Below are 1,153,433 nucleotides of genomic sequence, written 5' to 3' on the forward strand. Positions count from 1 at the left end.
TGGGGGCGCCTGTCTGGAGGTGGGGAAGCCCATTCACCAGGACTGGCTCCGGGGAGTCGACAAGGACAGCAGGCGTCCCTGGCTAGTCAGCTCACATCATACAGCGAAGTTCAGGCTGTGAAACTGCCGCCATGGACACGGGCAGGGTGTGTGCCCTCTGAATCTTGTCTCTGCTGCGACTTCAAAGGTGTGAGACCCAAACCGTTTTCATCTGTCTCCTGTGAGCTTCCCGCGGCTGGGGAAGCAGGACTGGCGTTCCGTCCCCTCTGTGGGTGGGCACGTGGCTGGGAGCAGGGTGCAGACTGCTGAGGGCTGGGTGGGTAGACAAGAGGACCCAGTGATGAGAGGCTGGACGGGCTTCGTGAAGTTAACCAGCGCCTTCTACTCTGATCACGCAAATAACATTGCTTGTGAGAGACCCAAGCTGCAGGGGCGCAGAGTACAAGCTGCTACCGGCTGAAACCTCCCTGGCCTTTGCTCTCGTGCCCTCTCCCACACCAGCAGTGCAGGTTTTGTGGTTTGGGATCTTCCTTTTGTGTCACCTGGCCTGTCTGTGTGCTGGTGAGGAGCCAGGGCCTTTCGCCACCTCTCAGAAGCCCCCAGAGTCCCAGGAACCCTGATTCAGGTGCTGCTGACCTTAGAGCAGGAGAGGCCCCGCTGACATCGGGGCTGCAGGCTGCCTCAGTGGGCCTTGTCCCTATACCTCACCAGATAATATGGAGAGGCCAGCAAGGTCACTTATCCAGTGGGTGCTTCAGACGGGAGCAAGAAACCTGCAGGGGGACCCAGACAAGCGCTTGCGAGGAAGGTGCATGCAGAGGAAGGCACGCCAAGTGCCCCGTGGAAGCCGGGAGGTCACACCCTGTGGAAAGGAGGGGGCGCCCAGACAGGACTCTGATCTTGTCCCTGGATCCCTCCGAGGGCCCAGGGTTCCCAACAGGCCACCTTCTCTGCACAGAGCCAAGAGCTTGCAGGGGTGCAGGCCAGGATCCGGGTGACCTGAGAAGCAGCAAGGAAAGGTGGGAAGGGTTTGCAAAGGAAGACAAGCCCCCAGAAGGTGTGAAGCCTTCTGCTGCTGGCATTGGGTTTCCCATCTCCCCCGGCATCAACACCACCATGGGACAGTCCCTCCAAGGCGGGATTCCTTTGTGGGTTTCATTTTAAAGGTTCTCAGTTGCTTTAAAATGGCCCTTCAGCTGATCTTCCTGAGGACAGAGCCTTGGGCCAGTTTTCTCAGTGCAGTTTTCTCATTAGCAAAAAGGGCACTTCTGACAGCAGGGTGTTCGGCTCAGAAGTGACAACCCTGTCTAGAGAAGCCGGGGTCAGCCGCATTCCCCTCACCGCATCGGGAGCCTGGTGGGTCCCCGGACTCCGGGGCCTGGGCCGCCTGCTCTTACTGCTGCCGTCCTGGGAGCTGGCACGCTTGGTCCCCTGGGGACACTGGCGGTGTGTGGCCACCCGAGCTGGCGTTTGTTCGGTGCCGTTCATCAGCACTCAGCAGGTGCGTCCCTGGCACCGCGGCGTGCAGTTCACAACCTGCTGGTGACACGAACGCAGGAACTGTGACGAGGTCGGCCCTCGGAGTCCTCACGCCGCAGCTCAGCTGCAGACACAGGATGGGGTCGAGGCAAAACCGGGTGACCCCAAGAAGCCAGGAAGACCTCTTCCAAGTGTTTCATTCCCACCTGTCACGTCCTCCCTGAAGATAGCACTCAGGGTTCAAAGTAGCGCTTGTTTCCGATACCGAGATGCAGAGAGATGGTGAGGACGCCAGCTTCCACGGTGGGGACGCCGCCGTGCGGTTGCAGCCACACAGGGCCCCGCTGCTGCTGCCAGCTCCGTGGGGCGGAGGGGACCATTGGCAAGTGTTTCCTGCTCAGCGGGGACTGTCGGCCGTGGACAGCGGGAGCCTTGGCACAAGGGCCAGAGTGGGGAAGCCAGAGAGTCAACGGCCTGTTGTTTCCTAATCCTCCCCTCGGGCCTGCTCCCAGCTCCGGCTGCATAGGCCCCGAGTCCACGCGCCTGCCAGGGGGACATGCTGCCTGCACGCCGTCACCACCTGTCCTCTCATGTGTCCTCACACTGCTTAGAAGTCACCTGAGGGCCTCAGAGGACCTCCCTCCGCAGGTCTGAGGGTCCCCCCCCATCTCCACGTGACCTCACTGCTTTGAAGTCACCTGAGGGCCTCAAGAGGACCTCCCTCCACAGGTTTAAGGGTCCCCCCATCTCCACGTGACATCACACTGCTTAGAAGTCACCTCAGGGCCTCACAGAGGACCTCCCTCCACAGGTCTGAGGATCCCCCCCACACACACACACACATGACATCACACTGCTTAGAAGTCACCTCCAGGCCTCACAGAGGACCTCTGTCGGTCTAGAGGAGAAGCAAGCATCGAGAGCACAGCCTGGGTCCCATTCGTTAGGCAGCAGGCCCAGAATACTCACCATATTCCTACTAACCGGCCCTAATTGCTTCCCTAACCCTGAAGGTCCTCTGTCTGCAGCAGACATGACCCCACTGCGGCCCCAATCGGCCCCTCCAGCTGGAACCAGCAGTGGTGGGGACGGTGGCATCTCTGTCCCCAGTGACCAGCCAACCCCCTGGGAGGAGGAAGATGCCCCCACTCACCAGGGCTGCTCACTTAGTGCACAGACGCGGCCCCATGAGGAAGGCAGGATACCTACCCAGTTCTTTCCTCTTCCACCCGGTTGTACAAGGAAGGGATGGCTTCAGGGTTTTTTTTTTTTTTAAGATTTTATTTATTTATGAGAGACACACACAGAGAAAGGCGCAGAGACACAGGCAGAGGGAGAAGCAGGCTCCATGCAGGGAGCCCGATGCGGGACTAGATCCCAGGACCCCGGGATCACACCCTGGGCCTGAGGCAGACACTCAACCACTGAGTCACCCAGGCTTCCCAACTTGGACTATTTCTAACAACTCGGACACGTCATTACCCAACTAGATAAAAATGGTCTCACAGTCACAGCATTATTACCGTAAACAATGAAACTACTATATAGGAGCTCAAAATTTTCCTTAGAGTTTGTCCTTAGAGCGCACATCCTCAGTCTGTAAGTGCCAGGTAATGGTTGTAAATCTACTTAGAACAATCTCTCACTGTGTGTTACGTAGGCGCATATTTGGTGCAGAGTTCACTACAATCGTTTCTGTTTGTTTTGGAGCTGAAGACGTTTGGAGCTGAAGACGTTTGCATTCCAGCAGCTGATCTTCCTGAGGACCCAGCCTTGGGCCAGTTTTCTCAGTGCAGGAATTTGGGGGTCGGTGAGCCCGTGTGCCTCCAGGGGACAGGCTCATCTGAGCAATCCATCTCTGCCAGTGCGTCAGCTCAGAACTGAGGAGTTCCTTAGCCAATTCTACCTTTTTCTATTTCATTTCTAAGTAGTGTCATGTACCCACATAGTTTGACCTTTTTTTTTTTTAGATTTTATTTATTGATTAGAGAGAGAGAGAGAGAGAGCACTGAGCAGGGGAAACTGGAGAGGGAGAGGGAGAAGTAGACTCCCCGCTAAGCAGGGAGCCCCACGCAGGACTCGATCCCAGGACTCTGCAATCATGACCTGAGCTGAATGAAGCAGACACCAACTGAGCCACCCAGGCGCCCCTTTATTGACTTTTTAATCTTGTCCTGATGTGGAAGTTTTGTCCTGTGCCCTTTCCGACTGTAAAAACAGTCACAGGGACACCACTCATGGCCAGACTTTGCTGTGAGTCTGGACAAGGGTCAGTGCAGGGCAGCTGGAAGTCTCGTGTGCAGCAACGAGCTTCACTGCAATATCTGCAATATCGGCCCAGAGAGAGAAATGAGAGCACAGGGACTTAGGGAGCACGCCCAGGGCATGCCCAGGCCCCTTCCTCGCCACGTGGCTAGTGCGCTTTGCATGTAACAGAGAAGAGGGAGCACTTCACACGCAGAGAGAGCTCAGCAGATCCAGTCCTTCAAGTTTTACTGCATTTAAATCCAACCCCACTCCGCTTCCTTCCAAAAGCCTTTTTTTTTTAAGATCTTACTTTTTTTTAAGTAATGTCTACACCCGACATGGAACTCGAACTCACAACACCGAGATCAAAAGTCACATGTTCCCCGATTAAGCCAGCCTGGCACCCCTAAAAGCCTTTCTCATTAAGAATGGCATCTTCATGATTTCTCTGTTATAGTGTTCAGAAGTTGCTACACAGAGCACAGAGCAAAGTCTTTAAAAGCACTTGGGAGAGGTCAGCCAGCTGAGGGGTCTGGGAGGCATCTTAGCCGCCGCTTCTAGACAGATGCTTCTAGAGCCCTCTGGATCAATGAGGCAACGTCTCAGTCGAATCGACGAGCTTACGGTGTTTGTAAAAATGGCCTGAAAAATTCTGGATACATGAGGGAGGACTCTGAACATTTTATTTAAAACTTAAAAGTCGGGCACCTGGATGGCTCAGTGGTTGAGTGTCTGCCTTTGGCTTAGGTCAGGATCCTGGTGTCCTGCGACCGAGTCCCACATCCCCTAGGGGAGCCTGCTTCTCCCTCTGCCTGTATGTCTCTGCCTCTCTCATGAATAAATAAAATCTTTTAAAAATTAATAATAAAAATAAAGGGGTAGTACAGCCCCATGTTTTAAAAAAAAATCAAAAAATAAAAATAAAACTTAAAAAGCTTCCTTTTCCTCTAGAAAGGACACCTAGACAAGCCCTCAAAGGAATTGTCCGGTTTTCTGTGTTGGTATCAGCTGTGTCAGGGTAGACGTGGCACCGTGGGTAGATCTGGGTCACTTGGCCAGCAGGCAGTTCTGGAAACTGCGGTAGACTGCAAGCTCCCTAGGGCATCCGTGGTGAATGAACACGTGTCGTAAGCCCAGCCCATAATGATTTAAACAGCCTTTATGGATTTTAGAAAGTCCCCAAACTCTGTGGGTTTTTTTTTTTTCATTTTTCTTTTTTAATTTAAATTCAAGTTAACAGGGCAGCCCAGGTGGCTCAGCGGTTTAGTGTCGCCTTTGGCCTGGGGTGTGATCCTGGAGACCCGGGATCAAGTCCCACGTTGGGCTCCCTGCATGGAGCCTGTTTCTCCCTCTGCCTGTGTCTCTGCCTCTCTCTCTCTCTCTCTCTCTCTCTCTCTCTCTCTCTCTGCGTGTGTGTGTGTCTCTCATGAATAAATAAATAAATAAATAAATAAATAAATAAATAAATAAACAAATATAAATTCAAGTTAACATATAGTGTCATCTTGGTTTGAAGAGGATCAAACTCCCTGTTTATCAGCTCTGACTCCCAAAGCACCTGCCCTGGTGCCAGCGAGGCGCCCCCACGCCACGGTTCCCTGTGGAGGCCGGCGTCCCAGGAGGCAGGCCCTGTGCAGAACAGATGTCCTGCTGGCGTGCACCACAGCTCCCAAGGGGCTCTGTTGGTGGAGGCCGGGAGTGAGCCGGTGGCGTGGCACAGTGGTGGCAGCTTGCTCATCTTCCCTGGCCCACGGCGTGGGTAGGGTGCTGGTCCTGGAAGCACAGGCTCAGAGCTCTTCCCGCCCTGCAGGATCCTGGGAGTGACCTCACAGCCTGTAGTAAATGCCTCTTCTGCTTACACGGGTCAGAGTACATTCTGTTGGCAATTAAGGATTCTAACTGACCTCACACAGGAACACGACTTCTAAGTTCTCATGCCCACAGCTCCTGATGAGAAATCGGGAGAGGCCATGTGCATCTGGAAATATCTTATACAATTTTTAGAATGCAGCGATTTCCTAGGGAAGACCAGAGGATCAGGCAGGACACTGTCACCAGGCCCTGCAGGCACTTGAAAATTAAAATGCCCTGGAGACAGAAGTATAAGGCACAATGGAGAATGACTTCTCACAATTTGCAGCAATAAATCTAAATCTCAAATGGATTGAACAGCTGCTATTGGCAGGGTGAGTACATCTCTACATTTGACGACAATAAGTCTGAGGGAGATTCAAGCGGAAGTCGCAGAAACATAGATGAGGAGAGGAAAGAGAGAAGAGGGACAGAGAGAAGTTCAAACATAAAGAATTCAGAGAAGGTCAAGCAGGACCAACAGAAAACCACATGCAGGAGTGTTCTAGCAAAACCCAAGAATGTCAAATGCAGAAAGAACATTCTAAAAGATTCCAGAGAAAAAGAATAAATCACCTATAAATAGGATGACCACACAACCTATAAATAAATAAACCATGTGTCTTTGTTTTTTTTTTTTTTTTTTTTTTTTTTTAATTTTTATTTATTTATGATAGTCACAGAGATAGAGAGAGAGGCAGAGACACAGGCAGAGGGAGAAGCAGGCTCCATGCACCGGGAGCCCGATGTGGGATTCGATCCAGGATCTCCAGGATCGCGCCCTGGGCCAAAGGCAGGCGCCAAACCGCTGCGCCACCCAGGGATCCCAACCATGTGTCTTTGTTTAGCTATCACCTTCCTGGTTTACAGCTACTGTCCCAGCTTAATTATTAGTAGCGTCCCTTTCACTCTCAAAACTGTCCTGGTTGAAGGACAAATTATTTCTTCATCTACCTACCAAGGAATAAAAGACAGATTGATAAAAGACTTCTCAAAAGCAAAATGGTATGGGAGGATAATGGTAGAATGTTTATATATATATATATATATATATATATATATATATATATATGTATATTTTTTTTAATAGAGGGAGCTGCGCCCGGGTCCCGCCCGCGGCCACGCACACCTCCCCCTGTTTTTAATATATTAAAAGAGAAGAACTCTGAATGTTAAAAAAAAATTTTTTAAAGATTTTATTTATTTATTTATTTATTTATTCATGAGAGATACAGAGAGAGAGGCAGAGACATAGAGGGAGAAACAGGCTCCTTGTGGGGAGCCTGATGCAGGACTTGATCCCAGGACCCAGGATCACAACCTGAGCCAAAGGTAGATGTTCCATTGCTGAGCCACCCTGGTGCCCCTGAATGTTAAAATTTTATTCAAATTGCCATTTGGATGTGAGAATGTAATATAAATATTCGTTCTCATATAAAGCCTCAAAAATTTGCCGCACAGTAGAAATGCTCTTGAAGGAAGAATTCAGATAAGGAGAGAAACAAATCTTGGGGATTGTTACAAGAGACACGGAATTCAGGGAGATCAAATACCCATGGGGAGTCCATCGTAGAAAAGACTGTACACACAGCAGCAGCTCTGTGGACAGACAACCTAGGAGCGGAAGGAGAGAACCTTGGCCTCCAGCCGGCAAGGGCCTGCGGCTTGTAGCCCAACCACCTGGAGGGATCACCTCCTGCCAGCAGTACCACATATGAGCCTGCAAGTGGTCCTCCATCATTAGAGCCATCGGGTGAGACCGCAGCCCTACCCTCTGGCCTGACTGCAGCCTGATCACATCCTTGCAGGGGAGCCCCTGAGCCCAAGACCCAGCCAAGCCACTCACAGACTCCCATCCCACAGATGCTGTGGGGGGATAAATGTTTGCTGTTTGAAGCTATTACACTCAGAAGCAGTTTGTTATACAGCAGTACACAACTTATAATTCAACAATTAAAAAAAATATGTTTGTATATGCATTAGGTTACTTTTTTTTTTTTAAGATTTATTTATTTGAGAGAGAGAGAAAGAGAGCATGAGCTAGGGGTGTAGAGGGGGCAGCGGGAGAGGGAGAAGCAGACTCACTGCTGAGCAGGGAGCCCGACGTGGGGCTCAATCCCAGGACCTTGGGATCATGACCTGAGCTGAAGGCAGACACTTCACCCACTGAGCCACCCAGGCACCCTGCCTTAGGTTACTTATTGCAACATTGTGTTCTACTGGAAAATTATAGAAAGAACCTAAGTAGTCCTTGAGAAAACTATGGAACACAATGTAGTAGTATGCTGTTGGAACAGAGAGAGCGTGAGTGCGCTAAGAACTGATACGAACTGATTTCAGAATAAAGTGAAAAAAGCATACGTACCATTTCTTTTTTTTTTCCATGCGTACCATTTCATGTAAGAAAGAAAGGGTGGAGGCAAGTACACACGTATCTGATCTTTTGTGCAAAAGAAGCATAGGGGTGCACCTGGGGGGCTCAATTGGTGAAGCATTTGCCTTCAGCTCAGGTCATGATCCCGAGGTCCTGGGATCGTAGTCCTGTGTTGGATTCCCTGCTTAGGGGGGGAGCCTATTTCTCCTTCTTCCTCTGTCCCTCCACCCCTGCTCGTGCTCTCTCTCTTAAATAAATAAATAAAATTAAAAACAAAATAAAGGATACCTGGGTGGCTCAGTGGCTGAGAGTCTGCCTTTGATCCCGGGGTCAGGATTGAGTCTCACATCAGGCTCCCTGCTTGGAAACTGCTTCTTCCTCTGCCTGTGTCTCTTCCTCTCTCTGTGTCTCTCATGAATAAATAAATGAAAATCTTTAAAAAAAAAAAAAAAAACATTGGAAGCATAAACCAGGAATTAATGAGTTACCTGCCAACACAGGGTGGGTGGGGATGGGGGATGGACAGGAGGACGAGAAGGGAAGGAGGAAAAGAGGCTGAGTGTGTTTGGGCATAGTTCTCTTAGGACAATTCTGCCAAAAATAAGTTCTTAAGACCAGCCGGACTGTGGGGGAGCCCAAATGGAATGCAGTAGCAGGCAATGGCCCTACAGGTATTCTGAATGAGCACATAACCACATGAAGGGTGGAGAAGAAAATAATCTGTATGGGTTTGGAAAACAGTGTATCGACTGCTCATTGTGAAGCTGGAGACACACAAAGGTTATACTCTCATTAGGAAATGTGTTTTCCACAACAGTGTGGGCAAGAAGCTCTGAAATGTTAGTTCTGTCTAGGACAGAGCGCATACAGAAATATACTGTGGGTGACCACAGCCTGACTGCTCACTGTCAGAAACAGGTGATACAAGTAAGGCAAAGCAGGCAGTATGAGAGTGAACTCATTTTTTTTTAAGATTTTATTTATTGGGATCCCTGGGTGGCGCAGCGGTTTGGCGCCTGCCTTTGGCCCAGGGCGCGATCCTGGAGACCCGGGATCGAAGCCCACATCGGGCTCCCAGCGCATGGAGCCTGCTTCTCCCTCTGCCTGTGTCTCTGCCTCTCTCTCTGTGTCTCTCATGAATAAATAAATAAAATCTTGAAAAGAAAAAAAAAAGAAAACAAACAATGATAGCAAGGGTAAAATAAATACCTGGAAGTCTACAGTCATACAATTGGATAATTAAATGAATGAAGGAATAAATGAATACACACACGCACACGTGCATACATGCATGCAGACATACATGCGTTCACGGGGAAGGAGGGGCAGCTCTGCCTTATGATAGAATTCGCTAAATATCGAATGGGTGATGAACGTTCCACTTGGGCCAACACCACGGGAATAGTGGGTGCGGGCCAGAATGTCACTGATGCTAAACTCAGTGGGTGGAAGTATAGGGAGAAATGATAGTTGCACGGTCAACATATCTCCTCCCAGGTACACACTGATCACACAGGGGAAAACAGCAATTCGACAGTGAAGGCATCTGGTGGGTGGCATCCTGCCCAAGGCCTCGACGTTAGCAGTGTTTGTAAGAAGATACGCACACACCGGGCCCTTCCTGTGAGGAAGCAGTAAGGATTCTCATAACCTTGGGGCACCTGGGCGGTTCAGTCAGTGAAGCATCTGCCTTCGGCCCAGGTCATGATCCCAGAATCCTGGGATCAAGTCCTGCGTGGAGCTCCTGCTTAGTGGGGAGTCTGCTTCTCCCTCCCCCTCTGCCCCTCCCCCCAGCTTGTGCTCTCTCTCTTTCTCTCTCTGATAAAAAAATACAAATCTTTTTTTAAGATTTTATTTATTCATGAGGGACACACAGAGAGAGGCAGACATACAGGCAGAGGGAGAAGCAGGCTCCCTGTGGAGAGCTGGATGTGGGACTGGATCCCAGGACCCCGGGACCACACCCTGAGCCAAAGGCAGACACTCAAACCACTGAGCCATGCAGGCGGCCCCAAGAAATAAAAACCTTAAAAAAGAAATTCTCCCAACCTGCATCTAGTCATGAGGAAATACCAGATTAGCACCAAAGCAAGGGACATTTATGAAATAACTGGCTACTAATCTTCAAAAACGTTAAGGTCATGAAAAACAAAAAGTGTAGAGCTGCCGCAGGCTGGAGACGCAGCAGCCAAACCCAAGGTGGAATCGGATCCTGCGCCTGGAGCAGCGCGTTGGCGGGCGGCTGGAGAGACAGAATGAGGTCTGCAGGTTAGAGAACAGTATTGCACCAGGGCTGACTTCCGGGTTTCCGCCCCTGTGGTCTGGTTATGCAAGACGCTAATGTTGGGAAATTAGGGGAAGGGTAGAAGCAAACTCTACTTATGTTTGCAACATTTTTGGGAGTCTAAAATTATTTTGAAAGGAGACATCTTGCAGGACAAAGATGGGCTACGGCAAACATTATGACACTATCCTAACTAGTGTGTGTGAAGCGCTTTCAGATGCTCCAAGCACTTCCCATGCCCTGTATCTCCCTTCCACATCAACAGCCTGGATGCACAGAGGTGAACTAGCCGGTCAGATCAATCACACAGCAGGGGTCAGAGTCTGGATCGGCTCTTTAGGACCAGAACCCACCACTGACCTCTAAGCAGTGCCCGTTCATGGTGGACCATTCACCTAAAAGGACGATCTGGGATGTGGTCATGGCCACAGCCATGCTTGCTGCGATGCTTGTCTCATTCACCTGCTCTCAGCTCAAGTTTCGTGAGAATAGTGTGAACTCGGCCGTCCAGCTGGTGTCCCCAACCAGAACTCAGAGGACACATGACCAGTCAGGGCACACAGTTGTCATCCTGTGGAAGCAGCACAGCCAGGACTGAGGAGTCCTTCCAGGAAGTCCTAGACCCAGAACTTGTTTCCCAGGGGTGGCTCTGGACCCTCTCTGCTCTTTCTCCTGCTTCACAGGCAGAGCTGCAAGGTCAAGGCCAGGAGTGAGGAGGGAGATGGGAGGCTCCTGAATGTGAGGGGGGCGTGGAGAAGGAGAGAGGGGGAGTGGAGAGGGAGGAGGAGAAGAGCGGGAGGGAGAGGTTGCTACATCCTTATTGGGTCCCTCCCGTGACTGCCTGTAAATATCACCAACAGCTGATACTGAAATGAATGAGAAGCGCCAGAAAAATCTCCTGAAAGGAGTCCTACGAGTAGAAACTGGAAGACACCCGTGATCTAATGCTCCCTGTACATGCCCTCCTGCTGGAGCACGACACCGAGAACCACGAGCTCCATACAGCGCAAGTGCAGCTCCATCTGCCCCCGGGGCCTGTCCTCGTGCTACTTAAATAAATTTACTCAGTTGCACCATAAAACATCTCAGGAATTCTTTCCTGCCCTTCATGCTGCACGACCTTGCAGCAGAAGAAGGAAGGGAAGGAGGGAGGGAGGGAGGGAGAAATAAAATCTATGCCTTCCACCTCCACCTGTGTGCAAGGGTGACTACTCCCCCCTCTGTCAGCTGAGGTCTCTTAGGGATACGGTCGCTGGGCCAAACGGAAGGGGACTTCCGTGGCCTTCGGAGCAGTAGGCAGCACTTGGACGGGAACCCAGAATCAGGCAAACACTTGCCTCCAGAATGCCACAGCGCCCCAGAGGGTAGATTTACCCTTTCTCCAAGGTCTGAGACTATTTTGTGGCAAAATTCCGCCACCTTGTGGCCTCACAAGATTCAAAAGCTGAGGTCATGGGTGATACACTAGGATTATTCTGTTCAGCTCATATTTGTTGTAAGAAATATAAAAACACCTCTCCAAATGCAAACATCCATCTTATTGGAATATGCCCTCTACCTGCTAACACGTACGTGTAAACCTAGGACAAAGTGCTTGCAGACGCATCAGGTGTGGCATCTGGGCCAAGGGGGGCAGGGGTGAAGATTGACACAAGTGCTTGGATTGTACAACCTGCACATTTTGTTTGTAGCCAGCCCTTCTGCAAGACTGGTTAGCAAGTGACCCTGATGCAAAAACAAAAGTCTACCCCTTAACTGACTTTTCCTCCATAAACATGTCTGAATGGGAAAGACGGCTGGTGAGCATAGGAGGCTTTCCCCATCGGGGAGGATGCCTGAGAGCTCATCTTCACCATCTCCCACCCTGCCCACAAGATGAGCTCTGGACCCCAAGAGTTTGTGAATTTGGGTGCCATTTGCTGCCCTCCTAACCAGTTAAAAGACAAAAAAAAACACACAAAAAGAAGAAAACAAAACAGCATAAATTCTAAGTGAACTTTTAAATATGTGGGGGATTTGTTTTGTGTTAGAGAGAGAGAGAGAGAGAGAGAGAGAGAGAGAAGGGGCAGAGATAGAATCTTAAGCGGGCTCCAAGCCAAATGCAGAGCCTGATGTGGGGCTCAATCTGCGACCCTGGGATCATGCATGACCTGAAATCAAGAGTCAGATGCTTAACAGACTAAGTGAACTTTTAGAGTTATAACTTTTGCTCATTCGTTCCTGTAAAAAAAAAACATTAGCAGAGAATCTACTTTGTTACATGACTCTGTTGCACTCTGAGAATACATGAAGAGAGAGAGAAAAAAAACCCGGAGTAACAAAGATCTGTTACCTGAATTTGAGAAGCTTATACTGCAGGGAGATACTCATCCTTCTCACCCAGAAAATGGACTGTGACAAGGGCAGGGATAACACAACATTACTTATTACCAAGGGAAAAGTCCAGACTCCGATCCTAGGAAAACCCTGTAAAGGGCTGAAAGACCTTGAACCCAGTCAAACTAGCATATGGCATTTGGAAAAGCGAGCCCTATGCACTGCTATGTGCACCAGCCTCAGGTGAAGCTGGAGAGCTTACTGAATCAGGTAAACTCATCACCTGTGCTCCAATTACAAAGCTTCAAGATGGATCATGGCTGAGCTGGTTGGAAAACTGGTGTGCACAATTCTCAGATTACTCTGGCTTTTGCAATAATTGTCACAAATCATGTCATCAATATTAGCAGAAATATGAAACTCACATCAGCATCCAGGACAAACAGTTTTCCACTAAGCTTTTCAGGAAATTTTTTCAGCATCAATTATATTGATTGCACTTGACCAGGATTTGTATCCAGCAAATGGAAAGTTCCTGTCAGAAATTGTGTAAAATACACTTACAAAACAAAGCAGACTTGAGAACTGTGATAGATTTCAATATATCTTCTGACATTCAAATATGAATTGTTCTGGAGTGAAAACAGCATTGCAACATGGCAGCAAATGTAACAGAGCACTGCATGCAAAGTAAGACCCCAGTCCATGCATCCTTTTTTTTTTTTTTTAAAGATTTTATTCATTTATTTGACAGAGAGCACGAGTAGGCAGAGCGGCAGGCAGAGGGAGAGGGAGAAGCAGACTCCCCGCTAAGCAGGGAGCCCCACTTGGGGCTCGATCCTAGGACCCTGAGATCATAACCTGAGCCCAAGGCAGATCCTTAACCGACTGAGCCACCCAGTCCGTGCATGTCCATGCATGTTGCATGCGAATATTCCTTGCAGGAGCACAAAACTGTTCTTTCCTTTTTTTTTTTTTTTCTGTGATGATCCCAACAGATCATTTTGTTTAACACAAAATTGCAGTTCAAAATCATAAACCACAATGAGATACCACCTCACACCTGTGAGAATGGGGAAAATTAACGAGGCAGGAAACAACAAATGTTGGAGAGCATGTGGAGAAAGGGGAACCCTCTTGCACTGTTGGTGGGAATGTGACCTGGTGCAGCCACTCTGGAAAACTGTGTGGAGGTTCCTCAAAGAGTTAAAAATAGATCTGCCCTACGACCCAGCAATTGCACTGCTGGGGATTTGCCCCAAAGATACAGATGCAGTGAAACGCTGGGACACCTGCACCCTGATGTTTATAGCAGCAATGTCCACAATAGCCAAACTGTGGAAGGAGCCTCGGTTTCCATCGAAAGATGAATGGATAAAGAAGATGTGGTCTATGTATACAATGGAATATTCCTCAGCCATTAGAAACGACAAATACCCACCATTTGCTTCAACGTGGATGGAACTGGAGGGTATTATGCTGAGTGAAGTAAGTCAATCGGAGAAGGACAAACATTATATGGTCTCATTCATTTGGGGAATATAAAAAATAGTGAAAGGGAATAAAGGGGAAAGGAGAGAAAATGAGTGGGAAATATCAGAAAGGGAGACAGAACATGAGAGACTCCTAGCTCTGGGAAACGAACTAGGGGTGGTGGAAGGGGAGGTGGGCAGGGGGTGGGGGTGACTGGGTGATGGGCACTGAGGTGGGCACTTGGTGGGATGAGCACTGGGTGTTATTCTATATGTTGGCAAATTGAACACCAATAAAAAATAAATTTATAAAAAAAATTGCACTTCATTTTCTTCTCCAGAGAATAGCATTTCCAGAAGATGCAATCAACAAAAAAAAAGGTGCATGTAATAATGTTTTTTTTTCCTAAACCTAACAATCTGTACAAGATTATGGCAAATAAGTGACCAAGCTGGAACACAAGTAATGGTTTACCCAAACAAATGATGCTACAATCCCTCATTCACTGATGAAGCACGTAACATGTAGCAGGTGCCATTCTAAGTTCCCCACCTGTATAATCTCATTTAATCCTTACGGCATCCCTTTGACATCTGTTCTAGTATGATTCTCAACTTATGGAGAAGAAAACAGGAAAACATGAAGTGAATTGGTCACGCTAAATGAGAGTCGGGATTCAAACACAGTTGCCAATGTTGCGATAAGCTGTTGCCAAGCTGTCCCTAAAGTAGCTTCCTGCTCATCAGCCAAATCAGCGTCAGGAAAGTGCGGGTTGCTGGTATAACTCAGAGCTTCTTGTCCTCAGCACCTGCCGCAGAACCTCCAGGTCCCCTCGCAAGTCCCCCAGGCGGTGGCTACGTCTTTCTGGCTCTACCTCCGCACTGGCCTCTCTCCCCTCCGCCCCCCTCAGTCACAAGGCTGACTCCTTTCACCTGTAATCTCAGATGAGCCACCTGCGTGCGGGTTGAGTCCCTCCTTGGGGCCTGCCAGAGGCAGCTCCTGGCCCATGATGGGGGTGGGGGAGGGCTACAAAGAGGAGGGCTGGGACCCTCCCCTCCATGTAGGTTGCCTCTGTAGGCTTGAACACTCTGATGTGACCATCTGTATGCCTGCGTCCATCTGCCCATCCTGCCCTGTCATGTCCCCCATGTGTTCGTCCTGTGTCCTACACGCAGATATCTGCTTTTTCTGTTTCCTGTGGAGCCCAGCTGGGCCAGGCAGGAAAGGCCTGACCTGTTTTTAAGGGAGATCCACGCAGGTGTGAAGGCCAGGGAGGGGCATCACCTGCCTCCCACAGATCACCTGGGCACCATCATAGGACATGGGTTAGAGCAGAAGAGCCAGGCCACCGAGAGGCAAGGACGCTCTGGCTGCTAAGAGGGATGCGGCCTGGGCTCTGCAGAGAGGGAACTCAACAGATTTTGAAAGTAAAGTCTCTGAAATTTGGCAGCAAATTCTTGTTTTTGTACAAGAATCCACTTCCTGAATAAGACGGCCTTGCCTCTCCCTCTCTGTGAGCCTCCATGGAGACGCCTGGGTGTATCTCCCACCTGGGGGTCCTGTGAGCAGGAGGCTCTCCCGCATAAGGCCACCCAGGGGCCCGAGACTCTGCATTCCCACAAGCGTCCAGGTGCGGCTGGTGCTGCCGTCGGGGACCACGACTTGAGTAGTAAGGGTCTGATGTGGGAGTTCGAGTCCACTGTATGCCATCATGTTTTTATTCATCTCTATTAAATCTTCCTACAAAAGATAATTTGCAAATTTCTCTGAGGATGAGGTGGTATCTTTTTCTTTTCTGAATAAAGTATCAAGTTTACCCAGTAAACCACAGGTTAATCCATAAATCCCCTAAAGGCAAGATGAAGTTATTTTCAACTAGGCCATAACTTACTTGTGCTGATACACACTTTTCTTCTATAAATTGCATCCTGGCCATTAGCACGGTCATCAGGGAAACATGTTTTATCCCCCATTGTGTCATATTAAAGTCACATTACCATCATCTAATCAGGATATTAGCAAATGGATCAGGAGAAGTAAACGATCAAAATGCAAAGTTTACTTTTGCTTTTAAGCAATCCATATCCAAAACCTGTTGATTTCTGGCTCACTAATTCCAAGCCTTGGTCATGGAAGGCTGACTTGTTTCCATCGGCTACCAAAGGAGTTTCACAAAGGCTTCACAGGACATTAGCACAGTGACTTGCAGCTCCACTTACAGCAGAGTTGTGACCACAGCACGGTTCCGTGGCTAACACCACTGGCTGTTGTCAGAAAGATAAAGCAAAGAGCAGTGTCCTGTTCTGAGGCTACTGGTTCCCTCTGCTGCCTTGTAGGAGACAGGATCTGAGGAAGGCAGTTACTCTCATGAGAGGTCAAGGTATAAAAACTTCCCTCTTGGAAAGACAGAATGCCGGAAAGCCATTAAAAAGTCACCTTTGGGGACGCCTGGGTGGCTCAGCGGTTGAGTGTCTGCCTTCAGCTCAGGGTGTGATCCTGCGTCTGGGAATCGAGTCCCACATCAGGCTCCCTGCATGGAGCCTGCTTCTCCCTCTGCCCGTGTCTCTGCCGCTTCTGTGTCTCTCATGAATAAATGAGTAAAATCTTAAAACGTCACCTTTGTGGGTGTTTTTTAAAAAATAATAACACATATGGGCAAAATGTAGGAGCAGGATATTTTCTACAAAGAGCAGATCCTTGGGGAAATGTTCCACTCGCTCACCATTTGGTGATTTACATGGCTTAGGAAATGAGAACCTGAGTGTCAAGGTGAGTCGGGCATCTCTGGACATTCTTGATGTGCAGTCAGCAACGACCCTGGATCTTTTTTCTCCATAATGGGGCGATGTTCTAGGAACACCCACTGTAGAGGAGATGCCTGGTTTAGTTGGGCCATTGGAATACTCACTGACGTCCTGAAGGGAGAGCTACAGAACCAGGCGGTGACCCACATGAATCCAACCACCTTGCTTATCTGAGACAGAGGGCAGCACTGGACCTCATCAGGCTGCTTCCTCGCCCTCTGCTCACAGCCTCTCCTTTGTGCAGACGTCTCTTCTGCCCCCACTCTTCCTGGGGGGTTTCCTGGGCTCCACCCAGATGCCCTCTGAATTTCTATCTCCTGTCCATCCCTGCCCCACGCTCTGTGGCCTCCCCGGCAGCCCCTTCCTTTGCCCACCCCCCTGCACTCAATCAAGGCCCGTGGATCCCACTTCTGGTCAGCGGGCTGTTCCCCACCCATGTGCACACCATACAGGTCTAAGGCCCTGCGCCCCTCCTCTGGCGAAGCACATAGACCCTAAGAGACCATGTGCACCCACGCCTGCCCCCTGAGACCCACTTGTCTGGCAGGAGTGAAAACTTTCCAACACGCAAATCTGCTCTGTCACATTCACATTCACATTCAATGTGACAGATTCAGTGGTTTCCCATCTTTCAGAGGCGACAACCCCAGATCTTTAACATGCATGCTATGCGCTGGATGTTCCTGTCCCTCCAAATCCGCCTGTCATGTTGAAGCCCTAGTTTTCAGCACCGGTAATATTTGAAGTGGGCCTGGTGGGGGGAGATCAGGTTAGCTTAGGCCGCGGGAGTGGTTCCCTTATGATGGAATCCATGCTTTCCAGAGAGGGAGGCCTCTGAGCTTCCCTCCTCTGCAGCGCGAGGACCCGGGGCGGTGGCCGCCTGCAGGCCAGGGCGTGGGCCTCGCCAAAGGGCGGATCGGCGGGAGGATCCCGGCCTGCATCCTGGACTAAGGCCCGCAGACTGTGGGAGAGGAATTGCGCTAAGCTGCACGGTCCGTGGTATTTGTGGCCGTAGCCCCGACCCACCAGGTAACGGTCTGCGAGGCTTCCCGGGCCCCCCCCCGTCCCCGCTCCTCTCTCTTCTGGTGCACGTCCAGCCTAACAACTGGCACTCACTGACACTGGCCTCCTGTTTCAGATACGCGGAGTTCCTTCCCCTCCTCCCGGAGGCCCCCACCACCCCGCCACCCCTCCGCCGCCGTCCCTCTGAGCGGTCCCGCCTCCCGGGGTCCCTCCCCCCCTAAGCGGGTCCCGCCTCCCGGGGTCCCTCCCCTCTGGGTGGGTCCCTCCTCCCGGGGTCCCTCCCCCCTGAGCGGGTCCCTCCTCCCGGGGTCCCTCCCCTCTGAGCGGGTCCCTCCTCCCGGGGTCCCTCCCCCCTGACCGGGTCCCTCCCCTCGGGGTCCCTCCCCCCCTGAGCGGGTCCCTCCTCCCGGAGCCCCTCCCCTCTGGGTGGGTCCCGCCTCCCGGGGTCCCTTCCCCTCTGGGTGGGTCCCTCCTCCCGGGGTCCCTCCCCCCTGAGCGGGTCCCTCCTCCCGGGGTCCCTCTCCTCCTCCCGGGCCCCTCCTCCCGGGTCCCTCCCCTCCGAGCGGGTCCCTCCTCCCGGAGCCCCTCCCCCCTGAGCGGGTCCCTCCTCCCGGGGTCCCTCCCCTCCTCCCGGGCCCCTCCTCCCGGGTCCCTCCCCTCCTCCCGGGTGCCTCCTCCCGGGGTCCCTCCGCTCCTCCCGGGCCCCTCCTCTCGGGGTCCCTCCCCCCTGAGCGGGTCCCTCCTCCCGGGGTCCCTCTCCTCCTCCCGGGCCCCTCCTCCCGGGTCCCTCCCCTCCGAGCGGGTCCCTCCTCCCGGAGCCCCTCCCCCCTGAGCGGGTCCCTCCTCCCGGGGTCCCTCCCCTCCTCCCGGGCCCCTCCTCCCGGGTCCCTCCCCTCCTCCCGGGTGCCTCCTCCCGGGGTCCCTCCGCTCCTCCCGGGCCCCTCCTCTCGGGGTCCCTCCCCCCTGAGCGGGTCCCTCCTCCCGGGGTCCCTCTCCTCCTCCCGGGCCCCTCCTCCCGGGGTCCCTCCCCTCCTCCCGGGTGCCTCCTCCCGGGGTCCCTCTCCTCCTCCCGGGCCCCTCCTCCCGGGTCCCTCCCCTCCTCCCGGGCCCCTCCTCCCGGGTCCCTCCCCTCCTCCCGGGTCCCTCCTCCCGGGGTCCCTCCCCTCCGAGCGGGTCCCTCCTCCCGGAGGAGCCAGTCCCACCGTCCGTGCCCCTCCTGCGCGCTGTGAGCCGCAGAGCTCCGGCACCGCTCTGGGAGGAAACCTGCAGGTCTTACAGAACCATGCTCACAAATACAGCACACTCAGGGTTAATCCACACTTTCTGGAGCAGTTTTAGATTTCCTGGAAAATGGGCAGAAAGCACAGTGTTCCCGTGTGTTCTTGCCTCTCCCCGTCCTGTTTCCATACTGTTAACATCTTCTTTGTACTTGGTTTGTGGCAATTGATGAGCCAACCCATACATGGTTACTAACCGAAGTTCACCTTCTTTACCAGGGTTCCTTCCTCGTGTTGTACATTCTATGGGTCTTGACAAAAGTACGACGACATGTCCCCCACGACAGTCACAGAACAGTTTCACTGCCCTGAAGGCCGCTAGGGCGCCACCTGCTCATCCCTCTCCCCAGCCCCTGGCAGCCACCGGTCTTTTCACTGTTTCTGTACTTCTGCCTTTTCCAGAACGTCATAGATTTGGAATCACACAGCATGTAGCCTTTTTAGGCTGGCTGCTTTCACTTAGGAATGTGCATTTAAGGTTCGTCCATGTCTTTTCATGGCTTGATAGTTTATCTCTTTCTAGGGCTGAGGAACATTCTGATGCCTGGTGTACCACAGCCTGTTTACCCATTATAGTGGCTTCTAAAGACTCTCCTCGTCTAGTCGGTTTCGTCACTGGGCAGGGACACTCATCCACGTACCCATGCTGCCCTCCCCTCCAGGCAGCACAGCCACAGAGGACACACCCAAGGAATGACTGTTCATTAATTAACATCTAGATTTATTTTCTCCCCTATAGTCAACCCTAGATGTCATATGGGAGGAATTTACACCTCAGATTCTTTAATATGCTCCAGTTACTGTTACTCATTGATTCATTGGAGGAACATATGCTGAGTTTCCATCAAGTGCCGGGCTCTTTGCTGCGGGGTGGCACCTGGACATGACCAGGCAGTCCAACAGGGCAGCTGACCTGGGGCAGGCAGGCAGCAGAGTAGCTGCTGACTCTGCTCGGATGGAGAGAGCAGCTGTGAGGGCACAGGGAGGGGCACCTGGCCATGTCTTTGGAAGTCCAGGAAGGCTCTCCAAGAAGGAGACCCAGGTAGGTCAAGGTAGAACTGGACAAGAAAAGAAGCTTGGAGGAGTTGGGGAAGGGGGCAAGGCATTTGGGGGGAGCAAGATTTCTGCAAGGAGAATAGAGAAAGGCTTATAGGTGGGGCATGGATCTCACAGACTCAGAGTGGATGGTCTGGCTAAAACATATGAGCTTCTGAGTGTGTATACAGTGTATGTGTGTGTGTGTGCATGGACACACGTGTGCACACCCATTGTGGAAAGGATGCGGTAATGCACGAGGCTGGAAAGACTGACCGGCTCTGTATATAATGAAAACTTCCTCTGTTATGGTTATCACCATGGCCTTTATTCTAAAAACATGGGAGTGGGGGAGTGGAAGGCTTTTAAGCAGAGGAATGAGATGAACAGATTTAAAAGGACCTCCACACCAAATGCATTTAAAAATAAGTGAAAAAATAAAAGGGCCTCCCAGGCCAGTGCATGGAGGGTGACGGCAGGTGGGGCCAGACTGGAAGTAGCTGAGGTGACAGTGGCCTGAGCGCCTTGTATCTACTGGGATCACTAGCCTTCTCAAACCCTGGAACTTCTCGCCTCGGTGTCTGCCTTCCTTTGGGGTGGGCGTGTCTCTGGATCAGCTCATTACTGCTGCTGACTCAGTGGAAGCATGTAGAAGCGTGGGGATGGGGCTAATACTCTGCTGTCAAGGGCCACCTTCCTCTGATTGCCTTCCTGGCAGCGGTGGTCAGAGCAGCTCGCTCTGTATCTGGGGGGATGTCAAGAACAGAATCAGGAAATGCGACAGCGAGAATTAAGTTCTCTTTGGCAAAACAGGAAGCATGATCGGAACTTGGGCTGTTTTCCCTGAGGCCTGTTTTGTCCTTTCTCAGCTCAGTCTGATAACTTCTGAGCAACTACAGGAATATCTGCTTTCCTACCCACACCTTGAGAGGCCCCCCTTGGCTCCCCCTGACCCAGACCCCTTCGCAGTGATGCACTCCAGTAACTGTGGCCACAGACGGATGACTGGTAATGGACTCTCTTCCTTCACAAAGCTTTCTGGGGCCTCAGTCCTTAAGGCAGATGCCATGTTATTACTTGTATCAAGACTTGCTACCATGTCCAGAGAAGTGGTTGAGACAAGCCATGAGAGAGAGTAAAAGACCAATAATTAAACATGACACCATCTGTCCCAAACATATGGGTTCTGCACTCTCTCCAAGGTACTTCTAACTGCTCAGGGCTTAGAATTTCAATTTCAAGTGTCATTTCCTACCTGAACACTTAAGAGTGTTAGACACTCAATACTTCCTACCAAGTGTTATATGAAATCTCAGAGATCAGAGTAGGACATTTTATAAGTTCTAAAGTATCTTCTTTTAAAATGCTGGAAGGGCCCCCACACCCCTGTATGATGTGCTTCTCCTAAGAAGCTCTCTGGCAAGCAAGCTGCGTTCTCCAAAGTCAGCGGGGAAAAGGGGTGGTGGTTTGTGCATGGGCTCCCTTGGGGGCAGAGTTCCTGGCATGGGACGGAGGGTCCCATCTGGAGGGTGGGCTGGGCCTGCAGAAAGGACCAGTCTCCAGCTCCCGTGGCCCACTCCTCCGACAGCGAGACCTCTGTCTCTCTGACCCAGGCAGGCTCTTCTCTCTGGCCTGTCTTTGCTTCGTTTACTTTCAATTTCCTGTGGTTGGGTGAAGAGAAGGTGGGGGAGGAGGCAGGGGCTGACTTCAGGTGTGGAGACCACCATTCCTGGGGAAGCAGCCTGGGAGCCATGGCCTCCTTGTGCACAAGAACACCAGACAGCACTTAGCACTAGGCTTGGGGGTCACCTAATACAGTGAAATCATCAACAAAAGGGATGCCTGGGTGGCTCTGTTGGTGAGCATCCGGCTCTTGATTACAGCTCAGGTCATGATCTCAGGGTCGAGGGATGGAGCCCTACATGGGGCTCCCAGCTGGGTGTGGAGCCTGCTGAGATGTCTCTCCCTCTGCTACTCCCCCCGCTAGTGCTTGTGCGCGTGCCCTCTCTCACATAAATAAATAAATAAATAAATAAATAAATAAATAAATAAATAAATATCTTTATAAAAAAGTATAAAAAAAGAAATCAACAAAACACAAAAACATGAGAAACACAGCACTAAATAGACCACAAAAATGGTACTCATTCATGGTATAAGCTGAAACAGGGAGGCAGAGCGTCCCCTTGCTCCCTATTATCTGGGACCATGACCCCAAATAAGTCAAAATTTTACACTGTTCTGTACCTGCCATTCAGTGACCATGAAAACACTTGAAAGTATTAATTTTGGGGTTACAAATGAACTTTGGCAAGTAGATGAATTTGCAAATATAGAACCCGTGAAGAATGAGGATTCACCGTAGCATTAATTTACTAGATTCCATTTACTCTTTGCATTGGAGGGGGGGGGTTCACACCTTCTATACACTTTGTGCAGTATTTTTCAAGAACCTAAGCTTGGCTCAGAAGGTACAAGAAGTGAAAAAGCCCAAACCACATTCTTGAACGTTCGGTATACATTTCCAAGTAAAATTTCTATTTTTACAAAGATTTTATTTATTCATTCATGAGAGGCAGAGAGAGAGGCAGAGACACAGGCAGAGGGAAAAGCAAGCTCCCCGCAGGGAGCTGATTGCGGACTTGATCCTGGGAACCCGGATCACGCCCTGAGCCAAAGGCAGATGCTCAACCACTGAACTACCCAGGCATCCCTCCAAGTAAATTTCTTACACCTAAGTAAAGGCTGAAATATAGGAAATTGTCCTTTTTAGGTTAAAAGTAGTTAGACATTGTCAGATTTATATGGTTCAGCTTCATATATTCTTGGGAAGCTTTCTGTCTATTATCAGAGAGATCAATTTGTTACCTCTTTTTGCATTTGGAAAGCTAAAATTACTATATACTTCAAAAGAAAGTCTTTACAGAATGTATAGATGTACTTACTCTGTTATTAAATAGAAGCATAGAGATTTATCTTATAGGAGATGTTGATCATCTATTTTCTGATCTTTTAAAATTAAGGACACAAAGATCTCACACCTTAGTATAAATAGGCCAAATGTAAGTATTTTCTGCCCAAAACATGCTGAGCATTGGACTGTTTTATCTGAGCAAGTATATGATTTGCTTTTTAAGGGTTCTTATAATATCTGTATTTATCTAATTGAGATTAGATAAAATCTCTACTAAAGGCAGTACGATGGATAATAAAAGTCCTTGGGATTCACCTTTTAATTGTAAGATTTTAGTAATCCAGGTGATGTAACAAAACAAAATAATAGACATTTTCATTATGATCTTGCCAAACTCAAAAGCAAAACCTATCACTTGACCTTAGTGTAGTATAATTTTTTAAATAATTTTTAAAATATTTTATTTATTTATTCATGAGAGACAGAGAGAGAGAGAGAGAGAGAGAGAGAGAGAGAGAGAGGCAGAGACATAGGCAGAGGGAGAAGCAGGCTCCATACAGGGAGCCTGATGCGGCACTTGACCCCGGAACTCCAGGATCATGCCCTGAGCCAAAGGCAGATGCTCAACCGCTGAGCCACCCAGGTGTCTCCTTAGTGTAGTATAATTATGAAAAGCTCCAAGATACTCTGAGATTCGTATTGTATAGGTAGCACTAATTTTTAATCTCTCTTTAAAAGATCCATGGTGGATAACAACAACAACAACAACAAAACCCCACACTGCTTCCCCATGTTCTAGCGTTCATTCACTAAGAACCAACCAGAGAATAGTAAACAGTTGTTCAAAGGTTTGCAGTGTTTATGCAAAACTGGAAAGATGGGTTGGATTAGCTATTCCTCCTGTAAGTAGGGTTTCACTCTTTCAGATTCTTAGTTGGAAGATAAACTGAGTAAATAAGTATGCTCACAAGTAAATAGCCTCTGCTATCCCACTTGAGATCATTTGAGGTATATCTAGTCTCATTTAACCATTTAAGTAGGTGTTATGCCTTAATGCTATCAGACTGGGAGAGAGCTGTTTCCTAGAGCCACATGGTGAGTGGCAAGCCTAAAATCAGAGCACAGAACTGTCTGTCCCAAAGCCTGTCCTTCTCTTTCCTGACTCCTTGCAGGTGAAGGTGTTTTGAGAACTTCACTCTTAGGAAGGAGATGTGCAGTTTAGAACTGAAACCTTCACTACCTGTCAAGATTCCTAAATCAGCCCCCAGTATTCTACTCCTGGCATCAGGCCTGATGCATTTGTTGCCCTGGACGTCGGGGCTGTAGCACTGGTTTTTGGTCTGAAGTAGTGGACCCTGGGTCTGCAGTACTGGATGTCCGGGAGGCAGTGTGGGGCTCAGGTCTGCAGTACTAGGTGCCGGGTCTGCAGTACTAGATGCCAGGGCTGCAGTCTGGGTGCTGGGGTTGCAGGGAGAGGCTCAGGTCTGCAGTACTGGGTGTCGGGGCTGCAGGGAGGGGCTCAGGTCTGCAGTGTGGGGCTCAGATCTGCAGTACTAGGTGCTGGATCTGCAGTACCAGATGCCAGGGTTGCAGTCTGGGTGCTGGGGCTGCAGTGTGGGGCTCTGGTCTGCAGTGCTGGGTGCGGGATCTGTAGTACTAGATGCCAGGGCTGCAGTCTGGGTGCTGGGGCTGCAGGGAGGGGCTCAGGTCTGCAGTACTAGGTGCTGGATCTGCAGTACTAGGTGCCAGGGCTGTAGTCTGGGTGCTGGGGCTGCAGTGTGGGGCTCAGTTCAGCAGTGCTGGGTGCAGGATCTGCAGTACTAGATGCCAGGGCTGCATGTGGGTGCTGGGACTGCAGTGTGGGTGCTGGGGCTGCAGGGAGGGGCTCAGGTCTGCAGTACTAGGTGCTGGATCTGCAGTACTAGGTGCCAGGGCTGTAGTCTGGGTGCTGGGGCTGCAGTGTGGGGCTCAGTTCAGCAGTGCTGGGTGCAGGATCTGCAGTACTAGATGCCAGGGCTGCAGTGTGGGTGCTGGGGCTGCAGTGTGGGGCTCAGGTCTGCAGTGCTGGGTGCCGGACCTGCAATCCTGGGTGCTGGGTGCGGCAGTCCTGGAGGCCCCGGGCTGCGGTGTGGGGTCGGGTCTGGAGCACCGGCCGTGGGTCTGCGGCACAGAGCGTGGCGTACACGCGGGAGGACCTGGGTCGGTGGGTGTATTCATCCGACGTCCCTGGCCGTGCCACCGCCGAGCTCCGACTCCACGAGACAGGAGGCAGCGCCCGCCGCAGCCGGAGCACCGGGACCGGAAGCACAGCCCCCGCCGGCGCAGACCCGGGCTCGAGGTGCCCAGCGCGCAGGCGCGGGCTGCGGGGACGCGCCGGAAGCGGCGGGCCGGATGTCCGGTCGCGTGGGGTTCCGGGTTCCGGGTTCCGGGAGCCGCGGGGGTCCGGCGAGCGGGGCCGCCAGTGCGGCGGGAAGCGGGGCCATGGAGAAGCTGCGGCGGGTCCTGAGCGGCCAGGACGACGAGGAGCAGGGCCTGACCGCGCAGGTAGCGGGCCGCGGCGGGGCCGGGGGGGCCGGGCGGGCGCCCACCTGCCACCTCGGGGGCGGAGGGAGGGCTCCCCGCCTCCCGGGGAGAATCTGGGGGAGCTTCCCGGGTGTTCGTGGGGTCTGCGAAGCCTTGAGTCCGCCTCACGGCTCGCTTGGGCCTGCCGACCCTTGGGGACCGCCGAGCTCTCCCGGGTGTTCTGCGCGGGGCTCTGCACCCGGGGTGGGGGCAACACAGGCGGGTGGCGGCGGCGGGGAGGCGGGCGGGGGGCAGGGCCTGCAGGGGGCAGCGGGGGCTGAGGGGGGTGGGGCAGGGGCAGGGCCTGCAGGGGGCAGCGGGGGCTGAGGGGGGTGGGGCGGGGGCAGGCCTGCAGGGGGCAGCGCCCGGGGGAGGGGGACGGGGGGGCAGGGCCTGCAGGGGGCAGCGCCCGGTGGGGGGGACGGGGGCAGGCCTGCAGGGGGCAGCGCCCAGGGTGCTGGGGCGGGGGGCAGGCCTGCAGGGGGCAGCGCCGGGGGAGGGGGACGGGGGGGGCAGGGCCTGCAGGGGGCAGCGCCCAGGGGGCTGGGGCGGGGGGCAGGCCTGCAGGGGGCAGCGCCGGGGGAGGGGGACGGGGGGGCAGGGCCTGCAGGGGGCAGCGCCCGGGGGGGGGGACGGGGGCAGGCCTGCAGGGGGCAGCGCCCAGGGTGCTGGGGCGGGGGGCAGGCCTGCAGGGGGCAGCGCCCAGGGTGCTGGGGCGGGGGGCAGGCCTGCAGGGGGCAGCGCCGGGGGAGGGGGACGGGGGGGCAGGGCCTGCAGGGGGCAGCGCCCGGGGGGGGGGGGGGACGGGGGGCAGGCCTGCAGGGGGCAGCGCCCAGGGTGCTGGGGCGGGGGGCAGGCCTGCAGGGGGCAGCGCCGGGGGAGGGGGACGGGGGGGGGCAGGGCCTGCAGGGGGCAGCGCCCAGGGGGCTGGGGCGGGGGGCAGGCCTGCAGGGGGCAGCGCCGGGGGAGGGGGACGGGGGGGGCAGGGCCTGCAGGGGGCAGCGCCCGGGGGGGGGGGGACGGGGGCAGGCCTGCAGGGGGCAGCGCCCAGGGTGCTGGGGCGGGGGGCAGGCCTGCAGGGGGCAGCGCCCAGGGTGCTGGGGCGGGGGGCAGGCCTGCAGGGGGCAGCGCCGGGGGAGGGGGACGGGGGGGGCAGGGCCTGCAGGGGGCAGCGCCCGGGGGGGGGGGGACGGGGGCAGGCCTGCAGGGGGCAGCGCCCAGGGTGCTGGGGCGGGGGGTAGGCCTGCAGGGGGCAGCGCCCAGGGTGCTGGGGCGGGGGGCAGGCCTGCAGGGGGCAGCGCCGGGGGAGGGGGACGGGGGGGGGCAGGGCCTGCAGGGGGCGTCGCCCAGGGGGCTGGGGCGGGGGGCAGGCCTGCGGAGGCAGCGCCCAGGGGGTGGGCGGCGGCTCTGTCCTGCGAGCTGCGGGGAGAGCCGAGGTCTAGCTTGGTTGCAGGGGCTTGCCCCGGGAGGCGGACGAGGTGCGTTCAGGGGTTTGTCCCCCGAGGTGGACGAGGTGCGGTGAGTGCGCCTTGGTCCTTTGGAAGTAGGGAGACCGGAGCGGGGGCGGGGAAGGTCACTGGGAAGTGAAAGAAACGGAGTTAAAAGTTGCTTATTAAGGCATTGAGTCCCTGGTAAAAGATTCACAGCCAAACAAAAGCATCTTTTTGCCTCTGTGCTTTACCCGGAGGCCTGGTGAACGTTACTCTCTCTAGTGGAAGAATTAAAAATATCCCCCGCGCAGTAACTGCAGTGTTTCTGGTGTGTGCCTGCTGATTAGTTCTTTTCTGCGGGCCCAGGAGTGCAGCGCCTAGCGCCCAGTGTGCCGCAGAAGGGCCTTTTGTTTGACCCTTTTCTACCTGACTCCCTCCCTTGTTCTCTTTGTTCGGCCCTTTTTGGGGGCAAGATTCTAGTCTAGTGTGTGAGGATCCAGAGTCTACAAGACAAGCATCTGCTTTCAGGGGACGCCATAAGCAGTTTGGCAGATCGTAATATAGAAATCCACAAATAGGGGATCCCTGGGTGGCTGAGGGGTTTAGCACCTGCCTTTGGTCCAGGGTGTGATCCTGGGGTCCCAGGATTGGGTTCCGCATGGAGCCTGCTTCTCCCTCTGCCTGTGTCTCTGCCTTTCTCTCTCTGTGCCTCTCATGAATAAATAAATAAAATCTTTAAAAAAAAATCCACAAATAGGACTGCGAGAGATGTCAGGAGGGCAGTACGGGCTCCCCCCACCCAGAGTCATTCTGCTGTGCTCCACTCCATGCTCCAGCGCTGTGCTGTACCCTGCAGGATTCATAGCCACATGTGGCTCCTTACATTTAAAGTAATAAAAATTAAATAAGATTTGGGCACCTGGGTGGCTGTCGGTTAAGTGGCTGACTTCAGTGCAGATCATGGTCTCAGGGTCCTGGGATCAAGCCCCCCCATCAGGCTCTACACTTAGCAGGGAGTATGCTTCTCCCCCCCCCCCCCCCCCCCCCCCGGCTGGTGCATGCTCTCTCCCTCCTTCCCTCAAATAGTAAATAAAATCTTTTCAAATAAACAAAATCTTTTAAGAAATTAAATACTATTTAAAAATCGTTTCTCAGTCACACCAGCCACATTTCAGGTGCTCAGTAGGCACGCGTGTTGTGTTTTTAAGGATTTTGTTTACTTGAGAGAGAGAACCAGCAGTGGGAAGGGGCAGAGGGAGAGAGAGAGGGAGTAGCAGACTCCCTGCTGAGCTGGAAGCCCGATGTGGGGCTTGATCCCAGGATCTGGACAGCATGACATGAACCAGAGGTAGACACTTGACCGGATTGAGCCACCTAGGCACCCCAGGTGGGCGCAGGTGTTAGTGGTTGCTGCATAGGACAGTATATGAATGGCACATTTCATGGCAGGAAGTTCAGTGGTGCTGAGCTGCTCTGAACCTTGGGTACATGAAGGTGATAGTGTCACTTTTCTTGAGCCCACAGACTACAGGGGGGAAAGATGTTGAGAATAGTCCAGAAAAGGGCGAAGCTGATGATACAGGCAAGAGACAGGATCATTGCTGGGGTGCCATCCAGGCGTGGTTGGGAAGATCCCAGGAGGTGGGATATGGTGCACAAGAGAAGGGACCAGCCTGGCTTGGGCACGTGGATGGCCAGCTCATGTGGGCTCCAGGTGCTGCCATTGGAGCACAGGAGGATTCTCCCATGACTCCTTAGCCGTCCTCACAGAAATGGGAAATAGGGTTGCCAGTTGGAAGTTGGAGGGGGAGTGAGTGTTGACGTTCCGGAAGAAGATGTGGAGGTTGTTTAAGAGAACAGGCGAGTGAATGGATGGGGGGCAACAGTGGGATTGTTGGCAGCACCAAGGCCCCTCTTGTGGGTGGTGGTCCTGGATTTGGGGACCATTTGAGGTGGGAGTCCTCAGCAGCAGCAGCAGGAGGGCAGGGCAGGGCGGGGAGCTGGATTTAAGCGGGGTTTGGATGTTGCCCAGTGAATGCATCAGAGGGACACAGTGCAGAGAAGTGGGGGATGTACGCAGGAGTGCTTGTAGGAGGGCAGCAGGAGTAGGGGGTGTGGAGGGATGGGTAACTAGGGATGCTGGAGAGTAGGAAGGGGTGGTCGAAAAGGGGGATACTTAAAATTGAGACCATGGAGAGTGTTGAGATTATGATGCCCTTATTACCGCAGATAAGGGACTTGGTGGTTGATGTAGGGTGCAGAGACCATTGGAGGAGAGAGGATGAAGAAGCAGGAATCATAGAGCTCTGGAAGGCTTGCTTACTCCAGTGATGAAATCCCCAACAGTTAAGAGGGGAGTGGAGGCATGATAGTGAGCCCCTTGCACAATCCTTAGAAGAGCAAGAGTTGTGATATGGGGGCAGGGGGCAGTGATGGGGTGACCCAGGAGATGGTAGTGACAGCAGTGAGGAGGAGCAGCAGGTGGCCTAGTGTGAGGGCAGGATCTTGCAGGCAGGTGTTTCTGGGCCTGAGAAGATGGGGAACAGCAGTGAGGAGCAGCCTTCACCTGGCCCACTTCCTGTCCCCCCTAGTCAGGGGGGTGACGAGCAGCATCGTGGTGTTGGGGGTGCATCTGAGATCCGGGACTGCTCCGTCATCCTGCTGAGGGGGTTTGGAGGCCAGGGAAGAGGCAGAGTAGCCAGAGTTGTAGGGTCCCTCCTTGCAAGGTGTCTGGGATAATGGAAGGAGGGCGAGATGGAGCCAGGTGTGAGAGGGTCCAGATTAATCACACGACTTCCTGTAGTGCTGGTGTAAGATCCAGACTCTGCCCCAGGCGCCTCAGCCCTCTGCACACCTCCCCACCTCACCTGTCCCCCAGGACTACTGTGCTCTGCTCAGCTTCCTCTGCCTCTGCCATTTCTTTTTTTCTGGGATGCTCTAACCTGGCTCCCAGGGTTTGCCCACATAGCCTTAACCTGCGTGGGCCCTTTCTCTCCGGGACCCGCAAGGGTGACAAGACCGTTTGTGGTACGTGAGATGAGGACGTGGATCCGGAGGGAGGTTGGTGTAATGGGGAGGAGAGGGGCTTTCTTCCTCTGATGTTCCTCCTCATTTTCTCCTGGTCTCTGAGGTACCTCCTCACAGGCGTTTAGCAAGACTCCCAACCCAGCTGAAGTAGCACTGCCCTTCTCGCCCTCCATCCTTGGATCTCCTTGATTCCTCCCTATAGCACACACTACACCTGATGTTCTAGCATGTGGGCATTTACTGATTTGCGGGCAGCCACCTTATTGCTTTGACAGCTGTGTCACCAGTATCGAGCTCAGGTGCTGAGCAGTCAGGGTCAGAGTGGCCCATTGAAGCAATAGGCCAGGGTGCCTAGGTGGCTTAGTCCACTAAGCGTCTGACTTTGGCTTAAGTTGGGATCGAGCCCTGTGTAAGGCTCCCTGCCCTTCCCCCGATTTGTGTGCTCACTCTCTTTCTCTCAAGTAAATAAGTAAGTAAAATCTTAAAAAAAAAAAAAAAAAAAAAAAAAGGAAGGGGCAGTAGGCCAAACTGGCAGGGCAAATTGTGCCTCAGATCACTTTCTGTGGCAGTAGCAGCAAGAGGCTGGAAGCCAGGAAGGGCCGGCTTCCCTCTGTGCTGTTTTCACCCCATGGATTGGGCACTGGTTGGTGGTCTGCTCCCTGTCCAGGGAGCCCCAAACCAAAGACTTGGGCAGTTTTACAGAGCCTGATGTCAGGGAGGAGGATGTGTGGAGGGCCAGACTCCTCAGCCAGCACATTGAACAGGCATCAAAGATCGCTCAGCAGTATTTGCTGAATGAATGAATGAGCAGAGGCTGGAGAGTGAACTCAAGTGAGCTGCTGCTTCAAGCTGAAAGAGGCATACTCATGTGTTCAGGTTGATGGGAGTGGTCTCAGGGACAGAACATGGGTCACTTTCGAGAAGGGTGAGAAGCTGATACTGCAAGTTTCCTGAGAAGGCCGAGGGGTGGGGCTCTGAAGCACAGTGGGTTGACCTCAGCCCCTCTGTGGTCTTCCGAGAAGGAAGAGAAGGTATTCTTGAGGGAGCCTTGGGGGCTTGGTAGCAGCAAGCAGGAGAGGGAGGGCACGTTGATGGTTTCTGTTTTCTCTGTGAAAGGGGAAGTTATCTGTACAGTAGAAGTGTCACAGCAACACTTGCAGGGTTGAAATCATCTGTGGTCAGTAGAGTGCGAAGGCACATTGACTTCACAGTGCCTGTCAGTCCGCCATGTCAGGTGGCCAGGCGGGCGGCATCAGGGCCCACTGGGAGGTGCTGATGGCCTGGGTGTGATCCCCCCGCCTTGCCACATGACTGCTCAGAGGAAGAGGAAGCAGGCTTGATGGTGGCATTTTGCCAGATGGAAGCAGCAGAAAGGGAATTTTAACTGTCTTACTGAGCTGGTGGGCTGGACGAGCGTGCCACCTGGAGGACTTTGGGGTCCAAGAGCAGCGGCTTGAAGTTTGGATATGGAGAGATTTTGGGCCACGAGAGCGTCCTGGGTCACTTGGTGGAGTGGAGGGCATGGGCCACTGAGATTAGGGGTTGAGGAACAGAAATTCCGGGCAATCCCTGTGGATGTACGATTATCCAAGGCTCCCCTGGGATCCAGTGTAGGACCTGTGGTCAGGGGCCCCGAGTGAGAGAGAAGGACAGGGGGAGCTGTTGGTGCCAGGAGTGAGGTGGGCCTGCTAGTCACGGAGGAGACTGAGTCAGGAGCCGGGACCCGAGAAGGCAATGCTGACCTCCCTCGAGAGCGTCTGTGGACACCTGTTCCCCGTGCTCGCTGTCGCTCTGGTGGCCCTCCTCCTGCCCACCGTCGTTTTGAAGGAGGACTGGTGGGAGTCCTGCACTCAGGGTGCTCGTTAAGGTGGTAGTCACCCTGGAGCAGGGCTCAGGCCAAGACAGCCGGCCCCTTCGTGATCGTGTGGCTCTGCTCCTGGCTTCTCCATCACTGGGAGAGAGGCGAGTGTCCCCAGGGCCTCGGCTTCATTCTTTCACCTGTAATGCTGCTGCTGCTGGGAGATTTTTCCAACTACTTTCTCTAAATCAGCAAAATTCTGGTTCCGGGTAGTGGTTTGCTGTCGCGGAAGAGTCTCTCCTGCACACGAGATGCTTTCTCTTTGCTTCCTCTTCCTTTGTTTGGTGTCTCTAATTATTTTTACAGATTTTTATTTATTTATTTGGAGAGAGAGAGTGCTCTGGGGGAGGGATGGAAGCAGAGGCAGAGAGAGAATCACAAGCAGGCCCCCTGCTGAATGGGGCTGGATGTCATGACCCCGAGATCATGACCGGAGCCAAAATCAAGAGTCCGATGCTTAATCCACTGAGCCAGCCAAGTGCTCGGGTTCCTCTTCCTTTGATAATATGTCAAGTAATTGGTACCCATGTCCCTGTGTATTTCTTTTCAGAGACTATCTTTAAGAAATCAGTATGGTTGCTGGTTCTGCTGGGCTTGTTCCTGATTGCGCTTGGACCAGAAAGTAGCACCTGAGTGCTTCTGAAGCGAGTCTGGAGGATCAGGGCCCCTTCTGGCTCCTTTGTGGGGAATGCAGCACCAAGTTTTCTTGAATGTTTTCCAAATAAGGCACCAGGGAATCCGTAATTTGTTTCTGTAGTCTGGACAGTTGGCAAAGCTGAAGACAAATCATTTGCTTGTGGGTTGAATATTCTATATTTTCAAATGCAAATAACTTGTTTCATTTTAAAGATCGTCACTTGGAAGATGGTAATAAGGGGAAAATACCTAATATGTAAATAATCGTGCTAAGAGTGAACTGGCTGTTGAAAACCAGCATCTGAACTTAGGAATGGTGGGGTGGTTTAAACTTGTGAATGGAAAGCAGAAGTGACTTGTCCCCACATCGCCGTGTCCTCTGGCTGCAGGTTAGAAGGCAGGCTTCCGTGGATGCTGCTCTGTAGCCCATCTCCCATGCAGTGAGTGGTCTTTGGGGTTCATGCTGCTCTGTGTAGTTGAAACACACTTCCTGGCCACACTTCCTACTCAGAAAGGATGGTACTTGGGTGTTTTCAAAGACGAGTCCATTGGTTTAAATGGAGCTGTGGTTTTGCTATAAACAGGTGACATTGCTGGAAATCAGAATGTGAGTTAAAGCAAATTTAAACATTTAAAATGTGTTAAGTGATATATGTTGCATTTACAACCTTATCTTGTTTTTATCTACTTTTCATGCCGCATAAGGATTCCCAGGTTAATCAGTTGAGGTAAGGAATGTAGCAAGAGGTATTTTTGAGCTTTTGCATAGGAATTTTCTGCTTTTGCTTTATTATTCTTGAAAATACATTATAAGCATGTGAACTTATTTTTAAATATCTATGGTAATATAAGTTAGAAATTAAATTGTGATACATAAATTCCTAATATATATTTCTAGTTTCCCAAAATAGCGTTGTTGATACTTTTTCAGCTTTGTTGGGAAATGAGTATCCTTAGGAATCTGCATGTGTCCATTGCTCAGTCTGGGTTACTGTGTAAGGCATGCCTGGTGATTTCCACTCTTCGCCCACCTAAGTTGGTTACAGTTTGCATATAGGAGTGCCGTTGGTCTAGCATAAATGATCATTTAAAAAAATGTGTTTTTAATAATGGTGGAGGAGGTACCTAGGGCTCTCCTGAATTGGTTTTAAATGAACCTTTTATAATGAATGGAAGTTAGGTATCCAGTAGTGGACACTACTGGTGGCTGCTCAGGTCCCCATTGTGAAGCGGGTGTATGCGTCCCCCAGCGACTCACAGCTGTGTCCTCCAGCACATCTCGGAGGTCCTGCGGTCATCCCCACTGTGCCTATAGCCTGTGGCCAGCCGATGGGAGGTGGGTTCCAGACAGTGGCCTTCCCAGGCCCAAGCTGAATGCCGGCTGAAACCACATCATCCTCTCCCTACCCTGGCAGCTCCCCTCACTTCCCTCAGGGTTTCTGCTGAGAGCAGCAAGTGCATCAGACCCCTATTTCGGGCTCTACACTTGGAGGCCTCTCCTGTGCCCAGAACCCAGCTTCAGCGTTGTTCCACATCTTGCTTGTCTTGTTTCATCTCCCCCCCCCCTTTTTTTTTTTTTTAGTTATTGAGTGTTTTATAATGTGTAACATATTTTCTGTCATTTCATGGGTGTCGGGATATGTCTGCTATCCTGCTAAGGGCTGTAAAAACCAGGCGCACAGTGCCATGGGTGCACCCATCCGACCCCCGCCTTAAGTTTCCCTTCATGGTCCCTGGGGTCTTGCCCTTCTCACTGAGCTGCAGCAGGCACAAGCCAATGGGCCCCGCATCCAGGGTCTGGGGAGGCTTTGCCCCCTTCACTGTGAAGAGTCAGGCTGCACTAAGCAGCCGAAGGACATGTTCTGCTTCCCCTTCCTTCCTAAGGTCCTGGACGCCTCGTCCCTCAGCTTCAACACCAGGCTGAAGTGGTTCGTCATCTGCTTCGTCTGCGGCATTTTCTTCTCCATCCTTGTGAGTTAACGGCTTTCTGCTGCCTAATGATTTTTATTTTAGGCCAGGCTAACGTCATTTAGTTTTAACAAGCAGCCTGCAGTCTAGACCACCCGCAAGACTGTTTCCATGGAACACAGAGATCAATACAGAGATTCAGAAATTAGTATTTGGGGGGAGTTTATGGATTGTGAATATATATATATATATTTAAGAAAAATCAGTGTGTATAGAAAGCTTCAGAGTCAGGAACTGAGATACGTTAACTACCTTATGTAACTTGTCATTGGTAAAGAGCATTGATTTAAGGAGAGTGAGATGATTTACATATGTGTTATGGCTAAGTTAGATATACACAGAATAGGCAGAAGAGTTCAATTAGCAAATAACAATGAAAACTGTTTTTACAAAACAATATAATTAAAGACTATGTACTAGCATATCGATACTTAAACTGTACATTGTTATATAATCATATTCCCTTTGTAGCATGTTTCTATTTTAAGCTATCACAATGGTAAAATTATTTCAAAATATATCTTCACTCAGGGGACTGGATTACTGTGGCTTCCTGGTGGCATAAAGCTTTTTGCAGTGTTTTATACTCTTGGAAATCTCTCTGCATTAGCCAGGTGTGTATACCAGTCTGGCTCCTCGGGGTGTTTGGTTTGCTGGCACGGTCAGCAGCCGTCCTTGCCGTAAGCACTTCCCCAATAGCAAGGCTGCTAGAGCCATATTTCTGTTCATTCAGTAAGTGTGCATCGACTTACGCTGAGTGCTGGGGCGCACTGTCGTGGGGAGGGTAGGGGTTGCTAAGTGCTCCTGTCTGTTACTCCAGTGTAAGAGGTGGGTACTGTGATCACCCCCACCCTGTGGCCAAGCGGAGTAGCACAGAGAGGGTGAGTCACTACCCTGGGATGAGCCCCATTAGGTGACCGGCAGGCTTTCCACCAGATAGTCCTCCGGAGCCATGGCTCATGGCTGCTGTGCTCTGCTCCCTGCTTGGGAAGCCCGTCTCAGGGAGAGGAGCTGACTGCTGCCCACCAGCTAGGAGCCACCACGGTAGTGGTGCTGAGCAGAGAAGTCGGGGGTGAGGAGCGCTAGTGAGCCCAGTAGCATTTTGGGTTGGTGCCCCGGAATTCCTCTGAGGATCTTGGTGCACATTTGAGCGTGTTGGTGTCTGTTAAGTAGTTGTCAGATGTATGAGTTTTGCATTTGTATACATTGAGCTTTCAGAGGTGACCTGGAATTTTCTGGATCAAGGTAGTCAAGTGAACCTGCGTGAGCCAAGGCCAAGCTCAGTGGGCTTTTCTGGGCTGGTCCCTATAGTGCTGCTCCTTGGGGCTACAGTCCGAACAAAGCCCAACCCGGCAGTTTTATGTTGTGTCACTGTTGGGGGCTTCACACTGTTGTTAGATGGGAGTCGTTTATCATTGCTCTGGTCTGTAGCGTGCAGAGGTGAGGAGTGGTAGTGATTGGACTGGCACAGTTGGGGAGCGAGTCACCTGTGAGTTCAGGACGGCTTCAACCATCTTGATCACCTGTAGCTTTGTATGAATAATTTGTGAAAAGGCATTTGTGTGTCCTAGAACACTAAGGGCTCCTGGCTCTCTCAGTCAGTAAAACATGTGACTCTTGATTTCAGGGTCATGAGTTCAAGCCCTATGTTGGGCCTAGAGCTTAGTTAAAAAAAAAATAAATAAAATAACAAGGTCTTTAAAAAAAGTTTGCTTTTAATATTAAGGAAAAATAGAACTGACTTAGTGAGAGATTTTTATTCGTAAATCAGCAGATTTTTTTTTGTAAAAGCATTTATGTTTAGATAGCCAATTAGTAGATTCATCTCTTCCTTCTGTTTGTTTCAAATAGTACTTGCTTTTTTTTTTTAAGTACGTGCTTCTTAATGGGACCTATGAAGCAACTGAAGAAAATGTTTGAAACAACAAGATTGCTTGCAACAGTTATTATGCTTGTAAGTAAATAATGAAAATTAAAACTTAGAGCAGTGTTTTTGCATTATTATCTTACAGATAATTGCCCGCTCTTATGTACGTGCTATTATATCTTGTGCTGCATGTAATCATATCCTTAAGGCTGTGTGTTTAGAGAATTTAGATGATACAGCATTATTTCAACTGACTGACTTGCTAAATTCTGCCTTTTGTTGTCTAGACCTACCGTTGGCGCTGTGTATTTAAAGTGGACATATGTCATTTCCCAGCCTTGTAGAGCGCCTTGTAACAGATGGCTATGTGCTTTTTGTGGGGGGGGGGGGGGGGCAGTGGGGTGGTGGCTGGAATACAGGTCTCTTCTCTGAGGCTTTTCGCATCTTAGGAACGCTTGGCTTCATTTAAGTAGCCTGTCACCTGGCTTTTGTCCCTTCCCTGTGTGACTATTTGTACTCCCAGCAGCACGGCTTCTATAGCCATGTCTTTCAGGTGCCATCTATTATCACTTTATGGATTTTGTGCATGGCTGTCAGGTCATCACTCTTAAATTTCCTGTCTCTTTATCTTTGAACCGGGCAGGGTTGGGCTTGTGGTTAGAAAGTTTGTACTTTGTGTGTTTTGGGTTCTTGGCTGCTGTTTTGAGTGTTGTGGGCCAAGGAACTCAAGTGTCCCTCTCTCCATGGAGTCTCTGGTTCCTTGTGGGCTTGTCTGTGTCTCTTGCAGAGTTCTCTTGCCTTCAAGCATGTTGTCGAATCTAAGGACCAGCATCAGCTAGTGTATCCTTGTAATGCTAGGAAGCTTTTTAACACAGTTGAGCTTGGTGGATTTGTAGGAAGGAAATGTTCCCACATAATCTGTGTGAGTCTTATCAGAGAAGAAAACCCTTTTTAGCCTAACTTTTTATTTATGTCCTTATTTAGCTTCATCATAATTTATTGCCATTTTTCTAATTTTTCCAGTTATTTTGTATTTCCTATATTAGCATGTACGGCAGTGTATTAATATTCAACTTTGTGTGGGTTACCTAAAAGTTAGCTTATGCTTAGACTGTGAGAAGTTTTATACTTTTCTAAGATTTTATGTAGATTGGCTTTACTTTGGATATCCTGGACCCCATCTTAGTAATGCACTCTATGCAGTAAATGTAAAGTCGAGAAGGCTGTTCCTCAAACATTAAGAACATTCAGAAATGTGTTTCCCAGGAGAGACCATGAAGTATTTATATCATGTAACTCTGGTGATGACTTGAGTCATGACGTTTCCATTTGAGTGAGCGTGGTCAGATTTGCTAACATAATTGATGCCTAATAATGACAGGGAAGCAGTACTGCCACTTACGTAGTCTTCTGAGTGCCAGCCCCTACCCTAGGCCCATTACAGACAAGTTCCAATTCATTTGCCACCATTGCCCTTTAGAGCAGGTCAGTAGGTACCATCCTCATTTCAAAGAGAAGAGAACTTAAGGCGAGAGCAGACAACTGACTTACCACTCAGGGCGTCAGAGCTTGGGTCTCATGCAGGGCTCTGCCTGCCAGCCTCCTGCTTGTCACTATTGCTGTCGCCTGCCCCTCATGATCACTCCCCTGCCTCCTCCCGGGACACCGGGACATGGAGTGATGATGTCCTCTTTGGTGTGAAAATCATGATAGTAGATTCCTTGTGTCAAGTAAGGGTGTTCCCTGTCTTTCTAATAATATCTGTTGCAGTATTCTGTTATGAAACATTAGCAGGAGCCCTCATAACAGCTGTGGTCAGGGGGTTAAGCGTCCAGGTGCCATGATGAGCAGTGAGCGGTGTGTGGAGGTGTTCAATCCCTGTACTGTACACCTGAGGGTGATAGGATACTGAGCATTACTTATATAAGAATTTTTTTAAAAGCAGCTGATACGGTCCTTTCTCAAACATCTTTCCTGTTGATGTAATCAGAGGATTGTTTACTAGGTGCCTGCAGTTCGCCAAGGAACACTGCAGTCCTAGATGTGAAGGTAGGGTAAGCTTAGGGTAAGCTTGGCCTGGAGTACCTAAGTATATCAAGAGTCGGCCGCATCATTGATTTTATGAAATGTTTTAAGCTTTTGGAAGGACTCACATTTGCAATTTTTTCTTTCCTTTTCTATAGTTGTGTTTGATATTTACCTTGTGTGCTGCTCTTTGGGTAAGTGACGTCAGCGGTGCCTGCTTTCTACTAACGGTGGCCCCTCCCCGGTGTCATATCGCCATCCCAAAGGAGCTCAAAGTCTGGCTTCTTAAAACCCCCAAAGGTCAGGTGTTCCTAAGATTGTGTGTGTGAACATCAAGTTAGTGGCTAGGCTTGTGATAGATTCTGCCATTCGGAACGGAGAGGTGAGTTCTTACTCACTCTCAGGGTGGACTGAGCTGCCCCTCTCAACGGCCCCCTCCTACTTCCCAGGCTCCAAGAGGCTCCTGCAGCGGCTCTGCTTCCTCTGTCTGCTTTGCTGTCCCCTCAGGCAATGGGAGAATCACAGGATGTTGAAACTAATAAGGAGAAAGGGCAAGAAAACAAAGCAAAACAAATTAACCAAAAGAGGCGAATGGGGCTGCTTGGCTTGCTCAGTTGGAAGACCGGGCATTTGGATCTCGAAGTCCGAGTTGGAGCTCCATGCTGGGTGTAGAGCTTACTTGCTTTAATTGTAAAAAAGATGTAAAATCACTAAAAAAAAGGGGAAGAGAAATTAATTTTGTACGTCTTCTGTGACGGTGAACGGCTCATTCGCCTACCGGAAACTATAATATTGCAGTTCAGCTCACTTTTCGGGACTCCTGAGTCTTCAGTATATGTGTTTGTTGCACCATCTGCTTCCAAAGGGATGTGAGGTAGTTCCTGAGCTATCAAGAAAACTGCACTCTTAGAAAAAGGAAGAGTAGTACATAATATGTTTTAGCAATACTCTATCAAAAATGTTCCAGTCTTTTTAATTTTGATCATGTAAGGATTGAGCTTTAATTATGTGACCAGTCTTAAACCTAATTTCCCACTGATAACTTAAAAAGAATATTCTTAAACAGTACCTGTATGTCTGTGTGGAATATTGATTTCTGGTGCTGGGATGGTCTAACCACGTATTTATTTGTAGGTAGTAGACTAAAAATAAGGAAGTGAACAAATATAAATAAAAATGGACAAGGAATCCTAAAAATAGCCCATTTTAACAGGAACTGTTCATTTTACATTATCCTAGAAGATCACAATAGAATGCAGTTTTCCTTCAAAACCTAACTCAAGGAGCAAGAGAGAAGGAGTGAGTGGAGTCCCACAGAGGACAGACAGGGACAGCTGAGTCGTTTGAGTGTTGAGTGCAGCAGAGAGGACGTGGACTTGGACATGAGACTGTAGGAGCATGGCTCTATCTTGGGACCACCAAGCCAGTGCCGTACATGGAGCAGTGTTTCAGTTAAACTTCAGATCTACTGAATCTTGAATCTGTCATACTTAAAGTAAATGAAACCATTGGCCATGTTTGGAAGGGAAAAAAATGGAACTTGTGAAAAATATTTTTAAAAATTCTTAACTTGTTATTTCTGTTTTTGCTGTTGTCAGTGGCACAAGAAGGGACTGGCCTTATTATTCTGCATATTGCAGTTCTTGTCCATGACCTGGTAAGTCTCACATTGATGAGAAGGTTAAAATTCCCTCAGCAGTGATAAGTGTGTTGTTTGGAGCCTGGGAACAACGTTAGGCTTCCGCGTGATGAAGACTGTGCCCTGGAGGGACCAGGCCTCCTGGGAGGTCAGAGGAGTGAGATCTGCGGTGTGTCCCGTGAGACTGGCGCATAGCTCCGTGGTGACCAGAGGGAGGGCTCGGAGAGGTAGGGGTTATGGCAGTGGGAGGTGCTGTGCCAGCTCAGTGACACACTTCCTGCTTTCCTGGTACGTGAAAGAGAAATGACGAGAAATATAGGTGATACTATGCGAAGCCATAAAAGTGAGGCCATATCACAGGAGAAGCCCCAGAGAATGTTGGTTTGCTATTCCCTTTGCACTGTATTGCTGGATAATTACAGAGTAGAATTCTTTCTGCTGCGTGTGGCCCTGTGATAACTGACGCTGCCCCATCTGAATCATCAGTGAATGTGGTTGACCGTTCAACACCTCGGGGATTAGGGGCACTAGCCCCCACCTAGTCGAACACCTGTGTATATCCTTGGACTGCCCCAAAACTCACCTCCTAAAGGCCTGCTGTTGACCAGAAGCCTGACCACTTACATAAACAGCTGAACAATACGTCGTATATACTGTATTCTTACAATAATACCTGTTTCTTAATTCTTTTTGGTATTCCTAGGCCAAGGCATTCATTTGTGAATTTTTTCAAATTGTCACAGATCTCCAGCAAAAAATCTCCCAAAGTATTTATTAAAAAAAAATCCACGTTTAAGTGGACCAGAGAAGGTCAAAGTCCTGTTGTGCCAGAGTCAGCTGCCTGTGGATGTAAATAGCTCCCCTGCCCCTCCCTCTGCCTCACTTCCCCGTCCCTCCTTCCCAATATTCCCTGACCACGCGCTCCCCTCCAGGAAGCCCTTTCCTGCTGTGGACTGCATCTAGTTCAGCTGCGAGAAAGGCCCAGTGGGCATGGGATTGGATTAGATGAGCTCCGCTTCCCACGCTTCCTTGTTTTTGCACATGCGACATTTTCAGGGGTGTTTCCTTTTCTCTTCAGAGCTACAGTTGCTTTGCTCCCTCTAAGACCCAGTCCCCACCCCCCTACCCCCCAATCCATCGTCTCTGGCGTGGCCCGTCCAGAGATCAGCCTTTGCCTTGGCCCTGGCTCTCTCTCCACTGATGGCTGGAACACTGCTGGGTGCTGTGTGCGCTCCTCTGCGTGTTGTTTGGCTCTGTGTCAGTGACCTGTGGGGAGATTAGAATCAAATTCCTTGGCCTTTTTCTATAATATGTTGCTTTTTCTATTGCATCATCTGTACTTAATGGTTGGCTTTCCTGCTAAAGGAGAATGCAGTTTATTCTCACTTTACAATTTATTTATTTTTTTTTACTTTACAATTTTTATTTAAAAAACCCAAAGGGTCATTTCTAGTATCCCCAGCCTAGACTTCATCAGATGCAGTCTGATGCAGGGGCACATAAAGAGTTTGTAAAACACAGAGTTTCTTGGTCAGGAAATAGGGGGTGGGGCACAGTCATTTGCATTTTTAACCAATTCCTGGCTGATACTGTTATTACTGGTCTGGGGCCTTGTTTTGAGGATTACTGTACAATATCGTGCAGCTATATTTTCTGTGGTGTTCATGTAAGGCGACTTGGCATGCGGAAAAACTATTTAGATGGTCTCAATATCTTTGAACTTTTCTTGCAGGTACAGCCTGTCATACATCCCATATGCAAGGTGAGACTCTTGTTTCCAGTCCTCTAATCATCTTTACACAACTACATGAATTTTAGCATATGCAAATTAAAATGTGATATAAAAGGCTGTTCTTTGAGGACTTTAACTTTCTTCCCCCAAAGAAATTATTTTTTACATAAGATGAGTAGGAGTCTGCCAATATAAAGTAAAGCCGTTTTGAACATATGTAAGCAGTTAGTTTGGGAGCATACTTCTGCTTTTACCCCCTGGATATTTGCAGTTAGGAAATTTTGACAGGAGATTCCTGATCCTTCCATGACTGCAAATACTTAGGAAATGGGATGTAGAGACGCCAGCAAAACAAGTTCTACATTAAAGAAAAAACAAGTTAGTGAAAATATGGCATGTAATACATATGTGTTAACTTTGAAGCCAGTAGAAACATGTTTATTTTCTATGTCAAGAGTAAATGCCATTTTTATTTTATTTTTTTCGAGAAATGTACTGGTTTAGCTGTGGAGGGAAAACCAAAACTAGTTGTAATCTTAAACCAGTTCAGACGAGTACTCTGTTAGGCACAGCTTTGCTTCTTTGTGAAGTCTGGAAACATAGCTTACGTATAAAACACAGCAAATTTGTATGCCTAATGTGAACAGTGAAGGAAATTGTAGAAATCCTATTTTTATTCCACTTCAAATGAATGGTTCTTTTTTGACAAGTGCTAATGAGCATGAAAGCAGACCAGGGACACCTGCAGGTGGGCAGACCGTAGAATAAGAGAGCTACAGGTAATCGGCCAGTCCTCAGGACCTTAGTAGGGAGGTCTCGTGCCGTTTCTCAGCACCTTGAAATGATGTCCAGCCCCATAAGCCTGAGCTCGAAGCCATGCCCATCCCCTGCCTTTGAGGGTGATGCCAGGAATTTGCTCAGATGCTCCAGTTCATTGGTGCATGCTTCTGACAATCCACATACAACCAGTAACTTTAAATACACAACAATGTTATATAATAGTTTAAACTGTCTTGTGGAGAAAATGTGAAGGGCGAAGGAAGTCACGTGAATATTTCTTTGGAATTCTGTGAATGTTATAAACATTTAGTTTTTTGTTTTTTATTTTTTTAAAGATTTTATTTATTTATGCATGAGATACAGAGACTGGCAGAGACATAGGCAGCAGGAGAAGCAGGATCCTTGCGGGTAGCCCAATGTGAGACTCAATCCCAGACTCCGGGATCATGCCCTGAGCCAAAGGTAGACGCTCAACCACTGAGCCACCCAGGCATCCCAACATTTCGTGTGTTTTTAACTATTTTTTTTAAAAGATTTTATTTCCAGAACAATTTCTCTTTATTCATGAGAGACACAGAGAGAGGGAGAGAGGCAGAGACACAGGCAGAGGGAGAAGCAGGCTCCATGCAGAGAGCCCGTTGGTAGGACTCCATCCTGGGTCTCCAGGATCAGGGCCTGGGCTGAAGGCGGCGCTAAACCACTGAGCCACCGGGCTGCCCCATTTTGTTTTTAAGAATCCAATTATTTCTTTTTTTTTTTTTTTTTTACAATTCTTTCGTTAGGTTATTTTTGGTATTTACATTTCTTTCTCAAGATTAGCATATGTACTAGAAAAGATTTCTTAAATGCCATTTCAGGCATTAAAACATGATTTCCAAATCTCAGTTCTTGATTTCAGGTGATAGCAGAGTTTCCTTAGGGAGTGTTTTGGTGATTGCATCTGAGTTCTGACATAAACAGGTGATCATGCATTTGTCTCTTGGCAGGCAGCAGTGTTTCCTCCGGCATTACTGTATATGAGGCAGATTATTACATTGTTTTTTCTCCTTTTTTTCCCCCCAACAGGGATGCAGTAATTAAATGCTGTTCTTCTCTCTTAAATTGAAAATCAGAAACTTTGAAAAGAGCATTGGAACTTCAGTGTTCTGTTTTTTTGTGAAATACGGTTTTCCTGATGTAATAATCACTCCCCAAACAACTGCTGTGACAAGTTAAGACCATTTTGTGTACTGGTGGAAACTACATGTTTGATTAAACTGTTAAATACTTGTAACATGAAATTCATTATGTGTCATTAACGTGTTCTTTCCCAAAATAAGGAGTTTTTAATCATTGCCAACTGTAAATGATTTTTAGTTTTTAACCTTTTCTAAACAGCATTTAAGATGTGAATATTTAAGGATAAATCTATGCTGCAGGCTTTTTTGGCTCTTTAAAAATGTCAAGTTTTACTTTTTTTTTTAAAAAAAACTTTAAATGTGAAAGTTTTTACTTTAAGCTAAAAAATTGTTTATTATATGTAATAAATAATATATAAATCTTTACAATTTTGAAATAAACCCACACTTGGAAAAATAATATTTTCTGGGTCAAATTTATAATGTGTTTGGTGAGTGGCACATTTAGTTCTGGCAGTATGCAGTTTTTCTGTAGAAAAATGGGTAAGATACAGTCTTTGTCCTAAAGCTCACATGTGTCCTAAAGGACACATTTGCAAAAGATCATAGGAGTATCACGGCGAAAGCACTTAGAAGGGTGTCATTCAGGGTGTAGACCCGCAAAAATAGCAGGAACGGGGTGGGACGCGGGGAACTGGCTCTAGTGGTAGGCCCCGATGGGCCAAGTCAGGTAGGTGAGGGTAGGTGAGTGTCACCCCTGCGCTGGAGGAGTGGTGGGGAGGAGGTGCCTGGCAGGGTAGCCCAGCCCCCCTCCTGCTCTCAGGTCCCCCAACACCGTGGGCTGGCCCTGGTCAGATCTGCAGCGAACAGCACTGTGCTCTGCTGGGACAGGACCACCACAGCCCCGTGGTGCAGGGAAGGTGCCCCTGCTTGGCCATGCTGTCGTAGCATTGATAAAGAAGTGGGCTCAGGGCAGGTAATGGAGAATTCGTTCGGTGGCTGTGCAGAGCGGCCGGCCTGGAGACGAGGTTGCTCGAACAGGGTGCATCAGAATCTCAGCATCCTGAGGAGCTGGGGAAAGGTGGGGGTTGGGTGCTGCAGAGCCAGGCCAGGCCAGGCCCAGGCCCTAACCCCTGTAGGGCGGTGGGAGTGAGGATGGGCACACCACACCTGGCGGGTTGGGGGGGGTGAGAGGTCCCAGCGCCATACCTGCCCCCGCCCCTGCCCTGGAGGGGTCACGACCTGACCCACTTGACGTGGCTGCAGAGCCCTGGGGTGTCCTGGGGGAGTGGAGAGGGCAGCTCCCTGCACTGCAGGCAGAGGCGGTGTGCACGGCAGCTGGCAAGAGGGGGAGGCCAAGCAGGCCGTGAGGACATGGGGCGAACCACGAGGGAAACCATGTGCAGGGGATGCGCCGAAGGGCTGCAGCGTGACCTTCGTGACCACACGAGAAGTCGTGTGGAGCTTGACAAAGGTTATCTTAGATGTGCGTACATGAGCATAGCCGGGGATGGCGTCCTCCAGGCGGGCCGAACGCCTGTCCCAAGTAGCAGGCGGTAGGGCCGAGGCCTGTGTGAGGGGCTTGTCTTCACCTGGAGGCCAGGCCCCTACTGGCTGCCTCCTCAGCCTTCATTTTGTTCCATGTTTGTCATCATGCCTCAGGCCTGGCCCTGAGGTCAAGGAGCATGGGGTCTTCCTGAGTGAGGTCCCTTCGCTTTCTCTGCTCCCCATAGACTTTGTTTTCTGAAGCGGACTGGTGTTACTTGCCTACCCCCATCCTACTGTCGGCACAGGGGTCAGTGGGACTACAGTGAGGTCCTCTCAGGGTCGGAGGGCGGGGTCCATCCAGTGGCCTGCTGGGCCAGCGCCACCATGCGAGCCCTGAGCAGGAGCCGGCCGGGGACCCGGCCTGACAGCTTAGCAGGGACAGACGGACGCAGTAGAGCTGTGCATGCCCAGAGCTCACTGGGAGCACGCTGCCTCTCCAGCAGTGCTGGGCATCCCGGGGCCGAGAGCAGAGCCTCGGTCAAGGTGTTTGCCTGCTGTGGGGGTGGAGGTGCAGCCCTGGGACAGAGGAGAAAGCCGTCACATCCGCGAAGAGCGCGCATGGGAGCCACAGGCCAGGCCTTGCCTGCCGCTCTCTGCTTCCCAGGTGGTCCTCTATCCCAGCCCAGGTGTCAGCAGTGGCAAGTGTTCTCGGGCCGGGGCCTTGGGTTGGAGGGGGGCGGGTGCGGTTTGGAGAGATCTAAGGACTGGTGAGCTTGTGTTCTGTGCCTGGCGTGGTGTGTGTGCACCTGGTTAGGTTTCCTACTCACCCAACCCGTTATGCCCACAGATGACGAGCAGGGAGCTTGTCTCTTGAGGGGAGCAGCCTGGCCCTAACCATCCCCCTCAGCAGGGGCAGGAGGGACACCATGGTGGGCTTCAGAGCCTGTGGAGGTGAGTGGGAATGGGTTAGCCAGGGGCACGTGCCAGGCCCTGGCTGGGGTGTGGAAGTTCTGGGGGAGTCTCACCAATCACATGAGAGAGTTCAGGTCACACTGGTTCCTGCCCACTTATGTCCTCAGGAGGGGGTCTGTGGGAGAGGCCCTGCCCATCGGGGGTCCTTCCTTAGCAGGACCATCCTGGTCTGCCCCTACCCGACCCCCTGTCTTGTTACCGTGCACATCACCGCCTGTCTCCTGGTCACGCCGGCCAGGACTGTCGGCAGCGTGGTCACCAGATAGAGCTTGGGGGGGCTCCGCGTCGGTCTCACCATCACGCTCAGGCGAGGTCCTTCCCTCTGTAAGCTCCCACTTTCTCTCTGAAGAAAAAGCGTAAAAAATGAGGTTCTCCTCTGCTCTGGGAAGTGGGGGAGGGGGAGGAGTGAAGGGAGGTGTGCCTGGTGCCAGCCACTGTACCTGGACCAAGCAGAGGCCCCGGGCATCTGTTTGGACGGCTGCTGCTTCACACGGCTCTGCGAGACCTTGGGCACGCTGATGCCCCGCCGTAGTGCTCCCAGAGTCGGGGTGCGAGCCAGGGTAGTGCCCCGAGAGTCGGGGTGCGAGCCAGGGTTCGTCTGTGAGCCGCCCCCGGAGGCCAGTGGGAGGCTGGTGGGAGGGACAGGGCCTCGGGATCGCCTCCTGGGTCTGGCAGTGGTAGGTGTATCCAGAACTGCGCATCTGGAGGCAAAGACAGTGACCAGGGGGATCTTTGGGGATCTTGGGAAAGGGCTGTCCCCAGAGGTTGTGGCAAAGGCACACAGTTCATTCTATTTGTGCCTTTAAACGCTAAGTCGCCTCTTGACATATCAGCCCACCGTGAGACGTCGGGGGGTCATTTCCCATGACGCTGCTTTTACAGAGCTGCTGTGAAGTGGGGGCTGCATTTGCAGGGCTCCACTGAATACGGGCTCCCCGCCCGAGTACCTGTGGGGTGTCTGTGTCACCTATGCCGTCCACACGGGCCACCTCACTCTTAGGGGCCCCAGGCCAGGGCAGCTAGCCTCACTGGAGGGCAAGATGCTTCTGCAAGGTGAGGGAGCCACGCTGCGGCCACTCACCGGACAGGGGCTCAGCATCTGTGTGTCGTGTATCATGGGGTCAGGTACCCCCATTGCAGGGAACGGGGTGGCACGGGGGTTCACCAGCTGAACTCACTGTGGCTGTCACAGGCCGCCTCGGGCCCACGTGAGGTGGCTGGGTGCGCCGCTGGCATCTGGGCGGTGGGGGTCAGGGCCGGGAGACAGCTTGGGTGCCTGACACCCTGCCCTGGGCCTCACTTCCACAAGTGTCCCCTAGCACGTGGGCTCCCTGCTGCGTGGGAGATGCTGAGTCCACCTCACATACCGAAGTCTGAGCTTTGGGAGGAAAAGGTATACTATAAACTTGAGGCATAGCATTTTAAAAAAATTTATTTATTTATTCATGAGAGACACAGAGAGAAAGAGAGAGGCAGAGACAGGCAGAGGGAGAAGCAGGCCGACGCGGGACTTGGTCCCGGGTCTCTATGCTCTGGGCGGAAGGCGGCACTAAACCGCTGAGCCACCCAGGCTGCCCCGGGGCATAGCATTTTTAATAGAAGAGTTTGTGTCTCATCTTCCCACATGATCTCATGTTCTAAACTTTTTTCCAGGCTGTCGACACAAGAGAGAGCCAAGTATTAAATTTTGGTTTGAAAGGAGAACACCCCTCCCAGCCACCTTCGTGGTGAGGCCTCTGCAGTATAGGGTCCCTCCTGCAACACGGCAGGCATTGCAGCAGTTCTCACCGTGCCCCGGGGGTCCGGGAGACCCTCTCAGCGTCTACGTTAGTAATAATCCCAAGACACTGCACTTTTCACTCCTGCCACCATGAACACTCAGTGGGGTTACGAGGCTGCGGACGTGTGGTCGCTCAAGAACCTACCACAGAGACTGCCCCTCTTCTCTGATTTGTTTTAGCAGATACTGTTATTTTTCATTAAAATTATGTTAAGGGGGATCCCTGGGTGGCGCAGCGGTTTGGCGCCTGCCTTTGGCCCAGGGCGCGATCCTGGAGACCCGGGATCGAATCCCACGTCGGGCTCCCGGTGCATGGAGCCTGCTTCTCCCTCTGCCTGTGTCTCTGCCTCTCTCTCTATCTCTCTGTGACTATCATAAATAAATAAAAATTAAAAAAAAATTAAAAAAAAAAAAAGTATGTTAAGGTAATGGGTGTGTTTTTTAAGTTTATTTATTTATTTTTGTTAGTCATCTCTACACCCAGCATGGGGCTCACACTCATGGTCCGAGATCAAGAGCTGCATGTTCTCCCAACTGAGCCATCCAGGTACCCCAACCATGATTTTTTCTTAAAAAGGAAAATCAGCTAAGTGTCATTGGGAAATTAAATGCCATAGGTAAAAAAAAAAAAAAAAAAACAACACCTGGAGAGTGCTGAATACATATATTTGATTTTGCATGATTGACCTTTCAAATCAGTCAGCTAATTTGAAATAGTAACTTTTGTAGCGTCTAGATGAAGGCACTCCTGTGCTTTAGCCACAGACTCTTGCAGTCTGCGGATCCCAGAAATACGGTTGTGAAACTGGTAAGCTGACACGAGGATTCTGGTACTCAAGTTTTGCTATTTAATGCCTATTTTGCTATTTACACCCCCACGTGTTCTGTGCACATTACGCAAAATCCTATGCAAATCACAAGTTAGATTTGACTGTATGTCTTGACTGTGGTTGCTTTACTGTCGCATCCGCTATTCCAGACCTACATTTGCTGCCTGTCCCAGTGTGGTTTCCTTACTGGTAACTGTCGCCAGCTTTCGAGTCAAGCAGATAGAATGTGTGGCAGCGAGGGCGACACTCACGTGCCCAGCCAGGCGCTGCCACTCTGTGTAGTCTCCACTTCCCAAGGCTGAACGGTTCAAGTAGAGGAGGCAGCTGGTGGGGAGCAGCGATGCTGTCCTGTGGATGCTCGTGAAGAGCCCTGTGGCCTCAGGAGTGTCATCTCCTCCACTGCTTCTGGGGGTGCAGCCCACCGGGAGGTATGCGAAGTCCTCACCCCCAGCAGGGGTGCTTACTGGGCCTCTGGGAAAGACAGCAGAGGAGGGCCCTTCCCACCTGGGCAGGTGAGGAGACGGCAGGTGCTTAGCATTCACTTTTCTCGTGGAAGGTCAGGCACACTTACAGCTTCCCCAGCTTCCAAGCTTCTGGGCTGGGGCAGAATGTGCAGGGGACCCGGAGAAATCACCGTGACCATCTGGTCAGGTGTGTGCATCTCTTGGATGACTCTCACTTTGTCCATGAGTGTGGTGGTGGGCGTGGCCAAACACCCCCCTACCCAGGACTTTCTTTCTCTCCTTCTATGGGGTGCTCAGGGATGGGCTGGAATTCTGTTCCTGGGAATGAGTGTCCCCTCCATCCCACTGGAGCTGTGTGACGCTGGGGCTGCTTTCCTGCTCAGCCCCCATTTCCTTGCAGAGCAGACACAGTGGTAGGAGCCAGGAGAGTGCCTGGCGCCCTGCACCCAGTGTGTGCTAGCCAGCCCATCCCCGCCTCCCACTGACCTTATGCAGCACCCTAGGAGCTCAGGGGGAGGGAACCCCATCGCTGACACTACTGAATGGCTGGGGTCTGTACATACTCAAGTCTCAAGGCATCCCCCTGGGGTCAGTTTCCTGCAGTAGTTTACCTCTAGGGCTGGGTGACAGGTGTAGTGTGTGCTGGCTTCCCCTCCTGGCCCTCCTCAGCAGGAAACTGCCCACCTGCTGCCACCGCTGCCACACCCACCTGAAGGTCAGTAACTTAAAAATGCACATGTGCTTTCAGTACCCACGGCAGAGATTCTATGAGCTGAGCTGTCTCAGACATCTTTGCACCTGAGCTGTGGGCAGTGACAGGCCACTTTGCGGCCCTCAAGGGAAGGGAAGAGTGAGAGAGTGACCGCTGGGACACTTGAAGTGTTTTTGCACATTTTATGGAGAATGTGTATGTAGATGTGGGGTGGGTTTGGGTGCTGGTGGAGATTATGGGACCTAATCCTGCCTCTGCCCCCAGCTGTGGTGAGACATGCTTCTGGCCACCTATCAAGTTCTGATCTCCCCTGGTACCCTGAGCCAGCAACCACCTCCACTGGAATATGTGGGAGCAGGAGGGGAGCGTGGCCTGTGCCCTCCTCACACTGGGAGGTGCCGCAGCTGGTGTGGGGGGGGGGGTGCTGTTGGCACAGGGTGCATTGGAGTTCACCCACCTGTGGATGGATGCTTTAGCTAACTGGGGACCATAACCAGTACAACCTGGTCATGTTTGGGTTAGGCCTGAAAAGCATGTTATGTATGGAAAACTATTTCTTGGGGATCTAAACAATTTGATAATTCTCAAGTAATGCAGGAGCTTCCTTTATGAAACTTAAACAAACAAACAAAAAAAGATTTTATTTATTCATTCATGAGACATAGAGGCAGAAACACTGGCAGAGGGAGAAGCAGGTTCCCTGCTGGGAGCCTGATGCCCAACTTGGTCCCAGGACCCCGGGATCACTACCTGAGCCAAAGGCTGAGCCACCAGGCACCAGAAACTGGCTTGATGCACTGCTGTGTAACCCTTCAGTCACTCACCTGCATAGCACAGGAATGTTTCTGCGTCTCAGAAGTTGACAGTGAAGATGCCTCATTCTTTCTGAACCCCTCGTTAGAGCAGTAAATGCACTGCTTTGCTCTCAGTGATCACCCATGAAAAGAACTCAATGTGTCCTATTTCCTGTCCTTATCATGATATAATTGAAACTGGACAATTTTTTTTATTTTTTTTATTTATTTATGATAGTCACACAGAGAGAGAGAGAGAGAGGGGGGCAGAGACACAGGCAGAGGGAGAAGCAGGCTCCATGCACCTGGAGCCCGACGTGGGACTCGATCCCAGGTCTCCAGGATCGCGCCCTGGGCCAAAGGCAGGCGCCAAACCGCTGCGCCACCCAGGGATCCCCGACAATTTTTTTTTTTTAACCTATTCATAAAACTAGGTCTTTGATTTCAGATGACTGCCTCTCCGCGGTGGCGTTAGCACGACAAACAGCGGATTTCCAGGGGCCCCTGAAATGCCCCAGCGCTGTCCCCTGACACCGGGCGGGTCCGCGGCCCCGGCTTCCCGCCGTCCTGAGGGCACCGGGCGGGTGTCAAGGACTTTCCCTCCCACGGGCGAGGACCCGCCTCGGGCTCAGGACACCCCCGGGCCTCTCCCCGCCCCCCTGGATGAAAACGGCCCAGAGGCGGGAGGCGGGAGGCGGGAGGCGGGCAGAGTCCGCGGCCGCCCCGCCCCGCGCGGTCGGGCCCCGGGTGTGGTCGCAGCAACAGCCGCCGGACACCCGCTGGGACACCCGCCGGGACGCCGGCGGCCGCGCGCTCCTCCTCCCGCGGGCGCGTCCCGCTCCGCCGGGGCGGGCTGCTGGCTGGGGCGGGGCGGGGCGGGGCGGGGCGGGGGCGCGGATCCGGGCCCGGGGCGGGGCGGGGGGCGCCCACTGACCGCCGCGCGAGTCCCTCCGGCGCGCCCTGAGCCTCCGGGCGGCCCCATGCCTCCCCCGCCCGCGCCCCCGCCCGCGCCCGCCGCCCGGAGGAGGCCCCCCGAGCGGCCCGAGGCGCCGCGGTCCTGCTCCTGGCCCTCCAGCAGCCTGGGGCGGCCGCCCGCCCGCCGCGCGCCCCCCGGCCCCGCGGGAGCCCCCGCGCCCGCCGCCCCGCGCGGCCCGCTGAGCGCGACCCCCGAGGCCGTCCTGCTGCTCCAGAGGCGCCACCTGCAGAAGCCGCTGCTGGCGCCGCCCGCCCGCCCGCGGCCCCCGCCCTCGCCCTCGCCCTCGGCCGCGGCCCCCGCCCCCGCCCCCGCCAGGCGCCAGCCCGGGCCCCGGCCCCGCGCGCCCCCCGGCCCCCACCCCGGCCCCGGCCCCGGCCCCCGCCCCCGCCGCCCGCAGGCCCCGCCGCCGCGCGCCGCGCTGCCCGTGTCCCTGCTCAACGAGCGGCACAGGTACGACGACGTGGAGTACGAGGACGCCGAGGCGCCGCCGCGGGACGACGGCCTGGTGCGCAGGTGCACCGAGTGGCTGCGCGGCGTGGAGGCGGCTGCCCGGGCGCGCGACCGCGCGGGGCCCCTGGACGCGCTGCCGCACCTGAGCACGCTGTGAGCCCGCAGGGGGCCCGCAGGCCGCTGTGCCCCCGGGGCGGGGGGGTGCGGGTCAGGACCAGCGCCCCTGCTGCCGCCGCCCCCGGGGGCACCGCGCACCCCGCCTCCCGCCCCACCTCCCGCGCTCCGGGAGCCTGCAGGGCCCGCGTGCGACCCAGGCTGCTGGGACCCCTGCGCCCGCCCGCGGACAGCACCCCCTCTCCCTCCACCCCGCCCCCCCCGGAGGTTCTGGGAGCTCCCAGGCACCCTCTGGCTCGGCCGTGGTCCGTGTCACGGTGGGAGGGCGCTGGGCACCGGGTGCCCTGCTCTGAGCAGCAGGTGGCCGCCGCCAGGAGGGCCGCCCCCGGGGTGGCTTGTCTGCTGCAGAACCGGACCCGGCGCTGCATTTATGAGTTTGTTTCTCCGAAATGGAACACCCGTCGGGAGACTGGAAAGCTTGGAGATTCCAGTGAACCTGACTCCCCAACTCCAAATGGGAAGCGTAGGACCTCCAGCTGTTGTCACTCCGTCCACCTGGTGAGCGAGACTGCAATGGCAGGGGGCTCTGTCCCCACGGAGGACTGGTCCGGGCCTCTGCCCCGTGCAAGCCTGCGCACACCTGCCCACGCAGCCACAGGCAGGCTCACTCGGGGACACTTCCACTCTGGCGCACACTCCACTGATCGCGCGCACTCACACACTGGCACACTCCCGCAGCCTCACACTCGGTGCTGTCACACACGCGCACACACACATGGACACACGTGTGTCTCCGTGGAGCACGGCTGCAGGAATCGCTTTTAGAGGCTGGGCCAAGAGGGGAGCAGGAGCAAGGGGTCAGCTTCTGCTAAAATTCATTGTTTTTATTTGAAGCGCTGCTCACAGAGTAACTTCTGTGCTCCAGAAAGAATGGCTAACCACAGGGACTTGGGGAAAATGCAAAAAGCTGTCTGCAGATGTAGAACAAAATGTTCCCGGCCAGAGGAGCAAGGGAGGAGGTGGGAATTGCTGGGCGGGTGTGGGGTAGCTGTGTATGTTTTCAGCATTTTTAATCACTGTGTAAAAATCAGCAACATGGTGGCTTCTCTCAGTTGTGTATAGTGATTTTAAAAAGCAAAATTTCTACTCATTATTTGAATAGAGGGTAAAAACTCCTCGGCCTTCTAGGAGCCAGCCATACCTTTCCTGCTAAACTCCAGGCTGATCTCTTGATATTTCCTGCATGCATCTGATTATATTTAACTCTAGGGTTGAGAAGGAAAAAACAAAAAGTCATCATCAGATAAGGAGGTCATAGAAGAGTAATGTATTCCCTCAACTTTGACTTACTTTGTAAAAGTAAGTAGCTGAATGTTCATCTTTTTGGACTTTCCTGTGGTAGGTCTTAATTACATTTTACTTTGAAGCCTTACATTTTTAAAAAACCGATTTTATATTTTCCTTGTGCTCTTTGCTCTAGTTCCTCTCACTCTGTCTGTCTGTCTGTCTCTCTCTCTGTCTCAGCACAAATCTAGACAAACGTGGAGCATTTAATTCAGCAGGAGCTAGGTCAGCCACCAGATGAGTTGCCAAAACAAAACCCCTGCCCACTGAATAGCTTGTGTTTTCTTGACTCCTGTTGGAATGCAAAGAAGAGCTCAGGTGTCCTTTATGTTAGAGGGATGTATTGATAGCAGGCGGCCCAGCCGCAGGTGCAATCTTGCGAGGTGACAGAGGTGACAGGTGACGTGGAGGCAAGTCTGCGTGGATGCTCGGCGGGAGGCAGAGCAGAGCGCTGGTTCTGGACGGGCCTGGCTCCGAGCGGACCGTGAGCTCAGCGGGGCAGGGCGGTATCGCGCTCCATGCGCTCAGAGCAGCCACCAGCGGCCACCGAGAGGCACCGAGCCTCTGCTCCTTCCAGTAACATTGTAAAGACCGTCCTAAAGTAATCGACTTTTCCAGACCTCTTTCCATGCCTGCCCGTGTGTGTGTGTGTGTGTGTGTGTGTGTGTGTGTGTCCCTGGTCCCGTTGCTGTCACAGTGCGTGGGTCTGTGTGTCCTTGTCACTTCTTGGTCTCCTTCTCACCGTCCCCATCTGTCTTAACTGGGTTCCCTGGGACACTGAGCTCTTTTTTCTCCGATGGCATTTGTTGAACGGAGTTTTTGGTGCCTTGTTCCTCACTGTCAAAGCAGATGAGTGGACTGTTCATGTTGCTCGGGTGGATGACCCTCAATAAAAACAAAAAGGTTCTACACACGACACACGAGGTCTCTTCGTGTTGTTGCTGACATTTTGAGAGTTTTCTCTGAGTCACTGCGCTGCAGTTTCTTCAAGTTGAAATAAAAGAGAAAAATTCAGTGCCTCTTGTTTTCTTTTGGAGGGAGATTTTTAAAACTGCTCAGGAAAGATTCCTGAGGTTTTTGGAGTTGGAGTGAGGTGGTCCCCTGTGTGGCTGCCCCACGCAAGGGCCTGGATCCAGGGCTTGGCGGAGGTTCATTGGCTATAGTTCCTACCAGCAATGACCGGGATTTTAAGAATTCTAATGATGGTCAAATATTACTGTAATAAAGCTGCTTGGCAGTGATTCCTAACCTTGCTTTGGGTCACAAGCCCCGTGCAAGCTCTATTCCAAATAGGTTCCCAAGACATACCACATGACAACAAAAATCTGCGTGTACATAAGGAGGCCCACGGGCCCCAGACTGAGAACCCCTATGCACGCCTGCTGGGCCACTTCTTATTTGCTGGAAGTAATTTCAGACTGGTAGGTCACACGAACCAGAAGTTGAAGTGTCAGTTTGAATAACAGCGAGGACAATTTGATTTCTAAAAAGGGTGATATCACCTAATAAATGTGGTTTGTCTTTAGAATATTTGGGGACACAGAGAAAAAAGTACTAAAAGTTATCTATCCATGGAAGTAAGACAGTTGGGAACGTGTTCTCTGTAGAAGTTGTAGTATTATTAGCAAATTCCCCATCACCACTCTGCCCGGAGGCTAAGCCTTCTGTGTTGTGGGGGAGACCGAGCATATATGACCTAAGTCCATATACGTAGGGAATACCCTAGCTCTTAAGATAGATTTTTACATTGATCTTTATTTCTGGAAAAAGGAGATGGCAAAAATCAAAACCTTTAGTTTTGTGGTTCCCCTAGAAAGGGGTTGGATAATCTGTGGGATCTGCTTATATTTAACTTACTCTGAAACTATATGTTCGTACCTGTATTTTTTAGCTTGGAAATTTCAGCCAAGGTTAGTCCTGAATGATGTCTCTGCAGAATAAGCAAGAAGAGCAATTGCCAGTAATGCAATCACATGCCTTTGTAACCTATGGGGAGATTGGGTTGCCCCAGTTCAGATCATTGTCGCCTTGTCTGGTTAAGACCGCTGCTCCCAGATGAATGGATAAAGAAGATGTGGCCTATGTATACAATGGAATATTACTCAGCCATTAGAAACGACAAATACCCACCATTTGCTTCAACGTGGATGGAACTGGAGGGTATTATGCTGAGTGAAGTAAGTCAATCGGAGAAGGACAAACATTATATGGTCTCATTCATTTGGGGAATATAAAAAATAGTGAAAGGGAATAAAGGGGAAAGGAGAGAAAATGAGTGGGAAATATCAGAAAGGGAGACAGAACATGAGAGACTCCTAGCTCTGGGAAACGAACTAGGAGTGGTGGAAGGGGAGGTGGACAGGGGGTGGGGGTGACTGGGTGACAGGCACTGAGGGGGGCACTTGATGGGATGAGCACTGGGTGTTATTCTATATGTTGGCAAATTGAACACCAATAAAAAATAAATTTATATTAAAAAAAAGACTGCTGCTCCCATGGCCCGGGATGTAGCCTCATTCCCAAATTAGACTGAGTACCTGTCCAGTATGGTCCAGGAGAGGGTTCCTCACCGTGGCTACAGGTCGAAGACAGAATTTTCATACTGACGCTGTCCCGTGTCAGCCGTGTCTCATTAAACTGCTTCATGTCCTCTTCCATATAATGAGGATAAGATGATATAGCAGATCCTGGGAAGGATTATGATGAGGTGCGTGTCAAGCATTTGGGACAGCACCTGCATGTCGCCCGCTCAAAGTCAGCTGTAATTATTGCTACCTCAAAACAAAAACAAAAACAAAAACAAAAACAAAACAAAAAAAAACCCAAAAAACAACCCTCCCTACTCATTATAAAACATTATTCTCTGGCACCTATCTGTGCAAAATCAAGACCCACCTTGCTGCAAAATTCTGAGTTTTTTGTCCCCCCTCACAGTTTCATGCATACCTGTGGTGAGGTCTACAATTTTATTTCCCCGAGGAGTTTAAACATAAAAGTGTCTATTGTGCTTTCCCTTCTTATTTCAAAATTATTATTTATGCCCTGAATGTAAAATGTCCCTCTGAGCTGACAGCAAAGACAAAATTAAAAATAAGTTCAACATCCTATAACGAGAACACTAACCCATTATAAGAGACAAATTTCTTCTTGGAGAAAATTATTTTTGTGTTATGTATAGATTTGTATACAATACAATGGACAGTATCCTTGAGTGCAGTTTTTGGATGATGCACAGATGTCCCTCGTATCAATATTTGTTCTTGATAAACGCCAGTGGGAAAATATCCAGTTGCATCCTCTCCCTCATTGGATCCTCCAGTCTTGTGGATGTGGGTTATATACGAACCTGCAAAAAACGGTAGAGAATTTTTAGAAAGTAGTTTTAGATCACAGGCTGAAAACTCTAGAAAATCATATATGAATTCCTGGACTTTTTGGTCTCAAAGCCTCCTTTATACTCTTACAAGTTACTGAGAGAGGCCAAGATAACTTTTATGTGGATTATGTATTCCAACAGTTCCTGCATTAGAAATAAAAACCAAGATCCTAAAAGGGCCTGGGGACGCTAAAAATTTTAGGGCCGCACTGTGAGAACCACTGATTTTTACTATTTGTGTCAGTTGCTAGTGCCTGTTGTCTTTGTCATGGGGGCTACGTCTGACATAGTGGGGGAACATTTCAAGATACAGATGATCCAGCCCCCAAACCTAGAGTCCCTAATTCAGGGGATCTGAGAAAGGCCGGCAGGAGCTGCTGCGCACCTGGGTTTGGAAACCAGTGTTCTAAAGCCAGAAATACAGGGAAGTCCTCGTGGGTCTTACAATTGGGTTTTGTCATAGAAGACCCCGAATGTCGATAGCAGATTCTCCTTTTCTAGGGGCCAAACCGCTTCCCCGGCTGCATGGTAGTCATGGCATGGAGAGTGTAACATGGTCACCAAAATAATGAAAGTTCTCACAGGTCAGGTGGCCACTGGGCTCAGGGTGTTCATGGGGGCCATGGTGCTGGACGTCCCACTTGCTCCCACCTCCTATCCCAGAGTCCCTGCCGTCCCCCGATGACTGATGCTCCAGACCTTCCCTGATCCCACCTCTGTCATCATAATCACAAATGCTTCCCAGAGACATGCTTACAAAACGTATCGCATTCCACAGCTGTACCCCGTGATGTTACCAGAGGCGTAGGGGTGTCCTGCGAGGACTGCAGACCTCTCGACTTAGGTATGAAAACCATCTCCAGGTGGTGTACGTTGCTCACTATTTCCTGATTTTACGTACCGACTCCAATAAATATTTATAGGATATTTTACGCTGAGCGGGATAGTATTACAGTAGGTCCAGAGTAATTCATTCATCCATTCAGCGCATCTCTACCCTGTTTCTACCCGACAAGGGGTACCTGGGATGCAAAACTAGGTAGGTGCCGTTCCCTGTAGAACTGAATGAATGAATGAATCCACCTGTTGAAAGGTGTCATTTAGGAGACTGCCTGCCAGGAGCAATCACTGGTCGGACCACACTTACCACTGAGCTGCTTTTCAGGACCGCAGTGGGTCTGTGTCAGCCAGCTCAGGTTGCCATAGACAGACAAGGGGCTCAGACAACAGATATTTGTGTTCTCACAGATCCGGAGGCTCTAAGTCCAAAATCAATGTACTAGCAAATTCGGCATCTGGTGACAGCTCCCTTCAGAGCTGGTGCTCAGCCGCGTCCTCAGTGTGTGCCCACATGGCCTGTCCTCTGTGCACAGGCAGGGAGGGCTCTGGGGTCCCTTCCTTTCTTACAAGGACACCAGTCCTACTGCATCAGGACCCACCCTGATCACTTCTCTACAGGCTTCAGCTCCAAATACAGTCATGCTGGGGGTTAGGGCTTCAACATGTGAATATTGGGGTGACATCATTCAGTCCATAACATGGTCTATGATTTCCGGTGCTTTTGAAGATCCATTTATATGTGACAGCAGGATAGGATTATCAGCTCCCTCCTACCAAGGTGCGTACACACGCACACACACACACAGCTTTGGGAAGCATGAAGATGTGAGAAAAGAAATTTTTACTGAAATCTGAAAAAAAATAACTCATTCCACTTTTGTATTTCTATATGCAAGGACGTGGAAGTGGAGAGATTTGCCCAGCTGGGCTATAACCTAACATTTTAAAGATTTTCTTTGCCCTCCACCCCTCTTTTTTTCCTTGTTTGTGTTTGTTTCAGGGTTAACTCTTGCCCCAAAGTCCCTGGTGAGGTCTTCAGCCATGGGAGCCTGCTGGTGGGAGGGGTGCGCAGGGAGAGGCTTGGGTTGCACATGGACATGCGCCCAGACACGTGCGCGCACACACGCCGCTACAGAAGCAATTATGTGAAGCAGTTGCACTTGCAATGATGGGACTCAATTCTAAGACACATTTCAGATCACATCCAACAGTGTGTCTAGGAGTGCTGAGCACCTACGAGTGGTCACCTTGAGAAATCCTGCATGGTTTCCCTTGGATGGTGCCGGATGTTTAACAGGAAACCTTGTCCGTTCCCCACATGCTCCCCCCGTGCTATTGGTGAAGCACCTAGGTTTCATTTCTTTGTGTTTACGTCATAGATGACAAGTGTCAAAATTCAAAACTCTGGAGCCATGAAAGAATTAAAATTCCCATGTGTTGAAGGATGAAAGGGTAAGAGTTTGTAGAAGAAATGAGTGAAGACTGATACTCATATTATGAATTGATTTGTCTGTGACATATTAGGAAATCCGAGAAGCCTGTCATTACACCTACAAGCAACAGTGAGTAGAACAGGAACGAGGACACACGGACAGCTCAGCTCTGTGGGTAGGTGATAGGTAGACGCACGGATGATAGATAAATGGTGGAGAGAGTGCTGAATGTCTGTCTCCCCAGAATTCCCGTGTGGAAACTTAAACCCCAATGCAATGGTATTAGGACCTGTAGGGAATTGATTAGGTCATGGGATGGGGTCTTTCTAGAAGAGGTTTGTGCCCCTTTAGAGACCCCAGAGAGCCCCCATACCTCTTCCCCTATGCGGGGACACAAGGGAAGACTGTGTCTACAAGTCAGGAAGCGAGTTCTCATCAGACACCAACTCTGCCAGCATCTGGATTGGGGACTTCCAGCCTCCAGAACTGTGAGGAATAGGTGTCTGCCTCATAAGCCCCACTGCTGGTGCCCTTAATGTCCCACAGTGTCCCCTAATGTCCCATGGTGTCCCCCATGTCCCATGGTGTCCCCCATGTCCTATGGTGTCCCCCAATGTCTCACAGTGCTCCCAATGTCCCATGGTGTCTGGGACATCCCATGGTGTTCCCTCAATGTCCCACAGTGTCCCCTAATGTCCCATGGTGTCCCCAATATCCCATGGTGTCCCCCAATGTCCCACAGCATCTGAGGTGTTCCATAGTGTCCCCCAATGTCTCATGGCATCCCCAATGTCCCACAGTGCCCCCAATTCCCCACAGTATCCAGTGCCATCCACAATAGCCCATCATGTCCCGCCGTAGCCCATCATGTCCCCCATGGCCCACAGGTTTGCCCCTTTCCCCTGCCCGGCTGTGGCCTGGGTCTGAGTGGCCCGGGGATCTATGCTATGGATCAGCCCTGTTTTGCCTTTTCAGCGCATCAGTGAGGGGACTCATCTTCATTTCTGAGGCCTTACATTCACCCCCGGTTTGAATGACACTCCTTGGTCAATTTTGTAAATAAAGGGGGAGACTCTGTGTGATGTGTCCCCAACCACTCAGGTACAAGTGACGCCAGCACTCACAGGCAACTCCTGGTGGTTAGTGCCCGCGGTCCTGGGTTTGCAGGGGACATGCGGCCTCCCCACTCTCCTGTCCTATGTGCCATTCATGTGCAGGGGCAACAGGTCTGTAGACTTAGGCGGGGCAGCGTCTGGTCTTGCACTGGTAGCTTTGCAGCGCTGGGAGCAGAGGGCCAGCACCCTTCAGGCTGAGATGATCATGTGGGAAGTTCAGAAGCCACGTGTGTTTTATTAGTTTGTCACACGCGGAGGGGTGTGAACGGGCTCATGTGGTCCCTGTGACAAAAGTGTGAAAAACTCATCCCAGGCCGTCGCCGAGAAGACACAGAGATGAAACCGAGCACCTGGCAGATCCGAACGGAGAGACAGACGTGGGGCCCAGGCGTCCACTCCCGGTGGTGCCCCCCTCTGCCTGGGCCCAGGGCCCAGAAGGTTTTGGGAGGGCCTCTCTGGTCGGAGGCAGGGGGCGCTGCCCAAGGTCGGTTGAGGCGGCCCAAGCGGAGGCCAGCCTGGCCCACGGTGGCCGGCCACGGCGCTGGCCTGACCTCACCTGCGGGCTCTGCTTTCCATCCCCACCCGAGTGTGTCCAAGCCCGCGCAGGGACACCTGCCTGTGCGAAGGGCCTAATGACTCCTAGAAGAAATTACACCCACTCTCCCATAAACAGTGGAACATTTGCCGGAATTTTAGAAAAATGTGGTTAAGGGCACCTGGCTGGCTCAGTCGGTGAAGCATCTGCCTTCAGCTCAGGTCCTAGTCCCAGGGAGCCGGGATCGAGTCCCGCATCGGGCTCCCTGCTCAGGGGGCAGCAGGGGCAGGGGTCCTGCTTCTCCCCCTGACCCTCCCTCTTCTCGTGCTTGCTCTCTCTCAAATAAATAAAATCTTTAAAAAAAGAAAAATGTGGTCAAGATATTATAAACATGGCACAGAATGAAGGGACCCCACCCCTGAAGAATGGGAAAAGGTGATGACGTCCAGGCGAGGCTGAGCTGAGCACATCGGTGATGTTTCCCCCTGAGCAGCATTTTAGTCACACTTGCCTCCGTGTTCTAGAATTGCCAAGACACCTCGTTAGGGAGATTGGTGAGGAGCAGGGCACAGGGTCGGGGTGGGGGAGGGGGGAGGTATGGAGAGCTTTGAATTCTGTGAAGACCTTCTGACTAAGAAAGAGCCCTGGGCTTTCGGAACAGGAATAGGGCTGTTTTCGGGGAGGGGACTAGATGTGGCCTGACTCCCTGATCCCTGTACCTCCTCCCACCCCCCATCATCATCATCAGATCAGCAGGCACCTACTAGTCAGTGGCCTGGAGACTCTAACTTTGCCCTAAAGCGTAGATGTTTCTAAGCTTAGGCCTGCAAGGCAGCTGGAGAGGCCCATTTGCTCCAGAGTAAGTTGTTGGGATTATTTTTTTTTCGGGGAGAGGGGAAGGCATGGGGCGTTTGGAGGGGTGGAGGGTGGGGGGTGGTAGCAGATGGGGGAGATATGAATGGAAGGGACAGCGTTGGCTGGGGCGCGGCTGTCACACCGACACTGTTCTGTCTGTCACCCTAGGGAAGGAGAGGGCAGGGAGGGAAGCGGAGGGCCCATCCAGGTGGGTTGCCCGAGGCTCACCCTCCCAGGCCCCACTCTCCCAGGTGGCAGGACACAGCCCAGCCCCGCCTCTAACCCCCACCCTGTCCTGACAGTCTGAACAAGCTCCAGAGCTTAAAGTGGGAAACACTTTTAGAGCCTGTTTTTAGGGAAATCAAACCCAAATCAATATCATCACATCATTATTCAAATATACGCTTGATGGATTTTGGCCCCTGTTCCCGGGATGTGGAGCAGAGGCATCCCTGGCAGTGTGCTGGCGCCCACTGGGTTTCTCGAAACTTCCAGAGTCACTCTGTGCGGCCTGTCTCGGAGCCCCCACCGTGTGTGATACGCCGATGTCTTTAGCTCGGATAGAACCACTCACATCTATCTCCACGAGCACCTGCAGAGAGTGAGACTTGTTGCTTCAGCCCCTCTAGCTTCCACGACGTGACTAACCGACTCTGGTCTGACGTGTTGGTGGTGTTGGCTTGTTCAGCAAATCAAAGCCCTAGACTTCCCGGTGCTGGGTCTGGAGAACACCCTCCCAGGCACGTCCCAGGACCGGGATGCTGGTGCCTGCCGCCAGGAGGACACTTCCAGATGTCCTTCAGGAACCTCACATGGGCTGCATTCCCAAGATCCGCTCTTTGATATCACTGAACAATGAGCGAGGTGTTTTTAAGTGCTGGTGTTGACATGGCCCACGTTTGTTTACCAGTTGTGCTGGAAGCACCCGTAATTTCTGCAATCCCAGATACTCAACAGACCGAAACAGAAAATTGTGCCATGTGGAGCTGAGGCATCACATAGCAAAGTTAAAGTTTTCTTTATCAGAGTTTTTTTCATTATAAAATTCCACATGCTCAGCGTGACCCAAGATACCAGATACACAGAGAAAAAGGAGTCGCGGGCAGCCTGGGTGGCTCAGTGGGTTGGGGCTGTCTTCGGCCCAGGGCCTGATCCTGGAGACCCAGGATGGAGTCCCACATCGGGCTTCCTGCATGGAGCCTGCTTCTCCCTCTGCTTGTATCTCTGCCTCTCTCTCACTGTGTGTGTCTCTCATGAATAAATAAATAAAATATTAAAAAAAAAAAGGAGTTGCTGTCCCCAGTGCCCAAGGTGGCCCGCCTCACTACATAGCCAAGGTAGAACTGGAGTGGGTTCCTCCAACCGTTTCCCGTCAGCATTAGGTTTGCTATTATCCTTGCTGGTTGCGATGCTATGCTATGCATCTTGCAATTAAAAAAAAAAAAAAAAAAAGACAGGGCAGCCCGGGTGGCTCAGTGGTTTAGTGCCACCTTCAATCCAGGGCATGATCCTGGGGACCTGGGATCGAGTCCCACGTCGGGCTTCCTGCACGGAGCCTGCTTCTCTCTCTGCCTCTCTTTCTGTGTGTCTCTCATGAATAAATAAATAAAATCTTAAAAAAGAAAAAAAGAAAAATGAAATTATTTTTTAAAGTTTATTTAAGAAAATATTCATCTGATGTTAGACAAAAGCCTTGTGCACCTGTCCAACAAAAGAGGTTGACTTTATCAGTGTGAATAAAGGGGCCCCAGGCCTCACCCCCAGCGGTCACCAAGGAGGAGGCAAACAAGCTGGTGGTTGTCAAGCCCGAGCCCTGAAGGTGGACCCGCCCATTGTTTCCTTGAGGAGACACCTTGACAACAGGCTGTTTGAGCACCCTGCCTCGGGGTTGTGTTTCCAGCCTCTGGGGTCAAAGTATTAGGATGGGCATGCCCGCCTACCCCCCTCTGCACCCAGCGGTAGGTGGAGCATCACCCAGGCTGGAGGCACCTTCCCATCATCCCTTGACAATCTCTCTCATTCCTGGACAGAGGGAAATGCAAAGTTACGCCTTCATCATTAACCACGGGTTCTGGATTTTCCAGGGACATTCTGGTTCACTAAGACTCTTTCCCCATGTCGACTGTATTGTCCTGCTGGGGGAAACAGATCGTCATCACACACACACGTGGCAGTGTGTGGCCGGGGTGGGCAGCTCTCCTCGGCCGGCTGTAAGTATTTAAAGCCCCTTTCTGGGGTCTTCCATAGTATCCTCTTCTGGCTCCTTTAGAATTAATAAGGGGCGCTTCCGTGCTCCCTGAACCCAAAGTGAAAAAATGATCCCCTTTATTCAGAATTCTCTGTTTCCTGGCCAAATAATAATTGCTTAAAATAACAAAACACCACACACAAAAATAAGCCCAGGGCAAGGTATCCACCTCTGCTCTCCAGCTTAAGGCCACTGTCAAAACCAACACATGAGAGACTGTTAACTAAATAAGAAAACCGGGCACCTGGGTGGCTCAGTGGTTGAGCATCTGCCTTTGGCTCAGGGCATGATCCCGGGGTCCTGGGATTGAGTCTTGCATCGTGCTCCCCGCAGGGAGCCTGCTTCTCCCTCTGCTTTTGTCTCTACCTCTCTCTCTATGTCTCTCATGAATAAATAAATAAAATCTTACGAATGAATGAATGAATAAGAAAACTCTCACATGGCTTCCACAGCATCTTTTGAATTCCTAAGAAGTCTGTTCTAGGGGCAGCCCTGATCTGTTCTAGGCTCAGCGGTTTAGCTCCACCTTCGGCCTAAGGCCCGGGATCGAGTCCCGTGTCGGGCTCCCTGCATGGAGCCTGCTTCTGTCTCTGCCTTGTCTCTGCCTCTCTCTCAATCTCTGTCTCTCATGAATAAATAAATAAAAACTTTTTAAAAAAGTCTTCTATTTTTTATATCTACTAATTAGGCTGCAAGTCATTACTCATTTATTTTTCCATTCTCAGAAAACTTAGTATCTTATAGAAGCTTACAATCAAGTACAAATTTCATAAATCATAATAGTTAGAAGCACTACATCCCTAGTGACATTTTAACGACCTCATGGCTGTATAACAGTAAAATTTAAATTACTATTTAGAATTATTTAACATTTAAACAGAAATTTAAAAAGTAAAAGGTCACCTAAGGGCAAATGAAAAGGGTAGGCTCCCTGTGATCACCATAATCATGGTCAAAAAAGATCGATTTTCAAAAAAAAAAAAAAAGATTGATTTTCTCTTGTCTGCCATTCGCTGGGTTTCTTTAAGCAGGCAAAGAAATAAGATTTACCCCAAAGTACTTTTCATATCTTATGCACCTGGAATTAAATATAGGCTAGGACTTGAACATGGATGTGATACTTAATTCTAAGGATGAAACAGTTTGGTTTGGCTCCTCCTGGCCTTCGAGTCATGGAAGGACTCAGTGAACTGTTACTGATGTCCCCCAGTGAAGATCTCAAGCCCCTGTTCGGCCTTTATCACTCTTGCAAAATCATTTATTCACACTGTTACTCATAATTAACTCATACTTTGGAGTGTTGGTGTTGTCTGCTGACTTTAAAGGAAACGTGATGATCCAGGCACTCATGCTGAGAGTCTGCTCGCAACAGGTGTCTGGCTCCGCACCTGAGGGTCCTCACCCCTCCCTCCAGGTCATTGTCATCTCCAGCTACCGGATCCTGCACAAATTCCAGACTTGCAGCCACTAACGGCCCTCCCTGCTGGTGTTTGTACACAGGCTTGATAGAAGCAGATGTCACTGTCACACCTGAAAGCTCAGGTGTCATCACCTCCTTCCCAGAACCAACCCTCCACCCCCAGCTCCCTTTCCCACTCTGCCCGACTTGGGCAATATTCCACCTGAGTGGGAGCTATTCTTGCCCATAAAAGGGGACTTGGGTTCCGTTTTCTCAGCACGTGGAGAGATCTACAGGCAGGTGGGATGAGCAAGCAAAGATTTCAGGTGAATTGGGTGAAACCGTGCTCCGGTGGCCACCCAGTTTTCTACCCACTTGTTCTGACCATCCCTCTTGTCTGGTGGAGTTCGAAGTGGGGTGGGATCATCCATCACCTAGAGACATTAACCATCCAGTTCATAATGGAAACTTTGCCCTGTTTATTCTTCAGTTACCTTTTATATTCATCTTTACCTAAAGTATTAGGTAGCCAACTAAGAGTGGTGCCAAGGAACTAGGACATCTTGCACAACCTGGGAGCCCTGAGAGAACTCTGCAGCTGGAAGGGTTAGTCTGCACGTTGTCAAGAGATGTCACCAATCACCGCACCCCCTTAGCGGATTAAACCCCTGACACATCTTGGGGCCGGGCAGAAAACTGGAAGGTGGCCTTTGGACAAGAGTCCGCCTTCTCCCCAGTGGCAGCCTCCTGAGTGAAGCTCTCATCCCCTTCCAATCAGGACTCTCTCCTGAGCAGCGACCTGTCCAGAGGCTTGGGCAACAGAACATGGGTTTCTATAACAGACTTGGGGAGCGGCGGGGAGAGTGGCAGCCTCAAACCTGGGCAGGGGAGCCAGGGGGCCCCACGGCATGCTTCTAGGATGGTCACTGGGACTGCAATGGTGGACAAGCCGCTTCAGGGAGCTGGCCTTGGAGGAGAGCCTGGGGGGCCCAACCCTGCAGCCCCAAGACTGTTTTCATTTCAGTGGAAACTCCCTGCTGATTCCCAACCAACACCAACCACCAGTTTCACTTTTTGGGCTGAGTTGAAATGAAAGGCACCTTTGGGGAAGCTGATGAGCTTCTGGACCTGCTAAGTCCGACGGGGTGGGAAGGCACACCGACCCAAGTGTCTCGTTTGGGAGGCTCTTGGGGGCATAGGGATGGCTTTGCAGAGAAACGAAGGCCTTAAGTAATGATTTCTGTACTTAGAATTGGAGTAGATGTGTCTTGGGGTGTGTGTGGGGTGTGTTAAATTTGTGGGGGGAGGGCAGAGGGAGAAGGAGTCCTGAGATGGCTCCATGCCCAGGGCAGAGCCCGACAAGTGGCTGGATCTCACCACCCTGAGATGACGACCCTGAGATCAGGACCTGAGCTGAAACCAAGAGTTGGAAGCTTAACCAACGAGCCACCTAGGTGCCCCTGAAATGAATGGATTTTAAAAGCACACTAGTATAATACTGAAATTCTGCTTTTCTCTCTGTTAAAAAGACAAAATTTTCTTGGATTGTTGGTTCACACTTGATAAGAAATTGTAAACAAAGTTTTTTCTTTTCTTTGCCTGGGAAACCAAAGTTTCTATATTTTGTTTTAATTGGGTTTTTGTTACTAAAGAGAGCTAAACAGCTCAGTATTACATGGCTAAGTTTTGCTAACAATGACATAACCCTACTTTTTGCCGTTGGAATCTCTTATTGCCACCATTAAATAAATCATTAAGTTTTAAGTTTTGTGATGATCTGTAATCCTACTTATGCTTGTGTTTTATAACTGAGTTTTGTTTTAATTAATTATTTGTTTGTTTGTTTAAAGAAAGGCAGCCACATCACCCCCACTTCCTTTCTGAGGCCTTTTTAAATAAAATCCCAAGATTCAAACTGTAAATGACATATTTTTGACTAATTAAACTTGTTTATTTGGGTTGTTAAATTCCACGAGAAGCTTTGTCAAACCAGTGATGATAAACCTTGGGTTATATTGTATGGATAAATATTATAACTGTTTCAGAAATTACATGAAATTCTGAAAGTGTATGTCCTGGTATAAGGTCATCACTTGAATTGTTGAAATATTGTGTTTCACAGAACCAATCAGATTTCCTTGTCACTGCATTAGAATGAGCTCTCAGATCTTTAACCATGGCTATTTCTGAGTCTTTGGTTTTTTATAGTAAGTGGTCTGATGCTCTTGTAAAATGCGTTTTGTCTTAAAGGAGATTCATGAAAAGAGCTTTTGACAAATGTAATTCGTCAAAATTGACAAAATTGACAAATATAATTCTGATATCTTTAAGATTATAAAATAAGCTGAGTAAAAATGTCCAGAATTAATGAACAACTGCATTCAAACAGAGCAAGAATTCGTAACATGGGACCAAATGAATTGAGGAAGATGATAGATTTTTATGACTCTTGTTTGAAGAGTTACTGGTTCTCTAATGTTTGCTTTTCCAGATTTAAGAGAACTTTCTCTTACGATACCTATGACTTTATAGAAATACAGATGTTCTTTTGTGAAAAAATGTCAACATTCAACTTTTATCCCTACCAGAACCCTTCAAAGTTCAGAAGCTCTCAATGAGTATTCTTTCTTTCACAGCAGTCATGATTGTCTCCTAGCTTCTCTAAGAATCTCATCTGGCGACAGATCACCACTGGATGTGACCAGACAGCTTTAAGGAACTAAGGTTGATTTTATGAAGCATGAAGCCAATGGAGCTCCTTAGAAGTGTTGGCTGGGTACCTTCCTTACAGACTTCCCAGCAGCCTTATCTGGTTAGTAAAGAATGTCACTTTCTGGCAGGTACAGGAAACGTCAGGGTACTTTCGGGACTTCAAGAACAGGAATTTGGAGTTGCCCTCACGGTTGCCCATGGTGCAAATGCTGGAAACAAGATTCTCTCACTCTGCAAAACTCTTCCACTCCAAAATCCCCACATCTTCCCTGATCAACAGGAAGTGGCTACAGAAGACAGATCTTTGCCCCTGATTCTATGGTTATGGAATGATGAAACCAACAGCGGGGATTTGTTGCAGCCCAGTTGGTCTGAAGCATTACCATGCTACAAGGTAACAGGCTCCTTGCTTGCTGACTTAAGGCCTTTGATCTCTCACAGAACTAATTTGTAGACCACTGACCTTGAAGAATGAAGGACCAGACCATCCCCAGGCCACAGAGGCCAGAAGCCTGTTTGAAGCTGCCTGGGCTTTCTGATCAGCCCAGCAATCTGTTAGCAAAATGTTTTCCTTTTGTAAGGTCACACACATGAGGTTACTGACCTCCCAGGTCAGACACATGACATTACTGACATCCCCTTGGGCATCTTGTAACCCTTGCCCTCCTTTGCAGAAAGAAGAGAAGAGTTCTGATTGGAAAGGGATTCAAGCTTGACTCAGGAGGCCACCACCTGGGGAGAAGGCAGACTCTCATAAAGGCCACCTCTCGATTTTCTGCCTGGCCCAGAGATGTGTCAAGGGGTTTAATCCGCTAAGGGAGTAAGGTGATCGGTGATATCTCTTGAGGTCACCCAGGCCACGCTTCCCACTCTCCTGGGTGCCAGGAAAAAGCATGGAAAGTTGGAAATGCTGTAACTGGATCGAATAATAAACATAGAAGATGACTCCTATTTCCATAGTTATTTAGCCTAATTAGGTATTTTCAGCCTATGTATTTAGTACAATTCCAAGTATCCCATTGTGTGCAGCACCCACATAAGGTGCTCCTGAGTGCCTACTAATATCCAAGAGTGAGGATCCGAAAACTCAGAGCTTTCTGGGAGGAAAGAATCCAACCTAAAACAGAGCAAGAAAAAATTAGGCAGCAAGGACCAGCAGCGATCAGCTGCGACCTGCGCCTGGTGGCTGTGGAGTAGGATTGTGAAGGAGAATGACGAGGGCACTGGGCATGGGGCACTGAGTGTGTGTCAGTCACCAGGGGAAGTTGCTTCTGTTGTGACAACCGGCTGGAGATGCAGGGCAGTGGTGAGTCCTGGGCCTGACGTGCCAGCACCCAGGCCCCCACCAGCTGGAGCTGCACCAGAGCCAGGGCTCGAGGAGGGTGGTGGTGGGGGGCAAGGTTGGCGGGGTGAGTAGAGACAGTGACCACTGGGGCAGTGGAGGCTGCAGAGGGGCCAGAGGAGGGGAGGACCAGCCTCACGGTGAGGCCACCTGGGCTCTGCCTTGGCCCAGGCAGGACGCAGGCCTGATTGTTTCTCTATGGAATTAACAGAGATTAAAGTCACCTAAAAAGGCCTGGCAGGCCCATAAGCCACTGTATTTTAAAAACCACTGGGGATAAAAACAAACATTACAGTGTTTGGTGGCTTTTGGATTTTTTTTTTTTTTTATCTTTTTGTAAGAACAAAGCTAGCAACAAGAGTGGATTGTTGGACCCCTCCAGTTTTCATGAAAATGAAACTTTCTTCTTTCAAGAAGAAAGGAAATTTATTAAATTTTTAAAAAAGATTTTATTCATTTATTCACGAGAGACACAGAGAGAGAGGCAGAGACACAGGCAGAGGGAGAAGCAGGCAGGGAGCCCGATGTGGGACTCGATCCTGGAACCCCAAGATCATGCCCTGGGCCGAGCGGGCGCCAAACCGCTGAGCCACCCAGGGATCTCAAATTTATTACATTATTAAATACTCTTGCTGGTTACAGTAGAGTTTTTTGGTCATGAAATTGGCTTTCAAATAGCAGTACCATTGAATGATGCTTTTTCCCTCTCAGCTGAATTAGGAGCCCTCCTGTGTCCGTCCCTGGCTGCCCCTGAATAGTTAAAAACAAAACAAAGCCAACACACAGCTCTGCGGTTAGAGCCAGGACCATCTGACTGAAACTTTACTTCCTGTACCCCTGCCCCCCCCCCCATGGACCAGTTGTTTAAATATATCACAAGTGCAGTAACTTAAAATCCGTGAGTTTTGTTTCTTTCCTCTTTGTCGTTTATAGGGAAGAAGCCTTGCAAGGACAGGTCCCAAGAGAGCAGCACATCTTCCCCAGGATGGAGGGATGGCAGGAGCTCCAGGGACAGGTTCAGTCCCGACATGGATATCCGAGCAGACTGCCTCCTAACAGACTTCTCAGACGCTGGGGTTCAGCACCCCACGCTTTACTGAACCAGACAGAGCCAAGGTGCCCCTGGCTGGTTCCAGGTGTGAAAGGAGGAGCCCCTAAGAGTTTGTAGCCAGGGGTCCCAGCTGCTAACTGGAGCTCCTGCCTCAGGCAGGCGACATCTTCCTGGTTCCATTTACAAATGAGGTCCCTGGTGTCCAGGGCCAGGCCGAGAGCGGCCCCCCCAAGAGCGCCAGCGTGTTGACCAAGGTCGGAGTGGACGCACGGTGGGCAGATCTTGCCCCTCCACTTCTCAGCCACCAGCCTGGAGTCACAGGCCCAGAGTGACACAGTTGTGGGGACCGTGGTAGACACGGCCAGGGGCCCTCCTACCACCCCACACTCGGCTCATGTCCCATTGGGCTCCAAGGCTGCAGGCCCAGCAGGCCAGGCTGTGTGAACAGGAGGGGACCCCCCCACTGGAGGAGCACCTGCGTAGGCTCCCCACTCTCCAGGTCCCTCCAGGACCACGCTGTCTCCTGCAGCATCAACGGCAGGTGCACTCTGTGGATGTTTCCCCAGCACGCGGGAGAAGAGTCAGCACTCAAACACGATGTCACATCAGACCTTCTGACAAACACGATGTCACATCAGATTTTCTGACGTCCTCTCTCCAGGAGACTGCCTACGGACGAACCAGGTCTGCAGCGTTAAAGGCGTGGGTTCTGACCGCCCTCCCCACCCCCCCGAGGTGGTCCCAGCTTGGACGGCAGCAAGGAAGATAGGACAGGGCGGCTTCCGATGGGTGCTGGGGTGGCCGCCCACACTCAGCGTTGTCACTCTCGGGAGTCATCCCCGGCAGACACCCGTCCTGGTTTTGCCCTCTGTCTCCACAACAGGTGACGAGCCTCTTCTGGATCCTGGCCGCTGGCTTCCCCTGCACGGAAAGAGCACGGGGCCTTCTGTCCCGAGTAGCTCTGCACCAGCAGGTCTGACCGGGGCTACCCAGCAACAGAGGAAATGACTTCACACCTTTCTTTCCCTCTTTGTTTGTTGGGGACTGTCTTCATGACAGGTCTCTAATCGGGTCAGATGTGGGCTGGGAAGCAGGTGCACGGGAGTCCAGGGCACATTAGGAGTTGTTGATGAGAACTCAGAGACCTAAGGCCCGATGGTGTATCCGAGGGTTTCCTCTTCCCAAGCTGCTGGGCTTAGAGAGATAAAATGTTAATGTTTATTTTAATACAATTACGTCTGCCACACTTGTTACAAATATGATTTGTGTGTTTGTGAAATACCGAATGTAACCATGCAGCGCCTGTGAATCTGTGAATATCCTGCCCAAAGTGAGCAACCCAGAGCTCCCGTGACACTTTGGTGACAACCCTCCCAAGCTGGTGATAAGTGGGGGAGTTAGTAGGCATTAGGTGAGAATGAAGGGTTGGGGCGTGGGAGTGTAAAAGTCAGGGGCGTGGGGAGAAGATAGAAGAGTGCCCTTGAGCAGTGACTGCTGTCTTTGGGGTCCTGGAATTGGCCCTTGTCAGAAGATGTGGCCTCAGTGACCTAAGTGTCCCTAACTGTGAACTCGGGTAGGTCAGGTTCGTAATCCGTAGGAAGACTGGTTGACCTCAAGCCCTTTCAGTGCTAACCCTCTCAGTGCCTTCCCGCTGTGACCCTGGGCCCCAGCCCTCTGGGAGATTGTAGGTGCTCCTGAGGATGGGGGCCAGGAACCACCTGCCCCCAAGCCAGATGACCTGAAATGTTTGTGTGTAAGTGTGTGTAGACACTTGGGATCTGTGGAGCCGCTGGTCACATAGCACGGGGTTCCCCTTAGAGCCTGCCCTTGGCCTGTGAGCTGGCAGTTATAAAGTTCCACCAAGGCCCCCCAGGGATGCTAGCTATCCTATTCTGGAAGACAGAACTTTCCAGGAGGATGGCTGAACACCATCGAGTGGTTCTTGATCTACCAGCCAAGACGAAGGTCTAAGGCTGAGTCGGGTGGTGACTGGGAGGGTCATTGGGGGTGCCTGTTGGTGTCCCGTTGTTGGAGCTCCAGGATGGAGCTGAGCCTGATTATAAGTTTGGGGAGGGGGCTTCCCAAGCCCCTCTGGGTAGATGCCCTGCCAGCCCAGCTCCTGCCTGAAAACCCTAGGGGCGAGGCTCAGCGGCTACAGGGCCCCGGGTGGACTGAAGACCCTGTGCTGCAGAGCTGCTGGGTGACGGCTCCCGTGGCCTGTGTGCAAGGTGGGCGGCCAGAGGCAGGGCTGGGCAGGGATGCAGTTGTCAGGAGGGAATTGGCTCCCATGGCCTGGAAGGTGCCACAAGACCAGGGCAGGGAGGTCACTGGAGGTCCCTCAGAGGCCCCAAGTGAGGGTCAGCCCTGTGGGTGGGCAGGAGCTCTCAGCCTGCACCTGGGGCCAAGAAAGAGAGCAGTTTCTCTGGGGAGGGGAGGATGGCAGTGAAGGGGTCGGCTGGCCCCCCAGCCTGCGTTCCTGCCACCTCTAGAGCCAGTCGGGGAGGCTGTGGGAAGAAGGCCTATCTCTGGATAGGGACAGAGGCAAGACGGAGCCATGCTTACAGTCCCAGGGAGCAGAGGGGCCCAGTCCCAAGTATCCGGGCCACAGCTGGCCCCACTGGGCTTCCCCTCCTGCCCAGCACTTGGCACTTGGCTGTTGGTGATCACACCAGGGTGAGCTGGAGGCTGCCGTGCGTGCAAGGGGAAGGAAGTGCCTGGTGCCTCGCTCGACAAGCTCCGATGGTGCGGAGGCCCTTTCACTACCCCAGGTCATGCCCAGGTGCCCCTGGCCGGGCCAGCCTGCCAGCGCCCCTCAGCACTCCTCGTCCCAGCGAGCACTCGGCCTCCTGTCCTTCCAATATTCCAGGCCGGAGCAGCTCTTCCTCTTGTCCTCCACCAGCCAGGTCGTCCAGGGCCAGCTCAGCCTCCTTTCCTTCGCCCGCCCGCTCCCTCTGAGCAGCTGCTCCACATCTATCACTTCCTCGTCTGGTTTAAACTTCTAACCATCCTTGGTGCTTCAGTGACTCTTACATTCTAAGACCCTTGAAACAGGAATCAGTGCCTTCACCATGTGACAGACGCAGAGGCCCTCGTGCACCTGATGCTGAGTTGAGACCCGGTGACCAAAGATGAGCAAGACTCGTCCTGGTCCTATTGGAATTCACCCTTGAACAGGGGATAGAGGCCAGCCTTGAACCCTGGAAGGTGGAGTTCAGGGGGTAACCAGGTCCCGTGTGCCATGTGAGCCCAGACCTGGTTCCATACTGGGAGAAGGGATGTGTTCCGAGGCTCTGGGCGAGGATGGGGGCTCCTCGGCCAGGCCGTGAAGTCGTGCGACAGGCACCCCGGGACCCAGGCCAGCAGGGGCAGCGACTCCAAAGGCATACACACGACTCCTCGCTTTCAGCCACAAACCCACCCCACCTGTGTCATAAGTGACTTTGTGTGGCCAGTCCCTCCGTGTCTACACCTGGAACCCAGTGGTGGTCCTGGACCACCTGGTGCTGATTCCTGTGGGTGAGAGAGTCACGTTGATGCTCTTGTCAGTTTGCTACCAAATTTGTCCCTCCTCCCAGGGTCTCACCCTCAGTGCTTCGGTCGGCTCCCACACCTGCTCTTGCCTCGTCCGTCCTGCTCAGGTGGCTCAGCCTTGGGTGTTAGCTTTGAAAATCATTAGGGTGGGATGGGTCCCACTTTGACCAAGTAACTCAGAGTGTGGGAGCAGGGGAAAGCAGGGGAAGCAGGGCCTCTGACTTGCGTGTTTTTGTTTTTGTTTTTGACTTGGGTGTTTTTAATAACACTCCTGGGTGCTCCTCATCTGCAGCCAGAGCTGATGGCAAGTGCTCCATCCTGTTCAAAGTCTGCTCCATGTCAGCAGCACTGACGCCACCCCAAACCTGCTCAAGCAGAGTTGCTGGTGTGGGGTCGGGAATGTGTCCCACAAACTCCCTGCGAGGCCCAGGCACAGCCTTGGACCGTGCACCAACGCACGGGCACCTCTGGTGCATGGGATAGGATTGCCCCACCTTCGTTACACAGCTCCTCACACCTGCAGAGGAAATTGTGCTTCACGAAGACGGTTTTGGGAGCCTTCTGGTCTCCCTCATTCCCATTAAACCCCAGCTGTGTGGAGCCTCACACAGTAAAACGCATACCCATCCGTCAGGGATGCCCCATTGGGGATGCTCCATTTGGGATGCCCTCCAGCGTCCTGTCTGCCTTCTTGCTCACAGGGAGACCCACAGGACCGCGCAGGGAGGCTGGTGCCAGGCAGTCAGCCAGATTCCCTGGCCAGCTGGGAGGCTCAGTCTTCCTCTCCAGACCCAGAGCCCAGTCCCCCATGGCACATCCCAACATTGAAAGTGACACGTGTCGTGGGCCTCTGGGATTCCTCTCAATGAAGCAAAGCTTTTTTTTTTTTTTTTTTAAAGATTTATTTATTTATTCATGGAAGACACAGAGAGAGGCAGAGACATAGGCAGAGGGGGAAGCAGGTTCCCTACGGGGAGCCCGATGCAGGACTCGATCTCAGGACCCTGGGATCATGACCTGAGCCAAAGGCAGATGCTCACCCACTGAGCCACCCCAGTGCCCCTGAAGCAGAGCTCTGAACAAGCAGTCCAGAATCTTTTGGTTTGTCCTTCCCACTCTCTCCCTCCTTCCCCTAGTCGTCACCGGCAAGAGGGACATCTGGCCTGTGAGCGTGCTGCAGCTGGGGACCTGGTACCTCCAGGCTTCCAGGGCTCTTCCAGCGGTATCCATGACAGCACTTGCTAGGTTATATTGTGTGTGTGTGTGTGTGTGTGTGTGTGTGTGTGTATGAATTCCTGGAAAGTGGGACAACCTGAGTCTGCAGCTCTGACAATGAGCGGGGACCCTGTGCGAGTGGCGACCGTCCAGCCACCTGGCCCCTGCCCTCCACTCACACGAGTGTGCCCACACCTGCGGCCTCACCCCGGAGGCTGCCTGTGTCTGCCGCTGTCCTTTCTCGCTGCAGGGGTGGAGGCAGCAGCAGCCAGGCCGCTCTGTTCCAGGAGACCCGGTCCCTCCGGCTGGGGCTCAGAACCCACCCAGGCAATAACCTGGATCCACTGCAAACTCATTTCTGCTCAAGAGTGAAAAGCCACGTTGGAGCTGGCAACCTAGTGTGTGCATTGCTGACCTGGCAGGTAGGAGCGGGTGCACTTGCACACCTCCCTCGCCTCCTGCGGCTGCCTGCCACCTCCTCCCCTCTCCTCTGCACACCTTGGCCTACCTGGCGGACTGAAGCTGGAGACTCTCGTCTGGCTCAGCCTCTAGTTCCTGCCGTCTGGTTCTACCTTGGTTCCTGTCAGTCCAGGCAGCTTGGGTGTCTTCCTGTGTGGGGTCCTGACATGGTGTTGTCAGTCCCCTGCAGGAGATCCTGGGCCTGGGCAGTCTGGTTGGAACAATGAACCCCAACTCTACTGCCAGGCTGTCTCTTGGACGTACCAGACACAAGGCTTTCGTGTTATTCCTGTTTCTACATCATAATAGTAGCCAAAACGTAGCACAATGTTTGCCTTCTTGTTTTTGATGGGCTCAGTGTGCATAGATCTGCAAACAGCAACAGCAAAGAGAATTAGACCTTTCTTCCCATGGTGCAGAGTGTCCGCGGGGTGCGCTTGTGCTGCGGGGACTCCCCCCTCCCCCATCCCGTGGCTTGCATGCCTTGTCGGCTCCAGGCCAGGCTTCCTGTCTGGGTCCCTCCATACGGGGCCTCAGGCCGGCAGAGCAGCCCTCGCCCTGTGTCTTAGGGCAGAGGGAAAGTCTCTATGGAGAAACCAGGCGGAGGCTCCTAACGGTTCTGTGGGGCACCTGCTGGCCCAGCCCGGGCCTGACGCCAGAGGGTGGGGGCAGGTCTCCCGAGGGCCAGTCTGGGAAGTGAACACTTGGAATAAATACAACAGTCTCACAGTTTTTCCCTTCTGATCACAGGGTCTCCTCTCCTCCTTCCACATGCAAAATCTACTCCTCCCTCCCCGAGGGAGACCCTCCAAAGTCCCACCAGGCTCTAAGCCTTGGATCTGGGGTAGAAGTCCCAGGGGGCTTTTTATCGCTTCCATAGACCAGCCCGTTATTTTATGTATTTTATGTATTTTCTTTGCTTCTCAAATGATCTGCAGTTAAGGATCATGTTTATTTGTTTTTTCTGTTTGCAATCACATTTTCAATGAAATAAAATAGACATTCAAAATCCAAGCCAACTTTTTCACTTAATAGGTCCAACAGGTCTTAAGTCACTCTGTTCGCTTTGCTATGAACGTTCTAGATCCGATGAGGATCTAGTTCTGCCCTGGTCTTGTGCTCACACTGAGTGTCATGGTTCTACACAGAGGTTTGCCTTTCAGGGGGTGTCTCTGTGTTTTTGCACACGCGTGTGATGCTTACAATCTTCCACATTCACCTTTTAATGATTAGGAGATTGGCTTACATCCTGACTGGTTGGGAGAGAGAACCGGTCCAAGGATGCTGCTTGCACAGCACATATCTCACCGAACCTTCTGTCCAGGCTTCGCTTGATTTCTTTCATTAAACCTAACTCATCACATTGAACACCAATAAAAAATAAATTTATGTAAAAAAATAATAAACCTAACTCATCTTTCTTCTTTGCTGTTTTAGATTAACATGATTAGCTTTCCATAGCACTGGCTCGTGCTCTCTGGCTCGGTAGATGAGGTGTTCACGTGTGTAACAAGTGTGGGCTTGAGGGCTTTGGCCCAGAGCTGGGTGGGAAGTGCCACACCATCTACCACTCATGACATCACGTCCCTGTTTTCTGACTGCTTTGGAAGATATCCGGGCCTTCGTGGATAAGGCCCTGTGGTAGCACAGAGGCAGATATTGTGTATTATCTGCTTACACACGTCCTGCCCATGCAGGACACTGTGGTGTCCTCTGGAAAGGTGAATGCCGTCTTGGCTATTTGACTGAAGCATTCAGGTTTCCCTGTTTTTTTTGTTTTTGATTTTTATTTATTTATTCCATGGAAGACACACAGAGAGAGAAGCAGAGACACAGGCAGAGGGAGAAGCAGGCTCCCTGTAAGGAGCCTGACGTGGGACTCGATCCTGGGTCTCCAGGATCATACCCTGGGCTGAAGGTGGTGCCAAACCACTGAGCCACTGAGCTACCCGGGCTGTCCCCTGGTTTCCCTGGTTTTATGTTATCATATGTCCTCTTTACTCTCCCTCTGACTCACTATATTTGTTCCAACAAATATTTTTTGAGTTCTTTCTTGCTAGCCACATAGTAGAGATGGAGCCAGTTAGACTCATGAATAACTTAAGCAAAACAAAACAAAACAAAACAAAACCCAAATCCAAAAAACTGCTAGGAAGAATATTAAGTAGCACACAGCCCCATGAAGAGTCTAGAGAGCGGGGTGTGGAGAGGTGAGCAGGATTGAGGGACCAGGTGTGGCCAAAGTCAGGATGGGGAGCTGCCGCCTAACGCCACTACTGCGGCCCCCGGGGCGGCTCGCTGCCCGGCCCAGTCGAGGCCACCGCGTGATCTCAGTCGCCCACGCAGAAATCGTGTCTGAGCAGAAGTAAGCGTGGGTCCTGCACCAGGTGAAAGCTGCTGGGGACCCAGCGTTTGGGAGGCAGCAGGGCGGTACCAGAACAGGTGAGTGCGCAGAGCCACATGCTCTTGGGACCCACTGGGTGTCTTCTCTTTGGGGACATCACACTGGGAGGCAGGGAGGGCCAGTCCTACATGGCTCTGTGCGTCCTGGAGGGAGACGGAGCCTCCTCCTCCACCAGCAGGGCCCCTCATCCCCCAGGATACAGACACTGCTGGCTGGAGAGGCTCTGTGGGGGGCTGTCCTGGGCGTGGCAGGGGGTTGAGCAGCACCCCCTCCACCTGCAAGCTGTGGGTAGCATGCCCTAAGGGATGGCATCCCCAAGTCAAAACTATCTGCACCCAGGCTTTGGTTAAATTATCCTTTCCTGAGCGCATGTCCAAGCAGCTGCAGCCGGCACTCTGGCATGTGAGGTTTGGCGGCTGATGCTTCCCATACCCGGTAAGGCCTGGCTCCTTAGGGAGGATCCATGAGCGGTGGAGAGTGACGAGATCTCAGATCTTTCAGAGCCAGAGCCCACCTGGTGGAGGTGCGGGAGCAGGAGCTGGGGGAGGCCGGATGGACGGGCCAAGGGCGGTGGGGTGCAGGCAGCCGCGCAGGTGGGGCAGGGCCGGGCTGTGGGCCGGCCTTACAGGCCTGGTGACTGGTTGTTGATGCAGGGGAGACGTGTCAGAGGCCCCCTGACTCTGGGGTTAGCAGGATGGTGTGACACTGCCCAAGATACGGCAAGTAGGGAGGTGACTCTCAGGAGAAGAGATTGACCAGATTTTTGGCCCTGGGATTTTGGGGGCTGTGGGGGCCTCTTGGTGCATAGGATGCAGAGTTGAGACAGAGCTCATGGCACAGGGACACGGAGCCATCGCCATCCCAGGGCAGCTTCGGATGGAGTTGCTGCGACCCCCGAGGAAGGCATGGAAGGGGAACAAAAGGGCACCAGCGAGCCCTGACAGGCCAGCTCATAAGTAGACAGGGAAAAAGGGAGAGGAGTGGCCATGGGTGGGTGTTGAGGGGCACGGGGGGGGGTGATGAGGCTCGTGAGGGGCCAATGGGCTGATGCTCTGCAGGTCATCAGGGGCCCTCACAGGAGCGGCTTCGGTGCAATTGGGATGGTGGAAGTCGGGTCACAGCGGCACCAAGGCAGAGGGGACAAATGAAATCTTTAGAGAGAATAAGTTGGTTGACAGTGGCCAAGGGCCTGTGGATGCCAAGGAGGATTCTGTTGGCTTTAGAGCTTTCTGAGGCGCCCTTGACCCACAACGAACTGCACATCTGTAAACCCATAGACGTTGGTAAGTTTGGCCTGTGCATACACCTGTGAAGTGTGTTACACCAAGTTCAAAATAGTGGACGTGCCATCTGCCCTCAATGTCCTTGTGTCCCTTAGAAATGTGTCCCCCCAACTCCTGCTCTTTCCTGCCTCCCTCCGCTCATCATCTGAAAGTAACCACTGATGGTTAGGTTGTGTATCCTAGAATTCTTTGCAGGCGAGTCTTCCACGACGCACGCCCATGTCTGCTTTCTCTTCCTCTGAGACAATCAGCCTCGTGGCAGGTGCAGCGTGTATCCAGCGTTTACTCCTTTCTGCTGCTGGGCTGTGTGGCGTCGATGCCTCCACCACACTTCACTGCCCGTTCCCCACTCTGTGGACCCAGCTTTGGGCTACTACGAATGAAATTGCTGTACACACATCTGTGTAAGTCTGTGTGCGCACATATAATTGCTCTGGTGTAAAGCCCTAGGAATGGAAATGGGGATCTTTGGTAAGTGCATGTTTAATGGTTTAAGGAACTGTGAAAGTGGCTTCCAACGTGGGCACGCTGTTTCCTAGCCTCACCACCAGGAGAAGACGAGCACTCTAGTTGCCCCCCACCCTGACTCACACTCAATGTGGTCATGCGTTGAATTTGAGCGATTTCTGCAGGTCCATGGGAGCATCTCACCGGGGTTTTGACTTTTTTCCCTCCAGTGACGGGCACTGTCAAGCACCATCTTTGTCCCTGTACTGCCTCTGGTGGAATGTCTTTACCCATTTTTTATAAAGATTTTATTTGTTTATTCATGAGAGACACAGAAAGAGAGGCAGAGACATAGGCAGAAGGAGAAGCAGGCTCCCTGTGGGGAGCCCAATGTGGGACTCGATCCCAGGTCCCTGGATCACGCCCTGAGCCAAAGACAGACACTCAACCACTGAATCACCCAGGTGTCCCCCATCTTTCCCCATTTTTAAGATTGGTTGTTTCCTAATTATTATCCTCATCCTAGTCTAAAAGGGTCCCCCGAACTCACTGAAAAAGGGTTAAATATTTGATGAAAAAAACCAGAATGGATTTAAAGAAGGTTAGGTTTCGCTGTAGGATGTGGTTTTCTTTAAAGACTTCGCACTACCTTTGCCATCTCTGTCCCTATGGATTTCTTCCTTCAGTGTTTACTTCCTTCAGTGACCAGAGATCACACATGGACACACAGTGGAGATAAAGCAGGTTCTGAATGGAAACCCCATCTTTTTTGTGAGCGTGCTGCCCCGTGGGTCTTGCCACTCCCAAGTCTGCTGCCCACTCCTGAAGCGGAGGTGCTGGCTGTCACGGAGGGAACAGGAACAGCTGTCTGTCCGGCCCATCCTGCTCCCTCCAGACAGCAGCGTCACATACCAGCAAACAAGACGGGTGCTGAGGTCTGCCTGCTGGAGACCGAAGCGCCCACCCCGGGATGGGGAGTCGGTGCTGCGAGCGCGGTGGCAGGCCTGGGGGGCTCCCCAGTGCACTTCTGTTTCCCCAGTCTCGGTGGCATCAGGGACGAGGCACACACAGCGCCCTGAGTGGCAGGTTCTTGCAGGCAGGGCCACAAATGTGCGCAGGTGGAAGCGCTAGCAGGTTACCATAGCGACTCAGCGTGGGGCGGGCTCTGCACACACCCTGGTTTCAGCCACAAAAGTGACATCTGCATTTGGCCTGCACTGTGTTGGTAGAGCACGTCTTCTTCTGGCCAGGTGATTGCTAGAGCCCTTTGGTCACCCTGGGGAACCGGCTCGGGGCCCTGGGCTGACCAGCAGGGAGGGAAGGCTTCCTGCAGTGACATGGGGCGGGGCGGGGGGGTCCGCAGGGCCCAGGCAGCCAGCCTGGAGACGGGGCTCAGACTGCACTGAGGCAGGGGAGGGCCCAGCCTTCTCTGGACCTCTTGGGGCTGGTGGCCTGCTTCCTCCTCCCTCACCCTCATCCCTGGACCCTGGACCTAGTGCCTTTCCTTTTCCTTTTCCTTTTCCTTCCTCTACGACTGTGGCTTTCAGACCCCACCGTGACCAAGGTGAGAAACACGCATACTTCAATTTGTGTGTGTATTTGAAACAAAACATTTAACGAAAACTTCCTTCTTCCCCTCGCTGTGTGAAATGTCATCTCTTCTACTCTATTTCCCTGATGCTACACAGGCTATGTCCCCATTAAAAAATGCTGGCCGTGCCCACCAGATTGAATATGCGAACCACTAATGGTTGCAGTCTCAAAGTTTGGAAGACGCGGCCAAATCACCACGCGCCTGTCGGGAAGGGGTGGTTTCAGCCTCTCTGCTTCCTCTGTGTGGTCTGCCGTCACCCCAGCCAGCTTCCTGACTGAGGCAGAGGAAGGGTTGGCTAGGTGATGGAGCCTGAGAATCCCAAGTGCAGGTCTGCAGGGTCTATCTGGTTTTGGGGAGTAAGTCTAGATATGGTCAGAGGCATGGTCTGTAAGGACACAGAGGGCCAACTCGTGAAGGTCCCTGTAGTGACACAGAGGGGGTCTGCAGGGCCCAGGCAGCCAGCTCGGGTCGGTCCTGACATCCACAGCTTCTGGTCTCACGGAGGGACAGAGGCAACTCTGACTGCCGGCAAGCACTTTGCTTTCCAAACCATGTTGGTAATGTTAACCCGGAAGGGCCATGGTCACTCCTCAAAGGATCTGATAGGGGATGGCCCTAGAATACCCTTTCTTCCTTTCCTTCTATGTTTAAAATACATTTCAGTTGGGGCAACCAGGTTGGCTCAGTGGTTGAGCCTTTGGCTCAGGTTGTGATCCCGGGGTCCTGGGATCAAGTCCCACGTTGGGCTTCCTGTGTGGAGCCTGCTTCTCCCTCTGCCTGTGTCTCTGCCTCTCTCTGTATGTCTCTCATGAATAAATAAATAAATAAATAAATAAATAAATAAATAAAATCTTTTAAAAAAAATCAAACATTTCAGGGATAAGAGTTAATAATCCTAAGAGTTAATAGGATTTCAGAATAACCCAAAGCAATTGACCTCAAAATTTGGAAAAATTTCTAGGATTATTTCTTTCCATTTGGAAAGTTTATGTACATCGTTGAAACATTTGTCTCTAGGGGCACCCCGGCGGGGGGGGGGGGGGGTGTCAATCCTGGTTTCAGCTCAGGTCCTGATTTCTGGGTCCTGGGATCGAGTCCCACGTCAGGCTCCTTGCTCCCGTGGGGAGTCTGCTTCTCTCCACCCCTCCCCCACTCACACTCTGTCTCTAAAATAAATAAATCAATCTTCTTAAAAAAGCATTTCAATTTCTCGAAATGCCTTTCAATTTCTCTTTATTTTTGTTTTCAAAACTGAGTTTATACAATTTAAATATTTTCTTTCCATGTTTATACTTTGGTGCCACAGACTTTTGAGCTGTCAGTAATAGGTAATACCCAGCATGGTGAATTAGGATGGGCCCACGGCCACTGTATAATTACTTACTGGGGAAAAAAACCTCTGCAAAGAAACATAACTGTTGTAAAAGGCATAAGATTTATTCCAAATTTCAAAAGCCTCTCTCTTCAGTCCCTTATAGGACACATGATTAAATGCCGGGCGTCCACGTGTCTGTCCTCCTTTCTGCGCTCATGCCCTGCCGGGGGTAGGGGACCGTCTGTCTGGGCAGGTCTGGCATCCCCCTGCCTAGACTAAGAAATCCTCCGAGATGGGCGGCATCATTACGAAGATTCCCTCTAAAATAAAAACACAGAAGGTTGGGCCGCTTCGCAAGAGCGCGAAGATGAGTGTAGCACACACCATCCCTAACAATGCCTGCTTTCTTCGGGAGAACAAGGCTGTTCAATGAGGTCGAGCAGCAGCTGCATGGCACTGACCTCACTTTTCAGTGAGGGGGGTAGGAGGGAGAGGTGACCCTCCCAGGTCACCCGCCAGCCACACCCCCTGCCAACTGGCCGTGCCCGCCACTGGTGGGAAGTGAACGTGGCCTAAAACCGAGCCACAGAGCCCTGGAACCCCAGAACCATGGGGCTGCCCCAGAACGTGTCATGTCATCAGCTGCTACGGGAGAACCTAGAATGTCATGAAAAGTCAGCGCCTAAGGATCCCCCAGGGCAAGAGGGTACAAGTGTCTGCTGTTCCTGCACCATGATGTGCCCCACACGGCACTTGCAGTCCCCCGTCCTAGTCCCTTCGCCCTCCACTCTCCCTCTTCTCTCTGCCACACACACACACAACACGCTTGCACACTCTCATTCACATACTATCATGCACTCTCACACTCTCATACACACTCGCTGTCACACACACTTTCCCACACGCTCTTGCACATTCTCACCCCCCCCCCCACACACACCCACGCACACAGAAGGCACCACGCCTCTCCCTGAGTTTTGAGAATAGTCTGATGCAGGCAGGAACCGGGTCTGCAATTTGTGATGTCCTTTGATGCAAAGTGGCCTAGGTGGTGCAGTCTCCTCCTGCTGGAGGCTTGTGTCCCGTGGGGCAGTGCCGTGTGCAGGAGACGAGCCTTGCAGAGCGTTTTGGAAAGTGGGGTATTGGCACACAGAGTTGCATGCGCGCTCCTTCGAAGCCCCAGCTCAGTTTCTGAAACCCTGGACTCGGAGCTCTGGACTCGCTGCCACGGAAACCCCTAGGGAGTTTGCAAGTGCGTGGCATTCCCCCAACTCAGAGTCACAGCCAGATGCCTGAGAAGAGAAAGTAGTGAAGTGAGAACTGAAACTCTCTTAGATTGCAGCTTTTAAGGGTCACACACACACACACACACACACACACACACACTTCCAAGCACAACAACCACTCTTGTAAAACGATGGCTCTACTATCACAAACTTAGCTCCTACAGCTTAAAATTTATAAACTACATACTCAAAATTTTTTCCCAGGGAAGTTAATGATTAGAGGAAAAAAGAGAGTATTCGGTATCCAGTTACATGGAAACATAGCATAATACTTAGAATGTTTCTGGGCAAGTCACGGGAATGAGAGACTATGGAATATAGTGAATGCCATTTTAACAGGGCTGTGTGGTGACAGGGTGGCTGCGCTTGTGTCGAGCACCACAGAACGTGGGGACTTGTCAAGTCACTGTCTGTGCACCCAAAACTTATGTGACATTGTGTGTCAACTACACTCAAATAAAATAGATTTTTTAAACTAAAAAAAAAGTAAAAAGTGAGGATTTAAAAAACCCACTAGGGGTGCCTGGCAGGCTCAGTCAGTAGCATATGTGACTCTTGATCTTGGGGTCAGGGATTGAGGCCTGTGGTGGGCATAGAGGTTCTTAAAGAAATAAAAAGAAATAAAATTCTTTAAAAAAAGAATAGAAAACACTAATAAAAAGTTTGTCCTACAATATAGCAAAGAAGACAAAGAAAATTTAACATGATTCTAATTTTTTTTTTTTTTTTACATAAAAGACTTGAAGCACCACAAGGGATGGTGACCTGTATAATAGCCTCACGGAAATGAGCAAAAAACAAATGAGGCAGATCTTTAATCAGGCTACAAAAAATACTCAGAATACTTTTATTTATTTTTTTTAAAAGATTTTATTTATTTATTCATGAGAAACACAGAGAGAGAGGCAGAGACATAGGCAGAGGGAGAAGCAGGCTCCATGCTGGGAGCCTGATGTGGGATTTGATCCCAGGACTCTGGGATCCACCCTGAGCCAAAGGCAGACACTCAACCGCTGAGCCACCCAGGTATCCCTATTCTTTGATTTTAAATTATTTTCCCCAGTGACATTGGTAAAAATGCCTGTATTTCCAAGCTGGGAATTATACTAGTTTCCCGGGGCTGCCATAACCACATCCCCTAGACTGTGAGGCATAAACGACAGAAACACACCGTCTCACTGTTCTGGAGGCCACACATTGGAGGTCCAGGTATGGACAGGTTGGTTCCTTCAGAGACTGAATCGTTTCCAGGCCTCCAGCCAGTGTCTCCCACTCTGCTGGCACCTCTGACGCTCCTGGGCTTGTAGCACCATCATCCCCATCTCTGTGTCCACTTCACACAGCGTCCCCCCACCCTGTGTATGTCTGTGTCCAAATCTCCCCATTCCTAGGGACACTAGTGACATCGAGGCAGAGGCCCACCCTGCTCCAGCATGGCTTCATCCTAATTAAGCCGATCTCAGCGATCCTATCTCCCAGTGAGGTCACATTCTAGGTGCTGGGGACTAAGACAAATTTTCAGCGGGCACAATTCAATCCATACACAGCACGGTCACATTATAGTTGTCACATCTTTCCTTTTTAAGCTGCAACTTGTGTTTAAGCATATGGGACATCAAGACCTCGGAGTTTCAAGGTGAGTTGTGTTTTCAGCGGTTGGCTTTGTGAAGCAGAGGAGGTAAAAACAGAGTCTGCTGTACCCATTAGGACGAGAGCACCGTGAGCTGACGCAGAGCCCGGAAGGATGTCTGAGTCCAACTTGACAATGGTGGTTCCTTTTTTGTAAAACTTCATGACCTTGCTCGAGACATCACTGCTCCTCAAATAGAGGGATCAAGTGCATGTTTTAATCCCGCGTGACATTTCCCGTTGCTCCATGCTGAGACCTTCTGAAGCTCTTTTCTGTCACCCTGAATCAGCTCAAGACTCATCAGGAAGACATTTACTAAGATCCCAAGCACTCTGCGTAATTGCTTTAAAAGCATAGAGTCAAGTTGACATGAAAAGGTTTCAACTATATTATTTCATTATCAAATTTAGAACAATTTCACTTAAGATGTTCAAAGTTGCTGGGTTGCTTGGACTTGGGTACAAGTACTGCCTCTCATTCTCTCCTCTGTTGGGACTAAAATGACCGTCGGGAGGGCCACCAGCTTATCGGTCCTTCTCTCCTCTCCGACCATCACGATATGCATTTGGTTCAATAAGCACTGGTTGAGCACCTCCCGTGTGCCAGGCATTCTGGTGGTGGGGGCACAAGCAGGGGACAGAACACACGAGTCCCTGGCCTGTGGATCTCAATGCTTGGTGGATTGAAATGATCCAGGAGCCAGATATGTAAATCAACTGATTTACAAAACCACCTGCACCTCGGTGGCGTAGTTGATTAAAGTGTCCAACTCTTGGTTTCGACTCAGGTTGTGATCTGAGGTCATGAGATTGCCCCCCAAGTGGGGCTCTGAGCACAGCAGAGTCTGCTTGAGATTCTCCCTCTCTTTCTCCCTCTCCTCCCACTCATGCTCTCTCTCTAAAATAAATATATCTTAAAAAAAACCTACCTGAAATTACACACGAGTATATTATATCTATGTATATGGTTTGTTAGAACGGCAACATCACTCATGACCAGGAGATGATCTGCTTACATGGGAGAAGCCGCATGCACACGCACATGCACATGCACACACATATGCGTGCCTAGACTGTTCAACGATGCCAACATGCATGGTACGAACCAATCCTAGGATTTGGTAGTGGGCTGCACAACCAGTGCGTATGTTTCTGCTGTTTGTGAAAGGACAGGTTTTGGAAGGTGAGGCATGGAAAGAATCTATGCTACGTTAACCATTCTTTTTTTTTTTTTTTTTTTAAGATTTATTTATTTATTCATGAGACACACACAGAGAGAGAGAGAGAGGCAGAGACACAGGCAGAGGGAGAAGCAGGCTCCATGCAGGGAGCCCGACGTGGGACTCGATCCCGGGCCTCTGGGATCATGCCCCGGACTGAAGGCAGGCGCTAAACCACTGAGCCAGCCGGGCTGCCCTACATTAACCATTCTTGACCTAAAAGAATATCGTCACCACAGCAAGGCATCACTTTGCCGTCGCCAGAATGGCTATAATTAAAAAGACAGTGAAGAGCGCTGACAAGGATATGTAGGATGGAACCCCCATACGTTGTGGGGCAGGGGCATGTAAATCAATACTCTGCTGGGACCCCAGGGAGAGATGAAAGCAGGCATCTGTGGGGGAAAGATGGGAGAAACAGGGACAAAATCCAGGAGCAAGTGTCTTCCTTAGCTCTCTGGACCCCTTTGGCTCTTGGCTGCCTGGGACAGCCACCTGCTCAGGACTCCCTCCTGCTCCCTCGGCGCCGCTGCGCCCCCCTCTGCCCCCGCCTCCTGTTGCCAGGCTCCCAAATCCAGGAAGGAGGGAAAGCCAGGAGAGGAACCAGGGCCTTGTGGTGGCTGAGGACTGGCCCTGTGCGGCTTGTGGCTTCTGTGGGAGGCACAGAGCAGCCTGGGTGCTGCGTGCTCGGAGACCAGTGATTCCCTTGCCTGGTTCTCCGTCACTCCCTGTCTCAACACAACCTTCCTCTCTCGTACAAGTCCTGTTCCTGTTCTGAGCCGGAGCCCATGGAGCCCGGGAAAGGGGGGCCTGTGTGCAGAGCCGCTCCCTGCTTGCAGGACCCCCACGGGGCAGGCGCGCACCTGCTGGGCCTTCTCTCTGCCTGTTCGTGCCCCAGGCCTGAGCGAGTGCACAGACACACTCCGCACCCCGGCCTCTCTCCAGCCAGTGGTGGGGAAAACACAAGGCAAAGCGTGTCTCGGAGTAAGAGCCGGATCCAGATGATGCACATCTTAAGAAGATGTGTGACTTGGGATGTCACAAATCTTAAAGGCTTTTACTATTTATTTTTATTCAGGTGTAACTGACAACACACACACAATGTCATATTAGTTTCAGGTGTACAATGTAGTGATTCAACAGTTCTACACATGACGCAGCGTCATCCTAAGGGCAGGCTTCATCCCCGTCCCCCCAGCTCCCCTCTGGTCTCCATGTTTGGTCTCTATTGTTAAGTCTGTTCCAGGGGAAGCCTGGATGGTTCAGTCGGTTGAGCGTCCAGCTCTGGATTTTGGCTCAGGTCGTGATATCGGGGTGGTGAGATGGAGCCCCATGTCTGGCTCTGTGCTCAGCGGGGAGTCTGCTTGGGATTCTCTCCCTCTGCTCTTCCCACCTACTTACACTCTCCCTCTCTCTAAAAAAAAAAAAAAGTCTGCCTTTGTCTCTTTTTTTTCTTTCTTTTCTTTCTTAAATTGCACATATGAGTGAAACCATATGGTATTTGTCTTTCTCTGACTTAATTCACTTAGCATTCGCTCTGGTTCTACCCATGCTGTTGCAAATGGCAATGTCTCATTTTTTATGGCTGAGAAATATATATATACACACACATAGGTAGGTAGGTAGGTAGATGATGTCACAAATCTTCAAAGATCATCTGCAAAAGCTACTGGAGAGAAGCCCCGTGATAAACGTTGTCATCTTGCTGACAAGGCCATGTAACAGCTTGGTGGAACTCTTTGCAAGTATTTGCACGTGTGTTAAATTGAATTTGTGGTCTTTGCTATTTCTCTATCCGGTGCCCTCTGTTCGTACTCCGACGACGGGGCCGCTGTCAGTGGCGGGACGCATCACAGTGCAGCTCTCCTAAAAGTCTGTAGTCTGGCAAGATCAAAGCTTTTCTTTGAGGGCATCACATGGCCATTGCTAACGAAGCTTTTAGAAAAAGGTCACTTTCTTTTACATAATGCATATGACAAATTCGCACAGCTTTTGGTCCATCACGAAAGAGAACACGACAAATCGAAATCAACCAATAACACGGAACCCCGAGGACAGGGTGGGCCTGTGGGAGATGCTCCCCCGCTCCCCGAGTTGGGCACCGGCAGGTGGGTGCCCGCGGCTCCCTGTCCTGCGGCGCCCTCTAGGGGCCGACAGGGGCAGCGGCGCGGGCCGAGAGTCTCCAGGTGCCAACAGCCGCCAGCAGGTGCGCCCCCCTGAAAACCAGGCGGGCCCCACAGGTGCCCCAGATTCATTTCAGCCTGTTCCAACGCTCCGGGGGCCTCTACGTCCACTCTTCGAATTTAAAGCGGGGAAGCTCGAATGCAGAGAAAAGAAGCTGTGTCCAACCCTGGTCCTCTGACGCCAGGACCCCGGAGGAGGGAGACCCTAGTGACCCTCCCCTCGCCACCACCTGAGCTGGAAGGACATCAGGGTGCAGCAGGTGAGCCCCCAGGATTTGGTGGAGTGGGTTTGAGGACATCCCAAAGCTTCCTGCATTGTTTACGGAGGAAGGGTGGGATCTGCAGCGGAGGAGTGGGGGTAGTTTGAGAACATTCACAACATCTGTGGCAGAGGAACACCTGGATGACTCAGTGGCTCTGTGGCTGCCTTCGGCTCAGGTGGTCCCAGAGGTCCCGAGATCAAGTCCCACATCGGGCTCCTGCGAGGAGCCTGCCTCTCCCTCTGCATGTGTCTCTGCCTCTCTCTCTATGTCTCTCATGAATAAATAAAGAAAATCTTAAAAAGAAAAAAACCTGCTGCAGAGAGTAAGCAAGTGAACCATCCGAACCAGCAGCAGCCAGGCGCAGGTGAGGCTGCGGGTCAACTAGAACGCGAAGGTTTGGCCCCAGCAGCATCACTTAACTCCTTCTGTCTAAGGTTTAGACATCTCTAAGTTAGGCTAATACTCATACCCACATCCCAGGCCGTATAAAACAGAGCTGTGGCTGCACTCAGCATGCTGACTCCCACCAGGATGGAAGGTCGAGGAAGAAGGTGATGATGATGATGTCGGAGCCAGTGCAGCCAGGGCTTGGGGTGGGGTGGGGTGCTGGTGGACCCATCAGAGTGAATCACACCTAGGAATCTAGGCCCATCCGCCTCTGTCCTCACCTGGAGCAGCTGGAAAGAAGCCTGGGCAAAGCTGCTAATTCATGGATTCTTTCCAAATCTCCAGTCAGCTGGCTCCCCAGTTAAGCAAAATAAATAACATTTCCCCTTTTTTGTTCATAAATCGAGAGATACTCATGGGAGAGGCACTCATTTCTTAAAAAGATAAAAACCCAAAGTATCAATACTGGAAAAAGTATAGGCCCTGCTACCCTTCAGCACAATGCGCTCCTCACCCGCATGAGGGTGAAATCATGAAACTTCCTTTCACAGATGCACATGCACGAGCATGTACACAGACACATGGACACACACACAGATGCACATGCACGAGAATGCACATGGACACACATGGGCACACACAGACATGCACACACACAGGAGCATACACACACACACACACAGGCACATATACAGAATACACATGGGAGCATGCACATCCACATTTGAAGAATAAGAAGATAGTGAAAACCAGTGAGCAGACACAACAAAGACTCAGTGGTAGAGAACAGGGGAGTCATTCTGAGGCTTCAGAATGAATAGTATCATAAAAACCAAATTTACTTTTTCACATAGGAGGAAAAACTAAAGGCCTAATCCATAGACTCAAACAGGTTTGAGAGATTACCTCATTGAATACAAGTGAGATCAGCAAAGATTGCTTTCAGATTAAAACTAACTTTCTTTCTTTCTTTCTTTCTTTCTTTCTTTCATTCTTTCTCTTCCTTCCTTCCTTCCTTCCTTCCTTCCTTCCTTCCTTCCTTCCTCCCTCCCTCCCTCCCTCCCTTCCTTCCTTCCTTCCTTCCTTCCTTCCTTCCTTCCTTCCTTCCTTCCATTCTTTTTTCCTGTCTTCATGAGAAACAGAGAGAGAGGCAGAGACACAGGCAGAGGAAGAAGCAAGCTCCCTGTGGGGAGCCTGATGTGGGACTCAGTCCCAGGACCCCGAGATCACAACCTGAGCCAAGGGCAGATGCTCAATCACTGAACCACGCAGGTGCCCCAACACTATTTTTTTTCCTAAAGAGCAATAGGAACAAAATAGCTGCATTTATCAGCCCAGCAACCCCACTTCTGACTGTCTATCACAAAGGCAAAAACTGCAGGAGCACAAAATCATTGTGCACAACATTACTCATTGCAGCCTTGTCTGGCATAGCACAAGGCTGGGAGCAAGTCTCCCTGAGTGGAGGGCTTGAGGTGAGCCTACAGAAAGAAGGAGGATCTCTGTGCATGACCCATAAGAGTTCTGAAACATCACATTGGGTCAAAAAAAGCAAGAATCAGAATAGAATAAAGGAAATGCTGCATTTCATGTACTACAAGTGAGAAGTAAGAATACAGGCATGTATATATATATGCACCAAAAGAAACAGAAAAGTTGTGTTTAGATGGTCACCTATTTGGGCCATGTGGGGAAGAGCAGGCCTCATGCAAAAGGGAGATTTCAGTCCTTCAGCCTCTAATCCTCCTTGAGCTTCACCAAGTAATTCTATCATTAACAGGAAAAAATTCCTAAAATTGAAAACTCTAATGAGTGAAGCTATCCATTTTTTTTTGAAATTAGAAAAGTGTTGATTTTGGAAGACATAGTTTACCTAAAAATAAAGAACTGATCTTACTTATGAATATAGATTTAAAAATCCTTTAAAAATTCTATTAAAATCCCTTAAAATATAGAAAGAGCATAAAAGCAATATGTGACCAAACTGGATTTTTACTTAGGAAAAAAGTAGCTCAATATAATTAAATATAGTTATAATTTATTATATTATTAGTTGAATTGAGAACACATATATGATTTCAATAGATATTGGAAAGGAAATTGCCAAGATTCAATTTTTTCCTTGATTAAAAGAAATTCTACATAAAATAGGAATAAAAGAATATTAACTTGATTACTATGTCATGCTTAATGGTGAAAAATGACAAGGGCTCCTCAATGAGATTAGTAGATGACTTCTCATCAGAAACCATAAAAGTGAGAAGACACACTGTGGTTCAATGTTTTCAGATGTTGAAAGAGAAGAACTGTCAATCCAGCATCTTACACCCAGTGAAGCTATCTTTCAGGAATGAATGGGAAATTAAGACTTTGTCAGATGAAGAAAAATAAGGAGACTTTATCACCATAAGGCATACTCTAAAATAATCACTAAAGGTATTTCTCTGAAAAGAAAAAAAATAATAATAAAAGAAGGACATCAAGAAAGGAAGGACACAGAAATCTGGATGAATACAGTAGGCTTTTCTTATCTTCTTGAGTTTTCTAGATTATGTTTGATGGTTGAAGTAAAAAGTATAACATTGTCTAATATGGTACTAAATGTATGTAAAGGAAATATTTAAGATGATTATGTTATAAGCAGTGGAGTAGGAAGAACTTTGAGGGAGGTAAGCTCTCTACACTTCACTCGGAACTAAAATAGAGACCAGTTGTGTATATGTAACATAAGACCTAGAACAACCACTAAAAAAGCTGTGTAAATTAATTCACTCAACAACACTAGAGTTAAAATGGAAATCTAAAAAGGTTCAAATAACCCACAGGAAGGCAGGGAAAAGGAACCAGAGAAACAGAAAACAGGGAAACCATAGATAAAACAAAAGTAAAATTGTAGACCTCAGCTCTGATATAGCAATTATTTCCATTAAGCATAAATAGCCTAAATATGTCACTTAAGAAAGGTAGAATGAATTTAAAATATGACCAACTTTATGCATTCTATCAGCAATTCATTTTATTTTATTATTTTTAAAGATTTTATTTATTCATGAAAGATACACAGAGAGAAGCAGAGACAGACAGAGGGAGAAGCGGGCTCCTTGCAGGGACCCCGATGTGAGACTTGATCCGCAGACCCAGGATCATGCCCTGAGAATACTGGCAGCTTGAAAGTAAAAGGATGGAAAAAAAAAAGGTATGTTGTGCACATATTAATCAAAGGAAAGTAGGAGTAGCTACATTAATATCAGGTAAAGTAGACTTCATCACAAAGAAAATTACCAGAGAAAGATGTTAGGATAAAGGAGTCTGTCCATCCAGATGGCACAGCAGTTCTAACTGCAGGAAAACGTACAGGCCCACATGGGCCTGGAGATTTTATTGTCATTGTATTGATCTCCCGAACAAAGGATTCTTTGTTTTGTCAATTTTCTTGATTATTTGTCTGTTGTTAATTTCACTGATGTTTTTCCTTTTCTTTATTTTTTTTATTTTTTATTTTTTGGATTTTGGTTTCCTTTTCTTTATAATTTCCTTTGTTCTGTTGCAAAATATGTGAAAAATATGAATAGATGTGAAAGGAGAAATAGATAGATCCACAATTATAGTTGAAGACCTCAGCACAACTCTGTGAACACAAACAACACAGCAGACAGAAAAGCCCTGAGGATAGACAAGAACCCAACAGTGTCCTCAACCAGCAGGACCTGACGGACATTTGTGGAACACTCCCCGCAACAGCAGAGAATACACATTCTTCCAAGTGCCCATGGAACATGTATCAAGATACATCCTGGGACATGAAGCAAACCTAAATTCAGAACAGTTGAAATCACACAGAATCTGTTTCTGACCACAGTGGAATCAAACTCCAAATCAATAGCAAGAAGACAGTAAAACCTCCAAACACTTGGAGGCTAAACAACATTTCTGAACAATCCATGGGACAAAAGGAAAAAAAAATACAGCAAGCCAGATGAAAATGAAAATATAGCACATCAGAACTTGTAGGACACAAGATTTCTCAGTTAAAGCAATCTGGAGAAGCAAATGTACAGCCAACAGATCATATCTTAGGAAAGAAGGAAGTCCCAAATTGGTAATCTAAGCTCCCACCTCAAGAACCTAAAAAATGAAGAGAAAAATAAACCCAAAGCAAGCACAACAAAAGAAAGAATAAAGCTAAGAGGAAATTAAATGAACTTGAATACAGTAATTAATAGAGAAAATCTCAGAAACAGAGTTATTTGACACAATTAATAACATTGATGAACCCCAGTCAGACTAACAAAAAAATCATTATCAGAAATGAAACAGGATATCACCATCAAAAGGATATAACTATGAACAACTCTATACACATAAATTTGACACCTTAGATGAAATCAACCAAATCCTCCAGAAACTCAAACTACCACACTCAAGATAAAATAGGTAATTGAATAACCTCACGACTATCAAAGAAATGGAGTATGTCATTTTAGAACTCCTCAAAAAAGAACTCTCCAGACCCATGTGACTTCTCTGGAGAATTTTATCAATCATTTGAAGAATAATTAACATAAAATCTATACATTTTTTTCCAGAAAATAGAACTCTTCCCAGCTCATTTTAAGAAGCTAGTTTTAGCCTGATACCAAAAACAAATGTACAAAAGAAAACATCTCCTAACAATATCCCTTATGAATATAGGCACAAAAATCCTTAGAAAATATTAGCAAAACATAAAAAAAAAACCACACCACAACCACATAGCACTTATTCCAGGTATTCAAGACTAGTTTGGTGAAAAATCAATCCATTTAATCCTCTACGTTGGCCAGCTAAAGCTCAAATGATCATATCAATCAATGCAGATAAACACCATTCATTCAACACCCATTCATGATAAAAGGTGTCTGAGAAGGGGTGCCAGGGTGGCTCAGTTGGTTGAAGATCTGACTCTTGATTTCAGTTCAGGTCATGGTCTCAGAGTCATGAGATCGAGCCCCACATCAGGTTCCATGCTCAGCTTGGAGCCTGCTTGTCCCTTTCCCTCCCTCTCTGCCCCTTCCCCCTTCCTCTCAAAATGAATAGAAAAAAAAAAGGTGTTGGGCAGCCCAGATGGCAGATGGCTCAGCGGTTTAGTGCCACCTTTGACCCGGAGCGTGATCCTGGAGACCTGGGATCGAGTCTCATGTCGGGCTCCCTGCATGGAGCCTGCTTCTCCCTCTGCCTATGTCTCTGCCTCTCTCTCTCTCTCTGTGTGTCTCTCATGAATAAATAAATAAAAATCTAAATAAATAAATAAAATCTAAAAAAAAAGGTGTCAAATAAATAGGAATAGAGGGAACTTCTAAGAATCTCTATAAGGACCACATCATTAGCATTATACTTTATGGTGAAAAACTGAATGCTTTCTCCTGAAGCCTGGAAACAAGGGAAGAACACCCATCCTCACCACTCTTAATTCAGCATATAGCCAGTTCAATAAAACAAGAAGAGGAAATAAAAGGTATACAGATTGGGGTGGAAGGAACAAAAATGTCTCTATTTGCCATTTACAAACACGCCAAAAAAAAGTACTTTTAACGAAAGACTTACAGGATCCATGTGCTGAAAACTACATGATGCCAATACATGAAATCGAAGAAGATGTAAACAAATGGGGAGACATGCCATGTTTAAGGACTTGAAGACTTAGCTTATTTTAGGTGTTAGTTCTCCCCAGATTGATAGACAGGTGTAGTGCAATTCCTATCAAAGTGCTAGCAAAATTTTTTTGTGGATAGAAAACAATCATTCTAAAATTTATATGGAAAAGCAAAGAGACTAGTATAGCTAAAAGAAGTTTTTAAAAAAAGAATGAGCGAGGACAAATCATTCTACCCGATTTCAAAATTTACTATAAAGCTACAGTAATCCAGACTCTGCGGTCTCTACAGAGGGTTGGACCCTAGAATGGTACACACTAAAGAACTCAGAGATAGACCCACACAAATTTTCCCAGCTGATTTTAACAAAAGTGCAAAAGCAACTCCATGGAGGAAGATGGCAATGGCGCTGGAGAAATACAACACTCACAGGCAAAATCAGTGGAACTCAACCTCAGCCTCAATCCCTTATACAAAAATTAACTCAAATAGACACAGACTTAAGAATAAACTATAAAACCGTAGACTTTTAGCAGAAAACGTAGGGAGAAAAATTTCAAAATATAGAGATTTCTTAGGCTTGATACCAAGACACAATCCGTGAAGAGAAAAATTAGCAAATTGAACTTAATCAAAATTAAAACCCTTTAATCTGTAAAAGGCCCACTAAAAGGATAAAAAGACAAGCTACAGAGTGAAAGTATCTGCAGATCGCCTACCGACAAAGGACTAATTTCCAGAATGTCTAAAAATGTCTCAAAACTCAGCAGTAAAAAGCATAGAATCCAATTAGAACATGAGCAGAAGACATGAAGAGACATTTCCCCAAAGAAGATATGCAGATGCCAAGTAAGTACATGAGAAGATGTTCAATGCTACTAGCCATTAAGTTAACGCAAGCTAAAACCACGTCATACCACGCACCAATCAGAATGGCTAAAATAAAAAAACAGTGGCAACAGCAAATGCTGATGAGGATGTGAAGAAACCGGATTACACATATCTTGCTGCTTGGTGTCTAAACTGGTGCATTACCCTGAAAACAGTTTGGTGGTTTCCTAACAGCTGTGCAGGCAACTACCACAGGACCCTGCCCCTGCACTCCAGGCATTTATCCCAGAGAAAGGAAGACTTATCCACACAAAAATTTGTACAGGAATGTTCATCACGGCTTTCTTTATAATCACTGACAACTGGAAACGAGCAGGATTGTCCTTTATTGGTAAGTGGTTAAACAACGCTATCAGGGAACACCTCTCAGCAATGGAAAGCCGTGAACTACGGCACAATAATCTGCATGAATCTCCAGAGAATTACACTAAGTGTGAAAAATCAAGCCCACAAATGTTACATACTGTGTGATTCCACTTCAACTTTCTTGAAATGACAAAATGATAGAAATGGAGAACAGATTTGTGGCTTCCCAGGTTACATAGGGGGTTGGGGCAGGTGAAACATAGGTGAAGCTGTAAAAGGGAAGCATGAGGAATTCTTGTAGAGGTGGAAATATTCTGAATCTTGATTTTATCAATGTCTATAGCCTGGTTGTGATATTGGACTCTAGTTTTGAAAGATGCTATCACTGGGTGAAATCAGATAAAGGATACACAGATCTCTGCATCATTTCTTTTTTTAAAAAAATATTTATTTATTTATTTATTTATTTATTTATTTATTTATTTATGAGAGACACAGAGAGAGGGAGAGAAGCAGAGACACAGGCAGAGGAAGAAGCAGGCTTCATGCAAGCAGTCCAATATGGGATTCGATCCTGGGACTCCAGGACCACGCCCTGGGCCTAAGGCAGGCGCTAAACCACTGAGCCACACAGGGATCCCTCTTTGCATCATTTCTTACAGCCATGTGTGATCCTACAAAAATCTCAGAATGTAAAGTTTAATCAGAGAATAAATTATACATGTGTAAATATATACATTATATATGCACAAATTATGTATGGTTTGTGTGCAAATATGTATATGAAATGCTATAAAACACTCCTGAAAGACACCGGATCAGGCCTATGCAAATGGGAAGATATATAAGATTCTTGTATAGGAAGATTTACATGGAGATGTCAATTGTCCCTAGTTAATTTTCAAAATATTACGTAATCCCAAGTGGAAATCGGCAATTTTTTTCCTGGAGCTAGATAAAATGATTATAAAGTTTATGTGAAAAAAATTAACAAGAATAACCAGGAAAGTCTTGAAAAGGAAAAATTTAGGGGACAGGACTAAGGCTTCCAGAATTTAAAACATATTAAGTCTGTAAGTCGAACAAAGTGGTATTAATACATCATTGGGACAAAACGGAAAATCAAGACATGGACTAAGTGCATGTGGAAAGTTAAAGTGGTTGATGCAGCATCTCAGATCAGTGGGAGGAAAGACGGGCTCTTGACTAAATGACATTGAGACAATTGGATCATTATTTGGGAAAAGATAGAATTGGATCCACACCCTATAGTATGCCCAGGATGAATTTCAAAGCTTCAGAGATCTGAATGTCAGAAGGTGAACCTCAAGTGCCTGAAGAAGGCGGCTGGTGGCAGCTGGTGCTATCCTAGACCTCTACACGCGTGGTGCTAAGTCTGGGGGCTGCCCCCAGCGAGGAACCTGAGATCTGTTCCCTTTGCTAAAAGTTGTAGATTTGGGAGTGAGTTACGTGCATCACTTGCATACACGCAGCATGTTTTAGTTTGCTTGTGCCCATCGAGGAAGATTCTCACCGTGGTTCATGGAACTGGTTAACCAATGTCCTAATTTTAAGAGAAGGAAACTCCACTGAGCATAATTTCCTCTAAAGTGAAAGGAGTAAAAAGAGCAAAAGCAGTAGGAATTTAAAGTGTAGCTACACATTTGGCCCCTTTCACATTATTTATTTTGATTTAAATAAATCCCCAACCGTGAAAAAGATTTACAAAGTGGTTTTAGACCTAAAACAAAGTATTTCTCTTCTGGAGAGGAGCATTGCTGTGCTCAGTGGATCGACAGTTGAGTTTTGTATGAAGTCTGCAGCCTACAAACTATTAGGGGGGAAAACGTGTGTCTGAATTTTGGAAAGTGGACTTATCTTCAAGGTTTTCCTTCCACTTTGCTCCCAATGAGAGTACATGGCTGCTCCGTGGCGATCGAGAGAAATCTATGTCTTCACCTGATTTCTCCCACATGCTTCCTGACCCAGACATGTGGTTTTTCCAGATTAAGTGAAAGGGATAAATATGATCATTAAATACAATTCTAAATTTTCCGTGGCAACAGATTGTGTACGACACAATTTGAAATTGTCCCTCTCTTGACTCCGCGATCCCAGTAATGAAACTGGGTTTCACGCTTGCGTGTGGTTATTTCTTATTTCTTCATAGTCTTATTTCTTCATAGTTAGAGGCTGTCCGTGTAGATCTTAGGAGGATCACCTGGGATGTAGAGGAGGACAGGGACATATTATATTTTGTTACTTAAGAAATCACATATTTAATCAACTTTATTGAATTGTGATTTATATACAATATAGTTCACACATTTTGAGTGTCACAGGGGATGACTTGGGACAACCTCGGAGCCTTTACCCTAATCGAGATGCAGAATGTTTTGACCTAGGAGGATTCCTTGTGCCGGGGAAATTCTTTTCATGATCAGTCCTGAACTCTGTGGTGGGGTACTCCTTTTGGCATGACCTTGAGCTCCACAAGGACACGCACAGAATGGGAAATGCCAAGTGTGTGACGTACTTGAATGTGCCGCATGAAGGCACACACGGCAGGTGCAGAAGGAGATGTCTAGCCTTGAGAACCAGATGAAGGGGAAGGCATTCTGTTTTCGGGTGTGCTTTCCTGCTGGCTTTCTTTGGCCACCTTTCTCGTGCTCTGGGAAGTGACTGCTGGGTTTGTTGTCCTTAGCATGTGCCAGGTTACACTTCATCTCGTTCCTTTACCATGAAAGTGCTTCTGGTTGGATTGTATTTGGCCCATTTCAGGGATGAACACCTAGGGCCTGGAGAGAACCAAGCAGGCCGGGGCTGGGTGGCGGCAGAGCCAGTGCTGCAGCTGGTGGGCATGGGCTCCTTCCTAATTCCCCTCTGAGCCCCTTCTCTGTGTCCAAGTTCTCTTCTCGAGGCTCCCAGGGAGGTGCCCGAACATCCCAGACATTTAAGCTCTAATATGTATCTCTTGACTCAAGGCTCCTTCTTGATACCCACCTGACCAGGAATCTTCAGAAAGCTTTTTCATCTGCTCCTGGGATGCACCCACCCTCACCCACACTGAGGACACTCTTTTTTTTTTTTTATTCTATTTATTTATTTGAGAGAGAGAGACAGACAGGCAGAGAGAGAGAGAGAAAGCCCATGAGGTGGGGTAGTGCAGGGGGAGGAGGTAGAGAATCCTGAAGCAGTCTCCCCACTGAGTGTGGAGCCTGACGTGGGGCTCGATCCCACAACCCTGAGATCATGACCTGAGCCGAAACCAAGAGTCGGCCCAAATTTGGGGACACTTTTTAGGATACGTGATCAACCCAGTTTGGGCCTTCATGGAGTTTACTTTGTACCAAAGAGAGACAAAGAAAGAAAAGATAAAAAATAAGTTAGATGGTGTGAGGGAGGGGACACATGCCATAGAAAGGTCAGGCGAGTTAAGGGGTATTTGGGGTGCTGGGGAGAGGCTGCACTTTGAAGTGAGATGACCAGGGTTGCCCCAAAGAGGGGGGTCAGAGGAGGAGAGGGAAGCGGCCTGGGGGTCTCTAGGCCTGAACATCCCAGGGGAGGAGTGGCAGGTACCAAGCCCCTGGGGTAAGTGTGGTGTGCTAGGAACAGTGAAGTCAGTGGTATCTGAAGGGTAGAGCGATGGGGGGGAGTGGCAGAGACATGGTGGTCAGGGGACAGCGGAGGGACGATGTGCCTAGAAGGCCTACAGAGGACTTGGCTTTTACTCTGGGTCAGGCAAGGAGCCACACAGGGTCCCAGCAGCAGAGGGGCATAGACTATTGGCAAGTTCACATTCCCAGACTCTGGAGTCCATTTGAACATTTTCATGTCTTGTTGCCTGTTGCCGTGACGGTGTCCCTGATGTTAGTATATTGTGTTTCTTTATCATGTAGTGTATTCAGCAGCTGGAGTCTGTCTGAAACACTCCTATTTCCTGAAATGACAGAGCAGGGCACCCCTGTGAGGCCGGGGAAGGCATCACATTAGGACAAGATCTCAGCGTGTGTCACAGGCAGCACATTTCACATTATTAGCTGCCTTAGGCTCATGCAGCACACCTGCAAGGACTGGGAATCCTGTCCGGGCATCATGAGAAAGCTCTAGGTCATGGGCCACCTGTGTCCTCTCATAGGAGCTGTGTTGAAGCCTAGGCCTCAGTGACTCAGAAGGTGACCCTATTATGAAACAGGGTCATGGGAGGGACCCCCAGATGGCTCAGTTGGTGGAACAGTCCACTCTTGATTCAGGGTTGTGGGTTTGAGCCCCATATTCGGTGTAGGATTTACATAAAAATTAAAAAAAAAAGCATCATGGAAGATGTAATAAGATGGAGTAGGGGGTCCCCAATCTAACATGACTAGAGTCCTAATAAGAAGGGGATGTTGGGACCCAGAGGACAAAGCCAGGGGAAGACTGAGCAGAGGCTGAGACTGGAAGGGCGGGGCAGGATCCTGTCTCCAGGCCATGAAGAGAGCATGTCCGTGGTTCTGAGCTGTGGGGCTGGGGCTGCTTTGTTTGGGCAGCGCCAAGAAACCAGTACCTTCCCCAGAGGATCAGGAGCAGACTCCTTTGGGTGTCATCGTCGTGTGTGCCTGTACTAAGGCAACCACACGAGCCTCGATCACCCTCCACAACCCCGTGTCCACATGCAAACCTCAGGCTCTTCACTGAGAGTGGAACTCTTGCCCTGGTCACTGTCCCTGCTGCCCCAGGGCCAGGCCACCCCTGCCACAGCCTTTCTCCGGCACAACAGTGGCCCTGGCTACTGGCCCAGCTCTCCTGATGCCCCTGCAGTTGTTCCGGTCACCACCTGTGCCACCTGCCAGCCCTCCCCGGCCTCCCTGCTGCATCCTACGCACCTAGGTACACCCCAATATTGCCGAGACAGGTGCCTTCTCCTTCCCCCATCACCTTCATATCTTTGCCCACCTCTGACTTGTCATGGGACCAGGCCTCCCTAGCTGCTGGGCCTCACCCCTGCCCCGGTCCCACAGCCTGGTGCTGCGGCTCCTGCTTTGTGGGCAGCACCCAGCACCCGCGATTGTGCTGCCTAACTTGTGTGCACAGCTCCCCTAACTTGTGTGCACAGCTCCCCTAACTTGTGTTAGGCTCTGCTCCGTGGCTCAGCTTCCCCGACCTGGGCCTTGTGGGGGTGCTGCGTGGGGGCCAGGAGTCTGTCTTGTTCACCAGGGACTCCAGAAGCCCTCCCAGTGCCTGCCACAGGGGAGGCACGAATCAATGTTTCCCAAGGAACGAAAGGCTGCGTGAGCGACAAGCCACTAGCGTCTCTCTTAAGTGGGTCTGCAGCTTCCTGCACAGTGTAACGCGTGGTTAAGCCGCTCGTCCACCTGGACCAGGCAGCACTTCTGTGCAAGGAGGACAGCCACTCTGCACCCCAGCCGACGTGTGGGTGTGGAGTCCTCAGCCTTCACCCACCCTGCTGCCTTCACCTGGTGGAACTGGATGGGCTTCCGACAGGCTCTGAATGTGCATCAGCTCCTTATCCAGACGTAGTAAAAGCTCCCCCTTGCTGCCCGCTTTTAGGTGATAGGAAAGCGTTAGGGTAGCTGAGAACCAGCCTGAATGCTGGAGAGCAATGCGTGTCCAGAGGGGTCCCCGGAGCCGTGGCGAGGCGTCCGTGGGAACTGCGGGAGCTGCAGGGGCCCAGGAGCCGCAGGGGCGGGGGGCCAAGTGCTGCAGGAAGCCCTCCAGGTGATTCAGAGGCCTCTCAGTTTGGGAACCCCTGCTCTCCCGGTGGGGTTAGATAAATAGAGCCACCTGAAGACTTTGAAGGAGGTGTTTGCACCTTTCAGAAGATGCCTTGATGTGGAGATAATTCCTCAATCGCTCCGCTCCCCACCCAGCTGAAGTCAAGCTGGGAATTCGTTCCCAGGCACTGGGATGGCCCGCCTCCCCAGCGCTGCCCCTACCGCACCCCCCCCCCCCCCATAGGCACCTTGATGAGATTAAAAAATACACCCAGACCCTTTTTGTTGACAATTCTCCGTGTCAAATACCAGGGGCCTTCCAGGAGGCTCATTAGCATTCTGTTAATATGTGCATAAAATGTTGTCTGCGTCGGAGCCCAAATACACAGACTAGGAAATCAAAGAGAAACACTTCCCACCTTTTGCTGGCTTCCTCCTGAACAGTTATTTGTTTTAAAACAACTTCCTCGGGAACTTCCTTTCTAAAAGAAACTCCTCTCCATTTTAAAGCAAGATTACCCCTTATTCCCCTCTCCTTAACCCATTTCTGGCAGGGAGCCCTTAATGAGAGGGGGAGATTGCAACTGGCGCTTTCCTGTCCCTCTCTCAAGGCTGTGGGGCAAGGATCTTTAGAAAACACTCTTAGGAAACTTAGTGGCTAAAGATGACTCATGTTTTGTGTGGAATTTATACTAACGGCCCGACAAACGCTTGTGATTTTGTGTCTGGAAAATAATCACTGATGGGCAGATTGTTGATGTGCGATACACTGACAGGAGATTCTCAAATGCCACAAATGCCAGCGGGCATTAAGGAATGGATGTCCTCCTCGAAACAGCTTTATCACCAACATGGAGTAAAGATGGATTTGAGAGTAAAAATGGGAAAACACACCAACTTCAAATGCAAAGGTTTATAGTGTTTAATAATCATTGGCAAATATTGTTGGTAGATTGTTGATGCTTCCAAGAAGTCAAAATAGGATCTTTTTTTTAAGATGTTATTTATTTATTTATTTATTTATTTTTTTAATTAATTTTTATTGGTGTTCAATTTACCAACATACAGAAAAACACCCAGTGCTCATCCCGTCAAGTGTCCACCTCAGTGCCCGTCACCCATTCCCCTCCAACACCCGCCCTCCTCCCCCCTTCCACCACCCCTAGTTCGTTTCCCCGAGTTAGGAGTCTTTATGTTCTGTCTCCCTTCCTGATATTTATTTATTTATTCATGAGAGACAGAGAGAGAGAGAGAGAGAGAGAGAGAGAGAGACAGGCAGAGGGAGAAACAGGCTCCATGCATGGAGCCTGATGTAGGACTCGATCCCAGGACCCCAGGATCATGCCCTGAACCAAAGACAGATGCTCAACCACTGAGCCATCCAGGCATACCAAAATAGGATTCTCTGGACCAAATAAATAAATAGGAAGAAGGAAAGAAAGAAAGAAAGAAAGAAAGAAAGAAAGAAAGAAAGAAAGAAAGAAAGAAAAAACTATGTCTGACACTGATGTCTTGCCGGGTGATGGGTGATGGGTAGCCAGGACCGGCAGGCAACCCTCTGTCCACTCTTGGCTGTCTGTCTGGCCGACAGAAACAACTCCTCCTGGTAACAATACTTAACAACTTTTAGCCACTAGAAGAATCATGTTCTTACTCTTTGGAAGCAACCGGAATATGTGCTGTTGTGTGTACAATATTTACCCTGATGTGGGATGGGCCATGCCCCTCGTTTACATGAATGCAGTCAAGCTGCACTTGAGAGACATTCCCTCTCTTGCTGCTACGGACACCCGGCAGACTTCAAAAATTTTATTTTTAATTATTTGAGAGAGAGAGAGCACCAGCAGGGGGAGCAGCAGAGACAGAGGGAGAAGGAGGCTTCCTGCTCAACAGGGAGCCTGACATGGGACTTGATCCCAGGACCCTGAGATCATGACCTGAGCCAAAGGCAGACACTTAACCCACTGAGCTATCCAGATGCCCCCATTTATTTATTTATGTATTTATTCATCTATTTAAAGAGAGGGGCAGGAGGGCAGAAAGAGGGAGAGAGAGAGAGAGAGAGAGAGAGAGAGAGAGAATCTCAAGCAGACTCCCTGCTGAGCGAGAAGCTCCATACAGGGCTCAATCCTGCGACCCTGAGCTCATGACCTGAGTCGAGATCAAGAGTCGGATGCTCAACCGACTGAGCCCCCTGGGTGCCCCACTGACTTTAAAGTAAGGACCATGGACGGGACAGTTGAACTTCTGCATCCTTAGTGTTCTGCTTCCTTGGCATCTCCCCATTCCTGCCTCAGTTTCCCCCTCTGGGAGGGAGGGGCAGCTGGAGGCGATGACCCCTAGTCTCACTGGCTGTCCCCTTCCGAGGTTCTCAGCATATAACCGTCTTGTGGCACGACACGCGTAGGTCACGTTGTCCTCAGCCACCAAAGCTAAGGACTTGAGTGTGTGGCAGGCAAAGGCTCTGCTCTAAAACGTACTTTTGAAATCAACTTTTGAGGGATTGGACTGACTTTATACACTTTATATACTTTATACGCTTCCTGGAGGCAGGAGAGTGAGTTTCTAACTCAGAAAACGACTCCGCATCTCCTGGCTCACGCACTTAGACGTGATGTACAGGCCCCTTCCCAGAGGGCGGCTCTCCGCCCGAGGAGCCGCACCTACACTGCAAGCCTACTTGAGAGGGACAGGGGGGTCTTTTGGCAAAAGGTAAAGGAATTGTTTCTGCTTTATTTTCTGTGGATAAGCTAACTATATTGCACTGAATATATAAAAAAGTGTATTTATTTCGTAGCACAGTGAAGGTCCACAAACATTCCACCGTAGTTAATGCTGGAGGAAGGTAACTCATTCCCAGGGTTTTGTAAGGAAGTAGTATGAGGGAGGCAGTTTCCAATCCGTTCAGGAAGGAACTTGTATTTTCCAGTTAGAGGAATTAGCACTGAGAAAGCTGGAGTGTAAAAAAAAGAAAAGAAAAGAACAAAAAGAAAGAAAGCTGGAGTGTTTACTCAAGACAGTACCCTCTCCCCCCCATGGGGAGTTCTGCACGGTTTTCTTTATCTCTCTCTTTTTTTTTTTTTTTTTGCATGGTTTTCAAACAACAGTATCAAGCTTCTTTGCTTACTTAATTGCAATCATGAATAAACTTTAGGCTTTTAATAAATGTACGTCGATTTGAATTAGTTGGACTTTAAAAGTGGGTTAGTTCCTCACTGGTGTATTTTGTTGATTTCTCATTCAGCATTTCCATGGTGCGGTTCCTGATCCAGAGACTCAGCTTGCAGTGAGAATTTTAAAACACATGTGATTTTGGGTATACTGTGCTACATTTGCTAAATTGCTACATTTAAATTTGGTGTTACTTTTTAAAAAAAAGATATTATTTATTCATTCACGAGAGACACAGAGAGAGGGGCAGAGACACAGGCAGAGGGAGAAGCAGGTTCCATGCAGGGAGCCTGATACTGGACTCGATCCCAGGACGCCAGGATCACGCCCTCGGCCAAAGGCAGAAGTTCAACCACTGAGCCACTCAGATGTCCCTTGGTTTTACTGTTTTGTGGTATCACTTTTTCCTTCATTTAAAAACTCTAGACTTTCACATTTAAGAAAATGAATAGGTATTAATGTCAAGTGGACTTTTGGACTTGCAGAGTTAACAAAGTGTAATTCAAAGAATCCACATGCTGAGTGGGAGCTAGGGTGGCACTTAACCACCCGGCCCTGCTGCTGCAGCACCGCCCCCCCCCCGCCGCCCCCACCATGCCTCCTCAAGCCCCTAAGGTGCAGATTCTCTTTTCATGTGTTATGAGACCTACAAGTGTGTTTCCTGGGCACCACTGTCTTTGCAATGAAATTCGAAGCCCATTTCGTTTTCTTTATGGGTAACAATTAGCATGCATGCCAATTGTGTTTCTCATCCGTAGTAGCATTCTGATGATGGCATTCATCATTAAGAGCAGGAAGTCAAAAAAAAAAAAAAAAAAAAAGAGCAGGAAGTCTCTGGTCTAGAGGAAAGAACTACAGAAGCACAGAATAAGATATTTTAGGAAAAGCTAATTGATTTTTATTCTCCAAGGTCTGATACTAGCCCCAGACTGACCCAGTCTACAGAATATTGTGTTTTCCAATCTCTACCTCCAGAAAAGAACCTAATTTAGGATTTTAGCATCCCCTGTTTGAATCCTCTGCCTTTGAATCCTCTGCCTCCTCTTTAGAGGGCAGATTGTAATCTTTCCATTTTTCTGAAATTATCAACTAGCCTTTGTCACAGAATTAGAGATCTGTAAACTTGCTCTCTCAAGAGCTGATCATTCCCAAGATAAAATTGTTAACTCAAATTATTTTAATATAATAAATGTGAATATTTAATTAAAAATTTTTTTTTCATCGTGGTAGTATATTCCTTAATTCTCTTTTTTTTAAACATTTTTTTTATCTTTATTTATTTATGATAGTCACAGAGAGAGAGGGAGAGGCAGAGACACAGGCAGAGGGAAAAGCAGGCTCCATGCACCGGGAGCCCAATGTGGGATTCTATCCCGGGTCTCCAGGATCGCGCCCTGGGCCAAAGGCAGGCGCCAAACCGCTGCGCCACCCAGGGATCCCATATTCCTTAATTCTCATCCCTTATTTCCCCATTGTCCCCCCCACCTCCCCTCTGGTAACATCAGTGTGTTCTCTGTATTTAAGAGTCTGTTTCTTGGTTTGTCTCTCTTTTTTTCCCCCTTTGCTCAATTGTCTTGTCTCTTAAATTCCACATATGAGTGAAATCATATGGCATTTGTCTTTCTTTGATTGACTTATTTCCCATAGCATTATTCTCTCTAGCTCCATCCATGTAAGTGCAAATGATGAGATTTCATTTTTTTTATGACTGAGGAATATTCCACTGTGTGTGGATGAGATATATAATATATATATATATATATATATATATATATTATATATCTCATCTTCTATATCCATTCGTCAGTTGATGGACACTTGGGCTGCTTCCATAGTTTGGCTATTATTGATAATGCTGCAATAAACATAGGGGCAAGTGTATCCCTTCAAATTAGTGTTTTTTGAATTTTTTTGGTAAATAACCATTAGTGGAATTACTGGATCATACGGTAGTTCTATTTTTAACTTTTTTTTTTTTTAAGATTTTATTTATTCACTCATAGAGACACAGAGAGAGAATGAGAGGCCGAGACACAGGCAGAGGGAGAAGCAGGCTCCACCCAGAGAGCCTGACGCGAGACTTGATCCAGGGTCTCCAGGATCACGCCCTGGGCTGCAGGCGGCTCTAAACCTCTGCACCACGGGGGCTGCCCTATTTTTAACTTTTTGAGGAAACTCCATACTGTTTTCCACTTGGGCTGCACCAGTTTGCATTCCCACCAACAGCGCAGGAGGGATCTTTTTTCTCCACATCCTCACTAACATCTGTTGTTTCTTGTGTGGTTCATTTTAGCCATTCTGACAGGTGTGAGGTAACATCTCATTGTGGTTTTGATTTGTATTTCCCTGATGATGAGTAATGTGGAGCATCTTTCATGTGTAAGTTGGCCACCTGGATGTCTTCTTTGGAGAAATGTCTGTTCACGCCTTCTGCCCACTGTTTAGTTGGATTATTTGTTTTTTGGATATTGAGTTGTATCTGTTCTTTATATATTTTGGATACTAATTCTTTAATGGACCTGCCATTTACAAATATCTTCTCCCATTCAATAGGTTCCCTTTTAGTTTTGTTTCCTTCACTGTGCAGAAACTTTTTATTTTGATGTAATCCCAATAGTTTATTTTTGTTTTTATTTCCCTTGCCTCAGGTGACATGTTTGGAAAAATATTGCCAGAGCCAATGTCAGAGACTTCACTGCTTGTGCTCTCTTCTAGGATTTTTATGGTTTCAGGTCTCACATTTAGGTCTTTCATTGATTTTGAATTTATTTTTGTGTATGGTGTAAGAAAATGATTCAGTTTCATTCTTCTGCATGTGACTGTCCAGTTTTCCCAACACCGTTTGTTGAAGAGACTGTCTTTTTCCCATTTGATACTCTTTCCTGCTTTGTTGGAGATTAATTGACCATGCATTTGTTGGTTTATTTCTCGGTTTTCTATTTTATCCCATTGATCTATGTGTATTTTTATGCTAGCATCATACTGTTTTAATTACTACCACTCTATAATATAACTTGAAATCTGGAATTGTAATACCTTCAGATTTTTTTTTTTCAAGATTGCTTTGGCTATTTGAAGTCTTTTGTGGTTTCATACAAATTTTAGGATTATTTATTCTAGTTCTGTGAAAAATGCTATTGGTATTTTGATAGTGATTGCATTAAATGTGTTTGGGTTCATCATTGAGTTCAATGATGTTGGCAGTGGGTTTCTCACCTATGGCCTTTATTATATTGAATTATGATCCCTCTAGGCCTATTTTGCAGAGAGTTTTTTTTTTTTTATCATGAATGGATGTTGTTAAACGTGAATAATTTAGTAGGAACTGAGACATAAGTGAAAGCACTAGCATCTGGCAGATTTTGGTGGGTTTGGAAGATATCATTAATTATTTTCAGCACAGTACTTTTTGCTAGTCATAGTGGCATTAATCTACCTGTATTATTTTGCTCAAATGAGTACATGAGATGTATGCATATGTATGTATTTGTGCATATGTGTGTATCTTTTAAAATCATACTACAAAGAAAGATCAACTCTATAGATCATCATTTTTTAAATGATTTTTTAAAAAAGATTTTATTTATTCATTCACAAGAGACACAGAGATAGAGGCAGAGACATAGGCAGAGGGGGAAGCAGGCTCCTTGCAGGGAGCCTGATGTGGAACTCCATCCTCAGATCCTGAGATCACTACATCTGAGCTGAAGGCAGATGCTCAACCACTGAGCCACCCAGGCATTACTATAAATCATCATTAATGCATCACTGAGGCACATGTAATGATGTCTCTTCTAAGTATGACTTAACTATCCAGTACTTCCTGCCATTTGGAACTTTGCTGATAACAATAACTAAGCCAAATGACCTTAAATAACCAAAATACACATCACAGAGTCCATGGACTACATAAACATAATTAGTGACGTATTGATAGAAATGTAACAGCAGCAAGCACTCATAGAGGATGTACTGCAGCCCACCTCTCAGTAATTTGTAGTATCAACAAACTTGGGTCTTGAGGAAACCACGGAAGTGAGGCACTGCTGTCTTCACACCCATTCCACAGAGGAGGAAAACCAAGTGAAGACTGAGTGACTTGTTGAAGTCATGTAGTTTGTAAGAGGCACAGCTGGAACTGAACCCAGATAGGTGCCTCTAGACTCCAGCTCCTAAACACTACTTCATTTGACCTTTCAGCCTTTCAAATGACCCTGGTGTAAAGGCATTCATGTAAACTCGGACATTTCCCCTGCAGGCAGGATAGACATTCATCTGGACTTTATGGAGAATCTTAATTGTCTACATAGTTGGCCAATTATCTGCTTCCTTTGTCATTGTTGCTTCTAAAGTATGGTCATTACATGCAGTTTTTTACACTCTTATTTTCTATCAGCTCTAAGCTGGTTAGAACCTGTGAATTCAAAATGGTCAGAGTGACAGTCTGAGAGCAAGCCAGCTGGCCTGATCCTGCCGCTGTCACCCCAGTAAGTGCAGAGGAGTCCTTTGTGGTCCTGGAGACCCGGCTGCATATCAAGAAATGTTCCACTGTGTCTGAAATCCAGCAAGGTTCTGGACAGGGTCTGCCTGGGGCTGCATTCACACACCCTCAGAGGCTGAGATCATGTGGGAGCCGAGACTGCCAAGGAAACTGTGATGAGGACTCCAGTGCCACCCAGGCCCCCAGGAGCACCCCAGACATGTGCCCCATACAAAGGACTGAGCCCCTGATGGACCCACTGCAGGAGAGAATCTTGGGGTTTCATGTAAGATTCATTCCACCTGTGCCCCTGGGAACCTGCAAGAGCAGCCCTGACTTATGGGCCAGCAGAGCTGTGAGCCCCAAGGGCAGCACCCCTCCTTCTCATCTGACCCTGGGAGCCATCGGGGTTGACAGGACAGGAAGCAGGGCGAGGCCAGCGCCCTCAGGTCACCTGTAGTGGAGGGACGACGGACCCCACGTCCGTCACCAATGTGGGAGAACGGCCAGGGTGGTGGGGACCTGGCCCACTGCAGAAAACCAGTGACCGGAGGGCGGTTGTTGAAGGCCAGAGGCAGCCGGGGCTCTGGGGACCACATGGGACAGACTCAGGGCTCGGTACCAAGTGGAGCGTGTGCCACGTGTGTGGACACGTCCTTGGCTGGCTCCCACTCCTCGCCCTGTCCCCTCTCTGGACTGGCTAAAAAGGCTCACCGTTCTCTCTGTCAAGTGCAGGTTTGGAAGGTATTATACCATTGTAATGATCCCCGTGGAATTGCTGAACGGAGGCCACAGGAATCAACTGAATGCAGAAAGCCAAATTATGCAAGTTTATTTATTTATTTTTAAAAAATTACTTATTTATTTTGGGGAGGAGAGGCAGAGAGAATCTCAAGCAGACTCACCACTAAGCATGGAGTTCAAGGTGAGGCTCGATCTCACAACCCTGAGGTCATGACCTGAGCTAATATCCAGAGTCCACCACTTAACTGATTTAGCCTCCCAGGTACCCCAAATTATGGAAGTTTAATGTATAATAAGCCTGGAAAAATAAACTAGTGAAGAGATGTGCTACGGAATAGGTGCCTTGCACTAACACTTCATACACTCCCCAGCTACAGGTGAGGCGAAGAGTGCATGATGGGTTCTTTCTTTCTTCTTTCTTTCTTTCTTTCTTTCTTTCTTTCTTTCTTCTTTCTTTCTTTCTTTCTTTCTTTCTTTCTTTCTTTCTTTCTTTTTCTTTCTTCTTTCTTCTTTTTCTTTCTTTCCTTTCTTTCCTTCAAGATTTTACTTATTTATTCATGAGAAACACACACACAGAGAGGCAGAGACATAGGGGGAGAAGCAGGCTCCCTGTGGGGAGCCTGATATGGGACTCAATCCTGGGACCCTGGATCACGCTCTGAGCCAAAGGCAGATGCTCAAATGCTGAGCCACCCAGGGATCCCGGTAGGATGTTTCTTATTGAGCATTTGTTCATCTCAGTGATGGTGGAGGGTTAATTTTTGCCTCTTGGGAATAAAGGATATAATCAGAGACACAGCACTTAGGTTTAAAACAGAAACTTTGTAAAAAAAAAAAGAAAAGAAAAGAAAGAAAACCTTTATATACAATGAAATAAAACTTCATAAGAAAGACAACAAAATTCAAAAACAATACATGTGGAAACATGATGGAAGTTTGCATCCAGAAAGCATATGGGTTGATATGAATGAATATATAACCAATACTTTACTAAACAAAGAATGAAAGAGTACTAACAGTTCCACATCAACAATCCCTTATGTTTACAGATTATAATAAGCGTTTTAGAAGTCATGTTTTATGTCCTCTTTCCAGATGGAACAGGGCAGAGCTAGAACGAATCAGGCAGGAGGGAACAGAAACAACGGATTTCTGCATAAAAACATTCAGCTATACTAGTAAATTTAAATTATAGACACTTGAGTTATTACTATCTAGCTTATCAAAGGAGCCAAACTAAAAATTCCTGACAGGGATAGGCTATGGGTGAGTCAAGTAAGCAGCTTCTCATTCTGGAGAGCAGGCTGGCCCTGGACAGCTGTGCACCTTCCCCACTCTCTGGCTCATGATAACCCAAGGTACGCAGGAAATATTTTTAATGATGGTGTTATTAGCCTTTATATTAGCAATAACTTAATGTCTCACTATTGGTCAATGCCCATATCATAGAACATTATGCTTGGTTTTTCATATAATGCTGGCCCCCCGGTTGGATGGAAGTCTGAGGGTAGAAACTCGATCTTAACTATTTTTGTGTCCTCAGCAGGACCTGGCACATAAACAATCAGTGAATATTTACTGAATGGAAGTTAGCTGAAGCAAGGTAGTTAATAGGATGTAATAATGTAACCTTAATAATTATATAAAACTTGGATTACATAGAAAGGCACACACCATAAAATTACAAAACTAAAATAGTGAACTGCATGCACCAGCTCCAGGTGAGTAGAGTACAGCTGTCCACAGTTACCACGAGAGCCCGCCTGGAGTAGCAGCAGTCCGGCGAGCCTGGGTGGGCTCCCATGAGGTCCTGGGTTTGTTTCTGAACTGTGTCTCCCCTATAAAAAGAAATACCCATTTTGCAAGGTTCTAGTAAACTGACCAGAATGCAGACCAGGTTTTGAATTAAAACATGTCCGATACATAATAGTTGAGTTAAGTAATGAAAGTAGAACCCAGCAGAGCGCCTGGTACTTGGTTGGTGCTCCCTTTAATTGCTTTTTTTAGAAATACAAGAGACAAAGAGCTAGGTAAAGAGTTAATAATTTTGTCTTACTGGTTTATTTTTATAGAATTGACTATAGTAATACACACTGAAAAGAAAAAGACATAGAAAGGAGCTGATGCATTTTGGAAAATCTCAAATGAAAAGTAGATGCAATGTTTTAAACATGATTTTTAAATCCTGTTACCTAGGCAACCTATCCAGCTTGCCTCATTCCCCTCAGCTTCTGGAAGGCTGAAGATTTACTTCTTAGATTTCTAGAGTAGAAAGGGGCCTATATATTGTTCTAAACTTACACATATGGTCTGAAGGAGAGTGACACATATATAATCACAGTTTTTTTTTTTTTTTGGTAATACTGAACTTAATTGAGTGTTTAGGATGGGGAATCCAACATGTGTTTGTACCTTCAGCACTAGCAGTTAGGATACAATGTAACAACAGCCAGCACCTGTCTTTGCAGACCACCCAGGGGACAACACCATGGGGCATGCACCTGTTCAACTGTCCCTCACAGCTCCACCGGTAGGCTCTGGTGTTGCCCTTCCCTTCCACAGATGAGAAACATGAAATACATAGAGGTCACAGGACTTCCCAGAAACCTAACTAGAAAGCACCGGGGCTGGGAGTTGAGCTCTGGAAGTCTGGTGACAGGATCTCAGCCCAGTAAGGGGCAGAGGCATATTAGCTGGCATAATCTCTAAAATGTGAAAGGTATGAAAATAGAGATATATATGTGATTTTTGGTGGAAGATGATCCCACAAGGCAATCAGTTGGTGGAACCCCAAGTACATGGCCCTCTGGGACTCTAGGTTGATGAACAGTAGAGTCCACATTGCACCGCATTGTGCGATGCAAGCACCGCATGCATCCTGTATCAGCTCTGAGGCTCACCGTAAGTGACCACAAAGAGAGTGGCTGACGACACATTTTATTCCCTCACAGCTCTGGAGTGAAGAAGTCTGAAATCAGAGTGTCAACCTCTCCAAAGGGCAAAAGATGCGAAAATCAGGACATTATGGACAAGAGAAAAAGCCAAGGCCATGACTGCAACAACTTGATATGATGCCTCACAAAGATCCCAAGGCCAAGGAGGCCAGTCACATGAGGACCTTTTCAAAAGACTAAGGGTGAGCCTCAGACCCCATCAATCAGTTCTGGAGCCTCTAAGGAGCTTCAGGGTATTGGCCCAGGGACATCTCAGCAGGATCCAGTGGTAGAGAAGGGTCATCTCAAAAAGGAGACTCTCAGGGAGTCTCCTGCACCCGTCTTCCCTCCTGGGTCCTGCCCAGTGTCCCAGAGAGGTGCGGCCCCTCTGGCAGCTGCAGGGTACCAGTGGCTCAAGATTTCTGCCCCAAGGCCTCTCAGCAGGGGGCAACAACTAATACCTCCAATCCCAGGGGGTGAGGAGGCCATCACTCTCACCTGTACCCTGGGAAAAAAAGGGGCTGGGAAAAAGGGGAGGGTGGAGCATCGTAGGGAGGGAGGAAGACTTGATATAGATCAAAACTAGAAAAAAAAAAAAAAAAACAACCTGGTGCCAGTGTTGCCGTGACCGAGCGTGGTTCTCACATTGTTTGCTTAAATGGAGACTTTGGGTCTCTGTCTCAGGGGGCCTTCTAGAAATGACTGGAGGGGCGGTGGGTGCTGGCTGAGCCCGGACGGGCCCGGGCAGCACCCCTTCTCCCCCAAGCTGACTCCCCGGTGCTCTGACTCCCAGGGTAGCCTGAGGCCTGCCCCAGGCAGAACCAGAACCCTCCATTTCCAGGCTGGGAAACGGCCGAGGGTGCTTGAGCCGAACCACGTGCAGGCCGTTCTTCAGCCATTTCTACCACGATAGCGGAATTGAACACATTGGCCAAATAAAGTTGAAATTTTACAAAAAAAAAAAAAAAAATGCTGGCAGCAAGAGCGCCATGAAGCACCTGAATAGAGGCATCATCCATGCCCGGGCCCTAGTCAGAGAGTGCCTGGCAGAGACAGAGCGGAACGCCCGCACGTAACAGGATGCAATTCCACCGCCGAGTCTGGACGTTTCCTGGCCACTGCAGAGCACCTGCTTCTCCCTGGCCTTTACACCGAGTTGCACTTCCCAACCTGGGCTTCCTGTCCTGTGTCCCTTGATGGGTGCCCTCCAGGAACCAGGGGGCGGCTCTCACTCCAGCCGACAGCACTTGACTGGGACTCTTTCAAGAGTTAGTAGTGAGGTCACTGTGAGTCCTGCCCATGACCTGCCAACAGTGTTGATCCAACTGGAGCTTGCTCCTTTCTGTGGCCCCCACCACTCAGCACTTACCCAGGACTTGTCACCACCTTTCTTAGATTCCTCCCCTAGCAAGGCCTCCCTAGGCCTGTCACCTCCCTGCCTTGTCTCCTGGGCCATAGCGACTCTTTTTTCAGTCAGTGTCTTTTGCTAAATATGCCCTTTTTGTATAAATAAAAGATAATTTGGAGTTGTTCTCTCAAAAAAAAAAAAAAAAAAAAAAAGACCTCTGTGGGTGAGGTCTTTGTTTCATGGACTGAATCCCATCGAAATCCATGGGAGATGCACAACGTTTTGAGAAAATTACTTCTGCAGAAGCCTGCCAGCTTGGGCAGAAAGGAATGAAGGGAGTACAAAATGCAAGGAGGCTGTCCAACCCCCCAAATCTTACTGTCAGGAAGCAGGTTGAGAAAATGGCTCAGCTGCAAACAGGTGCTGCCTTTTGTTTCAAAGCCAGGAAGACTCAGAAAGCAGAACCAAGAGTTGAGAGGGTGAAGCCATGAGAATTACTCCCAGGCCTTGAAATCTCATCAATGAGCTTCCAACCTTGCCCATTTGGATTCAGAGACTCCTTTAGACCTTCCATTTTCTCTTTTTGGAGCAGAACTGTCTGTGGCTGTGTTCAGCTGCCTGTCCCATCAGGCCATGCACAGTGTGTTGGGAGCAAATAACTCTTCTTTTTGGTTTCACAGGCCCATAGATGGGCAGAAATTGTGTCCCAGCAAATGAACTTAGTAATTAAACCAGGAGCCTTCTGCGATCTTTGACCTGATTTCAATAATGACAGCTGATGCTATGACAAGAGAATCTTGGGAACCTTGGGAGGTTCTGAATGTCTTGCACGTGGGAGGCACATAAACATAGGCACCAGAGGGCGGATGGTGGCAGATGGACTCCAAGGTGGTCCTTACAATTCTTGCTTCCTTGTATTTATTCTTTTGTGTAATCCCCAACCCTGAATCAGGACCTGTGACTTGTTCCTACCCAATGGCAACAATGATGGATGCCACACTGGGGATCACAGAATATCGCATAAGACTCCATCCTGTTCACTTCCTTTGTTGACTTTGAAGAAGCTAACTGCCATAAATCCTGTAATGAAAAGAACTGCATGCTGCCAACATGCTAGTGAGCCAGGATGCTCATGCTTCCATGGTCAGACCCCTAGATGACACTGCAGCCCCACCAGCACCTTAACTACAACCTTGAGACTGAGCTGCATACCCAGCTAATCCATTTCTAGGCTTCTGACTCAGACACCGTGAGATCATGGATGTGTGTTGTTCTAAGCTGCTACAGCTGGGGTAATGTGTTACTCAGCAATAAATAACAAATATGTGCAATTTACTCCATTTAATTCCACTAATAACACTAAAGAGTGTGATGCCAGGACATAGTTAATATGGCTACATGGTTATTGGTTTGCATAGTTTTTATTAATCTGAACAAATCTTTAGAATATTAATAGCCCAGTTCATTCATGAAATAGATAAAAGTTAAGAGTTTTAAACAATTTTGCACATAGTGGTAGTTCCTCTATATATTTAGTCCTTAAATTAGTTGTTGGAATTAGTAGATAAAACTTTAAGACTTATGGGGTACAAAAGGATTTTTTAACATGCATCGATTTCTTACTGTGTGCCTGCTGCAGGCATATCACAGATAGTGGCTTGCCTTCAGAACAATCCTGGGAGGAAGCTGTTTTCACTGTTTCTGCTTGAAAAACTGAGGGTTTGAAAGGTTAAGCAACTTGCCCAAAGCTGAGCTTGGATCTGAGTCCAAGTTAGATGGAGCCCCAAAACTTACGTTCCTTTCATATGTTTTGCTGCTTAGTTTTGAAGTTTTTAAATTAGAAAAGTAGAAGATCCTTTTACCCCAGTTTTATTCATCTATTTATTTTACCAGTACACTTATAAAAAGATTTATTTATTTATATGAGAGAGAAAGAGAGAGTGTATGTGCATGTGATTGGGGGGAGGGGCAGAGGGAAAGAAACTCAAGCAGACTCTTCACTGAGCATGGAACCCAACTAGGGATTGGATCTCACTACCCTGAGATCACAACTGGAGCTGAAACCAAGAGTCGGGATGCTTAACGAAGTGCCCCTACTAGTACGTTTTCAAAATAAAGATCTTTAAATATTTTACAATTTTCATAATTATGTTGAACACATGAAATAAAAATGCAAGAACTTTCACCAAACATTTTTGGGTGTCTTTTATTAAATATTTACAAATACAAAATAAATAATTTTAATTTTGCTAGCTGTTAGCCACATTATTTCCCTTTATTATTTCCATAAATATTTGCATCACAAAGAATACTACAGTCTGTGTTTATTCTGGATATGAATGAGCTTTAATGTTGATTTATTAAAGCACTTCAAGTGTAATTTTCAAAAAAGTTAAAAACATGGTTAATGCACAAGGAAAAAATGAACATGTAGGAAACATCAACGAAATAAAGGGCTGATCTTTTGAAAAGATAAAGTTTGCAAAAATAAAAAATAAATTTATTTGAGAGAGGACTCAAATAAAATTAGAAATTAAAGAGGAGATGTTACAAAGGATCACAAGAGACTACTATGAATAATTATGCTCCAAGAAATCGGTTAACCTAGAAATGGATGAATTTCTAGAAACATACAAACTGCCAAGACTGATAAATTATTGAACACTACATTTGAAACTAATGATGTACCATATGTTGGCTAATTGAATTTATTTTTTTTTATTTTTTATTTTTTTTGGCTAATTGAATTTAAATTAAAAAATGGGTCACGATGAAACAGAAAATAGGAATAGACCAATTACTAATAAAGTGATTGAATCATTAATCAAAAACCTCCCAACAAAATCCAGTACCACATGGTTTCACTGGTGATTTCTACCAAATGTTCAAAGAATAATTAATACCAATCCTTTTCAAAGAGTTCTAAGAACTAGAAGGAATTCTTCCAAACTAATTTTATCAGGCCAGTGTTACCTTGATACCAATACCAGTCAAGGAGGCTATAGGGAAACTTACAGGCCAGTATCTCTGATGAAAACATATGCAAAAATAATCAACAAAGTGTTATCAAATCAAATTTTAAAAATACATTTAAATGATCATATCCTACGATCAAGTGCATTTTCTCCCAAGAATGCAAGGATGGCTTGTCATATGTACATCAGTCAATGTGATCTACCACATAAACAAAGTGAAGGATAAAAATCATATGAGGATCTCAAAAAATGCAAAAAAAATTAGTTGACAAAATTGAACATCCGGATATTTATGATAAAAAGTCTGAACAAGTGAGTATAGAAGGAACATTTCTCAGCAGAATAAAGGCCTTACAGGACAAGCCATAGCCATATCATACTCAATGATGAAGAGCTGAAGGCTTTTTCTCTAAGATCTGCAACAAGACAAGGATGCTCACTCTTGCCATTTTTTTTCAACACTATATTAGAAGTCCTAGCCAGAACAATTAGGCAAGAGAAAGAAATAAGAGACATCCAAATTGCAAAGGAAGAAGTAAAACTGTCACTATTTGGAGATGACATAATATTATATATAGAAAACCTAAAGAATTCACTGAAAAACTCTTAGGACTAATAAAAGAATTCAGTAAAGTTGCAGGAGACAAAATCTGTTGTATTCCTGTATAGTAATAACGAATTCGCAGGAAGAGAAATTAAGAAAATCGCATTTGTAATTTCATCAAATAAAATACTTAGGAATAAATTTAACTAAGGAGAAAAAAGAAATTGAAAACTACAAGACATTAATGAAAGAAACTGAAGAAGGCAGTATGGGAAAGCTGAATAAATGGGAAGCCATTCCATGCTTATCGATTGGAAGAATATTGCTAAAATGTCCACACTACCCAAAGCGATCTACAGATTCAGTGCAATCCCTATCAAAATTCCAATGACATTTTTTTTTTTACAGAAATGGAACAAACAATCCTAAAATTTGCATGTAACTACAGAAGACCCCAAGCAACCAAAACAATCTTGGATAATTTGTCATGGTTTAAGAATATCCCTAAAGCAAGTTTATATTTATAGATTTCTTTCTGGGAAATCAACATAAGTGAGCTATTACCCGAGAAAAAGGAGAATCTTCCAGGAAACTCAAGGTTTGTGTAGGAAAAATTCTCCTGGATGCCTCTATTCTTCTGAGAGGTGTCATTCCCACACAATGAAAGGGAAAGGGGAACAGTAAACATGCTCTCTGGACATCTAAAGAAAGAGAAAGGAGAGAGAGAGAGAGAGAGAGCAGAAGGCTGCAAATCTTTTTCCGGGGTGGTGGTTATTCTATTTGGGACTAGGCTTATTCAAACATAATTACTAAGAGAAGTGGGTCAAGTTGAAATTTCTATGAAGCTGGCTTGGGGTGGAGCGGCTTGGAACAGAAGTCGGTTGCTTTTTATTTTAAACTCTTATGAACAATGTGATTTTTTAAAAAAAACCATGCATACATATCAAAGTGATATTTTAAAACAAAATTGTGAGGAAATCTAAGATTTTAGATTCAAAACGGACTGAAGATGCCATCTAATCCAACTCATTGTATGGAGACGTTTTAGTGTCAGGGTCAGAAATGCTGGGTTAAGACTAAAAATAATGAATAGGATATATATGGATATCTATATCTATATCTATATCTATAGTCTATTCTGAATTCAAGTGTTTCTAGTTCATTTAGAATCAATGGGATAGAGTGATATCATTATTAAAGCTTAATCAAGCTATTGTAACTTGATATTCAGGGGACAACACCAGAAATATAACAATGAGAATATATTTGAATTTTCATCGAGAAAGAACAAAGTCACAGATATGGCAAGGCACAAACCAGAAGACAAGACGGCCTCGGAGGGAAAATGCCACCAAGCACTTCGGTTCCTTTTAGGATTATTTATTTATTTATTTATTGGAGTTCAATTTGCCAACATATAGCATAACATCCTGCCAAGCGCCCCCCTCAGTGCCCCCGTCACCCAGTCACCCCCCCCCCTCCCTTTCCACCACCCTTTGTTCATTTCCCAGTTAGGAGTCTCTCATGTTCTCTCTCCCTTTCTGATATTTCCCACTCATTTTTTCTCCTTTCCCCTTTTAGGATTATTTAAAGTGATTTGTTGTCATCTCCTTAAACTTCATCAGGGGTGACACTGTCATATGTTATCTATAACATACGTTTATGATCAAATATATTCTCTTCTTCTCCGAAAAGGAACATTGCATATAAAGAAATCATAAATAAATAATTCCCAAGTCTTGGGGAATGCTTGGCAGTCTCTGCTCGCCCAAGCATCTAAAGTGGACTCTCTGAAATGAAATTTACCCTAAACCACTTTCTCACTCACTTCCTAAAATGTTTAAGGTAAACAAGCTTAAAAGGCACGATTGTTGGAAGTTCCTTTGCATAGCTCCCTAAGTTCCAAAGCCGGCCTCTGTGTGTGGTCTGTTACCTGTGGATTCCCCAGGCCCCCAGGTCCCCAGGCCCGGGAGAGGATTGGGCCTGGCTGCACCCCGCGGGCCGGGCGGGCCTCCCGCTGTCGCCGCCCCCGAGGCCTTCACGGAGGAGGCGCCGCCGGGGATGCTCCGGGACCTCGCCCGCGCGCGGACGGTGCCACCTGCCCCACGGGCATTGGTCGAATCACGGTCCAGGCGTTCGGGGAAAGAACTGTCGCCCCCAGAATGAAGGGCAGCTCTAAGCATCTTAAATAGTTCAGACACAAAGTCACAGAGGGGCCGTGAACCCTCGTTTGACAAACCACTACTGCTACTTGAAAACAGATTTCTAAAGACTAGTTTAAAATCTAAGGGAGGGATCCCTGGGTGGCGCAGCGGTTTAGCGCCTGCCTTTAGCCCAGGGCGCGATCCTGGAGACCCGGGATCGAATCCCACGTCGGGCTCCCGGTGCATGCAGCCTGCTTCTCCCTCTGCCTCTCTCTCTCTCACTGTGTGCCTATCATAAATAAATAAAAAATAAAAAAAAATAAACATAAGGGAGCACCAAGGAACACGCGGTTATTCGGAAGAGTGGACTTTTACGAGAAACCAGTCCACAGGGCTCCGTGGAGAGCGGCCTGGTACTCACATCTGCGTGTTCAGGGGAGACGTGAGAACGTGCGAGATCACAGAATCCCAATTTTCTCTTTTTTACCCTGGAGTCTTCCTATTGGGATGCCAGTAATTGCGGCTTCTAATGGCACAACTGGAAGGGGGCCAGAGGCGCGCAGCAGGTTTACGGCGGCCCGCGGGGCTCCGGGCGGGTCGGGGCTCCCCGCCGCGCGCTCATTAGCGCCCACTCTCCTTAATGGCTTCCTGTGGCTGGATGTTTACTTGTCATTTGTTGTCGCCTTTGTTTCCCCGCTACCGAACCGCAGGCGGACCGACCGCGACTTCTCTTTCCTGCCCGGCAGCTTGCTCCTGGGGTGACCAGGCGCCCCCGCGGCCCCCCCACCCCACCCCGCGCGCGCCCCGGGCGCCCAGCTTGCACCCGCGCACAGCGAAACCCCCTCCCCACCGCGCCCCGCGTGCACCCCACGCGGTGCGGCCCCGGCATGGCTGTCCCTCCATGCCCTGACCCCCACCCCACCCCCCACATGCACCCCCCGCAGCGCCTCCCCGGCGGCGACTCCCTGCCTGCACGTCCCCTCCGCGCCCGGCCCCGCCCCTGCCCCACGCACCGCAGATCCCCGCAGTTCTCCGCACCCCTGCACGCACCCCACGCAGTCCCCCCTGCGCAGCGCTGCGGCTCCTTCACCCCGCGCAGCGCCCCACCCCGCGCGCCGTCTCCCCGCGTGCCCCTCGCGCACGCACGTGCCCCCCGAGTGTCCCCCGCGTGCACCCCACGCGGTGCCGCCCGCGCACGGCTGTCCCTCCATGCCCTGACCACCCCCCATGCACCACACTACAAACAAGCCCACCTCCCAGCCCGCCGCATGCACCCCACGCAGCGCCTCCCCTCACCCCCGCAAGCGCCTCCCCGCGCAGCGCCTCCCTGCCTGCACCGGCCCCCCCTCCCCCGCGCCCGGCCCCGCCCCTGCCCCTGCCCCGCGCACCGCAGACTCCCGCACTTCTCCGCACCCCTGCACGCACCCCACGCAGGCCCCCCTGCGCAGCGCTGCCGCTCCTGCACCCCACGCAGCGCCCCCCTCCCCGTGCCCCCCCCCCGCGCACGCACGCGCGCCCTGCTCAGGGCCTCCCCGCGTGCCCCCGAGTGTCCCCCGTGTGCCCACGCGCGCACCTACCCCGAGCTCCGGCGCTTCCCCAGTGGGACCTCGGAGCAGCTGGGAGCAGGGCTGAGGAATCCCGGGCAGGCATTCCCGCTGGCGCCGCTGTGTGTCCCTCTCAAATGTGTTTTAGCATCGGAACGACCCAGGAATTGGGGGGCCCGGACCCCGCAGCCCCTCTGTCTTGGTGGGTGGGAGCAGTGCCAGCCCCTGCCAGCCCCCCGGGGACATGGGAAACGCAGAGCAGGACAGAAGGGGACCCCCACACCCTGTGCCCCCCGCCCCGCCCCTGCGCTTGCTTCCCTGTGCCCCAGCGGGCCCCCGTGATGACCGTCACGACAGCTGTCCCTTTCCTGTCGAGGCCACTCTGTTCCGAGCAGAGCCCCAGGAGCAGCCAGGTGGAGGAAATCTCTTCCTGTCCCGGGAGGGAGGGAACCTACCTGGGGCGGGGTGGGGGGGCGCACCGCAGCCTCCACCGGGATGCCTTCCCAGAGGGAGGAATTGCTCAGGAATTGGACGGAAAACGTGGTCTGATGGTCTGATTAGTGCTGACGTCAGTTACATCTGCATCGTCATAAAAAAAGAGGAAAGAAAAAAAAAAATCTCCCAATCTTATTAGAGCCTTGCGCTTCCTTGATTTTATTCTCCTTGAACTGACCCAGGCGAATTCCACCCCTGACTTAGAAATCCCTGAGTGAATTAGTTCCTCTGGGCGGACCTTCTTTTAAAGAAGCTTCTGCATGGATCTAGTTATACTTCCTAAACCAGGCCTTACACAGGTGACATGTACTCCCGGTTTGTAAGAGATGAAATGGTATTTAGAGGAGGTGATAATCCTGGTGTCATCATTTATTACCAGAGCGGCATATTGCTGTGTGACAATTGGTTTATAGTGTATGCTAATTCTAAAGTCTCCTTGTCAAAGGGAGATAAAATTAGAAATTGAATTGTAAAAGAAAGTTATCTTTTCCTCCCATTCTGGTCAAGGCTGCTCTGTCCCTCTTTCTCCCTTTTGTCCCTAATGCTCTCCTCTCCCTCACCTGCATCTTCCAAAGAAGTCCCCTTATATTTATTCCTACCTACTACTATTGAGGATAGAAGGAGGAGGAGGAGGAGGAGAAAGAGGAGAAAGGAAAAATGAAAAAACAAAACAAAATCCAGTTCACTTCCCTTCAAACTATTCGCTTTAATTTTTTTTTGAGTTTCATTTTTTAAAATTTTTTTATTTATGATAGTCAGAGAGAGAGAGAGAGAGAGAGAGGCAGAGACACAGGCAGAGGGAGAAGCAGGCTCCAATGCACCGGGAGCCCCATGTGGGATTCCATCCCCGGTCTCCAGGATCGCACCCTGGGCCAAAGGCAGGCGCCAAACCGCTGCGCCACCTAGGGAATCCCTATTCACTTCAATTTTTAAATACAAACGGACCCTTAGAATTTAGGGACAGACTTTCAAAAATGCTATTCTTCTGGGGTCAGTTACTGTTGAAAATAACCCTTTCCTAATTAGATACCTGTATCCACACATTATACTCTGATGCTTAGAAATGAGATTTTATACCCACCATTTGCTTCAACGTGGATGGAACTGGAGGGTATTATGTTGAGTGAAATAAGTCAATCGGAGAAGGACAAACATTATATAGTCTCATTCATTTGGGGAATATAAAAAATAGTGAAAGGGAATGGAGGGGAAAGGAGAGAAAATGAGTGAAAATATCAGTGAAGGTGACAAAGAGACACCTAATGGGAAATGAACAAGGGGTAGTGGAAAGGGAGGTGGGCGGGGGGTGGGGGTGACTGGGTGAGGGACACTGAGCAGGGCACTTGGCGGGATGAACACTGGGTGTTATGCTAAATGTTGGCAAATTGAACTCCAATAAAAAATAAACATTAAGAAAGAAATGAGATTTTAAATTCCTAATGACTGGCTGACTTATAATTTGCCACTAAAATATCACTGTGAAATATAATTATTGTTCTTCTGAAAATAAGATCACAGAGTTGCAAAAGCAATTGGCCCAATATGGACCCTTGAAGAACACCAGCCCCTGTGAAGAGTTTTGGAAGCTGATTCAGGAGGAAGCCTGTGGAACAGAAATCAAAGAAAAGCTCCAGAAGATAAAATTTAAAAGTTTGTCTTTTTCCCTATTTGTTTCTTCTGGAGCTTGATAAATGTTTTTACTTCTTAGCAGTTAATTCTGGGAAGTAGTGATGTCATCTGTCTCCCAGTTAGGTTAATATTACAGGTGGGATGTTTTTAAGAGAATTTCAGTGTCTTTTTGAAATTCTGTTGATTTCAGTGCAATTTTTAAAATAAATAGTCACTGTCAAATCGTGCTTATATGCTTGATATTTCCTTTAGTGAACTAACGTCCGTGACGTTAGTAATCAAGAACCAAAGGTCAGAGTGAGAAAAAAACTGCACAATTTTTCCCTCCCTACCTGGGCTGCCTCTCTCTCTCACCAGAGTGAAGAAATTCATTTCAATAAATGTTGAGCATTTCCTTCTTGCTAAGTACTGTGCACAAAGACATGTGATAAATAGCTGAGGGATGAAAAGCCAGTGTTCCCAAAAAAGTGTTTGAGGTTTGAGAACATGAGATTTTAAAGTAGAGCTGCAAGAAATTTTGTAGGTTAAATTTACTTTATCGAGTCCTATGACACCAGTCTTATCAATGTGGCAGTGGGTTTCATCTCAGGAGTATCATTGACACTTACAGAAGCATAGTTGTCAAAAATGTAGGAGATAAGTGGTGGGAAAGTGAATGAAACTCTAACCAATACCGTTGGGTGGCTTGTGGTGCTGTCGTATAAATGGGTTGGTTTGAGTGGCCCACGGAAGAACTTCATAGAATCGGTAGATGAGTGCTGTCTTCTCTGAGATGAATGCTACAGCACTCCAGGATGAACAAAGTCCTCTCAGATTCTTGCATAAGGATTTATTAAATGTTCACCATGCCAGGCGCTGGTCCGGGCAATGTTGGTACACAGTGAACATATTCACACCTTTCTCTTTGGGCAGAAAGCTGAAGCAACATACGTTTAGGTGAGCATCATCTTTTATTGACACTGGTATCTTGCATGAATATTCTAGACTCTCTTCCCTAACCTAGTTCTGGGTCCTACAATATCATCTTTCGCATTACCCTAAATATTGTTATGTGCTGTTTCCATAAAAATTGTTCAAACTTGCAAATCTCTGCTATAATTTGTGCACTTAATCTATCTAACATAAAAAGTTAACTTCCAGAGAAGACTTAAACATTGTTGGTAAGGTAACTTTTTTTTTAAGAACGGAAAAATTCAACTGCAAATTTTGGTGAAGTGTGTCAGAGCAAAAGGGCCTGTTGCTTTTTCACAAGCACGGAGAATTCCCAAAGGGCGGGGCGGTGCTGGTGTGGGAAGCCTGCTGAGAAAGCTCTTCCACCTGGGAATTCAGGGCAAGCTGCCAGCGCTCCCCAGTGTAAGGAAGGAAGGAGGGACAGTTTGGAGCTGTCACTGTGGAATGAATGGCTTATGGATGTTCACTCTGACCTGCCCATTTATAGATATAAATGGGCTTTAAATTCTGGGCACACACAGACTGTAGGTCTTTTTGAGAGGACACAGGAACTGGGACATCTGAACAAAGGTTTTAAATTAGAGATGGAAGAAAAAAACCAGAACAATGGTTCTCACTCTTTAGAGCATTTAGGTGTGCAGGTGATGCATGGAGGTTCTGTGGTGAGCTCGGAAGAGCATCTGTTGTCCAAACATTTCTTTCCCCCATCAGCAAGTGTTCGGTGTTTTGTAATAGATCAGTGTAATGAGCTGTCCCAACCACTGCAAATCTCCATCATCATCTGGTAATCATAGATCTGTTGTAGTCAAGAGATTAGATTTCCGTGTGTGATACTAAGGAGTCTGAGCACCCAATGTAGCCTTTCATAAATATTCACAAAAGAAAAATTGTCACATTTTCTAGAAAACATAAGACCTTGTTCCAAGTAAGTATCTACAAATGCTATTTACTGTACTTTTGGAATATTTATTTATTTTTGTCTATATTATTTTTTAGAAGATTTTATTTATTTATTTATTTATTTGTTTATTTATTTATTTATTTATGACAGACACAGAGAGAGGCAGAGATATAGGCAGAGGGAGGAACAGGAGTCCCCGCAAGGAGCCTGATGTGGGACTCGATCCCAGGATCCCGGGATCATGACCCGAGCCAGAGCCAAAGGTGGATGCTCAACCACTGAGATACCCAGGTGTCTCTAATTTTGGAATATTTAAATGCTACATATAAAGTATGTCATTTGTCTCTACCAAAATAAGCTTAGCTTTTCTTGGAATTTTAAGAATTGAAAGTTGATATAATTTTTGATTTTTATACAGTGTTAAAGGAAAAAACTACCAGTACTCTATGTATATAAATAACAAATATTGAAATAAAATAAATCTTGAAAGAAAGGGTTGCAAATGTCCAGTTTTATGCCAAAAGGATGAACTTATTCTTTACATGTTAAACTTGATCTTAAATATTAAGCAATTTATCTCAAGGTGAATTCATATTTCTTTCTACTTATATAGGGTGGTGAAAGTTTATAATATCAAATGCTACATTGTGTTAGTACATGAGCAGATGGGTCCTTGGTATTTTTAAAATATTTTTTCTAGCGTCTACTCCTAGACCTTGGGGTGCTCCTAAGACAAGAAAAACCAGGCTAATGATCAATAACCGATCAGAAGGAAGAGGTGAGATTTCTTATATTGACGGAATATGTGTTTTCTAACAACTATATTTTAATTCCACTAGGGAATACTTTTTGTGTGTCTACTATGTTCCATGATTTTTTTAAACAAATTTTATTTATTCGAGAGAGAGAGAGAGAGAGAGAGAGAGAGAGGCAGAGACAGAGGTAGAGGGAGAAGCAGGCTCCATGCAGGGAGCCCGATGTGGGACTTGATCCCGGGACTTCAGGATCACGCCCTGAGCTGAAGGCAGGCGCTAAACCACTGAGCCACCCAGGTGTCCCTATGTTCCATGTTTTTTAGTTACTTAGAATTAAAATATTCATTTCAGCAAAGTGGTGAGTGTAATAAGCATTTTCAAATTCTTATTTTATGCAAACTAATACTTTGCATTGTCCAAATCATTTTTATTTGGGTGATCTAAACGAAGACAGTCATGGTCTCTGCCTCTGAAGAGAATATAGTGTGTCCAGGGAGATGAAACCTACTAATAATGGTGCAAGGAGAATAAAATCACGAAGTAGAAATACAGGTTTGGAGAGGAAGAAAATAAATTATGCTTGTTCCTTATTATGTAAAATCAGGGTGAAAATGAACCAAGGAGTTTCCCTATAAACAGCAGGTTTAGTAAGGTCTTAAAGGGTTTGCTTTTCCAGAAAGGAGTGTGCTTGCCTCTGTGTGTCTCTGGTCTCCTGAACTGGGTTTAGCTGGTGTGGCTCTGGAAATCACAGGGGTTGGGGATGGGTTTCTTCTGACAGGCGGTGCCCTTCCATTGTTCTTCCTTCTGCTATTCTGTGCATCTCCATTCCTTCCCTGCATGGTGTCTTACCTGTTTTACCAAAACTAGATGGCATGACTTGGAAATTAAAGACAGAAGGATCTAGGATATAATATAGAATGTTATAAAATGCATTTTTGTACCTGCACTTTACTGGCACAAATTTTTTAGATTTCAAAACTAATAATTTTTTTTTTTGCCTTGGTTCATAGTGTTGGATTGATTCGTTGGTTTTTTGCATCCTCACACCTGGTGGCAACAGTGAAGGGAAGGCTTAGTCTGGAGTAAGAAAATCTCGGTCCAACTCATTTTGTTCCTTTAAAGTGATCTGAGCAGGTCCTCAGCCTCCTTTAGTTCATCTAGAAATGGTGATAATAATGCCTATCTTGTGAGCAGAACCCAACGTGAAAGTGCCCAGCACAAATCTGTTTAAAGAGGGATCCCTGGGTGGCTCAGCGGTTTAGCACCTGCCTTGGGCCCAGGGTGTGATCCTGGGGTTCCACGTCAGGCTCCCTGCATGGAGCCTGGTTCTCCCTCTGCCTGTGTCTCTGCCTCTCTCTCTGTATCTTTCATGAATAAATAAATAAAATCTTTAAAGAAATCCATTTAAAGATAAAAATGAAGAATGTATGCGGTTTAAAGTGTGTTTTATTTTGTTGTGAATGGTTTTGCCATTCTTTTTCTGAACAACTTGGTAGGTTGTGTCCTGAGCTTTTCTTTCATCAGAAAATAGTTTAGGCACATGTGATAGCCAGAGCTGTTCGGAGGAGGGTAATCTCTTTGGGTTTGTGCTGTTCGCCCAGTGGGGCCTGGGCCAGTATACAGTTCGCTGTGCCCTCCTGGATGAGCTGAGGATGGCTGGCCCTTCGCACCTAGGTGCAAGAAGCTCATCACTGTCAGTCTGCTAGGCAGGGCAGCATTTTTGGGGCCACTCTGTCAGGTGGTTGGAGATGGCTGAAAGTTTAATTTGCAGCAAACATTTGTCTTATGTACTGCATTCTCTTCAGGGAAGACAACGTGGTCTCATGACTACAGACCCAGAAGTTCCATTTAACACCTTTCAATCAAGATGAATCCGACATATTGAACTACGAAAGGTAGTTATCTCGAATTATGTTAGAAATGTGGAGTTTTTGGGGAAAAAAAATCACTATCTGCCTGAAAGTAAGACTTCACTGTTTCTGGAGAAATTGAAGAAATTACAACCGTTCTTGATATGAATGATTTCTGGTCACCCCCTAATTTCAAAGAAGAACTGAAAGCAATTTTTTGTCCACACTTCCATGCATGTGTGTAGAAGTGTTTATGTTGGCAACCATGGGGAAGAATTGGTAAACAACTTACAGGATTTCTTGAGCGTTTCAAGGCAAGCATGAAAATGTCCCCTTTTCAAAAGAAAGCTGGATTGCATAGTAAAGCTCTAGAAACTTCCACAGAGGAAAGACTCAAACAAGTTTACCTGGGCCCAAGAAGACAGGTGTAAAGGGAGTGTAAGTGTCTTCAGACACTTGGGGTTCTCCTGTGGGTTTCATATTATTTCATATTCCAATAAGCATATTTCAGATGTATTTCATATTTTTCCTGTAGCTTCAGACTAGACTAGGACCAAAGGGAAGAAGTTACAGAGAAGTAAATTTCAGTTCAGTATCAGAAAGAATTTTTTAAATGACTAAATGTGTACCCTTGCTCCAGGGTAACTTTGGCTGTACAAACCTAAACTGGGCACTACCACACACCTTTCCCTCATTCTACCTCCCTCCCTATACCCCTACATCAGGGATTTTGGTTCTGAAAGAGAGGTTCACCTAGGCGGATGTTAATATTCCTTCCAATTCAAAGTGTATAATCATCTAGGTACAGAGAAAAAACAACTAGAAAAATAACAGACAATGTGAAAAACAAATGTATAGAAAACTCCTATTCAGAAGACTGCTTGAGTGTAGATGCTAGTTTATAAACCAGAAGCCACAATACACATGTGTTTATTAATGTGTAATGACTAGAGTTTTCCATTTTATAGCTTTATAGAAGATGTTAATGTTACTTTATATATGAAAAAAATCACTGCTAAATTTAAGTAAGACTTATTTTATAGGCATCAATGTTTAATATCACAGTGCCACAGGAAAAGACTCCAGAGAATAGACTAAAAATATATTTAAAAAATCCTACATAAAATATTATAATAAGGACAAAAAGTATTTTAAGCTCATATTTTTTTAAAGATTTATTTATGTATTTGAGAGAGAGAGCAAGTGCAAATGGGAGAGGCAGAGGAAGAGGGAGAGAGAGAATCTCAAGCAGACTCTGCACTGAGTGTGGAATGTGATGCAGGGCTTGATCACATGACCCTGAGATCATAACCTGAGCCAAAACCAAGACTCAATCAACTGAGCTACCCACATGCCCGAGTTTTTAGCTCATATTAAAACAATAAGATATAGGTTAGGCAAGTAACAGAAATAACACTACATATTCATTTAAAATTATATTTCAAGCATCATACCTGGATTATACTAATTAATCTTCACACAAACCCTGTGAGATGGTGTACCTACTATTTTTCAGTAAATCTGTTTTGCAGATGAGGAAATGGAAACTTAGGACAATTGACAACTCACTTGCACAGGGTAACCAGTTAGCATAACATGGACCCTATGTCCAAACCCACTCTGTCTCCAAAGCCTGTAGACCTAGCCATACCTATCTAAGGTAGAGCACAAAATTAATAAAGAATGTGCAACAAATGCACAGAGAAGCTCTTCCTTGTGACAGTAGCCCACCAATTTCATTATTAATGTTTATTAGTAAAGTGATATAAATTGCATTACAAGACAACTACACAATATCTCTCATAAACATAAACGCAAAAATTCTCAACAAAATAGTAGCAAATCAAATCTCCCAGAATGTAAAAAGAATTTTCTACCATAACCGATTGAGATCTATCCCAGGTATGTAAGGCTGGTTCAATGTTTGAAAATCAATTGATATAATCCAATATGTCAACAAACTGAAAAAGAAAACATGATCATATTAGTAGATGCAGAAAAAAACATTTGACAAAATCCAACTGTCATTCATGATTAAGAAAAAAAAACTCTCAGTAAACTAGAAATAGAGGGGAATTTCCTCAATTTCATAATTACCTACAAAAACATACAACTAAGATCACATTTAATGGTGAGAAAATCAAAGCTTTCTCAGATCTAGTACAAGGCAAGTATTCTTTCCTATCATTACTTTTTAACACTGTACTGGAAATCCTTATTTATGCAATTAAATAAGAAAAGGAATTAAACGGTATACAGATTGACAAGAAAGATATAAAACTCTCTCTCCCTCTGCTCTTCTGCTTGTGTTCTCTCTCTCTCCTAAAACAAACAAACAAAGCAAAAGCCCTTCTACTCTGAAAGTGCTGAGAGAATTTGGAAGAAAAGCCACAAGATGGGAAGAGTATGTTTGCAAAAGACACATCTGATAAAGGACTATTGCCTAAAATATACAAAAAACTCGTAAGACTCAACAATAAGAAAAACAACCCAATTTAAAAATGGATCAAAGACTGTAAGAGACCCCTCACTAGAGGAGATATATGATAGCAAGTAAACTATGAAAAGATGCTCTGGATCATATGTCATTAGCGACATGCAAATTGAAACAATGAGACACCACTACACACCTATTAGAGTGGCCAAAATTTGGAACAGTGACAACACTAAATGTTGGCAAGGAAGTAGAGCAATAGGAACATTCCCTGCTGGTGGGAAATCAAAATGGTGCAGCCACTGTGCAAGACCACTTGGCAGTTTCTTACAAAACTACACATGCTCTCGTCATACAATCCAGCAATCACAATCTCCCAAAGCAGTTGAAAACTTAAGTCCACTCAAGAGCCTGTGTGCAGATGTTTATAGCAGCTTCATTCATAATTGCTTAAACTTGGAAGCAACCAAGATATCTTGGTAGGTGATGGATAAATAAACTGTGGTCCATTCAGACAATGGAATATGATTCAGTGCTAAAAAGAAATGCTCTATTAAGTCACAAAACACATAGAGAAACCTTAAATGTGTATTACTAAATGAAAGACATCAGTCTGTTTGATCCCAAATATATGACTCTGGAAAAGCAAAACTACAGAGACAATGAAAAGATCAATAGCTGATGGGCATGGGGGTGGCAGGCAGGGACAAACAGGCAGAGGACAGAAGAGTTTTAGGGCAGTGAAAATATTCTGTTTGATAATATAATGTTGAATATACGTCATTATACGTTTTTCCAACCCACAGAATGTACACCATCAGGGTGCCAAGGCAAACTTGTGTCTATGCAGGTTCATCCTTGGTAGCAAAAGTACTTCTTTGGTGAGTGTTGTTGATTATAAGGGCGCTCTGGGAAATCTCTGTACCTTCCTCTCAATTTTGTTATAAACCTAAAACTGCCCTAAAAATAGTCTTCATTAAATATAAAACTATAAACCATAGAACACAGCATTTATATGTATGCTGAAAATAAAATGACTTCTTTCTAAATTGTCCAATTAAAAAAATGATCTAAGGTGACTCTGAAGCCTGCAAGTCCCTCCCTAATCCTTGCTTTTTTGCTCGCCGTAAATATTTTTACCAGCAACCTTTCTGCAGAAGAACCCTGCAGGTGAATTTGGAACTTGGTGGATGCAGCTCACACTTAGCTGTGAGAAAGCCTCTTGGCCTTTTATCTGGCCCTTGGGTCTCTCTCAGCCACGGAGCTCCTGTTTGGTTTGCCTGCATTAAGGCAAATATATCTTTGACTCAATGTCGTTACTCAATAGCTGGCCAAGGAGGAGATTGTTCACGGAAAGGCGAGAAAAAAATAAAACTGAAATGAGGCAAGACTGTTTTTAACAGGATAAGGAGAAGTGCCCCTTGAAATGACATCCAAAATGAATTTAAGGATGATTGCTCTAACAATTTGTCAACAGAGAAGACAAATAAGTGTAGACAAGCCATGCCTCAGGGGAATGACAATGGAGAAAACTAAGGAAAAGTGGGAGATAAGGGTGGGACGTATGTGTGGATTCCAGTGTGTACAGTTCTTGCCTACTTAGTTTCACGTTTTCTTTCTAAAACCACGTGGCACAGTGTTGTAGTTTTTATCAGCCATGCGATCCAAGAGGACGCATGACTGTGGTCACCGGTGTGAGGGGCTGCATGAGATTTAACCCCCCGGCCTTAATTACTTGAACTTCAAAAATCCTGGAAAGAATGCCCTCGAAATGCTGAAACCAGGTCACATGGTTTGTGAGCAACTCAAGCCCACGTAGTCATAGGTCCCATCTGAGTAGCACTAGTCACCTCCCAGAAGCTCAGACACTCAGTGGTGCTTTCAGCACAATAGGCTTGGGATTTGGTTGGCCACAAAAAAAATGTGTGACTGCGGTGGGAGCTGCCCCCTTCAAAGTCAAACGTTGGGCTGCTGGTTGAATTATGTTGGGAATTGACTTTCCATTGATCACTAAATACTATCACCTTTTTGACTTTTCTGTTTTACCAAATAGTTATGTGCACAGACCTGGCCTTTCAGAGATGGAGCAGCGAGGCTTGCCACTCCCTGGGAGCCACTCTGAAGGTTTAGGAGGGCATTGTTGGTCATGTTGTTGTAAATTAGCCCCTCTGTAAGCTCCTTGGCCTCATAACACCCCACCCTGGACCAGAGTGCTGCCCTTGCTCCACCAGGGGATGATATGATGGTACTTACTTGCACAGCTGTGGGAGTATTAGCAAATTTGAGCATTCTTAAATGTGTTGGGACAGATTCTGCACCATTATCAGGCCACCACACACCCAATCCTTTACCACACACTGCCTCAGTGAGAGTGGCCCAGACCAGCCCAGCACCCACTGGGAACTTCTTAGAAATGCAAATATCCGGCGAAAACTCTGGGGTGGGGCCCAGCAGTCTGTTTTTAACAAGCCCCCTGGGATTCTGATGCAGCTGGAGTGTGAGAACCAGTAGCCCCTGGCTTGGTGTTTAGCTGTCCCCATTTAATTGTTCCGCTCTTGGGTCGGCTAGTGAGGGACGGCCTGACTGTAAGTAATGATGCTGGGGCTTGTGTCTGAAGGCAATTTTTCTCTTGTTGTGCACGGGCTCCCAGGGTGGGCTTAGGGGTGGGGAGCCTCCCCACACCTGCACCCTCATAAGCCATCAAGTGCCCTGGGCTCTGCACCCTTTCTTCCCTGTGGGAGTGGATTTGCCCTGGCTAGGCATCTGGTGACCAGTGGCACATATTTATAAGAAATTCATTTGTGATGAAGCCATTCTACTGTGTGCTAAGGCTGACGGTGACTTCATTAGCCCTGAATCTAAGCCCGTGGGTACAGGGGTGAACCTGCTAAGGTGCATCTCCTGCCGGCCCAGTGTGGGGAAGATGGGGGAGGAGACTTATCTTTGTGGTGTAAATAAGCGTTTGTGTGAATCAGCTGTTTAGCACTTCTAGAATTTAGGGCCCAGGCCCACTGAACCAAAACTGGTTCCCAGAAGAGTTCTAGTGTGCTTCAGAATCAGATGATTGCACACTTCCTGCAGCCTCAGAGGTCCTTTACTGAGTCTTAGATCTCATGTTGGTAATAATGGCAGAGCACCTGTGCGCTACAGAGGAATTCCCATGTAGTTTCAGAGCACATGGTTGGCTTTGCCATTGTGTCAGGTGTTTGTTGCCCTGCCCAATTCACTGTGACCCACCGACCCATCTCCCCACCCTCCGCAGCATGACATCTAGAACTGGCACATGTCAGTCTCCAAACACGCATCACTGCAGCAGGTGAGTGGGGAATTAGGTGGAGAAGAAGGAAGGGGAGGGGAGGAGAGCAAAAAACAGGAAACGAGGAGCATTAGTGTCCTCTCATAGAGCATGTTAGAGAGAGATTTCATAAAAGGGAGATTGTGGAGACCCAGGGATGATTTAGCATGCCAGGGAATTTTACAAACTGCTGGTCTTCAAAAGAGCAAGATTTGAACCTCAGTTTTCTGACTCTGAATAAAGACTGTCTCCAAAACAACATGCTCCTGGGCATAGAGTAGGTGCCAGGTAAAGATTCACCGACTGACTGAATGACTCCTAGGGAAAACCAAAGGAATAATGGAGCTAATTCCCTAGTGAGGCAGGCGGAACATTGGCTGGATTCCCTGGAAATGAGCATCATGGTTCCGAGCCCAGGGCTTGGTCGGGAGCCACCGGGAAGGGGAATTATAAAGAGCTCCTAATTCTCTGTGTGTCCTAGGGGACAGGGGACGCCGACAGCCCTGTTTGCTCCCAGCGCTGGCACATGTCTGAGCGTGGGAACCTCCACGCGGCCCGTCTCAGGAACACCAGCCTTGTACTCAGACTGTGCACCTGCTGATGGAGAATTTGGAAGATGCTCGTGCTGCTTCTTTGGGGAAGAATGAGCTGCCAGGTGTGAAGTCGACTTTGTCCTTGACTTGTCTTTTTTGGTCCCAGCTCGCACTCGATGTCCACAATTGTGTGGGCCCTTCCTTTGAAGTATATCCAGAGGACACCACAGATAAGTTCTGCCTGTATCAGAACTCGGTGCAAATGGAAACATACTCCAGAGTCTGAGCACTTCTAACCACATCAGTAAATTTATGACCATGCCCAAGCCGGGCTCACCTCCTGTCAACATCATTGCCCTTAACTTCCGACACATACGTAGTCTAGCCTTAACAGGAGGGCCAGACTAAACCTATGCAGGGTTTTAGTAATCTGTTGCTGTGTAGCAAGCGCCTTGAAGTTTACTGGCTTCGAACAACATTCTTATTTGTAAGGATTGGTTGGGTGCAAGTGGAGGATTCTTTTGTTGGTCTCCCTAAGGCTCAATCATGTGGCTGCATTTAGCTCTGAGCTCAGCTGACTTGAGGTGGCTGTAGACCTCCTGTGTCTCTGTCTCTCACTCTGTCTCTCTCTCTCTCTCTCTCTCTGTGTCTCTTTCTCTCTCCCTCTTTACCTCTATTTTTGTCTCTATCTCTGTTTCTGTGTCTGTCTCTGTTGCTCTCTCTCTCTCTCTTTCTCTTCTCTTTCTCTCTGGCAGGGCCGCTGTGTTTACTGAATGGTGACCAGTCTTCTAAGAAGAAGGAAGTAGAAACAGTTTGTCCTCTTAAGGCCTGGGTTGGAAGTCCCAGAATTTCACTCTGTCACATTCTGTGAGTCAAAGCAAGTCACTGGGCAGCCCAGGTGCAAGGGGAGGGAACATTCATCTTACCTCCTCATGGGAGCAACCACAGGTTTGTACAAGACGGAGGCATTGGGCTGCCTTCAGAGACACTCCCAGAGCCGTAAGCCCGCTCCTGTGACCTCCCTCAAACGGCTTCATGTGCTGTAAGAGCCGATGCCCCAACTTGCCTGCAAGACTCATTTGTTTATGTGCTTATTTGTCTCTCTGTCAACCTCCCTTCACTTGGATGCAGGCTCCTCATGGGCAGGCATTTCTATTCTTCTCTTCCCTGTTGTCCTCAATGCTCAGAGCAGTGCCACACGAGTAAGAAGCACTCAACAAATACTTGTTGAGTGTGTGGGGCAGAAATACGTATATGCACATTTAGGTGAACCCATTTGTGTGTTTTTATCTAACTGCCCGCTTGTGTTTATAAGCGTGCCGGGAGGGTGCTGCAGAAGACAATGCCACAGGAAGGTTAATTGTTGTCGAGCATGAAAACACTGTCCCAAATCTGACTAGAGGCTTTGCGCTTGAAGCAAACATGTTGTCTGAAGAAGACTGTGTGTGCTCCCTCTGTGCGGCCAGCCACTCCCGACAAGGACACACGGTGGCGGGCCTGTGGTTGCTGAAGATCAATACTGGTGGGCCTGTTCAGTCAACTGGGTTTATCAGAGAAGTGTCTCTCTTCCTAGTGAACTAGTCCTTAACCTAAGGGCGATGACTGTCGTCTTCCCTGGTATCTTGTTAATCTGTGAATTCCTATCAGGTGAGTCTCTTATCCACCCTCCCCTTCTGGTTGGTAAACAGAGACATTTCCAGTTTTAAGATTAAAAATATATGAAAATAATATAGCAATAAAATAGGTTTAGCTTTGGTGGATCTCCAGTGCTTTTTCCCTTTAATTGCCTTTATTTGGGGGTTAGTAGTATATTTCCCACTGACCTCATGAGCTTAGTGTATTTACAGAGTATAACAGACAATTAACACCGAGTTCTGATGCTAGAAGCTTCATCCAGGGCACTTTGTTCAGCAGCAGGGCCCTCAGGTTTTGGGAGGGTTTCCTTAGCTGTCACACCCCCGGAGAGATACCTGCTAACATTTTCAGTAAGATGGAAGAAAAGAGTCACCGTAACACTGTGTCTAGAGTAATAATAGTAAGGAGGAATTCACGTGTCTAAACATCAAGGATATGTCGGAAACGTGGGAATGTTCTTTCGGAAGACCCTTGCTTGGCTGTTCTTCTTTGTATTCCTTGTCCCTTCTACATTGTCCTTGGTATTTCTCTCTGCCAGTGCTGATGCCTTCACCGTTTAGCACCGCACCGTCAGCCCACCTGTGTATCACACACACTCCATCAGATGCTCAATGTTGAAATCTTCATGTTACTTAAACCTAAATGGAAACGATAATTGTTATTGATTTATGGGGAATAGCAAAACCTTTCAAACTTAAAAAATGAAAAGATAAAATCATTACCATTTATACCAAATATAGACTAATTTGACTTTACCCACTTTTAATGAGTCTGAAATTGCAAAAAAAAATTAGTTCAAATTTTCTAATTATAAGTGATTTTTCTTGACAGCCTGTCTGCCCATCCTTAGTTTGACCAGAATGCTGTGCTGAAAGTGTATTTAGATACCTTGAGGAGCAAAAAAAAAATACAGCTTCTGGATTCTTAGTGCTATGTTTTACAATCTTGCCAATCACTAATATTGCCATAAAAGGACATTTTCAAGAACCAAAACGAGTTTTCTTCTAAAAACGATACACACACACACACACACAAAATAAATAAATAAAAATGATACACAAAATAATAGTACATTTTGGACACCTTATATGCAGGCATTGTTATATTTTAAGAATCTAGACAGATATAAAGGTTATATTTATTGGAGTGGGAAAAGTCATTTGAATTATCAAATATATATGCAAAAGTATATTTTTCATTCTGGAAATATTGCAATACATAAAAACACAAAATGCTTTTGTACAACAAGGTATCTCTTTTTCAGAGCTTAGTGTTCATTGGAATTGAACATTTAATGTACTTTACAGACCAGGATCTCTTCCCTGGAATCAGTTGCCTGTTTAGCGCAAATGCAGGGACAATCTCAGCAGCCACTTCCCAGGGCAAGTGACTCTTCGCTGTGGCCTTGAAATCTTAAGATTATTTACCAGCTTGATAATTAAACCATGTGTGTGCATGCTGAGATTGTGTATGTGAAAGTCTCCTCTCTGTGAAGATGAAGCTGGAGCGTATTATCGCTGTCCCTCCCATTAGTATATTGTCCTATATGTGAGGGTGTGGATCTCTAAAAATCCAGCCCTTACTTGTAAAATTGACCAAATATCATCATCTGTCCATCCACCCTCTCATACCTATTGAGACCATTTGTTTGAGAATGCACCAAAATAGATTCTGTGAGAGATAAAGAGATGAACCAACTCCTTGAATGACTAACATTTTGGTAAATTTTTTAGCATTTATTGTACTGCAACTTGATTTGGATTTTAGAAGTGGTGGTAGAGTGACTTTTCACTGTGATAATGTATGTGCAATGTGATTTTTTTTTCCCTTAGAAATAATTCCAGTATTGAGGTGCCTGGGTGGCTCAGTTGGTTAAGAGTCAGACTCCTGATTTTGGCTCAGGTCGTGGTCTCAAGGTCCTGAGATGGAGCCCTGTGTTCGGCTCCGCATACAGATCCCATGCTTGGGATTCTCTCTCTCCCTCTCCTTCTGCTCCTCCCCCCCCCACCCCCGCCACCTCCCCTACTCACGCACTCTCTCTTTCTCAGTAATAATAATGATAACAATAATAACAACAATAATAATTTCAGTATAAGATAGCATCTAAAGGGTTGAAAAATAACAGCTAATGAGAAAATGTCAATAAAAATACGTGTTGTCCTGTCCCCTTATTTTCTCCCTGATTGACTTGGAGCAGCTCAATGACTCCCTGTCCCTCCTCTTTCCTAGGGGCACACTCTTACCTGTGCCTATGCTCACCCCGCATAATCCACATCAGACAGGAAGGGAGTGATTTATGGTTATGTTTGCAAAGATGCTCCTAAAAGGTAAAGTAAATACGGTACTCTTTCTGGAGCTCCTATAATTAGAACTTTACAGATATTTTTGTAGTCCCAAGATCCCTAAGGTCTTGGATAACCCGTGGAAACAAACCGTGTGACAGGGGTGGCCCGTTTTCCCCCATTTTTCTAGATGCTGAGCACCAGTTGCAAACAGTTCCCTCCCATTTCACATTGTAAAATGAGGTGGAAAGAAACTGACAGCCTTTTTATTTTATTTTATTTTATTTTATTTTATTTATTATTTTTTATTTTTCTGACAGCCTTTTTACAAAATAGAGGTGACGTTTCATGAAAAATGAAGAATGGAATCTCCACAGTCCTGTCCAGGATGTGGTGTGGACGGTGTAAGAGAGTTGCCTGGAGCCTGGACCCGAGGGGCTGAGTCCTGGGTGCTCAGACCATAAACAGCCTTCAAGGCACTTAAAAGATCTGCATTTTGTGGGTGTTGGCCAAACCACTCTCGCTTCCTCCTCTGCCATCTGTTCTTTGTGTCTGAGTCTCCCTTTGAACATTTGCCTTGGCTTGTAAATGCTGCAATTCACTTCACTTCAGGCTTCGAGTTGATGCCGTTTTGCCAAATGCACTTGCGGTGGGTCCGTTTTCTAAGACATCTTCGTATTCGTTAAGCAGACTCAGCTTCTCTTGGTGGGAGGCGAGGTGTGGGTTTTAGGGGGCTGGAGGGCACCCCCAGGACCTGGGAGTCTGTCCTGCTGATGGCGACGGTGGGGACAGAAGTCACATTTCCCAGTTCTTTTTACGAGACCCTCCAGACCATGTCACTTTAGAGCCCACGTGCAAATCCCTGCCGGCCCACTTGGGAGACCTGTGCTCGCACCCACGGTTCCCTTGGTCATCTCACGGCCCTCAGGGCTCAGGACCCAGAGGGGGGTGTCCCGGCCCCCCGCTGTCGTTTATGGGCACATGACGCTTGTGTCTGAGAGATGCTTCATCCCCGGACTGATCTCAGGAGAGACCACCTCCTAAGGTGGGCTCGTGTGCCCAGCAGGCAGGGCTGCTTCCCAGGACCCTGGCATTTCACGGTCCGCACGATGTACTGGGTCCCTGCTTTACAGATTTTCTGACAGAGCCTTCCTCATGCCTCGGGACGACTACAGAGGACTGTAACACTGGGGACTTGCTAAATCCCTTCATGATGTGCGGAAGGAACCAGAATTCGTGAGTGGACTTCTTGGCTGTGAGATGATGCTGTGCTGTCATGGAAAGGCCCTTTCTCTCTCTCTGCAGGTTTGATGACGTTCTGGAGACTGTCCCTTTGTCTGGGGTCTCGGCTTCCTGTTTCCAGGCCTGTAGCTTTATCCCTATGAGCTCTATGCTCCTTGGTCTTTCTACCCTGGCTACTCTGGTGTCCTGGGGCCCCGGAAACCCTGGGTCTCTTCTCGCCCCAGGACCTTTGCATGTGCAGTTAGTTCCCTTTGCCAGGAAAGCTCTCCCTGCAGAGATCCTCACTGCTAACCCCCTCACTTCCTTCTTATCCAAAAGGCTTACCCTGGGGAACCTGTCCGACCTTTCTGTGCTGCCTCCGTGCCCTGCCCTGTGTTTTATTACCTTCACCGGCTTTGGTTTTCTTTCTTAGCACTTGTCATCATCTAACATGATACATATTTTATTATCCTCAGTGTTTCTCTCTTCTCTACTCCAGAGCATGTTTCTCACTCTGTATAGTGTTTTCTGCATATCCCCAGGGTCTAAAAAAAGTGCCTGGCATTTAGTAAATACTTGATGAATTAATAAAAAGAGTAGGAGATTTTCTAATTTAAACTGTTTAACCTACAGATGTGATCAGCCTGGTTTTGGAGCCTTCTGTAACTTGGTGGCTGGCTCTCCGGGGATCCGTGGGTCCTCCGATCCCCCCCGGGGCTCCCACATATTAATCCGTGCCACCCCTCTGCCTCTGCTGCCCGCCACTGCCTTCTCCTCCTGTTCAGGCTTTTCCGTTGGCCAAGCTCGTGCTTTCTCTCCTCTGTAAGCCTTCGCAGGCAGATCTGCTGGAGACGCTCCTTCTTCTCCTGGACTGTGTCAGCACGGTGCAGTCCTTGAGAAGGCCGTGGGCTCCTCCAGGAATGGGCCGCCCCTTCTGCTCCAGCATCCAGCCGGGGTTGGCCGGAGCAGTGCTGGCGCATCCTGGTGGGCTCGGCCTGACCCCGCCACTCCTCCGCCTGTTGCTCACAGGCCACCCCGTAATGCTCATCTCATCCTGTTAGTGGGTCTCATTTTATACTCCACTTTCCCTAAGCTGTGTTCTCTCTCTGTCCCCTTCCATGGGCAGCCCTACCATCAGCCTCCACAGTGATAGAGGAGCCTCAGACGGGGGTGGGAGGGGGCCTCCGGCTGTGCACCACATTGATCATTTGGTTAGAAATGGGCTTCCTGAGGCCATTGCCGCTGGTTCCCTCCAGTGCGCTGGATCCACCCCAAGTAGCAAACTTCCTTGCAGGGCGTCAGCCCTTCCTTTCAGTCGCCCAGACGTGTTTCCTGAGCTGGGAACACTGTGCCCACGCCCAGTGCTGGATAAAGCCCAAGTTTTCTGAGTTTGGCACCATCGAGATGACACTCAACATGGTACCATAGACAAGTCTGTTTGTAATGATGCTTAACACTCAAAGACAATTGCTCAGTTCTCTTCCTTTCCTAAAAAAATTCTTTTGATGTCACTTCGATGGCTCAGTGGTTGAGTGTCTGCTTTTAGCTCAGGGCATGATCCTCGGGGTCCTGGGATCGAGTCCCACATCAGGCTTCCCACAGGGAGCCTGCGTCTCCCTCTGCTTATGTCTCTGTCTCTCTCTTTGTGTCTCTCATGGATAAATGAATAAATTCTTTAAAACATGGGGTTTTTTTGGTCAAAAGTTCCATTTCAGGAAATCTGTTTTTCCTGTGCCATGAAGAACATGTTCATGACTTGAGAGAGATGATAAACTTTACCAACTATACTTTTTTCATGAGCAGTATTACACCCTACATTAACCTAGTTACAGGCTCCTAAATGGAAGGAATAAAGGATACATACAATGAAAAAAAAAAAAAAAGAGTGGTTATGACCTTGACCTCTACTTTTAAAATATTTTATTTTCCTTTTTTAAAAAAAAATTATTTATTTGTTTGTTTGTTTATTTATTTATTTATTTATGAGAGAGACACACACACACACACACACACAGGCAGAGGGAGAAGCAGGCTCCATGCAGGGAGCCTGACGTGGGACTCGATCCTGGGTCTCCAGGATCACGCCCTGGGCTGAAAGCGGCACTAAACCGTTGAGCCACCTAGGCTGCCCTAAAATATTTTATTTTCCATTGAGAATACTAATTATGAATGGGTTATGTACACTCAGTTTGCAGAGTGTTTGCACTTACTTTGTTTTCTCATTATAAAATTGAATGTCTTCAGGCCAGAATTAGATCTTTATCTGTAGGCATCAAGGGTATAGCTTATAATTAGTAGGGACACAATTAACATGTAAGGTACGAGGCATGAATGGATGGATGGAGTCTTTACCCACCATCCTGGGTTTTGAGAATGACCCGTGATAGTGTATGTGGGGATATCTCACAGGTGGTGAGGTTGTTATGAGGGCTGATGACCTAGTTTTGGCCTCCTGTGGGAACTATAGGTTCATGCCACAGAGTGGCTGTCCGCCCACCAGGTGGCCCCCCCCATTGGGAATGGTCAACATACAGATTCTACTCAATTGGAACTCACAGAGAGCGGTGGGAAAAACATACTTTTAAAGCTTATTTACTACCCACATATAGGATATTCTCAATTATGCCTCAAAGCACTTTCCTTTTTCATCTTCATTGGAAAATGTTTCAAACTGTGACATACTATGTTGTTGAGTTATTCTGAGTCACCCAGATGTGGGCTCTGATTCTGGTTTTCCAGTTGTCTGTTGGTGACCTTGGTGAAGTCCCTTAGGTTTACCACATGTCAGCTTCCATTTTTTTTAAAGTTTTTAATTCCAGTTAGCATACAATATTATATTAGTGTCAGGTGTACAATATAGTGATTCAACAGTTTCATACATCACCCAGTGCTCATCATGACAGGTGCACTCCTTCATCCCCATCACTTGTTTCCCGCATCCCCTCACCCAGCTCCCCTCTGGTGACCAGCAGTGTGTTCTCTGTAGTTAAGGGTCTGTTTCTTGGTTTGCCTCTCTCTCTTTTTGTCTTTCCCTTTGCTCATTTGTTTTGTTTCTTAAATTCCACATATGAGTGGAATCATATGGTATTTGTTTTTCTCTGATTAATTTTGCTTAGCATAATATTCTCTAGCTCCACCCATGTTGTTGCACATGGCTAGCTTTCATTCCTTTTTATGGGTAAATAATATTCCATGATAAACACACGCACACACCTTTATCCATTAATCAGTTGATGAACACTTCGACTATTCTCACAATTTGGCTATTGTAGATAGCACTGACTGCCATCTACATCGGGGGTGCATGTATCCCTTTGAATCAGTAGTGAAGTTGCTTGAGTCATAGGGTAGTTCTATTTTTAACTTTTTGAGGAACCACCATACTGTTCTCCAGAGTGACTGCACCAGTTTGCATTCCCACCAACAGGGCACGGGGGTTCACCTTTCTCTGCACCCTTGCCCATACCTGTTGTCTCCTGTGTTTTTGATTTCAGCTGTTCTCCGGGCATGAAGTACCTGTGTCAGCTTGCTTTCTTTCTTTCTTTCTTTCTTTCTTTCTTTCTTTCTTTCTTCTTTCTTTCTTTCTTTCTTCTTTCTTTCTTTCTTTCTTTCTTTCTTTCTCTTTTTTTTAAGATTTTATGTATGTATGTATATATGTATTTATTTATTTATGAGAGACACAGAGAGGCAGAGACACAGGCAGAGGGAGAAGCAGGCTCCATGCAGGGAGCCTGATGTGAGACTCAATCCCGGGTCTCCAGGATCAGGCCCTGGGCTGAAGGCGGTGCTAAACTGCTGAGCCACCAGGGCTGCCCCAGCTTTCTTATCTTTAAAGTAGGAAATTCTAACCTGATAGGGTTACTGAAGAATTGTAGTGAAACAAGTTACACAAAGGTCCTCCCACAAACTTACCACTCATTAAATGTGCTATCTTCCTTTTTTTTTTATTTCTCCAGGTGAGTTCAATTTAAAAAATAATAGCCATATAAATTAATATTTTTGATAGAAACATGAAGTAAAGAATGGAAAATAATGGAAAAAGAACGTACACAGTATAACATCTCTGTCTGTAACTCTGTCCTTATTTAGAATAAATTAAATAATGCAGATAATGTCACACCTAGTCTCTCTATATGTTTTAGAAATTGAGATTGAGGGGGCACCTCAGTGGCTCAGTGAGTTGAACACTGGACTCTGGATTTCCGCTGAGGTCGTGATCTTATGGGTGGTAGGATCCAGCCCCACCTAGGGTTCTGTGTTCAGCAGAGAATCTGCTTGAAGATTCTTTGCCTCTTCTCCTCCCTCTACGTGTGCTCTCATGCTGGCCCTCTCTCTAAAATAAGTAATCTTTAAAAAAATAAATGTAAGAAATAGTTTCATATCAGATCAATCCAATGCACAGTTTTATTCTTTTATATGAGTCAGAGCGGGAAGGTTTGTTTGCTGGCCAGGAGACAGAGGTTGTCAAATCACATATGATACAGAATTGCATGTTTCCATGCTTTCCTGTGCCAGGCATTCCTCTGCGTGAGTGATGTGGTCCCCGTTGCACTGGTGGGGCCCTGCTTCCTGGGAGTGGGGTGTGGTTCACACTGCACCTGCGGGGTGCTGCTCCCTAGGAGTGGTGTGTGGCCTCCATCGCACTGGCCAGGCGCTCTGCCAAAGAGGAGTTGGCTGATGCAGACCACATCATTCTCAAGTAAGTGGTTTTGTTTATAAGGAAAATTACATTCATGCTTCTCAATATGTCTTTTCTCCAAAGTTCTTGGAACTTTGTAGTCCGTCTGCCTCTTTTGTCCTCAAATCTACTTCAATAATCTTTCCTAAACTAATTGTGTCTGTTTGGTAACATATCTCCCCAAAACTTTGCAACTTGGCCAAATCCACTGGGCCATAAAGATGTGTATTATTTATAACATTCTATTCTATGCAAAGTGATTGAAAGACAGACTTTGGGATAAAATCTGTGGCTGCTCCTGACAAAAGTGCTTGCTATTACGCAGATTTAGAAATGACTTCTTGTCCTTCGTTTAGAGCGTGGGTTGGGCATTTTACATGCAGTTGCATAATTGTGGCCAGCAGCATGTACGTAATCAGACCCCACTCATCCTGCAGGTAAGCTGTAGGATGTACGCTGGTGCCTGGCCCTGTTGGGTCCAGCTGGCCGTGACGTGTGACTACAGGTCTGGCTAGTACAAATGGCATTAATTACCTCAAATGGGCATACACCAAATGGAGTCATTGGTTTTAGGAACTAACCATATCCTCCACTTAGATCAAGGATCAAACTTTTATTTTGCCTAGTTCCAGAAAAACATGTTTGTTACATTTATATTGAGCAAACATATAATCAGTAAAATAAAGACAGTCCAAAATACATTTCCTTCATACTTGATCTGCTTTCTTTTTAGATAGTCTCTTTACGAATAGATAAATCCAGGCTGATTTGTTTTGCCTTAATTTTTCAAAATGTATAAATTTCCTTTCACTACCAAAGAAGCTTAAAATAAGTATAAAACACATAATGTAAAAACTCTAAAAATTCTAACTTCAATGTACGAGTGGCTTGCCATACCCAGATGAGAAGGGCAGCATGTAAATTTACCAGTAGGAATGGGAAGAGCTTCCTTGTTCTTCTTAAACCATAGAGTAGATAGTGCAGGCATAAGTGGGTGATTAAACAGTTTTGTCTCCAGTTACACCTGAAAAGTAGTTTTGTCCTCAGGGGAAGCATCTTTGTGGTTTATCTGCACATAAAAACCATAGTTCTTAAACATGCAGATGATTATACACACACATATTTTAATCACATAAAATGTCTGGGTTAGAAGAGGGAGCATGATGGAGTGGCCCAAAAGACCTTTCAGAAATCAATTATGTTTGAATAATGTTAAAGTGTTTAATGTGCTGATTTTTTTCCTTAAGAAAAATGTTGTACAATCAATGCTACAGCAGGAATTCAAAAAACCTTAAAATTAATCTAAGCAATGTATAGAGCCCTCAAACGTCTGAAAGAACAGGAAGGGAATGATGTGCTGGAGTAAGTATGGCTTTTTTTCTTCTTAGATGTAGGCAAATATTTTCTGGAAAGGACTGGATGCCAGTCATTTTGCTGGCCACGTTTGATTTGGTCGCTGTGGCTGACTGGTTTTCTTTTTTTCTTTTCTTTCTTTCTTTCTTTCTTTCTTTCTTTCTTTCTTTCTTTCTTTCCTTCTTCTTCTTTCTTTCTTTTGTTAATAACCATTTAAAAAGGTAAAAATCACATACTAGGCCCACAAGCTAAAGTCTGCAGACCTCTGATCTAAGATTTTCCTTCCTGTACTTCAATGGTCTTTATGATCTTGGCATGCTTCTATTTACACCATATGCCTTATTGTGTTTAATCCTTATGCGCCAAGACCTTAGCCCAATGCCTGACATATGGTACGTTCTCAGAAAATGTTTGCCACATAATACCATTCCTCATTTTCATCTAATTCTACAGGATGGAAAGGGTGGCTTGATTTCCGAATGATGGTTATTTTAGTGATGTTTTCAGGGCCGCCCCTCCCCCACTCCTCTCTGGAAGTTAGTGTAGAGCCCAACAGATGCAATTTATCACAACTGCTACCTTGATAAGCAGTATTATGTATAATGCAAATACAATTTCAAAGAGTAAAAATAACTTAAGAGTGTAAGATAAATTCCTGGCTTCTGATTTTTAAAATGTGCTTAAATTCAGTTTGTGTTTATTTGCCGGGTACCCCCAATAATAATGTGTTATAACGTTGTATGTTAACTGTACTTAAGTAAAAAAAAAATGTCTTTGAGGGCAAAACAAGGACTTTTAATTTTTCGTTCATGCTTCTTTTGCCTTCATTCCTACCTATCCCTGCCCCCCACCATAGTGGTGAAGTGGTCACTACTGAACACACGGTGGGGCTTAATAAATACCTCAGCTGGCTGCGTTTGCTTTGCAAACCATCTCTAAGATGGATCTTCTCCCTTTCTGATTTATTTTCTTTTGCAAAATGCCACATCCATTTTTCCATTTCTTTTTTTTTTAGAAATTTTTATTTTATTTTATTTTAAGATTTTATTTATTCATTAGAGAGAGAGAGAGAGAGAGAGAGGCAGAGACACAAGCAAAGGGAGAAGCAGGCTCCATGCAGGGTGCCCTACGTGGGACTTGATTCCAGGTCTCCAGGATCACACCCTGGGCCGAAGACGGCACTAAACTGCTGAGCCCCCTGGGCTGCCTATTTTTCCATTTCTTTAAAGAAATGTATGCACTTCTCAATCTGCCAAACAAAAACAATACACAGAATTTAAAATTTCTTTAAATAAATTTTCTTTTTTTTTCACTTCTTCTGTTTCAAAATATGGGGGTCAAAGGGTGCCTGGCTAGCTCAGTCGGGAGAGCTTGTGCTCTTAATCTTAGGGTTGTGAGTTCAAGCTCCATGTTGGGTGTAGAGATTATTTAAAAATAAAATTAAACAAACAAACAAACAAACAAACAAACCAAAAAACCCCACAAAAGTATGGGATCAAAACCATAAAGCATAATGAGCTAGTGGTTTGCAAAGTTTTATTACAATTGACTAACAGTCCATCATTATTAATTTCTTCTATTACTAAAAGAGAACACAGCAAAATGTATTCCATTCTTCCTATTAAGCACTAACAGAAGTCTGACATCTTTGGAAACATGTATGATGTTTATTTATTTCTCTCAATTTGAAGAAGAAACAGAACCTGGTCTTGCATATTTTAAAGCACTTTGCTACAGTACTTGATGTGGTTTGATGTCTTTTTAACTTGGGTTATCAAATGTTGGAGTTGATTTGGCTCCTCTTTGCTTCCCTCCTTCAGTGGTCTGAGTTTCAGTGGATTTGTGCATGGGACACAAGTCTCTGTGGGGCTTCATGCAAGCCCCTGCATGGGTAGCAACATTAATTTTGAGAACAGTTTTAGGGGCTGAAAGCCACCCCTGGCCCTGGAAGGAGAGCTGACCTGGCACAGCTTCCCAAACAGCGAAAGCACAATCTCCCTCCAGCCCCTCTTCCTCCAGCAGCTCAGCATGGGGTGTCAGAGAAATCATTAAGGGGGCATCCTGGCCTCTCCCTCCCACACCTGCGGGTCCTGGTTCCCTGCTGTAATTTTATGGGCCGTGAGGAGGCAGGTTTGACGCCATGGAGCACAGTCTCTGCCAACAGCTGCAGACGAGTCAGCTCCCCAGACAGTAAAATGTAAAGCGGGGGGAGGGAGAGATAACCTTTGAAGTTTACAAAAAAGCATGACTTTGACCACTTCCTTTTTCCTTTTTAAATTGGTGTCCCAGGTATGTTGAGAGGAACCATCAGCTAACTTTACAAGGAAAGACCCACTTCCTCCCAACACTTCAGGGCTGCATGATTCCCAGCATTTGAATACCAGTTCTCGGAGGCCTCCTGCATTCCAGGAAGGCATCTCCCTGAGCACATGAGAAGCCGTATTTTAACCAAAGGAGTGCATGCCTCCAAGGATGACACGAGAGGAGTATCTAGAAATACACACTCGCGTATATCCAGAGAGCTTCTGGATTCAAGTTTATGGTTAAAGGTGCCAGTTCTCACTGAGTACCCCCTTGTGTGTTTGCTCCGCTTTGGGCCTTCTTGCTTTTGTCCTGAAAGGGAGTGACGTGAAGCTGCGCCCTTATGTTTTCCCTTGATTTTCATCTCAATTTTAATCGCCAATTAATGCTTCTCCTTTCCACTATGTTTTCAGTACTTTTCTTTTTGTTTAAAAAACAACTCCAGGGGGCGCCTGGGTGGCTTAGTGGGTTAAGCATCTGTCTTCAGCTCAGGTCATGATTCCCCCCAAGGTCCTGGGATCGAGTCCCTGCTTCTCTCTGCCTACCACTCCCCCTGCTTGTGTGTTCTCTCTCTGTCAAATAAATAAATAAATAAGTAAATAAAATCTTTAAAAAAAACAACGAAAAACTCTACAAGATTTTAGTTGTTCTGTCAACATTATACAGCCTAGCGTTAAATGTCCTGGAGAGATGTGCACATGTGTGTCCGTGTGTGTGTGTGTGTGTGTGTGTGTGTGTGTGTACATATGGATTCAACAGCATCTATCTTCTGGAGACCTAGATGGTTGTGGGGTTTGGGCCTCCAGTTTAAAGATGTGCATGAGAGAAGTATGAAAGTCTTTTTTAATTTTTTAAATATTTTATTTATTTATTTGAGAAAGAGAGAGAGGGGGGAGAGGAGAGGGACAAGGGAAGAGGGAGAGAGAATCTGAAGCAGGCTTCACACTGACGTGGAGCTGGATGTCATGACCTCAAGATAACCTGAGCTGAAACCAAGAGCCAGACACTTAACCGAACTGAGCCACTCAGGTGCCCTGAAAGTCTTTTCAAATCACACAACACACTTCATATTAGACAGTTTTGTGATTTCCAGATGGGACGCTCTTTATTTTAACCCTGGACTCTGTTTAATGAAACATGGACAAAATGGATCAGATTTAGACTCTAATTAAGATCATCATAAAAAGCTGTTTGGAGGCCAGCAGAAAATTTAAAGAGAACAAAGAATCTTGCAATTCTTTCACTTTTTCTTCAAAAATATTAAAAGGAACATGAATATTCACACCCTTTCTTGTAGGCTAGAAATTAACCCAGAAATGAGCCCATAGGTCTATATGACACCATTATTGAAGTGCTTAGTCTCTTTCTACTTAATTTTTTAAAGATTTTATTTATTCATTCATTAAGACACACACACAGAGAGGCAGAGATATAGAGGGAGAAGCAGGCTCCCTGTGGGGAGCCTGCTGTGGGACTTGATCCCAGGACCCCAGGATCACACCCTGAACGAAGGCAGATGCTCCACCGCTGAGCCACCCACCCAGGTGCTCCTCTCCCTACTTAACTGTAAGACTTCACACCAGCATTCACTTCCTGAGATTCAGTTTCCTTATTTGGAAAAGCAAGGCAATCGGTCTAGATCTCTTTTGACCAATACCATAGCCACTAGTCACGTGTGACTGTTTACATTTAATACAGTTAAGTAACATTAAAATTCAGTTCCCCAGTTGCAGCAGCCACATTTCAAGGGCTCAGTTTCTGTGTGTGGCTGGTGGCTAGTGGCTGGTGGCTAGTGCATTGGACAGAGAGGAGAGGACAGGTCCCCAGCACAGCATGGCACACAGTTCTGTAACACATCTGGAATGCTGTATTTTGCAGCCAGAGACACAGAGCATGGGGATCTCCAGGCTCCTGTGCTCCAACCACAACTTACTTACTGTCCCCTTGTTGTTGAAAGCTTATTGAGTCATTATTATGAATTTTTCTTTCTTTTTTCTTGTCTTTCTTTTTTCTTTCTTCTTTCTTCCTTCTCTTTCTTCTTTCTTTCTTTCTTTCTTTCTTTCTTTCTTTCTTTCTTCTTTCTTTCTTTCTTTCTTTCTTTCTTTCTTTCTTTCTTTCTTTCTCTTTCTTTTTCTTTCTCTTTTTCTTTTTTTCTTTCCTTCTTTCTCTTTTTTAGAGAGAAAGAGAGAAGAGGGGCAGAGAGAAAGAGAGAGAAGATCTTAAGCAGGTTCCACGCCCAACACGGAGCCCAGTGGGGCTCTATCTCATGATCCTGAGATCATGACCTGAGCTGAAATCAAGTATCAGACACTTAACCAATGGAGCCACCAGGTGCCCCACTAAAGCATTCTTTTTAAATTATTATTACATTCTTTATAACAACAATTCCACATAGAGCCATTAAGGAAATGTGTATAAAGCACTTTCTGTGTGCCAGGAGTTGTGGGATAGGCTGGAAGAGAAAGGTAAACATACGCTATGTGCGTGTGCTGGGGGCCGACACAAACCTGCAAACCAACAGAGTCCTGAGTGTTGACTGGACAAAGCCGTGAATAAGAGTAGAGGGGTACAAGTCAGGAGGGGGGGCGCACAGAGGTTCATCACTGGGGAAGTAGAGAGTTAAAACTTTGTGCACAAATGATCACATAAGAACACAGACGTGGGATGGGTGACAGGTATTCATGGCATGATGGTCTAAACTGTCCTTTTGTTGACACAAAGCACTTGTCTTCACATTTGGGCCAACACTGAGGGGTTTCAATAAAAACATTTTTTACCAGTATTATAAATAAAAGTGGGTAGGTTTGCATCCTTTATTCCTAGTGAGCTAGAACACACTTTCACTGTTTCATTGCTATGTATCTCATATCACTCTCTCCAGCAGCCGTGTCTGTAAGTGGGAGTGGGGGTGCTTGAGCATGTGCATTCTCATAGTCTAATTTCCTTTCGATTTGTAAGATTTTGTCACTGGAATATTAACTTTGTGCCTGTCCTAGACTTGCAAAAAGTTACAAGTTTGTCATTTACTTTTTTATGCTCACATATTTTTTAATTTAGGGAGTCAACCCATAGTTTTAGTTCTGAGATCATTGAAATGTTTTAATCTTTTTCTTTACGCTGTTTATCTTACCAAAGCAAATATTATTATTATTATTTTTAAAGGTTGTATTTATTTATTCATGAGAGACACACAGAGAGAGGCAGAGACATAGACAGAGGGAGAAGCAGGTTCCCTGCGAGGAGCCTGATGCAGGACTCTATCCCAGGACTCTAGGATCACGACCTGAGCCGAAGGCAGATGCTCAACCACTGAGCCACCCAGGTGCCCCCAAAGCAAATATTATATAAATATTGGTCTGTAGTGTGGTTCTTTAGTTTGGCTGCATGTCGGAGTCCTCTGAGGATGGAAAACATAAGGACGCCTGAGACCTACCCAGCTGCCTCGGGGATTCCACCTGCAGCCAAGCTTGGAAACCTCCCATTTCTGTTGCACACTACTTTCATAGTTCCATTTTCTACATTTATTTGATTATGAAGTTGGGATCTGACATTATAGCTCCAAAACATTTAGGCATTTGCCTTAAAGCCTTAAAACATTGAAATGTTTTAATCTTTTTCTTTACGCTGTTTATCTTACCAAAGCAAATATTATTATTATTTTTAAAGATTGTATTTATTTATTCATGAGAGACACACAGAGAGAGGCAGAGACATAGGCAGAGGGAGAAGCAGGTTCCCTGCGAGGAGCCTGATGCAGGACTCGATCCCAGGACTCTAGGATCACGACCTGAGCCGAAGGCAGATGCTCAACCACTGAGCCACCCAGGTGCCCCCAAAGCAAATATTATATAAATATTGGTCTGTAGTGTGGTTCTTTAGTTTGGCTGCACGTCGGAGTCCTCTGAGGATGGAAAACATAAGGACGCCTGAGACCTACCCAGCTGCCTCGGGGATTCCACCTGCAGCCAAGCTTGGAAACCTCCCATTTCTGTTGCGCACTACTTTCATAGTTCCATTTTCTACATTTATTTGATTATGAAGTTGGGATCTGACATTATAGCTCCAAAACATTTAGGCATTTGTCTGAAAGCCGTTAGAGAATTCATTCTCTATCACATGCTACCTTTTCAAAGATATTTGGGTCTTTTCTGTATTTTGATTCTATCCAACTGATTCCTGTGACAGTACACAATAGTACAATAGTACAATAGTACAATAGTATCACGTAGGATGAATCTCCTTTGTTACTTTTCTACATGCGGGACTCACATTTTAGACAAGACTCATAAAGTGTGGTTAAGTAGAGGGAACCTAGTGATTCATGGCCCAAATAATAACAAATAATTTATAGAGCCATCAGGATTGGTTAGCAGGATTGGTTAGTTAATATTAAAAGTTCATATGTTCTTTAATTATTATATATATATATGTATTTTTAAAAGATTTTTAAAGATTTTTATTTATTTGAGAGAGAGAGAGAACGTGAGCGGGAGGGGAGAAGCGGATTCCCTACTGACCAGGGAGCTGGATGTGGAACTCGATTCCAAGACCCCGAGATCATGACCCGAGCTGAAGGCATACACTTAACTGACGCAGCCACCCAGGTGCCCCATAAATATGTTTAAAGGAAACATAATCGTACATTCATCCCATGGCTTTTTGGTGAGGCCAGCGCTTTTCCTTTGAGGTTGGTTCTGCTGATTGGCTTGGTGTGGTTTTGCTTGTGTCCTGCACAACTAGAGGCATTGTTCGCAACTTAGACTTCCTGGCGCATGATGATTTCAGCACCCGGCAGCCAACCCAAATGCAGAAGCCATTCAAACTCTACGCTTCTCTCACCTGCACCAATTTGCTGGCAGTTTCTCAGGTGACATGCCTTTATCATGTCTTCCCCCAAGCAGTCAGCAGGGTGGTTTTGTTTTCTCAGAAATAACTCCCTTTAATAGTCATGTTTTATGAGATTAAGTGAAAGGTTCACTAAATTATAAAACCCTGACTGTGACTCCACTTGGCTTCAGTGGGGACACAGCCTGGTGGTGAATCGAGCCACACCGCCACCCAGTGAGGGGCCTGCCACTGGCTCAGCCTGACCTGGGACCTGTCCGTGTATTTTGGTGAGGATCATGGGCTCACCTGGTCGGTCGGTGGGTTCAGTGAGGCTTCAGGGAGATTCAGGGGTGCCCATGCCGAGGGGCTGCATGGCAGTAGGAAGCGAATGTAGCCGGCAGAAGCAGACGGGCCGGTGGGATCCCGTGTCTGCCCAGCCATGAGGCTCTGGGAAAGTTACTTCTGTCTCTGCCACTTTCATCCTGTGCCTGAGATTGCACGTCGCTGTGATGATTCAGTGTGGCCGTGTAAAGGGACTATTGTGCACGCACCCCGGAAACCTGGGAGTTTGCCCTTCTATCACTCTTTCTTCCCTTATCATCTGATGTACCCCCAGATGTGTTTCCACATCCCCAACTCGCAACATCCCTCAGGTCCCCATGCTGGGCCAGGCCACCAGGCCCTGCCACCTGGACTGGAGGCCTCCCTGTGTCCACCCTCATCCTCCTTACATCGATTATTAATTAGAGTGTGATTCTAACCCACACCTAGGGATGTCAGCCTCCTCTTCACAACATCTCAGTGTCTCCCTGTGCTCTGAAGATCAAGATGGAAACTCAGATGTGGTGTGCACTGCTCCATCCTCAGCTCCCATCTGCCTGCCCTAGGGGTCCCACTGTGCTCAGAGCACCTCTTCACAGGGAGCACATGCACTTCCCCTCCTGCCCCTCAACCTCCTCCCCATGCTGGCCTGGCCTCACTCCTAGGGGGCATTGTCTCCTCCTACACTAGGTTCTCAGGGCTGGGGTCCCCATCCTCTGGGGCATCCACCCACTCACAGCTGCATGTGATGTGTGATTAACATCTGCCCTCCTGGTGAATTCCAGATGATTCCAGGTGATTCCACAGAGCCAGAAATCCTGCCACTGCTCCTCCTATCGGTCCACCCTGGGGGCCACAGGGTCTGGCCCAATTTAGTAAACCTATGGAGTGAACAAGTGAGTGAGAGAATAAATGTGATGAAGCCACCCAGGAGAGTCTGACTTATAAAATGCACTTTTACATATTATTTCTTTTTTCCTATCATTTTAGCCAATGGGATCCTGCTGTTATCAAATGAAATATTTTGGCTCTGGGATGACGGCATTCGTCGTGGGAGGAAAATGCGGTGGCTTCCACCTTGGAAATGATTTCTATAGCGGAGGGAGGGGAAAGGGAACCTAGCAGGGAACGCCTGGATGGCTCAGCGGTTGAGCATCTGCCTTTGGCTTAGGGCATGATCTCGGAGTCATGGGATCGAGTCCCACATTGGGCTCCTTGCAGGAGAGCCTGCTTCTCCTTCTGCCTGTGTCTCTGCATCTCTCTCTTTCTCTGTGTCTCTCATGAAAAAATAAATAAAATCTTTAAACAAAATAATAAATGAAAAAAAGAGAAAATATCCTAGTGGACACAAAGAGAGTGAATTCTCTACAGCAAAGGTTCAAGTTCCAGGGCTATTTGAGGTGGATCCTCAGGCAGCTGCTCTGCATAAACCTTAATCCTTGGTAACAAACTGTCAGTTTCAGATCATACCAAATTGCAGCTTATTTTTAATTATATTAGACTTTTTTTCTCCCCCGTGGAGAGCGCGCAGGGAAGGCGAGGCTCCCTTTGATCCGGGGAGCAGGTATGTTAATGCTGGAACAACAGGAAGCCCGGCGGATTGCCGGCCGCCCCGCCCGCCCGGGCCCTCCACACCATTTATCTGCCCGGCTTCATTAAGGAAACCAACTTGAAAGGCCCAGGCCCTTGGTCATATTTACATCAGCTGTACCCATTAGAGGGGGAAAAGGTACCTTATGGAAAAGAAGTTGAAGGGATTCACAGGTTAGTTAGAATCAATGGTTAGTATGAGGGTTGGGGTTTATTATTTCTATATTCCGGGGTGGGGGGGGGGTGTCTGCCTGCTTTCTCTAAGAAAGGCCTGGGTGGGGGTGGGGGTGGGGCTCATCTTCACTCATCTTTATGGGAGCTGCTGGGCCTGACTCAGGCCCCCACCGGAGGAGCTGCTGGAGCCACCCGCCCGGTCCCCCTCCTCCCACCCCCCTCCCACATCGGGGCAGATGAGCCTTCCTAATATGGTCATTGCACGGTCCACCTTCCCGAAGCCCCTACCTCGTCCCCACACTGCTTCCCACCTTCCCTGAGCTCCTCCAGCCTCGGCGGCTGCCTTTGCTCTGGCTCATCTGGACTAACCTTGCTCTTCTCTCCCGGCTGCTCGCAGGGCCCTACGGGGTGGGAGACTCGAATGCCTTTGGTATGTCCTCAAAATGTGGCAGGTTCCTGGGTGGCTGAGCAGTTTAGCGCCCGCCTTCGACCCAGGGCTTAATCCTGGAGACCTGGGATCGAGTCCCACATCGGGCTCCCTGCATGGAGCCTGCTTCTCCCTTTGCCTGTGTCTCTGCCTCTCTCTCTCTCCCCCTCTCTCTCTCTGTGTCTCTCATGAATAAATAAATAAAATCTTTAAAAAAAATGTGGCAGGTTCGTGGAAAGGCTTGCTGGACATCACTGCTTGCACGCAGGGGATTGCGGAGCAGCCTCGCCTGCCCCGGCGCACGGAGTGCTGAAACTCAAGCGTGTGAGTAAGTGTTCTCCAAAGTAGGGTGCTCAAGGATGCCCTTTGAGGGGAGGAAGAAAGCTTCTGTTCACATTCTTTTTTCTAAAAACAAGAAAGGGGGGATCCTTGGGTGGCTCAGTGGTTTAGTGCCTGCGTTTCGTCCATGGCATGATCCTGGAGTCCCAGGATCAAGTCCCACATCGGGCTCCCTGCATGGAGCCTGCTTCTCAGACTCTCTCTCTCTCTGTCTCTCATGAATAAATAAATAAAATCTTAAAAAAAAACAAAAATAAAAAATAAAAACAAGAAAGGTGGTAAGTGTCCCTGGTATTTAATATGCAGGCGGACCCTGGTGGCCTCTCTGCCCTGGGTGTCTTCAGTCACAGGGTGGCAAGGCAGGGCCAGGATTTGTGGGGCCTGGAGCTCATGCACTTTCCAGAACAAAAAGTGGTATGTGGGGGATTCTTTAACAAAACACCTCCTACTGTAAGCACGCTCTCCTGAGACCACCCATGGGATGGACCGCACTCCTGTCACTCGCGTCAGCTCCTTGGGACACACTGCAGTGCCCAGGCTTGGTTAAGTGGGCCCACAGATTGAGCTTTTGCACACGTTGGTGGTGGTCCAAATGCAGCGAAAAGCCACAGAAAATTGCAGAAAGGACGGTCTTTGGGGTGCAAGATGAGCTCTTGGTAAGCTTTATGACAATCTGATCAGAGGCTAAGCCAGGAAAGAAGGTGGCAGAAACACAGCTGAAAATGCAGATTCATATCCCAGTCCCCCAGGCAGGCAAATATCCCCTCAGGGCACACTGGACTTTTGGGGACACTGGCTAATGATCCCATGAGGCCTTTGTGACTTAGCAAGATATTTAAGAGAAAACATTGGGAACTTTTTCTTTTTTAAAGATTTTATTTATTTAGTCATGAACACACACACACACACACACACACACAGAGAGAGAGAGAGAGAGAGAGAGAGAGAGAGAGAGGCAGAGACACAGGCAGAGAGAGAAGCAGGCTCCATGCAGAGAGTCTGATGCGAGACTCTATCCCGGACCCCAGGATCACGACCTGAGCCAAAGGCAGACGCTCACCCAGGCATCCCCATCAGAAACTTTCTAATCAACTGCTGTGGTCCCCCATGATGTTTGAAATCATGTGCTCTGGTGTAGGACACTTCACGACTTTTTACTGACACTTGGTTGAGGATCATTGAGAAGACTCTTCCTGAAGCTTTGTCCTTGGAGAAGGATGAAAAAGTCTTATATCATTTGTGAAAACTTTGTCCTTTGAGATAAAAATAGCAGAAAGAATACACAGAAAACAGTGGGGTGGCCCAGGAGAATGTGTGCCCGGAGCATGTGCTGTTGGGTGACACGCAGGAAACCCCTGCTGAAGACCCTAGGAAACAAGCATTCCAGCAAATTCCATTGTGAGAGGTTTGCTTTATGTTTCATAAGAAGCCAGCCCTTCTACAGGATTTCAGTTCATGCCTCCACCAGCATCTCTTTCTATGATGAAATCTGCCTTTTCCTGAGGTTGGTCATCAGTCTGGATGCATGGGTCTGTATAAGCTATTGGAGTTGCTGGAGCATTGAAATACTTCTGCGCAGGTGGGCGAGCATCCCTGCCCGGAGGGAGCCACCCCCAGGACCACACATGGGGCTGGAACCCACAACCTGGAGGTCAAGAGTCACATGTTCTACAGACTGAGTTATCAGGCATCCTCAGGAAGTTCCCTTCCATTCCAAGTTGCTGAGAGTTTCTGTCATGAATCAGTGTTGGATTTTGGTGAATGATTTTTTGCATCCATTTCATCTATTGATCTGATGGATTGCATTAATTGATTTGTGAATGTAGAACCAGCCTTGCACACCTGGGATACACCCCACCTGGTTATGAGTGTATATTTTCTTTTTTTTCCTTTTTTTTCCATATCATTATTTTTAATGTCCAATGTTTATAATATGAGGGCTGGGGCTTTCTCCTCAACTCAAGTTTATAAATTTTCAGTTAGCTTGTGAGGCCAATAGGGATACTTCTTCTTGTCTAATTTGGTTTCTGGGAAGACTTCATTCAGGTCCTCAATCGTCAAATGGAATTATGTTCTTCATCTTCTCCAGCTCTTTTTCATATTCTTCAGTCCTGGCCTTTGAGAGGGACAAAAACACAGCACAGCTTTTCACATCTTCTTTTTCCTCAGCATCCACCTGGACAGTGTATTTATCCTCTGGCACAGGAACCTTCAGGGCATTAAACTTCTTCTCAAAGTCACCTAGCAAGCCAGCCTTTGCCACATTGGCCTTGTAGTAAGCCCAGTCGATAGCAGGTGGTTTCTCAGGAAGAGTAGTCAACCTGGAGGTAAGCATCTCATTCCAGGATTTCAGGGAGTTGGCAATGGCCTTCTGGTTTCAGGGTATGATATCCCCAAAAGCTACCCAGTCAATGGTTTTTAGAGCAAGTTTTTGCCCAGCCATCTTGAGATCCTTTACCAACCCCAGCTGCCCCGAGTGTATATTTTCTTGAGAGAGCTTTTCTCCCTTACAGTTCGTTTGCTCTAGCACTTTTTGTGGAACAGGCTATCCCTCCTCCACTGAGTTGCTTTTGAGCCTTTGTCAAAATTCACTCGGCCATTTCTGCTAAGTCTTGAGGAAGTTCCTCTCTGTTCCGTTTGCTATTGAGACATTTTATATGACTGGGTATAGGATTCGGTCAAATGTTTTTTCTCCATTAGTTGATTTCTCAGCCTACTGCTAAGGTAGTTTACACCGACTACTTTTTGAATATTGAACCAGTTCTGCATATCCGGAAGTTCTACTTGGCCTTTCTGCAGATTACCTCACCATTTGTAGAATTTTGATGTACTCACAATGTTTTTGCTCATTTTGTATTGTTTTCTGCATGGTTGTTCTAGATATTACAGTATAGAAGTGACTTGCCACCAACTGCTCGTGTCAGTCTTACTGCTTGAGTGACTCTTTGAATGTTTACTTCCATTTAGGTCCATTTACCCTTTCTTCTTTTATTTTATTTTATAATATTTTATTTTATTTTTTTTATTTATTCATGAGAGACACAGAGAGATAGAGGCAGAGACAGAGGCAGAGGGAGAAGCAGGCTCCATGCAGGGAGCCCGACTTGGGACTCGATCCCGGGTCTCCAGGATCACACCCTGGGCTGAAGGTGGCGCTAAATCGCTGAGCCACCTGGGCTGCCCCCTTTCCTCTTTAAAAAAAAAAATTATATTACCTCGGCACACCCTGAGCACTGCGTCAAGTGGGCATTATAATGTTCATTATAATGAAATCTGATTTGAGAGACTCGTGAGAATGGTACAGGTACAGATGAAATAGGTATTTATTTCACTCCTAAGTTTTTCCCAGTGTGTTATTAGTCAGCTCAGCCTGCCGGAGCAAAACACCACAGGCTGGGAGATTAAACCACAGGGATGTATCTCTCACAGCTCTGGAGGCTGCAAGTCCGACATCAAGGATCCCCCCCCCCCCCCCCCCCCGGAGTTCCCGGTGAGGCTCTCCTCCTGGCCTGCAGAGTGCTGCCTTTGCCTGCGTGTCCCACGCCCATCCCCCCAACCAGTGTCCTCACAGGGCCTGTCCTCTGTGGGAGGCCACCGCCCTGGTGTACCTTCCTCTCCTTATAAGGACACCAGTCCTATTGGATTAGGGCCCCACCCTTATGACTTCATTTAACCTTAATTACTTTTTAAAAGAGTTGACCCCCAAATATGTCACATTGAAGGTTAGGACTTCAACATGTGAATTTGAGGGGAATCACATTTTGGTTCATAACACTCTTAACTATTTTTATCCTTTCTTTTTTAAAATTAATTAATTAATTAATTAATTATTCATGAGAGACACCGAGAGAGAGGTAGAGACATAGGCAGAGGGAGAAGCAGGCTTCATGCGGGTAGCTTGATGTGGGACTCGATCCCAGGACCCCAGGATCAGGACCTGAGCCAAAGGCAGACACTCAACCAGTGAGCCACCCAGGTGCCCCGATTTTTTCCCTTTCTGAAAACAGTATTGAACATCTAGAGAATTCACCTACCATCCTTGCACAGGGGCTAGGAGAATCTCTGTGCTGTTTTTTTTGCTGTGGGTAGTTGAGGTGATCATCCCAATAATCGTCTGAATACTTAAATAATTCTTCTTGATGGAGTCTGTTTCTCATCCCTAGAAATAGACCTTCTTAATCTTTATATTAAAGATTCACTCTCAAAGTTAACATCCCTGTATCTTAGTTGACTGAATCTCAATATAACCTTAAAACATAATTTTACCAGTGCAATATTGGAGCCATTGTAAAATCTGAATTTAGTTTGTAAATTAGAGACTAAGCATTATAGCAAAATTCAGTTCCTGAATTTGATCATGCTAAGGTGATATAAGAACATAACTTCTTTTTTAAAAAAGATTTTATTTATTAATTTATTTGACAAAGAGAGAGAGAGAGAGAGCACAAGTAGAGGGAGTGGCAGAGGGAGAGGAAGAAGCAGACTCCCCACTGAGCAGGGAGCCCAGTGCAGCACTCAATCCCAGGATCCTGAGATCATGACCTGAGCTAAAGACAGATGCTTAACAGACTGAGCCACCGAGGTACCCCAGAGCATCACCTTTTTATTGGGAAATATATGATGAAATATTTAGAAGTAAAAGGCCATTGTATCTGTAACTTTCTCACAGATGATGAAGTGATAGTAATAATAGTATAATTGTATGTACATATATACATATGAAAACATGTATGTAAAGAGAGAGAAAAGGAGAGCAAAAACATGCATTTTCTGTGACACACAAGATGAAAAAAATGTTCACAATGGATACATGTAGTTGAAGGACACACAAGAGCTCATTATACTATTCCTGTAATTATATTTTCAAAATAAATACCCCCAACTTAACCTGGGGGTATTATATATTCCAAGATGGTAAAAATAGGATGAGTCCTATTTTTCTTCAGTATATACTGTTACTAGTAAAGACAGATGGAAAACAAAATGACAGTGCTAACTTGGACTAAGCAATACTCAGGATGTGTTTCCAAGTACAGAAAGCAGTTTCACAGAATTTGGTGTTTTTACTGATTCCCCTGGAAGAGCCAGTGATATTGTTTTAAGATGGAAGAAGCTGTGGGAAAAGTGTGCTCATCATAAGCCATCGATGAGCTTGTAACGACTTAAAAACACATAGTTTGAGACAGAAACCAGAGGCAAATAGGCTTTCTGCGTCTGAAGATTGTAAGTAAATCAACTAGGCTGGAACGAATCAGGCCTATGGGATGGTACTCTGATTATAGCAGGTAGTCGAGTAAAACACTTGAGAGCAGGACGAGTGTTTGGGAATGGAGGTGATGGATTTAGCAGACCCTTCAGGGCAGCCAAAAGTCCCAAACAAGTTGAGAAAATGAAAACATGAGTGAAAGGAAAAGATCATAAGTGAACAAAGAGCTAGACTAGAAGTATTTGAGAACGTTAACCAACTCTGAGAAACAAATACTTCTAGAATAAAATGAGGAGATAAAATATTTGAAGGCCTTTTCTGCAGGTGTAACTCTCTTAGACAAGAATAGGAAAGAGTGATTCCTTAGCTGACTTGAATTGTTTGAGGCACACAGTCAGCCTTATGACTTGTAAAACACTATTTCAAACTTAAAAAAATCTAGCTAAACACATAAAACATGAACATATGTAAAATCTTCACCATAATTTCAAAACTGACCTGAGGCCATCACATACTAGCTTTCCAGCACCTGAAGCCTTTGGTTTGAGATGGTGGGCATCCAGCAGAGCACCACAGAGGGCAAAGGAGGAAAAATCTCCTTCCCTGCAGAGAGTGATCTGCTTTCTCACTAGCTCCTGCCTTGCTGAGGGAACAGGGAACCCCCATAAGAGACAGTGTGTGTTTCCAGGGCCTCAGTTGCACCTGAAAATATGGATGAAAAATACATTATTCTGAGACTGAGTAAACATGTTAAATCTAAGGAGTAAAAGCACAATTTGCAAAATTTTTGGTTAAACATGTGAAGTCAAAGAAGTTTTGCTCTTGAAGCAAGCAGAGCCCCAGATGCTGTGGGCTGTGATCCTGCTTCCCACTGACATGAGTGGAGCTTTTTGGATCCTTCACCCCAAAGTTCACTTACACATTGTTATCTAGAACTTGGTCACATCACCACTAGATCTCACAGTGGGGCTGGTAAATAGTTTCTTCAGCTGGAATCTCACACCCCACCCCATAGACCCACCAGGACCCTGTTTGTACAAAAAGAAATGGGTAAAAGGTGTGGGGTCCTTAGCTAGCACTATCGGCCACCATGGGAGAGCCCCTGCCACTTGCTGGGCTTGGCAATGACTTTGTGCTGGTCACCAGGAAGATGGGTGTGCAGATGCCCAGTAATGAGAGGGGTGGGGATTTGTCAGAATTACCTTGTTTATGTTTATTCCTGTTTTATTTGTTTTACTCTGTTTTCTTCCCAAAGCTTCCTTGATTGTCATTATAAATGAGCCTCTGGCAAGCTTTTCCTAGCCCAACTCACAGGTGCACTGGTGCAGTGGGCAATCTTTAACTTGGAAATTCCCCCCTATTTTTGTATTTGAAACATGCATTCATCCCTCTGTCATGATTGTGTGAATGAACTATGCTTATTATTCTCAGTAAAAGAGTTTAAAAATCTCATTGATCCCATGTATCTTTCTGTCTTTTTGAGGCCCCAAAAATCATTCTTCATTTCAGTTTTGGAACATTTGTTGATTGTACTGAAGACTTCATCTTAGATGCATTTGATGTTCTCTTGCCAAATTTCTTCTTACTTATAACTAAAAGTGGATTTCTCCTTTGCATATTGAAATGATATTTCTGAGATATTTCAATTCTGAAATTTGTTCAAAGTTCAATTTTATTCTTTCTTTTTATGGTAATGACCCAAAGAGAATTTGAAATGTTGGACTGCTTTTTTATGGAATAGATCAATGCACCTTTAATTTACCTAGGTACAGGCCATGAGATTGACTTCCCATTTTACTCAGAGCTAGTCTTTACTATAATATCCTAAGTAATCATAAGTATGTTCTGGTATAGTTAGTACTAAAAGCACAGAAAATTCTTCATGTTTGGATAAAGATCCTGTCGTGTTCTAAGTATTTGGTAGTGATGTCTACTATTTGGAGAATGTAGGTAGATGGAGTGATTGTTGATATATGGGAGGCTGCATTTTCACTCTCTTGCTTGGTGTATGTGTATGCAGCCCCCTTTCTTCCCACACCCAGCCTTGCCCCACCCCCAGTGGCCCTTCGGAGGAGTTTGCAGGTGTGTGCCTTGGCACACGCTTCTGCATCTCCTCTATGTGGATATTTTTGACTCAATCATCCATATTTCTGTGTTGCTAAAAAAGCAAAATTCAACCAAGTAAATTTTAAAGGTCTTATTGGCTTTATTCAATGATTCATGAATTGGGCAGCATCCCATGTAGCACATAGAGAGGAGCTCTGAAGAACCATACAAAATGGAAGACTCATAGGCAGAAGGGAGGGGGGACAAGAAATGGATACGAGGCAAAAAGTAGGTAGTTATTACACTTTCCTTCGGCGATAGCGGGGGTCTATGAGGCAGAGTACCCCACAGTGCTGCTCAGGTGATTCCTGATTGACTGGTTTAAGACTGCATTTCTGGGAAAGCCCAAACATTATGTAAGTCTCAGTTTGGAGCTTAGCATAAGTGACTCCTTTGGAGTCATTTTGTTCGAACAATGTCTGTATCCAATCTCATGCTTCTAGTGGCTGTGCAGTATTCTGTGGCAAGCTTTCCACCCCGTTTCTCTTACCCACTCTCACTGGGTGGTTCAGATCTTCAGAGTTGACACTAAGGTGAAGAGAAAGTGATCCAGAGAAGCCACTATGGCAGCATCAGATGGAAGAGTGCCAGGCCGGGGAGCAGCAGAGACCCTACATGGGCCAAGCCTGGTGTGTGCAGAGAAAAGAAATGGGCCAGGGTGGTGTGTGGTCACGGGGAGCTAGAGGAGGGGTCCTGGAGGCAAGAAGAGGCCAGATCAGACTGCCAGCTTTCTGGAAAAGGGGCCCATGGGTGCTCAAAGGCTGAAATGGCTGATTATCCTTATCAGCCAGTGTGATTAAATGTAACCGTGTGCCGGGGTCCTATATATTCCTTGCAGTTTGTTTAGGTGCCATGGCCTTTATTAGGTCGATGAGACAAATGGGGTCCTGAGTTAGGTGACAGGACAGAAGGGCCAGAGCTGATGTCAACCCCGAAAGACTGAACTCCAGAGCCACACGCCCCCAGCCCCTGCGCGGTTGCCTACAAGCCCAGCAGAAGTCAGTGAGAGAACAGGACCCACCACACAGATTTTGCCTAATTTTCCTCTGGAGAGATACATCAAGAGAAAAAAATATATAGATAAATCTGAATTCCCAAAGCCTGTAAACCAGCAAGGAGAGGAACAGAAATAAGCATGGAGGAAATGCTCAATGTTGTTGTATATCTGAAAAATTCCATTTATACTTAACCAGAGAGTGAGATACACACGCATCAGCTGGCGTCATGTGGAAGGCACAGCACGTCCCTATGCAAAACCAGGTGCAGGCACCCTCAAACCAGAGATCCTAAATGGCCGGGTGCCACATGTATGCACCCTGATGTCAGGGATGAGATTTGGGTGTGGGCAACATCATGCTGCGTTTGGGATCTCAGCTTGAAATCACAGTGGGGACCCTTCCCCAGTCTGGGTGCAATGAGGCAGGTTTCCCACTTTTCAAGTTGTGGTGGAAATGGATGGACCCAGTGCAGCTGACGGTATCAATAAACTGCAGCACCGAGGGCTGTTTGTAAAAGCCCATCTTGCATTTTCCTCGCAGGGCCTTCTTCCTGGGCTCATGGAAAGGAGGAGAAAGTGGGAGCAGGAAGACGCTCGAGACCGGGACAAGGTAAGCCTGGGCCTCCCGGGTGCCTCCCCTGCCTCCCTGCCTCTCTGCCTGGCTCCCAGGTTGAGTCGGGCTGTCTTACCTGAGAGAAGGCCCCAAGGTTGGGGGGGGGTGGGGAGATTCACCATGGAATCTAGAAGAATATGATAGCAGAGTAGACAAAAAAGGAAAGGATTCCAACAAATGCTTTCTTTATCGTGAGAATACTAACAAAGCCCAGCTATAAAACATATCTTGTCCTGTTACTAATATTGTCTAGCTTTACATCTGATTCTTTTTTTTTTTTATTTTTTATTTTTTTTTACATCTGATTCTTGAAGTGAAGACTATAGTGGTGGTTGTTTGTGTATGTTTGGGGCTGTCCAAGAAGACCAGCCTCCTTCTACCAGTTTCTCTTCCTGAGGCGACCTCGGCTGTACGTGAGTGCTCCCCAAATGTGCCAAGTTGTAGTGGTCACCAGGGGCACTCTGCAAAAACTTGGCATTCCAGGCCTTTCCCCCAAGACTCAGATTTAGTTAGTCTGTGTTGGGGTCCAGGGATCTGTACTGTTTCCAAGCTGCTCAGGTAATTCCCGCAATTCCAGTCATTAGACCAGTCAGGGAGATCCTGAACTGATCAGCCTGCTGGGACTGTAGGTGCTCGGTTCTGTCGGGCCCACGTGAAGTTCAAGGATGGCTCGTGATCATAGAGAGCGCTTCTCCTTTGGAGCGCTCACTGAGGATGTGTTCTGGTTTCTGTGTACTCATCTCCTCACCAAAGAGCCCAGGGGCTTGAAAATGCCTGGTTATTCATCCTTTCACACCCAGCCTCACGATTCCTACATGTTTCTTGTTTTTTTTTGTGTGTGTGTGTTTCCATTTCTTTGAAATGATTTCAAACCTAATATTCTTTCCTTTGGCATTCAGTTGGGTTCGACTTTAACTTTCCAGATACTTCTAGTCTTATAAAAAATTAATTTCTCCTCATTTTCTAAATTTAGAGTGGTGTCTTTTATGTGCCTGTGTTCGGACTTTTAAAATATGACCTCAAAGACCATACTCGGTAACACCTTTAATTATGCTACATTTAATACTATCGATCTGTTGTTTTGACCAGTCTGAGCCCGGGGAATCTAGCTCTCTGTCAGGTACTTACTGCTTTTCAGAGACATTTGCAGTCTCCCGTCAACTAATTTATCCCGGAAGACCAAGGCTGGGGAGTCTAAGTATTTACACCATGCCTTGGATATTTTTGACATGCATCTGAAAGTTGTAATAATTGTACGCAAGGAAGAATAAGTGCTAGATTTGCTCATCTTCCGCTACTGTGTGTAATAGATTCATCTGTGCACTAAAGATGTAAAGATACAGTCTTACTTTCTATGAACATAAAATACAAGTAAAACATTTCTTTCAGAACAAGACTATGTGTAAGTCAGATGAAAAGGATTCCCGAAGTAAAGGATACCTTTGCCACTTGTTCCCTTGCCAACATGGACTTCTGCAGGAGGTGAGCTCCTTTCCAAAACATATGAGAATTCCTTTTTTCTTTTTAAAGATTTTATTTATTTATTAGTGAGTGAGGGAGTGAGTGACAGGGAACACAAGCAGGTAGTAGGGGGTAAGGGGCAGAGGGAGAGGGAGAAGCAGGCTCCCTGCTGAGCGGGGAACCAGGCTCAGGGCTCCATCCCAGGACCCTGGGATCACAGCCTGAGCTGAAGGCAGATGCTCAACCACTGAGCCACCCAGGCGCCCCTGGGGATGCCTGTTTTAAATATGTCTTTCTACACTTGTGTCCACAGCCTTTTCACAGGTGCACGAAAGAACCGTCACTCTACAGCGTGGTAGCAGACTATTTCCCAGTAAAAGCAAAAGTGTCATAAAGACTCATCAGGAAGAAAGAAACTGGCATAGTGTAGATCTAAACAGAAAACCAAACTAACTCCTGTGGTTTGAGATCCTCAGAGGCTGTAGGAAGTAGCCCTGGAGGAAATCAATCATTATTATCTTTGAGGATTATGTAATAATGCCTCCCGGGGCCTGGAAACTGTGAAAACATCTTACTCACACCCACTTAAAATCAGTGTTGCTCCTACGAAGCACACGGACACTTGCAGAATGGAACTAACCCTCACCTGCATGCCAAGGGAACACGAGTGTGTCACCTGGTGAGCTGTGTCCCCCGCGCTGGGTACCAGACAGGTGCAAAGTCAAAAACGTGCACGATTGCATGACTGGTAGACAAGGCAAACATGAAACCAAATGTCTAAAAAAATACTGTAATAATGGCAAACGAGAGAGCAGGGAGAGAGGAAGTCTTTAAAACCTCTACATCATCTGTCCTGATTCGGCACCTCCGGATGCTCTGTGCCCCAACCCCGAGGGCTTTCCCAGGCCCGGTGCCAGGGCCCTGCACCCTGCACCTGGCCTACTGCTGCGGCGTGGGTGCTGTCACAGAGAACAGTGCTCAGGCTCACGGGTCAGGGTCTGCTTGGTGGCACAGGTACCATGGTCCCCTAGGTCCCCTGGGGAGCGTCGTAGGCTTTTTTCCTCACCTGCATGAGGAGGGAGGCCGCCATCCCCCTACTCCCCTGGACTGAACAGGTACACCGTGTACACAGACACACAGGGCCTGGCACCTGGCCCAAGGTCACACCCTGAGAGGTAGGACGTGAACTTGGATCTTCAGGCCCAAGTCTGTCTTGCTGTCTCCAGCTCCCCGGGGCCAAGGTGAGAGGACTGAGGACATGGGCTGCAGGGAGCGGAGAAGGAGAAGGAGAAGCTGCTTCCTCTCTTTAGAGCCCAAGGAAACGAGGCCACTTTGCAATCAGGAGGGATGAAGATGGGGGCGGCCACCTCTCCACCTGGGGGCCTTGCCAGCTGAGTGCAGATGTCCCGGGGTGGGGGTGGGGGGGGTCGTAACAGGGATGGGAGTCACGGCCCGGAGCACGTTCTCTGACTCAGAGGCTCTTCTCTCGGCGCACAGAGCGGGTGGCTGCACCCAGGCCACCAGAGCGGTGCTGCCCCTGGGCCGCTTGCAGGGAACGTCCGACTGGAAGAGTCCCACAGATTCTTGCTGCAGAGGAGTGACTTTCTGGTCATTTACAGGGAAGAGTGTCTCCCTTTTAGTGGCCAATTCAGGCCTGGCTATTAGCATTTGAATCAGCCAGCCGTGCTGTTTTGATTGAAGAGAGAAACCCAGCCTTTGTTGTAGCAATTTAGGGGCGTGAGTAATTTTCTGTGCTCCTTTAATCAGCTCTAACAGTCGGGGAAATGGCAATCTATAGCAAAAGTGTGGTCTGGCTTCGGAAATGCAAATGAGGCTCTCGTCCTGAAGATTCCCCGAGTCAGCTTCTGATCCCGCCTGTGGCAGCTACGTGAGCTCCAGTGGCTTCCCCCGCGCTGGCTGTCCCTCCCGCCAAAAATTGGCTGAACGTCTTCAAAATGATCTCTTTGTTTGGATTAAATCGGTGCAAGTAAGAGGGGAAACGCAACAGGACTGGGCGGGCACACAGTGGTCAGCGCCTCTTCCCTGGGCTGGCTCCCGCCTCCTGTGGCTGGATGTGGCCAAGCCAGGGGTCACGTCCAAAACATTAGTGAAGCTGAGGTCTTCTCTTATATGCGTTTTGTAACTTACTCGCTTAGGAGACCTCCGATTCATTTTGTAGCTAAGAAAACTGCGAAATTTTAAGTTTAAGGAGGTGGAAGACCAAGTTTTCCAAAATCATGTTTGTTTTGTTTTTCTGCATTTAGTCTGCATTACATACCCTTATCTCGTGTGTGCACGCGCGTGTGTCTGTGTGTGTGTGTGTGTGTGTGTGCAGACTCGGTGACGACTTGGGATTCCAACGCAGTGACTAGGGAAAACCCGCTTGGAAAAAACCCCATGTCTTCACAAAGTCGTCACATTTGCTGCCAAGCTTGGAGCAAAGTTTCACACTGTGCCGGGTTTTGCACGGATACTTGGACAGAGGCCTGGATGGTGAGTGTGCACCTCTGAGCGCCTCAGGGCTTCAGCCCAGCAGCCAAATGGAGAGTGCAGGGTGGGCCAAATATCCTCCCTGAGTCTTGACCGAAGGCACCTGTAAACACCCCGGAGGGCGTGTGAGCCCCCAGGCCCCGGGCAGGGGGTGCACCAGGACCCCACCATCGGTTGGTCGGTAGGCCTCGGGCACCAGGCAGGGAGGAGCTGCGGAGATGTGGCAGGAGCCTGGCCTGCTCCACCCAGCACCTTCAGAGATGCCAACGGGAAGATGCTTCACCCCGCTTGGCCCAGGACCAGATTCGGCACAACGTATCAGAACACGTGCCTTCCGAGGGCATCTGCGCACACAGAGGGCATCTGTCCACTGTCTGGCTAACATATCTGCTGGCTTCCTTTCCCCACTCCCGTTTAGATGATGGGCAACGTCCCTCCTCTGAGACTGGGCTCCACCCACTCCCTTTACCTCATCCCTCTTGGTAGCTGACCCATCACCTCCTCCAGGAGGCATTCCAGGATTTATCTACTTCTTTCACTAGCTCCTGCCTCAGCTGGGGCTGAACTTGCCCATCCACAGGTTACATTCTTTAGGAGTTTCAGCAACTAGGCCTCAAAGGCAGGCACCGCGTCTTGTAATTATTGTGTGTCCTCCCGTGGGCCCGAGTACTTTTCCAAGGAAAGCAATTTGTCAGGCAGCTGTTCCCCAGGAGCTGATAAAAGGCTGTGTTTGTTTCTACCTTGCTGTTTGCTGTATCGTGTGTACAGAGACAAATGGCAGGCCGGGCTTTTAGGCACCTGCCTCATCCCAGCGTGAAAGGGCACCCGTGTGGGGGTGGCTGCTCTTGATCCCCTGGGTCTGCTGGCGAACTCCCCCACCCATCCTGACCTGCTCAGTGACCCCATGGCCTTGCTGTGGGCTAGCCCAGGGTGGCTCACTCTGGACCCTGGGTCACCTGGCCTTACCACGAGAAGCAACGGCCTTACCACGAGAAGCAAGGAAGGAAGGAAGGAAGGGAGTCCCCTGAGGTCATTAGTAGCCGTGACATTGAGCACTTCTTTCTTTGGCTCTAGAGTCTGTGTCCTCAAACATAACATGGCAACAACCATCATCCCTCCATGTCCTCATTGAGCTGTTGTGGGAACTAGTGGGGTCTGCGGTCATCACCGCAGCGTGATGTGGTCACTGCGGGTCTGTCATTTGACCTGGGGCAGCGCCCAGGGGAACCCACAGGTCCTCAGCCTCCAGGGAACTCCCCACCACTGTCCCCAGAGTCACAGGGCGGCAGGGGATGCAGGCCAGGGAGGGAGGGGATGGCAGTGACGCAGGTTCATCTTTTGTCAGCACCGAGAGGGAGGGGGCAGTAGTGAGGGCCCCCCTGTGCAGGTGTCCCTGAGGGCCTGCGTCACTGCATCCTCCTGATGCCCCTCTGGTTGATTCCATGTTCTCATCCCATATCGGAAAACAGGCTCAGGAGCTCTGAGGCTCTCATGTCCCCAACGGCACACGGCCTAGCAGACACCGAAGGAAGCAGATACCAGGAGCCATCCGGTCAGCCCTCCACACTTCTTTGGTCCCAAACTTCCCAGAGCAAGGCCCATTTTATGCCAGACTTTCTTTTTAATTCTCTGTAGGAGTCAAAGGATTTTGACTCAAAGCAATTTCATGGGCTATAACAGTGGGTGGATTTCATACAGAAAATCCATATAATTCATGTAATTCGTCCGCACACGGGTGCATACTGCATGGGAGCCGGAATGCTTCCTTCACCCACCACTCACCACTGCTCCGTTCAAGATGAATATGAGCCAAGGGCTCCCGGCAAGAAAAAATCTTGAGGGCATTCTAACAACAGCACTGTGTGTTCAAGGAGTGCTGAGCTTGACAGCTTGCTTCTCTGTTTGCTTTTCTCTGCTTGGTGCTACCCTGAGCAGACTGCTGGAGAAGAGAGACTGCTCTGCAGATGTGGCCTCGGAGGGCAGAGCCGGAGATCTGGTCAGTGCCGTCGGGGGCTGAAGACACATAGTGAGGCTCTGTCTCTGGTCCAGAGGGGCCGTGGGCAAGGGGCCAGCACGGGGGAGCCTCCCTGCCGCGTGTCAGCAGACTCTCCGGTGGAAGCTCTCATGCATGTAGGAGGGCTGCCTGTAAGCAGTGGCTGCCATCTAGAATGAGGGATGAAGTAGCGTGCCATTTGTACCAAACTGCATTGCCCTTCTGGGTCTCGATATGGTGACCAGAGAACAGAGAGGTAAATTTCCACTTTAGGGAGATAAAAATATAATCTTTTTTAGAAAAGATTTTTATTTCTTTATTCATGAGACACACACACACACACACACACACAGAGAGAGAGAGAGAGAGAGAGAGAGAGGCAGAGACACAGGCAGAGGGAGAAACAGGCTCCTTGCCAGAATCTTGATGCAGAATTCCATCCCAGGACCCGAGGATCACAACCTGAGCCAAAGGCAGAAACTCAACCAGTGAGCCACCCCGGCGTCCCTAAAAATATAATCTTGAGTCTGACTTAAAGACAAAACACCATCAAAGCAGCACTTGCCTTTCCATGCACTGGTTTCTCTGCCCCTTCCGTCCACCACCTGGGTGCTGCCCAGCGAGGCCGTTGCTCAGGTGGGTGATCAGACAAGATGAACTTCCAGAGTATTACAGGGGATGTAATGGTATTTCTTGGCAATAAGGAATGATCTCCCAAAATATTAAATAGTATGCAATGAAAAAAATTTAAAATATAAAGAAATCTACATCTTAATGATCCTTCTAGTCCAACTTTACCAAGTTCTGTTTTAAAAGTTATTACTCATATTCTGACTGTAATGAAAATGGCAACAAAAACTGAACGTCATATTTGCTTCCCAAAGTTGGATTACCTGCTACCGGGTGGATACAGGCTGCGTGAGTGCAGCCTGGGCTCAGGGGCCGGAGGACAAGGGACATGGGACCACCTAAACAGCCGCCCACAGCACTGCCCACCCTCAGCTTCCTGAAAGGCATCAGCCCAACTGGTAAAACCAAAGACCCCAGTCGGAAAACCAGAGCACACCGAGCAGCCCAGCGTGGCATGTGAGTGGTCTAGACAAATGCCAGCCAGGAAAAATATTGCAAAAACAAAAACAAAAAAATCCCAAACTACAGTTTTTAAGAATTGGACAGTGACGGGGTAAACAGAATTGAGAGGTAAGAGTGCCAGGTCGAGCGTGGCAGGCTCCCAGCTAGATCTCAGCCTAAGCCCTCTTTCCCTGGGAAGCCTTTCAGTGTGTCCCCAGCGGATGGTGAGTCCGGGCTGGTCCTCCCACCCCATGCTCTGTCCTCTTCTCCGGCTCTTCATTTGTCTGTCTACCCTTCCCCCAGCCCCCCAGCACCCCCCAGGTTGGTAACCCAGTGAGGGGGCATGGGCTAGTTTGCTCACTGCAGTGCCTCCCACTCAGTTATTGGCAAACATCAGGAGTTCGGTTAGTTTTTCTTAAATGAACGAATGAACTCGTTCTGGTTCAGTTTTCCACCTATGTCTCTATAGTGCCCACTGCCCTTCTCACTCCGAGGCAGGATGGCATCATGGGCATTACAGGACACATCGACATACCTGATTCAACCCCTGTCTGGCTGGTCTACCTTTGCCGGGGCTGGCCTTGTTTTCCTCATTTTGTACAGTGGTTACAGAGATACCTACTATAGGAAGGTTGCAAGGACTCAGTAGAGTAACGTCCAGAAGGTGCTTTACGTACACCAGCTACCAGCTCTCTGAACGCTGAGCTCTTCGCACACACTGAGCTCCATGTCTGCAGGTAATGCAGGGAGCAGTTGTGGAGAGCATCCAGTATGTGATGCAGCTCGTGCTCCTTTGCCAGGCACCTTACATCCCTTCCCAGTTACCAGGTCAGCCAGCGGAAGCAGTGTTGGCGAGCCGGCCTCCTCCTACCAACTGTGGCGAACCACAGTTGCAGCCTGGCCTCTGATCATGTTCAGTTGTGTTGTGAGACAGGTGGTTTTAGTGGTAGGCATTCTGATGTGGCATGGTAAAGCCTTCAAGACAAGGCACCTGGAGATAGTCTCTTACTACCTTTGTATCTTGTCAACATCCACTTTTCTTTTCAGAGTCCTTTCCAGCTTGAGTGAAATGAACAGGGTTAATATTCTTATTACTGCACCTTGCACTTTAAAGTATAACCATCATATTATCTCAGCACAAAGATGAAGCTTAGCCCTGAGGCAGGAGATTTTCAGAGAGCTGGAGAAATCTGGCACACACTCACTGCTGGCCGATGGCTGGTAAGGAGTTGGGAGCTCCTCTTAATACCACTTAATTCTACTTCCTGCCCTCCCTCCAAAATATGTCATAGATGCGTTCTTCTGGGCACCTAAGTATAGACCCACAACTGAAGACAGGACAGGATCATCTGACACCAGTTGTCCTCTGATCTCTGTTTCTTGGGTAGCCCTCAAATTCTACTAAATTATAGATGTTTTATAGATGTTAACTTCAAGCCAACACACATAGCAGGTGTACACTCCTGAGTCATTGATTTGTTTGGATTATTTTTTTTTTTGATTTTCATACAGGTTGCAACAGAAATTTTTTTTCCTGCACGCACATGTTCACATGCATGCAACCACACCTTGGTTAATAGTGATTTGTTTTCACTTCTCTGATAATTGGTTTTGGTAAAGATTAGTTTGTCTTGTTAGAAGCAGATACTATGTTATTTAGCTAGTATCTGTGGCTCTCAAAACATTTTCCAAAGCAGAATTGTAGACTAAAATGTTAACCCCAAATTTACATGATTTATTTCCAAAATTTTGAAGAATGTTTCCATGATTTTTCCAGTGATCAAAATTTCCAGTCTGAGATACAATAGCCTTATGGATTCATGTGATCAGGAAAAGCGGTATAGATATTGGCAAGTGTGAATGTATACACAATAAAAAATTTACAAGTGAGACAGTCTTCAGAGAGCCCTATTGGGAAAATCTGTTGACAAACATATAGTAAATTGAGATGTTTAACATAAGATTCATAAGCTTGAAGGTGGGGGGCATTAAAATGCTTAAAATATATTGTATATGATTATGTACATATGATTTTTCTTGAAGACAGGATTCATAGGGTGTTGTGTTTTTTTAAAAATAAGTTATAAAGGAGGTCTTTGATCCAAAAATGTTTGATGTTATGAAGTTCAATGAAGTGGAAAAAAATCTTATATTTACAAAAAATAATATACATTGGTATTAATACCACTTTAATATTTCTGTGTAGACAATAATAATTTAAATACAGTCTTCAAGTCTCTCTGTCTCTTTCTCTTTTCCTTTAGGATTAACCTTTCAGAACACAAAAAAAGTGAACCTGCTCCTTCCAGAATGACCACAGTATCTCTAAGTCTGGAGCAAGTAATTCAGACTCACCACATGGGTTGGCTCCCGTCTTTTGTCTGCCCTAGGGGCTAGATGATATAGTTCTGGGTAAGCAAAGGAAAGTTAGAGTAGAAAGGAAAACAGGAGTTGTTGGAGGATGGGAGGTTGTGGTCAGAGCAGGATGCTGAGCAGGATTTTTGAATCTAAGCAGGTCTGGGCAATGCCCAGAGGCAAGCCCTCCATGGAATTTGGGGGCTGAGAATTAGAATGGCTCAGCAGCCTGAAGAGAGGAAATTCCCAGGATAACAGCAGGAGTGGGGTGGCAGTGGTGGTGGTAAATTGTTTCTTAACTCCTTGGTGGATAAGAAAAATGACCAAGAATTAGGGTTCTAAGAGGCAGTGGGTGGCACACCCCATGGCACTTGGCCTTTGGAATTTATATATAGTTTTCCCTTTCCTTCATTTCAGGAGGCTAGGACAGCAAGGCGATACTGGAACAACTATGTGGACCAGGAATGAGACCATAGCATCCTATCTTGATGGAAAGGATGAAGAAATGTTGAAACTTTCAAAGAAACAATTAAATGGCATATTTCTTTTTCTTTAGAGTTATGATAAGCAAAAATAGCATCATCCACTGAAACATATTCATTATAAATGTGACATTGTTCATACAGAAACCCAGAACCATGAATGAGAACAAATAGAAAAAAGAGACAGTAAAACATGACTCACAGAGTCAAAATAATGGAAATTGTTAGATGGAGAAAAAAACTTAAGTATGATTTATGGTTAAATTTTAGAAAAAAAATTAATTATAAGAAAGCACTTGGAGACTCAAAATGAATCAAAGATGTTTGAAAAAGAATGAAATAGAACTTTTAGAGTAGAAAATTAATAAATAAAAAAATAATGAAGGGGTTAAAGAACAGATTAGACATGCCTGAAGATAGAATTAGTGAACTACATAGATCAAGGTGGATTATCCAAAATATAGAAAAGAGAAACAAAGAGATGGAATATATAATGGAGAGGTTAAAGGAAATCGGTTCCAGTAAGAAAATCCAACATATGTTTAATGATAGCTCCTCCAGTAGGAACAATTGAGAGAATGGGGAAGAAGCACTATATCAAGGGAAGAATTTAAAAATCCCAGAATTGATGAAAGAAATCAATCCTTAGATTTAGAGATCCCAAGGAATCACAAGAGCAATAAATAAAAAGAACAGTGAATGTAAAATGAAGTTCTTTAAAGAAGCCAGAGGGAAAAGACAGGTCATTACAAAGGAATAACAATTAGAAAAACAGATGACATCTCAGTAGTAGTAACATTGAATAAATTTTTGTAAATTATTTTAGGGAGAATAAATAGAAAATTTAGTCCTAGCTACGGAATAAATTTAATGAATAATTTCAAAACCTTCTAACAGGGGCACCTGAGTAGCTTAGTTGGTTAAGCACCTGCCTTTGGCTTGGGTTGTGGTGCCAGGGTCCCGGGATTGAGCCCTGATTCCCTCATCTGTGGGCTTCCTGCTCGGCAGGCAGTCTGGTTCTTCCTCTCCCTTTGCCCCTCCCCACTGCTCATGCTCTATCTCTTACTTTCTCTCTCAAATAAATAAAATCTGAAAAAAAAAAAACCCTCAAAATCCCAAAGCCTTCTAACAAAGAAAATGAGAAAACCCTAGGCCCGCCCATCTGTTTTCACCCATGAATTCTCCAAATGCTTAATTAAGGAATAATGTCACCATTCATATATGAGCTCTCCAGGAAATGGGAAAAGAAGGCACATCTCCCAACTCTTTGTGTGAACCCAGCATCAGTAAGAAGGCTGATCTCATTCAAGAATGTAGCTGTAAAAGTCCTAAGCAAAATATTAGCAAATTGACCCCAGTAATATAGAGTTCATTTCAATAACTTCTGCTCTAATAAAAATAATCACAATTGTTGGGCAAGAAGGAAATTGCTCAATTTGTTAGTGTATTTAAAGATATATTTGTAAGAAAATGTACTTTGTGGTGAAATAGTGAAACTTATCTTTCTGAAGTTGAAAGTGATAGAAGGATGCCCGTTCTTCTCATTTCTATTCAAGGTTGTTCTGGAAGCTTGACCAGTATTATAAGCAAGGAAAACAAAGAGAAGCTACAATGTTTATTAAAGATATAAAACTATTTTTTGTAATGGAAAAAATCCCAAAGAACATAGAAAAAAAAGAAGGTGTCATATGATTCTGGAAAATGGTTAACTCTAAAAGGGAGGTAGGGGCTCTTGATGGGAAAGGGAACTCTGGATGCTGGAAACAGGTTATTTTTTTACCTGAATGATGGTTACTAAGTGGTTGCTTTATATTGAAATTCTACATGAGATTTATATGAAATTTTGTAAAGGGAGGGATGAAGTGTCTACATAAAAATTATAAAAATTTTATAATGTTATAAAATATTTTTTAAGGATGACATTTATGCTAGCAATAAAAATTAATTACCTAGGAGTTAATTTTGAAAAAGTTGTGTGGAAGAACTTTATGAAAAAGTCATAAAACATATTGAAAGACATTAAAAAGACCTAACTAAAAAGAGGCATTATGCTCTTGAATAGAAATACTATGTATTTAATTGGTGTGAGTTCTCAATGTGATCTTTAGATTTAGTTCAATGTCAGTAATTTTTCATGAAACAAACTAATTTTGAAGACAAACTCGACAAACAAATTTTGAAGTTTATGTTGAGAAGCTACAAGCTGGAACAGGTAGGACACACTGGAAACAGAAAACTGTAAGGTGGGGATTGTCCTACATGATATCAGGCCCTGATTTAAACTTCTATAGCAACTTAAATGGCAGTTTAACTTCCTTCCTAGGCTTATAGCCCAGCTGTGGACATTCTTGCACCAGGGCATCAAAAGTTACATATAAGAATTTTCTCGGGGATGCCTGGGTGGCTCAGCGGTTTAGCGCCTGCCTTTGGCCCAGGGCGTGATCCTGGAGTCCCGGGATTGAGTCCCACGTCAGGCTCCCTGCATGGAGCCTGCTTCTCCCTCTGCCTGTGTCTCTGCCTCTATCTCTCTGTGTTTCTCATGAATGAATAAATAAAAATCTTTAAAAATAACAAAAATTAAAAAAAGAATTTTCTCATGGACTCATGAGATCAACAAGGAAATTTGAAAATTGACTAGGTATTTTTTAAATATTTATTTATTTATTTATTTGAGAGACAGAGAGAGAGAGAGAGAACGAGCTGGAGGAGCAGAGGGAGAGGGAGAGAATCGCAAGCAGACTCTATGCGGAGCTTAGAGCCCACCATGGGGGTTGATCCCAGGACCCTGAGATCATGACCTGAGCCGAAACCAAGAGTCAGATGCTTAACCAACTGCAACACCCCGGCGCCCCAGACACTGACTAGATTTTTATTGATATTAAGGAATTCTTTTTAGGTTTGATAATGGTATTATGGTTAGTGTCAACCAACAAGAATCCTATCTTTAAGGGATACATACTGTAATGTTTCTTTTATGGATGAGGATGTGACATCTGGGATTCCCTTCAGAGTGAGTTATAGGTGGAGGAGATGGGGTGGGGGGTCAGAAGAAACAAGACTGTCCACAAGTGTGTCTTGTTGACGCTGGGTCATGAGTCCATGAAGGTTCACCACAGGATTTACTGTCTAGGCTTCCACTGAGCTGGTTTGTTCAGTCCCAGCACTGGTCCTCATCACCACCCCATCGTCGGTAATGTGATGGAGCCAAAAGAGCCAGACACCTGGGTTCAGGTAGTGAGGGCCTTTCACCCAAGTGAGCTGACCTGCCCCATTTCCTTTCTTTTGCTTCTCAAGGTATGTCTCTAGTTGATTCATTGAACCTTGTGATTTGAGCCTCTTCATTTGGTCTGTGAATCCTTCTGTTTTGTGATTTCTGTAACAGCTTTCCTGCCTGGCCATGAACTTGAAGGCTACTTTTATATCAGAGTCACTTCCCAGGGTGCCAGCACCGGAGCCTGGCTGTCCACAAGTATCTGGGGCTAGGGAGGGATGTGGAGGAGGAGTTTATTTTGACCGTTGTGTTGAGAACAGCCTACCGAGGCAAGATCCTTATGTATGGACAAATGGATAGGAAAGCCAAATGCAAGTAAAAATTTTGCTAGATTGGGTCTAGTATTATAAATCAATGATTATATCAAATAGCTGAGCAATCGTTCAATGTGTTTGTTATATTTTTTTGTAGTGGAAAGTGTTCCCATGAGTACACTTAATATAATGATACTGGTTAGCCCAGTTCTATAGATCTCAATCTTCTGCCAGTCTGTTAATTAGAGGGCTTGTTTCCAAAAGACCCAAGAAACAAGCTGTGTCTCTGTGTTGTGCACCAAGCTCATCAATTTTAGGAAGATCTTTCCAAACTGAAAATGACACGGATTCAGAACAGCATCTTATTAGCCTTCCCAATCCTTTGTGCAGAACCAGCATGCCAGCATGACGGCGACATAGATGGTGACAGAAACTCAGTCTACAGGCTACAGGTGTCAAATGATCTCCTCATTTGAAGACCATAATTTACCTGATCTTTTTAATCCCATTCTCTGGCTAGCTAGCCAACTACATTATTTCCTGTTGTAAAAAATAACAAAATTCCCACATATTTAAGTTTTAATTAGGTTTTTCAATTTCAACACAATTTTGCTTTGCCCCAAACATGAGAAATCCATGACCGTATGTAGCCTGCATCCAAATCCTGGCAGACAGCTCTGTAGGAAGTTCCCGCAACATTGCCAGGCTTCCTCTGCTGCCTTTAATCTCACAAACCTGTCCAACACCCCAGTGAGGAAGCTATGGTAGGAACAGGGTGCTTACAAAAACCTTCCTCTGGGATTTATGATGATGCCAGGGAGCTAGACAACAAGTGGACAAGCATAGACTGAGTTAGTAAAAGAACCAAGGAACATGACTTGAGTTTTCCTACTCCTGTTTTGGAGTTAGGAAACAAGTCTACCAGCATAACTTGGAATTCCAGCTGTGTGACCCTGGGGAATTTTTTTACCTCTCGGGTCTAAGTTTATTTTACTGTGGAAAGTTTTAGAGGGAGAGGGTAATAGCATTAACGTCCCCAGTGTTCTTTGGAAAGGTGACCAGGAGAAGGTGCTTGGCCGCAAGCTCTCATCGGCTTCTGCTCTTCCCTCTAGTTTCCAACCTCTAACTGGATGCCAAGTTGTTTAAGGGATGAGATGTTCCTTCTTAGTATATTGTCATCCTTTATATTACTAAAGTTTGTTTCAGATTTTGAAAAGTATTTCACCAATCTGTTCCCCGTCTGCAAACACACACACACACCAGGTCCCTCCTATGCCTGGATGTATGCGTGTGATGGGCGAGAGGGGGGAATGTGCATTTGTTCACTCTTGCCATGCAGGTCTAGTGGGAACAAGGTGAGTTTAAACTAAGAGAAGTCTGAAATTCAGCTGCTGCTCCACGTTCACTCTGCGTGTGGGAGTTGCTCTCTCGCCCTTGGCACGGCTGCTGCTGTCCAGAGGGCACCGTGGGCCATTCCTTGGGTGCAAACAGCCTCAGGGAAGGCTAATTCCTCCCATGGTGTGCTGGGGCTGGGACGCCCGCCGAGTGAGTTCGAGTGTATGTAGAATGTGCCAATTCTAATGTCCCAACAGGCTTTCCTCTGCAGAGGTCATGCTGAGGACCACTGATTGGGACTCTCTCCTCACACCCCTGCTGAGCCCTCCTGTGGCCCTGTTTTTAGTATCAGCCTGGTACTCATTTGGAGGGAGCTCCTATCTTAGCTCCTCCTTCCCATCCTTCCTGCCAGCTCCCCTCAGGTACTCTGTCCTCCGTCCTCCCCAGTGAGGCCTGCTGCCCTCCTCGCCCTTTGGCAGGTTTCCTTCTATCTCTGCTTTTGTCTTCTCTCTCTTGCCCCAGTGTAGCCACCCCCAAACTACTCTTATAATTTGATTGCTGTCTTAGTCTTCTTGGATCATTTTTTGTCTTCATCTGTGGTATTGAGAGAATTTCTACAGGAACCCCTTGAAAGTGCTCCACTAGTTGCTGGGCTACCCTTCAGACCTTCTCAGGATCTTCCCAGCTATCCTTAGGGATGCTGAAGACTCACCCCTTTCAAACAGTCTGCTCACCCCCATACCTACGTGCTCCCTTTCTCTTCCCATATCAGGCATGTGAACACATCTGTCTCACCACAGAATGTCCTGCCGGCTTTGCCTTCCTAGACAGGGGAGTGTGTCTTTGAACCTCTGCCATCACAAAAAGTGGCCTCTCTCCTAGCTACTGTTCTCATCCTGGCTTCAGAACCAGCACAGAATAACCTTGATGCTCTCTGCCTTCCTGGATTCTCTGTGTCTCTGCTGCACCAGCCCTTGTTGGAGCGATGATCACAATTCGTCAGGATTCTGGGTGTAATGTCCACCCTTCCTGCCAAGTAGCAATGATGAAAATCAGAGCTGATCAGACGCAGGCAGGTGCCTTTCTACCTGTGTTTGTCCCCAGCATTCTTTTCTATAAGAGGATAGATCTGAGACCTCATTCTTCATTTAGTACCAAAATGAGATTTTCCAAAATACAGGTATAGGTATAAAGAAGTTACCAAGAGAAGAGAGAGAAGGTCCCATAATATTATGTGTATAATCATTTCTTAGATGTATGAGTGGAGTCTCCTGTCAGGATTTATTGAGTATTTTGAAGCCTGGAGGGAGGCTCCTATCCCCTTCACACTCACTGCTTCCTTGGGAAGAGTTCATTTCTGCTCATTATTTGGGTCTCACTTTATACACAGTTTCCACAGGGAATCCCTCCTTTATCAGCCTCGAGGCACCTATCTGAATCCATGAGTGTGTGTCTAGAGAAAGACCACCCTGGTTCTGTGGCATGTGACCTTTAGGGTTACTATTAAGGGTTAACGCTGAGTCCTGTGTGGTTAAAAAGCTGGAGTGTGTTTCCAGGTGGATTTGGGGGAACAGTGGCCCTGACTCCTCTTTAGATGCACACTCCAAGCTGTGTTTCAATTTTGCAAAGGCCATCCATCAGCAGGGACCTATAGGGTCTCCACTGTGGGCTGAGAGCTGGTTCCATGGGGAGTCAGAACCTGCACCTGGCCCTTGCTCATGGTGTAGCTGTGAGAGGCGGCCCACCACCCTGGTCCATGGAGAGCCAGCCACTGAGTGAGCAGTGTAAGGAGGATAAGAAAACCCATGGAGCCAAGTGCTGAGTCCTAATAAGGGCGATGGGAGTGTCCATAAGGATGAGCAGAAGAGCAGCTTCTGGAAATAATGCACTACAGGAACCAGAAAATAAATCTAGAGAACTGGGGGGGCCTTCACACAGAGACCCAGAAGGCCATGGCCTTGGGGAAACAGAAACAGAGTCTCAAGGTGCAAGAGTCTGTGGCAGAAGCAAACGTGGTTGTGACACAGGACCTGGATGAGAGGAGGGCTGCCTTGGTAGTAAGCTCTCTGTCAAAGGCGGTAGGGCCAGGGACACTGAGACACACGGATGGTTTGCCAGACACTTATTAAATGCAGAAAGGCCTGGGGGCCGCAGGCGCAGGTGCAGGTGGGGCCCATAGAACAGGCATGGGGCCAGGTCGGGATGCAGGGAGCTCCTGAGGGAGACAGGACAGGTGGCACAGTCAGGCACTCAGAGGCCTCAGCCGGACAGACAGTAGAAGGGCTCCCCCTGCATTCAGGGAAGATGAGGAACCAGAGACCCCACTGACCCAGCATGAAGAATCCAGGCGCCACGGGGATAAGTGAAATTCAGTGTCCACGCAGAAGGCTCTCCAGCTCCCCACCCCAGGAGGGAACCTGGCCACCCTTGGAGCTCTCTTCTGCAGCCTTGAGTCCAAAGGGCCAGGAGTGGCCAGCTGGGAGTTGAAGGAGAAGGTGACAGTCCCAGGCATGAAGCCTCCCACCCTACTTGTTTGTTTTTAATGTGTGAACTCCTGTCAGGAAACCGTGCACTGTCATGTGCCACAAAGCACACAGAATGTCTAGTGAGGATGGTTCTGGTTTTGAAGTACTGCTTCAGCTGACAGTCATCCATCCCCACTGTGGAAGAAGCCTCGCTGTCCCGGCTTCAGGGTCCCTGGCTTCCAGGGAGAGCAGGCCCGGGCTCAGGATGACGCCCTGGTGGCTGTCTCCCTATGGTTGCAGGACGGCAAGCTTTGCCGGATGTAGAGCTGAGCCATGGTACTCAGGAAAATCATGACTTTGTTGTTTCTACCCACCTGGTGCCTCCAAACAACCCAACGGCCCTAAGAACAATTTTTAGCCAGCAAAGAGTGACATTGCACAACTTTCAAAACCACGGTAAAAAGAACTGGGTTTCCTTCAGTGGGAGAGACAAATAGAATAACTGGTGATAAAAATGATTTGCTAGGAAGCATCCTTCCTGCCGTGTCTTACATTTAGGACTGGCCAATGCTTCCGGCAACTCCACTTAACCCAGTCTGGGAGACTGAGCTCAGGAGACAGGAGACGAACGTCATGGACACAGGTGAGGAAACACTACCAAAATGTGAACGGTGATTAATGCTCGAGGTTTCTATTTTCACACGCACACGTTACGTGTATACACAATACATATTACATTCTACACTGAGTACAAAGTCTATGATCAGAAAATAAATTTAGTTTTTCTCCCAGAAAAGAAAGGTCCCACAATGCTCCTCCTGGCTTTTTTTTTTTTTTTTAAGAATTTATTTATTTATTCATGGGAGACACAGAGAGAGAGGCAGAGACACAGGCAGAGGGAGAAGCAGGCTCCTCGCAGTCCTCCTGGCTTTGAGCCTGTTATGGCATCATCAATACCTGCTCCTAAAAGACAAATGGTTTTGTCCCTTGGGAAGTGTTGGGCCTGGGGAAAACCTCTCCGGGAATTGAGCGGGTGTGTGTGTGTGTGTGTGTGTGTGTGTGAGAGAGAGAGAGAGAGAGAGAGAGAGAGAGAGAGAGAGAGAGAGATTTCTGGTCAAATGGTGGCTAAGTTATTTTGGGGGTGACCATTTGCATCCTGAGGTCCAGGCAGAAGACTGCTTGGGTATTTTCCTGGAATGGCTGGTTCCCAAGCAGAGAGAGAGAGAGAGAGCTTGGGAGAGAAACAGCTGGAAGTGCCTCCTCCCTCCCAGGGAGGCATGTTGTTATTAACTGGGAATTCTTTATAGCTGGGCCTGAGGAAGTTTTTGGCTGTAAACTGTCATGCACCGCAGCCTTCACTGAAAAGGCTAGAGAGTGGAGACGCTTGCCCTGAGACCTAAGGAACAAAGATCCAGAAAGTGAGGCACAGAAAGGTGAAGAAAAATAATAAGTAGTGAAGGAGGAAAGAGCCCCCCAGCTACACAGTCAGTAAGTCCCAGCCTCTAGCTTTGCCAACAACCGGGGCTGTTTCTGGGTGGTGCTCTTGAACACTTTGGACCTTCTTCGTGGAGGGTAAAAATGTCACTGCAAACGTTTGGAATTTAACATTCTTTTCCATTGGGGTTTGGTTCTTTTTTTTTTTTTTTTTTTTTAAGATTTTATTTATTCATGAGAGACACACAGAGAGAGAGAGACACAGAGAGAGAGATACACAGAGACACAGGCAGAGGGAGAGGCAGGCTCCGTGCAGGGAACCCGACAGGAGACTCCTCGCTAAACCGCTGAGCCACCCAGGGATCCCCTGGGGTTTGGTTCATACTCTGTGGTGCCCACTCCTGTTAGTGGAGCCAACTAAAATCAGATCGTTCTGGAACGATCTGGAAGCCCTCGGGCATTGGCGAGCTCTTCTGGACTTTGGAGAAACGACCCCAAAATGGTCAGCGCAGAGAGAGCTCCTTCAGACTGAGACTGACCCGGGGACGCCTTCCCCAACGTCACACCCAGCTTTTCTTCTTTATCCCAAGTGCGGAATAGGCTGCAGAAATGACCTTTGAGACACTTTTATCCTTTTAGGAAAGACTCACTCATAAGCTCTCCAAATCCCATGGCCCGGAGAGCCGGATGGAGGGCGACCCAGGAGGGTCCCGGTGTCAGGGGCAAATGAGGTCCTTTTGGTGCCTCGTTCCAGAAGAAAAATCCCCCCTCGGGTCAGCCCCTTGGGTATCCCAAGCTTCTGAGACAACAAAAGAAACCGAGAAATGCCGACAGCAAGGAGGCGCGCCGCCTTCCCGACTCTTCAGGACCCATTTGGAGAGGGCGGAAGATCAGCCCTGGACGCACCCTCGCTCCACCCGGCGGGCAGCAGGCGCCCCCCTCCACCCGGGGCCGGCTCCCCGCGGGCAGAGGCCCGGGTCCCTCCTGCGGCTTGCCTGAGCCCCCCGACCCCGCGTGATCCCCGCCGGGCGCGCGCAGGACAGGGGTTCCCGGGGCGCACACTGCAGCCCTGCGGGGAGAGCCCCGTAGCTGGGGCGCAGGGGTGCTCTGAACCGAGCGCTCCACCCGAGGGGCCGACTGTTCCTACAGGGCGTGTGTGTGTGTGTGAGGGGGGATCCCCGCGAAGGGGACCTGGAAACAGCCTGGAACCGCGCTGGGTTAGAGTGGGGCGAGGGGTTCAGAGGCGCACAGCCAGCGCCGGGAGCTCCTGCTTCCTCCTCTCTTCCTGGGCTCCCGTTTGAGGAGGAATGTTATTGTTTAAAGAGACCTTATTGAACTATTTCCTGCTCATTGTCACCTTTCCTTGGCTCTCCCCGCGGAGGTTCTCACCGAAAGGTAATAAACCACCCGGCTCCCCACACTGCCGGGCGCGGCTGGGCCGGGGCCCGGCGGGAGGCGCACCCCAAGCCGCTCTCCGGGGAGCACCTGGCCAGCCACTCCCCGCTCCCACCTTCCACCGAAGCAGAGTCCGGCCCACAGAAGCCACGCGAACGCCCGGGTCACACTGAGTGCACGCGCAAACTCGCCATCCAACTCCTGCTTTTACATAGGAAGCAGGAAAGGTTCCCAAAAGGGCTCGTTCCGAGGTGGCTTTCTGAGTATTTCCTCTGTGGGCGCGGAGCCCAGCCTCCCGCAGAGACTCCGGGCGCGGGGCACCCCCTCCCACACCCGCGGAGGCGCGGGAACCGGGGGCGCCGGGGTGGGCTGGGCCACGGGCCTGGCCGTCCGCAGTCACCTGCAGCGCCGCGCGCCCCGGGACGCGGCGGGACGGGACTCCGCTGGGGGAGCGCCCAGCCTGCGGAGGACCGGACCTGGCGACCCCGCGAGGCCGACAGGGCGCCCTTCCGCGGGTGGGTGCGCGGTGGGGGCTCCGGCCGGGCGCAGGTGAGCCCGCGGTGCGGTCCGGGGCGGCCCGCGAGCAGAGCCGGGCAGCCCCTCGGGGACGCGCGGGCCGGGGCGAGCTCGGGCGCCCGGCTCCTCCACCCCCCGCGCCCGCGGCCCGCCCCGCCGCTTTGATGGAGGTGCAAACATTTGGGGGAGGGCGGAGGTGTCGGGGCTGGGCCGGGGCGCGCCGGGCCCGGCCCGGGATTTGCATGAAACAGGCGCGGGAGCCCATTGTGGGCCCCCGGGCGCCCCAGCCCGCCGGCCGGGTCTGAAGTGGCCGCGCGCGGCCAATGGGCAGCTGGCCCCGCACTTCAAAGGGCGCGCGGCCCAATCCGCCGGCCCCCTCCGTGGCCGCCGCCGCTCTATTTATGGGAGGGGACGCGGTTTCTCTCCCCAGAGACCTACTCCAGCCGTGCCTCGCGGGAGTTCAAGTGGAATAACCTCTCCCCCCACCCCTCTCCCCGCCCCCTCCCCCCCAGATCGCCGTCCGCGCCCCCCTCTGCGGCCAGTGCTGGGGGCCCCGCGCCGTCAGACGGGGGTGAAGGTGGCTCTGCGGTAGCGAGTCGGGGCTCCGGGGGGCGGTGGGGAGGGGGCGGGCGGGAGGATGAGCTCCCCCGGCGCCGAGAGCGCGGGGAAGAGCCTGCAGTACCGAGTGGACCACCTGCTGAGCGCCGTGGAGAGCGAGCTGCAGGCGGGCAGCGAGAAGGGCGACCCCACGGAGCGCGAGCTGCGCGTGGGCCTGGAGGACAGCGAGCTGTGGCTGCGCTTCAAGGAGCTCACCAACGAGATGATCGTGACCAAGAACGGCAGGTAGGCGCGCCCAGGTGACCAAGAACGGCAGGTAGGCGCGCCCGGAGCTCGACTTGTGCCCAGCGCTCTGGGGGAGCCTGGAGGAAAGTCTCCCGCGGTCCCACGGAGTTCTCCCAGCGGGGGTCTTCTTGCTCCTTTCTGCTCGGCTGGGAACGGAGCCCCGTGTCCCCTGATCGTCACTCTCTGGGTTTTCTGTGCTCAAGTTTGGGAGAAGTCTCAGGGACCCACGCCTTCCCTAGCCGAAACCGGAGGAGGAGGCCGTGGGAGACTGTGGAGACTTGGTGGGAAGAGTCCTGGGAAGGGGAGGCTGGAGGGCTCCTCTTTGCCCCAAAATGACATGCTTGTGTCCCAGGCTCTGTGCCTTGGGTGTAAGGACTCAGATCCGGGGTCCCCCTGCTGCACCCCCTTCCCTTGCAGGAGGATGTTCCCCGTCCTGAAGGTGAACGTGTCCGGCCTGGACCCCAACGCCATGTACTCGTTCTTGCTGGACTTCGTGGCGGCCGACAACCACCGCTGGAAGTACGTGAACGGAGAGTGGGTCCCAGGGGGCAAGCCCGAGCCCCAGGCGCCCAGCTGCGTCTACATCCACCCGGACTCACCCAACTTCGGAGCCCACTGGATGAAGGCGCCCGTCTCCTTTAGCAAAGTCAAGCTCACCAACAAGCTCAACGGAGGGGGTCAGGTAGGTGTGCAGCTGCCCTCTGGGGCGGTGGGGCTGCTCGTTCAGAGGGGTGGGAGGTGACATCTGTCCCGGAGAAACTGCCACAGACTTCCTCAGTGAAGCCTTCGGTGTTGTTTATAGTCAACTGATGACGGTGACACCAAGGTCCGGAGCCCCAGGAAGGGTGCAGAGCTTCACCTTTGGAGACTCAGCAGGTCTCAGACTTTGGGCAAACTTTTGCATTCAAGCCTTTAGCTTCCCTAGAGTTAGAGAAAATATCAGCCTCGATCCTAAAGAATCGCTTTCATGCTAAATATGTGCCATCGTGTTCACTGCCTGGTCTGAACAGCCTTGTAAATTTGTCCTCTTCTAAGAGTGTCTTTACTGGGGGGTTTTTACTGGGAGACCCCATGTTCGAGCAAGGCGCCAACAAGCTCAGGCTTTTAAAAGTGTCTATAACCATCCTGGAAGCAGTACAACATTATTATACCAGGTCAAAGGATTTCACGATGGGCATTCATTGCCTTTAATGGTGTGTAGCATCTCACATTCCTTTTCTTAAACCAGTCGTGGGAAGCGGCACCTGATGGGAAACCCACCAGTCTCAACAAGACACTTTCTCGTGAGCTACACTATTTTCTGCACCTTGGATGTATTTTTCTCTGCAATAGCAGGACAAATGGATGTTTTGTTATCTGAAGGTCTCGTTTGTGTGCCTCTCTCAGATCATGCTGAACTCCTTACACAAGTATGAGCCTCGGATCCACATAGTGAGAGTTGGGGGCGCACAGCGCATGATCACCAGCCACTGCTTCCCAGAGACCCAGTTCATAGCAGTGACTGCTTATCAGAACGAGGAGGTGAGCGGCAGGGTGGGCATCTGGGAGATGTTCTCTTGGAGGTCACAAAGAATGCGGACATCCTATGTGTTGCTATTCCTTAGATTGATAAGTTATGCCTTTTCAAATAATCTACTACAACCATAAAAATCGGGACAGAGGGGAGTAAAGTTTAAAAATAGTGCTTGTTCAAGCATTTTTCCTTTAATGCTCCGTAAAAGTGTCTTAAACTAGAACTAACTACTAAATGCTCCAAGTGAAAATAACAAAATATTTAGGTTAAGTACTATGAGAATTTCTTGAGAACAAAATAAGTGAAAGAGGAAATCTTTGCAAATCTTTCTGAAGGGGGGGGCAACCTTCCAAAGCTGTTCAATATGAAGGGTCAGCTAGATACAAAATACCCTTCAGTGCCTGTAAATCTCTAAGTCTGACCCCAAAGTACAGACATTTTGTGATTAGCTGGTTGTCAGTGTTGAGCACCAACTGGAAGGAGCAAATCACCATTTCCTAAGCGGATCCAGGTTATGTTTTGAGTGATGTTTATTTTGTGTGTGCAGACAGGCTGTTGTCAGCAGCTGGTTCAAGTCACTGTGAGTTCCACTCTGAAAAGCAGCATTTAAAAACTTCCATAAATGTACTATTCTTTGTGAAATATTACAATGACTCAGCCATCTCAGACCCAAATAGAAAAATAGACCTGGAAAGAAGTCTGCTTATGTTTGAATATTTAAAGGGGGGTGCTGATGTTTCTCAATTTCTCGGGATGAAATTATAATCCTCTGGTTGATGGACAATGCCCCAGTAAATGTGATTTCTTGTTTTTCAGATCACGGCTCTTAAAATTAAATACAATCCATTTGCAAAAGCTTTCCTTGATGCAAAGGAAAGGTGAGAGAATTCTAACTCTACTCTTTGGGCAAAGACATATGCAGAAAGAGGAAATGTTGCTGCAAATACTGTTTTCTGAATGTTCTCCTCTTTTGACACCTCAATACACTTTTTTGACAGAAGTGATCACAAAGATATGATGGAAGAGCCTGGAGACAGCCAGCAATCTGGGTACTCCCAATGTACGGTTTGTTGCACTCTGTCCCCGCGTCCCTGGCTTCGGGGACTAGGCTTCTGAGAGCCAGGGCTGGGGATGTGGCTGACAGTGGGTTTCTGAGTGTGGCTGGGGAGCAAGACCACCCATGTGTATGAGGCACATGGGCCCGTGATGTTGGAGCAATGTCATTACTGGCCTTCAGCCTCTGCTCTACCTGGGGGTTGGGGATGCTCATGGGGCACTTGGGACTCTTGGCAGGGAAGTCAGGGGAGAATTTCCCCGGGGAGGGGGGGCTCTTTTGTTTGGCTCTGAGGCAGCTCTACAGTGTCTGGGTGGGATTGTTGAGATCCTGGTGGGAGGTTAGACTCTGCTCTGTTGGGCAAGTGGAGAAACCAGCTGGGGATAGCCACTTGGAGATGGTGTCTGTCTTTGTCAACGATGGCAGACTGAAGGACCACCTGTGGAAGGATGCGTATGTGCAGATGTGGTTCTCCCCTCAGCCCATTGTGGTTCTGGAAGTGGCCCAGCAACTCAGGCTGGTGTGGTGGGCATCCTGGCTTGTAGGATGGGGAAAGTGCACTAATTCCAGCTTCCTGTCGGAGTCCAATGAGCCAGAACAAAGTGGCGCAGGTCTATGGAGTAGGAGTAGCCTCTCTTAGGAGGCAAAGTTTTGTGTAGCTCTCCTCTCTATGCAGGGAAGGGGCTTGGAATTTAACTGACATGGTTGGGAGAGAAAAGTTAGCGCTTGCTGCCACTTTCTGAGGCTGCGGGGACCAGCGTGGCACATTCTGCTGACACTCGTTTTCTCTTCTATTTCTTCGTTGATCATCTTCTGGGCTAATTGAACAAACAGCTCTCCCAAGTGGCTCCTGGGCTGGGCTCACTTGGGCAAGTGATGGGGGTGGGGTGGGCAGGCTTTGTGGGCATACCCAGACCTTTCCCTCATCCACATACTGTCTGAAGCGTTGTTAGTAGTTTGGAAACTATAGCCAGAGTAGTTGTCCTCGTAGAGGTTGCTTTTCTGAATTAAAAACAACAACAAACTTCAGAGCAGTGGATGGAGAAGAGATGGGAGTGTGAGAGGCGCGCAGGGTAGTGTCAGAGTGATTTTCTGACTGATGTGCACGTGGGGAGAATGTGAGCCTAAAACAGAAGAAGAGCGGGCGGGAACTGTTACACTTCCAGCAAGGACTCGCTCCTTGGGCTGTGGTGGCAGGAGCAGGTGAACGCACGGCGGGGACACCCCATGCATGACTTGCCCCGTGGGTCTCGAGCGCCTGTGGCTCTGAATTTCATCTATCTATGTGTTTTCTTGCCCAGCAGTTAGGGCTTGGAAGCTGATGGGCCTGGGAAGATTCTGGGGGGTTTGAAGAAGCAGCAGGTGTTGGCTGAGGCTGGGGGCCCCCACTTCTTCTCAGGTGCCCTGTGGCCTCTCATGGGGAGTTGATGCCCAGATGCCTTAAGACTTGGACTGGGGACTCGGTGTAAGACACCACGAGTCCTCACTTCATCAGGGACCCTCAGAAAGAGACACACGATTCCTGGTCTCAGCCCTCCTGCCCTTTAGATAATGGAGGTAATGAAACGCCAGTTACTCAGCATTCTTTTCTCACAGCAGGGGGTTGGCTCATCCCTGGAACCAGCACCCTGTGTCCACCTGCCACCCCCCACCCTCAGTTCGGAGGCCCCCTCTCACTTCCCTCCACACACGGCTGTGAAAGGTACCCCGCCCTGAGGAACCATCGTCCATCCCCCTATCCCAGCCCTTACGCACATCGGAATAATTCTCCAAGTAAGTTCTAAGTCCAAGTAGGCCTGGGGTTTGGGGATGGATGGAAGACCCCTGGTGGAACGGCATCTGTAGGATGGATTCCAGATATCAGGGGAGGAGCACACACCCAAGCCAGTCCTTTCTTCATGCCCATGCTATTGCTGCTGGCTCAGCCAGCAAGACGTCCAGACAGCGGGCTGGTGGGCTCAATGTACTCAGTTACTCCTGGAGCTTTTTCTCTCCAGAATCGTGGGTCTATCTCTAGGGGCCCAGGTTTGGATATTTTATGAACTTCTCTAAAGCGATGATGTTGAGTCAGTCAGGTAGAAGGATTACTGGCTTACCTAGACCCACACATGATTTCCAGCGATTCTCCCAGGATCCACTAACTATGCTGCTCCAGGTGTGGTGCCTGGAACAGCAGCAGCCTCACCTGGAAGCTGGCCCTGGCGTACTGTGTCGGCAGGCTCCCCAGTGATCCTAACGGGAGCTTACAGACTGCCGACCCAGGGCTAGACCATTAAGATCCCTTTACCTAACTTCCTCTGACACCACCTGTGCCCAGACTTAATTTTGTCTGGCTTTAAAAGGAGGAACATAGCTAATGAACACCATAAAACAATTAAGCAGTTAAAGCTGATTTGAAATGAAAGGAGCTTATTTGGTAAAGACATAGTTATTGGGTCTTGGTCAACCAGTGGCTAGACTCAGAGGCTCATATTTTAGTTTTGCCTGGAGTGATTTCTGAAGTCTTTCATCTCTTATGAAATAATATTTTGGGAAAAGGCAGGTTAAAGTTGTATTTATTTTTATTTTTAAAGATAATTAATCCCCAATCAAGTGATTATAGGATACCATTTTTACAGAGCATCTATTGATCTGAAGATAAAGAAAAAGCTTGGGTTTACTGGAATATATTTTCAAAATATATAAATATTTGCCTTTGGTGACCAATTAAATAGTGAATAGTCTTTTTTTTTTTAAAGATTTTTTTAATTTATTCATTTGAGAGAGAGAGTACAAGTGAGGGGGGGAGGGGTAGAGGGAGAAGCAGACTCCATGCTGAGCAGGGAGCCCTACAAGAGGCTCAATCCTAGGATGCTGAGATCATGACCTGAGCCAAGATAGCTATGGATAGTCTGGATAGGCACCCTGGATAGTCTTCTGTTTCATATTCCATACCCATTTTGTTGGGTAGTGCCAGTGTTGGATAGTGCCAGTGGATGCTAATATTTCACTGCATTCTGTTATTCTTGGAAGACCCCCCACTAATGACTCTTTCTTATACCCCATAGCCTATTCTGACAATCCATCTGCATGTTTGTCCATGCTCCAATCCCATGACAGTTGGCCCAGCCTTGGGACGCCTGCCCACACCAGCATGCTCCCCATGAGCCACAGTGCCGGCCCACCCACCGGCTCTAGGTAACGTATGTCTGGACACGATGCATGCTCTCTTGGGACTGTGAGGGTGACTCATGCCATTTCCATCCATTGGCTTTTATTCTGCTCTTCACGTGTGGGTGGCTGGGCTGTTACTGTAGTTCTACCGCTAACCCGGGGATCCCAGGTTACAGGATTATGGTGTGTTACTGTTCTAGTCTGTCTTTTGGGAGGACCAGTGGCCCCCTCGGGGTGGCATGGATGAGGCTGGGTTGTGACAGTGAGAAGCCAGGATCCCCATCTTGGCTCTGGCACTTACTAGTTCCTGTATAGGACAAGTCTCTTAAACTTGCTGAGCCTCATTTCTACAAGAAAAAAGATGCTGTATAACCCCATCCTCAGCTTGTCTTTACAGAGTTGCTGGGGACAGCAGGTGAAATTTGAAGAAATGTTTCTAGAACCATTTTTTCACAAGAGCTGTTAAATTAAAATATATTTTATGTATTTATTCATGATATATGAATATATAAATATATATACACACACAGAGAAAGAGAGAGAGAGAGAGAGAGAGAGAGAGAGAGGCAGAGATACAGGCAGAGGGAGAAGTAGGCTCCATGTGGGACTTGATCCCGGGTCTCTAGGATCACACCCTGGGCTGAAGGCAGGTGCTAAACCACTGAGCCACCCAGGCTGCCCAAGAGCTGTTAAATTGAGGGAAAAATGTGTTGGCATTTTTTGTGGATACAGGATCAAAGTCCTTCACATATATGCTGGTAACTAGTAAAGAACAAGGAATATTTTATTATTAGCTTGAAAACAATATATAGGGAGATTGGCTTAAAAATCTAGCTGATTGGTAAATGTGATTTTTCATAGGATTTTATAAAAAACTAAGACAAAGCTGAAAGTCATCTCTCATGTTTTACTGAGGAAATAAGCTCAGAGATACTAAATCATTTAGCAAGTTGTTGGCTCGCAGCAGAGGGAGTCTGTAGACAAGTTATCTTGACTATGAGAGCATTGAAATTTATTGTATATAGAACACCAAAATATGCCTGAGATCTTAATTCTTTTATCTAGGAGACAATTACTTTATAACAGAATCTAATTGTCTACTTTAAAAAAATAAAGCAAACAATGCACAAAGCAGCTGACCAATCAAGGGCCGGAAGGTGCCTTAGAAATCTGTACATAAATGGACTAAATTGCAGGTTGCAAACTGCTGGTGGTGGAGACCCCATAGCCCCATGGCGGTCGCCTTTGGAACAGGCATCTCAGAGCTGTTTTTTTCTCTGTGCAAAATGGGGACAATAAACTATTTCATTCAGCTTAGGCTTGTTTTCGAGGTCAGATACATCTGAAATACAAGACAGGGCTTGGTGAACAATACAGCACAATATGGAATAAGGGAAAGACATGACATTCGTTTATAGAAAGTCATTTTCTCAAAGCAATTTTGGCATGGTTGGATGCTGTTTAATCTGTGTTGCTCGAAGGACCTAATATCCCTTGCCTGCTTCCTTGGGAAACAGGCCCAAAACTGGGGCAGGTCAGGGTACCCCGACCCAGCCAGTAAAGGGCAGCACTGGGCTCTGTGTCGGGGTCTAGCTCTGGCCGCTCTTCTGCACTGCATCGAGCTGTCATGCACAGGACGGAGCGCAGAGGACCAGGCCTATTTCTATTTTGAGCATCTTTTTCTTTCTTTTTGTTCTTTCTTTCTTCTTTCTTTCTTTCTTTCTTTCTTTCTTTCTTTCTTTCTTTCTTTTTCTTTCTTTCTTAGATTTTATTTCAGATTTTATTTGTTTTTTCATGAACTCACCATTCATGAGTGTTTTAGCACCTGCCTTCAGCCCAGGGTGTGATCCTAGAGACCCGGGATCAAGTCCCACGTCAGGCTCCCTGCATGGAGCCTGCTTCTCCCTCTGCCTGTATCTCTGCCTCTGTCTCTCTCTCTCTCATGAATGAAACAAACATTCATTAGTTTATTCTCTGTGTTTATTCTCACACAGAGAGAGGCAGAGACATAGGCAGAGGGAGAAGCAGGCTCCCTGCAGGGAGCCCAATACGGGACTGGATCCCAGGACCCCGGGATCACGACCTGAGCCAAAGGCAGACACTTAACCACTGAGCCACATAGGCGTCCTTTGAGCACCTTTCATACCTTAGTGTTCCCGGAGGGTGCTGTTTCCAAGGCAAGAACCCCAGCAGCCGGGTGGGACATGCTAATTAACACACACCTAAACGTGTCCTGGGAAACATCCGACTCAGGGTATCTAAGGATTTGGGATTCCAAACGTGGAGCCTGGAGTCGCTGGCAGAAAGAGCTGCTGGGGCTCTGGCAGGAGCTGTGTATATGTGCACAACCTTTGCAGTCAGTGTCCCATCATTCAGTTTCCTGCTGATGGACAGGACAGTGACTTCTAGGCACGGAGAAGGTGCCTTAGTAGCAGAGCAAAGGGCCTGTCTGGAAGACGCCCTCTAGGGCAGCGAGCAGCAGGAGGATGCCTCGGTGTTTGGGTTTCGAGCCCCTCTCCAGGTCATTGATGGCCTGAGTGTCTCCGGTTTTGTTCCCTTTCAGCCAATACCCCAGCCTGTGGTCCGTGAGCAATGGCACCATCACGCCGGGAGCGCAGCCGGCCGGGATGTCCAACGGGCTGGGAGCGCAGTTCTTCCGGGGCTCCTCTGCGCACGGGGCACCTCTCGGCCACGCGGTCCCGGCTCCCTCAGCCTCCGGATCCCCACTGTACGAGGGGGCCCCCACGGCCACAGACGTTCCCGACAGCCAGTATGACGCCTCGGCCCAAGCCCGCCTCATCGCCTCGTGGACGCCTGTGTCACCGCCTTCCATGTAGCCGAGGCCTGTGTTGTCCAAGACGCAGGACTTCTGGGTGTCTGGCTCAGTGGCCACGAGTGTGGATTTGATTGACCTCCCAGGTACAGAGTGGCAGCTCACGGGTCAAGGGAAGGAAATAGGCCTTGTCACCCTCCCTTTAAAATAAGACGAGGGACACCTGTTCTGCTGTTCCTCGAGAGTGCTGTGCACACCATCATCAACATCATCATCAGCAGCAGCAGCAGCAGCGGCAGCACTGGGGATGCTTCCTGTGCAGGTGAATTCGGCCTAGAAGCAATGCAGTTCATCAAACTTACCATGATTTACGATAAAAATTATTTGCTAGGGTCCAGAAACTTTTTGTTCGTTTCTTATGCAGCACATAGATGACTCGGCGCATCAGAATCCGTACACTCCACCAGTCCTTGAACAGAAAAAAAAAAAAAGCACACTGGATTCTCTTTCTTGTTGTTTTGGAGTATTTTCCAGGCCCCTATGGCAGGTGTCACAGTTGGAGCTGCGCTGTGAATCATCATATCATAGCCGAGGACAGCAGATTGTAGTTGAAATGCAGATTTTCCTGTTCTGTCCCCTAGAATGTTCGTTCTGAGCATAGATAGTTAATCTCTTGTATTGTTAAACGTATGATTGTTTATATTTTTCTTTTAAGTAGCCAAAGACAATCAGCAGGAAACATTTTCTGCACAATAAAGGCAATATCCAAATTTGGTTGGTCTAGTTATTATTCAGACTCCTCTTTTTTGGGGTAAGATTTTGTGATAGCTGGTGCAAAGACCTTGTCCCATAGGCCTTTGCACCAATCTACTGTGAACCTTGGTGCTTTATCCAGTGAGCTGCAGAACTGGAAGTGAAATCTGCATGTATTTACTCAATGCTGATTACCACAAAAATGCAAATAATGATAAATGATTTTTAAGAGTTTTGGGTAATCAACACTGAATCGTGGGTAATGACAGCACAGAACAGGAAAGATTAACATGCGACATATACCCAATTCAAACAATTCAAGCAAAAGCATATAAAATGAATTGACAAAAAGTTACAGCTTATATGTTTGGACAAGATGGAATTTATAAATGTATTTCCTGTTTGTATTCCCACCAGAGAACCAGAATGCTGCTTGTTCTTGACTGGGACAATTTCTCCATCTAGTGGCTGAATCCTTATTTTGATGCTACTAGTTCCAGTTTTATTTTCAGAACCTCTGCTTGCTAAGAGTTACAGATGGCCAGTCCATTGGAGCTCAGCCTGTAAAGCGGAATTATGGATACACATGGTGTTATGGATGTTAGAGGTTAAGAGAAATAAGGCTTTGAAACTTTCCCAAAGGAGGAGAACAAGTAGTTTTAGAAGTCAGCACTGCTAACTTTTTAGTTACCTTAGTGAATTCATTATTATCATTGCCAGGGGCTCGGTCCAGTGCTCAGACGTCTTAGAGGCCGTATACTCTATCCATTTGCCTTACTGAGTGTGAACCTAGAACTCAGTGCAAAGGACTGAATGTTTAGAATACTTGCACCTGCTGTACAAGTGGGACATGGTTCTCCTCAACCATTTGCCCCTTAAAAGTTTTTCTCCATGTCATAACTACTAGGTTTTATTCCTGCTCACTTGCAGACATATCCCAAATCAGAAGACTTCTTGATAAGTGTATTAGAATTTTTTTTTGAAAAAAAAAAAAAAAAACAACACTGCCCGGATGGAACTAGGAAATGAAACTATCCCCGGTTTGCACTGTGGGTCTTGTCCAGCATAGGCTGCTGGAGAAGGGCTGGGCTTTGAGGTGGTGGACAGTTCCCTGGGATCCCACAGCGCTGGGAGTCCATGTCACGGAAAACTTGCCCGCCTCTGTAGCTCACTGCTCTGTGAAGGCTGGCCCCAGGGTCTTGTCCTCCTAGGGTCTACCCTGGCACCGCCCCTTGGCAGTCCTGCAAGTGTCAGTACTCTAGGAATGATCTGAGGGGATAAGAGGAGCCTGGGTGGAGGGTTCTTGAGGACATATTCCTGGAGGGCATGGCCAGGGAACATGGCCCTGCCCCATGCTCCGGGCTGCAGGGAGACTGAGTCACACAGTCCTTTCTGCAGGGTCTTGGACTCTGGCTAGAGAAACTGATTTTACATGTAGAAGATAGACAGTCTTGACACGTTTGAGTTTCTAAAGGCAACCCAGAGTTCAAATCCAGGGAATTAATATTTAAATAAACCAAACAGTGTTTTTCTGGTTAGGCAGTAGGGCAGCAGTAGCCGTGTAGTGCAAAGAACCTGCAGTTTGGTGCAAAGGACCTGGATTTGAGTGTGAATTATCCACTCCAAAAATTCAAGTTCCTTATCTGCAAAGATGGAGAAAGAAAATGCTTGCTTAACAGGGTTATTGTGAAAAATGAAAGAAGTAACGGTCTTGGAAAGTTGGTAGAAACTGTGACATGTGCTATAGCATCGTAGATAAGATGCTAAGCCAATGAAACAAATTGTTGCCCAACTTTATTTATGGAACCCTTAGAATAAGGTATTACTGCATATAAGAAATGCCTAGTTGAGATCCTAGGCCATCTATCCTAATTCAGAATGCAATGGCAAAGTCCTATGAATTATTTCTCTACTAAGATTAAGGTAGTCTCTAAATTTTTCATGAACAATAAATATATAGTCCAATTTAAAAAGAAAAAGGAATTATACAGTCTGAATTGAACTCCTTGTCTTTGGGGCTCTGTATGTATATAAGGTGATCTTTGAAAATTGTTCCCTGCAACTTTCAATGTATGTGGCCAGATTGTTTTATTATTTTATCTGTTGGGTGGAAATTCATGATAGGTCGGGATTATTATGCCTTCAAAAAAGAAAAATACTTTTCGAAATAATGTATTTAAAAGGTGAATGTGTAATGAACACATTCCTGACCAGGAATACGGGCAAGTGAATATATGATATCTGTGTAAGATTAAGATGGTGCATCCATAATCAGGTTAAAATTACAGCCAACCAGAAAACTAGAAGCTCACATAAAGTTAAAGGGATCTAAACCTCCTAGTTCTATTTTTTTGGCATAACATAGTGTCTTTATTACAGAGCACTGTAATCCTCCAGTGTGGGATAACACATTTAAAATATATATAATGTTATGCCAAATTTGTATTATGGCAATATACCCAGAAACCTACAAGTGGTTTGTGATTAAAATCCTTTCTCCTCAGTCCCCATAGCTATAGTTTTGAGAAGAAAAGCTTATTCTTCTCATATCTAAATATGTTTATACTTCTTTTTTTCTTGTAAAAAAACCGAAAAGGCTAAATGACTGTCTTCTTTTTCCTATTAAAAAAATAATAATTCCTAGGATGCCTGGATGGCTCAGTTGGTTAAGTGTCCAGTTCTTGATTTTGGCTCAGGTCATTATCTCAGAGTCGTGGGATGGAGGCCCACAAGGGGCTCTGAGCTCAGCGCAGAGTCGGTCTTCTCCCTCTCTCTCTGCCCCTCCCCACCAAAATAAACTAATAAATAAATCTTTAAAAAAATCATTCCAAATTAGGAATTATAAATGAAACTTATAGTTTTAGGTTTTAAAACATATTATGATAAATCTATGATATCATTAGTCTGTAAAACTTTAGTATTTTATCAAATAAATTTTATACAAACATAATAACAATGAAGTGTGGGTTTATAACATGTTTGAGCAAATATATGACCAAAGAGCTTTAGAGTCAGGGGAGAAATGCAATTCTAGTGGTGTAAGGTGCCCACGCTAACCAAAGGTGAGATACTGTCCCTACAGCGAGGGCCATGATGAGAGGAAGGTAATTGCCATCAATTCAAAATTGATGAAAATAAGAGTTATTTAACAGAGTCATGAAAATAACAGAGTTGTAGCTCAGATGTCAACAAAGGAGATAGAATGGAATTATAGAAAATATTCAGTTTTTAAAAAATTTATTTAAATTCTGTTTGCTAACATATAGTATAACACCCAGTGCTCATCACATCACATGCCCTTCTTTTTTTATTTATTATTTTATTTTTTTATAATTTATTTTTTATTGGTGTTCAATTTGCCAACTTACAGAATAACACTCAGTGCTCATCCCGTCAAGTGCCCCCCTCAGTGCCCGCCACCCAGTCACCCACCCCCCGCCCTCCTCCCCTTCCACCACCCCTAGTTCGTTTCCCAGAGTTAGGAGTCTTTATGTTCTGTCTCCCTTTCTGATATTTCCCACACATTTCTTCTCCCTTCCCTTATATTCCCTTTCACTATTATTTATATTCCCCAAATGAATGAGAACATACACTGTTTGTCCTTCTCCGATTGACTTACTTCACTCAGCATAATACCCTCCAGTTCCATCCACGTTGAAGCAAATGGTGGGTATTTGTCGTTTCTAATTGCTGAGTAATATTCCATTGTATACATAAACCACATCTTCTTTATCCATTCATCTTTCGATGGACACCGAGGCTCCTTCCACAGTTTGGCTATTGTGGACATTGCTGCTATAAACATCGGGGTGCAGGTGTCCCGGCGTTTCATTGCATCTGTATCTTTGGGGTAAATCCCCAACAGTGCAATTGCTGGGTCATAGGGCAGGTCTATTTTTAACTCTTTGAGGAACCTCCACACAGTTTTCCAGAGTGGCTGTACCAGTTCACATTCCCACCAACAGTGCAAGAGGGTTCCCCTTTCTCCACATCCTCTCCAACATTTGTGGTTTCCTGTCTTGTTAATTCCCCATTCCCAGTGCAATTGCTGGGTCATAGGGCAGGTCTATTTTTAACTCTTTGAGGAACCTCCACACAGTTTTCCAGAGTGGCTGTACCAGTTCACATTCCCACCAACAGTGCAAGAGGGTTCCCCTTTCTCCACATCCTCTCCAACATTTGTTGTTTCCTGCCTTGTTAATTTTCCCCATTCTCACTGGTGTGAGGTGGTATCTCATTGTGGTTTTGATTTGTATTTCCCTGATGGCAAGTGATGCAGAGCATTTTCTCATGTGCATGTTGGCCATGTCTATGTCAATGTGATTCATCATATCAGCAAGAGAAAAACCAAAAACCATATGATCCTCTCCTTAGATGCAGAGAAAGCATTTGACAAAATACAGCATCTATTCCTGATCAAAACTCTTCAGAGTGTAGGGATAGAGGGAACATTCCTCAACATGTTAAAAGCCATCTATGAAAAGCCCCCAGCAAATATCATTCTCAATGGGGAAGCACTGGGAGCCTTTCCCCTAAGATCAGGAACAAGACAGGGATGTCCACTCTCACCACTGCTATTCAACATAGTACTGGAAGTCCTCGCCTCAGCAATCAGACAACAAATAGACATTAAAGGCATTCAAACTGGCAAAGAAGTCAAACTCTTCCTTTTTGCCAATGACATGATACTCTACATAGAAAACCCAAAAGCCTCCACCCCAAGATTGCTAGAACTCATACAGCAATTTGGCAGCATGGCAGGATACAAAATCAATGCCCAGAAATCAATGGCATTTCTATACACTAATAATGAGACGGAAGAAAGAGAAATTAAGGAGTCAATCCCATTTACAATTGCACCCAAAAGCATAAGATACCTAGGAATAAACCTAACCAAAGAGGTAAAGGATCTATACCCTAAAAACTATGGAACACTTCTGAAAGAAATTGAGGAAGACACAAAGAGATGGAAAAATATTCCATGCTCATGGATTGGTAGAATTAATATTGTGAAAATGTCAGTGTTACCCAGGGCAATTTACACATTTAATGCAATCCCTATCAAAATACCATGGACTTTCTTCAGAGAGTTAGAACAAATTATTTTAAGATTTGTGTGGAATCAGAAAAGACCCCGAATAGCCAGGGGAATTTAAAAAAGAAAACCATATCTGGGGGCATCACAATGCCAGATTTCAGGCTGTACTACAAAGCTGTGGTCATCAAGACAGTGTGGTACTGGCACAAAAACAGACACATAGGTCAATGGAACAGAATAGAGAACCCAGAAGTGGACCCTGAACTTTATGGTCAACTAATATTCGATAAAGGAGGAAAGACTATCCATTGGAAGAAAGACAGTCTCTTCAATAAATGGTGCTGGGAAAATTGGACATCCACATGCAGAAGAATGAAACTAGACCACTCTCTTGCACCATATACAAAGATAAACTCAAAATGGATGAAAGACTAAATGTGAGACAAGATTCCATCAAAATCCTAGAGGAGAACACAGGCAACACCCTTTGTGAACTTGGCCACAGTAACTTCTTGCAAGATACATCCACGAAGGCTAAAGAAACAAAAGCAAAAATGAACTATTGGGACTTCATCAAGATAAGAAGCTTTTGCACAGCAAAGGATACAGTCAACAAAACTAAAAGACAACCTACAGAATGGGAGAAGATATTTGCAAATGACGTATCAGATAAAGGGCTAGTTTCCAAGATCTATAAAGAACTTATGAAACTCAACACCAAAGAAACAAACAATCCAATCATGAAATGGGCAAAAGACATGAACAGAAATCTCACAGAGGAAGACTTTTTTTTAAAAAAGATTTTATTTATTTATTTATGAGATATACAGGGAGAGAGAGAGAAGCAGAGACACAAGCAGAGGCAGAAGCAGGCTCCATGCAGGGAGCCTGATGTGGGACTCGATCCCGGGACTCTAGGATCGTGCCCTGGGCCAAAGGCAAGTGCTAAACTGCTGAGCCACCCAGGGATCCCCATCATGTGCTCTTCTTAATACCTATCACCCAGTTACCCCTTCCCCCTACTCCCTCATCTTCCACAACCCTCAGTTGTTTCTTTTTTTTTTAGATTTTATTTTATTATTATTTTTAAAGTTTTTATTTATTTATTCATGAGAGACAGAGAGAGAGAGGGAGAGAGAGAGAGAGAGAGAGAGAGAGAGAGAGAGAGATATTGAGAGGCAGAGACACAGACAGAGAGGGAAGCAGGCTCCATGCAGGGAGCCTCATGCAGGACTCAATCCCGGGACTCCAGGATCACACCCTGGGTAGAAGGCAGGCGCTAAACCTCAGCAACCCACGGATCCCCTAAGATTTTTTTTATTTATTCATGAGAGACACAGAGAGAGAGGCAGAGACACAGGCAGAGGGAGAAGCAGGCTCCATGCAGGGAGTCCAATGTGGGACTCGATCCCAGGACCCCAAGATCAACCCTGAGCCAAAGGCAAATACTCAATGGCTGAGCTACCCAGGTGTCACCTTCAATTTGTTTCTTATGATTAAGAGTCTCTTATGATTTGTCTCCCTCTCTGATTTTTCCCACTGTTTCCCCCCTTCCCTTATGGTCCCTTTCACTATTTCTTAGGAGTCCACATATGAGTGAAACCGTATGATAATTATCTTTCTCCGTTTGGCTTATCTCAGCAAAATACCGTCCAGTTCCATCCATGCCGATGTAAATGATAGGTATTCATCCTTTCTGATGGCTGAGTAATATTCCTTTGTTATATATATATATCGTACCTTCTTTATCCATGGAAATACTCAGTCTGAAGGAAAGCAGAACAAGAAGAAAAAGTAATCAAAGAGATAGGATAATTGGAAAACAAATAGCAAGATGGTGATTTAAACTCAGCCATATCAATAATTAGGGTCAATGTAAATGGTCTAAACAAATCAAAGGCATAGGTTGTCAGGCATGGTAATAAAGTAAGACCTAATATGTTCCCTACAACCACCACACTTTATTTAAATATAAAGTTTAGAAGCAAAACCATGGGAAAAGATGCCATGCTAATACTGGTCAAAACAATGCTGAAGTGTTGTGTTAATAGTAAGTCAGCTGGCTGAAAAGCACAGAATAGTCCAGAATAGGGCAATAAGAGGAACAATGGTGTGGGAGCCACCTCTAGGACATAGTACCTGGGCCTTTCCAGGCATACCCTCCACCCAGAGAAGAGGGCCAGTGACACCTGCCAGTGGGTCCATGACTGGATGCATCTCTCTGATTGGTCCACTTTTCAATTGAGAATATTTTTGTGATTGTCTTTTGTTTGTAGGGCATGGAGGCAGAAATCTTTTATTTCATAGGTGTTTGGTTTCAAATGTGTGGCATCCAGATGTGGTGTAGGTCATGAGACTGAATTTTGAGTCTGATGCTGGGATTGTTTGTTTCCAAGAGTTAGACTGTGACAGCTGGCATTACTGACTGACCTAACTCTTTGCCCTTCCCTGTATCTGTGCCTTTCACCATGTGACTTTTTAGTTTCTCCCTGAAAAGGCAGAGTCTCTTTTCTCACTTTTCATGCCCCCAGATTAGCCATGTGACCTACTTTGGCCAGTGGAATGTGAACAAGAAGGACAATGTGCTGGTGGGGAGACAGGCCTTCAGCCAGTTCCTTGAGAATGTTGCTGGGAGTTAAATTCTTCCATTCTGGGTCCAGAAGGTAGGCACAAGGAGCAGAGCCATCTCAGCTGATCCGCAGAGCTGTAGTGCCAAATGGAGCTTCCCTTGGACGCCCATGAACATTGTTTCACATCACTACGATTTTGTGGTGGTTTGTTATGCAGTGAAAGCAAACAGATACAGAAATTGGTACTTAGAAGTGGGGTGCCACTGTAGCTAAAACCTAACACATATGAGATTAGCTTTGGAACCACTGGTGGAAGCCTGGGAAACTTTTAAGTTTGGAGATGTGGCTACCCATATTCACTAGCACAAAATGCTTGGTAAAACGGTTTACCTTCAGTAGCTGGGAAATTAGGGAAGTCACCTGGTGAGTGTACGGAATTAGGTAGGTGGTGCCTATACAGATCACTGAAAGTATAATCTGGCCTCTTTCACTGCAAATGGTAAGACACCAAGAGTTGAGCTCAAAAAGGAATTGGCTAGTTCTCCAAGCAAAACTTAAAGGGAATTTACAGGTTCCAGAACTTGCTAGGAAATAATTTGTCATGTCCAGTCTGTCTAGCTTGAGGCCAAGACCAGATAGAGAGTACTGCCAGTATCGCATGGCTGCAAGATGAAGACCAAGTCAAGGATCTGAAACAACCTTTGCTAAGACTTCTGAATGGGTTAAGGGGGTTCTAGTAAACCTTTCAACTGCGAAAGATCTCTTAAGATCTTAAGGACTTTATCTCACAACTGTCTGAAAAGTCCAGATAGCCATGCAGCCTGAGCATCCCATCATGTGTTAGTGACTTACCCTCGTCATAAATGTGGGGCGGCAATGACCTGTCATCACATGGAAGTGGGAGTGTCCACAGTTCTCTAGGTGTGCCTCAGCTGAGCTTGTGGTGACAGGGTCTGAATGGAGGTGCCCAGAGAAAGGAGCTGGGGAACATCCCTTCACCCGAGCTCAAGAGGCATCCTGAATCCCAGCGTCTTTTCCAAAGACAGTAATAGGGCACACCACAGAATAAAAGATGAAATTAATTGAGAGAGAGAAAGAGAGAGAGAGAGAGAGCTAGGTGAATATTCTTGACTGAGTCTCAGACTAACTTTTTTACTCCTCAGAGCCACATATCCAAGATTTAGTAGAGATAATGCCAGATTCCAGACAAGGAGCAGGACAATGTTAGAAAAATGGATGTGCTTTATCCAGAACAAATTCTTCAGGGCAACTGTTTGTCCCATTGGCTACTTGCTGGGCTGGTTGAAAAGTGCTGTGAGATTTATTCAACAGAAGACATATAACCCAAACGACACCAGAAGCTTTCAACAACAGGGAAAAGGACAAAGGGAAAGAGGACAGCATTAGGCCAGAGGAAGAAAAGAGGCTGCCAGGGAGTGCAGAGACAGAGGCGATGGGAAGACACGTGTTTGGAGAGGATTTCAGATGGTTGGCGGGAGCGCTACGCTTGGGTCCATGTGGACAGCCACTGAGTTTGAGAGGACTTGGTGGTAAATGTTAGAATATTAAGAAAACGTGAAAGAAACAGCAACATCCCTATGAGAAACCTAGAAATGAAACATTGCACCCTGATGGAAAGGTCTGGCTTATCTCTGAAAAGACAAAGCAGAGGGCTTAGAGAATCCCATGGGTGTAGCCAGTAAAAATGTGGTTGCCTTTGAAAGTAAGAGTCAATAGCTAATGAAAAAAGGACATGAGGTTGAAAAGTCAGAAATCTATAGACATGTTATAAGAGTCTACAGAGAATTCTTTAAAACTGAAAAAGTAAAAATATCCTCCTGAGCTATGAGAAGGTCAAGTATGGACTCCCCTGGGCTCAGGAGAATAAGTCAGATCGCAGAGCACAGAGTGTCTATCAGAATATATATCAGACTATGGGGAGCACGGAGCAGTGGCTGACCAGAGCAGAAGGCTAAGTAAGCCTCCTCCAGAGCTTGGAGAACAGATCAGACAATGCTGGACAGCTCAGGGGGACCCCGAAGACGCTTTTCCTTATACTCGGGATGAACATGGACGATTCTCCACCTTGATGTTCAGGGTTGGAGCACGAGATGAAAGCAAGTGAGCAGTGCAATGTATCAGGTGATCGATAGCTGGCTGGTCACTGAGAGAGAAAGTAAATATAGAAAAAGGAAAACAGACAAAATATTTTCTGGGTAAACCCTATGAGCTATAGAAGGTAAGAGAATTTGTAACCAAGGTTTCAGCTTGGTGATAGCAATGTGAATCTAGCTCTGTTCGATGGTAGAAGCTCACCTGCAAGATGAACAGAATGCTTGCACCTGAAAGTTGAATTTCCTAGTGAGTTCCCATGAGCAAGTAGACCTGGCTTTGCAGGGACAGCTGAATGTGCAGGATCGTGAGTGGGAGGACAAAGAGCAGAAGCTGTGGGATGCAAATAGATAATAAAAAAATGTAAAGCAGGGATCCCTGGGTGGCGCAGTGGTTTAGCGCCTGCCTTTGGCCCAGGGCGTGATCCTGGAGACCCAGGATCGAATCCCACGTCGGGCTCCTGGTGCATGGAGCCTGCTTCTCCCTTTGCCTATGTCTCTGCCTCTCTCTCTCTTTCTCTGTGTGACTATCATAAATAAATTAAAAAAAAAAGTAAAGCAAGTTTTAAAAGAGATTTTTATAAAAAATCAGATGTTTATTTTAAAAAGAGCCAGTGATTCCTGACCTGTTATTCATACTGCAGGGAAGAGCAGTTGCTGGTCAGAAATTAATACAACAGAGAGGTGACAATCATTCAGTGGCCAGGGACAAAAAACCAGTTTCGGAAAGACCTCATCATGCAGTTGTTCCAAGGAGAGGCCTTCTAACTAGAGATGGATCACCCTGCCTCTTATTATTGGGAACCCAACCAATGGACCCCTGGAGACAAGTCCAACAACTCTTTTCTATCCACAGCTCAAGAGCTAAGACTAACCTGGTCATCCTGATCAGCCCCTGCCTGGATCTAGGTGGCCATTAGAATTACCCAGAAAATCCTCCATCTGTTTCAGGCTCTGCTCTTGGTTTATAGTTCTCTTTTGAGCATCCTGTTGACTGGTGAGCAACCCATCTTCCACTGGCACACACTCCTCTGTGTCTTTCTTCTACACCTAAGTGGAGAGATGCTCCAAGAAGTGCCCCCTCATGGAGCTATCGGGGATACTGCCTCTGGACCCGGGGCCATCTCCGAGTTATGAGGGGCCAAAGGCTCCTTGGACTACTCCTGTATGTTAGCAAGTGTTCTCTTTCCTTTTATGAATTTAATTTTTAAAAATTTTATTTTAAGTCAACTCTACATCATACACGGGGCTCAAACACATGACCTTGAGATCAAGAGTTGCGCGCTCCACCAAACTGAGCCAACCTGTTTCTCATCAAACAGGCAGTAGCTTTGAGGTTTTTCTCTTCTTAGTCTTTGTTTGCATAGGTTTAGGATTATGAAGGGTCTCATGGCTTAATAATAGAAACTTTTGCATCTGAAAGATCAAACCAATCTGTTCAGTGTCTTATTTCACAAAAAGAACTTATTCTGATATTTCATGTCTCTTTCTCAGAAGGAGCAAATAATCCATCCCTAAAGAATGAGAATCATTTTCACAGATACCCTCTCTAACCATATTTTAAGAACAAGGCTTAGACTCGCACATGAAGTAGAGAGATAGCGATCTTCTGATCTTATGGTGTCATATTTGACATCTGTACTAACAGTTGCCTCTCTTCAAGCCTCTATGTACCTACCTCCAATGACTGCACAGTTAGAGCATCTCATTTAGACAAAGAATCTCAAGCGCTTCCACGTTTCTAGTGAGGTTTATAATGATTACTAAATGCCCCAATTCTGTAGAACTTAACTTCATCCTTAAACCATGTGAACTGGTTTTTGATGGGATAATACTGCAGAACCCACAACCTCAAAATCTCAGGCACTTGGAAAACTCAATCATTATTTCTCACTCACTTTTCATGTCAGTGTTTACAGATTAGGGTCTGTGGCTCTGCTCTAGGTGGGGATGGTCTAAATATGGTCTATGTTTTTTTTTTCCCCCCAGGGACCAGCCTTAAATGATACAGCGGGTATACAGTTCTCACAGTGGAGGTTGGGAGTGATAAGAGATCCAGCAGAAACCTCCAACTTTTCTTTCTTTTTTCCTTTGAAAGACTTATTTTTAAAAAATTATTTATTTATTTATTTATTTATTTATTTATTTATTTATTTATAGAGAGGGTGACAACAGGGTGGGCAGGGGCAGAGGGAAAGGAAAAGAATCTCAAGCAGATTCTCCACTGAGCATGAAGCCTGACATGAGGCTTGAACTCACAACCCTGAGATCATGACCTGAGCTGAAATCAAGAGTCAAATGCTCAACCAACTAAGTCACCAAAGAACTCTAAGATTTATTTATTTATTTATTGATTGATTGATTGATTTGGGGGGGGGCACTCACAAGCAGGAGGAGGGGTAGAGGGAGAAGGAGAAAAGCAGACTACTCCCACCCCCTCCAAGAAATCCAAGCCTGATGTGGGGCTTGATTCTTTGACCCTGAGATCATGACCTGAGCTGAAACTAAGAGTCAGATGCTTAACTGACTGAGCCACCCAGGTGTCCCCAAACTTCTGACGTTTCTTAAACCTGTTACTATAACCCACAAGCTTTAACTTTCACCTATATTATATCAGCCAAATCAAGTCATATAGCTAAGTCCCACATCAGTGGAATGGGAAACCACAACTCCCCACCCAGAGTATTCAGTAGGAGACAAGAGTGAAGAGTCAAGAGACAATACTACATCTTGTCATCAAGTATCCAACTTTGAGTCAAATAATTCGGTGTGAATACAATAATTTTTCCCCACCACAAATGAATACCACTTTTTTAAGTAATAGCTTCTTATGACTTTTTAAGGTATAATATAAAAAACAGTGAAAGGGAATAAAGGGGAATAGAGAAAAAATAAGTGGGAAATATCAGAAAGGGAGACGGAACATGAAAGACTCCTAACTCTGGGAAGCGAACTAGGGGTGGTGGAAGGGGAGGTGGACGGGGGGTGGGGGTGACTGGGTGGCGGGCACTGAGGTGGGGACTTGATGGGATGAGCACTGGGTGTTATTCTGTATGTTGACAAATTGAACACCAATGAAAAATAAATTTATTTAAAAAATTGTATTTCAAAATTACAAAATTAATTAATCTACCTTCTGTATTTGGTAAATGACTTCAAATGTCATTAAGATATACTTTTTATCAAGTCCTTGTAAAAGAAAAGCTTATCTCCCCCTTTTTGTCCTTTCCTTCATTTGTAATGTGTAACTACCTTATACCACTGATTTACAGAGAACTTGTGTTAATAAGCATTTGTCTTAAAATAAAACTTAGTTCTACACACAGGAAGGAGAAAACATTATAATTACAAAGATATTTTCATAGCAAAGTCCCTTAGAACACAAATAACACAAGTAAAGCAAAAGAAAACTTCAAGCCAGATGCTTCTATGGGAGGCGAGCTGTCTTACCAGGTAAATGCTGGTAAAATGGCAGATGAATGGTATGAGACCAGCGCGGAGCATCCACACCCACCTTCCCTGCAGAGTGGCTCTCCCTGAAGACAGTTTGAACCATCCTCCCTTCCACATAGACTCTTTCTTAGAGTTGATGTGCTTGCAGAGCTTCTGGAAGCAGAGGTCCCCCTTCCCAACTCTGCTCACTACTGCACTTCCTCCACTTAAAAGGGAAGGTTTACTGCTGACTCACCGGGACCTTCATTGACTCAGGTGTAAAAGCCTCTAGACATCAAACGAAAGGACAATTGTTCAACCCCAGGGCATCATAAAGGTCCCAGACTCCCCCCAATAAATCCCATGGGAATCCATATGGTAGAAGATGTTCACTTTCCAGCACCCAGACGCACATCACTTTGGTTCCCGCCACCCGCAGAAGCAAGCTGGCCCAACTGACTCCCTGCTCTTAAATCCTGGGAGTTGGTAACAGCTGTCATTTTGAGCCCTTATGATGCGTTTGTCACTATCCTAAGTGTATTGCAATGTGTCAACTCAACCTCCTAAGAAACCGATCCTCTTATAGAAAAGGAAGTAGAGGTGGAGAGCAGTGGACTGTCTGGTCCAAGGTCACACAGCTGAGGGGTAAGATGCTGGCTGGGCAGGAATAAGTCAGGTGTGCTTCCCTGATCTGACATGTGGGACCACAGAGGGCTGACAGATGCACAGACACGGCTGCCCTGGTTCCAAGGGGGAGGTCTTGGGAGTTGTTCGATGACATTATACGGGCTGACAGTGTAACCTGGCCTTACGAAGCCCAAGGCTGTGTGCGTGTGGGGGGCCAGAGTGGTTGGAGGAGGAGGCAGGAGTGGAGTGCGACCGGCAGCAAGGTTGTGTCATGGGCAAGATGCTGAGTGTGAACGAATGATGGAAGGGAGTGGCACACCCACTCCCACACCTCTGCAGTTGCTGCTGTCCTGTCCCCCTCAGTTGGCAAGCACACACTGAACACACATGTGTGCTAACAGCGTGTTAGGGTGGTGAGGAAGCCAAGCCTGAGTCACAAAGCCCCTGGCAGGGAAACCTGTGGGAGCACTTTCCTGGGGACCCAACTGCAAGCCAAAGGCTTTGAGAGCAGAGACAACAACTGGGAGGTCCACATGGTTGGAAGATGGAGTGTAGGGAGCCAAGGAGGGTGGGAAGCATGGGAGAGGGGCCCTTGTACGCCAGTGACCTTGTACATTTTCTAAATTGTGGTAAAATACATACAACATAAAAAAAAATAAAAAAATAAAAAAAAATACATACAACATAAAAAATTTACCATCTTAATCACGTTTATGTGTACGGTTCGGTGGCTTTTGTACATTTGCGTCGTGGTGAACCGTCCCCACTACCCGTCTCCGGAATGTTTTTGTGCAAATAGAACCCCTCCCTCTCCCCCAGCCTGTGGCACCCAACCTTCTCCTTTCTGTCTCTGGGGATTGGATGACTCCAGAGCCTATAGCAGTGAGATCACACAGGCATTGTCTTTCTGAGGCTGGCTTCTTTCACTGAGGCTGGTGTCCTCAAGACATCTCTGTAAAGGGAATTTCCTTCCTTTTTAAGGTTAGATAATATTCCATTGTTTGTACCATGTTTTTTTTTTTAATATTTTATTTATTTATTTGAGAGAGAGAGAGAGAGCATGTGTACCAGCAGGGGCAATGGCAGAGGGAGAGGGACAAGCAGACTACCTGTTGAGTGGGGAGCTCGACACTGGGCTCAATCCCATGACCCCAAGATCATAACCTGAGACTAAGTCCAGATGCTTAACCAACTGAGCTACCCAGGTGCCCCTGTACCACATTATGTTTATCCATTCATCTGTCAGTGGACACTTGGGTTGCTGCTACCATTTATTCATTGTGAATAATACTGCTATGAATATGGGGAAGCAAATATCCTGGACCCTGCTTTTCATTCTTTTGGATATGCACCTGGAAGTGAGGGTGCTAGATCGTATATGATTACTCCTTTCTTTTTTTAGGGGGTGAAGGACAGAGGGAGAGGGAGAGAGAATCTCAAGCAGACTCCATGCCCAGGGTCGAGTTGGACACAGGCTTGACTTCACTACCCTGAGATCATGACCTGAGCCAAAATCAAGGAACAGGCGCTCAAATAACTGAGCCCCCCCAGGCATCCCTTCTTTTGTTTTGTTTTGTTTTAATTTTTTTAAAGCTTTTAAAAAGAGTTAAAATTTTACTTCATTAGTCTACCAAATGTAAGACTGAACGAATTTCACAAAAGAAAAGGTGTCAGTTGGGAAGGCTTGGTTCAGGATGGGCTTCAAAGTGGAAGCATGACACTCAGGGCACACCAGTTGATCAACACAGAAGGGGAAAGCCAAACAATAAGGCATTTGTTTTACATTTTGCAAGGGCTCTTTATAACATTTCCAGTGCTGATGTGAGAAACATTGACCATCCTTCAGGAAAAGAGATAGTTAATATTAAACATATTTATTTAATATTAGCAATTTGGTACTATTATAAAATTTGGAGAAAAGTATCTCAATGATCTAAAGATTTTACTGAGAGAACTGAAATGCTGATCACATCAACCTTTTAATGAGGTTTAGATAGAAAAGTTCACTTGAGTCTTTCATTTGGGATTAAAATGTGTGTAGTTTATAATGCACATTCATATGAAAAGTTGCAAAATGTTTTCTGCTTAGGAAGAATGGAAGAATGATTTTTAAGTAATATATTTTTAACTAATATAACATTTGGATTATAATAAACACTGTTGGCCAGATCCAAAGAAAAAGCTGATTTTAGATGATTTGCTAGGAGAGTCCACTTGAAAATCATGTTTATGGTTTTTTTTCCAAAATCGTATCTGAGTTGTGGAGTATGTTTCACCAGGAATGTCAGAATATGTTGCTTAACAACTAATAATAAAGGTTCTGAATGATAAGAGAACCAAACCTCAGGCTGCAAGAGTGGCCAGTTTCTACTACGATGGTGCAGGAGTCATGGCAATATAACAACTGGCTGTTGAGAAAGTGGATAGTGCCTTCTGACTGGGCAGCCAGGATGTTCAATTGTGGCTCCCTGGAGAAGCTGAAAAGACAACTCATATCACCTGTGACTTTGTCACCTCTTAATGACTCGTCCCAGTCAATGAAAAGGGAAAAATGTTCTTTTTTTTCAAAATTTTATTTAAATTCTACTTAGTTAACATACAGTGCAATATTGGTTTCAGGAGTAGAATTCAGTGATTCATCACTTACCTACAACACCCAGTGCTCATCACAGCAGGTGCACTCCTTAATGCCTATCTCCCATCCAGTCCATCACCACCCCCCCACTTTGGTCTCTATCTTTAAGAGTCTCTTAAGGTTTGTTTTCCTCTGTTTTTCCCCCTTCCCACATGTTCACCTGTTTTGTTTCTTAAATTAACATATGAGCGAAGTCATATGGTATCTGTCTTTTTTTTACTTATTTCACTTATTTTTAGAATTGTTTCACTAATTATTATTATTTTTATATAATAGAAAACATTACTCAGCATCATACACTCTAGCTCCATCCACATCATAGCAAATGGCAAGATTTTATTCCTTTTGATAGCTGAGTAATTTTTTAAAAGGTTGCTTGAAATTTAGGTTACTTACTTAATCACACCACTTGGGGAGGTGATTTTCCTCTTGACGTTTTAGGGTAAGATTGTCAATACTGAGAGTTGTACCTACCTACCTGCACCAGAAACAGCGGACCTGGAGCTTCCTTTATGGGAAAGAGTTTGATAAATAATCTAGTTTTCCAAGTAGATATGAGCTTATTTTCTGTTTCTTTTAAGTAGTCACTTTTGGAAACCTGTGTCTTTTTTTTTAAAAGATTTATTTATTTATTCATGATAGACAGAGAGAGAGAGAGAGAGAGAGAGAGAGAGAGAGGCAGAGACACAGGAGGAGGAAACCTGTGTCTTTTAAAGGATTTTCCCATTTATCCTGTTATTGAATTTATAAACAAAGTTTTTCCTAAAAATCCCATATTCTTTTTTTTTTTTTTAAGATTTTATTTGTTTGAGAGAGAGAAAGAGAGAGAGCATGAGCAGGGGTGTGGGGAAGGGGCAGAGGGAGAAGGACAAGCAGGCCCCTTGTTGAGCTGGGAACTCTGCACGGGTCTCCATCCCAGGACTCTGAGATCATGACTTGAGCCAAAAGCAGATGCTTAACTGAAGGAGCCACTTAGTTAGGCACCCCATAAAATCTTTTCATTCTTTTTAACATGGATAGGAACTCCAGCGTTGCTGTCTCTGATTCTCAGTATTTGAATTTGTTTATTCTGTCTTGGTTCTTTTGATTTGTCCAGTTAGACATTCATCAATTTGAATAGATCATTTCAAAGAATCAGGCTTGGTTTTCATTAGCGTCTCCTTTTTTTTATATTTTCTCTTTCATTGATTGTTTACTTTTCTCTTGATCATTTCCTTTCTCCTACTCACCTGGATTTAACATGTTCCTTTTCTAGATCATTAAGGTGGAAGCTTAAGTCATTGACTTTTGAACTCTTTCTCTCCTAATGCAAGTGTTCCATGTTGTATATTTTCCTGTAAACACAGTTTACACCAATGCCACCAATTTTACTGTGTGTTTTGATCATTAATTACAAAATATTTAAAAGATTTTCTGTGATTTCTTTTTTTTAACACATAAGCTATTTAGAAGCGTTATTTAGATTTTAAATATTTGGGGGATATTCTATATGTTCATTTTATGACTTTTAAAATTTATTGAAGTTGTTATCAGAGAATGTACTCTGGTTTCCAATATTTGTATGTACAGAGACCCTTCTTATGACTTAACATATTCTTGATCTTCATAAAAATTTCATGTACACATTCAAAGGGCGTTTATCTTACAGCTATTATAAGTAGTATCCTACGTGTTAATTTTTTTTACATTGATTGAAAGCATTGCTTAAATGTTCTGTAGCAGTATTGATCTTATCTGTATCTCTTCAATCAATTGCAGAAATGGGAGTATGGAATCCATAACTATAATAACTATTTCTCTTTTTAGTTTTGTTCTTATTTTGTCTTATGTATCTTGAAGCTCTGTTGTTAGGTGCATACACCCTGCATATTTGTCTTCTTGATAAATTGATCCTTTTAATATTATGAACTGTGCTGCTAAATCTCTGGTCATTTTCTTTGTCCTGGAGTTCTTACCTTGATAGTATAACCACACGAGCTTCTTTATGCAGAATTTGGAATGTATATCAGTTTTCAACCTTTTGCTTTCAACTCATGTCTTTATAATTAAAACATATTTTCTTATCAATAGCTTAGAGTTGGGTCTTACTATTTTATATGACAATGATTTCCCTTGATTGAAGTGTTTAGTTCATTTACATTTCATGTTGTTACTGACATGGTTTGGCTAAATGTCTTCCACATGGGGATTTTATTTCATTTATCCTACTTGTATTTGTATTTGTTTCCCATTTCCCTTCCTTTCCTGTCCTCTTTTGTTTTTTTCTGGACATGTCAAATATTTTTTGTTATGCAAAGTTTTACTCTGTGCTATTATCTATTGGTTGCACTGAGATTATGATATTCATCTTTAGATCATTCCAATCTAACTTCATGTAAAATTATATTTCTTCATAGTCTATGAAACTTACAACAGCATAATTCTGTTTACTCTCTTTATACCTCTTTCTGTCTTTTTGCCTCATATTTTATGCTTACATATAAATATATATAATACTACAAAGTTATTATTATTGTTTGATTTAAGCAATCAATGTCTGATGTAATATTTACACTTTCTGGTAATCTTCATGTTTTCCTTGATCTGAGGATCAAGCTGGGAATTATTTTTAGCATTTCTAGTAGGACAGGTTTGCTAGAGATGAACCCATTAAGTTTTCACTAGTGATTATCTTTTTTCACTTTAAATTTTGAATAATATTTTCACTGAGTATAGAATTCTAGTTGTTTTTGTTTGTGGGTTTTGTGGGCCATTCCCTTGTGTTCTGGCCTCCACTGCTTACAGTGAGAGGCCAGATGTCACTCACATCTATGGAAATGACCATGTACTACATACAATATATATATATTTTTCCTGGAGGCTTTTAAGATCTTTTATTTATCTTTTGATTTTTACCTGTACACTATGTTGCTGTTAGGATGACTTTTCTTTGCATTTATCCTGCTTAGGGTTTGCCTAAGACTTTGTATCTGTAGGTAGTGTTTTTCACCAACTTTGGGAAGTTCTTAGCCATTATCCTCTGATTTGTTTGCTCTACTGTGTTATATCTTTCCTCTTCCTCTGGGACTCCAGTTACTTGTATGTTATGCTGTTTGATGTCCCACGGATTATGGTTACTTCTTTCTGATTTTTCTTCTATTTTTTTTCCTTTTTATTCAGTTTGGATTCTTTTCATTGACCTGAGTTCAACCTGATACTAAACCCATCTAAGGAATTCTTTATTCCTTTTTTAAAATAAAGATTTTATTTATTTATTCATGAGAGACACAGAGAGAGGCAGGGACCTAGGCAGAGGGGGAAGCAGGCTCCCTGCAGGGATCCCGATGTGGGATTTGATCCCAGGACCCCGGGATCACAACCTGAGCCAAAGGTAGACACTCAACAACTGAGCCACCCAGGTGCCCCAGGGATTCTTTATTCCTGATGTATATATTTTATCTCTGGCATTTACAGTGGTTCTAATTTCTGGTGTTCATGTATCTGCTGAATTTTGCTGTCTTTTTACAGATGGCATCTATTTTTCCCCCACTGGATAGCTCAGTCTTTTTAATATAGACTTTTGTAAAGTCTCTGACTCTTCACAATTTCTGAATCTTGACAGTTCCTTTTTTTTTTTTTTTTTTGAGGTGGGAGTAGGGGAGGAACAGAGACAGAGGGAGAGAGAATCTGAATCAGACTTCATGACTTGCACAGAGCCTGATGTGGGGCTCGATCTCAGAACCCTGATTTCATGATCTGCATGGAAATCAAGAGTCGGACACTCATTCGGGTGCCCTGACAATTTCCTTTTTTTTTTTTAAACTAAGTGTCACTTTTTCATATATCTTGTAATTTCAATTTTATGCTTTTTTGTAGAAGAGTAACAATTGACGTCAACAACAGTTGCCTCTTATTTTGTTGGAGTGAAGGGGGGATGGGTTGATCTGGTCTGTCGTAGAGTGTGGTCTGGATTTTGCTGTAGTTTGGTAAGTTAAGCTCATGACTGGCTTACATAATTTGAGAGATGGATCAGCAGAACCTGGGATTTGAACACTGGCAAGGTTCCAGGGCCTCTCTGTGCTGCTTCATATCCGAGCTGCAATTTTTGAAGGCCTGAGGCACCTAGGACAGGTTGCTCTCCCAGTCTCGCTCAGCACTTGCCATCTGAGAGGCTCTCTGTGCTTGAGTGAGACCTTGCACACCTCACTTCTCAGGCCTCCTCCTCTGATCCCAGCTTTTGTCCTCAGCACCTGGTGAGACATGCAGTGGAAGCCAGTGGAAGATGGTTGGAGTCTGGTGCAGGACTGGACTGTGGCTCAGGCTGCTCAGGGTTCTAGCCACACAGATGTGGAACATTCCCCTAGCTTCTCCTGACCGCCCTCCATTGCTGATTCCTCCTGTTCTTGCCATTCTGATGTGGATGTGAGCAATCTTGGGTGTCTCCCCCCTCCCCGAAGCTTCTCACTTTTTAAAGCATAGTCCATTTATATATTTTTGTCTCCTCAGAAATCTGAACAACTGCTGTTATTTTGTAGCTTATCTCCTTCTTTTTCCTGTTGAGTTGAAATCAGTGGTCTCAGGAATTTGTTTTTTATTGAGACCAGAAGGAAAGATTCCCCTGATGTGTTATTCATCTACCAAGTGCTTTCTGTTTTCTTTCCACTGATTCCTTTTATCCTTGTAGTTTAAATGTCTAGATACTGAGCTGGTTCTTTTTTTATTGCTCATCTTTCAATGAAATGAGTTTCTTCCAAGCCAGCTGTTGAAAGCAGAGGTAAGGCCATGCTTTACGCTAGCAGCAGTTCCCTTTGTCCTCCGTGTGTGTGTGTGTGTGTGTGTGTGTGCATATGTGTGTGCACACACACGTGTGCGTGTGTCTCCAACCAGGCAGGAAGTGGAGTTGCTCATGACATGTCACTCTTCTTCTGTCTGTATGACACACTGCTCCCCCCAGTGTAGCCTGTCTGTGTCTGTGTGCTCATTTCCAACTGAACTTGATTTTTAGGGTCCTAATGATCATAATTTAATTCTGAGCTTCTCTAACACTTCTTTCTGAAATATATAATTTGACATATAGTTAAATGTATCGTGATTTTCAGGACTGTCTCACTTCCATAGGTGATGTTAACCATGTAGTCTGAATTTCGGGGACTTCATCCAAGTAATAACCCAGATACCATTGACTCATTCCCAGATGCTGAGGCAGGGTTCCAGGTCCCTCCCAATGTCTCTGTCCTAATTCTGTGAGCCCTCAGAACAGCACTCTATCTCCCCTGAAAGGCATTTCTGGGGCTGACTTTAGCCCATGTGGAATCCCTGTCCTATCAGAATGAGAAACCTGCTCTGGGCTGGTGTAGCCACACTGGGTGGGCAGCACAAGGCAAAGAAAGTTTCAGCCCCACTTTTACCCTTGCTGAGTGCACTCAAGCACTCCTGCACCATGAAAGGGGCACTACCCTCACCTGGACACTCCTGTGTTTATAGTCACAAAAATCTGGGAGAGCTACTGTGTGACAAGCATTACATCTCTAGGTGAATGCTGAAGGCTTCCACTGGAGCTGCCCCTGCTGCCCCTTGCCTTGCCAAGGACAAGAGAGGACTGGCATCTCTTGGGGGAAAACATGCCCTCTCACTCTGTAAAAGGGGCTCCCAAGCATTTTGTTTGTCCCTCAGGGATTAATAGGAAACTATTTCACTAAAAACTCTAATTTGATAGTTTGAAAAACACTTATAGTTGTTTTCTCCCCAAGGTATAGACATTGAGAAGATGTGGGTGTGGGGACAAACAGCTACACAACACAGACAAGTTACCCCTTCCTCTGACAATAACACCTTGTTCCTGGGTCAAGTCCATCGCAAGCCGCTCTTCAGCCTTCATCAAAATCTGCTTTCACTGCATCATTGGCTACCCAGGCCCAGATACCTGTGAAGACAGTTAGGTCTAGGCTAGTGTTTCCATCCAGTGCTTGCTGCAGCATTGTCTCTGAAATCTGTGAAAGCAGGTTGCACAGGGTGCTGGTCCTGAACGCCTTTCACTTTTGATTCTTCCATGAAGCCCGTCACAATTCAAGTCCACATTACTGGGTAAATGTCTGTATTTGACCTCATGGTTCCCGCTTAACCTACATGAGATCTGAAGCTCAGATCAGAATCATCTTTATTTATACTCAGGAGAGGTATGAGTTTCGCAAAAGCCATGTGACTGCAAATAATACTAGGTAAATTGGACTTTGTTTGCATTCCACGATGAGAGAGGGTGAGAGGCAGTCCAGGATTTATGATGATGCTTTGGCTTGTTATTAGAACCCGAATTCTTTTCTCTGTTTCCTCCTCAGCTTCTAGCCTGTTGGATTTAATCCTCATGTGTGCCCCTTGCCACACAGCCTCTATTTCCAGGCTTCCAGTCCATGTTTCAAGCAGAAGAAAGAGAGAGCAAAGACACCAGCCCCTGTTTGGGTAACTCCATCAGCCAGAAACATGTCATGGGCTGCTTGCAGTTGAGGCAGGTGGAGGAAGCCACACCAACAGCTTTCAGAGCCTCCGTGGTAGGAACAGGCAAGGTCAAGGAGGGCTGCGTAGGGAGGGCCCCTGTGTACCCTGCAGATGACTGAGGTTTCTCTAGATAGTTTCTCTAGATGGAACTTCCAATCTCAGGGATGCTGAAATGTTGAAAAGTGGTATAGGTGCAAAGGAATGTCTTCTTGGGTTCTTCCTGAATAACCCAAGAAGCAGTATAACCTTTGACCCAAGCTCCTCTTCAGATGGACCAGATATTGTGGTTTATCCTTAGTACTTTTCATTGGTCTAAAGCCATACCTAATTTTCTAGGGGGATGTGGAGTGGGGGTGGGTGATGGAGACAGGTGGTGGAGGCAGATGTTGGCATGAGGGTAGGGGCAGAGCTGGGGATGGGGGTAGAGAGTGGGGGTTGAGGTGGATGGTGGGGGTTGGGGTTGGATGAAGGGGACAGGGTGGAGTGGGGTGTGGGGATGGGTGATGGAAGCAGAGGTTGGGGTGGGGGTGGGGCCAGGCGGTGGGGGATGGGGATTGGGGTGGATGGGGTTATAGGTGGGGACAGTGGTGGAGACAGGGTGGGGTGGCGGTGGGGCTGGGGATGAGGGTGGAGGGGGGTGGTGGGGACAAGGCAGGAGTGCCTCCCCTCACTCGGCTGCAGGCAGCTGCTCCATTGGCATCTGTGTCTGTGTGCTCTGTTCTTAGAGGCCCAGTGTGGGAAATGAATGCCATTCCTCACCTACGTAGGAGAATCTTCTCATCAGGAAAAACACATAGTTCAGACAGCATTGACGAAAATTCCTTGGTTTGAGTGATTGATGGAAGATGGACCAAAAAACAGGAGGCGGTGTGTATTCTAATTAAATGGCACATATTTTTGAAGAAAGTGGCACATCTGAACAGTAACTAAATGACTTATTTTTGACATGGCTAATGAACTGTAGCTGAACCATGATTTGTATTTGACTTCTTCATAAAGTGTTTCTTAGAAAAAATCGCAGCTGGCGTTCATGTGACTCGTTTTTAACAGTTACTTTCCCGTGAGGGCAGACATTTCCAGGATCTTGCACATCCTCAAGAACACAGCCAAGGAACAGTATTTTGTGAACTAAGACTGTTTCTAAGATGGTTTATGTTGTTTTTCAACATATTGCAACTAGAATACAGAAAGAGCACACTTCAATTATTTTAGAATTAGAAACAACCTAGTTTTATCTTTTCCAGAAGAATCCTACTGCATTAAGAACATTTGAAACAAGAAGGAATCACATTTTAAAAATCCCATATTAGAAACATTATAAGCAATCATTAAATTTGGGTTATTTGCTGCAATTTTTAGTTTACTGTACTGCCAGAAGTAAAATATTTTGTTGCTACTTAATTCTACGGTCCAATTTTTGGTTTTGGAAGTGTGTTCACTACTTATGTGTAAGTCTTAGGAGAAATGTATCAGCATGATAGCCTAAGTCTTTATGAATAGTTTCAAATACCTTGTTTCATTTCTAAGTTCCCACCATTACGGGTAAGTATGCTAAGTGTGCTCATATGAATTCTCTTTTTAAAATAAGTATGGCCCTCAAATCTTCTACCTTGGTCAAATTTAGTTTCTTTCCATAATATGGAGAGTTTTCCCTTTTGTTCTTCCCTCACGAGCTTCTCATTTCCTGCTATTTCAGGGCATCTCTCACATTGTCACTTCATGTTTCTATTGTAGATCGTGACCTTTCAGAAAATCTTGAAAAAGGATGGTCATTAGAGCTAACATCTACAGACCCACTCCCTCTGTGCCAGGAATTATACCTAAGAATGTGTTCTTATTTTATCTGCACACTAATCCATTTAGACAGGTGCTGTTCCCATATGCACTTCATACCACAGAAACAGTGGGGCCTCTGGGATACAGCATGTTCCAAAATTCCAGATGTAAACATCAGGAAACCAGCGGAGGGACAAGGTAGACCAACAGGCCAGTTTTATGCCAATGAAATGCTTTCTTGTAGCTGTTTGTCTCCGTGGTAACCTAGATGAGGTAGGTGTCATATAATTCTACTTTCATCATCATACTGTAGCTTGAAGTTTTCAGATGTGCGTCCAAGCTTACATAATTAATGGGATGTTCAAAGTAAAACCAAGGTCTGCGTCTGTCTCCAAAGTCCATGGTCTTTCTACTACGTCATGCCTTGGGCGTTTTCAAGGGCAAGATAATTACATGTAACGTGGTCCCTCTCCAACAGCCTGACTAAATTAAAATTAAATTGTTGGGTTAGTCTGGATTATTTAAAAATCATTCCAGATTATTTTTAAACAGCATAACTCTTTAAGGCATGACAGCGTATATTCAAATAGGATGACACCTGGCTTGGTTGCTCACAATTTCACGCATAACTGAGTTAAAAGTATTCTGAAAAGAAACCATTGTTTATTTCTTTATCTTGGTAAATTAATGTCATAACACATAACCTGTTGGAAACAATTTCCAGTGGATAACACAAAACTTCACAGAAATGATTTGAAGTATTCTGAAGATGTGATGAAGCCATATTTACTGAGATGCTTTTCCAACCTCCTACAGGTGAAGCTACGGGATTTTGACATCTGGTTTGGATGCCTTCTCAGCCAAAGTGATCAGCCTAGCAGTGTAACCAGGCATCCCAGGGCTGGTGGCTGACTTACATTCTGTTGCTGGTGATGCAGCCGGAGGCCCCAGCTGCTCCCTTGCTGCCCCCTGCCCAGCTAATCCAAAGTCAGGTGGGCTTGAAATTCAGAATTAACCTGTGGCACTGGGCGGATAGGTTGTCCCATGTCATGGTGATGATTAGTAAAAAGTTGCCAATGGAATTTTTAGAAAGAAAACGTGGTGAATCAGAGTTCTCTAAGTGGGTTTTTCATTTGTTTCTAAAGCATTTTTTAGGTCTCATAACTTCTAATTAGATGTAGCTGGAGGTCCAGTGTTTTTCTCTGGGGGTTGGGTCAGGCCGCCATGGATCAGAAATGTCAAGGGGAGGAGGGTGATCTATGACTCGCGCTTATTGCAGTCCTGACTGTGAGAACATTCACTCCGGATGAGGCAAATAGATTCTGTGTGCGTTCCTGAATGCTTGGTTATTCATGAAGGTAAACAGGTCTGACCTGAGGGCTCTGAGGGCAAACAGTGGGTTTAGTGGCTTGTAAGGGTAACTGCGCACAAGTTAATAGTGGTTCTCTTGTTCTGCTGTCTCATCCTGGATGCTTTACCTAGGTTAGAGGAAAACCTTACGGTCCTGAACTGATGGATAGTGATGATAGTTTGGTGAAGATGTAGGAGGGTGGGGAGCTGAGGGATGGGGCTCAGAGAAAGGACAGCCACCAGCGCCTGGCAGGGTGTGGTGGGCAGGGGGAACTTCACAACCACCTGACTTGGTTGTTCTGACAAGCATAAATGATAAATATAAAGTCCTAAGGATAAACATCAGGATATATATGTTTTCTTTTCAATATTTCCCACACCTTAGTATATTTGGAAGAAGCCAAATAGCATAACTGTTATGAACGTGGGTTGCAGTAATTGGTTGGGATTGAATTCATGCTTATCTGATTCTAAATCCAAAGGTTTTCTGTGACTCTAGGCTGACTCTCTTCTAAGTGTGATGCACGGTGACAGATAGAGAATTATTCACATGAAGCTCACAGTGTAATAGGATGGATACAAATTGAACTTAAATGATTATAGCTCAAAGCAGCTCCTCAGCCTGCCCTCTCTGTGGCCCCCCACTGCCAGCCCTGGCCTGCTCTCCATGTCACTTGGTGTCCTCGCCTCTGCCTGTTATCTCATTCAGTGTTTGAACGTAGTAACTCCCTGTTACTAACCACCTTACTTTACCTCCTCTGCAAATACTTTTCTTCTTTTAAGAAAAACATCAAGATCAGAAACTCTTGTCTTGTGTATCTGACCTACAGAGTATTTTTCTTGGCCACAGCATGTTTTTAAAATAGTTTGAATTCAAGTGTCTTTTCCAGGTAGGCCTCACTGTGGCTGCTGCTTTTCACTGCCTGTTTAACTAACTTTACCTTCCTGGTTATGACAACGTTGAACTTAAAACCGTTATACATGCAAGGTAATCTGCAGGGAAGAACATGTGTGTCTCATCCCCGATGGTGGCCCCATTCCCCAGGTGGAACCAACTACGTTTCTCACTCAGCCGTGTTTCATCTTGAGTGACTTTATTTTGTTTTTAATATATTGTGTGTGTTAGGTTTTGCCTTTGGATCCAATTTGGCAGTCTCTCTTGTAAAAACAAGATTATCCCAGTTGTATTTATTATTATGGAGGATCTCTTTAATATTCAATTTGTCATGATTTTTATCTTATACTTACAAGTTTTGTTGCTTATTTAGAACGTGTTTCCCACTACATTGATCAGTATGTTTTTGTTGTTTTGTTTTACATGTGTACTTCTAGTAAACTGGACTCTTTAGTTCTGTTCAGCAGTGACTTTTATTTCTATCTTTTTAATCCACATTCTATCCTTCCATGCCTCAAACAATAATTTGAGTAAAAAACTTATCAACCCCACTTCTTTCTTAAGAATCTGTAGATATTGGGATGCCGTAGTGGCTTAGTGGTTGAGCCCATCTGCTTTCAGCTCAGGGCATGATCCCAGTCTGGGGATTGAGTCCCACATTGAGCTCCCTGCAGGAGCCTACTTCTCCCTCTGTCTATGTCTCTGCCTCTTGCTCTATGTCTCTCATGAATAAATAAATAAAATCTTAAGAAAAAAAGAATCTATAGCTACTGCTCCACTAATAGATGGAACATGCTATGAGTTATTCTGGAGCCAGTCTGATAGTTTTCTCCAATAGGTGACTTTACCTTTTCTGTCTGAATGTTCAAAGGTTTCTTCTTTACCATTGCTTTTCAGTAACTTCTGGATTGTTCTGTGTCCATTCTTCAAAGGCTGTGGTGGGCTTTTCAATCTAAACAGCATATATTTTTTCTTTCCTTCTTTTTTAAGATTTTATTGATTTATTCATGAGAGACACACAGAGAGAGGCAGAGACATAGGCAGAGGGAGAAGCAGACTCCATGCAGGGAGCCCAAAGCAGGACTCGATCCCAGGACTCTGGGATCACACCCTTAGCCGAAGGCAGATGCTCAACCACTGAGATACCCAGATGTCCCTATTTCTTATAGTTTATAATTTATAGCATATTTCTCTATAACGTGTAGCTTGGCATTCTTTGCTGTTATTTTGATTCTCCCTTTTGGGACAATATATCTGCTGTATCTCATATGCATGTCATTTGAATATCCCACTTTTTACCTTTACTTCTTTAAATTATTATTCATCTCTACTCCATTTGTCTCAGTCATGTCCCCAACTTTCCTGCTGTGTTGTAAGCAGTAGGTCCCAATCCCCACTCTCCTCCAACTTTCTGTCTGTATTATGGATAAGTTTATTATAGTTCTAGCAGTCACTTTCACTGTGGAGGGAAGCGATGTGGTAAGATCGATAAGGAAGATATCAGAGCCACCTGGGCTTCTAAACCTATCTTGGACCTTCCACATAAGCCTTGAATCGTCTCCTTTAAGATTTACACATTACAGAAAATTGAACTTTAATCTTTTTAATCTACTGTAATTTGAGATTTCTATTTTGTCTAATAATACATGTCTCTTACCTGATAAAATATGGATGGATTACAATCTATATTATATTATCTAATTATGGACATTTCTCTTATTTGTAGTATCTTGCTGTAAACAACTGCTGGAAAAAAAAAAACTGCTGAAAAGGGACACCTGGGTGGCTCAGCGGTTGAGCATCTGCCTTTGGCTCAGGGCATGATCCCGGTCCTGAGATCAAGTCCCACATCAGACTCCCTAAGGAGCCTGCTTCTCCCTCTGCTTATGTGTCTGCCTCTCTCTCTATGTCTCTCATGAATAAATAAATAAAATATATATTTTTTAGATTCTTAAATTTTATTTATTCATGAGAGACAGAGAGAGAGAGAGAGAGAGAGAGAGGCAGAGACACAAGCAGAGAGAGAAGCAGGCTCCGTGTCAGGAGCCTGGCATGGGACTCCATCCTGGGACCCCAGGATCACATCCTGGGCCAAAAGCAGGTGCTGAAGCCACCCAGGGATCCCCTAAAATCTTAAAAAAAAACTGAGCAGCCCCAGTGGCCCAGTGGTTTAGTGCTGCCTTTAGCCCGGGGTTTGATTCTGGAGACCCAAGATCGAGTCCCACGTTGGGCTTCCTGCCTGGAGCCTGCTTCTCCCTCTGCCTGTGTCTCTGCCTCTCTCTCTGTGTATCTGTCATGAATAAATAAATAAAAATTTAAAAATACTGCTGAAAAAATATAAAAGACAATGTAGATAATGGAGAGATATACTATGTTCATGGATGGGAGAACAATAGTGTTAAGATGTCAGTTCTCCTTAAATTGTTCTTTGGATTCAAGGCAACTCAAATCAAATCCTGGCAGGGTTTTTAGCATAGATGTTGAAAAGCTAATTATAAAATTTAAATGGAAATGCAAATGACTTAACATGGTCAAAGTGATATTGAAAAAGAATGGATTTGGCTAATTTATCTTAAATAATTAACTTTCTAAAGATTTTATTTATTTATTCATGAGAAACACAGAGAAAGAGAGGCAGAGACATAGGCAGAGGGAGAAGCAGGCTTCCTGTGGGGAGACCGATGAAGGACTGTATCCCAGAACCCCGGGGATTACTACCTTAGCCAAAGGCAGATGCTCAACCAATGAGCCAGCCAGGTGCCCCAATCTTAAATAATTTAAGGACACATTATATATTTACATTAATCAAAGCCATGTGATATTGACATACAGACAGAAAAAGATAAATGGAAAAGTGCAAAAATAGACTCATAACTATAATCAATTAATTTTTGACAAAAGTGCCAAGGCAAGGATAATCTCCTCAACAAGCAGTCCTAGGACAAGTGGTAGCCATATAAAGACAAAACCAAAAATGTAGGCCCTTACCTCACTTCATTTAAAGCATCAACTTGCGGGGTGCCTGTGTAGCTCAGTCTGTTAAATACAAGATAGTATTTAGCTACAGAAAACATGTGTGTGGTTGCAGGATGGGAGCTGGGCGGGAGACGGATGACAATGGGTGTGGGGAAGTGTTCAGGTATGCTGGAGGCACTCATGATCCTGCTGGTGGTGATGACTTCACAGGAGTATGCACATGTTGACACCCATCAAATAATAAAAGCTAAATACGTACAATGTACTGCATGTTACTTACACACTAGTAAAGTAATTAAAAATAAGAAGGAAGATTTCAGTTGTACAGGGGAAGGGTCTGAGAAGGTAGAAAATTGGGTCAGACTGGGGAGTGCATGCAGCAGGGAGCACGGAACATCTGGGTGAGGGTGGCCTGGTGAATGAAGGTAATCAGGGTGTGCGAGATGGTCTCTTGGGATAGGCAGGTGAGTGGTTTAAGCTGTGTGTCTGAGCACACTGGCCCAGCCTAGGATGGCAAAGCCTCCTCGAGGCATCACTCTGTCAGGCAGGGGTAGGCCTCTGGGAAGGTGCGAACCATGGGAGGGGTGGTAGGGCTTAGCTGTGGCACAGAACAAGGAAGTGATCATGTGACAACCACTTTACATGCAAGATGCAGTTCATATGTGCATATCCACACACATGTGAACTTTACCCATTCATATACATACATGTGTACACATGTATACATATACACTACACAATTCACATATGTATACATAACACATCTACACATTCATATATGTATACAGGCACACATTTACATATTTGTATAATAAATACACATGATAATGCATATACTTACATATTTATATAATACATATATGAGAATTAGCATATACATTCATATCCATAATACAGTCAATACTTATGAACACATACACAGTAATATACATGTATACAGTAGACATATTTATATTCATACTCATATACATACACATCTATATATAATATACATATTTATATGAAGGTACTCATATACATATTCATATACATAAACACATATACTTTTAATCCTTATTACAATCTTGCCAAGTGCTTCTCATCCTCATTTTGCCAACGAGGAAAATGCATCTCAGAGAAGGTAACAAATTTGCCCAGTACCAAATGACAATTAATACTGATTAACTAGTAATTAACCCTTGCAGTCCCAATCTCCCACTGCCAAAGGCAGCCCGGAGTCTCCTTCAGAAAACATTGTGGCAGCAGGAGCAGCAGCAGCAGCAGAAGCCCTGAGAGCCTGCCCACTGAGTGCCAGGCTGGCTGTGCCCTGAGGCTCTGGGGCTGATGCAGGGCGGAGGCTGTGGGTGCCCTGCTGCCCGGCTCCCCCACCCACCCCATTTCCTGTCCTCCCTCCCCAGCCACCGGCAGTCTGCCTCTCTGCCCGCCCCAGACCTGGCAGGTGTCACGTACCACCATCCTCCTGGCCCTGACTCAGGTCCTCCGCGCCCAACGTTGTGGTCCACGGTGCCCTTGGAATCTCGGGGTGAGACCTGGCAGCGAACCCCATGTGCTTTTACCGCAGTGGGGCTCCTCTGACGGTCGGTACAAGGGGCTTGTGTTTCTGAGAAGGTGGGTCGGCTGCATAGAGACGTCATGCAAACAAACTTGTATTTTGTTTCTAAGTTGTCTGTGGTCCTGTGTGCCTGTTAGAAATTGGGATGGGATGGGACGTGCAGGCAGGAGCAGACTCGTCTGACTCAGCGGTTTGGGGAAGGTGCTAACTTTCACATAGCCCTCATACTTGGGGACCCCTCCTCCCAGGGCCGAGGTAGCAGGCTGATGCGAGGAACCAGATAAACAAGTGCAGAGTTGGGTTTCCCGCATTTCCCAAGGGGGCCCTGAGCCAACCCGGGGAGGGGGCCACGCTGCTCTGGCAGCAGGGCAGGTGCACGTCTCCTCCCCACACCTGCTGCAGGAACCCCAGCTCCGCCTGGCCCACATCCAGCTCTTCTCTTCCCTAAATAAACCACCGCAGAGGGAAGTCTCTGCAGCAACCCCCATGAAGCCACAGCCTTTGTGCAGAGGGTCCCTGCTGCTGCCATCTGCAGGCAGTGACCTCCCTCCCTCCAGAACAGTTGCACCTGTGGCCACTGTGACAACTCATGGCCGTTATCACGGCTCCACTGTATAAAGTGAAGCTGTTGGAAATGTTCTTCCGGGTTGGCCACCTGATGCTCTGTGGGGCATCAGGAGGGAACCACCTTGTGCCCATGGCATCAAGACTCAGCACTGCAGCCCTGAGATGAGGTTTTTGTGGGAGAGCGGACAAGGTTTGCTGAAATAAGGAACGGTGAGAAGGACTCCCAGGTCTGTGACAGGCAGGAGGGTAACACAGGCACAGCATGTGGAGCCAGAGAGCTGGAGAACATTCACGGGAGGAAGGAGACAATTCTAGACACACAGTTGGGGGTCGCTGGGCAGTTCCCAAGTGGGTTTGTCAGAGAACCACTGGAATGGGAGTTGTTGGGGCCTGGAGGGGTCTTGAGGTCAAGGAATGGATCTGGTTACTTAGGATGCCAGGCAGTGCTCAGAAGAGGGCTTGTCATCTGAGTCTCAGGCACTGTCACTCTTAGATCAGAAAGGCCCAGAAGCACTGGCAAAAGACAAGGAGTATCCATAGGGAAGGCCAAGGAAGGACAAAGCTGCGGTGATGGACCGCAGGAGGGCGGAGGGAGCACTTCCCTGGGAGAGACAGTTCTCTGAAGCAAAGTGCTGTCAGGAACACAAGAACTAAAAGGTGGTGGAGCAAATCCATAGGAACCAGGTTTAAAAGGCAAATTGCTAGAAAAACAGCTCAGGTTTTCTCCTGTTTATTCTAGTTCCTATTCATCTTGCTCTCTGTAGTATTTTCTTGGATGTTCAGTATCCAATCTAGAACCAGGAGGCCACATGAGCCTCCAAGACATGTCTCATGATCCATCCTGCCCTTTGGAAGCCATGAAGCCATTAATAAAAGTTGAGAGGATGCCAGGATTACTCTGGAGCCTTGTCCCTTGAGGTTTAAAAAGTGCAGAAGCAGCCTGCCTATTTGAAGAATCTGGGTCCACAGCTGTTTTTCTGCTCCTATTCTGGCTCTATCCACATCCACACTACTGATAAGAAAGTGGAAAAGCTGTGAAGATTTTGTCTCGTGTGTCATATAAAGTTTGAAGTCGGAAGAAAATAACAGTCTCCATAGGAATCCAGAGAAGTTGGACATGCCTGGGGAAAAAATAATAATGCATGGTTGCTAGGGACTGGCTGTTCTCTCATTGAAACTATGAGTCATCAATATGGACAAAAATAATTCACACCAGTGTGGGGAGCCCAGGCGGAGAATCTCACTGTACCTTCCCGAATGGGCAGGTGGTGTCTCTCCATGAATATGAGGACAGCTCTTGCCATAGAACAAATGCCGGTTCCAAGGGTTTCCCTCTGTCTCCACTCTCTCCACTCCATCAGACTGCCCCTTCCTCCCTCCCAGGGACAGAAGGGCATCCCTGCAGAAACACTTCCCTCTCTGGATGCATCTGGCAGTGGAGTGAGGAGTACCTCTGTGAGGCAAATGGATTTCCTAAGACCAGGAAATTCTTCAAACCAAGAACTTTCATCCTGGGATCTATGGGGGCTCGGGGACATTTGTAGACTTCTGGAATTGATTGCAAAGTTTTTGTATTGTCTTTTTTTGTGTGTGTGCACGTTCCTGTTAACAATCTGTTAGGAAAACCACATACATAAAAATGCCAAAGAATAATGCAATGAATGCTTTAATATCTATCATGCAGCTCATAGAGCAAACTATTGCAAGAATAGTTGAAGTCACCCCTTTATACTTCTCCTGATTCTCCTGATTGTAGGAAACATTCTCCTGAATTTGGTGTTCATTTCCACACAAGCAGCTATATTTTGAGGAGATGTACATTTACTATGAAACGATATATGGTATTTTAACCTTTTATTTTGCTATAGTCTTAGACTTAACAAAAATGTAGCAAAAATAGTTCAGAAAGTTCCCAAATAACCTTTATCCAGCTTATCCTGGCATTGAAACCTTATATAGCCATTACATATCTATCAAAATCAAGAAATTAACAACGGTACAATGTTATTAACTAAAACTCAGAAGTTCTTTGAATTTTGTCAGTCCAACAATGTATCTTTTTAAAGATTTTGTTTATTTATTCATGAGAAGCACAGAGAGAGAGCCAGAGACATAGGCAGAGGGAGAAGCAGGCTTCCCACGGCAAGCCTGATGTGGGACTTGATCCCAGGACCCCGGGATCATGTCCTGAGCCAAAGGTAGAGGCTCAACCACTGAGCCACCCAGGTGTCCCCAACAATATAACTTACGGATCATTGTGTATTAACACACATTAACACACATAGAGCTGCCAAATCTGTTGTATACAAATATGAATTGGCTAATAGAACATTTTTCTAGAACTTGAAATTCTGGGTGTAGCACATTAAATATTGATAGAAACTACAGGGTTGCCCATGAAAGAGGTTGCATCAACTTACGTGACCACCTTCATGTGGTCTTCAGATAAAGTACCTTTTTATCCACATCCTTGTCAGCACTGCCTGTTAACAAGCTTTTAGACATTATCATTGTGATATTGAGGCGAAAATGCTAATAATAATAATGCTATTTTATTTTTCAAATAATAGCCTTATTGAGTTAAAGTTCACATATTTTAGATTCACTATTTCAGAGCACAATTTGAGGTTTTGGTATATTTGAGATTGTGCAACTAGCATGACCATCTAGTGTTAGGATGTGTCCACCGCCCACACCTGTCCGCTGCCACTCCACATTCCTCCCTTCCCTCACCTCCTAGAAGCCACCAATCTGCTTTCTATCTTTGTGGAATTGCCTATTCTGGACATTTCAAATACCTGGAACCGTATGATAGGTGTTCTTTTGTCACAGCTTCTTTCACTTAGCATCATGTTTTCAAGATTCATCCATGTTATAGTATATGTCGGTGTTTCATTCCTGTCTATTGATGAATAATAATCCACTGTACTGATACACCACATTTTGTTTATCCATTCATCCTCCAGTGGACATTTGAGTTGTTTCCACTTTTTGGATGTTGTGAATAATGCTGCTATGAACATTTACGTGTAAGTTTTTGTGTGGACATATGTTTTCATTTCTCTTGGCCATATTCCTAGAAGTAGAACTGCCAGGTCATATGGTGACTCTATATTTAATGTTTGAGGGACTGCCAACATGTTTCCCAAATTGCTGCAACATTTTGCAATCATGTTAGTGATGGGTAAGGCTTCCAAGTCATCCACGTTCTTGCCAACCATTGGTATTGTCTTTCTTTTTAAAGTCTTAGCCATCCTAGTGGATATAAAATGGGTATATCATTGTGGATTCGATTTGCATTCCCCTACTAATTACATTGAACATCTTTTCATGTGTATTATCTTTGTGTTCCCTTAAAATTCGCGTACTGAAATCCTAATCCCCAATGTGATAATATTTGGAAGTAGGACCTTCTGTGGGTGATTAGATTATAAAAGTGGAGCCCACATGAATGGGATGAATGCTTTTATAAAGAGACCTCAGAGAGCTCTCCTGCCCCTTTGGTCATGTGAGGAAACAGCAAGAAAACAGTTGTCTGTGAAATAAGAAGCAGACCCTCACCAGATGTTGAATCTGCTGAATCTGCTGATGCCTTGATCTTAGACTTTCCAGGCTCCAGAACTGTAAGAAATAAAGGTTTGTTGTTTAAGCTACCTAGTCTATGGTACTTTGTTACAGCAGTCTAAGCTGATGAAGACAATGTGCTTACCGGTCACTTCTACACTTTTAGATATATACCTATTCAAATGTTTTGCATATTAGAAAAATTGAATTATTTGTTCTTTTACTGTTGTTAGAGTTCTTTATATATTCTGGATACAAGTCCCTTACCAGATACATGATTTGCAAATGTTTCTCCCATTCTGTAGGTTATCTTTTCACTTTCTTGATAATGTCTTTTGATGCACAAAAGCTTTTAATTTTGATGAAGTCCAATTTAGCCATTTGAAATTTTGTTGCTTGCACTTTCAGTGTTGTATCTAAGAAAACATCGCTCAACTAAGGTCATGAAGATTCACTACTGGTTTCTTCTAAGCATTTTATATTTTTAGCTCCTAATTTTGATCTTAGATATATTTTGAATTAATTTTTGTGTATGGCGTGAGAAAGGGAATCAATCTGATTTTTTTTTTTTTTTGGCATGTAACTATCTTGTTATTTCAGCACCATGTGTTGAAAAAACTATTCTCTCCCATTTTGCTGTTCTGTTGTCCTTGGTAAAAATAAACAGGAAGCTTACTCCATTTCATGTCATTTCTTGAATTCTATTTACTACCCCTCAAAAACCACCTACTTTGGTTTATTTTTCAGAGTTCAGAGTTATTACCTTTTTTGTTTTGTCCAGAGATTTCAGTTTTAATCAGCAGGAGAACAGATAGTAGTGAGCATATATACTGTTAATGTAAAACTCCTTCTAAAAGATAAACACAAAATCTTATAACAAACAAATGCTTATAGCAGCTTTATTCATAATTTCCCAAAGTTGGAAGCAACCAAGAGAATTGTCATTGTCTGACCTGTGAGTCCCTGGAAAAGACTTAATCACAGAGCTTCTCTTTATTTGGTCAGACTCAGAGCTTGTTGAGTGGTTATAGTCTATCCTCAGGGCATTTGTCAAAAACAAGCAACTGTAATGGTTTAGCATCATAACTGCCTGAGGTGGGAATGCTTGTTCTCAGAATCTGTGTTGATTGCTTGATAAAACAAAACATCAAAATTCTCCAAGAGATTATAGTGGAACTCACAGTCAAAATAACATAACATTTACATGTCTGTGATATAATCCAAAATTGCTTAACATACCAAGAATCAGGAAAATATATTCTCAAGTGAAAAAGCAATAAACAGATGCCAACCACAAGATATCCAGACATGGAGGTTATGAGACAAGGGCTTTTTAAAAAATATTTTATTTATTTATTCATGAGAGATACAGAGAGAAAGAGCCAGAGACATAGGCAGAGGCAGAAGCAGGCTCCCTGTGGGGAGCCCGATGTGGGACTCGATCCCAGGACCTGGGATCATGACCTGGGCCAAAGGCAGACACCCAACTACTGAGCCACCAGGCATCCTGAGACAAGGATTTTAAATCAGCTATTATCACTGTGTTCCATGAAGTAATGGTAAACAATTTTGAGATAAATAGAATTATAGAAGTTAATAGCAGAGAAATTAAAATTATGAAAGTGAATCATGAATTATGAAAAATAAACTTATTGAAGTTAAAATTTTACTGAATGGGCTCAACATCAGAATGGGGAAGACAGAATAAACTGTCAGTGAACTTAAAGGTAGATCAATCAAAATAATATAATTTGAAGAACAGAGGATAATTATTAAAAAAATACCAACTCTCAGGGAGCTATAAGACTATGAGGAAGCCACAAAAGGTCTAACATATGTGTCATTGAAGTTCCAAAGCATCCAGACAACCCAGAAAAAGATTGGTGCAGAAAAAATATTTGAAGAAATAATGCTGAAAACTTCCCAAATTTGGTGAAAGTTGTCTATTTATAGACTCAAAAAGCTCATGAGCCCCAAATAAGATCAGCTCAAAGAAAACTATGCCTAGACATGTGATAATCAAATTGTTGAAACCCAAAGATAAGGAAAAAAATTCTTGAAGGCAGCTAGAGAAAAACATCACAAATCATATGAGAGAACAGTACTTTGAATAACCACAGATGTCACATTATAAACCACGAAGATAATGGAACAACATATCCAAAATGCTGAAAGAAAAGAACCATCAATCCAGAATTCTATATTAGCCAAAAATATCTTTCAGGAATGAAGACAAACTTAAGATATTTTCAGGTAGAAGAAAACTAAGAAAATATCACCAGTAGATCAAAATGTGAAGCATAGTTTTTCATGCTGAAGGGAAGCGGCATTTGAGAGATGCTTGAATCTTCACTAGTAAAGGGGAAGTCATGACAAATAGCTTGGGTGACAGACATGCCTATTTTTCTTCCTCTGAAACTCTTTAAACACTCATGAGTTTTGAAAGAAAAAAGTCTACAATGGTCTGGTGGGGTTTTCAGTGAATGCAGACATCGTAGACCACTGAAATGACAAGGTCAATGAGTTGGTGGCGGTAGAGGGATTAATAAGTCTGCAAGTCTTCTACATTTATTGAAGTGGGACATTAACTGTAACTCGAATGTAAAAAAATAAGGTGTGTATTTTTTAAACCATAAAGCAACAACAACAAAAAACCACAGAAGGGATATAATGAAAAGCTCATAGATTATTTAAAATGGAATATTAAATATTTAGATTATCCAAAAGAAGGGAGGAAATGAGGATTAGAAATACAGGTACAGAGGGAACAAATAGAAGATAAATAATAAAATGGAGGACCTAAATCCAACCATGTCAACACTTATATTAAATGTTGATGGTCTAAACATTCTAATTCAAAGCCAGAGATCATGAAAAAAAACCCAAAAGCATGAGTGACTGTCAAAGTGGATAAAAACAAGACTGAACTATATGCTGTCTATAAGAGACACACTTTTATTTTTTACAAGATTTTATTTATTTAATCATGAGAGACCCAGAGAGAGAGGCAGAGATACAGGCAGAGGGAGAGCCAGGCTCCATGCAGGGGGCCCAATGCAGAACTCGATCCCAGGACCTCAGGATCACACCCTGAGCCAAAGGTGGAAGCTCAACCACTGAGCCACCCAGGCACCCTGAGACACCCTTTATTTTTTAAAAATTTTTTTGTATTTCTTTAATTGGAGTTCTGTTTGCCAACATAGAGCATAACACCCAGTGCTCATTCCATCAAGTGCCCCCTCAGTGCCTGTCACCCAGTCACCCCATCCCCCGCCCACCTCCCCTTCAACTACCCCTTGTTCATCAAATGTAGGTTGAAAGAAATGGAACAAAAAAGATAAACCATGAGCAATATGTTAAGTGTAAGGTTTGAGTGGTTATTATAATATCAGAGTATTACCAGAGACATTTCATTGCCATAATCATAAAAAAATAATTCATCAGGAAGGCTTAGCAATTAAATATTTTTTATACTTAAGAACAAAACCTCAGATACTAAAGCAAAAATGGGCAGAATTGGGAAATACAGGTAACCCCACAATTGGAGCTGAGAGTTACTATGCCTCTTTCTACAACCGGTAGAACAAGCTGACAAAGAATCTGTAAAGACGAGATGATCTGAACAAGACTACCCACCACCTTTATCTAATTGATACTTATAGAATACTACATTCGACAACTACAAAACCCATATTATTTTCCTGTACATGGCGCATTCACTAAGATAGACAATATGGTGGCGCACAAAACAAAACATTTAAAAAGATCAAAATCTTGCAAGGTATATTCTCTGAACACAGTGCAATCCGATTAGAAATTAATAACAATAAAATACCTAGGAAATCCCCTAAATATGTAAACACACTAATGAATAATTCATGGGACAGAGATGAAATCAAGGGGAAATTAGAAAACATTTTGATCTGCAGGACAACACAATACAACGTGCCTAAATATGTGGGATGCAGCTAAGGCCATGCTTAGGGAGAAGCTCTTAGCTTTAGTTGCCCAAATGAGGAGTCTGAACTCGGGGGAAGAGGTCTATGAGATGTGGCTTCAGTAGTCACAGGGTACAGGTGTAATGCGTCACGCCTGACAGCAGGGAAACAGATACAGAAAGAGGGGTAGGCGAGAAGGAGGTGGATGTAGGGGGTTCTATTCGCTCTTGACTTAGTTCCACCAGCCACGGGGGCAAACATGACAATTGTCCCCATCTGGGCCAACAGTTGACATGCAGCCCAGAGGGAAGCCTTTGCTGCAATACCCTAAAAGGCCACATGATGGCAAAACAACCTCAGCAAAGCCCCGCTGGCCGCTGTGACAATCGCTGGGTAGCGCACCCTCTTCTGTGTGTGAACTTGCACACTCATCCGTTCAGCAAGTCGCTTACGGTTCAACTAATATTTATGGAGCTGTTACTACAGGCCGGGTCCTGGCATGACCACTGTGAACAAGACCCTTTTCTTCAAGGTGCAGTAAAGATATGAGGACCACAGGTCTAGGCATTCTGGAGAGCAGGTTGTGGACAGGACACGTCTATCTCTGGGTCAAGACCATGGGGGGCGGGCCGCCAGCACCTGTGCACCATTCACACACCCCCTCACATGGCGTGAGACAAGCCCCATGCACATGTTCCATCATATTTACCGCTCTTGTCATTTTTCAGCATTGACATAAACAGTTTTTGTTTTGCCTCACTGTGGTTTGGCTTTCCTTCTGATGTATGAATCCATTTATCTGTCAATCCACTATCCCTCCGTGTCTGTCTCTATCTATCTATCTGTCCACCCATTCATCTATCCATCTGTCTATCCATTCATCCATGATCTATCCAAGTGGAGATGGGAGAAAGATGACAGCATTGACTATATCTATCTATCTATCTATCTATCTATCTATCTATCTATCTATCTATCATCATCTATCAACTGTCACTAGGACCCCTGTGCTTCACTATAATAGGACGATTGCAGCCAGATCACAAGGGATCCAAGAAAGGGGTCAGCATAGCAGGTGAATAGCAGAGGACTCTATGCACACGCATGTGCCATGAAAGGGCACAACAGGACCAGAGCTGACTGGGAAGAAGGATGGAAAAAACATGTCTTTGTTTCTTCATTTCTTTGCTTAAGGATTTTGTGGGCAATGAGAATTTACCCAGGGGAGTAGATGGACAGGGAACCAATGAAAATATAAGTAATTATGGAGAGAGTTAGTTTATAAGGGACCTATCAATATTATGGGGAATCACATCAACATACATGGGCCAAGGAAAGGTGTTGTGTGTGATGTTGTCATGGCAGGATGGAGTGGAAAAGGCAGCTGAGTAGCAGTAGTAGGTGATGAGGGGACCAGAAATCAAAAACCAAGCCTGGATTTGAATCCTAGCTCGACTTCAGTTGCCAGGATCTTGGGCAGGTCACATGACTAGAGGAATCTTGGATTCCCATCTGTCAATAATCATCAAACGATGGCTACTATTTGTTTGCTGATGCCCAGCTCTGTGCTGGGTCAATGCTGCCCATGTATCAGCTCCCAGAATTCTAAATGTGCAGCTGCTGAATGACCTCCCAAGGTCACAGAGCCCATCAGATGCCTATTTCTCTAGATGCTGGGACACAGGGCCTCCATGGCTATCTGCCTCTCATGGCTGTTCTAAAGGTTAAGAAATAATGGACAGTCAATATATTGTAATTATTACAGTGGGATTGTGACCTCCCATGATCTGATAAATATGCTTCTATTAATATAGCCTGATGTTCCAAGCGACTATGCTTCATAGCAAGCACACAATTAAACTCTGGGGCATTTGACTGATTTGAAACATCTGTGCAACAAGTTTACTGTAAGGCATTTAGAAAGGTAATGAAATAAGTCCTTTTTCATGTGTATGATGTCATCTCACACTTGAAGATCACAACGTCAGGGAAAGCGCTCTCCATTGAAAAGCGCTTAACCGCTGACCTGGAGCTCACTTTATACTCCTCCAACTGTAAAGATGATTTGCTTTGTTTTCTTGTAGTCTTCAGGCAATGTCACATCCTTTCTTGTAAGGTTACTCCCTGAGCCTGCGCCGCTGTGTTGAGAGATGACACAGCTTAGCCTCTGCTCGGCCCTCCTCCTCCCTGGTGCTCACGGTGGGGAAGTACATCTATCATAGCCTCTTGACCAGAAGCCTCAGTGATTCCGAGCAGGGTGCACACTGTCTCAGATGCCCCAGCCCCGAATAAGGCTGTTTCTGGGTCTCTAACCCGCCTTGCGGATTTGCTGCTGGTTACAAGGTCCTACTGCTTGTTCATGGTTTACCAGTCGGAACCACACCGATGTGTTAGATCCTGCGTGCAATGTGCCCGGGAGGAACAGGGTCTCAAGCTTCCAAATCCAGGGATTTACGTGTTTAACTTTTCTCACAAGGGAACATCCTGCATGGGGTGGCAGTGTCTTAGATGATGGAAGGAACTAGAGAACCGTCAGAAAAAAATAGCGAGTCACTTATTGCTTTAAAATATGCAATCAAAGGGACGCCTGAGTGGCTCAGTGGTTGAGCATCTGCCTTTGGCTCAGGGTGTGATCCTGGGGTCCTGGGATCAAGTCCCTTATCGGGCTCCCTGCAAGGACCCTGCTTCTCCCTCTGCCTATGTCTCTGCCTGTCTCTGTCTCTCATGAATGAATAAATAAAATCTTAAAAAAAATATAAAACCGAAGCCACGAGTACAAAATACCTTCTGAACTTGAAGAGGTTTAATTAATTTGGGCTTCACAACCTGGTAAGTGCTATAATTATTTTTTAAAAACTTACACTACGGTGCTTTTGTGCACTTAGGGGAACATGGTTTTGGGGTCATAAAATATGTCAGTGGCCTTGCCAGATGATAAGGATGAAATGTGAGCAAACATAAAACGGTGCGTGTCTTTGTGAAGCTCACAGTCCAGCAGGATGGGCTGTGGGTGACATCATCGAGGGATGAACTGTCTCGCTGACTGTGACCGGCTGCATGGAGCAGAATGCCTGGGTCAGCAGTGGCTTTTCAGGGTGGAGGCTGATCCCGTCCAGGAGACCACACCTGCAGGGAGCTGCAAGTGATGGAGAGCTGGCTCTTTTAGAAGCTTTGCATTTTCTTTCCGGCCTGATTCTCCTACTTCCTTCCCCACTGGGTCTCACCAGCAGACCTCTCCTCAGTCTTGGGGAAAGAGGAATAAGCCCAGAATCAAAGGGGCCCCTGGATTCCTGTAAAATTGCTGACCCTCCTGCCAGTTTCCAAGAGGACATTCCCCTTCCCGCACAGAAGGGAATACTTTATAAAGATCGTGCTGTCTTGTTATTTTAAAGGAATGAAAATGACTGTACGTCCAATTATATAGATAAAGCATATATATGTAGAAAATTCAAGTGAAACAGAAAATTAAAAAGAAGAGATTAAAAATCGTTAAAAAAAACCCTTTGCAGCCACTGTTATAGTTCAGTAAACTGCCTTTCCAGATTTCTCTTTGAACAAACACACGTGTTTTTTAAACCCTTTTGAAGAATATTTGACAAATGTAATAATTATATATAGTGTACAATGTGATGATTTGATACATGTACCTTGTAGAGTGATTACCAAGATCAAGAGAATTAGCACATCCATCACCTGACCAGCTGACCTGTGTGTGTGAGTGTGTGCGTGTATGGTCTGAACACTTAAGATCTACTCTCAACAATTGCAAATGTACAACACCAAATTATCAACCATAGTCACCAGGCTGTACATGAAATCCTCAGAACTTATTTGTCTTAAAACTGACAAATGGCAGATTTCCTTCCTTTTTAATGGCTGAATAATATTCCATTGTGTGTGTGTGTGTGTGCACGTGCACGTGCATGTGTGCACGTGTGACATTTTCTTTATCCACTCATCCATCAAAGGACACTTGGGGGGTTTCCATGTCTTGGCTATTGTAAATAATGATGCCATGAACTTGGGGTTGTAGGTATCTTTCTGAGATACTGATTTCATTTCCTTTACATATATACTCAGAAACAAGATTGCTGAATCATACGGCAGTTCTAGTTTTAATTTTTTGATGCACATCCATCTGGCTTTCCATACTGGCCACAGCAATTTACATTCCCACAGGCAGCTCACCAGGGTAGCCTTTTCTCTAGTCCCTTTGATGATAAACAACTAACAGGTGTGAGGTCATATCTCACTATGATTTTGGTTTGCATTCTGTGATAATTAGTGAGGTGCCTGCTGGCCATCTGTGGGTCTTGTTGGCAGGAACTAGGTACATACGTGTTGATATCAGTTGTATGTCACCCTGGAGGGCCTCTGTCTTCCTGGCACAACGTGACATGGACTTGTCGCCTCATTAGTGCTGCAGCTGAGAGTCCACGTCCCTACAATGTGTCGTGCGTTCCATGAGGGATGTAGTCCCCTGGCAGGGAGCTGGTCCTGCCTTGAGGGACATGAATTCATCCCCAATTTCTTATTACTTTAGACAATACTAAGGCAAATACCTTTGCACATACATCTTTGTTTACCTCTTAGAGGTAAAGTACTAGATTCTATCTTACTCTTAGTAAGCACATGGAAGAAGGTGATGGGAGGGACTCACTTCACTTAAGTTTCTTCGTGGAGGGCATTCCCACACCCGTCGCCTCTCCTTTCTATCATCTGCAATTCAGGAGCCCTCCCAGCAAAGCTGACCAGCCTATCACAAGGGACCTGTGTTTCACCAAGTACAGGAAGACTAAACACCTAGTGGCCCAGGGCCTCCTTATTTCTGGTAATTCATTTTTCATGTTCTTGTTCTCTGTCTATGGTAGAGCAGATAAGATTTTCATTTAGGGGAATTGTAGGGGGACAAGCAGGGGCTCCACGAGGAGACCTGGGGCAAAGATATCCCACCAGGGTGAGATATCTCTAGCTCAGAGAGTTCTACAGGCTCCCAAGTCCCGGGCCCCTGGGCACAGACGTGCCTTGGAATCACATCTTACTGGGTGTGGAGATTCTAGAACTGTTCTGATCATCAGGTTTCTGAAAAGAAACTGTGCTGTCCTGGTCTCTCTAGAGGTCGATTAGTAAATAGGATGTTATGGGTCACTCATGTTGTGCTTTCATTGACCTCTGTCCACAGCCCATGGGTTCCTTTCTGAACCTGAGGTGGATTCCCAATTTTGTTGGCTTGAGACAAATATAATAATCCCAGACAGACATCCAGAGCAGCCACCAAGAGGAGGCCCAGCTCACCCTGGGTCACTCTGGGCAGAGCCCTTGGGATAGGGTGCACATATACCTCCCTAGAGCACACATTACTCGGTTTCCCCAGGCACAACATGAAGACACTATATCATCATCATTTTTCATTGTGAAATAGAATTGGTGAATTGTATCTTTCAATTGGAGTTAAATGATTTGTTTTGCAGAATGGAGTTGCATAAGTAATTCTATTTTAAAGGGAAAGTGGATGAAGAGTGACCGGGCTTATTGAGTGGTGCTCTGTGACTTTGCTTCTCAAGCTCCTGACTGTTCAGAAGAGGAGGAAGCCTTTACACAGGATCCTTTAATGGGATCACATCAGAGTTCTTGTGCTGACTCTATGCAACGAACTTGCCAGAATAAAGAGGGATAAGTCTCTCTCCCACTCACGTGGTTTTGATAAAGAACATTCCTGTGGCTGGCACTAATTTGGTTTCAGACTGATAGACAACTGCCCTTCTGGGAAATGAAAATATGTGTTTTGTTTCTCTTCCTAATTTCTCCTGAGAGATCGTTGGTGATCTCTGACGTAGTGATGCCTGACTGCCTTGGGCACCACTTAAGATAGTTGATAGTTCAAGCTACATAAAACCTCCTAAATTTGGATCCTTTGGTCTTTTTTTTAATTTGACATTTATTTTATTTAAAATATTTGCAAAAGGTAAAATTCACTTTTTTGGCATACAGGTCTATGGGTTTTATTTTTTTTTAAAGTTTTTATTTACTTACTTAAGAGAAAGAGAACTCAACTCAAGCAGAGAGGAAGGGCAGAGAGAGAGGGGGAAGCTGGTTCCCCACTGAGCAGAGACCCTGATGCAGGGCTGGATCTCAGGTCCCTGGGTTTATGAACTGAGCTGAAGGTAGATGCCTAACAAGCTGAGCCACCCAGGTGTCCCTAATTCTATGGATTTTTACACATATGATTGTTGTGACCACCAGCACAAATAGGATACAGAGCAATTCTAACATGCAAAGAATTCCCTCGTGCTGTCCCCTGTCCCTGGCAACCACTCACTGGTTCTCTGGCCTTCTAGGCATTCCTGTGATAGAGGGTCATACAGGTGGAACCATGCAGTATGGATGCATGACATTGGCTCTTCCACTGTCAGCATAGTGCACTGAAGTCTGCCGAGCTGTCCCCTGTGTCAATGGCTCATCCATCTCCATCACTGGGTGGTATCCATGCTGTGGACAAACCATAGTATGTTTATTCATGTGCCCACTGAAGGCCATTCGTGGTGCTTCCAGTTTTGGGTGATTATGAATAATGTTGCTATAAATCCTTATGTACAGGTTTTTGTATAAAGATAAATTTTCATTTCTGGGATAGATACCTAGACTGGGCTACCTATAGGCTGGACCACAAGGTAGCGAATGCTCACCTCCCTAAGAAACCATCTGGCCTTCTTGAATACACTTCCTTCTTTGGCCATTCCTTAGGTGGTCTCATTCATTTCTAGGTATTTACATGCCATCTGCACACTGAGAAGCTCCAAAGGATCACTGTAGCTTTGATATTTCTTTTGAAACACATGCCGGACTATGACATTGCTTTCTTAATGTAGACAACTCAACAACAACTGACACAGGGCAGCTCATACATGACCCGTTGAGTAGGAGCTCTTGAGTCTCCCTCCTGAACTGAGCTGCTTGTTTCTCATCTCAGTGAGGGGCACTGCCCCCACCTACATCCTCAAGCCACAAGGTCACCTTGACTCGACCCTTCCATCTCCCTCTTCCTATTCACCAGTAAATCCTGTTGATTTGATCCTCAAAATATGTCTTAGGACTTCGGGTTCTGAAATGTGCAATTACTTTGGAGGGTTTCAATTCCACTGTAAGAATGAATGTTTGTCGAACTTAAGATACATTGAGTATAGAAAAGGAGCTCATCAGCAAAAGTTTGTTAGACACGGGCAGAGTTCATGGATTGTGCGAAGTACAGACAAGTAGTTAGCAGTGTGTGAATGTTAAGTAGTTACAAAGAGATGGAACACACAGACATCTACTATTCATGAGTTGCTGAGGTACTGAATTCATACACAAAGGTGCCAAATATTTATGGTATACTGAATAATTATATGCAGAATATGCATGATACTAAATGTATGAGTCACTAAATATTCAGGATGCACTAAATATACAATAGCATACAAATATACTGTAAATATGTTATATATATGTATATATATATATATATATATATATATATATACACACTTAATATTCATGAGGCCATAATTCAGCCCTGTATTGGTGACACCCATCCTGGCCTCACATGTTCTCTTCCCAAGAAACACAAATAAAACTTGTCCAGTAGAAAAACTATGTGTCATTGGCTCAGGGTACCATCTTAATGTGGACCGCTTCTTGTTCAAAACTCTACTTTGCTCCTCATAACAGCATCATCAGTGGGAAAAGCTGATGGAAGAGAAAGAGTTAGGCAGGCAGAGAGATAGAAGATAGATAGATAGATAGATAGATACATACATACATACATACATACATACATACATACATAGACAGATGAACAGGAGAAAGAGAGAGATGAACATCATATACCCAGGATTCAGGTAGTAGGATCCTTCATGCTTGTACCTTATCCTAAGTGTGCTAACTTACCCCATCACATTCCTCTTGCTTCCTTAGTTGATTTTAGGAACCTGTGTGATGTGAGCATTGCATTCTGCTGGTGACCTCTGGAAGAGCTGACCCCAGAGTGTGCTTGGAGGCTGCCATGGCATGGAGGCAACTGCCTACACATCATGCTCTCTGCTACAGTCCCTCCCAGGCAGCCGATGGTGGCACTTCCAGTGGTACCTGAAGTACCTGAAAAAATAGTTTTGAAAATCTGCATGTGTATTCGTTTTAAAAAATGGCAGTGGCTTTTATTATTATGGGATTAAACATCTTTCTTATTAAATTTTACCAATATATATGCATAATAGATAAAGTGCTAATATATTTGACTTAAACTGTTTTATAATGCCAAAATATAGTATTGTTTAACTCTCTTTAGGGATGGGCCTGGGACCCCGATAAGATGAGGGGGGCTGCCGGATTGCTTTGGGCAAAGCCTCTTTGGTCTCAAGAAAGACACACACTCCCTTGTGTTCCATTGCTGCTGTGGCAAGATCTGACCCAGAGAACTGCTTTAGTGACCAAGCTAAAATCGAAGCCAATAACAAGGAATAGTAGAGAAACTGTTCACCAGACACCTGTGGAAGATAGCAAGACCGATTTTATTGGAGCTACTGCAGTAGAGGAGAGAGATTTTATATAAAACTGAGCTCTGCTCCAAATATAGCAAAGACAACTGGGGATTTAGAGCTGATGAGTGGGTGGGGGTGGGGATCAGTGGCTAGAAAACTATTAAGAGGAGCCTGATTAGACATCTTGCATGAGGGATTCTTGCTAAACTGACTTAGCAGGATTCTTTGCTACCATTGGGGTCAGCAGGCCAAGGGCAGGGTAGCTGGCCAAGGTTGAGCCCCAGTGGAAAAGAGAGCTCAAGAGGGGCCTGCCTAAGGTTTGGTCCAGGAGAGAGTCTTCGTTGGAGGATGGTGGTGGGGAGAGATCTTTTCATGTGAGACCCATCCCTGAGAGACTGTGATTCCAACATACAATTTATGTCTGGCCTTCTTGTCATGAGATTATAAATTCCCTTATGATTCAATCAGTTTGAGTCATGTTTCTATTGTTATTATTTTGGTTGTTGTTTTGTTTGTTACTTGTAGCCAGAAAATCCTAACTGATCAAACACAGCCTGCCACAGAGCAGGCTGTTAGATATAATTTGGGTGAATAAAGAAAGCATCCACACACACAGCGCTGGTGTTTGAAGTGAATTTGCTAAAGAGGATTCTATTCAAAATTTTTAAAGATTTATTTATTTATTTGAGAGAGAGAGAGAGAGAGAGAGAGAGTAGGGGAGGGACAGAGGGAAAGAGAGAATTTCAAGAAGACTCCCCACTGAGCACAGAGCATCTCAGGACCCTGAGATCATGACCTGAGCCAAAACCAAGAGTTAAACACTCAACCAACTGAGCCACTCAGGCACCCTTGACTCCTGCTAAAGAGGATTTTTAAAACTCTGTATGGTTATTCTTTTTTAAAATGTCAATGGCTTTTATTTTTTTTATTAGGCTTCTCCTATATTAAATTTTTACCAATATATATGCATAGTAGGTAAAGTGCTAGTATGTTTTACTTGAATTGTTTTACAATTACAAAGTATTTGCCAATAACATTGTCTAGTTGGACCTGCCTTATCCCATGAAGTATGCAGCAGGAGTTTTCACTCCCTCTTGGGAGATTTATTAAGTGCCTGCTGTATCCCAGGCACGGTCCTGGATGCTGAGTGTGCCCCACCCCATGGAGCCTGCTCTAGAGCAAACATACCAGGTTCTCATAATCGGAAGTGGGAGGCGGGATAACTTTGTGGGGTGTGATGTTTGGTTAAGACACAAGCATGGTTACTCTACAAATATAGTGAGGACTCCAGGCACAGGAAATAACTCTTCAGTAAAGAAAAACAATTTGGGGTATTCCAGGAACTGAAGACATGCCACAGGAGTGAGTGAGAGAGAAAGAAATACTAAGTCAAGATGAGGGTGGGGAGGTGGTTGAGGCCAGTAAACCATGCAGAGTCTTAAAGACCATAAAGAATTTAGAGGAAAGAGATCGGTTGTGGGGTTCGGGGACTGTAGCAAATGCAGAAAGACCTGTTCAGGGTTGGCATCCATCCCCATGAAAGATGAGCAGCCAGGCTGAGAAGGAACGGAGGAGACAGACTGGCGTCATTCAGGGCACTGGTCTGACTGGGTTTGCTGGAAACTGGGCGTGAACATTGAGAGAAAGAGGAGATGGGGGATACATGCCTGGGTTTTTGGTCTCCAGTAACTGGATGAACTGGGGCCTGCCTGTGGACTGGGTGTCAGGTGCATGTTGTGGGGGGTGGAAATCAAAACGTTTCCTTTCAGACACGTGCTGTTTGAGATGCCTGTGATTCCTGTTGGATATTCAAATTTGATAGTGGGAGGAAAATCTAGGCCGGAGATGAACAGTTGGAGTTCCCAGCATGTGGACTGAATTTCGGGGTGGGGGGGGGGTGGAGGCAGAGGGATTGAGGAGAAGGCCGTAGGGCCCCACGATGTTTAGGGCTGGTGTAGGGCTGAGGAAGGGAAGAGGTGGAGTCACTGTCCCCGTGGGAAGAGCCAGAAGGACGCCAGATGGAACAGGCCCCGGGAGAAGGGTGTTTCCAGGATGTCACCCGGGAAGAGCGCTCCTCCGGGAGGATCAGGGTAGAGACGTGGCAAACCGGAGCGTAGGCGTCCAGGTGCCTGAGCAGCAGCCAGCCCGGGAGCAGCCAGCCCGGGAGAAGAGGACTGGGTGGGACGCGGAGACAAGGCTGCGCGTGGCCCCGCGCGCCATCGGGGAGGTCCGCGGGGAGGCGGACGGGGCGCGCAGTTCGGGGACTGACCAGGCCGGAGGGGTCCGCCGACTTGCAGGCGCAGACGGGACGGTCCCGGAGCCCCGCTGAGGTGCCTGATGAGGCCCCTCCTATGAGGCGGACAGCGAGTCCCCAGAGGGGATGGATGTCCAGGACTCAGGGCAGCCAGCTCCGGGCGCGCCCTCTCCTCGTCTTTCCCGCAGGGGCTTCTCCCACAAGGCTCGGGGCTGCGGCACTCGGGATATTGGCTGAGGGCATCCTCCTGCCAAGTGGGGGGGCCCCGAGGAGCCCGTGGGGGGCCTGCTTCCTGCCAGGCACCTGCAGCCCTGCGCGCAGGCGCAGGGCTGGCCGCTTATTTCCCTGGGGCAGCTGAGCAGGTGACACGCCCTTGGGGGGAGCACAGCAGGTGGCACGGGCCAGGTGCCCCTCGGGGTGGCAAAGCAGGTGGGGCAGGCCAGGTGCCCTCTGGGCACCGGTGAAATGGGGATTGGGGTGGGGAGCACAGCAGGTGGCACGAGCAGGGCGCCCCCTAAGGCAGCAGAGCAGGTGGGGCAGGCCAGATGCCCTCTGGGCGCGGGTGAGGGCAGGCAGTGGGCGGGGGGGAGCGCAGCAGGTGGCACAGACCAGACCCCTCTCCCTGGGCTGCTCCCGGTGGGCAGAATGGAGCAGCTTCTGCATGTCCTGTGCAGCCCCGACGGGCACCGGGAGACCCTCAAGTAGACGCCACCGCAGATGGACAGTAGTTTTCCTTATTCAACATCAGGTGGGGGGGGGGGGGTTCGAAACTGGAATCGCTTCAAAACATCATAGCAAAAGCTCAAGGTGAATGCACTACCAATTCCCCCTCAGACGTTCGCCAGCACACAGCTCCTTTGACTTCATTCTGAGATACTTTGTAGGTAAAAACCAGGATCAGCCTGTGTGATTTTTGGGGTGGCCTTTAGAAAAATTCTGAACTCACAATTGCCCTCCCCCCTGCTCCCATTCCCCTCCTCTGGGAAGGCAAAGGGCCCCAAGGTAAGCTGAGCATCCGGAAAGCTGACTCTGCCCTGTATCTGTTCCACTCCCACCCCTCCCTGGGCCTATCCACTTTTTCTAAGCCTGTATTTGTCCTGAGAAGATATTCAAATGAAAAAAGATGAGTCCAAATCTTTGTCAAATAAAAATGTGCAAATTTGAAGCTAAGTCCTATGTATTTTCTGTCTGTTGTTAGAGGCAGTGAGAGGCGTCCCCCTGGCCAATAATTCTGTGGGTGAAAGAGAAGCAAAAGCCACACCAGGAAGCCTGTGGGGGCCAAATCTTTCCTGTTCTTATATTTCCATCAGCTGCCTGAGTGTGATTAAACCCTTTGCTAAATTTTGGGATGTTACCTGCGATTTTCCAAAAGGCAGTTGACTTTCTTCAGGCGATAAATTTCCAGGGTGGGGAAACTTTCTCCTCTGACATTGGCTCAGTTCTTTCACACTTAAAGAAACCAAATCACTGTGAGGTTGCCCAGGGAAGTTTTGTTTACTCGCAGGGATCTTACTTCACGTACACAACCACACGGATTGAAAACACCATTAGAAGCAGATTCAGTGTGAAACTAAGTAAGAACTATAGGCCGCTCTCCTGGGACGGAGGGCTCTGTGGGGGCCACAGTCATTCTCACTCCAGCTTGTACCAAAAATCGGGTCACCTAAGTGACGTTAGTAGTACACATTTGTGCTAAACTCCAAAAAAACACCTTGGTGTTGTCAACAAATGTTTCCACGTGGCTAGAGTTGCCATGTTTAGAGGTTGGAATATGTAGCTGGGCAGGAGCCCTGGTGGTGTGACTGTCCTTTGGAGGGTGGCATATACATTAACCACAAGCAGCCTCCTCTGTCTCTCCTGGACATACACACACACACAGCCTCCATACACAATCACACTCATCCATGTGCGTACACCCTACACACAAACATATACACACATAGCCTCCATACACAACCACACACAATTGTCCACCTATACACCCCCACACACATATACCCAGCCTCCACAGACAACCATACAACCACACACAACCATGCACATATTCCCCCCACACAACCACAACTGTACACACAAACACATACATACTCTCTCTCTCTCTCTCTCTCTCTCTCTCTCTCTCACACACACACACACACACACACACATGGGGCAGTCAGGTTAAGTTCTTCCACATTAAGAAAGGCAATGCGGTGTAAGTCTGGTGCTGGAGTAGAATGGACCTTTGGTGAGCTGGCTTCCCCTTTCTCGATCCTTCCTGTGTCTAAGTAGAGGCCAGTGTGAAGGTCACCTGATAAGCATCATCTTCTCTCTCTGCTGAACCTTCCCTCCACTTTCTGGGGTGCCATACTGCCAGGATGCATTTGGTTCAGGAGAGCTAACAGTTCTCCATGGACCTGCCTCCCTGGGTGGGCAGGAGGTGTGACTGAGAACGTCTCAGAGCTCTTCCTGACTCGATGTTTTGCTACATTTTCCCACACGATCTGGATTCACTCTTCAAGTCCAGTAAATTCTTTACCATTCAGATCCATCCAGCCAGCAATAGCTAAAAATCAATTAGGTGGCATCACGGAGGTAATGCTGTGCATCTCCTTCCCTCCTGGCCACATTGCTAGAACCAGGGTCCCTGCGGTTAGGGGACCACATGACTGGCATCTGCATCTCCTGGGAGCTGGTTAGCGTACAGAATCTCTGTTCTCACCCCAACTCTGTGGAATCAGAATCTGCATTCTCATAAGATACTCAGGGATTTGTATGCATGTGAAATTTGAAAATTTATTTTTTTTCCTGTCTCATAACACCTCACAATGTGGTGTTTGGGCCACTTGTTTGATGAACTGAAAACTGGAAGTACTGAGGAAATGTGGTTCTTCCCAAGGGCAAGAGTTTATTTCTGGACTCCGCAATGGAGGTCCACGAGCTTTATATGCTGAAAGCCCTTTGATTTTTTATTATGGTCCTTGCCATCACCTCGTTGCTTTTTCTCTGACTCTCTGAAGTGTGTCTCTGACCCACCTGCAGCCCGGAATGAGTCGATTTGTGTTTCCCTCCATGAGAACCCAGAACATCTGGAAACCACAAAGCTGGACACTGGTGACCTGAAATGTGGCTGTTGTCATGGCACCTGCCTTAAATGACTCCCTGTTCAGTTTCTGCAGGTGTGTGGCACTTCTCAGGAAGCCAATGACAGCTTGACGTTGTAGGTGGATCGTAGCCAATGAGATTTATCCAAGTTCCCATGATCACTAATTGGAAACAAAGAGCAGATTACAACGGATCTCCTGTGTGGGACACCAGTGGCTCTTCTTTGCCCTAACCCTCCTTAGGGGATCAGGCTATGCAAACAGGAGCAGATGTCTACCTTTCAACGAGCTCTGAAAAGTATTTGGGGGCCAGCAAACATGACCAATCATGTGACATGACTGCTTTAGGGGAAGTTGGGTTGTTTACTTTTCCAAGTAAAGATTCTACCCACATTTATGGGAAAACCTAATAGCTGTGTCTCTTAGAACATGTGGAGTTCTTTTCTCCACAAAAAAGGTGTGAGTCAGCGCTTTACCAACCATAATAGTTACGGGCAAGCTTTCAACGTTTCAGGAAGGCAGTTGATTTTATAATATTGATTCCAAAATTTAGACTTTTTTTCTTCCCCAAGCTATTTTAACAGTCAACAAAATTGGTCAGAGGCGCCTGCTAAGCAGCCCAGAAATATTCTTAAAGATATTTAAGGGTTTCATCTTTTGTTAAAAACAGATGCTCAAGTGAAAGAAAAGGGGAAAATAAAAGGTTGGAGAAGGCCTAGCATTTGAGGCTCTTAAATTCAGGAAGGCATGTAGGAGGAGGCTTTGGGTAATAGAAGTCCCAGAGTGCATATAACCTCAGATATATCGCTGCTTCTTTCCTGAACCCAGTCTTATAGTAATATGTCCTATGTGTGTGTGTATCCCCTCAAGAGGCCAAAATCACTGTCACATTCATTACTGCCTTGAATTCTTACCTTCATCTTGCAAGCAAGGGATTGCTATTCCAAATTTATAGATGAGCAAATGGGATTATATTGGATAAGTGGTTTGCACATCCAACTGATTAGCAACAAATCCCAGGTAAGTATTTGTTATTTTAAAAGTATAGGGTTTTGAATGATCTCTTACTATCCCCAGTGGCTCAAAAAATATAAGGTCAGAATGTTTTATAAGTTTATTGGCATTTAAATTTTTCTAGTGCTGGCCATAGATTAAAAACTACTCTTAAGAAAAAGATGGGTGTTATTTTATTAATTGAGCAGTATTAAATCTTACTTTCCTTTTTGTTAAAGATAATATGGTACAATTACAAAACTTCCTTTTTGGGGCACCTGGGTGGCACAGTCAGTTGGGTGACGGACTCTTGGTTTAGGCTTGAGTAGCGATCTCAGGGTTGTGAAATTGAGCACCGCGACTGGCTCCGTGCTCAGCATGGAGTCTGCTTGAGATTCTCTCTCCGTCTCCCTCTGTCCCTCCCCCTTGTGCGTGCACGCTCTCTCTCTCTCTAAAATAAATAAATAAAATAAAATTGCTTTTATTGATGTTGAAAGTCTGAGAGTGTTCAGTATATGAAATAGTCACTTGTGTACTTCTCTAAGGACTCAAGAAGGCATCTCTGCTGTGTGAAATCTACCAAAATTTGAAATCCTTCTATTTACTTTTACTGTTTTGGAGATTAATTTACTAAATATTTTATTTTTTTAAGATTTTATTTATTTATTTGAGAGAGAAAGAGCACAAGCAGGAGGAGTGGCAGGCAGGCAGAGGCAGAGGGAGAAGCAGATTCCTCCCTCCGCTGAGCAGGGAACCTGATGCAGGTCTCCATCCTGGGACTCTGAGATTCATGATCTGAGCTGAAGGCAGACTCTTAACCACCTGAGCCACTCAGGTGCTCCTTAATTCTTTTATTAATTTGAAAACTGTTGAATACTATCACATGTTGGGAGCTCTTCTTGGGGAGATTGGCTTAACGACACGAACATACAGTCGACCCTGAAATGTGTCCAAATCCAGAAGCAGTAAAAAATTAAAACCACCAGATCACTATTTAGTAGGAGTTTATTGTACACATAAGTACAGTTTGCAACTGGGAGCTTCCAAACCCAAACTCTTGTGAATTCAGTGGCATGGTGTTATAGGATGGCTTATAAAGTGACAATGAGGAGGTTGTCCAACCTTTACAATGACTGGTTATTACAGTGTGGGTTTCCAGGGCAGAGAATTGGCTAAAAGCAATGATCTCATACCATATTAGGAAGATGACTTCAGTTTCTTTAGTGATTTTCAGAGGCATTTACAAGAAATCCTAGGCTTCACTTAAGTTCACGATATAAGCTAGATTTAGTTTTGCTGATGTGGCTTAAATAGTTTTGTCTGCTTGGGGGATTTTCAAGCCTGGCCTCCATTTTATTTTCTTTTAACAAAGGCGAACACTCTGGTGAGGAGACAGGCCTGTAACAAAGGCCATGTCAGTGGATGGTGCTGCCTGGGGGCGTGTAAGAAGTACATGAGCCGTGGTCACATCAACTAGGGGCTGAGCTGCTTCCCTCAGACAGAAGACAAAGTGACAGCTCCTTGTACGTATGCCATGTATTTTGTCTTGTGTACTGTGCTTGGTGCTTAAACTTTTAAGATCTGACTTAAGTCTCAACAATCTTGGGCAGTAGATATTATTTATAGGTATATTTCGAGTTGTGGGCAAAGATGATAAAGAAGTGACACACCTCACTTAGCTAGTAGGTGCTCAGCGATGAGTAGAGAAAGTAATATTCACATCCTGACCTAAAATGCCAAAGCCAAATTTTATTGTGTGCTTATTCATTTCTGTTGCAGAAGCAAAGATGTTCATCTCAGTTTCTACCAAACAGTGTTACTTGCATGGTTTTAATGTTTATGTATTTTACTGAGGGGGCCATGTGGCTCATTTGCATTCAGGGAAGCCCGGTGAGCCACCCACAATAATCTGAAGGGCAGCCTAGTCTTTTAAGAGCCCCTCTTAGGTCCATGCCCCACAACAGCACTGAGCCTCTCACAAGACCCCAAAGCCTTCCCTTTTTCGTTGCCAGCACATGTTAAATGCTGTTGAGGTGTATGTGTGGGTTTCCATAAAAGCAAGTAAAATATGCAAACTATATGCTTAGACACTGCCCCTCCACCAGATTCTGGCCGAGGAGAAAAGACACAGCACAAGAGTCAAGCAGTAATAAGCATCTGTGATTACCTGAGGAGGCTCCCTACACCCCCATTCCCAGAAGGTCCTGACCTTGTCATCCTCCTGCACTCATGCATTTTACTCATGCTCCAATGGGGCAAGTAAATCCTTCAACCGGAACTGAAGGTTATACTGGGTAGAAAAGCATCCCCCCAAATTCATGTTCACCTGACACCTCAGGATGCAAGGTTATTTGACATGGGCTTTTATAGATGTAGTCAAGTTACAGTGTGACCATATTGGATGAAGTGGCTCTAATGACTATGAGCAGAGGGAAATTTGGATGCAGACTCACAGAGAGAAGAAAGCCACGTGAAATCACAGAAACACACATGGAGAACACATGGTAGCATGGACACAGTGATTGGAGTCACACTGTCACAGGCCAAAGCATGCCAAGGATTTTTGGCAACCCCCTGAGGCTGGAAGAGGCAGGGAAGGATCCTCTCTTGGAGACTTCAGAGACAGCACAGTTCTGCTGATATCTTGATTGAGAACTTCTAGCCTCCAGACCCATGAAAGAATAGTTACCTGTTGTTGGCAGTTACCTGGGTTGTGGTACCTTGTTATAGTGGCCTAGGGAACTGACACACAGGTCTTCCACGGTAGACTTCACGCACGTCCACAGCTCTGTCATGTGGTCCTTCACTTGACCACCCTGGTCCTGGGGCACGCTCACCATTTCGCCCCCTCCAGGCCTTGGCCTGGACATCTTCTCCATCTGGACAGAGTTTCTCTTCCTACGCACCTCTGGCTCTTCAGTGGCATTAGGGGCTTGACCTGAAATGCAGGAGAAGGGCTTAAGAGTAGTGATTTCAAAATCAAAACCCTGGTTTTTGGTAGATGTGTGTCTTTTGCGGGGGGTACTTCATGCAGTTGTTGAGAGCACTTTCTAATCCTGTTACCCATCGATAACCATGTCACCCTTCAGCACTGAGCTCTGGTACAGAGGTAACGACCTACACTGCCCTTTGATTTACTTAGTAATCAGGAAGTGACAATGCTTAATATTAGATGTTTTATCAGTTTACCGCTTTAATGTGGGGAAAGGGGGTCTTAGTGGGTGTTTTGATACATGTGCTTTTAAGTTTTTTTCTAAGTGTGCAGCTATTTCAGTAATCTAATGCCATTTGGTAAACCAGCCCAAAACTCAGTGGCTGAAACCAATAACCATTTGGTTTGTGTATGATTCTGCGGTGTGGACTGGGCTCAGTTTGCCAGTTGTACTGATCTCACTTGGTGTTAATCATATGGCCCCAAGACAACTCCACTCATGTATCTGGTGCTTCTGCTGAATGGCTGTAATAGCTGGCAGCTGTCCACATAGCTTTCTGTCTCCGTATCTACCCCCACCCTTCTGCATTTCTGCAAGTGTTCAAAGCTTAGCTGCTCATACCAAGTCCATCACCAGCCTGTCCACACCAGAGCTTGTGCTCTGCCTCCCGCTTCCAGTGGGAGAGGACTTTCCTAGAGTAGCACCCCGCCCAAAGGCTTCTCACCCTGTACATTCCTCGCTCCAGACTAGCCATGGGTGACTTTAAAGTCATCATCCAGGGGCACCTGGGGGGCTCAGTCAGTTGAGCATCTGCTTTCAGTTCAGGTCATGATCCCAGGTTCCTGGGACCAAGCCCCACATTGGGCTTCTTGCTCTGCTGTTCCCTCTGCTCTCATTCTCTCTCTCTCTCTCTCTCTCTCTCCCTCCCTCTCTCTGATAAATAAATAAATAAATAAATAAATAAATAAATAAATAAATAATAAATAAATAAATAAAATCTTAAAAAAAAAAAGTCATCATACCAAGCCTCCTTTGGTTCTGTTTCCTTCCCTGGTTACTGCCCCATTTCCCTGTTCCCTTTTAGAAAATATATCCTGGGGTTGGATTAGATTAATAAGTTCATTTTAGAAAAAGAAGAGGGGCAACTGAAGAGAGTTTGGAGTGCATCCAGCCACTCGGTTGTATCTTGTCTGGTATGTATCCTTCCAATGCTTGTTTGCTGGTCTGGTAGGAAGCAGCCTAGATTTTGTGAGATGGTCTCATTGATTAAGCTAAAGTCACTGTGGCCATTCTCTGTGCTGTAATCAACCCAGAATGGCTTGATTCTGCCTTCAGATACTGCCCCAGAGCTCCCCGCTGTGAGTGGGAAATTGTCCTCGAACAGTTCAGAGGTGGCACGCATCCCGTGGATTGCCTAACGGGCACGGAGTCCATCAGTTCCGTCTGCTAGACTATCAGAGAGCTGTGGGTTTGAATTGGATTATTTTGACCCAAAATAGAATTTCTTTTACCCAACTGTGTTTTGGCTATTGCACTTATTTTCCATTCAAGCTTTTCACAACGTAGAGATGTTGTCAAGGACACTGTCCATTACATCATGAAGAATCCCCTTTATATACTGGAAACAGACATATCAGGGTTCTGCTAGATTAACCCATGCTTCTCTGGAACAGTTAATTGGAAGAGTTATTTTTTTTATAAAATGTGTTTGCACTGTCAACTAGGCCACTGATTGCATCTTCCTCCTTGCACTGGTGGGTTGGGAGTACAGAGCCAATTTCAAGTGTTCAGCAACTTATGGTAGGTATTTTTGAATGACTAATCTCTCTCCCTTCTTTATCTAATGTTTTCTCTCCTGTTGTGTCACATCCCCAAACTCTTATTCTCCATTTATAATTATGTGTTCTTTTTTGTCATTTTATTCTCATAATTTCTGGTCCTGTTTCTAAGATGTGGTATTTTATTATTTGTGTTCACTGCTTCTCAAATGTTAATGTCCCCAACTCTCTTGAATGTGCTATGAAGGCTGCTCTTCTGCAGACATGTTCTCCTCTGACTTCACTGCCTAGGAAATTTCTAACTCCTTTTCAAGTCACAGTTCAAAGATGGTAGATAACCTTTGTGAAATTTTGCAATGATTTCAGGAAGATTTATGTCATTCCTTTCCTGTGCTCTCATGTATTTCATCCCTCCCCTTCCAGCCTAAACATCTGACCCAGATTTTAATGCACAACAAATATTGTCAAATGATTGACTGAGTCATCCTAGTGTTTGTTGACTGTACTTGGACATGGTCTATTTCTCACGTAGCTGGGGAATGTGAGTGTTCTTTCTTCACTAATGGCAGCTGTTGAGTCTTTTTCTGTCCCTGGTGACCCCACCGAGACTGTACCAGAGAGATCCCAGACTATGTCCACATCTATGTGGATATTACAAACAGGGCTCTGTGTTTACTCAATTAGCCAGTTACAGTTCTGCCATAATTGCTTTGTAGATGCCAAAAGTTGTTAGCCAAATTACTAAAAAAAAAAAAAAGTCTTTAAAAATATATCTTATTTATAATAGGAATTAATGGCAATTTTCAGTAGAATATGTCTAGATTTCTGGTTCAACAAATCACTCTTGGCTGTGTGGATGCTTTCAGTACAATAATAATTTGATAGCACTGAGTTTCCAAAGAGCTTCAACAGTTGGTTCTGATCTTCTCACACGTATAAATGCTGAAATGGTAGAATGTGTGATACTTTTAAACTAGTTATTTCCACATGGTATTGAAATATATAATTCCCAGATTATAAAACGTGAGCTGAGACCATTTACACACTTCCTACATTTAGCATTTCCTTGTGTTCTCATAAAGAATTGGTTTTCAAGTGCTAGAGGAGAAGAAATCCAAGAAATTGGAAATATTTACAAAATTTGGAGGTACATATGATTTTCATTATTTTAACTATGGAAGTTTTGTTCAGAAAAATCTGTGGAAAAAAGTGCTTGGTAGTTGAAATCTTTAGTATTCACAAATTTATGCATTTATTATTTTATTTTATTTTATTTCTTTTATTTCTTTTTTATTTTTTATTTTGCATTTATGATTTTAATATCATTTCACAGCACTTCATACTACCACGTAGATACTTGTTAGAAATTGCTTAATATGTATTTCATGATCAATTTCTAGAAGAAAGGGGGGCCCCCAGATAAATGGTTTAATTTTTGAATAATGGAATTTGTTGGAATTTTTAGTTTGTGTCAAAATGCTAAAAATTTTGTGTATGAAGTGCTTCTATAAGAGTATATAAAACAGCCATGTATAAAGCCACTATTTTATGAGTAATGTGAAGAACTCACAGAAGCATTTGATTATCTGGTAGAAAAGGAATGGAGAGAGCAGCTGGGGATCCGAGTTTACCCAAGTTTGCTGACTTCGAGACAGGACAAAAGAGTCTCTAGACCTTTCCTTCTTTAATTATCTGTAGGGCTGCCTCCCTGAGTTCATTTAAAAAAATTTAAAGATTTTTAAAAATTTATTTGTGAGAGACTGAGAGAGAGAGAGAGAGAGAGCAAGCTAGGGAGAGAGAACATGTGTGAGGGGAGAGGGGTAGAAGGAGAGGGAGAAGCAGACCCACCCAGTGAGCGAGAAACCCAACATGGGGCTCGATCCCAGGACCCTGAGATCATGACCTGAGCCAAAGGCAGGTACTTAACCAACTGAGCCACCCAGGTACCCCCTGAGTTCATTTTTTTTATTCAAAAAATTGAGTAGACATTTCTTCAGGTTCGGGGCTGGTGCCAGCAGTTCTTGTTTAACAAAGAAAGGTGCAAAATGAGGACAGGGAGCCCCTGGGTCTGTAGCATTGTCGCCTGTGATCCCAGCTGCTCAGGCCCTTCCCAAGTTGAGAGATCATCTCAGTGCACCCGTCCCTGCCTGCCATTGGCTCTTGCTGGGCAGGTATCCTTCTGATGAGGCAGTTTCCTCTGAATGAAAGGAAACTGTGTCAGTGTGTGTTAAAATTTGTTCTAGTTTAAAATGTCACCTGACACACAGTAGATATTTCTCAATTTCTAGATAAATACATAAAAAAGAAGAAAATTCAGAGGGACTCTGGTTGGGATATTCTTGGTCAAATTCATTTTGGGGGACTTATTTATGAAATCTGTTATTGATGGCTTTGTTTCCCTTTCTTTGGAGAATATAATGGAATTTAAAAAGTATACCCATTCAGGCAGTGAGACCAGGATCTGAGTGTTCCTCCTAAGACAGTAACTCATACTCAATGCAAATAATAAAGTCCTTCTGAAAGACAGAAAATGCCCTACTATTGATAGGAATATAAAAATAAAAATAAAAGCAAAATCCATGATGTTGGATGAGAATGCATGATGTTGGCAAGATTCTGGTGAGAAGTCTGCCTTTGTCCAGAAAGTGGGTTCACTTGCTGTCTATACTTCAGCTCAGCACCTGAAGCTCACCTCAGTCCACTCCCCCAAATAAGGCCAAACAAAAAACCAGCTATTTTATCCAAAGCTGGGCAAACATGAATAGTAATATATTCACTCTTGGGATACCAGGAGTTGTTGCATCATATTCTAATTATGACAGTGGTTTCCTTAGTCTTTGGTTGCCCCCAGCAATTATTTTACATAAAATAGCTGGTGTGTGTGCTCAAGCATTGCACTTTCTTTGTTCCTCTAAATTGTCAACACTATGTTTTTATCAACAGTAACTCCAGATGAGATGACGACAAAAATTGGTTCTCAGAAAAGATACCTTTTCTTCAGTGGTGACATGCTTATTCACATTTTTTATGTTTATATGTCAGCAAGTTATTTTGATCTCAGTGTTTAACAATAAACAAACATGAATAAAAACTGTACATATATTCCCCAGTTGGATTTTGCTTTTATTATTATTTTTTATATTCCTGTCAATCGTAGGGCATTCTCTTTCAACAGGACTTTATTATTCTACCAAAGCTGATATGAGGTAAATTCTCCTTAAGTCAAGCATCTCGTTAAAAAATGTCCTTTGTGAGACAGAACATGAGAGACTCCTAACTCTGGGAAATGAACAAGGGGTGGTAGAAAGGGAAGTGGGCAGGGGGTGGGGGTGACTGGGTGACGGGCACTGAGGGGGGCACTTGATGGGATGAGCACTGGGAGTTATGCTATATGTTGGCAAATTGAAATCCAATACAAAAAAATGTCCTTTGAAAACTTTTATAGGCCATACAATCTTCCAACCAATCAATGTCCTGAAGACAAGGGAAGCCCAAGGGGATGTTGTAGAGTAAGAGAGGGTGAACAGACATGAAGACCCAGGGCAGCATGGGGATCCTGGATCAGAGCCTGAGCCAGGGTTTGATTTGCTTATTTTTCTTCATAAAGAACCGTTTGTGGAACACTTGGCAAAATTATATAAAGGTCTGTAGTTAGATGTTAGTAACATATCAAGGTTAGTTCCTGATTTTAATTATTATACTGTGGTTGGATAAGAACACGTCCTTGTTTTTAAGGAATGCACACAAAAGTATTTATGAATAAGAGTGGCTTTATGTCCACTGTTTGTAGCTGTGGTAGGTGGATTCTAAAGGCAAGGACCATCAAGAGAACAAGAGAAAAGATGCAAATGCATGATGTTAGTATTGCTATATGATCATAGAGGAGGGATTAAGGAAATTATATACATACATTCTGCAAAATTCTATAATAATAAGTGGGGAAATTTGACCAGAATACAAAATGACTCTCAAGAATCAGAAATTGTACCCATTATTAAGCTTTCCCAGTGACTCGACAGGTACAGTAATCCTGAGACCCTGGTAAATCAAGGGGAAGCCTTGGTCACCGGTGCAATTCCCAGGTTTTGCTTGAAAGATCTATCATATGAGGCTCCCAGTGCGGTGTGCAGGGCGTGGCTCCCACAGAGGGGGACATTCCAATTATGAAGAGCTCTACATTATATTCTAATAATTGCGTATTAGACATTGTCATTTTCCAGGGGCTCATGCGCCATACATTTATAAATCCTGTGGTCATCTATCACATGCGGCCTAGGCAGGCCAGGTACGGTCTGCTAAAAGCATTCTATAGATGAGGACTCTGTTACCTCTCTGCTTGTAAACCTATGAGGAAGTCTGATGAGCATGTTTCCAAGGAGATTTGACTAGGCCATTTCTTCCTTTTTTCCTTGTCTCCTCTGGGTCCTCCAGAGAGAGAATGCATTACGGAGCCCAGCCAATCCATTCCCTCCCTAGGCCTACACCATCACCTTGTCTGTCTGCAGTGTCTTGTTTCATGGCATCTGTTTAGCAACATTTTTAAATCTTTTTTTTAACCTTTTTAAATCTTAAAAGTGCTTCCCTTTGAAAAAATAAATGCTTGGACATCATACTTGCAACCAATTATAGAAGTTTTGTAAAAAGGCACCCAGCCTAGGGGTGCCTGGGTGGCTCAGTCAGTTAAGCATCTGCCTTTGGCTCAGGTCATGATGCCGGGGTCCTGGGATCAAGCCCCCACTGGGGGGGCTCCCTCTCAGCAAGGATTCTGTTTCTTCCTCTCCCTCTGCCTCTCATTCCTGTTTGTGCTCTCTCTCTCTTTCTCTTTCTCATAAATAAATAAAATATTTCTAAAAAAAAAGTCATCAGGCTTAGGTAGTTTTATGTAAATAAATTCAAAACTTTAAAGGAAGAGATTGTAGATTATATACTATTCTAAGATAAAGTATACATAATGGGAAGCTTTTTAGTTGTTTTGTATAACAAGAATAACCCTGATACCATAACAGAACCAATGTTGTACAAATAAAGATTACTATCTAATTTGTTAGCTCTTGTAGCATAGCTGGATACAGGGATTGATTGATGAAATAAAAAAAATCTGCCTCTGGCTCTGTCATTTGCCTCTGATTTTTTCTGTATTGGCTTTATCCTAGGGCAGGCATTATATATGTATATAACATTACATGTAGATACATAAAAATAATATATATAATTGTATATAATATGTAACATTATATATATAAATAATGCCTGCCCTAGGATATATATACTATATATAGTATATGTATAATATTATATATATAATATAAAATATATAGTATACTATACAATATTCTGCTATATTATATTATTATATAATATATATTTTATACATATATCAGTTACTTGTTGTATACTAGTGAGAGAAAACATTTATCTTGAAAACATCCATTTCAATGTTACTTTTTTTTTTTAAGATTTTATTTATTTATTCATGAGAGACACAGAGAGAGAGAGAGAGGCAGAGACACAGGCAGAGGGAGAAGCAGGCTCCATGCAAGGAGTCTGATATGAGATTCGGTCCTGGGACTCCAGGATCATGCCCTGGGCCGAAGGCAGATGCTAAGCCACCCAGGAATCCCTCAATGTTACTTTTCATGTTAATAACAAAACTTCAGTTTAAACTGTCCTTAGTGTGCTCATTATAATGGATGCACATATAATGGGCAATGCAGGAAAGGTTGACAATCACTCTGGGATCTTTTTTTTTTTTTTAAGATTTTATTTATTTTTTAATGAGAGACATACAGAGAGAGAGGCAGAGACACAGGCAGAGGAAGAAGCAGGCTCCATGCAGGGAGCCCGACGTGGGACTCGATTCCAGGTCTCCAGGATCAGGCCCTGGGCTGAAGGTGGCGCTAAACCACTGAGCCACTGGCCACCCAACCACTCTGGGATCTTGATCAGAGTTTCAAAAGCAGCAGCTCCCATCAAAGAAAGGGAGAAGGATAAGTTCCATGCAGGTTTGGGAAAGAACGGTCTTCCCGGATAGAGATCCATTCATATGAGAATATTAGTGTGTTTTTATCTACATTTAAATGAATGGTTTATGCCTTGATGACGTCACACACTGCCTTTTATAATACAAAGTTCTGTAAGAGGCTGTTGGTGCTCCTGGATCCGGAGCCTTTTAGAGGAGGGATGGGGCATCATTTTTATCACCTGAAATGCCTCTCAGGTAGAGGCAGCTAATCCATGTTTGCACAATGAGTGACTTAACTCATCATCAGGTTCTCCAATCTCTCCTCTCCTCTAAGCTTTGGTATTTAAGATTTCCCTCTGTTTAATTCTTATTTCGTATGGACGAAGCATAGATAGTGGGGTCCGATAAGAGTTCTAATTAGGCCATGTTGGGTCCTGCCTATACAGAAACAGATTCTTGGAAGGAATGTTTATTTAATAAGCAAGGGAGCTCTGGTAACATAATTTAGTTAGGCTGCCTAGCAGATTAGTATCATTCTTCCTTCCAAGATGCATGTGAGTGTTTGTAGGTTTAAAAAATGTTCTAACAAAATATTTCTCATGTTTTTAATCTATCGGGTTAAAGAGTGAGGCTGCAGGGACAGCAGGTCTACCATGACGTTGACATCTGACTTTGTGCTCCACCATGTTCTCATCACATGGGTGTGACACCACCTTGGGAGCCAGCAGGAGCCCTGGTTTCCCGCCACTCCAGGGAGCATGTTGGGTCCTCCATGGAGCAGTCATCCCTGTGCCTTGCTTTATCTCTGCTCGCCCTCCTCCCCCTGCTTCCTCCCAGCTCTCTCCATCTGTTCACTGCCTCCTGGTTTCCACCGACGGCTCTCTTCCTGTATCTGGCTCTGCTTCTGCCCCATGTCTTTCTCTGCCCTGCATTTATATTCCCCGAAAAAAGATCTCAGTGGAGGCCCCTTCGGATCATTTGGCCCCAAGCCCCCCTGGCAGATGCCTGCCTTTGATTTAGACACCAATCCTTGGTCTGCTCAGTTCTGGCAGGAAGATGGATTGCATGACATAAAGCATCGTTTAGCAAACAACTTTCAGATTTTTTAATAACACTGCCAATTACTTGTGATTAAAGATGGGCATCCTCTGCAACCTGGCTCCAGGTGGGCTGTTCTAACCAAAGAAGGCTAGGACACAATTCTGTCTCACTTGGATTTATTAACAGGCAGACCAAGGCCAACCTACAGCTGGGTTTTGTGATCTTTCTATGTGTCCTCAGATACAAGCGGTGAGCCCCAAAGTACGCCCTGTCAGGGTCAGACTTCTTGGGTAGGTGCAGGCAGCCTTTAGTCCTTGTCAGGTGAAGAGCTCCATACCTCGAGCCCCAAGGCCTGCATATTAGATGCAACCAGATTGTAATACCTTTCTGTGCAAGGGCAGCAGAACCTGTAAAACTTTCTTATTCAATCGCAGTTTTTTTTTAAAGATTTTATTTATTCATTCATGAGAGACACACACAGGGAGAGGCAGACACACAGGCAGAGGGAGAAGCAGGCTCCATGCAGGGAGCCCGATGTGGGACTCGATCCCAGGACTCCAGGATCATGGCTTGAGGCAAAGGCAGACACTCAACCGCTGAGCCACCCAGGCATCCCTCAATCGCAGTTTTTGAAAACTATTTCACTAAAGAAAATTTCCTAATTAGAGAAATTTCTATGGTAGATTTATGTAACATTCCCTCAAAATCTTGCTACATCCACCTCTGAAATGTAGATTTCTGATTAGCTAACTACTAGCAAAGTACCAGTAGGCTTTAGATTAAAATTAACTTCTATGCACATGCATTTACCACTTTTTATTCTGAAGTAGTCAAAAGTTTTCTATGTGTGGTGATCTGTGTGTCAGCTAAAATATCTTTAGCTGCTTCTAACATGTTTAAGAAAATGGAAGGATGGTAGGCACTTCGAGAACTTCCATTGCCCACAATCCCATCCAAGACAGAAATGAAATTAGCAATATGTGGTTTGGTACTTAACGCAGAGTGTGGTGGAGTCTATGTATTAATAACACAGAAAAGAATGGCTTGGCATCAAGATTTCACAAATCTTCCCCTTTCTTTGTTCATGTTTTTTCCTTTGTGCATTTTGAAAATAAAAAGCTGGTTTACATGTTTTTTATCCCTAATTTTTAAAGTTCCTCAAGCATTGCAGGCACTTTTCCATCCGTTTCATAAAAAAGTATTTTCCACATCTTTGGAAATAGTCAGTTTAGGCCAAGAGCCTCAAACTCATTTGCATCGAGAATTTTAAGATTCCTTTTCCTATCTTAATTTCGTCTCCTTTTACTTCTTATTTCCTTCTTTACCCAAAGATAATTCTGGGTAGAGATGATTGTTGTCTAATGACTTGGCAGTGTGCAAACCCTGGATTGATGGTCACGCACAAGCCTGGGTGGTGGGCCTTCCCTCTGGACTAGTAACCCCTTGGCTTTCTGTTTTTCTGCTTTCCACTTCCTTTTCTTTTGGTGCCTGTTGAACTCTTCTAGCTCACATCAACCAGAAACAAAGTCCCAAGGGACCTGTAACCCAAACGTCAGGCATAAATATTTGGAGGCATGATCCCAGAGCCAGATTTTGTGCCTCAAAGATCGTCCCGGTCTGCTTGGGCTGCTCTAACAAAATTAGCATGGACTAATGGCATATGAACAACAGACATTTATTTTTCACAATTGTGGGGCCTGGAAGTCTGAGATCAGGGTGCATGATCAAGTTCTTGTGAGGTACCTCTCCTGGGTCGCAGGCTGTCAACTTCTCTCTGTGTCCTCACATGACTGGAAGCAGGGAGGAAGTTCTCTGGGGTCCCTTTTATAAGGGCATGATCCCATTCATGAGGGAACCACTCTCATGAGTTGACCTCCTGCAGAGGGCCCCACCTCCTAATTCTATCAGTTTGGAATTAAGATTCCAACATATGAGTTTGGAGAGGACATAAACGTTCAGCCTATAACAAACATGAAACAATTCTGATATGGGGGGAAAAGATGGAGGGCTGAATAATTATTCATAGAGAGACAAATATTTAAAAGGGGTGATGTTCTTAATTGAGGGACTGCTCTGTTCCCTATGTCCTAAGAGTGGCCTAGTTGCCCCTGAGGGTGCACTGGCCACACACCCATGTGCACTCCCTTCCCTTCAACAGATAGGGACACACGTAAGCAAGATCCTGAACAGATCCTGGGCACTCCTATAGCTTGTGGGGTATGGAAGCTGGAAGGTAAGTTCTGTCCCCTGGCCAAGGCGGAAAGGAACAAAACCTGTTGGGGACTTTCCTTCAGACCTTGGTAAGGATGGATTCACTACCATTGTCTCAACTGGTTACTTCTAACAGCTGAAGTTTAGGACGCTAAAGCAATTTGGGGTTTGAATGGGGGCAAAAAGGCAACTACTTAAAGCGAGACAGGGTAGGTAGATTTCACTAGGGCTTCTGGCCAGGAAGGAGGCAATGATGCCACCTGCCTACATTTGATCAGTTGGGTTCCAGCCAGGCAGCCAGTGTGACTCTTGCGGGGAGTATGAAGAAGAAAGTGGTATGCAAGAGGAAGAGGAGTAGCCCTCTCCTGATGGGTCATAATGAAGAAAAGCCTTCAGGACTCCCTTCACGAGGGCTCTTGAGATCATTTTTACCATACTTTTCACCGGCCTTCAGTTCATAGATATAAATATAACATTTTAAAAACATCATATTCCTCACCAAAACTCTAAGGCCCCAATGGTTGTATTGATGAGTTCTTCAACTTGCAGGAAACAATTAATTTCTACTTTATAATGAATTATTCTCCCCTGCTTCATATAAAAAGTTGTGCTTTCCATTCTATAGCTGGATAAGGACAATTCAAGAGAAGACAATTACAGGCATAGTTTATTTTGAACGGGGGTGTAAAATATTTTAAGTGAGCTATAGCTAAGAAAATCCAGTAGTATATTTTTAAGAAAGATGTGATAAACAAGACTTATTCATGAGTGTGAGGTGGTTTGCCACAGGAAACACATCAATGGAATTCATCACATGAATGAAGACTCAAGCATACGATGCAAAAGCACCTAAATTGACACAGAAAATATTCTTGAGAGCACCTGGGTGGCTCAGTGGTTGAACATCTGCCTTAATCTCAAGTTGTGATCCAAGGTCCTGGGATCGAGTTCCGCATCAGACTTCCCAGAGGGAGCCTGCTTCTCTCTTTGCCTATGTCTCTGCCTCTCTCTCTGTGCCTCTCATAAATAAATAAAATCTCAAAAAGAAAAGAAAAGAAAAGAAAACATTCTTGGTAAATTCAACACACATAGTGAAAATTGCTAACAAACTAGAAACAGAAAGGAACTTCTTCAAGTTATTAGAGTTATATACTCTGACCGTGACAGCATACCCTACCCTTACTTGGGACATTTTGATATTTCCTCTAAAACTGTGAACAAGATGAAGATGCACATCATCACTATTATTGAACATTTGTACTTAAGCTGCTGACCAATGGTACAAAGAAAGAAAAAGAAGCAAGAATTGGAAGGACATACAAACTGTTGTTACTTGCAGATGACATAATCATCTATCCAAAAAATTCCAACTATTAGCACTAGTAAGAGAATTCACCAACATTTTCAGATACAAGAACTTATGAAATGTCAGCATCTTTGATAATGACAATGCTACCTGGAAAATATAACACAAATACTATTCAATATAGTTGTGAGAAACTAGAAAGTAGATAGGAATTAATCTTCAATGCACAGAAGCACCCTATAGCTTGTAGGGTATGAAACTATGAGATGTCACCCACAGTGATACCTGTTAGATCAGCAAAACTAAAGATATGATGAACAGTGTCAAGTTTGCTGGAATGGGAATATAGGAAATACATATGGAGACAAGTGCAACCGTTTTGAAGAGTGACCTGGCAATATTAGTCAAATTAATATATGTTTGTTATATTCTCACATGGGTTCACCATGGGACACATATGAGGATGTTTGTTGTGGTGTATTTTTGTGAGAGGGATTTGGAATTTGGATAAATGTGGTAGATGTAAACCTGGTGTAGAAGCCAGTAGTTAGATCTAGCAAAATGAATAGATCTTTAAACATTGTGGTCAGTGAATAAGAAAAGAAACAAAATACGAGCTATAGCACAATGTCACACATGTAAATTAAATTATGTGCACATGTTCATGCATACACACACATATCTCAAATGATTCTCATTTCATGAGAAGACATTACAAGCAAAAGAATATTATGGGACCTGCTAAAAATATTTACAACTGATACAAATTCATACAAAAATCCAGGAATAAGATACACATTTCCCTTTCTTCTGTAACCGAACTCTGCCTGTTGTTCAACTGTTTTCTAACTGACAGATTGTGATATAGAGTATTAGTTTCTTGACAAATCATTAATTAATTTCCTATTGCTTTGTTGATTTGCTAGAACTGATTGATGCACTCCTTCTTGTCAACATGGACATCTCTGGTTGGACGGTTTTCCTGTCTGAGCAATGATTTGATGTGGGAACTTCTCCAAACTCTTCTAAGGACTAGAAGGGAAGAGATATGGGGAATGGAGAGGAACAGGAAAAATTACGAAACTCATAAATAAGTAAGTAAATGAAACAAGAAAAGAGCTTTGTATAGGTAGTGCCAAGACTTTAGGAGTGTGATCATCTCAACTTTTTATACTTGATGTCCCAAGCAGAAAGTTTAAGAAAATGTTGACCATAACTCATAGGTATTTAACTAAAAGAAATGCCAACCTTCTCCACACACAGACTTTATAGGAATGTTCATCACAGCTTTTCCTAAAATGGCCAAAACCTAGAAAAAAAAAACAAAAAACAAATGTTAACAGGTAAATGGATATAAAATTGTGGTTTCTATAGAGTGGAAAGCTTTGTAGTAATAAAAAATGACTGACATATGCAACATTGATGAATCTCAAAGAAAAATTTACCCTAACTGAAAACCAGACACGAAATTGCATTGTGAATGATTCCATCTGGATGAAATTCCAGAAGGGAAATCTAACCTAGAGTGGTCTGAAGCACATCTATGGTTGCCTGGTTGCAGGTAATGAGGCCATGTAGCACTGTGACAACCTGGGTGATGGAAATGTTGATCATGGTCGCAGCCCCACAGGTGTAGAGACCAAATGCCACCAATGTCAGATTAGAAATACTCCTCACGTAGTCATCTGTCATAATTCACGCAGATCCTGAGACGTTGGGAAATGTGGAAGCATGAAGAAAAATTTCAGACTGTTGATTTCCTGTGTCAATCTCTGATTTAATGATATTTTAAAGTGTTAATTGTATTTAATAATGCAATTACATGGCAAGAATACCTCCTTCATGTTTCAGACAATCCCAGGACTCATGCATGTCAGAGATTGAGGTGCCAACTTGGTAGCATTTTCCAGGAAACTAATAACTGAGGGTATCTGTATCAGATTGCATTGACATTGAAGATAAAAATCTATTCCTTTTAACTGCATCAACATCTTTAAGTATTTGAGGTCAGCCCTTATGTCTCCTGATTTCTTCTTGAAGCTGAGCATCACCAGTAACTATAGTCTTCCCCAATAAACAATGATTTTGTTATTAACCACCTTCCCTCCAGAAATCCAGTTGCTCACAGCTGGATTTACATCAGGTTTGCCAAAGTCCTTCTGAAAGCATGCCTGCAGATCCTTCCACAGTGCTGGGTGGGATAGTCACATCAGGATTAACATCCCCCTTTCTTTTAGAACTTCTTTTAAATATTTTATTTATTTATTTGAGGAGGGAGAGGAACTGAAACAGACTCCCCACTGAGAGTGGAGCCCCCTGTGGGGTTGGATCCCATGACCGTGAGATCATGACCTGAGCCAAAACCAAGAGTCACTTAACCGACTGAGCCATCCAGGTGTCCCCGTCCCCTTTTAAAAAATATTTTATTTATTTATCAAACCTCTTTTAGTGTAGCTCAAGAGTACACTCACTTGAGGTTTTGGTCAGTGAATTATGCCACACATCCCCATGGAAGTTTAGAATTTCTGAATCCTAAAATCCTATAATAATCTGTTGCCAAATGATGCTATTCTGGTACAGAATTCAAATGCGGGACTTGATGTGAAGCTTATTAAGTTTCACTGTTTGGAATTTAGACTAATATTTCAGACTGCTGAGGTTTTTACTTTTTGCTTTACTTGTTTTTTTTTTTTTTTAATTTTCTTAAATTTATTTATTTATAATAGTCACATAGAGAGAGAGAGAGAGAGAGAGAGAGAGAGAGGCAGAGACACAGGCAGAGGGAGAAGCAGGCTCCATGCACCGAAAGCCCGACGTGGGATTCGATCCCGGGTCTCCAGGATCGCGCCCCGGGCCAAAGGCAGGCGCCAAACCGCTGCGCCACCCAGGGACCCCTGCTTTACTTGGTTTTTAAGCTCACCTTCGCGTTTACCATCCATGAGAACTTTCCACCTTGAATGAATGTGACAAAAGGACCGTTTGCTTTCCAGATTTGTTTCTAAGATTGTCTGGAGTCTCTTTGGCACTCCATGGGAGACCCCATTCCACGTAGTGCCATTCTGCCCACCAGCACAGTGAACTCGTGATGGAGCCACCTGTCTTCCCCCGTCATCCCGCCTACATGGAAATGCTTTTCATTGAGAAATGAGAACAGTGCATTAAAAATAACACATGTACTAAGAGGTGAATTTCATGACCCTTAGTGTGATTTTCGTAATACGTTAATGTACTTTGCTTTCCATAGAAGTGTGTGTCTGAGATTGTAATGGGGATTAATGAGAAAATGTGATTCCATGTAAGCTTTCACTCACATCTGACAAAACTTCCACTTTTCCCGACAAATTCATGTGAAGATTACAAACAAGATTTGGGGGAAGAGGAGCAGCTGGAAACCACAGACGTCCAGTTTCTGGGGCCCAAGGGTGAGCAGGAGAAGCCAGAAACAGTAGGCGCATCGGGCTGAGTTTGAAATGAGGGGAAGGGAGGCTGGTTTGCTGCTCTGAACCCTTTAAAACTTAATCAGTGTTGTTCACATTAATGCTGGAGACAACGTAGGAGACAATGAAGAAGTGTGAGCGGATCACGGTTGGCACTTTATTTGAGGGAATGTAGCAGAAGGAAGAGAGGCTGGTTAAAGCCAGAGCCTTTAAAGGAATGAAGAGGCTGAGGATGCAGGGGAAGAGCTTCTATGGGTAGCTTATAATTATGTAGGGAAGAGAAGAAGACGGGAAAAGTCAGGGGATATATTGATTTTACTACCTATCGAAGACTTGGTCAGTAAATACCTATAAGATTCCAAGAGCAGAGTGAGAATGAAGGAAAACCAGGGCAGTTGATGGAGGGGTGGAGTGGTGGAGACTTGTCACCCAGAGCAGGGGCAAGACAAGAAGCGCTGGGGACACACGGGCTCGTCAATGATGTGGCTTTCCATGGGCCAGTCTCCCCCATACCTTACCCTGTTTATGTATTTACGGCCTTAGACACTCATAGTCTATAATTAAATTAGATTGCCAACACAGCAATCTGAAATTTCAGATTAAGGTAAATGCTAGTGGAGAATTATTTTCTATTTAGATCATGAATTGTGCTAGTTTTACTTTTTCCACCCAATGATACTCTGTAAACTATCATGAGTTTCGCTGTGTGATTTTTCTGTTTCATTTATTTGCACACCAAAGTAATAAAGAGATGTACTGTTTAATAAACCTAACCAAGCAACTATTGGCTTCACACATACCTAAGAACAAAAGAAAAGTTTGCAGACCTTAGCATGCAGGTACAGAGAAGTGAGAAGTTGTTTGTCATACCTGTGGTCTACTTCCCTGCCCTGCTCGACAGATCCTCTTTGCAAGAATCCATCCACCTTTCTGTTGGAAAATGTAAAACCCTGAACAAGTGGGTTCAAACATCCAAAAAAATTAACACTATCTTGAGAAAGAAAGGTATAATGAAAGGTGTCATTAGCTGTAACAATTCACATTTAATTCCTATATTTTTTTTATTGACATAGTCACAGGCTAAGAATAACATGACCAAAGAGTCTAGGAAAGCCACTCATTTCCTTGTTGAAAAAAAGCGTAGAAGAGGAATTTGAATACTGAGAAGCAAAAGTTAGCTGATAACATGAAATGGAAAAGACAGAAACATGTGGGAGGCAGGCTAAGTGCGAGCGCCTTCCAGACGGGGCTCTGCCAATTGACGTCAGCCCGCCATGAGCCTCCCCCAGATCTCGCAGACCAGCTGGGCTGCCCAACTGTGCAGGCTGTGGATTGGTGTTAAAATATTTGGATATGGTCACGGAGAGTGAATAGACTCAGAATCACAGACTGTTTTCATTGCTAGCAGGAGCCTTGGAGATAAAAATCCCTACGAGAAAGGATATTCTCCGGAATATTCGTTTTTGTCAGTTACATAAATCAGAAGAATTCATCATTTCAAATCGAACTGGAACTTAGTAAGAAGATTGATAAATCGAAACCTTTTGAAAATAAAGCTATTTTGTGTGTTCATGTTTTAGGGCTTACGAATGTGACATTCCAATATGTGTGTGAGAATCAGGGTTTTTAAAATGCAGGTAAGTTCTGGAGAAAAGGCAAATCAAAGTTCAGTCCCCTAGGGTCTCTCCGTCACCACTGGTGGTTTCTATAAATAATTACCGAGCCACCTACTGTGAGCCAGGTCAGGTTCTACCTGCCAGGAATATGTCCGTTAGTGGAACAAACAGAACCCCCTGCCCTCCTGTGATTGAAAGCATAGTGAAGACAACAGAAAAAGTGAAAACATAGTAAATTGTCTAGCATGCTGTAAGATGGAAATGCTGTAAAGAATGGGACAGAGAGGGATGCCTGGGAGGCTCAGCAGTTGAGCATCTGCCTTTGGCTCAGGGCCTGATTCTGGGATCCCGGATCGAGTCCCGAATTGGGCTCCCTGCAGGGAGCCTGCTCCTCCCTCTGCCTGTTTCTTTGCCTCTCTTTCTCTGTCTCCCATAAATAAATTTAAAAAATCTTAAAAAAAAGAATGGGGCAGAGAAAGGTGGTTTGGAGGAGGTGTAGGACTAACAAGGGTAGAAGGTGGGCCTGGTTCACAAGCCGTTATTCGGGCGGTGACCTGAAGAAGGAGAAATGAGCCAAGCACATGTCCAGGAGAAGAGCCTTCCAGGCAAAGGCCCTGAGGTAGGAGCCCCTTGTGTTGGTGGAGCAATAATGAACAGCAAAGATGCCAGGGCTGTGAGCTGGGCAGTGAGGTGGGGGATGTGTTCAGAGAGGGTGTGAGAAGACCTACAGTGATTTACAGGCCATTGTAAAATCATAGCCTTTTGCTCTGAAATGAAGAGTGACCAGAAGGTTTTGAGCAAGGAGTAGGAATAATATAATCTGATTTATATTTTTAAAGAATTGCTTTGGTGGAAGTCTGCAAGCCCATTCCAGGGCAGCAGCAGCAAAGTGGAGAAAGGGTTCATATTCTGACACGCTGCATTTTGAAGGGGGAGCCAACCCCACGAGGTAGTGGAATGGATGTGGGATGAGAGAGAAAAAAGATGAGTCAGGCATAACTTGATGTTTTTGGCCTGAGCTACTGGAGAGAAGGCGTTTCCTTTCCCTCAACAGAGATGGGATTACAGTCTGATTTGGTCACCTGCTATGTGTTAAGCACAGTGCCAGGTGCTAACTCCCTAAGCATGAGCCAGGCCAGTATTTTTCCATCTTCAGACCATGACCAGTTAGGATGCTAGAATTCAGTGATTCTCAATTAGAATGTTTTAAAAAGCGCCAATAGAATGATGCTGTGGATACTTCGATGCCCCACTAACACAGCTGGGGGTGCTGGGAACATCAGCCCTATCAGCTGATGGACACAACCCTCACCAGACAATGTCTGTAAGCAGAGGAAACCACTTTGCCTAAGGAAGAGCACATAGCCAATATCTGGCTGACAGGGGTATAAAGCCCGACCTCTTGACTTCAGCTTGGAAAGTGTCAGAAGGGTCACCCAAGTTCTAGGGTCTCCCACAGGATTGGCTGAAGCCTCAGTAAAAAAGTGCTCCATCTTCTTTTCTGGAAACTAGACAAACATCAAGGGCCAAGTCCTACTGAAGACCAGCTGAGAATATGCGGGCTTGCCAAGAGAACAGAGGGGCCGCATGTAAATGACAGGGAGCAACAGGATCTAGAAAATGTGTATTGGCAGGGTGCTGAGGCATAGGCAATGCAGGGAGAGATCCAGAAGCTCAAATGTGGCTCCATTTCCACAGGAGACACTCAATGCTGGCCCAGAGTAGTAGGAAAAGTCTCTTGGCAAAATGCAGGTTGCCTTACATGACAGGACACATGGTAGGTTATGAAATATTCTCCATCTGATACCCAGATAATTGCATGGCCTACATAACATTCTCTAGGAAAATATGTGTCATAAGGGCATAGATTCTAGGTTTACCTAACATAGATTTATATTTACATGAAAATATTCAAGAGATAAGAACTTCCCAGAAAATATCACTTGTCAGGAGATCCAGTTATCATCAGCATGTTAAAAAAGAAACCAGACCAGGTCACCTCCTTTTTTTTTTTCTTTTTCAAGAGTGTCTCACTGCTAATCTCCTAGTCTCTCAGGTGCTCTTTCCATGATATGAGGTTTAACACCCTGGCAAGGACCCCTAGGAGATAGTACAAATGTATAACTAGGCTGTCCTGGAATTTTGGAAAAATGATGGCTTTTTCTATTAAGTGAAGTAGGAACGCCAGAACTGCCATGGTAGATGGTGAAGGAGGAATCTTTAGAAAAGTTATGACAGGTGAATAGACAGCCCAAGTCCAAAAAACCACAAACTGACTATGTTTGGTGCGATATCCAGAAGTTACCCCATTCATTATCTTAATACAAGATATGCTAGTAACTTCCACTTCTAGCCCAGATGGATAAGAGAGACTGGATTTACCCTGTTACTTTAAATAACTGTGAAACAACACAGAATGTATAAGGCAATGGTTTACAGGTATTTGCCACAGGGAGCAGAGGAATGAGATCCCTAAGAAAGGAAACAGATAGGTGAGTTCTATGTTTGCCTCACATGGTGCCTGGGGGCAGCCTCCAGGTTCAGGGTAGGGGTGTGAAACCAATAGAGTGTGGCAATATTACAAACTTGAGGAGACACAGTTGGAACCTCACATAGGCCAAGGTGGATAGAATTGCAAGTTCAAAATACAAGAGATGGGGCAGCCCAGGTGGCTCAGCAGTTTAGCGCCGCCTTCAGCCCAGGGTGTGATCCTGGAGACCCGGGATCGAGTTCCGCATTGGGCTCCCTGCATGGGGCCTGCTTCTCCCTCTGCCAGTGTCTCTGCCTCTCTCTCTCTCTCTCTCTCTCTGTCTCTCATGAATAAATAAATAAAATCTTTAAAAAAATACAAGAGATGATGGAACTGCAGGGAAATTAAACGATGGCCAAATGGTCTTCCTGAGCCATTGAGTAAGTGTTGATCTGCACATATAGGAGAGAAAGTTACCCATGGCAGGCAAAGAATAAAGACAAGGAAGAGTAGATAATGCAATTCTTACAGTCTACACAGGACTGGGAAGAGTTCCTGCACCCACTAATGAGAATGAAAGACCTCTTAGAACATGAGGCATCAGTTAGATCCTCATCAGAAGATTGCTTCAGTAGCGGGGCTGTATCAGCTTTAATGAATGCCCCAGGATGACCCTGACAGCCTCAAAGACAGCCTCCAAAGGATGCAACTACTTATAACTGCATACATGACGGAAAAACAGATAGTCTTTTTAGAAGAATACAATAAACCCCAGAAACCAACAATGTCAAATTCATTATGTCCAGGATATAATATAAAATTACCTGGCAGGAAGAAAAAAAAAAGGAAAATATGACTCCTCACCAGGAGACAAATCAATCAAGAGAAACAACCAGAAATGGAAAAATGATGATATGAGCAGGAAAGGAAATTGAGGAGATACTCACTATACTCTGTATCTTCTTGGAGGTAGAGGTGAATGTGAGCAAGGTAAAGACAGAAGTGGAAGGTATAACAAAGATTGAACTCAAATTTCTAGATAGAAAAAATGCATAAAATATCTGAAAGCAACTATATACTGGATAGGCTCAATAGCAGATTAGATGTTGTAGATAAATTTTTTAAAAAAGAAGTGAACCAGAGAACATAGTGATAGAAACTACCTGAAATGAAGCACACAGAGAAGAAAAGGTTGGGGAATAACATAGTATCACTGGCCTATGGGAAACATCAAGTGGTCTTGTATGCCCGGAATTGGAGTCCCAGGAGATGGGAGGAGGAGCTGAAAAACATTATTTGATGAAATAATGGCGAAACAGTTTACAAATTTAAGAAAAACTATAAGCCCACAAATTCCAGTACAAGATATGATACCCAGTGAATTGAAAGAAAGAAAAAAAAGACATAAAGAAAGAAAGCAAGCCAGCCATGTCATGTGTGTCATCATTAAATTGCTAAAAACTAGTTATAAAGAGAAAATATTAACAAGAACCAGAGAAAAATTATACCTGTTGAGGAGCAATGTGAACAAGCATGGCAGGCTTCTCATCAGAAACTATGCAAGCCAGAAAACAATGGAAGATACACCTAAAATAATTAGAAAAGATAATCCATCTAGAAATCTTAGCAAAGTGAAAGTTGCTTTTCCAAAGTTAAAGCTCAGTGAAGTCTTTGTTAGAGAGACAAAATGTGGAGGGAATTCATCATGAGTAGAGTACAGCTCCAGAAATGTTAAAGGAAGTAATGAGGCAAAAGGAGAATATTTCCGGATGGAAGGGAGATCCATTCAAAGGAATAGAGGACCCAGAGAGGTAACTATGTAGATAGATGTAAGACATTTTTTTCTCATTTTTTATTTCTTTAAAATATAATTGACGGTTTAAAACACATTTTACATAACAGGTTGAAGGATTTATAACTTACGTAGAAATAAAGTGTACAGAAACAATAGCCCAAAGAATAGAAGGGATTAAGGTAAGTAGAACTCTCGTTAAGTTCTTAAAAGATGCATAAGGTGGGATAATACTATTTAAGGTAGATTATGTTAAGTATGAATAGTGTGAACCACTACACAAACCACTTAAAAATAACACAGAAAAGTATAGCTAATAGCCAATAATGGAAATGAAATGGAATTATTACCAAAACTGATTTAATTCAAAAGAAACAGAGAAGATGGGAGAAGTAGAAAATGAACAGCACAGTGATTATTTTCAATCTGATAATTATCTGGTAAAATGATTATTAGACGAAGTGTATATGGTCTAAGCATTATAATTAGGTGTTAGAGCTCATCAAATTGGACATCAGAGCAAAAGACTACTAGACGCTTTGAATATAAAGCGACACGTTAAAAAGGAGAGTATAAAACAAGAGCTCATAAAGACACTCCTCACAAGAACACCACAATGCCTATGTTGATGATGGTCCAAGTACATCTCGGGGCGAGGAATATTACTAGAGATGAAAAGAGACACTTCATGATGAGAAAGGAGATGATTCATCAAGAGAACATAATAGTCTGAAATATATAACAAAGGCATGAAATACACGAAGCAAAATGGAGGCAGAAGAAAAGGAACAGATGATGTAGTTACAGTTGACTAGAACACACCTTCCTTGTTAATAGAATAAGTAGACAAAAAAAAAAAAAAAAAAAAGATAAAGAAGTCCTGAACAACACTATTGGAATAGTTCCCCATGGCTGCTGTAACAAATTACCACAGACTTGGTGGTTTAAAAAAAATACATTATTCCCTTGCAATATGGAGGTCAGAAGTCAGGAATGGATTTCACTGGGTTGAAACCAAAGTGAACACAGAGCCATGTGCCCTCCAGAGACTCTAGGAAAAATCTATTTCCTTTCCTTTTCCATGTTCCATGAATGTTAGAGCCACATTTTCTACATTCCTTGACTCAGGACTCCTTCCACTGCCTTCAAGACCAGATGTGGATTTATCTTCAAATATCTCTCTGCTCCCATCTTCAACTTTCTTCTTCTATATTCAGATCTGCTTCTGCCTCCCTCTGATAAGGACTCTTGTGATTGCATGTAGGACCCACCCAGGTAATCCAGGGTAATCATCTCCTCTCAAAATCCTTAACTTAATTATATAGGCAAATTTCTTGTTACCATAAAAGTAATATTCACAGGTCCCAACAACTAGAACTTGGATCTCTTTAGGAACCATTTTTCAGTTTATCACAGCTATCATCCAACTTGATATAATTGACATTCGTAGCTCACTTCTTCCAACAACAGAATACACCTTCTTTTCAAATAGAAATAAATATGAATCAAGATGCACCACATTCTGGACCATAGAACACATCTAAATAGATTTAAAAGGACAGAGAGCATGTAAGTATATTCTCTTTACATAGTAGCATAAAATTAGAAGTCAATCATAGAAATATATACCTAGAAAATTTCCAAGTACTTAGATACAGAAAAATACATTCTAAATAAGCATGGGGAAAAGAAAAAATCACACACACAAAAACAATGGAAAAATGTCATTAATTTGTATAAAGATGAAAGCCCAGTACATCCATATTGGTGCAATACATACATAAGCAGTGCTTAGTGAGCAACATTTAACATTAACAGCTTATGTGGGAAAAGAAGGTCTCAAATCAGTCACCCAAGCTTCAACTCTAAGATAATAGGGAAGAAGAACAAATTGAACCTAAGGAAGAAAAAAAATTAAAGATAAGAGAATAGAAAATCACACACAAAAAGAAAAAATACATTAATAATACTAGAGTATATTTGTCCAAAAAAAAAAAATCCACAATAAGTGGATCCATGCAGTTCAAACTGGTGCTGTTCAAGGGTTAACTGTACTTTATAAAAATAAGTTACTTTCAGGAATTCGTTTCATAGGAACTAATCTGTCAACTCAGACGGAATAGACACATTCCTTAAAGGTACAAACTACCAAACTCACTCAAGAAAAAACAGAATCAGAATACCTCTGTATCTTCAAAATAACTAAATCGTAGTTTAAAACAGTCCCATCAAAGAACACCTAACAAACAAAATTATCCAGGCCCAGATACCTTCAGAAAGAAGCAGTACAAATCCTTCCAAAACACAGTAGCGGGGACATTACCTCCCAACTCAGTTTAGGAGACCTATATGGCACTGATACCAAAAGCAGATAAATATATCTCATGATCAGAGATGCAGATACCCTCAACAAAGTATTAACACATCAAATCCTGCCTACTCTAAAAAAATATAATACATAAGTGAGTACAATCTCATGAAAGTAAGGTTGAATGAACATTTGAAAATCAGTTAGTGTAATTTAAAAAGAAAAGGAAACACCATAAAATCATCTCAATAGATGCAGAAGACACAAAATTCAAAATCTGTTTTTGAGAAATAAAATTCTTGGGAAACTAAGTATATAAATTAATTTTATCAACATAATAAAGCACTGCAATAAAAACCTACAGCTGGGATTGTGTGTGATGGTGAGAGCCTCATCTGAAATAAGGCCTTTCTATTCAACGTTATTTGGAGGTCCTGTACAGTGTCATAAGGCTAGAGGGGAAAGAAACATACAGATTGAAAAGGAAAAATAATGCTGCCTTTCTTTATAGACTATGTAATTGTCTACATAGAAAAATCCCCAAGAACTTATGAAGAAAAGCTACTAGAACAATAAATTACATGCAGATTATATGATCAATACACAGAAATCAAGTATATTTCTATATACTAGCAATAATTGAAAATTTAAATTTAAATAAGACCACTTACAAGAGGATCAAAAGATGAAATAATTAGGGATCCACTTAAAAAGTAATGTGCTAAACCTCTACATTGTAAACTAAAAAACAAAAATTAAACTGTTGAAAAACATAAGGAAGATCTAACAAGTGCAGAAAGCTTCCACCCTCAGGGGACAGAGGGGTCAGTAGTATGATGTTTGCTTCCCCAAAACTGCCCTTTGTGAACACAGAATCCCAGCAGGCAAAGTTGATTGTAAACTTTATTTGCAAATGCAAAGGACCTAGAATATCCATGACACTTTTGAAAAATTATGACAAAGTAGGAAGACTACACTACCTGATTTCAAAGCTATCATAAACAAATTGTGGTATGCATGCACGTGATCGAATACAATCAGGGGGTGAAAAGGGACACATACACACAACAACACAGCTGAACCTTAAGAGCATGATGCCAAGTCACAGAAGCCGAACATGGAAGACCATGTGTTGTTTGAGTCCATTTCTATGAAATTCTAGAAAAAGCTAGGCTGTAGTTGACAGAGATCACATTAGTGGTTGCCAAGGTCCAGGTTTGAGGGAGTGGATAGATAAAGGGGACTTTGAGATAGTAAAAATTCTAATCATGGTAACACGCAATGAATTCTACACTTGAAACTGTTATATAGAAATTACACATACAACTTGTGTATGGGATGGAGTTGATTTAAAGAATAAGGAATGCCCTGGTACAAGGAACTCCAATATTACAGAGAGGCTACCTTAATCGATGGCCAGTGTGTAGTTTTGTGTCCCCAGCAGGTGTGACACATGGGTCTGGGAATCAAGGGGATGGAAGAAAGTCCTGCTGCCATCACCCCAGGGATCCCAGGGAATGATCCCAATCCCCCTTGGAATGTGAACCTGTACCTTTAGGTTTGTAGTTGTAGAGTCCTGGTTCTCAGAGGGCAAATATTTCCACATTTCCATCTGGGGACACAATGATAGTCCTATTCACATTCGAGCTGTGGCTGTCACCCAGGCATTTCAGGATCTTTGTGCCAAGACAGCAGCCGGCAAGGAAGGAGGAATTCTGCTGGCGTGGGAATTGACTGCTCTTCAGGAAGAGCTAGGGCTGCTGCTTCCCATGGGGGAGGGAAAGAATATGTGTGTGGTTCAGATGATCCACGGTACTCCTGTGCTCAGTTTTTAAATGTAAAAACCCTCAAATTTACAAAAATGTTGCAATTCGGAAGACGCAAAGAATGTTTTTCATCTGAGTCTTGTGAAAGTCATCTGCCAAACTCATGCCCTATCACCCACGAATGCTTTAATGTGTATTTCCCAAATATAGGGACATATTTTCCTACATGCTCACAATGTAGCCATTAAAATCAAGAAATGATACGTGACTGCTGTCCTTCTGCAGACCTCAACTGTCATTCATGGTGGGGTGGCATCTAGTGGCAGAAACAACATACCTGCAGCACAGGCCCGGGGATGCCCTGCGGGCCATTAGCACCCCTGACCTCAGGAATCACTTCATGTCCAGTCTCCCTACCTCTCCTCTCTTTCCCACTCCTACTATATAACCAGTTGCTTCTAGGCTCTAAATATCTACTGTAATTTCTGTTTTCTTGAATGGATCCTGGCTGATGCGTAGACTTTAGAGATAAAAGGGGCAATGGTGTTCCTACAAACCTTGGTGACATGCATGCAGCCCTACAAAGTCCAGGGTCACATAAACATTTCCGGTTGCCTCTGTGGTGGCCATTTGATGTGTCCCTGGACATCTCAGCTCTCCTTCCCTGCTAGGTGCATTAGGCAGGATTGCACTTGGCGCCCACTTTGAAGTCATCATGGGACTTGCTTTGACGAGAGGTGTACCACTGCCAGGACGGAGCCTTGGGTCATGCATATGCACCCTAGCCCTTTTCCTGTCTTGGCTATGGTGGAAACACATGACAAGGTGGGCTCCCTATCAGATTGGTTCCTAAGTGACCCTGGTAAGTAAAGACAGGCTACCTACACTCAGTACTGAGGTGTGAGTGAGGAGTAAATATTGTTTCCAGTCACTTAGATATGCCTCTTGGTTGCTGTGACATGCTTGAGACCAACTGAACTCACACATGAGAACACACATAAAATTATTCAAGGATTGCTTCTGCCTGGAGCATAGGAACAAGTTCGAATCGGGTTGCAGAAATCGCTCTTATATAATAAGTGTGCTATTTCTTCCTGTCCTCCCAACTTAGCTCTCCCAGGTGTATGGGTTGTTTTTTTTTTTTTAAATTTATTTATTTATTTATTTATTTATTTATTTATTTATTTATTTATTTATTTATTTTAGACAGAGAGAGAGAGAGAGAGGCAGAGACACAGAAGGAGGGAGAAGCAGGCTCCATGCCAGGAGCCCAATATGGGACTCGCAGGTGCCAAACCGCTGAGCCACCCAGGGACCCCCCCCCCCACAGGTGGATGTTTTACACACATGTTAAAGCGTGGTGTTCACATTTCTGAAAGACATGTGGCAGTGAGAGCTGCCAGCATGTGGAAGGGCGAGTGACCATTTCTGAGGGTTGCTTGTATTATCACATGAGAGTGTTTGGTGAGATAATTCTGATTGAAGAGATGGAAATTTTACTTTTCAGAGGGTTGCCTTCTTCTTTACATATGTGGCCTGCAAACAGGCACCAAAGGAAACTGCACAAAGATGACTTCTGGAAGGCGATAGGTTTCCTTGAGGGCAGAGGCTATGCCTTTTCATGGCACATTGCAGATGTGGTTTTTCTTACCACTCAGAGAGACTGGGTTACTTTTTTGTCTGATTTTAAATTTTAAATAAAAATTTTTTTCAAAATTCAGGAATGCCTCATGTGATACAATAATCAATAGCCAGTCTAAGGCTTTATGTGCATTTAATAATTATACATATTTACTCAGGCTTTGTAAAAATGACAAGTCTAAACAACTCTAGCCGAAATAATCGTAAAGCAAACAGATGAGCATACAATCATGCTTTTCCAATCCCTGAACTCTCTGTGATATTCTTCCCTGTTCATCCTTCCTCTGCTAACGCCTGTTCAGATACAATCTCCTGCCACAGACAACTTCAATAACTCCACATTCCATGAAACTCCTATGATATTTTGTGATTTTTCTTATCAATCTTCACAAATTGGGTCATTGTTTCTTTCATTTCATGGCTCTAGCTTCATTTATATCCTCACTTTGATTATAAAGACCAAGAGGAAAGGGACCACCTTAGTAGAAAATAATTCAGCACAGGGCACCTGAGTGGCTCAGTGGTTGAGCATCTGTCTTCAGCTCAGGTAGTGATCCCAGGGTCTTGGGATCGAGTTCTGAATCAGGCTCCCTGCAGGGAAGCCTGCTTCTCCCTCTGCCTATGTCTCTGCCTCTCTCTCTGTGTGTCTCTCATAAATAAATAAATAAAATCTTGGAAAAAAAAGAATTCACCACAGTATTTTCATGGACCTAGAGCACATCCTGGCACAAAGCTCAACCTGTATTTTGTTAAGTAAGTTAACTGGCACCCAGTTCCCACAAGAAAAATTAAGGGAAAAAATAATTCCCCTCCCTTCAACCCTGGCAGTTAAGATAAGAGCATATGAGCTAAGTTCAAATGATCATCTGCTCCTACCCCATATGCTGAGTCCCGAGGGTCACAAAGTTGGGAGGGGCAGCATAAGTCCTAACTGGACTGCTTTTGGAGATGACCTCTGCCTTGAGGTACAGGCAGTGGAGTCACCTGGGCTGGGAAATGGGCAGTGGGAGTCACCTGGGCTGAGATGTGGACAGCAGGGTCACCTGGGCTGGGAACAAATCCCTGGACCGGGCATCAGTTTGGGAGCCCACCCAGGGTCCACAGGGCACCTCCTTACTTGGCATCACTGTGGAGCGTGTGAGTCAGCCCACTTCTTCATGCAGACTCAGTGAGAATGACTAAGGTCATAAATAGGTAGTTGCTTGAAAGCTCTCAGATGAAGGTTATTCTAAGCCAGATCCAATTATCCTTGTTACTAATATCATAAACAGTGATTATACTTATGATACAAAATTTGACATTTTTGTCCTAGACCAAATTACTCATTCCTAATTTCTGACTAATGCCGAAGGAAAAGTTTCTTTCTTCTCTAAACAAAATTCAGTGGTCACAAACATAATTTGCCATTTTATGGTGGATCTTATAAAAAAAAAAAGTCCTATGTAAAGCTTTTTTCTTTTTGGAAATTGAGGAGGAAGGAGATTATGTTTTAGGTTTGTTTCCTCTCCTGAGGAAAATAAGGTTCTTTTACAGTTAAAATTCTTCCAGTTAAAATGTTACCATTTTCCTGAGTTCTAATGGAAACATAGCTAAGATCACTGTAGTGCTGTTGGCCGGGGCTGCAGATGCTCTGTGCACTAATGATGTCCCACATCTGGGAACTTATCACCAGAACGTGACAAGACAACACGGTCTTGGTCCAGCACAGTCTAACACAAGAAATGCAGTCTTTTTTTTTTTTTTAAGATTTTGTTTATTTATTCATGAGACACACATACAGAGAGAGAGGCAGAGACACAGACAGAAAGAGAAGCAGGCTCCCTGCAGGGAACCCAATGTGGGACTTGATCCCAGGACCAGGATCATGCCCTGAACCAAAGGCAGATGCTCAACCAACCGCTGAGCCAACCAGGCATCCCAAGAAATGCAGTCTTAAAAGAGGAAAGAGCCTTAAGTATGAGATGTTCCAGCTGCTTCACTTTAAAGATCACGAGGCCAAAGCCCAAAGAAAACAAGCACCTGCTCCCTTAACAGGGGTGCTCTGCTCTCCTCCTATCTCATCCCCTCAACCTCCCTGCCTTCTGCTCCCCTGATTTACATTTCTTTCTCTCTCAAGTGGAACCCAGCTTCGGTAGAGATAGTGTCCCATGGAACCATACATAGGTTTAGGACTTAGCGTGAATGGCTTTGATGTGACTACCCTTCACAGCTGCTAGGCATTGGTCCTTATGTCCAATGGTGCAGTGGCTTAGATCATTATGAAACTGGCTTCCCAGGTCTCTCCTGAATGCACCAAAACAGGTGATATGCAAGGTTCTCTGGTTAGCCCCTGGTTGACCCTGTGAGTAATGCCACTGACCTAAGTGGGTAGTAAATCTCTCGCCTTTTGTCCATCAACCACCAGACAAAGAGAAAATGGTACCTTAGACCCATTTACACTTAATTCCAGAACAACACAAGGGCATGCCAAGTCTTTGCTTGCTGTGGAAAGATGGTTTCCGTGTTCATAAATCTTCCTAAAGTAATTTAATCAGAAACCATTTGGAAGGGACTGCCTCAATGATGGCTGACCCACGGGATGGACGTTCTAGGGCAATCCAGAGTATAGGGGGCCCAGAAAAAAATTCTGTACACCTTTCACCAAAGAAGTCCTTTGCTTCACGTTCATTGCCAGCATGCATTTCTCAGTCTATCTTCTAGGGGATTCTCTTTGTGTTCGATGCTGAGCTTTCCTGGCTGAAAAGTCAATTCAATGGACTCACTTAGGATGGTGTCCTCTGTGGACACCAGATGCCAAGTGTCCCTAAACACATGAGTGAAGGAGGGAGAAAAATAAGGTGATGGGTTTTCAGTAAGAGTGTCATGACTGGGGACAGAAGATACAATCAAATCATGAGTTTGCCTCTATGAAAACTATGTGTGGTCTAGTAAAAAATGACTATTTGTTCTTTGTCTGGTCCTTGGCACATGGGCTTTTAAAAATACATAGACCCATGAGTGTCTTTGTATGTTAATGAGATGGCTGAGAGTGGACTCCTCCTCCATAGGTTCAGGTTGGAGCTCATTGCCAGAAAAGTCAAGGCATGAAAGGAGACTTGGAACTTTCCACTAGAAGATAATGAAATCTGAGAAGGCAGTAATAGGAACCTCTTGATTTGTAACCTGTAGGTCAGGAGGTGTCTGAGGAGCAAGCTATCTTACAGGATGGTAGGGAAAGGGGCATTTACCCTCACTTTTGGCTCTCTTTCCCCAAAGGCTTCTCTGTGTGCTGCTAAGTGTTGACTGGGATGCATTGGTCAGGTGCTCTCCAGCCTCTCCTCATGCTGTGTGCAGTGGACTCCTTGAGCCCCAAGCCTGGAGGGCGAATGTGGCCTTGGGGTGGCCTCCGCTGCCACCCCATCCTTCCAAGCATCTCTTCCCCTCCATCCCTCATCTCCCCCATCCACACACTGTGCCCATGAACCCACTTTGGAGTCTATGCAAGCCCTCTTGTCATTGGGGTACTCCTGTCCCCCTCCCCCATAACGCCCTGCCTTGTTTCCTGGGAACCTTGGTAATCCTCATGAAATTCTGAGCAAATGAAGAAGAAGAAGAAGATGAAGAAGAAGAAGAAGAAGAAGAAGAAGAAGAAGAAGAAGAAGAAGAAGAAGAAGAAGGAAGAGGAGGAAGAGGAGAAGGAGGAGAAAGAGAAGGAAGAGAAGGGGAAGGAAAAGAAGAAAAGGAGGAGGAGGAAGAGAAGAGAGTGTCTGGAGGAATTTGTTGGCATGAAAAAACCCCACACATTTGATGTCAGGGTTTTGTGAATAAAAACAGCTCAAATGATGTATCTCATGTGGCCTGGATTTTCCATTTTAGATACCCTCTCTGGAGAGGTGCTTCCATGTAGGATGTAGAAAGCTGCTAAGAATGTCATTCTCATTCACAACAAGAGAACACTACAGAATCAACTTTTCTTGACCTTATCATTAAACTGAGTTTGCAAGGCAACCAAGTCACCTAAATTCCAAAGACACATTCTCCAAGGAGACATGGACGTACCAGGTATTTCGCTTTAGCAGAGCGTGCAGGACAGGTGGTTGTGAAATGAAGGATAAGAAGAAAACACCTAGAATGCCCCTAAAATGCTGAAGGCCAGGGGTGGGCCAGCGGGTTGGCCTGGAGTAGCCGGGGGTCTCTGGATACAGGTGCTGCTGTGCTCACCTGCCACTCTGCCATGGGCCCCTGTCACCTGTGCCAGTGCTACAGCACAAAGCCCCACCTACTGCCCTGCTTATTTTGTCTTAAGAAGCATAGAACTTAAATGCCTGGGAAGAGATACTATGAACTGTCACCTCCAGGATACAAGCAAACATCCGTGATAGCTGGGGAAGGGAGAAGAAAAATTTTCAACTCCTGGGTAAGAGGCAGGAAATGTGGGGCCAGGACCCCATGTTGTATCCAGAAGGGATGTGCTGGTGTGTGGGAGACAGATCCATCCCTCGCAAGGCCTTCCACAGAGGCGGATGTGGGGCAGATCTCTACCACCCTGGGGAGGAGAGGCAGGAGTGCCACAGGAACCTCACCTCCCATCCCTGGCACACAGGCCTTGCCTAACTCAAAGATGTCCAGACAAATACGTCCCTCCCAGACAAGGGAGAAGTCCATTGTCCCCACCAGACCCAGCCTGGGTGCCTAGACCCTCCGCCTCCTGCTTGGAAAGGGGGCGTCCAAGTGAGACAGTACTCGGGGGTGGGGGCAGCTGAGAGCTGACGGGGCTGAGCAGGAGTGCTGGGAAAAGTCTGGGAGCACAAGGCACTTCAGACATCCCTGCCAGATTTTTTTTTTAAGAGAGAGAGAGAGAGAGAAAGAGGGAGAGAAAGAAAGAGAGAGCATAAGTACACACAAGTAGGCAGAGAAACAAGTAGAGGGAGAGAGAGAAAAACAGGCTTCTCACTGAGCAGGGAGCCCAACATGGGGCTTGATCCCAGGACCCTGGGATCATGACCTGAGCCAAAGGTAGACGCCCAACTGACTGAACCACCCAGGTGTCCCTGCTGCAGGAATTTGAAGCCTGAGGAGCATCATAACAACAACAAGCCCAGACCAGACCAACTCACCCCCATGCTAACTAACTTCTTCCTTGATTCCAAGCAGAATAACTCCTTCAGTCTCTATTCTTTGATACATGATGTTCACTATTCAATTATGATGAATGAAAATTCACAGCAAGAAAATGATGAGATACACAGCATAGCAAGAAAAAAAACAGCAACTAATTGTCAATACGTAAAGCAATCAACAAACCAGGATTCAGAGAAAACCCAGAGGATGAACCTCCTAGCCTGGGACCCTGAGGCAACTATGATGAATGGGTTGAACGCTCTGGTGGAAAAGGGGACTGGTGTGCGTGGACATTGACCCAGACCAGGGGTGTGGGGCCGTTTTTCCCTCTAACAGACATTGCTGGAAGAGTCTTCTACCTAAAAAAGTATGAGACTTTAAGTAGAAATCCAATGTATGGATTTCTTAAGTAGATTTTTTAAGTAGAAATCACAAAATAAAATATGTCTTGATGTAACAACATAAAATACAGAATTCTGTGCATCAAATAACATCATAAATAACATAAATAATTGAGAGAATCTGTAGTCATGTGATGCATAAGACACTATTACAAATTAATAAGAAAAGCACCAATGCTTCATTAGGAAAATAGGTAAAAATGTTAATGAACAATTCAAAAAAGAAAAGAGAGCATAGGACCAATAAACATAAGAAGAAAAATTTAAACCGGCTAGTCTTCATAGTAGTGCCACAGAAGGAGATGTCACAAAAAGCTCCTCCTACATATGTCTTCTCATTTTCCACACTTCTCAAAATTAACCCATTTTCAAAGCCTGAAATTGGGACACCTGGGTGGCTCAGTGGTTGAGCATCTTGCCTTCAGCCCAGGGCATGATCCTGGAGTCCAGGCCGGGATTGAGTCCTATATCAGGCTCCCTGCATGGAGCCTGCTTCTCCCTCTGCCTGTGACTCTGCCTCTCTCTCTGTCTCTCATGAATAAATAAATAAAATCTTTTTAAAAAGCCTGAAGTTATATAAGTATTTAGAATCCATTCATTAGTATACACTAATTTAAAAGGTGAAATGAACAGACTGTACAGAAAATTCCAGGTACCCCCCCCCAAAAAGAAGTCACAGTGGATTGAGAGAAGCCCCGATTCCTACCCACAAATCACTGTTACTGGAGACCACTAGCTTTTCAGAGTTTGGAGGACTGAGGGAAATAGGAAAATTGGGTAGATAGAATTTGCATCTGATGAAAGTAAAATATTTTTTAAAAATTTTAAGACAGCTGAATAAAATGGTATTAAAATACACTGTATATATCTTATTTATTTTCATCCTTCCAAACCTTGGATGCTCTAAGTTGAATTGTGCCCCCCCAAAACATGCTGAAGTTCTAATACCCAGTGCTTCAGGAGGCAAACTGGTTTGGAAACAGTCATTGCAGAGGTAAGTACTTGTGAAATTATGCTGGCTTAGGATGGGCCCTTCATGTTCTGTGTCTGGTGTCCTTAGATGAAGTGGGGGCCACGTGAAGACACAAAGACACACAGAGAAGAAGGCCATATGAAGACGAGGACAGAGATTAGAAGGAGGCATCTACAAGCCCGGGAACGCCAGGGGTTCTACATACCCTAGGAGCTAGCAGAACAAGGAAGGAATCTTCCCTACAGTTTTCAGAGGCAGCATGGCCTGCCAACACCTTGATGTCAGACTTCTGGCCACCACAACAGTGAGAGAGTAAGTTTCTGTTGTTTTAAGCCACCCAATTTGTGGTCGTTTGTCTTGGCAGCCCTAGGAACTAATGCTTTTGGAAAAATATCAGGCACAAAATAGGCACTCAGTAATGATTGTTAGATAAATAGCTAGGTGTTCCCTCACAGCCAAGGGTGATTTCTGAAACCAAGGCCACAGGAAGTCTCTGATAGAGAACTTGTGGGTTGTGCAAGCAGCACCATGGGACTTTTGAATGTAGGAGTGAGATGTTCCTGTCTCCTGGGGATACTATGGTATTTTCCAGGTTTCAGGCGTTAGTTTCTGAACTGTTAGTGAACGTCTTCCTTTTTTCTCAGACTGTAAAGAACTGAAACAAGAGGGACAGATGGAGATAATGGGTATTTCACTCATGGAGGGAAGTAAAAGCAGCAACAGCTCTATTAATATATTTGATTGGCTCACATAACGAGCTGAGATCATTCAACAGTTCTCTGGAAAAGGACTTTGAAGTAGCAAACACTGAACCTTTTGCAGGTTCTGGATCCAGCAGTGAAGCCTACCTGCCAAGTGGACCCCCTGCAGCAGGTGTCTACACGCCCGCCCCACACAGCCACTGCCCCCTGTTTCTCTCTCATTGATTCCTCAATAGTCGGTTCTTAAAAATTGGTATGAACTGGGAATACAAAAGGACCCACTTTTTAATCTGAAGAAGTCGAGGAAGCTCATTACAACCAGAGCAAATCCTTAGGACTCCAAAGTCTCTAAGATCAATAAAATATTCTGAGGAGAAACAATGTCACGGGGATAAGAAACTGAGACTGAATAGACTTTCCTCTTGGGCAAAACTTATCAGGTGAATATAGTTTTTCTTCTCACCTCTTCTTATAAAAATGAATGTGTATATTTGCATAATTCTGTGAAGGACAATAGGAATATAAAATATAGTGACTTTTTTTTTGTTTTCAGATATGTTGATGATTTTCTGCTCCAAATATCTTCGCTACATCTAATAGAAAAAGTGAGAGATTCTGGAAATTAAGAGACAGTAAATATCATAAAGTCTAATTCTTAAATTTCTGTTTACAGCTAAAATGTAAAGGATTTGGGAAAATATTTAATTATTACTTTAAAATTTATTTTAATAAACCATTGTTTTATATTTAATGAATTATTTCATTAAAAGCCAAGAAAGGTATGTATCAACATGTTATCTTTCAAAGGATTTTTTAAAAGATTTTATTTATTCATTTATTCATAGAGATGCAGAGAGAGAGAGAGGCAGAGGGAGAAGCAGGTTCCATGCAGAGAGCCTGACGTGGGACTTGATCCCGGGACTCCAGGTTCATGCCCTGGGCTGCAGGCGGCGCTAAACCACTACGCCACCGGGGCTGCCCTCTTTCAAAGGATTTAACTGGGAATATAAGTCACTAATGTGGAAAACAAATACAATATGATTCATACCTCACACCATAAGCAAAACATTCCATTCCAGTTGGATTAAGAACTTACATGTTAAAAGAAATACTTTAAAACTCTGCCTCAGTCATTTGTCTTTTTTCTCAGGTCAATTGCCTCCTTACCATGTTCTCCTCTTTCATTCCTCTAGGACTGGGGTGTTTGCAAATTTCCAGTGGACTTGGTCTCAGGGTGTGTTAACATCCTCAATGTCTTCTCAGCTCTTTCTACATCTATGTGAGGAGCTCCCCATCCAACATTCCTTCTGTTGAATGACCTCTTGGGCAACTCTTTCTCATTAACGGTACCTGACTAACACAAACTCTAAAAAGCAAAAATAAGAGAATATCTTTGTTCTGTTATGATAAAATGAGGGGCCCCTGTTCAACAAATAAGCTCAAGAGAGGGGAAATGAGCTAAACACTGGGAGAACATTTTGCTAAACGGGCAAAAATTCACAAACAGGCATTTTCGAAAGCAGACACACAAAAGCTATCAGATACGTGAAAAGATGTGCAGTGTCACTAGTAACCAGGGAAGTGCACATCAAGACCTCAGTCAGAGACACTTTGTACATTTGGCTAACAGAATCTATCAGATTCACAGGTCTGACAGACTCTCTGGTGCCTTGCTTTGAGGGTACACACCTGGAAAACAGTTTGCACACCCCAGCAATTATACCCTTGTCAAATTCCAGGAATTTCTTGTTTCATTATTTTCCGGGGATGAGTTTGTTATACACACACAAAACATTCTGAAATTTATATCTCTGCTTGTTTGATATAATTTAGAAAATGTATATCCACTGGGCCTGTGAATGTCTGATTGCCTGTAGAAAATTCAAAATAGTGATAATGACAAAACTGAAGGTCAAACATTGAAACATTGTGTGAAACTTTATTTGGAGGAAACAAGTTCTTGTTGCAAGATCTTATTACCATGACTTTAATTGTTATCATTCTCATTATCTGAAGTGCTGTAAATTTTTGTCCTTTGGGAATTGTGGTGAGAAATTTCAATATTTTTGGAGTGATCCTAAAAGCCTAAGTTTGACAATATTGCTTTGGGTGCTTCAAGGGAAGGAAGACAGATTTTTTAGATGTTGATGGAGAAGTGTGACAAATGTTATCTCAAGAAGTTCACCCACACATTATAAAAAGGATCTGTTGTGTAAAGACAAAAGGAAGCCACTAGATTGAGGGGTGCTAATGCCCTGGTAGCCTACATAAGCTAACCACCTAACCCAGTCAATGTGTTCTTGTCCTAGGAAACAAAACTTCAGAGCAATCAACAAACAGCCGAGTAGGCTCTCCCAAGTAAATCAACCACTTCAGTTACAGCCAAACAAATAATTCTTTGTTTCCTGTCCAAGTCTTTTCTGTAAAAACATCTGCCCCAGTTCCTCTCAGTGGGGGCTTCTGACCACCTTCCATTTGGTGGCACCCAAATCAAATGGATGTTTGCTCAAATGAACTCTTCAAAAAAGAATTTTAATGTGCCTCAGTTTACCTTTTAACAGGCCCTTCTTTGTCCTCATTTGTGTCGTTAAAAAAAATTGAAATGCTTTTCATCAGTATGGCTGTATGGTTGGTGTTTCTTTGAATGAGTCCTGCACCAGGGTGGCCTTAGGACAAGGGGAAGCTCAAGCGATATATCTTTACAAGTGAGAATCAGAGACTCACCTAGAACAGGGAACTTGCTGCTAACTCATGGAATCAAGTTTGACCAGATGTTAAACTTCGTAGACAAGACTTAAATTATAATTGAGCATTATAAGTAAACAGGCTTAAAGTACTAAAGAAGAGGGGCACTTGGGTGGCTCAGTGGTTGAGCATCTGCCTTTGGCTCAGGTCGTGATCCTGGGGTCCTGGGATCGAATTCTGCTTCGGGGTCCCTTCAGGGAGCCTGCCTCTCCTTCTGCCTATGTCTCTGTTTCTCTCTCTCTCTCTGTCTCTCATGAATAAATAAATAAAATCTTAAAAAAATATTAGAGAAGAAATTTAAATGATTAAGATAAATGTGATGAATTAAAGTAAGATAACAATGGTTCAACACAATGAAGAGAGAAATTATTTAAAAGTACCAGACCGGGGCAGCCCTGGTGGCCTGGTAGTGCCGCCTTCGGCCCAGGGCATGATCCTGGAGACCCGGGGTCGAGTCCCACGTCGGGCTCCCTGCATGGAGCCTGCTTCTCCCTCTGCCTGTGTCTCTGCCTCTCTCTCTCTGTGTGTTTCTCACGAATGAATAGATTAAAATCTTAAAAAAATAATAATAATAAAAAATAAAAGTACCAGACGGAAATCTTGATGTTTAAAAATATAACTGCTGTGTGTTTTTTCCCCCTCACTATGGATCACACTTTGCTGTTTCTGGGCAGGTGGATGATACGTTAGATTTTATCTAATATTTGGATAACATATTATATTTGCTATATATTTAGTGGCTATAGAATCTGACATTTCCCGCTTGAGAGTATTGTTGCTTGTGTTTCGTTTGTTTGGTAGCTTCCCAACACTAAGTCTGGGAAATTTCCCAGACACATGGATGAGCCCTAGAGTGCCATACTAAAAATAAAAACAATAAAAATAAAATAATAATAATAATAACTGAGCAAAGACAGTAGTGGCCACATATCCATGTGTCTGCACAACTTGGTGGTAGCCAGTGATTGCTCAGAGGCTGTGCTCCGCCAGCTCCAGCCAGCAAGCTTCCAGGATCTGTCAGTAGATTAGTTCATGACTTCAGGAGTGCATTCAAGACTGTCCTGACTCTAACTCTCTCCTCTCTGTGCTCTCTTTTCTGTGCTCATGGCCAGGTAATGGATAGTGTGGCCTCTCTCCAGTCTCTCCCATATGAGTGCATGGAGCCAGCCTTCTGAGCTGTCTCAACTCCTGGATTGCTGTGCTCTGCTGCTTGTCCAGTCCAGCCCAGACCTCAGGCTAGCTGACAGGCCTTCCAGATCTCTGCTATTACTGACCTTGCCACTGGGGGCAGAGTTGTCATTTGCTTGTCTTGTGCTCCCCTCAAATCAAGTGAGGCTCAGCCAGTGGCAAAGTTGCTGGCTTCCATGGTTGCCCCAAACTGGTACAACTCTCTCACTGATGAAGCAGACAGTGGTGGGATCCACTGGGGCAAGGACCCTGAGGTCTCCTACCATTCTTACCTGAGGTTCAATAGATTTTCATGAGAAACCACTTCTCAGTTTGTTACATGTCTTTGGTCAATTCCCAGAGCCCTGAAATTGTTGTTTTTTAAAGTAACTGTGCCTGGAGTTATTTTTTTCTTTTGGGGGGGGGAGGATTTGCCAAGTTCCTCACTCTACCATATCAGAAGTCTTGCCCTTCACTAGTTTTCTTAAGATGAGAGCTTAGATCATTGATTTGAAACATTTCTTCTTTTCTAGTAGAAGCATTTGATGTTATAAAGTTTCCTTTAAGTGCTGCTTTGGCTGCATCCCACGACTTTTAATAGACTGTTTTCATTTTAATCCAAATGAAAATATTTTCTAATTTTCCTTTTGATTCCTCCCTTGAAATATTGCATATTTGTTCAATAGCCAAACATTTGGGGATTTGCCACATATATTTCTGTTATTGACTTCTAATTTAATTTTATTTTGTTTGGAGAATGGTTTTTGTGTGATTTCAATCTTTCAAGGTTATGGACAGCATTTTTCTTTTTTTTTTCTTTTGGTCCTGAATGTAGTCTATCTTGGTAAATGTTCCATGTGCACTTGAAATGAATGAATTTCGCAGTTGGGGGTAGTTTTCTACAGATGTCAATTAAGACAAGGTGATGTCAGTGTTTGTCAAAACTTCTATATCGTTATTAATCATCTGTCTCCTGTTTTATCAATTATTGAGAGAGGTAGGTTGCAAATTCCACTTATAATTATGGATGCGTTTATTTTTCCTCTCATTTTTATCAGTTTTTGCTTCAAGTAATTTGAAGATCTGCTATGAAGTGCATACCAAGTAGCATTGTACATTCTCACGATGGCTTGACCCCCTTAGCATTATAAAATGTCTCTCTCTATCCTTGACAATATTCTTTGCTCTGAAATCCACTTTGTCTAATATTATTATTTCCACTTCAGCATTTTTAAAATGATTTATTTATTTATTTTTAGAGAGAGAGAGAGTAGTGGGGGAGAGGACAAAGGGAGAAGGAGAGAGAGAATCCTCAAACAGACTCCTGCTGAGCATGAACCCTAACATGGGACTCCACCCCAGAACTCTGAGATCATGACCTGAGCTGAAACCAAAAGTCGGCAGTTCAGCTCACTGAGCCACTCAGGTGCCCCACCACTTCAGCATTTTTTGATTGGTGTTCTAACAATACATATTTTCCCCATGTTTTACTGTTAGTATCTCAGTGTCTTTAGATATATATCTTTGCCTGTTAATTGGACAACTTAGCCAGAGGCCAGCAGTCTATGGCCCCTGGGCCAAAACTTGCCAACTTGTTTTGGAAATAAATTTTGTTGAAACACAGGCACATCCATTCATTTGCAGAATGTCTGTGACTGGTTTCTTGCTACAACAGTAGAGTATTAGTAGCAAAGCTCTTATTGCATACAAAGCATAAGATGTTTAGGATCCGGCTGCTGGCAGAAATTCATGGTTTAGACCATTTACATGTACAGCGGTTATCAATGTTTAAATCTATTGTCTTGCTATTGTTTTTGGTTTGTTCTGCTTGTTCTTTGTCTATTTCTCTCTTTTCCTGTTTCTTCTGTATTGACAATTTTTCAATAATCCATTTTATTGCCATAATTGGCTTATTAGCTATATTTCTTTTGTCTGCATGTATAATTGCTCTGGGGTCTACTATATATTTTAAATTTATCAAGTCCATCTTCAAGTGAGATTCAGTCCCTTTTGGGTATTTCCTCATGTGGTGTCTCCTTCAATCCTCCTATCAGGATTAGGCCATTATTCATAATTTAAAAGTGAAGAGATGGAAGGTCATCTAATGCAACGTATTGCTTCAGGCTCAAAAGGCCGCTGATATTTGACAACTTGCCAGAAAGAAAAGGCCATTAATCATGATCACTGTCAATTTTAGTGATTCCTGCAGATGTGCTATGAAAATTCAGGCTTCAGTCAAGAAGAGTTGAGGGGCCTAGGATTTTCCCTATTTGCAAGCTAACAAATCAGTCCGCCCAGTGCATAGGTGTTGGTCGAGATGAAGGCCAGTTGGTGACTCACTGCTTTGGCAGCAGCTGGTAGCTCCATCCCTCAAACCTCACTTCCTGTAAGGCAGCCCAAAGAGGACATGTTAACTCGCAGTTGTTTGCAGTACTGGAGGAAAGCCTGACTGGGAGATGTAAAAGGGACACGTTGGGCAGGTGCATTGGCTAGGGAAGGAATGTCATCTTTGTCCCACTGGATGGTGAGCATACCTGCCCTTTGCTGTGGAGGAAGATTCCACCTTTAATCTCCCAAGGCTGCTCATGCACAAACATCCTTGAATAAGTGTCCAGAACAAAAGGAGTCAGTGCCTCATGTGCAAGACTCAGAAACATAGAAGACTCACAGAAAATTGTCTCCCAACATCTAGTTCTTAAAAAACTTAAGGGATCTCTGAGACTGAAATGTTTTTTCTAGATTCGGGGCCATCGTCTATGTGTAAACATGGGGTTGCTTGCACATTGTAGGCATCCATCTTAGGGTTTAAGAGTAGTTATGGAAAGTCCAGATGAGTCGGATGTTATGTTTTATTCCTAGATTTGTTACTTCTATGAAACTCTGTCCTTCTTAGTTGAAATTTATTTTGGATCAACTTTGAATAATCCACATTCTCAATATGACAGTGCCATGGGATCCTGGAAGCAGAACACAGGCTCACAGTTGGTCTGGACCCATACTTTGATGATAGTGTGATCACATGGGGTCATACAACTGCTAAATGATGGGTGAGATGAGGTTCCTGGTCACTCAAGTCAACCCAGCCTCCTGCCCTTGTATGCCACCCCTCTCCTATGTGTGTTAACAGAAGACAATGTGTTATTATCTGGGAGCAGCATTTCCCGGCTTATCTCGACTAAGGAGTGGGCGAGTATTAGTCACTGTCAGATATCAGATCAGTGAAGACCACTAAACTACGAATTCTAGATTTTTCTAAGCTTATACATCCAGTTTGGTATCTCCATTGGAAAGATTAACATGATAAACATTCAATCTCTTTTCATTGTGTTCCTCAGACATGCTTATGTTTATCTGTGAATCGACAGATCTGCATTTTGAGTCCCTATGTATGAAACAATCAGCATCAAACACAGACCTAATATTTTAAAGTAATTTGGAAAATACATCAAACCAATATACCCCTTTTGCCTCTCTTGGTCTTTCTGAGAATGTCTGGAGAAGTCACAGACAGCCTATAAGATATTTGACAGTATGATATACAAATAATTCTTATACAAGGTATTTCATTTTAGGGTGATAATTGCAAATTAGAGTGTTTTAATAGCTCATCAGAAACTCTGAGGTTTTTGTATACTAAATTTGTTACAAGACCTCCTATTATTACCCAGACTGTCACTTTTCCATTCACACCTGGAAAGATTTTAGAGTGAGGTCATTCACGAAACTTGACTCACATACACCTCGTGTAGACTCAATAAATGCCTAACGTCCTCCTTTTGTCACCCAGCACTTGGGATCAGAGACCATCTCTACATGGGCTCACTGTCTGCATAGACAGAGGCTCTCTCTTCCATTGTAGGAAATCTGAAGGGTACAGAAGAGCATAAAATGGAAAAAAAGTACAATCTTTCTGCCCAAAGAGCCAAGGTCCCCAAAGGGCGTGGGATGTGTTAGATGAAGTTGCTCTTTCTGCTGAGGAACACGAGATGGAGAAACATGAGGAGGTCACTCACGGTCACTTCTTGAACTAGAGCAAGGAACAGAATTCACCAGATGCTCTCATTGCCCTCTTGAGTAAAGGCATCTGTCTGAGGAATGGGCCCAGAAGCCTAGGGGTGTTATCTGCATGAGAGGCTTACAGGTCTTCCCAGAGACACTGGTCCGTAGTCCTTCTCAACCACAGAGGGAACAGGGGGGATTCTGAGAACATTATCACTTGGATAAATATACCCCATTCCCCCTGCCTCCCTCTCCTGCCCACCACACACACACACACACACACACACACACACACACCAACCAGGACTTCATCAAACCATAGGCTGCAGATGATGTGAACACCAAACACTGTAGTGTGCGGTTGCAAAGGAGCTCTCCTAGTGAGATGTATGACAAATGAGAGAGAGGCAGGGAGGGTCTCCTGCCCACTGCAGTCTGGGTGTGGGTGTGCGGCTGTGATTTCAGTGCAGGCAACATCACCCAGGCAACGACGCCGAGGGTGTGCAAGCTGGCAGCTCCCCTTGCAGCTGCCCAGAATATTCCTGAGCCCAGAGGATAGAGAGAAATAGTCTGCGGACACTTGCTCCTGGGCAAGAGTTAAAGCCAATGAAACTCTAGTTAAAATTCAGTGCCTTCCAAACTTGGCTGCAATTGTAATCCCTTGGAAACTTCTGGGAATAGCCTTTGTCTTGGGGATGGTTCCTGGAAATCTTTACGGGGTCAGATACCCATCTGCTGAGGCTGCCCTATAAGGATGGTCTTTAGGAAGCAGAGCCCGCCTGCAGGGTGGGAGCTGTGGGAGGCCAGGTCCCCTCTCCTGGGTCCCAGCTACTGTGACCAGTGACTGACTCCTTGGGAGACCTGCCCTGGGTGGGGGGCGGTGCGGGGAGCCTCCTAGGGCAGGAGCAGCTCCTGCGGAGATGCTTGCTCCAGAGCCCCTCTGGGGTCAGCTCAGGGCTGGCTGCCCACTGACAGCACCTCCTCGCAGGTGCCCTCTTCTTGGACCTCTCCTGCTTCCCTTGTTCTGATCGGCTCCTCTGGGGATCCTTCCTCAGTAACTACTTAGACAAGAATAATCCTGAGGAGTCAGGCTCTGCTTTGCAAGACCCCAGCCTCAAGCAACATGCATCACTGGGAGCTGGTGAGAGAAGCAGAACTTCTGGGCCAGCCCAGACCTGCTGCTTGGACCCCACATGTGAACAGGACAGATGCCCAGGTGATCTGTGCCGCAGCACTGCCAGAGGAGCATGGTTTAAGCTGTCACCCCCGCTGTGTGTGGCCAGGCTGGGACAAAGCACACACCCCTATTCTGGCCACTCCACCCAGTTCTCTGTGGGTGAGCTCTCTTTAAATGAAATAGAAGCTTTCAAAAAACAAAAAAAGTCCCAATAAGCTTGGCAGGTACAGAGGCCCTACTGTACTAGAGTTTTGAGAGTTTTAAGAACTACAAAGGGAAAAAATTGGCTGCAATTTGTGGGTGGGAAAAATGAAATAAACTTGAAATAAATAAATGTTTAATCAAATGCCCACAAAATATAACATTATGCCAATTGGTTTCCTGCAATTTAACTAAACCCGTGTATATTTAATGTGGGATGTGGTGAATTTTTAATATGTTTGCTCTGTAGTGGCTTGGGGCCCCTACCACCAAGAACGCCCAAAGCTATAAAAAAAAAATGAAACCAGCTCTGGAAAGAGGAGCTGCAGGGCCAGTTTGCCTTGGAGGGATGGGTGAGCTGACTCAGCTCTCCTTTGACCTGTGAACAGAAACTGCCCTCCTCTCTGCTGCCTCTGGGCTCCTTGGCACACCCCTGGGGGGCAGGACCATTACGGCCACGGGGCAACTACTGGTCATGTGAATTAGAGCCTGGCTTGGTGTCCCCGGCATAAGCTTCACGGTTTTCATTTTTGAAAAATCGGTTTATTAAGTTTATTTTAACTTCGTTAAAGTATATTTTGCATAAACTGAAACACACCCCGTTTAAGGGTTCACTTTGGTTAGTTTTGACAAATGTATACAGCTGTGTAACTATCACCGTAATCCAGTTATAAAATATTTCCATTATTCCAAAAATTTCTCTCTGCAGTCACTCAATCCTGGACTTAGGCGCTAGCATGGATCTGCTTTCAGAAGTGGGACTTCTGTTTCCTAAAATTTTGGATAAGTGGACAAACGTCTCCAGGTATAAGATAAAAAGTACAACACGATGAGCATAGTTCCTGCTTGTGGTATATTTGAAAGTTGTTAAGAGAGTAAATCCTAAGAGTTCTTATCCCAAGGAAAAAAAAAATTTTTTTCTATCTACATCAAATGATGGATATTAACCAACCTAATAGTGGTCATCAATTATAATATATGTAAGTCAATCATAATGCTGTACCTCTTAAATTTTTTCATTATTGTATGACAATTACATCTCAATAAAATTGGAGAAAATAAATGGACAGAAGCCAACTTCAGAAAGGTGTTGAAAGGCCATTGTGTGAGGGGACATCTTTGCCTAATTTCAGATCTTAGCAGGAAAGCTTGGAGATTCTCACCATTAAGTATGTTTTTAACTATAGGTTTTTTGTAAATGTTCTTTATCAAGTTGAAAAAGTTCTTTCGAATCCTAGTTTGCTGGGAGTTTTTATTAGGAAGGTGCTGGATTTTGTCAAATGCTTTTTCTGCATCTATTGATATGATGGTATGATTTTCCTTCTTTATCCTGTTGATATAATGGACCACATTAATTTATTTTCAAATGTTGAACCAGCCATGCATACCTGGGATAAGTTCCACTTGGTGGTCATGTATAATTCTTTTTTATGTTGTAGAATCTGATTTCATAAAACGTTGTTGAGGATTTTTGCATCTATGTTCATAAGAGACATTGCTTGTAGTTTTTTCTTCTTGTAATGTCTTTTTTTTTGCCTGGTTTTGGTAGTAGGGTAAATGCAGTCTTCACACAGTGGGTTAGGACACAATCCTTCTGAATTTTATCCTCTGGAAGACATTATGGAGAACTAATGTAATGTCATTTTCAAATGTTTTGTAGAAATCACCAGTGAATCCACATGGGCCTGGTGCTTTCTGTTCTGGAAGGCTACTGTAGTGGTACCCCCCTTCCATTCTTGATATTGGCAATTTCTTTATTCTCTTCCTTTTCCTTTCTCAATCTAGTTTATCAATTTTATATGATATTTTTATTTTTTTAAAGATTGTTTTATTTATTCATGAGAGACACAGAGAGAGAGAGAGAGAGGCAGAGGGAGAAGCAGGCTCCTTGTGGGGAGCCCGATGAGGAACTCGATCCAGAATCTCATCATGACCTGAGCCAAAGGCAGATGCTCAACCACTGAGCCACCCAGCTATCCCTATATGATCTTTTTAAAGAACCAGTTTGGTTTAATCGATTTCCACTCTTGGTTCCCCAGTTTGTATTTCATGTCTAATAACATTTCTTGTTGCATAGTCTGTTTTTCCTGGCATTGATGTAGCCATTCCAGCGTTCTTATGTGTAGTGTTTGCAGAATGCATCTTTTTTCCATTCTTTTAATAGATGTCTTAAGTATATATTGTATTTGTAATTTGCAGATCTTTGAGCTTAAAGTGCATTTCTTATAGACCAGATATAATTGGATCTTACTTTTATATCCAGGCTGATCATCTCTGCTATTTGACTGGACTGTTTAGTCTATTTATATGTAATAATATGATTGGATTAAGGTCTGCCATTTTATTATTTGTTTTTTATTTGTCTCCTCCTTTTTTTCTTCTTTCCTGTTCTCTTTTGTGGTAAACAGAATTTGTAATATGTCATCTTAATATCTCTATATTTTTGCTGTTTTTGGTTTTATTATTTAAGTAGTTGTTCTAGGGATTAAAATATATATTTTTTACACTTATCAAAATAGCCTACAGATGAATATTGACTTGGTTTCAGTAAAATATAGGAACTTTACATACCAAAATATCTGTGTCCCCTACCACACTTCCTTTGTGCCAGTATGGTTATATGTAACATCTCTATAAGCTTTCTAAATTAATGGTATGATGTTTAAATGCTTGCTATTTGATAACAATATGTCTTTTAAAAAAAAGATTTACTTATTTACTTGATAGAGCTTGGGGTGGGGAGGGGCAGAGGGAGAGAGAGGAAGAGAATCTCAAGCGGACTCCATGCTGATTGTGGAGCCTGATTTGGGGCTCAGTCTCATGACCCTGAGATGATGATCTGAGCTGAAATCAAGAGTTGGATGCTGGGAAGCCCAGGTGGCTCAGCGGTTTAGCGCCACCTTCAGCCCAGGGCCTGATCCTGAAGACCCGGGATCGAGTCACAGGTTGGGCTCCCTGCGTGGCGCCTGCTTCTCTCTCTGCCTGTGTCTCTGCCTCTCTCTGTGTGTGTGTCTTTCATGAATAAATAAATAAAATCTTAAAAAAAAAAAAAGAGTTGGATGCTTAACCAATCGCACCACCCAGGCACCCCAATAGCAATATGTCTTTTAAAGAAGTTAACAGAATACATATAGAGACATACACTCACACAAATTCTTATCTTTTATATTTACCAAATAGTTACTATCTGGTGTCATTTCCCCTCAGCCCAAAATTTTTCATCTAGAATTTATTGTAGCAGTTTATTAAAGAATTATCTGTTTTCATTTACTTAGAAATGCCTTTGTTTCACCTTCATGTTTGCATGATAGTTTCATTAAAAATGGAAATCTTAATTATCTCTATTTTATTTCAACATTTGGAACAGGTTACTCCAGTGCTTCCTGGTCTCCATTGTTCCTCGTGAGAAGTCAGCCATTCCATATATCACATTCCTATGGTATGTGATGTGTCATCTTCCCTTGATTTCAATATTTTCTCTTTGCCTTTGGCTTGCAGTGGTTTGACTACAGCTTGTCTAAGTGTGGTTGTATTTTTCCTACTTGGGGTTTGATGCTCTTCTTGAATCTTAGATTTGCTTTTTTTTCTCAAATCTATTAAGACTTTACCATTATATCATTTAATAATTACTTTACCCCTTTCTATCTGCCCTCTTCCTAGAAATAAAATAACATCTATAAAGTTTGCCTAATATTGTCCACACATCCCTAAGACTTGTTCATTTATCTTTTTCTCTGATCTCTTCAAAATAAAAAATTTCTAATTATTTTTCTTTGAGTTTACTAATCTTTTCTCTAGCAATTCCCAATATATTTTTTTAATTTTTACTTCAATTATTGTCCTTTTTAGCATAGATTTTCTATGTTTTAAGTTTACATTTCTTTCTTTTTTTAAGTAGGCTCCATCCACTGTGGGGCTTGAACTCATAATCCTGAGATTAAGAATCACATACTCACCAGCTGTGCCAGCCAGGTGCCCCAAATTTCCTTTCTTGTGTTGAGATTTTCTATCATTTCACCAATGCCATATTTTCTTTAAATTCTGTGGACATATTTATAATGTCGGCTTTGAAATTTGTCTCTGCTAAATACATCATAAAAACTAGACAGACAGACTAGTTGTTCCATCAACTGTGTATTATATGTTTGTTTGCTCATAGACAATGAACTTAACCTGGAATTGAACTGAAATATGTCACCCCTGCATCCTGCAGTCAGTGGTATCTCTAGGAAGGTTTTCAATATGGCAATAGGAACACTTATTATGTGTGATGTGGTTAATCTATCAGCTGTAATCAAAGTTTGTAGAAATCTAAAAACTATGCAAGCATTTACTTCCTCTTCTAACTTGTAATTGTACAACATCTCCAATTCTTGATCAAACCTATTTTTAAAAATTACTATTTAACATTATTATCTAAAAGAGACAATTAAAGCTCCTGTTACTTTTATTCCTAAATTGTGGGCGGTATAACAAGTTTCTCTGGGCTTTTCTGTCAAGTGTCGTGAATCCTTCCTGGATGCATTGGTAGCGGTAAACCCAATGATGATGGTGAACATTATTCTGAATAAATGAAGGGCAAAATGTTCACTAGTTTTATTCAGAAGTGTGATCTTTCATATATTACCAGCTGGTTTTGTAGCCATCAGTGGTAAAGTGCTAAAACCAGAGAATGTTATTTATAGAGATGTATACTGGCTAAAAAAGCAAAACTATTAAAAGCTTAGAGGTATTTACATACAAAACATTAAGAGAAAAATCTTAGAAAGCTCCAATAGAATGTCTTGAAGAAAAGAGTATTGAAAAAAAAAAAAAGACTATTGAAATAAGAAACTCCAGAGGCAGATGTTCAATATTTTACAAATAAATATTGGTGCACCATCAGTGTCTTATAAAGGAGCTCCTCAGGTAGGTAAGACTGAACCATCATATACAAAGGCTGAGATTTGAGGAAAAACCACACCTAGGACATTTGCTTGAAAATGTTGGGTGTATCTGTGTGGAACAAAGTAGTTCATGTCCCACCCTTCTTTGACAACACAGTCCACGTACTTAGGAACTGCTAATGATATGGAAATCCAGCTACAAAAAAAACCCCAAAAAAACAAAAAACAATCCTAAGCAGAATTATTTTTTCATTGCCCCTTGACCACTGTGCTTACAGTGCCAACACGGCGACTCTTCAGTACATTGTGATTCAAATAGGAGGTTGGTATGAAATAATTCTCTTAGTTTCCTTTCCAGCAAACACAACTCGGCACCCACCTGTACAACACTGTGAAGGATTAACCTACCAATGATGTGGATTGTAGTTTAATGTGTAGGATGGCCAGCTTCTTGTCTGTGGTTCCAGTCTGCTTTATGTGGGTGGCTATCACCACAAACTGCTTCCCCTAAGGGCTCTTTGGATACCATGGCCAGAGAGATCCTTTAAAAATGTGAATAAGATCATGTCATGCCTCTAACACATACCCCAACAGCTGGCTCTGCATGTCAATGAAGAGATAAAATCTAAAGCCATCGCCCTCTCAAGGCTGACAGGCTACATGATTCCTATTTGCTATAGTCCTTTGCTGTCTCACTGTCATGTCTGTCTATCTCTTTCAAGTTATTTGTAGGTGGTTTGACCCAATCACACTTTGGTCAGGAGGACACCCCCCCCCCCCACACACACACACTGTTTTTTAAGATTTTATTTATCTATTCATGAGAGGCACGCAGCGAGGCAGAGACACAGGCATAGGGAGAAGCAGGCTCCTGCAGGGAACCCAATTTGGAACTCAATCCTGGTACCCTGAATCGCTCCCTGAAAGGAAGGCAGACGCTCAAACACTGAGCCACCTAGGCATCTCAGGAGGACACACCCTTCATTTCATTTATCTTTCACCATTTTGTCCATAAAGAGATTTACTGAAACACCTTAATGCATTCAGAGATTGTTAAAATAAGCCCTACCCTTACCTTGATCATTGCCTAAAACTGAGTTTCCATTGGATTTGTCCCAAATGATTATTGGCTTTTATCCCTCCAAGACTTCCTCCAACATGTATTTTAGTGTTTGAGATTGAAAGTTCTCTCTCAAACTTACAAGTCCTTATGCAGATGTGATGGCTAATAAGGAAGGAATTTGTGGGCTCTTTAGATAATATTAGTCTGAGATTAGTTATGGATGCATGGGGTAATACTTAAATAATACTTCTGGGTGGATGCCTTATGGATCAAGTGTAAAATTCCCCACATTTCCCATTTAAATAGAAACTTAAGAGGGGGTGGAAATGTTTCTTCTGACAATACAGAATACATCTGTATCCAATCACAGTCTAACGGTACTAACTTGATCCTTTCCCAGAAAATAAAATGGAACTTAGAGTATTTTAATTCCATTTATCCTGCTCTCCCCATATTATCTTCATGCATTTTAATTCTATATTTTAACCCCATAATACATTATTATTTTTGTACTATCAAGTCAACATTAATTTAGATTTACTCATATATCTGTCTCTTTCTTTTCCCTGTTTCTCAGACACCTCTGCTTTTCTCTCTAGGGTCATTTTCCCTCTGCCTAAAGCATATTCTTTAGAATTTCTTTTAGTGTCTGTCTGTGGGGACAAAGTTCCAGCCACTGCTTGCATGACATGTCCTTTTCGTCACTGTTGAGGTTTGTCCATTGTCTGATTTTCACACATTCTTTAAAAAAAAAAAAAAAGACTTTATTTATTTATTCATGAGAGACACAGAGAGAAGCAGAAACACACACAGGCACAGGGAGAAGCAGGCTCCTCGCCAAGAGCCCGATGTGGGACTCGATCCTGGGACATTGGGATCACATCCTGAGCCAAAGGAAGACGCTCAACCACTGAGCCACCCAGGCATCCCTGATTTCCACACATTCACTCAGGACATCACTCTGTCTTCAGGCTTCTTTGGAAATTCAGTGGTCAGTCTTTGGTCCCTCTCTCTAGAGTCCATTTTTCCTTCTTCAGCTACTTACTCTTTCTCTGTTATGTTCAGGTGAGGGTATCGTTAATTTATCCTGCTTGAGACTCCCTAGGCTTCCTAAATCTGTGAATTGATTTCTTTCATCCATTCTGGGAAATTATCAACCATTATCTCTTCAATTATTACTTCTGCCCCCATTGAATCATTTCTATATCTCTGGGATTAAAACAAAAAAAAAAATTATACCTCTTCAATACATCTTACTCTTTTTTTTTTTTTCAATTTCTCCCCATATTTTGTCACTCTGTGTCATATTCTGGATACTTTCTTTTGATGCATCCTCTTTTTAAATAATTTCTCTCCAGCTGTGTCTGTCCATTGACTTTAAAGTCGACTGCCTTCCTACTTTTTGATTATTGCATGTTTAAATTCCAGAGTTTATTTTTGGTTCTTTTCAAATTTGACATTTTACTTCACATATTTTTTCACTTTCTTGATAAAGTGTTCAAGCTTAGATTTTATTTCTTTAGCATCATCCTCTACTCCTCTTTACTGACGTCCCACATTGAAGCTCACAGAAATCCTGCTAGCTCCACCTTCAAAATAGAATATGACAGCATCTTATCATTCCTGCCACTACCACTTTGCTCTGCATAGCATCATCTCCCACTCGGATTTCTATGATGTCTCCTCACTGGTTTCCCTGCTGCCCACCCTTGCTCCTGCCCGTCCATTTTCTACCTTATAGCCAGAGAGATCCTCTTACAGCACCTGTCAAATTTTGTTATTCCTCTTTGCAAAAAGGAATGGCTAGCCCTCCATCTCAGAGTAAAAACTGAAATCCTTATGATGACTTGCAGGGTTTCCTAATTATCTCATGGGCTAGTCTCTGGCTCTTCCTTCCAACTGGAACATTCTTTGCACACACACCTCACATTATTAACTCCTTCACCAATTCCAGTTCTGCTGTAATGCCATCTCCTTGGGAAAGCTCACCCTTACTCTCCTATTATCTTTTTATCCTCCTGTATTTGTTTTCTCCCCAAAGCGTAGATTACCTTCTTAAAAAAAAAAAAAAAAAAAAGATTTATTTATTTATTTATTTATTTAATGATAGACAGAGAGAGAGAGAGAGAGAGAGAGGCAGAGACACAAGAGGAGGGAGAAGCAGGCTCCATGCCGGGAGCCCAACTCGGGACTGGATCCCGGGACGCCAGGATTGCGCCCTGGGCCAAAGGCAGGCACCAAACCGCTGAGCCACCCAGGGATCCCCCCATAGATTACCTTCTTAAAAAAAAAAGATTTTATTTATTCATTCATGAGAGACACAGAGAAGCAGAGACACAGGTAGAGGGAGAAGCAGGCTTCTTGAAGGGAGCCCAATGCGGGACTCAATCCCAGGACCCCAGGATCACAAGCTGAGCTGAAGGCAGATGCTCAATCACTGAGCCATCCAGCCATCCCCATAGATTACCTTTTACCATAATGCCTATTTTTCTCATTTATTATATGAGAAAAATATTATTGATTATATGATTATATGTCCTTGATTATATGTCCTTTAGCCAATAGCCAAGTGTAGGAATTATCTTTTATTTTGTTCATGGGTGTATCTCATGCACCTAGAAGGGCGCCTGGACTGTAGCTACCTCACACATTTGTTCAGTGAAGGTGTGTGCTAATTACTTATTTAATTCATTTCACTCTTTCTCCAGATGGAATCCTTTGCCAAATACATATATACTGTCAGTATGGAGAACTAATAACAGTAAAGTGACAGGAACCTTTGGACTCGAGCAGGGAGGCCCAGCACCCTGCTCCTTCATCCTCACAGTATTCCCTGGAGACCTCTTCTCAGATCTAGGTTCTGTAGAATGTGGTTGGAAATCACTGGCCTGTCTGTACTTAACCTGAGAGTTGTTTGTTTGTTATTTGTTTTGATATAAGCTAACATACATTGCAGCCACTTGTGAAGCCTTTACACCAAGCCAGTCCTTTCTCCAGTGAACTCGGTGCTCCACACAGGGATGTGTACTCTTGCTCCCACAGATCTTGCCAGTTGGAGGAGAGCTGGGAAGCAAGGCCATGGACAGTAAAAGCTGCTGGTGCTAAGCCCCATCTGGAGTCACTAGGACCTAAAGACCCTCAGGATGCTCCTCTCCCTCTCTTCCTCCGCCTCTGGCCTCCTTACATATTCCTGGGTGGTCGGAGACACCGGCTTCTGCCAGCAGGTCCACCCCTTCATCACCTCTAAGGTACCTGCCTCAAGATCAGCATGTCCTTGGGGCTGCTCATGCTGACCTGGTTTTTCTTGAGGCTGCTAGAGCCATTCGGCATGCAATGCAATGCTTGCAATGCCAGGCAGCGTTAAAACTCTGGATTTCTTCCCTCTGCTACTCTTAGCTGCATGCATCTTCTGAGAAACTCGGGGCTAGGTCCTCACGGACTGAAGCAGAGGCCATCCAAGTGTTACAACACCCCAAAGCATCCATTAAAGCTCAAATTGTGTACTGTGCTGCAGCCCCCACCCCTGGCATCAAGGAACATGATCTTATTTGGAAATAGGGTCTTTGCAGATGTATCAAGCTAAGATGAGGTCATTTGGGTGTCTCGATCCAATACGAACAGTGTCCTTATAAGAAAAGCAAAAGACACACAGACAAGGCGGTGTGACAGCAGAGGCAAAAATCAGAGTGACACAGCAGTGAGCCAGGGATCCACAGCTGGCCCCAGGAGCTGGAAGAGGCAGGGAAGGATTCTATCCCGTCTCGGAGATCGTGCAGCCGTGTGCTCACCTTGATTTTGGAATTCCAGCCTCTAGAACTGTGAGGGTAAGTGTTTAGCCAGTTTGTAGGACTCCATACACATCACGGCAGCCCTAACAGGGTTCATTCCCTACCACCTGTTAATGCTTCCCAAGAGAGAACCCATAGAGAGAACTCTATGGCTTTCTTGCCATAGTGATTTCCCCACCTTCCTGTCTCATCCCTGGAGACTTTCTTGAGGTTCCAGGAAATCTCTGCTGCTCTTGTTATTCAAGAGTAGGAATCCTGGGGTATCTGAGCCCAGTGATCAGTTCTCACAGTAGAATGTGTGATTTTTTTCCAGAACCCCGCTGTGTGCAGGGCAGAGAGGCTCCCCGCAGCTTGCCCTTGCAGGTGAGTGTTCCCCCTCCGTTACCTTACAATCTGCACAAACTAGATCCATACAAGTGATGGCCGGCCCACCCATGACTCTGGCTGGGCTTACCCCACACAAGGAGATACTTTCGAGAGCAAGTGTAATCACACCAAAATCTCAGTAGTGAAGCCCTGTAAAAGTGAAGTCAGAGGAAAAAGAATGTCATTTAAAATTATGTTCTTCCTTAAAATTTTAAACAATGATATATAAAGAGAAGAGAGGCAGTAGCATCAGGAGATTTATGTCTTCTAGTGAAGAAACACGGGCACAGCTCCACAGAGCTCAACGTGACTCTCCATTTAGCAAAAACATCTTCAGACCCGCAATCTGTTTTTACTGTGTCAACCTTTCATACCAGGAAGAGCATTTTTTTAAAAAAACAATCTCCAAATCCTTTCATGTTTCCATTGCTTTGTTTTTTTTCCCCCCTCCTCCTAGCCTTTCCTTTCAATTAGTAAAATTAAACTATATGAAGACTATCCAGCCCCAGCCGAGGGAGGGCCAGGAGTTTCTCCCCAGCGGTGCATGCGCAGGACTGCAGCCTCCCGGGAGCCGCAGTGGCTTTGATTGATCACCGCGGAACAAAGCACGAGGTGCAGACGTCAGAGCGGCTACACCAGACTTCCTCACGCACAAATTACATCTTCTGCTCGCGTGTTCCCTCCCTCCGCACACTGAGGAGTGTGGAAAAAACGGAGATGTGTACTGTGTGCTGAAAAATCTTCTAAGACACATGCATTTAAGAAGAAATTGTAGGCAGTAGGTGTTTTCCAGCCTCAGTCCTTCTACAGGGTTACTGTAGGTTTTTGTGAGCGCGTCTGTGCAGAGGGTGTGCGTACACACACACATGCGCGTGCACACACACACACAGTCCAGTCCCCAGAAGGGAAAGGATGGGAGAGGACACATTCAACTTCTCACTTTAGGACGCACACCAGGCAGTCCTCATTCCGGGGGTTCCCTCCCCTGTGGCCTATTGTTGACTGCGCCCCTCCAGTCCCAGCGGTCTGTTGGAGGGGGGGCTGCCCCTGTGCCTGGATCTCCCCAGCAGGTGGGCGTGCGGATCCGCGCTGCACCCCAGAAGCACTCCTCGGAGCCGCAGGGGTGGGGAACCGCAGGGGCGGAGCCAGCCGCTGGCAAGCGCCTCCCACCGCATCCAGCCCTTGGGGGATGTCAGTGCCTCACCCACTCTGGGGGTCCTTACCTGATCCACTGCCTCCTCTCTAAACCAGGTCCTACTCCTTGTTCTCCCCACTGATAACCATTGACATCTGTATCTTTACATATTTGCAAAATGTATCAGTTCTCTCTTTGGGTTGCAAAAAGTGAGCTCAGAATTATCTGGTAGCATTCAGTATGTTTGCCCAATTTGGCATAAAATAACGTTTTGCAATAAGAACAATTTGGACTTATTTTATGCCCTATGCAGACTGCCTAAAATGGGATCTTCCACTGATGTCTATCAATCAGCCTGTTAATACAGATTTTATTTATTGCCCCAATTTACGTTTGCAGTTATCATACATGTCAGAATATTGGCTTAGACAGGAAATTACTGTGGTTATATTTGAAACGGTGTCCTAAGGCTACAATGCCCTCATGCCCATTTCTTTTGTTGTGGTAGTGCACCCCAAAATAACTGGATGCCACATTTACTATAAAAGACGTCATCCTGCGCATCAGTGGGCACAACCCTGATGACGCACAGGAACGAAGCTCTGAATACTCATTTCTCTTTTCCATGTCTCCCTCCTTGGGCCCTCCTGAGCCCTCTCTTCATGCCTCGCTCCGCCACTGTTCTTATCTATCCCTGCTGGAGTGCAAGAATGTGGGGGAATTCAGGAGTTGATGTGATCACTCTGTAAAGTATATCACCTGCTTCCCTTAGCTGGCAATAGTCAATGTATTGACTCCAGTGGAGGAAGCTCACCGACAAGGAGAGAGCTTGTCCCACTGTAAAAAATGCAGCCAGAACTGATGGTGTGGCTGCAGCCATCCACCTGAATACACTGGTCCTCCTCATGGCCCAGGCAAGCACACAGCCTGCTCCCCTTTCACAGTGTGCAGCTTGGGGCTCTGGCTCCAGATAGAGCTGGAGATTAGAAAGGTCTGGAATTGGAAAGGACAGACACAACCACTTAGCTGCTGGGTGTTATTTATGGCCTTTGGAGAAGTTTTGAGGAATGGAGGCCACAGGGGGAGAAAAGAGATTTAAAATGATTATGAATTTACAAAAAACCAGGCCACGGTCTTTGTAGCTTCTTTATTCCCGGGGCGCTGTGCTCTGGGGACTCACTTTTAGTTGAAGGCGGTGTGCTCTGCGAAATTGCCATGTGAGCCCGCTGAGGCCTTCCGGAGAAGTTCCTGGAGAAGGGCTATGGGGGAAGGCCCTGAGACCAGGTTTCCGAGGGCTCAGTTGACCAGCTTGCTGACCCCTGCAGATTCTGTGTGGATGACCAGCCCGAAAATATGTGGCTGCTCCCAAGGGGAGGTTTCAGGGACATGGGACATGTTTGTGTGTCCACTTTGGCGCTGGGACACCCTCCCCGGGTTCCCTCCCCCACAGCTTGATCCCTGGACCTCCCTGGGAATTTGCAGGGCCTGTCACCTGTGGTTGAGCCTCCGAGGAATTTTAGGAACTGGGATCCTGGGACATTCCCTCTGGGAGCCCACGTGCGCCTCCCACCTCCCAGCAACAAGGAGCGCTAACCGACTGGCTTGTTTGAGGACAGGCATTAATTAGATATACCAGGGCCTGTTTATCTTATTAGAAACCTGCGTGCACTGGGCATTAGCATGCAGAAGCACGCAGGATCCCTGCCACCCCAGACTGCCTCTGCTGCTGACGCATTTGCGCCTTGATTTGCATTCATAGCTGGTGCTTTGGTTTGTGTCAATAACACACCCCCACAGAAACCCCCGGGGGAGCGAAGCTAGGCTTTGCACCAACACCCCCCTCCCCCACACCACGTCTGATCCAGTGTGTTGCAGCAGCTTGAACTCTCGGGCCGCGCCCCTGCCCATCCCCCCTGTTCGCCTGCAGATCCCCTCGGCCGAGGTGTGCGCGGCGCCGGTGGTGCGCGAGGGCCACCTGCCCGGGGCCCACCTGCCCGGGCCCACCTGCCCCGGGGCCCACCTGCCCGGCCGTGCCAGGGCGCACCGCGTGCTCGGGCATCAGGCGCTGCGGAGAAGGCCGCCGCGGGGAGGGGGAGGGGGCGCTGGGCACGTGCCAGCAGTGACGGCCCTGCGGCTTGATTTATGGGTCTGATAATAAAAATCCCATTAGGCTCCTCTCATTGAGAAAAAGGAGCAGGAGGAAAAAAAAGCTGTGTGTGTCACCGCGCGGCATTGACGCAGGCGGCTCTGACGGCAGCAGCCGCGGGCGGGGGGCGGGGGGCGCAGGGGCCCCGCGAGGGGCGCGCGAGGGCCGGCCTCCAGGACGCCAAGGCCCCGCCGCCCCCGCCCGCGCCCCTCTGCGCCCCTGCACCCCTGCACCCCTGGCCCGCCGCTTCTGCCTCCCCACGGTCCAAACACCCTCCCCTGCCGCACCCCGAGATCCCCCCGCCGCACCCCCTGCCCCTGCACTAATCTGCAGTCCCTCGTGCCCCTCTAGCAGGACCCTGCCGACCCCCCTAGCATCCTTAGCAACCCCTACCTCTAGCCAGTGAGCGGAGGAGAGGCAGGAGGAAAGGGGAGGGGTGCCCCGCAGTCCCCGGGGGAAAGGTGCTACAGCTGGGGGTGGGGAGGGACCAGGTCTTCCAGGCCACATAGCTTGGTGCCCGAGCCCCCAGGAGACGCCATCACTGATGCCACCACCCCTGCAGACCCACAGTGCCCCCAGACTCCGTGCCCAGCCACCTCTCCAGCGAGCCTGAGAATCTGCTAGAGTCAGGGTTATTTTTCTGTTAAAAGAAGTCATCAGGACAGGAAAAAACATTAGCGGGGCTGTGCCCTGAGTGTGCAGGTCCGGTCCAGGGCCCTGCGCCCGCGTCCACGTGTGTTTCCTCTTGGAGAGCTCGGGGAGGTGGGGTCCAGCGCCCTGGAGAAGCCGCAGTGGCGCCCCCACTGCCCTGCCTGTGTGGGGTGAGGGGCCTCCTAGGTCCCCCGGAAGAGGGGTGTTGGGCAGACACAGTTGTGTGACCTAAACAAATACTGCTTCTCTATCAGAAGTAAACAAGCAAAGGACTGGTTGCATAAACATCTGGATTTCCAGACCAGTGGTTTTTTTCACACTCTCCAGAACAGAACAACTTTGGCCGCTTTAGTCCTTTCTAACGTGCTGCCAAATCCATCCTGCGGGATGGGCTTGAACTTGGTAGCCACGATTCAGCCGCTGGCTGTAAATTCCGACTCTTCTGCTCTATATCCGCTTGATGTGGTTGACATATTAGCCATCATGTCCTGGTTGGCACGGACCGTTGCAGCCCAGGCAGGAGGCAGTGCCCTCATTGGTAGAGAGAGATTTGGAGAAAACCCCTTATGACTTTCTTCTCCTCACTGATAACCTGGAATTATACCTAGAATTGGAAACTAGAGTGTCTGATGCTTGCATGCCCGTATTCACAGCAGCATCAGTCACAATTGCCTAAAGCTGGATGCAGCCCTATGTCCATCAACCGATGAATGGATGAACAAACGTAGAACCACACGAGGGAGTATTATTCAACCATAAAAAGGATTGGGGTTCTGATACGAGCTGTGGCCTGGATGAACCCAGAGGGCGTTATGCTGAGTGAAATAAGCCAGACACAAAAAAGAAAAATACTGTGTGTTCCTCTTAGATGAGGTCTCTGAAGTCATCAAATCCACAGAGACAGGAAGTAGATGGTGGAGAAAGGGGAGCTAGTGTTTAACAAAGACGGAGTTTATGCTGGGGATGATAGAAAAAAAATTCTGGGAGTAGACAGTAGTGATGGCTTCACAGTAGTGTGAATGTAGGAGAGAGATGCCACCGAATTGTACACTTAAAGATGGCTAACGTGGTATATTTTGTGCTGTATGTATTTACCATAATAAAAACAAACATGAACACATACAGACATAAGTATCTCTTGGAAAGGCTAGCTCTCCCACGAGTTCTCTTCAAACTGCCACCTGCGACAACAGCACCCTGTCGGGCGTGGCATCAGCTGCCACTAACACCCAGGAAACACACCTGTTGCTTCCTTAAAACCAAAATAAAAGCAGATACTAAAAGTCACGAAGGGCTTTCCTTTCATATTTTGCCAAAACGATTGTTACATCTGTTTGAGAATGTTTGGGAGTGGACTAAATTCTTATGCCTCTGGGTCTTTCTTTGCTAGTGCTTTGCTGTAGGCACTCTGAGACACACCCTCCTCCCAATAGTACCGCAGACACACATTATTATAATGGATTTTTTGAAAGAAAAATACTTTCCACATCTTTGGTTATTGGTCACCTAAGTGTATTCGTTTCCTACTGCTGCTGACCACAAATGTTGTAGCTTAGAACAACATGTATTTACCATCTTAGAGTTCTGGAGCTCAGAAGTCCAACACAATCTCATGGGGCTACAATCAGCAGAGCTGCCTGTGTCCCTTGTGGGAGCTCTGAGAGACCCATCCCTCCTTTTTCCAGCTTCTAGAGGCGCCTGCCTTCCAGGGCTCTCGGCCCCTTCTCTGTCTCTATGTCAATTCAGCTGAGAGTTCTCTCTTGTTTGTTTGTTTTTAAGATTTTATATATTTATTTGACAACAAGAGAAAGAGAGACAGAGAGAGAGAGAAGGAACAAGAAGAGAGAGCCACAGGCAGAGGCAGAGGGAGAAGCAGGTTCCTCACTGAGCAGGGAGCCTGATGCGGGGCTCGATCCCAGGACCCTGAAATCATGACCTGAGCCGAAGGCAGACACTTAACTGACAGCCACCCAGGCATCTGGAAGAAGTTTTCTTTAAAGGATTCATGTGATCAAATTGGCCTGGCCTACCTAGAACCTTCAGTTTATTCTCCCCATCTCAAGGTCCATCTCTGTGGCTGTCATCGCACTGCCAAGTCCCATTGGCCATGTCAGGTGCCACAGTCACACATTCCGGGTACCGGGCGGAGGACATCCTCGGGGCCGTGATTCTGCAGACCACACTAAGGCACCCGTTTGGGTTCATGACTTTATATAAGGGGATATTGCTCTGGGTGAGCTCGGAGGCACCAAACCAGCATGCTCTCTGCTTACAAATCCCGGGTGAGTAGGGGACAAATTCACTAAGGTTCTCCTGTATGATTGCTTTCTCAGCAGCTTCATGCCTGTCTCAGAGTCTGGGATGCTGGTTCTGGTATCCCCATTACCCCGAGCCAGGTATTCTCTTTGTCTCCTGCCTCAAAGGTGCCACTCCTCGGAGGAGGGGTCAGTCTTGCCTGGGAGCTCCTCTTTGTGGTGGAGATCCCAGGCGCCCTGCACCTTATACAGTGAGGGGCGGGTGGGTGGCCTGTGCTGTGGGGCTGGCCATGCCAGCTAGGCTTCTATCCGGAGCACCGCTGACCACCTGGAACACTGCTGACCACCCAGAGACCTGCAGGTGGACACGGCGGCCAATCTTGCTGCTACGGGTGCCTCGTGGAGGTGGGTGATGCTGGCCTGGCTCCTTCTGTGCCCTTATTGACCAGCGCAGGAGGCCCTGCTGCCGTGACAAGAAAGTGAGCCAGGGCTAAGGCACTGGCTACAGGGAGCTGCCAGCCTGGAGCGGCTCTCTTGTGCGCCTGGCCCAGGGACACATGTCACATCACTGCTCCAGACAGACAGCTCTTCCCACAGTGGCCACTGCTAGCTGCTGGAGTCTGGAAAACAGAGACCCCTGTGCCAGCTGTAACTCTTCTCCTGGGGCCGAAGGGGCAGTGGGGTGCTGTGGCCCAGGTCTGGGGCTCCCTTGCCTTCCCCTTGGTGGCTAGCCCTGCTGGTCCCAGCTGTACCCTGGGCCTGGTTCCCCACACAGTCCAGCTGTTTCCTTGGCATCCTTGTTGGCTTCACCTCTCAGTGGTCCTCGCGGTCTCTTCCTCTGAGGGCAGCCCTCATGGAATCATTTTTAAAAATGTTTTTTCTTGTTTTGCAAGCTTTGGTGCAATGTGGGGAGACCACAACACCTTCTCAGTTTGCTCTCTACACACTTGTGATCTTGAGCTGGTTCCGTGGGTAGGTGAGAGGGCCATGCTGGATCCCGGGAGAAAAGACAGATCGCCTAATGCTGTCCCCTTCTACCTCAAACCCTTTTGGTGCCCATCTGCTGCCTTAGGATGGGACCTAACTGAGCACCCATCACCGTGGCTTTCCCACCTTCCAGAACTCTTGCTCCTGGTTAGTGCCCGCTCTGTTTGGAGGCCCTACTGGAAATACCACTTCCCATTTTCCATCCCATCCCCAAACACACAACTTGGCTGGGATCTATGGCTGCACGCGGTGACTTTTCCTCCAAAGCTCACAGGACAAACTGCACTTACCCAGCGACATATGTCCCGTCTCACCAGCCCGGTGAACGCCTCTGGGTGCTGACCTCTCTCTACCCAGCGCATGGTGACATGTTTTCTCTGAATAAACGAAGAAACGCAAGGGATGGTTGGTGGCTAGGCTGAGCTGGGACCCTGGCTGATGCTCAGCTACAAACTCTCCCTTGCCAGCAACAGCCCTTGCAAGCTTGTGGGATGCGAGCGAGGGTCAGCCCCCCAGCCCTGTTCCAAAAGGCCGGCATAATCTCCAGTCAAGCTTCTGCTTCTCTGTTTGCTTTCTCATGTCTCTTCCCACATGCTCCGTGGTTCCCATTTCTGTCACCTGTGAACTCTGCTAATTGTACCGTTTCCTTTTAACAATGACTTGCAATGGAAATATTTTGTTAGCAATTTTCAGCATGTGTTTAAGCTAAATGTATCTCAAGATACAAAAGATAATTGGCAGACAGGAGCAACTTTTTTTTTTTTGAAGGGACCTTGATATATTTGAAATAAATTAAAGATATGTATTGCCATCCTTACTTGATTTGTGTAGAATTTCCCTAGATATGCAGTTGTGCAAAATTTCCCATCTCTGATCTTTGTTCAAGTTGAACATGTGCTTCTACATACCATAATAACTCTTTTACAACACTCGTTGTGTACATTTGTGTTCTAACATTGCCATGGTTACTGAAATAAGTAATTGAAAAAAATTTTGATCAAGGATCAAACTACAAATGGGTTACATGTTGGAACAGTCTGTACTTTTATCTGTACGTTAGTCAAAAATCTTTGCATTTCACAACGGAAAATTTCCAGACTTGCAGGCGGATCTCTAACATTTCAAACTCTAGTGTGTTGATAACCATCTCAAATCTGAAAGAAACAATTTCACAACTTTCAGTGACATATTTATGTATTCTCCATGTAAGAAAACCCTTGTGTTGAGTTGTTACAGATTGCATGAGGTCTGGAAGAGCAAAGACACTAGATCAGTAACAGAGCTAAGGTGCCTTCCCAGGTAGCTCTAACTTTCAATACAATTGCACTTGCCTGTCCTGCTTATGTGTTATAAAAAAGTATTTGTTTCCAGAGGGTATATGGGTAAATAAATACTAAGTAGTCCATTTAACATGGGATTGGAGCTGAATCCTGGCTTTTGTTAAATACAGGAAAGGGGGGCATTTTTATGTTGGCATGTGGCTTGGTTTAGCAATCCTTCTACCTTATTGATGACTCTTAACATCTGTCTCCTTAAGAGTTATAGCCTCTGGTCTGTCCTTACTGTTTTGGTTATAGCTTATCAGTTGTCATTCAAAAATCTAGATGGTTTGAGTTACAATAGTTTGATAGTTTCTCTCTCCACAAAGTGGTCAGTGGCTGCAGTGACTACTGGGGAACAGGAGTGAAATTTCAAGAGGAAATTGAAGTCATTGAAAGATAAAAACCATCTACTCTATTCCAAATTAAAACACATTTAGTATGAGGAAAGTAATGCCTATTGTAGTTAACTCTTCCTTGAAAATGATTTCATGATAAGATAGAAGAAAACTGGAGTGAAAACACCAGAACTCTCCTGAAAGTGTTGCATAATGTTAAGCTGGGATATGATGTGGTCAGGCATCATTTCCTAAGACTGCATTGGGCATGGGGTGTGTTTGGTGACCTCCATATGGTCTAAGCTGAGAATACCAAGGACTCAACTAAGCCAAGGGGACAGTGAGGGGGAGATACCTCCATGATACTTGGGGACAGAGGTGCAATCCTCCGTGATGGGTTGGAGGCAGGTGGAAAGAGGAGCGGAGTCCTGCTCCAGAAGAAGTTGCTCTTTAAGAGTCAGGGCTTCACAAGGCATGATCCTGGAGTCCTGGAATCGAGTCCCACACTGGGCTCCATGCATGGAGCCTGTTTCTCCCTCTGCCTGTGTCTCTACCTCTTTCTCTCTGTGTGTGTCTCTCATGAATAAATAAATAAAAATCTTAAAAAAAAAAAAAAGAGTCAGGGCTTCAAACTCTTTGGCCTGACTTAAGGTGAATCTTAAAATTACGTCAGCAATGTTAGTAGGTTCTTTCTTTATTTTCTCTCTGCCAGGTGAGGGATTTCCTTCTTTTCTTGGTCACTTCGAGTGATGGAGTAGGGGTACAGAATATCCTTACCTCTCTTTTTTTTACCGTCTTCCCTTGTTAGCTACCTAAACTCAAAATAATCATCCTAGGTCTTATGGAAAAACAAGGGGGAAAAAACCCTAAATACCTTCCACTAGATCAAAAGTGGCTGGTTCTGCACCTCCTGGGTGGAAAAATGATCTTAGACTTTTAGGAACTACAGTTGCCTCCTTTGTTAAGAGTTCCATTTCCAAATACCTTATTTTTCAGTGAAGCTCTTTAAAGAGGGGCGGTGCCCTCCTCTCACACCTGCATAGTCTGGCTGCCTGCCTAACATAGGTTACTCGAAGCATCCAAATGTTTTAGGACCATCAAGAGTCTTACAGGGGAAAGAGTTCAAACTTTTCCTTGTAGAAAGATGGAAGATAAGATCCAGAAAGAGGAAACAACATTTCTAAAGATACACAGCATGTTCACAGTGGTGAGGATGAAAATGAACAAAAAATCAGGTTTCCTAAGTTTCGGTTAAATATTCATTTCCAAATTGAACTCCAATAAAAATGAATGAATGAACGAATAAATAAATAAATAAATAAACAAACAAACAAACAAACAAATAAATAAATAAATAAATATTCATTCCCCTCACTGTCTTGGAAGGAAGATGTTTCAAAGACTCTGGACACACAGAGACAAAAGATAGATGGCAGATAGATAAATAGATAGATAGATAGCACTTTGTCATTTGTGTCTACAAATGATACAGACATTGATCTTTAGACCAAACTACTGTGTAGTCAGGGAAAACATATATGTGTATTTGTAAATATTTAATTAATTAATTAATTAATTGATTAATTAATTTATAGAGTGTGAGTGGGGGAAGGGGCAGCAGGAGAGGGAGAGTGAATCTCAAGCAGATACCTGCTGAGCAGGGAGCGCAGTGCGGGGGCTCGATCTCCCATCCATGAGATCCTGACCTGAGCCAAAACCAAGAGTCGAATGCTGAACTGACTGAGCCACCCAGGCAGCCAGAAAAAGTATTTTTATCCCCACTTTACAGATGAGGAAACAGTCTCAGTAGCATCAAATGACTTTCCCAAATTCACAGCGGGAGAACATGACAGATTGAGAGCAGAAACTCTTCCTGGTTCCAACTGATTTCTTTCCAGTATATTAATTGCATAATATAGAGGAATTCCAGGTTCCACATTTATACACTCCATGTAGTAGACAGGAGTTATAGAAGTGCGCATTTACGTTATATCCTATTAAGCTCTTCACATCTCAATTGCCCGAGGATAAAGCAGCTCCTAGACACTAACACTTTCGGTTCATTCCTTTTCCTTAAATTACTTCCTTAAAACATATTAAATATTTTCTCTTTAATACAGATCTAGTTACACTTGGGAAATTTTATTTATTTTTATTTTAAAAAGAAAACGATTGGCGAATTGTGAACAGGTACAAACCTTTTGAAGAAGCTCTGACACTACCTGACAAAACTGTTTCTATTTGTGCCCTGGCTCAGCCATCCCACCTGCAGGAATTTGCCCTGAAGTTAAAAGTCTCATTGTATGAAAATGTAAATGCGCTAGACAATTTATTGCAGCATGATTGGGAGTCAGCTAAATACCCAAGCACTGGACATTGGTTGGCTAGGCCCTGGTGTGCACACACAGCAGAGGGCTGTGTAGCTGTTGGAAAAGCAAGGAAAGTGCCGAGAAACTGATAGGAAGTGATTTCCAGGAGATACGATTAAGCAAAAAATGGCCCATTGCAAAGGAGTGTATATAGCGTATGTTCTGTAGAGAAAACAAGAGCATAGACATACCTGTTTGGCTTTATAGAAGGAAACAGAGAGGAGATAAACCTGAAAGACAATGGAAGTGTTTCTTACAAGGGGTCTGGAGGAGATCGAACAGAAGGAACACAGAAGGACAGGACCTTCTCTCTGTATGTCTCAAGGGACAGCTTTGACTTTCCAGAGCATATTCAATGATATATACAAACAGTAAAATTAAATCAATAATAATGGGAAAGGAGAAACCCCCAACACTGAAAGGAAAGGGAAACAAATGAAAGTCATTTTTCCAATCAAAGACAGTAGATGGGAAATAAAAAAGAACAAATCCAAATAACTTCTGAACACAACCTTTGACCATAGATCCACTGGACTTTGTAGCACACGGTAAGGGTATTGGGGAGAGTTGCAGACAAACCCTAATCTGCTGTACAGGTTGCTTTGTTGTGGTGCTGAGGGTGCAGGAGTTAGGAAACTGATAGATGAATTATAGGGCTGAGCAGGTGAGCAAATCTGTGGATGCTGTTGGGAGCAGGACTTCACTGTGATAGAAGAGACCTACATAGATGCCATAGGGAGAAGCCAGAAAGACTCCTGACTTGTAAGACATGCGAATGTACACATATGTGCATGGGTGTATTTGTCTATGTGTGTATGTGCCCATATCTGAGTGTGCATGTGTGCTCACACCTAGATCTGTGTGCTGCAGACCAAGAAGAACGGACACCTAGTAGCAGTAAGCACCCCTGGTCCCAGATCTTGGTCTCTAACTCCACACTAAGGACTAGCATTCCTCAGGCAAGTGGCTGATTCCAGGCTGGATACAGTAGGTGCAAGATAGCTCTGGGACATCTTGTTGTGCTGTAGGTACAAAGGCTCAGGAAATGATGGGGGCACACACTGCAGACACAGGGCCAGCATCAAGGGGCTCTCACTGGTCTTTCATGAACCAAATATGACCAAAATAAGTGAAAGTCCATACAGAAATGAATTAGAAACCATTAAAATGGAAAATTATTAGTTCTTAATACTTTAACACTCACCACTAGTAAGTGGATGCATGAAATAGTGAATAAAAGACAAGCAAGGGGACTTGCCCATTCCAGGGCTGAAGAGTAACTATGTGGGAGTGCTGAGGTAGGAGCTTGCCACAAATGCGTGGACCGGCCAAACCCCCAGTGGAAGCTAGTCCTGGGCAGACAGCGATGCAGAGATTATTCGCCACATCTTCCAGCATCTCCCTGCAGACTGCTTATTAGTTACAAGTGAAACAAAGAGAGTAATTACACAGTGGAGCAATGAGACAAGACCCTGTTCAGGATTCAGACCAGCAGTGAGAGCCAGATGGACACCCGAGCCTCCAAATGCGATATTCTGATAAAGATACAGCCTCCCCTCGGGAGTGTTCCAGCTGAGAATGCATAACCTGAGTCTCATCAGGAGGAAGCATCAAACCCACACTGAGACATAGTTTATTAAAAATAGGGGGATGAAGTATCTATATTTTTCCAAGAAGTCTATGTCATAAAAGACAGAAAGTTTCCAGAAACATTCCAGACTGAAGGAGTCTAAGAAATAGGGCAATTAATAACAATCCTTGATCCCTGACTGGATTCTGTTCTCTGGGGTTGAGGCAAGGGTGTTTTAGAAGGCACGGCTCAGTGGGCAAAACTGTAATATGGATCAGCATATCAGAGGAACGTACTGCCTCAGTAATGTTAATTTACTGAAGTTGACCACAGTGCTGTCTTTATGTAAGTAAATACCCTTATTCTTAGGAAATACACAATGAAGTATTGGGGGATAAAGGCCTGAGGTGTATAACTCCCTTAAAACTGATTGATTGATTGATTGACCAATTGATTGATTTACAGCCTGCATGCTTGAGGGAGGGGAGAGGAAGGGCAGGGGGAGAGGGAGAGAGAGAATCTTAAGCAGCCTCCATGTTCAGTGCAGAACTGGATACTAGGCTTGATCTCACAACCCTGAGATCATGACCTGAGCTGAAATGAGGAGTCAGACGCTGAACCAACTGAGCCACCCAGGTGACCCCTCATAACTGATCTAAAAACTAGAGAGCACACAAGTGACACGTGAATGGGGATAAAAGGTTAATAAGAGGTGAATCTAGGTGTTCATTGTATAATTTTTATGCTTGGAACTTTTCCATAAATCAGAAATCATTTCCAAGTAAAAATCCTAAGACAATGAGTGATAAGCTGTAAATAGATGAAATGTTTAGGTTAATGAGCTAAGCTACTGATGGAAGAAGAGCAACAGATGTGACGTGACTGACATTTCTGTATTCACACGATCCGCTGAAGCACGTGAACATAATGCACAGCTACGATGTCCTGCCTTTCCCTCGAGCCTTGCTACTCTTTGGATGTTTTGCATTATTTGCCCTCATTTCCTTCATTCATAACATGGAATTTGGGGGCTAAGGGATTAGCCTCTTTAGATAATCAAATGTTCCCTCTGGCTCTATAAATTAGCGATTAGACTAAATGTTTATTTTCTAATTTAAGCAATTCGCTATGTTAAATAAGCAACTTCCAGACTCTCCATTTCTCCAATACCCATTTGAAAATCTTTTCCCACAACTTAGAAATTCTTTTAGGCATAGAAACAAATGTGCTCTGCGGGTCAATGGGAACACCCGTTTTTGTTAAGCAGGCCACGTTGTTTTTAATTTTATTTTAATTAATTAATTTTTAAAACAGATTCATACAGTTATTGCATCACCCATTTGCAACCAGCCTACATTTAGGGGAGAAAGGAATAGTGTAGGGGGAAGGGAGGGTCATGGGGGACAACGATAGGATTTGGTGGAGGATAGGATTTGGTGGAGGTAGAGAATTTTGATTCAAAACATCTAGGGAAACCAGACTGTGATATAGGAGCATCTAGATAATGTATACAACATGTAAAAGATCGAGAATTTCCCAGTATTGGTTATATTTTTAGGTTCATAGCATCTGAGAGCTAATAGGGATCTGGAGAACTTCTAAATTCAAAATCTCTCATTTACCAAATAAAGACACTGTGACTTGGTGAAAGTATGTGACTTGTCCAAGTTAAGGGCAGACCAGGCCTTTGGGCTGTCCAGTTATGCACACTTGGGAAAAACAGGCAGTTCCCAACTATTCTTGGAAGTGGTCCAAAATAACACCCCATTATCCTAAGATCTCACTACTCTGAATGAGAAGAATCTAGAAACTCTTCCAAGAAAAAGAAAAATGAACTGGAGACTGTGAGATGTAATTCCTGCACTAAAGATGAGCCCTTCCAGGTGTCAGGAGAATCCCAAAGTCCCCTCAGAACTTGTTATTCCTAAAGTACTCCATAGGGTCTTGGGAGGTCATTTTGGAAGCAATGCTGAGGGGCAAGGAAGGGGAGAGTGACGCGAAGCCTGGGTCAAAGCTGGCATCTCACCTTCACGGTGGACGTCCTGGCTGCAGAGTCAGGCAAGCACCATTGGGGACCACAGTGCCTTTGCTACCCCACACCACCAGATCATTAGCCCTTCCATCGTTAGATGAAGGGCGTTTAAGTCCATACAGTGTCCCATAATTTGATCTGTTCATTTCCTTGCTGTGGGTAGGGGGTGGCCCTAATAAAGGAGGAGAGAACCTCAGTCCCCACAAAGATGTATTCCCATAGGAAATGAACATGGTGGCCCTGGCTTATACACTGGTTTCTTGTAAGTCTTCACGTAAGCTCCTCTGACCTGATTTGCTCAGGTTAGGTCAATAACACAGTTTCCAGGTGTCCAAGGTGAGCAACAGATCTCCAATTGTGATTGTCTGTGCCACCAAGTGGAGCCAGCCCGTCTGCTTCCTTGATGTCAATTGTCTGGCCAATCTCAGCAAACCTGAACTTATTTCCAGCTCGGACAATCACGCCCTGCATTCTAGAACTGCTTCCGTGCTCTGTACCTCCCACACCCTGCTAGCACAAGACCAGCATCTCCTCCCTTGATTCCTGTCTTGTGACTGCCTTGCTCAGCTGCTACCCTACTCTCCAATTTTTTTTTTCTAAAACACCATTTAATCTCTTTCTGAAAATCCATTAAGTCCAGCAGGATACGTTTCCAACTCCTTAGTGAGGCCAAAGGCCCCTGATTACCTGTTCATCCTCCAGTCCAGCGCAACACTGGAGGGCCTAGGGGTGCTGCAAACCATTCTCTCTCTCTGGAGCCTTTGGCCTTGCACACTCTCCCCACTCTGGTGCTTGTGCTCCTACCAGTCTGTGAGACCTGGCTGGATTATGAGCTGCCCAAGGGTCTTCTCTGTCCAATGCTCCTCTCTAAGGAGAGTGCCCAGCACAGGGCTTCTTGCAGGTGTGTACCTGCTTCCCCTCCACTGGATAGGGAGCCCCTAGCAGAGATCCCAGGACTTCCAGGTTAGGAGCTCAATGATTACTGATGGAATAAAATGTCTGACTCATAAACTGGACATTCTGAAATTTTAGGAGTTGGAGTATTCATGTGCTAGGTGAGAAGAGATGCGAACACAGTCCAAGGAAACCTGAAAGAAGAAGGCATGTGTTTTGAGGCCACAAATCCCCTCGGGGCCCTTTTACAGCAGACTGAATGCTTGGGCAAGAAAGGAAAGACCACCAGGGGGAGAAGAAGAAGTGGTTGAGGAGGATAGTGAGTACAAGAGAGAGATCCTCAGGGACCAACCACAGACCTAGCAGGTGGTCTTGGGCATGGACTCACAGGCTCTCATATAGATACTTTATTTGGGGGATACTATGGCATCTCCTGAATGTGTGGTGACATGAAGAACTTTTGGGAGGCTGACACTTGTTTTTATGTGAATGTAAGCAAAGGTAAAAGAAGAAAATTCCCATCATCATGAAGTTAGCCTTTTAGTGGGGAGATAGAATAAACAAAACAGGAAATTCAGTGAGGCCAGGAATAGGACGTGTGTTTAAGTTTTCAATGTGGTGGCCTCTGGAAGCTTCTCTGAGAAGGCCTCAGGGTACAGGTGAGAAGGGGGAAAAGAACAAGCCCTGTGAGGATTCAGCAGCAGAAGGATCCAGAGAGAGAGATCAGCACCTGGTTTCAGAAAAGGCCTGGGTTGGGGTCAAGGGAGCAGGGGAGCAAGAGGTATAAGCCCAGACAGGCGGTAGAACCTGCAGATTGCTACTAGGACTTTGACTCCTACTCAAGGTAGTTGAGCCACAAGGTGGTTTTTAGTAGAGAAGTGACATGATCTCAAATTTTATTTTATTTTATTTTTAAAGATTTTATTATTTATTCATGAGAGACACAGAGAGGCAGAGACATAGGCAGAGGGAGAAGCAAGCTCTGATGCAGGACCTGATCCCATGACCCTGGGGTCATGACCTGAGCCAAAGGCAGACGCTCAACCACTGAGCCACCTAGGTGTCCCATGATCTCAAATTTTAACAGCACTGCCCCAATTGCTGTGTTGAGAACAGAGTGATGGAGGCAGAGGCAGAGCCAGGAGCTGGGTGTGGGTAGTAGGCTTTAGGTAGTGTCAGTGGGTCAGTGGGGTGGTAGAAATATGGCACCTAGACATATTTAGGTAGAGGGCCCAGAATTTGCTGACAGATGGGAAGTGAGGGAAGGAGAAAACAGGAGTCTATGTTCCTCCAACATTTTGGGCATAAGGGCAACAGAAAGATCAAAATGCTCATTGGCCATGGTGGGAAAAACTGTAGCAAGAGCAGGTCTGGAGTGAAGGTAACATCATGAACCTAGATACAGCCTTGCTACCTTTCGGATGCCTTCTAGGCATCCAGGTGGAGGTGTGACTTAGATTGGATTGGGGTCTGGCCTTTCGGGCAGAGGCCTGAGCTATATACATAAATGAAAACGTCTTCTGTGTTCAGAGAGGACTTAACCAGGAGGCTGAGTGAGAGTTCCAGGGGAGCAGGTGGTGAAAGCGGGTAAGGGGCTGGGGTCAGTCCTGCACTCCAACAGCAGGAAGCCGGGGAGCTTCAGATTCTACACCTGTGACCCTAGGGAAAGGCCAGGGAGGTAGGAGGCAGTCCCGGGAGTGGTGTCTTGAAGGCCAAAAGAAGGATGTATTTATAGGAGGGAAGCATGACCTCTGTGCCATGTGGTCGGCACTCAAAGTCAGATGAAGACGGAAAATTCACCTTTGTCTGGAGCAGCGCTGGTTGGCGGGTGGCCTGGGTGAAAGCGGAGTTCTGCTGAGTCGCTGCAGCAGGAGTCTTAAGACAGTCTCGTTGGGCTTGGTTCAAGGACCAGTGGGAGGACAGAAACCAGACAGCTTGGGGCAAGGGCTCTGTGCTGTTGGTTGTGAAGAGAAGAGACACTGGTGGGCGAGGGACCAGATGGGGTTACAGAAAGTTTCCCCCCCAGGAAGACCCAGGGCATGTGTGTGCATTGGGCAGCCACCTGCAGATGATTTAGGATGACTTAGGGGATGCAGAGGAGGGTGATGAAGACATTTCCTCTACTGGCAAGGAGGGCTGGGGGGTCCAGGGCCCATGGAATGACGGCCCTCTATGGGGCGGGAGCACCTGGGAGGAGGCTGTGGGGTGGGCAGCTTCTTAAAGCCTTCTCTGACAACCTGGGCCAAAGCTGGCTCTGAAGGGCTCTGCAGTTAGGCCGCAGACTCTCGGTGGCCTGCTGTCACCCAGGCCCAGCCTGGGGGTTTTGGGGTAGCCAAGGGGTTCAGGTTCTCTTTAGCCACATTTGTGTGGACTTCTTTGGTCTTTGCCAGGGTAAGTGAAGCCCCTGCAGGGCTCAATCCTCTAAATTCCTGGGTGAGAAGCCAGGGGAGTGCCCAGCCAGGAGGGTGGGGGGCCCCCCCAGCCCTCCCCTGGGGCCGCAGGGGCCTAGCCATCAAGCCATCAGGCGGCTCCCGGCAACAGCGCGTGGGGGGCGTGAGCCCACGGATTCCCAGCGAGCCGGGTTTGGCTGAGGAACCTCCCTGCGCCACCCCCGCACCCACACACTGCACCCACCCCAGGCGCTGCGCACCCCGGCGGGCTGGGGGGCGGGCTGGGGGCGGAGGGGAGCGGGTTTGAGGTGCCGGCGGTGCGCAGAGGGAGGCGACGAGCTGGGCTCCAGGCTCTGCCCCGCGCCACGTGGCCGTCCCCCCGCCCCCGCCCCGCCCCGCCCCGGGGGGTTGCTCGGGTCTGGGTGGCGCTCCCCTCTCTCCCTCTCCGTGCGGGGCTGAGCACAGCTCCGTCCTCCTGTTTCCTGCGCGCATTAGTCAGGGAGAAAGACCCCTGGGCTCGGAAGGGCAGGAAAGGGCAGGCCCCTTGGCCTTGGGGGGTGGTGGTGGTGGCTGGGGACCTCCCCCTCCCCGCGCCCCAGGAGACGGAGTCTGTCCCCGCGCGGGAGGAGCGCCCCCCGCAGGCGCGACCTCCTTGGGGCCGGGTGGTCCCCGCGCGCGGGCATCCTTCCATTCACGGCGACTCGGAGCGCCGAGCTGCGGCCCTGAGAGTCCGACCGAATCTATGAATGGGGAGAGGGAGGGAGGCTCCGTCTGCCTCCACTCCCCCGCCGCCTCCCCGCCTCCCGCCCCCCCCGCCCCCCGGCCGCCCGGGCCGGCCAGATGCTAAGGGCCTGGGGCCGGGCCGGGGGGCACTGCGGGGGGGCCCGAGGGGTGCGCGTCTGGCTGGAGACAGCACTATTTATACACCCCGGAGCTCCAGGACAAAGAGGGCAGCTCGGAGTCCCCCGCCCCCAGCCCGGCCCCTCCCCGGGGGCGGGCTGGCAGGTGCGGGGGTGGGAGCCGTCTCCGCGGGAGCCGCCGAGCCAAAGGTCCGGCTGCTGACGTCGGAGCGCCCGCTCCTGTCAATGAACGGCAGCGGCAGCCTGGGGACTTGTCTGGCAACGAGGCTACAGACGTCATCGCCTCCTGTTGGACGCGGGGGGTGTCCGAGCAGCCGCGCCGGCTTAAAGGAAAACTCTCCAAGTTCCAGGCAGCCGGGGAGAGTCGTTCCCGAGAGCACATGCACCCACCCCCGCCCCCCCAACGCCCGGTGTGCGCGGCACACAGGCTGGCACACAGGCTGGCACACGCGCGCACACACGCGCACACACGCGCGCGCACACTCGCACTCCTGTTCTCCAGGGAGGTGCGGGGCCAAACTTGCGGCCGCAGAGAGGATGAGCTGAGATGGACCGGTCTTCCTCGGGGCGTCGAGGGCTCCACGCGGCTTCCCTCCAGACCCCCAGAGGCAGGGGAGGGAGAGAAGACTATGACCCTCGGTCTGGAGTTGTGCCTCTCTGCTCTGGGAAGATCAGCGCCAAATCCGGGGTGCCCGCAGGCCGGGGACTGTGCCTGCTGAGCGGAGCAGAGGCGAGCCTCCTTGGAGAGGTCCCGAACTTGGGCCGCCGGCCTCGCTTGGCAACTTGCTTTGCGCAGCTCTCCATGGAGCCCTGGGCCCACCGTGTGCCTGGCCCGCTGGCTTCTTCTTCTTCTTCTTCTTTTTTTTTTTTTCCTCCTTTTCCCTCTGGCTTTTTTTTTTTTTTTTTTTTTTTTTAAATAAATGTACGAACTTGAAAGGAAGCGGAGAGCGGATCCGCGCTTCAGCACACTTTGGCGGGTAAGTTGATAGTTGTTTTTACCTATTATTTAACCCCTGAGAGTCCAGAAAAACTTAATGCCAACCTCTTTCCGACTTTGCCCCCATCGTTTCCATCCATCCTTTTTGGCTTTGAGGAGGAGCCCGTGCGTGGCTTGGGGACATGACTGCTTTGGAGGAGGGCTGGCTAGGGGGAGTGGAGAAGACTAACCCAGGGGTCTGTAAGGCTCAAGGGGTTGCAGGGGAGGTGAGAGCCACTGCAGCCAACCCCAGCGCTGAGCGGTTGCCTCCGGGCGGCTGCCTGACCTGAGTTTGCAGCTCCAAGTTTCCTGTGAAGGCTGCCCTCCAGCTGCAGACCGCATCCGGCGTGATGCTAGCCTGGCAGGTGCTCCGGGGAAACGGCCAAAAGGAGCTGCTGAAGCTCCCAGCACCTTCCTTGCTCCCTTCTTGGCTTCCCTCCTGAGTTCTGGATGGGGGCAAGACCCCCCCCCCCTTTCCATTCCTCACCTCTGCTGCCACTCTCATCTGCCCCCTCCACCCACCCCCCACCTCTCCCAGCCCCTTTCGCAAAAGCCTACATGATGTCATGGGGAGGAGGATTCCGAGTCTCCAGCACCTGAAGGCATCACTATATTGCACTCTGCAGCATTTTATTTTTTTTCATTCCACCCAATTTTCCTTGCAATCCATTGAAAACATCCCCCACCAAACATCACAAACAGTGCCCCCCCCAACCCCACTCCTTCATGAATAGACAGGGCCAGGGGTCCCAGTGCAGAGCACCCCACCTCACCCCCTCCCAGATTAGGAAGAAATCAGCTGAGGGGCCCAAGGAGCGTCTCCTCCCTGGGTTCTGAGCTCTCCTCCCCTTCTCAGCTCACCCTTCTAGTGGAGAGAAGAAGAGGAAGGAGGAAGGAGGGAGCGCGCCAGCCAGCACCAACAGCCCCCTAGACGTAGGGCTGCTCTGCCGAACGGGCTGTGGGATCTCTGCGCCCGTCCCTGCCTCCTCCTGCCTCTCCAAAGGGCCTGCCCTCCATTCTCCCTCCCTGGTCTCTACTCCCCACCCCTTCCGTCCTCGCTCGCTCCCCTCCACCTAACCCCACCTTCACTCTCCTCTCCAAGGGGGGAGGGCCGGGGGTGGGGAAAGAAACCCCCAAAGCCCCAGCCCCGGGCAGAGAGATGTCGAAGAAACGCAAAGCCCTCGAGGGTGGAGGAGGTGGAGGAGAGTCCCCGAGCCCCGAGGAGGAGCCCACTGCCTGGTCTGGGGGCCGCGGCCGCCAGGAGCAAGGTAGGGGGAGGGGGGAGGAGGAGAGGGAGAAGGAGCCGGGAAGCCTTTTGGAGTTGAGATCCTCTGCAGGAATGCTCTAGCTGGTCTTCGTCATAGCTTCCCATGTCAAGGGAACTTGAGTAGACTTTCCCCCCTACAGATGGGATTTTACTGGTGTCTTCAGGAAATTGGGGGTAGGGTGGGAATGAGCTGATTCAGCCGGTGCTGGAGACCCAAACTGGGGAGAACTTGAAGGTCTGTGGGGGGGAAGAGAAGGTGGGGTGGGATGGCAGAGGAGGCAGGGAGAGGCCAGGGAGGTGTGGATTGGGGGCTGCTGACCATTTCCTGGTTCTCTGCTTGCCTCGTCACTGTGCACCGGTGTGACCGACTGTCCTAGGCATGCATAGGACACCTGTGTCTAGAGGGTGGGGTGCCGGGGCTGTCCCCCTAGCGCCTGTGGCTGGGGAGGGACGGCAGGGAGGTTGTTGCCTTCTCCCTTGCTTCTCCAATCCAGGGATGCTAAGGGTTGCGTCATGTTGAATCCTCACCCCTGCACGGGCAGGCCCTTTGCGTTCTCCTGAAGTTGGAGGGGAGGTTTGAAGCAAATTTGGTGATGTGTTGTGATTTCAAGGGGAGCTGTTGTGATGAAAGCAGCGAGGTACTCCTTTACCTTGAATAATACCAAGGAAAAAGTGAAGATGGGAAATTTCCTGTGGAAACAAAAGTAATACCTGGGTATCTGATTTCCACATAAAAGAAACCCAAACAGACACCTTTTATTTCACTTAAAGCATTGTGGATTTGGTTAAAAGTAGGCCCCAAAGAACCAGTCAAGCCTTTTCTGGGCTGTCATTAAATTACAAAGGAAGAATGACCCAGATGCAAATATTTTGCTCTTGGTTAAGCTTTGGAAGAAGGGATGAAGGGCTGAGGTGGGGGTGGGGGGAGTGGGGGGAAACATCTGAACCCAGGCAGGTGGAGGGGTTGTTTTGAGTGATTGCTTTGCTTTCCAGAACTGAGCCGAGTGGTCTTGGTGGTGGCAGATGCAGGGCTGAGCAGGGCACCAGAAGGCATGGGCGTGCGTCTCCAAAATGGAGTCATGGCTCTTCTCCCTTGACGTCATAAGGAACACAAAGTCACCCAAGTCCTTACTGCACATAAGACAGGACTCTTCTTGTCCATTGGGAACCTTTTGCATGGCTTGTATACGTTGGAAAGCAAAGATTAGGCTTTGGTCATCCCTGGACAGTGCATTTTGGATTTGATAGAAATAGATGAGAGCAATGTTGTCCGCTTACCTGGAAATAGGTTGTATTTTAGTGACTGCCCATGTTTTGACTTTAGTTGCTCAGTTATGATCTTGGAGCAAAAGTCAGTACATTTCTCAAATTAATTGCACTGGAAAAATGGAATTTGGTAAGAAATTCAAATATTGCAAATCACTTTATCTGAATGGTTGGTATTTTTCCATTTTGGGGAGGATAATTTGGTATCACCATGAGTATCTGACACATTCGTCAGCTCAATACCCGGCATTTGGTTTTGACCTGAGGGTTACTCTGAAAGATACGTATCATGTTCTGCTTAAGCAACTAGTGAAATCTATGGGAACTGATGTCATTATCATGGTAAATAACAACACGGGTCCATTTTATGGCATTTTAATAATTAATGAATACACGTCTTCCATTATAAAAGAAATAAGAATTGCATTTTAACAGATGTCTCTCTCTCTCTCTCTTTTTTTTTTTTTGTGGAAATACATGGTATTAGAACTTAAAAAGGTATGCTCTGGAGGTCCTGTACTAATGGTAGCAAATAATTTACACGTTTTTTTGCAAGTCAGAATAGGTGACAGTTAAGTACTTATACCCATATTATTCAGAGATTATAACAATTTTGAAATGACAAATTGTTGTACAAATTGGTTTTGTTTTAGACCTTACAAATATCTAATGATTCCACTGTATCCTTTGTATTTGGCAAATAAAAGTGCCATTTGGTCATCGCCCTGAGTATGTAACTGTAGAAACCATTGAGACTGTAAACACTCAACTACTGTATTATTAGGAATGCATTTCTTTGGGGAATGGTGGCCATGGCATACACTCAAAGAGGCAGAGGAACATCTCTGTATATGTGGCAGGACGTGTGGCTCTGCTCACTGTGACAGCAGGGGACGGTGAATGCCGTGTGGTCATGCACACACATCCTCACACATGGCCAAGGACCTGGATCTCCTCCACCCCTCCAGCTCAGTGCTGTACTTGTTTTTCCTTTGGGTCTCTCAGCCAAACTCGACCGTATGCGCACTGAAGAACAGAGGAAAATATTTACATCTGCTTGCTGACCTTGGACATCCAAAGTGGCTTCTTTTAAGTTCCAGCAACTTGGAAGGCCAATGTGTTTGTTCGTTTTGACCATTGAAAGTATTACAGCATGTATTAAATTAAGGCAATTGGAAATTAAATTTCAGTGGTAGTCATTGATTATAAGACCATCTGTCAGCAGGTTGGCTTGATCTGAAGTTTTAAATAGATGATAAATATGCAGGCTACCTGGAGAGAGGATAGTGGGAACTTGGAACATAGGAACAAAAATCCATCGTGCCTTTTCATGCCTTTACCTACCACCAAGCTCTGCCAAGGTGTACACAGTTCCCAGTCATGGCCGATGGGTATCTGCTTCAGGTGCTATGTGGATATTTCCTGGTTATCATGTCGTAATGGCTCCTGCCTCCTTTATAGTTTCTGTTCAGGAGATTTCCTTATGGGGATGAAGGTAAGGTCATACATGGGTCATTGTGAACACACATGGATGGTTTTGGTTTTCTTCCTGCCTGTGATCACTACATCTTATTTCATTTAACTGAGTAAAGACAAAAATGAAGTGCACTGTCCTAGCTTTGGCTGAACATTTCTTTAGATGTCCATTGAAATTATTTGACATGTGTGCATGTGTGTGCACCTGTGCGCATGTGTGCTTGGTGTGTATGTGTCTGTGTATCAAATCATGGCCAGAATATCATCCTTTCATGGGTGCCAGCTGACTCTGTGTCCAACATGTGTTCAAATTATATTGATGAAAGATATTTGCATAAAATGTTAAACTTCTAAAGATTTGGCTTTACAACTAAGTAAGAGAAGTTCGGTGTGCAAAAATGGACAATGCCAACCACAATCTTTGTTTTGCCTTGCGTCTACTTTTCTTCATTGCTTTGAACTGAGATACAAGAGCATGTCCCAATGTTCAACTAGCTGTGAGATAATGGCTGTGTTGAAGGTGTATTGGAAGACTCTCTGATGAAAACACTGAATAATTTTATTGATTGATCTTATTCCATAGGAAGATACTCCTATTTTTTCCTCTCTCTTCACGTTCTTTTCATATTAATTCCTTTTAGAGGAGTGGTTATTTACTTGGAAACTGGTTTGATCCCAAGACGTGTCATTAACAACCCCCCCCCCCACCCGCCACCACGTGCATTGAGATGCAGCAGAGATGCCCTGTTTCCTTAGGTTCCCACTGGTGGGAAGCCTGCTCTCCTGGCCTGTCCACCTTCCCTGACTATTGTGTATTATTTAGTCTTCTAGTTTTCATTCTTATTTCCTTTGGGATGATTTTTGAATGAAAATGATGGCTGTTGTTCATTATGACATCCCGTACATCTAATGAGTGTTTTAAAGATAAGTAGTTTCTATTTTTGATGGAATTGGCTAAGATCCCATCTAGTACAGATTTTCAGCCTCCTGGGGGGAGCCTCTATATGGAAGGGAGCCAGGGCAGGGTTGGATAGGAACTATGACCTACTCATGGTTCACATTCCCCAGACTTCATGAGTTGCAGGGAACCCATCCATGGAGTAGCTACTCCTTCATCAGATGAGTTAATGCCCAAAGCAAACACGTGGTTACTTATAACTGTGTACCTCACTGACATCATAGTGGCATCTGGGTTTTGTGGCTTCTCTGTATTATTAGTGAGTCCTTGGTTTGAAGGGCAACTAGAGGCAGGGGAAGTAGTATCAATCCTGTGCCTCTAAAACTCATTAAAGGTAAACATCTAGAGTGTGGATGTTATATTATATCTCCACGACCCCCTGAAACCAGGTGCAATGATTTTTTTCCCGAACAGATTAATTTTTTTAAATAATGGACTAGACCGTTTTGTTATTATGAAAACAATCTTTTAAAGGGCGATGTATAATCATTAATGTGAAAGAATGGGCCTGACCTCTGGAGGAAGAATTGATGCAGAAGAACATTCTTACGGAAGTTTGAGAGCAAGGAGCTACCGTTCAGGTGTTTTTGTTTTTGTTTTGTTTTGTTTTGTTTTAGTTCTCTTAGTTTCTCTGGCTCCCACCAGCAAAGCCATGGCTGTGCCAGGCACCAGAGATGCTAGAGGAGGGAAGAGAGTTTAGGGGAAGAAGTATAAAAGGATGGAGAGCAGAGTCAAAGAGGTCTCACCATTGGACCAGAAAGGAAATATCACACGTGTCTGGAAAACAAAAGGCATCCTATTGTGTGTCTTCTCTCCTCTTCATCATAACTTCTGAACTGGGTGACGTGGATGGTCAAACCACTCAGACTTCGGCTGTGCTGATGTGAAGAAAGGGACAAAGTGCACTGGACCCCAGGATTGGTGCTAACTCACCTCGGGGGCTGGTGTCCTAAATAATCAAAGTGTTAAGTCGCACGCGTCAACAGCGGCCCCTGACAAAGCAAAGGAGTCTGCTGTGACTTCACTGTGAGCATCTGAAGCCTACAGGGAAGAGTGATTTGTTATCACATATAAGAGAAATCCCGTGTCAGCTGATAATATGTTAGTGCAATCTGTCCTGCTCTCTGCCTAATAGTAAGCACTTTTCTTGCCCATTTCCTCCACATTTTGTTATTCGGTCTCTGTCTGATTGTCAGGTTTCTGAAGCCGTTGTTATTATTTCACTGTCTGAAATGCAATGCAGAAGAATTTCAAAGTGGAACTGCAATGGTGCCAGTGACAGGATTTCATGAAGTCCCTGAGAGTGACGCGGATCCCAGCGCGCTCCTGCGCTAAAGCCTCTGACAGTTAGACTTTCATCTGAAGAAAGAACATCCACAAAGATTATCCAATGTCCCCACCACTATATATTTTATGCCATTTTATTCAATTTGCCAAACATCTTTGGAGTAAGCACTTGGGCCTGTGCTAAGGCTGGCCAGGTGGGGTCCTTGAGAAGGGGCATGGCCTGGTGGTCACTGTGGGGACGGGCTGTTTAACTCATAGGACAAAATGCTATCTGCAATTTTTAATTTTGCTTACTTTTTTTTACGGTCTGCCTCTCCCGAGAATATATTTTTGATAAGGGCAGAAACTTTTTTTCGTTTTCTTTTCTTTCTTTCTTTCTTTCTTTCTTTCTTTCTTTCTTTCTTTCTTTCTTTCTTTCTTCTTTCTTTCTTTCTTTCTTTCTTTCTTTCTTTCTTTCTTTCTTTCCTTCTCTTTCTTTCTTTTTTTACCATGCACTTCTAGAAGTTACAATAAAGCCTGGCAATATTCAGTCCTCTGCAAATATTTGCTGAATGAATGTGCGAATAAATGATTGCACTCCCCCCCCCCTTTTTTTTAAAGATTTTATTTATTTATTCATGAGAGACACACACACAGAGGCAGAGACACAGGCAGAGGGAGAAGCAGGCTCCATGCAGGGAGCCTAATGTGGGACTCAATCCCAGGACCCCAGGATCATGACCTGAGCCAAAGGCCGGCGCTAAACCGCTGAGCCACTCAGGGATCCCTGAACTCCCTTTTTAGTGGAACTTTTCTGTGGATATAGGATGCACAGAATGTGTTACAGAAAAAGGCTAAGGCAGACTTTTAGGGGAGCCCTTAGGTGGACTCCATGTCCCCAGCTCTCCCTCTATCTTGGGAGGCCCCTCTCGGTTACAAGTGGTGAAATCCAAAGGCAAGGAACTACAGAGTGGGTTTTTCAGGAAGGCTCTGATTTGAGGGACAGTCACAGGTAGAATGGTGGGACCTAGGGCCTTGGACTTGGCTCTTTCTCCTGCCTCACCCATTCCCCTGGTGGCCCCCGATGACAAGGCCAATCCCAGGTCAGACCCTTATGACTCAGAGCAGAGACACCTGCTAGCCCAGCCTAAATAGTCCAAAGACAGATTTTTCTATTCTTGCAGGATGAGAGGGAGCAGGATCTTTTTCTATTAGGGGGCAGGAGACGAGATTGCGCATCACACAGGACAGCCGCCCCCTCACACGGACAACCAGCCCATGCCTGCCCCTTCTCCCATCAGGAAATCACCAGCACTTCTTTTATTCTCTAGTAAAGCTAAGCACAAACCTTTGGCATGAAGGCCAGCCACACTGGGGTCCCAGAGGAGACCGAGGGAGCTCATGGAGATGTCTGTGGTTTGTCAACTGAACATCACAACACACAGGTCAGCCTTAGTATTCCTTCCCTCAGGTTCCCCATCTTTCAGCTACAAGGACAGGTGCTTTCTGTGAGTGCTCACAAAGTTTCCTCTTCCAGCACTCTTTTCTCCGCTTGTGTCTCTTTATGGAAACCTTAAGCATCCATGGAGGCCCCTCCGAATTTCTGCCTCCTCCGCAAAGCCAGGGCTACCTCCACCGGGGAGGCACCTTTCTTCCTGAGTCTGGGGCTCTGGGTGGTGTCCGAGGCTTGCACCGTGTTCAGTGTGGAATGAGTCAGTAGACTTTGGACTCCTCTTCCTCCCATTGGCCTGAAAGATCCTAGACAAAAAGGGCATGTTACATACGCATGGTGTAGTCAGTAGAGTAATGAGTTATCACTTGTCAAAGATGCATGTGTGAGGGAGGGGAGTGCGGGGGAGAGGGGGTGGGGAGGGGAGCATAGGGTAGGGGGGTACATGGGAGGGGGCACAGGTCTCTGTGTGGTATGAAAAAACAATTCAACATTACCATGAACTCAGTGCTACTGAAGGATAATTTAGTGTCTTAATAGCCTGAACCATGTGGTGCTTTGGAGATGATAGAAAATACAAGGATAAGACTCCTTTTGCTTCAGTGACCTCTTTACAAGGTGGATAACTGATGTGCCAAAATGCTTAAGTTTTGTTGAGAAACTTTGTCTTGTTGAAGAAGGAAATGGACCTGACATCAAGAGGATGAGTTGCATTGAAGAACCAACACCTGGCCTGGAAACCATGTTGCTGTATTTGTAAACCAAAGCAAGTGGTGCCAAGTCACTGCACACCTAGTGGGACCTGGGGTGTTGCTGCAGAAGCTGGGTGGCCACCGCCCCGCCCTCACTGGCTCTGGGCCTCCCAGGCTGCTGCTCCGTCCCACCTGCCCCAGCGCCCATATACCTTTACACTCCCAAGACCTTGGGTGTTTCTTCAGAACATTGTGGGCTTTTTTAAAGATCTGAAGCTTTTGTTACTGTGGTACATTCCTGAGTCAACCTCAACTAAGTTCAGTAAACCTTCTTTTTATCTTTCACTCACAAAACATGTGCAGAAGTGCTGTAACATTTTGGAACGGCCTCCACCAGTGTTTCTCAGATGGTGGGTAGTGACCTATTTGTGAGTCATGAAATCTATTTTTAGTGAGTCCCAACCAGATTTCTAAAAAACTGAATGGAATGGGGGAGAGGGCAAGGAGAGGATGAGGGGGTGGGGGGAAGGAGGGAAGCTGGTGTTGGGGGTGGGAGAAGAGTGGACAGGAGGGGCTGGGGGGGAGGGGAGTGGAAAAGGGAGGGGGAAGGACAGGAGGCAATAGGGTCAGAGCGAACCCGGCAGCCTGGGCAGGTGGTATTTAGTGACGTGTGTATATTTGGTCTATTGTAAAATAAATTTCTTACTGTGAGTTGAAAAAGTAATAAAATTGCTTCTCTGGACCGTATTTGACAGATATCTTGGTGACAGTTGGGCCTACAATGCCAGAATTGTTGTGGCTTCTCCTTGAAAAATGACAAATTAAAGCGAACCTCTTAGGATTGAGGGTTGTCTCCCTAGGGCTCTGTGCCGTAGGAATGCATTAACATAGTAGGACCTACGAGGCCTCAGGCCCACTGGTTTGTCCCATCAGCACTCTGACAGAGGTGGCCTTGCTCCCAGCCATTTCTAGGGTAGCTCCCAGAAGGTGCATAATTGAAGACAATTTTAAGAACATACATAACATGATCAAGTCTCCATTCCTGTGTTGCTTCCACGAGTGAGCACCGAGTAGGTGGTCAACAGGCGACTTTATGTTCATGGCTGAGATCGGAACACACCTGCTGGGACCCACCAGGAAGACAGGCGGGAAGGTCCACTCTTGGGGTCCTCCGGGCAGGGCAGCTCAGACAGCCTGTTGCAGACAGCTCGGAGGAATCAGTGTGACCTCCTTGCCCTCCTTGTGGGTGTCTATCATGGGGAGGTAGAGTCCTTGTTACCCTGGGGCTCGGCTCCATCCACTGTGCTCCAACTTCCACCACAGAATGAAAGGCAAACTCTCCTTTGAGAAATCATTTCTATGCTCTTGAAAATTGTTCATGTCTAATTCTCCATCTATGTGTGTTTGGGCAGTATTTACCTGTTTTTGTTTTTTAAATGAGATTCTTTTAGGCTTCCATTGGTTAAAGAGCATAGCTTTCACCCCCCACACCCCAGGAGGCTGGACTTTAGCTGCCCCTCCCCCCATTTATGCCTCGATAGGCCTGTTGTCAGGTATCACTTGATGTTTAATATTTTAAATGTTTGAAGTTGGGACGCCTCGGTGGCTCAGCAGTTGAGCGTCTGTCTGCCTTCGGCTCAGGCTGTGATCACAGGATCCTAGATCGAGTCCTACATCGGGCTCCTTGCAGGGAGCCTATTTCTCTCTCTGCCTCTCTCTCTCTCTCTCTCTCTGTCTCTCATGAATAAGTAAATAAAATCTTTAAAAATGATAAAATGTTTAAAGTTAAATGCAGTGGATACATACAAGTATGCATGTACTTTACTTTTCCCCTTCAAGTATGAAATCTCATCGGTCTAGATTTGATAGGTAACAAAATGAAATAAAGAAATGCTTTGTGGCTGTCTACATGCCAGTTTGCAAAAATTAATGCCAAATCATCTTCAGAAATGTTTGGGACAGCTATGGTGTTCAGGATGCAGGTCTGATGATTTAAACTTTCCAGTTTTCTTTTTCTTTTTATTTATTTATTTTATTTTATTATTTATTTATTTATTTACGATAGTCACATAGAGAGAGAGAGAGAAGAGGCAGAGACATAGGCAGAGGGAGAAGCAGGCTCCATGCACCGGGAGCCCGACGTGGGATTCGATCCCGGGTCTCCAGGATTGCGCCCTGAGCCAAAGGCTGGTGCTAAACCGCTGCGCCACCCAGGGATCCCCCAGTTTTCTTTTTAAAACTGGAGGCAGTAAATTAGTATTTTAATTACTACCACTAAAATATGGTTACTATCATTTTACTTCTTTGCCACCCAACTTTGTTCTTAACTCATGAGGCGCCATTAAAAATCTGGTATGAGTGTGGATCATGAGAGAGAGAGAGAGAGACAGACAGACAGAGAGAGGAAGAAAATGAGTTCACCATCACACAGTCTCATGTTCACTGTGTGCAGAGCATCAGCTCCCTTAGATGGCTGATGGGCAAGGGCACATTTTTCCAGCCCCTAGGGAATTTACAGTATTTACAGAAAGATAAGAATGTGTTACACAAGCCATTAAGCGAGCAGCTTCATGGAAGCCATCCAAAGGGTCACAGAGGTTTCTGGAAGGAAGTGATCCATTTCTCGAAGGCTTGGTTGAGTTGAATCATCTTGACATGTTCATGAAGCAGCCAGGAGCCGTTCCTCATGCGCAAGCATTTGAATTTAACAATCAGAGTCCATTCCTGCAACTTTCCCCCCTTATTTAGAAGAGATTTCTTTAGAGCAGCTTTCACTGGATTCAGAAAGCCCACTGAAAGTTCCTGTTCTGATCATGTTTTCCTCAGTGTGCTCTCTTTGTTCCTGCAATTTTTAAAATTCATTCTTGAATAAAAAGTTAATGTAATTTGTAAAAATCGAAAAGATACAACAGGTGTATAAAACGTCTTCTTTTGGGTTTTATTCTAGTCATGGTTTCTACTCTTCATATAGAGATGGCCTGTTTCCTCTAAGTTATTCTTAAGTAAGCTTGTCTTTTTTTTTTAAATTGCTCTTGTAAATGAAATTATTTTTCCCATTCAGTTATTTTTCTCATTCAGTCTTCAGAAAGACTACTTTCTTGTCTATGGTGAATGCTACGGATATTTTTATAAACTTCTCTTTATCTTGACATGATCTCAAACTTACAGAGCACAGAAAGGTCTCCCCCCACCTCCTCCCCCCGGAGCTATTACCCTGACTATTTTAGCGTGCACTTTCTACCAACCAGGGCATGCTCTTGTGTGAATGTGACACAACCACCCGAACCAGACCCATCATTGGTCCGTTGCTACCACCGGGCCCTCAAAACCCACTCAGTTTCTCCAGAAGTTCTAATAGCATCCTTAGTAGCGAAGGATCAGGTCCGGAGCCACCCATGGCATTTGTCTTTTGTGTCCTACGATCCAGAGCTGTTTGTCAGTCTGTCAAAGACTTTCATCACCTTGGTGTTTTTAGAGGTTATGACCAAGTTATTTTATAGGATGTCTCTTGGCTTGAGTTTGTTCTGATGTGTCCTCATGGTTAGATCCAGGCTGTGCTCTGTTGGGAGAAATATCACAGAAATGGTGCTGTGTTTTTCTTATAGCATCTTAACAGTTGGCTCAATAATTAGATTTGTCCTGTTACTGGCGGTGTCCACCTTGAACACGTGACCATTTGATGAAGATAGTGTCTTCCAATTTTCTCCATTGAAAAGTTATACTCCCCTCCCCCCCTTTCTGAGCAGTAAGGAATTTGTGGGTAGGTACTTTGATCCATTCTTTCACTCTTCAAACTTCCAATTATTCACATGTTGATTTACAGGAGTTTGGACTCTTGGTCTCCTATTTTATTTATAGATTGTAATACTTTACAGCCACTATTTATTTTGAAGCTGAGATTGTCCCAGATTTGGCTAGTGCAAGCTCCTTCGATGTAGCTTTGTATCTTTGGACGTATCCATGTCTATCTCAGTCTTGATCTCTTTCTCTGTGTCTCTCTATGTAGAGAGACTGAGACATACACACATGTACAAACATGTTCACTGCTGTAGGTTTTTCTATATTTATCTATATTCAAAACCAGCAGTTCATACCAACACTCTCGTTCCAGTCCACTGCTTTGGGGATTCGTTCTAGGTTTTTCCTTTCTTACTCTCTTCTCTGAAAGCGAGAGGCCTGGCCGGCTGTATCTACATCTATGCTATCTGATGAATTTTCTCCCTGCTCCTCTGGGTGACACTCTCCTCCAACATCTCGGCTGTGACACGGAGATCTGGTCCAGCACAAGACTGCCCTTGGCCTTGGCTGAGCTGCCTGTCTGGCCCCATCTAATGGCCCGAGGACTGAATTGTTTAGGAATGGGAAGAGGAAGGCAAAGAGAAAGAGGAGGGGAAAGAATATTTGCATGCTGATTTTGTACTCATTTACCATACTGACATCTTATGTCATTTCTACTTGCTCTTCAGATTATTTTTCCAAGCACCTCAGGTAATCGGTTGCCAATAATGGTGATTTGACCTCCTCTCTTCAAATGTGATATCTCTTATCCTCCTCATCTGACTGCATTGCCTGACATTTCCAGAGTAACAGTGATAAAGACTTTGTAAGGATGCTTCTTCTATTTTTTCACTTAACTAAGTGCTGGCCTTTGGGGAGGGACAGGAGACCACGTCAGCATGATTATTCCTAAATGCAAACCTGACCACATCATGCACCTGTATCTGGCCATGGGCGGGATTCCCACTGACTGTAAGGCCGCCCCCCCCCCAATAGGGGGCCGTGTGCTCTGGCTTCACCTCCTTCCCCAGCCTTGGCTCGGAGCTCTTGGTAACAGTGTTATCAGGAGTGGATGTTGGATATAGAATTTTTGTCAAATCACTTTCTACCTCCTATAGATCTATTCATGCAATTTTTTGACTTTTAATCTGTCAATTGCTTCAAGACATTTTAAAGCTCCCCATTCACTAGGAAGCCCCCCACTAGGTACAACTGAGGCATTCTACACCACTTGGCCAGGCCAGGTGAGTCAGAGAATCCCATGAGTTGGAAGTATTTCTCATTCCCTGGCTCTCCCTCTCTTTCCCTCTCTCCCTGTCCATCATGACACCTCACCACGGTGAATGCCTTGGCATGGTCTGCCTGATTCTACTCCTCCTTGGCCAAAAAATTATCAGTGTCATTGACTCATTTTCTAGAACTGCCTTTAGGTAAGAAGACACAACCAGTGAGACAGAGGGTTATTTTGACAGGACAGATTGAGTCGTCTGGGCGTGTTCAGAAGGCTCCCTGCGCACGCTCCGTCCCACGCAGCCCAATAGGTTTGGATCTTGATGTTTTGTAAAATACGAGGATGCGTTTGTTTTATATAAACCTGATTTTCATGCTTGTACACCCTGTACATACCCCCACGACTATCACGCCTCATAGTGAGTCATCTTTGCCTTGCACCTTTCTTTGATCCTTCTTCAGAGCAGACGTCTGCTGTTCCCGCTGCATCGTTTCCATTGGGTTAGGGACATTGTCACAGATCAGCCCACTTAGTTCCAACCTTTCAGTGCCACTTTCCAATAGGTTTTGGGTGACTACCATTCTCCTTTTCCCACGTGGTCTTCTAATCTGGGATTTCTCTGTCTCATGCTCTAGCCGCCCAGCATCTGCACCAGGATTCTCGTATGTGCACTTAATATTCACATACATATTACATGTTTGGGGAAGGTTGGCAGAGTATACTTTTGGGGAATGCTATTGTGAAACCTAGCGGGAGACAGAGTTTGTGGGGAAAACAGCCACCCACATATTTACACATTTAATGAAACATGGGAATCATTTTACCTGTGCATAAATGCATGAAAGCTGATTAGAGACTAGGAATATAACACTTGAGTGATCGCTGTGCTGTCTCCCAGCCAAAGCTGGTCCAACAATTAAAATAGAGGCATCTCTTACCCCAGAGAAACACCCCTGATATCTTTTTCTTCTGCCCTTCATCTCTCTTTGATGCTACGGGGTGTCCACCCCAGAGGAAGGTTAAGATCCAGCCCCGCAAGGCACCCCATCTCCATTTTGATGGACCTGCTGGTTGTGCCTCCAGGGCTCTCTATTCAGTGCCACATTCCCACGTTCAGTCCTGTGTATCTGCACCTGCATCTCTACCCCCAGACACTCATGCAAAGTACAGTTCATCTTGTGTCTGCTCAGATCAGCTTCTCCAGCTGAGCTCTGCCGCACATGGCCCTCACCATTCACCGTGTCGCCCAACCCAGAAACCTTGGGTCATTTGTGACAGTTGTGTCAATTCTACCTCCTTGGCACCTCTGTCCTCAAGATGCATACACCTTCCCCACTGCTGCTGTCCCAGTCTTGTCCCTCATCATCTCTCACTTGGAAGAGTCGGATCCCAGCTTTGGTTCACATGCTTCTCCTACCCACCCTGCACTGCTGGACAGAGCGTTCTAAAATAAAACACGTCCATATTATGCTTTTGCTAACCCCTGTGGTGGTTGGTCTTCAGGGCAAGTCTGGCACGAAGGTCCTTCATTTGCCCCTCCTCACCTCATCGCACACTGCCTCCGACCCAACCCTATGTTTCAGACCTCTGGGCTCCAGCACCACTGCTCTGTTCCATCGGTCTCCTCACCCACCTGGGGAACTCTCTCCTTAGAGGCCACAGAAATAGCTTCTCCTTTAGGAACTCCTTCGTATGTATCACCTAATACATTCCTCTGATTATTGTGTGAGTTAATCGGTGTGCCCAGAGCAAAATAAATGCTTAAGAAATATTTTAGCTGTATTTCATTTACATGTGTGGCTAGTGATTATTTGTGTCCATGGTTGTCGCCCTTCTAAATTGGGCAGGCCTTCATGATAGGGACCGTGTCTCATACTGTTTTATATCCCTTGTGCCAGCACCGTCTTTGGTGATGAGCAAGAGAGCCGGTCTCGTGGTAAATTCTGGTGTCACTCAAGTGGAGTTGGCTTGGCAGTGTTTTAAAAATTATGAGGGCAGCCCCGGTGGCCCAGCTTTTTAGCACCACCTTTGGCCTGGGATGTGATCCTGGAGACCTGGGATCGAGTCCCATGTCGGGTTCCCTGCATGGAGTCTGCTTCTCTCTCTGCCTGTGTCTCTGCCTCTCTCTCTTTCTGTCTGTCATGAATAAATAAATAAAATCTAGAAAAAAAATTATGAGTATTTCAGATATGCTATGCCCAGATTTTCTCCCTACATTTTAAAAACACGTGGTATAGGCACCTGGCTGGCTCAGTCGGAAGAGCATGCAACTCTTTGTGACCCACATTAGGGGTAGAGATTATATAAAAAAATGAAATCTTAAAAGGAAATAAAAGCACGTGGTAAAACTGGTGATAAGAGAAAAGAGTATGGAAAAACATGATTAAAAAAGAAATCGGGGAGGGGGGGCCCTGGGTAGCTCAGTGGTTGAATGTCTGTCTTTGGCTCAGGTCATGATCCCGGGGTCCTGGGCTCCCTGCAGGGAACCTGCTTCTCCCTCTGCCTATGTCTCTGCCTCCCTTTCTGTGTCTCTCATGAATAAATAAATAAAATCTTTAAAAAGACACACACACACACACACACACACACACAGAGAGAGAGAGAGAGAGAGAGAGAGAGAGAAATTAGGTACCATGAGAATTTAAAAAAACAAAAAAGGCTGCTTACCCTCCTGGGGCTTTCTTCTATCACCTGCAAAATGAGAAGTGGATAGTTGTTTGCTGCCTGAAGGATCAGAAGGATGTGGACTTTATGTTGTCCCTGGTTGGCTTAGAGGGGGACAAGGGAACACAAATTAGTTGGGCGGACTCTGACAATTCATTGCCTGTCATTGCAGGTTTGATAAAAGGAAGTGGGTTCAATTTTATAGGGAAAGTTTATAGATAAAATGAATAATTTCTTGACAATAACAGAGAAAATGATGAGACAGCCCAGAGAAATCTTTGCTTCTGTGGAGGTCAAACAAAGAGGTCACTGTCTTTGCTTGCTTGGGGTTCACCTGCCAGGAAACCAGGGACCTCCATATGTGGCTGACACATCTTGGCTGTACGGTTCCTGCTCTTTCTTCCTTCCAATCTTGATGACCCTCTGTGACCCAGGGGGTGTGAATCCAGACTTAAAAGCACAGCACGAGCCCTGAGAGTCCAGCCAGGCGAGATGCCCACAGGGGGCTTGCAGAGGCCAGGCAGCTGGTCTGCCCCAGATGGTCCAGGAAATGAGTCCAGGGGTTCCCAGGTTTAAAAGCTGGGGAAGGGGATCTGGGAATTCATCTGCCAGGACAGGTGTGTCCATGTGTTTGCAGGGCACCTCAGCAACATGGCTTTGGGTCAGGATTTCCCTTCCTTGGCCTTCTCTTTATTGGTAAAACCGTTTGCCTCTATTTCTGCTGGATGCTTTCAGTAAAGCCATCCCTCCAGTCCTCTGGGGTCTCCTTTAGCCTCCCACTTATTGGAGGAAATTATGATGCAGAGATGTTAAATAGCTTGTGTGGAGTCGCACAGCTAGTGGATAGTAAAGCTGGGATTTGAACCTGGAATTGTCTGGCTCATGCTATTTTTTAAAAATACCAACTGATCCCTTAAGAACTTGAAGATAATCCACATTAGGCCTGCATGAATATCTGACCACAGGGTGTTGGAGGAGGTGTCCTGGAGGCCGTGAAGCACGGTCCACATGGAAGTTACCAGTGAACCAGGCAGCGGCATTTTATAGCCAAAGACTTGGAGCTGCCCCGGGTTAGTATTAGAAGCATTGTTGCTTCTTCTGTGTGTAAGAGTGCGTGTGTGTGTTAGCACATACCCTGTGGGACACAGTGGACAGCTCGTATGCTGGTCACACATGTGTCTCTGTTGAAGGCAGGAAGGCTTGATGGATTCTATCCACTTGAGGACTGTGACCAAGGTCTTGATCGTCATTGCATGGGACCTTTGGTGGTCTGTGCATCATAAAGACGTTGACTGAGACTGTGGATGTGCTGGTTCACCTGGCTAGCCCAGGACCGGATTGGCATCACCCACAGCCCACCCATCGGGGAGCTCAAATTCTGACTTCTGTTATCCACTTTATAAGCCATGCACAGCTGACATTCTGTGTCAGTGGTCAGAGTCTGGGAAAACAGAAAGTTGGGCCTTATCACATCCATTCTCAGGGCCTAGTGGAAAACGTATTCTTCCTCCAATGAGTCAGAGGGTGTGTCCCACCTGAGTTGTGCGGCGGGGCGAAGCTGAATGCGGAGCCAGATGAGGGGAAAGGACTCAGCGGCGGGACACACAGCCGGTCAGTAGCACAGCCTCCCCCCGCCCCACAGCCCCACACCCCTGAGATCCCCACCATCCTGCCCGCTCTGACCACCAGTTGGCACAACCCTCCAGTGCCATGGCTCCTCACATCCTCCGTTGTGGGTTGAAGGTGTTCCCCAAAGGATGTGGCGAGGCCTGGTTGGTTTTCCTTGTGAGGGGGGAGCCCCAGCAGAGGGGGTGCTGCCCAGTGGACGGGCCTGGAGGCACATGACCGTGGGGTCAGGCCTCAGATGCATCACTGCTAGCTTCCAAACTTTGTGCTACACTCTGGGCTTCCTCATCTGCCGTGCTGGTGTGAGAAGGACACGGGGCCATGAGGTGGTCGTGAGGATTTGAAACCACGTGTGTAAAGTGTCTAGCGTGGGGCTCAGAGAGCAATACCATGGGAGCAGCAGTCGTGCTGAAAGAGTGACGAGGTGGAGACATCGGAGTGCAGGCAGGGATGCTGGTTGACATCTGGGGCTGGTGGCCCCCTTCACTGTCCATAGACCACCTTTTCACCACATGTGGTGTCCAGAGAGAGAAGACCCACGTGGAGGCTACGAAGACCTGTGGGATTTCTGGAAAGGGGAACTCACAGCGGGTTGCCTGGGCTTCCCTCCGGAGACAGCACGTCTTCCCTGAGGCTCTTGGTTCTGTGGCCACGCAGCCTGTGGGCTCCAGTAGAGCCCTGAGCCTCGCCGTCCAGCTCGGGGAGCCTTTACAGAGCCTGTGTGGACACAGTGGGAGGCTCTGGGGGCTCAGGGGGCTCAGGGTGACAGACTGCCTCCAGTAGAGGCCTGTCCAAGCAGACCCTGGGAGAGTGGGGGGCTGTTGACTGTGCAGCCTCAGTAATATCTGTGGGTAAAGGTCTAATCCGATGGGCAACCAGTGTCCCTGCCCCAATCACCTGTGATAATAACGTGCGCCTCACTAGATTTGCACAGCCCGGTAAGGGATGCACAGCATTTTCTTGTGATTGTTCTAGGTGGCCCCCTTGTCTGGTGGGATGGGACCCCATCTTGCAAAGATGAAAGGGGAATGGCTGGCGTGGAGTCGTCACCTGTGATCTCGTCCCCAGGACCCGAGGCCAGGCCCCAGTTCTCTGCACTGACTGTTTATTCCAGGGTGCCCAATGCGGCAGGTGCAATCGCCTTAGTGATCACTTGTAAATGAGTGCTGAACTGGGGGTGCTTGGCACCTGCCTCCGTACGGTCCCCCACCCCCTTCCACTGGTCGCTGGCAGGCCTTGGGATGGGGTGGGGAGTGGGCCCAGGACTGGGCATCCTCTGCCCTGCTCACTGAGATGCCATTCCTCCCTTCACCATCTACCCAGCAGGTGCATGGCAGCCCCTGGGGGCTGCAGGGGTAGACCCTGTGCACGCTCCTGGAGCACTTGGGAAGGCTCAGCCCTCACCTCCCCAGCCGGCTTCGCCCTAAGCAGTGGCTTTCCCTGTCTTGGGGTGTCCCCTGTGAGCTTCCGCAGTGTCTGCCATCATCAGTATTGTCTCTCTCTGTCCCCCTTCTCCCTGCCCTGAGGGGTGCCCCCGGGCACATGCCTCCCCTCCGCCTTCCCAGGGGCGGGGGCCTCTGCTTGTTCCTGCATTTTCTCCCAGTCCAGTTCCACGCCCCCCCCCCGCCCCCCGCCAATAACCTGGCTTACTTGCTGTTTTATTTTAAACATCTTCACTGGATTTCTGGCTACCCTCCCCGCCCCCAAGTCATGACAACCAGCTGGCTCCGCCTCGCCCTCCGTGTCCTGATATTCAACGAACTCATGTCCAGGTGTGGGCTCAGCCCTCTACCCTGTCTGGAATTCAGCAGACTGCGTCTGGGGGCTTCTGTTTTCCCTCAGTTCTTAAAGTGCATCGCGGTTTGTTGAGATGTTGTGTCTTCCCCTGTGTCTTCTCTGCTGCTAGAACTCCCACCACAGGCGCTGGGGATCCTCCTCCTCACTCTTGGTGGTCCTCTCCTTGCTCCTGCAGTCCTCCCCTCATCCCCCAACCTCCTCTATCTCCTCCCTCTGCCCCCGCGGTCCCCCCCACGGTCCTCCCCTTCACTCCCACTGTCTTCCCCTTCTCCTGCCCCTTGTGGTCCTCCCCCACTCCCGCTGCCCTCCTCCCTTTACTCCCTCCTCTCTTTCCGTTGTCCTCTCCCTCATCCCAGCAGTCCTCCCATGGATCCCGGGATCTCCCCCACGATCCTCCCCCTTACCCCTGCGGTCCTCCCCCACCCCCTTGGTCCTCTCCTCCCTCCTCACCTCCTGCAGTCCTCTCCTTCCTCCCCCCCAGTCCCAAGGTCCTCCCCCTCGCCCTGGAAGTCCTACTCGCACCCCACTGCCCTCCTCCCCTTCCTCCCTCTACCCACTCCTGTAGTCCTCACCTTCACCCCTTTGGTCCTCCCCTCTGCCCCCTTGGTCCTCTCTTCCCTCCTCACCCCCTGTGATCCTCCCCTCCCTCCTCTCTCCTCCTCCCGCCCCCACACTCCTTCCCCCACTCCCACTGTCTTACCCCTTCCCCCCCACTCCTATGGTTCTCTCTCTCACCCCAGCAGTCCTCCCCCTACTCCCATGGTCCTCCCATGGCTCCTGGGATCTCCCCGCCAGTCCTCCCCCTCACTCCTGCGGTCTGTCCCTTCCTCCCCACCCCACTCCCATGGTCCTTCCCCTCCCCCCAGCAGTCTGCCTTCCACTCCCGCAGTCCTACCTCCTCTCCTGTGGTCCTCCCATCTGCACCGCTGAGGCCGGCCCTTGAACACCCCCGCCATGCTCCGGGAGAAGGGCTCTGCAGGAGCCTTCACACATGAATTCGGTCTTTCTAGTCCAGTCAGCCTTTATTACTCTGCCTTTTCATTTGAGAGCTCCACTTTCCTTGCCGCAGCCTTTACCAGCTCCCGCTCCTCCCACCAGTCCTGTGTCATATGCTCCTCCTGGGCCCCCTGCATGGAGCAGCTCACTATCCAGGTGACCACCCCCATCTTCTTCCCTCGGGGGACTGTGATTCCTGCCGCAGTCTCCATCCTCTGGGGGGGTGCGGCTGGGAGTGGCCTGGGGTGGGCAAGGCCAGGGCACCCCCTGGAGGGACCTTGGCTGCTTCTGTCCACCTACCCGGCTGCCCATCCCCAGGCCTGGCCACTAGGGGAGAGGTGGACCCCCGGGGGGTGGAGGGCAGCGGGGCCAAGCTGTGGTGCACCCCGAGCAGGACGGCCTCTCCCTGCACTCTTCATGTTCTTTCCTCCAAGAAATAGAGGGTCTGGATGGAATTTACTCAGGGAATCCATGTTTTAGGTGGACTTCCACCAATACCCCAAAGATAGCCAGCCAGTCTCCCAAAATGAATGCGAAAACTCGTAAATTAGCGTGTTTCTCTGACTCAATCCATGTAGAATGCTGCGCAGTATTTTTCACGGGAAGGACGTGGCTCATTATAAATGGCTCATTATATTTTTATGACAGAACACTGCAACGTTTCTTACATCTTCCCCAAATCATTACAGACAGAGATAAAAAGCCAAGAACCTTGAAATGACCTTTCCTTTCGTCCCAGCTTTGTCCCGTCCTTTGCTCCTCCCGTCCCCACTCCACCCAGCTCTGGAGAAAACAGCCTCTTGCACGCCAATCTGGAAACCATTGGGTGGAAATGGGGAGCTGAACATTTTTTAGGAATGGCCTCACCTTGGCTTCCGATTCCACTGAGCATATTGCAGACTTCTCGCTCTATTATATATGTACGATGTTTGCCAAGAACAGCCCGAGGCAGAGGTGTCGAGCCTGCAACCCGCTGGTTCAGAAGGCAGCTGGAGCATGCCCCGCACCGCACGGCGCCCAGCTCTGCGCCCGGCTGGCCAGGCCCTGTGCGTCCCGCTGCCCTGCGTGGCCCTCAGGGATGCTACGGCCTCTAGTGTTTCCAGGACAATCGGAGCCTTGGAAGTCCAGACAGAGCTCTGGGAATTAAGATCTACTGATATTTGTAGGCAGCTAAACTTTCTTTTAAAACTACAGACTGGGTGAATGGCACTGAGGGGGGCACTTGGGATGAGCACTGGGTGTTATGCTATATGTTGGCAAATTGAACTCCAAAATAAATAAATAAATAAATAAATAAATAAAATAAAAGGTGGAAAAAAAAAAACCCTACAGGCCAGAGAGAGTTAATTATTTGACATAACTCGTTTCAGTAGCCTATGTGTCCCTTTTGGTTTTCTCGCTCATTGTGGGCCATTGTGGACTCCGCTTGCGTGCACCTGGCCCGGTTCCACAAACTTTTGTGGAGGGGAGAGCTGGGGACGCTGGACACCACTGAGCGGGGCAGCCAGGCCTGGGGCAGCGTGGCTCCAGCCCCGAAGTGGTGGCCGGCACTCAGGGGTTATTGCCACGTGAGAGGCTGTGTCCGTGAGTTCTGATTCTGGGAAGGATCTGAAATGCAAGTTCCGGTCACTTTCTGCTGTGGCTGGGCTGAATGAAGCTGGTGCTCGGCGAACCTGAGCTGAGAAAGACCTTTAGAGCCTTGGGGTCTGGCTGCTGCCCACCCCTGTGGGAACACCTGCCCTTGCGGGAGCAGCTGTTTCTGTGGGAGCACCTACTCCTGCGGGAGCACCTGCCTCTGCAGGAGCACCTATTCCTGTGGGAACGCCTGCCCCTACCCCTGTAGGAGCACCTGCCCTTGCAGAAGCACCTGCCCTGCAGGAGCACCTCTCAAGAAAAAGGACTAGACTTTAAGCCAGGGTCTCTCAGGTGGCATGGGCCTAATTCAGATACCCTCAACCCATATTTCTAACTAAGAACAAATCCGTTTTAAAGATGGTTGTTGCTTTTGTATTATTATTTGTCTCTGAACATGCTTCCCTCCTTCAAAAGCTTTTAAGCTCTCAGAGGCCAGCAGCTGTATCCCATGCAGGTCACTCATTTTCTCCTCACAATGCCCAAGCACAGAGCCCTGGGCAGTAAGTCTTTAATTAATGGGGAGGTCCTAGAGCAAAGTGGTGTCAAGACGGACCCTGCTGGGCTCTGGAGTCAAATTGCCTTAAAGAGAATAGTTCATGTGAAAAGCTTAGCACATTGACAGAGGAGCAACCAGTAAATGTTGGTTGTGATGTTAGTAATAATACGTGCTTCCTGAATGAGTTGGTTAGGCAGTTTTTAGCGTACAGGTGTTAGAGATAATTCCTAGCCCCTGCCTAGCCCCCCTATGTGACATCCTGCTCAGTGCATCTTGCCCTCCGACAGCTCAGGCCTTCCGTGCGACGAGTCAGAACGGTGTTTGGGCAACGGTGCTTGCTCCTGTCCTGGAAGACAGAGGTGGGCAGCTGTTGGATTTGCTCCTGACCCAGCCCCATGGCCTATGGTGACTTTAGTCAACCTGGGTTGTCCCTCAGGCATCAAAAGCTCTGAGAAGGTGGAGGTTAACTCATGCCTCATGTGGTTAAAGCCTCTCTAGGAAAGGATGGACTTGAGAATGTGCCACCATTTGCCTATGGCCATCTTTAGACTCCACACTTCCTTTCATTCTATGACATGGATGAGCTCTGTGCCACAGCGAACATGCCTTCTCAGGGACCCAATGGACATAGAATATATATATATATATATATATATATATATAATATATATATATTATAATAATATATATATATAAGGAAGAAAATCTTATAATTTCCTACTTCCTTGCATAAATAGTAGTGTTTATATATATATATATATACATATATATATATATATTTTTTTTTTTAATCGAAGTTTGATTTGCCAACATATAGTCTAACACCCAGTGCTCATCCCGTCAAGTGTCTTCCTCATAAATAGTTGTTTTTAAAGCCAAGTGAAAACCACAGGAAGGGAAAGAATCTGGTGAATTGTACCACATGTTTTAACAGAAAGATATAAAATATTCCTTATATTTGGTGGAAAGGTAAGTCTCTCTGCTTGCAGAAACAAGAAGGGCCCAGCACGTATGAGCAGGATGGTGCCAACTGGCCATGCTCAAAGTCTATCTAAATTGCTTTCCTTGTGCGATTTTCTTAGGTTTCTAGACACTAGTAAATTTCAGAGCTGGGTAGAGTCACTTGAGACAATTAAACCACAAGACGCCACAGCATCAAGTCACCCAAACAAGGGTTTTAGAAGAGGACCAAGTGAGCTGGAGAGCAATTGTCACAGGTTCGGATTCCTTCTCTTGAACTCTTCTAGAAAACATGGAGGAAAAAATAGTCATTTGGGTATTTCTCAAGCTGATGTGCTACCTCCCCCACCAAACCCCAGGTTCCGTGTGTTCGTCATGTGCCTACATGAGTAGGGGAGGGATTGCTAAAAATACGATGCTACTATTATGAACCAATTTAATAATTTTCAAAACATTATTTTATTTTACTTCTAATTATCTAACTGGAATGGTTGTGTTAAAGCTGGAAGGACCCCCCAACAATTTTCCCAGTCTATGTCCTTGTCAACTGTCTAGTTTATGAATATGCCCATTTTACTGATGTGACAGTCAAGGCCCCAACGATTAAGGAATATGCTAAACAATTGTAGCAAAAGGGAATGCATATTTGAGCTTTAGGGATTTTCATATATCTGAAAGTGTATATTGCTAATTCTTATGATCTAATGACATAGAGCTGCAGGAATGGGCAGCTTCTCCACTTTCATTTGTTACAGTACCTTATTTGCACTACTTGTTAGTATGTCATCAGAATATACATTCTTTGAATTCTCTGGTTTTATGTAGTTTTTTTCTTTGAAATAATTCCCTTTTCTTTTAACCCCCTAGGGGATTACAAAGAATTTTTATTTGGCTTAGCTGTATTCTATATTTTTTTAAATGTTTCAAAATTTTATTTAAATTCTAATTAGTTAACATACAGTGTAGTATTAGTTTCAATCCTTGAAATAATTCTTAAAGCACATCTACACTGAGAAATAACTTTTGTAGTCACATTTCAAATGTCTTAATATGAATCCCAAGTTAGAACTATCTAATGTGGACTAGTGTCTGGTTTTCAATGGTTTTTGTATAGAAATATCGGATTTTTTTTAAAAAAGATTTTGTTTATTTATTCATGAGAGACACACAGAGAGAGGCAGAGACATAGGCAGAGGAAGAAGCAGGCTCCCTATGGAGCAGGGAGCCCAATGTGGGACTGGATCCCAGGACCCCCAGGATCATGCCCTGAGCCAAAGGCAGACGCTCAACCACTGAGCCACCCAGGCATTCTGAAAACAGCAGATTTTTGTAAGAACACATTACGGGCAGAGGGAACAGCGTGAGCAAAAGATCAGAGACAGGGCGGTTGGTCAGCCTGGGATGATGAGATGGAAGCCACTGGGGTCTGTGAGGCAGGCAGAGGGGAGGCAGCAAGGATTTGAGAGCAGATAAAGGAGCACTTTGTTCTGTGTTTCAGGGAGGCTTAGCTGGCAGCACTAGGAGAAGTGGATGGAATATGGGGAGACTCACAGGGGGAACAGCTGGACAGAAATCACAAAGACCTGAGTGGGAGAGAGCAAGGCCTATGTCAAAGCAGTGGAAGTGGAGAACAAATGAGAAATGCCCTTAATATGAACTTTTGCCTCTTCTCTCCTCCCTCTCCTTCCAACTGGACATTCGGAGCTCAAGCTTAAATGTCAGGGAATGGAAGAGCTTGGGTCTTGTAACAGGCCATGGGCCAGTAGAAGAGGAGGTTGCCTGCACATGTTCCCTACACGTGCTGTTGAGCAGCGGTGGGACACATGGCTGTGAGGGCAGCCCGGCAGAGGTGTCCTGGAACCCAGTAACCTATCTCAGCATCTCTTTTCAACCAGGTCTCACTGTGGGCAGCAAGGAGATCCCTGGAGGTTGGAAGGCAGTAAGCGTGGGCCAAATGGGAGCTCTGTTGAGTCTGCTGATTGTTGTTTATTCCCTTTAAAGACAAAATCTCTGGGTTTAGCCAATCCAACAACCATTCTCAGTCTCCTCTCCTTAGATTTTCTTGACCACAGAACTGTGGAAAACAAAATGCTTGCCTTCCTGCCTCCCTCTTTCTAGAAGTGGCACAGGATGCTGCTTGGCCAGTGTGGTACAGACCAAAGAAGCGTGTACAGTGGCTTTTGGAAAACCTTGTGTTTCCTTGTAAGAGGCACGCGGGCACTGGCCCTTCCTGTCTGGCTGGCTGGGTTGAGTGCTGGAGCCATGATCCAACAGTGTAAAGATGGCAGAGATGGCATGTGCATTGGCAGTTGGGAGGAGGGATGGGATGACCATGCATCTTTGATGACAATACTAGCAGAGCCTCCCTCGGGTCTTGTCATCTTGGAGAAATGAAGCTCTATTGTTTCAGGCTCTGTTAGTAGTTTTTACTGTCACACATCCAGGTGTGTTCCTACATGCATTTTACCTTCCTTTCTTCTTCCTTGGGAGCTGAGCACTTCCTAACAGGTGTATGTCAGGCTCTGAGTATCTAGAATCAGATCAAATGTCTCTGTGGATGTGGGAATTCTATATAATATGCTGCAGTTGTCATGTTACCTTTGCTTTTATTTTCAGGTTTGGTAATGATCTGTTTTTTTAAAGATTTATTTATTTATTCTACAGAGAGAGAGAGAGAGAAAGAGAGAGAGAGCTGGGGGAGAGGCAGAGGGAGAAGGAGAGAGAGAATCCTCAAGCAGACTCCCTCTGAGATCATGACCTGAGCCGAGATCAAGAGCCGGCTGCTTAGTCGACTGAGTAACCGAGGTACCCCTTGGTAATGTAAACTTAACATCAGCAATTGCAGTGGTGATAATGTCCAAAGTGGCATCTATTGTAAAACTTTTATCTTTAAAAATTTAGCTTAAACATTTTTTCTTGATGTAAAAAAAATCTGCACAGGGATATTTATGACAGCTTTATTCATAATTGCCAAACACTGGAAGTAATCAAGATGTCCTTCAGTAGGTGAATGGATAAATAAACCAATACATCCAGACAATGGAATATTATTCAGCCACTAAAAAGGAATGAGCCATCAAGTCATGAAAAGACATGGAGGAAGCTTCAATGGTTGTTGTGTAGTGGAAGGAGGAGCCAGTCTGAAAGGACCACCTACTGTATGACATTAACTATGACATTCTGGAAAAGGCAAAACTATGCAGACGTACAAAGGTCAATTGTTGTCAGGGGTTGAAGGGGAACGATGAACATGTGGAGCATGGGGGCTTTTTAGGCAGTGAAACTACTCTGTATGATGCTGTAATGGTAGATACGTGAGATTTGGCAAAACCCGTACAATATAAAGGGTTGTGAATGGCCCCTAACGTAAAATGTGGACTTTGGTTCATAATAATGTGTCAGTATCAGTTCAGCAGCTGTAACATAGTGCCACATTCATGGGAAGATGCTACTAATAAAAGAGTATATGGGGCCCCTTTTTACTTTTGGCTTAATTTTTTGTAAACCTCAATCTGCTCTAGAAAATTAATATACTTTATTTAAAACTTTTTTTATTTGAGTATAGTTAACACACAATGTTATATTAGTTTTAGGTGTACCACAAAGATGTCCCTCATATATGGAATCAAAAAAGCAGTAAGTGTGTTAGAAATTAACATTTTATTATTGAATCTGGTAAGGGATAAGTAGGGAGTGCTATTAGCCAAAGAGTTTAAAAGCGTTTCTGGAAGAAGAGAGAGAAGAAAGACCCAAAGTCAGACTAAACCTAATATAGCAAAACCTATATGTAGACTTTATTGCATTTTAACTGATAAGTTTCAAGCCACACAGGGTTGGTAGTTCTACAACAATCCCCAAAGACTGATTCTTCATGTCCTAGGTCTCCCCAATCTGGTTCCTAATTTCCTCTAATGCTAGGTTTGAAAAGCAATGTGGGGGCGGGCGGGAGAGGCTGCTTGGTGTTTCAGGGGTGAGAGGGTGGAAAACTCACAACTTTTGGTTAGGAATGTACTGTAGCCACTTTAATTTTTATAAAATTAAAAAGTGCCTGAAGAGAGACACACACAAAAAAGTTTATTTAGCAAACGGAATGAAGCTAAGCAGGAAGAACAATGAGATATTCTGGAAGCCTGGCGGCTGGAAGCCTCACTGGTTGGAAGCCTGGTGGCTGGGACCCTGGTGGCTGGAGCCCTAATTGCTGGGATCCAGGTGGCTGGAGCCCTGGTGGCTGGGATCCTGGTGGCTGGAAGCCTCAGGGGACTTGAGGCCTCAGGCAAGGCAGAGCCAGGCAGCCAAGGCCCGTCTCCCAGTCCTTCCGCAGAGCAGGGAGTTCAAGGGTGTGGTTTCCTGCCTCTCCCAAATTTCTCAGGCTGTTGCTGAGGTTTCTCTATTTCTTTGAGAAGACAACAGTAAAAACCTAAGGGAAAAAATTTATTGCAATATTGAAGAAAAACCCCAACAGAGTAGGTAGTTTCAGGCCTGAGGTTGGGAGTGCACACAAACCCGGGAGCTGTGGACCTTCTGGTGAGTCCCCGAATACTATACAACATAAGTTCAAATCATCGGTGATTTTTCACAGTTCCCACCTCTAATTCTGGCAAAATCTTGTTATGGTTTTGTGAATCTGGTTTCATGAGGAGCTGTAGGATTACGGCCAGTGAGAGCCATAATTTAAAAGATTCAGAATCTTTTAAAGCAAAGTTGGGGAGACAGGATGTGCATAATTGACAAACTGACGAGAACAGTCCATGGCAGAGGCAGTGGCAGCTGTGCGGTAGGAGGCAAAGCATAGTGGCTAAGCGGAGGCCCTAGTGCCAGGATGCCTGGGAAAATGATTTCATTTCTCTGTACACTGTTTGATGAACATCAACTACTTTTTGTAAATCATTCCAACAAGCATGTGATAAAATACCAATTGAAGAGTGTTGACGAGCTAGCTCGAACCGTGCCTTGGGCTCTGTAGATTCTCAGTAAAAGCTTGTTGAGTGAACAAATGGGACAAGTATCCTTTATTAGGATAGAAGAAGGTTGTGACTTGCATCGAGAAGACAGGACTTGGCGTGGATTTGGAAGATATCCAGTTGTGGACAGGAGAACCGAAATTAAACTAGAAGAAACAGCAAGCAGAGGACACCGCTGATGGGCAGTGATTGACCTATAGAAGAACCTAACTATAAGGAAAATTGGAACTGGATTGAAAAGGACCTGGAATCTCAGGCTCAGGTGTACACATTGGCTCGTGTGGGTGAGGTTCAAGGAAGAATAGTCTAGCCTCTCTCGTGAGATCGATTGGAAGGGCAAGCACCTGTTGGTAGAGAACCAGAGATGCTGTGGCAAGTTAGCTGTGAGACACTGCAGGCTTAAACCAGGGCGGTCTGCCAGGAGCTCAGAGAATGTTCTGAAGAATGCATCTCTGGGGGGACAGAACCAAGTCTGAAAGAGATACTCTACCTAAGATGAAGTTTTGTGAAACTGGAGAAGGAAAAAGAATATAAAGGTATATACTCCTGTGGAAGACATAAAATACATTTGGAAGTGGAGTTAGCATACTGATATTTGTTACGTTGCCCGTGACGTGATCTGTCACTTTAAAGAGGTGGTGACTCTGGTATGATGTTTGGTCAGTTCAGGAGGTGGCTTTTCAGATCCTTCCCCACTGGGGGGACACCCCAACCAGGAAGAAAGACCTCTAGGGCCCTGGCCTGCCCCATAAATGGACTCTTAGAGCTGGAAAGGATGTACAGTGATACAACTATAAGAGCCAAAGGGGTCATTCCAATCTGTAAGAGAGGCATGTCCAAAGAGATCAATATCTTTCCAAAAAGGACACAGAGATTTTATTAAATTGGGGCAAGAGACCAGATAGCTGTCCAAACTTACACTTGAGTTTTGCATTATTTCATTAGATTTTCCCCATTGGTTTTGTTTACATGTAGTCCTGAAGCATCTGAAGATTTAATTAGATCAGGCTTTGAATCATCCTTTACTACAGATCACTCCTCCCCTGCCCCCATTTTTTTTTTTTTTTTTTTTTTTTTTTAGTGCTTTTGACTTCTAAGGTTTGGCTGAAGACTAACATAGTTTAAATTTGTCCTCATGATCCATAGGGAACCACTTCCAGGCTGGCTGCTTTCCTCCTCATGGGAAAGGCCCCTTTCTACCTCCCAGATGGACCTGTTCTTCCTAAGTATTGGGAAGTTCCCATTAATGTCCACTTGCAGAAAGAGCTCTATGTGTAACAAAGAATATTTTTTTTTAAAGATTTATTCATTTATTTGAGATAGTGTGTTCATGCAGGGGGAGGGGCAGAGGGAGGAATTTCAAGCAGACTCTCCCCCTTCGAAGCTGAGTGCAGAGCCTACCATTAGGCTCCATCCCACAACTCATGAGATCATGACATGAGCCAAAATCAAGAGTTAGATGCTCCACTGACTGAGCCACCCAGGCACCCCTGAACAAAAGAAGTTTTCAAGGGGAAAGAGCCACCTGTGGGGAAGGTCTTTATGAATTGGAGCTCTTGCCTGGGTGTTCTTTCTAGGGCACTTACAAACGCAAAACAGGTAGATTATGCTTCCAGCTGAAGATAGGGTTGAAAGGAGGAAACTCATCTCTCATTCTTTTGATAGAAATCATGAGGTAAAACCGACAGAAGTGCTCAGTGTGCAAATAGGAAACGTAAAAGCAACTTTGAACCATGCTGCTCTGAGCGAATTATGTAGAATTAAAAACTTATCCATATCAAGCCATATAAGCCTGTTAAAACACTTAGCAAAGATTGTACTGTTGTGTAAGGAGAAAGATTAACTACTCTAGCATTCTCTGGGTCCTCCTAATAGATCACAGAGGATATTCAATCTTATTTTTAATTTTGGAAATTTGAAATAGGTCAAAGAAAGAGGCCGTATTTTCAAGTCAGTCTAACTTTCCTTTTTAAGGAAGATGATATAACAGCAACAAGGAAATCCATCTTAACAAAGGAAAAATAAGAGACTGAACTAAATTGATGCAAAATAATTATTTTTTAAGAAGTGTCCTAGATGAGTATTTGAATTTTCCCTCATATTTTGGCTCACCTTATTATGATATAATTGCATAATATTCTATATTAAATAAAAATATTTTCTCACTTTTTCCCTGGGTCATTTTTATTTTCTATCAAAAACAAAAACATCCAGAATTATTTTAAGCTCAAAAGATAGCTACAAATAATGCAATTTTATGACATCTTACTTTCTCAGGATTCACATAGGGTCCCTTTGGTAAAAATCCTTTTCATCAATTTTCTTAAGGACTACTCATCATCTTTTGGTAATCAAATCATTTTGTTTGAAGAACCTGTCCCATCCACACCCTTGTTGGTTCTCTCTCCCTCTTCACCTGGTCTGACTGCCAGATCCCTATCTGTCAACAGGGCGTGAGGACAGGGCAGTCCTTCTATGTCACTCTTGCAGACTTCCATCTCTTGGAAGAGTTACATTTTTTATTTCATGATTGATTGGCCTTAAATTTTGTCCTGATGTGTCTACATTGGTAAAAGCAGCAAAGACTGACAAGCAAAGGTATTAATAAGATGTTCCCATTAAGTGGGAGTGGTTTACCTAGGGACTCAGATTCCTTAGATACTCAATTCCTTGGGGAAAATGTGTTTCATTTTTTTTGAAAGATTTTATTTGTTTATTCATGAGAGACACAAAAAGAGAGGCAGAGGCACAGGCAGAGGGAGAGGCAGGCTCCCTGCAGGGAGCCCAATGCGGAACTCGATCCCGGGACTGCAGGACTCAATCCCGGGACTCCGGGATCATGACCTGAGCCAAAGGCAGACATTCAACCACTGAGCCACCCAGGTGCCCCCTTGGAATGAATTTGAAAACAATAAATGTCAGTATTGTGATGTCAGCAGTAAATGAGTTCATATATGATATCAGAGGAGAGGTCAGCCCAAGCTCCTTTTCCTAGCTCAAAGGGGCCATAACCTATGAGTCCGAGGCAGTCCTTTTGCCGAGGGCAGGCAGGGGTGGGATGGAGGTTGGCCGGTGGACCCACACTAAGCCCAAGCCCAGGAGTTCTGTTTCTCTTCCATTTAATGATGTCTTTATACTTTCTTTCTGTCCTGGGTACTTACTTCTCTGTATAAATGTGTACGGGACGAGTGCCTATCAAATATTCCTTATCCAAGAGTCACCTGGGATCATTAAATGCGGGTTCTGATGTAGTGGATCTGGGTGGGGGAGGGCATTGGCGGTGCATTTCCAGAGATGGCTTTCCTGGTGAGGCAGACACCGGCCTACGGGTGGCACCTGCAGAGGCAGTGCTATAGGGTTCATCTCTTGTTGCTGCATTTGGGGTTCACCTGTCCACTGGGACTCCATCCAGTCCCCAGAGGAAGGCAGATAATGCAAGCACCCTCTGCTCACTTTGTGTGTGGGGGGTGGGAGGGAGTGTTAATGTGAAAAAATATAGCAGAGAACCCACCACCCAATTCACTCAGAATCTCTGCAGATGAGCCCCAGGCCTGGTGACCACAGTGTGTGGCCAGGCCTGAAGTTCTCAGATGTGAGCCTGCTTGAGAATCACCACAGCTGCCCCTCCCCTGAGTTTCCAGAGATCACCTCATTTTATTTTCACAATGGTACTTCAAGTCAGGTATTACTGTCCTCATTTTATATACAAAAGTCCTTGAAGCTTGGGGAAGTTCCTTGACCAGTATAAGGTCACAGAGCACAGAAGCTGGGGAACTGGGGAGCTGGGATGTGAACCCATATGGAGAGGACTCTTAGGCCAACAGAGCAGCAGTAAGAGGCATGTCCTACTCTCCAGAGCCAGGGAGAAGATGAGGTCTGACTTTTTCCTTCTAGAAGGACAGAGCTGCAGCTGGGCCTTCCCGACTGGTGGAGGCACCAGCAAGGACATTGAGGATGAAGCTTCTCCCAGATGTCCCCCAGTTACTCCTCTCAGGGTGATGAGGAGCCGGAGGATGGCAAGAGGAGGCAGCCTGGCCCTCACTCAAAGGAGAGTCATAGGCCGAGTCTGAATCCAGGCGGTAGTTTCCCAAGTCTGCACCAGCAGTGTCAGCATCACCTGGGAACATTAGGGATGTAAATTCTTGAGTTGCACCCCCAAAACTTCCCCCACTGGCAGATTTCAAGCTACCCATGGGATATCACCAACGCAGAGTTGGGAACAGATACACACAATTGGCTCTTTCAAGTGACAGCCAGTGGAGGGAGGGGGCCCAGCACGCTGCCACAGTTACTTCGGCCCTAACACAACATCTGTATGCCTAAAATTAAGTGTGTCGTGCAAAAGCGAGTGATGGAAACCACAGAGCCCATGGCAAAATGGGATTAGGGCCACCATGCCCTAAAACTTGATTGGTGACACATAATAAAAGGATAACAACCCAATAAAAATGGTAGTTTGCACATATTCACTGGTTAAGAAATGGCATAACCACTGCCATTACCAGGTCATTTTGAGAAGGTCACCTTGAAGACCTGGAGTTAGCTGTGGAGGGCATGTCCCCTGGGGCCACCACCCTGTCTATAGGAGGAAAAGAACGAGAGAGTGAGGCACCCAGAGAGACGGGACAGCAAATGGGACAAACTCGAACAGGGGAGGGGAGGGAACCTCCAGTGAGGGAGGGCCAGGAGGCTCTGGGCCATCCAGAGGAGGACTGGCATGAGGGTCATTTGCACCCCACAGAAAGCTGTGTCCCCTGATGTGGGTGGGTGTGGCTCACGGGCCAGGTGACATGAGTGAGTGTGCGATGGGTGGGTTCCGGCTGTGTTCACCTGGCTTTTCAGGGATGGAATCCCCTGGGGAACAGGTTAAAATTCACATCTGTTCACATTGCCCCCTGATATACAATCCTGTTGGAACAAATCCTCATTTTCAAAATAGACTTTAGAGCTGGACTGGCTGTATTTACACCACAGAAATTGGCAAACTCTATTATGAGTTGAGGTTTTTCCCTCCCTGCAGCACCCACACCTGCTGATTGCAAAGCATTTTATGTAGTGGTTGGTATATAGTAAGTGCCTAATCAATGGACAGAATTTTTTTAAAAGATTTTATTTATTTATTCATGATAGAGAGAGAGAGAGAGAGAGAGAGAGAGAGAGAGAGAGAGGCAGAGGGAGAAGCAGGCTCCATGCCAGGAGCCCAATGCAGGACTCGATCCCGGGACTCCAGGACGGCGCCCTGGGCCAAAGGCAGGCACTAAACTGCTGAGCCAACCAGGGATCCCCATCAATGGGCAAAATTAATAGCACTTTTCCCAAGTGGACATCAGGTGGGATTTGAATGGAATAAGCTGTAACTAAAAGTAGACGGGGCAAAGGCAGCTAAGCAGAAGCCCTGGAGCTACAGTGGCATAGCCAGCACAGGTGTGCACATGTGCTTGGGGCCTCAGGTAGACAGAGAGAGAGGAATAGTGACTTCTGGAACACATCTACCTCCCCCAGGCCTGTGGGTGCGAAGAGACGCTAGATGTGTCACAAGTTCTTAGCATCTTTTATAATTATTTTCAAACTAGAAACAAAACAGAATGACGAGAAGCTCCCAGTGAGACTTTAATTATTCTGCGAAGGTATTTTTTTCATCCTAAGTTGTCATTTTTAACTCTCCTGCCACCCCCCTAGTGCCTCCGTGGTTTACTACGGCATGTTTCTTGGCAAGTCCGAATGGGGTGTTTCATAAAGGAGGCAGCAGCAGACTTCTTGAGCAGGATTTGTAGGGGGAAAACCAAAATGTGCAGGTTTTCATGGTGTTTGCATCAAGCACGAGATGTAAAACTTACTCACAAGCCATGGTGCAAACAGCATGGTAAGATGAAGGCTGCTGAGTGGGGAAGGGAGCAAAGCCCCCCGGGAGAGGCCTCTGCCCGGAGAGTCTCAGGAAGGCCTCACTGATGATGCGGGATTTGCATCTGGCCCTGAGGAAGCAGAGAAATTGCAGGAGAAGGACGCGTGGACAGAGTCGCAGGTGGAAATGCCACATGCCCTCCATGCATGGAGCACTAAGGATCGGAATGGTTTGGTTTGGGAGACAGCTTATGAAGGGGCGTCTGCGTACCCCGTGCCAGACCATGCTTAGCAGCGGTGGGGATGGGGCGCTTTCTGTTGGTCTCAGACAGGCTCGCATCAATCCCCCTATTAGAGGCCCACTAGTAATGAGTTCTCAAAGCTCCCGTTTTGCTGAACACCACTCCAAGCGAGCATCCTCTCATTGAATCCCTACAACACCCCACGAAGCAGGCTACACTCCAAACCCCTTCCATATGAGGGCACTGAGTCAGGAGGAGTGTAACTTGTGTTTCGGATTTGAGGGCACAACCCAGGCTGCCTTTGAGGCTGGGCTCCTGACCTTCTCATCCCACTGCCTCTTCTTCAGTCCACATCAAGAAGTGCTGGGATGTGTCCGCCGGCTGGCCCGAAGCTTACGGTGGATCGTGTTTCCTGAAAAGACTCTAAGAAGATGAAACACTTTCAGTTCTGTGTTTTTTATTGAAAAGAAAAAGAAGAATAATGCTGTGTCGGAATGTGGGCAGAATTACTTCTATTTCCCTATTTCATCAAAGACCGAGGCTCCTGAACTGTGGATATCATGAGTTAGTACCCAGTAACTAATCTCAGCTGGCTTTGTGCAAGACGTTTTAAGAGACGGAGGCTGTGGGCTGAGGGCTGTGGGCTGAGAGGGTGGGGAGGGTAGGAGCTCTAGGGAGAGTCCCCCAGAGGCACAGGATAGACAAGGTCCCCAAGAAAGATGGTCAGACCCTAGAAAGGGGTGCTCCAAGGGGGCGTGTGCACAGTCTGCAGGTGAGCAAGCGAATACGGGTATTATACACCCAAACCCATCTGTGCTGAAGCGAGAAAGGGAGCGTAATCAGCATAGAGGCCAGGCCAAGAGCCTCGCAGACTCATCGCGATGGAAAACCGGGGCCTCACGTGAGCTTTCCAAGAGCAAATGGATTCGAGGCAGCACTGTTGTTTCCAGTTGGTTTCCCCTTCCAATATGAAATGGTTTGGGTTAATTTTTTCCCTGATTACGCTTTATACTTGGCCTAGTTGTTGGCAAGGAGCAGCCACTACGTCTGTGTGCTCCCTTGATTAGTTTCCACCGCATGTGTTTTAACACAGTCTTCCGTTTTCCACATTTATTCAGGCCAACCCTGTGTGCAAAGGCTCAATCTAATAAAAATTGAGTCCAGGTACTGCAAACTGGAAATGTACTAAGGACCCTATAACATATTGCTGGAAGAATCTTTACTCTGAGTGTGAAGGAGACCCCTAGTACATGTTCTTGAATAATAGAGCCAACTAGCGCTCATGTGCCTGGCTTTGGGATGCCCTGACAGAAAGGCCTAGATGTTGTCAATGTCTAAACTTTACCGATTGCCACCGCTGAGCCCTGAGAATCCTAGGACTTCCTCAATCACAAGGCCCAAGAACTCAGGGTGGATGGTGATTGGAGGCATCAAAATGTTCAGCAGCAAAGACTGCCCCCATTGCTGGAGCTGCTGCTGTGTGATTCCCCATGGGGCCTTCTGGCCCAGGAAAAGATGAGGATTTCAGGGGGCTCCTGTGAGTGGTAAATAGGATTCTGGAGTTAGGCGGCCAAGGGCGACACATCTAGTCCTACAGGCTACGTGTCACGTAAGTGTAGGCAAGTGACTTAACCTCAGGACGGTTTTCCTCACCTTCAGCTTCTGAAGGTCATTATGAGGACAAAGTAATACATTCAATATTTCCAGCATTGTCTAATACCCAGGGTAGATACTGTTTACAGGAATAAAAATACCAGAAGAAACCAAATAATACAAGTTAAAACAACTCACCTGTTTCATTTCTTCCTTTTAAAAATTGTATATGAAATTTACAAGATGCATTTACACAAATATTTTCACCAATGCAGATATGTGAGATCTCATAAAGCTGTTTCTCTTTTTAAAAGATTTTTAAAAATTTTTTAATAATAAATTTATTTTTTATTGGTGTTCAATTTACCAACATACAGAATAACACCCAGTGCTCATCCCGTCAAGTGCCCCCCTCAGTGCCCGTCACCCATTCACCCCCACCCCCTGCCCTCCTCCCCTTCCACCACCCCTAGTTCGTTTCCCAGAGTTAGGAGTCTTTATGTTCTGTCTCCCTTTCTGATATTTCCTACCCATTTCTTCTCCCTTCCCTTCTATTCCCTTTCACTATTATTTATATTCCCCAAATGAATGAGACCATATAATGTTTGTCCTTCTCCGATTGACTTACTTCACTCAGCATAATACCCTCCAGTTCCATCCACGTCGAAGCAAATGGTGGGTTTCTTGATCTATGGATGTAAATATATATACATATGCCTATGCAGGTATCTTTCACTATAAGGAAATCTCATTATCTGAACTTGCTACCTGAACTCAAGAACAAGTGGAAAGAAGAGAAGGGGACATTTGTACATAGCACATGTGGCTTCTGTGTTATTGTTTGCTTTACAAAATAAGGAAATTAGACATATTTTCTACATCTTGGTTCAATCAGAGGTGCTTCCTAGAAATCTCACAAAATCAACTCGTCTATTTTAACTAATTCTTCACATTGGCTGCCTAACATCCTGTGTTGTAGATGTACCGTATCATTCTCCCATCAAAGGGCATTTACTTCATTTCCAGTTTTCTGAGGCTACAAACAATGCTGCGATATTCTTTTTCTTAAAAAAATTATTTATTTATTCATGAGAGACACAGAGAGAAAGGCAGAGACACAGGCAGAGGGAGAAGCAGGCTCCATGCAGGGAGCCTGATGCGGGACTTGATCCCAGGACTCCAGGATCACGCCTTGAGCTGAAGCCAGGTGCTCAACCGCTGAGCCACCCAGGGATCCCCCCATAAATATTCTTATACATACATCCAATGTACCGAAGACTTGACTTCTCTAAATAAAATTTCATTTGCAATCTCTAAACACAATTTCTGTTTTCATTTCCTTCAATCCATCTTACACACACACACACGCACTCACGCACGCACACACACCACACCAGGTAACCTGGTTATTTATAGCAAGTGTTTTGTTGTTGTTTTTGCTGTAATAGCCTGAATACTTCTGGACTTATTTATATCTATGTCTCAAGTAAGTTCTTGACAAGGGTTTCAGGGACCCCTTTTAGACTCCTAGGTGGGTTCTCTGGGGACCTGAAATTGTCCAATGAGCACTAAGGACCAGTGTGCCCTCACTTCAAACTTTTACAAACTTAGTAACATTTTAGCCAAAAGTTGGCTTTATGGTATGTATTCAAAAACATACTGCATTTCAATAAAGTAGGTAAGCTATACACAGAATAGCCATTTAAATGAAAACTTCGAAAGATATGAGCTGGTGTCCTCTTTATTTGAGTGGGAGACTTAATCATATTTATATAATTTATTCAGGGATGCCCATAACGGTCAATGAATGCTGTGCTACAGTTTTATGAAAGAGTGGTAGCTTTTTTTAAACTTAAATTTGCATTTGGATTTTTGTTATTTTTTAAAGTTATTATTTATTTATTTGAGAGAGTGTGTACAAGTGGTGGGGCAGGGAGCAGAGGGAGAGGGAGAAGTAGATTCCCCGCTGAGGAGGGAGCCCGACATGGGTCTCAACCCCAAGACCCTGAGATCATGACCTGAGCTGACGGCAGACGCTTCACCGACTGAGTCACCCAGGCACCCCCAGCTGTTTTTAAATTGAAGTATAGTTGACAGTAATGTTATATTAGGTTCAGGTGTACAACATGGTGATTGGGCAAGTTTATATGTTATGCTACCTGGTACAAAGGTATAGCTACCTGTCACCCCACAATGCTCTTACAATACTGTCGCCTGCTTTCCTACATTGTGCCTTTGATCCCCGTGACTTAGTCACTCCACAATTGGAACCCTTTATCTGCCTCTCCCCTTCACCCATTTTGCCCACCCTCCCACCTCTTCTCCCTGGCAACCACCTCTTTGTTTTCTGTATTTATGGGTCTGTTTCTGCTTTCTGTTTGTTTTTCATTTGCAGGTTTTTGTTTTTTTTTTTTTAGATTCCACCTATAAGTGAAATCAAATGGTATTTGTCTTTCTCTGACTTATTTCACTTAGCGTAGTGCTCTCCAGGTCCGTCCATGAGGTGCAAGACGTCATTCTTTTTTACAGCCATGTAATATTCCATTGTGTGTATAGCACATCTTTATCCCTGCACCTGCCAGTGGACGCTTAGATTGCTTCTATATCTTGGCTGTTGTAAACAATGCTGCAATAAACATAGGTAAATAAATATTTACCTTTTTTGAGTTAGTGTTTTCATTTTCTTTGGGTAAATGCCTAGTACTGAAATTGCTGGATCATAGGATAGCTCTATTTTTAATTTTTTGAGGAGCCTCCATACTGTCTTTCACAGTGGCTGCACCAGTTTGCATTCCCACCAACAACGCATGAGGGTTTCCTCTTCTCCACACCCTTACCAACACTTGTTATTTTTTATCTTTTTTATTTTACCCATCTTGACAGGGGTAAGGTGGTATCTTTTTGTGGTTTTGATTTGTATTTCCTGGTTATCAGTGATGTTGAGCATCTTTGCATTAGTCCGTTGGCCATCTGTATATTTTCTTTGGAAAACATTCAGGTCCTCTGCCCATTTTAGATTTTTGGTTTTGATCTTGGTTTCAGTGTTGAGTTGTATAAGTTCTTTATATACTTTGGATATTGACTCCTTATTTAATATACCACTTGGAAATACCTTCTCCCATTCAGTAGATCACCTTTGCGTTTTGTTGATGGTTTCCTTCACTGTGCAAAGGCTTTTTATTTTGGTATCATCCCAATAGTTTATTTTTGCTTTTATTTCCTTTGCCTTAGGAGACATATCTGGAAAAATGTTGCTACAGCCAATGTCAAAGAAATTACTGCCTATGTTTTCTTCTGGGAGTTTTATGGTTTCAAGTCTCACATTTAGGTCTTTAATCCATTTTGAGTTTATTTTTGTGTATGGTGTAAGAAAAAACAGTGTTAGCTTTTGATGGCACAGCTGTTCTGTTCATGTCATCAAGTTGTTCTGATTTTGAGCTTGGTTTCATCTGGGTGTTTTACTTTGAGTTACTGATGTGTTCACAGTTGTGGTTCGAGAGAGCCAAAGCTCATTGCTCAGTTGACAAGGGTTCTTGACTGGTTGGGGGTAGGGGTGGGTAGAATGTAATATATTGAGACTTTTGATATTTCTGGTCCAGTTTTTGACTTCTGAAGTCTTTGCGGAGAGAAAAGAAGAGAGAGAGAGACTAATACATGACCTTTCTCTGGTGTGGGATCTGTGCAGCTGTCTGGATTTTTAACAGACACCCCATTTTGTGGGGTGAGATTAGGCAGCATTATTTTGTACATCCAAAGCTGGTTTGTAGGGTTCTGAATTTAGGCTTTGACAGGTAAAAATGTCTGAAATTAGCAAGACTGTTTTGATTAGCTTTTATTAAAAGGCCAGTTTGGCTTAGAGCAAGTAAATTCTTAATTATATCCTGTTTATAGAACTTGAGTAATGTTTTTTTTTTTTTTTAATTGTGATTTGCTGCTCTTGACAACAGGCTTTGTGGAACTGACAGTGGCTCATTCTCAGCCTGTTTTTATCTGTTTGCCAAAACAACTGTTTGCTATTCTCTCATTGGATGGTTAACTATTGGGTCTTCATTCATTCAACAAATATTTATTGAGTCCTACTATGTGCCAAGCACTGGAGCGCCTGTAATGATGTCTAGACATGTACTGGGCCCACTCTTCTAATAAACATTTCTTTCATAAGTTGTGGGAAAATGTTGTTCAGAGACATTAAAAAAAAAAAAAAGAAAGGATCTATTAAGGGCATTTAAAAAAATATGTCAGCTTATTTTGGGTGCAATATGGTAACACGTTCCAATGCAGAGTTGTTTTAAGAGAATGTGAAAATCTCATCATTGGAATGGCTTAGGAGAAAAGTTACTTAGTGAATTAATAGAAGCGAGGTCGAAGAGGAAAAGAGACAGTTAATAAAATATGTTAGCTGATGCCTTCTTATCTTGTACTGTGGCAAAAAAAAAAAAGACAAGTAAAAGTCTTATCAGTTCTCAAGAGGGCACCTCCTGGACCCTCTGTACTGAGGGTTAAAGAAGTGGTGGGTGGCTTGGGGGGGTGGACCTCAGGGATGCTGCACAGGGGCACCCATGGGGGCCAAGGAAATCACAGTCACCCCTTAGGTGGATAGGACTTTGGTCCAGCGTAAGTAAGGAGTCCTCTGAAATTTGTACAAGCTGTCCTCTGAAAATGCGATCTGTGTTCACCCCTGATTAAAAAAAACCAGCTCTGCGATCACAGCCAGGATCTTGCTCCCCTCAACCCACTCTAGGCAGAAGAGGTCTGGAGAAACCAACCTTGGAAGAGTAGGACTGAGTAGCACTGCTGGGTTGAAAGGGAGGATCCTGGGACATATCAAGCCCCCTCCCACCATCCTTGCTCATCCATCTCTACCCCTTCTTTTCCTCAGTTTGCCAACATGATCAAATCTCACTCCCACAGCAGAACTAGAGAACTGTTCTCTTGCATTGTCCCTCTCCTTTCATGTCCAGATCTCCTCATCCCCGATCATTTGCGTTCACTCCTCAACCTACATCCTGTGTGTCCACACTGTGGACCAGGGATGCAGATCATCTAGCAGATGCCCCAGGTGTTGATCCTTGTGACCATCTCTTTTTCCTCCTCCCTTCTCAGAAATACTTCTTGGATCGCTTGACCTCACTCTCTCTTGTTCTCTTTCTGTGCATTCATTAACTCCCTCTACTCTGCCTGTCTATTAAATGAAAGTGATGTTCAGGGCCCTTTGTATCTGTTACCTCTTACCCTATGTTCTCTCCATGGCTCACATCCATTCCTGGATGTACTTTGTTTAATCTCCATTGGTGTATCCCCAGCTCAAACCCACGAGTTCCATCTGACATGCCAAGGGCTCATTCCTCTAGAATTGCTCAAAACCAAATGCTTGATCCTTCCTCCTCTCCGCACTCACCCCCTAACCAATCCATCCATTTTTTTTCTTCTTGTATTAAAAGTATTACCATCCTCCGACATTTATAAGCTGAAAATCTGGAAGCCTTCCTGATTTCTTGCTCTCACCCATTACCTATGTTCAAATAACCCCGCACCCACCATTTTTCTGCCATAGGAGTATCTCTCAAACACCCCCTGCCCCCCATTCCCAACATCCTTGCCTCCATTTAGATCAGACTCATCTTCTGCTTGGGCATCTTGCCAATCTCCTACAGGCCCGTCGCCTCTCTACTGCCAAGAGTTCCGAATTCACATTCAATCCCTGGCTTTCTCCTGGTTCAACCTGTCAGTGGCTGTGCATTGACTACAAGGCTGCACATCAAAACAATGCCTTTTGTCATCTACCCCACCTGCTTTCCAGCAGCCTCCTCCCCATCTCTCACATGCACACATACCCTCAGTGCACTGATGTCTCTGGACCTTTGCACACACTTTTTCTTCCTTTGGAACCACTTCCCCTCATCCTTCCCCCCTTCCCTTGTCTACTTGCAGTCTTCTCATTCTTCAAAGAAGCAACCCAGACATGGCCTGACTTGCACAGCCTTCCCCAGGCCTCTCTTGCTGGAGCTCCTTTCCCCAGGCCCTCTGCATAGTTCTGTGCTTGAGGATGTACGAGTCTGCATTCGCCACTAGATGGTGAGCTTCCTCAGGGAAGAAATGGCATCTTATCTATCGCTGCAGCTTCATGGGAGCAGTTCCTGACACAGGAATCTCCCTGAGTTTCAAACTTGTCCCCTTCTTAAACCTTGGGGAAGTCACTTGGATACATGTTTCCCACTTTATTTATTTTTTAAAAAATTTTGTATTTGTTCAAGAGAGAATGAGAGCCTGAGCAAAGGCAGAGGGAGAAGCAGACTCCTCGCTGAGCAGGGATCCCAACAAAGGACTCGATCCCAGGACCCTGAGATCATGACCTGAGCCAAAGGCAGACACTTAAATATTTCCCACTTCAACATAATGGAGAGAATACTGCCTTCCGTCTACCTCATGGGATGTGTGACTCTAAAATGTGACCATGTATGTGAAAATGTTCCTCAAACTGAAGTTTATATACAAAAACAAGGTATTATTATTTATTGTTGTTGCTATTTTGTCCTACTTATGGGTTTTGGACCTCACACCTCATTGTGAAGCAGTAGTGTGTCATTGTGGAGAATGAAGGGTAGAGTGAGAGCCCCCCCCATGGCAGTCCTGCGCTCCCAAGAGCTGGCTGAGCAGCCGGGAAAGCAGGATTCCTGTACGGTCTGTCTTCTGTGCTTCTAGAGAAGCGTTATGTTTCAGTGGCCACTGGTTTATGGCCATTCAGAGAGACAGGCAGTAAAGCAAGATGTAATCATAATAAATGCAGAATTAATTAGAAAAGCGAGGCAAAGAAAAAAAAATAAAGATTATGGAGAAAGATGCACCCTGAGTCATTTTTGGGTCCCTAGTGGTGAAAAATAGATGGTGTAGACAAGTTGAGGGAATGAAGCCACAATTCCAGGCAAAAGTATCACATTCCAACTCCAAGCAGTGGATGTTCGGGTTTCACCATTTGGCTGAAGCTCAAGACCCCGGAACAATGAGGTGACAAGAATTATTCAGAGAAGGCAATTGATATTTCAGCATGAGAAATTGCCAGGTGGAGCTTTGCCTGCGCCCCAGGGTTCATGATCGTAGCGCCCTCTTGCTGGGCTCTGCATGCCCTGTGTTTCCTGCTAAGCCGCCGTCCTGCTTCGGAGTTCCTGCCCACAGCACTGGGAATATAAGCTGGGGTTTCACCCTGCGTGCTTAGTCTAGAATGTCACATGGAGTTTTTGAATGTTTGTTGCATATACATTTTTCCTATATACATGTTAGCCTAAAAGTGTACTGAAAAATCTGTACACTCCGTCAAGTCTGGGCTACAAGAACAAAGAGGCGTTCTGTTGACACTTCTTTAACCATGGAGATCTTCCTCGGGTGCACGTCTTCATATTTTTAAATGGAGTGCCAGTCTCTGCCTCCCACGTGAGTTTGCATAAATGTACATAATAAATGGACAGTGATGCTTTATTTTTTAATATATTCTTCCCTTGGCAGTCGACACATACCTATTTTCGGGAATTAATAGCAAAGATCTATTTATGCTAAGTCCTTTATCCCTACCAATGCTGACAGGAGAAAAACCAGGATTCCCCAGTAATATCCGAATTCATTAAACAGTGGCTCGGGGCTATTTGCTGGGTACCATGTAAGGTGCTTAAAAAGCTACATAGGATTTAGTTTCTTTCTTTCTTTCTTTCTTTCTTTCTTTCTTTCTTTCTTTCTTTCCTTTTTTTTTTGTTTCTTTCTTAAAGGAACCCACCGTCTAGTATGAAGGAGACACTAAGTGTGTAGTTACAATGCAACACAAGAAAGATTTTCGTAAGTGTGTGTTGGGATACAGGAGCAGAGAGGAGGAAGCAACCTACTTTCCATGAGGAAATCGTGAATGGCTCAGAGAAGAGGCAACATCTCAAATGAGTGTCAAGGGGTCGGTAGGGAAGAAAAGAGATTTTAGGTATAGAGAGAGCGTGCAAAGCCCGTAGCTGGAGGTGTGAAACAGCGGCCTGTCGAGCAGCAGGCAGGTTCCACTCAGCTGTAATAAAGAGGAAGTTTCTGGGGGAGGCAGGAATGAAACTGGCTTCCTGTGTGTTCCATACAAGCCCTGTTGTCTCTCACATGGCACGTGTAACACAGTTTTGTAACTGCCTGTTTGCTTATCTGATTCGCCCACCATGCCCTTCAAAAGACGCAGCTCAGTGCCTGGCACAAAGTAGGTGTTCAACAGATACCTGTTACGTGGGGTCACATTACCAAGGGCTGCAGACCACAGGCATGTCTCTGAGTCTGGACTTGCCCCACTTGTTACCGGCCAGGGGACACTATTCATGAGCTTTTCGGGAGGGATGTGACATGATCAGACTTCTGTTTGCAAATCCTCTTCCTGCTGACTGGGTGCGTATTGCCTACGGTAACGGGTGTGCTTGTCTTAGTATCAGTATGGACTCAGCCCCCCTCCTTGTATGTGTTCCGACAGTGATTACAGAACATTTACCGTACAGCAGACACTTTTCTTGATTAGTAAGACAGAAGGTCGGCTTTTGTAAGAACGGGGAGCCTGGCCAGCGGGTGGAAATAAGGGACCGATAATGAACCAGTGAAACAAGTAAATAAGAAAGATCATTTCAGGTAGCGAGGACTATTACAAAAAACATAATAGAAGGTAAGGTGAGGGGTTGTTACATGGGCTTCTGAGAGGAGGTGACAGGTGTTTCTCTGCGACCTGAATGATAAGAGGGAATTAGGTTTATGGGTGACTCGGTTAGAGCACACCAGGCCGACTTTGGCAGAGACCCTACACTGTCCAACAAACTCCAGTTGGATGCACAATCCAGTCTTCCAGGACGCAAAGCCAGGCATTTCCCAGTCTCCCTATGGGGGCGGGGCCGGCTGGTGACTGGGTGCTGGCCTATGGAAGGGGAGCTGCTTCTGGGTCCCACCCGGGAAGCTGTCCACCGTGGCCCCACTATGCTCTTTTGTCCCCTGCTGGGGCTGCAGAGACTCTCGGGCATGACACCCACGGAGTTGGGGTGTTGGGTCCCTGAATGGCGACATAGAACAGTGTGTTTTTCCCTCTGTGTAATCAGGGAAATGACTCTTGGTTGGCCATATTTGGCTCATGAGATATTTTCTCTCCTTCCAATCTGGAAATATTCATTCTTAAATGTGTTAGATCAGACTTTCCTGGGAGCAAGGCCACTAGGATGGCGCTGGGACCTGAAGTTACAGATATTTATCCAAAGCTGGTAGTAATGGATCCTGCCAAACAAGGATATTTTGATTCTGTGATTTTCTAAGAGCACACTCAGGCACATGCCCACGTCCCTGCTCCCAGGAGGGCTGCTACACTGGACGGTGTCAGAGTCGCCCCGGCGCCAGGAGCAGCATGCCTAGACACGAGGTGTCGGAATGTTTCTGGCCGCACTTTAAAGAAACGTCTGCGTAATTCCATGGGGGAAAACGTGGAACTTATCCAGAATGCCAGGGCAAGAAAAAAATAATCTTCCTCGGATCAGTATCCACTCTGCCCTTCCCAGAAACAAAAAAATGTGAGAGGGAGAAGGCGTGCGTTTTATCCTGAATACTTCTCAGTTTCCAGATCCTTCCAGTGCCATCAGCAAACCTAATCAATAGGGGTGGAAGCTGCTTAGTGCTTTAAGAACGCTCGTTTCCAATCTTTTTTTTTTTTTTTTTTTTGTACACCAAGTGCCTTACAAATAGTTCTTGAATACATAAGTGGAGGAAAGCTGTGGGTGGAAATGATTTCTTGGTCACTGACCAGCGTGTGCATGGATTTGATGCACGGGAGTTACTGTCATCTTCCCAACGGCCTCCCATGAGGGATGGATCATTTCCCTGCTAGAAGAAGAACCAGAGACTCAAAGAGGCCGTTCACTTGATGAAGGACACACACCTTCGGAGGAAGAGTTCAGGTTGGAAACCAGACGGACCTGCTCCGCTCCTGAATTCTTCGGTGATGCCAACAGGACTGGGCCAGCAGCTCCTCACCCAGAAGCTCCCCATCTGCTCCTCCTCTGTTCCCCAAATACATTTCTGGACACTCAGTGCCTAGTGTCTGAGTAGTTGTTCGTTGAGGGAAAAGCGCATGCCCCTTGGGGGACCCAGGGCCTACCTTAGTTCCCAACACTTAGGAGAAGGTGCCCCACAAGTGTCTGTTGAGAGTGAATTTGAGAGAGCCAGTGATGGCCGGAATCCCCCTGACCAACACCACGGGGTGCTGGCACTGCCAGCTCTCAAACACGAAGACCTGCTTGCACTCTTTCCCTGCAGAGTGAGTGCTGGGCAAGAGATCCCCCTGTTCCCTCTTGAACCCTCCTGAAAACACCTCCATTCTTTCATTCTAGCAGGATGACCAGGTTTCGGGGGCACCTGTAAGTCACAAGGGAGTGGGAGCTATTTACTGCTCTGTGCTCGGCCAGTTAGATGGCGGGTGTCCAAGCACTTGCTAGCCTGACGGCTCACTCAGACTCTGCATAGTGGCTTCCAGAAGGTTCTGTGGAAACCCTGTATAACCTAGTCTTCTCTAGGGCTCTGTTAAATTCCTTGAGGCCTATTAAGTCTAATCCTCCAATAGATCTGTACATAGTTCAAGTAAGAATGAAGCTCATAGACTCCTAACTCTGGGAAAAGAACAAGGGGTGGTGGAAAGGGAGGTGGGCGGGGGGTGGGGGTGCCTGGGTGACGTGCACTGAGGGGGGCACTTGATGGGATGAGCACTGGGTGTTATGCTATATGTTGGCAAATTGAACTCCAATTAAAAAATAAATAAATAAATTTTAAAAAAGGAAAAAAAAGAATGAAGCTCATGCAGAGTATCTTTGAGGTCTCATTTCTGACTTACAGAAGACCTCTATTCAAGTGTCTGTAAGAATGCACACCTGTGCCTTGGGCTTCGTCTTGTGTACCTATGTCTGAGCATGATGTGGCTAGAGCCTCAATGTACTAATTTTGCGTACATGATACGTATTACATATATATAGTTATATAAAAATAGTAACCATATTTTTAAATGCTACATACAAATTATATATTATTGTATAAATACAATAATATATATATGAGTGCATATTTTGCACATAATAAAATATAATTAATATAATTAATAAATATAAATTGTCCTCCTTAATAATATGAATGAAAGAAAAATGAGAAAATACAGACACAAATAGGAGAAAATACAAGGTCTCCTGGTTTCTACCCACAGGCCAGTATATTGAATACCTTTGCATATGTTCTTCAAACCTCTTGCATCTAGTCATTTAAACATTTGTATCTTTTCAAAAATAATGTTTTACTGTAATTTCAAAATACTTTTATACTGTAATTTTAATACATAAACGTCAATAACTTATTTAACCCATCTTCTATTGTAGACTTTTAGCTATTTCTAAGAGTAGGGTGACAAAAATTCTTATGGCTGAATCTTTAATGGCATCTTCAAGGATGTTCTTATGCTGAATTCCTGGTCACGTAACTGCTGGCCCATACTGTTTGGAGGAGCTTAGTAAACCTCTAATAAATTTGTTCGGCAGCTAGTGGTTGAACAAAAATCCGACAACCTTTCTCCCACCCTGGCCAAGCTATTTTATGCAACTACAACATCTGTAGAAATGCAACAGATTTCTGTTAGACAATTAAATCCTCTTTGATGTTAGGTAGAAGATCTTAATTAGAAAACAGAGTTATTCTCGGTAGCTCTGATGTTGAAAGATCTTTGCAATGACCAATGAAGTCATTTGAGGACAAGGAGAGCGGAGTCTGTATGACATGCCGTGGATATTTAGCACTGGGTGGGATTATGTGGAAAGTCTGATTCTTCTCGGGTTGGATGCTGTGCTCTAATTGCCAGGGGCTGGGAGCCCGGCTTGCTTTTCTCTTTCCTGTCTCTGGTGCAGGGACCTGCAGGGAGAGTGTGAACATAGGGTGTGTCCAGACTCACGGCCAGGATTTCCAAATTAACTGCAAACTCTTGAGTTTTTTAAAGGTCAGACTTTTTTGTGTGACTTTTCCATTTAATATAGAACTTTTGCATTTAAGAACTATTTGGATGTTGACACAAATACTATGGAAGGAGTCAAAATGGGATGGCTTTCTCAACACTCAATGACACATGCACACTTAGTTCCAGATTAATATAGCTACAGGGTGTCTTTTGCAAGATAAGAAGGGATGGGTTTAGCTCCAAGCAAGAAGTGTGTGCCTTCTTAGCCTAACTGGCTCTTCACACAACCTCCAGTCCTGCCTTGGATTGAGGTCCAGGATCACACGTCAGTGACGTGTGGCTGGTTCCTTCCTCACTTCGCTCTGCAGGGAAGTCCTGCAGGTGGACATCAGGGGCAGAGGCACCAGGAGGTTGGCATTAGTAGAATCCCACCTTGCTCACCTGCACTCATCTGTGTGTGTGCACAAGTGCCATTCACTCACACACGCAGAATTGTTTGGCCCCTGTGATAATCAGCATACAGAACAGCTGTGTCACAAAGACTCCCTTCTGGCCCAGCGCCCACCTTCTGGCTCATCGCCGTCTGATGACTACTGACTGCTCTCCATCTCTACAGGTTTGTCATTTCGCTAACATTCTGGGAATGGGGTCTTCTAGCATGCAGCCTTTGGAATTGGCTCTTTGGGCACAGTTCCCTGGAGCGTCACCCACATTGTGAGTTTGCTGCTGAGGAGCAGTCCGCAGTGTGGACGTGCCACAGTTGACCCTTCACCTACGAGAGGACAGCTGAGCCCCTGCTAGTGTTTTTATGACCGCAGATAAAGCCGCTGTGGCCGTAGGTGGGCAGGTGCTGGTGTGAACCTAAGTCTCCGCCTCCCCGGAGTAGATGCCCAGGAGTGCGATGCTGGGGTCACAGGGTAAGTGAATGTTTAGTTCTGGAAGGAGCAGGGAAACTTTTCTAGGGGGGCTGTGCCATTTCACATCCTCACCAGCAATGTGAGAATGATGCAGCCTCTTGGCATTCCTGCCGCACTTGGTGTTGGCACTGGTTTTGGGTGGTAACCAGCTGATGGGTGGTGAGGACTCACCGTGACTCGTGTCTGCATTGCCCTAATGCTGAATAATATCCACCATCTTTTCGTGGGCTTATTTGCCATCTGTGTCTCCTCTTGAATGAAATGTCTGCTCCTATCTTTGTCCATTTTCTAATTTGATCATTTTTTTCTTTTTCTTTTTTAATCTATTCATGAGAGACACATAGAGAGAGGCAGAGACACAGGCAGAGGAGAAGCAGACTTGCTGTGGGGAGCCAGATGCAGGACTTAATCCCAGGACCCTGGGATCACGAACTGAGCCAAAAGCAGACGTTCAACCACTGAGCCACCCAGGTGTCCCAGTCGTCTTCCTTCTTGCTCTATTTCAACACCCTGGACACTGACCAGCCCACCCAGGCTCCCTCTCTAACACTCAGCACTTTCTTCACACGGCCCCAGGACTCCACACTCTGCTGGATTTTCTCCCAAACTCACTGGTCTTCTCAGGCTCCTGACTGCTCCTTCTCTATCCCAGACCTCCTAATGTGGAAATGTCCCAAGACTCACTCCTCTGTCTTCTTGTCAACCTGTACTTACTTCCTTGAATGATTTTACCCAAACTCTTGGCATTAAATGATTATCTACACAGTAACAATTGCCAGATTTATATCTCTTGTCCAGACTTCTGTCCTGACCTCCACACTTCTATATATGCTTGGCATCTGGGTTCTCTGCTCTCCTTCTGGGTATCTAGTATATACTTCAAGTTCCTATATCTAAATCTCAGTCCTTGACCCATTCCTGCCCCAAACTTTCTTTGCTTCAGTCTTCGTTATCTCAGCTGATGGCAATTCAGCTCTCTTTGTTGCTCAGACCAAAAATCTTGTAATAATCTTCAACTCCTTTCTTTCTTTCACATCCCATGTCTGATCCACTGAGTAAATTGTAGTAACTTAACCTGCAACATACATCTGGAATCCTACCACTTCTCATGACTCCCATTGCTACTGCCCTGGTCCATCCTCTGCCGTCTTGCACCTGGCTTACTGCCTCTAAACTGGTCCCCCCCACTTCTACCCTTGCTTCCCTACAGTCCAAACTCAGCACAATGGCAAGAGCTAGCCTGTTACAATGTAAGTCAGGTCTTGCTTCTCAACACAAAGCTTGTCAATCCTCCTTATTTCACTGACAGTAAAAGCCAATGTCCCTCAAAGAGCCACAAGGCCCCACACGATCTACCCCTGCCTTTCTGAACTTAAGTCCTACTGCTCACTCCATGGCTCACTCTTATGGCCAACTGGTTTCCCTGTTGGTCTGTGACCACACAAGCCCTCACTTCTCTTAGGGCCATTGCACTGGATATTCCTTTTACCTGGAATATTCCTTCCCAGGAGTCTCCATGTATCATTCTCTCATCCCCTTAAAACCTGGGCTCAAATGTAACCCTTCTAACTGAAAATTACTACACTATTTAAACTAGGACACTATTCACTTCAACTGCAGTCCCCAAATTTCTCTTCCTGTTCTTCCTCATCCTGTTCTTTTATCCATGGCATGATCACCTCTAATATAGCAAGTGATTTTTAAGTTTATAGTGTTGTTCTTATTATTTGACTTTTACCCTCAACTTCTAGAATGTTCAGTTCCCTGAAGGCATTGATCGTGGTCATTTTTTTCCCTGGTGTATCCTGTTTGCTCAATATATATTATCTTCTTGAATAATATAAATGGGGGGCACCTGAGTGGCTCAATTGATTGAGCATCCAACTCTTAGTTTTGGCTCAGGTCATGATCTCAGGGTGGTGGGATCAAGCCCAGCAACACGCTGCATATATATATTTAATATATATATATATATATATATATATATATATATATATATATATTTGAAAGAAAAATGAGAAAAAACAGACATAAATAATAGAAAATACAAGGCCTCCTGAATTCTACCTATGGACAAACACAGAATACCTTTGTATATGTGTTTGTTGAATAAGTAAACCACCACCACCCCCAGGTCCACCCCCAGGTTGTTCTTTTTTGTGCTTTCTAATCTGATCATCTAGGACTAAATGCCTCCAAATTTAAGTCTGTTTCTATCTATCTATCAGCACCTGAAGCCTACTTACTTTGGCTCTTACCTCTCAGCTGATGGAGCTATTCCAGAATAGTGGCAAGGTGTGCAAGCAGGGGCTGGGAAAGACAAAGTGAGGACATCGGAGATCCACAGCCATTCTTGTGGAGAAATGGCCATGTGTACAGCACACTTCAGTGCCAGCAGGTCCCCATGTGGCTTTTCTATCCCCAAGAGTTGGTTTGTCATGCCTGGCAACGCCTATCAGAAGGAACGGGCCTGCACTCAAGACCAGAGTAGTGACAAAGTCAGCCTTCAGAGTCTTCTGTGGGCATGTATGTTTCCCTTCTCCAAGCAGATCTTGATCACACAGAGGTTGGAGAAGGTGCTTATTGGTGTTCTGAGAATGTGTTTATTTAACTAATAATAACTGAGCACTGATTGTGGTCTAGGCACTGTCCCAAATGATGGGGATATAGTGACATAGGACAAAAGTCCTGACCCATGGAATATGTTCTAGTAGATTGTTCTGTGTAGAATAAGTAAATTAACAAATACACAAGTAAAAACATTTCAGATTATGGTAGGCATAGCGAGATGAGAGATTACTGAGAGGTTATGAGCACAGAAAACAGGGATGGAAACGGCAAAAACAGTTTCTTAAATCAATTTTAAAATATAACAAAGGTTGATCATGCCTGTGGTTGACTTTTTGTCCTGGAATCTGTACTAAGCAGATTTGTGTGTGTGTGTGTGTGTGTGTGTGTGTGTGCGCGCGCGCACGTACATGCACACAAGAACCCAACCCTGGTAGATAACCATTTTGGTAGTTGCTCAATACAATTATTCCAGAGTTAGAAGACCAAGGGCCTCATTCTTGAAGGTAAAGGTTTTCTATAACATGGTCTTCCCTCCAGACTATCAGAGGATCATAGACACAGAAGATTGTCAATAAGTGTTATTGAAAGGAAGAAAGAGTGTGAGGATGCATGAGTCCAGGTAGGTAACAAAGCAGAAAAAACATAAGTAAATGTCCTTGAACCTGGTTTATAGTTTAGATCAGGGATCAGGAAACTTTTCTTGCAAAGGGCTGGTGGTAGGGGTGCCTGGGTAGCTCAGTCAGTTGAGAGTCCAACTCTGGACTTTGGTTCAGGTCACGATCTCAGAGTTGTGAGTTCGAGACCTGAGTTGGGCTCCACACTGAGTATGGAATCTGCTTGCGTTTCTGTCTCCCTCTGCCCTCCCCTCTCCCCATGAACTCTCTTTCTCTCAAATAAATAAATAAATCTTTTTTTTTAAAGGGCTGGCAGCAAGTATTTTGGGTTTTGTGGGTCACACAGTCTCTACTGTAACTACTCAACTGTGCCTTTGTGGTATGGAAGCCGCCACAGACAACATGCAACCAGATGAGTGTGGCTGCATCCCAAAACTGTTTGCCAGATAGATAGAAAGCTGACAGTAGCATGTGACCACTGCAGATTAGTTGCCATCTTTTACGATGATTGAAAAGAATGATGTGTAACAATATGAGCCAAACCTATAAAGACACCAGAGACTTTGAGGCATGTAAACAACGCATCACCAGGGTAGTTTCCTCGTTGCCATGAGGTTTCTGTAAACTATCAACAGCAGGATTTCTGGCCTGGTTGCACTTTTATTAGAACATTATATTTGCTTCCCTCTGCATGATAAAGTTCAAGGAATGTTGGATAGGTAAGGTTGAAGAGCCACTAAGTGATTATAGTTCTGAAAATAGGATTGTAAAGATAGCTTAAGATGGTTGGCCTGGGTTGGCAAACTGCAGATGGCAGGTCAGTCAGCCCAGGGACTATTTCTTTACGGGCTGCCAACAGCATTCTCTGCATTCTCAAAGGATTGTCAATAGGAGAAGGAGGGGTAGGATGGAGAGGAGGAAGAGGAGAGTATGTGAGTGTGACGGAGATCCAAGACTGTGATGTGACCCACAAAGCCTAAAGTCTTTACTATTTGGCACTTCCAGAAGTCTGCTGCCCCCCTAGTCTGCTAGAGAATGGAAAGATCACGACAGAAGACACTTGGTCTATGGTAGGACAACCACTCAGTCTTAATATGAATAGGCCAGGCCATTCTAGGTGGGTGTTGTCTGGACAACCTTCACACTTATGCCTCATGTCACTGATGATGCTTGTACTTACCTGGCCTGAGTGAAGGACCCAGCGCGTCTGCACAGGCTGCCCCATTCCAAGAGATGATGTGTGTGTTCCTGCCCTAGGTAGGGAAACATCACTTTTGTAATAAGAAAGTGGGCAGGGACAAGAGTCTGGCTCTCGGATTCCCATCTAAGGAAGCTGGTCCATTCAGAGAAGTCAGGCATCAAACCACTTAAACTTACTGGCATAGCCAAAAGAAAAGTTGTGATCATTAACGTGGGCTATTATGGAAGGTTCAGGAACTCCCTTATCTTTCCATGTTTTTTCTCAAGAATCTAGTCAGTGTTTTAAACCTTGACAATTTGCCACATCTGTGGGTACAGAAGAATGTGATTCTTCCCAGAAGAATGTGATTTTCATCCACGCTTCTGCAGTTTGGTAGGAACAGATTTTCCATCATCTGCCATTGAAAACAATTCTCTGTAACTTATCACAAGGTGGCAAGCACATCCATACAGAGAATGTGAGAGTCTGTGTAACTCATTAGTGTCATTCACTTCCAAGGTGCCCACACTGACTCCCCGGAAGGAGCGCCTGTGATGCTCAGAAAAGCCTGTGGACAGGAAATTATTGCAGTTAGCATGTTTGTAGGAAATAGGTTTCTAATATCTGACACCAAAGCCAAATTGGTTTTAAAAATGTAAATTAGCATGCTTTATGTTTTACTATAGGTCCATCATAAAAATAGAATATTTAAATCTTTTTTCAAATGCAGATAGTTTAAATGCAAAAATCAGTTTATCATTCAAACAATTTTATTGATAATTGAAGAACATGCTGTGCATGAGTAGAGGCAGGGCATAGATGGGACTCGGTACGTTCTGCGTGACTTTGCTGTAAACCTAAACTGCTCTAAAAAATAAAGGCTATTAAAAGGAGTGCATCCATGTTTAAGACCACCTTCCAGAGAATTCTATACATGGTGAGACTATTGTAGTTAAAAAATGCTCACAGGTTCTAATATGCAGTGTTCAAATTTACTTTGTCACTCTGTATTTTCTTAGCCCATCCTGGTCTTATTGGATTACACAATTGCTTCCCTTTTTGAAGTATTAGTGAATTAGTTTCAATGGGCTTCTTTATTCATCAGAGACAGAGAGAGAGGCAGAGACACAGGCAGAGGGAGAAGCAGGCTCCATGCAGGGAGTCTGATGTGGGACTTGATCCCAGGACTCCAGGATCATAACCTGGACCAAAGGTGGCGCTAAACTGCTGAGCCACCCAGGGATCCCTCAATGGGCTTCTTGTACTTACTGAGCATGTACTGGAGGATGAGGAGGAAGAGGCAGAAAGCCAAGAAAGCAGGTGGGAAGGCAGACAAATCAAAAGGGTGGATGGAACCAACATCACAAACCCACACACACGTGGATGTTGGGCTCCTGGGCTCCAGAGGCCCAAGTGACGCTAACAAGCCGGGGCACGGGCTGACTCTGATCATGGTGAGGCCTAAGAGGAAGGGGATGACTTGCTGGGCACTGGCCGCACCTGCACTTGCCCCACTTCCAACATCCTATGTGTCCCGCTAAAATGACATACGAGCATCTCACTGGCTCTCCTCTATTTCCTTCAGTTGATCTGCCCTTGGTGTGGCACATGGACATATTCTTGCAGAGGCCAAGCCCTGACTCCTCGATGTGACTTGACCTGACTTGGAACATCACCACCTCCTATGTGTGGTGATTGTGCCGGGTGTGTGGCAGACATGTCCACAGCCATTCTTTCTCCCTGCTTCCATGCTGCTGTCAGAATGCCAACTTTGCCCATGTTCTCACCTCTCTGTGTCCTGGGTCCATGGATGCCTGCCTTCTGCTCCAGGGGCTGATTCATAATTGATCTAAGCCCATCATGGGTTAGCAATAGTCCAGCATAGGCCTGGCAACCCCCACCCCCGCCTGTGAGGCAGGAGACGGCTGCTGGGAAGACACCCCCATCTCTGGCCCCCAAAAATGAGATTTAGGGTGGGGGACATGACCCTCTCTTCTCCTGGGCTGAGCATGGTGCTGGGAATTATGGTCACTGTCATACAATCAAGAAGGAAATCTGAAGGAATATCAGCAAAGCCAACCGGGGGCCCTAACATTTTCAGCTGTTTAGTTAGTCAACCTTGAAAGCTTCCAATCCCAGGCTTCAAATGTGAAATACCAAATTCAAGTTATTTAAACTATTTTTCACCAGATATTCTGCTGCCCGTAACTGAGAATATCCCACCAACACAGAACTTGAACGAGATGACCCTTTGCAGATCCCCATGTGGTGGAGACAGAACCGGACAGTGTCTCTTAACAGAGGATGTTCGTGTTTTAATTGATTGTAATGACAATCGGGTTGGTCCACATCCACACAGAGCAAGTGAAAATTTAAGTTGTTTGACAACTCTACCAAAGAGACAGAATTGTTAGTAATTGCTGAAGACCAACAGAAGTCAGGGGTTTTTGTTTTGTTTTGTTTTGTTTTGTTTTGTTTTGTTTCTGTTCACGATCTTTGAATCAAGAGCCATGCAACATCACCCTTGGTACAAATGGAAGTTCAGGGTCCCCGTGAATCTGAGCCAAGTGGCGGTGGAAGGAAAGCCATGTTTTCTTTTCCCCTTTGTCATTAGTTTGGGCTGTTGTGTGGCCATGCAATAAGACTGGACCTGACATTCCACTTTTGAATCTGAGTACTTACTGACCCAGGGCAGAAAAGAACATGTGGAAATCAAACTTGGAATTAGGTCATGGAATCTCATGATGCTGACTGATATTTTACCTTTTTGGTACTGGTGAATCTGGTAGAAACATGTTTGCATCTACAGATTGCAGATTAGGAACTGGCATTCGTTCTGGCAATGGCTGACGATGTTTTGTTTTTTTTTTTGTTTTTTTTTTGTTTTTTACAATATTTAAAGTGGAATCACTATACAGTCCGGAATTAATGTTTCCATAGCAATGCTAACGTAGCCACTTTATACAAAAGTAATTACTCATCAGTTGTTACTGTTTGCATCTTAATTTATTTTTTAAAGATGTATTTATTTATTTTAGAGAGAGGACACAAGCAGGAGGGGCAGAGGGAGAGGGATAATCTCAAGCAGACTCCCCACTGAGAGTGGAGCCTGATGCAGGGCTTGATCTCACAATTGTGAGATCACAACATGAGCTGAAACCAAGAGTCAGATGTTTCATCGACTCTGCCACCCAGATGCCCCTACATCTTAATTTAAAGGCCAGTATTCACCCCTGATGATATGGCTGGATTCAGCATTTTTAGGAATACCTCCATATTTAAATATCTTTTAGAAAGGGGACTCATATATTATAAATCCAGGGTTACTCAGACTTCGAATTGTTCCAGAAAGTCAATCAAAAATAGGAATAAAAAATAATGATCATCACACTGTCAGTGATGCTCTCATCTTTGAATCCCAGTGTTTGAGCATACTGATGGGAGCGTGGAAAGAAGCAAGAAGGCTGAAGAAGCTTTGAAGTATCCATATGGCCATGATCCAGGCTTTTAGCAGTAACTGTGGCTTTTAGCAAAGCAAAGTCAGAGCACATTGGACCACAGGATCCAGTGACATCACATGTATCCTTCTCATTTTTATGGGAAGCTCTGAGTGCAGCAGCTTCTAGGGCTGGCCAGGTCACCGGAAACAGAAAACCACGAAGGGAGAGGAGTGCTCTGTACGAGGCAGTGTTTCCTCATCCTTTCATGTTGCTGCTTCTTAGTATAGAGAAAAATGTGGGCTGAACAATGAAAAGTTACAGCAGGAGTGGAAAGGCCTTCCCTCCCTCTCTAGTCCTCTGTGATTTCTGACTATTATGCTAGCGTTCACATGGAATATATGTTCTGAATCAGATTTTGGGATTTCATTGTATTTTCTTGTCTTATTCTCAAATTATTTCTTGTTTTATGATCATAAATATTGTTAAAGCTGCTGTTATTATTTTTTAATCGTTACAGTGTGGGAGAAGGGACGCTACCTTCTCTTCTTTTGTCTTCTCCCTCAGCCACAGTTCGTACTGATATGTAGACAGCCTGATAAACCAGGCCTCCTCAGCCAGGCCTTGGGTTCTCACACTTCCAGCTGAATACTCGTAAGATGAATAAGCAGTCAGATGACACATTTTCCTTTTGCAAAAGAAAATTGGTTTTGGACACACTCTGTAATTGTACATTTTCAAGTTAGAACTCCATGCTGTTTGTTAAAAGCCCCCTTCGGGTTAATTACAAAGTGCCTAAATGATATTTGATTATTTGGGAAGCAAAATATACATTAGGAGAGTGTTTTTGTGCCTTGAAACCAGCTGAATGGCATTCCATTCTCTAATTTCCCTTCTGTTCTCTACATCGTGCCCCACATCTGCACAGTCAAACAAAGCGGTGCTGTGACAAAGTGGGGAGTAGCACGGAACCCCCATTCCTAATCTAAGATTCAGGCCTTCCACGTACAGTAAGATGTCCCACGCTCGCATAGCCATCTCTCCTACCCATTTGTCACATGTCTGGTACTGCCCCTTAAGCCATTGCGCACTCACGGAAGTAAAGACAGAATGGCACAGAGCTGGGTGTGTCTTCCTGCAATTGGCTGTCATGTGATTTGAATGGAACAGTGGTTTTGTATGGTTCATGCAACTCATCAAGTTTTCCCACAGTGGCCCCTGCTGCCTGTGTTGGGTGACAACACGACTGGACACTTGCCATTTTGCCCTGTCCCTTGATGCTTCCGTGGCGCTGTTCTGTATCTCTCACAAGCTGCCGTGTCTTCATTTTGGCCTCTGTTCTGCAGCTGGAAGAAATCTGCATGGGGTGACACAAGGGGCAGCTTGGTGAGTGTTGTGAACCCTTGAAGGCTAATGATTCTTCAACAGCCAGATCCTGGAATTAAGATGATGAAATGGCCTGATGACTCTCCATGAAGCCGTGCCCAGTACCTCCACCCTGTAAGCCTTGGAGGGCAACCCTGAGATGTGGGGACACCCAGGAGGAAATTTCCACTTGTTTTCCAAGTTAGTTTAGCTCACTGGTGACATCATAAGATCACTATCACCTAGGCGATAGAACCTGTTGCTATGGGAACCTCAAATCTGTGATAACAGTGCTTCAAAATGTTGACAGTTGGAAAAGCCTCCTTTTTTCTGGACTGTAGGCCCATAGGGGTGTGTATAGAGGGGGCAGGCATTTGTTGAAAACAGTAGCATTTAAAAATTGTCAATATATACTATTTGGAGATAAATAATTTGTGAAACTGAAAATATTTAGAATATTGAGATTTTTGGAAAAGTATCACCATCCTGCTACACTGAATAAACCTCTCATGTCTTAGACTCCCACAGGCCTAATGATGTCAGAGTTGTTAAAAGAAAGATATAAAATCTCCTACGCAAAAGAAGTGTAGACATGTCAGATGGTATATCTCATGCAAGTCTCATGCTGAATTTGAGTTTATGCAGACTCTTGATGTGTTTCTTTGACCTCATGTTTCCCATGCCCTTAAAATGGCTGGTTTCACACTATAAGTTATTGAATCATACCAGTGATCTTTCCTAAAATTGTGACTTAAGCCATATGCCATATCCCCTCATACATGCTTATGTATTCATACATAGATGTGTGTGTATGTATAGACATATATATGTAAACCCACGTATGTAGTAAATACTCACCATTCATGGTAGTTCTGTTTCATAAAGTCACCACAAACATGAAATTAGCGAACACTGGGCCATTGCTCCTAGGGGAAGTGCAGGGTTGGCTTTCTGCAAACCTCTGTTCACACATTTTTGTCCACTGATAAATGTAAAACTTTATGTGTGTTTCTGATTAAAAACACCTTATTTAATATATAGTGTTGATTCCATAACATTGAACTCATGGCCAACAGCATACTAACTCATGCCTGAACAAAACTTCTCTAACACATATACTTTTTCTATAAAGCCCTGGACAGCACTTTGGCAAACACCACGCATCCCGCCCCAAACTGTAGAATATGTGGCGCTAAATAGACCATATAAGGGGCACTTATTTATAGTATGAGAGCTGAAATAAGAAAGCAAAGCACTGCCTCATTCAGCCTCCTTGGGAACATGTGCATAAAGAAACTCAAAGACTTTGTCTCTCTGCACGTGTTCAAAAATGAGCAAAAGCACCACAAGTGCTGATTTGGGGTTTACAAACAAATTTTAGCAAGTAGGCAAATTCACAAGTATGGAATCCATGACTAATGAGGATTGACTGTGTGTGTGTATGTGTATAATCTTCACACCCACCAGAAGATCCAGTGGTGAACCATTTGGAAGTAGAAGGGCAGATCCCTGCCCACACCTGCCGAGAGAAAACACACGCAGCCTTGTCCTTTGAAAGCCCCTCTCATAGCACCCTGAGAATGAGTTCTCCTCTCCTGGGCTCTTCAAGCCCTGACTCTAATCCTGCTCACATGACAGTCATCATGCCCATCCAGTGTTACACTTTCTCCTGGTATGACATCCCATCTAGGCTGTGTAGATGTGGAGGGCAAGACAAATGTCCCATCCCAAATGGCAGTTCTCTGCACCTGGTGGGTGAGCCACACATGAAGAGTGACCATGATATAGAAACACACATGTCAGGGAGCCGAAGGTGAGCAAGGCCTCATTTGAAAGGATGTTAATAGACCTGTGTCTCTCTGTTCCATGTTTTTATTTGTCTGGTTTACCAGCTGCCCCAGCCTTAGTGTCATTGACAGTAAAGAATTAGCAGCCTGGAGGCCATGCCACGTCTTGTCTCTATGGTCACATAGGAATTGGCCATCAAGTCTCACCTAAAGAATAAGATTATTTATTTAAGGGAATTCTATGGTTTTAAAGTCCTTTTTGGAAAAACAAATTAATCATGTGATTCTGAGAAACAGATGGAATTCTGCTACAAGGTCCTTGCATGCCATATGGGGAAACCCCGCTCTCCTGGAAGGCCTCAGGGGACAGCACAATCGTATTTTTCATTTCTCCATTAAAAGGTAGATGTGTTTTCATTAAAAAAAAAGTACTGTTTTGGAGGAAAGTATGTTGATGTTTGGGGTTTTTAGGAGTTATAAGAATTTTTGAGTTCTAAGAGCACTGTGATTCTTAACAATGCTTTCATAACCTCAGGATTAGACAGTCGTTTTGTTTTATTTTGTTTTTGGTAACTGAAAAGGCATAGTCTATGTTAGTCACCACTTTGGAGCATGTGCCATTTGTTGAGTATGGTCCTAGCTGCAATGTTCTAATAATGCAAGCTCTGCAGGATTCTCATTTCTCAGGTGATGAAACCAAGGCATGGAATTGTGGGGACATCTGATTAGCAGTTCCAATCCAGATCTGCCTGATGCCAAAATATGCACTATTTTTCCTCAGTTTTAAAGAGTTAACAGTCTAAGTTTGAGTTAGATTTTAGTCTCATCATTCAGAATTTTTTTTTTGCAATTTTTAACTCCAGTACGGTTGCAGGATCCACTAGTATATGGGAACAAGGAAACAGAGGAAGTGCATTAATTGTCCTAGGAACTAAAGCTTCATCCCTTTTGCAGAATCAAATTAGACTTCCAAAGAGGGAAAAAGGCCCCCCCTCAAGATGTTATTAAAAGAAACTTTCAAATATCATTTTTATTCTGACAGTATTGCTCTTAAGCTGGTGCACACACACACACTATATATATATATATATATATATATATTAGGTGCCTCGTGAATCTTCCACTCTGAAAGCACTGTACTTAGCAAATTTGTCAGCAGTTTGCTTAGATGCAGTTTGACTCTCTTGATGAGCAATCAGAGCATTTCCATCTGTTTAGCAAGGGGATCTGAATGTACGCGCATCCCCGCTGCTCAGCCCTGCCTGGGTTCTGGCCTGACCACCAGCATCTTGCTTGCTCAGATTTCGACACTTTCCTGAGTCTTCCCTGCCATCGTTGGCTGTGTCTTTTCGTCTCCCAATCCAAGATAGGGTTGTTCTATTGCATCACATCATTCACTCAACATGTATTTATTGACTCTTCTACCTGCATCCTTCCCACACAGATTCCCCAGGAGCTCACCCCGGAATGCCAGGAGCAGACACAGGGGAGGGACCCTTGGAACAAACTCCAGGGCTGAGAGATCTGAAAAAGCCACCCATTCCTAGCTGGATGGGGGGCACCCAAGTGGGAGTTTCAGGCCTGCTTCCAGTCACACAGAGCAAGAAGTTATCTATAGGAGAAAGATATGCAGGGGACTGCAAGAGGATGGGCCTCTGACCATGACTACCTCTACCCACTAGCACTCTCTAGAGCACATGGGACCTCTCCATCTCAGAAATACCATGGTGGGGGAAGGGGAGCAAAGCTTCAAGTTCCTGCTTTGGCCTCTTCCCATTAACCTTGGTCAAGCCTTGGGCTTTGCTGTCCTTCTCAGGTGAGGTCTTTGCAATACCAGGAGAGTCCACCACACAGCTCCCTGGGGCTAACTCCCACTCTTTGGGCTGTGCCCCTGCCTTGAGAGTCATGTGCAAGTCCAGAAAAGCAGGCCGTGGCCTTGTGGGATAGCCTGGGGCACAGGGCAGCCAGTTATAAATGACTTCTTAATGTTGCTCCCAGACCTTTATAAAACATCAGGCCATTTGCTTCAGCTGATTTTATCATGAAGCCATATGCACACAGCCAGGAGCCTATTTTCTATTCATTTCCTATGGTGCCAGAAACTGTAGTGTCCACACAGTGAGGGACTCTAAAAATTTGTTATAACTTTGGAAAATTTCACACCCAACCATCTCCCACTGTCAACTCAAGACCTACCCACAGAGTAATTCAAAGCCTAGATTAATAGAAAGACATCTTCCCCAAGTTCTCCCTTTCCTCTCTGTGGCACTGTCCTCACCAGAGGGCTCAGTGACAGTATGTCCTGCAAGAGTCAGGCCCCCAGCACCAGCCACAAAATTCAATTTCCTTCCAATGGCTGTGGCTCCTTCCATGGCTTCCAAATTGGACAGAGCCAACGCTGAGACTTTTGTGTTCCATTGTCTCAACATTCCAGCAAACTGTCAAGATGAAGCTTTTGTGGAGACGGAGAAGCAACTTTTCCCAGAACCCAAATTCCCAGCAAGGAGGCTCTTGCCATCCAAGGAAACTAGAAACCTGGGAGAGTCTCCTTAAAGAGATTCTCTGTGAACCAGGAGCCAAAATGATACTGTAAATAGGCAAAACTTGGAGTGGGATTTTATTATGAAAAATTAAAGTAAATCATCATATCTTCTGTTCTCAAAAGTTAGGTGTTAGTTTCAATTATGAGTTAATTCTGAAAGTTTTCCTTACTCTTGGTCAATGACCTCCCCTTATTGTTTATTGCAGTATTAGGATAGAATTTATCACAGGGATTTGCCAATCTTTTCCCCAACTTGCACAATCCACAGCCAGAAGTGTCCCTCCATCCCCTTGTTTTTTTCTTTTTTTTTATAAATTTATTTTTTATTGGTGTTCAATTTGCCAACATATAGAATAACACCCAGTGCTCATCCCAGCAAGTGCCCACCTTAGTGTCCCTTCTGTTAAGACAGTTGAGACCCTCTGGCCCCTCCAAAGGGGTCAGGACCCTGTGCCTTCTCTCTGCTCAAAGGTTTTGTCTTACAGTTACTACCCTGTATCCCAGCAGCTAATTATTGCCTGTACTTGATCATTTACCTCAACACAGAACACTGCTCCTCAACATAAAACATTGTTTTCTGGCTTTAATAAAACAATCCTCCAAAATCCCACAGTCACCTCCAGCTGCTGCCTGGCTTCTCTGCTCCCCTCGGAGGCAGACATTTTCATCCCCACATCCTCAGCCTTCCATCTCTATATGCAACAAAACTCTCCTCTCGGAGCTTCCCAGTGTCTCTGTCTCCCAAATCCAGGGGCCACGGCTCCAGGCTCTTCTGGACTCCTCGACAGCATTTCAGCAGAGCTTCCCCCTTCTTCCTCCTCTGAGGGGACTCTTCTCTTGGGTCCTGGGACACCTCCTGTTTCCTCCTCTTTCCTAGCATTCTCAAACCTCTGTCTGCTGGGTGTTGGAGTACCCAGGGCTGTAGCCACACTTTCTCCCCGGGCAATTTCATCCAAGATTGTGTTTTTAAATATCATCTCTATGAAAGTGATTTCCAAAGTTTGACCTCTACCTTTTGTATTTTCTGTGAGTACCAGACTGATATCCAACAACTTTCTGGACTTTTCCATGTGAATGTCTCTCACTGAAATTTTGAACTTCACATGGCCAAAGGAGAATTCTTACTTTGTCCTCTAATTGGTTTTTGCTCTCCAGTCTTGCACACCAATCTCCAACTCAAACTAGCCATCCCCTCTGATCTCTCTTCCTTCTATACCAATCACATCTAAATCTTAGAGAAATCCTGTTGCCTTTACTCCTCATATCAGTCTGCTTTCCATCTCCACACCTGCCAGCCTACTCATCTTCCACTCAAGTCCGCTTTCCTTCTGGGATCTGTCTCCTTGTCCATTGTGGTTGCAGAAGCCAGAGACATTTTTTTAAAAAGACCTTTTTTATTTATTTGCAAGAGAGGGGCGGGGGGATGAGCAGGGGAGGGGATCAGCAGAGGGAGACAGAGAAGCAGGCTCCCGCTTTTAGGGAGCCAGACTCAGGACTCAGTCCCAAGACCCTGAGACCATGACCTGAGCCAAAGACAGACGCTTTACTGACCAAGCCACCCAGGCGCCCCCAGAGACATTTTTTAAAAAACCCAAACCACATAAAACTCCATTGATTAATACTCTTCAGCGGGTTCTCAATGCACAAGAATGAAAATTCAAACTCTTTACCCAATGCTCCTTATAAAATTCTACAAAACCAGGACCCACCCCCAACTTGTTCACTCCTTCACCCTACCTCAGTTTTCCTGGGAAGTCTGGCAACAGGACTTGGGATGTATTAAATACAGGACATAAGGAAAGCAGTGTCAAGAATGAGCTATGCTTCTGCCCTGCTCCAACCAGTGTTGGTGACATGCAGGCTTGGTGCTGTAACAGAAGGTTCACCAAAAAGAGGTTCAAATACAATAGAAGTTTATTTCTGCTTCACATGCCAGTATAAAATGTGTGTTTCTGGTCCAGTCAGATCTCCCTCATTCAAAGATTCAAGGGCCCAGGCCCCTTTCACCTATGGCCCTGCCACTCCCAGGGACTCAGGTGGTCTTCATCCAGTCTGTGGAAGGAGAAAGTCTGCAGATGGAACATCTGCTTATTTGTCTTGGTCTGGAAATGACACCTGGCACCCCACTCACGTTCCACTATTGGGGCCAGCTCTGAGGCTGCATCCAGAGGCAAAGTCCGGGGGTGGGGGGCTGCCACTTTCTAGAACTCTAGAACGCTGTGGTTGGGGAATCTAGCTAGCTTGGCCACAGACAACTGCTCTCTGACATGGGGGCACAGACCACTGAACATAGCTAGTATGTGATTTGACATTGGGAGTTCACATGACATCCATCAAGGTAGATGTTTCAGGGTGAGCACTCTATACATATGATACCAAAGACCACCGATCAGTTTGGATAAAAATCAATTAGACTTTGAAGCCAGAAGCACAAATCAAAAGAAAACCCTCATTTCTTAGAATGTGTTTGTTTTACTTTTTACCTACTTCAACACCATAGAGATTCAGCCACCAAGGCACAGATTTGAATCATGATGTGCATTTTGTCGATCTATGAGAAATCAGGACAGTGGTCAGAAAGATAGGCCTGTGCCAAGATGGGTGGACTTCCTTGAACAAAGATTCTGGAAAGACTAGGAGCTTATAAAACAGAGTGTAATCTGTACATACAGTCAATGCAGGTTTAAAAAAAATACTTGTCTTCATTTTATTAAGTTTGGAAATAATCACTGATCACCACTTCCTACAGCTCACATAAACACTGTAAGAAGGTGACCCATTGCTGGTAACAGACAGTTTGGAAAGCAACTTTGACAATGGACTGTATAAAATACCTCTAGATACTCAGCCCTGAAAAGTAACTATCAGATGAGCTAACATCTTGGACTTTTTTTGTGCTGAGTGGTAGGGACAAAGAAAAATTTAAAAATGCATGCATTCTGAGGAATAATACCATTTGGCTGAGCAGTGAGAATGAAAATGGATTCTCGTAGTGCCCTCAAATGAGGTCCAAGCCAAAGTAGGAACGCCTGTTCAGGGTCCATGGAATGGAGAGGGGTGGCCCCCTGACACAAGGGTGGTCTAAGTTGAATCTTAAAAACAATAGCTGAGCAAGTCAGAAGGGTATTCCAGACAGAAAAAAGAGCTGAAATTAAGTCACGGCTGCACAAATCGGCATGATATGGTGAGGGAACCCTGAGCCATTCTGTACTAGTAGAGGGTGGACAGCCAATGGACTGAGGCTGGTGAAGGTAGGAGGCAGGTAGAGCCAGGCCATGTGAGGCCAACAGCTTTATTGAGGAGCCTGGGCTTTATGCCGTGTGCATAGAAGCCACTGCCTGTCTGAAGCAGGAGAGGGTTGAAACACTTCAAAGTGAATTTGAAGAGATGCATTGCATGGAGTTAGGAATAACAGAGGAGAGAAAGCCAATCCTTTGCTGTTTGGTGTGGAGGTCTGTTCATTTGTGCACATGTCAGTTCATCCAACTGGTGCTTAGGAATCCTCGGTGTTGTGCAGGGTGCTTGGTGTGGTGTGGAGATGCAATTGAAAATTGGTCCAGTCCCTATAGAGAAAGTGCTTCCAATGGGTGAATGTTCCCTTGTGGAATCATCCAAATCTGTTCATCAAGAATTCAGTAGAGAGCTCAATATGTATGTCAATGTGGAAAATATGGGGCTCACACCACTCTAGATCTCATGCATCCTTGGCTTTCTGCTTCTGTTGACCATGTACGGTGAGCGTGGCTGGCAACAGAATCTCCCCACCAAGTAAGAGAGGGCTCAAGTCTGGTTTCGGTCCGTTAACTTGCTCAGAACTTTCATCAGCTCTTGTTGTCAATACTCTGGTTAATCTAGGAAATGCCACCTATTTACTCAATGTGATATTCACTGTGTTATCTCATAACCAACTGAATGCATGGAAAGGTGCTGAATGAAGGCGAAGTTGGCCATTTGGCTTTATGGATCAGTGATTGAGTTTGGCCTCAAGACTAGAGCTTGAGAAGGATAGACTGATCTTTGTCCTGATTTGTCCTAGAGCCTTACTTCCGTTGTTAGCCAGGATTCTCTGAGTGGGAAGAAATGTCTTTAACTTCAGTCTCTAATGCTGTCCAGTTAGATGTGAGTTTGTACACACATGAAGGAAACAAGACTTTCTGCCCTCAGGCCGGATGTCCTCACCTTTGAGTGACAACTGGAAAGATCTGTATGTGTGTCTGAAGCCTTCCCTGTGGTTGCCCAGGCCTCCCCCTTTCCTCTTGAGGTTGGGCAGGAGGCCCCCGGATTCTAGGTGGCCAGCCCTGGCAGCGAGTGTGTGGGGGTTCAGCTTCCCTCTCCTGTAGCGTCACGGTTGCCTTAGCTCTTGCCAGCATGACTTATCAGATTACCCTAACCAATCAGCCCTTCCGAACTAATTACACAAAGGGCCAATGAAAGATTAGTGTACAAGGAGATTCAAAAAGAAAAAGGAAAAAACCAGGTTGCTCAGCAACCTGACTCCGTAAGCAGAGGGAGATGCTATTTTTACACTGAGAAGGTGGCTGCAGTTGGTTTTGTAGCAAACTCCTTGAGGGAGCAGAGTCCTGGCCTCAGCCAGTAGGATGACCTCCTGAAGATCTGGGAAGGAGCCCCAGAGTCTGGCCAACATGCACATCCCCATCTGGGAGGGTATCGTGCCTCTGGAGACCCCGTTTAACATCTCTGGTTCATCGTGACCTCTTCACAAAGGATTCCATGTGAATTATGGCCCTTAGAGGGCCCTATGCTTTTTCCGCATAGCACATGTCAAAATTTGTAATTATCAAGGTATTTTTAAAATTTTTTATGAAATAGCTCCCTATGCACGAGACTGGAAGCTTGCCATGGGTAGGGGCAGTGCGTGCTTCTGTTTACCCTGTGTATCTCTAGCACATGTTACCTCAGCTGGGGCTCAGTCAGGCTCAATCGGTCTTCATGGAATGGATTAATGACCAAGTGAGAATGATGACCAGTATTAGTGGTTTGGATCTGATTGGCATTAAATGTCCACTCTGGTCACAATGTGGCAGAGGATCATCTCAACAATGTTTTGTTTTAAGATTTTATTTATTTGTTTGAGAGAAAGAGAGCATGCAAAAGGGGGTTGGGGGGGAGCAGAGAATGAGGAACAAGCAGACTTTGCACCGAGTGGGGAAACCAACACAGGACCATCTCAGGACTCTGAGATCATGATCTGAGCCGAAACCAAGAATCAGACACTTGACCGCCTGAGCCACCCAGGCTCCCCACAACAGTGCTTCTTTAAGTTGAGAACAGAAGACTTTCTCAATAATAAAATACCTTGATTCTGGCAGCCAATAATCAAACGTTGTTCCAAAAATTAGTCAACATGCTTGCATTCACAGCTCTCAAACTTGTTGATCATCATTCTGTCAGGCATTCTTCTGGAGGCTGGGAAGAGTCACACAAATTAACCAAGTCCCCATCCCCTTGGAGCTCCTGTGGGAAAGAATAGCAGCAGTGAATGGAGTAGCTGCCAGGTAAGAGTCTATGGAAGAGAAGAGCAGCTGGAGGACCCGTGTGCCCGGTTGCATGGCAGAGGAGAGGCCTAGCCAAGCCACCTGTGCTCCCCTTCTGGGGTCTCTCCACCCTGCACAGGCTCCTTCTCCCCTCGGGATCCTCCTCAACTTTCCAGCTGCCACTAAGCATTGGAGGCCCCGCCTCTCCAGGCCACTGATGGATTTTTCCTCTCTTGGCTAGAAAACCATGTCTCTCTAGATGGTTTCACCCACTCTCAAAAATGTATTTTTAAATCCACTACGTGAATACATACGTGAACGCCTCCCAAATTGCTGTTGTTGTTCTGAAGCTCTCCTCTAAAGCCTAGCCTGTAAACCAACTGTCAGAAGCTCTGGCCAGATGTCAACTATTTCTGCGTCGGGCTTCCAAATGCAGCAGATCCATCCTTTTTCTAGGCACTTAGTTTCATTCTTGGACACCCTAAATTGGGAGGAGGTTCATTTTGTTTCTTGGAGTTCCTTTCAGTTCTGGAGCTACCAAAAAATGCCCCCCTCCCCATTCTTGTCCAACAGATGGTTAAATTTCTTGAGGTAGGTCCTGTACCTGTTCTCATTTGCGCCACGTCAGGCATTGCGCCAGGTGCTTTGGTCACTGCAAGGAGGGCGCAAAGCATGTCCTCCAGCATCTCAAGGTCCATGGGGACAAGAGCAGGCCTATTTTAGCTGGGACAAGAGGTGGCCTCAGCACGGAGACCAAAAAACAGGGGCCCCCAGGAGATGAGTGCTCGTGGGGAGAGGTCCTGGGGCCATGGGGTCTGGGTGGCTCCACGGCGGGAGCGCAGGTGAGCCGGGGTGGGGGGAACCTCAAGCCCCAGGAGGCAGGGACACCGAGAGAGCCGTGAGCACAGGTGAGAAGCAGGAAGCGAGCAGGGCCCAGCAGAGCCCAGGATGGTATGAAGAGACTGCGTCGGCTTCCTGGGGCCACGGTAGCCAAGTCCCACCCACTGGGCCTAACCGGCAGGAACGTGTAGTCCCCGTTTTGCAGGCTGCATGTCCAAGATCAAGGTGTCAGCAAAGCCATGCCTTCCTTGAAACCCCAGGGAAGGATCTTTCTGTATTTTTGTCAGGTTCTGGCGGCCACATCTTGCCAGGATCTGCCTCCTTCTCGGGGCCCCTTCCTTCCCTCTGTGGGGGCGTCTCTGTGTTGTCACGCAGCGTTCTCCTCTCTGCATTTCTGTTTTCTCTTCTTGTAAGGTGGCCAGCCACATTGGATTGGGCCCCCTCACGGAGTATTTTAACTTGATTATATGTGCGGAGTCACATTGGCAGATCCTAGGGGGTCAGGGCTTCAACACGTCTTCTGGGAGAACACAGTTCAACCCACAACACGTGGGTGGAAATTAGATACAGAGAATGGTCTGGAAGCAAACCTGTGCTTCTTTGAAATCCAGCCAGGCTGGGGAGTGCAGACTTCGCTCCGTAGGCCAGTGGCTCGGAGTCCCAGCTATTCATCGGAAACACCTGGCAACCTTTTAAAAATGCAGATGCCCAGACTGTGCCCCAAGCCTGAATCAGAATCATCCTAGATATGACACTTTTAAAGTTCCCCAAGTGTTTCTGGCAGTTAACCAGGGCTTAGAGCCACTCGTCTGGCTAAGGAGAACCTATTAAAAGGTTTTCTCCTGTGATGATATAAGCTTTAGTGAGCCCAGAAGTCTTGAACAGTGATAGATACGTGTTTTCTAGTGTTTCTAGAAAATGTGAGCCTCCAAATGGAATATCCTCCTCGGGCTACAGTGGCCTGCCTAACCACAGTGGGGGCTCTGACCAGCTTGCTCTGCGTCTTCCTCCATGCATGTAGCAGAGAGTGGGGGGCCCTTTCGCAGTAGCCCCATCTGCCCCTGGCCCCCTATCAAATTTGTGATTCTCCTGAAACTCCTCCCATGTTCTTTCCCCATGAAGACCTGTAAATCCAGGCTTTCCCTCCCCAGCACTTGTGCAATTGATTTTTGGATCCTGAACACGAGCCGTGGCATACATCTCTGTTTCACGTTACCTTGTGGTTTTAGTCAAGTTTTGTAGGCTGGTGAGGCCTTCTGCAGTTCGAGTCTCATTTATCACGGTAGCTACATCTCGTAAGTGTGTCACCTGCGGGTTTGATAAATACATCTCTTCTGGCATCACCCAAATTGCTGCGAAGCTGTTTAAACATGTCACAGGGAGAGACACACGTTATTCCTCTAGAGACTGACCTCCTCTGACCATTGGCAGATCCACTTGGGGTCCGTAGTTCCTAAATCCGCTATCCTGCTGAACTGACTCTTACTCAAGCCGTATTATATTCTCAGAGAATTCTTTGAAGCTTCCGTCATGTAGGAAGTGCCACAGATTCATAACTGGTCCTCGAAGTACACAACAAGAAGACCAAAGAGCAGCAGGCAGGGTTGACCAGGGCTGTGAATACATCAATTTAGCTGCAACAAGAAAATGCAAGCCACAAACATTTGCATTGTCAACTTTCAACTGAAAGCGATGGGTAAGTCAACTAAGCACCAAATGACCGTATGCTGAGAAATAAATATTATTATTTAAATATTTTATTTATTTATTCATGAGACACACACACACACACACAGAGAGAGAGAGAGAGAGAGAGAGGCAGAAACATGGGCAGAGAGAGAAGCAGGCTCCATACAGGGAGCCTGACATGGGATTCAATCCTGGGACTCCAGGATCACGCCCTGGGCCGAAGGCAGGCCCTCAAATACTGAGCCACCCAGGCGTCCTGAGAAATAAATATTAAAAGCCCACATAAGGATGCCTAGGTGGCTCAGCGGTTTAGAACCTGCGTTTGGCCCAAGGCATGATCCTGGAGTCCTGGGATTGAATCCTACATCAGGCTCCCTGCATGGAGCCTGCCTCTCCCTCTGCCTATGTCTCTGCTTCTCTCTCTCTGTATCTCTCATGAATAAATAAATAAAATCTTTTTTTAAAAAAATCCCACATAGCTTAACTTTTTAAATTAAAAGCTAGAGCATGACATTAATGTTGCCACAATTCCAAGACCTACTTATGTTCCATGTCATGCCTGGAACGGAATGTTCCATTCCATCAGAAAACCTTTAGTGAACTCCTGACACACATTTAGCACAATCCTGGGTACTCTGCAGTAGACTCACATGTGGCTCGCTGAGAAGAGAAAAAACACTAAGGAACACAGGATGAGCAACTGGAGGACATCTGGCTGCACAGCCGTGTGGCTGCACAAAGTAAAGGGGCGGACAGATCTGGCTCAGACACTCTTGCAGCAGTTGATTGCTGTGTGACCTTTGTCAGGTCATTTAGCCTCTCTGAGCCTCCTTCTAGCCATCAGCTAAGTGTTGGCCACAATAGACACTTACCTAATGAGACAGGGAGAATGAAGTGGGAGCGTGTGGCAGGAGTGTGACCAGGAGCGTGCCCAGTACAAACCTGCTGATCAAAACATCAACTTCTCTAAGAAAGGTTTCACAACTCAATGTAATATGTCAACCTGAGCCAGAACAAGGGCTTCAGTAGGAGGATTGACAGAATTTGAGTGGTGGCTACGGAGCAGTTAAAATAGTTGTTTTGATGTTGCGTTCCTGATTTTGAAGATCGTACTATGACTTAGAACATTTGGAGAAACATTTGGGGAAGGGCACACGAGAATGCCTTATATTCTCTTACAACACTTTTTTTTAACCATTTCTAAATGAAGATAAAGAAACAGAAGCATCAACTCCTTTGACCCATGTGTCTATCACACCCACTGAGAGCTCCCAGGGATACCAGGGAGACAGGTATAGGATGAGACAGTTACAGAACCACACAGAGAGGGGACACTGTGCCACAGTGCAAGCGGGGCGCAGGCGACACAGGCGACAGACAACTAGAGATGGCAACCTGCAGCCTTCTAGGGTCCCTCTTGTCAACACCAGAACATTCTCAAGTTCATGGTCGGCCTTCCCGCGGACAGAATCACTGCTCAGGACCCCGCAGTGGGGACAAGCCAGCGGCTTGGACACAATGCAGGCAGTGGTCCAGTCTCCCCGGGATGATTCCTGGGAAGTGTGAGGTCAGACACTCATAGGACAAGCAGGCAATAGCAGAGCTTGAGGATGCCAAGGGAGTTGCTGAAGGTCACGGGTGCAAGATGTAGATAGAGCAGCCCACGGGCGATGGGGAGCCAGAACATGGGCTCTAAAGCCTGCAAAGGGCAGCGAGAGCCAGGAGCCCAGCAGGGCCACGAGCACAGAGCTGTGGGGAGATGGTTAGCAAGGCCGGTCACCAACCACTAGTATTTTTCATCAACCGTTGGCTCGCTTGGCAATCTGGGCTCGGTTTTCCTGTGGCCCTTGTACCATAGACGGCATGGCGGGAGCAGCCCTGGTGAGGCTGTAAGCAAGTCTTCGTTTTGTCTGATGGCTTGGACAGCTTCAGGAAGGGAGGAAGGTGGGGAGGTGGCCCTCCTGTGTCCCTTAGTGGCCAGCATCCCCACCCAATCTCCCTGCCTGGCCAAGGTCTCACTTTGCAACTTCAGCTCCTGTTGACCACCCCCTGACCTTCCAGCTTTGGCCAAGAAGCTTGGGACTGGAATTGCAGTGGGCAAAGGTCCAGCAGCTTTTGTTCGGAACACACATAAACATTCATCCTCATTCACTTGTCTCCTTCAAAAATTATCTTCTGGTACTTCATGCCTGGGACATGTGGGGCAGCTTTGGTAGAGGGAATTATGTTTTGTAGGGCTTCTGATGGGTGGATACTGGCAGCTGCACACCCTGCCATATTAAAAAGAGAGAGAGAGAGAAGGAGAAGAAAGACAGAGAACAGGACTCAAGGAGGGTTTTCCCTGCATAACCAGAGAGATCACTTGTGGAATCTCTGTGATTACCAGAAGTGACCCCAACGCTACTGACCACACATCGTTGTCCCTTTCAGTTGCTATCACAGAACATGAGACACCAGGGGGCTCATAAACAAGAAACATTTATTTCTCTCAGTTCTGGAGGCTGAGAGGGCAAGACCAGGTGCCTGTGGGGTCAAGTTTAAGCCCTCTTCCGGGTTTGCAGACAACCACCTTCACACCGTCTCTTTACCTGGTGGAAGGGGTAGGAGAGCTTGCTGGGGTCTTCTTCACAAGGGCACTACCCCTATTCATGGGGCTCGACCTATGGCCTAATCACCTCCCAAAGGTGCCTCCTCCAACACCATCATGTTGGGAACAGAGCTGAGTGACAGTGAGCACCTGGGGTCTGCTGGCATCTCCAGGCTTCAGATCCATCCACACCTGAAGCTGTGACCATGAACTTACATTTACATGAATCAAAACACTCTCAAATGAGATACAGATACAGGGGAAAATGCTTTGAATGTAGAATTGCCATTCTTGAAGTACTTCCTGATTGTTTGCAAAGACCCTTTCAAATATCTTTAAAATGAGACAGAAAATCGTGAGTCTTTGTGGAATGCAATGGATGACATGTCATCAGACATTAAAACACCATTTTCAGCTCCAGCCACTAGACTCACAACATGTTTAAGGGTTTATTAATTTTTTAAAGATTGTGTTTATTTATTTATTTATTTACTTATTTATTGAGCATGGACGGGGGAGAGCAGAGAGAGGGACAGAGAGAGAATCTCAAGGAGACTCCATGCTAAGTGGAGAGTGCTACACAGGGCTTGATCTCATGACCCTGAGATCTTGACCTGAGCCAAAATCAAGAGAAGAGCCGGACACTTAACCTACTGAGCCATGCAGGCCCTCTGAGGGCTAGATATTTTAAAAAGACAGTCTATTAGAAAGAAAATGATGGAGGAGTTCTGTTTTCTTCTAAAATTTGAGGGGCCATGTGACATTTTAGGATGTGAGGTAATGAGTAATACTGACACTGTTGACCTGCCTACCTGGCACTGTGCAGTGTGGGAATCCCTTCAAATAGACAAATTAGATCCCTTCTTTCCTTAATTTGAAAATAATGACAGGTCTTCCCTTGTAGATCTCAGGCAGTAAGGAGCTAATATCATTGTATCATGAGTCATACCCCATTTATTCTCTGACTTCCTCACTTGGACCCCATTCCATCGCTTGCTCTGGTTGTTTCCTCAGTGAACAGCAAGGGCTTCTATGTGCCCCTGAAAGTGTGGGAGTCTGATGGGGCCTGGTTCTACCTGCCTAGAGGAAAAGGATTCACCTATAACCATTTTTAAATTAATTGCTTAATAAATTAATTTTAAGTTCAAGCAAAATTGAGCAGAAAGTACAAGGAGTTCCCATGGACCTCTTGTCCCCTCCCATTACCTCCCCTGCTGTGGACATCCCGATGAACCTCCACTGACCCACCATTCGCTCTGGATTTAATGGAAGGCAAGTGGCTGCTGACAGAGCTCATTGACTTCTCGTGAGGTCTCAGCACGGGCCCAATTGCATCAAAAGTCAAGGATTCAGAACTTGATAAAAAGCTAGAGGCATCACCCCAGGGGCTCTTGATTTAGTACCTGCTATCTCTGTCGCAGGCCCCATCTATCTACAGATTTTCCTGCTTGAGAAGTAAGTGCCATTGACAAATGTCCTGGCCATTTCCCGTCTTCCTGTCACAGGGGGCCATCCTTCCGGTGTTTGCTGCGACCCCACGGGAACAAAGAGCAGGGGTGTTTGCGTGTCCTCCTCTGGGTTAAGTCTGAGATTTACATTTGCATTAGGACAACACGGAGCCCCTTGAAATCTGTGAAAAGGAATCCTTAAATTACATTCAGCTGAAGTTGCAGGACACTGGTTAGAACTGGCCCCGTGTTGGTGCAGGCCTACCGGACATACCAGTTAGCACCTGGCACGGAGCCTGCTCAGGAAAGGCATGTGGGGGACAGAGCAGGGAGATGAGAACCATGTGCCTCTCAGGTCCCTTGAGGAGAAAAGCTCCTGGGCCCTTGGGTCTAGGGGTTCTTAGAGCCTCTCATTACCTGAAGAGTCCCGATATGGAAGACTCTGGTATGGGTGGTGGAAACACCAGAGAATTTCTGAGATTGTTATATCCTGGAGGTAAGAACAAGAGAGCCTACGGAAGTGCCAGGTTTATCTGTGTCTCCTGATGTGGGCCTCGACGGGGTTAGCCACTGGACCTCCCAATCCAGATGCGTAGTCGAGGCAGACCAGGGCTAAGACAGAGCCACTTGTTTTTGTTCTGTGGTGACAGGTGTATCTTACCAAGAAGTGGGAATGTCATTGCTCTGGGGTGTGTTACACAAGTGGGCACATCAGAAAACAACTAAACCAAGAGTGCATTTGTCTAAACAGTTGTGCAAATGATTGCTTATATGATTATAGCTTTCTCTCTGCATTCGTGGTACCTACAGGTCATTCTTGTCGACAGGGGAAATTGTGTAGTGAGCTATCGTGATGGGACACCAGAGATCATGCCTTCCTTTATTTTTTTATTTTTATGTTTTTAAAAGATTTTACTTATTCATGAGACACACACACACACACACAGAGAGAGAGAGAGAGAGAGAGAGAGAGAGAGGCAGAAACACAGGCAGAGAGAGAAGCAGGCTCCATGCAGGGAGCCCGACATGGGACTCGATCCCGGGACTCCAGGATCAGGCCCTGGGCTGAAGGCAGCGCTAAACTGCTGAGCCACCTGGGCTGCCCAGATCATGCCTTCTCAAAGGGGTGGTGTCAACTCCAAGGGAGCAAAGGTTGCTTGGAGGAGGCATGGGGAAATATTAGATATTACCAAGGCTCGTGGCCCCTCAACCCTACACAAGAAAAACTTATTTCTTCATGTTTAATTTCTTGGCTGGGTTTTCTTAGGTCCTCAGCAGCGTTGACGTTGAGTTCATGATACATAAACATGCAGGATCAGGGCTAGGAGACCGTGGTGAAGGTATGGCCATGATTGGAGGACTTGGTTTACAGCCAGTTCTCCACCACGTTTGCGAATATGCATGTTTTCACTATTTACATATTTTACCCGAGGTTCATTGTACAACTTCTGTCTGAGGATTGGTGCTCCTCAACAGCTCAACTTCTCTAACTGGTGCCCTTTCCCTCCAGAACGCCAGTGACTGTCTTAGAGCCTCTGTCCTATCCTCCCTAACACTTGACTTGACTTTGAGTGATATTCATTGTTTTTTTGTTTTTTGTTTTTTGTTTTTTTCCAGATGCTTGTTGCTGCTACCTATCTGGTAATGACCTAAAACAATCTTCTTGTTCAGTTTGTGATCATGGTGTAAATTTAAACCCCACACCAGGTTAGCCCATGCTTACAGGTTCTCACCAGAGCTGTATTTTTTTCCTCTCAAAGAACCAAGACCAAGATGGACCATTTTCCACCATCTCCTTTGGTAGGTCTAATTTTTTCCTTGTTGACACTCTCCCTGGGGAGCTCCTGGTTCTGGCTTTATAGGGGCCCCTGTACCTTGGCTCACTTTGCACAAGCCGACCGTCTCCTGCCTTCCTGTGAGGTCACTAGTCTCATCAGAGGCAGCAAATACCCAAGCCTGCTCCCAGGCCCAGAGCCCCAGCACCAGCTGGAGATCCACTCTCCCACTTCCACTTCCACTAAGGAACCCAACCGCACCATTTAAAGGATTTTTAAAGCGTTTTAATCTAACATTTTTAGGTTTTGTTGTGGCGAGACTTTTCAGGCTATCTGCAGATGCTGCAACAACCGCCAGAGATGATTGCGATGTTGTTTATCTTTATAGTATCCTTGGCATTGTGTACAGCTTATTACAGGCATTCAATAAACATTTGAGGTGATAGGCACACATTCATAAAGTTATGTAAAATATATAAACTCTCATACTTAAACTTAGTTATCTGTACCATTGCTCTTTCTAGATAGGGATAGGAGTATCAGAGCAAATATTTATACATCTATCGGACTAAAAGAGTGTGATAGGTAATTCCACTTGGTCAACCTGCTTCTCCTGTCAGCCCATGATGCACACATGTGTCCATATACACCAGAGATGACACATCTCAAAGGGAACAAGAGAGCCTAATTGTTGACTTAGCGTTCCTTTCCTCTGAGGGCACACGCTATGAGAGCAGGGGGCATGTTGTAATAGCCTAGGGGGCTTCGTAAAACCAGAAATGCCAACATCTACTCCTCAGACCCATGGACTCTGCATCTATAATTAGGTGACCCCTGTCTCCCTCCAGGGGTTTCCAGGTGCTCCTACCCTAAAGCCTACCATCCAAGCCACCATATGCACAGTCAGGCGGCACCTCCACTCGGGGAAAGCCTTTACCTTTCTGTTCTCCAGCCCCCACCTTATCCTCACCTGTGTTTCAAGAGGATTTGAGAAAGAGATATTAACATACATCTTGAAAGCTTATTAAGTCTGAAAAAGCACCACATACACACCTCCAATGTCTCGTTAGCGGTCCGGCCTGGCTTCTTTGCTGGGTGCACACTTCCACCTAGTGGCTAGCTGCTGCACGAGCGTGCGGACCGTCGCCGGCTGCAGGTCCCCGCAGAGCACACCCACACACACGCCCACGCGGAAGCCGCATCTGCCACCCTCTTCCCTCCCTCTGGGTGGTCCTTCCCCTGAGTTCTTTGCTGGGTTCCTTCCAGTTATGCTCGGAGCCCCCACCATTGCCGATGTCTGCCGTAGTTCCCCTAAACACAGTCTGGCACATTGTGGCGCTCGGTTAGTCCGATCTGTTACCGTGCTCCTCAAAAGATCAAGGACACTTGATGTGGGTTCGTTCCTGGGCTCCGCTGTAACTCTCCGAAAGATAATTTTTACGTAAAATTCATTTCAGCGACATCGGGACCAAGGAGTCGATATCAACTTTAGATGTCTTTGTGTGATTTAAAGAAACCCACGTGATTCAGATGGACCGAAGTTATGTGCGCAACGTATTTTTTTTTTTTTTTTTGAATTGTATGGTTGAGAATTTTAGAGGAAAGAGATCGTGTAGGAGGTGGAAAGATAAAGGATACCAGTTGCTGGTTACAGCTCTGCCACTGGCCAGAAACTGGTAAAAGAGGCTTTTTTCAATCAAAGCTTTAGGAAACTTTCAGGAAGAAATGAGGTTTCCAAAATGTGAGCCCCAGGTCCCTCTGCCTTCCTCCCCCAGCTGCCCGAGCTCCAGGCCTCCCAGCAAACAGATGCCATGTGTGCTGGGACCCACGGTCTTACTTCTGGGGAAAGTGGTTTCCTTGGCTGAGAGTTCACACGTTCTCCATCGGCCCCCTCCTCACCGCACTATCAGGACACACGTGTGATCCCACGCTTGCACACTTCTCCCCCACGCCTCCCCTTACTTCCCTTGACCTCCTCCATGTCCCTCTCATGATGGCTGTGTTTGGGGTGGAGGCAGGGATTCATTCAGCCTCGCAGATGCTTTAGGTTCCATTTGGCTCCCTCTGTGGGGTCTGCACCCCTGGAGTGGCACACAGGCCCCTGGAGGAGGACAAATCCAGGCAGGGAGCTCTGGGTTGGAGCTGTAGAGCTGAGGGGTACCAGGAGGCCTCGAATCTCCCGAACTTGAGATCAGGGTATGGGCCTGGATCCCACTATTTGAATTCCGACATAACCTATACCTGTTCACACACTGAACATAGTGAGCTCTAGGAGTTTCGTCTGCAAGGCATCAAGGCTCCCCAGAGGCTGATGGCAGCACGGACTACTCAAAGGCAAGCACAGGCCACCTTGTCTTGGAGGCACATCAGCCTGGCGGTGAGGACAGTGGAGGGACAGCGGGTCCTCCTGGCCTCATGTGGCCTGTGCCACTCCCCCTGAGCCTCAATGGGAACGCAGGTGGAAACCTGCTGATGGAGGTGGCTATGCTTTTCAAACCAAAGGCAGGCATGCTTGATGTATGCCCATCCTGGGTCTAGATTCCTTTAACTTAGTCAAATTTCATGGCTACTTTTTGGCTTGGTTTTATTTTATTTATTTTTTTTAAAGATTTTATTTATTTATTCATGAGAGACACACACAGAGAGAGGCAGAGACACAGGCAGAGGGAGAAGCAGGCCCCATGCAGGGAGCCTGATGCAGGACTGGATCCCAGGACTCCGGGACCACACCCTGGGCCAAAGGCAGGCACCAAACCGCTGAGCTGTTCAGGGATCCCTGCCTTGGTTTTATAATACACAATGCTATTGGGGATCGATTTTGATGCATCCATTCATAGAGCACCAATATTGTGCTATTCTGCACTCAACACCAGCTTGAGGGCGAGAGACAAAGGTGTCCTTGAGGATCTCATGGTCTAGTTGCTGGGACAGACACGCCAACAAATAAGTGTAAGGAAACAGAAGATGTTCCTTGAGAGGTCTGTCAGGTGACCTCTAGAATCAAGGGTTAGTCTCCTGACAAGATCAGTGTTAGCCCTATGAGTAGAAATCTGCTGCATATTCCAGTTTATTTAAAGCTGAATTGTGTCACCAAGATCAGTGGGTCTTTTGGCCACAGAGCTTGATCTTCCCTGGTCAGTCTGTGGAGTCTGATGAGAGGGAAGGTGCATACAGGTGGGCGTGGGGCCAGGTGCTGGGAAGGTGGGGGCTGCCCTGTGGGTCCTAGCCTGGTTCCAGGCACCCAGCCACCCAGCAAACCTCTCTGCCCAGGTGCTCTATTTTGCATGCAGTACAAATAACATCCCTGGGCAGTATTTTTCCAACTGACTTGTCCTTTTGCAACAATGAGGAAAATTGTGAGGGTGTCTGATGGGGCGCAGAGCGATTGAGTAGACAGGGAGAGAGAAAACATCGCTTGCCCTGGTGCCATCATTATTCCCTTCCTTAGTTTAATTGTTCCCTAACCTGGAAGTTGCTCACTACTCTGTCCTCAGTTAGGAAACTGTTTCTGAAGAATGTAATTTGTCTTTATCTAGAAAGTATTTTACTGTCTTTCCAGGTGGACTTCAGACATTATTTATTTAAATATTTCTGGTTTTGAAGGGGCAACGGTTTGAAACTGGTTGAGATTTCCTGTTCCTTTTAGCCAGTGCATTGCCCAATATTCTGATTTGGTAGAGAAGGTGAAATTCACTGGAGAAGTCTAGAACTCGTCCAGATGTCTTACATTTTTCCCGGATAGACAACCAATCTTGAGTCCCTTACAACTCTGATTTTTGTTTGCTCTTTCTGTTGTTCAAAAAATGTGGCTTTCGTCGTTTACGAACAAAAAGGAAGGCTTATGAAACTTACATGGGAAGCGTCTCAGACATCAAAGCTCTTACGAAATGACAGAATGATGGGTTGAGTGTGAATGAATGAGGAACATACGGATTAAATTTCACTTGAAATGCACATGGATTTATAAATGAGGGAGAAAAGTACTTGGCAAAATGTGCCTAGGGTTTTCCTGGGCCCGGAAAGTTTGACAAATGCTCCGTAGTATTTGGCCGGACACACCCAGCTGCCAGTGGAGCCTGTTCCCAGGGAAAGGTCTTCGCCTGGTATGATGGGAAACTGAAGCTCTGACACCAAGGAATGGGATTATCACCAGGCATCGGCAGGCCTTGGCCCAGCTGAGGCAGAGAAGCTCGGAGAGAGGAGATGAGAAAATGAAGGACCCTACACTTGCAGAAATGTAAGAAGACTCATTGGGGTAGCATGGTCAGGAAAGAAACTCTTAAGTTAGGAATCTCACAGAAAAGTGGAGATGTCTAGGACGAGATGAGAAGAAACTTGTCTGCATCCAGCAGGTGGCCCAGTGCCATCTCATTGAACTCTGAATACGCATCCCATCAGGATCAGGGACGGATATCCACGTAGTTTCAAACCTCCCATCTAGTAAACATTCTGTATCTGTCTGGGTCCGATCAGGTGAGAGACATCACACAGTCATCTGAACAGGGGAAATTTAGCCCAAGCAACACTGTCAAAGATCTAATCCAGCCCATCATTACTGAGCATGGAACGGCAATGAGTATTTATTGATGCTGACTCTACCCCTCCTTTCAAAGAAGGACTGTCAAGGGATTAAAAGGCTCAGACACCATATGGCATGGTGACTAGGAGAGCTGACCCTACAGTCCTCAGCTTGGGTTCACCACCCACTCTCTAGAATAAGACCAAGGAGGTCAGCTCCTTTCTGAGAGTAAAATCTTACTGCATTGCTGTGACAGCCTATTTGAAGGCCTTGAAAAGTGCCTGGTTTCCTGGTCAATGCTCAGTAAATGTCACTACTGTTACTTTTATTAATTTCTAGTCCATCCCTAACTAAACCAGGAACCTGCCTTGAAGAACTCGGCTCACTTGATCTATAGACAGGGTGCGTGCTTCCTACTAATTTATTAGTCTTACCTTTTCCACTATGCTTTTCAGAGACAAATACTAAACATTTTTAAAAACAGGAAAGATCTTACTCTTTACAGTGAAAATGGGACACAGCCAGCCCATGGAGGAAAGTACCCTGAGTTTGAGCATGGGTTCTGGGGTTTAGAAGCCTGCTGCTGTATTATGAAGCAAAGCTGGATTCTGAACCTCTGTGGGGGTGGTGGGGTGGGGAGGAAGGAGCTTGTAGAAACAGATATGGGGGACACCGTGGGTGGTGTTTGCTCATGGCTTTGCTCATGATCTCTCCAGGAAATCCACTCAAGCTACAATAGCATTGTCCAGTTTTTCGAGTCGAGAGGGCAGATGGACACTTCAGCATCTCACCTTGTGTTTCCTTAAATGGTATTATTAGGAAGTGTGAAGGGTTCTATAGATTAAGCACCATAGGTATTTTCAAAAGGGAGATTGGAGAGGCACTTGGATGGCTCAGTCGGTTGGGCATCTGACTCTCGATTTCAGCTCAGGTCATGATCTCAGGGTTGTGGGATGGAGCCCCACATCAGACTCTCTGCTCAGCGGAGAATCTGCTTCAGATTCTTCTCTTTCTCAAATAAATAAAATATTTTTTAAAGGGAGATTGGAAAAAGGAACCATCTACAAAGAACACGATTGGGGTTTTGTCATTATTGCCTGTTCATGTGGTTATGAATCTGAGAAGTCTTTTTTGAGCATGGTTATCAGTGTGGCCCACACTGACCTGCCAAAGGCACAGAAAAACATTACCCTGGATACCAAACTTGAAGTAGCTTCACTTTCTTTTCCTTTTCTGGATGAATTTTTGCCTACATTCAAACCCCAAATTCTGCCTTCAAGATTCTTTACAAGCTTTCCTCTCTAAATACTTGCTTCCAACCACTTGTCCTAAGACCTCCATATATTCACACTTACTATTTCTCAAGTCAACCTTGTCTTTTTCTCCCTCCAACTTTTTACTTCTTTATTTTTTAAATTTTAATTCCAGTGTAGCTGACATATTAGTATAACAGTGTCAGGTGTACAATGTATTAGTGATTGTGCACTTCATACATCACCAGGTGCTCATCAAAAATGCTCCCCTTCATCCCCTTCTCATCTTTACTCCTTCTCCCCACCCTTCTTCCCTGTGGTTACCATCTGTAACCAAGATGTGTTCTCTAGAGTTGAGTCAGTTTTTTTTATTTGTCTCTCCCTTTCTTCCTTTCTTTCTTTCTTTCTTTTTCTTTCTTTCTTTCTTTCTTACTTTCTTTTTCTTTCTTTCTTTCTTTCTTTCTTTCTTTCTTTCTTTCTTTCTTTCTTTTTCTTTCTTTCTTTCTTCTTTCTTTCTTTTTTTTTGCCATTTGTTTCGTTTCTTAAATTCCACATATGAGAAAGGAAGAGATAATATAGTATTTGTCTTTCTTTGGCTGGATTATTTCACTTAGCATAATATTTTCTAGATCCATCCGTATCATTGCAAATGGCCAGATTTCATTCTTTTTGATGGGTGAGTAATATTCCATCATATGTGTATGCCACATCTTCTGTATCCACTTGTCAGTTGCTGGGTACTTGGAGGCAGCCTCAATTTCGACATTGAACTTGGTTGGGGAAACTGTTGATGATGATGGAGTTCCTATAGAATGGGGAGCTTTTGCATGGAAGACCTAAGATTTCTTTCCTTGAGGGTTTTTGGGGTTTTAAACAATTTTGCCTGTCCATTTGGGATTCATCACATATAACTCAGGTGTTACTTAGATTTCTCTGCCCCTTGGGTTCAGAATCCAATTGAAGTTCCTGGGCCTACCTCCTCTGCTTCCATCCACCACATACAGTGATCCCACTCTTAGGCGTCTGCACAAACTGGGTGGAAATACTGGGGTGGGTATGCATTCCTAACTCTCATCTCCATTTTCCTTTTTTAAAAGCTTTTGCTTATTTCTTTGAGAGGGAAAGAAAGAGCACAAGCAGGGGTAAAGGAAAGGCAAAGGGAGAAGGAGAAGACTCCCCACTGAATAGGGAGCCTGAAATCCTGACCTGAGCTGAAGTCAGATGCTTAACTGACTGAGCTGACTGAGGTGCCCTCATCTGCCATTTTCTATAGGAAATCATACATGTACATCTCAAAATAGACCTTCTGCCACCTTCCTGGAGGGCAAATACAGCCCCACCCACAGAGCCCTTTCCACTCAGTTGCCTCCTGGTATAAGGCAACATTTCAAAGATAAAATTTAATTAATACATTTGTAATCTTTGATGAATAAATTATATCTGGAGTACCTAGCATGATAATTGTATGAATGAGACAAATTATATACAATGCAGTGTTAGGATCCTAATTAATCAGGTAACCTCATGCCTGTAAAAGATGCTGAGAGACATGATACCCAGGTCATTTCTATATTTCAAGCTAACATCTGTCTTAACTCCCTATTGCGGCTGCAGGCCTGTACTCACTCTGGAGGCTGCAGGGAAGAATCTGTTTTCATGGCTTTTCCAGCTTCTGGGGGTACCCACATTCCTGGGCTCATGGCCCTGAAAAGTGAAAGCTTTTCACTCCAGCCTGTGTTTGTTATCACATCTCCTTTGTCTGCCTTTGGCTCTTTTGCCTCCCTCTCATAGGGACCCCTGTGATTCCATTGGGCCCACTGGATAAGCCAGGATCATCTCTGCAAAGTCCTTGCCATCTACAGGACCACATCCAAAGCTCAGGGATTAGGATGCGGACATCTTTGGGAGGCCATGACTCTATCTACCTCTTTAAACTAGGGAAAATGAGTCTATTCAAGATTTCTAAATAGGTCACGTCTGCATTCCTTGTCCTGACCCTTGGAGTTCCTACAGTGTTTTAGAAACATCACCCAGTGATGGTGAGGGCCTGTCTGGTGGTACAGAAGTGGTTGATGCTTCTGAACTGACCTCCCTTGTTTACCGACCTTGTAAGGAGGGCTGTCCAAAAAAGCCATTGAATATAGCTTGTTCTCTGATTACTGAACTCTTCCTCTTAAAATGGCTAAAGAAATGTGATGTCTGTGATGACTTGAAAAGTCTGGTCAAAACAAAACAGAGGCCCAGACTTTAGGCTCTCACTTCTTACTGGCCATATAAGAAGGAGGCATCTCTGATTTGGTTTTGATCTCATTCTCAAAAATCAGGCAGATTTTTGTGCAGGACTGGGCAGTGATGCCTGAGGAGTCTGTCCAAAGCTCAGTTTCCTCTGGTCAGTGTGATCAGCAGGTGCTTTTCCTTGGAAACACCTCTGAATTCTGACTCTACCACTTACTGCGTGTGTGGTTTTTAGGGAAATTAAGTGGGTTAATAAACTATTATTATTACATTTAGTAAATGTAATAAATAATATTTTATAAATATATAAATATGATTAATTATATTTAATGGTTAGTATATTAAAGTATAACTATTAACTAATATATAACTATATATTATAATGATTATAATGTGATATATATTATATATTATTACATAAATTAATAATTAAGTAAACTAGGTTCTCTGAGTTTTGTTTTCCTTCTTCCATAGAGCAGGGATGATAATAATTCTGACATCCTGAGAAGGTTGTTGTGGGAAGCCAGAATAAGATAATGTATGAAGAACTTAGCTCAGTCACTGGTGCATAGAAAGCTCTTAGAAAATAAGTATTACTCTGTTTAATTTTATAAAACTATTGTGAAAAGTTACAGTAGATAAGGTTTTCTGTGGGCATTTTAAAAGATTCTACTTTGAAAAGTGATTTTTAAAAGGCATCACATGAATGGATAAAGAAGATGGTGAAAAAAAAAAGAAGATGGTGTAGATAGCTATGATGGACTATTACTCAGCCATCAAAAAGAATGAAATCCTGCCATTTGCAACAGTGTGGTTGGAACTAGAGACTATTATGCCAAGCGAAATAAGTCAGTCAGGGAAAGACTATTATCACATGATGTCACTCATATGTGGAATTTAAGAAACAAAACAAATGAACACAGGGGGAGGGAAGGAAAAATTAAATAAAGATAAAAACAGAGAGCCAAACCATAAGAGACTCTTAACCATAGGAACAAAACTGAGGGTTGCTGGAGGGAAGAGGGGTAGAGGGGAAGGGGTAACTGGGGATGGGCATTAGGGAGGACACTTGATGTGACGAGCGCTGGATGTTACATGCCACAGATAAGCCACTCAATTCTACCCCTGAAACTAATAATACAGTATATGTTAACTACATTGAATTTAAATAAATAATTTAACTTTTCAGGTTAAAAAAATATTAAAACAAAATAAAATTGGCCCACTTTTGCTAACAACAGCATCACATTACGATGCGTGGAAGTGTGTAGAGGTTTCAGGAGTCGGTGACTGGCCGAGCCACCTGCCGACCCACGGGTGCTGGCGCAGGACACGGTGGCCAGAGGTGGGACGAGGGAAAGGGAGCAGGTGGGGTTTACACGTAAGCCTGGGGCATCCTGTCTGCATAGACTCCATCCATGGGAAGTCCACAGTGAGGACAGAGCCAGAACAGGAAGAAATGCCTCATTTCCTGCAGGAGACTAGACTGCGGGGCTTGTCTGTGAGTCGTAAGCTCTCAGAGCCAACGGGACTCAAAACCATTAGTCACTTTGAAAGCAGACAGTGCCTCGAGGAGGAAGCAGAAGTAATCATTGGAAGATCCTCTTCCTGCAACTGCGAGCATCAGACGCGCCTGCAGCCGAGGCCAGGCCGTTGCATCTCTGAGCAGCGCAGGCCTTTGAAACGTTCATGCAGATCCACAGACGGGATGAAGTGGGGGGGGGGGTGAGGGCAGCACGGAGCCAGAGCCCGTGGCCTGAACCTCTACTCGCTTCCCTGTGCCCCCCCCCCCCACCTGCCCTCTTCCCGCGCTGGGACCCAGGCTAGACCCCACAGCGCAGCGAACCCAAAAGGCCGGCGGAAGGCAGGCAGCCCCAAGCTCGGTCTCCAGGCTTCTCTCTGGGATGTTAGGATCATCTGTGGCCTCTGTTCCGTGACGCACGGAGGTTTGGCAGCAGCCCTGACAACCGGGAGGCTGTCGGCTTTTAACCCTGAAGATCCCGTGGAAGTGCTAGCTCTGCAGCTGCGGCTTCTGACTCTGGGGAGGATAATACGGGGGACTATTTGGGGACAAACACATCCATTTCCTAGGCTACCCACCTGATTGCTGTGTTTTTCAGTTTTCAGATACTGACAGTCAGATGAAAGTCTACCAAGAACCCGGGCCCCATTTTTGCCTGTTTCCCGCAGTGCTAAGACTTGCGCTGTTGGCAGCTTCGGTGTGAGTAGTTAATTCATGACTCTGGGTTTCCTTCGAAGAGAGATGAGCTAGTCCTCAAATTAGAATGCGTGCTCCTTTATTGCAAAAAGGAGCTCTGAATTCAGCTTTTTTTCTCCCTTTGACAACGTCTGTGATGAGGTAGTGGGCACGTCACTGGTTGTTTTTGCCTTTTTTATAAAATATACATATCCGGTTTTTTTTTTAAGATTTATTTATTTATGATAGAGAGAGAGAGAGAGAGAGAGGCAGAGACACAGGAGGAGGGAGAAGCAGGCTCCATGCCGGGAGCCCGATGTGGGACTCAATCCCAGGACTCCAGGATTGCGCCTTGGGCCAAAGGCAGGAGCTAAACTGCTGAGTCACCCAGGGATCCCCTACATATCAGTTCTTAGGGAGACCCTCCCCCTGCTTTTGCTCCTCCGTGTCCCAGGCCACTGCTGGCTTCCTGACCTCGGGGCAGGCAGGCTGTGTTTAAATGGCCTTAGAGGACATACACTGCTTGTCCTTCTCCGATTGACTTATTTCACTCAGCATAATACCCTCCAGTTCCATCCACGTTGAAGCAAATGGTAGGTATTTGTCGTTTCTAACGGCTGAGTAATATTCCATTGTATACATAAACCACATCTTCTTTATCCATTCATCTTTCGATGGACACCGAGGCTCCTTCCACAGTTTGGCTATTGTGGCCATTGCTGATAGAAACATCGGGGTGCAGGTGTCCCGACGTTTCGTTGCATCTGAATCTTTGGGGTAAATCCCCAACAGTGCAATTGCTGGGTCGTAGGGCAGGTCTATTTTTAACTCTTTGAGGAACCTCCACACAGTTTTCCAGAGTGGCTGCACCAGTTCACATTCCCACCAACAGTGTTGGGAAATATCAGGAAGGGAGACAGAACATAAAGACTCCTAACTCGGGGAAACGAACTAGGGGTGGTGGAAGGGGGGAGGAGGGCGGGTGTTGGAGGGGAATGGGTGACGGGCACTGAGGTGGACACTTGACGGGATGAGCACTGGGTGTTTTTCTGTATGTTGGTAAATTGAACACCAATAAAAATTAATTAAAATAAATAAATAAATAAATAAATGGCCTTAGAGGCCCAGGGCGTCTCCTGGTGTCCGGCACGTATCAAGCACACAACGAATGTTTGTGGTACGATTACTTCAAGAGCTCCTAAGCAAATTCCAGATATTGAGAGTCATTTTCGGTTCTGATTGCAGCTGCCAAACTCAAAGACCTACCTCCTGTTATCTGTGAAAGCTTCTCCAAAAAGCCACTTTGTGCAAGTGTGTTGTAGTCGAGCCTTGGGCTCGCCATCAGGAATATTGTGTTCCAATTCCTGCTCTGCACTTTATGGCTCTTCCATCACAAATGAATCATTTAATTTCTCCAAAACCCAAACCCCAGACTTCAAAACCAATAGAAGAGGCAGGCAGAGCAATTAGAAGTGTCTCTTAAGAAATATCTCCGGGCTGAAACAAAAGAAATCAGCAAAAGAAAATTGATCTTTCTAGAAATCAAAAACCAAAAAAAAAAAAAAAAAAAAAATCATAGTAAGTTATCTCCATTCTCACAATGACAGAAAAAGAAAAAAAGAAAAAAAGAACAAGATGTGTGTTCAAAGGAAGCACTGAAAAGTAGAACCTGTGCCAGTTGCTAGGACTTGAGCAGCTTCCGGATTAAATGCTTCTCAAACCCATGGCTTCCATCGTGTGTTGATGGGTCAGGATTTGAAATCTCAGTTCTTTGAAGGCTAGCAAGTCTAAATCTGTCTATAGTACTTAAATCATTCCCAAAGGCTCTCAGCCATTCCTGTGTGAAGCTGAGCCAGTCACAGAAGCTATTGGGCACCTACTGTATACTAGGTATCCGTACCCAACCTGATGGGTGGGTCATGACGGATAACAAATAAATATAACCAATGTGGTATTTCCATGAATTTCTCTATTGTTTTATACAGAGGTCTCAGTTACGACAGGAGTGAAAACACTCGGGTAGCTTGTAGTACAGTCCAGTGATCTCAACTGTGTCCAACACTCTAGGGAAAGAGACACAGGGTCCCTACCTATCCTGATGTCATTTTGAAACTATTGAGAGTATACACACAAGTATGTCAGAAACCCATCATTTTGGAAGAATTAGAGAAGATGTCAATTTATATACTAATTACAGGGTAAGGTCTGGACCCAGACAGCTGACCGACACACACATCAGCAATCCCCCAAGCAAGCACTCCTTTGTGATTGCCTTTCCTCACCTTGTTGTATTAGTCTTTCAAAAAATTGTGCACATTGCTTTGCTTGAAGTCATGTGTTTTCTGCGTCCTGTTCCTCTCTAGGAAACTGACCAGTTTTATATTAACCAATGTCCCTACTGACCTTGACCTATGTCCCTTCTTGGACCAAATACTTGTCTGCTTTGGAGCCCTGGGGAGGCAAGGGAGCAAACAGAGTTATGAGCTTCCTTTGGGAATTTGAGGTCAGCTCCTGGGAGGGATTTTGACATCTCAGGGTGGACCAAGTGCGTCACACTGAATCTCAGATCCACCACTGAGAATTTGGTAGAATTTTTTAGTGGGTTTGAGATATATTTAAGTTTTTCCTCTACTTCCTAATTTTAATCAAGAATACTGTGGACTGTGCAGACTTATGCAAAATATTGAGAGAACATATAAAATGCATGCTAGTTAACATTCGTCTCCAGCACCATAACTTATGTAATTTTTATTGATTTTAGAACTGTATTATAGTCACCTAATGACCATTTCTGACAATGTTACTTTGATTTTATTTAGTAAAACCACCTTTCTTATCTTGCACAAAAGAAGAAATGAATTCATAGAACAAATTCACACCATAGTTAGTATGTCTCAGGAGTTGGACCTCAGATCTGAGAACTGAGCTAAGGCCCCCTATGCTAACTCCAGCTGAACTTTTTTTTTTTCTAATGCCAAACAAACCCTTGCCCTCCGTGTGGGTGAGCCTGCTACCAGGGGAAAGGCTGCATTTTTCTCAGAGCTCCCAGCTTTGACTTTCCTCCACATTTGAAAAACGGGGTTTGATGAAGACAAAATGAGAAACTGCAATGTGTGGGAGCCGTAAGCCCTAAAGTATGTGTGTGAGGTACCATTGTTGCTGTGGTTTCTTTCTCCATTTCTTTCTTTCTTTCTTTCTTTCTTTCTTTCTTTCTTTCTTTCTTTCTTTCTTTTTCTTTTTTTTCTTTCTTTCTTTCTTTCTCTTTCTTTCTTTTCTTTCTTTCTTTCTTTCTTCTTTCTTTCTTTTTCTTTTCTTTTCTTTCTTTTTTTCTTTTTTTAAGATTTTACTTATTTATTTGAGAAAGAAAGAGATAAAAGTGAGCAGCAGGGAGAGAGAACCTGAAGCAGGCTCCACACTGGGTGTAGAGCCCGGCACGGGGCTAGATCCTACAACCTTGTGATGTCGTGACCCTAGCCACCATGCGGCAAGCCGCTCTGGCTCATTCTTTTTTTTAACTGTTTTTTTTTCTAAAACATTTTATTTATGTATTCATGAGAAACACAGGGAGAGGCAGAGACATAGGTAGAGGGAGAAGCAGGCTCCCTGCAGGGAACCCAATGTGGGATTTGATCCCAGGACCCCGGGATTACACCTGAGCTGAAGGCAGACACTCAACCACTTAGCCACCCAGGTGCCCCCCCAAAATGGTATATCTTGATAACAAGAATTTTATGCCCAGTTAAAATACTGATATTAATCCCAAATAAATGTGTGTGTGTGTGTACATGCATGTGCACATGTGTGTTAAGGAAAATTTTTTAAACCCCAAAAGTAAAGGCTAGCTGTAACAAATCTGTTTTAAAAATGAGATCAGCAGATGTTTGCTCTCTCTTAGGGGCAGGGTTGAACTTTAGAAAACTGTTGCCTTTCAGGCTCTGAATTTATAATATGAAGTGATGAATTATCACCATTTTGCAGATGTTCAAAAGAAAACAGAGAGGCTAGCTGACCCTCCCTGCAGAGCAAGTTAAAGTCAGAGCCAGAAACCAAACGAATGCAAACCTCCTTCTCCCGTCGGGTTTTTGTTCTCATTCCCAGAAATATTACAGTAGTATTGTTTTTGGTTTTGGATGTGTTGAGAACTCACCATTTAAGGAGTTCAAAGAATTGGTGGCTGAGGTACGGAATTTTAAGCGAAGGAGATGACTTTGACGCAATCTCCTGGGAGTGCTCCTGCTTCCCCCTCAGGCAGGCATGAGGCCAAGAAGCAAACTTTGCACATAATGGTGGAAAAACTCCATTTTCCAACAAATGAAGGATTTGACCTCATTTGCTTCCTCTGCCAGGCGTTACCCTCAACAGACACAATTCTTGCTCCAGTGCTGAGACCTAGGGCCTGCCTGGGAATCAGTGCTGAGACCTGGGGCCTGCCTGGGAATCAGTGCTGAGACTCGAGTAGCCTTGGAATCGACTCCATTAAATGCTCAGAGTCCCCTCTCTGGGCGTGGTTGACTGCCACTGAGCCCCTTTGCCTTGTGGTCCCAGGACATCTCCATCCCTCTGAAGGACTCCTGTTGAACCTATCTACCCTATATCTAGGGTCTCTATGGCAGCCCTTCCCTCCCCGGGGAACCTCCTGTATCCCCTTAACTACCTGAGCTCGTGTTGAAGACAACACAGTCTCCTTTTCAGTGTAGCCAAACTTTTGTTCACAGCCCAGTGACTCACCTGCCCCACCTGAGCCAGTCCTTGCGGCCATGGGAACAAAATCACTGAATAGCATGAGATAATGGGGAGGGAACCTCCACTGGTGCTCGGAAGGGGACAGTCCTGCCCATGTAGTATGGGTTAGGGGTAGGTTTAGTAAACTCGGGGTCCTACAGAAGGAAGGGGGGATAATGCTGGAGAGGCAGCCAATACGTGCCCCCGGCCCTCGCCTGTGTGGTCAGTGAATGCCGGAGCACCCATAGCACAGCAAAACCACGTTGTATTGTGGTCACCGAGGTCCCGAATCTCAGTCACACAAAAGTGAGAGCTCTCCTTGCTGCAAAATACTTCCGTACTTCTCAGTAGGTTTTCTAGTTACTAGGTTTGTTTTTTTAAGGAAAAGATGTTTTATCTGCTTTCATTTATTAAACAAATGAAATTAGACTGTTACAAATATCATGTATGTGACAGATACCAAAGGATTAGTAAAACTAAGAATAACATGAGCAGAAACTTACATGAAGTGAATTTGGAAAGGCAGTGTCTAGCCTGCTTTGTGGGCTTCGAGAAGGCAAGACTGCATCATGTTGGACAGAGTCCAGAGGGGGTACAAGGCAGTCACTGCTGACTTTTAGCTGCTCTGCAATCTAGATCCAATGGAATTTTCCAGATTTACTATCCTCCTTTGAGAACCTTCACCTGACTTTGACATTTCCTTGAAAACCCCTTGGCTTCCACCTTTGACTGTGTCTCCCCCAGTCTCTCCCTGGAATGTTCCTGTTTTTCAACTGGCACAGGTATGACGTTGCTCTGTGAGATCGGATCTTACTTCCCCTAAGCATCTATCTCTGGGAGCAGCGGCCCCCCACCACCACCCTTGGAGCTGGCACACATTGCCTTGGGTGTTCACACAAGTGTTCTGTCACCTGCCAGGAGATGTGTTCACACCTGCCAGCACCTGCCAGTGGCCAACTTCGTACCAGTCATCTTCACCACACATCACTAGAGAAGCTCAAGTTCCATGTTGCCCATTCTGGTCTTACTCCATTCAGTTCCCTCAAAATGCCTTCTGCTGACTTCTGTGTCCCCCGGTTGCTGGTGTCACCCATCAGCTGTGTGAACTGGACTTACTCTCCACCCGATCCCATTCCTGGCATCTCGCTACATTCACCTTGCCCAGGTACTCTCATATCACCATCTCACCATGGCTAGTGGCCATCCTGTCCATGTGCCCCCCCCCCCAACTTTAGAAAGTAAAATCATGGATCCATATGTCAAAACCCCAAGAAAATCTCCATTAGCATTTTATTTTACTTGGGCCATGCTGTGTGAATGGTTTCATACGCTGAGTTTTGGTAGTCCACATAACATTCTGTTGTGAGCATTTTCCTATGTTACTGAAATTTCTCCATTTTACATTTTTATGGCCACATAATATTCTATCACAATTCATTATCTATATTTGGACATTTAATTTTTTTTTACTGTTATAAAACTATATGTTGTGAACAGCTTTATATTTAAATATTTGTTCACCCCCTCAAAGTTTCAGACTAGAAATAAAATTAATTCCTAGAAATAAAATTAATGGACTGAAATGAATAAATACCCTTAAGGCTCAGTACCTGGCAAAGAAGGTGAATGTGGTTTTCATCTCTACCAGCAACCTGTGCAAGCTCATGTCTCACTCTGAATCATTTAAAATTCTTTGCCAATTTGCCATGTGCGAGAGCTAATTCTCTCACGTTTCAGTTCTTAACTAATGAGGTTGAACACTTATTCTTTATTTTGTTCACTATTTTTCTTGTAGTTCCCGCCCTTTGTCCATTCTGGTGGGGATGGGGGCGGGCAGACTGTAGTAGGGTAGGAGCTCCTTACCCATTGTACTTTGTTCCATTTATAGGAAACACATTTCCCCACTTGGTTCTTTGTTTTTTTAATTTTGATGATCTTTTTGTTTACAATAGTATATAATTTTGTCCAAGTCTTTCATGGAAAACCTTCAGGGTGATGGGAAGGGTTCAATGTCTGTTTGACATTGTAGATGATGGCAAGATCAGATTGTCTTTCGAGAAAGGTCACCATGGCTGTTGGGTAGGGATGGGGTTGGAGGAGTGAAGGCTTAGAGTTGGGTACAGATGAGAAGGCTCAGTTACTTTCAGTCTTGTCCCCCTTAGTGATCGCCTTCTCCTCTAGACATGCAGTGTGTTTTGTGCCTTGGGGACCTTCCATGAAGCTCACGTGCCCAGCTTCCTGTATGCTCACTGGCCGATGTCTTGGTTGGGGATCCTTTGGTCACCTACTCATTCACACTTTAAGTTCACTTCCAATAGTTGCATTCACAAAGGCTCATTTTATTTCTGGGCCCTGGAAGCACCTTGCCCTACACACCTGCATACCTGCATATTTACTTGTCGTTTCTCTGTATTTTGTTTTATTTTAATGTAATATATATATGTATACGTATATGTATATGCATATGCATATGCATATGTATATGTATGTATGTGCTCATTTTTCTCTGTTTACTGGTCTATGGTGAGGTGATTTATGACTAATTCTCATATGATGAAGTAATTGTGAACCACAAATAAGAATGTAAAAATCAGCAGCTGAGAAACTATAAATAAAAAAATGCTGAGACCAGGAGAGAAAGGAAAGAAAAGCGCTATATTGTGTCACGTTAGGCAGCTGGTGTGTTTGGCCTCAAATTAAGCTCTGAGCTTCTGAGCTTCCTGCCAAAGCTCAAAGGTAAATATAGGCAGTGACGGGTTGATGGCATCAGAGGGGACCAAATGCCCCTTCTTTCTCGTGACCTAAAACTCATTTTCTCATCTTCGGCTCCAAAAATACATTTTCGCAGGGCTCCGTGTGGTTTCCCTGTGTGTCCTCCACCAGAGCCCGGGGACAGGCAGGATGAGTGTCAAAATGCTGCTGCTTCACACGCCCTGTCCGGATGCTGACCAATGCGTCAGCAGCTGCCCTCAGATGGGGGTACTCCCAGGGAACACGAATTGCTCCCCAGCACAACCTCATTGGAATTTTCTGTTACCACAGGCAATTCCATGGAGTTTCAACTTGCATGCTATTAAATGCATTTTAGAGATTAATAAGGGGTCACTGAAATGCAGGATTTGTAAGCTCAAGGTGTACGGCTGTGAGTCCAAGTCAGTGTTCCTGGGGCCTGGGGCGTGTGCCACTTGGGGGCACCTTCCCGATTTCCTGCAGGATGCCTTGTCATCAGCACATCCCCAGGTATTGTCCTGAGGGTGTCAGGATTTTACTCAATGCCTTTCTGCCTTCTTCCTCATAAACTCTGTTACTTTGATTTCATTTTCATCCTTTAGTTTGAGGAATGGTTGGGTAACTGTGTATGGCTGTCTGATACCACCTATAGGGTCTAGTACCACCTATGACCGTCTGGCAACCACCTGTGACTGGTACTACCTATGACTGTCTGGTATCACCTATGACTGTCTGGTACCACCTATGGCCATCTAGTACCAACTTTGGCCATCTGGTACCAACTTGGCCATCCAGTAGCCACCTATGGCCATCTGACAGTCATATATGGCCATCTGGTGCCACCTATAACTCTCTGGTACCACCTATGGCGTCTGATATTACCTATGGCCACCTGGTAACCACCTGTGGCCATCTGGTAACCACCTGTAGCCATCTGGTAACCACCTATGACCGTCTGCTAACCACCTATGGCCATCCAGCAACCATCTAGATCCATCTGGTAGTGCACAGGGAGGCATTCAGAGACTTGAACTATAAACCAATCTCTAAGATAAGCCTGCAGGTCTGTGCTGCTTTCAGATGAGCATCAGCGTAAGCAAGATTGCTAAAGCCTTTCTCCCTGTACCGCAAGCTGGCTCATTCAGGACCCTTCCCTTATTTTATGCTGCCATTGAAATGACTTACAACATACTCACGAGGTACGATATTTTTAAATGTCTTAGAGAATTTTTTTATAATAGGAAATCAAGTATTTAACTTCTCAAAGAAACATATTTGCTGGTTCCCCTCTCTGTTATTCACAAATTCCTCTTTCCCCGGGAAGGTGGGATCGCCTGAAGTCGCGGAGCCACCAGGCCTTTTGCCTTCACCGTTGTGGCTTCGGGACCACGGTCCTGGTCACCGAGCTATGCGCCACTCACACATAGGAAGCCTCTGGAGAGATTTTAGTGAGCACAGAAGAGAAAAGCTGTGTCCTCTGGTGAGCGTCTGACATGCACAAATCACAGGTGAAAGGAAGGGAGGTCCTCCGTACGTCTGAGTTTTGTTCTCATTTGTCTGTGAACACCTCCATCTGTAGAGAATGGACATGGAGTTCCTGTCCTGCAGGGGCACCTCTGTCACCTCTCCCAACGAAGTCTCTACTGCATCTGGTCTCTTCTCACCTGACCCATGCCACCTCTTCTCTGGCTGGAGGACAGAGGTGGCCTCTCTTTGGCCTCTTTGCTTGCCCTCCCATCTTCCCACCTCCCTGTCTGTCCTCCCCATGTTAGTCACTGCCATCAGGGGACAGGGCTTTGGAGCATGCCACTTCTCTGCTCAGAACCGTCAGCGGCTCCCCTTCTCTTTACCTGCCCTAGAAACTCGAACCCTGGCCCTGTGTCCACAGTGTCCTCTCCTAGACTCTGGCCCTCAGCCCCTGCCTCTGGGCTGTGCAACTTCATCCACCACCTGAAAAGCTCTCACAGACACCTCATGGGCTCACTGCCTCACCATCCCCATCACCCCCCACCCCCTGCCATCTGAAACACAGCCCTCCCTCCTGCCCCCCCTTCAGTTCCCTTCATAAATAGGCTGTGCATTTATGGCTTACTCTTCATCCTGTTCATTGTTTGTCCTCCCCGTGAGTACGTCAGCTCCAGAGGGCGGGGGCAGGGGGGGGGTGTCACCGCAGCATCCTGGCACCTGGCACATGGCAGGCGCTCAGTCAATGTTGATTGGCTGGATGAATGCACCCATTCATTTGTCCGTCTGTGTGCTCCAGCTTTGTCTGCCAGGTGACGGGTCTGAGTAGGCCCCAGGAGCCCCTGACGCCACTGTAGCAAACACTCTTTCTGTGGGCTGCTTGCAGCACGGGCCAAATTCCTCCCAAATAAAGCCCTTAGCTGTCGTCAGTGCCTCCGACACAGAGGGCCTCAGTCGACGTGCACAGAATGAATGGACAGCGAGCCGGGCAGAAAAATGGGTAGCTGGCCCTGACATGGTTGTCCAGGATTTTTAATTCTAATGTGCTAAAGGAAATATTTTAAAGCCATAGCCCTAGCAGAGGCTACTGATGTGCCAGGAGCCATTGGTTTGGGGAGCCCTTCAGACTCCCGCTTGTGGGTGATCAGTGATTCCTGAGTGGCCCAGCACAGATTGCTCTGTGAGCCCACACGCCCTTCAGCACCATCCTGATCGGGGGGCTGTTGCCCAGCAAGCAGGTGAATGTACGGTAGATCTTCATTATTCACAGATTCTGTATTTACAAATCCACCTACTTGCTAAAAATTAATTTGCAACCCCCACATTGATACTTATGTTGCTTTTGCTCATTTTTGGATATCTAGGGAGAGGTAAAAAATTGGGGTGGCCTGTTACCCAAGTTTCCAGCCATGGTCAAACAAGGCGATGCTCTACTTTCTTGTTACAGCTCATACTGTAAACAAGGGACATTTCCTGGTATAGCTAGTGCCCAATTTCTCACATTTTTGTGCCTTTTTTTTTGTAATTTTGCTGTTTAAAATGGCCCCCAAGGTAGAGAAGGCTAAGAAATTATTGTCTGATGGGTATAGAGTTTGGATGATGTAAATTCTAGATGTGGATGTGGTGGTGGTTACACAACAATGTGCATGTACTTACTGGTGAATTGTTGTGTATATTGGACCCCAATGTTTTTTAAAAAACACACAAAAAAGTTTATTTATTTAGAAAGAGAGTGTGTGTGTGTGGTAGGGAGGGGCAGAGAGAGAGAGAGCATCCCATACAGAGCTATGGTTATGTACTCTCTGCCACCGGCTCAATGTTAATGAATCAAATAAATGTTAAATGAAATAGAAGCACACATAACATAAGGTTAGGTCTTGAGGGCTGATGAAAATGTTGTGACCAGGTGCTCACAGGAGCCTGGCCTGCCGTTCACCGAGGGCAGGGGTTTGATATTCACCCATCCAATGTTCACTGTGACATTATAGGACATAAGACTACCTCAAATATCAGGAATCAAGTTAGTATTTTTATAACAATGATTTTCAAAGTTTACTTAAGAACCAACTGAGGGGAGCCTGGATGGCTCAGTCAGTGAAGCGTTTGCCTTCGGCTCAGGTCATGATCCCAGGGTCCTGAGATCGAGTCCTGCATGGAGCTTTCTGCTCAGCAGGGGAATCTGCTTAAGACAACAATTACTCCCATCCTGTTTTCTTGCTCCGCGCTTGCTTCCGAAGTCACAGTACAAATAGGTTTGTGTGTGTACATGAGACGCGCAGCTGCAGAAACAAGTATCTGAGAGCTTTGACGATGTCAACCCCAGGCTGTATTGTAACCCTGTGCGTTGTGCTTGACCTTCCAGGCACAAAGCAGCCCGGCACTCAGACCCCACTCCAGGGGCACAGGATTACCCCGCATGCAACCTGAGGAGACGTCTGCATGAGGCATTGTTCTGGCCTGGTTGTGTTGCTTTAGGAAACAGTTGTTCTTTACACATACACACATACTCATAGATTCACACATGCAGAGTGTTTGCAACCACATTGCAAAGGCAAGAACGGGGCTGCAAATGTGCATTTTCTTCCAGGGTTCCTTGTCCTCGGCAACTCCTTTGACCATTCCCCTTACCCCAGTGTCCCCAAGCAGCCTCGAGGGATGGGACCTAACTTTCACAATGGGGGCCAGTTCACAGTAGGGCTGGATTCACATTTCTCTGCACTTGGCACGCACTTGGGGAGACTACAGGGGAATGCAATGTTGTGCAACAGCAAAGGGCCTCAGGAGAGGTACTCCTCTCCTCCTGACCCATAGAGGAATCTGAGTCTTGTGGAAGGGATGCAAACCTTAAGTGCCTTGTTGGCTGGCTGGGGTGGGGGAGGGGTTGGCAGAAAGGTCATTGTCTGCTGAAAGAAAGTGCCGAGTGGCCTGAGGTTCAGGGCCTGGTCAAAGCTCTCTGGCCCGTATGGGAACTACCCAAGGAGATGGAGCATCAGGGGTTCTGGGATATCAGTGAGCCAGCTGGGGTCACATGTTGAGTGCTTTCTTAGGGGTAGGGAGCGTTCGTAAACCTCAGAAGGCTTGGAATTACATAACAGGGGATTAAAATCCATCAGCCCATTGTGTTAATACGTTTGTGTCAAGGGGGGAGGAATGATCTCTGCATGTCTTTGTTAGAAGATGTGATAAACTTAGAGAGTCTGATAGATGATTCTTGTGATTCTGTTGAGTAACTTATTTTAAATTATGACTGTGGTTTTTGGTTTGTAAGGTCTAAAAAGTCTAGCAGAACCTGAGATTTTCCCATGCATTCATTGATTCACTAGGGTGGTTTTACCTCTTTGGGGAGGCAATGTGAATGCAGGGGTGTGAGTGCAGGATAGGAAAGGAGGGCAGAGTGAGTTTATGAATGTAACGTAAAACACTGAAGGAAGCCTGAGCTAAGTCTGTAAATACAACTGAGTGTTTAATGGAGATTAGTTGACTCAACTTCAACAAAGGGGCACTGGCCAGAGACTCCATGACTATTTAATAACAGGTATAATCAAAATAATAAAAATGACTTGTAAATTGACCCTGAAAACATCGGGGAAATTAGATTTGCTAATTGTATGATTTTCGTAAACTGAGTTTTTATTTACAGAATAGAAGTGGCTGCCAGTGGTCTTTATTGACCCCTAAAAGACCCCTTAGTGGACATCACTGGAGAGCAGGTGCCGGTCCTTGTTCTCTTCAGCCTTTCGGAAGAGGGCCAAGACGCAGGGCTGGGGGCCACACACAGACTTGATGCCCAGAGCCAGGGAGCTAGCATCCTGGGTGCTGGAAGGAGGTGGGGTAATCTGGGAGGGTGTCCAGCGCCAGGTGGGGGCCAGCAGGGCTGTGTGGGAAGGTGCGGTTCACTGGGCCACACACCAGGCGAGCTCTGAGTTCTCTTTTCAGACGTGCTGTGCACAGAACTGTTGGGAGCTGGAAAACAGATTTCCAGGTTCACTGGGCCTAAGTGTCTGTGATTATGTCGAGTGGTTTCATGCAAACCATCGTTGGGGAAGCTCGGAATGAGAAGGTCTCCTGGCTCTTTCCCTACTCGAGTCTCCTGGGTCCGCAAGGGCTGGCTCTGCTGGCATTAAATCAATAGCAATATTTAACTCAGAGAAAACATTGTGGCAGGAAAAAAAAGGGATTTTCTGAAATTTTCTGAATTCAGGTATTTCCTCCATGCAAAAAGTGGCCACAATGATTTACCCATGGGTGACGCTGGTGCTTTTAGCTGCCAGGCTAAGAAAGGCATGAGGGTTCTTATTAATACTTTATTATTATGTTTAATTTTATTTATTTGAGAGACAGAGAGATAGCAACAGAGATAGCGAGAGAGCACGAGTGGGGAGGAGAGGGAGAAGCAGACTCCCTGCTGAGCAGGGATCCCAATGCCAGGCTCCATTCTAGGACCCCTGGAAGGCAGACGCTTCACTGACTGAGCCACCCAGGTGCCCTTCTTATTAATATTTTCAGAATTGCAGAAGCTTACTGATGAAATGTTATCGGTGCTCATTTGAAAATCCGATGTTTTTTTTTTGTTTTGTTTTGTTTTTTAAGATCTTTATTTATTTATTCATGGGAGACACAGAGAGAGAGAGAGAGGCAGAGACACAGGCAGAGGGAGAAGCAGGCTCCATGCAGGGAGCCTGATGTGGGACTTGATCCCAGGACTCCAGGATCACGCCCTGGGCCAAAGGCAGATGCTCAACCGCTGAGCCACCCAGGCATCCCTGAAAATACGATGTTTTTGTGGACTGCTACCGATGCATTTCATTCCTAACGCACCCTCCCCTGAACCTGGAAGCATAAACTCCTGATTTCCGAGAAGTCTTTGTGAGATAGGCCCTTCGTCATGAATTCTGGTTCTGATGTTTTTGCGTCTCTTTCACAATGAAAGTTGGTGTTCATGCGCGGTGTGTGGTGGCAGCAGCCAAGTACTTCCTATCAGGAAAGTGGGAAACGAGGCTGCAGAGGGTGCTCGGGAGCCTGGGGCCGTGGGCAGCCGGCAGCTGTGTGTCCACCCATGGAGTCAGGGTGACCCGTCCAGGCAGGACACCATGTAAGGTCCCATTGGCTTTCTTGTGATGCAGAACCCCTCACCCTGGCTCTCCTGAGATGGTCCAAACTGGCCAGCTTTGGGCCCGAATCCATTCATTCATTAATGTCTTCTTGCATGCTTGCATCCGCTCATCCACCCCTCACCCATCCACCCACCCACCCATCCACCTCCACCCACCTCCACCCACCTCTACCCACCATCCATTTACCTCCACCCACCCATTCACATCCATCCACCCAACTATCCACTTCAATCCACCCACTCACCCTATCTATCTCCATCCACCATCCATCTACCTCTACCCATCCACCCACCTACCTCCATCCATCTCCACCCACCCAACCATCCACTTTCATCTATCTTCCCACCTCCATCTACTCCATCCACCTCTACACATTCACCATCCACCTCCATCCACTCACCCACCCACCTCCATCCACCATCCATCTACCTCCACCCACCCACCTACCCACTTCTATCCACCCATGAGCCTGGCTTTCATGTGCAGGTCCGTGGGTGCTCCTTGAGACTCACCTGGAGGCTCATCCTCAAGATATGTGCTACCTGGCACACTGCCCACTGCTGTCTCCCCATGGGAGTCTGCCTGGCTTGTGTGCATGCCCTGCAACACATACACCCAAGGAAGCCCTCGCCAGGGGCCTGGAGGAGCCAGTTGGTGCATACCCCAGGTGGGTTCTTCTCATAGGCTCCTGGAAGAGCCCAACCCCTGTCGCTCAGCAGCAACTTCCAAAATGCATCCTCATACTGGCTTTTCCTCTGTTTCCTCTTTCACTGCCCTCTTACCTGAAGCTACTTTCCAAATAAACTACCTACACCCAAGCCCCTGTTCCAAGCACTCCTGTCAGCTGAGCCCATCTAGGCAGGGTCGTTGGCAAGTGCATTCTACCGTCTCCCCCTTTGTGTGGTTCAAGGGGCTGTGCACCCCACCACTACAACTTGATGTCCAGGCAGCCGGCCGTGTCACAGCCTGGTCTCACTCCCAGGGTCCTTGTCGTGCATTCACCTGTTCACCCAGCACCCAGGGGGTCTGCATGCAGAGCGTTATGCTGCAGACCTGACGCAGGTGAGGGACCTCTCTGCTGCCAGGGGCTACACTGGTGCCCGGGTACCTGCTCATCTGCATGCCGTCTCCTTCTCCAGAAGATATCCTCTCTCAAGGCATCTGCGTCCTTCAGCTTTGGGACCTGGGGCCCGGCTGGCCCTCAGAGCTGTGTTCCTAATTAGCATTTCCTGATGTGGGTAGTGAATCATTTGTGTCTCTGGCCATCTTCCAAGTGGTTTGGAGATTTCAGAATGCAGGTGGTAAATACCTCGGGTCATAGATGTTTTGCAACTTGAAAAGTGAGACTCAGCATCATATTTACGAAATCCAGTCATGTTCTGAATAATTGTTACATTCCTTAGAGTTAGAGCCGTGCTATACGAATTGTTGTTGCTGGTTTGTCTCTGCTAATCCATGGCTGACAGATAAGCTGATTTTTTTTTACATCACTTATGTATTATGTTTTATCACTTACTAAATTTGCACATGATAGGCATTGTTGTTTCTTTACACATCGCTAATTCACGCAAAAAATATGACTTAGTGGCACAACCTTGATTCCTTGAATGGCTATGTGAACACTGCGATTCGAAATAGTATCCAGAATGGGAAGAGTGAGCACAACCCCAATGTAAATGAGAACGGAATCAGCACATAGGATGGTTTACAATGAGCAGCTAGAAACAGACACATTTTTAAAAAAGACTTTATTTATTTGAAAGAGTGAGAGCACGAGTGGAGGAGAACGGCAGAGGGAGACAGAGAAGCGGACTCCCCGCCAAGCAGGGAGCCCAATGCGAGGCTCAATCCCAGGACCCTGAGATCATGACCTGAGCCAAACGCAAATGCTTCACCCACGGAGCCATCCGGAAACAGATGCATTTTGATAGAAAGTCTAAGTTTCTGAAATTTGGATTTTCTCAAGTCCTTACTGAGTTTGTTATGACACTTTCTCAGTTTGAGCTGTGACACCATCAAGTTACCCTTTACGTAACTTTCATTCCAACATGGTGCCCCTCTGGGTAGAGCTGATGACCATCTCCAGAACACACATGGAATGGTGCTTTCCATCATGAGAGGATTCCTTCTACACTGTAGGAAAAGAAGTTGTAAGACCATGGGGTGTTCAAAGTCACACTCAACAGCAGGAGCCTCTACATTCAGAGAAGCAGCAAAGTGAGCTCCTGGGGGAAATCTCTACCTACCAAATCACTGAGTTCAGCATCACACGATCTCAAGGACATGGAGGTGGAAGAGCAGGTGCATCATCTTGGGATGATGGGGAGCACATGAGCACACTTGGTGAAGACAAGAATGGGCAGGAAACAAGCTGGCTCATGCCTGGGGGCCGAGTGCACTACCACTTTTTTTTTTTTTTGTAACCGCATACCCATGTCTCTGAAAAAGAGGTTTTTGAAGTTAATTCAGGAGCCAGGAGCTATGATGTAACCTAGAAAAAAGTGCACCAAGGACTAGCTTTGGGGCACAGAGAAGATTTGCCACGGGGACCAGGGTGCAGCACCCTGAGAGAAGCTGGAGCTTGTCTGGGTCATTCCTGCCCTTGGTGGGCCTGCTCGGGGAGTAACCACGCTGACACAGTCCCGTAATGCTGCCGAGAGGGCATCTGTTCAGCATGTCCCTGGGGACAAAAGTCCACGTCCCCCACACTGATGTGTGCCGTGGAAAAGGGGTCATGTGAGTTTTTTTTAAAGGGAAGGATTGAAAAAATGTCTTCATGACATAGATAGATGCTACAGAAGACCATTTGTATGATTTCCAGTAGTTTCTCAGTATCTCATTCAGGATCTTGAATGGCTTACACCTGCTAAGGATAAAACAACCTAACTTTTCACATCAGGGTTGAGGCATCAGAGCTTTTTAAGGAGGCCAGCCAGTAGAGACAAGAGGACTTTGTTCCTCATCAGGTTGAAGATACGGTGAACCATATCCACGTGCTATCACCAGCTGCAGGCAGGCTCTGCAGACTCAGATGAGGGATCAATCTGCCACGACTTTTAAGTGGGATCAGCCAAATTTATGTGCTCATTTAGGATCTGCTTGTTGGCTCAGAGCAAGAAAGCTGGTGTTCAAGTTCAACCCGACACCCAGACCACGTAAGATGGCTTTGCAGCCTATCGCCACCACCAGCACCCTGGCAGTGGAGTGGGACTTCCCATGGCCATAGAAACAGTAAGAGAAAGCGACCCTGGTGGAGGCTGCGGTGGTCCAAGCCGTGATCCTTGGGCGGAATGCACACGCTTTGGGGTAGATGCTGCAGGAATCATTGTTCCTCTTACTGACGTGAAATTCTCATTCCTCAATCTGGGTTATATACTTTTTTTTTTTTTTTTAGATTTTATTTATTCATTCATGAAAGACACAGAGAGAGAGAGGCAGAGACATTGGCAGAGGGAGAAGCAGGCTCCATGCAGGGAACCTCACATGGGACTCGATCCCCGGGCTCCAGGGTCACGCCCCGGGCTGAAGGCCACGCTAAACCGCTGAGCCACCAGGGCTGCCCGGTTATATACTTTTAAAATGTGATGCTTTATTATTCTCATTTCCAAAATCCTTACAGAACATCTCTGACTTAAAGCTTTTGCGCATGTGTTCTATCAGTCTGGGATACACCATCCTCCTATTTGTGCCTGTTATAATCACAACTGTTTTTTAAGGCCAACTCAAATTCCAGCTTCTGTAGGGTGAAGCCTTCCCTCTCTTGACCTTGAGGTCCTACAATGCTACCTTGTGCTGGCAGTACTGGGGGGTTACTAGATTGTAGGTCTAGCAGAGCTGATGTACAACTTTAACCTTTGGCCCTTCCCAAAGGCTGACAGTGCATAGCACATAGTGAGTGTTCAGTTAATGCATGGTGACAATGTGTATATGGGACCAGCCAGTGTGCCCTCCTGAAGGGGGCAGAACCACTTGGGGAATGTGGAAAACCATTCAGAATACTAGCTGCGTCTCATGTTGATTCTTGCTAAGTATACAACGGTGCAATTGCTTTTCTCAATTTTGTGAGGGATTGTCACCCCGCATTTACTCAAGACCTGAGTAGCTCTTAGAAGAGTCTCAATATGAACAGGGCGTTTGCAGGACCATAACAAGGAGAATTGGAATGTGCTGTATTGATATTACATTCATTAGGGTAGAACCACAGGCAGAAAGTTGTCCCTCGCATGTAAATGGAAAGTTGTTTTTCAGTTATGTTTTCTCTTCCTTACATCTCCCTGGTCACTCTCTTTTTCTCCCTTGACCCACACGCTCAGTGCTCTGATCAGAATGTTTACTTCATTCAAGTTTCAGGGGCTCATGAAGATAAGCAACAGGGAGACTACTTTTGGTTTTGCTTTTAAGGTCCCTGACGAGATTCTCCGACAAGTTACAGAAAATTGAATGCCACCAAACATTGTTAATCATGTTAGCTTCTCACATAGTAATCTTGATTCTTTCAAAGCGCTTTAATATTGAAAAGCAAAAGAAAGTATGTAGATGAAAAAACCTGAGTGCCTTGAATCGGCTACTTAGGAGGAGACTTGATAAAAGGAGCTGGAAGGACCCAGAAAGGCAGGGGGGGAGCTCAGCGGGCCCCGCCAGCCATTTCCCGCGCTGACCAGCAGAGGGCAGCCCCATCCAGGCGCCGCGCTTCACCTTCACCCACAGAAGAAAAGCAGAGCCCGTAACACTGAATACATTTGATTTTGAAAACATACTGCATTTATAGGAAGGGACACATAACTAAAGAGAATTAATTTTAATACCATTTTACGGTATGGGAGGGGTATAACGGAATTCTCAGCTATTAACAATAAACTGCTCAAAGATTTCTGGGTTTTAAAATACCAGAGCCCCAAGAAGCACAGCTTCCTACTAATTCTACTCTGCAAACGTGGTCCACAGGCCCCGGGGGTTCCCTGCATTTCGGGGGGGGGGGGTTCGAGAGGCCACACGGCTTCTCATAAAAGTGAGAAGTGAGTGATCTTTTAGTAGGTTGACGTGGTGCCAGAAAGCACTGGTGCCAGGGCCTGGGTGAGGGTCGCGGCCATTCAACCCAAAACAGTTGCTTTCATCTCCTGGTTCCCCTGAGGAAGCTGTAAAATGGTTAACTTTGTTAGATCTTGATACTTCTGCGCATCTTTTTAAAATTTTTGTGTGACAAAATGGGAAGCACACAGAAAGCACTTGCATTGTTCATTGAGTTACGTGGACTCGGGAGAAAAGTCTTGTGCAACTTCAGGAGTGTAAGCCGAACTCACCGCTTTGTCATAAATCACCATTTTTACTTGGAAACGACTGACAAACTCTTATCATTTGGATTTGAGTATTTGGCAGGCGGCTTCTCCAAAAAGAGCAGTGAGCCTGTCACTTCAAGGAAAACAAGTGACAGTATTTGTGGCTGATGATGAAATTGAAATTTTTGAGTGAAAATTAGAATTTTAGAAACTTGCATTAGCCCACCATCAGCTTAAGCTTCTTGGCACTTACAAACTTTTCTGATAAGATGGGGATTGATACCGTGATTTTTAAATATTGTGTAACTCAGCGAACCAGTATTTTCCAAATGACCAAGAAATGTTACAGTTTGGATAAGAGTAAAAGACCACTCAAAGTTCAAGATAGATTTCTGGGTTTTAAAATACCAGAGCTCCAAAAGGTCATGAATATGGTTTCAGATTCCACACTGCAACTAACTTTTAAGAAGCTACTTCGTGAGTTTTGGCATATTATCAAAGAAAAATATCCACAATTTTCTGAAAAGGCTTTTAAAATACTCCTCCCTTTCCCGACCACATGTCCACATAAGGCTGGATCTTCTCCACAGAACTTCAATAAATGCAACATATCTCAACAGAATGAATGCAGGGGCATTTTTGAAGATTTACTGTCTCCTATTAAGCCAGACAAATTTGCAAAATGTAAAACAATGCCACCCTCTCCCTAAAGTTTTTTTTTTTTTATGTTTTTGAAAACATAGTTGGTTTTTATGTTTTTTATATTGACATATAATGAGTTCATTACTTTTAAAAAGGAATTCATAGTTTTGGCTTTTCTCTGTGTTAATTTATAATTTGGTTGTATATTAGTATGGATAAAACTTGTACCAAGGTTCTTTGGCATTCTCATTGGTTTTCAAGAATGAGACCAGAAGGTGAGAGGGCATCTGGTACAGAGCAGAGGAAGGGGGTAAGGTGGGGGACAGGATGGCCTGTTCTCCCCAAAGACATGGGGGAAATTGGAGCTGGGACCGCAGAGATGGTATGAGTTTGCTCTTGGGTGGCCCCCAAGAGGTTGCGTGGAAATCTTGAGTCAGAATCGAGGCAAACAGTAAAAGTCCAGATTCAAAACCCCACAGGGACTAGGTAAGGAACCAGCCTGGCCCCGAAAGTGAATAGTTGTGGGGGCGAGCCATGAATGAGGCCAGTGGGAGTCTGCTGGAGCTGTCACCAAATCCCACAGATCCAGGGCTCGAACCACAGAAATTGACTCCCTTCCAGGTTCTGGAAGCCAAAGTCTGAGACCCAGGTGTGGGCAGTGGGGCTCCTCCTGGGGCTGGGAGGGTCTGTCCCAGGCCACTCCCCTAGCTTCAGGGCTTGCTGGCCATCCTTGGCACCCTGGGCTTCTGGAAGCATCGGCCCCATCCCCACATGGTGTTCACCTGTGCCTGAAATTCCCCTTTTTGTAAGGACACCAGTCCAGTTGAGTTAGGGCCTCGCTGGACCTCACCTTCTTTATATCTATTTCCCAGTAATGCTACATTCTTGGTACTGGAGGTTAGGACTTTAACATATGGGTTTTAGGAAACACAGTTCAACCCATGGCGAGGCTACAGGAATCTTCTGAGCCTGAGTTGTGGTTGCTGAGTTCTACATGTTGGCCCACTGGCATGAGTGTGCCAAGGACCAGGGGGAGAGGCTTGCCTGGATGGAAGTCGAGGAAGGAGCCACTTCTAGAGGTCTCTGCCTGCACGGGCAGTGGGGTGACGCCTTAGCCCACCTCCCACTGCCCCCCATGCTCCTCCGAGGCACACCACCACCTTGCCATTGGAGCGCACCATGGAAGTGTGCTCAGCCTGCCAGGGCATGAGAGAAACAGGGAAACTGGTATAATGCAGCAGATGGAGGCCACCGCTTATTTCCTTTCCGTATCAGAGAAAGTCCAGCCCTAAAGTAATGAAGAACCCCCGCTGTGTTGCTACCAGTTGACAGTGATTAAAAACCTACATTTTATGTAAGCACCGAGACTTCTAGATGCCCTGGAAAAATCCAAAGCTCTGGCCACAATTAGTTTGACTTGTAGGAACCCACCCCTCGGGTGCCCAGGGCACCTCGCCTCAGATCCTTGACTTGCTCTTAGCCCCCGGGCACCAGGGTGCTGTCTCTCCATCAGTGGAATGAACGAGAAGTTGATCTGGTATGAACAGGGCAGGGCATGGAGGGAGCGTGTTTTTATCAACATCAGAAAGGACTGAACACAAGTTTCAAGAACAGCGGAGAAAACACATTTCTTTGTGGAAGGGATCCTTGTTCCCAGGGGTGTCCCCTGATGTGTCCCCCTTGTCCTCGACATTTACGGGTAGATGTTTGAACCATGATCCCTGAGTCCAGTGACCTCAAACACGGGTTGGGTGCTACCATGGTGAACAGAGAAGGGTGGCTCCAAAGATCTGCAGAGTAGACTAGAGCCATGCTTTTTCTCAGGTTTATGGCCTTCTACGTAAGGATTCTCTCAAAACATCTTTCTGGTGGCTCCAGAGGTGGTGGCCTTCCTCTGAGATGTTTGAATACACCCTGTGGCTCTGCAACAGAAACACTAGTGCCCACCGGGGAACACTGGTACCGTCCGGTGGTATGAAATTACCTTGCAAAGGAACAATGGCCAGGAAGTTATGAAAATAACGCAGGTCGTGATCCCCGGATCCCGGGATCCAGTCCGCATTGGGCGCCCCGCAAGGAGCCTGCTTCTCCCTCTGCCTGTGTCTCTGCCTCTCTGTCTCCCCTCTCTGTGTTTCTCATGAACAAATAAATAAAATCTTAAAAAAATAATGAATAATAAAAAAATAAAATCAAAAAGAATTTTGCACAGTTCACGACATGGTGTCTGGTAGCCGTGTGGACGGGGTAAAAGCAGTGGCTCCTGTGTCGAGTCCCCAGGGCTGCCCTAACAAATTACCACTAGCACAGCCGCGTTAAGCTACACGATACATTTATCATCCCACAGTCAGCAGGTCAGAAGTCGGAAACAGGTCTCCCGGATAGAATCCAGGTGTCTGCAGGACCGAGTTCCTCCTGGAGGCTCCAGGGCCGACCTGCTCCCCTGCCTTTCCCGGGCCGGAGGCACCCACATTCTGGGGCTCCCGGCCCCTTCCTCCCCACTCAAAGCCAGTGATGAGCAACAGCTGCTTTACTCTCTCCAAGTCACAGATGCCCTTGAGCCTCCCCGTCCCGTGTCTCAGGAGGACCCTGGGGACTCTCTCCCTCCCCCAGAGTCAGCCGAGCTGCAACCCTCAGTCTACCTGCTGCCTTTAGTCCTTGCCACGTGAGGTAATGGGGGCACACGTTCTGGGATGGGGACAGGGCATTTTCAGGGGGGCCATCATTCTGCCAACCATGGTGCCTTAAGGAGTTAGCTTGTATAGACTCAAGGAAGCAATGCCTGAGGCTTCTCCCCAGAGTCTGCAGTAGACCTGGGCAGGGACACCTCCTTGTTGGTGTGGGGTGTTCTGCTGAGCATCCCATGGCCTCACTCCCCATCTTCAGATGGGCCAGATGTGTTACCAGGCAAGTCTACAGGATGATTTTTGGTGTTGGGTATTCGGGGTACATTTACTGGGCACTTACTAAACCAGACTGCTGAGTGATGTCCGACTGCAAACGTGATGATAACAGACACAACATTTATTCAGCTTTTATTCCCCAGCAGCCTGAGGTCAAGAGCCCTACCTGGGTTATCTCCTGCAGCCATCAAAAGAGAGCCGGGATGAGGCTCCGGCATCATCATCCTCCTTGTACAGAAGGGGAATGTTGAGAGAAGTTCAGGGACTTGCCTATGGTCCCAATGACCTTAATCCCTACCGTCTACTCTCAACACAGCTTTTTTTTTTTTTTAATCTTTAAAAAAAAAAAGTGGGTAAAAATTTAGAAGAAGACAAAGCTTTGCTATCAATGAGAGGCAAAGGAGTTGTTGTGTGCTTTTTTAAAAAAGATTTTATTTATTTATTCATGAGAGACAGAGAGAAAGAGAGAGAGAGAGAGGCAGAGACACAGGCAGAGGGAGAAGCAGGTTCCACGCAGAGAGCCCGACGTGGGACCCGATCCTGGGACTCCAGGATCACACCCTGGGCTTAAGGCTGCACCAAATCACTGAGCCACCTGGGCTGCCCTCACCCAGTTCTTTATTTAAACTCCCATTTACTGTGAGTACTTGTTAGACACTGCTTCTCTGCAATGTATGCTCATTTAATCCTCAAAACAATCTTGTAAGTAGGCCCTGGCGGGCAGGCCTTAGAAGACAAGCCAGGCCGGGTCACTCCTCCATTCAAAAGCCATCACAGGCAGAGGAAACCACGATCCTACAAAGGTCCCCCAGATGGACCTCACCTCCCCCCCCCCCCGCCCCTCTGAGCTCCTATGTCCCCCCAGCATCCCAGTCTCCTTGCTGTCCTGGAGCATACCAGAATGCTTCTAGCCCGCCCCCCACGCACACACACATCTTTAGGGTCTTTGTTCAGAGGTCACCCTCTCTGGAAGACCTTCCCCCATGACAAAATTTACATAGCAGGCCCCATAGCTGATCCCGGTGCCCTGTCTCCCATGGAAAGACATGGAGGGTAGCCGCTCCAAGTTACCCCCGATGGAAGCTGCTGGAGAGACAAAGAGGGCAGCCCCTGCTGCTAGCTGTTCCAGTCCCAAAGCACAGATCAGGTCCTGGCACACAGGAGGCGCTCAATAAATACCTGTCAAATGAATCAGTCAGGGCAGGAATGAATGAGCTAGTCCTGCAGATTGATTTCTCCTTGTGATGCATTTACTTCCCAAGCTTCTTCGTGAGAAAAAAGGAACAAAAAGGTGGAATCACCAGTTCTGTCAACGTTCTACGGGGCAGTAATGTTGTTGGCTGGTGGCACCAACAAGGACAATTGCTTTGCTAATTGGCACTGCGTAGCTCTTCTGAAAGGTCCACGAGACTTTAACAGACTTGACCTGTACCTCTGAAAGACCGAGTTGGATTGAACATGATAACTTGTAACCAAAAGATCCACAAAATTGAGATTCAGACAAATTTGTTTAGGTTCAACCAAAAATAGGGCAATTCACATCTCAGTGGTTTAGATTTAAGCTAACTTGTTCTCATTTCCTTGATAAATTAAAAAAACTCATCCCTGTTCTTTTTTTCTTAACTGCTGCCAACTCCCACCACCCCCCAAAACACAAACAAAAAACCCATGGGCTTACCATCTGGGAGTCGGTTTGCTTCAAAGCAAGACACGCATGAGCAGAAAATGATGTCAGAGGCAAGCCAGCGTGTGTTTGAAGAAGTCAGACAATTGCATTCAACTGTTTTCAAATTTATTTAACATTTCAGCCCCCTGGTTTGATCACAAGTGTATCTTCTTCCCCATTTTTTATCTGCTTTACTAACTTGTCCATGACCATTCGTAGGTGGTTTTCTTTTCTTTTCATTTTTTCTTTTTTTTTTTTTTTTTTTTTAATTCTGGATGGTTTTTATAGAAGGCAGTGGTTTTGTGCTACCATGTTGTTGCACTTTGTATTATAACAATGTTAGAGACACGTTGGTGATGATCACGAACACATACCTAACACATCAGAAGCCACCAACTTTCAATGCTTTGTAGCCACTTGGGTCAGCTTACTTACAGCTCCTGTGTTCACTTAAAGAGTGAGGCTTTCCTAGAATAATCATAGTGATTGCTGAGAGCCTTGGCAGCCAGCAGGTTTTCTTGCCTGCACATCATCGTTGTTTGAGTGTAAATCCTAAAGGCCAGGAAATGAATGCAACGTATCTGCAGGGATTACATTTCTATGGTAGAATAAGAAATACTTATTTGGGGGAGATCCTGTCAAAACAAGGCACACTGGAGTTGGCAAGGACTTTGCCAACTTGAAAAGAGCTGCACCGGGATGTGTCTATCTGGGCCGTCCATCCTACCCACAGGCCAGCGACTCCGGCCACAGCATTTCCAACCCACACCTGGCTGGGAACATCATTCAGAAGTAGAAATGTCACTTTCTACACCTAAAAAAAAATACTTAGCACTGTGTTGGGGCGGGCTGCAGTATCTCAAAATAACAGGACGGAGATTTTAGGCTGCAGGGTTTTCTTCCCTGGGAAAGGAGGCAGGAGGGAATGCTCAGTGGTGCTGGACTCCCACGGGGTTTGTGGCATTCATTTCTCATCCATTTTTGCTTTTATTTGGTTTCCAAATTGTTCATCTCAATTGCTTACATTTCCTCCTTCCACAAACCACTTAAAGGAGAAACAACTCTCCCTGGAGTTCCTCGGAGACTTTTCTGTGCCTGGTCTTCGAACTGAAACTAAGTCCCACAAGCTGGGTGGATGGATGCAGCATGATGACAGGGAGGAGGGAGGCCCTAACAAGAGTGTCGCCCTGGTGCCTGGAGGAACAGAGCGGTTGCCAACGCCGACATCCATCCTGCCCCTGGCCTGGCTCACACCTGCCCTGATGCTGGGGTTGGGCTCATCAAAGCTGCCTGTGTTTTTGAGGTTGGAAACAGAATAACTTGCCCGTGGGAGGATTTCCCTTGTAAGGACAATTTCCTCAGGTTGACTACAACCTTGTGTACTCACTGTAACCACATCACTCAGTGCTCCCAACGGAGGGCGGGCGAGGAATGATAATCATAGGCTTCTCTCAAACTTTGGCAGCACTTCCTAGACCTGAAAGCATAGGACGTAGCTGGGGACCCCTGTCCCCTAGGGCACAGCTTTGCCTGCCCCCTGGAGGAAATGATGGTGTTTACCAAGTCTGATCTGCTTCAGCACATCAGCAAAGGATCCATCTTCTGTTAGGTCCCATAAGCCTCGCCAAAAGATGACAAAGATTGTCATGATGATGGCTGTCATGCATTCTGGAAGTTGCCCTAAAGCATCAACTCTCTTGCAGATTTATGCCTCTAATTCAGATAATTCCTCTTATTCCTTTACTCATTATTAGAATTGCTGTATTATAGGACGCCTGGGTGGCTCAGTGGTGGAGCATCTGCTTTGGCTCAGAGCGTGATCCCAGGGTTCTGGGATCGAGTCCTGCATCGGGCTCTCCACAATGAGCCTGCTTCTCCCACTGCCTATGTCTCTGCCTCTCTGTGTGTCTCTCATAAATAAATAAAATCTTTTTTTTTAAGATTTATTTATTTATTTATTTATTTATTTATTTATGATAGACATAGAGAGAGAGAGAGAGGCAGAGACACAGGAGGAGCTCTATAGAAGCAGGCTCTATGCCGAGAGCCCGATGTGGGACTCGATCCCGGGACTCCAGGATCACGCCCTGGGCCAACGGCAGGCTCTAAACCACTGAGCCACCCAGGGATCCCCTAAATAAAATCTTAAAAAAAAAAAAAAAAAAAAGAAATTGCTGTATTCTCTAGACAGCGGTAGGGTTTGTGTGTTTTTTTTTTTTTTTTTTTTTGCTTCGAGACATTCTTTTTTAGCTAATAAAAGTTTGGAGATCTCACACCTAGTCATTGGTCAACTTTACACTCATCTTATTAAGCATAGCAAAGAGAATATGATAAATCATTTACATGTTTAGCGGATGTTGACATATTTATGCACCATTGGAAGTTGTATATCAAATTATACAATTTAATGCTTGTTTCCTATGTCCAGTTGTTTCCAGAAAGCGTTAATATTTCCCTTATGAGGGTTAACAGCACATAAATAACGTCCTACAAGCAGCCCTTAAGTTTAAAGGAGAACCATATCCCTTTTGTTAAACATATTTCTTGGATCTTGAGGGTTCTGATGAGCCTTTAGCACTACTTCTCCAAATAAGTGGGTTAAATGGATTGCCCCAGCAACGATGTGACTGAAAGTGGTTAAAGATGTGTCATTTCTGGTATGTTTCCCTGCTTTCAAAATGGGTATGATTAACCACATGGGCGTGGTGTGAATGTTCTGTGATGTGAATGCTGGCTTCTCCTAACTCAGCACTCGGGTTTTCCTTATTCCGATTGTATTTCTTGAGTCCTTTCTCACAGCCACTCACATTTTATCATTTTTTTCCCCCTGAAAATGTGGTTTCTTAAAGACCCTGCTATAAGGTGCCCTCACTTCGAATTGCATCGGTGACATGGCCATCACCACCCTGACCTTTGTCATTTTGGCGTAAGTGGTAGAAAACACATAAATTGCTATTTTGTTTTTCTTTGCTTTCTTTTAGTCCAGACTAGACTCTGTCTTCTGTGGTGAAATTTTAAGTCTCAGGATCTGTAGCTAACCCCACATTGAGTGACGCTCACGTCCACACCTCCCACTTTTTGTCTCAAGTTCACGGGAACTCTAAAGGTCTGATCCCAGATATTAAAGCCGTTCCCATATTTCATTACCTGCTCTCAGTTCCCAAAGAGGCTTTTTTGCAGCAGGTCGCAAGGAGACTCAGAGAGTCAGCCCAGATCTCCTGTCCCCCAGGAAATCACAAGAATGCTTCAAATCTGTAGGAGTCGTTAGGTGCAGAATTAGATCATCTGTTCATTTTTTATGTAACTCTTTGGTAAGTTGTCCTGATGCTAACGAACATAACTGTTAACGTTTCCATAAAGGCAGAGCCGAGCACATACAGCCGTCGTCTGTCAAACAGCACGTCCAAGAAGTCAACAGTTTAACAAACTCCCTGGCAATTTTTATACTGAGGCTTGAGACGCACTGCTCTGCCCAGTGGTGCCGGTTTTATCATACTGTTATTTCTTTAATGTAATTATTTTCACCCTCCTTAAATTATGATTAAAGAGTAAAACCAAGGGCAGCCCAGGTGGCTCAGCGGTTTAGCCCCACCTTCAGCCCAGGGTGTCATCCTGGAGATCTGGGATCGAGTCCGTGGAGCCTGCTTCTCCCTCTGCCTGTGTCTCTGCCTCTCTCTGTGAGTGTGTGTGTCTCTCATGAATAAATACATAAAATCTTTAAAAAAATATATAAAGAGTAAAACCAAGAATCGGGTATTATAGTGAAAGAGAATGAAGTTTATGGGTCAAAATGAAAGTTATTCCCATCGTGCCTTCTGGTTTGAAAACATTCTGAACTTTTAAGTTAAGTTTAAATCAAGAACTTCAAATTCTAGCCTTATGGTAACTCATGACATTTCCAAACTCAGGTTCAATTAGAGGGCGTTAGATATCTTATGTTCATTTTTGCAAATGGGAAATGGAGTGACTCGGAATACCTTAGTTGCTCCCTGTAAAATTGCACTGATTAGCAATTTGCATATTATACAACCGCTTCTCCTGAGCTCTTAATGATGAGTTTGCCTGGGAAGGCCTCCCCCACCCCGTGCTGCCACAGAACCTGCCCCTGGACCCAGCCGGGTCAGCTCCCCCCAGCCTCCACTCTGCTCCCCCCTTTCAGTGTTCTGAGGCCCTTTGACCTTGCCTGTGACCTTCGGGTGGATGACTTTCAACTCCCAGCTCAGACTCTGGTCCCTTCCAGCCTTCCAGGCCCCAATACAAAGGGCCTATTGGCTTTTCCAGCAGAATGATCTAGTTGGAGAAACTCAAGCTCACACTCCAACAGAGGTCAGCTTTGTGGCCTCCTGTGAGGCATCCCGTGGGAGACTCCTCTCTGCTTCCCACCCAGCACTCCCCCTTTTGGCAGCCGACCGCCCTGGTGGCCTGGGACCTGCCTCGGCCTCTGCCCCCCAGGTACAGGCCCACATCAACTCTCTTGCTGGGATTTCTTCATCTGTCGAGCTCCATGAAGCCATGATGGGTTCTCCAAGTACCAACATGACCATCTACTCCCTGAGAAGTCCTTCCGCGACCTCCCTGCTAGTCCAGGACAAAGCTCGTGGCTTTCTCTCCATGTCTCTTCATGCCCTTGTGCCCTGCCAACTCCCCTTCCTGAGGAGAAATCCTCTCCTCTTCTGGACCACTCCATTTGCCTTCTCTGATGTGAGTCTTGGCTCTTTACATCCTGATCAGAAGTGCCCTGGACTGGGCCTCCATTCTTTCTCAGAATCCTCTTCATCTTTTCAGAGCCACTCTTGAGCTCCGTGACCTCTTCCTACCCCAAACTCCTTCAAGCTCATCTGTCCTGCCCCCACCCCGCTGGGCACTAGGGTTTGATAAAGCCTCTGTGGGGTCAGGTCTTTTCAAGTGTGCCTCTGGGGGTGGCCCCCACCCTGTCCCCTGCTTTCACAAGGGCTGGCCCAGCAGGGACTCAGGCACCTCCAAGGAGAACCTGTATTTGTTGTGCCCAGCTCCACATTAAAAAATCTCTCCAACCTTCCCAGCAACCTTTGAGGTAGATCGGTTTTACTGAGGAAGGAATCCAACCTTAGGGAAGTAGAATGAACTGTGTGAGGTTAGAGTGAGGCCACTAAGTGGAGAGTGGAAAGAGGAGAAGGTGGACATCCTAGCTGCATATATCACAGCATCTCAGAAGCTTGAGTCTGGCCCCTTCCACGGCTAGCTTGCTGTGTGCGCACAGGCAAGTTGCCTCACCTCTCTGTGCTCCGTAAGATGGTGATGAGGATAAAGAGAAATGATCAGGCCAAGTGCTTAGTGCATCCTTGGGCCCTAGTGAATGCTGGATACATCTGAGTTAACTCCCCCGAAGTGACACTGTCTCATACTGCTCACCATGAGTGGCCTTGGTGACTTTCCAAAGTAAACTCCCCTTCAGTCTGTTACTCATTCTAACTCAGAGTTGAGGTAGGTGGATGTTTCTGGGGCTGCCTGCACGTTGGATTTAAATTTGAATGCTTACATTCTTTAGCATATGCAAAGCATTAACTGCCAAGCCCCTCATAATGGTAATTACAGGGGTTCTAATGGGTACATTGGTGGCATTAAATGGCTCCTTTAATGGAAAGCATGCAGTTACATCACTAGACTCGGTTGAAAATAGAGTGATCAACGTTGTCATCTCTCCCTCTGAATTAGCTGGCTTATGTCTGCTTGATTGATTGTGACAATTTTAACATTTTAAAAAATGTGTAACGTTATCTTTCAGGGTTTTAATGTGTCAAAGAGAAGCACACTAAGATTTTGTTTAGATTAAGCTATCAAGTCTATATAATTTCAGGGGGGGAAAGGACCATTGTGATACTATACAAGTTCACTTTCTTAAGCACATCTGTAAAATCCTTTTCAGATGGTGCACATGTTGTTCTTCCCCCCCCCCCCCCCCTTACCAAAGTTTCTCTAAAGTAGCTACACGGAGGTAGGTATACATCCTACCTGTGCTGCATCCTGCAGGAGACTCCTCTCTGCTTCCCACCCAGCACTTCCCCTTTTGGCAGCTGCCCGCCCTGGTGGCCTGGGACCTGCCTCGGCCTCTGCCCTCCAGGTACAGGCCCACATCAACCCTCTTGCTGGGATTTCTTCATCTGTGGAGGTGAGGTCACAGTGGAGTAGGGATATCCCTCGGCAATTCAGGTTGAGCGAAATCCTGGCAGGGCTGAAGAACTCTTGCCATAATTTACATCATGTTCATAGTTAAAATATTTTGTGTTTCACGTTCTGATTACCTTCACATGAAAATAAGCAAGGTTGTAACTGCTTGCACCTTCCCTGGACAAACATGAACTGAAGCCCTGTTCTGCTGCAGCCACTAAAATAGTAAGATGGTGTGGCTCCATGGCTCGCTGGCTTCGTGGCTTCCTAGTAGCCCCTTTGCAGCTTTTGACTGACTGAATACTACCTCTCAAGCAAGAACACTGAAGCTAAAAAAAAACAAAAACAAAAACAAAAAAAACCTGAAGCTGTCTTGGGTGAAGAAGCCCCACAAGAAGATTTCTGCCTCCTGGGCCATCCTCCACATGGAGCACTAAGTAGAGTCAGCAAACCCCCACCTGCCAGAGGATGCCTTGGGTCATCCATGTCCAGACGGGAGGTGCAGGCCTTCCCATCAAATTCTCGTAGAGTTCAAAGACAGGTAGCAAGGGTCACCTCACCTGGCCAGGGCTAATCTAAATGCCTGCTGCTTGGGATTAGTGAGGAAGGGGCATTCATCCCTGTGCTCAGGCTGGCCTGAGGTCTACCAAGGACACTCTGAAGTCACCAGACAACAGCCACCAGCCTGGGCCAGCCCTTTGGCTGGTCTCAGCCGTCCCCCCCCCCGGGGGGGGGGGGCAGTGGACAGGGTGGAATGAGCACCAGAGGCTCTCTGGGGGGCCCATCCTGTTCTCTGCTCTGTAATCAATGCATTGATTTCCACTCATGAGTTAAAAAACAAGACAAGGGACGCCTGGGTGGCACAGAGGTTGAGCGTCTGCCTTTGGCTCAGGGCATGATCCTGGGGACTGGAATCGAGCCCCACATCAGGCTCCTTGCGGGTAGCCAGCTTCTCCCTCTGCCTGTGTCTCTGCCCCCCACCCCTCTCATGAATAAATAAATAAAATCTTAAAAAAAAAAAAAAAGACGACACTGGGTTTTGCAATGGTAACAATCCAGAAGGAAATTGAGAGCCAAACGTAAATTGGAGAAGCAGCTATTCAAAGTCCTTAAATTAAATTAATTGACTGATACCTACTGTTTGCGAAGTACCGTGCTATGATGCCCACTCTACAAACACGAATAAAACATACTGGTTTTAAACCATCAAACAGAACTGAAACTTGAATTCCTTACTAAAGAAGAGTATAGAGAAGTATTCCTCCCAGATATTAAGTTCTGAAAGGGCAGTTTCCAAAGTGGGAGGCTCTCACACGAGGGATGCTCAAGAGCCCTGACTAGCGAGTGAGAAGAAAGTCTGAGAATATTTCCAAATAGTCCTTTTTATGTTACCCTTGTTGAATTCTGATTTTAGTGCATATTTTATAATGCATGTTATCTGTTAGTATATTGGTCCTTTCTCCTGTATCTAATTTGTAAAAAAAAAAAAAAAAATCAGAGTGGTTTAAACTTCTTTTGCTGGTAGGAATGGGGACTCCATCACTGAGGACAGTTTGCTCCTGAGTGTGCAGGAGAAGCAGATGCGCCCATGCAGGGCTCACAGCGATGCTGGAGGCCCCACATCCTGCATCCTGCTCCATGACCCGTGAGCCTCCAACTGGCCCTGTCCTCCTACTGCTGCTCTTAGGTGCATAGTTGCTGGTTCTTCTATGTTAATGACTACAAATCACTGTTGAGGAGGCGGGTAAATAAGTAGTATTGGGGTGGGGAGGGAGGATCAGCTCTAGAATGGCCCCAAGGGAATTCCAAAAGAAAACATCCATGCCTCCCAATGCTCCGTTCTTGGTGGATGGTGGGTCTTGGGCTACAGACAACCACACCCTGTCTGATTAGAAGCACCCATAATACGTGCTGGAGAGACATGGGGGGGGGGGTGGAGGAAGGAAGGAGGAGAAGAGGAGGAGGAAGGAGGGAAGGACAGTGAGGGGGAAGGTGATAGGGGAGAAACTTAGAGGAGCAGGGGCTGGGGAGCCATCCGGACTCCCATTCTGCACTCAGGTGGGAGTGTCTGCTCTGCTTTCAGAGTCGTTGAGACCCTATGGACCAGGGACTGGAAGCAAGCAGAAGTCGGGGAGGTCAGCCAACCTATTGAAAATTGGGTTGGAAGAAAATAAAGCTCATTTACATGTTTATGTGTCTTTTTTTCCCCCCTCCATTTCTAAGACTCAGAGAGTCTAGACCACTCCTTGACGGGGACATTTGCCATGGCAATCAATTTCTCATTTCAAGTTTGAGATAAACATGATGGTTCTTAAGGAATGTCTTCATAATTTGTTGCGCAGCTAGGGTATTATCATTCCTGGAGCTCCTTGCACAAAGTCACTATTTAAAGCACGAAGGACTGACTATTAACTCATGAATCCCAATGACATCCTTGTGGGGAAGGAAGGTGTCGAAAGTGACTCATTCAAGTTCGCATTAGCGAGTCGGTGGTAGAGTCTGGCATGTGAAGGGAGAAAGAGCTTCTGGACTTTTTAGAGGCTTCCTTTTCACTGAACCAGTCCTCCCAAACTAGGAAAGGTTTTCCCAGCCTGGAAAATCCGTGGACAGCCACACATGTCACATGTTTTCATTCATTCTGGGCTTCTTATTTGCAAGCAATAGGAGCCAACTCAGAAGCAAAGAAAGGAGCTTATTTTTAAAATATCATAGGGCGTCTCAGGAAGCAGGCCCAGATAAGGGACAGCTGCAGAGGGAAGAGGGGTGTCTAGACCACAGGCAGCACCAGCCTGGACCTCGGGCACCCCAGGTACTGCAGAATAAATCCTAGGCTCTGCCCTTCTGTGTCAGTCATTCAACGTCACAGAAGAAACAGTTGACTGAGTTGACATAACTCAGGTCTGCAAACCAGAAAAGCAAAACCACGAAAGACATTTGAAAAGCATCATCCATCTCCCATGGGCTGGGTGTGGGGTAGTGGGTGGGCTGCAGGGGCAAGGATGCAGTTGGGTTCTCCTAGGCTCAGACACAAGCGAAGGAGGCAAACTGAGAAGGGAACTTTAGGCTCATAAGGGCAGTCTCCCTAGAGACAGATGCTGGGTCAGGAGGCATGGTGGGCTCCCTGGAGGAGGCGAGATCTGATCTAAGTCTTAAGGGTACATGGGAACTTCACCATGCGGAAGAGGAAGGAAATGCTGAAGGAAGGAAGGGGGCATGGCCAAGGGCACACAGAAAGCAAGGAACGGGTGAGCTTTGCTGCGTGACTGAAATGTAATTCGTAGAACAGGTGGCAGAAGAGGTGAGACAGGAAGTCCCCTGAGCTGTGCTGGAGACCTTAGGCTTGTCCTGGGAGGGAGGGGACATTAAAAAAAAACACCAGCGTGAGAATCTGATGGAGTTTCTCGCACTGTCCTTGGGGGCCGTGTGGGGAAGTTGAGGTACTGGCAGTGCTTCCTTCAGTTCATCCTGTTTTGCTGGGGTTCCGGCCTTTGCACCTGCTGTTCCTTTCTGCGGAGACACCCGTCCCTGGCTGTGCCCAGCTGCCTTGCTCTGCTCTGCAGGAGAGGGAGGGGATGGAGCAGCCTGAGGGCCAGAAATCACGCCCTGAGGCTGGACGCTCCTGGCAGACAAGGCTGTACCTCTTCTTTCCACCTGTTGTAATGCTGTGCACTCAGCGCCAACTTCGCGAACCTTCCCAGAACATGAACTTGAAAAAAGAGCAAACCGAATTTCAAGGGTAGATTCATAGTCTCTTACTCAGAACTCAGTACCTGAATTCTGAATGCCTTGCACTCTTTTCTCTAACCTCGAAGGTAGCAAAACCACGATGCTGACTCTCAACTGTTCTGGGAACCAAATATGCAGACCTACCCCGGCCTGGACTCCTCTCTCGTCCAGGTGCCTGCTCTCGCTCCTCTGGGTGGGTCACTGACGTGGAATCGTGTGTCACATTGTAATTTCAGGTTGAATTTCTTGAAGAACCACCAGGTTTAATTTCTCCACATCCCCACCAACCCTTTTTATCTCCTTTCTTTTTTTTCTTTTCTTTTCTTCTCTTTTTTTCTTTCTTTGTTTCTTCTTTCTTTGTTTCTTTCTTTTTCTGTCTTCTGTCTTTCAGCAATAGCCATCCTAGTGGGTGTGAACTGATGTCCAGTTGTGTTTCCCTATTTGTTTTTTCCCTCCTGGGGCTTCTCAACTCACTCTCGGCTTTCCATCCTGCCAGCACTATCTAATTCACTGGCACTATTGCAGCCGTCCTCTGCCGGGTGTGTACAGTCCTGTCCTGTCCCGGAGCTGGCACTTGCCGACCTTCACGGGCACAGCGTCCCTGGCGCTCCAGCTTCACATCTTCCAGGACTGTGTGCCTCAGATGCCACAGTCTCATGGCTTCTTGTAAGTGTCTGATGGCCCTGGAAGCACCAGGTCCTTGAAGGCAGCAAGGTGGCTGTCATCACTTGCATGTCCCCAGGGCCCCGTGCTCAGCCTCAGGTACTAAGTGGATACTTCTTAAGCGTTTGTTAATTCTCAGACTGAATGGTGGCATAAAGAACAAAGCGGCCACCCTTCATCCCTGTCTTCTGCTGGCCCTCTGTCCTGGAATTCTGTCCTCTGTTGTCCCACCTACCTCCACCTTGACCTTTGCTCCGGGTTCCCCTCCTTCAAAAAGCCCAGTCTCAGTATCCACTCCGAGTTCATCTTTTCCTCCTGGGAAGAGCATCCAGCCCACGTGGCAGCTCACAGAGGAATGGGGCCCCGTGCACACGCGTGGCAGTTCGGTCTAGAACCATCTTCCAGCCCAGAGCTCATCCTTCCCATTACGCTTCCTCTCCTTTTCTTCCTACCTTGAAATTTCACCACCTGGAATGTGTGGCCTGGGTCTAGCACCGTCCCAGCCAACACTGGAAGGAGACCTGTGTCAGATGTTAATGCTTAACCCCAGTGTGGGCAGCTGATAACTTGGTATCTTCCGATGAATTTATACAACACTTACTTAGGGGAGTCAGGCTGATACAGATTCTCTATAAATAAAGAGGGTATATCTCTTTATTGCATTCAAATTTGGGGCTTTGGTCCATGCACTGAACATGGCAAAATACAACTTATTTGGAAATAACTCTCATGACCATTTTTCTGTCACTTAAAACTGACTAGTGTTAATTGCTTGCATTAATTAATTTGTTCCTTGGACAGATCTTTACAGAGCACAGGCCTTGCCCCACACCAGGAGCTGGGAGTCAGCCATGAGCAAGAAGACTCGTCCTGGGGCAGGGACAGGTGTGAATAAGCATCTCGTCAGTGAGCATGACAAGGGCAGAGTGATTTGTGGATCTGAGCTGAAGCAAGGTCAGGAAAGCCTTCTTGGAGGAAGGGGTGCTTGAGTGAAATCTGAAGGAAGAATAGAGAAGGGAACGAGGTTCCAGGGAACGAGTTCCAGGGAACTGCAAATTTCCACCAGTGAGATGTGGGATGGTGAATGTGGGGTTGGCAGAGGCCGATGTGGCTGGGGCACAGGCCCAGGGGACAGTGATGTAACAGGAGCCTGGAGAGAATGCCTTCACCAGACCTGAAACCTGGCACAGTGAATTTTAATCCTGAGCCTCAAAACAAAGGGAAGCCCCTGGGGGCTTTTTGCTACAAGGGTGGTTGTAATAGGATCAGATTTCCATCAGGGAAAACCTACTCTGGCTGCAGCTTGGAGGGCAGATTGGAGGGAATAAGCAGGCTTGGAAGAGTCTGGAAGCGAAACGACAGAGCCTGGACCAGGCTGCTGCTAGTAGGGGTCAGAAGTAGATGGAGTTGAGAGGTTTAGAGAGTGAAGCCGACTGGACTCAGTGCAGGATTTGGTGTGGGGGATGGGGTTACAGCTTGTCCAGCTGGATGGGTGACACCCCCGGAAAGGGGTCGGTGGAGGGCAGGGGTGGACTCTGGGTTTGGTGTCCTTGGACCTGAGGTGTGTTTGAGAAATCCCAGGGGAGATGGACCTTGCTGGCATTCAGAGGAGAGGTCTAGATTAAAGCAGCAGCCGACACCGGGGGTGCAGAGCCTGCACAGGAAGGTTGGGGGGTGAGGCAGCTTTGAAGCAGCCTGAAGCACTGGTAATGAAGGGGATCACCTAAAAGGTCTAGGGAGATGAGGACTTGCATTAAATTTGGAACAAGAGCTGAGTCTGCAGTGGAAGGGGACAGAAGCCAGACTATTGTGGGTCAAATGGTGCATGGACAGTGAGGAGCATCCCTCGCTCTGAGTGAGAAGCATGAGTCCCAGGAGCGGCGCATGGGCTTCCTGGCAGGTAGAAGGCAGGAGGTCGGATCCACAGGGTGCACCTGGAAGAAGAGGAGCTCTCTCTCCTTTAATTTAATAGAAGGAAAGAAGAACAGATGGGGATAGAGAGCTATGGGAGGGGGAAGTGAGATCATCTGATGGTCTGAGGGAGTAGGGGTGAGCAGGATGAAAGAAGTCAGACTTGCAGACAGTAGACAAGCAAGTAGTCCCGAGGAAGCACCATCAATGGTGCTGGTTTCCAAAGCTGTGATCACAAGTACAGGCTGGTACCAGGCTTCCGTCACGGCTTTGCTTCAGCCCTCCTTCACCCCCCTGTGCTGAGTCAGAGGAAGCAGACTTGGGGTCCTCTTGGGTAGGGAATTTGCCAGGTGATGATACAGTTACGGGGAGGCACAGCGTTGGACATCCTGGCCATGGATCCAACCCGCATAAGAAGGCAGGCGTATAAGAGGGAGGGCCAAAGGGTTAGGACCCAGTAAGAGAAGAGGTGAGCTCACGTTGATTCGCAGGGACACCGGGAGTCAGAGTCTCAGCTGACCAACTTCTGGCATCGGGAGAGGGTTGGGGGTCTGGTCTTGGGCTTGAATATGGCCAGTGCCCAACCTACATCCTAACTCCCCATTGCTGGCATCCTCAAAAGGACCTGCCAGCAACCAACAGTTTAAGTGCTTACTTCTTGAGAGGGCGGGACCACTCGGTAATTCAAATTCAAGGGAAGCCGAGCTGCCCCCTTCCTTGTTTCTGGTTGATCCCAGCCCATGCCAGTGTCCCCTTCAGGTGGCTGCTGCAGAGATGCTCATCTCCAGAACGGGGGTGATGCTGACGGTCTGTGTAGTCTGTGCGACTTTGTGTATCTTTTCAGCACTTAACACAGTGTCCCAGCCATCTGACCCTCTCATGAGCAGATCCCCTTGTTTATTTCCCGGCAGGCTGAGACCGAAGTTGAGAGAGGGTGTTGGCAGGGACTTCAGGGAATAAATGACCTGAGGACCCCACAGTCACGGGACACAGTGCAAAGAGGGGCTGCTGGGGCCGGCCCAAGGCCAGGTCTGTCTGCATGTCTGCTCCCCCCTGAGGACGAGGAGGCCCGTGTTGTGCTGCTGACCCAGACACAGTGTGCCTGGTGGCAAGTGTATCCATCGGGATCCAGCCAAGGAAGCAGAAGGAGAAAATTCAAATAAACACGTGCATGTGTGCATAGACAGGGATGTATTGCTGGGGCCTGGCTTACGCAATTGTCGGGCTGGATAAGCCAATCCCAAGGCTCAGGCAGGGGTCAGGAAGGGAAGATGAAGAGCCGGCTGGAACAGTGTGCATGGGGGCTTTGGAGCCTGTGACCCGAGGAGGTCTGGTCCTCTTCAAAGGGCTCATCTGATTAGGCCGGATCCACTCCAGTTAATCTCCCTTTTGATTAACTTCAAGTCAACCAGGGAGGGCCCTTAATCATATCTATGAAATCCCTTCGTGTCAGCACCTAGATTAGTGATTGAGTAACTGGAGACGGTACTTTGGCCTAGCCAAGTTGACGCTGACCCAAAGTGGCTTAAAAGGCGAAGGGCAGTTGGAGGCTCAGAGAACTGCCAAGTGCAAAGGCAGCGTGGGCTTCTGGGGAGCTCCTTCAGAGCTGGAGCACATCCCTCGGCTGCGCCCTTGCTCCTCCCGCCTCCCTGGGTAGATTTGTCCTCAGCTCTGCTGCCCCGGTGGGGGCAGAAGCTCCAGCCCTCAGAGCCATGCAGCACAGTCTGCAGGGAGTCCCGTCTAACCAGGGACATCGCCATCCTCCCTTGAGAGTGGAAGCATGTTTTATTGTTTAAAGGATACTGAGTTCCTACTGGGTGAGGGGGGCTTTGACACATACTTCCTCGTCCCATTCCCACACCAACTCTGCTTAAATGGCTTGTGACCCCCACTCTGTAGACAAGGAGACAGAGGAGAGTTTCACTGGCCTGCCTGACATCACATGCGTTGGCAGGAACACCAGTAGAATCGGGACTCAGGTCCAAATCCACCCAAGGACCCACTTCATGGTTCCACGTGTCATCCAGAGCAGCTTAGATATTCCTGAAGCCATACGTACTGAATTAAAACAAATTACCTTGAAAGTGGTGGTTGCCCAGGGCTGGGGGGAAGGGGTATTGAGAAGTGACTCCAGTGGGTATGAGATTTCTTTTCAACCCATGGAAAAGTTCTGGAATTACTGGTGAAAGGTGTGTAATATACTCAAAACCACTGAATTGTATACTTTAAAGGAGGAATTTCATGCTGTGTGAAGTATGGCTCAATTAAAAAAAAAAAAAAAGTAAAAATATTATGTAAAAAAAACCAACCCTGAATTATCTTATTTAAAGAGTAACAGGGGTCAAAAAAATCATAGAAAACCGTAGTTGATGTTCAGCATTTCCAAGCTTAAATTCATTTAGACCAAAAGGCCTTCCATTAATGGGGGTTTTTAGTAGCTACAGGAAATGATGAGTAGGGTGGTATGATGTTTTATTTTTAGGATGATATGATTTTAACATGAAAAAATATTTGCTCGAAAGGTTTCAGTGAATTTATAAATTGTTTTGTGATGGTACTTGAGCCCCCCAACTAGAGTAACTCTGGGCCTTGTGCTAGAACTCCGGGCAGAAGGAAGCCTGGGTACTGGGACAGTCTCTGACTGACTTCCAGTCACTTCTTTTACACACGAGCGATGGAGGCCGTGCCTGCACCGATGGACTCCCCAGAGGAATAATGTCTAATCTCCTATGTTAGACATTATTCACAACCCATGAGGTAACCTGGATCCATCCATTTTTCTAAAATAACCTCTAGTAGCAAAGGTTTACTTACATTTTCACATGAAACACTTGGGCGCAAGGTTAACTACAGAACCCACAGAGATTGTGATGCAGCAAGTGAAGGAATGTTTGAAAACAGAGAAAGGAAGAAAGATAATACATAAAAAGGAAATTTTCCAAGTAAGAATACGCACCACTGTAAGTCTGTGGCCTTCTGTGGCTCTCCAAATAACTATCTCAGAACTACAGCCTGTGGGTGCTAGGTACCCCCTTAGTGAGCAAGAAAATCTTCCTGACAGTATTTTGGTTCCCTGGGCCTTCGGTTGCCTTCTTCGGGGTTTCCGTTACTCTGAAGCTCTGGAGAATGTGCAGGTCCTCCTGTGAAGGATGAGTTTCCACACCCCTCTACCCCTGCCTGCACCCCACTTTCACGAAGCTTCCAGAAGGCATTATGTTCCTGACGACTGAGCAAGACCAGAGAGTCCCATTTCCAATCCTGGGCCTGGGACCCTGATGACAGTGGACAGTCGCAGCCCTGTGGCATGGTTCTCTCAGTGACCCGTCTGGTATGCAGGTGGGGTCAGTTTGAAAGTGATACAGAGACTGGTCGGTGCGGCTAAGAAGAGCTGCCACGTCAGGTGCGTGAGCATCCCTCCACGCTCATGGAGCGCAAGGGGCTCATCCTGTGTTTTCAGCGTCTGGGACAGGCCCTGGAGAGGTGACGTGCCAGCCTGGGAGGGTCGGAGCTGCATCAGGTGGACGCAGCTGGTGTGAGATCCTTGCCTCTTCGAACAGAAGAGACTGAAATTCCTCGGAAACGAGTGATTTCCTCAGTGGGACCTCGTGCGGGGACGTGGTGCGGGAGGACCCTGGGCAGGACATGCTCACCCGCCCTACAGCCCTGCAGCTCTGGGCGGGAGCTGTGCACGGGCAGAGAAAAGGGGAAGCCTCTGGACCTGGGCTAGTGGCTCGAGGCGCGTGGCAAGACTGGTGTTTCCCCAACAGGGAGGAGGCCACTTTGCAGAATCAAGTGCCCCTGTGAGAGAGGAGCCTGTCCAGGGGGCGGCACAGCCCTGGGTTAGGCCACAGTGCACCAAATCCCTACCATTTGACTATATTTTGTCCTACAAAGTTGCAATTTGGTGTAGCTCAGCTGAGTGTTTGGGGCAGGCTGACAGCTGGGTTCTACCTCTTTCTTTAGAGGAAGCTCTCAAAGGTTTTCATTCTTTGGAGTCATCCTGGAGTCTTCGTCCTTAAGAGGTCACACTTGAGGAGAGTACTCCCCACCTGGCCCTGCCCTTCCTCCCTCTTCATTCCTTCCCTGATCTGAGCAGGCTCTCCCTCTCCCCCTGCCTCTTCCCTTCCTCGCCCTCCCTCATTTCCTTTCCCTTTCCTCCCCTCCTTCTTTCTTCTTCTGCCCCTCCACTCCCCCTCCTTCTTCTGTCTCTCCCCTCCCCCTCCTTCTCCCCCTGTATCACTTGCCTGCTCCTGCTGCCCTGGTGCCCTCCTCCAGGCACCTGCTCTGCAGGTGCCTTCTGCTCCAGGTGTGTCTGCTCATGCACCCCAGGGTCAGAGGGCAGAGTCCTCATGCTGGTTCTGTAGGCGAGACCAGGGAAGCCTTCCCTGGGAGGTGGTAGGAAGCCAGACCCAGGTTCTGCACTGAGGTTTCCCTGGGGTTCTGTGGTGTCCAAACACTTAGACCCACGGGGGAAGAAGGATGCTAGTTGCAGCAAAGTTCCAGCAAAGTCGCAGCTAACCCTATCCTTGCCTTTGCTGCAGGGTTGGTGTGCTTATGCATGGTGCACGATGCACAGTGGCTGGAGCGAGGCAGGAGATGAGGGTATGAAGCAAAATGCCTGGACAGTGACCAGTGGAGCGGGGACCAGGGCATCCTAGATGAGTCACACCTACCCAAGTCTACTTCCTTATGGGGACACCCTGAGACATTGGGGGAAGGAGTGCAAAGAAAAATGAGAGTCCAGAAAGAAAGTTTCATTCTCAGAATTGTAGAGCATGTTCCAGCACAAAGTCTGTGGGGATGGGGGTACAGGATGGGCTCCCGGGATTTGTTGCTGTAATGGCTGGCTTAGCCCCTGGCAGGTATGTCCTAGAAGCTCTGCGACTGACATCTCCTGCTCTTCCCGCCCCCCCCCCCCCCCACCAGCCCCAGCCAGGCTCCCTCCCTCTGAGATCTGCCTTCCGCCTGGGCCTGGTAGAGTCATGGCCACCACAGCATTCAGATTTTAAATTGTATGGGAGGAGGTAACCCAGAGCATGTAGGGGTTACAGACAACGTTTTGTCACTATAAGATGTCTCAGCACATGCTCCCAGAAAGCCTCCTGAAAGTCTACTCCTCCCACTTCACCCCAGGGTGGAGCAGGTCAGCCAGCTGACTAGGCTGCTGATGAGCTGGGTGACCCAACTCCATTCCCATCTCCTTGCTAGGGTGGCCCACACTGAGGACAGAGGGCTCAGGAGGAGGAGTGGAGGGCTGACATACCTTGGGTTGTTTGGGGCCACAGAGAAATCGCTGAGGTTCCCCGGCGAGCTGGGGTGGGAGGGGCTCAGGAAGGTTGACCCAGAGAAGCTCCAGGCCTCATCCTCCTGTGCACCCCATGGGCCCCCTCCACCTCTGTGTCCAGCAGGAGCTGGGATCTCCTGTTTGGCTTAAGAGACATGTGTCTCTTTCAAAACAAAATCTTACATTTTCCTAGCGTGGCAGTTGTATATACTTAAAAATACATTGACTTTCTTAAAATTCCATGGTGTTGCATCCTAAGATGAGACAAACAGAGCTCTGTGATGGCTCCTCTGACTTCCCATCGGCCTGGCACTGGATGATTTTGTGTGTGTGTTTCTAATGGTTTGTGTGTTTGTGTCTTTAAGTAAAAAAACAAAAACAAAGCAAAGCAAGATGACATCTTGACAAATGGAAGAGAGAGAAATCAGTGAGGCACAAAAGAAGGACATCGTGTAAAATGTCAATAAGTATACCCCAGAAACCATTTTTAAAAGTTTTTTTTTAAAGATTTTATTCATGTATTCATGAGAAACACAGAAAGAGAGGCAGAGACATAGGCAGAGGGAGAAGCAGTCCCACTGCTGGGAGCCTGAAGTGGGACTTGATCCCAGGACTCCGGGATCACGACCTGAGCCGAAGGCAGACACTCAACCACTGAGCCACCCAAGTGTCCCTAAAAAGAGATTTTTAATGAAAAATGATCCCTGAGATTTTTAAGTATACAGAAACTTACGAAACATTAAAGATAAATTTAACTGTGAATTTCTATCCCAGGCAGTAATTTCTTACCAGAAAATCAGGAATCTATTCTTAAGAGTTATGTTAGGCTACGGCTACTTTATGCAGACAAAATACCATCTACTTACCAGTCAGGATCCGAGCCTGGAGGTTTCCAGAGAAAAAAGGTGTTTCCTGTGGCTCCTTCTCAAGATTAGAGGTGAGGTTTGCATAGAATAAATATGAATGTTAAAGGTCTGAAAGCTTCCACCTGCTAAGGATTAACGCTTTAGAATCAGCTTCTGGATTTTGTGAGAACCGTCCGGCTGACCCTGAAGAATGTGCAGGGACACTCAGTCCGCTCTTTCTTTGCTAGTAGTGGTGTCAGCTGCTCAGGTCACGTTTCCCAAGGGATGCCGGAGATCTCTTAGGACTTGCACATAGGATGGACCAGAGACCTGACCAGCTCGCTGGTCCTACTCCCTAAGGCGCAGAATTCTAGTGTCCCACAGACAACTTATGGGGGGCCCATTTCTCCTTTTGGGAGTGGAGGCCAGCATCCCCCTACACCTGAGCACGTGGAGGGCCCACAGCGTGACAGGTGCACGACCCTAACACCCCTGTGCAGGTGTACGCACCAACGTCCCCCTGGAGTTTTGGAAAGGACCTGAGAAGCCGCCTTTGCCTGTCCTCTAAATGAGAGTATTACTCATTATTTACTGTGGAGGGCTGTTACTATTTTTGCTTGTTTCTTCACTGTTTAGGTGGCATGACTCCCACTCAAAGAAGGGGTGGGCTTCAGGGTGAGACTCTGTCAAGTTGGATCTAGAGGAAACTTTGTAGATGATTCCCCCCAAAGCATTTACAATGCAAACAATAAGATAAAGTGGTGATTCTACTTTCATTATGACAATACATGTTACTTCTACGCATCTAGTTTGAAAAAGCATTTCTTTTTTTTTTTTAAGATTTTGTTTATTTATTCATGAGAGACACAGAGAGAGAGAGAGAGAGAGGCAGAGACACAGGCAGAGGCAGAAGCAGGCTCCATGCAGGGAGCCCGATGCGGGACTCGATCCTGGGTCTCCAGGATCACGCCTGGGCTGAAGGTGACACTAAACAGCTAAGCCACTGGGGCTGCCCTGAAAAAGCATTTCTGACCCACAAAATGTTCATGAGTGTCCTAGCTGCATGCAGGACTCTGAGTTTCCAAGTCTCAACAAATCATCTATTAGGCAAGATTTTTAGACTACTTCAGGGTGGCACCTGGAGTTTCAGCCTATTACCAGTGGCCAGGGAAGCAGACCCTCCATGTAGATTTTCATGTGTCCTATTGTCTGTGCAGAATTTCTTCCATGAATGTGCTTACCCACTTAATGCAGCTAGGGCAGGTGGCCTTTCTTCTGTGGCCCTGGAGTTAAGAGTGGTCTGCTTGCTCCCACCCAGGGGCTGCAGCCCCCACAAATATCAGATAAAGGTGACGTTTCTTTGGCTAGGGAACAAGGGAAACATCTCCACCCAGCCAGCAGCGTAAGAAGGCAGCGGGTCTGCCACAAAGGCAATGTCAGGAGAAGTACAAGTTCCAAAGCCTTAGAGCAGGATGTCTTCGTAAGACGAATCTCCTACTTTATCTTGATTTTGGTCACAGCCTGGATGAGAGAAGGTGCCCCTTTCTGCTCGTTCAGAGTGGGCCGCTGGCTGTGGCTGCTTTGCGAGCTCTGGGTCTGAGTGCAGGCCTCACATTTCACACGTCCTGCTCCCACAGTGGAAATGTGGGACAGGAGGGCCTCGTCTTAGGGCATCATCAAGGAGGGAGCTCGTGAGTGTTTCAAGCAGGAAGGACACCTGTCTGGCAGGCTGAAACCCATTAATTCTGATTCCCGGTTACCAGGAGAGTGATCACACACGATATACCTCCCCAACGCTGCACGCTATGTCCTCGCACTTGCTTTCACAGCATGACCGCGTGTCTGACCGAATCACCAACCACGGAGGTTATCAGGTCCTTGAATATCCATCCAGCAGGTGTCTGGGCACCTCTACCAGGAGAGCAATGACTTTAGGAAACCAGAATGGCCTGTGAGTAGGATCTAGACAGCAGCCAGCAGCTTCCCCGGGGGCCTGTCCCACCCACAAAGACATTGGGGGGTCCCAGCATCCTGGGAAGGAAGCTTCTGACAGTTTCTTGCCCTCAGCCTTGGCTGTATCTTCCATAGCTTTTCTTATCAGCTGAGGAACCCACCACCTCACCATCCTTTCCTTTATCCCCCTGGCCCTCACCATGACCAGTGCCAACCCGGTCAAACTCCAGGGGGGGCAGGATCTGGCATATCTGCTCCTATTACAGTACTTCAGTGATTGACTGTTTTGAATTCATTACTACCCTTGAAGTGCCTTAAATAAGCCTTTTGTCTCCTTGCAGAGGGAAAGTTTCTTTCTTCCTTGGAGATAGGTCAAGTGCTTTAAAGTAGAAAGTGTTGGTTAGAGGGAGCTGGACCCCTTACCCAGTCCCGAACACAACACTGACCTAGTCTGGGGTGACATGAGCACAGGGTGGGGTGCAGGTGCCCCCCATGGGCTTGCTTCCTAAAGGGTGCAAGTTGCCGAGCGGAGGGTTTCACTCAGGCTCTAATGGGCTGGTTAAGAGACGTCAGCTCTAAAAAACAGACAGAACTGTATTCAGACTTTCAGATTGTGGTTTCCTGTCTGCAGTCTTGTGCATTTTCCCTCAGAACTTCAATCTCTTTGTAAAATAGGAATATTAATGTTTATGTTTCTGTTAATGTAGGGAGATATATACACATATATAAATATATACATATACTTACTATATATATTTTTTTAACCTGGATTTCACATTTCTTTTTTTTTTCTTTTAAAGATTTATATATTTATTTTAGAGAGAGAGAGAAAGAAAGCTAATGGGAGGAGGGGCAGAGGGAGGGAATCTCCAAGCAGACTCTCCCCTGAGGGGGGAGACCCACACCGGGGATCCCAGGACCCCAAGCTCATGACCTGAGCTGAAACCAAGAGTCTGAGTCCTAACCACTTGAGCCACCCAGGCGCCCCTGAATTGCGCATGTCTTGATCTTCCTTGATTTCTGTCTTAAGATCCCCAGAACATCTTTATTTTTCAGAACTAACTTACTGTCAGGTTGGTATAGAAGGATTTGCATGCACGAGGCTGAAATCCTTCTGGGCCAGTTTGCTGGGTGTTTATACTGCCCCCCCCCCCCCCCCCGCAGAGTCCAGCCTGGGATACAGGTGTGCAGGAAATTCAACAATGAGGCTGTCTCCAGGGGAGCAGGACTCAACCAAGTATCCTTTCTGGAGGGATCTCTGCCCTTCCTGGACCCCTTCTCAGTGTGAGAGTTAAGGGACAATCCGTTTTTCTCATTAATCCTTAAAATGCATTGGAGAGAAAAATAGACTTAAAGTCAGGTATCAGCCCAAGTCACTTGTGTTTAATAATAACATCATCTCGGGTTTCAGCGACCATGAGATACTATTGTGCTTGGATCCAATCATATCTTAGCGACCGGAAATCTGTTCTTAAATTGAATTTTTTTCTGCAAGTCCTTGGGTTTAGTCGCAGTTGCTGTTTGGGGGAGGCGACGAGAGCGGGACTCCCTTGGGTTAGAGATGGGTGTCTGCGTGGGTGGGGTCCGTGGCACCGCGCCCCTCCTGTCGCCCCAGGCGGATGCGCGCGGGGTGGGGGTGGGGGTGGGGGGGATGCAGGGGGGATGTGGGGTGGGGGATGCGGCTCTCTCCCCGACCGCCTGTCACCTCTCTGATGGGCGAAGCGCCTTAACCGTGACCCGGCTGCCTGGCGTCTGCTGGGCGCGGCGGGGCGGGGCGGGGCGGGGCGGGGACGCACCCAGCCCAGCGCCCGGTCCGGCGCCACCCGGAGGGCGCGGTCGGCTCCCTCCCGCCGGGACTGCGCTTCCCTCACCTCGCCCATCCCCTGGGCCACCTCCGTCCCCTCCCGGGCCCCCTTCATCCGCACCCCCTGCCTCCTCCTCTCCAGGGTCCCCTCCGGGCGCCCTCGGTGCTCCCTCCGTGCCCTCTCCACGGTCCCCTCCTGTCCCCTCTCCACGGTCCCCTCCTGTCCCCTCCGTGCCCTCTCCACGGTCCCCTCCGGGCCCCCTCCGGCCCGGCCCCCTCCGTGCCCTCTCCATGGTCCCCTCCTGTCCCCTCCGCCCCGCGGGCTCCCAGGCTGCCGCGCACCGCTCCCTGGCGCCTCCCGCACCCTCCGCGGGGCCCACTCCGACCCCGACGCACGGGGACCCCTGTCTCCAGCCAGATGGCGGAGGCGCGGGGCGGACCCACGAGGCCCGCAGCCTGCGTGTGACCCGTGTGACCTGCGGGGACGCGTGGCCAAGGGCGGTGCGGGCAGGCACAGCTGGAGGGGCCGCAGGGTGGCCCCGGGGACAGAGGGGGAGGCTTCCTAACAGGCACCCTGGGCAGTACCTAGGAGTGCGGCGCAGTGTGCTGGGTTTGGAGGGCAACTAGAAGGTGGGGGCGGTTTGCCAGCTCTGTGAGTAGAGAAATACAGCCGGGGGAACAAGATGAGGAGAAAACCAGGACATTTCAAAGGCTGACACGGTGGGAAACTGTCCTTTTGCAATCCTGTGATAACAGGGAATTGGAAAAGGTGCATGGGATCCTTTCTAAGAGCTCCCGGATCCTTTTACTTTTCAAATTGTGTTACCGATCAAAATTATGACATAATATTTTAGTATTTCTGAGGGGGGGAAAAGGAGTTTCTTGATATTAATTTTTAAGACAAGACCCTACTAAGAAAATTGTCCAAGATAGGAGCCTTGGGCTCAGGTCATGATCCTGGGTGCTGGGTTGGAGCTGGGTCAGGTTCCCTGCTCAGCAAGCATTCTGCTTCTCCCTCTCCCTTGGCCCCTCTTCCCCACTCATGCTTGCTCTCTCTCAAATAAACAAATAAAATCTTTTTTTTTTCTTTAAATTGTGAAGACAGATGAGGAGTGATACAAAGTTGGAAGTGGTTAATGCTTCTGTCCTTCTTGGTATTTGGAAGGCAAGTCTTCCTGGTGGCAGTGGGTGGAGAGGCACCCCACTCCTGGTGGGTCTCTGGGAGATCAAACACCTGTATGGGGGGTGCCGGGGCACCAGGGCCACAGGCAGAGTTATAACTGACTTCCAAAGCTGATTAGCTAGGGGACTGGCCAGCAGGAGGGACACCCAGAGGCGGATCTGTGGTCTCCCTGTTCTCCCAGCGGGCCTCGGGCCAACCTCTGGGGCAGTTTGTGTTTGTTGCTCTTGACTCTGTGGCTGCCCAGATGGCCTGAGGAACTCAGCTGGAATCTTCTTCAGGCTGGATGTGAGGGATGGGCTCCCAAACACCCGGCATCAGGTTTCCTTCCTCAAATGTCAGGGAACCACAATGTGGTTGGACTGTCTTCAGTTGATCTAAATCGGGGCTTGAGGACCACACAGCTTGAGGTCCACTTGCATGAGTGAGGACTTACACCCTCAGATCACTTCATCTTTTCTTGTGCTACTAAATACTACTTTTCCCTGAGAAATGAAAAAGAGCCACTTGGCCACCACACATTCTCAGGTTCCTTGCTGGCTGCTTAAGGCTGGTGGTGGCGAAGCTCTTCTTGGGGCAATGAGGAGGAGCCCCATTCACTCAAACATTGTAGATGGGGACCCCACCGGGAGTGGGGTTAAGAGTCTACCCCTTCCAGGGGGTGTGACCTGGAGCTGGTGACTTCACCAAACTGAAAGTGGGATCTAAGCAAGGTGGACAAGTAGACATGGGCCACCTGCCTGACACATGGGGTATGTGTACACATACAGTATACGTACATTAGCCACAGCCTATGGAGCAGATGGGGGATGTGGCTCTGCTACCATGTGTGACATGATGGCAGGCAGCTTAAGCTGCCCTAAGTCAGCCACAAGCTGCCCTGTCCTCGTGGGGGGTGTGAACCCAGAAGGACCCAAACTTAACAACGCTGAATTCAAAACCCATGGGACTTTAAGCAAGTTAAAGAAAAAATGTTATGCAGCAGTGAAAAGGATCTCCATGCATGAATCAGAACATATTGGGACACACACGTATCTTTTAAAGCATAAGTATTTAAGTCTGGACATATGAGATTAGCAGTTCGGAAACTTCAAACTTGGGACACCGTCAGGTTTGCTCAAGCCTAGAGTCCATGTTGCTGCATGGCCATTGGTCCGATGACTGCACCTGCCAGCCTTTTAGCTCAAGAATGTCATTCTGTCTCATCACAAAGGCAGAGAAAGAATCCAGCAACTCACTCAAGTCAGTCATCTGACTGAATTTTTATACTTTGTCAAAAAAAAATCTCTACAAATTATAGGCAAGCTAAAACACATTAGCATAATTTAAACTTGTCTCCTACATTTAAATAATGCCATCCTCCATGTTCTTCTGCAGTATCATAATTATCAGTAATTAAAATATTAAATGCCTCATCATTGAAGTGGCTTCCATTGTTTCTCTGTGCTGTCAAGATAATGACTTCTCACTTTTGTTCTGAGCAGGGCAAAGGGAAGGAAAGGGCACGTTGAGAAGAAGCAGGTAGGGAAGCTGTCAGGGCATACCCGAGAGAGGCTCATTCAGCACCATTGGAGCGCCACGAGCCTGGGTCATGGGTCTGGCTCAGTATCTGCCGTTAGAATCTGTGTCCTTCCTCTTGATTCTGGGAACTGACCAAGCAGGTAGCAGCAGCTCATTCTTACGTTTGCTCCATACCATTGACTCTGAGCAACCACCTGATACCCTGACTGCTCATTCCTTCTATCCAGGGTCAACATTTCCAAGGAAGAGAGAGGAGCACGGGGAAATGTGCTAGGAGTTTGGAAGATAGATCATAAATCAAGCTGTCTAGATTCATAACATCTACTGGCTCTTTCAATATATACTGAGCACTTACTATCTGCCAGGGTTTCTTCCAGGAGTTTCTATTGAGCTTATGACAGTTTGTACCATGCTAAACACCAAACTTAGGATGTATAAAACTGAGCTCTTGCCTTATTATTATTATTATTATTATTTATTTTTTAAATTTTTTTTTTTAAGAGCACGTTGGCAAACATGGCCATAGCCTTCCCCAATGTTTGGTGGTTTGCTTGTTGTGGTTTCTACAGTGGAAAAGGAAGTGCTTTCCTTCATTCCAGGTGTACTCCTCCTCTTCGTTGGAGCAGACTTGCTGCAAACTAAGGAAAAAAAAAAAGTCCTGCTTGGAAGTGAAGTAATGGGATAGCTGCAAAAAAAATAATAATAATAAAAAATAAAAAATAAACTAAAAAAAAGATATTCTGGATGGTACACGGGTTTTGGCATCCAAAACCAGTTGCCTGAAGGCTGACGGGGACATTGGATCTCTTCAAAAATAATTCCTAGTACTGCACTTATTTATTTAACAATTTATTGAGCTCAAAATGGATTAAAGACCTAACTATGAGACCTGACACCATAAAAGTCCTTGAAGAAAGAAGAGGCAGTAAATTCTCTGACATCGGCCATAGCAACTTTTTCTAGATAGGTCTCCTTAGGCGAAGGAAACAAGAGCAAAAGTAAACTACTGGGACACCATCAAAATTAAAACCTTCTGCAGAGGGGAGGAAACAAACAACAAAACTCAAAGGCAACCTTTAGAATGGGAGAAGATATTTGCAAATGGCATATCCAATAAAGGGTTAGTATCCAAAATTTACAAAGAATTATAAAACTAAACACTCAGAAAATGAATAATCCAATTAAAAATGGGCAGAAGACATGAGTAGACACTTTTGCAAAGAAGACATCCAGATGGAGGACATCCACATGAAAAGATGCTCAACATCACTGATCATCGGAGAAATGCAAATCAAAACCACAATAAGCTACCATCTCCTACCGGTCAGAATGGCTAAATTCAACAACACAGGAAACAACAAGTGTTGGCAAGGATGAGGAGAAAGGGCAATCCTCCGTCCTACACTGTTGGTGGGAATGTGAACTGGTGCGGCCACTCTGGAAAATAGTATGGAGGGTCCTCAAAAAGTGAAAAATAGAACTACCCTACGACTCAGCAATTGCACCACTATCTGCCAGGGTTAGATACTAGATATTTACCCAAAGAATATCAAAACACTAATTTGAAGGGAGACCTGCACTTGTATGTTTACAGCAGCGTTACTTATAGTAACCAAGATATGGAAGCAGCCCTGGTGGCCATCAACTGATGAATGGATAAAGATGGGTATATATATATATATATATATATATATATATATATATATATATATATATAATGGAGTATTATTCAGCCATAAAAAAGAATGTTGAAATCTTGCCATTTGCAACTACAAGGATGGACCTAGAGAGTATATGTTAAGCAGGATAAGTCAGAGAAAGACAAATGCCATATGATGTCACTTTATTGAGTTTCTATATCATACACCTGAAACTAATATTACACTGTATGTTAACTAACTGAAATTTAAATAAAAACATACATACATACAATGTTTTGAACATCTGCTTATGCAACAAGCTGCTTCCTATATAATGCCATGTAACACCCAGGCACTTCCTGAGGGGCTTACAGGCTGGGGGGTGGGGTGGGATGAATAGAAACGAAGCATTAATCAACAGGAGTAGTATCACAGGGCATCTCTCTGGTGTCGTCCAAGTTATTTATTCAAGTTCAATAGAGTCCGTGGAAGAAGAAGTCTCTTTTCAAATTATCCCGTGGAAGAAGAAGTCTCTTTTCAAATTATCCCATTATTGTTTTAGTAAAGTGGTCAAACGTTTGTGTTTTAAAAGAGTTATGTTTATAATCATTTTGTGGCAGCTGGCATTATTGTAAAATATAGTGAATTAATAAACTTCCTAGAAGTTGGCTGAAAGTTTTAGGAATTTCCTTGAGGCTGAGATTTGTTTTCTGGGTGATGATTTCTAGCATGCATAATTGATTATTTTCCCTTCCAACACTAAAGAAATTTTGCCCTTTAAAAAACTGGTTCTGAGATTCTGTTGTGTACAAAATCCATTCAATATATTTTCCAGCTGCAAGTTTTGCATATAATGCTCTCTGCGGGCATTGTATAGTCTCTTTCAAAAGGATTTTATTTATTTAAGAGAAAGCGTGCGTGAGAGAGGGAGCACCAGTGTGGAAGGGGCAAAGAAGTTGAAGGAGAGGGAGAAGCGGACTCCCCGCTGAGCAGGGACCCTCCCCCCACCTCCATGGGGACTCAATCCCAGGACCCTGGGACCATGACCTGAAACTGAAGGCAAACACTTAACTGACTGAGCCACCCAGGTGCCCTGCATTTGCAGTCTTAACTACTTTTTTCAATTGCCAAAAGTGTGAATGGATTTATAATGCCATATCTGATAAATATTTGGCTTTAATTCAACTGATTAGTACTTAATAAATAGCTTTTAGCATCTTTGAGCATCCTCTTAGGTTAAAATGTTAATGGTGTGATTAAGTCTAATGGAATAAGATGATAAATGTATATTGATTCTAAATTATGAAATAGCCTGTCTTAAATTTATTTTATCCACTCATCAGATCCTAATATTTACCTACATTTTAAGCCTATTGAATATCACTGCAGTGAACAGGAATAGTATGAGCTCTGAAGGATTGTTTTAAATAAAATGTAGCCTGATTATGAGTGAATGTTTCAGGGAGAGTCCACCTGAAGACATCATTAAGGAATGGAAATACTGGGTTCGTGACTATATCATTTAACTTCCTTCACGTTAACTAGTTAGTTTTCTCCTGCTTTTACTAAAATGAGCTCTCACACCAAAGAAACGCTGGTTAAAGGTCAGCCTGCAGAAGGGCGAGAGTCCTGGGAGCTCTGTAACTATGCACCTGCCAAGCAGGGTCTTTCCGTCACATGTAGTGAGCCCCAGGACTGGTTTTCACATGCCCATACATCAAAGTTTAAATAAACCAGAGAAACTCAAAGTTTAAATTAAATTATAGAGCTGATAATATTCACTGGTAGGAAACACAAAGAGAAATCAAGAAGTCAGAAAATAGGGGGAGAGAGGAGAGGAAACAAGTGATTACTTATGATGAACTTTGAACTGGTGATTTGTGGCAGAGGTTTATGAAAGATTCCCACTGTTCTTTTCTATAAAAATTAATATATATCATTATAGGAGATTTTTGATATATAAATATGTAAAAATTAAAATAAAAAGCGTACCAGAAAGATAAAAAAATAAAAAGCATCCTTAATCTTACACCAATGATAAAAATCCTATTAGTAGAACTTTTTGCTATAGGAGCGCCATAATCCTATTAGTAGAACCTTTTGCCATAGGGGCGCCATGGGGGCTCAGTCAGTTAAGCAACTGACTTTTGGTTTCAGCTCAGGTCATGATCTCAGGGTCATGAGATCGAGCCCCCACCTTGCACTCCATGCAGAGTCTGCTTAAGATTCTCTCTCCCTCTCCTCCTGTCCCTCCCTCCTTGTGTTCTCTCTCTTTTTCTCTAAAATAAATAAGCCTTTTTTTTTTTTTAAATAACCTTTGGCTATGGATCTTTGTGGCTCCTTCATATATTATTTTTCTAACAAAAATGAATTCAAGTCATACAGATACTTATTATCTAGTTTTTGCTTAATATATCAGAAACATTTTTCGACTTTATCTTTAATGGTTGCATCTGTAGTAACAAACATAGACTTTTGCCACGTATAAGCTGTTGTCTTCAAAAGGTACTTCATCTAAAAAGTTCCCTTCTAAATTTTATATTAGTAACTTTGGGGAGGTTTTTTAAAAAAAGATTTTTAAAAAATAGAGCCTCTGTGTTTCTGAATACAGTATTAACCACAGATTAGTAAATACAGAGCTGAATAATATCAGACAACTTAGTAAACATCTTTAATATTATTATTTCAGCCTATTCTTCATCCATCTATTCATTTAAAGAAACACTTCTTAAAATATTTTATTTTTAAAATACATTTATTTTAAAAAATAAAAACATTTTATTTTTAAGTAACCTGTACACCCAACAAGGGGCTTGAGCTCAGGACCCGGTGATCAAGAGCCACACCCTCTACCCACCAACCCAGCCAGGCCCCCCTAAAGAAAACCTTGTTGAACCCCGCTGTGGAGTAGGTTCTATATCGGGCACTGGGCACGTGGGAGCAGCACGTTTTATAGCCTTACCTGGTTGAGCTCGCAGCGGGGTGGAAAGCATGCAATGCAAAGTCACCGAAATGCAGTCTAGCAGGAGCTTGAGGAGGACACAGAGGCAGAGGAACTGGATCTCCCTGATGCATTTCATTCCATTATTCCTACCACCCAACTAGCACCAAGGAAACACACCTAGGTAGCCAGATTTGCAGATGTGTAACATCGTTTTATTTTATTTTATTTTTTTTTAATTTTTATTTATTTATGATAGTCACACAGAGAGAGAGAGAGAGAGAGAGAGAGAGAGAGAGAGGCAGAGACACAGGCAGAGGGAGAAGCAGGCTCCATGCACCGGGAGCCTGACGTGGGATTCGATCCCGGGTCTCCAGGATCGCGCCCTGGGCCAAAGGCAGGCGCCAAACCGCTGCGCCACCCAGGGATCCCTGTAACATCGTTTTAAATTTAACTTCATTTTTCCTTCTTCCTCATTTTCTACTTTTCCTTCTTATTCAGTGAGGATCTTGGGAGAAAAGCTGATTGTACAGGGGAAGGGGGGGTGAAGTTGGGGTGGTGGTGAAAGAGGAGCAAGCAAATGAAAGTGTGCAGGAGGCAACAGCGAGCGGGGAGCACAGGGTGCTCATCCCTCCCTTAGACAGCGACCACCTCCCTGTAAAATGGGACCCAGAATCCCTGGCTCTGAGAGCAGGCATGAGAAGTGACTGACACAGGCCCATGGCCTCTTTATGTCAGTACTTGGCAAATGATCAACAGCAGGAAAGTGTTATTACTAAGATGTGGGACAAATAGGGTCAGACAGGCTGGTTCTACTCTTCAGCTTGCAAATATGAAAATCCTGTGGCACTTTTAGATTCCATGTGCAATCTCATTCACCACCAGATCCCTGTGAGATGAACAGCAGAGCAGATATTATTTTACACATCAGGAAACTGAAGTTCAGAACTGAAGCTTTTTTTCCAGACTCACTGTTACAGTCATAAATTGGGTCCAGTTTTCCTGTGTTGAACCCAGTGTTATTCAGTTCTTGGGAGGCGGCAGCGACTGGGTGGCGTTCTGGTGCGAGGACAAGTTGTGTGTACCTTGATTCATTCTACAGCTTCTTAGATGCAGTGAGAAAGACACCTGTGGCCTCACATACATCATACTGCATGTCTGCTGCTCCACCTGACATTCAAGACCATTCCCAACTGACCTAATCTTAATATCCAGCGTTATCTCTAGCTTCTGACATCTGTGGTGTATATAGATGTGTGTGTGTGTGTGTGGGGGGGGTGTCTCTGGGCTGGTTGCCTCCAGATGTCTCTTCTTCTGGGAGGTATCTTCCTCATCCTTCTATCTTCTTCTCATTGCAAACCAGCATCTGTAGAAGCATGAGCCTCCTATTGACCATGCCATGGTCTAGCAGTGAGCCCTTGATCCTACTGGGCCAACGAGTGACTTCTCAGGATTTATGGAATGGTCTGGTCTACCGTGGGGAGAAGGAGGTAGCCATCAAGCAGAGAGAAGCAGAAGCAAGAGTTGGGGAAAGCATCTTGAGAGGCTTTGAGTTTCTAATCCAATAATTCTGCACTCCCTGTAGCTTGGGCATTGAATATTCCCTCTAGGTTTCTTGTCTTTCATTTTCTTTCCCTGACACTGGCTTATGTTGGGTCCCTACCATTTGCAACCAGAACTATCATAACTACTCCAGCATCACTTCTCTCTAGCTCATCACTGTCCCTTAGTGGAGCATGGCTATCACCCCTCTGAGGGCTCTGCTTCCTGCACTCCATGCCCAGCACATGAAAGCTCCACAATCCTCAGTAATTGGAGGTGACAAATGTTGAACCCAAGCAGGCTGGCTCCAGAGCACATTCTCTTGATTCCCACTCTGGTTGCCCCTCTCTCTCAACAGACGGAAAGCTCCATAAGCCCCAAGACAATATCAGCCCTGTTAAATAAAAAAATCCTCTATGGTAACTAGAAGACTGAGGATAACAAACAATCAATAAATATTAAATTGAAAGGCTACTGAAGTTTCTTCATCAGGGGCCGGGTCTCCTCTGGAGACAGGCAGCTTTGGGAGGTGGGGATGAGCCTGGAGGTATGAGGCGGAAAAGGGGGCTGTGATGGTATGAAGCAAGTCAGTGGAATGAGCTCAAGGCACAAATGAGGGGGTCAGACACCCCAAGCTGCACCACCCCTCATACCCCACGGACCATCGCTGCTCCCCAGATACAGTATGAGAGGGAATAAAATGGACTAGTGGGAACAACTATATATTTTTTCCTAAAGTGTGGTCCTACTATCAGACTGTGATCAGAAGAAATAGAATGTCAAGTTGGAAAGCCAAATGCAATATTCAAAGACTATTCTCTAGGTGATGTCACACAGCCAGGACCTGGGTCCCTGCTTTCAACCTCTCCCCTCCCCCAGGCCATGCAGTTCTGCTCTTTTGCTCAGGTTGAAACTCTCACGGTGTGCCAGCCCCAAGCTGGGTGACTCAGGGCTCCTGGTACCTCCCTCCCACCCAGCCCTCCCTCATCACACATGATTGATCTCTCACCCTCTCTTCTCTGGGCAATTTTCCTACACAACAATGTCAATCATGTGCCATTTGGTTACTAAATTATTCTGCTTGACCCCTGCCAAGTCTGAGATCCTGATTTCCATAACAAGATTCCAAAACAGTTAAAATCCCTACCACCTTAAATATAAAAATACCCTGAATTTTATTATTTGGAGCAGAACAGTGGGAGGGAGTTTTTGTTCCTATTTTTGTTTTTGTTTTTTGTCATCTAATTGACTCACTGAGCCACCATATCTTTATTGACCATGTTCAATGTTTAAGGAGCCGGGCACTGAGCACTAGAGCCCACGATGGTGGAAAAGATTCATTGCCTGTTCATTTTATCTACTTCAGTATGTAATGTTGACCCTGGCAGTGTTTATTCTTTTGTTCGAACAGGCATCCAGAGATAGAATCATACGCATTTTTTGTAAACTGTCTTTACGGAAGCATAGATGCACACAGAAAGTCCATTTTTATCGTGTGATTTACTCATCTTCCTGGTGCCGAGGATCATCTGCAGAAATAGTGCAATGAGCCTGGATATTTGATTTGTCAGTTACCATATAATGCCAGATTTATTGGGCACAAGCAGAGGGACAGAGCTAATGCCACAGCTAGCCTTGCACACGCAGCAGGAAATATGAATGACCTTTGTCTACTCTCTGTTCGTCATGGGCTGGTTTTTGTTCATCTTACCACAACCATTGTCCAGATGGGTTTGGCTTCCTTTTTTGTTTTGGTTTGGTTTTGTTTTAGCCATTAAGAACACCAAACTGAGGAATCGACTGTATGAACAGCTTTTTTTAAATTTTATATTTTGATTTCTACTTATTGTATTCCTGTGTAAATAGATTAAGAACTTTTAAATCACATTCAATGAATCAAAATTTCAAGAATATGGAAATCATGGAGGAAATGGCCAGGAAGTAATTCATCAAAAATAAATATGCCTCTTTGTCTTTTCTCCATTGGTCCAATAATGTAACTTTAGAATGAAATCTTTTCAAAAACATATGAATCATCTTATAGGCTTTTCTCTGTTATTTAATTTAACATTCATAATAATCCTGGGTAGAAGGCAAGGCTGGAATCATTCCATTCTGTTTATGGTCAATGCAAGGATGTTTGGAGCAGCTGGGTGAGGAGAGGCCACGTGTAGCAAGCAGTATGGCGAGAACCCAGGCAGCCTGACCACCCAGGTCCTGTTCTTTCCAACTGTGGATCAGATTCTCCCTTGTGCAAGCCCACAATCTCATACCCAAAACCCTCTGGGCTCGATGTCCTGCCAAATTGAGAATTTGTTGGAATTTTAAAAGGCAAAAATATACCATACATTTTATAACACCATCAGCACCCTTACACAAAATCAAATCAGTTTGCTACATCTACCCCTCCTCAGAAAGTAAGTAATCTTTTCCAACTGGCTTCTTTCAGGTAGCAATAGGCATTTAAGGTCTGATAGCTCATTTCTTTTTTGTGCTGAACAATATTCCATTGTTTAGGATATATCAGTTTATCCATTCACCTACTCATTTTAATGAGGTCCCTCTTATCAATTTTTTTTCAGGGGCCCTGCCTTTGTTGCTGTATCTAAAAAGTCATCATCATACTCCAGTTCATTTAGGTTTTCTCCTGGGTTATCTTCTAGGAATTTTAGGGTTTACATTTTACATGTAGATCTCTCACCCATTTTGAATTAATTTTTGTGAAAGGTGTAACGTCTGTGTTTGAGTTTTGTTTTGTTTTGTTTTTGCACATGGATGTGCAATTGTTCCAGCACCATTTGTTAAAAAGACTATCTTTGCTCCCTTGTATGGCCTTTGTTTTGCCAAAGATCAGTTGACTATATTTATGTGGGCCTATTTCTGAGCTCTGTACTCCATTCTGATTTATTTGTCTATTCTTCTGCTCGTACCACATGGTCTTGATTACTGTGCCTTTATGGTAAGTCTTGAAGTCCAGTAGTGTCAGTTCTCCAATTTTGTTCTTCTTCAACATTATACTGACTATTCTGTATCTTTTGCTTTCTACATAAACTTTAGAATCAGCTTTTCAGTATCCACAAAGATTTTGATTAGGATTGCATTGAACTGTAGATCAAGTTGTGAATTACTGACATCTTGAAAATATTGAACCTGCCTATCCATGAACATGGAATGTCTGTCCACTTATTTAGTGCTTCTTTGATTTCGTTCATCAGAGTTTTGTGGTTTACCTACATACAGATCTTCTACAAATTTTGTTAGATTTATTGTTTATTTAGATAAATTGTTATTTATTGTTAAGTATTTCATTTGGCATCATTTAAAATGATATACATTTAAGTGATATACATTCTATACAGTTATATAGAATATCATTATGCCAAGGTGACCCTTGTCGAGTATCTAAGGATAATTCTTGGGATCCCTGGGTGGCGCAGCAGTTTGGCGCCTGCCTTTGGCCCAGGGCACGATCCTGGAGACCCAGGATTGAGTCCCGCGTCGGGCTCCCGGTGCATGGAGTCTGCTTCTCCCTCTGCCTGTGTCTCTGCCTCTCTCTCTCTCTATCTCTCTGTGGCTATCATAAATAAATAAAAATTTTTAAAAAATAAGGATAATTCTTGGTAAAAAGTGATGTAACCTCTCTCAGACTCAGCTCCCTCTTTGCAAAATAAAGATCAACCTGCATTCTTTGCAGGTTGTTACATAGAGAGTAGAAAGGAATATAAAGACTCTCAAGGTGATCAATAAATTGCATAATAATTCGGAGAAGATGTTTAATTTCAAAATTTTCTCTTTTTTCTCCAGTTTTAGATTTCCTACTTACATTTCACCAATCACTGATTATGATACTGTTACCTTGAACTTTACAATAGCAGTTTGAAATTCTTGAAAAAGCTGCTGATCATTTAAAAAATAGCTCCACTGACTGATCAGCTACAATCTTGCACTCCATGAACAGTGCTAGTCAGTGTGTGTGTGGCGGGGGGAGGCGGGGGGAGTTGGTTTTCTACTTTCACCTAGAGTTGTAAGATATTCATGTAGTGAAATGACACTTTTAAGTTCTTTCAGGATCTTTGGTGTTCCTTGATTGAACACTAATCGATTTGCTGACATTATCAAGAAAATCTTTTTCCCCTTAAAACACTGAACTTGGAGATTAGAAATAAAATATGTTGCCTGAACCATGTATTACTATCCTCTGGAAAATATCTATCTGATACCTACAGCATTGGTAATACAATGTCTCAGTAGAGAGAAAATAAGTCGATGACAGAAGCAGGATATGTTTCTACCTTTCCCACCTCCCCAAAGAACTTGAGGTGTTTTACAATGAAAGCATTGGCCTGTTACTACCGAAAAGCATCAGCGTAAGACAAAATTAAAAGTGACTGAATAAATGGAAGCAGTAAGGGGGACATCTCAATTCAGAGCACACTCTGCAGCTGAGCACACACTCTGGCCCTGGAGCTCCCAGCAATGGGAACAGATTGTTAACACAGTGGGTTAGTGATCCTGTCTCTCTGCTTTTGTCAGAAGAGGCAGACCCCAGCCTGTAGCACTCACTGGACACAGACAGGACAAGTAATGGCCAAGCGGAGGGTGTCTGCAGAGCTGGGTGACCCAGGGAATGAATAGGATGGGTGGGGGATTCCAGCGGGCCTTCCCAAATGCTGGGGGGTGGTCAGCACAGCCTGGGTGAAGGTGTGGGGCAGAAAAAGTTATTTCCTGTGGCTTCTGAAGGCCTGCTTGGCCTGAGCAAAGATTTGTGATGAGGACAGGAGGAAGGAAGGTTAGAAAGGCCATCTGAGTGTGATTATTAGTGGTCTTTTATTCCATAGAAGCACTTTGGACGTTAACTTCTAGGGTGTTTGTCTTCTTTTTGTTTTCTTTTAACCAGCAAAATGTTAAATGAAGAAACTATCTTTAAAAGATTAGTAGTAGCTGCCAAGATGATGTCAGGAGAGGCGATTTGAGCAGAAGACCCAGTGTCCCTTCCAGCAGGAAAGGCCCAGCGTAGAGGAGTGTAGGGTGGGTCATGAGAGGTGATGGTGCCGAGGACATGGACCTGCTGGGGGTTGTTGTGGGCAGAGAAGCAAGTGTCCCGGGAGGATGGCCAACAACCAGTAGATCCCGGAGACAGAACGAGGACATTCAGGGCCACAATCAGCAATATGGTGCTTTAGGGATTGTAGTGATGGGGATTACAGTCGTCCAGCAACAGTTCTGCATTCTGAGGAGGTGACTATGGGCAAACAGGAGACATTGGAGCACCGGCGGTGATCCGGACCATGAGGAGAGGATGTCAGTGCCTCATTCCCACGTCCTCAGGGGGAGGAGAAGCACCGCTCATAAAATATTCAGCCAGTTATCACATGTCAAGCTACTTAATCAGATGAGCATAAACTTTGGGCATCTTGTTTGCACAAAGATGAAAGAGGGAATATCAGCAGACAAAAGCCTCGGGACAGTTCCATGTTGCTTCCAGAATGAGCCTGTGTTCCCTCTGCTTGTGTGTCAGAATATAGTGCTTTCAAAACAGATAGGTCAAGGGGGAATAATTCTAGTTCACCTCTCCTGAACCACCTGCCTTGCCAAATCTGAGGCCAGAAAGTGTTGATGTAGAAATCCTTGTCCTTGGGGCGGGGTGACAGACGCACCCCTGGTGCAGAGAGGAGCCCTCTGAGAGCCCATAGGAAGGCCCGCCTGCCAAGCGTCTTACGTATCTGGCCAGCATATTCCATCATGTTGCACAGAGAGTGAATTTATTTATTGTCTGGGGGAGAAAGAGCGCATCCGTTGTTTAAGGGAGTTATGTCTGTGCTTTCAGCTGCCCCCGGGGAGTTCAGTTCATGGCTTGCTTCATTAACTCTTTATGTGGAGGCCCCCGGCCCCTCTTTACAAGCGTGGATCCCAATGTGTGTGTGGTTGTGCATTTCAGCAGATGGTAGACCAGCCAGGAACCAAGCAGCGCGGCCTTGTTTCCTACAAGTTAGAATGTGGACTCGAGACATCATTTTTTGTTAGGTTTGTCCATTAAGTGCCCAACAGGCTTGCTGGGAGCCAGGATGACACTTGGCCTTGAGTGTGCCTGTTGGAAAACTCACAGTGCTGCCTGCGGAGACCACTTGGGTGGTGGATGAAGAATGAGGTATTGGGCTGCCCCTGCCCTGCGTACTGATCAGCCTGGGGGGACGGGGGAAAGTAGGTTCACAGGGTGCCGTGAGGAGTGCAGGGTGCCAAGGAAGTGCCACAGAGATGCAGAGACTAGGGCCACTCTTCCTGAACTCTGGGATGTGACCTTGACCCTGAAAGCCAGGGGACTTGTGAAGGCACCAAGCCAGAGAGCAGCAGGGCGGAGGATGGCTTGGGTGGCAGGAACAGGACAGAGGCACATGGGGCTGAGCAGCCAACCCTTCACTGCAGAGGACCCCGGGCTGCCCAGCGTCTTGGCTGCCCCATCAGGGAAGAACAAAACTTAGTTTTCCGGCAGAGGCAATCCTTTAGACCTTCTCCCTCGGGGCCGTGCTTCTCTGTCACACGAGGTGTGTGCACTTACAATTTAGTCCTGTAGCAAATAACACTTAGCAGAGAAATAATTTGTCTCAAAGGCTGTAGTTGCCAAAACTCAGGATGATTTACTGACAGGAGTTATTTACCTCCTTAACTGAGCCCCACGTTGGCAAAATGTTTGATGTAGAATGCTCTAATTATATTTAATGTCCATGTCGCCGGTATTATGTCAGAGAATATTAGCAAGCAATGATGTCTTGTACTTCACATGAAAGAAAAATTGCAGCCTGCCATTTTAGTACACAGTCTTCATGATTTTCAGTGGAGAAGTGTTTTCCAGCAGATTTGGAGAAGACTTTCTATTGTGACCCACGTGGAGGCCAAAGGACCAAGCAATCGATACAAACAATGGTCATATTTTGATTGCCTTAGACAAGTAAATAGGAAAGGGATGTCTACTTTGTCAGGACACTGGAGTACCTGCATTTATCTGGAGTTGTGCCTGATAGCAAGCGCTGAAAAACGGGAGCTGTGAAAAGTTAACACCAGCAATTCTTGGTCCCCTGTCAATCATGATCCTGGCAGGAGAAGGACTGAGATAGAATCATGTGCTGGAAAAGTTCAGTAACATTTCCAGAATGGCCAGGAGGGCCCAGGACCATGCAAAGACCTCTCTGAAACCCATGGGTACTGGTAGACTCATCCATCAAGGCTAGGTGGCTAGGGGACGGCTGGCAGTGTGCACGCTCCGGGGCGGTCCTCTGCACGCTGCCAGGGTCGCCGGGGTGCACGCTCCAGGGCGGTCCTCTGCACGCTGTCAGGGCTCCGGGGTGCACGCTCAGGGGTGGCACTCGGAGCACAGGCCAAACGGCCGGGTGGCACCAACTGCTTCCCCAGCCCGGGGGGACCTTCCTGTGCAGGGGGCTGTCCCTGCCAGCGCTGCAGCCTGCAGCCCTTTTGTGCCTTTGGCTTGACTCTGAATCTCTAAGAGAACTTTGGGGAGTTAAAACATATTCTTTACACATGTTTCTAAAGCTCTAAACAGGCGGGAGGCTGACGCCGAACTTGCCCTTTCCCTCTTTCCAATTTACAGTCAACATTTCCATGAGCCACAGCATGGACTTGACCTCGTGCCATCCCGGTCCCCAGGCTCCCACAAGCCTGGCCCCAAGGCCCCTCTCCAAATTTCCCCTTCTACTCTGTGTCGGATCTGCGGTCCACACTGCTCTCCTGCCAAGAAAATCGGTTGTAATCTAGCCGGGGCCGCACAGCAGGCGGGTGGGAAGGCGCTGTGCCCAGGAGCCCGCGCACTGGCCCCTGCGGTCGGGAAGTGGCAGGGGAGGACGAAGTGACCGCCTCTGGTCACTCAGTGAGGGTCCCCGGACATGCCCGCCTCCCGCCCGTCCACAAGCACCACCCGGGCATGGCACATACACAGCCAGGCTCACTTCTGTATCTTTGACTTGTGTGCACTGTCCATTCTTTGCATTTTGAGAGAGAGACTCCAGTGCACGAGGTAAAACGATGCGTAGCCAGCAGAAGGAATGCTGTCGCCAGGCCTTCATTGCAAGTCGCCTCTTCCATTTGGATGGAGTGGTGACTCGCCCTCGTCCCAAAGCACTCTCTGTGATGATAAGGCTAGGAACTGGCAAAATCTAGCACGTTGTGTCTAGTCATGGGAAAATGGGCCTGGCAGCAGCGTGTGATATTCATGCAGGTGTGCTTGCTACGTGCAGAGAAACAAGATAATGAGGGGACAGTTCAAGCCCTTCAATTAGAGGGATTCCTGCCATTTTGTGACCAACCTGCCTTTTAACTTTACTACATGCAACCCAATACCTAAAGCAGTTGGTTAGATTTAAAGGTACATTTGTCATCGGTGTGCAAGGTCCCAGAAGGCTGTTGAAGTGTTTGAGGAAAGGTCCAGAGGCCAGAGGCCACAACTCACAGAAGTCCCCCTTGGGGAGGAGTCTCCCAAGTCTCAGGAAGGTCCTGGGGGCTCCTGGACCTTCCAGTGGGCCACGTGGCATGTCCTCCAGGTGCTGGAAGAAACATAAACAGCACAGTCTAGGCAGTGCTGGGAACACCTAGAATAGTACATCTCAGGAGAGAGGGAGTTAATATATAGGAAGTGACCCGTGGGGTCTCTGAAGACCCCCTGATTCCCCTGCCACAGTCTGGGCAGCAGAGCTGAAACAGTGATGAGTGAGTGTCTGCCTTCATTTGGCATGGGCAAGCCAGCCTCGCAGCCCAGATGGAGAGAAACGGGGACCCTTGAACAAAGGAGCTTTATTAATATAAAATGACACACAGATCTTATACAGGGATCCCTCATCATTTGTAATTTTGACTTCATTACATACTCAAGATTAAAAATCTGCCTTCTAAACAACAGAGCACAATATGTATTACTCCCAACTCCGGCAGACATGTGGATACATCTGTGAGGTGGTTTAGGAAATTGCTTGTTTACACTCTGGCACCACAATACACAGATAGAAGACAAGCCCAGAAGAGGATATTCTTACTCGTTTGATCCTTTTTTTTTTTTTTTTTTTTTTAAAGGCCAAGCAGTTACACAATCATTTTGCCAAGCCTTTAACTCTTTAATAGGGGGTAGCAGAAAGGTAAAAGACCTCACGCTTCAATCTGATAATGACTGAATCAAGGGTCCCCTGTTCAGTATACAGTTTATTATAAACCTCCGATGTGTTTCAGGAGAAAGGATACTTCCTGGGTTTTTATCACTAAAGAATCTGCTTTATTTTGGAAATGGATGCCTCTGGAAATGTGATTTGCTTTTTATAAAAATATACTTGATGTTATTTTTATTATTTTCCTCCAACCCTAGGTTTTGCCAGTCGAGGAACATTTCAAGAACATAACCCCTGGGGGTGGTGAGGGATGGCCATCTGTAGATAATGTGTAAAATGTGTAATCTGGCAAAAATCAACCAATTAATTAGGCCCACATTGGCGTTTATATCCTAAAACTGAAAAATGTTTATTTTAGTAGTGTTTGCAGACCACTGAAAGGATTTGAAGACCTAAAAAAACCTGTAATTTATTTTTGGACCAAAAGAATGAGCACAAATATGTTGACCAAATTTCCAAGCTTAATGAACATGGCTCCCATATCCAATGGCTCTGGATGAGAAGGGTCACTATGTCATTAGATTGAGAATGGACATGCTGATATCAGGACACACTAACCCTCCAACATGTGAATGCAATGAAAGGTAATATCCTAAGGTAAACTTGGGCACAGAAATAGCAGGTAAACTCAATATGGGCATCTATAAGAGCAGGTCACTGAGAAGATGAATGTTAGACATTCTTGTCCTCGTTCTGTCTCATGTGACCCCAGAAAGGGATCTAAACAATTTCCAGAGTTGATCTAAAGCAGGAAGGGCATGACTGGCCAACCCTTTTTCAGATCTTTAGGTGTGTCAATGTGACATTTCCATCGTATGGGAAACAACAAGTGATATGATCAAGGAGGGCAGAGGGCCTCAGTTGGGTCAGACTAGGGCAGGTAGTGGCCCGTTCTGGAAATGGTAGCAATCCCATCCAGGCTCTAACAGTTAAAGCATGGATTTTCTTTGACATTAGGTCTCAGAATTCTGGAAGTAAGCTAAACCTCTGAAGTTGGAAATAGTTTCATTCACACTTTGGATAGTAGACTTATAGGACAAGTTGTCCCATGTTTTCCAGAAGAGCTCAACCAGGTGTGGATGTTTCAGATTTCCTGTTTAGGCAACAGGCCCTCAACCAGGATCCCACAGCACTCTTTGGGGTAGAAACAAGCAGAGGAAGAGCTAATATTAGTGATCATATGTATTCAATTCCATGGCGAATGCAGGAAATAAGCTTTTCATCTGACTCTTAAGAAACCAAAGATGGACAAGATTAATCTCTTCCTTTGGATGAGGGACTCAGCGGACAGATTAAGTCATGTGAGCAGTATATGCAGAACTCAGGACCAGGGTCAGGGTTTGGACCCAGAGGGATGGATTGTAAGCCTGACCCTATTCATCACTTCCTACATTGCTTCACAGTCTCTCGTTTAAATAAATTATTGAAACATTTGAGTATGATAAAAAGTCCCAAGAGAACTGAATTAGCTTTGCCAAATATTACCTAACTCAATGGGAACAATATAAAGATGCACGTCACTTGCCCTGAGAGGCCACACTGATGAAGTGAAGCAGACAGTACAGAAGGGAGATCCAAGGGAGTAGGCCTGGAGGAGTGGCCATCTCAGGCTCCCATTTTAGGACCTCTCCTTTTCCCTGCTGACACCTTGCAAACATTATTTAAATATACTTGTAAAGAGAGTTCAGAAAGATTCTGCGGTGGGGGGTGGCCAGGGGAGTCCTGGTGAGGTAAGGTAAGGAAGTGGGGAGGGGGGGCCTTTGAGGAGAAGATGGCCCAGAGGAGAGGCACACTGCCTAGTCTGAGCCATGGCTGGAGGAAGGGCCCCTTTCTACCTCCACAGGAGCTCTTCCCACTTTTAAACATCCATTTTCTTCCATTTTCTTGTTTGACTTTTGTCCCTGGCACCTGGGGCCTATCCCGCCTCCCTCTGGCACCTGAGCTGCTAGAGCTCCAGGCATTGCTCTGGAGGGAGTGTGTGCAGGGAGGGAGGCTCAGACTTGGGCTCATCCCCTGGACACCTGCTGCACTGGGCGAAGGTGACTCAGGCCCTCCCCATAACTGTGCCACCTGCTTCTCTTTGGAAACTTCTCCACGGACAGGTGGGTCCTCTTCACCCTGGGTACCTTGGAGATGCCCTGAGGTCCCAAGTTCATTCCTACTTTAAAAGGCAGGATGGATTCCCACACCTGGCCCTGTGCTCACCCTGCCAGGCTGTCCCCGCACCACACCGTGCCCCCACCCCTCCCCACGTGTCCTGCAGTGTGCCCCTTGCCTTTCTGTCTCACCTTCTGTGCCTCTCACTGGGTACCCCACCTGCTGGCACCCCAGGTTTCCCAGAGCTTCTTGATCTCAAAGGAAAGATACCTTGAGCACTTGGCCCAAGACCCCTTCTTCATTGGTGTGCTTCTGGTAGTGGGGTGGAGGGCTCAGTCACGGATCCCTATTCTGAGGGTGGGTCACCCTCCATCGCACCTCTTTAATAACAGAGGGTGAACATTTGTGTTTTCTTGGTCAGCATAGGGACCAAAAAACAAAACAAAACAAATGAATGATTGAAAGTCAGAAAATTGTAACATCAGGATGGAATTCGCAGCACATCCCTGTAGCAGCTGTCAACACTTTAACGTGGATTTGGAAGAAAATATTACAATTTGAGGACCTTTGAATATAGGATGAGTCATTGTTTTGATAAAATATTTCCCATTAAATCTTTCCTATCAATCTACCCCCATCAGCCCACCCTCCAAGCACACCCATTCCTGGGGTTTCTTAGTATTTAACTTGTTAAACCAATGTTTTCACTCATACAGTGAAATCAAATTGAAGAATGGTTCTTGGTTAAACATAGGTTCATTCTTCCCTTTCATTTTTTAGTTCCTTCTTCAAAAACATCCCCCTTTCCATTCTTGGTGTCAAAAAACAGCAGTTCTTTCATTTAGGAAGGAGAGCTTAAGTGGAGATTTTTTTGCAAGTGAGTTACAGGGGGTGCAATGAGAAGACCCAGCTTGGAAGAAGTGAGGGAAGGGGTGCAGGAAGCCAAATTCAAGCTGCCTCCTCTTGCCTACACAAAATGGTCTCCAGGTGGGAAAATGAAAGATCTTGTCAATTCTAATAATCAGACCCGTATGTAAGGAAACGTATGTCCTGGACATGGTGGGAAGAATGATAGGCACCCCATCCAAAGACATCTTTGAATGGAACGTAGTAAAGCATATGACCCATGAAGAATTTATATGAGCATTTTAAGTGTGATGCCATTTTAAGCAATTTACAACAGGAACTCTCTCATATTTCTGCACATTATTTATTAATTCAAGACTTTTGGAATTCCTGCTTTGTTCCAGATTAGGTGATGTGCTAAGCACTTACAGATGAACAAGTCTCATCTCTCTCTGCCTTTAAGGAGTTTATCATCCAGTACAGGGGTTTAGGTATCAAAATAGTTCAAACATATTTTTATTTTTTTTTTCAAATCCGCATTCCTGTATTTTGTTATAGATTCCATCAGTACAGGCTCCATAGGGACACAGAGACATGAAGGCATGGTTAGATAAAGGAGCTGGAAGCTCAGAGGGCAGGTTCTGGCCTCGAAATATAGATTTGGATCCTCACACATACAAGACTGTTGACATCTTGGGAGGCATTGAGACCACCGCCCCCCTTCCCCGGGAAAATATATAAAGTGACAAGAGAACAGGGCAAAGATATAATCCCAGAGAACTGACTGTGTGAAAGATGAATTTGGGGTGGGGATTACCAGTTTATATTCAGAGTTAATTCACCTGGTAAGACTGGATGCACTCTAAACAATATGCTCCTTGATGCTGCCAAGCATTGGTGTTGACGGTAGAATTGTCAAGTTCAATCATTCCTTCCATCTATGACACAAGCGAGTCATAAACATACATCACATGGTTGATGTTATACCAGTGACCACGGTATAACCGTGGTATAACCGGTTGTATAACCGTGGTATAACACGGTATAACCGACCAGCCACCTTTATGCTGGTCCATAAAGCAAAGCCCCACCCTCTTGGAACTGATGGTTTATTTGCCAAAATAAGTTTAACCTGAAACATTTTTTAAACATTTTACGAGGTGCTGTGTGTAGGTATAAGACCACCGTAGGCACTAGGACAATACATTGAAGAGAGAATTCAGTGGAAATCATGCAATCAGGAATGTCTTTTTGGAGAAAGTGAGATGAGCGAGGTCAAGTCCCGTTGGTGGAATTTGTATAGGGGAAGGAACTTGCAGGAAGAACACACTGGATCAAACTCTGTTGAGTGAGAGTAAAGAGATGTGGTGGTGGATGGTAAGGACCTGCCTTGTAGTCTGTGGACACATGAGTGGTGCCTGGAGGCAGATTGTCTAGGAAGTTAATAAATCCTCAGTGTTAGGACCCCTCACGTGCACTGGCCCCTTCCAAGTCCCAATACCTGATTTGGTAGTTATAAATCTGTAATATTTTTCTTAAAGAGGGTCCCTATGACTGTATAAGCTCATGAAAGGGATGACTGAACTTCACAATGAGCTCTTGGCTACCACAAAGGGGTAACCCCTCCCAAGCTGAATCATCATTTCTGTGTTTGCACGCCTGTGTTTCCCTGAGGGCAGAGGTTTTTACTTCATCATCTAAGTGTCCCTGTGCTGGCATGAGGAAAAGAGGTGAGTCAATAGGAATTTCAGTCCAGATGACCACAGAGCCAGGTCCCAGCCGGGAAGTGTTGAAAACGATGATGGATATTGGTTGGACCTTGGGTTGCAGATTAGGTCTGATGGAGCAGGCAGGTAGCCTCTCCTAATTGCTGTATGTGGAGTGGAGGTCATGTGGGAGGAAAATGAGCCTCACCGCAGGATGCAGATGGATTGCAGGAGGGGAGACTAAGGCAAGGACAGAAGGGGAGAGGAGAGACCATCCCGAGTGGTGGCAGTCATCATCATGTGGATTATACTCAAATAGCACATGTCTTATTGCTCAACATGATTATCATAACCAGAAGAATCACCTTCACCCATCCCTTCTCTGCAGTATTGGTATCATGACCACCCACCCTGAGTATCTATTGGGTCACTTGTGGGAGAAGCCATCTCATTCATGACCTGAAGTGAATACTAACAGACCAACAAAACCAGAAATAATGATCTCCTGGACCACCATCATAACCCAGACATGCTGTTATTTTGATCTTTAAAAGGAGAAAACATGAAAAGCTTGAAGCTCCAATGGTACAGTTTTTACAAAAACATCTGTCCCCACAGCTCAGTAACAAAGTATGTAATGAGAATTAGGTAGAACTATAGCATTGATTTGGTTTGAAAATGTCTGTAAACTTGTAGGTGCTTCCATCTTCAAATGAAGGCGATGGATATGTCCTAACAATTTAGCAATTCCTTGATAGCAACACAAAATGTTGCCTTAGAGTTCCGTAGCCAAGTCAAAGGGAACTGGGGTGAATGGAGAAAGAAGGGGATACTTTTGAAATACTGTCCATTTCAGTGATGCTGATGTACCCGGGGCTCCACTGTGGATCCGTATGCGAGGTAGGTTCTCTGTAGAAAGAGGCACTGGCTTAAAGAATTTCAGAGAACAATTCAGGAAGTGCTGAAGATCCAGAGTAGCTTATAAGAGCTAAGCAGACCAGCTGACTGCTAAAACTTATTGCCTTTCTAGTGATGTGGTAGCTGTGGATCTAGAGCAGGATCCAGGAGATGGAGACCCTAAGCCCAGCTCTATTCCAGGAGTAATTTCACCTCTCAGTGGTCTGTTAGCTCATCATTTCCATAGGAGCAAGGGGAGCTCCTCTGTGTCCTCTCAGGTTGGACGGGGCTTTACAAATGGATTTAAAATGGCCATGCAATGTACAGATGTGGGGAATCATCATTCCTAACCACTTCTGATCTATTGTTCTCAGGGTATCAATTGGGGCATAATTTTAGTTGTATCTTGGCCCATTATTGACAGTACAACCGTGGACAAGTCACTTCACTTCCCTGAATTACATTTAGCTAGACAGCATGGTACCTAGAGTATAACTCCCAACCCTAAAATGGTGGAGTGCGACTGGATTTCCAAGGGTCCATCATCCCACTCCATAGGTCCACCATCTCTACCACTGGACTCTGGAAGGGGCTCCAAGGCTTAGCCCACCACACCTTGTAGAGTTTCTTTTGGGGCATAAGACATTGTACTGGGGTCCTGTGGGTGGTGTAGCTGGTTCTTGCTGATGACCCCAGCCCTCTGGAATCCCACCCATCTATGTGTGCAGCTCCCATGGTTGTGTTTCTGACTCACACTATGCGATCTCCCAATTCCATTGCACTTTTGCAGGCAGACGGTCCCCAGGCTCCTGTGACATAATACAATCCATCATGAGAAGGAGCCTGGCTAGTGCGCCCTTTAGCTCCTCACAAATACCAAAAAAGACAGTCAAGGCCTCTTCTGTCCTGCTCTAGTTCAGGGCTCACAGGGTCAGACCTCCCTGTTTGGGGAACCATGTGAGTACTCTTGCTTTTTGAAAATTCCCTAGCCTAGTTTTATGGAACTGTTGATCCTGGATTCTGAGCACATCTGCTTGGAAAGAAAGTGCCAAGGTCTCACTCTCAAATAAGGAGTGACTGAGGTCTACTCCTGGGGAAACGTAGAATTCCAGGACCTTTGCCATAGGCATTTGTCTTCAATATGTGCTCACAAGAACAAAACAGGAATAGCCTGCCAGACACCCCAGGGGAGCTGCCACACTGTCCAGATGACCCGGTTAACAATGTCAGGCATGGGCCAAAGGGCAGTAACAGGGACATGCTGTTTTGTATTGTCCATACATAAAGGGTTTTAGTGCTTTACATTCCCTGGAGTTGAGATCTATTCAGAAGAATATTAATATCTGTACAAGAGGGAGAAGTAGGCGTTCCGACTCAGGCCAGTACTAATGTCACTTGTCCCAAGTCTAAGATGGTTGGTGATAAAGTGAGTTACCTCCTAGATGAGAAGACTATAGGGGGGACACTGTTAAAATTTGGCATGATACGATGCACATAGTTGCTCAGTGTGTGTTTATTGAGTGGATGACCTCATGAGCAGATGGGTGAAGCATTGCTTTGTGGACAGAGATGCAATAAATTCCATACAGTAGGCACGCCTCTTCTAAAGAAGTCCCTCCCTAGTGAAAAAGCCTTCCTGTTACTTGTCTTTTAAGTGAGGAGGCAAGACATGAGATAAAGTTGTCAATATGACCAGGATAAAAAAAAAAAAAAAAAATTGCCTTAAGCACATTGTAAAAAGAAAGTCACCTCTGAGCTCTACTCCCCTCTGCAGCTTAGCTATTTTACATAGTGTCATTCGTTTTGTGGGGATTGTAAGCCGCCCACCAAGACAAATACACACACACACACACACACACACACACACAAAAAAAAAAAAAAAAAAAAAAAAAAAAAACTCCAGCCTGAAAGCTAGCAGAGGCAGTGGTGACAACCAGGGGAGACACAGATTCACTCTCTCCATCTGGTGGTCCAGTGTCTTTTTTCTTTCACTTTTCTCTGCACTGCAGAAGCCAGATTGGAGCTCTGAATTGGAGATGGGCTTTGCTGGCTACCATGGAAATTCCAGCTTTGGAGTTTGGGGGTCGTTGTTTTTTTATTTTTTTTATTTTTTCGATTTTTTTGGTTTTGTTTTGTTTTGCCAAAATTTGAAGTGAAATGGCTAATGTTCCCATGGAGTCTGTTGTCATTGATTTGTTGTTAATAACCACATCCTCATTCCAATGAATTAAACACCTCTTAACACATTACAGGTTTAAATTTAATTTTGATGATTAACATCATTAAAATATCATATTTTGGGGCGCCAGGGTGGCTCAGTCAGTTAAGCGTCTGTCTTTGGCTCAAGTCATGGTCTTGAGGTCTTGGGATTGAGCCTCATGTCTGGAGGGTGAGGGTCCCTGCTCAGCAGGAGTCTGTTTCTCTCTCTCCCTCCGCCTGCAGCTCTGCCTACTTGTACTTATTTTTCTCTCTCTTTCTCTTTCTCTCTCTGCCTCCTTTTCTGTCAAATAAATAAAATCTTTTAACAAAAAAATAAATAAATAAAATATTATATTTTTATATGAAGACTTTCAAGTGTTCTTCATGTTGAGGCAGTGGCACATTATGTGGCGGATTCCAGATTCTTCCCTCCCCACCCACACACCTTCCTTTGGCCACCGTCTAAAGAGATGACTGCCATTTTGAAATTTTGAACAATGGTGTGGGTTCTGCAAACACATGAATGTTTGGATTCTGTCTCCTTGTGAGGTCGGCAAGGTCTGGAGGTGACCAAAATGGCCACATCTTGACACACACAGGACAGAATGCCTTAACCCTGGGACCCACTGGGCCCAGGCAATAGAATCAGCAAACATTCAAAAGCTCTACTGAGTCCATACTTGGGTTTCCCCACACTGTCTCTATCATAGTTTCACCTTGAATTTTCTCCCAGAAGGACCCGATTTCACAAACTATCCCCTAGTCACTTCTCATTGAAACAAATGGGAAGAATATAGTTAGGAGCTCTACTGTATTTTTAAAGTTGGTCTTGAGGAGCCCGGGTGACTCAGCGGTTTAGCGCCACCTTCAGCCCAGGGTCTGATCCTGGAGACCTGGGATCAAATAAATGAATACAATCTTTAAAAAATAAATAAATAAAGTTGGCCTTGATAATTAGACTATTTTTGATACATGCAATGTTAACAAAATCTTAAATTTTCAGAGCTATCAGATTTTTCAACTAAGCATGGACTTTTTTTTATTAGATAGACTTAAATGTGTACAGAAGAGTAGCATATGTCTGACACACTGCAGGACTTCAATAACTGTTTCTTCAATTGAATGGCAACAAGAAAATTACTAACTCTGTAAACCTTTTAACTTCAAGGTTTTCCCAATAATAGCATGTGATCTGAATTTATTGATGCCCTCACCTACCTTGTCTGCTATCTGCTCAGAATAATTCAGTGATATGCTACCAAACAGAGTAGAAAAAAACAAGCACTCACAGAAGACCATAACAAATCAGTACACTATTCTGCTCTCTGATCAGAAACAAGACACATGTGGCATGTGAACATAACATTTGGCTTTCATTATTTCAAGAGCAATAATTAAGAGTATATTCTAACTACACCTATTTTCATTTTGAAACTGACTACAATGTTTGGATCATTTGCTGCATTTTCAGATGGTGATATACCTTATGATCATATTAAAAGTGTCTCCCCATTTGAGATCACTGTCACCCCAAGTCCTCATTCTGAACATGAGTAAACTTAAGGAAAGGAATTTATCCTGTCTCTGTAGAAGGGAGCATAGTTTACCCTGAATAACAAGAGAAAGCTCTTAATTATGAAAAAGATGCAAATTCTAAAGGACTGATCTAGAAAAAGCCATTTCATGACCCCCGAGGAGATAATAGCATTGATAAGGCTCAGCAGTGGGTCTTACAACAATTAGATGAAAGGTGCTGAAAACAAGATATCCTTAAAGTACCCTATAAAATAATTAGTCCACAAATTAGGTATTAATTGCAAATAGTAAAACTTATGTACTAGATGTACATAAGTACTTATGTACTAGATGATCCAATGATCATCACTTTACATAAGTACTTATGTACTAGATGATCCAATGATCATCACTTTACCAGGTAATCAAACCCAGCGCTGCGATAATGTGAAGTACATGGTGTCACCTTAGAAGTGTTGCCCCATCTTCACACAGACAATCTCAAGCCTTTAGACCAAGGGTCACCATATGCCTATTTGCTATTTGCATCCAATTCCTATTCTGTGCTTGTCATCCAGGTGGAGGTAGTGATAAAGCCCTTTTTCAGTCACAAAAGTATTGCAGTATGAGTGAAAAATTATTTGGCCACCCTATTTATGTCTGACTTCTAGTAGACAGGATTTACAGGGAAGAGAAGATAAAATGGCACCATGTATCAAGTCCAGAAAGTAGAGCATTCTACAGGAGAATTGGCCTGGTTTTTTCACAGCTTCAGTGTCATGAACATGAGGGGAAAGAAGTGATCTTGGTTTGGAATAACAAAAAATAAACCCCTGTAATAGAAGACATTAAGGAATAATTGGGGATATTTGATTCTAAATGATATTACAGAATTTTAATTACTCACACACATAACCATGTGGGTTTACATACACTCTGGGCAGAACTGCTGGGTAGGTCTTGGCTCCAGTATTTGGGGGAAAAGCTCCTTTGGCCCAGATATGTATGAGAATGAACAAGAAGATGTGAGGAAATCTTTTTTCCAAATTTTGGGTGAATTGAAGAGAGATGTGCAAGTACATTCCAGTTGTAGAATCTCTCTGGTCAAGAGCTGTGTTGTGACTGTGTTGAATTCAGCACTGTTGTATGAGCAAAGCCTTCAGATGAACACTGAGAAAATAAAAGCTGAAAATCAATAAAACACAGAATCCAAAATGTTATCACAGATGCAGGCCTGATCCAAAGGCCAATCTGAGTGGGTGCAGGAGAGGAAAGGACCCTAAGGGACATTCTTTTTTACCTCATTTGCGTACCTGGGTCATGGTCAGTGACATTTCCAGGCAGGAGAGTGAGGCATTGGTGAATGGTCACTGAGCTCGGCTGAGGGCACCAACCAGTCATGTTCCACGAAGACCCTAGCTCATGCCAGGCACTGCAGCGTGACAGCTGACGAGGGTCGTTTGAGGTTGTCACTGCCAGAAGAATGTCTCCTCAGACCACTTGATGGCAATGGGACATACAAAAGACAGAAGTGCTAGCACCTTTCCAGAAGAAAGAGCAAGAAAACAGTAGAGAACAGAGCAAGATGAAGGCGTTGGCAGGTTACCCTCCAGAGGTAGTGCCTTGTCTCAGCCTCTTCAGAACCACCTCCAGAAAATTCAGTTCAGGTGCCGAGAGATGACAGGAACAATTGCTGGCAAGAGTAGGGTAGGTAGATGCAGAAAAATTAACTCCCTTTTTGACATTGAAATGACAGTTCTGTTTTGACAGAGCTCTAAAATAAGCCCATGTCACATAAGGTTTTCTTTTATAATACCATATCTATATAATTTTAATTTTTTCTATTATAGGATTGTGTGCAGCATAAAACAATAGGCACATTTATGTTTATTCATTAATAATTTTGTAGATCTTTTTCATCAGTACTGTAAGTTCCGTATTCCAGAAAGTTTCACTTACTCCCAATTTATTTATAAAATTCAATAATAAAATCATCACTTCTTTTTAGACCTGCTTTCTCAAGTATGGTGGTGTCTGGGAGAGATCCGTTCTCAGGGAATCTGATTGTTTCAGTATTATGTTACCATTTTGTTAAGTGAGAAAATTGACCATGTGCGTGTTGAGGGTGAGTGAATGGGAGTGTGTGAGCCCATGTATGTGCATATGAGTGTGCATGCGAGTATGTGTGAGTGCATATGAGTGTGCATGCGAGGCATGAGCATACACATAAGTGTACTGTGGGTGAGTGCCTGCGAGTGTGTGAATGTGCATGTGAGTGTGTTGGTGTGAGTGCGTGTGAGTGCATGCAAGTGTGTGCACACATGCAGGTACAAGTGTGTGAGTGTGTGTGAGTTTATATGAATGTGCATGTGAGTGTGTTGGTGTGAGTGTGTGAGCACTGAGTATTGCGAGTGTGCATTTGCGTGCATACATGAATATGCGTGTGCGTGAATGTGTGTGCGTATAGGTGTGCAAATGTGCACGTGAGTGAGCATACAGAGTGGAACTGTGTGATCATAAACAACACTGGGATGAGAGTTTTGAACCGTCTGCTTCTAGCCTTGAGAGATTGGGCAGGTTTTAATTTTTGTGAGATTCTGTGTTCGGATCTGTGAAATAAAACTCAGACCTATTTTAAACCATTTTTGTGAAGAAAAAATGGGATAATGTGAGTAAAATGCCAATCCTAGTATGTGGCCCGTGTGAATGCCTAAATGCCTAAATGCCTGAAGCTTGCCAGTTACTGTTATTCTGTGCACATCTCTTTTTCCTTAGATGTATTTTGATGTAGAAATCTTTGAAACCAAAGCAAAACTGCCAAATGCCTGCCGTTGGCCTGCTTGCCTACCAGCATCCGTTAGCCCCATTTGCAACTGGGTGGGGGAGTGGTAGGACGCAGGAGTGTGGGGCTTGGGGCCCCGTGGGGCGGGAGCAGGGACACCACAGAGAGGCTGGACAGAGGCCTGATGGCACCTGCGATCTTTGGCACCGGCGATCTTTAACCACCTGAAGGCCTGGGGCTGCTGACTGGTGAACAAGATTGCTGGGGATCCAGTTGGCTAGTGGAGCGTTGGCCCCTGCCGGTACCCCCGGCCCGCAGTGCACTTTAGCGGGGAGGGCACATTGTGGGGACCGCTGCCTGCTGGCCAGACCATTTCTCCTAAAAAGACTTTGCATTACATTCTTGATTTCTGGTTACAGGAATTCCGACTCTGCAGAATGGAACTTTATCCTCTTCGTAGGGAGTTTTACTTTTCAATCAGGCCCTGACTTCTTTGTACATTGAAGACGGGTGGCAGAGAGAGAGTAGAGCAGGGGTGCAGTGACAAGGCTCACCAATTCAGTGACATTCAGTTCTTAGCAGGGACGTACAATGTCTGATGTGACTGGTAACTTCCATGGAAAACCCATTTTAAATGTTTGGCCCAAGGAAGTCTATGTGGTCATTTGTATAAAACAACTCCAGTGTTTTGCTTTTGTCTTTTCCTATATTCCGCTATTTTTGAACATTCACATTCCCACTGAAATAACGGCCTAATTTTTAACAGGACCAACAGGTACTGAGGGCCATCCTTCCTCCCCTGTGCCTGCTGGGGTCTTTCACACCAAACAGGAAACATTTGCAGACATTTTCCTTTAGTAGGACTTATGTTAATTAGAAATTAAAAGAAATTCTTGAGTCCTTTAAGTATGTTTGTCAATAAAATATATTGGCTGAGTTAATGCTTGACGCTACAAAGATCACTGAAAAGTAGCACATATCCCCATTCGGTGTGTTCACTTATACAGCTTCTACGAACGGAAAGGAGACATACCACTGCCACCCTCTTCCTCTGTGGCCCCACTGCCCTAGTTCTTAACCATTAAATGATTGTAGAAAGATGACATTCGTTTTTGAACTATTGGCTCTAAAATAAGATATTCCTGTCAGTGCCTCTATTTCTTTTGACAGATTTTATTTTTTTTTTAGAGCAGTTTTAGGTTTACAGAAAAACTGAGGAGGAAGTACAGAGCATTCCCATAAATCCCCACCAGGTTTCCCCTACTTTTAACATTTTGCATTAGTGTGACACAATTGTCACAATTGAAGAACCTGTACTGATACATATTGCTAACTAAAGCCTGTATAGTTTCCATTAGGGTTCACTCTTGGGGTTGTACATTCCATGGGTTTTGCAAATACATCCCCTTACAATATCATTCAAAATAGTTTTTCTGTCTTAAAAATCCTTTGTGCTCTACTCATCCCTCCCTCCCCACAATCCAGAGCAACCATGATCTTTTTCTACTGTCTTCATAGTTTTTGACTATGCTACCTTTTCCAGCAAATCATAGAGTTGGAATTACATAGTACGTCGCCTTTCAGACTGGCTTCTTTCACTTAGTAATACTCATTCAAGGTTCCTCTGTGTCGTTTTATGACTTGATATCACACTTCTTTTTATCACCAAATGATATTCCACGTCTAGATGTAGTAGGTGTTTATCCATTCATTTACCAAAGGGCACCTCGGTTGCTTCTAAGTTTTGGCATTTCTGAATAAAGCTGCTATTAACATCTCTGAGGCAGATTTTTGTGTGGACAGACGTTTTCAACTCATTTGGTAAATATGAAGGAATGTGATTGCTGGATCATATAATAAGATTATGTTTAGTTTTGTAAGAAGCCACCAAACTGTCTTCCAAAATGGCCACACCGTTCTGCATCCCCACCGGCAATGAATGAGCATTCGTATAGCTCCACATCCTCACCGACATTCGGTGTTCTCCATGTTCCAGATTCTGTTCCATTCTAATAAGTGAGTAGCGACTTATCTCATTGCTTTTTATTTTGCATCTCACTACTGGCGTATGATATTGGACATCTTTTCATAGGCTTATTTTCAATCTGTGCATCTTCTTTGATGAGTTATCTGTTCAGTTTTTTTGTCAGTTTTTATTTGGGTTGTGTCTTCTTGTTGGGTTTTAAACATTCTTCATATGCTTGAGATAAAGTTCTTTACCAGAAGTGTGTTTTGCTAATATTTTCTCCCACTCCGTGGCTTGCTTGTCTTTTCATTCTATAGACAATATCTTTCATAGAGCAGAAATTTTTAATTTTAATGAAGTCCAGCTTACCAATTCTTTCTTTCATGGATTGTGTCTTTGGTCATCAACAAAGCCAAGGTCACATAGATTTTCTCTTATGTTATCTTCTAGAAGTTTTATAGTTTTGCATTTTACCTTTTGGTCGGTGATCCATTTTGAGATATTTTTTGCAAATAGTGTAAGGTCAATGTCTAGATTCATATTTTTACATGTGGATTTCCACTTGTTCCAGCATCTTCTTTTTGTTGTTGTTGTTGTTGTTGTTCCCGCATCTTCTGTTAAAAAGATTTCCTGTCTCCATTGAATTGCCTTTATTCCTTTGTTAAAAAGTAGTCTGCTGTACTTGTGTGGATCAGTGTCTGGGCTCTCTATTTGGCTCCATTGAGCTCTTTGTCTATTCTTTTGCCAATACCTTACTGTCTTGATTATTACAGCTTTATAGTAGATCTTGAAGTATTGTGTAGTATCAGTTCATGGACTTTGTTCTTCTTTAGTATTGTGTTGGTGCTTTGACTTTTAACTCTTATGCAACTCTAGTCTTCCTGGATTATTAGTTTCACCTCTGTCTATTTGGCTTAGTTTTATTCCATCTCCTAATAAATCAGGAATACTATGTTTCCTGCCCAAAACCAATCTCTTCCCCTGTGTGCCTACATATGTCTCTTCTGATTCCAAAGATAGTCTTTTTTCATTAACATTGTTCTCCCCTACCCTACAGATACCTTTGCACATAAGTGGGTCTCTACTGTTTCGGGGAAAATATGTTTCAATTGATTCTGCTTCTCTGCCTGTGTCTGTGAATGAGGGAAAGACATCTGGACTTGAGCAACCAACATTCTAGTTAGGGATGGCAGTCAGTAAACAAGCTAACAATATGCATCTCCAATAGTAAGTATCAAGAAGTGAAATTACCAGAAGGGCTTTGCCTCAGTACAAAGAGGAGTCAGAGAAGGCATCTCTGAGAAACCACCATTTAAGATAAGCTCGACTACAAAGAGAAACTAAGCCAAGGGGAGATCTGGGCAGAAGGAACAAGAAGTGTCAGAGCTCGGAGGCGGAATGTGCTGAGTATGTCTGGGGACAAGGAAGGAGGACAGTGTGGTTGGAATGGAGGGAGCAAGGAGGAGTGGATGGAGAGCATGCCAGATGGTACAGAGCCTTGTTGACCAGAATGAAGACTTGGATTCTGAGTATGGGAGCAAAGCTATTGCAGAATTAGAACATAATAGATAATAGCTTATTGCAGGAGATGATACATTTTTAATTCATTTTGTGGGCAGAGCCCGTCAGATCTGTTGCTAGATTAGATATTGGTAGAAGAAATGTCAAGGTGGATTTGCAGCTTCTGGCCTGACCCATGGGAAGGATAGAGTTTCCATCTCCTGAGATGGAGCAGATGGGGGAGGAGGAGGTTGGCATGGGATCATCAAGAGGTCAGTTTTGGACTGTTAAATCTGATATGAGTGTTACATCCACATGGAAATGGAGTAGATGGCTGGATGGTCAGGCCTGGAAATTAGGGTGAGGTCTGGGCTGAAACATAGACTCGGGTGTGGTTGGCAGAGAGACAGCCTTTAGGGCCAGGGAATGGGTGGGTTCCCCATGGTGGAGAATCAGAGACAAGCAGTGGCCTCAGGACTAAGCCCTGTGGAACTTAGGATCTCATCAGGAACCCAGCAGTGGAGACAGGGAAAAGGTGCTAGTTTCTGAGAAAAGCCAAGGAGAGCATGCCCCTGGAGGCAAACAAATAAACATTTTGAGGGGAGAGAGCTCCAGGGGTGGAGCCTGACGAGGGCCAATGATGGGCTCTGGGATATGACTACAGGAGTCTATGTGGACTGACACAATGGCACTTTCCTTGGGGTGGTGGCAATGCCAACAAACATTTGCTCCCTTTCTCACACATGACCATCAAGGAGAGGCTCTGTCTCCTACACCTTTCCATCTGACTCAAGGATTCATCAGAAATTGAAACCCTGGACTGCCTGGCCAATGCTGGCCAGAGTTGTCACATTTGTCATCGTGGATGAGGTCACGTGGGCCAGGGGACAGCATTCCAGGCCTAAGGATCAGCACATGCCAGGGGTCCCTGAGGTACCCTGTCCAGGGCCAGCACACAGGCCAGGGCCAGGGGCTGAGGCCCCCATGTCAGGACAAGGAGCTCGGAAAATCAGTGAGGTGCTTGTAGCAGGTGACCCCTGCCCCATGGGGCTGACTACAGACCCTGGGGAAGGGGAAGAGTGAGAATACACAGTGACCCTCAGTACAAAGTCCCTGGGAACACGTATTTCTCTGTGTTCCAGGGATGCTGCTCCCTCTGTCCCTGCAAGCTGGTGAAGCATGACAGAAAGAGTGCTTCTCCCAAATTTGGAGGGTGGACAGAATGCAAACCCCGTCATGTTACAACCCCAGACCCTCAGCGTCCCAGCATGAAACAGAGCACAGCCGGGGGAGACGCAGCCTAAGGACCAGGGAAGCCCTGCAGCAACTTGCTCCCACGTCCTCCCAGACACCCGTGGGGAACTGTGACTTCAAACTAGCGGGTGTCACCCGGGGGCCACCCCAGCACGTGTGGGCAGGAAGCAGTGAGGATAGAAAACAAACATTAGAACAGGTGGCGGGTGGTGAATCCTGGCTGCATGCAGGACGCAGGATGTGCACCAGCACAGCCGGCGTTCCCAGCCAGGGGCAAGCCTGCCTCAACTCCCTGGGATGTGACAAGCACAGAAGTCCCCAAAGAACAACTGCAAGGAACAAACACCAAGAGCAAAGACCCACAATGAAGAAGACTATGTCAGACCCTAAGGAAGCTGGTTAGGATGAGTCCCCAGAGCAATCTGACGTGGCCCTCGCAGGCCTGGCCCAGAGGAGAGCCTTCCCGATGACCGCGATCGTCCTCTGCTGGGGTCCTCTGGTGGGAAGAGGGGGGACGGGCCTCGGCATACCGGGGTTCTAGATCCTTCTGCGGGTGGATCCCCCCCGGGGTGGACTTCACGTGAGGCCCTGGGGTTCCACATCTGAGATGCAGGGAGCCTGGAGTCACCTTTGTCCCAATACCAGCTGTGTGGCTCTGACGGGCCCATCACCAGGCCCTGGAGGGAGGAAAGGAAGCAGGTGGGCCTCCTTCCAGGGTCACTGAAGTCCCTGCGAGGAGGCCTGTCTACAGACGACAAGGAGGCTGTGGGCACAGAGGCCCTGATGGGAGCCAGTTGGCTTCCTCCCTCCTAGGCCACCCCTCCCCTGCAGTTCTGGGACCTGCTCCCCTGGAGCACACACTCAGAGGCCTGTCTCCTCCACTTGTTCACCTCACTGGCGGGGGGGGGGGGTACCTTCAGTGTGGGGAAGGGACCCTCTATTCAATACCCTTCATGCCCCCCACCCCCACATGTGGCCCACTCAGCACCAGGACATGGAGAGCCTTTGTGACCATCGAGGCCTCTAAAGACGTGCAGTGGGGCCTCCGGGGTGGATGGCTCCTGAGCCGCCTTCCAGGGCCAACACCCAATGACCAGAAGGTTCCTGCCCAAATAAGCAAGAGTCTTGACTCCACTAGGAGTGAGATGGACTTGTTTGTTTTTATAAGCGTGTCTTGAAGTGTTGGAGCCTTTGATTAAATCTCTGGAATAAGATGTGGCTTTATGGCTTTATGCCCCTGGTGGAGCCTGGGGTTGGAGGATTGGGGAGGGGGGGCGTCCAGGGGTGCACAGTGCAGGCCGCTGTGCAGCATTCTAGAAGCTTCTCCAGTGGCTGCGGTGGGGGGGGGGGGCAGCACCTTTGGAAGCCTGTGGCAGCCCCATCTTTGAGAATCTAACAATGTTTCAATTAACGTGGCATCATTTAAAATGAACCTCTTCTCCAGTTTTTAAAAGATGTTTGAGCTCCTCCCTACAACCTGGAAATTATGCATATTTCCAGTCCTCCCCAACCCCCTACCTCCGATTTACCCCTACCATAGCCCCCCTAAGATCTCTCTCTCTCTCTCTCTCTCTCTCACACACACACACACACACACACAGAATTTTCTCTTCAGTTTTTTCTTTCAAGATTTATTTATTTTAGAGAGAGACTTGGAGGGCTGGCTGAGGCAGAGGGAGAGAGAATCTCAAGCAGACTCTGGGCTGAGCACTGAGTCTGACTCTGGTCTCAATCTCAGGACCCTAAGATCATGACCCGAGCCAAAACCAGGAGTTCATAGCTCAAATGAATGAACCACCCAGGTGCACCCCCTTGTCATCACTTTTTTTTTTTGAGGGACAGGCTCCATCTCACTAAATTCGTAGTGAGGTGTGATCTTTTCATATTTCCTTTCATTGACATGAGATGTATGGGGAAATTATTTTTTTTAATTTTTATTTATTTATGATAGTCACAGAGAGAGAGAGAGAGGCAGAGACATAGGCAGAGGGAGAAGCAGGCTCCATGCACCGGGAGCCTGATGTGGGATTCAATCCCGGGTCTCCAGGATCGCGCCCTGGGCCAAAGGCAGGCGCCAAACCACTGCGCCACCCGGGGATCCCTGTGGATCACTTTTAATACCAAAAGTGCTATGGATGCTTAGTGGCTTATTTTACTTTCATATTTTTTTCAAACTTGCCTAGATTAAAGGGGAAGGGAAAAAAACCTAAAAATGTGCTTCCTTCCCCAGACAAGTGTTCAAACTGAGCACTGATGTTTTCATAGCAATGTTCCATGTAGTAGTTAGAAAATCTTTTCAAATACGTATTTCCTTTCCACCTCCCTTCTTTCTCCTGAATCTTCCTGAGCATCTAACTAGAAAAAAATGTGCCGGTATAATTATGAAAATAGACGTTGTGCTTCCAATGTTTGCCACTGTCTGGGTCCATTTGGGCTGCTGTAACAGAATATCATAGTTTTGGTGACTTAAATAAAGCACCTTTATTTCTCACAGTTCTGAAGGCCAGAAGTCGGAGACGGGGATGCTGGCCCAGTCGTGTTTGGCGAGCCCTGGTTCTGGGTCCAGACACTGGTGTTCTGGTGTGACAGGGGCAGGAGGCTCCTGCTCACCACCTAAGCACCTAAGCACCACCACCACATGGGGGGGGGAGGGGGTCAGGTTTCAACATAAGAATTTGGAGGGGGGGATACAAACAGTCCATCCACAACAGCCATCCTCATCTTCTTCCCATTGAAGGAAGCCAGATGTTAAGCCACAGAAAATTTTATTAGACATTAGAAGATCTTTCTGGGTATTTATGAAAATATACTAAGAACTACATTTCAATACTTCTTGGTATGTCTGGGTCAATGTGGTTCAGCCAGTTTGGTGTAATGATTTAGTTTGATTAAAGGAATGCATCTTGATTAAAATCATTATTGGCCAAGAGTAAAAGAATAAGATTTTTGAATGATAAACTTTTCCATTGCGCATCAAGACCCCAAGGGAACAATGAACACACGTATGAATTTATTTTTCTGAATTGGTTTCAAAGGCTAAATGTGTGTTTAAGTCATGCTTTGTGAATTGACCAAAGAAGCTTCCATATTACAGTGTTGGCTGAGCTGGGTTGTCTGTGATAAAGTACCAGACTTGTGGAGTTCAGTACGTTTGCACAAATATGACTATGTTTTTATTTATTAAAGGCTTATTATGAAGCAGACTCTGATGAACAAACAATATATTTTAAATTCCAAAAAAGAAAATGTATTAACTTCTGGATTCCTTTCAGACTAGTCATTAACTAGCATTTTGCTGCAATGTACATGCTCAGACACGGCCCCAATTCTGAACTCTAGGCCCTACGACTTCTCCATTTCGATGGCAGGTCACTCTGCACCGGCTCTCTCATCCCAAAATTCCCCAGACAGTGCTCTGCCCTCCCCCTCTGACATCTTCCCTGCTCGGCTGGGATAGTAGCTATGTGACCACCACTAAGCAGTGTCGTATTTATGACCTTTTCCTGCAACCTTTCCCTGCCTGGTCTCCATGGGGGAGAGGGGAGGGTTCACTGGAACTAGGCTTTATTTGTTCCCTTTGGTGTCCACTGAACATGGAGTGACTCTCCATGAGTCTCAGCCTTAGAAAGATCATTGCATGTAAATGATGGTTTAAGTTATATGTTAAAATGCTAAAATATAGTGTCCAAATGACCATCTCAATGTTCATTCTCCAAACCGAGTTATTCCCCTAGAATCAATTGGCAATATTCCTAAATGATTTCTTCAAATTTGAAGGGAGAGTTGAAGCCCTACAAGGCTATGACTTTGAGGACTGTTGGATAAAATATACCCTGAAAGCTTAGGAAAGAAGCACATTCCAAAAAGGGATATGGAACATTTGATTGGCCAAGCAAAATAGAATTGTTAAATTATACGTTAAATTGTGTATTGTACTGTTTCTACTCTTCAAAATAAAACAAATAGCTCTTTTCCTGATTGCAAAAGAAACATATGATCATTCCAGAAATGTCGGAAAAATACTTAGAACAAAATTAAAATTACACTGAATCTACCCAATCTTATATTTTACTATTTTTCCCTCCAGATGTTATATATGTAGACACATGATGTAGATGTCCTATGTTACTATCAAAAATGGAAGAATCCGTATAGCCATAACCTCATTTTCTGTTAATATGGCAAAGGTGCTGGGATGCCTGGGTGGCTCATGGTTGAGCATCTGCCTTCAGCTCAGGGGTCCAGGGGTAGGGGATCGAGTTCCACATCAGGCTCCCTGTGAGGAGCCTGCTTTCTCCCTCTGCCTGTGTCTCTGCTTCTCTCTCTGTGTCTCCCATAAATAAATTTAAAAATCTTTAAAAATATATGGCAAGGGTGTTTTTCCATCTTCGTGAACAGAGATCACATAATCGATCAACACCCATCTAAGGGGTCATCTTGGGTGGATGCCTGTTAGTCACTCACTGAGGAGCGCAGAGGTGGTTCTCATTTACTGCACTATGCCTCTGAAGGGGACAAATTCAAGACTCTCAACTGTTTGGTCAAGGAGAGCTGAATGGCTTTAGCATATTTATTCCCTGGGTTTAGGTCAGGACCCTGACTGAGGTGGAGGGGAGTGCTCAGCATGTCTTCTGATGGATGCAAACTTCTTTCTGAGCAGCTCATCCCTAAGTGGGCTGGCCTGCAGTACAAATGCAATAACTCTTACTGACTGGACTTAAATGACTGACTAGTGACAGTGAAAGTGGCTGGAGGCAGGGAACCTGAACTAGCTTTGCTGGGGGCGTGGGGGTCACTCTCACGGAGTCATCTGGGCAGCACTGTGCAGTTCTTTGCAATCCCTCATACCAGTGCTACTGGTATGGAGAGCTACTCTTACCCTTCATTCCAGAGGTTTTTCAACTTCTAGTGTAATGGAGAGACAGTAAACAGGATGCCCCTCCCTTTATGCACTTGCTTATCTTCTATTATTTCATTTTTTCTTGTTTTCAGTAATTTTGGAGCATTTTCTACATGGGTCCCCTTTAGCCCGGGGTGTAGAGATGGATTGAGGACAGCTCACTCAGGCAGATCAGGCTCTCATTTTGGCTGGAATGCCATCGCCAAAACTCCCAGTCTTCAGTTCTTAATGCAGGCAAACATTATTGTTTCATTTTATTTCTTTTAAAAATTTAGTATTTATTAATGCTCAAGATCGTTTGGGTCTTTTAGCTTCAGGGATTCTCTTGTTTTGATATGAGTTTTAAATGGCTCTTTATTAGTACCTTACTGATCAGAGCATTTTGCCAATACTTCTATTGGGGGCATTTATTAAATCTTTCATTACTTTTTCAGGATACAGCTTATGCCTTATTCATGTTTGTGTTTCTTTGGCCATCAATTCTAAGGCCTATTCATTCAATTAAATATATCCATTCAGGGTAATTTATAGAACAAGGAATAATGTATTTAATTACTTGGACATATTTTCTAGGATGAAGCAAGAAAATGTTATATATACCAATTGAAGCTTTGGAAGAGTTACTAATATTCTCATCATTATTATTGTATGTGAGGTTTTGAAACGAGTAACCTAATTTAAAATAAGAAAATATTACTAGATATCAAAAGCACTCAAAAAGAAAGATGTCCAGTTTTATAATCAAGCTTTTTTAATATATATATATATATATATATATATATATATATATATATAAAATGAAGATTTTATGGCTCCCTAAGCACATCCTTTTGGAGTTGTTTGGGTCTCCTAAGGTCAGATGTGCAAATGTTCATCCATCCTTCCTTCCTGATGAAAGGAAACCTGATATTGGCTCCAGAGGCTGTCACTAAAGCCTGGAGCAAAAACTGGTAGAGCCACTGGGTGAGGTTCATAGTCCTCGTTAATATAAAAGAGCCCATTTTTTGTTTTATAAAAGCTGCTGGAAGACCACCCTTCCCTCATTTCCCATAAACAATCATGTGGAAAATAAGTCTTTATGTGAGGGAAAAATGCTTCTTTATTCCTCACATAAAATTTAAATTACTTGGACACTCACTGGATTCAATGTTTATCTTCCGAATGAATTAGTCATGTTTTAGAAAACAACACTGCTGTGCACAGACACTGGCCTTGGGTTTCATGATTATTCTTTTCCCCCCAACATCTCCTGGTTGGGAAGATGATCTTCACTCCTGAATCATGAAGATCTTTCCTTGCCTGGGGCCAGACTCCTGTGAACTCCTGGGCACACATAGTGTGCACTACATAACGCAGACTGAATTACGTGTGAAACTATCTCTGCAACAGACATGCACTATTTTACTTGAGATTGTATCTTAAATTACTTCCTTTTGTATAAAGCAGATTCTCAATGCATTGGTTACGTGGCTAAAACATTATCCCGAAATATCTTTCAGGTCTGTATTTTAGGAGGTTGCAACTCATTGTAAATGTTGAGGAAAACCATTTGTTTGAGGAATATGGCGACCGCTAATTAAAAACAATTACTAAAGCAGTTTTGAAACAAGTTATGAAGATAGATGCTTATCCTGAACTCTGTCCATGACTCCCAAATGTGTTTGCACATCACGATCACCTTCCCGAAATATCAGCGATGGAGGTGTGTAGCTATGTGTGAGCATATCACTGTGAATCTGTATTTTCAAAATCCCTGAAGTGATGCTAATGTGCAGTTGCATTTGGGAAGCCCTGACCAGAAGTCTCACTTTATAACTTATTCTCTTTTTCTTCCTCTAATAAGTAGTTATACTCTTGAAAGATATTTGAAATATGTTGATTTAAAATGAATCTTTTGGGATCCCTGGGTGGCGCAGCGGTTTGGCGCCTGCCTTTGGCCCAGGGCGCGATCCTGGAGACCCGGGATCGAATCCCACATCGGGCTCCCGGTGCATAGAGCCTGCTTCTCCCTCCGCCTGTGTCTCTGCCTCTCTCTCTCTCTCTCTCTGTGACTATCATAAATAAATAAAAAATTAAAAAAAATAAAAATAAAATGAATTTTTTACAATATGCAGAAATTTGACAAAGGATTATTTTCTTATAGGCGATGGATTTAGAAGCTGTTAAATTTTGGTAATGCCAAGCAGATGAGAATTGGATTTAATAAATAAAGGCATAACAATGACACTAATGATTATTTTAATCACTAAGACTTTTTAGAATTAAGTCTTGTTGTCTTTGTGAGAGTATCTATGATGCTAATCAAGAAATCTCTTGAGTTACAATATACACTTTATCAACTAGATGTAACTATTGAATCAAAGAGTAAGCTAATCTTAAAGTCACTGCTTTATCAGAATTTCTGCCTCTGATTTAGAAAAGAAGTGGATGGCAAAGAGATGGGGGGGGGGGGAGGCAGAGAGAGGGAAACTGACTACTAGTATTTACAGAGGAGCTGGTATATGGTCAATAGCGTGTTAGGCATTAATGTAAATAACCACCCTCCACTCTCTTGGCAATCCTACAAGATAAGTATGGTGTGCCCACTCTACAGATTAGGAGACTGGGGTCTGGTTGTTGCATCAATTGTCCAGTGCCATGGAACTTGTGAAAGTTAAGGCAGAGATGAAGGAATTTGTTTCTTTGCAGTTTACAAGAAGGCTGAATTCTTCCACAAAATTTTAAATCTTGGTATTTGGATGATAATTTGTCCTACTCTTTTGACTTTAGGACTCATCATAATGAAAGAGGGCCTTTGGGATGTCTGGGGGATAAAAGGTCACATTCACTTCTTCCCCACAGTTTCCAATTGACCAGGAACTCTCCCTGGTACTGAAAAGCCCCAGCCCAGATCTGTTATCTTGTTAGATCTGTGTTAATGGGACCTAACTGATGAAAGCAATCTTATCCTGGCAGTCCCCTCTACTTCTGTTCATCCCATCTTCTCTGTACATTTTCCCACCTCAAATTCAATCTACCTTGTCCCGATGCCTCTGACTATCCCCATATCCACCATGATCCCCCTCCCCCTTTAGCCAGCTAGTGTGGCCTATGTGGGAGAGAATAAAATAATAGCAAGATTATTGGAGACATGTGAGCTGATGACTTTTCGAATGGTGATTTTCAAGTGCCCATTTAAGTAAGCGATGTGGTATTGTTTGCTCTTGTTTACACTGAACTATTAAAAATAGAAACAATATGAGTGGTTTTATTGGCTATTTTATATTCTATCACATTCAAAGCTTGAAGTTTGAATTATTTAAATGTCTTCAATTGTCCTAACTTCTTTTTCTTTGTGGAAAGGGCTAAAATTAGTAATGAGAAGAAAGGATTTAATTGTCAAAAGAAAGACTAATGTAGTAAGTGAACAAGCAGGAAGTTAATGTAGAAAAGTAGAAAAGAGAAGATAAGATTCCAGGAAGATTCCAGACATATGAGGTGGGTTATTGATAAGTAGCCAAGAGGGTCAATGGGCAGACTTGCACTGAACTTTGAAATGGAACATCATGAGTCAAATGAAGATACACCTGCCCACTTCAAGGCCTCTTTTGCTTTCTCCTGACTTCAATCCACTCATCTCATGTCATCTGACACGGGTTGCTCTGCATTCAAGATAACTAGCAGTTTGAAGTTGACAAGTCACTTCACCTCCTTTACTCAAATTACCTCTTATCTCAAATGAATGAGGTTGAGCTAGATGGGTTTTTCCATTCCTCCTGGCCCCCCAACTATGTGTGCTCAGGCGCCTTAAACTGGCCTATCTATGTCCAGCCATGGCTTTGTACAGCATGCGTTCTATTTAGTTCTCAGTGTGAGATTTCTCTAAAGCAATAATCCTACCAGGACCTTACTCTTTCCCTCTTGAAAATAATCTTCTCTTCTGTGATCTATGCATGTTGGCACTCTGGAAACCATGCTTAAAACAGAATCACCAAACTATTAAAAAGCCTCAGTCTGAGGAAGTAGCCTCCTTCTTCTGTATGCAGAAATGCATACATTACTGTATCTTATTTTATTCATTCATTCTGTAGAAATGGCATGGATGAGTAAAAGTGAGCCACACTACATGCTGTGGTGGAGGATAAAAATCTAAAAGACCTGATCCCAACCTTTAATGAGGATGCATCCTAGTGCGGCTAATGAGACATATGTTAAGAAATCATGACTAAAATTATGGCTGTGCTAGTCATTTCCATTACATTCTGTAACAGCTCCCTGGGTATGTGCAGCTGGACAAATGGGATAAGGCCCTTTCTTTGATGACTTTAATCTCTTCGGTAATGGGTTTCAGACAGAGCATCAACTCAACAAACACATGCTAACCAAATAAGATATTTCAAACATTATTCCAGATCACTAAGCAGCTGTAAAATGGTCACTGCTTTGGAGAACTAAAAACTTTTATAGAATATGTAAGTCATATACTTACTAATTTATAAGGCAGGAAAGCATGTGTAGAATATCGGAGAGCACTACCAAATAAGTGTTAAGGAACTGCAGTGGTATGAAAGCAGGATAAAAGTCTAGATTTGTATAGATCACTTTCTTCTTCTCTCTGTATTCAAGAGCATCTTAAAAATGGTGCATAATCCCTACGCAGAAATTGAACTTGACTTTTGGAATGTGACCATGTGATTTCCTGCTCCTCATGATGAGTGCGAATTATGTCATGATGCATCTGCAAGAGCTGTTCTGTTGAACCAGTAAGTACGTCACTGGACACACAGTACAAGGTAGTTCTTGATGTTCTTCTGAATAGGCATGTTAGTTTCAAAATTCATTTAGGGTGGATACTATGTTATATGTAGACCCAGGGGGAAATATGATGAATTGAGTTAGCAGAGGTCCAAGTTCCACAGGAATGTCAGGGGAGGGTTGGATAATTGAGTCGAGTGTTCATCTCTGAAGGTCAAATGAAAAATAGGGAAACCATATTGATCTCCCACTCAGACTGCAACACTTCTACACACCGGATCTGCCCCTGGGCTCAACCATTTTTAGGCAGTTTGTAATACACTTAATCTGATTTCCCACACCTTGGCCTTGGTTTGGACCCTCTGACTAGGTTAGAGAGTGGTTTTCACTTAGGAGGGCCAAATAAATTTTTGTAAATTGAAGTAAGGTGGGATGTCTCTGGCAATGCCTGTGAGGCAGTCTTAAATTAGTAATATGATTTCGCTGAAGCAATAAATCAAATTCATGAGGAGGATGACAGTAAAATCCCAAAGGACAATTAACTTGTCAGCAATTCACATGACTTAGTCCTTTTACTGAGCTATATGCTAACTTTGTGATTAGATTTTGAATTAAGAAACTTTTGGTTTAAAGACTTCAAGGTGAACAGACTTTAATTAGAACTTTCAGATTTAAAAAAAAAGAAACTTCAGATTATACTTAGGTTAGGCAACATATCAATGACCTTCATCCCATACTCTGAGTCTTTCTCCTCTATCTGAAATTTTCTGCCCTTAATATTTGGAACATTCTATTATTTTCCTATGGTTGATGTAACAAAGAACTAGAAATTGGGTGGCTTTAGACAATATAAATTTATTATCTTACAGTTCTGTGAATTAAAAGTCCAACCCAGGTCTACTGGGTTAAAATCAGGGTATTAGCAGATTGTGTTCCTTCTGGAGGCCCTAGAGGAAAATTGGTTTCCTTAGCTTTTTGAGTTTTTAAAGACCACCTGCTTTCCTTGGCTTGTGGCTCCTTCCTCCATCTTCAGAGAAGCAATGTCTTGTCTAAAAGCACCCTAATATCCTCTTCTGGGATCACATCTCCCTCTGTTTCCTTTTCTGACATCATCCTTCACTTTTGAGGAGTTTTGTGATTCCATTGGGCCCATCTGGATAATTCAGGATAATCACCCTGTCTCAAGGTCCTTAACTTAATCATATCTTCGCATATCCTGTTGCCAAGGAAGGAAACACTCACAGGTTCCAGAGATTAGAATGTGGCCATCCTGGCAGACAGGCATTATTCTGCCAACCACAGGCTCTTACCATAATGTAATAGTTAATGTGTGTCTACTTTATTTCCTCTACCACATTAACCCCTGAAGAGATAATATCATTTCTTGCCTTTATATCTCTTTGCCCTTTGGTTCATTTATGAACACCCAGACTTGGGGCTGAATGCAACAAATAAGGAAGAGTAAACCTAAACCAGAGCTGAACCAGCCAGTGGTCAGATGCCAAATGGATGCAGAAAGTTAAAATCATCAGGGCGCCTGGGTGGCTCAGTTAATTAAGCCCTTCCAGCTCTTGATTTCAACTCAGGTCATGATCGCAAGGTTGTTTCTCTCTCCTTCTTCTCCTGCCCCTCCTCTCCCTTCTCTAGAAAAGAAGGAAGGAAGGAAGGAAGGAAGGAAGGAAGGAAGGAAGGAAGGAAGAAAAATAATCATGAGGCAAACGTCAAGTAGAGACACATTCACAGTCAGAAATTATATTAAGTACAACAGAAGAGATTCTAAGACCTCAGGCAAATCCAACCATCAGGAAGATGATGCACAATGTTATACCTTGTACACACTATGAGCTCAATAGTTATTTATTGTGAGGATTTGGCAACTAGAAAGACCACAAAGATGGTCCAAATAAATTCTTGCAGATAATGCTTTCTTCTAGCATGGGCATTGTTAAACATCCAGCTCACTGAGCAGCTCCCAGGTTTGCTTCAGTAGTCTTAGGAATCCAAGGTCTGAAGAGGCACTTGCTGGACATCTATATGACTATCCTTCTTTACTTAACCATTTTCATTTGTTGCTTTTATGTGTATTCCTGTTTTATAGAACACAGGCTCTCATGTATCACCCAGAAAGCTCAGCATTACAATTTAATCACACTAGGGATTGATTAAATGTTCTCTTATGATATACTCATTTTGGTTTGTCATGGGGATAATTGTTATAAACTCATTTTTGCCACTTTACTCAATTCAGCATCCCTATTAATTACTTTACATATTGGGATTCTGTATGCATGGAAAATTTCAATTACATTTCAAAGAAAGTGACTGGCCTTTTTGGATATTAAAGACTACTGTATTTTATTGCATTTTATGCCAAATGTTTAGGCCAAAAAATTACTACACATGATTATTTTTATCATTTGTTCAATTTTAGTTTTCTTAGGAGAGCTCAAGGCTCGTCACACTTGAATGCAAACTTGCACTACTTAGAGGTCCAAATGTGAATGACCTGAGTAGGTAATAATGGGATATGGGGAGAGGATGGAAAAATAAAATAGAACATTCAGACTTGAGGCAAAAATGGGCACCTGTCCCAAGGAAAGGAATGTATTCCTCCAGCATGGAACTTCTTGTACAAGTTAAATTAAAAATTCCCTGTGTCTTCTAGATCTTCTCTGTGTAATAGACATCTCCCTGGGTCATCTGACATCTTTGGATAGTGACTTCTTGGCATGGATAGTTCCTGCTTTGGCATTGGTTGACCGCCTTTTCCCATGCAAGTTGAGATTTCCTGGGTTTTGTGTACTGAGTAGTTTTGGATTGTAACTTGTACATTGCTTCTCATGTGGGCCAAGCAGTAAAGAGATGGAGAGAGCAAAAGTCAGGGGACATTTGCACCCTTCTCTTGGGACCATGGGTCTACTGATTTCAGGGGAAATCTTAGCCCTCAGAGTTTTGACTCCCAGGGGCTCTTGACGACTTGTTATTCTGTTACCACCACTGGCACCATTAGATTGGGGTCTGGGGCATGGGGAGCAGAGAGGGAAAAACAATGTGATTTCCACAGTCTCTCAGCATGTTAAGATTTCCCACTCCCATAGCCAGAGCCCTAGGACTCCTGGTGCTCCCTCTGTGAAGCTGATCATGTACCCAGCACAAAACACCTTCCTCTAGGTATCAAGTGTGTTGTATTGAAACAGGGAATACAAGTGGGGGAAAGGGTAAGCTCACTGCCTCTTCAGAGGTCTTCAAATCCTGGTCTTTTCTCCCAATCCACCTGTATTGTATAATTTTCAGAGACCTCAGATAGTTTCTCCATTCAGTTTGTCCTGGTTTTATAGCTGCATTTAGTAAAAGAGATAAGGGGATTTGTGTTTATTCCTTCTTTTTAGGAGGTGGAAACTGTCAGGACTTAAAAGCAATGACTTTTCTACAACTATGTTATATTGGTTGTAAGTTTCATCTTTGTCAGCTAAGACTTTGAATTTATCTTTACCCAAGACCATATACAATAACTTACAGATAGCAGTCACTTTAAATTTTTTTGACTGGTAAGTGATAATGATATGAAAGGCATCCCAAGCATAAGTGATACCCTGAAAAAAAAGAGGGAAACAATAAAAGTAAATGTTCTAGAAGAGCAAGTTGTCCAAAATGCACAGTTATTAGGTTGATTTTGACAAACGATGGACAAAAGGCCATTAGTGTGGGTTTGCTAAGACTGTGGAGGCTTCATCCTGAAGCTTATGAACAAGAGAGCCTTGGTAGTACTTTAGGAAAGAAATCTGGTAGCATTGAGTATAATGGAATGGACCAGAGAGGGCCCGCTGCAGATACATTGGAGCACATGTCTGAATTGGGAAGGTGGAAATGACACTGGACAGGAGGGAATGCGTGGGAGTGACATTACAGCAGGAAGAAAGTCTGGATTTGGTGATGGACCAAGTCAGAGGGTGAGGAAGACTTTAGATTCAAAACTAATTTCTAAGGCTATTATCCTGGAAGGACAGAGCCACTTACAGGACACAAATCACATGTACAATTTAGACATCTTGTATTCGAGGTGTTATTGGGGTTTCTAGATGGGGATGAAAATTTGGGACTTGGTCAGAGAGGTGAGAACGTGGGGAGAAAAAATAAATTACTTGGTGTCATGGGTAGACTCATGGAGCTGATGCTGTGAGAACAGATAAAATTCACCCAAAGAGAGTAAGCAGAGAAAGGCAGAGGTTGGAAAACACACTGTAGAGGAACGTCTGTTTTTGAAGGTGTGATGAGGAAATGGAGAATTGGAGAGATTGGAGTATTCTCAAATAATGCCAGTTTTGTAGAAACAAAATGAAGAGCTTCTAAGCAGCACAGAAACACCACATAAAACAAGCCTTAACATTTGTTACTGAGGTGAACCCTAATGGCCTTTAAGGTGGGCAGTAGTTTCTCCAGCCGACAGCCAAACTGGGGAGACAGTGAGGGCAGCGAGGTAGAGGTAGTGACCTCTGCAGACCCTCAACAGAGCTGACATGATGTCGAGAACATTGGAGACCTTGAAATCCTCGTAGACTGGAAATAATGTGCTAGTAGAAGAGAGGTGTGGACACAAGAGGGAGAAGATAAAAGAAGGAGTTAAGTTTCAGAGGAGGTGATAGAGAAGCTCTGGAACAATTTGAAGCTGTCTACGGTTACCAGGATGTGTTTCTCTTCTTTCCCATGCTTCTGTGTTACCCTCTCTATGGAATACACCCTTCCTCTCTGCCCTGCCAAGTCCAGCTCACTTCCGAGACATTGTCAGTGAATCCCACACACACCCCCACCCCTGCCAAGAGCTTAGACATCCATCCAGCCATGCTCTTGAACAGGTTGTCCATCTCTCTGTCCTGGACGAGTGGTGCATTCCCATCACCTAAGATATCTCTATTTGTCAACTGAACACAAGAGCAGATTTGGTAGGCATGACGCCTTACAAAACAGGGGGCCCAGATGGTTAAGTGAATTGAGAACATTCTGAGTCTGAATGCTGGGGTTGGTGTTGTCCCAGGTGCTTATACAGACATCCAAGGCAGTATATTTGGATTACCAAGATGAAGTTCCTATGAGTTTTTAAAAATCTCTGATTCGGTGTTATAGTGTCGATTCATCAGTGAGAAAGTGAAATGATGCTGCAGCTCAGGAAGACGTCAGTAAGAAGAGAAACCCCAAGGAAGGCCCTGACCTCATCCTAGACGGGGGTGGAAAATTGGCAGCGCCCTGGGGAGAGTGTCACAGTGTGCGGACGAGGGCGGAGAGGGGTGGTGAGAATCAGTTATGTCAGTTCTAGAAGAGGAGGTGATGCAAGGGAACTCAGCAGAAAATGGCCTCGTTAAGCTTTGTGTCCTTGAGGAGACCAGTGGGGCATAGCACACAGCAGGTGCTCTGTGAGCGTGCCCTGTGGCGTGAATGGGTGGCCGTGATTGCAGGGTAGCAAATACTCCCTTCTTAGCAAGTTGGAGACGGAGCTTGCTACGGCCATGTAGAAAAGGACGGGAGGCAGCAGGCAGGTGGTGAAAGGGACACCTGTGGGCTATACGCCCAGACCACAACCCAACCTGACGGTGAAAACTGAGGTCAGGTCTGCTAGGTGTTCAGAGCTTTGTCCGCCAGTTTGCCTGATGTCAGGCTCTGTACAGTAAATTCCAGGAAATGCAAAAATAAATAAATAAAATGAATTAACTTTATAGCCACCATCCCCAAACAGCCAAAGCAAATCATGTGGTTCTTTTACTGGTCATTAAAATATAGTTATTGGAGAAGGAATTAATTGAGTCAGTGTTCTACTGCAATCAGAAACAAATACCACACTTAGCAACTTGACTTGAAGTAGATTTAGTTAGAAACTGCTGAAATGTGTGACTTTGGGGATAAAAGGAGTTTCCCTTTCCCTTGAAAAAATAACCTTTATTTACTTACACACACACACACACACACACACACACACACACACACACATTCATCCCTACAGAATTTCTTTCCTTTGTTATGAGCCAAACATGACATCTTTTCCTGCTACACTGAAAAAGATCCTTGCATATCACTTGAAAAAGGAGAAGCCATTCAGGAAATGGTTTGGGAACTTTGTTGCACATGAAGAAAGTAAAAACCTGGTCCTTACCTCACAGCCTCACATCATGAATCCCTGATGGATTAAGGGCTCCTGTGTGAAAGGCAAGATTTTAAACCTTCAAAAAGATAAGAAAATGTCTTTCTGGCTCTGGGAAGGGGAGGCTATCTTCAACAAAGACTAAATGCATCACTCACAAAATAAAGTACAAATAAGGTGTGGCTACATTACCACAGGGAGCACCTGCTCATCAAAAGATGGGGTGAAAGAGCAAGTATGAGGCACACAATGGGACAGGCGCTGGCAACTCCAATGGTCCACAAAAGATTAGTATCTAGAGGATACAAAGGACTCTGAAAATCAATTTTAAAAGGTGATCATCCCATTGATGGGTGAAAGATAGAATCAGGAAATTCGTAGAAGAAACCCAAGTGATCAATAAAAATAAAATTTAAAAAAAAGACAAGCAACCCAATTAAAAATAGGCAAAACATTTGAATAGACATTTCCATAATGAAGTTCTATAGACTGTCCATAAGCAGGCAAAGGGATTCTCTACCTCATTAGTCATCAGGGAAGTGGGAAACAAAATCCCTGTGGAATACCATTTCATACTCACTAGGGAAGATAAAGCAGAAGAGTAATACTAAATATTGATAAAGAGGAGGAGAAATTGGAGCTCTTGTACACTGCTGGAGGCATGCAAAGTGATGCAGCCACTTTTGGAAACAGTTTGGCCATTCCTCCAAAGGTCCAGCACAGAGTTGCCATATGACCCTGCGATTCCACTCTTTGGTTTATACCCAGGGAAAATGAGAACATACAGCTGCACGAAAGCTTGTACATAATGTTCATACAACATTATTCATCAAAATCAAAAAGTGAAGACAGTACAATGAGTGAATGAGCAGAATGGGACATGTCCATACCACAGAATATTGGCAATAAGCAGTGGAGTACGATGGTCCACATAGACCAGCTTTTGAACATCAGGCTACATGAAGAGGCTAGTCATAAAAGATCACAGATTATATGATTTATATATTATATGATTTCATTTATATGAAACGTCCAGACAGATCAATACATAGAGTGTTTGCCAGGGACCGGAGGGAGGGGGAAATGGGAAATGATTGCTAACAGGTATAGGATTTCTTTTCAAATAGTAGTGATGGTTGTACAACCATGTGACTATACTAGAAACTGCCAAGTTATGCACTCTAGAAGGGTGAATTTTATGGAATATAAATTACATCTCAATAAACCTGCTGTTTAAAAAATAAAATAAATTAAAAAATAAAAATATGAAAAGAGGCCCAGCATCATTAGGAATCAGACAAATGTGAATGAGATTTAATTTATATCTACCAGTTTGACGAAAATCTTAAAGCACGGACAAGGATATAGATCAATGGAAATCCTCATACACTATTGGTTGGAGAAAAAATTGGCCCGAGCTCTGGAGCACAGTGGGATAGTCGTAACTGAAGCGGATCTTCCACTCGGCAGGCAGCACCTCCCCTCCTGGGTGTGCTCCCCAGAGATACCCCTGCACCTGCTCGCCGGGAATCCCGCTCTGGGGTGTGTACAGCAGATCTGGAGACAGCCCAGCAGTTCCTCAGCAGGAGCATGGGTGAATGAAAACTGTTCTGTTCACAAAACATTATACAGAGTGGAAACGGCGGCCGCTTCTTCATGCTGTAACACGCGGGAATCTTAGAAACACAATTCTGAGTGAAAACAAGCATATTGCACAACATTGCTTTCCGTATGGTGACATTTTTCCTTTAGACCCCAAACCAAGCAGAGCTAAACAGCACAGCGTTCAAGACATGCATACATATGTGGCAAAACTTTCTTTTTTACTTAGTTTTATTTTTTGAGGAGGTAATAATTAACACACATTTTAAAACCTGTGGTCCTCTGGCAGGGAGGAGGCAGACAGGCCAGGAGGCGTGGGCCGTGGCTGCAGTGACTCTGCCAACATTCCTGTCCCCATCCTATGCTTGATGGTTGATTCACAGCAGCCAGTTTAGCATCACACTTGATCACAAAGCTCTAGGCTTAGTTCATATGTTCTTTTGTGTGTATTAAATGCTACATAACAGGGGCATCTGGGTGGCTCAGTGGTAAGCGTCTGCCTTTGGCTCAGGTCATGATCCCGGGGTCCTGGGATCGAGTCCCACATCAGGCCCCCTGCATGGAGCCTGCTTCTCCCTCTGCCTGTGTCTCTGCCTCTCTCTCTGTGTCTCTCATGAATAAATAAATAAAATCTTTTTTTTAAATGCTACATAACAAAAAACTGAATTGCAAACAGCCCTGAGGGGAGGCAGTCACCCCTTCGAACTTGCCTATTTGGCTACGTGGTAGTTCCTAGAAACAGAGTGCCACCAATTACAAAGATGAGATCCTGGCTTCCTTCTCTTGGGCTAAACTGTCATTGGTTTTGTTGTGTGCCTTGTCACAGCCAGTCTCAGGAAGGGTCGTGCAGAAAAACCGCAGCCCTAGGAGCTCCTGCCTTAGGACAACACCAGCTTACAGCGTCCCCCGAAAGCCACAACCCCGTGTGTGCTTCCCTAGTGCCACCGCAAATAAATTACGTACACACTCTGGGGAAAAAAGCTTTCTCCCTCTTCAAATGCAACCCAGGCCACTTTCCAGCAAGTGCTCCACCCAGGCCCCCCAGGAGCCAGTCCTGTGGAGGGAAGCTGAGGTCAGAGGTCTCTCCCGGATGGGGCCACACAGTGCCCTTCAGGAAATGAGGGACAAGCAGGACATTAATACGTATTTGGAAGGTACCACCCCCCCGCCCCCACGTGCCATGCCCTCATCTCCTTATTTGTAAAGTGAAGAGAATGAGAGAAAGAAGCACAGAGATGTCTGGTTGACTTCGAGACAGGCACCCACACCTGGAGGGAAAAACAGCCGGGCGATGGTGTAGGTCCTGGTGCTGACGGGATCCAGCTTGAGGCTTCAGGCTGTTCTCCAGCTCTGGGCCTGTTTCCCCTTCTCTGCCACATAAGCTCCCTGCTCTGTGAAGCCCTCTCCATGCTGCTGACTGGCCTGTGAGTTTCTCACAGGGTCGGGGACCAGCCACCTGATGCTTTCAGAGCAGGAAACTAGGCCCTGGTGGGAGGGAGGGAGAGAGGGGGAGGGCAGAGGACCCTTTCGAATGACAGCACACGGAAAGGCCTTGTGAACTGGAGAGAACTCACAAAATGTAACGCGACGACTGCCACTATTAAGGTCAATTACTAGTAACAAGGATAACATGCATATCAAAAAATAACTCCCTGTTTTATAAGGAGTTAGGGTGAAAACAATTATTTATGAAACATTCCTTTGCCTGCTCTGCTTCACTGCAGTAGTATGCTTTCATAGAAGTGAGCAAAAGTGACCCATGATTTTTTTTAAGATTTTATTTATTTATTCATGAAAGACACACAAAGAGAGAGAGAGAGAGACAGAGATATAGGCAGAAGGAGAAGTAGGCTCCCCGTGGGGAGCCTGATGCAGGACTTGATCCCAGGACCCCAGGATCATGACCTAAGCTGAAGGCAGATGCTCAGCCACTGAGCCACTCAGGTGCCCCAGAATGACCCATGGTTATATCAACTTCTGAACATCCTTTTTTTTTTTTTTTAAGTTTTATTCATTTAATTAATCTCTATAACCAACGTGGTACTTAAACTTACAACCCCAAGGTCAAGAATCACATGCTCTTCCGGCTGAGCCAGCAAGGTGCCCCCAGCTCCTGAACTTCTTGGGTCTATGTGGACATTGCTGTGATTCACTAACACAGAGATATTTTACAGGTGTTCTCAAGTTGTCTTATTTGTATAGTCTTTTTATACTTTAGAGAAGTTTAAATGTGTATTGTACATATGCATAATCAATAAGAAAAAGGTACTTGATTTATAGAATTAACGAGGATCAATCTAAAAGTAAGTTTATAATTAGTGTAAATTTCACAGCTAAAAATCTTTGATAAAAAACAATTTTGGTATTTTTGTCTCATCACATAAGATGTTTTGCAAATAATTAATTGATAAAGCAGTTTAATACTATTAGCAAATTTCTCCTTCTTCTTCTCAAATACACCTGGTAAAATTGTTTGAAGACTTTGGCAGTGTGGAAGTGGATTGAATTTGTTATCAAATGAGTTTTGCAAAAATAAGAAATCATCCTGGGGGCTCCTGGGTGATTCAGTTGGCTGGGTGTTGGATTCTTGGTCTCAGTTCAGGCTGATCTCAGGGCCGTGGGTTCAGGACCCAGGTTGGGCTCTGTGCTGAGCATGGAGCCTACTTAAAAGGAAAAAAAAAAAAAAAAGAATATGAAACAGTCCTTTTCTGGAAGTAATACAATCATTGGTCACTTCTTGCTGAAAATCTGGTGTAAGTCTTAAATTCTAGAACTAGTTAAAAGTTGAATATCAATTACTTTTTTTTTTTTTTGCAAACTATGAGATTTACAAGTATACTTTAATAATTGGCATGAAAGGAGAAACCACAGAAGTTTAAAACTGTTTAGACAAAATGATTTGCTTTCAGTGTTTTATTCTTTCTGTCACTCAGCAATCGAGTAATAAAATGTGCGCCATCAACACTACAACTTTTTTTTTAAATATCCCCCCCAAATAAAAATGTTATATTCCCATTTTAAAAATGCAAAAAGTGCATTATTTTTTCCTCAAGTATTAGGTCTTGTCTGTAGTGAGGTGAGTAGGTTTCATGAATAGAGGAGGGGGGTGAGTCAAAGGAAACAGGCTTGTTTTCCACCGATGACCTTTTAAAAGTTCACGAACAGCAAATATTCATCCTGTTGCCAAAATAGCGGATGATTTCAAAGTCAGGGTGTGAGACGGGTTGCTAAGGAAGTGTTTGGTGGATGCCATTGTGCAGACTGAGCAGCGAGGGCCTTCGGAGGCGGTAGGAAGACAGACGCCCCGAGTCTGGAGAGGCTGGGACTACCTGGCGTCTGCTTCCCAGCAGACAGGGCCACACCGGCTTCTTGTTGTAGCAACAGGCCACTCCTCTGACGTATTTTTGAAGGGTTGGCTTTTGTTTTCTCCACTGTCTTGATAAAATGACTGAGATAAACTAGGAGCAATTTTTTTTTTCACTTGGCTCACTGGGAATCCAATCTAGCTGTTTGCTAGAACATGGACTGTTTTACAGGATGGCCAGTAAGAGCCATCAGATCACTGGCCGCCCCGTCTAACAGCGTTCCACAGGGTGGAACTTTGCTGCTCTCCAGGGCTCCCTTTTGTATGGCGATTCAGAAGGACACCCCATGTAAAGTCACTGGCCCCTCAAAGCCCTTAAGGTCATTGGCCGGCGCTAGCGCTTTCACTCTGGTGAGCTCTCTGGGAATTCTTGTAGAAATATTTAAGAAACAGGGCAGCCTGGGTGGCTTAGCAGTTTAGTGCCTGCCTTTGGCTCAGGGCGTGATCCTGGAGACCTGGGATCGAGTCCCACGTCGGGCTCCCAGTGCATGGAGCCTGCTTCTCCCTCTGGCTGTGTCTCTGCCTCTCTCTCTCTCTCTCTCTCTCTCTCTCTCTGTGTGTCTCTCATGAATAAATAAATAAAATATTTTTAAAAACCACATGATTATCGCTGTATGTCCCTACCATTTGCTTTTTCGCCTTAGCATTCTTTTGAAACGTAAGTATCTGTAATTTCTACTATTGCAAGGCTAGTCCCAAGAGTCTTGCTATTTATTAGTTGCTTTCACAGTGGAATTGAAAGGCACAGAAAGAACAAAAGTTGAAGATAATCATGTCCACATCACATTCATCTCACATTTACACTTTTAGAAGTTCTGTCACTTTTCACTGACGTTATACTTTAGTATTCTTATTGTTTGTTTTTCTGTTTGACTTTCAGAGGGAGATAGCGTTTAAGTTTGAAAGACCTCTCGTTGGAGATTCTTAAAGATGCTAGGGTTACACACAAATGAATTTCCTAGACAATTGCCAGACCTTTTTCTAGTTGAAAAGTTTTGGGGGTTGCCTGGGTGGCTCAGCGGTTGAGCATCTGCCTTCAGCCTAGGGCGTGATCCTGGGGCCCTGGGATCGAGTCCCACATCAGGCTCCTCACGGGGAGACTGCTTCTCCCTCTGCCTGTGTCTCTGCCTCTCTCTGTATGTCTCTCATGAATAAGAAATAAAATCTTAAAAAGAAAAAAGTTTTGAAGGAAGTCTTTCTGAAATGATCTCTTAAACACATCTCAACCTTGGGGCAGTGCCTGGGTGGCTCAGTCAGTTGAGCACCTGACTCTTGGTTTAGGCTCAGGTCGTGATCTCAGAGTCATGAGACCAAGCCCCATGCAGGCTCCACACTCAGCTCGGAATCCACTTGAACTTCCCTTTCCCTCTGCTCTTCCTCCCCGTGCTCTTGCTTGAGCTTTCTATCTCTCTCTTTCTCTCTCAAGTAAATAAATAAATCTAAAAAAAAAAAATCTCTGATACCTCTACTAAATTCTACCTCTGAAACTAGCAATATAGTACTTGTTAATTAAATTGAATTTAAATAAAAAAAACACACATCTCAACCTTAAAAAAAGAAAAAAACCCAAGATGTTGAACGTGCTTATTGAATCATGTGATTGGTTGCAATACAAAATTTCTTTTAAGAATTTCTGGGGCTAAGGGTTGTTTTTCCTTTTTGCAAATGGCCCTGTGTGGTTGTGAGTTCTTATATGTAGATATCCTGGGTTTTACTTATTGTCAAACTGACAGTTATTTTTGCTCTGACCCATGGTTACAACTCTGGAAAGCCGCTCCTTTCTTATCTTCCCTGCTTCTTAATAGATTGCCACCTGGAAATTTTGACAATAGCCTTATGAAGCCATGCTAGCCTTTTATCAGTGGGGAACTCGTTTAGTGCAGAAGCCTCTTTTCTTTCTTATTCTTGGTTCTTGGCTATGTCTTGGTCAAAATAACTAAACCTAAAGATCTGAACTTTTCCAGAATTTGATTCTTAGAAAGAAAAATAAATAAAAATTTGGAAATTAGAAATATTTTCTAATTTTTTAAGTTTATACTGTTGAGAATGTGGAAAAAATAAGCAAGCAATAGGAAACAAGTCGTCATCACAAAATATAAGAACAACTTTTCAAACATTGCTCTCATAGCAACAAGAAGCAAACTTTCTGTGGGACATGATTTCAAATGTGGAAACTTCTAAGGGGACTTATAGTGTTGACATCTATTACTCCAACAAATAGGAGAAATGATGTTTTCAGGGGGAAAAAAAGAGAGATTATTTCTTCTGCCAAAGATGGAAGAGACCCAATATGCATGAGCATATTTTAAAACAATCATTTGTGCTGTTGAAGTAGAAATAAGTGAAAACTCACTAATTTAAACCTGCAGTCATTTAAAACGAAAATTCAGAGTATGGATACATGCTTTCACAGATCATTTTGGCAATCTATTTTAAAAAAGAATCTGACCAAGGGAAATAACAAGGACGAGTCTATTGAAAGAATTTGTATCTGCAGATTAAGAACTTCCCCACTGATGTCTATGAAAAGAGTGGTTTGGGGCCTTGATGCATTCCTGGGGTATCTGCACGAGGAAGGGCTGGAAGGTATCAGCCCATTTCAAGCCATGCACCTCCAAACGCTAAAGTGATGCTGCTTCTGAAATACCTCATCCTTCTGATTTTCACTCTATCACATATTCTTGCTCCCTGGCAAGAATGAGCACAAGCCTGCCTCTCTCATTATGCTAAAGAAAGAGTCAGAGCCTTTGCTCCCACCCCCATAACTAAAGTTCCCTTTAAAATATGTAATAAGAGGGATCCCTGGGTGGCTCAGCGGTTAAGCGCCTGCCTTCAGCCCACAGGACGTGATCCTAGAATCCCAGGATTGAGTCCCACATCAGGCTCCCTGCATGGAGCCTGCTTCTCCCTCTGCCTGTGTCTCTGCCCCCCTCTCTCTGTCTTTTATGAATAAATGAAATATTTTTTAAAAATAAAATATGTAATAAGAAATGATGATGATCGTTAGAGTCTAGAGGGAAGAAGGGACCCTGTTTACAGATGAAGACACAAGCCCCAGAAAGGTAAAGTCCCCGCAGATGAGGCTGCTGCCCTGCAGCCCAGCGGGTCCCCCCGGGGGCGGGCACGGACCAGCAGCTGGGAAGGTCACAGAGAGCATCAGAGACAGGGGCTTCAGGCCAGCTCGAGAGCTTCAGCTGTGGTGTGGAAGCTCAGCCCCTGGAAGCAGAGGCCTTGCACGCCCGGCTCACACCTGGGCTCCTTCTCTCATGCTCTCGGGCTTTCCTAGGCCAGACAGAGGGTGCCGGGGACCCTAAAGGAGCATGTAGCCTCCCTGCGTTGCATTTACTAACGGAGGGGCATCGCACTGGAACTCAAAATAGAATCCTTGCCAAGTGTGTCGTTTCCTTGTCAGACTTGCTGCAAACCGTACAATACTTTATTGTTCGCCTTGTCAGTTAGCCCAAAAGCATTCCGCATTGTTTACATAAGATGTTATCGGGGTTAAATATTGTTTTAGTTTCATAGGAATATGAATATTTAAGGTGGATCTTTTAAAGAAGTATTTCAAACACAACAATACACATATTTATAGGTGGCGAGGGTTCACTTTCAGGTCCAGGACCAAGGCCACCCCCCAGCACCCTGCCGTGGTCAGAGCCCACCAGGCAGCGCTCTGATGGCCGGCCCCCCAGCCCCAGCCCGGCCCCATGCAGCTCCCACGGAAGGAGTCTGCTTCTTTCACTCTGTCATTCCAGAGCGGCCCCCCGGGCTCTGGGTTCCCTGCAATCTCATCAATGCAGCAAATATTTGGGGTCCTGTCTTTCAGCCACAAAGTGATTGCATTGGGCACGAGAGACCGAATGTGAATGAAACAAAAGCCCTGCCCTGCAAACCTCAGTCTGTGAATCAGATTTTGCCACCTGTGCTGTGCCCCTCAGGGGGCCAGCGCCCTGGGTGAGGCGGGAGAGCCTGCCTAGCAGGGGATGGGGACAGCGGCCCACAGGGTGCGTGCAGGCTGGGCCGTGTGCACCGGGGCGGGGGGGCAGCCGGCTGGCAGTGTCTGCTCCTTACCCTCCCCTTCCTTTGTGCTGAAGTCATGACAGCAAGTGGTTAGAGAACAGAGTGACATCTGTATGTCGGAGAGGACACGGAGGATGTATGGAGCCCAGCTGCACAGCTGGTAAACATCTTCCGAGCAGAGATGATGAACCTGGACCCATGACCGTGACAGCCTCCTGGGAGGGCAGGCTGTGTGTTCTGTGAACAGGAGTCCAAAGTGACTCCATTGTTTCTGGGACGGAAATTCAGAGCATGTCTTCAAGCCCTTAAAACTTACATAACTTCTTGAAATAGAAGCTGCCTATTACATATAAATATCTGTGCAGAGAACATTCTGGAAGGATACAAGGGAGAATGCTTCATCTAGGCAGTGAGTATGGCGATTGGGGGTTGGTAGGGAGGCTCCCATTTTCCATGTAACACCTTCCTGTATGTTTGCTTTCTTTTTTAACAGAGCAGATGTTACTTGACCATTCCTGAGTCCTCGAGCACTCAGAAATATGACGCCATTAGATCTGGCCCTTCGATTCACTGCGAGGGGCCCCCCTAGAACTCTTTCCTAGCCTCGAGATGAAAAGCCTGTCTTTTTTTTTTTTTTTTCCTGCTTCTGCATTTAGCTTTGTCTTTGTTTGTTTTTCTTTGGTAATATTTCTATTGTAATGTTTGCATTTCTGTGGCTTCCTCAGGAATAGAGATTGAAACTAGAATCTTGCCAGGACTCCTTTTTATTTTTATAAGACATAGTTGACATACGACATCGTATTACTTACAGGTGTACAACATGATGACTCAATAGCCAGGACTCCTTTTTGAGCAGAGCCACTGTTTTCTTAGATGCTAATATATCTGTTAATAATTTCTGGAATTCCATTATAAGAAAAATTCAATCACAGAATAGATTAGGGATAATCTTTTTATTTACAAGAAGTTTGTGTCTGTAGAGTCCCTCACAATGCTTAAGATAGCATGTTGTATGAATAATTTGTTATATTTCTGTTGCCCACACAAACTCGCAGAGACCAGCATGCTAACAAATGGGCCAGATAGTCCTTATAGTAGAACACGAAGGCTCCTTTCTCTTCTCTAGTCCATATTAGAAAATATGTTATACTTTTTGTTTAGATACCAGGCACTGTCTACTCACAGACAAACTTGCTAATGTTTTACATTTCTATCTGAATGTGATTTCTATGATTATATGCTTTCCAAGATTTTCACAGGGTATATATAAAAAAAAAACTATTAGCAATTAAACTTTTGCTTAATTTTAGTTACATGCTTGGCAGCATATAGGGTGGATCCAGCCAGAAGTCTGCATATATTCTTTCCTTTGGCAGAGAAAAAGGAAGTGATTCTAACAATATGCATCTCTGTTTAAATGAACCAATACAAATTACCACAAGAGCACAAGAGCTGTATCTCGAATTTTTCTTTCTTTTTTTTTTTTTTAGAAATAGGTTACAATTTCAAGACACTGCCCCAGCTAACTCTAAAATTCATGCACGTGGGTTTCTTTTTTTTGGGGCAGACTGGAGCTATCAGATGGGAAAGCCGTGCTGTCTACACAGCAGCCACCAGCTACCTCTGGTTATTTAAACTTAATTAAAACTAGATAACATTAAAATTTTAATTCCTCAGCTGGATGAGCCAATTTCAAGCACTCAGTAGCCACCTATGGCAGATGACCACTGTACAGACAGCACAGATCTAGAACCTTCCATTATCATAGAAAGTTCTACTGGGCACCATTAGTCTAGAATAGACATATTTCATAAACAGTGGGAATGGAAATGTTTCTATAATAATGTCTAAAGTATAATGAAGAATAAGATGCATTTTCATGCAGAGTCTTGTGCAGCAGAACATAACATACACATAAAAACTTTACAGCTTTCTTTGTACTGCTTGCACTCAGAGTGGAATCTCTGACTTTGTGGAACTCTGTGTCTGGTGTGTTTTGCTTGGATTCCTTTTAGACAAAGAGAAGAAAGTGTGAGAAAAACACAGATGATTACGGTCACAGTGTTTCTCTGATTTAATATTGACAGATCTGGTTCAGACGTGGGCACAACATGGCCTTGGGTAGAGTTAGTATATTAATGGCCCTTCGCTGACATTGAAAGAAAAGTGATTTCAGAGAACAATCTTGACATCCTACCTTTTTTCCCTTAGTACTCTTTGGATTTCTTACCCTACATTATCATTATTTATTTATGTTTCATTTATTTATGACATGGTAAGCTTCAAAAGTGCTTAGAAATACTACATGATAGGATTCTTTCCATAGATGTTCTAATGCCATTAATGCATAATCCTCCCCTTCCCTATAAATACAGAAACACTTGAGAGCTAAGTGAAGCACACGTAAAACAAATTACTACCTTACACCACTTAACCAAAATTAACACAAAATAGATCAAAGCCCTTAGCATAAGAGCTAAAACTATAAAACCCTTAGAAGAAACATGGATGTAAACTGTATGACCCTGAAAGCTCAGACAACAAGAGAACAAATGGGTAAACCAGACATCATCAAAATCAAAGATGTTTATGCTTCAAAGGGCACTATCAAAGTGAAAAGACCAACCCACAGATGGGGGAACGTATTTGCAAATCACATACATGGTAAGAATTTACTGTCCAGAATATATAGAGTTCCTCAACTCAACAATAAAAAGACAAATAATTAGTAGTTGTAAGTGAGTAGATATTTCTCTAAAGAAGACATACAAATGGCCAATAGTACATGAAAAGATGCTCAACATCATTAGTTATTAGGTAAATGCAAATCAAAATCACAAGATACCCCTTCACACCCATTAGGGTGGCTGACATAAAATATACAGACATCACATGTCAGCAAGGATGTAGAGAAATTAAAACCCTTGTGCATTGCTGGTGAGAAAGTAAAAATAATGCAACCACTGTGGAAAACAGTGCGGCAGGTTCTTGAAATGTTAAACATAGAGATAGTGCTCTGACCTACCAATGCCCCTAATAAATCTATGCCCAAGATAATTGAAAGTGTATATGCACACAAAAGCTTGTATTTGAGTGTTGATAGGAGTAATAGCATAACAGCCCCAAAGGGCCAAATATCTATCAACTGATAGATAAACACAATATGGAATATTATTCAGCCATGAAAAGGAATGAAGTACTGAATCAAGCTAAAACATGGATGTACCTTATGAGAACTATGCCAGATGGAAGGAGCCCATCACCATGACCAATTGGTGTATGATTCCACTTACATGAAATGCCCGAAAGAGGCGAATCCATAGCAACAGGAAGCAGGTGAGTGGTTGCCAGGAGTTGGGGACAGAAGGAACAGAGAATGAATCTCCACTGGTGTGGCATTTCCCTTGGGGGTGATGCATGTTCTGGAAGTAGATGGCGGTGATAGTCATACAACCTTGTGAGTATCCAAATGCCACTGCATTGTACACTTTTAAAGGATGCCTTATGGGGTGCCTGGTTGGCTCAGTAGGTTAACTGTCCAACTCTTGGTTTTGACTCAAATCACAACCTCAAGTTTGTAAGATCAAGCCCCACATCAGGCTCCATGCTCAGCGCACAGTCTGCTTGGGATTCAGTCTCTCCTTCTGCCCCTCCTCTCTCTCCCTTAAATAAATAAATAAATAAATAAATAAAATCTTTAAAAAATAAAAACTAAAAATAAAGGATGCATCTTATGGTATGTAAGTCTATATTATACTTCAATCAAATATTTTAAAATAAATGTATATTTATATAAACATAATTCTTGGGTTCTTTTTTTAACCTAAGAATAAGTCATTTTTTTAAAAGGATTTTATTTATTCATTCAAGAGAGAGAGAGAACGAGTTTGTGCACAAGCAGGGGGAGGTGCAAAAGGAGAGAGAATCCTCCAGCAGGCTCCTCACTGAGCAGGGAGCCTGATGTGGGGCTCGATCCCAGGACCCTGACATCATGCCCTGAGCCAAAGGCAGATGTGTGACCCGCTGAACCCCCCAGGCCCCTCTAAGAGTATATCATTTGTTTTCAGTGCCATGTGACCCAGTCTTCTAGGGAAATGGAGAGGGAAAAATCTCTAAGCCCAAGTACAGGATGAAATGATCACACGATCAAGTCCATGATTTTATGTAGAACCATATGAAGGCATATCTTTTCGCTTTAGCTAAAAGTATAAATTAGAAGTCAAGTGTGTTATTTGTGAGCCAGAAAATCAATTATAAAACAATGAAAAGTTTAAAAGACTCAAGTAGTTAGCATCTTTTTTAGTCAAAATTGCATGTTATATAATCTTTCAACGGCTGTATAAAAAGAGCCCTGAATCACATAGCGTTCTCACACATCTCTAAAGTTTTGCATAAATGGAATGATTCTGCATGCCCTGGCAAACTATTAAGCACATTATTTCCATTTATTTGTCACCATCTTTGCATCTGTATTTAAATACCCCCAAGTGACTGCTCCTCTGGGAAAGGGGAGGCGCAGTCCCTGCTGAGACCGCACATCTGGTGACTTCATTTCCTGGGTTATAGAAAATCCCCGCCTGGACAGACTGCCTGCAGGAAGGGTTTGCCACATGACAAATAAACAATAAAAATGCGGGCATAAAAAATAAACAATTCGACTAGTTTGCAAAACAAAACAACTGCTTGTAGAATTGACCTTAATTTGCTAACGCCTTCTGAATATTAGCCAGAGTTTCCAGGCCACCGTCTACACTGCATGTGAGGCTTTTCAGCCGGCACTCTGCCTTCATTTCATACCAAATGAAGAGTGAGGACAAGACAAATAAAACTTCAAACAAAACTCTTCCAAGGTCTTGTGAGCAATGCGTAACTAGGTAACGTAGCATATATAAGGATGAATCTTCCTATCGAGACAAGCGATCTTTCCAGGCTAAACATTTTATTTCAGGTAAACATTAGTGAATGTCGTACCATGCACAGGGTGTGCACAAGCAGCTAGAAATGAACCCCTTTCTCATGGTGCCAGTCACCCCAACCTGTCAGTGATGGAGACTCTGCTTTCTCGTACACGCATGTGTTCCCTTCCACTTCTCACGGAGCTGCCCGTGGAGATGGCGGTGGCCGAGGGGCCGGAGACTGTAGTGAGTAAGGTGGATGGACAGCAGCTGCACCTGGGAACCAAGGAAGATTCATTGTTGTTTACCTACTGATATTTTACTGACTCTGTCCTTAAAAAATATGTTGCCATTTCAGAGGAGATGTTTTAGAAAAAAACAAACTCAATTTTTCAAAACCAGACATGGAAAGGTTTCAACAAATTACTCTTTTGTTTAAATTAATTGCTACAGAATACAACACAGGCTGTATCTAAAGTCTGTAGATTTTTTTGCACAAGGAATCATGATCACAGTAATATTGTCCCATCTAAAGTGTTTGATTTTTTTATTTTTTATTTTTTGCAAGCAGATTTTTTTAAATTTTTTTTTAAATTTTTTATTTATTTATGATAGTCACACACACAGAGAGAGAAGCAGAGACACAGGCAGAGGGAGAAGCAGGCTCCATGCACCGGGAGCCCGATGTGGGATTCGATCCCGGGTCTCCAGGATCGCGCCCTGGGCCAAAGGCAGGCGCCAAACCGCTGCGCCACCCAGGGATCCCGCAAGCAGATTTTTAACACTAGAATATATTGAAACCAGTGTGGTTTTTCTAAATTGGTTTGTAATATCTCCCATTTTTCGAGTGCATATGAGGAAAGTACTAATATTCCTTTTTTTCCAGGTGGGAAAACTGAGATTCAAAATGATGGGTGAAAAGCCCAAAGGCAATAGCTAAGTATCAGAGCAGGGATTCAGACCCCAGGTCTCCCTGTGGCAGAGCCAAATGTTTAAGCCCTCTGTGACACTGCTCTGGCCACAAGCAAACCTTGCATTTCTCCTGGGTTTTCTCCTGCTAAACGGAATTTTGTTATGTTAAAGGCAACGGTGCTCACTCCACCACTTACTAGCCGAAGGATCTTGGGCATCAGCCTCCTTATGTGTAAAATGGGCAACAATAACGTGGAAATGGTTATTTCTACCTTATGATTGTTGTCAAGATTAAATGAATTACCACAAGTGCCTTGCTCAGAACAGCACCTGGACCATCGGAAGCTTTCATTAAGAGATATTATTATGTACAAGAGGTTTTCTATGCCTACAGCTCATGGTCAGACTAAGTAGAATGCACATATATTGAAATATTTGTGTCGTGCAGTGTAGTGTGAATAACACAAAGCCACGTAAGTATGGCCGGGGGCTGCTGTTTAAAACCTTGTTATCTGGCTAGACAGAGCAGAAACATATGAGATGACAAGTGACATAAAATATTTAAACAAATCTCCCCAATAAAAGAAATATCATGGTGGGATTGTCGGGAAAGAACATTATGGCGATGCCTTTAAGGAGAGCAGAGATTTAGGTGAGCTGATGGCAGGCAGTGCCAGGGAGAGGGATTGCGGAGGTCTGGGGGGTGCCTTCAGGCCCTCCTCCAGGAACCAAGGAAACCTTCCAGCAGCTAATGAGCACTGACTGCGTTGTACAAGCCCTAATCACATATGGGTCAGTGAGTCACCAGATTTTGGACCAAGCCTTGCGTTAGTCTGTGGCCAATTTTTGGCATAAACAATTTCCTTTTTTCTCTTTCCCAGACTTTAAAAGGTTTTGTCGTTGCTGGATTAGGTTTATTTCTTCTTTTTCTTTGGTTTTCCTTCCTTCCCCCCTTCTTACTCTCTTTCATGGTGTGTGTGTGTGTGTGTGTGTGTGTGTGTATTTGGTGAGTCCACATGCCTGACACGCTAGCCATTGGAATGAGGGACACCTGCTATTTGGGTGGAGAGGGACAGACCCTGTCCCAGAGCTGGCTGAGAAAACTGAATATATACCATGCAGAAAAAGAGTAAGTATTTGTCTGAGAAAAACTATGTGTGAGTGACAAAGTTTTCCCAGTCTAAAGTGACACACACAAAAAAAAGATACAGTGAGATTTTTATAGAGTTATCCTTACTGACTTGCATGTTGGTCACATATTCGTGTTCTAATTCACTGAATTTGTAATGATCCGTGGTACGAGGCGATTGTAAAATATATTTACAGAACAGGTCTACACAACTGGAAATTGGTTTCTTGTGTCTCCTCCACCACTACCACCTTTTCTTTAAATGTTTCTGAAATCCAAAGATCTGGGGACCACTGATAGTAGGTTGCAATGAATCTTTAAAAAAAGTATTGCTTAGAAAGGCCGGGCTGTGGATTTTCATGAGGAGCAACCGTGCAAATGGTCATTCACTGGGTACACGGGGACTTCTTATCACAGAAGGCAGTTCTAGCCACATGACAGGATGTATTTTTAAATTTTTTAATTTTTATTTTGTTTAAAGATTTTATTTATTCGTGAGAGACACAGAAGGAGAGAGGCAAAGACACAGGCAGAGGGAGAAGCAGGCTCCCTGCAGGGATCCCCATGCAGGACTCAATCCCAGGACCCTGGGATCACAACCTGAGCCAAAGGCAGACGCTCAACCAATGAGCCACCCAGGTGCCCCCGGGATGTATTGTTTAAATAATTATATTATAATTCACATCTCACTTTTCTTTGAAAAGTATTTCTTTAACTGCTTTACTAATTTTAGCAGATATAATAAATATGCATTTACTTTATACTGCATATTAATTCTTTGCATCAAAACACCAAGCTTTTTATATCTATACTAACTGAGCCTGCTTTCTAAATCTGCTACTTTTAAGCATTTTGTCGTGACCTGGTGTCTTAACCTCATGTCGATCATTTGAAATATAAAGAAAAAGCCAGGCTTGTATATCTGGCGAAACTGAGGGGAAAATGAGACATGTGCTTACAAAATGACGATGGACCCTGCAGAGATATTGCAGGTGACCAGAGGACAGAACAGGAAAAATGAATGGAACAGGGAATTCTGTGACACACCCGAGCACAGATGTACTTCCCTCCGTCCCGAGGCCCACACCTGACTTAACTTGATGCGTGCAGATTTCTGTAGCGTTCACATTCTCTCGCTGTCGCAGGAAAGGTAATTTCATCTCATATTCCCTTCCTGTCTCTAGTTGACTTGACCAGCTTGCGGTAAACTCTCTGAGAGGCAGAGCAGAAGGGGGCTTTGGAGCCAACCAGGGCCATGCGGACCCCACACCCACAACCGGGATCACTTCTCTGACACTTGCCAGCCATGGGACTGGGGACAAGTCCCTACATTTCTGTGAACAACATGTCCTCACTTTAAAAGGATCCCCATAATGTCTGTATTGAAGGATTTAATAAAATGAGAGCAATGTGAGGGCACAACAAGCATTAGCCCTAATGTCTCCACTCCAGGAGGCAGGACAAGTAGGATCCCTCTATTTTATTCTCTTGGATGCATGCAGTAAAATGTTTAGCACACATACTTCACTCAGTCCTTCATTCAACAATATTCACTGAAAACCCTCAACCTGGTGTGATGGGAGAAGCATGAGGAGGAGCTCAGCAAACCTGGTGCAGGCCACTGAACAGCCGTGGGGCGCAGGAAACTGGATCCACTTGCCCAGACCTTGACCTCTTCATCTTTAAAGTGGGGTTGTCAGATGAATAATTGTTTGAAGTACGAAGGGAGGGATGTAGGAAGGGAGGGATGCAGGAAGGAAGGAACAAAAGGAAGAAGATAGAGGTGGAAGGAAGGAAACAATGCTAAGGTTGAAATAAATGCTTTTGGTGAACTGTGAGTCTTGATAAGACAAAAGCCACATGTTTTCTAATCCAGAATGTGACGACAGAGGAGAACCGTGTGCTTCTAAGTTACGTGTCATCATTCAAAATAAAGGAAAGAAAAGTCAGAACACATTTTTCTAAAAGGAGCAGTAGTGACAGTGCAAACCAACACCCTTTGGAAATCCAGTGGCCGCGTCCAGCACGGGAGCAAACCCACGGATGCAGCTGACCGTGCTCCCGACGGGCCTGAGCTGGGAGAGGCAGCTGGCACTTTGCAAATGCTCACAAAATGTCAATGACGGCGATGGTATTAGTAATTATAATATCAGTTACTTCGAGTATCATTAGCATCACTACACCGGCTGGGATGCACCAGTGCTGTCATTCCACTGGTGAATGCGTACATAGGGCGTTGTAGACCGCCGCTTTATATGTAATAAGATGCCGCTTGGGAATAAAGTCTGATGGGAGAATAATATTTATAGGAAGCTTAGAACTTCATGGGAGAGAAGTGGATTAAAAATGACTACCCATAAAGCAGAGAAATGAGTTAAAATTCTATAGAGTAAGGAGCAAGTCTGGTAGAGAAATCTGAAACAGAAGGATGGTGGGAACATCTCGGGGGAGATGCTATGATGGTGCATGTTGTTTCTCTAATGTTGGGATAGATGGGGCAACCAAATCCATGTTCAGGAAAAGTCAGCATGGAAGTGGGTTTTAAGTAACCCCCAGTACGTGGAGGTGCATGATGTAATTTTCCTGTGGCTGCACCGAGTGGCCCCAGGAGCAGGTGGGAGACTGGCCTTCAGATCGCCGTGTTCTTGGCTGTGAGACTGTGGAGGAAGAATCAGATCACCGTGAGACTCTAGGCCTGGGAAAGGCACTGTGCGTTGCACACCAGGGGCCTCCTACCGTGTGCCGTGTCCCCTACTCCTGGCAGGGTTCCGGGTCCTGTACTCATATAGGAACGTCTGGAACATTAACTTACAGCTGCGCCCGAGCCTCACTGCAGCGATCACAGAAGACAGAAATGCACCGCCAGCTCTGCTTCCCTGCAGAGCCCTGGGCCGGCATGTCCAGGCCCCATCCAGTTCCCCCAAAGACTTCTTCTCTGTGATCCTTGAAAAAGGAAGTTTATGGGTACGGGCCATGCCATTCCTCACCACTCTAACCCTGGAGCACCCAGAGGTGCTGGACAAAGTGTCCAGGGAACTATGGATGCATGTCTGGTCATGGGATGAAGACATCTTGGAGCCCCGGAGCATCCTGGCTGCTATAGAGAAGGCTGGCATGTCTACAGAACAAGCCCAGACTCTTCTGGAAAAGATCTCAACACCAAAGGTGGAGAACAAGCTCAAGGAGACCACTGCAGCAGCCAGCAAATATGGGGCCTTTGAGTTGCCCGTCACCGTGGCCCATCTGTTTGGCCAACCCACATGCTGGCTGGCTCTGAGCTGATGGGATTGCTGTCCCCGCCCCCTCCGCGGGTAGGGAAGTGGAAGGGCCCTGTGCCTCCAGCCATAAATGCCAGATTCTAAGGGTGGCCAGGGGAAGCAAATCTATTGGAGGAGGAAAGCAGACCATCTGCTTACCCTTCTTCCACTGTGCGACACAAGGACTCTGGGTTCCCTGACTGGCAGAGGCTCCTCTGTGGCCCTGGGGGGTGTGGGGAGGGGGCTGCACGGTGCACCACCTGCCTTTAGTCTCATGGCTGCTCTTACTTCCACACGTCACAGTTGCCTTTTGAGAACCCCAAACTCTGCTTTCCCTCAGAAGAGACCTAATGCCATTAGGCATTAAACACACACACACACACAATTAAACAATTAAACTCCAATTCGAGAAAGCTTTGCAACTGAGCTCTCTAGCTGGGTTACCTGTACGTGCAAAGAGAAGAATATGGAATAATTTAGGAGATATCTTGCTCTTTAAGAGGAAAACATTTCTGCAAACAAACCACAGGAGACTCTCAACCATAGGAACCAAACTGAGAGTTGCTGGAGGGGAGGAGGATGGGGAGATGGGGTGATGGGGTGACTGAGGGATGCGCATCGAGGAGGGCACGTGATATAATGAGCACTGGGTGTTATATAAGACTGATGAGTCACTAAATTCTACCCCTGAAACTAATAATACACTATATGTGAGCTAAATTAAATTTAAATTAAAAAAAAAGTTTTTTAAAAAGAAAAGAAGTATTTCTGGAAAAGAATCATGGAATTAAATTGCATAGGCTTTATTTAAGAATCCGAATCACTTTACATGCCAAATTATAAAACTAATATTAGCCTTGGCTCAACACATTTTTACCAATATACACAATTGAGCACAAAATAATTTTACGTGAGAAGTAGAAAAGCAACAAAAACAATGGTACTTCCCAGACATGGTTTAGAGCTCACTTTTCAGCCCATGTCAAGTATAGTTTAAGAAAAATGAAAAAGCTGAGAACAGAAAAATAATTAAACCCGGCACGTAGGCCCAGGGACCTGTGGGATCTGGGCGCCTCCACAAACTGCTCTGGATCTAATTTTCCACATTTTCAGTGAGGAGATTGGACAAACTCACCTTGAGGGAAAGTCTTCTCAGACATGACTGTTTCATGATCTGTCCAGCGGGTAAAAAGTACTGCCAGCTGGAAACTGTCTTCAGAGACCCATGAATGAGGCTATGGGTTGTGCCATGCTCTCCCTTAATATTCTTTTCTTCATGTGGGGAGTGGCTTGGTGCCTTTGGGGCCACATTGCCACAGAGTGGAAGCCACCTAACTGAGATCTTAGTGAAGCATGCTTTCACTCCTTGAGAGACAAGTAAAGCACCACGTCCTGGCCCCCAGCAAGTGATGGTCTGGCCCTGAAGACCAGGCAGGCCCTCAACTGCACTGATCCCACCTCATGCCGAGTGAGAATCAACCGAGAGATTTAGGATGTCTCCACACTTCCGTGCCTTGTGTGGCATTTGTCATGTGTCACGAAGCTCACCTCTGTCAGGAAGCAACCCAGGAAACATGAATACCACCTGAGTATGTTAAAGATTTGTTTATTTGAAAGAGAGAGAGAGTGGTGGGGAGGGGCAGAGGGAGAGAGAGAGTCTCAAGCAGACTCCACACCGAGCGTGGAGCCTGACTCTGGGCTCGATCCCAGGACCCTGAGATCATGACCTGAGCCGAAACCAAGAGTTGCACCCTCAACTGGCTGAGCTACCTCACCTCTCATCTTCTTTTTAAAATGCATTTTGGACATGTCTCAGAGAAGTTTCACCTGGACAGAACCACCCTAATAACAAGGTCTCACAACTGCTTTGGGATTCTGCTGTGGGTGTCACACGGGATTGCTCCTGGCCGTGAGAGGAGGGCCCTGGGCTTCCAGTGCCCCTTACCATAGCCAGCAGCTGGCACACTGGGCATCAGATCACGCTGCCTCCTCAGATGTCTGCATTCACAGTAATTTAAGCCTATCTGATTTCTTTTCATTTTTCTATAAGTAAACGAATGTTTTCCAAGACTTTAAGATGCGGTAATGAGAAGTAGAATCCGCCTGCCTTTGGCCCAGGGCGCGATCCTGGACACCCGGGATCGAATCCCGGGTGCATGGAGCCTGCTTCTCCCTCTGCCTGTGTCTCTGCCTCTCTCTCTCTGTGTGTGACTATCATAAATAAATAAAAAAATAAAAAAAAAAAAAGAGAAGTAGAATCCGACTTCAAGGCAACAAATATCATGCCTTGCCAGAATGAGCAACCGAAGTGCAGACTTTGAACAATCCAAATTGTGCAACAATGTTGAAAAGAGAACCTTATTAAATACGTGGGCTTTTTTTTTCATTGAAAAATCAAGTCAGAAAAACATAATAATCTAACTTTAAGTGTTTAATGTCAAGAAGCATCTGTTGTAGCCTTCCAGTTATTGTTACTAATTGTGATTTGGGCGAAGAATGAATACTCATCAAAGAAACAACACATATGATAGTTCAATTTCCTGCCATGTTTTAGAGATTTTTGTCTCTGGAGAGCTACCAATGAACCAGAAAATTATCAGAAACCAAAATGAGCATATCCTTTTTTCAGAAAAAAAAATTAATCTTGTAAAGTTGCTACTTCTTTCTAAATTATTTTATAAATCAGTATTCCAATAAATAGGTGAAAATTATTTTTAATGAGATAAAGTGATTCTAAAGGTCACATGGCAAAACAAATACGTTGAACATTGCTCTACCAAGGACCCCTGGGTGGTGCAGTGGGTTAAGGGCCTGTCTTCAGCTCAGGTCATGATCCCGGGGTCCTGGGATTGAGTCCTGAGCCGAGCTCCCTGTTCAGTGGGGGACCTGCTTCTCTCTCTGCCTCTGCCTGGTGCTCCACCTTCTTATGCTCTCTCTTTGTCAAATAAATAAGTAAATCTTTTTAAAAAAGAAAATCGCCCTACCAGATATTAAAACACATTAGAAACCTCAGTAATTAAAACAATGATAAAGGTATATGATACACTTCAGTCAATGCAAGAGAATAGAAAGTCCAGAAACAGGGCCCAAACACACGAGAGAATTTTGCATCCCCTGAAATGACTATTTAAAAATGGTGTCGGAAAACATTGCTGTCATCTAGAAAAAGTTGTACATGGATCAATATTTTATCTTGTACCCCAGTATAAATTCCAAATGAAAAAAGATTTAAATTTTTCCAAAATAAAGTCATAAAAATACTAGAAGAAATGTCAGGATCTTCTTATAAACCCAGGGAAGTAATGGCCTAACCATATTTCAAAATTCAGAAACCATAAAAGATAAGATTGATTCATTTAACTTTGTTTGAAGAGAAAACTTCTGCAACATGCCATAAACAAAGTAAAATGGCAAGGGGTAAAAAACGGAAAAGAAATTTGCAGCTCCCACAAATCAACCAGAAAAATGGATTAATATCTTAATAGAAGAAGGGAGGTGGGCACACAGGATGTAAACATTGAATTCAGAGGGAAGGAAATAATAGTGACCCCTCAACATCTGAGTGATACCCAGCCTCCCCACTGAGATACCATTTTTCATGTAAGAATTAAAAACAATAAGACTTTAAGGAAACAGGCATAGCCATACATTGCCGATGAAGAGCAGTCTGGAAACATCCATCAAAGGCAGAGAAATGTACACCCTGAATAGCTTTAAACAACCTGCGCTTGTGCCCATTCACTGTGGCACCGTCCCCAGATGCAAAGCCTAGAAACAACCTAAATGCCCACCAGCGTGGAAATGCCGAGATAAAGTTTGCTCTATCCATGCACCTACCTCTCCGTGTTGTTATAAAAAAGAATGAGGTCTATGTTCTGAGTTGGAAGGGTCTCCAAGAGAGGTTATGAAAAGGATAAGAATGCACAACTTTGGGTTGTAATAGAGGCAAGCACGTGTTCATATTTGCTTAGATCTGCATGCCTATCTGGAAGGATCCAGAAGGAAAACAGTAACTGCTCAGCTCTTTGGGGCTGATGGACAGTAATGGTGAGCAGACGGGAGGTGAGCTGCTCATATATGACTGTAGTTTCTTTCTTTCTTTCTTTCTTTCTTTCTTTCTTTCTTTCTTTCTTTCTTTCTTTCTTTCTTTCATTTTCTTTCTTCTTTTAACAATGTGAGTGCATAACTTTCTCAAAAACTAAGCAAACAGCTTAAAAGTCAGAAACCCGCTGGAGCAAAGTGTTTCTGGATGCTTCCATTTTCCCAAAAGAACTTCCCCAGTCTTTTTGATACTGCAAGTTAAAAATAATTTTCCTGGCATTTCTAGCATTACCTTATTGTCAGAGAGTATTTTCAGGTTTTCCCCCAGAGATGGTTCATCTGGCGTTGGGGTTCCACCCAGGGCTTGGATTTCTCTAGGGTGCCGGGTTCAAGGTTGTCCCTGGAACATGCCCTGGGACAGGAAGAACACTGACACTGGGGGAAGTCAGTTCTCGGAGTGCCCAGGGTGAGAGGCAGAAAGAGGACTGTTGGTCCATAGGCTCCAGCATCTCTGGGCACGTGCTTCTGCTTCTGCCCTGCCCTTCTGAAGTGCTGAAGGAATGGGACATCTAAGGGGGGTGCTCTGGAGACCCCCAGTCTCCGTCCGGAAGCCCAGGGCCTCTACCCTGCCTCTTCCAGATGTGCAGAGGTGTGGCACTTGCCTCTCTGTTGCATTCGCTCCCCTGTTTCCCTTCGCCCTACTGTTCCCAAGCCCAACTCACTGTTTCTCAGCCATTCTTCCAAATTATTAGGTAATTGGAAGCTTGTTTGATAGTGAAGACTAGACACCCTGCTTTTTGTGCTGTAGTTTAAGGAAAAGAATGTCTTTGAGAGAGGATAGAATGACACTGATGGAGAGAAGTCCTCCAAGAAAGCCTTGTCTAAACACACAGAGTGAGTCCCTGAGATGCCCAGCTACGTGATCATTTTAAAGACCTTCTTTCCACCCGGGTAACTGTTTATTTTACAAATCTTACAAGTCAGCTTCATTAAGCACTCTAAAGGTGATAACTTGTAATTACTATTTTACAGTATGAGAGCCAGGACACTATTAGCCTCAAATAATGATTGCTACCCAGAGATTTCATTAAAAGTACACCTTTTCATGCGCAAACACAGAATGACTCAGGGCTTGGTCCTTCGGGTCACAGGGCCACATGGGGGCTGCTGCGCTCAGCTTCCTCTAGCTTTCTGTGAATGGAGGGCATGAGGACTTCTTAAGAGAAGCTTCATAAAAAAGGAAAAATATTTATAGGAATTTATTTCTGGGCTGCCCTGGGTCAGTCCGAGTGGAGAGGGGAGGGGACAGGATGACCATGTCTTTTTTCTTATGTTGTTTCACATCTGAAGTAGAGGAAGAGCATTCTTCTACTGCTCCTTGATCATGGGTTCACATTAAAACCAACAAACACCACACAAAATATTTTTTCAGATTTTATTAATTTATTCATGAGAGACACAGAGAGAGGCAGAGACACAGGCAGAGGAAGAAGCAGGCTCCACACAGGGAGCCTGATGTGGGACTTGATCCCAGGACCCCAGGATCACGACCTGAGACAAAGGCAGATGCTCAACCACTGAGCCTCCCAGGCGTCCAAACACACAAATATTTTCAGTGAGATTTTTTTTTTTGGCAGGGCATGGGGATCTTTATTTTCATTTCAGTTTTTTTGAGGTATAAGTAGCAGTAACATTGTACAATATTTAAACTGTACCTCGTGGTGATTTTAATATTAAGAAGTGATTTGTAAGAAAATAAAGAGGATTTTTTTAAGTGATCGTTAATACATATTGTTTTACTCAAGTACTAGTACAGCTCCCTCATGCCTCACTGACCTAGAAACTACAAAATCATCATTGATTATCAGATGCCCACTGGTCCTAGTTACCAAAAATACAGATGGTCATTGCTTTACTGCCATCACGCAGCTTGGATATCTAATTCACATCACTTTTAGAATGTCTTTTTTCACACCTGAGACTGATTCTCATTCATAATGGCTCTAAGGAAACAAGTCCTCTAAGACAGCCGTGAATTTGTATTGTCAATTACGCTTGTCACAAACTGCCCAGTGGTTTCGTTAGAGCACAGTCTTTTATAGAACGTCAAATACTGTGCATTAACTAAGCATGTCTATCTATAGAAGACTCTATTTTACTACCTGGAGCTTCTGTTTAATTTTAAAAATAAACTTTTGTTATTGAAACAAAAATTTACTTTTTATAATTTCAGTAAAAAAAAAAAAACAACAACAAAGAAACAAACAAAAAAAATTCAAGATCCAGTCCATCTGAGGAAAGCATATTCACTGTGCCCAGAAATCTTAATTCCAGATTGATTAAATGATGTGATATAAGACAGATGTTCAGATGGGAGCAAAATATTTGTATTCTGACCCCAAAAAGTGATCAGCTAAGTGCTTTATCTATTTTATTTAGTTAATTCTTGAACCAAAGAATAAATAAGATACCATTTTTTCAAAAGATTTTTAATTTATTTGACAGAGAGAGAGAGAGCACAAGTAGTCAGAGTGGCAGAGACAGAGAAATAGGCCTTCTACCAAGCGGGGAGCCCAACATGAGGCTCGATCCCAGGACCCTGAGATCATGACCTGAGCTAAAGGCAGATGCTTAACTGACCCAGGCGCCCCTAAGATACATACCATTCTTATTTCCCCCCACAGATGAGCAAGCTGGGCTTACAGAGGCTAAGTGGCTCACATGGTGGAGGCAGGCTGCAGTGCTCTGCATCCAAAAATCCATGTGCTCAGCCACCAAAAAAAGCTATATATACGCATATATTTTAAGTATGTTTTGGTTGCCCGTATCTATACGAACGGTTGTGTTAAAATTTAAATTTACTTTTTCCTGAAACTACTCCTAAAGCGATGTTTCCCTCCAACAGCTTACTGATTATTATTCATTTCTGGAATACCAGGTCTTCTCCTTATACCAGGAAGGTGTTCTGTTCTGGTTTGTTTTCTGGGAAGATGTTTTCAATATATGTTTTAAACACATTAGAGACTCAGTTCCACAGTCATTATTAAGCACCCACTGTGTAGCAGACAATGGGTTACAAACGTAAGCAAATCCCCAGCCACATTCAGAAGTCCAGGTTCCTGCAGAAAGACCTGTTAGGACATGCTCAGAGGATGACAAGTTTCTGCGGGTGGGGGTGGGGGGGTTGGGAGGCTTGGGGTGGGGAGTGGGGGGAGGGAGCTGAGACAGCCAGCTGCAGGGGGTCCTACCCACAGACCCTACCCAAGTGTGAAATGGGTCTCAGGCTTGCTTTCTCTCACAGCAGCACTGCGTAAGAACCTATATCCTATGCACATGCACTATGGACAATTCTGGAACATTCATAGCCATTAGAAAAAGAGGGAGGCCTGATGATAAACATCTGTCAGATATTTGACAAAAGGGCTGCTTATTTAAATAATGTACCTTACGACTAGTTTCACATTCGGGGGTTTTACTAACTTAAGAAAATGATGTAAATTATTGTAGGAGAGGATGAGCACTGGGTGTTATTCTATATGTTGACAAATTGAACACCAAAAAAAAAATAAATTTATAAAAAAATTACTGTAGGAGAATTACTGTCTATGCTTTCTTATTTTCTAGTTAATTGTTACTACACTTAACCCAATGCAGGGAAAATGTGTGTGACGTTAGTATTTCTGCATTTTCCAGGCGAGCAGCATTTTGTAGACCTCAAGAAATACTGTGGATTAGGTGAGATTTTGTCACTTAAAGGAAGTTATCCAAAAGTTTCATGTGCCTATAATAGATTGTTGCAATTCATGTAGTTGAAATTTAAACAAATTAGCATCTGTGGTAGAAAAAAACTAATCACTAAAATGAAATTATGTCTATTCTTTAGGAAGCGAAACCTGAGAGTTCTTACATTTTTATTGAAACCAAAAACAAAACTCTGCACATGGCTAAACAGAAAGCTGTTTACAAGCCTCCACCATGTGAAATAAAATTCTTTCTTTAGGGGCACCTGGGTGGCTCAGTGGTTGAGCATCTGCCTTTGGCTCAGGGCTGATGCCAGGGTCGTAGGATTGAGTTCCGCATCAGGCTCCCCACAGGGAGCCTGCTTCTCCCTCTGCCTATGTCTTTGCCTCTATCTGTGTGTCTCTCATGAATAAATAAATAAAACCTAAAAAAAAAAATTCTTCCTTTAGAGTATGTCTGATAAGACTGCCCCATCAAGTGACCCTGCCATCAAGAGTGTGGCCCTGTCGTTTACTTGAGTGGCCCTAGGCTGTGGGGAAGCGTGTTCTGTTGAGATAACCTACAAAACCCCTGTGGAATGATGTGTAAAGTACATTATTTAATTTGCTAACGAGTCAATCCGATAGGGCACCGACCAGCCAAGATGGTCAATCCAACATGACCAGTAAGTTGGTGCCATCTTGGATTTGTTTTCGTTACCTAAAAGGTAGGTGATTTAGTTTCTTATATTGTTCAAAAAGCATTTCATTGATAATCAATTCCAATGTTATTAAAATTTTTCCCAAATGCTAATAAAAGAGTTTTCTTATTTCGTAAAACTAGTTTACAGTTGCACATGAATACATATGTTTTAATATGTGTATGTAACAAATAAATGAGCATAATGGTCGCCTAATGTATAAATTTGGTATTGACTTTCCCATAAGAATGAAAGAAAAGCATCCAAGGACAGGTATCTCTAGGTACGGTGGTTCATATGTGAAGCAGCATCTGTTAAAAGGCTCCTTCCTTAGAGACGTTGCCATTGGACAACGGTGTTTCCTTCTGCTCAGGCCCCTTGAGTGTCTAAAGGAATAAGTATGTGCGAATTTTAAATACTCCCGCAGTGCTGACTTGTTAAAACCGTTTTGGGCATAAATAACAGAACCAATTATATTGGTTATCTTGTGCTGTGTAACAAGTGACCCCAAATCCTGGTGGTTTAAAGCAGCACCGAGGAGGGGCTCCACATGTGTGGCTTCAGGAGGCGGCATTTCTGGGGGCCACCATCCAAATACCCAGCACCCTGACTCTGGGAAGCATGAAAGCAGAGAAGGTGAGTGTGTTGGAAAGATTCAGGGCACATCATGAACTCCAGGGGCAAACATGTGCCTGGGGCTGGAGTTTGCCCTGACATGACAGTCAGTGGGGCAGGCAGCTGGGGAAGTTGTGGCCTTTGGTCGCCAGTCACCCAGGTGGCAGCTGCTGTACCTGCTCTGACTCTTGCCCTTGAAAACCAGCTGCTCCTGCCCTGAGCTCTCCCCGCCTGCGATGTGGCCCTTCTGCTCCTTCCAGCCCCCATGGCTCCCCGGCAGCTCCACAGGGTGCTGCAGAGCTGGAGTGCTGTGGCTCCCCAAGAAAAGCAGGTCCCAGAACCCTGGGAAGCAGCATCAGGCGTAAGGAGGCTGTGCCAGGAGGCCAGGGGCCACCTTGGCCAGGGCAGAATGCCAGCACCCTGCTCCTCTCGGGGAGCTGTGTCTGGGGATACGAGTGTGAGATAATGTGCCCGTCTTGGGATGATTGTGTCTGAAATGGAACTGACAGAAAGAAAGAAGGCCAAAGGGAAGAACCTCAGGAAAAGAAAAATCCTCCAGATGGGCCAAGAGAGCCCGGGGTCATAGAACCCCAGGGGTACAGTGTCCATTCCGCTCTGTTACCTTGTGAACACCTATGGTCACAGCAGGGCTTGGGGTGACTTGACCACATATTCCCTGTGTGGGGAGAGTGAGCCCCCCAGGACAGCCCCAGAACCAGGCTCGGGGGGTGGCTGTGTTCATCCATGAGGCCACCCCCAGCCCTGAGGGGCAGGCACCAGAGCTGTGCCTTCCCCCTGCCACCAGTGAGCCTCCTTCCCCCTCAATTGCTGCTTCAGAGAGAGTCCAGAAAAGTTCCTGGGGATGAAAATCCTTTCACTTTTCACCAGCTGTGTTTGACCACTTTGTTTTGGGTTGTTCTGTTTTTCCCACGGAATTCAGGTCATTCACACATACTCACTGGTCTCTGCACGAACTGTGCCTTCCATCCTCTGCCTCCTTCACCAGCATTTCTCCCTCTTCTAGAACAGGGCTTGTCCTCCACCTTCCTCCTCTGGCCTCACACCGTGCCACCTCCTGCCTCCTCTGCCTTCAGCATTTCCCATCTGTCAGCCCCACTATCTCCAGATTCAGATCACACTTAGGGAGCCCTAAATAAGTCAGTGAGGACTAGTACCTCTGAGTGAAATTCTGCACCTAAACACCAGCCACGATTTCATCCAGGTAGCTTGTGGAAGTGGCTAATAAGTGCTAAGGAAATGAAGAGCCAGTATCTGAGTAGGAAATGTGAGGCATTTCAGAATCATTAGTAATATTTCTCTTTGCCTGTTTGATGTCAGAAATAGTCATTACTAAAAGGCAGGAATTTAGAAAAGGAAATGTTTTTCATACACCAATAAAAGTTTTAAAACCCTGGATTTGGGTGGTGGCCATAATTAGTTTGTAAGTATACCAGGAGGGACAAGCATAAATAGATGCATCCAACAGGAAACACTTTGGGTCTGACCACTGTTTTAGGAACTTTTACAGTTACTCATTTTGTACTTACTATTTCTTAGTAACTTCACTTGAAGAAATAGTCCATGGATGATGATGATGGTGGTGGTGATGATTGTGATAATGATGATGATGGTGGTGGTGACGATGGTGATGATGTTGATGGCGGTGATGATGGTCATGATGATGATGGTGATGATTGTAGTGATGATGGTGGCGATGATGGTGGTGAATGTTATGATGGTGATGATGGTGATGATGGTTATGATGGTGGTGATGGTGACAGCTATGTCTTTATTGAGGACTTTGTGTGTACCAAATTCAGTTCTCATGTGTACTTGCTCTAATGTGCATTAACTCATTTATTCATAGCAGCTTTACAAGATTAGCCCTATTACCATCCTCCTCACTTCACCTATGAGGAAACTGAGGCAGAGCAGGAATATGTAACTTGCCTACCTTGCACAGTGGCAATGGCAGAAATTGGAAGACCAAACCCGTGTCCATGAATTGAGCCCCGTTCTGCTGCTTCTCCAGCTGGTCCCTCAGGATGATGTAATTCTATTTCCTAATTGTGGTACCTCTTCCTGAAGGGTCAGATCACATACACACAAGTGACGTGGGTGCTCAGGTTTCAACACTGGACTTCTTGAACCTCTATGCACTGTGTCATTTCTCTACACCTATTTTCTGCTGTGAGGTTTGCCCCTTGCCAGATAGCAGCCCATGTATTTAACTTTTTGGCACAGACAAGGAAACATAAATATTTTTGTCATGTCCTTAACATTGAAATAGCAGTGGTGGTGTTAGCAGAACTAGCAACTCTGAAGTACACTGGTAGGAAAATATTTGAAAGGGTGGAAAGTACAAATCTTATAGAGCCCATGCACGGAGAGCACTTAGGCGCACTCACGTTATGCTGTTAGAAACCACACAACAAAATGCAAATACAGAACCCAAACCACACCTCTCCCTCTTTCCTAGATCCTTAGGTAGCTTAGCACTTAATATTTTCTAATGGTTTGTGTATCCATTTGAAGGGCAAGATCCATTTCAACACTTCTGTGTTCCTAACACCCAAACAGCATAAATAATAAAAGTGGAATTGACAACTAAATGCTAATGGGCCTTTTTTGGAGCAAAATATTCATATTTAAGAAAGAGGGACTAGGATGCTTTCTCAGGGTGTCTGGCACTGCTCCCCTAATCATAGATTCTTAAGTCAGTTCCCTCACTAGGTCTCTACTAGAAGCAGGAGGGCTTCATGGAAGGTTCCGTGGAAGATGGGCTGAAGGGGGCAAAGCTCTCCCATGGAGGCCCACCTAGGATAAGTGAGCAAGTAGCTGTGTGGGCCAGAATGAGAGGGATTGCCTGCAGTGTTGGGATGTTCCAGCAGGCCTCACAGGCCCCCTGTGGATAGTTTTGTTTCCTTAGAGAAATGTTCCCTACTTTTCCACTTATGATAAATGCTGAGCCCCTCTCTCCAAAACAATCTTTTAAAATAAAAATATAAATAAACAAATAAAAATCTTACTTTCTAAATATTTTTATTTTAAAATTTATCTGATTAGATAAAACATTTTTAAAATTTTTAATATTTATTTTAAAGCAAAGGATGCTGGGGAAGTATAGTGAAGAGTCAACTCCTTTCTCTAGGTGGTATATTTGTGGTGATTTCTTTTGATCTTTGACTCTTACAGAATTTTATTATTTAATTAATTATATTTTTATTTTTAATTAATTAATTATAATTTAGTTAATATATAGTATATTCTCATCAGGAAGAAAGACCAGAAAATGTTTGAAACAAGATTTGTAATAGGTTTTAAAAACTCTTTTACATTTAATATATATTTTTTAAAAAAACAAAATTTTTTCAGAAGCATTCTTACAGGTAAGTTCTTTCAGCAATTTATTAATATATCCTAAAATTATATGGTGTTTCCAGAAAGTTCACAGTAAGCATTACAGATATGTCAAAGACTTACAATCTCCTAAAACTTATTAGATATTTGTAACTTACTAGTTTTATATATCTTAGATAGATAGATAGATAGATAGATAGATGATAGATAGATGATAGATAGATAGATAGATAGATAGATAGATAGATGATAGATAGATGATAGATAGATAGATATGTCTTTTTTTTTTTTTTTTTTTTTTAGATATGTCTTTATTTTGAAATATGACCATAAAGTATATGGGTACTTTGGCAAGCACCTAAGTTTTCTTACATCAAGTATAGGGTGAGCTTGGCCGATCTGGGAGTCAGCCTGGTACCTGCCTGCCCCGAGCGGCTGTTCTATCGCAGCCCTGTGTCAGCTGGCCTGCTGCTCCTTGCCCATGCTCGAAACCCCAGGGTCCATAGGGGTTGCTCTTCCTTGCACCTGGCATTCCTGACATACACCCTTTGCTTCATGACTATTTGTTGAAAGAATGAAGAAATGCATTATTTCTAGGAAAAGCCCTCCCCAGTGGTGGTGTTTAAGAACCAAGCTCCTTGATGTCTTCCTACTTGCTTGAATATTTGTTCATGTAAACATACACACTGTAGTGGGCAGCAGTTTTGCCCATCCTGTTGCATACGCTCTTCCTGGAATTCTGTGTATTGCCTGGGACAGAAATAATCATTGACAGAATCTTGAATGAATGAATGAATGAATGGATTTACCCCACACAAGTCTAAAACTGTCCCCAGCCTTGATCCCCATGTGTATTACTGTCTCTTTTGTTTTTGGCATCTTTATTAATGCCACTGATATCCCTCTGGTCATTATTAATATTTATCAGGCTTAAAAGTCTTCAAGGACACATCACGTGCTACATGTGTTACTTTCAAGCTGCCTCTTGTTCGGGATCCTGAGATGCTTTTCTAAACTGCAGATTCTTTGGGCACCTGGGTGGCTCAGGCAGTTAGGCCTCTGACTCTTGGTTACCACTCGGGTCATGATCTTGGGATTGTGGATTGAGCCCCGCATCTAGCTATGCACTCTGGACGGAGGCTGCTTGAGATTTTCTTCCTCTCCCTCTGCTCCTCCCTGGGCACATTCTCTCATATAAATAATTTTTTTTAGAAAAACCCTGCAGGGCAACCCAGGTGGCTCAGTGGTTTAGCACCTCCTTCACCCCAGGGCCTGATCCTGGAGACCCGCGATTGAGTCCCATGTCAGACTCCCTGCATGGAGCCTGCTTCTCCTTCTGCCTGTGTCTCTGCCTCTCTCTCTCTCTCTCTCTCTCTCTCTCTTTCTGTGTCTCTCATAAATAGTTAAAATCTTTAAAAAAAAAAAAAAAAAAAAAAAGGAAAAACCCTGCAGATTCCTGGCCTCTGCTTACAGAATATATTGGGCAGGGCCCAACAAAATACACACATACCTATGGACGCGCATCTATATCATCACTGTGAATGTGCTGCCAGTAACTTCAAGCCTACCGAAAGATACAAAAAAAAAAAAAAAAAAGCAGTGTAATGAGCAACCATGTACCTCCACCCAGTTAAACATGTAAAAAAAGTTTCCTTCTCCCTTCACTCCACCCCCCCCATATGATCTTCTCCCCAATCTCATTGCTGTCCTTCTGCAGCATGGGTACTCAGTCACTCCTAAATTTGGTATTTGTCGCTCCCTGGTGTGCCTTTATACTTTGGAAACATGCACATATATCAAAACAATATTTGGTAAAATTCTGCCCATTTATAAACTATATGGAACGCATTTTGTATCGGTCCTTCTGCACCTTGCTCTCTTCAGATGCTGATATATAGCTCGAGTATGTTTATTTTTCCAGTGTTATGTGAGATTCTCTTATACAAGTATGCTTCAATTTATTTGTTTTTCTTTTGAAGAACATTTGAGTGGCTTCTTGCTTTGTTTTGTTTTTTATTATAAAATGGTTCTATTTTTGGTACCTATCTCCTTGTGTGTACGTGTGAGAAGTGTTTGAAGGCAGGTTATCTAGGAGTGTCATGTGTCATGTGGTCACAGAGTGGATGCAGCTTCACCCTTACCAGCTGTTGTCAAATTGCCCCCAAAGTCATTGCACTGATTGGGAATGGATCTACATCCTCTCTAGCACTTCCAGGTCTTAGTTTTTTGCCAGTTGGCTTCATGAGAAATAGTACATAGTGGTCTTAATTATGATTTTATTACTAGAGAATTTAAGCATATTTTCATGTTATGGAGTATTTGCTTTTCTTTTTTCTTTTTCTTTCTTTTTTTTTTTTTTTAGATTTCTTTTGCTTATTTTTCACTGGGTTTTTGACATCCTTCCTAATGGATTTGTTATTCTTTCATAGCCTGGATATTTGTCCTTTCCTATTTATGTTTATTCTTACAAGCATCTTCTTGCTATTTGTTTTATTTTCATTATTTGTTGCTCCTTTTGATGAACAGCAGTTTTTGATTTGAAAGTTCTCACTTCGGTCAAACATTATTTCCATGATTTGTGTTCCACAGCTCAACAACACTTTTCCACATTTTCTTCTAAGTGTTTTGAAGTGTTTCTTTTATATTAAAGGTCTCTTTCCCACCTGAACTGATTTCTGTAAATGACACAATGTAGGGAACCAATTTTATTATTTTCTTCAATATGAAACCTGATTGTCCGAGCACTTTATTTTAAAATGTGTTGTACATTTGTCACATTTTTAGTTTCCATTGACATGTATCTGAGCCTGTCTAGGTTCTGTCTTTTAGTCCAGCTATATATCATTTCTGTGCAATCCCCCTCCCTTGTCTTGTTCACCGTGGATTAGAATGTCTTGATTTCTGGTATGACAAGTGTCCCCCATCTGTTTCTTCCTCAAAATGACCTTGGCTGGTTTGGGCCCTTTGCTCTTCCACAGTGATTTTAGAGTCACCTTATCAGAAAGACCCTGTTGAAAGTCATGTTGAATTGGGTAGAACTTGAAAGATTAATCTGGGGACAACTGATGACTTAATAATAATGAGCTGTTTCATCTTATGATTATGGTATCGCTCCATATATTTAGATCCTTTAAACATGTTTTTCAATGATGTGATGATAATTTTTTGCTTAAAGATAATTAACACCTTTTAGTGGATTTAACACTAGTTAGTCTGTACTGGTAGATGCTATCAAAACAGCATATTATTTAAACTACATTTTCTAAAGAGTTGTTACGAGCTATATAGGGAGGCACTTGGTCTTTTATCCAGAAAATTAGAATTAATTGTAACAATCTGTCCTCATGCTTCCTGGGCCTCTATGTAATTAGCAATATTATCTGTGAATGTGATAATTTTTTATCTTCCTTCCCAATAATTTACATGATTTCTCTCGCTTGTCTCCAGTACTGTACTGCAGATGGACAGTGCTAGTGGACATCTGTGTGACATTTCTGGTATCATAAGAAATGCCAGGCAAGGACATGGGGAAATAGTAAATTATTAGCCAATCCTTCTTATGAATATATCAGCAATAATTCTAAACAAATTAGCAAACTGACCAAATTTAAAAAAAAATTGTGACAAGTTGCCTGGACAGTTTAACATCAGACTAATTATCACTGTAATCTACTGCATCAACCTATTACAAGATAAAAGCCCTATGATTATCTTAATGGATGCAAGAAAGTATTCAGTCCATTTTATTTACTGATTTTTTTAAAAATTTGGAACATCTAATTTTTTCAGTGAAGTGTAGTTCACATACGTTTTATTAGTTTCATCTGTGTAACACAATGATCCAACAATTCTATACATGTGCTCAGCTCAGAAGCCTCGTCCCTGTCTGTCGCCGCACATTATGACAATATTACTGGTTGTACTGCCTGTGCTGTACTCTTTATCCCTGGAACTTGCCCATTTTACAACTGGACATTGGTACCACTTCACTCCATTTACCTGACTCAACCATCCCTCCCCGCCGATGCCAACGCCACCACCACTTGCAACCTCAAACAGCCGTGATCATGCCTCGGTTCTTGCACAGTTATTCTCAACATATGAGCTAGTCTGACTATTGTCCTGCAGTCAATCTAAGTGACCAGAAATGTGGTTTTCTAGCCTTCACTTAACTTTGTTCCTCAAAAAATCTCTTTTATGGATTGTTCTCTTGAGTTGTTGGACTGCCTTGCTGCGAGAGGGTGCTTGTTATCCTGTGTACTTTAGGAAATTATAGGGCATAAGTTTGGGTTTTGAACACAAGTGTCCATGTCCATCTGATTTCTTCCAGCAAACTTCCAGGTCGTTTTTAATCACGTGCACACTTAAGTTTGCTATACATTGCCCTGATGACTTCGTTTGTTGGGAAGCTCAAATGTGTGCCAGTCCTGCAGCCAATTACCTAGAAAGCAAAGCAAATAATTTTATGTTTTTGGCCCTGGCTTTAATTTAATATTCTCAAATTTACTTCCTAAGATCCCATTTTCTTCTTGTGTTAATTTATCCTGGCCTGACTTACCAGGTGTTTTTTAAAAAATTTTGTTCAAAAAATAGTATTTGGAGAGCTAATCTGAGGCAAGTCACCTAATCCATACATCTATTTTGCTGTGGTCCTTCTGAACTAGAAATTTAGTGTTTGGATCACTTGTTTGGTGATTATGATCTTCTGCCCTGACTTTCAATATCTCCTGGCCTCCTCAGTGAATTGTAAAATACTTGAGGGCAAGGATCAGTTCTAAAGATAGATTTATATATATATAAATATATATTATGTTATATATAATATATATTATATATAACATAATATATTATATATTATATTATATGTATGTATGTATGTATATATATTTATTTATTTATGAGAGATACAGAGAGAGAGAGGTAGAGACATAGGCAGAGGGAGAAGCAGGCTCCCTGCAGGGAGCCTGATGCAAGACTTGATCTTGATCTCAGGACCCTGGGATCACAACCTGAGCTGAAGGCAGATGCTCAACCATTGAGCTACCGAGATGTCCCAAGGATCAGTTCTAATACTGCTTTTCTACCTGCTTGGAACCAAGAGGCGTGCATACAACAGTCATTAAATTGACTGTGCTGGGAGAGATTGCAAAGAGGACTACATGCAGTAAGGCACGCAGCTCAAAACTGTGAAAATTTTTATGAAAACAGGTAGATAATGCCAAGATACATGTTGGTTGTAGTCAATAAACCAGATTTGAGTTTTGATATTATTTGACTAAATTTTATATCATGAATTAAACATATTTATAATGAAATAATGGTTTACAGGGAGTGAACTAACTTTACTAATCAGCTGAGCCAGAAGTTGATCTATTTTTAAGTGAGGAAAACAGCAAAGGTATTATTTTTATTAGTTTTGAAAGGATATTAACTATTCAAAAATGACAATGTTCTAATAATCAAAGCAATTTAAGGGATTATGGAGTAAAAGCTGAAAGAACTGAATTTTGTGCCATGAAAACCAGTACAACTAAAATACAACTAAGATACTGAAAAATCACAGAGAAATATTTGGGATAAATGTGATGGGCAAGGGTGAATATAGCACATCATCCAAGCCACTGAAAATAATTAAAGACTATGAGTAAATGTGTAAAGAAAATTTAAGATGCTTTACATAAACTATATGAATTTTCCCACAATTCCGAGTGCCTGATGTCAAAAGATTATTTTATCTATCATTAAATTATCTATCATTATCTATCATTAAATTAGCTAATATCTGAATAAAATTGAATTAAAACAGCAATGGGTTACCATTTCAACCCTGTTAAAACTCGCAGAAGTTATTTTTAAAATGAAACAAGTGCCAAAGAGGTTGCAAAGAAATAGATATCTTGAAAAATGACTAATGATACCATAAATCAGAATACTGCCTCTCAATAAAAACATCTGTATATGTTCTCCAGGAATCTCACAACTGGAAACTCATCAAAAATAAATAACTTGAAGTATTGAAAAGGCAATATCGGCCCACAATCTCTGATCCAAACCCTGGGCCTGATGTGTCTCAGAATTCAGGAATTTTATTATTCTTTAAAAAGGTGATATGGTGCATTTACTATATGTCACATTACATCCCCAAGGATGACCTGAGTCAATACCTTACTTCCAACACATTGACCTCTCACCTGTGGAGCCTATCAGTCTCCGCCCTAAGCAAGATAATGACTCTTAATCAATTTTGAATGAAAATTTAAGAAAACAAATTGTTTCACTTTTACTCTTGTGAAAAGTTTAGGTTTTAGTGCTTTATTTCATAAATGTACATAACACATTGTCTTAAAGAGATTATTAACATAAGCATTATTTGTGTCACAAATAATACAAACTAACAATTTTAAATTAGATGTTTATACAGATATTTATAGAAAGAAATATATTTATAGAAAATAGAAATAATTGTAAAGGATCTTAAGCAAATGATGATGGATCAACTCAGTAAAAAATTAAGAGGACTAAAATTAAAATTAAGGAAATTAGGTATCAATATACAAAAATATTTTTTAAGTGTTTAAAAACTGGCTCAGTCTATGCTATGCAATTCTTAATTATAGATATCAAAATGCAAGCTTTCCTGCTTCATCTGCTCCAATGTGTTGGCTTCATAAGAATTGGACAAATTTAGAAATCTTTCTTCTGGGGTGCCTGGGTTGACTGTCTGCCTTTGGCTCAGTCATGATCTCGAAGTCCTGGGATCGAGCCCTGCATTGAGCTCCCTGCTCTCTGGAGAGTGTGCTTGTCCCTCTCCCTCTCTCCTCTGCCCTGTTCATGCTCTCTTTCTCTCTTTGTTCCAAACAAGTAAAATCTTTAAAAACTAATAATAATAATCTTTTTCCTGTAGATATCACTACTATAAACTGCGAGTATTTTAAAAATATTTAATGGATTAGTGTTTTCGGGTCTTTAAAACTATTGTAAAAAAAAATAGCCCCTTCAAGTAGATTACCCTAAATCTTCAATTTTACCCCAAAGGCAAAATCCGGAGGTGACAAATCACTATCCAGAAGTCACAATCACCGCTTGGGTTATGTATTCCCCGTGCGTTCCATTTGCCTGTGTGTGTATAAACACAAGTTACACAGCCTGTTCAATATCCTCGATGGAATACTCATTTAAATAAAAATAAAGTGGGTGTAATCATAGCCTCCATTTTTTCATCTATAAAATGAAGATAATGCCATTTACTAACATTCTTGTTGATTAAATAGGGAGTCAGAACAGCTTGCTTTGAATCCTGACTTTTCACTTAATTGGCCCTATGATTGACACCAAGTTAGTCAATGAGTCCGAGTTAGGACGTTAGTTGTTCAGTGTCTGAGCTCAGGGGAAGGGGAGGCAGTGAGCAGGGCTAACGGAAGGTCTGCAGCATGTGTATCTCCACGCCACCTGCAGAAGCACATCAATCCAGTTTATGGAGCAAGAAATAGAGGCTCACAGATGTCAACTGAAACGATAACTCTGATCTCCTCTGGTGCTTATGCTTCATTTCCACAGACAGAGGGTGGACATGCAGGCAGCCTTTGTACAATAAATCAAGGACAACCATAAGAAACACTTCCAACGTGGTCCTCCATGTAGAACTGCAGCAATGTGCTGTGCCGTCTGGAATCTGTCGTTTACTTAGTATCGCCCCGATGCAAATGTCTTCATTTTGATCACAGTGCTGTGGTTTTCTGAGATGTTGACAGTAGAGAAACAAGTGACAGCATGGGGAACGCTGGCCACTATTTTGGCAACTCTTCTGTGCACGTAAAATTACTGTAAAGTGAAAAGGTTTTAAAAAGAGACAGATCTGGGAAAATTTTTATGCAACAGGTGCACTTGAATATAAGGTTCTTTATGGGAAGTGCCTAGAGTGGTTACCAGCACATAATAGAGATACAATAACTACTTATGAGATCACTGAGTAACTCACTCATTCCGCTAGTGACACATGCCAGCTAAGACACAGGCTGGTGGTCAGCAGGCTCTGAAACTATTTACTCGCAACCCCTTTTTCTCTTTATAAAAAGACAAAGAGACTTCGGGGCAGATGTGAACTGCACAGCTCCCTGCAAGTGCTGGATACTCAGAGTAAATCACCTAATTTATTCTCGGACAAGGTAAGCAGATAGTAGCTGAGTCTGTTTCCTGTCCATGACCTGCTTCCGCGGCGTGTCATGGTGTCGCGTAGCAGGTGGGATAGCAGAGGTGGAGATGGAAGCAGATAGTTGGCTAGGATCCCATCATGTGCACAAGAGGATCCACCCTGAGGATGGTCATGCTGACCCCAGTGCAAGGCAGTAGCCAGAGACTGAAGTCCGGTCTGAGCCAGCTGTCGCTGCTAGATATATACTTGATTCCAAATTCTCGTAAGTAACCCTAAAGAGAGCAGTCAGCAGGCCAAGGCAGGTTGCCGGTCTTGCTGTCATGTGTGAGGCCCTACAGACATGGCTAAGTGGTGGTTGGGTGGCTTCTGGCGTCGCATGGCCTGGTTTTGGATTGGGGCACCACTGCTCAAGGGCAAATTGCTTAACCTTGTGATTCATTCTTTATCCGAGAAATGAGTCAAGACTAGAGCCCCATTTGTGCAATTACCATTGTAATATTAAGTGACGTGAGACAGGGGCCGACCTGGAACAGAGAGGCACCTGATAGACAGTGACCATCACAGTCCTGGGACTGTAAGGGGGCGGCTCACAGGTCTGAACCAAGGTGCCTCTGAAGCAATTACAAGTCACTCAGCTCTTGAAGGCATTCAGGTCTGTCAACCGATTTTCTGAGCCTCGGTTCTATCTTCTCAAAAACTGAGATAAATGACACTTATAGGGTAAGGGTCATAATTAAATAAGATCATGCATATAGGATCCCTGGGCATCACATAAATGGCAGGTGCTTGATGATTGTCATGACTTGTAGCAAAACACTGAGGACTTATTTAAGTCCTGCTGCTCTGCTCTTGTACACCTCGCTGCCAACACCTAAATGCATTCTACATTATATGCTCTCAATAGGTCATCTTTGCAAATGAAATATCAGAAAAATTGAAATAAAATCCCTAGGAAAACCCCTTGCCTGTGGTTTTTGAGCTTGTAAATTTAGAAGTCATGCTCTGCAGAATTTTTTCAAAAAAAGTGAATTACAGGTATAAATAAACCTTCCTGTGTACATGTAACCAATCCTACTTCCTTCCCTCCTCCAAAAGAAATCACTACTCTAAATTTTGCAGCTTTTATTCACATGCTTTTACAATGATTTAAAAACTCCTAAAAACGTTTACTATGTATGTGTATGTTCTTATGTGATATATAATATTGCTGTGCATACGTTTAAATGCTGAAAGATGACATCTTTTTTTAAAAAAACAGTATGTATCATCCATGGAGTAAAACTGCTAGCGATAGGATATGCTCATATTCAACATTACAACTTACTGCCAAGTACTCTTGAAATTACTTGTGTCAATTCAAACGTCCACCAACAGTTTCTGAGGATCTAGATCTTTGTCAACATTTGGGTTTGTCAGACTTTTGAATTTTTAGTGCCTAACAAATTCTATCTTGTTAACTAATAATAATAATAATAATAATAATACCAACAATAATGATAAAACAGGGGTAGTAATTATGTTCCAGTGCTTCTTCAGATACACCACATCTGCCATTTACTTCGGTTTGCTCCCATGTTTGCTGCTGTTACTCTGACCCACCCACTTCTTTCTGAGTTAGGTTTCCAACATCCTGACCTATGGGTTGTCTACTCTCTCAGTCCTTGACTCCCTGTGATAATCTTCATTTTGCCCTTTGCCCTTGAATAAGATTGAGGAAGAAATTCCGATTTTTCCTCATCACTTTGAAGACATTCTGCGAATACCTTCTGATCTGTAAGAAGGGCCTGTAGGCCCACTTCTCACTCCTTTGTAGGTCAGATATCTTCCTTCTCTGGTTATTTTTAATGTATCTCTTTGTCTTTGGTGCTCTGTAATTTCACTAATAAGGAATCTGTGATGGTTAATTTTATGGGATACTGTGACGAGGCCACTGGGTCCCCAAGCAGTCCAAAATAATCCCGAGTACGTCTGTGAGGGTATATGGGGATGAGAGTAATGCTAAATCAGTAGATTAAGACAATCAGATTGCCCTCTACAATGTGGGTGGGCCTCACCATCCGGTCTGTGGAAGACTTGACTAGAACATGAGACTGACCCTCCTCTGGATGAGAGAGGGTTCTGCTGGGTGGCCTCCAAACTGGCCCACCAGCTCTCCTCTCAGTTCTAGGGCAGCTTCCAGCCTTCACTCCAATTGGGATGTCATGTCTGCAGATTTGGGACTCTCCAGCCTCCATAATCAGATGGACCAATCCTTTATAATAAATCTCTCTATATATATGAACATAAATATCTCCTATTGGCTCAGTTTCTCTGGAGAACCCTGACTAATACAAAAGTCCAGAGTGTGGATATTTATCCTACTTAGAACACTCATGCTTTGCTAATCTGAGAATTCCTGTCTTTCAACAATCTGGAGAATCCTCTACTGTTATGTGTGAAAACGTCTTCTCTGGCATTCTCTTCATTTTCTCCTTCTGGTACTCCAATGAAGGATGTGCTGGATGGTCCCCTCTGTGCTTCGCATCCTGCCACGTCACCCCCCTCTTCCCTAGCTCGTGGGCCACACCGTGCCCCGGGTAAGCCTCAGTTCTACCTCCTGGTTCACCCTTCTGCTCCCATACACTTAAACCAATAAGCTGTCTGTTCTTCTGTTTATGTTCAGTGACTATATTTTTGTTTCTAGAAGCTAATATTTGGTTCTTTCCCAAATCTGCCTCATCTTTTCCTCAGAATGTTTTATTTTTTAATTGTGGTTCTGAATCCTTTTCTAAGAATCTCAAATAGCCATATAGCTTTCTCTCTTGTTCCCGTTTCTGAAATTTGGGGGAGTGCTGAATGTGCAGAGTCTCTGCGGTGCCTATCCCCTCCTTGCCTCTTCTGCTGTTTGTGCTCCGACACTTTTTTCTGCCGGAAGCGAGTGTGGCTTAGGTGGTGGCAATGTCCCTCTAAAGGGATTTGCTGTTGTTTTCGGAAGGTGTCCCAGGAGTATCACCTCCCAAAGCCCCATCCTCAAACTCCTTCTCCAGCATGTGGGCTCCAGCACCACGCAGACATTGTGTAATTTTAGAGGACAAATCCATGTGAGGTGTGTGTATCAGGTTTTTATTTCTCAGGGACCTTTCTTTTTCCCAAGAGACCAGGGAGACATGTTGTCCTTAGGTTCTCTTTTCTAGGAGCCAGATCCTCCTAGTTTCCTTTTTCCATCGGGATGTCCCCAGTCCTTGAAGAGCCCTGGTGTTAAGCTGAGAGCTCAGCTCCATCTCCTCAACATGGCATGGACCTCAAACCTCACACCATATCCGTGAACAGAAGTTTAAAATTGTGTGGGCACATGGATTTTGCATTTGGGATCCTACATATAACCATAACTATAGGTGCTGCTGTTGACAAAAGGGCCTAGTATTTCTTCCTCCTAGACCATATTATCATTATATGGTATAGCTGTACAATAATTTTTCATGTATGGAGTTTTCTTGACTTCAGTGCAAGCTTGGTACAGGAAGAAGGGGTGGTGGGGTACAGTAAGTAATGAGAAAGTGGCATTATAGTTTTTGAGACAGGAGAACAGTTTAATTTTCTCCTGTCAAACAACTGGGTGTTTTAATAATCCCAGCCTTTTAAAGTCTCAGACTTTTAAGTTTCCTTACATCTTTGACATGATTTCTCTTTGCAATTCCACCTACTCTTTATGAGAATAATAGCGTGCTAATGCTCTATTCTTCTGTGCTTTTTATTCAGAGAACTCCAAGCACTTTATAGACATTGCCATTTATCCTGACAACACCTTTGCACACTGTGGAAGCTAGTTTGTTAGTAGAAAAGTCTGTTTAATGGAAAATGAGGACCAGCTAGCCCAATGCAACAATGCTGAAAACAATAGCAGATTATACCATGAATGAGTTCACACAGAGCAACCAGGAAAAAAAAAGAGCCTCTCCCCTTCAACCTAGCCCAAGGAAACAGTTTCTAACATAAAATGATGTATAAAAAAATAAATCACCATCTTGGATATTCTTCGAGGAAGAGGTTTAGTACAACATCTTCTTGCCTATGTTTTATATCTCAGGTGTTGATGGGGCATAGCTGGTGAGGCTTTTTAGCAGGATGAGAACAGGGCTTAATAGGATCATTGTAGTGAGAAAGAAACCAAAGCATCTGTAGCACTGACCAACAGCATGTTAGGCATGTGGGGGCATTCCATTTCTGATACAATGCAGCCTTCGTGGGCAATGAGAACCTTTGGAATTTGGAGCAGGTGGTAGTTAGTCATCTGGACAAGAAACAGGCATCCCAGAGAACTCCCCATGTGAACCAGGGACCTAAGAGCCAAGATACCAATAGACTCACTAAGAGGGCTGTCAAGGGGCACCTCACCTGGGTACCTCTTTCAGTTAAGCATCCAGTTAAGCATTCAGTTAAGCATCCTGATTTCTGCTCAGGTCAAGATCTCAGGGTTGTGAGATGGAGCCCCATGTCTGGCTCCGTGGTGGGTGCAGAGTCTGCTTGAGATTCTCTCTCTCCCTCTGCTTCTGCTCCTCCCTCCACCCCCACCCCTTGTGGGTGCGCCCTCTTTAAGAAAAAAGGGACAGAGCTGTCAAAATATGAAAGACTTGGCAGAGTGTCACTTTGGGCTGGCTTAAATCATGAAAAACCTGCATAGTAAAGTGCAGGGGGCAGGGAGCGAGCATGAGATAGCAGAAGAGTCAAGGTAGCTCTTTCCAGAAAACCATGGCTAGCTGCTTCAGCAGAGTAAACTATTCACCGTCATGTTCACTGATACCCACAGCAAACAAGAGAACAGGGTGAGTTAATTCATCCAAAGTCCACACTGCAGTAGAGCTGAGCACACTGTAGTTTTGTGATAAAAGACACTAATATTCCACACTGAAAGTAAAGCCAGGAATGTTTAATTGTGGCAGTTTCCCATAAAGAGATCTGAAAACCATGATCACGTCTCAATAGCAGTTTCACCAGAAATACAGAGATGTCTTTAGCCTGGCTACTTCTTCCCTCACTCTTGATGCCAGGTAAAAACTTGACATAAAACACTGAGTTGTGGGATGCCTGGGTGGCTCAGTTGGTTGAGAGTCTGCCTTCAACTAGGGTCGTGATCCCAGAACCCTGCTCCATGGGGAGCCTGCTTCTCCCTCTGCCTCTCTCTGTCTCTCATGAATAAATAAATAAAAGTCTTTTTAAAATAAAAAATAAAACACTGAGTTTTATGTGTATGTGCCTCACCATGAAGATGAGGGCTGAGTCTTCTTGAGCATGTCCTATGTACTAGGCATGGTGCTAAGTGTTCATGCCTGGCCACAAATTATTCTTACGGTGACACCATGCAGTTCCTCCACGTGGCACATTAGGAAACTGAAGCACAGAAAGCTTAGGCAGCAGAGGCAGAGACAGGGCTCAAGCTGGAAGTTTTGCTCCAGAGCATGGGCACTTCTTGGCTCCACAGTATATCCAGGATCCATAAAGCTTAACAGAGTTCAAAGAATTCACTGTAAGATGCACTCAAGCTTTGATCCCAGGTGACATACTTAGTAGTTAGCTGCTACTGTTTTCAAGTAACCACTAGGTTTCTTTTTCATGAGGTTAACACATACTGATGGCCTCATGTTCATCTTCCCTGCCCGCAGCTACTAATGCAACACCCCGGAGTCCTTCCTTCCTCCACTAATTCTCCTCCAGCCACACTGGTCTTTGTGGTCCGTCCATCACACCAGGCACACTGTCGCCTCCGGAACGTTATTCTCTATGCATCTGCCCAGCCTCTGCCCCAGAAACTCACTCGGCCCTCCTCCACTCCCTGCACCCTCCATTCAGATGCCCACGGGGTTCTGTTTACTTGTCTCAGGATTTCCTGCCTGGGTTGTTTTTTTTTCCCCAGGCTTGATTTCTGGGTGGGCTTGATTTTTTTTTTTTTTTTTGTCATCTTCTAATTGAAATGTTTCTTCTAGTAATTTTTTTCAAGAAATACATTGAGGTAGCACATTTATTAAAACTTGCATGCAGATATGACTTGTATATTCATTTACATGTATATATAAATGTTTTATATATATTATCTTTATATATATGTCTTTTGTCTTTATATATATGTCTATATGTCTATATATATATATATATATATGTCTATTTGTTGCCTTCAAAAGATAGCTTGACTGCACAGATCATTCTTCTATTACAACAGAAATGTGCCCATCCTCTGGCTTGTGGTTTTACCCAGGAGTCTGAAGCCAGTCTCATTTGCCCTTTAAAGTAAGCTGGGAATTTTTTTTCTTTTTTTGTCTAAAAGGTCCACAGCAGGTATAGTAATTTGAGAATAGCTAAGAGGAAAACTGTTAATACTTGCCCTACCCTTTACAATTGTTTTAAGAGGCCCATTTTTTTTAAAGATTTTATTTATTTATTTGAGAGAGAGAAAGAGAGAGCACAAGCAAGGGGAACATCAGGGGGAGAGGGAGAAGCAGACTCCCCGCTAGGTAGAGGGCTCAATGCAGGGCTCGATTCCAGGACCCTGAGACCATGACCTGAGCCAAAGGCAAAAGTTCAGCTGACTGAGCCAGCTAGGTGCCCCTGGTAGGGCAATTTTCAATGTATCTATTTTACCTTGTGAATCTTTAGAATCACCTTAGCTCATTAAAAATAATTTTCATCTGTTTATTGGAATAGTAATTTATAAAATAATGTAGAAGGAAGTAGCAACTTTATGAGGTTGATTTTTTTTTCTGAGTGATTTGCTCATTTTGATTCCTAAAAGTTTTCAGGCTCATTTGTACTTAATGAACTGAGCCACTCAGGTGCCCCAAGGCTCACCTTTTTAAAGTAATCACTACTCTGGGCCTCGCTGAGCATTTGGTTTTAAAACACCTACGTCAAAGGTTTATTAAGACTCTGATCAGATTAATACAATGGTCCACAGGGACTTGGATCCATGTGGTTGGGTCCCCTGGTCACCCATCTGAATTCCCAAATTAGGTGACTGTCTGTTACTGCCACCAACCCAGGACAGAAACAGGTGGTGATTGTTTATTATTTTATTATCTTTATTTATCTTTAAATCTCTTCCGGTTTAATCATTTTTAGGATAGATTTCCAACTCTCCATATCTTAGAGGATCACTTCAAGTAATTCATCCAAATATTCTGATGTTTTGCTTTATCTTTTTCATGTCTATAACTTAAGAGAATAAATGCAAGATGAAAATAATACCTCTGCTATAGTTTGGGGATTTTCCATCTAAAGAAGGTTGATATTTAATTTCACTGAAATTGAATTTTCATTGCTTTAAAAATATCCATTCTTTCCTAATCTCTCCCTAATCAGCTTCATCCCAAATGACAATTCTTTTATATAAAATGTCTATGACTCTTACATAATATAAATTAGCTAATAAAGAAAGCAAAGTCTGAAAATACAAAGGGCTCAGGGACTAACTCATGGCCTAGAGATGTGTTCTCTTTGGCCCGAGAAGTGGTTTAAATTTCCTGTGAGGACGTCAGTGGCTTTGGATGTGGTACATAGTCTGTCCGAAGCCAAGGCCACCATCCCCTGCTGTCTTATCCGGGCTAATTTACGCTTTCATCGTATCCTACCTAGACTTTGGATGGCTTACAAATGCATCTTGTTTAAAAATGGTATCGTTGCAACATCTCAACTCTTCAATGCTTCCAGGCATTATCCTATTACTGTCTTGGGGGGCAGATTTTGCACAGTGAAAACCAGCATGTTGGAAATGCAAACGGACCTTCTGTCTTTAAACCATCACATTTCTCAAAATGTGTATTATTTCTGGCAAGCTCCAAGCAGAAGCAGAAAAGCCGATCTGTGTTTTGGGCCAGTGCCAGGCCCCCAAGTACCAATCTCGGAGGGCAGGGTCTTAGGAACTGACTTATGTTTTGGTGGCCTCTTCTACTATACGTCGAAGGTCTACACATTTCTTGCTTTGCACCAGAAGCTGCTCTGAAGATGCATAAAAGAGTGGCTGACCAAATGAGAGTGGAATCACCAGGCAAGAGCCCAGCTGCTCGGCAGGCTCTCAGGGACTGTGACAGGGGACACACTTCCTCTGAGTGCCAGGCATCAGGAAGAATCATGGGCACACAGAACTCCTGCCATCCACCCTGCATCATCACTATCGTACTTTCTGAAAAGTGTACGTATGATGAGGTGGGTAGGTGTTCCTTGCGCTATTGGATTTTTGACTAATTTACTGCTAAAGACCAAAGACCTAGTTGTCTATCTGAGGAAAAAAAACCTTAAAGCCCTTTCTCCCTTTTTGCAACCTCACAGAGCGGCTTTGAATTTTGGTCTTTTCAGCAGTGTAAGATGAAAAGCAGCTGGACCAAAAAATAAGTCTTCACTTTTCTTTGGAAACATGGATTATTCAAATTATGTCTCCTTATATAAACAAACATACTAGGATTTTTCCTTGTAGTGAATCAAGTGATTGGACAAGAAAGCATATGATTTGTTCATTTCTTTTATAATTTTTCATTTTCTGATCATCTTCCTCCAATTGCTTCTCCCCAAATTTCCATAGACATTTGGATTGTTGAGCACACCACTGCGGCCTTGGCCTTAGGAAAATAAGCAGAGAGCTGGTTCCCTCATGGGTCCCTTCCATGGCCATCTGTCAATTTAGGGTCGGCTTCTTGTAGTGGTTCCTTCCAGACCCTGAACCCTCTTAGGGACAGATTGGAAGACAAAATAAGCAGCTAGAGTTGTTTCTTTAAAAAAAAAAAAAAAAATCTCTGGGCTCCTGGAAAGGCCCCTGCTTTCAGCAAGCATGGGTTCCCCATGATTCACTGGGTGGTGACAAGCCCTGCAAGCTGACTTCTGAGGAAGGCTCCTAAGGAAGAGTCATGACACAACAATCAGTAAAATTTGGCTACAACATTAGTATGTGACTCTGAGAAGCAAAGTTGTGTTAGTTCCCAAGAACTTACTTGTGTGTTAGTCACTGAGTTCGTGTGGCCAGTGCTTCTGTGTGAAGTCAGCCCTCAGCCCCTCCACGGTGAGGCCTGGTGTGTGGCCATCCCAGCTGGGAAAGTGCTCCCTGTTGGGTGGGGGGTGGGGGTAGGTCTCACAGCATGGATTCTGCCCAGGGGCAGGATGGAAGGAAGGGCAGAAAGGCCTCCAGACATCTCCCCTCCTGAGCCTCCAGGAGAACCCTTCCCATTTGGACAATCCATTAACACGATGGTGCATTAGGTTTCATTCTCCCTAGACTTGCCCATCTGCCCTTGAGGTTATTGTTTTGTTTTGTTTTGTTGGTTTGAAATGCACTTGGGCTTCTCTGTAATCTCCAGTTTGGTCATAAGTGAAGTGGAGAATTTTTTCCCAAAGGGAAATGTCAGTTTGTTGGTCTTTAGTAGGTAACTCTTCTTGTAAAATGCCGTGCTATATGCTTAGCTCAGCAAGGGACTTCCTGTGTTACTCTACACCCTGAGGGTGGCAAGGATGGGTCTGCCCAAGGAAGCTGATTCTCAGGGCTGGGTGGGGTCTGACCACAGGACCCCCCACCATCCTGCTCTTACAAAGGTTACTGGTCCAAATATCATTCTAATTTGGAACCACTGACCATGTGCATCCCTCCCCCCACACCTTCCTCCTCCTACTCAGCCCATGTTCATCCCTTTGAGTTTTCGCTGACATTGCTTGAATTGTACCATCTGGGTAGTGGTTTATTTCACTCACTTATAAGACCAGCTATGCTTATTACTAATATAAAATTGCGAAGATTTCTATCTAACGGTGGAGAATAATTCTTTTCCCCCAGAAAAAAAAAGTTTATTTTCCCTAACATGATAGTGTTCCACAGTTCCATAAACTATTTCTCAATTTGTTTCTGTGACTGCTTCAGAAAACAGAGAACTGGAAGTCCCTGTGTTCTTCCTCCCTCTCTTCCTCTGAGAGCTGGGATGTTGCAGAGCACCACTGTTCTGGTGGGATGAGTGGTCTCTGCTCTTTGAACCCCCAGAAATCTATCCTATCAACTGTATGGCTTGTTGGCCTTTTCTCCTCCTGCCCTGCATGTGCATAGTAATGCATATATTATATACCCAGCTGTAGTCAATCCAGTAGAAACAGAGCTGTTGTTTCTAGGACCATCTTCTCTCTACAATGAATGGGAGCTTCCAAAGAAGGTGGATCGTACTGGTTTAACTTGGCTCCCCAAGCTCGTGTCAGGTGGACAGGAGCCTTCAAAGCCATGGAGTTCAGAGTCAGCTTGAATGTTTGCAAACAAAGGGGTGGTGCTGGAGATGACAGGTGGGACACGGCTTGGTAGTCAAATGGAGTAGACACAGTGTGTCTTCACAGGAAGCAAGAGAAGCAGAGTAGGGGGATGGAGGGCAGTGGATGCAGGGGAGGCCTAGGGTCTCACAGAAGCAAGAAGGGATGAGGGAAAGTGGTCCATCTTTCCAGTGAGTCCAAAAAGGCAACCAGCACTTTAAAAGAACAAGAGTCAAGAAACAGCCGTGGACTTTCAGAGATGGGAACCGAGTCCTCACGTCTGACTGGCCAAGTCTCATGAATTCTGGAAATGACTCACCAGGAGGAAATCCTCTTTCTGGAATAATTCCCCGTGTCTTGGTCCTTGGCATCCCTGGAGAGCAAACCCGCTTCTGCTCTGGTGGGAAGGACGCCCCAGTAGGGTGTTGTCTGCATCACGATCTGCAGCTCCCCGACATCCACATGGTTAACCTGCTCCCTGCACCCCGTGGTGTCAATCTACATTTCTCCTTCTGGACTATTGCTGCTACAAGTCAACCTCATTTGCAGAACCTGGAGCAAACTTCTGTTCACTACCCTTGAACCCATAACTTAGAAGAGAACTGAGGACGGGCTATCAACAAACCCAACATTGACATTTCACTTGGCACAGGCCAAGGCTAGGACTTTGAGGGTCTCCCAAAGGCATCAGAGAGGAGTGCTTCTAATTTCAGGTTAGGCAAGGCAAGGGTGGCCAGTCTTTTCTCATGGTCGGGCTATCTGCTGCGGGTCCCCCCACAGTGGGTGTGGGGGTAAGTTGTGATCACAGATCGTGCATTTCTGGGTGCCTTCTCCTTAGGTTGCTGCTTCTCACGTTTGTGACGTTCCATCTTGAAAACAGCCTTGAGGATAACAGGAAAGATTTTATCACCTCATCTTATAGATGTAAAATCCGAGCCCCTGGTAGATTAAACATTTACTGTCTTATTGTAATTTTGTGATTTTATTTTTTATTTTAAAAAAAAAAGTTATTTATTTATTTATTTATTTATTTATTTATTTATGAAAGAGAGAGAGGCAGAGACACAGACAGAGAGAGAAGCAGGCTCCATGCAGGGAGCCCGACACAGGACTCGATCCCGGGACTGTAGGATCATGTCCTGGGCCAAAGGCAGGCACTCAACCACTGAGCCGCCCAGGGGTCCCAATTTTGTGATTTTAAATAAAGTTCCCAATTTTGCATAGTGAGTCCATGGCAGCCCCCCAGCCGTCCGTCTTCCCAGTGGAAGCCTTGTCTGCACGCAGAGAGAAGTCCCTCATCATCGGGCTTACTGACTAACACTCAACAGGGCTTTCATCTTAATTTTTTTCTTTTAGATGCAGACTATGTTTATTAAATACAGGAGGAGAATGGTCTTTTCGTGTCTTTTACATTTTGCTGGCTACATCCCCGAGAGGTCATCTTAATTTTGATGGACTACATGCTTGCACTTTAAGCCTGTGGCATATTCTGGAAAACATGAATGGCCCTGCTTCTGGAGTAGCTTATGTAATTCATGGCATGCACTCCTCAGTGAAATAAAGTTCTTTTCTCTCTTTCTTTTTTTTTTTCTCCACATCTCACAGAGAGATTTTATTATTTGAATAAAATTCATAGACTGACCTCCAAGGGAAAATAAAGAAATAATCAAACCTTTATTTCATTTGTTGGTTGTTCCCACACCCTCAAAATTGACTTAAAAATGTTTAAGTAGCCAATTTGAGGCAGCTAATCAGAACCAGCATTTATGTTGTAAACAAGGCTCAAAATGAGATCGTTGAAATGCATGTCCTACCTTCCTTCTCTGGAAAAGGCTAAGGGTTATTCAGCTCGCTGCTGTTTCTAAAGTATGGAATTTAAAGTATAGGATTGCTAGAAACCGCAGCAAAATATGCTCTACTTTGATCCCTGCGGGGTTCAGAATTCACACGGCCCCCACCGAAGCTTCAGGACAGACAGGAGCTGGCATTCCCGCTCACCGCTTCCTGCCCCTGCCATCCGGAGCAAGGGCAGTTTCCTCCGCTGGGCGCTGGGTGTGAGCAAGTGGCCTCTCAAGTGAAAAATGACAATGAAACCTCCCTGGTTTTGTAGGCTAGGTCACGTTTTAAATTTAAAGGGCTCCGAGATCTTTGTACGTTGGGTAGCAAGCACCCTCCGTGTCTCCTAAGAAAACAAGGGAGGGGAAGGCGAGGGCAGAAGTAGGCACAGGAGACTCAGGAGGTAGTTGGGATTCTCTGGAGTAGATCTCAGAATCTAACTGTGACCCAGGTCAGACTTCATGGCCTCTTTGGAGGGGATGGGGGGGACACTCACCTCCTATGAACCCGCGCTGGCTGCCCAAGACCGGGACCCAGGCTCTCAGCACCTGCTGTGCAGTTGTTCGCTGCATGTTGGTCTCAGGCCCCAGCTGCACTGGGGGTAACCAGAGGTCCAGGGGCGAGGGCTAATCATTCGGTTTATTCCCGAAAGCAGAGGGTGTTCTCTGTAATCAGGGTGTGTTCACACTTGGCATTGTGTTGAATCGAGGGGAATTACATTGAATTCAAACAAAAATGTGGTTCAATTTAAGCTTTTGGGTGCAAAACATACACTTATTTATTTTGGAACAAGTTTTATGAAAGGATTCCTGAGATCAGGAGGCCGTGTTGCGGGACCTGCAAAGGTGTGGCATGTCATTAACACTGCATTTTCTAGGTGGCCGGTGGAAGTATAGACTCCAAACTTTATGTGTACTACACTTAAGAAGCATCTTACCTTGCCTGGTATCATTCTGGAATGAATATGAGTTAATATTAATGCCAGTGTCGTAGTTATAAGCACACGGAGCAGCATTAGGTTACAAAGAGCAGCTTTCTGCTCTCCACCTGTAACAGTGAACGCAGCAAAGCAAACCCAACGTGTTTGCTTTATGTGACGGCACTGCTCATGCCCCAGAAAGAGATTTCCATCAAGTTTATCTGTCAAGATGAGATTAATCAGATGAAATTATCTGAGCTAATCATGTAAATAATTCTGTACCACTTGAAAAATTGGAGGAAAGATATATCCGATTACACATACAAATTTGTGGTTTAGTGCTCATATAAGAAATTACTGTTGAACCCCTAGGTCTAGATAATAGTGAAAGGCCATGAAATGTGCAATTTCAGTACCAAAGATTTATAGCTGGCTGTGGCAAGATTGTAGGAAGTGGTTCTCAGAGGAAAGTTTTAGCAGCTTTGGGTGTTTTAGTAGGGACTTAGCTTCCCTTAATTTATATATTGGCATCTTTTGTATAGGCTGTCTTCACTTTATATTACTTAAAACATTATAATCAGTAGCTTAATGAAGAAGAAGAGAGCACAGTGACACAAATTGGGTGATGTGTGGGTAGCAGTGGATCTGGTGGGGAGGAGCTTGCCTGCTGGATGCAGAGACACGGAGAGCTCTCTCAGATGTGAATGAATGTCACAGGGGAAGGCAGTGAATATCCTTGTTCTGTTTACTTTTCCTACAAAGGAACTGTTTACCAGAAAAAGCATCTGGATTCTATTGCTTTTTAATTCATTGTGGACCACTGATGGAATCTGGAAGCACTTATGATGTCAGAGTCTGTAAGTGGCACTTAGAGCTCGGACAGGAAATCAGAATGACAATCGGCTCTCTCTCCTGGCGGTTGGGCAGTTCAAGCCTACCATTCTTCTTCAGAAACTCTCCTGGGTCTTCATTCATACCCCAAGTGTCATTTACCTTGAAGCAAATAAAAGGCAATGCAGTGTTTTCAAGTTACAAAGTGATGATTGGGTTGGGGATTAAATCATTCCTTACCAAACACCCAAATCAAATATTTTTGAAGCCTTTTTTTTCCTGGCCCAAGGTTTAGGGGAAGTGATGAAAGGCAGTAAGTCATAAACACTTCACACTGGAAGCTGGTCTCCATCAGAGAGAGACAGCCTTTCAACCTGGCCTTCCTGGCCCACTCCACAGGGGCCGGGTTCCAATCCGAATGGCACAAGGCTGCACATTTTATCTCTAAATAACTCGAGTGGAATTAGCGGGTCCTTCTTTCTATCCAATCTATCTCTGTCCATTCAACTCCTTTTAATCCTCTACTTTGGAAAAAAAACGAAGATATTACTGTTTCGTATGATATTCTTTTTTAAGATTTTATTTATTTGTTTGAGACAGAGAGAGAGAGATATCGACAGAGCATGAGTGAGAGACAGAGGGAGAGGGAGAAATAGCTCTCTGCTGAGCAGGGAGCCCAGTGCGGACCCTGGGATGATGACCTGAGCCAAAGGCAGACGCTTAACCGACTGAGCCACCCAGGTACTTCCCATATGACGTCCTTAATTTTTTAGACTATTTACAGACAACCATACCTATGCTCCGTGTGATCTCTTTGCCATTTTCAAAATTGTGAGCGAGCGCAGTCAATGACCTCTCTAGACCTCAGAACTAAGTGGCCCAGCCAGAGCAGATGACGGTTGGGACTGTCTTCCAGTTCCAGAGACTCGCTTGCATTTTACTCATCCACAACAATGCGACATCTTATCAATCACATCAGATCATTGGTTCAATGAACTAAAAACCACCTAAAATGCCTAGCCTGGCCTTCCTTCATGAGGATGGCTGTTTATCCAGGTCAGCCAAATCCCATGTTATTGAAGAGCATTTCTCAGATGGATTGGTGTTAATGTCAGTCATGTATAATATTTCTTATTGGCATTCACATTCAAATGAGAAGCATAGAAGTAACAGGACATTTATATGATATGAGGCTTGATTTTAGGAGAATTTCAGATAGGGGCTTTTTTGCTCCTATTTCTTTCTTATTTTCTTTTGTTTCTTTACATGCTTTTCATAGTGCTGCATACTTTTTAGAGCAGCACTGCTGTGTGGTTTCCAGTTGGTTCTGGGTAAGTTGCCCCTGGTAAGATGGCACATAGGGCTGAAATTTACCCCATTCTGCCCTGTGCTGGCCTGGGGCTGCTCTGCCCCAAAGAGGCACCTTTTCCTGCCCTACAAATTGGGGACTTTATAAGCTAGCAGAGACCCTGAATGTGAGCACATTGACATTCTCAGAAGTATAGATAAGTAAAAAAATCACCCCAAACCGTATGCTATCATTTTTTAAAAAGTCAAACTAAACTGAAATGCTTAGAACAAAATGTCTTGCTTCCAAGAAACAACCATTTCCAAGTCTCTGATTTCTGCTTTTTAGCTATTTATTTCCTTTTTACTAAATAATACACTGCTACTTCTTGATGACTTCTTTGTTTCTTAGACATCATCTGCTGAGTTCCTGTTACGGAGCTGGGGGCTGATGTTGACAGGCACTTGCTGCCATGCACACTCCATACACCCCTGCCAGCTCGGCCTGTTGAGATCATGGTTATTGGTGGAAGCACTGCTATTTGTGTTAGTTGGTCCTGAGCCAAATAGGGTACCTGGATTCCTTTTGTTTTCTCTTGTGCAACTTTTATTTTCCCTGTAATCAGTATTAGACTTGTTTTGCTGTGTGCTTATACTTTAGCTGTACCTTCATTTTTTGGCTGTACCTTACATTTTGTCACCAGATGCCCGAGTTGACCTGTCACAGAGCTGACAACACAGTCTCCAAATTTATTCAAAATGTGCTTTAAAGCAGCCTGCCAGCTCCTTCTGTATCTTCTCCATCTGAACCCTCTGTCTCATCATGTTTAGCTCTGCTCCCCTTGGATGGGCTACACCTGTTGTGTGCTTGCTGTCCTGGGTCCTGGTGCCATCCTTCTGGGAAGTCTCTTTGCAGTCCCTACTGTCTCACACTTCGCTTTTTCCTGGTTTACTCCTTCATTTCAGCAGAGCACACCACCTAGTAGCTTCCTGACAAAGGGCAGCTGGGAGGGCCATGTCTTGAGACTGTGTATGTCTCAAAATATCTTTGTTCCTCCTTCTATAATATTTGCAATGACTACAGAATTCCAGGTTGAAAATTGTTTTCCGGGGGATCCCTGGGTGCCTCAGCAGTCTGGCGCCTGCCTTCAGCCCAGGGCCTGATCCTGGAGACCCGGGATCGAGTCCCACATCAAGCTTCCTGCATGGAGCCTGCTTCTCCCTCTGCCTGTGTCTCTGCCTCTCTCTCTCTCTCTCTCTCTGTGTGTGTGTGTGTGTGTGTCTCATGAATAAATGAATAAAATCTTAAAAAAAAAGAAAAAAGAAAATTGTTTTCCATGTGAATTGTAGACCCTCTCCTCTGCTACCTTCTAATGTTCAATAAAGCTCTCTTCTTGTCTTTGCTTTGTGGCCTCTTTTTCTTCTCTGGGAACTCTTGGGCTCTTTCCTGGATCCCTGTTGATAATACATTTGGTAGTGATATGCCTCGGTCTCTTTGAATTCATTGTCCCAGATGTGGTATGCCACTCGGCATGCAGACTTACATGTTCTGGTTCAGGGTTATTTTTCTGTGTTATTTCTTTGACAATTTCTTATCCTCAGCATTTTTTATTCTGTGGTAAATTAATCCTCATATTTTCTTATATTTTCCTTTCTTTTGATATCTTTGTATCTTTGTTCTACTCTCTTGGAGATTTTTTTCAATCTTATTCTTCAAACTCCCCATTGATTTTTATGATTTTTAATATTTTATTTTAATTCCCATAAACTCTTTAATGTCCTCTGGTTGTTCCTTTTATAGCATTCTTTTCATCATGAATGTAATATTTTTTCTCCTCTTTCTGAGAATATTACAATGTTAAGAACTTTTTCCATCCTTGTGTGGTCTCTTTCCCAGGTTCTTTTAACTGTTTATTATTTTAGCCTATCTTCCGTGTTGGAAGCCTTCCTTAAGTATGTTAGCATATCCTTTGCCATGCTTTCCTATTTAAGTGTGAGGCCCTAGAAAGCAGGTTGGAAGCCCTAGGGAAGGGGTGGGAACCTCTGGTCAGGGGTTGTTGCCTCTTGAGCTTCATACAGTGTGATTGTATGGGGAGGCCCCCACCTCTCAAATGTCAGTACCTGTAGATCTTTTCTTTGGTACAATTCAGGCTCTCCAGGGTAAAGCCCTCCTATTTCTTGTTAGGGGCAAGGGTGGAAAATGGCGTATGCCTAGAAGCAGGTACTCTGGGAGCAGGACAGGAGGAAGTGGTAGGAGCAGGAGTAGGGACACTTCAAAGTGTGATCTCCTGACTCTCATGGTGTTCCTGTTCGTACAAAGCCTCCTCTCTGCACTGTGTGTCTGAGTACAGAGACTCCCCCATTTAGTTTCTATAAAGAATGAATCCTTTGTTTCTTCTAGGGGTGGGAGAAAGTCTCTGGGCAACTAGAATCTCCAAGTATAGGTTTTCAAACCAATCCCCCTTCCTTTATTTATTTTTTAAAGATTTTATTCCTTTATTTATTTTTTTAAGATTTTATTTATTTATTTGAGAGAGGGAAAGAGAGAGCATGAGCAGGGGGAGAGGCAAAGGGAGAGAGAGAAGCAGCCTCCCTGCTGAGGAGGGGGCCCGACACGGGGCTCGATCCCAGAACCCTGAGATCATGACCTGAGCCAAAGGCAGATACTTGACCCACTGAACCACCCAGGCACCCCCAAGCCTCCTTGTTTTAAATCAATATCCAAACCCTTTGAAATACATCCACATCTCAGTGTCCATCTACAGACTGGTGTGAGAGTCAGGGTCAGAACCTTAAGGAAAGACTTCATGCAGGTGACAGACAAGTGATCTAACGGTAATAGCTAACACATCTGATGGATCCAGGATAAGTCAATGAATGCCCCAGTCAGGAATTGAGAACACTTATTTTAAGCGTGTCCTTTTTTTTTTTTTTTAAATCTTTTTTTTTAAATTTTTTTTTTGTTAACTTTTATTTATTTATGATAGTCACAGAGAGAGAGAGAGAGGCAGAGACATAGGCAGAGGGAGAAGCAGGCTCCATGCACTGGGAGCCCGATGTGGGATTCGATCCCGGGTCTCCAGGATCGCGCCCTGGGCCAAAGGCAGGCGCTAAACCGCTGCGCCACCCAGGGATCCCTTAAGCGTGTCCTAAACAGTTTTATTTTCATATGTCTATGGTAATGTATTTTTTCCACAGACTGTGTATCAGTGCTTGCTTTGGCAAAAGGTGTACTAAAATCCTAACTCTACCGAGGAGGATAACTAGTACATGTGTGCTATGTTTCATAATTTTAAAAGAATTAACTCAAAGGTGACCAAAAGCCTAAATGTAAGAATAAAACCATAAAGCTCCCAGGAGAAAATGTCTGAGGAAAGCTTTGTGATGAGAATTTCTTGGGTATGACACCTACCACACAACAAAAGAAAGAAGAGATACATTGGCCTTCATCAAACTGACAAACATGTATGCATCTAAGGACACAATTAACAGAGTGAAAGGCAACTCATGGAATGGGAGAGAATATTTGCAAATCATGTATCAGATAAGGGATCGATATCCAGACTATCTAAAGAACTCCTATAACTCAACAACAAAACACCAACAACCTAGTTGAAAAGTGGGCAAATGGCTTGGATATCCCTCTAAAGAAGACAGACCCATGTTCAATGAGCTTGTGAAAGGAAGCTCAACAGATACCAAGCATTCCAGAAACACAAAGCAAAACCACACTGAGGTTCCACCTCACACCCAATGGGATGGTTATCATTAAAAAAGAAAAAGAAGGGATCCCTGGGTGGCGCAGCGGTTTGGCGCCTGCCTTTGGCCCAGGGCGCGATCCTGGAGACCCGGGATCGAATCCCACATCAGGCTCCCAGTGCATGGAGCCTGCTTCTCCCTCTGCCTGTGTCTCTGTGCCTCTCTCTCTCTCTCTCTCTGTGACTATCATAAATAAATAAAAATTTAAAAAAAAAATTAAAAAAAAAAAGAAAAAAATAATCAGTGTTGGTGAGATGTAGGAAAATTTGAACACTGTGCCATGCTGATGGCCATGTAAAGTGGTGCAGCAGCTGTGGAAAACAGCTGGAAGCTCCTCAAAAAAATCACACATGGAATTATCATATGATCTGGCAATTCCACTTCAGGATATACACGCAAAAGACGCGAAAGCAGGAGTTTAAAGAGATAGCGTGTTCACAGCAGCGTTATTCACAACCCCAAAGGAGGGAGGAACCCAACAATCCACTGACACACGCGTACAGAAACCGTGGTCTCTCCGCATGATGGAATACTATTCAGCCTTGCAAAGGAAGGAGGTTCTGCGCTTGCTGTAACAGGGAGGCACCCTGGACATCTTGTTAAGTGAGAGAAGCCAGTCCCAAAAGGACAGTGGGACATTGCAGGATTCCATGCGCACGAAACCCCTGCAGTAGGCAAACCTGTAGAAACAGCTAGTAGCCTGGTGGTTTCCACAGGCTGAGGGAGGAGAACACAGGGCATCAGTGTGTGACGGGCACAGAGGTCCAGTGCAGGAAGACGAAAAGCGCTTTGGAGATGGACGGTGGTGATGTCTGCCCAAGGAGGCCAACGTGCTTAATGCTATAGAACCAAACCCTTTTAAATGGTTGAAAAGGTCCATGTTATGTATATTTACCACAATAGAAAACATTGAGACGAGGCATAGTCATGAAAAAGACTTTGGTTCATCGATTTTCCTTCCGCCCAGACATTCAAAACCATCTCGAGCGCCTCCTCTCTCTTACTTTTCTTCAGGACAGCATTCTCTTTGTTTCACCCATCTCTTCATTTTTCCTAATTGCAAAGGGAAGACCCTCTCCCATCCTGGCCCGCGGCTCACCACACTAACCCTTCCAGTCACCCCACACTGGCCAGGCTTTGAATCCTGAGCGGTCTTGTCCATGAACGTGAGTCCCCTTCACCCCCAGCTCCGACCCCCAGTATTAAAGCTCGGCTGGGGCTCCACCAGCCTAAGGGACCCTCCTCTTGCACACACTCCACGTGGGCCACCATCCAGAGTCCCCTGCCCTGCACCTCCCTGCAAGTGTCACGGCATCGTGTCCACTCTTCTTGGACAGGCTCACCCCCTCCGTGTATCACAGTCCTCCCAGGTCACTAGTATGTTGGTCTCCAAACCCAGGAGCTCGTTCTCAGGCCTGATCGTCTGAAACCCGCTTGTTAAAACCATAGCATTGCCTCCACCTTCCTCCTAAAAGGCCAGGTACTCACTCGACCTCAGAACCCGGGTCCCTGGGAGTCCCGGGCGCTGTGGTCCCACCCTGAAGCACCCTCTCTGCCTTGCCCCGCAATGTGCAGGAGCAGACTCGGGGAATAAAAAGAAAGGAAGGAGCTGCTATATGAAGCGATCCCTACTGTGAATTTCACAAACCAAGTCAATTGTAAGTAATCCGTGAATTTCACGGTTGTGGAAACTTACACCCCCGCGGCAGATGTCAGAGGGACTCCCTGACTCCGGGTGCACAGAACCCAGGCGGGATGCAGGGCTCGCGCCGGGGCCTCCTGAGCCTGGATGAGAGCATGACTCAGTGGCCTTTCTCTGAGACTTCTGTTCTCATTATTTGTCCTCAGCGTGTGATGCCGCCCTGCAGTCCGGGCTCTAAGGGGGAGGACTTCCTCGGTAAATGAGCCTGCACTTAAGGCTACATTCAATCCCAGTCCCCCCTGTACGGAAGAAAGCGAAACCTGTCCACTCTGGTAGAATAGAATAAGGCTCGGGGAGAAAGCCATTTGCTGCAGGAACTGTGTGGGGCCTCGGTGGAATACATCGAGGGCTGGGAAATTAGGATTGAGCCCCGCACCTTCCCAAACAGTGCGCAGCTGCCAAGAGGAAGGAGGCTCCCCACTGTGTAGAGGGCTTTCATAACCCTCACTCTCTGACAGGCGGGTTTCTGGGGCCTTGGTTTGTCTGATGGGTCTCCCAGGCCACCCAGCTCTCCACACAGTGAAAGAGGCTTAGCACGTGTTATGTGTGTGCAAGCATGCGTGCAAACATGAGTGCGTGCATGGATCCCTGTGTGTGTGTGTCCTCTTCCTACCTCTCCTCCTTCCCCCTCTTCTCCCTTTCACACTCATGGAATCTGTTACTTTCCTACAGGTTCCTTCTCCTTCAGGGAAAAGTGGCCTTTTCAGTGGCCCCAAAACACAACATTCCTGGAATCTGCTGAATGGTTGATTTTGGGGAAAAAATGTCTAGATACAACATTGGCTCAAATTTAGATGATGCTCCTCTGACGCACATGCAGCCTCCGTTGTCTGATTTTGAGTGCAAGAGCGGTGTGTAGTTCCAGGATGAATGTTTTTAATCTTACTTAAAACTTTTAAATCCTGATTTTCATCTGTATAAAAATATGGTTGCTTATCTCGAGAACTTCAGTAATCCTCCCGGCCCTAAGGCCCACCACCTTGGAGTCTGACCAAGGGCAGAGCACCGGGCATGGCATAGGGACCTCACAGGGTGCGGTGGCAGCTCCCGGCCCCACGGGCACTGCAACGCACCCCGAGGCTCCGTCCCTTCTCTCCCAGCTCCACCTCCTGGGCTGCCAGGCCTCCTCTGTCAGGAGCCACCCCAGGCCTCCTGCCATCCTGCTCGGGCGCTGCCGGTTCTCCGTCTGTATGTGAGCAGAGCTCTGCGTGGTGGGAAGAACATATCATCTTGGACCTTCTTCTTGGCACATTCCTGTCTGGGAGAGGCACAGAGCCCCAGAGCAGCACCTGTTCACACACACACACACATACACACACACACACACAACACACACATTGTTTTATGCACCTGGGGTGAGATGGGTTCACAACCAGCTGTCACCTTGTTTGGAGAACCATAACCGCCCCCCAACTTTAGATGCTGGCTGCATCCAGCTAGTCACAGAGACTCCCATTTCATTAGTGTGTGAGTTAATGGATGTCTCTCAAGGACCTGAAAGATCCCCTTTGTGATTCAATTCCTGTTTCCCCCAGTTTGTCCACTGGCCTGTCAATGCCTGAACCCCAATACCTGACCACTATTAAGGCTCCATGGGTCAGAGTTGGGAGGGATGGCCCCCTACCTGCCCCGGGTTTTATGGCGCTATGGCTCCCACTGACCTTTAATTTACTTGATCTGCAGTGTTCATGGTTGAATTTCGATCACTATCTATTCCCCTTATTGTAGGAAGAAACTGGCTTGGTGTTTTAGATGCAGCTAGGGTCAGAGCATACGGCAGTCTGAAAGGCGCTGTGGCTGGGGGCTGGGGAGCAGCAAGCCTGTACCTGCCCAAACTGCCTCCCCTTGGGTCCCCTCACCCCACCCCGCGCAGCAGCCAGGCCAATGGCCTCCGTCCTGCAGGCTGCAGGCTCACTGAGCTGCCCGAGTAGGAAATCGGCCGGTCCTTCTGCCTAGAGCCTGCTTGGCTCTATTGTGAGGGTCACTTGAAGCAGGTGGTTTCGTGTTGGGTTGGGGGAGCATGGAAACTGAGGCTCAGACGCAAGGCATCAGACTCCTTCCGCTTTTGTTTTTGTGCTTTTGTTTCCATACAACTGTAATTATTCACAATGTGCGGGTGACGGTCTCACGGGTGCGTTGGCCTATGTCAGAATCTGTCCACGTGCTCTGGTTAAATGCCAACAGCCGACATGTCGATTATACCTTGGTAAAGCTGTCTGGAAATATTTCATGATGTTAAGGGACATTTCAATTCAAAACATTTATTATCTATCAAAAGTCATCCTCCCGTGGATGAGGCCTTCTGACATCTGTACATGGGACTCACAATCGATCATTGCATGACCATTCGCTCCAGACGTCTGTGAGCTCCTCTGGCTTCTGCTAGTTGTGCATGAAAGGTGCAGACAGTGACCGGGGCCCTCAAACACTAGCTCAGGGCTGCACCCCTACGCTCACACATGGGAGCCAGACCTCCCCCACCCCTCCATCCTGCTGTCAGTGGCCCAGGGGTGACAGGATTGAACATCTAAAAGCACCAGCATGTGCCGTGGTTCTAGTCTCGTTTCCTTCGAATCTCTTTGTGTCCTGGCCTGATCTTTCAGCCGCCATCTGTTCTGTCTGGAGTCCCTGCTGTAGCCTCCCGAGCACGTCCCCTGGCTCCTCTGCCCTGGGTGTTCAGTGGTCCCCAGTCTCCTCATCCTCCTTAAGGAGAGCAACCTGCTGTGACCCTGGTGAGAAGGGGCTGGCTCAGCCCCACCTCTCCCCTTCACGTGTTTCTCAGCTAAACCTCTATAATCCCCGAAGATTTTTTTTTCTTCTGGTCACTACTAGGAAACCTCAGCATGCTGTGGTTTTCTCCTCTGGGAACAAGAATGTTCCTGATTTATGGGAAATAACTGGGAAGATTCTCTCAGCTGTTCCCCCACAGTGAGATCAGCCTTGCTCACGTGAATTCACATCCTGGGTGCCTGGGAGGCAGGCGGGAGGTCGACCAGGAAGGTTCGGTTTCCCAAAACATGGTGCAGAGGACACTCTGGATCTGCTTCTTCATGGCTTTCCTGCCAGGTTGATCTCCAGAGGGTAGGGAGCTAGAAAAGTGCTTCTCAAACCTTGTGAACCGCGATGATGGTATTTGCTGAAGCCCTGGTCACACCAAGCCAATCTGGCACACGACCTGTCTTACTGGAGCCTTCCAGGGGGAGCCTAATGCATTTTAAGGGTGATCGACATTAATGCCATGTCCTGCTGTCCCTTCCAGCCAGCTGCTGTCCTTTCACACTCAGAAGTGGGAGCAGGGGACCGGCGTTGCTGACCGTGAGAAGTAGTGCGGACACCTGGGAGCCAATGAGCAATGAGCCAGCGGAAGGCAGCGTGGAGTCCTGCAAGGCAGCAGGTACCAAGGAGCCCCTCCTGGGACGCTCCACACTCCCCTCCAGGGCTCTTCCTGCCCTTCCCAGCATCTGTTCCTCCACCTGCGTCGGGGGGTCTCCTACAGCCCAGGAGAACTGCCCAGGATTGGGAAAGATATGGGGGTTCTCACATCAGGATGGAGTTCAGGAATGGCAGGCTTACATGAGGCTTACACCTGCATGGCTTTTCTCTTTCTTATTTATTTTTGTTTGTTTCTGAGGATTTTTTTTTCTGATAAACATGCTTTTTATCCCTTTTACTTTTTGAAGTTAAGTCAAGCACCTTCTTGATGAATCCCGCTGCCACATTAGTACCTTAATATTACATCGAAAGTGACGTCCCTAATCACGATCAAGCACTGGCATTTTCAACACAAAAATCATTTACATTTCTTTTATCTGGTGGTTTTTATGGCGAAACAAAACATCCAGCAAGAAGTTCCTAACTTACTTGAAATTTTTCATGAAATGGGGCTATTAGAACGGTGGCAGCAACATTCCTTCAACACAAAACAGATAGATGTGCTTTTCCGTGTTTCTAAGGCAGAGATGGTGGTGGCCGTCTCCAGAAGGGACCGGGGGTGTCTTTAGGCTTGTTTATAGCGAGGAACCCTCACAACTTCTCAGATGTTCCGTTTTTGTATATTCACAAAACCAAAAGGACTTTGCATCCTCAGGCCGGCAGAGAAGTCCATTCAGCTCCGAGGGTTGCTCGAGAGGCCGTGTCCATTCCTTCTGTACATCTTCCGTGGCCCCCACCAGGTGCAAGTTTGGTTCTGGGTGGCGGGGGTCCATCTCCGCGGGCTCCCGTTCTAGCTGGGGAATGGAGAGTAAGTGAGCAAATACTGTGGTTTCGGGGGGCAAAGACCTCAAGGCAGGGTGAGGGGAGGAGTGAGGCCTGCAGGGACCAGATGCCCTTGGAGCGCTGCGGAGGCCTCCCGTGTGGCCCTCCCGGGAGAATCGGGGGGAAGAGCAGCCCCGGGCCTCCTTGGCACCTGGAGGCAAGTCTGAGTTGGTGTGTTCAGCGCAGAGCCAAGGCCAGGCAGCTGAGCGAAGGGCAGGGCAGGCACGTCGGGGAGGAGAGGGCCCCAGGACACAGGAGCAAGATCAGAGGCCGTGGGAGGCCGTGGGTTTGGGGCCCTGTGTGTTGGGAAAGTGGCAGAGAATTTGCAGCAAAGGAATGATGTGATCCACGTTGTGGTTTGGAAGACAGCTGGGTGTCAGGTGAAGGATGCTCCCCGAGAGCAGGTGGGGAGGCAGGGCCTGGATGGAGGCAGAACAAGGGCTCGAGGGGCAGGGCCGCAGCCTCGGGACGGGGAAGGGGGGGCTCCCATCTTGAAGACACATGCTGGTAGATTGAAGGGAAGTACAAGGAGAGAGACAGAAGGAATATTCCTGGTTGACTGTCCTGTTCTGGTTTGGTTTTTGGTCCTGGGTCCGTGCGTCCTGATGCACAGGGCAGGGAGAATGTGGTCTGAGCTGTGGGAGAAACTGGAGGCTGTGCTTTGGATGCGCTGGGATTGAGGAGCCTTGTAGCGCCCCAAAGCCGTTGGGGACACGGTGGACTGCTTGGTCGCAGTTCCCCGGGGACACATGCGGCCGCAGACACGTTTGGGACTCCCAGGTGGTGTGACACTTGAGACCCCCTAGGGAGCACTGCCAGGAGACCCCTGAGAAACGGGCTCATTCGGGGAGCCAGATGCTACCTACATGGGCTGAGATGGGGAAGGAGGCCGGGGGCAAGGTGGCCCAGAAACCAAGGAGATAGTGAACAGCTGGCAAACACCCGGGGGGGTGCTGGTGGCAGGACTTGGGGGCTTGGATCCCTCGGGGACTGAGGACTAAGACAGGAGCCCTTCTGGGAGAGTCACAGAGGCCCCAGGGCAGAGGGAAGGAGGAGCTTCATTTTAAAGAACAGAGAAGTGGGTGATAGCTGACAGGGGAGGTGGGGATCAAGAGGGTTTATCTGGTTTTTGTTTGCTAACATGGGGCAGGGCAGATTGGCACAATCCTACCGGCAGTTAAGTGGTGACATCTTTCAGCCAGGGGGAGATTGTCTCCTCTCTGTGGCAGGAACAGGAGCAAGACCAGGACCCTTCTGTTTGGCCGTGATCATAGGGAAAGGCTGCTCATTCCCTCCTGTCCAGATGCCTTAAAGGGAGGAAGATTCCAGGAAGCTGCAGGCACACAGACACACATGTACACACGCATGCACACAAGCACACACATGCACACGCACACAATTCGATTCCAATGTCAAATTTAATTCCGGTGTGGAAATCAGTGCAAATGTCCTTACGTTACTGGGTGGCCACATGTGGTGAGTGGCTACTTCTGGGAGAGCACAGAAGTAGATGATTTCCTCCAACACGTTCCAAGGGGGCAGCCCTGCTCCGCATCCTTAGGGAAAGGGTATTTATAAAGAGAGATAAGCATGGCCAAGGAGGAGGTGTTTATGGGAGAAGGGACCAAAGTAGATCTACAAGAGTTGGACTGAAGTCCTGAATGCTCTGTAACAGAAACATGGTGAAAGCAAGACCATGCGTTGGAAGAATTAGGAAACACTAAACACAGGTCACCCATGAGCACAGAAGGGATGAGCAGCAAACTGACCACTACTAACCAGGATTTCAAGTAAGAGGGGAAAAAAAGGGAGGGGGGGGAAGAAAAGAGTAAAAATACAGTAGAGGCAACGCCAAGACTTACGTCTCAAAATTTTATTTGTGATTCAATTCTTGGTGGCTCTGAACAGGATTCCCTTGACACTAAGACTGTTTGGTAGTTTACAGAGGGGCTGTCCACCTCCACCGCTTCCCGGAGCAGTGGCCCTATTAGCACCTAGAGGTGTGAATTCTGAGGCTCAGGAAGCTAGCTTCCCACACCACAGAAGACCTTTGGGTCCCAGTTCAGTACTCTTGGGACCTCTGTGAGCTGGGACGGGGAGGGAGGTGCTGACTAGGGTCTGGAGCACCCGGAGGCTTAGTTCTGAGTAGAGAGGAGGGGTCCGTGCCAGCCCCATGTGGGAGCAGGACCAGGGCAGGGCTGGCAGGAGCAGCCACCTGGAACCTCCTGGCTCAAGGTCCAGGAACTGAAACACAGCGTTTGATCATGGTTACCGTCAGCACCACTTCAGTACATTCAGGATCAGATAGGACCTTCCAGACTTCCCCCAGGAATTCCCATAATTTTAAGACTCCTGTGTCCATGGAGAAATATGTTATGTGCTTTAAACAGCCAACTTTCAGATCACAACTTCTGTAGGCTAACATCCCTAGAAAGAATTACATGGTTAACATTTTTCAAAGACTTAAGTAAATTCTAAAGCACTTACTCTAATAGGGATAGTCCTGGGGTTAAGCCTAAGAAGAATGTGTCATCTTATAAAAACTCATGTGAAAAAATCTGCTTTTCCTCGAATGAAACAATGTAGAAGTGTTATTCACAAGTCTTTTTCTCCTTAGATGATAAATGAAGATAGGACTTTAATATCTCCTAATGCTAGATCCCAAAGGATTCTGTTATTAGGTGATGAGAATTAATTACCCCCCAAGATTTCCCTTTTTGTCTTGGCTGCCAGGAAGCTCCTAGCAAAATGCATCCAGTTAATTATAGTGTGAAGCTTTCATGGGGAGGAATGTTAACACTGAGGCCAAAGAGAATCATGAGGATGAGAGGCAGGATATAGGGGATGGAACAGTGACTTTGACTCTGGCTCAATCCCTACATATTTTTTTAAAGATTTATTTATTTATTTATGATAGACACAGAGAGAAAGAGGGGCAGAGACACAGGAGGAGGGAGAAGCAGGCTCCATGTCGGGAGCCTGACGCGGGACTTGATCCCAGGACTCCAGGATCATGCCCTGGGCCAAAGGCAGGCGCCAAACCGCTGAGCCACCCAGGGATCCCCTCAATCCCTGTATTTAGCTGAGTGGGATCAGAAACTATACTTTATCAATTACCCTACATAACATCAGACTATTACCTTAAGTAAGTATTAGAACACTGATTTATTGGCTTATGGTGGCAATAAGCCCTAAGAACCAGAATGCTCCAGCCTGGGATCCACGGAAAACTCTTTTCTGGTATTGAGACATCTCAGAAGCCCACACTGTCATCAGAAGGTTGCTTAGGGAACACGACATGAAATGGAGGCAAACGGAAATAAAGGGTGTGTTATGCAGACCACAGCTCACATCACTGAGATACTCTTGCTGCCCAATTAAGAACATTTTCCTAGTGATAGAAATGCTTTTGCTTCCCACACTTTATCTCTTTCCCTCTCTGCAGAGCCACACATTACTAAAATATGCTTTTCGTAAACCACTACACCAACCACGTCAGCCCCCTCTCTGAATTGTCCTGGGATGTGTTTCCATCACCGATGTTATGAGAGTTCTGTACCAGGAACACCCCCTTCACCTCCAAGTTCTTGGAGGGGCGTGGCCCTATCTGTGCGTCACACCTGTGTTACCCTAAGCAATCTCAGTTCAAAGCCACATAACTAAACTCTGCAATCTTAAAATGAAGCCTTCACCATTCAGCAAATGATTGCTTTAGTTATTATATTAATAGTACACAGACAATTCGTATACTTTTAAAGTCAGGGAATCTTTTAAAAAAAAAAGATTTTATTTATTTATTCATGAGAGACACCGAGAGAGGCAGAGACTCAGGCAGAGGGAGAAGCAGGGTTCTCGCAGGGAGCTCAATACGGACTCGATCCAAGGACCCCAGGATCATGCACTGAGCAAAGGCAGATGCTCAACTACTGAGCCACCCCAAGTGTGCCATCAGGGAATCTTTTAAAAAATAGACCCCATATCTTGCCTTTCATCAAAATGATCTATTTCCTTGGGATAACTGGGCAATGGGCACTAAGAAGGGCGCTTGATCAGATGAGCACTGGGTGTAATACTATATGGTGGCAAATCGAACTTCAATAAAAACAAATTTTAAAAAAAGATTATTTCCTAAAGGATGAGAGCCATCTTCTATTTCAGAAGAATTACTACCAGAAACTGTTTGTGAATACTTTTCCAGCTAAAGGTCCAGTGACTGTAGATTATATTTCATATAACACAATTATGTTACATGGCGTTGTTTGAGCAGTGCCCTGAATGCGTGGAATTTGTCCTGCCACTGCAAGGAGTATTTTTGAAGACCTGTGCCATGCTACATGCTTTGGGGAAACATCACAAAGTCTAAGATGGCATCCCTGGCTTAAAAGTTTTTGTCTCCGAAAGCTTTATAAGAATCCCCTCATCCCGTTCCCATGGGCACTGTGCTGGGACTGGGGTGGCCACCTGGGATCTGGCAGGTGGCAGGTGGCCCTGGTGTCCTGCTGTGGTGGGAGGTCGGCACCGTGGAAACGGTGGCGCTGGGGGCAGGGAGCGGGGGAGCCACCTGCCAGGAGACGGAGGTCTGCCCTTTGAGACGTGGCCACGAGGACAGAGGTGTCCGTGGTGAAAAGGACATGTCCTTTAAAAGGAGGGGATTTAACTGGCAGAGACAGAACTGGGCAGAGACAGAACCAGGTTGACCCGGAGCGCAAGGGGCCGGCGGGTGTACACCCTGACCGTGACCGTAATCGTGGATGTGGCTGCCGACTTCCAGCAGCAGCAATGGGGTGGCCGGTGTCACCCCGGCGGTGCGCCTCTTCCTCTCCTTGCCCTGGGCGGTCGGGCCCAGCACGGGAAAGCACTTCTGTGTATCCGCCCGGCTTCGGAAGTCTTTGTGTATTTGACCTCTGACTCTTCTCGTAGAGACTGAACACGGAGAGTATTTCCTCCTCTGCAAAACCTGTTCATGAAACCCAATCAACAGGTTTTTTGCTGTTGATCAAATCACATCGATTCAAGGATCGGCGAATTTGCAGGTGTGATGGTGAGGACACGGATGCCTCTGAGGGCTTTTGGTTGTGACAAACAGGGCGCCGCGTGTAAACTCTGCATAGGAACTCTTCTTGGAAAGGACCCCATTCAAAGAAAGCTGAAGTTGCAGGGAAGTTTCCATCCCCATTGTTTTTGGTGCTGGCTTTCCCCGAGGTTACCCTTGCTGCACACACACTCCCTTTTTGGACCGGGCGGTGGTGGTGGCGGCTGGTCTACAACTGAGGCAGGTGCCCTGGGGTCCCTCCCTTTCTCTGCTGGTCACCAGGCCGCTCCCTCTTTCTCTGAAGGAGCAAAGCAGGTCCCTCCAAAGCTGTTGTCATTGTGTGCGTCTGCTCATTTGGCGGTGGGTGTTGCTCGAGGACCACAGCCAACAACACCCACAGTGTTTGCTGGCCCAGAGCCTGCGGACTTGAGTCCGTTCCCAAACATATAGGGAATTTCTCTGTTAGGGACAACATATTGTTGTGTGTGACACTGCCACAGCCGACTCTACTCCCTCCTTGATGTGCGTGTGAAGAGTATGTTTGGGTTCGTGTAAGAGAAAGTGCTAGAAGCTGTGTTTTAGGTGACTTGACTACTTCTGTAGCTGATGGCTCCATGCATTCTGGGTGATCTGATTCTGTGGTGTGAGAAGTCACATCCTCACTGCTGTGGGACTAGCCACCTGCACTCCTTCTTAGAGAATCTCAAGAAATTTTTTTAAAATTTTATTTATTTATCTTGAGAGAGAACGAGAGAGAGAGCAAGAGGAGGGGTGAGGAGCAGAGGGAGACGGAGAAGCAGGCTTCCCGCTGAACAGGGAGCCCAATGCAGGACTCGATCTCAGGACCCTGGGATCATGACCTGAGCCGAAGGCAGACGCTCAGCTGACTGAGCCACCCAGGTGCCTTCAAGGGATTTGAAAGGAGAAGTAGGCTGGATGGGCCCTAGCTGGCTTCTCAACCCCCACACCATCCCCTGGCCCTGAGCGAGGGTCGGGGAGAGGGCACCAGAGGGAGTGAGGGGCAGTTGCTGGAAGGGGTGGTGGTCAGGAGTTACAGAGGGAGGTAGGAGGTCCCGAGGAAGGTCAAGTCACATTTTATTGCTTTTGGCTTCAGCCCAAGATTTACAGAGCAAAGAGCAAGGTACACCATGATCTTTGGAGTAACAGCAAGTTGCTTTCTGAGCGATCAAAAAATGTAATATTTCATATCTGTGTTCCCAAAAGAGCACCAGAGCAGCATCCGTGTTGCTTTAGCTCCTTGTCTGCAAGAACTCTGGAACTCATCTGTGAAAGCTTGCAGCTCATAAACCATCTCTCCTATTCGTCGTCTTTCTCTGGAACTCATGAAGGGGAAACAGTAAATGAGCAGCAAATACATGACCAGAGGCTGCCTGGGTGCGTGCCACCCCTGTGTTCTTCTTATGGTTTTACACACATAGGCCTTTGTACGGCTCTCGGACCTGGCACGCTGGCACACATGCTTTGGCCCTGCTGGCCCACACCAAGCAGAGGCCACAACAGCCCCAGCCTCGCACTCCTGCTGCAGAACCCCTGCCGCGAGGTAGCTCCAAGAAAGGAGCGTGGCCCTGTCATCCCGGACCCCACACCAGTTGTAGGACGACGTGACTGCAGAGTCTGAGTTACACTGTCAGACTCAGGGAGGGGTTACAGTTTTGTCTGAATAATTATTTGCAAGGAGGCAAACAACCCCGAGAGCCCGGCCTTTCAGGCACAACACGGTCTTCCCCTCTCCAGAGCGAGCTGGTGTTTTATAAGTGCAGGACGGGCACTTGACTTCTAAAAGACCCCGACTATTTGTCTGAAGTGTTTCAGGTTGGGTGGGCAGATTGAAGAGCAGGGGGCCTCCGAGCATGTGCGGGGTACCAAGGATTATTGCAGCGGATTATCATCGACCTGCTTATTTTCACTGTCTGACCTTTCCCAGAGCAAGTCCTGGTCCTGGGTGTTAGATCTTGTGTAGTAAGACTATCGGAGTGCCTGTGTTCACAGGGTTCCAGTGCAGATTAGATAAGAGAGAGTGCATTCTTGTAGTGAGCCGGAGTGGTGATGCTCCTCTCCTAGAGCAGCCATGCTCCTTCTTTGGAGCGGTCATGCTCCTCCCCTAGAGAGGCAGAGCATCTTCTGGGAGGGGTGGTGCTTCTCCTCTGGAGAGGCAGTCCTCCTTCCCCAGAGCAGCGGTGCTCCTCCCCCAGAGAGCAGTACTCCTTCCCCAGATTGGCTGTGCTCCTCCCTTGAAACGGCCGTGCTCCTTTCCCTGAGGCAGTGCTCCTTTCTGGGAGAGGAAGTGCTCCACCCCTGGAGAGGTGGTGTTCCATCTCCAGAATCATGGTGCTCCTCCCCAGAGTAGCCATGCTCCTCCCCCGGAGCAACCGTGCTCCTCCCCCCAGAGCTGCAGTGCTCCACCCCAGAATAGCCATGCTCCTCCCCTGGAGCAATGGTGCTCCTCCCCTGGAGCAATGGTGGTCCTCAGCCCAGAGCCCCCGTGCTCCTCTCCCCAGAGTAGCCATGCTCCTCCCCCCAGAGCGGCGGTGCTCCTTCCCGGCTGACGTGGAAACCGCAGCTGTCTGGAGGGGGAGAGGCGGGCTGCCAGCTCCGGTTACGCAGCGCATGACTGACGGGTGCCTTTGTCTTGTTCTGCTTTTCACTCCTTTGGATTTTGTAATGCTTGTCAGCTTAGCACATTCACAAGCGTGCCACACGCTGTCACTCTCCCACGGAGAATTAGTGGCTCTGAGCTCCGTGTCTTGACACACCAATGGATTTCTGAAATGTTACCGAAAATGCCCCTCTTCTTCGCCAGGCTCTGTGCACCTGCATCCCGAGAAGGGCAGCACGCTGGCACTTCCGCGCGGGGCGCCAGCCGCCCAGGTTGTGCGGGGCTGCTGCAGGCCCACGTGCTGGAGATTAGCATCAGTCCCTTAGGGTCGGCTGTGAGGCCCTTACTCAGGCAGAAAGCCCATTGACGTCAGCACCCGGGGAACATGGTCTGACTTCAGTGTAAGTGAAACGTGGTCACTGTCACAAGGAAACGGGAAAGGGCAGGGTGTTTATGGAAAATTGCATTTTAAAAATGTACCTGTTTTCTGCTTTGCACGGTTTTCCTTTGCACTCAGTTGCACGTGTATCTTATCCCAAAGCCGACTTTGCCTCAGGGAGCGTTCTGGATTCACCCAGCCCTGCCCCCGGCCCTGAGGCAGCTCCCCCCACCCCCATCAGGGGCTCAACTACTGTGCCACTCGAGGAAAAGTACCCGTACAGGCCTCACACGGCTGAGCCGGCCCTGTGTGCTCCCAGTAGCATCCTCCCCACCCCTCCTCCGCCCTGGGCACTTGAGCTCCAGGCCCCGGGGCCACAGGGCTCCCTGCTCCCTGTGCAGCACCTTCTCTTTGGCACGTGAGGACCCTCCATCTGCAGAATCTCCCTCCCGGAGTTGCTCTGGCAGTTGTTCTTCAAAACCCACCTTAAGTCCACGAAGTCTTCCCGGAGCCCACTTCACACACACATCCAGGTGCATGCACACACGCGCGCCCACACGAAGCCACATGCACACACTCATGCACACACACCAGGAAGAGTAGATCATTCTCCCCCTCCCGACAACAAGAGCCTTCGTTCCTGCATCTGTGGCGCTCTGCGACTATTCATGTCCTCCCCCCCTTCTCCAGACCGTGACTTTCCTGAGGGTGGAAGCTACCTTACTTGCTTCTGTACCCCTGCTACCAAGCATAGGATCCGAACATGCTAGAAATTCAACAAAAGCGCTTTTGTAGAACCAACGTAAACTGCGTAGTCCGAGCTTGAATTGGTACAGAGCTGCCCAGGGGCCTGCATTCCCAGAAGTCTCCTGAAAAAGTGCAAAGACCAGTGACAGGGACTCATCGTGTTGTTGGCTTTCTGGGTCTGCGCACAGTCAGAGGACAAAGGAGACACACCGGCAGAAAGCATGGAGCCACCCAAGACTGAGGCCTTCCCTGTACCTAAGCTTCTGAAGTCAGGACTGGCGTCTGAACCAAATACCCCCCCTTCCGTCTGCCTGCAACAGGCGGAGGCTAACAATCTGCTTATTCCATGTACACAGGGCATTTGACTGGGTTACTCTAACCCGTGAGGCACAAAAGAATTCAGTCCCACAAATGGGACCTCTGTCCCTGTCCTCCGGCTATCACACTGACCCAATACCAGTGTCTCACAAAATGGGTCGAATAGCCTACAGTTTCCCAGCCAGTGCTGCTAACCATGTTGCGTCAATAAACACGTCAGATTGTGTCACTTTCGTTCACTGGTATCTCCCTGTAAAATCATTGGCCCAGTAACCCCATCCTCTATCTAAGGGAAAGACTCATATGAATACGAAACACTAACTTTTTCCTCGGGGGTTCTTCTAGGGGTACAGGGACACTAGCAAGTTGAATGATTTAAATGTTATTTTGAAAACAAAGATACGCTGATGATAAAACACTTCCTGTGATGGTAAACTTGCTAAATACGCCTCGGAAGATGGGATTTCATTCCAAGCACAATTGGACTCCAAGCACGATCCTTCTAAAACCAGGTATAAAACTGCACAGGACATGGGGCGCCTGGGTGGGTGGCTCAGTTGGTTGAGCGTCCCACTCTCGATTTTGGCTCATGTCATGATCTCAAGGTCATGAGATGGAGCCCTGTATCGAGCTTCGTGTAGGGCTCCACATTCAGGGCTGTGCCTGCTTGAGAGTCTCTCTCACTCTCTCAAATAAATAAATAAAATCCTGAAAACTCTATAGGATGTACCATGTAAGCTGTAGCAAAAGATAATTTAAATTTAAATCTGACTAATTCTTTCCAGTCCCCAATCTATATAATATATTGGGTAATAAATGGCATTTTAATTTTCTCCCCCTATATGATGTTATCTCAAAAAGCTACTGTGTACATAAACATACTGTGCATGTGCTAATGTCAGGAGCCCCTAAGTGGGGCTATCTCTTTTGGAAACAGCTTTATTGAGATACAATTCACCCGTTAGAAACACAGAATTCCATGGGTTTCACCATATGCATGGGCATGTGCAGCCATCACCATAGTCGATTTTAGAACATTTTCATTATTTCAAAAAGAAACCTCATGCTCTTTAGTTCCATATCATGCCCCCCCTCCCTCACTCCTCTTGCTCTCATCTCTAAGCAACCAGGAATTGGCTTCGTCTCTATAGTTTTTCCTATCCTGGACTTTGATGTGAATGGGATGTCATTGTGTGTCTTTTAGGTCTGGCTTCTTTCACTGAGCATCATGTTTTCCATGCTGTAGCAGGTGTCAGTACTTCATTCCCTTTTATGAATAGGTAATTCCCCATTTTATGGATATGCCATTTTTTGTCTATCCATTCATCAACTGAGGGACATTGGGTTATTTCCATCTTTTGGCTATTGCGAATAATACTGGTAGGAACCTTTGTGTTCCAGTATTTGACTTCACTAATTTCCTGTGTTGTCTTTCTGTTCTCCATTTTAGTCATCTCCACTTTAATCCTTGTGATTCCTTCCTTCTTCAAGCACAATTGGCTCTTCTTTTTCCTGTGTCTTAAGATGGGAGCTTAGGTAATTGATCTGAGACCTTTTTGCTTTATTAATCAGACATTTGCAGCTATAAATTTCCCTCCAAGCACTGCATTAGCTGCACTCATAAGTTTTGACATGTTGTGTCTTTATTTTCATTCATCTGGAAGTATTTTATGATTTCCCTTGCATTTCTTCTTTGACTCCTTGGTTGTTCGGGAAAGTGTTCACTTTTCTCATATTTGTGGGTTTTCCAAATTTCTCCATGTTATTAAATTCTAATTTTATTCCATCATGGCCAGAGAAAATACTTTCCATCATTTTTATTCTTTTGAACTTACTGATGTTGTTTTATGGCCTGGCATATGGCCTATCCTGCAGGATGTCCCAAGTACCTTTGAGAAGACCTGCTGCCATTAGATGGAGTGTTCTATATATATTGGTTAGATCTAGTTGGTTCATACAGTTATTCTTCTATTTCCTCGTTGATCTTCTGTCCCACTGATCTATCCATTCTCAAAGTTCGGATACTGACATTTCTAACTATTATTGTTTAATTTTCCAATTTTGTCTTCAATTCTGTCAGTTTTTGCTTCATGCAGTTTGGTACTCTGTTGTTAGGTGTATATGTCTTTGTATTAGTTATAGCTTTCTAATGGATTGACATTTTCATCATTATAATATGTCCCTTTTTATTTTAAGGAATATTTTGTTGTTGTTTTAAAGTATATCTTATCAGATACTATTATAGTCTCTTTTACTTTCCCATGGTGGCTGTTTGCCTGACACATCTTTTTCAGTATTTCACTGTAAACCTATTTGTAGGGATTCCTGGGTGGCTCAGAGGTTTAGCACCTGCCTTCAGCCCAGGGTGTGATCCTGGAGACCCGGATTGAGTCCCATATCGGGCTCCCTGCATGGAGCCTGCTTCTCCATCTGCCTGTGTCTCTGCCTCTCTCTCTCTGTCTGTGTCTCTCATGAATAAATAAATAAATAAATAAATAAATAAATAAATATCTTTAAAAAATAATTTTAAAAACCCTATTTGTATCTGAATCTAAAGTGTGTCCTCTTTAGACAATGAATAGTTGGGTCATGTTTTGTTGGGTTTTTCTTTTTTGGTCTACTCTAACAATCTCTGCCTTTTGGTTGGATTGTTTAATCCATTTGCGCTTAATGTAATTATTCATATAGTTGGATTTATGCCTGCCATTTTCTTTTATTTTCATGGCTCTCATGTCTTTTTTGTCTATGTCTCTTTTTCTGTACTCTTTGATATTGAGTGAATATTTTTTCTTTTTTAAAGATTTTATTTATTTATTAGAGAGCATGAATGGAGAGGAGGGGCAGAGAGAAAGGGAAAAGCAGACTCCTCACTGAGGAGGAGTGAGGAGTCTCCTCAGGCTCCTCAGCCTGACACAGGACTTGATCCCAAGACCCTAAGATCATGACCTGAGCCAAAATCAGATGCTTAACTGACTAAGCCACCCAGGCACCCCTCAGTAAATATTTTTCTAATGTAGAATTTTAATTTCATTGATGATTATTTTCACTCTATTTTTTTCTTTATGATTTCAAACTGTTGCTTTTTCTACTATATCAGGCTATGTCTCTTATTTATGATTTTAAATAGTATTCTCTCCATATGGCCCCAGTCTAGGTTGCTTACCTTATCCTTAGGTAGAATTACTAGGATTACTTATTACTATTACTAGGATTATTTGTTCCAGTTTTCATTTTTTATAACACTGGGAAAACAACCAGAATTAAAGGCTTAATATAGTATTTCTGTAGACATGAGGTTGCTAACAGCAGATCCAAGGAGTCTGCTGATTCTCCTGTGGCTGCTCAACCAAAAGTGCCTTAAGTAACTAGTGTTATTATCAAATAATGTCCTTGGTGTTTAGGGAAGGCAGGTGGAGTACTTAAAACTCAGATCCTAAGGAAACAGGAGTGGGGGGTAACAATAGGAAGTTGGGGGCTGAGGGGGAAAAGAAGGATTCACTTCATGAGATTCATTGTATAAAGTGACACCTGAAGAATAAGGTAATTCTCTTAGGTGTTTATTCTAAAGGGCTGATAGGAACCAATACTCAATTCTCTCAGCAAGAATGGTTGACTGGGAGTAAGACTGGCATGTTTTCTTTTTATCTTTTCCCCTGTACTTATTTTTTTTGTTATGGTAAAATAAACACAACATAAAATTTACCATTTCAACCACTCTGAATACTGTTCGTAAGTATCCATTGTAAGTATCCATCACAATTAGTTTATCCATTCATCCATCAGCAGACACTTGAGTTGCTTCCACCTTTTGGCTATTGTGAATGCTGCCATAAGCATGGGTATACGAATATCTGTTTAAATCCCTGCATGCACATCTTTGGGACATATGCAGAGAAGTAGAACTGTTTAAAGTGTTGAGAAATTGCCATGCCATTTTGCATAGTAGTTGCATCATTTTACGTTTCCACGAGCAATGACCAGAGGCTCTAATTTCTCCACATCTTTGTCAATAGTTGCTGTTGTTTGGGGTTTGTTTTTCCTTTTGTTGTTTTTTGTTTGTTTGTTTGTTTGTTTGTCTTGTTTGAGAACAGCCATCCTAATCAGTGTTAAATGGTCACTCTATTTTTTTAGTTACTTTTTAGTGCTTACTCTAGGGCTTACCATATACATCTAAACTTGTCAGAGTAGCTTCAAATTTGTGCTAGCTTAATTCCAGTGTTATATAGGACTGTTACTCCTATATAGCTCTGCTCCCTTTCTACTTCTTTTATGGTGTTGTTTTACATATTACATCTATTGTATTACAAACCCAAACACACATTCTTATAATTATCACTTTGCCATCATCATTTCCTTAGCAATTATAGCTCTGCCCCCACTCATTTCCTTTGTGCAGTTGTTGGCAAATACGTTACAGTTGTATTATATTTCTATATGTTATAGGTCCAACAACACATGGTATACCTAATATATTATAAAATCATTTTAAGCACTGCTTTTTAGGTGAGCCAAGAAAGGAGAAAAATATTCATTCATAGTGTGCTTTACAATTATACAATTACTTTTAACAGTGGTCTTTACTCATGTGGATTAGAATTATAGTATTCTGCCTAAAGAACTTTCTTTAGCATTTTTCATTAAATGTCTCTGGTAGCAACAAGTATCTCAGTTTTTGCCACGCGAAGAGGCTTTATTTTCCCTTTATTTTTGAATATACTTTTGCTAGGAGTAGAATTTTGTCGACAGTTTCGTCTTCCTTCAAGCACTTAGAATACATTATTCCACTGCCTTCTGGCCTCCATTGCTCCTGATGAGAAATCAGCTGTTAACTTGTTGGGCTTCCCTGAGATATGCAGTGCTTTTCTCTTTCAAGATTTTCTTCTTTCACATTTAGCATTTTTACTATGCTATGTCTATTTGTGGGTCTCTGAGTTTATCAGATTTGGAATTCATTGAGCTTTCTAGGTGTGTAGATAATTGGTTATTGTTTTTCAAGAAATTGGGAGAGTTTTAGCCATTATTAATTTGAATCGTTTTTTCTTCTCTTTTCTCTCCTTCTAGTCCTTTATAAGTGTGTCAGTGTGCTTAATGATACTTCACTTTTCTTTGGAGCTCTGTTCATTTTTCTTTATTTTTTTTTTCTCTGTGTTCCTTCAGCTTGTAAAATCTCTATCAGCCTATTTTGAGTTTGCTAATTCTTCCTCCTGCTGGCTCATATGTAGTGTTGAGCCCCTAGCCTAGTTTTTTTTTTTTTTTTTTTGTCCACTTCACTTGCATAATTTCCACCTGGTTCTTTTCCACAATTTTTCTTTCTTTATTGATACCCTGCATGCGATGCAACATTGTCACACCTTCTTTTATTTCTTCAATTGTGGTTTCCTGTAGTTCTGTGAACATATTTATAGAGACTTTGAAATATCTTGCTAAATCTGACATCTGATTATTCTTCAAGTAGTTTCCATTACCTTCATACTTTTTGCTTTCTCTTCTCTTCCCCACCCCCAGGATATGGGTTATACTTTCCTGTTTTTCTCCATGCCTCATAATTTTTTGTTGGAAATTGGATATTTCAGATAATATAGTAACTCTATACTGATCCTCCCTCTGCCCAGGGCTTGTTATCGTATTTGTTTGTTATTTGTTCTTGTTCTATTACTGGCTGGACTATTTTAGTGATGCCTATTCTCTCTCTCTCTCTCTCTCTCTCTCTCTCACACACACACACACACACACACACACACACATATACCCACATAGGCAACACAAGCTTCTGATAAGGCTCCTTAAAGAGAGAGCCAGCACCACTCTGGGTATGCAATCACCTGGGGGGCAGAGGTGCTGGTGGGGGCCTTTCCCTGCTTTTCTTGTCCACACAGAGCTGTTAAACTGCACTAATGCCTTGCTGGCTGACTGCTCACTTGTTTTCAGCAATGCCCTGGGGCATACATTGCTTCACAAGCTAATCCAATCAAATTCTGGCTCCTTTAAAGGAAAAGTTTCTGAGGTCATGTTTGATATTCTGACCCTAGGAGGGCTCCTGCCAGCTGCCTTATTTCCTGGTTCCCTCCTGCAAGCTAGCCAGCTGTAGTCTGGGCTGTCTCTTCCTTAAAATCACGAATGTCCCTCCAGTCACCCTCTCAGCACAAACTCCACTGTTCTTGAGAACACCCCCTGGGGTTATACTTCTCCGGGCCCTGCTGCAGATGGAGTCAGTGCCTTGAGCAGACACAGAAGCTCTATGGGTTAGACCAGGTAACATCTCTGAGGCCGGGCTCCAGGGCTTAGAGTGGGACAGGGGTGGGCTTCTCACCAAGTGACACCTCCACTCTAGCTTGTGGGAGAAGAGGGGTAGAGGGCAAGCAGAGGTCTCCTTGCTGACCTTTCAGAGCCACCCCACCCAGCTAGGGAAGGACAACTGGGCCCAGTGTTTTCTGCCTACCCCAGGCAAGGGAAAGCCTCTCTTCCATGGGGGGCATCTGGGCAGAAGGAGGGAGATCCCACCCCTCAGCAGAGGCAGCTGGGAGCAGAATGAGAAACCCTAAAGTCTCCTCCTGGGGAAGAAAGCCCTGTGACTGACAGTTGGGGGTGGGAAGCCCTGTTTCTGGCAGCCACGTCTGGGGTGAAGTCTCCACTCCTCTGAGCCCAGGACTGAGATGCCACCTCAATTCAGATACCACAGACCTGAATACCACTGGCCTTCTTAACGAATTTCCAAAGATTTTCTTAAATAGATGTTCCTTCATTTGCTTTGTGCCCTCAGGACCTTTTCCAGAGGCTTTCAATGTTTGGCGTTTTGTAACAATCTTCAGTAGCTTTGCTGGGAAGGAGGCCGCAGAGCTCCTCACACTGCCATGCTGGAAGTCCATCTTAAATGACACACTGTTAGTATTATGCATATTGTTTTTCTTATGGGAAAAACCCTCGTTTGTGTCTCTATATAAAAACATTGGTCACTTCAAGGGAAAATGTGTTACAGAAATGGGGTTGTAAGATAAAAATCATTTTTTCATTGACTTCATTTTCAAATAAGAGATTGCTTCCTGGGGGGGGGAAACATCACATAATTGATCATATTGAAGGCTGTGGCAAATGCAGGGAGAAGCTGCCAACTTTAACACAATTTGTTAAAATTGGGCTTTTAGGGAGTTCACATTCTCAGTGAGTAGGTTTGGTTTGGTTTTATTCTGGAGCTTGATGTGCATCTTCTCTTTACCATCAATATTCTGTTCCCATCCATCCCCTGTCCAAATAGTTTAACAGCAAACAAAACCAAACCATATTGGGTAGATTTTTGACTCAGAGAAGCAGATAGCTGGACAACAGCTGAGAGAGCACGGAGGAGTGCAGTCTCCTACCCTCCTGTAAATGAAGACAGGACGTCCTCGTGGCCGTGCGGCCAGGGCACGTGTGAGTGTCCTTCTCTCCTGTTCCCTGTGCTGCTGTCTGCTCTCCGCTCCACCTGCCACTGTCACAAGACACTTCTGGATGTGGGGTTGAGGAGCAGTGAATGCTAACCTCTAGCACCACTTGATTCAACAGTATTGTTGATGGATCTGACTTCCACTCCAGCAGTGGCAAGTCACTCCGGACCCCTCTACACTGCCGGTCCCTCCTACCCCCTGGATTTCCCAGCAGGCTCCCTGAAGTGAGCTGCCCTCCCTGCCCCAGCTCACGGTGCCTGTGGCTATTCCAGTGAAACACGGTGCAGATGGCCTGGAAATTGGTTAATTACAAGGTTGAGGATAATGTTTTAAAAATAAATAAATAAAAGGATTCTCTTCTTCTCTGATTTTGTTGTGTATTTAACTTATGGTGAGATGTACCTGTACCCTGGCCCCGAAGGCAGGAAGCCCATCATATAATGAGTCATCTTTTTCTCTAGTTTATATTGCATTACATGCCTTGAATTATGTGTTATCTAACATTATTGCACATCGTGTTGTGTGGTTTTATGAGACGTTTCAACTTGTATCCATTAAAAGTAAAATATTTACTCCAAACTGGTTTTATCAAAGTCAGAATACATTGTGGAAAAGTCATATAATAAGTTGATTTCATATAATTGTATGTTAGCTGGGAAAAAAAAAAAACTTCTGAAAACTTTTGTGAGCTTTACGAGAACAGCAGGCAGTATTTGAAGTCTGAAAACTGTTTAAGGAGTTGTGGTTATGTTATTTTACCTTCTTGCCTCTTGTTAATTGGAGCCAGAAAAAAATTAACCCTGAGAATGAATTTAGTGAACACCGAGATGTGGAGATTACAAAGCCATCCCTTTCCGTTCAGGGGCGTCGTTCCAACAAATCAGGTCCTCAAAACCAATCATTGAACAACTTTTACAATAAGTACAAGTTTTTAAATAACAGCATAAAGAGAAGCCATGATGATAATGTGGAGTATTAGACGTGTCTGCTATATCTTTTCTAAAAAAATTCACTGCAGTTTTAAACGTTTCACTTACTCGTGATTTCACATGATATTCCCCCCAAACAAGAAAAATCTGAACTAACCACTGAGTAGGAATCCACAGTGAAACTAGAATCCACCAAAGCCGGTAAGAAATCACTGATCTGAAGAGTCAACACTTAAAACTAATTAGAAGACATAATGATTTTTTTAAATTACAGTGTGACACTCGGAACTAATATGGTTATCTAGGCCTAGTCTATCCTCTCTAGGATGTTAACAAGAGGATGACTGGTGTCCTGTAAAATATAAATAGGCTGCAGGCATATCTCTGCAGCTCAGCCATTACAGACTTAGGTGGAATGTATAAATAAAAGGCAATATTCCACTTCTGGTTATATTAGACAATACTCAGCTTCCTATAAGAGTTTTAATTCAATCAGGAAAGGAAGGAAGGATTGGTATGCAATGGCCAAAAATGCCTACGTAGTTTTTAAGTAGAAAATTTCCCCTAGAACCCTGGGTGGCGCAGCGGTTTAGCGCCTGCCTTTGGCCCAGGGCGCGATCCTGGAGACCCGGGATTGATTCCCACGTCGGGCTCCCGGTGCATGGAGCCTGCTTCTCCCTCTGCCTGTGCCTCTGCCTCTCTCTCTCTCTCTCTCTCTCTCTCTCTCTCTCTCTGTGACTATCATAAATAAATAAAAATTTTAAAAAAAAATTAAAAAAGAAAATTTCCCCTAAACACAAAATCTGTCTGAGGTTAGCAGGGCTCGTTTGCTGGCAGTACGTGTTACAGCCCAGAAAATACTTTCTGCATTAAAGGTTGAGGAGGACCACTTCTCCAGCTTTACTATAGCCACAAGGCAGGTAGAATGACCAGCAGAGGAGGGAGGCATGTGGGATCCTGGGACCGTGTCATGAGATGTGCCCACAGGGGACAGATATGATTCCTGGGCCAGAGACCCAGAAGCTGGTGCCCACTGCCCTCAGAGGGACCAGAAGTCTTTGTAATGACCAAATTATCATGACAGAGAGCATACAAGACACCTGCCAGAGAGTCCTGTCTGCTTTCCTGGGTGCCTGAAAGAGGTAGGAGTGCCTGTCCCTCTTCACGGTGCCGTGGTCTGCTATGAAATTGGGCCCTAAAGTACAGTTACACTCATTCCATACCCCTCTCAGCAGAATGCAGATGTGACTGTCACAGGAGCATAGCAGGTGCTGTCCGAGCCTCAGGCTCCCCTGCGGTCGTATGGTGCTCCATGAGGCTGGGATCTACCAGCATCTCCCCCTGGGAGGTGGGGGGCCGCAGGCTGTGGGAGTCAGGCTATGGGAACCTGCGGTCCCTGCACCTAAACCCCCTCATTGTCACACGGCAACGCCCCCTCTGCACTTTCACGTTCGTGGACTCTAGTGAACAGAGTGCTCACTGGGCCAGGACCTGGATCCCTTTGACAGTTAGTCTTGCCACTAATTAGGTACTTTAAAAAGTCACATCTTTTAACCTAAAATTACTGAGCACAAAAGGACCTATGCAAAGGATGATTCATTGTAAAGACTTCAAGGGATGACATCAACTGCCTGCTTATCAGTTCATTTGGTGTGCATTCACAAAGTGTAAAGGATATAATTAAAATCCATTAATTCAGCAGGTACTTATCGGGTGCTTGTTTTAAAAGCATAAGATAAAATGGTAAACAGGATTGACTCAGAGCTTAGAACCCAGTGGAGACACAGGACAAGGTGCCAGGGGCTTCAGGCCATGCCAGGCACTGAGCTGGGAGGTCAAGGTTGGGGGAGTCTGTGCTGGGACTCCTGACAGAGGCTGGAGGCTCAGGGGAGTCCTGCTGAGGATGCCCAGGCTGAGCCATTAGAGAAGGACGAGAAGGTTAGGAGGAGACCAGGAGAGCTCATGCCAGTGCCTGGGAGGTGGGGGCCGGCATTCAGGACCCAGAGTCGGTTCTGCACTTCCAGGAGCCTGGACATGGGGTGATGATGAGGCTGAGAAGCCTCATGAAGACCCCCCAGGCACGCCAGGGTGTGTGAACTGACCCCCAAGAGCCGAGGAGGTGGCCCATCCGATTTCACCCCGCGCGGAGCTCCCTGTCTTTACCGAGGAAATGGATCAGAGAGCGGGGCTGAGGGTGGGAGGCCCCAAGCCAGCAGGTTGCAGCAGCAGCAGTCTACAAAACACAGCTCGTGGTGTGCTAGCAGGGCACTGAACAGCCCAAAGCCAGAGACTGTGCACTTGCCCCAGGACGGGGCCCTGGACAGGGCAGGAGGCTATAGGATGAGGGTCCAAAGCCAGGGGGACGTTGGTCCCATCCGGGTGGAGCAGCAGAGTGGGGCTTGGGTGCTCAAGTGAAGTAGGAGGTGGTGGGTGGTGGGACAATTGTGAGCTTTGGTGTGAGTCAGGCCCATAGTCAAATCTGGCCCCTGCCAGTTCTGTTATGACCGAAAGAAAGCATAGGGTCCCGCAAGTGGGAGGCACTCAACAGTCTATAGTCACACGCCCAGCACATACAGTCGCAAAGCGCATATAAAAGTGGCCAGAAAAAGAAAGGCCAAGTGCGGTATGTTACTTCCTCAGGGAAGACAGGACCGCCCGGTGGAGGCCTGACGATGCCTGTGTTTGCTCCACAGCGCAGCACTGGGGCAGTGCTGTCCTCTCCACCCGAGGGTACCCGAGAGCACCTGCCACACAGGTTACGGACTCCACTAAAGGCAGCCGTGGCACCTCCACACGGCCAGGAGGTGGCAAAGCCCATGAGTAAAGCCAGGTCTCAGAGGTTTTAGTGCCTAGATTAATCCTACGTGAGTTCCTCACATACGTTTTCTGTAATTCTACATACGTCTTGTACACACCGTACATATGCAGTGTGCTTAAGGGATGTTGTTTTGGTTTTTGTTTCTGTTTTTTTTTGTTGTTGTTTAACACATAACTTAAAAGTTTTTAAATTTTAAATCATATAATTTGAAATAAAAACAATATTAAAAAAGATACTTTGGGAAGTCTCACCCCTATCACTGCCACATTCCCCATTCCAATCTATGCACACCTGTGTGCAGACACAACTGTGCACATGCACACATTCACACACCTGTGCATATGCTCCTGCTCACAGTCACTCACACCAGTCCATGTGCACATGCTCACACCCATGCATACATACTCACACACTTACGCATATACACATGCTCACACACCTGTGTGAGCACGTGCACATGTACACTTGAATACACACTCATGCACACACACACACAACAAGGGAGAGAGAGAAGAAGCACCACTTCTCTTCATTTCTTGGATAGCTTTACAGCTTCTTTTTTTTGTAAGATTTTATTTATTCATGAGAGACACACAGAGAGAGAGAGGCAGAGACATAGGCAGGGGGAGGCTTCATGCAGGGAGCCCGATGTGGGACTTGATCCTGGGTCTCCAGGATCACACCCTAAGCTGAAGGCAGATGCTTAACCGCTGAGCCACCCAGGCGTCCCTATGGAGTTTCTTTATACAATAATGCAAATATGATTACATATTATTTTTTCTCTTTTCTTACACAAAAGGTAGCATTCTATATTCACTGTTCTTCATCCTGCTTTCTTTAAATACCAATAGGTCCTGGAGATCTTTCTAGATTGGTAAATAATACCTATGGTTATTTGCCTGGAATTCACCATGCAGGAGCAGCTGTGCTAGTTCCCCCGAGTCACACAGACTGCTCTGAGCGGGGCCTCCTGCCTCAGCTTCCAGCCCAGGGAAATGCCCTGTGGTGTCAGCTGCAGAGTGTGAGGCTGGGGCAGCCACCCTGCTCCACTACCCAGGCCCTGGTCCAAAGCGGAAGGACTTGAGATCAACCTGCTGATGCAGGAACCATTGACATTGGGCTCCAACTCGTTCTTCAGTTTGAATTTTCTTTCCCTTAACTTCTTTCCAAATGCTTGTAAAGCAGTCTTTTTAGGTGTGTAGAGCGCGTCCTGCGCTAGATGGCTAGATGGCTGCCCGCCAGTCCCGCTGCCCATGTGAGGGTGCAGCGGTCTGCGGTGCCCGGCTTGGGTTTTCAGGGTCTCTGGTGGAGCCCAGGCCACGGTGGCAGGTGTGGGGGCCACGGGCCGAGCCGGGCTGCTGCTCTAGGGCAGAAGCTGTGGCTTTGGGGCTCACCAGCGGGCCTGCAGCCTGCTCCTTCCCTCTGCGTGGCTCCCTAGTCCCTGCCGCTCGAGGCCGGTGGATGATTAAATGGGTGCATATTTGGGAAACATTTCCAATTGTGTCTGGCAAAGAGTAAGCACCACATAGCGTTTGCTTAAAAAATAATAACTTGCAAGGTGCCTGGGTGGCTCAGTGGTTGAACGTCTGCCTTCAGCTCAGGTCATGATCTCGGGGTCCTGGGATCGAGTCCCTCATCGGGGTCCCTGCATGGAGCCTGCTTCTCCCTCTGCCTGTGTCTCTGCCCCTCTCTCTCTCTCTGTGTCTCTCACGAATAAATAAATAAAATCTTTAAAATTATAATAGTAGTAGTAATAATAATAATAATGATGATGATGATGATGATGATGACTTGCAGAGTGCCTTTCCCTCTGTGCACACTTGGAGCACCAAGCCCATAACACTTCACAGGAGCAACGTAGAAAAGATAAAGCCTGGTGCGTCCGCAAATGTTAGTGGGCATTCTGTACTTACGGGAAGAACCATTTTAAAGTCAGCCCCTTGCCATCCCCACCCCAGCACCGAGCATCAGGGCTGGGAGTCACACTTGGCTGATGGAATCCGTGGGAGAATCCAACCGGTCAGACCATGCGGTGTCTCCGGTCTGTCCCCCCATGGGGGTAATGATTGGTCAGAGCAGAAACCTTTTATTTCCTGATCTTCCCCACGTTGCAGTTCTTCTCCTGTCAGAGCAAAATGCAAAGCCACGATCGCTCATCTTTATTTTAAAGAAGTGCCCTGGGTTTGGTACTTTGATTCCGTAGGGAGACATCTGCCTCCGCACTGTGGACGGCAGCTTGCGCCCGGCCAGCCTGCCTCCCGCGCCAGCATCTTGCTCTGCCGGGTGGGGAGAGGCACCTGAAAGCAGCAGGATGGAGGGGGTGTAGGCCGTCCCAGGGGCGGGGGGTGGGGGGGTGGCGCACACAGCAAGGAAGCTGAGGGCGTTCGTCTTAGTCTGGGTGATTTTGGGGTGAGCTGAATCTCTGAATACAGAAAACGTTTCAATTCAATGAAAAGAACCATTGTTTTAGTTCTCGTGTTATTCACGTCCCTCTGCTTCACGTCAAACTATTTTACATTCCCCAAAACCTCCCTGAAGCAACATAATAGCATTTAATGGAGGTTATTCTGCAGATGACCGCGTTTGGGTCAGAGCTGACGTGGGTGATGAGATTCCGTCGTGTGAAGATGCTAATGCCCATTAAAGCCAGCAGATGAGCCGATTCCGTGTACGCTTATATTTGTGCTCTCATCCAGATTGCTAACATCTATCGCACTCTCTAAGGGTTTTCTAAAAAGCACTTACCTCCCAAAAAAAGAAAAAAAAGAATAAAAATAAATATAGTTGATGATTTGATTGGAAAAAAACACTATTTCTCTTCCTACCACAGGACTTTAACATTAGAGTCTTCTGTTTGAGAAGGGGCTGTACTCTGCCTTCTGTATATGTCATGTTTATTTTTTTTAATTTTTATTTATTTATGATAGTCACACACACACACACACACACACAGAGAGAGAGAGAGAGAGAGAGGCAGAGACATAGGCAGAGGGAGAAGCAGGCTCCATGCACCGGGAGCCCGACATGGGATTCGATCCCGGGTCTCCAGGATCGTGCCCTGGGCCAAAGGCAGGAGCTAAACCACTGCGCCACCCCTATATGTCATGTTTAATGCTGCCAGTGCTGAGAATTGGGTTCTCACTCTGATGTTCAAAACAAAACCGATAAGACTGATGCCAGCAGGTTGGCCACGGGTCAGCCCTGAGCACGACACAAGGCTGTGGGCACCCGAAGGCAAACAGGCCTCGACTCACAAATATGGCTGCAACGATGAGAAACAGGGGGGTTGGAACAGCAGACATCTAAGGAGTGTCACACTCACAGGGAAATCAAATAAAGAAATAGCTGTTCATCGGGTGCGGGCCCCATGCAAAACACTCAAGAGTTTTACAGGCTGAGAGTGCAAACTATTGCAGGCCCCCAGAGGGCTCACCATGGAGGGATGAGGAAAGATGCCCGCATTTATTCACGTTAGTGCATTTGTGGATGTGCCCAATTTAGTGCTAAAGGCACAGCCAGTCTGTCCATGTGTGTGTGTGTGTGTGCATGTCCTTGCACATTTAGAGGGCAGAGAAGCACTCTGCTGCAACCATTTCCAACCAGTCTTCTGACGAGCCACCATGAAAACTGAGGAGTAGCTGCCTCTTTGCCTGTTCACAAAAAACAATTAGGCTCATAGATTATATTTCCTCATGTTCATATTATCTTCTTATTGGTTTTATTCTTAATGGCTTTGGTTACCACCTGTCTATGCTGGAATCTGTAGTAACAGTGAATCAAGTATATCATATTCTAAATTCTGCTTTTACATTTTATCTATCAAAATTTAAGAGTGTCGACAGAGCACACCGTGTCCTTCTGGTGCTCTGCCCACTGAATGCATCGGAGAAGCATTCTGCTAGCTTCAGCATCCTCCAAGATTGTTGATGCATTAGTTGGTGTCTGGCTGAAGCTCTGCATTCTCCCCACTGCCCTAGCCCCAGACCTGGTGTCTTGGTACATCCTTTGTAGCAGCTCACTCACTCATAGGAGGGAGCTACTCCTTGAATGGTCATGCATGGTGAGAAGGGTGCTGGTGGAGAAGCTTTCCAGGAACAAACCTAATACATTTTCTCTGAAGAAAAGACAAGGGTTGTCTGTCTCTGACCAATGCTGATGGATAGGCAGGCCCTTCTTATTTAATTTGCAATTGCAGTTAACACTTGCATCTGAGTTTCTCCTGGTTAGCTTTGAAATTATCAGCTGAAATATAGTCTCAGAAGAAGACAGAGCACATACCGTAAGCTACCTCGCCGAAGGATCCTTTGAATTATCTGCCATCATTGTGATCTGTTTTGTGGGACTGGTGGAATGGTTCTCTTTTGGTGAAGTTTCCAAATTCTAAGTTAACAGATGTGGGTGAGTCAGTTGTTGTAAGATTTAAACAGAAGGAAGATTATTTACTCTATGCTCTCATGTGCTGATTCTTCAGGCCATCCGTACAATTAAACCTTTGCTGAAGGGGTTAATTGACTGTTTTGGGACTCTCAAAGGTTTTTATGTATTTCAAAGAACAAAGTAATACAATTACATAGGGCACTTTCTTAGCCTATCTCTTTTACTGGCCAATGCCTTCAGTTAAAAAAATTATTTCAAAAATCATAGATGCATTCCTTGGAGCTAAGAAAGGTGTTCTATTCCTAGATGGCCACATATTTAACTTCAAGGAAGTCAGGTTAAGATCTGAGTTCCACAATTACTTCCTTGATTCAACTGATCCCAGTGTTCTTCCGGAGACTGATACTGTGATAAAATTGATCTGAAAGGAAGTTAAAATTATCAAACAGTATATAGAACTTTCAATGTAATGTTAACCTCCAGTATGTTCAGTTAAAAATCAAACCTCAATGATTCATTATATGCATTTAATCTTTGAATGTGGCCTCTGGAGAACATCCCTACAATGCCCAGACACAGGTTCTTGAAGGTTCTTCTCACACATATGAAGAACTTAGTACCGTAGCACAGGCACATGGGCATGAGTGAGGAAACAATATACAGTGTTGTCAGTGCAAGCCATAACTCAGCAACAGTGAGGAAGACTTGCCAAGAGGTGGCTGCTTCAGCATGGAGTCTAGGAGAAGTTATTAATTCATCCACTTATTCTTTGAGCAAATATTTACTGACTGCTAGGTGTAGGGCAGGGGTGGTTTCCATCTATGTTGCAGATACCCAGTCATGGAACCATTATTTATTGAGGACCCACATGTATCAGGCTGCCCTGTGTTCTGGGGGCACAGCCATGAGCAAACCTCCCAGCCCTGGGGGACCCTAGTGAAACGGACTAAGTGAGTAACTAAGTAAGCAAGCATGGACTATATCAGGAGACAAAGTGGGAGAGGGAATGGGAAGTGTAGCAAGGGAGAGATTTGTAATTTTAAGGAGTGTGATCAGGGAATCCTCATGAAGAAAGTGACCTTTGCAAATAATCTGAAGGAGGTGGAGAGCATGGATGTGCAGGCAAAGAGCATTCCAGATGGAGGGACAGTAGATGTGAAGGCCCCAGAGCCCCTGCGTGGATCCCTTGCTTGAGGAGCAATAAGGAAGCCAGTGTGGCTGGAACAGACAGAGCAAGAAGAGATCCACCAGGAGGAGGAGGTTTGTGGAAAGGTGCAGAAAGATTAAAGATCAGAAAAACAACAAAAAGCTTGACAAGTCTGTTTTCAATAAATGGCATGGGAGGACTCTGTGGCCAATCCCCATTCAATTCTGCTCCTGTAGCACCTCACTCCATCAGGCTTGCGTGGCAGCTCAGGGTCCCTGAGAAGAGGGAGACATGTTGGGCATGCTCAGTCACAGGATCAGGGAGGCCTGTGACCACCTGTGGAAGGTGTCCTGTTTTAAAAATCATATTAAAAGATGATGCTTAAAAAAAATAAATAAATAAATAAATAAAAATAAAATAAAATAAAATAAAAGATGATGCTTAAACTTCAGCTATCTGGAATACAAATCGCCTCAAATTATTTAAGCAGGCCCTCAGGGTTTTTTTTTTTTTTAATTTTTATTTATTTATTTATTTATTTATTTATTTATTTATTTATTTATTTAAGAGAGAGAGGAGAGAGTCAGGGTGGGGAGGGGTAGTGGAAGAGGGAGAGAGAATCTCAAGCAGACTTCTTGCTAAGCACGAAGCCCAGCATGGGGCTTGATCTCAGGGTCTTGAGATCGTGACCTGAACCAAAACCAAGAGTCAGACACCCAGTCGTCTGTGCCCCAGGATCTTAGATGAATCCTTTTGTCTTGTACACATGGAAAGCAAGTGCAGACACACGTGACTGTAAAGCTGGTTTATTGGGGTCTTTGTACGGTTGTGTGTGTGTGCGTGTGCACTTCCCGTTGTTGTTGAGCCTCATTTGACTTTTCCCTCAGGACAACAACAGCTGATTGGGCTGTGTTCTAGAAGTCTGTGTGGGCGTGCCCACCCGAAGATCTTCAGGGTGTCTTAATCACTGCATCCTTCTGCCTGCCATTGGGGCTCTGTGTCAGTGCTCTGATACTCAGCCCCTCAGAGACCTCTCCCCATGAGTCACTGTCTGTAGCTTCAGACTTCCCGCCTGCAGGTCCTTCATTCAGTCAAGGTTGTGTGAATACTTGCTGTAGGAGAGCAGCTGTGTGATGTGTCAGAAACAACGGTCTAAGCAGGCCTGGACTCTGCTTCGCTTTCAGAGGGGGGTGGCGGGTGAGGGGTGAGGGCCAGACAGACAAGTAAGCAGACAATTTTAATACGAGTGCTAAAATGGGGGAAATGTAGGTGTCTACAGGAAGAAATTAAAGGGGCACATAACCCAGGGTTGAAGAGCAGCCTTCTGGAAGCAGGGACACATCAGCTGGCAGCCAGATTCCAGACCATAGCTGTTGCTCTTATGTCCAGATGATGGTAAATACGGTAGTTTGATAAATTAGGCTACTTTCACTGATTGATGGCAAATAAGCAAGTCAAAAACTGCATCAAAGACAACCTAGAGCAATTTCCTCATGGCCAGATGAAATAGATTTTCTGGAATTGCCGCCACTGCTCTGGATGGTGTTATACCCTCCTTTGATGATGATAAGTGATTTCAGAAAAACTCAACTCATTACCATTAATACATCAGACAGATTGTCATCAAGTTGCTTTAGGGTCTCCTTGCTTTAGGATCTCTAAGCTCCCCATCTTCCTCCAGCAAGCAGCTCTGCTGGAGCAAAACTAGCGGCGGTGGCCAGTGCCTTTGTGACACCGACTCGGTCTGTCTACAGTCATGACTGCAAAGACTATGCCTTGTGGAAGGTGACAGAGCTCAGAGCCGGTGCTGGGTAAATGCAAGAGCATTTCAGAACACGTGCTCAGAGATGCAGACTACATCCTGTATGCAATTTGTTCTTCTGAGACGGAGGGAAATCTATAAAATAGCTTGAGATTTCCTTGTAGTCTTAAGGAAGTGGTATCAGTGTCACTTGGGAACTTGTTAAAAATGCACATCCTCAGCCCCACCCCAGATTAAATCAGAAACTCCGGGGTGTGGCAATCTGTTTTTCTGAGATCCTCCAGATGATTCTGAGCCACGGCTTTAAGGGAAAACACACACACACACACACACACACACACACAGATCTTTCCAGAGGATTTATTGATGTTAGTATTGATGCCTAAAATACACGATTCTGAAATTTTCTTTTAAAATTGTCTCTTTTTCTAAAGCCATATGGACCCAAGTGTTAGGAAACTGGCTTTTTATTCCTTTGTGTATAGCAAACGTCCTCTGTTCCCCATTTGGAAGCTGATTTAATCATATAGACTCTGATTTAATCATATAGACTCACATGGGCCTGTTAGATGAGGTAAACTAATGTCCCTGTAGTGCTCTGTAAATGCGGATGTTGTTATAATAACAGAGGTTTGAAGGTGGCCAGTGGTCCTCTCAGTGGACAGTCCCCTGATGTGTCCTGTGTGGGGAACTTCCATATGCAATTGACAAAGTACTCTGAGAGTCTTCAGAACGATAAGTTCCAGTGTGTAAAGATATTAGCACACGAAAGCATTGTCTTCAAGTTGGCCACCCTAAAATATATAGGAGGAAATAGATGTTTTTAGGCATAAGGTAATGAGTAGTTTTTGAAAGGAAGCATTTTGAGGGGTGTGTATTACATAGGGGTAGAAATTTTTCAAGGTTCCTATATCTCTATCTAAAGATTGTCCATTGATTATGACTGAAGTTCAAGGTCAATTTATGTAAACAAGACCCCAGTTTTCTTTTTTCTTATTGTTCTTGAAAGGGATCTATTTCTAGGGAAGGCCTCTCAAATTGTAGCTGGAAGTTTGCCTTTGGAATGGAGAAAATAGAATTTTTCACTTTGTTTGCTTGGTGGAGGTTGCTATAGCTGAACTGTGATCCTCTTTTGCTTTTTTTTTTTTGGCAGTAACCACTTAAATTTTAGGACTTGCAAAATCTTATAGTAGGCATTAAATCTCTCTTTACCATGTTACTCCCAAAACCTTAGGGAAGGAATTTCATGATGGAGCTTTTTCACTTCTCCCAATTATATGTTACACTCCTTAAAGGAAAAACCAAATAATGGGATCCATGATTACTTTTGTTTGCATCCCAGTACCTGATGGTATACATAATAATACCCAATAGTACCCACTATAGCTACCCCAAAGCACCCAAGAACACCCACAATGGGTACCAAATAGTATCCACGATGAGTATCTAATAGTACCCAATACCACCATGAGTGCCCAGCAGCATCCAAATAGTACCTAAAGTGTCTACCATGGGTACCCAACATCACCCATTGTGATCATAGACGGAGACCATTCTAGTGCCAGAAAGAACCTTTTCTCTCTGTGCCCAGAACTGGACACATGAAACCCACATAATGAGGTTGTTCCAAACATTAACCCACAGGATCCACGTGCCAGCCACTGACACTGGTCACTCTTGAGGACTGTGGGCTCCTGTGGCAGGTGCTGGTGGGTCCTGGTGTGTATCACTATGTGCCCCTTGGGTACTGAGATGTAAACAAACAGCCCCTCACATCCAGTGACACCTGGACAGTCACCTGAGCTGACCACAGGCTGCGCACTTCATGCATCTTTCACACATAATACATGATCAAATACCTTTAGGAAAATTCAAATGGATCCTTTCGGTGTGATTTTTTTCCCATATAACCTCTCATTTTCTTTCATCTCATAATGCTATCCCCAACACAAAAGAATCTAGAAAAGTCTGGCTGCCTGCTTTAAATCTTTCTAGAAGAAAACAGACCAGATCCTTGTGGATGACAGTTGATTTGGTGGCTGTTGCTAGGATAGATTTCTACCACGTGTACAAAAGAACGTGCATGCTAATTTATCATTCAAAGGGAATTTTTTTTCTTTTTTGGTAAGAGCTAATGCACAAAACCTGTTAGTACAAAGACAGAATGAGAGGGAGAAGCTGAGAGTGGGTGGAGGAGGGTTGTGATGTGGCGCTGGGAGAGAGTTTCAGATGGATGCTGCAGCCACGCGGGCGGGGGCTGGGGTGCCTGGGAGCGCACAGCACAAGAGCGACTGCTTCCATGAAACGGTGGGGAGAGGGTAATTTTTAATAACTTTATCCTGGAATCAAATAAATGGTGATGAGAATTGAGCTTTCACACTTCTGGTTTAAGTAATTAAAAAAAAAAATCCCCGAAGGTTATTGCTTCTTAAGAGATAAACAGAAACCCCACCCCCAGCCCCCAGAAATGCAGAAGAGAAAGGTCTGAATGCAAAGGTGGTGGCTTGACGACAGGGAAGAGTATTAGTCAGGTTCTGCAGAGCAACAGAGCCAATGATGGAGGAGGGGGCGGGAGAAAGAGAGACAGAGAGAGACAGAGACTCAAAGTCTACAGATTTAAGTATTAATCTCATCTAAGAGATGCCTTCACAGCAACATCCAGACTAGTAACTGACCAAACATTTGGACACCTCGGCCTGGCTCAACTGCCACAAGAAATGAACCATTGCAGAAATGAAGAAAGTGGATAATTTAAGGAAGATTCTGTATTTTTCTTTGAAAGTGGTTATCAGAATGATTCCATTTCAGGGGAACGAGATGGTGCCCAACCTGCTGAAGGAGGGGCCCGATGTCTCCCAGGCACCTCCTCGGCTCCTTGAATGTCTTTGCCTCCACTTCCTCTGGAGGCTACACGCCCACCCCAACACACAGGAATGGGGGCACGAACATGGATCCCCACTTTATGAGATCTCACAGCACCCCGTCCTTCCACAGAGCAATTCAGGAAAAAATATATACATATACATATAATGTAGATGGTTTGTTCTATTTTGTTTTCATTTTTAAATATGTATTTATTTGATTGAGATAGAGCAAAGAGAACAAGAGAGAAAAACGTGATGGTGGGGAGGGGGCAAAGGGAGAGGGAGAGAGAGAATCCCAAGCAGACTCTGCTTAGAGTGCAGAGCTCGATCTCACGACCCTGAGATCATGACCAGAGCAGAAACCAAGAGTCTGGTCGCTCAACCGACTAAGCCACCCAGGTGCTCCTAGATGATGTTTTTTAAATAAAAGTCAGATTATATGAGCCCACCAATGTTTCCCCATTTCATGAAGAAGGGAAACCAACACCAGTGGCCCAAACAGCACACATGAACTAGCCTTGGCTACCTTCCTGACTCCCGGCCACTTCCGCCCCCCTCCCTCCTCATCTGCTCCAGGAACCTTGATGTTCCTGCTCCATCTTGGGAAGACACACATGCCCCCTCCCCCCATGGGCCTTCACTCAGGGTGTCCCCTCTTTCCCACATGCTCACAGGCTCATCCTCACCTCTGCCAAGTCTGGGCCCTCTACCAGCTTGCCACACTCTGCAGATCCGCCCGGGGCTCCTGACCTGCCTCGCTGTGCTCTACAGCGTGTTCAAGGCACTTACCACATCTACCACATTCCATAACCAACTCATTTATGACATTTATAGCTTTTAATTTTTCATTCTAGAAGACAAGCTTCACAAGGGCTGGGGGGTTCGTCTGTTTGGTTCACTCATGTATCCCAAGTGCCTAGAACCATGCCTGGCACTTAGAAGAGACCCAGTTAACTAACGTCTGTTGCATGAATGCACCAGTGATTTCCTACAAGGGTGGGCAGTCGGCTGCCCCTGAATCCTCATGCAGCATTTCTGGGTTTTCCTCATAGGCCTGCCTGAGGTAAATCAGGGAAGAGAAGGGATTCCTTTTTAGATTGCCAGTCTCCTCTGGGGGCGTCCACACATGTGGGCACCCCTGAGAGTTTTGTACATCTGATTTAAAATTATCTCATTTTAACTAAACATAGAATGCAGATCATCCAAGAAAAATTTGAATTAAATATTTCAAAGGCTTCTTTCCTTTTTTCAGTATATAGCATCTAATTAGAGAATAATGTACTTTTATCAAATAAAAATAAACCCTTATTTTAGACCCACATGTGTACATAAGCACTGTGAATGACTTGCCAGCATGTGGTCTTATTTTACTTATACTTTTCAAGGATGAAATATGAAGGTTTATGGTTTTGTCCTCCAAAACAAAAACAAGTAAACAAAGCAGATACTTAAATCTCAGACTCTCAAAAGCATCTAAAGCGTTGCCTCTTTGCAGAAAAGCAAAAATTTAGCCATATTTTAAGGCAGACACAGGAATAGAGGAAACCATTGATGTTCTAAAACCAAATTATTTTGGGGGTGCCTCGGTGGCTCAGTTGATTGAGCATCTGATTCAGTTCAGGTCATGATCTCAGGGTCCTGGGATAGAGCCCCGATCAGTCTCCCTGCTCCCTGGGGAATCTGCTTCTCTCTCTCCCTCTCCCTTTACCCCTCTCCCCAGCTCCCCCACTCAAATAAATAAAATCTAAAAAAAAAAAACAGCTCCCCCACTCAAATAAATAAAATCTAAAAAAAAAAAAACAAACAAATTATTTTGCTGTCTTCATTCTATTCGCATCATTAAGACAACGACTCATTCTAAAAGCTCAATCTTAAAAATGTTTATCCTTGGGATCCCTGGGTAGCGCAGCAGTTTAGTGCCTGCCTTAGGCCCAGGGTGCGATCCTGGAGATCCGGGATCGAATCCCACATCAGGCTCCCTATATGGAGCCTGCTTCTCCCTCTGCCTGTGTCTCTGCCTCTCTCTCTCTGTGTGTGACTATCATGAATAAGTAAATAAAATTTAAAAAAATATATTAAAAATGTTTATCCTTTTTCCCAAAAAGAAAGATCCTGGTGGTGGTGGGTTGGTGTGCGCTGTGGGCATTGGGAAGGAATAGGGCCTCCAGGAGGAGAATGAGGTCTACAAGCAAATGGGGAAGAGCTACTCAGAAAAAAACTACCTTGTAGCTTTGAGAATTGGGATGGGAGAAACCCACATAACACATGAAAAATCCCCAACTGAAAGTTGGTCTTTGCAGTAGATGAGAAAGTTCTTGAAACTTTCTCTTCAGGTCTTGAAAGTTATTGTTATGGGATTCATAAATGGGAGGCTCCACTCTGCTCTGTGGTCTTATTTGTAAGAATAACCTCTTGGGTGCTTTGACTGCTGGTGGCATCTATCCTTTGGCGACAAGTGCATTGGCTTTATTTTGACCTCAAGAATCATCAGGTAGGCTAAGAGCTCATCAACTAAAACACAAGCTCGTCTGGGTTGTCCATCAGACAAGCCCTAATACAAATAGCAGGTCCCAGTCACGGGCATTGGCTGTATGTCAGGCATGGTCTAGTGGTTTCCATGTGCCTTCTCTCTGAGTCTGCGTACTTATATCTGAAGTGACTTGCGTGGGGGCTGCGAGGGTGTGGCAGATGCAGGACTCAAAACCAAGTCTGTTCTGACTCCAGAGACCAATCTCTTTTCCAAGTAATGTTTCTTTCTACTGAGTGCATGTGACATGCCAGGCACTGTTCTAGGCATGTTTATACAAATAACCTTTTATCATCGTCATGGCAACACTAGGAGATGAGTATCGTCATCATTCCCACTTTAAAGACGGAAAATGAAGCCCAGAGGAGTTCTGTGTGTCCAGAGACACTGAGCTGGAAGGAGGTAAAAACAAGACGTGAGCCTGGGCAGTGCCTCCAGAAGAATGACCCAAGGCAGCTCCTGCATGAGTCTGCCACACTCAAATGGACACAAAGAACATTTTAATTAAAGTTTAAAATTCGAGGTTTGCAGGCCATATTCCTCAACTATAATTCAAAATGAAATAAAATCAAATAATAATGTGGCTGAAAATATTCTTTACTACATGGAAATTGATCATCAGACTTCTGTATCACGCGTGCATCAGGGAGGATATTAAAACTGAAATTAAGAACCATCTACAAAATATATGAAAGGGGAATATTTTATTTTGAAGACTATAGGATTTTCAAAGGCTCAACTCAGGGAAAATGTATGAACTGAAATGCCTTCAATATGAAAGAAGAAAGGCTAAAAGTAAAGGAACCAAGTATGCATCGTAAATGATTAGGAAACAGAAGATGGAAGTGCAAAAAGAGAATCATAAACAACTAAAGTAATATCTAAAATAAGAGAATCTAAAGGCAAATACAGAAGCAGATTGTTTGAAACCAGAAGTGGCTGCAGAGGCCTAAACTGTGAGATGGAGGGTCCCAGGATCTTGGAGGGGTGTATCTGGCCACTGAGGGCACACAAACCCCTGCCGTCTGGGGACTCAGGTGTTAACCCTTGTCTTTCCAAAACCAATAGAGAAGCTACGTGGATCAAATACATACATAAATAAAGGTAGGTAAATAATATTTAGCTGCCACACTTTTCTCATTTCTGGAATATAGCTTTCAGCAGCAAAGTGGACTTACAGAGGCCCGCTATGTGATGCTGACTCTTGTAAATCCAATTCTGTGCAAGTGTGCTGGCAGTTTGAACACTCACATGGAATCTGTGTGAAGCTCACTGGTCATGGCCAACACTTTTGTGTACCTTCAATCTTGTCTATCTGTTGAAGAGTTCACGTTTTCACTAATTGTATTTTCTTCGGAGTTATGCTGTGTCTGGTGACTGCTTAGTCAACAAATAAACCTTGATTTTTATCCTCTTTAAATTTTTTGCCAGTCTGAACTCACCCACTGCCACCGATGTGAGCTTTCTGGAAGCAAGTATCTATGATAGCAATAGAACTCACTCCATTTAGGGTGGGCTCTTGTTTAAAACCATTTACACTAATTTTGGATTTTTCTGTTGTTACAAAACTTTCAATTTGTATTTTGTGATTGTGAACCTACACTTTTACCATATCCTTAGAATAACCCCCACCAAATGGAATTCACATACCATTCCCTCGTCTTGCCTCTACCACTGCATTAATGCTATCACAGTGCCAAGGAACTGTGTTTGTAATTCTTCTACCCTGCACGGTTTTAACATAAAATGTGAATTTTACAAGCCAAATAAGAGATTTGAAAATTTCTCTTAAAAATTCACTAATTGTTTTTTCTTCGGAGTGACACAGTCGTCGGTGACTATTGTCTTCTGGAAGAATTCAGGTAGAAATGACAGCTGTGGGACATATTAACTGGTTAGTTTCAGGTTTAATTGCTAGGAGCCGGGTAGGCCCACTGCTACTACTTTAGTTTAATCCATTGTAAAGATCAGGGATGGGGGTAAGTACTCTTATATATCCAATTTAAAACTCACATCTGTAGTGAGCCACAGCTAATTGCCAGACTTCTATTATAAGCTTTGATCAAGCTGAAAGACACGGCTTTATGCCATTGACCAGTGAGATATATATGAGTAGGACATACCTTTATGCAGTTAATGAATTTTCTGATCAACTTTGTGGAATTTTTTTTTAACTAGAATCAGTTTCTATTTTTTTTTAAAGATTTTATTTATTTATTTATTTATTTATTTATTTATTCATTCATTCATTCATGAGACACACACACACAGAGAAAGAGAGAGAGGCAGAGACACAGGCAGAGGGAGAAGCAGGCTCCATGCAGGGAGCCTGATGTGGGACTTGATCCCGGGACTCCAGGATCACGCCCTGGGCCGAAGGCATGCGTTAAACCACTGAACCACCCACCCAAGGATCCCCCTAGAATATCAATTTCTAAGTGAAATATTTAAAGGGATTTTTTTAGTGATCTCCTTGTATTGATCTCTCTTGAAAACTTATTTGTATTGACTTGTTGAAATCAGAGTTCAAACAATAAAATCAGACTTCACTTGTATTTTATAGCTACTCGAGAAATAGAATTTGACAGAAACCAGATGAATAGACTTCCATAGTGTATATACTAACCCAGCTATAAACTAGAGTGATTTAATGTGCATGCTTGCTTTTATATAGGAAGAGCATTTTTATTGAGCCCTGTTTAAAATGATCTCACCTTAATAAACAGAAATCTGGAAATACTGCATGCTAACATCCTGCCTTAGGGAATAAAGCACACAATATATAACTGAAGGGGAAATCAAGGGCTCTAATTTGCCCACTATAGCTGCTTTTCATCAGGTTGATGCCGTGTGTGTGAAATCTACAAAATGGGCCTAAATCCTAGCCATAAAAGCTACCTCTGAGGGCTGTTATGAGCAGTTATGGGAGTAAATTAATCGAGTCTTTTGAGCGCAGTCATAATGAACACATTCACAGAGAGATATACAAAATAGTCAATGTGAAGGTGGCAGAATGAGCAATTTATTTCCTCCTCCTGGGTTGACTTAACTCACAACTGGCTGTATAAATGGTGCATGTGTTCAGTTCTTGAGATTAAGTGGGCAAAAAAGTACCTAGGCTGTATTTATGCTCATCGGGGGTTATAGTACTCTGTGATGACTCGTGGGCTATTGTGGTCAGTGCATCCCTAAAAAAAAATTTAATTACCAAGTTTACCAGTCTTGGGAGAAGAGGATTAGGACAATTCAATAGAAATAGTTAAAAGCAGAAGAGGGTTTTTCACTCTTGTCTATCCCTGGATGATATTCACCAAAACAAGTAGACTTTGGGAATTTTTAGCAAGGATCCTTTACTCTCTATTCTTCAAAAATAGTGAACTTCTTGCCAGAACAGGGTGACTTCACGCTGACACACTGAATTTATGAAATTCATCTCTTCACCAGTGTAGTCTAATCTTAAAGGTGGGTCAGATAAAGGTTGGCCACATTCATTCAGTTGCCAGGAGCTCCTGAGAAGGCAGTGGAAAATGATCAATAGACACCATGCAGCCATAAGGTAATACCCTCCGGGTCCCTTTCATGTGTTCAGACTCTACTGTAATCTAAAGGGTGCCCATGCCACTGTCACTCCTCATTTTGTTTGAACACATTTATTCCCATCCTTGCTCCTCACCTGAAGCGTGTGTGATGCTGATGTTTTGGGAGGGGGGAAGTATCAGCCTTCTCTGCTGCCTCTAACCTGAGCGACTTCCCATAGTAAACAATGCCTCTGCTTCTAGGTGACTCCAGAAACTAGGGAAAGAACTTCATAGGAAATATTCACATTTAAGTAAGGTGATTATGGGACACCTGGGTGGCTCAGTGGTTGAGCGTCTGTCTTTGGCTCAGGTCCTGGGGTGATCCTGGGGTCCTGGGATTGAGCGCCACATTGGGCTCCCCTTGAAGAGCCCGCGTCTCCTTCTGCCTGTGTCTATGCCTCTCTCTGTGTGTGTCTCTCATGAATAAATAAATAAAGTCTCAAAAAAATAAATTAAGGTGATTATGTCAGGATTAGCCACTTATATGAGACTATCAGATAAAACCACAGTGATTTGTAACTTGGTTTCAGTTGTCCAATTCCATTTGTTTTCACCAAGTGGGAGAATCTTTCAGAAAGCACATGCTAATGTCTCTAAACTTTCGTCATTGAGTGAGTTGAATCCGAGGGCATGGATGGTCCATTACGGTACTTGGGACACCTGCGGCGGGTCCTTGGCACCACGGAGGGAGGGCAACAGGTGAACGGTAGCCAGGTGCCTTCCAGCCACCCTTCCTTTCTGAATTTCACTCAACTGCATTTTTGATGGCCCATGTTAGGAAGTGGATTAGGGTATGTCTGTCTGTCCACCACAAGACACATGTCCTCGGGTCAGGATGCTCATTTCAGGACCAGAGGCCTGCCCTCAGACCCTTTGGAAGGACAGGATGGACAAAGTCTACACAGAACCTGTGAATAACTTGCCCGTCTGAAGCTTTCTCTCTCTGATTTCATGAAAGCCACCCTAACCATCCATATGTGGCAGGATTATTTTTGCTGGCCCCCGGCCAGGTGGCACAGCTTGAGCAAATGCAGCTTCTAGATGTTCCCTTCCTGCCCTGTTCAACCACAAGTGTACAGGCTTGGGCTGGGGCCAGCTGAATCCTTTCACAAATTACCAATGTGACTTGGAAAGCGTCACCAACAAACTATCTAAAGCTACTTACCCTTGGTGCATTCTTCTGTAGAGTCGGCACTTGCCTGCTTTGCCATGGTCACGTCCCTCAGCCTGACACTCTTCAGTGCCCAGTGGACTAACATCTCATAAGTAGAAAGGAAAATGGAGAATTATTATGGAGATTTCAAATCAGGAGGCTATGTTTGGCTTTTTGGTCTATTTTTTTCAACTTGGGTTGACATGCTAAATTATTGGTTTTTTATTACTGCTAGCAATGAGGGTGGGTTGTTTGAGTGGGGTAAATGTCCTTCTGTAGGATTATTTTGAACACCAATAGACATAGTGCAGGATAATATGCCAGGGGTGCAAGACTCCTGGGTAGAGTTTTCTGGAAACTTCCAGCGTATATTTCTACCAGAATGCAGTGCCAGAAGGGAGAATAAGAGCAATAAATTTTCATGCACATCACTGGATTGCAACAATCTGACCTGAGACCTGCAGGCAGTGCAGAGACAGTTTTGAATTCAGGACATCTCCTGGTTGGCTTGTGCCTCTACTCATTGGCTATTCTGTTCAAAACAATGAGGCCCAATCAAATGACTGCTTCATGTCCAGAGCCTCATGTGCATGCAAATGAACAGCCCACTTTTCCGACTTTAACTTGTTGTTGACTACAAAATTAATCAGTGCAACAGAGGAACACAGAGTTATTAAACCCCAATTTCTGAACCAAAGGAAATGAATGTGTCCAGAGATTACGGAAGATATATTTTCTGAACTCCTTTCTCCAACTCTCCATCTGATAGATCCTGGCAGATTTCTCTGGCTCTCCGTCAAGTCATGTAGATAAGACATACAGCTAAAAACCAAGGCTGCTTATCTTCTGGCTTCTGCGGTTATTTTTTTTTCTCATAAGGGTCCATTTCAAAAGATTTAATAGACAAGAGTTCTAGGTGCAGCTCCCATGGAGCACGACACTTTTACAGATACTGGACGTTCGTGGCCAGCAAGTCAGGCTGACCATGTAGACGAGGGCCTTGTACTTCATCAATCCAAATCCTTGGAAAAGTGGCCTGGGAACCGTGTGTCGAACATCGTGTACTGCACGCCAGCAGCCCCAGGCGCTTGACCAATGCGTGAAACGCTCTCATTCTCCTTCTCTTTTGAGCACTTTAATAAGAAGAGCTCAGGGAGAAACTGGTCTTTATAAGTCAAGGCCTGACGTCAGAACAATTCACCCATGTGAAGGAACTTGGCCTCATCTGCATGCCCTTAAATGCCTGTCTGATCCTGCTCTAAACCGGAACACAACTCGGAGTGCCCACTTGTGCCCCAGGCCATGCCTCACTTCTTTTATTTATTTAATTTTGGGGGGAGATGAACAGAAAGGAATACGTTCTCTGGATTAAATGAGCCATTTTGGTCTTCATTTTTGAGACAAATCTGTAACAGTTAACAATTTTTCTTTTTCTCCTAACTTCATCAGGCTCCATGTATAAATATCAAGGCTCATTGTAAAAATATAAATATTAAAATTAAATAATGCTTACAAGAAATGGATTCCCAAGCTATAGATGAAGATGTGCTTATTTAAACAAACCTAACAATCCACACAGTAATTTGAGTTGGCACTAAGGTACTCATCATGGTGGGACAGCTCAGTAGGAATTTTGGTGACTTTTCATGAAACTCTATGTTCATTTGTACCTAAGGTGTTCTTAGGAGCAAACCATACCATCTGGAGGAATTTAACCTGTTCCCTGGTGTATGTACCCCTTTTGTCTTGAATGCCCCCTGTGGTCCCTTAACATCTAGTTAAATGTTTTAATTGGGCTGTGGCTCTCTACAAGTATTTCTTTCTAAAAGTATTAGAAAGATACGAGTATCTTTCTAATAAGATATACATATGTCTTGTACACATATACACACATATGCATATATATACAAACACATATATGTATATATACGAACAATTCTCTCATACTGTTTCTATCAGACTCTTAAAACACAGTCTCAAATGTAATTGATATCTCTGACGTATAAAAGTTTGGTGAAAGTGTTGATTATTTAAACACAACATGGTTATACTCTGATTTGTATGTTTTTGAGAAACAGAAGCCACTTCAGCATTCTACAAATCACAATGGGTCTCTAAAGTGCTTTGATATTTTTGTGATGGCAACATCTTCAAAATTTAGTTCTGTGTCATAACACGGCAGTGTTATGTAAGAGTTAATGTTCACATGCTTATCACAGGAACTTAGTATTGATTATATAACCACAGAAGTACTTTCTAACGCCAATATCTTCAGGGCTAGATACTCATTAGACATTAAGTAGAGCTTATTTCTAGGAGGGAATTAAATGTTTTGTTTTCAATTAATGAAAATTTCCACTTGAATCTTATTATTTATCAAGAAACACAGTGAACCCCCTTATTGGAAGATATGGACACTTACGAAGATTTATTTGGAATATAATGTCTTAATAATCTGCCTATGATAATATTCTCATTGAAAATTAAACACTATTTTGATTTTTTAAAATGAAAAATAATATACTGGTTTCTATTTGTTCTATAACCTAAAGCAATAAAAATTGTTTTATAGTTAATTGGTTTGAAATCATAAAAATAATTTAATCTGAAGATCTAGGAATATTAAGGGAAGCTGAAGGAACTTAATTTTTTAAATCATATTTGTTTTTTTCAAGACTGTGCCCTACAGTGTATTGACTTTATATTTTCTTACTAAGTTATAATGACCTTTATTTTTTAGGCTTGACTACAATATGGTAGGAATGCATCCCTCACTTTAGTCAAGATTTATTAACATCAACACTAATAGAACTTTGTAAGCAGTGGGCATTCAGGTATGGGAGCAATCACTGAATGCCTATTGTATGCTAGTCTTTATTAAAAGTTATGAGTGTTAAGAGTAGCAGGACTCTGATATCAAGCTGCTTAAAATAGAATCGTCAAAGCAAATTATACATGCATTACATTTCTTAAGAGATTAAATCCAAAATATTCATTCATATGTGCAGATAAAATACATCAGTTCCAGGTGTTTAGACAACAAGGCTATGATGGGCTAGGGAAAAGAAAAATTGAAGGAGGCTTCCTGGATTGACAAACTTAGAACCAGGAGGGAGGGGTTGGGGGGGGCAGGAGGGTGCCAGTAAATGCCTAACAGCTGAACTCCATTTTCAACATGCCAGATAATCACTAATAAATCATTTCATTCAAATGCAGAGTCTGTGTAATATATCTCACACCTGAGTGACATATACATTGATGATTTACTAGCAATTAAAGTGAAAATCGGACATGTAAAGTGCACATATTTCCATTAAGCTTGGGAGCAAGGGCCATTTGCTTATTAATTATTTTGCTCAGATAATATAGCTTTCTAGAAATCATAAAATTTAAAAATTAAGGTAGAGAGAATGTGTCTTTTTAACAGATTTTACCTGCATAAGTAGCTGAGTTTAATATTTAATCACCCTTTGTTTCCTATCTTTAAAAGGAAAGGTTACTAGTATTTGAAAGGAGAAAACAGATGATCAAGACCCAGTCAGCAATGTGAGATGTATAGCTGTCCAGCACTAATAACAAAAGTTGCAAAATAAAATCAGTTAAGACAAAGGCCTGCATGTTGAGCAGAATTTCATAAAATTTAACCATATTTATTGTACACTCAACTTTCGGCTACTAAAAGGGCTGGATGGTTAAGGTAGTGTAAAGACATTCCATAAATTTATGAGGAAATCACTTTAAACTATCTTGGACTCCACCTTAACCCATGTTTTAAAATGCTTTTGGGAACAAATAATTGAAATGAGAGCATAATCAGGCAGATGCTGAAGCATACCTTTTCATTACTCATATAAACCTCTTTCCTGATCATTTTTCTTGGGGAAGGGTAGAGACAAATGCTTTTATAGTTAGCACGGATCATCATAATATTGGCGCCTTTACTAGTGTTCACTGCCCCCTTAACGTAATTTTAGTTTTTATTCTTTGCATTAGGCTGGCATCTTCTCAGCTGAGCATGAGAAAAATCATTATTTTCACAAAGAGCCCTGTCGTGGTGTGACTTTCTGCCCCTGCTTTTCCCATGCTTCTGGACTCACAACTAGTAATTTCAGTCGTGTGTAAATTGCACTGCCATCTGATGACATTTAGACGTACAACTACACCGCAGACGTGATGGGCACAATCAGAAAGCCTGGCTGACTGAATTATGGGCCAGTGTGTTTCTTCACAAAAGGTTTGGACTAACAAACGTTTGGTGACAATCTTCTCCCTCTTCTGATGTGTCACTAGAGAAGCTCAAGGAGAAGGCAAAGAACCCACAAGAAACACATTCTGCTGGTGCCCCAACACCTGAACACAGGGGTGAGTGACTGAGCCTTTACGTCGGTGTGTTCGTAGTTTAAATCTTTGACTCAACAGTATTTGAGGAGGGAAGGAACAGTGGCCGGTGCCTACTAAGCTGCTGTTAACAGAGGTGAACTCTGTATGAAGCAGGGAGTCACGTAACCGATGTAATCGATAACCAGTAAACACCTCCGTGACGTGCCCCTTTTCCGTTGTCATGCTTTGTCGTTTTTAATTTGTCCAGGAAATGTGTGCCTTCCAGCAAGCGTTTGGAGAAAACAAGGACGGAAACATAGAAAGAAGTTTGATTCCAGGAAAGAGTTAGAGAGACTCTGAAGTTTGCGTTCTGATTTAACCAAGACTCCGGAGAACAAGGATTTGATGGTTCCCACCCCGCTTCCCGCGCCCCTGCGGAGACTTATATTCGAATTACGCGCACATTTTCTCGTCATTGGAAAGCCACTGTGATCACTCCAAACGGCAACACAGGAAACGTAAAGGACAAGGAGAAACATTTTGCGTGTAAAAGAAAGAGCAGCAAACTTTCAGAGGAGAAGCACGGGCTCCCCAGCCCCGCGGGCAGCCTCCCGAGACCCCCACCCCGCCCCCGCGCGGCCAGGTCCGCAGCAGGTGCAAAGTCCCGACGCCCGGGACGTGCCCCGACCACCGAGTCTGCGCCTGTCGGGCGCGTCTGCCGAGAGGCTGATGGAGCCTTCCAGTGTTTCCTTCGTCGGAAAAAATGCGAAGGCAACGGCAAAATACACACTCGGTAAGGTAAGAGTCACCGGAATCTTTTTCCTGTTTCGCAAATTTAGGGACTGCGACCTAGTGAGAACCAGGGCTGGCGCCCGTTACACGCGCCGCTCGGAGCGCGCCCCGCGATTGCAGAAGCGCCCTGAGCCTTTGCTGGGACAGAGGCGTCGCATCCCGCCCCAGGGCGCCCCACTTGCTCAGTTTGGTGCAAATACAAAGATGCTCGTTTCCACTATGCGCTGTTTAGATGGGAGCGGGGAAAAGCAGAGACGAGGGAAGAATCCGGAGCACACTTCAAAATACAGACACTTGAGAGCTGGACGGACCGAAGAAACCGTGGAAAGCGAGAAACCGCCCCGGGGCCGCACGCTCGCCGGGCCGAGCCCCGCGTCAGCCCAGCGGCTGCACCGCCGCGCTTTGCGCTCCGGTGACCGCCTTGCCCTTCGTGGGAGCTGGGCTTCGGTGCGCGTGCTCCCGTCCTGGGAAGGTGACCTTCCCAGGGAAGTCGAGGGAGTCTGGACAGCTCGGCCCTCCGCGGGGCAGCGGGCCTGCGCCCCTCACCCGAACCCTGAGTTGGGCGGTGACCCCGCACCGCGCGCGGGCGGAGATGCCGGCACCTGCGCGCCCGTGCGCTCGGGCGCTCCAACTCCCCAAACTTCTGGCGGCTCCTCGTTCTGAGCGCCCATTGGGCGGCACATTTCCCTTCAGTTCAGCAGCGACTCGTTTGGACTCCCGGCTGGGAAGGAGGGGGTGTGTCTGTGTTGGTGGGGGCTGTGGTCCTCCAAAAGCCGCAGGTGAGGAGGCGGTCCTCGGGACATTTTTTTTTTTTTTTCTTTTCTGAGCCAGTTACTCTTTCATTCTTACCGGGGCAAACTGGCCTGCGCACACGAACTTCCTTTTAAAGTGTGTTTCGCAAAAGGAGTCCTGGGGGATGAATAGGCTTTCTAAAATCTTAGTTTTTTTGGAAACGCTGTGCGTTGATCTAAACTCCAACCAAACGTCCGAGTTTGAACTCCCCTCCCGGGAGCTCTGAGCACAGCTCGGTTGGAGCTGCCGGCCAGCCACCGGGAGGGCTCCCTGGCGCGGGCAAGGGACAGGCCGACGTGGCTTGCCCAGCAGCGCACAGCTGGAGCAGCTGCTGGGCGGCGGATTTAGAACCCGGAACACCAGCCCCAGATGTGACGACGCCCCGCAGAGACGCAGGAGCTCCCCAGCCCCTCCTCCCCCCGCTCCCCGGGCCCGGGAGCCCAGCGTCCGCGGAGGGCGGCCGGGGTTCGGGGGCCTGGCGCCTGGGGGCCCAGCGGCGGCGGGGCGCGCTACGTGGGCGCGGGCGGCGGCAGCGTGGGGAGCGCCCGCTCCGCCAGTGGGCGTCTTCTGCAGCCGCCGCCGCCTCCTCCACGGGCAGCGGCACTGCGGCGCTTTTCCCCGCCGCTTTGGAGCAGTCGCCGCGGCTCAGCCGCCGGAGCGCGCACAAACCACGCGGCGCTCGCAGGCAGCGTCTCCGCAGCCCCTTCCCGGGCCGGGAGCACCGCCGATCGCGCGCCAGCCGGCCCCGGGTCCCCCTGCACCCGGAGCGGGACGCGATGTGAAGACTGGGCCGGGAGGGGCGCGGAAGACCGGAGAGGAGGACCAGACCCACGCTCGGGCCGGGCCGCCGGGGAGGGCAGGTCCTGCGGGGGCGGAGCCCGCCGAGCCCGGGCCCGCGGCGCGCCCCTCCCGCCGGCGGCCGGCCCCACCGCGGCCCAGGGAGGAGGGCCATGGCCAGCCCCGCAGAGCCGCGCGCTCCCCGCCCCCAGGCCCCCCTGCCAGCGGCCGGGGACGAGCCCGGCTCCGGCCCCGGCAAACTCCGCCCGGAGCCCTGGCGCGGCGCTGCCGGCGGGGGGAGCGCGGTGGGCCCGGGGCCGGCCCCCGAGCGGCCTGGCGGCGGCCGGGCCGAGCGCGCCGCGCCCCCGCCCCCGCGCCCGCGCCCGCCCCCCTCGTCCGCAGGCCGCGCCAGCCCCGCGGGGGACCCGGGCGCCCCGAGTGCGCGCGGCGGCGGCGGCGGCGGCGGCGGCTGGGGCCCGGCCCGCGCTCCCTTCGCGCTCGCCCTCTCCTCCCCTGTCCCCTCCTCCTCTCCATCTTCCTTTTACTTCTGGCCGCCGCCCCCTCCGCCCCCTCCCTCTCTTCTCCCCTCCTCATCTGCCTTTCACCTCCCCGTGCGTCTCCCAGGAAGGGAGGGCGCAGCGGCGGCGGCGGCGGCTGGAGGAGGCGGCGGCGATGCTGGCGGCGGCGGAGGACAAGAGGCAGCTCCCCTGAGCGTCCCTCCCGGCAGTAGTCCCCGCGGCGGCGGCGGCGGCGGCGGCGGCGGCGGCGGCGGCGGCGGGCGGCGGCGGCTCTTCCTCTGCTCCGCGCTCCAGAGCCTGCTGCTCCCGGCCCGCGCCGGGCTCCGGCTCCCGCTCGGCCCGGCCGCCCGCCGCGCGGGCTCCCCCGGCTTCCCGGGCGCGGGCGGGGGCTGCCCCGGCCCCAGCCCAGGCGGCGGCGGCCGAACTCCGCGGCGGCCCCGGGGCGCCGGCTTCGCCCTCGCCGCCGCGTCCCCCCTGCTCTTCGGCTCCGACATGGAAGATGGACCTTCTAATAACGCGAGCTGCTTCCGAAGGCTGACGGAGTGTTTCCTGAGCCCCAGTAAGTGCCGGGCTCCTCGTTCCCCGGGCCGGGGGCGCGCAGGGGGCTTGCGCCCGGGGACCCGGCGCCCGCGGGCTTCGCTCGGGGACGGGGAGGCTGGGGCACCGGGCGGCGCGCGGCAGCGGCGGTCAGCGCGGGGACCTCGGGCTTTCCCAGGCTCCGCGTGCGCGCGGGGGAGGCTGACCCGGGAGGGCGGCGGTGGGGACGGGTCCCCGGGTTGCCTGTGGCCGCCTTGCCCGGCCCGCGGTTGCAGCCTCCGCGCTGTGGCCCCGGACGCCGGGCTCCTCCGCCCTTAGCCTGGGACCGGGGAGGCTGGAGGAGGCGCGCCTCCTTGCACTTGGGGGTCCTGCCCGCCGGGTCCCCTGGCCGGGCGAGGGCAGGCTCGGGCCCCGGAGCTCCGCGCTCCCAAAGGCGAAGGCATTCGGGGTCCCCCGGGGTCGGGGTCGGTGCCCGGGCCGCAGCCCCCCACGCCCCCCCCCCACCGTGACCCTGTTCCAGAGCGAGGACCAGCGGAGTGGAACGGGGGCACCTCCGCCAAGAGTCCACTTTCCCTAGAGCGCGGGGTGTAGCCGGTGCTTGGGCGGGTAAAGGGAAGGACAATGGGCGTGAGGGTGCGAGAGGAAGGCGCCGCGGGTTCGGACCCCCGGGCCGACTCAGGCCGCCCCGCCTCCCCAGCCCCGGGTGCGGGGCCGAGAGCGCGCGGGAGCAGGGGCGGTAGAAGGCGTGTCGCGGGGGAGGGGGGGCAAGGCTGAGGCGAACAGTCAAGGCAGAGGTTTGCTAGAAGGCAGGAGGCGGGAGATGTTAAGGGAAGAGGCACCCGGCGCGCCGAGGAGGGGATCGCCGTTGTTGTGGATGGAGGGCGAGCAAGGTGAGGACCGGAGACCCGGGGCGGGGGGCGGGGGGCGGCGGAGGTCGCAGCGGCCGGGCACCCGGCGACTCCGGCGGCGGCCGGCTTGGGCACGCGTCTTCCCGGCCCCGAGCGCGGGGCCCGGGCGCCGCCGTCCACCGCGTGCGCACCCGAGCCTTTGTCTGCTGCTCGCTAGGGAACCGCGCTTCCGCGGCGCCTTCTCCTGGCCGCCTCTCCAGGGTCGCGTTTTGGCTTCCTGCTCCCATCTGCCGCTCACTGCCCAGCCCCGGCCCCTCGTCGCCTCTGGGCACTTGGGGTCCAGCCCTGCCTCGCTGCTGGCGCTTGTCTGGGCAGCACTGCCCGCCTGGGAGCCCGGGGGGGGGGGCAGCCCCCGGGCCTGCGAGCGGGTCCTGCCCGGGCCCTACAGCCCCCAGCGATCCCGCCTCCCGGGCGCGGGGATCCACCGGGCCGCGTGGGTTAGCGGCCTCCCGCACCGCGCGCACCGGGCTGTCAGGGGCTGACTCTGCCCCTACTTGGCGGTGGACCTGGTAGGACCGCGGGGCGTGGGCCCTGGAGTCCCCGCCGACCCCTCCATCCTGTAGGCTCCCAGGTGGTGGGGCCTGCGGGTGTTGGCTGATTCTTAGATGCTGCAGTTTGGGGAAGGATGTGGCCTGGGCACGAGGGGTGGCTCGCCTGCTGCCCTTAGATGTGGACATTTTTACTTACTGAAGTGGACTCAGATTTGCCACGAATTGAAGGCAGAGCGAGAACATGGAGCTCCCAAGGAGTTGTGAAGTGTGTTGGTTAGACCCTGGGCCTAGAGCTGGGGTCCCTTTCTGTCCCCTTGCATGCGCATTTGTGCATTCTATGCAAACATCTACGTTCCACGTTTGGCAGCTAGGTTGTGTGTGTAGGGAGGGAGGGGAGCCACGCCTTGCATGGGATGGGCACTATTTTGGGGAGAGGGCAGTGGTAAGGAGACAAGGGTGTGGACATTTGGGTGGAACTGAGTTTCCTAAAATGATGAGGTTTCTGTTTGTATGTTGGTGTTACTGGGGTTTGTTAGTTTGGGGTGGGGGCCCCTGGCTAGGGATCTTGTGGGACAGGATAAAGATGAATAGTCTGGGTTGAATGAGGCTGAACTGAGGGGCACCCAGCAAGGGACCCTCCTTTGGAAGGACAGAGGACCTAGGACCTAGAGAGAAAGCCATCAGAAGGGACTCAATCTGCAGAAAGTTCTGACTGGGAAAAGCCCAGTGATAAACACACTCAAGAATTGCAGGATTTTGTCTGTGTATTTTCTTACCCCCCCACCCCCCACCAACTGAGCAAGGCTGGGGTTTGAATAGGAGCAAGAGGTTATGAGGTCTCCTTTGGGACATTATTAAGGTACTAAGTATGAAAGTTCTCTTAAGCACAACCTGTTGTTAGGCAAAGCTGGGAAGAGGCTGGCTGGCTGCTCAGAGGACAGTAGCCAGTTTCTGCTCTGACATTTTTGGGGTCTTTGTTTCTGTCTGGCTGCATGATAAGCCACATCTGTCTGAATTGCAGAAGTACCAGAATCTTGGCCAACATTTTTTATATTGGTCAGTAAAAATGAATCTTTTTGAAAAAAAATCTGAATTCTGTAAGAATAAAAATACCCAAATGTATACAGATGAGTCTTAATTGTTGTGTCTTTATTCCCGTTTTTACCTTTTCGTTTGGTCTCTTCTGGATCTAGCCGTCCAGTTGTCACACAAAGGCTATTGCGTCCAGTTATTGTTTCTAGGAGCACGGGTTTTATTTTTATCATCATCAAAAAGCAAATCATGGATTGGAAGTTTGGTATCCTTCCATTCCTGTCCTTTTGGTTTTGCATTTTGGTTCACACTGATTCACTGGTTTGCTCAGTAATGCACGGAGCAAACACTTACTAAAAGCTACTGCCAGTTGCCAGGTGTTGCTCTGGTCTGGCCGTGGTCCAAGGGGAGTCCACCAACCAGCAGGAGAGGGCCTCCGGGAAGCAGGCTTAGCATCGATGCCCAGGACCCAGGGCTAGTAGGTCCAGGCCATACCTGATGCCCCTTCGTCTGCCATCTACCTTTAAATGATTATCTCTGACCTCGTCCTCAGGCTCAGGGCTTTAGCACATCACTGCTTCAGAAGTTGCTGATTGGAATAGAAAATAATCTCTGCACTTGGAGAACCCAGATCCACCGAGAGTGAATGGAGAAGTCCACTTTGCAGCAGAGTGTGTGTGCGTGTGTGTATGTGCACATCCGTTCATGCGTGTGTGTGCCCGTGCATGCAGAGCAAAGTCAAAAAGCCATGCTGTGATAGACCAGTTAGAAGCTGCAGTTTTCTGGAAACAACGACTCACCTTGTCTGCACTTGGTGCTGTGTGGAAAGTGCAGGAGAGGTATCCCTGCGAAGAAGGACTTTGAGAATACTGCCTTCAGGACACTGGGCAGTCAGAACAACTCTCCTTCCCTCTCTCCCTCACCAGGGTCCCTGTGTCTGTACAGCTGCCTACTCCGAACAGGGCAGAGCTGTAGAAGAAGGAAACTTCTGGTTGGTCAGGACAGAGGGAACAGGGAAATGACATGGTGAAGATTTGTGAATGCACTCCACAGGCGCTTCTCTGGACTACAGTGTATCTTTCAAATGTTCACAACAGAATATGTGTATGTTTCCAGGAATTGGAGGTTTTAAATATGCTTGGCATCAACCACTAACCACTCTTGCTCTTTCTTGAGACTTAAGATACTCTGCGGCCAGCACTTGAACAAACGGAGATAAATAGGATTCCTTTTAAGAGCAGATATGTGTCACACACGGAAGCTACACTACACTTCACACGTAGCTGCTTCTTACCGCGGCGTCGGTGAGAGGGAGGTTGCTGAGGGTGTGAGGCCAGAAGCACAGCAACAGAAGTGGAGGTGAGGTCAATTGGCAGTGAACCAACCAGTAGTTACTGAGTCCCCTACTCAGTGCAAATTGTTTGAGGTTGACGAAAATCATGATGACTCTGCCTTCAAAGGGCCCGAAATACAGATCTGGCTACCTACCAAGATAACGAGCAAGACAGAGTTGTGGGTTTCCCCTGCCGGGCCTGGGTGCAGGTCATGGTAGACCAGGTATCCATGTCTGTTTGGCTGGAGTAGTCAGGAGAATTGAAATCTGCAGGCCATGCTGTTTAAGCTGGCTGGAACCATTTAGGCGTGTTAATTTAAATTTCACAAAACTCCTTTTTTGGTTTCATAAAATCTACATGAACAAAGATAATCCCTAAAAACCTAAATGAGAGGCAGTGGAAACCGAAGAGAATGTCTTCTCTCCTGATAATCCTTTTTTTTTTTTAAAGATTTAATTTATTCATGAGAGACACAGAGACACAGGCAAAGGGAGAAGCAGGCTCCATGCAGGTAACCTGATGTGGGACTGATCTCAGGTCTCCAGGATCACACCCTGGGCTAAAGGAAGGCTAAAGGCTAAACCCCTGAGCCACCGGGCTGCCCTCTCTCATGTTAATCTGATGCCTTACCCTCGGATGATTTTGGACGTAAAACCTTTCCGATCTGTCCCTTAGGAAAAGCAATGCAGCGCAGTAAAATAAGTAAGCCATATAACGAATAACGTGGTGACTGTGGCTAATAATACCGTGTTGCATATTTGAAACTTGCCAAGAATGTGGATCTTTAAAGTCCTTCCTCATCACAAGGAAGAAAAATGTGCTGCACTGGATCATTAAGGAAATGTTAGGATTTGTTTACTATAAAACAGGTTAAACCTGGTGTGGCAACCGTTTCATCAATTAATACGTTGTTAATTTTTGTTTGTTTAAAAACAGCTCACTCGGTCTGAGAAGGAAAGAAAAAAATAATTTTCATGAAAAAGGACAATTTCTCCCTTAAAAGGAAAGCTCTTAGTTGTAATCCAAAACATTTTAATTTCCTTTTAAAATGTAAATCAAGCTCCTCCAGCTGATCTAAATTGGTCTAAGGGGGAACTCCACTGTGATAGAGTAGCTCAAGATCTTCCAAAGCAAACAGAAGATGGCTAGCGCTCTGATTTTATTTGTAGCATTTACCACTTTCTGGAATTTTCTTGCTCATTTACTGGCCTGCTTGTTTATTGCCCGTCTTTGCTGTGCAGAAAGCAAGCTTGCTGAGAGCCTGAGGGCAGGAGCTTGTCTTTTTTTGGTTACATCCCTGAGATTGGAAGAGTGGATGGCATATGTATTGAAGGTGCCCTAATATTTGTTTTGGAAATTCAAAGGCAGAAAGAAATCAAAAACAACAACACAGTGCTTGTGTAAAAGAATATAGAAATTGAAGGCCACTCATTGAAAACTGACTTGGCCTCAGCCTCTGTGTTGGGGCGCCAGGACTCCACCATGTATGAGACAGAGTCCGTGCTCTCAGGAGCGCACAGCTAGCAGGAGAGGCAGGGGGAGCTTGCACACGCAGGCACTGCCTGGCAGAGGCTGTACAGGATGCTTTAGGGACAGGGCACTGATGTGGGACTGATCTCAGGTCATCTGATTGGCCCTGAAAAGATTTCACAGAGTTGCCAGTAGGACTTTCCTGGCATGAATGAGGTGGATGGGCATGCTGGCCCCTTGAGGGCTCAGGGGGTTGAGGGCGCCCCCACAGGCTGCTGTGGGAAGTGGGCTAGGTGTGGGGAGGGGTGCTGAGCAGAGAGGATTCTCTTGGGCTAGCACTCTCCATCTCCTGGTTGTCTGTTAGCGTCAACCCCTCTGCAGTACCACACACCGACACACCGACATACCGGGAGGTAAGGTAGAAAGGCCAGGGTCCACCACCTCCTCTGTGACCACAGGCGGAGGGCTGGTGTGTGGTACAGTAATCGGCCAGGTGAGGACAGGTGGGAGGCTGAACCGAGATGGGGAGCATGCACCTGCAGAATAGGGGAGACAGAAGCCATAGGGCGCAGGTGGTATTGACTGAGTGTATCAGGCAGGGGTCACATGGCTCCTTAGTTTCTGCATTGGAAAGGGGTGTGTGTGACAGTTGGGGGCTGCTGGTGGTGGGGGTGGTGGCGGTGGCTCCTCCTCCAGAGAGTAGTAATAAAAGAGCAGGAAATACTGAGATTGACACCTGCTCTTGGGTCAGCACTGTTATTGCTATGGGGATTTCTGATTGTGTGGTGCCTGCGCTCTGCAGTGTAGACATGAACCAGTTAGCATACAAGGTAAAAAACCCATCAAGTGTCAACAGTACCAAGTACCACAAAAGCTACATGGAGTTATAATCGACTGTTGAGGGGATGGCTCCTATAGTTCAGGTGGCCTGGGAGGATCTCTCAGGATCTGGGGAGGTTCCCCCGGGGTTGTGAATGGCCCAGTGCAGAGGGCCCTAGGCAGGGGGAGTCTCTGGTTGGAGCACAGAATGAGGGCCCCTGTTGCCGGAGCGTGGATGCCGTCCAGGGCCCTGGTGTGGAGTGAGGCCCACTGAGCACAGGAGCCAGCCTGGGGCTTCGTGAGTTGGGGGAAATTGCATGTAACTGCATGAGCAAGGGGCAGGTACTGGAAGGTTTTGAGCTAGAGGGGGTCACGTGCTTTGTGATCTGAGAAGCTCATCCTGGCTGCAGTTTGGTTTGTGAACGTGGGGGCTGTGGTGGAGACGGAGCGAGCACACATGGGCCACTGCACTGGGCAGGGCAAGAGCCGGGGTGACTGACGTGGAAATGAACCGTGGCTTCAGGAGAGGTGTAGAGGTGGAGAATGCAAGATGTGCAGGTGGATTGGGCGTGAAGATCAAGGCGGGGGGAGACAAGCAGGGTGCTGAGTTTTCAGTGGGCAGTTGGGCAAGTGGCTGGACTGTGTGAAGGAGCCACCAGGAGTGGGCAGGTATCGGGCGTCGTGTTTGGCAGCGTTGTCTGCGATGCCTACTGCACAAGGTAGTGGAGATGTTAAGAAGGCAGTTGGATGAGGAAAATCTGGTGGTCGGAGGGTGCATCGGTCCAGGCTGGAGAACCAGGAGTAACCAGGGTGTTCCCGGGGCCAGGGGTGGCGCCCCGGTGCGTGGGGAGGCTGAGGCACTGATGGAGCAGCGGCTTCCCCTGCAGGGGGTATGCGATGACTAGGTGGCTTTCTGGGTGGCCGCAGGGGGGGGTGGGGCTGGAGGTGAGGCCGTGTGACTCCTCTGTAGAGTAGAAACCTGCAGTGAGCACTGGGAGCAGGAGAGACGGAAGACTGTGTGACGGGAGTGGAAGGAAGGACCATGGAGAGTCCACGGGAGGAGTGAGCCAGGGACAAGGGGAGATGGAACAGAAGGTGCCCTGCCATCGCAAGGGGGCACCTCAGCGCCGAAGAAGCCCGATGCCCCGGAGATCAAGTAAGTTAGCCGGGCCAGGGAGCCAGGGAGCCAGGGAGCCAGGGTGCCCTCGGGCCCGGCCGGGGGCCCTGAGCTCTGTGGCAGGATGCAGACCCGTTGTCCAGGGGCAGAGAGTCCCCGGAGGGGAAGGCATAGGGCAGTGGTAGTCCTCAGGGCAGAAGGTGAGAATGGCCCCAGGGCTCCTGCTGCTGAGAGGTGAGAGCTGGCTTCTCCACAGGGGAGACTTGAGAACATTACCTGCCCAGGAGGAGTTTGAAGAAAGAGGAGAAGAACAGAGCAAGCCTTTAGAGATGATGGAGAAAGGAAGCCCAGGCACCGGAAGGGGGCCCTCCCCCAGGGAGAGCTGTGGAAGGCCAGTGCAGATGCTGGGGGGCTCAGGTGCAGGGAGGGGTGCCGTAGGAAACTGACCTGGGAGCCCCCAGCACGTGCCCCCCAATCCAGGACAGCCCAGGGCAGCCCCGGGCAGGAGTGAGCAGGGTGGGGGCTGGCAGTGAACAGGGTTGGGGGACCAGGCAGTGTGCAGGGTGGGGGGTAGGCAGTGAACAGTGGGGGGGCAGGCAGTGAGCAGGGTGGGGGCTGGCAGTTTGCAGGTTGGGGCCTGGCAGTGTCCAGGATGGGGGGTGCACGGGTGCAGGGGGAGCAGAGCTAGGCTGCAGGGGGCCCTGCCCAGCACAGGTGGGTCAGTAACTGCCATGCAGCTGGAGATGGTGCTGCTGAGAGCTGTTTAGAAGGAAAGCCCGGGGACCGCCCCCACACACAAGCCCAGGGAGATGCACCACCGCTGGTGCAGAGAGAGCTGCAGGAGTAAACGCACGCGCTCTCTACACGCGCTCTCTACGGGCACAAATGCGCCGCACAGGGAAGTGTGGACACTTGGAAGCTCTCAGTACACATCCTGGTGAGAATCGCTGGAGCGGTACCGTGAAGGAGGGAGGTGTATGGTGTGCAGTGTGGGAGCTGCAGGAAGGCAAGATTCCCCAGGGATGGGGGGGGGGCCTGGCGGGGCTCAGGGGGGTCTGGTGGCCAGGGTGTCACACAGAAGAGAGGTGGAAGATAAAGGCCGTGTGCCCTGTGGAGGAAAGCCTGTGGAGTCTTGGTGTGGAGGTTGTCTCCTGTTTGTTGGGGAGCGCTGGACGTGCCCGAGCACGGTGTTTGGTCATGTAGCAGACGACTGTTCATCTAGCTTCTGGGTTCCAGCTGCTGTCCCAGTTACTGGCAACAGCCATGTCCATACAGACCTCCTGACCTTCAAGGAGCTGCTGTGTCATGTGGGGTACCGATGAGATCCAGGGAGGTAAGGACACCTTGTAGCAGTGAGTAGTGGAGAGGGACGCATGGGGGAGAGAACACATCATGGCATCATGACCTGCAGGACGAAGCTCTCTGCGGTGACCCCCTCCTCCCGCTGTCCCATCTCCCCAGCCCTGCCTGCCTGCAGTGCCAAACTGCTTGTGGGTTGAGAGGTTCTGACCCCCATCTCCTCGATGGAGGTGGGGGGGCTTTCCTTCCTGTTGTGGTCGCCACCCTCCTGGAATGCCCTCCTCTTCCTGGGCTCCCTCACCATCCCCTCATCTGCATCCCCCAGTGCCTGGTTCCACTTGTGTGTCCCCCTTCCTTCCCGTGGGCAGGAAGTGTGTTTTATTCATTTTCTTAACCTCCAGCAATTGCCAAGCAATCAGACAATAAGTCTAATGAATAAGTAAGCGAAGGTGTTCAGGTGGGAGAAGATGATCGAAAGGTTCCCTTAAGAATTTTAGTTTTCCCCAAAGGAAGACAGTAATGAAATAAATCACATGGTTGTTAAGTTTTAGCCTACCTTAGAAACATCATTGGATTCATTTTTTTCCCCATGTAGTCCAAAAACACTATCTGACATCAATGACCAAGGCTTGGGAGTTACCAAGACCCGGAGCCACGGGGCTGCCGAGCTCAGCGTGGAACAAACTCCAGGAGTTGATGGGAAAGAGGGAGATGTGTGTTTAGAGCATTTCAGGTGCCTCTGTTTTATTTCCTGAGGGAGTGATAAAAAGCTCTTTACTTTGACAAAAACATTTTCTACAGCGGCTAAGAGAAAGCCTTGCTTATGAAGGTATTGAAACAGTGCCATGTGTGTGGACATCATGAATTATTTATAAAAATGCAAACGTATTTGGACTTTTAAAAGTTGGTAGGTGCTGTGTAAGAAGCAACTTTGCATGAAGAGCAGGTCACTGTTGGAAAAAAGCGTCATGAGTATGTGGAATTCAAATTGAACTTATTCGCACATGATATAATTACGTGTTTCTGCATTATAGTTTTAGCAGCTTCCAAAACAAACATTTAAGATGATATCCACAAGGCTTGATTACTATGGCTTCCTAGATTTGGTAATTTTGCATTTTATCCTGCAGTCAGGATTATATCCATTTTCAGATTTTCTTTTTGTCCCGAGACCAGAAGTTTACTCTTAAAACATTCTTGTCTCATCGGTCACCATGCCTTTTTAGGATAATACTCTTTGTGTCTCATGATTGAACATATCCAATTATTTTAGGGCAGATTAAGGAAAGACCTCGTTATAAAACCTCAACAATTAAAACAAGATGGTTCTGGCATATGAATAGATAAACCAGTGCAACAGAATAGAAAAGTCCTAAAACAGACCCAGACACATGAAGGAATTTAGAATATTTTAAGTGTCATCGTTTCTAGTAGTAAAAATAGACTAATGAATAAAATGATTTGGAGACCACTAGGAAGTCATGTAGACAAAAACAGGATTAGGTCATACCTCTTACTGTACCTCCAGGAGGAACTCCACAAACAGTTCATATATATTTTTTAAAGATTTTATTTATTCATGAGAGACAGACAGAGAGGCAGAGTTATGTCTCTGCATACTCTGCAGAGGGAGAAGCAGGCTTCCTGCAAGGAGCCTGATGTGGGACTCGATCCAGGACCCCAGGATCACGACCTAGCAGAAGGCAGATGCTCAACCGCTGAGCCACCCAGGTGTCCCTGGTTCATATGTTTAAATAGTTCTTTAAAAAACAAAAACAAAAACATAAAAAGACAAAAAAGTGAGGTGATTCCTTCCTGGCTTTGGAATGGGGAGACCCCTTCAATTGTGACTCAAAATCCAGAAGTAATCAAAGAAAAGATTGTCAGGGGAATCTACAGTAACAGACTTTTTATGGCCCTTAGTACCATAAATGAAGTCCTACGAGATTCCTGGAAAGCTGCTGTGCCCGAGCCCCTTGCCTTTCTGCCCATCGCCGTTTGGCTTCCACTGGTGCCTCGAGCTCCGGCAGCACCAGGCTTCTTGTAGTTCTCTGCCATCTGCCCTAGAAGGAAGCAGTGACCGCTCCATCACTGCGTAGGGCTCACTGTCCTGAGACACGGGAGCTCCTAGAAATGGTTAAGGAAAAGAACTTAATAGTGGTCAAAGGAAATGAACAGATTGTTCCTAGAAAAAGAAATGAATGGCTATGAAAAAAAAAAAAAGAAAGAAAAGGTGTTCAACTTCATTCATGACAAAACAAATGCAATTTAAAATAACACCAAGGTAGCATTTCCACCTGTCAGATTTGCAAAGATGAACAAACTTGCTAACACACCACTGGCAAGTCTGTGAATGTACGGCAGGTATTTCCATACATTCCTGCTGGAATGTGTCAGTTCATACAGCCTTTGAAGCAGGTGATTTGGTGGTATCAATCAGTATTAAAAATGCATTTACCCAATGAAGCAATAATTCTCCTCCTGGGATTTATTATTCGGATACACTCACCCATAGGCAGAATGACTTAGCGAGGTATTCAGATTTTGTAGCATCGTTGGAAAGAGAAATCGAAAACCATGCAAAGGTCTATCTTGGCTAAATGAAATTTGCAGCAGTGACACAAATGCCCTGAAGGATCTTCCAGGTATTTAGGTGTGTGAAGGAAGGAAAATGTAGAGCAGTGTGCACGCATTCTTGTGTTAGGAAGGCCGATACAAGTGTATACTTGTATTTGCATGTGGAAACTGGACAGAAGTTCAGGAAAAGCATTGGCCACTCCTGCTCGGTGGCATGGGTGGCCGGGGGAGCAGGAGTTGTAGAGAGACTGTTAGTATATCCTATTATGTGTGTTGAGTTTTGACTAACATAATTTATTACCTGTTTGAAAATTCAGTTTCCATACAACAATGTACTGAAATGCTGTTTAACTATTTGTCTTTCCCCTGTTCTGTGGTTGAGCCACTTTTCCTTGTTATTATGTTTTTTTTTTTAAGATTTTTATTTATTTATTCATGAGAGATGCAGAGAGAGACAGAGAGATAGGCAGAGGGAGAAGCAGGCTCCCCTCGCAGGACTTGATCCCAGGACCTTGGGATCACGACCTGAGCTGAAGGCAGACACCCAACCACTGAGCCACCCAGGCGCCCCTTGTTATTTTGTGTGTGTGTGTGTGTGTGTGTGTGTGTTTATTATCTTCCTGTCGAGATCATAGTTTGATGTTTCCGAGCCTGAGTGTCTCCTCTAGCTCCCACTTACATCTACACAGGATCCCAAAATGTCAAACCATGAATATTACAAAAAAAAAAAAATCACGTGCATCAATACCCCTCACCCTTTTCTGTGTCACACATGGACTTGAAGGGGAGGGGAAGGAGACCCACTTCTATTTTAACGTAATTTCTGCCTCCGATACAGTCTGTGGTTCACATTTAAGATATGAAGGATTGTTTAAACCGTTGGAGAGCTGCCCAGCCCGCTTCAGCTGGTAGAAATCACTACATTTTGGCAAGAAACCGAGTGTCTTCCTGTGAAAACGTGGGCTGTACGTTCTAGCACTCCTGCTCTGAATGGAAGCGGAGCCTCCAGTGGTCTTGTCAGCGAGTCCCGTGGGCCCCCGGCGGGTTATTGTGATTTCCTCCAGTGCTGTGGGGACTTGACTTTGCACTTAGGGCAGGGGCGGTAGGCACTTAGGCGCTCACTCATCCCTGGGCAGAACCTGCGCAGCGCTGGCCGGGCCCTTGCCGCCCCCCCAGACCTCTGCCCCCTCTCCCCCGGCTGGGCCTTCGGGGTAGAACTGAACTCCTCATATTTGATCTGTTCCCCGATTTTATTGGGTTTCTCCCTTCCTCCGTGGATCGGGGACCAGCCCTGCCTATTTTCCTGTGCTCTGCTTTATACCGCTGACATTGTCTTATCATTTAATATTATTTCCTCCTAGTCCCGCCATTGGTTTTATTTTAGCAGCTACTTCCTTCCGAGTTACTGGAGTTTGTGAAAACCCTTTCCTACCCTCGAACGTCAGCCTTCCACCCTGACAAACGTCTTTGACACATATATTCATGCTTCTGAGGTCCTTACCTCACTCACTCACCCCAGGCCTTGGGGACCTTTGGGCCCCTTTCTTGAAGGCACTGTTTTTCTAATTTTTTCTTTTAAGATTTTATTTATTTATTCATCACACACACACACACACACACACAGAGAAAGAGAGAGAGAGAGAGAGAGAGAGAGAGAGAGGCAGAGACATAGGCAGAGGGAGAAACAGGCTCCATGCAGGGAGCCTGACATGGGACTCGATCCTGGGACTCCAGGATCACACCCTGGGCTGAAAGCAGGCGCTAAACCCGCTGAGCCACCAGGGCTGCCCTCTAATTTTTTTTTTAAAGATTTTATTTATTTATTCATGAGACACACACACACACACACACACACACACACACACAGAGGTAGAGACACAGGCAGAGGGAGGAGCAGACTCCATGCAGGGAGCCCAACATGGGACTTGATCCCAGGACTCCAGAATCACGCTCTGGTCCCAAGGCAGGTGCTAAACCGCTGAGCCACCCAGGGATCCCCAAGTCACTGTTTTTCTGTAGAAGCCTGGGGTGTTCCAGGAAAGCCCTGGAGATGCTTGCTGCCTTCCCCCCCGCCCCTCCCCCCACCATCTCCTCTCCCGCCACGGGATGGGGGATGGGGGATGGGGGATGGAGGTTGGGGGTGAGAGGTTGAGCCCTGCAGATGCCTTAGGGCCTTGTCAGGTCACTGAGAAAGTGCTTATGTTAAAGTGACTCCTGATTACTCTCAGTGCTCTGGCTGAAGTAAGTTTCTCAGAAGATTCTGCTATAGCTGTAGAGTTTTGGCACCTTCTGTGTTTCGTAACTGTTCTGTTCTTTTTATCAAATGGGCCATCGTTAGGAAATCTGTCATTTTTTTTTCTAAGTGATTTTTTTAAAAATTCTTTTTGTTTTGTGTTGGAACATTATAAAGATATCCCAGCCAAATCTGTGAGATCCAGAATTATTATGACTTCTCGTATGTGGGGTGCAGTCTGGTGGGAAGTACCTCGTATTGTTAACACAGTGAGGTAGTCGGAACTGGGTTTGGGGATGTCCTAAAGTTTTTACAGATGCCGTTGCCAGGTAGAAATATGCCCCAGAGAGAGCTGTGTGGGGGGGAAGAGGTACCGGCAGCTTTCTCTTGTTCATTTTCTTCCTTCTGGATAGAGTGTTGGCTCTCCTCAGGATCCTCGTGCCCTGGGATTGGCAGCTTCTTGGTGAGACAGCACATGAGACTACCTTCTTGGGGGAAGTAGTCTGATGGGTTGAGAAATGGGTATGTGTCTCCCAGGGACACAGGCTCACATGGTGTTTGGTGAGTAACACAGACCTGCATTGTAGCGCTTGGTTTGCCAGTCTCAGGATGGCCATGAGCATGACACAAGGTAGGGCTGTCTAGTGTTCACAGTAGTCCCTTGAAAAAGTGCTGAAGCACGTCCATCGTCACTGCCTTGGACTCCGAGGGAGCCCAGGAGACAGTCTTCCTTGAGAGGGTACCATGGCAGCCCCCTTGGGGAACTCTGCAGGTGGCAGGGAGATGAAGTCAAAGGCCACCAAAAGCATCCATTTGGCTGGAAAAGGTGTTTCTTTATAGTTACAGGAAGCACAGCTTCTGGAAACACGGATACCAGGAAATGGCTGGAGTCTTAGTGCAATTCCACTTTCTTGGCAAGGAATTAAAGGACAATGTGTTGAAAATAAAAGGGAAGAATTTTTGGAAAGAGAAAGAACTAAAAAAAAAAAAAGTGATTGTCATTAGAATTCTTCCATTTAGGGGAATCTGCTTTTTGAGTGGCTATTATAGGCATTTCCCCATTTATGGATCCTCTGCACCTCCAACAGATGTGATCTCTCTTCTGTCTCTGAATCGTTCGCGTCCACTTGGCCTGAGGAAAAAGGAGTGTTTCTCTGGGCCTCCCTACTGAGTGCAGCCCCCCCCCCCCCCAGCCTGCCGGCCATGCAGCCCACGTCTCTGGGCCACTCTCCAGAGGACACTAGAGCTCAGATTTGGTTTGTATGTTTAGCTTTTTTCTTTACAGCTGGTTATTTATTTACTTCAGAATTTTGTAGATTGTTGGGCTGTATTTTTAGCTAACTCCATGAGTGGTCTTAGCCCTGTATACGTGTTCTATTTTTCTTTTGTGATTTAATTCCGTCTAACTTGAGGAAGGGTGAGAATGGACCCATTAGCAGTTATCTTCTTGAGGGTGAACTTTGAGTCTACATCTTATTTTACTTTATTTTATAGAAGTTTTTAAGCACTCTCTACACCCAACGTGGGGCTTAATCTCAGAACAGGGAGACCAGGAGTCACATGCTCTACCTACTGAGCCAGCCAAGCGCCCCCATGAGTCTACATTTAAAAGCCTTTAAAAAACATGCTGCATCTGGTTTGCATTTGTCGGAAACAAAACTTTTAGTGAGTTATTATTATTTTAATTTAAAACTTCACAAATAATTTAAGGAATTACACTTTTCTCTGTTACTATATTTGGATTCCTTGATACTATATGGTGGACATCTATTTGTTTTTTTAGAGATTTCATTTATTTTATTTTTTGAGAGAGAGAGCGAGCGAGCTCAAGTAGAAGGGGTGGGGAGGGGCAGAGGGAGAGGAAGAAGCAGAGTCCTCGCTGATCAGGGAGCCCGACCGCTGGACCCTGAGCCCAAGCAGATGCTTAACTGATTGAGCCACTCAGGTGCCCCAGACATGTATGATTTTAAAAAATTATTAAATTGGCTTCTGCTTTTCAGTAGGTAATAGTTCATAAACATTAAAAGAAATTCCAGACGGACTTCAGCTATGCCACCATGGTGAGCGCTCCTTCCTCCCGTTCTTCGAAGGAGCACCCAGATGATGGTGAGTGTGTCCTGGTGCCAACGCTGACGGCCAGTTCTGTCCTTGACATTGCAAGCTTGAGGCTTGTCCTCTGTGTATCTCAGGTGATAGCAGCATGTTCAATGGGAATCACTCACCGAGTGTGTTACACATGAAATGAAGGGTCCCAAGCAGCAGGACGGGGCACTGGAAACAAGGATTTCAGGCTAAACTTGGGCTCTAGTCTCCTCTCTGCCTACTTTCTGGAAACACCAGTTTCCTGTTCTATAAAACTGCTCTCGGTGGATGCTAGTTTCTCTTCAGGAATTTTCCTCCAAAGAAATAGCCGATCTCTTTTAAGTCATAATACTTTGGGATTTTCTTGAATTGCAAACATTTTATGTTTGTAATATTTTTGTTTTGACTCTGTATCAAGACCGAGAAGCTCAGCTTAGGTTGTTACGGTAGGAAGACAAAGAAACCATGGAGCAGTTTTCAGAAATCCTGAAACTACTACTTCTGGTTTTTAAAGGGAACTGACCGAGTTCCCTGGCCTGCAGTGAACGTGCTGTGGCTCCGGGCCGCCGCAGAGCTGCTCCCTGGCCGGTGCCCGTCTGGCCCGTTTTCCAGAGAAGACTCCAGCAGGCTCCTATTTTAGGATTTGACCTGATGCTTAGCTTGCTGGGTGATTTCCCTTCCTTTACTCTCCTAACTTATGTAAGGAGTGGCGTCAAGAGGAAGAACCCAACCTGGGGAGCGTGGTCGGCCTGTGTAGCAGCGGTTTTGGGTGGGGATTCACGATGGGCTGAAGTCAGTGAGCTGTTGACGAGCTCTCAGTGGATGACTCCTGTGTGTGGGTTTTGCCAGATTCCAGTGTAGTCGCGTGTCCCTGAAATCACTCAATCACTCTAAGGTCGACCTCTGGCTCCAGTGCTTCTCGTCATTACTCAGTTTCCCCTGAAGAGAAATTTGGAAGAATCCCAGTTTCTTAGTCTGGTTTTTCCTGAAAGCAGAGCTTGAGAAGGGATTCCAGTAGGAGCCGGTGAAGTGAGGGTCACAGTCCAGGCCAACAGAGGGGAGAAGGTGAGTTGTTCACATTGAGGTGTGGGGAGAGAGGGCTTGATCCTGGCAGGGACTCCCTCCCAGGGAGGGTTGGGGGGTGGAGGGGGCAGCAGCATCTACCCCTGGCTGCCTCCCTCACTGGGGAGGGCTGTTTTGGGGGGGTGCTAGCACTGCACTTGTTAGCCCTGCACTTCCAGACTCTTCTTGCTGGAAGGGCCCGGCTCAGGGTCTCCTGAAAGTAGTGAGTCTAGCGGAGAAGTATGTACCTGAGTAGCAGGTGGACACCTCAAGTGAGTCTCACCTGGCTAGAGCCAAGCCTCTATCTGCTGGGGCAGAAACCAGAAGTGGCCTGGGATGACGGGACAAGGTGCACCAGAGGCCTTTGTTAATAAGAGTACACTCAGATTAGGTACTGTCGGTTGTTCTCATTCCATTTCTAGAGTTGGAGGCATTTGACTTTTTAAAAAGTATTAATTTGTTTAAATTCCAGGATTTTCCTTCAGATCACTGTAATTCCAAACAGTTGTGCTTGTCCTACATTATATACTGTATCTCAAGGTGAAATTATGCTTCTTCAGAGACAAAGCATTTCATCATCAAAGAACGGCTAACTTGTATTCTCGCATGTTATATGGGAAGGCAGGGATGTGGAAAGGGTTTTAGCAAAATACTTGAGAACAGAAAAGGTTTTCTGAATAACACTCAATTAAAGAGAATGTTAAATAAGCCAGATCATTCTATTCAGAGAGCATTCAAATGGCCAAGTTACCACATTTTGATGTTCTTAGTCCTCAGCTTTTAAGTGATTGCTCTAGATATTTTAAAACTGCATAGGGAACGTAGCTTTACTTATAAATTTGGCACAGATGAGATTTGGTTTGGTAAAGTATCCTTATTGTTGCATTTTTCTGAATCAGAAGATTATGTACAAAATTGATTAAATTATTAATCAGTGCTATTAATTATTCACCAGTATGGGGAGTGCATAAGCCTCATTATAGAGGGACTACTTTAAAATAAATACTAAATCATATTCTATGAAAATGTCTGTAGGGAACTACTGTGTTAGAACAAGGAAGACTTTCTCTGTAAAAGCCACATAGAGCATATTTCAGACTCTGGACCATACAATCCCTGTTGTGGCTACTCATTTCTGCCCCTGTAGCCGGAGAACACAGACAGCACCTACGTGAATGAGCTTTGTTGTATTTCAGTAAATTTTATTTATAAAAGCTGGCAGTGGACTCAAGTTTGCTGGCCCTTCCTTGTGTGAGAAGAATATATTATTTTTGCTGAATACAGACGTCTCCTTTTCCGTCTTCAGAAAGGCACTGTATTCCAATAGAAAGAATATCCTGTCACCGAGGTCATGGTTATAGTTTGGGAACATGGTCACCTACCCCAAACCAGTGTGACTTGCTGGCCCTTTGCTGCTGTGGCCCATTTTGTATGTATGTATCTAGTAATTCTGTGGGAAGTTGTAAGAGCAACGTTTTCATTCCTTTCTGAATTTTTGGGCTTCCCACCTAGAATTTATATCAGTGGTTTTCATTTTTATTTTATTTTATTTTATTTTATTTTATTTTATTTTATTTTTAGTATCTTGTAGTCCTAAGTCACTACAAAGAATAAAAGAAATCAAGAGACACACATATGAATATGCACTCATCTCTGAGAACTATAGGCTGTATGTGGACTTTCTTTTGGCAAAATGCTTTAAATTTTGTATGTATGTTAAGCTCAGAGAGATGATATTGCCGTATCCTTTTTGAGGGATAACTAGATTAATAATGTACACAGAGGTTGATATATAGTGCTCCAAATGGCCAGTTTCTCAAGAAATCCCTGTCACATGCATACTTGTATCTTTGCTTTTTTCCTAAAGTGCTTACTAGTGATCCTAGTGAAGATTTGGGTAATGCAGCCTTATTTAGTATTTAGATATGTTAGGAAGATTTTAGCAGGGTTCGAGTACTGAGTGAATAGTATGCCGTATGCATGATGTAGGATCACGTATTATGTCATGTTACAGTGCACCATCATATAGTGATGGTGTGGAGTAATGAATGAATGATGTTGTGGTACATTAAAGGAGGAGAAGCCCAACGGAAAACCACTGGGGCCTCTCTTTATGAGTGTCATGGCCAGGGATAACCTCAACAGGCAGGGTGACTGTGAATGCCCTCTGCTCAGGGGAGATGATGGAAAACTCCAGGTTTATGGGATTTCTCCAAATGAGAATTCTTTAACAGCTCTCTTCAAACTGGGGTGCCCACTTTCAAGAGTATATTGGGCAAAGAGTTCTTGGAGAAATCAATTTCTACATTCTCAATGTTCATATCGACCCTTGATATGGCAGGTCTGCTGGTTTGCTTGTCTACTTTCCCTTTCATCCATGCCCATCTCCCATTTCCAAAAAGCGAAAGGATTCCCTCTTTCCTACCCACAATCTCATGGTGGTTTGTTGTCCTAGAATGTAAACATAGGGTACTAAACCAGGGCACAATCTGAGAAGGTTCTTCTGTGAGGGAGAATCCAGGCAGAGCAAAGCAAGGAGAGCTTCTTGGATGAGGCAGAGTGTATTTCACCAGCTTCACAAACCGCAGAGCTTCTGTGTGTCCATCCACTCATCCATCCGTCTATACATCCGTCCATCCATCCACCCATCCATCTATCCATCCACCCATCCACCCATCCATCCGTCTGTCCATCCATTCATCTTTGAATTATAATTCGGAAGTGAGAAGTTGTCACTGGGATGCAAGTGAGAACGTATATCTAAATTACAAAATAATCCTTTCAGAGAGAAATTAGGTCTGACTTAGTTACTTGATGGCATTTAAGGCTTTTTCCAGTAAAGTTGTGTGGAAGACTTCATTAACTGAATGAGCTAAGCCTCAGCTTCCGGGTTTTGAGAAAAATACACAGAGGGTGTATTTGCTGTAAAACAACAACAACAACAACAACAACATGGAAGCATATATTATTTACGTCTATTTAAACTTGTGGTAAAATTTCATGAATGTCATCTTGAGAAAATATGATAGGGTACAAATTCTGCCAGAAGTTAAGTATGCTGCACAAGAGTGGGTGAATATACAGGGTGCTCTGGACCTGAATGAGCAAACTGGGTGTGAATAGGTTACTACTGTACCAGATGGCATTCCCCCACCTAAGGACCTGAAAGCTGTAAAGGGTGGGGTGATAAAGCCAGGAAGGATCGAGCTTGGAGATGGGGGTTATGCTTGAGATTTGGCTTACAAGTGTCTTCCGCAGAACCAGAGAGGACTCCAGGGACTGGTCTTCCTCTGTAGGGACTGGTCTTCCTCCATTCCACTAGTTCACATCCCGGCATTATAACTAGAACAGTGATGTGTGCTTGCACACACATTATACTGCTTTGTAGGGCACTTTCCTTGGATAGATCTGTAGTGGTTTATGTTTATTATGCACAATTCTGTGTTTATGTGGTTGTCTTCCCCAGCAGAACACACTTCACTCCAGTGAATACTTTGGAGGGACTCCTGTTGATGCAGTGGTGGAGCATGGCCTGCAGTGAGGGGCCTGTGGTTTGGCAGGCAGGGCCAGCTACATGCATATAGCCTGCAAGGCCCGAGTGTGTATCTCGTGGCTGAACCTGCCTGGACATTTGGAATGGGCTCACTGAGGACAAGTCAGAGGAGGGAAAGACTTTAAGTCAGTGTAGCTGGTTGGTGGAGAGTGGGTGGCAGACGGGAAGGTGTTCTGGACACAGGAGCAGCAGGTGTGGACACCTGAACCCAGAGTCTTGGGCCAGTGGTGTCGTGGTTTGCTGCCTTCCCAGGGTCAAAGCCACATGTCTCGTTCTCCACACAGGGAGCAGAGAAAGTGCACACATGCATTTATGATGGCTCCCCTGACAGATGACAAAAAAGATGACGAAGGAAACCAAGTTCCCAGGCAGCAGGTGCTGCTGGGCAGCTTTGCAGGTGGTATGGTAAGCTGGATAATTCTGTGGATGGCCACACTTCGTCAGTTTTCTAAATTGTTTTATAGTCATGATCTCATTTGGTTTTAAGATATCCAAAGAAGACAAATTGTGAGCAAAGTAAGGCCCAGAACCTAAGACCTGGACCCTGTATAGGTCCCACTGGGGCGTTGCTGGTGCCCTAAGAGATGTGGGCTGAGGGTCGGAGTGGATGCTGCCTTTGCATGTTATCACCTGTGCTGGACTCCCTTTGCCTCCTGCTCGGGTCTTGCTGGGGCCAGAGCGTTTACCAGATTACTCAAGTGTAGCTTTTAAAGTACCCACTTTTAATGATTTTAGTTATTTTACATAGAAACCTTTCAGAAATGTGTGGTACCTTTCTTATCGTTTTCCTGTCTTGGAACATCATTGTTCTTTTATAATAATAGAAATGCCTTTTAAAGAACTCTTAAGGCTTATAGTTCTATTTGCTGTTATAGTTAATACTTGATACATAATTAAGACAGTTATATAGTTTTGCTTATCTTTCCAACTTTTAAGGATTTTCTTTTTCTTTTCTTCTCTGTGGGTCTGTGGGCATCAGTCATTTTGTGCTGGGTACCCATATGCTGCTTACAAAAGCTCTCCTCTCCTCCGTACCTGAGGTAGCTTGTTGGCACCTATCTCCTCTGGTCAGGTAAAGCAGATGACCGCATGTGTGGTTAAGCTCTGAGCCCTGCATGTGGGACCTGTAGGCATGCCTCTGGATGAAGTACAGCCCTGCTTGTTGATGCCCCTTCTGACCACGTGGACAATGATTACTGGAGTAGTGACCTTGGATGGGTGATAATTATTTTGTGTGTGTGCCTTCTCAATGTTTTCTGGGAGGGTGCAGGGCAAGGTAGCAGCCAATATAAAGCTATTGACTTACTGGGTGAATTATATTATTCTCTGCCTTATAAGCTATTTTTAATCAGTAATTTTTATAAACAAATATATGTGAACTATTACTTACACAAGCTGTGTGTGACCTAAGTCTGTAACTTAGGCAAAACGCTTGCATAGTTTATCAAAACTTGGTTGTAATGCCTGCCTTCCAGACATAAGAATATGAGGTCGTTTCAGCCCTTTCTGAACAGGATTTAGAAGGCAGGCAGTGGAGGAGTGCCACAGCAGTTATTAGCAGTTAAGAGGGATGTAGAGATGATTACCTGAAAGTTCTCCTTTGTTTTGACTTTGCCTTTGTGTTCCTTACATTTTCTTAGGGCTAGAGTAATGAACCTTTCTTCTTCCCATTTTGGAGTTACAGGAGTAAGCTTGTCTAGATTTGGCAATCCAATTAGTTGATAAAGTAACATGAAGGTTTTACTTTTTAAGCTTGTTGGGGAGGAAAAAATTTTCCTCTGCCCTTCAAGGTTTTTCTGGATGGTCCAAGAATCAAATGGACATGAGACAGTTAACGGGAGAAAGTCAAACAAAATTTTAATAACAATGCCTCCTGTGTACATTTGAGAGACCCGAGAAGACTGAATTACTCCCCCAGATGACCAAAGCTATCACCTTAAATGCCATTTTCAGGTAAACACGAGATATTGGGGGTGGGGAGGCAGTTATGGAGGTGACAAGGAAATGCACTGTAAACAAGGGTGTGATTGTTATGCAGATTTAAGTCTTTGCCTTCTAGAGATTTAAAGTCATCATCTTCCTGGTGCTGTTGGAGATTTCCCTTATACATGTAAATGCCTCTTACAATAGGGTGACTTTTCTTTGGTTTTCAGACCTTTTCCTGTTATTTCTTAAAAATAGCCAGTTTAGGATAATCAATAAGCCAAAGAGACAGCATTCTGGGGTGGAAAAATTCACTCTCCCACCACCTTTATAGACCAGAAATAATATAGATGTACTTGTTTGATATGTATACTGAGTAAGTAATACATTATGGTTGAAAATGGTATAAAACTTTATTATTACATGTATACTAATACAGAAAGAGAAAGGCATACAATTTTTAAAGGACTAAAAAAACCTTGGTGAATAAAAGGCACCAGAATTTTCATCATTTGAAAATCTCTTGGCAATTTAAAAACACTTGCAGGATCTAAAAATGTCACATATCTTGAATACTCAAGGAAAATAGGGACATGCATGCATCTTAAAGAACTTTGATTCATTTGATGCTGCATGGATCAGTCTTTATGTCTCCCTTTGTGTTTTGCTTTCATTAACTGCAGTTGAGAACTGTCGTAGGTGCTGCTTCCTATAAAAATAAAATCAGTTCCTGAGTTTTCAGTTGTACAAATGAAGGTCATGAATGAAAAGTCATATGGCAGCAAGTCTGTGCAATGAAGCTGTCAGAGCTTCACGTAAAGAACGTAAGACTTGGAATCAAATGCCTGCAGTTTGAATGTTGAATAGTGTGGATGTTAGCTCCTCCAGCTACTGGCTGTGGATGCCAGGCAAGGCACTGCATTTCTGAATGTTTTCCCTACTCTGTAAAATGAGAATCTTAACTATCCTGAGGCTTCCTTCTCTCATCTTTCCCTCCCTCCCTTCCTTTTTTTTTTGCCAGGATAAAGATGAAATAATGAATGTGAAAGTGCTTTGTAAACTGTAAAATTCAGCACAAATGTGATGCATCGTTAGGGCATTGTTACAAAATCTGGGGGACACAGAATAGAAAAGTTAATAATTCTCATTGTTATATAATGTTTGAGTGGCAATTGTGTGTTCTGGGTACTCAGAGACTCTGGCTCTCCCTTAGCGTCGTACTTAATTTGCCATTGTTGTTCACATATTCTATTTTAGATTGCTAGGTAGGCAACTAAATACATACCTTATTATACGGTGTGGGTGTCGTGTGGGTGAATTAACCTCGGGATGACGAACTTAACTTTTACCAATTTTGACTAGTATATATTTAAATAATCAAATTTTAAGATTTCATAGTATATGCTTTAAAAATTTTTTATGTTCTTTTTGCGTTTATCTTGTGGTTATGTTAACAACAGAAAATACAGTACAAGTGTTCTATCCCAAGCACCGTGCAGATTAGCTGATCTGAGCAGAAGGAATAAGGCTTGTGTGTGTTCTTTCAGAATGTAATGCAATAGTGGCAATAATTGGTTTAAGAAAATTATTTTTCTCTTAAAGCTAGATTTTCTTTGATACAAAAATGACTTGAGCCTTTCCTTCCTAACCTCCTTCCCTCTTTCCTTCTTTCATCTGTTAAAATCCCTTTGCATTTAGCTTTTGTTTGCATTTAGTTTTGATTCCTAAGTAATTAGAATTTTAAAGTGGTTATAAATGAATGGGAAGGGTGGATGTGCTTGCTGCATTATCAGAATTGTTTCCAAATAGAAAAGGTAAAATCATTTTCTTTTTCTGTGGGGGATGGGGGCAAACAGTAGGAAGTTTTACACTGAGGCATTTCACATAAGGCACAATGTTGAGGTCTGATTTTGTGTTGGACCCTCTCAGCCAGAATAAGGAAATTCTGACCCATTTTTAGAAGAGATGTTACTGACAGCATTTACTAACATCAAGCACTGGACAGAAGAAATGAGGGGATGGAGCCTGGAATAAAAACCTTTGGGGGAAATAGGATTATGGAGAATAATTGCTAAAAAGCATTTTCTTACTTCAAGACTTAGAAACAAGGCACATTTTTAGAAATTATCTTTTGGCTGTAGGGAAATTCAAGCCAGATTTTGCCTTCTGCTTCGGCACCCTGCCTTTGTTGTAAATATCATTCCCCAGAGAATTCAGGGGAATAACTCCATGAAGGCTTTAGTGCAAATCTGGGAGGATCTCCTGCCAGTGCCAGGGAAGCACATGCTCAGGATCCGAGGGTGCCGCTGTCCTGGCTCATTATTTTCCCACCCGTGGATAAGAAGAAATTTGTAGTGTTGGGGCAAAGCCTTTCACCTACACTAAAAATGATGCCTTTGCCTTTTTGAGGCAGTTATGCTGTCTGATGCATAGGTGTGCCAAAAAGTATTTAATGAGCATGGACTGGATTCTCACTGTGGTGGGTCATCCTGACACCTGTGTGTGTATGTCACTGCCATCCATCATAAAGCTCAGTTTGGACATGTGGGCAGCTACTGAAGACATCAAAGCTGTGGAGGCCCAGGCCACAGGCAGGCATTGTGGTAGAGACCTAGGCTGGAGGCAGGTGGTAGAGGCCTGGGCTGGAGGCAGGTGGTAGAGGCCTGGGCTGGAGGCAGGGCTCTGTGCTTTGACAGGCTCTTTCTGCCTGGGCAGTGTCCCTCTGCTTTGCACCCCCCCTTACTCTGCACAGTGTGTCAGGTGGCTAAGTGACTAGGACCACAACTGTGGCTCTCTAGTCCCTGGCCTGTCACCTCCTATCTGCAAGAAATCAATTGCATAACTTCCTTTTGCCCCGCTTAACCTCATCTATAAAATAGAATGAATGGTACCTTGTTCAGAGGATTAAATTAAATAATAGATACGTAGGACAATGCACTGAATATTTAATCAGTTGTTATATATATATATTTTTTTTATTGAGGACTTCCACATTAATCATCTCAGGTGTGGTCATAGCCTTCTTACTAAAGGTGGGATGCTGTTTTACATAAAATTGACTTTGAGAAGTCCAGTGACCTGGTGACTGTCACTCAGCCCCTGCGGAGGTACTGACTCACTGCTGTGCCCTCTCCACAAACTGCCCTGTCTTCTGGGATGAGGAGGGCAGGACTGGGGCTGGTTTGGGCGGCAGGAAGTTTGTACAGTAGATACAATGATGGTGATTAAAGCAAGCAAACAACGACGTCAAGAGGAGGCTCGTTTCTGTACCTCCAATTAATTTTTCATGAATGTGTTCATGTAGTGCATAAACAGTCTGTCCCGTTTTTGCAGAATTATTCCCTGTGTAGCAGATTTCCCGGTTTGAATAGTGAGTCTTGCATTTACTGTGGGAAGTAGACGGGAAGAGACAGCTGCCTTCCCGTTTCTGGGATTCACTCAGAGCCTTGCCATGGAACGTCTGGAATGTGAGGTTTCCTGTAAGGGCTGCTTTTGCCTGCATTCTTCCTTAGGAAGAGTTTCCAAAGAGCTGTAAATTGTAATAAGATTAGAGTGCTTCTTTTTTGTGATTGATGTTTAATCCTCATAACTCTATGTTGGTGGAAAGACTATAGATGTCATAAATGGAATTCATTAAGTTATGTTTCTGTATTTTCACCCTCTGTGTTGCTCCTCAGAGTAATTGGTGTAATTTTGTTTTGAAGGGTGTATTTGAGCGTCTGTGTATGTTGTATGTCAAGATTTTCTTTGCAAGTAGCCACTGCACTCCCTTTTATGTTTGCTAGTATGATAAAATATGTGGGGGCGAGCATATGGGATCTGTTCTCCAGGATGCATTCTAACCCAAGGATAGGAATTATGGGATTCTTCTTTTTTTAAAAAAAGATTTTATTTATTTATTCATGAGAGACACACAGAGAGAGAGGCATAGATATAGGCAGGGAGAGAAGCAGGCTCCATGCAGGAAGCCTGATGTCAGACTTTATCCCAGGACTCTAGAATCACACCCTGGGCCGAAGGCAGGCGCTCAACTGCTGAGCCACCCAGGCGTCCCTTATGGGATTCTTTTCATAAGATGCATCATATGACCTAAGTGAACAGGAGATGTTTCTTTGCCACACACATGTAAATATCTATCTACAGATAGAGTGATGCATTTGGAATTTGTAGAAAAGTAAAGAACAAATGCTAAGGGACGTGCTAGAGGTCATGGGAATGGCTTGCATTACATTGAGACGCTTACATAATGATAACAATTAGCTTGTGATATTTGCAGTTATTTTGAATGTTTACTCTTTGAAACATTGCATCCAGGCAGCTAACTGTAATTGTACGGTAACATTTTTTGGCTAAGAAAACAATCTTTGGTTGTTAGGTTAGAATATGATATTCCTATCTCTTTATTTTCTGTTTATAATTATTCCCCAGGTGGCTGTTAGAGATATCTTTGTTTGCTTGAATGTCCCAGATTATATATCTCACCAAAGATTATGATCATTAGCATTTTTTATTGGATCAGACCTATTCATTTATTTGGATACGAATGAAACTGTTCTAAGAAGTAATCCCAAATCTCTGAGGAAAATTAACAAAATGAGTAGGTAAGAAAATGTTTAGATTTGTCACAAATCCCTTTTGGAATAAATTAAAATAGATGTAAATATACTCAACTAAAGCATCCGCTTGTTTTATTGAGTACCGTGATTACAAATCCTGTATGACACTTGCTGTGGCCAGACGTTTCCTAAGTTAATTGTCTACAAATATGGATCTACGAATTTTTGCAAGTTTCCTTACCTGACCACAGATATAATTAACGGGCTGTCTCTGAGTGTACACTGAGTGAGAAGCAGTATGTTATTGAACTCCCCCTCCTTCCTAACAACAGTGAACACACACACACACACACACACACACACACACCCCACTTGACTTTGTGCTTTGGAGACAAATCCAATCTGTGATGGTGTGTTTATGCCAAGACTAAATTGGTGCCTACATTCAGTCTCATGAAATGATGAATAATAACCATTGCTCTTCACAAAGATTATAACAAGGAAGATCCCTTTGAGGAACTTACCTTCTTCTGATGCCGTTTATATATGTATTTTTGAGATTTTATTCGATTATTCATGAGAGACACAGAGAGAGAGGCAGAGACATAGGCAGAGGGAGAAGCAGGCTCTCCACAGGGAGTCTGATGCAGGACTGGATCCCAGGGCCCAGGATCAAGACTTGAGCCAAAGGTAGATGCTGAACCCTAAGCCACCCAGGCGCCCCTCTGATGCCTTTTATAAATTCATTCTCAACACTAAGCGTATACTCAGGACACTACTTTATTGGGATCTCACTTGCCTGCTCGTCTCTCCACTAGAGTGACTGCAAACAGTTTTCCAAGGAGAAGACTGCCCCCCTGCCCAGGGGAAGCCCCTTCCTGCTTCTCAGCAGTGGTCGGTCGGGTGTCTCTACTTGGTGTGTGGCTTGGCTGCCCAGTTCCCTCTCCCCTCTCTCTCCACTCTGGATGAAGGCCAGTGGGTCTTTGTGGAACTAGCAGCTGGGGGAGACATAGTCGCCCACATTCAGGAGGTACCACAGAGCAGTGATTGCCACCTCCAGCCTTGAGTTAGGACAGGTCAGACACCCGAGGACTCACCTGGACTGTGTCAGGTGGACCCTGTGTGTATATGCTCATTCTCCCAGTAGCAAGAATGTCGTTCAGTTTTTCCAGAATGAGCACTCTGCTTTTCTACTCTAGACACTGAGTTTAAGTGAGCAGTTGTCATTTTTGCCACAACTACTACAAGCTTACGGTCAAATCTCTGGCTTGTCTGTAGTGTGCGTATATACCCTTTCTGTGGGGTTTGTTTAGTCTTTTCCCTATTTCTACCATTTTATTTCCCTGTTCTTTTTTGCTTTCATGGGGGTTTTCTTGTTTTCTCTATGTACTTTATGTGTACGTGTAATGCATACTCTCTGGAATGAGGCAAGGTGAATAATCTTCATTTGTTCACTATTTCGTACAGCCCTGGGGCAGGGGATGTATTATCTTTGATTTACCCAAGAGCAACCAGCGGTTTCAAGGTCATGTGGGATGGAGGTTTGGCTGTAGGTCTGTCTCCCAAAAAACTCAGGCTTATCATACTAACCATACCACGTTCCTTTTCAGGAGAACCACACCTGCAATGTAACAACTCATGATACCCCACAGACACAAATGAACTTCACTGGGTGGCCTGCAGATGCATCCATACAACAAGCCAAACGCACATATCCCGATTTGCAAGGTTGATCTGAGGGAGAGGTTCTCGATGTGCTCTGGGCCCCATCCCAGATCTACTGAATCAGAAACTCAGAGACTGGGGCCCAGCACCTGCTCCCGCCCTCTTTACTTTGAGAACCACTCAGAATAATTTTAGGAAAAAAAAAAAGACAATTGTTTTACTGGTAGAGTTTTTTAAAATAACGGACCCTTCATGTCTGTTTACATTTGAATTCAGTTGGTAAAGATTCAGTTTTTATACGTAGCAGCAGGAAAATATCTATTATGGGAAAAGGGGAATTTTTTTTTAAATGATCTACATTTTTCCTCATCTCTAATACTCCTCCAAACTACCATTCCCCTTTTCCTTTGGAGTCAGAGATGCTGGGTTTTTAAATGTTAAATTGTTTGTTGCTTTCGTTAATTATTGCATTCTTTCTTTCCTCTGAGGGGACTTTTCGTTTTTTTTTTTTCCAGCCTGCAATTTCTGTAACTATAAACAGAGAGTTGACCTATAAGTAGAGATTTTATAATAACTTTGCTAAGGCGATCCCACCCTCTGAAGATATGGTGGAGAGCTACTATTCATTCTTTAATTTCTTCCTGGTACTTGGAGGCCTCAGAAATGTGAGGTCTCCATAGGGGCTTGGTTTTGAGAAGTAGAGAAGCGAGGGTCTGTCTCACAAATGTATAAAACCAAAGGCACTTGCTTTATTCAGCAGTGTGAGGATCAGACCGAGGGAAAAGGCTGTGTTTTGCTAAATGGTGACTTTCTTTGTTCTCAGAAATGAGTCTGGTCCATCCTTTGCAGTAATGGGGAATCTCTTCCCCCAAGGGGCTGACAGTCACACAAGGGGTGATGATGCTGTGACTGGCCCGTTGTGGACCCTAGACGGGGTAGGGACCACTGTGCAGTTTACCTAGAACTGTGTGATCCCATCTTCGGTGGAAAGCACTGAAGAGCAGAACATGTTTTACAGAAGTGTCTCAGTCAGGATGTCCTGGATGTGTCCCATAGCCCTAAGGTCCCCTTGTGTTTTGAGTTTCTGTGCCTGAAGGGACACTCATTCACCTTTGTCACTGAAGGTATTGGAGCCAGCCTGCGTTGACACTCTGGTGTGTCCGACCCGGACAAGGACAGCTTTGGCCACAGCTACTGCCCCCATAGGGTTACATAATCTGGGCAGAAGTTCTCTGGCCGAGATTTACCAGGGTCCCTGGATCAAAGTCAGAGCAAGTCCCTCTTTTTTTGTTCTTGATTTGAAGTCACAAAGTTATTTTTGAAATCCAGTGATGGAGATGAGCTCTGTTCTCGCAGTTGATGGTAAGGTTCAGAGCACAGTTGTGTTTTCGTTTGGAGTCTCATCCTCAAAACAGTGATTCTCTGAAGTAGGAGAAGTTTGTGGGAATTACAGTGGAAAGCTATTTCTAGGGACAGAGGTCCCACTGTCTCTGTTCTCGAGGCATTCGGAGTAGCTGTTACCTGATGTTTGACCTCTGGTCTCCCCATCTGAGCTTTCTACTCAAACTGGAATTCCATTTTCTTTGATTGGAAAGCTGCATAGCTTCTGTGGCTTCCTGCCTGGTGATGGATGGCATTCCTCTCCTGCTCTGTTAGCTCAGACTCTTTATGTCCTTTAAAAAAAATATATTAGCTATGTCACTGTCACCTTGAATATTAGGCACTGTCTCTTGGTGGTTGTTTGTATTCCACTTCTACATGTCTGAGGTCACTTTTGTTAAACTCGGGTTTTAAATAAGATATAATACCTGGTAGATGTGTTTGTTAACTTCATAGATCACACACACTGCTTTGGGGGGTGGTCTCCCCACTTTACTCTTGGTAATTACTAATAGGTTTTAATTATGTGTGTAATGTTATTATTTATCTGTGATTCTGTAACTGTAAATTTAATCATGTAATAAAAATGTAGGAAATTATTTCATTCAGCGAATAAATCTGTAGTGATATAGATAATGTAGCATTTTGGGAAAGAAACAACAGATGACAGTTTATTATTGTTCAAACTGTCTTGCTTAACTAATGCTAAGAAGATTGATTTTTTTTATGCCCCCACCCTTACTCTCAGGTAGATGTTAAGGATGATGCATGAATTTATGAAATGCCAGGTGATTGAGCTGAAATTAACCTTCCTCTGTCTGATTAGAAGAAAATAGGTGGCCTCATATACATTGTACAGGAAAACAATAAATCCAGTTATTTTGATACTGATACGTATTTTATTGTTAAAATAAGATCCATTGCACCAGACTGATGTGCAGGAGAGCTAGACAGAGCTTTAGATGTGGAGCACATGAGGACTCCATCCAGCTGATTCTGGAAGAGCTGTCCTTGTTGTTCTGTCTCTCCAAGATTTCCTTTCTTCTTCACCTTTTCCACCGAGAAGACTCACTCTCAGTAAGTAGAAAGGCCCTACACCTTAGATCTTTTTCGAGGCTGCAGGCATCATGCTTTTTGTGAGATTACTTCACTGTTTCTGTGTTTAAAATAACGGGGTTGTCAAGTATACATTTCTCTAAGAATTTTTCTGTCATAGAAAAAATTTTTCTTCTTCAAATATGCTCTGTAAGTGTGTGCTGTCAGGGTTAGTCATGGCGGTCAGAACGGAGTGTTCTCTAAGGTGATACAGAATAAGAACTAGAACAAAGAATGGACAGGAAAGACTTCCTTCATAAACAAATAATGTGGGCAGTGGGCCCTAGATAGGATACCCAAAGCACAAGCAACAGAAGAAAAAATAGATAAATTGTATCTCATCAAAATTAAGAACTTTTGTGTACTAAGGGAACACTATTGAGGAAGTGAAAAGATAACCTACAGGATGGGAGAAAATATTTGGAAATCATATTATCTGATAAAGGTTTAATATCCAGAAAATATAACTGTAACTCCAGAAGGAAAAGACAGACAACTCAATTAAAAAATGACCAAAGGACTTGAATAGATATTTCTCCAAAGAAGACCCACAAATTGCCAATAAGGACATGGAAGGATGCTCATCATTAGTCATTAGGGAAATGCAGATCAGAACCACAGTGAGACCAGTGAGAAGAAAAATTTTTTCTTCTTCATACTTTAATTCATACCTTTTCTGGACATCTACTACAGTAGCTATAATCCAAAAAATGGAAAATATGTGTTGATGAGGATGTGGGAACTTAAGACCTTTGCCCACTGTTGATGGGAATGTAAAACAGTGCAGGGAAAATAGTTTGGTGAGTCTTTAAAAAGCTAAACAAAGAATTACCATGTGACCCAGCAGTTCCACTCCTAGATATGTGCTCAGGGAAACAGTAACCAGGGATTAAAATGCTTATAGGCTAATGTTCACGCAGCAGTTCTCACAACAGTTAAGGGTCGAAACAACCGAGGTGTCCATCAGCAGATGAGAGGATAAACAAAATATGGTATACATGTGCAATTGAATATGATTCAGCCTTAAAAAGGAAAGAAGTTCTGACAAATGCTACAACATGGATGAATCTTGAAGACATTGTGCCAGATGCAAAAGGATAAATATTGTGTGATTTCGCTTAGATAAATTATCCAGCATCGGCTGATTTATTGAGATAGAAAATGTAAGAGGTTACCAACCTGGGGTGAGTGAAAAGGAGAGGGTGGGAAGTGATTGTATTTAATAGCAGAGTTTCTGTTTGGAGATCCTTAAAAAAGCTTTGAAACGAAATAATGGTGTTGGCTGCACAACGTTGTGAATTTAATTACTGCCATTGAATTGTACACTTAAAGATGGCTAATATGGCAAATTTTATATCACATAGTTTTGAAAATATGAATTGAAAAAATATTGAAAAAATATGCCACAAACCGTGGCACACTTTAAATGAGTTAGTTATGTAGCATGTGAATTATATCTCAATATAGTTATTTTAAAGAGCCCAAATAATATGAATATTTCAGTGGACCTAGTTGATTTTATGAGCTTCAGCCATGGAGGAAAACTGATCATATGCATATGTCTGCTGTGGAAAGGGGGGACCCCGATGACCCCACTCGTACTCTTCACCATTCAGCCCTGCTTCCTGGACAGTACAGGTGGTGGGAAGCTTTTTGCTCAGTGTTCACCTAGTTATATAAACAGCCTCAGGGATCTACCTGGAAAAGTTTCCATCCCATTCACACATACATCCCTTGGTCAGTTATTCAACAGAGGGCGGGGAAGGAGGGAGGGAGAGAGAGAGAGAGAGAGAGAGAGAGAGAGAGAGAGAGAGAGAGAACCAAGTCTGTATGATTCCTGTAGGTCATTATACATTAAATTGTATGCAATTGCTAAAATCCGTTCTCCATGTAATTACATTTTAAAGTACATTCAAATCAATGTTGAAGTAGCCATGCTTGGATTCTCTGCTTTTGTACTGACGTTCCAGGGGTTTCAAGGAACATGAAGTGGTTTCAGATAATGAGTGTTTCACGTACAATTTTTCCTAATTGCGAATGAGTTCTTTATATAGACAATGGGGTTTAATTGAAACCAAAATGAAACCAGTACAGTAAAAATGATTTAATATGATAACAATTTATTCTTGTTAGTTTTTAAATTGAAAGCAATTGCTGCTTCTCAGCTGATTAAAATTCTCAAGTGTGCTTGAATTAAGAGAAACCTCATAACTCAAACTAGGCTAATTGAAAGTAGTTTTTTAATATTTCTTTGAGCTTTACTTGGACAGTTTATAAATTAATTTATAGCTAATTAAGAAAATAAAGAGTTTCAATTTGAACGTGTCATTCAAATGACTTGTCTGGCTTTCCAAATGCAGGATCATGATATTTCCAAACCCTAGGTTAGGGGAAACACTTTTGGGGGTGGGGCCCTGGCCATAGGTTGCTGAGGTCACACCTCGGATAGCACCCAGCTTTCTAGAATTCTTTCTTCCTAATTCTGTTCTCATGTTATCTAAGGAGAACAAAGAATACGTACGTGCTATGCTGTGGGCCCTTTGTAATTAAATTTTTCTGTGTCCCAGCCCATTCATTCCTGTGTCTTGAGCATGCTGCTGAATGCCAACCGTGTCTCTCACACGCTACACAGACTAACTTTTCAACTCTTAGGAGCTCTGCAAAAGTTCTCTCAACGCTTACTCATCACATCCTCCCACACCATCTACCCACTTGCACATCAAAACTCCTGAAATAGTGTAAAGTCGTTTATCTCTGTATTTAAGAAAAAGCACACACAGCATGAAAATCCTGGTATCAGGGATTCTGATAACTGCGACAAAGTCTGGGCCTTTTAAACTCATCAGTCTGTTACCCTCAGTTAAGTAAGGGATCTTTTCAATATCTGGATTTTTTTTTTTTAAAGGCCAACACTTGGGGTATTCAGAACATTGCAGTTCTTGTTATGGTGAGGAAAATGCAAGTGCAAAATCTCTGTAATCTGTAATTCTGGAGGTTTTAGACCAGCTTCCTGGATTAATGGATTTCACCACTTTTTGAAGCAGCACACTTGAAAAAAACTTACCGTTTTGGATAGAAGCCTTTTAAATTTTGCTTAAAAATGATGTGTGCTACCATGACTTCCAAATTAGAGCCAACTAAGATCACTTAACCTTTTCTGGACAGAAGTAAATGGAAATCAGCGCTGTGCTAACACATTTTACCTGGATCATTGTACCGAAGCCTCCGTACATCCCTGTGAGGCACTGATGAGATCCTCGGCAAATATGTAAGGAAAACGAATGACACAGAGATTAGGTCGCTTGGCCTTTGAGCACGGAGTTTCAAAACCCCAGGCAAAGCTGATCCCAGAATAGCACTGTTCTCTTAATTTCTGATGGTTTAAGATTTTTATAATTTATAGCTGTTTTTGTTTGTTATGCTGATGTACCTTGGCATTGGTTTATAATCCAGATAAGCAAGGTTTGGCACAATGTCTGAGCAAGGGGAATAAGCCGCTTTCGAGTGAAAGATTGCGAGAGGCAACCTTATTAGTAAATGGCACTCACTGGCATCTGGAGAGTCGATCTTCCGTGATGTATTCCCAACTGCCGTTCCTTCTTTCTTTAAGTAAGTTTAAAACGATTTAATAATTTTGTGCCATTTTTAAAAGCTTGTGTATCAAGTGCACTTTCTTTGATAACATTTCTGGCATTTGCTTTTTACGAGCATTTGGGTTTCTCTGGTTCCTTTCCGTCCCCTCCTTCTCCCTGTGGTTCCTGTGTCATAGGTTTAAAGGCATAGGGCATGACCGGGTCTCTTGGCATCTAAGCTGATTATAAAGAAATTTCTTTCTTTATGGGGTTTCTTTCTGGGATGAACTTTTCAATAGCAGGTGTTCTCTGATGGCTCCACTGTGTGCATGTTTTACCATACGGATTTTATTTGGCATTTTAGGGTGGAGAAGAAGTGTGTTATTTAAGGTTGTCCAGGGAAACAAAACCAATCCCAACCAGAACCAACTGTGGGTGTGTGTGTACAGAGAGAAAGAGAAACAGAGAGGGACGTTGATTTTAAGGAGTTGGCAAATCTGAAATTTGTATGGCAGGCTGGAAGTTCGGGCAGGAATTGGTGTTTGCAGTCTTGAGTCCAAATTTTGCAGGGCAGTGAGCTGGCAGCTGAGGCAGGGTTTCTGTGTTGCAGTCCTGAAGAGAATCCCTTCTTGAGAGAAACCTCAGTCTTTGCTCTCAAGACCTTTCACTGATTGGACAAGGCCCACCAAGTTATGGAAGGTCATCTGCTTTACTCAGAGTTGACTAATTTCAATGCTAATCACATCTAAAAAATATTTTCACAGTAACGTCTAGACTGATGTTTGGACCAGACAGCTGGGCACCACAGCCTAACTCTCACAGGAAGAAAGTTTACAGGCAGCCCGGGGGGCTCAGTGTGTGATCCTGGAGCCCGGGATCGAGTCCCACGTCCGGCTCTGCATGGAGCTTGCTTCTCCCTCTGCCTGTGTCTCTGCCTCTCTCTCTCTCTCTCTCTCTCTCTCTGTGTGTGTGTGTGTCTCATGAATAAACAAATAAAATCTTAAAAACAAATAAAAGGAAAACAGTTTAAGAAAATAACCTACTAGTTAGCAGCGAGGGGTATGAGAACATGAGGGAGAGGCCTCTCTGTTCCTGGGATTTGCTGTTCTTTATCAGCCTCCCATATTCTTTTACCAATGAGGATCATATGCAGCCTGCCAAATTTGAAAGGGAAAGGTCTCTTCCATGCCGGAAGAAATCAGTTTTGACCTTCTCAATCTTATATTGTGAGCATTATAGGCAATTCATACTTTAAGAAGCTTAGTCATTTTTTAAGCTTAAATTGGTGAAAATCATTTCCAGCATTTTTGTTTTTTAGTTTTCTAAAGTTATGAATGTATCTTTAAAATATGTAATTTGCTTTACAGTGTAATCTCCATCAGCAACAGATAAATTTGATTAAGGTCTTATAAAAAAGTTTCTTTTTCTCAAATATTTAGTACACTATATAGAATAAGAATTGGAGATAAGAATAAAAGTATAAGTAGTTGAATCTTACTCTATGGCTTTTTTTTTTTCCTGATACCTTTTTTGTCCTGATAGGACATTTGCTCTAGAACCAAAAATTGAGTCCAGAGTGGGCTCTTCTGTGAAACTCGCTACCACATGAAGCAATGTCCTGCCTTCCTCATCCTCATCCCTGCCTTCTGCCACCTTTAACTGTATATATATTTTTTTATTTAGACATTTTCTCTCTTTTTTTTTTGGCCTTAAATAGCTCTGGTCAGCACTTCATCACTTCCTGGGCTGCTCCTGGCAGGGAACAGCCAAGTCTGCCACCATTATTTGATTATGGGCTCTCAGGCATGCTTTATGACATCAGTAAGTGCAAAGCTAGGGCACAGTTGCTCTGGGTTTGAAGTGTCATGAGGGATTTCATTTGAATACTTACAAGGAGTATCTCCTCTTCCATTTCTACCACCCGTCAGCACCCCACATTCAGACACTGCTGGGGTAGCGTGAAGGTTGAAGAGGAAACACAAAAGACAACAAAAAGCTGCTTTATTTGGTGTCTTTATTGCATGGACACAGCCTGACCCATGGTACTAAAAAAAAGAAAGGTATCATAGCCCAGAATACCGAGTTTTTAAACTAGAGAATAGGAATTGATAGGAAAATAACACAATTAATGGAGAGTGGAGGGATGTGAATAGAGAACGATTGAAATGCATTCTTAGTTTCTTCAAAACATATTCTTCATTTTAAAATTATAACTCAGTGTATGTTGAGACCTTGAAAGTACAGGTCAGACTGGGTGCTTATTAACTATGTCCACTCATGTCATCTTTACAAACTCCTTGTAATCTAGGGATTGCAGATGTTTCAGTAACTCGTCCAGGGTACTCTTGGGGGTTGGAACCCACATTTGTCTGATTCTTGAGATTATTCTACACTTGATCAGTGCATGACTCTCTAGTGTCAACCAGGGGAAGAGCCCATGGCCAGGCTGTGCCGCAAGGGCTCTTCTGGTCACTCACATAGCACTGCTTTTCTGTGCCTTGTTCATTAATGCTTACCCAACCCATTTCACCTTTCATGTTTTGGTAGAGGGTTTTCTCTTGTAGCTGTGAAGCTCACGTGAACCAGGCTATTGCAAGAGGGGATGAAGCCAGTACAAATCCCCACGATCAATCTTGCCACAGGCTTGGGATGGTCAAGGAGGGCCAACTCAGTTGCATATGCAACAGTATAAACTGCCTTTGCTGGAGGCCTGAAAAATGCTTGAGGGGTCCTGAACCTCTCTCTGGGACTCTCCATGTAGAAAAGAACTATGTACTTCTTGGATCTTCGGTTCAAGTGCCTTTCCTTCTTGTGTGTCCTTGGTCATTCCTTCGCACAGACTGTTCACTCCTCCAGGATGGCAGGCTCTGTGCATGTGGATTACTTTTTTGTAAGATGCTTTTTTGTCTGATATTGAGGTGAGCTGCTGTGGTGTGAGAAGACAGAGACTGGTTACAGATAGAACCACCTCTGGAGAATCCTCAAATGCCTTTTCTCTATTTGTTGGAAAAGAAGGTTTGGGGCTCAGTGCAGCCTCTGGGTTTTAGACTCAGGAATTGCTATCACAGTGAATTCTACCCATTTCTTTTCTATCCGGTTAACTTTTATTTTAAATTCTTGTTATACTATCATAGAGTAGGAAAACCTCCAAATTACTACACAGTTGGTTTTTCTTATGTACCAGAGCTACCAATAAAGCAAACACATATTTGAGAACACACATACAATGTGTACGTATGTACCTATGTATTATTTTTGCTATCAGAAAAGCAGGGTCACTATATTCTTTTCTGATTATTTTATTGGTCACCTTTCTAACATTTAATTAATATGTGTAATTTATTTTAGGGAAGAGCGGCCTGAATTTCTGTGTGATTATTTCACTGTTGACTCTCTACCACCTAGAATCTGCACAAATACACATGGGTCCTAAAGGCAGAAGGGCAGCAGGCTTTATTCTGCTCTTAAGATTGATTTTATGGGGCAGCCTGGGTGGCTTAGTGGTTTAGCGCCGGCTTCAGCCCAGGGTGTGATCCTGGAGACCCGGGATTGAGTCTCACATCAGGCTCCCTGCATGGTGCCTGCTTCTCCCTCTGCCTGTGCCTCTGCCTCTTTCTCTGTGTGTGTCTCTCATGAATAAATAAATAAAATCTTAAAAAAAGATTGATTTTATGAGCAATTTTGATAAAGACAAAGCTGGAGGTATCACAATTCCAGAGTTTAAGGTATAAAAAGAAGCTGTGGTAATCAAAACAGTATAATATTAAATAGACACATAGAACAATGGAATAGAATAGAAAACCCAGAAATATACTTGCAATGGTCAGTTAGTCTTTGACAAAGCAGGAAAGAATTTCCAGTGGGGAAAAAAAAACAGTGTCTTTAATGAATGGTGCTGGTAAAACTGGACAGCTACATGCAAAAGAAAGAAATTGGACCATTTTCTTACACCATTACACAAAAGATAAAATCAAAATGGATTAAAGACCTAAGCATGAGCCCTGAAGCCATAAAAATCCTAGAAGATATCACAGGCAGTAATGTCTCTGACATTGGCCATAGCAAAACTTCTAGCTATGTCCATTGAGGCAAGGGAACTAAAAGCAAAAAATAAACTATTGAGGTTACATCAGAATAAAAATCTGCACAGCAAAGAAAACAATCAGCAAAACTAAAAGGCAAACTACTGAATGGGAAAGGATATTTGCAAATGACATATCAGATAGAGAGTTAGTATCCAAAATATATAAAGAACTTATGCAATTCAATAGCTCTAAAACAAATAATCCAATTTAAAAATGGGCAGAAGACATGAACAGAAGTATTTCTTCAAAGAAGATATCCAGATGACCAACAGACACATGAAAAAATGTTCAACACCACTTATCAAATCGGAGAAATATAAATTAAAACCACAATGTGGTATCACTACACATCTGTCAAAATGGCTAAAATCAAAAACACAAGAAAAAACAAATGTTGGTGAAGGTGTGGAATGCAAACTGGTGCAGTATGAAGTCTCCTCAAAAAGTTAAAAATACGGATACGTGGGTGGCTCAGTGGTTGAGCATCTGCCTTTGGCTCAGGTTGTGATCCCAGAGTCCTGGGATGGAGTCTTGCATTGCACTCCCTGCAGGGAGCTTGCTTCTCCCTCTGCCTATGTCTCTGCCTCTCTCTCTGTGTCTCTCTTGAATAAACAAAATCTAAAAAAAATAAAAAATAAAAATAAAAAAAAATAAACAAAATCTTTAAAAAAGAAAGTTAAAAACAGAATTACCATACAGACCAGTAATTGCACTAGTTGGGTATTTACCCAAAAATATGAAAACAGTAAATCAAAGGGATACATGCACCCCTATGTTTATTACAGCATTATTTACTATTGCTAAATTATGGAAGCAGCCCAAATGTCCATTGAGTGATGGATGGATAAAGAAGATGAGGGGTGTGTGTGTGTGTGTGTGTGTATACATATATAATGGAATATTACTCAGACATAAAAAGAATGAAATCTTGCTATTTGCAAGGACATGGGTAGAGCTGGAGAGTATAAGGCTAAGTGAAGTAAGTCGGTCAGAGAAAGACAAATACCATGTGATTTCACTTATATGTGGAATTTAAGAAACAAGACAAATGAGCAAAGGAAAAAAAAGACAAACCAAAAAATAGGCTCTTAAGTATAGAGAACAAACCAATGGTTATTAGAGGAGACTGGGGGGGATGGGTGAAGAGGATTAAGAGGACACTTAATCCTGATGAGTTTGAGTAATGTATGGAATTGTCAAATCACTAGATGGTACACCTGAAATGTAATGTAACACCATGTGTTAACCAATAAGAAAATATTGATTTTGTGTTTGGCTGCCTCTTATCTTGGCTAAATCACATCCCCTAGTCATATCTGTCCTGGGAAGGCTGATGAATGGGTCCTGGCTGGCCTGGGACTTTCCCAGTTTTGCCTCAGAGCATCCCATGTCCCAAGAAACCCTCCTTCCTAGCAAGCGGGAGGGCTGTTCCTGGCACCAGAATTTCCAAACAGCACTGCTAGGGGCTCCCTGTTCCTCTCCTCCCCCTACTTTTGTACTCCTGACCGGCAGCTGATTAGATGTAAAGGCTCATTTTAAATTGTTCCTGTTGAATTGAAGAGGTGTGGCCCTGCAGTAGATACTGTAATTCATAAAGCTGACCGCTTCCTGATTTCAAGGCACCGCTTCTTTCAGTATTTTGCCTTTGCAGGGGCCCAGCATACCTGATGGAGTCAACACTGGGGAAGGAACTGTTCCTTCTGTGGGAAGCTTCAAGGTTTGGGGCTTGCTGTGCTCCCAGAGCTTCTCCAAGCAAGTCAGTTTGATGTAAATGTAATCACACTTGAGAAAGCATCTCAATGCTTTTGAGAAAGTGTCAATCTCTTGTCATTACAAGTACTTCTAGTACTAAGATACATCTTTCTTTCTTTCTTTCTTTCTTTCTTTCTTTCTTTCTTTCTTTCTTTCTTTCTTTCTTTCTTTCTTTCTTTCTTTCTTTCTTCTTCCCTTTCTTGAAGTCATGCCCTTAGTTTTGATTCTAGGCATCTAATACAAGCATAGCATTGACTCTGTCTGCATACATTCAAGAGATGTCTGCCAGTATAATTGAAATATATTTCTTTTCAATGAAATCATTGAAAAAATGATCTAAAGTATTTGTATAAAGAGTTGTGGGAATTTTTGTGAAAATGTTGGTGGTAGCACAGCATCATGTATGCCTTTTTCTTTGTTGTTTAGAAATCAACTGTTTTTCTGTTATTTGTGGAGGAAACTGTAGGGTATTTTGAATGGTTGGACCGAGAAGAAAGAAACGGATTGTAATAAGTTGTCTATTAACAAAATTCATTTGTGCTAGAAGGAAGCTAGTCTTTGACATTCAGTGGCTGTGTAATAATTTCCTAGGAGGACATGAATTCGGCGCCCAAGCCAAGTGCACACAGCAATGACATTGGCTCCTCTGCACACCTTACCTGTATATTGTAATAGTTGTTAACACAAAGAAACTTTAGGAAACTCCACAGAAGATCCACCCACTTTAGGCTGTCTGCCTAAAGAAAATGCTGCTCTAAAGGAATGAAAGCCACTTGGGGAAGAAATGGAATGATCTTTAAAAAAGTATTTACTGTGGCTGCCAAGGAGCAGCTCTGTCCTGAGGTCTTGCCGCTGTGGCTATTGAAAGCTTTTCTCTGGGACCTTATGCTGCTTCCTTGCTAAATATGATTAGGAAAGTTTTGCTCCTTTGAAACTAGGCTTAGTGCTAAAGACAGCACTTATTTTCAGAATAATTTTATAAATTGGTTCCTGATAGGGTTTTGGGTAAGGAGAGTGGTACCAGCCACTGCTTACATTAGTTCTGTTAACTTTGTGTCCTGTGTCAGTGGATAGGGACAAATCACACACAGCTGACCTGGAAAATCCTTGTGTGTAGCTGGAAAGAAAAACAGGAATATAAGTCCAAGCAACTTACTAGAAAGCCAGTATTTCCAAACTGCAAATCAGGCATAAAACTAAAGGAAGAAAATTGGAGTTTGTGGGCAAAAATCAGGATTTTAAAATATCTAATGGGAATCAATGAAAATAGGTTTCGCTTTATTTTCCTCCCCATTGGTCTTGAGGGTGTGATTCATACATTCCCCTGCAATGCTGCAAACCCAACAAGAACATGGGGTTAGATCACAGGAACCAGAAAATGAAAGTGACCACAAACAGGGAAATGGGGTAAGCTAAGGGAGGTGCTGGCAGAGAGCAGAAGTGTGAAAAGACACTTGCATTTTAGTAAAATAAACTGAGCAGGCACGTAATAAAATTAACCAAGCTGAATATTGCTTTGCTAAAAGGAGTTTTAAGATAAAGCTTTAAGTATTTTGATACCTATCATATATAAAAGAACATCAGACTCACAAATCTAATGCCTTTTCAATTTTTTTCTTTTTTAAAAAAATCCAACAAAGTGATAATATCTCATTGCTTTCATCAGAGCCTGATAATTTTTGCCTTTTGCTTCTGTTTGTCACATAACGGAACATATCCAAACTTATCTTCATCACTTTGGTATTGGAAATATTCAACAGAATTTGTTAAAAGTATCTGAATAAAGCATGTTTTTAGAAAACTGACATTTAAAATGATAGGGTTCACATAATTGTTGTGACAATTAGCTACCTTATCAAATTTGCTTTTTCTTAAAATAATGGAATTGCACTGTTGATTTTATATGTGTTTTTGCAAAATCTGTCCAATGAATTTAACACTTTGCTTAGATTTCTATTTTATCCCATTCTTTACAGTGAACAATCCCTACCCTTTACAGTGAACAGTTCCTCATGTGGCATTCCTTATTTGTTTGATCAGGAGAATTTATTTGATCACTGAATCTGCACAGGGATTTGAACATCTTTTCTCCAGTCCAGTTCATTTAATTCAGATATTTACTGAATGCCTCCTGTGTGTCAGGGATTCTCCTAAGTGCTAGAAATATAATAGTGAACAAAATAAAACTAGTATCTGTTCCAGAGAGACTATCAGACAATGCCTGGTCCAGGCCTGGTGTGTTGGGGGAAAACCTGCAGAAATTAGTCACAATAAGGCTCTCGAGGGAGGCTTAGATTAGCAGGCCTTAACCAGGTTGGGATGGAGGTAGGTTGGAAGGGAAGGTGTCCTGCAAGAGTCAAGGTCAGGCATAAGATGCACCCATCGCCTATCCATGCAGGTCCATGTGCTTGGAGTTACATAGTAGGGAGTTGAGTGGTAGGAGGTGAAGCTGAAGAGGTGATTTTGGATTAGGCTTTTAGAAGCCATATTAGTTGTTACTTAGTTATCTTTGTATGTACCAGAGATGCACTTCACTTATTTTTAAATTTTTATTCATTTTGTTTAAGCTAAAAAAAACCCCACAAAAAAACAGGTCACTCATTTCTCACTCCCCTGCCTCTTGCAACTTCCAGTCTGTTCTCTGTGTCTGTGAGTTTGTTTGTTTTTAAGATTCTACATATAAGGGAGATCATACAGTATTTCTCTTTCTCTGACTGAATTCTCTTGGCCTAATGCTCCCAAGGCTTATCCATGTTACTGCAGATGGTAAGATGTCATTTTTTAAAGCTATTGTATATATGTACTACAATTTCTTTATCCATTCATCCATCAATGGACACCTAGATTGTTTCCATGTCTTGGCTGTTGTAAATAATGCTGCTATGAACAAGGGGGTGCATATTATATTTTTCATTTTTTTGGCTAAACACCCACAAGTAGAATTTCTGTATCATATGGTAGTTCTATGTTTAATTTTTGGAGGAATTTCCATACTGTATTCCATAGTGGTTGCACCAGTTTACATTCTCACAAGGGTTTCTTTCTCTCAACGTGATTGCCAACAGTTGTTATTTCTTGTCTTTTTGATAGTAACTATTCTAACAAGTGCAAGATAACATGTCATTGTGGTTTTGATTTGCATTTCTCTGATGATTAGTGATGTTGGGCATCATGTACCTGTTGGCCATCCGTATCTTCTTTGGAAAGATGTCTATTCAGATCTTCTGCCCATTTATTTATTTGTTTGTTTGTTTAAAAGACAGTTTATTTATTTAGATGGAGGGAGAGCACATGAGCTGGTGGGTGAGGGGCAGAAGGCAGAGAGAGACAATCTCAAGCAGACTCTACACTGAGCACTGAGCCTGCTGTGGGGCTCAATCTCCAATACCCCAATATCATGACCTGAGCCAAAATCAAGAGTTGGATGCTTAATTGACTGAGTAACCCAGGCAGTCCTCTTCTGCCCATTTATTAGATTGTTTTATTGTTTAGTAATAAGAGTTCTTTATATATTTGTAATATTAACCCCTTATAGGATATATGGTTTGCAAGTATTTTCTCCATTCAATAGCTTGCCTTTTCATTTTGTTGATGGTTTCCTTGCAGTGCAGAAGCTTGTGAGTTTATGCAATCCCACTTGTTCGTTTTTGCTTCTGTTGCCTTGCTTTCGGTGACTGATTTAAAAACTCCTCACTGTGGGGATCCCTGGGTGGCTCAGTGGTTTAGTGCCTGCCTTTGGCCCAGGGCGCGATCCTGGAGTCCTGGGATCGAGTCCCACGTCAGGCTCCCAGCATAGAGCCTGCTTCTCCCTCCTCCTCTGTCTCTGCCTCTCTCTCTCTCTCTCTCTCTTTCTCTCTATCATAAATAAATAAATAAATCTTTAAAAAATAAAAAACTCTTAAAAAAAAAAAAACTCCTCACTGAGACTGACATCATGGGGCTTACCACCTATGATTTTTTCTAGAAGTTTTATAGTTTCAGATCTTAAATGTTCAAATCTTTAACCTGTCTTGAATTAAGTTTTGTGTATAATTTAAGATAGTGGTCCAGTTTCATTCTTTTGTATACATGTGGCTGTCCAATTTTCCCAGCACCCTTTATTGAAGAGGCTGTCTTTTCCCTGTCATATATTCTTGACTCCTTTGAAACAAATCAATTCACTTTGTATGCATGGGTTTATTTATGGGATCTCTGTAATCTGTTCCACTGACATATCTGTCTTTACACCAATACCATACTGTTTTAATTACTACAACTTTGTAATATAGCATGAAATATAGGGAGTATAATGCCTCCAGGTTTCTTCTTTGTCCTCAAGATTGCTTTGGCTATTCAGGGTCTTTTGTGGTTCCATGCAAATTTCAGGACTGTTCTATTTTTATGAAAAATACCATTAGAATTCTGATGGAGTTTGCATTGAATCTGTATACTGCTTTGGATAGTATGGACATTTTAACCATACTAATTTTTTTAACCTCTGAACACAGAATATCTTTCCATTTATTTGTGTTCTCTTCAGTTTCTTTCACTGATGTCTTGTAGTTTCAATACACAGGTCTTTTGCCTCTTTGGTTAACTTTATTAGGTATTTTATGATTTTCGATGCAGTGGTAAAGGATTCTTTTCTTAATCTGATAGTTTGTTATTAGTGTATAGAAACACAGCTGATTTTTGTATATTGATTTTTGCATCCTGCAACTTGACTGAATTCATTTATTAGTTCTAACAGTTTTTTGATGGAGTCTTTAGGATTTTATATGTACAACAGCATATCATCTGCGAATAGTGAATTTTACTTCTTCTATTCCTTTTAAAAACTATTTATTTATTTATTATTATTTTAAAGATTTTATTTTATTTTTATTATTTTTTAAAAGATTTTATTTATTTATTCATGAGACACAGAGAGAGAGAGAGAGAGAGAGAGAGAGAGAGAGGCAGAAGCACAGGCAGAGGGAGAAACAGGCTCCATACAGGGAGCCCGACGTGGGACTCGATCCCGGGTCTCCAGGATCATACCCTGGGCCGAAGGCGGTGCTAAACTGCTGAGCCACCCAGGCTGCCCAAAGATTTTATTTTTAAAAATATTCGTTTAGGGATCCCTGGGTGGCTTGGCAGTTTTAGCACCTGCCTTTGGCCCGGGGCACGAGCCTGGGGTCCTGGGATCGAGTCCCACGTTGGGCTCCATGCATGGAGCCTGCCTCTCCCTCTGCCTCTGTCTCTGCCTCTTTCTGTCTCTCTATCATGAATAAATAAATAAAATCTTTAAAAAATATATTCGTTTATTTGAGGGAGAGAGAGCATGAGTGGGGGTGAGGGTTGGAGAGAGGGAGAGAAAGCAGGAGGAGAAACCCAAGCTTACTCCACACTGAGCTCAATCTCATGACTCCAAGATCACAACCTGTGCCCAAACCAAAAGTTAGATGCCCAACCTACTTCAGTACTCAGGTGCCCCAATTTTAGTTTTAAGTGATCTCTATATCCAATGTTGGGCTCAAACCCATAATCCCAAGATCATGTGCTCCACTGGCTGTATCAGCCAGGTGCTCCACTTTTCCCTTCCAATTTGGTTGTCTTCTGTTTCTTTCTCTTGCCTAACTGCTCTCTGGCTAGGACTTTAATACTGTGTTGGATAAAACTAGTAAGAGTAGACATCCTTGTCTGTTCCTGATCTTAGAGGAAAACCTTTCAGCTTTTCACTCTCAAGTATGTTAGCTGTGGGCTTGTCATAACTTGCCATTATTTTGTTGAGGTACATTCCCTCTACCTCTATATTCATTTTGTTTTTATCATAAATGGATGTTGAATTTTTTCAAATGCTTTTTGTACGTCTTTTGAGGTGATCATATGATTTTTATCCTTCATTTTGTTATTGTGGTGTATCATATTGACTGATTTGATGGATATTGAACCATCCTTGCATCCTTAGACTAAATCTTACTTGATTATAGTTAACGGTCCTTTAATGTATTGTTGAATTCAGTTTGCTAATTGTTTTTGAGGATTTTTGCATCTATGTTCATCAGGGATATTGGCCTGTAATTTTCTTTTCTTTTTTTTTTTGTGAAATTCTGTCTAGTTTTGGTATCAGGGTAATGCTGGCTGTATTTTGGAAGATTTTGAGAAGGATTAGTATCAATTGTAACATTTTTTTCATTTTTGATTTTGAGTACTCTTTTTTTTCCTGGTGAGTTAGCTAAAGGTTTGCCAATTTTGTTTATCTCTTCAATAAACCAGCTCTTAGTTTCACTGATCATTTGTTTAGCCCAAACTTTGGGCTTTGTTCTTTAACAGTTTTGGCTTCTTCAAATGATGAGAATTGGCTAAAGGATTTTAAGGAGTATGAAGAATAACATTAAATTAGCATTTTAAGGATTACATTGGCATTTATGAACAGTGGTTTAGAGGGGCATAGTTTAAGGCCAAATAGTTAGCAGAGTGGGGAAATAATCCACAAATGCTTAGGACCTAGTAACTGACACAAGGGGTGAAAAGAGTGGATGCACCTGAGAGATGTGTGTATGGCATAATTAGCACAACTGGGGTTTGTGGTTGCATGTGGCAGAGATAGGAGGATGGCTGGGAACCCTGGAAAACCTCCAGGTTTCAGGTATGAGCATTGAGAAAGGGGTCCCAGGAGAAGGGCCAGCTTAGGGGTGAGTTCAGTTCAACCTGAAGTATTTGTTGGATAGATGAATAGAAATGATAAGTGGTATTAGTAGTTAATGTAGGGCCTGAAGTTGAAAAGAGAAATAAAGGCTGGAGTATAGATGTTAACTAAAATATTAGAATATAAAGAATATATAAAATTAACTTTTATATTCTTGTTTGGTTAAGGAGCTTACATACTGACTCAGGTAATTTCACAGCCCTGATAATAATAAATTTTATAACCTCTACTTTACAGTTCTTTGGACTTCCACAGTGTCTACAAATAGGCAACTTCTTGGCTATAATCAACTAAGTTCTCAGTTTATTGACTATGTGAGTTATGGAGTGTGATACATTTAAAAAATCTGAATGTACACAAAGAATATATAAAATTACCCTTAAAAAGGCAGCTTCTGTTGGGAAACTAATGTTACCTTCTATTTCACCACATGATACAAGGAACGAAAATAAAGTGAGAGATTTTTTTTTTTCATTTGAAAGTATGCCTATATAAAGGAGAATTACTAAAATATAAAAGAGCAACTATCTCCTAAGAGAAATGTCCTTTATCATTTGAATTTTTCAATATACTATGTATCAGATTTGAATGCATTTTCAGCTTTAAACATTGTTTCTGATTTCAAATATAATGAAGGACTTTGCTGATTGTTCTTATGTCATTCTGTTCGACTTTATGTCCTACTGGCTAAAATGTTCAGATTAAGTTTTTGATGTGTGGATGCTTAGATATTTTTATAGTTATTCATGAGAGAAATGTAGTGAGATGTGGCTCTCTTGCTGAAACAGATGCTTTGTAGGGCTATTTTAGTAGTTTCTTAATGTATACTTTAATTAGCATTCGTCTTGGTATGGGACAAAACCATAAGGTTTATTTCTCACATCATTTCCTAATGTGAAGATAGTTTCACAAGCAAATGTGGATAAGGAGAGTACACCTGATGTTTGTTTACATGTGCTGGGTTGGGGCAGGAATGAAAAGATCCTCCCTGAGGGTTGCCATAGTTCAGAGAAATAGAAAAACAAATGTTTCACATCAAAAACCACTTTCTATTATTCCTTGAGCAATATAAATCTCATTTGGTCTGCTTTTAAATTTATAGTGGGTAATTTGGCATGAATTATCTTGTGTAGATATTTGTTCCTAATGGTATTATTCAGTATATGGTGATTTTTGAGACCCTAAGTGAAATTTGCATTGTCTTTTGCATGTTTACTATGTGTGTGTTCAGTCCTAGGGAGAAGCGGGTATAGGAGTGTGTAAAAGAAGCAGGAAAAGATGGTATCTGATGTTGGAAACCAACTGAAATTGTCTGCAGCAATTAATGAGGGCTGTATAATTTTCTAACAGAATTTGGCAAGTCTTCATGGGCTGGGAAAGATCTGTACGTGATCCTTGCTACACTTAGAATTGTATCAAACAGAAGTGATTTGTTTAATACAAACATTGTGGCAGGCTTTCTTAGAGAAAACTGTATTAATATTTATGGGGAGGGGATCCCTGGGTGGCTCAGTGGTTTAGCGCCTGCCTTTGGCCCAGGGCACAATCCTGGAGTCCCAGGATCGAGTCCCACGTCAGGCTCCTGGCATGGAGCCTGCTTCTCCCTCCTCCTGTGTCTCTGCCTCTCTCTGTCACAAATAAATAAATCTTTAAAAAGATATTTATGGGGAATTTTCTTCTTTTTGCTTTCGTGAAGGAAATGAAAACCCATCGTGGCCGTGCTAATGAGGCTGATAGAGTAGCGGGTATTTACTCAGAGCTGAAGTTAGTTTTAGAGAGAAAGAATCCTATGGGTGAGTAATTATTGCTGCTGCATCTTTCCCACGCCCCTCCTGGTAGCAGATCTCTGTTAGAAGCCCTGTGATTTGGGGCTGGCACTTCATAGTGTCCCATCATCTGGCCCAAGGATTCAACCCCAGGAATGCCAGTCAGTGCCCTTCCTCAGGACTGGCAGGACACCAGGAGGGGCAATTTTCTTCTTCCGCTGTTGCAGTTAAGCAGGGGTGAGCCTGTGGTCAGTCATGTGCAGGGAGCCTGGCAGTCAGGATAGGCTCAGTTTTGATGCAGTAACAAGCACCCTGAAAATCTCAATGGTTTAGTATAACAATCTTGTGTTTCTTTTTCACACAAAGTTTGAAACCATTGCACCAGGTGACAGCTTCATGCCTTTTTTGGGGGGGTGGGGAGGGTTCATTTGTTTTTTGCTTCGCTAGTTATGAATTGGGATTTTTATCCCAATAACTCTTTGCAGTTGAAAGAGTTGAGAAACAAACATTGGGATTTTATTCTGTGGAAAGAACACCATTTCAGAAGAGAGGTAGAAGTGGAGCCAAGGGGTTAGGCACAGTATTAGGACTGACTTTAGTGCTGATTTGGGCTCTCAGCTGCTCCCATTAGAAGGCTCCAGGTGAGAGCTTGAAGTTGGATTGGCGGAACTCATTATAGTATGAGGGAAAAGCCTAGGTGAGGTAAATCAGGCCTTTTGTTAAAAGCCGGACGGGAGATTCCTGAGTGGCTCAGTGGTTGAGCATCTGCCTTCAGCTGAGAGCATGATCCTGGAGTCCCGGGTTTGGGTCCCCCACAGGGAGCTTGCTTCTCCCTCTGCCTGTGTCTTTGCCTCTCTTTCTGGGTCTCTCATGAATAAATAAATAGAATCTTAAAAAAAAATGTCAAATGGGAACTTAAGGACGGGGGCTCAAGCCAGAGAAGGGTTTTTCTGACTTCTCGTGCAGCCATCGTTCTTTTGCTTTACAATCTCTCTCACACATAAAGGTTAAATCATTTCGAGGGCCACTTGCTTATAAAGCAATTAAATAAGAGGAAGGTGTGTATGAGGTTAGTGCTCAGCGTAGATGCAGTTCTCACAAGTAGGAACTGTAAAAATCCTGTGAGTTGGGGCACCTGGTGGCTCAGTCAGTGGAGCGTCTGACTCTTGATTTCAGCACAGGTCATGTCTTCAGGGTCGTTAGATCGAGCCTGGGTCCATCTCCACACTCAGTGGGGAGTCTACGTGAGTTTCTCTCTATATTTGCCCTTCCCTCCTGCCCACCACTTGCACATATGTGCTCTCTCGAGTGTTCGCTCTAATAAATAAAACATTTTTAAAAATCTTGTGAGTTATCACTTATGGCAGAAAAGCAATACTTGAATTAAAATCACTCCACAGAATAATAGAGCAAATCTCTGACATGACAGGCATTTTGGCATTATCTCCTAATGCTCACAGAGGTAGTGTTCGGGTGACCCCCATCTGTGCTTTGTAAATTCAGCTGACACCAGAGACTCTGGAAGTCGTGTGGAGATAAATGTCACGTACATAAAACTCTCTCCGCACTGCATCTGCCTGGCCTCAGTTTTTGGGACATGTTCTCTGAATCGGTATTCGAGTAATTAATTACATGAAAGCTTTCTTGTCCGCAGTCAAGGACTGGGGTGTGTCCTACAGCCCCTTCCCATGAGGAGAAACTGCCCTTTGTGCTGACGGGTGTCCTATTGTCAGTGAACTTCCAGAAGTTAGCTTTTTTCTCCATCCAGGGGGAAAATATTTTGAAAAAAAAATTATTTTGCTATTTCCAAGTTGTGAAGCAAGAAAACAGATATATGAGTATACTTGTGATAGGGTAACAACAGAACAAATATACTTCCCATTGAAATAGAAAGAGCCCTGCATCGATCATATTAAATTCTGAGTATCATGCCAATCTGCTGGGTCCCCTGCACCCAGAGAACCATGATCACAGCATAAATGTCCCCAGCAGTCAGGATCCGGTGGTCGTCCTTGGCCCCAGCTCCTGCAGGCTCCACATCCTGAGCGTCCCAGCTGCATCATGCCACAGCGTGGATGCTCCTTCCAGACCAGACATCTGTGCCATCACTGCCCACCTCTGACCGTTCCTTTCCCTTTGCCTGCCCTCGGCTTTTCTTCCACTTGCTGTACCTCATGCACCTACTCCTCCAAGAAGTGCTCTTCTATCCCCACTGTGGTCAATGGTGATTTGATATTTTGGGCTCTTCTAGGTATGAGTAAGAGTGCATGTCCCTGCCCTCTTTGAACTTATGATCACATGACTTGCTGTGACCAATAAGGTGTGTGGGGGGGAGGTGAGGTGTGCCACTTAACCCTGGAAGTCTTTATGACCTAGTGCACAGTACCCTGTCATCCCTTCCCCTGCTGGGGTAGGCTGATATTTTTGTTGTTGTTTTAAAGATTTTATTTATTTATTCATGAGAAACACAGAGAGGGAGAGAGGCAGAGGCACAGGCAGAAAGAGAAGCAGGCTCCATGCAGGGACTTGATCCCAGGACCCCAGGATCATGCCCTGAGCCAAAGGCAGATGCTCAACCACTGAGCCACCCAGGCGCCCCTAGAGTGATGTTTCAGAGGAGGTTTTATGTTGAGTTCTTGAGTGAGAGCAAAGTAGAGGTGAATCACCAGAGCTTCAGTGGGCAAGTACAGTGAGTGCAAATACATCCTTGGTGTTTTAAGCGACTAAGATTCTGGGATAGTTTCTTTCTTCAGCAAAACTTCACCCTAATTGGCTGATGCCTGCCCCTGTAAAGAGTTTCCTTTTTTTTTTTCACTGATACTGTTAACTATTGACAGCAATTTTGAGAATTTACCGAGTTCCAGGCTGTGTGGAAGGTGCTTTATTTGTGTCATCTCATTAAATCTTTTCTGTAGCCCTGTGCAAAGTTCTTTACGTCACTACTGCCCTTTTAGGGAAGCTGAGGTGTGGAGATGTAATAGTTTGTTCAAGGTCATGCTGTGTGACTCCAAATCTTGTGCCCCTAATGGCTGTGCTCTCCCTGACTCACTTGGCTGCACAGCATAGCAAATATCTGTGAGCTCCAGATGTGTGCCCAACTGCGTATTAGGATCAAAGCAGGAATCAGAAATGGTTCCTGTCTACAGATTGGGATTTCACAGAGAAAAGGAGAAATTGAAGCAAGTAAGTACAATGAAATCAATGTTAATAAAAGTGATGTAGCATAGTGAGTGCTGGAAATATTTGGAATCAAAATATATCTCTTCTACTGCAAGGTTTTGGAGAAGTTCTCACTCCCTTGCCCTCCCATGTAATCCTTCTGACTTCTCTCTTGTCATTCCTAAAATGGGAGAAGTTTCAACATCGTATAAGCTATAAAGTACAGAAGCCTACCTACCTCAAAATAGCATTAGCATGGAATGCACGAAGCATTTAAAGTTCCTGGCACTCAGCAGTGGACAATACATGGTAGTTCCCACTTGATTTTACTGACTCAGTGAAGATTCAGTGAGAGCACAAAGGAAGGAGTATGCCATGTGAGGGAAAAGGAGCAGAGAGTGATGGAGGAGGTGATGCTTGGCTTGACTTCTTAAGCGAAAGCCATTTTACTCTCACCAGAGGTAGGAAAGGGAAGTACATACCAGGCAAAGAGAAACAGCATGAACAAAACTGTGGAAGATTTAGGGAACTGCAAGAGGTTTATTATTAGAAAAACATGGAGCACGATGGGAGAAATGGTGGGAGATGATGTTTAGGCAGGTGTCCTGTTGAGTGGACACCACTGCACAGGCTGTAAGGAACCAGGGGAAGGGATAAATCTGTGCTGTGGCCTGCCTGCATGCCTCCTCCCTGGAGTGTGGGTTCTGGAAGCGTGGAGGCAATGTCAGAGATGGAGTGGAGGGGGTGCAGATGAAGGAAGGGAAGTCGGTTAGTGGACTGACCTAGAGAGAGATGATGAAGGCTTATGTTAAGGCAGAGGGGCTGGGCTGGAGAGAAGAGACAGAAGCAATGCTAAGGGATTAAAATGGATAAAGATGTGTTTTTTGTTTTTGTTTTGTTTTGTTTTGTTTTTCATTTCAGAAGTGAGGGAATGGAGAAGCCCAGGAGAGCTACCTAGTTTTGGATTTGGTGACCTTGAGCAAGAAGTTTGGCCTCTAGATGAGGAATGCAGACAAGGGTTGTTTTCTGAGTGCTTTTTAACTGTTGTAGAGACTATTCGATGATGTGAACAGTGTACAGAGTAAAAGGAGAAACTCCACTCCACCAAGTGACCCTTGTAGTTTTTGTCGCTGCGTGTTTTCAACCACATATGTGTGTAATGATCATCTCGAACAGAAGTAGTACCTTTTGCTATGTTCTTTTGTCATTCAATAACCTAGGACAAACAGCTTTCCTGCTTGTACTTAAGTGCACAGAGATGGATCTACTTTATTTATTAGTGTAAAAGGTAAGTGGTATCCCATCCTGTCAGGAAGTTTCCATTTCTTTCTTTTAAAGATTTATTTATTTATTTATTCATGATAGGCACAGAGAGAGGCAGAGACACAGGCAGAGGGAGAAGCAGAGGGAGAAGCAGGCTCCATGCCAGGAGCCCGACGTGGGACTCGATCCTGGGACTCCAGGATCGCACCCTGGGCCAAAGGCAGGCGCTAAACTGCTGAGCCACCCAAGGATCCCCTCCTCCATTTATTTCTTTATGTTTTCACTTAAAAGTAATGCCACAAAGGACATTCTCTGTATCTTTCTTTACATGCTTTTGGCAGCATGGAAACAACTTTTTTAGAGGGTAAGTGCAGTTTTGTAACTCAGCTTCAGAGGTAGCTGGGTAAAGGATATTCAGGTGAGCACATCAGCTAGTCAGTGGGTCAGAAGGGGCTGATACTTAGGACAAAGGGCTGAACTGCTATCAAGTATGTAAGCAGCACTTGAAGCTACAGATAATGATTTACTTATTGAAAATATTTCTTCACGGGATCCCTGGGTGGCTGAGTTGTTTGGCGCCTGCCTTTGGTCCAGGGTTGAGTCCCACATCGGGCTCCCTGCATGGAGCCTACTTCTTCCTCTGCCTCTCTCTCTCTCTCTGTCTCTCTCGAATAAATAAATAAAATCTTTAAAAAAAGAAAGAAAACATTTCTTCAGTGCCTAGTATTTATCAGGTACTTGTATTATCTTTAGGATATAATGGCCACTACCCTCACTGAGATTTACTGCAGAGTGAGGAAGAAGGCAATTACATGAATAGTTACTTGATACATTAACTATTAAAAATTGTGATTAAAGCCTACAAAAGAGAAGAATTGGGTACTAGGAAGGAATCTAATTTTTAAATTCAGTGGTAGAGCAAAGCCTCCCTGTTTGTCCTATATTCTTCTTTGCTAAGCTTAAATACTGTTTTCTTTATGTGCATGTCTTGACTACTGTACTTCCCATGTATCCCAGAAAGAGCTAGCTCTGTAAGAATTGCCTCAAACAAGGAGAAATACAGCGTGGATGGTAATTGGTGTGGTTTTACTGCCTGCTTCCTCTAATTGGGGGATAGTTTTCCATTGTTTGCTTATACAACTTTTTATGTATTCATTTCCCAGCGGATAAACCTTTAGGTAAAAGCTACTTCTCAAACAACAAGGGACTTGCTGCTTTCTCTACATTTCTAGTTTCCAGTTGTCAGTGAGCCAAAGGCTGCCACCAGTCGCTCCTTGGAGGAGCACCCCTCATCCCCACAGGCACTGTCCTTCCCTGACCCTCTGCAAATCGCCCTTCATTTGAACAATGTGGGAGCAACTTAGAATCCTAATGCCTTAGGAGGGAACCCTGTATCTAAGGACGGAGCTGCTTGCAGGAGGACTTCCCTTTCTTACTCAAGAGCCTTCTGATTTATGGGTATTTACTGTTTTCACTAGAATCCTTTCAGCTACAACACAAGAGTGTTGGAAGTGTCATTTTTGCTAAAAAAGTAACTAAAAGTTACTTTTCTGATTCTAATTGTTCCCTGGTAACAATGCGGCTTACAGTTGCCTTTGCCTTTATGTCTCTTATTAAGTTATAGTAAGTATCAGTGAGTTTTTAAGGAGTTGCCATGGGATGTAAGCCTATAAATCTTTTGGTATATGTATTTTTCAACATAGCTGCACAGCAGGATCTTGTGGGAGAGCTTTGATCGCCATCCCAGACTTACTCATGCAGATACATCAGACAATACATTTAACAAAAAGATGCCCATGTGTTACCAGAGATGTTTCAATATATCTGAAAAGGAGGCAGATCATATTACACCATTATTTGTTCTTTTCAACATGAAATTTGTTTGTTTGTTTGTTTGTTTTACTTATCTCCCTTCTTCTGAAAGTTAATTTTGTTTTCATATTAGAGGAAAAACAGCCTCTGATAGCACATAAATAAATACAATATGGGGCACTTGGGTGGCTCAGTGGTTGAGCGTCTCCCTTTGGCTCAGATCGTGGTCCCGGGGTCCTGGAATGGAGTTCCACATCAGGCTCCCTGCGGGGAGCTTGCTTCTCCTTCTGCCTATGTCTCTGCCTCTGTGTCTGTCATGAATAAATAAAAATATAAAATCTTAAAAAATATATATATAATGCAAATTAGCTTAGACTTTAGCTGTTTTTCAATTAGAGCCTTCCATTGTATAAAGTATGATTTAGGAGCACTGGATTTTTGTGGGGTTGAACTTTGTATCATGGATCTCTTCTTTGTGTAAAAGAATGCAAAAGTGTCTCACTTTTGTAAATATCACAAAAACTCCTCACTCTGGTCTTTCCTGGGATCTTAGAAGGGGCCTGTGCAAGTGCTAGGCCTTGGAACTTCACTTCCTGGTAAATCTTCCCCTCCTCCAAAATATTGTTCCCAGTCACTTTCCACAGTGACCAGACTGCATGTTTGGGACATTCCAGTGGTGCATTTATTAATTAAGCCCCAGAAGTCAGCGGGGTTATTATTACCCTGGGGCATCTCACATGCTGACAGCTGAATCTCTTGACTGTTGGCTTGAGATGAGTGTGATCCGGGTTGGAGTGGTCGGTGAGGAGGCAAGGGGGGTCCAGGGCTGGTATACTGTCTGTGTCACTACTACCTGGCACCTTAGCTGCAGTTCCTTTCTTGATTGACTTTCCTGACTCTGGAAAAGCCTATGGAGACTGCTGGGGCCCAGTCAGTAGTACAGAGAGAAAAGACAGCATGGAAAGTACAGACTGCTCTTGTTAGCCTGCTCTGCTCATTGTATCCTGCTCATAGTGTCTGCTTTAAAAATACTGATTTCTTCTTCATTTTCGGACATCTACCATATAACAGTAATTCTTGCACCCGGGACAAGGTGGGTTTCAATACTGTAGTAGCAGGTAAGGCTCTTCAGCATAGGACTCTATTTATAGAGATGTTGAGAAGAGACAGTATAATGATAAGGTATTATTAATAAATTAGGCAGGCGTGAGAGACTGTACTGGTTACCTATGCATGGAAGGGCAAATTAAAACATCAGAGAACAGCTGGCCTGACTAATTGATGTGAATTCTTTGAAGGGCTAAGAAGTTGTCTGTTAGCAAGTTCTTAGTGTAAAAATGTCAGGGAGTGGGGCATCTAAAGGCGAAGAAATCTTAAAAGTAATTACTTTTGTGGAATGAATTTGAAGGAGAGGGCAATGGGATCTTAAAGTGTTGGAGTGTACCAATTTTAGTGCACTGGCTTCCTTCTCTCCACCTCCTAGAACAGTTGTAAGCATACATATTACAGTGCCACTAAGTGACATAAAACATTGCATAGTACATAGCAGGCACTCGGGAAATGTTAGCAAATTATGTGTAATACAAAACTGTTTGCAAAACAAAATGTTAATGTTGCTGTATTTGAGTAGCTAGAGGAAAAAATATTGAAATCATACTTAACATAAATCTTTGAACACTCGATTTGGCTACTACTGCTTTCTGCATCAGGTGTGTTTAAAGAATTAATTCCTTATTTGTGAGGCAAGAGTGGAGGGAATAGATTCGGAGCAATTTTTTAACTAACTATGTGTGATACTGCTTGATACAACCCTGCCAGAGTGGGTGGGGGCAGCTCAGTAGGCCCTGTGGATAACCTGATGGGCACGCACTCTTCTTGTCCTTGACTCAGTGGTCTCAGGATCACATGGATATGTGTTGTGTGAGTGAAAGATTTTATGAGGAAGCATATGGATGTAAATCAGTGGGATCCAGAGAGAAAGAGTGAGGAAGTTAGGAGCAGGGAGGCTGGCAGGATCTTGCTCGAGGGGAAGAGAAAGGAGAAAGGGAGCTCTGATTTCGTAACAGTGAGCCCAGCAAGAAATACTTGCTATGTTGTAAATCGAAGGACACATTAGGACACACACATACACACACACACACACACACACACACATACATTTTGGTTACTTAAATAGAAGCAAAGACCCTCAAGACAACCCACTTTCTCATTGGATTAGGTTTTACCCTGATCTTAAAACCTCACCTCACAGAGAACTCATTCACTGCCATTTTCATAGACAATCGTGCTTTAGAACTGTGCGCTGGCTTGCCACTCTCTCTCTCCATGAGGTGGTTAGCGTGTTGGAAAGGCTGCAGGCCCTCTTGGCAGCATGTCCCCATGTAGTGCTGAAAACCCAGTGCGTCTTCCCTAGAATCCCCCGAGGAGTGAAGGTGATTGATTGCAAGATGTCAAATTCTCATTTGGGTGGGAAGTGTTGATTGAGAGAGATGAAAGCCTCTGGCTGGGGAGGGGCGTGTGAAGTGTGAGGACGTGAAGATTCCACGGTTGGACTGTGATGTCAGCGGCCCCAAAGGGAACACGCTTGTAGCCCGCCTCTGGCAGTTGGAATCTGTTGGAGGGCGGTTGGTCAATGCTTGGCCTATGAGATTGGACAGGAGAAGACTCCACTGATGTCAGCTTTGACTCCAGGTAGAAAGGAAGTAATCTAAGGGCTTGTGTAAGTCTCTGTTCCCAGGACGGTCCGCATGCCTGATGCCGACGCTGGGAGTCCGGCTGCCGAAGAGGCCAGGGAGGCCTGCTTAGAGGCTCTGAGCTGGTGGCCTGAGAAGCGTTCCTGTTCCTGCCTTCGAGCCCTGGCAGTTAGTGGCTCACTGTGGTATGGCAAGATTATATGGTGAGGAGGGGGCCTGTTCACATGAATGCTTATTAAGCGCTTGCTGTGTACCCGGTGTTTGGCCAAACCTGCTGGAAAGACTCTGGGGTTCTCTAAGTGGCTTTTCTTGATACCACAATGAAACAGAGGCACACCTAGTCTCTTCCTAATTAATGTGGGTTAAATGAAGGATGCAGTGACTTTATGGTTTCCTCTGACTTTTCATTATTGCAAGAGGTCTTGAAAAGGACTGATGGGCATAAAACCAGAACTGATTGTAAGGCAGCTCCTCCGACAGCAGAGCAGGAAGGGTAGTGCTGGAGAAGGAGGGACCGCAGGGGCGCCGTGCGTGTGTGCAGCAGAGAAACATTCGAATGGCCAGCCTCAAGGGAGGGAGGTAAACTGAGCAAGAGCTGCACACAGAGGTCTGGTTGCCTCCTGAAGGGAAGGGCTGCCATGCTGCTGTGGCTGCTGCTCTGTGTGCACCGGGTCTCGCATGCCTTGGCTCTCGGCAGAGCACGTGTTCCTCGTCAGGGTCCCTGGCAGTCACAGCAGGGGAGGGATGGCATACAGTTCCTGAGGATCCTGTCCTTTGAAACTCATCCCTAATTGTCCCATCATACAGCAGTTCTGAAATGGCCTGAGAGAAAAAGACATTGGAATATGGTAGGCTGTCCAAGGCTGATCTGGAAGTTCTTTAGGGGAGGGTTGAGAGGTGCATCTGGGTGGGATGGCACATGGGAGAAAGCATTCCAGAGGGAGGACTGGAGAGCTCTTCCAGACAGGAGAGAGGGTGCACCAGTGCAGAGGCAGTCATTATGGATTTGTCTTGAAGGTCCACAGCCATGTTTCTCACTGGGAGCAAAAGCAAGTTTTTAACCCTGCATCCAGGATCAGTAGTTTAGAGTTTTCCTAGTTTATCTGAAAAACAGTATAGAGATAATGGATTTTTTTTTCTTTGAAAATGGATTTTGTATTGTATTTGTTGTATGAGCTTAACAGAAAAATAGAAGAGCCCAGGGAACCATTTATTGGACATTTACCACATTCTAGACAGTACATGAAGAATTTGATGTATATCGTCTTTAGGAATCTTCACATAATCCTTATGAGATTGCTACTCTCATTACCACCATTTTACAGATCTGAATCTTAGGATGAGTCCACTGCTCAAGCTCACACAGTCGGGGTCAAACCATTTGTGTCCTGATTACACATCAGGGGAAGAATTTCCTCTTTCATGAACAACCTCTGAACAAATGTTTTAAGTTTGGAAAATTTTAAGTACACTTTTGCTAAAAAGTGTTTTGTTATTTGTTTTTCCTGTTTGAAAAGATACTTTGACAATATGTTGCCAATGCATTTGCCTATAACTCTTAAAAGTTATATTTTAAAATTTCTTTGATATTACTCGTCTTATGGGGCGAGCTCTCTCCAAAATCTGGAAATAAGAACAGAAATTCAACATGAGTAGTAAAGTTTGCTTCCAAACTTCTGCAAAACTAAATTTTACCATTCTCAGATACAATTATAGAGTTGTCAATACATATATTGGTATTTTAATTATAACCAGTGAGCTGACAGTTTTGGGGGTTTTTCCTCAAGAAAATATAAGTGGAAAAACTCTTTTTAAATTAGACTTGTGAATGGTTTGTTGGTTTGACTCATGGCCTCCAGTAGGCCAAGAGGCCAGGGGCCAAGACATTACTTACCCTCGTGTAATACGTTGCAGTGAGTGTGTGGTTCAGGAGGGAACACCTGCTTCGCTTACATGTGGGTCCCACACAGCAGGCCTCAGCTGCCTTTTCTCTAGCCTCACAATCTTCTTTCTGTTAGCTTCTGATTCCATTCTGTTATATGTAAATGGGACTCAAAGTGTGTGGTGTATGAGGGATATAATCAGAAGGAAACTTAGTATCTTTCATGTTTTCCCTTCTCTGCTTTAATCTGACATTGCTAAGATCTTGTTCATAGTGAGTAAGGTGTCTGGAAAGAACTAACTAGAACAGGTAGTGTAGGCATTCTTCTAAAGTAGACCTGTTTCTGTCCTACAAAATTTTCCTAAGTCTTTGTTTACATGCTTTAGACTTATTTGAGGGACTTATTCCCTTGATTAGTCACACTCAATATCATACATAAGTTACCTGAACACTGTTTTGTAACCAACACAAATAACCTAAAGGGAGAAAATATTTTTGTGGCTAAAACCCAAGTTCTATATAGGATAATGCTTAGGTACAAATACAACCAAAGACTCATTCATTGGCTTACTTTTCTACATACAGTTTAAGAATTGAGATAACTTCATGACTAGTTCCACATTAAAACCTGCTTTGGATTTAATACTTTATTAGAAGAAAGTGGCTTTTAAAAAAATGGTCTTCAAGGATAATTGTCTTTATGATCTTTATGTATGGGTTGGTCATATTCATTTATGCAACAGCTGTTAGATACCTATTGTTTTAGGAATTTGTAATATAGCAGTGAACAAATTTTAAAAAAAAAATCTGTCTTCCTGGATACCTACATTAAGGAGGGAGATAGGTAGAAATAAGTAAGTAAATAGTATATCAGGTTGGAGTGCTACAGAGAAAAATGCAACAGCAAAGGGAATATGGAGTGTATTTGTACTTTTAATTGTTACAAGCAGGGAAGGTTGCACCAAGAAGGTAAAATCTGAGCAAATATTTCAAGCAGGTGAACCATGCAGATCCCTGGTGACAAGGTTATCAGAGGGAATAAACAGTGAGTGCAAAAACCTGTTCTGAGAGCAGCCTGGGATATTTGGAGGCAATGCAAAAAGAGGCCAGTGTGAGAGGAAGGGAGAAAAACGAAGATTGTATAGGATGTTCAGAACCCTATTAAAAGTTTTGTCTGTTCCCTAAGTAAGAGAGAAAGCCATTACAGAATTTTGAGGAGAGAAATGACCTGCTCTAACTTACTAAAACCACCCTGCCTTTTGCATTGAGAAGCAGACCCAGGAAGATAAGTTAGGAGGCCAGTGATCAAGCCAGGCAAGGAATTATGGTGGCCTGGGCCACAGTGGAGTCGGTGGACTGGATGAGCAATGGTGGCATTGTAATATATTTTAAAGGTATAGCCAACAGGATTTCCTGACAGACTGGGTGTAGAGTTGGAGAGAAAGTCATGACTGATGACATCAAAGTTTTGGCCAAGTTTCTTTGCAAAGTTGGGGAGAATGGAGGATTACGTTGGGGTTGCCAGGCTCCTGTGGTCAACAGACTTGGTTCAAATTTTGCTTTGCCAATTACAAGATACTGGATTTTTAGGAAGTTGTCTAACTTTGAATTCCAGTTTCTTTTATCCATAGATTGGAGATAATCCTGACTTCATGACCTAGATCTTGTTTACCATTCCAGCCTTGTCTCCTGCCATGCCTTTAAATGCTAGTTCTCTTTCAAATTATGCAAGAGAGTATATAGTTCTCTGGCTTAGCACAATTTTTCACTGTATCACATAATGTCACAGTTCTATTTTTAGTGATGCTAAATTTGCTCATTAGGTTTAGTTGGTGTCCGCCAGATGTCTCTACTGTAAAGGTATATTTTCTCCTTTATAATAAATAATCTGTGGGATGATACTTTGAGATGGTGTGAATATCGTATTTTCCACACCCAGTCATTCAAGTGGTTTTAACATTCGTTGATTATCTTTGCTTGAATTATTACTTTGAGGTTTGCAGAATAATGTTTTTTGAAAAATCCTACTCTTCCTTCCTCATTTAAATTCTGAATTATCCTGTAAAGAAGAGCTACCTACCTCCTTGTTTTACTTTGCTTTGGGTATCAATATGGACTCATGAATTCCTTTTACATTCAATGTATAATAATGTTACCATATTTATCCTTTTGCCTTTTATATTTAATGTGTTATAATCCATTGCCATATTTATTTTTCTGATCCTCAAACTGCCCCAGATTTGGCCAGTATGAATCCTTTCAAAACATTTCCTTAGTCCATTTCACATATCTCCCATTAGCCTTAGATATTTCTTGTCCTTCTAGCCATATTTTTCCATATTTACTTTATGCTTTCCTATCTCAGACTGGGAATCAGCCATTTCTCCAAGGAGCCCTGGTCCTGTCTAATGATAAGGGTATTTGGTATTCAAGACTTGAGCACTAGGTGTGCTCACTGCAACTTGGGTGTTATTTCTTCCTTCTAGGGGTTTTTAGCATAGAAAGCTAAATATATCTATATTTACATGACAACTTTATTATTTATTAAATAATGCTATCTCCAATTCAAATCCAATATCATAGGGTTCTCCTTTACCAAGAATTGAAGATATTATATCAAGTAATCAGTATGGAAAGCAATTCATAGGAAGCTTATTTATTACAGGCTAGTATAATTTGGTACATTTTATGGTACAAGTATTACTGGTTGATTTAGCTTACTTAGAATAATTTGTTTTGTGAGCTACGACAGAATAAGAAATCTGAGGAAAGTTTTCATCATGTTTGAAATTTTGACTTGATATTCTCTGCATCTTTTAATTTGTTCAGAATGACGTACATGACTCATAATATTAATGTCCTTACAAGATGAAGAGTTTAGGGGTACATTTGCCATTTTAAAATTTCTTAAGTTATAATGAAACTCTGTTAAAACTTAAAGATTTGGGCAGCCTGGGTGGTTCAGCGGTTTAGTGCCGCCTTCAGCCGAGGGCGTGATCCTGGAGACCCGGGATCGAGTCCCGCATCCTGCATCGGGCTTCCTGCATGGAGCCTGCTTCTCCCTCTGCCTGTGTCTCTGCCTCTCTCTCTCCTCTCCTGTGTATTCTCATGAATAAATAAATAAAATCTTAAAAAAACTTAAATATTTACTAATAAGGCTTTAAAGATATTGAATGTGTCCAATGTAATGTCTTATTATTTTTTTTTCAATGTAATGTCTTAATGTTAGCTGTAGATTTTGCTAATGCAAGAGTCAATAAATACGTTGTTTGATTTAAAATTTTTTATTATACTACCTCATATTTGTGCTGGTTTTTCTCATTTTAGATTATTGAGTCATATCAACTTTGCTAATTAGGGCATTTTGAACTTTATCATATATATGTCAGGATTTCAATCAATTAAAACCAATTATACTATAATGAATGGTTTTTTATGCGATAATAGCATTTTTGTCTATTTGTATTTTAAAATAGGTATTTGAGATCTTTTTGTTATGAACACATAATGCAGTCTTTTAAATAAGAAGCATTGATGAATGAATGGGTCAGCTTTGTGGATTAAGTTCCTTCTTGCGAACAGCATAAAATCCACTGAAAGTAATCTCGGGTAGGTTATATTCTTAATTTATGTCAGGCTACTATATATTCAGCAGCTACTTTTAGCATTTAAAAATATCTTTTAGGGGATCCCTGGGTGGCGCAGCGGTTTGGCGCGCCTGCCTTTGGCCCAGGGCGCGATCCTGGAGACCCGGGATCGAATCCCACGTCAGGCTCCCGGTGCATGGAGCCTGCTTCTCTCTCTCTCTCTCTCTCTCTGTGTGTGACTATCATAAATAAAAAAAAATAAAAATATCTTTTAAAGAGCTGTTTAAGCTCTTCCTTTGTGTGTCCCAAGTGTGAGGTGAACCTGACATTGCCTTTTGGCCAAGATTGCAGAGCAGGGCAGGACCAGATGAGTAATGCTTGCAGTGGTTCAGATCACTGGTAGCCCATTCCGTACAGCTGTGATTCTTGTTACTGGAAACCCTGGGCTTTGAATGAGAGACAGCAGCAGTACTGACAGGTTTACTATAGTAGAGCAAACAAAACAAAAACAATAAACAAATAATTTCTACATTGACATTGACACAGTTGTGCCAATTTTGTTTCAAGTGGAAAACTTAAACCTCATTCCAACTTCTGCCTTGAAAAAAAAATAGCGAAGGCAGGCTGAAAATACTTGTCAGGGTAAATGCTTGCAATGTATTCAGCTATATCTTGGGCTTGGAAAGAAAAGCCCCCTTTGTGCTGGTTATTAAGATTTATATACAAGAAGGTTGCAGTGCAATTCCCTGTTTGACCATGCTAATTTGTAATTAATTGCAGTCTTTCAATTTTCCGCTCTTTCACTCCACTCTTTGCTCCTCCTTCTCTTCCCAATAAAAATACCTCTTTTCTTGCTTTACTGCTTTTATAATCCAGATGACTAATATGATACAATGAGAAAGTATCTGGGCAAAGGAACTCTGTCTCATTTTCTAATTTATTTTGATTTAAACACTTTGTTAATTGAGGGGAAATAAGTGTAAAAATCTATGATTTCATCACGGTTGTTGTAATTGAGTTAAATGTCTACAGTTTCTTAGAAAACAATGTTTTAAGTCATTTTTAGTGTCTATACAAATACCCAAATGTAGCTTAAATGAAGGCATTTTACTTCATATTTTCCTTGGAATATATTTGAAAGCATTGACTTGATGACAGGGGAGTCAGTAAAATTATAAAGTTAACTTTATTTCCCTCCTGCCCCAGTAGTTTAATACCACCAAGGTGCTTTTCTGATATTAAATAAGGTTGAGGGGATAGGGGAGGTCTTTTCTCCTAGTGTCTATTATAATAAGAACTTGGTTTGAAATGTATAGACATAGGTAAAAAGCAAACAATTGAAAATGAAGCCATCTAGTTTTTTTTTTTTAATTTTCACCCGTTTATGATAGGAACACAGTGAGAGAGAGAGGCAGAGACACAGGTAGAGGGAGAAGCAGGCTCCATGCACCGGGAGCCCGACGTGGGATTCGATCCCGGATCTCCAGGATCGCGCCCTGGGCCAAAGGCAGGCGCCAAACCGCTGCGCCACCCAGGGATCCCGAAGCCATCTAGTTTTTACAGAAGTATTTAGCAACTTAGAAATTAGCTTAAGAACAGAAGATAGGTTTCTAATTGATAATAGGAAAAATATAAAGGCTAATGTTAGAATAGAATCACTTAGTTTTATAAGTGGCGACAAAAACAAAATGTAAAGATGGCATTGTACTTGAGCAGTGAAAGTCCATGTTGGTTGCTGGATCTCTGGGACCTGCATGGCTCTGACAGTCACCTGGCACCAATGTTTTCTGGGTGTTTCTGTGTGCAGATTAACTTCATTTAACCTCTGTAGTTTGCACCTGGAATTCCAGAAAGGTAGAAATAATCGTCCCTCTTTCCTGAAAGACATGTGAAAATCATGTCTTGAATTTGTTTTTAAACAGTATTTTTCCAAAGTACTTATGCCTTAGTTCTTCTGTCATATGAATCAAGTAAAGAGGAAAAGAAATCGTTCATATGTTAAATTTGGGGAAACCTCCAAATTACCTGGCGGATGGATTGTTGATGGATTTAAAGTACATTTTACCCAAGATCACACATGATAATCTGACACACTGGGACCAGAAAGGCCTTTTGGAGGAGGCCTTGTAAGGCTACATTAAATGTTGCCTTCTATGCTATCTGCTGTAAGATTGACTAAATCTTGTTAGGGTTATTTCTAAGAAATACAAGCATTTCAGTAGATTTGTTACTGCTGTTTGTAAACACTTTAAGTGGCAGTTTGCATGTGTTTGAATCTTTTCTAACTGCGCTCTCAGGTGTTCTGTGAACAGAAGGCCTCTTCCTGCCTGCCCAGATGTACAGTCTTCCCTTCTGACATACCAGCCTGGAGGTTTCCTCACATGTGGCCCTCAGTCAACATGGGTGGGCCTGGAATTCACTAACTGCTAGGTTTCCTCCGATTTTTACTTGATGAAACATGCAATGATTAAATTTTCCATCAGTCCTGGTAGTGTTAATAAAATGAAACCGTGAATTAAATGAGAAATTTATTCATCTTCTTAGGGAATAAATGCTAAAAGTTTATAGCAAAAATAACTTATCCCCATCTAAGACCTAAGAGCCTAAGGAAATTCCTTATTTTATTTTCCTTAAACTCTGCTGAGGATGAACAATTTAACTGTTAAGTTTGAGAGCCGAGTGTTTGGTATGTAGCTTACTCCTTGAATTGTTCTAATTGATTTCTCCCCATATATACTTTAGAACAATTTGTACTCTTGTCTTTTTCTTTCCATTTTCCTGTGAAGCAAATTACTTTAGCAGATGTAGTGCTGTGTGGAATACCATGACAGTGGTAACATTGGGGGGTCCACCTGGATCATCCAGGTGTGATGCTCTTCCTCTCAAAATCTTTAATTTCATGTTTTGCATATAAAGTAATATTCACAGGTTTCTGGGATTAGACATAGCTATCTTTTGGGAGGTTATTTTTTGGCCTAACACAGTATTTTACTTTTTACCTATAAATTGTTGAAAGGTAGTAAGGTTGATAGGTAATAGGAGGGTGGGAATTAGAGAGTATGGAATCTGAAGGCTCATTTGACACATGGTTCAGTTACTTATTTGCTGTGTAAACTCTAGCAAGTTACTTAATCTCTTAGTCCTCGTTTCCTCTTTTGTAAAATGTAGACATAATACAAGATTAAATAATTTAATTGGTGTAAAGTCATTAGAATAGTGCCTGGTACATAGTAGGCACTCAACAAACGTTGATGACTGTTATCGCAGTTGGCTCAGAAAAGCTTTGTATAAACGAAGCAGCTGTGAAGGCTGGTACTTGGTGGTGGATACATTTGATGTGCTTTGCTTGTATTCATGAAAGTTCATTATTTGCTGCATGAAGGAATAGTGGCAGGAAAACAGTTGTATGTGTGAGGAGGGGGAGAGATTTTGGTGGCAATGAGACTCCTCAACATATACCTTCTTTATATTGTCTTAATTTTTAAATGGATAACAATTTGAAAAGGCCAACTACATAAAAGAAGTTCAAGAAATCAAAGTTCAGAGAGGATCATCTATATCTGATTATAGAGCTAATAAAATCCCCAGAGTAAAATTTGGAGGTTTTTTGGTGTCTGTTCCCTGATTTATGAATCCATGTTGTTCCCTTTGGTATATATGGTGATTTTCATTCTTGAGTTGAGACGAATTTTTATATTCAGTATGCTTTCACAACAACCTTTTGTTTAAATTTCATTTTTTATTGTGCTTCTAAATATAGGTAGATTTATTAAGACTTGGTAATTAGATCATTGGGTAAGAACAAATCTTAGATAAATGTATTTCATTTGAAAGGCAAATCTTATTATTAAAATGACATAGAGAATTGTGAAGTATAATGATTTAAAATTAGACTTCTCTGTACTTATGAAGCTCTCATCATATAGTTTTTATTTTTCTGCTGGTTTTGGTTTTTTTAACCTTGCATTAATTTAAGTTAATGCTTTTGCTGCAGTTCATTCACTTTTTATTGTACTGCATTGTATTTTTAGATACCTTATTAAGATCCATAACAACAACTCCAACAGCCTGCATGAAGAAATCTGTTGTTTTGGTGAATATAGATAAGCCTTAAAATATCGGCACCTTAACTTTGTGGAGCTTTATGTTTTGAATATTTTCCACTTAGTTTATTAAAGCTTTACAATAGCCATGGGAATTAGGTGGGTCAGGCATAGCTAAGGTCTTTTATCTTCTATCTTCGTATGTTATTGTTTACTTGCTTGTCTCTTCAGCTTGAATACAGGCAAGGACCATCCATGTTTTTATCATCTCTAGATTTCTAATACCTAGCCTATTATTGGTGCTTAAAAATAGTTGTTGAATGTATAAATAAATGTATATAGGTGGAAGAAGAGATAAGGAAAATCACTAAAATTGCCATTAGTGATTGTTCTAGGCTTATGTGGCAAGGAATGAAATTGCCAGAACAAAATTCCTTGTCCTTGAACTTCTTCTAGTCAGTGCTCCTCTCAGAATGACTGCTTGATTCCGTTTTTTCTGCTTTAAATATAAGAGCAGCTTAGGGCTATTCAAATCCTTTGTGCCAAATGGAATAAACTAATCTCCAGCCCAAGGAGGATATAGCACTTTTGCTCATCAAAATAATCAAAGGAAAATTCTTAAAGCTTGAATGCCTTAGCAGCACATTATGAGGAATTCAGTCTTGCTTATTCTGTTTATCATAAATTTTAAGTGATATGCTTATTCCTTTCTGTCTTACTCAGTTTTGGCTGCTGTAACAACTACTATAGGCTGGGTGGCCTAAACAACAGACATTTAATTTCCCTGTTGTGGAGGTCCAGGCCCTCTGGGTTCCTAGTGAGAGCTACCTTCCTCCCTTATCCTCACCTGTCTCTTCTGGGGCACTGACCCCATCATAAGGCTTCCGCCCTCATGACCTCATTACCTCCTAAAGGCTTTACCTCCAAGTACTAACACCCTGGAGACCAGGGCTGCAACATACGAATTTTGAACAGTCCATAGCACCATCCCTGTGTCAAAGTGTGATGATAACTCAAATTAGTTCTAAATGGTCCAGACTCTTCTTCTCAATGATAAGGCTTCAGTAGACCTCTCAAAGTTTCTATTTTTACGCATGATACAAGAAGTAGGGAAGGTCAGAACTGAACAGCTAACAGGCCCTTTTACCCTGGTTTTCTTCCCTTACAGTCACCATGATGGATCTAAGAAGTAAATTAATATTTGTTTTCACAACCTGTTTTTTCTAACTTAGTAAGCTGCAAATTGTAAAATGTGACATGTCCAAATTTGAATTTACCAATTTCTTCCCCTTAGGTGGTTATGCCATACACCTACCCAGGCAAGCCACACACTGGGGCTCATCTCTAGTGAGCTACCACCTTTGGTTAGTAAATAAGTCCGGCACTTCTTCCCCCCTTTCCTTTTTGCCTTGTCCACCTTGTTGTGATACTCGGCTCTCTGTGGTCGCTGACGCCGCTACGAGCACCTGAAGCACCTGATTCCAGCAGGCATGCTGCGGGCATCTCAGCCGAGGCTCACGGGCGGGTGGGGGGGACACATTCAGGCAGGTGGCACTTGAAGGCAGCAGTGGGTGGACGTCACAACACGCACGCGAGAACAAAAGCAGACGGGGTTGGTGTCTGCGTCCAGTCCGCAAAGGGCGGAGGGCGCCGAGGTCTCTGTTTTCACGGTTGTCATGGAGTCAGGAGGGCACAGGCCAGGGTGTGCTGGCCACCAGGTCATGGGGGTGCTTCCCTCCCTTCGAGGGTTCTCCACTTCGTTTTGAGACAGTGAGGAGCTCTAAGTGCTGTAGGTCTCACTACGAATCTGAAACAGGTGACTGTCCTTTTGCTTAAGATGCATTTTTGCCCCCGTGCTACAATGGGGTCATTGTATCACTCCGGCGTGGCGCTGGGGATACCCTGCGGGGAGGAGCCAGGAGACCTGGGCCAGCCGAACCAGAGGGTGCAGGCTTCCCTCTGCCCGCGCCTGTTCGGGGGACCCCCAAGGAGCACGAGGTCCGGGGGTCGCTACACGGCCTTCCATGTGGACTCCCCGAGCTCCCTGTAGGCAGGGTGAGGGAGGGTGGAGGCCCGAGGAGCTGGAGGAGGCCTGGCAGGTGCACGGGCATGGGGTCCTGCAGGTGCTCCCGTCTGCTTAGCCCGAGCTCTAACGGAGGGCGCTGGGATGGAGGCGTCGTGCCCGTGACAGGCGGAGAAGACTCCTCGGGCTCCTCCGTGGGCCCCCAGGCCTCGTGCTGCACACCTGCACTGGGGCGAGGGATGCCTGGGCTGGGGCTGGGTGGGCCTCGCCGTTCCGGGTGGCCTCGGGCACCCCCCCCCCGGCCCACTGTGCCCCCAGCACCTTGCTGCCGAGTGAGGCGAGGACTCAGCCCCGGGAGGGAGGAGGCCTGTGTCAGCCTGCGGTTCCCGGTGGCTGCAACCCAGACGGCCACCGTGTGTCCTAGAGCGGGACGCGGTGGGGCAGCCCCGGGGTCAGCGAGTGCGGCTGGGACGGGGGCCAGGTAGATGTGGCCACGGTCAGCGGTACCATGGGCAGGGCTGCGGTGACCGCGGGGACTCAGGCGCCCAGGTAGGGCGTGCCCTGAAGTGGCCACAGCGACCTCCGCTGATGCCCGCTGGTGTCCTGACCCGAGGCAGTGACGGCGGGGATGGGAGAGGCTGGAAGGGTGCAGGTGTGTCGTGGGAGCCGTCCGAGCAGGATTGGGCAGTACATCTGCACCTGAGCGAGCGTGGAGGGAGAGAGCAGAGGGCAAGATGATGGTTAGATGGCAGGATGGATGCATCTGCACCTGAACCAGCATGGAGGGAGGGAGCGGAGGGCAGGAGGGCAGGATGGCAGGATGGTTAGATGGCAGGATGGTTGGTTAGATGGCAGGATGGATGCATCCTCACCTGAGCGAGTGTGGAGGGAGAAGGCGGAGGGCAGGATGGCTGGATGGCAGTATGGCTGGATGGTTAGATGGCAGGATGGTTGGATGGCAGGATGGTTAGATGGCAGGATGGATCCATCCACACCTGAACTAGTGTGGAGGGAGAGAGCGGAGGGCTGGATGGCCAGGATGTTGAACTTAGACAGCTGGCTGTGGGGGATCCGCCTAGAGACTTGTCCCTTGAGAGGGACAAGATTCGAGAAGATAAGGTGTCAGTTATCTGATAATTATTTGTTTTGTTTTGTTTAGAAGCTCAAAGTATAGATATAGAAGTCATCCACAGAGAGTTGAAAACATGGGGGTAGAGAAGACTTTGAAGGAAAAGAATGTAGAATGAGGATAGAGGAGAGGAAATCCCACATTTTAACAGGTGAGTAGTCTCGAGTCAGCAAAAGAAACTTGGAAGGGTCACTTAGGTAGATAGCAAACTAGTGCTCTGCAGCTCTAAGTGTTCACCTGCCAGTTTATCACAAAATTATCGCTGACCACAACTTGTGTCATTCATACCCTGAAATTTCTGGGCGGCAGCCTTCGGTCAGCTCCCCACAGTGTGGTCGGCAGGGTTTTGGTTGAGTGAAAACGTTGATAGGTTGAATATCATACAGGTTAGTTTTAACAGCTTTTTAAAGGTTTCTATGAAACTGTTGTTGGCTTCTGACTTTTTTTTTAAAGATTTTATTTATTTATTCATGAGAGATACAGAAAGAGAGAGAGAGAGAGAGAGAGAGAGGCAGAGACACAGTCAGAGGAAGAAGCAGGCTCCATGCAGGGAGCTGGATGTGGGACTCGATCCTGGGACTCCAGGATCATGCCCTGGGCGGAAGGCAGGTGCTTTGACCACTGAGCCACCCAGGCATCCCCATCTGACTTTTCTTAGGATGGTTGGCCTGTTTAACGATTTGTTTGCTTTAGGTAAGTCGATTGTTGTCTAACTGACCTTCTCTGCTGTGTCACAGAGGAGAGAGTATCTAGAAAGCAAGGGACGGGTTAATAAGAACTGATACTGCCGAGGTGGAGGAGATGAAGGCAGAGCTCATGACATTGGACCGCCCAGGGCAGTTTGGCATGTATTTCCCAAAGCAGTCTCAGGGCAGTGCTGGGGGACTGATGTCACAGCGTGGTGACTAAGGCCAAATCAGAATGAAGGACACCGTTGGAAGTGCCGGCTTCGGTGGTGAAAAAAGGAAAACTAGAATGTGTGACGAGTGTACCAGGCTTGTGCGAGGTTGTGTTGCTGTGGTTTCAGGCTGGGTGGCAGCCTGAGCATCTTCGAGGTCTGTGAGAAGAGGAGGGACATGGGGGATCCCCCAACCCCATGGGCAGAGCTGGCAGCGACGAGGGAGAGCACAGAAAGCAGGTTAAAGTTCAGAGAGATGTCAGAGAGGAAAAGGAAAGGAGCCTCTCAGGAATGCAAAGGTCAAGCTGTGTGTCAGGGAGATGATGATATGTGTGGATGCCTGGGAGAAATGCAGCAGCCTTGGGGACAGGACAGGGAGTCCTCTGGGGAGAAATAAAGGAATCGACAGAGCTGCGTGTTTTTCTCCAAACAATTAGAAAGGCGGGTGGAAGGAATTGAATGATTGGGTTGACCTGGTGCAGGGACAAGCAGGGGGATTGTGTGGTGGTAGCTAAGGCATCTTGCAGGCAAAGGTTTTCAAACTATGCGGGGGGTCGGGGGCAGAAGTCAGTTCAGGTGGTCCACAAGCCACGTGCGCAGGGATGAAAGTGTCCAGTTGGGGGCAGAGAGCAGACACGGTAGGGATGAAAGGTTAGGACAAGACGTGTTGGTCCACGGGGCTGATGTGACAGTGTCCTGAACCACGGGGGGGGGGGGGGGGGGGGGGGACAGTGGGGAAGAGGCTGAAACAACAGATGTTCATTGCTCACAGTCCTGGCTGGAAGTCCGACACAGAGATACTGGCTCTCTCAGGTCCTCATGAGGGTTCTCTTCCTGGCTTGCAGATGGCTCTCACATGGCATCTCCTCTCACAGGGTACTGGATCCCACCATGGGGGTCCCATTCCCATGACCTAATCACTTCCCAAGAGCCCCTATGTCCAGAGCATCACATGGAGGGTTAGAACTCCAATGGGAATTTTGTGGAGGGTATTTTAAGCCCATAGCAGAAGGTATGCTCAGTGAGGGGATTTTTGTCCTGGAAGAAGAGAAGAACTTTTCTACCTCTTCATGGTTTATAACATCGTGACTTCCCATCCAGAGTATCTGGGTGCAAATTAATGATATTTAACAGGTAAGCTTGAAGGAATAATAAACAGTAGGATCAATGTAATTTCATAAGTCTGTTTTATTGGTTATATAACCAACCAGGTTGATGGTGTGGTTTGTGAAGTACACTATTTTGAGATAGGTGTAAATCATGGTATAAATGCATCAGATTTTTAAATACAGAACTATTTAACATACAAGCTGAATTGAAACTGGTAAATAAAAATCTTTTTTCTTGGATATTAAAGATACAGGGTTATTACATTGGTAAAATTTTTAATTAGCAAATGTTTTTTTTACTATTTAAAATTTAAGGTATTTTTAAAATCAACTGTTTTTAAAAAATAACTGTGGGTAGTCTTTTTATAAGGCAGTTTTTCTCTTCAGGAATTTCTCAATCCTGATTTTTTTTTAAATATTTTATTTATTTATTCATGAAAGACACAGAGAGAGAGAGAGAGAGGCAGAGACACAGGCAGAGGAGAAGCAGGCTCCATGCAGGGAGCCTAATGTGGGACTCGATCCCAGGACTCTGGGATCACGCCCTGGGCTGAAGGCTGCGCTAAACCGCTGAGACACCTGGGCCCTCAATCCTGATTTAAATAATGTGGCTGTTTGAGCCCCATCTGAGCATTGACTGTACTTCTGCCTGCCTTTCAGAACTTGTTTTTAGAGATCAAACATTGGTGGACACTTGAAAGTAGTTTTTTTTTTTTTTTTTTGAAAGTAGTTTTAATCTCATCCTCAGCTCCCAAACACATATTTTAATGGAGCTAATGTAAGTGCTACATGTGTATTTTCTAAAAATTGCTTTCTCTTTAACTCTTCTAAATGGAATATAATGGAATTACTTTTCTGGAACTATAAGTGTGACATATATTTGTGTAAGTAGAGGCAGTTGTCATAGAGGTAGAGCACCTATTTGAAAAGAAAGTACTTTCTCAGGGTGTCTGGAAGTTAAGCGTCTGCCTTCTGCTCAGGTTATGATCCGGGGTCCTGGGATCTAGCCCTGTGTCGGTCTCCCCTGCTCAGTAGGGAGCCTGCTTCTCCCTCTACCCTCCCCCTCCCCCATCCCAGCTCATGCTCTTTCTCTCTCAAATAAATAACTAAAATATCTTAAAAAAATAAAAAACTTTCTTTAAAGGTTGAGTTTGAGAGCCAGATCTTTTGTTATGATTAATATAATATGTTGGACTGTTTGTTTCGTTAATAAGTTGCTCAAACCTGCTTAGCTCACAACTTTAGTCTACACCCTACCCTCACAATTACACACCTCCCTTCCTCTTAGGTTCACACAGCAGTGGTTGAAGTGCCAGACACTTTAAACTGATAAGATAAGAAGCACATGGGCCGTTGCCATAAGCCAGGGGTCCCTACTGGGCCGGCTGACGCACACAGTCCTTCTCTGATGTCAAACAGCTGATAAGTAGCACCTTGGCTCCTTTCCCACATTTTGTGCCAGAGCGGGAAAAGGCTCTTTGTCTCAAAAAGCAGCTCTACTGAAGTATTTCTTTTTTAAATATATTATTGCTTTTCTTGACTGTAGGCCAGATTCCTGTCTGTTGAAACAGTTTAGCATTATTTCTGAATTGTTTGGCAGAAATGAATGTTTGTTAGCGAAAATATGTTTAATTCATTATGCATGATATTCTATGATGTGTTTGTTACTCCTTCCTTACAAGGCTTCACACTTGGTATTTTTTTACGAAAAAATAAGTGTGGCAAATTTGATGAAAGGGGTAGTTCAGTGGTCTTCCATAGAAAAGCTTTTATATACACTGTCATCAATATCACTCTATCTTTATGAACCTACTGGGAAAGGGGAAAGACTGACCATGGTTGGGGATCAATTCCACAACGCTTAACATCTGGCAGGCCATTTGTCTCAACATACTTACTGGCATTTATATTGGAATATGGAGAAATATTAGATTCATGAGATTTAACCGTTCAAGACTGGTGATAATCTGCTGGTACATATGCTAAACATATTCTTTCTACTGATTTAAAAAAAAAAATCCAGACAGAACATGTTCTAGAGCCAAATTGTCATTATAGTGATAAAGTCCTAGCAATATGTCATACTGTAAAATGTCTGCTTAACTATGTAAATGACTCATTCTGAAATCCTAAGGAGGAAAGGTAACATTTAAACCTGTGATTTTATGCCTGCCTTGTTAAAAAAAAAAAAGGGACCCCAAGGTGCCCATAGCAAAATGAAAAATCTGTAAACCTAAATAGCCTAGCTCATTTTACATAAAAAATTATTATTAATTCTGAGATCAGCTCAGATTAGTGAAATGCAAGTTTTACATTATCACCTAAACTTACATTTCTCAATACACACTAGTTGAATAAAGTTGGCAATGAGAATTATAGATTACAATCATCAGCATGTACAACCAATTAGAACCATGAATATCTGTTTAATGTCTATATTTTTGTCGCCAAGGAAGCTGAAAAAAGTGGTTTGGGAATTTAGAAATGCCACTGAATTTCTACAGCTCCGTTCTTAAACTATGATGTTCTATTGAGGCCACTTTTACAGCAACACAGTATTTTGTCTTTTGACTGTTGTATAAACTAATGTTTTATATTTGTCTGTTAGCAAGAGCTAACATTTCCTGAGCGCTCTTTTAAATGGTTTTCATCTATTATCCTTATTTAATCCTTAAAACAGGTATAGGTATAGATACCAGTGTCATCTCCATTTTACAGATGAGAAATGAGGCGCAGAAAGGTTAACTAACTCGCTCGGTAGCTCAGGAAGTGGGAGAGCTCAGAGGCAAACCCTGGCAGGTGTTTTCTTCAACAGGTGGCATTTTATCCTGTAAATTAAACAGGAATTAGAGTTTTTGAACTTAGAGGAGACATTCATGAAACTCTCAAGAAGCCTGATGTGCTGTGTTTGTACTTAAGTCTTTGCGTGAAAGAAGGATTGAGCATCCAGTTCTAGGGTCTTCTGCGGCTTCCGTGTAGTGTGCAGAGTTCTGATGACGTGTTCCTAATCATGGCATTCTTTAGTCACCAGGCAGGATTTGGCTAGTGGATTGTTAAGAATTAGCAGCTGTTATTTGTGGGGGACATTGACAGCACGGTAGCAAGTTGAGGGGTATGTACATGATCTGAAGTGGAAAAGCTGAATTGGGAGCACATGGTTGAAAACTTCTCTTGTATTTGTTGCACCACGTAGAAGGACTATGGATTTTGAGACAAACAGAACAACAGGCAGGTCAACTGGTGCTGAACACTTGTGAATGAGAACTTGTTTCAAGAGTAAAATCAATTTGTCTGCAAGGTGAAGTAGGATGCTTCTCAGGGCTATCATAGTGCTTAAAAATGACTACAGTCACCAGTTAGAGAACTGTTTCCAAGGACAAAGTGTGAAAAGGACTTACATTCTGTCAATATTCTGACCTTACGTTCCCCTGAGTGATAACTTTATTCATAGCGGTGAGATTGACGCCTAAGCACAGGAATGAATGTTTTAAATATCTCAGTGGTGTGTAATTTCTTGTTCCAGTCTACTGGCAAGACGTGATTCCTTAGTTTCCCAACAAAATATTATGGCATGTGCTGTTCAGCAAAGAGTTAGTAGAATCAACAAAGAAAGTAACCTGTTTGCAGAGGACTTGGTACCCACAGACTCAGGTTGTTAGCTTGATTGCTCCTAGTCCAGGGTGGTGCTGAATTCAGTGTAAAACAGGCATGTCCTAGATGGGTTCAGAAGAATAACATTGTTTTAATAATAAGTATTATTAATAATGAAGTTACTGGAAGTAATGAGAGCACTTACTCAGTTCTAAAACATTTGTCAGATGCCTACTATGTGAAAAGAGAGTTAGTCCTCATTATTTGAGGATTTTGTATTTTCAGATGTCTACTCACTAAAATTTATTTATGACCCCAGAATCAATATTCATGCTTTTACTATCATTCGTGGACATGTGCATACTCAGAGCAGCGGAAAATATGACTCACCCTATGTGCGCATTCCAAGCTGAGGTCAAACAATGCAACACTCTGCCTTCTTGTTTCACTTTGCATACTGTAAACAAAAGTCCTTTTTGCAGTATATGTGATGCCATGTTTTTCTCTTTCTTGTGCTTTTTATTTGTGATTTGGCTGTTTAAAATGGCCCCCAAGCCTAGGCCTGAAGCGCAGTCTGTTCTTAAGCAGAGAAAGCCTGTGATGTGCCTTATGGACAAAATACAGATGTTACACAAGCCTTGTTCAGGCTGGAGTGAGAGTGCTGTTAGCAGGGAGCTCAGTGTTTGTGAATCAACACTATGTGTTAAATAAGGTGCCTTCCAGTAGACACACACATAAAACAAGGTTTTGTGTTGATCAGTTGATGAAAATGTTGTGACTATAAGTTCACAGGAACCTAACCCTGTATTTCCCCTTGGGGGGGATGAATGGTTCAGTATTTGCTAATTTACTGTTTGTGTTGACTTTATACTAACAAGAATCAGCAGTAATTACAGGCTCTGGGGATAAGAAGATGAATACGATGTAGTTTGTGCTTTTAAGGATCATGCTAATTGTGGAGAGAGACTTAAGTCAATGTTTAGGAAAATTGATGTACTAAAAGATCCTACATAGCTTAGGTCTTAAACCATGAAGACTCTTTTGGGTGGAGATGGCAGCTTATGGCTTTTATTAAAGAAAATTGTTATTCCTATTTTAAAATTAAGTGGCATTTGGGAAGATTGATTTTGATTCTGAACACATTGCTCATCTTAGATAAAATAGGCTATTTTCTTGATAGTAAAATAGCAAAATAATGAGAATTGTAATTTCATGTATGTGTTTTTGAGAGTGGACAGCAATGCACATTATGTGCATTACATTAACTTTTACCAGGGACTTTTCCCTTTATTTTGATTATTTCTTTAGTGGCTGCAACTACATTTAAACATTAGGAAGAGTGTAATCATAAATTTGCATGTTTTAGATGTCAGACCAGATTAATAGTCTTTTTTTCTACGTTCATTTTTTTAGCATGATATTTATGCAGTTATTAAAAAGATTCTGCCTTTTAAAAAAATATAGCTAAGTATAAGATGTTCAAAGAAGAGTTTATTAGTTTGTAGGGACTGCTGTAGAGCACAGTCACCTTGGACTATACACTCTTTGACATGACCTATTTCCAGTGTTTGCAGCATGTAGGATGGAGTCCTGAGTCACTGTCAATGGTATTTCTTGAGCCAAACCGCCTTTATGTTTTCCTGATGGTATTTCTCTCTGCCCTATGTAACTTTAATGTTTTTAGGATACATGGGTCAAAAATATCTTAAGACCAATAGTATCTTCAAAAACCAATTAGTAAACATCAGCAAATAAAGATCACCCACAAGTAAGGTGCCTGTCTGGTTCAGCTTTCTTTGAAGAACACCATGTTGTAAGTTTGTGATTCCAACTTGGCAAGTCAAACTGAGTATTCTTTCTTACTTGTGGCATCAATTATAGTAGGAGAAAGGGTTTGGTTAGTAAGAAACTGCAAATTTGCCACCGTTTATTCAGGTGTACTCTTTTTTAAGAGAGAGAGAGTGTGCGAGTGTCAGAGAGAGTGTGGAGGGAGGGAGAGAGAGAGAATCTTAAGCAGTCTCCACGCCCAGCGTGGAGCCCAGCAGGTCTCCATCTCAAGACCCTGAGATTATGACCTGAGCTGAAATCAAGATTGGGATGCTAACTGAGCCACCCTGGTACCCTGCAGGTGTAACTCTTTCTAATAAAACATGTATTGGGCATAAGCTGTTTGCAGAACAAGCCAATCTTTAACAAAGGTTTGCAGATTTGATTTGGTATTGAAGGTAAATGTAAATGTTGAATTCTTTTGTAAAGCAAGGAACTTTTTGTAAAGCGTACAATAACTCATTCTTTAGTAAATTCAGAGTTTTATACCATTGATTTGCTTAAGGCTGTATACAACAGATGTGTGCTGAGCTTTCTAAATATCATTTGCTCTGTGATGTAACCCCAGATATCATTCGACTGAAAACATAAATCTGAGAAAGAAGTTGGGGCCAAGGTAATACTGTACAATGTGGTTGGTTTCCTTTTTTCTTTTTTTAATTTAATGATCATGGGATGCCTGGGTGGCTCAGTGGTTGAGTGTCTGCCTTCAGCTCAGGTTGTGATCCCAGGGTCCTGGGATTGAGTCCCACATTGGGCTCCCTGTGAGGAGCCTGCTTCTCCCTCAGCCTATGTCTCTGCCTCTCTGTGTCTTTCATGAATAAATAAATAAAATCTTAAAAACTAAAATGCTAAAAAAATGTAATGATCATAAATCCCTATCAGGCAAGTGTTATTTTATCAAGATAAAACTGAGACCCAGGGAGATTAAATAATTTATCCAGAGTCACACAGTTACCAAATGTTAAGGCAACTTTTTGGGTCCAGCTCTGCCTGACTCCAAATTCTTCTTTTTCCCTAATCAGTCATCAGAGTGTTTGTTTTTATCATTTCTGGGAACAAAAGCTAGGGCTTAGGAACTGGAAGACAGAGCCTGCTGTTCAGAACAGAGGCCCTAGGGACTAAAGGTAAGGGTAGTAGATTGAATGGTATTTCCACCCCCTATCCCCCATGTGTCCACTTCCTGAGCCCAGAAACTGTGGCTGTGACCTTATTCAGAAAAAGAATCTTTGCAGGTGTAATCAAGTCAAGGATCTTGAGATGAGTTCATCCTGGATTACTCAAATGGGCACTAAATCCAATGATGAGTGTCTCTGTAAGGAAGAGACAGGGCGATAACACAGCTGAAAGAGGAGGTAGTGGCAGCATGAAGGGGACAGGGTATCAGGAGAAGCAGAGAGTAGGCTCTAGGTTAGGAGCGGCTAGAAGCATTCTCCTGAGGCCCCTCCGAAGGAGCGCTTCTGGCCCTGCCTAGCTCTGAGTCTGTGAGAGAATGAAGTTCTGTTGTTTGAGCCTGCCCTCACCCCCACCCCCATTTGTGGTGGTTTGCTATGGCAGCTCCAGGAAACTAATGTAAAGTAGTCAACTTATTCTGAAGCACTAGGACGGGTCTGAAAAACCTGGCTAGAGTCTGCATTTTGCCAGTGATAAGCCTTATAATCTTGGGCAAATCCCTTACCTTTGTCTCAGGTGTTGCATCAGGAAAGAGGATAAGAATAGCAGGCCCTGTGGGTTCCTGGTGGCTCCATTGGTGGAGCACCTGCTCAGTGACCACATGGTAGTAGCTACTCTGTTGGACAAGCATGGCCCTATAAACTTTGTAAGAGAATAGTGTGTTTTTAGTTTTTCTCTCCACAAAATGTCAAGGTTTCTGAGGACATAGTAGGCATTTGGTGAATATTAGTTGAGTGATCTAATAAAGCACCTACATAGTATAATAGGACCTTTGTTTTTTATCTTTGGAGGAAATTGTACCTGTGAACTACTTAGTTCTTTTATCGAGCACCTGGTATGTGCTAGGCCCTTTATTTAGAGCAGATGATAGAAAAGTGAATAAGTTAGAGAATCTTGACTTTCAAAGAAACCAGAATCTTGAGGTCAAAACAGATAAATAGATCACTGACAATAAGATAAAGTGAAAGTTGGGAACATAATATGGTATGTAGAGCTTTGGATTTGGATCCAAATCCAAAAAAGCTTAGTACTTTTAAGCTATGTGACCCTGGATTATTTATCTCTTGAACCCCCATATCCTTATTGAGAAAACGCTGATAAAATGCCCGGCACTTAGTAGGCCCTTAATAAATGATGATTTTTAAGAAAAGTATTTTAAAAGTAATTTTAAGACACGCTAGTTACTGAGTCTGTTGAATGTAGGGAGAGATTGGGAATGGTTTCATAGAAGTAGTAAATGTTTATGTGGCAGGGAAAAAGCTTGTAACCCATGGCTGTATATTTTTAGAAATTTCATAAATCTGGATTCAAATGCTGTTTTGACTACTTACTCATTGTAAGTAACATAACCTCTCTGAATCTTCATTTCCTTGACCAAAAGTGGGAGTAATAATAATACCAAAGCTCCTGTCGTGCCCCCTTCCGGTCACTACCCCAGGATGACCGCTTTTCTGACTTCCTACAGATGGTATTAAGAACATTAACTTTTTACAGGTGGAATCTTGCAGTACTTAGGCTTTAGTCTCTCATTTCTTTTTGTCCAACCCTCTGTGCACTTCACACATTTTGTTGCATGTAGCTGTAGCTTGTTTGTTCTCATTGTGTGGTAATCTAGTGGACGATGGATCAACTTATTCTTGATTCAACTATTGACATTTGGTGTTTTCAGTTTTGGCAGTGGGAAGTGGTGCTTCCTTGCATGTTCAGGACTGGGTGTGTTTTGATGGTGGAATTGCTGGATCCCAGAGCATGGATGTGTTCACCTTCACTTGAAGCTGCCAGATACCTTTCCAGCGTGATTCTACCAATTTACACTCCCGCCAGCAGTATAGGGGAATGGGATTGTGACTCGCTCATGCTGCCGTTTTTTGCTGTTGTGTTTTTTTAAAGGTGTGATTGAGTTAACTTGCAGCATGCCTGGCACCCAGTCCAGACTTTGACCTGTTCTATTTCCTTTTCCTGAAGGCCTTCCCTCTCCCTCTGGCCATGCCCGTTAGTCTTGCAGTACTCAGTTCAGGCATCACCACTCCCTGGAAGCCCTGTATGACTCCTTGTCAGCACACTTCACACACGTGTTTGTGATACCCTCACGAGATTTGGAGATCTTGAGTGGGGAAAGAAAAAATAAAGACTATATTATTGTTGTATTTCAAGCCAGTTAAAACTCACTGGGTTTTATTTTCTTTTAAGATGTTATTTATTTATTCATGAGAGACACAGGCAGAGGGAGAAGCAAGGCTCCATACATAGGGAGCCCGATGTGGGGACTCGATCTCGGGACTCCAGGATCACGCCTCAAGCTGAAGGCCAGACGCTCAACCACTGAACTCCCCAGGCATCCTACTCACTAGATTTTAATTCTGTTTACTAATTGTCTGACTTTGGACAAATCTTTTAATCTCTCTGACCCTCGGTTGTCTAGTTTGTAAAGTGAAGGAAAAGGAAAAGGAAGAAGAAGAACAGGATAAGGGAGAGAAGAAGGACAGGGCAAGAGGAGGGGTAGATGTTGGGAAGATTAATATATGAAACAGTGCTTAGAACCTGGCACCTCCTAAGAGCTATATAAATAGGAACTGTTAGAATTCATTAGCATGGGAATGCTTTTGCTCTTCTACTTACTAATAAAAAATTTAGCATTTAATGGTTTCTGTCTTGTATTTTTAAACTTTAAAAAATAATCTATAAGATGGTAAGTTGAGAGCAGCGGCAGCATCTTCAAACTTGTTTGCAGTGCCTAGACACACCAAAGTACTCAAATATTTGCTGCTGGGTCTTTACTCTTCTGCCTACTTCCATTGACAAAAGTGCTGCTTGCTACATTTTGAGTTACCGCCACTTTTACCTTTCTCTCTCCTATCTTTCTTTCAGTTCACATTAGTACATGTATGTTTGTAAAACATCTGCAAAATATCATCAGGAGGATCTGTGCAACCAGAGAGAGGGCTGGAGAAGTAGTTAGATAGTGCGTGTGTGTGTGTGATTTTTCTCAGTTCGTTGATCAGTTAAACTAGCAATTTTCTTTTAATATGTAGATTATTGAATTTAAAATGTCAGTGTTTACTTAGCACTTCTGCTGTGTGACTTTATTATAGTTATTATTTTATGACAAAATCATAATCACTTAAAATATGTGGCTTTACTTCTTTTTTCAGACTATTTCCAGGAAAACATGGATCTATTTTTATCATAAAAATGGTTAGGAAAATGAATTTGATTCATGGTTACTCACTTCCTAGGTAACTTTTTAGAACATTCTGTAAAGTGTGATGCATTCTTTCTTTTATGAAATAGATTTAATCTATTTTACTAGTCTTGTCCTTTTTTTGGTCATTATGTTTATTTATATTTATATTAGCTCAAGGTTTTGTGAACACCTAGCTGTCAAATAGGTGTGGCAATGACTTGGTGGAGCTACCAGGTTTCTGATTCATCTTAATCCAATTCATTACTGGTTACACTCCAATTCATTACTGATAATGCTAATTTATTAGTTTGCATTTGAAGAGACAGCTTTCTAGTTACTCCAGTGCTCATGTTGTCTAGAGAGAGTAATCTTGCTTGGTGACAGGCCAGCTAGTAGAATACTTGGTGTTGAGAAGTTACCAATGAGGAGCTTCTCCGTGGCTCCATTGGTTAAGCATCTCTTGATTTGATCTGAGGGCCCTGGGATGGAGCCCTGCATCAGGCTCTGTGCTCAGAAGGGGAATCTGCTTGAGATTCTCTCTCTCTAAAAATAAATAAACATTTTTTAAAAGAAAAGGAAATTAAGAACTAAAAGACATGCAGAATTGGGAAGGATAGCTTAAGGGGACCTATCTAAATTCCAGGGAATAATTCCTGACCCACTTCAAAATACTTCAATAGAGACCAGCATATCTATCATATAGTTATTTCTCTTTCTGTTAGCACTGCTTATTAAATGCGAGTTACTCAGATTTTTTTTGTTTCTTGATCATGAGGAGGACTGAAATGACACTCTGAGTTTTTGGGTGTGCATGTGTACATTTCCATGAATTTATTTATATTAAATTCATGGAACTGCTGCCGTAGTCACAATACACAATTCCAGTATTCCAAAGAAACCCCTTGTGCTGTCCCTTTAGAGTGACATCTTTCGTCTATTCCTAGTCCATGACAACTTCCAGTCTGTTCTCCATCACTATTGTGTTGTCTTTTCCGAAAGTCATGTATATGGGATTCTATACCATTCACTCAGCATAAAGCCTTAGAGAGGCATCCCAAGTTGCTGCAATGTCTCAGTAGGTTTTCTGTTTTTTGTTTTAATGTTTTCTTGCTGAGTTGAATAGTATCATATGGTTGAACCAGCTTAACCACTCTCCCATTGAAGACACGTGGTTGTTTCCAGTTTTTGGTAATTTTGAATACAGCTACTCTAGACATTCACGTGCAGATTTTTTGCGTGAACATAAAAAATTTATTTCTTTAGGAAAACTGTTTTTCTAAACTGCTGTTTATCATGTGGAGTCCCTGAAGTCTTTTAAGTGTGGTCAACTAGTGTGTTGATAGAGATCTCAGTGAATGCCTGGAGCCAAAAGAAAGGAAAAAGAAAAGCTCTCCCTGTCTTTGATACTGGCCCTGTGTTGGGGCACTCTCTGATGGTTAGCCTTGTGGTTGACAGTTTTGTCTTGGTCTTTACTTTCCGTTTGCATTGAGCCTGAATACCACCAGTCAGAGGTCCGAACGTGATGTTGTAGGCTCTTCTCAGCTGTCTTCTGAGCGTGTGTCCTGTCCTGGACATGTGTGGCTCTCTAATTCCCTGGTGTAAGTGGAAACTTCCAGTGTCCAGCTTCCCCAAAGAATCTCTCCCTTGCTTTTCCTCCTAGGCTTTCAGTGCATCTGTTGTTTGTTTCAACTGTTAAGTGTTCTGCCATTGGCTGCCTCCCCACCCCCAGGTGTGGGTGATTCCTTTGCTTCTCAGTGTTTTTCTGGAATGTGTTTTCAGTAGCCACTCCGTGCCTCAGAGGGTTCTGAGTCAGGTGAAAGAAATCTTAGACCTCAGATGAGTCCCTCGGGTAAGGCCCCAGGCAGGTCAAAACAGACTGCCAGAATTCTTTGACATTAGGTCTGCTATGCTTTCTTTGCAACCAGAGACCAGAGTCCAACACTGAGAATGGGCTGCCATCCTCAGGACCACTGCTGAGCAAGGGAGGGGACAAGGCAAAAGCAAGTAAAAATGTGCAAAGCTTTTTTCTTTTTAAGTTGAAATTTTCTGGACTCAGTATCTCTCATTGCTGTTAGCATTTGGCTATTTTTAAGAATTCTGACAAAGTTGATTTGGACAGTTTTTGATCATTTTTTTAGAATTTATGTGGAGGGTCAGAACCTTTGAACTCCATGCTTTGCCCTTTTGCTAATGTCACTATTTACTAAAACCCTACAGATAACTTCATACTTAATGGTGAGAAAATTGACGTTTTTTCACTAAGGTCAGGTACAAGATAAGGATGTTCCTTCTCACTACTCCTTTTCAACATTGTAGTGGAAATTCTAGCTAATGTAATAAGACAAGGAGATATTAAAGTACACAGAACAAGAAGGAAGAAATAAAAGTTCTATCAGAGATGTCATGAACGTTTGTAGAAAACTTGAAAGAATCAACAGAACTACTCCTGGACCGAATAGTAGGCAAGAGTAGCAGGGTTGTAGGATATAAACCTAATATGTGAAAATCAGTTGCTTTCCTGGTACCAGCAATGAATGAGGGGATTTTAAATAAAAAATCTAATACTGTTTACATTAGTACCCCCAAAAAATGAAATACTTAGAAAAAACTCTAGGAAAATATATACAAAATCTGAGGAAAATGACAAAACTCTGATGCATGAAACTAAAAAACTAAATAAATGGAAAGATATTCCATATTCATGCATACGAAGAGCAGACTCACTGTTGTCAAGATGTCTGTTCTTTCCACCTTGATCTGTTTATTATTATTATTATTATTATTATTTAAGATTTTATTTATTCATGAGAGAGAGAGAGAAAGAGAGAGTCAGAGACACAGGCAGAGGGAGAGGCAGCCTCTATGCAGGGTGCCTGACATGGGACTCGATCCTGGGTCTCCAGGATCAGGCCCTGGGCTGAAGGCGGCACTAAACTGCTGAGTCACCCAGGCTGCCCTGATCTGTTTATTAAATGCAATTTCAATGAAAATCCCAGCAAGTTTTTCTGTGGATATGAACAAGTTTATATGGTGAGGCAAAGCCCCAGAGTAGCCAACACAGTCTTGAAGGAGAACAAAGTTGGAGAACAAAGACTGATACTACCTAACACCTTCACTTACTATAAAACTAAAGTAATAAAACTATGAGGTATTGGTGAAAAATAGGTAAATAGATCAGTGGAACAGAATACCAAGCCTGGAAGTAGACTTACCTAAATGTAATCAACTCACATTTGACAAAGCAGCAAAGGCATCACACTAGAGTAAGGATGGTCACTTCAACAAATGATGCTGGTCTCTTCAACAACCGGACATTCACATACAAAAAACCAAAACAACAATAACAAAAAAGAATCTAGATACCCATCTTAACCCTTCACCAAAAATTAACTCAAAATGGAATGGGAATTAACTCCTAAATGTGGAATGGAAAACTTGAAGATAACATAGTAGAGCACCTATATGACTTTGTTTTTTAGCAGTGGCGTTTTAGTTTCTACTCCAAAGCTTGAAAAAAATACTGATCAATGAAAGAAAAATTGGTAAGATGGACTTAATTAATTAAAAGGTTTGTTCTGTGAAAGACACTGTCAAGACCATTAGAAGATGAATTACGGACTGGTTGAAAATATTTGCAAGAGACATATCTGGTTCAGGAGTATTATCTAAAATATACAAAAAGCTCAATAATAAGAAAACAAACAACCTGATTAAAAAATGGGCCTACGATCTTAGTAGACATCTTACCAAAGAAGGTCTATGGATGGCGAATAAGCAGATGAAAAGATGCTCCACAGCATGTGTCATCAGGGAAATACAAATTTAAGCAATAGTGAGATATCACTACACACCTGTTACAACGACTAAAATCCAGAACACCGAGAACACCATATGCTGGTGAGGATGCGGAGAAGTAGGAATCCTTCGTTGCTGGTGGGAATGCAAAATGGTACAGCCACTCAGGAAGACAGTTTAGTGGTATCTTACAATACTGAATATACTTACCATATAGTCCAGCAGTCACACTCCTTGGTATTTACACAAACGAGTTGAAGTTATGTCCATATAAAAATGGATGTTTATAGCAGGATTACTTATAATTTCCAAATTTTGGAAGCAGTCAAGTTGTCCTACAGTAGGTGAGGGGATACATAAACTGTGGCATACCAAGGCAGTGGACTATTATTCAGTACTAAAAAGAGCTAATAAGCCATGATGAAACATGGAAGAACTTTATTTTTATTTATTTATTTTTTAATTTATTCTATTTAAAAATAATTTTTTTTTTACATGGAAGAACTTTAGTGCATATTACTAAATTGGAGAAAACAATCTGTGAAGATTATGTAGTATGTGATTCTAACTATAATGACATTCTGGAAAAGGCAAAATTGTGGAGTCAACAAAAAAAAATTAGTGGTTGGGAGTGTGAAGAGGGATGAATAGGCGGAGCACAGAGGATTTTTAGGTCCCTGAAAGTATTGTGTATGATCCCCTAATGGTGGGTGCATGTCATCATAGTCATACGTCATACGTCAAACCCATGGGACATACATGTGAACCTTCATGTCAGCTGTGGACATTTGAATGGGAAGGTTATGTCAGTGTAGGCTCCTTGATTGTAACTTATGTACCCCCCTAGTGGGGGAAGATGATAGTCGGGGAGGCTGTGCATGTGTGGGGACCAGGTGGGGTGGGGGTTGGTATATGCAAATTCTTTGAACCTTCCTGTCGGTTTTACCGTGAAACCTAAAACTGCTCAGAAATAATTCTGTAAAAATGGAGTTGAATGTTTGTCACTTGCTTATTCTGTTAGACCTGAATGTATTTCAGTGAGAATCACTGTCATTGTTTCCCCCTTAGTACCTACATATTATTGGAGGGATGTGAATAGTTCATTATTTTTAAAGATACCCTTGGCCCTGTTAAAAGTATTTCCTTTGCAATCTTTTGAACTAAAAAGTTAGTAAGAACCCGGCGGTATATTGTAGTGTCAGAGACAGGAAATGTCTGCATCACCAGCAACAGTTCGGAGCTCAGCATGCCATTTGAAAAGCTGCCTAGAGACTTAAAAAAGCGGCCAGGAGGAATGCCTTTTTTTTTTTTTTTTTTTTTTTTTATGAGAAAAATTGAAAGATTCAGAATTCTTTGGGTGAAATGATGTTACAGTATGATGTGGGGCGTCTTGGTTTTACTTCTCTAGCATACCTGCATGGCCACTGAGCTTGGCGTTGGCTGCTTCATTTATAAAATGAGGCATTTGGGTGACTTCCAGATTGCTTCTATTTCTGGGACCTTGGTTTTTGGGACCTTGGTTTTCTATTTTATATTGATTCTTTTTTTTTTCTTTTTTAAAGATTTTATTCATGAGAGACACAGAAAGAGAGAGGCAGAGACATAGGCAAAGGGAGAAGCAGGCTCCATGCGGGAAGCCTGACGTGGGACTTAATCTCGGGACCCTGGGATCATGTCCTGAGCCAAAGGCAGACGCCCAACCACTGAGCCACCCAGGTGTCCCTATTTTATATTTATTCTTAACAATCCTAATTTTGTATGTCTTGTTGAGAAGTGAAGTTATAAATTGATAAAATATTCTCAGAATTTATATATATATTGCTTTTTAAAACTTGGAAATAGGATTGATTCAATTAAATGATTCTTGTCACAGGATATTTTTGTCTGTAATCTTAAATGTCTTTATTACATATTTTTGCATATTTCTCCTGCAATGTTATCCATTTTATTTCTTAAAGGAAACCCCTAACTTCTTAATGTATATATGCCACAATATAAACTCTCCTAGTGTATGTACTACGGTGATAATGTCATAATTTTTTACATACTTTGAAGAAAATTTTTAGCATAAGCCCGTCTAGTCCTTTGCTTCTCCTCTTTAGTTAAGATCGTTGAAGAGGAATAGCTAGTTTTTCTCTCCCATGAAGAAACCCTGATTTATCTACTGCATTTCTATTTGGTAAGTAGAAAATAAAATGTTTAGATTATAGAATCTATTCGGTGTCAGAGAAGTTCTTAGTCAGCCAATTACTTAATAGTACCTATAAGGACTATCAGAAAAATGAGGGACAGATTGTGTGGAACTTAATCTTGTATTCATTAAGTAAATAGTTAGAAATAAAGACTTAACAAATTCTAAGTAAGCAGTGTACTTTGAGAGTGTAGGGATAGAATGCTTTTTGGGGCAGTGGTTCACCTAATGAGTTGGACTAGACTGAGATAACCAACTGCAGTGCATACATCTATATGTATATGGGCCTAGAATATTCCAACACAGGTGGTCTTTGGTGATATATATATTTTTAATGATTTATTTATTTATTTATTCATGATAGACATAGACAGAGAGAGAGGGGCAGAGACACAGGAGGAGGGAGAAGCAGGCTCCATGCCAGGAGCCCGACGTGGAACCGGATCCAGGGACCTCAGTATCGCGCCCCAGCCAAAGGCAGGCACTAAACCGCTGAGCCACCCAGGGATCCCCTCTTTGGTGATATTTCTAGCTATGGAGTCTGATTAGTTTGAGAAAAGGTTGTTAAAATAAATGTATTTCTGCATAACTTGTTTTAACAGAGAGATGTTTCTAGTCACAACCTTTCATTGTCTAATCAGGAGTGTCAGAGGGGTCTACTCGGCCCTGTTCTCACTCTTGAATTTAGTTGGGCTGAACAGAACCAGGACCTGAGTGAGAGCCATGGCTGCCTCGTGGCTTACCTGCCAGGCCTTTGTGCAACAGGGAGCAGACACCAGTTCTCGTGTTTCTTGGCTTTCAATAGCCCTGCTTTGGAGAACAATCTTGGGGCTTCTCAGGAAACCTTTGCTTGAAAATCCACTATGTCACAATCTTGCCATAAATACTTATTTCAAAGGCTAGGAATTTGAGTTGAGAGTTTTTTTTTTCAAGGATTTTTCAGGTAGAAAAATTTCAGACAAGTGATTTATGGCTAAGAGATTTTTAATTTTGATTGCTTTTACAAAATCATAGAGAATAGTCCCTTCTACTTGAATACTTGAGTTTCCAGGAGAGAGTGCAAGCAGGAACCCATGTGGTCGAGGGGTAGGGAAGGCGCAGGGGGGAGTGAGTTTGTGTATCCGTGTGCATGTGTATCTTAATTTGTGTCATCATTATAGCTACCATTTAGCTACCATAGCCAACTTTTACACCCTTTACATATACTTAATTCTCATCAAAGCTATCGGATGGCTATATAACTACTTTATAGACCAGAAAACTCCATAGAAAGGCTACCGAACTTGCTGAATTACTCTGTGTCAGAATCAAGATTTGGAATTATTTTTGTCTATCTGGTAAACATGCATATATATATATACACATCTCGTATTTGTGTGTATGTGTATATATTATACTCACCATAGTAAGATATAGTTACTTTTTGTCAAAAGTCGTATGTATGTCCTATACTTCATATTTGAACTATGTGTTTGACTTCTTGGCAGTAAGCTGTACATTTGAGTTTATATTTCCAATAATAATGGACTTGCACTGGCTTTGTAAAGTATTCATCTGCAAAATGGTTTGAACGTGTAGGATACCTGCCAGATCTCGGGTTGAACTGAAGACAAACTGACCCAACTTAGGAAGAGACTTTGCCCTAACTAGTACTAGGTACCCAAGGCACAGAGGAATAGTCATCTTATTGTTTTATAACCGAATCTTTTCTGTGGCCTGGGTGGTTGTGATGAGTCCCAAGCATTCCTGATGTCAGTGGAGAGGTAAAAGCGTGCTTGGGTTCTACCTCCACAGTTTAATTCTCTACTTGCCCAACTCCCAACTCCAAATAGATGTCGCCATTCTAAGGATACCTCATCTTTTGATTTTCATATACCACACCTTTTTGTGTCCCCTGTGAGGTTCTTGGATTCCATTTTAAGAATCACAGATTATTCCAGTTTCTAAATGTGAAACATAACCAACATACCTGTTAAAGCTTTAGTGGGGCTGGACTCTAGTCCTACTGCTGCTCTTTATTCTTCAAGAAAGTGAAATGTAATCAGTTTGCAAGGTCTGTTAGCTAAACTATGGAAAAGTTCATTTATTCAGCAAGTATTTGAGCACCCCTTGGGTACCATACGCTGTTCCAGGTGTTGTATGGAAGAGAGTCAAACCCATAAAATGCCTGTTCTCTTGAAGCTTATTTTGTAGTTAGGGTTGACAGGAATGTGCTCATGGTCCCCGAAGAGCAGGACTGGTAGAGGAAGGAGAGAGGCTGGCAGGATTGCCAGTATGGTGTTTGGTTGGGCATCCCCTTCTCATCTGGGCATGGTGTTTTTCTTTTGGGTTCAGGCTTCAAGGGGTGTGGGGGCTTCCTTGAGAAGCAGCAAATCCTGCCTGTGCTCCTAACAAGCACTCGTGGCTCAGCCAGATGCCACAGGATGTCTGTACTCTGCCTTGTTGGTGCTGAACACTGATACTTCCTTGTACCCTAGTTCCTCATATATTGGGAATTAGAAGCACGATGATTATGTTTATCTGCAGCACCACAGGAAATTAATACCTAGACCTCATTACTAAATACACATGCGTCTTATGAAAAAGTTTTCCTTGTTTTGTTTTGGGATATTTAATTTCTAAATGCCATTCTTTTATAGTTAGTACTGAAGCTAATCTGACAGTAATATTTTATATCCTTGTCTTTTTAAAGTCTGTATTACAGGAGAAACACCGTGTTTGGATGAATTTAAAATAAAATCCTGGATTTCTGAAACATAACTTGCCTTTCAAGTTTACTTCTTTTCCCATTGTGTAATTTACAGATGTAGAGAGTTGGAGATTAGTGTACCATTATCATACAGTGAAAGAAAATAGACACCTTTCAGGGAACTTACAGTTAATACGATGTTTCATAGGTTAAAGCAAAAAAAAAAAAAAAAAAAAGGTAAATCAGTCCAATGTGAGAATGTGATACAATTTACTTTATCAAATTTGGTGACCACATTGAACAGAAATGGTTTACTTGGTTTAAAAAGTTAATTCAGAATCTTAGCTCAGCAGACTAAGCATATATGGTATATGAACTTTAGGAAATTGCTGAAGCAAGGTTAAGTTCTCGTCTAGTTGGTAGGACCATAGAATGCTTTGAGAATCTGAGACAACGTGTTGCTCCTTCCCCAAGAAAATGTACCTGTGTTCAAGAATGCAAAATTCATGGACACCCTAGGAGTTCCGGGGGCCCCTTGGAGCTCATTAGAGTTGATGGACCCTAGGCTGACAAACTACTCTAGGTTTCTAGAAAACTCTGGCAGCACTTCTCAGTGTAGATCATTTCCTGATGACCTTTTTTTTTTTTTTACTGTTTTTGTTTTTGGTGTTTCTTTTTATTATTAGGAATGATACTATCCAAAGTGGAAAGTACTCTCAAGAAAGTCTAATAAAATCCAAATTATAATTTGAACTAGGCTATTTCATATCTATTTTACACAAATAATCATGAATTTATTACCAGAGCATTATGTAAATTAGTTTAGCAACAAACAAATCATGATTAGACATTAGACTTCTCTCCTGCCATTTGTGCTCCCTGCTGTGAGAGGGAGGATGGTACACAGCGAGGCAGCAGTGACTGTGGGCCACAGGAAGCTGAGGTGAGGCTCCTGGACCAATCAGCCCATAGAAGAGTGCACAGATCCTAGAGAACTTTCTTGAGAGAACAGAACGTACCCTATCTTAGTTCTGTGGCTGCCATACAAAGTACCACAAATTGCATGTGGCTTAAACAACAGAAATGTAGTCTCACCGTCCTGGAAGCCAGAGGCCAGAAATTGGGGTTTTGGCGGGGTTGACTCCTTCTGAGGATGTGAGGGAGAATCTGTTCCAGGACGCTCTTCTAGCTTCTGGTGGTTTGCTGGCTGTGTTTGGTGTTCCTGGACTTGTAGCACTATCACCCTGGTGGCTGCTTCCATGTTCACATGGTATATCTCGTGTGTGTGTCTGTACCTTGACATGGCCTTATATTTATAAGGACACCAATCATACTGGATTAGAGCCCATATGATTCCAGCAGGACCTCATTTCAACTAATTCCATCTCCCCTAACTCTGGGGGTTAGAACCTTAATATATGAATCTGGGGGTATACAATTCAACCTATAACATCCCCAAGTGGTTTTTAATTGCCAGTTTTTCAAAGGCCTTCTGTTTGAGATGGTTACTAGTGTCGTAAATTACAGATGCCAAGACATTGAAATCAGCATTATATTGACATCTTCAGCATTTCTTGTAGCACATCTTCACAAGAATCACTAGGCTGTTCTTTTAACATCTGACTGTCCTCCTCTTTCTTTACTTCCCCCCTCCCTCTCTCTCATCTCCCTCCCCTCTATTTTCTTCCTCATTTGTTTATGTTCTTCTAAAACCTCTACATGTGGGGAAGCTATAGTATCAGTTCTTTCAGCAAAACTTATTGAAACCAACCTCAGCACCATTGGCACTTTGTGTGGCCATCCTGTGCATGCTGGAATGTGTAGCAGCATCCCTGGCTTACACCCATTTGATGCCAGTGCCGGCCCCTGGTCCCCTGCCCTCCTGTCCTGCCTTGACAATACAAAATATCATCAGGCATTGTCACATGTCTTCCTGGTGACAAGATCACCACTGGCTGAGAGCAACAGATTTAAATTTACCATGTGCCAGGCCAGGTAATGGGGAATCCAAGGATTTGACAGGGACAAACTCATGTTCTCATGGGACTCAGGTTACTGAAACTGGTCACATTCTTAATGGTTGAAAGTGACAGAGTTTCCTTTTATGTGCTCTAGATTTTTTTCATCTTTGTTTTAAATTGATGCTTTAAAGATATTTATCTGAAAGTGATTCTTGAAGAAGAGCTAATACTAGCATCTGTTTTCATGTAAAGTAGTTGGGAGAATCAAGACTTTTCATGTGTTGATTTGAAAAGGTCAAATTCATGGTTTTTCTTCACAGATAAAGATTTAATAACCCACTGTATTTCTTCATGGTACTACACCCTACATGTGAATGTGAATATGCATTTGGTTTCTAGCTTTTAAAATATTTTAAACATTATAATTGCTTTTATTATTAAAGTAAACATTGGAATGCCTGGTGGCTCAGCAGGTGAGCATCTGCCTTTGGGTCAGGTTGTGATCCCAGGGTCCTGGGATCGAGTCCTGCCATCAGGCTCCCTGCATGGAGTCTGCTTCTCCGTCTGCCTATGTCTCTGCCTCTCTCTGTGTCTCTCATGAATAAATAAAATCTTAAAAAAAATAAAATAAACAGCTCTTCTGTGTCTAGTAAACTAATGATTGCCATGCTGGTTTTGTTATTTAGTTCTGTTGCTGGGGAACGGCTTGGAGAGAGTACAGTGCTCTTTTTCTGACAGTAGCCTCAAAAAAAGAGATCATATCAGTGTTAGTTTATTTTATTTTTTAGTGCAATTACATTAGAAACTTTTCTTTTTGGAAGTCTTTTTTTTTTTAATTTTTATTTATTTATGATAGTAACAGAGAGAGAGAGAGAGGCAGAGACACAGGCAGAGAGAGAAGCAGGCTCCATGCACCGGGAGCCCGACATGGGACTCGATCCCGGGTCTCCAGGATCGCACCCTGGGCCAAAGGCAGGCGCCAAACCGCTGCGCCACCCAGGGATCCCTGGAAGTCTTTTTATCTGATGTAATTGAATTGCATTATAACATTTAAGTCATTTAAATTCCTAATGGAATCTTGAAACCATATACAGTGGCACTGAAAAGTAATGAAAAAACTTCGTATGTCACTTGTAGAAACGAACCTATTTATTTTTAATTTGAGAGGGAGAGAGCACAGATTGGAAGTGGGGAGGGTAAAGGAGAGAGAGAATCTTGAGCAGGTTCCACACCCAGCATGGAGCCCGATTCAGGGCTCAGTCTCACGATGCCAAGATCATGACCAGAGCTGAAGTCAAGAATCGGACACTCAACCGAGTCACCCAGGCACCCTGAAACTCTTTTATTATTTTATTTTAATTTTATTTTATTATTTTTTATTTTTTTTTCTGAAACTCATTTTAATACTTCATAAAATTTTGTATGTTGGGGGAGGGATTTCCTGGGTTTAAATATAGAATTGAAGTTGATATGGTTGGTCTTTTTTGACTTCATATACATGATTATTGGCCTAATTTCATTCATTTATTAGTTGTCAGCAGTATATGAGAAGAGTTAGAACCTTGCTATTTGTAAATATTAGAAGCTCTCTAAAGCATTGAAGTCAGAGGCATCATGACCTTACTTACCCTGAGCGGACCTATCGGTTTTTGTTGTGATTTTTTTTTTTTTTTTTTTTGCTGAATTTGTAGACATCATGGGTTATAGCTCATGGGCAGCTTGCTCTGTTCCTGCAGACAGAGAAAGTTCTGCAATATGTGAGCATCCTGAGGAACAGAGAGCCCTGGTGTCCTATGCTTGCAGATGGGCTTGATGCATTGTTGATGGAATCAAGACTTGTTGAGCAGCAAAATCAAGATTTGGAGAGGAGGATGAAGAAATAATCTTGTCAGAGTTGTAGTCTTTGGTGAACTCCTTGATGAATGGTGCCTCTTAGATTTTTAAAAATGATCCTTTTAGGGCAGCCCGGGTGGCTCAGCGGTTTAGTGCCACCTTCGGCCCAAGGTTGTGATCCTGGAGACCTGGGATCGAGTCCCATGTCAGGCTCCCAGCATGGAGCCTGCTTCTCCCTCTGCTTGTGTCTCTGCCTCGCTCTCTCTCTCTCTCTCTCTCTCTGTCTCTCATAAATAAATAAATTTATAAATAAATAAATAAAATTTTTTTTATAAACGATCCTTTTAGAAGACTAAAACTGAGAGCTTTTATTTGTTAGAGAAGTTTTTTCTTTTACCTTTCTGCAAGAACAGTTGCTCACAGTTTTTCCCTCTGTGGGGGTTATGAGTCTATTTGTCTCTCTCTCTATTTTAAGAGACATTATAAAGACCATATTGTGTAGCATTGTAAGATGTATTTTTAGTATTTTTTCTCGAAATGCATATTTCTATTTTAATTGTCAAAGACCAACTTGTCAACTTTTATAAATTCCATTTTTATCTGCAGAAATACTAGTTATTTCTGAAGTAAAAGTTCACTGACCTAAAAAGTGCTTCTCCTACCTCTGCAGCAGAAATTGCTAAATAATGGTTACATAATTTGATGGCTATTAAAAAATATTGCCCAAATTCTATGACTATAGTTTTTTAAAGATTTATTTATTTGAGAGAGAGAGAGAGAGAGAGACCATATGTGTGCACACAGGGGTAAGGAAAGAGAGAATCCTAAGCCGACTGCACTGAGCTGGATGTGGGGCCAAATCTCATGACCCCAAGATTACAGCCTGAGCCGAAACCCAGAGTTGGACTCTCTGCACCACCCAGATGCCCCTATAGGTTTTTAGGTTTTGTAAACATATGTAGTTTTATTATGAATAACATAACCTTCGTTAAATGAATTTTGAAAATCTGCATTAATTTCAGTTAGCTTATAATGAATGGTAGGTGTCATAATTCTTCTTAAAGTTTTATTCCTAAAACACCTAAAACACCTCAAATTGTTACACCAGAAAAGAAGTAACTCTACTTTTATAGCAATAAACATTATGCTTTTGTCATTATTTCTGTTTTCCAGTGTTTTCTTTCACACGCTTCTGTCCAAATTCCAGAGTCTTAAATGATTTAACCAAGTCTTATTTTGAACCATATCCTAATTTATATAAGAAATTAGCTTGCTGATATTTAAAATTAGGAGTTGTCAAAAGGGATACACATCCATTCATTAGATGATGTGTTAGGTATTTGTTATATGCCAGGCACTATTCTAGGCTGGCAGTGAAGTAAGTAGTGAAGAAAATAAGACTGGTATGTTAGATATATATACCAAAGGAAGAGATAAAGCAGAGAAGAGACTTTTTGTGCATTTGTTTGTTTCGGGTGGAATCATTGTCAGTTGTAGAAAAGGTAGTCAGGGAGCCCTCAGTGAGAAGAAATTGGCAGTGGAGTGGGTTGAGACCTGAAGGAGATGAGAGAGTGGGTGCTTGGGACAACTGAGCCAAGATCCTCTCAGGCAAGGACACCCACATACAAATACCCTGAGGCAGTGCTGCAGGAATATCTGACTAAGGTGGCTGGAGTGAAGTGAGCAAGAGGGGAAGTAGAGAAGTGAGGGCCAAGGGGGTCATTTGGGGTACCAGCTATTACTCTGATGATTTGGGAAGCCATTTGAGCTGTGAGGTGACATGGTCTGACTTAAGTTTTCACAGGATTACTGTGTTGCCGTGAAAAGAATAGAATGGAGAGTGAAGGTGTTAGCAGGGAAACAATTTAAGATTCAGGAAACTTAAAATGTACAGGTGAGCCAGGATGTGGCTAGAACCTGGTGAGTAGGAGTAAAGGTATTGAGTGGTTGGATTCTAAATTTAGAGCCAGTTGGACGGACCTAGTGAATGAGATAGAGGGTCAAAGGTGACTCGCGGGTTTGGTCTGAGCAACTGAGAGAATGGAGTTATCATTTATAGAGATGACAGACTATTAAGGAGAAGGTTTTGGAAAAGTCTTATTTTGGAAATGCATGGATTAAACCACTTTAGGTAGAGTGGCATGCCATAGGACTATATGATTATTTGTAATATGTACTACCTAGCTTTATATTTATAGTAGGTGTTAATCTCAAATATGTAAATCTTCTTTCTTTTTTTTTAAATTCTTCTGGTTATTTTAGGTCTTCTGAATTCAGGTAAGTTTTTGGATCAACTTATCAATAGTTTATAGAAAGCTATAGATCAATCTGGAGAGGATACATATTTTATTGATACTGAGTCTTCTAATCCATGCACATGGTCTGTCTCTCCACGTAAATGTTCTTTAGTTTGTTTTGCGGTGTTTTTTGTTTTCAGAGTGTGGATCTGAAACTTATTTTGTTATTTCTACATATTTTATTCTTTTTGATGCTATTGCTTATGTTCATTTTTGACTCTTACTAGTATTTAGAAAAATATTTACTTGTATCCTGTGACCACTAAATATGCTTATTCTACTAATTTTTTTGTAGGTTCTTTAGGATTTTCTTCCTATAAGATTATGTATGTTTGTAAATACAGAGCTTTACTTCTTCCTTTCTAATCTGTATGCTTTTACTTTCTTCCTCTGTTTTCTGGTGTCATGCTGGGTCAAACTTTCAGTACAGCATTGAATGGAAATGGGTGAGAACAGGTATCTTTGCCTTCTTCCTTGTCTGAGAAGAGCATTCAGTTTTTAACCATGAACGTTGATGTTTGTTCTAGATTTATCGTAGATGCCTTTTATCTGGTTAGGAAAGTCTCTCTCTGTTTTTGCTTTGTTGGGAGTTTATGTCATGAATAGATACTAGATTTTGTCATATAACTTTCTTTGTATCCATTTACTGATATGGTTTTTGTCCTTTATTAGCTGGATGTATCATGTTAATTGCTTTTTGGGTCTTAAGCCTCAGATTCCTAGGATAAGATCCTCTCGATTGTGGTGCATATTTCTTATTATATATGTTGTTAGATTTAATTTGCTAATATTTTGTTAAGGATTCTTGTACTGTGTTCCTGAGGCATATTGGTCTTTGATATTAGGGTAAAATGCCTTATAATATAAGTTGGGACATCTATCCTCTCAACTTTGTGTAGGACTTAAATATTTGAGTTAATTCACCAGTGAAACCATATGCTTTTTTAAAAAACCTGATTCTCAGTAATATTGCTGACTGTCTAACCTTTCATAGGCTTATCAGTGCCCCCCCCCACCCTTGGGCTGTTCATCTCTGTACCTGCTGTGCTTGCTAAGTCAGACTTTGATGTAAATGTCTTTTAACCACTTATTCTCTCTTTTTTTATTTTATTTTAACTTTTTAACCGCTTATTCTCAACGAGGTATTTAACACTCTTTTACCCTTAAATTTATGACATCTGCCCACTTTTTTGCATTCATTGCTATTTTAAAATTTAAGCAAATTTAAAATACCTTTTTTGAGAATATTTTATCACCAATTGAAATGGTGTAAGATATCTAGATTAGAATCTTGACTGCTATGAACTGAACTGTGTTCCCCCAGAATTTATCTGTTGAAGTCTTAGCCTCCAATGTGACCATATTTGGAGTAAGGAAGTAACTAAGGCTAAATGAGGTCCTGTAGGATTAGTGTCTTTATAAGAAGAGTTACCAGGGGACTAGTGCTCTCTCTACCTTGTCAGGACAGCCAGCAGAGAGGCCTCTCCAGGAACCAAACTCTTGTGGAACCTTGATCTTAGACACCCAGCCTCCAGAACCATGAGAAAATAATTCCTGTTGTTTCAGTCTCCTAATCTGTGGTGTTTTGTTGTGACATTCCAAGCTGACTAATACATCTGCTTTATGCTGTTCCCTTTGGAATGCGTTTTCCTAATGTTGCTGTCACATAACTGAGAACCTAGTATGGTCTTTTGCCGCTGCTCTTCTGGGAATCCTGGATTGGTTGCTTGCTTTGGTCTGCTGGGAATGTTAACAGTAGCTAGTCACAAACCTATAACCTTTCAGGAATGCTTTATTACCAGTTGATGTGTTCCCTCATAATCATGCACATACTCCTGCAGAACTTTTGTGCTTATATCTTTCAGCATTTTGATGCTCATATGAGATTAGAAAAGTAGAGAGGTACTCTTCTGAGGTTATACTTCCATTGAAGATCAAAAATGTCTATGTGTTTGACAACTGTTGGCAGTGATACCTTTTGTTAAATTGGTATGGTAACATAGTTTGGGAACTGTATTAAAAATTCCTGTTCCCCTAACTAGGATAATAATAAAAATAATCCAACTTCCAAAAGTATATTAGTTTTCTATTTCTGCATAATAAATTACCACAAATTTAGCAGCTTAAAACAATGCCCATGTATTAGCTCACAGTTCTGTAGACTAGTAGTCTGGCACTGTGTGACTTTTTCTTTTGCTCACATTATGGCAAGACTACCAGTCAAGTGTTCACCATACTAAATTCTCATCTAGAGGTTCTGGTGAAGGCTCTGGAAAGGCCCTTATTCCAGACTCTTTCTTGTTGACAAAATTCAGTTCCATGACTCTAGGGCCAAGGTCCCCATTTCCTTGCCAGCTGCCAACTTGGAGCCTCTCTCAGTGTGCAGAGGTCATCTGTATTCCTTGACACATGACTCTCCATCTTCAGGTCAGTTGTGGCACTTCACGTCTTCCTTATGCTTTGAATCTTGGTCTTTCTTTTCTGCCACCAGCAGGAGAAAATTCTCTGCTCTTAAAATGGCTCATGTATAGGTCAGACCCAACTGGGTAAGGCCAATCTACAATGTGACATAACCTAATCATGAGTAAACTCCTTCATATTCATAGTATTGCATGTTATGCAGGGTGTGTACAGCAGGAGAAAATCTTGGGGGTATCTTAGTAAATTGCTTATCACAATATGCTGTGACTGTGGTTTTGAATCTTGATGATTTGAATAAAGAGGGGATTGATCAAAAAACTTTCTGGTACAGTCCATTTGAACAAATGTAAAAGTGCTTTGCATTTTTCTAGAATGCTATGATTATTATTAAAAATTTTAATTACAGTAGTTAACATACAGTGTTATCTTAGTTTCAGGTATACAGTATTGTAAGGCAATAATTATATATATTACTCAGTGCTCATCATGATAAGTACACCCTTTCATCCCCATCACCTATTTCCTCCATCCCCCCACTCCTCTCCCCTCTGTAACCATCAGTTCGCTCTCTATTGTTAAGAGTCTGTTTCTTGGCTTATCTCTTCTCTTTCTCCCTCTTTGCTTGCTTGTTTGTTTTGTTTCTTATATTCCATACAAGTGAGGTAATATGGTATTCGTCTTTCTCTGACTTATCTAACTTATTATTATACTGTCTAGATCCATCCATGTCATTACAAATGACATGATCTCATTCTTTTTTGTGGCTTAGTAATATTTCATGTATATACAGAACACATCTTTTTTATCCGTTTATCTGTCGATGGACACTTGGGTTGCTTCCATAATTTGGCTGTTGTAAATAATGCTGCAATAAACATAGGGGTGTATATATCTTTCTAAATTAGCATTTTCATAATCTTTGGGTAAATAGTAGTGGAATTATTGGAGTAATGGAATTAATAGAGCTATATGATAGCTCTATTTTTAAATTTTTGAGGAACCTCCATATTGTTGTCCACAGCGGCTGCAACAGTTTGCATTCCCACCAACAGTACACAAGTTTCCTTTTTGTCCACATCTTTGTCAATACTTACTGTTTGTGTGTGTGTGTGTGTGTGTGTGTGTATTTTAGATTTATTTATTTATTTTGTAGAGTCAGAGAGGGAGAGCAAGAGCACACATGTGCATGCGGGTAGAGGGGGGCTGCAGAGGAAGAGGGGAGAAAGAATCCTTAGGCAGACTTCCCGCTAAGCATGGAGCTTGATGCAGGGCTCAATCTCATGACCTTGATGTCGCGACCTGAACTGAAATCAAGAGTTGGATGCCTAACTGACTGAGCCATCCAGGTGCCCTTCTTGTGTTTTTTATTTTAGTCTTTCTGATAGGTGTTAAGTAATATCTCATTGTGGTTGTGATTTTGATTTGCATTTTCCTGATGATGAGTGGTACTGAGTATATTCATGTAGAATGGCATGGTCTTTTTTTTTAAATATTTTATCTATTCATGAGAAACACACAGAGAGAGGCAGAGACATAGGCAGAGGGAGAAGCAGGCTCCCCACTGGGAGTCTGATGCAGGACTTGATGCTAGGACCCCAGGACCACAACCTGAGCGAAAGGCAAATGCTCAACCACTGAGGCCACCCAGGCGCCCTGAATGGCATAATCTTTTTAATGAGAGAGTGTATACTACAATTTTCTTCCATGATTTTAAAAAATAGTATACGGCAAAGATGGAAATGGACATTTTCTTTTGCCGTATAGGATGCAATGCAGTATTCCTGGAGATCTAATTCATTTGTAAATCTGTTATCAATACAGATGACTTCCCAGGATACACCTCTTAGTCCCTACTTTCTTCTGGGCTACAGATGCATGTTCCCTACTGCTCATAAGAAATCACCATATAGATAATCTTGTTGGCAGCTGTAGTTCTGCAGATCTCAAACCAAAACCACTTTCTTTTCCATGAATTGTCCATTCCCTCCTGTGGTTCCTGTCACTGTCAGTTACCTAAGCTAGAAGTGGTGAAGTCACCTTTGATGTTTCCTACTTCTTCATTGTCTTTTTAAATTTGTCACTCATTCTTGTTGTCTGGCCTCATCTAGTATTAAAGAGAATTTTAAAACTCATAAGCTTAAGAACATTGCTTATTGTATATCAACCACATAGATATGTCTTGTTTTTAGTAGGCGTTCAGTAAGCATTTACTGAGTGAACCAGTGAATCGCAGTGTTTCAAATTAATTGTGCCAGACACATTTTTATATTCAGTTGATGCACTTTATCACCCTGGCAGCATGGTGATGTGTCTGCTCATCTTCCTACTTTTTTGTAAGTTCCCAGATTCATCCTTAAACACAGTATAATATCTGATCTAGTAAGAGTTCGATAATATTTTTAAATGAATTAAATTGAATGCAGAAGCATAAATAGTACTTAATACACCATAGAGGAAGTCTCGAAAAATACAATTTCTGGATCAACTTATAACAAAAATTTTTAAGAAGGTGTGTTTTCTAGTAAACAGGGAAAAAATATGACTTTTAGTCATTTTGAGAAAATGTCAGTATTCTTTCATTTTCTTCCTTTCAGATTTGTAGATGAGTACATGACTTTTAAAATCCCTTTTGACAAGTAGAAAGGAATGGTTTATAGACACCTCTAACATACTGGATTTTTGTACTTTCACTTTTAGAGTATAATTCTTTTAAACTTAGATAAATAAAAATGCTAATGTGAATACTAAAAAGAACATATCACCAGGGTATTAAATGGCCAGAAGAAATGACTGCTGTTATCCTGCTCATGTTATCTAAATCCTGGTTGTAAAACAGTAAACACTGAGCCTATTGATTGAAAGTCCATGTATTTCCTACACAGTCTGTCTTTTTTTGTATATTTCTCTCTTCTCCATTTTTCTGTTCTTTTTCACCACACTCAATTGCATCGTGTGAAACCTATTTTCTTTCCTTTACAAAGTGTTTCTAAAAAGCCTTCTTAAAATGTTGTATACTACTATAAGGTGTATTTCTTTCTTTCTTTTTTTTTTTTTAAAGATTTTAATTCAGCTATTTTAATTTTTTTTTTTTTTATGATAGTCACACAGAGAGAGAGAGAGAGAGAGAGAGAGAGAGACAGAGACAAGGCAGAGGGAGAAGCAGGCTCCATGCACCAGGAGCCTGATGTGGGATTCGATCCCGGGTCTCCAGGATCGCGCCCTGGGCCAAAGGCAGGCGCCAAACCGCTGCGCCACCCAGGGATCCCTAAGGTGTATTTCTATGGCAGTATTTATCATTAGGGTTTTCTTTTTTTTTTTTTTTTTTAACATTTTATCAAATGCTTTAGCAGTAATCTCAGTATATAGTAGTGGGTTTAAAATTCTTCTTGTTATTATTACTTTAAAAGTGTAGGTTATACTTCCCTTTGGTGGCTGAAATGTGTGTCCACCAATTCATTGTATATTTTGTGGCTAAGGAGCAGCATGTATTTATTTAGCATTACAACTTATCTGTATGTGGTCGCTGTTGTCCAACATTTGAGAAATCACTTTGACTTTCAGGGAACAGAGCTCAATCTCAGTCATTTGGGTACTGCTACCCTGTGGATCACGTTAATAACACTGAATTTACCTGCTACTTTTCAAAGTTGATGGCTACTTGTGTCATTAATCTAGACCAACCATCCCAACTCTAGAACCATTTCAGCCACTTCACCATCAACCAAAAAAGGGGGTTTCATCCGATTCAGCTGTCTTCAAGGCCCAAACCTTGAACTTTCTAGGGTGACTTCTGTCTTTACCGCTAGGCTGCTTACTCCTCTTCTGTTTTTACCCCATCTTCTCATTCACTGATTACTTCTTGAAGACAGCTCACTTCGCCCTCTGCACTCTGGAATGTCGTCATATTCCTCTGGCTCTTTCCAGTAGCTAACTGAATCTAGCCTTGGGCACCCATCCCTGTGTGGTCCTGCCTGGGTTATTTTGAGGTGAGTGGTCAAGTACACAGTCTGGATAATATGGTGGTTATATGTAGTTTATTGTTCTCAGTTTAAACACTCATGCATATATCTAAAATATAACTATTTCTGAAATACACTCAGCTGAAATATTTGCTAAATATAGGTCTTGTAAAGTCAGATTACATTTAAACGGCATGATTGGGTTTCTGTCAGAATTTTAAATCCTAGTATTTCTTGATATAAAATGCTTATTACTATTTTGGATGGATATTATTAAATTCACTAATCACTTAGTATGTGTGCAGATCTTTGCATGTATTCCTGTAAATATCCCTATATTCCTACTCCCTTTGAAGTAATACTGTTATTGGTACCATCTTTTGTTTGTGAGGACAAGGGGTAGGTGACTTTTTTTTTTTTTAGATTTTTTTTTTTTTTAATTTATTTATTCATGAGAGACACACACAGAGAGAGGCAGAGACACAGGCAGGGGGAGAAGCAGGCTCCATGCAGGGAGCCCGACGTGGGACTCGATCCCGGGACTCCAGGATCACGCCCTGGGCCGAAGGCAGGCGCTAAACCCCTGAGCTATCCAGGGATCCCGGTAGGTGACTTTCTTAAGGAACATGGCCTGTATATTAGCCTGCATCTGCTAACTTAGAACCTGGAGAACCAGGGTATGCTGTCTTCCACCAGGTAACTTTGGGTTTACAACTGAATTTGAGTTAAAGAGGTGAGAGACTTAAATCCTTTATACTGCATAACCCTCCATTTTAGACTTTACTTTGAAGGTATAGTTTTCTCAGTCCTGGGAAGGGTGAATTTTGGTGTATTTAAGGTAATTCTTTTAGTTTTACTTGAAAAATCATTGTTTTCATCCTTATCACTTTGAGCAGCCTAGGTTTTTATTTGGCGTTCTCAGTTAAAGAAGCTTTCATTGATGTTCTCAGCCAAGGGAAGAGACTTAATTTTATTTTGGCTTAGAAATACAGCAGTGTGTGATTTGCCTTCTGATATGTGCAAATTACGAATGTTAGAAACAGTGTCTTCTCTGCAAGGAAAGCACCCCTCAGCTGTTAATTCAAGTGGAATAAATAATCATTTATGTAGGTCAGAATCCTGGCAGTAACTCATTCAAGGTTCATTACGCGACTTCTTTTTAGGTCATAGACAAATCTTCTCTCAGTGTACTCCGGTAGGAAGAAATTGTTTAGGTAAGATAGAAGGCAAGAATAATTATTATAATGCATTAACTTTTTTCTCAACTTTATTGAGATATTATGTGTAATTGTGAGTGTACAACTTGATCTCACATGTGTAAATATTGAGAAATGATTACCACAAGGAGGTTAGTTGAGACTGTCATCCTCCACCTTTTTGTGTGTGGTGATAACTTTTAAGGTCTATCCTCTTAACAACTTTCTTTTTTTTTTTATTTATTTATGATAGTCATACAGAGGGAGAGAGAGAGAGAGAGAGAGAGAGAGAGAGAGAGAGAGGCAGAGACACAGGCAGAGGGAGAAGCAGGCTCCACGCACCGGGAGCCCGACGTGGGATTCGATCCCGGGTCTCCAGGATCGCGCCCTGGGCCAAAGGCAGGCGCCAAACCGCTGCGCCACCCAGGGATCCCCTCTTGACAACTTTCAACTGTATAATACAGTATTATTAACTATAGTCACCAGGCTGTACATTAGATTCCCAGAGTTTATTCATCTTATAACTAGAAGTTTGTACTCCCACCAACACCTCTGCTTATTCCCCTTCCCCCAACTTCTGGCAACTACTGTTCTATTCTCTATTTATTTGAATTTGGCTTTTTTAGATTCTACATATAAATGACATCATAGAGTATTTATCTTTCTCTGTCTGACTTATGTAAATTAGCATAATGTCCTAAAGGTCCATTGCTGTTGTCACAAAAGGCAGGAATTCCTTCTTTTTTTTTTTTTTTTTAAATGGCTGAATAACATTCCTGTGTGTGTAGTGTGTGTGCTCATACACACCACAATTTGATTCATTGATCTGTTGATGACACTTAGGTTGTTTCCATGTCTTGGCTGTTATGAATAATGCTACAGTGACGATGGGGGTGCATATATCTCTTCAAGATAGTGATTTAATTTCCTTCAGATGTATACCCAGAAGTAGGATTGCTGGGATCATGCCAAGAACCTCCATAGTGTTTTCCACAGTAGCTGCATCAATTTACATTCCCACCAACCGTGCATGAGGGTTCCTTTTTTTTTCCCAACACTTGTTATTTCTTGTTTTGATGATAGTTATTCTAACGTGTATGAGGTGACATCTCATTGTGGTTTTGATTTGCATTTTCCTGATGATTTGGTGATGTTGATCATCCTTTTCTTTTTAATTCAAGTATAATTAACATACACTGTTATATTAGTTTCAGGTGTAGAGTATAGTGATTCAACAATTCTATATATTTCTTAGTGCTTATCACCATGTGTCCTCTTAGTCCCCTCATTCTCCCACCCCCACTCCCTCTGTTGACCACCAGTTTGTTCTCTGTATTGAGGAGTCTCTGTCTCGTTTTTTTTTTTCTTTGTACTTAAATTCCACATATGAGTGAAATCCTACTGTATTTGTCTTTCTCTGAGACTTTTTTTTATGTATCAGACTCCCAGTTTTATGTGTTCTTTGGGAAAATATTCAAGTCCTTTGCTCATTTTTAAAATTGGATTTATTTTTTTGCTTTTGAGTTGTATGGATTCCTTATATATCTTGGGTATTAATCCCTTATTCAGCTAGTTGGCAAAAATTTTCTCTTATTCCATAGGTTGTCTTTTTGTTTTGCTGATTGTTTCTTTTAATATGCAGAAGCTCTTTAGTTTGATGTAGTCCTGCTTGTTTATTTTTTCTTTTGTTGCTTGTGCTGTTGGTGCTCTGTCCAAAAAAAATCATTGCCAAGACCAAAGTCAAGGAACTTTTTCCATGTTTTTTCTTATAGTTTCAGGTCTTAAGTCTTTAATCCATATTGAGTTAATTTTTGTTAGTGGTGTAAAATTAGGGTCCAGTTTTATTTTTCTGTATATGTTGTTCAGTTTTTGCAGCACTGAGGAGACTGTCTTGTCATTGGGTCTTACAGGCTCCCTTGTCAATTCTTGACTGACTGCATATGTGAGGGTGTATTTATGGGCTCTCAGCTCTGTCCCATTGGTCTGTGTATCTGTTTTAATGCCAGCACCAAACTGTGTTGATGACTGTACTTTGTGGTAAAGTTTCAAATCAGCCATCATCGTCCTTCCTCAGGATTCCCTTCGGCTCGTTGGGGTATTTTGTGGACCCTCATGAATTGTAGAATTGTTTTTCTGTTTCTGTGAAAAATAATAAGGCATTTGTTCTTAATTTTCTACGTTTTTTTTCCTCCTTGGTTGAAAATAGTGGTATCTTTGACTGTGGGCCTTGACAAAATCCAAAGAAGCAAGCAGCTTAATCTATTTGTTTTTGTTACAACTTCGGAGCCGTTTTAATGCTAATGAATCATTTACATCTGTCTCTCCTGATAACAGTGGCAAATAAAGAACTTGCCTTTTCGTTTTTGTTGTTGTTGTTTTGTTTTGTTTTTGTTTTTGTTTTTAAGAACTTTGCCTTTTTAAATAAAGAAGCCAAAAAAGAAATTACCTTTAGAGCCCACTAATCCCTTCCCTTTTCTGATAAATATTTAGGAGTAACTGCTATATAAAGCCTTATGTTCGTAAACTATGTCTACCAGCACATCATTGGAGAAAAGCTTTGGTATAAAATGTTCCATATTATATTATGCCCAAGGATATATTTCTGGAACTGGTGCTATATTATAGGTGGATTGAAGGATGTCAGAACCAGGAAAGCACATTAAAAAGAAATTCTTAATTTTTCAGAAAACAATATAGACATTAAGCTGTTTGGATGGAAAAAGAAACATGAAAGTAGTACTAAAGAAATAAATCCCAAGGAAGGAAGGGAATTTGAGTGGGAGCAGTGGGCTACTGAGAGGGAGGAGTCTTTTGCTTGGACATTTGCTCTCCAGCTTGAAGCATCTGTGACCTTGCAGGACTGGGCAGTTTCCACCAAATCTATCTACACATCTGTGAAATCACATGAAACAAAGAATGACTCATTGATTAATTCATCTAATGGTGATGGTCATGTGTTGGGGGTTTCTAAGACTACTTTAAAGTTTGGTAATTTGTTAGGAAGACTTCAGGACACAAGAAATCCGTTAAGATTTCTTACAGCAAAAGACGATCCAGTGCAAAATCAGTGAAGGGAAAAGCACATGAGGTAAAGACCAGGGGGACCTGACATATACATCCAGTACTCCTCTCTCACAGTGAAGCCACACAGGAAGCTCTTAATTCCCCCAGCAACAATTGTGACAACACTTGCGAAGTGCTACCTACCAGGAAAACTCATTAGAGACTTCATACGCCGTGTTTTTACTGTAGCTGATTACATAGGCACCCTCTGCCTGTTACTGTCCCGAGGAAAACAGGCATTTGGCATAAACCACACTGCACAAGCAGCCTAGCACCGTGCTCCACTAGACCACTTCAGAGCTGAGTTCCCAGGTGTCAGCCCAGGGTCAGCCCTGCAAGCAAGCAGCCTCTCAGAGGACAGTGGTCTCAGGGCCTATGTGTGTTAAGTCTTTTCTGCACAGACCCAGGGATTGTGCTACGTGGACAGTGGTGAAAGATCAGTCACTGCCCTCAGGGAGCCTGCAGTCTCTTTGGAGAGGCTAAAGTTTAATAAGATCACACTCAGTAAATGGAAGATGTCACTGTAGGAGGAGTATTTGGAATGTAGGAGTAGGCTACAATGGAATGTAGGAGTAGAAGCATGATAGGACGTGGCAGGGGATGTAGAACATGTGGTTAGTGAGGAATGTGCTTTTAAATTGGCTGGATGTCTTACTTAGCCAAGTGAAGAGAGAGTCCAGGCAAACAGCAGCAAAGTCCATGGATGGGGTAAGGGCTCATCACTTTTGAGAAAATATAGGAAAATGGTATAAGGGAGAGTGGAGTCTCAGCTTAGACTTCTTCAGGTCTAGCCCATGACTCAGGCCATTTCGTCCACCGTCTAGTCAGAGCCTCAGATTGAGCAGTCAGGAGTTTGAGTTTCTAATTTGAATTACAATGTGTAATAAAGTTCCAAATTGGGAGGTAATACTGGTTGGTGGTGATCCAGTTAAAGTATATTAAGCTCAGACAGGAGAAAGGGTCAGAAACAAGGGCAATTTCAACTTGAAGAGATGAGTGTTTAGGCTTGTATCTTTGTTTCCACCTTCAATATTGCCTTTGTGGCCAATAGAAAACTAATCTAATAACTTGTCTTTGCGCATTTTCCTTTCTTAGAGTCCCAGGATTATAATTTATTTCCAGGTGCACCTCGCTTCATTGTCCTTCACTTTATTGCACTTCACAGATAATGCATTTGTTTGTTTTATACATTGAAGGTTTGTGGCAACCTCGTATCAAGCAACCTCGTATCTTTGTGTCTCTGTGCCACATTTTGGTAATTCTTTCAGTATTTCAAACTTTTTCATCTCAGTGACCTGTGATGTTACTACTATAGTTGTCTTGGGGCACCATGAACTGTGCCCGTATAATATGGCAAACTTCACTGATAAATGTATTTTCTGACTGCTTCACTGACTAGCCATTCCCTGTCTCTTTTCCTCTCTTTGAGCCTCCTTATTTCCTGAAACACAGCAATACTGAAATCAGGCCAGTTAATAACTCTAGTGGCCTCGTAGTGCTCATGTGAAAAAAAGAGCCTCATGTCTCTCACTTTAAATCAAAAGGTAGAAATGATCAAGCTTCCTGAGGGAGACATGTTGAGAGCCAAGATGGGCCAAAAGCTAGGCCTCTTGTACCAGTTGGCCAAGTTGTGAAATCAAAAGAAAAGTTCTTGAGTGAAATTAAAAGTGCTACTCCAGTAAACATGCAAATGATAAGAAAGTAAAACAACCTTATTGCTGATGCAGAGAACGTTCTAGTAGTCTGGATAGATCAAATTATCCACAACATTCTCTTAGACTAGTGCCAGTCCAGAGCAAGGTCTTAGTTCTCTTCACTTCTATGAAGGCTGGGAGAGGTGGGGAAGCTGCAGAAGAAAAGTTTGAAGCTGGCAGAGGTGGGTTCCAGAGTTTTAAGGAAAGAAGCTGTCTCTGTAACATCAAAGTGTAAGATGAAGCATCATGTGCTGATGAAGAATTCTCCAGAAGACCTAGCTAGGATAATTAGCAACAGATTTTCAATGTAAATGAAACAGGCTTCTATTGGAAGAAGATGCCATCTTGGATTTTCATAACAGAAAGTCAGTGCCGGGCTTCAGAGCTTCAAAGGGAGGGCAGACTCTTGTTGGGAGTTAATGCTGCTGGTGATTTTACATTGAAATCTGTGCTCAGTTACTGTTCCAAAAATCATAGTGTTGTGGTATTGTTGAGTACGATGGTCAAGAAATAAATCCTGAGACATTTTATGGTGTAACTGAGCAGATTTATTTAAGTAGCATGAGGACAGGCCCTGAGGGCAGATGGAAATGCACTTGTGCTGTTTGGAGTTCGTGGTTCTCTGTGTCATGCTCCAGCAGGAGGGCATGTGCAGGGAGCATTAGATCACGAATGTCTTCCAGTTTCTACTCGTAGGACTCCTTTCACGAGATTTCTCTGGTGCTTGTCATCCATTTCAGTATTAACTATTGGTGAGATTTACAGGCAGTCATGGGACCCAGTAAGGATGTAGCAACCAGCACGTATTCGATCCTTCTCAGCCTTCTGGGCTAATGGTGAATGTTTTTCTGCTTTTTTCCTCCCTCATCAATAGGGCCCTTCAGAATTGTGCTAAATCTACTTTGCCTGTGTTCTATAAAAGGAAAAACAACCTGGATGACAACACATCTGTTTACAACATGGTTTACTGAATATTTTAAGCCCACTGTTGAGACCTATGGCTCAGAGAAAAAAATAATTTTTATTTATTTTTTTTAAGATTTTATTTATTCACGAGAGAGGCAGAGACATAGAGGGAGAAGCAGACTCATTGTGGGGAGCCTAATGTCAGACTTGATACTGGGATCACACCCTCAGCCAAAGGCACTCAACCACTGAGCCACCCAGGCATCCCGAGTAAAAAGATTTTTAAAAAAATATTACTGTTCATTGACAGTATACCTGGTCACTCAAGGGCTCTGATGGAGAAGTATAACGAAATTAATGTTGTTTTCATGCCTGCTAACATAACATCTGTTCTACAGCCCATGGATCAAGGAGTGATTTTGACTTTCAAGTCTTATTATTTTAGGAAAATACATTCCCTGAGACTATAGTTGCCATAGATAGTGATTCCTCTGATGGGTGTGGGCAAAGTAAATTGAAAACCTTAGGTAAGGAATTCACCATTCTGGGGGCCATTAAGAATATTTGTGATTCACGAAAAGAGACCAAAATACCAAAATTAACAGGAGTTTAGAAGAAGTTGATTGTAACCATCTTGGATGACTTTGAGAGGTTCAAGACTTCAGTGGAGTCACTCCAGATGTGGTGGAAACAGCAAGAAAATGAGGATTAGAAGAGAAGTTTAAAGATGGGACTGAGCTGCCACCATCTCATGATCGGACTTTAGTGGATGAGGAACTGCTTCTTTAGATGAGCAGAGAATCTGGTTTCTGAAGATTGGATTTGTTCCTGATGAAGATACTGCAAAGATTGTTGAAATGACAACAAAGGACTTAGAACATGGCATAAACTTAGTTCGCAAAGCACCAGCAGAGTTTGAGAGGATTGACTCAAATTTTGAAAGAAGTTCTTCTGTGGTAGGTTGCTATTAAACAGAACTGAATACTGCAGAAAAATCATCTGTGAAAGGGAGAATCAATGGATGTGGCAAACTTCGTTGTTGTCTTATTTTTAAAAAATTGGTACAACTACCCTTGCCTTCAGCAACCACCACTCTGATCAGCCAGTAGCCATCAATGTCGAGGCAAGAAGATGATGACTCGATGAAAGCTCAGAAAATGGTTCTCATTTTTTGTCAATAAAGCATTTTTTATCTATTTTTTTAAGAAAATATTTTTTAATTAAGGTACATACCTTGTGTTTTTAGACATAATGCTAACTGCACTCTCAACAGCCTACAGTATAGTCTAAATATGACAGTTATAAGCACCGGAAGTAAAAAAAAATTACTTGATTCATTTTATTGTGATATTTGTTTTGTTATGATGGTCTGGAACCAAACCCTCAATTTCTCCAACATAGGCCTGTAATTAAAATTGCAGAGACATCAGATTTTTCTCATATCTGTGATTTCATAATAATACTATTTTTTTTTTTTTTGGTTGCTCACCTATAGGAGAATGCTACTGAACCAACTCACTGTGAAAACTGGTAAATAAGAGGACAAATTAAGCATTTATTCTGTCTTATTTATATGAGTAAACAGTTGATGAAGCAAAGTTTCTCTTTGTAATATTTCAGCTAATAAATGAAGATGGCATTACAGAATTAGGAAACCACTATGACGAGCCCTAGTGAATTAGTAAGTGCTGGATCATAGATGCTGCTAATGTCACAAACAGAGAGACAGCAGATGGTATAAACCTTTTGACAGAAGAACACAGTACCACTTTAAAACTTGCTTACCCACCTCCAGATCCAACCTCAATTTGTTCAGGTCTCTAGATCTAATTTCAGTCTTGAGGAAATGCACAGGGCAGATAAACGTGGTAAGCACCACCACAGGGATACAGTCAGAAAAACACAGACTGTAGAAAAGCAGAGAACAAAAGATATGTTTTCTTCAATAACACAGTATAATGGGGAAAACAGAAGAGATAGAGGGGAACTTATTGGATAAAAGAGACCTAGGAAAAATACCACACAACTTCAGCTGCAGCATATAGACCTTATCTGAGTCTGAGTTCATTTATCCTATAAAAAAACGTTGAATAATAGAAACATTTGGATGTTGATGGTGTTAAAACTAATGATTAATTTCTCTGTGGATGTAGTAATAATATTTGTGGTTAGAATAGTTCCTCTTGTTTAGAGATACACATTGACATGTATGAATGTATTGAAATGATGTATGAGATTGTTCCAAAATCAGCTAAGAAGGGAGTGGGTGGAGGTGGGGGGCACAAATGGAAAATATTGGTTATGAGTTGATTATTGTTGAAGCTGAGTGTAGAGGACACGAGAGTCCATTAGGTTTGTGTGGTTTTACAAGAAGTTTAAATTTATACACACACACACAATCTCCATCGGAAAAAATTGAATATATGTGTTGTGTGTATGCAAAAGGGCAGTGTGCCATTGTGTTATATTATCAGAAGAGTGCAAGATTTCTGCTGAGATGGGAGAAAGTAGCCTCATGTTCCCAGGTTTAAAAAAAAAAAAAAGATGAAAAGTGAATGATTGATACTACCATTTTGTCGCTGGTATTTTGCATTAAAACAGATTGAAACACAAATGGAGTTAATCTTTTTCATTGCCACCCCATGGTCCAGTAATAAGTTATTGAAGTAGGAGGTATTGCTGTGGCTTTTATCTATTTCTTGAAAAGATTACTCAACATCAAAATGAAGCTGTTCTTATCTGTTCCACAGGTTGTTGGCTCAGTTACTAGACACAGAATTAATTGTCTTGACAAAAATATTTATCAGTCTTTATTTTGCCCTTTGTTATAGGCCTTCAGGTTCAGTGCTGAATCTAACCATGACATATGCCACTCTGCTGTTTTTACTTTGGTTTTATTTAGATTGTAATCCTTCATGGCATTTTCAGTGGGCATTGTGAAAATAATGAGTTTCATCCAACTGTCTGTAACTCCGTCTGCTCATTCAGCCTGTCAGTATCCTGTGTTTCCCTTCTGTCATCTGCAGCTTTGACCCAGCATCCCTGCACATGTGGGAAAATGAAATAAATGCTGCATGGATGAGAGAATGTAGCTTATTAGTAGAAATGAAGTATTTTTAAATACATTGTTTTAAATGTACAGGTTACCTTGGAATCTGTATGATTGTTGTATGGATTTTTGGTGGCAGATTTTTAATCACTGGGTGCTATCGTGTGTTAATGACAACTCTCAAGGAAACTGCTAAGTCCTTTTTTTTTTTCTTTGACATAAACAAAATGTATAGGCCATTAGAAGCTATGGAAGCATTAAACCAAAGTCAGACAAAAACAAAAGATGCCTGTTTCATCATCTATACATGCACCACTTTCCAAGAGTGTGGATGATTGTTATTTCAATATTCTAATTCTGGGTTGGCCCTGTATTGGCCTTACAGGCTCTTTGCAAAACCAGATGTAAAAATAAGAGGTAAAGGTAGATAACATGACAGAGAAAAAGCGAGAGAGATTGTTTTTGATGGCTAAGGACGTTGAGCACACATTAAATGAACATCACACATTAAATGCTAAAATAAAAATAGAAGTTTTAGGGGTGCCTGGCTGGTTCAATTGGTGTAGTGTGCAAGTCTTGATCTTGGGGTTGTGAGTTTGAGCCCCATATTGGGTGTAGAGATTACTTAAAAATTAAACCTTTTTAAAAAATGGAAATTTTGGAACATTTGGAGTTTTAGAGAAGTGAAAAGTTACAAGCCTGTTATTTGAGCCTCTAGACAAATGCAAGAATATTGGCTTCATACAGGTAAAAAAAAAAAAAAAATGGCATTTTGGTACTATTATTAAATGTACCAGGCAAAAATGCTATCTATGGATTACCTTATTGAATTATTCTAATGACCTTGTGTGATAGATAGTGTTATTATTCCCATTCCCACTCAGATATCATTCCCATACATATAAGAAGCCAGATTTAGAGAGAGAAGGTGCTTTGCCCAGGTTCATCCTCAGGTCATTAGATGAGATGAAGAAACTTTTAATTACCTTTGCCTGTACTTTTAATTACCAGGTCAGAATGCCTCTTCCTACCCTTCTCTTGTTGAAGGAGATAATGATTTTCTTGCAATATGGATAGTAATTTGGGAAGAAAATTATATCTTCTGAGACATTTGAGATATAAAACTGTGATAATACTCTTTAGAATTCTAAATAGAGTTTACAACCAAAATGGTGTATTTGGCATTTCATTCTCTTCTACATACTTGAATCCAAGATTTAATTAATTTTTTTAGTCTTGAAGTTTACTTAGACATCATAACTCATTTATGACTCAATTGATCTTTAAAATTTTAGTTTTGTGTAATTTATACAAAGTAAGTGTCAAGGAGTGGGGAATTATGCTCTGCCTTCCGGAGGGCAGAGTTTCTACGTACATTATTTGGAATTCTGAGTGGGATATTTGTTCTTCTCTTTTTATTTAAGTCATTTATTTATATCAGTGTGGACTCCTGGATTATCTTCATCCATTCAGACTGCTATAACAAAATACCACAGGCTGGGTGGCTTATAAACAACAGAAATGTATTTCTCACGTTCCTGAGGCTGGGAAGTCTAAGGTCATTGCACTTGCTTGGTTGGGTGAGGGCCTTGTTTTAGGTCACAGACATTCTGTATCCTCACATGGTAGAAGGGGTCTGGGGATCCCTGGAGCCTCCTTTATAAAACACTAATCCCATTGGTAAGGGTTCTGCCCTCATGATGTAAGCATTTCCCTGAGGCTCTATCTATTAATGCTATTTCCTTTGGGAATTAGAATTTTCACATGTGAATTTGGAGGGGCAGGGCACAAACATTTAGACCACAGCATGGATATTATTTTACTCTTTGAATTATAATTGGATTATATTGTGTTACTCAAATGGTTCCATGTGTGAATCATTGAGAGCTCTTTCAATCAACTTTTGTATCCTTTTGGCATATGTCATCATTTTGTGTAATTGTAATTAAAACGCTCTCTCTCTCTCTCTCTCTCACACACACACACACACACACACACTTAGCACTTCCTTACTCTATGGAAATGTGATGCTCCAAATCATCTTAAATATTTTGTGTACTTGTCCTAGACTCAGCCATTTCTCCAAGGAGCTGTGGTACCTTTTATTGGAGAGTACTATTAGAAACCAAGATCTTGGTGCTCCATATACTTGTTGGTACTGGCATACTATTGGCATGTTGTTGCTTGTAGGTCCTCTCGGCTAACATAACAAGGAAATGTATGTGTGTACTGACCTGAGTATATGCATAGTGTATCTGCCGGTATTTCAATATGTAACCATCTGTATCAGTGTTACGTTAAATGTGAGTTCATACTGACATCAAACTCTAATCCGTTACCCTTATTGATTGTTCTAGACTCCTTTGGCTTATTTATAACATCATGCTCTGCCATTGAGAAGCCTCATTCCCACCATCTACTTATTTAATTGCTTGATTTCAGTATAAGTGAATAGTGGCTTGAGAATTGTTAAGCTCTACCTGCCGTGAGATAACTTTATCAATAGAGTACAATGATTCCGTGGAATTTCTTACAGATTCCATTCATATCTAAAGTTGCTTAGGTCAGCACCTTAGCCCCCACCTCCTTCAGTGAGGTGGTGTTATACGTTGGTGATTCATTTAGATTCTTCTGCCATAGCCTGCCATAGCCTGCCATAGCCTGCCTCCATTCTAGGGTAGCCTGACTTTCTAAATGATCTCTTAAAATTTTACATCTATGGGTTTTACAAATACATGGTGTCACTTACTCAACATTATAATATTTTATGGGATAGTTTCACAACCCTAAAGTATGACCTGTGGTTCACGCATTGTCTTTCTCCCCTGCCCTTTGAACACTTGGCAACCACTGATCTTTTCTCTCTATCGCTATAGTTCGCCTTTTCCAGAATGTTGTATAATTACAATTGCACAATATACAGCCTTTTCATAGTAGCTTTTTACACTTAGCAGTATGCATTTAAGCCTAATCCATGGTTTTTAATGGCTCATTAGCTCATTTCTTTTTTTTTTTTTTAAAGAGTTTTATTCATTTATCAGAGAGAGAGATCCAAAGGGAGATGCTTAACCAACTGAGCCATCTGGGTGCCCCTCATTAGCTCATTTCTCTTTATTGCTAAATAATATTTAATTGTATGGGTATGCCACAACTTGTGTTTGATTGTTAGGTCATATGGTAAGATTATAGTTAGCTTTATTAGAAACTACCAGTCTTCCAACGTGACTGCCATTTTGCATTCATATTAGCAGTAAATGTCAGTTCTTAGATTTTAGCCATTCTAGTAGGTATGTAGTGGAGTTTCAGTTTTGTTTTAACTTCAATTCACTAATGACAGATGAACATCTTTTCATATACTTATCATATTTGTACCTTTTCTGATAAAATGTCTGTTCAGATCTTTGACTCTTTTTTAATTGGATTGTAATCTTCTTGTTGAGTTTTAAGTGTTCTTTGTATATTTTAGATACAAGTCCTTTAAGCTGATACATAATATGACAAATAGGACTTGTATAAACGTACTAAGATGAAATGAGATGGCAAGGGGTATGATTCAATTATGACTTTGTATTTCTGGCCTGGGTCTCTGGGAAAAGGAAAGAGTAAAGCTGAGAGTTGAGATCACTTTGGGAAGAAGTGGGATGGAGATGACTCATTTAGTTTTGAGTCAAGATGGAAGAGTATCCAACGACTGGAGATCAAAAATATATTACGATTCCTGATTCAGATTTTGTTGTCATCATAGATTAATGAAAAGAAAGCAGAGGTAAGGAGCAGATAGGAAGTTAAGATAAGAACAGAGTTATGTCACAAAAGTGATAAAGTTTTAAGGAGGAATGAAATGTCGATTATGAACCCGCTCTGAAGGACTGAAGGACATGCTTGAAGGGAGTATGAAATTGGCATCGTTTGTCTTTTTGAAGATCAAATCAGCTATTAGTTTACTTTAGCATCCTGTGCCTTTTGTATCTGAGGGATAATTTACCCTGTCAGGACAACTGTCTCTTACTTTATTCAGTCTTTTATTTTTAGCACCTTGTAGAATTTCTCAGATTTAATTTTACATCACTGGAGCTCTTGTCATGTGAACACAGACAGGGGTCTTATTCTTCTTTTATCTAATACAACTATGTAATTATATATTCATCTTTATTTATCTACTAGTTTAAATTGTGGAAATACTGAATTTGTTGAAAAAAATTATTTGCCTTCTCTTTTTTTTTTTTTTTTTTTTATTTGCCTTCTCAACTGTACCATTCTGTTGGAAGAATCGAAACAGTTGTGATTTTAGTCCCCAGCAGAATTAATTAACACGTGTTAGTTCTGTGGCTTGTTTAGTGGTGGGAACATGCGGCCTATTCCCTAGAGTCATAAAGATATGCTTCCTTTTCTTCTCTCTGCCTCTGAAAGGACAATTTTCTACCTCCTTTTTTTTTTTTTTTTTCTTTACCTGACTATCCCCAAGGATGGTAATTTACTGAGTAATTCACACAGAGGCTATAACAGTAAAAATAATTACCATCACAGAGTAATAATTATTGATAGTCTGTTTGTGATTTACAGTTGTTTAATGAATGGCCTACTAACATGAAGCGCCAATTTCAAAACATAATTTTGTATGTTCAACATGAAAATATGTAAAAGTACTTTGTTTGAAAATCCTATATATATTCAACAGTTGTTATTAGACTGAAAAATTATTTCAGTGAAACTGACTACATACATGGAATACCAGTGAGCAAATGTCAATTGCTCTGAGCTGATTAATGGTTGTATCATTGGATTCAGTGCCCCTGGGAGAAAATAGAATTTATGCTGTAAACAATGAAAGAGAAGAATCTATTCAGTAAACATTGTTTTACCACCTAAAATGCACCAATAAACAATGAAAGATAAGAATCTAGACAGTAAACATTGTTTTACCACCTAAAATGCATCGTTTTAGCACCTAAAATTCTCCTGTTTGCCCCTCTGACTTTGAAAATTAAAGCTCTGGTGACTGCAAATGGGAAGATCTGAGTACTTTGTAAGGCTTACCTGTACCACTTGGGAGCACAGCATTGGCTCCAGGACAACCCTGGGATTTGCTGTTGAAAGACAGCTGTGTAATATGATGGACTATCTGTAGTTTAAAATTGCTAAAGTTTTAACCTTTGACGTTTTTACTATTTTTCATAGTGGTAAAATATATATAACATAAAATTTGTCATTTTAACCATTTCAAGTATATAATTCAGTGGCAGTAATTATCCTCACAGCATGGACTGTGACCATTATTACCTCTGTCCACTTCTCAAACTTGGCCTTCACCCAAAACAGAATTCTGTCCCTATTAAGTAATGATTCCACATTCTGCCCCGCTGTGATCGGCTCTATCTCTGTGAAGTTGCCTATTCTACGTAATTTCATATAAGTGAAATTGTATAAGAGTCATCCTTCATCTCTGGCTTTGTTTCCTTACGGTGTTGTTTTAACGGTTTCTCTATGTTGTAACATGTCTAAATTTAAGTCCTCTTCATGGACCAATACTGTTCCATCGTGTGTGTGCACATTTGTACATTCTTCTTATGTCTTAAATCAATTTTAGCATCAGGTGTCGTTTTTCTGTATTTTTGATCCTTATGAAGGTGTCAACTAGGTTAATTTTATTCTTTTTAATTATTTTACAGGTTTGACAGATGAAAAAGTGAAGGCATATCTTTCTCTTCATCCCCAGGTGTTAGACGAGTTTGTATCTGAAAGTGTTAGTACAGAGACAGTAGAAAAATGGCTGAAGAGGAAAAACAACAAACCAGAAGGTAAGAGCTCATTCAGATTAAGTGCAGATTATTTTCTAGTTTACAGTGACAAGAAAACTGCTGGAAAATAACATATAAAGTAGACAAAATTAGCATTTTAATTCTGTAGACATTTTATTCTGTTTAAAAAGATAAAATAAGTTGGAATGAGGGGCAACAAATAAGATCCTTGATTTAAAAAAACTTACAAAGAACTCTTGAAAATTTATTTAGACATGACCATATTGAAAAATGCAGAAGTCAATATTAGACTTGACTTTAATGATTGATATTAATGATTACACAAATGTTCTTTATATTTCAAAAATTTATGTATATTATTACATTTTGCAAAAAGAAGTCTTTAAACAATTTTTCTGTGTATACACAGAAAAGAACTCTTGACTTTGCATTTGATGTTGTGTTCACACTCATGAACTTAGGATGCTGTTATATTTATGAAAAAAGAAATGTGGGCTCAAAAGAGATGTGAAATGAAATAAATTCCCCCCCAAGTTGATTATGTATTAATATATTGGATTTGAGTATTGAAGTATAATTTTAATTTTAAATGAATTTATATTTGGCTAAATAGGGCATCTTATTTCTATGAATACTCTTTTTATAGTAGAAATTTATGTTATGTGTGATTTTAACTATATGAAGAATTTTTATGTTAAAAACAATATCCTATTTTTCTGGGAATTTATTTAGTGTAATAAAATGCTATGAAGTTTAAAAATGCTGTTAATTTAAAAATGATCAATATTAAAATGTTATGCTGTTAGAACTGTGGTACTACTCTGATGTTTAGAGCTGATTTTCCTCCAGTTTTCAGAGTTTCTATAATTTTCTCACATAGTTTTTAAATTAAAGAGATAAACCTTTTGGCATCAAAGCAAAGATTAGATTTTAAAGTACATAAAGGGGTGCCTGGGTGGCTCAGTTGGTTAAACATATGACTCTTGGTCTCAGCTTAAGTCTTGATCTCAGGGTCGTGTGTTTGAGCCCCGTGTTGGGCTCCACGTACCCTCTTAAAATAAAAAAGTACACGTGCATGAGTGTGTGTGCATGTGTGTGTGGTGTGTGTATTGAGAAGGAGGGGTAAGGGATAGATAGGGAGAGAGAAATATAAATATGCCAGAGAGATGTATTCTTTTCAAAACAACCATAACATTTAATATTAAGAACAAAATTTGACATGGCATATCTCAGCTATTATAAACCTCAAACATTTGAAAACAATTTGAGATGTCTGACATTTTCAAAAGTATGACTGAGCTGTGCTTAAGGCACACCATATAAAGATGCAAATTTAAACTTGGTATGTAATGATGGATAATAATGTAGTGCAAGAAGAAATGATATTTGTGAGATAGGAAATTGAGGATAGATCCTAGGAAATGAAAATCACATTTTTTAAAGCAAATGAATAATGGGATGATTATTTACATTAGAAAATTATGTTTGCTTTTAAAATGGCCAGCTTTCATACTATAAGTGTTTTCCTAATGATGACCTCATGGTGTTAGAAAAGCTAGTTTTTCTTGATTCACTTAGTATTTTATTGAGTACCTACTTGTCTAGTGTTTAGAGGCACAATGCTGAAGAGATCGAGAATGCATGGCATATTTTAGTTAAACTGTGGCAAGGTTTGCAATGCATCAATATTGTGTGACCCCAGAGCAGTAGTAATTTCCAAGGAAATTCACATATATTTGGCCCTTTACATCTGATTATGAGTGAAGATACTAGGTAGTCGTGTTCTTTTGGCAGATTTGAACCTGTGCTAAGGGAAGCTAAAGGATCGCCGGCAGTCCCACACCTAGTTCTCATTAGTTCCCAGACAGTAACTCTGTGAGCGACTTGGCATAGATGGGGCAGGAGGTGAGGGGGTTGTAGCTATGTTTGTATCCCTTACCAACAACATGTCTGATGCATGCTGGAATGGTTCTGTAAACATTTTTGAATGAATAAATAAATGAAGGAGGTTTAGATTGTCAACCTCCAGGTGAACCTCTGTTTGTTACTAAACTTGGTTGTCATAGTGTGACTGATACCAGAGGCTCTTCTTATCTCCCCACTACTCATTTAAGAGCTTCTTGAGGGAATGGATTATGTAATGCACATTTTAAAATCCTTCAGGGTACCTTGTCTCTTCATTTATTCAGCAGACTCTGTGGAGCACTGCTGAGGTACTAGATGGTGACGTTTTTTAGGCCCTTACAGTCAAACAAATGAAAAAGCTAGTAAGTTTTTACTTCCTTCCTGTTAGTCCAATGGTGAGGTTGAGCATGGTCCAGACTTGGAGTCTCTGAGCCAGAGTGGGCTGTGGAGGACCCCCATCACAGTGGATCGCTCTGGTTTGTGTTGACAGAGCAGGGGTTTGGGAAAGGTGAATTGCCACCTATCTTCAGACATTTAAATTTCCAAAGTCTTTACTGTTACTGTTTTTGGTTTCATTTTATTGCTTTTATACCATTTACATTTTAAATACATAAAGTTATATCTGTGATTGTGAGGCAAATTGCCTCTTGAAGGTGGACCTCTGATCTTGAATTCCAAACAGTTGATTTTCAAGTGATGTTTGGAAGTTGGAGGTAACATTTATTTCTCTTATAACCTAATGTTCTCATTTAGAGAATGTATAAATATTCCCTGAAAGTATTGAGGCCTGTACACAATGACAGCCATACTTCCATTTGGGAAAAACCTCAGGAAAAAAAAAATTAACTAGGTCATGAATTGTTTTACTAAGTTGTAAGTTTTATATATTATGTTGATTTTTATGTAAGCTAGTTTTGACAGGCCCAGCTGGTACGCATCAAGCTCAGATTACTAAACTGTTTAACATCTATGCCAAGTATCAAGGTATAAACATAAAATTAATAAATAAACATTAGGAGATGATGAATCTTGTGATAACATTCTAAGATGGAATACAGTTTGATATCCATAATGCCATTTCAGTATTTCAGTTATGTTCAGAAAGAACCACGAATCACTTTGACTATCAGCAATGGCCCCTTTGGCTTCTAATGTAACAAACTTAGTTGACCATGTTGGTGATATGAGAAGAGGGGTGCATGAAGAAATGAGAACATTGGAAGTCAGTAAGACTATATTTGGTATCTTCTGGTATTAGAACAATATTTAAAATACACGGATTTTGTTTAAAATCCCCAAAATGTAACTGTGATACTCATTATAAAGGGAAGCTGTTTGGTATTCAAGAGGGTGATTGATTGAACCCAAATCATTTAAGAGTAGCAATGTCATCTTTTATATCTAATGATTTATATTATTATTGTGTTTATATGTGTAAAATATTGAATAGCAGACCATATCACTATCAGTTTACCTATAAATGCCAAATAATTAGTAATGAAAATATTGGTGCTGTCACTGCTTTAAATATTTTAAACACATACATGAGTGGTTTCTTTTTTTACTCAAAGAATGTAGTTATTATTATGCATTTTTTATGTCTCTATGGTTATAAAGATGGGACAATTTTCATTCAATTAAAATTACTAAATATTTCATAGAATTAGTAAGATTTAAATCATGCCCCCCCCCCCTACTATATGCAACCTGAAATGCAGATTAAATGGCATTTGTCTGCTTAGCATGTAACAGATGGTTTCTGTGCTTGAATTTACAATGTGGTGGGATTTTAAATAATGGGACATGAATTACTTTGCCAAACCATGCAGTGTTAGAAGGTTTTAGTAAGTAGGACACTAATAAATTATGTGTTAACTATTGGTATATATCATGAATAAGGAAAAAACCCACATTATTGAAATGGTTTACTTGGAACTTCATCTTGGGCACTTTCTTTTCCTTGAAATTTCTTTGTCTCAAATATGGAAATTACATTTTCACATAGAAATTTCATATCTCTTTCTCTCTCTCTCTTTTTTTTTTTTTTGAATAGAAATAAAATGTATTGGAGGCCCTATTCAAATTATAAATAAACATAAGTTCATAATTTAACTAGAAAGGGAATAAAGTTTATTTACAAAGAGTTACTTTCTGTATTCCATTAATTCTGTTAATTGTTCATATTATTGCAAAGATGTATCTTTAATATATTCTTCCTTGAGAGTGTTTGGGCTCTGTAGCAATCTAATCAAGTTGATTGGGATTTTGATAATTTTAAAGATTAATTCAGATGATCACAAATATTGTTAGTGATTGTGAATAATTTCAATAGCTTTGTTACAAGCTTGGTTTTCTGAAGCAGTTTTTGTAGTATCTATAAAGTTCCTATCAGTGGTAGTTATTATTTGTACATTTAATGTCATTGCTATATTTCCTAAGTAAAAAATTTTTTATAAGTGATTCTAATGAATGAAAATGTTATGAGCTAATGGATTTTGGAAAATGCTTTGTTTTCATCAGCGTTTCTTTTTATACAAGTTGTATTTTCTAATTGTACATGTAGTAGAAAAAAGATGTTTAATTCAAATTATTGCATCTCTTTAATAGAATTCCTTTTAGCATTTAAGATTTTGTTTCACTTAACCCAGATTTTGAAACTGAAATGCAAGCCTATGAGAGATGAATGGTATAACCATTTCTGTTTTTTTTTTATCTACTCCTTAAAAGTTTGTGTAGGTTTAACAGTGATCCAGATTATTTGATTAAAGATTGAATAATAATTTCTAGAAACATCTAGTGTGTGGCCAACTTGTAGCTAAAAATATAACCAGATACTACTCATTTCTCTACCTAATCATTTGGTATGCTGATTAACAAATATTCCTTGAGTCCCTAGTATGGGAAGATAATTGGAGAACAAGGAGTATAAACTTATTCCCTTGAAGGTCACTTTCTGATAGGAGAAGACAGATAAACAATCAAAGAGTAAGAATAAGGTTATTTCAGGATTTGTTGCTGGTGTATTTGGAAACATCTACCATAACATCCAGCAAACAGGAATTTTTAATAGAATTAACTTTGCTTGAGATTTTAAGATTCATGTTGTTTTAGCCAGTTAGATAGAGTGTTATATGAAGCACAAGCATCTGTCTACTTGCTGTGTTCTGGGCTCCTTGTTAGTCAGAGGAGCCATCTTGTGGTTACTGCCCTTGGGGGATTTATAATCTTCTGATGTAGAAAGAAGGTAAGAACCTGTGAGAGTATAACAACCGAGGCTGAACAATCCAGTGTTGAGTGGTGCAGTGTAAGTTTTCAAGACAATGCTGGGAGAGCTGAGGACATGAAAAGGTATGAATATTGAGAAAGCTTTTTACAGGAATTGGTTCTTTATCTAGGCCACTGATTCTCAAATTGTGACTCCAACATGGCAATCACTTGGGCACTAGTTAGAAATGCCTTGGGGCTTTTCTCACTTAAGATCCCTGGAATCAGAAATTCCTGCAGTGGGGCCTACAGTTTGTGTTTTGATAAGCTCTCCCAAGTAATTCTTATGCAAACTCACGTTTGAGAACCACTGTTCTGGATGGTGGGGGCCTGTAGAAGAGCAAATGCAGTGCTGATGTTGGCTGGGGGAGCAATAAAATCAAAAGCAGGGCTGCAGGGCTTGTTGTGATTTACTTCTGGGATAGCCTGGAGCGGGAAGTTTTGGCAATTTGATAGAAGGCGGAGTAATTGAAAGCAAGGGGCAAACACAACAGGCCTATACAACAGTGGTTGGTTAAGATGAATATTTAAGTCACCCCCTTACCCCCAACACACACCTTTTTTTAACTTTTCAGATTTTTTAAAGATTTTATTTATTCATGAGAGACACACCGAGAGAGAAAGGCAGAGACACAGGTAGAGGGAGAAGTAGGCTCCTGCAGGGAGCCCAACGTGGGACTTGATCCCAGGTCTCCAGGATCATGCCCTGGGATGAAGGTGGCACTAAACTGCTGAGCCACCCGGGCCGCCTACTTTTCAGAATTTTTTGTTTGCTTTTATTATACTGGAAATTTTGATATATTGCAGAATAGTTTTACTATGGATTTCACATCTTGAAAATATTTTTCTTATTTAAGAATGGGAGAAAGTAGTGTTAAAAATTTTGTCTTTCTACTCATTTTAACTGGTTATTCATGTTCTGCATTGACTATAATAGGAAAAGTTGGTGAAAAAAACTAAATTTTGGAATCCCATCCAAAATAGGTGTTTTGATTGATAGCTTCATTAAAGTGTGGTGAGTTGCAGAACAGGATACATTACCATCTTTTACAAGATAATAATCATATGTAATTGTGTAGGCAAAGAGCTAGTAAAATATAAATCATTGTGGTTTTTGGATTAGGGGGAGTTATAGGTAAGTTTATATTTTTATATATGTTGCTTTTTAAATTAAAAAAATAGAGTAAACATTAAAAGAAACTTATGGAATTATTCTTGTATGGAGGGTTTTTCCCAGGTTCAATAATTCTAATTTAGTTTAAAGTATTATATTCTGCTTTTTTGGCTACTTTTCATTACAAGAGATAATATATATTCACTATCCCTTACTGGCTTTTTTTTGCACTTTGCTTCTCCCCTCAAAATATGTTATCATTGGTCATTTAGATTGTTACATAGGAAGTTGGTGGTTGAAATGGGGTCCAGAAAAGTACACAGCTCAATTTCTGTCCCAGAATCATCATTTTAGGTTTAAAATCAATTCATTTTACTAAAATTTGCCAGGTATCTACTATGTGTTTAGCATTTGCTAAACATTGGACACGTATTCAGTTGTAATAGAACTTACTGTTTCTAAAGGAGGCAAAAAATAGTAAGGAGTTTTAGCACTTAACTCTCTTAGTGACTTTCAAATATGCTATACAGCAATGTCAACTATAGTCATCATGTTGTACATTATATCCTCAGTACTTATTTGTCTTATAACTTGAAGTTTTTAACTTTTGACCAGCTTCACCCAGTCCCCCCATCCATGCCAAGGTTGAAAAATTTTCCTCTAAGATCAGGGACAAGACAAGGATGTCTACTCTCGCCACTCCTATTTGACATGATACTGGAAGTCCTAGCCTGTGCAGTCAGGCAAGAGAAAGAAATAAAAGGCATTGGAATGGGAAACAAAGAAGTAAAATGTCTCTGTTTGCAGATGACATGATTTTAGATACAGATTCTAAAGACCTACACCAAAAACTTGTTAGGTCTTATCAATGAGTTCAGTATAGCTGCAGGATACAAAATTAACAAACAAAAATCAGTACTGTTTCTATACACAAATTGTCTGAAAAAGAAACAAAGCAGTTCCATTTACAGTAGTATCAAAAATAATACAATTAGGTATACATTACGAATATAATACTTAGGAATACATTAACTCAAGGAGGTAACTTGTCTCTAGTCTGAAAACTACAGGGCATTGATGAAAGAAATTAAAGAAAGCACTAGTAAATGGAGAAGTAGCCTGTATTCACAGGTTGGAAGAATTAATATTGTTAAAGTGTAAATACTACCAAATGCCATGTATAGATTTAGTGCAATTCCCATGAAGATTCCAATGGGATGTTTTCACAGAAGTAGAAAAAATGTCTTAAAATTTACACGGAACCACGAAAGACGGAGTAGCGAAAGCAATCCTGAGAAACAAGAACAAAGCAGGAAGAATCCATACTTTCTGATATCAGTATGTAATAATCAAAGCAGTATGATATTGCCATAAGAAGAAATAGGCCAAAGGAACAGAATCAAGAGCCTAGAAATAAATAAGCATATAAGGTCAACTGATAGTTGACAGGGGAGGGAGTCAGTTAAACTCTTCATTAGATGATGCTGAGAAAATTGGACATTCACATGTAAAACAATGAAATTCGACCTCTATCTTTTAACATGATTCACAAAAATTAACTTAAAATGGGTCAAAGATTTAAATGTAAGACCTAAAGCCATAAAACTTCTAGAAGAAAACATAGAAAAAAAGCTCCTTGACATAGCTTTGGCAACAGTTTATTGGATGGGATACCTAAAGCACAGCAATGAAAGCAAACATAAATAAGTGGGATTACATTAAGCTAAAAAAGTTCTTGCACATCAAAAGAAAAAGATTCTACAGTGAAAAAACAACCTATGGAATGGGAAAACCATCTATCTGATGAGGGGTTAATATCCAAAATTCATGTAACCCAATAGCAAAAACAAAGCAAAACAAAAAAAAAATCAACACAAGAACATTAAAGAATAATCCAGTTAAAAATGCACAAAGGACCTAAGCAGTCATTTTTCCAAAGAATATATGGGAATGGCAAACAGGTACATGAAAAGGTACTCAACATCACCAGTTAGGGAAATGAAAGTCAAAAGACATAAAGGTATCAGCTCTTGCTTATTAGAATGGCTAGCATCAAAAAGATCAAGTGATAAAGATTCAACAAAATCTTTGGGATGTCACTTTATCAAGTGATAAAGATTCAACAAAATCTTTGGGATGCAACAAAAGCAATCTAAGGGAAGTTTATAGCAATACAGGCCTACTTTAAGAAGCAAGAAAAATCTCAAACACCTAACCTCATGCCTAAAGGAGCTAGAAAAAGAACAAACAAACCTGCAAACCTGGTAGAAGGAAGGAAATAATAAAGATTAGAGAATAAATAGACAAAATAAAAGCAAAACAAAACAAAAAAATAGAGCAGACCAATGAAACCAGGAGCTGGTTCTTTGAAAAGATCAATAATATTGATAAACCTTTATCCACTCTTCAAAGAAAAAAGAGGGCTCAAATAAAATCAGAAATGCAAGAAAGGTAACTGACACCACAGAAATACAAAGGATTATAGGAGGATATTATGAAAAATTCTATGCTAACAGATTGGACAACCTAGAAGAAATGGTTAAATTCCTAGAAACCTATAATCTTCCGAAATTGAATCAGGAAGAAACAGAAAATTTGAATAGACCAATTACCAGCAATGAAATTGAATCAGTAGTCAAAAAACTCCCAATGAACAAAAGTTCAGGACCAAATAGTAAATTCTATCAAACATGTAAAAAAAAGTAATATCTATTCTTCTCAAACTATTCCAAAAAATGGAAGAGGAGCAAAATCTCCCAAAATCATCCTAGGAGGACAGCAATATCTCGATACCAAAACTAGAAAAAGACTGCCACAAAAAAAGAATTAAAGGCCAGTATTTCTGATGAATACAGATGCCAAAACCTCAGCAAAATACTAGCAAACTGAATCCAACAATACATTAAAAATACCATTCACCACAATCAGTTGAGATTTATTCCCAGATGTATGGGTGGTTCAGTATTTGCAAATCAATCAATATTATAAATCACATCAATAAATAAAAGGACAAAACCCATAAGAACATTTCAATAGATGCAGAAAAAGCATTTGACAAAGCACATTATCCATTCAGGATAAAAACCCCCAACAAAGTAGGTTTAGAGGGAACATGCCTCAACATAAGCAAGGCCACATATAAAAAAACCCACAGCTTGACTTCATAGTCAGTGGAGAGAAGCTGAGAGCTTTCCCTGTAATCAGGAACAAGACAAAGATGTTGACTCTCATCACTTTTATTCAGTGTAGTAGTGGAAGTCCTAGCCATAGCAGTGAGACAACAAAAAGAAATAAAAGGCATCCAAATTGGTAAGGAATAAGTAAAACTTTTACTATTTGCCAATGACATGAAAGACACCACCAAAAACTTAAAATTTATATGGAACCGAGGCACCTGGGTGGCTCAGCGGTTGAGTATCTGCCTTTGGCTCAGGTTTTGATCCCAGGGTCCTAGGATCAAGTCCCACATCAGGCTCTCCCTAGGAGCCTGCTTCTCCCTCTGCCTGTGTCTCTGCCTCCCTCTCTGTGTGTGTCTCATGAATAAATAAACAAAATCTTAAAAAAAACATTATATGGAACCACAGAAACCCCCAAATTGACAAAATAATCTTGAAAAAGAAAAAATCAGAGGTATCACAATTCCAGACTTCAAGTTATGTTACAAAGCTGTAGTAATCTAAACAGTATGGTAGTGTCATAAAAATAGACACATAAATCAATAGAACAGAATAGAGCCCAGAAATGAACCCACAACTATATGGTCAATTAATCTTTGACAAGCAGGAAACAGTATCCAATGTGACAGTCTCTTCAGGAAACAGTGTTGGCAAGACTGGATCACTTTTTTTACACCATGCACAAAGAATAAACTCAAAAAGGATTTTTTTTTTTTTTTCAAAAAGGATTAAAGACCTAAATGTGAGACCTGAAACCATAAAAATCCTAGAAGAGAACGTAGGCAATAAGGTCTGACATTGGCTATAGCAACATTTTTCTAGATATGTCTCCTGCGACAAGGGAAATGAAGGAAAAATAAACCATTGACACTACATCAAAATAAAATGCCTCTGCATAGTAAAGGAAATAATCAACAAAACTGAAAGGCAACCAACTTCAGTGGGAGAAGATATTTGCAAATGGCATATCCAATAAAAGGTTAGCATTAAAATATATAAAAAATATGGAACTGAACATTTTCAAAACAAATCCAATTTAAAAATGGGCAGACAACATGAGCATTTTTTTCCAAAGAAGACATACAGATGGCTGACAGACACTTAAAAAGATACTCAGCATCACTGATCATCAGGGAAATGAAAATCAAAACTACAATGAGGTATCCCCTCACACCTATCAGAATGGCTAAAATCAAAAACAAGAAACAAGTGTTGGCAAAGTTGTGGAGAAAGGGGAACCTGTGCATGCTGCTGGTGGGAATGCAGACTGGTGCAGCCACTGTGGAAAATAGTGTGGAGGGTCCTCAGGAAATTAAAAATAGAGCTACACTGTGATCCAGCCATCACATTGCTGAGAATATATCTGAGGGAGAGGACAATGTTATGTTAAAGAAATACCTGCACTTTTACCTTCACTGCAGCATTATTCACAACAGCCATGGCCTGCCTACAACCTAAGTGTCTGCTAATGCATGACCGGATAAGGAAGATGTGGTAGGTGTGTGTGTACGGTAGAATATTGAGCCACAAAAAGGGAAGAAATCTTGCCTCTTGTGGCAACATGGATGGCCTCTGAGAATGTTATGCTAAATGCAATAAGTCAGGCAGAACAAGGCAGATACTGTATGATCTCCATTTTATGTGGAATTTGAAAACAACAATAACAACAACCCAAAAAACCCCAAACCTCACAACTAAGAGATCAAATTTGTGGTTACTGGATAGGTGAGGTTGATGCGAGAAGGAATTGGAGGAAGGTGGTCAGAAGGCACAAACTTCCAGTTGTAATATAAATATATACTAGGGACATAATGTCCCACATCATGAATGTAGCTAACATTAAAGGAGGATACAGAGGAAAGTTGTTAAGACAGTAGATCCTAGAAGTTCTCATCACAAGAAAATATATACAATGTTTGTGTCTCCACAGATGATGGATGTCAACTTACTGTAGTAATCCTTTCCTGACATTGTCAAATTCTGCTGGACACCCTAAACTTACACAGCGTGGTATCTCAATTATATTTTAATAAAATTGAAAAAAATTAGGAAAAAGGTGCTTTTAGGAAGGTTGTTTTTTAATGGGTTAATGTAGCAAGAAGACCTTGCATTGTTGGAGTCAGGAAAGGGTTCTGTGGGACAGTAGTATATGAGTAGAGTGCGAGCATTGCACAGTGGGAGGAGCCCTGTGTAACATCACAGAGGAAGTGGATGCAAGGGAGAGCAGAGACCAGTTGTGCAGGACCTTTGGGATTGTATGTAAGGGCTTTGGAGTTTATCTTAGGAGCAGTGTGAATTTAGGTAAACTTTTGAAGGAGATTTGGTAAGAGATGTTTTCAATGGATTTTCACAGTCTATAGTGTCTTGTTGAGTATGAAAAACATCGATGCAGTAAAATTTCAGTCTCTGGCCCAGAACTCATCCATGCACTTGTTTATGGCTTGTCATATTAGTATCGGTCACTTACTTACAGATATCTTAATGCATTTGCTCAACCTTTTGAAATTGAAGCAAAAAGTGTGTGTCACTATGTGAAACATAAACGAATAAAGTTTTGCTGGAAACTTTAGAGAACCCTTACAACTTTTACATATTCTACTGTTTTTGTTCATTTGTTGTCTTTTTTGTTTGTTTTTTTAAAGTAGGCTCCCTGCCCAGATTAAGAAGAAGGGAAAGCCCTTATCTCCCTAATCTGTGTAAATCATGAACCATTATCAAGAATGACTCATAAAGCACAGAACTTTGAGCAGAGACCCAGCAAAATCAGGATGGTTCCACACTTCCAAAACAATTGAACAGGAAATGATAAAGGTGATGAAAGGAATGCTTTATCTTTAACTAATTATAAACACCAAAAGCTTACAATCAATAAGGAACCATTAATTCTAGGGATGTTTGAGAAATTGTTCTCAGGCTAAGGGTTTTAGAAGTCAAAGTCAAACTGATTGATCTAAGTCAAAGTTATATATGTATGAGAATTATTAGAGATAGCCTTAATATTTCTCAAAGCCTTAAAATATATATATATATTTTAAAGGTTTTATTTATTTATTCATGAGAGACACGGAGAGAGAGGCAGAGACATAGGCAGAGGGAGAAGCAGGCTCCATGCAGGGAGCCCGATGTGGGACTCGATCCCAGGACCCCGGGATCATGCCCTGAGCCAAAGGCAGATGCTCAACTGCTGAGCTACTCAGGCATCCCAATATATTTTAAGATTTTATTTATTTATTCATTCACGAGAGATATATAGAGAGAGGCAGAGACATCAGCAGAGGGAGAAGCAGGCTCCGCATGGGGAGCCTGATGTGGGACTCCATCCTAGGACCCCAGTATCACAGCCTGAGCCAAAGGCAGATACTCAACCATTGAGCCACCCAGGCGCCCCCAAATATTTCTTTAAATGTCAGTAGAAGCACTCAGATTTCAGTTTGGCCCATGGTTATCCTCATACTGTACTGCCTCAGCTTGTGCATCATTTTACAGTGAGGCTAAGAAAATTAATTTGTAGAGAATTAGAATTTATTCATCAACTATATGAAATTCTAACGTGTAAGATACTTAGAATATATTAAATTACTAGGGATTTCTAAGGTATATAACTTTAGCTCTTTTTTGTGTGTGATGATTTAAAGAGGAAGTTAGAAGTAAGTTTGATGCAAAATATTTTTAAATATTTTTTCACATTAAAAATACTTCTATTTTCCCCATACAAATTTTTAAATGTAACATGCAGCATATATTTAAATATTTTTGCTTTAAGAATTGCAAATCCATTACCTAGAACAGTATCCTGTTCTGTAGGATTCTTGCTCTAAATATTTATTGAATGAAGGGATACACCTAATTTTTATAAGGCCATGCAGAGCTTCAGTAAAACTGTAGATCATTAATAAAATTGAAGCATTATGAAATGAAATTAATTCCCAACTAGTAAACATTTATAGAAAGGATATTGAGTGAATGTAGCAAAACCTATAAGATTGCAGGAACTCCCCATACTTTTTATAAAAAGAAGTTTTAAAAAGTTATTTTTTTGCCATTTAGAAAAAAAAAACGAGAATTTAATAAGAAAGAGGAGGTAGAGGAGATATGCTTGTGATTAAAAAAAAAAACAAACAAAAACTGTGTTAGCTTAAACAGTTTTAAGAAAACCCAACAGATCTCAGTAAAGAGTTATTAATTTGTGTAAAAGTTTAAATCTTCAAAATATAGCAAATCCATATGTATTTGCAAACTACTATTTTAAGTGCTTATATTACTTCAGGTAGTCCTTGTAACAGTGTTATGAGAAAGATATGATTATCATCTCCATTTTATAGATGAGGAAACTGAAATGGGGCTGGTAGGTGTCAGAGCTGGGATATGAACACAGTGATTTGATCCTAGAGGCTGTACTCTTAACCATGGCGCAGTTTGGTTTTCCCTTTCTTAGGTCAACATGTGGCAGAATGGGAGCTTGACTTCACAGTCATGAGAGCAGCTCTGTACCTATGTGCTCTAGCCATTCCCTCTGAAAGGTCTGGTGTATTCCCTATTACCAGAGTCACACTCAGGGGCCTTATGCAAGGATGTGGAGACATTTGCTATGCAGATGATACCCTCAAGAGGTCATGCCCTTGAGACAGTCGTGTAATCCTGAGTCTCCACTCTTGGTATCTGGCAACTGTTACCAAGGTGCAGAATAGCAAATAGGTAGTAAGGGATTGGCAGTGGATAGGGGAGAGATTCCTAAGAACTCTGAGGCTATATATCTGTGTTCAGTAGGAAGGAATGATGTCATCTTTGATTAGTTAGGTCATCCGTGGGGGAAATGGGAGATGGTGACAGTTTTACTCCCTTCTTGCCTTGTCTGGCCTAATATTAGCTTGAACGTAGGAAGGAAAAGTCTTTCCCCTAGTGCCTCCCAGAGACTTTATTTGAAATATGTAGGTTAAACATTACATGAATGGAGCTCACACTCTTAATTTGGTTGTATGGGATGGCTTTACGGAGCTTTTAGAATCAAGCAAATAGCTGCTTTGACTGGGTGAAGAACTGGCTGTGTATGTTGTCATACAACGTATTTACTCACAAGGCTCCTGACATCTCATCGCAGGCAGACAGTAGCAGATATGGAAAGTGGGAGGACGAGCATCCTTATGTACTCCACCTGCCTAATTTTCACATCTGTCTGTCTGTCTGTCACCAGAAAAACAGAATTACCATGATTGGCTTAACAATTAAAATTCCCTTGACCAGGGTGGGAAAGTGACTCCCTCCCAGAGCACAGGGCTACCAGAAGGAAAACATTTTACTAACTTGTGACACCTTTTGGTGAGGAAGAAAAATGGTTTATTGGTAAGGCAACCAAGTCTGCCACTTGTTTCATGATCTCATTTCAAGACAAAAATGTAAATAGATACCTTCATCAGGTAATTTTTCACATAAGCCAAGATATTAATATTTTGATGCTTGCAAAATAGAGCCAATTTTCTTATGAAGTATTTCTATAATCATATTAAAAGTTTTTTTTTCATTTTGCAATAAAATGAAGACTTTGTATATGTTTAAAAGTATTTTTGTTTTAACTGTCTGCAGGAAAAGAGCTTCCCCTTGATTTAAGACATTTCTTAACCAGTCAGTCACTTTTCAAACTGCTGATACATCTTAGTGGTTTTACATGTTAGATTGTTTCTGGATTTTAATATCTTTGTTGCAATACTTTTATCAGATTTTTTTTTTTTCCAAAAATAATTAACAGAGCAAATAAGTGAAATGGTAGATGTGGTCTGGTTGTGGCAGGGAGCTTTAGCAGAGGAGCAGTGATGGGGAGGGATAACCAATCCACCCGGTTGAAGGAGCAGACCTGGCTAAGATGTAAATGAGGTCTTTGCAAAAAACAAACAAACAAACAAATAACCCTTATAAAATCTATTCTCTGTATTGATGTCACAATGGGTGCTTGCAAATGTAAAAACCTGCATTTGTCCCTACTGTTTTCCCATATTAATCCCATGACTGAAATCCTGCATTGGTGCAGAACTTTGGGCTAAAGTTCACAGTCCAATATAGAAGCTAATCTTTTCATGAGTATCCTTTCCATCTACATTTATTTTTCTCCACACATACCCTTTACCTAATCTACACAGAATACCAACACAGGATTTTGTTTTATGCTCCCATAATAGCACAACTAATATTGATTCTCTTCTCCCCCCTCTTTTGTTTTGATGATCCATACTTGTCCTGAAAATTCAATTTATGCATCTCAGGAGACAGTCAACAGAGTGAAAAGGCAACCCATGAAAAAAGAAAATATCTAAAGCTTGCATCTGGTAAGAATATCTAAAAAATCGTATTACTTAACAACAAAACACCCAGATTTTAAAATGAACAAAGGACTTGAATAGATGTTTCTTCAAGGAAGTTATACAGATTGCCAGGTTAGTACATGAAAAGATGTTCAACATCACTAATCATTAGGGAAATGCAAATCAAAACCACAGTGAGAAACCACCTCACACCTCTTAGGATGGCCACAAAAAATGAGCAAAACTCAGAAAGTAACAAGTGTTGGCAAAGCTGTAGAGCAATTGGAACCCTATGCACTGCTGGTAGGAATGCAAAATGGAGCAGTTGCTATGAAAACAGTGTGGTGGTTTCTCAGGAAATTAAAAATAATATTACCATATGATTCAGCAGTTCACCCAAAAGAATTGAATGCAGGGACTAGAAGAGGTATTTATGCATCTATGTGCATAGTCACATTATTTGCAATGGCCAAATGGTGTAAGTGCCCCAAGAGTCCACTGATGAATGAATGTGTGCCAGATGTGGTATACAGTGTAATATTATTCAGCCTTAAAAAGGAAGGAAATTCTGACACATGCTACCACATGGATGAACCTCGAGGAAATTATGCTACATGAAATAAACCAGTTACAAAAGGACAGATAATGTATTTTTCCCCTTATATGAGGTGCCTAGAGTAGTCAGATTGTTTTTTAAGATTTATTTATTTATTTATTTATTTATTTATTTATTTATTTATTCATGAGAGACACACAGAGAGAGAGAGAGAGAGAGAGAGAGAGAGGCAGAGGGAGAAGCAGGCTCCATGCAGTGAGCCTGACATGGGACTCAATGCCGGGTCTCCAGGATCAAGCCCTGGACTGAAGGCGGTGCTAAATCACTGAGCCACCGGGGCTGCCCAAGGAGTCAGATTTTTAAGAGACAAGTAAAATGGTCAGTGCCAGGGGTTGGGTGGGTGGGGTAGTGATAGGAGTTAGTGTTTAATGGGTACAGACTTGCAGGTTTGCAATATAAAAAAAAGCCTTGGAGATTGCACAATAATGTGAAATATTAAATATCCACTTAAAAGTGGATAAAATGGTAATTTTATGTTATGTATATTTTATGCAATTTTTTAAAATTTTAGATTAAAAAAATTAATTCAAGTATCATATCTTGAGATGCCTGGGTGGCTCAGTCGTTGAGCATCTGCCTTCAGCTCAGGGCATGATCTCAGGATCTGGGATGGAGTCCCACGTCGGGCTCCTTGCAGGGAGCCTGCTTCTTCCTCTGCCTGTGTCTCTGTTTGCTCTCTCTCTCTCTCTCTCTTTCCCTGTCTCTCATGAATAAATAAAATCTTAAAAAAAAAAAAGTATCATGTCTTCCTGGGAGTCTTCAGAAGATATTCCCAGATTGACTTAGATGTGCCCATCTGCTGCCCACAGCATCTCTGGCCTGCTTTTATATCTTCTGTGACACTGTACATAGGGAGTAGACCTGTGTTTTGTGAGGCTGGAGAGAGGGACCTTTTAAAATTTGGCATGAAAGTGAATATTTCTTTAGACCAAAGGAAGGAATATCATCAATTAAGAATTCAGAAAATTCACAAACATCACAAATCCAGAAAATTGATATAATGCTATATATTTATTCCCTCAAACATCCCTATAGTACTTTTTTTTGCTACACACTCTTGGATCTCTCTATGATGGTTTCATAAATTCATCGTACATAGAGAAGATAGAAATATAATTCAGTCTTCTGAGAGCATGATAGAAATTAAAATTTTTTTGTTAATTTAGAAAATTTTCTTTTAGCTTTATGACTCATTATTGATAATGCCATGTCAGTATTTTTAGAATTGTTGTCAAATTTGGGAAAATCTGCCTCAAACTTTTTTTCACATGTAAACTATAATATTTTAGAGCTTTTCATGTTTTTGTTTGGACTTTTTTTTTTAGATTGACAACACATGTTAACCAGTTTGTCATTGGTATCTAACATCCCTATGCTAGTTAGGTGGCACACCACATGTTAGGGGTATTCCTGGAAGGATAATATTTGAACCATCATGGAAGTGACCAGGAAGCTCCTAAGTATATCCCGCTAAATCCAAATTAAATATGTCCCCAAGTCAATTTCCCTTTAACTGGATCCTGAAAATGCTACACCTGTCCACTGCCTCTCAACGTGCCCCAGATGTGACAGAGAGGTCAGGTTAAAAAGACAGTAGTGTTTACCAACTGTGGTAAAAATGCCTGACTTTTGCAAATTTTATAAACAATTAACCACACAAACGCAGTGCTGTGTCATAGAGCCTGAGAGGTTTTGAAGTGCACTAGTTTTCCTCTGGGGCCCTCCTCCTGATGATGACTCTGCTCAGCCTCTTGTCCAGTTCACTGTGATCAGCTGGGTCCTGGGTGCAGGGCTAATCCCTAGCCCACTCAGTGAAGGTCTACTGAATAAATGAATCCAGTGACCGACTGCTAACCTAGATGAAGGACCATACACGTGTCTTCCGCTGTGGTGCCTGGGACTGAGTCTGAGCCCAGAGAATAGGGGTTCTCAGTCCCTGAGCTCTAACACTTTGCTAGGTGCTCTTGGTTCCAGGGCGGCGTATGAAGTAGTGGGTTGAGTCACCTGCTGCTGCTAATCTCACTTGCCTGCCGCCAATCCGAAGAAGTGTTCTCTGATGTCGACAATACTGTCTGTGATTCTAGATGACCGAATTGGGGGTCTTTGAAAAGTAAAGGAGGCATATTGATCATGTGACTTACACCTTGGAAATTATAAAAAAAAGTCAGATTGCATTAACAGCCTATTGAGATTTTTCGATAGAATGTGCTTCGACCTGAGTTTGTTCACCTCCTATGAGAGACAAAAAAAGTTATATTTGCAGAAGGAGGTAGTTTCCTCTTCACAAAGAACTTGACAGAAGTTTTCATTCAGCACTGATCTGGGCTCAGGAGAAGCTCAGGTTTTCGTTTTGAACAAACTTATGGAACTGCAAAAGCAGCACAGTGCTCACGTGGTTTAATTACAAGACTTGGGTGAAGCAGAGATAGGGGAGGACCACTGAGATCCTGTCAGCTTTTTTGGTTTTGTGAAATAGGCTTACAGACTTTTCCAGGACCATGAAATACTACAGAGCCCAAAATCAAAGAAAAAAATGAAAAACCATTTTGAAAAAGGTTTCCATAAGATGGTACTTAGATATTTTTTCCCTAACCCAATCAGCCAGTGGTAAGAGTATTAAAAGGAAAAAAGGGAAAAAGCCGTGTCACAGAATTTTTCTACCCCCAATGTTAAGGAAAGTAATATTTTTAACAACAGTGATAGCTGCAACATAAGCACCTCAGGAGTTCTTAGAAATCCGTCAGTTTCACAGGTTATATGAAAGCTGAAGGCAGAGTTCTTCTTTCCCTGTTTTCCATTCAACTCTTCTCACATCCAGGAATACCTTTAACATGAAACCAAACATGATTTCTGTGAAGCAGGTAGACAGCAGTTGAGTTGAGCAGCAGGAAGCAGAGGCTGGTGACACCAGATGGGTCAAGGCTGGACGAGGCTGGGCCCTGTCCCTCTGCCCTGAGGTCTCAACTCCCCTGAGGTGTCTCAGGTATTAGCCTTCATGAAGGAGAGGTTCTCACATTTGTTTGTGTAAAGAGAATGATGTCTTTAGTGTTAGAATTTCCATAGCTCCTTTCCAGTTTCAAATTGCTTGAATTTATTTTACATCTTGCTTTAATGATGTCTGAATTTTATTTTACTAATTTAAAATAGTTTTCTTGATATCCTCTTGAGTTTTACTAGAGCTTGAAACATAGTAAGTACACCTTAAAATATTACTTTATTTCAGAGAAAATTTTTCTTTATCATTTTAATTAGTGTGATTAGTAAAATAAACATTTTACTCACTTCGATAGTTACAAGTACTTCCCAGGCAGAGCTGTGGGTAGTAATAATTTCCAACAGATGCCATAACCAGTACTAGAGAACTCATTTATCCAAAATTTAGAGCTCATGAATCGATTTATTTTCCCTTATGAGTAGTCAGTACTGTGTCTTATGTTCTGGCTTTCTTTATTACATGTTGAATGCCTTCACTGAAGCCGAGGATCCAGTTTCATCTGTCGAATGAAGAAATTCTTGCTGCCTTTTCTAGTTCTTAAGTGACACTGATACCAATGTGAAAATGTTATATCCTCTAAATTTTCACATAACCGAGTGAACTTAGAGCTTCATGATAAATGGCAGAGATTTACTAAATACTGTCTCTAATTTTTAATTTTATTCCAATAGGGAAAGATTTTTCTTCATTTGACTGGGCCGCTCTTAATTTGTGTCCTGTATTTACTCATTAATTTGCTCTCCTTTCATAACTTGTGAATGTGAGTAAAGCTGTAAAGCTGTGATTTTTAGAAGACAGTGCTTGCCAGCAACATCAAAGCATTCAGCAAACATGTTTCATACAGGCTTTGGAATCAGACAACTCTGAGTTTCAGTTGGGGTCTATCACTTAATATTTAGCTGACTGACCTCAGTTAATTTCTATACTTAAGCTTTACCAAGTCTGTTTCATCATCTCTAAAATGAGATTAAAGACATTTTAACTACGTATGGTGACAGATATTAACTGGACTTGTTAATGATGATCATTATGCAATATATACAAATATCGAACCATTATATTGTACATCTGAAGTTAATATAATGTATGCCAATTATATCTTAGTAAACAGAAATTAAAAAAAAAAACTAAATGAGGTAAAACATACTTCCCAGAACTAATATAGAGAACAGCACCCAATACACACTAATTATTCACGAGATGATAGCTGTATATATCCCTGCATTTTTTAGAAAAATTAACTTTTTACTTTTCTGATGTATAGTTCCATGAATTGTAAAAAGTGTAGATTCATGTAACCACTGCCATACTCAGGATGCAGAAGCGTCCCATCACCATGAAAAACTTCCTCGTGTTATCCCCTCCTAATCATACCCTCTGTCGACGCAACCCCTGGCAACAACTGCTCTATTCACCATCTCTGTAGTTGTGTCTTTTTCAAAATGTCATTTTAATGGAGGCACACAGTGTTTTCTGCCACTCAGCATACTGCCTTGAGACTTGTCCACCTTGTTGCACAGATCACTTGTTTGGTGCTTGTTATTGCTGATAATGTTATATTGTGTAGAAGTACCACAGTTTGCTTATTCATTCATCTGCTAAAGCACATTTAATTATTTCCAGTTTGGGGGAATTGTAATTTTAATGCTAAAAAAAATAAATAATTCCTTAGAATGAGAGATTTCATGGGAAATACTGGGTCATTATTGCTTTTACTGGAATGTTTTTATGTGTTGACTAATGTTTTTATCTCTTTGATGAGATTTGAAACTCATCTCTTTAATAGGGATCTGTGAGTGTTCTGAGTCCATTTAAGACTTATCGTAAGATGAGTTTAAATATGTGAAGAATGTCATCTATTTCAAATTTATCCTACTTAGCTTAAATTTCATAGAGAGAGATATTCTTTACTAGTTTCCCAATTAGAAGGAGGACTCATTTGATGGCAGAGCTCTCCCTGCATTGACCAAGCTTCTAATATGTTATGCAACGTTTGATAGAATGGATGTATATTAGATACTAATTTGATGAATAAAAGATTGAATGAGTGAATGTGTAATTCAGAAGTACTCTAATGTCTATAATGAGGTTAATCTTGACTAATGGTAAAATAGAGATAGAAGGCTGTTAGATCATTATGTTAAAACTGTAGGGTCTTTTTATATTAATTGGAAACTGGAGACTTTAGAGTAATTTATATATTGCTTAACACAGAAAGTGAGTCGTTTGTACCGATGGTATGCTGCCTAAAGGTAGCTTTAATTTTATTGTATTATGGCCTTGTTGCTGTTGAACATGGCAAAGGGAATAATTCTGTATGTAATTCAAAGTGAATATAATACTGGTTAAATTTTTTTTCGATTTTTAGAGTTTTTCCTTAATGATTTTATTTTGGTAAATGATAGAAAAGAAGCAAGCATATGACCTATTTCAAAGCCCCAGAAGCTCTCATATTAACCTCACTCTTGAAAGATGAAAAATTACTTTGGAAACAAAAGTTGCTTATAATTTGTCCTTGCATTCTTAAAATATGAAGTGGTGTTAGCCTGCTAAGTGATTTTACATTGTCATCAGAAACACTGTTTTATGTATGATGGGTAAGAGAATGTTCTTTGATCTAGGTCAATAAAAATAGGATAGAAAGAGCTTCTTTTTTGATGTGTGTAGGTTTGGGGGAATAATGTAACTAAAAATCAAGCAATTATTAATATGAATCTATTTGGGAGTTTTATATTATACTTTTGAATATCAGGGTTAGACTAGGAAAGCAGTATGACTATAGGGTAATTGCAGTCAGAAGATATAATTAAAATTGCAGTAGTCAGGCAATTTGCTGCCATTCTGCTCTCCTCTGGATTGTTGTAACATAAGAATGATCACATATTCACCTTTTATTCTTACTGTGCTTTCATGCTTTTTGAGATAGTGACTTAGTTAGAAATTGTTACTTAGACAGTACTTATATGTCTGTGGTATTATGGGATATTTGTTAACTATGGGATATTATTTGTTAACTCTAAAAATATTTCTGGAAAATTTATAGACTTACAAGAATTACACTTAATTTCAACATTATTGTATTCACACTGTGATTACACTCTTATGTCTTAGTAATAGCACATAAGTAGACTCAGTTTCCAGACACAAAGAGGCCAGGCTGTTATTTCCCGTTGGCCGTCATAGCACAGTGGACTCTACTTAAAATTGGTCACACCATCCTCAGAGTGTGTACTTAATTGAGAAGTTGACTCTCACTTTATATACTCATATGGTTAGTGTATTTCTTATTTGTTCTTTTATTACATGCTGGTCAAACTGATTGTAACTACATGCTGGTCAAACCAGTTGTTAACTTAATGAGGCAATTGGATATATGGTCGGACTGTGAGGTCTGTCAACCCAGCCGAGTTAGATGAAAAGTTGAAGTGTGTCACCTTTTATAATTTAATGTCATTTAAAACATATTTATTCTTTCCTTACTTTCTTAGGAAATAAAACTATGCAGTTAGAGTCTTCACATTGTAATTTTGGTAGATGTTCTAATGCAACCAAATTTGGAAATACATATTTGCTAATGAAATTAAATTGTGTAGAGAAAGCAAATGCTGTTTTCATTTCAACCTACTAACCTATAAAGCCAGTGCTGAAATTTTATATTATCTTCCCGCTTTGTCTGATCCAGTTGAGATTATATCATGCTTAAATATCAAATGAGGTTCGAGTCCTTGGGGCCGCCTGGCTGACTCAGTCGATAGAGCATGCAACTCTTGATCTCAGGGTCATGAGTTCAAGCCCACAGTGGGTATGGAGCCTATTTAAAATAGAATAAAATAAAATTGAATTGAATAACATTAAATTAAATTTTACAAAAAAGATTTGAGTCCTGGGATACATCCATTATTTAATATAGGTTAAGTTAGCTTGCCTAAGAGCAACATGGTTTCTTCTGCAAGATAATTTAAAAAATGAAAGCAAGACAGTATTTACATTTATAAAGGTGGCATAAACTGATGTTGAATATTTCCATTTCTCCATGTGTGAATTTACACCCATAAGTAGTTAATGATTTAATAGACATGTAACTACTTCATAGCAACAAATATATTGAACCTGTTTTAATACCAGTTTTTAACTTGAAAGCATCTCTTTAATCTTAATTTTAGAAATAGAAATTCAAGAGGCACTTGGGTGGCTCCATTGGTTAGGTGTCTGACTTTAGCTTAGGTTGTGATCCCCAAGTCCTACAATCAAGCCCTGTGTCTGGCTCCCTGTTCAGACAGGCGTCTGCTTATCCCTCTCTCCCACCCCTCCCACTTGCTCATGGTTGCTCTCTCTCTCTCTCTCAAATGAATGAGTAAAATCTTTAAAATAGAAATTGAAATTAAAAAAATCGGAAGACAGGAGGAATAGGAGAAGAGCACATCTCGGGGGGCGCGCATATCAGGAGTTCGGTTCTGGACATAGTAAATGTGATCTGCTTATAAGACATTCACATGCAGAATCAGGTAGGCAGTTAGATATATATTTGAGTCTAATGTTCTGAGTGTGTTTAGAACTGAAGATATAAATTTGAGAGTCATTAGCATTTAAATGATATTTAGAGCCATGGGGCTGGGTAAGATCACCACAGGATTAAGTGTGGGTAGAGTCCAGGGACTGGGCCTTACAGCACTTCAGCATAGGATTTTGGGGAAAAAGAACTAGCAGAGAAAACAAGAGGAGATCCAGAGGGATAAGAAGGTAACCAAGAGAATGTGGTATCCAAGGGCAAAAAATCTATAACATAGGTTGTGACAGGCTGCTTGCCAGTCAAGTGAGATTGACTCAGAACTGAGCATTAGTTTCAGCCCTGTGGATGCTTTAGTGATTTTGTGAAGCCTTGTTTTGGTGAAGTGGTGGAGTTGATTGGGATGGAATGGAAAGAAAGAATGGAGAAGAGGGCTTGGAGATGAAGCATGTGCACAAGTCTTAAGGTTCGTTGTAAAGGAGAGGAAAAGGGGAATGTATCCAGAGGGTGATGCCTTTTTTTTTTTTTTAAACTTGAGTGAAAAAGGAGATTATATGGTGATAGAGAAAGTTTCACTTGAGAGGAAAAATTGTTGATACCAGAGAGAGGGGGGAATCACTGCACTGCAGCCATGTCTTCCTGGATGAGAGGACAGGATACAGCACACAGCAGAGGAGCAAGGACAGGCAATGCATTCATCATCATATGAGAGAATGCTGAAGGTGTGGATACAGATGGTGATGGGTAGATGCACCCAGTGGTGAAAGATGGGAGCTTTCCTAGACACCTTCCAAATTTTCCATTTAAAATGGTGTGATGGGGGAGGGGGCATAGGAAGTTTGAGAAGAGAAAAGAAGGTGAGGTACTGGCCAGGAAGGGCCATAAATGTGCTATTATCTATGGTTTGGCAGCATTAACGAGCCCCTGGAAGACTGAATTTCCTAAACTGAAATTGGTAGCAGTCAGCTTGATTTGGGGCTTTCTCTAGCACATTGAGTTGCATGTGTTCAGCTGCCAGGTAAACAAACAATTGAATGTAATCAGAATTGTGGTTTTGCCACGTGAAGGTAGAATAGAGAGTGTAGGTGAAGGAAGGATTATGATGTGGAATTTAAGCTGGATAAATTAGGAAGGAGGGGCCAGTGAGGAAGTGACTGATCTGTGGACTCTAGGTGGGCCTGTTACTCACCTCAATGACACAACTGTGTTCTTACTGAATATTGGAATAGTTGAAATAATTTTGAAAAACTGGCTGGTCTGCACCCACAGGGTGCTCCCCTATCACCTCAACCCCTGAGGCACATCTAGATCTCCTGTCACAGGGTGGATTCCTTAGCAAGCTCACTCTGAAATGGAGTTCGGTGTGGAGGACGTTTGCCTGTGTTTTCATGGCATCCACACCTACATAGGAGAGGTTGGGGTGGGGAGTGGGATGAAAGTGGGAGAGAAAGGAAACGGTTTTGCACAGGGAGGACTTGAACAGTGGGTAAGTTCTCCACAGAGTCCAGCTGGCTCTACGTGTAGTTCTGAAGCTGAGGGGCCTGAGTGGCTACTTGGCTTAGGCGCTGGGTGGCCTGCCCCTGGACAGGGTGTGACCTTGAGTGAGTTGGCTTTCTTCAGCTGAGGCAGTCCTAGCAGAGAATGAGATTTTGTGCTAGCAGTGTTCCGAGCGGAGATCTGGATGACAAATCATAGCATCCACTACCCAAACCAAGTAAAAAGGTCAGAATCCACATTTCAGCCAATCTCTAAGAAACTATCACTTGCCAAATTTGAGGTTCATTTCTGAGAAGAATATGTACAATTTTGAAAAGCCTTTAAAATACTCCTCCCTTCTCCCAACTACATGTGTTTGTGAGATCAGATTTTCTTCACATAGTTCAACCAAACCAACAGATCACAAAAAATTAAATGCAGAAGCAGATTAGAGAATATAGCTTTTTCAATTAAGCTACACTGGAAAAAGATTAATAAAAATCTAAAACAATGGATCTCTTCCCAGTACATTTTTTTGTTTTAGAAAATAGGTATCTTTCATAAATTATATGTGCATATTATATGTGAGATTATTATTATTTTAAGATGAATAAATACATATTTTTAAATGCCTCAGTTTTTGCTTCTCTTATGGAAAATACCAGTACTTACACATGAATAAGAGGTTACCGAGGTTCCCAACTTTTTTTTTTTTTTAAGATTTTATTTATTTATTCCTAGACATACAGAGAGAGAGGCAGAGATACAGGGAGAGGGAGAAGCAGGCTCCATGCAGGGAGCCCGATGTGGGACTCGATTGTGGGTCTCCAGGATCACACCCCAGGTTGCAGGAGGCGCCAAACTGCTGCGCCACCAGGGCTGCCCTCGAGGTTCCCAATTTTTAAGAGCATAAAGGAGCATGATATTAAAAAATCTGAGAACTACTTCATTGTAAGAATTTTCTAGGTCTCTTACTTCTGACTTTTAATGAAAGACAAATCTCTTAAGAAATTATGGTCCAAAAGAGAGTTCTGCATGCCCCATTTAATTTCTTCAATTTTATAATACATTAACATCTTATTTTCTGATATAGTTGGGTGTGTAAAATATGTTTTTGTTTTATTAGTAGCTAGGGCTTTTTAATTAAAAACCAATTTACTCTATTTTTTACTGATATTTTTATTTGCTCAAATTCATTAACACTCCATCTTGACTGTTATATTTGGATTTGACATATTGGAAGCAAATCTAAAACGCGTGTGAATAGGTAAAGGGAGAAGTAACGTTTGGGAAAATTGTTGTCCCTTTAAAAGGCATGTAAACTTCCGTGCGTGCTTTTATAAAACATGAAAAAAATAATCATGCAATCACTATACAGTTAATATCCACTGTATGATGGAACTTACTACTTTTTTATGAAAATAGTCTATGAAATAGTTAATATGCTTCTTAAGGGATTTGCTTATATAAATATTAACCTGTATTTCCTGAAATCTTTTTTCCCCCATTTTTAAAATGGTGGTGAAATGCATGTAACCTAAAATTCACCATGTTAACCATTTTTCAAGATACAGTTCTATTAAGTGTATTCATAATGTCGTGCTATATCACTACCGTCCAACTCCAGGATTCTTTTCTTTTTTTTAAAGTAAAAGTCTATACCCATGAAACACTAGTTTTCTTCTGCTCTTCACCCTTGCTCTTAGCGCCCACCATTCTATTTTCCATCTCTATCGTTTTGACTAAGTACCTCATACAAGTAGAAGGATATAGTATTTGAATTTTTGTGGCTGACTTATTTAGCTTAGCATAATGTCCGCAGGATTCCTCTATGTTGTCACATACATCAGAGTTTCCTTCCTTTTTAAGACTGAATGAAATCCAATTGTATGTATATACCGTATTTTGCTTGTTCATTCTCCCATCGATGAATACCTGGATTAACTTCCCTGTTTTAGCTATTGAGAATCAGGCTACTATGACCATGAATATAAAGATACCTCTTCAAGGCTCTGCTTTCTATTCCTTTGGGAAAATACCCAGAAGTGGAATTGTTGGATTATGTAGTTATTCTTGTTCGTTTGTTTATTTTTAAGATTTTATTTGAGAGAGAGTATGCAAGCATGAGCTGGTGGGGGTGGGGGGGAGTAGAAGGAGAGGAGAGGGAGGGAGAAGCAGACTCCCCACTGAGCAGGGAGTCTGCTGTGGGGCTTGATCCCAGGACCCCGGGATCATGACCTGAGCCAAAGGCAGATGGGTACTGATGGAGCCATCCAGGCGTCCCAGTAATTCTGTTTTTCATTGAGAGGCCATCATACTGTTTTTCATAGCAGTACTGTTTTATATTTCCAGCAACAGTGCGAAAGGTGCCGGTTTCTTCACATCCTTGCTAATGCTTATTTTCTACTTTTTTGGTAATAATCATCTCAGTGGGTGTGAGGTGGTATGTCATAGTTTGGATATGGATTTCTCTAATGATTAGTGACATTGAGCATCTTTTCATGTGCTTATTGGCTGTTTTTCTTCTTTGGAGAAACATTCCTTCAAGTCCTTTGTCCATTTTTCTATCAGGTTGTTTTTTGTTTGTTGAGTTTTAGGAGTTATTAATATATTCTGGATACTAATCCTTTATCAGATATCTGATTTATAGATATTTTCTTCAGTTCTGTGGGTTGATAGTGTCTTTTGATACACAATTTTATAAAGTTTTCATGTAGTTCAGTTTTCCTCTTTTTTCTTCAACTATCTGTGCCTTTGGCATCATATCCAAGAAATCATTGCCAAATCTAATGTCATGAAACTTTTGTAATTTTTTTCTTTTAAGAGGTTTATAGTTTTAGCTCTTATATTTAGGGATTTGATCCATTTTGAACTAATTTTTCTATGTGATATTATGTAAAGCTACAACTTGATTGTTTTGTGCATGAATACCCAGCACCATTTGTTGAAAAGACTGTCCTTTCACCATTGAATGGTGGTCTTAACACCCTTGTCAAAAATCCCTTGACTATATATGAGAAAGTTTATGTCTGGGCTTCTTTATTCTATTTATGTCTTTATGCGAGTACCACAGTGATTTTGATTTACTGTAGTTTTCTGGTAAGTTTTCAGATCAGATAATGTGATTCCTTCAGCTTCGTTCTTCTTTGTAAAGATTGCTTTGACATTTTGAGGTCCCTTGAGATTCTATATGAATTTTAGGAAGTTTTTCCATTTTTCCAAAAATTGTATTTGGGATTTTGATGTGGATTGCGTGGAGTCTGTTAATCGCTTTGGATAGTATTGACATCATATCAATATTAAAATCTTCTCATCCATGAACATGGGATATGTTTCTATTTATTTATGTCTTCTTTATTTCAATCAGTGTTGTGTAGTTTTCATTGTGCAATGAAATGCACTTCCTTTTGTTTTACCTCCTTTGTTAAGTTGATTCCTAAGTATTTTATTCCTTTTGATGGTATTGTAAATGGAATTGTTTTCTTTGTTTTGTTTGGGAATTGTTCCGTATTAGTTTATAGAAATGTAACTGATTTCTGTGTGTTGACTTTGTGTTCTGCTACATTGCTGAGTTTATTATTATTGTTACTATTATTATTTAAATATTTTATTTATTTATTCATGAGAGACACAGAGAGAGAGGCAGAGACATAGGCAGAGTGAGAAACAGGCTCTCTGCAGGGAACCCAGTGCGGATTCGATCTCAGGACCCCAGGATCATATCCCGAGCCAAAGGCAGATGCTCAACCACTGAGCCACCCAGGTGCCCCTGGATTCATTTATTAAATCCAACAGGTTTTTTTGTGTGTGGAATCTTTAGGGTTTTTGCTTTCGGTTTTACTGCTTTCCAATCGGATACCTTTTTTTTTTTTTTTGTATTTATTTTTCCTCTAAGATCAGAAACAAGAGAAGGATGCCCATTTCAACACTTGTATTCAATATAGTACAGGTACTTGAAATTTTAGAGTAATTAGAAAAGAAAAAAGGTTAAATTCTGTCAGGCGCATTTTCTGATTCAACTTAGTTGATCATGTGGTTTGGTTTCCTTCTTTTTTGTTAATGTGGCATATTGCATTGACCAATTTTTATATTTTGAACCATTTTTGCATTCTAGAAGTAGATCTTACTTGATCATGGTATATAATCCTTTGTGCTACAGAATTTGCTTTTAGCAAATTTAACATTTTGTTGAGGAGTTCTGCATCATAGGGGATACTGTCTGCAATTTCCTTGTTTCATCTTTGTCTACTTTTTGTATCTGGGTAATGCTGACCTCAAGAAAGGAGTTCTCTCTTCTAATTTTTTTTTCTTTTTTTGAGAAGTTTATTTTTTATTTTTTTAAAGATTATTTATTTATTTATTTATTCATGAGAGAGAGAGAAAGAGAGAGAGAGAGGGAAAGACACAGGCAGAGGGAGAAGCAGGCTCTATGCTTGGAGCCCGACTCGAGACTCGATCCCAGGACTCCAGGATCGTGCCCTTGGCCAAAGGCAGGCGCTAAACTGCCAAGTCACCCAGGGGATCCCCTTTTGAGAAGTTTATAAAAGGATTGGTAGTAGCTCTTTTTTTAAATGTTTGATAGAATTCACCAATGAAGCTATCATATTTCAGGGCTTTTCTTGGTTGGGAAATTTTTGATTATTGATTCAGTCTCCTACTAGTCATCAGTGTCCACATTTTCTTTATCTTCATGATTTACTCTTGGTAGGTTTTTGTTCCTAGAAATTTGTTCATTTCATCTAGGTTATCCAATTTCTTGGTTTTTAATTGTTTATAGTGCTTTCTTATACTCCTTTTTATTTCTGTAGAATTGGTAATTATGTCTCCACTTTAACTCCTAATTTTAGCAATTGAAATCTTCTTTCTGGGCAGCCTCTGTGGCCCAGGGGTTTAGCGCCGCCTTCAGCGGGGGTGTGATCCTGGAGACCCGGGATCAAGTCCCACCTCAGGCTCCCTGCATGGAGCCTGCTTCTCCCTGTGCCTGTGTCTCTGCCTTTTTCTCTCTATGTCTGTCATGAATAAATAAATAAAATCTTATTTATTTATTTATTTATTTATTTATTTATTTATTTATTTATTCATGATAGACAGAGAGAGAGAGAGAGAGAGGCGCAGAGATCCTGGGACTCCAGGATCATGCCCTGGGTCAAAGACAGGCCCTAAACCTCTGAGCCACCCAGGGATCCCCTAAATAAAATCTTAAAAAAAAAAAAATCTTCTTTCTTTTTCCTTTAGTCCCTCTATCTAGGGCTTGTCAATTTTGTTGATCCTTTAAAAGATACAGCGTTTGGTTTCCCTGATTTTCTGTATTGCTTTTCTGTTCTTTGTCATTTATCTCTGCTATGTTACTGTATTTTTCCTTGTGCTGATTTAAGGCTTAGCTCTTTTTTCCAGTTGCTTTAGTTGTAAAGTTAAGTAGTTGCTTTGACAACTTTCTTCCTTTTCTTTTTTTTCATGCAGGCATTTTTACTTATAAGCTTCTTCTTTAGCAGTGCTCCATGAGTTTTGTTATGTTGTGTTTTTGTTTTTAATCATCTCTGTGTATTTTCTAATTTTCATTGTAATTTCTTCATTGGTCCATTGGTTTTTTAAGAGTGTGTTGTTTAATTTCCACAAATTTGTGAATTGTCCATTATTTCTTTTGTTTCTGATTTCTAACTTTATCTCAAAGTAGTTGGAGAAGGTACTTTCAATCTTCTAAAATATCTTGTGACTTCATTTGTTGTCTGACATGTGGTCTGCCCTGTAAAATGTCCTCTCTGCACTTGAAAAGAATAAGTATTCTGTTGTTGTTTGGTAGTAATCTGTATATGTCATTTAGACTTAGTTGAGCTTATGTTGTTCAGATCCTCTCTATTTTTAGCTTATCTTCTGTCTAATTGGTTTATCTGTTATGAGAAGGAGGGTACTAAAGTTTCCAACTATTAAAGTAGAATTGCCTATGTTTTCAATTCTCTTAATTTCTGCTTCATATATTTTGATGATCTTTTATTAGGTGCTTAAAAGGTTATAATTGCTATAGCTTGTTGCTGTATTAAATATTTTATTAATGTATAATGTTCCCTGTCTTTTGTAAGCTTATTTGATTTAAAATCCATTTTGTCTGAAAGTAGTATAGCCATCTTTGCTCTCTCCTGGCTATTACTTGTATGGAATATCTTTTTCTGACTTTTCATTTTCAACCTATTTGTGTTTTTGGATCTGAATTGAGTTTCTTAGATACCATATAGTTATATCATGTTTTTAATCCATTCTATCAATCTCTACCTTTTGATTAGAGAGGTTAAAATAACTCTTGATAAGGAGGAACCTGCTTCTGTTTTGCTATTTCTTTTCTACATGTCTTAGTTTTTTTTTTATCCCTCATTTCTTCCATTCTTGTCTTGTTTGTGGTTAGCTAATATTTTTGTTGTGACACATTGAGATTTGGTGTGTGTGTGTGGGGGGGGGGGTGTTCTGTAGCTAGTTCTTTGTGTTTGGTATGATGCAGATTACATGTGATATCCTAGAGTTATAAGACTTAAATTTATACCATATTAACTTCAATAACATACAAAAACTCTGCTTCTTTAAGTTCTGTCCCAACCCTCTTCAATTATTTATGTCACAAAATTACATTTTTATATCTTGTGTGCTTCAAAACATAAACTAGTACTTTAAATGCATTAATTTCTTAAATTATGTAGAGTTACAAACCAAAGTTATAGTAATACTAAATTCTAGACTAATAATTTTTTTAAAAATACATTACTCTCTTAAATGATATATAAATAAAACAAAACTAGAGTTACACTATTGTTAAAATAATACTTGCTTTTATAAATGCCTGTTTGCTTTTATTGAGATCTTTATTTCCTTGTATGGCTTTGAGTTGCAAATGGTGTCCTTTCATTTCAGCTCGCAGGACTCCCTTTAGTATTCCTTGCAAGGCATGGCTAATTCCCTCAGCTTTTGATATCTGAGAATATCTTAATTTTTCTTTCACTTGTGAAGGATAGTTTTACTGGGTACTGGATTCTTTGTTGACAGTTTTTTTTTTTCTTTTAGTACTTTGAATATGGTCACCCACTGCCTTCTAGCCTCCAATATTTCTGATGAAAAATCTACTCATAAACTTATTGAGGATCCCTTGTATGTGATGAGTCACTTGCTACTTTGAAGATTCTTTGTTTTTTGAAAGTTTGATGATAGTGCATGTTGTGTGGGTTTCTTGGATGTTTACATTCATATCTTTAATCAAATTTAGTCAGTTTTCAGATATTATTTCTTTAAATATCTTCTCTTTTTCTGGAACTTCCACAAAGGGTTATTGATCCACTTGGTAGTGTCACATAGGTCCTTTAGATTCTTTTTTTTTTTTTTTTTTTAGATTTATTTATTTATTTATTCATTCATTCAGAGAGAGAGAGAGAGAGAGAGAGAAAGGCAGAGACACAGGCAGAGGGAAAAGCAGGCTCCATGCAGGAAGCCTGACATGGGACTTGATCCCAAGCCTCCAGGATCACACCTTGGGCTGCAGGTGGTGCTAAACATCTGTGCCACCCAGGCTGCCCAGGTCCCTTAGATTCTGTTCACCTTCAGCACGTTTAAAATAGTCTTTTAAAAGTCTTTGTTTATAGGAGCATCTGGGTGGCTCAGTCAGTTGAGCATCTGCCTTTAGCTCAGGTCATGATCTCAGGGTCCTGGGATCAAGTCCCATGTCAGGCACCCTGCTCAGCAATGAGTCAGCTTCTCCCTGTTTGTCTCCCCTGTGATGTCTCTTGCTCTTGCTCTTTCTCAAATAAATAATTTTTTTAAAAAAATAAAGTCTTTGTTTATAGGTCTTCTATTAATTATTTTTCAGAGACTGTGTTAATTTATTTTTTTTCCTTTGAATGAGATATATTTCACTAGTTCTATGTGTGCCTTGTGATTTTTTGTTGTTATTTAGAATTACATATTTGAATGTAACAGATAACTCTGAAAATCAGATTCACCATTTCTCCAAGGTTTGTTTTTTTTGTTTTGTTTTTTTGTTTTGTTTTGTTTGCTTCTTTGTTTCTTTTCTTTTCTTTTCTTTTCTTTCTTTCTTTCTTTCTTTCTTTCTTTCTTTCTTTTTTTGCATTTGGATTTTCAGTTATTTTGGGTTATTTCTATGCTGAGGGTCAGCCAAAGGTGTAAGCTTTAAGTGTTCTCAGATTTTTTCTGAGTCTTTGTCTTTCCTGAAGTCCTGCATGGTCTATGCAATTCTTTTGAATGTCCATGTGGCTTTAATTCCTAGCTTCCAGAGGGGAAAATGAGGAAATGAAGTATGGGTAAAAAGAAGACCAGCCCCATAAATCCCCCAAAAGTCTCTCTCGTGAGAAGGGAGGACTTTGCAGTAATTGGGGGATGTTCACTAATAATGGCTGCTTGCTTCTTTGTTTTCACCTCTGAAATCAGAAGTAGCAATCAATGATCAGAGCAGAGATGCTTAATATTGGGAGGACAGGGTCCTTTTTGCCCACTCTGAGTCCCATAGGCTATGTGCAAGCTACTCCAGGAATAGTGTGCACAGCTCCCTAACATGGGGGTGAGGATGGGTAGTTGCTACTGTGCTAAGAACTGAAATTGAGCAAACTTTTAAGTATAGTTTACCATACTAGTTTCTCCTGAAATTTTCAAGGCTTTAATTGACTTGAGTTCCAAAATACTTGTATTACATGGATTCTAAAAGTGCAATTGTTCTCTAGATGGGAAGACCAATTCCTTTTTTTTTGGTGGGGGGTGAGGGTGGGGGAGACCAATTCCTGGTGCTTCTTACTCTGCCATCTCCCCAGATTTCTCTTTCTCCCCTTATGCAATCTTGTAATATATTTTCTCCCATTAGATTGTATTTCCTTGTCTTATAAGATATGTAACCAAAACTTTATTAAACGTCCTTTCACACAATAAAAAAAGAAAATTGGTTGTATTATATATTCTGAATTTTATCCATACTGACAATTTTTATTATTTTGAAAGAGTGTTTACAACAAAACTAGATTTTTAATATTCTGCTACCTAATCTTAATCCATTCTTTTGTGAAGTGTATATATATATATATATATATATATATATATATATATATATATATATATAAAATCTGGGAAACAGGGGAAGCCTGGGTGGCTCAGTGGTTTAGCACCACCTTAGCCCGGGGCCTGATCCTGGAGATCTGGGATCGAGTCCCACATTGGGCTCCCTGCATGGAGCCTGTTTCTCCCTCTGCCTGTGTCTCTGCCTCTCTCTCTCTCTCTCTCTCTGTCTCTTATGAATGAATAAATAAAAAATCTTAAAAAAAATATAATCTGGGAAACATTTACTAATGCAACCCTTAAGGACTCTTATCATGGGCCTATATCAGCTATCAGTGTGAGGCCACCAAACAGGGAGTTAAGAGGTGTACAGTAGCACAATGTTCTATAGTATGTTATGTAGTTGATAGACACAGACAGCCTCAACAGTGTAGATAATGGTAAAATCCCATAAAATTCACTAGGATTAGAGTTTTCCAAATTTTTTACCTTTTAAATATATTCAGTTAATATAATTAAATTTTAAATAATAGCTATAGTCACAACCAGCTTGCAGAATTCCTAGAAGTTTTATAATTGGCTCTTGCAAGCAGGATTAAGTGCATCACAGAAATATTTATACCACAAAGATTGGAAAGTGCTATACATCAGAGCATCATTTCCCCAGGGAATCATTTGTTCAACTTTTACCAGCCTACCACTGGAGATAAACCCTACTGTGATTAGGAAGTCCTCTTAAAAACCAGCAAAAGTTTTAGGTCTTCAGTGGTCTTGGGTCATTGCCTGCAGAGTTACATCTTGAACTTTTTACTGCGAAGCAGTTAGCATACCCATGGTAGCCTATTCAGGTTCTGGAAGCATATTCTACACCTAAAAACATTTTCTGTCCCACATACTGAGTAACACAAAAGACTGGGCTTTAATGGGAGCCCAGAGCAAGCAGTTGGCCTGCAACACATCCAGGTTTCAATGCAAGTGACTGTGCCCATGGTGTCATAGGACGCACATACCTGTGATATGTGTCAGAGAGGAGAAGGACTGTGCTACCCAAAGGGGCAGGGAAGAGATGCTGGCCCTGAGGTGATCCACTTGGGTGTCTGTTGGTGGTTCCTGCCTTCCATCGACTGCTAAGTGGGCAAGTTCAATAGTAATGGCCTCCTACATCAAGGGCATCCTCAAATGAAACTGGCATTGATTTTTCTACAAGTTTGTGAGAGATCAAAGAAGTTATCCAACACTTGGAATATTTCATTACTGCTTGTGCTTTTGTTGCCTAATATTTATATAAAATATTTATGTTTTTTGCTAGTGTGTGGTGTAGAAAGAGTGACTGTTGGCACACCTTGACATCATTACCTTGATTTGTCCTAGCTTCCAGCAGTTTTACCAAAACAGAAGCATAGTAGTTCCATGATAAACTGGGATACTTGAGAAAGTTATTCAGCACTTTGAATATTTCAGAACCTCTTGTATTTTTTGTCTAGTAACTAAATAATAGCTCTTTAATTATTGCTCTGAGCTGACTTCAGACAAATGTAGTGGAAATGATGACTGCAGGCATATCTGTAGGTTCATTTAGTATTAGGCAAAATTACGAATATGCAGTCATTAATTCAATCTTTGGTCTACAGCTAAGTCTTCTTCTTCTTCTTCTTTTTTTTTTTTAATTTTATTTATTTATTCATGAGAAACACAGGGAGAGAGGCAGAGACATAGGCAGAGAGAGAGGCAGGCTCCATGCAGGAAGCCCAATGTGGGACTCAATCCCAGGATTCTGGGATCACGACCTGAGCCAAAGGCAGATGCTCAACCACTGAGCGACCAGGTGTCCCTGGAGCTAAGTCTTCAATGAGTTATTTTATCAGTGGAAAAGTGACAACACTGAATTCATCACTGACTTTTCATGCAGCAGGCATTCAGCAGTGCCAACTATACACGTTATTCCTTTCTTAGCTGTTATGTGCTTCTCTAGTCATACAAAATAATAAACTTACCCTGAGGCCAGTGGTTTTGGCATTTCTAGTTTGAAAAGCTGTAACAAACAATTTAGGGCTTATAGAGAGTGCATTATGTCTACGTTTAAAATACTCAGTTCCTTTTTCTTTATACACTGAGTGATTGGTCTCAAAATAACCTTGCAACTTAACTGGTAGCACAATACCATTTGAAAATGTTTTGTTGCGTAAGACAGGATAATAAGGTCAATTATTAAAGGCAAGAGGATGATATTTTATCATATTTTTGTTTCTTATTTACAGTTACACCCTGTGTTTTTGGAGTAGATCTCTTCCTTCCATGAGTCAGTCTTCTGATAGGTTAGTTTAATCGTTTTAAGTATCAGTAAACACAACTAGTACAGCTGAAGGTGAGAAATTGAGTTTACTAAGATTCCCTTTTTAAAGCCCATGGTTTATCAATAAATACAAGAAAATATATTATAAATTTATTTTAGGAGAAAATAATTAAAATAACAAATTCTAAATAATAGTAGTTTTAGATAAAGTATACTTTCTAATCGTAGTATGGTTGGCATACAATGTGGTATTAGTTTTAGCTGTACATGCTCTTGCTTACCATGACAAGTATAGTTACCATAGAAAGTTATTACATTAGTATTGGCTATATTTCCTATGCTATACTTTTTGTGTCCATGACTTGTTTATTTTATAACTAGAAGTGTCTATCTCTTTCTACCTTTTGTGTTTCTGTTTAAGTGCAAAAGAAAAAACTTGGGAATTCAAAATAACTATTGTTGGATGTTAATGAAATTTTCAGAGACTATAGCAAGTATAACCAAAGATACCAAATAAAAGCATTGTAGAATTATTGAGAACATAAGTTAACCTCTGAACACTCACCAAAACCTATAGCTTTAAAATATCTTAGAAAATATTAGAAAAGAAAGGATGCAGTCCATGAATTATGAGGGTATCATGTAGCTTCTGAAAATACAGTGTACACTTTTGAGAAATTGAGGAATAGACAAATGGCATTTTAGTATTATTGTGAAAATAGTTTTTGCCTATGAGTCTCTGGGAGCCCAGAAGTCTTGGAACCACATATAATAATTGATGCTATGTAGTATAAACAATGATTTTGAATACAAAGTTGGACTTCTAGCTAGACTGAGTAAAGAAAATGCCAGTACTTTCCCCCCAAAACAATTATAAGATGGACAGTAATGAACAAAGAAAGGCCATTTTAGTCTATGGATATTAATCAAAGACATACAACAGTGGGAGAGGCACTTCTCTACCCACTCAATTTGGTGTGTTGGGTGACCTCCTCTTTCCCCACCCAGTGGCATTTTGGGAGTTGGTGGGTAAGGAAGGGTTGGCCAGTATCCTGGTTGCATTAGCCTGAGATTTCAGTCAAGACTGAGGAAAACCTGTTTGTGTGGTGGAGAAATCTGTTTCTGCTGGTCAACCCTTAGAAAATGCCTGGGTGCAATATAAAACTCAAGCATACTTGAAAAGGATCTAAACTTTAGATGTGCTCCCCTTCTGATGGGACCCATCAACAGTCGATGGAGGGTGAACAGCCTTATGCCAACATTTAGACAGTTTGAATGAAACAGATTCCTGGAAAGATGCAAATTACCAAAACTGACTCAACAACAAATAGAAAACCTGAACAGGCCTATAATAATCAAAAATCTTCACACACCAAAACACTTGTTCCCTGATGACTGTAGTGGGAAATCGTATCAAATCTTTAAGATGGAATAATACCAATCCTTTACAAACTCTTCTCAGAAAATGGAGAAGGAGCAAGACTGCCAGCTGGTTCTGAGTTCTGGGTTACCCTGTGGAGACTACACTGAGACATCACAAGAAAATTGCAGATGCATGTCCCTCAGGAGCATAGATGAATAATCTTTAAATAAAATTAGGAAACCACCAGGGCAGCCTGGGTGGCTAAGTGGTTTAGCACCTGCTTTTGGCCCAGGGCGTGATCCTGGAGACCCGGGATCGAGTCCCACGTCGGGCTCCCTGCATGGAGCCTGCTTGTCCCTCTGTCTGTGTCTCTGCCTCTCTCTCTCTCTGTGTCTCTCATGAATAAATAAATAAATAAATAAATCTTTTTTTTTTTTTTAAATTAGGAAACCAAATCCAGTAGCATATGAAAAAGATAACACAGTATGACCAAGTGGGAATATCAGGTTGGTTTACTATCAGTAAATTGATTATTTAAATTAATTTGTTAAAGTTAAAAACACTCCTGATTATCTCAGTGAATACAGAAAAAGCATTTGACAGAGTCCAACATCCATTCATAATAAAAACTCTTAGTAGGAGAAGGGAACTTGTTAATGTGAGAAATAAGCAACTAAAAGTATCCAGATTTGAATAGAAGAACGAAAATTGTCTTTTTCTCACAGACAACCTGGTCTTATATGTAGAAAATTCCAAATAAGATATAAAAAAACTTCTAAAACTAATGAATGAGTTAGCAAGAATATAAGGATCAGTCTACAAAAAAAAAAAAAGATCAATATATAAAATAAATTCCACTTGTATATACCAGAAAGGAACAATTTGAAAGAAATTAAGAAAATCATTCCATTCATAAAGGAGCAAAAAATAAGCTGAGGAATAAATCTACCAATAGCAATGCAAAGTTTGTAGACTGAAATCTGTGAAACATGCGAGAGAAATTAAGAACATTTAAATAAATGGAGACAGATTCCATGTTCATAAATTAAAAGGCTCAGTACTGTCAGAATGATAGCTTTCCCCAAACTGATCTGTAAATTCAGTGCAATCCATCTTAGGGTTCTGGAGAGCTTTCTGCAGAAATCGAGCACCCGATTGTAAAATGCAAAGTACCTGGGAAAGTCATAATTCTGAAAATGAAGTTCAATATTAAAGACTCAAATTACTTGATTTCCAAACTTACTATAAAAATGAAATATTTCCGACCCTGTATAACTGCCACAAAGATAGGTATGTAAATAGGTCAGCTCAGCAGCAGTTTTCTAAGTCCAAAAGTGAGTCTGTACACGGTCGATTGACTTTTGACAAAGATGTGACAACAGTTCATTTGGGGAAAGGATAGCTGTTATGGAACAATTGGATATCTGCATAACAAAACAAAAACAGTATACTCTTCTCACATCACAAACTGAATTAAATATAGATTATATACCTAACTGTAAGAACTAAAATTCTAAAACTTTTAGAATACAGGAATAAATTTTCATGATCTTGTGTGGAGCAAAGAGTTCTTTCATATAACATCTAAGCATAATTCATAAAACTTTAAAAGATTTCTAGCCAGAATATATAAAGAATTCTTAAACTTAAGAAAATACCCTAATTTAAAAATAGGCAACAGATTCAAATATGCATTATCCTAAAGAAGATATACAAATGATCGATAAAGCCTGCTTAACATTGTTAATTATTATGGAAATGCAGTGAGATACTACTCTATACTCATATTAAAATAAATATAATAAAACAAATATAGAGGATGAGTACCTGCATTGGGCTCTTCACAGGGAGCCTGTTTCTCCCTCTGCCTATGTCTCTGCCTCTCTGTGTCTCTCATGAATAAATAAATAAAATCTTAAAAAAATAAATATAGTATCAAGTATTGGTGAGAATATGGATAAACTGGAATCTTTCTGATTTGCTATTCAGAAAATAAAATGGTATGGGTACTTTGGAAAACAGTTTGCCAGTTCCTTAAAAGGTTAAACACCATATTCTCAAATCCAGTCTTAGGAAAGGAAAACATGTCCACACAAAAGACATATATAAAAGTATTCATAGGAGCATTATTTAGAATAACTCTAAATTGGAAACAATTAAAATGTCCATCAGCTGGTAAATGTTTAAAACATGTTTGACAGCACAAAGGAATGAAGTACTGACAAAATTTTCTAATGTGTTTGAACCTGAGTAACACTGTGCTAATAAGCAAAGGAAGCCAGATGCAGTCAACAATATGTTGTGTGATTCCATTTATATGAAATGCCCAGAAAAGGCACATCTGTAAAAACAGAGCACATGGCACACCGATGTGGCTGGACTGTGGGTGGGAGCAGGGAGTAAATGTAAATGGGCATAAGGGAACTTTCTGGGTGACAGAACACATTCTAAACTGGATTGTTCTGATGGTTCACACCTGTACAAATTTACTGAAATCCCTGAATTGTACACTTATAGATGAATTTGATGGTGTGTAAATGAGACTTCAATTAATGGAATACAATATCAATGCAATACAATATCAATCTCCCTGCTAGTGAGAAAACACTATCACCGCACACCTCTTAGAGTGGGTAAAAATAAACACACTGACCACACCAGGTGTTTTGGAGGATACAGAGGAACTGGACCTCCCCCACATTGCCTGAGGGAATGTGAAATGGTGTAACCACTTTGGATACTTTGCAGTTGCTTAAAAGTTAAACATACATCTATCTACTCAATGACCCAGCCCTACCCCTCCTCGGTATTTACCAAGGCAAATGAAAGCTTATGTCCATGCAAAAACTTATACACATATATTCGTATCTTCATTTGTAATAGCCTCTAACTGGAAACAACTCATGACCATCAGTGAGTGAATACAAAAGGAAATTGTGGTAATAATTTTTCTTCAGCAAAAAAGAATGTTATTTATACAGATACCACTGTGGATAAATCTCAATATGGTTATGCCGAGTGAAAGAGGCTATACACTACACTATTCTACTTTCCTAAAACTCTAGGAAACTCTATAGAGCCAACATCAGATCAGTGATCACTTGGAAATGGGGGTTGGGAAGTATTACAAACGATCTGGAAGTGATTTATGTGTAATCATTTTAATTGCAGTGATGGCTTCCTGTCTACATACATATGTCCACCCTTACCCATTTCTTCACTTTCTATGTGGGCAGTTTATTGTATGTCAATTGTATACTGATAACACTTACAAAAAAATGTAATGACTTTTTAAAATGCTTCTTTGCAATTTGAGAAAAGTCTCTTCTTTATATCTGGGCTTTATTTAGATGTAGTCTTTGAAACAATTATTCAAGTAGATTTTTAAAAAATGTGTGTGTGTGTGTGTGTGTTTTGACATGACATTGTTTCATCTTGGAAGACATTTTATAAGTAGCACAGAATTTGTTGGCAAGATTTACAAAGCATTTTTTTTAAAAAAAGATTTATTTATTTTAGAGAGAGCACGAGTGTGAGCAAGGGGAGGCATGGAGGAAGAGAGAGAATCCCATTCATACTTTGTGCTGAGCAAGGAGCCCAGTGCAGGGCTTGATTCCCCAACTCTGAGATCATGACCTGAGCTGAAACCAGGAGTCAGAGGTTCAACTGACTGAGCCACCCAGGCATCCCTTGATTTCCAAAGCATTTTTAAGGGATCAAATGAATTTTAAATATGGATCATATGGTATCACTATTTTTAATTTTCTGAGGAATTGCCATACTGTTTTCCCACAGTGAGTATACAAATTTACCATTCCCATCAACAGTGCACAAGGGCTCCTTTTCTTTCTTGTCTTCTCCAACAGTTGTTATATTTCTTATCTTTTTGATTGCAGATATTCTGACAGGTATCAGGTGATACATCATTGTGGTTTTGATCTGCATTCCCTGATAATTAGCCATATTGCACATCTTTATATGTCTGGCCATCTGTCTTTTTTGAATAAATGTCTATTCAGGTCCTTTGCTTATTTTTTAATTGGATTATTATTTTTTTTTTTAGTGTTGGGTTATATAAATTCTTGACATATTTTAGGCATAAACCCCTTATTGGATATATCATTTGCAAATATCTTCTCCCATTCAGTATGTTGTCTTTTTAATTTGTTGATGGTTTCCTTTGTATTTACCCAAAGAAATTGAAAACATTAAGATAAAAAAATATATGTACCCTTTATGCTATTTGCAGCATTATGTACAATAGCCAAGATATAAAAGAAACCTAAGTGTCCATGGATACAGGGGTGGTTAAGGAAGATGTGTACATACACAAATACACGTGTGCATGCATTTGTGCACACATTCACTAGAATATTAAGCAGCCGTTAAACAGGATGAGATCTTGACATCTTTGCCAATATGGATAGACCTAGAGGGTACTATGCTAAGTAAAATAAGTTAGACTGGGAAAGACAATATCCTATGATTTCATTCATGTGTGGAACCTAATAAAAATGAATAAACAAGGAGGAATATCTGACCTATAAATACAGAGACAAAGTGATGGCTCCCAGAGGGTAGGGAGGTGGGAGGGATCAACAAAATGAGTGAAGAGGAGTGGGAGATACAGGTTTCTAGTTATGGAGTAAGTCATAGGGACAAAATGCACAGAAGAAATATAATCAATGATACTGTGATAGTGTTGTGTTGTGATAGTGTTGTGTGGTGACAAGTGGTAGCTACATTCGTGGTAAGCACAGCATGATATATAAAGGAGTTGAATCACAATGTTGTATACCTGAAACTACAGTAACATGCATGGTATGTCAAAAAAATTTTTAAAAAACTTTTATTACCCTAGAAGATACCGAGATAATAGAACTTTTTCTCAAGAAGTATGTTGTTAAATGTTTCATTGAAAAGCAAAGTATGAAGAAAAGCAGCTAAAAACCATTCAGCCATGATTTTATACTTTGTGGAGCATCATTTTTTTTTCTTTCCCATGGTGTATTTCTTAATCCAGATTTTTCTCGAGGATTAGTTTCCCACAGAAATGTGGTTCTGTGAGCAATGTCTGCTATTTTTGTTATGTTTTGCTTTTATCATAGAATTGGAAGATTAATAGTCAGAATTTCACTTAGGCAGTAAGATGACCCCACACAAGCATTCAAGTGGGAGCAGTCCTGCTTCAAATTGGCTGGGTTGACAAGCAGTGTGCACATCTGCCTTCTGCTCAGGTCATGATCTCTGGGTCTTGTGATCGGCACCATGGTGGGTCACCATGGTCAGTCGGGCTCTTGGCTCAGCAGGAAGTCTGCTTCTCCCTCTCCCTCTGCCTCTCTCCCCTGCTCATGGTCTCTTGCTCTCTGTGTCAAATTTTTTTAAAAAGAATAAACAGCTTTATTAAAAATTTTAGAATTCATACTGTACAATGTTTTTAGGTCAATCAACTTGAATGCAACCAATTTATTACAAAATCAAACTGGAGTTATGCAGAATTTATGAATGTACATTTAATTTTCTGATGAAAGATCTGTGGTTTTCCTCAGAAGAGTTTAGGTCTTGCCAAATAGTTGAAAACATTTCTTAGAGAAAATGTGAGCTAAATCCTCCCACAAACCTATATTTTAAGACTTAGGTTTAGAGTATGACCACTTCAGGTGTGATAGGGAAGAAAGGAGAACCTACTGTGCCATGCCTGGTCAGTCTAACCAGCTCTTCACAGCCTCCCTCCCAACCAGCTCTGTCCTTGGCTCTCTTTTACTCTGTCCTCATTTAAACAGCTGGCTTCTTTGACTCCTTCAAAGGTGTTAGGTCTCTGACTTTCCAATCTTGTGCTCCCCAACTAAACTGCCCCTGCCTGGCAGTCTTGCTAGAGTACCATAACTTCAGGGCTTGTCACTGTCTGTCCCCTTGCTTATTAGAATCTTTGAAATAACTGCCTTTTATCTGGAACTCCCACTGCCTTTGCCCTCTGAAACTTGAGCCCCCTTCAGAATTTCCCTGATTATGACCTTTCCTTGGTTCCTGAGTACTATCTGTGAAATGGACAGACTGTAGCATTTTTTATTTATTTATTTATTTATTTATTTATTTATTTATTTATTTATTTATTTATTTTGATTAACTGGGTTGGGAAGGGTAACTACATTCTTGACCTGGTCTCCCCACAGCCCTGGGAAGTTGCTGTTCCCATATACCAAGTGATAAGTGTAGATGTAGGCAATATCCTAGTTACTTGCCAAGAGCAAGCTTTTATGTAGCAGTAGGAACACACAGCCAGGGAGAATGATGATGACCGGAGTGACTATTTTGACCAGCAATAATTGGAGAGACTCTAGTATTGACTGATTAATTTTAATCAACAAATAGATAAGGATGTCCTAGGAAGGAAGCTAGGCATAGGAGATATGTCACTGAACAAAATAGAGACAGTCATTTGTCTTGTGTAACTTAGTTCATTTTAGCAAGGAAAAAAGAGTATTTAACTTGCAGACAGGTGAAATAATGGAGAGTGTTGTAGGAGACGGTACGACGCTGAGGTCTGGTCATCTTCCAGGAGGTTGTAAGGCTCTCGTGTCATGAGGTTGGACTTCACACTCTCTGAGGTGTTTTTTTAGTCCTAAAGTTTACTTTTTGTGGGTTAAAAATATTAAATGCAAAATTTTTAGCTAGGTATTAAAATAGGCCTAGGCCTAGGAAAGATTGTTTGAACTATTCCAAACAAATGTTGAACTTACTAGACTACGGAAACATGATTTTTCCATTAACTTTTTCTTTTGGTTTGTTATGTTTTCTTTCATTTTTCTTATTTTTAGAAATAATTTATGTACATGGACCTTTTTGCTGTGAACATTCAGATCACTCAATCTCTTTGCATTATTATGGCAGATCTATAAGGAAATATAATTTATTTTTACAAGGATCATAGAAGAAAGAAGAGTTTAAACAATTTTTGAGAATTTTTACCCAACACATGTTAGAAATGATAAAGGATATGTCTGGGAAGGAGAACATTTGTCACTCTGGAGAGCACATGCAAAAACTGGGAATATGTAATGGGAGGAACAGTTGCATTGGCAGAATTTCTGGTTTCTTATCTCAAATATGTTTAAAGAGTGCCTCCTGGCCTTGTCAACCATCGTTCATGGATTCCCCAGGGCTGTTGCCGCCATGATGATGGTCTCTGCTCACAAGACTTCCTGCTGCCACTGTCAGTCACCTATATGATTCCCCACTGCCTCTCTGTCCTCCACGCCCTTGCTGGCGGTAGTGTGATTTTCCTGCATTCATACAATAGTTGTTTTCGAGGCATTTCCCATGACCTGAGAGATGGGGTGATGCCCCAGGAAAAGTCATGCCTCGGTTTACCCTTTAAGAAGCCTAGATCATGCTAAAATAAAAGTAGACTAAAATTGTCTAAATTGCCATTCCAAGTAAATTTACAAATATGAAATATTTGTCTTTGTTTGAAAGCAGAATTTGGTCCACTGATCTGTATTTAGTTTCTCCTTACTTGCCTAAGGATTTAATGATTGAAGATGACCAGAAGGTTTTAGAGAAATAGTGGTGCTGCCCACCATTCTCAGTCACTCATGGAGGATAGCCATAGGAGAAAAGAAGAATCATCATCTGATAGGAAATGCAGTCCTTTCATTTCCATACACAATCCTGAGGAGATATTCTTTTATATGTATTAGATTTGTTTGTCTGCAAATACCAGGGTTTAGTATTTTATTCTTTCACAGTATTAAAATAAAACCACCTATAAAAACTCCTTGTCATTTTTATCTTCTTCCTATAACATTAGTGAGCATTATGTTTTCTTTCTAAGGTTGTGATAAGAAGATTATCATAATATTAGGTGCCACTTTAATAAACCTCCAGGTTATTTCTATATTAAGATCTCTGCTCCCATTTCTAAAGCATTGAACCATCTGAAATGCATAGTTTTATATTTTAAAATATTCACTTGAGGGGCACTTGGGTGGCTCAGTCAGTTAGACGTCTGCCTTCAGCTCAGATCACCATCTGAGGGTCCTGGGATCGAGTCTCGCATCAGGCTCCCTACTCAGCAGAAAGTCTGCTTCTCCCTCTCCCTCTACTTGTGTTCACTGGCTGGCTCTCTGTCAAATAAATAAAATATTTTTAAAAATTAGAATTTAAAAATAAAATGTTCATTTGAGTTGTCTGCTAATTTTAAATCATTATTTTATTAGCATTTAAAAAATATTTTCTAGTATATTAGAAGTGTCCATATGTCACATACGGATAAATTCTTTGACCTATATCAGAGGGTTGTGTAGATTTTCTATTCAATATATGGCTTCACGTCTATTACCTGTTACTGATTTTATTCTGTATTTTTGGTAGCATGAAATTATTAAATTAAAGCAACCATAGAAGGATTGCTAGAAGTTCATTGCTAGAAAATAATGTATCGGGATACCTGGGTGGCATATATATATATATATATACAAATATATATATATATATATATATCCATTCATTTAACAGAAATTTACTGAATCATCTACTTTGTGTCAGAGTAGTTCTAGGCACTGAACATATAGAATTCCAAAAGAAATTTCTTTGCCCTCACTGAACAAAGGAGGGATAGAGGGAAGACAAACAATGAAATAATAAATTAGCACAGTAAAAAATAAGTAAATAAATTAGCACATTATAGGAACTCCCAGGTGGCTCAGTGGTTGAGTCCCTGCCTTCAGCCCAGGGCGTGATCTTGGAGACCTGAGATTGAGTCTCGCGTTGGGCTCCCTGCATGGAGCCTGCTTCTCCCTCTTCCTGTGTCTCTGCCTCTCTCTCTCTCTCTTTCTCTCTCTCTGTCACTCATGAATAAATAAAGTCTTAAAAATTTTTAAAAATAAAATAAATTAGCACATAATAGATTATGTCTGAGGTCATAAGTAATATGGAAAAAACAAAAAAACAGTGTAGGGACAGGTGAGTGTAAGGAGGGTGCTGAACTTTCTGATAGCATCTCATGGGGTAGGGCTGTGCAGGCAGAGGACACCTCTGTACGGGGAATCCCAATGAATGTTATTGTAGAACTGAAAGAGAAACATACTTAAGTATTTATGGAGCAATAAAGAAATAAAATACTAAACTTTCAACCCAGAGGAAATACCTGGGGAGTTGAAGTGTATGCACCCAGAATTCATGCAAATCTTGTGTATTTGGGATTGGATTTAACACATGATTATCTGGACCAAGTGCCTCACACCTCAACCCTCTGTGCTTATTTTATTTGAATATATTGCATTTTATAAATCATTCACAAACCTAGGATTAGTAGTATTTTCTTTTCTTTTTAATTGTGGCATAAAACAGAAAGGAAAGTTCCAGGAAATGGAATCACTTAGTTGTGGTTTTTGTGCTATGAGATTTCGTTAGAATTCTGTCCTTCTACAGAAGTGCTTTAGGGGTTCCAGGAATGTTCGATTTAAAGTATTTTAACTATTTAATTTTTTAAAAGATTTTATTTATTTTTTCATGAGAGACACGGAGGCAGAGACACAGGCAGAGGGAGAAGCAGGCTCCATGCAGGGAGTCCGATGTGGGACTTGATCCCAGGTCTCCAGGATCACACTGTGGGCTGAAGGCGGCGCTAAATCACTGAGCCACCAGGGCTGCCCTGTTTTAACTATTTAAAACTACATTAAATAACAGGAATATTTAAGTATACCAAGTTTTAGTCTTGGAGACTGCCTGAAGATTAATTTTGTACTGTTGGTTCTATTCATTTTTACACAGAACTCAGATAAAACTTCTAGTAACCTATCTATACATTTGTTTGAACTTCTTATGAATTTGTCATACTAGTAAAGTTTTGGCTAGTAATTTTTTTTTGGTAAGGTTAATTGATTACATATTTGATCACAACATATGCAAGAGTTGGTTTATTGTGTGTTTGTTTCATGTTAAACTTATATTTGCATTTGTTGTGTATTTAGTGATTAAATTGTGAAAGAAACATTTGTAAATATGTCTCTCTTAAATTTCTGAGTCATTTTAATCAAGAGGCTTTGAATTTGCAAGGAAGTCTATAAAACAAATAACAAACCTACCAAAACAATGTCTTATCTTTTGTATTTTGTTTTCTATGTGAGCTATTATGGGTCTCTGAAAGAAAAATCCAGAAATGATTCTGATTCTGAGACTTGATGTAAGACTACAGATATCTTCCATCAACACCTGTTGCAAATTTTATGTTAATCGGAACAGCTTCTTTGTTCTCATTTGTTGACTTTATAATGAGATAGGTAATAATTTTTAACTTTGAGAGTAAATTTTTACTAGTAAAACACATCAGAGTTTGGTTATAGATAATAGAAACCAATCTAAGCTAGTTTAAACAAAGAGAAATGATATATTGGGCAACTTAAAAATTATTGGAAGGGCTGGAGAGGTCAGCTGTAGGCAGAGTGACCAAGAAAACCTCCAGGCTCCAGAATTTTAGCTCTTCCACTGGGATTGGCAAAGCTTCTCCCTTGGCTTCAGGAATCCCAGGGAGACAGAAGTCTGGCAGCCATAGATCACATTATCTCTGCTTTGATCTTTCCAGAAAGAGGGGGAACCTCACACCTTTCTTCCCACTTAACTCAGTTCTGGACTTAGTCTCACATTCATAGTATATGTGGTCAGGTGCAAGGAAATTTGACGATGTTGTTTTTAACTTCCAGGACAGGAAGGAGATCTTATAGCCAGTTGGAATTGATATTAAGCCAGTTACAATATCTGCTACTATATTTCTTTTAATCTATTTAATATATTGGTTTATTCCATATGAGATTTGATTTGAAAATAAAAACGTGCCCTGTTAGAAAAAGTTTGGAAACTATTGGAAGCTCCAAAATTTAGATCATGATACTCAGTACCAAAAATCACAGATCTGGTGTGCCTGGGTGGCTCACTTGGTTAAGCATCCATTTCTTGATCTCAGAATCATGAGTTCAAGCCCTGCGTTGGGTTCCTTCACCCTGGGCCTGGAGCCTATTACAAGCAAATAAAGAAATAGATCTGCTGGTAACAAATCAATTGCTCTGTTGGATTTGAAACCTCAACAAACTGGTCACTGTTCTATCTGTGCTCCAGAACTATGGCCAGTTTGTTTAGAGACCTCAAGTATATTGGCCCAGGATCTTAGTAGAGAGGAAAACTATGTAATCATTTATCTCAGATAAATAATGGTATAATTTATTTTTAAGTTCTGGATACTTAATACTATGGCTATTCTCAGTTAATTTTTATAATGTTAATTGAAAGACATCATAATATTGGTCTTTGATGCATTTTAATTCAAGAATAAGATTTCTTGTCTCTGTTCAGTGGTTATTTTCTCAAATTTTCCAAAATAACATTCTAAAAAATTATTTCTTCTTGGCTATCCTTGTTCAACCAATCTCTACTTGGTATGATTCTGGAATTATTCCACAATCAGCTCTTTTACCAATTTCCAGGAAAACACAGTGCTTTTCAACTCAACAAACTTTTCTGAAGATAAATGTTTAACTCACTTTTATAATTGATTTTGATGAAGGGATGCTAAAGAGTAATGAATTTCATGATGATTCTTTAGCTTTTTCTAAATACAGTAATAAGATTGACTTGATTATATAAAAGAATCTATAATTTTATATGATCTCATCTTGCTCATGGATTACATTTCCTACTCATCATAGAAAATGTATAATTTTAGCAATTAAAGGTTTCAGTCACTTCTACTCTAATATTTACTTTGTTTTTGTTTTTGTTTGCATTAACTTGGTGTTTCTTGGACTCTTGGTGTTTTGCATACTTGGTTTTAAATAAATACCTAAGACAGGGATTTCAGAAGGTGCCAAACTGTTTTCCAAAGTGTTTATTTAAGAGTTCTAGTCTTGGACAGCTTCTTCCAAATTCCTTTCTTCTATCAGACAGTTAGATACTTAGGGACACTTAGAAAACATTCTGGTAGTGATGGTGAGTAGCCTTTGGCCTTTTCATGTTCTCTTCTGGATTCTGTTGAACCCACTGCTCAGGCTAACATGACTCAGAGCCTTTTCATTCATGATGGATGTGAGACGGGGACTCTCACCCGTCTGTCAGGGCTCCATATGGACTCTAGCTGGTGCTGCCTGAGCCGGTCTTACATGAAACTCTCACTGAACCCCTGACAGCCTATTGCTAGACCAGTTTCATTTGATTCATTTCAAGTAAACTTTTATATGTGGTGTGAGGGAAGGGTTGAATTTTGGTTTTGATTTTTTTTCCATATGAATATCCATTTATTCCAACACCATTTGTTAGAAAGATAATCCCTTCTCCAGTGAATAACTTTGGTACTTTTGTTGAAAAATCACATATATGCATACGTCTATTCCTGGATTCTCTATTTCGGCTCACCGACTGTCTGTCGTTATGTTGGTACCATCAAGGTATTTTATTTTTGTTTCAGCTCTGTTGAGGTATAATTGACAAATAAAATCATATATAAAGTATAGAACATTAATATCCCTTACCATCAGGGAAATGCAAATAGAAAACTACAGTGTTATTTTACCTCACACCTGTGAAGATGCCTGTCATCAAATAGACAAGGGACTAGTGCTGCTGGGACATGCAGAGAAGTCCCACCAGCTTTGATTGATGTCACTGTAGAGACTTTTGGAATGGAGTGCAACTTCTACAACCTCTGTAGTTTTCAGAATTGACTTGGCTTTTCTGGGTCATTTGTATTATATAAACAGTATGCTTCTCTATTTGGTACTTGAATTTTTTCTGATCATGCATCTTATGACCTTACTAAATTCACTTACTTACATTCCTAGTGGGTTTTTTGGTAAATTCCTTAGGACTTCCAACCCGAGCTATCATATGAATAAAGAGTGTTATTTTTTCTGTCTAATCCAATCTATACCATACATATAATATTGATATTATATGTAATATAAATTTTATTTAACTTGTAAGTTTATATGTGTGTGTCTATCTGGATACATGCAGCCCCACACACTCTTTTGTCTTATTTTGCTGGCTAGAACCTCTAGTATGATGTTGCATAGGAATGAAGTAAATATTCTTACTTACTTCCATATCTTAAGGGGAAGGATTTCATCTTTCACCATCAGGTATGGCGGCAGCTGTAGGCTTCTCATAGATGCCCTTAAATTCCTATTTCCCTGTGAGCTTTTATCCTGAATAAGCGTTGAAGTTCTTTTCAGATGTTTTATCTCTGGGATTACAGTGTGGAACTGACCAGTGTCTAAAAGCTTTTGTTTCATGTATTTTGTCTGGTTTTCTACTTAGGACTGGAAGACAGTTTCTGTAGCAGTTAATCCTTCATGAGCAAAAGTGGCATAGTATTTTCACACTGAATAGTGAATATTATCCATATCAAACTTCAGACAAAGGGAAAGTAAGCATTCAATGATTCATTGCTGTAAACTGCTATTACTTTCAAATTAAAAATCTTTTAATACAGAATTATCTAGAAGTCATACTTTTCGTAAGCGATACTAGAAATGTTGAAGGAGTAGGATTGTGGTAACAAGAAAGAGCCAATTTGTTGAAAATTGTGGATGATTAAATTCATTTTTCATTTTTAGTATTTTGTGTTAATGCCTCAGGAACACTAGCGTCTGCCTGGTTTGTTTTACTCCTTGGGCTGGTATCACTACTAAAGAAGACCTGTGTGCAACATAAATGAACACATTGCTAGAGGATAAGCAGTTCTCTGGTGTAAGTGTACCTCACACCGGGCCACCCTCACTCACTCTCTGTGCTGAGACCACGTGGCTCCCTTTGGCTCCAGCAGACCCCGTGCCCAAACAGGCTTCCTGTGCTGCCAGCTGGCTGCTCTGAAGCAGAAGACAACCACTCACAATCCTCACCTTTCTTCAGGCGTTGAGAATTTTTATTTTTTAATAAAGTGAGACTCTCCAAAAGTCTTGCTGTTTTCCTTATATGGACAAACTAAAAAGAAATGGCGGAATTCTAAACTCCCTCTGTCTACTGCAGGGTGGGTGGAGTGAACACGAAGCAACTTGGTAGAAACTTAATAAAGTCCTTTATCTTTTCCTTTGAACAGCTTTCGAGTAGGAGTCCAAAAATGTGAAAATGAAGTTGGTAGGAAGTAGGTCATGGCAGACCCAAGAGTCACTTGAACCTTAGTTTTAAAAATGGAGTTTTGCAGACAGCTAAAAACTTTAGCAACACATTTCCAACTTATTTATTCATATTGTGATTGCAATTCAAAATATGATTGAGTCAGCAAAGTTTAAACCTTCTTCTGAGTTTTTGAGGTTTATCATCTATTTAGTGCCAGGATTTTGTACAATTTTCAGTTTTCAGTTCTGATCTCTGTTGACATACGTATATTGTGTGGAATCTCATGTACTCCAGAGAATCTGGGGAGTAGGGAAGTGAGCAGTACAGCTGGGACAGTTTCCATCCTCAGAAAACTCCCAGACTGTATAGACTTTGATACTAAGCCCTTATCATTTTTATAAATAAGACAGGTAAGCTTTTGGATTTCTCATTTACCCACATCCTCAATATTGAGGCAACAAAATAAAGAGCATTCCTAAAATGCATAAACATTGTAAGAGTTTTAGGAAAGGTCAATAATTCTTTATTTATAATTTCTAAAATTTCTTAGTAGCTTACAGCTTCTTAGCCACCTGAAACTATGAATTTTGGAAGGCATTATTTAGTACAGATTTCCCATGTTAAGACTGTATAATTTTCCAAATGTTAACAGAGTTTACATTTAATAACTTCGGTTTCTCCTGTCAGGGTGATAGAATTGTTCATATATTTTAATAGCCCACATACTATCAATTGAGAAATTAAAATCAACTTAAAACATTACTGCATATTAGCCTGTCTGGGATGGGTTCACTCAGATTTCTCTGATGGTGAACTTTAAAGTTAGTTCAATTTACTCACAAGCATGTTGCCAATCCAGATAATGATTAGGACACAAAAGTTCAATCATGGACTCAACACAGTTCTTGGTCACTTAGAACTAATAAGTTCTATACTATGTACAAAAGAATGAAAAAAAAAGTGGTGATTGTGTCATGATACCTTTCTTGAGCTTTGCTTCTGCGGCCTCGATAAGTGAAATCGGACATATGTATATTATTTTCTTTTTTTTAAATAGTTTATTTATTTATTAGAGACAGAGAGAGAGAGAGAGAGAGAGAGAGGCAGAGACACAGGCAGAGGGAAAAGCAGGCTCCATGCAGGGAGCCCGACGTGGGACTCGATCCCGGGTCTCCAGGATCACACCCTGGGCTGAAGGCGGCGCTAAACCACTGAACCACCCGGGCTACCCTATTTTCTGTTAGCTATTAGAGAGGAACTCTATCATCTTATATGTACAGCTCTTATTTACCATACATATTCCTAATCCTCATATCTACAAAATAAAATATAAGGAAACTACTTTGTAAATTATTACATTTTATATGTATAGAAAAACACCTGTACTTCTCAGTATACCATTTTAAGCCTGATGACTTTTAATTTATAGAATTGGAAAGCTTCGTAGACTAACTCTCACTAGGAACGGTCTCGTTCTGTTTATGTAGAATTAAGTACAAAAGAATAGACCACAATAGCATATGCTAGAAAACATGATTTTCCGAGTTATTAAAAATCATTATAGTCCTTCAAGGAAAAAATAACAGCTTTTCCTTTCTTATGCTACAGCTTGTGGACTTAGATATTCCTCTCCCCCTTTGTTTTTTTGACCAGGAATATTACAAGTATATAGTTCTTTATACCTTTCAATTAGCCAGAAATTTATAGTTTATTTCATGTTTCCTCATTAGTGACTCTGCAAAGAAGAGGGTTTATTGGCACAAACCAGCTAACCTGGTGCTTAATTTCTTGATTACGTGGCTTATGTTCTTCCATTTCTACCTGGCGTTTACCGTTAAAAAATTAAGAGAGAAAGCAATGTGATTGGTGTCCTTATGAGTCACACTAAGAAGTTACAGACCACGGGCAAAAGCGATGATCCTCTAGTGTTTTACCACTCTGGTGACGTCTGAAGAAAAATACCCTGCATGCAGAAGCATTCTTATCTGTATCTTAATCATTCAAGAATCATTTTTTGGAATGCCTTTTTTCTTCAGTAATGGGAAAGAAATATTAGATGTCTCTTGTCTTCAAGAAATTTTATTCAATCAAGAAGTTAAGTCACCCACATGTGTCTAGCTATCAACAGAAGACAGAATGTAATTCAGATTGAATGGGGAGAGACATGGGCACAATGCAAGCTGAGCTAATTCCTGAAACTTTGACAGGAAACAGCAGGGATGCTCAGGTCTCAGGGTCTTTGCTCAGGCTGATCCCTCTGGTTGGAAGACACTTTCCTCAGGTAGCTGTTTTCGTAGCTCAACACCTGGAGGAGGCCCACTCTGCCCACTCCTTCCTGCTTTCTGGCCCCCTACCCCCCACCTCCCTAACCTGCTCTCCAGCCCACTCCCCCTAACCTGCTCTCCAGTGCTTCCTAACGTGTGCCCCTTTGTTTCCCACTTTAGGCTTTGAGCCCTGAGAACTTCCTGCATAATTTAGTGTTTTATCATGTTTATGGACACTCTTCTGCCTTTAAAATAAAGCTTCTTATTATTGTCTTTTTCTTTTGGTCTGAGATATATTGTAGGCACCTAGAGGAGTGCCAGGCTTTTAGTAGATACTCAGTAATTACTGTTTGAAGATACGAAGATTTTGAGTTAAGAGTTAGCAAAACATGCTTGGAACTCTAGAAAGACCAGTCTTACTGGAGTGGGAAGGGAGTCCCATGTGCTGTATACTCCAGTTGGAAAAACAGAGCAGAACCAAACTGTGAGGACTTAAATCCTTAGCAAAGGAATTTGTTTATTTTTTTGTAGGAATGGAAGAACTTTCTGGAGTTTTTATTTTAAGTAACAGTGTGTTAAATTAGTGTTTTAAAAGTAATGTTCTAGGAACATCTTGTTAACATTCCTTCATGCTTTTTTGAGGTGTTTTTAGTTTGACCTCCTAAAATCAGCTAAATAAATAGGTAAATTAACTCTCACATATGTAGGAGCCCCTAGGTAGACCAGGCTTCAAGGTCAGCTGATTTCAGGCTGACTCCCCTTATGATTGATACGCTAGGGCCAGTCATTATGCTTGTGGTTCTCTCAGAGCCATGAAATTTAATTCCTTCCCTTCAAACTGATTGGGCCAACTGAGACATTTATTCAGTATCTGACATGTATTACATGTCTGATGACTATTTGGGGGTTGAATCATTAAGAGTGCATTATAAGAAGACAGCTGTCTTTAGACAAGCTCCACAGCTCCTGCAGAATGCAGGAATGGTTGGAGGAGGCTGAACAGAGGCATGCCAGCTCCTAGGAGATAGAAGTACAATTGACCCTTGAACAGAACACCATGGCACTTAGGGGTGCTGACCTGCCCCCCACCACAGTAAAAATCTACATGTAACCTTTGACTCCCCCAAACTTAGCTACTAATAGCCTCCTATTGACCAGAAAAAAACCATACTAATAACATAAGCAGTAGATTAACACATTTTGTATGTTAATGTATGTATGGTAGTCTTGCAATATGCCAGAGAACAGAAAATATTAAGAAAACTGTAAGAGAAAATACATTTACAGTACTGTAGTATATTTGTAAAAAAAAAAAGTCCTGGTATAAGTGGATCTGTTCAGTTCAAATCCATGTTGTTCAACAGTTGTATGTTAAAAAATTCCTAGTTAGTTAATTTTCTTGGGAAATAAGTATTTTCCATAATGAGACAACAGATATGCTCCATTTAGGTATAGAACACCTGCAAAACCCTCAAAGTGAAGTGAGTGTACAGTTTTATGGGATAGAGACACAGTGAAGTCCTTCCTTTTTTTTTGGAAGCACAGTATCAATATGTGACATCTTGAACTTCCCTTCTTATACTGCAGAATAAGTGCTGAAATTAAACTTGTCCATGGAAGATTTAGTAAAAGTGTATGTTAAACTTCAAGGAAACGATTGATCAATTTAAAGTAGAAGTTGTTCAAAACACATTCTTGGAACATAGAGTAATAATGCCACAAAACTGAACACAGAGCAAAGACCATGATAAGCAGCCATAGAACTTCAAATCAGCCATCAGAGTATAAATTCCTTTATGTTCTAACTATATTTGGATTCATTCCTGAAATCCCACTTCATATCAAAGCATGATCTAAAGTGATCACAAAAATAAAAGTACAAGAGGGTTCTGGGAAACAAACTAGGGGTGGTGGAAGGGGGAGGAGGGCGGGGGGGTGGGGGTGAATGGGTGACGGGCACTGAGGGGGACACTTGACGGGATGAGCACTGGGTGTTATTCTGTATGTTGGTAAATTGAACACCAATAAAAAATAAATTTATTAAAAAATAAAAAATAAATAAGTAAAAGTACAAATATATGCACAGATTTAAAGATTTATAAGTACTTAATTTTGACTTAATATCCTGACAAAATAATTTGATTCTGAAAAACAATTTTTTCCATAAAGACATTTTCAAATTAACAGAGCAGAAAGATCATCCCATTCTCCTCATGTGGTTCATAAGTCCTTGCAAATCATCTAGTAATTCCAGGTTAAGAGCCCAGGGCTAAGAATGTCTCCTTCTAAGAACCCATGACTGAAATGTCTCTGTACTTCCAACACACAGCCAGGACTGGATTGTCGAAACCATATTTCACACAGCTCAGCAATGAAGTTTGCTTTAAAATGAAAGGTGTTGGGGATTATGGAAAAGTAAGAAATTGCCATGTATGCAAGATTTTGAATAATTCATGAGCATCAAATTAGTAACAAAAATGTTCACAACAGCAGACACTAATTTTTATGCAGCTTTAGAGGTTCAATTAACATTTGTTTATTCAACAAATATGTACTATGGAATCATTATATGCCAGGCATGTATCCCTATTCTCATGGAGCTCACATTCTGGTGGGATGAATAAACAAGAAAACAAAAACCAATTCCAGAGAGGAAATGTCTATGACTGTGAAAAAGAAATTTATTTAATAAGAGAAAAAAAAGAAGAAAACCTCTTCAATCTCAACATCATTTTAATAATTTTTTTTAAAGCCTTGGGAAGAACAGCTCATGAGGAAAAAAATCCCTTGGAGGATTTCATAGGAGGTACACCTTCAATGTGTATAAATACGTAGTGGTAGAGTTACCTTAATGCACACTCAAGCATCAAGTTTTGAGAAACATCTCGCAAAACTAAAGGATAAAACAAAGGGTACATGCATTTATAGACATCTGGACATTGAGATTCTTTTTCCCGTGATCCAGGATTCAGATCTGAGGAAGACTGAAAGTGGGAGGTCCCTAAGTGCCACAGTCCTGAGTACCATTCACTCCTGATAGTAAACCTGTTCGCACAATTGCTGCTTTTCATTATGTGCTTCTTCATCCACTGGGACATCTGACCATGCTCACTGCATTTCTTAGAGAAAAGTTAAAAACATATAAACCTCTGTAACTTTAGAATCTGTTAATACATTTGTTGTAGTGACTAAATCACATAGTCCCCCCTCTGGGGGTATTTGGGAAGGGTGAAGCGTTGGGAATTGAGTAGATGAAATTCTGCTAATGTGACTTCAGTGTGGAGGGCAGAGTTAAGTGCTTTTCCTCTGACATGCTTAGGGACATTCTGAGGGGTCAGATGCAGTGCTGAAGTCACTAGGGAGCAATCAGATGAACATATTTAAGCAAGCGTGTATTAATACAGTCATGCCAAACAATAGGGACTATTTATTGAGCATCTACTATCCAGTAGTCCCAAGCTTGGTAATTTCGGAAAGGCTCCAGGCAAAGTCATTTACACAACCAGTTTTTAAATCTAGTTTCCTTTAGGTTCTGGAGCCTCTGAGGAACAGGACAGATGTATGCGTGTGTGTGCATGCGAATGTGCATGTGTTTGCGTGCACGTATGTGCGTGTGCGTGTGTGTGTGTGTGTGTGTGTGGTGGTTGCCAGGGTAGATACTGGATCCAGCAACCAGTCTGGAGACTGCTGGTTAAAATGTGACTTGGCACTAGACGTGGTGTTATGTGTAGAAATGGTGGCAGGCAGCAGATTGGAGAAAGATTAGAATAAAAGAAACAGGACTCAGCAGTTAATGCGGATATTGAAAGAGGAAGGAGAGTCACAGCCATTTGAACTTGTGGGACATGTTGTCAGTGTCGAGATAAATTAGATGGTGCTTTGGAGGAACACAGAACACATGAGGTCTGGGGGCATGTTCGGTGTGCGCTGATAGTGGTAGTCAGATAGGATTTGATTATTTGATTAGTGAAGGAGACACAGGATAGCACTAGCATTATATTAAAGGCTGCCTCCCGTTGAGGGCTCTGGAGAGGCCCAGTGCAGGTGCTGCCTGTAAAGGCCACATAAATATGCTTTGGTTCAAAACCAGTGACCAAGGGTGGATCCTTGGCCAGTTTTTTCTTGTACCCTGTTGGTCACATAAGCGTACTATTTCATGTGGCCCGCCCCACAGCGAGATCTCCTTGGAGGGTCGACTTAGGCCAGGTGACATCCATCCATCAGTCTCGCTTTATGGGAGATGCTGCTAACAAGCTGCTACAGGCAGCCCCACAATGCCCAGGACTCACAGGTCAAAGCTGTCCTGCTGACAGGTGTCTTTCGTGCCTTGACCAGGCTGCCATGCAGGGACATGTCTTACTCCGGTAAATAAGAATTGCTGTAATTAACCCCAGCAGCACAGATGTTCATGGTCACTTGTGATATCCGTGTGGTTGTGTCATTTAGAATATTATTTGCAGATGTTCCCATTCAGAACTTCTGTGAATGGCCTGTGAATTGTTGTGGTATTTCGTTTGCTTCCAAATTTTATTTGTATATCTAACTCTATTATGTTTAACCTTTACTTGATAGAATTTTTTAAGCCAAATTCTTAGATTTTGTAAGAGAGAGCATAGCAAAACAGCCTTCCAGTTTATTGAGAGTGAGTGATATAGTCTATATTTCAGAATTTACTCAAGAGTTTCTAATTGTGTTTTTCCTTTCCTTTTCCTTCTGCCAGATGAATCGGCTCCTAAGGAAGTCAGCCGGGTAAGTAATGTGAATATAATTTCTGCCACCACAGGATAGGAAATAAATACTTTCATACATTTTCTCATTGCTCTCACCTGTTAAAGTATTAGGAAAAATAATGGCAAACCCTGAGGGTCTGCTCCAGAGCATCACTCATTAGTACGAGCAGAGCAGTCAGGACAGAGAGCCATTGCAAAGTGGAGGCGCCCAAAGTGAGCACAGCTAACAGCTGCCTTTTGTCTGGGCTGCACATGCTTATGGGGTTTTCTGAATGAGTTGCCAACGTTAGAAATTGAGAGACTGCATGTAAAGACTGGATTTCTGGCTTCTCTTGAAAAATTGTAGGAGAAGCCAAACACTGACACAAGCATTCTCAACATGGCATTGGGCTGCTCCAGCCAAGGAGCAGGAACCTCTGCCTCACCCTCGCTCCCCCACTGAGCAGCTCTCCTCAGCCCCTGCCTTTGAGTTCCTGCATCTTGTTTGCAGGAGAACAAAAGGTGACTGCTTGTATATTCAAAACATGACATTCCTCAGTACTTTTAGAAGTCTTAAATGCACTGTTTTCATGTCCAAGAGAAATTACTTAGTGTTAACTTTTAAGAAAGACTTACCAAACTTAAAAGCTTATGGGGCATGAGTACTGAAAGCATCTACCAAACTGTGCTTAGTACTACAAAGTTAGAAATAATTACATATGAAAAATATTTGAATTGTATATTCCGTATACAATAAAGACCTTGAACGTGGAATATTGAAAATAATCAGTTGGGATTGCATTTGATACAGTCTCAGGTAAGACATCACTATTAATAAAATATAAACTGAAGTAATGTTCATAGGATCACGTATACAGGTATATTCCTTGATTTTTGATTATCTGAAGAACTCTGGAATGACCAGGGCCATTGCTGGAGGCTGGACAAAATTCCTTCTGTCCGTAACAGCCTTTACAGATTCTTAAGGTTTCTGTAAATCTCAGAGTTTTACTGGAGACCTCCATTCTGAATGGGGCTCACACCCGAAAAATTTCCCAAGTCTGGGTGCTTCTGTGTGTATTGGGGGCTCAAGGGGGCAGCCTGAAAGTTTTGCAGCCACTGGGAGTACAGCAAAGACTAAAGAGGGGGTTCTAACAGGCACACTCAGGCAGAGTCACAAGATCCTGCAGTGTTGCTATCAGCAGAGCAGCCATCTCGAATCTCTAAAGTAGCACCATGCACCTCACCAATCAGGGGCGGTAGGGAGAAATCTACAATTTACTCATCAATAGTCCCTTTTGTTCTTTCACCCAAAGTATAAGAGATGCCTAACCTCAATTTAACACTGACAATTCTGAAGAAATTTTAGATTTCAGTGTTGTTTTTGAAGGAGATGGTGAAAGGTATGCCCCAAAGAGGTGGTTTTCACCAATCCACGTTTTCCTGACATTTTATTGTATTGACAACAAAAATTAGAATTGTGCTTCTGATAACTTGCTTATGTCAGTATGTTCAAGCTCTACTCAGCTGTTTGCCAGAACACTCCTTGCCTCTAGTGTCTTCACATACAAAGGTTTTGTACCACAGTGTTATAACCAATTCTGCGATTGCATCCCGCTTCTTTAAATATAAACTTAAAATAAAAATGTAACCTATTTGGGTGGAACAGTTGCATAGATGAAGAGTGGACTTTTTTAGTGAATACATTTCTGTATATTTTAGCTACACAAAATATTGCTGCAAGACATCTCGGATTCAGATAATGACATTGCCACATCATTCTCAGTATGCCAGCACCTTCTTTTTGGGTGAAGAGAGAAGAGATGTTGTATGTTCACACAGTACCACATACTATTTTTAAGACCATTAGAAATGATGACAAGACTATACATAGAGATTCTTTTGGCTGTTATTTTATAAAGTTTCTCTTATTTTATGCCACATTTTGAGAAAGTATATCTCCAGTTGAGAAATACTATACACATGAGCTGATAATAGAAGAGGTAGATAATAGATAATAATAGAATAATGGAATAGTTGCCAAGATCTTTAAAATATTTTTTTCTGAATATAATCCATATCATCAGGGTTTTTAAGACTGATACACAGAATTTCCTTTCTATAATAGTACACCACTGTTTTAAATTGAAATTAAGGTTTAGGTAGACAGTGGTTGGCCACAGGGCTGTTTGGGGAACGTCCATTGTCAAAAATCATGTTCTTTGTGAGGGCAGTTGTTGCACCCACAGACAGTTCTGAGTTTTGTAAGATACTTTTTCATTTAGAACCTAACCACTTCTCCTTAATTGTCATGGGTTTTTCCTTTTTTTTTTTCTTTTCTAATTTGTATAGTTTTTGACTTTTGTAGCAACTCAAAACAAAAGGGAAGAAGGAAGGAAGGAAGGAAGGAAGGAAGGAAGGAAGGAAGGAAGGAAGGAAGGAAGGAAGGAAAGAAAGAAAGAAAGAAAGAAAGAAAGAAAGAAAGAAAGAAAGAAAGAAAGAAAAGAAAGAAGGAAGAAAGAAACTATACACCATACTCCATATGAGATCTCTCTAAATAAATAGAGGGATTATGTCCCCTCTTTCCCAGTGGAGTATAACCTACTTTTAAAATATTTCCCCCCAAATGCCTCCTTAGCATCTAGGTTGACATTCTCTGGACAAAATATCCATTATCAATACATTTTTATCAATACATTTTACATGGCAGCTGTGACATGACATTACAGACCTGTTGTGGCCTGACCCTGGTAACATAAGGCAGGACAGATAACTCCTTGGAAACAATGTATCTATAATACAGTTTTAAGGGAGAATTCACTTTTTAAAGAAATTATCCAACATTTCTGCTTACTAATCCTTTAGCAAACTTAAAATATTTTTATATTAAGTCAATTAAGTCTTATACCCTTCCTTCTTCTCTTCTCTCTCTCTCTCTCTCTCTCTCTCTCTCTCTCTCTCTCTCTCTCCTTGTCTTCCTCCTTACTTGCCATTTAATCAACAGATCTTAACTGAGCATTTATGTGCCAGACATTGTTGTCTAGGTGCTGGGGATATAGTGGTGAGCAAAATAGTGTTTTGGTTCTCACAGTATGCAAGGGTGTGGTTGACAGTTGAAAAATTTTTTTGATTTATACATATCAGGCAATGCTAAGTTCTAGGATAAATGCATAGAAGAATCAAGCTGGTAAGTTCTAGAGAGTGGTGGTAAGTCTGGAGTGGACTTACTGGCTTATTATATACCTTGGGTGGTCAGAGGAGTTTATTTGATAAGTTGGTATTTGAGCAGGAAAATAAGGGAATAAGAAAATCATCCAAGAGGAGGTGGCAGCTGCTACAAAAGCCCTGAGGTAGGCCAACATGGCTAGAGCAGACTCAGTAATGCGAGGCAGCGGGGGACGGAGTTGGGGTAAAAGACGGGGGTTTCAAGGCCTCGTGATGCACTGTACAGGTGTGGGTTGAATTCCGAGAACATTTGGGAACTTTTAGGTCACGATAGCTGCTGGACTGAGAGCATACATGGGGGTACGTGGGGACTGAGACAACCCAGTGGCAGTCTGGGTGTGCAGGTAGGGGACGATGATGACCAGAGTGAGGGCTGTCATGGGGAAGCGTAATCAGATGTGGGGCGTACTGAGAAGGAAGAGCTCACAGGCTTCACTCATGGCTTATCTGTGGTGTGAGGACAGGATCAGTAATGACTCCCAGTATGTTTGGTCTGAACACTGACAGAATGAAGTCTCTCTCTACTACTGTTGGGGAGACAGCAGGACGAAAGTGGGGGAGCAAGGCTGGGAACTCAGTACATTAGTCTTGAACAAGTGAAATTGGAGTTATCAGACATCAAATTGGAGATATTTAGAAAGCCAGTGCTTCTAGTGTGGAGCCAAGAGGAAAGGCCATAGAGAGACATAGATGTATATGGGGTCTGTGGCACAGAGACAGTGACGTGGGATGAAAGACATCACTTAGGGAGTTTGTCTACAGAAAAAAAAGTTGTGAGAACTGAATTCTGGACATTCCAGTTGTTTCATGCAGAAGACATGGAAAAGTTCACAAAGGAAATTAAGAAGGAAACGTCAGTAAAGTGAGGAAAACCAAGAAAACGTATTTGTCTACAGACTTTTAGAAATAAATTTAACAGTAGGACTGTGCATTTATTTAAGCTCCATTTTATCTTGTTTTGGACCATCCCAGCACTTTGCAGAAAGCCTCAGTCTTGACTTCTGTTACCTAACATTCTCTGCTTGTCTGATTTGAAGCTACAAATTTGAGTAATTTTTCCCAGTTGTTTTCCTATGCCCCCTTTTCAGTTTATTACATAAATAAATAGGACAATGCTACACGTGGAAATTTCACCTATAATAATAATAACGTGAGATACGGTGTCACATGCCTTGTTAAAAGCAGCATTTCCTGGGGCACCTGGATGGCTCAGTTGGTTAAGCGTCCGACTCCAGATCTCAGCTCAGGTCTTGATCTCAGGGTCATGAGTTCAAGCCCTGCATTGGGCTCCGCACTGGGTGTGGAATCGACTTAAAACAGAATGAAACAAAACAAAGCAGCATATCTGAGCAGTCTGCTCTATTTTTCTGATTACACGTCGTCATTCAGTCACCACATAGTAATTGAGCCCCATTCCCCTGGGCTCATGAGGGAAGAAACTACACAGAACCTCTCCCATCGTGGTATTTCCATCCATGTGGTGGCGAGGGAGGCAGTAAGCAGGAGAAGTAACTACCACGGGCACTGACTGGATCAGTGGTAAGGAATACTGTAGAGACAGAGCCAGGGTACGGGGTGTCAGGCTGGGGGCATGTGTGTGCAGCCAGGCGAGGCCCACCAGGAGGGTAACTGAGGGAACAGGTGAGGGATGTGAAGCCTTGAACCTTGCTGAGGGCTGGGGGGGGAGGGTCCCAGGCAGGTGGCTCAGCGAGCACAGAGGCCTGAGACAGGAGGCCTACAGTGTGCAGGGCAGGGGGGCCGGGAGGCTGGAGCTGAGTGAGTGCAAGGAAGCTGTGGTCGCACAGGGGGCCATCTCTGCTGGAGAGAGAGGGATGTGCTGTCAGCCATACCTGTCACTTAATCTTTTTTTCTGTCATTACTATTAGTATGGTTGCTTGTGGTTCCAGCTTATAAGTCAAGAAGATTTCTGACGAGAAGTGGGAAAGAAAGTATCAAGATAAGTGTGTTTGGATGCTGAGTTGCTAGGACATAGCAGATTCTCTCGCCTGTTCTAGAATTTTTGGATATGCCTTTGTCCCTCAAAATGCTGTCGATAGGCTACATTATATCCTGACTTTTGTCTTTGTAAATGTTGCTTTTTTTTTTTTCTTTTCTGAATAGTTAGCAAACTGTCGATTGCTATTGGAATTCATTACTTTTGCTGGGTTATATGTGAATGTTTTTTAGCTTTTGTTAAATGAGCCTGGCATATAATGAGCTTTCTCACTCATTTGACAAGTCTTTCTTTAGTTCAGGATATTTTATTTGCCTGTTTCTTGGTGCCTTGGTTCTGTCCTTTTTGTTTTGTTCTCTTTAAGATCACCAAATACCCAGTCTTTCTCTTGTCTCATTCTCTTAATGTATTCTAGAGGAAACACTCATGTTCACCGTCTGCATCTTTGACATGAACTTTGGCAGCATAATTCTGTTCTGTACTGTTTCTAATTCTGCTTAAATTTACAGTGGCTCTTTTTAATTAAAGGTACTTCTGTATTTTGGTGCTTTGTCTTCATTGCAGCGTGTCTTTTGAACATCATTGGTAAATTCTTATTAATTCTTTAGTTCTTTTGAAAGCAACTGCTTTCCTAAAATTCATTTTGTGCATATTCTTCCTCTCACGTATCAAAGTAGCATTATCCTGGTTTACTAGAATAATACTCATGCCTTGAGTATTTTGGGTGATTTTTCTTCCTTTTAACTTTTCTTTTTTTTAAAGATTTCATTTACTTTTTCATGAGAGACATAGAGAGAGAGAGAGGCAGAGACACAGGCAGAGGGAGAAGCAGGCTCCCCGGGGGGAGCCCCATGCAGGAGTCGATCTCAGGACCCCAGGATCACCCCTGAGCTGAAGGCAGACGCTCAACTGCTGAGCCACCCAGACGTCCCTAATGTTGTTATATATGTCGAGAGGTCATTTCTTGACTTCTTTTTTTATGTTTATGATGCTAGCTTTAGTGTTTATGGGTAGACTTTCCTTGTGTCTGCATATTGTAAGTGTAAATATTGTTAGAATTCTGTTAGATGCTGTGTGGGAAGGCTAGCTAGGGAGGTCCAGCCACACCCATGTGGTAGGAGGTGACCAAGGAGGACAATGAGGGGACAGAGTGGTGGACATTCCCTCAGGAGAACTTGACTTCTGTCACCTGTCTGTAGTTGACTGAAACAAATTGCTGTGTTGGACTCAGGATTTCTTTGCAGTATTTTCATTTTAACTTGGCCAGTAAACAGTACAACTATGTCCAGTATATTTAGTCATTTCATAAAATTGAAGGGATGCTCAATTCTGTTGGAGAATTCTGGTTTCCTTGAATTTCTCAGTGTATTTCTAAATCAGGGCCCTGCTGCATGAACACAGGGAACACATGTCCGCTACTTGCCATATGCAGCTGGAATCCTACGTCATTAATCTCCCCAGAGCATTTTTTATTAACTTTATGCAACACTGCTGTTTCCCAGGACAGGAAACTTGAAGTGAGCCCTTGGGGACTGTGTTCGATTTGGTCTCACCGGTATTCAGTCCTCATGAAGTCAGTGGCACACGGCTACCGCCATTGCCTCGTGTCTCTCTGTTTTATCTTTTTTAGTTCTTTAACAAAGGGAGAAGAGAAAGATTATTGAATGATGACTTTTTTTTTTAAGATTTTATTTTTAAGTAATGTCTCCACCCTGCGTGGGGCTTGAAGCCACAACCCCACCATCAAGAGCTACATACTCCACCGACTGAGCCACCCAGGTATCCTTAGAATGACAAGTTTTAAAAAATTGTTTTTCCTGAGATTCTTACTCTTTTGCACTTATTCATTCATTCATTCATTCATTCATTCATTTTTAGGGCAGGGAGAGGCAGAGAGAGAGAAAGAATCCCAAGCAGGGACACAGGGCTCAGTGTCAGGATCCTGAGATCATGACCTGAGCAGAAATACAGATTTGGATGCTTAACTGACTGAGCCACGCAGGCACCTCTCTTTTGCTCATATTTATAAAATATGTTCATATCTGCTTATTATAAAATATGTTCATATTTGCTCATATTTATAAAAGAAAATACCTGTTACTGCATTTATTAAGAAATTTCTGCATTACCAGTTTAATACCCATGATCAACATTCTACAGATTAATTTTACATTATATGTTATTCAGCATTAGTGTAGCAAGCAGTATGATCAGGAGGCAAGAAGTTTTCAGTTACGGCAAAAAGATGCACAACTGTTCCTCTCAGGGGGGTCGAGAAGAGAGGGTTTGCCGACAATAGACCGTGCGATAGATAGACCGTGTGTTCCAGGGCTCAGCAGGGAGGGAGGGTGGAAGGTGGTTTAGGTTGGTAGGTATATGGAATTGCCTGGGATGGGACTCTACGTGATGGTGGGTGATTTGCAGGCCTGGAGCTTTCTAAGGTGTGATGGAAACACTAAAGACCAGCCTGCAGATGTTTGCAAACTTCCCTCTTTTTCCTGCACCCCTTGCTTTTTTTTTTTTGTTTGCTTGCTTTTATTTGTTCACTTCACTGTCAGAGATTGATTTAAACTTTTTCTTTCTGGAATCTAGTTTTATTTGATTGAAGTCATACTGCTTTGTAATAGTAGTCAAAAGTTTAGGTTTAGGTTGTATGTCTGAATACTGATAAATGATAACAGTGGTGCTAGGTAGGACCTCGTACAGTTGAATAGGAATTTGAGTTAGGTAGATTATTTCACTTCCAAATGCACTTATTTCAAATTGTGAGAGCAGTGCTCAGTTTCACATAGAAGGGAAAGAGTTTATATAAAATTGAGCATTTGCTTTGAGGACTATTTTGATAATTTAACACAAGGAATTTCCTCTCTCCTGTTCAAATCCTTTGTATTTTATTTGTATTATCTTTATTCTTTCTCCTTTGCAACTTAAAATTGTTTTTGTACGACATTTTGCATAAAGAGTGTGCAACCCTGAGGGGTTGGATGATAGGATTTCCTTAATCGACTGTTCTTACGATGCTGCATAAAATCTAGGGTAGATTATTTAAACACATCTTTCGAAAAGCAAGTGTGAGAAAGAGGATTGACATAGTCAGCTGCATCATGTGACTAGAAGTAAAATTCAGCCATCACCTGACTTGACGTCCCTCCAGCTGTGCTCCATAACTAGTCAGTCACCCTGTGAGAATTCAGGATTTCCAGAGTCTCTATAGGAATCTGTTTGAGAAGGAGCATGGCATTAAACCTTGAAGTGAAATGAGTGAACGATCTGGAATTTAAGAGGAAGTCCTTAAAACATTGGCCAGAGAATTGTGATGCAGCTTTGTGATTCTTCTGTGAGTGGAATTTTTGTAGAGCACACTGCAGCAGTATCAGAAAAAACACTACTGATATGTAGTTCTCAATGTCTCCATTTCTGTTTGGTTATTTGTGTTACCTGTTTCTATTAAGTCTGAGCTGCTTTTGCTGATTGGGTGTACTGTTTGCCTTTGCTTGGTTTAGTAATGTAAGCTTGATAAGACCTCTTTTATGTGGCAGGGGTTCACCATTTTTCCTCTCTGAATCGTCAACCCTAACCTTGTCTCCATCATTCTTGTTTTTATTTTTTATTTTTTTAAGATTTATTTATTAGAGAGAGTTGAGGGACAGGGGCGGAGCAGAGGAAAAGAGAGAGAGAAAAACCTCAAGCAGACTCCTAGGAGAGCACAGAGCCCAAATGCGGGGCTTAGTCTCATGACCCTGAGATCATGACCTGAGCTGAAACCACAAGTCGGACACTTTACTGATTGAGCCACCCAGGTTGCCCCTCCATCCTTCTTAAATTATAGAATTAATAACTCCATATTTATGAGAAGACCGAGACTATTTGATATGAGCCCCTCTTGTTTGCTAGTTTATATGTCAAAATGTCTCTCTAGCACCTCTCTTATTTCTGTATTTGAGGTTGAGTATCATGCTCTAACAACTTCCTTTGCAAAGGTTCTTCTCACAACTGTTCTCATCTACTTTACCCAGGGCTGCTTTCATTCACTTAAAGTTATTTATACTTGTATTTTGAAAAAAATCAGAACTCTGCTTCTGAATTAATATTAAGATCACCTTAATGCAGTCAATGTTAGCTGTTAGGGATATTTTGTTTTGGTCTTTTTCACATGCATGTATTTGTATAGTAGTAGTTATAATACTTGTGCAGTTTTAATTTCTGGATTTTTTTTAATTTGCATTATGCCATAAATAGTTTGTGATGTTATGCCATCTAATATTCTCTTCAATGACTAAATATATCTCATTGAATTTCTCTGTGGTATTACTTTACTTTCTCGTGGTTGGATTGTTGGATTTTTAGATTGTTTTTGTATTTCATAGACCAATTATCTTTATGGATATGTCAATTTTATTCTTACAAAATATTTCCTAAAGAAAAGTGCTAGGATCTGAGGTTATTAATATGATGAAGGATGTAAATATTTTATGACATTTAATACACATTTACCAGCTTACTGTTGCAGTTTGTACTTTCATTTTAACCAAATTAAATTAGCAATTATATATCTTCTTTTGTATAAATAGCAATAACATTGTTTAAAAATAATATTTTTATTTAAAGCAAATAAGTGGTGTGCCTGGGTGGCTCAGTAGTTAAAAGTTTGACTTCAGGCTCCCTGCTCAGCGGAGGGTCTGCTTTTCCCTCTTCCTCTGCTCCTCCCCCTGTTCATGTTTGCATGCACTCTCTCTCTCTCTCTTTCTCTCTCTCTCTCTCTCTCAAATAAATAGAGATCTTTTTTTAAAAAAAGCAAATAAGCATCCTTCCATAGTTAAATAGATATATTTGTTTTTGTGTGAATTGCGTCTCTGTGCCTTTTGTTCTGATATATTTAACAGAGCTTCTCTGATACAGTGTAAATCACACGTAGATTTGAATTCCTACATTGCCACTATTTATCTGGGTGACCTTTTAAAAAATAACTTTTCAAAGTTTCAAATGTAAAATGGGGACAAAATCAACCAAATTTACAGGATACAGCCAAAACAGGATGAAAATTTACAATCTTATATTCATTTATTAGAACACCAAAAATAAACTTTTAAAAAGCAGAGGGGGGAATTAATAAGAGAAGAAATTAATGATTCACAATTTAAAATATAGATGTGATTAATACCACAAGAGGTATTTTCTTAAATGGATTGGTAAAATAGGGCAATCTGTTCAAGAAGTAAAATACAAATGTTAAGGAATGAGAAAAGGAATATACCCATAAACACAGAGACTATGAATAATTTAATAGGGAGTATTGTGTACTAATATATATGAAAATTTGGATATAATGGTCAATTTTGAGGAAATTCTAAATTATCAAAACTGAAGAAGAGTTAAGAAACCGAAATATATACTAACCAATGAAAAATCTGAAGAATTAGTGAAAACCACCTAAAATGGCATGATGTCCAAAAGCTTTACTGGATAATTCCACCAAGCATTAAAGAGGAGATAACTCCTACATAGTACAGAGTGTATATTTCAAAAGTTAGGGAAAGAACTCATTCTAGGAGGGAGGTTTATCCCAATACAAAAGTTAGAGCCTTTCACAAAACAAAAAACTACCAACCATTTTTACTAGTGCAAGCATAAGTGCAGAAATCCTAAGTAAATAAACACAGGAGCACTTTAAAAGAATAGTTTTTCTTTGCCAGGTAATGACAAGTAGGTCAGTGCGGTAATCCTATAAGAGATAAAGATGATTTAGACTAGGTTACTGGATAATGGAGATGGGGAGCAGTGTTTGGATTGATAGATCCAATTCTAGATCTATTTGGAAAGTAGAGCTAACAAGAGTTGCTGATTAATCCAGACGTATGGTATAAAACAAGAAAGGAGAAATGATGGCATTTCTATTTTGCCTGATGAAATGGGTAGATGGGTTACCATTAAATGGATGGGAAGGTTTGTAGGAAGTCAGCGTGAGATGGGGAAGTCATCAGGTGCTCAAGTTTGGAAGTGCTGTTTGAGATACCTAATGGATTTCTAAAAAGATATGTTAAGGAGGTAGCTGGATATAGGAGTCTGGAGTTGAGATGAATGAAGTGAATTAGAGATACGAATTTGAGATTTCTTAGTTATATGGGTGATTTAAGAACCACCAATGTAGAGACAGGATGTAACAATGCGAGACTGGTTGAGATCATCTAGGAAGTGAGTGTGGTTTCAGTAGAGAAGAAAATGCAAAGACCAGCCCAGGGCCAGGACATTTAGAAACCTGAGATAGGAAAAAGGCTTACAAAGACTGAAAAGAAGTGTCCCAGAGGCAGGGGAGAGCCATGCTATGGGTGCATGCATGCAGCAGTAGTGGAAACATTATGTCTAGTCAAAAACAGTAGTCACCTACATCAAATGCTTGCCCATATTTTAAGGGAGCTGAGAGTTACGCTGTGGACTTGGCAATGTGGAAGTCGATGATCTTAATAGAAGCTGTTTCACTCAACAGAGCGAGTTTGAGAAAGGGAAGAGAATTTGAAGGCAGCAAATAGAGATAATCATTTTCTACAGTTTTGCCTTAGAAGGGAGACAAGAAAGAGGGTGGAAGCTAGATCGGAAGGGAAGCAAGTTAGTGTTTACTGAGCTTTAATCAACATGTAACTTTGTGTTACTTCCACGTGTACAACATAATGCACAGCAATTCCCTGTCTGTACAGGCAAAATCCGTATTTTCCTTATTACACAGGTTAAAACAGCTTTAGGCAACCTGAGCTTTGTAGAAGCCCAGTTTTCTTTAAAAGTGTAATATGGCTACTTTTAGTGTAAATTTCATTTCACAAGCTTAGCTGCTAGTCACTAACTATAGCCACAGAAACCTGTAAGGAGTGTCAGTTCTAAGCATCTCAGCTTCGTGAAAGAATTAGTTGCAAAATCCTTCTCTATATAACTGAAGTACATCATTCTTCTATATGGAAATATTTCATACTGATTATTTAAAGACAGTGATTTTTGTTTGCTTGTACTGAAGATAAAGCCCATGATCTTAATGATAGTTTGAACACATGGATCATCTGCCTGTGAAAGATTTTTGCTGGTCCATCCTATTAGTCACGATGGCAGTAGGCAGGATGTTTCGTCTGAAAACCAGTATCACACCATTAGGAAAAAAATTATAAAATGGAAACTAAACACATTCGTCTTTTGCAAGATTTTAAATTATACCTGTTTTGTCAGTTCTTGGCAACCACAGCTCTGTTTTAGAGGATAGATTTTGAGAAGTAGTAACCACAGAGGAACTATATTAAACCCATACACATAGCTGGTCTTAGTGCACAGGATCGAAGGCTGATTAAAGGCACATTTCTTTATTGTGAAAAAGAATATACTAATTGTCTAGTCATAGAGAAGTGTGGATAAAATTCGGTTCCTCCTGGATTAGTTTATTAAATTAAAATGGCAACAAAGTCATAAAAATGTTTTAGTTTTGTCATAGATGTTATCATAAGCCAGTATCTTCTTATCTGTTTTCCCCAACTAGCATTTAATCTCCATGAGAGTAGGAGCTTTATCCGATACCTGTAATAGTGCTTGACACACTGCTGAAAAAATATTCACTTAAAAAACCTTAATTACATACTGACATTCAGAAATGTATCTTTTTCATCTGCCTGGATAACTGAATCCTTTTCTGCTAGCAGACTTAAACTTAGAAATGCTTGCTGTATTCTCAATGATTTAAAACTGTGTTTATCTCATGGACTCCTTTTTTCTGAATTAAGTTATTATTAAGAAATAATCTCTTGGGACGCCTGGGTGACTCAGTGGTCGAGCGTCTGCCTTCAGCTCAGGTCGTGATCCTGGGGTCCTGGGATCGAGTCCCGCATCAGGCTCCCTATAGGGAGCCTGCTTCTCCCTCTGTCTGCGTCTCTGCCTTTCTCTCTGTGTCTCTCATGAATAAATAAATAAAATCTTTAAAAAAATAATAATCTCATGGACCCTTTTCATCCGTAATTAAATTACTTAATATTAGTTGACATAGAAAGCCCTTTGAAAACTTACAGTAATGTTCTTTAGGACTTTAGGTTTTTGTTATTTCTGTTTCCTTGTGTTGAGCTGACTTGTTTTTAAGGGCACTTCACTTAGCAGAATCCCAGCCTGCTTCCACCACTTTTAACAGGGATTCACGGTCTCAGGTCTTTCTGGATCAGTCTGGACCTTGTATCCTACTGTATTGCTCTTCCGTGGCCGCCAGGGTTCTGTATCTTTTCTAGCTTTCTGAGCTTCCTCTGAGCCTCTACACTGAGCTGCTGGGGAACCTGCCTTCCTACCCCTATACCCACTGCACGACACTTTGAAAAAACTGTGTAGCATTTCCTCTGTGCTCATTGAGATAGCAGGACAAGTCAAGGCAGCTGCTTTTTATTTTTATTTTTCCCCCCATGGTGTTAGGATAAGCTCAGGATGCATATACTGATCCCTTGGTTGATATTTAGGATTTTAAAACTTTTTGAAATAAGCATTTGCAAAAGGGTCAGTGGCACCCTTTTTGCTCCGTACCCCCATTCTCTTTGTCTGTCTTTGAGGCTCACAGGCTTCCAGAACTGTTCCATGATTGCTCAGTCTTAGAATAGAATTGTTCCGCCTGCGCTGTTTGTGTAGCATAAATGACCTCTTTAATAATTTATTTTAATCTAAAATACCCAAATCAGTTTTGATAACTTTGTTCTTAATATGTAGCATTGTCAACGATTTGGCAGTTTCTTCTTACAGTTAAGCGTACGTTTACTTCTGACCACAAATTTTACTCTTACGTATTTGCCTAAGATAACTGAAAACCCATGTTCACGGAAAGACTTCTGCATTCTTCCATGTTCACAGAAAGATGTTTGTAGTAGCCTTATTCTTAATCGCTCAGACCTGGAGAACATAAACGTCCCAAACGACCAACAGTGGTAGAACAGATAAACATATCATACGCAACTAGCAATAGGAAGGAGGAAACTACCTGGATACACAGTTGTATGCATAAATCTCAGTGGTATTATGTCAAGCAAATAAAGCAGAGCTTGAAACAGTATATATTGTATGAGTCCATTTTGATAAAATTCCAAAAACAAAAGCAAAGCTAATCAGTGGTGAAAAAAAGTCAAAAACGGTGGTTGCCTTGGGGGCAGGGATTGATTAAGAAGGACCATAGATAAAAATATGAAATAGTCTGTGTCTTTTATTGTTACTTTTATTATTACTGAGAGGTTTATTATTAAAATTATTTTATTTTTTTTTATTTTTGATGAATAATAATTGTATATATTTAAGTGTACATATTAGTTACAACATGTGACATATGTGTGCACTGTGAAGTGATTCCCACCATCAAATTAATGAGTACATCCATCAGCTCACGGGGTTGGGGGGCAGGGCTGGGGGTGTGGTTAGAACACTGAAGATCTACCTCCGCAGTTTTCGAGTATACACTATGGTGTTTTTAGTTGTAGGTACCGTCCTGTACTTCATGTCTCAGAACTTTTCCTTCTTATAATTGAAAGTTTGTAACCCTTTTTCTCCCAATACATAGATTTATTATTTCACAGTTATTCATGTAAAAGTGACCTCCTGTTATTGTCTGGTATTGTCACTTAACCACTGAATGCCCATGCAGCCTTTGAGTGCCTTGCTTTCTTACACTCGTATAGGGTAGATTGTTTAAGTCATTTTTGGACACATAGAAAAACTGCTCAATAAAAAAAAAAAAAGAAAAAGAAAAACTGCTCAGTAGATGAGCAGTGGAGGGATCAGTGCTTCCTTGAGCCTATCATTGCTTGCTTGCTTGCTTGCTTGCTTTCTTCCCATTTTCACTTTTGTTTATAGACATTTTCTCTGCATACAAGTAGAAAGAATTGCATGTTGACCACCATGTAGCTGTCACCCAGCTTCAATGATGATCATTTTGCTATTCCTGTTTCATGTACACTACCTTACTCCCTTTTTTTGCTTGCTGGTATAGTCTAAAGCAAGTCTCAGTCATGTAATTTCAGCCACAAAGACTTCAGTATAGATTTCTATCTAATAGGAAATGACATTTTAAAAAAAAATCCTCAAAAAGAAAAAAAAAAATCCTCAATTACATGCCATTTTCATGCCTACCAATAATCACACTTAACAATAATATCTTAATCCTTGGGCCAGATTGTTTTCCTCAACTGTCTGAAAAGATTCTTTTTATAGCTGTTATGTTTGAACTAGGATCCTTAAAACAGTACATGCGGCATTGGGTTGGTACATCTCTGTATCTGTTTTAATCTCTAAAGTCCTCTCTTTTTTTTTTTAATGATAACTTTTTTTTAAAACTTCAATTCCAATATAATTAACATACAGTGTAGTTTCAAGTATTGTGATTCAACAGTTCTATACATCACCTTGTGCTCATCACAATGAGCGGCCTCTTCAAACCCTGTCATCCACCTCACCCCTCCCCACCTCTCCTCTGGTGACCATCAGTTTGTTCCCTGTATATAAAGGGTCTTTTTTTTTTCTTTGCTTCTTAAATTCCACATATGAGTGAAATCATAATGATATTTGTCTTTCTCTGACTTATTTCACCTAGCATTGTACCCTCTAGAGCCATCCATATTGTAGCAAATGGTAAGATTTCATTCTTTTTTATGGCTGAGTAATATTACACATACACACACCACACCACACACATCTTCTTTGTCCATTCATCTATTCTTGGATATGTGGGCTGCTTCCATGGTTTGGCTATTGTAAATAACGCTGCTATAAGCATAAGGGTGCATATAGCTTTTCAAATTAGTGTTTTCATAACCTTTAGGTAAATATTCACAGTGGAATTTCTGGATCATATGGTAAATCTATTTTTAATTTTTTGAGGAACCTCCATACCATCTTCCACAGTGGCTCTAGTTTGCGTTCCCACCAGAAAGGTTTGTAACCTTTGACTGACTTCTCTTTGTTTTCTCCATACTCCAGCCCCAGACACCTATAAATCTAATCTATACTTCTGTGAGTTTGGCTTTTTAGATTCCACATGTGAGATAATATAGTGTTTGTTTTTCTGTGTCTAGCTTATTTTACTTAGCATAATGCCCTCTGGCTTCATCTATGTTACCACAAATAGAATTTCCTACTTTTTTAGGGCTGAATAATATTCTAATGCTACATATATAAAATTATATAAATATTTACATACATACTATATATATTTATGTATGTATATATGTTATTATATGCATACATACACATTATGTGTGTGTGTGTATGTAACATTTTCTTTATATATTCATCTGTTGACAGACACTTCGGTTATTTTTGTAACTTGGCTATTGTGAATAATGCTGCAGTGAACATACGATTGCAGATATCTCTTTGAGATAGTGATTTCATTTCCCTGAAATATATACCCAGAAAAAAAGATTGCTGGATCATTTGATAATTCCGGTCTTAATTTTTTGAGAAACCTCCATACTGTCTTCCATAGTAACAGCATCAGTTTATATTCCCACCTCTGGTGCACAAAGGCTCCCTATTCTCTACACCTTCCCTGACACTTGTTATCTTTCATCATTTGATGATAGATACCCTATAGGTGTGAGCTTTAGCTCATTGTGGATTTTAATTTGCATTTCCCTGATGATTAGTGGTGTTAAACACCTTTATCCTGCACCTGTTGGCCATTTGCATGTCTTCTTTGGAAAATGTCTGTTAGCTCCTCTGCCCATTTTTCAATTGAATTGGGATTATTTTGCTGTTCAGTTGTATGAGTGGGTTTGTTTTTTTAATGTTTTAGATATTACTCCCTTATCAGATAAATGGTTTGCAAATATTTTCTCCCGTTCCGTCTTTTGCCTTTTCCCTTTTGTTGGTGGTTTGCTTTGCCATGCAGAAGCTTTTTAGTTTGATGTAGTCCCACTTGTCTATTTTTGCCTTTGTTACCTGTGTTTCTGAGATCATATCCAAAAGATCATTTCCCAGACCAGTGTCAAAGAACTAGTCTCAGCTTGTGATTTCATCTAGGAGTTTTACAGTTTCAGGTTTTAAATTTAAGTCTTTAAACCATTTGAGTTGGTTTTGTATACTGTGAAAGATAAGGGTCCGGTTTCATTCTTCTGCACGTGTATATCCAGTTTTCCCAGTACCATTTATTGAAGACTGTGTCCTTTCCACATTGTATATTCTTGGTGCCCTTCTTAAAGATAAGTTGACCGTGTCTGACTGGGTTTATTTCTGGGTTCTTTGTTCTGTTCCATTCATCTGTGTGTCTCTTTTTGTGCCAGTACCATACTGTTTTAATTATTAGAGATTCATTATGATAGAGTTTGAAATCCGGAAGTATGATGCTTCTAGCTTTGTTCTTTTTTTCTCAAGATTGCTTTGAATTTTCAGGGCTTTTGAAGTTCCATATAAATTTTAGGGTTTTTTTTTTTCTATTTCTGTGGAAAAAAAAACTTGAAATTTTGATAGGAATTACCTTGAATGTACAGATCACTTTGGATACTATTGACATTTTAACTATATTAATTTTCCAATCCCTAAACACGGAATTTCTTTCCATTTATTTTGTGTCTTCTTCTATTTTTCAGTTTTTTTTATAAGTTTCAGTCTACATATCTTACATCTCTTTGGTTAAATTCATAAGTATTTTATTCTTTTTTGACTCTATTGTTAATAGCTTGTTGTTAGTGCATAGAAACACAACTGATTTTTGTATGTCCTAATAAGTATATATGTTACAAGGATTTCCTTATTTCTCAGAGTTTAATGAATTGTACATTTCAGTGTTTCTTAAATTTACTTAAAAATCTAAAAAAATATTGACACCTTAGGTTTGTTTTCAGCGGCACGGCTTAACATTTCTGAAACTACTTCTGTATATTCCAGGACTAAGAAACTGTACAAATATATTAAGGCTATTGTCGGCAAGTTTTCTCTCTGTTGCGTGAAGGAATTACAAATATGGAAACAGGGAGTGTTAGAATGCACACTTAATTGCTTAGCTGAAACTGGAGGTATTAGTATGAATCCATAGTTTTTCATTTCCTTGTATATATATATATATATATATGTAGATAAATACAGAATTATATATTTATATATATTTCTATGAGGCACCTCATGTATACAATATTTACATAAATGAGAGACCTAGAAGCATTGACAGCAGTGGCACTTATAACTCCTGTGCTTGAATTTTAAATACCCCTCTCCATTAAAAGGAACTTCTCTTTCTTTGAGAAACAGAAATGACTAATACCAGGGTTGGCAAAATATGAAATGACAAAATAAGAAGGTGTAGAAAGAATCATGAAGAATGTCAGAAGGATATAGCAACTATCTTGAGGAGGTTCTTGCTGGTCAAATCTGGGATAGTTGAAGAATCAAAATGCATATATGACAGTATTAATGGGTGGTAACCTATTGAATAAGAATCTGTGAGTCCAGGGTGGGGGGTGGGGGTGACTGGGTGACCAGCACTGAGGGGGGCACTTGATGGGATGAGCACTGGGTGTTATGCTATATGTTGGCAAATTGAACATCAATAAAAAATAAATTTAAAAAATAAAAAATAAATTAAAAAAAAAATCTGTGAGTCCAGACCCATGTAAAATGAATGAATGAGGAGAATGGAAAATCTTCTTCCCAGTAGAATGGCAAATACCAAATACAGGAAAGATGATAGAGTTCTGGCCCCAGCACTTTGTTGTACTGCTGCCAAAGATGCAAAACCTGATAATAATCTTGAGCAAACATCAGACAAATCCTAATTGGCTCACATTGTACAAAACATCAAGTTCAAGAAACACAAGGGAAAGACTAGAATTGGTCCACATTAAAGTATATCAAATAGGCATGACAAGTCAATGCCATTTGTGATCTGGGATCACAATGACCCTGCCCTAATGGGATGGATAACTGTAAGGATATTACTGGGACAGTGGATGGCATTTGAATGTGGAGTCTTAATTAGCTAATATTGCTGTGGTGATGTTAAAATTTCTGATCACGGTTACTGTTATAACTATGTAAGAGGATATTTTATTTCTTAGGGAATACATAGTACAGTTGTGGGATAAAGGAGCACACTAACATATTCTCACATATGCAGAAAAAATACTTATGACTATGGCATGTGTTTATGTAGATAGAATAATAGATAACAGGAAGGCAGGCAAGCATAGTTAACTGAGAATGAGAAAGCAAACAGGACAAAATGGCAATATCGATGGTATACAGGTATACAGGAGGTTTTTTGTATTCTTACATTTTTTTAATAAGCTTGAGATTATGTCAAAATTAACATTATGAAAGAGATAAATTTAAAAAGAAATAGGAAAAATTTAAAGAATGACATTATTCAAATTTTGAGGTTTATACTAAAAACTAGAAGCTGTTTGTACACACTCTTCAGTGTTGATCCAACTTAACATCTGCCTCATCATATTTTCTACTGATTTGACTCCGGCCTTCAGGACAGGCCAGTGATCCCTCATAGAGTCATGGGCTCACAGACCTCACACCATTCAAGCGTCCATTTCGTTCTTGAATTGCCTCTAACCTCTCCTGGGGAAGTGGTTTGCCGATCTGTGAACTAGGGTTCACGTTAGCAAGTCTGGGAGCATTTGTTCTCCTGGCTAAACCAGCTTCACCAAGGATTAACACTGCTCTGTTCATTACCATCGTATCTCATAAAACACTGTTTCCCTCCAGGTGGATGGAGTGGCTGTTCCCCTGCTTCCCAAACTGTTCCAGTGCTCTTAGGCATCACAGCAAACTCACGGTAGTAGTTCAGGACCTGTTAAAGTTCTGTGGAGCACACAATGATGCCTGTCAGATAGAGCCTAACAGAATTTACAGTTTCAGTATTAGGTCACTGCAATCCTTTCAGTGAAGTCAGGTCTTTGCAAATCCTTCTGTTTTCAGAAGTTGCTCTAATGGAAAACAAGCTCTACATGAAAATCAATGTGGAACGTGGAAAATTAGAGTGGCAGCATCCAGTTGGATTGTAAGGTTTGAGAAGTTGTGCATTGCCCAACTCATTCTCCTGAGAATTCTGACTTCCTGAGTTATGAAAGTATCGGTGATATTCAGTGTATACTTTGGTTGGGTTCTTATGTAGAATAAAGTTAAGGAAAGGACTTTGTCAAATTAGAATGCTGTGTAAATTCCAGTTCTGAGCAACTTCATTAATACACTTATGATTTTCTTTCAGTGAAGCTATAGGCTTAAGGTTTATTTTACTGAATTGAATTGATCCCTTATTATTTTTTAAAGATTTTATTTATTAATGAGACACACACACACAGAGGCAGAGGCACAGGCAGAGGGAGAAGCAGGCTCCATGCAGGGAGCCTGACGTGGGACTCGATCCCGGGTCTCCAGGATCAGGCCCTGGGTTGAAGGTGGCGCTAAGCCGCTGAGCCACCTGGGCTGCCCCATCACATTGTTTCTAAAGAGCACCTTGGGAGGGTGGGATTTGGTTCATCTCCCCGTGCTTCCTGTGCCTTTCCTTCTGTGTGATGGTAGTCCTGGCCCCAGGACTATAAAACTTAAAATAATATGTAAATGTAAAGTAGTAAGCATATCAGGCTAACAGCCAAACAATAGTTATGCTTACTACTTTACATTTACATATTATTTTAAGTTTTATAGAATATTATGGTTTGAATGATTCACTATGTAGATAGGGCTTTAATTTTTGAGAATAGTACATTAATATGTAATAGTAACTGTAATAAAACATTTTGCTCTTATGATGCAGTTGTCATTGACAATCAAAGGAAACAGGGTGTACTAAACCCCCCCCTACACCAGGTTGAAGGTCAGAATTTGAAGCTTAATGACAAAATTAAAATCCTAGGTCATAGATTATCATAGACAGTGAGTGTTGAAAGGTATTTTAAAGGTAACACACTTTAGCCTCCTTGTTCTACAGATGAGAAAAGAAAAACTCAGAGGACACCCCACAATAAACTGCCTTCTTGTTATCACTTGTGTGTGACAACCCAGTCCTTCCAGAAGACACGGTGAACAGCTGTTCTTCCCTCTCAGCACTGCACACAGATCCTGTGAATGGATGTACTCTCAGAATCATGTTGTCAGAGAAAGGAGCTTTTTATAGGGACTCCTCTGCGGGGTGCTTCAGAGCCCACCTGAGACTAGCTGAAGTGCCTCTCCCCAGAAGAAAAAGGAAGTGTTCAGAACTTTATCGGTTCATAACAGTCTGTGTCTAGGGATAGGTTTTTAAGCATTATGGTTTTTGCGTGTCTGGATCTAGAGATTCAGACCCTGTCATCATGACTTACTCTCTTTATTTCTCATAGCCTGGCTTTTTTTTTTAAGATTTTATGTATTTATTCATGAGAGACAAACAGAGACATAGAGGGAGAAGTAGGCTCCCTACAAGGAGCCTGATGTGGAACTGGATACGAGACCCCAGGATCACAACCTGAGCCTAAGGTAGATGCTCAACCACTGAGCCACCCAGGCATCCCTCATAGCCTAGCTTTTCTTTAGGTTAGTTTCAGTCTCAGATAAGCTCTTTCCCAGGACTTTGGGGAAAAATACAAACAAATGGTTCTAATTAGTGGTGAGGGAGAGAGAGAGGGTATGTTAGAGTAGAATCGTTTCTCCAGAGTTCTTCAAAACTGGCAGTCGTCAGATAGCATCTTGTTTACACATGATAAAGGAACAGCATGAGCTTGTGTGTATGGCCACATACAATGCTGTTGTGCTTGGAAGGCATCAGAATTTCAGAGCATTCGTGATTTTTATGCAGACTTTTGCTACCTCAATTGTATCTGTCCGAGCGTAGGTCTTGAAGAATATCAGCAGCCAGAGAATTGCCAGGAAGTTATGACTAACTGCTAAGCAGTTAAACCTTTAGCAAAAAAGAGTCACAAAACTTGGTCAGGAGGCCGGTGATTTACCATGGTTGCGTGTGCAACAAAGCGAGCAGGATGCACAGGTTCAAGGGGCCGGGGGAATCCGGCACTGGGTACATGAGGCTCAGCAGATGTAGGAGCAGAGCACACACAACCTAGAGAAGCTGTTCTGAGAGAGGACACAATGAGTGCCAGTCGTAAGAGTCCCAAGAACAAAGTCAATCATTCTCGAAGTTGGCACTAAAGCATAACGATGCTTGGTGGGTTTCTATTTTGATGCTTTGGGGTCATGTTCATTCGTTTATTTCTGTTGTTCTCTCCACTTAGGAAGCTCTTCCTCCAGCTCTCTGCAGGTCTCACATCTTCTCCCCTTTTCAGTGGGGATCCTTCAGGGTGGAATTTTGTCAGTTTCTGAGGATGCCTATTCCTAAAGTGCATTCTAAAACTGTAGTTACCCCCAGGTGTTTGAAAACCCACTGGGGCTCACTGTTGAGATAGGGTTGAGCTGCAACTCCATTGCTCACCTAATGCCTACTGCCATCTGGCTGGGACACTGTAGTAGTGTTTGGATCTCTCAAAAGTAGTGTCTTATTCTCTTTGGTATGTATTGCACCTTGAGAGAAGTCATCCTTCATACTTCTTTCTCGGGAGTCTGCCTGGACCAGAGTGTGCACCCTGTCCATCCTATTAAAAAGGGTAACTCTCTCCCTCCAGAGGTCTTGGCTGCCAGCCTTCCCTGCTCTTTTTTCTGCATACCGCCTATCACCGCCTGCCACATTATAACATTCAGTTATTTATTTTCCTCACCTAGAATCTAAGTTCCTTGAAGACTGGAACTTTATTCTGTTAATTCCCCAGCATCTCTTCTGGCTAGAAGAATACTTATGTATAGTAGTGTAGATTGTCAGGATTGCCAGTACCTATTTGTGGATTGATCGATTCATCTATTCTTTCATGTGTTTTTTCACATTCATTCATTCCTCAGACATTCATTGAGAATAGTGATCAAGAATAACGGCAAGTGTTTGCAACAATATGGATGGACCTAAAGAGTATTATGCTAAGCCTAAATAAGTCAGTCAGAAAGACAAATACTATATGATTTCACTCATACGTGGAATTTAAGAAACAAAACAAATAGAGAAACAAGGGGAAAGAAGAGAGACAAATCAAGAAACAGACTCTTAACTTTAGAGAATAAACTGATGGTTAGAGAGAGGAGGTGGGTGGAGGATGGGAGAAATAGGGGATGGGGATGAAGGAATGTACTTGTAATGAGCACCGGTGATGATCAGAAGTGATGAATCACTATATTGTACACCTGACACTAATATAGCACTCTATGTTCACTATACTGGAATTTTTTTAAAAAAGAGTAATGGCAAGTAATAAAACTTTAGGAGTTAAAGATACCTGAGTCGTTAAGAAAGAGAAAGATGGCTTGAGATGGTGTTGTAGACAGACCATAATTGCATTTTGTAGAATGTGGGAGGCCGTCCCTGTGAGGAGTCTATTATTCGAAGTACGGTGGGAAGCCCCAGGAGTATTTTAAGCCAGGGAATGACAGAATTTTATTTTGTTTATAAAATTTACCATCGCTATTGCTTGGAGAATAGGCTTAGGAAGGGAAGCTTGATGGAAGGCAGTTTTTCAGCATTTTTAGAGAAGACAAGTGCTGTAAGTAGCTACGACTTAGCTCCCATCTTTTTCCCAAACCCTATTTACCTGCTGTTGTCCCTGTTACCACAGTGAAGCCCAGAGCTTTAGGCTTGCGGTGGGGCAGCTGGTACTACCATGACAGCAAACACAAGAGCTGCTCCCTCCTGTCCTAGGGGAAGAGTTGAGCTCTGACTAGGGTGGTAGCCCCATTGGTGCAGATGAATGGAGACTAATGAACAAACTCTGCTTCACCCAATGCAATGCGTATCAGTTTGCTTTTCTAGCATCTAACAGAATGTTTCATTCAGTTAGCAAACTTTTGTACTACTTTTACTGATTATATTTAAAACCTCAGAAATAAAAAGGTAATTTGTAACATTTGATGTTTTAATATAAAGTATACATGGAGTCTATAATTCTAAGTCAGCAATTTTAATGTTTAATCTATTTTATAGTAGATTATAATTAAATAATGCTCTTTAAAATCATAGTGTATAAAAGCATAAAGCAAAGTATGTAAAGTTATATACCTTAATAGTATGTTTTATAAAGTAAGGAATTTTTAATTTTATTATATTTATGTCCTTTATTTCTCTTTCTTTTTTTTTTTATTAAAAGTACCAAGATACGAATATGCAGGGAGTTGTGTATGAACTAAACAGCTATATAGAACAACGGTTGGATACAGGAGGAGACAACCAGCTACTCCTCTATGAATTGAGTAGCATCATTAAAATAGGTAAGAAATGTTTTGTATTCCTTCTGGTAGAAAATTTGAACTGAAGATTCTTTTATTCCATTGCAGAAAATGGAAAAAGTAATATACTTACTATAAGGCGAATGCAAGTCATTTATTTACTTCTATTCTGGGGCTAAATTTGAAATGAAAATATTTTATTATGAAAGTACTAGAATGAGTCAAGCCTAAAAATTCCTAAGTTGTCTAATCCCAAAAAAGTATCTGCCAGATATATAAATGGAATGAATGTACTATGCTTTCTAAATAAAACCCAGTTTTCTTTGGAAAGTATAGTTTTATTGAATTAAATCACATCGTTATGGAGTAAATCATTAATTTTTAAGAAACAAAAAGCATTTTAAATTTATTTGGGGAGGTGACAGAGTTATATACTGTTATTACCATTTTACTGATGAGGAAGCTGTGGCAAAGACAGGTCAAATATTTTATCCAAGGCCACACAAGTAAAAAGGAGTGAAACAGGAGTCTACATTCAGGCAGTCCTCCCCTAGTGATATCTGTTATCTGCTCTGATAATTGCCTTCAGATGAACCGGAAGCAGTTTTAGGAAAGTTAAATTATGTTTTCTTCAATGATGACATGTGGAGATATACATCATCCTTTTTGGTTGATGCTAATATTGATTACTCATTATTATAAATCTCATGTCTGATATTTTTCATTTTTTAAAAATTAAATACAATTCTTAAAAAATATTTCCAGTAATTGTGATACTTAAAGTTTCCCAAAGATATTATTACATAGCACATGAGCTGCTGTATGCATTTGAGGATGTCACATCTTAAAATTTGCTGTAGCTGATGCATAATGAATGCAGATGCTCTACTTGTGTGATTGAGTAAAGTGGTAACTTAATCTGCTCAGTTGACTGCATGACAATTAGTTATGGTAAAGGTCCTTTCACAAAGACTCCTGCCTGAGGTCTCACCTTAAAGAGTTTATACGTGGTCTGTTCTTCCATTGAGATTAGTTTCTTCCCTTTTTATTACTTTGGCAGCCACAAAAGCTGATGGATTTGCACTGTATTTCCTTGGAGAGTGCAATAATGTAAGTATCTAAATTTAGATTTTGGTGCTCTAGATAAGAAAATGTCATAAGCTTTTTAAAAAAGATACACTGTGTTACAAACAACAGATGCATGGGAATTAGGTACTTTAAACTCATGTTGTGTTCCGTTTCTATACACAGTCATTGCCAGCTGAAAAGTTTAGCAGCGTGGCAACATTGGGGCATAAAGTCTTATAACTTATTTATTGTTTTAGTTTTGGTTTATGATATCGTATCCTAGGGATGGCATTTCTAGACTGTGTTTTGTACAGAAGATATTTCAGCACTGGGAGCTGGGGCACGATGGATGATTTATGCCCTTGCAAAACAGTCTGTAACAGTAAAATGAGAACAAAAGTCCAGCATTTTTATGTGTGTGTGATTTTTTTTTTTTAAGATTTCTTTAAGGCAACTCTCACAGTGCTGGGACAGAGTTACTAAGTGTAGCTCCCAGAGCTGTGGTGGCCATAGCTCAGAATGTTCCATGGCATGGGGCTTTTCTAGTCTTCTGTGCGACAGGCTGGACCTTGTGTCTCTGGGTTAACTTACTCAAAGCATGGCCCACTATCAAATCCAGTTGTGTATAAGGCACTTTAAAAAGTACTTTAAGATGTTTGGCTACTGGCATCTGATTTTTGTTATGAAATTAAAACCACATACATGACATTTTAGACCAATATTCCAAGCCAATAACAATTATATTTGTAATTTAAATATATAGAAATTATTTATAAATATATTTGGAAAATTCTTACTATGTATTTCTTGTGAGTTAGGCATTGTTATTTGAGATTTGGAATGTATTTTTGCAATGCAATACTTGTATGTATGAGTAATCAAAATGTGTGCTATTTATAATATATAAAATGTTAATAGGAATAGAGATGCAAGTGTTCTGAGATGTTTGATAGTACTCTTGAATAATACAGTAGTCCAAAGGATAAACAGTAGTTGCACAAAAATATTTCTTGGCTGATTTACCAAACCCATAATTGATCCTCTTCTTTTTTGCAGCCCTTCTTTCCCCCTTGCAGAGTAAAAATTTATGTTACAGGATTAAAAGCTCTTTAGGGTAAAGACCTTTTCTTACAAATCTTCACATTCACCCAGCATCTCTCCTAGTGCCTTCCATGTACAGAATAAGAGTGTTAATTAAATTAAATTATTCAAATATCACTACTACTTCTAAAAACATTAAATGATATTTCAGCTAATGGGTAACAAGTAGATCTCATTCTTTCCTATTCATTCCAAAAATTTGCTTTTAAAATTTTGCCTTTTAGAAAACTGTTATATAATTTGTAATTCTATTGAAAATGTACTGGTGTGTATGTTAGCTCAGGGTGATCATGAGAGTGCATGTCTCCTTATGACGCCCCTGGGATCTGCAGACAACTCTCAGGGCTTAACCTTGGCAGCTGAGTATGTACCACGTGACCCTTTCCCTTCAATCACAGCTATTTGTGACCCAAACTCGGACCCATCCAATTCTCTGCTGAAACCTGGATCCCGGACTCAGCATTTCTAGCTGTTTACATGAAAAGAAGTGAGTGAACCCTGGAACTGAGACGGCCCCATGGGATGACCCTCTTCTGCTCTGTGTGACAGAGAATGGGGGAAAGTGGTTTGCAGAGGTCAGGAAGGGCAGGCAACAAGAGGCCAGGGGTCTGCAGGGTGTGACAGCCTCAGGAAGTGCTTGACTTTTAGAGCCTGGGTTGAGATTCACAAATCCCATATTCTTAGGCACTTGGCTGGTTTGTTGGGTTTTTGTGGGGTTTTTTGCAAGCTTTGTTTATACATTGACCTTCGTGAGGTAGGTTCCTAGAATATGTGATTTAGAGAAAGCTCTTTGTGTCTACAGTCTCTAAACTGTATTCTATGTATACCAATTCTAATTCTTTGACTTTTATTTTACTTAATTGAGGGGATGACACTATATGCCTCCTAAGTCTATTGATTTCACTGTACATGACTATCTCTGAGGTCATTGTGTCCATGGTCCTGTCCTGCTCAACAGCATGTCCCTAGGAACACACAGCAGATGACCTAGCAAAAATTGTAGCTTCTTCTGACCTTCCTAAGTCCTGTCTCTGTTGTGCATTACTATCATATACTTCTCCTTCAGAGAATTTAACTGAGTCTGTAATTATGTATTTATTTATGATGTGTGTGATTTTTTATCTGGCTTTCTGATGAGAATGGGATCTCCGTGAAGGCAGAGACCTTGTCCTCCTGGGAGGATACTTTTAGGGGTGATTACTGCAGTTTGTTCACCACGTTTTTCCTTGTACGTATTCCACACAGGTGTCTGTGCCTTTAATATTTCCTTGCCCTGGGGACTTCTGTGGGTAGGGAGAAGACATCGCCTAAAGTCTAGGTTCACTGAAGTGTTTCTTTTTTAGTCTTTCTTTCTTTCTTTCTTTCTTTCTTTCTTTCTTTCTTTCTTTCTTTCTTTCTTCCTTCCTTCCTTCCTTCCTTCCTTCCTTTCTTTCTTTCTTTCTTTCTTTCTTTCTTTCTTTCTTTCTTTCTTTTTCTTCCTCTTTCTTTCTTCTTTTTTTTAAAGATTTTATTTATTTATTCATGAGAGACACAGGCAGAGAGAGAGGCAGAGACACAGGCAGAGGGAGAAACAGGCTCCATGCAGGTAGCCTGATGTGGGACTCGATCCCGGGACCCCAGGATCACACCCTGTGCTGAAGGCAGGCACTAAGCCACTGAGCCACCCAGGGACCCCTTCCTTCCTTCCTTCCTTCCTTCCTTCCTTCCTTCCTTCCTTCCTTCCTTCCTTCCTTCCTTCCTTTTTCTTTCTTTCTTTCTTTCTTTCTTTCTTTCTTTCTTTCTTTCTTCTTTCCTTTCTCTTTCTTTCTCTTTCTCTCTCTTCCTTCCTTCCTCCTTCCCTCTCTCTCTCCCTCTCTTCCTCCCTTTCTTTTTTCCTTCCTTCCTTCCTTCCTTCCTTTGTCCCTTCTTCTCTTTCTTTCTTTCTTTCTTTCTTTCTTTCTTTCTCTTTCTCTTCCTTCCTCCCTCCCTTCCTCCCTCCCTCCCTCCCTTCCTCCCTCCCTCCCTTCCTTCCTTCCTCCCTCCCTCTCTCTCTCCCTTCCTCCCTTCCTTCCTTTCTTCTTCTTTCTTTCTTTCTTCTTTCTTTCTTTCTTTCTTTCTTTCTTTCTTCTTTCTTTCTTCTTTCTTTCTTTCTTTCTTTCTTTCTTTCTTTCTTTCTTTCTCTCTCCCTCCCTCCCTTTCTTTGTTTCTTTCTTTTTCTTCTCTCTCCCTCCTTCCCTCTCTCTCTTTCTTCCTTTCCTTTTCTTCTTTCTTCTTTCTTTCTTTCTTTCTTTCTTTCTTTCTTTCTTTCTTTCTTTCTTTCTTTTTCTTTCTTTCTCTCATTCTTTCCTTTCTTTCTTTTCTTTCTTGTTTCAGCAGGCTCCACACTCTGCATGGAGCACAATGCAGCCCTTAAGCTCACTACCTTGAGTTCAAGACCTGCACTGGTCAAGAGACGGACGCTTCACTGACAAGCCACCCAGACGCCCCTGAAGTGTTTCTTTAGTTGTATCTACAAGATTACCACTTTTTTTGCTCTTCATTTCCTCATGCATCTCAGGTCTTCCGTTTGGAATCACTTTTCTTCTCTCCTGTAGAATTTTCCTTAGTGAGAATGTGCTGATGGGAAACTTTCACTTTTTGTCTGAGTGTGTCTTTATGTCATCACTTTCTTATAATAGATCTTTCCTGGATACAGAAATCAGATTGATAAAATTCTCTGTGTATTGACTTGAGCATAGTTACTTTTGGGTTATTTTTTGTTGTTTTTCTCAGTTCTTCAGTATAGTTTTTTTTTTTTTTTTATATTTCCTGGATATTTTTTAAGTTGATCTTTTATTTCTTGGGACATATTAACTATACCCCTTTAACATTGTTTTATATTCTTTCTGAATTTACATATCTTGGTTTTGTTTCATACATGTCTCAAAGAGGGTGGCTTATTTGCTCATGTGTTTTAATTTATTTTGTGTTTTAACTGTGAATCGTTATCTTCCTTGGGCCTTTTTAAATGGCTGTTCTTAAGAACTGTGTTTAAGTCCTTCTCCTGGAGTCAGGATATAAATTGTTTTTTTGCCAGTCATCTAAGACACTTCTAATCCAGGACTATTTTAAATTATCTCATGAGATTTTTTTTCAGACTACAAAGTAGTATGGGTTCAAGCATCACACCCATGTGACACACAGTTATGATTTCTCAGAGGAGATTTTTATTGTCCCTCTAGCAATAAATGCAAGATACTCTGGGGCCCTAGTAATCTCCTTGCAACATTAAGTATATTTACCCTTGCAGCTACAATGAGGCATTAGCCCTTTGCAGGTCTCCGCCCCATGTGGGGGTTCTCCTGTTCGCTGCCATGCTTTCCTGAGGGGAGGTCAGCACGTCCAAACTTTGTTGCTCTCAAGAACAATCCAGCTTGGGTTTCATTTGCCTCACAGATTTCTTTATTGACTTCTTTTTAGATTTCTGTGGATTCCGTCCATTCTTCTCAGCCCAGCAATGCATTAGAAAGGATTGTAAAATGTACTTTATCCAGCCTTTAAATAATTTTAAAATTGTTTTCTCCAGGAGTATCACATTATCTAATCTGCCCTATTGCTTGAACAGATGTTGACATACTTCTAAAATGTAAGACAACCATATTAAATAAAATAAAGTTGTTTTTTTTGTTTTTCGTTTTTTTTTGCCCAGGTGAGCAGATACATGTGTACTTTTTTTAAATACAAGATGGCATATTATAGATATTTATAGCTTTTTAAAAAATATTTATGTATTTATTTATTCATGAGAGACACACAGAGAGAGGCAGAGACACAGGCAGAGGGAGAAGCAGGTTCCATGTAGGGGGCCTGATACGGAACTCAATCCCAGGACACTGAGATCATGCCCTGAGCCATCCAGGCATAAGATTTTTAGTCTATACCAAAAATACCAAGGATTAAGATACAGATGGGAGGAATTATAGAATTCTTTTTTTTTTTTTTTTTAATTTTTTTATTTTTATTTATTTATTTATGATAGTCACACAGAGAGAGATGAGAGAGAGGCAGAGACACAGGCAGAGGGAGAAGCAGGCTCCATGCACCGGGAGCCCGACGTGGGATTCGATCCCGGGTCTCCAGGATCGCGCCCTGGGCCAAAGGCAGGCGCTAAACTGCTGCGCCACCCAGGGATCCCTAGAATTCTTATATGTAATAAAAATACTAATTTCTTTTTCATAAATGAGAACAGAAGAAATAATTTCCAAAATTGATACATTGAGAAATATAATTTAAATAGTATTTAAACATATCAAAAATTCCACTGGTAGAATTAAAAATCCACATCAAGGGATGCCTAGGTGGCTCAGAGGTTAAGCGTCTGCCGTCAGCTAGGGGCGTGATCCTGGAGTCCCAGGATTGAGCCGCACATCGGGCTCCCTGCATGGAGCCTGCTTCTCCCTCTGCCTGTGTCTCTGCCTCTCTCTCTGACTCTCATGAATAAATAAATAAAATCTTAAAAAAAAAACACATCAATATTACCAGAAAGGAAAACATTTAAAGAAAACATGGAAAGTTAAGGAAAAGAGAAAACTAAGTTGTATTAAAACACTAAATATAAAACTTAAAATAGATTGTGGAACTCGTTTAAAAAATATGTCACAACAAAATTATAAGTAGAATGGGCCCAGCTATCAAAAGAAAAAAAATCTTGAATTAGATTTAAAAGCCCCACAACTATGTTCTATTTCATAGAGGCATGTATAATAAACAGAGGACTCAGGAGTGGCTGAAAATAAAAAGATAATTTTAGGGGCCTCTGGGTGGCTCAGTCAGTGAAGCGTCTGCCTTCGGCTCAGGTCATGATCCCAGAGTCCTGGGATCGAGCTGTACTTTGGGCTCCCTGCTCAGTGGGGCGTCTGCTTCTCCCTCCCCTTCTGTTGCTCCCCCTGCTTGCTCTCTCTCAAGTAAATAAATAAATAAAATCCTTAAAAAAATAAAAAAGGTAATTTTAGATGGAGCAAAACTATTCCAGAAAAAAATGAAAACAAAATAAGAGAAAGTACCACAGGATCAATAATGAAGTTTAGTTTGGGGAATAAAAGCATTAAATTGGAACAGGAGGTCACTCGGGATTTGTGAAGGGGTTTAGTCTGCAGTGAAGGCAGAGCTGTTATGAAGTTTACACTATAAATATTTGATGCATCAAAATTTGTAAAGCGGGACACTTGGGTGGCTCAGTGGTTGAGTGTCTGCCTTTGGCTCAGGGCGTGATCCCAGGACCAGAGATCGATTCCGGCATCTGGCTCCTTGCATGGAGCCTTCTTCTCCTACTTTTGCCTGTGTCTCTGCCTCTCTCTCTGTGTCTCTCGTGAATAAATAAATAAGATCTTTAAAAAAAAAATTGCAAAGCAAAACACATACACAAAAAGAATAGAAGGATACAATAGTATTTTTAGTGGTTGACAGATCAAAAATACATTTTAGGGAATGTTAGTAGTATCAATAAGTAGGCTTATCCAGAAAATATATATATTATTTTAGGATTTACCAATGTGGATTTCCTTTTGTTTTTTGGGTTAGACCCTACTTTGATGCTTTTAGCCTTCATTTAAGAATTCAGATCCCTCCAAAAACATTTTTAAAAAAAGAACTCAGATTCCCATAATGCCTAAAAACAAGGAAATTAACATAAATAATGTGAAGTGTAATTCTTTGAGAAGAAAACAAATACAGTTAATGGGATATTAAGAGCATAATATTTACAAAAGTGAATTGTAGTATTGCTAAAGCTCTGGGCAAAGTTATTCACAGTGGAAGATCCGACATCCTTGAAATATTAAACGTCTATACATTTTTGAGGCATTAATAAGAGTCAAAGTAAATTAATTTTTTAGCACATTTTTACTGGGTACAACTGCACGATAGTATTCCAAGTACTAGAGACATGATAGTAAATTAAAATCTCTGTCCTGGGATCCCTGGGTGGCGCAGCGGTTTAGCGCCTGTCTTTGGCCCAGGGCGCGATCCTGGAGACCCGGGATCGAATCCCACATCGGGCTCCCGGTGCATGGAGCCTGCTTCTCCCTCTGCCTGTGTCTCTGCCTCTCTCTCTCTCTCTCTCTCTCTCACTGTGTGCCTATCATAAATAAATAAAAATTAAAAAAAAAAAAAGAAAATCACTCTTAAAAAAAAAAAAATCTCTGTCCTTTTAGGATTTGCCAATTTAACCTATGGACTTAGAAAAAGAAAATCCATATAAACAAGAGACTCCAAAGAATGTATAGATACAGGGGCACCTGGGTAGTGCAGTCAGTTGAGCCTATGAAGTGGTTTTATCTCAAGTCCTGATCTTGGGGTTGTGAGCTAGAGCCCCACATCAGGCTCGGGGTGTCTGCCCAAGGATTCTCTCTCTCCCTCTGCCCCTCCATCCCCCCAAATAAATAAATAAATCCTATAAAAAACCCTATACAGATGTAAGCTATTTTCCAGCCTAATGAATAAAAAAGAGAAAACACAATTATGTTTAATAGTTTAGGAAATGCAGCAGTAGATAGAATGAAAATGATAAACGAGAGGATATTTGCACTAATAAATGTTGACATTTATTTATATATTTTTTTTTATTGAAATTTGATTTGCCAACATATAGTATAACACCAAGTGCTCATCCCATCAAGTGCCCTTCTTAGTGCCTGTCACCCAGTCACCCCATCCCCTCACCCGCCTCCCCTTCCATTACCCCTTGTTTGTTTCTCAGAGTTAGGAGTCTCTCATGTTTTAGATAAAATAGACAGTTTTTGAGGAAAATGTAAATTGTCCCATTTAATACAAATGATGATAGGAAACCTAGGGGGACCAGTAAATGAAAGAAACTGGAGACAGCATTTAAAAAGCTTTTCTAAAAGCCACTTGGACATTTTTTCCAAACTGTTTTTTGAGTACAAACCTTGTTCAGGCTGTTTGCTGCCCCTGGGGACACTGATGAACCAGAATAGGTTCCCTCATTATACCTTCCCTGTGCTTTTCACGTTCCACTGGGACAGTCCCTCAGGAGAGACTACTCCTATGCTATACACATTTTTTCAGAGCCTGGAAGAAGATGCTATACACATTTTTTCAGAGCCTGGAAGAAGACGGACAGCTTACCAAAAACATCCTGAGACTCTGGAGTTGGCCTGAGTGAATTGTAGCTCACCACTCTGTGACTTCGAAAAGATTTTTAAACTGTCTAAATCTTAATTTAACTTCCAATGATTAAATGTTGTGTCGTGAATGTTATCCATTCAGCAAACCATTTAAAATACCTGCTGTGTACCAAAAATCTATGCTAAATTGCTGAGCATACAAAGATGATAAAAAGCAAAACAAAACACCAGTCCCGTCATCAAAGAATGTAGAGCCATAGAGGAAATGGGGAAATCCACAGTTCAGTGTAACATACAATCTTGAGTGCAGAGAGGAAGCCAAGGTGTTGTGGGATAGTGAATTTGATGGGGTCTGGGGTGAATCACACTAAAAACAACTCAGATGATTAGCTCTGTTTAAGTAGGGTTTGGAAGACCTCTTCCTTAGTAGAAGAGGAAATAAAGGGCGTTCTTGGGCAGAAGCAGAAGTCTGTGAGAAATCTGGAGTTGGGAGAGGAAGTAGCGTATCTGTGTGTCCTGACCCTTTGCAGAGATTCACATCATGACGCATACAGGGTGCTTTTGAAATATTTGTTGGAAAAACTATTTTTTTCCATGATAAGATTTTGGTTAATTAATCTTTTTTTTTTTTTTAACAGTTTCTCTCTTTCATACCGAGTCTTTTACTCTGACACATAACATACTTTATAATATTATCATTATAGGTTTTCTTGTGTTATCTCTAAGAGTATTTTGTAAAAGCTAAAATCTTTCAGCCCCTACATTTTTTAATTCATAAAGTAAGTTCACAACAGTTCATACATTGGTGTTGAGAGTCAGTTTATAGCAAGTACTTTAAAGTAATGGCGTCACTTCCTCAATGCATAATGAACTTCAGCAGGTTAATCTTAAGAATCATGCAGTTAGTTCTCCTGAAAGTTCAGGTGAACCTGGGGCCAGTTGTTCCTGCCCATCTGCATAGCTCTAAATTCGTTTACTGTCCACTGCCATCTAGTGTCTTGTGAGAAAAATAACCCAATGGTAAGCCTATAAATAAGATAGCTTTTGAAGTATTTCTAAAATTGATCTGATTGTAAGTTGAAGCCTTAACATAAAAAAAAAAAAAAATGAAGTTTCATGAATAAAGTGGTCATTGAATTGTGTATGGGAAGGAAGATGAGAAACAGTGTCTACCACCTGGTGTTTCAATTTAATAGATGTCAGTGAATTGGATTTTCCCTTTTCATCAAAAAATCATGTTTTTTTTTCAATAAATTATGATAGTCTTTTCTAGTGTTTATTTTCCACCAAATCTATTTGTCCAAATTAGCTTTTTTAATAATTTGGATGCTTTTTTATTGCTTCATTAAGTGAACCTACTGGTCATGACTACTATTTACCAATCGTATCTACTTTTAATTATCTAACCTTAGATATAAGTAGTAAAAATTGCTGTTACTCCAGAAATACAGGCTAGTTTATAAAGGATTTCTTTGAAAAATTGAAGCTCATTTGTCCCCTCCTACTGCACGGCCAGTCTCTTTGATGGTCCTGGGAGGTGGAGGGCTAGTAGCCCCTGGGAGATTCCCCGAGCAGAGAGGAACCAACAGCAGTATTTGTCACCGTGCATGTTCTGAATGCAGTTGATTTCTTCTCTGGGAAGAGTAGGTAGAGGTGGTTGAGGTTTGGAACTTTGGACCTTTTCCTTGTTTTTAGTTTAGTTTAGTTTTTTTTTAATCTCTAGCTTCTAAAATACATTTGTGCTAATAAACTTTTTCATAGATGATGCAGTGTTAGGGCAGGAATTAATTTTAGGGACTCAGTTCAACATTGGATTTTATAGATAAATGATGTAAGTACATGCATAGTAGTCAATACATTTTAAAATACCATGTAGTGATGTTTGATAAAAAGCAGTTTCTAAAAAAAAAAGCAGTTTCTATTCACTCTTATGAAAATAGTGTAATTTTTTAATCTTTATAAAAAATCTTTATAAAGATTTTTATCTTTATAAAGTCAAACCTTCATGCCAAATATCATAGTGATTTTTTTAATAAAATTCCTCTGATGAATCACTGAACTCTATCTACCTTGGAAACTGATGATACACTGTATGTTAATTAATTGAATTTTTTAAAAATAAAATTTTTATTTTTAAAAATAAAAATAAAGTTAGTATTTCCTTGATAAGTTTCCATAGAACTTACACCCATCATTGATTAATGCAGTAATGCAGCCCCTTTGCCAATGAAAGATGCAAAGTATATCTTATCCAATAAACTGTGGTTACTTTGAAACATGAGGAACCAAAGCAAGACTTGCTTTGTCAGGTCACAAAATGTACAAGTTTATAATAATTCAAACAGTGTGGTAGATTGTCAACCCACTGTACGTAATTAAGAATTCAGAAAGAGACCCAAGTATACTCGGGGATTAGTATTTGGAGAAGGTAGTAGTTTAGCCACTGGAGAGTGACTCTTGAGTACACAGCTGTCCGTTTGATTATTTCTTAGAATCAATAAAAATAGGCTTAATGAATCTTCCATATCCTGTGAATACATGTAAGATTCAGCCTCTATTTTAGAGGTTTGTTTCTTATTTTTTCCATTTGCAATAATAGCTGTCCATTTGTGGGTTCAGTTACAAAGATGATGAAGAACATTACGAACATGCCATTACAACACAGATTTCAAACTAGTGGTTGATATTGAATCAGAGATGGATGTTATGAGGGGAACCTTTGCACAGGGAATTGTATGGAGTAAAACACAAACAAAAAGGAATGGGAAAGCCCTAATGCAGAGAGGAGAAAGTGAAACCACGTCAGAAACAGGTGTCAATCCCAGGCCGGTCCTCACTTTCCCCTCCTGTCTGAGCTTTTGGCCTTCATTTGACAATTTATTCAGTACTTTTAGCCCTCACCTCCAGGTCTCATTTGGAAACATTTCTACTTGATAAATATGAACAAAAATCATAAACTGGTAAAACAAAGATAAAGTTTCCACAGTAAAGAATTATTTAAATTTTTGGTAACTATCTATTATCCACAAGTTTTTCAGATTCAGTGAAGTAGTTGAAAGATTTCCAAACCTTTGATTGTCAGCAAACCTAATATATAGAATAGCTTTCCATACACCTTTGGAAAAAAGCAGTATTTGCTATCTGTTTCTTGTGCTCCATATAGAAACCCTACGTAGAAGTGATAGATATTTTATAATATTACATAAGTGATCTCCTAATAATATAGGATTATATAAGCTATTCTTTCATTATTGGTTTTTGAAGGTTAATTACAACTTGTAGATACTATTAAATCTAGCCTTGAAAGGCATGTAGCAAAGTCATCCAAAAAGATATCTTGTTGTAGATCTTCAAACAACAGAGCCAAAGCTACGGCTGGGAGCTTGCTCCAGAGTACTTTTTGTCACCATCCTGGAAGTTCTATAGGAGCTAGGCAAACCCCTCAGTTCTGTTCCCATTCATTTCCTGCCTTCGTCTTTGGTAAAGAAAAGAACATTGCTCGGCATTCTTCTTCTGATTAACTTTCTCATAGTTGGAGAAAATAATTATCAATTCTGATTTTTCTTCAGGCTGAATATACCACATCCTTTACATTTTTTCCTTGCAATCATCCCTTCTTCCTGTTCTTAAATAGTTTTTCTACTCTTTTCTCAATCTTAAGAGAAGGTGGCACACCGATTTGTACCGCGGCAATGATAGACACTAAATCTAATAAAAATCTTACTTCATCTACACTGTAGGCATATTGGTGCATAATAGAATTATGGTAACTTTAAAACCCGTGATGCTGAATTCTAGCCTCTTTAAAAGTGAATAAGGTGGAATTTTCATTTACTATCTTATATGTAGTTAAATTTTAAAAATCTTTTTAAAGCATATAACTTGTAATAAACATTTTTAACTTAATCTCTACAAAGAACCTTTAAAAAATATTTTTCACAGGCATTGATTTACTTAATTACAAATGCTATGTAAGCATAGTCCTGATAAAGATCTACCTGTGAATAAAATATTTTGAATTTCGCTTCTCATCTGTAAGTAATGATGATTTATTTAAAGCATCTGGGGTTGCATCTATGCTCTGCTTTCCTTCTCCCATTCCCACTCAATTGGAGGAGCTCATTTATAGGGTTTACTCTTGTGTGATAGTTGAGTTAGATTTTATAGGAAGAAGGAGTTCTCTGACATTACAGAGCTTGAAAACCACTTATCTAATAAGTGTATGATTACATCTAACTCAAGTTCTTCAACTAGAATTTGCTTAGTAAGTATTAGTAGGAACGTGTAGCTTAAGAGGATTATCTAATCTTTAGATTTTAACTTACAGCAATTCAATTTAAGATAAAAGTAAAGTATTGGGAGAATTTATCTGGACCTTAATATTTTTCAAATTGAGTAGATAATCATAATACAGTTATGTCACAATATTGCCCCCAATCTCCATGTTACTTGTTTTGAATAGTAATTCTTACTTAGTAGAAATTTATTTAAAATATTGGATTTAGTCAAAATAACTGATATTTTTAAAAACTTCTCTTAAAATGGTTTCAGGACTTTGCCTTCCCACCTAGTCATTTGAAAGGGAATGATGCAGCCAGATTTGTTAAAAATATTTTGCATAAGACTATTTCAAATCTATAATTTTATAATCAGGCCAATTTAAGGACTGGAATGATTTGAGTCATTAAAAAAAAAAGTAATACTGTATTGAGGAAGAAAGATTTTTAATGAAAATGAAAAATGTAACCAAATCAGTTTGACTTATAGTCTTTGATCCTGTCTTCCGATCCAGAAGTCCAGTCTCTAGGGGAGGTTGGGCTGGATGTGTATCTGTTTCTTGCTTGACAGAACCTTGACCCTAAGGACAACTTATTTTTTTTCCATTTTATTGTTTTCTATATATCAAAATAATTTTGGAGGCTATTTTAAGAGTGTTTCTGTGCCTAGACATTCATTGAAGTCCTGTATCTAGCCTGTTTGTGTCCTATAGGGAATACGGGAGAGAATTGCACCTCACGTACCCTAGTTTGATCATTGCAAAGCACTTTTCCTCATTTTCTGTCTCTTCATTGGCTTACAGATTCCTCATGACCAATAAGTAGTATCTAGGAGTCTTTTTGTAGTGCCAAAGCACAGGGGGGTCTATAAAACATGTTCTTTCTTCTTGCTAGAGTCTGTGCGTGTTCACTCCACCTGGAATCAAAGAAGGAAAGCCCCGGCTCATTCCTGCTGGGCCTATTGCCCAGGGCACCACCATCTCTGCCTATGTGGCCAAGTCCAGAAAAACATTGCTAGTGGAAGACATCCTTGGGGTAAATGGCTTTTTGCTCTGTAACATTTATAACCTGAAGTATTTATTTCATAAAGATGACATATCATTTTAATGTTATGATTCAAGCCATTTAATAAGACCATTAGAGCAAGATACTGATCAATAAATGGATTTGTATGTAAACTAATTTTTGTTCTCAGAAAATCCTGTCTTACATACCCACCGAGAGCTAGATTTAAATAGTTCTGATTTCAAAACGTACCTGTACAGCTAAGCATAAAATGTATGTTTATATTCATATAAACTAAATGATCACTGTTCTTTGTTTTATATCCTAGCAAGATGTATGTAAATGAGTTAGCTACTGCTCTGTACCATTCTACCCCAAGTTTTAGTGATGTCCTGCAATACCCACTTGTTACTGCTCATGAGTCTGGATTGGGCCATTTTGCTCATTGGGCTGTATTCAGCTTGGCTTGCTTATGCATCTGAGATCAGCTGGCTGACACTTAGGAGCTGCCTGGCCTCAGAGAACCTCAGTGATTATCACTCCCCTCCCTCCCCACCCCACCTCTAAGTCAGGCTGGCCTAGGAGTAATTATCAGTCCCCTCCCTCCCCACCCCACCTCTCATCATGGTGGCAGGGCTTCCAGAGAATAAGTCAAACATGGAAGTGAGTTTTCAAGCGTCTGTCTGTATCAAATTTACTACCCTTGCATTAGCCAAAGGAAATCACATAAGCAAGCCCAGACGCAGTATTGGAGGCCCATGGGTATGGAGACTGTGACAAATGGAGCCCTTAGTATAGTCTTCCACACTATATAATATATGTGAGCACTGTGATGAAATGTCACTATATGAGCTTATACTTTAAAATTGACAAGTATGCCAATGACTATATAGGTGTAATGAAATTGCTTGAGAAAGTGCTAAGTTGGAGTCATGAAATCTGGATTTTAATTCTGGTTTTGCTATTAATTACCTATACAGATACAGATAAAGAAGGTTGCTGAAAGACATGATCTTCATTATAAGATCATTTTATGGAGTGCCTAGGTGGCTCAGTCACTTAAGCCTCTGACTCCTGGTTTCCACTCAGGACATGATGTCAGGGTGGTGAGATTGACCTCTGCATCAGGCTCTGCACTGAGCATGGATTCTGCTTGAGATTCTCTCTCTCTGAGTGCGCCCCCACCCCCGTCCCACACTTGTGTACTCTCTCTCTCAAATAAAATGTTTTCTAAAAAAGATAATTATGTGACATGATAGAGATGCTAACTACCACTACAATGGCAATCGTATTACAATATATAAATATATAACACAGAATCAACATGTTTTATACTTTAAATGTACATAATGTCATGTCAAGCATATTTCAACTTTAAAAAGTTTCAAAAGTAGATAGATACTATACAAATTGTCATTTGAAAATGTTCTATCATATATGCAAGCTTTCAAAAGATCTGTAAGTTACAAATACAGATTTGTACTATTCTTGATTGATGAAAAGCTTCCTACGGACAGCAGAAATTAAACAGAATTGGTATTAATTTATTCAATTCCCTATATTCCTTTGAGTGATTAGCGAAGCTAGAAAGTTATTAAAGTCAAAGAACCAATTGCGTTTTTCATAAGTAATCAATAATTATTGGATGATTTGAATACTTAATATGAACCTTTGAGATTCAATCAGAATGACTAGCATTAATATACATTTCTGTATTATTCTAACCTTAAAAAATAGAATGAACATAATTTGTTATGTATACTTCCTTCATGTGGTATTTATAAACTGGCAAAGCCCTTGGAAGAGTTCTAGCACATAGAAGGTGATGGTTAAATAGGGATTAGCCATCAAATTTACCTTTATTATTGCATGAAGTTAATATATATTCATTGATTAAATCCATCTCAGGGAGAAAGAAACATAAAAGCAATATCTGTGTATAGGTGTCGTGTTGCTAAAGATAAGCATTTTCTTAAATACAGTTTACAGTGTCCATCATCATTTGATTTTCCTTTGAAAGGGACTGCCTATTTTTTATTACAAGTATTAGGGAAATTCTGACAAATAAGAATCTTAACATAATGATTCCCATTTCTTTTACTGAATTTATATCTTTCCTTCTTTTATTTTTCAGGATGAACGGTTTCCAAGGGGTACTGGTCTGGAGTCCGGGACTCGCATCCAGTCTGTTCTTTGTTTACCAATTGTCACTGCAATTGGTGATTTGATTGGTATCTTGGAGCTCTACCGGCACTGGGGCAAAGAAGCCTTCTGTATGAGTCACCAGGAGGTGAGGCTAGCCCCTTGACCACACTCATTATTGTTCAGTTAATGAATGAGTATTTAAAACCACAGTTTGGGCAGCCCTGGTGGCTCAGTGGTTTAGCACTGCCTTCAGCCCAGGGTGGGATCCTGGAGACCCAGGATCGAGTCTCATGTCGGGCTCCCTGCATGGAGCCTGCTTCTCCTTCGGCCTGTGTCTCTGCCTCTCTCTCTCTCATGAATAAATAAATAAAATCTTTATAAATAAATAAGTAAGTAAGTAAGTAAAACCACAGCTTGCTTGACAGTGTTTTGATGGTTTTTAAAAACCTTTATTTTTGTTTTGTAGTTACTTGGAGAGAAAACTGATTACATTAGGAATATAGTAATTTATTTTAGTTAAAAAGAATCCATTCTAACAATAAAAATAGAAGTATGCTGGAAAAAAAAATAGAAGTATGCCATATTGTGCATCAAATAAAGTAGCAGGATGACTTTGGAACGTTTTTGCATTCTGGTTGGCTATGTTTCCCTAAAAATGTCCTCTTCCTAGAGGATATCCCGAAGAAAGATTCCAACATCAAATACATTTGGAAAACGATGAGTTCCACACACTATTCCCTGGATCAGAATCGGCTCATTAATCCTTAACCCAAATGCCACAGTGATCTCTCTGTCACTTCCAGCTTACAAATGCGCAAGACCCTCAGTGGCCTATACCCCATCCACTTGGCAGGCCATCCCAGCTTCTGCTCATCCTCTGTTTAGATTGCACGTGTCCCCGTTGCCCCCCACCCTAGTTGCTTCCTGCAGGTGCGTCCTCACATGTCGCCATGCTGAAGAGGAGGCCTTCCCTGAACACTGCTCATAGCCTCAGGGGGATCCTCTGTGGCATTGCCCCTCCATCTGGTGTGACTCTTTTCCTCTGTGTCCCCTTGTCACCAGCTAAGACCCTGTGAACTTCTTTATTCTTTCTTGTCTTTCTTCTACAGTCTTCTATGAACTGTGCTGGTACTGGTGGTGCTGTGTCTCCAGCACCTAGACTAGTGCCTGTTACCGAGGAGGCACCCAGTGGATGTGTGGGAAGTGAATGAATAATAAAAGAAGTAGAATAGCTAGTAATTTGAAAACTTGTCAGCAAAATTTTAGAAATATTTCATCATTGTAAAGTGGTCATTGAAGCCATTTTAATAGTTTTTTTGATAAACTGAAAAATAATTATTTTATGTGAAAATCATTGGATGATGGCTCTCTTAAGCAATTCATCTTGCTTTTTGTCCACAGTTAAGAGGAGCTAGAGAACATTAAACTCAGTTATAAAGAGGCTGGAAATGTAAAAGACAAATCCTGTACATATTTAATTCTCTATTTGGCAAAATATTCAAATACTCAACAGCCTCAGAAAATACTTCATATTCATTTATGCTAGAGTCCTTTGTTAGGATGTCCGCATATGACTAATCAAAGGGTGTTTCATCCTTTTTTTTTTTAGGTTGCAACAGCAAATCTCGCCTGGGCTTCAGTAGCAATACATCAGGTGCAGGTGTGCCTTGGGGTGTTTTTACGGGACTCCCTAAGGGGAACTGTTTAAAGTATAGCCACTGGGGGACAGGGTGGGGGTTTATAAGTGACCCTAATGTGTTATTTTGGATATTAGGTATTTTGTTATTTCTAAAATTTTGTGTCTATTCATTTTTATTTACTTATTCCCTGCCTTAAATATCTTACAATTATTTATATATATATGTGTATGTATGCATATATATAATTATAATATATATGATTATAAATCATTTATGCCATAAATGATACATGTTCTATTATGGTTTTTGTTTTGTTTTGTTTTCCATTTCCTTTCCAAGGAAAGAAACAATCTCCTACTGGCAATAGCATTGCTATCTTTATGACTCCATTTTCTAAATTAAAGTGTCCTCTAAACCAAATGATATATGAAAACTTTTATCTCACATTTAAGATATCTGCTTCTCTAGAAAACATGATTTAATTAAAAATATTACAAGCCTTGTCGAGGTTCCTTGTAACTAGACTTCAGAGTTCAGGGACACAGTAGTGGTATAATTCTGCTTTGTATCTTCCACTTTTCATTGTCGTCTTTTTTTTTAAATCAATTTCAGCAAACTCAGGCTCTGTGATGAGAGGAGAAAAGCATATAGGATAATAGTATGAGACCTCTCAGATCTGATCGTAACAAGTATAAGTGGGACATGTGCCCAAGTTGCATTTTTTAAAGTGTAAAGTAGTTTTAAAGAGCAACTCTGGACGTAGACTGCCTTGATCTGCATGCTGGCTTCGTCACTTACTGACTCCAGAGTAGGAGCATGGTTCTAAACTTCTTTATGCTCCAATTATAAAAGTAAATCCCAAATCTGTAGAGTTTTGTGGTGATTAAATGACATAGTAACCCTAAAGCTATAGAACACAGCTCAGTGCATTTAAGCATTCAATAAATATAACTTGTTACTAATAGTATTACTACTTAAAAAACAGTGATTGTGTTGTGTCTTTTAAAATAAAATATGGTATGTAGTTCTCGGGGAATTGTTATTTTAAAAAAAGTAGAAGTCTCATATGACTCACATTTATTACTTTATACGGCAGGTGTGCAGAGGCCTTGCAAAACAAACTGAGCTGAATGACTTCCTACTGGATGTGTCCAAGTAAGTCTTTGTTTGTGGGGTGGCAGGCCGTTTCCTCAATCGGTGCTTTAGAGTAAGTGCAGACCAAGGAATAGGCACCACATGAGCCGTCTGTAGGAAGGGTGCTTGCTCCGGACCATAACATTATATTCTCCTCCGTGCTCACTTAACGAGTGAAGAACTGCGGATGTTCGTGTGCTCCTGTTAATTTGCAGTCTGGTGTATCTTTTCCAAGTAGACTCACTAGAGGGTGTTAAAGACACTAAGTACTTCTATTTTTGTAGGAGAGAATGCAGAGCAGTAGAGGGGGAGGAAATGTTCTAGTTTATTATTTTCCAAAAAGTCCTCTCTGACATTTTCTATAAATATGTCAGCAAAATATGTTATCAGTATTATTATTTTAATTTGCCCATGTTTGGTAGCTTAGATATCATTTTAAAGAAAATGTTCCATTTCCCTGAAATTGGACCTAGAAAAACCTCATTGGGCTGGCAGTGAAAGCAGTTACAGATACTTCTTACAGTCGAGATTCGTAATTGGTTTTGCCTGCTTCAGGCAAGATTGTCCATAGATCTGACCCTCTACTGAACTGCTGAAATCTAAGATAATGCCCCAGGATGTGGTCACTTCAGGGTCATGTCCTCTGGCAAGTTAATAGAAGAATAACATACCTGTTCTTCCCCAGCAGCAGCTCTGACTGTGCTCTCTCTCTTACATCACTCTGGCAGCACCTACTAACATGGGCATCCAGAAGTGTTGTAATCTCCATCACTAATTAGACTGAAGTTGCTGTTTGTGACACATGGGTTTCTTGAAATGTGGAATTAGAGAAGCATGGACATAAGAGTGCTCAGCTATGTCTGAGACAGAATCAGTGTCTCTGGGACACATGGCATTACTACCTGAGAACACGTGGAAAGGGAAGCCATGCACCTTCCCCTGCTCTAGTGTATCTGAATACCTTGAGAATCTTCCACAGTCTGGTTAAATCCCTGTAAATCTCTCCTCTAGGGGAAACCCATTTGATTTTACCATCTTTCCTGCTGTGCATTCCTCAGAGCAGTGATTAAGCATGTGCTAAGTCTTATTGGCTCCAAACTGACTAATTTGTCTTTTCAACAAAAGGCATTGTTTATCACTATTAAGTTATCTTAATTCTGAGTACATTGCTAAATTCACAGGAACCTAAAGTGAAAGCGGTACCTTGCCAATAGATCCTATATCAACATATTCCCTGAAATACATTCCTACTAATTCATCTGTTTATCAGGTTGACATTTTAATGGAGGTGCCATATATCTCCAAGAGATTTACTTGCTGTTTGTAATAATGAGTATATAATTCACTTGTGCAAAGTCGGTAGGCCATTAGCATTTCCTGTATTCTGATATTTCTTCTCAAAGGAATTACATTGCTTTCTCAGTACAGTTAAACTAACATTTTAACTATATTAATGAGATTTACCAAATTTAAATATTTTTGTTTCAGATATTCATGAAAATATTAAATCTGGTGAGCCCCATTTTATCCCTTCATGGTTTTAGTTAAATACTACAAAACTTTCTCTCAAAATAGGTACTTACCAATAAAATAATTACTTAATTTATCCTCTGAAATTAGAGACTTCATACCAAAGTAAATGATAAAGTTTCATTTATCTCTCTAAGGTAATATTATTGTCCATTTCCACAAAAGGACAGAAATCAACATATATGTTTTTTGCTTAAATGTAGAGAAAACTGGGAAATGTATTCAGTTTAATATGTTCTATGTTCCTATTTAGATTAATTACCAGTTTTATGTTCCTTTTTTCAGGACGTATTTTGATAACATAGTTGCAATAGACTCTCTACTTGAACACATAATGGTAGGTTGCTTTTTATCTTGAAAATGATTGTATTGAACCCTTAGATTCATGTCCTAATACATGGTGGAATATTTTCATGTATTGGGTATATAAACAGTTTTAAATATGATGAAAAGATGGTGCTTGGTGGGTGGAGGTGTTGCTCTGATTTGTCACTTTTGATTCATTTTGGAGGGGTTTGAATAACTTTTGGAAAAATATCTGTGTTTTTCATTATTTAGTGGTGAGCTATACTTTGAGAAAACATTTAATTCCTTTTTATATTCTCCAAAACACCTTTTGCATATCAACTAGATTAGGAATTCCCAACTGATTCTTTTTGATCTTGAGGTTGATTCTATTTACTTTCGTCTTAAGTCTTCCTCTCTATCTGGAAGACTAACAGGTGCTTGGAGCTGAAAGCCATAGGAAGTTGGGTTTCATCTGTATTTTCTTGTTGTTGCTTTAGTGCTCGGCAAGACTCCATTAGAGAAGTGGCTTCTGGCCAAATTGACCTGTATGTGTGCTCCACACATGATCAGGCTTCTTGGTGCCATTCTTACCCTGTTGTGTATTTTGATAAGGGTTCTTGCTCCATCCCATTTTCCTGTCTTTTCTCAAAAGATAATAGCCTGCACAATTTCACTTAGGCTTATAGGCTCGGCTCCAGTCTTCATGATACACAATGATGTATTTCTCTTTGATATCATGGCAGGTGAGTATGGAGTGTGATATGCTCTATGTTTTGTAGACAGAAAGTTTATGAACGGAATTAGTAACATTAGGGGTTATTGCTTTCAGCCCATTCCTTACATAGTTATATTGATGGTTTTATTTGGATGAAAAAGAGTACTTAGTTGCATTGTAAAAAATTGGTTATAACAAAATTTCAGGAGTTTGTAAAGAAGTCAAAAATATTAAGAAAACTTAAAATATCAATATATGGATTGACACAGCTTGACTAGGGGTATAAGAAACACTCGTTGATTGATGTTATTAATGTTATCTTTTTATTTTTTAATTTAATTTATTTGTTTATGAGAGACAGAGAAAGAGTCAGAGACACAGGCAAAGGGAGAAGCAAGTTCCATTCAGGGAGCCTGATGTGGGACTCGATCCTGGGACCTCAAGATCATGCCCTGAGCTGAAGGCAGACGCTTAACCCACTGTGCCACCCAGGCATCCCCGTAATGTTATCCTTTTAAAAACAATTTATTGAGATATAATTCACATATCACAGTATTCATCCATTTAAAGTGTTCAATTCAGTAGTTTTTAGAATATTCAAAGATATGTGCAACCATCACCAGTCAATTTAGAACATTTTCATTACCTCCAAAAGACACTCCATATCCTTTTAGCCATCACCTACTTATGCCCTCATCCTATTGCCTCCCACCATTCCCTCCCCCAATCCTAAGAAACCACTAATCTACTTTTTTTTTTTATGTATTTACCTATTCTGGACATCTCACATAAAAGAGATCAGTAATGTGTGGCCTTTTATGCCTGGCTTTTTTCACTTAGCACACTGTTTTCAAAGTCCACCCATGCTGTAGCAAGTTCCAGAACTTCATTCCTTTTTATGGCTAAGTGATACTCCATTGTATGGATATCCATACCACATTTTTTATCCTTTCATTGGCTGATAAATATTTGGATTGTTTCCACATTTTAGCTAATGTGAAAAGTGCTGATTTAAACATCTCTATACATTTCTTTTTTATTTGAATACTTGTTTTCAGTTATTTTGGGTGTATCCTTAGGAATGAAATTGCTGGTTCATATGAGAAGTGAGTGTTTAAGTTTTCAAAGAACTGCCAGACTGTCTTCTGTGCGGTTGTATCATCTCACATTCCCATCAGCAGTGCACACAGGTTCCAGCTTCTCCATATTCTCACCAGTGCTGACTATCATCTAGCTTTTCAGCCTAATACCAGTATTATCCAAAGGTAGAAAAAAGAAAAGCCCTTGAGCAGAAGATTGATACAAAAAGCCAGAAATAATAAAAAAAAATTAAAAAAAAAAAAAAAAAAAAAAAGGGATCCCTGGGTGGCGCAGCGGTTTGGCGCCTGCCTTTGGCCCAGGGCACGATCCTGGAGACCCGGGATCGAATCCCACGTCAGGCGTCTGGTGCATGGAGCCTGCTTCTCCCTCTGCCTGTGTCTCTGCCTCTCTCTCTCTCTCTCTCTCTCTCTCTCTCTCATAAATAAATAAAAAAAAAATTAAAAAAAAAAAAAAAAAAGCCAGAAATATATGAGAACCACAAATCCAGGAGTAAAGATTACATCACAGCTAAAAAGAGCGTTCACCCCAAGAATGCAAGAGTGGTTCAACAGTAAGCAACAGAGTGATTAACTGAGTAAAGGAAGAAAAACTACATCATTGTAATGAGACACAAAGATTTTGTAATGCTCAACACCCCTAGATGCAAACTCAGCGAATTAGGAATAGAAGGAAAACTCGTTAAGTTGTTAAATAGTATCTGGTGGAAACAACAGACACTCTTGACAGTGTAGGAGGAGAACTGTATACATTGAGGAGAAATCTGTTAAGCTCACTGCTTGCCTCCAGCACTGCTCTTGTTTTCACTGAATTCTAAATCCACTCTTGTTATCAGAAACCGTTTCCACTTACAAGTAAACCTCTGTGTGTGAGTGCACATGTGTGCACACTCATGCATATGCATGTGCATGTATAGAAGAGGCGGATGGCTTTTAGAATGACCTTCTAAAGCTTGGAGTTCATAAATATTCTCAAAATATATCTAGGATTTCCCAATTTCTTTTCAGAGTGTGAGAGCACCATTTCAAACTGAAAGCCTAATATTTGGAGAGAATGAAAAATGTAAACATGTTCAAAATCACTAATCTTAAAACAGAAGACTTGCTCACTGCCTACAATTGTTCTTAAGTTGATTTTCTTGATTTTCAACATAATAACATTATCACTGAACAGTAGAACTTTGTCTTATCAAATATGTGCAGTCTTATCTTTTTCTTATCTAAGTGTGTGGGTTTTTTTATTGAAGTGTAACTGACAACATTGTATTAGTTTCAGGTGTACAATGTAATGATTCGTCGCCTGCGTACATGGCGAAGCGATCACCCTAATAAGTCTAGTTATCAAAAGTCACCATAAAAGGTTACCCACCCTGGGGATCCCTGGGTGGCTCAGCAGTTTAGTGCCTGCCTTTGGCCCAGGGCACGATCCTGGAGTCCCGGGATCGAGTCCCACGTCAGACTCCCGGCGTGGAGCCTGCTTCTCCCTCCTCCTGTGTCTCTGCCTCTCTCTCTCTCTCTATGTCTATCATCAATCAATCAATCAATCAATCTTAAAAAAAAAAGGTTACCCCCAATTTTTTTTTATGATGAGAACTTTCAAAATCCACTCTCCCAGCAACCTTCAAATATGTGCTGTAATACCATTGAATATAGTCACCATGCTTGCACACCACATCCCCGTGACCTCTTCATTTCACAATTCGAGGTCTGGACCTCCCACCTTCCTCCATTTTGTCCACCCACACTCCCCTCCCAACTGGCAACTGCCACCCTGTTCTCTCTATCCATGGATTTTGTTTTGTTTTGTTTGTTTTGTTTCTTAGGTACCAGATAGTCTTGACTTACCCTGTCTGACTTATTTTACTTAGCATAATAGCCTTCAGATCCATTTGTCTTGTCACAAAAGGCAAGATTTCATTCTTTTTTATGACTGAATAGTATTCTATTATATGTACATATACTGCAGATTATCCACTTATCCATTGGTGGATTGGTTGTTTCTATATCTCGACTATTGTAAATAATGCTGCAGAGAATGCGATGGTGTAGATATATTAGTGGTTTTGTTTTCTTAGAGTAAGTACTCGAACGTGGAATTCTTGGGTCATATGGTAGGTCTGTTTTTAATGTTTTTAAGAACTTTCCATAGTAGCTACACTAATTTACATTCCCACCAACAGTGCACAAGAATTCTCATTTTTCCACATCCTTTCCAGCATTTGGTATTTCTTATCTTTTTCACACTGGTCCTTCTAACAGGTTTTGGTTGAAACCTCATTGTGGTTTTGGTTTGCATTTCTCTGGTGATTAATAATGCTGAGCATCTTTTCATGTGCCAGTCAGCCAACTGCAAGTCTTCTTAGGAAAAATGTCTGCTCAGATCCTCTGCCCATTTATTAGTTGGATTGTTTTTTGCTATTGAGTCATATGAATTTTTAAGATATATTTTGGATATTTGTATTTACAGATACATAATTTGTAAATATTTTCTTCCATTCAGTGGGTTCCCTCTTCATTTTGTTGATGGTCTCCTTTGCTGTGTAGAAGCTTTCTAGTTTGAGTAGTCCCACTTATTTTTGCTTTTGTTGCCTTTGCTTTTGGAATCAGATCCAAAAGCAAAAACAATCAAATGAAAACATTGCCAAGACCAGTGTCAAAGAACTTGCTGTCGGTGTTTTGTTCTTGGAGTTTTCTGGTTTCAGGTCTTCCATTCAAGTCTTCAATCCATTTTGAGTTAATTTTTTATATGTTATAAAATACTAGTCCAATTTCATTCTTTTCCATTGTGGCTGTCTAGTTCTCCTGGCACCATTTATTGAAGAGACTGTCCTTTCTCTATTTATATTCTTGCCTTCTTTGTCGTAAATTCATCAACCATTTATGTGTGGATCCTCTATTCTGTTCATTCGATCTACATTTCTACCATTCTGTTTTGATTCCTATAGCTTTGTAATATAGTTTGAAACCAGGGAACATGATACTTCCAGCTTTGGTTCTTTCTCCAGATTGCTCTGCCTATTTGAGGTATTTTGTAGTTACATACTCATTTTTTTTTGTTCTAGGTCTATGAAAAATTCCATTGGGATTTTGATAGAGATTGCATCAAATCTGTAGATTGCTTTGGGTAATATGGATATTTAACAATATTGGTTCTTCCAATCCATGAGTGTGGAGTATCTTTCCGTTCAGTGTCTTTAGTTTTTTTCATCAATGTCTTAAAATTTCCAGTGTATAGGTCTTTCACTTCCTTGATTAATTGTATTCCTAGGTATTTTATTCTTTGGATGCAAACATAAATGGGATTGTTTGCTTAGTTTCTCTTTCAGATAGTTCATTTTTGATGTATAGGAATGCAACAGGGAGTGCCTAGGTGGCTCAGGCGGTTGAGCATCTGACTTGGTTTTGACTCAGGTTGTGATCTCATGGGTTGAGCATTGGGTTCACACTCAACAGGGAGTCTGCTTAAAGATTCTCTCCCTTTGCCCCTCCCCCCACTCATTCCCTCCCCCTCAAATAAATAAATAAAATCTTTTTTTTTTAAAGGAAGGAATTCAGTACATTTTTGTTATGTTTTTGTACCCTCCAACTTTACTGAATTTGTTCATTAGTTCTAACATAACAATTCTTTTTGGTGGAGTTTTTAGGGTCTTCCATATATCAAATCAGGTCAGTTTTACTTCTTTTTATCAAATTTGGTTGCATTTTATTTCCTTTTCTTGCATTGTTGCTCTGGCTAGAACTTCTAATACTATGTTGAACAACAGTGGTGAGAGTGAGTATTCTTGTCTTATTCCTAATCCTAAAGGAAATGCCTTCAGCTTTTTATCATTGAGTATGATGTCAGTTCTCCCATGTTTGGTGAGCATCTTCAGGGCTGTGACTTTGAATTCTATCAGTAAGCCTCTTATGTCCATTTCATTAGTTGTTTTTCCTGAGGTTTTATCTTACTCCTTTGTTTGGAACATGTCCTCTGTTTTCTTCATCTTGCTTGACTTCTGTGCTTGTTTCTATGTAGTACGTGACACAACTGTCTTGTGCTGGTGCTGAAGGAGGACCTTGTATAGGTAGTGAACCTTATCATCCCACTCACCCTAGTGCTTGTTGTCTTCCAGCCTTGTGGTTATCGAAGTGGCCTGATTTATCCTTGATGGGTCCCCATTGCTGTGGGCATGCCAAGACATAGCAGTGTTGCTCAGGGGAAGGTTTTGGTCAGCACTGGGTATCTGGCTGATTGGAACCTAGAGCATCAGGCAGCAGCTCTGGAAGTATGTGGTGTAGACAATCCCATGGGACCACAGTGTGAGCCCTGCTGGCCTCTAGACCATGTGATCTGGAGAGGTCTGCAGGGTGACAGCTGTAAAAATTGGGGCTCCAGATAAGTGTATGAACTCCTTCCTGAGAGGTAGCAGCGAGTTGTCACAAGGCCAGGGGAGAGCATGGAGATGGTGTCCCTGCTTTCCCTGATGAGTCCTCCATGGTCTTTTGTTTTTATCGTTTTTATTGTGAATGATTGCTGAATTGCATCACATGCACTTTGACAACCATGAAGGTAATTGTGTGATTTTTTTCCTTTGTTTTATTGCAATTATGAAATAATAGAGTTTATGATACTAAACAGTTCTGATTAAAGTGTAATTTTTAAATACCATAATCTTAATTTATCCCTGAGTTTGATTTGCTAAAATCTTTATTTGAGTTCTTTTCTGTTTCCAAGGTCAAGTTGGTCTGTGATTTTCTTTTTTATAGTATCTCTGTCAATTTTCAGTATCAGTGGTGTAGCAGGGGTTCTAAAAATAACTGAAAAGGTTTTGTTCTTTCTGAACATAGAACACTGTAAATCAGATGTGAATTTATTTGTTGAAGATTCTTAAGTAATTCTTTTTTGAAATCATTTTCGCTGAGGCCTCTTATAGGGATAATTCTTTGACAATTTTACAGTTCTCTTTTTGATTAACTTCTATTCAGATTTTTCAGCTTCTTTTTCTAGAAAATTTCCTTTTTCTAGAAAATTATCTATTCCATTCAGACCTTTATAAATATTAACATAAACAGGTGCCAGAGTATGAAACAATTAACATGACCTAGGCATTAGGGACACAAATTTCACTTTTCATAATGTAATCTCTAATAGTATAGAATCATGATTATTATTTGATAATTCAAGATCCCATGAGTTTGCAGGATAAATGGGTGATTCTTCTGTTTGCCAGCAATACTATCTCCCTAACTTTATGTCATTCATCCTTCCTCAAATATTTATTGAGGGTGCTTAGGCTATGGAGATCTTATATGTTCTAACCTACAGGTTGGCAAACTTTTTTTTTGTTAAATGTCAAATAGGAAAGTTTTATGCTTCGTGGGCTGTACTCTATTGCATTCACTCAGCTCTGGCATTGTAGCATATTCGTAAAGGAATGAACATAATTCTTTCCCAATAGAACTGTATTTATAAAAACAAGCAATGGACTAGATTTGGCAGATGGACTTTAGTTAGCTGACCTCTACTCCAGACATTGTGCTGGGATTTTGGAATACTGTGGGGGGAAGGAAGCAGTTTCTGCTGTCACAGAACTCACAGTCTAATGGAAAGAGACAGACTAAGTTCTCATACCAATAATACCCAGTATACTCACTCCCTGGCATGGCCAATGTTTGTTGAGTGAGTGAATATAGTTTATAAAGACAAGAGTTTATAAAGCCAAGTAGTTTTACATGAGATTTTATGTTTTCCTCTGGCCACAAGGTGGCCCATGTCCCTCTCGCATAGACTTTGATGACTGTTTTTCTCTGAGAATCAACACGTTTTCTCTGGGCGGTAATTTTACAACTAAAATCTGGAAGAGGGTTGAGCTTGCCAGAGTTCTCAATTGGGGTGAATATGCTAATTGGATGGTAACTGTAGTCCCAACTCATGAAGGACGGTGGGATACTTCAAGCATTAAAGAAATAATTGTGGAGGGAAATTGATGAACGAGTGAATGACAATATGAATACACAGTTTTCCAGTTAGAAATGAAAGAGCATATTTATTGTAAGAATATAGGCCATGAAAACAGTTAGTATGAGTTCAAATACCCAATCTGCCATTTACTAGCCGTGTGGTGGACAAGTTTAGTTACCTCCCTGCCTCAATTATCCTAACCCGTGAAGTGGAGATAAAAATATTCCCTGACTTAATATTGTGACTGTGGGGATTAAGTGAGGGAAGACACCTAACGTGTGTGAAAGTGTCGGCCCAGAGTAGACACTTAATAATTCTTACACGCTATTTAGTGGAACAAGTAAAATGCAACAAATGTGAATATGAACCTCATTAGAAGTTACATTTCATATTTTTTTACAACTGCTATGTCACGAATGCCAACCATTCAAAATGGATGCTGGCCTTAGAGTTGGCAGAGGCTCACACCAGGCATGAGGCTAAGCCCTAGACGTCCTGGAAGGGGGGCCAGGGTGGCAGCAGGGCTCAGAGGGAGTGGGGCCAGCAGCTGCTTTCCAATCCACACAAAAGTTTAGTAGTATTTCAACATCAGCACCTTGGTGTGCATGTATAGCAGCTGTTACTCATTCATGTTGGTACTTGCTAGTGTCAGCACATTACCAGTGACATAGATTTTTTTGTACTTGTATACCTATAATTATTTGGTTGTGCTAATTTTCCACCCAGTTAGAGTATAGATCAGCTGGAATTTACATTTATTTCTGATAAAGTTTTCCTTTAAACTCTGAATTTCTCATTGGCTTACTCTTGTTTTATTGTTTGTCTTTAGATATATGCAAAAAATCTGGTGAATGCCGATCGTTGTGCACTTTTCCAGGTGGACCATAAGAACAAGGAGTTATATTCAGACCTTTTTGATATTGGAGAGGAAAAGGAAGGCAAACCTATCTTCAAGAAGACCAAAGAAATAAGGTACAGCTGGAAGTAGAATGTCCATATGCTGTGACTGCAGCTGTGCGGGTGTCCTGTTACCCACGTTTCTGTGCCTATTCACAGGTGCGCTGACAGTACTTGTCATGCTGTGATATCATTCCCACCAGGACCCGCCTCCTGAAGGTAGTACTTCTGGGAATGACATTGCAGTGCCAGCGAAACCGCGCCTAGGAAGCTTTAGCGTCACTCCTGGAAATGCCGTCTTCCGGAGGCGGTCCTTTTGGAAATCATGTTGGAAAAACTTACTAGTGCTCCCAGGTAGGTAAAGGTACATCCCACCTGGAGTCTGCAGGTTTCCCTATGTCTAGGAACAGGGTGTACTTAGAAAATACTGCCCCTAACCTGTCCTGGACTGCAGGGCTGTCTCCAAGTCCAGACTATAATGGAAATTGACCTGGTATATTTAATGACTTAAACACACTGTTCTGTAACTGATCAGTTCATTTAATCCATCATATAGCACAGTTTTGTAGCATCTGAAAACTAAAGCCTTCTTTGACCTTTAAATGGCAGTAGCTACTGTCACTTAGATGAACAGAGTGGAGTTTGAGTGGTGGAGGCAAGCTTTTTCCATCATATCACAATCTTAGCATCTACAAGGAGCACTGTCACCAAACTTTTAAGAATCAAGCTTAACGTTTAAAAATTGACCTTTTTTTTTTCTTAGACATTTGCATCCCTTTTGCTTATGTATCTTGTTTACCTATTTTCCCACATAATAATGTAAAGAACTTGGGTAGTTACAACATTGTAGTAAAACACTATTCCTTATTAATTACGAGTTGCTTTCCATGTGTCCTGTCACTTAAGAGAGCTAAGCAGATGTGAAAGAAACAGGAGTGTGGCCCTGAGCCAGGCCTCCCCACTGCCTGTCACACAGCACTTCCCATTCTGTAGCCCTAGGGTGACAGATCCTATATTCCACACTCAAAGAACTCTGAATTAGAGGCACTGTTGAGATTTTTTATTTTTACCTTTTATGGTTTTATTTTTGGTTTATTTGTTTTTTAGACCTGAGTAAATCAGTTTGGATAGGTAAAGTAATTTTTCATTAGGTAAAGTAATTTCTCATGCTGAGGGTTCAAGTGTTCTTCGCAGTGCTGGTATTGATCTCATTTCACAATAACTTGAAGTTCGTGTTGGCAAGCAGGGGAGGAACAGTGAGGGAATGCGGCTGGCTACAGCTCTGTCAATGGACCAGTTGATGCCAGCCATTTATGCACGGGGCTGCCTCTTAATTATCTCCTGCTGGACACAGCAAACCAAGAAAATCAGGCATAAATCATGATGTGGATTCTGATATTCTTTGCTTGCAGCGGTTGAATTTGTGCTGTCAAACATCAATTTGTTCTTTGACATTGGTCAAAGCACAGAAAACCAGGATGAAACAAGCTTGCTTCTTAAGCAATGCTGAGTTCACTTTTTGGTGTTTTAAGAAAGTTAATTCTCTTGTGTCAATTATGTTCTGTTTTTTTCCCTTAAGGTTAAGCTTTATTTCAATAATGTTGAATAGTGCCTGTTATTAATTATTGCCTAAAATGTTGAAAATGTAATGTTATGGGAATTATTTTCAAGCTATTGAAATCTATATATTATGGACTATAGACCTCTTTCTTAACTACTTTTGAAATGAATGCATGTATTATGTGATATTGTAATAAGAAAACTATTTATAAAATGAGAATATATTTATAAAACAAAGTGCTGATATTAGATACCGAAACATAATTAAGTGTAATCAGATGTTTATATTTTTGACTGCTTTTAAATTTAACAAATTAGAGAAGTAAAGATACTAGAAGTTATAAATTGTGTTATTTTTATATAATGCTTGTGTTGCAAAAACCTTTGAGTCCCAGTCCTGCAATAGTATCTCAACATCAGATATAACCTAGAAGTTTGGTTATATTGTGGTGGAAAATACACTGGTGTAGACCTGCATTCTTGTTTTTATTGTGCCACTAACTTTTTAGGAATGTTGGCAAGTTACTGAACCCAATGGGCTTCCATTCACACTACTGTGAGAATTAAGAAAATTTATGTTGAGAGGCACTTGTCTGGTTTAGTCAGTAGAGCGTGGGACTCTTAATCTCGGGGTCATGAGTTCAAACCTCACATTAAGCATGGAATAAAAAGTAAATAAAGAAAGAAAAATAATTAAAGAAAATTTATGTTGAAGCATCTTGTAAATTATAAGGTACTTTGCAAATATAAAGAATTATTATTGGTCAGTAGAGGAGAGTGCTAGTTAATCTCTCAGTTTCAATTTGTGATCCAGTATAGTTAAATATATTGTGGGTTCTATCTTAAAACAAGCTTCTCAAATGATTACCATGCAGTGTTTCTCTGCTTTACCTTTACATGTTATATAATAAGAGGATTTTTGAATATGTAAATGTAAAATTAATGCAAGTATTTAAAATAAAACAGTGCTTTTTAATATTTAGTGGTAGTGAAATGTTTCAAATTATTTTACAACACCACTGTCTTAAGTAGCATGTCCCTCTCTTTTATATCTGCAGATTTTCAATTGAGAAAGGAATTGCTGGTCAGGTAGCAAGAACAGGGGAAGTCCTGAACATTCCAGATGCCTATGCAGATCCACGCTTTAACAGGTGAGAAGTAGTTTGTGTCCTCAGCAATCTCTCCTTCATGTCCCATGTGGCTGCAGCCTCTGTGCTGGAGCCCCCAGATCCCCACATGCCTGCTCAGTTAGTGCCTTTGTTTTCATTATAGTGTTAATCATTCTGTCCTGGGCATTTGCTCCACGAGACCATGCCCTACAGGCAGTAACACCTACTGATGAAAGTACCTACTTGTGATTCAGTTCTGTCATGTATCAGCTCTAGAGGGACCTGGAGTGAGTTGGTTTTGCTGAGCCTCCATCTCCTCATCTTTAAAATGGTACAATAATGCCTATTCTATAGGGTGGTTTTTGTTTGGTAAGATTAGAGAAAATATTCATAAGAGCTCTAGCAACTTCACCTGACACAAAATGGGAACTCTATAAGTTGCCGCTTTTATTAGAGATTATTAGAAGTTGGGATATTAGATGGCTTATAAAGATTTTTTGTTTTGTTTTGAGTTCTTTGGAGAACTAGGAACCAAATTATATAATCTGATTTTAATAAATCTCTAGAAATTGAAAGTCTCAGGATTGATGTTGTGACTGGTAGGGAGTCATGGTTCAGGGATTTTGGCAGTAATGTTCCCTTAATTCAAACATTTGGTTCACCTTAAGAGACAATTAAATAGCATAAACAAGTTTTTTTGGAAATTTGATTAGTGTCCAATATGTGCACAGTTATATCCTAGGGGTACATTTTATCAGTAAATTAAGGGTATGCAGAAAATCTCAGGTTTTTTTTTTTTTTTAAAACATACTTGTTATTTTAGTGCTTAAGTATTGAAGATATTTGCATATCCTTATTTAAAACTGTTATATAAAAATTTTATGGGTCAACTTTTAAGAACATGAAAAGACAAGCAACAGATTGTGAGAAAATATTTGCAAAATGTGTATCTGACAAAATACTTGCTTCCAGAATATGTAAACAACTGTCCCAACATTAATAAAATAACCTAATTTAGTAAATAGGACCCAACATTTTAAGACATTTCACAGAGGAAGATACATGAATGGCCGTTAAACACAAGAACAGATATTTGTATAGGAATTTGACAATGAAATCTCAATACACAATAATTTGAAGGGATATAGTTTTTATTTTTTATTTTATTTTATTTTATTTTTTTGGATATAGTTTTTAAAACATAGCATTAGCAGGGTGCTTAGGTCAAGCCCATGTTGGGCTCCACACTGAGTGTGGAGTCTGCTTGTAATTCTCCCTCTCCACTCCCTGCCCCTCTTTCTCAAGTAGATAAATCTTTTTTTTTTCTTTTTTAAAAATGAGGTGTTAGCAAGTGTTGGCAAGGATGTGGGGAAACTTAGACTCAACACACATTGCTGATGGGAGTGTGTAATGTACAGCCACTCTGGAAAACCTTGCACAGTTTCTTGTAAAGTTAAGCATACACTTACTGTACTCAGTCAGCCCCACTCCTGGCTATCAAGGAAGAGAACATGTCCACACAAAAATTTGTACATGGATCTTCAAAACAGCATTATTCACAATTGCCAGAAAACTGGTTGTTAACGACCAATAATATCCATCAACTGGTGAGCGGATAAATGAAATGTGGTTCATGCATACCTCAGAATACTACTCTGCAGTGTGAAGGGCTGAACCATTGATAGCTGCTGCAGGGTGGAGTCTCCACACAGGACTCTGCCAGGAGCCAGGCATAAGTGACCACCACCCGCCAGCTGCCTCTAGGTGCATGGTTCTGTCGATAGAACTGAGTCTTGTTGGGAAAAATATATTTTCTCTAATTCAGGAGTCAGCAAACATTTTCTATTGAGGATCAGATAGCAAGTTCTTGAAGTCGTAACGTCTCTGTCACAAGTCCTCGGCTGTGTGGCAGGGTGGTGACAACCCATTCAAAAATGGTGCCCTCTATCACATTAAAACTGTTTATAGAACAGGAGAGGGCTGGTTTGGCTGGCTCTCAATTGGTAAGATGATCACTTCCATTTACATTTGTTTGTTAGCAAGTTACATCTCTCCTAACTTAGGACCAAGTTTAAAGGAACATGTTACTTTACCAAATTTATTATATTTTTCCTCTGCACCCAGTTAGTCTGCATTTACTTAATAATGTTGGGGATACATAAAACTGAATGATAAGCTGAAAGCCTCCTGGGGACTGTTCTGAAAAACTCTTCAAAAAAGAGAACAGGGACGCCTGGGTGGCTCAGTGGTTGAGCAACTGCCTTGGGCCCAGGGCGTGATCCTGGGGTCCCAGGATCAAGTCCCACGTCGGGCTCCCTGCATGGAGCCTGCTTCTCTCTCTGCCTATGTCTCTGCCTCTCTCTGTGTGTCTCTCAGGAATAAATAAATAAAATATTAAAAAAAAATAAGAGAACAAAGTGATCAGAATATTTTTGAAGAGATTTTAACGAAACACTTTCAAATGTCACATTGTCCTTGAATTTAGAAGCTCAGCAGTTGCATTACAATTATTTGCAATAGAAGCATATAAATTGCAAAACTAAACAGATTTATGATAGAATGTACACTTTACTTTCTTGTCTGTGTGTGTGTGTGTGTGTCTATTTTGTTCTTGAACCTTACCACAGAGAAGTAGACTTGTATACAGGGTACACCACACGGAATATTCTGTGCATGCCCATCGTGAGTCGAGGAAGTGTGATCGGCGTGGTACAGATGGTGAACAAAATAAGCGGCAGTGCCTTCTCTAAAACGGATGAAAACAACTTCAAGATGTTTGCCGTCTTTTGTGCGTTAGCCTTACACTGTGCCAATGTAAGTAACACTTTTCTAAATATCTTTTAAAATACTCAATATCAGCTTTAAAATTTTTTAAAGAAAGTAGTTGAAAGGGTGGGTTTTTTTCTCCAGTGTTTCCTTTATAAACCAGAATCAGTGATTCCTGGTTATACGTATTTTAGGAAATGTCTTTAAAATCTTCTAATATTTTAGCATTTGTTTCAAGGTGTGAATTTGTTAAAAAGAAAAATGAGGTTACTATAAAAGTAAAATGTTTAAACAGAAGGTTTATGTCTCCTGGTATCTACTGAAATGGGTAAGGAAAATGTGACCTAAATCCTTATTGTTCATCATATATAGTGCACTTGAGAGTCTTGTACAAAAGAGAGCAGTGCTAACAGCACCTAAGGTAGCCTCACAAGCATGGCAGCTGCTCAGCGGGTTGGTCAGGTGCATTCCAGATGTCTACTCCCTTGACCCTCACAGCTCGTCTGCTCTGCTCACTGCGCACGTTTGTTGTATGAAGTCTCACATTAAATATTTAGTATTCTCTAGACTCGAGTCATCTTTTAGTGATATTATTGGCATTTGGAAGTCAGGGGAAATTTTATTAACCTTTTTTTTTAAAAAAGCTAAACCAACACAAATGGAAGTTAACACCTTACTAATATAGGCCTTTTTGGAAATAGAACCTCGAGTTCCATAGGGGCAACCACAGAGCTAATGGAAACAGCTGAGAGATGACTAGAAACAAAAATGTCAAAAAGTAATGCTGTGGTGACTAGGGATGACCATTTGCTATTGGGTCAGTGCTATTCCATAAGAAACTCCTTCTCCCTCTTTGTCACCGCACACCTCTCATGGGGACCTTTCTTGTTACCTAGTTCATCAGAAATACATGATACTTTATGCTTTAAACATTTTCTACACCTGTGTTTCTCTCTTTTATAAGAGATATATTTTATTTATATATTTATATATATAGATGTATATTTTATTTATATAAAAATATTAACAGTTTACATTTGTTTAGTTTAAAAGTTGCAAAGATTGGGGGACACCTGGGTGGCTCAGCAGTTTAGCACCTGCCTTCAGCCCAGGGCATGATCCTGGAGTCCTGGGATCGAGTCCCGCATCGGGTTCCCTGCATGGAGCCTGCTTCTCCCTCTGCCTATCTCTGCCTCTCTCATTCTCTCTGTCTCTCATGAATAAATAAATCAAATCTGTAAAAAGAAAAGTTGCAGAGAATGTAATTTCTCGTATATCCTGAATATTGACTCTCATCTATTTTTAAGTGCATCCAGTGGAATCTAACTACTATAGCTACTTAAGAGCCATTATAGACCATTTAAGAATACAGCAGGCTCTGATGATTGGAAACTACTGCATCCTTCTTTTCTCTCTCTGAATGTATATATTTCTGTTACCCCACAAAAGTTTGACCCAGTGTAATATACTTTAGGAGTGTTTTGTTAATTAAAATAGTCTAAAACATGTATAATAGGTGTTAAAAATTAATTTTGGCTTGTGGTAGTATATGTCATTATTAGTATACATGTGGTCACAGCAACCATGTTAGGAAATTTTGATAAATAGTTATCAAAAATATAAATTATTGCCTGTCTTTAGAAAATACAAGCTCAAGTAATCATTACTGCATAATTTAAAGTCCAGAAGTTCACATTGGTGCTGTATCAGTGTGGGGGGGGGGGACTGCCATGAGCAATGCTACAGACTGAGTGGCTTAAACAGCAGGAAGTTTTGGCAACTAGAGTCCAAGATAGACATGTCAGTAGGTGTGGTTTCTTCTGAGACCTCTCTCCTTGGTCTGGAGGTGGCCTTCTTCTCCCTGTGTCTTTGCATGGTCTTCCCTCTGTGTTTGTGTCCTAATCTCCTTTTCTTCTAAGGACACTCATCACATCAATTGCAGGCTCACTCTGTTGACCTCATTTTAATTACTTCCTTAAAGGCCCTTTATCCAAATACATCACATTCAGAGGTACTAGGGCTTTAAGATTTCAACATGAGTTTTGGGGAACACAGTTCAGCCCTAAACAGGTACCAGCTGCCATTGGCTAAACTGTTCTTTATTGTCCTTTAACCTAAAACCATTCCTTACTCTTTGCCTTGCATGGCCTGAGTATTTTTGAAGTGTATAGGCCAGTTATTTTACAGAATGCCTCTTACTTTGGACTTGTCTGGTATTTCCACATGATTATATTGAGGTCATAATTTTGACAAGAATGTGGCAGAATGATGTATTCCCATCACATCCTTTTAGCAGGCACACATCCTTTCACTGGCCATGCTAGCTTCATCACTTGGTTGAGGTTGTGTCCACCAGGTTTCTCCTCTGAAACACATTCCCTCTTCTCACTATTCTGGAAGAGAGTTTGTATGTAAGCCTCTGCCATCCTCCTCTTTCTTTGTCTCCCAGAGAGCTCTACTGATACCCCTGTCTCGTACCGCAGGAACTCCTTCTGGCCATGTCCTTTCCATCTTTGAATTTTGTTCTTTGACATTGAGGAATTGGATTCCCAGTCTTCAACAATATTATTCCTATTAATTGAAAAATTTTTGAGGAAGCCCCAAGAATTGCTTTCATTAATGAGTACATAGAATTTTATTATAGCAATTTCTCTTAATTCAAACTCCACCTGAGCTAAGATGCCAAAAAGTACTGATAACTCTATCAGTTATTTTAAATGATCTGTCAGCTAAAAATTGATTTAGATTCACCACCTTCAGTATTTTATGAAAACTTTAGAAACCACTATTAGACCTCATTAATACCATATTTTATATTTCCCTTTGTTTTAAGAGGGTTTTGTATTAGAGCAATTTGAGGAAGGGGTTATTTTGAAATGGGAGGTAGGGAAAAAGCCTTTTTTTTTAAGTTAGAGAATGTGTGGAAGAAGTTAAGGAGGTAGAAATCAGTCCTCTTAAAATCTGTCTAGGATTCCATGTGTCCCTGGAAGAATGCATCACAGTCAGTGTAGACACTCTTGAGTTAACTCAGTCGTGTCGTTAGAGGAGCCTGGCCCAGCAGGTTGAAACTCTTCTAATCCCCTTCATGTTGCATCACAAAACCTAGATGCAAACATGATTAAATGTTTACACCAAACTAAACCCAGATTTAAATAAGAAAAATAATAATCCTGAAAAGTCATTAGTAAGCTAACAGTCATTCTGTCTTTGCATTTTTCACCTGATCCAGGTTTTTCTTCAGCCATATTAGAAGGGGGATTACATACCAGTTGGCCCACACAATTCAGTTATGAAGGTAGTTCTGAAATGTACATCTATTTCTGTTGTGCTGCTCACGCACTTGCTGCTTGTGGCAAAGTACTTGGAACAGTTGTTGAATTAATAGATTACTACGTGTTTCATCTTTCACAAAAAAGATAAATATTCCAAGTGTGCCAATGTGTTCTGATGACAAAATATAGTCAATATTTTATTATTTAGAAGATACATTCAAATAAACAGCACTTAATCTGACTTTAGTATTGCAAGTGACATTCACACTGAATAAGAAAACAGGTGCTTTTCCAAATTAACTTTTCCTATGAAGAAAGCATGTGGAAAACAAGTCTGCATGTTCTCCTTGTCACTGCTCCATGGTCATGTGACCCACGTATACAAGTTATCACAGATCTTTACAGAGCCTGGGAGCAGAACATTGTTAAGTTACTTTACTGAGGTTTATAAGTACATGGCACACTGTGCGGGTGTAGAAGGTACAGACTGATGAGTGCTTGTACACACAGTCCAGGGAAATCATCACTGTGATCCAGACACAATACACCCACCTCATCATGAGATTCTGGATGCACCTTGACCCTCCTCATCTTTACCTCCCCCCCCCCCCATTTCAAGTAGCTGTTGATCTGCTTTCTGTCACCATAACAAAGTACCTTGCATTTTCTAGAATTATTGTAAATTCCAGAAATTTAAATGGAATCATAAAATGGAATGGAATCCATTCTGTATGGATCATAAAATCTGTATTCCCTTTTGTACAGCTTCTTTCAGCGCAATTATTTTGAGATTTGTGCATGGCATCACATGTATAGTTTAATTCCTTTTTACTACTGAATATTCCATCGAATAGATGTACTGTAATCTAGTCACCTGTTGATGGGCATTTGAGTTATTTTTAGGTTTTAACTAAAGCTGCGTGAACATCTGTGCACAAGTCCTTGTGTGGTGTATGTTTTCATCTCCATCAAGTCAACACCTAGATGTGGAGCAGCTGGTTCAGGTGATAGGGGGATGTTTAGAAAACTGCCAAACTGGTTTGCCAAGTGGCTATACCCTTGTAAAGGCCCATAGCATCCCTGTATGTACTCTGGTTACTCCACATTTGCCATGTCTGTGTCTTCTTTGATAAAGTGTCTTCTCAAAATGCTCTTTTTTTGTTTGCAATTGCTCGTTTTCTTGCTGAGTTTTGATAGTTCTTCGTATATTCTAAATATGAGTCATTTATCACGTGAATTATTTGAAAATACTTGCTCCCAGTGTTTGGTTTGATAGTTGCTTTCTAAGAGCAGTTCTTAATCTTGAAGAAGTCTAATTTATTAGATTTTTTTCTTTGTCTGATTATCCTGTTACCATTGTATCAAAGACATATTTGCCTAACCTAAGGTCACAGAGATTTTCTCCTGCTTTCTTCTAAAAGTTTAGGTTTTGCATTTAGATCTGTGATCCATTTTTAGTAAATTATTGTATATGGTTCAAGGTAAGGGTCATCTTGCATTTATTTATTTGCATGTGGGTCCAGTTGATCCGGCACTGTTGGGTATGTTTGCTGTCCTTTCTCCATACCTTGCCTCTGCACACCTATAGAAAAACAACTGATGTTTGGCAACATCTTGTTGATATATGGACCCCTTTATCATTTGAAGTAATCTTTCTTCATCCCTGATAATAGTCTTTTCTCTGAAATCCACTTTATCTGATATTAATACAGCCTCTCCAGCTTTCTTTTGACTGATGTTAAATGCTATGTCTTTTCCATCCATTTTACCTGATTTGGGTCTTTAAAGTAGGATTCTTATAATCAGAATAAGCTGAGTCTTGCTGCTTTTTACTCACTCTGACAGTCTGTGCCTTTTAACCAGGATACTTTGACTACCACATTTTATGTTTAAGTATAAATCTACCATCTTATTATTTGCTGTTTGTTCCATCTGTTCTTTATTCCCTTTTACCTCTTTCTTTCTTTAAAATGGAATATTTTTTTATGACTTCACTTTATGAAACAGCTTTTAGCTTACTAAAATCTTTCCCATGAAGAGTTTCATTAAGTTTCATTGGTTTTGAACATGTTTGATAATATATAAGGATGCAGCTAATTAGTTTGCAGGATTAACTGATCAGCATCAAGGGAAATGGAAAGTTATGTGAATTTAAGCCAAAAATATTAGTGGCTGGAAACAAAAATGTAAGTGGGATATTTAAGAACAGCCAGTCCTTTATTCCATTTGGATCCACATATTTTTTGGCATATCTTTCTCAAATAGTATAACTAAAAATCTAAGTATTGAAATAAATCAAACTGAACCCAGACCTTAACATCAGCATCTCACAAAGTAGTAAATGAAAAAATTGACAGTTGATAACATATATTTAATTAGTGCTTTCATTATAAAATATGTAATTTGGCTAATAAGGCTAAAAAGAGTCGTTTCAGTAATAAAATATTTAAAATATGTATTTGTATTTGTATGTATTTGTAAAATTTGTATGTTTATCCTTTTCTATTTTAATATAAACAGTATATTTGCACAGTGCATGTGGATGTAATTGCTAAAGGAGTATACATTTATTGGGCACTCATCTCCCAAATTCTTCCACTGATAAAGGGCTTAATGGTCAAGCATTGTTGAGACTCTGGAACTAGAGGACTTTGACATCACCAAGAATTAAGATAAATATTTTTGAAAGGAGACATAGAAAAAACTTAACCTCCTGCTTGGTGGCGTCTGTCTCTGTGTGTTTGAGCTGCTGGAACAGAGTGCCACATACCACATGGCCTAGAAACAGCAGACACTTATTTGTCATGGTTCTGGAGGCTAGGAGTCTAAGGAGGGGCCAGTGGACAAATACCAAGGCCTCTCACTATCCAGAGACAGTGTCTGAGGAGAGAAGTTAACAAATCTTTTTAAATGGAGGTGGAATTTAAAAAAAAATAACTTCAGTGTTTTGTATTTTCGAGGGCACATGTGTGGGTATCCTCAGCGTATATGGAGATATAGAGTCATAGTAGTTACAGTTCTGATTCTTTTATACTGAATTTTGGACTTTAGTGACTACTTTAAACACTTATTTCCTTTTTTTTTTTTTATTTTTTGGATTTGCTTTCTAGATGTACCACAGAATCCGTCACTCCGAGTGCATTTACCGGGTGACCATGGAGAAACTGTCCTACCATAGCATTTGTACTGCGGAGGAGTGGCAGGGCCTCATGCGCTTCAACCTCCCTGTGCGCCTCTGCAAAGAAATTGAATTGTGAGCATCTTGTCCTGTTTCTCCACAAACCAATTTTTAATTTGATTTTGCCTAAAGTTTGAAATGGGTACAGCAGTAGAGCTGCCAGCACCATATCACATGTGTGGTTCCATGTGTCTCCCTTGTCCTGTCTAAGGTGATTTCACATCTCCTGATGGGTCGTGGACACAGAGGCCACATCTCTTTATCTCTAGGGAAAGAATTTCAGCATCATTTTGAAATGAGTTAAACGTTAGCTTTCCTTGTTAGTCTTCTGCCTACTTTACACTGCATTTATAGCACTTCATGCTGAAGATGGCTTTGAATATCTGAGATCTGAAGGTTTTTATTTCCATATACTCTTAAATTTGCAGACTGATATTTTGGAATGTAGTAATAATTAGTGCAGCTTTCACACTTTGTTTTCAAATCCCGTGCTCCTAGGTGTGAGCTTCTGGCGGTAGGACCTCTGGTGATCTGTATGTTCATTGTAAGTGCAAGCCAGCACTGTTCAACTCCATACCAAAGATCTGCAGGAGTAACCCAGAGCTGATTTTTGCCTTATAATTGGAAGTATTAATGCAACAAGGGGGCCAGGTCAGACCAAGGCGGCTCTAATGCTAGAGCAGCCTGTGTGAGCAAACAAAAGCTAAGCCTAAAGTGCCTCTAGGTTATGTATCGAAAGCCCAAGGGACCAGGTATGGACAGCGACCTGGGCTGTAAGCTACCATCAGTAATCACCTGCCTTTGCTCGTTCATCCTCCCTGTGCAAGGATCTCTTCTGACGTCTTTAGCAGAGTGCTTCTAACCACCCATGGTTTGGCACTGCCCTGTCTGAACAGATTTTTGCTCAAATAAACTCATAAGACTTTTCATCTGCCTCAGTTTATCTTTTAATGGTTTATATATAGTACTTACAGTGATATAATAAGAAATATGTATATTTGGTCTGTGTAGCTAGTTTCTGGCTCATAGCTCCTAAAAAAACACTTGAATTTCCTAAGTGATTGGAGCAAGAGAGGAGTCTTTTCTCATTCATAATGAACCTCTTTGAACCACACTTGAGTTTATGCTATTGAAGGACTGTAGGAGGACGGGGGATGGTTGCCCAAGGAACCAACTATATGGTTTGGGGTTGTAATTTTCAGCTTCATGGTCAGGGACAGGGGTTGGGGATTGAGTTAATCAAATGTTCCTATGCAATGGAACCTCTAGAAGCCCTACACAAGGGGTTTGGAGAGCTTTCAGGTTGGTGAGCACCTTCAGTGCTGGGAAGGCAGTGCCCCTAAGAGGCATGAAAACTCCTCAGCCCTTCTTCCCACATGGCTTGCCCTATGCATCTCTTCCATTTGGCTCTTGAGTTGTAACCCTAATAATAAACTGATAATAGTAAGTAAAGTGTTTCCCTGAGTTCTGTGAGCTATCGCAGTGCATTATAAAACCTAAGGTGGGGTTTGTGGAGACCTCTGATGTATAGCCGGTGACCAGAAGCATGGGTGGCCTGGACTTGCATCTAAAGTCGAGGGGTGCAGTCTTGGGGACTGAGCCCTTAACCTGTGTGGTCTTCACTGGCTGCAGGTGTGTCAGAAGTAAGTGGAGTCATAGGGTATCAGTTGCTGTCTGCAGAGGGTAGAAGAATTTCTTGGTGTGGAGAAGTTACACATTTGGTGTCAGAAGTATAACTAGAGGAAAATGTTTTCTTTTAATATTTTACCATTGTGTTTATTTGGGTTAAATGTTCGTAATTAGCAAATGAAAAAATAAGTAATAACTTTGGATGTTTGTATTTATAAAGTGTTTCCTCTGGACTTAAATAGGAGATAGAAAAATTTTTAACTCTAAAAAAAATTCTTATTTCCTCCCCTTGTTTATCAGTTGTGTAAAACATGTAGCACTCAAAATTATTTTGTACTCTTTCATTGCTCTGATAACAGCCACAATATCATTTTCTTTATAGATTGTTTAATAGAAAATTAAGCTATGGCTTAAATGTTGGGCTGAGTTCCTAAGGGAATGTGTGGAATTTCCTCCTGGAAACATTTAAATATAACAGAGATGTGACTGAGAAGGCAGTAAAGGGATGGCTGGACTCCCAGTGTTTTCTTACTTTCTTAATAGACAAAAAGTTAAATTACTTTATTTGTTTTTATGCTTATCCTAATTATATTTACTAATCAATTTTGTGTTCTTTGCATCTTAGATTCCACTTTGATATTGGTCCTTTTGAAAACATGTGGCCTGGAATTTTTGTCTACATGGTCCATCGTTCCTGTGGGACGTCTTGGTATGAATGACCTTAAAAACTTCCTTTGTAAGCTTTTGGGTGATCTGACCTCTTCCTCCTTCTGCCTAAATGCCTTGTCACTTTCTTGGTTGATAATTATCTGAAAGTATGCCATCTATAAATATTTTTTTCGAAATTTAAATAAAAAAAGGCTGAAATTACTGGACAGATTTATAGCCTTCTTGGATTTCCCTTACAGCCTGCCGAGCTCTTTGCCAGGGTGGCTGTCCCTTGGCGAACAACCATGTGTCTTCCAGGTGATGATAAAATCACAGGTGAAAATTACCTTAGGCTGTGTAATGGGAAGAGGCAAGGGTTACTGCTCCACATCGTTATGTACTGTTTGAAAGAGTGTTTTGGAAAACGTGCATTGAATTTAGCATCAGCTCTCAGCCATCATTATGTATCTGTTAGGACAGGTGTGAAGGAACCAGGTCTCCTAGATCAGCGCCGAGTGCTTTCCTAGCGATTCCACGTGGCTCCCTTCCCCCGCAGGTCCATCCCCTCTCCTGTCCCCTGCCCTAGAGGCCTCTTGGGACTTTCCATTTACCCTTTACAGCTTCAACACACATACTGAAAATGCAAAGAATAATTTTCTTTTTCTCTTTTTTCACTCATTTAATCAGTAAGTGGCTTATAAAGGCTGTTTCTCTGGAACTAAACTGTCTCTCCTTTGCTTTTGAATTATGTGTCTTCTCTTACTTCTCTTGGTGACTTTTATAAATTGCTCTTTTGAAAGGACATACATAGGCTAATTAACTCCACTTAGATATCAGTTGAGAGTTTGGCCAGTTGGAACTCTTAAGATGACACACCTTATACTTCAAGGATATTTGAAAATTTTCAGTGGAGGAAAATAAAGGTTATATATATCTATAGGTTATGTATCTTTTATGAACTCCCATCTCTTTGGTATTTCAAAGAGCCCCGTTTTATATGGACGTGCTTTTGTTGTAAGCAGCCTTAAGTTCCCCCAAAGAGTTGCTGGGGCCTTAAATAAGTAGAAATACATGATAATATAAAAATAAAACGTAATAACAACGTTGCATAATAAAAATGTGTCATACGGTTTTATGTACTGTATCAGGACTTTGGTTATGGCCACTTACCACTTCATAATTTGAGCGTGCCATAATACGCTCAAAAGGATAATACGCTAAAAGGATAGTCACTCATCCAGGAAATTCTCGTGGTGTACGTATTTGCAGCTCCTGAATCTCAGTGTGCTTTTTGGAAAACATCTCAAAACATCCTCAAACGGGGTGATGAAATGTTGCCTGTTAAGCACAGTGGGATGTGGGAAATGCTTGAAAGGTGAGGACGGTGATGGAGTTAATGATGGGCAACCGCATGCTGACTCTGTTGTGTACCCCCCTGGAGGCCAATTAATCTGTCCGATCCCAAGCTCTGCACGAGCCTTTGTCTCTTAGCTGGCTAGAGGAATGGAAGGGAAGCAGTGAGTGTGGCCCCAGCTCTCCGGGACCTGATCACTGTGGAAGATTTCACGGTCGTGAGTGTATTTGGGAACACGCAAAGAGGTTTAAACCAGAGTCTCAGCTAGAACGTATTGATTCTTTACCAGTTTCTGTCATAACACTCTCTTTTCCACACAGCTTTGAGCTTGAAAAGTTGTGTCGTTTTATTATGTCTGTGAAGAAAAACTATCGGCGGGTTCCTTATCACAACTGGAAACACGCAGTCACCGTAGCACACTGTATGTATGCCATCCTCCAGAACAACCACGGGCTCTTCACTGACTTGGAGGTGGGTGTGCACATACTTTTTGTTGTTGTCTTTCCACTTCAAATAACCTGAGTGGATTTAAATATTCTGTGTCTGGAGCGCCTTCCCGATATGGATATATGACTTGTTGACCCCAATAATTGAATAGAAGCACACTTTGAAGTTGCTGCACCTGTGTATTTGTCCTATTATTCTGTATAAGATATGTTATACAGAAATTCCAACTTCACCAGAATATTCCCCCGAGGAAATACTAGTTTTTTACTTTCTATTCCCTCTGAAAGCCCAAGTCTTCTGAAAGTCTTTGTTACATAAACAAAGTAGATTTTTGCCCTTACCCTCGTGTGCTGGGTAATGTAGACATATCCTACTGACTTGAGAACCCAGAGCATTAAATCATCAATTATAGTTAAGGCATAAGTATGTATTTGATGTCTTGTCTGGCGAGGCAGTGGGTGCTGTGATGCTTCACTGACTTCCTGACTTTCCATACCCCAAGCTGGTAACACACTCAGAGATTTGGGGCTGCTGAGTCCACTCGAGTACCACTGTCCAGCCCATTCTTCTAGCCCCCAGCCCAGCGCTCAGTGATGCTGACCACCAGCGTGTCCTCTCCCCACACGGTCCTAGCAATGCCTCCCAAAAAGCCCAACTTGAATCCCCTCTCTGCTCCTCCACAAAACTGATCTGCTTCAGAGGCCACATGGACTGTGTCATCTCGGTCATGAGGATGTTGTGCTTTCCTCAAGTGTACATCCACTAGAATCCAGCACTCCTGAGGCCGGCCCTGTGCCTCTTCCATCCTATCAGACCACGTTTACAATCTGGCCAGGAAATTCAGAAGGTATATTTTAGGGGGAAAAGGTGCTATTTTAAAGAAAGAGTCAATTTTTCCTTCTTTTATTAATAATCTTTTGGTAGGGCTTAATTAGCCTAACAACTTAATATTTGTTACCAAAAACAAAGATGAAATTTGTTCTTTTTTCATGTAAATTATTCTGATTTTTCTATTCCATTGAATTCCATATTTTGAGACATTCAGCATTTTTTCCACTGAGTTCCTTTTAAGAAAGCAGTTTCGTTTTCTTATTTGCCATAGGTTAGCCTGTGAGTTTGACAACTCTGGAAACCATACTATCAAATTACACTGAAATATATATTTAAAAATGGAAAATTTTAAGATAAGTGAAAGAATTTTGCAGCTACAAATTAATTCTCACTTAAGTTCCTAATTCATCTTTAAAATTACATCATTATGTTTTCACAAAAACTCAGGTCCTTTTGGCTAAAAATAATCCCAAAATAATATGTGTAAAAATTCAAAATATATTTTTAAAAAGGGTATTAAAACTCTGATAGAGCTAGTAGAAATTATCATTTGAGGGGAGCCTGGGTGGCTCAGTTGTTTAAACATCTGCCTTCAGCTCAGGTCATGATCTCAGAGTCCTGGGATTGACCTCCAGGTCAGGCTTCCTGCTCACTGGGGAGCCTGATTCTCCCTCAGCCTCTCTCCCACACTTATGCTATCTCTTTCTCTCAAATAAATGAATAAAATCTTTAAAAAAAAGAAATTATCATTTGATCTTATTAAAGGAGTATATTAACAAAGATAATTCTTCACTTCGTAAATTATTTTCATGTGCTTAATTCTGGCATTACTCTTAATAAAACTATTGAACTTTATGTCAATAAAAATAAAATAGGTTAAAAAATTGCTTTTATCGGGATCCCTGGGTGGCGCAGCGGTTTGGCGCCTGCCTTTGGCCCAGGGCGCGATCCTGGAGACCCGGGATTGAATCCCACATCGGGCTCCCGGTGCATGGGGCCTGCTTCTTCCTCCACCTGTGTCTCTGCCTCTCTCTCTCTCTCTCTCTGTGACTATCATAAATAAATAAAAATTTAAAAAAAATTGCTTTTACCTATTGTGCAAGATTTTAAAACCTTGAAATTTCTTACCAGATTCATCATGGTTGACATAACAGAGGAAAATATGGGAACAACCTAAAACCGAAATAGTACTCAGAATGTAACTAATTCAATTATCCTAAGACCCCCGAGCCTACAGGACTGCTCCCATGCAAATACCAGCAGTTGAGGGGTGCTGGTGTTCTGGGAGGCCTCCTTGTCCAGTAGGTTTGCAAGATAAACTAGTTCTGTTCAATGAGGATCAGAGAGGAGCATTTTGGAGGCATAGAGTTAAATGTGTGAGGTTTCTGCAGACCCCGTCCTGCCTGTCAGCATCTCCCCCCTGTGGGCTCTGCCTGTACACTCACCAGAACATTCACCAGGCACTTCTCCAGAGCCAGCCTTTCCACTTGACCTTGTCCACCATCTACCCCTCAGAGGACCTGCCCTAGCAGCTCATCCCTCCCTCTGCTCCCTCAGCATGTTCTGCGCTGGAATGTCTTCTCTGCATGGACCACCCTGTTGTTACCTTAATCTGTCTCCCCCTCCACTCAGCTCTCTCCTGATTTCTCAGCCACCTCTTGCCACAGACCAGTGGAAGAGCTCCCATGCTGACTGGCTGCAATTCCTCTCCTCCCCTTTTTTCTGAAACCAACTTGAATCCTCCCCCCAAAAAATGCCCTGGGCCAGATCACCAGTACTCTGTGCCTTGCCTGCTGAGGGTCAGTACTTGAATCTCAGCTCTTTGAGTCACTGTCTCCACTTGGCTTCAGCATGCCCAACCCTCTTGGTTTCTTTTGACCACACAGGTTTGGAGGTTTGGAGATTTTTTTGCTGTTTCTCTTTCTTCAGACTTAAGGTTGGAATACTTGAAGGCCCAGACCTTTGGCCTCCTCAGACCTCCACAGCAGCTTTGGTGGACTCAGCCAGTCTTATGGCCCAAAATGCCCCGCTGTGGGGGCTCAGCTCAGAATCTCCCCTGAGTATCAAATAGACATCACCCCTCAATCCAAAGCTGAACTTCTGACCTCTTTCCTGCAACCTCCTTCACCTGCAACTGTGCCATCTCAGTTGCTGACAGTCCTACACTTTCCAAGGTGAAATGCCTTGCAGCCATGCCTGATTCCTTCCTTCCCCTTCTCTTCTCCCTGCCCTCCCTTTGGCTCACACCCGGACCCTCAGGAAATCCTGTGACCTTGCCTGCAAAACCCAGCCAGACTTAATCATGTCCTCTGAGCCCCCAGTGCTATCATATCACTCTGGTCTGAACTTTTGCCTGATTCACTACAAAAGCCTCCTCAACCAGTCTCTCTCCCCATCCTGGAGTCTGTTCTCAGTACCGTTGTTGCCAGCATGGTAATCTTTTAAAACATATAAGTTACATGATATCACTCTCTGCTAAAAACTCTGTGGTCCTTCCCTGCTTTCTGCAGGAACCAGGGAAGGACCACAGGGTTTTTAAGACTGTTAAGATCTTCAGTCTCCCCTCTCTGCTGTTCTTCTCTGTCCTCTGGCCACAGCTCCCATCATCTACCTGATTGACCATTAGGGCAGGTTCACGGGCAAGAGCTAGCACCCATGTGCTCCTCTCCCCGAACCTCCTGCTTCTCTCCTTCACCCTCCAGGCTGCTCACATCGACTTTCTGTGGCTCACCTTGTCTCTTAACACCTCCCCTGCTTCTGCCTCTTCTCTCTCTCTCTGTCTCTCTCCCTGTACAATTTGCCATTTTGTCACATGCCGTGTGATTTACTTGTCATGTTCCTTTATTTATAATAGCAATAGTGTCGTTGGAATTTAACATTGGATGGATTTTTTGAATGAAGGACTGAAACTGTCCTCCCCCTTGTGCAGATTTGCTTGATCTGTAATTCTTGGGAACATTTGCATTAATTTGATAACCACCCCAGAGCTGAGCCGGAAAACTCAAGAATAATTTGATTGCCAAGTCCATAAGCAGAAAAACAAAGAGGTTAAAAAAGAAGCTAGATCATCTGGAATTTTAAAGATTCCTAAGGATGTGGGCTATTGGAATGGCAGGAGCCTGTCCATATAATAGGAGTGATAAGCTGTAAATCCCTTCGTATCCATTTCCTTGTTTTGAACATCTGTGCACTGTGTTATTTTTTGAAGCGCAAAGGACTGCTAATCGCGTGTCTGTGTCATGACCTGGACCACAGGGGCTTCAGTAACAGCTACCTGCAGAAATTCGATCACCCTCTGGCAGCTCTCTATTCCACCTCTACCATGGAGCAGCACCACTTCTCCCAGACCGTGTCCATCCTCCAGGTGAGCCCCTGTGCCACATGCCCACCTGCTGCCTCTGACGTGTCGGGGGTCCCCCTGCCCCCAGAGGGGTACTAATGGTTTATAAGTAAACAAGAGATATTGGTCTGGCTTCCTAACAACAGCAGCTACATTTTATTGTAGAACATTGTATTATATAGTCATCATCAGATAACCGTGGGGTTTTTTGATGATGATTCCTTGGTGAAGATTTTGAATGTATATATATTTTGTAGCCACATTTGATATTTAAGTACGTGATACTCTAAGGCAAAGTTTGTTTCACATCTTTAACTTATTTATATGGATTATCATATTCTTAAACCCAAATATACTGAACAGTGAATCTTGAGAGTTAGGCAAATCAAGGTTTTAAGTTACTGAAGTCCTTTTAGTTTTTCTTATATGTGTCCTGTTTTTTATTTTATTGCTTTTAAGATATTCTTAAAATATCTTGATTTAGACCCAGGCAGATCTCACTTCAATGTCTGATATATACACTCTGTCTTCACTTTAAACATTCGTCCTCAAACTCACCTTCACCAGGTAGCTGCTCATCAGGTCATCTGATTCATGATGGTTTGATTACTCTCCCAGACAGTTTCTTAAATGTGCTTTGATGTGAGAGGAGTGGACTCTGTTTTCCCATCGCTGTCAATCTCAGAGTAGGAAGAGAAATCCCATGAGGTCCTCTGGCAATGCGTCTAAGGAAGGACATGAGCTCCTCAGGGCTGTGTGATAAACGCCAGCAGCAAGTCCAGCAGGGCTAGTGGTGGACAAGTGCAAGGCAGGAGGGTGTCTGCAGCCTGGCATCTCCCAGTCTCACACAGCCTGGGCCTCTCTTTGAGCTCCCGGGCTGTGGTTTTCTCTCCTCAGCTTCTCCTGACTGGCCTTGTTTGTTCTCTTCATCCTAAGTGTCCCAGGGATCATCAGGTAGTATTGCATGCTCAGACCTTTCCAAAACCCAGCACAACGGACCTGTCTGGGTCTTGTTTCTTCACCAGAAAGTAAGTGGTGACCTCGCTGAAGTGCCCTGCTGGCTACCTGCTGGTCACGGTGGAGGAGTGTCAGAGACAGAGCTACTTCAGGGACTTTCAAGCCACATCCAGCGGGTAGTGGATTATTCCACTTGTTCACAGCTGGTCCTGTCCCTGAAAGCAGTAGGAAATCACACTCCTGCTGTCCCCTTAGCACGAATCCTTTCTTTATTTTTAAGATGATGTATGTATAGGTGGATGAATGGATAGATACAAATGTGCCTACCTAGTAATTTAAGCAGGATAAAAGGTGTGTGTGGGTGTGTATATATCTGTATGTGTGTGTATAGAAACATGCTTTTTGTAAATGACAAACTTACAGAACTTCATGATGGTTTTTATAGGTATCTGATCTTACTCATGATTCCAGGCTGTTTGTACAGGAAGAAGAGTAAATGCCACAAATGACATCGGGATGCCTTCATTTAGAGTTAATTCAGACTCACTACCATATCCTAATTCATACATTTGATTATGACAACATTTTTAGCAGTGTAATCTGCAAATAATTTTATTAACCTTTATAAAGTTTCTTTGGAAAACCTATTTTAAATATAATAGGACTTGTTTTGAAATAGGGTTTGCACAAAGTACACAGCTGCTGGGTAGAATAAAAAATTAAAGCCTGTGACATAGCAGTGTTCAAACCACGTACAGATGGGGTGGTCTGAACTACTCGCCCCCCCCCTGCCCCCGTGCTGCAAGACTTGCCCCATTGGCTACCATAAATCACGGAGGTTCAGAATGGTCTATCTCATTTTGAGCAAGCCCTCGGCAATGTGCGGGTTCTGCATTACACAACGCAGCATTCCTAGAGTGATCAGAGCACAGTAAGCAGAACCCACGGCAGTAAATTCAGTTCAGGCAGCTGTTGGCAAGAAGCTTTTGAAGAATCATTAGATTCCGAGTATTGGAGATGAGGTTTCAGTGAGGAGGCCGTAGTGAAGATGGACACTTGTGTTCTTCATCTCTAGAGAAGCCCAGTTACTCAACATACTTACAGTCCTCCTCAGATCACAAGGAGGAGAAGCTGGAAGGAAACCCTGGGCGTTGCCATAGGTCTAGGCGAAAAGCCCACCATTTATAAAGAAAAGTCCACCATTTATAAACCAAATCCCTATCCTGAACTGAGCTACAGCCTCCTGTGTGAGTTGGGACAGGAAGAAATGTAGCAGGGTCATCCAGTGGCCTTACCTCCGTGGGCAAGAGTATCCAGGGAAGGTTTCCTTCTTTTTCTGGAAATTCCTCTACTCCATGCTGATTTGACATTTATGCTCACAATACTTCTCTGAGTACTTCTTCTCAGATCCATCTCTAACTGCCCCTTGAATTTTATTTTCATAGCATTTATTGAGCTCCTCACAGCTGCCAACACCCATTGTAGGCTGAGGGGATGTGATAATCCCTGCTCCGTTGGAGCATGTGGTGTGGGTTTTTTTGTTTTGTTTTGTTTTTTGTTTTGCCATGTCAGTAAAATAGTTTTAATTTTAAAATAGTCATTGATGTGAAAACGTCCCAAAGCTGGGAGTAACAGTCTAGAGCCAAGGTTGGGAGGGGGCCAGGCCTCACCCAGAGCCCAGCTTGAGGCCCTTGAGGCCCTCCCTCTCCTCCCTTCCAGAGGGAGGATGGACACAGCGGAGGCGAGCCCTGAGTGAGTCCTCTCCCTCATCCCCCAAGGGCCCCTTGAAGGCAACAGCTCGTACAGAGGACTTGAGGGGAGAGGAAAGCAGGCAGAAAATAGAAATTAGAGGTTAATAATCCCAACGACATCCCCCTCCCACCCCTGGAAAAACAAAGAAACAAGAAAACAATCTGGGTAGGAAAGGGGGATGGAGATAAACACTGATGTAACAGACCCCTCAGGGCCCCAACAGCCCAATTTGGGCTGATGAAGGGTCTTGAGCCCCAGCTGCATGTTACCTATGGGGAGTAAATATTCCAAGAAGAAAAAAGGGAAAGCCATGAGGTAAGCTGGTACCAGTAAGTGGACGCAGTTAAAAGCCCGGGGTAGCCGCCACCTGACCCTCCCTGCAGAGGGGCAGACAGCAGTGCAGGCCTGAGTGGGGAGTGAGGAAGGTTTGCATCTAGATCCCTGTCCTCATGCAGCTCCTCTCACTGCTCTACTGGGCTGCTCTCTGGAGTCTTCTCTATCACCCGTTGGTTGTGGCTCTCACACCTGTGCCTCAGCCTGGGGCACAGGGGGACTTCTGTTTCCAAACACCTGAACTCAGCATTAGGTGTGACCAAATTTGTGCCTATTGTTTTATTTTTTTATTTAGATTTTATTTATTTATTCATGAGGGACACACAGAGAGAGAGAGAGAGAGAGAGAGGCAGAGACACAGGCAGAGGGAGAAGCAGGCTCCATGCAGGGAGCCCGACATGGGACTCGATCCCGGGTCTCCAGGATCAGTCCCTGGGCTTGCAGGCAGTGCTAAACCGCTGCGCCACCGGGGCTGCCCCGTGCCTATTGTTTTATATCTCCTTTGGTGGTGGCCTCCATGACCAAACTACCACAGGGGGGTGACCTGAGAGTCATCGTTCTGCACCCGCACCCCCACATCATGTTGCCAGGGCCTGCCAATTTTATGTTTTATCAAAACGACTCCAAATTTGACCAATTTAAGGTGATATTCTAGAGTAATAGTAATAGAGTAATAATAAAAATTCCAACTTCCAGTCACTAAAATAAGGGACAAGATAATATATTGTTGTAGCATATGGATACCTCTGGTGTCTCTGTTTATCTTCATTGTTCACCATTATGAAGGGGTTTGCCTGTTGCCATCCTGATCTCCGCAGATCTTTATCACTCTGGCTACAGGATGATTGTGGATCTGGAACTGTGGCAGCATGGCCCGATAGAAGATAAATAATTTGGTATATAATGGTTGGAGATAGCTGTCCATCAGGCCTTCCCAAGGCTCTATGCATCTGTGTGAGTTTGTCAGTTTTATTAACCTCCTGCTGGCTGAGAGTGGCTGCCACTATTACTTACTGCATAATCTGGGCAACTAGAGGGAGCACTGTCACACCCCTGGCTGACCCCAGCAACATCAACAAAAAGAGAATAGAAAATATATTTAAAAAGCTAATCTCAGTCTAACGCACAAACACATAACTTCACAGAAAGGCAGGAGGCGTATTTGTTCCTGGCTCGTCTTCACTTTCATCATTGAGAAGGATCCGGTGGGCAGTGGGAGGAGGTTAGGTCATGGATAAAGAGAAGTAGTCTTACTTATTATCTGCATTCTTATTTTTGCTACGCTGCCCATTACCTCTTAACATCAGGGTATCAGGACTGGTTTCCTGGGGATCGGGGTTCTAGGCTGTCTATAGGTCACATTGGGCATTCCAGACAGGAAACTTCTACTACATGCTGGACTGGCCCTCCTACACCTCCTGTGTGTCACCAATGGCCTCGCTTTTTGACATCCCGCATTCAACCTTCATCATCTGTTACCTACCTTTTCTTCCCTCATTGACCACCATTTCTCCAGGCTCAAGTCCATCATCCACGTTTCTCAAACCCATCGCCCGGGTACATGTCTAAACATGTTATTCTCCTGTTTAGAAGTCAGTGGGTTTTGTGGTGTCAAGAATAAATTGTTTCTTTTTTTCTTAAGATTGTATTCATTTATTTGAGAGACAGAGAGAGAAGCACGAGCAGGGGGAGGGACAAAGAGGGAGAAGCAGATTCCCCACTGAGCATGGAGCCTGATGGCAGGACTCAATCCCAGGACCCTGAGATCATGACCTGAGCTAAAGGCAGACACTTAACTGACTGAGCCATCCCAGGTGCCCCAATAAATTCCAGTTGTAAAGTGAATAGTCTTTAGTGAATGGCGCCTGGGTATTCTAAGACTGTTGTATGTACTGTATTTCTTAGCTGCAGACTGTTTCTTGCTTCTGTGTCACTGCCTGGATCCTTCCTACTTATAATACTCCCACTGCCTTTGGGCCAACTTCTTATTGTCAAGGTTCAGCTCAGGTATTACCTCTTCCAGTGGAATTACTTTATGACTTCTCCCACACAGCTGGGTCACTGCCATGTGCCCCATTACATGGCCCCTGAGCCTGCAAACAGACATGTATCTTAGTTTCTCTCACATTGTATTGAAATGTTCTGTTGGTGAGTTTATGTTGCCCCTACTCCGCATTATAAGCCCAATGCGGGCCCATTATAAGCCCATTATAAGCCCGCATTATTCATCCCTGTCCCTGCACACCCATCACCAGGTCTCTTGAGGTGGCTGCTTGGTGGTCATGGGAAAGTACCAAATGCAGATGCAAAAGAGTTCAGGAGAGGCAAAACAGTGAGTATAGAGTTTGGAGACGGGAAACTGCCAAGTTTTATTTAAGGGAGAGTGAGTGAGTCTCCTTAGAACAAAGAGTTTAGGTGGCTTGATACTGAAACAAAAAGTAGAATGCCTCCAAGTAAGACTATTTTGTGTGACCAGTGACATCCAAGAAAACAAGTAAGCTTTGTTCCCTTACCCAAAGCTCTCCCACACATTTTAGTAATTGTGGTAGAACCATTAGTGCTAGAATATTAAATCCACTTATTCTCTCTCCTAATGAGATGTCAATGATTATTTTGAATATCAAAGCCACCCTTTTCTGTATGTTTGCCTTCTGTGAATATTCCATGTCAAGTACTCAAAGTCAAAATTTTAAAAAAGACCAATTAGGAATAATCTTTCTTGTTATTAAGAAAATGTTCTTGGGGTGCCTGGGTGGCTCAGTCAGTTAAACATTTGCCTTTGGCTCAGGTCATGATCCCAGGGTCCCGGAATCGAATCCCACATCAGGCTCCTTGCTTGGTGGGGAGCCTACTTCTCCCTCTCTCTCCTTCCCCTTGCTTATACTCTCTCTCTCCCTTTATCTCTCTAAAATTTAAAAAAAAATCTTTTTTTAAAAAAGAAAATTTTCTCAATATTCCATTAATCTTGAATTGTCTAGATTCTGAAATATGTCTAGATGTTAAGAAAATTGTCTTTATACCCAGCATTTTGGAATCCTGTGACATTTTCATTACTTCCTATGGTTGCTAACAAGCAATTCTTCCAATCTGTCTGTACTAAGTAGAATTTACTGCAAAGTTATCATACTTCTCTCCAACACTGCCTTTACTAATAAGTTAAAAGTTATCACACAGAGGCTAGCTTCAACCTGTCACTTTCTGTAGATGTATTCTGAGTAGATAAAAGTGATCTTTGGCTACCAAATTTTTTTCTGGGCATATATGTTTGTTTGATTTTCCTTTCTGTCCCTTTGCTCTGGCTGCAGTTAAACTGGTAGATTTTATTCTCTTCATCACAGTCATCATCATAGTAATCACTTCATCATTTATTAGGTGCTCATTATAAACACTATATACTTAATACTTACTATAAATAAATAAATCAGAAACCTAAGAATTTTGCACATATTAACACATTGATTTTTATAACATTCTATGAGACAGGTATCACAGTTTATTTCCATTTTACAAATAAGAGTAATGTGCATCAAAGAGGTTAAATAACTTGTCCATTGTCATACAGCTAGTAAGTGAACAGGATTAAAAGCTAGAATTGTTTGACTCCAAATCCTAAGTTCTTAATTACAGTACTACTATACTTCCTATCCTGTGGTTGATGCAGTAGGTGATTAAGTATCAGAATAAATATCCAGCTGTTGCCATTGTGAATGCTCGATGCAGTTGACTTTTGTCATGTCAGACCCCCTGAATGATTCAGCCCGTGCCTATGGCTTCCTGTGGTGGTGACTTAAACCCACCCGGTGGGCTTGGGCTGGTTGGCATACAGGTATTAAAATCTGAGCCCCAGGGCCTTTCCTTAAGAATCTCTTTCATAGAACTAAGCAGCATGGGGCTTTGAGGAGAATTCTTTGTGATTAATAATAATATTTTAAAAGCTTGCTGAGGAAAGATGGATCAGCGTGTCTTTCCGCTTCGGTTCTAACCTACCTGCAACCCACACTGTTGCCAGAGTGATTGTCGTAGGACAGGCCTCTCCTGTCCTGACCCTTCTTGTCACCTTCCGGTGATCATTTCAGTTCTGACACAAGGCCTTTGTTTGAAAAAAATAAAATAAAATAAAATAAAATAAAATAAAATAAAATAAAATAAAATAAAATAAAATAAAATAAAATAAACAAGGCCTTTGTTTGAACTCTTACTATTTGTCACCATTTTTTCACGCAGACGATGTGCTTGAGCCATATTGAAATTTTGTGGCTCCCACGGAACACGTGTGGTCTCCTGCTGTTCCCGTGCATGCTTGTGCCCCTCCTTGTCTGCAGAATCCGTGTCCCTGCCCGAGGTCTTCTCCATCATGGAGACTGCTCCATCCATTTTATTGCGTGCTTATATGCGTCTCTCCCATTAAGCTGTGAGCCCTTCACAGAATGAACTCATGTTGTTTGGGCCCATGGGCAGAGTAGCTGCTGTCCCGTGAACGTCCTTACACAAAGTGAAGCCTTGCAGACGAAATATCTGCCAAATCAGTAAAGACCTCTTTTCTTCATCTTGTGATGGGAAGAACAGAGGCTGTGCAGTCAACGGCTAGAATCTGTGGGGTCACCCTGTTGAGAGTCGGAGGGATTGAAAGATGACCCACCCAGGGAGTGGGTCACCAGGGGACTTCCAGCACATAGCTGATTCCAGCATTGCCCATGCTCTCTAGTAGCTCATAGACCTCAGCTGCTTAGAGCACCTGCAACAGAGCCCACTCATGCTCTCACAGTCCTGAGGACTGACTATATGCAGTTCATCCATCTTTGGATTTTAGACACATTTCTCAATATAAAATGCGTGATTGATACAAAATGGGATGAACTGCCTTAAATTCATATAAACTTCACACAGTATAACCTGGGACATTAACTATAATAAACTCACCAGTTGGTATATAAAAAGTGTTGTATTATTTTATGAGGTTTTAATGTTAACTAATGTGAAATTGGAGCTTTTAAAAGATTTAAAGCTATTTATCTGCTCTGTTTGGTTGCTGTATCTCCCTTATTTTCTTTTCCTTTGGTAGGAGCAAAGTGCTGAAAAATATGTAATTGATCCTCTTAAAGGTTTACAGTTCATGTATTTGTTACCTATGCTCTTGCAAAATATTGAAGGAAGGAAGCAGTAAAAGGGTTCTGGTTACAACTTTCCCTTACAAAGGACCTCTGCTAAACTTTTCCACCTAGTTTCCTTTCATATCAAAAAGTCCCTGAAACCAATATTGCATGTTAACTAGCTAGAATTTAAATAAAATTTTTTAAAAAGAAAAGCAATGAAAGAAATAATAAATCTGAAGTAGCCAACAATATACAGATCCTTTAAAATCATCTGCATTTGCCGTAGATCATGGATACTTTTGAGATGTCCTTAAGGATGACACACTCAGCAAACATATTTTTATAATATGTGTGTGTTAAATATATATGTGTGTGTATGTGTGTATATATATAGTTGCAGTGAGTTTGTAACTCTATGGTCCCGGAGACAATTTCTAGAACCCAGGCTAAGAAGTCCCTATTTTAGAAGGATTAAAGAAAATTTTTCAACAGTATGATAGAATATTTTTATACACTACAATTTAATGGTTTATTGGTAATAAAGCACATAAATATTTTTCACATGTGATTGCTCTTTTGACAGCCTGCCAATAGTAGATGCGTGCATGAGAACCAACCATGCATACCAGTGTGAAACGTGTTTACGCTTTGGGAGCGTAGGTGACAAGGCATTAAGTATTGAAATGGAAACTGCCACTTTTCCTTGAGTTAGGATGAAATGAAAGCAAAGCAGATTTCATAGCAGGAGTCAGAGAAAAAAGTTCTTTTAACTTCCTGCTCTAAAATTTTTGGAAGTTTGATTTCAACCACCTTCCCAGAGCTTGAATCTCTTCCCCCTGTCCCCTCAGTGACTAAGCAGCCTGGGTTCAGCCTTCCACCCACAATATTTCCTACATCATCCCCGTGGTAACCGAACTTCAGGGGTTTCTTCCTCATGTTGAACTGAAGTCGGCCATCACGTCTACCCTTTGGCTGTCGTATTCATGAAAGCTGCTTCAAGTGAGATTGTGTTACTAAAAATGACCAAAATGACCAGTTTATCTAAGCACCGCAATTACTCTTCAGGCAAAGAAAAATCCTGTTGATGATTCAACAAATAACTTCATTTCAATTAGATTCCAAAGAGTTCTTCAGAAAGTTCTTTAAATTTTATCATTTGAAAGTGAAATCATGTCTGAAAATGTTTTGTGAATTTCAAGTATCCTATAAATGTAAGTCCTTCCTATTATTACTGTCAGAAAAATAACCAACTAGAAATAACTCAATTTGCTGCATTTATCATAGAATAATTTAAATATTTATAAAAGCTAAAAACTAGGTAATAATGATTCTGATTGAAAAAAAAAATGGTGCACATACAGCCTTATCTCAGGGTAATAGGAAGGAGGCCACGTCTTAGTGAGATGTCTGATTTTGTAAAAAAAAAAAAAAAGTATACTTTAATAATTTCAAGTTTTTAATGTATTTTATCAGCCGATAAGTATAGCTTAGAGCAAGTGAAAACAATCAGTTACAGTAGGACTATGTTGTCTAATAATGAATAATTTAACAATAATTGATGAGCCCACAAATTGAATGCATCCATATTATTTCAGTCTTTTTGTTTGAATAAAAACAACCCATTTTTAATCTCAATTACAAATAAAGACTTAAGATTCTCAGAGGAAAAAGTGGTTTTTTTTTAATATTTTATTTATTTATTCATGAAAGACAGAGGCAGAGACACAGGCAGAGGGAGAAGCAGGCTTCACGCAGGGAGCCAAACATGGGACTCGATCCTGGGTCTCCAGGATCAGGCCCTGGGCCAAAGGTGGTACAAAACCGCTGAGCCACCCAGGCTGCCCATGGAAAAAGTTATTCTAAAAAAACTTTAACAGATTCATATGCAAAAGAATAATGCTGAGGTACTAGAGTGCAAATGCCCAGTGTGTAGTCTTGTCCTGGGTGTAGTTTGCTGTTCTCCCTCCTGTGACCACAGTGGAAGAGGGGGTGGTCCTACAGTGTTTTCACCTCAGCAATTTGTGTTTTACATAAAAGGATTGTTAACCCGTTGGGAGAAATTTTAATATGCCTGACTAAACTTTATTTTGAGATTGTTGAACCGTTTCTTCGAGGATATGGGGGAAGTAGGTTACTATTTGTTAAATGTTCTGAAGTGGACAAAGATATACATGATTTATAACCCATTAGTTTCCATCTAATATAAAAATTACTAAAGTTTTAAGTTAGTTTAAGAAGAAATGTTTTAAAGGGCACCTCGGTGGCTCAGTGGTTGAGCGTCTGCCTTTGGCTCAGGTAGTGATTCTGGGGTTCTGGGATCGAGTCCCGCATCAGGCTCCCCACAGTGAGCCTGCTTCTCCCTCTGCCTATATCTCTGCCTCTCTTTGTGTGTCTTTCATGAATAAATAAATAAAATCTTTAGAAGAAGAAATGTCTTAAATATTTTATTTTCTAGTCATTTAATAGCTTACTAGAAATATCCAAAAACTAGATCTATATTTAAATAACTCGGGTTTTTTGGTAGCAAATGATGTTACTGTAGGAAATAGATCCTTTACATGGTAACATAATTGTTGTAGCTTAAGGCAAAACCACATTAATTTCCATTAATCATTACAAACTATCCTTTTGTTCCCCCCAAACTTGTCATTTGTGTGCCAAATGCCATTGACTAACTGTATTGTTTCAAGTACCTGCAAATGTCATAAGATTAGAGCTTGTGCTTGTTATTGGTGGTGTTTATTTGTGTTTTTTCCGTAGTTGGAAGGGCACAATATCTTCTCCACCCTGAGCTCCAGTGAATATGAACAGGTGCTTGAGATCATCCGCAAAGCCATCATTGCCACAGACCTTGCTTTATACTTTGGAAACAGGAAACAGTTGGAAGAGATGTACCAGACCGGATCGCTAAACCTTAATAATCAATCACATAGGTAAAAATAATTTTTAAAAGTTTAGAAGCATAGGAAGTATTATCTGAAATAAACTTAAAAACAGAAATATAATTTAGCATAAATTTATATTTGAAGGAAGAAATGTAAAAATCTTTATATGTTTTCTTTTTGTTTTACATGCACTTTATATTTACTTTGCATGTTTCCTTATTTGACAGAATTAGTGTGAATTGTGGGGATAATTAAAATATGAATTGCAACTTAAACTGCTCACACAGGAATGGATACTTTTAAAGAGAAGTCATCTTGCAAGAGGTCTCTCCTTGAATTCATTTCAGTCCAGGGTTTAGTCATTGGCTTCACAGACTCAAAAGGAAATGAAAATGGATTCATTTTTCAGAATCCGGATCTTATTGATCGGGTTAATGTGATTGGTGGATAAAACTGGAATTCCTTCTTATTCTTCTAACATAATTCTAGTTACAAACATCAGAGTACTGGGATTTAGGAAACTAAGTGACAAAAGTTTGTTTCATGAACATGGAGTCAGAACAAAGAGAATTAGATTACTTAAAATGTTCTAACGTATCAGGCTAAATTTATCTGGTTTATTTTTTCTGGGAAGGCATGTCTTACCTAATGGATTCAGAAATATATCAGGTGTGTCCATGGTGAACCTGTCCACCATCTGTATAGTAGATCTCAGTCTACTGGCTAACTTGCTTCTTCCTCTTGTCAGTTTGTAGGTATGACCACCACCTTTTCCTGCTAGGACTCTCCCTTTGTGGTTTCCATGTCTGATCAAGTCCATCTTAAGGGATGCCATCTTTACCTTGAGATTTGTGAACACTTGTTTACTGGTCTCTGCTAGTCCTGCTGGACTTGGGTCTATATTCTCTTTGTTCAGGTGCTGTGCATTCTTCCTCTGTGAACCTTCAGTATTGATCATAACATTTCTTTTTTATATATATTTACCTATATAGCTGTCTTTTTTTTTTAATAAATTTATTTTTTATTGGTGTTCAATTAACCAACATACAGAATAACACCCAGTGCTCATACAATGGAATATTCCTCAGCCATTAGAAACGACAAATACCTACCATTTGCTTCAACGTGGATGGAACTGGAGGGTATTATGCTGAGTGAAGTAAGTCCATCAGAAAAGGACAAGCATAACATTTCTTTTTTAGAAGAGTTTGCTTTAAAGCTTTTAGAAGCAATTCACTCAGGTACCACAAACACGAAACATGAGGTTTACAAATGACTACAGATATGCAATAAAGTTTACCTCTTCAAAAATATCATATACATGTAGTAAAATGATATCCATTCCTTTGATTAAGCCGTCGTTGTTTGTGATTCAGTTTGCATTCAAATAGGCAGGTCCAGATTTTGCAGAGCCTGAAATTTAGACAATTTTGGGAACCCTGTTTAAGGAAAAAAGAGATACCTTATTTTCACCTACGGCAGTCTGAACACATTGCCAGGGCCTTCCCAGGACCATGGAAGGGGTCAGTGTCATTATGGGCCACAGAGGTTCTTCCCAGCACATCTTCCTCTGCTTGCAACAGGTTTTGTGTGTAGCTCTTGTAAAAACAGGTGTTTGTTTACAGTTCTCTTTCTTATGGTTGTTTATAAGATTAGGAAAATAGACCCTGGATGAAAGTACCCTTTGGTTTGCTGAAACTCATAACACATACATTTTTTTAGGTTATAAGTAAGAGTCATGTAACTAGTATCAAGTTTCTTTAATATATTTTTAGCAAAACGGTTACAATAATATTTTAAAATAGAAAATTTAAAATTTAATTACAAATAATATATTTGGTGCTTAATGCATATGTGTGTGTGTTAAAGGTGTATACTGTCTACCTATGGATGATTAAATTTTGGATAGTTAATTTTAAAGGTAATGCATGTTTGTCTTAACAATTCAAAGAGTGCAGAAGTGTATAATCATCCCGTGTACTTTTCTGTGTTTATTCAAAGCTCTGTGTTGGGATGTGTGTGTCTGTCTGTACACTATATCTACACAAACATACTGTCCTCTGCTTTTTATTAATAAAAATGTGATTATACTGGATGCATTCCCTGTTTTTAGGAGTTACATAACACCTTGTAGGATGGGGTACAACAATATAAAGGCTTATTAAAACTTTCCCCATACTGGTGGTCAGATATTTCTAGAATTTTGCAGTGTAAATAATGCTGCAATAAACTTGCTTATTTAGTCTTACCTGTTGACCTATTGGTCCTTTAAAAATAGATACTCCTCCTAACATGTGGGTGAAAATTGTTGCTCATTAAATGTGCCATTTTCTGATAGCTCTCTGTATTACAGATTGCTTCATCTTTGTTGGCCATTTATTATACCTACTTCTATGTATATGTCTGTTCAGAGCTTTCGTATATTTTTTGTTGAATTGTTTACTTTTTATGATAAATAAGTGTACATTATATATTTTGTTAAGGGTGCTAAGAGTTTCTCTGTTATATGTTACAAATATTTTCTCTAGGCTATTTTCAAAAATTTTATTCAGATTTTCTTTTGACTGTAAAGAAATTTAATTTCAAGAGGTCAAATCTCCCATTTGTTTTTATCAAATCTGGTTTCCTGTCTTGTGTAAGACAACCTCCCCTGTCCTCACAGTAATATGTATAGTACTTAATTAATAGTTTTGTATATTTTTATAGTTTTGATTCTCATAGTTAGATCTTAGTTCTTCTGGAGTTATGTCTTTTATTTATAACTGGTGAGTTGAATCAATATTATTTAATTAATAATCTCTTTTTTCTATCGATTGAAGTTTTCATCTAAACTTGGATAATTGTTTGGATTCCTTAAGCCATTTAAATACTAATTACCTAATCTTCCACTATGTTCATACTGTTTTGATTACTGAAACTATGTTGAAACTTATACATACCTAGTAAGATCATTTTCATCTTTCAATTACCTTCTAAAAATTGTATGGAAACTGTTACTTAATAAATACATTTTTAAATATTTTTTATTAAAAACTATTTCAAACTTATAAAAAAGTAGAAATTATATTGAGATATACAATTTATACCCACTACCTGCATTCAAGAATTGTTAACATTTTACCATATATTTCAACCTTTCTTTTTTCGATGTGCCCTTTGAATGTAAATTATGGACATCATGACTTTTATGCCCTGCATCATGAATACTTAAAAAGAAATATTCTGCTATCAGTTCAAAATACCCACATTGGCTTTTCATTGCAGCTGTGTTTATTTCTTCACTTGAAAATGGAAGTAGATTGTCTTCAAAGACACTGGCATGAGTCTTTAATCCTTTTTTAAAAATATATTGGAGTTCAATTTGCCAATATATAGCATAGCACCCAGTGCTCATCCCATTAAGTGCCCCCATTAGTGCTCATCACCCAGTCACCCCTAACCCCCGCCCACCTCCCACTTCACCACCCCTTGTTCGTTTCCCAGAGTTAGGAGTCTCTCATGCTCTGTCTCCTTCTCTGATATTTCCCACTCATTTTCTCTCCTTTCCCCTTTATTCCCTGTCACTATTTTTTATATTCCCCAAATGAATGAGACCATATAATGTTTGTCCTTCTCTGATCGACTTATTTCATGAGTCTTTAATCCTGACAACACTTTATAGCTTGTCTACACAGGTCCTATCTCTTGGTAAAACTATATGGTTGTTTTATAGATTTAATCACTTGTGAACATATTTTTCCCCCATTTTTAACTGGAAATACAGCTTCCAGTATAAATAAAGTTATGAATTTCTATATATTTCTCTGTTTTGCTTCATGTGTTTAGAAACTTTATTAAATGCTTACACATTTATATTTGTTATGTCTTCTCTATGATTTACCCTCTGGTCAATGTGGAGTTAATTCTCTTTTATTGTCTGTAATACTTCTTGCTGTAGAGTTTTCTGTGTTAAGAGGCACACCAGCTTCTTTATGCTTACTTGTGACATGTCTCATTTTTTCTAGTTCTTTATTGTCATCTTCTCTGTGACTTTATATTTAGAGTGGGTCTTGTTACCTGCAAGTGCTTGAGACCCAAAATCACTAACTTCCTAATGGACTGTTTGTTCTGTTTGCATTATTGTTTCTATATTTGTGGTTGTCTCATTATCTGACTTGTGTTCTCTTTAACTGCTTGTTCTTTGTGTCTCCTTTCCTGCCTCCATCTGACTTAATTGAATGTTTCCTTCAGCACTTCTTTCTTTCTTTTTCTTTCTTTTTTTTTTATCAGCACTTCTTTCTGTATCTTCTACGGGCTTTCACTGTTATACCTCTCTATATTTTAGGTGGTTCCTCTCCAGTTTACAGTCTCCATTTTTATCAGTTGCTTTGAATTAATATCATGCCATTTCCATACAATGTAAAAAACTTGAAAAAAACCATCCACTTATATACCCCCTTTTGTCTTTATGCTTTGTTAAGTATGATACCGATACATTTGTTTTGTATCCCACGTAGGTTGCTAATATTTTAAATGAAAGAGTCAGTTGGTTACTAAAGAATTTTTTAAAAGAAAGAAAAATCACATGTCCTATTTCCCCACATATATACCATTTCCGGTGATTCATATTTATTCAGGCAATTCCAAATTTCTATCTAGTAGTATTATCTTACCCTAGTCTAAAGAACTTCCTTTAACATTTCTTACAGTATGTTGACAGCACTTTCCTCCAGCCTTTGTTTATCTGAAAATGCCCTTATTTGGGCTTCACTTTTCAGATATTTTTGCTGGATTTGCAATTCTAAGTTGATAGATTTTCTTTTGAAAATGTTCAGTGGCCTCCTGGCCTTCATCTTTTTTTCCTGATAAGAAGTTAGTGGCCATTCTTATTTTTATTCTTCTATATATAACATGTCTTTGTATTCTGGCTACTCTTAAGGTTTTGTCTGTATCTTTTGGTTTTTAGCACTTTGTAATGTTCCTAAGTGTGGTCTTCTGGCACTTGACCCTGCTTGAGGTCCTTCCTCTGAGGTTTTGGGGACTCTTGGCTGCTGATTTCAGCGAAATACAGAAAAATTTCCACATTATTTTTCTTCAAATATGTTTTTCTGTCTCACTTGTCACTTTTCTTCCACAGCTCCAATTATACATGTGATAGATCACATAATGCTGTCTTATGGGCTAGGGAAGCTCTGAATTGTTTTTTTCATCTCCTTCCGTGTACCTCAGTTTGGGTAATTGGCTGTACTGTGCCTTTGATTCCACTGATCCTTCCCAGAATCCTTCCCAGTTTGTTATTAACTCCATCCAGTGGTGTATTTTAAGTAGTGTGTTTTCCAGTTCTGAGATTTATTTTTGGTTCATTTTTGTAGCATTTTTGTCTCAAAATTCTCCATCACTTTGGTCTTTGTATTCAGACATATATTTTTTTTTCTGAAGATTCTTTGACACATCAGTAATTCAAAAATCCTTGTCTGCATCTCCACTGAGTTTTCTATGAATCTATTTTATTTATGTAGTACATTGTGGATAAGTATACTGTGTCATCTTTCTGGAATCTGGTATCTTTCTCTAAAAATAATTGATTTTTTTTCTAGTAGCTGATTAAATTTCTCATAGATAACCCTACACTTATGGATATGTGCTTTTAAGCATTTTTAGCATGGTTCTGTTTCTGTTTTGACCTTGGCCTTTGGGTCACCAAAGATTTGAGGGGAATATGAATAAGATTTGATGACCTCTATCTATGGCTGTCTCATGGTTTCACGTGTGAATTCTATCAAACACTTATAGAGGAAATAATATCAATCTTATACAAAATATTTCTGAAAATAGGAATAGGAAGCATTTACCGCCTTATTTTATGAAGGCTGCAGAATCCTGATGCTAGCACCTGACAGTCACATTACAAAAGTAGTAAAGATCAATCAATATTCCTCATGGACATAGATGCAAAATTTATAACAAAGTATAACAAATTTAGTCACATATAAAAAAAGATAATAAAGCATAACAAGTGGATTTTATCTCAGGAATAGCATTTACTAATTAATATAATTCACAGGAATAGAATACAGAAGAAACACTATGTGATCATTTCAAAAGATGCAGAAAAAGCATTTGACAAAATCCCCTGTTGATGGAGGGAAATATCTGAGCAAACTAGGAATATAATACTTCTTTAATGTCTTAAAGAGCATCTTTGAAAACACTATATAGTCACTGTGATGATAGGTGATGTATTAAGGACTTTCCCTCCAAGTCTAGAAGCAAATGAAGGATGACCACTTCTAGTCTGCTTTGAGCTGGCACCTAGTCAGTGCATTACAGTGAGAAAGAAGTAAAAGGCATAAGAGTTGAAAGGAAAAAGGAAATCTGTCCTTATTTTTAAGTCACATACAATCTGCTTTAAAAAAATCCTAAGGAATCTCCAAAAAGTCTGCTAGACTTAAATAAGTGAATTTAGCAAGTTTACAAGATAGATGATCAGCCTTTTAAAAATTATTTATTTTCATATATGAATAGCTATCAATTGGAAATTGAAGTTAATAAAACCATTTTACATGCTGTGTCATTTTTTTAAATAGCATACTTGAATAGATATTACATGGTATTTAAGTCTCTGTGCTAAAAATGCAAACCATTTCTGAAATAAAGAGTACTATACGAATAGAGTGATTTGTCATGATTATAAATTACAAAAAATCGGTATTGCTAAGATATCAGTTCTCTGCAAATAATGCTCCAAAAGTGTAATCCCACTTGAAACCTTAGCAGGCTTTTTTGTAGACTTTGACAAACTAACCTCAAATTTATACAGAAATACAAAAGATCTAAAATAGTCAAAACAGTTTTGTCAAACAAAAGCCCAATTGGAAGACTTAACACTACCCAATTTCAAGGTTTACTATGAAGTACCAGTAATCAAGACAGTGTGTATTGGTGTTAGGGTAGACAAATAAATTGGTGGAACCGATTACACAAGACATGCTATATATAGCCTATTGACTTTTAACCAAAGTTTAAGAAAATTCAATGGAGGAATGGATAGTCTGTTCAACAAATGGCTCTTGAATTACTGAGGTTTTAGTGGATGGTAGACTTAAATGTAAAAGGTAAAATAATAAAAATTTCTAGAATAAAACATAGGAGACAATCTTAATGACCTTGGGTAGGCAAAGATTCCTTAGCACACAAAAAGTACAAACCTTCAGAGATGTCGGTCAACGGCTACATCCTTTCAGTTGTAAGATTAGTAAGGTCTGAGGATCTAATTATAGAATGGTGATTATAGATGATACTATATTTTATATTTGCAGTTTGCTAAGAGAGTAGATCTTAAGTGTTCTCATCATACACACAAAAAGTAACTATATGAGCTGCTGGATGTGTTAATTTGTGGTAGTCATTTCACAGTGTGTACATGTATCAAATCATCACATTGTATAACTTAAATATATACAACTCTTATTTGCCAATCATACCTCAGTGAAGCTGGAAGAAACAAAATGAAAGCCCTAACCTTCAAATGAACAAATGATAGATTGGACTTTATCACATTAAGAACTTACAATCTTCAAAACCTTTAAGGAAGTGAAAAGCTACACAATGTAAGAAAAATGTTCTCTGTATTTAGGTCTTATGTAAGTCTTACAAATCAATATTAAGACAAAATAACAATTATATGAAAGATTTACCTTATAAATTTTAAGTAAACATGTGAATGACCTTAAAGGAGGTTAAATGTTAATATAAATGGTATAAAGTGAAATATAAGATATGGAATGTCTCTCTGAAATGTGAGCGTATTGGATCAGAGGCTCCTGAGGGATTGGCCAGTGAGGAGTGAAAGAAGCAAGCAGAAGCATAGAGAAACCCAAAGTTCCATGACTACAGATTGTTACATGCCAAGCCTGGGCCAGGTGGATATGAAGCAAAGAGTGAGACAGCTACTTGCCCAATTGCTGCCAGTGTTTCCAGTCTAATAGGAAGATTGACACATAATGAAATGAAAAGGTTGTGGAAAGAGAAAGATTTGACTTCATCGGAGGAAATGGAAATGTTGTGGAAAGGCCCATCCACATTTGCCCAGCTTAGTTCTGAACCTGAATATCCTCAAAATAAAATTGTATTCTAGGAACTGTTATGGGCTAAATTGTGTCCCCTAAAAAATGCCTGGGTTGAAATCCTAATTCCCAGAATGTGACAGTATTTAGAGAGAGAGAGAGAGAGAGAGAGAGAGAGAAACTTCAAAGAGTAATTAGATAAAATGAGGCCATATAAGTGGGTCCTCATCTTGTATGACTGATACCTTTAGAAGAAGAAATTTAGATACAGACATGACAGATGGAAGACCATGTGAAGACACAGGGAGAAGGTGCCCAACTGCAAGTCAAGAAGAGAGTCCAGAATAGACCCTTCCTTCATGGTCTTCAGTAGGAACCAACCTTGCTGACACCTTGAATCTCGGACTTCTGGCCTCCAGAACTGTGAGACAATAAATTTCTATTGCTTAAGCCACCAAGTTTGTGGTACTTTGTTACAGCAACTCCAGCAAACTAATACAGAGGCCTACGTGATTTTTTTGTCTTCTGCAATCAAAATTGTCCAAGTTACCCAGGGGATAAACAGACTTGACTTTGGGGAGGGAAGATCTGGCCAGACTTCAGTGGGGCTTCCTGGGTAGGGCAGCCCCACTTTGTGCCTGTTGGGCCTCCTTTTGCCCAGCCAGGTAAATTAGCACAGACACCTGTTGTCCCTCTTGGATGGGGAGTGATTAGATAAAAAGACATCTACCAGGTCATGGTTTCCTGATATTCTAACTTGGATCCAGAATCACAGTCCTGCAGGGAGGACTTGGGGAGACAAAGCTCAGGAATCTCACCTTTCAGCTTCTTGGTACAGGAGGGGTGGGGATGGGATTGTGAGAGTCTCCTGTCATGACTCATGCGAGGTATCATAGAGAAGAGAAGTTAAGAGAGTAATAATGACCATACTGGAAAGCAGTTAAGCTCGTTCTCACAATAGCATTACACAGGATCAAAAACTCTGCATGATTTGATCCGGTTTGTAATCAGAGTTGCCATGAACTAACACCCAAATCAGTGGGACAGGGTGAGTTCAGTGTGACTCAAACTGGGCACATGTGGGCACATGGGTGGGAGCCTTTGGGCTTCACCAGAAAAGGCCCTCATCCTTCTGTTCTGTTCCTTGGAGCCCTTGAAATCCCATCATTGTCTGCCTTTTCAGTGAGGATGTTATCACAGCTGGCCTGTGCCAGTAAGAGAAGAGCAGGGGCCTTCAGCTAGCCAGACTCAGAGATTCTGCAAACGAGGCTCTCTGTGTCCTGGTAAGAAGAAACCAGCCGGACTATTGGGAAGATGAAGAATGTGTAGACATGCCTAGAGCTGAATAATTTTCCATTCCCTGTGTTTCTAGGCTGGAGCAGATGCTTCTAGCAGCCAAAAGACTTGGACAGACAGCTCTAGGAAGTCCCAGAGAAGTGGGAGGAGGGGATACCAAGGAGAAGAACAAGCTCTGCCCTAGAGGACAGGACAGGAGATCAACTGGTGCCTTGTTTGGGTTGAGGCTTGGCCAGGGGCTTGTGCAGCCACAGCAAGAGTCAACTGGGAGAAGAACTCGTCGTCACCCTCAGTGCTCCGGGGCCAGGTGTTCAGTGCTTTCAGGCCCAGTGGTTAACATCACCCTTTCCATCTGTATGCTAACCCTTACTAAGTACCGAGTGTTTACAAAGTGTAATGCCAGCAGTAGAGGAGAGCTTCAAGACAGTGACAGACTCTTCTCTGGTATCCCTGCGCAGGAGTATTATAAATTTGTATTTTACATTTAGGTCTGTGATCCATTCTGAGTCAATTTTTAGTGAAGCGTTAAAGGTCTGTATGTATAGATTCTTTTTTTTTTTTTTTTACATGGGGATGTCCTGTTGTTCCAGCACCCTTTGTTGAAAAGATGATCTTTGTTCCATTGTATTGCTTTTGCCTCTGTCACAGGTGATTCGCCTGTATTTATGTGGGTCTATTTGGGGCGCTCTGTTCTGTTCCATTGATGTGTTTGTCCATTCTTACTCCACCTCACTGTCTTGATTACTATAGCTTTATAGTAAATCTTGAAGTCAGGTAGTGTCCATCCTCCAACTTCATTCTCCTTCAATATTGTGTTTTGCCTCTCCCAAGTAAATAGCAATTGTTTTTAATTTCAGATTGCACTCCTTTGTTGCTGGTATATAGAAAATGACTGCCTTTGGTATGTTAACTTTGTATCCTGGGACCTTGCTGTAATTATTTATTTATTAGTTCCAGAAGCATTTTTATTGATTCTTTCAAATTTTCTATGACAGCCATGTGTGAACAGTTTTATTTCTTCTTTTCTAATCAGTATAGCATTTCTTTCTTTCTTTCCTTTTTTTTTTTTTCTTTTTGTCTTATCGCATTAGCAAGGACTTCCAGTACAGTATTGAAAAGGAGTGGTGAAAGAGAACACACTTGCCTTGTTCCTGATCTTAATGGGAAAGCTTTGAGTTTCTCACCACGAAGTATAATGTTAGCTATAGGATTTTTATAGATATTTATCAAGTTGACAAAGTTCCCCCATGCCTAGTTCACTGAAAGCTTTTATCATGAGTGACTGTTGGAGTTTGTCAAATGCTTTTACTGCATCTACTGACAGGATAATGTGATTTTTCTTTTTGGTATGTTGATATGATGGGTTACACTAATTGACTTTTGAGTAGTGAACCTGACTTACATACCGGGGTACCTGGGATAAATCATAATTGGACATGTTGTATAATTCTTTTTATACAGCATTATATTAGATTTGCTAATATTTTGTTGAGGATTTTTGCATTTATGCTATGAGAGATATTAGGCTACAGTTTTCTTGTTAATGTCTTTGTGCAGTTTTGGTATCAGGGTAATGGTGGGTTCATGGAATGAGTTAGGAACTGTTTCCTCTACTTCTGTCCTCTAAAAGAGATTATAGAGAATTGGTATAATTTCTGTCTTAAATATTTGGTAGGATTCACCTTCTGAACCCATCTGGGCCTGGTACTTTCTGTTTTGGAAGACTATTGTTGATTCAATTTCTTTAATAGATACAAGCCTATTTGAATTATCTATTTCTTTTTGTTTGTTTTGGCAGGTTGTATCATTCAAGAAATTGATCCATTTCATCCAGGTTATCAAACCTGTGGGTTTAAGGTTGCTGAGAATATTCCTTCATTATCCCTTTAATGTCGTTGGGATCTGTTGTGACCTTCTCTCTCATATCTGATGCTAGTAATTTGTATCCTCTTTTTCCCTTGGTTTAGACTAGCTAGAGAAGCTTATTGTTTTTTGGTTTTTGTGTGTGTGTGTTTTTAAAGATTTATTTATTCATGGGAGATACAGAGAGAAAGTTAGGCAGAGACACAGGCAGAGGGAGAATCAGGCTCCATGCCGGGAGCCTGACGTGGGACTCGATCCCAGGACTTGAGGATCGCACCCTGGGCCAAAGGCAGGTGCCAAACCGCTGAGCCATCCAGGGATCCCAGAAGCTTGGGTTTTTTATTATATATCTTTATTCTTTTCTATTGTGTACGTTTAATGTTATTAATTTCCCTCTAAACACATCTTTCCCGGCATCCACAAGTTGTATTGTGTTTTCATTTTCATTTAGCCATAAATACTTTTAATTTGTTCTTGATTTCTTCTATGACTTGTGTTATTTGGAAGTGCTTTTGTTTAATCTCCAGGTATTTGGGGGATTCTCTGGCTATTTTTCTGTTATTGCTATCTAGTTAATTCCATTGTTATCTAAAAGCGTGTAGTATATAATTTCCATTCTTTTAAATTTGTTATGGTTTATTTTGTGGCCTAGAACATGGTCTGTCTTGTTGAATGTTACATGTGAGCTTGAAAAGAGTGTGTTTTCTACAGTTGTTAGATAAAATAGTCTACAGATGTCAACTATATACAATAGTTTGATGGACTTATTGAATTCAAACATGTCCTCACTGATTTTCTGCTGTCTGGATCTGCCATTTCTGATAGAAGGGTGTTGAAATCTCCAGCTATAATAATGGATTTATCTATTTCTCTTTGGCAGTTCTGTCTGCTTTTGCCTCACATACTTTAATGTTCTGTTGTTAGGCTTATACAAGTTGATAATTGTTACATCTTCTTGGAAAACTGATCCCTTTATTATTATGAAATGGTCCTTTTTATTGCTGATAACTTTAGCTTTGAAGTCTGTTCTGTCTGAAATTAATATAGCTGTTCCCATTTTCTTGTGAACAGTGTTAGCCTGGTATCTTTCTCCACTCATTGACTTTTAATCTCTATATGTCTTTATATTTAAACTGAGTTTCTTGTAGACAACATATAGTTGAGTTGAGTCTTGTTTGGTCCACTCGGATGACCTTTTTTAATTGGTGTATTTAGACCACTGACATTTGAAGTGATTATTGTTATAGTTGCATAATATATACCATATTCACTACTCTTTTCTCTTCACAGTTATTCTTTGTTCCTATTTTGCCTTTTACTCTTTTTCCACCTTTTGTGGCTTATTTGATGATTTTATATGATTCCATTTTCTCTCCTTTCTTACCATATCATACTTTTTTTTTAACTTTTTTTTTTTAGTGGTTGCCCTAGAGTGAAAGTTTTTTTCAGATCCTAAAGCCATAAGAATGTGAAATTTTGCTCAATATATTTAGATGTAAAGAAAACCAAAGTAAAACAATGATATACCACTACATGTTCCACTAGAATGGCCAAAATTTAAAAGACCAACAATACCTAGGTGTTGGCAAGGATGTGGAGCTACTAAAATATTAACATACTCTGGTGGGAGAATAATCTATATACAACTGCTTTAGGTAGAATTTGGAAGTTTTTTATAAAGCTAAATATATGCTTACTTTGTGACTCCATTCTTAGGTTCCTCAAGAGGAATAAAAGCATATTGTTCACACAAAGACTCAGACACAAATGTTTCCCACAGTCTTATTCATAATACATCTAAACTGGAAGCACCTCAAATGTCCAATAACAGGTGCATGGATAGACAGTTTCTGGCATTTCCACAATGGAATTCTGTTCTATTCAGCAGTTTTAAAAATTAGGAACTGCTGACTCGTGAACAACATGGATGAGTCACACACATTTTGTTGAGCAAAATAATTTATATATTCTATAAGAAAACATTTTTATGAAGCGCTAGTGTAGGCCAAATGAATTAACGGTGTTAGGGATTGTGGTAGAAATCAGACTGGCATTTGTGGGGTCAGGGAAAGACCACTACTTGGGAGAAGGACAGAAGGGGTTTCTGGGTGCTGGAGACATTCCTCGTCTTCATCGATGTGGTGGTTTGGGACTGTAACATTGTCATACTCCTTGAACTTTATCCATCAAGTGTATGCATTTCATTCTATATATATTTCACCTAAATTAAAGTATGAGAAACAAAAATATACAATCCAGAAATACGATCATGTGGTAAAATATGAACTATTTTTGCTTCAAGTGTTTTGTCCTTAAACAAGATGGATTTTGTGATTCTATCAGTTTTTAGATGAAATCATTTAAAAAGTAAATAGAATGGTCTTTAATTCACCAGATGAGATCAAATCTTCTTTCTAGGGGGATTAGGAGTTGGTGAGCTCATAGAAGCAGCCCACAGAATATGCATAGTGATGAGTAGGCTTTTCACCCAGTTTAGAATTAGTAACGTTTGAAATATTCCCACATTTGACGTGGGTTTGGTGGCCTTCCATGGGTCTCCTTATGAGGATTCTGTCTCAATGTACATAAAGGATTGCACAATTGGGGCCATTCTTCAAGATGGCAGGTGTAGTATGCAACCACAGTGGCTTCTCTGAAGGTTCAGAGCTGATCTCATGGCTGTTGTTGCAAGCCCTTCATCTCTCCATCTTGTAGAGCCTCTTATTTTGCTCGAGTTAACACAGACATCATTTCCCTGTGACTAGATGTGTATTCCACCAGCCGTCCTTGTCATTAATGCGGGTTTGCTTCCGACACTCCCTAGACAGCATCACCTGGATCTGGACAGCTGTTTCTCCAGCAGAGCCTGCAGGTTGCAGATGTATTTCACTTCGATGCTGGAAATAGCTCAGTTGGGCACTCCACAGAAGGGATAGGTATCAACTCCAAATGTTGCTAGTTTTTATATCTCATTCCCAATTTTCTTGCTTGAGTAATTCCTGTTCAAAAAAACATGAGCAACTGCTCCCTTCCTTGATTCTGCTGCATGTTAGAACTGTTTTCCAAGGGGCAGATGTCTACCTTGCCAGCTGGCCCATATTCATAGTAGCCAGGCACTCTGCAAACTGTTAAAAAGGATGCTTCTCCAAAGCTATTTTTTCTCTATTAGTTAGTGGGTAGTCTATAAGCTAGTAATATATTTTTAACTAAATGTTACTGTTTCTGCTATTTTACTGTTTACCTTTGCTTATCAGTATCTTTTTAAATTATGAGTTTTTTTATTATGAATTCTTGATCTCTTTCATACTTTTCATATGTCAATTTATCTGATATTGCTGAAATGTCTGTACTTAAAAATATGATAATATTAGGTGATAATTTTTATAGATATCGATTATAACGACTCCACTGGATAGTTGGTAAACAACAGACAGTGGCTTCTCTCTTTACACCTAGAATTATAATACTAAAGCATGAAAAGATGACATTCATCTGAGGAAGTCAATGATGGACTTTGGCCAAGAGTGAAATCACCTAATGTCTAGAGAAGTGCATCCTTTATTTAAATTAAGAATCTCTGTCTACCTGCCGTAGTAAATGCATGAGGGCCTCATTCTGCTAGGTATGCTTTATGTTTCATCTGAAGAGCTTGAAATGTAGGGAAACTAAGTTCTAACATGAAATTGCTAATGTTCTAACTTGATTCAAAGTTACACACAGTAGCCCATGTTGCTGTGTAAGGGCTCTCAATTCTAGAACTAAGACAATGCATGATTTTGTTATGCAAATAAATTTTGAATTAGGATGATTTTTAATAGCAGCAAGTCCGTGACACACATTTGCTCGAGTGATTCTCCATTGACATGTACTCATTTTTCTCTCCATGCTATTTTGTGAAGAAGCAACATAGGATTCTATAAAATGAAGAATTGAGAGCTTGAGTTTAAAGTTTACTTTAGTGAGATCATCACTGCACCATGCTTATGCCTCTTTCAAAGAGTTATTTGCATTATTTGTGTCATTGGAAACAGTAGGAGTCTAACATCTCTTCTATGGCTTTGGCTCTGCAGCTATTCAAATAATATTTTCAGAGAATCCATAATATCCTGATTCTGGTTTAATGTTTAAAAAATAGCCACAATGGGCTGTCTTATCAGAACACTATAATACAGTGATTTAAAATTCCTTGAAGATGAGCTTAAAACAGGAAAAAATCATTAAAATGGTCATTTAAGGGGAAAATGATTTAACCTAGTCCCTTTTCAAATATTATGTATGATCTGATTTTAAAATGGAACAGAAGAGTTAAAATAAGACTATAGTAGTTTCTAAGCAAAACATCCACTAATACATCCCCCAAAGGCTTATTCTTTATTTACCCACTGGACCCCAGTTTACCCAACCTCTGCCATAGTTGTAATAACCTGGTCATTGATTAGCTCTTTGTATATGAACATTCTAAGATATGCAGGCATGTATTTATTTTCCTTTTTCTTTTTTTCTATTTTCTATGACAGTTTTGTGCTGGACTACCCAGACACTTTAACCTGGGATCCCCAAACACTAATGGAATTGATTTTCTTAGATTAGTAGAAATTTTGACCTTAAACCCAGTTTTCTATTTCTGTGCCATGTTGATACATGACTAAAGAGGTATAATTTTATATTTAAGTGGTTTGCGTTTCAAACGTGTTTTCCACTGTGAACAACAGCTTTCTAGCTCTCTCCTCTGGGGTACTCCTGTCATCTGGGTGGCCTCAGTTTGGCCTCCAGATTCACTGACCACGTTTTCCACTTGGACCTCTAGGGACTAGTTCACCCAGCTCCCTTGCTCCCCCTCCAGCTTCTGTCTAGATTCAGAGACTGGTGGCACTGACAAGAGATGAAAGGGCGGGAGGAGAGAAGAATTGGTGTGTTTGCCTCCCTGGCTTTGTCCCTGTGGGTCCCTGGCTACGCAGGGCTTCTCGGGAAGGATACAGCCTGTGCTCCCCATCTTCGGCCTCCCTTCAGCCTGCCCCTGCCTTTGTGAATGTTTGACGTTGGGATCCTGGCTGAAGATTATCAGCTTGTGTTCGAGTAGGTAATGTCACTGTGTTTAAAAACTAGGCCACATTATTCAGGAGGCCAGAATGAGGTCAGAGCCTAGTGAACAGTGAGGGTAGAGAATTAGAGGTCCTGAGTCTTCAGTTTTGAGTTCACTATGGAAACTGAGCCAGTCATTCATTCTTTTTGAATTCTAGATATTGACACAAGTGAAGAATTGTGATAATAATCATCTGAGAACTCACTCTTTATATATCTTCATATCTCTACCTGAAATCTTTTATAAAGTTACTTACGTCTCATCTGCTCCAGCCGTGTGTTTCTACTTTTTTTTCCACTTGGACATCATCTTTATGGCTGATCAACTTCTATAGACAGTGGAGAGTAGGCAGGGGGTGGGAGGCATAATGGAAGAGTAACCCACCTGAAATCCTGCAGATTGTGTGGTTTCCTCTCCTTTTGTAAGATTTTGTGATTCTGTGATCTTCTATTGTGGGAGGAGAATTTTAAGATAGGGTGTCTCTGAGAAGACAAATGTACACCCTGGTGAGAGATGCTCACTTTCAGATATCAATGTCTCCACATCCTGATAGATCCTCTGTGTTTGATTTCCCTGCCTGGTCTGAGATTATGCATGAGGGAAAGGAGAAGGGAGAGAAGGGGTGGGAGCTTTGTCACCATAACTCTTGGAGATGTTAATGTGCTTCACCTTGGCTCTACCCAACATCCAGAGCCCTCCTTTCCCTGGACCACTGTGGCCTCCTACGGAATCTCTCCCCTTCCCCCCGTGCCCCTACAGTTGTACAAGTCATTCTCCACCCAGATCTCTCTAAAGCATGGAGCATGTTGCTCCTCTGCTCAGTCTCCACTGTCTGATGGCTTGCTTATTAGTCCTCAGACACACCATGCTCATTACTGACACGTCAGGACTTTCACACCTACTCATCTCTACTGGGACTTTCTCACAGATCTTCATTATTTTGCCTCTTTCACAATGATTTTTACCAACTTTTTCAATGAAAATTTTTAACCTTATTTTCTGCTTGTCCCTATTAGAATGTTAGTTCTATAAGCACAGGGCTACTTGATTCATTACTATAACTGTTCCTGAGACATAGAAGCATTTCAGAAATTATTGGAATAAGTGAATGTAGCCAAACCCCCAGAAATTAATTACCAAAGAATCATCTATAACATAGGCATTGTGTTGGACTCTGTTATTTTTATAGAATAGGTTACACGGGATTGTACCTAGAGTATAGTTAGCCTAAACTCCATCCCTTTCATGGTTAGTTATTAGAATACATGATGAATTAAGCATCTATCCCAGTTAGGCCTATATTACATCCATGGAAAGAAATGAAATGATTCCAATTTACATTATATTTCCAGACAACCATAACCATCTAACTAATTTATCCCTGAAAGTAAAAAATAAGTAATTTATTAAAGGTATTTAATAAAAACTTCATCTTTTTTTCTTTTTTGGTTACCAGTAAATAATTACTATTGAATTGTTTTGTCTAAGTAATTTTGACAGTGAAATCTGAATGACAACTGGGTCATAATCTTTTCAACCCTGAGAGGAACCACCTTACCTGGGAAGTCTCATACAGGGAGATAATTGGTTCCTTGCATCTTGCAGTGCCCAGTTCTATTAACATTTCTTGTTTCATGGATTTACAAGATAAGACATCTTTTTTGAGGTAAAGCATATTAGAATGTTCAGCCAACAGAAGTAAATGTTGGGATATATATGTGTGTATAGTTTAAATGAGATTGGATTATTTCAATCTTATGAAATAGAGTCAGTTTTATTTTATGTTCCATTTCTGTTTAATGAATTTACCTGTTGAATAAACAGATAATAAAGTTGTTCTTTTAGAAGCCCAAATCCAGAAATATTCTTCCTTTAAACCACCAAGTGCTTAGGAAACTCCCTCATCAGGAAAATACAGAATATCCTGATCGTGTTAAGAGGTTTGAACCTTCACACGGCATCTGTTGGGGGTCACAGAATGGGTACACAGACGTCTCATCAATATTTTTAGTTATTTCCTCTGCCCTGATAGAGACGTGTTCTTAAGAAAAGTAAGGTAGTAGAAGAGATCGTTTATTAGGCAAATGGCCTAAAGGAAGTGGGCTGATGGGAAATAAAGGAGCCTTGCAAGTGATCGGCGTCCATGACACAGGCAACAGACCAAGCAGGGTCTCCCAGATATCCGGGCATCTCCGTGCGGGAGTGCCACTAAATCAGAAACCCTGTCAAAGTCTGAATAGGTGTTCTTATAATATGCCATCTGCCATGGTCAGGACAGGCTCAGGATCCAGGGGTGGGGCACTGTAGCCACTGATGGGGACCATTGTGCAACTACAAGAAGTAAGGCAGCCTTTGGCAGTATCAGATTCCTGAAACTCCTTAGAATGCTCATATTAGCTAGGAACGGTGACATCTCACTTGTGGCAGTTGTGTGTCTTTCTTGATAATTTGCCTTTTAAATTGCTTATGTAATTTGCTTCCTAAAAAACTCAGTTAAAATTCCTTACTAATTAGCAGTTAGTGCTACCATTAAGCATAGATTTTGTTTAGGACAACCACCTGTCACTAGACCAAATCCATTAAAGTTGTAGGGGTATGTCCATTTGAAGTCTTCAAGCAGTTATTTCTTGTTCTTCAAGAGGAGAGATTAAACCAAACCATGTTTAGAGAAAAGAAGTCAAAATGTGAATGCAAAGCACCTGGAAGGGAGAACTCATTGCATTTGGAGGTTAGAGTTTGCAAAGTGTTTGGAGGGAGCTCCCGTCACACCCATTATCCACGCTTGGAGGACAGAGAGTGTGCTGAGGACCTGAGTCTGCTCTGGCCTCGTCTTTAGCTGTGCGCTCTGGGGAGGTCACTTCATTGCTCTGCACCTCATGGTTTTCTTATATGAACAAAAGGATTGGGATAGATTTTTTTCTTCAAGATTTCTTCACCGTGTACATTTCCAGAATTCCCTGAAAGTGAAAATCCGATCCACAGCTGGGGAAGCACACCAGAGGACTTAGGTGGCACAGAGCACGTCTACATGGTATTTGATTGCCGCAGTGATACCAAGGCAGCAGGGGCACACGGTGAACAGAAGTTACACGACGTCCCTCCAACTTAAGCAACACTAATCTTTAATTCCACTTACATCTCTGATTGCGGGTTGTACCTTCAATACTCCCTTCCCGGTTGTCAAGGAATGCCCACTTGGAGACTTATTTCTGAAAATGCAGAAGTCTTTGTAGCCTTTATTGTAAGAGAGCAAATGCCACACTAACCAGGTTTATTTTACTGTGTTCTAGAGATCGTGTCATTGGTTTGATGATGACTGCCTGTGATCTTTGTTCTGTAACAAAACTATGGCCGGTGACACAATTGACGGCAAATGACATATATGCAGAATTCTGGGCTGAGGTATGTTTTTTATTTTTATGTGAATCTTAAAAATGAGAAAAATTCTGATGAGCAAGTAAATATATGGGTAAATTGGTAACAATGTCTTAATAGCTCATGTTGCTTGTTACTTCAAAAAACCATTGGCAGTCACATGCAGTAGAGAAATTAGCATTTACACATGGATGTAAGGACATTTATACAGACCTACAGCCCACAGTATTGCGGGTCCATCAGGGTCACAGACTGTGTATGCCTACACTTGGAAATTTGGGACATGATTACCATAGACAGACAGGATTCTGGAGATATTCTAGATAGTCAATTCACCTGCACATTATAAGTTCTACAGAGTATATGGGCTTTTAACTCATGACGCTCTGACATGCGAAGCAACCATGGAACTTATTTTCACTAATACCTTTTCTTGACTGGATTATCTGCATTATCAGAAATGTGTGTTTTATTTCTCAATTTGCTTTCTGAATTGTCCATCAAATAGAGTCCTCTCTTGTTCAAGTGAACCCACAAATACCTGGGCCCTTCTACATATTCAAATGAAATAAAATATTTGCGTACCTCATTTGGCTCGAGGACGTTAAAAGGACATTCAGAGGGCAAAGAGTTTGGTCGTTGCTGATTTGAGCCATTCAACCTCACCCATATAAAAGAAGGGATGTAAGAGGTAAAAACCAGTCAATCATTCGGTTGATAGTGTAGTAGAAATGATTTATAATGTTAATTTTTTTCATGATGGCAAAGCCAAAAACTTTCATTGAATGAGGACCAGAGGCCTGGAGTTGGTTATACTCACGGTGTGACTTCTCCAGAACTCCTAACATGTTGTGCAGGCATACTCCTGCGTGCTTTTTTCCTGTTTTGTAGTGTGCATCCCAGAACCTCATTACTATCAGACTCCATTAGGAAGGTTGCTTTAGGTGTATGTGTCTGATTTCACTATCAGTCAACTTAATTTGCAGACATGTCTAAAAATGGTAATTTCCAGTACATTCTGTAAATATCACATGAGGAAAACTGGTCTGAAGCTACCCTATTGTTTTGCAAATAATTTTATTTAACTGATATAATTCATACTTTAATACCTATATTTGTATTCTAAAATATGAATCAAAGCGTGACAGGTAAGTTAGGTAGATTTTCTCCCCTCTCTATTCTGCACTGATTAAACTGTCCACAAAGATTAAGCTCCCAAAGTTGTCCAGGTGCCATCTTCCAGGAATATGAGGTCCTGGGGAGGAAGCAGAGGTTGTCACTGTGTCTTGGCAGCAACCTCCCAGTTGAGCGCTAGGTCCCGCCTCTCCCCATCTCTCCTCTCCACAGGACTTGGCCTCCTGGTGCCTGAATCCCTGGTGCCTTCTGACTGGGCTGGCTGCCTCTTCCTGCACAGTTAGATGAGCAGCCACACAGAGTGTGGGCTTTGATGTCCTGGGGCTGGAGATGGAAGTCCTGCTGGAGCACCGGGGATCAAACCTCTGGCCAGCTTGCTGACTTCTCTCTGTTCCTTAGTCATCTCACATGCAGGCTAGGGAAGGCTGATTCTGACTGCGTGAGCACTCTTCCCAGTCTGGCTCTCCATGCTATTGGGATGAGGACAGAAATCACGAACTTGAGCCCACATGAACCCGCTGCCTCTCTCTGCCATCCCACGTCTCAGCCCCTTGGATCCCCTGAGTCGAGTCCCTCCCATGGGCGGCCATCCAGGTCAGCTCCGCTCTCCCCCATCCTGCCTTCTGCAGACCTCTGGGCCACTTGCCCCTGGAACACACACCCCACAGTCCTCCTGGGTTCTCCTGTGTAGCACCGATCCTTGTTTGCGAGTACTCTACATTGGCCAGTCATTGTTTATTCACATTCTTTTTACTGACTGGACTGTAAGTAATATCTTTGAGCAAGAGGCCCAGTTAGTGTCACTCACTTAGAACAGGAAAGGAAAAAGGTTGAGAACCACTGAGTTAATATTTAAAGTAATAATACTAGAGCAAAGCTGTACTCCGTACCTTTGTCCTATACTATAGCATCCTCAGTGAGGGCTTCAATAATTTGTTTTTGAACCCTACCTTCTGATTCCTGAAAATAAGCATGATTGTGAAATAATTAAAATAGTTGAGTAATTAAGAAACATGAGGGAAAAGTGAGGTAGTAAGGAAAATTTTGGGGTATGTTAAGAAAGAAGATTTTTAACTAAAAAGAGGAAGATAATTTTTAAAATCTATAAACTAGGGATAAGAATATGTAACTTACAGTATTTCATGAAGATTGAATGAAATAATAGTTACGTTACTTGACCCAGAGCCTACAATATAGAAAATCTTTAATAAGCATCTGTGACTACAACCCTTAGGATGATGTGTAGCCAATTATACTGTATCTTTACTAGCACGTCTAGCACGCTATAGTTTATTCTTGACATACAGTATTTCCCTCTAAGCCCTTGCTTCATCCAGTTCAGCATGCGTGAAAATTCCTTTGAAAAATAAGTGAGAAAGAGGCCTTAAGGTTATCCCATACCTTGTTCTTGTCATTCCTCCTCACTATTATCTGTGTCTCCTCTCGTTATAACTTTTACTAACTTCTGCACCATGAAACCAGGAGAGATGAGTGCATTTCCGATCAGTGTGTAATTCAGTTGAGAAGAACCTCAGGATAAAAGCCAAACAATAATATGTTAGGTTTTTATTGTTTTAATATCTTTTCGGGTCAATAGCCAGAAACATCCATTGTGAAGACAAGTATCGAATAAAGGGAGCAACTCATTAATGCCAAGATTTTGTAACTGTTTATACATTGAGAAAGCTTGATTTTCACTTGTTTATCTTAGGGTGATGAAATGAAGAAGCTGGGAATTCAGCCTATCCCCATGATGGACAGAGACAAGAAGGACGAAGTCCCACAAGGCCAGGTATGCATTCTCTTATAAAGTCAGACCATGTGGGATCCCTGGGTGGTGCAGCGGTTTGGCGCCTGCCTTTGGCGATCCTGGAGACCCGGGATCAAATCCCACATCGGGCTCCTGGTGCATGGAGCCTGCTTCTCCCTCTGCCTATGTCTCTGCCTCTTTCTCTCTCATGTTGCCGAGAGCAACATGAATGACTTGGTGTCTGAGTACCAGCAGTACCAGGATGCCACGGCCGAGGAGGAGGCGGAGGAGGAGGTGGCCTAGAGCTGATACCTGGTAAAGCCCGTGGAAGCTGTGTGAACTCTTTATTCGCTCACAACCTGTTCTCTGATAGCCGTGTCTCTGTGTGCACTCGCTCTTTTTCCTGTCTGGACGTCACATGCTGTACAGATGCCACCATTAAAGCATTTTCATAGTGGAAAAAAAAAAGTCAGACCATGTAAGGCGGTCATAAAATCATACATACGCTGTGTTGGAGAACCCAGGATTAGGAAATTGTAGTTGAGTTAGAAGAAGCCACAACTACCCTTGCCGTCAGTTCTTTCCACAGATGGAATCGTAATGGATAGCTTGAAATGGAGGGATGGATGAGTTTGAATTGTTAATATTTTTTTTAAAAGATTTTATTTATTTATTAATTAATGAGAAACACAGAGAGAGAGAGAGAGAGAGAGAGAGAGAGAGGCAGAGGGAGAAACAGGCTCCATGCAGGGAGCCCAATGTGGGACTCGATCTCAGGACTCCAGGATCACGCCCTGGGCCGAAGGCAGCGCTATACCCCTGAGCCACCCGGGCTGCCCGAATTGTTAATATTTTTAACAAGCAGAAAATCTTTTGTTAGTGAATGTGCAAAGGTGCTTTTTGGAGAGTAACATTATAGATTTTGATCAGGCCCACTTTTCCTAACAAATAATACAGAGTGTTTTAGTACATTTTGAATGTTGTGTTACCATCAGTTGACATTAATTATTGTTTTTTTCAGGTTTTACCACATAATTTATGTCACTTTTTTGATGTTTTGACAGCTCTTAGGCCTTGTCAGTTCTGCATTGTGCACATGTGGCACAATCTATTTCTCAGATTATTGTCTTTTTAAACTACCAATCTTCTAATGCCATAATAGGGAAGTTAGCTATAGACAAATAATTATAATATAGAATTTTGTTTAGAAAACATTTCAGGGGGATCCCTCGGTGGCTCAGTGGTTTAGTGCCTGCCTTCAGCCCAGGGCATGATCCTGGAGTCCCGGGATCAAGTCCCACATTAGGCTCCCTGCATGGAGTCTGCTTCTTCCTCTGCCTGTGTCTCTGCCTCTCTCTCCCTCTCTCTATGTATCTCATGAATAAATAAATAAAATCTTTAAAAAAAAAAAAAAAGAAAACATTTCAGAAAACTCACAGGATGGTGGTTTTTGGATAAGTTCTCAAGTGTTCCTACTTTCCTACTTTATTTAAAGTCAGTCTATTCACCATTAATACCAAAGTTGAGGCCAATCCACAGTTTTTCAAAGATGTCAGCAGAGATAAAGACTATGTGGTCTTCTCATCCTCATGGTCCTCACTACACAGTATGCTCGTGTCCTTAGCCGCTGTGTCTGATCCGGTGCTCACAGTTCCTTCTCTGTTGAACATGCACCAACACGGCTGGCCTGATATACCTGTTCGTGTGTGTATTTTGCAGTTTACTTTTTTTTTTTATTATTGTTTATGAAACTTCCCCATATATGTTCTCACAGAGATCTGCCTTCCCTGCCTGGTGTCTGCTTTTCATATCATATTGTAAAGGTCCTTTCCCACTGTGTGATTATGTCAACATTCACCTCTGTTTTCTTTAGTTACTCTTTCTTTCAACACTGTATATTTGATTTGATATTTCCTTTGAAACTTACCTTGCCATGTGGCCTCAGATAAAGATCCAACAAAGTTCTTTCTTGATAGTTAAGCTGTCATCCCAATAGAATGCATAGGATAGCTGAAAGTGCTATCCAAGAATGGGTTGTGTTCTAGCGCCATTTTATTTCAGAGAATAGTTTGGTTTTTTGCCCAAATTGCAGATCCATTTATAGCATGAGAGAGTTTTAAATAAAATATCTCTATGATCGACTAGTATTGTACCAACTGTATTGCTTCTGAATTGTGATTACCATTAAATTATTCTTTGCCGTAATAATAAAATGATCTACCTTCCAGTATTTCTTTCTTGAGATCTTCTACTCCATGACATCTGCTAAAGCACTAAAATAAGAAAAGCCTCTGTGTGAGTTACTAAGTTAAAGATAGTAGTGCAAAGGCATTATTCTAGTAATGTTACTGTGATGACAGACTTTACAATAGCAGAAAGGGACCCAGTAGATTCCATTCTTCTGTGTCCTTTGGTGCATCTCACTGAAGTTCAGTTTTTTAGAGAAAAAGGTAAGCCCTGATTTTAGGGTCACCTCATGCAAAGAGCCAGTAATATCTTGTGCACGTTGTCAGCCACCTGGGCAGTTATCTGCAGCTAGACCATCTGCATTCTCTGCTGACATCTTGTATCTGGCCTTCCGTAGGCCAGTCTGGGCCAGCAGCATTTATTTGTACTGTGGCCTGAAATTCCTAATAAAGTGTCATTTAATATATTTTTTTTGAAGTATCACAGATTAAACACTGTGAAGTAAGGCCTATTAAAAGAATTGTAACATGCAAGAACCTTGATACAGTCAGTGAGATTTGTTGTAGGTCAAAAAAAGGGAGGTGGGTGAAGAAAGCCTCGGGAGACCACATGGGGCACCAACAGCCAAGGGTAGCAACCCCACAGAACACCCTGCACTGATTCCCAAATATTAAGTTGGAGAAGAGGCCCCCATGTAGCAGGATAGCAGGTTTAACTTTGAAACGTCTATGGTAGAAAACTTTGATCAGCAACAAGAGCTGTACTTGAATTTGAACTTGATTGATCTATAAATGGAATCTCATTGAATATTGAACTGGGTTTTGGATTAACTTCCATTTATGTGTGTGATTTTGAGGACATATTTTAAGACATTTTTAAATGCACTCTGCAGCAGTGTTCATTGAGCCCAGATATCATGGAGCAAAACTAGGACATTTAATTTTATAGTTAACTTGAGAAATAGAAGCTTCAGTTGAGAAATGGAGTGCTTACTAGAGTGGCTAACATGCACTTTTGTGTCTTCCTATGCGTGGCTCTGCCTGGGGCAGCTGGGCTTCTATAACGCCGTGGCCATCCCCTGCTACACCACCCTCACCCAGATCTTCCCTCCCACAGAGCCTCTCCTCAAAGCATGCAGGTAGGTACCACAGCTCAAGCTGGGCTGTGATTTAAAAGAAAGACTCCATATAGAATGTTTCTCCCCTTCAATGTGTGTGCTATGTCTTATCTACAGTTTGCAATAAAGGTAATTTTATAGGCCGTGTGTTTGCCTAGGTAACAAATATACGTTAGGAGTATTTATAAAGTCCTTCATTCACCAAAAAGGAGCAAGAAGGCATTGGGTTTGGGTTTTGTTAGGACTCAGGGATCCACGCCCCAATACAGTTTTTAAAAGCTAGGACTGTGATGTGTGTTCAGGGCTACTTGTTAGAAAGAGGCTTCGCTGAATCCTACAGTTTCTTGTGTAGATGAGGAGGAGGAGGCTTGACTGTGATCTTCTTTCTCTGGGAGTTTTATTTTCTTCCTCAAAGAGATGTAAGTCATCTGTCATTGTCTCTGCTTCGGACTCTTCTGCATCCTTCCCTTATTGCTAATGAGGGATGAACTCACCTAAGAACATGGGAATTAAGTCTTTCAAATTACTTTGAAAAGAAATTCCTCTGAGGAAGTCAGAGGACAATGAGCAGAGCAGCCGTTCCTGTTGATTTTTTGCAAGAGAGTTGGTGTCGCACTGATTTTTCTAACTATTTAGCCATGGAGCACCTTTGGGGGCTGGGGTAGGCACACTGAGGAGCAGAGGACAGACTCCTGGTTTAAACAGAAGCAGAGGCATTAGTATACATTCCTACTTACTGATGTTGAAACTCATTTCATGAACTAATTATATTAAGGAAAACAAAGAAACAAAACCAACAAGTAAGAAGTTAAAAAAAAAAAAAGATTCTGTTTTTTCCTACATAAGTGGTGGTTTCTGTTTCTTCTCTGCTCTTGGGGAGGCAAATATAACATCCCAGCTTATTTTGTTGAGCCATCACTGACCTTGATCAACAGTTTATTAAAATATTCTCTTATTACATAAGGGCTGAGCCATAGGGACAATACGGAGTATGAGCTGAGACTCCTTCCTGATGGAATGAGGTTGGCAATGTCAGTTCCCCACAAAAGAGAAAAGGGAGTATCAATCAAAATCCATGTTATTAAAAAAAAATTCTAAGTAACAATCAAAAGTCTTTTCCTATCCAAAGATTATCTGTATTTTATGTTAATCTAGAACCAGCAGAATGAATGCCTGCTGTCATTATTATCAACCATTGGGATCAGTATTTTCAAAGCTGTCTCAGCGGCATTGATTCATTCTTGCTTTATTGCACATGGCTGAACCACAGAATCTCTTCAATGCCATTTTAATCTTATTAACACTTAAAAAATTTATGTATCGTTGGTGTCCACAGAAACATGGCAAAATTAGTGTATATCTTTTTTCAGTATATCAAAAAATCTCTTTGGGTTCGTGATGATAAGGTACAAAAGCTGAAAGTGCTACATTTTTCAGGTTATATTTCAGAGATTTCTTTTGTCCAGAGGTGTCTTTGCATGTATGTGCTTTGTATGAATTCTGTGTTTGTCAGTGCAAGGTTCCCTTCTGATTTGGGCTTTGTATATAAGACAACAAGGTGGGAGGTGTCGATCAGATCTGCGCCTGGGCCACCCCATGGGGTGAGGGGGTGCCGACACCATTCAAGGAGATAGAGACACCTACAGTGGATGAATTGCAGGTATGGAGGGAGAAAGACCCATGGACAGGGACATGGGTGGCCTGCCTGAGACACAAAGATGGCTTTGCTGCCACAAAGAAGTTCCTAACATTGGTGCCACATGTAACTTATGGTGACTTTTTAATGTAAGACTCAGTGTTCAAAATAAGGCTGCCCCCAGTTTCAGGTATGATGTGGCGGGACCCCAAGCCCGCTCTCCACTGCAGAGTGTGAAGTCCTGGCTGTCGGTGCTGTTGCCGAACGTTCTCGCTGCCCGGGCCTCCCTCCCTTTCCATTTACCGTGGAGCTCCTGGCTAGGATACCCTGCAGCTCGTGCCCCTTTCCAGATCTGACTTTCTCACTGGTTCTGAGATGGTAGGTCCAGAGTTCGTGGGACAAGGTATCCCCTAATTCTTGCTGGCTGGAGGCTGTGCTGTGGGAACGAGCTGCCCAGCCACGTCAGGGAGACGTGCAGGGATGCCACCCAGCCTTGGCAGGCTGGTCATTGTGGCCATCATACGTGATTACACCTCAGGGTGGTGTGCTTAATTCTTCAGATGGAATCCGGAAATCCTTTTGAAATATCACCTGTCCCCACATCTTTTATCCTCAGGAATAACCTCAGCCAGTGGGAGAAGGTGATCCGAGGGGAGGAGAGCGCAGTGTGGATCTCATCGCCGCCAGGGGCCCATGGGCCCTCGGAGAAGCTGCCTGTGAAGATCGATGACTGATGGCCACCCGATGAGCTGTCCCACCTGCAGATGCTCGTCCTGCTTCTTTGACTTTTCTTCCTTTTATTTTTGTGGGGGGAACCTACACCTGGTAATGAGGATGTAAGCCTCTAGAAGAAGGTGACACCCAGGAAACGTGTAAGCAGATGACTCCCAGCCAGTCTCATCTGTCACGCGTCAGAGACAGTGATCAACCAGGACTACCCCGTGACCACAAGTCAGCTGTCCAGGGGACTCCATGTGACTCGAGGACTGGCCTTTTCTCACATTGCTGGGCCTTACTGGGAATGGACAGGAATGATTCAGAAGGGGGTCCTTTCCCGTTGTATCTTTCCAGTGAGGGGTTGAAATGGTACTATTATGATGTTGTACTCTGGCTTTAACACCAATGTTGCTTTGATGTTGTTGGTTATAAATAGGAATTTTTACACGTTACTATTGTGAATGTTCGTGTGTGACCTACTCGTAATTAGCGTGAATTGTAGCTGACAGCCTCAGGACAGGTGTCACTGAGGGGACAGAGTAAGAAGTGTCTTTCTGCAATCAGTGATGGAAAATAGATTCTTGTTTCAGAGCCTCATGAATTAAAAGTTAGGTGGATGACAAGTGTATTCTTTAAGTTTATACTAAAGGGCTTGGATAAATAGATTTAACACTAAGTGAGGTAAGACTTTCTATCCTCTTGAGAGGAGATTCAGATAAACATAAAAAATCTCAGAACTCAATTCAAAAAATGTCGAAGAATATTTTTATTTTTTTTTCTTCATTGTAGGCAAATTTTCTAAACCCTTTGCCTAAAGAACAAAACAAAAGCAAGGCATATGAATTTTTCTTAACAGATAGGTCTTACGGGATGTCAAATGTGAATGTCAACAATGATTTCTTTATATTTTCACTTGGTGTCATTGCAAGAATTTAGACTCACATTCAAAATGAGAGGTTTATTCTATGAATTATTTAATTAAAATACCATACATTTCTCTCAAAGTCAAATTAAAACATAAAATTTAAGTTTTGTGTAATTTTTACTTTGATCTGCTGCGCCCAACCCCGGTTCATTCCCTGCTGTGTGCTCAGTGGTCAGATTTCAGGAGCTCTCCGTCCACAATGGGGGAGTGGAGGAGCCCCGTGCAGGCACATCGGGGCACATTTCTTGCTCCCTCCTCTGCTCAAGTATCTAGTATCTACATGCAAACCTGTAGTGTGTAGAGTCTTCTGTATAATTTTTGGTGGACTAAAATTACTCAACAATGTCAGTGTGTTTTGAAAAAAAATACACCAAAGTAGTAGTCCAGACCCCCTCCTACAAGGATTACAAGCCAGTCACTTCGGGTTCATATTACAGCTGTCAAGATTTTTAGCACAAAGGCAGGGTCACCCCCAGAGCTGTGGTTAGTCCTGACCTGAAGGAATTAGAGAATCAGAGGCTCAAGGAGTGGTAGGCAGATCCATAACAAACCGCTTATCTACCTACTATTCACGTGGCAGGAAACTGGAATAGTACTTTTGATAAAATGAATTTTTAAAATAATTCTTTTACATACATATTCAATACTGTACACATTGTTATTCATATGGTTTTTGCAAAAAGAAATCAGATGTTCCTACAACATGATTTAAGTTGTAGCAGAGTTAGCTATATATAAACATTGTTCTTATTTTAAAATTAACACTATGTGTTCAATTTCCCTATGGGCTTCTGGAAGTTGCCATCTTCCCTACATGGCCCTCCATTTGCTATTGTAATTATACAATATGAAGTAAAATGAAGTATCTAAAGAGAGAAATACCATGGTGGCTAGACACACACATACATACACACACACACACACACACACACACACAAATACGAAAGTATATACATATAAGGGATAGAGATGCGAACACATCTAGAAAAAGTAAAAACTGGCCCCATTCTTCAAAACCTGATTTTTTTTTGTGTGTTGGAAAATGTATATTATTTGATGAAGAGCTGGGTAGAAAATGCCCTTTTCCATGTTAGTGCATTTATTGGGTTAAATTCTAAAATGTTGCATGTTTTTCTGCACTCAGATCTATGAAACTGGACCTACCAAAGTTAGTGTAGTCATGTAATGGGACTCGACTAAATCGCAAGGCGGTGGGCAGGAAATACCATTGAAGATCGTTTAATTAAAAGGATCTTAATGCATGGATTTTGCTTGTTGATATGGAAAACAGTCACTTGGGGAGGAAATCTTACGGCTATTTTTGCTTTTTAAGATTGCTTTTCTAAAGTTATTACAGAAAATTGTCTTATTTTGATAGAGCCAGGTGTATTGTATTACTGACATTTTCTTTGAACAGTTATCCAAAGAAATGTACATGGATTGACTGTTTGGTTGATTTCTCTTGAAATATTGTCAGAATCAAAGCAAAGTTTGAACAAAGGAAGGACTGTATTCTAATGTAAACTGTTAGTATTCTTAAGATCTACTTAGGAATCATGCATTTACCTAAAATGGGTCCAAGATGCAGTGACATTTAGTCGATAATCTGCGTTTGGAAAAAATGCAGTTAGGAGCACTTTTATATTGGGGCAGATGTAGTTAGCAGACAAACTTTTTGAGTTCTGTGCTCATCTTTTTCCCAGATCTTTTCTTGAAAGGGCAGATGGTTTTTATTACCCAAAGTTTTGACTAGTTTCTCATTAAGGGTGGTTTTTACATTGGACCGAAATTTCCCTGTTCAGAATAAATTTGGTAGCCAGCCGTGAGTATATGGAGAATGTTCCATTCGTGGAAGTTTTAACTGGTTGTGCCAATTTACAATGGACAGTTTTATTGTCAGGTGCAATTACTCCATCATGAAATGTCAAACTTAGGCAACGGAATAAAATTCTAAAAATTTCAGACATCTTATTAATTAATAGTTGACTGTGGTTTAATTAATTAGAAAAAATAAAACAGATATGAAAAGTAATTCTCAAAAACAGCAGTAGTTCTCTTCCTGGGGCAGGATTGAGATCCACTTCCCAGCCTCCGTTATCTCTCCAGGGCTCGTCAGAAAGCGGTGCTGAAAGTGAGACCATGCTGAATTAGTTAGCATTCCCGTCCTCATTCTGGACTCTTCCCTCATAGGGAAAACATCTGTGCAGATGCTACATACAGTACTGCGTAAGATGACTTGTTCTCACAGCATCAGGAACAGGACTACTTTGAAACTGGATTTGTTCAGTGTAGGTTTCCTCTTCTTAGCATGCTTTCTAGATAGCTTTAGATTTTTTTTTTTTTATTTTGTACAGTCTCACTGACTTTTTCTTTACTGGTATGTTTAGGCACACTAGATACATTCGTATGTGATACATGTAGATAAATCCTCAGCTACCTGGATTTTTTAGTAGATTTAGTTTGAATGTTATGTTTCTGGTCTTTTAACTCAAGGTTTGAGCTTTAATAGGACTAAATTACTCACCATGCCTTGCTCTGTGCCTTTATTTTAAATACTGCAATTTTACTTCTTCATTTGCATATTTATTATTTTGCCTTTCTTGCTTAACTGTAATTAAAAACAAAGGGATATATTCATGATTAATTGGATCAAACTGAATGGATCGGGCCATTCTCTCCTGATCAGACTTCTATCCTTTATTTGATGTCATTCACACACACCCTGATGACTAACTATAACCAATGAACTGAACAGAGGCGGTCTTTTTTTGCCAAAATTTCCAAGAACTGTGACACAGTTATGGTGTGATTTTATTGGGTTTCAGGTACATATGCATGATTTAGATTTTGAAAATCACTTCTAACCTTTATTTCAGACATGTGTTTGCTTTTGCTGATTTTATTTAGGGTTTAATTCTTTAAAGACTTATTCATTTAGTCACATTAATATATTCCCTTTTATTGCCTGACTTTAAAATCTCTGTAAAATGTGAATGAGCTGTCAGGTCTTGCCCCCCTCACCCTGTCCCCCGCTTGTCAGCAGCGCATGGCCCTTCTGTTTTACCTTTGCATAAGTATCTACCTTGATACACATTCCTGCCCATTTCTTTAAACTCCTAATCTTAAGTTTAAATTAGTGATTCCCAATGCAATACTTTACACTCTTTGGTTTTCATCCTTTTTTGTACTGGATATTTTGGTTGTCTGAAGCATTAGATGGATTTCTGGGATGGTAAAAATAGCAAAAAAAGAAAAATTTCAGTGGTGTTCTGGTTCTAAATTAAAAGGGTGGGATAAAGAGAAAGACATTAATGTTTCCCAAGAAACAGTATTTCAAATTCAAAGAAGCATTACTGTCTTCACTCAACTGCTAAGTTTCTGGCCTCTGGACCCCACAGTGGACAGCAGTGCTATTTGCCTCATGCATGGTTGGACCTCACTCTACAGGGCGTGTGAGGATTTGGTAACTGAACAAGCAGACCCGAGTGTGCCCCTGCTGGGGTGTGGGTTCATGTGGCCCAAGGACCCAGCCCGCGAGTTAAGAGCTGAGTCCAATGTGTCACGTAGAGAAGTGAGTTTACACGTGTCAGGTGTCAGCTGATAGTTTGAGGTACTTTGTATTTGCAGAAGTGTAAATGGCAAGTCTTTATTCCTGCTGCAAGTTGAGGTTGCGAGGTGTATCATCTGGTCCCAGCTCACTGGAAATATCATCAAACCATGGGTGTTGCAGCTTTGGTTTTCCTTCACCTACTTGGATAATACCCAGTCTTATGCCCTATCTCCACCAGCCTATGTAGATGCCATACAGGAATATTATTTCCCATATAATCTGTTGGATGGCGTGTGTCCTACATACGGATTTGATGCACACGTTGAAAGTACAACAGATTTATCTGTGGAAGGTGCCCCTCATTCACCAGACCCAACCAAGTGACCCATGTGAAATCATGTGCTTGCCCAAAACACTGTGAAAGTTACCAAAATTTATAGACACGCAGCATCTTGAATCTTTCTGAAAAGAAAAAAGGTGGCTTTCTTTTCAAGTCTGTATGAGCAAAAGAGATCCTACATCCCCACCTAGGTCAGGTCCCACGCTTTTGCCAGCAGTGATCTCGCTGACCCCAACTGCTAAGGTGTAAGATGGGTTACAAGCTGTCCAAAATACAATGCGCTGCACAGACAAATCTGTAGAGTTGATGGATTTGTATCCAAAGTTTTAGTGGGCTCTCTTTTAGGAGAAAGAATTCCAAGTGAACAGTATCCGACTTCATTATAGTTGATGAGTTAGCAAACTTAAAACAATTATTTTATATGTATGACATATAAAGATCTTTGTAAAATGCACAAGTGCAATAATTTAAAGAGGTCTTAACTTTGCATTTATAAATTATAAATATTGTACATGTGTGTAATTTTTCATGTATTCATTTGCAGTCTTTGTATTTAAAAGAAACCTTTACCGTTATGTTTGTATAATAGAACAGTAATCATTTATTATAACCGAGGCAAGTTGTAAATAAATTCATAATTCAAACCGCCAGTATATATGCATATATGGGTGTTACACTGCAAAATCTAGCTTTGTTTTACTTACATGCTTAGAGCAGCAAGAAATCTTTTGTCGATATGTAACTATACACACAAAGTATATATATATGTATGATACATGAAATATATGTAGAGATGTTCATAATTTTAATGGATATCCTTTGGTGTGAATAATTGAATACAGAGTTTTTAAAATATCATTTTTCACGTTTATCATTTGCTCTCATTTGCGAGGAAGCCAACAGATGTTTTGCATGTTGAGGAGGAGGTGCAGAGGCTCCATCACGATGTTTGCTCCAGGCCTCGTCTGCGTAGAAGACCCCAAGTTCACGTTGATGTGATGTGGTGGGTCTGCTTCAGCCATTTCCTAGCAGAAAGGATGAGATGACCTAAGATGTTAAATCGTGTGACGTGATTTATTAACTCCATTGTATAATTTTAAAGGTTCAAAGACTTTGGGAGAAATGAGTGGTCTTTTAGAGCGAGTGCTTCGGATTACCAAGCTCATGGCCCAGAGGGCCGACCCTAAGACTCCTGAAATAGCTTCCCTGGTCTCCAGGGACCCTCGGAACAGCAGACTCCCTTGGCTAAGAGCGGGGAAGGACTCCCGTTGTGTGCATGCTTGGGTGTGTCGGTGTTGGGATTCTCTCTGCTATAGTAGAAATGTTCTAGGCTAACCCTCACGTAATCTGTATACCACGATACATATACTCATGGCTTTATCTTGGCAACTCTGCTTGAAGAAGTTATGTTTATTTGGCTCTCCCCTGCTCACCATCGGGTAGGCGGGCAAACGATAAACACTGAAGACCAAGAAGTTAGAAATACAGTTGTATCCCCAGAACCCCCCCCCCCCCATCATAAAGGTATTAGAACTAACTTCGGGAGTACACAAAATAAATGTTCCCTGGAATAAAGACCTGTTACATTGTTAAATCTGAGAGTCCACAGCCTTGTTAATTAGACACAAGGGTAGAAACCCCTTAACATAGAATTCTCCTGCACCACCAAACTCTTACTGATGGGATGCCCTCAGAGTGCACAGCACTGTATGTGTCGTAGACAGGATTTTTGTTAAATATTCATTTCCTGTGATACCAAATAAAATATTGACTATGTTAAAGTGAATTTCATGAATTAATATATCCATGAACTTATTTGATAACTCAAGTTGCAGATTGGTTCTCTGTAGAGCGGGTCTCAGTTTGAATTCTTAATGATGCACATGTCTGATTTTTCTATCAATCTTCTGTAACCCCAGAGCTTTGAGGAGAGGGACAATTCGCCATTGTATCTGCATCCTGAAGCAAAAGGAATCCTTAAAAAGCAACATTTGGATGCCTAGGTGGCTCAGTGGTCGAGCAGCTGCCTTCATTTTTTTTAAGTTATTTTTTTTTAATTTTATTTATTTATCCATGAGAGACACAGAGAGAAAGGCAGAGAGAGAAACAGGCTCCCTGCAGGGAGCCTGATGCAGGACTCGATCCCAGGACCCGGGATCACACCCTGAGCCAAAGGCAGACGCTCAACAACTAAGCCACCCAGGCGTCCCGAGCATCTGCCTTCAGCTCCGGGTATGATCCTGGGTCCTGGGATCCCTGGAGGGAGCCTGCTTCTCCCTCTGCCTGTGTCTCTGCCTCTCTCTGTGTGTCTCTCATGTGCATAATCTCACACATTCAACAGCACGATTTGTAAACATTTTCCACAGAATACACACTTGGCTGCTGTTCTCGTAAGAATATCAAAGCCTGATGCCACAGAAACCGAACAGAAGTGTCTTCAGTGAACTCTGTGCTTTTCCTCCTCCCTCCACACCCATCTCCAGTCCGTCAAAAATAAAAAGGAAGCCTCCCACCCACTGCACACAGATTTAGACTTTTCCTTGAATGGTGTCGAGGAGAGAAAGGAAACTGACCAGAAAAGAAAAATGAGGAATTGATTGGAAACCTAAGCTTCCAAATTTCTACGTGGTAATTACACATGATCAGATGATATCCAGCCTTTCTGATGCCTGTATCACTAATTAGAAGTCTTGCTGTACCAGTCAATGCTAAGTCACTAGGGAAAAAACTGCAAACATTTTAGCATATGGAAAGACTGAGACACATGAACACCATTAATACATATCAAAATAACATTTCCATAAAATTTGGAGATCCCTGGGTGGCTCAGCGGTTTAGCGCCTGCCTTTGGCCCAGGGCGCGATCCTGGAGTCCCTGGATCGAGTCCCGCGTCAGGCTCCTGGCATAGAGCCTGCTTCTCCCTCCTCCTGTGTCTCTGCCTCTTTCTCTCTATGTCTATCATAAATAAATAAATCTTTAAAAAAAATATCACTTCCCTCCTTATCCTTGCATTAACTAAAAAAAAAAGTATGCATCAACACCCCCATTTCCTAAGCCTTCTGAGTGAGTGTTGCCCATGTGAAATCATGACTGTTAGGTTAGGGCACTGGTTCACTGGCACTGTTAGGCCTAAGCAACGCAAGGTCTCTTACTTGCCATTTCCGATAGATGGTCTTCCGGCTTCATACTCCAGGCATGGAGGACATGCTACCGTAATGCAAGCCAGGCCATTGTTTGACAGCTCTAGTTGCCGGAAAGTTCTATCTGAAGTCGTCCTGAAGTCTGTAGCATTATCATTTCTATTCCAAGATACCGGCTTGCAACACATGGATAAGTCCGCTTCCTCTTTTATCTGACAAACTTTCAATTATTTGTAGAAAGCTGTCTTGCCTCCTTATGCCCAATCGAGTCTTTTTTTAAGTTTCTAAAAATGTAAACTGGCTTAGGAGCCTATTTATTCTTGACAATCCTCCCCCTAGAAATTCGCCAGTGACCTTCTGCTGGGCCCCTACATCGTACAGAATAAATTGTTTAAGGTTCATGAGTTGGCACAGTGGGCACCTCTCCTGCCATTTCTCTGTCTCCTGTGGCTTAGTCACATGAACGTACATCTGTCCTTTGAGAACCCCACGTCCCTAACCTTGCCCTCTGTTCTCTGCTTCATCTGCTCCTCCGTGGAAGCTCAGATGTTACCTATGTGTTTGAGAATCGTGTTCTCATTAATTTCTCCATCCTGAGTGCGTTCCCTCTGACCCTTACTGCGGGGACAGGGGGCAGTGCCCCGCTGCGCCCACGTGCAGGGGACCGGTGTGAGCATATAGTGAGCATTTATGTTTGCCACGCACGCCAGCCAGTTCAAGGCTTACAATGACGCTGGAGGACTCATGTTACCACCACCGTTGTGAGATGAGGAATGTGAAAAACAGGCCCAGTGTCTAGAACGTGAGAAAGCAGGCTAGTCAGGGGCCAGCCTCCTGCACTAGCATCACGCACAGCATCCTGAAAGACGCCTTTTCCAGCATCTGTCCACAAGGGGTGCCTCTCGATGAACACAGGCACGTGGTTTCAAAAATTCGTAGTAGCTGACATCTTGAGGGAACGAAGCTCTTACGGCTATTTACACACTGACAGTCTCCTGAGAGAAGGTATGTTCAGGTCTTCCGCACCCAGCTCTAAGGGGCGCCTGGGCCAGGGAAGGAAGGAACGCGGCAAAGAGCAGGTGAGGTGTGGACTCGCCGCGGCCTGGAGGCCAGGGGATGGGAATCTGATCAAGAGGATACTGGTACCTGCTTTTCCCCCAGAGCTGGGGAAGGCAGCACACCTCGCAGGAGGCAGTCTCCTCCCATCCGGCCCAGCAAGGGGACAGCAGTGGGCAAGGCGGCCCCAGGCAGCCAGGCCGACTGAGCCCACACCTCTGCTCTGTTGGTGGATGGCAACGGGTGATGTGTGCTTGGGGGGCAAATGGGGTCACCCTGCCTCCGGGAAACCGACTCACAGAAACACAGGCTGGCTCAGGGACATCCCTGAGGTCTGGTGGCCGAGGTCAAGGACCAGTGAGGACAGTGCACAGTAGCCCGTCTGGGCAGTGCACTCCTTGCCCCTCAGCTCACCCAACCTGCCTGCGGCCACACCTACACCTCGGGAGGGACCGCAGCATCAGGAAGGCCTTCAATCGGATCAATTCAAAACCCAAGGGAGGGGCGTCCGGGGGCACTCAGGGGTTGAGCGTCTGCCTTGGGTTCAGGTTGTGATCCTGGGGCTCTGGGATCAAGTCCCTCATCGGGCTCCCTGCTCAGCGGGGAGTCTGCTTCTCCCTCTCCCTAAGCCGTCCCCGCTGCTCATGCTCTCTCTCAAATAAACAAAATTTAAAAAAATAATAAAACCCAAAGGAATTCAAGGCACAACACTTTTGGTCTTATTTATCTGAACATGATTGAATTCCATTTCCTATATTGGACAAAGTAGTAGTTCAAGGCAAATTAAGTATAGTTCTAGAAAAATAGTTGTTTTCTCACTGAGTTCAGAGCCAGTGAAATGTGTATCTTCTCTACTGACGTACCTTATCCTGGGTTTCACACTCGTGGTTCCAATAACTGAGAGATTTCTTTAGCGTGCATTTGGCAAGGGCCGGTGGAGACTGACCCCCTTGTAGCAGCCAGACAGAGACAGGGTTACGGAGGAGTGAATATCTAGGTCTGCGCAGTGCGATGGGAATGCATCTCAGTAAGGTTCTAGCATCAATAGAGACAGTTCCTCACTAAGGGAATTGTTCAAATCCCCTTTGTAAGAGTTGCTTTCCTTTCAGATAAAAGTGCGACTCCTATTCAATGCTCCATGAGCATTCACGATCCATCTGGGTCAACTGGGGGTGTTAGGGTTCCCCTGAGAACCAGAACCGTGTATGTGTGTGTGTCTATAAGTCTTCATCCCTCTGGTTCTGGTTCTCTGGGGAACCCTGACCCCCTGCTCCCCCCGCCCCCCCCCCACACACACACACATACACAAAGGCATTTATTACAAGGAACTGGTTCACAGTGAGGAAAGCTGAGAAGTCCCATGACCTGCCATCTGCAAGCTGGAGACCCAGTTCTAGGCCAGGTCTGAAGGCCCGAGAGCAAGGCAGCTGTTGTAAGTTCTAGCTGGGGTCCTACAGCCTCAGAACCAGTAACACCAATGGAGTAAATTCCAGTCCAGGGGCAGGAGAAGACCCACGTCCCTGCTCAGGGTCAGGCTGAGAGAGCATGCGATCCCCTTATTCCACTTTTTGTTTCCTTCAGGCCTCCAACAGATGGGACGGGACCAGATGGGAGGGCAGCCTGTGTCACTCCACACATGGATTTGAAGACTAATATCATCCAACAGCACCGTCGCAGACGCACCTGGACTGGTGCTCAGCCAAACACCTGGCGAGCAGACACATGAAATTAGCCATTGTGCCAGGATGCTGCTTCCCCTACTGGGGACCTCGCTGTTGTTTGTAAAATACCCTCCAACTCGCAGAGTCTTCCTAGGATGTCTGTTCTTTGACTATGCGTGTGCTGGTTTTTGTTTAGGTTGGGTCCTTTGCATTCTTCCAGTAAGCAATGCTGACTTCAGCTGCCCAGGGGCTTTGCTCTGAAGCATTTGGCCAGTGGGCCTGCAGCTCGGGCTTGGGGCCCGTTGCTTTGTCCTCTGCCTGGCTGTCATACCCTGGGCTGGTGATGGTGACTTCCCACCATGAGCCTGGCTCTGTTCCAGACACCGGGCACCCAGCCCTGAATTAAAGCAAGACAGGCTCTGCTTTCAAGTACACACTAGTGTGGGAAGGGAGGTGATGAGTGGACCAGTCGATGCATACGTAATGCGTCAGATAGGGACACCTGCATGGAAGAGAAACAGGGCAGGTAAGGGACAGAATGATGGACAGACGTGAACAAGTCTTTTTTTTTTTTTTTTTAAGTTTATTCATGAGAGAGAGAGAGAGAGAGAGAGAAGGAAAAGCAGATTCCCCACTGAGCAGGGAGCTTGGCTCCAGCCTTGATCACAGGACCCTGAGACCATGACCTGACCCAAAGGCAGACGCTCCACTCTTGGAGCCCCCCAGGCACCCTGAGGTGGACAAGTCTAATGAAATGGCATTCTAGCAGATAACTGATCCAAGTGATGTTGGGGTAGGCAAGAATATGACACCAAAACTACAATGACAAAAGAATAAAATAGCAAAATCAGACTTCACTGTAATTATTATTATTTTTTGAAGATTTTATTTATTTATTCACGAAAGGCACAGAGAGAGAGAGACAGAGAGACAGAGGCAGAGACACAGGCAGAGGGAGAAGCAGGCTCCATGCAGGGAGCCCGACGTAAGACTCTATCCTGGGACTCCAGGATCACGTCCTGGGCCGAAGGCAGGTGCTAAACTGCTGAGCCACCCAGGCGTCCCAATTTCACTGTAATTAAAACATTTCTGCTCCAGAGGACACTATCAAAAGAGTAAAACCTCAATGCACGACATGGAAGAAAATAGTTGCAAATGATATATATGCTGAGAGACTTGTATCCAACATATCTAAAGAAGTTTTAAATATAAAGATGTTAAACTTTCAAAACTCAGATCTGAGGGAGCCCTGGGTGGCGCAGCGGTTTGGCGCCTGCCTTTGGCCCAGGGCGCGATCCTGGAGACCCGGGATCGAATCCCACGTCGGGCTCCCGGTGCATGGATCCTGCTTCTCCCTCTGCCTGTGTCTCTGCCTCTCTGCCTCTGTCTCTGTCTCTCTCTGTGTGACTATCATAAATAAAGAAAAATTAAAAAAAAAAAAAAACTCAGATCTGACTTGAAGTCCCTTCCTCTCATGTATCCACGGGGGCTCCTCAAGTTCACCGGAGTGTCCCCGGGGTTTGGGCGGAGGGCAGTCCTCTCTGCTTGGCCCCACACTGCTTCCCCACAATGGGTGCCCCGTCCAGGGCAGCTCGGGAGCAGGGGGCAGCATGGGGCATTCTGAGAGGGCCCCCGGATATCCTGGGTCCAACTGGATCTCCTGCATGGCTCAGGGTGCATGGAGAGCTGGGTGGCCTAGGAGACCCCTGACTCCCAGCTGGTCTCAAACTTCGGAGCCCCCTCTCCTTCTGCTCTGCTGCTCCCGTCCCAAGACCCTCTGCTTCTCCCCAAGCATACTCCCCACCCCCAGCAATTCCTTTTCTGAAACAAATGTGAAGCTCAAGAAAGGAGCATCATTGCAAATAATGTCTGTCCCCTGCCCACATCACGGCCCTGCCCAGAAGTGGGAGTGAACAAGGGAAGTGCCCAGAGGACCAAGCAAAAGTCACGTGGCTTTACCTCACCCTGGACACCTCCCCTCCCCCACAGCCTTGGAACTGTGCTGATGCCATTTAAGGACAAAGGGACTTAGGAAGGCAATCGAAGGAAGGAATGCAGCTTTTCTTAAGGTGTGTCACCTCTTCAGAGTTGTACCTTGAGAAAAAGACAAGAACATTCTGTGAGCAGATAAATTCAGGGCAGCTAGAAAGAAAGAATTAAGATTCTCATCAGGCTGCCCAGGTGGCTCAGCCGGCTAGGCGGCTGCCTTGGGTTCAGGTTCAGATCTCAGGGTCCTGGGATGGAGCCCTTGTCGGGCTCGCTGCTCCCAGGAGCCTGCTGCTCCCCCTGCCCCTCCCTCCAGCTCACGCTTGCTTGCTCTCTCTCTCTCTCCCTCTCAAATAAATGAATAAAATCTTAAAAAAAAAAAAATTCTCCACATCCTCTGGGTGCTGACTGAACTCTTCTCCACCTATTCTGAGAAGTGGAGCAGCGAGTGAGGCGAGGACAGCCTGCGTCTCTGCGGGCTGGGCGGGCTGGGCGGCAAGGGGAGACAGCAGGTGCACACTGCAGGGGGTGGGGGCAGCTGAGGGGGGTGCTGGTGGGGAGCAGCGGGAGCCTAGGGTGGGGGCAGAGGCGGGCCTGTGGGAGGGGCAACAGGGGGGTAGCAAGGCGGGGGGGAGCAGGGAGAGGGGAGGTGGGCAGTGGGGGGTGCTGGGCTCGGCTGCCACCAGGCCCCCTCTTCCCTCTGCTTCGCTCACACACCTTCTCTTCTTAGAGTGACTTCCACTCTGGCTTGATCTCTCTCTGCAGTCACAGTGTTCCTCCCCCCACCCAAGGCGAAGAAGCCTTTGGCTGCAATGTAACCAGGAAAACACCCTTTGGAAAGAGAACACGAAACCCCCCCCCCCCCCCCCACCTTTTCTCCGCATGCGAACTTGCACGGCTGCCACAGCTGCCTCCTAAGGAAGCATCTGCTCTTGGAAACGTGAAGGAAAGCGCGTGGCCCGTATCAAGACCTGTCGAGGGGCGATCACACCAACACCTCCAGGGAGGTGTGCCCGCCACACCTGCCTATGTTTGCGTTCAGGGACCAAGACAATTGCTCTCAGCATTGTGATTAGTGCGAGCAACTCTGTTTCCAATGAAAATATGAGCAATGCAGGTGAGGATGAGAAACAGGAGGTGCCGGGCAGCACAAGCGGTGCTGGGAGTACAGGGCCCTGGGCACCCCGCCCCCTCCCCTGTCTTTGGCAGGTGGGTGGGGGCCGGGCCGGCCACACCCCTGTGGGCCAAGCGCTTGCTCCTGACTTAACCCAGGGAAATTAAAAGGCCATCATCCAGGGTCTCCAGCTTCTGGAAAAAGCCACCCTGGAAAGGGTTTTGTGCCTCAAAGTTGCCGCTTCCACATCATCCCACTGGGAGCTCGCGGCTCACTTTTATGTGGAGTTTTCTCTGGAATTGCATCCCCATCAGAACGCCAGGAAACTCCTGGGAAACGCCTGGCAAGCTGCAGGGCGGAGCCGGCTGGCTTGAGTTCCCTTGTTGGCAGGGACAGGGAATTTCTGCCACTGCTCCCCTTTGCTGATGCCAACAGGTGCCTCTTGGGGCCGGACCCGAAGGCTCCAGTGCCCCCCTTCTGTGCAGGCTCAGCCTCCCTAGTCCCCTGGCCCTGGGCCTTAGGCAAGCTCAACTCTCAAACAGAACTCAACAAAGCCGGGGACCGCGACGGTCTGTAGTCCCCTGTGAGGTAGCCGTAGCCAGCGGGTCCCCTGTGTCACCTCTGGATGGGCCCCGAAGCAGCAGTCTCTTCCTTGGTGGCCTCTCCCTCTGGGGGCATGTGGTTGGCAGACTAGTGGTCTCCAAAAAGGTCCCTGGCCTGATGTCCAGGGCAGGTGGATACACCAGGTTAAGGGAGAGGGGGAAATTGAGGCAGAGGTGTGATGCAATTTTGGAACCTAGGTGAGTCCAGAGCCCACGACCAAGTTGACATGTCTTTGGTGCAAAACAGTGGTTTTATGACAGCCTGGGCACAGGACCTGGGGGCAGGAAGAGCTGCTGCCCCGGGACAGTGAAGGTTGGCTCATATACTGGGGAGCTGGGGGGGAGGTGGTCAGGAAAAGGGAGGTTTCCAAAGGACTTTCATAGGCTAAGGATACTGGAGGCCTTGCCGTCATCAGGTTAAGGTTGTTTTTCCCTCTAGGGAGGCGTTAACATGAAGACAGTTGGTAGCTTCAAGTATCTGCCAATGGGCTGCATAAGGACTTTGATTTTATCTACATTCCTTCTGGAAGTGAGGCTATGGATAAACATGCTTGGCTCTTGTAAGTTACTGAGGGGGACTCCTGTCTTGCAGGACTGTTCTCTCCAAGTGAACTAAGGTTTTCCTTCCCTTAGCTTTAGGGCAGCCCAGAGCACCTGAGGAACACCCTACAACCCACCTGCGAGGGGTGGTAGGTGTTTGCAGGATGTCAGCTTCTGTTCTGTCCTCACCTCGTCTCCTGCTCCCTCAGCAGGTGGACTGGACTCTGGGGGAGGGAGAGAGTCCTCAGGGTCCTCCCGAGACGTGGGACAGGGAGGCTCAAGAGCATCTGTGACTCGGAAAGACTAAAGCAGCTGTTGCTCATCACTGGTTTTGAGGGGAGAGGAAGGGGCCGGGAGCCCCAGAATGTGGGTGCCTCCAGCCCAGGAAAGGCAGGGGAGCAGGTCAGTCCTGGAGCCTTCAGGAGGAACTCGGTCCTGCAGACACATGGATTCTATCTGGGGAGACCCGTCTGGAATTTCTGAACCATGGAACCCCAGGATGATAAATTTGTTTGGTTTTAAGCTACTAAACTAAATTGTCACAGCAGCTACAGGACACATGGAGAGGCCTCTCTGATCCTCTACCTAAAATAGTAATCCTGCCGCTGCTTTTAAAAATTACTACATCTCCTTTATTTCTGACACGGTTTAATTGTGGATTTTCCCTCTACCAACAACTCATTTGCAACTTCTTGTTCGCAAAGATCAGGGGTGTAATAACGTACGGATTGATGCCACATGTTGGGGGTGAGGAAGTAGGGACGGGCGCCCTTGAGGGAGACAGAGGAACACAGCTGGGTTTGCTGTGGCTCACACGGTGTCCAGGCAGGATGCCTGAGCCAGCAATGGTCCCGCTCCTACCACTCCCTAAAAGGACTTCCTTTAATGTTTTACCACTAGGGCTTCTTTCCTGATGGTGTTACTTCCCTCTAATGACCATAAACACCACCCCAGCCCCAAGATCCCTGGGAATGATCATCTTTCAAACCTGTGGCCCTTACCTCCGAAGGGTCTCAAGACTAATGTTCTACTAGATGACAGTAAATGCCAGCTCCTCAAGGTCCTGGAAGCCTTGCCTCTAAAGTCCTTAGAGACTTAGGCTCTCCCTAACCCCCACTAATGAATTATAAATATAAATATAGGAATACATGAAAATACAGAAATAAATTTGTATTTATAGTTTGTAAATGTAGATCATAAATTATAAACTACAGTGTATAATCTGTCACTCCTCACAATCCTGGTTCAGCTCTTCCTGCCCATGGATCCCCTCCCTGTGCTTTAGTAAAAACACCTTTTTTTGCACCAAAAGCATCTCAAGAAAACTTCCTCGACTGTCCTCTCCCATCCCACATCGCCCTCACCAAGGGAGGTACTGGGTGCATCAGCACAGCCTCAGGTCACAAGCCCTTTGACTGTGAGCCAGGTTGACCTGCATATTCTCACACCTAAGAAATGACCCAAAGACAGGCACAGGAGTTTAATACAAAAGAGTGGAAACAGTATAAATGTGGGTCAGTTGTCTGTTTTTAAAACATAAAAATTAAACCCAATACAGCTATTTAAAAAGTCAGGCTCTTTAGGTACTGGTGTGGAATGGGTTCCAAGATGTTTTTCTAAGAGAAAGGCTCCAGGTGCAGGGACTGGTGAGTGGCGGGCCATCGCCTTTCTCTGGGAAAGCCAAAGTGTGTGGGGAGGACCAGGTAGGTATATGGCCTGGTCTGTGGGTGGCCTACCCCCTGGGCGCTAAGTAAGAAATGAGGTGTGTTAGCTTGTGGGGAGAGAAACTAGAGGCTTGAGGAGGGGGCATGAGCAAGGCGGATTTTCATTACCCACTTATCCGTCAATGGCTTAGATTCTTCTGGAAAACCTTGGTGTTAGGTGAAAAGCCATTACATCAAAGATATTTTCATTGTTTTTAATGAAACAACCTGACCCAAAGTAGCAGTTTTCACGCTTGAAGAAAATATTTTGATGAAACATTGAGACAGTTTTAGACAAGTAGCAAATGGCAGTCTAGAAGTCAAGAAATGTGGTTTTGCGTCCAACTGTGGGGATGTGAAGGCTTGTTTTACTCTCTGGAGGAGGCTCGTGGAGGACGTAGGTGGGAAGAGCCATGGGGGCCCTTCTGGGGAAATTGTGTTCTTTCTACACCATTTTCTTCATCCAATGCTCAACCTTCGTGGGTCTCGCAGTTATTCTGTCCTCAAATGCCACTTAAAGTTATATTGCAGAAAAGCACCTTTAGGGCAAAATCCGGGCTACACAGAGGGTTTGAGAGGCGTGGGGGCAGCGCCCCTTGCGGCCGACACGGGCGTGGCCGCAGAGCCTCCACCTGCCCGAGGGGCGCGCAGAGCTGCGGGCAGTCACCCACCTGCGCACACCTGCCCGGGCCCTGCGCACCTGCACACACCTGCCCGGGCCCTGTTTGCGTCTCGGACCAGGATCTGCGGAGTCGGGCAGATGCCATAGAGGGATGCAGAGTCAAAGCAAAGGTTTTGTTTTTTATCTATTTTTAAGATTGGAAAAACAAGAGCACGTTTGTTTTCAGGGAGATGTGCCACTGGATGGATGGCGAGGGAAAGAAGAGCTGCGGCGGGGGGCGGGGGCGGGGGCACAGGCTTCCCGGTGGGTGCGCCCGTTGAAAAGCAGGAGGGCAAGGGGTGGGGTGGGGGGCTTTGGGGGGTGGAGACTTTGCTTCTACTGCGCCAGGACAGGACGCAGGAGGAGAATATGGGGTGTGATGCGAATGGGGCTGGAAGCGCACATCTTGACTCGCGCACGGTCTACAGGGGGCAGCGCAGAGTTCTGGTCCTGAAATGGAAACACGTGGTCTCCGTGGGCGTGTCTGAAATTCCCGACGAGCTCCTTGCGGTCTGCAGGGCCCCCCAGACCTCCGCTCCGGGCCCGCCGGGTGCGCATCCGCAGCGGTCGGCGGCTGGAACACCTCGGCTCACGGTCGGCCTGCACTTTTCCCTAAGCGGGTCACTCGGTTTCCCTCCGGAGCTGACAAAGCACGAAGGTGCTTAAAACGTTGTCCACTCTCTTTGTACACGATCAATCCTAATAGCTGGGAAGGCGGCAACGTAATTTTGGCCAGTGACGCTTGCAACGCGTTGGTTGTGGTGAGCTCACTGGAGACTCCCCCCTCCTGCGGCCGGCTCTGGCGGGCACCCTGAACGTGGGGCCCTTCCTGAGCCCCCCACCCCACCCCCAGCCACCCTTCCTCTGCGCCACTTTGCACCTGTCTCCACCTGCTTCCCCTCCCCACCCCACCCCCAACTCCCCCGCGAGTCTTGCCCTAAAGTGCTTGGTTTCCTTCCGACTGAGCATCTTTAGAGCAGGGAAGAAATCGTGCGTTTCTGCATCCCGAGCAAAGTGGCAGAGAGCAAACAGTACTTCCTGTTTTCCCGTGGAATCCTGGCGGGAGGAAAGGATGTGCGTGGACCGGCCCACTGGCGGGGATGGGCGCCCGGGGGTGTTACGGGGTGTTCCGGCGCCACCTAGAGCCGAAGAACAAAATAGCCGAAGACGAAGCCACCAGTGCGCGCAGGTGGCCTTGTGAGCACTGCGTGCTTGCGGGCAGGTGAGATTCCTACCTAGAAATCTGGCCTCGAGGAAGAGCTGCTCTTTTTGGCAGATCGGTTCATTTCACAGATAATAATATCTTTCTGCCTCAAACACTTTGCTGAGATATTTGCCCTGGGAGTCCTGCGGTGGGTTTTAACGTTTGGTAGTGATTTGACCGTGGACTCCCTGCGGTGCAGGGAAGGAGGCCCTGCTGAATGGAACTATAAATGCGTCCTACCCTAAGGGATGACTTGGGAGAAATTTAGGTCCCGGCAATAAATACTTTGTTTTCTCTTGGATCCCTAATTCTACGTAGAGGGAGTCAAATCCATTGTCGTGCCATTGATTGGCGTGAGGGCGGAGTGGGCTGAGACTTGGAGGTGTCCCCTGGTCCTGGGGCCCACACTTCCCATGGCTGCGGCTCCCAAGGCCAGGGAGCCCTGTCCCCTCAGCCCATCTGTGGAAGGAGAGAGGGGAAAACTCTGTCACCTGCCTGCCTGCCACCAAATCACTACACAGGTTGGAGCAGGAAGGCTTATTGTTTCATCTCTAGTAGTTGGTAATACAGAAACCTGGACTGCCACACATCTGACCCTAATTGATGATTAGTGGAATGTGGGGACCACTTTTCCGCGTCCTGGATCAATGACATCCTCAACACAATGTGGGCATTTTCCTGTCAACACTTCTGGCTGTGGTCAGAGGCCTAAAGACTGGATATTGGAGAGAGAAAATCAGGGAACACTTCTGTTCCTTTTTTTCTCAGGCCATATCCAAATGCTTCTAATTACTGAGCCGTCTGAGTAATGCGAGACTCAGGGCGACTTCATGGTTTCCAAAACGTTCACCTACAAAGTGACCAGCATCAAGTGGAGATGGAAGAAGATTGTGTGCCCAGTTTTTTCACACACACCTGTCTGGCCTTGTCATCACTTCCTCCCTGAGTCGGTCAGCAGCGAGGGGTGCCCAGAGTCACCTGTGAGAGGAGTAGCCACCATGTGAGGCACTCGAATCCTCCCTGGCTGGAGGAAATTTAAATAGAATTACAATCTCCAAAGATAGGAAACTGAGGGATTTTTAGCTTTACTTCCCTTGACACATGGCATAGCCTGAGGAAAGAGCACAGACTGCAAACAGATGTGCATTTACATTCTTCTACTCTGCTAACTCACTCATCGTGGCCAAGTTATTTTACCTCACATGATCTCGGTTCCCTCCTAGGAAAGTCATGGATAATAACACAGTAATAACTAAATGAGGATTTAGTGACTGGCACCCACTATGTGCTAGAACACCAGGTACAGTTGTGTGAGTCGTGCATTGTGCCACCTGCATGTCTCTTTAAAGATGTCCAGCCAGAGACAGGTTGCCTTTTTTTTTTTCTCCCCAGGCTTTGGTAAAGTATTAGAGTACAAGGGTATTTTGTTGTTTCTCAAATCATAAAAAGTGCTGAGTGAAATAAGCCAATCGGAGAAGGACAAACATTATATGGTCTCATTCATTTGGGGAATATAAATAATAGAGAAAGGGAATAGAGGGAAAGGGAGAAGAAATGGGTAGGAAATATCAGAAAGGGAGCCAGAACATGAAGACTCCTAACTCTGGGAAACGAACTAGGGGTGGTGGAAGGGGAGGAGGGCGGGGGGTGGGGGTGACTGGTTGGCGGGCACTGAGGGGGGCACTTGACCGGATGAGCACTGGGTGTTATTCTGTATGTTGGCAAATTGAACACCAATAAAAAATAAATTTATTATTAAAAAAAAAAAAAAAGTAAAACTAGCCAGGAAGCCTAGGACTCCCTGCTGGAGGAGGCAGACAGGGGAGGGCGGGGCTGGGGGCGGGGTGGAGGGTGGGGCGGGGTGGGGCGGGGGCGGGGCTGGGGGCGTTGCCTGGCAACCCGGGAACACCCCCGCGGGGGAGGGGCTTCGAATGTTTGTCGGTCTCCGCAGTAACTGCGGCGTCGGCGCGGAGCTGGGTCGGGGAGACCATGGCCGGGGGTTCAGCGCCCGAGTGTAAGTGCGCGCTGAGCGCGGCGGGTTTGCAGCCCCAGGGCAATTGCCCAGGACCCCAACTCCTCCGAACCTGGTGCGGAAAATGAAGACCTTTTTGGGTGTCTGCTCCTCAGCCCCGGGGCACCGGGGTGCAGGACTGCGTCTGGGGCGCGGTGCCTCCTCTGAACACCCAAGAGTCACACTCAAAGGAACAAGGTCATGTGCACGCGCGCGTGTGTGCACTGGCCGTGTGCGCGCACGTGTGTCTGTGCTTGTGCATGGGTGTGTGTCCCCTGGGAGGAGGAGGGGGGAAGGGGGAGATTCCGAGACGCTGTTCCGAGTGTTCTTTTCAAAAAGCCGCACCCCGCCAGCCACCGGGCAGCCGCCCGGGAAGGTGAGGGTTACTGTTGGGATTTTAGGAACGGGAGGTGAGGGGAGTGCACCCAGCTCCTTGGACCCCCAAGCCGTCGCTTGCCCACCACACTGCGGCCTGAAAACGGGATTGGTGGTTCAGATGAATTCTAGTTGAGAGAAAGCTTCCTGGATTGAGCAATATTGTCTGAATTACAGCCTATCCCAAAGGAAAGTGTATTCCCTGCAAATGCATTTCACACAGCAGTGCGAGCGTTGGTTAGTGGGCAGGTGAGAGCCCGGCCGCCGGCACGCGCTGACCCACTGACCCACTGACCACTGGCCACTGGACCTGACCTAAACCCTAGCGGGCTGTTTCCCCCCCTGCCAGGTGACGGTGGTGATGGCACTCCGCCCCTGTGGATTCCCCACCATGTCTTCTGTTCCTCCCGCAGTTACTCAACTTACTGGTTGTGTTCCTGAAAACCCACTTTTTATAAAGACTCCAAATGATAATGTCAGTTGGGTCTCTGGGCAGGTGGCTAATTGAATTTCTAGTCATGCTATTTTAGCACTTTGTGTTTTTTTTTAATTTATTTTTTATTGGTGTTCAATTTGCCAACATATAGAATAACACCCAGTGCTCATCCCATCAAGTGCCCCCAACAGTGCCCGTCATCCAGTCACCCCCACCCCCGCCCACCTCCGTTTCCATCACCCCTAGTTCGTTTCCCAGAGTTAGGAGTCTCTCATGTTCTGTCTCCCCTTCTGATATTTCCCACTCATTTTTTCTCCTTTCCACTTTATTCCCTTTCACTATTTTTTATATTCCCCAAATGAATGAGAACATATAATGTTTGTCCTTCTCCGATTGACTTATTTCACTCAGCATAATACCCTCCTGTTCCATCCACATCAAAGCTAATGGTGGGTATTTGTCGTTTCTAATGGCTGAGGAATATTCCATTGTATACAGAGACCACAGCTTCTTTATCCATTCATCTTTCAATGGACACCGAGGCTCCTTCCACAGTTCGGCTATTGTGGACATTGCTGCTAGAAACATCGGGGAGCAGGTGTCCTGCTGTTTCACTGCATCTGTATCTTTGGGGTAAAACCCCAGCAATGCAATTGCTGGGTCGTAGGGCAGATCTATTTTTAACTCTGAGGAATCTCCACACAGCACATGAGAAAATGCTCCACATCACTGGCCATCAGGGAAATACAAATCAAAACCACAATGAGACACCACCTCACAGCAGTGAGAATGGGGAAAATTAACAAGGCAGGAAACCACAAATGTTGGAGAGGATGCGGAGAAAAGGGAACCCTCTTGCACTGTTGGTGGGAATGTGAACTGGTGCAGCCACTCTATTTTAGCACTTTGAAAGTTCCTTTCTGCTTTCAGGTATGTTGGCTTCCCATGCACCAGGAGGTCCATGCATGTTGTCCAGTAATTTACAGTTTTGCACAGAATACTCCTTTCTCTATGTGCGAGTGGTGTTTGGGTAATGGGCTGTGGAGGTGGTGGGTGTTTCCAGACGTGGTCACCGAGGCTCCTTCCACAGTTCGGCTGTGTACACATGTACACAAAACCTCTGAGCCCATTTTTGCCTCGCAGCATTTGTGTTCATGGTACTTAACTTTTAGGAATTGCCCTATGAGATTCAAATGGTGAGGCGACCGCATGTCCTATGCACAAAGTACAATGTGATCGTTGGAAACAAAAAAGCGTCTTGTCTTATTTCGGTATTTCTTAATAAGTCTGGATTCTATATATTAAAAAGTAGGAGGAAAAATTAGTTGCCAGGTAAATCCCTAACAAATAATCCAGGCACCTGCACGCTGGCTATGCAGCAGGTGTCGGTAACACTTTTACAGTCTTCCAGCCTTTGGAGGTTAGTTTTTCTTTAATATGAGGTAAAGAAACTGAAGCCTCTCCTCTATAAAGTTGGGAGGTATCACCACATTGTTCCATTTGGGGTCCCTGGTGGGGGCAGCAGAGTGCTGTGGGTGGCCCCCTGACCTCTCTCATGGAGTCTTGCTCTCCCTGACTTGTCAAGTCTATGAAGCGATTTTCCTGCCACTCCTGCTGGCCGCTAGCCCGCCCCTCGCCGTCCTCACCATCACGGTCTGGGGACGAGGGAGCCTACGTTGCACATGCTGTATTTGTTTTCTTCTGCTGCTCTAACAGATTAACACCGATTTAGTGACTTAAAGCAAACCAAATTTGTCATCTCCATTGTGTAGGGCAGGAGTCTGGGTCCTGCTAGGGACTCGCTGGACTGAGATCAGGGTCCCCTCTGAATTCTTGCATCGAACACATACCACAGGGATGTTTGCTGACTTAAGTGTGGGGGTGAGGGAGCTAGCCCAACAAGATGTCTGTGGGATTCCGAGGTTCCCCAAGATCAGATCACAGAGAGAAGTGACTTGTAATAATTGTGACATTACAGATCTCCTGCTTCGGTCCTGGAAAAGATGAACCACCAAAAACAACACCCTGTGTTCAAAAATCTCAAATACTAGTGTTTGAAATATTTATTAAGTTAAGCCTAGTCCAAAAAACTTCTTACTGTGTCTTATCCGTAGCTATTCAAAATTAGCTTGGTTTTACCTAAAGCAACTTTGTTTCCTGATTGCTTTGTGAACAACCACATTTTGCAATGAATTATTTCAACCATTTCTGTTCTTTTTCTGTCAGTTTGAGATGGTAGTCTATGCCAATAGCAAATAATGTTTTCAGGTAGAAAAATAATTAAATATTTATTGCCAGTATGGGATCCTGGGTACATATTGTAAGAACTTGCCAGAGAGAAATGGAATCCAGATTCTCTGAATCTGGTGAAGCAAGTTTTGTTGCAACCTAAGGAAAAATATTCTAAGTAGGAAAATGATTTTTGCTAAATTTCTGGTAGTTTCAAATCCTTTTTGGGAATAAACAAAGGATAACACAACCACGGAGCTGCCTCCTTCTCCCACTTTTTAAAGAGAGTTGGAATAATGTGCGTCATGGTGAATTTTAGGTGTCAACTTAGCTAGGCCACGATGCCCAGATATTTGGTCACATTTCATTCTGGATATTTCTGTTGAGGATGTTTCTTGGGTGAAATTAACATTTATATCAGTAGACTTTGAGTAAAGCAGATTGCTCTCTGAAATATGGGTGGGCTTCATCTAATCTGTTGAAGGCCTTAATAGAATAAAAACTGACCTCCCCAGAGCAACAGGGAATTCTCTAGCAGAAAGCCTTCGGCATGAAGTGGGTATCCAGCATCCTGGCCTACCGTGAGGTTTTGGACTTGCCAGACAGCATAATCATGTGAACTATTTCCTTAAAACAAATCTCTTTATGTATTCTCTCTCTATCCTACTGGTTCTGTCCTCCTGAGAAGCCTCACAAATATGGTGTGTGTTTAGTGCCTTAAGTGTTTATACCCTTGATGAATTATGATTAATTGTCTTGAAAATTGTTCTAATATTTTAACATTTTGTAAGTGGTTTCTTTGAAGGAATAAGCTAATCTATAAGGATAAATTCTCCGGAATCCTACTGTTGGAAGTATTTGTGCTAATATCTGACCACACAGATGGGAGAGGTTCATTTGTCTTTTCATGGGACAATGCTCTGGGCTAGGCAACATCCCTGAGATGAGAAGGCTCATTTCCCTGACTTCTGGTATATATTTGGCATAGTCCCCAACACTTTGAGCATGAAAAGAGAGTGCTCTGTGATTGTGTTGTGTCCCACAGCACCAGTGACCTCAGGACAGGTAGCATGTTGGGTGGACCTGACTTAATCACATGAAGCTGGTCCTAGAGGAGGGGGCCAGAGATAAGGGGCTTGAGAAGTATGTAAAGGGGAGTCAAGGTAGGGGGGTATGTGTTCAGGGTTGAGGGCAGCCACTAGGAGCTTAGGGTGACCCCCATCAACAGCCAACCAAAAAGTGGGGACCTCAGTCCTACAACCACAGGAACTGGATTCTGTCAGCAACAGGAATAAGCCTGGAAGCAGGTTTCTTCCCAAAGCTTCCAAGACCTCAAGCAGGCCCACATTTTAGTATCCATGTGGTAATGTCCTGAGTGGAGAATGCAACCCCTTCAGGCCGAAGTTCAGACCACTAGAACTGTCAGCCAATACATGGGTTTGAAGCTACTTGGTTTGTGATAATTTGTTACACAGTAATAGAAGCTGTCCCACTTCTTCATATTCTCTGGGCCTTTATCTCTCTCTTTTTAAAAAATATTTTATTTATGAGAGAGAGAGCACAAGCCAGGGGGGAGAGGCAGAGAGAGAAGGAGAAGCAGACTCCCTGCTGATCCAGCAGCCAGATACAGGGCTCCAACCAGGACCCTGAGATCATGACCTGAGCTGAAGTCAGATGCCCAGATGCCCCTCTGGTTCTTTATTTCTTTTCTTAGGCGAAAACAAAGGAAATAATGTGTCCTAATTTATTATCATTATTTCAGGCATGGATTGGTCAGGGAGATAGGTTTGGATGTGGTGTGGGTCCTAGAAGGTCCTTCCCTGCATTGCTTGGGCACCTGTGGAATGAAAGAGATGATCCAGCAGTTTGGATAAAAATGTTGTATTTAGGAATCAGTTCTGCCACTTATTAGGTTTCTGGACCTGAGTGGGTCACATCACTCCCTCTCAGCTTCCCTTTTACAAAATGGGGACAAAACCAGTTACAGATGGAATCATGTGAGGACCAGAGGATGCAACAGGGTTTTGGATGGACACAGGTAGTGCCTGGTCTGTGGGGGTTCAGAATGGGCCTTCCAGGGCTCTGCAGGGCCTGCCGTACCACTTTGTTGCCTGTGCCCTTCCTAGCTCAGGTGACACCAGAGGACAGAAGATCTGTTTGTTTTTTTTCTTCCGGGGTTTTTGGGGAAGGTCAGGCATAGGCTAGCAACTCTAGGGCTCTCATAGTGCCTGGCCAGAAAGAAATCTCCTTTCCTCACGTTGAAGTCTGGGCCAACTCATGTTCTACTAGAAGCATTTCATAAGGTGTTCCCTGTACTATACTCCTTCACTAAAGACAGATACCATTTATGGAGTAGCTGTTCCACACCATGTGATTCTTTGCCAAATGCAATTCCATTTAGCTATCAATCAATCCTTTTGAGTAGGATGATTATCCTGGTCTTGTGGTGGAAGAAAGTATGATTCAGAGAGATATGTAAGCTCTTTGAGATCACATGGTTAGGAAACTGACTCGAAAAGCCAGCTTATTGTTTCATGTACTGGACTGTAGGCCCAAATGGAGCCTTCCCACTGGGACATATGGGAAGCCAGGCCCTTTGTGGAAGAATCTGGGGTCCCCATCAACTTACCCATAGGTTTTACTCTGTGGCTCCTTATCCTCCTGCAAGTGGGGAGGGGAAGAGAAGGGGTGACTGGCTCAGTAGTCACTGAGGGTTTTACTGACACATTTCAATATTAAGAGAGAAAGAAAAATACCTGTCTTCATTTCCTAGGGGTGGCTGTCTCTAAATGCCATCATTATGAATTGTAATTAGACTGTTAAACTTTTCCTTTCAGAACTCTTTGTAAAAAACCTTGTATCGAATCAAAAACCCCATCCTCCCTCCTGGCTTTGCAAGGCCTTGGACTTCCTTCCTTCCTTCCTTCCTTCCTTCCTTCCTTCCTTCCTTCCTTCCTTCCTTTAAAAATATTCTTTTTTAAAGATTTTATTATTAAGTTATTTCCACACCCAACATGGGGTTTGAACCTACAAACCCAAGATCAAGAGTTGCAGCTCTATGGACTGAGCAGGCAGGTGTCCCTGCAGGGTCATGGGCAACCTGATCAGAACTGCACATTATGTGCATCTAGAAGCCCCCTGTTTGCAGTTGGGCCTGGCCTGTGCGCTGTTTTCCTGTTTGTGTCTGTTGGCTCCTCCTGTGGGAATAGGATATACCAGCTCAGCAAATGCACATAGCTGTCTTATTGTGGAACTAATATTTAATAATCTTATTATCTTTTCTGACCAGTTTACCTGAAGTGGAAGCACTGTGAGGTGCAAGGCGTTAGGACTTTATGCAATCTAACGAAACTTTTGAACAAAGTTCAGAAAGATCACAGAGATGACATCTATCTCTACACCTCTGGGCACTTGAATCCCAATAAGCTCTACAGGCCTCCTGAGACAATCCTGAATCACTGGCCCAATGCCAGTAGACCAAAAGGGGAAAAAATCTTCAAAGTAGAAAAACCATGTGATAAGAAGATTGCAAAGATGAAAGATGCTTTGGCTTACTTTACCATTAATACAGCTCTGACTCCAAAAGATGCCCAGGCTACACCACTATTCAGGTATTTGAACCCCCTGGAGCATATTTCCCACACTTCAGAAGAGGACTTGACCCCAAGAAAGCCTCCAAGAAAAGAGGCTTCTCCTGAACTGCGGAGGAGAGAAGAGTTGAGATTGCCAGAGATGAAGGTTCTCAAGTACAGAACAGTGGAGTCCAGCCGTCAGTGTGTGATGTCTCCCCAACACAAGGATGAATACCAGTATGTCAGCTCCTACTTAGCTGGCATAACGAAGGCAGACAAGTATAAGAAGTTCCTGTGTTTCCAAAAGGAAGTTCTTGCAAAGCAAGATCTCATGAAGAACGATTTCACTGGGAGCAAGGTCGCAACATGCCATGAAAAAAAGTTGGAACAGGTAAGGAGGTTGATTTTGCAGTACTATGGGCATACTGCTGTGGTTCAGGTGTCTAAATGCTATGGATGGAGATCTACATTCAGGCACCTCATTTACATTTCCAGGTAGAATATAGTGTACCTACCAGTTGCTGAGAACATCTGACATCATGTAGTTGATAACAGGGAGAGAGAAAAGAAGTCTAAGTCTGGAAACAGGTCAGTTGGAAGTGACTTCATAGGGAGAGTGTCAGATGCCAGCTGGCAGCTGTGGTAAATAAAATGTTCATGGATTAGCAGACACATCTGAGAAAAAGTTTGCCTAACTCACTATGAAAGCATGGGAGGGAGAGTGAGGTGGGAGTAGATGGTTAGGTAATGTAAGTATAGTCTGCCTTTAGTCACCCATGTCTGTGAAAGGTGGTGAATGTGATGGGAGGCACTTTGGTGAACTCCTGGGGGCTATTAGTTGTAAAGAAGGACCTCGGATGTGACAATGAGAATGCAGGATTACCTGAGAGGACTACCTGAGAGGACTAATGGAAAGAGGAAGACCATGGGGACATTGTGGGCACAGTGAATCCTTGAGTACAGGGCATAATGGAGTGAATAAAGAAAACATAGACCAATGTGCCTTCAACAACTATGCTATTGGACCTTCTCAGCACTTCTGGGAGGGAATCAGAGGCACCATGGTTTGGTGCCTGGCTCTGCCCAGCCCCAACTCTGGGGTGGTGGGAGCTGGACCCTCTGATAGAAAGCCTTGTGGAAATTCTCATTCCTTCACCTGAGGAGCTATTTGGAAAGGAAAATTAAGACATTCTGAAATGACTGGTTTTGTTTTACAACCAGGAGCTCCAGAAAGTATGTGTATGCGACCCTCAGCAATTCAACAGACTGCACGTCTTCAGAGAAGTCTTTGAAGACATTTGCAATAGTTCTTTGATATTTGGTGATATCTTGAAAGAAATTAAGGTAATAAAAATGTTTATTTCCTACATAGCAATTGAGGGGCATACATGATGTTCTGCACAAAGGATTGCAGTTTTCATAGAAATTCTACCAATTATCATGGCCTCCATTCTACAGATGAGGAAAATCACTCACAGACTCAAAGTAATGTGCTTATAGCCACGGAAATCAGAAATGGGCCTTGTGAATAAACCACCAGCGAGCTCACTCCTTAAGCCCATTTTCCCTCACTAAAGCTTTCTAAGTTGTACATGTATAACATAAACTATCATAATTATGCCTAATAATTTCATATAAATTATAATGGAATTACACATTTGCTGTGATTTCATGATGAAAGTTACCTTCATATCAAAGCTGATTTGAAATGAGGTTGCTTCCAGATCTTACTATTGCCTAAGTCCTAAAGATAATGAATACTTATGAGCAGTCGTACAGCTGCCTGTTCTCCAGAGAACATCCCTGTCCCTAGAGAGCTCATCTCTGGCAGGTCAACAGGACCCAAATCCACAGAGCATCTGTATGGCAGGAGATCACATGTTGTATGTGTGTCAAGGTATTTTGTGATACTATTCTGATGTGATCAATAGTTAATACTCAAATGTGCTTCAAAGTTGGTGAGATTGTATACACTTTATTTGGTATATTGGTTTATAGATTGAAGGAAAATTTTAGAGTTTTGGAAATCATCTAAACTGACATCCTTAACCTCTATATTGTTTATAGCTGCAAATAAACTTACATTTTAGTGTTATAACACATTTTCAATGGATTTTTTTTTTTTTTTTTGTACAGGATGAATATGAACTCTACATGGCGATACTTCTGCAGTCCACATCCCCATCACAGTATGAGGTAACAGCTGATCCTACAGGTGTCTAAATAAAGCCTATTTCTTTACTTCTTCATATTTCAAGAGAAGTAGAAAGCATTCTGAATCCAAGAAGCCCCATTTGTGCCTCCATCCTAGAATACCTTTATGCCAGTTGAAGGACACTGTGGGTAAAGAATTTACCTTCTACCCACAGTGAGAGTGATGTTGGGGTGGAAACACACATTTCCTGTGTTTTGCCAATGTCTCTGACCACCCATTGTCAGTGATCTCCCTGGCTGATCCTTCTGTAACCAAGCCCTCACATGACTGTTTTACTCAGCATTAACCCTCTCTTTCCTTCCTCTCTCCGTGGTTATGAGATACATTTGCATACTTTACAATGATGACTCCCAGCTCTCTGTATGTCACCCTGGTGTTTCCTGTAGGTTCCAAATTATACATATTTCCCGCTTCTCACTGGATATTGACACTTAGATGTCTGGGACAGGCAGACTACAGACCTAAAAATAGGAAGATTATCCCGAATTACCTGGGTCGGCCCAACCTAATCATGTGCAGAGAACCTTCTCTGGCTGGCATCAGAAGGAAGAAGTGGTGGGAGGAGATTCAGAAATATTCTGAGTGAGAGGAGGATTCCATGGCTGTTGGGAGCTCTGGGATGGAGGGTCCACATGCAGGGACTAGAGAGAGGCCTCCAGGAGTTGACAGCCAGCAAGGACAGGACCTCAGTCCTACAACCACAAGGAAGTGGGTCCTGCCAACAACCTGAGTGATTCTGGAGGATATTCTGCCTCAGAGCCTTGAGAAAGGAAGGTAACCCCACCAGCACCTTGATTTCAGCCCAGTGAGATCTGAACCGGACCCAACAGAGCTAACCCAGACTCCTGCTCTACACAATAGAGATGATAAGTTTGTGCTAAGCCACAAAATTTGTGGCAATTTGTTATGACAACAATACAAAACTCAGAAAATGTTCCATAAATATCTCAAAATAGAGTTTCCAATACTATTTTTAAGCTGTCTTTTATTGAACATTAGCTACCAAACTCTGTGTGTGCGTGTGTGTGTGTGTGTGTGTGTGTGTGTGTGTACCACATCTCATTGGTGCCTCGCAGTGGCCAGGATTGCACACCTTCCTTGCATTTTCCTGAAGAGGCAGCTGTGCTGAGATGAATAATGTCCTCCAAAACATTGTGTCTATCTGGAAGCTGTGAGAGTGATCTTACTGGGAAATGGGGTCTATGCAAATATAATCAAATGAGGACGAGGTCAGTGGAGTGGGAGAATCCTAATCCAGTGACTGGTGGCCTTAGAAGAAGAGGGGAATTTGAATGGAGACACAGAGGTTTGGGCCACTGTGTTTTCATTTTCATTTGTTTTTGTGTACTTTTGGATGTCATCTTTGATTTCTTAGTTAATCTATTCATTGTTTAGAGCAGGTTGTTCAACCTCCATATATTTGTAGTTTTTCTGGATTTTTTTCTTGTGGTTGATTCTCATTTCATAGCATTGTGGTTGGAAAAACTGCGTAGTATGACTTTGATCTTTTTGAATTTGTAATATTTGTTTTGTAGCCCAGTATGATCTATCCTGGAGAATGTTCTACACCTGGGAAGAATGTGTATTCTGATGTTTTAGGATGGGATGTATTAAATGTATCTGTTAAATCCACCTGGACGAATGCGTCATTCAATGCCATTGTTTCCTTGTTGATTGTCTGATTGAATTATCTGTCCATTGATATAAATGGGGTGTTAAAGTCCCCTACTATTGTTGTATTACTATCAATTAGTTTCTTCATGTTTATTATTAACTGCTTTATGTATTTGCATGCTTCCATGTTGGACACATAAATATTTATAACATATCTTCTTATTGGATTGTCCCCTTTGTTACTATATAGTGTCCTTCTTTGTCTTTTGTTCCAGTCTTTGTTTTAAAATCTATTTGTCTGGGATGCCTGGGTGGCTCAGTGGTTTGGCTCAGGTCATGATCCCAGGGTCCTGGGATCGAGTCCCATATTTGTCTCCCCACAGGGAGCCTGCTTCTCCCTCTGCCTATCTCTCTGCCTCTCTCTCTCTCTCTCATGAATAAATAAAATCTTAAAAAAAAATAAAATCTATTTTATCTGATATAAATATTGCTACTCCAGCTTTATTTTCACATTTATTTGCATGGTAAATGTTTCTCCATCCCCTCACTTTCAATCTGCAGGTGTCTTTAGTTCTAAGATGAGTCTTCTGTAGGCAGAAGACAAATGGGTCTTGGTTTTTTAATCCATTCTGTCATCCTGTGCCTTTTGATTGGAGCATTTAATCTACTTATATTCAAAGTAATTTTAATAGATTTGTATTTATTGTCATTTTGTTACTTATTTTGTCTTTGTTTCTGAAGTTTTTCTTGGATCCTTTTTTCTTTCATGGTTTGTTGGTTTTCTTAGTGATATATTTGGATTTCTTTATTCTTTGTATCTATTATTGGTTTTTGATTTGTGGTTACCATTAGGTATGTATATAACATATACATACCTATATATATTATATAGGAGTCTATATTATAGGAGTCTATATTAAGTTGATGGCTGTTTAAGTTTGAACCCATTCTTTACTCCTCTCCTCTGCACATTTTAGGTATATGGTATCATATTTTACATCCTTTTATTTTGTGAGTTTCTTGATTTATTTTTTACAGAAATATTCATTTTTACTGTTTTTAGCTTCCTATTTTCATACTGTCACTTTTGGTCTTTTTTTCCACTCTAAGTGTCCCCTTTAATATTTCTTATAGGGCTGGTTTAGTAGTTATGAACTTCTTTAGTTTTTGTCTGTCTGGGAAACTCTTTATCTCTCCTTCTATTCTGAATAATAGCCTTGCTGGATAGAGTATTCTCAGCTGCAGATTTTCCCCATTCAGCACTTTAACTCATGCCACTTCTTTCTGGCTTGCCAGGTTTCTGCTGAAAAATCTGCTGATAGCCTTATGAGGTTTCCCTTGTATGTAATTGTCTACTTTTGTATTGCTGCTTTAAAAAATTTTTTCTTTATCACTACATTTTGTCCATTTTAATTACAATATGTCTTGATGTGGATCTGCTTTTTAATTTTTTTTTTAATTTTGTTGGAGGTTCTCTGTGCCTACTGGACGTGGAAGTTTCCTTCTCCAGATTAGGGAACTTTTCAGCTATTATTTCTTCAAATAAATTTTTTGTCCCTTGTTCTCTCTCTCTTCCTTCTGGGATCTCTATGATATGAATATTACTAAGTTTGATGGAGTCACTGCATTCCCTAAGCCTATTCCTGTTTTGCATAATTCTTTTTACTCTCTTTTGTTCAGCTTAATTACTTCCCATTACTCTGTCTTCTAGGTCATTAATTCATTCCTCTGCTTTTTCCAGCCTGGTGTTCATTCCATCAAGTGTGTTTCTCATTTCATTCATTGAACCCTTTATCTCTGCTATGTTATTCCTTATTCCTGTGTTAAGGGTCTCACCAATATCTTCTATTCTTTTTTCAAGGCCAGTGAGTATCTTTATGATGATTACTTTATATACTCCATCAGTCATGTTCTTTATATCTGTTTCACTTAGCTCTCCGGCTGTGGCCTTGTCCTGTTCTTTCATTTGGGACAAATTAATTTATCTTCTCATTTTGTCTAAATCTCTGTGCCTGTTTCTCTGTGTTAGGAAAGTCAGCTATGTCTACTTGTTCTTGAGGTAAACAGCCTTATGAAGAAGAGGTCCTGTAGTGCCACGCAGTGTAGTGTCACTTGTCCCCCAGGGCCTGGCACTTCAGACAGTGTCTCCAATGAGTGCTGCATCCACTCTGCTGTTTTGTCCTAGCCACTTTATCCTTTAGGCTGCTTGTCTGCAGAGGCTTTCATGGCCTATTGTAGATGGTGTTTGGTCCCTGGCCTGAAAGTGGTAAACTTTAACTAGGTTTGCTCTGCTTGTGAAATGAGACCTGTCACCACCACTGCTGGAACCTAGACCCTGCAAAACTTCCAGGTTGGGAGATGTGGTGTTGGTCAACATTTGGGCCATTCCTCTGGGGGAAGGGGCCCACTGCTCTAGGACTGATGCAGATGTGGCTGGGAGATTGGGTTCCATGAAGCATGGGGGGCTGGGGCAGTGCTTTGTGTAAGCAAGTTAGGTAGTGAGTGTCCAGGCTGCACTGGTTCCTGCAAGTGGTCCTGTGCTTGTGCTGAGTACTGGCAAAGGAAATAGTACCTGCCAGTTCCTTTGTTCTCAGAGAGATCTCTCTGTGAATGCTTCCTTTCTGGGACACACTCCAAAAGGAGCAAATAGCCTCCCCACTGTGTGCACCAGGTGCTCTTCAGATTTCTGTTTCCAAGCTGTATGTCCGTGAACTGTTTGCCCTGCCTTCCCTCTTAAAGCAGCCTCAATGTCTTCGGGGGGTCTCCCTGAGGCAAGCACACTGACCCTTAAAACTCTAGGCTTTACATCCCACTAGTTGCAAGAACTCAGGACATTCAGCCCCTCTTGTTTTCTAAGCCAATGGATATGGGGATTTGTGTTCCCTGTGTGGGATCACTTATGTGCTGTTCTGCTCTCACCCTTCTTTGTGACTGTGGCTCCCTCCCCACCACATTGGCCACCATCCGTTTCTCTCTCAAATCATGTCTCCATATCACTACCTTCCTCAATGTGGACTCTTGTCTACCTTTAGTTGTTTTTCCAGCCTTCAGGTCAGTTTCTGGGGTATTTAGGGATTTGATAATTAGCTAGTTTTATTTGAGGGATGAGGTGAGCCTGGGGCCCTCCTACTCCATTGCCATCTTCCTCATCTCTGATTTACTCCTTAATGCAAACGTATATATACATGTGCAAAGTTTCCTTGTTCTGAGCTTTTCATGCCGCAGAAAAGTAAGTTTTTGTTTGATAGGAATAAGCAAAGGCTCCAGTTGGGGGTCTACCTGGTGTTCCTTAGTTTTTGAGGTTCAGTCCAAAAAGAACATACATGTCTTTATCCTGATCAAATAATCAGCATGAAAAGTGCCCTGGCCAGCAGGGCATCAGATCCTTCTTTCTGTTTCTGGAAATCTGGCAGCCCATCACCTAATAAAGCACAGATCTTTGTGTCTCTACATTTGAATCTAGCATTGCTTTATATCCATGTAGAATAATAAAATTAAATGTTTTCTCACCAATTTAGAAATAATTGTGGTGCTTATGATGGTATACTTGGAGCACTTTATTCAGCATTTCTTTTTCCCTACACAAACCCATAGTGAAACCCCTACGACTTTTTAATTTTCTTAAGAAAATAAAGTCTTAAAAATTTAAAAACAATATTCTACCCAAATCTTTACATGACATAGTTGTCCCTCCTTCAATATTTTCCCCCTCCCTTTCATCCTTCGATTTGCCCATTTTACCTATAATTTCTATTTAGACTCAGGATATCTTAGATACACTATAATAGCAAAAAAGGAAGATGTTCATCCTTCCTGTGTGTGTCTTACCCATTATGACCTTGTCTTTCCTAGACTTTGCTAGCTAATGCCAAGGGGCTAGAGAGGAGTTCCGTGAAGACAGCAGATGTCAACCAGGCCAGGGAGGAGCTGAGGGCAATTGTGACAGCCACCAAAGAAGCCCTGGAGCATAATGACAAGTGAGAGTTAACAATATGATTGGATTTATGTTGGGATTATACTATTTTACAATATATCAGGATCATGTGACAACATTTTTTATGCATTGTTGGGTGCGGCATGCTGCCCTTACTAATACCATATCATCTTTCCTGTCTCACTAGCCATCATATCTGTGACTGAGAAATTCAATGAAATCTGGTGTCTGTAGCGGGGGAAGGTGGGTTGGGATGGTTTCTGAAGGAATGTCATCTTTGGTGGTTCCCTGGGGACCTACTGATAGGTGACTGCTGCAATGTCAAGACACCTTTCATGAATGGTCTTATTATTTTTTTTAACTTAAAAAACTTTTAACTTTTCTGTTCAGACTTTCAGATGAAATCACAAGATGATAGGGCATATGTTTTATAGAGGATTTAAACAAATATTGAAGCAAAGCCAACATACTCAAAATATCATCAAGAAAACAAAACATGAAACAAAAACCAAAAAACAAAACCATGCCTTCAATATAAGTGGAAGACAAAAAGCATCCAAACTTCAAAATGTTTGAAAATAGAAAAATACACATCAAATGCCAGTGAGCATGGAAGCAAGGAACCAATGCTGAAGTAATAATGATATGGTGGGAAGAGGTTTAAAAGGAAGTTATCAGCATACTTTAGAATTGTGCATTGAAGGGAGAAAGATACAAGGGAAGGGAATTTAGAATCCCATAAAAGAAGAAAATTGAAGAGCAGATGACCCTTCCACTACTGTTCTTTCCTCCAAAAAAAGTTATCTAATAAAAAATCAAAATAAAACGCCCTAAAACAACAACAAAAAAACATACTTTGCTATTATGACAAAAAATAAGTCATCTTGATTTAGGATCCTCACACACTACTCAACCTACTCTCCCTACCCACAAAAAAATGCAGAGGTGCAAATGATCTCTGCACAAACAACTGTATATATATATATATATATATATATATATATATATATATACAGTATAAAATGAAGACCCACACAATTTAGCTATTTAGGAGAAGTAAACTGTACCCCAGCACTCTAAACTTAATTAAATATTCTCAAAAGAGTGTTTCTAGCTATGAAAATGACCTTGAGTTAGAAATGTAAACACTAAGCACAGCTATCAACTCAATAAAAAGGAAGATGTGAAGCAAGATTTGATCACTGAGGAAAGATAGTTGAAAAAGTCAAAATTATGTCTTAGATACAGATGAAATTATGACATGTTCCAGGAGGGATAGTCATGAGTGATGACACAATAAGGAGCATTAGAGATAAACAAGTCAGAAAATGAAAATAAGATAACAAAAAAGAATAAAATAGTTGGAGAAAAACTGGTTGAAGTGGAAGACAGGAAAAGAAGATCCAATTTACACATAATTAAAGTCTCAGAAGAAGAAGAAAAAGCAATGGAATAGAACATAATATTTAAAACTATAAAACATTTAACATTTCTGAAAACTAAATGCCCTGAATCTACATATTGATAAGGCTGCTGCCATTATTATTAATTCATTTAATCTTAATTTATTAAAATTGGGGGTCATAATACTTTACTGTTTCTTTTCATCTCTGATAAAATGAGCTAATGTATATGAAGCTATTTAATCATGAGGCCCCTATAGACAGGTAGCATTGACTCATTTGTGGCATTGATGTTTTTAACCAAATCACAGGATTTCTCTGTATGAGCAGTGCATATTAGACTCCCCTTTTTGTTACCCCTCTAAATGTATTAGAAGTAGGACAATTGACTTAGTTGAGCTTTTTTTTTTTTTAAAGATTTTATTTATTCATGAGAGACACACAGAGAGAGGCAGAGACAGAGGCAGAGAGAGAAGCAGGCTCTTCACAGGGAGCTCGATGAGGGACTCGATCCCGAGACCCCAGGATCATGCCCTGAGCAGAAGGCAGATGCTCAACCACTGAGCCACCCAAGCATACCAATTTAGTTTTTTGTTTGTTTGTTTGTTTGTTTTTACTAGGGAGAGAATACAGACTACAAATGTTTTCATTTCCCTTTAAAAAATTTCTTATATTTTATTTTTAGTGTAAACAGTAGGGTTTGTGAATTGTATTTCTGGGGAGAAATCATAAGGTGTGTAGTGTAGTCTGCATTCTAGCCCAGTGATATGCCTCTACTGCCCTCATCTGTTGTTCATCTCAGAGTGTAAATGCTAGTTTCTTTGCCTCCTTGCTTTGTAGAAATTCAAGTAACAAAATAATATCCATAAACACTATAGGAAATCATTTATTTTATGTTAACCAGCTTCTTCAACTAGTGGTTTATGCAATCTCAGTAAGAAAGTATTCTTTTGTTTGTTTAATTGGACTGATTTAGGCTTTCACTTTATATAGAGTTTCAAATTACCTTTTTTGATAGAAACTGAGATCACTTTTTATTCCTTAATTTTTAAGAAAGACTTGTGGAGTAAACTAGACAGAAGAAGAAAGGTATAAATGGAATTCTGATATTTTACTGTTTTTTTTTTTTTTTATTGCCAAACTGTAGACTCAGAAGTGAACTAGAGATGGAGCACACATTGTTGCAATCTGCTAAGGAAAAGTCAGGCAAGTAATTGTGTGATGTTTTTCTGACCTCTGGATGAAGAATCTTGATGTCTTCGTCTATGATTTATGGCATCCTGCTATTATTTGTTTGAAAGGATTTCTTTCAGAGATCTTGTTAAATTGTATTCATTTATATTTTTTCCATCAAATTCTTTAGGAATACAGCAAGTTTTCATTTAATCTGAAGTGGTTTAAATGAAATACTTTAAAGGTGCAGGAAACAGTTCATCTCTTCAATAGATCCTGTCAGCATGGAGATTATTACTCTAGTTTGCTTTGAGCCCCTTCGGTTTTTTCAGTTTCTCTGGAATGAGATACAACATGTACATGACTTCATTCTCCTCTAAGATGTTTGTGGATTTTAGTGGAACATTGAATTCAGTCAAGACCTCATGTAGAAAGAATTATGTCAAGTTTTGATCACCACATTTGGAATAGATTTTAAGAAATTGATCAAATGAGAAAAATATGGGGACAGTTCCCATGAGGGCGCTGTGGACACTACTCAGTGCTCCACATGGGACTGGACTAGAGATTGAAGAGCTGTGGCCTCGTGAGGTTTCCTGGGTAACAGCAATGAAGACAATCCATTCTGGATTCCAGAATCTTTGCATCTCTTTTCCCAGTTCAAAGAAGTTTCCTAGGCTGTCCAGGTTTGTGATGTCCTCTGTCTCACTGACACATCCTCTGTCTGGTTCAGCCCCACTCCTATGGTGTGCTGATGGTGGCAGGCTGCCAGAGGTGGACGTGTCTCCCTGGCAGGCCAGTTGGCTGGTGGTTCACCCAGACTGCCAGCTTCATTATTTCAACTGTTAGTCTCAGCTGCCTGCCTGTTAAGTTGGGATAATGATGATACTTCCCTCTCAGGTATGCTATGAGGATGATATTTAAGAATCCATGGAAAGTAGGATCAGGGAGCCTGGCTCAGAAAAGTGGTACTGCCCATTCCTCTTTCTCATCATTGTTGCTTGTGCAAAATACAGTACATTTATGAATACTTATGCAATAGCTAAATATTAAATTATTTTAAAATTAGATACACAATTTAGAATATGAGTAAGTAACCAAAATAAGGTCAGTTAAGTATCTTGCTTAAAGATACTATACTGCTTAAAGATCTATACTGTTAATGCAATGATTCAGCCAAATGCTGTTTTTCCTCCAAGTTTGTTAATACTAACTCAGGCTAGAATCACTACCCCCTGCCCCCACTCTCAGCAGCATTTAGGATATACTCACAGATCTAACCTGTTTTAAGTTCTTAGCAGAACTTGGCCTCAAAGGTTCTTGCTGGGGCCCTTTGCTTCCTTCTTCTTCTTCTTTTAAAAAGATTTTATTTATTCATGAGAGACACAGAGAAAGAGAGAGGCAGAGATATAGGTAGAGGGAGAAGCAGCTCCCTGCAGGGAACCCGATTTGGGATCCGATCCTGGGACTCCAGGATGATTCATGCCCTGGGCCGAAGGCAGGCAGGTGCTAAACTGCTGAACCACACAGGCATCCCCTTTTGCTTCCTTCTGTCACTTCTTTCCTTCCTGCAAGCATCACCTGTGTGCTCTACCTGCTGGTCATCTTCCAAGGGTTTCTTATGGCCTGAGTCCTGGCCTCTCCTTTGTCCTGAGCTGGCCCAGTGCTTGTCTTCTGACCCCTTCTCAGGGCTTACAGGGTGGTTGTGTCCATCTTTCTCCTACACCCACATCGCTTATTCTTGGGTTCCTCTTACTGAAAAGTCATGGATGGCACTGTAGCTCATTGTTTCCTGTTTCTTTGCTGTCTCCTAACACAGGCTCACCATTTTTTCTTTTCTTTTTTTTAAATTTGAGTATAAATGACACACAAAGTTACATTAATTTCAGGTGTACAACTTGGTGATTTGACAAATTTATGCCTGATGCAATACTCACCATAAGGGTAGCTACCACCTGTCCTAGGCCATCACTATTACAGTATCATTGATCGTAATCCGTATGCTTTTCATTCCTAGGACTTACTTATTCTGTAGCTGGAGGCCCATTCACTCATTTTGTCCCATCCCTCCACCTCCTTCCCTCTGGCGACCATCAGTTTGTTTTCTGTAGTTGTAGGTCTGATTCTGCTTTTTTGTTATTGTTGTTTCTTTTTTTTTTTTTGTGAGATTCCATTTATGAATGGAATCATATGGTATTTGTCCCATTTTTCTTTTAAATTCAAGGGCTTCATTGTTATCTACTAACAGGATAAAATGGTAGGGATAAAAAATAATAAGAGGATGTTACTAATTTCTAGAACTGTAGTAAATGTTTCTTAATAGTTGGTTCTAGCTGTTTCTGCTATTGAAGAAATCTGGTGGCTTGTGTCCATCCTCCTTCATTCTTTTCCTAAAGTTTTCTCATATAGGAGCCTCTTCTCCAATCGTATTTTCTGTGGAACTTCCTCCTGGTACTGCAGTCTTCCTCTTTAATAGAAAAGGGGTAACAACAGTTGGGTCATTGGAGTGGCCTTATACTCCTTTTGGCTTCTATATCCCCAGTTAATTGTTGAATTAAAACTTTCAGCTTAGGTTAAGGTGGGATCAGACTGTAGGTTCTGTTGGTGTAGAAGTTTAACTCTGGTTGTTTCTGCCTGCTTGCTTAGTTCATGGTGTATTTGCTTATTCCCCCGAATTTCAAAACTCATCTTCAAAGTTTTCTTTTCTTCCAAATTTGGCAAGTTTGAGTGATGGCAGTTGCTTCTGCATTGTTTACTATACGCAGGTAAGTATTATTACTCAAATTGACGTTTTTCCTATTCAAAAAAAGAGTAGTCATTCTTCCTCAAGAAATTGTCCTATCATTGTAGTCAAAATCTAATTGTGCTGTTTGAATATTAGGTTCCCTCAGCAGTGACTTACTCTCAATGTCTCCATTTCCTTTCTGAATCCTTAAATATTGACATTCATTGGAGCCCAGCATGTCTTTGATTCAATGAACACATCTTTGATTCCAAATCTCTTCCCTGCCCAAATCTCTTTTTTAGGCTTGAGATCCATATATCCAGCTGTCTAGTTAGCATGACCTCTTGGGTATCTCATAGGTGCCTCAATTCAACGCGTCCATGATTAAACTCTCCGATTCAATGAATGGTATCACATGGAGGTCAAGTTAGAAAGCCTGTGACAGAAACCTTTCCATTTCTACCCTATCAATCACTTCAACACAGCTTGTAGCTAGTGGCCCAGGTGGGATTCGAACCCAGCTCTCTTACCTCTCTGCTGCATTGAACTTATTTCTTTCCTACCACATCTGTTCCTAGTTGTAGTAGGGCTGAAACCCAAGGGTTATTTTGATATTATTTGTCCTCTACATCTGGATACAGTTACCAAGCTCTCCTTGTTTCCATTCCTTAAATCATTTTTGTATCTCTCCCCTTCTCTTTATGCCACAGGTATTATCCTGACCTGATCTTATTTGAATGATTGTAGTGGTTTTCTGACTGGTCATCCTTTTCCAGCTTCAGCCTTTCTCATCCACTTTTGGTACTGTAGATAGAGTGACCATTGTGTGATTGTATTTATCCTTAAAAGCCTCAAAAGCTTTTATTTCTTAGCATAGGTTATAAGACCTTTTCAGATCTTCCCCTGCTTCCTTTCTAGTTTTTTTTTAATTTTTATTTATTTATGATAGTCACACAAAGAGAGAGAGAGGGAGAGGCAGAGACACAAGCAGAGAGAGAAGCAGGCTCCATGCACTGGGAGCCCGACGTGGGACTCGATCCCGGGTCTCCAGGATCGCGCCCTGGGCCAAATGCAGGCGCCAAACCGCTGCACCACCCAGGGATCCCCCCTGCTTCCTTTCTAATATTCATTGATGTCACTTCCTGGCCTTCAATATCTGCACCCTACTGCATAGTTTTTTTTTTTTTTTTTTACCCCCTTCCACTTGTCTAACTCCTTTTTCATCCTTTGGGTCTCAACTTCACCACACTTCTACAAAGTGGTCCTTGCACTGTCCCCACACTGTTAGGTGCTCAAACTGGGCACTCAATAAATACTTATTGATTATATAAATGAATTAGGGGAGGAATATCCCCATTCTTGGATCAGATAATTTTTATTGATGTGCTTGGAGCTCGAGTTTCACTATGTGTTATAGTTGTGTAAAACACATAGTACTGTTAATAATGTATAATACTATTAATAAGAGATGACATATTAAACAGTAGTACTTTGCTTTTAAAAATATTTCTAGAATCATATAAGAAAGATGTAATGGATGAGGATTCCCTTACTCTTATTGAGAAGGTTGAAAAGAAGAGGTGTGAAATACTTAGTAAATGGGATGAAATTCAAGCTCTCGAAAGAGAAATTAAAACAACTTTGATTCATACTGAAATTTCACATATTGCTGAAAATAGGAATAAAAGCATGGAGGTATGTAATTTATTTGTTTGAATGTTTATTTTGTTCTTTTGCTTGAAGATGTTGGCAAACACATGAAACAATTTCATTTTGCAGTTGGGTAAACAATAATGGAAAATTGGTTCAAATATATTTTCATTATAAAACATTTGTAACAAATGATTAGAATAATTAAGAGATCTAGCTAAAATAACAAAAATAAAGGTGATAAAAATTCTGTAGAGTTTTGTTAAGGTTCAAATTGTATCTCTTTCAGGGCAATTGATGTCTCTTAAAGTTTAACAATTTTATTCTGTTTTTAAAGATTATATTTACTTATTCATGAAAGACACATAGAAAGAGGCAGAGACATAGGTGGAGGGAGAAGCAGACTCCCTGTGGGGAGCCTGATAGGGAATGGATCCTGGGACCCCAGGATCACAACCTGAGCCAAAGGCAGACAGTCAACCACTGAGCACCCAGGTACCCCAAGTTTAACAATTTTGTATTGAAAATGCTTGTTGTAAAAGGAATGACAGACATCATTTAGTATTTAATATATGTACTGATTAGCTTGAGCTGAAACTCAGAGAGTTTTAGTAACCTGGCCAAAATAACACAGTTTACAGATGGCAAAGTTGGGATTCAAGCTTAATTCTTTTGGTGCTCCAAAGCCCTTACAATTTTCATTGTGTCACATTGAAACCACATAGTTAGATTTTCAGTGATTTGTACAATTATGTTAGAAGACAGAAATTCATTACTACCATTGAAAGGAGAGTCAGCTACCTTAAAAGGAGTTTTTAACAATTATTACTAACCAAATTTTTTATGAACAATATAATATAGGTTGTAGTCTATATTTTGAAATGTTATGCTGCCCTACTTTTTATAGGTTATAATCTAATTATTTGTGCAGAATATGACTCAATGTTACACTTAGTTATAGAGTTTATAAGAGATGTGCGATTATTCTTTTTCTCATGGTTATATAGTTAAATATATTTTCCCAGGACTATCTTTTTTCAATATATTTTTTAAAAGCAGAATTATAAAGTGTATAGGAAGCTCGCAGTGGTTTAAACTTGTTTTGACTTCTCTCTCTCTTTTAAAATAATATGTTCAGATTTCCTTCTGTGTTTTTTTGTGTGTGTACAGTCTGTTCTTTTTTAACTGAAATAATGACCTGAGAATGAACACTAGTTTACAGTTGAAATTTTGAAAACTGAAAATAATATGGTATAACTTTAAATCTAGTGAGCATGATATAAACTTTTCTTTTTTAATTAAAACCTCTTCAAGTGGATTTAATCTAAGAAATAGAAAATCCCTATAAGGGTTTCATATCATTAATTTATATTCATTTAACTATTTTTTATACATACCTAGCTCAAATCAAATACTGGAAGGTACCAATAGAATTGTATTTATTATCTTATGAAGTAATTGATTTCTGGTTTTGGATGTGAAATATGTCATTTCTAACCAGAATAAAAAATAACTAAATATATCAAGAATTTACAATGTGCCAGATACTACTGTGAACATTTAAAAAATATTTCAGATAATTCCCAACAACCCTAAGAGATAGGTATTATAGTATTATAATAGTATTATAGCTATTGTTACATATTATTAGCCCTCTTTTTCAGATAAGGAAACCACAGCACAGTTGTGCTAAGTAACTTAATTAAACTTATAGTGAGAAAGCAGTAGAATTAGGATTAAAACCCCACTTAGGTGCTTACTTATACATTATCCAGCCTCACTGATATAATTGTGAATACTTTTCAATATGCTGAATATCTGAAAGAGCAAGTCTTAATGGCCATCATTATTTTGCTCACAATTATCTTGGAGATTCTCATTCACAGTATTAAACAATTTTTCAAGGTTCCGTAATAATAGTCTTAGTATTTTGATTGTGTTTACAATGAATTTATAGATTAATTTGGGAAGAAGTTATAGCTTCACAGTATTAACACTCTCATCATGGATCATTTTATATTTATTTATTTGTATGCATTGGTCTTTTTTATGTTTGTTATTTTAACATTATGACATCTGTTACTATTGTTAATGGAAACCTTAAAATCATTTTACATTACAATTTATAATCAGTTATTGTTGGTATATATGTGATTTATTGATATTTGTTTTATTTTTTAGATTTGTTTACTTGAGACAGAGAGTGAATGAGCACAGTAGGGAGGGGCAGAGGGAGAGAGAATCTCAGGCAGACTCCATGCTGAGCGTAGAGTCTGACACAGGGTTTGATCCCACAACCTTGAGATCATGCCCTGAGCTGAAATCAAGGGTTGATCACTTACCTCACCCAGGTGCCCCAATGTTTGTATTTTTATATTGTATCCAGTCACTTTAACAAATTCTGTTATTAGTTTATGAAAATTGAGGAACTTCTCTAGAATTTCCCTAAAATTCTCTAGGTTTTTCTAATATCAATCCTTATCTCCTGTAGTTTTTGACCTAGAAGGCAAGGATTTTTCTGTCTTTAACACATGTCCTTCATGAGTGTGTTCATGCTTTGTTTATTCATTTTTTAAAAAGATTTGATTTATTTATTTGACAGAGAGAGAGTGCAAGTACACAACTAGGTAGAGTGGCAGGCTGAGGGAGAGGGAGAAGTAAGCTCTTCCTGAGCAGAGTTTGGTGTGGTGCTTGATTCCAGGACTCTGGGATCATGACCTGAGCTGAAGACAGATGCTTAATTGATTGAGCCACCCAGGCATCCCTATTCATCTGTTTTTAAATGGTGTGCTATTGGGTACTTTTGAGATTAGAATAACACCATTTACATAATACTTATTGTTCCATAAGTGGAGAGAAGTATTTAACAAATATTCTTAACTAAGTATCTTACTTTTGAAACCATTTCTTCTCCAGACTGAAGCTATAAAATTGGAAACAGAAAATAGAATTTTAAAGACGAAAATACATGTAAGTTTTTGTGAATTAATGTTTTTCAATAAAAATATTTTCTTTAGTGATGTGTGATTCTTGTACTGTGTCATCATCTTTCTAAATGATAACTTTCTGTAGTGGTAGGAATATCTCACTATGCAGACATTAGCTTAAAACTGTACAGATATAAGCAAATAGTGAAAAAATAAATATTCTTTCTTAATAGTTGAATATGCTAATCAGAATTGACCATTCTGACCATTGACCATTCATAAGACCACATGTCTTATTTGGTAGCAAGGAATATTATGAACTGATTCCTCTAATGACTTTCAGGATATCCCTCCAGAATACATACTAACAATTTGCTGCTTAAAAGATTATAATTCTGGTTCAATTAGATATGTATATCCCTCTGTATATATTGGGGATAAATATGTATATCCCTCTGTACTATATTATATATAGTATAACTTATTATGTTATTCCTGATTCCAAAAGTGAGTATTCCATTTTGGTTCAATATTATTATCATATAAGATCGGTATCATGCCATTATACATGACCAAATGATTTTTGATTCTTGGTAGGTTATTGAAAGCCATGTGAAACAGAGCATCGAGAAGAGTAAGTTGAGTGAGGAAGAGCAGCAGTAAGTATTGATGCCATAATAAGAGAAGTGGGACAATCTCATACTATTCTCAAAGCCATCCACTCAAATCTAAGTTAGACTAGACTGTAATCCTGAAGTATTTATATTCATGAGTGTTAATTTTAAATATATATGTTACATCCTTGCCTGTGCTCAAGAACGCTTAGCCCACGATTTAAATTTCAATCACTGTCTATTACTTAACAATGTGGAAATAAATTCTTTGGAAAGAACTGAAGAATTGAGGGTACATTCTCATGGGCAGGGATCAGGAAGGTGGGGAGGCATATGACTGTGGTGGCTTTCTTTTCTGTAACTATATGGCTTTTAGTGACATTGAATTTTCAAAGAATCAGAGTAATACATGCATTACTCTGATAATTTTAATTAAAAAATGAAATGGCTGATTTACATTATCTATTACATAAATTTAGCTTTATATAGTTACTTTCTTAGAATTGATTCTACAGTTCAAATTTCAGGATTGATAAGTCTGAGAGCAACAGAAAACCATTGATGGTTTAAGCATGAAAAGTGCTGATTCTTAACAACAGTAAAAAGACATTTAGTTTTAGGTGGCCTAGGTTCAATGATAATATCAAGGAAGCAATGTTCTTCTGCCTTCCTTCTCTGTATTTCTTGAGTATGGAGGCCTCCAGGCCTCCATATGGCTGGCTATCTTCAGGCAGGCATCTACATCCCGTAGAAGAATAAAAGGGAAAGGGAAGGACAAAAGGCAAAGAGCTCATCATGAGACTTTTCTTTTCTTTTCTTTTTTTAAGATTATTTATTTATTTATTCATGAAAGACACAGAGACAGAAAGAGAGGCAAAGACACAGGCAGAGGGAGAAAAGCAGGCTCCATGCAGGGAACCCGACGACTTGGGTGGGACTCGATTCAGGGTCTCCAGGATCAGGCCCCAGGCTAAAGGCTGAGCTAAACTGCTGAGCCACGGGGCTGCCCTCATGAGACTTTTCTGTCTTATTTAGAAGGGGAAGCACTTCCCTGGGACTTCCACCCCTCTCTCATTGCCCAGCACCATATCCCAAGACCATCCTTAGCTGCAAAGGAGTCTAGGAAATAGCACACTCTACTTTCCAGCTTACATGGTAGAGAAAGGGGAGAAAGGTGTTAGCATGGTTGCTGAGTGAACCACACAGGTGGATTACATTACGTTGAGTGTCCTCAAAGGAGTGACATAGAATTACAAATACAAAATTGAGAAGGCTCCTTCCACAGTTTTGAGAATGAGATTTAATGGACCTAAAATTTAAATATCATTATGTCCAAGGCAAATCTACCTCTGTTGCCACATTATAATTAGTCTGAAAAATACTGCAGGTGATTGTGCCCATATATAGGGAAAATCTTTGCTACATTCAAGGCCAAAGTGCTACAAGAAATCCTTTAAAATGAAAGCAGAGGATTACAAAGTCTTGCTTTGTGTTTTTGTGTAAATATATCCTAGAATATTTGTTTTAAAATTTTATTTTATGCTTAAGGTACTTTTGTCTAATATATTGTGTTCTTTTTTTTTTTTTTTTTTTATTGTGTTCATTTTTTGTGTTTAAGGAAACTTTGGAATTTCATTAAAGAATTTATAAACGTAAAGGAAGCAAACAATAACTCTCAAGTGACTGGAAAATGACCTATGAAAATTCACAGCCACCATGTACATAGGATGAATATTTGCAGATGTATAAATTAATGAAGATACATCTCATTTTTTCAGTTTTAATCTCTAATAAAGTTAACGTAGTATGTGTAACCTACTCAAGTTATTGGAATGAATACATGTATGCATCTGATTAGTTTTACTTTTGTATACATATTCATAACTATAGAGGTTCTTAGAGTATATTCTGCTTTAATTCAATAATTTTCTCCAAGGAAAAATACCTTTTAAAAGAGATTTTATTTATTTATTTGACAGAGAGAGAATGAGAGCACAAGAAGGGGCAGAGGCAGAGGGAGAAGCAGACTCTCTGTGAGCAGGGAGCCTGATGCAGCGGGACTTGATCCCAGGATCTTGGGATCATAGCCTGAGCAGAAGGCAGATGCTTAACAGACTGAGCCACCCAGGCGCCCCAAAGAAAAATATTTTCAATTATTTGATAGGAATGAGAAATTCAGCAGTGCTACAATACAGATCAAATATGTTTTTTATTAGCCAATGCAGGTTTATATATGAACATTTAATAAAATGTAGTAACCACATAATTAACATTCACTTAATTAAATAATCTTTACTTATAAGTAAGTGATGCAGTGCTCTGAAACATTATGGTACTGGCATGGTACTTGCAACATGTATGTCTTGACTGACTGTGATCTTCATGACAACATTGTGACTTGAATTTTTTAAATCCCCACTTTGCCTATAATCTGGACTGAGCACTTAGAGTAAATATAAGTCCAGTTTCTTTGGACAGCTGTATATAGGGCTGTTGTGAAGATTAAAGGTAAGGCTTAACTACATGAGGGATTTGATCCTAACCTGGAAAAGTAGAGTTTGAGGTCAGAGAGAGACAGAAAGAGATGAGCAGGGTTTGCTTCCTATGGGCCAGGAGGTCAATGTCAGGATGGCATGTTCATCACAGCTCTGTTTAAATTCAGTAGCTCTTCCTGGGGCATGATTCATTCTGCTTTTAGAGATAAAATGGTGGCAGCTGAAACTGCAAATGTTCACCATATATATAAACAAATTAGGCTTTATTAATGTTTGTTGAATTCTCTACATTCAAGTTGCCTTCTATTGATTATTGATGTTCACTAGAATCTTATTAAGGAGGCATTATTATTTCCCATTTTATGGGGGAGAGAATGAAAATGTGAAGTGGTGAATTGATTTGTTTAAACTACGCTGTGAAAAATAGAGCAGGAATCCAATCCCAGATTTGGTTTACTCAATTCCTAAACTCTTACCACTGCATTATACTGTATCATTTATATATATCACTGGTCAAGGTATAGGGAAACACATTTATGTAGTGTCAAGTGACATGAAGACTATTAGATGTAAAAAGGAACAGACCAACAATCAAAGCTGAATTTACTTCCTTGCCAAGCAAGGGAGAGCAATTCACTCAAGAGGTAAGATTCAGGGATGATCCAATTAGAAAGTAGTGGAGGCTGGATTTAGAGGCAAAAAGGTGTGCTCTTCCATTTAAGAGGACTTTAGATATTAAGGGCTGAGTGAATTTGCTGGGAAGTGGCAAAGGGGGTGGAAAGTCCTTTTGTTATTTGGTCTTTATTCTGGCTCACAAAAGCACTGTTTTTGAAGAGATATGACATTAATTGTAATAAAACCTTGTTAAGATCAAACTCTTGTAGCAGGCACTTTGCTATGTGTATTCTTTGGACTGGTAAATTTTTCATTTAAAAGCAATATAAGTAATTCTACCATTTATTCATTTATTCAAGCAACATTCATTAGATCAATATTCATGTACATTTCAGACAGTTGCCAGTTGCTGGAAGTACGGAAATGAAGACATGGCCTCAATCTTCAAGGAGTTGATAGTTTGTTGTACAGACTTGTAAAAAGAATACCAACAACAAAAAAGAAAGTCTGATAAAACTAAATACATACAAGGATGTGGGTAGGCGCACTCTTTACCCACTGTTGGAGCAAGTGTAAGTCTACATGAACAGTTTGAGATATAATTTGGCAACGAGTTTACCAAATACCTGTGCATTCCCAGTATCTTGCAGCCCTGCTGGCCTAAGGGCATGTAACTTGTTTGAGCCAATGTGGGGTGGTTGTGATAACATATGACAAGAAGGGTGAACCCTGGATCAGCTTATTTGTAAAAATAAATAAAAGGGAATACAGAGAATGAGAAATATGGCTTCTCAGTGTGGAAAAAAACGGACTGATTTGAGTTTGCAAATTTAAGAGATGAGATTTTTAAAAAAATCTACAACCAGATTATATGTCTGAAAGTAAAGAATAAATTACAGATATGACATTTTCACCAAAGCCTATAGCCTCCAGGCTGTCTGGATGTTCAATTAGGGATGAGCCACGAGGAGGAGGAAGTAAAGAGATCTGAAAGCAACTCTAAGGAAACCATGGACACATGGAACTGTCTAGAATGCAAATGGATTGGATGTGCACTGTTTTTGAGGGAGTTTTACTATTAAAGGCAATCAGGAACCTAATGTAAGTAAACCCACTGCTACTTAAAAGCTTTAACAGCCCTGGATCCCCTGAACATCCATGAAGAGGAGCAGGAAGGAATCAGGAAACTGTATATCTCCTAAGAGAACATATTCCCAAAACCCATTTCAAGTGTGTCTGAAGAGGACAGGGAGGGCCAAACCAGTGACAAAGACAGTGAAAGAGAGCTTTGTCCCAATGCAGTCAAACTTCACCCTACTCCTTGATAGGGGACCCTTAACAAGGTCTTCTCTGTAGGGCTTCAGAAGTGCTACAGACCATGGACTGCTGTGAGTGTGAACTTACCCTTTTTATGAATATCCATTAATAAATGTATTGCAATTATCTGGTTCTCAACAGGTGGAGAAAGCATGACCTATCCTTTAGGGATCTTGGACTCTGATCCGGATGTAGTGACTGGGTGGGATTTTTCTCCCTTAGGATGGCACTGTGTTTTATGCAAAGAAATAAGTGAGCAAAGAGATTTGTTAATCAGAGTGTGGACTGTAAAAGAGATATTTCTCTATTGTAGAAGTTGTGAAGACTTGTACTCCTTCCAAGTGGTGAGGCTACTGGATCTTCTGTTCTTAAGCAGAGCCCGCTATTTTGGACATACAGCATTAGTAAGAAATAAACTTTGTCAAATCAGGCCAGTGGATATTAGGGTTAGCTTGTTATTGTAGCATAACTTAGTCTATATCGATTTACTGTGTTTACCCTAAAGAAACACATGTATATGTACCCAAGGAAATTTCTCTTTCTCATTTTCTCTTGTTCTCTATCTTGTCCTGTCTACTATCTATGTATGTGTGTATGTATGCATGTATGTATGTATGTATGTATCTATCATCTATCTAAATATTTAATCTATTGATGTTTACCAAATGCCTCTGATACAATGTCATTGTTTCTGCATAGGGTAGTAATGGTCCTGGTGGTCAAGTCTTTAAATGGAACACTATAAAGTAGATAAAGACAAGAGGAGCTAAATATGTCAACATGAATAAATACAAAAAACATAATGTTGAGTGAAAAAAGTAAGCTTCAGGAGAGTACATAAATGGTAGTATTATTAATATAAATATAAAATTAAACATGCGTTGGCATGAAATTCACTAATTCTAAGATGTTGATTAACTAGAAAAAAGAGAAGGGAGAAAAGAGAAGGATCAGGTTGGCTTTAATATTTTAGTAGTATGTATAGTGGTTTATTTCTTTTAAAAAATATGAGGCAAATATTCTGAGATCTTAATGTAGGGATCCCTGGGTGGCGCAGCGGTTTGGCGCCTGCCTTTGGCCCAGGGCGCGATCCTGGAGACCCAGGATCGAATCCCACATCAGGCTCCCGGTGCATGGAGCCTGCTTCTCCCTCTGCCTATGTCTCTGCCTCTCTCTCTCTCTCTGTGACTATCATAAATAAATAAAAATTTAAAAAAAAATATGAGGCAAATATTCTGAGATCTTAATGTAAGTTTAATATTGATAGTGAATTCATAAGTGCTAGTTATATTATTTTCTACAAATTTCTGTAAGTTTTATGCTAACACTTGTTAAACACTTATAATGTACTAGATACTATTCTATACACTTAACCTGAATTCTTTTTGTTCCCGTGTGATCCTATGTAGTAGGTTTCAGTTATTTTATAGATCAGGAAATTGCTTATTTAAAATTTTAAAAAGATTTAAAATTTAAATTTAATTCCAGTTTAAATATATTTTTAAAAATAATGCAATAATTTATTATGGGGCTATGGTTTAAGTATTTGTAAATGGTATAAAAAAAAAGTACAAAGATGAGCTCACAGAACTCATTAATACTATCCATGAGGGGAGTGGTGATTTGAGGTAGAGTGAAACATGTGAGTGAAAGAGCAAGTAGACTGCCATTGGTGCACACATGGGTGGTGGTGATGATGGTGATGGGGGTGGTGGTAATGGTGAAGATGGTGGTCATGATGTGGTGGTGGTGGTGGTGGTAATGGCAGTGATGATGATGAAGGTGGTGGTCATGGTAATGGTGGTGATAGTATTGGCAGTGGAGATGGTGATGGTGGTGGTGATGGTGATGTGGTGGTGATGGTGATGGTGGTGTGTTTGTGTGTCTTCAGACACTGGTGGCTGGTGGTGTTGGAAAATGAAAGTATGGATCAAATGAGGTAGCTCATTGAAGGAATTTAAGCAGCAAAGGGATCAAATTTAATATATAGAAAGATCATTCTAACATCATTGCTAAAAAAATAAGTATTGGGGGTGCCTGGGTGGCTCAGACAGTTAAGTGTGTCAGTTAAGTGTCTGCTTTCACCTCAGGTCATGATACCAGGGTTGGGGAATCGAGCCTCATGTCTGGCTCCCTGCTTGGTGGGCGCCCACTTCTCTCTCTTCCTTTGCGATTTGCCCTGCTTGTTCTCTCTCTCTCTCTCTCTCTCTCTCTCTCTTTGACAGAGAGAGAGGGATCTCTCTGTCAAATAAATAAATAAAATCTTTAAAAAAAATAAGTATCATAGGAAGTAGTGCTGGAGAGAGGGATGCCAAGTAGAAGACTATTGTAGGACTCCGGGCTGGAGGATATGTGAGTTTGAGCTGTGGGGGAAGCAGTGAGGAGGCAAGAGAAACCAAATGCAAGGAGGTCTAAGTCAGTGTGTGCATTGGATGGAGATAGTAAGGGGTGCAGGCATCCAGGCTGGCTCCGTGGTTTCTGGCTTGGATGACAACTCAGATGATGCAGTCACCCACTAAAATAGGGAACACAGAAGAGTAATAGATTTTGAGGATAAAGATTGGTTCATTTGGGGACACTCAAAAGCTTAATATCTCTAGGGAATTATATCCATAGGGAGCTGTCTGGTGGAACTGAGTCTGTGGACCGGGTGCTGGGAAGAGATGGACATTTGGGAGTCAGCAGCAGGTGGAAACAGAAAGCAGAGGACGAGGGAAACCACTGTGAAGGGGCTCCAGAGGGAAGAGGAGGTGAACAGGGCAAGAGCCCGGAGTCCAGAGCCCTGAGGGTCAGGACTAAGGGAGGGGGGATGAATGAGAAGAGGACAGGGCTCCCACGCCTGCAGGTGCAAGAGAGCCAATGGAGGGATGCACACGTTTAAGTGAGCCTATCTGGAGAGTGTCTGCCTGAGAGTTAGGATTTTCTTTGTGACTCTGGAGGTGAAACCACAAGAAACGGGACAACAGGTTAAGTTTAAAGGCAGGGTCACGTGAAACCTCTTTCTTCTAGATGGTGACTTAGGAGTGGTCCTGTCACGTTCCCATGTTTCCTCCCCGTGCAAGGCTACGCTGACTCTGCTGCCGTCTGCACCCTCAGAGGCCTTTCTGCATTCTGAGAGTGGTTTGCAAGAACTTCCTCTCTTCCCTCTAATCCAGAATTCTATCTCCAGCTGCTTCTGAACTTCCTTTGCTGCCAGTCTCTGTGTCTCATGCTTGAACAGCGGGCTAGTCCTCATGTTAATATAAGTGTCCTCGCATCTGCTGATAAAGGACATTTTTCAACCTTTAATGTCCATGGGCTCTGCAATTAGGCTCCCAGAGAAGTTAACTCTTCTTCAATGTTTCCCAAGGTCAGAATGGTTTCACCAAACTTCAAAGCCTGGGCTCTATTCCTGCTCTGAGCACACATTGTACATCCGCTTCCTTAACAAGTAATCTAAAAGAGACACTTCAAGCTAAAGAAAGAGTAAAAATTTCCATAAGCTCCCTCATACCTCCAAAGCCTGCCACTTTTCATGTACTAAAAGCATAAGACAAAGTTTGCAATTTTCTGGAATGTGATGATTTGTAAGACTTGATGTGACAAAAGACATGTACAACCTTGTATTACACATTCCTTCTCTAAAGCTCTCTCTTCTGTGTTGAAGATTGTGTATCTCCGGCAGCTGTCCTCACTTGGGCTCAAATAAAACTCTTTTTTTTCTTAAAAGAAGTTCTAAATGGCTTGTTCACTTTGTGGCAACACTGTGAGCAACCAGCACCTCTGGGGTCATGCAGCACCCCAGACCTTTACCACTCTGTTGCTCTGTCTCTAAGCAGACCGGCCCCTTTTTTCTTCCAGTTTTATTGAGAGGTACATTTGACAAAAAACATTGTGTAACTTTAAGGTGTACCAGGTATAGGCGATGTACGTTTATATACTGGGAATTGATCATCACCACAGAGTCAGTTGCCACCTCCAGCACATCCTTGTGTGGTGAGCACATTTAAGATTTGCTTGCAGCCGCTTTCAAGTATATAATACAGTATTGCTGCCTCTAAGCATCGTATTGTATATTATACCCAGAAGTTATTCATCTTATAACTTGAAGTTTGTACCCTTTGACGAAAGTCTCCCCTTTCCCTTCACCCCAGCCCCATCATTCTGTTCTCTGTATGAGTTCAGCTTCCCTAGATTCCACATATAAGTAAGATCATGATGTATTTGTCTTTATCTGCCTGGCTTGTTTTACTTAGTATAATGCCCTTAAGGCCTGTCCATGTTGTTGCAAATGGCAGGATTTCCTTCTTTCTCATGGCTATTATTCCATTATGGAAGATACACACACACACACACACACACACACACACGCACGCACATACAAGTGGATACATATATGGAACATAAAATGTATATGATGTGGGTACATACACATTTGTATACAATATATTTATATGTGATGTATATATACTATATACATATATATTGGAATATGTAAAGAAAATGTGTACTTAAAAGAAGATATAATATAACCATTCATTCCATTCATTTGTTGACTATTTCCATATCTTGGCTATTTTGAATAATGCTAAAATGACTGCGGGAGCACAGATATCTCTTTGACATACTAATTTCAATTTTTTTGGACTTAGACCCAGAAGTGGAATTTCTGTATCATATGGGTAGATCAATGTTTAATTTTTTTTAAGGTTTTATTTTTAAGGAATCTCTACACTCAATGTGGGGCTTGAACTCACAACCCCAAGATCAAGAGTCACTCGCTCCACTGACTGAGCCAACCATGTGCCCCAGTGTTTAATGTTTTTGAGGAACCCCCATACTGTTTTGTATACCAATTTACATTCTGTTTCTGTACCAGTTTACATCCCTACCAACAGTTCATAAGGGTTCCCTTTTTTCCACTTCCTTGCCAATATTAATTATGTCTTTTTTTATTGCAGTATAGCTGACACACAATGTTATATTAGTTTCAGGTGTGCAACATAGTAATTTGACAATTCTATATATTACTCAATGCTCACCACATTGAGTGTGGTCACCATACAAAGTTATGACAGTATTATTGACTCTATGCCCTATGCTGTACTTCTCATCTCTGACTCATTTATTTTATAATGCAAAGTTTGTACCTCTTTATCCCTTTCACCTACTTTGCCCATCCCCTACTCCCTTTCCTTCTTGCAACCACCAGTTTGTTCTCTGTATTTATGAGTCTTTTTCTAAGTGTTCCTTTTTTTGTTTGTTAGGTTTCACATGTGAGTGAAATCATACGGTATAGAAAAACAAAAACACTAATTCAAAAATATGGATGCACTCCTATGTTTCCTGCAGCATTCAGAATTCTGCCCACTTAAAATTGGATTGCTTGTGATTTTGCTATTGAATTAAATGAGATCTTTGTGTATTTTGGATATCAACTTTTTAAAAAAGACTTTATTCATTTATTTACGAGAGATACACAGAGAGAGGCAGAGACACAGGCAGAGGGAGAAGCAGGCTCCCTGAGGGGAGCCTGATGTGGAACTTGATCCCAGGACTGGGATCGTAACCTGAGTCAAAGGCAGATGCTCAACCACTGAGCCACCCAGGTGTCTCTGGATATCAACCCTTATGTGATATACGATTTGTAGGTTGCCTTTTCTTTGTGTTAATGGTTTCTTTCACTGTGCAGAAGTTTCTTAGTTTGATGGAGTCTCACTTATTTTTACTTTTGTGGTTTATGCTCTTGATTTCTTATCCAAAAAATCACTGCCAAGATCAATGTCAAAGTTGCTTTTCTCCTGTTTTCTTCCAGAGGTTTTATGCTATCAGGTCTTTCAGACTTTAATCCATTTTGAGCTAATTCTTGTAAGTTTGTAAGTTATGTGAAGTAGGGTCCAATCTCATTCTTCTGCATGCGGTTATCCATTTTCCTGACACCATTTATTGAACAGACTGTCCTTTATCCATTGAGTCCTCTTGGCTGCCTTGTCAAATATTAGTTGGCTGTGTATGTGGGGGTTTATTTCTGGGATCTTGATTCTTTTCATTGATCTATGTGTCTATTTTGATGCCAGTATCATAACTGTTTGATTATAGCTTTGTAGTTGATAAAGGAAATTTTCAACTTTTCGTGTGTGTGGGCCCAGCTCCTGAGCAGCCAGGGAAGCTGTACTTGAACATTTACCAAGGTCAAAATGACTTGGCAAAACCTCAAAGCATGGGCTCTATTTCTGCCCCAAGCACACATTATATGTCTGCTTTGTTAAAGAAAATAACCAAAAAGGAGCATTCTGGACATAAAAGATAAGAAAAAGGAAGAAACTTCCCTGGTTCCCATAAGATTAAAGGCATCCAGCCCTGCATATACTAGAAGCTTAAGATAAGGTCTGCCACTTTCTGAAATGTCTTTTGTTTTGATTTGTAACTTTTTAATGTAAAAAAAAGTGTATAATACTACACCAAATGTTCCTTTCCTGGAACACTCTCTTCTTTGTGAATATTGTGTATCCTGGGCAGCTGCCCTAACTTGGGCTCAAATAAAACAAATAAAAAAAAAAGTAGGGACGGGAGGGAATAATGAGCTTTTAGTTAAGATTCTTACTCATGCTTTAAAAAATTCTTTAATTTCTTTGCTTATTAACAAGATTGAGCATCTTAAAACACACTCATTATCTCTTTCTTTTCTCCCTTCTGCATATTTTCTGGCATGTAGTAAATATTCAGTAACTATTTTTAATTGCTTATTGACTACCCATTTATATCACACCCATTTGTTTTATGGGGTTTTCATCTTAACTCTGTGCAGTGGGTGCCTTGTATTGCTTTCGCCAAATACAAAGCATTGATTTCTATTTGGAATAAGAGCAATTTAGAGAATTGGATTCAAGGTTCTAAGTAATCATGAATCTATTCACCTGTCAATAATATACAAGATGTATACTATTAGTGCTCCTTTGTTTCCTTAATTAAAACAACAAGAAAGTTGTAATTGTGTTATTTGTAATAAAAAAGGTCTTAGTTTTTTTTTCCCAAGGCATGTGCCAGCTTGAGTAGGGTTATGAGATATGCATGGATGTGCTAGTTTTCCTGTAATAAATCAGTCTTTTTGTCCAGTTTAATTGTTGAATGACAATTGATTGAATCTTTAATTTTAGGACTGCCTACCTATAAACAGTTGCCAGATTCTGGAAGAGGAATGAGCAATGTAAACTTATCATTATCCTCAGAGCTGATTAGACCTTTTTTTTTTCTTTAAGATTTAAGAGAGATAGTATATGTGAGAGTGAGGGGAGGTGAGGGGTAGAGGGAGAGAGAGATTGAGAGAATGTCAAGTAGGCTTCATGCTCAGCATGGATCCAGACATAGGGCTCAAGCTCTTGTCCCTGAGATCACGGTTTGAGCTGAAATCAAGAGTTGGACGTTCAAGCGATGAGCCACCCAGGCTCCCCTGATTAGACCTCCTTGGAAGCATCTGGTGAGCCCCTCTTTCCAGAAAAATCATTTTTTGTCCCCATTTTACAGATAAGACTACTGAGGCTCAGCTATGGGTGCCTAAGGGCACAGGGTTCAAAGTGATGTGCTAGAAGGAGCACACTTGTATCATGAGTGTTGAGAGGTATATAGAATTGTTGACTCACTAGATTGTACACCTGAAACTGAGATAACACTGTATGTTGACTATACTGGAATTTAAATAAAAAACTTAAAAAAAAAAGTGCTGCACTAGAGGAATTCATGTCCTTAACCTTCTCCTGGAAATCAAATCTTCTACTGGATAACAGGTGTCTCCATGAAGTTTAGTGCTGTGCTTTTCACAAAGGGCCTCGATGGGGACCAGGGATTCAGAAGGAAGACATTCTGTCTGTCCGTCGCTACTGGAGCCCTCTGCAGCCCCCGCCCCATCAATGTAGACCCACTTTCTTCCAGGAATCTTTGTTTCCATGTTGCAGAAAGCCAACAGGTGGAGAGGCCATCTGATTGCAAATCTGTTTCCTGCTCCTCAGCTACAAACTCCCCCTCACCCTATCCACCTCCTTTTCTGCCTCCTTCTGTGCACTTCCCAAGTACAATGATCCCAGTTAACACCTGCTGCCCTATCTGATGTTCCAGACAGAGAAGGAGCTTTTTATCTGTTCCAGGGATGGGGAGACAGAGGCACAGGGAGGAGAAGGGGCTGCCTGAGGTTGGTCTCTGTGAGACCAGAGCCATGCAGCATAGCTCCAGGGGGCAGCAGGTACACCAGGAACCCAACAGGTGGGTTTGCTGCTTGAGACATCGAAGCTTGAGACTCTGCTGTGGCAGGTAAGTGCAAAAATGTGATTGGTATTGTGTGCTCCACAAGGAAGGCTATACTGCTTTATTTCTAAATCACATTAGATTTGGCTCTGAAACCCCTATTCATCGGACTGAAGGAAAACATATCAATTATTATGACAGTTCCTCTCTCCAGCTCCTCTTTTGTGGGTCTAAATATCTCAGGGGTGCTTTTTCTCTAGAAATTGACAAGATAACTTAGAAATGTATTTGGAAAGGACCAAGAATCATGCACTTTTAAACCAACTTCAAAACTTACTATAAGGTTAATCAAGAGCGTGGGGTTTTGGTAAAATGATAGAAACAGAACAAAACCAGACTCGCTTATATGGCCAGATATTTTTGGAAAAGATGCTAAAACAATTCCATGGGGACAGAAAAATATCATCAGCACAGGTGCCAGGCAAGTGTGTGCACAGAGGAGGGCAGCGCTGCCTCACACCCTACTTCTCACTGTGTGAAAATCTACTAGAGATGGGCCTCCACTTCACTTAAATGCTAGAATAAGGAGCCACCAGAGGGGAGCCAGGGGAATATCCTCAAGACCTGGGTGGCAAAGACCGTGTTTAGTGAGGACAGAAAACATGAAGCCAAAAATGAAATGCGATGAGCCATTCTGGGATTGGGTCCTGGAACAGAAAAAGGACAGTAGTGGGAAAAAGTGGCGAAATCCGATCAAAGCTAGTAGTGTGGTGTGGTGAAGAGTAGGGGACTAATGATGATTTTGTAATTTTCACACAGGTACCATGGTTACATTAGATATTAACACCGGGGCCATCTGGGTGAAGGGACATAGGAGCTCCCTGTAAGACCTTTGTAAATAGTACTTTCCAGTCAAGCTAAAGTTATTCCAAAATAAAAATTAATGAACACGAAAGACATATTATTTCAGATGTCAGGAAGCCCAGATGTAGGCAGTTCCAGAGTTGAGCAGTGTCTTCAGGTATCCAAGCTCCTCCCCTGGTTCTGTCATCCTCGTGTTTCAGCTTGATATTTAGATTTATTCTCTCATGGTAAATGACCAAAGAAGAGAGGCATTTTGTATTATTCCTTGTGTTTATCAGGGAGGAGAACTTTCCCCGGGAGCTGCAATTCCCACTAGATCTCACAGAACAGAGTCAGGTAGATGCCCAACCTAGCTGCAAGAGAGCCATTGCAACAGCCAAGGTCCCCACAGGAAGGAGGCACACTCAAATCAGGATAATCTCGGAGCTAATTTACAGAGAAGTATTTCCTGAAGTGCTGGAGTGGGGGACCCACAAAGGTGAGGGAAGTACCCCACAGCTGGTACTTTTGAAGTGTCAGCATATCTAGGCTAAAGGAATGAGGGGAGAGAGCCGTTACTGGACCCCAGAAGGAGGGCATCATGTAGGCGAGATCACCTAGAGAGGACCAGAGGCACTGCTAGCCCAGGCTGATCTCCAAGGAAAAGCGTGAGCAGATGCTCTGACCTCACGCTCAGGCTGGTGTCTCCAGCACGGCCCATCCTCACCGGACCCCAGCAGGTAGAGCACAGGTGGGGCTTCTCTGCCTTCCAGGGCAGGACAGAGAGGAAGGAACATGGATCTGAAAGGGCCTATAGGATGTCATCTGGCTCAACTGGGAATCAGGGAATCTGGCATTTCCAGCCAGAGGGGCCTGTAGGCAAGCAGAGGTGGTTACCAGTGTCCCCAGCCACCACTTGTACCACCACCCCACCTCTCCCTGTGGGCTTCTCCATCTGTGAAATGGCAGTGATGCTAATCCCTCCTTCATCTAATTATCTGGGGATTAAATGGGAAGATAAAGGTTAAACACTTAACGTTCTTCCTGGATCAGAGTTAATAGTGTCAGCTAGTATTAGCACTACTTTTATTATTATAAAATAACTCTATTATTATTAGCACTACTGTCTCCTTCCTAAGCCCATTCCCTTTCCTGTGGAATCCTCGTGGCCTTGGGATGTGCTAGCAACCTGTGTGGCATCGCTGGGGACTTGTTGGGAATGCACATTCTCAGATCCACTCCCAACCTAATGAATCAAAGACCCCATGGATGGGGCCCCATGGTATGCACTAATAATCCCCAGTGATTGACTTCCCAGGCACGCTCTCCAGCCACAGCAGCAGGTGGCATTAGGCAGAGGTGACCTTGGACTGGGGGGCTTTGGTGTTTCCCATGTAGCTCAACTGTTGAAGGCATGTTCTCTGTGTGTGGTGAGAGGGGCGCTATGATGAAATCGGACTCAGGAACACAGCCAGGAATCCTCGGGGAGCACCAAACTTACTGGGGGTGTGGGGAGAGGGAATCCTCCAAAGTCCTAGAATCATTGGGAGAAAGTGTGTGTGTGGGATGCGTCCACACAGCAGGGCACGTCTCACTGTGATCCCAGCACCCTCACCAGGTGCCTGGAGGTGTCTGGAAAGTGTGTGGTCTTTGCACAGAGTGGGAATGCCACCAGAGAACCGTGTTCCTGCCAGTCTACTTTGGGATGTATTCTGTTAAGATAGCCTCTCACCTGCCCTCCCCTTTGTTCTTTGTTTGGGAAGTGAAGGAGCGGGCTGAGGTTGGACACTAAATCTGCTCCTGCTCCCACCCCACTACAGTCGGTACTCCTGAGCACCACCTGCGCCCAAGAGGAAGAAAAAGGCAAGGATTTTATCAGGAATTTTCAATTTACATTAGAGCAAAGTTTACAGATCAAGTTACCTAAAATGCAAACTCTAATTATGAGCACAAATATTGTAAGTATTGCAAGGGCCTATTTTTGAGGCATTTTAAGCTCATTAAAGATATGTTTCTTCTGTTGCTAAGCATAGCTACAGCCACGTCTCCCCGGTGTCCTTGGTAGACCTGAAGCAAGCACTAAGTTAATATAAGAAGTGAAAGTGCATCTACCAGTAAGCTTTGTTTCAATTGCTCCATTACTTAGTTTTTATGAGAATTTGTGTTGGTGAGAATAATCCATTAGGACTCTTGAAAATACAGAGCTCTTTTCAAGGGACAGAAAGCAACTTAAATTAGTATCATTAAAAAAAGAGAATCTTTTATTGGCATGTCTTATAGGTAAATCCAGGCAAGCAATTTGGTCCCGGCCTGGTGGCAGAAGTGGGGAGTGAGGCATCGGGGTGGGCAGGTGGGTTGGGGATCCAAGGGCTTTGTCAATGCTCTCTTTATAGATCCTCCAGATTATTCCTAAGGTTCTTCTCTACTCCTATATTATTCTTTACATTAAAAGCAATGATATAAAATCTCAAGACAGAGATAGTTTATTTTTATAAACAGAGTTATTCAGTTGTTTAATAGACTGTTTTTTAGAGCCACTTTAGGTTATAGCAAAATTGAGTGGATTTCCCACATAATCTCTGCCCCTACAAGTGTATAATGACATGCCACCATTTTAATATTAAACAAGATAGATTCATTACTCTACAAATCTTCTGTGCTCTGCATAGTTATCCCTCCCCCAACCACCTCTGGCACCCATGGATCTTTTCACTGTCTCCATATATGGTTTTACCTTTTCCAAAATGTCATATAGTTGGCATCACTATTTTTTATATTCCCCAAATGAGTGAGAGCATATAATGTTTGTCCTTCTCCGATTGACTTACTTCACTCAGCATAATACCCTTTAGTTCCATCCACATCAAAGCAAATGGTGGGTATTTGTCATTTTTAATGGCTGAGGAATATTCCATTGTATACATAGACCACAGCTTCTTTATCCATTCATCTTTCAATGGATCATACTGTCTGTAGCCTTTGAAGACTGACTTTTTACTTAGTAATATGCATTTAAGTTTCCTAAATGTCTTTTATTGAACTGATAGTTCATTTCTTTTCAGTGCTGAATAATATTTCTTTTTTTTTTTTTTTTTTGAGGGGCCACAATGTGTTTATCCTCTCCTCTGCTGATGAACATGTTGGTTTTGGCAATTGTGAACAAAGCTGCTCTATATATTGGTATGCACCCACGTCGGGCTCCCGGTGCATGGAGTCTGCTTCTCCCTCTGCCTATGTCTCTGCCTCTCTCTCTCTCTGTGTGACTATCATAAATATATATTGGTATGCAGTTGTTTGTGCAGACATAAGTATTCAACTCATTTGCACAAATGCTAAGGAGTGCAGCTGCTGGATCATATGGTAAGAGTATATTTCGTTTTGTAAGAAACTACCAGACTATCTTCCAAAGTGGCTGCACCATGTTGCATTCCCACCAGCAGTCAATGGGAGTTCCTGTCACTTCCACCCTTGCCTTTGGTCTTCTCAGCATTCTGGAGTTTGGTCATTCTAATAGGTGTGCAGAGGCACCTCCTTATTTTAATTGGCATGTCCCTGATGGCACATGGTGTGGAGCATCTTTTCATAAGCTATTTGCCATCTGTGTGTCTTCTCTGGCAAAGTGTCTGTTTGGATCTTTTGCCCATTTTTTTTTATTGGATTGTTATCTCCTCATTGTTGAGTTTTAAGAGTTTTTGGCATATTTTGGATAACAGTCCTTCATCAGATATGCCTTTTGCAAAAGTTATGTCTCAGTCAGTGGCTTGCCTTCTCATTCTCTTGATGGTAATTTACTTTTCACATAAAATTAAACTATCTTGAAAATCTTTGAAAAATGGATTAAGCAACTAGCAGAATTTTCACTTATTCTTAAACTCCCTTAGTTTGGAAATTAGGAAGATGAGTTCTTCTGGGAGGAGAAGGGTAAAACTTCAGAATATATATTATTTTCTGAGAGTAGTATTTTGCTCTTATAAAAGTAATGTTGACCCCTCTTAGAAATTTTAAAATACTAAACAATGTAAGAGAGTAAGAAACTGTCTATAATTCTACATACCCAGAAGGTATTCATGTTCATACTTTGGCATTTTTACTTATTACTGCCAGTGTTTTTTGTTTTAGTTTTATTTTTACACATTCTTTTGTAAAAATAAATTATCCAGCCTTTTTCACTGAAATTATTGCTTAATGTTTTCCGACACTACCTCTTTTCCATAATAGGTGACTTTTTAGCACCATTTATTAGGTAATCCTTTCATAAGAATAAAAATATAGCTTTTCTCATAACATTACATGCACACATATAAAATAGAAATACGTGTTTAATCAGACCAAATGACTTTAAACTTCCCTTCCAATTCTACACATCTGTGAGTTCTAAATCCAGGCCCTAATTTACAGATTAAGAATGAAAAAGCAATTAAATGAAGGGATATGTCCAAGATTAGAACTAAGTCTGAGATCACTTCATCTTCTAGACCATTCTTTCAGCACACTGTCCATCTCTAAGAAGGAGATGTACCACACGGCATTTTCCAAAAATAACTCATTTTCCTTTTTTGAGCATCTAGCGGGGCTTGTGGTGTGCATATAGACACAGTGAAGCCTTGATCTGGATCCTGAGGATTTCTCTCCTGGCTCCATGATGTGGGGAACATAAAAAGAACAGTAGAAATAGGCAGTAGAAGAAAATGGGAAAATGTTCAAAAGTAAGGCATTAATAGTAGCAGAATGAAAATGTCTTAACACCAAAATAATTTTAGATGATGTTTAAAGTTGCATGGAATCTCAGAAGATTACTGTGCATTTAATAATGTTTTATCACAAAGGATAATTTGCTACTAGATCAAATGTGTCCACTTACTATGTATTTCTATTAAAGAATTGTGAAAGATATTCCTGGTGTATAAATACCCATATATGCGCATATCCCTATTCATAATACTAATAAAGGACAGTGACTAAATCAACAGAATGAGTGAAATAGCAATAACTTTAACCAAACACCACTGCCTTTTTTTGGCGAACTGTTTTTATAATCTTAATTAACTTGAACTTGTAGTTAATGAGCAACTTTTTTTTTTTTCGGTTAGTGAGCACATTTAAACTTATTTAGAAAATGTCTTTATCTTCAGAATGCTGAATATCCTAATTGGATTTGGTCCCATATTTTAATGTGCTTTAGATTCATTCATAAATGTAAAAATAAATTCTAAAGAGGAACATTTTTGCAAGACTAAGCTATAATTTTTCATAGTCTCCATTTATTGTTATTGTAGAGACCAGATCTAAAATTACTACTTTATCGCTTGAGTTTGCTCTACTTCGGCTCCGTTCAGCCTTCTAGTTATTATATTTAGATGAGTATTATGTTTTATGTTCAAGTGTGTTTAAATCCCTTGGATCTAATTCATTCAAAACGCGAGTTACCTCAAGAACTATTGGCTCTGCTCTGCGGACATGTCATTTCTCCCGTTTTCTGCTAGCAAGGTTTAATAGAACTTTAAATTCTATTACGAGTTTCTAGATTTTGCAATTGGGTGTGATGTAGATTTGCTCTTGTCTCTTTCCTGCCAGGAATAGTGACTCGGGGCTCTCTGCGTAGTTGTGCATGTTCCCCACTGGGCAGCGGTCCTCAGAGGTAACCACTGGTTTTCGGGACCTCATAGAACTGCTCTCCAAGACTCACTGCCTCCTGTATACTTTGACGACTTCTTGTTGCTCAGGAGAAGCTTGTTCTGGATTTCAGACTCTTTTTTTATTTTAATTTTTAACTTTGTTTATTTTTTGAAGATCTTATTTATTTATTGCAAAGAGAAAGAGAGAGAGAGAGAGAGAGCAGATGGAGTGGCAGGCTGAGGGAGAGGAAGAAGCAAGGTTCCTGCTAAGCAGAGAGCCCAATGGAGGGCTTGATCCCAGGATGCTGAGATCATGATCTGAGTGGAAACCAAGAGTCAAACCCTTAATCACCAGAGCCACCCAGGTGCCCATGAGCCTCTTCCCTAAACTTGTGGCCATGCCCAAGTGAGCCACATTGCAAACATAGGGTGAAGGGAAAACAAAACAAAACACCTCCCTTGACTTCATTCCTCTGCTATGTTGGCTGCTGACACAGCAACCATTGCCCACTCTGCCTTCCAGAAGGATCTGTGTTTTTCAATTTGTTTTCCATTTTTAATTTTTAATTTTTTTCATAACACCCACCTGCTCTGCAGGGCAGCCCTTGTAATGCAACAGCCCTGATCTTTCTTTGAGCTTCAAGAGTGGATCCCAAATTCATCTAAGTCAGTGTTGTCTGCAGATTAGACTCATCTCTGGGGGCATTCTTGAAAAAAAAATTGGATGCCTGAGCCTCAACCCAGACCCATTAAATCAGAGATTAGTGGAACCTGGGCATTAGACATTTTAATAAGTTCCCAGAGTTGCTCTGATGTTGGGAGCTGGTAGTGTTTGGTTAGGAAGTCAGGCCTAAGCCCGTCCAGGTGTTCCCCAGGGACCCTTACTGGCGTGGGTGGGAGCAGGATGGGCCTTCGTAGATGAAAGGGAGGGATGTTCTTGTGCAGCTGGGGGCAGGTTCCCGTAGCCTCTGCAGGCCCATAGGGGCAGCGCCAAGGAGGGGCCCTGAGACACTGGGCAGACCCATCAGTGGCCCCAGGGAAGGCTGTCCCCTTGGATGTGGCCCTGCACCGCTCTCCCCGGCCCTTCCCTGCCCTGCCCTGCCTGGCTCTCCTCCACCTGCATTCGAGCCACAGCATCAGGTTGTCTGATGCTTAGGAGCCTCCTTCACTTAGCCGCTTTCCTTCTCACTAACAGACTTACCCCCAAAAAAGGAGTTCTTCGTCACTGCCTTCCACCTTCTTTACTTTCAGTGAGGGGGGCTGCCCTCAGGCCACTGCCCCAGAACTTGGCTGGCACTGTTGTCGCTGAAGTGGGCAATTTTGTCTTATTGGTCTCCTCATACCCCCTTTGTCTGCACCCCTGGCCCTCCCCAGCATCACACCATCTCCTGTTGACAGGGGAGGGTTTCCCAGCCTAGAACACCCTGCCCTTCCTTCTTGCGGCATTAAGTAAGATTATTTTTAAGAACTGGCTCAGATGTTCCCTGTGTTGAGGAAGCTGTCCTTTGCCATCACAGAGTGGGCATGCAGCCTCTCCTGGGCATATATCATCACAGATATAGCAGTTTGCTATTTATGGGTCAGTGTCCCCCAGAAGAGGGGTTCAATTCTTGAGGGAAGGTGCCATATCAGCGCCTTCAAAATCTTCATAATGCTTGATGTGCGTTAATGACTGTTTTGGGTGGAACCATGTTCTCCCAAAAGATGTTGGAATTCTCAGACTCAGGGTCTCAGATGTGACCTTCCTGGGACAGTAGGTCTTCGCAAATGATTAAGTTGCACTGAAGAGATGTGCCCTCATCCACCACCGCTGGTGTCCTTAGAGAAGGGAACAGTGGGCACAGAGGCGGGTAGGGAGAACATCGTGGAAGATGGGAGTTCTGCTGCCACGAGTCAGGGACCCGCCAGGAGCCGGGAGGGAGGCTGGGATCCTAGCTACTTCAGAGGAGCGTGGCCCTGGTGATGCCTGGATCCCACACCTGCAGCCTCCAGGATGCCAGGCAGTAGGTTTCTGTGCTGTAAGCCAGTCTGTGATCCTTTGTTACGGCAGCCAGAGGAAGCAAATGCAGTGAGGACTCCCTGTACATCTGCCACGTGCCTGAGGGACCAGTGCATGGGCAGCTAACCTTAACCATGGGAATGAGCTCCGCCCCCAATGCTAAGTACATTCAGAGGGTAGGAGTATGTTGGGAGATTCAAATCTAGACCACTCTTGCTCAAAATAATATAAATACTGGATGTGACTATTTGTTTTAAAGATTTATTTATTTATTTGAGAGAGAGAAAGAGAGAGAGTGAGCAGGGTGGGGAGGGGTAGAGGGGGAGAGAAACTCTGGCAGACTCCGTGCTGAGCACAGAGCCTGATGTGGGGTTCAGTCCCGCCACCCTGAGATCACAGCTTGAGCTGAAACCAAGAGTCGGACTTTCAACCAACTGTGCTTCTCAGGTGCCCTGGGTGTAACTTTTCATATGTGAATTCAGAACCCTCATTTTTAGTTAAGAAAACTATCTTTGAACCAGATCACCTAAATTTCTTATTGTCTACTCTTACAAGAATTTATCTCAGACTTTTCTGAAATGCAATCGCTCTCGTAAGTGCGATCTTTCTCATAAGAAAGATTGCATATTTAAGATCTGTTTCAAGGTAATTATTTGCTTCACTGTATTTTCCATTTCAAATCCTCTCGGTTCATTGAAAGTAATTCAGATTTTTTTCCCTCTCTCTGGACAATGCTTTGCTACACATTTTCCTATACTTTCAACACACACTGACTTCACTGTCTTGGTATAAATGACAAAATGTGCTAAAATTCTCTTGAGGTAGTAAAGTGAAACGGCCTCTATTGATTTTTCTAATCTCAAGGACTTTGCACACAAATAAAATTGGCTTATGCTTCTGTAAAATGGCTGAACATTTATTAATCTAATTGTTTCAGAAGCATAGCTATTAGTTTATTCTCTCTTAGAACATCCCTCTTCACATTTGTAGTAAGCCTACTGGGCTACTGTATTTCCTCTCCATGTGTAAGGTTTACAGCATGACTTTTCATCCCCCCCCCAGTCTAAATTGTGCACCTTAGGGGCACCTGGATTGCTCAGTGGGTTAAGTGCCTGCCTTCAGCTCAAGTCATGATCTCAGGGTCCTGGGATCAAGCCCCACATCAGGCTCCCTGCTCATGGAGAGTCTGGTTCTCCCTCTGCTTCTGCCCTTGCTCATGCTCTCATTCTCTCTCTGTCAAATAAATAAATAAAATATTTAAAAAAATAAATTGTGCACTTTCAAATTTCCTTAGCATGTGCCGAACCATCACTTTGGGAGCTCTCTTTGATTCATCATCCACAATCTTTCTAAGAACCCCGGGTATTTATTGGAGCATCCAGTGGCTGAAGTAGAACTTTCCCCATCTCTGCTGTGTGTCCTGGCGGGACCAGACAGGGATCTAAGCATGGTGGTAATTGTCTTAGTGCCTTAATTTCCTCTGGTGTTCTTTCTTTCAAAATGAGAGGTAATTGTGATTCATGATAACTACTGAGGTGATCAAGTCCCACAAGAGACTTGCTTTGGAGGCCTGCTAGGGACACGTGGAAGGCTCAGGGAGACCTAGGCTCTGAATGAACCCACCTGGGAGTGTGGACACTGGGGGAGTGACTTGTTCCATCCCCTCTTTGATGGGCTCAGCGTTGCTCCTGCATGAGCCAGCAGGCCTCTGTGGCCAAAGAAAGATTTCAGGACTCAAGTGTGCAAATTTCCCACTAAACTGCAGGGGCGTCCAGGATGGGGGCGGAGCTGTGGGTGGCAGGGATGGTAACACTGCAACAGTGAGGAAAGAAAGCCCATGAGGGGCAGGACAGAGAAGACATGGTGCATGTGTGTGTGTTAGGAGTTAATTGGACCCTTAGTAGTCAGGGCCAGGGTCTCCCATAAGAAAACAGGGAGCCGGGCCCGCTAAGACGAAACCGCACTAGCATCCTGTTTGACGGCACAGACAAACCAAATAGCATCCTGTCTCACAGCTTCTGCAGGAGAGGCTTTTGCAAAACATCCTGAAACAAAACAGTTAACCAGAAAACATGGATCATTGCTACATGTTGAGGCAGCTAGTGTCCAGATGTCAGCCCCAAAGGCCAGAAACCCATGAACAGTAACCCAATAGGCAGACAGGTGTGTGATCCAAGACCTGATGGGCGCACCTGAGCAGCCAGTCCACAGGGGGACCCCCACTCAGGATGCTCAAGATAGTTGTGCAAAAGAGCTTATAAAACCCCCTAGGTGTGAATGCCGAAGCAGTAACCCTCTCGGGCCCTCTCCCTCTCCAGGGGCTTCATACTGTCACTCAATAAACTTTGCTTTCCTGCCCACTCTGTCGGGTCCACCTCTTCATTCTTCCAAGTGGCTGACCAAGAACCGTGGGTGCTAATGGAATGAAATCCCTGTAACATGGGGACCGAGGCTGAGATGAGATGTGCTGCATCCCCCCCCCCGCCCCCCCAGGGCTAAGAGCTGCTCCCTGCTTTCTCCTGCTCTGGCCTGTGGCATCCTCATAAAACCTCTCCTCTGCTGGCTTCATTAGATTTCTTTTCCTTACAGAGCTCGGATCAGTGTGTCTTTATGATTTCATGCAGCCAGGCATTAACTCCCTACATTTGACTGAGTCCTGAGTCTGCGCTGGCCAGTGCTGGGGAAGCAAAGATGAATAGAATTGTCTGGAGTCACTTACCCTGAGTAGCACTGTTTAAACTGAAACTGGTCATGATTCCCGAAAGAGAGACTAAGATATGTTATTATACAAAGAAATGTTTTATTATTTATTTATTTTTAGAAAAGATTTTATTTATTTATTCAAGAGAGAGAGAGAGAGCACAAGTGGTGGAGAGGGAGGAGCAGGCTGCCCATCAAACAGCGAGCCTGATGAGGGGCTCGATCCTAGGACCCTGGGATCACGATCAAAGCGGAAGGTAGACACGCAGCTGAGTGAGCCACCCAGTGCCCCCAAAGAAATGTTTTAATATATGTTTGGAATTCAGATTTATATATTCATGTCCTTGACAAGGAGCCCATCTGTAGAAAAAAAAATGTATCTGTTGCTTTACAAAGGGCATGGCACTGTTAATTGAGATTGAGATGATCTTCTTGGTGTGGCTTAGCTTGGCTTTGTCACTTGCTTGCTACGGGCTGGGGGTCGGGTGCTGCCTCTGTCACCCTGCACTGTAGCGGGGTCTGGGGGTTCCTGGCATCTCTTCTGTATCTTGGTGGGTCCACTCTGAAACTATCCAAAAACTGTTCTGCTTTTGGTATTTTTGTCTCTTTCCCCACCATGTGCCCAGAAATCCTTAAATTTCACCGAGAAAAGATGACATCCCTTTTGTAGATATAACTCTCTCTACAAAGAAACCTTGTTTGCAGAATCTAACCTAAAGCTCATCTACTGCAGTTTAAGTGAACTTGTGGTTTTAATAGTCTCTCTGGATGTTGACAGCAGAGCCTTAGCAATTCTGATACTATTCCTAACTTTGGAGACGCTCCCATTTCTATACATTTCTCCAGAAGGATGAGCCTAAGATGGGAGACAAAATGCAATACACCTGTGTAGGGGCCAAGGGCAGGCCGCCCTGAGAGGTGCTGCTTTGGCATATTGATTATTTTAAATAAAGTTACTTAGGCAGCAGCTGATACAAGGACACTCAGAGCCTTGTCTCAGAGCCTCCACCCCCCGAGCAGGAAAACAGGAAACAAAATACCTTCTTTATACTAAGAAGTAAAAAGACATCCTTATTATCAGAGATGGAGACTTTAAAGCTGAGAAAGCCCTAGAAGCAAACTTTGTTATTTTTTTTCTAATCTACCGTTTCAGCCCGAATTCCTTTTAGAATTCTCTACTAGTTAAAGCTCCCAAACACCTGTTTTCGAAATCCTGTCAATTCCTCACAAATGTATTGTGTTTTTGTCTAAAATGTGTAAGAACTGCCTCTCCTGGTCCTTTTCATTGTTGAGCCTCTGTGTGCAGGTAATAGAACTTTGGGTTTTTCCTTTCCTGTTAATCTGTCCTCCTGTAAATTTAATTCTCAGCCTGGCTGGAAGACCTTGAAGGGTAGAGGAAGAGATTTTTCCTCTGCCCATGACTAATGATGAGGTCACACAAATAACATATTCCAGATTCTGGGTAGATTTCATGTCCGTGAACAGTGCCTCGCTGGCCGGGATGTGGACATGTCCATTCCTGATTGACACCCAGCATCCGTTGTGTTTCCAGCCTGCCTGTTCATAGATTTTATCTTATTGACTCACTGCACATTCCTCAGCCTAATATCAGAAAATATGAATTCTTTGCCACCTATATGAAATATGTCAATTGAACTTTGAACTTACTTTTGCCGTATACGAGTGGCATCATGGAGTGTTGACACTCAGATTGTCTACGTCTGCAGAATCAGAGATTGAACATCTGAGTTGGCAAAATATCTTAAAGACACGATGAAAAGCATTTCAGTTACTAGCTGTCACTGCCCCCACCACCTTGGCTCATCTGCTGTGACAAGAACTCATCAAGTGAGTGATGATGGATATTGAATGTCACGTTCCCCACTAAAAATAGCTCTGCTTATTTTACCCTCAGAGGAGATCTGAAATCACAGGACTCTCACCTGCCAAAGCCACCTGGGTGCCACGTTACACTCAGCCAAGGTCATGTTTTGCCTGGATTACAGCCATCACTTCATTCTGGTTCCCCTGCTTCTTTCTTTGGTCTCCCCCCACTCCTGCCCTCAGCTCAACAGCCAGAAGGGTCCTTCGGAAGACCCAAGGCAAGGGCTCCTGCTCCCAGATACCTTGCTGCACCCTAGTCCCTCAGAGTAGATTCCAGTGTTCCTACTACTTGTGCCATCGGGTTCAATGGGGTCTTCCCACCCATCATTCTGTGACCCCTCCTGCTGGTTCCTCTCCTGGGTCATTCCACCCAGAACTCCCTGGAACGCTCTGGTTTCAAGGGGTGCAGGCTCCCCTCTGCCTGACATCCTCAGGTCCCTCTCTGTGGACTGAGCCTTTGCTCAAGGGTGACTTGGTGGAGTCTTCTATGACCCCTAATTCAAAATTACAACTGCCCTGTCTCTGCTTAATTCTTCTCCAAAACATATGTGGTATGTGATACCCGAATTATTTGCTTTGTTTTTAAAATTTATATTTATTTATTTTATAGTCTTATTAGAACTTTATTTTTTTACATTTTTTAAAATTTAAATTCAAATTGCCAACATATAGTATAACACCCAGTGCTCATTCCATCAAGTGTGCTCCTCAGTGCCCGTCACCCAGTTACCCCACCCCCTGCCCACCTCTGCTTCCACAACCCTTTGTTTGTTTCCTGGAGTAAGTAGTCTCTTATGGTTTGTCTCCCTCTCTAACTTATTTGTTTTATTTATTCCTGTTCCCCTCAGCCTGAATGTCAGCTCCAAGAGTTTCAGGATGTAAGTTGGTTTTGTCGACTCTACCCACCCAGCCTAAAACAGTGACAGGCTGACAAACCTGTGAATACCTACCTTGATGCTTCATGTGCCTTTTGTATATTCATTCATTTAATCCTCATTCTGCCACCACAGTGGTTACTGTTCTTATCCTCCTTTAAATTAACTTAATTTTATTTAAAGATTTTATTTATTTACTTGAGAGAGAGAGAGAAAGAGAGAGAGATAGAAAGAGAGAGAGAGAGAATAGGTGGGTGGAGGGGCAGAGGGAGAAGCAGGCTTCCTGCTGAGCAGGGAGCCTGACATGGGGCTCTATCCCAGGACCCTGGGATCATGACCTGGCCAAAGGCAGCTGCTTCACTGACTGAGCCACCCAGGCGCCCCCTAAGTCCTGGTCTTATATCCTCTTCACATCCTTTACTCCTAGGACTTCATTGTAAAAATCCTTCACTCCTGCTTAGCCATCTGCTTTCTGTTCCGTTTCTAAACTGAAACATCTATCTCTAATTACAAGCCCAGGAAGAAACAGTGGAATTCCATACATCCTAGAGTTGAAATTCTTGCCACAGTTGGCAAGATACTCATGCATACATTTATGCATATTAGAATTTTGTGTAAGTGCGAATATGTGATTGTAGATGGATATTGAGTATAATAGTTGAAGCCCCAGTAAGCATAGAGTATGAGCACAGTTGATAATCATTAAGAAACATCAAACAGATAAAATAGTCACATTTTAATGGATTTGTAAATATGGATTATTTAATTTGATCTGTTGATTGTATTTTCCCTCCAAATTCCTTTTTTTTTTTAAAAAGATTTTATTTATGTATTCATGAGGGACACAGAGAGAGAAGCAGAGACATACGCAGAGGGAGAAGCAGGCTCCATGCAGGGCGCCTGACGTGGAACTCCATCCTGGGTCTTCAGGATCATGCCCTGGGCCGAAGGCAGGCACTAAACCGCTGAGCCACCCAGGTGTCCCTTCTCTCCAAATTCCACATGTGTCTCTGCCCTGTTCTGTTTCCATTCTGTAGTGTGACCTGCTCTAGCTATTTTCCTTTTCTCTTGCTTTTCTTTTCCCTCCAGAATATTTACCACCTTCTAAAACGTTGTGTCATTTACTTTCCTCTCTCTTAGTATCTTTCTGCCAAAAGGTAAGTTCCTTGAAGGCATGGGTATTTTTGTTTTGTTTTGTTTGCTGACATATCTCAAATGTCTTGGAAAGTACCTGGTATATAGTAGGCATTTATTAATTTTTATTTTTAAAAAGATATTATTTATTTATTCATGAGAGAGAGAGAGAGAGAGAGAGAATCAAAGACACAGGCAGAGGGAGAAGACTCCTTGCAAGGAGCCTGATGCAGGACTTGATCCAGAGACCCTGGGATCACGGCCTGAGCTGAAGGCAGACACTCAACCATTGAGCCACCCAGGCGCCCCTATAGTAGGCATTTAATAATGTTTGATGGATGAACGAATTAGTTGTCAAAGGGTGCTTGATCTTTATTTGCATAACATTTTAAAGTCTTATTCTAACCTTGACCAAAACGACTTTTTAAAAAGTATTCTCAGACTTATCCACAATTATTTCTCTAACATGTGGACTCCAGACTGTGCCGAACGCAGAAGCTTCAACTAAGATTTTCTGAAGGGGTTGGTTTGTCCCCCCATATGACTTAATTGTAAACCTCTTAGACAAAAGATCATAATGGGATAAAATGTATTGAATTGTGGGACCTGATTTTCCTCATAAAGCTGTCAATCTTTGCAAAAGTTTTGACTAATTAAAAAAGTTGTATGCTCTTTTCTAATTAAAAAAACTTTTTGGAGAACTTTTATTGCTTCAGTTTGGAAATGAAATGAACACAAATAGGATATGCTTAGATAGTTATGAGAAGATCAAATAAGGAAGGGAAACTTTGGGATGAAATATAGGGCAACTAATATAAAACAAGAACAATTTCAATTATTTGATTGCAATGATTCAATTAACTTGATTACATCTCCAAAGATCCTATTTCCAAATGAAGTCACTTTTACAGGTACCAGGGGTTAAGACTGACACATATATTTGGGGGAGGCACAATTTAGCCCACAACAGGGGGCTTCCAAAGCGGGAAGCTGCTGTCCCTTGTTTCTCATGCTTGCAAGCCTGGTGGGGGCACCTGGGAGGGAGCATATTTCTCTGTGGTCCCTGATTAGCCTCAGTGTTAGGCAGGTCCTATGTACCTCACTCATGGGTTTTTTTCTGTGCTTCTGGGAGGTCTTGTGTGGCGTGGATTTTCTTTTCCTCCTCCAGTTGTGGAAGATCCCACTGTAGTGGTTTGGAATCCTGAGTTCAGGAATTTCCGTCACCTTTCTCAAGGCAGAGAACTTTCTCTCTTTTACCCTGTCCCCAGGTCCGTGGGGACATCTAATGTGTCCAGGGAAAGATGGGGTTCACGCCTCTACTAGTGGCTTAGAGTTTTATTTCACAGGAGAGGAAGAACCCGGAGACACCTGGTGCTTTGTCTGCAACAGCGAACCATCCCTCCTCCAGGCTGCACCAGACCCATGGCTTTCTCTGTCCCTAATGGGAGCATGTGAGGAGGCTCCTGTGTCTCTGGCTCCTAGAGGTTGTGTACACTCAGGCTTGCCCACACTGGCCTTTAGGAGTTTTTACTACTTTTTGGCTCAATTCTTCATCTGCTGGCAGTTATCTGGCACCTCTCCCCGCCCCGCTCTGACAGGTGAGCCAGGGTTTCTCTTTCCTTAGATTTTAGGCCACTTATTTGCTCTGTGACCTCAGGTCTCTGGTGGGTTAAAAAAAAAAAAAACAGTGTTTTTGCAGTTATGTAGCTTTTTTATCTGGCTAGGGGAGGAGGATTCCTCTTTTCAGTTTTCTGCATCAAAGGTCTCGGTTGAGCTAACTCCTCTCCAGCCGTACATCTGCACTAATGGCTTCTGATATGCTTTGTGAATAGAGTAATCCATTTTTACAAAACTAATCCTAAAGCATCCAGAAATCTTGACAGGCCTTTCGAATCACGGGGGAGTCTGAATATTATCTAGCAGTGCCTTGGAATCATGTTTACTTATAGATTTCTGATTTGTTGAAATGTGGTTGTACTTGCAGGGGGAAGTCTCAGTGAGCATCAAGCCTCCAGGTCCACCTCTCAGGTTGGTGGAACATCCCCCAGAAGCTGAGGGGAGACCCTACTCCTGGAAGCAGTCAGGCAAGGGGTCTCAGTTAATAGCTTGGGCCTATCTGTTCCTGAAAATCATTACTGATGAGAATGCTGGCTTGGAGTTTTGGGGCTTACTCTTCTGTCATTTGATCACCATCCCCTTCCCACCATGCCCCATGCTGCCTACCCCATACCCCCAGTTTCATAGTCTTATTTTTATATTAACTCATTTAAAATGGCAGAAAATATTTTATGTTTTGCATTCCATTTACACATCGTTTTTCACTCAAGACTTTCTATAGAGACACTTGAGTTGAAAAACATACAGGAATCTTTATAGTGAAAAGGGGAAATATTCAGTCCAGATCCCACTTTCTTTATTCAGTATGCTGTGTGATCCATTTGCGGTCACCTGCTGGTGTGCTTCCAATAGAGGGAAAGGGTAATAGCAGTAACTACGTGAATAGACTGGAATAAGGGATTTTTAAAAAGTCAAATATCAGGCACCTAAGTGGCTCAGTTGGTTAAATGTCTGCCGTTGGCTCAGGTCATGATCTCAGGGTCCTGGGATCGAGTCCCTCGTCAGGCTCCCTCCTCAACGGGGAACCTGCTTCTGCCTCTCCCACTCCCCCTGCTTGTGCTCTCTCTCTCTGTCAAATAAATAAACTAAATTAAAAAAAAAGTCAAATAACTATAGCTGTTATTGAAAGATTTGTGAATCACATTCGCAATATTTTAAAGCTGTTTTTTTCTTAGTAATTGCTCATCTTTGAAAAACAATGTTATTTTATTTAAATTGGCTGAGGCCTCATGTATAAATGAAATGCAGTATACAGACATATGAGGGATAAAGGATATTTGTTGCTGTTTAATTTTGTCGGGTCAGGAGTTAGAGAATTCAGCAGAAGGAAATATTAAATTTCACTCAGCATCTCATTTTGAAATTCATGATTTTTTTACATTATTAGTTTTGTAATAATAATAATAATAAAATAATTTTATTAAAACTTAAGATCTTTTTATTCCAGAAAAACATAAGTCTATTCTATAGGAATGCCTATTGAATTGTTCAAGTATTTATTAAGTCCCTTCTGTATGCTGCAGGCTGTGGTGAATGAGGCTCAGCCCATATCATCTATTGGTTTACCTTCTAATGTAAATGCTAAGGGCTCAAGCTGAATTATTCATTTCCTTCAATGGATGTAAAGAAGAAGAGTTATTATGCCATTGTGTATGTCTATTAACTCTTATAACATTAGTGTCTTTGTTTTTTTTAAAATAATATTTAACCTTTTTAAGTAGAAATTTCAGTTGTCATTAGGGTTTTTTTCTTTTTTTTTCTAACCAGTGTGATTTTTGAATATATTTGGGTTGATTGAATTGACTGGTGGTTTGGCTTTGAGGACACATAGACAAAAATCATTTTCAAACTGATCCTTAGCTAAAAATGCCAGTCATGTAAACTTCCATGTAGATGTTATTCTCTAGCATTTGAAAACATCATTGCAGACCACTTTAAAAATCTTTACCTTGTTTACTATTGATCTATGGAATACTGAAACGGTTTCAAGGACAAATTACTAAATTAATCCCATTGTGCATTTCATTTGTGCCTTCTCTCTAAAGCTATTAGATTATCTGAAAATATTTGCTGTGGAGTCCCTGGTTAGGATATTTCCTGGGGTCAACTGTATAACTGTCATTAATAGGGAATGTAGGAACGTGTTCATTTTTAGGAAAAACTTCTAGCCTAAAGATGGAAATTTGCTCTAGATGACTCATCAGGCACTTGTGTTTTAGGGTTTTCTCGTTCCCTGGTGAATTTATAGGTGCAAGAGACTCTCAAATACGGCCAATGCTTTCCATCATGATCAGCTTGTTAGAGGTCTAGATTTATAGAAGAAGAAATCTGTCTCAGCATGAATTCAGATGAAAACATCTAGTGATAATGTTTTAAGGGAAGCCAGAGTTTATTTTATTACAGAGACTATGATATCAGTTCTAGACTTTTCAGTCTAATAAAGGTAGCACAATCTAGAACTGGTTCTGAGGCTGCAGTTTTAATCAGCTGTCTGCTCTGGTGTTGTACCCTGTTCCTTTGGCTTGTGGGCTTTTTTTATTAACTTCATTTCCTGGTCAAAAGCCTTCTGAATGGTGTTTCTCAGTGCGGTCCACTGTCCACCTGCATTAGGATTTTGGAAAATTCAGATCCCCTATTGCCGGTCCAAATCCATTAATTTAGAATCTCTGAGGATGAGGTCTAGGAGTCTTACATTTCATCTGCTTCCCAAGTGGGAATATCAATGCCATGTTTTGGGGCCTCAGTTTTCATATCTTTAAATCAGGAGATTAGACTGCAATCTGGTTCTCAACTTTCCCCATGTGACATAAGCACTAGTCAAGGAATGCAGACAGTCACCAGAAGCTGAAAGAAAAAAGAACAGACTAACTGTTCCTCTAACTTCTCTATAGGGAATACAGCCCTGACAATACCCCAATTTCCAATTCTGGCTTCCAGAGCTGTGAGAGAATAGCTTCTAGTCATTTGAAACTACCAAGTTTGTGGCAGTTTGTTATGGTGACCATAGGGAACTAATACACCATGGTTTTCACTGAATATCAAAAGATCACTTCCTGGGAATTCTTATTCTATCAATTGATGGATTACTTGGGATTAGATATACCTTCTTACCATAAAAAATTAGAAAACTGGACTAAATAATGAAACCACTGATTTCAGATACTGAACAACCAGCAGTATAGTACTGTGTTCCTTGAGAGAAGAGAACAGATGAAATGAGCCTTGGAGCAGGAGGGAGATCACAGTGAGTGACTTGACCAAGTAGAGGAGGCAGAGACCGTAGGTGGAGAGACAAAGGTGTTGAAATGCACAGGACAGAGTACAGAAGAGGTGGGGGCCTTGCAGAGAACACACTCCAGGAACCTGCTTAACAGATTCTTCGAACCTTTGCTAGGTACTTATCTGGACATGTGTCGTGTGAAACTCTAAGAAGCTGTGAAAACAACAACAGCTGGAGCTATAAGGTGAAAGTTCTGAGCATTCACCCAGAATAGGGCGAAGAGACATTTAAATTTAACTCAGCCAGAGTGAGAGACATTTTGAACACTCTGCAACCAGTTAAGATGACAGAAGGGTCACTTCTTACTAGTAGGGCTAAAGTAGCCCTGGAGGGGGACTAATCTAGAATTGGCCTTGCTTAAATGTCAAGTTCAAAAGGATGAGCTGGATTAACTCTGTCAAAAAAAAAAAAATTCAATACTTCTTAAAGGGACAAAAACCAATTCAAACATTTAACAATTTAACATAAAAAATATCAAAGTTTTTATAAAAAGTTATCAACATGTAATAGGACAGGAAATTTTGACCTATGACCAGGAAGAGAATCAGTCAATACAAACAGATGCAGAAATGACAAAGATCTTAACACAGCTACTGTAAATATTACAAATATGCTCAGATAATTGAAGGAAAACAGGAATGCACTGAGGAAAGAAATGAAACACAGAAAGAACCAAATGTCGCTTCTAAAGGGGAAAAATATCATTTTGCTGGATGGAATGACAGCATAGTGGACAAGAGAAAACACTAGTAAACTTCAGACATAAGAATGGAAAGATTAAAACTGAAGCACAGAGAGAAAAAAAGAAGGTTGAAAAAAACTTAATAAAACCTCACTGATGTGGGAAAATTCAAGTAATCTAACATACATGAAATTGTAGGAGCAGAAGAAATGAGAGAAGAAAGGGTAATTATTGAAGAAATAATGGTCAATAGTTCAGATTTGATAAAATACAAATACACATTATTGAAGAAGTTAAAAATATCCCAGGAAGTATTTTCAGAAAGGCACTTCATAATCAAATTGCTTAACATAAGTAATGGAGAAAATCGAATAAGTACTTGGAGGAAAAATAAGACATCATGTATTGTAGACCAAATGTAAGAATTATTACAAACTTCTCAACAGAAACTATGCAAACCTAAAGAAAGTGGAGCATCTTACTTATGTTAATTTGGGGGGGAGGAGGGAGACCCCTGTCAATCTGGTATCTATGTAATGTCAAATATTTTCAAGTGAAGCCTTTTTCATAAAAACAAAAGCTGCGGATACTCACTGTCTGTTGGGAATATTGAACAGAATTCTTTAGGTCATAGAAAATGACACTAGACAGAAATTTGGATTCACACAAAAGAATGGCAAACACTGGAAGCAGTAAATGTTGTGTAAATAGAAAACACTTTTTTTCTTTTACATTTTTTTTCATCTATTTCCAAGAGCATTGATTGTTGAAAGCATAATGACACTGCATTGTGGGGGTTACAGCATGCAGAGGTTAAAGAGCACAAAATTACAAAAAATAGAGAGGAAATGGATGGGCATTAAGGAGGGCACATGATGATATGAGCACTGGGTATTATACTATATGTTGGCAGATTGAATTTAAATAAAGTAAAAGAAAGAATAGAGAGGAAAGTATATTGCTTTAAGTATTTTACAGGTGTGTGAAGAGGTATGACATTATTTGAACATAGATGGTGATTATTTCAAGGTGCTTATAAACTCTAGAGCAACCATTGAAAGTCTAAAAACAAAGACAAAAATAAGAATCAAAGAAAAGACATGGGAAGACGTAAAACAGGGACAAAGAACATATGGGGCAATTATTTTAAAAAAATGGCAGGGTTATCAGTATAAAACTGACCATATAAGTACATTGCAATTAATGTAAATGACCCAAACATTACAAATAAAAAACACATTGGATAGACACAAGACTCCACCAAGTGCTGTGTACTAGAAGCCTCATGGAAATACACAGATATGGGAAAAAGATAGTCCATACAAACGCTATCAAAACACCTGCTGTGGACATATTAGTATTGGACAAAGAAGTCTTTAAAACAAGGAATATTACCAGGGGGAATGACCAGCACTTCATAATAATTAAGGGATCAGTTCATTAGATGACATAACAATTCTAAATATGTACAACAAGATGGCAATCTATAGGCTGGGAGAAAAATACTTGCAACACATATATTTGACAAAAGACTAAAGGCCAGAATATGTAAAGAACTCCAAAAGTTCAATAATAGTAACAGGCAAAAATTCCAACAGACACTTCACAATAGATGAATATATATAATTTAAAAAGTATTTTTATTATGATTTTTTCATTTACTTAACAGATAATGGATTGCTGAAAGCATAATGACACTTGACAGTGGACAAAATATATATTTCCAATGCACATACAAAAAATGTTTATAATCAATGACCACGGCAATGCACATTGAAGCCACAGTGAGACATTACAGCATACCTACTAGGCCGATTGAAATGAGATAGACCAACATTACCTATTGTTGGCATGGATGTGGTGCAGAAGGTAAAGTCATGCATTAATGGTTGGAATGTTAAATGATATACCCACCTTGGGAAAAGATCCAGCAGCTTCCTATTAAAGCTATCACACACTAGCAAGATGATTGTCTGGTTTTATTTCTAGACATTTACCAAGAGAAATGAAAAGTGTGTGTCCACACAAAGACTTGTGTACAAATATTCAGACTGATTTATTTATAATCGCCTCAACTTGGATCAATCTTGACATCTACCAACTAATGAATGAATAAACAAATTGTGGTATATCTGTACAGTGGAAATGACATTCAGTGATAAAAAGGACTGAATTCCTTTTACCTACATGCAAACATGGATAAATTTCAAAATCATGGTGAGGGAAAGAAGTCAGGGAACAAAGAGAAGATACTGTATGATTCGGTTTGTTGAAAATTCTAGAGCTGGCATAACATGGAAGAAAAAAAGATCAATGGTTAGGCTAGTATGGGATGTGGTTTGGCAAAATGGCAAGAGGGAAATTTTGGGGGTGATGGAAATTTTTATATGTAATCGTAGTAGGAACAAGTTTGTTTTACATTTGTCAAAACTCATTGACCCGTACACTCCAAGTATGTGAATCAATAAATTTCATTAGCAACTGCTTGCTCATGAATTTTTATTCAGAGTTCCAAATAAGTGTTCAGTGAGGTTGGGCCAAGTTGAAGGCTCTTTCTTTTTCTTATTTCAGTTTTCTGAAACATTCTTTGTGAAATGTGGACTTTGTCGTTTCATGTGATACGGATCAAGTGTTGAGTGTGAATTTTGAATAGTGTGTTTCTTTTCTTTTTTAAAAACATTCTTATTTAAACTCAACGTAGGGCATACTATTAGTTTTTGGTGATAGAATTGAGTGTTTTTCTTTGGGTTGGCCACAAGATGGCAGGGCAGGCTGCTTTATACCATTTTAAAAAGCTCCACCTTCCATGCAAAGCTACGTTTAGAAAATTGTTATGATTCTAACAATGATTACTTGACATTTTGGATGGCAAACTTCTCTGTGAGGCTGCAGGCTGAGGGAGAGAGCTCTCTATTCAACCAGGGACTCCCGGCCATGCCTTGTCCATTGGAAGAGCTGTGCACAGAGACTTTCTGCAGCAATTACATTTTTATTTGCTGCAAAAGCTAAGCAAATTCCTCTGGAAGCATCAATGTAGAGACAGGTAGACCTTATCATGACCGGGCAGTGCTCCGCAGACACTTTTGCTTGTTCATAAAGTCAGAATTTTTTGAGATACGTGTAATAATAATTTGATTCAATACACACTGAGCTGCTGTTATTACAAGGTCCTCAGCAGCCGGGTCAAGAGGCTGAGACAATCGAAACTCTATCTTGGAATGCTTCGATCACTGGCTTGCTGTTCCCAAAGCTCTTTCCTTCACACCTGCTGCCACCAGGGAGGAGGAGAGGGGAGGGGAGCGGAAGGGAGATGGGGGGACTACAGTGGCGCCTTATTCCTCATCTGGCACCGGGAACAGAGTCTTGCTGTCACCACCCCAGAAATTATCTTGCATGGTGGAAGGTCAGTCATCCCCAGCTCATATGTAAGAGGGAATGAAATATCTAAAGAGAAAACAGCAACAAGGATAACACACAGTGACAAACAAGAAACACCCCTCACTTTTGTGGATGGGAAATAGCTACAGATGGTGGATAGCTTTAGGTACCAACCAGTAAGAAGAATTGTGATATTCCCCTACAAAGTTGTTCTTTATATCACTTTGAGTCAGAGACATTTGAACAACAACAGCAAGATGTCTCCAAAAAGCACCACAGTGGTTTGTAGAAAAAAAATGCTTCAGAATTTGTTTTCTCTGGGGGTTTTCTTTCCTTTTTTTTTTGTTTTTGTTTTTAAGATTTTAAAAATTTATTTGCAAGAATGAGAGAGCATGAGTTAGGGGAAGGGCAGAGGTAGGGAAAGAAGCAGGTTCCCCACTGTGTAGGGAGCCTGATGCAGGACTTGATCCCAGGACCCCAGGATCATTACCTGAGCATAAAGCAGATGCTTAATCCACCAAGCTACCCAAGCGCCCCATTCTTTGGAGATTTTCACAGACCTCCTGAAGTGCCATAGCTTACAAATTTGGGGGTAATAAGTAAGAAGTGAATTAACTAAAACAGAGAAAATAAAAATAATTACATTTGTATCTGAAAGACTAAGTTTTCACAATGCTAATGTAGTAGTGTGACTGACTCGAGGGGTGCATCTCCACAAGTTGAGTGCACATTTTCCTCTTTGTTGAGAGAGAATATCAGGCCCTTGAGTTGCAGGCTGGATGAAATTGCCTATGAATTATGAAGATAGAATTTTCTTAGAAGGGAAGGATAAGGCAACCGATGTTTTTGGAATAGTGAGTGGCCAAATACTTTGTTTTTTGAGGACTTAAAAAGAAAGATGTTGTAATCCTTGGAGGGAGGTTTCTAGAGAGGAAAGGGATGCTGGTTTGGGCTCCATGAGGTACTAGATATCTCTGAGCCAGCCCATTCATTCTCTCATGGAACATAAAGAGCTACTTCCAGAGCTGTGATCTTGGGCTCAACTAGTCAAATCTTATGGTCAGAGTCTCAAGGGATGGGGCTTTCATTCCCTGAGAAATCCTATGGCCAAGCAGGGTCATCCCAGACTGACGAGTATTGTGGATTATGCCACATCCAACGTCAGCAGCAAGAAGCAACAGTATTAGCAGCAATTTTGTCTGAGCCTTGTGCAGAAAGAGCCCGTATCTCCCCTCTCCCACCCCATCTACAACTCCTTCGGACCCAACAAGAGAGGTAGACCTACACTCAGAGCTTCCAAACTTTCTGCGGTTAAGAAAGATAGAATCTTAGGGAATTAAGTGAAAAACTTGAGACAAACATTAGTGTATATATATATATATATATATATACCCCAACATTGCAGAGTGGTCATGCCAATACCAGGATGATTGAAAGCTTTCTGGAGTTTTATTCCTACCAGCAGGAGAAAGTGACTTGTCCTGGACTAGTGTGAATCAGCAGAGGGCATTGTTTGGCATGAGGAGCCCAAACAGAATCACACCTGATGAAAAACCAAATGATGGTTATAACTAGAACCAGAAACATCAACTGGAAGGAGAACCTGAACCATAACCCTTAAGGTCTCTGAGTTCTAGCTTTTTGTGTGTGTGTGTTTAAAGACTTTATTTATTTATTCATGAAGAGACATACAGAGAGATGTAGAGACACAGGCAGAGGGAGAAGCAGTCTCCCTGCAAGGATCCCAATGTAGGACTCGATCTCAGGACCCCAGGATCATGACCTGAGCCGAAGGCAGATGCTCAACTGCGGAGCCACCCAGATGTCCCATGAGTTCTAGCTTTTCCTTTTGATTCATGTAGGAAAAAATTGGTAGTCAATGCCAGAACACTAGTTATGGATGCTTCATAATGGAGTAAATATGGATATACTTATGAATATATGTTAGATACATATAATTCATATAACACATACAGTAAGTTACATGTATATGTGTGTGTGTGTGTGTATATATATATATATATATATATATATATATATTTATGTGCAAATGGTGTGGTCTATCCACCTTAACCAGAAGATGCACCTAAAACAGGAAAACACAACCAACTATCACAGTAAAATTCCAGAAAGCACAGACCAGGTGGCAGGAGGCATTTAAACGGTGGCTCTTGAGTCCTAGGTGCACTTGGGTACCACATTCCTATTTCCTGGGCTGGCCTAATATGGAGCCCATACATGAAGTGGGTAGAAATTAGAGAATTGGTAACTCATTATTTCCATGTGCTTTTGGAGTCTCTGCCAAAATATAAATAGGTTAGGTCATTGGTCCTCCATGATAACTGATGTGGAATGGCAGAGGTGATTGCCCCATAAAGTACAAGTGCCCATAGGGAGAGTCACAAGTCAGGGGACATTGTGTCATCTAGTGGAAAGTATCTGAGGCATGGGGTACTGACCAAGGGGGCCAGGTCTAAGTGGGAGCCATCATGAAAGACCTGAAATCACAGGAGGTCCAGGTCTCAGGTGAAGGAAAGGTGATGCCCTGGGAGGTGTGTTCGGGGACACTATGGTAGGCAGCTCCATTCATGCTTCATAAACTTCCCAGTTTCATCTTTGATAGAAGTGCTGATAGTTCACACTCTAGATCCTGGGATGTCTGGAGCCTCAAGTCCATCCACTGGGAGTGGTTGTCTGGAGAACTATGCTCAGAAGGGCTTACAAGGCAAGTCCCACCTCAACACAAAGAATTTTTGTTTGTGCTCATTAGAGACTATTCCCCTAGTGCAAGAGTGAGATGGTGAATGGCACATGTGGTGCGCATTTGTTACTCCAAGTGTGGATATAAATATATTTAGCTTGGAGCTACAGCAGATACAAGTATATATGTTCTATATTAATCGAACTAGTAAGGTGCTTAAAAAGAGCATGCCCAAATATTGCTGGTAACTATGTAAATTAGTGCAAATAATCTAGAGAGTAATTTACAATGTAGATTTGCAGCTTAAACGTGCACAGCTTTGACTTGGTAAGTTCACTTTTAGGAATTTCTCTGATGAAAATGACCAGAGATGGGCACACTTACATTGCAAGGAAGATGTTAAAATAACACTTTTTTTTTTAAAGATATATTGGGGTACCTGGGTGGCTCAGTCAGTTAAGGATCTTATTCTTGATTTCAGCTCAGATCACAATCTCACCATCTTGACCTCAAGCACCATGTCGGGCTCCACGCTCAGTGTAGAGTCTGCTTGAGATTCTCTCTCTCATTCTGCCCCTCCCCCAACTCGTTCTCCCTCTAAATAAATAGAATCTTTAAAAATAAATAAAGAGATAAGTATAAAAAAATCCTGTTTTTTCATATGATAGAATATTGGGAAGCAATTAGAAATCATGTTTTTGAAGAATATATAATAACTGGAAAAGTAAGACATCTGAAGGGTGGCTTAGAGGCGAGTATTTCTTTCTTCTCACTTTTCTCTATCTTGCAAATTTGCTGCAATTTTAAAATAGGATTTCAGCAAAAATCTCAAGCACAATTAAGACAAAATTTGATCTTTAGCTTACAAGATCAAGAAATTGAGACTTCAGCTTTCTGTATTTCTGAGTTGAATCCAAAAGATAAAGACCTAGTTAGATTAAATATGGCTCAGAAAACTGGTTCCAGCTGCTTAAACTCCGTGCTTAAGGACAATAACAGATTTCCTCCCTGGACGGTCTTCATAGAATATTAGTGTGTTAGAGGAATTTTGTATATGTTTTATCAAAGATATTAATTATGTCTTTTAATTACTTAAGCTGATGGCAACAAAGCAATTTTCTCAAGACCAGGCCTACCTGTCAATGATGCACTATAGCACATATGACTGCTCATGTTGACGTCACCTGTAGCATTTCTTCCCATATTCACATGGTTCACTCACATGTCATAGACATTTGGTGGTTGATGTATTCTTGATGCATTTTCTTTTGTTTTGGGGAACTGTCTTGCCCTCACATGCTTTTGGTAATTTCTAGTGAACAAACGGGTTCCTGGGATGCCCTCGAAGGATTGGGGTCTGTGAGAGGGATCCCACACTGACAGATGGCTCTGACCTGGTGGTGCAGGGTGGCACTGGGCAGGCTGCCCATGGCCGGGCGAGGGAAATTCTCTGCAGCAGTCTGCATATTGGCCTCATTTTCAAAGTATACTTGGATTGTTTTCTTCTTATGCTTCCCTCCTACAGACTTGTTTCCATCTAACTAAACCCTCTTCTCACGTTCTGACACCTTATTTGCTGTTCATGGTTTTCTCTGATTCTCTCTCTTATGCCATGCCTTGTCTCTGGCCTCACTGCCTTCCTGCCAAGACTTCATTTTATTTCACTGCTGAACAACTCATTTCCCTACTTTGCCAGAAAAGATGCACTATTATGGTGATAGTAGTAAGCCACAGCAAATGGACATTGTGGGCTTTACTCAGGGCACACTTCTGTTTTAAGTCGTGTGATGAAATGAGAGAAATGGCAGCTGATGGGTGAGCAGGGAAAGGCCTATTGCAGAAATGTGAATGTTCACTGCAGGTCTGATCACTGGTATAGCTGAAATGTTTTGCAATTATGAAAGATTACTTAACTTTTTATATGGCTGGGAACTTTTTATTTGCATAGTGTACTAGTAGAGAATTCAGAATGTATAATGTCTCATTTACTGGATATGTATACTTGTCATGATATTTTTAAGAGGAAACATAAGTTCTTTTTTATTTTTTCCTCTCACATACTCAAACGCATATACAAGGGATATATGTATTTAAATATTTAGCCAACAGAGTACGTATTTATCCTGTTTATACACTGTTCGATTTGGAAGACTTTGAAATCAATAGGAAGAGTAAGAATGGAGTATTTAAATGTTGTAATAGCTTTAACTATGGTGAGATAAAGTGTAAACATTGGCAGAAAAGTATTTCTAAAAACCTGTATAAAAAGCCCTTGAGCTTAGGGGTGCCAAGGTGTGTCAGTCAGTTAAGTGTCTCCCTTCAGCTCATGGCATGATCCTAGTGTCTCAGGATTGAGCCTTGGGTTGGGCTCCTGGCTCAGTGGGGAGTTTGCTCCCCTCTCTCCTTCTGTCTGTGGTTCCCTCTCCTTGTGCTCTCTTTCTGTGTCAAATAAATAAATAAAATCTTTAAAAAAAAAGAAAGAAAAAATATTTATAGAAAAAAGCCCTCGACCCTTAGAAGTATAAGAAAATAAGTTGTCAAGTTAGCTATATTATAAGAGTTCCCCATCTTCTCCAAATGAATTGAAACTAATACTTATTAAGTATAAGTTAAAAGATGACATATTTCTTAAATGAAAGTGAATCTTTTTTTTTTGATAATTGATGTATGGGAAGTTTATCTCTCAGATGGATTTGGGTATAAAGCTTTAAGCATTTATTTTGGTTCATTTTTACCTGGAAGAGCCGTCTTACAATTGATGGACTATTAATGTCACGCTGTGTGGTCCACAAGTAAATAATAGAGATCGGAAGAAAATTGCACCTTGGGCATCTATGCGAAATGAATTGCAAATTGTGATAGTAAAGCCAAAAATGTTATTAATAGTTGATGATGACATCGATCAATGAAAAAAATCAATAAAACCATGGCAAATGAGTACATGAAAAGATGCTTAACCCGGCTAGACTTCAGGGAAATGCAACCTAAAACCACCGTTGGACACACCTACTACTTCAAAAAAACGAGTGGGACATAGAGGGTTTGGCATCCTCCTCGGCCACTGGGGTGGGGGCACTGCAGAATGAATGCATAACCAGGGGATCAAGTTTGGCAGTTTCTCAGCCACTTAAACAGACACTTTCTACAGGGCTCAGTTATCCTGCTCCTTGGCATTCACTCCTAAGAAATGAAAGCACAGGTCCCTGCAAAGATTTCTACACAGATGTTCCTGGCTGTTTCATTTATATTAGCTGAAACTGGAAAAAAAGAACAAAACCAAATGTCCATCAATAGATGAAGGCATAAACGAAATATCCATCCATGTAAGAGGATGTTAGCCAACAATAACAAGGAAGACGCTATTGATACAGGCCACAAGCAGATGGAGCCCAAAATAATGATGCCCAGTGAAAGAAGCAGAACAGATAAAGGTATAAACTGCATGGTTTCACTTCTGTAAAATTCCATAAAATGCAAATTTATAATGATTGAGAGTGGACCAATGGTTCTTGGGGTTGAGGGTGAAGCTGGAGAGGTAGGAAGGACAGGTTTCAAAGGTGCGGAAATTAACTTTGTACGTGTTCATATACCCCTACCCTTGATTATGGTATAGAAAGTTGTCAAAATCCTCCAACTTTAATATGCACAGTGGACTGTATATTAAACATATTCCAAGAAAGCTGTTAGAAACACAGGCCAAACAAGCACATGAGAAAATGCTCCGCATCACTGGCCATCAGGGAAATACAAATCAAAACCACAATGAGATACCACCTCACACCAGTGAGAATGGGGAAAATTAACAAGGCAGGAAACAACAAATGTTGGAGAGGATGCGGAGAAAAGGGAACCCTCTTACACTGTTGGTGGGAATGTGAACTGTGCAGCCACTCTGGAAAACTCTGTGGAGATTCCTCCAAGAGTTAAAAATAGAGCTACCCTATGACCCAGCAATTGCACTGCTGGGGATTTACCCCAAAGATACAGATGCAGTGAAACACCGGGACACCTGCACCCCGATGTTTCTAGCAGCAATGTCCACAATAGCCAAACTGTGGAAGGAGCCTCAGTGTCCATCAAAAGATGAATGGATAAAGAAGATGTGGTCTATGTATACAATGGAATATTCCTCAGCCATTTGAAACGACAAATACTCGCCATTTGCTTTGACATGGATGGACCTGGAGGGTATTATGCTGAGTGAAGTAAGTCAATCGGAGAAGGACAAACATTATATGGTCTCATTCATTTGGAGAATATAAAAATTAATAAAAGGGAATAAAGGGAAAGGAGAGAAAATGAGTGAAAATATCAGTGAGGGTGACAAAACATGACACCTAACTCTGGGAAATAAACAAGGGGTAGTGGAAAGGGAGGTGGGTGGGTGGGGGTGTGACTGGGTGACGGGCACTGAGGGGGGTGCTTGGCAGGATGAGCACTGGGTGTTATACTATATGTTGGCAAATTGAACTCCAATAAAAATATATATAAAAAAATAGAAACACAGGCAAAAAAAACACAAATAGTAAAAAAAAAATACTTGAGAGAATATGGTCTATCTAACTTATAAAGAAAGATTATTATTTTAGAAGTTGTAATGGCATATACCCTGTTTTGCTGGCCTGGAGTGATCTGCCTTCTAGAGGGTAGGCACACAGCCTGCCGGGCTTCAGCCCCACTAGCCTTCCTGCCAGGTTCTGATGCATTGTTCTTCCGACCAGCGGCTGTTTGCGGACAGTGATTCTCAGGTCAGGGTTGACTGCTTGTCCTACATCCTTCTGAATTCTTTGTTGCTTCCTCTATGTACATGTGACTCACACAGTCGTCCTTTTGTCTTTAGCCCACATGCACAACTCGTGTTTATAGCTAATCTCAGAGGTTTTATTATTAGAGCTTTGACCAACACCTGTCACTCAGCCGGGCCGCATCCAGACAGGCCTGCAGACTGTCCAGGGAGGGAGGCTGAAGGATGGCCACATCCCACCTGCTATTGTCTCTGGCTGCTCAGCTCTAGAAGAGCAGGACCTCTTAGATTTTGGTCTCCTGGTTAATCCTATTAATCCTTTAAAAAGCGCTTGGCGTGTGAAAGGGTTATGGACACAGGAGCGACAGTGTCACGCTCTGTCCCTGCCAGGGGTGAGGGAGGAGGGGTTCCATCCTGGTGGCAGTTCTTTCCTGTAGGGGTGTAGCAGCCCTGATAGGCCAGGACATTGACAGCCTGCACGGGGGGGTCTTTCCCTGTGGTCAGTCCATGGAGTCAGGTGGAAATTGTGCAGAGGGCGACTCTGTGATCTTGGAAGCACAGTGGGGTGCTAACTGGACCACCTGCCACTGGCAAGCCAGAGATCCCAGCAGCTCTGGGGACTCTTTTCATGGCGCTGGGTGGAAGAGTAAACACATCTGTATTCTCCTGGGAATTAAAAAAAATAGTAACCAAGTGTATCAGGTTATACTTGCTAATTCTATTCCACCTCTACATTTAGGCACCACTATGTCCTTTGCCATGGTGGCACATTTGACATTTGGCTGGCAGGTGTGTACATGGTGAGGACAAGAGCCAGGCCCTGCTGATAGGTGGTCACGTCCATGGTGGGCCCCGATGCTTGAGCCAAGGTGGGGATCCCAGGCGGGGCCCTTCCCTGTGCCCTCGGAGCAGCTTCACTGGGGCCAGGCAGTGGCAGGAGCCTTTTGACCTTATGAAGAAGGCCAGCTGACCTCTCAGGCAGACAGAGCTGGCGAGAGAAAAATAACAGAATAGATCTAATTATATGTCAGCCAGGATCTAAATACTACAGACTCTGAAGTGACATGGGAGAGGCACGGTTTTATATTTAGTATGCGGCCTCCTAGGTAACCAGGGGAAGAACTGGGACTGTCTAGGATGGCACATGTGGTGGCTCGTTTTCCATGTCGGATTGGCTGGGTGGTGATGCCGGGTCATTTGGGCACAGAGTGGTCTGTGTGTCACTGGGGGTGCTTCGTGGAAGTGGAGAGCACTTGCCATCAGGTGCCATGGAGTAAAACACATTGCCCTCCGCCACGTGAGTGGGCCTCATCCAATCAGTTGAAGGCCTGAAGAGCAAAACCAGATTTCTGGGAGAAGAAGGAATTCAGCCTTAATATGGCAAGGTGGACTCCTGCCTGAATGCTCCATGGAGCTAGCCTTGCCAGCCCCACAATTGCACAAGCCCATCCCTTATGAGAAGTCTCTCTCTCTCTATCCTATTGCTGCTACTTCTCTGGAGAACTCTGACTGGTCCAGCATGGGAAGAGCCTTTAAAGACAAAGGCGGGTGGGGCGGCACCTGGGTGGCTCAGTGGTTGAATGTCTGCCTTTGTCAGGTCATGATCCTGAGGTCCTGGGTTCGAGTACCGCATTGGGCTCCCTGCAGGGAGTCTGCTTCTCTCTCTGCCTGTGTCTCTGCCTCTCTATCTCTGTGTCTCTCATGGATAAATAAATAAAATCTTAAAAAAATAAAGACAAAGGAGGAGGTTTTCATAATTTACTGATAGATAATTTACCTTTTGAGCATTTGCATTTTGAGCTCTGGCATTCTTTATGCCAATTCCAGGAGTGGTGGCCCTGGCTTGGTCTCCACGCCACCTCCTCTCTGTGTCTGGAGAGGCTGGGTGGGACTGCGTGGCTTTCTGGAAACTGAGGCTCACCTGCTAAGGGCCCAAGGCAGCTAAACGGTTGTGCAGAGCACGTTCAGGTCTCTGTGATTCTGCAACAGGCATGTCTTTGGGGCATATTCCTCCAATATTTAAAGAGCTCTCCTCACGCATGAGCCACGGGATGAGAATCTGAATCACTCCAATTCTCACTGTGAGAGTGAATGTAAATCTTTTGGGAAATGTTCTCCACGTCAGCTGGTCCGTTCCAGGCAATGTTTTAGGGCAGCATGTGCTTCAGCTTTTCCCTAAGGGACCCAATATCACACTCTCTTTTCTGGAGACAGAACACGGCATCAAAGGGCCCTTCTTCTAATCCAGCATTAAATACAAACATTTCAGTTTTCTTGCCATCTGAGAAGTGCTGCCTCTTGGTGATCCCAGAGCCTTTGGGTTTGGTGGGTAGTAATCACACAGGATCAATATTCTTTCAGTTGTGATCTTTCCACCCTTCTTTTCAGCCTATTTTGTTTTTCTCACAAACAGAATTTGACCTTTGATTAATTCTCATTGACAAAAGGTAAGTAAAAAGGGGAACATGCATTTGGGCCTTTGTAAAACACACCCATTTTACCCCAACTCTTTGCTGCGTGATCATTTTGAAGTTTGAAGAGTAACACAAGCGAGCACACACACACACACACACACACACACACACATACACACGTTTCAAGCATGAAAAGAATTTGAATTAAATCAGGCACCATGGAAAGGGATGGGACTCAGAGAGACGCGCTGAGGGCTCTGACAAGCCTTTTCTTTATTCTCTGGAGCTAATTGTGTCACTTGACACACTGGCATCAGGACTCGTGAAATTCTGACAGGCTAATTTGAGCTTGTGGTTCCAATGAAATGTACATAAGGCACTTGTTATATTTAGTGACAATCAGTGTCAATGTCTGTTTCAGAGCAATCGGATTATTTGGTTGCCGGCGAGTGCAGTAGCCCTATGAGGTGAATTAAAGGTTGGTTCTAAATTACAGCTGGGTCAACGTGGGGCCCGGAACAGGAAGACAGGGCGTTTGGATGAAGGGGAGTGCAGGCCCTGAGAAAGCACTAGAAAAATGACTACAACATTTCACTTGAAAGAAAAACAGAGCTCCAGCCTTGCCTCACTGATCTGACCGCTCCCTCCGTAGCAAGACCCCAACAGTAGAGACTGAAACGGTGATTCCAATTTGACTATAAATCCAACTTGTGGATTTAAGTAGAAAGATAAGAGCTAAGTCTTTGTGGACTTAAAGGAAACAGAACAGTGGTTAGAACAGAAAAAAAATAAATGGAATGAGAAGGGAACAGAATCTTCTTCTGGCTGTAGGTGGCAGTATGAACCTGTGCCAGGGCCCTGCTTCCCGGCACTGCAGTAATAGGGGAGATTAGAGTTGTATAAAATTTCCTGTTGGCATAGAAGGTGAAGTCAAGGGTTGTAATAAAGACCACTTTGAGTCTTTGAAAATGCCGCATGTCAGCAGCAACTAAAACTGACCCTTAAAAAAAAAAAAGGCTCAGGAAGGAGGTCATGGAACTGGGTACTGAGACAGTGTCCTACTCGAAATAATGTCTGATGTCATGGGTGAAAATAGGCAGCGAGCTTGTTGGTTTATCCCAGCCGTGTGCTGGTCATGTTCATCGGGTGACTGGAAGTTTCGCTTCACTGTAAAACAGAGAGCCATGGTGAAGTAAAATTTTATACAGTTGATTTCTCACAAAGGTAAAGAAGATATTCTAAATAATATATCTTCTAAGTCCACACCCTTGACCCCCCACCCTCCCAAATCTTAGTGCTTGGAACAGGGAGAACTGTTGTAGGTCAAGGTGGTATGTAATTAAAGTGCCAGATGGGGGACGGTTTCTGCCAACCATGATTCTAATTTCATCCTTTCCTCTACCCAGTACTAAGTGGATTCTACCTAATACAGCACACACCGCCAAATAAATCCACCACAGCGCCCGTGCAGCACTCTGATCCGTACCCACCTTGTACCATTTCCAAAAAGCCACATTTGTAGATTGGATGAAGATGAGATAGCAATGGTATACAAATGACTGAGTTTCAAAGGGATGGCAGGAGACTTAAACACAGTCTCAACCAGGCAGAAATGGTTCTCGGACCCTGTAAGACCCCAGCCAGAGGATGTGAGGGTGTCCTGGCTGGTGACTTGAGGAGCTAAGATGCTGCCTCCTTCATGTCATGGCTGAACTATCCCAGCAAGACTTTTCCTCAAAAATATTTATGGAGCCAATAGCTTTCTCCCTTATTGAGAGGGATCATCAGATAAAGCTGTAGTGAAACCCCTTCCTTCCCCCCAAATCACTGTAGTTTTGGGGCAATGAAATGCAGTCAAGTCACAGTTGTGCTATTTTTTCTAAAACAGTGGTCCAGCGATGAGTGCTTGGGGGTCTGGCTTCTCTCCAGAGACATGTGGTAGTTCCACATTGGAAGGGGGTGACAAAATGGGAGACAGAAATGGAAGAAACTGGGCTTGAAAAATTGATGAGAGAGAGAGAGAGAGAGAGAGAGAGAATTCAGAAGAATCCAGGTGTGGTAAAGGTGAACAGAAGGGGATAATTTTGGAAACCCTATTTTATTTGGCTGAGTTTTGTCTTGCCAGGGACTTTGACTACTGTCTAAGTCAGAGTCTTATGGAGCCAGTTACAGCAATTTTCTAAAGGAAATATATGGTTGGTCAATTTTTTAGACTCCAGTGGGTAAATTCTTCATTATTCCTCATATGATCTCCTGAAGCTAACGCTACTTTATTTATAAGTCTCCTAATTCACTCAGTCCCAACGTATACAATTACTGCTACAGGCACAAGCTCTTACCCTGGCTTTCTCCTTGTGGAAGGACACCGGACTTGGCCTTAGAAGCTCCGACTTTGTCTCACATCTGGAATTTGCTAGTTCTTGGCTCTACTCCAAACCAGACCTGGCCAGGCCATGCTGACTTCACTTTTTGGAGCATCCCTCTAATGAAGTGTCTCCTTTCCATATTTCTGGATGCTCCGAGAAAGGAGAGGAGCTGTCAGGCTCTCGGCTCTCCTCTGCGTTTCTAGAAGGTCATCCCACCATGATTCCTAACAGTCCCTTCCCTTCTTGATCCTCACCATCTGATTAGGTTGCCCTCTTCAAAGTCCTGATGGTCCTGGCCCACTGATCTTCACCATATTTGGACACCTTCTTTGGGGCCAGTGGCCAGCATTTCTGCTGCATCCCAGGGCCGGCACAGTGCCAGGTAGGAGATGGAGAGGCGTCCTGGAACAGACTCTCACTGCATTCTGCTTCCTACATGTACCACATCTCATGCTTACATCTTCAGCCAGATATCTGTCTTCTCCTCCATCCATCTTTCCAAGGCAAACCCCTCCAATTGGCATCTCTGTGTCCTTTAGGATTTTAGTCTTTTAATTTTTCTTTTTGTCTTTTATCTCAACTTTCTCCCTCCCCTCTGCTCCCTCTCTGTGACTTAAACACAGAGAAGATATTTCCCATAAGATATAGATATTTCCCAGAAGACTAAACGTGGTTAAACATTGTTGTCCTGGAATATTATCAAAGATCACTTTTAGCGCCAAAATCATGGCCCTTTCCCTAGAAACCACTTCAAAAAGTCAGCAACTGTCCTCTGGGTTTCCTGACCTCCCTATGTACCCCCTCCAGCCTTGCCTCACACATCAACACTAATGACTTCTTTTAAACACGGTTCATTATGTCCATTTCTGACTTAGAACAGTCCACAGGGCTCCAAGTCCACACAGGGTGAAGTCCCAGCCCCTTGCGGGATATTGTGCAAGGTTCGTCCCCAGAGCGGGTGCAGTGGTGCTGGGTCCTGCACCTCACTGCTTCACCCCTGCTTATCCACCTGCAGCCACTCCCTTGATTTACTGTCAGATCACATCCTGCTCTTCATGCTGCAGAGGCTTCACACGCACTGTCCCCTCTCCTGGGATGCTTTTCTCCAAACTTTCCCTGTGGGTCCCTTCCCCATTGCCCTGCTTCTTTCCTTTCTGGTTAACACAGCATGTACTTTATTGTTTAGCAGACTTATTTAGCTCTGAGTCCTGCATGAAAATGTAAGCTCCATGAGGGCAGGCATTCTTTTTTTTTTTTTTTTGAAGATTTTATTTATTTATTTGAGTGAGAGACAGAGAGAGCAAGAGCAGAGGGAGGAGAAGAGGGAGAGGGAGAAGCAGACTCCCTGATGAGTGGGGAACCCAACTTGGGGCTCCATCCCTGAGATCATGACCTGAGCTGAAGTCAGATTCTTGACTGACTGTGCCACTGGGGTGCTCCGAGGGAATTCTTTCTGTTTGGCTCAGCTTTGTATTCTCTGCACCCACTCAACACAGTGGCATATTAAACCACTCAAAAAACTTACTGAACTAGTGGATTCATAAATGAACGGATGAGTTAATGAGCCCTATGACCTCAAGCAGCCATCTGTGCAGACATTTGTCCATTGAGCCCTGCTGCCTCTGCTCTTATGCTCTTACTCTGAGAGCACTCACTCTCCATGGCATCGAGTCAAAGAGAGCTAATTTTTGAGACACAGACCCTTATCTCTTCCATTCAGATGACCCCAGTCCTCACTGGTGTAGATGAAAGTTGTTCCCTTTTCTCTGAGTCATAGTGTATTACCTCGATTGTTTCCAAAAAAGGTAACTTTTTGTGAAAACATGCTTTGTGCTTCTCACTGAATTAGGGGGCCTTGACAACAAAAAGCATGCATACTCTTTTCAGTTTCCTAGAGCTCTTTAGCACTGTAGTGAACGGCTAATAGATTTGAAAAGCAAGACTCAAGCAGACCTACTTAATGTTTAAACTTTCATCGAGATGAAATGAGTCACATGAGAGAGAATACCTGTGGCTCTCCTCATCTGTATATACTTTGCACTGAGATTTCCCTGAACCGTGATTAAAAAAAAAAAAAGGATACTTTAAAACAACAAATGAAATGCATTATACTTCAGTGGGTTTGACAAATTGGTATAACATGGTGGACAAGAACATAGTGTCATCAATACTCCATCTTTTGAGAAGAAAGAATTTCTTTTTTTTTTTTTTTAAACAATCTCTCATGTGGTATTAGAAACTACTTATCCAAGAAATCAATGAATGAAAATCAGTTAGGGAACTAGGCCATTGCCAGTTTTGGATCAAAAGAGTCTCCCAAATGAGTATTCAGAGAGCAAAGGATAGCACAGTGTACATGCCAAGGTGGGGGTGCTCCTGTATATGCCCGTGGTAATGATGTAGCAAATCGAGGTCGTGGTATCTCAATTAGGTAATGCTGAGGGCATGGCAGAGACATGCTCAAAACCACTGCAGTGCCACCCACTGTTGAAGAAAAAAGTTCTGAAATTGATCCACAAGGCTTTGTGGTTTGGCTCTGATTCAACTGGTAGAGTGATGTAACCCACTGTTACCACTCTAGTGCTGAGAAGCCTGCGTGATTTCCTCTAATCAAGACATATGTGAACAGGGTATCAGAGGCCAGTGTCATCAACTGAGAATTAAAAAGGTAATAGAGGAAAAGAAATCTGGGATGAGTCAGAAATTGAGGTATAAAAATAGAAACTGTATTTTTAAAAAAATGCAACGTGGCTGATTGTCACTCAAGTATGAACAAATAGCAAACAGATTTTGGGGAGACAGTTGGATTAAAACCAGTTCATCAAATTAGAATTGGAAGCAAAGGTGAAGTCAGAAGTCAGACAGGGACAAGACAAGGAAGGGTGTAGAATTTCCTTGGCTATCCTGCTTTTCTCTAGGAGAAAAGGGACTCTAAAAGACTGGGTTGGTTTGTGTCTTCCCTCTCTCCCCCCACATTGCCTGTACAACGGATTCCGATTCTTTCAGGTGTCACACGCTGAACATCAGCTGTGCTCCAGGCAGGGTTCCTGGCACATGGGATTCATCGGTAAATAAAACAAAAATTCTTGCCCTCTGGAGTTCATATTATAATGGAGGTGGTGGGGATTTGAAGAAAAAAGTTAACTAAACATGCTATATTTAAGTTGTACTTTGTCAGAAGATGATAAATCTTACGAGAAGAAACACACGACAGTAGGGTAGGGTGGACCGGGTCTGGGGAATGAGAGAGAGGAGTCAGGGTGAGTAGGTTTTGTTATGAACAACTCAGTGCAAGGTCAATGTGAAACAAACACATCTTTCTTACTATCTTCAGGGTGTCAACTCTTTGGGGATAGTACGTGGGCTAATGATGCCATAACCATCAGTCTGCATCTAATTTGGGCCAGCTTGTTTCTTACAGAGAATAAAGTTTGCAGCCTGAAATCTGTCTACTGAAACCATAAGTTGATTACAAAACAAAGTGGGTGAAAAAGTATGGATGAAGAGGTAGACGCCATCTCCAACTGGAAACAAGTATATTATTGATTTTCTGAGTTTCCCTCCCCGGTGGAACACCTGGCAAGGTTGGTCTGGAGGTATAGGTCCCTGTGGACTTGGATGCGTAGGAGGAACATCTTCGCCTTGTATTTATGACCTGCAGGGACATTTAATTTGAGTTAAGCTTATTGTGGACTGACATTGATTATTTGGGGACACTATTTCCAAATGGAAAGCTGAGTCTGAGCTTGCTCAGTGAAACCAGAGTGAGGAAAGACAAGAACTCTCAGTGGTATAGTGTAAGCAAGAGAAACAGGTGGACAGAAGGAAAATCTGGTCAATGTCAGAGACAGGGAGAAATGGCCAGGCATGCCCATGTTCAGGTTATGACTGCACAATTTTATTTATTTTATTTTATTTTTTATTTATTGTTTATTGGTGTTCAATTTGCCAACATATAGAATAACACCCAGTGCTCATCCCGTCAAGTACCCACATCAGTGCCCATAATGACTGCACAATTTTAAAAGCTTCCTGTGGAGTAGACCCTAAAGGGAGTCTATAACTTCCTCCGATTCATTCTGGTTGGCATATTTTTAGATGCCTGTAACTTTGGGGAATTGTCCACGGCATAGTTACCAATTGGCACATTTCCCCAAGTAGAAGCAATTTCTGCTAGGTGAGTCTGACATTATGGGCAGCTGAAGAAGCTCACGTAATTACAATAATATACTAGTATCAAGTCACTTAAATATTTGGGTTGGAGAAGGAAGTCAAGAATGGAGGTTGGATGAGTCCTAAGTGGTGATTTTGTCCTCACCTTGTCCGTCCCTGGATCCTATATGGTAAAACCCTGAGCCAGCTGTACCAATGGTTAAATAGGACAGAGTAAAGAAGACGCTCCTAGCGTTGTTGTTGTTTTTTTTTTTTTCCTCTGATGACACTTGTGATGGTTAATTTTATGTGTCAACATGACTAGGCTATGAGGTCCCCAGATCTTTGGTCTCACATTATTCTGTTGTGTCTACAAGGGCACTTCTGGATAAGATTAGTATTTGAATCTGTAGACTGAGCAAAGTAGATGGCCTTCAACCATGGGAGTGGGTTTCATCCAATCAGCTGAAGAGCCAAATAGAACAAAAGAATGGACTGGCCCACCAGGAAGAGGGAGTTCATCTCGCCTGACTGTCTCTAAGGTAAGAAACCATTTTTCTCTTACTTTTAGGCTTGAACTACCTAATTGGAAAACAAAACAAAACAAAAAAAGCAACACTTTTTTTTTTTTTCCTTCCTAGGTCAGGAAAAACCCAGTTTTTTCAAAATGTGTTTCTTTCCTGTGAATCTCCCTCACTATTCACAGGAAACACTTCACTACTGACAGTCTTGTTACCGAATGTGTGGAAGTTTTTCCCCACACCAGGCATCTTTCAGGGACATCAGCTGGGTGTCTGGCAACTCAGCTCAGTTCTGACACTGTCCACCTGGAGGTAGCATCAGATTCCACAGTAAAGGTTTGGTCCCACAGCACTGCTCCCCTCCCCCACTTCAGACTCCAGCCACAAGCTTCTGACCAACAGGCTCTAGATTGGAGGTTCTAGTGACCCTCTCTTTGGGTTTGCTTAATTTGTTAGAGCAGCTCACAGAACCCAGGGAAATGCTTATTTATGTTTACCAGTTGATAAAGAGGAAAAACCAGATGGAGACATACATAGGATGAGTTTTGGGAGGATGCAGAGCACAGGAGCTTCTGTCCGTGTGGAGTTGGGAGTATCACCCTCCCAGCTGTGGATGTGTTGCCAGCCTGGAAGCTCACTGAACCCCATCTCTTAGGGTATCATGGAAACTTCCTCATGTTAACACGTTCAGTTATGAACTCCATTTACAGCCCCCCTGTCCTCTCAGGAGAAGTGTGGTATGTGTGTTGGGTGGAGACAAATGTTCCAACGTATGCAGCATGGCTGCTGTTTCTGGTGCCCAGCCCTTGTCTGGTTGACACCACCTAAAGTTGCCTCATTAGAACAGAAGATGCTCCACTCTCTCTATTTTTTAAATTCTAAAAATTTTAAATTGATGTATATCTGAAATTCAATGTTCCATTAGTTTCAGGTGTACAACATACTGATTCGGCCGTTCTCTATATTATGCAGTGCTCATCACAATACCTATGGTTACTGTCTCTCACCGTATGAAGTCATCTTACAAAGAATACCTTCCCTATGATCTCACAGACTGAAATATTAGCTTTTCCTGTATGTAGCCTGCTGGCCTCAGGACTAGAAGCATGCCCCCAAGATCTCCATGACCTGCCTGTTGACATGCCCCATGCTTACTTCCTCTCCACAGTGCACTGGACTGTTGACTATGACCTGATGCACTTCACAGTTTTGTTTTGTTTGATTTTCTGAAGAGGTTCTCAATGGAGGATGATTTTTGCCCCCAAGATGTTACTTGGTAATGTCTAGAGGCATTTTTTTTGGGGGGGTCACAAATGGGGGGAGGTATTGCTGGCATCCAAGGGATAGTGGCCAGCAAATCCCCCACCACAAAGAATTACCCACCTCAACATGTCAACATAAAGTACCCAGGTGCTAAGATTACCTTTTATTTGTAACTACTTGATGATTGCCTGAGATACTCTTGTCTTTTTTGCTGTCTTTTCACCATCTAGGTAACTCCCAAATATTTGATTTTTCCAAGATTTGGTTCTGGATCCTATTCTCTACTAATGTTCTTTCCGTGGGTGATCAAGCATGTTTCCATGTTTTAGTAACCAGAGTGTGCTGGTTACTCTAGCTCTGAACACCTGAGGACCCCTAGACCACATCTAATTGCTTTCTTGATGTCACCATTGAATTATTCATTATAATGAATTAATCATTATTCAATGATTTCCATTGAAATCACAAACTTCATATATGCAAAATGGCATTTGAATTGCTTCACAAATTTGTCTTCTCTCTACTTTTCAACTTCTCTGTAAAGAGTACTCTAACCTCCCTAGCACCTAAAGCTCTAGGTGTCATACTTGATTCCTCTGCTTCTATAATGCCTACAGTTTATATATCAGCAAGTCCTACAGCAATGTTTATAAGGTATTTCCTGATTAATTGAAATTTCTCCAGCTCCCCAGCTGCTCATCCAAGATGCCACCAAATATTGTCCGTATTACTGCAATTACTTGTAAATGATCACTCTGCTTATACTCTTACCTTTGTAGCCTATTACTATATTGGGTTACTAAGTAATATTTTAGAAACATAAATCACACTAGCTTCCAGTGACTTATACTGCATTCAATAAAAGACCCCATTCCCTTATCATGGCCTGCATGCTCTGACCCCTCTGGCAGCTGCCCATCTCTCTCACTGCATTCACTGCCTCAGCAGCTGTATAGTACATATGGCAGGGAGAGCCCCAAATATTACCTTCCCAGATCTGTGACTTTTTGCAGTGTGACTTGGAAGTCAAGTTTCTTGATGAAGAAGAGAGGAGGTGAAGCCTGTTTCTCTAATTCATGAATCTGGATTGGGCTAATGACCAGCTTGAATAAAGGAATGTGGTGGGAGACATGTTGAATGCTGTCGGCTGGAGGACGAGAGACCATGTGCAGTAGAGATACGCTGTCGCAGCTGAGGCAGCCTGAGAATAAGGAGCCCCCAGCAGACCCAGTAGCTGACCACTAACTTGGGAGTGAGCCCAGTTGAGATCAGAAAAGTACTGTCCATCTCAACTTGTTCAAATTGTTGACTCAAAGAAAAAGTGAGCCAATAGTTGCTGTTTAAAAAACATTAACACATTTTGGAGAGGTTTGATAGCACCACCAGCCTTCTTCCTATTCCTCTAAGAGGCAAAACCAGCTCTCTCATCCAGATGGTTGCACTTGCTGTTCTCTCTGCCTAGAATACTCTTCTTTTAGCTCTTTTTGGTTTTAACGGCTCTGAGTTCCCATGATCAGAGAGAACTTTTACATTTTTTTTTACAGGGGTTATCTCATTTGATGTTAACAGCATTATTATTTACATTTTCCAGATAAGAAGACTCAAGTACCCAAAGGTTAAGTATCCTGTGGAGTTTTCACTGGCAGCCAGGGGGGCAACTGGTACTCAAACCAGGAAAATTATAAGAGCCCATGCTTTTAACAGCTGTGCCATTTCCCTCCCTTTATGTATACATAGTAAGATATTATAAATACATGTTAAATGAAAATAATGCATAAGGCAAACATGAAGCAGAAATGCAGGGGGGAGCAGCCCCTTTTGGGGATGCTGTGCTGGGGCCAAAGCATTTCTTTAGAACATTTCCAAGCATTCATTTTTAGTATTGAAAACATAATGGGAGAGAAACTATATTAAAGAAATATGAAACATCAATGCTCACAATAGGTTTATTGGATGATCTGGTCTCTAAACATTGAATAAGGATGCAGCTCTTCATGACTCCTGTCACATGGCCCTTTCCCGCACAATACAAAAGCTCTGGCAAATTTCCAGTCAATTCACATATTGATAGAGTTTCATGCACTTGGACTAAAGCAAAGCTTCAGGTTCTCATTCAACTGAAGCTTTGTCTGTTTTGCACATATCTTCTGGCCTGACCCATAAGTCTATAGTGAGGAAGAAAATAGAGTTTGCTTTTTCCTCTTTGCTCTTTTTCTTCCCTTAGCTCTGTTTCCTTTGGTCCTTCTGGTGGAGAGAGGGGAGGGGTGGGAGAGCTTAGGTCCCACTTGGCTGGTGCCTTTGCAATCCAATTTTGATGCTTCTACTGTGAAAATGAAGAAATTTCAGTCCTGCGGCATACCTCACATACTCTTTCACTTGACATCCCCTCTCCCCGACAAGCTGATATTTGGGATGAGCTCTTTTGTGGCAGTCCATGAGCTACTTCCCATGGCCCATGGAAAGCTCTCAGCAGGCCACTTTCAAGGAAGCTCATCCATCATGGCTAACTTCAGCCAACCTCATACTTTAAGAATCTTTTTGGATAAAGGTCAAGTACCCAGTCTCTGTGTCTCTTATAGGTTATAGGGTAAATATCATGCTCCCTTTTACCTGACTTGAATCAGAGGAAATACACTTTGCCTGGGTGGGAGGGATGGCCAAAGGGCTTTTTTGTCTTGCCCATGGCTTGTTTGTCTTGGCTAGCATATCTCTTTAGAACATGAGGATCATTAAAACTATACTACTCCACAGAAATTCTAGCTGTAAAGGCACAATTCAACATGTTTAATAACTTAGTTCCATGAAAGATAGCTCAGATCTGATTGCCGAGCAAACCGGGGGTGGGAGAGTTTAAGAGTGGCCTGAACATGTCAGGGGTAGGCAGAGTGCTAACAGGAAGGTTTCAGAATGAGGGAAGAGGTGCTGTCAGCAGGAGGGGGCCAGACAAAGAAAGCCCACAACAGGGCACCATGTATGTAACCAGAATACATATAATTAGTCTAATTTTCACAACAATTGTCTGTGATATTGCTACTCTCATTTTAAAGATGAAGAAGCAGAAGCTTATGCCAGTTATATTATTTTTACTGTTTTCTGAGCAAAAAAGAGAGGACAAATATTTTGGTTGGTAACATTGATGAAAATATTAACACCCAGCAGATATGTATTTTATTGCCTGTGTTCAATTTGATTAATAATTTTAGCTACACTGCTTTGTCTATTATCTGCATTCTAAATGAGTAGAATGATAATTAACCTTAATATCCCATGTGTTAATTATTTTAACTTTCATGTTTCATTTCACATTGAATTCTCATCTACTAGGTGCTGAATACATTTTTTTTCGGTATTGAAAGGAACTGACCACTCTAGTTAATTCCCATCCTCATGCACTTAAACTGCTTATCAGTCTGGACCATTAAAAATAAAAATTCCTACAGACATCTAAATGTGCTGTTTCTCCTTCTGCTCTCTCACACCTTTCTAAATGACCTCACTCTTGTCAACTCTACCACCTTCTGTATACATCTGTTTCAATCATGTTCATCTGTGGCATCTGGATTCTGAACAAATATTCATTCAGAATGAGGCAAAAACACTCAGCGTAGGATTCCAAGGGACACCAATCATGCTCTCCTTATCTGAGCGCACACAGAGAATGTAAGCATCGTTGTCAAGTACATTTTAGTCTATGTAGAGATAAGACACTTTGTTCTCACCTTCCAATTTATCATTGCCCATTGGAATGTTTTTCTTGTGTCAGGAAAACAGCCCCAGACATTGATTTTCTACTTGAATAGCCTGACAGACAAGAGGTGCCAAGTGGTTTTTATTTTTCAAGATCTCCCCATTTTCATTACCTTTACTGTCTGTTGATCATAAATTACTTTACACAACAAACATGACTGTGTTCTTAAGATATATGACATGACATGATAAGAGTTTAGGTCTTAGACAATGGGGATTGGAAGGTGCTGGATTCTAGCATTGCTGAAACAGATCGTGGCTTTTTTTGACGCCTCGAAGAGATGTGAATACATTAGAGTCACATGATCCACCTTTCATATGTGAACTAATGGTTTACAGACTTTAAACAGAAAATAATCATAGCAGCCCTGTCCACATTCACATCTCAGGAGCAGCTGTGCTAACATGCTGCTGTCTCTCACCCCAAACCTCTCTGCGTGCGTGAAGGCGGGGGTCACAGTTGCTTACAGCTGTGAGTTCCTGAGATCTTTCATCAGGATAACCAGCTCCTGGGTGATGCCATCTGTCTTCATTTATCTCTGCAGAATGTCCAGTTTAGAAAAATGAAATGCCTGTATGAGTTAAGATTTTAGGATGGTTGAAGCCAAGCTGAAATCTCTATCAATTAGTTTATTTTTCCCCACACTATGGTCCAATCTACTCTAATACAGTAAACATTAACTGTACACAGATGCTGTAATATCAAAAGATAAAGGCCCGGAAAATTTTTTTTTGTACAGGAATAAGACTAATTATGGGACAATTATTAATAATTTCCATGTATCTGACTTAATGAAAAAGGAGCCAACATGTCTTAATGGAATGTGCATTGTCTGTGGGCTGTGGTGACGAAGGTCAGCCACGGCCAGGTACATAGCAGAAAGCCCTTTGGTGTCAGCAGTACAACACTGCTGTCTGTTAAGATTTTCCCTCAAGGTGAAGATGCCAAGGGTAAATTCTAAAATTGAAATGGCATCAAGAATACTAGGTCCACAAAACACAATTCTGTGAACTGAAAACTGATACAGTCACAAGAGCAAATGCTCCATATCCTACAAGAGTGTTTTAGGAGGGCTCTAAAAGAATTTTTTATCCTGTGTGCTTACTAGAGCAGCTGCCGTGTACACCAGCTTACAAAGCTCTCCTCACCCTGGGCTGTTTTTATTGCAGATAATAATTTTGACACAACTTCTTATATCTGTTGGCCAAGACACATATTAAAAAGCTTCTTAGAGCCACTGTGGTTCTGAAGCACATGTAAAACATTAGAATGTGACCATTGCATGGGTCAAAGAATGTTTAAGAAGAGTGTATCAGACAATCCTTTTAAGACTATTTCTGTCTCTAGTCTTTTTCTCTTTGCCATTGGACCAGCTCCAAAGGAAGGAGGAGGAATATGATTTAAGATAATGCAAGGTGTCACTGGTGTTTCAAGCTACTGTTCCCACTGTTTCTTTGCTTATAAGTATTGCCACTACTTAATGTATTTAGCTAGATCTTTTTATGACAGGCAGGGCAACTTCTCAAAGGATCTCTCTCTCTCTCTCTTGAAAGATTTATTTTTTGAGGGATGCCAGGGTGGCTCAGTGGTTGAGCATCTGCTTTCAGCTCAGGAACCGATCCCAGGGTCTGGGATCGAGTCCCACATTGGGCTCCTTGCAGGGAGCCTGCGTCTCCCTCTGCCTATGTCTCTGCCTCTCTTTCTGTGTCTCTCATGAATGAATAAATAACATCTTAAAAAAAAAGAGAGAAAGATTTATTTTTTGAGAGCTAGCTGGGGGAGGAGCAGAGGAAGAGAATCTCAAGCAGTCTCCCCACCGGGTGTGGAGCCTGACGCCGGGCTGATCCCAAGACCCATGAGATCATGACCGACGCCCAACTGACTGAGCCACCCAGGTGCCCCCTCTAAAGACCTCTTAACACAAACAATAATTCGGCTGTCACTTTGGAGAGCACAGTGGTCCTGGAAAGTCCCACAAGAGCGTGACAGAGGATTAGTGAGTTGTAAAGCAAGATGAAGCAGGAAAGTTTGTCTGGGTTTTGGAGACCAGAGTGGGGAGAGCAGGCTTAGCATGTGCCCCCATTTGGGTGCGCTCATTCTAGCATTGCATGAGGGCTCTGCTTCTTCCATATCCTGTTACCTTTTTTATTTTAGCTCTCCTAGTGCACATGAAGCAGTACTTCATTGTGCATGGATTTGCATTTCCCTGATTATTGATTGTGCATTTGTGTATCTTTTTTGGGAAAGCGTCTGCTCGGATCCTTTGCTCATTTTTAATTGAGTTGTCTTTCTATAATGACACATTTTTAGTGTCTTGATATATGATCACAGGCAATCTTGAAAACCACTACATAGAAAGTATTACTAGAATCTACAAATTGTATTTTTAAAAAATGATGTTTAATGTCCATCTTATGCTTAGCTAGATCACCTTCATCAGCTGGGAATATGATGCTTTCGAATTAAAAAATTAAAGTTAAATCTTATTATAGGACAACAAATAAGTATCTACTCCCTTTCTGACCTATGATCATCAGCATAATTCTCAATAAATAATTCAAATCTTAGCAAAGGGCACTTTATCAGCTATATTTGGGCTGGAGCTTCCTCAACAAGTACAGATAACTCGACCATTTGGATGTTTATGTTTTTGTGATTTTTTAAAATGTATTTTTAAAAGATTTTATTTATCTATTCATGAGAGACACACACACACACACACAGAGGCAGAGACATGGGCAGAGGAAGAAGCAGGCTGCCTGTGGGAAGCCTGATGTGGCACTCGTCCCAGAACTCCAGGATCACGCCCTGAGCTGAAGGCAGACGTTTAATTGCTGAGCCACCCAGGCGTCCCTGTTTTTGTGATTTTAACGAAGCTGAAATGATGACTGTTTTACTAGTTTTTCTTCAAAAGCATTTATTGAGTGCTTGCTGTAGGCCAGACACTGTACCAGGTATGGAGAATGTAAAGAAACTGAGTGATAAGGGGTCCCTACTTCCAAGAAATGCTCCATATATATTCACTACTGATGAGGATACCACTTGTCTGGTATGGATTGACCTAGGAGAAATGGTAATATAAAATTAGTTACTACTTACCTCTCTAGTCTAGAGTGGTTACTTTATTTTTTAAAATATTTTTATTTATTTATTTGTGAGAGACACAGAAAGAGAGGCAGAGACACAGGCAGAAGGAGAAGCAGGCTCCCTGTGGGGAGCCCGATGTGGGACTCCATCCCAGGACCCTGGGATCACAACCTGAGCTGAAGGGAGGCACTAAACCACTGAGCCACCCAGATGCCCCTAGAGTGGTTACTTTTCACAGATTTTAAGAATAGACAGTCCTTTCTTTCACCCACCTATTCGTTCATTCATTCATTGAATATTTAGTGACTTGTTGGGTCCAGTGTATGTTAGTAAATGGTAAATAGTGAGTGTTACTGGTATATACTGGCATCTAAAGAATAGTGATGATTTATAGGAATAAGAGCAAGAACCTACTGTCAAGATGTCACCTGTCATCTGGATTCCAAAGGAATGGGGAAGTTGAATTTCTTCTTTTTAAGGATTTTATTTATTTATTCATGAGAGACACAGAGAGAGAGAGGCAGAGACGCAGGCAGGGGGAGAAGCAGCATCCCTGCAAGGAGCCCAATGTGAGACTAGATCCCAGGGCCCCGGGATCACACCCTGAGCTGAAGGCAGACACTCAACCGCTGAGCCACCCAGGAGTCCTGGGAAGTTGAATTTCAAATGAAATAATAATAAACTGTGACTTTTCAGGGGATAATGTCTAAAAATGGGGAAGACATTAGAGAAGCTCCATGGAGGAATGATTAGGAAGGAAGTTCCTTCCTCATTTTGTGCCTTTCTCTTAAATCATCCCTTTCCCTTATGTGACGTTCTGGACAAAGAGAGATTGGTGGATTGAAAGAATAGGACTTTTTTGGGGTTTGTTTTTACTGTTGTCTCCTTTTGCCATTAATGCTGCCCTCGTTCTTCCTCACTATATTTGTGGCAATGTTTTCTTGCTCACTGGTGCTTTTGTACAAATGCATTTTCTTGGGGGAATCAGATGTGCTCAGTTTTAGCTGAATGGGTGGAGCTTTGACACAGTTCATGGGGCACTAGTATTCCAGTCTGGAGGACAGATGACAACCTGAGTATAGTGAAGAATAGACAAAAGTATTTAAGTTTTATTTATTTATCTGCATATTAATATATACAATTATATGCCTATAACTCTCTGGATTTGCATCCCTGTCTCTCTGTTGGCCTTTGTGTGTCTGTTTCTCTGTTTCTCTATTCCTCTGAGGGAAAGATTGGAATAAAATTATGTGCATAGGGGTGGTAGAAGAGGAGTTGAAGGTACCTTTTACTTTTATTTTGTGTAATCTTAATTTTGGAAAATTTAAAAATAAGTAGAACATAAAACTTTTTTAATACAGCTTCACTGAGATATAGTTCACATGCCATGCAGTCCATCCATGTAAAGTGTATAATTCAACCTTTTCAAGTATATTCAGAGTTGTGCAACCATCCCCACAACCTAATTTTAGGACAATTTGATCACTCTTCAAGAAATAACACACCCCTTAACCACCAGTCTCTGTGATCTGCTCCCCCAGCCTCTGGCAACCACCAACCATCTTTGGTGGCTTTCTCTTTCTGTGGACCTGCCTGTTCTGGACATTTCACAGATGGAATCATACAGCATGTGGTCTTTCATGACAGGCTCCCCGTAAGTAACACACTGTTCAAGGTTTGTCCAACCTGGGCCTGCATCAGCACTTCATGACTTTATTGCTGAGTAACATGCCATTGTATGGATATACCACTTTGACTTTCCTATTTATCAGATGAAACACTTTTAAGTTGCTTTTGTTTTTTTGGATATTATGAGTAATGCTGATCTGAATATTCCTGTACATTTTTGTGTGTGTGTACAAATGTTCATGTGTCTTGTGCACATACATAGACGTGAACTGTGGGGTAAAATGACAAGTCAGTGCTTGATGTTTTAAGGGAACTCCAAACCAGTTTCCTAAGTGGCTGCACCCATAGTGTATGAAGATTGCAATTTCCTCACATCTTTGTCAACACTTACTATTATCTGTCTTTTTAATTTTATCCATCTTAGTGGGTGTAAAGTACTAGCTCATTGTTGCTTTGATGTACATTTCCCTGATGACTGGCAATATTGAACATCTTGTCATGTGCTGTTGGCCCATATATTTTCTTTGGAGAAAAGTCTTATTATTCAAATTTTTCATTGGATTGTCTTTTAATCATTCAATCAATCAAAAATGATTGTCTTTCAATCATTTCAATCATTTAACCATTCATTGTCTTTTAATCACTTATTTCACTCACCATGATAAATTTGAGATACATTCATGATGTAGCTTGTACCAAGTGATATTCCCTTCTTTTGCTGAATTATATTTTGTTTTATTATAAGCCACAATTTATTTCCCTGATCAGCAGTTGATGGATATTTGAGTTGTTTTGATTTTTGGTGAATTTGAAGAAAGCTACTAAAAACATTTTGGGTAGGTCCTTATACAGACATATGTTTTCATTTATCCCAGGTCAATATCTAAGAGTGGCATGTTTTCCAAAGTGGCTTTGCACACTGCATTCTCATAAGCAGTAGTGGCTACAGTTTCCCATTGCTCCACATCCACACCAGCACTTGGCGTTGTCAGTTTAAAAGACATTGGTCACTCCTGCAGGTCTGTAGTGGTATCAAATTGCACTTAGGTGAGATTTACCACATAGCTAATGATGTTCAGCACATTTTCATGTGCTTATTTTCTATCCATATACAGCTCTTTGGTGACATGTCTGCTCAAATCCTTATCTTATTTCTTTATTGGGGTTTTTATTTTTTTATCATAGAATTTTATGGCTTCTTTTTATATTTTGGTAATAAGTCCTTCATCAGATAGATGTTTTGGAAATATTTTCTGTTAGCTTGCTTTTCATTTTCTTAAGTCATTTATAGAAACTCCTTGGAGAATTGGCCCCTTGATCATTATGTAATGCCCCTCTTTATTTCTGGTAACTTCCTTGCTGTGTCTGCTGTGTCTGAAATTAATATAGTTACTTCTGCTTTCTTTTGATTATTGTCAGCATGCTATACTTTTATCTATTTACTTTCAATCTATATATATGTTTATATTTAAAGTAGGGGTTTTTTTTTTTTGTTTGTTTGTTTGTTTGTTTGTTTTTGGTGGACAACATATAGTTTTTTTCATCCACTTCGACAATCTGTCCTTTACTTGGTACATTGAGACTATTGATGTGCAAAGTGATTATTGATATCCTTGAAATAATATCTATCATGTTGTTATTGTTTTCTATTTGTTGTCCTTGTTCTTTTTTCTTATTTTTGTCTCTTCCACTCTTTTTCTTTGCCTTTTATGGTTTCCACTGAGTCTTTTATGTGATTCCATTTTCTCTCCCCTCTTAGCTCTCAGTTATACAGCTTTCTTCTTCTTCTTCTTTTTTTTTCACTCTTTTTAGTAGTTGCCCTAGAGTTTGCAATATACACTTACAACTATTCTAAGTCACTTTCAAATAACACTATCCCACTCTCTGGGTGATGAGTATCTTATGGTATCAAAATAATCCTCATTCCTCCATTTATCCCTTGTATCATTGTTGCCATTTATTTCATTTATACCTAAACACACATAAGGGTGTAGGTACATTAGTTAAGTACATGTATGTACATATATACACATATGTATAGGCATATATAATTGAATATATTGTTGCTATTATTATTTGGAATAAACTGTTTTTGGTTAGATGAATTGAGAATAAGAAAAAGAAAAGTTAAAAAAAGAAAAGTTTTTATCCTACCTTACCTTATTCCTTCTTTCATGTGGTTTTTCTTTCTTTCTGTAGATCTGAGTTTCTGACCTATATTCTTATCCTCCTCTCTAAAGAATTTATTTTAATGTTTCTTGCAAGTCAGGTCTACTGACAACAAATTCCTTCAATTTTTCTTTGTCCGAGAAAGCTTTTACTTTTCTTTCACTTATAAAAAATAATTTTTCAGGGCATGGGATTCTAGGTTGGTGACTTTATTCTCTTGACACTAAATATTTCACCCCTCTCTCTTCTTGATTGTATGGTTTCTGTGGGAAAATTGATATAATTCTTACCTTTGCTCTTCTACAGGGAAGATGGTTTTTCCTTTGGCTTCTTTCAGGACTATATCTTTGCTTTTTTTTTTTTTTTGAAAATGATACGCCTAGGTGTAGTGTTTTTTTGTTTTTGTATTTAACATTTATCCTGCTTGGTCTCCAAGTTTCCTGGATCTGTGGATTAGTGTCTGACATTAATTTTGGGGGAAAATTCTCAGTTATTTTTCTTTCAAATATTTTTTTTCTGTTTAATTTTCTCTTACTCCTCATGGTTTCCCCATTATGCATATGCTACATCTTTTGTAGTCATCCCACAATTCTTAGAAATAGTATATCTTGTTTGTTCAGTCTTTTTTTCTCTTTGCTTTTCAGTTTTTGAGGATTCTATTGATGTATCATGTAGCTCAGAGATTCTTTACTATGGCAAGTCTACTAACGAACCCATCAAAGACATTTTTCATTTTTGTTACAATGCTTTTATTTCCAGCATGTCTTTTTGGTCTTATCTTCAGATTTCTGTCTCTCTGCTTATATTCCAGTAGAGTCCTTAGCATATTAATTATAGCCGTTTAAATTTTTGGTCTGATAATTCCAACATCCCTCTCATGTTTGGCTCTGATGCTTGCTTGTCTCTTCCATTTGACTTTTGTTGTGCTTTGTAATTTTTCCTTCAGAGCCAGACATGATGTACTTGGCAAAGGAACTGCTGTAAATAGGCTTTTAGTAATGTGATGCTGAGGTGTAGAGAAGGCGAGCCTTCTATAGTCCCAGGTAATGTTGATATAAGCATGTTTACTTATGCTTACCTACAGCATTTAGGGATAAAGGATCTTGAAGATTCTGGGATGATGCCCAGGTGTTTTTGGAGGGTGCATGGTGGAGATACTTCCATGATCATTGAAAAGGGAATTTTATGGAGACAGATTTGGAAGGCAGGCAGCCAGTTCATTTGAGGATATGTTCTCTTTGAGATGTGTGTGGATACCAAGCTGTAAATGTATTATAGGTATGTGGCACCCAAATATATCTGAGCTGGGTAAATATACCTGAGATTCATGCACTTTGGGAATGGAGAGACAAGAGTGATTGATTTTGTGGAATTGTGGTTCCAATATGGAAAGAAAAGCTCAGTGTTTTGTTTTGATTTTGACAGGAAATCAGAACTCTCAAGATGAAATGCATTGTCGTTGTAGAAAATGCCTCTTTGATGTATCATTTGTCAAAGTAGAGTTGCTTTATGGGGTAAACCTAGTATCCATTTATTTTGTGCCTCACCTGGTTACTAAATGCACTTCAGGTGGCTTTCAAGGATGGATAATGTGTGAGAATATTAAGTGGTTAGATGACAATGATATGAAGAAGATGAGAGGAGAGGGAGGGAAGAAAGATGGAAACAAATTGTGCACAAGGATAATGTTAACCACGTGTCCTGTTAAGGCCTGCTTGTGTTCTATGAGTGAGTCTTAAGACATTCTGGTAGTTTATGTGACAAAGAATATCTATCTAACTATCTATCTATCTATCTATCAATCTATCTATCATCTATCTATCATCTATCATCTATCTTATATATTTTAATATATTTATTTATATTTATTAACTATTATATTTAGAATACATATATATATACATATTCTATATTTAGAATTGGAACTAATTCGGGGCTAATATATGATAAGAATTCAGAATAAAGAATTACATTCTATGTAACAAACTAAATATTCAATTGTATCTTTACAGCAGTAAGTGATTTCGTTACAAGGGAATGCTTCTTCCCCACACCTGAAATTTTCATCCATGTGGAGGACACATTATTAAAGAGACACTTCCAGCCAGCCTCTACTCTCTTATTTTCTTTGTGAGGTGGTGGAAAGCAAAACTTGGCATGAATAGCAAGCTGCTTCTCCCTGTCCTTGGGAGTGAGGTGCCTGCTGGGATACAGGCTTTTCTTTGCTCCTCTAAGTTATTACCACTTATGCAGGAACTCTTATTGCCACAGGTATGATGGAAAAAGATGCTACTCCATTATTGCTTATGACCAGTGGGGCTCATCTCCTGATATTGTGAATTAATCCTAGTAATCCTATTGCCTGAAGACTCTTTAATATTAGTATATCAGTCAAAGGATGATATATTGGCTTTCCATTTATTTATTTATTTGCATATTCCTTAATTTGGCTCTGCAGTTTCATGGCCAAGGGTTGTCTACTTATGGACCCCTAGAAATGCAACAATTTGACAGAGTTATTTATTTTAAAGATAATTAATATAAACTGATGTCATAAAAAGAAAATGAAATTTAGTATAAATAATTCTACAGTGTACAAACTTGATTTTGGTACCATATTGTGCCAGATTTTATAGATCTAGGAATATATTTTAGATGTCTAGAAAAGAGTGGATGGCCCGTATGGCTTTGAGTTCATTTTGTTTGCTAGTAAATAGTCAGAAGAGTGACTTGTTTGGGAATTAGGAAACCTTTATTATAGTTTTATCTCCCCTGCTTGATTAAGGAGTTGGGACAAGTCAATGAATATCTGGGGAGTTTCTCCTTCTCTAAGGCTCTGCTCCCTGAACCAGCAGACAACACTTACTCAGGAGCTTGTCCTGTGTTGTGTCCCAAAAATTCTGAACCAGAAAGTCACTTGTGTGCAATGCTTACATCTGGATTGAATCAGCAGCTCAGGAAGTAAAGGACACTTCCACCATGCGAATCTATGCCATGGTTCCCTGGCCTCCCCAACTGATGGATCACATTTTCTGTCTCATCCTTTGTATGTCACTAACCACACCATACTCAATATCATCTTCCCATGTTTGTTTTTAGGTAGTAGATTTTCCAAACTGATTGGTGATATTGCATCTGAAGGCGGTTGCACACAGCAGAGTATGGCATCATGTTTTTACACTCACTGTTAATTGGAGGACTCCAGATGGAGCAGGGATGACAGACTGGTCCATTTTGTTTGGTGTTGGAGGAAACACTTTAGTCCATGGTTTCAGCAGCTAGTTGTCCCATCTGAGTTGCTGTGAACATGGCTCCATTTGGGTGACTTCAGATCACTCATTACTCATCTGTACATGGTGCTTCATGAAGGAAAAAAAAGTTGCCCACGCCTAGAAGCCTGGGACCTTACAGTGGAGCTCCGACAATGCAACCTGTCAGCCGGCTGCTCCCAGACATGAATAAAGAATCTTTCAGACAAAGTGTCTTGTCAATCCAGTTCGTGAATTTGCATAAATAGGATTTTTGATGTGGTGCCTTGGAGCAGCCCCACATATGCTTTGTCAGTGTGCCATGCTAATCTGCAGAGAACTGTTATGATATTAATAGTGTCATGATGGGCCAAGCTTATTTCAGGGCCAATGAGGCAGATCTTATGGAAGTGGCAGGTTATGGGGTGGGAAGCACTAAAAAGTGAGAAGAAAAAGGATTCGCTGCTTTTTTGTTGTTGTTCATAGAAGGACAAGAGATAGATTATCAACTGTTTGTCATCAGCTATCAGAGCAATCCACCAGGTACTGTTCGCCCCATATATGATTTAGGTGGGGAATGATTTAGGGATGGTTTATCTAGTCAAATCCTCTCACTGCAAAAATGAGGAAGATGGATTTCAGAGACGTGAAGTGATTTTTCTAAGATAACACAGCTAGCTGACAATAGATCCAAAAATATGAAATCATTTACATTGTGAAAATAGTAACGTGATACATTTTTTCCTGTCAATTTCCAACTCTGTGAAAGTACTATTTTTTCATTTCCTAGCTGTCATGTCATAAGTATATAATATCTGATGATTTCCTAATTTATGCATTATCTTCTTGTAAATCATTTCCTTACCTGCTTATCAAAAGTGATATGCATGCTAGTGACTCTGGGTTTCTGAGACAGAGCAAGGACTGGTGACATGAGCTTTGCAAAATTTGGTTGACATGGAACTCCAAGGGATTCAAAGACAAGGAAAATCCTAATATGAAGGTACATTCCATAGTTCATTCAAATATGCATTTCTGGAAGGATAAGATTATCCAATTTTAAATTAAGAGCATTAGGAAGAAAGCACCCTCATTTTGTACAGCAAACAGTAAAATGTTCAGTTGCTTTGAGCCACTCTCCATCATGTTATATAAGACTTGCTAATTCAAGATGGAGGCTCTGGAGACCAAATTAGTAGTCACTGTGGAAAATAGAGGGGCCCAGAAATACATGCTCTTGTTGTTCTTTTTTCTTTTCTTTTTTTTACTCATTAAGAGAGTTAAATATGTCAAACTGGCTACAGTGAAACAGATCATGTTATGATTTCCCATTTCACATTTCATGTGTTTTTCATTCCCGAATAGAGAAAGAAGATCTTGGCTTTGGGACAGAATTTGAATAAAGCTTGTGATTATGAAACAGTCAATGTTAGCTCTTGATTACAAATTGGAGGGAAAGGGAATCCTGTGCCTATCGCAGTGTCAGAGCATATAAGTGTGGTAAGTGTGGAGATGAGGTGGGATTAGGACAGTTACTTCTCCAGGTGGAAGGTTGGGATGATGAGGTCTTTGTGGCATTTTCTGAGGGAAAGCATTTCTTCCTTCACTGACTTTTGTGCTAATCTGTTGAGTCATGCAATTAGATTGTCAGTCTTATGGCGTTCTTGGGAATGGGTAGGTGAACAAAGAGAAGGTCTCATTATCTCTTGTTCAAGGGCTCATACATCACCTGTATCTTGAATACCTGCCATGTATAAGGAGCTCTGTTAGAAGCTATGGGGATTGCCAAAGTGAATAAGATGTAGGTATCTATACCCAAGGACAGAGGGAGATCCCAATTCTTTCTAAGGGCCTCTGAAAATATGAAATGTAGATCTCCTGTTACTTTCTCCACTCAATGTATTTAAACATTGAGATGTCAGAATATGTGGAAAACATGTTTTCTTTCAATATACCAAGTGGGTCACTTCTTAGGGTATCATGTTTTCAAAACTGACAGCTCCAGAACCTTGAAAATGATGACCACACCCCCTCATGCACCCCCCCTCCTGCTCTTAGATGCTGGAATGGGGCTCAAGAATATGATTCTGATATAGGTCATCACACTTGGAGAAGAAAATTCTTTCTTCAAATAATTTCTTATCTCTCATTCTTAGCCTAGGCATTAAACTGGAAATTTTTTAAAAATCATGTGGTCATTATATTACCTTCATAAAAGCAGCATCTTTGCTATGCCTTAGATTTTATATATTAATAATGTTAAAAATTGGAGAAATCCTGTATCTGTAAACAGCAGCATCGTATTGATGAGGCTCTGAGTAATCTTACAGGCTTTGTAAAAACAAAGCTTTGTCATATTAATCTGATCTCTCTTGTGACAGAATGAAAATCCTGGTGAACCAGGAGGGTGAGGGTTTTAGTGCTTGCTGACCTAGATAGGCTGTGTAGGCTGTGTAATTAGACCCTCCTATGGCACAGTGTGGCAGCAGCAACAGAGGAAAAGCAAACCAACACTGAGAGAGGGGAATCCACATCTATTACAACACTGCTGTCCTACCCAACCTCCCACGCTATGTCATCTTATGTCACAGGGTTGCCTGGAAGCATTTTGGCAGGATGTAATTTTATTTTATGTTTTTAAGAGTGGGATGGAGATTTATTTCTTGAGTGAAGACTTAACATGGTTATAGTTCACCCCAAATTGTTGGATATCTTGGAGTATCAATTTTGTTCTCAGAGTGGAAAATATCAGGCAGGGTTAAGGGTAAACACGGTAACTTGGGTGTGAGACAGATCGCTGGGGGATGCCCTTCCTAGTATGACCTATAAAGGAGGAATAGGCAAGACGGAGGCCAGCAGTCCTCACTGTGTTTGAAGTCCATGTCATGCTGAATCTAAGAATTCCTATTATCTGGAATTTTATTGAGATGGCAAATGCCATTCTTGTTGATTTTGTTCTGATGTGTTTAACTAAAACCTTCTCAATGTGGGTTATTTTGAAATGCAAGATATCCTATTCAGAGAAGCATATGAATTATAAAGAACATTTTAATATGGCAATTCAATACATTTTGTGAAGTAATCATAGGCATCTGGAGAATGCACATAGCTCTTAATGCAGCAGCTCCACAACTACTGGGTTTGGGCAGGGAGGGATGAACAAGGGGATAAAGGTAGAGTGTGATGCCATAGTGGCTTTTCATCCTCTTCAGCAACCTGGTGTAGTCGATGTCTTCTGCTACCTAGAAAATTACTCTAAAGCCTACAGATGAAGACAACAAACATGCATTACCTCACACAATTTTTGAGGGTCAGAGTTCTGGGACTGGCTTACCTGGATGCTTCTGGCTCAGAGTTCTTGTGCAGTCACAGCTAAGCTGCTGGCTGGGTCTTCAGTCACCTGAAGGCCTGACTGGGGTAGGAGATTGGCATAAATATCCCTTATGTGGCTGCTGGCAGGAGGCCCAACTCCTTGCCATGTGGGCTACTCTGTGGGGTTCTCAGGGCTCGACAACTGGTTTCCCATAGAATGAGTGATGAGGGTGTTGGGAAGGGGTACAGAGAAGGAGAGAGAGAAAGAGAGAGAGAGAGAGAGAGAGAGAATGAATGAATGAATGTGCAAGTTGGAAATAGTGTCTTTCATCTCATCATCTGAGAAGTGACATACCATCACTTGTGCCATATGGTTGGTCACAGAAGCCAACCCCAGTACAATGGAAGGTGGGCTCACTGGGGCCATGACTTTCTTAAAGCTACCAAGATCCTTCTAGTCCTCTGACTATTTGATGTATGAATGGATTTGGACAATTAGAACCATCTTCTTCTCCTTTTAGGACCCATCAAATGAAAGTAAGAAAGGCAGTAATATATTTCTCTTTTATGGAGAAAGAAATAAATGATAGATGCCCCAAAATGCCTTATAATACTCCTAATGAAAGGGAACCTACTTTGCACACTTGGACCTCTTTGTCTATAGCCTTCATAGCCTTCTGAATGTGAGGAGTGCTGGAGCTTGGTGGAACTATGAATGTGCCCCTCAGAACTAGAGGCTAGGACCAGAACACCTTTGCAGAGACAATACAGAAGATCAGAATCCTAGTAATGCCGAGACTACCCCCTCATATGATGTTAAAGTGTCTGAGTCCTGACAGTATAGATGGTGGAGTAAAGTAAGGGAGTGTGGTGGTCCAAGCAGGTGTGGACAGAAATAACCTCAGGTGGAGATGTCTAGAAGATTTACAAGTAAGTCAAGGAGAAATTGGGTCCAAATCATGCTCCTGAGCAAACTGACATTGACTGGACTGGATGAGTCCAGGTAAAAAATCACAGGAGTTGTTCTTTGTGTTGTTTTCCCCAAACACCATTTTACCAGTTCAACTAATTCCCACTCTGGCTGGCCTCCTGGCAGGCTGTAAGTTTCTGCCAAACCACCAATCCAAGGCAATCGCATCTAATGAGATGGAGACCCATTGCAGGATAGGATTAGTGATTCCGTGAGATTATGTCTGTCCTCAGGCTGTAAGAGGCTTACACAGCAGTGGAGATCTGTGTAAATAGTATTAACTTCAGCTAATTAGGACCCCTCCAAAACCGAGAAATCTGAATTCCAGAAGCAGAGATGAGAACACTTGGACCAGTTTGCTGAATTACAAAGCAGCTTACATTTGCCTATGGCTGGTGCTTGTTTAAATCCTTAAGTTGTAAAGGTTTTAGCTGAGGACACTCAATCCAGCTTGAACAGAGCAATTGTCTACAAAAACTTGGAATTATCCACTGAGGTCATTAGTATTTCAACTGTTGGATTTTAATTGTTAAGATGGGGTCCACCCAGCCCAGACCATTTAAAAATGTGTGGAGGGCCACTTTCCATCAGAACCCTGAAGGGGGCAAGCATGTGTGAACATGCTACAATCTCTTTCTGGGTGAGTAAGGCACAGGTGTTTCTTTCCAGATGTTCAGAGCACTGAAGCCTTCGCTCCTCATAGTGACGCACAGAGGTCTTGCTGTTCTTCAGGTTCTACCTAATGTAAGAACAATGCTTAACAATTGTCAGGGAGTCATCCCCTTTCTGAAGATCAGTTACTCTGGGTGCTCCTGGTCATTCCTCCACCATCCCACAGTCTTAAGGGATGTGCAGTTTTGAGGGTGCATGTCTCAGGCCTTTACAGACCTGCAGACCAACCTTAGTCTTTGCTTAGGTGTATGTTTAAGCTTCCTAAGATATATTGGTTTGGAAACTGGTTTCTGTATTCCAATATGTGCTGAGAGGCCTGGCTAGGTCAGTGTCCTTGGGTTCCCCTCTCTGAATGCCACTGGTTTACCCTCTGAATTCTCCCCCATGTGGAGCTAACAGAGGGTGTGGAGAGGAGTCTTGTACTGATTGGGAATATGTGTGCAAAATTGGGCCTTTGCAACTACATTATATACTTCTCTCCAGATCTTGTTTTTCTTTCCCTCTACTGTAAGAAATTGTGCCTGCAATAGGCACACACACCATAGAGGCAGGTTAACTACTTCATGCTGACTTTGACCTAGACCTTTGACCTTAGCTTGTTTTCTTAGAAGTCTAGTGTAGTGGTTAAGAAATCCAGCTCTGGGGTCACACTCCTTGTGTCTGAAGGCTGTCTCTCCTTCATGTTTGACCTTGAGCATCTTACTTACTCTATGTTTCCTTATCTGAAAAGCGGATATCTGTCATCTATCTGCCATCTATCATCTATCTATCTATGTATCTATCTGTCTATTGTCTATCTATCCATCTACTTACCTATTTATCTATCTATCCTCAATCATCTATCTATACCTCATAGATTATTGTGGAATTAAACAAGTTACTATATGCAAAGGCTTGAAACAGTGCCTGGCATATAGTAAATAACAAATGTTAGCTTTTTAAAGTGTCTAATGTTGCCCTTAAAATTGTCTATTATAGTACCCAATATTTTTCCTCTCCATTTTTTCTTGCTTGCCTATATGCCCTGCTGTGTTGCTTTTATCTTTAACTGTTGTGTATGTGTTCCTTCCTCTTGTACTGAAAGGCAGGAAAGAAAATTGGAAATACTGTAAAATTGATTCTGATTCAATAAATAGACCTGCATATTTGACAAAACTCCAACCAAAATCTTAATGTTTTTTTCTTTTAGAATTGGACAAGACTTTGTCTGAAGTTTATAATGTAGAAGCGCATGAAAATAAAGATATATTTGTAATAATGGGATCCTTTACCCTATGAGACATTGTACTGATTACCCTGTAGTATGATTGGAAGGACTTACAGACTCTATAGGGTACACTCACACATGCAAAAATAAAGAATGCAACAAACTGGAGAGAATGCTGGTTCTCATAACCACAGAGCAGTTAAGAAATGTCCAGGTGCAGCTACCTTCTCCCCTCACACTTTTCCCACTTTCATGGGGTGTGCTTTGTGAACCACTGAGAAACATCGCTCAATATCAGGGGAAACCAGCTAGAAGTGTGCCAAGGCATCTTTTTTTTTCTTCAAAGATTTATGTATTTATTAGAGAGAGAGAGAGAGAGAGAGAGAGCGCACCTCGGGGTGGGGGCAGAGAGAGAGGAAGAGAGAGAGAAAATCCTCAAGCAGACTCCCCATTGAATATAGAACCTGATGTGGGGGGGGGCCCAATCCCATGACCCCGAGACCATGACCTGAGCCAGAATCAAGAGTCAGACGCTCAACTGACAGAGCCACCCAGGTGCCCCACCGAAGACATTTTTTTATATCCGTTGGTGTGTAGCTAAAACTAGGTGGGTAGCCAGGTAAGGCAGGTGCACAGCATCAATCTGTATACCCCTAAACAAGACAAACACACTAATACAGAGTCTCCAGGGAGGTTTCAAACCTTACATAGCACATGACAAACCATTAGCCAACCCACCTCATCTCTCTTTTGGCCAACAGTAGGATGACACTCTGAGTATCCCCAGAAGTAAGTGTCCCAGCTTGGGTCTGAGATAGCCCTGCTTCCACACAGTTCCAATATGTACTTTTAAGTTACAATATTCACAACATTGCGGACTGATGAAGATCTAGACCAATACAAGAATGAAATACATAATAAAATTGGTGCTGCACATCAGTGAGGAAGGGATGAATCATTCAATAAATCATATCTCAGCATGTTCTAGGCATTTGTTGTTTTTCTGGAGGAATCATTTCTATTGTATGATAGAAGTGACCTTTAGTTTTACTTCTTGATAGTTTAGGGACTCTTCTGATGATAATATTGCAATTAGATGCCAAGAACACACAGATTTCAGGAAAAATGTATTATTGCAGTTTTCTGTCAAATTTTCAAAACTATACCATCCTATATGACTCAGGTGTAGGTGTTGGGGAAGTAGGACACAAAAATCAGAGAAAAAAATCATATTTTTTGTTTGGTTTTAATTTTTATACTAATGATATTTCCTTTTTTAATACAAGTCAAATGCATGTCTAATCATGGGCTTTAACATCAGTATTTCTTATAGTATCTCTTTTTACATAGCAGCGTTTCCATAGCATGCTTAAAAATGCCTTTTAAAGATGCAAATTTATATGTAGTTATCTCAACATTTTTGTTAGCTATCATTTGTGTTTGCTGAGGAATGCATTCAATTCTGTGTTCTAAACCTGCTTCTGGAACTTCCTGTTCAAATTCTGGTCATCAGGAAATTGTCCATTTTCCCATCGTTATAAACCAATACATTGGCATTCTGTGTTGCAATCTGCTGGCCTGGCCTCCGGAAGGCTGGGTTAGTTTAAATCAGTTCCCTGGAGATTTTTCGACGTTCTTCATCCTCCAGAATTGAGAATAAAAGGAACATTTCACAGCACAGGTCAGAAGCAAGATGGTACTACAAAATGAATTATGGCTGGGGCATATGAAGGTTGAGCTAAGGTGTTTTCAGGGTCATCCCTGGTCAGAAAGATCTAACATTCCACAACAACTATGTTTATAATAAGATAATTATGTTATCATATTGTGTTTTGCATGCACGCCCTCTTTCTGTGTTCTAGTTTTACACTAATGACAAATTCTCAGCCAAATACACTTGCAAATTTTAATAGTCAAGACACATGTGTGAGGGAAAAAGCGTTGTCTGTGGATAGCTGCAGATGAGAACAGAAACAGATTTCGTCAGCACAAATACACTCTTTTCCTGCCCTTTATGAATTGGAAAGCTTCGTCAGTGATTGCTTTAAATTATAGGCTCCTAATCTTACCACCTAGTAGTCACATCATTAGCAAGTCCTTATCTGTTGCCCACTAATTTTCCATTTGTGATATGTCCGTTTTGGAATGAGAGGGGAGCTGCATGAGAGATTCTAAAATAGGAAGAGGAGTGACGATAAAAACTTGAAATGCTCTGGCAAACAAGAGCACAGCAATGCTCATTTTGTTTCCACTTCATCTCCTTGTCTGTATTACAGTGTCTCTTCAAGACCTCAGCAGCAGCTGGGCTATTTACAGGATGATGCTGAGGTTTCAAAGTAATGTACAAGTTGGGCAGCAACACTGAGTTTGATATAATAAAATGAACAAGTGAACACACTCAATCTTTAATGTTAATGGAGATCTTGGTTCCCTTCTTTTCTTGAAGTGAATTGTGTAAACAGTAATCGCTGATGTGAATGAAACTCTTTAATGTTGCATATGTATATGTATGTATTCAATATTATAATGTATATGTAATTATATACATGAGCATGTATATAGATGTTTCCTATACTAATTTCATAAAGCAAAACAAGATATCAAGAATTAAATCTATGTGCTATTTTAAATGCAACAGACATGGGAGAACCATGTTTAAAACACCAGGTCTTTGGGGGCACCTGGGTGGTTCGGTCAGTTAAATATCCTACTCTTGGTTTCTCCTCCAATCATGATCTCAGGATTGTGAGATCGAGCCCTGCCTCCAGCTGGTTCTGCAGTCAGCAGGTATCTGCTTGAGGATTCTCTCTCTTCTTCTCCCTCTGCCTCTGTCCCCCTTTCACAAATAAATAAACCCTTAAAAATAAAAATAAAAAGGTGAATATATGTTCTGAATCTGTGTAAGCCACTGTAGTGCAGGGCAAGGAAAATATGGGGAAGGAAATCAGGAGAATAAGGCATGTTGTGATTTTTTTTGGGAGGTCACTAACTGGCTCATTTGCTCCTTGGTAAACTGAGTGTTTTGGGTTTAATGCTGTCAAGCTTTCCGAGCTTTAACGTCCCTCTGCGATATTTGCTTATCCGGGCACAACCACTAGAATGTAGGGGTTCTAAAAGTTTGATGAACTGCGAGAGGAGATAAATCACAGGGAACCAATGTTTAATTTTATTTGATGCAGCTTTTCAGATTAAAAAAATTGTTTTAGGAACTATGCTAGGCACTTTCATTATTGACTTTTTCAAAATAGCCCCATTTAGTAACTGAAGAAACTCAGAGAGACTTTGAACTTGCTAAGGTCACACAAGCAGTGAATGGCAGGGCTGGGACCTAACTAAGATCTGCTGTCTCTCCAGATGCAAAGCCGCTTCCCTAGGTCCACGACTTTGCATGGTATTGTCCTCTAGATTATGGCAATACTAATTCATGTTATCCCAATTAGTTGTTTCACAAGTAAAACAGAAGATAATATGTGCTACAATTTGAAGAGATATTGATAGAATGTTTGCTGCTGATTCTTGAAATGATGCATAGAAAGATTATTTTGAAAATAAGTATGATTTAGTCAACCTGCATTATAAATTCTTCACAATAAATCAGTGTAACTGATATCAGAAATGAAAGTTTTTCAAGTTCCCTGCTCATTGGTCAGAATTTACTGAAATGGCCATGGTCCCAGTAGACAAAAATAAAAATTGAGATTTTGTTACAAGCAATAAAAGAAAATGGACTTTGGGTAGAAATAGAAGTTTGAACATGTATCAAATAAGGACTCCAGAACGAGATAATAAAATAAAGCTGAAGAAAACTTTCTGGAGTTGAAAACAGACATCAATCTCAAGTATGAAAGAACACAGTAAGTCTCAAACAAACACATAAGCCAAACTTGGTCATAGGTATTTTATTTGGAAAACTCTGGATCATTAAATACAGAGACAAAGAGAAAAGACAGAATGTCCACAAAAAAGTGATGATGGAAATGTCTACTTTTGAGGGTAAATGAATGGCATAAGATAGTGAAATGAGTGTGCTATAGTGTTAGGTAAATAATGAGAATGGCTTAAATCAGAAGCTCTTCAGGCACCTTTCAAGAAACAGGAACCATAAGTGCCACCACCCTAATTGCAGGGAGGTAGAGAATACCCAACATTTCAATTATCTAAAGAAGTAAACGTCAAATTCCGGAAGTTTCCATCACCATTACCAGCCAATAGGTGCAGGAAATGGGGAGGAGGAGGCTTCAGAGACAAGGGGAGAAGGCAGTGGGAACCAAAATGAAACAGAGGTGAAATCACTCTCAGAGAAAGTCTGACACTGAGTGTATACTGCTCAACTTTGACCAGCGACTGGCTCCAGAGGTGGGGATCTGAAAATGTGCAGCACTGGATTTTGCAGCTTCAGGGAGACATTGACTCTCAGGGAGAATGAGATCTTAAAGAGGGGGTGCCTCTTGGATATATGCCAGGGGAGAGAGAGAAGGAAAACAAACAATTTGCAGAAACAAAGAAACAAGATGCCCCACCCCACCCCCCCGATCTCCTTCCAATACTATAATCACCACGTAATTAACCTGGCTTTACTAACCCGATAGAGGAGTGAGTTTCTAATGATGAACCTATCCATATATGTCTAGAAGTGGAAAAAATAATCAAAACAACTTCATATAAAACTTCTCTAAAAAAAAAAAGAAAATGCAAATCTAAACCTTTCTAGTGATAAAAATTCTACCCCTCAAAACAACCATAAAGCAAAAGAAAACTGATAGAACACTCTAAAGAGAAGTAAATACTCTTGGGGCACCTGAGAGGCTCAGTTGGTTAGCGTCCAACTCTTGATTTCAGTTCAGGTCATGATCTCAGCGTGGTAGAATGGAGCCCTGCACTGGGCTTCATGCTGGTTGTGGTTCCTGCTTAGGATTCTCCCTCTTGTCTTGCCCCTCTCTCTTCTCTTAAAAAAAAAAAAAAGGAGAGAGATAAAAGAACCCTCTTAAGCCTTTGAGATTTTATATATATATATATTATATTTATATTTATATAAATTTTATATTTATATATATAAAAATATATACAAAAATTCTGAATATATATAATCTAAATATATATATGTATATAATCTGAATATGTGTGTATGTATATAATCTTGTTATACATATGTATATATATATAATGTGGAGATAAAATTTGAACATATATCAACCGAACATATTTGTGTGTAACCAGAGTTGATAGAAATCAGGAAAAAAATGGAAGAAAGAGACAAAATCCATCTAAGTATTTGGTGTCCTAGGGCAAATCAACTGGAATAAAAATTTAATAAGAAACGTTAAATGAAGACAGAAAGACAACAACCAAGGAGATGAACATCACATAAACAAAAGTAAAAATATTTTGAAGGAAAGTGGTTGAAATGGAAGACAGGAAATAGACATAATTGGAGTTCTTGAAGAAGTAAAACAAAATAAAGGGAAAGAATGAATATTTAAACCAATATTCCAAGGTAACCTTCTGTAAAAGTGAGAAAAAAGTATAAATGTATATAGTGAAAGAAGCTGTTGTTTTCCTGTGAATATTGAACACAAATGGTTAAATCTGAGATGTAACCTATTCAAAGTATTCATTGAGACTTTCCAAAACAAACTTATTTATATGGTTGAATGAGAGCGGGGCAGGCTTGACTCCAAGTTGTCCTGAAGTGTAAGGCTTCAGGGACAGAGCGTGAATGTGTAAGAGCTCAGGGAGCGCAGTGCTCATGAGATGCAGGAGACCCCAGCTAGAGGATGACAGACATACCACCTGGGACAGAGCAAAGGACCAACAAGTGTTGGTAACTCAGTATTTTTTAAGCCAAGATTAAACCAAGAATGTTCTGTGTGGTGACAAAGTAGAAACATATAGAAAGTGCAAGTAAAGGAAGAGACAAGGGGAAAGTAGAATGAGATCATTGATTAATCCATACAAAATAGGTGTGAGTCAGATGACACTGCTAGTTAAACCTCACAGCCCCGATAGTAACTTAGGACTGCTGTAAAAACTATAAATACATATTTAACAACTAGAAAAAAAGGTTAACAATTCCAAAAGTACTAAAAGAATTGGAAACATACTCAGAGAAGATAGACGATATAAAGGAAAAGACACAATTAATATGACCTACTACATAGAGTTATTATACCAGAAAATTACATGACAGATTGGAAATCAACAAATCAATCATATCAATATGGGGTGAATGGGCTTAACTCACCTATTAAAACAGAGCTATTTTTACAGTGACACACAAAATAAATTCCATGTCTATACTGTATAGAAAGACATATCTAAAACTTATTGATTCAAAAGGCTAAAAATAAAGGGATAAGAAAAGTATACCAGGCAGATAGAAACAATGAGAAGATTGGTGATAAACTTTGACTTCAGATAAAGGAGAATTCAGGTAAAAGAGTATTAAAGAAGGATAGTTTATAATCCTGAGAATCAAAATTCATGATGAAGATACAAATATTTATACACCAAATGGTCACTACTTGCATAAATCAGAAATTGCAGGAAATGCAAAGGGAAACAGACTTTAAAATGAAATAGTAGAAAACTGTAACATTCAGTGTAAGGTAGGTCAAGTATCTCAATAGGTAAGAATATAAAGAATCTAGACTGTGTCCAAAATAAAATATATGTGTAACCACATCCTGAAAATGAAGAACACACCTCCCTCACAGTTGCATAAAGATCATTCAAAAATTATATGTTGATCATATATTAGAGCATCAAGAAAGCATTAGTAAATTCCAGGTAATAAATATGTTATAAAAAACTCTGATCAAAATATTAAAAAGACCCCATAAATTGAGAAAAGAATTATAAAAATGAAAACGTCCCAAATTCTTTTCATTTGGAAATTTAAAGCCTGCTATTAAGCAAATCTGGGAAGAAAGCAGAAATATGAATTGAAATCAAAAAACTTCTGGGAAAAAAAGAATTTACATCTCAGGATCAATGCAGTACATTTAAAGCAGTCAATAGAGGAAAATTCATAGTCTCTAATAAATAGCTATAGCAATAAAAACACTAGTGAAAATAAATGGATTGAGTTAGCAATTTGAAATGTTATTCAAAGCACCAAGTGAATAGAGCAAAGCACCAGAAGAAGATAATAAAAATTAAGAAAAAAAACCTAATGAAGTATAGAAAAATATTAGATCAAATTAATAATTCAAAATCTTGGTTCTTTGAAGATTTTTTGAAGATATTTTTTAAAAAATAAAGGAAAAAAATCCACTAGCCAATTTCATCAAGAGAAGAGAGAAAACACAATCATACAAAATATCTGTTGCTACAGAGAAAATTTGAAACAACAATCCTGTTTTTACAGGTGTGTGCAAATACCTTTGAAAACCTCAGTGAAATTCACAATTTCTTAGGAAAATAATATTGACCCATGTTGATCTCACTACAATTAAAAAACTTCCACCAGCTCCCACAGAAGAAATAGAAAGTTATCAAGGCATCAGGCCACAAAATTCACCAGCCCCAGATGCTATCACAGAGGGATTCTACAAAATACTAGAAGACCAGACAATCTCAAAGTTAAAGACATTATTTCAGACTCTAGAAAATGAGTCCAAATTTTTAAATTCATTTTATGAATCAAGATTAGATACAAATAAATATACCAAAAATAAAATGTAGATCATGGTTGCTTATTAATATCAATGCAAAAACACCACTATTAGTAAACATTGAAAAACAACATTAAGAAAAGAACACCATGATTAAGTGGAATTAATACCATGAACGCAAATCTGATTTAGCATAATAAAATCTATTAATATAATTTCTCCATGCTACTGGGTCAAAGAAAAAAATTATATGACTGTTTGCAAATGAATTTAAAAACACTTTGGCGGGATCCCTGGGTGGCGCAGCGGTTTGGCGCCTGCCTTTGGCCCAGGGCGCGATCCTGGAGACCCGGAATCGAATCCCACGTCGGGCTCCCGGTGCATGGAGCCTGCTTCTCCCTCTGCCTGTGTCTCTGCCTCTCTCTCTCTCTCTGTGACTATCATAAATAAATAAAAATTAAAAAAAAATAAAAAAATAAAAACACTTTGGCAAAATTCAACATCTGTCTACTAAAAACCTCCAAGAAAATAGGTATGGATAGATATATTTTTTAAAGGTAGCATATAAATACCTCAGTATTAATGCCGGACTCTTATTGAGGAGATGAGAGGCATTGTCTTCATGGTCAGGAACAAGGCAAGGATATTAAATGTGTTATGAAATTTGACACAAGTAAGCAAGGGAGAAAAATTAGGGCATAGGACACAGAATAAAAGGGAGATTACTAATAGCTGATATGACAGCAGGCCTGGAATGCCATAGGAAAGCAATAATACAACTAGTTCAAACCATAAAAGAATCCATTGGAGTAGTAGGATATGAACTTTACACATAAAAATCAATAACCTTCATATATAGAAAAAGTAACCAAGTACAGAATAATGAAGGAGAAAATCCCGTTTACACCAGGAACAAAACAGGTAATATGTTTAGGAATCAATTTAATAATTTAAGTGGGTTATAGGGTGCCTGGGTGGCTCAGTTTGTTGAGTCTGCCTTCGGCTCAGGTCATGGACCCAGAGTCCTGGGATGGAGCCCTGTATCAGGTTCCCCTGATCAGTGGGGAGCCTGCTTCTCCCCCTCCCTCTGCCTGCTGCTCCCTTTGCTTATCCTCTCTCTCTCTCTCTCTCTCTCTCAACTAAATAAATAAAATCTTTAAAAAAGTAGTTTAAGTGGGTTAAATGCACCTATTAAGATAGAATTTTTTTTTCAGAATAAAGAAAATCTAGCTACATGCCATTTACAAGAGCTATGTACCTAAGACATGAGGATCTAGAAGGCTCAAAAACAGAAAAGGCAAAAGCCAAACCACAAAGGCATTATTTTAAAGAAAGTTATATTAGATACCTCAGAAAAAAGACAGAAAATCATGAAGAAGGATAAGGAAGGAAAGGTCTTAATGATAAAAGCAATAATTAATCAAGAAGATAATGAAAATCATGTCCCTTTCCACCTAACCCCGTGGCCTCTAAATATATAAAACAATAGCAAAAGGGTATACTGTTAAATTAATGGCAAATGTACTTGCATAGCAGGTATTTTAATAAACTTCTAGAAGAAATTGATAGATCATTGCCCATTGCGTGAATTAAATCATTCAGTCCCCACAATAATCCTACAAGGTAGAGGGGAATTTATCTCCAGTGGAGAAGACGGGGGCGGGGGGCGCAGAGTGGTTAAGTAACATCCCTAAGGACACACAGCTAGTAAGTGGTGGACCCAGAAATCAAAGCTTGGCAATCTGGCCCCAGAACCTGGGTGCTTTAGCTCTGAGGTGGAAGGAAAGACCTAGTGGATTAGATGTGACTTTAACTTACCTTAAAATAACTTGGATTACTTAGGTTCTCAGCTTACCATTTGTAAAATACAGCTGACCCTTGAACAATGCGGGGTTAGGGATGATGACACCCTCTGCGTAGTCAAAAATTCACACTTCTGCTATAACCTGTGAAGAAGCCTTACTGATAACATACACAGGCGATTAACACCTATTGCACTTTATATGTATTCTATACCATAGTCTTACACAAGTAAACTAGAGAAGAAATGTTATTTAGAGAAGTGATGTAATTTGAAGTTTGGGTTTGAGAGCAAAGAGCCAAGAAATAATTCTTGAGATGTTTTTGGTGCACAAAGGTGATTTTATTATAGCAAGGAGACAGGACCCGGCGGGGGGGGGGGGGGGGGCAGAAAGAGCTGCACTGAGATTGAGAGGAGTGACTGATTATACACTTTTTAATTAGTGGTGTTTGAGGAGAGTGAAAGTGTTGAAGGACTTTGGAAGCAAGGGTTTTAGGACCTTGGGGGGCTAGGTGCTGTGAAGGTAAGCTTATTTTAGTCTCTAGCAGGTCAGCAATGTTGAAGCAGTGATGAGTTCTTAAGGAAAGTCATGCTCTGCATGTTTCAGGGATCATTAAGAGGGCTGCAAGCTGTAAAGAAATAGAGTTTAAGCTACATTTCTCTTGCCTTTGTTTCCTTCATCAAAAGTCATTAGAGAACATACATTTACAGTACTGGTTGGTATTTATCGGGAAAAAAGTCTGTGTAGAAACAAACCCATACAGTTCAAACCCACGTGGTTCAAGGGTCAGCTGTAAATAAAATGATGCCTGGTGCTTGGTGCATAGTGGTCTCAATAAATGATAACTCTCAGCAGTCTTGGCATCTCTTAACAGCTCTCCTGAAGAAGTCCCCAAAGAAGGGGCTGTGTTTCTTCACTCCCTGGTTCATTTCTTGCCAATTATTCTGATTTGACTTCCCCAGGGCTGAAAAGGACTCCTCAAGAGAAGAATTGGCAAAGGGGAAGCACAAATAACTCACGACAAGAAAAACAACCAACCAGTAAACATTTGATAAAAATAAAGGACAGAGCCAATAGTACTCAAAGACATGGACAATTAAAACAACATTTTCAAATACTGGGTTGGAAACTATTTTGAAAACCGTTATTGCTTAGCGTTGACCAGGTATGCGTGGATGCTCATCCACAGCTGGTTAGGATTTTAATTGGTCTGATCTCTCTGGAAAGAAAAGTTTGTATCAAAACACTTTTATAAAGTCCGTGTAACTGTGTAAGGCCATTTCAAACATTTGCAGGTTGATAACAATAAGCATTTACTGAATCCTTGTGATGTGCCAGTCCCTGTTTGGAGTGGTTTATCCACAATGGTCACGACTAACTCCAACTTCACAGGTTACCTACTTGCATTCGGCTCCTACCTGCAGCCCAGCTCCTTCTTAAAGACGCTGAGAGACACAGCCAGGACCCTCTCCAACAATGCAGGGAGGATGGGGAGCTCATAGTCACTCTATTTCCTGTCCAAGTTCCTCAAATTGGCAAAGGAGGAAAGCATAAAATCATAGGGAAATCTCTGGAGTCTCTCCACTGCCCTAACATCCCAGCCAACCATAAGGCTCAAAATGATCTCCACTAGTAAGTAAGGCAGACGATGGCTTCAAAAAAGCTGAATGCATAGCTGACCTTGGGGTGGACTTGGAGGATGCTGTGGGCAATCCCCTGAACTGCCGGCTGGACCTCCCCGTGGGGTCATGCACCCTGTTCATTGCTTTATTTCCTTCTCTGTATTTTTCTCCCATCTCTGTTAGACATTATTTTTCCTTAAGGAGGAGCAATACTAAAAAATAAAAAATAAATTTAGAAAAGGAGGAGCAATACTGCCTCTTCAATCCCACACCTTTAGCACACTGCCCTCCAAGGGACATAGGCTCACTAACGACAGATTAGCTGATCGATTGCTTTGCTGCTCCATAAGTGTATTCATATTGTCACTTGACACCTCCCCTTGCATGTTGAGAAAAGTAGATGACGTAAAAGAGTACAGGGCACAACAGTAGCCTGGTGTGGTCCAGCCCAGCATGGTTGACTAATGCGTACACCTCCTTCATAGTTAGGCAGCACATTATTTTCTCACTTAAATTATGCTTGTATTTTCTTGGGTTGATGTCTCAAGTTCACTGTGCAAGGGTCACATTTAAAGTAATAAAACAATATTTTGAATGAAACTTTTACATTTTTTCAGGTCAACAAAAGTGATTATGAAATTACATAGCACAGGGAAGAGGAAAAGGAGAAACAGAAAAAAAAACCCAGCCCTGGTTTACATCTCTGTTGGACTATCTGACCTAGTTTGAAATGCTGCTTTTTGATTTAGAAGGAGATCTGTTTGACCAGTGATCATACTGATGATTGGAGACCAAATTAATGTGTTCTTGGAATGTCTGCTCTGAAGTGGTTGGCCCTGGTTGTACTAGATGTTCTTCTATCAACTGGGGAGTGGGGTTAGATGGCAGATAGTAAAAAAAGTAAACTAATTAATTTAAAAAAGAATAAACAGATATTTAATAAAAATCATCTACTTAATTCATAACCTAGTGGTTTAGATTTCAAATTTCCAATTAAACTTCAAATCAATTTATAAATTCGACAAATATACCAACTGCTGTCCTGGGGTTTGGAGATCAGCTATGGACATAGGGTGGGTTATGCCGTTCAGGAGCACATGGTCCAGTAATTTCTCTGAAAATGTATTGCACCATTGATTCAAACGCTGTTGTATCTGTAGATGAGAGAAATCATGCAGTTCTTCAGAAAGGATGTGATTTCCATGCATACTAAATAGGTTTATTGCTGGGCTATACAGAACATACAGATTTCTATTGGGTGATCCTCAGTAGATATTTTTCAGAAGTGCTGAGAAATTCATTGACTTTCTTGAGAACTGTGCCCTCCAGGTGTCCATCATATTTTGAATTCTAAGTATTAAGGGCCAGTCTTTCAGAATTTCTCCCTGTGCTGTTGTTACCAGTGTGGGGGCTCCTGTCTTGCTGTGCTCACTGGAGGGGTCCGTGGCTGTGTCTGTACATTGTAATTTTACTGTAGCAGGTGCTCTAATGCTGATTTAAGGTCGTGAACTGTATTTCACTCAGCACCTTCTCATGGCATTTGAACTCTCATATACGGCACTGTGGTATGTTTTTTCTCCTTACAATTCTGGTCTCCATGAATCCCCCACCCCACCCCCCACTTTTTAAAGAAGAAAAATATTTTCTGTATTTTTTCAAGAGGAAGAAAGGAAGACAACTTCCCAGAGCAAAGATAGCCCTCTCTTGAAATGTTCAGGGGAGGGAGATTGTGTTTAGAAAGCTGTTTAAGCTTTTCTTTTACAGATGGCTCACTGCCTTTAAAATGCCATGATCATATGGCAGCTTTTATAAGTAGAAGAGGGAATGCTATCCCTTGGCAGAGGCTTTGGAGTGTTCTCGTTCACTGATGGTGTGGATCTTCTGGACTGTTGATAAAAATTAGTGGACCTTCCTTTAAAGAATGTCAGGGGGGCAGCCCCGGTGGCTCAGCGATTTAGCGCTGCCTTCAGCCCCGGGCGTGATCCTGGAGACCAGGGATCAAGTCCCACATCGGGCTTCCTGCATGGAGCCTGCTTCTCCCTCTGCCTGTGTCTCTGCCTCTCTCTCTCTGTATCTCTCATGAATAAATAAATAAAATCTTTAAAAAAAAATAAAGAATGTCAGGGTAGTTTTTATACAGAGCAGGATCTTTGATCCTTTAGCACATGGTTAAAGGATTTCTCTGGCCTTGATAGACTGCCGAGGCTACCAGGAGCTAAGAAGCGACACAGAGGATCCCAGTCACAGTGCTGCCTACTACGGCTTCTGGGATCTGCTGAAGTGGGTGGGCCAAGAAGCCAGGGGCCTCCACCATCACTCTGCCTCCACCACCTTCTTCTGCACCTGCTACTGCCTCTTGTTCTTTAGGAAAACCCAGAAGGGAACCTCTTCTCTCACTTTTGTGTCTCACTCTGATGTTTGCGGCTCCTGTTTTGTCATCCATTCACCATGTAAGTATTTATTTATGCACCTGTTGTGGCCTAGGTACTCTTCAAGGCTTGGGATACACCAGGGAAGGTGTAGACCATGATCTCCCCGGCTCCCGACAGAGTTATAGTGGGACTGAAACATCTGGTGTGTGGAGCAGAGTCTGGAGTGGTGGATGGGGTGGGAAGCCAATGGAAGGGACATTATGAGGGTGCTGGTTGGCCAATGCCATGGAAGACCACAGTCGCCTTCCTGCCCGGTATGTTTTGCCGGGAGGTTCTCTGGCGTTGGGTGAAATGGGAATAAGAACCAGAATGACACACAGGAAGGTGAGGCCATCAGTTGAGTGTGGCCAAGAATTGCCAGCAACAACTAGAAGCTGGAAGAGAGGCAAGGAAGTGGCTCTCACTTCCAGGAAGAAGCAACCCTGATGACATCTTGATTTTGGACTTTTTGCTTCCAGAGCTGAGATAGGATGTTATCTGACTTGTGGTGCTTTGTTACAGGAAACTAATACAAGGTCCTGTGCTATGCAGTCTGCTCTCATATTGGACAGGGCTGGCCTCCGTGACCAATGGGACACTGCTGGAATGGCAACCTGTGGCTTCCACCTTGTTCTCTTGTACACGGTGCTCTCTGGGGGAAGAGGCCACATGCACAGTCAGGTGGAGATGATCGTGCGGTGAGGGACTACAGCCTCAGTGACCCCAGCGCTGACTCACTGGATCTGAGGATAGGCCACCCTGAAGCAGACCTCCAAGCCCCATGGAAGACCAGATGATTGTAGCCCCTGTGGCATCTTGGCTGGAAACTCCTAACCCTGACTTGCCCAGCTGAGCTGACCCCGGATTCCTGTCCCACAGAAATTGTGTGAGACACTAAGTTTATTTTCTTCAGCTGCTAAGCTTTGGGGGTAACTTGTTATACACTAATATTAAATGGATTCTCATTTGGGAGCTTTCTTTCTTTTCCCTGGCTACTCTTGAAGTAGGTTGTGTGGAGTATGACTGAAAAACTGGCATTTTACTTCCTGCCTATGCAAAGTTTGGCAACCACAGCCTTTTTCAAGGCCTACCCCATAATCACGGAATTTTTAAAGATCAGGATCATGGTTTCTTGGACAATACTCTTCCCTCAGACACCGGGCTTCTGATCTGTTTATTTTCTGGTCAGCTGTGTGGGGAAATGCCATACCCCACCTCATTCCTGGACATACCTTTTGTCTTTGCTTCCTCTGGCCATGCTTCCCTGTGGTCATTTTGAAGCTACCTTAGATAAGAGGTTCAGTGGTAGAATCTGGTATTGAACACATGTCCGGGTCACTGGTCAACAGAGGAGTCCTTTTTTAGCTTTTGTTGCCCAAAGCTAAAGTTGGTCTTATTCTCTTCCATTTTTGGGTTAGAAGCACTTGACTTTTCTAAGCAAACGCCTTTTGTTTCACATGTTCTGTGTTTCCTCTAATTTCTTCTTGAAAACCATCAATGTGTTGCCCAAGCTTATTTTGTTCCTTGCTAAGGACAGACCAAAGCACCCCAAACACAGTGATGCTCTGACTCCATCCGGAGCCACGGTGCTCTGCTGACCATGGTAGCTTCAGGACAGTTTCACCACATATTTTGCTGTGGCATGACAAGACTCTCCAGTGTTCCTTGCTGCCTGCTGCCTGCCTGCCAAATTAATGCCACATATGTTAGGGTTTCATAAGGGCAGCACCCCGCTTCAAGATGACCAATTTCTATGTTGATTACTGTAGGCCAATTGCTATAAAATACAAATGCCTAAATTCCATTGGGGTTAACAGAGAAAATTTATTTCCTGCTCATTAACCAGACCCCTGTGGGTCCAATATAGAGTTGATAGATGGGGGGAAGGGGCTTCTGTTTCTTGTATTTTATTCAGGGACTCAGGATGCCAAAGTATTACCATGTTCACATCACTGGCCAAAGTTCAGCCAGCAGATATATAAGAATTTTGAAGGTTACACATAGAATATCTTTATGGGTATGACTTGGAAGGTATACAAGCCATTCCCAGTAGCCACATTTGGAAGTAAGAAGTCTTAGCCTGGCTGTGGCCTAAGATACAAGGGAATAGGATTGAGTTAGCAGTCTTGGTCACAGATACTGAATCTTGAGGAACACTATCACTTAAGGAATAATTATCAGGCAAAAGAAAAATATATTTGAAAAGAGGCTATTCAAGTGGAACGAGCAGAATTCAGTTACCAAAACAAAACAAGGATAATGATAGTCCTGGGGATGGAGGGTCGGGTTTGTGTTTCAGTAATGTGTATCTCTCCTCCCACCATTTACATGTTCAGAGAAATATACTATGCACATGTGTGTGTGTGTGTGTGTGTGTCTAGAAGGGGATGGATTTACATATTGGATTCAAGCAGTAGAGAGCAGATGACATCTAATTACCTAGAATATCTCTGATCTTAAAATCTACACTGAATATGGGAAGAAGCAAAGCAGGAGCACATTAAAGCTATCTCTACACTGATTATAAAGCAAGTTGACTTAGTTGAGTTGATCAGTTCTCCAGGCAGTCTGGTACAGATGGGAAGAACGAAGGCTTTGGCTTCAGACACGTTTGGGTGAGAATCCCAGCTCTGCCTCTCCAGCTGGGAGACTTTCTTGGAGTCTCTAGTTCCCCATCTTTAAAATGTAGCAATTGCAGTACTGATTTTGTACAGGTTTGATAGGATTAGGTAAAATAATACATGGACATCATAAGCAGAGTGTCTAGAACATAACAAAATACACAGTAATAGTTACTTTCTTCATTTTTAAAGAAAGGGTCCAGGCAGTGAATGATGGTGGCTACAGCATAACCTCTAGGGGGTGTGAAATTTCCCAATCCCCTTCACCCACAGGGACGAGTCCTATCAACGAATAGGGGAAAGTGGACCTCCAGCCAGGAAGACTTTTATAATTTTGTGAGTAAAGTAAGTAGAGCTTTTGGATAGAAAAGCTTAGTGGTTAGAAGAGACTTTTCCCATGTTCCTTTTTGATTTCTTTCACACTTAGAATCATCTTTTATGGTATTCTTCTGCGGGGGGTGATGATGAAGTATTGGCCAGGATTTCCTCCAACATTGAAGAGAGTGCTTCTTCCCACCTGCTTTCTACTAACTCTGAGATATAAAGTCAGTTAGTTGCAACCCAGGGGACCCAGGAGAGAGTAAGCCTGGGATAGATCACGTGGGCTCTTGTTTGTCTGAGCTTCACTGGAAGGAAAACCAAAATTTCTTGCTGATAGCACACTAGGAGTCTTTATGGAGGTTTCAGGCTGAATTTCTAGTAATAACTAATGTGCTGTTTTTTTCTGGAGTGCCTTTCATGATATGTTCCCATGGACTAGCAGAGAATGAATTTTCAGGAATTTTGATTCTTGGTTTTCTTCCCAGATGAGAGAGCATAATAGTGATAAGAGAATAAATCAAATACCCAAGTAAGACTTCCACCTGGAACTGTATTTTGTTCCCTTTCTAGTTTGCATTGTTTCTCTCTCTATCAATCCATCCATCAATCAATAATCTATTATCTTTTATTTTAGTAAATGTTGGGAAGCACTTATCATTTCTAACCTACATATGGGTACTGCCTCACACAGTACTTCTTTCAGCACTATAAATGATTTCAGAATGTCCTCGAAGTTTGTTTACATCATATATTGACTATAGTTTGCTTAGAGCAGTTTCTAAATATGATTCACTGTTGGAGTAAATCATTTTTTTTTTTTATTTTTAAAGGATTTTATTTATTTATTGGAAAGAGAGGAGGGAGAGAGAGAGAGACAGCATGATCAGGGAGGAGAGGGAGAAACAGGCTCCCTGTTAAGGAGGGAGCCCTGCCATCATGGGGCTCAATCCTAGGACCCTGGGATCATGACCTGAACCAAAGGCAGACATTTAACCCACTGAGCCACTCAGGCACCCCTGGAGTAAATCAATTATCAAACTTCTTTTCTTATCATTATTTGGGCAGCCTTTTTGTTACTGTGGCAACATGGTTATGTCCATCTAATTCTGTATAATGCACTCAATAATGTTTTGAGGTCTGGGTAACAATTAAAAGCAAGCCAAAAATACTAATTTTGTATATGGGCATTAACTCATCACTTTATTTCTCTGTAATAATATTTTTCTGATGTTACTTGTTTCTATTCTAATTTTAAAAGAAATTTAATCTCATAGTTGAATTTATTAGAAGTAGGAAAAATTGTTACATAAAAATAATTACTAACACATTTTTATATTTGTTACTAGCATTTTTTTTCCTATGCAAAACACATAAATAAATTCTTGCTTATTTGGTGAAATAATTTGATTATTTAAATATGGATGTAGAGAACAAAATTGGAGTAACCCTGTATGTGATATATTGTGTGTGACAGAGTTATGAAATGTTTTTGATTTAACAAGATATAATGAGCATTTTTAGATGTTCATAAATATATTTTAAAAAAATAAAAGAACCACCTAAAATCTCAGTATAGATTTGCGTTTTAACCATTCTTTCATTGTTGGTGCTTTGGTCCTTTGTTACAAATAATGCTCTAAATGATACTTATTATTATTATAGCTTTTTAACAATACATCCCTGGATGTAGAATTATTGATTTAAAGGTTACAATCTTTTATTTTTTATTTTTATTTTTAAAATTTTGTTTATTTATTCATAAGAGACACAGAGAGGCAGAGACACAGGCAGAGGAAGAAGCAGGTTTCCTGCGGGGAGCCAGATGTGGGACTTGATCCCGGCACTCCAGGATCATGCCCTGAACCAAAGGTAGACACTCAACTGCTGAGCCACCCAGGCATTTCAAAGGTTACAATCTTTTTAAAAAACCTTAGGGCTTAACTTATTTTAACAACAAACAGAGTGTTCTATGGAATACCAAAAGGGAAAGTGAGTAACATCTTGAGGCATGGAGAGAATTTAACATAACTTTTGATTGCTTTATAACACAAATAAGAAGAAAAATGTGGAAAACTGCTTGAAATTCTTAATAGGTTTTAAGATAGAATGAACTCTGAGAAACACATAAGAAGTGAAGAGAGAGGATAAAAACTCAACACGGCAGAATAAATAGAGAGATGCATGAGGTAAGAAGGGACTGCAATGAAATTTCAAAAACATAATAGTATACTTAAGTTGATATGAAAGATTTATCTACAAAATGATGACTATATTTTGGAATTAGAAGGGAGAAGAGATTTGTTACTCAATCCACAAAGGTATTTTTCTTTCTTTTGAAAAAATAGACTTTATTTTTTAGAGCTAATTTTAGTTTCATAGCAAAATTGTGCAGAAAATACAGAGAGGTCCTGTAGTTTCCCTGCCCCCACACATGCGTATTCTTCCCTCTATGCTATTTTTCTTTTTAGTTAAATGAGCTTGAAAAAATTCTGTAAGTACTGAAGAAGCATGAATAGTTGACATTTAAAGATGCAGAAACTTAACTTGCCCTCCATATTTCCTCTGTACCCAGTTTCAGAAGACAATTGTGCCATAGTCAACAAGTCTTGAGCTAAATGCCTGTTACCCAAGAACTGTGTGCCCAGAGAAGCTGTATTTTATGCAGAAAGTCATTTAAATCATGTTTAGATATATAAGAACCAGAAAAATATATGATAAATTTTCTCTTCTTAGGGAAAAGAATACTTTGAAAACATACCAACATGTTTTGAAGCTATGACTTTAAGAGCAAAATATTAATGATCCTGGCATCCAGTGGAGCTCTGTGTGCTGGCAGGCACTGCTGATGGACCCATGCTTCCCTTGGTAGGCACACACCTGACTGCTCTTATCACAAGGATCCCCCTGTCCCAGCCACACCCCCACAGAAACAGAATCTTTTCCTCAGCTTCATGGACACTTAATATGGTTGCTCTTCTTCTCTATTAAAACTTAATTTTGGTAAAATAGTTCCCTCGTTTGGACTCTGAGAATACAGAATTGAAAAAGCAACAACAGCATCTATTTTGAAGTATATGGTGCTATTTCTATTATAGATTCCCCATTTTCTTAATTTAGTCCCCAGGGTTATTTAAAATCTCTCCTTTACTGGCAATCAAAATATTCTCAAAGTTCATTCATTTAGGATTCTTTCAATATGTATTTATTTGCTGGTTGTTTTATGCCAAGTTCCTGGGCTGGGAACTGGGGATAAAATGGTGGTAAAAAACAAACATGACCCCTATCTTTGAATCAAAGACATCTAGACCAAGACACATTATAAACTTTCAAAGACAAAGAGAGAAACTTAAAGCAGCAAGAAAAAGCAAGTTGTAACCTGTCCTCAAAAAATATTAACAACTAGGGGCACCTGGTGTTAAATGTCTAACTTTGGCTCAGGTCATGATCTCTAGGTCCTGGGATCGAGCCCTGTGTTGGGCTGGCTGCTCAACAGGGAGTCTGCTTCTCCTCTCCATCAGACCTCCACCCGCCAACTCATGCTCTTCTCTCAATTAAATGAATAAAAGTCTTTAAATATATGTATTAACATATAATTTCTCATAGTGACCAGAAAGCAGTGGAATAACAGATTCAGATTGCTAAAAGGAAAAGAACATCAAGCAAGAATTCTATATCCAACAAAACTACCCTTCAAGAATGAAGGAAAAATGAAGACATCCCCAGAAAAACAAAAACTTAGGACATTTGTCAGTAGCAGGCATCTCCAAGAAGAGGGAATAGAGTCCTTAAGGCTGAAATGCAAGGACAGTGGACAGTAACTCAACCCATGTGAAGAAAGAAAGAGTTCTGGTACAGATAACTATGTAGGTAAATGTAAAAGATGGCATAAACAGTCTTTGTAATGGTTTCAATCTCCTAGCTAAAGGAAAATTACATAAAGCAATACTAGAAAAACTGTGTTAATGGATTATATGCGTGTAAAGGTGTGATTTGCACATTAATAGCACAATGGAGGGGAAAGAATAAAGTTGAATAGGAGCAAAAGTTTTGTGTAACTACTGAAATTAAACTGATACTAATAAAAACCAAATGATTATAAGTTAAAATATTAATTGTAATTCCAGGGAAACAATAAAGTTAGCTCACAAAATATAGTAAAGGAAATAAGAGAATTAAAATGGTATACTAGAAAATAACTAACACAAAAAAGACATTAATGATGGAATAGAGAAAGATAATAGACATCAAATATATGAAGGCAAATATTGTAATTCCATGACAGATCTTTTATTAATTAGTAATTATATTAAAATAAATTAATTAAACACTCTAAGGGCAGAGATTGGCAGAATGAATTTTTAAAAACATGATCCAAGTACATGTCAAGAAGGATACTTTAGCGCACCTGGTGGCTCAGGGTTAAGTGTCTGACTCTTGATTTTGGCTCAGGTTATAACCTCAGGGTTATAAAATTGAGCCTGTGTCAGGCTCTGGGCTGAGTATGGAGCCTGTTTAAGATTCTCTCTCTTCTTCTTTCTCTGCCCTTACCCCTTTCTTTCTCTTTTTCAAAAAAAAAAAAAAAGAAGAAGAAGAAGAAGAAGAAGAAGAAGAAGAAGAAGAAGAAGAAGAAGAAGAAGAAAAAGGAGGATACTTCAGGTTCAAAGACACAAATAGATTGGAAGTAAAAGTATAGAAAAACTCATCCCGGCGTACAGTAATGCAAAGAGAGCTGGAGTGGCTAATCTCACATCTGATGAAACAGATTGTAAGAGAAGGATTGTTAGTAGAGGCAAAGAAGGATATTTTGTAGCAATAATGGAGTCAATCCATCAGAGAGATACAACAATTATAAGCTTACATGTACTGAATAATATATCCCAAAATACATGAGCCAAAACCTGTTAGAACTGAAAGGAGACAGCTTATTCAGCAAGATTAATTGGAGACTTTAATTTCCCCACTTTCAATGACAGATGGAACAATTAAGCAAAAGAACAACACAGAAATAGAAGACTGGAACACCACTGTGAACCAGCTAGACCTAGCAGACGTCTATAGAACACCCCACCATAACAAGCTATACACTCTCCTCAAGTACTCATGGAACAGAGAGAATTTTATAGCTACAAGTGCTCCTATTTAACAAGAAGAAAGATCTCAGTTGGTTAAGTGTCTGACTTCAGTTCGGGTCATGATCTTGGGGTCCTGGGCTGGATCCCAGATGTTAATGTTTTTGAGGATAGGTGACAACTTGCTTCTTTCTTGCTGCTTTAGGTTTCTCTTGTGTCTTTGATGGTTTATGATGTGTCTTGGTCTATATCTCTTTGAATTTTTCTGATTTGGAGTTGACTGAGCTTCTTGAATGTGCAGATTAACATTTTTAACAAGTCAAATTTGAGATGTTTTCGGACATTTTTAAAATATTCTGTTGCCCATTTCTTTCTCCCTTTTATTTCTGGGACTCACATTATGTAGATGTTGGTCTAGTTGATGTTCCCGTAGGTCTCTGAGGCTCTTAATTTTTTTTCATTCTCTTTTATTTCTGTGCTTCAGGCTGGATAGCATCAATGGACTGATTTTAAAGTTTTCTGAATTTTTCTTCTGCCAACTCAAATCTATGTTAAGCTGCTCTAGTGAACTTTTCAGTCAAGTTACTGTATTTTTTGATTCCATAATTTCTATTCAATACCTTTCAAAATTTTCTCTTTTTGACATTTTCTATTTGGTGGAATATTTTTCTCATATTTCCTCCAGTCCTTTAGACATGGTTTCTTTTCCATATTTATAATAGTTGGTTTAACACCTTTGTCTGATAGGCCCAACATGCCAGCTGCCTCAGGGATCATTTCTATTGACTGTTTTTTTTTTTTTTTCCCTGAACGTGGGCCATATCTGCTTCTGCTTCTTTGAACATCACGTAATTTTTTTGTTGTTGTTGAAAACTAGACTTTCAAGTAATATCATGTGACAACTCTGAAAAGCATATTCTTCACCTGTCCCATTTCAGAATTTGTTATTGGTGCCTTTTGTTGTTGCTGGTTTTTTTTTTTTTTCCTTTAATGACTCAGTTGAACTGAATCTGTTATGTAAGACCACTGCAGTTTCTACCTCATTCATTTTGGTGATCAGCTATGGCTAGACAGAAATTTCTTTAAATACCTCAAACCACAGAGTCCCCAGTGCTTGCTAAGAGCTCTGGGTGTGTGCTGGGGATCTAACTTCTGTGATTCTGTAGTTTCCAACTTTGCCTTGTCTTCAGTTCATGCTCGCACAAAGCCTCAAGGTTTGTAAGATGAGAGCATTTAGGACCTTCTAAGGTGTTTGTTGGGAATGGATATAGCCTTGCATATACATGGTGGGCTTCTAGGTATCTAAGAGTATGTTGGAATTTTCTAAGATTTCTATGCATGTCTCATTTCTCAGATTTTCCTTTTAACATTTTTAACATTTTTTGTGAGCCTCTTTTTTTAAATAAAGACTTTATTTTATTTTTATTATTCATGAGAGACACAGAGAGAGGCAGAGATACAGGAAGAGGGAGAAGCAGGCTCCCTGTGGGGAGCTCAATGTGGGACTCAATCCCAGGACTCCGGGATCATGACTTGAGCCAAAGGCAGGTCAACAATCAACCACTGAGCCACCCAGGTGTCCCAGTGAGCCTTTTGTATCTGTTATCCTCTCCTCAGGGAGCTGTAATGTTAAATAATTACCACTGATTATTTTCTATAACTCTCTGGGGAAGACAGTTCTGAGCTTTTCACTTCTGAGTAAGGTCAAATAAAGAAAAACTCTGAAAGTGGGGTTTCTGGGGAGTTTTCAGACAGGTTGAATTCTGACAATTCACTGAGGATGGAGCTCGTGGGGCTCCAATCCAATTCTTCTCCATGTGATATCCTTGAGGCTGCTGGTCATGAGGCTGCTGCTTTTTAAGGCTCTTACAAAGGTGAAGTGAGGAACATAGCAACAGGGAAATTTAAAACACTGAAACCTCACTGCTTTTACTGAAGTTATGTAGTTTCTCTTGAATAAACTCTCCTTATATGGTTGCAAGCTTTTACTTAATTTCCAGAGTTCTAAAAATGTTGATCTGCCATTTTTGCTAGTGTTGTGATTGCTTTTGTGGAGGAGCATATTTTCATATAATTGGTTCTTATTAACATAGGTGGTCCCTATGCCATCATTCTGAGTGTTGCCTCTCCTTTTACCAGGAACATTGAAGATGTCTGGAGTTGGAGCGGAATCTTGTTATCATGAACATAATCCCACAGTAAGAACCGTGGAACAGGAAGATAAGTAAAGCCTAAATTCTTTATAATGTTGAACCATCATATCAGTTCTGCACTGGGCTTCCTATTTGTTGGAGAGAATCAATCCTGATTTTTAAAAATCATTACTTGATTTTTGTTGTTGTTGTCACTGTGGCTTGTAACAGAATGCAAGCACAACACGGCATATGGTATAGAACACTTGCTTAATAAATTATTTTTGAAAAACACTAGTTGATAATCTCAATGATATATGACTGAATATAGGTTCACTAAGAAATGCTTCTTCTATGACAATTTGTGATCGCTTAATGAATGGATTTACAGGGGAAAAAGCCACTGGAGCCTTATATTGAGGGAGTTCAATGAATAGAGCAAGGGTGGAGGAGGAAAGGGTCAGGAGTAGAGCATGGAGAACGTCAAGGAGGTGGAGAAGGGTGGGGTATCAAAGGGGAAGCTGAGGAATTGGGGTTCCATGCTGGGATTTGGATTGAGAAAGTTACCTTTCAGTCAGACATCAGAGGGGATGTTAAGGAGCTGGGCCCTCCTAACATATGCAAATAGGTGATAGAGTTTATCTTTTCCTAGAAGTTAAGAAAAATCCTCTTAAAGATACCTCCAGCCTTTACTTTAAAGGAATGAGAGCTCCACACCACGATTTTTCCAGCCTGCTAGCTCTCAGCTGGCATGGAGAGATAGGAGCGGCCCAATTTCAATTTCACTATCTCTTCTACAAACACATTAGAGCATGACCAGCAATAAAAATGGAAAACTCATCCTACGGCTTGATAAATACCTCTCGAGAAGTGCCAGTTTTCCTAGGGGCAGCTTCATCTTATACATGATGGGAGGCCTAATGAGGAGGGCCACTCCACAGGTATGAATTGATGGGGAAGAAAATGCATAAAAGATTTAATTTAAATTCCTCCCAATAACATACTATTGTTTCACAGAATTTCTTCACAACAATAATCTTACATGTCTCTTTAAAGCAAAACAACTGCATCATAACAGTTTATAACAATTTTTAGTAGGAGCCCTACCAGGTAGAAAGGGAAAATATGGGAATGGCTAGTCTTTGTATCATGAGTCATGTGGAAAACAGATTCTATGGGAAGATGATTCACAAACAAATCATCAGCACGCATGAAGTTAACCTGAGCTGAATATCGCAGTAACTATTAAGCGCTGCCCAACCCTCCCCACCAACAGAGATTGTTCCTTACTGAGGCCTGGGTTTATGTTTAATCCATGGGAGGTCCTTGGGAAATGTTATTTTCATGTTATTAATATTCCTGTCCATGAACTTACCACAAATAAGAATTAGTAAAAACACTTTCTTTCTGATGGGACCATATCATCCTTCTCAGGTATATATTTAAAAAAGAAAAAGCAAGAAAATAGGTTGAAAGGAATTAATCTCTTGCTTAGGTGGACAGTAAAGGGTGGCATTTGAACGTGGTGCACGTTTCCATCAGAATCCTTCCCCCACCCCCATCTGCTTTCACATGTCTCCCTTGATGTTTAATCAGCTCTCAATTCCACAGGTCTTTACTTGTAGGCTCGCTAGATTGCATGAAAGAAATGGTTACTTCCCGTGATTACCTGACTTGTGTTGTACCAAGAACCTTCTGAAATAATCATTTTTTCTTGCTCAAAATATAAATAAACCTTTAAATTCCCATTATGAAGCCTCCAAATATGTTGCTTCTATGTATTTGTACTGTATTAGTATAAGTCTCCAAAATGGAGAAATAAAATCTTTCTCCATTTGGATCTGAAAATAGCATGCCTTCTTTGTGCATAATTTTAGATTAGTGCTGTTCAACAAATCTTTCTGCAGTGGTCATGAAACACCTGACATATTGTTGGTGTGACTAAGGGTATTTTACTCCTTTTTTTGTTAGTTAATTTAAATTTAAGTGGACTCAAGGTATTAGTGGCTATTGTACTGGACAGTGTGATTCTAGATAAAATCAGTGTGTAGATCAAATCATAATAACTAGACTTAACATGCTGAGGAAAACCTTATTAATTTATATTTGAATGTACACTTCCCTTTGAGCTTCAGGGAAAGATCTGTGTGTGTGTGTGTGTGTGTGTGTGCTCCTGTCTTTTTATTTTATTTTTTTAAACTAAGGTTCAGTGAGGTCTAATTTACGTATAATAAAATAAACCAGTTTTTAATCACAATTCAATGAGTTTTGAGAAGCATTTAGAATTGTGCCACCAACACCATGATCATGATGTGGAACATTTTCTTCCTTTCAGAATGCTTCCTTGCACACCTTTACAGGACCCATCTCCTTCACCCCAGTCTGTGGCCACTGCTGATAGCCTTCCTACCATTAGGACTTCATTGTTCCTTTTTGTCAGACTTGATCTCACTGCCATGTTTTTGAGATTTACCCATGTTTTGTTTTGTAACTGCAGCTTGTTCTTTTACTGTTGAATAATATGCCATCACATGGATCTGCCATTGTTTGTCTTTGCACCTGTTGATGGACATTTGGATTCTTCACATTGTTTTGCTGTTATGAATAAGTCTGGGTGAAAATAATTTTTAAAATTTATTTTTTGCAGATTGGAGAGAGATTGCTGGGTTGTATGATAAATGAAGGTTTAACATAAGAAACTGCCAAATTGTCTTCTAAAGCACCTGTCCATTTTTTGCTCCCACTGGCCATGTACAAGAGCTTCATTTGTTCCAGATATTTGCCAATAGGTATCAAAATTAGCCTTTTATTTTTAACCATTCTAGAGCATGCTGCTGATGGACACCTGGTGATATGGGAACCAGAGGAACCCAAGATAATAAAGGCAAAGCTTCGACTAGATCAGATACGTCTGGGTCATATTAATTTTCTCCCCTCATGGGCACCCTTGGTCAGTGTTTGAGGGCACAGGCTGTGCATCCTCATCATGTGAGCTGGATGATGGGCATGTTACTTGTTCTCTTCATCTCAGTATCCTCAGCTGAAAACCAGGTTGGAGGTTATAGCATCGCAGGATGGGGTGAAGATTGGAAGGGGTGGACCCATGTCAGAGCTTAGCCCAGTGCCTGGTGTGAAGTTCACTGTCCAACATATGTTAGCAACATTGCCCTTCCATGGTGGCATCTGACTGCAATGCTCCAATCCCTTCTTCTTGCTTCTGAGTGGACTTGATCTAATGAATTTTCATTTTAAATATAAATGATAAAGTTAAGTACTCTTAACTGGATTTTGTTTTTACTATTTTTCAAAATCTGATATTTGTTCTTCATTTCTAATTAAAACCCTTATCCAAAGATCCTAGTTTCTGAACAGTCTCAGAAAGTGAAATATTTAATGACAAAAAATATTGAGAATGGGTGCCTGTTTGGCTTGTTCAGTGGAGCATGGGACTCTTGATCTTGGGTTGTGAGTTTGAGCCTCACAGTGGATGTAGACATTACTTAAAAAAATAGGGAGAATTGATGAAACAGGACAAGCCCATCATACTGAAACATTTGTCATTTTCTACATGTGACCTACAATTTTGCTCTTTCTGTCTTTTTATCTGTAGTATCCTTTTCTCCAATCCTACTCCAGCTTGAGGATCTAGCTCACACATAAAATCCTCCAGAAGCCTTCCTTTCTCCCCAAGCCACAGTGAATCTGCCTGTACTAATCCTTGTAGGAAATCTTTGATGGAACTCTCTCTGAATTTATTCTCTTATGATTGTGTATCTACTTCCACTCTAGCACATATTACATTTGTCTTGTATAAAAGTAATTTGTAAAACTTTCCCTGAGTAAAACGATCTAATTTTATATGAATTTTCCTCAAAACACTTAGTACACTAAAACACATAGCAGGTCCTCATCAAGTCTTCAGTGAATAGTCTTAAACTAGAATAAAGCACCAAGATTTCAAAATAGAGGAGTGATGGAGCCAAGAGTATTAAAAATCACTTGTGAAGATCCCTGGTACTAGTCTAATTCATCCACTGAGGGATGAGATGGTTCAAAGCAATTCATTTATGAATGTAAATTGTGTGTTTAAACAATGGGTCTCATCCTGATTCTTCTCATTAATCTCTCTTGGTAAAATGACTGTATGTCTATACACATTTTACACATACTACATTTATTATTAAGTGTGAAACTCAACCACTGTTTGAATGTGTTAATGCTTCAAATTAGGAAATGAATCTTAAGCCATAAAATAACCACACAAACTTATAAACTTAATAATGTAAGGGAAGAACTTCTTACTAGGGCTTTCTTATATAATGTTTCGTCATTATCTGCAACACAAATTCAGTTATATACAGAAATATTTATGTACACTTAGAGTATTTTGGTCTTATAGTTATGTGTACACACACATACACACTTACGCATACACTCACACATGTACAAGCATGCACATACACATGTGCACAGCCAGTTCACCCAAGTGAATCACTATTTTGTCTTTAAATTGAGTGTCATTGCTTTCACTTTAAGACATTGAATTTTTTTAAACTTCAACCAAGTTAGTTTCTCAAGGTTTTCCTCATGCTTTATGTTATGGGACCTAGTCTAGGACTTGGAGTTTGGTGTCAGTCTCTTAGCTTTCATGTATTAGTTAAAAGCCTAAGAAAGATCTTGCTTCCCCATGGCTCATGAACACATGGAAAGAGGTGAATAACCAGTAGCAAAGAGAAAGAGGGAAAGGTGGTGCCAAATAGAGCTGTACCTAAGGAACAGTCCATTTATTACAGACAGCTCACATAATTTAATACATTTATATTCTCACAAAAGAGGACCAATTAAAACCTGAGCAAACTTTGAATATTTGAATAGATAAATAAATTTTGTTAATGAAAAAAGCTCCTATACCTCAAACTGTCCCACAAATATTGAAGCTAAGAATGGGTGACCAATGGAAGACACTATAAGAATCATTGTTATATAGGATGTGCTTTTGACTAGATAGTGGATTTAAGCATTGGCATGGAGGACACAATCTGATCTGGGAATGGAACATTAGTGCATCAGTTTGTGCTTTTATCTTTATTGATTTTTTTTCATCTTGATGATGATATTTATACAATTTATTACTTTTGTAGAACAAATGGAATAGTCACTTGCATTGTTCAACTTACAGAGCTGAAACCATATACAATCATATTTTATGTTCCGTAATATTTTCAATAAATGTACATACTCTTTTCTGAAGGATTGGTATTTTAAGTTGTTAGTAGTGTATGATTGGAGTGAGGGCTATGTTGTGCACCCTCTCTGTTTCCTAACCCACCCCTTCCCTGCCATGTGCAATCAGGACCATGGACAACTGCCAACATAGTAATTGTATTTACACTTTCTTTCAATGCTGAGACTTTTATGATTTATGTTTAGTCTTTTTTTTTTCCTACTGAGGTTGAGTCCTGATGTATTGAACACGATGGGTTTTTCTGTATAAATTTCTAAAGAAAATACAAGACATAGTAATTGAATAATGAAGAAAAAATGAATGAAGAACTGTATTTTACCTTATATCATCTGTAAATGAGATTGCCCACATCATTAATCCTGTTACTTTAGTTTATATCATTGTATATCTTACACTTTTTATTATTACATTCTTGAAATCCATTTTTCATGGGCACATAGAGTTTTAAGTATTTTATAAAGGATTAATAAGGACTACATTTCTTTGGACTTTCCAATTTAATTATGCCATTTAATTTACCTGGTTACTGGAAGTCACTTAAGATACTTGATTCTTAAAATTGTGTTTTGGAAAAAAAATGAAATTTTGAAAATGAAAATCCTCAAACTTGATCTGTAGTTCTAATTCTACATCAATATACATTTTTCTTTAAAAAAAGATTTTAGTCTGACTTTATTATATTTGACACTTTCATCCATAATCAGAGCACCCTTGTTTTGTGTAAGGGACTTAAATACCATTTCCCAGTTAAAGGAATAACAAATACTTAAAGAAATGGCAGTTCTGGGTTTGTGGCAGTGTAAACCTCAGACATTTTGTTGTCCTGGAAAGCAAGGATGCTATTGGAAACTACAAGAGTAGCCTTCTTTGAAGTTTTTCCATTGTTAAGATTAAGTCCTGTGCTTGATCTTTAGCTCTGTTTGCCTCTGGCTGCAGGATATGAGTAGCCATTTACAGATTGCTAAAGAAGTTTACTGACCCTCACATTATGCTCTAAATTGTGACTATTTCTATAGAAATAGATCTGAGCCTATCATATTCTCTCTTTAAGGAATCTATGGCATTTAGGAATATCCACCCAAATTACAGTCCTTATAATTCCCATTTCCCCTCCCCCACCTGTTCCTTTCAAATGCTAGAGATACTACAAGAGCTGGAATATTTTCTTTGATGTTTATCCTGTTCTAGTTTACACAGGCAGAGACCTTACCACTCATAGTTCTATGTACCTGATGGGTTGTCTCAATATACTTGCTGCCACCAATCATAGCAAGTTCACTGTCTCAGTGCAGCCAGGCATCCAGTTCCAGAATCCTATCCCATCCAGAATCTCTTCTTAGGACCTTGACTGTCACCAACCATATTGGATAGAGTTCCCTAAAAGCAGTTACCCCTCCAGTATTCAGTGGTTGTGATTGATTGAGGGAATGTGCCCTAGGGAAAGGCTATAGGTGGTGAAGCCCAGGAGAGCAGGTAAAGAGTTGAGTAAGCTGGTCTCAGGTCAAGTGTCCCCTTTCTGTGGCCTGACCCACACAGGGAAGGCACTGCAGCAGAAACAAAACCAGACCAGACTTGCCTGTGTCCCAGCCCCCAGCATTGAAGGGAACAGCTGTGAGCCTTTAGCAGCCACACTCATAACTCTTGAGGGATGCGTTTTCTGGACCAGTAGAGGTGACTTGGAAGGCCCTCACAGCACCATCAACAGCTAATTAACTAAAAGTAAGAGTCATAGAGAAACATGTTAAGTCCAGAATGTGGGTGTGTTAATTTGCTAGGATGACATAACGAAATACCACAGGATGGTTTAAACAACAGAATTTTATTTTCTTACACTTCTGGGGGCTGGAAGTCAGAGATCAAGTTGTGGCAGGTGTGGGTCTCCTCAGCCCCCTCTCCTTGGCTTGTGGGTGGCCACCTCTTCCCCGCGTGCTCACATGGTCTTTCTTCTGGGTGCCTGCATTCTAATCTCCTCTTCTTCTAAGGACATTAGTCAGATTACACTAGGGTTCACTCTAATGACCTCATTTTAACATAACTACCTTTTTCAAGGTTCTTTCCCCAAATACAGTCACATTCTGAGATACAGAGGATGAGAGCTTCAAATATGAGTTTTGAGGGAACACAATTTAATGTTAGCCCAAAAGAGGAGTGAGGAGGGGAACCGGTTATAGATTTAAAAGCACCAGTGCAGTGTAAGATATGGTTTTTTCTAGATCCTAATTCAAGTAAATCAACAATAAAAAGATATTTTGGGGGGATCCCTGGGTGGCGCAGCAGTTTGGCGCCTGCCTTTGGCCCAGGGCGCGATCCTGGAGATTGAGTCCCACGTCGGGCTCCCGTTGCATCGAGCCTGCATCTCCCTCTGCCTGTGTCTCTGCCTCTCCCTCTCTCTCTCTCTGTGTGTGACTATCATAAATTTAAAAATATATATATATATTTTTGAGTGAATTAAGAAATCCAAATTCAGACTGGGTATTACAAGATATCAAGAAATAGATTTTAGTTTTGTCAAGTGCATTAATGGAGGTTTTATTTTTATAAAAAAGTCCTTGTATGAGACTAGGTACTGAACATATATGGGTGAAATGGTACTGATGTCTAGGATTTACTGTAACATAGCCTAGATGTGTTCTTCCCCACCAGAACAGTGGAAGGTGTATTGATAAAATACTACAGATAAAAATGCATACATTTCTGAAACTAGTTGATTGCAGGGTCATTGTACTACTTCTTCTAATTTTTTGCATTTTAAAAATGTTCACAAAAATGATAATTAAAAATAAATTAAAAATTATGTTCACATTGTTCCATGTAAAGAATCTATTCTCTGCATGTTGAGGTGAAAAGAGGAAGGTTTTTTGTTATTCAACTAGCCACAATCTTTCTCTGTCTGTCCTACTAGAGAATTCCTTTGGGACAGTAGTCATCTGCTCTTGGGTTTTCTGTTTGCATCACTCTGACTCATGGTCTTTCAAGTCCCGATATAAAATACTCAGACTGTTCCTGACTTAGTTTCCCATTTCCACTTACCATGTGCTGATCACGCCCCTTGCTCTTACTGTATACTACCCATGTGTTAGAATGAGTAATGTCTTTGTTTTATCTTCATTATTCAAATGGGAGTTCTTTGAGGGCAGACAGCGAGTTTCATTTATCTTTTTTTTTTAATTTAATTTAATTTTATTTATTTATGATAGTCATACAGAGAGAAAGAGAGAGAGGCAGAGACACAGGCAGAGGGAGAAGCAGGCTCCATGCACCGGGAGCCCGATGTGGGACTCGATCCCGGGCCTCCAGGATCGCGCCCTGGGCCAAAGGCAGGCGCCAAACCGCTGCGCCACCCAGGGATCCCTCATTTATCTTTTATATCTATTACATTTTTCACAGGATCTTGCATGAAGTAAATTCTCGGCAAATATGGGAATTAGCTATAGATTTGATAGGGTCAGATTAACATTATTTTTTTTTTTTGCAGGTGTTGTTTCCTAGCCCAAATAATTCAGATTATTTCCCTAGTTTTTTTTTTCTTTTTTTAAAATTTTTTGTTATTTATGATAGTCACACAGAGAGAGAGAGAGAGAGAGAGAGAGAGAGAGAGAGGCAGAGACATAGGCAGAGGGAGAAGCAGGCTCCATGCACCGGGAGCCCGATGTAGGATTCGATCCCGGGTCTCCAGGATCGCACCCTGGGCCAAAGGCAGGCACCAAACCACTGTGCCACCCAGGGATCCCCTATTTCCCTAGTTTTTTTTTCTGAAAAATTTTAACTTCTAAATTTCTCATATATCATTTTTTTTGTCAGTAGAGACATGACATATATTTAGATAGCTTTCATGAAAAATTTAGTAGGCATAGAGAAAAGCTAGCATGAGTAACAATTGAAATTTCTTATGAATACCCTAAAGAACTCTATTATTACAGAGTTGAGATCTCCATAGTGATTGATGGCCAACATATGAAGTGCTCATAAACAGACATTTATGGATTAAGATCTATTTAAGACCTGTTCTTTTAAAGGCCCCCCCAGATGATGTAGGAGGTGACAACTGAAGTTGTTGTTGCTTTTTTTTTTTTAAAGATTTATTTATTTATTTTAGAGAGAGGGATGGTGGAGGGGCAGAGGGAGTGGGAGAGAGAATCTCAAGCAGATTCGCCAACTGAGCACAGAGTTCAACATGGGAACTCTATCTCAGGACCCTGAGATCATGAACTGAGTGGAAACCAAGAGTTAGATGCCCAACTGACTGAGCCACCCAGGCAACCCCCTGTTTTTTTAAAGATAAAGTTTTAAATTTCTTACTGATTAAATGTCAGTGAGATGCATGGGTCCCTCTTTGTCTCTCTGTCCTTCTCTTGCTTTACGCCTAGTCACAGGCACAGAGCTTGAAAGCTGAGGAGCAGGAGCAGGTGCAGGTGACAATACTGAAGCCTTGTCATATAGATCTGGGTTTTCCTCCCAGTCATCTACCAGATAACTACAAACAGCCTCTTTCTTGCCTGCTAGTGGCTAGTACCTGCATCTGTCTGTAAGAACTACACAGTAGGCACCTGTTGAGATCAGTGATGGCAAATCCCAGGCGCTTATGGGAAGACTGTGGGATCCTGCTTGTTTGACCCTTTTTCAAACTCAAAAGAACAGATCCAGAGGCTATGGTGACTTGATACAGTTGAAGGTTTCACTCTGGAGTTTGGGTTTCTTCCCCTGCAGACTTTGGTCTCCTTCGGCTTTCAGAATCTCTCTGCTGGCAGCCTGAAAATTGCTGAGCGCATTGATAAAATTCAGATTGCAAAGGCAAGTCTCAGTTGGAAAACAGGCCTTTGGCTTTTGGGTATTCTTTATGGTGATGCATAAGATTTCTTCTTTTCTGCTTTCTCTGTTTTGACCCTTGTTTCATTTCTTTAGCAGAAGCCCCAAAAATCTGGCATGGCTAAGAAATGTCATGTTCTAGAAATACGTATTCATGAAATAACTTGTCTTCATGGGCAATTTATTGGAAGTTTAAAAATCTTTAGCAAATAGAGTCTTGGGGATTCTTTCCAAAGTCTCAACTGAAAGGCACACAATTTAAATCAATTCATCTTATTTTTGTTATTTCACTATTTTTTTTACTCTTTAAGTAAACAGATAGGCAAAAATCCCAACAATAACACCAGCTTGGGAAAAGGGCTTAAAAATATGCCATCTCCTAAAACAAGTTTCCAATTCCCTTTGACCTGCATTTCCTTTTTTTTTTTTTTTTTTGGCCTTCAATTTCCCTTTGGATCCAATTGTGCTAAAACAGCAACAACAAAAACAAGATACAAGGAAAACAACCTCATTATTTCCCAGCAGAGGACACACATGAGCCATATGGCCACCACACTGAAGTTCTGCTCTTAAATCTATGGCAGACCATTCACTTTTTATCTCCAGAAGATCAAGCAGATGGGGAAGCCATTTCACATGGATGGAAACTGTTATTCAAAGCACAAATAGCTGAAATAACAATGAAGGAAATTCACAAGGAGGTAAACTGTTTTAAGGTGCAATTTTTCTTTCCTTTTCATAGCATTTACCAAGTATGAAAATTCACAAAGGTAAAGAGACATAGCAGATAAGAAAAGCAAAAATAAAAAGTTTCTATTTAAAGTGGAGAGCTAACAGCCATGGATCAGTGGGCCATAGAAATCTTGATGATTCTCCATCAGAAAATGCCACAAAAAATATTCTACATTTCTTCTTTCTCTTTGATTCTATTGGTAGAACAAAGTATTAAGAATATTAAAAATATACGTAGTGCATTTTTTTCCAGACTAAAAGAGGAGAGAATACTTTTCTTTTCTTCCCCTAAAGTATCAATACAACATACACGCAAACACAAACCCGCACACACACACATACACACACACAAGTACACCCATGTGCACACACACACGGGAGTCACCACACAAGCGTTGGCTGTGACAGTTGTCACATGGTGTTAATGGATTGTATCAGATGGCACAGTGTGGGAACAACTCTGCTAGTGAGTGATTTGTGGTTTTTGTGGCTATTTCTGAAAGTAGAAACTATATCAAGAGGAATGTGATTTGTTTCTATGAGAGGATTGGGTAACTCCTTTGTAGGGTCACTGAGGTATGACAAAAAATGCCATACTTCATTAGACTAGCTTGTCATACACTGTTTAGTGGAAATACCTTTTAGCCTTTTTGTCAGTTATTCTGACAGACCCGAGAGACCTCAAATTTTAAGGGAATATTTCATTTTACAATGGAAAGGGAGGTTGTAGGGATCAAAGAAGCAAGAATATTGGGAAGCACAAACAGCACATGGAAAATGTAAGTCTTCTCAGGGGTCTTTGGAATATATTTCAAAACGTGGCAAAATGAAATTTGTCATAAAGTTTCCAGAATCCCATAATTCAGAAAACCCTCAAGTGTTTGGCTTCCATGTGAAAGCTATTCGGGCCTATTAATGTTAGAATAATATTATTTTCATCTAACTACTGATTTCTGAGGCTGCAGTAGTTTATCATGGTTTAGACCACAGTAGAATGTGTATTATTAGCTTCTGGGTTAGACTTTTGCTGTCACATGCACATTTTGTTGTTTTTATTTTTTAACTCTGGCATGGATAAGAGTAGCCATATCCCCTATGATTAAAATGCAAGCATCTATTTTTATGCAAATTTTCTCATCTAAGAGAAATTTCCCCTTGACAATGCTGGCACATAATATATGTTGATAATAAATAGCAATTTATGCTTGGTATTATGGAAGGAAAGTCACAAAAAGGTCTTTGATCTCTATGGACCCAAGTAGATAAAACAGGATACTGCAATTAGCATCTAATGGAAGCCCTGGAGAGGCATAAAGAATGAAAGGAGGAATATGCGTTTTTCTTCTGGAAGGATTTTAAAAGAACTAAAGCAAAAAAGGATATTAAAGGGGTGAGCTAATGGTTTCTTTTATATGTCTACCAGGGTAGCAATGTCCATTGTTGTCTGTGTGAAAAACATTCATTAACCATCTAATGACACACTGAAGGATAATAATACTAATTCAATATTTTAGCCCAGAAATCATTTACCAAAGTTGTTAGTACCATAAAATTCACCTTGGAAAGTTAGACTCCATCAACATTTGCTAGAAGAATTCCACTGATTTAAAGCAGTGCATGCCACCGTTTCAGGGGATGCAAAGTCAAATTCTTTGTGGAATTTGAGATATTCTCACTGTCTTTTCAAACCATAATATCATTTATATTTTGAATTTCATAGAAGTTGATTTAATTTTGAGGCTCTTTGGAACACCGAAGCATGATCTTGAAACCATTTGCAGGAGTTGCCATTTCGTAAAATCAGGTTTGGAATTTCTGACTATGAGAAGAAATTATCCACTCAGTTAATCTGATAAATTTCTGATTATAAATTTGTAGTAACAATGTTATAATTTTTTATTGTCATATAATCAATGGAAAGAATAGTGACACATCAGAAGCATACAGCTGATTGTCTGTCACCTGGGCACACACGCACCTGCTACCCAGGAGGTGAAACTCAACAGTGTGCACACCTTAGAAACCCCTTCACCTGTTCCCCACTCCTCTCCTCCCCTGTAGATAACCAGTGTTGACTTCTAATGTGATGGATTAGTGCTTGATTCTTATGCAAAAGGAAACCTATGTACATATTCTTCCTATCTCATTCCTTTCACTTGTTATGCTGTTTGTGGATTTCATCTCTTGTGTGTAGTGGTAGTTCATTTTCATTACTTTGTAATGCTCCACTCTATTCCACAATTTTTTATCACAAACCACAATGTGTTTGTTATAAGAAAATATCACATAAACCCAAACTGAGGAGCATTCTACGTGTACTATCCAAGACCTCTGGGGCATGTGTGTGTGCTCTGATGTTGGGTGTACCCATTAAGGTGGGATTCTGTTTCTAAGGTACACATACATTTAAATCTAGAAGATAAGGCCTGTTTTCCAAAGCGGGTTCCAGTTTACCACTAAAAGAGTGTAAAAGTTCCTGCTGTTCCATATCCTTGCTACTTGTCCTGTAAGTCTTCTGAACTGTAGGTCTTCTGGTAGGTGTCTGGTGATGTCTCATTGTGGTTTTAATTAAAGTTCCCTGAAGACTTGTGACATAAAGCACTATCTTCTTGGATATCTCTCTTGAAAAATGATTGTTCAAGCCACTTGAGCATTATTTCTTTGTGTGTGTGTGTGTGTGTGTGTGTGTGTAATTTGATCATTGCTTTATGGAGGGTTTGGTGACTCTGGATTTGAGGACATTTTAGCTGTATGTGGTACAGCAGCTTCTTCAATCCCTTAGCTCACCTTCTTACTATCTCAGTGATGTCCTTGGATGAATATAAGTTATTACTTTAAATGTAATCTCATTTATCAGTTTTTTTCTTTATGAAGACACATTTTGTGTCCTATTAAGTATCTGTTTACCCTAAGGTCATAAAGATATTCTTTTGCATTATCAGCTACAACAGTGATGTCTAATACAGTAGCCACTAGCCACAGGTGGATATTTAAATTTAAATTAAGTAGCACAAAGTAAAAATAAGAATCAAGTGAGTTGGTTACACTAGTCACATTACAAGTGCTCAAAAGTTGTGGCCACCATGTGGAATGGGGCAGATATTCAGCATTTCTGTTGCTGAAGAAAGCTCTGCTGGATACCACTCTGCAGGGAACTCTTTGACCTTCCCATAAGGCAGAGTATTTTGTTGTGATGTGGGCTACAGGTCATTATGCTTTTTCTCCATATTGATACCCAATTGACCCAGCACAAGCTTCTGAAAAAGATATTCTTTCTCTATTACTCTGTGATATAAATTTTGTCATAATAAAGTGTCCATTGAAGCGAGGTTTTATTTATGGACTCTTATTATTTTATTTCTATTTGTGTATCAATAACACAACTCTTAATTACTGTGGCTTTAGATAATTTTGCTATCTAATAGCTTATTTTGAAATAATCTTGGGATTTTGTTTTTGTATACATTTTAGAAATATCTTATAAATTTCTTCTAAATAAATAAATAAATAATAAAAATATTTTTTTAAAAAAAGTACCTGGAGTATCTTGTTATTCTTGAGAGCAAAAAGAATGCTCCAAAAATGATAGATGTGTAAAATTAAAGATGTGTAAAAAAACCACAGAAGTCATCTCAAAAGCACGCCAAAATATTAACTTTCTGGGGATTTTATTAGTTTCAAGAAATTTGTGTAACACTATGGGGGAGAGCTAGCATACATGGTGTGTCTCTCTAGTGTAACTTTCTCTGCTGTGTATTTTTCTGTAAAGAAAACACTGCATGACAAATGACTTGCACATTTGTAATAGGAATACATGAACTTATAAGGTGTTATATTAAGTTGTGTAGTACTTTTGCTCTTTTCTAAAAAGTTTAAGATAATCATAAAATTATAAGGAGGTTGTAAGACAGTACAAAGCTTTTTAAAATCCTGAATCATTTTGTGCTCCATTTCTTTTAAATATTTTAGTCTGCATTTCCTGTGAATAATGACGTCCTCCTACTGAACAGCTATTAAAATCATGAAATTAACACTGATACAGTAATAATATTTAGTACTCAGACTGCATTTTCTAATTGTTCCAATGACATCCTACAGCAAGAAAATATAGCACAGAATTGGTGTATTTGGTTGTCAGGTCTCTCTAATCTGCTGCAGCTGGGAAGAATTCCTCAATATTTGACTTTCACAAACTTAGCACTTTTGAAAATTATAGGCCAGTTACTTTGTAAAATGTTCTTCATTTGGGTGTGTCTGATATTTCTTTAGGATTAGATAAGGATTTGAATTTTGTCAGCGAGATGGGTAATTGGAGATGTTGGCTGGGCAGAGCCGAGGGCTGGTGAACATCATTGCTGGATGTGTCTGTGAGGGTGTCTGTGGAAGGGATGAGACTTGACTTGGTACACCCATAGAGCCCGCCCTCACCACCGTGGGGGGCACCATCCCATCTGTTGGGAGCCTGAATGAAACAAAAAGGAAAAGGAAAGGCAAATTCCTGTCTCTTTTCTTGAGCTGAAACATTCATTTTTTTTGCCTGCTGGAGCTCCTGGTTCTCAGGTCTTCTGCCTAAGAGTTAGGCCTCTGGCTTTCCTGTCCTCTAGTCTGCAGATGGCAGAGGGCAGGATTTCTAGCACCCCCGTGACTGCATGAGCCAATTCATGTGATAAATTTCCCCTGATACGTATACCTACAGATCCTACTGGTTTTGTTTTTCTGGAGAATCCTGACTAATACAGTCAGGAATAAAATGGGGGGTGATGGGCTGTTCTGCATCCTACCTGGAGACTCAGAAGTTTTATTTGTTCTATTGCTGAAGATGATTTTTTTGATCACATGATTAATGCGGTGTCTGCTGGGGTTCTCTCCTGGGAAGATACTTTTTTACTCCTTCTAATTAATTAATGAACTTTTTATGGGGAGGTATTCTCAAGGTATGTACGTGCCCTGTGCCTTATGTCTGGAAGTATCCATGTATGTTATTAGAGACTCGTGGTTTCCTATTTAATCCAGTGAATTATAATTCTGTTTGTTTGTTTAGTTTACTTTGATGCTCTAATTGTCCCAGATTTGGACACTGGCATGCTTTTGAGATGGCTTCTGTGTTTTTTACACATCTTTAATTTTACACATCTATCATTTTTGGAGCATTCTTTTTGCTTTCAAGAATAACAAGATACTCCAGGTACTTTTTTAAAAAAATATTTTCATTATTTTATTTATTTATTTATTTATTTATTTATTTATTTATTTGAGACACACAGAGAGAGAGAGAGAGAATGGCAGAGACACAGGCAAAGGGAGAAGCAGGCTCCATGCAGGGAGCCCGATGTGGGACTCGATCCCAGGACTCCAGGATCACGTCCTGGGCTGAAGGCAGGAACTAAACCACTGAGCCACCCAGGGATCCCTAATCCAGGCACGTTTTTATTTTATTTTTTTTATTTTTTTATCTTTTTTTTTTCCTGCCCCAGGCGTAGAACCAGCCTGTTCTTCAGGGAGCCCTGGTTCCTTTTGGCACACAATAGTATTAAGAACATACTATCTGTGCACCTCAAGGTGTAATCACTGCTGTGCATGGCTGTTCTGAGGCCTCAAGGTAGATGGACTGGGGGGAATATATAAATGCATGTGTATGTGTGGCGTGTGAATGATGTATGAGAGTGTGTGCGTATATATCTATTTTTGCTTCCACATATTTCCACAGATACTGGAATATGTTAACTCACATCGATAACTCTAATATAATCTAATACCACAGGGTGAAGTCTAGCTTTTTCTTCCTTGCCCTTATCTGATAAACTGTTTGCTGACATAAAACTTGCTCTCATTCTTTTGAGTAGATTTACTCACTTGGTCATCCCCAAATGTAACTAATCTCCTTTTTCTCCTTCATCCTGTCCTTTTGCATGGATACTCACCCTTTTCAGGCTGATACCTGCCAGCATGCCCTGCTTGACGTGCTCACCTCCGTGGCTCTGACTTCTCAGACTGCCTCACCCCTAACCTGGGACACCCTGTTCAGCATGCTTGAGCTCTGGCAGTGCACGACAGGCCTGCTGCTGTGCTTGGGTCTGAGCCCTTGTCATGCTCCCATGTGTAGATGTCTCCCTCCTACTGCTCCTGTTCCCAAACTCCACACTGGTCCATCCCCAACCGCCCAGCAGGAAGCTATGTCACTTGGTCCTGCCTGATGGCTTGGCCTGGGTTCGTCTAGGAAGAAAAAGAAAGGGAAAGGAACAGTTATCTCTTTGTATTTTGTTTTCTGTATGTTGCTGGTATATAAAATGTGTTTGAATTTGGCATTTTTATTTTTCTATTTTTGTGTTTGTAGCAGGTTGTTAGAGCAAACTTTCTAAGCATACCTATTAATTCTAATAAATTATGTATAGATTCCAGTGAATTTTTTAGTACATAGCTATGCCTCCTGTAAATAATTTCAGATTTAATTTCACATTTACATCCGTATACTTTCCTTTATGTTTCTTCCCTACTGCATCAGTTAGGGTCCATGTATAATAACAGTGGTATGTATGATTTTAACACAGCCCCATAGCAGAGGGAAGGCTTTCAACATTCCACTACTGAACATATTCTCCTTATGTATTTTACAGATACCTTTTATCAGATATTAATGTATTATCTTCTATTTTTAGTATTCTGAGACATATTTTATCATTAATAGATACATTATAAAAATGTTTTTTTGTGTTTGTTGATTTAATCGTATGAATTTCCCCACTCACAGTATTGATTTGGAGAATTACATTGACTTTTGATATTATGAGTATCACTAAGACCTCGATTTTTTTTAAAAGATTTTATTTATTTATTCATGAGAGACACACAGAGAGAGGCAGAGACATAGGCAGAGGGAGAAGCAGGCTCCCTGCTTCTCCCAGGCAAGCCCAATGCAGGACTCGATCCCAGGATGCCAGACTCATGACCTGAGCCAAAGGTAGATGCTCAACCGCTGAGCCACCAGGTGCCCTGAGATCTTGCTTTTGAAATAAGTTCAATTTATCTTAGTGTATTATCCTTTTTATTTGCTGGTTGATTCAGACTGCTTGTTGTTCAGAATTTTTGTGTCTATGTTCACAAGAGGTTGGTCTGAGTTTCTCTTTGTAATGTTTTTCAGCTTTGTTAGCAAGGTTTTCCTCCCTTGTGCTATCCTCTAAAAGAATTACTATAATGTCATTTCTTCCTTAAAAATGTGAGGAATTTATTGCTAAAGCTTTCTGGAACTGGAGTTTTTGTTCTGGGAGTTTTTAATGATAAGTTTACTTACTTTAATCAAAACAGTGCTATTTAGATAGTCTATTTTTATTTCAATAGACTCTGAAAAGTTTTGCTTTTTTGTGCATTTTCTAATTGCATCTAAATTTTTAAATGTATTAGTTATTACAAAAATATTAGCAAACTGCTGACTCCTGGCAACATCTCTCACCTGGCTAGGGCTGTGCTTTTAGCTGAGGCAAACAAGACCCTGGGCAGAATTTAAAAGGAAACCTAGACAATGAAAAAGCATGTGAAAAACTCTGATTTATTCCTTATGCTCTAAAAGGTTGCATGGATACTTGGGGTGTATGCATGACCAAGGAAGACTTTGGGAAGAAGGAAGTACCAGTCATTCACTCTGGTTGACTTTGGCTGTATGCGCAGCAGGAAACAAAAGTTAAAGCTGTCTTGTAAAGTGCCAGATGTTTGAAGACAAATATCCCCATACTGATCCACTTAGCAAAGAGTGACATAGAAGAAAATCCTCCAACTAAGTAATCATTGGTTGCCTACTAAATTTTTTTTTATTTTTTTATTTTTTTTTAAATTTTTATTGGTGTTCAATTTACCAACATACAGAAAAACACCCAGTGCTCATCCCGTCAAGTGTCCACCTCAGTGCCCGTCACCCATTCCCCTCCAACACCCGCCCTCCTCCCCCCTTCCACCACCCCTAGTTCGTTTCCCCGAGTTAGGAGTCTTTATGTTCTGTCTCCCTTCCTGATACTAAATTATACTGATCCAGGTCTGACCCACATGAAGCCAGTTTTAAAAAGAAAAAAAAAAGGAAGTTAACAGAGAACTCAGTTGCTGTATATATACTAGATATAAAATATTATATATGTATTATATATCCTATGTATTTCACTATTTGCAATCTATAGAATTAGTATAGAAAAGTAGCTAAGCAAGTGAGCTACAATGAAGAAAATTAAATTCAGCAAGAGAAACAAACTTTGATGTGTATGTGTGTGTGTGTGTGTGTGTGTGTGTGTGTGAAGGAATCTAATACTTGATTTGTTATTATATAAGTTATTCAGGTTCCAATAAAAAAGTATGTGTCATACAAAGAAGTAAAAGAAAATATGCCACATTCATAATAAAAAGAACAGTTGACAAAAAATGTTCCTGAGGGGCTCAGATGTGGACTTAGTAGACAAAGAGTATGTAAACAATTAAAGGATTATGTGGCTACAAGATCTTACCAAACAAAGACTATCAATGAAGAGAGAAGAATTTGTCTTAGATCAGGCTACTATAACAAAATAACCATAGACTAGATTGTGTAAACAACACAAGATTTATTTCTTAAGTTCTTGAGCCTGGGAAGTCCAAGATCAGAGTGCTGGCAGAAAAGGTATCTGGTGAAGACCCTTTTTCTGGTACCTAGATGGCCATCTTCTCATTGTACTATCACATGAGGAGAGAGAGAGAGCAGACACATGTACATGTGTGCAAGAGAGAGACAGAGAGAGACAGAAAAACAGAGATACAGAGGGAGAGAGCACTTTCTCTTGTTTATAAGGGCATCAATTCTATTATGAGGTTTCCAAATATGACCCAATTACCTCCCAAAGATAACCATCTTCTAATACCATCACATTAGGGGTTAGAGTTTCAACTTATAAATTTTGGGGGGACACAAACATTCACTCCATAGCAAAACCAAAACAAAACAATTTGTTTTGAGTCACAAATAGAAATTTTGGACTCAAAAAGTAAATCACTGAACCACAAACTTTACTAGATGGGCTCAATACATATTTGAGCTATTAGAAGAAAGAATCAGTAAAGTTAAAGATCTCTCAATAGAGATTATAGAGTCTGGAGAACATAAAGAAAATGAGTGAAGAAAAACGAATAGAGCCTCTGAGACCTGTTCAGCCCCATCAAGGATATCAGCATGTGAAGAATGGAATACCATAAGGATAAGAGAAAGACAAAGGGTCAAAAAGGGTCAGAAAAAATATTTAAGAATATCTGAGGAAACAATGTCAAGGAACTCCTTGAATTTGATGAACAAAATGAATCTACACATTCAAGAACCACAACAAACTTTGAGTAGAATAACCCAGACCTAGACACATGGTCAAATTGACAACAGTCAGAAATAAAGAAAAGAATCTTAAAAGCAACAATAGACAAATGACTTATAAACAAAGGCTTCTCTGTAAGGTGAACAAGTGGCTGCTTCTAGGACACAAGACAGAAGACAGGGGATGACATATTCAAAGTGCTTGCAGCAAAAACTATTCTTTAAAAGTAAAAGAAAAATTAAGACATCTCAGACATATACAAATGGAGAGGGTTTGTCACTCATAAGCCTGCCCTACAAGAAAGGCTGAAGGGAGCCTTAGACTGAAATTAAATGACACTAAACAACAATTCAAATCCATATGAGAAAAACAGCCCCGGCAAAGGTCAATGTGTATACAAGATGGTATCAATGACTTTTTTGTTTTCAACTACCTATTCCTCAATAAGATTGACAACCTTGAACTACAATGACCAAGAAAATAAGAGAAAAGACTCAAATTACTAAAATCAGTAATGAAAGATGAACATCATTATTCACCTTACAGAAATTAAAAAGGATTATAAGGGGCTACTATAGTCAAAACAGGCCAACAAATCAGATAACCTAGATGAAATGCAAAGATTCCTAGAGAGATAAAAAACAAATAACTACTGAAGCTGGCTCAAGAAGAAATAAATAATCAGAAGAGAACAATCACATGGGAAGAGAATGCCTTAGTAAATAGAAACCTGCAACGAAGCAAAACCTAGGTTGAAATGCACTTCACTAGTGAATTCCACCAGACATTTAAAGATCTAGTACCAAACTTTCACAAAATTTACCAAAATCCAGAAAAGAGGGAACACTTTTTAACTCATTCTGAGTCTCATATTACCCTGATGTCAAACCCAGTTATCACAAGAAAAAAAGACAACAGACTAATATCACTTATAAGTATAGACACAATGTTTATGAACAATACACCTACACAGCAAATTGAGCAACATACCATGACTAAGTCAGATTTATCACTGGATAGGAAGAATGGCTTAACATCTGAAAATCAATTAGGATAATACACTATATATTCATAGAATAATGGAAAATTCAGATGAACATCTCAATAGAGACAGCAAAATCATTTGACAAAAATCCAACATGCTTTTATTTATAATAAAAGTGTCTCCAAATGTCTCCAAATGGCTAAAAAACAAATTGAAAGGGGTACAACATCACAAGTCATTAGGGAAACGTGAGCTATAATCACATTGTGATACTACTTTGTACACACTATGATGGTTATAATATGAAAGACAGGCTACCACCTGTCAGCTAAGTTGGAGAGAAACTGAAACCCTCCCACATTGCTGGTGGGAATGTAAAATGATGCAGGGCTTTGGAAAACTGATAGTTGTCAAAAGATTGAATGTAGAGTTACCAGATGGCCCAGAAATTCCACTCTTAGGTATAGTGAAAGAAGCCAGCCACATAAAAGACCACATACTGAATGATTTCACTTATGTAAAAATGTCCAGACAACACATAGAGAAAGTAGACCAGTGGTTTTTAAGGGCTGGGGTGGAGGAAGGATTGGAGAATCAGGACTGGGTTTTTTATGGATGGGGTGATAAACATGCTCCAGGGATGGTGGTTGGACTATGATGCAAATGGATTGAAAAACCACTGAACTGCATAGTGTAAATGAGTGAATTTTATGATGTATGAAATATATCTTCATAGAGGTGTTTAAAATTTTAAAAATTTAGAGTCTCTAGATCATATTGTCTTCCTTCCTCATTTCTTTCTGACATATGGAGTGCGGGTGATCACTTAAACACTGGTGAGGATTGTTTTGTTTTTAAACATTGTTCTCCGGCTGGTCTGTTTCAGCCTTACTTTTATTCTGAGGAGATGGCCCTTCTGGTGTGTTTACTAGGACGGCCCCACCTCAACCTGAACTCCAATCTCTGGTAGCTTTTTGTGACATTTATCCGCCTGAGTTGAAAATGGCAAATGTTGTGGGTAATGGTGGTAGGGTGGATGGGGAACCTTACCTCATTCTGCTTCTCTTCTTCCAAGACAGAGCCACTCAGTTCTTTCTTGTATTGATTAGTCTCCAAAGTGGTTTAAAGCATTGTATTCTTCATCTTTCCAGATTTTATGTTTCCTGCCGGAGGGATAATAACAACTTGATTCTCAATGACAGGAACCAAAGATCCCTCTGTAATGACTGCTTTTAACACAGAAAATCAGCAGGCCGCTTGTAGCAGACGTCCTTTGTGTTGGCACACCAGAGCACTGCCTCCCCTCCTCGAAAGAAGTGTGTATGTTGTATGTTTCAGAAACCATTGGGACTTCTGTTCCAACCATGAGATCTGACTGGGAGCTGCCAATCTCAGCAGCCCACCTCCTGGGGTGAGCCAAGCAGAATCCTGTCCAGGTTGGAAACCCTGGAATCAGAGAGGAATATAGTTTCCTGTGCAACTCTTGAAGATGTGAGTCAGAAGCTTCCAGAGGGTACTCTCCCAGCCTTTGGGAAAAGGTAACTTGTAAGTAGAAAATATGAAGTCACTGTATTGGGAGGAGAAATAGGGTATGAAAGAAGTCCCAGAGCCATAGAAATCTCTGGTTTTTATTCTTCACTAGTGACACTCTTTCCGTAAAGTTAAATCAATAAATTTGTCTTATTGCTTAAGCTAGTACATGTTTTTGTCTTAAGAAATGAAGCTTTTGATCTGTACGCTGCACAGCAACTCTTGTGCTCTTTTCACATATTGATTCAGAAAATACATATGTATATTACTTGTCTGCCCAAGGTTTGGGGATCATTGATATAGGCAATGATTTTCTCCTGAAACAGAATATTATTTATCAAGAGAAACATATGCCTGGATTTAGCTCAGAAAGCCAATTTGGGTCACAGTGCAGCATAGGAAATAGGGAAGAATCAGAAGTCAAAGGAAAGAATCTAAAAGCTCGATGCAAATTAGAGAAATAACAAACCAGGAACTTTGTAAAAGATAGGCGAATGAAGGAAGATAGGTCCAAGAAGTACTACAGATGGAGGATTGAAAAGGCTCCAAAATAGTTGAGAAAAGAAGGATGAAATAAGAATAATTCATAATTTCATAAAACACCAAGGATTGTGCCCAGGAGGGTAGGATAAAAGAAGAAATCTTTTGTGTGTACTTCCTGGGGATCAGTTCTTGAAAATGCTGGTGCAAACCGTATTTCACCCTGTTGCTCCATGGTCTAATCATGGACTGGAGGCACTGAAAACAATTGGAATCCACTCATTCTTTTTTCTTTCCCTATTCTCGCTCTTTGATTGGTCCACTGGAATAGATTGAACTCTCTGTAGGTTTTGAGATGTTAGGGATGTTATAACCACTCTTAACTGTAACTATATGATATAACATTGGAAGTGATACCCAGCTTGTTGGTGGGTAGCAAGTGCTTCTGGAATAATACGGTGCATCAGGACGTAATTTCCATTCCTTTAGAATGAGGTGGCACTTTTATATTTCTGCATGTCACAGAATAAACATGTTTTGTTTTTCTCATCATGTTTTAGATAATAAAAGAAGAATAAACATGTTTTGTTTTTCTAATCATGTTTTAGATAATAAAAGAAGAAACATATATCAACAAACAAATGAAACCACTTCTTGATGAGCTCAATGTTAGAACAATGACAAAACTTTGACTGAAAAATAACCAAGCTGCTCATATGTAACCCTACTGAACGTGTTTTGATCCTTATTTTGTTGTTTTTCTGTCATCTTATCTGTGTCCTAGGAAATTGTATCCTCATGCTTTATTACAATGAGAAGAAATATTTCTGGGATGCGTACAGCTGTGCTCTTGAACTTGTGACATTTAAAGGGCAATAGAATGCTAATGTGACTAATAAAACAGAAAAATGGTTTTATAAAAGGCCATGTGATTATCCTGTTTCTTGTTCACTTATCTTTTAAACTGACTAAATTTGACAACTTAGTTTGTAAAAATTGAAATAAAGAAGCACTGCACATTCAAATTGAAATAACAGTAAAACAAAGACCTTTCAATAAACAGGTTGTCACATTCTTCTCCCTTTTTTTGTAAAGAAAAATCTATCAGGAGAGAGGTGAAGAGTGTGTATCTATGAATGTGGTGGTCTATAATGATTTTTGGATTACTCTGGGAGGCAAGAGGTTGCAATACAAAAATAATCCTTCTTTGGTAATTGATTTTTGTACTTTCCTTTGAACACACAAAATTGGTTTCAGGGCTGGTGTATTACAATGTGCCAGTGAGCAAGGATATTGATAACTACAGTACATGAACTCTGCAAGCTATCAGTGGACATTTTTGCCCTCAGGGCCTATATCTGGCATATTAAAACAGGTCTCAGTAGCTACAGTAAGTGTATTTGGAGCTGAAAATCAGAGCATTTGGTCTGTCAAAGATAAGTGTACTGAAAGTGGGGGAACACTGAGTAAGGATATTTGAAACAAGGTTAGTCTAGAAGTTCTAGGACATATAGTTACTCTAACTAAAGACTATTTTAGGGAGAAAAGGCATTGAAATCTTTCCTCATTCATGAATTCAATAGGCATTTTATGACTGTATGATAGTCAACAAACACTCGAATAGAGAGAAATGGAGCCATGAACAAGAGCTCATCTCCAACCTCAGGAGTGACTCTTTCCTTTTAAACTTTTAAAAATTTATTTATTTATTTGTTAATGAGAGACACAGAGAGAGAGCCAGAGACAGGCAGAGGAAGAGAAGCAGGCTCCTTGCACGGAGCCTGATGTGGGACTTGATCTCCAGACCCAGGATCACACCCTGAGCAGATGCTCAACCACTGAGCCAGCCTGGCATCCCAGGAGTGACTCTTTACAGAAACAGCAAGAATCAGTAGATCCCATTGACCTTGACCTCTTATCCTGCTAGTTCTTTTAGCTGAGAAGGAGCCTTTAGTATACTCCTCGGGACATGGAAGCCAGACAATTAATGAGAGCTTTTAAATGAGCCAGTGAACCCTCTGGCTTGGCAGAGCAGGGCAGGGATGCTGGGAACATTTCATAATATGGCTATCCCAGTATGTGTGCATCATTTCTGTTTGCTCCTCTCCAGGTACTCTCTGCTCCTTCTCCACCCTGGGTGAGCTTTAGGAGGCAGCCCTGTGTGGACGAAATTGATGGCATCCTTCTAACACTCTGGCTGACGAGAATCACCAGAGTAACCTAGAGCTCATTTCCCTGACACCCTCCCTGCTAGGTCAGGGGGTCAAGCTGCATAATGGCCTGTCCAGACAGCTGCCTCTTAGAGTCATAGTGGTCCTTTCCAGCATTTGGTAACCAAGTCTTCTCTACAGAGCAGCAATGGCCTCCCAATGTTGGAAGCCACAGGATGACTTACCATCCTTAAATTCCATACAATTTTATTAATGGTCTTGTTCTAGGACTTGTCTCAGTTATCCTCTCTGAGTGGACCCTCCATATCTTGCCTGACCCTGGCTGATATATGATGGCAGATGCAGCATCTACATGAACAAACCATGTATGGTGAGATTCGACACACCCAGTATGACTGTCTGATGAGGGGTCTTTCATAGCCTCCAGTGGCTTAAGTGGGCTTGAGGTGGAGTCTTCGTGTGGGCTACAGTTGGTCTCATTTCAATATTCATTAGGAAAGGGAGGTATGTAGTTGATAATCACTAAATTTAAAATGATGGAAAAATCATGCTAACCTATTAACGTAGGTCCTTGCTGCTTGAGAGAGAGAGTGACCTTGATGTTGGATATTTAGGAAGCTTAGAAGACTCTAAATAAATAAATTAACAAACAGTTAAAAGTATCTCATAATGTAAACATTTTTTTAAAAAAAAACACAACACTCTGGTGGGAATGTGAACTGGTGCAGCCACTCTGGAAAACTGTGTGGAGGTTCCTCAAAGAGTTAAAAATAGACCTGCCCTACGACCCAGCAATTGCACTGCTGGGGATTTACCCCAAAGACGCAGATGCAATGAAACGCCAGGATACCTGCACCCCGATGTTTATAGCAGCAATGTCCACAATAGCCAAACTGTGGAAGGAGCCTCAGTGTCCATCGAAAGATGAATGGATAAAGAAGATGTGGTTTATGTATACAATGGAATATTACTCAGCCATTAGAAACGACAAATACCCACCATTTGCTTCAACGTGGATGGAATAGGAGGGTATTATGCTGAGTGAAATAAGTCAATCGGATAAGGACAAACATTATATGGTCTCATTCATTTGGGGAATATAAATAATAGTGAAAGGGAATAGAAGGGAAGGGAGAAGAAATGGGTAGGAAATATCAGAAAAGGAGACAGAACATGAAGACTCCTAACTCTGGGAAACGAACTGGGGGTGGTGGAAGGGGAGGAGGGTGGGGTGGGGGTGGGGGTGAATGGGTGACGGGCACTGAGGGGGGCACTTGATGGGATGAACACTGGGTGTTATTCTGTATGTTGGCAAACTGAGCAACAATAAAAAATAAATTTATTATTAAAAAAAACCAACACTCTGCTACTCAATGTTCACTTTGAAATCAACATTTCAATTTGAAGTTTGGAAGGATGGTGTTACAGATCAAATGGGTATGCTCAGGCTAATATTTCCATGACCACTGCAACTGGAAGTAAGCCTTCCACAATAAAGAGGTTTTAAATGCTTCTTCCATCACCATGAAGTCTGGAAGACTGATATTGGCAGAGAAAAGCTGCTGGTTTGGCAAAAAATACTACTGTGAAGGTAAAGAAAGACAGTCACACACTATCATTTCTGTTAACTTGTAAAGCCAGCAGCCAGCACTTTGTAGGTCTTGATGGGAGAGGAGAGTCTTAGTTAAACTACCTTTAACAACTGTTTTTTGAGCAACTGGATAAAGTAGATTTTAACCACTTGGGGCAATAAATACTAATGAGACAATTTCGGAAGACATAGTGTATTAGAAGAGTGGACACTGTGGAGATCCAGGGAAGGAAAGAAGAGTGATCTGCATCTCTGTTCTCTTGCAAGAGTTGGCTCAGGATGAAGGAAGAGAATTATAAGCAAGCCCTGTGCACTGTTTTGTTTTATATGAGACCAAGTCTGTAGTTCACATTGCTACTGTCATTTTCAATAATTTTCCAAAAGTGATTTTCCCAACTTCAGAAAGTTTCAAGAACTTATGCAGAGTTATAAATTTATTAATTAATAAAATCTTAAAAAAAATAATGGAGATGCTGCTGGAACCTCACTGAGAATCATGGAAGTGAGAAACAGGTTCATCACCACCCACTGGAGTAACCTCCAAACACTGTTCTAGCTGGAAGAATGGATGACTCATGGTTTCAGAGAGTAAAGAGTATCAGGACATACCAGGAAAGAAGCTCTCTGCCTCATTCCATGCCATGATATCATGCAGGTCACCCCAAAGAAGGTAAGAGGAGGTCACCCATTAAAAGGATTGTGGTTCAAATGAAGACTGACTTGAAAATCTTGAATAGACTACCCAATGACACTGAGTTTTGAACCAGAAATGGTTGCTAAGTGTATCTAGTATTTTCACTGTCAGGTGGAAATGGGACTCAGATCAATATGAGAAAGGAGGAAAATTGTATATTATTTTCTTTCTTTTTTTTTTGTTGACATGAAATAACATAACATCAAATCAACAATTTTAGAGTGAATAGTTTTGTGACATTAGAATGTTTATGTTACACAACTGTCACCTCAATCTAGTTCTAAAACGTTTTCATCACCTCAAAAGGAAACCTCGTCCCTTTTAACCAGTTGCTCTTCATACCTCCCTCCATAGCCCTGTTATCCACCAGCCTGCATTCTGTCTATGGCTTTACCTACTTTGGATATTTTAAGTAAATGTAGTCATAAAATATGTGGTGTTTTGTGCCTAGCTTCTCTCACTTGATGTAATATTTTCAAAGTTCATCCACATTGTAGTATGTATCAACATTTCATTTCTTTTTGTGGCTAATATTCTATTATATATTTATACCACAATTTGTGTGTTCATTCATTCATTGACAGACATTCGGGTTGTTTCTATCCCGTGGCTATTGTGATAGTGCTGCTATAAATGTGCATATACATCTAGTTGTTTAATAGCCTGTTTTCATTTTTGAGGGGTATTTACCTAGGATTGGAATTGCTGGGTACTGGTAAGTCTGTTTTATATCTTGAAGAACCACCAAATCATTTTCTGTATTGCTGAACCATTTTATATTCCCAGCAGCAAAATATGAGGGTTCGACTTTCTCTGTGTTTCCATTTTTAAAAATTATTGTCATCTTAGTGGGTGTAAAGTGGTAACTTGTGGTTTTGATTTACATTTCCTGAATAACTAATAATGTTGAGCATCTTCTCATGTGTATGTTGGCCATTTGTATTTTTTGTTTGATGAGATGTCTTGTCAAGTCCTTTGCCCATGTTTAAACTGAGTTGCCTTTTTCTTCTTTATTTTTAATCTTTTTTTTTAGAATTTCCATGTTTTTATTTGAGTATAGTTGACATGAAATGTTACATGAGTTTCAGGTGTACAACTTAGTGATCTGCCAAGTTTACACATTATACAATGCTCATCACAAGCATAGCTACCATCTGTCCAGTACATTGCTGTTACAGTATCAGTGACCGTATTCCTTACGCTCTGCTTTTTATTCCTGTGACTTTTTATTCCAAAACTGGTGGCCTGTGTCTCCCACTCCCCTTTCTTCACTCATTTTTTCCACCCCTTGTCCACTCTCCTGCCCTCTGGCGACCATCAGTTTATTTTCTGTATTTATAGTTCTAATTCTACTTTATTCATTCATTTTTTAGATTCCATTTATGAGCAGAATCATGATTTTTGTCTTTGTTAGTATGACTTATCTCACCTAGCATAGTACCCTCTAGGTCCATGCATATTGTCTCAAATGATATGATTACATCTATTTATGGCTGTGTAATATTCTGCTGTGTATATATGTGTATACACAGTTTTCTTTGTGCAACTTTGCTTGCTTCCATGTTGTGGCTACTGCAAGGCTTCAATAAACATAGAGGTTATATCATATATCTTTTTGAGTTAGTATTTTAATTTTCTCTGGGTAAATACACAGTAGTGGAATTTTTGGATCATATGGCATTTTTATTTTTAATTTTTTGAGGAAACTCCATACTGTTTTCTACAGTGGCCATACCAATTTGCATTTCCACCAACAGTGCACGAGAGTTCTTTTTTCTTCGTATCCTTGTCAACACTTGCTGTTTTCTGTCTTCTTAATTTTAGCCATTCTGACAGGCATAAAGTGATATCTCATTGTATCTTAAAGATTTTTATTTATTCGAGAGAGGGAAAGCACAAGCAGGAGGAGGGTCAGAGGGAGAGGAACAAGCAGAATCCCAGCTGAATAGGGAGCCTAACAAGGGGCTTGATCCCACGACCTGGAGATCATCATCTGAGCTGAAGTCAAATGATTAACCAACTGTGCCACTCAGATACCCCTCACTGTTCATTTTTTAAAAAAGATTTTATTTGCTTGTTTGTTTATTTATTTATTTATTTATTTATGAAAGACACAGAAAGATAGGTAGAGACATAAGCAGAAGGAGAAGTAGCCTCCCTGCAAGAATCCTTATGTGGGACTTGATCCTAGGAATCCGGGGTCATGGCCTGAGCCAAAAACAGACACTCAATCACTGAGTCACCCAGGTGTTCCTTCATTGTTCTTTAGATGTAAGAATTACTTATATATTCTATATACTAAACCCTTACCAAATGTATATTTGCAAATATTCCCTCACACTTTGTAGATTGTCTCTTATTTTATTTTTTTGATAAGATCCTTTGATGCACAAAATTTTTAACTTTGATGAAGTCCAATTTATTCATATTTTCTTTAATTGCTCATGCTTTTGAACCATATTGAAGAATTCATCATGAAATACAAGGTCATACTGATTCACTGCTATGTTTGCTTTTAAGAGTTTTATGATTTCGGTAATTTTATTTATTTGGTTGATCTATTTTGAGTTAGTTATTGAATATGGTGTGAGGTAGAGGTCCAACCTCATTCTTTTGAATGTGGAAATACAGTTGCTCTAGCACCACTTGTTAAAAAGACTATTTTCCCCACTGAACAGTCTTAGCATCTTTGTGGAAAAACAATAAGCAGAAAACTTGCTATTTTTAATGCATTCAAATTATGACTACTTTTTTTTCATTTTCACTAAAGAAAGTGCTCTGAGTAAACAATGTCTTAATAGTGGATCATAAAGAGGAAGCTAGTCTGTTGTGAGATGAAACAAAAATATAAAAGAAAAAGCTGTCAGAAATGTAGAGCACCTGTCACTTGCCAGTTTCTGCTTCCACTCTCTCTCCTGTATACCACTATTTCTGCACTGACTTTCCTTGTCCTTTCACACCTCTAATCCTCATCAGAATTTCCACCTAACTTGCAACTTAACAGAATTTTTCTTTTTTTTAATAAATTTATTTTTTATTGGTGTTCAATTTGCCAATATACATAATAACACCCAGTGCTCATCCTGTCAAGTGCCCCCCTCAGTGCCCGTCACCCATTCACCCCCACCCCCCGCCCTCCTCCCCTTCCACCACCACTAGTTCATTTCCCAGACTTAGGAGTCTTCATGTTCTGTCTCCCTTTCTGATATTTCCTACCCATTTCTTCTCCCTTCCCTTCTATTCCCTTTCACTATTATTTATATTCCCCAAATGAATGAGAACATATAATGTTTGTCCTTCTCTGATTGACTCATTTCCTTTTGTATATAATTAGTGAGTATAATCCTTAAGACAATCAATATTTTTATTGTACCCAAGAAAAATGAAAAGGTAGAAAGATAACTGCTTGAATTATTGCTTGTAGTCCTACCTTGGGAGGATATTTCTATACAATCACATGAATGTGACAAAGGTAGAATGGTCAAAACACATAGTATACCACCCAGCATGTAAGGCTAAAAGGGTTCTTACAAATTCATAAAGTCTGCCTCTGAGCAAAAAAAGCCCTATTCCAGCTCTCATACAAGGGTTAACAACTTTTATTGCCAGTGGACATGTCTTGATCAGAGCTGGCACTTGTCACAGACATTTACTATGCAGTGGCCAGAAATCCTTGATGCCCAGGCAACCTGTCCACTTGCTGATTTTGTCCAGAATTTTAATATCCCAGCTCCGTTATTTGCTTAGTGTTCTTTTTAATTGAGAAGTGCTTATTAAACAATGAGTCAGATTCCATATGTCTTATATTAAAAGATGCATTTTTTACTTTATTTATATTTAATAGCCTTTAAAATGATTTCTTCCACAAGTATTTCTCCTTTTCTTTGCACTTTCCTCTATGACCCCATTTTCTCAATTCTTTCTATAAATTTTTAATTTGATATGAATTTATAGTTTGAAGTCATTTAAAACCTATAGAGAACTTATAAGAATAGGTAAATAAAACCTCTATATCCTTTATCCAGATTATTAGCTGTTTATACTTTATCCAATTGCTTTAGTATGTTATCTTTGTCTCTCTAGACATATATATATATTATGTATATATTTATTATATGTATAATGTATATATTTACATATTAAGCTAAATAATACTTATATATTAGTATCATTAGTATTACTAATTATTATTAGTATGATTTTATATATTTATAAATTAAATATATATTAATTTTATATATTATAAATTAAATATATATAAATTAAATTTATATATATAAATAATATATATTTAAATATAAATAAATATACATATGAAATATATATGTTGAATGCATATTAATTTCCTAAATTAGAGAGTAAGTGGCAGATGATACCCTCTACCTTCAAATACTTCCGAATGTCTCTCCTTAGAAAAAATACATTCTTTTCAATAATCATAGTATAATGGTTAAAATCAGGATATTTAACATTAATGCAATACTACCATACAATTCATGGACCAGATTGAAATTTTGTCAATTGTTCCAATACTCTTTTCTGGTTTTACTGCCTAAGGAATTTTTCCATTTGAACTAAGCATATTTAGAAGGTTTAACCTTTAAAATTTGCTTTATCTGGGCAGCCCGGGTGGCCCAGTGGTTTAGCGCCACCTTCAGCCCAGGGCATGATCCTGGAGACCCAGGATGGAGTCCCACATCGGGCTCCCTGCATGGAGCCTGCTTCTCCCTCAGCCTGTGTCTCTGCCTCTCTCTCTCTCTCTCTCTGTGTCTCTCATGAATAAATAAATAAAGATCTTTATTAAAAAATTTGCCTTATCCAGCTGTTTTACCCTCTAGTTTTACAAACTATCCTTTGCTTTTCCTGTTCATTTTCATGGCACTCAAGTCCTGCCTGTGTGCTCACGAGCGTCCAGCCCACACATCTCTCCTGACTTCCAGAGTTGTGCATCTAATTGCATGTTCCAGGTAGTTTGTTCATGTAGAGGTTACTAAACAGTTGGTGAAAGTATGGTTAATGAGTGAACATGGAGATTTGTGTACCACAGGCTCATCAACTTATTCATAGATCCATCCAATTCAGAAACCTGGACATTCCTTCTCTCTCATTTCTTCCCCAAATCAGCAATCATTCCCCACTGCCCTCGATTGCTCTGAAGTGTTTTTCAGTTCTGTTTCTTGGGGCTGAGCCTTCAGCCTAACTCAGGTACTCCATTTCATCTTCTTTGATAAGGATACAGCTCCCTATGGACTTCTCTGCCTCCAGTCTCATCGCTTCCACAACAGTGCCAGAACGTCTTCATCACTGAAAAGTCTGCTTCTATTACTCCTCCCCTTGATATTTTTCTCAAGAGGAAATTTACACTCCCCATCGTAGTACACAGGCACTCGACCACGTTTCTTTGTTTGGCCAGCTGCATTTCCATCCACTTGGGCTTCAACACTTTTCACACCAGCAAACTTACTCTGGGTTCTTACTCCTCTGGGTCCTTGAATCTGTTATTATTTTGACTTGGAGCATCCTCTCTGCCACCTTACACAGACTTCTCTGTGTGTATCTCATTACTCATTCTATTAACTTTAAAAGCGCAATTGCAGTTTGAATCATTATGTACTTGCTGTCATTTGCTGCTGTTTGCCTTTGAATGATTTTTCATATATCAAAATTGCTTTTAAAGCTTAGGTTACATCAAACTGGGTCCACATGTTACTAAGATAAACTAGACTGAGAAATAACAAGGCTAAAAGGAATTCAGTCCCTCCCCTGGCCATCTGAAGGGACTGTGGAGGTCCACTCCAAAGCGAAGGCATGTGAGTCAAGAGATATGACTAGTGATGAGTGAAGATTCAACCAAAAAGCATGTGGTGGTCTGATGTAAGGCAGCAGGCGGTCCTGCCTGCAGGCAGTGTGAGGTGATGGGGAATCTAAGTGAGGAGTGCAAGTTTAGGTGGTTAGGCCATGGGCATTAGCAATGTAGGCCCCCTTACACTGGAGCTGCATCTCAGCCCAGGAGCCAGAGCTATGAAGATGCCAGGGAGATATCAAAAGAGCTCTGTGAGTTTTGAGCTGGACGGTCAAGCTCCTGAAACTTCTGAGCCAAGGGTGGGTAGAGACTGTGTTGGGTTGGTCTTTCTTTGCGGGTGCAGTGTCTAGAAGTGAAATAGAGCGGGGTGTGGGCAGTTCCTGGGAGCACTGGGTTCTGCTGACTAGCCTAGAGTTCCTGGAAAGCACATGCTCCTCTATCAATGATGTTACTTGCTAGCTTGCTTCCCAGGCTTATGAGCTCACCTGTGCTCCATTAGTTATTGCAATCATTGTTTGTGACTCCATTTTAGTAAATATCTTTCAAAGCAGATTAAGTAAGTATCCTGTTGATTTGAAAATGAAGGTTTTTAAAATAATCTTTGAAGAGGCTTTTAATTAAGCATATGAATGACAATTAAGTGAAAATAGATTGTTTCAACCAAACATTACTGACATTTATTGTGAAAATGGAGACATAGCAAGGTAACATTTCCCACGGAGTTTCAATTCTTTTAGTATCTTAATCATTTCTTTCAAAATACTGGAAAAGGAAGAAATGTGTTCTGGAAAATCAGAAAGTAATGAGGACTTTGTAAGAATAGCTGCTGTCGAAATTCAGGTAAGACCACACTTGGATAATTCAAACAAAATAAAATTAGTGGTTCCAGATGGCATGAAATGCAGGGCTGCAGGTGAATTTGCTAAGAAATATTCAACTGCCAAAGATTATTTTTAGAGCACAAAAACAAAGCCCTGGGAACGTATCAGATCAGATATTAGGAAGTAGGGTACATCCTTTTAAAAGAGAACCAATTACCATGGTAATTACCCTAAATGTATAATTCTTGTTCATTTTGTAAGAAATAGTAAGATAAAGTAGCTGAGGAATCTGGATTCTACTGACACTATTAAAAATAAGATTTATCAGTTTTAGAAGGTTGGTGATAAATCTTCTGGAGGATTTTCTCCCCTTTCTTATCGAGTTGTATTGTTTTGCCCACATTGGATTCCCTTTACTCCTACCTTCTACTTCACCATTTCTATTCCTTTGACTCTGTTCCTCAGGACTTCTCTCCCCTCCTTTTCTTTACTCTTCTTTTCTTTCTTTCTTTCTTTCTTTCTTTCTTTCTTTCTTTCTTTCTTTCTTTCTTCTTTCTTTCTTTCTTTTCTTTTCTTCTTCCTTCTTCTTTTCTTTTGTTTTTTTTTAATAATAAATTTATTTTTTATTGGTGTTCAATTTGCCAATATACAGAACAACACCCAGTGCTCATCCCATCAAGTGCCCCCCTCAGTGCCCATCACCCAGTCACCCCAACCCCCTCCCTCCTCCCCTTCTACCACCCCTAGTTCATTTCCCAGAGTTAGGAGTCGTTATGTTCTGTCTCCCTTTCTGATATTTCCTACTCATTTCTTCTCCCTTCCCTTCTATTCCCTTTCACTATTATTTATAGTCCCCAAATGAATGAGAACATACAATGTTTGTCCTTCTCCAATTGACTCATTTCACTCAGCATAATACCCTGCAGTTCCATCTACGTTGAAGCAAATGGTGGGTATTTGTCGTTTCTAATGGCTGAGTAATATTCCATTGTATACATAAACCACATCTTCTTTATCCATTCATCTTTCGATAGACACCGAGGTGCCTTCCACAGTTTGGCTATTGTGGACATTACTGCTATAAACATCGGGGTGCAGGTGTCCCGGCGTTCCATTGCATCTGTATCTTTGGGGTAAATCCCCAACAGTACAATTGCTGGGTCATAGGGCAGGTCTATTTTTAACTCTTTGAGGAACCTCCACACAGTGTTCCAGAGTGGCTGCACCAGTTCACATTCCCACCAACAGTGTAAGAGGGTTCCCTTTTCTCCGCATCCTCTCCAACATTTGTGGTTTCCTGCCTTGTTTATTTTCCCCATTCTCACTGGTGTGAGGTGATATCTCATTGTGGTTTTGATTTGTATTTCCCTGATGGCAAGTGATGCAGATCATTTTCTCATGTGCTTGTTGGCCATGTCCATGTCTTCCTCTGTGAGATTTCTGTTCATGTCTTTTGCCCATTTCATGATCAGATTGTTTGTTTCTTTGCTGTTGAGTTTCATAATTTCTTTATAGATCTTGGAAACTAGCCCTTCATCTGATATGTCATTTGCAAATATCTTCTCCCATTCTGTAGGTTGCCTTTTAGTTTTGTTGACTGTATCCTTTGCTGTGCAAAAGCTTCTTATCTTGATGAAGTCCCAATAGTTCATTTTTGCTTTTGTTTCTTTTGCCTTCATGGATGTATCTTGCAAGAAGTTACTGTGGCCGAGTTCAAAAAGGGTGTTGCCTGTGTTGTCTCACATTTAGATCTTTCATCTATTTTGAGTTTATCCTTGTGTATGATGCAAGAGAGTGGTCTAGTTTCATTCTTCTGCATGTGGATGTCCAATTTTCCCAGCACCATTTATTGAAGAGACTGTCTTTCTTCCAGTGGATAGTCTTTCCTCCTTTATCGAATATTAGTTGACCATAAAGTTGAGGGTCCACTTCTAGGTTCTCTATTCTGTTCCATTGATCTATGTGTCTGTTTTTGTGCCAGTACCACACTGTCTTGATGACCACAGCTTTGTAGTACAACCTGAAATCTGGCATTGTGATGGCCCCAGCTATGGTTTTCTTTTTTAAAATTCGCCTGGCTATTCGGGGTCTTTTCTGATTCCACACAAATCTTAAAATAATTTGTTCTAACTCTCTGAAGAAAGACCATGGTATTTTGATAGGGATTGCATTAAACGTGTAAATTGCCCTGGGTAACATTGACATTTTCACAATATTAATTCTGCCAATCCATAAGCATGGGATATTTTTCCATCTCTTTGTGTCTTCCTCAGTTTCTTTCAGAAGTGTTCTATAGTTTTTAGGGTATAGATCTTTTACCTCTTTGGTTAGGTTTATTCCTAGGTATCTTATGCTTTTGGGTGCAATTGTAAGTGGGATTGACTCCTTAATTTCTCTTTCTTCAGTCTCATTGTTAGTGTTTGGAAATGCCACTGACTTCTGGGCATTGACTTTGTATCCTGCCACACTGCCAAATTGCTGTATGTGTTCTAGCAATCTTGGGGTGGAGGCTTTTGGGTTTTCTATGTAGAGTATCATGTCATCGGCAAAGAGGGAGAATTTGACTTCTTCTTTGCCAATTCGAATGCCTTTAATGTCTTTTTGTTGTCTGATTGCTGAGGTGAGGACGTCCAGTACTATGTTGAATAGCAGTGGTGAGAGTGGACATCCCTGTCTTGTTCCTGATCTTAGGGGAAAAGGCTCCCAGTGCTTCCCAACTGAGAATGATATTTGCTGTGGGCTTTTCATAGATGGCTTTTAAGATGTTGAGGAATGTTCCCTCTATCCCTACACTCTGAAGAGTTTTGATGAGGAATGGATGCTGTATTTTGTCAAATGATTTCTCTGCATCTAATGAGAGGATCATATGGTTCTTGGTTTTTCTCTTGCTGATATGATGAATCACATTGATTGTTTTACGAATGTTGAACCAGCCTTGTGTCCCGGAAATAAATCCTACTTGGTCATGGTGAATAATTTTCTTAATTTACTGTTGGATCCTATTGGCTAGTATCTTGTTGAGAATTTTTGCATCCATGTTCATCAGGGATATTTGTCTATAATTCTCCTTTTTGGTGGGGTCTTTGTCTGGTTTTGGAATTAAGGTCATGCTTGCCTCATAGAACGAATTTGGAAGTACTCCATCTCTTTCTATCTTTCCAAACAGCTTTAGTAGAATAGGTATGGTTTCTTCTTTAAACGTTTGATAGAATTTCCCCGGGAAGCCATCTGGCCCTGGACTTTGGTGTCTTGGGAGGTTTTTGATGACTGCTTCAATTTCCTCCCTGGTTATTGGCCTGTTCAGGTTTTCTATTTCTTCCTGTTCTAGTTTTGGTAGTTTGTGGCTTTCCAGGAATGCGTCCATTTCTCCTAGATTGCCTAATTTATTGGCGTATAGCTGTTCATAATACGTTTTTAAAATCGTTTGTATTTCCTTGGTGTTGGTAGTGATCTCTCCTTTCTCATTCATGATTTTATTAATTTGAGTCTTCTCTCTCTTCTTTTTAATAAGGCTGGCTAATGGTTTATCTATCTTATTAATCTTTCAAAGAACCAACTCCTGGTTTTGTTGATCTGTTCCACAGTTCTTCTGGTCTCGATTTCGTTGAGTTCTGCTCGAATTTTTATTAATTCTCTTCTGCTCAGTGTAGGAACTATTTGCTGTTTTTTCCTCTAGCTCCTTTAGGTGTAAGATTAGCTTTTGTATTTGGGTTCTTTCCAGTTTTTGAATGGATGCTTGTATTGCGATCTATTTCCCCCTTAGGACTGCTTTTGCTGCATCCCAAAGATTTTGAATGATTGTATATCTTCATTCTCATTAGTTTCCATGAATCTTTTTATTTAATTTCCTGGTTGACCCTTTCATCTTTTAGCAGGATGGTCCTTAACCTCCATGTGTTTGAAGTCCTTCCAAATTTCTTGTTGTGATTTAGTTCTAATTTCAAGGCATTATGGTCTGAGAATATGCAGCGGACGATCCCAATCTTTTGGTATCAGTTCAGACCCGATTTGTGACTCAGTATGTTGTCTATTCTGGAGAAAGTTCCATGTGTACTTGAGAAGAATGTGTATTCAGTTGAGTTTGGATGTAAAGTTCTGTAGATATCTGTGAAATCCATGTGGTCTGGTGTATCATTTAAAGCTCTCGTTTCTTTGGAGATGTTGTGTCTAGAAGACTTATCGAGTGTAGAAAGCGCTAGATTGAAGTCACCAAGTATAAGTGTATTATTATCTAAGTATGCCTTAACTTTGGTTATTAATTGATTGATATATTTGGCAGCTCCCATGTTCGGAGCATATATATTGAGGATTGTTAAGTCCTCTTGTTGGATAGATCCTTTAAGTATGATATAGTGTTCCTCTTCATCTCTCACTACAGTCTTCGAGGTAAATTTTAGTTTATCTGATGTAAGGATGGCTACCCCTGCTTTCTTTTGAGGACCATTTGAATGGTAAATGGTTCTCTTCTCCTCTTCTTCTTCTTCTTCTTCTTCTTCTTCTTCTTCTTCTTCTTCTTCTTCTTCTTCTTCTTCATCTCTATCTTGCTGCTTTAGTGACATCATCCACTAGCCTGCCACAGTATTACTGTCAGGCTTACGTGAAGTGAGGGATGAATACCTGGCACATGATTCCTGTGTAAGTGTTAATTTTCCTCCCTCCCAGCTTCTTACCTCTTCTCCCCTTCCTTCCCTCCCTTTCCCTTCCCTGCCTTTTCTACTTCTCTGCAGGACTAATGTGGTTCTACTCACTACCCTCCAAATATAAATTCCAGCATCCTAATCTGTGAATTTAATTAATCAGAAATGTATCAAATATCTGCTGTCATGCAGACATCAGGTTGGGAACTGTGATTAATAAAAGGGTATCCACATAGCTCACTTGTGCCTTCCAAGAGCTCATTCTCTGCCTTGGACACACAACCTACTCTGACCCCAGACTTAGAAAGCCTTTTCTCTTCTTTTGGCTGTGTTTTGTCTTTTCCCATCCTTCTGCCTCCAGGAAACCTCCTCAGCTCTTCCTGACAGGGCCTGTGTTCAAACTGAGCCCCTAGAGCAGCCATTCCTGAACAATGATTTCTTTGGAACTTTAATTTTTTTTCTCATTTTAGAGTTATGAGGTCAAGTACACTTGGGAGTTGTTGATTTAAATGAAGGTAATTTGGTTTCTTTACCATAAGACTTTGCAGAGCTTTTAGTATCTGAGTTTGTGAGCCTTCAAGTAGAGTTTACATTTTACATGTATATTTGAGAACAGACATGATTTCATGGGAGGGCAAAGGGGACACATGTTCTGCAGCACACACCATGGACAACTCTGTTCTGAGTACATCCTGTATTAGTCATTGATCGTGCTTTAAAACATTGTGCCTCTTATGTTTACTTGTCTCATTTTTTCAATTAAATTGACTTTCTCCCTAGTCTTAAGGATGGAGTAGTTTATGCTTCTTTGTATCTCACAAAGCATGGCACACTTTGCCTTATCCACCAACACAAAGTATAATTTCAAATGAAAACCAAACTACTACTTATCCACAACTTATCTGCAAGGTCCTGGGCAGCCCTTTGCAGGGGATACAAAGCTGTACCTACTGCTATTCTCCTCTAACATTACCATCATGCTTGTATGACACCTGAACATTGACCTCATTACTTTTAAATAAAGTGTTTTCTTTGAGATTTGCAACAATCTGATGAAGTCTGATTAGTGTTTCTCTATCCACTCAACAAATGAGTAAACAGGGTTCTAGTAAAGTTTGCCAACATCAGTGGTTGTTTGCTCAGTAAGAACCAGACAAGGAATGGGATGCGGGCATCTTTACTCTTCAATGTAGATGAGGCTTGCCTCAGCAGCAAAGGAGTTCCACCTGAGTGTGCACTTTGGGAGTCCATTACATAGGTAACTACAATGCTGATGTGTCCTGGAGAGTGGGTGATTTGCTAGTGGGCAACAGTTTTGCAAAAAGACTTCACACAGCTCTGCATAACTAACAGGTTCATCAGCCCAGGTGGCGTGATGGGGTGTTCTTAGGTTTCAGAGAGGAGCAGATCCATGCCAACAATACACTGAGCAATTTGGGGCAACTTACCTGAGTCTACTGGTGCCATCGGACATTAGGTAGAATGCATCACTATGTATGCAAGTCAAGAAATAGTTTTGTCCCTGTTGCCATGAAAACCTGGTCATATCTTACCAGAGTCACCATTTTCTTGTTTGCCTTTTAAAGGCACTCAGATAGAGGCACCTAAATGGCTCAGTTGGTTAAGTGGCCCACTCTTGGTTTCAGCTCAGGTCATGATCTTACAGTTGTGATATTGAGGCCTGCATCAGGCTATGTGCTTAGTACAGAGTAGGCTTGGGAATCTCTTTCTTCCTTCCCCCACCCCCTGGCTTTTTCTCTTTCAAATAAACAAGTCAATAAATAAAATCTTATATTAAAAAAATCCAGATAAGGAATGCCTTTACTCTAAATAAGAACCAAAATTTCTTCTAGAAAGAGATTAGAAATACTGATAACAATCTGGAAGGGAACAGACCTGGTGGATTGGGGATGGTGCCCATTGTGAAAGCACGGCACTGATGACAAAATTCAGTGAACACTGAACTCGGACACATAGGAGGAGGTGGGGAAACGAATACTGTAAATATGATAATGAAGTAGCAGCAGTGTAAGAATTCATGATAAAGAAAGGATTATATTTAAAAATGTATTAAGGCTGTAAAAGCAAGCAACAGGCTATGAAAAATTTTGTATTTATTGTGGTAAGTATAGGTATATTGAATTACAAAATTTTATAAACATTAGTAGCTCACTTTTATCTACTTTATATTTCATTATAACAGTCTTAGAAATATTACTCATAAATCATATATATATATTTAAATTTTAGGTGGGAGGTTTGAAACTGTATTTTCTAAAAATTATCAGCTTTCTTAATTAGTAATGCAGAAATAATGTAGTTATCCTGGATAAAAGAAACAGCAATGCTTTATTTATTTATTTATTTACTTACTTACTTACTGCCTTTGTAACAAGGGTTAAGATTGTTTTTTCTTGCAGAGGTCAAGATTGTAACTAGAAATAGGAAAGTATGAACATATGCACTAAAGTTTCATTTATCTATCTGTCCATCTGACTATCTATCTATGTATCTATATATTTAATTTTTAAAACTTTAATTCAAGTTAGTTAACATGCAGTGTAATATTAGTTTCAGGTATACAAGTGATTCAACACTTCCATACATCACCTGGTACTCATCATGACAAGTTCACTCCTTCATCCCCATCACCATTTCCCTCACCTATTTCTGGTGACCATCAGTATGTTCTGTAGAGTTAAGAGTCTGATTCTTAGTTTGCTTCTCTGTCACTATCTCATTTTCCTTTGTTCATTTGTTTTGTTTCTTAAATTCCACATTTCAATGAAATCATATGGTATTTGTCTTTCTCTGACTTATTTCTCTTAGCATTGTACTCTATAGGCTGTCTTAGTATCTTTTAAATTTTTCACCATTCTTGTTTGAGTCAGTACAAACATAAATATTTGTGTTGAAGAAAATTCCTCTTACCTTCGGATAGTCTTTTCAACGGGGATTTATCACTATTATTATTTGCATATTCATTTGCTCATTAGTGAGCATCTTGTTCATTGATAATATTTGGAGGAACTTTGAATTGTCTTTTTTTAATTAGTCACTAATAAGATTTATTACAATTTGAATTAATTTTTAAAATTTATTTAAATTCAATTAATTAACATATAATTGATTTCAGAGGTAGAGAGAGGTCAATGATTCATCAGTCATATATAATACCCAGTGCTCATGGATTGTCTCTTAAAACGACATATGGGGCAGTCCGGGTGTCTCAGCGGTTTAGCGCCACCTTCAGCCCGGGGGTGTGATCCTGGAGACCTGGGATCCAGTCCCATGTCAGGCTCCCTGCCTGGAGCCTGCTTCTCCTTCTGCCTGTGTCTCTACCTCTCTCTCTCTCTCTCTCTCTCTCTCTCTCTCTCTCTATCTCTTTGTGTGTCTCATGAAAAAATTTTAAAAAAATGACATATGGATGATGCAGGGTTATAAAGTATAGGGTGGGCTGCATAGCAGTGACAGCCATACCTGTGTCCTTGGATGTGGCTTCTGTTGATGACAAAGCACAGAGGTTAGCAAGCTGCAGCCAGCAGACCACATTGGGCCAGTTACTGACTTTTGTAAATGAAGTTGTTTTGGAACATAGCCATGCTTGTCTATTTGTATGTTGTCTGTGGATGCTTTTGTACTGTGATGGCAGAGTCGAGCAGTCGTGACAAACATCTTGGAACCCACAAAGCCTGTATTACCAGAGTCTTTACAGAAGGTTTGTCTACTCTGACTTAGAAGATGTGTGGTGGCAAAATGCTATTTTCCCTGTCCAGTATCCAGTGTTCCTTTTTCTGGTAATAGCTCATGATTGCTGTTTAAGGAACCAACCTCCTATGCTCTTGGTCTGTATTCTTTGATGAGTCAAGTCCTGCTCCCATCTCAGGACTAAGCCCTCCTGGGCATTCAAGGTTGGCATGACTGGTAAGAGATGGGCACTTTGTTTGCTTCTGTCCAATTCAGGAACTTCGGTAGAAGTATTGTTTTGTTAGACAAGAAGTCTTTTTTCTTGTGGGTTTGCTGAGTTTATAGGTGATATAACTCAGTTGCCATGTTGAGAAAGCCTGCCTAAGAATAAAGCTAACCAAAGGAAAGGTGAGTCAAGTACTGAAGAAAAAGGATAGAGACAGAAATGGACTATACCTGTATACCTATATGTATATATATATATACCTATCTTGGTAATATGGTTTGCTGCCTGGAATCTAGCTATATGAGACGCTACTCTCTGCAAGTCAAGACCCCCATTTAGGTCAGGATTTGATCTTTTCAAAGTGAAAATCCCAATGAATATAGTGTGTTCTTATGTTGGTATGGGGATCAGTATGTGGAGAGTGGATTGAAGAGAGAATCTTCCAAAATTGTAAAAATGGAAGCTGTAGAAAAGGACCAAATATCACTGTCAGAGAAAAAAAATGTCAAGGTACAGATAAAGTGGAGCTATGCTTGTTTGCTGTCCTTGATAAAGAACAATGGGCATAGGAATGACTGGATCATAGTAACCCAGAAGGTTGGATTCATCGCTTAGCTTATGACAGACATGGCAGGGCTAGCAGTTGAACTCAAAAGTCTTTGAAGTCAAATTTTAAAACATAGCCCTCCTCCAAAGCATTATGCTAAATGAAAGACTTCATACCATATGATTCCACTTATATGATGCATCCTGAAAAGGCAAAGTTATAGAGACAGAGAGTAGCTTAGTGGTTGCCTGGTGCTGGAGGAGGGATGGAGATTTGTTGTAAGTGGGCATTAGAGATTTTACTTGGAGGGAATGAAAATACATATTCCCAAAATGATTTATGGTGATGGTTGCATACTCAATAAAGTTAATAAAAAAATCATTGAACTGTACATTTGAAACGGGTGAATTTTATGATTTGTAATATGTAAAATATGCTTTAATAAAATTTTTTAAGGACGAGGCACAAAAGATAAAAAAAAGATGAAAAGGAGATAAACAAGTTTGCCTAAAATAGAGAGTTTTATTTAAACATATTGTTCCTACTAAATTGGTGCACAGTGTTGATAATAATATCATTTATAATGCACAAATGCAATACATGTACCTCAGGCAAATTCTAGTGAAGAGAGAAAACCAGTGGTACCTGATATTTTTGGGACAGTTGACACACTTGAGTATGGATTGGGTATTAGATGGTATCATGAGGGTGTTTATATTTTTCTAAGGTGTGATAATTATATCTGATTTGTGTGAGAGACTATCCTTATTCTAAAGAGAGCATGTTGAACTATTCAGGGTAGTAGTTCATAATACTTTAAAAAGTCTGGACATTCACAGTATTTTATTAAGTCTAATGCCTCAGTGATTGTAAGGTGCGTCAATATTGTGTATGCCAGGGAAAGGGAAAGAATGTGATCAATAGCATTTTCCTTACCTTGGGAAACTGAACAAAGTAAAAATAAAATATGTCTGACTTTTGGTTAAAATAGATCTTCAAAAATATGCTCTCAATGTAGCTTGTTGTTTTCCTTCCTATTATCCACCCAAACTATAATGGAGTATTTCTATAATTATTTGTACAGAGGCTATTATGCTAACAGATTATAAACCATGTAAAAACAAAACCATCTGTCTCCTGCATGGGCATATCCTTAGCATTGTCACTCTACTTATCAGACTGTTCATGCTTTTTTCAACAATTTCTTTAAGAATTAATGAGAATGCAGTTTCTAGCATGCTAAAATATTTCAGAAAAATAAAAGCTCAATAAAACATTGAGATGTAAGAATGTAAAGGAATTTAAATGGCAGTAGAGAAGCTAAAACGGTAAATAGTTACTTCTTGAAAGAGCAAATGAGTGGTCTGCATGACAGAGGCTACAACAGGAATGTACAGTGTCAGGAAAGGCCTAATGATCATATCTAAGTAATTTCACTGAAGTATACCTCACTCCCCAGTTCCTGGCAAAATTCTCTCATCCCCAAGACTCATTTTCATAAACACTGTCTGTCCATTTCTAGATGACTCACATCTTTCCTAGAGACTTGGAATATCATTGTGTTGATTGACCAGAAGCAATGGTGATGACTTGGCATGGGTAGGGGGGTGGCAGCATGTTGGGGATGCGGCAGGAGGCAGAAGGCAGCCAGAGGAAAGATTTGTCTGGAGACAGTAAAGAGAAGGATGGGGTGGCCAGTGAGGAAGGGTCAGGCTGGGTATGGTTGGTGAATCAGGCAAAGTGCAATGCCACAGAGTTTTTCTGAAAGTTGTGGTTTGCATTTGGAGGGTTTGGGGCAGAAAAGAAATCAGCTATTTAAAAGGATGATTGGGTAATGCAGAGAATGGGTTAGAATGGATGCAGATATTCTTTTTTTAATTTTTTCTTGCAGTTATTCTTTTTATGAAGTAAAGATTTTAAGAATTTTAGGATATTGGTGATAGCAACAGAAATGACAATGCGTGTAGATATTAAAGTAGGATGGACAGAACTGTGTGCTATATTGGGTATGAGGGTTAAAGGATAGATCAGGGTCTGAGATAATGTTCTTGTTTTTTTTTGTTTTGTTTTTTTTTTAGAATTCTTGGATTTTTTTGAGAATCACATAAAATGTTGGCTTGGAAAATGTTATCAGCTCACAAACACACAAAATTTTGCTGAGAAATTTGAGGAAGAGTTCAAAGATCTACACTGTATTCAAGCATCCTCTTGCTCCATCTCTCAAGTTCACTTAAATTTAATCTCAGTTAAGAACCCCTGGTTTCAGGCAGCTCACCAGAGTGAAGCTGGCATAGCTGGCTGCACAATGGAATCAGCCCCTAGCATGATTCAAAACCAAAAATGAAGTTTTGAGGGGAAAGTTGAAGACATCAGTTAAAAAAATGTTGGAATCTAATAGATACTACTATTAATATTGCTAAAGTGCAGGGCTGGGTGTAAGCTAGGGAAGAACGCATTGCCTGGCATATCGGTTAACAAGTGTTATTTAAACATCAGGAATAAATAAAGTAGTCTGGGAAGTGTGCCAAGAGAAGAGAAATGACAAAGGATAGAATCTTAGAGAACACAGAGAGAATTCCTTAAAATATCCTGAGAACTGAGCCAACAGTTGGAAAGAATTAGGAAATCCATGTTACTTAAACAGAGAGTTTTGAGAAGAACCTGGTGAAACCACTTTAAAATGCTGCAGAGAAGCCCATAGGTTGAGAAGTACACATTTTTTTTTTTGGTCTGGTGTTGGTTACTAAAGTTGTCACTGGGGGTTAGGGTTGAGCTAAGACCCAGCTTGTAGTGACCTGGGGTGTGCATGGCACTGGAAAAGGGAGGCATCAGATGTAGAGTCTTCTTTTGGGAAACCCTCTTGCTAGGGGCAGGAGAGGAATGGTGCATATCAAGAGAGATACAGTCATTGCAGATGGTTACGATGGTAAATCAAAGATGCTTAAGGATCATCCACTGCTTTTTGCAACTGACCCAGGCCTTGAAAAGATCAACACATGTCCCCACTTTCAGATAGACTGTTTGGCTGCTTGGACTCTTGGTTTGACCCAGATGACAGTCACTGGAGTGAAGAGTCAGGCTGCATTGCATTGCTTGAGGCTTTCTACCACTGTTCTGGCACCAGCAAGAGCAGGACTTCTCTCGATCTCTCTCTCTCCTTTTTAAAGGTTTTATTTTATTTATTCATGAGAGGCAGAGAAAGAGAGAAAGAGAGAGAGAGGCAGAGACACAGGCAGAGGGAGAAGCAGGCTCCATGCAGGGAGCCCGATGTGGGACTCTATCCCTGGTCTCCAGGGTCAGGCCCGGGCCGAAGGTGGTGCTAAACCACTGGGTCACTGGGGCTGTCCAGGACTTCTCTTCTCTCACTCTCTCTCTTTTTTTTTTATTTTATTATTTTTTTAATAATAAATTTATTTTTTATTGGTGTTCAATTTACCAACATACAGAATAACACCCAGTGCTCATCCCGTCAAGTGCCCCCATCAGTGCCCGTCACCCAGTCACCCCCACCCCCCCGCCCTCGTCCCCTTCTACCACCCCTGGTTCATTTCCCAGAGTTAGGAGTCTTCCATGTTCTGTCTCCTTTTCTGATATTTCCTACCCATTTCTTCTCCCTTCCCCTTTATTCCCTTTCACTAACCAGGACTTCTCTTAAATAGAATCAGCACCACAAGTTCCTAGAACAAGAGGGTACCGCTTATAACATCACTGAGTTCTTTATTCATTTTTTTCCTCTCATAAATAATACATACGAGTTTTTCAGCCATGTAGTCTACAAAATGGTAAAAACAATCCTACGAAGTAGAATAAGCTTTGAAATTTTTTGGTCTTAGTGTGGCTCAAATGTAGACCAAACAGAAAAAGAGGTACGATCTAAAATTGTTAGTTCTTTATATTAATTAGCATTGGCTAATAGCTTATATATTTTCATATATCTTAAGAAACAGGTGCTAGAAAAATTCCTTAAATATATTTCAGGAGTAAATAATACATTACATTAACCAGATATTTACTCGTTGCTAGCTTTAAAAAAACCCAGTTTTTAGTAATGCCATTTAAATTTCTGTCAGATCAGACATCACAACTCCTACTGTTATTTATTTCTCCATGTTTCTCAACATTGATACATTTCAATCACATCCTCCATTAATTTAGTATTTCAGAACACCAAGGCATAATCCATTATTCCTCAGCTATTTTTCCAGGAAGCCTGTTTATCCTTATTGATCAATTAATTAATTAATTGCATCCATTGGGATAATTGTGTGCCATAGGTACCAGAGAACAAAGAACAATGGAGACACGGACTCTGCCCGTGTGCAGTTTGCTAATAATTATACCAATATGCACAAGGGTGGCAAGTGTGATAGAAGAAAGCACAGCATATGGCAGAGGGAGGGGTCTTCTCCAGTCTTGGGAGTCTGAAGCAAGCCCTCATGAGGAAGCGCCCCTGATACTGGTACTTGAGTGAGAAGCAGGACCTAGCCAGAAGAAAGAGGAACAGAGAATATTGTAGATGGGGAGTAGCACATGCAGAAGATCTTGGCACTTTAGGGAACAAAAGAAGACAAGTGGGGAGCCTGGGTGGCTCAGTTGGTGAAGTATCTGCCTTCGACTTAGGTGGTGATCCCAGGGTCCTGGGATCGAGCCTCAAGCCTCCTATCCTGCTCCCTGCTCAGCGGCGGGGTGGTGGTGGTGGTGCTTCTCCCTCTCCCTCTGCCTCTCCCCCCTGCTTGTGCACTCTTTGTCTCTCAAATAAATAAAATCTTAACAAACAGACAAACAAACCAGAGAAGACAACTGTGTCAGGGGCTTGTAAGCATCATGAATGCTGGCACCGAATGACGTTGAAGAAGGTAGACAGGGAGCACACCACTCAGGACTTTGACATGGAAAATGCAGCACGACGTCTGGCGATGACATTGTCAAACTTGCCTTCAATCATCACTCCAGCTGCCAAACGGAGAAGAGATTGTGGAAGGCAGGAGTGGCTGAAGAAAATCGTGTGTGGACTATCACAGTGATCTGGCTGAGATAACTAGGAGGTGGAATGGAGCTGGGTGTGGGGCTGCGAGGAGTTGACAGGGTCAGACACATTCTGGTAGGTGAGAGAGTGTTGCCACTGGCCGCCTGGCTCTGGCCTAAGCACCTGGGTGGATGGTGGGTCCTTCTCTGGGAGGAGGGAACTGCGGGGGACTGGTAGGCATGGGGGAAATGTGGCTTGTGAGAGCATAAGGTGAGAAGTAATATTAATTTAAACATTTTTGGTCTCCGTCATAAGGCAACAGGATTAGCTCATGTAGTTACCAGTGACAATTGAGTTTATGAGATCATTTTCTTGATGACATTTCGAATGGCTTCCTGCTGTAGTTACATGAAGGAGATGCTTCCAACTGCATGGCTTTTTTAAAAAGACATAAAGACATAAGATGTAAGGGGGCTATTTTCTGCTTTGGTTCTTTTTTCCTTTATGGTATGAGATGACCTGAAATGAGAGAAGAAGCAGGTAATTTTTGTGCTGATGCTTTATTGCCCTTCGAGGGCTCTCTCTGACTTGTGCCAGCGCATACTTAGCAACTGCACCGTGATGGCAGGGAAACCCTCCCCTTCAGAAACTCTTTCACAAACATCCACTTGTTTCAAGTATTTCTCAGTGGAGAATATCTGAGGTGGATACTCTGGTGATTCTGGTGGATATTCAGGTGTGACAGGCGGAGGGGGATTTCCTAGGTAATGTACTCGGCCCTTTTATTCAAAACCAGGACACAAACTAACACAAGAAAAGACTCCATTTGAAAAACAATCTCAGAAATTTTCAGGATTAGTGAAAATATAATCTCAAACTCCCCCATCCTCTAAATGGGAGATGTTCATATCTTTAGGGATAACTGAGATGTCCTGCAAGATCAACTGAATCAGAGTCAGTTGGGAGGGAGGTGTGGTGGCAGTGGTGGCAGGACCTGAGTCCCTCCCGTGTGGCTTCCGAGCCACACGTGGCTCTGGGAGGTAGGGTTGGCATCTCTGGACACCTGCCACCAGAAGATAGGGCCTCACATTAGAGAATATTGACTTATGCCTTAATTATTTGGAAATTTCTGAAAGATAACTCTCAGTCGATTTAAATAACAAAGAAATGTCATGTCCTAAATATTGGTGTGGACTCCTCTCTATATTGAGTAAACATCACCGTACCATGCTGCTCCCCTGCTTGAAAAAGTTCCACTTTTGGATGCACAGCAGCTGGCTTTAATCCAATTAACAAAAGATATATGAGATGTTGGCTGGCAAAGAAAAATATCCGCAATGGCTGCCAATTATTGTGCCTTTACTTCTTTCAAAATTGGGCACTGATTGCCAATTCTCAAGATAGTGTGGTACTTTACTGCTATTATCCACTTGTGTCTCTTCTTTAAAACCTAAATATCTCATCCTTTTCTAGTAAAGAAAATCATTTTCCTTTTCTTACCAGATCAATAAGAATTAATACTATTATTATTGTTTTTAAAGGCCTGAACATGAAATATGTTCTCTAATGCTGCCTGTGTAAAGCTTCAACTGTTTTCAAAATAATGTTTATTATCTTTCAGAAGGAGAAAAATGCACTGTGTCTGCCTGGCTTATCCAGGGAAGCAGCTCAGACTGGAGTTCTAAGGTGTGTTGTTGTTTGAGTTTCCTGGGAAAAAAGAGATTTAAAATGAATTAATGATAAAATAAGGCAGGGCTATGACTCATTGATATCAATTTGGAAATGCTTTTTTATCTGAAGGCTAGTGGAGAAAAAAATAATTGTTTAGGAAAGCCATTAAGGTAGCACAGGCTATAAGTTATATCCATAAACAGAGCTGTTTCAGACCAACATCTTAGGTACTTGAAAACTATTTAATCTGACCTGCGTTTCCCCCCATATGCTTCTGATAACATATCTCTTGTGTGGATCACACTTATTTGAGAGACCCCAACATGTTATTTTCTTAATCTGAAATAATTACTTACTTCATCCAGCCAGTGCAGTTATATTTATATATAGACTTTAAAAATGCTGATAACTCTCTGTTATTGAAATTTGTGCTTACATACAAAAATTTTAAATAAATTCAAGATTATGAAATTCTTTTTTAAGAAAGATTTTATTTATTCATGAAAGACACACGGAGAGAAGCAGAGACATAGGCAGAGGGAGAATCCGGCTCACTGTGGAGAGCTTGATGCAGGACTCGATCCCAGGACCTCAGAATCAGGCCCTGAGCTGAAGGCAGACGCTCAATCACTGTGCCCCCCAGGTGCCCTGAAATTATGAAATTTCATTAGGAGAAACAACATTGGCCTCTTCCAGTGAAAATATTTTGTAGGGTTCAATGTAGATTTCTAACGATCTCTCAGAATCTTTAAGTTACATATACAGTCACATCCTTTAGAAATTTATTTTAGACCATGACTTACCTTCAGAAAGAGAGTAGGGTTGGCTGGCCCTGATTCTATGACAATCAATATGCCGAGTGTATTAGGCAGTGTATCATGGTGATTGTGAGCATCCATCCATCCATCTGCTAGTTTGCAGCCTCCTCGGGAGCATCCCGGGTATGATCTGAAACCAGGCGCTTTGTGTGGAGCACAGAGAGAGACCAAAGAAAGGGACAGGCCACTCCAGAGAATAGGCAGCAGGTTTAATAAGCAAGGGAGCTTACATGTGAGACTTGTCTTGGGTGAACACAAGCTGTGTAGACCTTCCTGCCCACCCATCAAATCTTAGAAGTTTGTTTGGAAGCCTCTACCGCCCAGCTGGTCTCAACACCACATCACTGTCTCAGACCTGTATCCTTGGAGCAGTTTCTAGGAGTGGGGAAGGCGAGCAGAATGTACATTCCAAGGACCAGGGAGGGGATGAGGGGCCTCAGGTGCTGGGGTCCAACTCATGAACCAAGCAGTAGTTATATCCTCTCAGTGACCTCCTCCAACATCATCCATCCATCTAATTTACATTTTCAATAAATATCGAAAGCTTTCTATGCACAGATTTTTTTTTTTTAATCTGCAAACTGCAAACCAAACTTTTTATTTATTCTCCATGACTGAGTCAAATGGTGCCAACTTTCTTCCTGGCTCATGTCATGGGCAGAACTTTTTGCTAGTTTCTGGGTACAAAGGACAAATGGATAGGACTCGTGCAGTTTAGTGGGAAGTTTAACATCATAAACACACAATTGTAATGCCTTTTAACTACTGGAAATGATAGGAAATACTCAAATCAGGAACATGGGAACTTGAGAAGGCCTTACTCTGCCTATAGTCCTTTCCAAAATATAATTGAAAGAAATGATCTTTTGTTCCCCCAAGGAAAAATTAAGTACGTCTGAATGGCACACTCATTGTATATTTCTAGATCCAGGGTTTGGCGGCATTTTGTATATGGCAAACATGAAGACGGCCTTGAAGTGAGGGTTTCAATTCAAGTCTTAGATCTCTATTATCATGAATGAAAATAATAACAAAATTGTAAAGCACTCTAGATTCAGGAAGAGACTTAACATTTAGCCTTAGAAATTCAGACTGTGTGAAATTTATTTATAATGGCTTATTCATGGTAATTGGCATTTTCAGACAGTGGTTTTAATTGAGGACTCATAGTGTCAGGAAATAAAACTGTCAATCTGGCCATCATAAGAGAAAAAGACATTCACAGATATATATGCCTGCAGAAAAATTATATCCCTGAAGCAAAAATATAAAACTTTGAAATATGTTCAATATTAGAAAACACTCCATAAAAGAAAGTGACATACTTCACACGGCATATTGTAACTGATCTCCGTTAAATGCACAAGAAAATTTTTTTAGGATAAGACATATGTTATTTTTCCAGGGAAAAGCATCTGATCTCTACTGCTTTCTCAACAATCCTGCCATTGCAGAGGCCTTTGGGGAGGGTGGTACACTAGTTGGTTATGAAATTGCAATCCTCCTTACTCCCAAGACTCAATTCTTGAGCTGTTTTTCTATAAATGTGTATAGTGAAGCACATTAATTATGCTTCATAAAAAGTAATAGTTGCTCCATAAAATCAGTGTCTGTGATTTTGTTTAAGTGTTCCTAAGTATTGCTGGTCTAGAGTAAGGCTCTGTTCCTCTGGCTACAAAAATTACCCAAATTTGGAAGTGCTGTGGAAACTACATTCACCTAAGAAGGTCACCGGAAAGAATTATGCCTTCAGCTGACAATCCAGTTTTTAAAAAGGTGTGTTTATGGAGCACAAAGATCAGGATTTTTTTCCATTTGTTTCTATATCAGGCACACTCCCAAGGAGAGAACCATAACCGTTATCTTGTATTTTCTACTGCAAGAAAACTTTAATTAGGTATAAATGAGTTTGATCAATGAATAATTAACTTCTGTTAAAGTTTAAGGAGATTGCCTGACCTGGCCACTCTACTCTGAATTTAATCTGGAATAGGTTGGATAATTAGTGTTAAAGGAATTGATGCCCGAGGCTGTCCTTCTTAGTTTCCCCACTGAACGGAGTTGAATCAGCCAAAAAGTTCATTTTAGAGTCGACTTCTCAGGGCTCAAGAGAGCACGGTGTGCATTTCTACCATGAAACATAATCCATTAAGAGGCTGATCATGCTGTTTTCACTGAGGGCTACCAACCTTAGGGAGATAACGGCGATCCGAGGTGGAGCCTATCTGAACACCTGTTACTCAATGTTTCTTGGATCTAAAATTTTAGAGTGCACTTTCAAGTTTCACTAAGCAATCATGCCTACATTTGTTCAACTACTCATTTGCATTTTATTTCATACCTATAGTGAGTTGGCAGTGTGGCTGGTGGCTAAGGATAAAAATTTAAACCAAAATCAGTTCCAGGTCCTGGAGAACTTACCATTAGGGGGTCAGAAAAATACATGAACAGTTTAAATGCGATGTGAGAAGTGCTGTGTTAGAGGTTCACAAAGTGCTAAGGAGCATAGAAAATGCAAGCTCTAACTGTACCTGATTAATAGTAATGAACAAGCTGCGCCTTTGGGAATATCTTTTCTGGCAATACTGAAGTGCACGGAAGAAAGCATGAGAGTGAGGTTGGGTGTGCGGGGCGGTGCCATGAATGGGTGTGGATGCGACTCATCCTTGAAGTAGTGCGTTTGGATGCAGGTCTCAGAAACTGAATTTCTCACCTGCATTTTGATCTTTTGTTCTCAGTTTTAAGAATTAGTTTATTTTTAAAATTCAGTAGTTACAACATACAAGGTGATATATAGGCTAAGGTGAAAGTAAAATAAGACCTAGCTCCTTCTCCCTCTATTATAGTGTAGAGTTTATTGTTAATAACACAAAAACTCTGTTTGGGAGAAATTGAAATACAGAAGCCCGGACTTTTACTAGTGATTTTTTTGAGTGTCTACAGGTTTTACAGGAAAATAAGAATTCTAAACAAATACTGATAGTTATATAAATTTGAGGACAGCACAATGATGCCTGTTTTAGTGTTTATGCTCCTCCATCGTATTATTCATTACATCGAGTAAATGAAAGTTACTTTTCTGGATGTCAAGAATGCCGTTTCGTAACAAGGGCTGTCATTTATTAGTATAGCCGACATTATTTTAGATATTTCAGAGGCTTGTGTTATTTCACTTACCAGTTGACATAACCATCTTGGACAGAAACGGTCCTGCCCTTTCCGGATAGGGAAAGTGGGACAGGAATGGAGGGAGGTGACACGTGGGGAGCTGTCACAACCATGTGGGGAGGTGTCAGCCGGACGTGTGTCCTGGAGATTCTGGTTCTCCACCTCCCTGCTAGTGTGGAAGAACCACTAGTTACTGAGTCTCTGCTACTGCTGAAGGAAGTCTAGCCCTCAGGTATGCTGTAAAGGGAAAAATGTTGAGGACCCCTGGTTGAACAACTCTAGAATGAAACTGCTTTTGTGAAGAGTGCTGTTTTATGAAAGCCACTTTAGTAAACATCTTTATGATTTATGGAGCTTGATTGACCATGGAAACCTAATGAAATAAAGGAAATATTTTTTTTTAGAGAAAGAGTGTGAGTGGAGGGTGGGGTAGAGGGAGAAGGAGACAGAGAATCTCAAGCAGTTTCCACATCCAGTGTGGGGCCCAATGAGGGGCTTGATCTCACCACTCTGAGATCATGACCTGAGCTGAGTTGGACACTTAGTTGATTGAACCTCCCAGGCACCCCAGGAGATCTTAATATTGGTTGATTATTGATTCATCTTGAGTAAATAGCACTATAGTTGACCCTTGGACAATGTGAGATTTGGGGCACTGACTCCTCATGCAGTTGAAAATTTGTGTATGAGTTTTGATTCCCCAAAAACTTAACTACTAAGAGCTTACTGTGGACTGGAAGGCTTACTGAGAACCTAAACAGTCACGTACCACAAATTTTCTTAACATAATAGCTCATGACAGAGAGAAGCTCTGAGGATGGATTTTGTTAGGAAGCCAGATATCAAACCCCATTCACCCAATTTTTCCAGATGGAAAGAGTTCCCGCAAGTACAGGTTATATCAGAAGCTTTCTGGAGCATGTTGCAATTGTAGTCTGCTCATGGGGTTTACCAGTTTTGTCACTAATCAGTTCTTGTGAAGTCAGCTTCGCTCTCCCAGCGGGCAAGTTTCCATTGTTTGCATCGAGAAGATGGACTTCTCTTCTCTTTCTGATCCCTGGAGGGAATCATGAATAACAAGAGCTTATTGGTTGCAAGAACTCCAAGGCTTATGTGGGAACCATATTTTATATGAGATCACTGACGGAGCTAACAGGGTTACAGCAAGTCAAAGAGAAGTTGCCTACTCTTACAGTGCATTTACAGACATTTCCACAAACATGGCTCTGCAGGATGAGGCTTCTGCAGAAACTTCCAGAACTTCTAGACCAGTGTCTCTCCTTTGCTTGACAAATGTTACTGCCAGCGCAAATAATCTAAAGCATTTGTGGATTACTACAGCCTCTGTGGACTATCCATCTCAAGGTCATTGTGCACGTAAGAAAATGGGGAATGGAAAGAAGGTAGACCTCACAGTCCAGCAATGTGGCATTTGTGATAGAGTATTCTTGACAACCCAGATGGAAAAGGCTTTCATTGCTTATTGGGATTTGCAGTCAAGGCTGAGGACAGAGATGGTGGAGTGCACACAGGGTTATTACATATTGTTTTCCTAAAATAAGGGGTAAATCCAGATTTTCATGTGCAGTGATTTATTTTAACATTTTATTGAGGCATAATTGATGCACAATAAGCTGTAAATATCTGGTGTATGCAGTTTTATAAGTTTTGAAATACATATTCATGGATGAAACCATCACCATAATCATGATAATGAACATATCCATCACCTCCACGTCTACCCTTTATAATCACTCTCTCCCTCCATCTCGAGCTTCACATCTCCAGGAAAGCATTGATTTACTTTCTTTTATTATCGAATTGTCTGTCTCTTCTAAAATCATAAAGTGTTCACTCTTTTTTTTGTCTGTTTTCTTCACTACAACATGATTATCTTGAAATTCCCCCTGCAGTGCGTATGAATAGTTCATCCTCTCTATTGCTGAATAGTATTTTGTAAGATGAATGTACCACAGTTAATCTACTCTTGCTAATTGACATACAAGTTTTTAGCTTTTACAAATGAAGCTGCTATGACCATGAACATAGAAGTCTTAATATGAATACATGCTTTCATTTCTCTTGAGTTAATGCCTATGTCAGAGAGTACATGAATGTTTAACATTTTAAGAGCCTGCCAAATTGTGTTTTAAACTGTATGTTTCCAACAGCAGTGTGGACCAGTTATGGTTCTTAAACATCCTCACTTAAAATTTCCATGGAAAGTGTTTTCCATTGTTTCTATTCTAATAGATGTGTATTAGTGCCTTATTGTGGTTTTAACTAGTATTTCTCTAATGACCCATGACTTTGAGCAATTTTTCAAGTGCTTATTTGCAACCCACATAAGTTCTTTGGTGAAATGTAAAAATTCATCTTTTGTCCATTTAAAAAATTGGTTTCAGAGCTAGAATTTAGGGATTCATCAGTTGCATATAATACCTAGTGCTCATTACATCAAGTGCCCTCCTTAATGTCCATCCACCAGTCACCCTATCCCCTCACCCACCTCCCCTCCAGTCACCTCAGATGCTAGAGTTAAGAGACTCTATGGGTTGCCTCCCTCTCAATTTTCATCTTGTTCTTATGGGTTGCCTCCCTCTCAATTTTCATCTTGTTCTATTTTTCCTTCCCTTCCCCTATGGTCATCTGTTTTGCTTCTTAAATTCCACATATGAGTGAAATCATATGGTATTTGTTGTTCTCTGACTGACTTATTTCACTCAGCATAATACCCTCTAGCTCCAACCACATCATTGTAAATGGCAAGATTCCATTCTTTTTGATGGCTGAAGAATATTCCCATAAATAAATCTGTATATGTGTAATATTCCCATATATATGTATATATATATGTGATATATATCACTTCTTTATGCATTAATCTGTTGATGGACAATCTGGGCTCTTTCCATATGTTGTGGACATTGCTGCTTTTTTTGGTCTATTTTTAAATGCGTGTTGGTTAATATTTCTCATTTTTGTTAAGAGAACAGTGGTTTTGATTTGTATTTCCCTGATGTTGAGTGAGAATTTAAATAAAATTTTAAAAAGAGAGAAGAAAACAGAGGCACCTGGTTGTCTCACTGGTTTAACGTCTGCCTTTGGCTCTGGTCATGATCTCAGGGTACTGGGATCCAGTCCCGCATCTGGCTCTCCACAAGAAGCCTGCTTCTCCCTCTGCTTGTGTCTCTCTGCCAATCCCTCTGTGTCTCTCATGAATAATTAAATAACATCTTAAAAAAAAAGAAAACAGTGACACAGCAAAAAAATTGGAAACTTCAGTTATTTATTGATGAGATAATGACTTCTTTTCTGAAGGGGTAATCCTTCTTGACTAGTAAAAAGATATTTTATCCAATTTTTGTGGTGTTCACAATGTAAAGCTACAGATGTGAGGTACTTTTAATTTTCATCTCAACTATTCATACAGTCTCCACCACTTTGTCAATTAAGCAATAAATCAATTAAGCAACAAATGAAACTCTGAAAATAATGTAAAAATAAAATTAATAAATGCAGATTCCACAGCTAGGCATGTCATATATGCAAACATGCATATTCAAGGATGCTTATTCTAACATGTTTATAACAAAAATATAGAAACAACCATTCACTGATGGGGCATTGATTCCATAAACTGTGGAGGATCTACACATGAGGATGCTGGGCCATGTGGAGAGGATAGGTAGATTTGTGTGCGCTGCTATGAAAACTTTCCAGGATGTGTAGGAAATGATGTGCACAGTATGTTCATGCCTGTGTTAAAAAATACTGCCTCTAGAAATGGAAGGAGGAGTCACTTGGACCAAGTGGGTCTCACTTTATTTTATAATTATGCCTTCTTTCATAGTTTACCACAGACATGTGCTACTTTATGTAAAAGACTAAATATTTATGTCAAAGCTGAAAACCAACATGTAATTTAGGATCAGTGGTGAGGTTGAAATGTAGACACACACATAACTCCAAATCAACAAAGTCATTGTTTAGTGATTTCATAGACATGTAATAGTATGATGTTTGTGTTTTCTAAAATAATTTGCACCACTGTGCTGTCGGTGTTACAGATCAGCTAACTTGCATAGCTCTGTGAAAAGGCCACAGACCTAGGAAGTCGAAAGCCTTGCACTGTGATGACGGCCTGGCTGGTGGAGACGCCACATACACATGGCCCTGGTGTCAGGGGTGGGTGCAGATGTCCAAGTGGAAAATAAGGCTGCTGGCAGGGGATAACACATGAAGCCATATCTCAGAAATCATGTATTAAGCAGAGCTTCTCAGGTCGTTCGTGCAGGGTTTTGGCTTTTTGTTTTAGTGGTCTTTTGTTGTTGTTCTCTGGAGGGGAAAATGATCATGTCACTCCTGTGAAAGGGTCAGCCCACTTCTCAAAGTCCCAGGAAACAATGGAGATTCCTGCCATGTGCTTCAGTGCTCCAGCCTCTGGTGTGTTAAAAGAAAATTTTCTACAGACGATTTATAGATCTACGAGGCTTTTATTCAGTGATTAATGAGTCAGGCAGCGCCCAGCCTAGCAGGGAGGAAGTTGCTCTAGAAGAGCTATACAAAGCGAGATTTTTATAGACCAAATGAAGCAGGAACAAGGAAGTTATCCTGGGCACTTGTAGATTGGTTAAAACAGGGCTACTTTTCTTATGTACAACAGAGGGAAGGCTTGGAGCTGGTCAGGTATGTGTGATGAGCAGGCAAGGGATGGTTGGTGGAGTTCAGCCTTCCTTTTCTGGAAGAGCAAGCACTGGAACTCAGTTACATTTTGGTTTACTGATGTGGGGCTTAGCATGAGCGACTCCATCTTGGACCTAATCTAATTTGTGAACCACAGGGTTCCTTGTCCCTGAGCCTCCCTCCTTGCATTCTCAAGCAATCTTCTCTTCCTCTACACTCATATTTTCCCAGTATGTGTGTCAATGATCATGTGACCCTTTGTAATCCTTCGTCACAATGTGTGTGTGTGTGTGTGTGTGTGTGTGCGTGCGCGCGCATGCCAGTTGGCAGTTGTGCAGTTTCTGTTTTAAGATAGCTTATGTAGTTTTATTTTTTTTTTATAGGCATTTCAAATTCAGTCAGCCTGGTCACTCAAGTTCATGAGTTCTATTTTACCAAAAGAAGAATAATCAGACTGTTCCCAACAAACACTTAAAGGTTTGTTGGAATCATTTATAAAGTCAAAGGGGAAACAAGATTCTATTTTCTAAGATTTTATTGCCCTGCAACATTTTAGGATTTCATCTAGTTTATGATAATTGCACACTTATGAGAAAAACACCAGTATGAACGACTTAGTCTTTGCTCCACTGGTGGATTCCTTTTTAGATTTGTTACATCCTTCCATGAGGGGAACTTAAAAAATGAGGAAGAATTGAAATATTTACATCCCCATCACAAACCTCATCTCTACAATCAGATTTTTTATGTTTCACATTTAGAAACATTATATATTGTAACACATTTCCAAAATAAATTTTACCACCTAATGAGTTTGCACAATTTCTTGTTGCAGTTGTCTTAACTACAAATATCAATTAGATTCAAGTTTCTTTCTATTAACGAGCCATGAGAACTTTCTCAGAGAAGACACTTATTAAGGATTAACTTTATATGGTACAGAAGACCCACGTTCAGAATTCTGTGGGCCAGTTGTTGAACGTGTTACTTTATGAATTGTAACACTGAGTCTGCCAGAGGGTGAGTGATGTGTCAGTCATGAGACCTGGGAATTCTATCTGATATTTTAAGCTCAAGTCCATGTCATTCTTCACTCCAACACTTGGGAAGTGCTTCAGCTGAGGAAAGTTAGAGGCAATTTTCCCACAGGATGGTTTAGTTTGACTAAAGACTTTATGCGCTGTCAGCATCTCCACTGAGGATCCATGTTGTAGTTAGTTATGTCACCGAACACAATTATGTAATTGTTTGCTATGGAATGGGAATGGGTCATCGTATAAGGGCCTATTTCTGTCAGAGAGGCAACAGTGAGTCAGTTTCTGCAAAAACTGGAAAAATAACTGAGAAGAAAAGAGAAATCATGGAACATAGGAGGGTAATGATGTCTAATAATTAAAAGGAAAAGTAAGATATTGTTACAGCAACAAAAGAGAAATCAGGGGATGAAGAAAGCCTAGTGCTCAACATCTCTGATCATCAGGGAAATGCAAATCAAAACCACAATGAGATATCACCACACACATGATAGAGTGGCCATCATCAAAAAGTAAAAACTGGCAAATGTTGGTGGGTGTAGAGAGAAGGCAGACCTTTGGCACTTGGTGGGAATGCAAACTGGTGCAGCCACTATGGAAAACAGTATGGCAAGTCCTCAGAAAATTAAAAGTGAATTATCATAAAGCAATTCTGCTTCTGAGCATGTATCCAAAGGCATATATCCAAAACAGGATCTCAAAGAGATGTTGGCACTCCCATGTTCATTTCAATATTATCCACAGTAGCCAGGAGATGGAGACAGACTAGGTGTCTGTCAATAGATGACTGGAGGATGACAAAACATGAGAGACACTTAATTCTGGAAATGAACATGGGGTGGTGGAAAGGGAGGTGGGCGGGGGGGATGGGGTGACTGGGTGATGGGCATTGAGGGGGGCACTTGGCGGGATGAGCACTGAGTGTTATGCTAAATGTTGGCAAATTGAACTTCAATAATTTTTTTTTAAAAGATGACTGGATAAAGAAGATGTGGAGCATATGTAAGCTGAAATATTATTCTGCCCTGAGAAAGAAAGAATTTCTGCCATTTACAACACAGATGGGTCCTGAGGGCATTATGCTAAATGAAATAAATCAGACAGTGAAAGAGATACCGCATTGTATCACTTATATGTGAAATTTTTTTAAAAAGTGAGGTTGATGGAAACACGAATAGAAATGTGGTTGCCAGGGCTGGGGGTGGAGGATGGAGGCAGGGAGGTTAGTAAAGGGTATAGATGTTCAGTTATGACATGAGTCTGATGACCTAAGGTAAACCACGGTGACAACAGTTGATAACACTCTATTATATAACTGAAATTCGCTAAGGGAGTAGGACTTAAGTGCTTTCACCAAAACAGCATCAACAAAAGCATGAGCCTGTGAGATGGTGGATGTGTTAAAGAGAGTAAAGCAATCCTGGTGCTGAAGGTGTAGAGTTCCAGAGTGAAGAATGGAGGTAAGTACAGACAGTTGTGGGCATGGGGGGAGGTCAGAAACGGTCTCTGCAACATTGTCACTTGAGTATTTGCCAGTGAGCTGCGGGAGATTAAGCTGGCACAGAGAGCTCACGTCATCAGGGAGATGGTGGGCAGTGTTCACTCCACATCTATAGAATTATTTGCTTTACCTTAACTTGGTGTGTTATTAGTGCTTATGCTTTACCTAAAGAATGAAGTTGGAGGAGCATAAAGGACGTGGTTTCAAAGAGGAATGCAGAAGGATCTGGGCATGGATTTGGGGAATTTTGTACATTGTGGGCAGTGAGTACTAAGTTCCTTCTATCACTGTGTACATGCATACACGGTTTATATATTGTGCATATATTAGACTTAACCACACACATAAATAGTCAATGTATATTATATACATACAGATTCAGAAGAGCCAAGATATATATGTCCACGGACAATGAAGAATTTGAGTAGTGAAGTGTTTCTAGCATCAAAATGCCTTTCTCACACCAATATTTTCTCTCTGGCTAACATGGTTAAGAAATGTATATATTGCAGTGTTCCAGAGGAAAACACAGGAGTACTATATTCAAGGCTTTCTGAAAATTATATAGATAAAATGTAATTCCTTCAAAGTCCAGGTCAGGCTGTGGGTCAGGGGAAGGAAGAGGCAAAGTAGAGGAGGTAGTGAAATGACAATGGCACAGGTAAGTGGGGTCACGGCAGATGCCTACAAAGTGCACAGGAATCCAAGGGAATTAATGAATATAAACAAGAGAGCAAAGGCAGATTTGAGGATGTGGGAAGTAGAAGCAAAATGGCTTCATAAAGGCCCTGAGGGCAGTGAACAGTCAAAGAAAGTATAGAAGAAAAGAGTGGGTGAAACTTTAGAACAATCCAGGAAGAATGACATATATAAACAGAGAACAAAGTTTAGGTGGGGGAGGCTCATGCTACACAAACCCTTTACCTGGGAGAATGATAAATAACAGCAGAGCAGAGAGAGTGATGGGGTCAAATAATGTTAATAACGTGAAGCCCATGAAATGTAAGGACAGAGACTATGTGACTTTGAAAACAATAAAGGCTCTATATTGTTCTCCTGTCCAAATCCGACCCAAAGCCTACGAGAGTGATGCGGAATGCCAGAATGTGCAGGATTGAATGAATTTCATTGAAGTTTTGCTGTGAGTAATTTATGTGTGGCTGCCACCAGCTGGATGCATGGTTTCTCAGCCATGATTTTTATATTGCTTTTTGGAACAGCATTATTTAGAATCACTCCTTGACCTTTCATCATCTTCAAGTTTATGTATTCACTATGCTCTATGTAATTTTGATAAATTGCTTTGTAATTGTTTTGCTGTTTCAGGTTGCATCTCCCTGAAAATATTTTAAGTTCTTTGAGGTGAGGGGTTTTGTCCTCTTTTTTTTTTTTTTTGTATTTATAATCTGCATATCTTATTTATTTATTTATTTATTTATTTATTTATTTGCATTTCCCTTTTCTGAACTTGTTTCCTTCTTCCTCTTCTCCTCAAAGCACACACATACACACACACACTCATAAAAATACGTGTGCACACACACAGCCCCTTGTGTATGGAAAATGATCTCTGAAGATTTGGTTATTGACCAAAGACTTTGGAAAAATTAATTGACAGCTTATCTTTGCATTATATGGTCTTAACATTTCATTTTTAAAAGTTATAGATAAATGGGGTTTTTGAATGATCAGCTGAAAAAATTTCAACATTTTACAATTGACAGAAGAGTTACACTGCTTTTGGAAGGAGTGCTGTGCTGAAAGTTGGCACACATGGGCTTAATTTTGACTATGTCTTCACTGTACGACACCAGCAATTTATATAATCTCTCCCGAACTGAGTTTTCTCACCTATAAAATGTGATGTTCAGCTAGATGATCTCTGAAATTCTTCCAGTTTTTTATTCAGTGATACAAGTAGCTTGTTTCTGAAAGAAGTAAAGGAGAATGGAAACATGGTAGACGAAAAGAAGACAATTGAATGTGAATGGTGAAGTCGAGGTGGAAATAAAAACTGGAAAATGGAGCACAGTGATGACTTTTTCCTTCTCTACCTTCGGCCAATTATCAAGGGCTTAATGAATTTATCTTTTGTGCTCCTCATTTCCATTCCTTGGTTCTTATTCCAGGGAACTCATAATCAAATCCCCCAAACCAATCACTCTTCTTAAAAGTTGCTGTATAATTTCCTTGTCCTGTTCAATTCATAGCTAGTTCGCCATATCATGGTCCACTCCTGCACTTTCTGTCTCCTATCTCCTCCTCCTCTGTGCAACTGCCCAGCCCCTCCCCAAATAACCCTCTGCATCCAAACCAATCCCATCTCCATGCTGAGTAAACTACAGATTTCTTCTTTCAGCATTTCCTTCAACTTCAACTTCTTCTTTCATCGTTTTCTCAGTTGAACCCAGGTGGCCATGTCATGCGGATAGTCTGTACTCATTTTCCTTACTTACACTTCCTCAGGTTCAGAAGGAGACAGTGATATTTTCCTTCAGTTCAACTTCTACTTCCAGACTATTACTTCTCCACCTTGTATTAAATAAACACATAAAATAAATCAAACCGAACCGCCACTCAAACACATGTATGCACACCACACACGCACAAACACAGTTCAGCTTTCCCAATGCATATGCCCTATAGTTTTTACCCTTGGTCATTACAGACTTTCAGGAGTCTACACCCCACCATTCACTGGAGGTTTTGGAGGCTGCCTCACCTACTTCTCCCCACCCGAGTCCTCCTTTTATCCTGACCTTCATGACTATAGTGTGTTGGTTTTCCTTCTTCTCCTGCTAATTATTCCAAGTCTCTGACAGCAATCAATCTCTTTGAGTTCCTGTAAATACTGCGAGTCCACACTTGGATCCTAGGCTCTTCTCTTCTTACTACACACATCATCCTTGTCAATCTCTTCCATACCAGTGTCTTCGAAGGCTTTTTCTGAACTTCTTTCTCCCACCTGTTTCTGGTTAAAACTGATTGTCTAAACCTGTTTGGCTACTGGTCTTCCAATTTCTCACCTGCCTGATGCAGAGATCATGGGTTAGAGAACTCACTGCATGGAAGACTCAGCAGTCACACTTCCTGCAGTGACAGCCTCTAACTCAAACTCCAGCCTCAGATTTCACTATCTCCAATGTATTCACCTTGAAAACATGGTGCTGGTTCTATACAAATCTGGTTATGGGGCTGTATGCTTAAAAAGTAATTTCCTATAACACTTACTGAGTTTCCATCCTCATGCTGTGCATTCCAGCTACTTCTTTCTTGTGTATAGAAGCCTATATCTGAAATGTGTGTGTATGTGTGTGTGTGTGTGTGTGTGTGTGTGCGTATGGGACACTTGCACTGTTCTCTTCATTTGGTTCAGTTCTACTCATGTTCTTAGTGGAGACATCATGTTCCTCAGGAGGTTATTCTAGAACCTGCAAATAGAGTCCCAGAGCACCTGTACTTAGCCCTAAGATAGTGCTTTCCACATTATAAGTTCTCTTTCTTTGTCTGTATCTGATACCAAACTGCAAGTTCCTTGAGTTCAGAAAGTGTATCTTAGTTTACTGTTTTATGTGTGGTCCCCAGTACAGTGCCTGGACACAATGGATGCTTGTTGACTATTTATTGAATGAATTAATACTTTCCTGCCACTATGTTGTGATTACTCAGTTTCCTACAAACCTTTATTTTTAAGTAGATTTCATTAAAGATCTTATTTGAGAAAAAGAAGACGCTGGGGGAGTAGTTGAAATTTATCATTATGTGGAAAAATAGATTATGGCTCTGAAAAGTGGTGATGAAGAGCAGTGGGAATGCACATGCTGAGTACACTGGGAATCACAGCAGCGCTCTAAATACTGTACACAAGGTCAAAGTAATAGAATCATCTTCTGATAAGCTTGGTGATGTGATTACAAGACTGCTGTGCAAAAATAATAAACAAACAGCCCAGAGACAAATTTATACGAACACGGTTTTGGGTGTTTATTGACACCCTAGAAGTTTTTCTTGCCTTAAAAAGGAGATCAATGTTGAAGAAGGATGGTGGTAGTGTGAGAAGGACCTTCTTTTGGACAGGCAGATCTGGGTTCTGATCTTTTTTTTTTTTAAGATTTTATTTATTTATTCATGAGAGACACATACAGAGAGAGAGGCAGAGACATAGGCAGAGGGACAAGCTGTCTCTCCTCAGGGAGCCCTGAACTCCAGGATCATACCCTCAGCCAAAAACAGAGCTTAACTGCTGAGTCGTTCAGGCATCCCTCTGGGTTCCAATCTTGATGGTGCTTTCTGGACCTGGAAATAGAAATGATTCTGGATTTTGTCTTAGTCTAAGTTTGCACATCTATTAAACAATCGAGTGCTCTTGAATGGGATTGGTGCCCTTATGCAGAGATCCCAAGGACCCTCCCTTGCCTTTCCACTGAATGAGGACACAGAGAGAAGACAGCTAGCTGTGAATCAGAGAGCAGGTATCAGACTCCAGACCTGCCAGCACCTTGTTCTTGGGCTTCTAGCCTCCAGAACCGTGAGAAACAAGTGTCTGTTGTTCATAAGCCCTCAGTCGATGGTATTTTTGTTACAGCAGCCCAAATGGGCTGACATGTAATGATGATAAAAACTAGCCCCTTTAAGGCTCAGTAACAAAGATGAAACAATGTGTGCATGACACCCACATGTTAAAGATAGTCCACAGTAGTTACTGTTATTCTCATTACTGTTCTATCACTAAGTTCTTTTCTTGTTTTAAACATTTACTCATTTATTATTTTGGAGAAAGAGAGAGAGTGTGTGTGTGCAGAAAGGGAAGGGCAGGGGGAGAGGGAGAGAGAATCTCAAGCAGACTCCCTACTGAGTACAGAGCCAGACTCTGCTCAGTCTCATGACCCTGACATCATGATCTGATCCCAAATCAAGAGTCAGGAGCCTAACTGACTGAACCACCCAGAAGCCCCTTACTAAGTGTTTCTTAAAAGACTGCTTCCCACCAGGAATTGGGAGCAGACAGTGAGATATAGGGAATGAGACAGGTGTAAGAACGCAATGCATATGCTTAGTTCTTTGTTAGGCTACTTCTTCCTGAAAGGAGATGAAGAAAATAAATCTATTATCAAGACAGAAATAGTCAATAGATAATACTGCTGGGAGAAATAAAAGGTATTTTGGGGAACACTTTTTGTAAACTCTTTTTAAAAAAAGAACTGTATTCATATATCTCCACTACGGGGAAAATCTTTTTTCCAGTGAAGGCCTGTGAAAATTAAAGAGATAATATCTGCATGTCTATTTGTGCTGCTCGGAAGAAACTGCTTAAAAATTGGTGTTTTTTGTTTTTTAAAATTAAACAAACAAAGCAAAGCAAAACTCATAAATACAGCACGGACTGGTGGTTTCCAGAGGGAATGGGACTAAGGGGTGGGCGAAATGGGTGAGGGAGATCAAGTGGGATAAATCTCCAGTTACAATCTTACAATAAATAAGCCTTGGGAATGTAATGTACAGCATGATGACTATAGTAATAATATTGTACTCCATATTTGTAAGTTGCTAAGACAATAGATTTTGAAAGTTCTTATAAGGAAGTTGAACTGTCTATGATATAACTAAACTTATTGTGGTGATCACTTTGCAATGTATAGAAACATTGAATTATCTTGTACATCTGAAACGACTATAATGTTATATGACAATTATACTTGAATTAAAAAAAATAAGTATTTTTTAAAGATCTCCATTTTAAGACAAGAAAAACTTCTAAAACATTGTATTGTGATTGTATTGTTCCCTTTTTCTTATTCCTTGTTAATTTTTAAAATACAGTTTAAAAAGTTGGCAAGAATTTAGCACATAATGTGATAAGCCACTGGGTGTTTTACACAACTGATAAATTATTGGACACTACATCTGAAACTAATGAGGTGCTATATGTTGGCTAATTGGATTTAAATAAAAGATTAAAACCTAAAAATAATTTGGTTTCTTTCTCTTTTTTTTAAAGATTTTATTTATTTATTTGAGACAGAGATTGAGATAGTAAGAGACAGCATGAGCCGGGAGGAGAGGGAGAAGTCTCTCTGCTGAGCCAGGAGCCCGATGCAGGGTTTAATCCCAGGACCCCAAGATCATGACCTGAGCTGAAGGCAGATGCTTAACCAACTGAATCACCTGAACCAAGAGTTTAATTTCTTGATTATATTGTTAATGGAATATTTCCTGGGAAGTAGGTTAGTTCACACCTGTTAGCTTAACAAATGCTGGGTTCAGTAAGAGAGCAAGTGTTATAGGTCAGATGAAGTTGCTGGAAAGGTAAGGTATGGTTCTTGCTCAGAAAAAGGAAATTCACGTTAAATTTGGAGAAAGAATGTGAAACATCAAGTTTAATAATTATCAATTCACCCTAGGGGAAAGCTATGAATCCTTATTTCTCATACTTTTGAGTCATTTGGAAACTTTTTATGTTATTAGTGAAGTTTTAAGAAAGTGTGGATGCAATCAAGGCTTTAAATCACAACCTCATAGTACCTGAAATAAATGATTATGATCCTATTTTGAAAAGCATATGAATGGATGTTCAAGAAAAATAATAACAGGGTTCCAAAACAAAAAAAAACAATAAATGTTTCTGGATCAAATATATTTTGTAGACATTGAGTCAAATGATGTCCACTGGGTGTCTCATAAAATACTACTCAGAGACATTCATAAGAAAAGGAGGATGGTTGCAGTTTCCCAATGTTTCTGTAGCTTTATCTGTTTAGACAGAGCATATGTTTTGTAGTACCCAACCGTTTGGTGGAATGTAGGCTGGGAAATGGTGGTTTAGCACAGAGTTTGGTATTAGGTCAGTGGTTTGGGCTGCTAAAACAGACTATCGTAGACTGGATGCTTATAAACAACTGAAACTTATTTCTCAAAATTCTGGAGGCTGGAAGCTCAAGATCAGGGTGCCAGTGTGGTTAGGTTCTAGGGAGAGATCTCTTTCTGGCTGCAGACTGCCTACTTCTTGTATCTTCATGAGGCAGACAGCAGAGCCAGGAAGAAAATTCTTTGGTGCCTCTTGTAAGTGCACTAATCCTCTCATGAGGTGCCTACCCTCATGACCTCATTTAACCCTAATTACTTCCCAAAGGCTCCACCTGGTGCTGCCATCACACTAGGGGGTAGGGTTTCAACATATGAACTTTGAGAAAACACAAAAATTCAGTGTATAACAGTTGATGCCTCTGGATCTGCGCCAATAAAGATGGTTGCATAAATCCTATCAATAATGATTAAAAAACTAAGGCATATCCTAGAACCTCAAGGTTTGGATATTTGTTTGTCAATTGATCCAGGGCTTAAAGAAAATACCATGAGAAAGAAAACTGATTATATCACAATGAATTCCAAATGAATTCAAATTTGTTTCCTTCTTACCCTCCTTTACCTCTTCAGTGGTACCAATTGTGTTTGCATCTCACCTAGAATACTGCAGCATTCTCTAATTTTTCTGGCTTTGTTACCTGTGTGGCAGCCTTTCTTTTCAAAAAGCAAAGAATGTTTGCTTAAAATTTTCTTTGGCTACCATCTAGAATCTTCTGTACAGCTTTGAAGCTTTGGCCAGCTTGGCCTCTCCCTGATTCTGTGGTCTCATCCCACATTACCCTCTGTCTTATGTTCTGTATTAAGCTGCAGTGACCTTCACAAGACCTTGAAAACCCCATCCTATCCCTCATCATGGGCTCTCTGCATGTTGAGCCCTTTCTCTTCTCATCTGTATCCAGCATCACTTGGGCAGTTTCTTCTCATCCTACAGATTATACCTCGAAAGTAGTTACTTTGAGGAGGTCTTTGTTGGTCATCTCAATTAAGTCACATACTTTTATTGTTCCCGTTGGTGGCACCCTTTTGATTGTAGCACTTATACCTGTGGTGATTATGCATATATTTTTGCGATTGTTTAATAGTTCTCTGCTTCTCTGCTAGACAATAGGCTATGTAAGAGCATATACCTATTCATTTTTGTCCATCATTGTATGTCTTGTGCTTAGCATGGTGCTCGTCACTTAGGAGTATTTAATACAGAGTTTGTTTACTGATTAACTAAGCAATTGGTTTTTGAAAGGCTGTCTAATGAGTTGCCATAAACTCTTTCCAAAGGGAAGGAAATCTATTCTGAACCACATTCAGGCTACACAAACATGGCCAGTAGTAGCCCACAATGTAAAATCCTAGTCCATTTATGTGAATACCATGTGTAAAATATATATAATGTATACAAAACATGTTAGATGTTTATGGATAGGACTGTGGGGGCATGCAGATGCATGGGAATGTGACCATTTGGAAGCCTATGGCAGGAATGGACTTGGGCTGGCCAGGCCCTGGTGTGCTTGGTTCTGTGTAAGTCAACCTGGAGTGATCTTCCCACCTGAAGGAGAGTCCAGGAGCAGATCACTCCACTGAATTTCTGGGCTGTCTCACTGATTCGATTGACTAATAAGTCTTTTCATTTAAAACCACAAGCTTGTGTGGCACTAGCTCATCCTTTCCTTGGAACACACCTCCCCGGGGACAGATTCTCTTCAATTACATACTTTGGCATTGCTGCTGCCCTTTTATGACTTTTATCTCTCCCTCTTCCTGCCACTTTATTACTCTGTCTTTCCCCATTATAAAGCAAGTCGTTTCCTACATTTTATGAGTCTCAAGCATGGATTGAGACTCATAATTAATTTGAGCACAAGCCTAGCTCAACACTAAGGGGATGATACCCTTGAAGAAGAGAAGAAGCCACTTTCCTTTCAGATGGACGTAGAGAATGAAAGGATGACTGAGGAGGAATGGTCAAACTGTTTTGCCACTGTAAGCACTGCCCTTATGTTCTCCAGGAGCAGCATTGAGAGGAGAGCACAGGAGCCGGCTCCTTCCTGTCTTCTTTCCTCCAGACGTCACATCATCCTGTGGTTCCTGTGGACCAGAAAATCACCATCATTTATGCCTATTCTCCACCAGAGCCTCTCATTTTTTTCTCAAGTCCCTACCAAGTGAGAACAAATATTTATTTCCTATTTTCTTTTTGACTCAGAGGAAAATTAAAAAATCTGCTTTTCTTTCTTTCTCTCCTTTTCCTTTTGAGTCTGTAGAAAAGCTGTACTGCAGTTTCATTGACTGTCATCCCTTCATTCAAAGATCCAGGTCCTCATGCCTCTGCATTTAAGCCTTATCTGAGCAAAGGTACATCCTGAACTGGAGGAAGAGTTTTAAATAATCCACTGTTTTAACTTGAAGTATCTTATATAAATGAATTATGTAAATATGTGCTGGTCACATCCAGTAGGTGCCCAATAACATTTACTGAGTCAATGGATGTATTTTGAAGATAAGACAAACATTTTAAAGCTACAGCTATTTCAGTACTAAATTAAAAAATATATTGAGTTTAGTTAATTCAACTAAAGTAATTTTCTGGTTTGACTATATATCTTGTAAGTATACCTCTATAATTCAAATTCTGTAACTCTATTAGTTAGCTTTCACTAAATAATGAACCATTGCCAAACTTAAGGGTTAGCAACAATAAACGTGAATTATTTCCCATGGTTCTGTGGGTAGGCTGGGGGCTCTTCTGTTCTGCATGGGTGTGACCCAAACTGGATGATCTGGAAGGCCTCACTCATGTCTCGTCGCTGGTAGGCTGGCTGGTCTAGGGTGCATGGGATGTGTGGGATGTTTAGCTAGCTGGCTCATTTCTGCTCCATGAAAAGTTCTTACCTGCTTTGTCAGGTGATTCCAGGGTCCTTCACATGATGACAGAAAGATCCCTGGCAGCATGAGACGGCAAGATCCAATACATAAGCACTTTTCAAATCTCTCCTTTTGTCATGTTTACTACTGCTGCACCCAAAACAAGTAACACGGGCAAGCCCAGGCGCCACGTGGGAGTGGATTATGCAAGTGCATGGACACAGGGAAGTAATTATGGCAAACATTTTGCAAACAACCCACTACAGTGACATATGGTGAACTAGTAAAATTTTAAAAAATGACTCATAGTGATGTAACACATCTATTTTATGGTTACATGATTTACTTTGCAGCAATGTTCTTTTTTTCTTCTTTATTTTCTGGGGACTTTTCTTTCATTCAGTGACAGAATGATAGCACAATTACTACATTATTACAATTACTACATTAAAACATTTTTGTGGAATGATGCTAATGCCAAGGTATTGAAACTGTAACAGAGAGCAGAAATGAACTACAGTGTCCTTGTGTAAACCTGGAACCCAAGTCTTTTGGTGTCAACAAACTATTTACTCTTAAAAGTAGATCTTGGCATTAAAAGATGTGTTACTGTGTTGGGGGTACTGACAGAAATGGCAGCATTCCTGCATTCAATAGGAGAGGCAGACAAATGCTCAGAATACCACTGTGGTTAACTCCTGGTAACTAAGAGTTCTAGAAGGTACCATCAAAGCAGATTAAGAGCACATAATCAAGATGGAGGAGGAGGGGAGAAGTCAGGAAAGACTTCAGGACAAATCTCAAAAGAGAAGAGTTAGGTAAAAATAATAGTAGGAGTTCTCCAGTTTGAGGGGAGAAGAAGTTCCAAGGAAGGAGGAGTGAGATCAGTTTGGTAGGCCTGGCTGCTACACACTGTGCTGGAATGGGCCATAGGGCCCCTGGAGAGCAGAGGCAGAAAGGTGTGGCCAGAAAGGTGTGGGACATCCAGTTTTGCCTCATCCAATCATTTATCCCATGAATAACTACTGAATGCCTAATGCTGAAAGCAAAGGACGCTAAGTGACTGAGACACGTAAATAGAGCGCATGTAAGAGCATGGATGATTCCAGAAGCTCAGATTCTAACTGGTGGAGAAGGTGGAATCAGAGCCACAGCCCATCAACAACCACAATTCCACATCATGACCTGTGCCAGAATGGAGGTTTTCATTCACCCTTGAAGGCACGTTGGAGCGAGCAATGGGAGCATGTTAGGAAGAGAAAACATTGATCATATTTTAGTTTGACAAGAATAACAGGCATTATGGAGGCCAAAGTAAGGGAGAATTTCAAGGGAAAGTAGGTGTAGTAACATATGAGTACATATGCATGATGAGGGAAAATAGCTGCTGTATTTACAGATAAGCAGTTGTATCATCAATGACAATCTGCTTAATTGTAAATATAGTTTACAGATATTTTAGCCCTTAATACCCATTATATTCTAGATCAGATTAAGTAGGAGAAAATGAAAGACACCAGGTTTTGATATTGTGAGTAAAACCAACAGACACAGTTCAATGGGAGCTCAGAATATGGCCAGTTAAACTCATCAGAAGAATTGAGACTTCATAGAGCATGGAAAATTGAACTGAAATTAGAGACTAGAAGCATATGAAGGAGTTTGGCATTTGACAATGTAATAGGAAATACAGAATATGCAAATTTGATGTTTTATCAGTCAGGATATTTTCAGTGGCAAGTGATAGAATCCAAAAGTTCAAATTAACTTATAAAATAAAAGATGTTGGCTTGATATCAGAATTGGCCACATCTCTAGCTTCAGACACATCATCGTGAATCTGTGTCTCCATGCCTTGGCTCCATTTCCAGTGAAGATACCCTCATTCCAGCAAGTTCTCTTAGCACTATGAGACAGTTCTTAGTAGCTCTTGGCTTACATAGTTACAACACCATGGGATCTAAGTCAGAGATGTTTTGTTCTCCGAGCATCCATCTCAACCTCTAGATAGGGACTTTGAATTACCTTTCTCTGACCATGGGCCCAGACCTAGGACACTACAATGACTACTGACCTTTAGATTAGGTAATGTCGACTCTGACTGTATAAAGCTAAGACCTAACAGTATAGGCAAGGATGGACCAAGATGGGTGTTGGCAATGGTCCGCCAGAGTGGGGAGGGATAATTCATCACTAATGTTGTTTAGAATTACAGGGACATGGTGAAATTAAAAGCAGACTCTTTAAATTTTTAAATTCTCTATGGACAATGTTCTTGTTATCTCTCTCAACTGGTATATAACCAGTGTAAGGAGATAAGGAGATATCTTTTTTCAAAAAAATTTTTTTAAAATATTTTATTTATATATTCATGAGAGACACACAGAGAGAGGCAGAGACAGAGGGAGAAGCAGGCTCCTCACAGGGAGCCTGATGCAGAACTCGATTCCTGGACCTGGGATCATGCCCTGAGCCAAAGGCAAATGCTCAACCACTGAGCTACCCAGGTGTCCCTCAAAAAAATAAAGGTAATTTGACCATTTTGTTCTTTCAAGAACAGATTGTTCTTTCAGTCTTGATTTTACAGCACTTAAGTAAAAGACAATCATTACAGAAGATAAAGTTCTAAGGAAGGGTATAAAATTAAGTCCTCAACAGCCTTGTAGGGTTAGAATGACTCTAGAGAAACAGAATCATCCAGTAGAAGGAAATCCATTAAGTGCGATTGAGAATCACCTGCTTTGAAGGACTATTCTCTTCTCATATTTAGCAGGATGTATCTTGTTATCACTCATCATTATGGCAATTGATAATCTCTGCCAATCTTTGGACACTTTATATCTGTGATCAGGCTTTGGGAATACATTACTTTGATCATATTTCCTAAGACTTTAGGCCATATGTCATTGGTCTTCAGTAGCTTTGGGGAGGACAAAGCATTCATCTGCTGTGCAAGTCTAGGTTCTTTAAGGTAGTACTTACAGAGAGGGAGAAATCAGGCTTTGTAAGGACAGGGAAATAGTGTATGAGTCCTGCATGAGTCCCAACCCCTGTGCATGTTCTAATCCTGATACTAACCAGGGATGATCCTGGGGAACTCACTTTACTACTTTATGATATGAGTTGCTCACCTGTAAAATAAAAACCTGGGTTTGATCATTGCCAATCTATTGTAGCACTAATATTGTATGGAATCTAGAAACTTTATATTAAGGTTGCAAAAGTGTTTGGATACATCTTTTATCTATGCATTTTTACTTTTTTCTAAAGAATCCTGAAGTCCTCTTAGGACATAAAGTTAATCTTTAGGATCTACGGATTCCAAATGAAGTCCAACATTAGCCCAGCCAGCCAATGGAGAAATTGCAGAAAAGAAAAATATACTGAGTCAGTCATCATTAAAACGATTGCTTTAGGGTGTCTGGGTGGCTCAGTCAATGAAATGTCTGCCTTTGGTTCAGGTCATGGTCTCAGGGTCCTCGGATTGAGCCCTGCAACAGGGTCCCTGCTCACTGGGGAGTCTCCTTCTTCTCCCTCTCTCTTTACCCCTCCCCTCCACTCATGCTCTCTCTCTCTGGAGTGCTCTGTCTCCCTCTCTCTCTCTCAAATAGATAAACAAAATCTTAAAAAAAAATAAATGAAACAATTGCTTCATCGCTGACATGTTGCTAGAGCTGACCCAATGAAGTGTATCTGAACATTGTATGTAAGAGCTCTGTGCCGGTAAGAAGCTCTCTCCCAGAGCATGTGTACTCTGAGTAGTTGTGTCCATCTATGTGTGTGTATGCATGTTTGTGTGCTTGTATGTGGTATGTGTATATTATGTGTATTGTGTGTGATGTGGTGTGTATGTGTCATGAAATGTGTGTGATATGTGTACTTGTATGTGGCGTAGGTGTGTTGTGTATAGCATATGTGCTGTGTGTGTTGTGTGTATGTGGTATGTGTGTAGTATATGTGGTGTGGTATGTGTGTTGTCTGATGTGTGTGGTATAGTGTATGTAGTATGTATGGTGTTTGTGTGTGAGTATGTGGTATGTTTGTAGTATGTGTGTGGTGTAGTGTGTGATGTAGTGTGTGGTGTGTGTGTGTTGTAGTGTGAGTGTGTGCAGTGGAGTGTGTGTGTGAATATGTGTGGTGTATGTGGTGTGTGTAGTGTGTGTGTGGTGTACTCTGTGTGTTGTATGTGTGATGTATGTGGTGTGTGTAGTGTGTGTGTGTGTTGTATGTGTGGTGTAGTGTGTGTGGTGTAGTGTCTGGTATAATGTGTGTGTTATGTGTGTGGTATGGTGTGTGTGTGTCCACCTTCCCCTTCTTTCCTGCTCCCACGCAGAAGAGGCCTGAGTCCTGTCCCACTACTCACTCTTCCCAGGTTGGAGCACCAGGTGGAGGTGGGACAGCTCACCTCTAGAGAGCACATCATGTTTGTGCTCTAAGCAATGTGTGGAGCTATGGTGGGGAGATACTGGCGGTTGTCCCCTTGGCCAGGGATGAAGCAAAGTCACCTGCCCTCTGCATTCCTACTGATGGCAGCATGCTGACCTCAGACTGTCCCACTGGTCTGTTTTTCAAGTGATCCTGAGGTGCAGGCAAGGAGGAGGGTGTTAGGTTTAGACCACCTCAGGCCCCAAGATGTGGAGACTCGTGAGTGTGTGTTAAGGAAAACAGGGATGCTCCAGTGCCATTTTGCACCTGTTTGAGCAAGAACTTGGTTGTGACACAGCTTGCACTTGTCTCTAGAACTTCTGGGCTGATTTCCTGCCCCCAGGCTCCCACTGCCGGCCACCTCAGCCTCCAGCCTGCAGCCAGCAGCTCCTTCTCCCTCTCCCTCACTTATCCATGCCACTCTTTTGGCTTCATTGTCTGTAAGAATTAACATCAAATACTCTGTCAAATTGTCAACTTATGTCACACATTTGTTTTGATGTCAGCCTTGATAGGCATTTCCTTACTTGTATTTTCTGCTGCTTTAGTTAGAGATTGAGTTCATTTGCAGATAATAAAAATCCTAACAGTAGTAGCTAAAATAGATGAATCTGAATTAAACAGTTTCTTTATCACACATCAAGAAGCTTGGAAGTGGTCATCCAGGTTGGAATTGTGGCACTGTAGTACCTGCCACCAAGAACCCAGCCCCTTCTGTCTTTTCCTTGGCAACCTGCAAAATGTAGTTGCTCTACTTCCAAAACCCCCGCTGAAGAATTTCTACATAGATCTGGCAGGCTGTGTGTGTGGCAAAAGTCTGGAAAATGTCCTTTTATGAAGGAGCATGGTGTGGGTAGATACAATAGCATCTAATAGTCTCTGGAAAACCTGCACTTAGATCCTTTGTTCACACAACAGGACAGATGCCTTATGCATGGCATAAGTCCACTCTGGGGTATTTTGAATTTTAACAGGGACCAAGCATATACAATAAAGGAATTAAAGCACATTCTGAATGTGAGATATTAACCAATCAATAGAGTTGGCCACCTGGGGGCTATGGGACCTCTCAAGGCCCTTGCCATCACATCATCTATGGAAAAGTTGACAGTTCATTTAATTATTAGCATTAGTCCTTGACATGCTCAGCAGATATGACCTAAGACAATATAATTTTAACATGATAATAAAGCCACAAAATACTGTATTGATGTAATGATGTCATCACCAAAATGCAGGATCATGAGAGTATCATAAAGGCCACTTGGATGGTTTCTATTGCTCTTCTATTGTCTGATTTTCATTGCCAGGTTCCCTTTTCCTAGACAAGAGATGAGCAGAAAGGAAAGCCAAAGCAGGAAGTCATGAAATCATTAATTTCCTTTTGCTTCTTTTTGTCTTCAACTGTAAGAAGGAGTTACATGAATTTTTCCCCTGAGTCTGACCCTCCTATTTAAGACGATTCACAGGACATGTTAAACGGTTTGGGAAAACATGTATAATTGGTGACCTAGGAAAAGTATAGGAGAACCAGATATGACTTCTCCTCCTGCTATGCCGCTATGCCATGTTCCCATACTGTTGGGGAACTCACGTAGATGTTTGAATACATAAAATTGATATTTTAAACTTAGCCAGCTTTGTGTGAAGGAACTTTGCTACCAGGGAATTAGACAATGAGGTTAGCGATATAATAATCCATGTAATTTCATAAAATGTGACTTGGAAAATACACAGTGCAATAATTTCCAATCAATGCACTGAATTTAATAATTGCACTTTAAGATCTTCACCAGTAATTCTCAGAATATTAACATTTCCAACTACCGAGTCCAGGATCACACAAAGGATTTAACACTTTGAAAGTTGACGAGTCTATTTTATTAGCTAGTTCAGATCTACTTTCTTTCTTGAGAACAGAACCAGAAGATTTTCTCACTTATTCATGGGGCAAAACAGAAAAATAAAAGTTAGGAAGAACCAGGGATAAAACAACCAATCTATGGAGATAATTGAGTACCAGTAAAACGCAAGGGAAAAAAATCAGAGGAAGGGACACAGTCGTGCCATTATTTGCACTTTTGGGGCTCTTGTTGGGGTGGCGTGGATTTATTCTAAAGTAAAGCATTCAGGTGACATAACGTCAGTTACCATTAAATTCCTTTAATTAGTTTTAGTGAAAAACTATATATTCAAAGAAATACCTGAGATGGGAGAGCTTTTTTTTTTTTTTGCCTGCAGTTTGAAGTGTGTATTATAAACAATCCCTGTCTAACTCTTGATATTTTCCCTGAAGATAAATATTTATTCTGTGATTCTTTTCTCATGTAATAAAAAGCAAATTTAAGATTATTTATATCTGTGAATTAGTTAGTGTTTTTCTTGCTAAAGTTAGTGCTAAACTTGGGCAATTTTCTATTAAGTTTACCCCCACAATTCATCTATATTATTGAAAAGGCTTAAAGAACATTTATTATTTCATTTTTCAATGGGGAAAAGGAAAATAAAAAAATAGGTCAAGTGACAGAAATTGAAGAGTACATGGATGAAGCCAAAACAAAATCTCAGGCCCCAAAGTGCTCAATTCCTTGCCAAAAACCCCCTAAATTTTACTTCCATCTGCCCTATGTACAGGTTTTATTGGACTGGTACATTTCATTTTGTGATGTTATTTGTTACATTGAAATAAAACAACTCAGGAGTGTCTTACCATCTTTCAATTATGAATCACTGTACTTTAATCTTTGCTTGTCCATCAGCCTGTTTGCAAGGACTCTAGTGACATCATTTTCCTCCACTTCAAAGTCCTCACTGACCTCTTCAGCTTGAAGAGAAATCTCATGACTCCACCCACACTGTCTCCGACCTAGCCCATCTCATCAGAACCCAGGTTTGACAGGCGCTGCTTGCTTCAGGGGGAGTCCTAAGACCACGGGTATAATGCCTCTTCACCTTTGGGTGGCAATTGAACCCACAAAAATATGTCTTTATCCTTTTGTAGGTTCTGTTTCATCATGAATGTTAACCAGAGAGCAAATGCTCAGAAGAGAAGCTTTCTGTAGTGGGAAACCTGCTGAGTAGAAGAATAGAGGTTCAGAGAGTATCTTACAAGATGGAACATTCCTGATGGTGCCAGTGCGAGGTCAGGGACATGGGTTAGAACCTCCAGAGTAATCTTGAATAAAAATGGTGAAAGAAGACATCTTTAATTTCTTCCCCATTTTAGGGAAAAAAGTATTATTTTTCCTATTAAGTATAATATTAACTATATTTTAAAATGACTTTTATTAATTTGAGAAAGTTTCCTTTTATTTGTTTGCTGAGAACTTTTATTAGAATAAGGGTTGAAATAAAATGTCTACATTTTATTTGATAAAATTATATTGTTAATCTCATTCTGTTAATATGGTAAGCTAATTGATATTTAATTATTCGATCAACCTTACATTTCGAAGAAAAAACATTATTAGTCCTGATGTCTTTTTTTATGAATTTCTGTATTGGATTTATTCATGTTTGCTAAGTGTATTTTTATCAAGTTTCATGAGGGATATTAGTTAATAGCTCTCATTTCTTATGTCCTTATCTGGTTTGCTTTGGTTAAATAAAAGGAACTGGTGGTTTTTTCCTACTCTAATTTCAGAAATGATGATAGCATTTACTTTTTAGTCTTTGAATTAATTTGCTGGTGAAAGCATCTAGGCCTACAATTTTTACTGGGGAATGGTTCTGAATAATGAACTCAATCTCTTTAAGAGATAAAAGGTGATTCAGATTTTCCATTCACCTTCAGTCAACTTTTAAAGTTGTATTTTTCAAAAAAATGTGACTGTGACTATATTGTTAAATTTTTGGCAAAAAAATCTGTTCCCTTATTTATCTTTTACTACTTATAGAGTCTGTAGTGATATATCATTTTCATTATGATTTTGGTAGTTTGAGGGTTTTTAAAAAAAACATTTTTCACCTTTACTCTCTTTAAGCACTGTGGTTTGCTATTTTTTCCAATTGTCTATTTTCCATTTCACTCATTCTAGTCTTATTCTTTATAGCTTTCTTTCTGCTAATTATTTTGGCTTTAATGTGTGCATCTTTTTCTAGCTTCTTTAAGTGAGAGTTTAGCTTCTGGATTCTACACTTTTGTTTTCTGAGATAAATAGATAGAGGGAGCTTGGAGGTTGGTCCTTCCCCAGGCTGGCAATTGATGAAATTGCAGCCCCATCAACGTCTGCATTGCAGCCTGATGAGACAACACAGTAAAGACCCAGCTAAACCATGTCCAGATGCCTAACCCACAGGAACTGGAATGATAAAGATGTATTGTTTTAAGCCACTAAAGTTGCAGTACTATGTTACATAGCATACCCAATGATTGCTTTACTTTACAGTATTTTATTTTTAAATGTGAATTAATCAAGATAGTTGATAATGCTGTTCAGATTCTTTATGCTTATTGATTCTTTGTCTTGTTCTCTGTTACCGAGAGGTATTAAAATCTCCTACTATGTGGGTTTATCTATATCTTCCTGAACTTCAGTGAGGTTTTGTTTGGTGTATTTTGAAAGTCTATGCTCAGCATGATATTCAGTTTTCCCTTTGTCAACTCCTCTAGCCTGTAGTTCCCAGTTGTATCCTTAACACTAATCTAGGGTATGCTGTGAATGTATTTAGTAGATAGGATTGATGTCTGTAATCAATTTGCTTTAAATGAGGAAGATTACTCTGTGGGTGGGCCTGATTTAATCAGTGGAAAAGCTTTAGGAGCAGAGCTAAGGCTTCTCTGAAGAAGAAATCCTAGCTGTGGACTATAGTTACAGCTCATGCTTGTGAACTCCAGCATGCCCGTCCTAATGTTCTTCTGTACAGATTTTGGACTTGCCCAATAAATCCCCTCAGCCATGTAAGCCAATTCCATTCAAGAAGTCTTTATATATATATGTATATATATATATATATATATATATATATATATATGGAATCCTACTGATTCATGTATATATATATATATATATATATATATATATATATATATCCTAATATATATAATATATATGGAATCCTACTGATTCCATTTCCCTGGTGAAACCCTAATGGATACAGTCAGGTTCACACACATTTATGATTATAAAGTGTTCATGATGAATTGAACTTTTTGTCATTATGAAATGTTCCTCATTATCTTAGGTGATACACCTGGTCTCGAAATTTGGGTTGCCTGATATTAATATAAGCATTTCATCTTCTTTATGCCTCCTGCTTGCATAGTTTAACATTTTCTATCATTTTACTTTCAGACTGTCTCTAAAGAACATTTCTTGTAGATAACATCTAGCTGGATTTTACATTTTATGCATTGCCATAATTTCAGGCTTTTTATTGAAGTGTTTTGTCATACATATTGTCTGCTAATTTACTTCTACATAGACCATTAGCCCCACATTAATTACATAAATCATAAAAAAATAAGAGTTTAAAATATTTTTGTTATGTTTTCATACATATGTTGATTTTGGTGGTCCTTATCTCTTCCTGAAGATTGCAGTTTTCTTCTGATACCTTTTCCTTCCTTGTGGTGCATGTCTGCTTGTGATAAGTTCTCTGAGTTTTTATTATTTTTTTAAATGTCTTTCTGTCTTCTAAGTTTTTGAGTATATTATCACTGGATATAGAATTTGAGGTGAGGCTGACATTTCTTTTTTTCTTTCCTTTCATACTTTATAAGCTGGCATTCTATTGTTCTGATCTCCTTTCTTTTTTTCTATTATTATTATTTTTATTTATTTATTTGTTGCTAAGTCAGCTGTCATTTGTACCATTGTTTTCGTCTTTACTTTGTCTTTTCTAAATATCATCTCCTTATCTTTTATTTTTATAAGTTTTTACCTAATTATGATAGCTTCAAAAGGATTTTATTTTGAAATTATTGCAGACTTACAGAGAATTTGCAAAAATAGTATGAATAATTCCCATATGTCCTTTATTTGGATTCCTTAAATGTTAAAACCAGATTTATTTTACATATACATATATGGTAATATACTAATATTACATATATTTTTTCAGAATCTATTAAAATTGTAGAGATATGATTCCTTACAGCTAAATAACTGTGTGTTTCCTGAAGTTGAGGACATTCCTTTACATATCTGCAGTGCAATTAGTGTATTATGCTCCTGGTTAGCCACCTATCATTATTTAAATATAATCAATTGTCCTAGTCATGTCTGTTTTAGCAGAAAGAAAAAAAAAAATACTGATCCAAGATCCAAACCAGTAATACCCACTGCTTTTAGCTCTCACTTCTTTGTCTGTTTTAACCCGGAACAGTCCGTTGGTCTGTGACATTTTGACAAGCAGAGACTAGTTATTGCATTCAGCATCCTCTGATCTGCGAGTGCTGGAAGCTTACTAACAAGTGGGTTCAGGGTTTGCACTTGTAACTGGAACACAGGATGACGTTTTGAATATGTTATGTCAGATGGTACACAGTACATGCCCTTTTACAAATGATGTTAATTTTGATCATTTTGTTAAAGTTGTGTCTCCCAGGTTTCTCTAATATAACATTACTATTTTATTTTTGTTATTAATAAGTATCATGTGAGGAGATACTTTGTCTTTTCTAAATATCATCTCCTTATCTTTATGTGGTCAATATCTTGTTTCTCCTTAAATGTTTCATCCACTATGTTTAGTACCCACTGATGATTCTTGCTGGAATAAATTATTGCTGTAATGAGTATCAAATGGTGTTTTTCAAATTTGATCATTCCTTCTAAATTAATGCTTTGGAGTTATAGAATGAGGGAGTGCTTTTAAGTTTCTATTACTAATTTCTTCACTTTAATATGGAATCATGCATTCTTACTTTTTTAAAATTTTATTTATTTATTCATGAGAGACACAGAGAGAGAGGCAGAGACACAGGCAGAGGGAGAAGCAGGCTCCGTGCAGGGAGCCTGATGTGGGAGTAGATCCCGGGATTCCAGGATCACGTCTGGGCTGAAGGCAGATGCTTTAGCTGCTGAGCTACCCAGGCATCCCGCATTCTTACTTTAATAAATGCATTTTAACCAGTGGGAGCCCCTTCAAACTGGTTCCTGTGTCCTCTTGTCATGGTCCCATTATGTTTTCAACACTCTTAATTTTTGGTGTAGCGATATGCTCTATCTCATCCTGTACTCCCCTAGTCTCAGCCCTGGAATCGGTATTCTCTCCAACGAGCCCTGATTTATTTTAGTGAGAATAATACATATTATTTGGAAACCAACATTATGCTGTCTCATAATATGATGAGATATACTCACTACTACTGGATATTAGGGCTTTAGTTCTTAAAAATATGTGCGTGTGCATACACACACACACAACACATACCCCTATTTATCTCTCAATATATCAACTATATATGTATTTGTTAATATGTACATCAAATCTACATCCATTTATCAAATCATGGGCTCATACTGGCACCTCCAATTCAAATGCAGTATAAAAGATTTACTCTCAACTCCCTCTTTATGCCTCACCTGGAAAGTCCTTGCTTCATCTGGCTACAATATATTTACTTATTTGCTCAATCCCAGAATTTACCAAAGTAGCATTAGAATTCCTAAGTTACACTCACTGAAAAAGAGAACAAAACCCTTATAACTATAGCTTAATATTTGTTTATATTCCAGTTTTCTGTTCAGCTTGAGGATGTCTAGTTAAAATAGACTGGCTAAAAGTCATGTGGGTCAGTTCTTTTCATTCTTTTCTGTGTGGTTATGTCTCTCATTTGAAATATAATTAGGTTGCCTTCTGTTTGCATTCTATTTTATTATTATTGTTAACTTTATTATTTAATTTTTTTGTGTGTATGATACATAGAAATTATTTTAAAAGTCAGACTATGAAAAATAGTATACTGACTGATAGGGGTTACTTTCCATCTTTTCTCAGCTTTTCTGATCCTACTTCCTATTCATTTTTTGTTTACACATTCCGTACTTCTTAATACACTAGTAAGTAGATACATATTTATTTTCCTTCTATTATAAAAGGTCACCAACTAAAGATATTTGCACTCAATTTTCACTTGGCAATGTATCTTGGAAATCAGTTCACAGAGCTGTTCCTCATTCTTCTTTAAAGCTGCATAATATACCCTTGTGTAGACGTATTAGTTTTTTCAACTCCTATATATGGGGATTTTGTTGTTGCTAATAATTGCCACTTATAAACAATGTTGCCATGAACAAACTTATGCATCTGTGTGGTTGTATTGTTGAGGTGTATCTTTAGAGTAAATTTAGAGTAAATTACTAGAAGTAGGATTGCTAAATCAAAAGATAAATGCTATGTAGATTTGCTAAATATTGCAAGAACAATTTGCATTTCAACCAGCAGTGTAGGAAAGTGCTTGTTTCCCCAAAACCTTAACAAAAAATGTCTTGTCACATCTTTAAATTTTTGACAATCTGAGATGAAAATGGTAACAGTGTGGCCATTCTTATATAATTTATTGCATTTATAACTCATATTTAATAAAATATATCTATCCTGATTATATAGTTTGATGACTTTTGACAGAGGTCTACATTAGGGTAAACACCAATACAAGTTATGGAATGTTTCTACCCCCAAAGGTAGTTTATGCCTTTTTGAAATAATTCCTCCTTTCTACTTCTCATGACTGGTATGCTTTTCATCAGTGTGGATTAGTTTTCCCTGTTCTGCAATTTCACATAAGTAAAATCACAGCATGTGCTCTTTATCTGCCTTCTTTTGCTCAGTATCCTTCTGACTTTCATCCATGATACTGAGTATAAAAATAGTTTCTTCCTTTTAATTGCTGAGAAGTACTACACATATGGGTATATCACAAATTGTTTATCTCTTAACTTGATGATGGACATTTAGGTTGTTTTCAGGTTTTGGATGCCTGAATAAATCTGCTAGAAGCATCTGCTTAGAAGTGTTTGCGTGAATATATATTCATTTCTCTCAGGTAGATATGAAGGGGTGTAATGCCTGGATCGCTGAGGATATTGATGTTCAATTGCTTTCTAAACTATTGTACCATTTGGCACTCCCACACACAATGTGTAAGATTTCCAGTTGCTGGGCATCCTCTTTCCATTGTCTCTTTCCTTTCTTTTAGCCTTTCTAGTATGTATATCACTGAGGTTTGACTTTGCATTTCCTTGATGAGTAAAGATGTCAAAAATTTTTCATATTCTTATTGATCATTTTTGTATGTTCTTATTTCAGGAGATTGCAAATATTTTGCTAATTGTCATTTGTTGTTTTCTTATCATTACATTGTAAGATTCTGAATACCATTATTTTGTCTGATAGGTATACTAAAAACCTTTTCTCTCTGCCCATGGCTTGCACTTTCATTTCCTTAACACTACCTTTGAGGAACAGAAGTTTTATATTGGATTCAAGTCCAATTTATTAATGTTTGTTGTATTGTTTTGGTATTGGTGTCCTAACTAAGAAATCTTCATGTATTCAAAGTTGAGTATATTTTCTCATATGCTTTCTTCTGTATGTTTTGTAGTTTTATTCCTCATGTTTTGGTCAATTTATGTTATGCTTTGGCAAAAATCAATTGCCCATAGACGTGCAAGGTTACTTTCGGATTCTTTATTTTCTATGATTTATATGGACGTTATGCAAAATTACCCAACAATCCTGAGGGAAGGTGTAGCAAGTAGCATATATAATGATTTATGGGTGTCCCCATTTCATAATGCTGGGGTCTCATGAAATTGGTCCACCTGATATCTCAGAAATCGACCTGGTCACTCAATAGTCAGTCTCCTCCTCTAGCATGGCTGTGAAGGTTTTTTATTATCCAGGCTAGGCTGGGGGATAGGAGTGAACTTTCCAGCCTATCTCCCATGGTAATTTATATCTCATTTAGCATGATCAGTTTTGTTAAATTCATTCTTTCAGTTCATTTTGAAAAGGGTCTGAGGGCATTAGCGTTATAAAAAAAGCAGTGTGTCTTTTGCCTCTGCCTTTTACTGATGCTGTAAACTGAGGGAGTTGTATACCCTCCTGAGCCTAATATATATAAAGTAGGGATATAGCAATATACACGATTTAGTATCTACTATTGTCTAATAACACCTACTCCACAGTAAAATCTTATATATTAAACACTTAGCGTATATCAGTGGTATATAATAACTCACATCAAGAATTTCAATTAATGTTCATTACAATACTTTTGTTCTATTACAACTAAAACATTTTGTCTTTTAAAAAATCTCCAAGTAGTTAAGTATATAGTCTCTATAAGATGTCCAGGGAGACAGTACTCAGATATGCCATTTCCATCAGATGTTCACTGAGCTGTCTTTAAAAGAACCCCTTTATATGCCTTCAGACATATCAAATCTACTTGATGCTTATAACATCTTAATTTGTTCTTCATTGAAAATTCAACTTCAGACTTCAAAGTAAGAACATAACACTCACGAGGAAAAATCAGTACTTACATGCTCAGAGTTGAGGAAAACCAGGTTTTGTATCATAAGGTAGATCAATTTCATGCTAACATCAGGAAATCCGTGCCTCTCAGCTTTGCACTTTTAATTAATAACGGCATCTGAAGCTAATGACTCACGGCTTCTCAAATAAATGTGTACCATTTTCTTGAGTAATTTGCTGATACATGGGACATGGCTAGCAGAATTACATGCCTTTAGTGAAAGGCAGAGGGATCCATAATTCACATGAACATAAATTATTAAAAAGAAACCGTTACTCTAAAAATAATTCATGAATCAGACAACAAGATGACTCTTCTATGGGAAAGTATAAACATTTCTATTGACTACAGCATTTTTTTGTGAATTTACATAAACTATAAACTGATTATTGTGTTTATATAATAGTTTAGATTGGCAAGAATTTTCAACTAGTAGTCTAGTAACTTTATGGGGATTAGAAAACCCTGTGCCTAACCCTGTCTTTGAGCTCATGAATAGTAGCTTCGCATTACAGAAATATGTAATAATTTCAGTGTTTTAATTCCTGGGAAAGTCACCTAAGAGCTTATTGTAATAGATGAACTAAGTGAAATAAGGAATATAGCCTGAAAATAAATTTGTTAGAGAAACTTGACTTCTAGGAAAGGATTCTATTGATTGTACAACAGATGCCCGCTACTTCCTCAGCTAAACCTCATGTTATCAACTGATAGTATTGGCATTCTGGTTCACAAATCAATCTCTCAGGAGTTTGGTTATAGTGAATCATTTTTCCTGAACTTGATCACCTCTGAATAAGCAGATAAAAACAGAGCTGTAGCGTTGTGTTACTGTTGTACTGAGACCACAGGCAGAGGCTTGCAGGCAATGAATTCTGCAAGTAATCAGTTCAACCCCCTGTTGATTGCTGCTGCTGAGGTCACGGTGGCATTCCATTCTCCACAGATGTGAAAGGTTTTTAGCAGCACACACCCATGAGAGTCCCTTTCAGTGGAGACACTCTTGTGCCTGACGTATTTCAGATTGCCCTTTGAGGAGCTTTATTTATATTGTTAAGAACTAAATATAAATTGTACCTGCAGTGAGAGATTCAGGTTTAACACACTCGACCAAATACTCTTGAGAAGAAGACCTGTTATTTTGCTCTTTCTTAATATCTCACTAGTGTCTAGACTTTATTCTTCTTCAAATTCCTTAAGCAGCTCGCTGTTTACTAAACATGCACCTTGGCTCAGAAAAGGGATTTGGATAACGATAAATACTCTTTAGCTTAATGTGTTCATATCATGTCCGAATGGCATTACAGAAACAGCAGTATTTTTTCTCATTCCCAAACAGGTATTTTCAATGCCTATGTGATAGCAGGGTGGGACTGTTTGGGAGGTGACAAGGGAATCCAATGAGGATTGGCATGTAGAATTTAAAAAGAACCCAAACAACCCACCTCATTAGTTAATGTGTTCAGGAATGAGCTTTCCAGCTCTGGGATGGCTTGAAGATGTGTCCTCATGCCACTGCTATATACTATGCTCTCCAGGTAATCAGGAAGGCTGGCTCATGTCTGCTTGTTCTAGAAGGCAGCCTGGCACTCACTGTATGAATGTTCCTACTTATAGAGAAATGAACTGGCAAAACTCGAAGAAGCACATAACAATTATACATCCACCTTACAAAATATGTAAGTATAGGGACACCTGGGTGGCTCTGTGGTTGAGCATCTGCCTTTGGCTCAGGTCATGATCCCAGATTTCCAGGATTGAGTCCCGCATGGAGCTTCCTGCAGGGAGCCTGCTTCTTTCTCTGCCTCTCTCTTTGCCCTTCTCATGAATAAATAAAATCTTTAAAACCAACAAAATGTGTAAGTATAAATTTCTGACTCTAAGGTTGAAGGGTTTATTTGCCATTTGGGACAGCACCTCTAGACTCCTGTGAGTCTAGACACATGCACAGATTGACACGGACCTGTCACAAACACTCCCTGTTTTAATCAGTCGACAGTTACTTATCAAATGTCCACCCTGGGACAGATAATCTGCTCACCCCAAGAATAAGTGGTGGATAAGTAAGACAACAATCCCTGACTCTGGAAGCTTCTATTCTGGTGAGGAAGGTGGATGAAGGGATCGTGTGATGCAGGGATAACATACTTCCAGGACGGAGCTTCTAGTTAAGTGGGTGGTCCGGGAAGAGTTTTCTGAACAGGTGACGTTTAAGCAGAAAGAAGCTTAAACATGTAAGTGAACATTTACTTAGGATCAGGTCCAAACACTTTATTCGGGCATGCAGGGAGGGATCTTCATCGTCTAATTCTTGCTTCTCCTCCGGACTTCTTGTTACCGACTCCCAAGTTTTCAGATTTTCTTTGATCTCTTCACAGAACATTTTATAGTGGCCTCTGTTTAGTGCTAATAATTCCATATTATGATTTAATGGGATACCAGGAATTGTCATTTAAAAAAATCATCATCATTAATAACCAGAGAACACTGCATAATGCATATCTATGCATACAAAGAAAATAAACAAGGAGGAAATTTTGTCTGGTTTACAGTCACTTGAGAGTCCATTCTAGGCAAATACACTTTGTGTGTGTGTGTATTTGTGTGTGTGTGTGTGTGTGTGTGTGTGTGTGTGTGTGTGTGGTGGTGGTATTTGGGAGCCATTAGCTCATACCTTTCACTTTCTAACTTTGGGAGAGGGTGAAAACATTTTTTAAAGAGACTCGGAGTTCATCAATAGGAAAGCAGCTTTGAGTGTGCATTAGGTGTGCATTAGGTAGAGTAAGAGCTGGTACAGTTAATGGACCTCAGCCTTTCAGGGGCTTCACACAGTGAAGTTTTGGCGCTTGCTCACATAGAAGTCCAAGTTCATGGTCCTGATCCAACCATGATGGCTTCCATTCCGTGGTTGCTCATACTTTGCTCCTCCACTCACCAATCAACAGAAGGAACATGACAGGGTGAAGGATTCATCTCGACTTTTCTTCTGCTGTGACTTTTTAGTGACAAATATACTGCTGTTTATGTTCTATTGGCAAGGACTATGTCCGTGGTCCTTTCTAGAGGCAAAGAGATGGCTGGAGTCTGTCACTCTGGCTGTGGCCAGTGCTTCCAGTGACAGCTCTATACTATGAGGAGAGGTACATGAATTTTCTTGTCCATTTAGCCATCCAGTAGCACCAGATAATATGTTTGCACTCATCTTCCTAAGGGGAATATTCTTGCCCATTCCCAAGGGAGACAACCCAGTGTCCCACCAGTCAGTACAAGTCCAGACCTCAGTACTGTCTGCTGACAGTGTTTAAAAGCTGTCACCCCATAGACAAGTCATGTTTACCTCCCTCACACCAGCAGTGATGTGGAACAGGTGCATGGTAACTGGAACACAATCTCCAGTGCAGGAAAGAATTAAATAATGGGAGGCAGATAGCTTCCACCATCCATCGCATTTAAGAATGGATTCTGAGTAGGTTTTGTGAAGACCCTGTGGCTGATGGTGGATATTTTTTTGATTAACTCTAATTCTGCTCCTTGGGAGTAACTTTCTTATCCATTTTTCCCTGTCCTGAGGAGGTCCATCATAGTTGGATAGAACTGAGGAAACATTATTTTAAAATCTACAGCATGTCACATACTTTTAAGTGACAAGAAGAGCATAGTCAATGGGGATGGGAAGTTTTATCTTTAAATATGATGGCTTAATAGTTTCAGGTAGCATTTGATTAAAGACCTAGAGGAACTGAAAGAGCTAGAACCAGAGGCAAAGTGAGGCCAGGGAAGAGCATTCTCGAAGAGGAGCCAGCTCCATAGTGGGTTGAAGTACAGCAATGAATCCTATGTTCCTGGAACAGAAAGAATGAGGACAAAGAGTCATAAGAAGTAAAGTCCCAGAAGCAAGAAGGGAATGTATCTTTGTGAACCCATACTTACTACCGCATGGACTTTGGATTTTCTTTCGAGTGAGATGGCAATGCTTTGGGAAGTTTGGAGTAAAAGAAAAACATGACTATGCTTGTTACACTCCACTACGTGCTAGATGGAGATGGAAAGCAGAAACAAAAGCAGCTGAAACAATCTGACATGGTCCAGAGTGGTCACCAACAAGCTGCCTTGGGCACTAACCCATCTGGCACCAATGTGCTTTACAATAAGGATTTGGAATGTCTGATCATCAAGTTGCTTTCCAATGCTGAGTTTTAGTGAATAACCACATCTTTGGCTATACAGTGATTCATACTACTTTTTTTTTTCAACTTGCAGATGAGTTTATGAAGATGGTTAGCAGACAAAAACCTAAAAGAATTGCTTAAACAGATGTGCACTGAATCCATGCAATGACATGTATTCCGAAAGAGGTCTCAGACATCATTTCCTTTGTTTATTGAATACCCTCATTTCACTTTTTCACACGAGAAAAGTGATCCCTGGGGTAGTTTTGATTTTGGTGCAGCTGAGAAGTGCGAGTGCTAATCTTAGAAATAAGTTTTCCTAGTAAATTGAATTACTAGAAGTAAGACAGATAGCTGCAGATAGAGATTGCAATGAATATTTTGTCACTTTTTAGTGTTTATTTTTCCTGGTTGAAAAATTAAAAAAATTAATTTATGTATAGTAAAATTCTCCCTTTTAGTGTAGGGCTCAGTAAGTTTTGACAAATGTATATAGGCTTGCAATTACGACCACAATAAAGATTTTGTACAGTTTCATCACCCTGAAACATTTTCCTGTTCCCTCTTGTGGTGAGCCCTTCCCCCAGCCCACAGTCCTGGCGGTCACTGATCTGTTTTCTAGCTCTCTAATTTGCCTTTGCAAGAATATAATGCAGTATGTAACTTGTGGGTTTGTCTCTTTTTCTTTCTAGCTTATAAGTTTTTGCTTTCTGTTTTAAGATCCATGTGTGTAAGTTTTTTTTTTTTAATAAACACCCTTTCTTAGAGCAGTTTCTTTTTAATGCTTCAAGTTTTGATTTAAATTCTAGTTAGTTAACGTGTAATATAATCTTGGTTTCAGGAGTAGAATTCAAGTGTTTCATCACGTACCTACAACATGAGGTGCTCATCACAAGTACCCTCCTTAATGCCCATCCCCCATCCAGCCCATCCCCCACCTACCTCACTCCAACAACCCTCAGTTCCTTGTCTATAGTCAAGAGTCTCTCTTCCAGTTTGCCTCCCTTTCTTTCTTTTTTTTTTCTTTCCCCTATGTTCATTAATTTTGTTTCTTAAGTTCCACATATGAATGAAATCACACGGTATTTGTCTTTCTCTGATTTATTTCACTTAGCATAATAATCTCTAGCTCCGTCCATGTCATTGCTCTTTTAGAGCAGTTATATTATTTTTATTTTATTTTTTAACAAACAAAAGTGAATTTATTTACAAAGATTACAATAATTACAGATAGTACAAATTGAGACGATTTCCTCCGTTATTGTGACAGAAGCTACCAGCTTTCACTTTCAAATAAGAGTTTTGTTATTTTGAGATATTATATACATTCAGTGATCCACTGCACTTATTTTAAATGCTTTTCTGAATAATTCCAGGGGCTGATTAGTGATATGTACATGGGTCATTTCCTTCAACTTTTATTTCCAGAACTACTAAGTACAAGTCCAACTTAACTGGAATAACAGGGTAAAGAGGCACTGAAATGATTTTTTTTCCTCAACAGTAAATTTTGATTATTCTTTAAATATTCACTTAGTGGTTTAGAATTGAAATCATGATTTTTGGCTTGAAAAAGGAAGCCCAGTGATTTTTAGTGGGCTACACAATTCCACTGTAGCCAGTATTACTTGGCTATTTTTTTTACAGGCTTGCAATTGTTTAAGAAACAGAATTCTATAATATTCAATTCTGTTTTGTTTGTTTTTTAGAGGGAGAGAGGTTGGGGGAGACGCAGAGGGAGAGAGAGAATCTTAAGCAGACTGCATGCCCAGCATGAAGCCTAAACAGGGCTTGATCTCATGACCCTGAGATCATGACCCAAGCCAAAATCAAAAGTCCAGCGTTTAACCTATTGAGCCATCCAGGTACCCTCCCCTCCCGCCCATGGTATTCAAGTCTGTATGAATTTTGTCTCTTGTTTTTTGATCAGAGTCACTACTACTGCTTGATGAATCTGTTGACATAGTCTACATCTTCTTCATTTTCTTTATTATGCCCCAGAGGTCTCAACAAACAGTGACTTCTGTGATTTGGTGGTAGCATATTCATTGGCATGGCATTTGACTGCCATGGGCATTGTGGAGCAAGGACATCTGGCAATCTCCCTGTAGCAAGTAAATCCCCTGGTACATGACCATTAACACCGTTAGTGGGAGGATTGTTCATTTGACCCACTAATCCACTTCTCATCTCAATTCAGTCAGATATGGTCCCCTGGAACCCAGGTCAGTGGTGGCACACACAGGGTTACTTGCACTAATCCTATGTGCACACTTAATTATTTCTTCGGAGGAGATGGCAGTTTTTCTTGCTTTTTGTATTGATTTGAGTTTTCTTTTGCTTGGTAAACAACTGTTGCCAGTAGTTGCTCTACTTCTTTTAGCTATTTCTGTAGTTGCTGAACATCACTGTCTCTCTTCTCCACTTTCTTTTCTACAACTTGCATTTAATGATGGATTTTTGCCTGATTAAGTACCAATTTCATCAGTTCTTGAAATTCCACATCTCTGTGAATTAATAACTCCAGGACCTGGTTTTCTTCTCCAGGTGGTAACAACTTTTGGTTTCCTGAAATTGCTAAGATTTCTCTAAGTTCTCTCAACAAGACTTCCAGCCACCTCTTGGCAACTCCTTCTCCTTGTCTCCACTCAAAAACCACTGCCATGCTCCCCACAGGCCCACAGCTGGAGACTTAGAGCAGTTTTAAATTACCTGAAAAAAATTGAGTGGAAGGGACAGGGAATCCCCATGTAACCCCAGCCCCCTCCCCCACATGCACAGCCTCTTCCACTGTCAACATCCAACACCACAGTGCTACATTTGTTATAATCAATAGACCTACACTGACACATCATTATCCCCTAAAATCCATAATTTACCTTATGGCTCACTCTTGGTGTTGTATATTCTGTGAGTTTGGGCTAATGTATGATGGCATGTATCCATCATGATAATATTATATAGAACGTTTTCACTGCCCTAAAAGTCATCTATGTTCTGACCATTCCCTCCTCTCCTCTCTCCCAACCCTGGGTAGCCACTTATCTTTATATTGTTTCCATAATTTTGCCTTCTCCACAGAGTCATATAGTTTGAGTTCCAAGGTAGAAAACCTTTTCAGGTTGGCTTCTGTCACTTAGTAATACCTATTTAAGGTTCCTCCATGTCTTTTCATGTCTTGATATCTCATCTTTTTTTTAAGATTTTATTTTTTATTTATTCACAACAGACAGAGAGGCAGAGATAAAGGCAGAGGGAGAAGCAGGCTGCCTGTAGGCTTCCTGTGGGGAGCCTGATGCAGACTTGATCCCAGAACCCCAGGATCATGCCCTAAGCCAAAAACTGAGCCACCAAGGCATCCTGATATCTCATATCTTTTTATTGCTTAATAATATTACACTGTTTGGATGTACCACAGTTTGTTTATCAATTTACCTCATGAGGGACATCTTGGTTGCTTTTAAATGGCAATTATGAATAAAGCTGCTATAAATATTCATAGGGAGATTTTTGTGTGGATATATGTTTTTAACTCATTTGGGGAAATATCAAGAGCATGATTATTGGATCATATAGTGAGAATGTACTTTGTTTAGTAAGAAATTGAAAATCTGTTTTCCAAAGTGACTGTGTTATTTTGCATTTTCACTAACAATGAACCACAGTTCCCATTGTTCCATTCTCATCAGCTTTTGGTGTTTTGAGTGTTTTGAATTTGTTCATTCTAATAGGTATAGAAAGGTATCTCACTGCTGTTTTAAATTTGCAATTTCTGAATGACCGTGGATGTAAACATCTGTTCATAAACTTTTGTATATTAACCTTGTATCCTGTAACCTTGTTATAATTACTTATCAGCTCTAGAATTTTTTTCTTTTTTTGGTTGATTCTTCTGGATTTTTTACATAGGTAATTATACTATCTGGGAACAAAGATATTTTTATTCATTCCTTCTCAATCTGTCTACCTTTTATTTCATTTCCTTGTCTTCTTGCATCATCAAGGACTTCCAGTATGATGCTGAAAAGGAGTGGGGAGAGGGGACATCCTTGCACCTGATATTAGTGAGAAAGCTTCAACTTTCACACCATTAAATATGACATTATCTGTAGCTTTTCTGTAGATGTTCCTATCTATTTGAAGAAGTTCCCTTTTACTCTTAGTTTGCTAAGGGGTTTTGCTTTGTTTTGTTTGTTTTCAATTTTTTTTATGACTGGGTTTTGGATTTTGTCAAATGCTTTTCCTGCATCTATAGATATGATTCTGTGATTTTCTTCTTTTTCAGCTTGTTGATGTTATGACTTACATTAATTTTGAGATGTTAAAACAAACTTGCATACTTGAGATAAATCCCATTTGGCTGTGGTGTATAATTGTTTTTAGACATTGTAGGATTTGTTTTTCTATATTTGTTTGAGGATTTTGCATCTATGTTCATGAGAGATGTTAGTCTGCAGCTTTCTTTTCTTATAATGTTTCTGTCTGATTTTCTTATCAGAGTAATGTTGGCTTCAGAGAGTGAGCTAAGGATAGTCCTCTGCTTCTATCTTCTGGAAAAGACTGTAGAGACTTGGTATAATTTCCTTCTTAAATGTGTGGTAGGATTTGCTAGTGAATCCACACTAGCAAATTCAGTGTATTCAGTGAATACACTGGGCCTAGTGCATCAGTGTATTTTGTAACACTTGTTCAAATAGTCTATTTCTTCTTGTGTGAGTTTTGGCAGATTTTGTTGTGCAAGAAATTACTCTATTTCATTTGTGTTATCAAACTTGTGGGCTTAGAGAGGGTTTATAACATTCTTTTGCTATCCTTTTCATGTCCATATGATTTGTATGGATGCATTTCCTTTCATTTCTGAGATTAGCAATTGTGTTTTTTAATCTTTTTCTTTTCTTAGCTAGCTGGCTTATCAATTTTATGATCTTTTCAAAAATTGAGTTTTGGGTCTTGTTAATTTTCTCTGTTGATTTCCTATTTTCAATTTCATTGATTTTTGCTCTAATTTTTAGTATTTCTTATGCTTACATTGGATTTAATTTGCTTTTTTATTTTCTCAAGTTGTTAAGGTGAAAGCTTAGAATTTTGATTATAGATCTTCCTTCTTTTCAAATATATGCATTTAATAGTTCAATCTTCCCTCCACTGCTTGTGCTGTATTCTACAAACTTTGAAGTTGTATTTTTGCTTTCACTTAGTTAAAAAATGTTCTACTTGGGATCCCTGGGTGGCGCAGCGGTTTGGCGCCTGCCTTTGGCCCAGGACCGGATCCTGGAGACTCGGGATCGAATCCCACGTCGGGCTCCCGGTGCATGGAGCCTGCTTCTCCCTCTGCCTGTGTCTCTGCCTCTCTCTCTCTCTGTGACTATCATAAATAAATAAATTAATTTAAAAAAAATAAAAAATGTTCTACTATTACTTCAGATTTCTTCTTTAACCCACATGTTGTGTTGTTTAATCTCCATGTATTTGGGGATTTTCTTTCTCTGATTGATTTCTAGTTTAATTCTAATGTGATCTGATAGCATATGTAGTGTGATTTTTATCCTTGTATGTTTTATGGCCCAGAATGTGGTCTGTCTTAGTGAATGTCCCAGTGAGGTGGAGTAGAATGCTGATGATGTTGGATGAAGTAGTCTATAGCTCTCAAGTGTATCCAGTTGACCAATGGTGTTGTCGAGTTCAACTCTGTCCTTACTGACCTTCTGCTGCTGAATCAGTCTATATCTGATAGAGCAGAGTTCAAGCCTCATGTATAATATAGTATAGTCATCTCTTTCTCATTGCAGTTTTATCAATTTTTGCCTCACATGTTTTTATAGTGACATTTTAAGGATTTTATATTTTTGGAGGATTATTTTAAGGATTTTAAGGATTATTATATTTTTGGAGGATTGACTCCTTTATCATTATGTAATACCCCTCTTCATTCATGATAACCCTGCTGTGAAGTTTGCTGTGTATAAAATTAATATATCTGCTCCTGCTTTCTTTTGATTAGGGTCTGCATGGTATCTGTCTCCAACCGTTTACTTTTCATCTATATATGTTTATACTTAAAGTGGATTTCTTGTAGACAGTATATATTTGGGTCTTATTTTTTGATCCAGTCTGATGATCTCTGTATTTTAGTTGATGTAGTTAGACCATTGATGTTTAAAGTGATCTTTGGTATAGCTGGATTAATATCTGTCACATTTGTTACTGTTTTGCATTCTTTGTCCTTTTTCTTTGTTACCATCTTTGTCTTCCACTTTATTTTGCCTTTTGTAATTTTAATTCTGCATTTTATATGATTAGCTTCCCCCTCCTTTCTTAAGAATTGTATTTCTATTGTAACTGTTGTTAGTGATTGCTCTAACTTTGCATGTATATTTACAACTAATACAAATCTACTTTTGAAGAACACTAAACTGCTGTGGGTTAGTGAAAATACCTTACAAGAACCAAGTACTCCTAATGCGACCTTCTCAGTGCAATATCAGTTTTACCTAGCTGCTTTAAAGAAATCCATTTTCACTTCATGTAAAATAAGAAGAAAACAAATAGAAAGGTTATAAAATGTTGACACAACCTTATTTTGTCTCTAAATATTTTACTTGTAGACTAAAAGAACTGGACTATGGTTTGTATTTTTTTTGTACTCCCCCCCCCCCCCTTGGCTCAGAGATATTAGTGGGCAATGATTTTGAAAATTATTTTCTTAAATATTCTTAACCACTCAGTACTGATAAATGTGAATAAAGGCTCACTGATATTTTTCCTTGAATTCACTAAAAGGTTTAAATTTATTAAAAATTCCCAGGAGACCTATTTGTTTTCTGAATAAAAATTTAGAGAGTGCTATCAATTTGGAATGCTATCAATTGAACTAGGCAAAGTTTGGTTTTAAGGTGGCTTCATTTTTTTCGACTTCCTGTATTAAAATAGTAACCAGATAATGTGCTACATAACTCCTAGGAGTGTTATTCAAAGAGACTATAAAATGCACGGTACATTATGTGGTAGCCTTTTGTGGGAAATAACAAGTGTATGCACTGAGAAGGTGTTCCATTAATTCTGTCTTCCCCTTTACCACAGTCACTGTTGTGAGGGTAAAAAGGAAGAGAAAGTGTTGGAAAATCATTGTGGATTGTGTTCTATCTGTGTGCATTGGAATCCTACAAAAAGACAGAATGTTTCACTAAATAAGTTTGGAGTTCATCTTCAATCTTTTATTTATTTCTCTCATCTTTTCCAGGCAATCTTTAGGAAGATGAATGGTGTTGATTTAATTATCTTTTAAGCTGCTCTAGACCATAACTGCATGCATCCTTATTTCTGTGAGTGAATGATTGAACAGTTCTATTACTGAAACTATTAGATTTGGAGAGTTTATTGATTTGAAGTCTTGGAACAAGAATGGTCAATACACTGGTTTGGTACTTTAGCTCATTTAGATTCAAAAATTCCTAGAGATAGTGGAGAC

At 42.8% G+C, this 1,153,433-nt stretch overlaps 5 protein-coding genes, 2 long non-coding RNA genes and 2 pseudogenes across 16 annotated transcripts; 7 read left to right on the forward strand and 2 right to left on the reverse strand.

Moving 5' to 3' along the window:
* Positions 1-25,142: 25,142 nt before the first annotated feature.
* Positions 25,143-44,179, forward strand: SFT2D1 (SFT2 domain containing 1). 2 transcript variants are annotated; one of them, XM_026015918.2, is made up of 8 exons: positions 25,143-25,621; positions 34,475-34,561; positions 35,090-35,172; positions 36,431-36,512; positions 38,609-38,644; positions 40,049-40,107; positions 41,822-41,851; positions 43,667-44,179. In XM_026015918.2, exons 1-8 carry the CDS (start codon positions 25,469-25,471, stop codon positions 43,704-43,706), a joined length of 570 nt encoding a protein of 189 aa, XP_025871703.2. In that variant the 5' UTR covers positions 25,143-25,468; the 3' UTR covers positions 43,707-44,179. The 2 variants fall into 2 exon arrangements, with proteins under 2 accessions (XP_025871703.2, XP_025871705.2); XM_026015920.2 differs by lacking the exon at positions 38,609-38,644.
* Positions 44,180-51,268: 7,089 nt separating this feature from the next.
* PRR18 (proline rich 18) lies at positions 51,269-54,657 on the forward strand. The gene has a single exon (XM_072748040.1). The coding sequence runs from the start codon at positions 51,269-51,271 to the stop codon at positions 52,340-52,342; it is 1,074 nt and encodes a 357-aa protein (XP_072604141.1). The 3' UTR covers positions 52,343-54,657.
* A 15,266-nt stretch (positions 54,658-69,923) lies between these two features.
* Positions 69,924-76,123, reverse strand: LOC140595658 (uncharacterized). Its single transcript, XR_011997442.1, has 2 exons — positions 75,804-76,123; positions 69,924-71,743 (listed from the first exon to the last, which is right to left on the reverse strand). It is a non-coding gene; the product is annotated as an uncharacterized lncRNA (long non-coding RNA).
* Positions 76,124-186,172: 110,049 nt separating this feature from the next.
* Positions 186,173-195,454, forward strand: TBXT (T-box transcription factor T). The gene is made up of 8 exons (XM_072739041.1): positions 186,173-186,470; positions 186,888-187,152; positions 187,857-187,991; positions 188,800-188,861; positions 188,982-189,043; positions 190,634-190,810; positions 192,085-192,214; positions 194,754-195,454. Exons 1-8 carry the CDS (start codon positions 186,265-186,267, stop codon positions 195,025-195,027), a joined length of 1,311 nt encoding a protein of 436 aa, XP_072595142.1. The 5' UTR covers positions 186,173-186,264; the 3' UTR covers positions 195,028-195,454.
* Positions 195,455-221,655: 26,201 nt separating this feature from the next.
* On the forward strand, positions 221,656-269,500 carry LOC140595669 (uncharacterized). Of its 2 annotated transcripts, none has more exons than XR_011997474.1 (3): positions 221,656-221,734; positions 266,222-266,389; positions 268,211-269,500. It is a non-coding gene; the product is annotated as an uncharacterized lncRNA (long non-coding RNA). The 2 variants fall into 2 exon arrangements; XR_011997471.1 differs by lacking the exon at positions 221,656-221,734 and adding an exon at positions 251,445-251,587.
* A 56,525-nt stretch (positions 269,501-326,025) lies between these two features.
* Positions 326,026-917,911, forward strand: PDE10A (phosphodiesterase 10A). Of its 7 annotated transcripts, none has more exons than XM_072766447.1 (24): positions 326,050-326,815; positions 413,348-413,448; positions 574,385-574,519; positions 739,322-739,450; positions 798,543-798,571; positions 822,862-822,982; positions 824,001-824,050; positions 837,384-837,524; positions 839,629-839,784; positions 841,249-841,299; positions 842,376-842,434; positions 844,229-844,280; positions 852,814-852,956; positions 855,500-855,592; positions 858,178-858,364; positions 864,699-864,841; positions 867,021-867,104; positions 868,718-868,868; positions 872,884-873,039; positions 883,911-884,083; positions 903,613-903,724; positions 906,543-906,623; positions 909,818-909,906; positions 912,138-917,911. In XM_072766447.1, the coding sequence occupies exons 3-24, from the start codon at positions 574,471-574,473 to the stop codon at positions 912,253-912,255; spliced, it is 2,367 nt and encodes a 788-aa protein (XP_072622548.1). In that variant the 5' UTR covers positions 326,050-326,815; positions 413,348-413,448; positions 574,385-574,470; the 3' UTR covers positions 912,256-917,911. The 7 variants fall into 7 exon arrangements, with proteins under 7 accessions (XP_072622543.1, XP_072622548.1, XP_072622535.1 ...); XM_072766456.1 differs by lacking the exon at positions 326,050-326,815 and adding an exon at positions 327,866-328,082; XM_072766442.1 differs by lacking the exon at positions 413,348-413,448 and having other exon boundaries at positions 326,026-326,815.
* Positions 524,883-530,371, forward strand: LOC112932968 (glutathione S-transferase kappa 1 pseudogene; annotated as a pseudogene).
* An 11,519-nt stretch (positions 917,912-929,430) lies between the features above and the next one.
* On the forward strand, positions 929,431-960,968 carry C1H6orf118 (chromosome 1 C6orf118 homolog). Of its 2 annotated transcripts, none has more exons than XM_072766476.1 (10): positions 929,431-929,647; positions 939,061-939,734; positions 940,565-940,687; positions 941,480-941,539; positions 947,025-947,149; positions 949,657-949,715; positions 953,921-954,102; positions 956,974-957,027; positions 957,582-957,643; positions 959,217-960,968. In XM_072766476.1, exons 1-10 carry the CDS (start codon positions 929,629-929,631, stop codon positions 959,290-959,292), a joined length of 1,434 nt encoding a protein of 477 aa, XP_072622577.1. In that variant the 5' UTR covers positions 929,431-929,628; the 3' UTR covers positions 959,293-960,968. The 2 variants fall into 2 exon arrangements, with proteins under 2 accessions (XP_072622577.1, XP_025871759.2); XM_026015974.2 differs by lacking the exon at positions 929,431-929,647 and adding an exon at positions 932,664-932,734.
* A 184,576-nt stretch (positions 960,969-1,145,544) lies between these two features.
* On the reverse strand, positions 1,145,545-1,148,630 carry LOC112932969 (mediator of RNA polymerase II transcription subunit 4 pseudogene; annotated as a pseudogene).
* Positions 1,148,631-1,153,433: the final 4,803 nt, after the last annotated feature.

Source organism: Vulpes vulpes, chromosome 1, assembly GCF_048418805.1.
Source record: "Vulpes vulpes isolate BD-2025 chromosome 1, VulVul3, whole genome shotgun sequence".
NCBI lineage: Eukaryota > Metazoa > Chordata > Mammalia > Carnivora > Canidae > Vulpes > Vulpes vulpes.

Excerpts from the sequence above, each read along its gene's own strand:
- PDE10A (XM_072766419.1), top strand. The coding sequence starts at position 619,903 with ATGGCCAGCCCCGCAGAGCCGCGCGCTCCCCGCCCCCAGGCCCCCCTG. Across the intron at positions 873,040-883,910 it reads AGACCGTGTCCATCCTCCAG|TTGGAAGGGCACAATATCTT; the intron begins GTGAGCCCCTGT and ends TTTTTTCCGTAG. Across the intron at positions 903,725-906,542 it reads ATGCAGAATTCTGGGCTGAG|GGTGATGAAATGAAGAAGCT; the intron begins GTATGTTTTTTA and ends TGTTTATCTTAG.
- C1H6orf118 (XM_026015974.2), top strand. The coding sequence starts at position 932,710 with ATGGCCGGGGGTTCAGCGCCCGAGT. Across the intron at positions 940,688-941,479 it reads ATATCTTGAAAGAAATTAAG|GATGAATATGAACTCTACAT; the intron begins GTAATAAAAATG and ends TTTTTTGTACAG. Across the intron at positions 941,540-947,024 it reads CATCCCCATCACAGTATGAG|ACTTTGCTAGCTAATGCCAA; the intron begins GTAACAGCTGAT and ends TGTCTTTCCTAG.
- SFT2D1 (XM_026015918.2), top strand. The coding sequence starts at position 25,469 with ATGTCCGGTCGCGTGGGGTTCCGGGTTCCGGGTTCCGGGAGCCGCGGG. Across the intron at positions 38,645-40,048 it reads CCTTGTGTGCTGCTCTTTGG|TGGCACAAGAAGGGACTGGC; the intron begins GTAAGTGACGTC and ends TGCTGTTGTCAG. Across the intron at positions 40,108-41,821 it reads CAGTTCTTGTCCATGACCTG|GTACAGCCTGTCATACATCC; the intron begins GTAAGTCTCACA and ends CTTTTCTTGCAG.
- PRR18 (XM_072748040.1), top strand. The coding sequence starts at position 51,269 with ATGCCCCAGCGCTGTCCCCTGACACCGGGCGGGTCCGCGGCCCCGGCT.
- TBXT (XM_072739041.1), top strand. The coding sequence starts at position 186,265 with ATGAGCTCCCCCGGCGCCGAGAGCGCGGGGAAGAGCCTGCAGTACCGA. Across the intron at positions 189,044-190,633 it reads GCAATCTGGGTACTCCCAAT|CAGGGGGTTGGCTCATCCCT; the intron begins GTACGGTTTGTT and ends CTTTTCTCACAG. Across the intron at positions 192,215-194,753 it reads GGCCCACCCACCGGCTCTAG|CCAATACCCCAGCCTGTGGT; the intron begins GTAACGTATGTC and ends GTTCCCTTTCAG.